General features: G+C 33.3%; 2 protein-coding genes and 1 non-coding gene across 4 annotated transcripts; 2 read left to right on the forward strand and 1 right to left on the reverse strand.

Moving 5' to 3' along the window:
- Positions 1–6,867: 6,867 nt before the first annotated feature.
- On the reverse strand, positions 6,868–199,534 carry LOC114339210 (glutamate receptor ionotropic, kainate 2-like). Its single transcript, XM_050645520.1, has 14 exons — positions 199,374–199,534; positions 136,706–136,962; positions 127,100–127,338; positions 124,311–124,509; positions 115,132–115,377; positions 110,220–110,441; positions 104,150–104,356; positions 98,097–98,181; positions 87,935–88,211; positions 68,776–68,983; positions 62,940–63,177; positions 37,363–37,478; positions 24,425–24,621; positions 6,868–12,347 (listed from the first exon to the last, which is right to left on the reverse strand). Exons 1-14 carry the CDS (start codon positions 199,462–199,464, stop codon positions 12,107–12,109), a joined length of 2,823 nt encoding a protein of 940 aa, XP_050501477.1. The 5' UTR covers positions 199,465–199,534; the 3' UTR covers positions 6,868–12,106.
- An 84,732-nt stretch (positions 199,535–284,266) lies between these two features.
- LOC114337315 (serine proteinase stubble) lies at positions 284,267–862,634 on the forward strand. Of its 2 annotated transcripts, none has more exons than XM_050645522.1 (13): positions 284,267–284,562; positions 357,455–357,621; positions 784,026–784,133; positions 800,994–801,089; positions 823,105–823,330; positions 830,056–830,172; positions 834,970–835,272; positions 837,564–837,694; positions 840,645–840,730; positions 842,213–842,319; positions 848,089–848,386; positions 853,204–853,353; positions 862,418–862,634. In XM_050645522.1, the coding sequence occupies exons 2-13, from the start codon at positions 357,567–357,569 to the stop codon at positions 862,550–862,552; spliced, it is 1,812 nt and encodes a 603-aa protein (XP_050501479.1). In that variant the 5' UTR covers positions 284,267–284,562; positions 357,455–357,566; the 3' UTR covers positions 862,553–862,634. The 2 variants fall into 2 exon arrangements, with proteins under 2 accessions (XP_050501479.1, XP_050501478.1); XM_050645521.1 differs by having other exon boundaries at positions 284,268–284,562; positions 830,044–830,172.
- Positions 783,541–783,614, forward strand: Trnan-guu (transfer RNA asparagine (anticodon GUU)). The gene has a single exon. It is a non-coding gene; the product is annotated as a tRNA-Asn (tRNA).
- Positions 862,635–896,683: the final 34,049 nt, after the last annotated feature.

Raw genomic sequence — 896,683 nt, forward strand, 5'->3', positions numbered from 1 at the left:
AAATTAATTATTTGGCGACTACATATCGTTTAATAATTTATGAGCTCGCAAAACATACGCATCTCAATTATTGAATTGCCATTTTCTTTCTATAGTGCAGCCACTGAAGGTAAAAATCAACTATGACCTTCGATTTCGGTAAATCTGCATTCATTTTCATGAATTGACAATAACAACTTGCGGTTTTAGCCTGGGGTATATGTCACCCCTTCTCGGGGGTGAAAATTACTTTATTAAAAATAACCCCAAAAATCGAGAGAGGGACAAATTCTAAGCAAAATTTGTTATATAATGTTATTAAAATAAATCAATACTTTTTGAGTTATTAAAGATCAAATATTTTAATTTTTGTGAAAGAAAGTGCATGCTTTAAAGCGATTTTTCATGAATATCTCAAAAACTGTAAGTTTTTACAAAAAAGTCTTAATCACTAAAATGGAAGCTAATAAAAATATAATAAATTGCTTACCTGAAAAACCCTTTAATGTTAATTTAAAGTAAGTTATTGGTAATTAAATGTATATTTTTTTCTGCGACTGCCCAAATCTAAGGATTCAAGCTTAAATAACGGGAAAGATATGCATTTTATAACAATTAGGTACTAAATACTTGTCAAAGTACTTAGAAATACCTATCAAAAATGAGCTCCAGAAAAAGTTGATAGCATCAATATTTATACTTATAAAGTGTACAGTATAATAAAACTGTATTACATTTAATCTTTCAAATACTTTATTTTTTAGATCATATTTAAAATAATAACTCCAACAATACTCGATTGACGTAAAAAATGATAGATAACGAAATTTGAGTTTTTTTATTATCAAAGATTTTACTTGTCTTTTGATTTATCTATGAATCAAAATAACGAAGATAGAAACGTTTAAGCTTAAATTTTACTACGAGAACAATGTAACTGGAGCCCTTTAACCTATTATCCTAAAAAATAAAGTATTTGAAAGATTAAGCCGGTGCTTTATGTCTCGGTTGACAGCTGGTTAGTTAACCGGAGTTTAATCGGGACCTCTTTAGGGTCTCTTGCGTTGTAATAAATGCAATTACAAGTATTATTATGATTATAAATAAGAATAATAATAATACTTATAATTGCATTTATTACAACGCAAGAGACCCTAAAGAGGTCGCGATTAATTCCCGGTGAACTAACCGGCTGTTAATCGAGACATAAAGTATCGGGCCTAAATGTACTACATTTTTATAGCTCTTGAAATTACCTTTCAAATAATTGGATGTAACTTATATCATAAAAATTAACAGAGTGATTCAAAAAAAATTCATTTTTTTTTGTAAAAATTTTTGGAGTATAAATTTTGATGCTATCAACTTTTTCTGGAGCTCATTTGATAGGTATTTCTAAGTACTTTGACAAGTATTTGGTAAGTGTTATAAAATGCATCTCTTTCCCGTTGTTTAAGCTTGAATCCTTAGATTTGAATAGTCGCCGAAAAAACTATACATTTAATTACCTATAACTTACTTTAAATTTACATTAAAAATGTTTTTCAAGTCGGCAATTTATTATAATTTTTATTAGCTTCAATTTTAGTTATAAAAACTTTTTTGTAAAAACTTACAGTTTTTAAGTAATTTATGAAAAATCGCGTTAAAGCATGCATTTTCTTTCACAAAAATTAAAATATTTGATCTTTAATAACTCAAAAAGTATTGATTTATTTTAATAACATTATATAACAAATTTTGCTTAAAATTTGTCGCTCTCTTGATTTGTGGGGTTATTTTTAATAAAGTAATTTTCACCCCCGAGAAGGGGTGGCTAAGTTGTTATTGTTAATTTTGTTTCTTGAGGTATCCTCTATCCGCTCACCAATTTTCGTGAAAATGAATGGAGATTTACCGAAATCGAAGGTCATAGTTGATTTTTACCTTTAGTGACATCACTATAGAAAGAAAAGGGCAATTCAATAATTATTGAGATGAGTATATTTTGCAAGCTCATAAATTATTAAACGATATGTAGTCGCCAAATAATTAATTTAAATTATTTTAAGTACAACTCTCTCTTAAGCCGGGAATATGGGATGGTTTTCTTGCGAAGGGGTTGTAGCTCAATAATCGAAAGGCGCGTGATTTAAGAGTTTATTCTTAGAATATAAGTTATACGAATTAAACTACTATTAACTTTTTTGTAAAAAGTTACAATTTTTCAGTGATTTACGAAAAGCCGCTTCAAAACGTGCATTTTTTTCACGAATAATTAAAATCCTTGATCATTAATAACTTAAAAAGTATTGACTTATTTTAATAGCTTTATATAATAAATTTTGCTTATAATTTGTTCTTTTATAAATTTGTGCAGTTATTTTTTATAAAATAATTTTCACCCCCGAGAAGGGGCTGTATCCACCCTCAGGGTAAAGCCGAAAGGTGGTACCATATCACCTTTGTTTCTTGAGGTATCCTCTAACCACTGACCCATTTTAGTGAAAATTGATGAAGGTTCACCGAAATTGAAGGTAATCGTTGATTTTTACCTTCAGTGACTGCACTATATAAAATAAATTGCAATTTACTGATCTAAATGCGCGTAATTTGGGAGCTTATAAATTATTAAATGATATGTAGTCGCCAAATAATTAATTAAATTGCATTTTTAGTACAACTTTCTCTTAAGCCGGGAAGATAGGGTGGTTTTCTTGCGAAAGGGTTGTAGCTCAATAACCGAAATGCACGTGATTTAATAATTTATTCTTAGAGAATATAAGCTATAGGAATTATATCCGCAATACGATATATTTTAAGTTTTCTCCGCATTTTCTCTTAAGTTAAATAATTTAAAGGTTTGTTTGGGGGTGAAGGGAATGAGCTCAAAAATCAAAACTATATAATTTCAAGAGCTCATAAATAGCTCGTAATTCTGCCGCAAAAACCGATTCAATATTCCTATTTTTAAGTAGTGGGGGGGCTGACTCAGCCCCCCCCACTAAAGTATTAAATTCCTGCTCAGTGGAACGAGCTCAAAATTTTTAGTTTACGGAATATGAAAGCTCATAAATAGCTCATAAATTAGGGCTATTTGTTTTTTAATTTTTGCAAGTGGGGGGGCCAGCTCAACACGGGTATTTACTTTGCTACTAAATCGACGAGTTAATTAAATTCTGTATTATAAAGCAAAACTACCAAGTAGATAACTAACTGTTGAATAAAATATTTATTAAAAACTGTTTGTAGTTTCTTAGTATAATTACAGATGGCGGTCTACAAAATATGTATAAGAAATAAGAAAAAGATTATTTACGAATTAGGTTAATTTTATTTTTGTGCATTCCTGAAGTGTCAACATATGTTTTTAAGGCTAAAAAGAAACGAGAGCGAGGAAAAAGTATACAGAGCAGGAGAAAGCAAACCTTTTAGAAATCGTAAAACAATTCTTTAATGTAATTGACAATAAACAAACGGATGGCACAAGTTTAAAATTGAAGAACGAAGTATGGAGGGTTATCACTGAGGATTTTAATGCAACGGCACAAAGTGGAATAAGAAATGCAGGCCAGTTAAGTTAAGACTTCTTTATGATAGCATTAAAAAAAGCCGAAACAGATAAGTCCAATCAAAAAGTGGAAATTTACAAAACCGGTGTTGGTTCAAATAAATTTCAAGAGACAGATTCCATTGGGAAGAAATATTTATCTATGGCGAGTACTAGTGGAACGCAGCCAATAGTAAATATTTATGACAGCACCGCTCCATTTGATGAACTTCTTCGTAATGAAGGTGAGGTTGCACAAGTTGCTGAAGAAGTACAGGACCAAGGTAGTCTTGAACAATGCACTGGAAATGAACCTGTTAAACTACCGGAAAAGTGTAAAATTATGTATCGAGGGAGTCCCACATGGGAGAAGATTTTAAAAATTCTTGAAGAAAGAAGATTTTAAAAATTCTTAAAGTTCGAAAAGAAAAGGAAGAGTTAAGTAGAGACATTTTAAAATTAGAAAAACAGAAACTAGAGTTGGCAGTTAAAGAAAAGATTCTACAGCTAAAACATCAATATGGGGATGAGTTCAAGAATTTGAAAATTTAATGCCCGTTCGCCTAATTTTATTTTATTGTACCTACCTAAATTAGTTATTAAAATAAAAAAATTTAATAGTTTTTAGTTTAATAATGAAGAAGTACATTTCTAAATATTCAACTACGTATTTGCAAACAGAAAATGTTTATAATCTAAAACTTAATTACCTTAGGTATTACTTACATTTTCACTGCAGCCGAAAACACAATGAAACTGTCATTAGTGTCATATTTACTTGTTAAATAAAATTTACTTGATAGAAAACTAAAGAATAGTTTATTTCGCAGATTTAATACCAGAGTTAATTTACTTTGCGTTTATAATACGCAAATCTGTAAAATAAATTGTTTTACTTTCAAACTAAATTTTACTTGGTAAGTTAAATGTTTTACAATACTGGGCATTAATAATACAAAGCCATATAGACGAAAATTGAGGACCAGGTAAAAGAACAACGTCATGTCTTACCTAAGGGACTGGTTTAAGTTTAATAGATCCTTCGCATCCCTTTTCCACATCACGGTCAACAAAATTAGTATGGTCAGTTTGATACCCAACGCAAGATAATCGAGCATAGCATCGAAGAAGATAATCGTCACCTTAATTATTGTGTTTGTCTATCGTAAGCCTTAAGGTGCGTACTGCATAGAGCATTTTTTCCGAACTACCAACTGCACCGAACGAGCCAAGCGCGTAGTAACAAACAAATGCTCAGGTTATTAGAAATGTTCGTTATATTCGCCGCGTTCTCATATTATTTTCATTTTATTTCAGTGTTCGTCCGACCATTTAAACAGAGAATCTGGTTATAGCTGCCGAAGCTTTTTATTATTAAATTTGTGACAAATAGAGATAAATTAAAAAAAAAACATAAAAAAGTCGCAACAAACAACTCTGTTGGGAGATATGAGTAGTTTTCATTTTAAAGATTTTACTCGAATGTCTGCAGAAGACTTTGAAAAATTAATAATATGTCTTGTAGGCCGTATAATTACAAAAAAGAGATAAAACCTTTTGCGATACAAAAGCTATTCCACTCCATTTTTTAAGCGCTTAAGGCGCAATTTATTACAGCGCACTCTGCTAGTTCGGAGAAAAATGCTCGTCAGTACTCACCTATAGTATTTAAATTTATCCAGTAGTGCCTATATAATTGTCTGGTTCTTTCAACACTGTATGGAGTTGTTCTAAATTGAATTAAAATAAAAAAAATTGAAAAATCCAACACATTCGTCAAAGAAAAGCGTGGCGCGTCTTCATCGAATAAACGGTTTTCGACCCAAGCTTTTCTTTAACGAATGTGTTGGATTTTTCAATTTTTTTAATTTTTGCTTTTTAGTTGATTTTTTAATATTTTTAATTTTAGTCACTCGGAACTAAAGAAAAGCGTTTCCTAAATTTTTTTTTTATATTTTTTATTTTTTACTTTTTAGTCTTACACTTTTTAAACATTAAAATATATCGTCATGTTTATTAAAATATGTATATAAAACATATGATGTACAAACATAAAAAGTAGTCGGAATCGGCAAAAAATTTGAAACTTCATTGTTTATTTGTGAAGCATAACGTAAACAATTAACGTAAAAAGTGAAATTATGTATAGTTCTTATCATTAGCTACAATCCGTAAAAATTTCAAATTTCTACATTGTAAAAAACAAGAGAATTTAAGCATTGTCCATTAAAATCGGTTTTTTTATTTAAACAATTATTAAGCATAAACAATTTTTTTATTGATTATTCGTGTATTGTTCCCGCGAATGCATATGTCTGCAAATTTTCATTCATTTGCATTGAAGAAAAGGCAGGCAAATTAACCTTTAAAGATTTGACGCAAATTATTGAACTAAAGAAAAGCGTTTAAAAAAAGAAGAATGTGTGTAACTTATTAAATTTAAATTAAAGTACATTTTACTGCTGTCAGAAACCAGACAAAAATGTTTATATCACAAATAATCATTGCTTTTCGCTTAATTTGAATGTTAAAACTTCCAAGAGGCAGGTGGCTGGCGGGAGCTGGCTCGAATATTTAATTTAATCGAAAAGCAATGTTTATTTCTGAAATACACTTTTTTTCTGTTTACGTGCAACTGTAAAATGTATTCTGAGTTAAATAAATTACATACATTCTTTTTTTTTGTCAAATAATTTAATTAAAAAATTATTTTTGGACACCCTGTACAAATAATTATATAAATTTTTATATTACTAAATGAAGAATTGAATGACCTTTCAAATGAGCTATCGCATGTCCACTATTCTCATTTAAAAAAATCATCGATTACGTCATCGCGCCCAGGTGGATGACGTCACTAGTATGACATATATGCCAAAATATCGTAATTTAAAAATAAAAATCGACTTCTTTCGGGATTTTTCCTTAAAGTCGCCTTTTTACGAAATAACGAATTTATTCCTTTCATTTGCATCGTACTTTATAAACAAATATATGAGTGTTCAAAATTTAAAACTTTATTGTTTATTTATGACTCATAACGTAAACAATTAACGTAAAAAGTGAAATTACGTATAGGTTATATCATTAGCTACAATCCGTAAAAGTTTCAAGTTTCTACATTGTAAAAAACAAGAGAATTTAGGCCTTTTTCCATTAAAATCGTTTTTTTTTTCTTATTTAAACAATTAATAAACATAAACAAAAAGTTTTTGTTGTCTATTCGTGTATTGTTCCCGCGAATGCATATGTCTGCAAATTTTCATTCATTTGCCTGGAAGAAAAGGTAGTCAAATTAACATCCAAAAATTTGACGCAATCTATTGAACTAAATAAAAGCGTTTAAAAAAATAAAAAAGATCTTTTAATTCAACTTTATTTTGTATATTGGTAAGCTAATATCTACGTTAATTAAAAAATTAAAGCTGACAATCTAAATTCACTATTACATATATTTACAATAACACATTCACTTTAATTAATAGTATTTGTAAATACACTGACTTTCGGAAACGTTTACTAAAACTGTGAATTAAACATAAATAGGATTGTTAAATTTTCCATAAAAAGGAAAGAAATAAAAAACAACTTATTATCTCAAAATCCACAAAAAAATAATTTTCCTGTAGCTGGCTGTATACCAATAATCACAAAAAAATTTATTTAAAATCCTTTATAAAAGGTATATAATTTTATTAAAATCCCTTCAAGGGGTACATCAAACCACAGGACGATTTTGGTATAAAAATATCATCATCAGTGCTAGTAGAGGTTTGTCACATCCCTAGTCACCAAAAATACCGGGGTATAAACCCTTTAAATGTATTATGAAAATGTGTTAACTTTACGTTGTTATTTAAAATTCCAAACGATGGATAAAATTGTCAAAGATACGGCCATTAGGCACTTTATGACTCTCCCACATGCCACTCGAGTTGCCATCCAACATTCCTAATGTAAGGACAGATCAGTTTGATCAGCAACCCTCGTGGTGTGGGGGAGTCATGCGGTGCCCAAGGACCACAACACATTTTCACACCATTTAAAAGGTTTATACCCAGACATTTTTGGTGGATTAGCATGTGATTAACCTGTACCTACTAGCACTGATGATGATATTTTATGTCGAAAACGTTCTGTGAGTTCATGTCACCCTTGAAGGGATTTTAATAAAATTATATACCTTAAGGTTGTTCTGAAGCTGTTTCTTTGCGGCATGTTAAGCAATTTACTATTTGACTGGGAAATTAAATTTAATTTTTAAGTGAAATTATAGTTTATTTTCCAATAAAATAAAATAAATTTCAAATAAATAATTATATACCTTTTATAAGGGATTTTTATCACTCTATCCATCACTCTAATGGACGAAATTGCAAAAGAATGCAGGGGTAAGGTAAAAAAACTAGGGTAGGGGTGTATAAACTTCAACAAGTTCACGTGTCAGAGTTGATATATGCCGATGACCTGGTAATTGTGGCAAAATCAGAAAAAGACTTGCAAGTGAATGTAAATGTTTGGAATGAAGCCTTTAAGAAATTTGGGATGAAAATAAATATTGAAAAAACAGAAGCTTTAGTAATATCGAAAACAAGAAAATATAAATGTAAAGCTGAATAATGAGACCATTACACAAGTAGAGGACTTCAAGTATTTAGGATCAACAATGAATGGACAAGGAAATATAGAACCAGAAATAAACAGCAGGGTAATGAGTGCAACAAAATTGTACTATGCGCTAAATAAAAGTTTTATTAGGAACAAAAAAGTAAGCCTGAAAACAAAAATGAAAGTGTTCCAAACTGTATATTGTCCTTTTCATTAGCATTTTTCAGTGCGTAACAAATGATAGGAAAAAGGGTAAGTCCGTGATAATACACATTTATGACATTTATTCTAACATGACAATTTAGTTAAATCTGACAGTTGTCACATTTTATTTTCAATTTGGAATAAAAACAAATCAAATGTGTTGCATTTATAAAATGGTATTTTCTTTGATTTGTATAGTCTTATAAATTATACAGATTATATTTGTAATATTAGTATCTAATTTAAAAAAAAAATATTTTTTTTATTATGGCGCCATCTATCGACAACTAGAATAACTAACTTACTGTCTGTAATCTCGGACGTGCCTTTTTTTCTGTCACATACAATTTAATGCGTTAGAAAGAAATCGAAAAACTGTGACGCACTGAAAGATGATCATGAGAACAAGAATACGAGCCGGTGCTACTCTACGGTAGTGAAACGTGGACAATGAATGACAACATCCGTAGTAAAATTCAAGCATGCGAAATGCGATATTTACGTGCGGTATTCGGGGTGACCAGACGTGATCATATAAGAAATGAAGACATACGTGAAAGGTGCGGTATTGGTAGGACCTTAGACAGACTTGAAACGAAACAGTTATCATGGTTCGGACATATGACGAGAATGGGTGAAGGTAGAACTGTAAAGAGGGTATGGAAAGCGGCATCCGACAACAAACGAAGAAGAGGCAGGCCAGCAAGAACGTGGAACGCAGATATTGGAAAGGCTTGCGTAAAAAGGAATATTGGGTGGAGAGAAGCAGAAAGACTAGCTACTGACCGAAAGGCATGGAGACGTCTGATTTCTCCACTTACCTCGACACCGTAAGGTACAAGAGGACGGCTTAAGTAAGTAAGTAAGTAAGTAAGTAAGTATAAGGGATTTTTAATAAAAAAATTTTATTATATCACTTAAAAAAGTATTACTGGTATATTAGACCAGGAAGGATCTGTTTTTAGATGAATGTGAGAGGTGGCATTCGGATTTTTGCCGATAAAGTTAGGTGATAACTTTGTTAATAATAATTGACTTATGCTCCTTCACAAATATGCCCGGAACAATAATAAAACAAATAAAATATTTAAAAATTTCAAAAAATTTCGTTTTTTTTTTCTACTTTCTTTGCTTAAAATTTTAATACGATTCATTTTGGAACAAAGTCGTATGGGAATAAAACAAAGATTTTTTTGATAAAAATTAAATTTTCCATCATATACGATTAGTTAAAAATGTTTTAATTTAACATCCTTTCTGCAAAATAGCAATAAATATAAAATAAGGGGGCACAACAAGCCTGTCTTTATTCAATGTTTTTCCATCACTTAGGTTACACTTGGAACCTTCCTAATTCGCTTAGAAAATTTTTGTAATGTGCTAAAACCGTCCACCAAAATTCATTAAAATTGACTTACTAGATTTTGCATAATAATTTTGCAATCTAAACTTTTTTTTTTAATTTAAATTTTTTAAAATCTTGCACAACAAAAACTAGAACATACAAAGATATGCCAATTTTTTACATATAAAGAAGCACTCCACCTATCTAATGCACTTTACAGAATTGAAATCGGATTATTTAAGCAGCCTCAGCAATGTTTTAAAGTTATAAACAATTTTTTGACTTATAAACAAATTAGTGCTGTGTCCAGGAGGGGGTGCTACGGGCTCCTTTATTTAGATGGACTTACATAGGTTTTTTTATGTATTTTGACACGTAGAATACGAATTTTTTGGGTAACAGTTGATCCGGATGTCGATAAGAGTGTTATAAACAAAGAGCTTGAGGAATTACATAACATCGATTTTTCGCATTTCTTGGGTAATTCTAAGCAAAAAATGTTCTTACAAGTTTTTTCGTAGGATGCATAGTTTTCGAAATAAACGCGGTGGAACATTCAAAAAATCGAAAAATTGCAATTTTTGAACGAGAATAACTTTTGATTAAAAAATAAAATAGCAATTCTGCTGAGAGCATTTAAAAGTTTATGTCAAATTATACCGGTTTTAGTTATTTGCATTGCTAAAAATTATTTTTTTTGATTATTAAACAAAGCTATTTTTTTATAAGCCAAAAAATGTTTTATACTTTTAAAACATTGCTGAGGCCCCTTTAATAATCCGATTTTAATTCTGTAAAGTGTATTAGATAGGTAGAGCGCCTCTTTATATGTAAAAAAAATAGCCAACTTCTAAATGGTCTACTTTTTGTTCAGAAAGATTTTAAAAAATTTGAACTTTTTTAAAAACATTTATATTGCAAATTTATTATGCAAAATCTATTCAATGAAATTTGGTAGACCATTTACGTAAGTTATAAGAATTTTCTAAGTGAATTACTAAGGTTCTAAGTGCCACCAAAGTGGTTAAGAAACATTGAATAATAACAGGCGTATTTTGTCCCCTTATTTTGTATTTATTGCTATTGGGACCGTGCAAGTTCGGCAAAGCGACCCCTATTTCTACGCTCTGTACTTTTATTCGCACTTTTAATTATATTGGCCAATTATATTAGTCCTGGTTACTGGACAATTGTCAAGGCCATACTCCAAAAAAATAATGAGAAGAAAAAATAAGATTCAGGTTATGTTATGCAAACGTAAGTAATTTTATGTAGTAAATAAAATTAGTTATTAAAATGCAGTACTGCAAGCAAAATACAATTAATTAAATTTACCTTTATATAATAATTGCATATCATATCAATATTGTGGAGCAATATATAATTTTTCTGCCTCAATGACGGAAGGCATGAAATATACGTCAATTTGACAATTTCAATTGACAATATGAATTATTTAAGATAGTTGCAATATTTCTCCGCGACTCGCGCACGGTCGTTTCTCGTTTCCCTTCCAAGTACTTGCACACCGCGAATATTGCAGAAATAGTACATTGTTTACCGGGTAGGAAAAGCTTAACATTCCTGGACGACTGTGAAGATTGCTAAGTCGAGGCGCAAGCCGAGACTTAGCAACACAGAGTCCAGGAATGTGGCTTTTCCTACGAGGTAAACATACTATTTTTCCGCAAATCGTTTAAAATTCGACAGATATTGATTGATTTAAAAAAAACGCGATAATTTTATTCCCAAATAAATGGTGCTTTGAAATTCCTAATAAAATTACTTGGGTTACTATGGAAACGTATTGAGGTTGAATTGTCAAACTTGACGCTTATAAATTTAACACTAACAACTGTACGGAAATATCATTTCCTTACAGTAAGGAAATGACATTTCCTTACAGTAAGGAAGTCCTGACTTTTTCTTCAAGAAATTTTGACAGGAATGTCAAAATTTCCTGGCGATTTGCGGAAAAGGTAATACCTTAAAACATTTTTGACCAGTCGTATATCATACAAAAATTCAATTATCTTTATTTTATTTCTCTACAACTTTGTTCCAAAACGAACCGTTTTAAAGTTATAAGTAAAGAAAGCAGAAAAAATCGAAGTATTTCGAAATTTTTAAATATTTTAATTTTTTGATTAATGTTCCGTGCATATTTAAGAAGGAGCATAAGTCAATTATTATTACTGAAAGTGTCACCTAACGTTATCTGCAAAAATCCGAATGCCACCTCCCACATCCAAAAGTACACGTTTTTTTACAGATTAGTCCTGGTCTATATTTTTGATCAGTTTAAAAGATTTTTTTTAGAAATATTTTATACATTTATTTTGTATATAGACACAATTGGATCCAAATTTAATATAATCAAGTCAGTGTGTTTATTTCAACAAAAAAATTAAATCTTGTACTTGTAGGTCCTAAACCTAAATCTAAACTCCATTCTGAGGATCCCTCCATCCAACTGGGGCACTACTTAGACTTGGTGGCCTTAATTTATTTTTATTTCTACTTTTGCTTCGTCTGCTTCTTTTACTTTTACTACTGTGGTTGCTTTGCAAAGTTTCCGCGCTGTGAGCATTTTTCACTAGTTCGTAATTAATATCTTTATCTTCAGATTGTTCCTCTCCGACATCTTCTGCACCACCCATAGGTTTTTCCATTTCAGAAAATCTATAATAAAATATAGGAACTTATTAAAGACTTTTATATTCACACGAAATAGTTATTTTCCTAACAAGTGCAGAAAGTCATTCTTTTCCGCACGCGACTGCAGTTTGCCGAACGACGCGAAGCGGGAGTTCGGCAAGCAGTCGAGTGCGGAAAAGAGACTTTCTGCAAGAGTTAGGAACAATATTTTTTCTAAGAGTCTTCAAAAAATTACCAAATCTTAATCAATTAATTCAATTAATATGAAAATACATACACAAATTAATTCTTTGTTAAGGTTGTCAAAACCAAACTTTCAATATAATTAGTTAGCATGACGACGATCTTGGTTTCCATGACGATGATTCAAAACGACTGTTATTGTCTACCGATTTGACTTTCGAATATTATGTTAAAATAATTTTTTTCTACGAGCGTGCAAAAATGTCTACTTTCGCGCACGCATTTTAGTATAGAAAGTTTCACTTTTCCGTACGCGTGTTATTTTCCGCACGCGTGTTACTTTTCCGCACGCGGTTTTTTACTTTTCCGCACGCGTGTTAATTTAGATATGTTAATATGGAACTAAAGTAATTATAATACATGGAATAAACTAATATTTAGATATTATTTACTAATTTATTTCAAATATATCTTATTGTGTTCCTGTTTTAATGAAATTAACGCGACAATTCGATGAAATAAAATTATTTTGACATAATATTTGAAAGTCAAATCGGTAGACAATAACAGTCGTTTTGAATCATGCTAAATAATTATTTTGAAAGTTTAGTTTTGACAACCTTGTCAAAGAATAAATTTGTGTATGTATTTTCATATTAACTAAATTAATTGATTAAGATTTGGTAATTTTTTAAAGACTCTTAGAAAAAATATTATTCCTAACTCTTGCAGAAAGTCTCTTTTCCGCACTTGACTGCTTGCCGAACTCCCGCTTCGCGTCGCTCGATAAACTGCAATCGCGTGCGGAAAAGAATGACTTTCTGCACTTGTTAGGAAAATAACTATATTTCATCGAATTGTCGCGTTAATTCCATTAAAACAGGAACACAATAAGATATATTTGAAATAAATTAGTAAATAATATCTAAATATTAGTTTATTGCATGTATTCTAATTACTTTAAGGCCATATTAACATATCTAAATTAATACGTGTGCGGAAAAGTAAAAACCGCGTGCGGAAAAGTAACACGCGTGCGGAAAAGTGAAACTTTCTAAACTAAAATGCGTGCGCGAAAGTAGACATTTTTGCACGCTCGTAGAAAAAATATTTTTTCTACAACCTTGTTAAAATACTTATTTATGAAACAGTTCGTGAAGTATGCTTTTTGCGAACGCACGCGATTTTTTGAGCACGAGCAACAACGGAGCGCTATAAATACATCGCGTAAGTTCGCAAAAAGTACTTCACGCACAGTTTCATACAATATTTTATCTACGATAAACAAATAAAAAAACTGTAACTCTTCGTCACTGGAATTCATTTCTATTCTACAATTTTTATAACTTTGACATTTAAAAATCCTAACTACTTTCAAACAACAAAACTGTTAAAAATTTTGTTGTAAGTCATTGCTCATATTGTCATCACCATGACAACGCGAAAGTTAAGGATATTTGATTATATGAAAGTGTGCCAAAATCCCATTGAAAGTGTGCGAAAAAGTAAATCCCATTTAAAATACATTGTTACTTCACGCACTGCTATATATATATTGACAGTTTTCACAAACTAAAAACTTATACATATGACATAGAGTAGATAAATGTAATTTTTAGCACTCCATAGGAGCGTTAAAAATGCTACTTTAAGGCACCAGTGCTTTCAAATTTTTAAGGCACTGCAGTAAAAAGTGAATTGTCAAATTGTGAAACGTCAAAATATTTATATTTCATTTATTACCATTAATATTAATAGTACAACTTGCGCAATTTGAAAAAGGTGGTTTAAAAGGTTTTTTAAAATTTAATTTAAAATATATTTTTGCATTTTAACACGTTTTTAGAAAAAAACTATTAAAATGTGTTAGAATATACGTACAACAATAAAAGTAGATGTTATTTTATGGTTGTTATGATTTAAGTATTGACAGTATAGGCAGTTTTGATATAATGTCAAGAAAATATAAAAATGGAATGTCAGTCAAGGTTAAGTAAAAGTTTTTGTAGTTATTGTCCTGTAATTGAGAATGAATAAATTATAATTGTTGATACAGTCGAACCCACTTATTAGAATAGCCTTCGTGCCAAGCAAAATTATTCCTATAACCGGGATATTCTAATAACCGATCAGTGGTGGCTAGCAGAAATTAATGTACCGAATATACGTCACAATAGTACAACACACTTTGTACATGTACATACTGTATGTACAATGTACATGTACATAGCATGTATGTACATATACATGCATACGTTATGTCCACATATTATGTATATGGTTTTATTTCTTTGTATGTCAATAATACATTACCTAGTACGTATTTTATTAAAATACCAAACTACATTATCTGTGCATGCATACCGACAAAAATTAGTATGAAATGTATGCAATATGTAATATATTCTTATTAACATACATACAACTGACTTACTTTTTTCCTGGAAAAATAATCGGTAATCTGAAACTATTTGTTTTGTTACATAAGATATTAAACTCACACCGAAAGGTAGACGAGTTCTGGATTAAGTAAAGTAAGTACATAAGATATTAGTCACTTGTTGCTCTAATATATAATAAATACAAAAATTTACATTGGTTTTACCTTCCAGAAAATTACTTACATATTATAAAGCGGTTATTATATTACAAGCGGTTATTTATGACTTCCAACTGTTTCTAAAAATCTAAACAGACAACGACCGACGTGGGTGGTGGGTGAGCAATAAGAATATTTACACAATTGAAAAACTAGGTACATACCTACTTTATGATCGGTAAATGTTTGGCGGAAGGTAGAATTGGTACCCATAATAAAGTAAGTAATAAAATATATTATCGACAGGTCCTATAAACCAGAAAACATATAAATTTGTGGGAAATTGTACGTAAAAACTTTTTGGTAACAGAATCATTAGATAAAGCGGTATTCTTTTACTACAACGCATTCCTATAAACGGTTAAATTTATTGAGGAGTAAATGGAAATGTTCCGGGATCTCAAAATTCTATTCCTTAAACCGGGATATTCCTATAAGCGGTACTCTAATAAGCGGGTTCGACTGTATATAAGACGTTTGTAGAAAAAATATTGTATTATATACGTGTTAAAAAGTACATTTTTAAGGTACTCATGTGAATTGCAGAATTCGCTTCGCTCATTCTGCAAACTTTCACATGCATGCCCTAAAATTGTACTTTTAATACTTATATCGTAAATAACTATTAATAGCTATTTATGACTGGTGTTGTTTAAGAAAAGCTTATGATTTACAAAATGTCAACTATATCTAAATAAAAACTTAAAAAATCGATTCTTGTTTCAGTCGATTATTAAGTGTAGTTAAAACTCTTAAACAGATTTTTTTTATTAGAAAAATAAGTCGCATCCACCAAGAGGTTATTAGCGACGGAACAAAATATAAATAACAAAAGTAAATAACTGCAGATTATACAAAATGTTTATGGATCCTAGATAATTAGGGGAGTGCAATTAGAACGAAAACATGAATTGTTTCGGAGAAATTCAAACAAGCTTATATTTTTCTAAAACTGTTTTTGTTAGTTTATATACATGTTAAAGTAAAAAGTTCTACTCGCAGATTTGGCCGCTAATTGTTTATTAATTGTTTAAACAATAACAATTATTTTGTATAAATAATTTTAAAAATATCGTTAAATTCATCATTTTACTTTTTGATGAAATATGTTTTTATTTTGTTTTTGATTATTCTGAATCCGAATATGGCATTGCAATTTGAAAATTCGTATACAGAAGCTCTTATACAGTATGGCTGCGTAGCTAGGAGCCACATGGAAAACTGTTTTATTATCAATTTTACGAAAAAAAGTTATTCTTCATAAAATGCTCTGGATAGTCAAAAATCAAATATCAAATTTTATCAATTTTATACGAGTTATGTCAAAAATATAAATTTCGTTAAAGAGTAATGTACATTTATATTCCAGAATATCAAAAAATGCTATTATGAAAAGTTGTTTGGAATTAAAAACTATGTTTAAATATACAATTGCATCATTCTAATCGAAAATTTTTTTTAAATATTTTCTCAAATTACGGATCCTCATCATCATTTTATTACAATTATGATAACTATTTTATTATCACTTTTACGAAAAAAAGTTATTCTTTATAAAATGCTCTCCCTGGTATAAAATATAAGATACAACCATCAGATATCAAACTTTTTTAATTTTATACGAGGTATGTAAAAAATATGAATTATTCTTCAGAGTTAAGTGTCTTTATTATTCACAATATTTTAATTAGAAAGATGTAATTGAACACTAAAACAATTTATTTAATTCCAAACAACTTTTCTTAATAACAATTTTCGATATTGTGAAATGTAACGGTACTTTACTCTTAAGTGAAATTCATATTTTTGACATACCTCGTATAAAATTAATTAAATGTGATATTTGATGAGTGCATCTTAGATTATATATAATGCAGAGTATTTTATAAAGAATAACTTTTTTTTCGTAAAACTGATAATAAAAAAGTTATCAATAGGTTCCAATTTACGCAGACATACTGTATAAGAGCTAAAAAAATTTTTTTTTGCTGAACATTTATTATTGTTGAAGCTTATTATTAAATGTATTTTAGGTAAGTTTTACAGAAAAAAGTTTTGTTCACTTTGTAGAAACATTTTTTTAGCTGGTAATTTTCGGTTTTTGTATTACATTTTTGTTATCTTTCTTAATTTTCTCAAAAAGAAATATTCTATTTCATTTATAAAGTAAAATAATTCAGTGCATTTTAAAGATTACATCCTAAGCTTTTGGAAGGGTACTTGTAAAAGTGTAATATATCTGTTCAAACTTGAGTAATACCGTCTTAAATTGGTGGTAATTCTATAAAACTACGAGGATTTCAAAAATTACATTTTTTGAGACGTCACATCATTTGAATTAAATTTTTGAGGTTTTTTTGAATGAAACATCATTTAGTAAGATGCTTGAAAGGTAAGTTGTGCAAAATTGAGGGTTTTATAAGAAAATTGTACTAGTTACACATTTTAAATCATTTTTAAACAAAATTCATGTACGGCTCAATTTCCGCCCCCACCCTACTTATGCCCATATATTTTATTGCTTTTTATTATAACCATAAGATAGCTTAATTACTCTTCTTTCATGTTCAATTTATAAAATTTCATTTGATCCAGTAGTTAAAGAATTACATTAAAATAACTCAACCGTGCACTTCGCCGTACGCTAGTTTACAGTACGCCAATGTTTGTGAGAAGGGTAACTTTAGCGTTATAAATAAAAAATTATAGAAGATACAGATTTAATTTTATAAAATTATTTATATAAAGTGTTTTTTTGTAAAATTGTCTGAATTTTTCAATGGTCAAGTCAGTTTTTTTCTAAAATTTATATTTTCAATTATTTAGAAAAACAACTAATTTCGTAGTTCATTTGTTTAATAAAAAATGAAGCACCCACTTCTCGAGTAGAACTTTTTGATATATTGTTTATTAAACATTCCTTAATGAAAGTACAAAAAGTTCTATCTTTTTTGATTTTTTCCGAAGTTTTTTTTTTTTTGTAAGCATTTATTAACAATCAGAATTACATATTCTATAAGCTAATTTGATAACAAGTACAATAACATCAATGTATTATTGTACACTAAAATGGCGTTATGAGGTACATCACCCAGCGGTTTCACCTCAGTTTCAGCGAAGATCTATGGGCCATAATCTTCGCAATCTTCTGTTGTTTAGTGGCTGTAGTAATGGTAATATTAATTGGTTGGGGTGGTCTTCCAATTTCTCGTGATGTCTGTTGGCTCTTTCTTGAATTACTGTGCTGACTAACGGGATGTTTAGGTCTGTATGAAGGGTTTGGTTGGAAATGTACCACGGGGCATTTGCGATGGTGCGTAGAATTTTTGATTGAGTTCTTTGGATAATTTTTGTGTTTGATTTGCTGGCACAACTCCATAGTTCTATACCGTACGTCCATATAGGTTTGATGACTGTTTTATAAATCAGCAGTTTGTTCTCAATTGAGAGTCGAGATTTTCTACCTATAAGTCAATTAATTTTTTTCACTCTCAACTCAATTTGTTTCTTCTTCTTTAAAATGTGTTGTTTCCAGTTTAATTTAGAATCAAGATGAAGCCCCAGGTATTTGACGATGTTCTGTTGTGGTATGTTGACTTGATTAAGGCTAATATTTGGGCATTGGTCTTTCCTTAGTGTGAAAGTTATATGTGTTGACTTAGTTTCGTTAGCTTTTATCTTCCATTTCTTTAACCACTGTCCAATTTGGTCTAGGTGTTCTTGAAGTTTTAATACTGCAGCTCTTGGATCCTCTTCAATTGCAAATATTGCTGTGTCATCAGCGAAAGTTCCAATGGTGGTTTGTGGAGAGGTTGGTAAATCGGATGTGTACAGTACATAAAGAAGCGGACCCAATATGCTACCTTGTGGGACTCCTGATTGAATTTTGTTACGGTTTGATAGTTCATCCTCCACTTTAGTTTCAAATTCTCTGTGATTTAGATATGATTTTAATAAGTCAAAGTATTTGTTGGGTAGGGATTTTTTGCTTTTATAAAGTAATCCTGGGTGCCATACCTTATCAAATGCTTGGCTGATGTCCAGAAAGGCTGCTGTGCAATACTGTTTATTGTCCAAAGCTCTATTAATTACATTTGATATGCGATGGCATTGTTGCACTGTAGAATGACCTTGCCGGAATCCAAATTGGTGTTCTGGGATCCAGTTTTGGAATTCTAGGTCGCTCATAATTCTTTTAAGTAACAGCTTTTCAAGAAGTTTTGACATTATTGGCAGTAGACTTATTGGCCGGTATGATGAAACATCCGTTAAAGCTTTACCAGGTTTCGGTATCATAATTACTTGGGCACTCCCCTAAATTAACTATATTGTCATAGGAACAGTTTTGACCAAGAGCTTCTGGTAGAGCGTTTGGGATATAGTAGCGCTATCTTCTATCCCCTACTCTATATACTTTTTGAATAAAAATTTTTGTTCTCTCAATATTTTTACTTAAAAAAGGTATACTACATTCATCTCACTAAACTCAACTGTTTTCGAGATAAATGCATTTTAAATCTGCGATACAACATAATTTTTTGCATAATATCATTGTAGTTACACCCGAAAAATAAACTTGAAACCATAATAATTGTGCCAGTTCTCATATTTATGTCATTGCATCGCAAATTCCATTTGAAGAAATTTGCGATACATTTTTGTCAATTTTTATGATTTTAAGTTATTTTTCGGGTGTAACTACAATGATATTTAAGCAAAAAGCTATGTTGTCTCGCATATTTAAAATGCGTTTATCTCGATAACGGTTGAGTTTAGCGAGATGAATGTAGTATAACAACTTGTATTGAAAACAACATATTTTGTAATTTGCAAAAAAAAAACAACATATTTGCAACATAGGTAACAAAACAACATGCTTTGTTACATATTTTAAAAAACTCTCAATCATGCTCCATGAGAAAAGAAAATAAAACTAATTTCATCCTTTGCGTGTCTCCGCGGTGTCTCAGATGGCGTAGCTACTTTTGCTATAACTACTCAACGCTTAGCTACGCTACCTACCTACATACAATTTATATTATTTTATCAAAAAAACAAGCATTTACTCTGCAAATTGTATATTTTGCTTTGCATTTTCATATGAAAAAACCGCGGTATTTATCTTGTACTTTTTTTGAACTAGGTGCAATACTTAGGAGGTAATATTGTTATTAAAAAAAATTATATTAAAATAAAATGTTAAAAACTTTAATAATATTAGCAACATTAAAAACTTTAATATATTATATTATAGTATATTATGAATCAGTAGAAACGATTATAATATTTAAATTTGGTAAATTATAACACCACTCGACCACACAACTCGAAACACAAGTACGCAAATACGGTTGCGTGAAGCGTGGCTCGAAGCCGTGAAATTTACGAGACTAGCTCGGTCTGTAGATCCTTGTCGGTATATGCCGTAGAGTTCAGCTGAATTTGTGCTACATGCTGGGGGTAAACGTAAAAGAAGATTGTTTTTTGAGGAAACGATTGATGCCCCCACTCCGTCTAAGGATTTAGATGCATCTGTGTAGATTTTGTGGTGGTCGGGGTACTATTTTAAGAGGACCTCGAACTTAAACCGAATCAGAGAATGGTGTGTATTGGATTTATCGAAATACTCCAGCCAAGGCTTGGGGTATTTAATATCCGAGGAGAAAACCTCCGGAAAATTAATTATTCCTTGGAATATGTTTACATATTTGTTTGTAAAAGTGTTTTGATCATCATCATCATTCTCTTTGCCTTATCCCTACGCGGGGTCGGCTTCCCTAATTGCATTTCTCCACACAATTCTATCTTGGGTCATATCAATGTTAATCCCCTTTACCAATATGTCCTGCTTTATCGCCTCCCCCCAGGTCTTCTTTGGTCTTCCTCTCCTACTCCTTCCAGCAATCTGCACTTCAGCTATTCTTCGTATTGGGTGATTAACCTCTCGACGTTGAACATGACCAAACCATCTTAACCTATGCTCTCTCATTTTGGCATCAATTGGTGCCACACCTAGACTTCCCCTAATATACTCATTTCTAATTTTATCCTTCTTTGTCACTTCACTCACCCATCTAAGCATTCTCATTTCCGCCACATGCATTCGTTGTTCCTCTTTCTTTTTCACTGCCCAACATTCAGTTCCGTACATCATAGCCGGTCTTATGGCTGTTTTATAGAATTTGCCCTTCAGCTTCATTGGAATTTTTGTGTCACACAACACACCACTCGCTTCTTTCCACTTCATCCATCCAGCCCTAATTCTACTGCATGCATCTCCATCTATTTCTCCATTACTCTGTAATACCGATCCTAGGTACTTAAAACTATTGCTTTTCACAATCATTTCACCATCCAAAGATACCATTTTATTTGTAGTAGCTCCATCTTTAAATGAACATTCCAAATACTCTGTTTTTGTCCTACTAAGTGTTAAACCTTTTTCCTCCAGAGCTTGTCTCCACTGTTCCAGATTTTGTTCTAAGTCTCTTTCACTATTTCCTACTAACACGACATCATCAGCATACATTAAGCACCATGGAATGTTACCCTGTAGTTTCGCTGTTATCTGGTCCAAAACTAATGAGAATAAATACGAACTAAGCACAGAGACTTGGTGCAATCCTACTTTCACATGAAATTTATCAGTCTCTCCCACACCTGTCCTAACACTAGTCGTTACTCCCTCATACATATCCCTCACAATCTTTACATATTCACCAGGGACTCCTTTCTTATTGAGTGCCCACCACAGAATCTCTCGAGGAACTATATCATATGCTTTCTCAAGATCAATGAATACCATATGAGCGTTTGTTTTTTTACTCCTGTATTTTTCCATCAACTGCCTTATAATGAAAATTGCATCTGTTGTTGATCTACCCTGCATAAAGCCAAATTGATTCTCGGATATTTCGGTCTCTTCACGTATCCGTCTGTCAATTACTCTTTCCCATATTTTCATGGTGTGGCTAAGCAGTTTTATAGCCCTGTAGTTTGTACATTGTTGTATATCTCCCTTGTTTTTGTAAACAGGTACCAGTATACTGCTTCTCCGTTCGTCTGGCGAAGTAAAAATAAAACACTTTTTAAAAATAAAACATTTTTACTTTTACGATTCGTCGTAAAAGTGTTTTGATATATTGGCTTTAAAGTATTGCAAGCGACTGAGGCTGCATATGATAGAGCGAGGTACATGCGGCCGTGATGTAGCGATGGTTCTCCTTAAAGAGCATAAATACTGGGTAAAGGTGTAGTTGGAAAAGCCCCTGTGATTAATCTAAGACTTTTATTATGAATAATATCTAATAATTTGAGTAGAGATTGACTAGCAATGGAATAGAAACTGCTCCATAATCTAGCTTAGAACGTATTAAAGATTTATACAGGAGGAGTAGAGAGGATTGGTCTGAGCCCTAGTTTTTATTACAGGGAGATCTTAATACATTTAATCGTTTATTACAGGAAAGGATTAGATTTGAGGTGTGATTTACCCATGTTAACTTTGAATCGAAGATTAAACCCAAGAATTTGAGATGATCTCTAAACTATAGCTGTTTCTCATACATTCTTAGGGTAGGGGGTTGTGGCAAGGAGCTTGAAGAGAATATGACTCCTATTGATTTTTCTATTGAAAATTGAAAACCTGTAAAGTTGGACCAATTTTCGGGAGTATTTAAAAAGTTTTGAGGAATAATTGAAATCATAGAGGAAATAATTTTACCTTTAATAGATACCACTAGGTCATCAGCGTATAAACGAGCCTGTAAGGGTGCTTGAATATTTTTGATTATATCATTTATTGCTACCAGAAATAGTGTTGGACTGAGTATGGATCCTTGGGGTGCACCATTTTCCAAACTATAAATATTTGAAAAGGTATTATTTATTTTCACTTAAAAAGATCTGTTACTTAAAAAATTTTTAATGAGAGCAAGGCAGTGACCATGATTATTCCATTTATGAAGTTGCTTCAAAATGTTGTAGGTACTTCCAAGCTTTATTAAATGCACGTTCTAAATCAAAAAATATAGCAATGTACTTTTGGTTTGTAGCAGGAGCTTCATGTATTTCACTTTCCAAGTCTAAAATGTTGTCTGTGGTTGACCGATCTTTTCTAAAGCCGTTTTTCTCGGAGATTAAAAAATTAGAATTCTTTAAAACCCATGAGAGCCTGGAGTTTACAATATTTTCTAGTAATTTGCAGGTTGTCGATGTCAGAGAGATGGGTCGGTATGATTCTGGGTCATATTTATCTTTATTAGTTTTTAGGAGAGGAATGACCAAGTAGCTGGCCATTGGTGGTAAAGCCAAATTTTGTTAAATATAAGAGATACGTTTTGGCTGAAGCAGGAAGATGTTTCAGAAATGCTGAAGGAATACCGTCAGGCCCAGGACCAGGGCCAGTGATAACAGGCCTGCAAGGGATGCACTGCAGGCGGGCGCCCCTGTTTGGGGGGGCGCCAAAATGAGCATTTTTCTGCTGGTACTATACAAAATACTAATTTAAAAAAACCGAAGGGCGCGTATGCTAGTTATGCAGGCAGGCACCTTATACCCTAGCGCCGGTACTGCCCAGGACGATAGATAAGTTAAGGATAGATGAGTTTATAATAAGTTAAGGATATATGCGTTTATCTCTTGCAAACAGATGGGATGGTTTAATGAATAATTTTGTGCTTCAAACGGATGAACGGGATTGTGTTCGGAGAATTCTTTGGCTTTGAGAAAATTGGCGGTATACTGTTGATTCGATGAGTGGCTTGATAGATTCTTCCAAAAATGTTTGCAATATCGCTGCTCGATGTTATGAACTTATTATTTTCTTTTAGCCCTGTGAAATTATGTGAAGTGTGTAAACCAGATATTTTTCTAACTTTGTTCCAGATATCAGAGAGGGGGTATCGCTATTAATTTCTGATACGTACTTATTTTCTCTTAGTTTTTCACCCCTGTAACTTATTAAAATAAACATTATAGACGTTTTCAGGGACTTTCAGCCCTCGGTAATAACGTAATCTTTCATTCTGCGTTTAAATTTTTAAAAATACATATTAGTTTTCTCAGGATTCGAAAAAAGTGAATCCTATTTAAATAGCATTGAAGCCGAAAGTTCGTACCCATCCCCTTAACATGTAACATAACATAATTGTATTTCGTTCTTATTTTTATGTAACAAGCACTATCATATCCATTTACTTCAAAATGCAATAACGTTAAATTAATCCAGAGGTAAAGAAAAATATATAAAGAAAGGAATAATGAAATTAAGTATAATACATTAGAAACAAGTAATTTAATACAAAATATGTGAACATACCTAAGATAAAATCGGACTTCCTCTTTTAATGCTTCCAGGTACGGTATGTTATTTCGTTTGGCCTTCTTCCGGCAAAACAGTAGTGATTCAAGAATTGCCACAAAAATAGCAAAAATTGTACCTCCTATTGTGACCCAGAACACACCTTCAACGCCCTTTAAATTTAACGGTGTAGCATCTGAACTGCCACCGTCATCCTAAAAATCATTAAATTTAAAATATGTATAAAGCAAAATATGAAATTGAAAACTTAAAGGAAAAAAATAATGTGTAGTTAGAGAACACTTTAATCATTAAGAACCAGAGCTAAAAAGTCAATGTTTCAGCTAATACCATTTTAAACTTACATAATGTAGTATGATACAATTGATCCCAAAGATGGCATAACCCAGACATCCAAAGTGAAGGTTATCTTCAAACACTAAATTGTTCTATATGGTCCACATAATGTTCAGAAAAAAGTCACACCATTTTGAGCGTCGGGTTTGGTGGGAGAGGGGGAAGAAGTCGGTAAATTCGTAGTTTTTTACGTTTTTCGTCAATATTTCTAAAACTATGCGGTTTAGCATGAACAACCTCCTATACTTCTACATTAAATTTGAAATAAAAAAGGCCCTATTCATAGTCCTCCTAAAATGAACGGTTCCAAAGTTACGGAGGTAGTATAGTATAATTGGTCAAAAAAAAGGCTTAACCCAGCCATCCAAAGTAAAAGGTTTCCTCCAACACCAAATTGTTCTATATGGTCCACATTTGTTCATTAAAAAGTTACACCATTTTGAGCGTCCGGTTTGGGGGGAAGATGGGGGAGAAGTCGGTAAATTAGTAGTTTTTTAAAGTTTTTCGTCAATATTTCTAAAAAAATGCTTTAGCGTAAACAATGTTCTATACAAAAATGTTCTACATAAAATTTAAAACCAAAAAGGTCCTATACATAACTGTTATAAAATCAACGGTTCCAGAGTTACGGAGGGTAAAAGTGTAGGATTTCGATACTTTTTATATTTTTTGGGCAATTGATGATGATTTTGGGTGGTGAGGTTGATGTTTCTTCAAGGGCTTATCTCTAACATACCATCGGCCACTAAAATAGCAAATTTTATTTACAAAACACAATCGTGTTAAAGAAAATTTCTTTCATCAGTCATCATCATCATTCTCTTTTCCTTATCCCTATGCGGGGTCGGCTTCCCTAATTGCATTTCTCCACACAATTCTATTTTGGGTCATATCAATGTTAATCCCCTTTACCAATATGTCCTGACTTATCGTATCCCCCCAGGTCTTCTCTTTCATCAGTAATAATATTATAAATTGCCGAAAAAATATAGAAAGTATCGAAAACCTCCACTTTTCACCCTCCGTAACTCTGGAAACGTTGATTTTATAACAATTATGTATAGGACATTTTGTTTTAAATGTTATGTAGAACATTTTTGTATAGAACATTGTTTACACTAAAGCATAGTTTTAGAAATATTGACGAAAAACTTAAAAAAACTACTAATTTACAGACTTCTCCTCCATCTCCCCCCCCCCCCAAACCGTACTGAACAGAAACTTTTTACTGAACAGTATGTGGACCATATAGAACAATTTGGTGTTGGAGGAAAACTTTTACTTTGGATGTTTGGGTTAGGCCTTTTTTTGGACCAATTATACTACAAATACTACCTCCGTAACTTTGGAACCGTTCATTTTAAAAGGATTATTCATAAAGCCTTTTTTATTTCAAATGTAATGTAGAACATTTTTGTATAAAAGGTTGTTCATGCTAAACAGCATAGTTTGAGAAATATTGACGAAACCCCTAAAAAACTACGAATTTAACGATTTCTCCCCCTCTCCCCCAAACCCGACGCTCAAAAAGGTGTGACTTTTTTCTGGACATTATATGGACCATATAGAACAATTTGGTGTTGGAGGATAACTTTCACTTTGGATGTCTGGGTTTGGGTCTAGTTATACCATACTAATGCCTTTCTACTTCTTTCTTCTTCTTCTTCTTCTTCTTCTTCTTCTTTCTAGCATGATATATCATGCTAGTAGGCTGCTGCCTGTTCATTGCCATCAAGTCTTCCCCGGACGATGAGGTCCGGCATTCTCGCCATCGTTTTAGTGGTCTACCCTGTGGTCTTTTACCTACTGAGTTATTCGTTCTTATGCTTTTAACGAGTCTGCTGTCATCCATTCTCTTTATATGTTTGTTCCAATAGATTCGTCTCTGTCTGTCGCACCTTCCTATGTCCTGTATTCCACAGTTTTGTCTGACGGCTTTACTTCTTATTCTGTCACGTAGAGTTTTGCCTTGTATACTTCTTAGTGTTCTCATTTCAACTGTTCTCATCATTTGTAACGTTCTATTTGTGTCTGGTCTTGTTTCTGCCGCATATGTTATAATAGATCTTGTAGTTGTATACAGTGCGTCCATAAATTAGCGCATAATTTCCTTAATAGCCACATAAACAACACTATTAGAAATTCCCGAAACAGGTCCCTTTTTAATTTTAAATATCGATTTTTTGGCATATACAGTGATGAGCGCACTAATAACCGGCAAAATAACGCAAAAGATGGAAAACATAATACATTGCAAAAAAAAAGAGATGAAACTAGTGGAGTTAGAAATTATCGTTATTAAGGTACCTAATAATTAACATTAGATACATTACAAAGTTTCCCACTCTGTGACAGGAGTATTTTATAAAATTCTACTGTCACAGTGACAGTTGTCATACTCCTCTGATAAGTCTAAAGGTGGGAAACTATGTAATGTTAATTTATACGTTTATAACGATAATTTCCACCTTCAATAGTTTCACCTCTTTTTGTTTCGAAATCTATTATGTTTTCCATGTTTTGCGTTATTTTGCCGGTTATAAGCGCGCTCATCACTGTATATCGTACGAGCGACGTCATCCCCCTGGGCGTGATGACGTAATCGATGATTTTTTTAAATTAGAATAGGGATCATGTGGTAACTCATTTGAAATGGTATTCAATTATTTATTCACTAATATAAATAATAACATAATTATTTATACAGATAGTTCAAAATAATTTTTTTAATTAAATTAATTTACACAATTGGCAGAATGTATGTAATTAATTTAATTCTAAATACATTTTACTACTGTCAGAAAACAAAAAAAGTTATTTGAAAAATAAACATTGATTTTTGCCTTAATGAAATGTTTAAACTGCCAAGAGGCAGGTTGGTGGCAGCATTAACATGGAATTTAAGCTAAAAACAATATTTATTTGTGAAATATACATATTTTTCCTGTTTTTTTACATTAAAATGTATTGTGAATTAAATAAATTACATTCGTTCTTTTTGTCTCAATTAATTTAATTAATTTTTTTTTTATTTTGGACACCCTGTAAAAATAATTATGTTAACGATTATATTACTGAATAGAGAATTGAATACCATTTGAAATGAGCTACACATGACCATTACTCTCATTTTAAAAATCATCGATTGGTTGACGTCACTAGTATGATATAGGTACACATGTACGTATCAGTTAAAAAATCGTAATTTAAAAAAAAAACCGACCTGTTTCGTAAATTTCTAATAATGTTGTTAATTTGGCTAATAATGAATTTATGCGTTACTTTATGGACCCACTGTATATTTTGACTTTGCTTTCATTATTTAGATATTTGTTCTTCCATGAGATGTCGTTCAAGCATCCCGAGATTGTAGCTGCTTTCATTGTTTGTTCTCTGACCTCTTTTGAAAGATTTCCATAGCTTGTTATTTTCGCTTCAAAATATTTGGAGTGATTCACCTGTTCCACAGCTTGAAGTCAATTTCTAATTTGCATTTTATCGGTTCTTTGCAAATTACTAGGTACTTAGTCTTCTCGGTGTTGATGAGCATATTATTTAATTCTTTAGATTTAGTGTTAAATGCATGCAGTAGCTTTTGGCAATTCACTTCAGAATCGGCGATAAGGACAGAATCGTCAGCGTAGCAAACGACTCTAAAGTATGTGTTACCCACCTTAAATCCAGCTGTTCTGAGAAGGTTTTCTATTATTTTGTCCATTATTAAATTAAATATGAAAGGGATCTTGTATTTTCATCATAACTTGCTTAATTTTGATGCTATTAACTTCTTCTGGAGCTCACTTGATAGGTATTCCGAATTACTTTGACAAGTGCTTAGCAGGTATATTTTATTAAACGCATCGTTTTCCCGTTATTTAAGCTTAAATACTTAGATTTGAGTACTCGTCGAAAAAAAATATACATTCAATTACTCATAACTCACTTTGAATTAACATTAGTTTAGTTGCTTAAATGAGAACTCTACTCAATTTTTTATTACCTTTAATTTTTGTAATAATACTGTTTTTGCAAAAGCTTAGTTTTTGAGTTATACGTGAAAAACAGCTTTAAAACATGCATTTTTTTACGAAAAAATAAAATCTTTGATCTTTAATAACTCAAAAAGTATTGATTTATATTAATAACTTTGTATAACAAATTTTGCTTAGAATTTGTCCCTCTATCGATTTATGGTATTACTTTTAATATAATAATTTTCATCCCGAGAAGGGATGGCATCCACCCCAGAGTAAAATCGCAAGTTGGCATCATGTCACCTTTGTTCCTTGAGGTATTCTCTCACAACACACCAATTTTGATGAAAATCGATGAAGGTTTAACGAAATCGGGGGTGAAAACCTTCAGTGACTGCACTACTTCATTTTTTTTTATTTTCCATGTTCTAAGCTATTTTTGAATTCTCTTAAGATCCATTTGCAAGTTTTTTGATACTTTTTGTGGATCTATATGACTTTAACATAAGTTTGTTATGATGATTCGGTATCCACTCAAAATACAAAACAATAATAACTTTGCACACAAAGATGAAGAATTTGCTCCTGTTTCTCCTCAGACAGTCCAGTCCGTACTTCCCATAGGCTATCATAATAATATTGTCGATATTTTGCGATATTTGCCGGTTTCGGCGGTTATTTTTAGTTCCAGTTTAAGCTTGGATACTGTACGCAGTGATGGGCGCGATAATAACCGGCAAAATAACGCAAAAGATCGAAGACATAATACGTTGTGAAATAAAAAGATATGAAACTAATAGAGGTAGGAAAAATCTGACAAACCTATAATTTAATTTACATTACATTATCGCTAACGAGAGTTTCCACCTCTAGACGTTATATTAAGAGCTAGTTGACTTTAGTCATAATTCTACGTATGACGTTTTTCCTAACCTATTTTTTAGGTTATGTATAAAGACCGGATTATATGTTCCTGTTTTGACTGAAATATGTGCATATATATATGTCTGAAATATAAGTAAAATATGTTGAAATTATTCCCTAAAAGTTTAAAATATGTTCCAAATATGTGAAATATGTGAAAAACATTTTAAAGTAACAAGAAAATATGCATTCAAAAAAGGTATAAAAGTTTTATTAAATAACGGTAAGTATATATAGTGACAAAATTAACCTAAATATACCAATGTATACCTATCTAGTACCTACTACTATTACTTACGTTTCTACATTTTATTCCTTCTTATAAAAACAATTCACAATCAAATGTTTTTCAATATTTTCAATAGTAAAATTATGTCGCCTATCCGTTAGTAGTAATTTGTATGTTGACAATCTTTGTTCAACATCAACTGATGTGATTAGTGCAAATTTTATAACATTAACAATCTCCGCATTTAAATTGGTATTAACATCAAAATCGCCACCAATAATTTTGGTTTGCTTCCTGTAATAATAATTTTAAATCACTATTTTTTTTGTAAAGTTTCAATAAATTTTTTATTTATTGATTGTCCAATTTTGCCAGAAACTTCTTCAGCGTTTTCCTTAAATTTCTAAATTAAATTAAGAGACTCTTGTAGTGGAAACGATTCAGTTTCAAGATTGAGGATGGTTTTATAAACAAATTCATAATTCGATTTAATAAAACAAAGCTCATTGTGCAGTGATCTGTTTTCTAAAATTGATTTGCATTTTGAAATCGCACCAATATTTTTGTTTATTCAAAACATAAAATTAGTTCTTTTATAGGGAGAAAATGTTCCGCATAAAAACAGGCAGCTTTTAAATATTTTCCCCAACTTCTGATTATAGGCTCCGGTTGCAAAAGAGTATTTGGTAATTTTTCTTTATATATCTGAATCCTTAAAGGCGATTTTAAAAATATTTTCTTCACGTTGCTAATTAAATTATTAAATGTAGGAAATGAATTTCGAATTTCTTTCGCCACTCTGTTTAAACCCTGCGCCAAACACGTCACATGAATTAAATTGGGATATAAAACTTTTAGTTGTTGGCCAGCTTTGACCGACCATGTATGACGCAGAATCGGAAACCATAAGCAAGATTTTGTTAGTTGTAACAATATCGGGAAGGAAAAAGTTCATGAAAGCATCATTTATAAACCTAACCATTGTTACACGGTTAACTGTGTCAAGCTGTTTACAGCCAAAAATATGTCAAAATACGTTAAAAATATGCCAAAATATGTTAAAAATATGCCAAAATATGTCAAACGGTCGAAAATATGTTCAAACCATCAAAATATGTTAAAAAACCGAAAATATTCTAAATATGTAAAATTAAATTAATGTCAAACATCTTTAATTATCATAATTCGTCCACATCCTGAAGCGTTTGATTGTATCTTTGATGGATATCGATATGAAAAAAACATATAATCCGGTCCTTAGTTATGTATGTCTTCATCTTCTTTGATTTATTGGCCTTCACCTACTTGGGTATTTAGCCAGCTTATCGTCTCGAAATTAAGGAAAACTCCCTTACGCCTGGTTGCACCAACAAATCTTAAGGTAAGACGTACCGTAAGCTCAGTTTACGAAGTATATGCGCTGCACCATTGAGTCTTGGATCAATTTTCAGTTTAGCAGAACGGATTGCCATGTGGACTGCATAGATAAGAATCGAAAATGGTGCAACGTAAGTGTGACTTCAATCGGCCCTATCTTAGTACATTCTTTTACGGTTTTTGCTGTACATTTTAAAGAACCGCTTAAATTGACATGAAATTTGGCAAACGCATACCTAACAGGTCAAAGAAAGAAAGTGATATTGTGCCGATGTGTGCTTTTGCCCTGGAGGTGAATTTCACCCCCTGTGGGGGTGAAAAAATATATGTCCAAAATAAGTCCGGAATTAGATAAACTGACTAATTATATGTAAAGCTCGGATTTATAGGCAACAAAAACTGAAGAAAAAGGCGCCTATATAGGCAAAGATTTTTATTAAAAAAGGCAGGAATATTAACATTTAGGCAAAATATAGGCAATAAAGGAATATAACTTATTATTTATATCCACTTAAAATTTTATCATTAATAGAAACAACTAAATGTTTTTCAATATTTTCGGTCTTAAAACTATGTCTTCGATCACTTAAAATTAATTTGTACATTGAAAACGAACGTTCGACATCGACAGATGTAATTGGAGCATATTTCAGAGCGGATAATAAATCTGGCATAATTTGTAATTCCTCGGAAGATTCCCATTCAAAACTTTAGCAACATTAGATAAAAACGAAAAACCTTCATTCTTGTCGAAAATATATTTCATTTTTTTTTTAATTAATTGACCGTTACTTCCAGGTGCCGATTTAAATTTCGTCTTTAAATTATCTATTAATTTATAATTGTCATTGATATAAGCGAGTTCCTGTTTAAATTTGGGATTTTTTAATATTTTTTTTTGCTTCTCGAATGGCTTCGGAAATATCATCATCAAATTCTGACATAACGAATTCTATTTCATTGCAGTGTTCAGAGTAAAAAAAACTGCTTCGAGCCAGGTTCCCCACCTTGTAATTACTGGTTTAGGTGGCAAAGGGACACCGGGAAGTCTTTCTTTATATATTTGCACCCTCAACGGAGCCTTTACAAAAACTTTTTTCATAAAATTTATAAAATTATTTACCAACGGAAACAGATTTCTTATTTCTTCAGCAATTATATTTACCCCGTGGACTACACAAGTGCAATGAATTAAATTAGGATAAAAAATATTTAAATTAACAGCAGCTTTTAACATATATGCCGCAGCATCTGAAAGCATTAAAACTATTTTATTCACTGGTATAGGGTTGGGTAAAAAGAGGTTTGTTAAACTATCTTGTATAAATCGACTTATTGTTAAATTGTTTGTTTTTTCCAATTCTTTAACGGCAACTAAATAAGGTTTTCTCGCAAAGTTTTCGTTCAAAATTCCAATCATTAAATTAGCTATATACCTGCCGCATACATCTGTCGTTTCATCCACGATAATATACAAAAAATTGCCCTTTAACTCCCGCTTAATTTTTGAAATACATTCCACATAACATTTTTCCACAGTATGTTTTCTCAATGTACTCTCGTCCGGTAAGGATTTATTAAGACATTTTTAGAAAAAGCATTTAAAACTAGGGTTATTAACTTTATATAGAGGAATGTTGGATGCAATCATCATCTGGCATAAATCAAATTTAAATGCGTCTTCCTCCTTTTTTTTGAACTGCTTAAACTATCCCGCAGAGATATTTGGGCTAACTTAGAGGAATTTAATTTTTCCAAATTAAGTTTATGAAGTGGGGTTCCACAATGCTGGTCAATAAAGTACTTTTTTCTACTTGAAATCTGAGAATTTAAAAAAATAATTAGAATTCTAAAACCGCTTTAGAATTTAGTTATGTTGTGGGACGAGAAAAAAAGAGAAAAAATAAAACTTACCGATTTGCCGCATGGTTTACAAAATGCTCCATCTCCTTTTAGAAAAAGTTCCGAATAAGGTGCGATTCATAGCCTTAAAGATGTCATCTTTTCACACAAATGTCTAAAACGTTTTAAAACGTGTTCTTTGCTTTTCGGTATACGCAACAAAACTAAACTAGGATATAGCAATTTGTGACTAAACTCTGATACAGTAACCGACTGTACAACTGATAATAAACTAATAAATCCTAGGGATTTCCAAATAGTTAACCCTCAAGTCTCGACCAGGTACATTTTCCTAGAAATCTGTTATACAAGGTGTCCCAAAAGTAGTGGAACCGTCGAACATTTCGCGAACTAAACATCGGATCGAAAAACTGAAAAATACTTGTTCAATCATTTTCAAAAATCTATCCAATGACACCAAACACCAACCCCCACTACACCCCCTGGGGGTAGGCTGGGGGGAACTTTAAAATCTTAAATAGAAACCCCAGTTTTTCTTGCAGATTTTAATTTGTTACGTAAAAGTAAGCAACTTTTATTCAAAACATTTTTTCGAACTGTGCATAGATGGCGCTATAATTGGGAAAAACGATTTATCCTGATACCATGGGTAAATTATAGAAACACTCTAGTATTTTACGAAATGCACTTCCAAATGAGAAACTAAAAAATAGATTTTTAATCTTTTCCAAAAAAATTTCGAATAACACCAAACGTGACCCTCCAACCCAACCCCTGGAGGTGGGGTGGGGGGTAACTTTAAAATCTTAAATAGCAACCTCCACTTTTTATTGCAGATTCGGATTCTTCATAAAAAATTAAGCAACATTTATTCGAAACATTTTTTTAAATTTTAGATAGATGGCGCTAATAATCGTATTTTTTCAATTAAAGCGCCATCTATTAACAATTCTATAAAATGTTTCGAATAAACGTTGATTAATTTTTTATGACGGATATGAATTTGTAATAAAAAGTGGGGATTGCTATTTAAGATTTTAAAGTTACCCCCCACCCCAACTCCAAGGGGTGGGTTGGAGGATCACGTTTGGTGTTATTCGAAAGGCTTTTGAAAAAGATTAAAAATATATTTTTTGGTTTCTCATTTGGAAGTGTATTTCGTGAGTTATTAGACCGTTTCTATAATTTACCTATGGTATCAGGATAAATGGTTTTTCCCAATTATAGCGCCATATATCCACAGTTCGAAAAAATGTCTTGAATAAAAGTTGCCTATTTTTACGTACCTAATCCAAATTTGCAAGAAAAACTGGGGGTTTCCATTTGAGATTTTAAAGTTACCCCCCACCCCACCTCCAGAGGGTGTAGTGGGGATTGGTGTTTGGTGTCATTGGATAGATTTTTGAAAATGATTGAACACGTATTTTTCAGTTTTTCGATCCGATGTTTAGTTCGCGAAATATTCGACCGTTCCGCTACTTTTGGGACACCCTATATAAACAAACCATTGATATTTTATTATTGACCCAAAATTTTATTATAGAATGGTTTAGTAATAGAATAATATCATGGGTAGTACCATGAAATTTTAAAAAAGGCACAAATAGGCGGAATTTACGAAAAAAGGCAAAAAGTGCAAAAAACAATTATAATAGGCAAAATAGGCAAAAAAAGGCATTTTGCCTATAATCCGAGCTTTTCTAAGGAACTTTTCTATAAACTTTTTTCACAAAGTCAATACTTTTAGAGTTATTTGCGAGTGAAAATGTTCATTTTTCAACAAAATAACAACGTTTTTAGACGGTTTTTCGCAAATAATTCAAAAAGTAAGTATTTTATCGAAAAAAATGTTCTGAGTAAAAATCTGAGAGAGTATAGCCCGTAAAAAAGTAAAAAAAATGGTGTATGAAGGAGGTCTGTACACCTAGCATAACCAGAGTTATAGCTAATGAAAAATAGGTTCTTGTTCACCAAATTCCGCATAGAGTATTTCAACGTGAAATATACAAAAAATTGAGCAATTTTTGGGGAAAATTCATTACAACTTTTTAAAATGTTTAATAAAAGCTTTATTTCTGATTTTCTAAAAAAAGTTTCTAGCATCAAATGTAAGCAAGCTACGTTCAAAATGAAGTTGGTCCCTTTTGTTTTGGCAAAAAAAAATCGTAAATATGCCCCTAATTAGCAACTTAAATGATCCCTTTTCCACGAACATACGCCTGTTTTGGATTATTCGACAACGAATATTTTACTGTGCATAAGAAGAACAAAGGTAAATTGCAAATTACATTGTTGTTTATTGAAATAATTATTAGCACCTATTTACTTTCGTACTTTTTATGTTGCACAGTAAAATATTCGTTGTCGAAGTAATCCAAAACAGGCGTATGTTCGTGGAATGGCCCATAATCGTTACCGCTTCACAAGTTCCTTTAGTTATGTTGTGTTTATATGATCTTTAAGGTTTATTAATTTAAAGTGCTTATTTAAAAAAAATGGTTTTAAAGTAAACTTTTTAAAAATTTTTATTTTGAAAAAATTGCTTTTTTTTCAAAATAAAAAATTGCTTTTTTTTCAAAATAACTTAAAAATTGTTGGAGATAACAAAAATCTCAAACAATAAAAAGAGTCCTCTTAGCTTTTTTAAATCTTTTGTATTTTTTGATTTTCTGTAAAACAAAGATTGGTTAAGATTTGGTGTTTCTAAATTTGCATACTATCGTGATTGGTGAATAGTTCTTTTAAATACAAGCCCTTTCAAAAATAAGGACTTTGAACCGATGAAACTTACAGATCATATAAACAATACATACACGAGTAAAGAAACTTGTGAAATGGTAACGATTAAGTTCATTTGAGATGCTAATTAGGGGGTGATTTTCCTGATTTTTTTACCAAAGAAAAGGGGCCAAATTTATTATGAGCGTAACTTGTCTACTTTTGAGGCTATAATGTTTTTTGTAAAACACAAATAAAGCTTTTTTCAACACTTTAAAAAAGTTGTAATGAGTTTTCCCAAAAAGTGCTTCATTTTTTGGTTATATCACGTTAAAATTTTCGATTTGGAATTTGACGAATATGAGCATATTTTCATTAGCTAGTAACTCTGCTTCTGCTACGTATAGAGACCTAATATATACACCATCTTTTTCACTTTGTTACAGGCTATAGTTTTGCTAAGAATGTTTTTTTCGACAAAATACTTACTTTTTGAGTTATTTGCGAAAAACCGTCTAAAACCGTAGTTATTTTGTTGAAAAAATCAACATGTTCACTCGCAAATAACTCGAAAAGTATTGACTTGGTGAAAAAACTCTGTAAAACAAAAGTTGCTTAGAATTAGTCAGTTTATCCATTTCCGGAATTATTTGGACATATATGAAACTCACCCCTAGGACAAAAGCACACATCGGCACAATATCACTTTTTTTCTTTAACTTACCAGCTATGTGTATGCCAAATTTCATGTCAATCCAATCGGTTCTTTAAAATTTAGAGGTTTTGCAATATTTTACCGTTACAGAACGTACTATCTATAAGCTGAGCTGGGCTAAGCTGGAGCTTAAGATTTGTTGATGAAACCAGGCAATATTCACCTATAAATCGGAGTTGATATGGGATACATACAGGGAAAAACTGCTGACCATTAGACAATCTGTTTTAATAAGCCACAACTTTAGTTAAGAATTGTTTATTTGTGTCACCCGAAACGAATGACATGCGACATTAAAATAAAATTATTTCGGTGTCATATAATTTATGAGAAGTCAACTAGCCAGTTGACACACGGGCGGACCCCTGAGCGGGGGACGAGGTTTGTTATATTATAAGGGGTCGAAGTCGCGGTTTTATTTTTTTTTGCGATCGTGATCGAAATTTCCAAATTTTGGTGCACGAACGTCACAAAAATCCCTTAGAATTTTTAAATTTATCCCTGCCCGCCTCCGCTTTGTCTCCACGCAGCGTTCCGCCCCTGAAGATTTTGCTTAGTTACGTCATGACCTACTTATTCCCAAATTTTGGTGCAATATTTCTATCATGAGCGTCACAAAAAATAATAATAAAAACCGCGACTATGACCCCATATAACTACCCCGTCTCCCGCTCGATTGTCCGCCCATTCAACATATACCTGTGTAGATTGTCCATATTACTCATCACGAGCTAAATCCGCTTCTATCTATCTGACTATACATAAAGAATATAAATATCCGATTTAATTTATTACTTACAGAACATTGACCACCTCCTCTTCTTTCTTCCCACCATTTCCTCTTGAATTTGTCAAGCTGCCCTGAATTTTGCATTAACAAAATAGCAGTGCTTAAACTGCTTCTATACGTTGAATCTAAAATACACAAAAATAAATTGAATTAAGATGGGCCAAAAAGGTTTAAATCGCCAGATTTTAATATTTAATTTAAATAATAGGAGGTAGGTGCAAAATCTTGGTCACAGGCTATTTAAATGCATTAATTTTTTTAAGTCTTGAAAAAGCTAATAAATATTTTGAAAAAATTTTTAAACACATAACGAAATATTACATTATTACCGAGCGCCGAAAGTCCCTTAAAACAAACAAAAATTTTTTGAATGAAATACTATTTGAAATTTAAAATCACACTAAATTTTCCCTTTTTTTCTCCCCTGTAACTTGTTAAATTAAACATTATAGAAGTTTACTCGGACTTTCAGCCCTTAGTAGATATCTAATAATGTAGTTTTTGTATTTTGTGTTTAAATTTTCAAAAATACTTTCTCTCAGGTTTCGAAAAAAATAAATGCATTTAAATAGCATTTGACCAAGATTTTTTGCCTATCCTCTTTATAACAACTTTTTTCAGAAAATATAATATTTATAGATAATATATACGCTGTGAGCTCGTACGTAGAGGGGATATTTATAAATTCGCGAGCGCCAGTAGTGGCAAGTCTGTAAACGTTTACCGGAAATTTGACATAAATGTAAAAGTGATTAATTTAAATTTAAAATTAAAAACATTAATTATAAAAAATATTAATTGGTCAAAGCTGTGGTATATATATTTACCTTAAATATACTGACGTTTTAAATACTGAATTTACGTTTTTTTAATGTTCCGTAATATGTAATCATAAATAAATCAATTAATCTTGGCGCCATCTACACGATAATTGTGAAAGTATCCGAAGTAAGAAATTAAATATTTCATCAATAGAACGTCAAAATGATTAGCAAGATCTTTAAAAAATCTGTTACAATTTAATTACTTTTTAGCGTTGTAAATATGTTGTAAATATTAAGCGATAACAATTAAATAATAAATTTAAAAATTACCGCTGAAAGTTGAATTAGTAATCCGCCAGGAGCGACACCAGCGAAGCTCAGAGCGTATAACTGATGTTCATAAAACAACAGGCTCCTGTGTAGATTTAAATATTTTTCGTAGTAAGTTAGTTCGCTTTAACCACGTTTACTATGATATTTGAGTGACGGATATTTAGTCCAGTCGGGTTAGACGAATAACAGGCCTAACCTTGCATTACGAGCTGCCCCAAATTTTATTTTTCTTGTGTTTAGAGAAGGTCAATATTAGTGTAACTTTAAAATCTGGACTAAATTTCGCCGTTGCGTTAGCCTCCATCTTGATTTCAAACGAGAACCGTTTTTGCTCAATATCTCCACAATTTTCAACTTTTCGACAAAAAGTATAAGAATTAAAATTATTGAAAATGATTTTTTATTTCGAGTAATATTTTCGGTCGATATTTTCCGAGCTATGGCGGAAAATAGTGACAGTTATAGAATAATTATTGAATTATCTCATTTATTACAAGTTTGACGACAAAAATGTACCTACACAAAAATTGGGAGACTGAAATTTTACATAATTTTGATCTGTTTCAATGTTTTGCTAAAATCAATATTTAATGTAGTACGTAGATATGCGGTAAAAGCGCGAGCGTAAGACCCGTATGGTTTTACAGCAATCGGCCATTTTCAACTTTTTGACAAAAGTGTGACCTAAACTGTTGCAATTGCGATTTCTTACAATTTTTCGAGAGAACCAGTGGCGGATCTACGAGGGGGGATTGGGAAATTCCCACCAACGAGGTCCAAATTCGTGCCACTGGGTAAGAAACAGAAGCATAGAATGGAATGACCACATAAGCAGAATGACAACAAATAGGGTAGTCAGGACAGCGAGAGACGGTTCCCCAATAGGAAGACGATCAGTGGGAAGACCACGAAAAGGATGGAACGACAACTTACTAAAGGCACATTAAAAAAACAGACAGAGTCATGTCTATACAAAAAGAAGAAGAAGAGAAGAAGAAGAGGTCCAAATTCCAAATTCAACCAATAACTCCTCTAGTTAATAAAATTAAGTGAACTTAATGCATATAAGTTATTATTTATGTCTTTTATGTAGTTTGATTTGTGGTTCATTTGGTTTCAAAAATTGTATAAAATATAATTCTCTATATTTTTATTTATGTACAATTATCTTGTAAAGTTAATAATAAATAAGACAATTCAATAATTCTGCTTCTCCTCCACTTCTTCTATTTCCCCCTTAACTAGGAAAATATTGATCGCATAAAACAAATTGTTGAAAAGAAATTGTATGAAATTGCATTTCCAACAATTTTAGTTCCTACCAATTTTGTCGAAAAGTTTAAAATGGCGGAGATATTAAGCAACAACGGATCTCCACTAAAATCAATATGGCGGCTAACTCAACGGCAGAATTCAGTCGCGATTTTAAATTTTCACGACTATTCTCCTCCGCTAAAGGATAGAATTATAAAATTTGGGTTAGCTCAGAAACAAGAATCAATTCAAAAACTATTCTCCCCCACCCCTTTTTACTATTTTTCCGCTTAACTCAGAAAATATCAACCGCACGAAAAAAATTGTTAAAAAGAAGTTGCCGGAAACCATATTTGGAACAATTTTAGTTCTTGCTATTTTTGTCTAAAAGTTGAAAATGGCGTAGATATTTAACAAAGGCAATTACTATAAACTCAATCAGTTTTTACGTTCGCGCCTTTGCCGCATACGTACTACCTTAAATATTGATTTTAACAAAAAAAAACGAAGTAAATAAAAATTGTATAACAATTATTTGTTTTCATTTTTATGTAGGTACATTTTTGTTGTAAAACTAATATTAAACGAGATATTCCACTTTTTTGACATTAATAAACGTCAAATACGGTTGCATCTAAAATAGCTCCAGAAAAAATTAATTTTTTAGTAGCTTAACTTAAATTAATTTTATAGTGGTTTTAATTATCATTGATAAGAAGTTTCAGTCCTATGGGTTAAACAGCCTAGGCTTCTTTTCACGGTGTTTAACTTTTGTGTGAACAGTTTAAAATTTGGCCATGGTTAACCGTACCTAAATATTGACATTCAGCTCGCAGTTTTTGTGACAATTAAAACATTTAAATTTCATCGTCGGTAAAAACATTTACATATTGTAGAATAGTGATACAAAAGTGAAAATATTCTCCCCAGATGGGGGAGAATATAAAAAAGACGCCAGTGTGCGAACTAAATACTGCTGAAGTTATTAGTGATAGTAATCAAGACATGGATACATGAACTATCACCACAAATTCTTCTGCTACAAGGGAGGTAAAACTTTTTAATATTAATTGTAATAGTTACGACTTTCAAAATTGTTGTGTTTATGTTGAGAAGACCAATGATCAGAATATTTCCCGTTTGCATCCAATGGTTGTTGCAGATATTTTACATCAAAAATTAAAGATTAATAATATTAAGCAAATTAAAAGTATAGGAAGAAACCGTGTTAAAGTAATCCTCAAATCTATTTTGGATGCAAACAATTTAGTCAATAATAGTCACTTAAAGGACGATAATTTAAAAGCGTACATTCCAAATCACCTCTTGGAAATCAAAGGACTGATACGCGATGTTGATACCAAATATAATATTGACTATTTGAAAAAATATATGAGCTCTAGTTCACCAATTATTGATATTAAAAGAATGCACAGGAAAGTAGAAAAGGATGGAAATACAGAATACGTCCCTAGACGTAATGTTATAATTACTTTTGAAGGCAATTGTTTGCCAAACTATGTTGTGATAAATTATGTATTTTTCCAAGTGGAAAAATTGTTGGGTAAAGTGACGCAATGTTATAAATGCCTCAAATATGGACATATTTCTAGACAGTGTAAAGGTACACAGGAATACTGTATACAATGTGGACAAATTAAAAATGACATACATACATGTGATGAAACAAAAAAGTATTGCATACACTGTAAAACTGATAAGCATATATCGATCTCTAAAAACTGTCCTTTTTTCGAACATCAAAAAAAAAATAAAAAATATCGTGATTGAACATAAAATCTCATATTTGGAGGCAAAAAATTTGAGTGACTCATCATTTTCTGGTCTTATTTCTAATAACAGATTTGAAATATTGTCAAATTCAGACAAAGAATTTCCAAAATTAACTAACTCCTCTGAAGTTAGTACAGCTCCTTATCTCAAGCCATTGAAAAGCCACCTACAGAAACCCAAAAGTTTTAGCCAACCAAGCTGTAGTACATCAAGCACTGAGTATAGTGCAAATAAAAAAAAAAGTATCATCTCCAACTTCCGAAGATCCTACACCATATCTCATCCCTTTCAGATTTGGACCGTCTCAACCTTTACCTCCCTTAAATAAGGAAAGTTTTCCTAATACAGACAATGATAAAAATAAGTTAGTAGATTCCTTAGTACTTCTTTTCTCAAGTTTTATTCAAAATATTAATTGTTTAGAAGAGGCAAAATCACTTGACATGAATTTGTTAGCCAAAGGTATTAATAATGTTCTAGATAATATTTTAAAAAATAACTCATCTAATGACGAACAAATCTAAACTCAAAATAATACAATGGAATGCTCGATCAGCTGTTGCTAACAAAAACAGCCTTATTAGCTTTTTAATAACCGAAGATATTGACATAGCTTTAATAAGTGAAACTTGGTTTAAACGGGATGTTGTATATATTTATAGAGGTTATAATGTGATACGCGAAGATCGCGATGACGGCTATTCTGGAGTTGCTATTTTAATTAAAACTGGTATTCCTTTTGAGCGCATAACAATTAAAAAAAATTATATTCAAGACTTGCTTGCTTGTGGTATTAAAATCAACTATAAACAAAGTTATTTAAGTTTACTCTCTGTATGTAGGTGCCCAAAAACTAAAACCAAAACCGAAGATTGGGATAACTTATTTTCTCAACTAAAACACCCTTGTATCATTGGAGGAGATATGAATGCACATAATTCTCTGTGGGGCTCATATAAAAATGATAATATAGGCCATCAAATTGTGGAGACAATTCAGAATTTAGATTATGTAGTAATGAATAATGGACAACCAACTTGCCAAACGAGTCCAGGAAACTCAGATTCCATGATTGATGTCACGTTTTGCTCACCATCCCTTTTTGATAAAACTTCGTGGTCTGTAGATCTTGATACCTTGGGATCAAATCATTTCGTTATAAAGGTTGTGATCGATGTCTTGGGAACTAATGCTAATACCATTTATCCCAGTACTAAGTGGAACATTAAAAAAGCAAATTGGTCATTATACTCTCAGCTTGTTGATACCTTATTAAACGAAAAACCTCACACATCCTTAAATACCCAAGAAAAATATAATTTCCTTATTGACTGTATTAATGAAGCTTCTAAACAATCTATTACTGAATATAAACCATTTTAATGCAAACGGACTCCCCCTCCGTGGTGGGATTCGGAATGTGATCAATCCGTTGCAGAAAGAAAGAAGGCATTAATAAACTATAAAAACAATTCTTCTCCTGAAAATTTTTGTAAATGCAAAGAAGTAAATGCTCGTGTCAAAAAATTCCTGAAATTAAAGGCCAAACAAAGTTGGGTTGCATGGTGTTCAAAATTAAATAAAAAAACTCCATCTAGTCTTATTTGGAATCAAGCAAGAAAAATGAATAGGAAAAAAGTTAATTTTTCATTACCTCTAAGTAATTCATGGGTAGACGATTTTTTCGATAAAATAGCTCCACCTTACGTAAATAACCAGTTAGATGTTATTAATTCTAAAACGCTTCCATCTGATCAGAATCATTTTCTCCTTACACCTTTTTCGAGAACTGAATTAGAATTTGCCCTTGATAATCGCGTTAGTACCTCACCAGGATACGATGCAATCAAATATCCTATGATACAACATTTACCAGATAACGCAAAACAATTACTTTTAAATATATTTGACCAGATAATTATTGAAGGCAACAGCATAATAGATTTTAAGCGTATTATATTCGTTCCTATTCCCAAACCGGGGAAAGACCCTAAATTAGCTGAAGCTTACCGACCGATATCATTATTGTCATGTATATTGAAGACTCTCGAACGGATGGTTAAGATTAGGTTGGATTGGTGGCTAAGGGATCAAAATACTTTACCCGCTAACCAACATGGTTTTAAAAAAGGTTATGGAACTTTAGATTCCTTAACAACTCTTGTTGTAGACATTCAGAACAGTTTTTCCAGGAACAGTTATGTGCCCGCTTTATTTTTAGACATCGAAGGTGCTTATGACTCTGTCTCTCTTTCAATTCTCTAAGAAAAAATGATTACATTTTTTAATATTCCATCACAGTTTGCTTCTAACATTGTAAACCTGTATAAAAATAGAATAATTTATTTAAAAAATAATCATACTCTTATAGGCCCTAGACTTAATAATAAAGGATTACCTCAGGGCTCCGTTTTGAGCCCTATTTTATTTAACATTTACACAGCAGATCTACACAACATCACTATTAACAATATTGCATTTAATGTTGTACAATATGCTGACGATTTCTGTTTGTACACAGAACACAAGAAATATCAGCAATCCATTGAAAACTTGAATAGTGTCTATGGTCTCCATAAAAAATGGTTTATTGAAAATGGCTTTGAATTATCATGCAGTAAATCACAAGTTTGTTTATTTACCAGACATAACTTTCCTAATATTAGCACAATCACCTTAGGTGGGCATAAATTTTCTTTTAAAAATAAAATTAAATATCTTGGAATGATACTCGACCAAAAATTGACCTGGAAGTTACATATTGACGACATGTTGAACAGGTGTAATAAGGGAATAAACTTTCTTAAATCAATTCATAGAACTTGGTGGGGATCGGATGTTGAAGTAAGTTTATTATTTTATAAAGCTTACATACGATCTATTTTCGATTACGGCAGTGTTTTGTATGGATCAGCAAGTAATGCACTACTAAACAAAATCAACGTTTTACAGAATTCAGCCTTACGAATATGTCTAGGAGCTATGAGATCCACTCCAGTACAAGCTTTATATTTGGAAGCCTTGGAACCTCCTTTAAATCTAAGACGAAGTTTTTTGTCCAAAAAATATTTAATGAAAGTATACTTAATTAACCCTCTTCTATACCAAAAAATAGTGACTTTAAGTTGCCATGATCTAACCAATAAATATTGGCAAAAAAAGAAATCTCCCTTACTGTGTGAAGCTTATAATCAAAATATAGTACTCTTAAAAAATATAGATAAAACGAACGACTTATTCAAAAAGTACGCGTACTCTTCTTTCTTTTCTCCTACAGATATTATTGTACCAAATTATAGTGAAAACATAGTAAAGGGGCAACAAGAGTTCTGGCCATTTCTCCATGTAAAATACCATAAGAAATCGCTAAGGTTCATTCTGCTCGTTTTTGTCTCGTTTTGTGGTGGAGGCGCGATGGCTCGTCAGATCGTGACGTGTGAGGTGTCGTTGTAAAGGGGAGGGGGTAATGAATATGTTAACACAAAAAACAATCGCAAAGATATTACCAAAACGGCATTACAGCATATCTCCGTTGTTAGTGGTCCGAGTACTACGTGTAAGACATTAAACAGCACCTATCTGTCATCGTAAAAGAGTCTTCAGCATATCGCTAATCGGACCTTGCTCATCATATTTATCTTGAACATGAAGAAGATTCACATGTTTATCCTTCTTGTTCTTTGTTAGGAAGGTTGGGAGGATCGTACTGTTTTTCTCCTTTTTCAAAATGTATACGTTGATTGAAATATTATTCTGCTTTTCAAAATTCGGAATCTGTTTGATGGTCATAGGCCACTGAATACCTTTAAGTTTTAATATGCTCGAGTAGTGCGGATAAGATGAGATTAAATCGATATGTTTAGTTGTAGGGTATAATGCTGATATGACAGCCCATGCAAAGCATGCCTCGTCATCGTTCTTAACATTGATACATGCCTTCTTTCGCTTTATGTGAGGGGGAAGTTTAATGTAGGAGGATCCAAGTTGCGGCGTAAATTTGTTAATGTTGACCCCCAGGTTAACAACTGCCTTTAGAGCCCATCCAGAATCGCGTTCTTGGAATTCTTCCAAGTCTCTGGAGATGGGCTCCACTACTCTCTTTTCAAACCACTCATCCAAGTTTGTGTCTTTGTATATGGGAGAGTTTGAAGTAGTGAAATACTTGGTTTCATTTAGGATCATATCTCCGCTGGCTACTTCAAATTCCCCACCAAATGCCATATTCACCTTTACTGCCTTATCAGTCTTAAGAGCGTTCTGAATTCGTCGCTTAAACAAAGCTTTGCAATCTACCAGGAAACTACTCGGGTCCTTGTGTTTAAGGTTTGAGATGACACCAGTCTGAATTCTTGAATTGAATGCAGATATAGAGTCATCCCATTGTACCCTCTTGTACGCAGTCTCCGGTCGAGAGTTAAGTCCCGCGCCCTTCTTCTGTTCGGCTTTTAGTTGGTTTCTTAATGTTTTCACCTGCCGCATCTGGGCTTCGAGATGCTGCTTTTCACCAATCGTCTTTGCAAACCTCATCCCATTATGTATCGTTTTTATAGCTTTCCTACACTCTACTAGCCCGTTTTTAACATTATCTTCCTGATAATCAGTTTTAATTAAACCTAAGATGGATGCAATTAACTGAATAAGTTTATTCAACATGTTTAAACAAAAAAAGCCAATATTCAAATATATGTTAAGAAAAAAATGTTCAAAAATTATAAATTTTTAAAAATCTGAATCAGAAATACAAAAATTTTCAAAAAAATTAAAAATCTTTGAAAAATTGCAAATATATCACTCACCAGAGCACGTCTAAATGATTTAAAACTCACCAGAGCACACGTCTGAACGCTAGGAATATCTGAAACAGAATGAAGAAAATATCTTAATGCCGAGTATTAAGATATTCTTCTAGTCGGACGGAAAACTGAATGGTATTAGGTTATGCTTAAAAGGCCCCTGAATTGTGTAGATTTGTGCCTGTTGTTCCATAAGAATCAATGTAAAAGTGCTGCATTTAAGACATTTACTAAACTTGGTTACATTTTTCCCTACTCAGGCTACGAGAGATACATGAAGGTATCAGTACTACCAACATAATCCGATATAGCAAACACTATAAACACTGCACAAGTGTATAAGTAGCAAATTTTAGATTTAAACACCTAAAAATCTTGATTATTCCCCACCACTTTCATTACTAACTGCAGTACCTCAGAAGTACAGAGGGGGTACCTCTGACGTACAGACGTCATCAGAGACATGCTAACAGAAGGCATAAACAACCACAGAGGGGTATCGGAGACATACAGACGTCATCACAGACACGCTTACAGAAGGCGCAGACGACCACAGAGGGGTACATACGTCATCAGAGACACGCTAACAGAAGACACAGACGACCACAGAGTGGTACAGACGTCATCAGAGACACGCTAACAGAAGACACAAACGACGACAGAGGGGTACAGACGCCATCAGAGACACACTAACAGAAGACACAGAGGGGTACAGACGTCATCAGAGACACGCTAACAGAAGATACAGGCGATAACAGAGGGTTACCTGAGACGTACAGACGTCTACACAGACACGCTAACAGAAGGTCACAGAGGTATAAATACAAGCAGTTACAAGTCGAAAAGTCATTTGTTAACATGTCTTCAAATAGAGCGGTTCAAGTAAACAAACTTGCGGCAATAGTGAGAGAAAAGTACAAAGCTCTTAGAAGAATGCAAGCTGATGTGAAAGAGGTTCTACAGACAACGTTTAAGCCAATAACTTCGCCTCTTAAAGAAATAAGCAATTATGTGAATGAAAATGTTCCTAAACCAGATCTCAACGAAGATGACTCACAAATTAATCAACATCCACAGACCTGTGACGACGAACCTCTACATATGCAAACATCATACAACCCTTATTTAGAAACATATACACAAGATTTAGGGAATACTGACCAGATCTTTGGCCCCAAGTATAACTGGGAGACGGGTGAATGGGAGTTTGGAAATCACACCATTCAGTTCAGTAAAGATAGCATTAAAATGGATTCACACATTTTTAAAGCTACACCCGGCCTGTACGACCTGATTTTCTCGAAGGAACCTACACAATATACTCTAGCCGACCAAAAAATTTACAAAACTCTTCTAGACGAATCCGGAGTGCATAAAGATGACCGTGGACGTCTACGTCACCAATCTCACACAGCAAAATACGAAAAAATTATTAAGCCAATGTATCAAGGAAAAAGAAGAAGAACACAAGCTTTACATGGTACCGCAATAAATGTCGAACCACAAGTAGAAGATATGTCAGACATACAACAACAGTGTAAAAGAAGACATATATCACAGAAGGGTCAAAATACAAAAGACATGCAGATGCAAGGTTCAAAGAAAAACCGTGTTGATGTTCCCACAAGAACTGCTGAAAGAAGGGTTTGTGATATAGCAAAGAAGCAGATACTTGACGAACTGGAAGAGATATGGTGTCTGTATAGCGAACATGGCGACCCGAACATGCTTGTGAAAGGCCTTGAAATTCTTTCAAAAGCCGACGCTTTAACCGGAAAAAAAGCAGCTGAAATTATAGAAGAACTGAGGTACCTAGATATTATTGACTAATAACAGACACATACTTCAAGAAAACAAGAAATTTTAGAACAACCAAGAAAAACTTTAGAATTTAAGTTCATCTTAATAACAGATAACATATCCGACCTTCAAGAATGAATATACTAAAGTTCTGTGTTTTATACGTATTAATTTTTAACAAATAAAATATTATAGAATTTATTTAGCGTACTTTTTATTATATACATATCAGTTTATCGGTTGCACACGTCACTACCTTTAAAAGGAGCTATGACATCACCTATCCAAACTGGCTTTAACAGCCTCAATTATGAAAAATATTAAAAGTCCCAGGTATTCATAGAGATTCTCGAGGATATTTGAGACATCAAGCATTCCAGGATAAATTTAATAAAATTATCAAACCTTTCTTTAAAAATGAACAACCACATCATCGAAGCCGATTTGAAAATGCGCATAAAAAATGGTAAAAACGTCGTAATAGTAATGAACAATCAACCAACAATTTAAACAGCGCTCAGACGTAGAATATAAGGCACTATCGTTTAACCGATATGCCGTTACATCTATGGATGAAAATGTTAAAATAAATCGACTAGGAGAAGAATTGACGGCAACATGACAAACGTAAAGAAGAATTGACAAACGAAAAGAAGAAGAAAAAGTAACATTAGCTCAACACAATGAAGAAAACTTGATAAATTGAAAAGAAGAAGAGGAATTGACAACATAACAAACGAAAAGAAGAAGAATTGACATCAGCATGACAAACGAAAAGAATAAGACGTGACAATAGCTCAACACAATGAAGAATAATTGACAAATCGAAAAGAAGAAGAAGAGGACGTAACAAACGAAAAGAAGAAGAACAATTTACAGCAGCATGACAAACGAAAAGAAAAAGAAGAATTGACAACATGACAAACGAAAAGAGGAAGAAGAATTGATAAATCGAAAAGAAGAAGTTGACGTGACAAACGAAAAGAAGAAGAAGAATTGACATCAACATGACAAACGAAAAGAGGAAGAAGAATTGATAAATTGAAAAGAAGAAGAACAATTAACAACAACATGACAAACGTAAAAAGAAGAAGAATTGACACACCGAAAAGAAGAAGAATTGACAGATGGCTTGACACAAAGAAGAAGAAGAAATTAAATACGATTTCATTATTCTAGCTACATTCCACATCTAATACTAGTATTAAATAGAATTTCATTAGTCACACAAAACAAATGTGTCAGCGGAAGCAATATCATATTACACCTGTAACATAATAATGCAGAATTAGTAAGAATGTAGGGCAATGACCGCAAAAAAGCAACGATTATATTTTTGCAACATCGCCAGAAACACCTTGCAAATTTCAATAACGGAAATTAAAACTGCAACTTCTAGAAATAATATTCTCATGTCGTCTAATATTGCATTTTAACCTGACGGTGCAAAATTAGTAACAATGTAGGGTAACGACCGCAAAAAAAGCATCGATTTTATTTTTTAGTATACGATTTCATTATTATGACACAGCACATTCCACAATACTTGTTAAAAACGGAAATTAAAACCACAAATTCTAGAAATAATATGCAAATGCCGTTTCAAGGAATCCTGCAAGTACATGTAAATTATAATGCATCATCAAAATAACCTACTATATAAATAGAAATCGGAGGATAGTCAGTTCATTGAGTTTCTGAGAAGTATAAAGTGTAATAATTGTGTATAACCAATTGTGTCGGAGCTATAGTTAGCATTTCAACCTTTCGCTAGTAAGTTCGCAGTGCAGTGATAAATATTGAATCAAGGTAAGCGATTTTTGTTGTTCATTCGTTAAACATTTTTATGTGTATTTATTATGTACTTGTGTTTCATGTTTTAAATATTTTTTTAAATAAGTTCTTGTGTTAGTATTATATACTTGTGGTTGTTTTATGTATTTTTAACATAATTACGTGCAAAAAAAGTTCACTTCTACTCTGCTTTAATAATTTTGACTTCTCTTTCTCTCTCCTCATTTTTGTGTACAGGCCTTCTATGTACTTGTGTTTCTTTTATCTATGTAGTTTTAAAATAATTACGTCCAAAGAATTTCCCGTCTGCTCTGCTTTAATAATTGTGGATTACTGTTTTCTATTTCTCTCTGTTTATGTATGAATAGTTTTCTACCAATTGGCAATCTTAGTGCTGCATTGGGTTAGTATATAAAAACACTATGCGTTTTTTTTATTTTTCATACTGGTACATTGTAATAATTAAAGCTATTAATACAAGTTAATAATTAAAAACTAGACGTCCTAGTCGATTTATTTTAACATTTTCATCCATAGATGTAACGGCATATCGGTTAAACGATAGTGCCTTATATTCTACGTCTGTGCGCTGTTTACATTGTTGGTTGATTGTTCATTACTATTACGACGTTTTTACCATTTTTTCTGCGCATTTTCAAATCGGCTTCGATGATGTGGTTGTTCATTTTTAAAGAAAGGTTTGATAATTTTATTAAATTTATCCTGGAATGCTTGATGTCTCAAATATCCTCGAGAATCTCTATGAATACCTGGGACTTTTAATATTTTTCATAATTGAGGCTGTTAAAGCCAGTTTGGATAGGTGATGTCATAGCTCCTTTTAAAGGTAGTGACGTGTGCAACCGATAAACTGATATGTATATAATAAAAAGTACGCTAAATAAATTCTATAATATTTTATTTGTTAAAAATTAATACGTATAAAACACAGAACTTTAGTATATTCATTCTTGAAGGTCGGATATGTTATCTGTTATTAAGATGAACTTAAATTCTAAAGTTTTTCTTGGTTGTTCTAAAATTTCTTGTTTTCTTGAAGTATGTGTCTGTTATTAGTCAATAATATCTAGGTACCTCAGTTCTTCTATAATTTCAGCTGCTTTTTTTCCGGTTAAAGCGTCGGCTTTTGAAAGAATTTCAAGGCCTTTCACAAGCATGTTCGGGTCGCCATGTTCGCTATACAGACACCATATCTCTTCCAGTTCGTCAAGTATCTGCTTCTTTGCTATATCACAAACCCTTCTTTCAGCAGTTCTTGTGGGAACATCAACACGGTTTTTCTTTGAACCTTGCATCTGCATGTCTTTTGTATTTTGACCCTTCTGTGATATATGTCTTCTTTTACACTGTTGTTGTATGTCTGACATATCTTCTACTTGTGGTTCGACATTTATTGCGGTACCATGTAAAGCCTGTGTTCTTCTTCTTTTTCCTTGATACATTGGCTTAATAATTTTTTCGTATTTTGCTGTGTGAGATTGGTGACGTAGACGTCCACGGTCATCTTTATGCACTCCGGATTCGTCTAGAAGAGTTTTGTAAATTTTTTGGTCGGCTAGAGTATATTGTGTAGGTTCCTTCGAGAAAATCAGGTCGTACAGGCCGGGTGTAGCTTTAAAAATGTGTGAATCCATTTTAATGCTATCTTTACTGAACTGAATGGTGTGATTTCCAAACTCCCAATCACCCGTCTCCCAGTTATACTTGGGGCCAAAGATCTGGTCAGTATTCCCTAAATCTTGTGTATATGTTTCTAAATAAGGGTTGTATGATGTTTGCATATGTAGAGGTTCGTCGTCACAGGTCTGTGGATGTTGATTAATTTGTGAGTCATCTTCGTTGAGATCTGGTTTAGGAACATTTTCATTCACATAATTGCTTATTTCTTTAAGAGGCGAAGTTATTGGCTTAAACGTTGTCTGTAGAACCTCTTTCACATCAGCTTGCATTCTTCTAAGAGCTTTGTACTTTTCTCTCACTATTGCCGCAAGTTTGTTTACTTGAACCGCTCTATTTGAAGACATGTTAACAAATGACTTTTCGACTTGTAACTGCTTGTATTTATACCTCTGTGACCTTCTGTTAGCGTGTCTGTGTAGACGTCTGTACGTCTCAGGTAACCCTCTGTTATCGCCTGTATCTTCTGTTAGCGTGTCTCTGATGACGTCTGTACCCCTCTGTGTCTTCTGTTAGTGTGTCTCTGATGGCGTCTGTACCCCTCTGTCGTCGTTTGTGTCTTCTGTTAGCGTGTCTCTGATGACGTCTGTACCACTCTGTGGTCGTCTGTGTCTTCTGTTAGCGTGTCTCTGATGACGTATGTACCCCACTGTGGTCGTCTGCGCCTTCTGTAAGCGTGTCTGTGATGACGTCTGTATGTCTCCGATACCCCTCTGTGGTTGTTTATGCCTTCTGTTAGCATGTCTCTGATGACGTCTGTACGTCAGAGGTACCCCCTCTGTACTTCTGAGGTACTGCAGTTAGTAATGAAAGTGGTGGGGAATAATCAAGATTTTTAGGTGTTTAAATCTAAAATTTGCTACTTATACACTTGTGCAGTGTTTATAGTGTTTGCTATATCGGATTATGTTGGTAGTACTGATACCTTCATGTATCTCTCGTAGCCTGAGTAGGGAAAAATGTAACCAAGTTTAGTAAATGTCTTAAATGCAGCACTTTTACATTGATTCTTATGGAACAACAGGCACAAATCTACACAATTCAGGGGCCTTTTAAGCATAACCTAATACCATTCAGTTTTCCGTCCGACTAGAAGAATATCTTAATACTCGGCATTAAGATATTTTCTTCATTCTGTTTCAGATATTCCTAGCGTTCAGATGTGTGCTCTGGTGAGTTTTAAATCATTTAGACGTGCTTTGGTGAGTGATATATTTGCAATTTTTCAAAGATTTTTAATTTTTTTGAAAATTTTTGTATTTCTGATTCAGATTTTTAAAAATTTATAATTTTTGAACATTTTTTTCTTAACATATATTTGAATATTGGCTTTTTTTGTTTAAACATGTTGAATAAACTTATTCAGTTAATTGCATCCATCTTAGGTTTAATTAAAACTGATTATCAGGAAGATAATGTTAAAAACGGGCTAGTAGAGTGTAGGAAAGCTATAAAAACGATACATAATGGGATGAGGTTTGCAAAGACGATTGGTGAAAAGCAGCACCTCGAAGCCCAGATGCGGCAGGTGAAAACATTAAGAAACCAACTAAAAGCCGAACAGAAGAAGGGCGCGGGACTTAACTCTCGACCGGAGACTGCGTACAAGAGGGTACAATGGGATGACTCTATATCTGCATTCAATTCAAGAATTCGGACTGGTGTCATCTCAAACCTTAAACACAAGGACCCGAGTAGTTTCCTGGTAGATTGCAAAGCTTTGTTTAAGCGACGAATTCAGAACGCTCTTAAGACTGATGAGGCAGTAAAGGTGAATATGGCATTTGGTGGGGAATTTGAAGTAGCCAGCGGAGATATGATCCTAAATGAAACCAAGTATTTCACTACTTCAAACTCTCCCATATACAAAGACACAAACTTGGATGAGTGGTTTGAAAAGAGAGTAGTGGAGCCCATCTCCAGAGACTTGGAAGAATTCCAAGAACGTGATTCTGGATGGGCTCTAAAGGCAGTTGTTAACCTGGGGGTCAACATTAACAAATTTACGCCGCAACTTGGATCCTCCTACATTAAACTTCCCCCTCACATAAAGCGAAAGAAGGCATGTATCAATGTTAAGAACGATGACGAGGCATGCTTTGCATGGGCTGTCATATCAGCATTATACCCTACAACTAAACATATCGATTTAATCTCATCTTATCCGCACTACTCGAGCATATTAAAACTTAAAGGTATTCAGTGGCCTATGACCATCAAACAGATTCCGAATTTTGAAAAGCAGAATAATATTTCAATCAACGTATACATTTTGAAAAAGGAGAAAAACAGTACGATCCTCCCAACCTTCCTAACAAAGAACAAGAAGGATAAACATGTGAATCTTCTTCATGTTCAAGATAAATATGATGAGCAAGGTCCGATTAGCGATATGCTGAAGACTCTTTTACGATGACAGATAGGTGCTGTTTAATGTCTTACACGTAGTACTCGGACCACTAACAACGGAGATATGCTGTAATGCCGTTTTGGTAATATCTTTGCGATTGTTTTTTGTGTTAACATATTCATTACCCCCTCCCCTTTACAACGACACCTCACACGTCACGATCTGACGAGCCATCGAGCCAAAAACGAGCAGAATGAACCTTAGCGATTTCTTATGGGATTTTACATGGAGAAATGGCCAGAACTCTTGTTGCCCCTTTACTAAACATATATTTAAATAAAAATATTCTTTTATCTATAAAGAATAGTTACAATGAGTCAATAGCTCTATATACAGATGCGTCTAAATCTGCAGATGGAACTGGATGCGCCTTTTTTATACCATCGGGACATATAGAAAAGAAATTCAAACTGAAACCGGAGACTTCGATTTATACAGCAGAGGCTATTGCAATATATGAAGTTTTACTATATGTAGCTGAATTTGATTTCGCCCATATTATAATTTTGTCTGACTCCTTAGCAGTATTGAAATCTCTTGGTAAATATGGACCCCCAAACATCCAAGACTGCCCATACATTTATAAAATTAAACATATTAAACAAAATCTTTTAACCAAAGGAATCAATGTACATTTTATCTGGATTAAAGCACACGCAGGATTTGAACATAATGAGTATGTCGACTTATTAGCCAAAGAAAGCGTTTCATCCGATACCAGTATTCTACATAAAATAACACTGACTGATAGTATAATCTCTTTCAAGTCAACACTGCATCGGGAGTGGAGCTACCAGTGGAAGGAATACTCTTTTGTGAATCAAAATAGATACTCGTTAATTCAGCCCGATATTCCCAAATTTCCTTGGTACAAGTCTTGTAGAGCTTCTAGAAAGTACATAACTTCTATTATTAGAGTACGATTCGGGCACGCATGTTATCCAAAGCATTTATTTAAAATACAGGTTTTGGATAATGATAAATGTGAGCATTGTGAAGAGGAAAGTGATTTAGATCATATATTTTTTGGTTGTTCTAAAAATACAATTTACTCATCTAAATTAATAAATGATTTATTAAAATGTAAAGTAGCAACTCCTTGGAATATACTATATTTATTATCACTTGGTTCTGTAGATGTATACAACTCTTTAATTAACTTTTTAAAAGACAGCAAATTATCATTATAATTCCCTTAAACATTTTTAATTAATAGCTTTGGTAGGTAGTAGTTTTAGCTGTTAAGCTTAGTGTTACTTAATACCTTTTAGTTGTTTTCTTTGTTTTAAACCTGTTTTGTATAACTTGATAACTTGTACTCCTTATGTGTCTGGCAGTATGACGGTAAGTCTAAGCCAAAATAAAAAAAAAAAAATAACGAGATATTCAATAAATTGTACTTTAACTATCACTATTTTCCGCCATAACTCTGAAAATATCGACAGCACGAAATAGATTGTAATAAAAGAAATGATAGAAAATCACATTTTACTTCTTATAATTTTGGTCGAAACGATGACATTTTTTTACTATTTATTAAACACTAATAAGATGCTTAAGAACATTAGAATCTGATCAAATAATGTGATCAATGAGCAACTTATTTCTAACCAAGATTACTACTAAAAACTTAAAACTAAGAACAAACTCAATAGTATCCCTTAGGTTCTGTTAATTTATTGCACAAATGTTAACTTGTACCATCACTTGCACCGTGCACTATTTTTCACTTATCTAAGGGGTTTCACTTAACCATAACTCGAAGGGTTTCTTCCTATTGAGTCTTCTAGCTAGATCTGTGTTGTCGAGGAACTGGATGGCCTCAACATTGACGTATTGAAGAAGTTGTTGTTCATGACTCTTGGTAAATTTTTCTATGGTCTTGTTAACAGTATCCATGTCTAGGTCCCTATGGAGGTCACTGTTCCTATATTACCATGAAGCGTTGACAATGCTCCTTAGCACTTTGTTTTAGAATCGTTGAATGGTGTTTAAATTTGTATTACTAGCGCAGTCCCATAGCTTGTTGCCATATGTCCATATAGGTTTTATAATCTGCTTATACAAAAGTATTTTTTTGTAGATCAACAGAGTGGATTGTCTTCCCAATAGCCAATACATTTTTTGATACTTGATATTAAGTTGTTCTCGTTTCTTTTTAACATGGGCCCTCCAGCGTAGCCTAGCGTCTAATATAATACCCAAATATTTTGCGGTAACGGCATATTATGGTATCTGAGTATTATTTACGTTGACAAGAAAGTATTGTTTTTTCTGTTGAGCGAATCGCTAAAAACCTCCTAGTTCCATTCTGTGTCATACAGGCTATTTTTGGTTAATGTCAATTGTCAATAGTCATGTCAATATTAGACAGCAGATTTTTATTGTATCAAAAAGATGTAAATGTAAAAGTTTGATTTAAATAAATGTAGTAAATAGGAAGAAAATATTATTTGCTCCAGCTAATCCCAAGGGAAAATACTATAGATATCAAAATTTTCTTGTTTGTAAAATTTCTATGCACTGACTTCATTTCATTTAATTTAAGTCGCCAGAATTTAGTCCCTTGTTAAGTCCGTTAACAGAGAATTGTAGTTTTCTTGCTGCTTCTTCATGGTGTTCACCTACGGCTAAGACGGCAGTGTCATCAGCAAAGGTAGCTATTGTATTATTATCTACGTTAGGGATGTCACTACTGTATAATAGTAATAGAACCGGTCCTATTACACTACCTTGTGGTACACCTGCATTGATTTCTTTTAGTTCCGAGTAGACTTCTTCTTGCTTAACCCTAAAAACTCTCTCTGATATATACTATGGTATAACTAGACCCAAACCCAGACATCCAAAGTGAAAGTTATCCTCCAACACCAAATTGTTCTATATGGTCCACATAGTGTTCAGAAAAAAGTAACACCATTTTGAGCGTCGGGTTTGGGGGGGAGAGGGGGAAAATCGGTAAATTCGTAATTTTTTAGGTTTTTCGTAAATATTTCTAAAACTATACGATTTAGCATAAACAACCTTCTATACAAAAATGTTCTACATTAAATTTGAAATAAAAAAGTCCTATGCATAATCCTTCTAAAATGAACGGTTTCAAAGTTACGGAGGTAGTATAATAATTGGTTCAAAAAAAGGCCTATCCTAAACATCCAAAGTAAAAGTTTTCCTCCAACACCAAATTATTCTATATGGTCTACATATTGTTCAGTAAAAAGTTTGGGGGGGAGATAGGGGGAAAAGTCGGTAAATTAGTAGTTTTTTTTAAGTTTTTCGTCAATATTTCTAAAACTATGCTTTAGCGTAAACAATTTTCTATACAAAAAGGTTCTACATAAAATTTAAAACAAAAAATGTTTGATACATAGTTGTCATAAAATCAACGGTCCCAGAGTTACGAAGGGTGAAAAGTGGAGGTTTTCGATACTTTTTATATTTTTTGGGCAATTTCCTACTGATTTTCTTTAACAGGATTAGGTTTTATAAATCAAATTTTCTATTTCAGTGGCCGATGGTATGTTAGTGATAAGCCCTTGAAGAAACGTCAACCTCACTACCCAAAATCATCATTAATTGCCCAAGAAATATAAAAAGTATCGAAAACCTCCACTTTTCACCCTCCGTAACTCTGGAACCGTTGATTTTATAACAATTATGTATAGGAACCTTTTTGTTTTAAATTTTATGAAGAACATTTTTGTAGAGAATATTGTTTACGCTAAAGCATAGTTTTAGAAATATTGACGAAAAACGTAAAAAAACTACTAATTTACCGACTTCTCCCCCATCTCCCCCCCAAACCGGCCGCTCAAAATGGTGTAACTTTTTACTGAACCATATGTGGACATGTGGACCATATAGAACAATTTGGTGTTGGAGGAAAACTTTTATTTTTGATGTCTGGGTTAGGCCTTTTTTTGGACCAATTGTACTATACTACCTCTGTAACTTTGGAACCGTTCATTTTAGAAGGATTATGCATTAAACCGTTTTTATTTCAAATTTAATGTAGAACGTATCCGCTGTCCTGCGCGTAGCACCACAAATTAATGTTTATTTAAAAAATTCTTAAAAAATTTTAATTGGCTACTGTGATTTACATCTCGGTCTATGTCTAAAACAAAACAGTAAAAACATTAAAGCCTTTGAGATATGGTGCTACCATCGCATTTTAAAAATAAGGTGGACGGATACAATAAGAAATAATGTAGCACTAACATTAGCGAAGGAAAGATTTTTGTTTTTTTTTCAAACAAGTCGATAATGATGCTGAGGTGCTGATAGTTGAAACAGAAATAGAGTACACTAACTTGTCAAATAACTTCTTCTTCTTTTTCTGGTATGGACATGACTGTTTCTTTTTTCAATGTGGCTTCAGTAACTTATCGTTTCACCGTATTTGTGGTCTTCCCACTGATCGTCTTCCTATTGGGGAATCGCCTCTTGCCGTCCTTACTACTCTATTTGTTGTCATTAGGCTTATGTGGTCATTCCATTCTACTCTTCTGTTTCTTACTCAGTTATTAATGTTCTCTACCTTGTATCTCCGTCTTATATATGTACTTCTATCTCTGTCCAATAGTGTCTTACCATCGATTTTTCGAAGGGTTTTCATCTCCGCTGTTTCGAGCATTCTTTTTGTCCTCTCTGTGTCAGGTCGTGTTCCTGCCGCGTATGTGATTATTGGTCTGCTGACTATTTTGTAAATCTTTTCTACATTAGTTTCATTGCAAGGTGTGTGTTGCAAACTTATTACAGCTTACTTAATTTCAAAAGTAATGATTAGTAAGTATAACAATAAGGGGGAAAACTCTTTACAAAATTAAATTATCAAATAGAAAAATGACATTTTTTTATCTACAACCTGTCTGAAGTTTGGAGTGCGTTTAGTGCAACTGAGTCTCATTGGGGAGTTGAGATATTCATCTGTTAAGTGAGATCTCTACCGATTTTTAATAAGTTCATTATTGATAAAGCGGCTTCGCACACATAAGTTGAGCCAAACATAGTACACAATTTCATGGCCAAACATTTTCAAAATTGCCAAACACTAGGTATATTCTCAATTTATTGAAGGTCCGCACAAAACTAGCTCACGGTCCGGAAGCAGACCGCGGTCCGCTAATTGGTGACCCGTGACCTAGACATTTAACCTCCATGACTTGTCCTATTTTTTGACCCTCTACCTCTAATTTACACCTTGTTAGATCTGCTGTTACAACCATGCAGTTATATTAAATTCGTGCAGCATATGTTGTAAATAATGTTCACTTTGAGAGATTAGCATTGCGTCGTCTGCATAGCAGATTATTTTAAGTTGTTTTTCTTCCATTTGGTATCCTGTTTTTGTTTTTACTTTTTTTATTATTTCGTCCACGATTAGGTTAAACAATATAGGACTTAGGGAATCTCCCTGTCTTATATCATTGCCAGCTTCAATTGGGTCAGTTAGTTCTTCATATACCTTTACTTTTATTTTGTTGTTCTGGTAGATATTTTCGATCGTTTTAATTATTCCGAGAGGTACCTCTCTTGCGTACAATAAATGGAGAACGTCCTTTAATTTGACCCTGCCAAATGCCTTCTTAAGGTCCACGAAACATAAGTATGCCGGTTTGTTGTATTCTAATGGTTTTTCTTGAACCTGCCTCATTATAAATATAGCGTCCGTGCATGATCTTCCCGACCTAAAACCTTGACAATTGAGATTGAGCTACTAAAATATAAGTCCCCATTCCCCATAAATCCACTATAGTTGCTTTCACACGCAGATGAAAATTAGAGGCATGCGATTTTCTAAAGCTGCACGATCAAGAAATTCAGCTACATGGAGAGGTAAATTATCTTGGTGTTATACTAAACTCGAAACTTACGTAGAACCTGCAGTTAGAAAATTTACGTAGTGCAGTGACAACGTTTATGAGAATAATATGCATGTATGGGAAGAAATGAGAGTTAAAACCGGATATTCCGCACAATCACTAAAACTTCGCTCTCAAGGAACAGTGTGTATGTATAACAGGGACTGTGACGAAGGACATCCTTATTGCGAAATTGGATCAAATGGCAAGCAAAAAGATACATTTTTAAGAATTCACACAAGGTACCTATCCAGGTAGGAATGTACGGAGATGCAAAGAGCATCACAACCAACAGGGTAAGATTTGGTATATAGAAAGATCCATGACTAGATAGGGTGTGGAGGGTAAGAATCTCGAAATCTAATAATTAGCAAATGCTTTCTTTCTGGAAAGGAACTGCACCGTTTTTGAAGCAACCATTTATAGACCACTCATCAGCGGTAAAAAACTGTAAAACCGTGAAATTTTGAGAATCAACACCGATTTTAATGAAAATTTGGGTTAAATCTCTAATGACACTCTTCTTCAAGATCTACCATATGCGGCGCTGCGCTTTTGCCCTGGGGGTGAAAACAACCCCATCTAGGGGATAAAAATTTTCTAAGCAAAATAACTCTGGAAATCAGTAGAGTGACCAATTCTGAGTAAATTTTGGTCTATAATTTTTTTTGCCAAATTGACACTTTTCAAGTTATTTGCGATTGAAACTATGCATTTTTCATTGAAAAAACGGTTTTATAACCGTTTCTCCTGAATAACTTAAAAAAAAATAATTTTATAGAAAAATATCATTAAGAATAAAATTGCGGCTAATAAAAAACCAAAAAAATTCGCGTCGGAAATACTTAAGTAAACCCAATGAAGACTGAATTATTGCTCTTTAAAAGATGGTTATTTTCGAAGAACCCCGAAATGGAGATCCTTCAATCTCAAATAACTCGAATGTGGTGCAGTTTTTTTGGAAAACTTAAGAGACATATTTTGAAGTTCATTAGAAATTTTTCAAATAAAGAAAAGTTTTTTGCATAAGAACTGACTGACTTATGACGAAAATAAATTCGCTCTCTGCTTTTTTCTTTTTGAAATGTAAAAATTGAACCCTCGTCGTTACAATACTAATTGAAACTAATATCTTCCCACTTGAAATTAACTTTATTTAGGTATAGTTGATACGATCCATGTGATTCGACGGGTTGGAATGCTTAGTTTAGAAAAAATAGTTGATCAAATCAAAAATGATATTATTATAATTAAAAAAAAAAAAAATGCATTTTTCTTAAATAAACCTAAAAGTATTCATGATAAAAAACAAAAAAATCAAAATTTTTAGTAAAAGATATTCTACAATTAATATTTGAAGAAATTTTCCATTCTATGAATACTTTTATATTTATTTAAGGAAAACGCACTTTTTTTAAATTCGAAAAATGTCATTTTTTGGTTAAGCATTCCAAACCGGTTAACTCACATGGATCGTATCAATTATAACTAAATAAAATTATTTTCAAGTGGAAAGCTATGCATTGCTATTAGGAGTGTAACGGCGAGGGTTTGATTTTTACATTTCAAAAGGATAAAAGCAGAGGGCGACTTTATTTTCGTCACAAGTCAGTCAGTTCTTACGCAAAATACTTTTTTAAGGGTTTATTTGAAAGCAGTTTTATTGTGCTTTAAAATATGTCTTTTAATTTTTCCCAAAAAATTGCACCACATTCGAGTTATTTGAGATTAAAGTTTCTCCATTTCGATGTTCTTCGAAAATATCCATCAATTAAAGAGCAATACAGTCGGAAAAATTAAAGAATACCCATGAACGATCACATCAATCACTAATTTTGTATTTGCTGTCTTTTTCTATAGATAACACACATTTTTCTATAGAACGTTTGTTATAGATAAAAAAAGAGCAAATACAAAATAAGTGATTGGTGTGATCGTTCATGGGTATTCTTTCATTTTTTCGACTGTAACTCAGTCGTTATTGGGTTTACATAGGTCTTTCAGACGCGAATCTCTTTGTTTTTTATTAGCTATAATTTTGTTTTTAATGGTTTTTTCTATAAAATTAATTTTTTTTAAGTTATTTATGAAAAACAGTTATAAAACCTGAGTGTTTTCAATGAAAAATGCATAGTTTCAATCGCAAATAACTTGGAAAGTGTCAATTTTGCAAAAAAAACTTATGGAACAAAATTTACTTAGAATTGATCACTCTATCGATTTCCATAGTTATTTTGTTTATAAAATTTTCATCCCATAGATGGGGTTGTTTTCATCCCCAGAGCAAAAGCGCAGTTCGGCATAAGGTAGATTTTGACAAAGGTTATAATTAGGTACTACCTAAATCCAAATTTTCAAGGAAATCGACCTTGGTTCTCAAAATTCCACGAGAAAATGACTGTTGATTGGACTATTAGGTAATACTACAATCTGAAAAGGGAAATAATGAGATAGCAGTTGAACAGCACAGAGGAACTGCTTCATATGAGCAGGAACAAATGGAGAACATTAAGAGGAACATTAAATAGGCAAGCACCAGTAAGAGAATTCCTGAATAAGATAGGCACTTACAATGGAGACGTTATGTAGACTGCGATAAGAAACCATAAACTGCGATTGCGAGGCGCTGGGCAGCAAAAGATAATAACTATAATGAACAACAGAGAGGAGATGCAGGAATATTTAGAACACACCAAGAAAAATACCTGTACAAATGTTTACAGGTTACAAAAATTCTACACTGGATGTAGGAAACTACAATGGACAGCAAACACGGTAAGCTTCAGCTTCAGTGACATGGGAGATCTGTTTGGATCAGACGGGCTCAAAGAAAAGAATGTCGAGACCTATTAACACAAACTGAAAATCAAAAATAAGGGTATTCAGCCAGGGCATGCCTATGTATAGTAGAATTTCCAAGGTAAGTAATTAAAAATATTAAATTTAAATACAGATTTACATAATATATATTAACATTTTGACAAACATTTGTTACACGCAAACTTGTGAATCTATCTGCATTTGAAAATAAAACTTTTATTTTTTACCATCTTCAAAACTTATTTTAATATTTCACACTTACTTTTCCTCATAGCTAATCCGTATCCTTTTTCATCAAGTTTTCCGTTTACTTGATAAAGATCGCACTTTCTTTGAGTTTCATATTGGATAGACTGATCTTCCATGAAAAATGCATAATGTCCTTTCTGTGCCATAGCCACTCCATCACTATTTTCGATAATTTTAATCTTGTCTTTGTCTTTTAATAATAACTGGTAAGCTTTCCCAAAATCACTATTTTCGTCTGCTAACCACTTGTCCTACAAATTATCGGTAAATAAAAACGGTTCAAGAATAGAGTAAATACTATTAGTAAATTATCACTTGTATATAAGTAGAGGTCACGTAAGAAATATTAAAAAATTATATTCATAATTGATATTGTCATACACATATAAATTTATATACATAAGTTTATAAAATAAAGCGCTCAGGGGGATTCATTGAGTCCTTTATTGTTCAACCTAATTATGGAGAAAATAATAAAAAGAGCAAGAACTAAAAAATGGGAGAAAAACAACTTAAAATAGTCTGGCCATGCAGACGATGCAACACTAATCTCTCAAAGTGAAGAAGATGATTTACAACGTATGCTGCACCAGTATATTATATCCGCCAAAAAATTTAACATATTAATTTCCCCAAAATGGAAAAATGCATGGCTATAATATCAAATCCAATAAGATATAAATTAGAGCTGGAGGGTCAGATAATAGAGCAAGTGATGGAGTTTAAATATCTAGGCATCACACTAGGTAGCTACGGAACGCTCGAAACAGAAGTGTAAGACCAAGTGAATAGAGCAAACAGAGCAGCAGGTTGCCGAAATAACACAATATCGAGAAATAAAAATCCGGAAAAAAAATATGAAAGGCAGAATTTACAAAATAGTCAGCAGACCAATAATCACATACGCGGCAGAAACACGACCTGACACAGAGAGGATAAAAAGAATGCTCGAAACAGCGGAGATGAAAACCCTTCGAAAAATCGATGGTAAGACACTATTGGACAGAGATAGAAGTACATATATAACACTGAGATACAAGGTAGAGAACATTAATAACTGACTAAGAAACAGAAGAGTAGAATGGAATGACCACATAAGCCTAATGACAACAAATAGAGTAGAAGGACGGCAAGAGGCGATTCCCCAATAGGAAGACGTTTCTGTTTCAACTATCAGCACCTCAGCATCATTATCGACTTGTTTGAAAAAAATACAAAAATCTTTCCTTCGCTACTGTTAGTGCTACATTATTTCTTATTGTATCCGTCCACCTTATTTTTAAAATGCGATGGTAGCACCATATCTCAAAGGCTTTAATGTTTTTTACTGTTTTGTTTTAGACATAGACCGAGATGTAAATCACAGTAGCCACTTAAAATTTTTTAAAAAATTTGTTAAATAAACATTAATTTGTGGTGCTACGCGCAGGACAGCGGATACGTTTGCTCTGATTGGGCATTCCAATGACCTTTGATAATGATTGATATTTAAACAATATTTCACAAACAATAATCAAATTAGTTTGATTTTTGTGGAATTAAAATATTAAAATACAACAGAATATAGAGTAAGAAAATAATCTATTAGATAAAGATTGGAAGACATTTTGGTGGAAATCAACTTGTGTGAATTGAACACCGCTGTCCTGCGCGTAGCACCAAAAATTAATGTTTATTTAAATAAATTCCTGACGACGTCGTAGTTAACCGATTTTAATTTTGAAAATCAAAAATGAAAGGTAGAGTATTTTTCTATACTCAAAAAAATTTCTAATTGGCTATCTGCTTTATTTTCAGTCCTGCGACATTTTGAAAAAATGAATTTTTTTGCCAAAGCTGGATTGCAAAATTTATTTTGCAAAATCTGTTAAACCGATCTTAACGAAATTTACAGTATTGTTTTATTGTATCATAAAGTTTTTCTGGGTAAAACAAGAAGGAACTAAAAAAAATTCATAAAGAAAAACATCGAATTTTTCCTTAATTTTTTGACATTTGATTATTTAAACAATGTTCCGGGCCTTTTTGAGTGGTAGGATAACTCAATTATCATTGTATGAGTTAATTCCAAGCAATTTCTGCAAAAAAATATGAGTCACCTCTCAACGTCCATCCCAAAACAGATGCGCCCTGGACTAAAATATCTGCTAGACAATTCAACTGGATGTGTGGTTTGAATTTAAACATAAGAGAAGACGATATTCAGCCCTAAATATACCTATTTTCGATTATTTGTGTTATAATACATTGTTCGCTGCAGTTCCTCGTATTATCTTTTTTGATAATCGCTCGACAATATCACCGTCATATCTACTGAAACCAAAAGGTCTAAGAATGCGGCAGTCGATAAACGTACAAATATATCCACTAGATGCAAGTGATAAAAAATAGACTGTTCTATTCTATATTTTAGGCTCCGCCTCATCTGACCTATTTATGGTTCCATCTTTCATTATTCCACTGATTCTTTATTCCTTCTCTCCATTCTAAAGCTCCTCTTCCTCTCCTTCTTATTCTATTCCATGGAACATAGTTTAAGGTCTGCTTTGATCGTCGTTCATCTTTCATTCGCATTACATACTCGTACTCATACAAGCTGTTTGTATCTATTCTATCTACGGTATTATAAATCCTTCCTGTTCTTTTTCTTATTTCTTAATTTGGGACGTGATCAAGTCTGGATATCCGACACGCTCTTTTTAGATAGTACATTTCTACTATTTCCAGTTTTTTCTCCTCTTTCATCATAGTACGGGATCCGAATAGGAGATCGAAATGTACCCATCTGCTTGCCTGATGAAACATTATTTTTATAAAATTTCATACATAGACAAACACGAACAGCATGGGTTGCCTATCAAAATCGTGTCATAACTATCCTTAAGGAGGGGGGGCGTTGGGGTTGAAATCAATATTCCAAGCACATTTTTTTTTAAAGTATGGTAGAATTATTTTATATTTAAATTAAATAGTTATATTCAGTACAATTCATAGATTACTCAAGAAAAAATTCAAGAAAAAATACTGAAAAATAAGCCAACGGTGGCAAATTTTTAAAGGACATCTCAAAATATAATGAATTTTGCGGTGGACATCAGAACGCATCAATGGATCATGGTAAACAAAAAATTCAAAAAGATTTTATTAGCTGATGAGTTTCTCGAGGTAATGCTGTCGAGTTTTTTTAATTTGATCTAATTTTGACTTTTTGATATCACTCAGAAATCAAAACAACGATTTTTTTTTTGCAAAAAAGGGTTAAAATTAACATATTTATTATTGATAAACAAAAAATAAGCATACAACAAAAAATATCTCGACAGCATTACCTCAAGGAATGTGTAAAGAAAATATATACAAAATTCTAGGTGGGTCGGTAAAGTAGTTTTTGAGTTACAATGTCTACAGCCATTGAAAAAAGCAGTTTTAAGGAAAACGCGTTTAAGGTATTGTCAAGAATTATTTTCAGTTTCTTTTTTGTCTTTCGGATCGTAAAATGATGCACACCGGAATATCTTTTTGAATCGCGGAGTAATTTACTAAAGAAAATGAGAACAACTGTTGACCGTTGTTCACTACGTTCAAGCGCGCTGGCACGAACTTGCTGCAAAGCAGGGGAGGTAGGGAGATAGTGTTGAATAGCCCTTCCTTCGACTTGATTTGCAGCAGGTTTGCGCCAGCACGCTTAAACGTAGTGAATAACGGTCAACAGCTGTTCTCATTTTCTTTAGTAAATCACTCCGCGATTCAAAAAGATATTCTGGTGTCAAAATAAAAGTTGACAATACTTTAAGCGCGTTTTTCTCAAAACTGCTTTTTTCAGGCTGTAGACATTGTAACTCAAAAACTACTTGACCAGCTCACCTGGAATTTTGTATATATTTTTTTTAGACATTCCTTGAGGTAATGCTGTTGAGATATTTTTTGTTTTATGCATATTATTTGTTTAATTATAATAAATATGTTGATTTTCACCATTTTTTGCAAAAAAATTATTTGTTTAGATTTCTGAGCAATATCAAAAAGTCAAAATTAGATAAAACTAAAAAAAAACTTGACAGCGTTACCTCGAGAAACTCATAAGCTAATAAAACCTTTTTGAATTTTTTGTTTACCATGATCCAATGATGCGTTCTGATGTCCACCACAAAATTCATTATATTTTGAGGTGTCTTTTAAAAATTTGCCACCGTTTCCTTATTCAGTATTTTTCCTTGAATTTTTTCTTGAGTAATCTATGAATTGTACTGAATATGCCTATTTAATTTAAAAATCAAATAATTTTACCACACTTTAAAAAAATAATATGCTTGAAATGCTGATTTCAACCCCTACGGCCCCCTTAAGCATAGCTCTGACACGCTTTTGATAGGCAACCCATGCTGGTCGTGTTTGTCTATGTATGAAATTTATTTTAAAAAAATGTTTCATCCGGCAAGCAGATGGGCACCTTTCGAACTCCTATTTAGATCTTAGACTATCATCATTTGCCAAGATTCAGATCCGTACTTCGAAATGGGTGTGACAACCGACTTGTAGACCGTAGAGTGTCACTTTTATTGGTGTTTGCTATTTGTACCACATTTCAGCATTGTAGTGTTTTTTGATAGATGTGTCATTTCGATGTTCCTTCCTTCGTTATTACTGTCCCTAGTATTTAAATTATTCACATTTTTTTTATATCTCTAACCTTGAGTTGTGCGTCTCTTTGTCTTTTATTCTATAATATTTTAAGAGTGGATATATAAAATGGGACAAGTGACAAAAAATCAATATTTTTGTTATTTTCATTATAATGGTCTATGCAACAATACCGCTAACCTGTATTATGGGCCAAGTGATAGTTGCATTGGAAACAGCTCTAAATAAATTCAAGAGTTAGCATCTGTCGTTAAGTATAATGTTCCGTTTCCTGATAAAAACTCATTTTTCTCGATTGTGTATTTTTGTCACTTGGCTCGTTATATATCTCCACTCTTCATTTAGTTGTGTTTACTTGCTTCCAACTTTTATTACCATTTCTGTGCATTTTTTGTTCCAGTTTAATGCTTCCCGAATGTAGTTTTGCATAGAGTTGAGAACATCCTTGTCTTAACACGTTGACGGACAGAACGTATATAGACGCCTAATTTCCATTGATGTAATATGACACAACGTCTATAGACAGCATTTTTAATATAACGAGTTGAGACCAAAAATCGGTGTCACAAAATGTCACATTACATCTACAGATCCATGTGAAATGTGACACGATGTCCATGGTCATCGTCCACATGTTTAAAAATTTTTTAAAAACTCATTGTTTCCAAAAACTATAAGCGCTAAAAGAAATTCAGCAATTTCTGTATTCTACTTTGCAAAATATATATAGTGTCACACCATTTGCTTATACATTTGACGCAATGTCCGTCAACGTGTTAAGCATTTTGTGACAGTAAATGCATCTGAAATTTCATTCTTCATTTTAACGGTACTTTTTGCATTTATGTACATGTTCCCTATTATAGCGTTGATGTATATATTAGTTATGTCTACCTTAGTCAATATTTCAGATAATATTTTAAAGTGAACTGTATCATAGGCCTTCTCTAAGTCAACGAACACTAAATGAATCGGCAAGTTTATGGCCGTTCTCTTCGCTATAATTTGTTAAAGTACAAATAACTATATTATCAGCGCAAGATCTACCAGCATGAAATCTACTCATATCTTCTATTTCCTCGTATTAGTTTTCGATTCGTTATTTTATCAATCAGCAATACAACCTTCCCAATGAGCTAATAAGGCTTATAGCTATGTAAATTTTACAGTTCTTTTTTAAATAATTTATCAAAAACTGGCAACCTTACCCTAAAGAATGTTTCTGTTGCTCCACCAGCTTTCGCACCGATAGTTATTTTCTTTAACCCTGCGTTTTCTACAAGTTCGTGCAAGTTATTAAAGTGCGGGTCCGGTTTTTCAGTTGTTAAAAACGCAGCCAAATTTGCAGTGTAGGATGATACCATCAACAATGTGAAGAACCACCACATGCCAGCAATCATTCTTGTGGAAATAGATCTAAAACGTAAAAGCATTTTTATTATGTTTCTGATTACTTCTAGTAGCATCCAACAAATGGGTCAACAAAAACTCTCTGGTTAGAAATCGTTTCAAAACTAAAAGCTAGGTACCTATTATTTTCGTGACTACTTATAGACGGAGACGCAGCGCTGAAAAATCTATTTGAATTTACTAAAGCTAGATTTTTCACAGTTGATTACTGTGAGTGTGTAGAGAAACATACTGCGGTCGGTCAAGCGAAACGTAGAACAGGGGTTACTGAGAGGGTATCAAAGTTGCTTTATTTCCATTTACTAAGGCTGAAAATCAGTACACACATTCTAAATTAAATATAAATAAAAGTTATTATAGTCGGTCAGCTGTATGACGGGACAGAGCCGGTCGGTCGGCCCCAATAGTCGATTGAGGAAATGAAGCATTTTGGCTCGAAATTTTTTCGTCCAGCATGGATTTACTTGAAATTTTCACAGAAGGCAGGAAATAGTCCAAGGATCATTTTCTCCAAAATTAGCCATTTTAAATAAGTCAAACTCCTTAAGTGTATTGATAATATAAATATAAAAGGAACTACAGAAAGGTGAAGACCAATTTTGAATTAGGAAGGTAGTTAGGGGGTTGTTTTCACTGATTTTTTCGTAGAGAAAAGCAGGTACCGACATTTTTTTTATTATAAGTTGCTCAATTTTCATGCTAGAAACTTTTTATTATTTTTTTTGAAAGGACTAATTTTTTTTTTTTTTTACTTAAGCCGTCCTCTTGTACCTTACGGTGTCGAGGTAAGTGGAGAAATGAGACGTCTCCATGCCTTTCGGTCGGTAGCTAGTCTTTCTGCTTCTCTCCACCCAATATTTCTTTTTCCGCAAGCCTTTCCAATATTTGCATTCCACGTTCTTGCTGGCCTGCCTCTTCTTCGTTTGTTGTCAGATGCCGCTTTCCATACCCTCTTTACAGTTCTACCTTCACTCATTCTCGCCATATGTCCGAACCACGATAACTGTTTCGTTTCAAGTCTGTCTAAGGTCCTTCCAACACCGCACCTTTCACGTATGTCTTCATTTCTTATACGATCACGTCTGGTCACCCCGGATACCGCACGTAAATATCGCATTTCGCATGCTTGGATTTTACTACGGATGTTGTCGTTCACTGTCCACGTTTCACTACCGTAGAGTAGCACCGGCTCGTATACGGTTTGAAATACTTTCATTTTTGTTTTCAGGCTTACTTCTTTCTTCCTAATAAAACTTTTATTTAGTGCATAGTATAATTTTGTTGCACTCATTACCCTGCTGTTTATTTCTGGTTCTATATTTCCTTGCCCATTCATTGTTGATCCTAGATACTTGAAGTCCTCAACTTGTGTAATGGTCTCATTATTCAACTTAACTTTTATATTTTCTTGTGTTTTCGATATTACTAAAGCTTCTGTTTTTTCAATATTTATTCTCATCCCAAATTTCTTAAAGGCTTCATTCCAAACATTCACATTTACTTGCAAGTCTTTTTCTGATTTTGCCACAATAACCAGGTCATCGGCATATATCAACTCTGACACGCAAACTTGTCGAAGTTTATACACCCCAACCCTAGTTCTTTTTACCTTACCCCTGCATTCTTTTGCAATTTCGTCCATTAGAGTGATAAATAACACAGGACTCAGAACACCACCTTGTCTTACACCTGTCCATGTGTAGAATTCAAGAGATGAGCAATTGTTCGTTCTTACATTATTACGTGTACATTTATATATACTCTTTATTGCTTGGATTAACTTCGGTTTCACATTTCTACGGTTTAATATTTCCCAGATCTTGTTACGTGGCGCCCGATCAAATGCTTTTTCCAAGTCCACAAAACAGAGATACAACTTACTGTTATGCTCTAGGGCTTTTTCTGATAACTGTCTCACCGTGAATATGAGATCGGTTGTACCTCGCCCTGGCCTTAAGCCGCATTGGCTGTCATCCAGTGTGGCCTCGATCTTTTCTCGCAGCTTTTTCTCTAGTATTATTTCGTAGATTTTACTAGCAACTACCAACAATGATATTCCTCTATAGTTAGAACACTTATGTTTATCGCCTTTTTTGTGTAATGGTAGAATAGTTGCAAGCGTCCAATCTCTAGGTATGCATCCAGTACGCCAACAGCTCCTTATGATCTTCCATAGTAATTGTAGTCCTTCTCCTTCCATATATTTAATTAGCTCAGCCTTAATATTATCGTGTCCTGCAGCCTTGCCATTTTTTAATTTTAAAATTGCTTCCCTGTATTCTTCGTATGTTATGTCATCATCATCTTGTTGTTCATTTAAATTGTACTCCTCCCTGTCATTCTCTATTTCGTTGTTGTCTCCCATTAATAACTCCATAAAATGTTCTCGCCATCTTTCGGTAATCTCTTCATTTTTTAATAATATGTTACCATCTTTGTCCTCTAAACCTGTTAATCCGTTTGATTTTTTTTGTCTTAGATTTTTTAAAGTCCTATAAAGCAGCTTCGCATTCCCCTTACTATCACTTTCCATTTTATTTCCAAATTCTTCCCATTGTCGATTCTTAGCTTCTTTAATTTTATTTTTAACCAGTATTCTCTGTTCCTTATATTCTTGATAATTACTTTCACTTTTATTGCTTATATACTTTTTTCACAATTTTTTCTTCTTCGAAACTTCCAATTTTATGTCATTATTCCACCAAGCTGTACCTTTCAGATATCTTCCTTTCGTTACCCCACATACTTTACTCCCAGTTGCGTACACCAGCTCCTTAAAAATGTTCCATAATATTTCTATATCCTCCTCATTTTTCCAATTTGTTTTTCGTATTTCTTCATTTAATTTACGACAGTATTCTTTCCTAATATTTTCAGACTGAAGTTTGTATACTTTAATACTTGGTTGTTCGTAGCGATTTTCTTCATTTTTAATATTAAATGCCTGTTCTCTCCTTGTCTTTACTTTAGTTTCAACGAGAAAATGATCCGAGCTGATCTCATAGCCTCTTTTAACACGCACGTCCGCTATTTCATTTTTGTATCTGTTCTGTACTAATACTAGGTCAATAACGGATTTTTCGTTCCGCGAATCCATCACTCGTGTGTATTTATGAATCTCCTTGTGTTGAAAAAATGTGTTACTAACTTGCATATCATTCATGATGCAAAACTCGATGACTCTTTGTCCATTATTATTCCTGACCATTTCTCCATATGGTCCTATAGGGTAGTCATATTCATTGCTTGACCCCACTCGCCCATTAAAATCACCTACTATTATGACCTTATGATTTATTTGGTCCATTTCGTCCTGCAATTGTTCCCAGAAGCTATCTTTGAGTTCCTTGGCTTCATTTTCCGATGGTCCATACCCAACAATAATTGTTGTCTTCTCGTTTTTACTCATATCTATTCTAAGGAGTCTTTCCGAAATATTTTTCCATCTAGTGATATTTTTATGCTCATTTCTGTGAACCATTAGGGCAACTCCTGCCCTCGCACGTTCTGACTCATTAACACCTCCAAAAATCATGTAGTGCTCATTTCTCATTTTAATACATCCACTACCTTTTCTCTTTGTTTCAGTTAATGCTAAAAAATCCATTTTTGTGTTTTCAAACTCATCAATAAGTTCCTCTTCTTTACCATTTAGACTTTGTATATTCCACTACCCAATTTTCAAATACTTATTTTGTTTTTCATTTTTTGCATTCATAGTTCTTTCATTGTCTGTATTTTTACGGTTTAGTTTTTGCATATTTTTGTCAAGACTCGCATCGATTTTGTTATATTCTCTCATGTCCATAATCTGTGCCATGTTCGTATCCATATCCATCCTCGAATTTGCATTAACTAGTAGTTTTTTAAACCAGTTGCTGCTACATTATCTCTGACTATTTCTATATTATTCGTACTATGGTTCCATCTCCATTTGGTGTCTTCAATAACGATAAAACCATAACCCATTTTTATTCTTTTGCCATTTGCCTTTTCTTTTGCTGCTATATGTCTAAGATTTTTCTGCATATCAATCTCTTTAAGTGTTAAATCGCATTCAATGTATACGCGGTGTTGTCTATAACTTCTAAGATTACTTTTTGCTTTTAGTACTCTTAGTTTGTCTTCAAACTTACTAAACTCAATAATGCACATATTGTCGTTGATCTTTTGTACCTTATTTAACTCTGCCATTATTCGTAGCTCTTTATTTAAAAAGTTTCCTATTTCATTCTTAAGCTGTTCCATATCAGACGTACTTATTGGCAAACCCTTCATTATTAAATTATTTTTCTTTCTTTCTTTTTGGCAGATTTCTAAAGTTAGCTCTAATTTATTATTATTTACCATTATTTACCATCCATTTTTTGTTTCATACTCATTGTTTAATATATATAGCTGTGTAACAGCGTAGCAAGAGGCTGCGTGCTAGACATGACATGGCTAACTTCAAGCCAGTCAACATGGTTGTCACTTGTATGATTTATTGTATGTAAGATGTTTAGTAAGTTTTATAAAAATATATAAGTTTACTCAGTACTATGATTGTTTGACTTATAACCCATTAAATAAAGTAGTTTAAACATGGCGCAGTCAAACAGCTAGTTGGGTTACAGTTTACAGTCGAAAAGCTAAATTTATAGCAACTTGTACACGAGGTACCATACATAACCTACAATGGCAGTGATGGGAATAAATGTAAAATTACCACCAGATTTTGACCTGCAGGATCAAAATGCTGCAAGCGAATGGAAGTTCTGGAAGACTAGTTTCGAAGATTATTTACTAGCAACGGGACAAGACCAGTCAGCAGATAAAATGAAAATGTCAATTTTAAGAAATATAATTGGGGCTGAGTCTGCCAAAATTATGTCCACATTCGAGATTCCCGAAGCCGAAAATAACAAGTATGACTTGATGATATCACTAATCGATAAGTATGTTAATCCAAGGATGAATGAATCATTTGAAAGATACAATTTTATCATGAGGGTCCAGAAAGAAGGAGAGTCGTTTGAGCAGTTTCTTACTAGTTGTAGACATTTGATTCGAACATGTAATTATAATGAAATTGATCCAGAACAAACAGCCGAAGATAAAGCTCTGAGAGACAAAATATTAATGGGCATCAGAGATCCAGTTACTAGAGAAGCTCTATTGAGAGTGGACAAACTTACCCTACAAAAAGCCATCGAATTTTGTAGAACTAGTGAACAAAGTAAGAACCAAAATTTGAAATTTCATACCGAAAGAAAAGATGTAGACATAGGAGAAGTTCGTAAAGATAGGTACCAGGGCCATAGAAATTATAATAACTCTAGAAGTAAAGCGAATACCAATGAAAAATTCAAGTGTAAAAGATGTCAATCAACTCATGGGGCCAGAGAATGTCCAGCGTATGGAAAGAAATGTAAGAAATATGGGCTTTTAAACCATTTTGCAAAGTCGTGTAGAGTGAAGAATATTGATGTCATAGATGAAGATAGCAGTGATGGATCAGCTGATAGTTTTGTAGGAAATGTCAATAAAGTATACCAAAATGTAAGTAGTCAAAATATTTGGGATGAAATTATAGAAATTGAAAACAAGAGAATTAAAGTAAAACTTGACACAGGTGCAGATGTAAGTATAATTCCATTAAAAATTTTTAAGAAAATTGATAAACAACTTAAAATTAGGGATAATCATTATGTACTGAAAGGGTTTGAGGGTACTCAGGCTAAAACAATGGGTGTCGTAAATTTATTTTGTAAACATAAAAATAAGTATGTTTACGAGGATTTTACAATTATTAATGGGGCAACTCGAGTTCTTTTAAGTGGTAAATTATGTATTGATTTGGGGTTAGTTAAACGAATCAACAATATTGAGAGTTGTGGTACTTTAGAATTAGCAGAAAGGGATAAATTTATAAACCTTAACCCTGAAGTTTTTAGAGGTCATGGTAAATTTTGTGGTAAACATAGGATCACTACAGTAGACAATTTTGAGCCAGTAAGTTACCCACCTGTAAATGTACCTGTCGCAATTAGAGATAATTTAAAAAATGAATTAGATAGGTTGACAAAAAGAGGGGCAATTGTCAAAGTTAACGAAATTGACCCCAGGGCAAGCATAAACCGCATTGTTATTGTGGAAAAGCAAAATGGTAAGTTACGTTTATGCTTAGACCCATTAGATCTAAACAAACAAATAGTCCGCAAACCAAGAGTAGTACATAAATTGGAAGATGTTTGTGCACAAATGATAGGTAAAAAGATATTTTCTGTATTTGATCTCTCTGAAGGGTATCATCATTTAGAACTTGACGAGACATCATCATGGAAATGCTGTTTTGCAACTTCTTATGGAATTTTCAGATATAAAGTATTGCCATATGGATTATCAAATTCCCAAGATCTGTTTCAAGAAGTAGTAGAAGATAAATTTAAAGGTATAGAGAATTTATTGATTTGTCATGATGATATGATTGTTATGGGAACAACAAAAGAAGAACATGATACAACTGTTAAAAAAGTGTTAGAAAGGGCTAAAGAAGTAGGAGCAAAGTTTAATGGGGACAAATTTCAATATTGTCAAGAAGAGGTCAGATTTATGGGTCAAGTTTTTTCACATAAAGGGATGCAAATAGATCCTGACAGAGTGGAATCACTTTGTAAACTTGAAAAACCAAATAGTAAAGTAGAATTACAAAGAATTTTGGGCGCATTTAATTACGTTAGACGGTACATTCCGAACATGGCTGAACATATTCAACCTCTTTGTCAATTACTTAAAAATAATGTAGAATGGGTGTGGCTCCCGTCACATCAAAAATGTTTTGATAATTTAAAGAACATAATTTGTAAATCACCAGCGTTAGTCCCTTATGATCCTAATCAAAAAATTATTTTACAATGTGATGCATCTAAAAATGGTTTAGGTGTTTGTATGTTCCAGAAATATGATTCTATTTTAAAATTAGTAGCTTGTGCATCACGAAATATGAATGATAGTGAAATAAATTATAGTCAGACTGAGAAGGAACTATTGGCAATTTATTATGCTACTCAAAAATTTCACAATTTTATTTATAATTTTGATGTTGACGTTCAATCAGATCACAAACCTATAATCTCCATTATGAAGAAGCCAATTTCCAAAATTGGATCAGTTAGACTCCAACGTTTAAGGCTTAAACTTCTCAAGTACAGATTAAATGTATATTTTGTTCCTGGGAAAGACATACATTTTGCTGATATGCTATCTAGGTCCAGTTTAAATATAGAGACACATGACCCAGAAATGTTTGAAATGGTCCACTCAGTGAGTAAACATTTACCTATGAGCCAGGAAAAGCAATCTGAGTTAAGACTAGCTACTAGCCAGGATGAGGCATTAGCAGTAATTTTTGATTTTTATTATAATGGGTGGCCAAAAGAAAAAAATGTTCCTCAAGTGTGTAAAAAGTACTATGGTATAAGAGATTCACTGTATTTTGAAGCTGGCATCGCATTTATTGATGACAAAATAATTATTCCGAAAAAACTTAGGCTTGACATGATAAAATTGCTTCACAAAGGCCATATAGGAGTCAGTAAAACTATAAACAAAGCCAGGAGTATATATTATTGGCCAGGACTTAATGATGATGTGACAAACTATATAAAAAAATGCAGGATATGTGAGAAATACAGACCAAATAATTTTAAAGAACCAATGATGCCTCATGACATTCCCAGACTAAGATTCAATAAAGTTGGTACAGACATTTTAGAGTATGGTTCAAAAGCATATTTAGTAATTGTAGACTATTTTTCGCATTGGTTGGACATTTCAATATTAAAAGATAAAACCTCCAGTTCAGTAATCAACTCATTTCAAGATACTTTTAGTAGATTTGGATATCCAGAAATTTTAATTGCAGATAATCTACCATTTACTTCGGTAAAATGTAAAAATTATTATAGAGAAAAAGACATTACAATTATGACATGCACTCCACATTACCACCAGAGTAATGGACTTGCAGAAAAAGCAGTCAATATAAGCAAACAAATTTTAAGAAAGAGTAATGAGGAAAATGTTGATTTTAGAGATTTGGTGATGGAATATAATAATACCTGCATAATAAATCTTGATGCATCTCCAGCTCAAATTTTACAGAGCAGGATCCTGAGAGGACAATTACCAACTACAGCTAATAAATTAGAACCTACAATCCAGAAACAAGTATATAAGAATTTATGCAAAGAAAAAGAGAAATTACAAGTACGTTATGATAAGACAGCACGAAGAAAACCAGTAGAGTTTAGAAAGGGAGATAGGGTAGTAATAAGAAGTTCAAAAGATAATTATTGGCGTAAAGCAATTGTGTTAGAAAAGGCCAATGAACCTAGATCATATTGGGTGAAAAAAGAAGATAACAATAAAATTATTAGACGGAATTCACACCAAATGAAACATTCATACACCACAACACTTGAAAAAGAACTCATTTTAGAACCCGAGTTGTACCCTGATATTCAGTCACAAAGTGTTCATAAAGATACCACTCACATTAACGTAAATGATAGTGTTAATAAAACCATTAGTTGCCCAAGCCCAAATGTAAAATCAGTACCTACATTGAGTCATAAAGTCAACCCAAATATTGAGACTTCTAACAGTTATAAGACGAGAGTTGGTCGTAATATAAAGACCCCTTATAGATATCGATCTTAGGGGGAAGGTGTTTAATATATATAGCTGTGTAACAGCGTAGCAAGGGGCTGCGTGCTAGACATGACATGGCTAACTTCAAGCCAGTCAACATGGTTGTCACTTGTATGATTTATTGTATGTAAGATGTTTAGTAAGTTTTATAAAAATATATAAGTTTACTCAGTACTATGATTGTTTGACTTATAACCCATTAAATAAAGTAGTTTAAACACTCATCATTTCCTTTTTTAAATTTTCATTTTCTTGAATTATTTGTTTAATCTTTTCTTTGTACTCGCTATTCTCGTTTCTGAGTTCTTTCATTTCTCCTACCAACTCACCTACCATGTTTTTTATATCCTCTAGTTCCTTGTATCGGGAGATCGATATACTTTTCTGCTCTTACTAAAGATTCCGTCAAATTCATTTCCTTTCCTTTTACCATCCTCTGATAAATAAGTGTCGCTGCCGCTGTCAGTCATCTTAATTTCAATTACTATTATAATTAATTGTTTGACTGTATTTTACTGGTATTCCTATTTCTATCTGAATGTTGTTTGTTTTTATTTATAAAATAAATATATGTTTTGCAATCAATTTGCTATTTACAGTAAAGGTTTAATTCAAATTGTTTATGCACGAGGAATTTGACACCGATTTCAACTAGGTCAAATTTATAAAACCATTACTAATTAAAAAATCACTTACCGCTCGCAAAATGTTAAATCAAAATCCTTCTGTGTCCTTTGTACACAAACAACATTCACAACACTAAATAATCCTAACAATTTACATCACATATCTAAATGGTTTTCGTGGTAAAGCCCGAATCCGAGTTGTTTACCGCCGAGTCACATAAAATACGTGCGACCTCCTCGCTTGCTTCAACTCAACCTTTTCTATCAGGACTAATTGTATACTTGAAAAAAAAAAAGATTTTAAGTTTTCCTCGAAAAATGCAAATTTTTCCCATTATTTGGCTTTGAATATTTCAAATTGTGCATTTGACGAAAAAAGCTAACCTTTAACATGGCGTATCTCGGTTTGTATTGGTCTTAAAGATATTATAAGAAGAGTATTTGGTTTGTGTTACTAAAAGATACAATTTCGATATCTACAGTTTTTTGATTAAATGCATATTTTTCGAGGTATTCTCAAAAAACCCTCTAAAAAAGTCGATGTTTTCGTCGAAAAACTGTTATTTTCAAGCGCGAATAACTCGAAAAATATAAGTTTTACGAAGAAAATGTAAAAAATATTTTTTTTTTAGAATCACTTTTTACATCAAATTACATGGTTAAAATGTAATAAAAAATTCCCACCCCCGAGATGGGGTGGCAACCACCCCCAAGGTTTTAGCGAATGATAGCGACATGATATAGAAAATGATCCTTGGAGTATACCCTACCTTCTGTGAAAATTTCAAGTAAATCCATGCTGGACGAAAAAATTGCGAGCCAAAATGTTTCATTTCCTCAATCGAGTATTGGGGCCGACCGACCGGCTCTGTCCCGTCATACAGCTGACCGACTATAATAACTTCTATTTATATTTAATTTAGAATGTGTGTACTGATTTTCAGCCTTAGTAAATGGAAATAATTACCTTCGTAGGAAAGCAACTTTGATACCCTCTCAGTAACCCCTGTTCTACGTTTCACTTGACCGACCGCAGTATGTTTTTCTACACGCTCACAGTAATCAACTGTGAAAAATCTAGCTTTAGTAAATTCAAATAGATTTTTCAGCGCTGCCTCTTGGTCTATTATGTGCATTCATAAAGTGTGGAAACAATCTATTATCTCATGACTTAATTATTTTTAGAGTTAAAGCTCTGACAGGTCGATTTTTATTTGTAAATTATGATTTTTTTAGGTATATCCCATCATGGTGACGTCATCGATTTGAGCGTGATGACGTCATCGATGATTTTTTTAATGGGAATATGTGCCGTGTGGTAGCTCGTTTGGAAGGTGATTCAATTCTCTATTCAAAAAATAATTTTTGAATTAAATTAACTGCCGCAAAAAAAATATATAATTTATTTAACTAAAAATACGTTTTACTGTCAGAAAAGGGGAAAAATGTTTATTTGACAAATAGACATTGCTTTTCGCTTAAATTAAATGTGCAAACTGCCAAGAGGCAGGTGTGTGGCTGTTTGATATTTAGTTTAAGCGAAAAGCAATGTTTATTATGAAATAAACATTTGTTTTATATTATGTGGCATCAGTAAGATGTATTTTGAGTTAAATAAATTACCTTCAGTCCGTCTAACATACTTACCGTTGCACGTCATTATCTACGTTAAAGATCTAAGTTGACATAGTTGCCAAAGTATAAAAAAATCCTGAATCTATTTTAAATCAAATAGATCACATAAGTATTGCGAACGTGGAATATATAACAAAACAAATTAACATTCAATGTAAATACAGTCGAACCCGCTTATTGGAATAGCCTTCGTGCCAAGCATAAGTATTCCTATAACCAGGATATTCTAATAACCGATCATTAGTGGCGGCTAAAATCGTTTCGGGACCTCCAATTTCTATGCCTTAAACTGGGATATTCTTTTAAGCGGTATTCTAATAAGCGGGTTCGACTGTAAATAAAAACATTAGAAATAGAAAACAAGAATTAAGTTATATTCTTACCTTAAAGTAAATAGTAAAAGCAGTAAATATATTAAAACAAATACTTAGAGTAAAGAATAAAAACAAATCTAAAGTGTCAATACCGCAACTGTCAAATAAATGTTACCAATTTATGCCAAAATGTCACTTTCGTTCGATTACAGTTACAGTGTGTTCCGAACAAATGTACTTCATAAATACGCTTTATAATTCATTTATACGAATTAAAAGAAACATATTATTGTGTATTTCTTTAAGTTAACATTAATATAAATGATCAAATATTATTTCTACGCGTATATCATAAAATATGTCTAGTGGCTGTAATTCCAGTGTACTCGGCAAAATGATTCTAAAAAAGAACACACCTATCGCCTAAATATTTCGTGTTGGTATCATGTGACGTCACGGGCAATGACGCGGATGACGTGCAACGGTAAGTATATTAGGCGCAGTATACATTCTTCTTTTTGCGTCAATTATTTTAATTCAAACATTATTGATGACGTCATCACGCCCAAATCGATGACGTCACTATTATGGGATATACGTCAAAAAATTATAATTTAAAAATAAAAATTTTCCTGTGCGAGCTTTTTCTCTGAAAATAATTAAGTCATGAGATAATAGATCGTTTCCACACTTTATGAATGCTCTGTATTATAATGGCGTTAAAAAATATGAAGATTCTGAAGTAGAAGAACAAGCAGAATTTCGTACGGGTCTATCCACTGTTGAACACATTTCCTCCTTAACCCCGTTAATAGAAAAAAAGACGGCACGAAATAAAGAAATTCATGTGTTGCTCGTCGACCTACGGAAAGCCTACGATAGCGTTCCATTGAAGAAGCTGTGACAATTAATGGAAAGCACGAATATTAACATAAAATAAATAGAAGTCGTCAAAGTGCTATGGAATCAACCCAAAACAAAAATAAAAAGAGGGACACATATAACAACAGGATTCGTAACACCAAAGTAATTGAATCAAGGATGTTACCTGTCTTCCACTTAATTTAAAATATACCTCGAAAGTGCTTTAAAAAGATGGACACAACACAACACTATGGTATATATGCTCAGCTTTGCAGTTCATCAAGTAATAATGGCTCTAAAATAATGGTCCTAAAATTAACCGAAGAATGCGTATCAAGATGTGAATATAAAAAACTGAATATTTGTGCATTGGAGACAATCAAAAAGATCTCATATTAGACAACGTAGCCACGATAAAGTACTGCTACTACTACAAAAAATATCTAGGTATCAATATTTTGTACGACAGAACATTAGACAAAGCCATAAGAGAAAGAAATATGGCAGGTAGAAAATCCATCACAACAATATTTCATGGGACCAATCCATCAGAAAAGATAATAAAATAGGGTGACGAAACGTCCCGTAAAAACGAGATTGTCCCGTTTTTTAACGATTTGTCCCAGGGTCCCAAAAAGTCTCTCGGGACGCCTAAATGTCCCGTATTTGCGTTGGGTTGATTTTATGTATCTGACTATATTTCCTCTCTTTAATTTTTCTTCAATTTCTGAATTTGTTTTCATTCTTATTTCTCTCTCTCTTGTTACATTGTGGCCCAGTATTGTTCTCATTATTTTTCTTTCAAATTTCAGAAAGCTATCTTTCCCTTTCTTGTTCATCATCATTATCTCCATCCTATATCAATAGGTCTTATTAATATCTTATATAGACTTCATATTATACTAAGAGTCTTGCTTCTCAGCAGATTTCTATTAATTCCATATGTTTTTCTGCCTTTCAGAATTATTTCCTCTGTTCTTTCTTTTCCGGTTTTTAGAAGTGGATACAGTTTCAAATTTATGGTTCTGTGTTATTAGATATTTCTGAGTTGTTGTGTTATCGTTCCCTGTCGTCATGTACTTTGTTTTGTGCTGGTTTATCTCTAAGTCCTATTCTATTCGCTTCCTTATCTAATTTTCCAACTGCTTTTATAAGTATCATTTTTTAGTTGAAGTTGATCCGCAATAATGTTTTTGTTTTTTTTTGCAAAGATTGTCTTCATTATAATTACTATCAGATTAAATAGTGTCGGGGAGATATAATCACCTTGTTTCACGCCTTTGTTTACATTGATCTCCTTAGAAGTTGTTCCGTTGAAACTGATCCTTACTCTGGTGTTCTTTAGGCTCACTGTTAGCATATGTCTTAATTTCTCTGGGATTCCAACATTCTCTAGCTCATCCATCATTTTCGTCCGATTGATTGTATCAAAAGCTCTTTTAAAATCTACGAATACATATTAGATAAGTGCATTTCTCTGTTGTACTCTCTCGATTTTTGAATTATTTGCTCCACTGTATGTATGCAATTAATCGTCAACCTCCCTGGTCTGAACCCGTTCTGTTATTCTCGTAATATGCATTCACTTCTCCCGATCTCCTTTTTTACATATAGGTACTATAATACCTGAGTTCCAATTGTCTGGTAGTATGTTTTGTCCATATTTGTTGTAAAAGCTGGTTTATTTCTTTATGTAATTCTCTTCGTTCGTATTTTATTAATTCTACTGCTATTTCATCTTCTCCTGCTGCTTTTCCGTTTCATAGGTTTTTAATATTTGTTTTTGTACTTCTTCTTCTGTGAAAATTTATACTTCTTCGTTATCTTGTACGGCGTTACTTCTTCATCGCAGTGTGTTTTCTTCATAGTGAATAGCATTTTTTCGTAAAATTCTTTCCATATTAATATTCTGCTGATCTGTTTGTCTTCCTATACGGTTTCTCCCTTGTGATTTTTTAGTCCTCTTGTTTTAATGCTGGGGGTATTTTTTGTTGCTCTGACTTTTTTGTAAAATTGTTTTATTTTATGTTTTCTGTTTTTCCAATATCCTTCAACGAAACCAATCATTTTTTCTTCTTTTTATTCGTTGAGATGGCTTTGTTTCTCGCTATTTTGTATTCTTCCCTGTTTTGTTCTGACGGGTTGTTGATCCATGTCATTCTGGCGGAGTTTATTGTGATCTGTCTGTTTCGCAATCTTGATCGTACGTAAATTACATTTTCAAAGCTAAATGAAAAGGATTTATAGGTCCCAAATTAGCTAAAAGACCATGTTTCAATCGCCCCTCTCAGTTTGGGTACCGCCTCGAACCTTCCTTGGCAGAGGCGCACTTAGGAAGGGTTTGCGGTTTAAACCCCCTTTCCCCCAGGGCATTTGAAACAGTAGGAAAATGTAACTTTTCTTTCACAAACAATACAAAAAAATGTAGATGACCAAGGCAACCACCCCCCCCCCCCAGAGAAAAATTCTATGTGCGCTACTGTTCCTTGGATGTGTCCCGTTTTTTCAGGTTTATGATTTGGTCACCCTGTAATAAAAGGAGGATATAAATATATGATCTTTGATGTGACTCATATATGATCTTTAGAGAGCAGAATATATGCAAAGTGCATATAGATGCATATATTGCATATTTTCAGACAACAAACACAACATTGCATATTTAAGCTAAACACGATTGATTTTGCATATTTTAAAAATAAATTATATAAAAGTTTAAAATTTTCCTCTCTTAGTTGGAATTTTATAACTTCGATATGAACGAGCTCGTTATTTATCTATCTATCGCTCATCTGGACTTTCCCATTACTACCTGAATTTAACAATTATGGGTGTTCCCAGAAAAATATTATTTTATTAGCGTAGCAAGTCGTAGGTACCTACCTGCTTTTAAGGGTCTAATAATTATTTTGTCAGTTTCCGGCCAACATTTGTTTAAAGTAAACGTTATATCGTATTTAGTGTTTTTGAAGTGATTGGTATATATTAAATTTAAATATGTCTATTATTCAAAAAAGTGCTTGGATAAAGTATTTTCCCGAGTTAAAGCTAAGTGGAGACAAAGTATTTTGCAAGGCCTGTTCCAAAATCGTAAGTTACATTCATTTTCACATTTTATTTTTTAAATGAGGAACTGACAAACAAAAGCATCATGTCCCACAAAAGAAATTTTTCTGGAAAGAGTGTTTTTATTCGACAAATTCGCTTTTACTTCTATAAAGACGGACATAGAGAGAAGCATCAAAATACAAAAATCCATCAAATTGTAGACAATTCCGCTTTGGTTCTTCAGCTTAAGTAACGTACTTTGTTCTTTAAGAAACGTACAAATTGTTAAATATCTTATGTTCATAAAAGTTAATTTTAGTTTTTTACCAGATCTAATAAAGTCATTAGAACAAAGGAATTTACAATTAAGTGATTCGGTTAATGTTGTTAACACTTTTTCTGCTCTTTGTCAAAAAATTCCCGGAAATACAGGGATTACAATTAGAAATAAATTAAAAAATGTTTTAGAAAAAAATGAGGGCTTCGATTGTTTGAGGAAAGTTGTACGTAATTTGAAGGCAACTTTTCTGAAGATCTTACGACTTAATATATTGTTTTCTTTTTGAGTATTTTTAATATGCATTTGCATATTTAGACAAATTTAGAAAAAATACCTGCATATTTGTAGTAAAAGTAATGCATATATATGCGCATATTTTGGTAATGTTGTGTTGCATATATTCCGCTCTCTAATGATCTTATATATTTATGAGTCTTTTCCAATTTTCCAATTAATTAAGATAAATATGAGACTCAAGCCCGGACTGGCCCGCCGGCCCACCGGCCCTAAAAAATGTTGGAGCGAAGGAATAGACAAAGCGCTGAGAGATAGAAACTTACAAAAGGACTTGTGGAACAACCGGACGAAGTGGCGATTTGAAGTCGGAAATCGGCGGAGAATATTACAAACCTACATGTAGTAGTATGTAGTAACAAAAAATAAATAAAAAAAATTTAGGGCACGCGTGGGAGTGCCAACAGAAGTGAAATTTTCTTATAGTATATCAATTACGAGCTCAATGCTTTTTCCCCATCCAAAAAGAAATGATATAACTGTATAAATATTATATCTCTTTCAGCACGGCAACCAAAAATGTTCAACAAATATTTCGAAACTTTGTACTCTATGTTCTTATGTCTACGTTATTAGAAAGAAAATAATAAAATAATTCTTTATACAGGATGTCTCGAAATACAATACCCACACAATTGTGTAGGTTGTTTTTTATTTTACGCAAACTGTGGAAAATACTAATACATTAGAACACATACAGTTGAGTCCTCGAGTCTTTACCCGTGCGTCATCATTTAAAGCATACGAAATAAGTCGGAAATCTATTTCACGCAACAACAACTGACAGAAAGTGGCTACTGTTCCGATTACGGGTTTTATTATAAAATTTGACGTTATCAAATATATAGAATGTCAAATGTAAGTTTTGCTTCAAAATTTTTGTGCAGAATTACAGCTACATTTGAAGTAGCTTAATAAATTGTTTTATTATTATTGATTAATAAATAAATCAACAATTTATAAAAAAATTCAATAACATATTTTATTTTTGTTATTTTATTCACTTTGACGGAAATCTAAACACAGTCATTTCTTTACCGTGTGAATAACGTTAGCTTTGTATGTTTTAAATATTAATTGCCAAAATATAATTATTTACCTTAAAATTTCAAAGCCCAATATAAAATTAGTTGTGAAAACAACTGTTTGTGTAATATAAAGAAACTTCAAAACGCAAAAATTCGACAAAAACCGCAAAAAATTAAACTGACTGACAGCCACAAAATTAAACAAAGCAGAAACGTCAAACAAATTGTGCTTAAAATATGAAAACATACCGAATCGTCTTTTTTTGTACCTATCTCTTTTCAATGCACTGACTCTAGATGGTTCATAAAAATAACATGTGTTTTTACTTAATAACAAACGTCAGCACGTCATATCATGAGTTTCATGCGTGGAAGAGAATGATGCTAGATAAAAAGTATGTGTTTACATAAAAAGTATGTAAACATCACATTTAAGGTATCTAACATGGGTTCTGCCTTTACAACCTGACCTGCAAAATCTTGCTGTAGTAAATTGGTCAATATTTGGCCAATTTTCGCACCCACATAACCTTTTATTTTCAGCTGGTTGTGCAGCTCGATCATTTTGTGGCCTGATTTATGTTTCGTCTTGTTTCTTCTTCTTTTTCGACCTATTCTTCCTCTTCTTGATCTGATCTTTTTCTTTTAGGTGATGCTAGTAAACTCTCGCAAAAGATGCTAAAAAATCAAGAATGACTTTTAATGTCAACTTTTTGTTTTTTATCCAGATTCTATAATATTCCTATAAGTTTCTGGTCGCAGATATCCACTCCACCCATATTATTATTCTAAGTTTTTATGGGAGCTGCAGTGACACCAGAAGTATCAAGAACCTCAATGTCATTTGGAGATGTGTTTTTGTTGTGAATTAGGAAATTATCACGATAATCTTCTCCTTCTTGGTCAAAATCCGAGAAATGGCTGTCTCAGAGGCTTTTGCAAGACTATTTGGCTCCTTATTCCACGTCGTATCAGAATCAGAGTCATCATTAAAGCCTTCTAGTTCTAAATCTTCATTAATAGTGTTCAGTACCTCCTCGATATCTTCTGGTTTGTTAAAGTCAAAATCTGCAAACGGAGAGAATGACAATAACGATCCCCCAACCCACACAATTGTGTTGGTAGTGATGTAATTGGATATTTGAAAATTAACGTTAGAAAAACGTGTTAGTAATAAACAGGCATTTGCATTTTATTATTGACATTTCTTAATAACAAAAATTTATTTAAATTTCTTACCGAATTGACGACTCCCCTAGTTGCAAGACAAATTGTGACTGTCGAAACAAAAGAAATTCAACAATCGCGTAAGGTAGCGCAAAGCACAACACTGAACCTACACAAACATCGTCGTTCGTAGTGATAGCTAGATTTTACTATTTAGCAGTTTTACATCAGTTCAAAACAAACCCACACAATTGTGTGGGTACGTTCTGAAAGGGATATACGCGTTACGTACGTCCTATGGTATTTAATACACATAATATAAAATAAATATATAGGTATAAAATATATTTCGGCGAGGTGATGACGGTCGCAAATTCAATACTTTTTCCCCATATAAAAAATGCACAACGTCCCTAAAGAAGTTTTCACTTCAAAAATTTATTTCGTCGAAGCGATGACGGTCCCTAATTCAATACTTTTCCCCCATCCAAAAAGTGCACAACGTCTCTAAAGAAGTTTTCACTTCAAAAATTTATTCCTCCGAAGCGATGACGGTCGCTAATTTAATACTTTTCCTTATCCAAAAAGTATACAACGTCCCTAAAGAAGTCTTCACTTCAAAAATTTATTTCGTCGAAGCGATGACGGTCCCTAATTCAATACTTTTCCCCCATCCAAAAAGTGCACAACGTCCCTAAAGAAGTTTTCACTTCAAAAATTTATTCCTCCGAAGCGATGACGGTCGCTAATTTAATACTTTTCCTTATCCAAAAAGTGCACAACGTCCCTAAAGAAGTTTTCACTTCAAAAATATATTATTCAAAAGGAAGTCTCATACCATATAATCAAATCAAATTTCATATCATCTCTCATATTTTTATGATAAAAAGAACGAGACCCCTAACAGAAATAATATTTCAATGAGTCAGAAATTCAAATAAGCAATATATGAACCCTTTTCAATATATCGAATTTGTGAGATTTAAATAGAGTACATATTTACTTACTTTAACTCAATTTCTGAACCTTGCTGCATAATAGAACCAGTAACGAACCATATACAATTCCTTAAGTCTAGCTGGTTTACTAAATATTCAGGTTCTTCAATGCAGGGATACGGATTTTCCCATTCGTTGGGAGAAATTCTTCCAAGAACGAAGAGGAGTAAAGCCACACCGATCCATGAAACAATCAGTAACTTCCAAACTTCGAAGGCAAAGGGATCAGCAAATGAGAAAAAGCTAGGTGGTGCTTTCGTGGGTTTTGAATATAATATTGCTACACCTTTAAACAAAAAAATGCGTTACATAGGTACACTAATGCGGATGATAAAGAAATGACTCTTAATGTGCTGTTTTATTTGTTAACTTTCTGTAACCTTTAAGGAAAACATTTTTGAATTTTTTCACCAAATGGGAAGCATCTATAGTAGCAACGTTTTTTTCATTTTGACAAAAGCTCTAAAGATAGCGTTGTAAGCCGGAAAGACTCAGCTAGGAATTAAATATTTTACACACTTTTTTAAAACACTTTTCTTTCATTTCATTCATTTTGACCAGTGTATTTAGGAAAAAATAAATGTACTTTAAAATACCGTATCTGGGGGGTTGCAACTTTCTGCATTGCGTTCAGGATAACCTCAGGAAAATAGTATACAAAAGAAAAATGGGTGGAAATGCGTAATTGCATTTTAAGTGCATAACGTGCATCCAAAGGTCATAAACATGTCAAAATCAGTATATTACGCTATTAAGGGCCATATTTTGTTATTCAGGTGGATTTTGGGGTCACCGCTGAACTTAAATACGCAATTAGAAACCCCCCACCCGCCTGAAGCACCACGGGTTTCCTAACCAGGAATATGATATCAGAGCCGACCTTCGGAGTAACTAGTGCAGTCATAGGCGTAATTCGGGGGTGGTAACAGGTGGCAGCTGCCACCTTAAAGTTTTGTACCCTCTTATTTTGCCACCCCAAAGATTGACCCATAAAACTAAATTTTATAAATAAATTTATATATAAATCAAATCAAAGTTTTAGGCTTTTGGCTGTGGTGGTAGAGTTAAGGTGTTATTTTAAATGTTAAAATTAACTGAAGTAAAGAAACACAGACTTACTCACAATCATTTAATAATACTACTTTGACGACCGGTTTCGATCTCTACACTATTCAGATCATCTTCAGGTCGGCGTTACAAGTAATTAAATGATGCCCTTACAAGGGATGCTTTGTAAGTTCATCGATAACATGTTTAAACGTCCAACTTATATAATATAAACTTGAATATTCACTCCTATTTGTCATTTTCCTTACTTTGACCTCTGCCCATAGCTCAAAACATCTAAGAGCAAAGACCATCACAATAGTACAAGTGTTTACAATAAGTGTATATAGAGCTCAGCTGCATTAATTACATTCCCACTCGAACGTTGTCTTTCTCATTACTAATATATCTTTCTCTGTTTCACAACACACATCTGCCTTCAGGATCCATTCCAATTTACTGTGTTTTGACCTACGAAGCATGTCCGCTTACCCAGTCCCTTACCTAGCTATCCTATTAGCATAAGTTGGACGTTTAAACATGTTATCGATGAACTTACAAAGCATCCCTTGTAACGGCATCATATAACTACTTGTAACGCCGACCTGAAGATGATCTGAATAGTGTAGAGATCGAAACCGGTCGTCAAAGTAGTACATATTATTAAATGATTGTGAGTAAGTCTGTGTTTCTTTACTTCATTTAGTATGGACTCACATATGCAACCCATTCAATATTTGTTAAAATTAACATTTTCTAAGTTAATTTTTTATTAAAAAAATTAACTTAGAAAATGTGTTATTAAAAGAATAAACATTTAGTCCATTCTTTCACAGTTTTTGCTCTAAATTTTAAAGAACCGCTTGGATTGACATGAAACTTGGCATACGTATAGCTTACATGTCAAATAAAAAAAGTGATATTGTGCCGATGTGTGCTTTTGCCCTGGGGGTGACTTTCACCCCCTCTTGGGGGTGAAAAAATATATGTCCAAAATAAGTCCGGAAATGGGTAAACTGACTAATTTTAAGTAACTTTTGTTCTATAGAGCTTTTTCGCTAAGTCAACACTTTTCGAGTTATTTGCGAGTGAATATGTTCATTTTTCAACAAAATAACCACATTTTTAGACGGTTTTTCGCAAATAACTTAAAAAGTGAGTATTTTGTCGAAAGAAACGTTCTTAAGAAAAATATAGCCTATAAAAAAGTAAAAATAATGGTGTACTAGTTAGATCTCTGGAATTCGTAGAACCAGAGTTATAGCCAATGAAAAATAGATTCATATTCACCAAATTTCAAATAGAATATTTCAACGTGAAATATCCAAAAAATTAAGCACTTTTTGGGGAAAACCTATTATAACTTTTTAAAGTGTTTAAAAAAGCTTTATTTTTGTTTTTACAAGCAGTTTCTAGCATTAAATTTAAGCAAGTTACGCTTAAAATAAGGTTGGTCCCTTTTGTTTTTGCAAAAAAAAATCGGGAAGACCACCCCCTAATTAGCAACTTAAATAAAATTAATCGTTTCCGCTCCATAAATTATTTTACTTATGTTGTGTTTATATGATCTGTAAGTTTCATCGATTCAAAGTGCTTATTTTTAAAAAAATTTGGTTTCAAAGTAAAATTTTTAAAAATTTAAATTTTGAAAAATATGCTTTTTTTCAAAATAACTTAAAAATTGTTAGAGATACCAAAAATCTCGAAAAACAAAAAAAGTCAGATTTGCTTTTCTGAATATCATGTATTTTTTTGTTTTTCTGTTAGACAAAAATTGATTAAGATTTGGTGTTTCTAAATTTGCATACATTCGTGAACAGTGATTCGTTCAACCCCTTTTAACTACAGCCCTTTCAATAATAAGGACTTTGAACCGATGAAACTTACAGATCATATCAACAATATATACACGAGTCCAGAAACTTGTAAAGTCGTAACGATTTTCTCGATTTTTTGACCAAAACCAAAAGGGATTAACTTTATTTTGAGCGTAACTTGTTTAATTTTGATGCTAGAAATTTTTTTTATAAAACAAAAATGAAGCTTTTTTAAAACACTTTAAATAATTTTTAATGAGTTTTCCCCGAAATGTGCTTCATTTTTGGTTATTTTACGTTAAAGTATTCCATTTGGAATTTGACGAATATGAACCTATTTAGCATTAGCTATAACTCTGCTTATACTAAGTGTAGAGACGTGATAAATACATCATTTTTTAAAATTTTTTACAGGCTATATTTTTGCTAAGAATGTTTTTCGACAAAATACTTACTATTTGAGTTATTTGCCAAAAACCGTCTAAAAGCGTGGTTATTTTGTTGAAAAAATGAACATATTCACTGCCAAATAACTCGAAAAGTATTGACTTAGTGAAAAAACTCTATAAAACAATTGAGATACTACAAAGTTTTAGGACAGGCCAATACTTCGACAAGCTGTTTGATTACTGCTCTAAAATTACTCAAAAATGTAGATTTCGTCCAGCGGAGCTCCCAAGGAGAGCAAAAATCCCAGCTAAAGTCGGCGGAGGATCTAAAGCTGCATTTGAAGCGGTTAAAGAGCACTTAAACTCTACAGTTTTTTCCCACTCCTTGACACTTGGAACAGGAAATTGAAAATAGGCTACAGCAAAGCAAGTTGGATATACTTAACCACCTAAACCAATTGTTGGGAAGACATGAAGTAGTTGAGGAAAGCATCAAGTTTGTTTCAAAATACTACTCTTTGGATGAGGAGTTACTTTTCTGCGAAATGAAAATTTTTCATAACATGAAAGAAATAAGAGACAAAACAGTTGATGAAAAATCGTCAGTTTTTGTGAAAAAGGCTCTAAAGAATGCCTTGCTTACGACGTTAGAAATATTCAGGCTATTTTTCACGATACCACTAAACTCAGCTGGGTGTGAAAGGACCTTTTCATGGCTGATAAGATTAAAAACCTACACCAGAAACGCTAGCGGCCAAGAAAGAATGTCTGAATTGGGGCTTTTAGTCATTGAAAGGAAAATCCCAGTCGATATTGAAAGTATCATTGATGTATTTAATATCTAGAAAAGGAGAATTAATTTAAGTTAAATTTGAATCCATCACATCTAAAACACATATTGTTTCTCTTATCTTACCAAAATACTATTTTAAATAAAAGCCTATTCAAGATTTGAATTATTGTATTGAATTTATAAAATTTAGACCTGTATCCAGTAGAATCCTATGTTGATATACAAGGTTGGGGCAGATATTGTAAAATATCGAAAATCAGGGTGTGTACAGCCAGTGTCTATAGTTATAAAAAAATAGTGTATAAATTGCGTTAAACTCTTCTATTTTGCATCAAAATTTACAAAGTTTTCCCACAAACCACCTGGTAGGTTTTGCCACCCCAATGAAATTCGTGAAATGACGCCTATGGTGCATAGTTAGGTTGACTGAGTAGTTCGTTATCTTCTGTAATTTCGAGGAATCACTAAATTGATGCGAATAGATTATTCGGAAGGTTTTTGGGGTTGCTGAACACAACACGAATATGCCATCACAACCGACCTCCGAAAACCCTCACTCCGGGCAGTAGATACTCTCTGGGTCGGTTCTGGTATCATATTCGTGTTCAGCAACCCAAAAAACCCCATCAAGTAATCTGCTTGTATCAATTTAGTGCCGAAAACGGGGGTGGGTTCTGATGGCGTTTTGGTGTTCTGCAATTTACAAATTTTGTTAGATCAAAAATACAGAGATTAAATACAATGTATTGATCATACTGCAAAAAAGTAAGATCTTTTCTTAGTAAATGTTGCGCGGTAACTCTTTTAGAGGTTTACATTAATTTTTTGTTTGGTCATTTCTTGATTTTATCACACGAGTGGGTAAATAATTAATGACAAACTTAATAAACCAATTAGTGCGGCAGATTCGTGCAAATATTATAAGAATTGTGCATTGAATGATAGAAGCATATAATTTAGACCACATATACTACACATATAAAGGTTCAAAATTAGATTGGAGGCTATTGGTCTAGGCGCCAAATAGAGGTCACCGTGTCATTTTCAATTCTGATGGACAAACTCAACGGTTTCTTATGGATTTTGGGCTGCTGATTACGAATTTCGAGGGGAGATTTCGATCCGAGTGGTCAAAAAATTGTTATAAACAATTTAATTGTTTATAAATTGTTTGTAAGGCTCTGGCTCATAAACTAAAAGAGATAAAAAAAATGTTTCAAATAAAATTTGTCCCCTAATAAAAGACGAGGAAACAACCGTTTACTAAACTTAAATTCGACAATTAGAACTCAAGATATTGTAAAATTAGTGCACAATGCAAATTGCAAATTGCAAAATAAATATTTTTCGAAGCTTTATCGATCGTAACTCGGCTTCTGCGCATGCAAATGAATCTTTTAAGGTGTCCTTTTAAAGCTTAATTAAGAGGCTTCGAAACAAAGTTTGTTAAATTATTTGATCTTCATTTGTTTTAAAATTATACTCGTTTGAAGTTATAATTTTCTTAAAAAAATTGTACATTAATTTGTTTATAAAGGTTTCAAGCAAACTTGAGCTATAAACATTTATACTTTAATTAACAATAATGATAAAACAACTCAAAAGGAACAATTTGAGCTTACGAAAATCTTCGTAAGTTTATTTTTGGCTAAGATGTCGATATTTTAATGGCGCGCTATGAGGCGCAATATTGGCTCACAGTCAAGTAAGTATGTATTCTTCGACGCTTTATCGATCGTACCTCGGCTTCTACGTATGAAAATGAGCCAATATGTGATATCCATATAAAAATGGATCGAGTTATTTTCCAGCATCATCATTGCATATAAAACGAGCATTTATGATGTGACGGCATACACACAATTGACGGGCCTTGATGATGCTGCAAAAAAACTAGATCCACTTTATATGGATATCATATAGATAATTAGACTCTGAAGCCTCAAAAAGTTTAAGTTTTACTGCCTACAAGAACAGACTTGTACCACCATGTAACTGTTAAAATTTAGCTAAGAACTTATGCAGATGTAAAAAAGCTGATATTCCCTGTATATCTCTATGCAGATTTGCAGATGCATGAAAAAAATGTTTGTAAAAATAGTATTAATAAATAATATTAACTTACTTTTTAGTTATACTTCTGAAATATTAGTTTTTAATGTTTTTTTCTCATTTAGTGCAAAAAATAGAAGACAATGTAAATAGAATGAAAGGTGATACGAGATACAGTATGATGATTTAATTATAAGAATTATATGATAAAATTTTATTAGGATCTTCAAAAATGAAAAATGAAGATAACGTATGTATACATAGAAATTATAATTTGCATCGAGAAGTTAGCGCGTGAACCTTTACGAGGTGAGCCGATCTTGCGCGCGCCATTAGAATATCGACATCTTAGCCAAAAATAAACTTACGAACTTTTTTGGTAAGCTCAAATTGTTCCTTTTGAGTTGTTTTATCATTATTGTTAATTAAAGTATAAATGTTTATAGCTCAAGTTTGCTTTAAACCTTTATAAACAAATTAATCCACAATTTTTTTACGAAAATTATAACTTCAAACGGGTATAACTTTAAAACAAATGAAGATCAAATAATTTAACAAACTTTGTTTGGAAGCCTCTTAATTAAGCTTTAAAAGGACACATCATAAGGCTCATTTGCATGCGCAGAAGCGTTACGATCGGTAAAGCTTCGAAAAATACTTATTTTGCAATTTGCAATTTGCATTGTGCACTAATTTTACAATATCTTAAGTTCTAATTGTTAGATTTAAGTTTAGTAAACGGTTTTTCTTCGTTTTTTATTAAGGAACAAATTTTATTTGAAACATTTTTTTTATATCTTTTAGTTTATGAGCCAGAGCCTTATAAACAATTTATAAACAAATTGTTTATAACAATTTTTGCGACCACTCGGATCGAAATCCCCACTCGAAATTCGTAATCAGTAGCCAAAAATCCATAAGAAACCGTTGAGTTTGTCCATCAGAATTGAATATGACACGGTGACCCCTCTGGCGCCTAGACTATATCTCAGATTTTGCCTTTTACAAAAATTCAAAATGGCGACTATACATATGTGACTAACAGCACGATAACTTTTGAACGAAACTTCAGATTTTAACCAAATTTGGTATATAGGTTCTTTTTTTGATGTATAAGATCGAGGTCTTGAACCGGAAGAGCCGGTTTACCAGAAATTGTGTTTTTCCTGGTTTTTGTGTAAAAATATGCTGTTTTTTTTTGTCAATTCTTTCACCCTATATGCATTAATTTTTCAAATAGTTAATACGGCCATTAAAAAGAGCGTAAAAATATTTTTTACGAAATATTTTTAACATTTTAGTTATGTTAATTACCCTTTATTAACTGCAAAACGTATCTTCACATGTAGGTACCTATGTGCGGCAGATTCGTGCAAATATTATAAGAATTATTGTATATTTAATGGTAGAAGCATGTAATTTGGACCACATATACTACACATATAGAGGTTCAAATTTAGATACGAGGCCATCTCAGTTTTTGTTCCTTTTACAAAAATGGCGGGCATTCAAAATGGCGACTATACATATGTGACTAATAGCACGATAACTTTTGAACGAGATGCCAGATTTCAACCAAATTTGGTATATAGGTTCTTATTTTGATGAATAATATCGAGATCTTGAACCGGAAGAATCGGTTTACCAGAATTTGTGTTTTTACAGTTTTTTTTATGTAAAAATATGTTGTTCCTTTTTCAATTCTTTCACCCTGTATATATTAATTTTTCAAAAAGGTGATACCGGCGTTGAAAAGAGCGTAAACACATTTCTTTAAAAATAGTTTGAACTCTTTAGTTATATTAATTACCATTTAATAAATGCATAACGTATCTTCACATGTAGGTACCTATGAGCAGCAGATTCGTGCAAAAAATAATATAAGAATTATTGTGCATTTAATGGTGGAAGCATATGATTTGGACCACACATACTACACATACAAAGATTCAAATTTAGATATGAGGCCATCTCAGATTTAGTCTTTTACAAAAATGGCGGGCATTCAAAATGAATCTGCCGCCCATAGCTAGATGTGAACATAGGTTATGCATTTATTAAATGGTAATTAACACAACTGAAAAGTTCAAAATATCTCTTAAAAATATATTTACACTCATTTCAATGGCGTTATTACCTTTTTGAAACATTTATATATACAGGGTGAAAGAATTGAAAAAATAAACAACATATTATTACATAAAAAACTGTAAAAACACAAATTCTGGTAAACCGATTCTTCTGGTTCAAGACCTCGATATTATTCATAAAAAAAGAGCCTATATACTAAATTTGGTTGAAATCTGACGTTTCGTTCAAAAGTTATCGTGCTATTAGTCACATATATATAGTCGCTATTTTAAATGCCCGCCATTTTTGTAAAAGGCACAAAATCTGAGATGGCCTCGTATCTAAGTTTGAACCTTTATATGTGTAGTATATGTGTTCCAAATTATATGCTTCTACCATTAAATGCATAATAATTATTATAATATTTGCACGGATCTGCCGCATATAGGTACATGTGAAGATACGTTTTGCATTTATTAAATATTAATTAACCTAACTAAAAAGTTAAAAATATTTTCTTAAAAATATTTTTACGCTCTTTTCAATGGTGGTATTACCTTTTTGAAAAATTAATACATACAGGGTGAAAGAATTGAAATAGAACAGCATATGTTTACATAAAAACCAGGAAAAACACAACTTCTGGTAAACCGGTTCTTCCGGTTCAAGACCTCGATCTTATACATCAAAAAAGAACCTATATACTAAGTTTGGTTGAAATCTGAAATCTCGTTCAAAAGTTATCGTGCTATTAGTCACAATGTACAGTCGCCATTTTGAATCCCCGCTATTTTTGTAAAAGGAAAAATCCGGGGCAAATGTGATCTGGGGCCCCCTACCGGTAGGTCTGGGGAATATACCCCCAGTGCAACGGGGGGTCCGGAAAAATGTTTAATATTAAACCCCTTGAAAGCGCATTTTCCCTCCTGTGTGAACACCAACTCTCTTCTTTCTTTTTTTTTCAGCATGTCCTGCAATAACTATAAAATTTGCAGCGCTAATGATTACATCTTCATCTGTATCTGACATTGCGGACGGACTATCAACGAATGCGTTCGTTCGCTACAATGTAAATGGTCTTGCTTTGTATCGAACGAATAACCAAGCGAACACCTACGAATTCGTTCCTTTGTACATGTTCGCTTTAATTTAAATGTACCTTAAGCTGCCTTAAGCTACCGCAGTGTGAGCCAAACACACTCTGTGAAGCTGGTCAGTGTACTGATAGGACTGATCCTAATGTGCTCATTCTATCTTATCTATACTTTTCTCTTCAATATGTGGTTGCTTTTACGTACCAAGATGTGGTCTGGGGTAAATTTATTAAGACAAAATTGCTGGGACCTGGTGCCCCTAATCCGGTTGAATTTTAGTTTTTATTTCGCCAAAATAACTAATTTCCTCAGTCACAATTTATATGTTTACAAAAGGTCTCGGGGCCCCCTCTTCCAATGGTATTTTAGGTTTTATACGCCGAAATAACTAATTTCCCAAGTATATAATAATTTAAATTTTTGTTGGGGTCTCGGGGACCTCGGCTTAGCTCAGGCTTCAACGGCCCTGTTCTATATATTACAATTGCATCTTAGTCGAAAAGACTAATTTCCCCAAAGAAAAATTAAATCTATATTGCGGTCTTTTTAAAATTGTGTAATTTGAAAATATTTCGTTGGGATCGGCTTTTAAAATACATATTTTTATTTTCCTCGTTAAAATCTATGCACGGCCAACCAAATGGGGACCCCCTTAGTCGGGGGCCCCGGGGCATTGCCCCGGTTGCCCCAATGGTAGTTACGGCCCTGCTCGTATCTAAATTTGAACCTTTATATGTGCTGTATATGTGGTCCAAATTCTATACTTCTATCATTAAATGCACAATTGTTTCACATATCGGCTGCACTAAATGAAATACATGATAATGATACATGATAATAATAAATATGAATAATACATAGGTACTAATAATTTTCTAAAAGTGGTTGATATTTTTATTACCTACATACCTAACATCATAAATGGTCCTGTAAAATCAACTGCTTCTGCTCTGTCTTTAGTAATAGTCAAATCACATATTGCTAAATCTGCTACCTATAATATTAAAATATTAAAACATTATTCTCTTCTCAACAAATTTTTTTGTTTTAGTCGCAAGTAACAAAATTGAACAAATTTCAGTTGCCTGTTTAATTTAACCGATTTACTGGTTGCCTAACTAAAAGGCAAAGCTACGAAGTACAAAATTAATAAATACTCTGGGCGTGGATTCCGTGCACTGTAGATATCTACAGTGCACGGAATCTAGGCCCTGGGCTAATTAACCATGGGGCTAATTAGCAAAATACAAGGAAAAGTTATTTACCAGCAATTTTATTGCTGGAATCGAATCTTATTATTGTATGTATTAATAATATAGATATGCAAAGTCCGCAGATAGTGTGCTACTTTTTTATAAACAAAATGGCGCCCGAAAATCGTGTTTTTTTTCAATTTTTGCTCTATAAATCCAAAGATTTTAACTTCAGACCAAAAATACTCAAATAAAAATTCACCGCAATTAAATTCTGCATAGAGACGTGTTTTTTCCGATTTACTTCGACGAAAACTTTCCCCGAAAAAAGCGGGTTTTTCCAACAAAATCTTTAATTTTCAACTAAACTTTTAGATAAGTAGTTGTCAATCAATAATTAAATAACTTGGTAACGTAAAAGCCCTTTCCGTATATATTATAATTCCAGAAGTCTATGGAAATTGAATGAACAGTTTAGCAACAATTAAATTGTTAATTAAAAATTTACGGTCACTATAATAACGACAATAATTATGATGCATAAGAATAACTATGATTTTTTCATAAAAAGATACTATACCTATCTAATGTACTTTACAGAATTGAAATTGGACTATTTAAGCGGCCTCAGGAATATTTTAAAATTATAAACAATTTAAAATATTCCTGAGGCCGCTTAAATAGTCCAATTTCAATTCTGTAAAGTATATTAGATAGGTATAGTGTCTTTTTATAAAAAATCATAGTTATTCTTATGCATCATAATTATTGTCGTTACTATAGCGACCGTAAATTTTTAATTAATATTTCAATTGTTGCTAAACTGTTTATTCAATTTCCATCGGCTTCTGGAATTATAATACATATGGAAAGGGCTTTTACGTTACCAAGTTATTTAATTATTGATTAACAACTACTTATCTAAAAGTTTAGTTGAAAATTAAAGATTTTGTTGGAAAAACCCGCTTTTTCCGGGGAAAGTTTTCGTCGAAGTAAATCGGAAGAAACACGCCTCTATGCAGAATTTAATTGCGGTGAATTTTTATTTGGGTGTTTTTGGTCTAAAGTTAAAACCTTTGGAGTTATAGAGCAAAAATTGAAAAAAAACACGATTTTCGGGCGCCATTTTGTTTATAAAAAAAGTAGCACACTATCTACGGACTTTGCATATCTATATTATTAATATATACAATCATAAGATTCGATTCCAGCAATAAAATTGCTGGTAAATAACTTTTCCCAAAAATGGCCTATTCTCCGATAATCAGCCCAGACTAAAATGGGTTAACGGTTCTTAACAAGTTATCAAAGTACGTAACATTATTTTTCTAGTAGGCACATTAATATGGTAGGTATATACAGGGTGTTAGTAAATAAGTATGAAAAATTTTATTGACTAATTCTACATGAAAAATTAATGCCAGTTTGCTCTATAAACATATGTACGCAAATGCTTAGTTTCGGAGATACGGGGTGTTGAAATTTTTATTTCAAACTGCCAATTTATTTATTGCTCTAAGACCAGTTGAGTTATGAAAATGAAATTTGGTGAGTTTTAGTTAGTTATTACGAATTTTATGACATACAATTAAGAATTTTGTATTCATCATTGGCGCGCCTACGGGCAATGGTCTGAATTATTTTAAAGAAAAAAATAGTACGCCACTGAGATATTTCGAATTAGAAATTATTTTTAAATTCCACGTCTAATTTATGATAAAAAACCTTTCTTGCCTTTTTTTCATATGATGCACCGTTTTTATGCAGAAAAATAAAACATCTTGGCGCATATTTTTCATTTCTTAATACATCATCAAGAACTATCCAATATAATAATACTAAACTATTAGAACAATAACAGAAAATATTACTAATACCATTTCAACTAGGTGCAAAGCTGCAAGAAATGTTTGAAATGATCTCCTTTACAGGTAACAGAAAAATTTTATATTCATCATTGGCGCGCGTACGGGTAATGGTCTGAATTTTTTGAAGAAAAAAATAGTATGCCACTGAGATATGTCAAACTAAAAATCATTTTTGAATTCCTCGTTCAATTGATGACAAAAAATCTTTCTTGCCCTGTTTTCATATGCGGCGCCGTTTTTATGCAAAAAAATTAAACATCTTAACGTTTACAAAGTATTTTTGAACTTAGTTTCTATGCATATGGAAACTACCTCAAATACTTGGTAAGCGTTAAGATGTTTTATTTTTTTGTATAAAAACGGCGCCTCGTATGAAAAAAGGAAACAAATATTTTTTATCGTAAATTGAACGAGGAATTCAAAAATGATTTTTAGTTTGACATATCTCAGTGGCGTACTATTTTTTTCTTCAAAAAATTCAGACCATTACCCGTATGCGCGCCGATGATGAATATAAAATGTTTCTGTTATCTGTAAAGGAGATCATTTTAAACATTTCTTGCAGCTTTGCATCTAGTTAAAATCTTATTAGTAATATTTTCTGTTATTGTTCTAGTTTAGTATTATTATATTGGATAGTTCTTGATGATGTATTAAGAAATGAAAAATACGCGCCAGATGTTTTATTTTTGTGCATAAAAACGGTGCATCATATGAAAAAAAGGCAGGAGAGATTTTTTATCATAAATTAGACGTGGAATTTAAAAATAATTTCTAATTCGAAATATCTCAGTGGCGTACTATTTTTTTCTTTAAAATAATTCAGACCATTTCCCGTAGGCGCGCCAATGATGAATACAAAATTCTAAATTGTATGTCAAAAAATTCGTAATAACTACCTCCTAAAACTCACCAAATTTCATTTTCATAGCTCAACTAGCCTTAGAGCAATAAATAAATTGGCAGTTTGAAATAAAAATTTCAACACCCCGTATCTCCGAAACTAAGCATTTGCGTACATATGTTTATGGAGCAAACTGGTATTAATTTTTCATGTAGAATTAGCACTTAAAATTTTTCATACTTATTTACTAACACCCTGTATAATAAATATTATATTATTATATTATAGTAATGTAATATATATTATTATCTATAATTATAATAATGCATCTTTCATTTCGGCATCATCACTTTAGTTCGCAAAATTTCCTGACGGTCTCACGATTCGAATGCAACAAGATTCACTGAGATTCTTCCAACTAGGGTATTTAGGAAAAAATAAATCGATTTTTAAATAAAACACCTATTGGCTTGCATCTTTTGCATTGTGTTCGGGATGACGTCAGGAAAAAAGTAGACAATATAAAAATGGGTGGAAATGGACAATTACATTTACAGTGCATAAAATGCATTCAAAATTGCATAAACATGTCAAAATCAGTATATTAACGGCCATCTTTTGTTACTTGGGGGATTTTTTGGGTCGATGAACAAGAATACGTCATCAGAACTTGCCCCCGGTGCACCTACTGTCCAAAAACACTCAAAACGCCCGAAGATGACGTGTCTTAGCAGCGACCCAGGGTACCTGGTGGTCCGGGTATCAGTTCTGATGGCGTATTGCTGTACAGGGGCCCCAAAAACCCCTAGTAATCTATTTTCATGCATTTATTACCGAGAACCCTCGAAACCCAGGTACTCCCAGGTGCTCCGGGGGTTGGTTGTAATGGCGTATTGGTGTTTAGAAACGTCAAAACCCCACGAGTAATCTGTTTGCATCAATTAACTGTCGAAAATCCTAACAACTCCAGCAGTGGCGGCTCGTGATTTTTACAATAGGGGAGGCTATACCTAACTGTAAAATATCTAGACAAATTTGCACTAGCAAAAAAATGCGCCAAAAAATGTAATTTGAGGCCCCATCTTTTGACCATTTTTTATTTACATTTCATAATATCATCCTAATTCATAATTTCATGATATCATATCATTTTAAAAATAGTAAGTCTAACAGTAAAAGTTTAATACCAAAGTTTGTGTAGTTTATTTGTTAACAATTCCATCTATTTGTAAATAGATACCTATGCATATCAAAATAAATACATATTTGAAGTTTTGCAGTCCATACATAATGAAGCTTCAAATGTTTTAAGATACTCAACTGATTTTTTTTAATTCTAAACGCGGCCTACTGCGAATTCAAAAACACGATAAATTACCGATATTTTGCTTTGAGTTAGAGATATCGGAAAAAGTTATTTGAGCAAGTTGTTCCAAATATTATTATAACCCCACATACCAAATTTCATAACAAAATTCGCACTTTTAGATTTTTCATTATTTTTAGTCAGGACCCTAAAATTCGTTGTCCCGAGACGCACCCAACCACCCAACGGAGCTGAGAAAGTACTCTGCCTCCCTTGGTATATCTCCAAGCAGCGTGTGATGCCGCCGTAGATGCCACTGTTAGGAGACCGGGTCTCCTTAAACGCCTGCTGCGCTGCACGGAGCATTAGCAACGGAGAATGCTGGGCTTCTCGGCTCCGTTCATGCATCTCGGGATAACCCAGGGTCCTGCCTACAATAATATGTAATAAAACTGAGACGCGATCATGCGTTCTAATGCTAATACTCCGTACGTATGGATAATTAGTGATAATATGGAATTTACACGTTGTATAATAGTGAGAGTAATTGTTGTTTGCGCGATTCATGATAAACAAAACAGTATAGAGTGTGTAAAAAATTTATGGGGAGGCTGAGCCTCCCTTGCCTCCTCTGACGAGCCGCCACTGAACTCCAGAAGATGACGTGACTTAGCAGTGGCTGTAACCACTAGGTGCTCCGAGTGTCGGTTCTGATAACTTAGTCGTGTTCAGTAACCCCAAAAACCCCGTAATTAATTTGTTTTCATTAATTTAGTGCTGAAAATCCTCGAAACTCCAGATGAAGTGCATTAACAGTGACCCTAGGCACAAGGTGCTCCGTGTGTCGGTTCTGATTGCTTAATAGTGTTCAGTAACCCCAAAAACCCCTTAAGTAATTTGTTTGTATCAATTTATTCCCGAAATTCCTCGAAACTCCAGATGACTTGCTTAACCGTGGACACCAGGTGCTACGGGAGTCAGTTTTTATGGCGTTTTCATGTTCAGCAACCCCAAAAAACCCAATTAACAAAATCTGGCCCTCAATATACTGATTTTGACATGTTTATGCACGTTTGGATGCATATTATGCACTTTAACATACAATTATGAATTTTTACCAATTTGTCTATTGTAGACTTTTTTCTGATGTTGTACAGAACACACAGTGTTAGATATACTGTAACTACTTAAAAATCTATTTATTCCGGTGTTTTTTTATGTTATTCTTACAATATTGAAACTCAAAAGACGGCAACAAATAACATGATACAATAACTACAAAATCATCAATATTTAGTTATTAGTCCTAAAAACGCAAATCAGTAATTAAAGTAGATCATTCATAATTATTTATAATTTAAACTAACAAAAATTAATATGGATGGATCTCGAGCTAAAGTAACAACAGAAAAAAGTGGAATAAAATCAATTATAGAAACAGGGGTACAATAAGGCGATTTCCTGTCAAAAAAGAGTCATCAAAATCCTGAAAGTGAGAAATTTGATGGAACTATGCACACATTGAAACGAGTGAAAGACAATTGTAACGAAAGCAAAGTCATATAACAAACTTTGACAACACACAAGAAGAATGGAGTGATTCACCGCAATAGGCGTATGAGAGAGTACGAGCGGGAAACATTCCATCCGGAATATAAATCCTTTATAATAATGATTTAATTCTATTTATGTTTTTTTTTTTATTTTAAATTTAAATTTATTTAACATTTTGAAAATTAAGATTTACTTACTTCATCTATTAAGTCGCCTATAATCCCAGTCCATTTTCCTGTTACGTTATTAATGTTTCCGTTTGCTTTATCTTCTCGAATTATAAATGTGTAGTTGAATCCTCTCATAGCTGCTAATTCTTTGATAATATCGACAGCAAACCCTTCATACTGGTCGTTTCCATATAAAGGATCCATTGATTCAACCCTCATGCCGTATGGCTCAGTCTAAATTTCAAATATTTGTTAATCCATTGAAATAAATAAAAAAAAACATTTTACTACGGGTATAGCATGGCACATTTATTTTGTTTAAAAAATTAGAGGTCTTATAGTACCTAAACACTTCTTTATACCGCTATACTTTTTGAGCAAAAGTTTTGAGTAAAAAATAAATAAAATAGTATATCGCTGTCGCTACTATACAGCTATTCTCCTATAGTTATGTTTTTCTCCTAGTAGATCGATAACCAATGTTAGAAATAATGTAACATGAATTTTGTTTTCTTGCAAAAAAATGGTTATTAGTAAAAATTTTATGTTAATACGGTGTATCAATGATAGCAGATAAACGACAATGGCAACTGTTTATATCACAGTTGTTTGAGGATGACAGAAATAACACTACAGAATTCTATCAAAATTGTAATGATGAGTGATGGTCCAGAAAATTATTAAATCAGAGGTTGAACAAGCTATAAAAAATGTTAAAATTAGGAAAGCTTGTAATCCAGATGATACACCAACTGAGTTGCTGAAGTTAATAGATGAAAATAACAGACGTAATAATAAAAACTTTTTATTGATAACACTAGAGTGATTCACACAGACTGACTTAATTTGATATTTGTCGCAATATCTAAAAAAACAATGTATGCTTATTAACAATCATGATTATTAACAATCATGCTTATGGTAGGGGAGCAAAGTATGCTAATGTGCAGTCACTCGAGCGTTATGGTGACCTATTGGGTTGTGAAGATTAGGTCCTAAAACCAAAAAAAGTTAAGTAGAGTTTTCCATTTTAGTGGGGACTTTCCATTTTTTAATTTAGTTTTCCATTTCCAACAATCGTTTTTTCCGATTAGAGTGCCATCTATCCATAATTCAAAAAAATATCTCGAATAAAAGTTACTTATTTTTACGTAAGGAATCTAAATCTGCAATAAAAAAGGGGGTCCCATTTAAGATTTTAAAGTAACCCCCCGCTCCACCTCTATGGGGGTGGTGTTTGATGCCATTGGATAGATTTTTCAAAAATATTGAATAAGTGTATTTTTCAGTTTTTCGATCTGTCATTCATTTCGCGAAATATTCGCTCTTTTCTTGTGAAACTTTGGGACTCACCCATTCCTTTACTAGTCCGTTCTTTAACGGCAAAATATTGCAAAACCTCTAAATTTTAAAGAACCGCTTGGATTGACTTGAAATTTGGCATACACATAGCTAACAAGTCAAAGAAAAAAAGTGATATTGTGGCGATATGTGCTTTTGCCCTGGGGGTGGTTTTCACCCCCTCTTGAGGGTGAAAAAATATTCGTCCAAAGAAAGTCAGGAAATGGATAAACTGGCTAATTTTAAGTAACTTTTGTTCTATAGAGTTTTTTCACTAAGTCAATACTTTTCGAGTTATTTGGCAGTGAATATGTTCATTTTTTCAACAAAATAACCACGCTTTTAGACGGTTTTCCGCAAATAACTCAAATTGTAAGTATTTTGTCGAAAAAACATTCTTATTAAAAATATAGCCTGTAAAAAATTTTAAAAAATGGTGTATATTATAGATGGTATTAGAAGCAGAGTTATAGCTAATGGAAAATAGGTTCATATTCGCCAAATTCCAAATGGAATACTTTAACGTGAAATAACCAAAAATTAAGCACATTTCGGAAAAAACTCATTACAACTTATTTAAAGTGTCTAAAAAAGCTTCATTTTTGTTTAATAAAAAAAATTTCTAGCATCAAAATTAAACAAGTTACGCTCAAAATAAAGTTAGTCCCTTTTGGTTTTGGTAAAAAAATCGAGAAAATCATCTAATTAGTATCTTAGTGAACTTAATCGTTACGACTTCACAAGTTTCTTGACTCGTGTATATTATGTTTATATGATCTGTAAGTTTGATCGGTTCAAAGTCCTTATTACTGAAAGGGCTGTAGTTAAAAGGGGTTGAACGAGTCTTTGATCACGAATGTATGCAAATTTAGAAACACCAAATCTTAATCAATTTTTGTCTAACAGAAAAACAAAAAAATACATGATATTCAGAAAAGCAAATCTGACTTTTTTTGTTTTTCGAGATTTTTGGTATCTCTAACAATTTTTAAGTTATTTTGAAAAAAAGCATATTTTTCAAAATTTAAATTTTTAAAAATTTTATTTTGAAACCAAATTTTTTCAAAAATAATCACTTTGAAACGATGAAACTTACAGATCATATAAACACAACATAAGTAAAATAATTTGTGGAGCGGTAACGATTAATTTCATTTAAGTTGCTAATTAGGGGGTGGTCTTCCCGATTTTTTTTTGCAAAAACAAAAGGGACCAACTTTATTTTGAGCGTAACTTGCTTAAATTTAAAGCTAGAAACTTTTTGTAAAAACAGAAATAAAGCTTTTTTTAAACACTTTAAAAAAGTTTCAATGGGTTTTCCCCAAAAAGTGCTTAATTTTTTGAATATTTCACGTCGAAATATTCTATTTGAAATTTGGTGAATATGAATCTATTTTTCATTGGCTATAACTCTGGTTCTACGAGATCCAGAGACCTAACGCGTACATCATTTTTTTATTTTTTATATGCTATATTTTTGCTAGGAACGTTTTTTTCGACAAAATACTTACTTTTTGAGTTATTAGCGAAAACCCGTCTAAAAATGTGGTTATCTTGTTGAAAAATTAACATATTCACTCGCAAATAACTCGAAAAGTGTTGACTTGGCGAAGAAGCTCTATAGAACAAAAGTTACTTAAAATTAGTCAGTTTACCCATTTCCGGACTTATTTTGGACATATATTTTTTCACCCCCAAGAGGGGGTGAAAGTCACCCCCAGGGCAAAAGCACACATCGGCACAATATCACTTTTTTTCTTTGACATGTAAGCTATACGTATGCCAAATTTCATGTCAATCCAAGCGGTTCTTTAAAATTTAGAGCAAAAACCGTGAAAGAATGGACTATACGCCCCGCTCCAATCGTCAGATTTTTAAAATATACTCTGTTTTGCATGTACTTAACTTACCTTATCTTAATCTGACGATTTCGAGTTTTTCTAAGGATAAATTTTTTTTTCGGCCCCCTCTTAACGAACACCCCTGCAATAAAAGCTAATATATGGTAGAGGTACATTTTCAGGGTACAAGGTTTCTCCCCATGTAACAGTCTGACGCGCTCGAGTAACTGCAAAAATCCCTGCTTTCGTTTCCCTACCATTAGAAATGTCAGAAATAATTAGCCTAATATGTCAAGTCACACTCTTAAGATTTTCCTAAAATTTTTCACAACAGAATTATAAGCAAATGTGAAGAAGATCTAGGACCTAGGAGCCTAGGAGATACCCAGTTTGGTTTTAGAAATCCTATGGGAATCAAACAGGCACTTTTTGCGCTAAATATCCTATTAAAAAAAGCCGTGATAAAAAACATGTCGTTTCATGTTTTGTAGCCTTCGAAAAGGCATTCGATAAACTAGAGCATGTAAAATGAATTCAGATGATATAGAAAGAGATTACAAAGATACTCGTGTCATTAAAAATCTACTGGAATCAAACTGATATCGTAAAAATTGGAGATAACTACACTGATGCAATCTCCATATAACGAGGAGTCAGACAAGGTTGAATTTTGTCCCCAAGATTGTTAAATGTTTACTCTGACCAGTTCTTTAAGAAGGACTTGAGAGACAGCCATATGGAATAAAAACCATCGAGGAACTACTTAATGTAATTAGAAACGTAAGAGATACATTAATTCTGTCAGAAAGTATTAACGGTCTCCAAATTCTGCTTGATCGTATTCATGAAGTAGGAGAAGAAATGGGCATTTAAAATAAACAAAGCCAAACAAAGCCAAATTTTTAGTCTTTAGTCGTCGATACCCGTCGTATACGAAATAAAATATTTCATTCAACTCGCTATTGCATTTGAAACCAAGCTTTACATTGTTTAAATTAAACCCCATTAACATTTTTAACTACATACTACATATTCGCGAAATATTAATTTGAAAAATCTTATCACATAAACAACAGCATCTGGTTGGTGTTAAGTATAGACGACGATCATATTCGGGCGATAAAAGATAAGCGATATATCGTAAACGACATGCGATACGCGATACTCAAAAACAGATACTTAAACTAAGAGACAGCGATAATTTACGACGCCTTAAGAGCAGTAAAGTGAACCGCAAAAATGGGTCCCACGGTGAGTGTAGTGAATGGCCAGACTAAGCTGTAAAATATCGCAGAGCAACATCGAACGGGTTCATCTTCGGCGTCGTGTCGCAAACGACGTTGTCGTAAAATTACGCGGCAGTAAGCGCTGTAAAAAGCATGGCCACACGTGGATGTAAATTACGGCGTGTCGCCAATAAAATGAATTCGTCCCTCAGCGTGGGACCCATTTTCGCGCTTATTTTTACGGCTCTTACGGCGCCAAAGATGAGCCGGTTCGATGTTGCTGCGCGATATTTTACAGCTCACTCTGGCCATCTACTATTCTCACCGTGGGACCCATTTTCGCGCTTATTTTTACGGCTCTTACGGCGCCGTAAAAAATCGCCCGTGTGGCCAAAGCCTTACATCATCTCGAGACACGCCGTAATTTACATTCCCGTCTGGCCATGCTTTTTACTGTAGCTAATGCCGCTTCATTTTACAGCGCTTACTGCTCTTACGGAGCCGTAAATTATCGCCTGTCCGGCCTTAGCCTAAAAATCTAAATAGAGACGATAAAAAAGGTTCACTTCCGCGCGATTGCACAACATATTGCAAGTGATATATCGTTTGAAGTGCTACATGTCGGTCACCCTGACGATTTATTTCATACGATATTTTAAGCTGTTAACATGTCGGGAATAAAAGAATACAATTCTGTGATTCTTTTAATTAACTTGGTGAAAGCTCGTCAGTGCATCTGGAACTATTCCCTTAAGTACCTACTGCTTACAGTAGGACAGATGTGACGAGCACTACATTAGAAATAAAAGATACAGGTCTTTGAACTTTAATAATTCCTCTTGAGACAGCTCTCTGGAAACAACAGCCGAGCTATGGTGCGAGTTGATGAGATTATGAGGATTTACCCAGTATTATCGTTTTCTTTTCATTTTTCGTCTAAACCAATAAGCCACTACGTCTTCCTCACTTGAGCTCATAATTTTATTGTAACTAAGGAGAATTGTACTTCCACCATCATCGCACGGCTGCCACGATTTATCGTCCGTTCTCTTTGAATCTTCCTACACTAAATTCCAATAGGATATGCAGTGCATGTAAACAAAGATTATAGTTGTTAACGGTGTTCAAAAGGTATTTACTCGTTTCATAGTAACAGTATATTATTAACATCACATTATCAGTTTGTCTCTTTTCTCGATTATTAGATTTTATTGTACAGTATATAAATTATTTTAATCACTGAATACACAGATAGTGAAATATAAATCCTATTAATTAAATAATTTAATAATTTACGCGATCATACAAGTAACTGTTATCCAACAATATTCAAAACCTGAACGGAAATAGCCATCTCTTATATTGCCGATGACGACATCGTTGTCAACTAATGTTTATATCCAGTGCATGTCTGATGCGAATAAACTGTAGCAATATGTCGTGGCAATCAAATGTTGCTTATCGGATATCGCCCTAGTAAGAACGCCGCCTAAATTAATATGAAAAAAATTTCTAAATGCCCTTACGACAATGATAATTGTAGTTTTTATGTTAGAGATTTTAGTAATTTTGTGTAACTTTTTATTTCTATTTTCATATTTGTATACATAAGTATTACATAATATCCAGATTATGAAATAGTCGAAAATATTTATTTCAAAATTAATTTCGATTATTATTTAGACTTACCAATGTAATCATGACTTTAAATGTTTTATTCCTAATATCAAATTCATCCGAGTCATTTGGCGGATATAATCTAGAGATGTTCAAAGCCGGTAACTTGGAATTATTCCAGTGTCCTACAACGGTCTGTCCTCCCTCCATAAGTTCAAATACGTCCAAAGCAAAATTGGTTCGAAAACCTTTAATATCAAATTTGATAGGTCCTGTCAAACCAATATACTCTAGCTAAAGCATAAAGAAGAAAGCAACTTTAATGGTTATACACTTTTAATATTAAGTTTTGTCGAATCTATCTTACTATGCTGGAGGTTAGCCTGCAAGACTCTGGAACCATCGGGTCATCCGATCGTCTTGAAGGATACCTCCAAGTTTGTAATAATAATAGTCTCTCTTTTATACCGCGAACGCAGCTTTGGGATTATAGGAGACTAGTCTACTATCTCTAGGGTTTACGGTATACAAGATAGGTAACAGGGCCAGTGCTAAACTTCAATTGTCTATTATTACCCCCAGTTTTACCCAAGGTACTCACATTATTCAGGCTGAGTCGACCTGGGGTCCGTAGATAATTTTAAAAATGTATAGTTCTCGCCGGAGCTACAATTTGAACCCCGGCATTATGCGTGGAAGTCAGACACCCTATTAATTAATAGCAAGCTGAAAATTTGTTATAAGCGGTGTATAGGCGGTGTATAGGCGGACAAACTTTGATGCATGACTGGAAGAGTGGAAGCTTTAATTGTGGAACCTGATTTTAATTGTGTAATATGTCGTTATGACAAGTTTATGATTGTGAAAACTAGCAGGTTGTTTTTAAGTTTACTTAATAGCAAACTTTATATAATATAAGAAGAAATGCTTGTTTGACAAATATTTTGGACATTTTAATATGTCCGACACGTAGAACATGTTAAATGACAGGAATTATATTGGTGGAAAATAGTAAACGGATTTTTGCATGAGAGTTTAATGAAAGGGTAACAAATTAATTGGAAGTTCTTTGCGACAAAATACATGGGACGTTTTCGTGTTGTTCTGAAGCTATTTACTTGTGGAATTTTTGCAATTAACTATTTTTAATGGGAAATAAGCCACAATTTTATTAAAAAATGATTTTATTAACGTTTCGGCGTCCAAATCGGATGCCATTGTCAAAATACAAAAAATATTATTATTACACAAAAATGTTGCTTAGTAAAAATTCTTCTAATAATTTATTTAATCTGACTCATTTATATCGGCAATTCGGACATATATTATACATTTTTAAGTAGAAGAATTTAAAATAATATTGCCAATATTTGTGGGTTGCGTTCCTGGGACGACTTTACTGAAAAATAGTTCATTCGATTACATGAAATCAACCCCAATTCAAAAATATCCGTAACAAAAAAATCATAGCATGTGATCTGTATTTTTAAGACAACCACATGCAACGGTGACAAAATTCTAGCTTTAGTGATTCCATTGTAAATCACGAGGTAAAACCAGGAAAAAACCTCGTGATACTATCTCGACATCGTAAGTATTATAGTCTAGGCGCCAGAGGGGTCACCGTGTCATATTCAATTCTGATGGACAAACTCAACGGTTTCTTATGGATTTTTGGCTGCTGATTACGAATTTCGAGGGGGGATTTCGATCCGAGTGGTCAAAAAATTGTTATAAACAATTTAATTGTTTATAAATTGTTTATAAGGCTCTGGCTCATAAACTAAAAGAGATGCAAAAAAATGTTTTAAATAAAATTTGTTCCTTAATAAAAAACCAAGAAAAACCGTTTACTAAACTTAAATCTAACAATTATAACTCAAGATATTGTAAAATTAGTGCACAATGCAAATTGCAAATTGCAAAATATGTATTTTTCGAAGCTTTATCGATCGTAACTCGGCTTCTGCGCATGCAAATGAGTCTTATAAGGTGTCGCTTTAAAGCTTAATTAACAGGCTTCCAAACAAAGTTTATTAAATTATTTGATCTTCATTTGTTTTAAAGTTATACCCGTTTGAAATTACAATTTTCTTAAAAAATTGTACATTCATTTGTTTATAAGGGTTTCAAGCAAATTTGAGCTATAAACATTTATACTTTAATGAACAATAATGATAGAAAAACTCAAAAGGAACAATTTGAGGTTACGAAAATGTTCATAAGTTTATTTTTGGCCAAGATGTCGATATTTTAATGACGCGCGCTATGAGGCGCAAGATCGGCTCACCGCGTTAAGGTTCACGCGCTAACTTCTCGATGCAAATTATAATTTCTATGTATACATACGTTATCTTCATTTTTCATTTTTGAAAATCCTAATAAAATTTGATCATATAATTCTTATAATTAAATCATCATACTGTACCTCACACCTTTCATTCTATTAACTTTGTCTTCTATTTTTTGCACTAAATGAGAAAAAAACATTAAAAACTAATATTTCAGAAGTATAACTAAAAAGTAAGTTAATATTATTTATTAGTACTATTTTTACAAACATTTTTTTCATGCATCTGCAAATCTGCATAGAGATATACAGGGAATATCAGCTTTTTTACATCTGCATAAGTTCTTAGCCAAATTTTAACAGTTACATGGTGGTACAAGTCTGTTCTTGTAGGCAGTGAAACTAAAACTTTTTGAGGCTTCAGAGTCTAATTATCTATATGATATCCATATAAAGTGGATCTAGTTCTTTTGCAGCATCATCAAGGCCCGTCAATTGTGTGTATGCCGCCACATCATAAATTCTCGTTTTATATGCAATGATGATGCTGCAAAAGAACTCGATCCATTTTTATATGGATATCACATATTGGCTCATTTTCTTGCGTAGAAGCCGAGTTTCGATGGATAAAGCGTCGAAGAATACATACTTACTTGGCTGTGAACCAATCTTGCGCCTCATAGCGCGCCATTAAAATACCGACATCTTAGCCAAAAATAAACTTACGAACATTTTTAAGCTCAAATTGTTCCATTTGAGTTGTTTTATCATTATTGTTAATTAAACTATAAATTTTTATAGCTCAAGTTTGATTGAAACCTTTATAAACAAATTAATGTACAATTTTTTTGAGAAAATTATAACTTCAACCGTGTATAACTTTGAAACAAATGAAGATCAGATAATTTAACAAACTTTGTTTGGAAGTTTCTTAATTAAGCTTTAAAAAGACACCTTATAGGGCTCATTTCCATGCGCAGAAGCCGAGTTACGATCGATAAAGCTTCGAAAAATACTTATTTTGCAATTTGAAATTTGCATTGTGCACTAATTTTACAATATCTTGAGTTCTGATTGTCGGATTTAAGTTTAGTAAACGGTTCTTTCTTGGTTTTTTGTTATGGAACAAATTTTATTTAAAACATTTTTTTCTATTTCTTTTAGTTTATGAGCCAGAGCATTATAAACAATTAAATTGTTTATAACAATTTTTTTACCACTCAGATGGAAATCCCCCCTAGAAATTCGTAATCAGCAGCCAAAAATCCATAAGAAACCGTTGAGTTTGTCCATCAGAATTGAAAATGACACGGTGACCTCTATTTGGCGCCTAGACTATTAGGTCTTACTTTAATTTATTCTCAAAACTAATAGAAAATTCTGACCTTAATATGTACATAATATGTTATTTTAAATTATAAATAATATTAATAATACTAAACTATGAAAATGTACTAACTCGATGTTATTGACTTACTAATCGTGGTATTTTCTTTCTATTGACTTCTTCTTTTAGTATTGGGTAACCACATCCTACTGCAGTCTACCGAGGAATTTACGAACCAATTGGTTTCATTTAGCATAATTAGACCGCTTCTTTGATTTTTCTCTTTTTACTATCTGTTTCTTTCAGGACTATACTTGAATCTCTCCACTGAGCTCTATGTTCATTATCCCATGCGTGTTGACATATTTGAGATCTATCAAATTCTCTAGTGAAACATCAAGACCATTAAACGTTAGAGTAATATTGGAAGTCAGTCTTATATTAAAAATAGAGAATGCTATGTATTTTTTTCTAACGAATATTCTTGAGTTGGGGCTGATTTCATGTAATCAACTGAACTATTTTTCAGTAAAGTCGTCCCAGGAACGCAACTCACAAATATTGGCAATATTATTAATTTTGAAGTCTTCTACTTTAAAATGTATAATATATGTCTGAATTGCCGATATTAATGAGTCAGATTAAATAAATTATTAGAAGAATATTTTACTAAGCAACAACATTTTTGTTTAATAATAATATTTTTTGTATTTTGACAACGGCATCCGATTTGGACGCTGAAACGTTAATACAGGACGTTTTTGCAGTTTGACCTTTGAAACTGGTAACCAGTTCCACAATTAAAACTTCCCCTCTTAACAGGAATTCCAGTGTTCCCGTTCATCAAATTTTGTCCGACTAGACACCGTTAAGCTATTAACCAATTTTCAGCTTGCTAATAATAAACTTGTTTTTGGTACGCGGAATCCAGGCCTATAATAGCCCTAAAATGCTCTAATGTTCTATGCCTCTAATGCTTTCTATTAAATATTTTCATTCGATAGGACAATAATTTTTTCATCCTGACTGATCTTCCAATTTTTCAATGCCCAGTTTACGTCTTAAGATCTTAATTTTATTTCGTTAGGCGGTGATAAGTAGTAAATTGTAATAAATATTCACGTTGTCAGACAGAAACAACATAAAACATCAAGTTCATCTAAAGAATTTTGATCTGTCTATCATGATACAGGATAACAAATATGAGTATTTGTAGATGAAAAGTCCTTAACATTATAAACCACTATCTAAAGTGGAATTAAAAGTTAATAAGGCCCACTGCGGGGATATAAAGTTGACATTAGCCCATCTTGTTAAACAGTATAACCGACTCAGGTTCTAATTATAAAAACAATATCGTTACTTACATTCTTCATCATATTGACAATAGTCGTGCCAGATCTAAGCTTTTCTTTGTCGTTGTAACAACTAATGCTATAAGGTTCTATCAAAGGTTCTGCCGCCTTCAAAGCTTCTGCGAACATCATGACAGCATCAAAAATTAAAGCTTCTTCCAATCTTAATTTGTATCCAGTAAATACTTCGAGATTTTGTTTATAGATCTTTTTCGCTTTTTCGGCAAGACCTTCGTCATCCGGGTCTACAAATCGCATCTGAAATTTAATAAAAGTTTATACATCATAATACAAACGCAGAATAAGAGGAAAAAACATACACATGCGCGTGTGTAGGGATGGACTCGAGCCGAGCCAAGCCGAGCTTTTGAAAAGCTTGTGCTCGGCTCGAAATTTCGAGCCGAGCTCGAGATAGAAGCTCGGCTTGAACTTCGAGCTTGCAGGTTGAGCTCGTGGCTCGTGCCGGCTCGGCTCGAATAGTTCGAGCCGAGCCGAGCCGAGCTCAAAAACATAATAATGAATGTAAAATATAACATTCGTAGTAATTTTTTTTACTTATAATAGTCAAATATAAGAAATAATAAGAAATTCACTAAATGCTTTTCACATAATAGCTACATACTCTGTCATAGTAACGTTAGGAGACAAGAAGAGCGAGATATTTTTTTTCTTAGATTAATGAACAAATAGGAGAAATTAAAAATGTTTATTTCACAGTTTGTCTTAATTTCTGTTTAAAAAACTATGATAATGTATGATTTTAGTGTTCGTCCTGAAATAATGTCAGTCTTTTTAAAATAACCGGATTTAAAGGAAGCCAAGAAAATAGTTTTATCGCTGAGAAACTATATAGGTAGATATATTACGATAGTTTAATATAAATTTCAAATAAGATGGCATATTTGTATTAAGTATTATGACAAGATAGTGGATGAATTGTTTGATAACACCCGGATTTCGTACAGTGTAGTGATAATAAATAATACAAATAACAATAAAAAGTAAAGTCTAATACGACCAGACTAATCCATAAATAATCGGAGTAGGAAAAAGCAGCATATTTTATGAAAACATTTTTTTAAATATCAATATTCATATGTACATACAGTGTGGCCAAGCCAAATGGAATAAATTTATTATTTCGTGAATAAGCGCTTTTGGAAAAAAAATCCGAAACAGGTCGGTTTTTATTTTTAAATTACAATTTTTTGGCATATACTCGTATATGATAGTAGCTCATTTGAACGGTTATGAAATTCTCTATTCAGTAATATAAATATTAACATAATATACAGGGTGTCCAATTTTTTTTTAATTAAATTAATTGACACAAAAATGAGAATGTATATGTAATTTATTTAATTCAAAATACATTTTGCTACTGTCAGTAAACAGAAAGAATGTTCATTTGACAAATAAACATAGCTTTTCACTTAAATTCAATGTTCAAGATGCCACTCACCTGCCTCTTGGTAGTTTGAACATTTAATTTAAGCGAAAAGCTGTGTTTATTTGTCAAATAAACATTTTTTATGTTTTCTGACAGCAGTAAAATGTATTGTGAATTAAATAAATTACATACATTCTTCTTTTTGTGTTAATTAATTTAATTCGAATTTTTTTTTGGACACACTGTATACATAATTATGTTAATATTGATATTACTGAATAGAGAATTTAATAACCTTTCAAATGAGCTAGCACATGACCCCTATTCCCATTTAAAAAAATAATCGATTACGTCATGACGCCCAGATGGATGACGTCATTAGTATGATATATGTAGGTATTATATATGCCAAAAAATCGTAATTTAAAAATAAAAATCGACCTGTTTTGAGATCTTTTTCCAAAATCGCTCATTCACGAAATAATGAATTTATTCCATTTGGCTTTGCCACACTGTATAATACTATTGGTAATATTGTAATGTAGTACCTACCACCTAAAAGGCCTGCATAAATAAATAAAAAATATAAATAAAAAGTATCAAGTATTTTATTGTCTTATATTACTAGATTCGCATAAAATAAATCTTTCACTAAACTTAATACAGATGAGTTGTAACTCTTTTTTTTTTAATTTAAGTAACTAAAAAACCTGTGTCACCTGAAAAATATTTTTGTACACTTACAGTCAATTATAAATAGGTACATAGTATCTCCATTAACATTTTATATCGGAGATACTATTTAAAAAAAAATTACATTGTTAATAAAAATCATTTACAAGAGGAAAGGAGGAAAGTGTAGGTATATATTTAAAAATAACATTATAACTCTATTCTTACCAAATTATACATATACGACTCTACTTCAACAATAAATAAAATTAAACCTAGAACTAATTTAAACGATTAAAATTAAAAAAAAAATTGTTTTACACATTTTTCAAAATTGGGTTTTCTACCCAAGAGTTTAGACATAAGAGGCACTTAGCCGATTCATTAGTCAATCTATTGCGTTGTTTTCGAATAATTAAGCCAGCTTTCGAAAACAATCGCTCAGATGGTACGGACGTAGCAGGAATACTTAGTAAGTCTCTGGCCATTTCAGCAAGAACAGGAAATCTTCCTTTATTTACCTGCCACCACTTTAAAATATCTTCGTTGCCAGTACTTTGCGGGAGTGCTATGTAGTCATAGAATTCAGTACTTAAGTCTTTTGGTTTTGTTATGACCTTTGATTGATAATAGCTTTCGAAATTGATTTCAAGCTCATCTTGTACTTCCATGACCACCGACGATTCAGATGTACTTTGCGTTATATTTTCTACAGCTTGCTGATTTCCTTCATACTTTTTTAACAGTTTTTTAAACACTGAATACGATTCGTTCTTTAAGTCCCTTCCCCAAAGTGAGTTATCAAATGCTTCAAGTTTATGTCTTGGGTCTAAAATAAGTACTGCACAGTAAATCCAATTTGTTTGTCTGTAATGTTTTAAAATTTTATCTCTGGCCTTTTGAAATGCAGTTAAAAGTTGTTCATCTACACAGGAACGATTCGGTTTATCGTCAAGCAACTTTGATTGTAATTCGATTTTGTCTAACAGTATATTTAAACTGACTATCACTGATGGAAGCGTTGCGTATTTGTCTCCTCCAAGGTTTTCGCTTACTATTTTAAACATCTTTAAAAATTTACAGACGGAAGCTAACATCTGCCATTCGTTTTGGTGTAGTCGAAAATTGTTTAATTTATTGACACTGTCGCTTGCACATAGACAGTCGATCCCCTTTTTTAACTTTAATGCGACATCCAACATATCATGAGTGGAGTTCCATCTTGTTGGAACATCCAGAATAGGTGAAATCTGTGTAGATGCCCCAGCAGTTTGGCACGCACTTTTAAAACGGATCCGTAATTTTTCAGATTTTTTTATTTTCTTAAATATATAACGAATTTTATCCAAACAGTTAGTTGGTGTTTGAATATCTTCATCTAGAACATCGTTGTGTTCGAACTCAACCTCTTCATCTACGTTACTGCTTTCTTCATCTTCAGCCTCCCCTCCTACGTCTTCTTCTATTTTCAGAGATTTTAAGCAATCTTGAACAGCCAAGTTCAGAATATGTGCTACACATTTAAAATGTTGATTAACGTCATCAAAAGAAGGAATAAGCTTTTTTAACTCCTGCATGAACGTTGTATTTGCTGCAGTGTTGTCAACAGTTATGCCTTGAATTTTCGATGTGATGCCATAGCTCTGCAAAGATTCATAAAACAACTTGGCAATATCTCTCCCAGTATGAAGCCCATGTGAAGGTGAGAAATCGATAACTACAGACTGGAGTTGCCAATGGTCATCAATAAAGTGGGCGGTGATCCCATAATAAGATTTTCCATTAATTGCCGTCCAGCCATCAATGGTAAAAGATATTCTTGATGTGTTTTGTTGTAGTATATGCATAACTTTTTTTTGATCCTGTTCAAAACGGGACACAACCATTCTCTTTAAAGCTTTTCGTCCAGGCAGGTTTATTCCAGGTTTGATTTGATCGAAGAAGTTCCTTGTTGCTTCGTCGTCAAAAAACGAAAAAGGTAGGTATTTAGTGACCACCCAATCAACGATAAAGTTTTCATCTTTAGGTTCATTCACGGATTTCTGCAATAAACATAAACGAGTGTAAATTACTTGATATTTGAATGTAAATTTGAATTATTTTTAAAATAAAGCTATTATTTTATTGTATTTATTTTGCTATTTATTATTTCCCAGCCAACATGAATTCACACTAAATTACCAGAGCCCGCTAATAGTTAAAATAGGATTGGAGGTCGTTGGGTAGGTACAATGAACTGCACACTAAAGGGATTACCGAATTGGGCGCTGAATTTTTTGAACTTTTTTTTTGGTTTTTCCATAAATAAACAAATTAAATTGACCTAGTCTTTTAGAAAATTATGAAATATAAAATATTTTAATTATAACTTTTATTTGTTCTTTAAGTCAATATCATTTACATTGTTAAAAAACTAAATCATTGAGAAAAGTAGTAATAGATAATGAGAAATTATCTAATTGTTTAGAATTATTATAGCAGCCCAGCGGGTAAACAAAATTATTTTTACCAACTTTACGGCAATTGAACCAACAAGAATATTAGCAAGAATAAGGAGACAATGGTTGTTAAGTGTTAAATGTTCTTTACGTATTTTATATTTTAATTTTTGGTTCCTTTCAGACTTTTGTAAGCTTTGGTTTCAAACAACACAAAAATAGAAGTAATTAAAAACTAAATTATGGACGAAAACGGCAAGAATTACTTGTCGCAGACGGAAAAGTTTTATAAAAGTAAAATGAAAGTGATAAAACATGGTAAAAAACATAAAAGGGAGTTTGGGTGTGGTACCAATTATTAAAGATAAAATGAGATAAGTTTAAGGTGGTTATGGCGCGTACAATGCGCAAAGGTACCATTTCATCCAAAAAGCGAAAATGTGTGTCGCACCTGGAGCTAGTAAGAGAGGAAGAAGAAGCCGTTATGGTAAAGTTAGGAATGACATGGCGGTAAAGAATATTTATTCTGATGTGGCTCAAGACAAAAAAGGCAAATATGTATAATGATGATGATGTAATAGAAGAGAATATATTAGGCTATTGATTATGTTCAAAATAAGATGGCTAAAAGGAACTACAACGTTCACGGGGTTTTATTGTTTCTTGTTTCATATGGTCAATGGACCTCTAAATATGAAAACACCGCGGAGTGCTTCCATTTACAGGGGTGCGTTTTTGAGAAAGGGGTGAATTAACCCCTATGAACTAAGGTGCATAGTATGAGTTCTATGCCCTTTTAGTACATACATTTCTACAGCAAAATTGTTCGAAATTAAATTTACTATTGAATTATCACCTTTTAAAGTTTAAAAGTGTTTTTTAAAAAATATAATAAAAAAATGCAAATTCATCCTTCCTCTTTAAAATGACGTTTGGCAGAGGTCATCGCTTATAACTCGACAACAACTAATTTTAGACAAATATCACAAGAGACCTTTTTTGCTCAGAATTATCCAAAGAATCTAAAAAGACCTTAATACTATCAATTTCTTTACAGGGCTTCTCATAAAGCCCTTATTTTACCATAATTTGTTAATAACAATTAAACGGACCATATTTGGGCTTCCAGACCACTTCCATTGGATTCAGCGACCCAAAAAACTTATAATACCACCATTAAATCACGGGGAGCTCGAACTTTCCCACGGGACCCCCTCTGTTGCGACTAGACAATGGATCTCGGATTTGCATTTTAGGTTAAGTAGGTATATCAATTTTCATTATAATTAATGCAATTGTTAGTACTGAAAACTAACAGCTTAAAATTTTATAATTTTACTCAGTTTGACAACATTGTTTAACGTTAAGCAATTATTTAATGCCAAATATTTATCAGATTATTACATCGACCAAAATTTTATTAAGAAAATTCCCAAAAAAACTGGTTATGAACAAAAAATTTTATTACACTTTTTTTTCCAACAATAATAAATAAAAACTGAAACATCATGCAAAAAAATAATAAAATATTATTTTTGAATATTTGCATTGTTTTGGCACATCGAAAACTTTGGCGTTAATACTTTGAATATTGACATTACAATAGTAAAATGTGTTCTTACCTTAATTGTTAAGAAATTATGAAGTGGTCCAGCTTTGCTAGTTCCAGGTTGAGAGAGCTTTGGAAAAATAGTACCATATTCCTTTGGATGTTTACTTAATAAGTGCCTTTTTAAAGTAGTTGTAACGGAAAGTTTTACTTTAAACTCACTTTTAATTTTTCGTTTGTTACATAATTTGCATGTCGCTAATTTGTTTATTTTGTCAATAATTTTAAACTCAAAAAAGCATGTAAACTTGCTCCGAAATGTCGAAGTTTCGTCAAGAGTATAATCGCCGCTAACGCTTTCAGTCGACTTAGTTGACACTTCACTATTTTCACTTGGACTTGGAGAAGGAAGATTTGTGTCCATAAAACTATCATCACTATCGTAATTAAACATTTTAAAAACGCGAAAAATTTGGAATTAGGTTCCTAAACAGAAATGGACGAACAGCAACTTCAACTTCTTTCTCAAGACTGAAAAGTTGAAAAGATTGTAATAACTATTAGATTTCTTTCCTACTACGCGTAAAATACAAACGTGCTAGTTTTCTTAAAATCGGAATTATTTTCTTAATACCTACAGATTTAGCAAAGTTTATACTGAGAAATAAGTTACAATAAAACATTCAACTGTACAGATTAACAGTAAATTTCTATTGTTAAATTCATATCATTATGTCCAAAACCATTCAAGTATGGAGGTACGAGGTAGAATCCCAATTTTATAATCCTCCATAAACTTAAACTGCCTCTTGTAACCTTCTTAAGAATTTGTTTATCAAAAAGACTAACTTCTAGGAATGCGAATATTTACATTTTACCATAACAAAAAAATATGTTCATTAAAATTTTTACCTCTTCCGAGTAACTATAGTAAAAATGAGAAGTACATAACTGCATTTTATAAATCCTATTCAAATATTTAGTGACGATATTAGCGATAATCGAAATGCAAGAATATTATTTAAAAAGGAATTTATACAGAGTGTCCGTAAAATATGTAATAAATTAGATACTTCCTTAATCCTTTTTAAAAATATCTGGAATTCGTGGAGTTTTAATTTTAATGTTCTACCTTCTACCATAAAATTTGATTATACAGGGTGATATACATTAAGCTGATATGTATGAGGTAAATGTACACTCTGTACCTACGTTGTGACATTTTTAGATCGAAAAAATGAGCTGATGTTAAAAAGGTATGATACTTGGGGTCTAACGGACAGAATTTCAAAGATATGCGCTATGAAAATAAATTTTATTGATTTCAAATTATTAATCTAAGAATTTGAAAGTAATCCAGTAATTGATACATGACTTTATCTTAAATTTTCACACTCCCACGTCTTCCAATCCACCTGTTCGGAAAAATTTCGTCTACGTACCTTGGAACATCTACAGCATAATGCGGAGGCGCAATATCCTATTGAAATGTAGGGACTTCCTCTACATGCGGAAGTTCTTGAGGATTTTACAATACAATAATAACAAAATGCTATTAATAGCTAATTATTAATGAAGAAATGTGTACATCTATATATTGTATAATGTAAACTAGCTGATTCTTCCTCCTTCCTGGTTTTCTGGTAAGTTCCTAAACTGAGGTGGGCGTTGTCACCATTTACTTTATTCTCATGTGTAACGTTGGATATTTTTACATTGTAGGTCAGTCCGTTGTTTTTTGTCCTGTATTTAAGCTGATGATGGCTTGTGTAAAGCCGAAACGCGTCCTTTTATATGTTTTTTAACAATAATAAATAACCTTGTGGTACATCTTCGAGTTTTTTGTAATTGGTTTACATTAAATCTTGTTTATTATTAACTTTACAACAAAATTGTACATAAACAAAAGTGGAGGGAATTATACTTTATACCATTTTGAATTCTGTTATTTTTTTGCTAAAATCAATATTTTAAGGTCTTAGACTCGTTTTGAATTATAGCTTGCTACTGATGTCATCAGCGTCTTGGGTTCGTGAATCGCTTGTGTCTCGTGAGGCTTGTCATAAACGTAGGTTCTTAGATATTGATTGTAGCACAAAAAATCAATCAAATAAAATTGCATAAAACATCATTTTCTCTATTTTGTGTATGTACAAATGTACATGTAACAAATAAGTAGATATTATAAGATGTTCCTGAAGTTCCGTTTTTAAAAAGATTTATTTAACACTAAGGTCGTTACCAATATGTTTCTACAATGCAAAGGTAGAATCTAGACTGAATATAATTATAATTTTAACTAAGAAAGAAATATGTTATGATAACAGTAGGAAACGTAAGATGTCTGAATCAGCGTTCTTCAGTTCATGGACTTGGGTGGTTACCTTATTAGAGCTGAGCTTGTAGAATACGTGTGGATAACTTCTATCCATTTATGTTTGGTAAGTTAATATTAAATAAGATATTAAAAAAATTATACCTACTCACTACTACTAGCTATTAACCAGAAAAATGTCGGCCGCACGAAAAAAACTGTAAAGAAGAAATTGTGGGAAATCGTAATTTCAACAATTTAAGTCCTCGCCATTTTGTCGAAGACTTCAAAAAGACTGAGATATCGAATAAAAATAATTCCAATTTCCTGCAAGATCTTACGTGGACTCAGTTATCAAAATGCAGGACAATTATTCCATATTGCAGAAGATCGACAAGCCTTCGCAATGGTGATCGCCAACGTCGGATAATTCTGATATGGCAAGTGAAGAAGAAGATGAGTAAAATTGGCCATTGACCTCTCCGTGGTCAGTATCTCTAGAAATAAGCGTTTTCGGGGGGTGTGCCGCTCGTCTATAATATTTTGTGACTATAATTATATTTTGTGACTATATAGTTGTAAATAATCAAGGCACCGCCTCGGTGATTACAATTTAAAAAACTACATATTAATCCCCTCTAAAGGTTAGAATAATAAAATTTGGTAAAGTTCGCCATGCAAGGTTAGGCCTTTTTTTGTCTCACCCGACTGGATTAATATTATTTTATGAAATCTTAGTTTTAGTAAAAATTTATTAATTTTGGCCCATACTATAAACTCTTGTGTATCTTATGAATTAAAAGTAAGTAGTTAACATTTTTTGCTTACCCCAGTGATGTTTGTTTCACTGTACTGATACGGCATTAATTCAATTGTATGCAGGTCGAGGTTAGTAATGATAAAGTTGTGCTTGTTGGTCATTAAGCCCACTTGTTGAGCTTGTTTCAAAACTTCCTCCAATATTTCGATACTGCAATCCAACACAAAATGTGTTGCTCCTGATCGCCATATTTCTTTAAGCACCGACCTATATGAAAATAATACGGTTACAAATATATTTAATAAAAGATAAAACATCTAAATTTCTAGTCGTGCATATAATAATATCTGTTATATCCTAAAATAATAAAAAAAGCTCTGAGTTGGGTGGCATCAGCGGTCCAATACTTTATACTTTTGTACTTTTAATATCTACTTTTTAAATTTTTATACTTTTTATTTTATACTTTATGTTTTTAAAAAATTCGTAGTTTTTAAAATGTAAACAACACTTTAAAAAATCCAAATACTGTTTGGTTCTGCGGCTGTTAGAAAGTACCCGAAAGTTGGGGCTGAAACCACTGAAAATGGGCTGAAGTTTGTTCATTTGTTTGTTCCAAACAATTTTTTTTATTTAGCTTAAATGCCTCGATAACTAAGGCCATTGGCAAAATAACTATTATTATTAAGAGATTACAAAATAGCTATTAAATTTTACTAAAGAGATACTTTCAGGAACTGTACCACCTTGGTGTATTTATTTGGATCGTTCGGGATATCTTCAAGCGATGTCTTCATGGTTTATTTGCGGGTATAGCTGATGTACTGTTGGTAGTCTGTTAATAATATGTGGTTTACAGTAAAGGTTATATTGCACTTACATGTTCGACGTTCATTATTGGTGGGCATTAAGTTTCCATGTGGAGATGTGAAGATGGAGAAGGAATGCGAAGTGATAAAAACCATACAAACGAGAAAACTGGAATATCTAGGCCACATAATGAGAGGAAAAAAAGACTCCCTGCTAAGGCTTATAATCCAAGGAAAAATCTCGGAAAAGAGAAATTTAGGAGGAGGATTTCTTGGTTGCCAAATCTAAGGGAGTGGTATTATCGGTGCAGTTTAATACAATTGTTCAGAGCTGCAGCCAACAAAGTGAGGATTGCTGTGATGGTAGCCAACCTCCGAGAGGAGACGGTACTGCAAGAAGAAGATCCAGGTATCAATTTTCTATGTTCGATTCGTAGTCTTCTTATTATTCGGGATTCGTTGCAGGTAAAGTTATTAAGACTTGGTCAAGTCAGGTTGAATTCTATCTAAGGCTGTTTCACAGTTATTTCAACGAGTTTCTCAAGATTCTAGGATTGACTTTTTAAACTTAGCTTTAAGGTCTTTGCCTAGTTGGATCGTTGTTTGAGTTGTTTGTCTAATTGATGAAGTAACCGCTTTTTACTTGGTGATCAGCAGTTTCATTACCATCAAGACCAATGTGCGATGGGGCCCAGATAAGATAGGTGAGACTTTTGTCATAAAGAGATTGATATATATCGTGTATACTCTGAAGTAGCGGATGATCAGTAAATATCGATTTTAATGAGAATATGGAGAAAAGCGAATCGGTATGCTTCATTCTTGAATGAGGTAGAAATGAATTTAAAGGCTTGGAGGATGATTTACTGCTCTCTCGTGTGAACACTGCATAATGAGGACAACCGAGTGGAACTTATAAGATCTTTTAAGTAGTGTGCATCTTACACGGCAATAATTTTTGGAATCATCAGTGTAAAGTATTAAATCAAAAGATGTTTTTTCTAGTATTTCTAGGAATGCTTTCTTTATAAGAGTAGGGGACTTGACTTTTTGCATTAAAAACTTTCCTGTGGGCTGGAGCTAAAAGCTTCTGGGCATGGACGAAGAGCGGTATTATGGACAAAATCTAATAGTTTTAGGTCAGATTTGGAGGCGAACATGTTAATAAAGCAGCCGTAATATATTTTGGATCGTGTTAGAGATGTGTAGACTGTAAGAATTATATTCTCATCAGCACCCCAACGGTAGGGTGAAAGAGTTTTTATTAGGTTCAGTTGCAATAGAACAGGGGCGTCATTTGATAGGGTCAGGGGGGCATTTGCCCCCCTGACCCTGAAAATGACTGAACTTTACAAAAAATAGATCAATTTTGTATTATGTTTGCATATATAATGTATTGTATATAATATAATGTTTGCCCCCCTAGCAAAATTTCAAAGGACGCTCCTGCAATAGAGTTAAGTAGAATTTATTTGATATTTCCAGTTTGGTGGGGAATCAAAAATGATTTCCAGAATTTTACAATACTTGTCCATTACAAGTACGGGATTGTTGTTGATTGAGATTAGTGGGTCGGAGGAGGTGGCTTTTCTACTGAATTTAATAACATTATATTTGTTTGGCGATAAGGATAAACCTAGGTCTTGAATTTTGTTTTGAAGGAGATCTACTGAATACTGTGACAGTTTGCAGGAAGTATTAATGTTTTTCCCATGGCAATAAAAAATTAGGTCATCGGCATATTAAACGGATTGAATAGGATTGGGGTGCATATATCATTTAGAGCAAGAAGAAAAAGGGTGGGGCTAATAACAGAACCTTGAGGTACTCCGTGACTCCGAAAACTGTTTCTGAACAATCAATGTAATCCGTGTAGATTTTTAATTTTTAATTAAATTACTTATACCAATAATTACTACTGAAGTTTTTAACTTCGATATTAAAGTTTTTTAAAATAAATATATTTTCATTATAAATAAACATTTTCATTAATAATATTGTATTATTATTTCTGATATACACCATTTTTAAAACCACAAAGAAGTTACCTGAAGTTTCCTCCGGATTTCGGAACATTTAACTGCCTTACGACGATTCTGTGGGATGAAGGATCAAATAATTTCAAAAGTTCGCCAACTCTCTGCAAACTTTCGTTATTTTCATACAAAATTACAAAATCTTTCCAGTTCCATGACACGATAAGATCATAATATGTTCTAGTTAGTGTATCAGGATAGGGATATAAATTGATAAGCGTCCCGTTTGTAGGGTAATCATCCCAGCGTACCTAAAACAAAAATTTATTAATAATTAATTTTAATTAATTAACAGGTTAATAATTTTAAGTAAATATTTGTTTAATAGATTATAATTTTTTAGTTGGTATGGTAAAATATAAGGGAGAGAGGGTGAATGGGAGCCACCTAAGGGAATATTTTTATTTAAACAATACTATTAACCTTTGATAAAATTTAAAAATGTATCGTAGAGATGGTGGTCCAACGCTGAATCAAATAAAAACAAAAACTGCCTTAATCTTTATCTTTAAAAATTTATATTATATAGGAAGATTTATATGCATAATTTTTTATATTTGACATTTTTTACACAAGACTAATTATAATAGAATTTATTTAAACAAATTTAAAAAATGATTTGGCACCCATTACCCCATCATGTAAGTAATTGGAGCCACCATTTATTTTAATAGTAAAAGTAAAGATAATTTCTAACAAAGACCATAATAATTGTAGGTAGCCCAAGCCGCAAGCGGATATTTTTGCAGTTACTCGAGTGAGTTAAATCACACGGGGAGAAACCTGGTATCCTGTAAATGTACCCCTACCATATTATATGGAATCTTAATACAGAGGAGTTTGTTAAGGGGGTCCGAGAAGAAATCTATCCTTAGATAAACTCAAAATCGTCAGACTAAGATAACGTAAGTTAACTACCTATTTGACCAGGGCGTAAAGAAATGGGCGAGTCACATTCACAGCGAATACTTCGCGAAATTAACGTCAGATCGAAAAACTGAAAAATACTTGTTCAATGTTTTTCAAAAATCTATCGAATGATATCAAACACGACATCCCATGGAAAGGAGTTGGGGGTAACTTTAAAATTTTAAGTAGGAACCCCGCGATATTTCGCGAAATGAACATAAGATTAAAAAATTTAAAAATACGTGTTCAATTTTCTTAAAAATCTATCGAATGACATCAAACACTACCCACAGAGGTGGGGTGGGGGATCAGATTATTTAAAATCTTAAATAGGAGCCCCATTGTAGGTATATTGCAGATTTTGATTCCTTACGTAAAAATAAGTAACAACTATTCCAGATATTTTTCGAATTATGGATAGATAGCGCTATAGTCGGAAAAGACGATTGTTAAAAATAGAAAATGAAATTAAAAAATAAAAAGTCCCCACTAAAATGGAAAACACATTTTTTGGTAGCTAGACCTACTCTTCCCAACCCAATCTAGGTCCCCATAACGCTCAAGTAACTGCAAATTTAGAATAATTGCCCTCACTATAATAAACTAAATTAAAAAAAGATTATACAAAACAACAACAAAAATGATAAAAAAAAAACTCTAATATTTTGCTTGTTCTAACAAAAGTCACAAACACATCCTTAAGGGCTCTCTGAATGGATTTTCCTTTATGGATTTCATAATTTTTTTGTTTGCTCTTTTTACTAATTCTTTAGTATTACCACATTGTACCCACTGCCACCATGTTTTATTATTTATTTAGGACCACCTGACCACCATACAATGTTTTATACCAAAACATGTAACTGCAAATTTGGAATACTTGCCTGCCTTCCCTTACTATAATAATAATAACTAAATCTAAGAAAAATGATAAAAACAAGAACAAAAATGATAAAAAAACTCTAATTTTGCTTGTTCTAACAAAAGTTACAAACACATCCTTTATGGCTCTCTGAATGGATTTTCCTCTATGGGATTTATCATCTTTTTATTTACTCTTTGTACTAATTCTTTGTTATTACCACATTGTACCTATAGGTCTGGATCCCGCGTATGAAAAAAAAGTTGATTAATAGCAAGCTGAAAATTTGTTAATAGCTTAAGGGTGTCTAGTCGAATAAACTTTGATATATGGGAACACTGAAACAGGGGTAGTTTTAATTGTGGAACAGGTTAAAAATTTGGAACGGTCATAGCACGAAAACGGCACATTTATTTTGTCCGACAGAACAGACTTAAACTCTCCGAACAGAGATTAAACTCTCATGAAAAAATCAGACTGCTATTTATTACCTGTCATAATTCCTGTCATTTGACATATTCTACATGTTCCACTCATTAAAACGCCCATTTGGTGATAAATAGCAATCTAATTTTTGCATGAGAGTTTAATCTCTGTTCGAAGAGTTTAAGTCTGTTCTGTCGGACAAAATAAATGTGCCGTTTTCGTGCTGTGACCGTTCCAAATTTTTAACCTGTTCCACAATTAAAACTACCCCTGTTCCAGTGTTCACACATATCAAAGTTTATTCGACTAGACACCCTTAAGCTATTAACAAATTTTCAGCTTGCTATTAATCAACTTTTTTTTCATACGCGGGATCCAGACCTACTACTACCACCATGTTATATTATTTATTTACTACCACCGTACAATGTTTTATTCCAAAACATGTTTTGGAAAATGCTTTATAGTGTAGATTGGGTTGCATAATCTGAAGGTGAGAAAGTTGATGGTTGAATATCAAAATTAATTTTTATTCATTTTATTAAACTTCGTCATTTAAATTAAATTACGTCTTATAATTCTATGATATCTATTTTTCTTAAATGAATGGTATGTGCCCGAATCAATATAATTAATGGAAACTGTATTGGAAATTGTATTACGCTATACTAAGGTAATAAATTTCTAGACTAATAGATGGCACTTACATACATGAAAACGATCCATTAAAGAAAAATGCAAAATATAATTAATGGAAACTTTAATGGAAATTGTATTATGCTACACGTGCTATACTAAGTTAATAAATTTCTAGACTAATAGATGGCGCTTACATAGGTACATCAAAACGATCCATTAAAGAAAAATGCAAAAAAATAAGTGAATGATGGATTTCAGGGATTCGAGGGTTACTTGATTTAAGTGCATTTTTTTCTAAAAATAAAACAGTGAAAACTTTTGTTTTCAATTCTTCGACCTTTATTACAATTTAATGTCACTAGCTACAGCTGTTGTTTCGGCAGAGTGCCTTTTTCAAGTGATGTGTTTTTACTGTGTGAGTCTACACCAGTGGTGGGCAAATTTTTTTAGTGGAGGGCCGCAAAGTTCAAGAAATTCTATAGGAGAGCCAGAATTGTGAGTTTTGTGTTAAAGCTATATGTATATACTGTCCATGTCGATGGACCATCGGCGGGTCGGATTAAATACCTTCGCGGGCCCGCGGGCAGTACTTTGCCCATCACTATTCTACACTTTACGGTCTTTGATTGAATAAGTTGAGGAGAGGGACGCTGTTTGTCTCAAGCAAGCTGCCCATTCAGTATTATATATGTATTTACTATTTTTTAATTGCTTATTTTCCAGAGATTCTAATAAGAATTGGTTAGGGCTTTTATTTTGAATATATAGAATTTGAAATTGACCATTAAGCTTTTGTGTTCTGGAGAATATGAAATTGGTCCTGGAAAATATTGGTTCTGGAAAATATGGAGAATTTGAAATTGGCCCTTTTGTGTTCTGCTACGTTTGTTAAAGGTTCTACCAATGTGACCGATATAAGTTTTTTGGTAGTAAAGCGATTACTATGGGACTATACAAAATAGTATACCTTAAATATTTAAAATATTCAAAATTTAAAACTTACTAAACATTTTAAATTAAGTCTTCTCGATTCTGTTTTACGGAATGAAAGCTTGGACCTTGAATGCGGAATCAATGAAAAAACTGGAAATCATTCGAGTTCTGGGTGTACAGAAGAATTCTGAAAATATCGTGGACAGAACACGTCACAAACAAAGAGGTTCTAAGAAAGATGAATAAAGAAATGGAAGTCTTAAATACAATCAAAATCAGAAAATTGAAATATCTCGGGCATGTTACACGTGAAGAGAGATACAAGTTGCTCCAACTCATTATGCAGGGAAAGATTTAAGAAAAAATGAGCATAGAGAGACGCAGAATATCGTGGCTGCGCAACCTGAGAGAATGGTACAAATGTACATCAAATGAACTTTTCAGAGCAGCCGTCTCCAAAGTCCGAATAGCTATGATGATTGCCGACCTCCGTCGGACACTTAAAGAAGAAGAAGATAAAAAATAATTTTTCAACAAAAACTATAAGAAATCGCTAAAAAATGCTCTACTGACTGATATCTTGTAGTTTTTGTTAAACAGAAACTTTTGTATTGGGGCCTGATTCTGTTGATTTACTATGCTGAACCTAAGAACTCCTACGCTGTCATCTGATTACGATTCTACTCTTATATTATACAGTAGAACCCCGCAAATCCGAACCCCGTTAATCCAAACGTTTGGCAAATCCAAACCAACGGAAAGTGAACAAAATTAGAAAATTCAAGACAAAAACTGAAAAACATGTTTATTATACAGAGTAAAACCAGAAAATTAAACAATGTAGGATTAATAGGACTTTGACACTTAAAATTTCTTAAAAATAAATACGTACTTTAATATGTAGTGCTTATAATAAAGGTTACATAAAAACATACATAAGTATACCTGGGTCCAACCAACGAGAAATACCAAGTCAATTATAGATTATGGTATCATCAAACAAGAAACACATATACAAGTTGAAGACGTAAGAGTATTAAGGGGACCGGAGTGTGGAACTGACCACTATATGGTAAGATCAAAATGTTTTCTACAGTATCGACCGCGACTACTACATCAAAATGACAACCAACCAGCTCAATCAAAATCACTCGAGACGGATTTACGTAAATACAATATTGATGCACTGCAAAACGACTCAACATCATTTTTATATAAGCTGTGGCTTAGCCAAAAATTGTCGAACCTGACCTACTCCTCAGCCCAGAATACCTATAACGAGATATTAAATAAAATCAATGAAGCAGCTTATGAAGCGCTCGGCACAGTGGAAAGGAACAAAAAGAATACTCCATTGTGGTGGACAGATGACATTGCTAATGCAGTAAATAACAAGAAACAAGCGTATCAAAAATGGCTGCAATCAAATGACCCAGATGATAGACGAACGTATGCAAGATCAAACAGAGAAGTAAGAAATCTAGTAACGAAAGCAAAAAATAATTCCTGGGAAAGTAAATGCGAAGAGCTCAACAAATATATAGGGTCAACAAGATCAAGAGAAGCATGGAAAACGATAAATAATCTGAGAACAAACAGAAAAGAGACTAGTAGAATAGATTTAATAGAAAAAAGATCTTGGATCGAACATTACTCGCAACTTTTGACTGAAACAAGACCGCAATTCACGAACATCAGTACAACAACATATGAAGTAGAATACGATGAAGACGATGAAATAACAGTACAGGAAGTCGAGAATGCAATACGAACTCTAAAAAATCGAAAGTCATGCGGACCACAAGGAATACCGAACGAATTACTAAAACACAGCCCACAAGTATTACGAGAATTACTTGCGTATGTTTTCACCTTATTCTATAAAGGTCATGATTTACCACATGAGTGGACAAAAGCACATATTAACAATATATACAAAAAAGGAGATAGAAAAAATTGTTCAAACTACAGGGGGCTTAGTGTCATAAACTCACTCTCAAGACTCTATGGAAAAATAATAAAAAATAAAATTGAAAAAGAGATGACAGATGTAGAAGAACAAAATGGCTTTCGTGCAGGCAGATCCTGTATGGACAGCATATTTTCTCTAAAGCAAGTTATTGAGAAAAGATTAGCCCACAACCTTTCCACCCATATAGTTTTTATTGATCTGACAAAGGCATACGATAGTGTACCACTTTCAATGCTCTGGATAGTAATGGAAAAACAAGGAATAAGCAAAAAAAATATACAAGCAGTACAACAGCTTTACAAAAATATGACGGTAAACATTAAAACTGGAAACAAATTAACGAGAGAAATTCCTATTAGTAAGGGCCTAAAGCAAGGCTGCTGCATAGCACCTACACTCTTTAAAATATATTTAAATGAGGCACTCTCACTGTGGAGAAGAAAGTGCTGCAATATGGGCATCCCAATCGATGACGATAGATTGTACACAATACACTTCGCTGACGACCAAGCCATTCTAGCTGAAGACGAGAGTGATATAGACTATATGCTCAGAAAACTGGAAGAGGAGTACACTAAGTGGGGCCTTACAATTAATATACAAAAAACCGAGTACTTAGTTGTAGGAGAAACACCAGAACGCCTACAAATTGAAATGGGAACTTTTTTTTTTTTTTTTTTTTTTTTTTTTTTTTATTTATTTATTATTTATACATATGACCTGGCCTCTAGTGACTAATCCAGGTCGTTTTTTCCTGATGGGATTACAGATATTTTTTTTTATATTTTTACATTTTTTACTCAACTATTAAATCTATTTTTACAATAACAATTTGCCATAATCTCTTAATTACGTATAACAAACAAATTTAAATAAACAATTTAAAATATTTTTGGTACTATCAACTCCCTTCTAAGTTATAAAGACAGTCCCTCTATTTTCAGAAGAGAGTTGGTAGTTTTTTTTTTTTTTTTTTTTTTATTTTTTTTTTATTTTTATTAATTATGTATTGAATTATTATTTTTATTTATTTATTTTATATTGAATTATTATTATTATAATTGTAAATATCTATTTTTGAATTTATATTTTATTTTATTTATTTTAACTTTATCTTACTCAACTTCATCAGGGTTGGATTATTGGTTGTCTTCTTCTATTATTATAGATTTCTTGTTGTTTTTTTGATATTATTTGTGCGAGATTGTTTAATATTTCAAAATATTCTTCATTTTGTAATATATCTCTTATTTCAATTCTTTCTAATCTTCTTCTCATTTCTCTGTGTTCTTCATTTTCTATAGAATTTTCACAATGTAACACTATATGTTCTGGTGTACCTAGTTCTCCACATTCACAATATGCATCATCTTTTAAGTTAAATCTTTCCAAATATGTTGGGTACGGTCCATGTCCTGTTAAAAAGTGTATTAAACCTTGTTTTGGATTAAAATAATTTGGAATGTTTTCTAATATTGGTATAAAATTGTATAAACGTCTAGATTTTGTTGAATTTTCCCATTCATTTTGTCTTTTTCTATTTATTATTTCTTTTAATTCTCTTTTATTTCTTATATCTAATCCTATTATTTGTATTATTTTTTCATGTTTTTCGTTTTTTAGCCAATAATTACATGCTCTTTTTTGTGTTTCTAAATGCATTGGCATTACTCCAGTTAAAACTGTGAGTGCCTGTGTTGCAGTTGTTCCAAATGCTCCCGTCATTCTTACAAGAAATCCTCTCTGAGCTCTATTTAATTTTTCTGCGTTTTTTTTATTTATTAATCTATGTGCCCATACACTTGAACCGTACCCTACAATTGATGCAAGTATTGTACTTAGGTATATTCTCATCTGTCGGAACGAAATTCTATATTCCTTCTGTGCTAGACTAGCAATGCTATGCATGATCTTTGTTGCCTTTTCACAGACACAATTCATGTGTTTTGTAAATAATTTTTGTTCGTCTATTATAATACCTAAATATCTTGTTTCCATTTTTCTTTTTATTGTTTTCCCTCTAATTTTTATAATTGGATCTCTTTCTAAATTTCCTTTTATTAAACTATATGTTGTTTTTGAATCTGATATTGTTAATTTTACTTTATTCATCCAATCATTTACTCTTATTAATACTTCATTTGATTTATTTTCTAATTCTCTTCTTGAGTTTGCATCTATGATCAACAACAAATCATCTGCATATGCTATGCTTCCAAGCACTTCAGGATCTATAGTCAATTGTTCCAGCAGTTCCTCTAGCATTACATCCCAGAACATAGGTCCACAAACTGATCCTTGTGGACATCCTTTTGTGATATGTTTTGTCTTTTTTCCTGTTGGACAGCTTAGGCTTGCATATCGGTCTTGACAGTAGTTTCTGAGACTTCCGTACAGATTCTTTGGACATCTCATTCTTCGAAGTCTTTCAAAGAATGACGGCCACCAAAGATTGTCAAAAGCCCCAGACACGTCTATAAAGATCATTAAAACATACTTTTTTATGCTTTCGTTTACTATTTCAAATACTTTATTTATTGCATCTTCTGTTGATCTACCTTTCCTAAAACCATACTGACCAGGATGTAATCCAATTTCTGTTCTTATTTGATTTAATTTTTTACATAGTAATTTTTCTTGTAATTTTCCCATTGTATTCAATAAACATACCGGTCTATATGATTTCGGTAAGGCAGGATCTTTATCTTCCCCTTTATGTATTATTATAACTTCTGCTTGTTTAAAATTATTGGGAAACCTTCTTTGTCTAAGACATTCATTATATAATGATGTTAGTACTGGAATTATTTGTTCCGACAATGCTTGAAGTATTTCAACATGAATATTATCAGGTCCAGGTGCCTTCTTTCTTTTCATTTCTCTCATACTTTCATATACTTCTTCTTCTGTGAATTCCTCTATTTCTCTTTCTTCTTCTATTTGGTATTCTTGTATCATTTCTTCTCTTATATTTCTTTGTTCTACTGTTTCTCCTTCTAATTTATCTGGAGGTAATAATACATTAATTGAAATGGGAACTATAAATCCAACAGAAGTCTTCAAATACTTAGGAGTCCCAATATCTTCAAAAGCAGGGAGTAACGACGAAATACATTCCAGGATTGGCCAAGCAAGATCAGCCACCAGACAGCTACACGGACTATTGTGGAGTAATAAAATAACAAAAGAAAATAAAAGAAGAATGTATAAAACAATAATAGAAAGTATTGGGTTGTACGGCGCTGAACTCTGGGAAATCAACCAAAGAAACAAGTCAAAAATCAAGGCGATGGAAATGAACTATTGGAGACGATGTTGCCGACTCACTAGACTTGATAGGGTGAGAAACGAAGATATTAGGAGACAAATGGAAATCGATCTAGATATAATAGACACAATCGAAGCCAAAAGACTTAACTGGTATGGACACCTTCAGAGAATGCCTGAAAATAGATGGCCGAAAAAAATAAAAAAATGGACTCCACCCACAAGAAGAAAACGAGGTAGACCAAGACGATCCTGGAGAGAAGATGTCGAAGATGCAATGACCGCCAGAGACTTAAAAACTGAAGATTGCTTCGACAGAAATCGCTGGAGATTAGGATGCGAGAAGCGGCGACAGCTGTAGAAGACTCGCTTATTATATATATACATAAACCTACTTCGGTTCTTTGTTCTTTCGTAGTCAACTTGAGTCCAAAAATATTGTCCACACTCTTGTGAAAACGTTTTGCGACTCAAAATCAACGACAATTAAAGCTGTGAATTACTAGTTAGGCTACCTTTCGGATAATCCTTTCGGAATCCGAACAGACTGTCCCCCCAATTAGTTCGGATATTCGGGGTTTTACTGTACTTACTAATTTTTAGTACTTACCTCAATATGAGGTATTTCCTTCATATCACAGATAGATTGCACAGTGTTTGAATTATCTTCAGACATGGGCCCAAAAATTCCAACCACCCCTTCCTGTAAAAGAGAACATGTGGCTCTGGCTGCAAGGTAAGGGTTATCCTTAGGAATGTGTTTGACTATTAGATCCAAATCTATATTCTCATCTTCTCTGTTAATTTCTTTGACGGCTTCCTTAAGAGCGGCTTCTTGGTTGGTGTTGACTTCATCAAATATTGCACCTAAGATTAAAAATAAATAATTATTAGTATAATGTAGATTGTGGATTTTAAAAGGGTCGTTAAACTCTACAAATAAGATTTAATCCAAAATATCTACAAGATTAAACATAATGCCAATTTTTTTTTACTTGGACACTTTCTTCATTTAGCCATGTTAAGAAAAATCGTAACAAAAAACTTATAGAAGAAAGAAAAAACTGGGTTAATTGCTTAACTACGCGGTACCTAATCCACAAAGGAAATGGAAGAAAACCGTCATTCAAAACAAGAAGTCGCAAAGTTGACAAAAACGCAAAACACTAAAAATATTAAATAGTAAAATGATGTACATGCTAATACAGACATAAAAAATATATTGTTAAAAGATGTTAAAAACATTAATGATTTACATCAATGTTTTAGTGCTAAAGATCAATACATACTTCCAAAAGAGCCCGTAATCCACTTAAAGATGAACTTGTCCCAGATCATCTTCTAAAAATATCTAATAGCCCAGTAAATGAATGGGAAATACGGCGATACCGTGTAATTTTCAGGGGTAACTCCGAATTGCATGAAAATGTGGATTTACGTCCTGCTTACCCTTTACTTCAAAGTTGAATTTACGTTCAAGAAAAAAAAAATAAGTTCAAGATAATCCCCGGAAATGGATAAACTGACTGATTATAAGCAACTTTTTTTAGGCACCATAATTTTTTGAATAATATCATTGTAGTTACACCCGAAAATCAACTTGAAACCATAATAATTGTGCCAGTTCTCATATTTATGGCATTGCATAGCAAATTCCATTTGAAAAAATTTGCTATATATGTTTGGATTTTTTTTTGGGTTTTAAGATATTTTTCGGGTGTAACTACTATGATAGTGGTACTATTTTTTCACCTGCTTATATAGATCACCTGACTCCCCTGTGGAACTATTTTTTCAGAACCTGCTAAATTTGTTAGATGACTTGCCTCATAGAAGCAGAAAAATTCTATGCGGGGACTTCAACATTAATTATGATGCTGCTTGTGCTACCCAAATGTCCTTGGTCAACATATTTGAATCATATGGTCTCTCAATGCACGTTAATTCTCCTACAAGGATTACAAAAACTTCATCTACTATAATTGACTATATTGTCTCAGATTTCTCACCCCTTGATGTCTGCTCTACAATTGTTAATGCGGGATTATCAGATCATGAAGCAGTATTTACGAAGTTTAACATCTTCAGCAAACCCTCCTCGAAAACCCGACGTTTAGGCAGGATTTTTTCCGCTGGGAATTTTCATAAATTTCAAAATTTATGCTTAACTTCTGAGTGGCATTTTCCTTCTGCGGACGTGGACTATAATTTCAACGATTTTATAGAAAAGCTTGTCTCTGTCTTCAATAAGGCATTTCCTTTAATTTCAATTAAGCCAAAACATCACAAACCCTGGGCTACAAAAGGTATTCGCATATCAGCCAAAAATATGCGCTCACTATTGTATATCAAGAAATTTGCTACCAACGTCTCTGTCACTCAATATATCACCAAGTACAGGGTAACCTATGTAAAACTCATCAAATCAGCTAAAAAAGCCTACTATCAAAATCGTATGGAAAGCTCTAAAAGTGTTGCAAAAGAAACTTGGTCCATAATAAACGATCTTCGAAATAGAACTCACGCAGTACAAACATTTGCCCTTCCAGACCCGGAAAATCTAAACGAATATTTCGTTAATGTGAGTAAAAATATAACTTCTACTATTTTGCCACAAAAAGATCCCATTTCCTATCTCCCCAATTCAGGAGTGTTCTCGAATTCATTCTTTTTAAGACCAATCGATATAACTGAACTGATCCAAACTATCAATAGTATCAAAAGCAAATCATCCTGTAGTACTGATGGACTATCCATAAAAATCTTCTCAAATCTCACAGAAAATGTGTTGGAAAACCTCGTCTCACTAATTAATGATTCCTTTGAAAGAGGCAAATTCCCAGAGTGCCTAAAGATAGCCATTATTATTCCCCTTCATAAGGGTGGTGAAAAATCTAATGCTTGCAACTATAGACCTATTGCCTTACTACCGGTACTTTCAAAAATTATTGAGAGACTCATAAAAACCCGTCTCATGTCCTTTCTCATTGATAACAACATCTTATCCCAAAATCAGTTCGGCTTTTTAACTAATAAATGTACCACTGATGCCTTGTTTTCTGTGTTTCATGAGGTTTACCAAGCACTAAACAATAATCTTTATACTGCCACTGTTTTCTGTGACTATGCCAAAGCTTTTGATTGTGTAAATCACGACATTTTGATTAAAATTCTTTGAATTGGTTCCAATCTTACTTGAATAATAGGAAACAAATAGTTAGAGCAAATGATACTGACTCTAGTCTCAAAAACATTGTATGTGGAGTACCACAAGGTTCAGTATTGGGTCCTCTACTGTTCCTTATCTTTATAAATAACATCACTAACTTAAAAATCGATGGAAAAATTTTTCTTTTTGCTGATGATACCAGTATCACTTGGAGCAACTCAACTATTGAATCTCTTCATGCAACTATAACTTCTGATTTGCTTACGATAAAAACCTGGTCTGACTCTAATTTACTCTCTTTTAACGTGGATAAGACAGTAGCATTATCCTATAAAAGTGCTCTTCAACCCCTGCTTGTTAATAACAGCCAGATCTCTACCGTTGATTCTGTAAAATTTCTTGGTATTTTTTTAGACAGCAACCTCAAATGGTCCCTTCATATCGATGTGTTAAGTAAGAAACTCGCCTCAGCCTGCTATGCTATAAGATCTGTTTCGAAAGAACTCAATTTAGCATCTTCTAAACTAACATATTTTTCTTTGTTCGAGTCTGATCTGCGATATGGTCTTCCTTTTTGGGGTTCTAGTACAGCTGCCCAGTTAGATGTTATTTTTAAATTACAAAAAAGAGCAATAAGGTATCTGTTTGGCCTCAGAAGAACAACACATTGCAGAAGTTACTTCAAAGATCACGGCATTTTAACCCTTACATCTTTATATATTTTAGAAACTGTTTGCTTAATTCGTAAACACATACATGTCTTTCCAGCAAGGCCTCGTCATGACTACTCCACCAGAAATTCAAATTTTGATGTCTATTTACCGATCCCGTCCTCTGAGTTAGTAAAGAAATCTATATTATATTACGCAAAAAAACTATACAACCATCTTCCTTTACAACTCAAATCTGCAACATCTTTCCCAAAGTTCCGTAAAATGACAAAAGCTCATCTATCTAAAAGACCATATTATTCAGTAGAAGAGTTTCTTAATGACTAACTAAGAAATTACAGTAATGTACAAGTAACCAAACTTATCTATATTTGGGTGTCACATGCAGCAGCTTAAACTTATTAGTTCCTATGTCTATAAATAGTTTACTTTGTTGTATATTCACTTTGCAATTTCTATAAATTGTTGCAAATATATCGATTTTGTTTTTTTTCTTTACTTTATTTACTTATATTTTGTATTTATGTATATTTTTTATATTGACGATTTATCAAATTTCAGAAAATTGTATTTGTTATTGTTATTGTTAGATATTATTTATTTATTTTTTCTGACTTTAATTAAGCTTTGTCCATAAAATTTGTATTTTCAGTGACAATAAAGCATATTTCTATTCTATTCTATTCTATTGATATTATGCAAAGAATTATGGTGCCTTGCAGATTTAAAATGCCTTTATCTAGAAGTTGGTTGAGTTTATCGAGATCAATGTAGTATACCTTTTTTAACCCTCCATTACTCGCACACGGTGTATGAGAACGGCCCTCTAAATAACTTCCGATAATTCTGATTGTAATCGAGATTTTGAATTGCATATTTATATCTCTTCAGTCATCAGTAAACTGTGGACTGTGGGTGAAGTCCACGTGCAGTGTAAAAAAAGATATTACGCTTTTATTATTAGGCAACACGGTGCGGTACACCGGGTGTGAGTATTTGTGCACAAATTTTTGTGTTTAAATTAGACATCGATAGTTTTAATTAGTAAGGTAATTTAAGATCTTTTTCTTATTTTCAATGTTTATATATTTGTTTATTTATATTTAGATATGGATTACAAGAAGGAGAAGCAAAAATTATTAAAATTGAGGAAGTATCGACTGATAAGGAAACGTATGAAGATGATAATGAACAAAGTTACTTTTTATTAAAGTAATATAATGTTGACACGAACGCATATCTACAGAATTATATGATCATATATTCATTAAATAATATAATTGTACACAATTTTGTATTTTTTTTTAAATATTGCTGATCCATATTTTTGGACCCGGTCTTCTGCACTGTGTGCGAGTATTAGATCACAAAAAATTGGCGCGAGTAACGGAAGGTTGAGTAAAAATAATAAGAGAATAAAAGTTTTGATTCAAAAAGTATGTAGAGTGGATAATAAAAAAAATTGAACCTATCAAATGAGGCCTGAAAGGCGTATGTGGCGCCCTCTGGGTAATACATCATTTTTGGTGGTTAATTTAGATTTCTTGTCCCGAAAGAAAACCCCCGCTTACCAAATTCCGTGTTATTATCCCATGCCTGTTAGAAAATATTCAAGAATGAATAAAATAAAAGTTTAACTTTGACACCCTGTATTTCGGTTACTATCAACTTTCGCACTAAGGTAAGTTAGCCTTATTCGACCTATTTTAACGTCAGGAACCCAAGGTTAAGCTATGGCCATTCTTTACCAAACACGTTGTATAGCGTTAACAGATAGTATCTACAAATATTTTTGATATTATGATTGGCTATTAATTACCTAGTATTTTTATGTTACTTTATCCAGTATATATGATTCGAGAAGGACTGGATTGATTTGGCTACTTTTGATTTTAAAATATTTTTGTAGAAGTCCAAGGAAAAAGATCTTTAAAATATCCCATCAGGTACCAAATTTTATTAGTTGTATAGGACGTGTGTAAAAATAGTAAAAAATGTGCTCCTTGCCCAAGAATATCTCTATTTTTGACAATACCGAAAATTAAAATACAGAAAATAATATGTTAATAATTGAAAATAATTTTAAAACATTGTTTACTTGCAATAATAAAAATAGTTATTTTCCTAACTAGTGCGGAAAGTGACACTTTCACGCACGAGACTGCCGTTGACCCGAACGACGCAATAGCGGAGTTCGGGCAAGCAGTCGAGTGCGGGGAAGACACTTTCCGCATGCGTTAGGAACAATATTTTTTCTAGGGTCGTGCGTTTGGAAAAAAGCCACAAAAAATAAAGTCATATCAATTTTTATTTAGGAGTCAAAAATTCACAAATTAATTCTTTGACAAGGTTGTCAAAACCAATCTTTCAATATAATGGGTTACCCCGACGACGATATTGGTTTCCATGACGACGATTTAAAACCACTATAATTTTCTACTGATTTGAGTTTTAAATATTATGTCAAAATAATTATATTTCATCGAAGTATTGCGTTAATTTCATTAAAACATGAACACAATAAGATACATTTGAAATAAATTGGTAAATAATACCTAAATATTAGTTTATTGCATGTATTATAGTATATTATAATGCCATATTAGAAGGCATTCTACTTTCCCGCACGCCGTGCGGGAAAATTTACTTTCACGCACGTCGTGCCGGAAAGGGCAACTTTCGGAAACGAAATGCGTGCTAGAAAGTGGCTGTTTAAGCACGGCCGTAGAAAATAGTATATTATGCAACAAGTGCAGAAAGGTACTAATTTCTCACGAGTTTGAAAAGTTGCGGTACGAGCGCAAGCGAGTGCCGCAATTCAAACGAGTGAGAAATTACCTTTCTGCACGTGTTTCACACTATACTTTTTCTACAAGCACAGTTTTTCCTAAAAATAAAAATCACAATTTCCAAACGACGATTAATTATAATAGGTACCTATGTGATAAATTTTAAACTGTATTTAATTAATACCTACTAATCAATTTAAATTCCTTATACCTAAATAAATTGCACAGAAATCAGTTAAAAAATTAATGCACTGCCTTAATTTGTTTAAATTTAAACAATTATTACACATTATTGCCATTATATTTATGCAGTCACGGATTTACACAAAACCTACTTCATTCGACGTCTCTTGCACAGGTTGCTAAATCCTTATTGGTTATTTGATAATTATAAAATGTTTAATAAGAATAAAATTGTAAAATAAAACAGTTGTAACATCCATAATTTAGTTTCTATGCTATAGTTAAATATAATAATTGTCTTATAGGTTATATATTTGTCTAAAGTTTAACCACGGATGTAAACAGAATATAACGTTACTCAGAATGCGGTAGTCCACGGATGTAAACAGAATATAACGTTACTCAGAATGAGGTAGTCAACTGTGCAGAAAAGAACTTTGCGGCACAGAAACGTCACTTTGCGGCACAGAAACGTCACTTTGCGGCACAGAAACGTCACTTTTCTGCACACTAATGTCAAATATCTTATACTGTGAGAAAATATCAAATTTGCTAACATAAAACCGTGCAGAAAAGTGCACTTTGAATAGTGGTTGTAGAAAATAGGTATTTTCCTAACAAGTGCAGAAAGTCATTCTTTTCCGCACGCGACTGCAGTTTGCCGAACGACGCGAAGCGGGAGTTCAGCAAGCAGCCGAGTGGGGAAAAGAGACTTTCTGCAAGAGTTAGGAACAATATTTTTTCCAAGAGTCTTTAAAAAATTACCAAATCTTAATCAATTAATTAATTAATATGAAAATACATACACAAATTAATTCTTTGACAAGGTTGTCAAAACCAAACTTTCAATATAATTAGTTAGCATGACAACGATCTTGATTTCCATGACGATGATTGAAAACGACTGTTATTGTCTACCGATTTGACTTTCGAATATTATGTCAAAATAATTTTATTTCATCGAATTGTCGCGTTAATTTCATTAAAACAGGAACACAATATGATATATTTAAAATAAATTAGTAAATAAAATCTAAATATTAGTTTATTGCATGTATTATCATTACTTTAAGGCCATATTAACATATCTAAATTAACACGCGTGCGGAAAAGTAAAAACCGCGTGCGGAAAAGTAACATGCGTGCGGAAAAGTATCACGAGTGCAAAAAAGTGAAACTTTCTAAACAAAAATGCGTGCGCGAAAGTAGACATTTTTGCACGCTCGTAGAAAAATAATTTTATAACATTATCTCTACGATAAAGTTGAAAAGTTAAGTTTGTGCACAATGCAGTATTATAAATTTAATAGAGGAACAATAGGGTAAACCGGAAAAGAGAGAACAGAGGAAAGAATTCTAAAAGGCAGAAAAACATAATAATATGAAATGAATAGAAATCTGCTAAGAAGCAAGACCGTAAGTAAGAAAACAAAGATGAACCTATATAAGACCTTAATAAGACCTCTTCTTACATATGGGATGGGAACAACAACGATTAACAAGAAAAAGGTAGATACCCTTCTGAAATTTGAAAGAAAAATAATGAGAACAAGGCTGGGCCACAATGTAACAAGAGAGGGAGAAATATGAATGAAAACAAATACCGAAATTAAAGAAGAATTAAACAGAGAAAATAATCGTCAGATACATAAAATCGCTTCGCTTAGAATGGATAGGACATATACAGAGACGCCCACAATCAGATATGTTGAAAAGGATAACTAACTGGACACCACTACGGGCCAGGTGTAGAGGAATACCCAGAAGAAGATGGCTGGATCGCTGGATGATGCAGAAGAAGACATAAGGGCAAAGAATGTGAAAGACTGGAAAGTTCAGTGCAGGGACAGGAAGAAATGGAAAAGAGTCACGAGAACAGCAAAGACACACAGCAAGCTATAAATGACAGAAGAGTAATCCACCTCAGCCAAGAATAGGATTTTAAACGCCATGGAGTTAGCTATAATCCCTAGGGATTTTAATGCGAAATGAATGAATAAATTTAATGAAACAATTCTGAATACTTTATTTAGATCAAATAAAATGCCAAAAGTATGGATTCCTACTTAAATCTAGTTAGTACCTACATTATAACTAGAGTCCGGATTTATAAGCATAATGCTTATGGTAAATAATACAAGCAGGACTATTTTCTTTTTAAATATGAACGAAATATGCAAAAATAAGTCATTTTGACACCACTTTTCTATGCCTTTTTTGCTTTTTTTAATTTTTATGCCTTTTTTGAATTTTTTTGCTTATTTGGTGCTTTTTTTATATAATATTATTATTTTTGCATTTGTGAACAGCAGAAATTTAATTTTGATCTATGCAGTGCAATTGTGGACTGTGATCTCCCATTAAATAAATTGAAAAATGAAAGTTTTAAATAATTTTTGGAAAAGTACTATCAAAGACATATGCCGGATAAAAGTGCTCTGTGAAAAAATATGTTAAATGCGTTTATAAGGAAACCTGAAAAAAATTAAAAACACTAGTTGGGAACAATTATTATACCTGGTTTGCTGTGGACGAGACTACGGATATTTGTGAAAGGTACGTCGCTAATATAATCATAGGCGTACTTCACGAAGAAATCTTGACGAAGTGTTATTTAGTGTGCTCAAAAGAACTAGAAGAAGAAAATAACAATGCAGTTCCAAGATTCGTAAATGAAGCTTTAACAAATTTTTATCTTCTCGAGGCTGTGCCCACCAACAAAACAGCATCAAATCTTAAAGTGTTTTATCCAAATCAAATTCACTGTACGTGTCTAGCACATGGCCTGAATCGCGTTGCTGAGACTAAACGGCTGCAATTTCCACTTGTTAATGAGTTGATTAAAAATGGAAAAAAAATTTCATTAAAGATCCTTTAAGGGTGCAACTTTTTAGATACAGATTCCCTAACACTCCATTACTACCGGAACTAGTGTTAACTCTGTGGGGTACATGGTTAGATGCAGCTTTATACTACACCGAATATTTCGAAGATTTTAAAAGCTTCGTATTGGAACTTAAAGATACTGCTAGCAAATCGATAAAAGATTGTCAGGATGTTTTAGGTGAAACAGAATTACAAAACAATCTTGCTCAAAATGTCATTAGTTGAGTCGATCCAAAAAATAAACAGTTTTGGAAAATAGATGGAAGGTATCCCTGGAAAAATTGCTCAAATAGTATTAACAAGTCAAAAGTTAACATATTGATCCGGCAGTAGTGGCAAAGTATAAAGTATGCATTGATAACCAGTGTGGACTTTGAAATAAGGTTTTCGATATAAAAAAGTTGTGAGTGACAGGCGCCGAAACTTTACGATGATATATTTGAAATGATATATACGAAAAATGATATATTTTCCTTCCTCTAAAGCACGTGGATAAAAATTTGGTTAAAACATTTTTGCCTCAGTTATCTATTTTTTTTTTGTTTATTTTATTTTATTTTATTTTATTTTTAAATTTATAATAGTTATTTACTAGTTCTTAAGCTGAGCCTAGAGATAATTATATATATTTAAAAAAAATATTTTGTCAAAATTTATATGCTTATTTTCATGCTTTTTCTGTATAATAAAATGCTTTTTTTCATAAAATCGTTATGCTTTTTAAGCGCTTTTTTTGCATTTCTTTATGCTTTTAAATCCGAACTCTAATTATAACTGTGTGTATTGGTGTGTATATGACAAAAACATTTTTTTTATTATTTCCTTTACAATTTCATCACATTTTCTCACATTTTAAACATTCTGGAGCTGTTATACAAAAGATATAACAAAATAAAATTACGTTTATTAAACGTCATTCAATGTTTACATATCGAAATCGTACCGGACAGGCTGCGCGACTTTTCGCCTTAGGATTTTATAGGATGAGATATTGACATTTAACAGCCCCCGCAGACTGCAGACTTTTTATCGGCCGATAGTTATAGTTTGGTCGGGTTGGGCTGTTAGTGCGCATAACGAGCCAACTAAACAGTCGGGTTGGTGAAGGGGGCGCAGACTAGCAACTGTCGACCAACTATTCTCGAACGATTTAGTACTAAAGTTCCTATTTGACTGTTCAAGTGAGTAGTCGCACAATGCAAAAATTATCCAGAAATTCTATTATCGCTCTCATACAATGGATTAGGAAAACCAAGAAGAGATTCCAAGAGTATTGAGTGCATCCCATTCACAATGGAAAAAATAAGAAGACGATAAAAACTAATAGAAGTGATCCAGAAGATTGCCATGTTAAAATAGAACATGGTTGGACACATTGGAAGAATGGAAGACAAACGTTGGATGAAGCGAATTCTTGAATGGCGAGCAAGGATAAGCAAGAGAAGTAGACGCAGACCTCAAACAAGATATTCTGATGACATCAAGTGAATGGCTGGCCACAAATGTATGCAAAAAACAACAAACAGAAATGAGTGGATACAACTAAGGGAGGCTTACTTCCGACGATGGATGGAACAGCTGTTTATGATGATGAATTCTGAGTGATAGATTATTTAGTGAAAAATTCTACACAATGTAGTATTCTAAATTACTTGATTACCCAAAAAATTATTTGGATGATCATAGCCAGCTTCAATGAACTTCGTCTTCTTCTTGTAGTTATTTCTCCAATCGGAGGTTAGCTATCATCACAGCTATCCAAACTTATTGGTGGCTACTCTGAACGGATCTACTGAGCTGCAACTATATCACTCTCTTAAGTTTCTCAGCCAGGAAATTCTTCTTCTACTTATAGATCTTTTCCCCTTACTTTTGCCCTGCAATATGAGCCTTAATATCTCATATTTTGCACCTCCAGTAATGTGGCCCAAATATTTCAGCTTTCTTGTTTTGATGTTCTTTATCACCTCGCAATCCTTTTGTAGCCTTTTTAAGACTTCTGCATTCGTAACTCGTTGGATCCATGGTATTTTCAAAATCCTTCTATAGCACCACATCTCAAATGCTTCTAACTTCTTTATGTTGTCTACCTTTAGTATCCAGCTTTTCATTCCATACAACAAAGTCGAGAACATAATAGCATCTTAGTGCTCTTATTTTCCTCTCCAGAGAAAGGTCTCGATTAACAAACATTATTTTCAATTTATAAATGGTTTTCTTACAATTTCAATGCTTGTCCTGATTTCTCTACTTTGGCGGTTGTTTTTTGTTACCTAGGTTCCCAGATATTTGTAGTTATTCACTTTTTCTACTTGTTTTTCCTCGATATCGAGCCTTCCTACTGTGTGTTGCTTAGAAAATCCATATTTTATACTGACTTGATGTTATTTACTAATCGTTGTAGTGCTTCTGAATGAACTAGTTATGTTAATTGGACCACCCAGGTCTCTACAATTAACGATTGTGAATTAGTCGATGCCATTTTTTTGCAAAGATATTCAAAGAATATTCGCTTGGCACGAGTATTGGACACCAAAACTAGGAGAGCATTGAACTCTCGACCGATAAAATAGTCGTCGTATGTGCGCAAGTCCTAGTTAGCCAATACTGATTAATCCGTCGGCCGATAGTTGGCCGACTGTTGAATCAGTATTGGCTAACTACGACTTGCGCACCCACGACGATTGTTTTATCGGCGCATAGTTCAGTTTGGAGAATTCTCGAACAATTTTCGGATTCTGAATGTAAATGAAGGTTTGAATTTTTGAATACAGCCTTGTTGAAGACAAAGAAGGAAGGTAGCCTTTTGTTATCTATTTAGAGAAATAGAGAACTACAGTAATTCAAACAAAAATTCAAATATCATAATATCCATTCCATTGTTATAAATCACGTATGTTAACAATGTAAATAGAAATAATAAAGAAAATAGCAGGCAATGGATAAGAGAATAGCATTTCTTTAGAAAATGTATTAGCGTCTTTTGCTTTGACAGTATAATTTGGTATTTCCACGATTCCACGCCAAAATTCCCATTAAATTTTCATAGAGAAAAGAATAGAAAGATGATTTAGGGCAGTGTTGCCAGGGCTACCGAAATTTCGGTAGGTCTACCGAAGTTGCCTCATTCTTCTTCTTTAAGTGCCGTCTCCTAATCGGACATTGGATAGCATCATCAATATCTTTACTCTATCTACCGCTGCTCTAAAGAGTTCTATAGAACTGCATTTAAATCAGTCACTTAAATTCTTCAACCATGACACTCTCCTTCTTCCTACACTCCTTCAGTCTCTTATCTTTTCCTGTATTATCAGTCAGCATTTCATATCGCTGTCCCCTCATTACATGTCCCAGATATGGTAACTTTTTTATTTTTATTGGGTTTATTATTTCGCATTATTTGCCCATTTCTCGCAATATTTCCGTGTTCCTTTTTTTCTGTGTCCATGCTATTCTAAGCATCCTTCTGTAACACCACATTTCAAATGACTGTAGCTTATTGGTGTCTTTCCCTGGGACTGTAATTCTACCTCGACGACGGTGGGAGGGCCGAGTAACCGGTCGTGGTCCCTAAAATTGTGAGGGGAGCACGACCGATGAAACCAAGAACAGTCCCAGCGTCCAGCGACTGTGCACCGGGTGGTCGCCGGACAACGCCGCTAGATGCTAAAAGGCGTCGCAACTGAGGCTAGCAGTTGCGACGCCTTCGCCTTCAGCAGTTGTATTTCAACCTCCAACTTTCCTGCGACTACTCTAATCCCTAAAGTTAATCTCGCCCACTCCAGCGTTGTGGCCTGGGGTCGATGGGGGAGCCCCACACACCATGCGTGGGCTCTGCCGTCGAACTTCGATCACAAATCTCTATTCGAAATCTTTCTCGACATACCCATAACGAGTAGCCGCCATGTCTTACCCCACCAAAGTACCTTTCCCATCACACATCCACTCTAAATCCCGCGTAACAGGGGAGGCAGCAGTTACGCGGAAATTCCAGGTAGCCTGTGAATACAGTCTGCTACTGCGTCCGGAGGCAACCGTGATAAAAAGCCTAGAGGAGTAAACCTCAATAAAATAGTCCCCACTATCACGGTGGAAGGCATCGTGCCAAAGATATGAGAGATGCGAGGGTTAGAGCATCACAAACGATCCCTTCGGGATACATGGTGACCTCTCGAAGCAACCTAGCCCTAATGTGGTAAGGGCGCACTGCCACGTCGGACGCGTAGCACGTCCCGACTCGTGGGAATTCATATGAATAAAACCAACTCAAAAAAAGGGAAAAATAACGACGACCAAAGGCAAAAGGACAATGACGACGCATTAATTAGTAAAATTGAGAATAGGGAAGAACAGTCGCAAAACGACACAATAGATGAAGATGAGCAGAGAAAGTTTGAAAGGGAAATGCTACAATGGCACGACCAACAGCCTTAAATAGATCGGGTGCCATAAAGCACTCGACACTTGTAGGGGAAGAAATTAATACAAGAGAAGAAGAAGAGGAAGGCCCCTCGGTGAAAATCCTGGAAGCGAAAGCTTTCACAGAAAGTCACGAAGAAAAACGGAGGACGAAAGGGGAGAAACTTGGGAAGATATAGAGGAGAGTGTCTGAACAGCCTTCTTGTTCGACGAAGAGGACAGAAGAGAAAAGCAAAAAATATCCAGAAGAAACCGACAGGGAAAAGGTCCAACGGAAAATGAAACAAATACTTGATATACTTAATACAGAAGGCCCAAAAGAGGACGAAAGAATAAGAATGAAAAAACTCGTAGGGGAAATCAACTTTATACAAAACAGAAAAATTAGCTCAAATCAGCCAACACAAGGGGACGAGAAAAATATAAGATGCGAACAATGTAAACTTAAGATCGAGCAAGAGAGACAAAGAAAAGAAAGAGAAAAAATAATAGGAATTGTAAACAAGGGGGGAGACATAGACACCTTTAGTCAAGTCCACGAGAAGGAATGGGAGGACAAGGTGTTTGAAAAAACGAAGTGGGAACATGGGGGACTGCAAGAGACAATTGAAAAAAAGAATGCATAATAATAACTAAAAACGAAATAAAAGACGGGGGTAGAGGGCGTCATAAGAACGCTCAGGGAAGAAGTAGCAGAAATCATTGAGGAATGCAAAGTGGGCGACATATAGTACATAGAAAATGTAAAGAAAAGCACTATGGCCAACCAAAGGAGACAGTGGTACACATATGTAACCAAAGTGGGTGAACAGGGAATGTATGAAATGGCCGTTAAGGCCATAAATATAATAAAAAAAGGGAGAAGCCCCCGGAAACCATCTGAGTCATCGTTAACAACGAGATAAATAAGGAAGATGTGCGAAAAACTCTCGAATTTGTGGGGAGAAAAGAAAATATAGTATGGGAAATAGTTATTAGAGGGAAGGATATGGATAAAGGGGAGAGGCATGAGCAGGAAGAAGCCCTCCTAATCAAAACGGGGGGAAATCATACACTGATGTATTAAAAGAGATGAATCAGAAAATTGATATAGGGAAGATTGGCTTAAAAGTAAATAGGCTAAAAAAGACAGAAGGGGAGACATCCTCGTAAAACTAAAGGGGAAGGGATCAGCCGAGAAACTGAAGAAGGAGATGGACAGTAAAATAACGGGAATGAGCATGGCTGTTCGAAAGAAAGAAAATTATTTTTCCATCACGGCAATAGACCCAGGGTTTACAGAAGAACAAGTAATAAGTGCGATAACAACATATACCGGTATCCTCGAGGACGAAATAGATGTCAAAACGCTACGTATAATAGGCATGGGGAACAGGTGGCGACCATGGCCGTACGCCCCTCAAAAGCAGAAGAGCTACGGAGGTATAGAACAATAGTAATAGTATGCCCCATAATGGAACGCCATACGCCGATAAGGTGTTATAAGTGCCTCCATTATGGTCACAACACCTATGAGTGTAAAGGGGAGAGCAGGGTAGCATGTTTCTACAACTGCTTTAAAAACGGGCATACAGCGGTGCAGTGTAGCAGCACTGCGTGCTGCTTAACTTGTAAGGAAGAGGTTCATAGAATGGACCGCATGACATGCCCAGCCTATAGGGCGTGGGTGTACGTAAGGGGAGGGGAAAGGGAACCCATAAAGAATTAAAAGAAACAAAAGCGAAATGGTGAGAGGTGGTTTCCTGAAGAACGTCCTGAAGAACGGAGGTGGGCCCCTATACAGCCCAGTAGTGAAACATGAAACCACCTTTCATAGGGTAAATTTATCGATTTTAATTATACATATTTATATTTATTTATTTTATTTATTTGAAAATTTTATCTATACATATTTTATTTATATAAATTTTATTTATATAAAATTTAATTTCACATATTTATAATTTTAAAAATCTTAGTGTGTTGTGTATTGTCCAGTATACCATTTTAATCTTTTATTTATATATTTACCTATTTATTCATTTTATATTTACACCTTTATTTTATTTATATTTATTGTGTTCAATATATACAAACGGATATGGGTCAACTCTCTAGGGAACTGAACCAAAAATGAACCTCAAGGATCAACCTGGTATAAGGATAATGCAGGTGAACGTGGGTCGAGCAAAACGCGCACACGATCTGGTCCACGCGAAAGCCTGCACGCTAAAAATAGACTTACTCATCGTCCCGGAACCTAACAAAAAAATAACGTCGGACGGTGGCTGGGTGCAGGATACAAACAAAAACGTGGCGGTGCTCTTAAGAAATAAAGATCTTGGCGTGCGTGGCATAGTCAGGGGCGGAAATTATATCCTCATTAAGATGAAGGATTTTTGTCTCCTGGCATGCTACATATCTCCAAACATACCCATCAGAGACTACAACAAAAAAGTAGATGAAATAATGAGCATCGCTACAAGAGAGAAGCAAATAATGATTGTCGGGGACATCAACGCAAAATCTAGGTCATGGGGCTCTCCCATGAATGATGAGAAGGGAGAGTTCTGGAATGAATGGATAGCCCAGGCTGGCCTCCACGTACTCAATAACAACAAACCCACATTCATAAGAGGGGCCAGTAAATCGCATATTGATATAACCATTGCAACCGAAAGGCTATCCAGACGCATAAAAAATTGGGATGTCCTCGACGAACAGTTATTCATCTACCACTGTTACATAACGTACGAGGTGTTGGTTAAAGGGAGGGTTCTAATAAAACCGATAGGTCGAAGAGAGAAAATATTAAACAAAAACAGGTACCTATCGGAGATTAAAAAAATCGACGAAGACGCAATAACAGATCTCGGCCAACTCAGGAAGACACTCATTAGCGCCGTCGAGTTGGCCACAGAGAAAACAAAAAAGAACGAAAGAACCCCCTATTGGTGGACGGATGAGATAAGAGAACTACGTGAAGTGTGCCTCCGAGCTCGGAGGAATTACACAAGAAGCCAGGACAACCCCGAGCTCAATGAGATATATAAAACAGCGAAGAGGAAACTAAATAAAATAAAGAAAGAGAAAAAGGAAAGGTGGCAGAATCTGATAGACGCGCTAGAAAATGATATATGGGGAGACGCATACAAAATAACGATAAAGTCTCTCAAAACGATCGCCCCATACAGACTAGACGAAGACCAGCGGCGTGAATCTGCGGAACTGCTCTTTCCTGGCAAGGAGGAGCAAGCTTTCCTAAGGATTTTCCCCACGGTAGTGGAGGAATTTACGGAGGAAGAAATAAAAGCCGCTGGTCAGGAAATTAAATCGGGAAAAGCTCCCGGCCCCGATGGTCTGCCACCTGAGGCACTGAAGATAATAGCAACAGAGAAACCAGGTTTGATAAGAAGAGTATTTAACAATCTACTGAGGAACCAAGAGTTTCCCAGGGAATTAAAGGAAGCAAACCTGGTATTGCTACTCAAGCCTGGGAAACCCCCCGACTCGGCATCCTCTTACAGGCCGATATGCCTTCTAGACTGTCTTGGCAAGTTTTACGAAATTCTTGTGAAGAAGAGGCTGGAAGAGGTATTGGCAAGTGAGAGAGCTCTATCCAGTCAAGAATTCGGATTTCGAAAAGGTCGATCAGCAGTAGATGCAGCGATCTGGATTAGGGACGCGGCACAAACAAGTAGAAAGAGGTGGGTGGTACTTGTTCTATTGAACATTAAAAATGCCTTCAACTCGGCGAACTGGGGCCTCACCATCGACAGGATCGTCGAGCTGGGGGCCCAGGATTACATGTCCAATATAATAAAGGACTACCTATCGGAAAGAAGCGTATGCATAACGAAGAAAAATAAGATGAATATGACTGCTGGAGTACCCCAAGGGTCAGTCCTGGGACCCACACTATGGAACATATTATACAATGGGGTACTAGTGGTAAATAGAACACAAGGAGTAAAGACAATAGCATACGCAGATGACCTAGCCCTACTAATCGAGGACGACACGAATCGGGGCATCATACATAAAGTAAACACAGCAATAGAAAAAACCGCGAAATGGATAGAGAACAACGATTTAAAATTGGCAGTAGAAAAGACTGAGATAATTATCTTGAGGGAACGGCGGGATCGAAAAGACATTAACTTTCGGTTCAGAGGCTCCGAACTAAAACCCCAGAAAACAGTTAAGTATTTGGGAATAATCTTCGACGACAGAAGGTCATTCGACCCACATATACAGGAAACATGTCGGAAAGCGGAGGCAAGGACCTCAGTCCTACAAAAATTAATGCCGAATATAGGAGGCCCTGGATCACACAAAGGGCAGTAATGCTACAATCCATTATGTCAATAATATTATACGGGGCCCCAGTTTGGCCTGAGGTCGTAAATAAAGCCAAATAAAGAGACATGCTTCTCAGAGCGCAAAGAAAACCCCTGATCAGAGTTTGTAGCAAGTACAGAACCGTATCAACCGTTGCCCTACATGTAGTGGCCGGAGCTGTGCCGGTGCACATTCTGACGGAGGAGAGGGTACGAATGCATCGAAGGGGTAACGGAGCTATAAGTTCAGGACCAGAAGAAAGAAGAAGAAGCCTGGAAAGTTGGCAGGATCAGTGGTCAAGAGAAACTGGCAAAGCCGCCTGGACGAGGACCCTCATCCCTGATGTAGTGAGGTGGTATGAATGCAGACACAGGCGCGTTAACTATTATTTCACACAATTTTTGACGGGGCATGGATCCTTTCGGTCATATACATATCGTATAAGAAAGACTGAGGACGATCTGTGTACCGAGTGTGGAGTAGTGGATGACACGCACCACGTGATATTCGTATGCCCTGTATATCATGCAGGGCGAACCTTGCTGCAGCTGAGGATGGGGTCCCCTCTGGGTGAGCCCCAAGAATTAATGCATAAAGCCATTATGAATGAAAAAATATTTGACTTGATCATTGGATTTGTCACTGAAACGATGAAGCATAAGGAAGAAAGAGAGAGGAGACTCCAACAAAGATAATCTGTTTGTATTTCTTTTGAACATGTGTCGTTTCGCGCCGACCGGGGTAGGTAGCCAATATACAACTTCCACTTCTGCTGGGGCAGTCATTTAAAATAAAAGAATTTTAATCCTAGTGTTAGTTAATGTTAGATGTTTTGTTTTTCATGTGCTTATATCTTGTTGTGTTGTGAGTGTATAGATGAGTGGGCCACTCCTGCAAGGGGTGGGGAATGAAAGCTTAGTTGTTCTCACTAACTGTTTAGTAATTTTTGCAAGTTTACGGTGGATGGGATGATAGCGTGGTCGCGCCCCCTCACCCATTATCATGCAGATAGGTCGGTTGCCTTACGGACCCTGGCCGGCTGCATGCGTGGATGGGGTGGCGAAACCGGGTTGTCATGGCAGTCACAGAGCGCACGAAGAGAGTGCTAAACGGGGGTGACGAGCAAAGCTGGCGGGTCAGAGCTATGCCCGCTAGGGTCGGTTCCTGGCCCGCCGGTTGGAGAAAGAGGAGGTGAGTTTAGTTGGTAGGCGGCTCGCTACGGTTCGGCGTAGAGAGAGAATCCAACACACCTGGGACACCTTCACAGAAGTCTTTAAAAGGTTCTCACCTCCCAAAAAAAGCTTATTGGTGTGTTCTTGCTTCAATGTCCAGCATTCAAGTCCATATTGCAGTATCGAGAAAACGTACCACCTCAAAGCTCTTACTCTCAGTTCGAATCTAAGGTCCTTGTTGCAGAGAATTGTTTTCATTTTTAAAAACGCATTTCTTGGTATTCCTATCCTGGTCCTTATTTCTGTCGTTTCATCATTTTTCTCTGAAGTCCAGGTTCCTAGGTATTTGTATTTATCAACCCTTTCTTAACGCTTCATCTCTCCTCCACAGGTATAGAAAGTCTTAAATTGGTATCCTCCTTGGCTACAGCTGATAACTGGTCCAATTAGCATGACCAGTTCATTGAAGCTGGCTATGCTCATCCGATAAAAGGCGAAAAACTTATTTGGTTAATCTAGTAATTTAGTATGCATCGTGTAAAATTTTCCACTCAATAATCTATCAATGGGGATTGTATGCACCCAATACTCTCGGAATATTTTCTCAGTTTTCCTCCTCCGTTGTAAGAGAACAATAATCACATTTCTGGACATTTTTTTCATTATGCAACCACTCACTTCATCAGTCAAATACAAACTTCAGTAAATCGTTCGAGAATAGTTGGTCGACAGTTGTTGCTAGTCTGCGCCCCCTTCACCAACCCGACTGTTTAGTTGGCTCGGTATGCGCGCTAACAGCCCAACCCGACTAATCTATCGGCCGATAAAAAGTCTGCAGTTTGCGGGGGCTCTAAAAGTGCGTGAGTAAGTTATTGTCAACCCTACAACTTAATATTGGCCTAATAATAATAAACATGTATATTTTACGGACAATGATGTAAATTGGACATTGACGTTAAAGAACGGGCATTGTCGTGAATGTCCATTTTCCCTGGTCATTAGCGACAATACCCGATCTTTAACGACAATAACATTGTCTGTTGGCCAATGTTTTAAAAAAATAACTTGAAATTAGAGTTTTCATCAATAACCGGTCAATAAAGACAGTGGCCAGAAGCAAGTTACCAATGTGGATAAATAAATAAACTTATGCATGATGTAGGTATTATTTTTTATTTAAAATAGCTTTTGAAGGCTAATCATTTTTATTTTGACAAGATAGTGAACCATGGCATTTTGTAACACTTTTTTTACACAAATTTACTACTTGTAATTTCAGCGCGAGAACAGAAATGAAGCAAACAATAGACATAACCTAGCTTTTAGTCAAAATTTCAACATAGACCGATTAACAACGGGCATTGTTGACATTGACCGGACGATGATAGAAATGTCATAAAGAATTTAAGAATTATCACTGTCCAGTTTCTATGGACAATAACTTTATTCAGCCATTGTCGACAATGACTAATTCAACAGGCCATTGTCGATATTGGCCGGTTAGTAACGTTAGTGTCCGACTGATATATTATTTGACGAATAATGACATGATTTCGAAGTCAGTTAAGTATGATAAATATAATGCCCTAGGGCATTATTTTGAAAAATAACGCACTAGGGTATTAAATTTAAATAACCAGTTAAATACTGTCAAGTTGACAAATTAACAACCTAAGTTGGCATGGTTACCACAATTACGTTACAACTATTGCTGGTAAATATAATTATTTGAAAACTGATTAATTCAAAATTCATTCAAATTTATTGCATATAAAGAATAATTTAGTCCGACAGTAAACGTTGAAGGCACCACGGGTAATATAGATAATAACGCTTTCGGTCAACGTATATCTGTTAGGCCAAAGGCCTCGATATACACCATTGACCTCAAGCGTTATTATCCTTATAATACCCTTGGTACCTTAATAACTATATTGACCGGATTTACGTTATTGTCCGTAACATATCTATCTATCTAATCAGCCCTAAACATCCATCCTTGGATATAGGCCTCCTCTTCCTTCTTCCATGCCTCTCTATCTTGGGCAATTTGCATCCATTTTGACCCAGTGTGTTTCTTCAGGTCATCTGACCATCGCATCTGTGGCCTTCCCCTTTTTCGTTTGTGGTTCCATGGTCTCCAATGTATTACCATCTTAGTCCATCTTTCATCCTTCTGCCGTAGGGTGTGTCCGGCGAACTTCCATTTAAGCTTTGCTACTTGGGTAGAGACGTCTTTCACTTTTGTTTTGTTACGGATCCATTCGTTTATTTTCCTGTCTGATAATTTAATGTTCAGCATTTGTCTTTCCATGGCTCTTTCTGTCTTTGTTATTTTTTCCATATTTTCAGTCTTTGGCCGCGGAGTCAGTCGGTTGTGTTTGGATTTGATCGGCCAGCTGCTCATTGTTTAAATGTTTTGTTTTGTTATTGTTTTATTGTTTTGTTTTGGAGTGTTGTGAAACTAGTGTAAGTGTTCAATTTTATTTGTTTATTTTCATTCGACCCAGTTTATTGCATATCTAACCTTTAAACCATGTTTTACAACTGTGACAACTGCCTTGAAAAGTTTGCGGATTCAGATAAATATAATCGATTGCGGTGCGATGGAGACTGCCGCAGAAATTTCTGTATGCGATGCACAAAATTAAACAAGTCCACCACTAAAGCCCTATTGGAACAAAAATTTCCACATCTAAGATTCTTTTGTACAGTATGTGACTCGCCTAGCTTAAGATATTTAAACGAAAAGATAACCAACTTATCAAAAAATCAAATACCACTAGAGAACTTTGAAGCTTTAACTCAAGTTACTAAGAAACTTACTGATAATTTGCCTATTTTCATTGAGACTTACGATTTGTTGACAAAAAATGAAGACAAACTGGACAATCTTACGAAAAAAATTGATGAGATCCATAAACTAAATAACCTGCTGAATCCTGAAAAGGTTTTAAAATCTGTTAGGCAGATGGAGCATGATATTTTTAATATATCGTCAGTTTTTTTCGGGGGTTCAGATGAGACTATTAAGGTTCAAATCCAAGAATCAAATTCAACTGATATTAAGTTGGGATTAGATAGGCTCTCTTCAAACATCAATGAAATATCGAATCAAATGAGCAATCTTACCAAAAGTCTATCTACCATACCAACGAAAAAAGAGGTATTGAAGAAAAATACATGTTATGCCACCTCAAGTACCCAGACTGAAGAGCCTCAACATTTCGAAGCAAATGCAGAGCAAAAGTCAAAAATTACAGAAGATAAGTGTCACTTTGTAGTTATTAGTAACTTGAGCCCAATATACACCCCTATACAAGTGGTTCACTATATTAAAGAGAAGCTAGGTATCAAGGAATATATAAGATGTTATGCCCTCCTTAAAGATGCCGACACAACAACTGGTTCTTCATTCAAAATAGGTATAAAATCTATAACATCTATTAACCTATTATTTAATAAGGGCATTTGGCCACCTGGTGTAAACATTAAATGGTCTATCGAATCTTCATATTCCGAACCAACGCTTTCATCTGAGTCACATAAGAATCCGAAGAATATCAGAAGTCCTATTAGCCTGGAAAATTCAAATAGCAGTTTATGCAACAACAAAGATGAAGTTCAGAGCACAAACATAAAAACAGACAAACAGGCCATCGAAATTTGCAAAACTAAGAATCCGTTCCATAACCATATTAATTTCATTAAGAAAGATACTTTAGAACCATCGACTAATCTGGATCCATTGACCCCACCAAGAGTTAGATGAACCAATAAGTCTAATAGTCGATATCTTTTAGCCAGATTAAGGGAACCGGATATCTTAAAGGCCATTAAACTTCATCTTGCTTATTTACACGATCAACCTGTATCAGTATTTTATGATGGGTATACCAACACAAGTATTAAATTGTTTCTGGCTTCCGAAGGACTTCCTACAAAGAGTGAAGATCTACGAAAAATTCTTCTAGATTTTAATGATGCTTACGGAATTGGTGCAGATGAGGTAGACGCTGATCTTGCTGCTTTTAGGTCTTTTCTAACTTCGGAAAGAATTATTCACCTACAAAAATCAAGGGAATGCCACCGAAACTACTATTCCGCTGCCTCTCCAAGACGAAATTTTTAAACATCACGACGTGTTCTGAGGGACTAGAATCCTCAAATTATTTTAGTGATAACAACTTTAGCATGGTTCTGATTAATATTCGTTGTATAAGATATAAAACTGATGAATTATTTCTGTTTCTAGAGGAATTAGGGTTTCCACCGATAGTTGCGGTTACTGAGCACTGGCTTGAAGTCAACGAGCCTTTTTTTGTAGAAAAATATTCCACTATTGCTAGGTATGACCGTCCAAGTTCAGCTCATGGAGGCACCCTAATTCTTTCTACAAATAATGATTTTTCTCTAGTAACAAAATATGATTTTCTATTAAGTGAAGCATTCTTTGAGTTTTCCTTAGTTCACAGTAAGAACCTTAATCTTTATATTATTTGCATTTATAGATCACCTGACTCTTCCGTGGAACTATTTTTTCAGAACCTGCTTAATTTGTTAGATGACCTGCCACATAAAAGCAGAAAAATTTTATGCGGGGACTTCAACATTAATTATGCTGCTGCTTGTGCTACACAAATATCCCTGGTCAACATATTTGAATCATATGGTCTATCAATGCACATTGATTCTCCTACAAGGATTTCAAAGACTTCATCTACCATAATTGATTATATTGTCTCAGATTTCTCACCCCTTGATATCTGCGCTACAACTGTTAATGCGGGACTATCTGATCATGAAGCGGTTTATACGAAGTTTAACATCTTTAACAAGTCCTCCTCGAAAACTCGACGTTTAGGCAGGATTTTTTCCGGTCGGAACTTTCGTAAATTCCAAAATTTATGCTTAACCTCTGAGTGGCACTTTCCTTCCTTGGACGTCGATCATAATTTCAGTGATTTTTTGAATAAGCTGGTCTGTATCTTCAATAAAGCATTTCCTTTAATCACAATTAAGCAAAAACATCGCAAACCCTGGACTACCAAAGGTGTCCGCATATCAGCCAAAAACATGCGTTCACTACTGTATATCAAGAAATTTACTACCAACGTCTCTGTTATTGAATATATCACCAAGTACAGGGCAATCTATTTAAAACTTATAAAATCGGCTAAAAAATTGTATTATCAAAATCGTCTCAGAAGCTCCAAAAGTGTTGCAAAAGAAACTTGGTCCATAATAAACGATCTTCGAAGTAAAACTCACACAGCTCAAACATTTTCCCTTCCAGACCCAGAAAATCTAAATGAATACTTTGTTAATGTGAGTAAAAATATAACATCAACTATTGTGTCACAAGATCCCATTTCCTATCTCCCTAATTCAAGAAAGGTTTCGAATTCATTCTTTATAAGACCGATTGGTAAATCTGAACTGATACAAACAATCAAGAGTATCAAAAGCAAATCTTCCTGTAGTACCGATGGACTATCCATAAAAATTTTCTCAAATCTCCCAGACAATGTGTTGGGAGTCCTCATCTCTCTAATAAATGATTCTTTTGAGAAAGGTAAATTTCCAGAGTGCCTAAAGACGGCCATCATTATTCCTCTTCATAAGGGTGGTGAAAAATCTATTGCCTGCAATTATAGACCTATTGGATTACTACCGGTACTCTCCAAAATTATTGAAAGACTCATAAAAGCCCGACTTATGTCCTTTCTCGTTGATAACAAGATTTTATCACAAAATCAGTTCGGCTTTTTAAATAATAAATGTACCACCGATGCCATGTTTTCTGTACTACATGAGGTTTATCAAGCATTAAACAATAATCTTCACACTTCCACTGTTTTTTTGTGATTATGCCAAAGCTTTTGATTGTGTAAATCACGACATTTTGATAAAAAAACTAGATTTCTATGGAATTCGAGGTATTTCTTTGAACTGGTTTCAATGTTACTTGGAAAATAGGAAACAACTGGTTAGAGCAAATGATACAGACTCTAGTCTCAGAAATGTTGTATGTGGGGTACCACAAGGTTCAGTATTGGGTCCTTTACTTTTCCTTATCTTTATTAATGACATCACTAGTTTAAAAATCGATGGAAAAGTTTTTCTTTTTGCTGACGATACCAGTATCACTTGGAGCAACTCAAATATCGCAACATGCTACTATAACTTCTGATCTACTCACAATAAAATCCTGGTCAGATTCTAATTTACTCTCTTTTAACGTAGATAAAACAGTCGCATTACCCTATAAAGGAACTCTTCAACCCTTACCTCTTCATAACAGCCAGATCAGTATCGTTGATTCTGTAAAGTTTCTTGGTATTTTTTTAGATAGCAACCTTAAATGGTCCCTTCATATCGATGTGTTAAGCAAGAAACTATCCTCAGCTTGCTTTGCAATAAGATCTGTCTCGAAGGAAATGGATTTAGCCTCTTCCAAAATAACATACTTTTCATTGTTCGAGTCCCATCTTCGATATGATCTGCCTTTTTGGGGTTTTGGTACAGCTGCCCAATCCGATGTTATTTTTAAATTGCAAAAAAGAGCAATCAGATATCTGTTTGGCCTCAGAAGAACAACACATTGCAGAAGCTACTTTAAAGATCACAGAATTCTAACATTACCTTCTTTATATATTTTAGAAACTGTTTGCTTAATTCGTAAACATTTACATGTCTTTCCAGAAAGACCTAGACATGACTATTCCACCAGAAATTCTACTTTTGACATCTACTTACCGATCCCGTCCAGTGAGTTAGTAAAGAAATCTATATTATATTCTGCAAAAAAACTATACAACCATCTCCCTCTACAACTTAAATCTGCAACATCTTTCCCCAAGTTCCGTAAAATGACAAAAGCCTATTTATCTGAAAGACCATATTATTCAATAGCAGAGTTTCTTAACCAATAACTAAGAAATTACAGTATTGTTATGTATAAGTAGAATCTTAATCTATATTTGAGTGTCATATGCAGCAGCATAACTTATTAAATCACTTATTAAATTTCTTAAGGTAGATTACGCAATTTGCAATTTTTTTTTTAAATTTTGCAATAGATTGTTACTGATTTTTATTTGACTTTATTATGTTTTATTTATATTGACGATTTGTATAATTTTAGTAAATTGTATTTGTTATTGTTTTTATTTATGATTCTTGTAAGCTTTGTCTATAAAATTGTTAAATTTTTCATGACAATAAAGCATATTTCTATTCTATTCTATTCTATTCTCTTTTGTAAACGTCCATGTCTGAGAGCCATATATTAAAACAGGGAGTATACATTGATTAAAGACTTTTGTTTTTAGGTATTGCGGGTATTTTCTGTTCTTTAGAATATAAGACAGTTTTCCGAATGATGCCCAGGCCAATCTTATTCTTCTCTTTATTTCTTCGGTCTGATTTTCTTTATTTAATCTAGTGATTTGTCCTAGATATATATATATTCTTTTACTTGTTCTATTCTTGTTTGTGCCACTGTAATTACTAGTTCTTCTTGTTGATTGGTCATGGTTTTTGTTTTACTGTAATTCATCTTCAGTCCTATCTTTGTCGATTCTCTATCTAGTTCTTCCATCATTCTTTGTAATTCTTCATTTCTTTCTGCTATTAATACAATATTATCAGCATATCCTAAGTGATTCAGATATTGCCCGTTTATGTTTATACCCAAACCATCCCAGTGCAGTTGTTTGAACACATCTTCTAGCGCTTGGTTGAATAGCTTGGGCGAGATGGTATCTCCTTGTCTTACTCCTCGGTTTATTTTAATAGGCTCCGTTTGTTTCATTAGCTTGATAGTTGTTGTTGCCTTATCATATATATTTGTAATTAAGTCGGTATATCTGTAGTCTATTCTGCTGTTTTGTAGGGAATTCTTTACTGCCCAGTGTTCCACACTATCAAATGCTTTTTCGAAGTCAATAAATGCCATATATAGCGGGATATGATATTCGTTAGCTTTTTCGATTAATATCTTCATCGTTAAAAGGTGGTCACTTGTACTGAAGCTTTTTCTAAATCCGGCTTGTTCTCTTGCCTGGTATCCATCTAATTTAGTTGTTAATCTGTTTGTTAATATCTTGGTTAATAGTATGTACATCACATTTAGTAAAGTTATGGGTCTGTAATTCTTTAGATCCTTTTTATCTCCTTTCTTAAATAGTAACAATGTTACTGCTTCGTTCCAAGTGTTAGGTATTTGTTTTGTCATTAATATTTTATTCATAAGTGTGTACAAAACTTCTCTAGTTGTTTTCCCACCATTTTTTAGCATTTCTACAGTTATCCCGTCTTTTCCTGGCGATTTATTATTCTTCATCTCCTTGAGTGCTCTTTTTATCTCATTCTTACTGATTTCTGGTTGTAAGTCGGAATTGGCATTTTTTATTTTTATTTGTAATTGCTTAAGGATTTCTTGTGTTGGTTTCTGTTTTGTATTGTAGAGGTTTTTATAATATTCTTGTGTTATTTGTATAATTTCTTCTATATTATTGGTCTCTATGCCTTCTTTGTTCTTTATGCTATTAATCTGTATGCGTCCAAGCTGTGGTTTTAAGCACTTCATATTTTTATTTTGTTCAATGGTTTTTTTCTATTTTTTCCTCCTGTACTATCCTTTGACTTTCCTTGATGTTCCTTCTGATAGCTTTGTTTACCTCTTTGTAATCTACTGTGTTTCTCTTATCTTGTTCTATTAATGTTTTTCTTTTGCTCATGAGGTTTTTTGTTTCCTGGGATATATAGTTTTCCTTTTTTATTCTTGTTTGTGCTACCTCTTCTCCCGTTTTGCTAATGTATCGGTTAATAGCTGATTTATTTCATCGATATTTTTGTTTTGCAAATCTCTAGTGGCCGGTATACTTTCCCTTATTTTTTGTTTATATTCCTCTTTTGCTTTCTTAAGTTTTCCCATATCTAGTTTCGATCTATTTTCTTTTTTGTTTCGAATTGGCTATTAATGCTGAATTTGGCTCTGACAAGTCTATGATCACTACCGGTTGAGAAACGATTCAGCACTGTAACATCTTTGATGATGGCTTTTTCTGTTGTGAGGATGTAATCTATTTCGTTTTTAGTATTGCCGTTGGGACTTATCCATGTCCATTTTCTTTGCGGTTTTTTGTTAAAAAACGAGTTCATAGGAAAAAGTTGTCTTTCCTCCAAGTAGTTCATTAATGTATGTCCTCTATTATTTCTTTCGCCGTATCCATATTGTCCTATTCTGTATTCGTCTTCGTCTATTCTTACCCCTAATTTGGCATTGAAGTCTCCAATTATTAGCGTCAATTTAGTTTTCTTTTCTTCCACCGCGAGTGTTATTTCTTCGTAGAAGTTTTCAATATCTTCATCTTTATATGTGCTTGTTGGTGCGTATACCTGTATAATTTTCAACGACGTTCTTTTTTAATTTAAGCATAATGTAGGCTACTCTGTCTGATATACCCTTGGTGGATTGTATGTATCTAACGATTCTCTTGTTTATTATAAAACCAACTCCGTTGTTGGTGTTATCTTCATTACCTTTGTAGTACAGCATGTTTCCCGAGTTTAATAGTATTTTTTGTTCTCCTTTTCTTCTTATCTCTGACAAACCGATGACATCCCATTGTATATGAGTTAGTTCTTCTTCTAACATATACATATACTTCTAACATATTCTCCGTAACATATACATATTAAAAATTGTAGAATATTTTGAAAAGTAATGATTTTGACAGCGAATTTAAAATGAAAATTGCCTGAGATGTGGTGGAGGAGTAGTTTGCAAATATCTATGTTTTGTTTATTTTTTCAAACCATGAGAATACGAGCATATTCTAATAGATAGACCAACTGTTTTCATAGCATTTATTACTGGTATAACATAAATCTTGTCACTATTCCAAAATATCGTTGAAAAGGCCATTGTACGAAGGCTCACATTAAGATAAAAGGAAAAATGAAATATTATGTGTGTATTTATAACCCAAATTTAAGTACGTACTCGAGAATGAACAGCTGTTGACCGTATACAACATGCAGGCAGGTAGTTTAAGTTTACGCTGGTTTGTAGTGTTTGTATCTCATTTGCATCTGCTAAAATTATTCTAATAAAGGTTAAACATAATATTGCCAACATTTAATATGTTTATTAATTAAGCGATATATTGAACTTGAAAATACTTTTAAATAGATATCTAAAAATACCAAAAGTCTTCTTCTTCTACTTCTTCTTCCTTTTTTGTATAGCCATGGCACTATCTGTTTTTTTCAATAAGTAGTACGTACGTAGTCGTTCCATCGATTTCGTGGTCTTCACACTGATCGTTTTCGTATTGGGGAACCGTCTCTCGCCGTCTTTAGGTACTACTCTATTTATTGTCATAAGGCTTATGTGATCATTCCGTTCTACTCTTCTGTTTCTTACCCAGTAATTAATGTTCTCCACCTTGCATCTCCAACGTATATCCTTGTTCTCATGATCATTTTTCAGTGCGTCATTAATTATGACGTCATATACTGTATTGGGTGTGTCGAGACTTATTTCATGTAATTATTGACGAATCTGACAGATGCCAGAAGCCAGAATCGTACTTAGCCATAGGTGAAAAGCTTGTGGAATTAAACTAATAAGTAATTTAGTAGATTTGATTTTTACACAATATGTCAACATGTAGGTATTTTTTATAAAGGGGAATAAAATTAAAAAGTAAACAATATTGTTAATTAAATTTATAAATATGGAAACATTAAAAAATGACACAAAACTATCCATAAACTATGTTTTTATCTTCTTCTCTAGGTGCTGTCTCCGCTTCAAAAGTTGGCAATCATCAGAGAGATCTTTATTTCTGAAACCGCGGCTCTAAATAATTCATTGTTATTACATCCAAACCAGTTCCTAAGGTTCTTCAGCCATGAGTTACGTCTCCTTACTATGGATCTTTTTCTTGCATAATGATCTGGAGTATTAGATATACATCTCTCATCACATGTCCCATATATCTCAGTTTTCTTCTTATTTGTTAGTTTTTCTCGTTCCTTATGCGTAAGTCTCATTACCTCCACGTAGGCTATTCTATCTACTCATGAGATATTTAGCACTCTTCGGTACATCTTGAATGTCTCTAGGCTCCTCACGCCAATGACTAACTTTTAACGAACTAAATTCTAAACCAAAACACAAAATAATGCACAAAAACGTTGTGAAACACAAGGGAAGTCGAATTCGAAATTTCAAAATGACAGGTACACAAAATAATGACCTGAATAATAACCGTCACTTGACTCTTTGACACTTCTAAAAAATGGCCAAAATGGACGAAGTTTTCGTCAAATGTTCGTAATACGTGTATTTGATTGGCTAGAAAAAACGCGCATTCTAAATATCAACGAATCAAACGTAGGTTAGGAATATACATCTTATGTATATGTATAACCATTATAATGCTGCATTATTTTTGTGTTTAATCACGGAGCTACCGCTTTTTCCGTCTCATCTAACTTAATGCATTAGAGAGAAATCGAAAAACTGTGACGCACTGAAAAATGATCATGATAACAAGAATATCTGTACTTCTAGCTCTGTTTCATAGCGTCTTACTACCATCGTTTTCGTGGTCTTTCGACTTATCGTATTCCTATTGGGTAACGCGGTCCATACTACTCTATTGTTATTTGGCTTATGTGGTCGTTCCATTCTACTTCTCTGTTTCTTACCTAGTTATTATTGTTTTTTTACTTTGCACCTCTGTCTACTTCTAGCTCTGTCCCATATTGCCTTACCATCGACTTTTCAAAGGGTTTTCATTTGTTCTGTTTCTAGCATTCTTTTTGTCCTCGCTGTAAGCTCGTGTTTCATTATTGGTCTAATGACTGTTTTGCAAATTCTGTCTTTTATTTCTTCTCTGATATTTTTGTTTCTCCATATTGTGTCATTGAGGCAACCTGCGGCTCTGTTTGCTCTATTCACTTGATCTTCCAATTCTGTTTCGAGCTTTCCTTAGCTAGATAGTTTGATGCCTAGATATTTAAACTCCATCACTTGTTCTATTACAGTATGCGGCAAAATATAAACAGTACTGAGTTGGATATTTAAATGTTTATGATTATTTATATATCTAGTAGGTTTACATGGTATAGCCTTGCAAACATGATTTACGACGACGCACGTTCCCGATAAAACAGATGTTAAAGATGCCCTCTGGCCAGTGGCGGATCTACGGGGAGGGAAAATGAGGAAATTTACCCCCGAACAAGGTCCCAAATAAAAAAAAAATTGTTCAAACATAAAAATATATTAGCTGACATGAAACCGAAACCACAGAAAGTCAAATTCAATTTAATAAACACGCTAGTTAGGAAAATTAAGGGAACTTATTACCTATAAGTTATTATTTATGTCTTTTATGTAATCTGAGTTTCTCTTTTTTATGTCTTTTGGTTGGTTTTTCATTGGAAGTTGCCCCTAAGGCAAATTTCCCTTCCCAAGCCAAATTTTCAGATCCGCCACTGTCCCTGGAACGAAAAAATCTATAAAAAATAGTCCGCATTTCCAAAATGGCAAACGGTGGATCTGTCTGACTCCTTTAGCATTCCCCGTATGTATGCATCGGGTGGCGTTAGTTTTGGTGAGTGTCAACTCCCAAATTGATCACGCAGTATTCGAAGAGACTCCCTGGCACTATGACAGGTTGTCCAGTCCTGCTGAAACCATTGTTGATTTTAAGCTTGAATCGTTTTCGTGACCTTTTTCGTATGACCGAAAATAGTACTCTGCCATAAAAAATTTTTCTGCAAAACTGTGAAGCATATAACATTATCACGACATTGACGCATACAAATTTGATGCATACGAATTTCAGTACTGTTTATTTTGCCGCACACCGTTTGCATCTAAACATTCCGTATATGTATTTGGAACCTTGGAGTTTTCTATTGGTTCGTTGCAGCACGCGGTCATATTTTAACCAATAGGCGGCGAGGTTCCAAACGCATATACGGAATGTTATTCGGTGCCAAATTCATATAGGGAATGTTAAATATTCGTACACCGAAAAAGATAAGTTTTTATTAGAGTCTCTTAAAAGGAGATTGATTTTAAAATACTTGTTACTATTTAATGAAACAAAATTAAAACAACTATAGTATTTGGAATGTTATTTGGTGCGAAATTCATATACGGTATGTTAAATAAGTATTCGTAGAACAAAAACACGATTATTATTAAAGCCAATTAAAATGAGACTGGTTTTTAATAGTATATTATGCAACGAGCATTTAATGATGGTCATTATGAAGCGAGTATAAGGGATACGAAACGAGCCGCCTAGCGGCGAGTTTCGTATAGAGTACGAGCTTCATAATGATAATTAAATGCAAGTTGTATACACGATTTTTTTATGATCATTCACAAAAAAATATATTCAAATTTATTAATTTTGTAACGCAAACAAATTAAGTAGTTTGTCAGTCTGACAGTTTATTAACATATTGATAACTGTCAAAGAGTATGTATTTGATTCGCCATTGGTTACTGCTCGTGTGCCACCTTTATCGCGAATGTCATATCGCGATTCTATTGGTTAAAAATCTGTATCCTAATGAAAACCTGTATCATAATGAAGTTCATTATGATACAGGTAGTGACATCATAATTGATATATTATAGTACGAGAATAGAAAAATTATTGTTAATGTATTATTAATAATCCACAAGGAAAAAGGTTTTTCTATAGTTGGCTGTATACCATATAATACAAAAAAACGAATAATTAAAGTCCTTTATAAAAAGTCTATATTTAAAATCCCTAAAAAGGGCTACATCACAGAACTAGTTTTCGATTGGTTGACCAATCATCATTAGTGCTTTCGTAAAATGAATATAACCTGATAAAATGATGCAGGTTTTGACCCAAAAGGTTTTAAAATTTTGACTACGTTTAAAAAAAGTTGTAGGTTATACTCACGTAACCTTACCATGCTAACCATCAAAATATAATATTACAAATTTTATTTACATATATTACATAATTACAAATATTTTGGTGGTTAGCATGTAAGATCACGTGAGTATAACGTACAACTTTTTTATCCGTAGTCAAAATTTTAAAACCTTTGCACCATTTAATAAGGTTATATTCATTTTAGGAAAGCATTGATGATGATTGGTCAACCAATCGAAAACTAGTTCTGTGATGTAGCCCTTTTTAGGGATTTTAAATATAGACCTTTTATAAAGGACTTTATTAGCTTTTTTGTATTATATGGTATACAGCCAACTACCGGAAAACCTTTTCCTTATGGATCTTTAATAATACATTAACAATAATTTTTTTTATTCTCATACTATAATATATCAATTATGATGTCACTACCTCCTACCTGTATCATAATGATACCTGTATCATAATGAACTTCATTATGATACAGATTTTCAATAAGATACAGATTTTTAACCAATAGAATCGCGATATGACATTTGCGATAAAGGTGGCACACGCGCAGTAACCAATGGCGAGTCAAATATATACGCTTTGACAGTTCTCAATATGTAAACAAACTGTCAGACTGACAAACTACTTAATTTGTTTGCGTTACAAAATTAATAAATTTGAATATATTTTTTTATGAACGATTATAGAAAAAAATCGTGTATACAACTTGCATTTAATTATCATTATGAAGCTCGTACTCTATACGAAACTCGCCGCTAGGCGGCTCGTTTCGTATCCCTTATACTCGCTTCATCATGACCGTCATTAAATGCTCGTTGTATAATATACTATTAAAAACCAGTCTCATTTTAACTTTCTTTAATAAAAATCGTCTTTTTGTTCTACGAATATTTAACGTACCGTATATGAATTTCGTACAAATAACATTTCCAAATACTATAGTTGTTTTAATTTTGTTTCATTAAACAGTAACAAGTATTTTAAAATCAATCTCCTTTTAAGAGACTCTAATAAAAACTTATCTTTTTCGGTGTACGAATATTTAACATTCCCTATATGAATTTGGCACCGAATAACATTCCGTATATGCGTTTGGAACCTCGCCGCCTATTGGTTAAAATATGACCGCGTGTTGCAACGAACCAATAGAAAACTCCTAGGTTCCAAATACATATACGGAATGTTTAGATGCATACCGTTTCTAACCCTCTAGCTCCAATTTACATCGTATTGGCTTTGCTGTTACAACCATACATTTTGTCTTCTTTGAGGTAATTAACATGGTAAATTGTCTGGCGGTGATACTAAATTGGCGAAAGTAAAAAGTAATTACTAAAGTAAAGAAAAAACATTTTTGTCAGTCAGTAAAAAATACGCTAGAACAGGCCGTTAAAACTTTAAAAGTTAAACTACCAATCTACTGCTTTATACGCCATCTTGTACTGAAGATTAGCAACCGTCAATTGATATGTTTCTCGTTTTTGTGCAGCATGTATTATGTGAGTAGCTTCTAGTATTTGGAACAATTTTTTTAGGTTCTTAGTCAAAATTTGTTCTTTCTTTATAAACCATTTCTACCTTCAGTCTTGCATTCTGCTAATAATAGCTGTAGCAGAGTGTACTGATTATTATGGAACACGGAGCCCAGGAATGATGCCTTCTTAATTTAAACAGTTGTTAGCAATTCCATCTCTTTACTTATTCCTCCCAATACCTCTATATTGGTCACTATGTCTGTCCAAGGTATTCTCAGCATGCGTTTTTTTTTTTTTTTTTTTTTGGAGGTCTTCTGACATATGTCTCCGATGGCACTGCAGCCTCATGGGCTTATTGTGCCAACCATCCTACCTTTTATGTCACCCAATCCACAAGCTTGGTTCCACGTACCAAATTGTACATCCCTAGCATGGGTTGGGTGGCATATTCTGCTGGACTTAATTTTGGTTGTCCATAAATAGCCTGCCTTTTGTGATCCAAAGCCTCACACTCGTACAGTACATGATGTGCTGTTTCAGTTCCCCTATTGCACAGTCTGCAGTTAAGGTTCCCTTCGTACAGTCCAATTCTATTCAGGTGTCCTTTTAGGGCACAGTGACCCATGAGAAGACCTGTAATTATGCGGAGCTGACTCCTATGTAATTTTATTAGTTCCTCAGCTCTCCCTTTTGAGGGTTCCCTTATTAAGGGCCTCCCGTGTCGCTGGCCAGGTACGTTCCCCCAGTATTCTTTTTGTTTGTTTTTGACTCATTCCCTGACTTGTCCCCTAATTATTGTTTTAGGTACTCCTAGAGCAGGTTCTGGGCCAAAATATAAAGTTGATGAACCGTTCCTTGCCAGCTCATCTGCTTTCTCATTACCGTCTATCCCGATGTGTCCTAGCACCCAGAATAGAGTTACACTATTTCTTTCGGCCAGTTCTTCCAGTTCTTGCCGGCATTCCCATACCAGCCTTGACGTCACTTTCGGGCTCATTAGTGCCTTCAGTGATGCTTGGCTGTCTGTGAGTATATTGATCCGTCTATTTTCATAGGCCCTCAAGTTGTTCATTGCGACACACTGCAGAATTGCGTACATTTCCGCTTGAAACACAGTTGTGTATGTTCCTAGTGAGAAACTGAGTCCTACATTCTCTGTTTCACTAAAAATACCGGCTCCAGTGCCTTCATCGGTTTTTGATCCGTCTGTATACCAGATCGATCCTCTGATTTTGCTACTGATGCTGTTCCATTCCCTTCGGTCATTGATTTCTATTCCGAAGTTCCTATTAAATGTGTTCCAAATCTGATTATGCCCAAGGTTCTCGTATTTATCCCTTGGTTTTCCTTGCAGCCTGTATGCTCCCATCCTCGCTTCCCCTTTGATAAATATATCAAGAGGGGGTAGGTATACAGGGTTTCCAGTGCCGCTATCGGTGTTGTTTTTATTGCTCCCGTTATTCCCAAGCATGCAAGTTTTTGTATCCTGCTTATCTTGTTTATAGCGGTTCTTTGCTGCATCTTTGTTCACCATACCAAGGATGCATATGTTATCATGGGTCTCACTATCGTTGTATATGTCCAGTACGCCGTTTTCGGACAGAGTCCCCATGTTTTTCCATGTGTGCGTCTGGTCAGCATTAATGTCGCCTCCGCTCTTTTAATTACTCTTTCAAGCTGTCGGTTCCAGGTAAGTTCTGGGTCCAGTATAACCCCTAGATACTTTACCTCTTTAGACAGCTCCAATTGTTCACCATTAAGGATCAGAGGCCCTAAGTCCTCCAGCTTCCTTCTTCTGGTGAACGCAATTGTGACTGTTTTGGAAGGACTGACTCTCAGCCCTTCTTCCTCAGTCCATTTGGTGACAATATTAAGGGCCTGTTGCATGCGTTCCCTTACTATGTTTTGGAATTTTCCCTGAACAAGGACTACCAAGTCGTCTGCATAGCCCAGGGTTTCATGGCCGTTCAATTCCAGGGACTCAAGCAAATCGTCCATGACGAGGTTCCATATTAGCGGGGACAGAACACCTCCCTGCGGACACCCTCGTCGGACCTGGGCGATAATGCTATCCCCTAGAATGGACGTATATACGAGTTTCTGTTGTAGCATGTGGTCTATCCACTTGCAACAAATTTCATCGATCCCTTTTCTCCTCGATGCTCTTGAGATTGTTTCTAAGGATATGTTATTGAACGCTCCTTCTATGTCCAAAAAGGTCGCTAATAGTACCTCTTTGTGCTTGAGAGCATATTCAGCTTTTTCTACAAGCTGATGTAATGCTGTCTCTGTTGACATTCCTGCTCTATATGCATACTGGTTCTTATGTATCGGTCTGTTTTCCAATACGCCATCCCGTATATGCCTATCTAGCAGTTTTTCTAGCGTCTTAAGCAGAAAAGACATAAGACTTATTGGTCTCAGAGACTTTGCCCCATCCTGTCCAGTTTTTCCAGGTTTTGGTATAAAAGTTACTCTGATCATTCTTCATGCCTTTGGAATATATCCTAGAGCCAAACTGCTCCGAAGCACTGTACATATTCTATTTGCCAGAAGGTCGGATCCCTTCTGCAACAGTACTGGATAAATCCCATCTAATCCTGGCGATTTATAAGGTTCGAATGAGTGTAATGCCCATTTTACTTTTTCCCCAGTTACTACTTTCTTTGCTGCCTGCCATTTCTCCTTGGATGCCCACAGAGGGGTATCTAGTTCTGATTTCTGGCAGTTCTCCAAAGTTAAGTCTGTAACTTGGGAACCGGGGAAGTGGACTTTCAGCAGTTCTCTAATAGTTCCTTCCCCTGTTTCTGTGTACTCTCCGTTTTCTGTTTGGAGAGTATATATCGGGCTCTGAGGTCCTTTTGAGAGAATCTTATGGAGTCTGGCGTATTCTAGAGTTCTTTCTATATCCTCACAGTACCTTCTCCATGATTCTCTTTTCTGCTTCCTCAGAGTTTTATTGTACTCAGTTAGGGCCTTTCTGTATTCATCCCAACTGATATTCTTGTTCATTGCGCTGTTGAATTTTTTACGAACTTTCCTTCTTAATTCTTTAAGTCCCTCATTCCACCAGGGCACTTTCCTGTTGGATTCCTTATTGATTGAAGGACAGTTGTCATTATACGCCGAGATGATTATGTCTTGCAGCTGCTCCACAACCATTTCGAGGTCTGTTGTATTTCTTATCGTATCCTTAGTCTGTTTTAAACTATATTCCAGGTCTGCTTTATAAGCCTCCCAGTTAGTTTTCCTAGGGTTACGATAGGTTTCTAGGGTACATGTTTTTTCCCCTACTTCAAATTGTATGTGTCTGTGATCCGAGCAACTCGCATCATCAGACACACGCCAATTTGTAATTTTATTGCTAACGTAGTTGGTGGCTATCGTTATGTCTATGACCTCCTTTCGAGTCCTAGTCACAAAAGTCGGTTTATTACCTGAATTTATTATGTTCAGCTCGTTTTCCATGACAAATTCGAGTATAGATTCACCTCTTACATTCGTGTTCGTACTTCCCCACGTTGTATGATGTGCATTAGCATCACAGCCGATGATCAGCTGGGTTCTGGATCCCCTGCAGTCTCTTACCAGCTGCTCCACTTCCTTAGTTGGAGGAGAACCAGGTGCATCATATGGAAGGTACGCCGATGCGAGCGTAATCGCTCTTGACACCCTTCCCTTCCCCGGCCTTATCTTGACTGCCGTCAAGTCTCTAAAACAAAAATTTGTTAACGGCAGTATGTTAAATTTCTTTTTGATAATAATGCAGGTTCGAGGGACCTCGGAGGTTCTGTCATATATGAGTTCCCCTCCAACTCCCCCTAATCCCATAATATTTCCCCTGTTCACCCAGGGTTCCCGAATAAGGGCCACATCGAATTCCCTTTTTGCAGCCGTAAGTGCAGCCGAAGCAGCCTTACTGTGCTGCAAGTTAATTTGAAGGATTCTGATTCTCCCCTCCATCTTTTGCTCCAAGGACTCTAAAGATGACCATTCCGAGTCTGTAATAAGCTCGGAAACGGTTCCTCTCGAGGGCCCTGAAGGACACTTCGTCTATAGAGAAGGCCAGGAGTACTCCTTCCTTCTCTACTTTTTTGTTTAGAAGGAGCCACCCTCCCACTCTTAATTCTGGGTTCTGTTGCCCCAGTCGTGTTCGGATAACTCCCTCTTCTTGTGTCTGGCCTGGTATAAACACAAGAACTTTGGGTCTTTTGGGAAGATCTTTGGATTCGACAGCCGTCAAATCCGCGTTCTCCCACAAACGGCCCAGCCGTTCCACTGCACCTACCAGCCAGTTTTTGGTGTGTTCATTAGCGGGGGTAATCCATAAGACGCCTCCGCTAAAGGTAGTTCTGGCGAACTGCAGTGGATTACTGCTCCCCGAAGGAGCTTCATCCATTGCATCCGCAATCCTACTCTGGATCAGGTCAGCTTGAGCCTGATCCAGTGTTACCTCAGGATGTCGTCGATCTATGATCGCCATCCTGAGTCTTTGTGCGGCCTCTGTATAAGAGTCAGCAGGTCTGGGAGCCTGCTTCGTCTTTTTGGAGACCTGGGGTGGTGTAGCAGAGTACTCTCGGGGTCTCTTCTTACTTTCTTTATCGGGTCCTTTGTCTGTCCCGATAGCAGGTCTAGAAGAGCCCTCTTTCCTCCGCATCCTTTTCCGTGGTCGTTGTTCCCACGTCCCTTCTGCCATTTTTCTTTCCTTTGTCTGTTTCCTCTTCTGAGCCCCAGACAAACGTTTTTTGTCTGACAGGTCCATTCTTTCAGCTCCTGTCGTGATTGTATCAGCGGTTCCTTGAGTTCCCGCTGATGCTTCACTGTCGTGTTCTATTGTGTCCACGACAGTGCTTGAGCTGGAGGACTCGTCCGAGTCCGAGATCACTCCAGCCTCTTTTTTTTTTTTATTTTGTTTTTGTTGGTCCATGTTTTATCCCACGAGTAGCTAGGGAAGTTTTGGTCACCTGTGCCAGAGCCCCGCATTAACACAGGAAGGCTAATAAAACCAGGGATTCGCCCATTTCCCGGAGTTCGCATAATAGCGGCTTAGCAACCCCTAAGTCCCGTAGGAGCATCCTCTACTACGCCAAACCTTCGGCTTATGCTGTTCCACCTTAGCTTGAGGGGATTTTTATTGTGGTTACCTTCCACTTGGCCGGCCGGTTAAGGCAAGCCCCCACACCTGGCAAACATTTCCTCAACAACCTCAGCATGCGTTAGTACAGCAACATTACCAAAGCCTCAGTCTAAAGCCTAAACTTTTTTACAGTTGCTGTTGTTAACGTCCACCGTTCTACTTCGTAAAGCAGCGTAGAGATTACGTAATATTTCGTGTTGCGCAATCGGATACTAATGCTTAGGCTTGAATCAATATTTCAAAGACAAAGTGGATGGCAGTTGGAAAGATAAATGTAGATCAAGGCGTGCTTTCTCTTGATGGAGAGGAGATACAACGAGTAAACCATTTTAAATACCTTGGCAGTTGGTTAAATGTAAATTGCGATTGTGATGAAGAGATAATAACCAGGATTGAAATATCACGTAAGACTTTTATGACATGGAAAACAGTTTTATGTAACCGAAGCCTGTCAATGAAGATTCGCAAGAAGCGCCTAAAATGTTACGTGTGCTCTATATTATTGTATGGTTGTGAGACATGGACGTTAAAAACCACAATGCTAAATAAATTAGAAGCATTTGAATTGTGGTGCTATCAACGAATCCTAAAGATATCGTGAGTTTCGCATACTTCCAATGAAAATGTTCTCCAAATGATGAATTCAGAACGTCTGCTCATAAACATCATAAAGAGTAGAAAAACAGAATACTTTGGTCATATAATTAGAGGGCCTAAATACCATCTACTTCGCCTTATAATACAAGGATAGTGGAGGGAAAGAGATGGATTGGTCGAAAGAAACTTGGTCATGGTTACGTAATATTGGACAACGGTGTGGCTCCACGGTAGAAGAATTATTTCGCGCAGCAGCCAATAGAGACAGGTTTCAGGAACTTGTAAACATGATGACAGCCAACTTCTGAATACGGACACGGCACCTGGAGAAGAAGAAACGATTTCTATGAGTCTAGGTTTTGCCATTTTAATTTGGATATTAATCTTTACATTAGGATCCACTTATCAATTGCTGGGTATCCCAGATAGTTCAATCGGTGTACTCTTTTAATATGTTCGGTTTAAGTATACAGGTCGATATTTTGAGTGTTCTTTTTACTAATCACCGTAAGTTCAGTTTTCTTTCTATTGATGGTTAGTTCAAATTGGTTGCCTGTAATATTTACTCTATTTGACATCTGTAAGCTTCAATTTTGTCGACCGATATAATAGTATCACCTGCATATCGAAGATTACTTTTTAGTACTCCATTAACCTCAATGCCTCCATTGTACTATTCCAGTGCTTCTAGAAATATGTGTACATTGTATAGATTATAAAGAAGTGGCGAAATAATGCAGCCCTGTTTAACCACTTTAGAAATGCTTGTTGTGTAACCCACCATAATTATGTCGATAATTTATGTGGAGTGTTTAATTCCAATACAGATTTTTAATAACCTGGATTGCCAAGTCCTGAAAGATGAAATAGGTATATAAGTTTGTCATGTTTTGTAGTGTTGAACGCTTTTTCGTAGTCAATAAAGCGCCGTAAACATATTTCTATTGATCCAAGCAGTTTTAATTAAAAACTTGCATTGATAAGAGAGGCTCTTGCTTTTCAAAATCGCATCTACAGCCGAACTGTATTTTACCTGTTGCTATCCCATATTTCGTTTGATCTATAGCCTCTTTCACTTAACTTTTCAATATATTTGTTCCACCAAGGGCAATAGTGTTCATTACAATAATCCGTAAACAAAGTGGCAATAATGCAAAAAGAAATGAATATTAATTCCATAGTTATTTGTTTTTTCCAAAGCTTGTCTTGGAAGGAATATTCCATGGATAGTTGATTTTTCTGTACGAAACCCATACAATGGTATTAGCCCAATAAATGACCGTTTTGGAGTGTAATTTTCAGGGGCAACTCCGAATTGCATGAAAATTTGGATTTAGGTTCTACTTACACTCCACTTCAAAGTTGAATTTGTGCCGTTGGTTGCTTTTACTTGGGGGGTGACAGTCACCCCTTCTCGGGGGCTGAAAAACGCGTGTTTAAAATAAGCCCGGAAATTGATAAATTGACAGATTATAAGCAACTTTCGTTCTATAAAGTTTTTTACGTAAGTTAATACTTTTTGAGTTATTCGCGATTGAAAATATTGATTTTTCGACAAAAAAACTACGTTTTCAGACAGTTTTTCGCCAATAACTCAAAAAGTAAATATTTTATCGAAAAATATGTTCTTAGGAAAATTGTAGCTTATAAAAAAACGAAAAATGTGGTGTAACAGTAAAGTCTATAAATTAAGTGAAAGCAAAGTTGTAGCTCATGAAAAATACGTTCTTATTCGTCTAATTGCAAATCGAATAACACAGGTTTACAAAAAAAAATAAATTGTGGACTATTTTACGAAACCATATGACTAGGAGGTTTTTGGGGTCGCTGATCACGAATCCGGGGTCCGCTGATCTCTATCACATCAGGTAAAGGTCATTTCAAGGTCAAATCAAGATAAATAGACAATCCCTTTGAGAAAGTATATTGGGGGTCGCTGATCACGAATCCGGGGTCCGCTGACCTCTCTCACGTCTAGCTCAAGATCATTTCAAGGTCAAATCAAGTTAAATCGACACAATCGCTCTGAAAAAGTAAACTAGTAGGTTTCTGGGGTCGCTGATCACGAAACTGGGGTCCGTTGAGCTATACCACGTCAGATAAAGGTCATTTCAAGGTCAAATCAGTTTCGTGATCAGCGATCCCAGAAAACCACTAATATACATTTTCAGAGCGATTGTGTCCATTTATCTTGATTTGACCTTTAAGTAACCTTGAGCTAGACATGAGAGAGGTCAGCGGACCGCGGATTCATGATCAGCGACCCCAAAAAACCCCTAATATACCTTTTCAGAGCGATTGTCTATTTATCTTGATTTGACCTTGAAATGACCTATACCTGATGTGATAGAGATCAGCGGACCCTGGATTCGTGATCAGCGACCCCAAAAACGCCCTAGTCATATGGTTTCGTCAAATAGTCCACAATTTCTTTTTTTTTGTAAACCTGTGTAATTCAACGCGAAATGACCGAAAAATTAAACATTTTTTGGGAAAAGCTTATTTATATTTTGAAGGTATCTAAAAAAACTTTATATTTGTTTTTTACAAAAATTTTTTTATCGTCAAAAATAAACGAGTTACACTGAAAAAAAAGTTAGCGCCTTTTTTTTCGTAAAAAAAAATCGTGAAAACCTCCTTCTATTTAGCACCCTAAATAAAATTAATCGTTACCGATTTAACCTTTATTTTAACTGTATGTGTATTGTTTACATGATCTGTAAGTTTAATTGGTTTAAAGTCTTTGAAAAAAATTGGTTTTATAGTAAAAAAAAATTTCTAAAAATTTTTGAAAAATTTTACTTTTTCCAAAATAGCTTAAAAAATATTAGCCATAAAAAAAATCTTATAGAATAAAAAAATGTTGGTTTTGCTATTATAAATATGATAGTTTCATTTTGTTTTTCCGTGAGAAAAAAATTGGTTAAGATATGGCTGTTGAAAATTTGCATACACTTGTGGATAGTGACCCGTTCAAGCTTTTTCAACTATAACCCTTTCAAAAATAAGCACTTTAAACCGGCGAGACTGACAGATCATATAAAAGATAGATAAGTAAGTAAATTGTTTGTAAAGAGGTAGAGATTAACTTCATTTGGGAAGCTAAACACGGGGAGATTTTCATGATTTTTTTACCAAAAAAAAAGAGGGCCAACTTTATTTTGAGCGTTACTCGCTTATTTTTAAAGCTAGAGACTTCTGTGAGCAACTAAAATAAAGCTTTTTATAAACACTTTAAAAAAGTTTAAATGGGTTTTTCCCGAAAAGTGCTTAATTTTTTGGTGATTTCACCTTAAAATATTCGATTTGGAGTTAGACGAATAAGAACGTATTTTTTATGAGCTACAACTTTGTTTTTACTCGGTTGATCGACTTTACTGATACACTGTCTTTTTCGGTTTTTTATAAGCTACACTTTTCCTAAGGATATTTTTTTCGATCAGATATTTACTTTTTGAGTTATTTGAGAAAAGCCGTCTGAAAACGTAGTTTCTTTTGTCGAAAAATAAACATTTTCAATCGCAAATAACTCGAAAAGTATTGACTAACATAACAAACTCTATAGAACAAAAATGCTTAAAATCCGTCAATTTATCCATTTCCCGTCTTATCTTGAATCTATGGTTTTTTATCCCCCATAAAGGGTTACTGTCACCTTTCCAAGTAAAAGCAACAAACGGCAGAATTTCAACTTTGAAGTGGAGGGTAAGTAGAACCTAAATCCAAATTTTCATGCAATTCGGAGTTGCCCCTGAAAATTACACGGTCTCGCCGTATTTCCCGTTCATTTACTCGGCTATATTCGCCTATTATATTTTTAAAATATCCCGCTAGTCGATCGTAAATAATGTAGGCCAATATTTTGTAAGTCGCGTCAAGGTAATGTCTCTGTAATTATCACAAAGTATCTGGTCTACTTTCTTGTGAAGAGTTCTACTAGCTGACTTATGCGGCAGCTCAGATTTTTTGTGCCATGTTTTAAAAGCTCAGAAGGAATTATATGTGCTCCAAGAGCTTTGTTTTCTTTCAATTGTCGTATTTCTTTAATAACTTTTTCCTCTGTTGAGATGTTATCTTTCTCTCTTTCGTCTTCCATGCCTTCGAACTGGATTTTGGCTTCATGCAACCTCATCCTACTCTGGGTAGCTGGATTGACTGCAGAGTCGAAAGTGATGAGAAAATTTCGACCAGAATATAACTTGCATGAAAAAGCTTTATTAGCTGGCGTTCTGTATTGTCCAGTAGAAGTTTGTTATTGACCACACGTCTTAGAGTATTGAATTCTGGTCCGTTTTGTTCTATAGATGTGAAACCTAGACAACAAAAATGACGAATCTTAGAAGAAGAAACAAATTGGAGGTGTGGTGTTACGTCGCATGCTCATAATCCCGTGGACAGTACACGTATCCAACGAACGTATGCTGGAGACCATGCACAAAGAGCGAGAATTGATCAACATGATAAAAATGGGAAAGGTTCAATATTTAGGTCATATAATGAGAGGATCTAATAATCTCTTACTTCGGTTAATCATTCGGGGCAAAATCAAAGGGAAACGCTGGAAAACAACTCTCCTTACTGCTTACCGTTAGACTATGAACAGGTCGAACGGTCGAAAAATTGTTTCATATAGCTTCCGACCGAGAAACATTTCATCAGCTTGTTAATACGATGATTGCCAACGCTTGAAAACAAGCACGGCACACAAAGAAGAAGATAACTTTATTTTAATCGATGAGCAGCAAGTATTACTATGTATTCCTTCAGAAGACAGCCTAATATTTTCCGGATTCCTTTGATTAAGAATCCTGTTTTAAGACTTTATTTTTATTGTTAAAAAAGCACATAGGCGCTGTCGATTGCAGAAACAGTATGCCAAGAAAACGTGAACTATTTTTATCTATTTATTTGCGTTATCATACTCCTTCTTCAATTCTAAACATTTGATCGCTCGAGATATCCAAAATTTCGACAAAAACTAAAGATAATATTAGAGCAAGAATACATTGTAGATTCTAGTAAAAAAATTTTGGCGACTAGTTGCGGAAAAGACCTATTTTATATTGGTTCAGACAGTGCTGTCTGCCGTCGACATAGACTACACAATGTTTCACACATGTATAATTTAAGATTTGTTGTCATCTAAATGTTGAAAATATATTTTGTGCATCGGTTAATAACCAGTCATTTTTTAAATGGAACAGAAAAGTTGGATTTTGCTGTTTTTTATATAATACACTAAGCATCAAAATTAACGCACCACCTTAAAATGGGATATTTTTGATGTCTCGTATTTCCTAAACCTGTTGTCCGATTTGAGTGATTTTTTTAGTATATTATAGCTTTATTCTTCGGGAATATCGGTTTAATAATAATATTGTTAAGGAGATAAGTGTCATTGTATACCGGGTGTAACAATGATAGTGTGTTTTTTCCTCAAAGTTTGGAACACCCTGCAGAATATTCTAGTGTATATAAAATATTGAAATTAAAACTCAGCTGTAGGCTTAGGCTTTCTTAACATTTAGTTTTTTGATTCATTCGCTTATGTGAGATAATAAAAAAGTTAGGTACTTTAACTTTCCGATGACCAACCTTTTTTTGTTACACGGATGACCAAGGGGGGGAAAATGACCCCAAGTTAAAAATGTCAAAAATAACAACAAAAAAATAAAGGTTTTTTTTAATTTTTAATTTTTGTTTTGGCATGGACTTTATGTCATTCAGCCAGTCACAACATGAGTATTAGTGTCATGTGTAGTGTGTATGTTGAGTAAGTGTCTTGTTACTTTGCAAAGTCGAAGTCATTAGCGTAAAACTACTTGTAATTACACATAATAGACGCTATTTTACTAAACATCAACTTCAGAATATATTTTTTATTCGTAAAATATAGGGAATTTTTTTTATTTTGAAAATATGAGGATATCTAGAATGATATTAAAGTCAAATAAAAAAATAATGAGTTAAAAATTAAAAATACTTTTGAATTTATTAAAGAAAAACATACACTGGGGTCACAATTTCCCCCGCTTGGTCATCCGAAGGTTAACAACTAGCAATCTTATTCATCAATAAAGGGTGTTTGCTTTATAAACATATGTCTACAAATGCTTCGTTTCCGAGGTACGGGATGTTGAAGTTTTGCTTACAAACTGACGATTTATTTATTAAAAGGTAAAGTTTTCATTCCTAATAGCAACATTAATAATATTGAAAAATATTAAAAATATTACTAAAAGATTTTTAAATTGAAAACTTATTGGCATATTGTAGACGCCTTGGAGGTGTCACCACGGAAATGGACCAATAAGTTTTCAATTTAAAAATCTTTTATTAATATTTTTAATATTTTTCAATGTTATTAATGTTGCTATTAGGATTGAAAACTTTACCTTTCAATTGCCAGATGACTCTAGTCACCTAATCCATACTTTCCAAGCTTTCATGGTTGGTCACTTCGAATATGAAGCAGCAAGCCTACGCCTCTCCGACGATAACTCCAATAAGAGTCGAAAATCGCCGATTCAGAGTGCTGGACTGCGCTCCGTATTCTAAGTGAAAAATAGGATTGTTTTGCCTTCGCATTGAAACTGAATAAAAATGGTATACATTTTTATTTATTTCATATTAGTATTACTCCTATAGAGCAACTAGGTCCATTTTCCGTTGGAACTTTACCAAGCTGAAGACGGGGCTTGTGAATTGCATAGTGTAGAATTCCTTCCCTTTTGTCTTCATTGCAGCATCCATCTGGCTTGTATATTGTAGAAGCCTTGGAGGTATCACCAGAGAAATGGACCAATAAGTTTTCAATTAAAAAAAAATCTTTTAGTAATATTTTTAATATTTTTCAATGTTATTAATGTTGCTATTAGGATCGAATACTTTACCTTTCAATTGCCAGATGACGCTAGTCACCTAATCCATACACTTCAGTTGCAATGTGGGGATAAACTTTCATGGTTGGTCACTTCGAGTATGGAGCAGCAGGCCTCCGCCTCTCCGACGATGACTTCAATAAGAGTAAAAAATCTCCGATTTAGAGTGCTGGACTGCGCTGCGTATTCTAAGTGAAAACTAGGATTATTTTGCCTTCGCATTGCAACTGAATAAAAATGGTATACATTTTTATTTTATTTATTTATTACTCTAAACCGGTTGAGATATGCAAATGAAATTTGGTAGGTTTTAAGAGGTAGCTGTTGCGCATTTTTGACATACAATTAAGAATTTTATATTCATAATTGGCAGGCATACGGGATTAGTATATCACCGTCAAGCTTATTTTTCGAGAGATTCCTCATTATTGTTTCCTTTTTTTGTTATTTTTTGCAGTGATGGTCTTATGATATTTTTACATTTTCTCTCTATTTTTTTGTTCACTTTTTTCTTTTCCCACTATAAGCTCTCAACTTTCCGTTAGTTCCGATTCGTTTAACCTTTTCTTATTTGTGTTCTTTTACTTCTTTTATTCATCATTAAGTCTCCTAAAATTATTTTTTTACTCTTTGATTTCTTCTTTATTTACATGATTTTTAAAATCTCCATGCTGATTCATTTCATCTTGAACTGGAGACTTGAGTCAAAAAACTGTTTTCAATTAAACAAGAAAACAGCAGAACCTTAGATAAAGGCGTATTGTATCTTGCTCAAACCTGCATGGCAAGTCGAATGGAGATACTAGAGTCAGGAGGTATATTATCAGCTCTGTAAGTACAAAGCCTTAGTCCATCTATAATCGTAGGGCTAGAATGGACCAAATCAACAAAGGTAAAAACTCGGTATTCAAAAAGGTTCCAAAAAACACAAGCTTATTAATGTCCAAAACTAATGTCGCCTAAACTAAGGAAGAGCAATTCGCAAAACCACAAGAGAGAAACTAATATCAGATAAATATTTGCGTACTTTTACAGAAAACATTGAAACACTTGAGGTATGTAAGTAACGACTATTCGGAACTCAAAGGAGGAAGCTCAGAAACAAGATAGAGGAGAGTATTAACATTAGAAAGGCCATTTTACCACGGAAACTTTAAACTAATCGTGACCGAGTACTAATGTGTCACATTATGATAAGGGAATCAATCTTACTTAAAAAATCCTGGACGTAAAAACTATAAAATGCAGTACAGTTGTAATGAAAATTGCAAAACTGCTCTTATGAACTTCAAGATTACCGTGATCCTCAAAAACTACCTGGATGAAATGGTATACGAAAATGAAATAGAGCCTATATGGTTCATCCCACCAACATACGACTGTATTGGATTATCGCGACAACGAATATTTCAGTGTGCAACATAAGAAATACGAAAGTGAATGGCTCTAATAAATTATTCCAATAAACAGCAATGTAATTTGCAATTTATTTTCGTTCTTCATATTTTGCACAATATAATATTCGTTGTCGAAATAATCCAACACAGTCGTATATTCGTGGAATAGAGTATAATTTTATTGTTGAAATAAAGGAACTAAACTCGTAGACCTACACTTTTGATTAATTTATACTAACTTTTTATCAAGACTTTTTACGTATGCTAGCGTATGTACCTTCCAGAGACAAATAGTGGAAATCTGAAATGTTGAGATTTTATAAATGTGGTGATATAATAATGCTCATAATCTTATTGAAGGTTTTATTTACAACAGTTTGTGGGCGACCGGTTTCGGCGTTTACAATTTGTACGATATCATCAGGCCCTTCAGAAACTGAACAAAGATATCTGAAGGGCCTGATGATGGCGTACAAATTTTGTAAACGCTGAAACCGGTCGCCCACAAACTGTTGTAAATAAAACCTTCAATGATATTATGAACATTAGACTCTTTATATCCCAACATTTACACAATATGCTCATTTTGCTCTTACCAGCAACTAGTTCATCAGTTGAGATTTTAATTTATACCATCTCTTCATCCTCTGTATCACTAACAGATTGATGATGGTTTGGCTGCATCGTCCCATATTAATATTGAATTTGGTAGACTCTCATAACAACAGTCAAGAGCAGGAGGTACAATATTTTTTTACAAAGCTTCACCAAGTCTCTTTTTTGCTTCAGAAATTGGCAACTGCTTAGTGTACAATTTAGAAATGGTTAGAAGTTGTGCAACGCCCTCTTTAACGTTTCTCTTGCTAAGGGTTCGTTTAAAATTAACATGGATACTTTTATACTCATCTGCAAAATTATATTTATATTGAATAACGTTGGACACATATTTTTGATACCTAAAACATTTCACGTTTAACCAATAACCCATATTTCCTTGTCTTTGTTTTTATTTATTATCATCATCTGAGTCAGTTTCTTCAAATCCAGAAATTCCTTATGTTCAATTTCTCTTCTTTTATAAGCAGATTTATCACCTGTAGGAGTACGTAGGAATGACCACTATCCATAAACTTCTGTTCAATGACATCAAGGGTTGGATGGCATTGAACAGTATGAAGCAATATAGCGGCAATTTGAATGTTTCGATTTTTGCCACCACACGTATAAGAGAAGATAGTTAAATGCTTTACATTTTTCTATTCTCTGTTAATGATTGTATATAAAGTAACAAACAGGTGCCAATTTCACAGCTACCTCTTTTTCCATTTACTTCTGTTCAAAAATAACAAGGTGTAGCAGCTTCAGAAATTGTAAAATTGCGTAAGTTTAGTTTCCGTATACAGGAAGAGCCACCATACTAGACATATAGGAATATTGAGCTATTACAGTCCTAGACCCTTCACTTGTTGCAATGTGTATTTTTATGTCAAGTGACGTTTAGAACGTCAGAATATGTATTGGGACCGTGCAAGTTCAGCAAAGCGACACCTATTTCTACGCTCTGCAACTTTATTCGCACTTTTAATTATTTTATTGGCCAATTATATTAGTTCTGGTTACTGGATAATTGTCAAGGCCATAGTCCAAAAAAATAATAAGAAGAAAAAATAAGATTCAGGTTATGTTATTAAAATGTAAACAATTGTATATAGTAAATAAAAATTAGTTATTAAAATGCAGTACTGCAAGCAAAATACAATTAATTAAATTTACCTTTATATAATAAGTGCATATCATATCAATATTGTGGAGCAACATATAATTTTTCGTCTTCAATGAGAAGTAGATATGAAATGTACGTCAATTTGACAATTTCAATTGACAATATGAATTATTTAAGAAAGTTGCAATATTTCTCTGCTATTCTTGCACGATCGTTTCTCAATTCCTTTCCAAGTACTTTCACACCGCGAATAGAAACCGAATATTAACATAGCAAGTTGACAAATAACAGATCAGCTGTATTAAATCCAGCTGATCTAATTTTGACGTTTTTAGTTGTCATTTTGTTAAGTTGTAAAAGTTTTAAAGTATTGTACTATTCTTGGTGTTTCAATAAAGTTATTTTAAAACAGAGTAATAATACTACTAACTAATGTATGTTTTGTATCGAAAAACAATTATTTTGAATAGTTTCTTGACAGTAGCATGACAGGGATGAAAGTCACATCTGAAAACGGACCGGATTAGCCCATAAGCTAGCCCGTGTGTCTAGTACGGTGGTTCTTACTGTATAATAAAGCAAGCTAATTTCGAATAAAAGTGTATACCATTTTAATTCAGTTGCAATACGAAGCCAAAACCTACTTAATTTTTATTTAGATTAGAGAGTGCAGCCAGCACTCTTATCGACGATTTCACCTCTTGTTAGAGGCTCTTCAGAGAATGTATAGGCTGCTTTCTCTACTCCTGGTAAAAATTTTTCGACATATTAGTCCCACATTGCAACTGACGTGAAGGTAGTAGGTGCGTATTGGCCCATTTTCCTGGTGACGACTGGTGGAGGCTTCTACAATATGCAAGCCAGATGGATGCTGCAGTGAAGACAAAAGGGAAGGAATTCTACACTATGCAATTCCCAACCGGCCTGCAGCTTGGTAAAATTCCAACGGAAAATGGACCTAGTTACTCTATTAGTATTACTCCTATAGAGTAACTCAGTTGCAATCAGTCACGTCAGTTGCAATGGGGGACTAATATGTCGAAAAATTTTTACCAGAAGTAGAGAAAGCAGCCTATGCATTCTCTGAAGAGCCTCTAACAAGAAGTGAAATCGTCGATAAGATTGCTGGCTGCACTCTCTAATCTAAGTAAAAATTAAGTAGGTTTTGGCTTCGCATTGCAACTGAATAAAAATGGTATACATTTTTATTTTATATTAGTATTACTCCTATAGAGTACCTAGGTCCTTTTTCCGTTGGAACTTTACCAAGCTGCAGACGGGGGTTGTGAATTGCATAGTGTAGAATTCCTTCCCTTTTGTCTTCACTGCAGCATCCATCTGGCTTGCATATTGTTGAAACCTTGGAGGTGTCACCAGGAAAATGGGCCAATAAGTTTTTCAATTAAAAATATTTCAAAAATATTTTATTTTACAAATACTTTTATTAGGTTGAAAAACTTAGTCTTTCTAATTTCGAATGTTGACAATGGTTATGAAACTATTGTTATCAGTTGCTCTCTGTTTGTCGGCATCTTTTTCTTTCATTGCTGCATCTTTTCTTTCTAAATACATCTGATACTTTTGTTCCAGCTTTGTTCTTTCCTCTGGAGCGGCCTTTTTCATAATCATTCATCTTTCTTTGGTTTCAAAAAAGGAAAAATTGTGTTCCTTACAGAAAATTCGTCTGTATTAGTCCACAGTACACCGTCCTTTTTGGAAGATGATAACAAAAGTCTTAAAAATGATCTTAACTGCTTCGTTTGAGCGGGTCTACCACTTTCTGAAAAATTTCAGAATGCAGGTTTGGACACGTTTCCGCGTCCCGCGTCATTAACATATTTCCGTTGTCGGACTAACGAAACACAGCTGTAAATTTGTCGGACAAGGGACTGACAATCTTTATTAATTAGATATAAGTACTTTAAATTGAAAATTAGGAGTTTTTAATAACAAAATCGTAGAGTCCGACACCCGCAAGATGTCACTCTCGCGCGGTAGTTTTCTTATTACAAAACTCTTAAGGTCGCCTCATATTATAATGCACGTCGCGTTTTCGTCACGTAGCGTTTCGTTTGCGAAAAATATAATTTAATGGTTTTTAAATTGAACCATTCATATTGTGCGTATAAGACACGTAACGTAGCGTATAAGACACGTTACGTCTGCGTTCGGTTCATTCGAAAACAATATTTTTCGGATGTTGACAGATACGGGTCGTTTTACCCTTGTTGTTTATGTAGGTATTTCTTTGAATTTGATACCGAGTATTTAGACCGGTCAGTATCGTCGCCCTCGCTAGCGAAATTATTCCGATTCGATTTTTTGCACAAATTTACTCAAAGAGAGGTTCTTATAACATATCCACAGGGTGCCAGGCGGTGCCGTGGTCGAAAAATTGTTTAAACAATCTTTTTTAAACAAATTCACAAAAATATTGTTTCATTCGAGCAATATTTTTTTTAGATAATTTGGGTAATTCTTGTCATTTTTCTCTAAAATTGCGAAAAATCAAGGCTTAATAACTCGATTAAAAATTATTATTATGAATTTCAATAAGTGACCAAATCAAGTTTCAAACAACTTCTTCAAGGTCCTGAAGAGATTTTTGTCATTATTTTATTACAAAGCTGTTATTTTTAACTATTAACAATTACCGCTATAGTCCAACTGTATCGTCGCCCCCGTTAGCGAAATTAGATTTTTTTGCACAAACTTACTCAAAAAGAGGTCCTTATAACACATCAACAGGGTTCCGGGCGGTGCCGTGGTCTAAAAATTGTTTAAACAATTTTTGTTAAACAAATTCACAAAAATAATTTTTTATTAATAATTTAATTAAACCCAAATTAATAATAATTTGAGTTATTCTGGGCAAAAAAGGTCTCTTGTGATTTTTCTCTAAAATTGATTGTTGTCGAGTTATATGGCCATTTCCGCATTTGCAAGATATGTTTTTTGCTAAGAATAACCCAAATTATCTAAAAAAATATCGTTCGTAATGAAAAAATTATTTTTGTGAATTTGTTTAATAAGAATTGTTAAAACAATTTTTTGACAACGGCACCGCCCGGCACCCTGTGGATGTGTTTGTTATAAGGACTCTTTTTGAGTAAGTTTGTGCAAAAACATCTAATCGAAATAGTTTCGCTAACGGGGGCGACGATACAGTTGGACTATAGCGCTAATTGTTAATAACTAAAAATAACAGCTTTGTAGTAAAATAATGACAAAAATCTCTTTGGGACCTTGAAGAAGGGGTTTGAAACTTGATTTGGTCACTTATTGAAATTCATAATAATACTTTTAATCGAGTTATTAAGCCTTGAAAATGGCCTTTTCGCATTTTTCAAATTTTTAATCGCATGTAACTCGACAACAATCAATTTTAGAGAAAAATGACAAGAGACCTTTTTTGCCCAGAATGACCCAGTTTATCTAAAAAAATATTGCTCGAAATAAAAAAAAATATTTTTGTGAATTTGTTTAAAAAAAAAGTTTAAACAATTTTTCGACCACGGTACCGCTCGGCACCCTGTGGATATGTTATAAGGACTTCTTTTTGAGTAAGTTTGTTTAAAAATATCGAATCGGAATAATTTCGCTAGCAGGGGCGACGATACTGCCCGGTCTAATTTAAAAAGTAGTTTTCGAGGCAATTTGTCATGTAAACATGTGTTGTGACAATAAACACATCTGCACCACACCAAACTGAAACCAACGTAAACGTTCTATGTATGATAATGTGAATGGGCAGTCCGATTGACGGTCTGCAAACGCTACGTGCCGAAAACGCGACGTGCATTATAATATGACGCGACCTTTAATTTTCAATTTCAAATAATTATATTTAATAAATAAAGATTGTCGATCTCTTGTCCGACAAATTTACAATTTCGTTCTCAAACTTTTTAACGTTGACAAATATTTTGTCAATAAATTTCATAATGAAGTTTTTGTTTCAACGACTGGGACTGCGACACGACTGACTAATCAATCACCATACATAAAGCGTAAAGTTAACCAATAAAATCCACTTCAAAATCCACTAAGTCACTTAATGGATTTGTCCTAAACAAAAATTTGTTGTAAACACTTAGTGAATGTCAAGTTTTATTGTTTAGTGTTGCCAAAGATGAGAAAATACTTAGTGGACTTTGCTAGTACATAAACTAAACAAATTGCCATATCAATATGTAATTAAGTTAAAAATGACAAAAACTGAGTTAGTGTATTTTGCTTGTAACCCGACGAAATAACAATATAGTTGTCAGCACCAAAAAAAAAAAAAAAATAAAAAAATAAATCGGGTTAAAAAAATTATGAAATTATGCCCGTAACGATGCAGTTTTTGTCGTCAGGCAAGTCATGGAAAATCACTAGAATACAACGTCCCGGCTTACTCTTGCTTTATAGACCTACAAAAGGCATTCTACTGTGTGGAGCTGAATAAGGTAATTCACCTGCTATATAAACGAAACAGACCATAAGATATTATCAAGTATTATAAGTAGATAAAAAACTAACACAGCCGATACCAGTGAAAAGAGGCATACATCAAGGAGACTCATTGAGCCCGCTGCTGTTTAACCTCATCATGGATGAAATTATTCATTAAGTCAAAAGCCTGAGTAAAGGGTACATAATGTGTGAAGAAAAATGATCTCTATAGTCTGAAAATGATGCCATACTTATTACAAAGGGTGAAGATGACCTTCAAATACTTTTGTATCAATTTAATATAACAGTTAGAAAGTTCAACATGATAATATCACCAAATAAAACAAAAATAGTAGGGGAGGAAAGTACGCTAAATTTGGAGTCACTCGAGCGCTATGGGGGCCTATTGGGTTGTGATTATTAGGTCCTAAAACCAAAAAAAGTTAAGTAAAATTTCCAACAATCGTTGTTTCCGATTATAGCGCCATTTATCCATAATTTGAAAAAAGTTTCAAATAAAAGTTGCTTATTTTTATGTAAAGAATCCAAATCTGCAATAAAAATTTGGACCTCCTATTTAATATTTTAAAGTAGCCCCCCACCCCACCTCCGTGGGGAGTCGCGTTTGGTACCATTCGATAGATTTTTCAAAAATACTGAATACGTGTATTTTGTAGTTTTTCAATTTGATGTTTATTTTGCGAATTGTCGCGGGATTTATATTTAAAACTTTAAATTTACACCTCACCCCTCTCCGTGAGGGGTCATGTTTGGTATCATTCGATAGATTTTTAAAAAATATTGAAAACGTATTTTTTATTTTTTCGATCTGACGTTAATTTCGCAAAATATTCGCTTTTTTGTGAAACTTTTTGACTCACCAATTTCCTTACGCTCTCAAAGCCTTCCTGACGCTCAAATCATCAGATTTTTGAAATATACACTCTTTTGCATGTACTTAATTTACCTTATCTTAATCTGACAATTTCGAGTCTTTTTAAGGATAGATTTATTTTTTCGGTCCCCCCGTAACGAACTCCCCTGTGTTAAGCCAATATATGATCGAGGTGCATCTGCAGGGTAGCAGGTTTCTCCACATATGATAATCTGCGGCGCTCAAGTAACTGCAAAAATATGGCAATCTCTGAAGGCCCAGTAAGGTGCAATCTGGAAGTGGACAGCAAAATAATCCAGCAAGATAAAAGTATCAGCTACCTAGGAGTACTAGTACACAGATATGGAGATACAGAAGCGGAAGTTGTCCAACAAAAAGCCAGCAGAATAGCAGGACGTCTTTAACACACTATCTGGTGCAAGCCACATATGCGGACAGAAACAAAGGCCAAAATTTATAGGACAGTTGTTGTGAAAACAACAGTTAAAGTAATTCGCATTTTTGTAAATCTCTCTTGTAAATCTGTTGGGACAATCTGTATTGTCTAACAATAAAACACGAAAACGTTTGTTTTCTATACTTCCACAAAATTTATTATATCTAAGTGACTACAGCTGTTTCGGCGGAGTGCCTTTCTCAAGTAATATAGTTTACAATGTGTATTTGCCTTTTTAATCTTCAACTGAAGAGGTTGAGGAGTGGGGAGCTGTTTGTCTCGAGTTGGTCATTCAGAATTATATCTGTATTTTTCAGTTTATTAATTTCCATAGATTCTAAAAAAGATAGCTTAAGGCCTTTATTTTGAATATGTAGAATTTGAAACTCTTCATTGAAAGAATGATTATGATCTAGAAGGTGAAGTGCGTATGTAGAAGTGTCTGTTTTTCTATTGTTGAATGCCCTTTTGTGTTCTGCTATCCGTTTGTCAAAAGTTCTGCCAGTTTGACCGATGTACGTTTTCGGACAGTCACCACAAGTTAGTTTGTACACACCACTCTGTAGTTGCTTTCTCTTTCGGCTTTTATTGTTCTTAATATATTTGCTTAAGTTGTTGTTAGTTCTGAAAGCTGGTGTTATTCCTTTCTTTTTTATGTATCTGGCTATTGTTGTTGTTATCTTGCCAGTATATGTGAGAGAGCAGAAGGTACTGGGTTCTTTCTGTGGTGGTGGATACACTAATTTCAGGGCTTTCTTATGGAGTTTTTGGTTTAAAATTTTGTTAACTGTTTGTTCGTTATAGCCGTTGTTTACTGCTATTTGTTTAATGATGTTTAGTTCTATTTCGAAGTTATTTTTTGTCATGGGAATTTCTGTCAGTCTATGTATCATGCTATGGTAGGCTGCTAATTTGTGTTGTGTAGGATGGGATGATGAATTGTGTATAGTTGTGTCAGTATGGGTAGGTTTATGATATATGGAGAACTCATGTTTGTTGTGTAGTCTGGAAATCGTTACATCTAGAAAGTTTATAGAGTTATTCTGTTCTGTTTCTACTGTAAACTCAATATTATTATGAAGTGAATTAATATATGATAGAAATTGGTCAAGTTGTCTGTTAGTTCCTGTAAAGCATTCAACGTTCAAAGCGTACATCGGTCAAACTGGCAGAACTTTTGACAAACGGATAGCAGAACACAAAAGGGCATTCAACAATAGAAAAACAGACACTTCTACATACGCACTTCACCTTCTAGATCATAATCATTCTTTCAATGAAGAGTTTCAAATTCTACATATTCAAAATAAAGGCCTTAAGCTATCTTTTTTAGAATCTATGGAAATTAATAAACTGAAAAATACAGATATAATTCTGAATGACCAACTCGAGACAAACAGCTCCCCACTCCTCAACCTCTTCAGTTGAAGATTAAAAAGGCAAATACACATTGTAAACTATATTACTTGAGAAAGGCACTCCGCCGAAACAGCTGTAGTCACTTAGATATAATAAATTTTGTGGAAGTATAGAAAACAAACGTTTTCGTGTTTTATTGTTAGATAAAATGAACTTCCATCAAGTAACGGTCGAATCCATCAATCTGTATTGTGTTTAGAAGATTTAATTCTCTGAAAACTTGAGTGTTACCGTTGTGTGTTTTATAAAATAGACATATGGTTGCATTTTTATCGTCTTCGGGGTAGGCAGGTCGCTTTGCCAAAGAAGAGTAACATGTGTGTGGCCCTTTTCAGGCAGAATAGTGTAAACTAAGATAATAATGCAGTGATTTGAATAGAATTTCAGCAGTCCCTTCTCAGCGTTCAAGGCGACTAGTTCGTGTTTTGCTCTCTTGTTCTCCCGCTCACAATAATTACTCCTCTCGCTAATTGTCTCGGGGAAATTTGTATAATAGACTCTTTTCTCTTTCTTTCGCTACTAAGACAATTTATCGTTAAGACGCTTATTTGTTAAACTCTTGTTAATAAATGTTTTTGTCGCTTATCATTTTTTTTTCGTGGGCACAACCCCTTCATATCCTGTTAATTAGTAACTATAAAACCAGACCAAATTAAATTCTTAGAACCAGTTCTCCTAAAAGTTCACTAGTTTGTTTATATCGAAGGACGGGACATACGGGTGTGGTCCTAAAATATTCACCTCTGTCCAATTAGGCAAAAGGAAATAATTAAACCCTTTTTGCCACGGTGGGGTGAGATTCAATAAAAACTCACACCAACAGTAGTTAGGCCAATTATGACTAACACTGCGGAAACAAGACCTGCCACCACAAGGATAAAAAGACTGATGACTGATTATGGAACAGACAAGGTAGCACAGACCTCAGGAAAACTCTAATGTAGAGAACATAAATGACTGAACACTGAAAAGAAAAAAGATGGTATAGCCATACAAGCAGAATGGGAGAAGGAAGACTGGTAAAGATAGCACGAGACAGATCACCAAACGGCCGAATGAGTATAGGAAGGCCAATAAAGAGATGGAGTGAAAACCTGAATATCTAGTGAGGAGGCATCCAAAGATTGAACAGGCGCGAGCCTATTAAGGAAGCAGGAAGAAGAAGAAAAAAAAATATTTAGCAAAATAAATTATTAATGACCGATATAACAAGACAATCACTGCAATAGCCACCACACGCTCAAAAATCTGTCAAGAGGGTAAACTGGTACAGGGCAGACCACTTAAAGATAAAAGCTATTAAGTACCTAAACGTTGACAGTGCCTAATAATGCTTTTAAACAAAGATAAAGAAAAATAATAATAATATTTAATTTTAAGAACTAGTACCGGAATAAGAATAGAAATGAGAATACTCTCTTTGTCACATTTATAGTCAAATTTTTTAACAAATCTCTAACGAATTTTATGTACACTAGGCACGTGTTTTTTAGTTAAATTACTATAACTGAAATACTAAGTGTATATGCCCACTAAACGTAAAATTCGTAAGATAAATTTGTTGCAGAATTTGACTATAAAAGAGGCAGAGAAATTATGTTTACGTCTATTTCTATTCCGATCGCTAAGGGCTAATAAAAGCATGAAAACAAATACATATAGTACATATAGTCCTGTCGCCAGGGGGGGTACAACGGCCTCGTTAATTCAGATGGACTTACTCAAGTTTTTTTTATGTATTTTGACCCGTAGAACACGAATTTTTTGGGTAACAGTTGATCCGGATGTCGATAAGATTGTTATAGACCAAGAACTTGAGGAATCAAATAACAGCGATTTTTGGCAAAACAAAACAATATTTTGTATTTTTTGGGCCATTTTAAGTAAAAAATATTTCTACAAGTTTTTTCGTAGGATGCACAGTTTTCGAGATAAACGCGGTTGAACTTTAAAAAAATCGAAAAATTGCAATTTTTGAACCCGAATAACTTTTGATTAAAAAATAAAATAGCAAGTCTGCTTACCGCATTTGAAAGTTTAAGTCAAATTATATCGATTTTGATTATTTGCATTGGTAAAAATTTATTTTTTTATTGTTTAACAAAGCTATAAACACGTACGGTTTCCCGTGCTTTTACATGCGTTTTAACGCATGTAACGTAGAAATAGTCTTGATTGCACTAGTACCTATTCTACCTATTCGTTCGATTTTAAATGAGAAATCATAGAAACATCACTCACGCACTAGTTGTTTGTAGCTTTGTTTAACAATAACACAATAAATTTTTAGCAATGCAAATAATCAAAACCGACATAATATGACTTGAACTTTCAAAGGCGCTAAGCAGAATTGCTATTTTATTTTTTAATCAAAAGTTATTCGGGTTTAAAAATTGCAGTTTTTCGATTTTTTGAAAGTTCAACCGCGTTTATCTCGAAAACTGTGCATCCTACTAAAAAACTTGTAGAAATATTTTTTGCTTAAAATGACCCAAAAAATACAAAATATTGTATTGTTTTGCCAAAAATCGCTGTTATTTGATTCCTCAAGTTCTTGGTCTATAACAATCTTATCGACATCCGGATCAACTGTTACCCAAAAAATTCGTGTTCTACGGGTCAAAATACATAAAAAAAACTTGGTTAAGTCCATCTGAATTAACGAGGCCGTTGTACCCCCCCTGGCGACAGGACTAATACAATCTTTCACGGTTTTTACTATAAATTTTGAAAAACCGCTTGGATTGACATGAAATTTGGCGCACGCATAGCTAACATGTCAAAGAAAAAAAGTGATATGGTGCCGATGTGTGCTTTTGCCCTGGAAGTGAGTTTCACCCCATCTCGGGGGTGAAAAAATATATGTCCAAGGTAAGTCCCGAAATGGATAAACTGACTAATTATAAGCAACTTTTTTTCTATCAAGTTTTTTCACAAAATCAATACTTTTCGAGTTATTTGCAAGTGAATATATTCATTTTTCAACAAAATAACCACGTTTTTAGTCGGTTTTTCTCAAATAACTCACAACGTAAACATGTTGTCAAAAAAAATATTCTTAGCAAAACTATAGCCTATAAAAAAGTGAAAAAAAAAAACAGTGCATATATTAGGTCTCTCTACTTAGCAAAAACAGAGTTATGGCTAATGGAAAATAGGTTCGTATTCGAAAAATTTCAAATAGAATAATTCAATGTGAAATATCCAAATAATGAAGCATTCTTGGAGAAAACACATTACAACTTTTTTAAAGTGTTTAAAAAAGCTTTATTTCTGTTTTTATAAAAAAAATTTCTAGCATCAAGTGTAAGCAAGTTACGCTCAAAATAAAGTTGGTCCCTTTTGTTTTGGCAAAAAAAAATCAGGAAGATCACCCCCCAATTAGTAACTTACCGCTTCACAAGTTACTTTACTTATGTTGTGTTTATATGATCTGTAAGTTTCATCGATTCAAAGTGCTTATTTTTGAAAAATTTGGTTTTAAAATAAAATTTTTAAAAATTTTAATTTTGAAAAAATGCTTTTTTTCAATATAACTTAAAAATTGTTAGTTTCCAAAAACCTTAAACAATAAAAAAAGTCGGCTTTACTTTTCTGAATATTTTGTATTTTTTGTTTTTCTGTAAGACAAAAATTGGTTAAGATTCGATGTTTCCAAATTTGCATACACTCGTGATAAGTGACTCGTTCAAGCCCTTTTAACTACAGCTCTTTCAAAAATAAGGACTTTGAACCGATGAAATTTACAGATCATATGATCAATACATAGGAGAGTAAAAAACTTGTGAAGTGGCAACAATTAAGTTCATTTGAAATGCTAATTAGGGGGTGATTTTCCAGATTTCTTACCAAAAAAAGGAACCAACTTTATTTTGAGCGTAACTTGTTTACTTTTGATGCTAAAAAATTAAAAAAAACAAAAATACGCATTTTTTAAACACTTTAAAAAAGTTAAAATGAGTTTTCCCCAAAAAAATGCTTCGTTTTTTGGTTATGGCACGTTAAGATATTCGATCTGTAATTTGACGAATATGAACCTATTTTTCATTAGCTATAACTCTGCTTCTATTTGGTATAGTGACCTAATATATACACCATTATTTTCACTTTTTTACGTGCTATATTTTTGATAAGAATTTTATTTCGACCAAATACTTACTTTTTAAGTTATTTGCCAAAAACCGTCTGAAAACGTGGTTATTTTGTAGAAAAATTAACATATTTACTCGCAAATAACTCTAAAAGTATTAACCTTGTGAAAAAACTTTATAGCACAAAAGTTGCTTAGAATTAGTTGTTTTATCCATTTCCAGACTTATTTCGAACAGATATTTTTCCCCCCCAAAATGGCGTGAAACTCGCCCCTATGGCAAAAGCACACATCGGCACAATATCACTTTTTTTCTTTGACTTGTTAGCTATGTGTATGTTAAATTTCATGTCAATTAAAGCGGGTGATTAAAATTTAGAGGTTTTGCAATATTTTACCTTTAAAAGACGTACTAATAGGTATTTTGTCTCTTGGTATAGGTTAAATTAATATATTTTATCATGATTAAAACATTTTGTTCTTTTTGACAAATTTAAATCATTTTCAATTACATGAAATTTGAATTTCTTAAACTGTTTACATTTTAACTGCAGATTGTTTATGTAAAATTCATACAATTATATTTTTAGCATTTTCTAAAATGACAAATGATTAATTGGAAATCTGACGAGTTGAACCAAAAATATTTTGCTTCATAGAACAAAATTTCTGGAACTAGCTCTAGACTGCAATAATTGTTTTTAAATGTATTTCACTAACTCAAAAACAGAAAAGTTTTCTGCTTTATTATTTAATATACGAAAACTGGTATTGCATTGGTTTAAATATGACTTAATTACACTATATTATCATCTGGATGTGTTGTATCTGCTCCACGTCTCGCTTCAAAAATATTGCCAAATTTATATAAACAATTACTTATATAAAATTGAAATTTCTTAAACTGTTTACATTTTAACTGGAAATTGTGTATTTAAATTTCATAAAATTATGTATATTTTTAGCAACCTCTAAAATGACAAAAAATGATTAAATAGAAATCTGACCAGTTGAACCAAAAATATTTTGTTTCAGAAACACAATTTCTGGAACTTGTTCTGAACTGCAATTGTTTTTAAATGTATTTCACTAATTCAAAAGCATAATTTCGATTTATTTGTAATAAATATGCCAAAATTGACATTGATAAGTATGACTTTGACCTGAACTGGTAATTTTAAGCTACGGTGTTTTCTTTTGTAAACTCATAATACGTACCTATCTTATATTCATCTGCACGATTAAAACCAAAACTAGCATAAACGATTAGTATCCTCACAAGAAAAACACTTTTATTTGCGAAATACATCACGGAAATACCAAAAAACTTCCATGCATCTTATGCGCTCAATAAAACCGATACTTTTGTCGCTAGATCCGTATCAACAGTGCAGCCAGATTTCTCTTAGAAGTTTCTCGAAATTCTATATATCAAGATGGTTAGGACAATCAACCGTGACTCTTCCATTTTGTAAGTATGTACCGAAAAAAAAAACAAATTTAATACCTGCAAATAAAAATAAACAAAAACAAAAAAAAAATAAGTAAAAAAACAACAACAAAAACAACAGAAAAAAAGAGTCATAAAAAAACATAAACTAAATTATACATTATAAAAAGGTAAGTGAAAATTAAATACTAAGAAAAAAAAATGAAAAATTGCACACACATTAACTTTTACCCCAATTTTAGTATTGTTATACACACTATTGCGCCAGTCAATGGGAGGAAGAATAGGATATTACCTCTGAATTCTATCCTACTGCATGGATTTTAATGAAATTTTGGGCCTAGCCTCTACTTATCTTCTAATTCAAAGTCTACCCTATGCCAATGTGTGCTTTTATCTTGGTGGTGGTTCCCACCCCTTCTTAGGGGTGGAAACATTTTTGGTTAAAATTACCACGGGGTTCGCTAGAGAACCTAATTCTAAGCAAAAACTGTATAACAGTTGCTCAAAATGTCCGCCATTTTGTTCGATGCATTTCTTTGCTCGTTTTAAAATATTTCGAATCGATTTTCTAAGTACCGGGTGTCCCAATAAGAATGGCTCTCGGCCATATCTCAGGAACCGTTTATAGTAGAGCTTTGAAATAAAAAAATTTATAACAAAAGTTGCTTCAGGAAAAGCCTGGAAATTATTTTCATAATTGTGGGTCCACCGCTAGAGGGCGTAATTGAATATCAAAAATAAAAAAATCTAAATTTTACAAAATTTTCCTAAGGAAGGGACACTGGAAATCCGATTATTGTATTCTTCATCAAATTCTGCGCATATTTGATTTAACAAGTTTATCTCTACCTTTGCAAATAAGAGTTGGGGGTGAGTGGGAACCTTGTTATGAAAAAATAGCTATAAGTCCGGTTCTGCTAAATCAAATTTTGAAAACTGGGTCTTGTTGAAGACAGATCTTTTTCTTCAATGTAAGCGTGATAATTTTGAACCATCCTAATAAGTAATAAGCCAGCTGGGAGGCGTTATTTAATTTTTTTCAGAAATCTAGTCTTCTTTGGAAAATATTAAATACAAGTATGCATTTTTAATCATACTTTATAAAATTAGATTAAATTCGCAATAGAATAGCGAAAACCGCATGTCGATACCTTTTTTCTATCTCAAGATATCTCGAGAAACGTGTAAATTTTATACATAACTGTTACTATCACCGGTAAACTAAGTTAATGAAAAGTAGTGTGCTGTGGAAAAAAACAAAATAACATTTTCCAGATGTCAACGTATAAAAATATAATTAATTAAAACAACAATATAAAGAGAAACAATACTATTAAAATTAAATATAACACAGAACAAAACTTACTTACTTAGTGACGACCTAAATATTCAAATTGTTGCCCATCATACACTACTCTAGAATACATTATCCAGAGAATACTAAACGCCATTCAAAGCATATCGAGAGCAGAAATTGAGACTGCTGTTCAATCGACTCTTGAAAGAGTAAATGTTTGCAACGAAAATGATGGGCAAAAATTTGAACGTTTATGTCATCACTAAATAGCTGTTTTTATTTCTTTGTAATAGGGCTTTTCAACACTTCTCATTTGTTTCGAGCCTCTGTCATATGCCGTATAATCCGTGTATAATATTAATATACGAGATATGAACGAGGCTCGAAACAAATGAGAAGCGTTGAAAAGACCTAATATACGTTGACAGCTGGAAAATGTTTCTTTGTTGTTTCCATAGCACACTACTTTTAATGAATTTCATTTACCGGTGACAGTAACAGTTATGTTTTTAAATTTACACGTTTTGTAAGATATCTCGAGATATAAAAAAGGTATTAACATGCGGTTTTCGCTATTCTGTTGCTAATTTTATCTAATTTTGTAATATGGTATTAAAAATGCATGTTTGTATTTAATATTTTCCAAGGAACACTAGATTTCTGAAAAAAATTAAATAACGCCTTCTAGCTGGCATATTACTCAGTAAGCTGGTTTGAAATCATAACTTTTACATTGACGAAAAAGATCTGTCTTCAACAAGACCAACTTTGCAAAATTTTATTAAGCAGAACCGGACTCACAGCCAGTTTTTCATAACAAGGTTCCCACTCACCCCCACCTCTTATTTCCAAAGTTAGACCTAAACTTGTCAAATCAAATATGCGTAGAATTTTATGAAGAATACGACGATCGGATTTCCAGTGCCCCTTCATTAGGAAAATTTTGTAAAATTTAGATTTTTTAATTTTTGATATTCAATTACGCCCTCTAGCGGTGGTCGCACAATTATGAAAATAATTTCCAGGCTTTTCCTGAGGCAACTTTTGTTATAAAATTTTTTATTTCAAAGCTCTACTATAAACGGTTCCTGAGATATGGCCGAGAGCCATTCTTATTGGGACACCCGGTACATTGGGATTGTTTTTCATTTTTCTGGTAGCTTCTTGTGACCTTGACAGAATTAATCAATATGATTTCAAAATTGCCGTAATTAAATTATCTGCCCAAAAATTTGACATGCACCTTTTAACGCAGTTCTTTATGCTCTTTTAAAATACACAAACAAATTTTCAAAATTTCGATATACAGGGTATTGTTTCAAGGTCACAATTACTTTATATTTTTTTCTTAATCCGGACCTGGATTTTTCTTGTCATTAGTAATTGGGTCGTTCCAATGTGGTAAATAAGTATTGATTATTTTTAAAATTAGTATTTATTCATTAACTTTAATAATTTATAACTAAAAGTTCTTAAAAAATTCAATATAATTTCAAAATGAAAGTCATAAAATTGTCTGGCCGAAAAATTGAAGCGGACCATTAAACTTACTTTTTTGTGCTCTTTTCAAATATGCAAACAGATTTTCAAAATTTCAATATACAGGGTGTTGTTTTAATGTCACAATTACTTTATATTTTTTTGTTAATCCGGACCTAGATTGTTCTTATGGTTAGTATGTCGGTCGTTTGGGTTTTGAATAAGCATATGTGTACCAAATATCAAAAAAATATACAGGGTGGTTCTAAAGTTATGGCTTAGGAAAGAAATGGGCAAAATCGATAAAACACCCTGTAACTCGGTTATAAAATTCGGTAGGGCAAAAAATGTACTATATCTAGAACCGGCTCGGTGACCTCTATTCACCATTAAATTATTTCCGTTTCCCAATGAAACACCCTGTATAAACAATATTATTATATACTCACCGGTACAATTAACAGCCCACCTTGTATTTCTTTCAATTTGCAGACAACTCTATTTGAGAAAAAGAAAACAACATTATTGAAAAAAGTCGTTTATCAAGGGATTCTTATCAAAAAATCCAATGTTAAAAAATCTTCGACGAAAATTTAAACAACCATAATTTTGAAAACCATGGTCTAATTACCAAAAAATTATGAGTATTTTTAAAAGGTGTTTTCGCCTCTGGCACTAAGGACTTTTTGGAGCCGGTTAGTCAATCCATGCATGATATCCTGGATATCCGATGGGGGGATATTGTGCTACTCCTCTACCGTAGCCGTCTTGAGATCTATGAAAGGTGTAGGGGCTGGTACTCTTACTCTTACCCGTTTTTTGAGGTTGTCCCAAATGTGTTCAATTGGGTTAAGATCGGGACTGCATTCCGGTTTGCATTGCAATTTGAGATGACCGCTTCATTGTCAGCAACGTTTTAAAATGTCGCTTTTGCATCGTTCCTGAAGCTCGTACGCGTCTTTTTAAGATAAGAAATCATAGTCTGAGTGAACGTAAAATTAGAAGAAGCTTGGCAGAAAGAAATTTAAGGGCTTTCCGTCCAGCTCGCTACCCATAACTGCTTATACAACACCTTAGAGCTAGACTTAGTTTTGCGCGAGAGTATGCTGACTGGATTGTGGCGGAATGAAGAACATACTGTTCTCAAATAAGAGCAGAATAGCCCTAATATATTCAGATGGGCGTCAGCGTATCTACAGGAGTCAAAAGAAATGTTTTCTCCATGCACTATAACCAAAACAGTGGCTTACCGAGGATGGTCAATAATGATTTGGGGAGGTATCCCTTATAAGGCTCGGACTGATTTTGTTGTGTTCGATAGAGGCAGTGTGAATGTTCAAAGATACGCGAAATAAATTTTCCAGGCTCTGCCATGCATTTTGCACTATTCATTGGTGAAATCTTTAGATTAATGCATGACAATACACTGTTGGTGTCATGCCGCATGATTCACCCATGAGTATCTTCATGAGGTCGGGATTCAAGTTTTAGCATGGCCGGCATGCTGTCCCGAACTTAACCCAATTGAACACATTTGGAACAACCTCAATAAAACGGTAAGAGCACGAGTACGGCAGCTACGGTAGAGTAGTGGCAAAATATCCTCTTATCGGATATCCAGGATATCATGAATGGATTGACGAACCATTTCCAAGAAGTCCTAAGAGCTAGCGACGACAACACCCATTATTAATACTCATACTTTTTTTTTAATTAGACTATGATTTTCAAAATTAAGATATTGCTAATAAGCCAGATGACATTGGGATTTTCAACAAGGTGGAAGCAGCAACAAGCGAAGTAGGACTAAGGATTAATGAAGTGAAGACGAAATATATTATGCGTATAAATAGAACGACACGAAGAGATAGGATAGGACAAAATGTGACGGTCAACACCTTCAATTTCGAAAGAGCAAAACGTTTTAAGTATCTAGGGGCCGTAATCACAGCTGACAACGATGTTACTGAAGAAATAAAAGACAGAATCCAGTCAGCAAATCGCTGTCTATTAGCACTGGACAAGCTTATAAAATCAAAAAATCTTACAAGAAGTTCCAAGATAAAAATCTATAAATCCATCGTCAGACCTGTACTAACATATGGTTGCGAAACGTGGACCATGACCAAATCAAACGAAGTAAAGCTCAGACGTTTTGAGCGAAAAATACTTAAAAAAAATTTTCTGACCTCACCACGACATTAACGCAAACCAGTATAGGATCAGAACCAACTTCGGATTAAAAGAACTCTATAATGACACCGATATTGCCCAAGAAATTAAATCACAGCGACTAAGATGGGCACGGGCAGGCCACGTGCACAGACTTCATAACGAGAGACTTGTAAGACTGGTATGGGAGGAGATTCCTACAGGCAAAAGACCACTCGGACGTCCCAGAATGAGATGGAGAGATAACATCCGAGCAGATCTCCGAAACATGAACATCCCATTTGACCCTAGGTTGATGGAAGACCGGACAAATTGGAAGAAAGTTGTACAGTCAGCCAGGACCCATCCAGGGTTGTAGCGCTACGTGATGATTATGAATAATCCCTTAATGAACGACTTCTTTTACATAATTTTATTGTTTTCTGTTTCTCAAAGGTAGTTTTCACCGTCTCTTTCATAAAATGTGGTCCAAGATTGACAATTTCTGCAAATTGAAAGAAATACAAAGTGGACGGTTAATCGTACCGGTGAGTGTAGTTAAATAAAATTGCTTGGCTAATTGGTTTTTCCAAAGCCAGCTAATTAATCAAACAAATGAAAATAAATGCTATATTTGACGTTTGTGCTTCGAAACTGAAAACTGGTTTTTACAAGTATTTGATAACATATAAGGATACCAAAAAGAGTTTTAGAACAAAATCTGTAAATTAAAAATAAGTATAAAAATAATTAGATAACATTAATTAATATTAATACTAAGGGTGATTTCAAATTACAAAAATTTAAGAAAATAAAACTGTTATGTTTATCTAGGAATAAGCTGCATTTATTGATTGTAATGAAAATTACCAGTTTGTGATACAAGACTTTGTGGTGTGTGTGCTTGAGGCTGCATTATGCTAAAAAAGGTTTTGACGAAAAAATAACCATACAGGGTGATTGATTAGTAGGGTAAAGCTCAATAGTTCTGCTATAGTAATAGATAGCAATAAAAGTTAAAAACAAAAATTTTAGCCACCTTTGAGCTCCACATTACAAAATTAGTTAGAATGTTACAGGGTGTTCGATAACACAGTGGCAGACCAAATTTATGTTTTTTTAATGGAACACCCTATATATTAATACCCGGATTAATAACCGGTAATCTTCAATTGTCAATTCAGTCATTAACACTTAAAATTTGGATAAATTTATACACCTAACATAATTTGCTCTGAAAAATGAAAATATCTCAAAAACTAATAAATTTGGGCATAGGGAATGTTATATAAAAATTAAAGTACGTTAATGTTACTTTTCAATAATGATATAAAATATAGGGTGTTCTATTTAACATTACTGAGAAAATAATGTAATTGCGTTTTGGCTCACCCTGTATTTGATATAAAGAAAATTAGCAATATCAATAATTCTTAAAAATTTTGACAATAAACAAAAATATATGGCATTAATATATCATTGCTGTTGTGCTTATTTTTATTTATACAGGGAGTTGAACTTGTTACGATTTCCATACACAATTGGTTATAACTTTGTAAATACCCTGTATAACATTGCAAATCTTTATATTTTTGTGATGGAGAAGTTAACAGGATTTCGAATATAAAATAAAATATAGGGTGTTCTATTTAAAAAACATAAGTTAGGTCTGCCACTGTGTTATCGAACACCCTGTAACATTCTAACTAATTTTGTAATGTGATGCTCAAAGGTGACTAAAATTTTTGTTACTAACTTTTATTTGTATCTATTACTATAGCGGAGCTATTGAGCTTTACCCTACTAATCAATCACCCTGTATATTGTCATTTATAAACAACACAATTACACAAGATTGAAAAAAGGACACAACAAAACCCCACAAGCACTCCAAAAACACTCACAAGAAAGGACCCAAAGACGACAATTTTAACATATACAAAGGGCTTATCAGAAAAAATCTAAAAGTATAGTAAACAATAGTGATGTTGAAAAAGTAACTGTTCGTTACAAAGTACTCGTTACTTACGAATACCGAAAGTAACGATTACTATATAGAGAGGTAAATCGTTACTTTGATTACTCTGATTACTTCGTTACTTCGTACCAATCGTATCAGAGCGAGTAAAGACTATTGTATCTACTTTGATTACTTTGATTACTCTGATTATTTCGTTACATCATAACAATCGTATTAGAGCGAGTAACGACTATTCTATCTACTTTAATTACTTTGTTTACTCTGATTACTTCGTTACTTCTTACCAATCGTATCAGAGTGAGTAACGACTATTGTATCTACTTTGATTACTTTGATTACTCTGATTACTTCGTACTTCGTGAAGGTCGTTATTATATCGGAATACCTACCTATACAAAATACCTACCTAGTGAGAAATATGATTCTCGATATGAATACCGATACTCAAATACAAAAGTAATCATAGTAATCAAATTATTTGTATCTCTTAAACATATTGGTGAAGGTTGTTGTTATATCGGAATACCTATACAAACCTACCTACTGAGAAATACGATTCTCGATATGATTACCGGTACTGAAATACAAAAGTAATCGTAGTAATCTCAAAGTAAAGAATACTGTAAATGATTACTTTATACAAAAGTAACGATTTGTAACGAATACTCGAAAGTAACTATAATCAACATCACTAGTAAACAAGTACATCACAATAACATTCAAAATAACCAGTGACCATAAAAATGTGAATGCAAAAATCTCTACGTGGGAGAAACCGCAAGACCACTTAGTGGCAGGATAAACGAACATAAAATATAAAAACAGAGACTTCGAGAAATCCCAGATATGCAAACATACCTAAGACAACGAGCACATAGTACAATGGAAAAATGCGTCAATTGTCATGAAATAAACTAAACTGAAAAATAGGGAAAATTAAAAAAAGCTCCTTTCATCCTACTAAACGACAAAAAATGTGCAGCAAACCCATCAGTAGAATACAGCAGGCTTCGGTTGTCCATCCTAAAAGAAAAAGTCAATAACAAGAATATATCAATATAACATTTAAATTAGACATACCATAAGAAAGCAGTTTCAGAACCTGGATAACAAAGATTATCAGAACTAAAAAGTAAATTTAAACACAATGACGATTGCAAGAGCACATAATCTACATATATCCACCATAATTTCGGTTGTTTGTCTTCTTTGTGTATAGTATTTTGTTCAAAATCCTCCACGAATATATTATCTCCTAATAATGGAGACAAGGATGAGCCCATGGTTAATCCGAAATTTTGCTTTAAGGATTCATTATCTACTTGAAAATAAGTATTATCTGTGCAAAGTGTTAGTAGCTCCATGCTAGCTGATACATTTAGATTGTTTTTTCTTTGGTAATATATCATCTCTGGTTTGCTTCTTATTATTTTCAAAGTTTTCTCTAATTGGACGTTGATGCACCGAGAGAACAATTTCTTTTCTCCTAAAACACCAATTTCTTTGAGCAATATTGCTTAAAAGTTAACATATCCTATTAACTTAAACATACCGATTCACATATAAAGAAACGAGTTTTTTAAACACAACTCAATAATTTCTTACAGATAATTTCTTCAATACTAAGAAATGCATTAATGGTTACATTTAATTTTCTTATCCTAAAGTTTTTATTTCTTAAATTGAAAACTACAAATATTTTGCAGTATAAGAAATATAATGTTAAGTTAATCCATATTTATATTTGTGAACAAGAAATTTTCTTGCAATCAAATAAATATTTTAAACCACAAGAAATAATTCTTCAGAAACACCCTCTGTAGTAACTGTGGTTATAAAATAAAAACTTTGTCATTAATGCCGAAATGTAACTTGCAAAGAGATTTTCTTCCACAAAAGAATTGCGCAGATTAACTATTTATGATTTAGTCGTCAGTGTTTGTCAAGATGGCGTGATATGTTCATGTTCATATAGATGGATTTTGGATTTATCGGTGTTCTTTAAAAATTAACGGATATTTTGAAGGTACGTACATATATAGGTATTAAATAAAAGTAAATTGAGTAATTTAAGATGTAATAATAATATTGTTGCGTATCCGAATGGTTAAAAGAGAAACATAATAGTATCTTTATATGCTTTTTAGGTATAATGATGGACGACTCTGAAATAAAGGAGCTTATTATTCTAACTGGGAAATATGCCACAATTTAAAGCTGGGACAGAATGATATAATATATAGCTTCAGAACAATATTAAGAAAAGAGTTATTAACCAACTGCGGGGCCTTCCAGAAATGGTAGAACTTCATACATGTAAGTACCTTTTTAAAAATGTGTATATTTATGTATCAATTATAATAGGTTTCTTGAATGTATCGTCTTCTATAAAAATATACAATACAACGATATATCAAACATGGCGGGTGCAACGCTGAGGATGTGTTCTGTTAATTTATTTGAGATAAAGAAATCAGTTAGTCTAAAAGGAATATATGTTTATGGTTAAGAAATGTTATTGCCGAAAACCATGAATTAGTTAATATGTATTAAATGACTTAGATGTAAACTAATAATACTTTCCCGAAATAAAATTTCTTAATGATTAGGTATGCTGTCTTTTTTAGATTATAAAAATTAAGAAAATTACATATTATTATGTCTGCTTCAATGTTTTACATTGGTTGTATTTTCCCTCTTGTTTTAGCTAAACAATGTTTATTGTGTGACTTAATATTATACAGATAAATAATTAATATTTCATTAACAAAAAGAAAAAATAAACAAAGATGTCTAGGTTAAATAATGCCATGTTTGAACTAAATATAATTGATTATTATTAGTATTAATAGTTCTTATGTGGGGCCGTGTATTTGTTTTTTTTGTGTTTCCTAACTGTGTTTCCTTTTTATTACAGTAAGTTTACTCTTTCTCCATAACGATTTTGTTTGAGTGAATTGCTGATATACAAAGTGCTATTAACAAAAGAAGGAAATTTTGAGGAAGTTGGATTTGCCTCTCCGTCCTTTTATTGTTGTGCAGAAGCAAGTGGTTTAAGAGCGGAGAAAATATTTGTATGTAATAATAACGTTTTATATCTTGTTTTATTAATAAATAGTAACTTTACCTTAACACAATGATTTATTTCGCCGTATGTAATATCACTTTATTTCAAGAAATATTAACTTAACTCTAAATATACGTTTATCTCTGCGAAATATATTTCTTAACATTAAATACATTAATTATTAATAGTAAAATAATAATATTCCTTACTAAAAAATATTATTGCCCAGAAAGAATAGGTTTGTAATGTGTAGAAAACATATTTTTATTACTAAAAAAATTAATTAACATCAAGTGTAATTTCTTTCTGATAAATGGGTTTGAAGTTTACCAGAAAGTGGTAGTTCGATCATGTTTAAGATATATTTCTTTGGCTATAGTAGAATTTATTTGAAATATTTTAGAAAATTATATCTTACATACAAAGATATATTTCTTAGGCAATATGCCAAGTCGATTTTTCTTAAATATTAATAAAGTTTCTTTATGTCAAGAATTTTTTTCTCTCGGTGTGAAAAGTCTGGTTGTATCAAAACTGCCTAGCATATTGTTGGAATTGTAGTCTATTTCTGCTAGTTTTTGCAAGAATTGCTGAGAGTTTTTAATGAAAGAAGTTGTGTTGTGTGCTAGAGGCTATAATATGCGAACACAAGTTTTGACTAAAAATTACTTTACATTGTCACTTATAAACAAGAAATTTCACAAAATTGAAGAAAGGAAATAACAAAACACCACAAGCAATCCAAAAACATTCACAAGAAGACATTCAAAGATGATAATACCATATTAGAAAAATGAAAAATTATAGGAAAAAACTGCAACATTACAAGAACAATATTCTGTCCAAAACCAAGTTCAATAACACACAACAAAGATTAAAAAACTGCATATAAAAAATACCCTGTGAATCCAACAATTTCTAAGTTGGAGAAACTGCAAGACCCATAGGGGTCAGGTCAAACGTGCATCAAATGTCTACAAAGAAGAATACAAATCCGAAACACTTCTATAGAATCTAGAATAGAGAATCTACAAAAGCATAGACAAACAGGTATAAAACAATCACCAAACGTCCAAGATTTGTTAACAATAAAAAAGTAATGAATGATTACCTCTAGGCCAGTGATACTCAAACTGCGGCCCGCGGGCCGCATGCGGCCCTCTAGCGTTTTTTATGCGGCCCGAAGGCTAACTAATGGGCCCTGTAAACGATCTATTTATTTGTTAAATTTCACGTGTTTTTCAAATTATTTGATAGTATGCCGATGTGCTTGAGGCATGTTTGTGCGTAAGGCATTAAATGACTTTAATTATGAAATTATATTGAAATTTTTAAGAACTCTGATTAAAAAACAGGCATTATTAACTTTTAATAATAAATTATTAGAGTTAGTGAACAAATACTTATTTTAAAAATAATCAATACTTATTTATTACGGGGCAACGACTCATTTAGTAATCAAAAGAACAATTCAGGTCCGGATTAACAAAAAAAAATTAAAATAATTGTGACTTTAAAACAACAACCTGTAGGTATATTAAAATTTTCAAAATGCGTTAACACATTTGAAAAGAGCACTAAGTTTAATTGCTCGCTTAAATTTTTTGCGCAGACAATTTAGTGACATTAATTTTGAAATTTATCAAAATTTTTGTTTTGAAAGTTCGAGTTCTTAAAAACTCGTGACATAATTTCAAAATTAAAGTCATTAAATTTTTTGCACAAATAATAGAAGCGAACCATTAAAATTAACTTTTTGTGCTCTTTTCAAATATGCAAACGGGTTTTGAAAATTTCAATACACAGGATGTTGTTTCAAGGTCACAATGAATTTATGTTCAATCCGGGCCTGGATTTTTCTTTTGATTAGTAGTTGGGTGGTTTGGATTAGTAGTTGGGTTCCAAATGTGGCATATGTGTAATTAGTAGTTGGGTTCTAAATGTGACATATGTGTACCAAATCTCAAAAAAAATATACAAGGCTGTTCTAAAGTTGAAAAATGAGCGAGATCGGTAAAACGCCCTTTAACTCGGTGAGACAATAAATTCAGTATGGCTAGAACCGCCTCATTTACCTCTATTCACCATTTAAGTATTTCCGTTTCCCAATGAAACACACTGTATACTACTTCACCTTGATTGCGGCCCGCAAGCTGTTGCAATGGCTACTATGTGGCCCAGAAAAGAAAAAGGTTGAGTATCGCTGCTCTAGGCTTTAGTCAGAGTATCTGATTGAAGCTACTGACAGACTGCCACCTACTTTCCAATATTGGTTAAGTGTCAAATATCAACCAAAAATTTGCAGCTTTAGAGAAAATTAAAGTCATACGCCACGTTTAGGTACAAAGCATAAATTACAATGAATTAAAAATATATGTGTAATTTAACAACGATAAGCGGAGGAAAGGAGGTAGTATAATATTGTAGATAAAGGCACAATGAGAAAAATGTATAAAACATTAATATGTTAAAAATAAAAATGTATACCATTTTTATTCATTCAGTTGCGGTGCGAAACCAAAACTGTCTTAATTTTTACTCAGATCAGAGAGTGCAGCCAGCACTCTTATCGACGATTTCACCTCTTTTTAGAGGTTCATCAGAGACTGCGTAGGCTGCTTTTCTCTGGCCCAGGTAAAAATCTTCGACATATCCATCTCCCACCGCAACTGACGAGATGGTAGTAGGTGCCTAGCGGCATCTGCTAAATAAAAGACTAAGTTTTTCAACCTAATAAAAATATTTGTAAATTAAATATTTTTAAAAGATTTTTAATTGAAAAACTTTATTGGCCCATTTCCTGGTGACAACCTCGAAGGCTTCTACAATATGCAAGCACATGGATGCTGCAGTGAAGACTAAGGGGAAGGAATTCTACACTATGCAATTCACAACCCCCGTCTGCAGCGTGGTAAAGTTCCAGCGGAAAAATGGACCTAGTTACTCTATAGGAGTAATACTAATAAAAATAAAAATGTATACCATTTTTATTCATTCAGTTGCGGTGCGAAACCAAAACTGTCTTAATTTTTACTCAGATCAGAGAGTGCAGCCAGCACACTTATCGACGATTTCACCTCTTTTTAGAGGTTTATCAGAGACTGCATAGGCTGCTTTTCTCTGGCCCAGGTAAAAATCTTCGACATATCCATCTCCCACCGCAACTGACGAGATGGTAGTAGGTGCCTAGCGGCATCTGCTAAATAAAAGACTAAGTTTTTCAACCTAATAAAAATATTTGTAAATTAAATATTTTTAAAAGATTTTTAATTGAAAAACTTTATTGACCCATTTCCTGGTGACAACCTCCAAGGCTTCTACAATATGCAAGCACATGGATGCTGCAGTGAAGACTAAGGGGAAGGAATTCTACACTATGCAATTCACAACCCCCGTCTGCAGCGTGGTAAAGTTCCAGCGGAAAAATGGACCTAGTTACTCTATAGGAGTAATACTAATAAAAATTAAAATGTATACCATTTTTATTCATTCATTTGCGGTGCGAAACCAAAACTGTCTTAATTTTTACTCAGATCAGAGAGTGCAGCCAGCACTCCTATCGACGATTTCACCTCTTTTTAGAGGTTCATCAGAGACTGCATAGGCTGCTTTTCTCTGGCCCAGGTAAAAATCTTCGACATATCCATCTCCCACCGCAACTGACGAGATGGTAGTAGGTGCCTAGCGGCATCTGCTAAATAAAAGACTAAGTTTTTCAACCTAATAAAAATATTTGTAAATTAAATATTTTTAAAAGATTTTTAATTGAAAAACTTTATTGGCCCATTTCCTGGGTCCCCTTAGTCTTCACTGCATCATCCATGTGCTTGCATATTGTAGAAGCCTTGGAGGTTGTCACCAGGAAATGGGCCAATAAAGTTTTTCAATTAAAAATCTTTTAAAAATATTTAATTTACAAATATTTTTATTAGGTTGAAAAACTTAGTCTTTTTTTTTGTCTTCTCTTAATATGTTACTTCATCAACTAGGCTTTAGGCATAATAGTTATTTATGTATCAAGGGCGTAAAATAGGCGTTTATGGACCGCGACGTGTAAGTAAGAGCCAGAGCCGATAGGCGAGGGCTATTAACACGTAAGGTCCATAAACTCTGTTTACGCCTGAAATACATACAAATTTTTATGTACGACTGTTTTACTGATCATTTATTAATAAAAATACAAAATTAAAATAAAAAGTATACGTTTGGTCAAATTCCTTGTAAAATAACGACTTATTTAAAATTACCTACTCCAAAAGATTACACGGGCCATTGCATTAGACGATCCTCAGCAACTTTGCTGGCTAACGCAGGTGAGGATATCCTTAACATAAAACGACATGCTGGTTGGAAGTCTACATCAGTAGCGGAAGGATATATTGAAGATTCCGTGTCAAATAAAATGAAAATCGCCCAAAAAATTGTCAATGCTGATATGCCATCTACAAGTTGCTCAGATTGTGGTCCAAATTTATATGGTGATTCTTTTTGGCATGCACCTTCCACAAATCATAAGGAGTTATTGGAAGTTCATAGCAACTTACAACAGAGCAAAGTAGCAAATCCTAACATTTCTATAAATAATTGTTCAAATTGTGTTATAAATATAAAATTATAGATATAGGAAACTTATGTCTATTGCCAAAGTCATAATTCCTTTATTAAAATAAAATGCAATAAATAAAAACTTTGTGTTTTACTAACCACACCCGCCATCTAACATTACCGTCCGGCGGGCGATAAAGAAGCCCACGGGCGCTAAAGTGGCACTTTACGCCCGCTAAATGTATACATAATATGGACTTTACAGCCCGGTCGTGCATAATAGTTATATATGTATCAAGGGCGTAAAATAGGCGTTTATGGATCGCGACGCAAGATAGCTTGGATGCGCTTGATGTCGACCGATATCAGCATTGTATCTAAAACCTATATGGTTCTTTAAATAGTTATTTTAATTTAAAAATTCATCTTATGAAAGTAAGGAGGTATAAATTTACTGAACACCGCATTTAAGCTAACCACAAAAGTCCTAACCAACAAAATCAATAAACTAACAACTTTATCAAATGAACAACAAGGATTCAGATCTGGAAAATCCTGCGTAGGCGCCGTATTTGTATTCTTGTTCTCATGATCATTTTTCAGTGCGTCACAGTATTTCGATTTCTCTCTAATGCATTAAGTTAGATGAGACGGAAAAAGCGGTAGCTCCGTGATTAAACACAAAAATAATGCAGCATTACAATGGTTATATACATAAGATGTGTATTCGTAACCTACCTTTGATTCGTTGATATTTAGAATGCGCGTTTTTTCTAGCCAATCAAATACACGTATTACGAACATTTGACAAAAACTTCGTCCATTTTGGCCATTTTTTAGAAGTGTCAAAGAGTCAAGTGACGGTTATTATTCAGGTCAGTATTTTGTGTACCTGTCATTTTGAAATTTCGAATTCGACTTCACTTGAGTTTCACAACGTCTTTGTGCATTATTTTTTGTTTTGGTTTAGAATTTAGTTCGTTAAAAGTTAGTCATTGGAGTGAGGAGACTAGAGACATTCGATTTGTACCGAAGAGTGTTAAATATCTCATGAGTAGATAGAATAGCCAACGTGGAGGTAATGAGACTTACGCATAAGGAACGAGAACTAACAAATAAGAAGAAAACTGAGATATATGGGACATGTGATGAGAGATGTATATCTAATACTCCAGGTCATTATGCAAGAAAAAGATCCATAGTAAGGAGACGTAACTCATGGCTGAAGAACCTTAGGAACTGGTTTGGATGTAATAACAATGAATTATTTAGAGCCGATCTTTCAGAAATAAAGATCTCTCTGATGATTGCTAACTTTTGAAGCGGAGACAGCACCTAGAGAAGAAGATAAAAACACAGTTTATGGACAGTTTTGTGTCATTTTTTAATGTTTCCATATTTATAAATTTAATTAACAATATTGTTTACTTTTTAATTTTATTCCCCTTTATAAAAAATACCTACATGTTAACATATTGTGTAAAAATCAAATATACTAAATTACTAATTAGTTCAATTCCACAAGCTTTTCACCTATGGCTAAGTACGATTGTGGCATCTGTCAGATTCGTCAATAATTACATGAAATAAGTTTCGACACACCCAATACAGTATATGACGTCATAATTAATGACGCACTGAAAAATGATCATGAGAACAAGAATACCAATCAATATTACATAAACCATCGAAAACATTTATTTTCATAATCGAATACAGGCAAAGATAAATGGAAAACTAACGCAGTTTATACCAGTACAAAGCGGAGTCAGACAAGGTGACTTATTAAGCCCACTGCTCTTTAATATAATAATGGACGATATAATAGAAGCATTACGTAAAGGTCATGATTACAGAATGGGGAACAAAGATATCCAAATATTATGTTATGCAGACGACGCCGCAATAATCGCCGAGACAGAAGACGATCTCCAAAGATTAACACACATCTTCAATAAAACAGCCAAGAAATACAATATGATAATATCAGCAGAAAAAACCAAATGTATGACCAAATGTGTGTATCTAAATACCCACTACGATGTAAAATCGAAATTGATGGGAAAATAATAAAGCAGGAAGCAAGGTTTAGATATCTGGGAATAGATATAACTAGTTACGGAGATGTTGAAGGGGAAGTACGACAACAAAGCTTAAAAGCAAGTAAAGCGGCGGGATCCCTTAATGACACAATCTGGAAAAACAAACACCTAAGACAAGACACAAAAGCAAGAATCTATTAAGCAGCAATTAGACCTATATTGACATACACGGCGGAGACATGACCTGACACATCTAAAACGAGACGACTACTAGAAACAACAGAGATGAAAATACTCCGACGAATATCAGGGAAAAGTCTGTTGGATAGGATGAGAAGTCTGTCAATGTTGAAGACATAAATGGATGGGTGACAAAACGGAAACAGGAGTGGAACGAACACATTAGTAGAATGGTAGAGGATAGGATATTACGAATAGCACGAGATAAGTCACCAAATGTACGAAGAAGTATTGGCAGACCAAGAAAAAGATGGTGCGATAACTTAAATAAATTAGGAGGCTAATATTGAAGAAGAAACAGGCTTTAAAGCCTACATACAAGAATGAAGAAGAAGAAGAAGAATCTTATAAAAGTGTTGCGATAATTTCTTATATTATTTAACCAAATTACACGAAGTGGCAACACCGCTATACGCTGATATGACCGTGTTGGAGAGGTTCTATTTCTGGGACAAAAACCGTCGACTCCCTTTATACTTCCAGAAATATTTTAAGCATCAACTGAACTAAAATCGCAGGATTCCAGATTTTCTATCTCTATATCTTTTTCTCACTCAACACTGGCATATGGAGTCATATATTACTGTACGCGGTTTATTTTTCAATTATAATGATTTGTTTTTTTAACACTACTTTTGAGTACATTGATTGTAAGTCATAATTATGAGATAATTAATAAATGAATGTAAATAATGCTACCTGTAGAAATTTACACTGTCTATACTGTTTACAGTTTTTGAAATAATTTATGTAACGGTTAAATTATTTACCAGTATAATACGAAGGTATTGAATAGAATATTGAATTTCAAAACAATTTTTTTTTATTTATGGCCATAGTGTAGTGTGAAGTGTGTGTTGAGTAAATGTCTTGTTACTCTGAAAAGTCGACTTCGTTGTCTTTACAAAGAGACGCTAATTGTTTCCGAACGTCTGCGGTCCCTCCGGTAAGTATCAATCACACAAGGATATAAACTATTTTCATTTATTAATTTTTAATAAATGAAAAATTTCCCACCCAGCTGAGATTCTAACTCACGATCTATGAATCAAAAGGTAGGCTCTCTTATCACTGAGTCACAGAGTGGGGCCAAGCAAAATTAAAGGTGACTATTGCCTATTAAAAATTAAATTAAATGTACATACCCTAGGAAAGTACAGAATTTTTTTGCTAATTTTTATAGCTCTCTAGGCCTAGAAGACCCATGGCTTGGTTTACTATTTCTTTCCAATCTCTCCTGTTTGCTGCTTTATTTTTCCAATTTGTGATTTTAAGTTCTTCTATGTCTCTTTCAGCATCTTTCTTCCGTCTGGTTTTCTGTCTACCTTTCTTCTTCTTTTCTCCTATTTCTTCCTTTAGTATTCTTTTGGGAAGCTCGTATTTGGCATTCTTTGGATATATCCTAACCATCTCAGTCTTTGCGACTTTATCATCCCTACTATATTCGGTTCTCCATACATCCTCTCCAGTTCTACATTTGGACTTCTTATCCATATTTCATTCCACATCTCTCCGCCAAATATTTTTCTGAGGATTTTTCTTTTCCACACTTTAAGTATGACCTGCTCGGATTTTTTCATGGTCCATATTATTATTTCACTGGCATATTATAATACTATAGGTCTTATCACTGTTTTATATATTCTTATCTTAGCCTTTCTAGATATGTTCTTATTTCTTAATAAGTTGTTTAGAGAAAAGTAGTTGTCACGGGGTCATGACCCCCTCCTCCAACGAAAATAAATACCAATTCAATAATCCTAAAAAAAGAAAAACCAAGAGCTGTCAAACAAAAAAAAATTAGGTCCATCCGAAAAATAATTAAAAACCCACTTATCCTATGGATTGTAAGACTTATGCCCGGTTGCACCAACAGATCCTAAGCTTAAGACGAGAATAACATAAGTATTAATATAATATAATTATAATATAGTATAATAAAAATATCATAATATAGTAATAGATATGATTGATAATAAGGTAAGAATCGAAAATTATGGTGCAACGTAAGTGATACTCAAGGAGGCCTTATCTATAAGTAGAGCTTAGCTAAACTGGAGCTTAAGATCTGTTGGTGCAACCAGGCATAAGTGACCTTGCATCAGAGAAAAGTAATTAAATCACCCTCAAGATACATGACCCCAAAAAAAAATTCTGGATCCGCTACTGATTACCAGCCATAATTCTGGCTTCTATTTCTTCTTTTATATAAGTTTGGTCTCCCAGTAAATATCGCTCCTAGATATTGGAATCTTTCTACTTCTTCGAACTTATATATTTTTCCTTCTGTGCTTATTGTCAGGTATTGCCCTTGCATGTATTCTCGTTCTATCCATTCTATTTAGTCTTTTCTTCATTTATGTATATCCCTTTCTTTCTTCCTATCGCCTCTAGTCTTTTTAGTATTTCTTTTAATTCTTGTTTACTTCTGGCTATCAGTACTATGTCATCAGCGAATGCCAAGCATTGGTTTTTTCGTTGGTATACAAGTTCTGTCCTGTTAATTTCGGCTTCTCTGATGACAATTTAAGGATACTTAACAACAATGATGACAGAAGCTCTCCCTGTCGTACAACTTCACCGACCTTAAACTTATCTGTTTCCTTTCCATTTATTTTAACCCTATTCTCTGTTTCTCTGAGTGTAACTTTTATCATCTTTATTAATTTTTCACTTATTCCAATTTCATATAGTGCCTTGTATATGTCATTTCGTTTCACTCCGTCAAAAGCCTGTTTAAAGTCGATGAATAGGGCTGGTGTAGATTTCCCGTATTCGTAGATTTCCGCTTGCATTTCACGCAGAAGGAAAATTTGATCCACCGTGCTGCGCCCTCTTCTGAATCCACATTGATATTCTCTTATGTCTTTATCTATCTTTTGCGTTAACTTAGTCCACTGAAATATTCTCAACTGCTCAAAATTGGCAAAGAAGACGAAAACCTTTTGCAAACATGTTTTCGACCCTCAGGAATCCGAATCTGAAATTAGTTTTGCGAGAAAATGCCGGGAAATCCGGAAAAATCGTAAAATAGAGCTTTTCTGCAGTTTTCTTGAAAACTACAATAGCTAGCGGAAAAATAATCAAACCATCGTGTTTATTGGACGATTTTACATAAAAATAGATGTGCTTTTTTGCGAGAAAATGCCGGGAAATCCGGAAAAATCGTAAAATAGAGATTTTTCGCAATTTTCTCGGCAACTACAGTAGATAGCGGAAAAATAATTAAACCATCGTGTTTATTGGACGGTTTTACATAAAAATAGATGTGCTTTTTTGCGAGAAAATGCCAGGAAATCCAAAAAAATCGTAAAATAGAGATTTTTCGCAATTTTCTCGAAAACTACAGTGGCTAGCGGAAAAATAATCAAACCATGGTGTTTATTGGACAATTTTACATAAAAATAGATGTGCTTTTTTGCGAGAAAATTCAAGGAAATCCGGAAAATTGTTAAATAGGAGATTTTACGCAATTTTCTCGAAAACTACAGTAGCTAGCGGAAAAATAATTAAACCATCGTGTTTATTGGATGATTTTACATAAGAATAGATGTTTACTAAAAAATAAAAGTAATCCCAACGATAAGGAATTAAATTCTTGTGTAAAGTGATAAAAACTTGTGTGATATCGAATGTAAACAAAGCAGGTTTTACAGTAGGTGGAAACAAAACAATTATAATATTATTGTGAATGGTGTATTTCTACAGGAAAATAAAGCATATATTAATAAACAGAATCAGCTGAAAGTAGAAAACTTTATTATAATATAATTAATGTTATTATAAACAGATAACCAGGGCCGGATTTTGATTTTTACCTAGGAATAAAAGTGCTGGAAAATTAGTAACGGCCAGCGCGGGCGCGGGTGGGAATTTGGGTGAGTAGAGTTCTCCACGAAACTTCACCCGTGACGCATTGACTAATAACTCTAGCACGAAAAATAGCTAGGAATTAAGAACAATGAGTTCAGATAGCGAATTAGCTGATGAAATGAAAAGGAGAAGGGAAGAGGAGGAACATGATGAAAATGATGAGAGAATTAGCAATGGATATAAAAGACATAAAAAAGAACAATATAGATCTGGAGACGAAATCGCACAACTAAAGAAAGAAATTAAAGGACTGAAAGATCAACAAAGCGGCTACAAAGATGAAATAAAAAAGCTGCGAGAAACAAACGAAAAAGCTATAAAAAAATAGGTCGATAAGAAAAAGAAATTAGTAAAGCAAATGAAAAAATAGAGAAATTGGAAAATGAAAGAAAGAGGAAAAATGTAATAATCATCGTCATCAATGGTGCTACAGCCCTATGAAAGAGCCTCGACCTTCCCAAGTCTATTACGCCAGTCAGTCCTATCCATTGCCAACCGTTGCCAGTTTGCTGCGCCTATTTTTCTCCCATCCTCATCTACGCCATCTTTCCATCTAAGTTTTGGCCTACCCCTATTTCTACTTCCCACCGGTTGTGACATAAGGATTCTTCTAGGAAGGTTGTTATGCTGTGATCTTGCTAGATGTCCTGCACATCTTAGTCTTCCTATTCTTATAAGAGGTACTACGTCTTAAAAAAAGTAATAATACAAGGAATAAAAATTGATACAAATGATCAGAAAGTTTTACGAGGGGCTATGGAGAATTTTATAGAAAAAGAGCTACAAGTTTCAGTAGATGTAAATGGAGCAAGGAAAATAGGAGAAAATACTGTCATAGTGGATCTTAACAGCGTGAAAAACAAAATTGAAATAATGAAAAATAAAGGAAAATTAAAAACCAAAAAGGACGAAAGAATCTATATTAATGATGATATGTCAAAAGAAGAAAGAATTATCCAGAAAGAATTATCCAGAAAGAATTATCCAGAAAGAAATTAGAAGCAAGGCTATGGTAGCGAGGCATAATGGAAGAAATGTAAAAATAGGATACCAGAATCTAATCATTAATGGTGAAATATGGACATGGAATAGCAGTAAACAACAACTCATAAAAGAGAAAAATATACAACCAAAAAACTAGCAATACAACTAAAGCAGACTGAAATAACAGAGACGACATGGCAAAGTAAAGGTACACGGAATAGACAAAGTGTACAGATTATTAATGAAAAGAAGCCCGTAAACGAACATATATTAGTAGGAACATGGAATGTAAGAGGAACATACGAAGAAGGAAAACTGAAACACCTAGTAGATGAATGCCAAAAATATAAATTCGAAATAGTAGCACTACAAGAAACGAAACAACTAGGCCAAAACTCAATGGAAATAAATGACTATATATTTTTTAATAGCGGAGGGGAAAATAGAATGTTAGGCACAGGATTTGTAGTAAACAAAAAGTTGAAAGATCTAATCGTTGATTTTAAACCAATTTCAGAGAGAATATGCATACTAAGAATAAGAGGAAAATACCAAAAAATAACATTTTTAAACATACATGCACCGATGTGGGGTGTAAGAATGTGTTATAGAGGTAGCACCTTTTATTGGAACGACCACATGAAACGTCATTGACGGGAGATTGTTTTTGATAACTGGTCCTCATAAGGCACTCAACTCTCACCACTTATGGCTCCACGTGCCACATCCCGGGCAACTGCATTGGTCTGCAGGCTAAACTAAGTGAGGGTAGCCAGACATGGTGATAGGTTGGACAGTGGCAGCTGGTTTTTACAAAACTGACCATGCGGCGAGAATCATAGCCACAGAAACGGCACATATACAGCGTTGCAGAATTCAAAGGGAAACCACTGCACTATTTTCCCAAGAGAATTTCTTCCCATAACGATGACAATTTCAGTAAGTGAAGATGGAATGTGTAGCGATCCGACTCACGCCATCTCGGTTCCGGGTCGGATGGTGTGAAATTTGCTACCGGCTGCCAAGGTGTGAGGGACCAGGCACCTGGCAGAAATTGTGAGACTGAATCCAAATTTTCATTTAATTTAAGAAAATGTCAGCGAATTGGTACATGGAACGTCCAAGGACTGATCCAAAACCCAGGAAATTTACACATAATTGAAAAAGAAATGGCAGACCACAATCTTTCGGTACTGGGACTCTCTGAAACTCACTGGAGAGGTAAAGAACATTTTAAAACAACTGCTGGCAACGTCGTCTATTTTTCAGGCCCAGATAACAAAAGTACAAATGGAGTCGCAATAATTGTACCCTCTAAACTTAACGACTGCGGAATTGGATATAATACTATTGATGGCAGGATAATATCCCTTAAAATGAGAATATCCACCAATACCCTACACCTTGTCTAGGTATACGCTCCTACAACAGCTGCACAAGAAGAAGACATCAACAGGTTCTATGGTCGTCTAGAAGAAACTGTTCGCGCTATTCCGAAACATGAACTCATCATAATTTTAGGAGATTTTAACGCCAAAATGGGGTCATCTAATGAAAATATTGAAGGAATGCTGGGCAAAAATGGACTGGGACAGAGAAATGAGAATGGCGACCGTCTAGTGGAGTTCTGTGTAGAACAACATCTTGTAGATCAACATCATAGACCTAGAATGTAGAAACAACAAGGAATCAAATAGACTACATCCTAATAAGAACAAGATGGAAGTTGTCGGCCATCAACTGTAAAACACATCCTGGCGCAGACTGTGAAAGCGATCATCAACTCCTGGTACTGAACGTTCGACTTCGTTTTTAAAGTTCCCAAAAGAAGACCCCAGAGAAAAGTCATGTCTCTAAATCCATCAAAAATCAATGACTTCCAACACAACCTAGAAGAAGCTCTCTCTTTAGACCAAGTAGATAGTGACTCTGAAAGCACTTGGATTTATTTCAAAGATAAGGTAATCGAGGCTGCAAAAGACTGTGAGACAGCGGTTTCCACTGGCCGTAAGCCATGGATATCCGATAATACGTGGACTGTTATTCAACGCAGAAAATAACACAAAGCTAGACACGGAACAAACGATGAATACAGAGAGTTATCGAAAAAAATCAAAAAACAGTTCCGCAAAGACAAAGCTGATTACATATCTCAAATATGCTGAGAGATAGAGGAACATGGCTGTCGAAATAAACTGAGGGATTTATTCCAGAAGATCACACTCCTTACCAGAGAATTTAAACGTCAAACGTGGTCTGTAATAGATAAGGAAGGTAATCTAAAGACCGATACTGACGAAATATTGGAAAAATGGCGAAACTACTGTGACGAGCTATTTAAAAATAACGAGGTATCAGCAGAAAATCAGTGCCCTCTAACTACCCTAGAGAACCTACTGTCTTACTCGCTGAAGTCAAAGATACAATTAAATCACTAAAGAGAAATAAATCCCCAGGCATTGATTCAATACAATGTGAAATACTACAGTTACTAGGTGACAAAGGACTACATATCATCCATTCTATCTGTGTCGCTGTTTGGAATTCAGGAAAATGGCCATCTGATTGGTGCACCTCAATTTATATCCCGCTACACAAAAAGGAACTACTACCAGATGTGAAAACTACCGCACACTGTCACTAATAACACATGCTAGTAAAATCTTGTTGCATATCATCAAAAACAGATTTAAAAGCTATCTACATTACCAAATACCTCAGGAACAAGCGGGATTTCTAAAGGGTAAAGGTAAAAGGGAACAAATCCTGAACCTGAGACAACTTATTGAAAAGTCTAGAGAATTTCAAGTACCTATGATTATATGCTTTGTTGACTACCAAAAGGCATTTGATTGTGTAAGCTGGATAAATATGTGGTCAATTTTAATAAATATGGGCGCACCAATGCACCTGGTGACACTTATTAAAAATCTGTACCTGTCTAATATAGCGACATTACGACTAGATCAGAAGTTCTCAAACCAATTCAAGACCGAGAGAGGTGTTAGACAAGGATGCGTGTTGTCACCTTACTTATTTAACATTTATGGTGAACATGTCATGAGGATGGTTTTAGAAGGATGGGCCTTTAGAAGGATAGGAAAATCTCCAACTTGAGATTTGCTGATAACACTACACTTATAGCAGCAAATGAGCAAGAAATGTTTGATCTTCTACGAAGAGTTGAGCACGAAAGCAATAAAGTTGGTCTGAAAATCAATAAAGCTAAGACAAAAATAATGGTGGTCGACAGATTAGACACTATTCAACTGACTAACATGTTACAGGAATACCAGATAGGAAACACCTTTGTCTATCTCGGGTCTAGTATAACTAACGATGGCAACTGTGAAGCAGAAGTTCGGAGACGTATTGGTATGGCAAAAAATGCGATGAGTCGCCTAACTAAAGTTTGGAAAGACAGATCTATCTCTCAAAATATCAAGATGAGACTGGTGAATGCCCTTGTATTCTCAATATTTCTATACGGAGCAGAGACTTGGACTCTTTGCGCATGCGAGCACCAAAAAATTGATGCCTTTGAGATGTGGTGCTGGAGAAGAATGCTACGCATACCATAGACAGCTCATAGAACAAACGTTTCCATTCTAAACCAACTCAATATTAAAAAAAGGCTGTCCACAATATGTCTGCAACGAATTCTGCAATTCCTTGGTCACGTGGTTCGCAGAGGTGACGAGAGTTTGGAGAGATTAATAGTCTCTGGAAACGTTCCGGGGAGACGATCAAGAGGACGCTCACCAACTAGATGGTCCGATCAAATAAAGAATTCAGCTGGAAACTCATTCTGCGAAGCTCTTAGAGTAGCTGAACATAGAGACCAATGGAGAAAGATTGTTAGGAATATTGGAAGAAATCACGATCCTCAGTAATGGGGAAACGACAAGAGGGAGAGAGAGAGAGATGCACCGACTGAAGAGAAAAACATAGAGATAAAGGAAGACTTCTACAGTCAGATAGATACAGTATTCGAAAATATTCCCAAATACGATATAAAAATAGTACTAGGTGATGCTAATGCCAAAATAGGAAAAGAAGAAATATATACACCCACCATAGGAAAATAAAGTCTGAATGAAACAACGAATGAAAATGGTCACCTCTTAATAGATTTTGCAAAAGAAAGAAACATGATCGTTATGAGCACGTACTTTCAACACAAAAGAATATACCAAGTAACATGGAGATCACCACATGGGAAAACCATAAACCAAATAGATCATGTGCTCGTCGAAAAAGACACGGAAAAATGTATAAAGAACATAAGAACATATAGAGGACCAGATGCAGACACAGATCACTTTATAGTCGGAATACAACTGAAACAGGTTATACCAGTTCTTAGAAACCAACAGAAAAAAGCGGAATGGGACGTTTCGATGCCGCCGGTTCATCGCCGGCCGTTTCGATGCCGCCGGTTCATCGCCAGTCCATTTCATCGCCGTCATATCTCGCATTTCCTAGAATTCCTAATTAATACTAAAAATAACTAATAATTGTAACTGTCGAAAATTCGGAAATATATCAGATAGCGATTAATTGACTGGCAATGAATCGGCCGGCATCGGCATCGAACTGGCGGCATCGAAACGGCGGCGATGAAACGTCCTAGACCCGAAAAAAGGTACAAAGTAACTAAACCTATTAGACTACTGTCAGACGAAGAACAAAGTAAATATGAAAGACTAGTCACTAGAGAACTGGAAAATATTGCAGAAAATGGAAACATCGAACAAAAATGGACGCAAATACAAGTATGTATGACCAAAGTAGCGCAAGTCAGTAATAGAAATATAAAAGATGGATTCAAGGAATGGTTTGATAAGGAATGTAAAATAGAACTGGATGAAAGAAATAAGTTAAGACTCAAAATGATGGAAGTGAAATCACCAGAGATGGAGATAAAATACAAAGAACAAAGAAAACGAACTAAAAGAATCATAAGAGCAAAGAAAAGAAAGTACAAGGAAGATACATTGAAATGCATAGAGGAAAACTATAAAAATGAAGAAGTCAGAAACTTATATCAAGGAGTAAAAAAATGAGAAAAGGGGGTTCCAAAGAAAACCTGTACACTAAAAAAGCAAAAATGTAAGGAATTTAGTAAGCGACGAAGAAATACTGAACAGATGGAGAGAATACTTCGAAGAGCTTCTAAATGAAGTTCCCATAACAGAATATGCAGAAGAAGAAGAAGAAGAAGAAGAAGAAGAAGAACCGAATGAAAGTATTGATCAGGAAGAAATACAGGAAAGACCGCAATCGCTATTGAAAAATAAATAGTCATTTATTTCCATTGAGTTTTTGCCTAGTTGTTTCGTTTCTTGTAGTGATACTATTTCGAATTGATATTTTTTGCATTCATCTACTAGGTGTTTAGTTTTCCTTCTTCGTATGTTCCTCTTACATTCCATGTTCCTACTAATATATGTTCGTTTACGGGCTTCTTTTCATTGATAATCTGTACACTTTGTCTATTCCGTGTACCTTTACTTTGCCATGTCGTCTCTGTTATTTCAGTCTGTTTTAGTTGTATTACTAGTTTTTTGGTTGTATATTTTTCTCTTTTATGAGTTGTTGTTGACTGCTCTTCCATGTCCATATTTCACCATTAATGATTAGCTTCTGGTATCCTATTTTTCCATTTTTTCCATTATGCCTCTTTACCATAGCCTTGCTTCTAATTTCTTTCTGGATAATTCTTTCTTCTTTTGACATATTTCATTACTTCTATTTTGTCTTTCACGCTGTTAAGTTCCACTATGACAGTATTTTCTCCTATTTCCTTGCTCCATTTACATCTACTGAAACTTGTAGCTCTTTTTCTATAAAATTCTCCATAGCCCCTCGTAAAACTTTCTGATCATTTGTATCAATTTTTATTCCTTGTATTAGTACACTTTTTAAGACGTTATCTCTTATAAGAATAGGAAGACTAAGATGGGCAGGACATCTAGCAAGATCACAGCATAACAACCCTCCTAGAAGAATCCTTATGTCACAACCGGTGGGAAGTAGAAATAGGGGTAGGCCAAAACTTAGATGAAAAGATGGCGTAGATGAGGATATGAGAAAAATAGGCGCGGCAAACTGGCAACGGTTGGCAATGGATAGGACTGACTGGCGTAATAGACTTGGGAAGGTCGAGGCTCTTTCATAGGGCTGTAGCACCATTGATGATGATGATTATTACATTTTTCCTCTTTCTTTCATTTTCCAATTTCTCTATTTTTTCATTTGCTTTACTGATTTCTTTTTCTAATTGACCTATTAGTTTTATAGCTTTTTCGTTTGTTTCTCGCAGCTTTTTTATTTCATCTTTGTAGCCGCTTTGTTGATCTTTCAGTTCTTTAATTTCATTCTTTAGTTGTGTGATTTCGTCTCCAGACCTATATTGTTCTTTTTTATGTCTTTTATATCCATTGCTAATTCTCTCATCATTTTCGTCATTTGTTCATTTCGCTTATGTTTTCTTCACCTGTTTTTTGTAATGATATAGCTGTTCTTTTTGATTTTTTGCTGGGATGTTCCTCCTCTTCCCTTCTCCTTTTGATTTCATCAGTTAATTCGCTATCTGAACTCATTGTTCTTAATTCCTAGTTATTTTTGGTGCTAGAGTTATTAGTCAATGCGTCACGGGTGAAGTTTCGTGGAGAACTCTACTCACAGTTCAAATTCCCACCCGCGCCCGCGCTGGCCGTTACTAATTTTCCAGCACTTTTATTCCTAGGTAAAAATCAAAATCCGGCCCTGGTTATCTGTTTATAATAACATTAATTATATTATAATAAAGTTTTCTACTTTCAGCTGATTCTGTTTATTAATATGCTTTATTTTCCTGTAGAAATACACCATTCACAATAATATTATATTGTTTTGTTTCCACCTACTGTAAAACCTGCTTTGTTTATTTCCGATATCGCACAAGTTTTTATCACTTTACACAAGAATTTAATTACTTATCGTTGGGATTACTTTTATTTTTCAGTAAACGTCTATTCTTATGTAAAATCGTCCAATAAACACGATGGTTTAACTATTTTTCCGCTAGCTACTGTAGTTTTCGAGAAAATTGCGTAAAATCTCCTATTTTAAAATTTTCCGGATTTCCTTGCATTTTCTCGCAAAAAAGCACATCTATTTTTATGTAAAATCGTCCAAGAAACACCATGGTTTGATTATTTTTCCGCTAGCCACTGTAGTTTTCGAGAAAATTGCGGAAAATCTCTATTTTACGATTTTTTCGGATTTCCCGGAATTTTCTCGCAAAAAAGCACATCTATTTTTATGTAAAACCATCCAATAAACACGATGGTTTAATTATTTTTCCGCTGGCTACTGTAGTTGTCGAGAAAATTGCGAAAAATCTCCTATTTTACAATTTTCCGGATTTCCTTGCATTTTCTCGCAAAAAAGCACATCTATTTTTATGTAAAATCGTCCAATAAACACGATGGTTTGATTATTTTCCCGCTAGCTATTGTAGTTTTCAAGAAAACTGCAGAAAAGCTCTATTTTACGATTTTTCCGGATTTCCCGGCATTTTCTCGCAAAACTAATTTCAGATTCGGATTCCTGAGGGTCGAAAACATATTTGCAAAAGGTTTTCGTCTTCTTTGTCAATTTTGAGCAGTTGAGAATATTTCAGTGGACTAAACTTGTCTATTATAATATTATGTACTGCAAGTATTTTATATGCAATGTTTAGTAGCGCTATTCCCCTGTAATTATGGCATAAACTTTTGTCGCCTTTTTTGTGAATTGGACACAGTGTTGCTTCAGTCCATTCTTTTGGTATGCGTTCTTGTTCCAAATTTCTTGTCCAAATTTCTTTTATCAACTTTTCCAAATGCTTAATTAGTACTGGTCCTCTATATTTAAACATTTCAGCTATTAATTCATCTTTTCCTGGTTTCTCTATTATTTCTTTTATTGCTATTTCATTATGCGGTCTTTCCTCTGTTTCTTCTTGATCAATATTTTCATTCGGTTCTTCTTTTTCTTTTTCTTCTTCTTTTTCTTGTTCTTCTTCTTCTTCTTCATATTCTGTTGATGGTATTTCATTTAGCAGCTCTTCGAAGTATTCTATACATCTGTTCAGTATTTCCTCGTCGCTTACTAAATTCCTTCCATTTTTGCTTTTGTAGTGTACATTTTGTATACATTTGTACATTTTGTTTTGCACATGTAGTTGCTAATTTTTATTAAGTATAATTTATTTAAAATACTTTAGCACTGCTTTGCGTAAAGAATTTTTTTGTTTCTAACGCCATCTGTTTATTTCAAACAATAAACACTAAGCATTTTTGTTGAATAGAATTTTATATTAAGAGTGATTGGCCAGTGACTATAACTTTATTACTTGATTATTTTTTTAACTAGGTATACATACAGTCGGAAAAATGAAAGAATACCCATGAACGATCACATTAATCACTTATTTTGTATTTGGACCAAAGGACATATACAGTGGAGACCTAGAGAAGATAAAAGACACCGTGGTAGACCACTAAAAAAAAAGAATGGATTACTTGAGAAAAACAGTGGGAAATTGGATACAGAAAGCACAAGATACAGAACAATGGAAGAATATGGAGGAGAGCATATCCAACAGTGGATGCAAGAGGTTGGGGAATGTTGATGATGATGATGAAGCGGCTGATAAAGCATCAACAGTAACTCTCCATATCCTGGCACTCCTCATAAGGCAATATTTTGAAAAACATAAGCATTTTCAGACCAAAAAAACATTATTAAAAACATATTTTAACAAAACTTGACAAAATAAATGGTGCCAAACAGAAGCAAAGCTAAAAATTATCAAATCAGATGCTGCTTCTGCTTTATTACTACTCGCTGCTCAAATAGATGATCTATTAGTCCTCTACAGACTGCGGCTAAGTCATATATAAAACATTTACACATGTATACGCCAAAGACACTCAGCCGATGTGCCACAACTGCCAAATACTAACTTCAGTGCAACATAATGATAGAACGTCCAGTGTACTGAACAGCAAGATCGACAGCGAAAATGCAACCGATAAATTTTATTGGAAAAATCCTGTGTAATAGTTATTAAGGTACCAAGCATAATAACGCATGAGGTCAATGGTGTATAAGCCGAGGGCCTTTGGCCGAGGGATATACGTATACGTTGATTGAAAGCGTTATTATCTATATCAGTGGTTCCTAAACTTTTATGTCTAGCGACCTACCTTGTGATGTTTTTTCATGTTGGCGACCCATCTCTCACCCATGATGATACGCAATTCTGTACTCTGTACGCTACTCAGCTACTGTAGGAGCCACGCCGCGACCCACCTGAAATCTGCCCGCCACCCACTAGTGGGTCGCGACCCACCGGTTGGGAAACGTTGATCTATATTACCCGTGGTGCCTTCAACGTTTAATGTCCGACTAAATTATTCTTTATATGCAAAAAATTTGAATGTATTTTGAATTAATTAGTTTTCAAATAAGTACATTTACCAGCAATAGTCGTAACGTAATTGTGGTAACCATAGTTTTACTTAGGTTGTTATTTTTTCAATTTCACAGTATTTAACTAGTTATTTAAATTTAATACCCTAGGGCGTTATTTTTTAAAATAATGCCCTAGGGCATTATATCATACTTAACTCTAACTTCAAAATCATGTCATTATTTGTCAAATAATATACCAGTCGGACATTAAATGTATAAAAACTTTTATTTAAATCCCTTTAAGGGCTACATCACAACAGAACGTTTTCGATTTTCTTAGAAAATCATCATCAGTGTTAAATCATCATAATAATAAATAATTATGCACTTAGGTAAGGTATGGACCTTCCCATCACAGGAGATGTAAATTGAGTTGATTATATAACGATAATTTGATGGCAACTAAGTTGCCAACAGTTGTCATCAAATTGTCGTAATGTAATCAACTCAATTTACATCCCACGTGCTGGGAAGGTAAATACCTTATCTAAGGGCATAATTGTTTATTATTTATATCCATCCTATGTAGTTTTAAACAAAAATATGCACTTTTAATGTAACTACATACCACTTAAAGGGGTTTCACCCTGGTATTTCTTTGGTGGTTCAGCTAGCATTCAACCTGTTTAATATAACACTGATGATAATTTTGTAAGGAAATCGAAAAGGTTGTGTTGTGATGTAGCCCTTAAGGGGATTTTAATAAAAGTTTTTATACATTTCACAAACGATTTTTTCCAATAAAATTTTTGTGATTGATGGTATACAGCCAAATACGGGAAACTTCTTTCTTTTCCTTGTGGATTTTTTAAAATACAACCCAATCTGAAAGAAACTCTAATAAAAGACATTTAATAAAACAATAAAATTCCTCAACAATTGTAAACTGTATACCAAACTGTAAGATTTCTCAACAAAATGTACTTTAAAACTGCTACGTAAATGATTTTATTTCACACAACAAATAAAATGTGTAATAGAGAAGGCTAGGAGTGCATTCAATAACATGGCCAAACTCTTAAAAAATCATAACCTTAATCTGGAGATAAAAGTATAAGTATAAGTGTGGCTCCTACGACGTTATACCTTCTCAATATTATATTACGGAGTTGAATCTTGGACACTCACAGAAGCGATGGAGAACAAACTTGAAGCCTTCGAGATGTGGCTATACAGGCCAATCCTAAGGATATCATGGACGGACAAGATAACCAACGAGACCGTATTATGAAGAATGGGGAAAGACTGAGAGGTGATGTATACCATTAAAAGAAGAAAGTTAGAATATCTCGGACACATAATAAGAAACGGCTCTAAATACAAATTACTGAAGGAAATCCTTCAAGGAAAAGTATTCAGAAAGCGAGGAATTGGGCGAAGAATAATATCATGGTTAAAGAACCTGAGGAAATGGTTCTCCACAACAACAATTAATCTAGTTCAAGCATTAGTTATTAAAATAATTATAGTCAGAATGACCGCCAATATTCCAAACGAATAGGCACCAAAAGAAGAAGAAGGTAAATGTAAATATATGCTAGATGTAAAAAACTGTTTCTTTAAACCACCCCGCTAATAAGCCTAGGGGTTGAAGCGGCTAAAAAAAGTAGAACACATTGAAACCTTATTATATAAACAAAACACTTACTTCCTAGAACTATGTACTCGTTCGTTTAAAAATATAAATACCAATAATAATAATTTCGTTAATTTATGATCTTGATGATCAGGCATCCGGATCGCCCGCCGCGAATGTGGCCATGTGGCCTCTCGAGTGGTCATATGGTTAGAAATTTTTTCTCATAAATCCATAATTTAACGATCCATTAACATTAAAGTAACCTAAATATTCTGCAACAATACGATTCTCCCTCTCGCCACATTGGTGCAAAATAAAAAACTTTTTAATGATACCATTCAGTGCATTTGTTATACAGGTCTGTACTTAATTACTACTTTATAAGAACTATAATAAGGTAACATGAATTTTATAAGTTTTTAATTTAATACTAAAATTTATAATTCTTTAAAATATACCATCAATTGATACGCGGACGATACTGCAATTCTTTTAGATAATATTAGTCCAGGGTAATAAGGATTTTCTCGGGATACTCAAAGATCGAGGTAGCTGACTACTTTTTTAGTTATTGTAGACCTACAGGAAGAAAACCTATCTGTCTCCTGTTCACGTCCGTTTTTTAATTATTAACAATTTAATGCAAAAATCGCGATTTTTTCGATTTTTTGCACTCCATTCAAAAACTAAACAGTTGACATAAAATTACAAAATTAAATTTCTGAGAACACTGAAAAACCTTCAAAATGCCGATTTTTTAAAGTTAAAAGTTAATTTGTTGCTACGCAAACTGAAAAATAAGTGAAAATCGTTATTTTTTAATAACTTTTACTACAACTACCTTAGAACTTTAGTGTTTCACCCAAAGTTGGATATTGGGGTACTTTGCAAACCCTCGAAATTTGAGACTGGTCCATTAATTAGTTAAAGAGTTATTCTATTTGTTTATCCCAGAGACCTTTATTCTCCAATAAGATAAGGCAGAAAATAATGAAGATAGAGCAATTCTGAGTATGCCAAATGAAAGTAGAAGAGTGATAGTATCAAAATGTATTAACAAAAGATAAAAAATGATTAACATAGTCAAAAATCCTAATGTCAAATTTTTAAAATTTTGTAGTTTATAAACATACAGTAAAACTTTAAAAATGTTGCCCGTAAAAACAATCTTTTCTAGTTTTAAGTTGCTTTTTTAGTTTTTGAACTCGTGCATTTGTCGGCTCCCAACTTACCACGACTAGTCACCAGTTAAACTACATTTTTAAAAATTCGTGTAAAATACCAGCTTTTGTAATATGTAAAATGACTTTTTTTACAGAGAATATTTTTATTATTCTAAATGCTTTTAAACTACAAAATTTCACAAATTTGGCATTAGGATTTTTGACTATATTAGATAATCTTTTTATCGTTCTTTATTACATTTTGATAGTATCAGTTTTCTACTTTCATTTGGAATACTCAGAATTGCCCTATCTTCATTATTTTCTGTCTTATGTTATTGCAAAATAAAGGTCTCTGGGATAAACAATTAGAATAACTCTTAAACTAATTAATGGATCGATCTCAAATTTTGAGGGTTTGTTAAGTACCCCAATACCCAACTTTGGGTGAAACAGTAAAGTTCTAAGATAGTTTTAGTAAAAGTTATTAACAAATAACGATTTTAAATTATTTTGCAGTTTGCGGAGCAACAAATTAACTTTTTAACTTTCAAAAATCGGCATTTTGAAGGTTTTTTAATGTTATAAAAAATTGAATTGTGTAATTTTATGTCAACTATTTAGCTTTTGGAAGGGGTGCAAAAAATCGAAAAAATCTCGATTTTTGCACTAAATTGTTAATAATAAAAAAACGGACGCGAACTCTAGGCAGGAAACAGGTAGGTTTTCATCCTATAGGTATACAATAACTAAAAAAGTAGTCACCTACCTGGATTTTTGAGTGTCCCCCCAGCATGGTCTATTTCTAGCTTATTAGCCTGGTCTATATTGAAGATCTCCAAATTCTGCTTCATCGTACCTATTCACGAAGTAGGACAGGAAATGGGCGTTAAAATAAAGTCAAACACAAGCAAGTTTTTAGTTTTTAGTCGTAACCAACATCCAGACTCAGATCTTCAATTAAATCGAGTCGAAGTTGAAAAATTTCACAAAATAGGATATTTGAGAATATCATAACAGACCAACTAGATCCAGACATAGAAATAAAACTCAGAATAAAATTGAGTAAAACCACTTTGATGAAGTAATTTCTTTGCAATAATCATCTCAGTTTAGAACTGAGACAAAGAATGGTTAACTGGTATGTTTGGTCTGTACTTTTGTATGGTGCAGAACAGAATTGAAGCATTGGAAATGTGGATTTATAGACGGATGCTGAAGATACCTTGAACAGCAAGAAAAACTAATCAGAAAGTAAGATGGAAGGTCAATAAAGATAGAGAACTGCTAAAGACTATTAAACATAAGAAAATGTTCTTTTCTGGAACATATAGGAAGGGGATATCGATATAGAATATTCAAGATATAGATATAGAATATATTCAAGACTTAATCTATCCATCTGTGGACACAGCCCTCCCCTTCTCTTTTCCACTGGTTTCCATCCAGCGCTGTGGTCATCCATCTGGATCCGGCGTGTTTTTTGAGGTCGTTGCTCCATCTCATCTGATAGAATACTACAACTAATCCTTAAAGGCAAATATTATAGGGCGTAGAAGTGTATGAAGAAAACAAGTTTCTTGGTTAAAAAAAAAAGAATGTGTGTATACTTTGTACGCACGAAAGAAGTGATTCGTTTATTATATGATTTCAATGAAATCAATATAGTTTAAACTGTTTATTTTTATTTTATTTAAATATTAAACTAATTTTAATACTTAATACTTTCCAAAATTTTCTATTACAATAATACCAAGAACTAAAAAAATAAAAGAATAAAACATACACAAACACATTAAAAATGAAACAAAAAATGATTTCTAAACAATAATTGTTGGCAAAAATTTTAACTAAATGCGTAATTTCTGAAAAAAAAATGTAATCAGTAAACTTACAATCATAAAATTGTATAAAAAAATAAAAATTTGCATTGGGGATCGAACGTGCTTATACACTTGAGAGCAAAATAATCGACTCACTTGCTGAATTGTACACATTAGAAGTCTCGAATTTACTAAACCTGTTGTCCGATTCGAGTGATTGTTTTAGTATGTTACAGCCTTATTATTTAAGGAAATTGATGTAATATTATTATTGCTAGGGTGTTTTTTTCTTAAACGTACCTAACTTTTTTATTATCCAACATAAGCAAATGAGTCAAAAAAGAAAATGTTAATAAAGCCTAAGCCTACAATTGAATTTTAATTTAAATATTTTTAAATTTATTATATTTATATATTTTTTATATTAATTTCCACAGGGTGCTCCGAACTTTAAGAAAAAACACATATTGATTGTTACACCCGGTATAAAAGGACCTTTACCTGTATAGCAACAATAATCATCACATCGATTTTCTTAAATAATAAGGCTATAATATACTAAAAAAATCACTCAAATCGGACAACAGGTTTAGGAAATTCCACGTGTACAATTATTATTCAGCAAGTGAGTCGATTATTTTGCTCTCAAGTGTATAAGGGTTGTTTATTTTTGAAATCACACTTTACAGTTTAGCCACTTAGACAAACGAGTGACATGGGAAGATACACGAACTGAACGTTTTAAACTGTTTGATTTTAAAATTAGTTTGATTTTTGTGGAATTAAAATATTAAAATACAACGAAACATAGAGTAAGAAAACAACATAGATGAAGATTGGTAGACATTTTGTTGGTAATCGAATTATGTACATCAAAGCATTACTTACCTACTATTTATAGATAGGTACATTTTACATTTACCAATTAGGTATGTATTTTTTTATTACAATACTGAAACATTTACAATTACGTAACTGTTGCTTTTAAAAACTATTTAAAAAGTCACTACAATTATAAACTTGCTTTTGTCTCTGTCCACAACAATAAAAACTAATACACACCATTTGTTTACCCTTGACCTCAATATTGAACAATTATTGACAGGTAATTTTAATGTCCAATCAGGGCATGTATACCGTTTCAGCTGCGCCCAGTACCAAGACTTTTGATGAATTCGCGCATATATACATTTACTTCCAAACGCACCTAAAGAAGTATTACTTCAAAAATTCGTGTATGGACTCAGATATCAAATGCAGGACAATTATTTCCTTTTGAAGAAGATCAAGAAGATAATTTATATAATAATAATAGTTTAATTATTTTAATTGTCATTGTTCTGAAAATATGCTACCTTCAACAAACTATAGCTCTTAAATTTTTATGTTAACCTCTTCATGCTCATCCTAAATGGTTATTTTTATTACTCTTGATAAATTTTTTATATGAAAAGACGTGGGCCAACTGTAGACAAAATTACCAATTTTAACTTGTCTTGTATGTACAGAGTGTCCCAAATGCGTATGGTTTACAGAGTATACAGAAAACTAGAGAAGATAGAAAAAAAGTAGTTAAGTAATCATGACTTATTTTTTTCGGTAAAGTAAGTATTACCCCATCAAGTCATCTATATAGATCCCCACATTAGCTGCATACAGGGTGATTATTGAAGAATGTCGAAAACGACAGGGTTATAGATCTTCTTTATTAAGAAACATTTTACAAAGCTTTGTTAGAACTTTTGACAAATATATTATGGAACGATACAAACAATTTTTTTAGTGGTCTCTCTAAGGAAATATAATATCAACTTCTGTTTTTTTTTTGTATGGGACATCCTATAAATTTGGATATTTTTCATCCAAATTTTGAAGTCTCTTTCACCTGACATGACATATATCTATATTCAGACGTTCGAACTACTCTTCAAATAAAATGATTATTTGACATCACATTAAAGACACATAGAAACAAAACACTCAGTACTGAATTTTAAAATTTTATTGCTCAGATACTAATTATTCACACTTTTATTTAACAGAAATAAGATCACTCATAAGATAATGAAGGAAAAGAACTTATCCAGAAATACAAAACTGAAAATATACAGTACAGAGTACAGAGTTGCAATCAGACCAGTAGTTACGTATGCAGCTGAGACAATGTATCTCACAGTAAAAGATGAATGAAAATTGAGAATACATACTCGAAAGAAAAATCCTCAGATGGTTTAAGAGCCGATAAGAATGGACAACGGAGAAATGAGAAGAAGAGTGAACCACATATTAAGAGAAATAATAAAGGGAGAAGATATAGTTAGATTTATTAAAGAGCAGAGACTGAGAAGGCTGGGACACATAGAGAGAACGAAAAACGACATAATGAATAAGAAGATCACCAGATGGAAACCAGAAACTGAAAGACCAAGGGAAAGACCCAGAGAGAGATGGGAGGATCAGTTCATCAGATATACCTATTAAAATACTGAAAGTGAGAAACTGGAGGGACATATGCACATATCGAGATGAGTGAAAGGAAATTGTAATGAAAGCCAAGACATACAACAAACTTTGACAACATACAAGTAGAATGCGGAGTGATTCACTGCAATAAGCGAATCAGAGAGCTCTAAGTAAGAGCGGCAAACATTCCATCCGGAACAAAAAGCCTGGATGATGAAGATCAATTAGCTTACAAAATAGGGTTAACAAGTGTATCTATTAACAAAAAAAAAACAATTTGGCTACCAGAAATCATTTTACAAAAATATTAATGTAATAGGAAACCTACAAATAACAATAATAAACAACGTAACAACTAGACTTCCACTTCCCCTTTATTATTTTCTTCATATTCACTCCTTGATTTTACGAAAAATCCCTACTATAATAAATTTAAATCAAGTTTTTTAAAGATTGTTTCTTTCCGGTTGTGTTCTGTCATTTAGAAGAGTACCATGAAGTAAAAAGCTCAAAATTGTATATTAAGTTCCTATGGTCGTATTTTCCGTAGAAATACTTTTATCCTTTTTTTGTGATCGGTGAGACCGGCAGCGGCGAGATAAGCACAGCCGGGATATAATTATCCGCAGCGCTCATACAAAACACCATTTTTTTTGTACTTCTGCCTCTTGAATCAGAAATGGCAACATCCACTTTTTTCGTTCCTTTTATCAACACCAATCCCCTTTACTAACATGTCCCGACTAAGCTTCTCCCCCAGGTCTTCTTTGGTCTTCCTCACCTGCTTCCTACAGGAACTCGAAGTTTAGCAGTTCTTCGCATTGGGTAATTAAATTCTCGACGTTGAACATGACTAAACCATCTTAACCTGTGCTCCCTCATGTTAGCATCAGTTGGTGCCACGTCTAGACTTCCTTTAATATACTCATTCCTAATTGTTGTGCTTTTGTATTGCTCCACTCATCCATCTGCACATTCTCATTTTCGCCACATGATTTCATTGTTCCTCTTTCTTTTTAACTAGCCAACATTCAGATCCGTACATTATAGCCGGTTTTATGGCTGTTTTATAGAATTTTCCCTTCAGCTTCATTGGAATTTTTCTGTCACACAACACACCACTCGCTTCCTTCCATTTCATCCATCTAACCCTAATTCTATTGCATACATCTCCATCTTTTTCCGCCTTACTCTATAATACAGATCCTAGGTATTAAACTATTACTTTTCACAATCATTTCACCATCCAACGTTATCATGTTATTAATTTGTAGTAACCCCATTTTTAAAAGAACATTACAAATACTCTATATTTGTTCTACTACGTTTTAAACCTTTTTCCTCAAGAGCTTGTTTCAACTGTTCCAATTTTTGTTCTAAGTCGCCTTCACTATTTCCCACCAACACCACATCATCAGCATTCATTAAGTACCAGGAAATTTTACCCTTTAGTTTCGTTGTTATCTGATCTAAAACTAATGAGAATTACATACTTTCACATGAAATTTATCAGTCTTTTCCACATCTCCTAACACTAGTTGTTATTCCCTCATACAAATCTCTTACAATCTTTACCTATTCACCGGGGACTGCTTTCTTATTTTTAGTGCCCACCAGAAAATCTTTTGATCGAATCAGCTCTATCATATTATGTGTTCTCAAGATCAGTGAGTACCACCGTAATATGAGCGTTTGTTTCTGTGTTCCTATATTTTTCCATCAACTGCTTTATAATGATAATATTGCATCTGTGGTTGATCTGCTGTGCATGAGGCTTGATTATCGGATATTTTGGTTTTTTCGCGTATCCGTCTATTAATTACACTTTCCCATATTTCCATGGTGTAACAAGTAGTGCATTGGTTTAACTGACTAACCCTTCATTTTGTAAACAGGTACTAATACAGGGTGTTTGGTAAAGAATCGACCATAGCTTAACCTTAGATTCTTAAGGTTAAAATAGGTCGATTTAAGCTAACTTACCTTAGTACAAAAGTTGATAATAACCGAAATACAGGGTGTCAAAATTAAACTTTTATTTTATTTATTTTTGAATATTTCCTGACAGGCATGGGACAACAACATGAAATTTGGTAAGTAGTGCTGGTATTGCACACCCTACTAAATTATGTTAAACAAACGTTTCTGGCTACTACCAGAGGAGTACGACAGGGGAACGTGAATGGTTGACCCCAAATTCTACGCCACTAGCGGAATTTCTATTTTAGTAAAATTTTTTGATTCTTCAATACTTTCTATGTAAATAACATACCCTTCATTCGTAACGATAAAGCCATTAGTTTTCGAGATATTTGAAGCTAAAAACGAAGGAGCATAATACATTAATCAAAATAAGTGTGCCTTTTCATTTTTAACTTCAAATATCTCGAAAACTAATGACTTTATAGTTACGAATGAAGAGTATATTATTTGCATAGAAAATTTTCGAGAATCTAAAAATTATACTAAAATAGCAGTTTCATCTTTGGCGTAGAATTTGAGAAGGGTCAACAATTCACTTTCCCCTGTCGTACGCCTCTGGTATTAACCAGAAACGACTATTTAAAATAATTTAGTAGAGTGTACAGTACCTACACTTTCTGCCAATTATCATAAGTATATGTCAAATAGTTTTATCAAAGTTTTAAATAAAGGATAATTTATTAAAAAAAAAATAATACTTTAAAATAATTTGACATATACGTGTCATACTTGGCAGAAAGTGTAGGCACTGTACACCCTAATAAATTATGTTAAATAATCTTTTCTAGCTACTACCAGAGGCGTACGACAGGGGAAAGTGAATGGTTTACCCTTCCCAAATTGTACGCCACTGATGAAACTGCTATTTTAGCATAAGTTTTAGATTCTCCAATACTTTCTATGCAAATAATATTCTTTTCATTTGTAACGATAAAGCCATTAGTTTTCGAGATTTTTGAAGCTAAAAATGAAAAGGCACACTTATTTTGATTAGGTAATGTATTATACTCCTTCATTTTAGTTTCAAATATCTCGAAAACTAATGGCTTTATCGTTACGAATGAAGAGTATAATATTTACATAGAAAGTATTGTAAAATCAAAAAATTGCAATAAAATAGCAATTCCGCCAGTGGCGTAGAATTTGGGAAGGGGTAACCATTCACGTTCCGCCGTGGTACTTCTCCGGTAGTAGCCAGAAACGTTTGTTTAACATAATTTTGTAGGGTGTACAGTACCAGCATCACTCACCAAATTTCGTGTTGTTGTCCCATGCCTGTCAATTAATATTCAAAAATAAATAAAATAAAAGTTTAACTTTGACACCCTGTATTTCGGTTATTATCAACTTTTGTACTAAGGTAAATTAGCTTAAATCAACCTATTTTAACCTCAGCAATCTGAGGTTAAGCTATGGCCCATTCTTTACCAAACACCCTGTATACTTCTTCTCGTCTGGGATTTGTCCAACTTTCATAATTCTACTGAATAAATCTGTTAGCCAACTTGCTCCGCCTCTCCTAATGCTCTCCGCACTTCCCCAGGAATATTATCTGGTCCAGCTACACTTCCTTTCTTTATAATTTGTTGAAGTGCTTGAACCATTTCCTCGTTTGTAATTTTGGTGACCATTGCTGTAACTGCCTCTAACTGCCTGTAACTAAGAGTTCTATAGAACTGCGTTTAAACTAGTCCCTTAAATTCTTCAACCAGCACACTCTACTTCTTCCTATACTCCTTCCTCCTTTTATCTTTCCCTGTATTATCAGTCTTAGCAGTTCATATCGCTGTCCCCTCATCACGTGTCCCAGATATTTTAATTTTCTTAATTTTATTTTGTTTATTATTTCGTATTCTTTGCCCATTTCCCGCAATACTTCCGTGTTAGTTTTCTCCTTTGTCCATGCTATTCTAAGCATCCTCCTGTAACACCACATTTCGAAAGACTGTAGCTTATTTATGTGTTCTTGCTTCAATGTCCAGCAGCTTTCAAGTCCATATTGCAGTATCGAAAACACGTATCATCTCAAAGCTCTTACTCTCAGTTCTTATCTATAGTATTTGTTGCAGAGAATTGTTTTCATTTTTACAAATGCATTTTTTGTATTTCTATTCTGGCCCTTATTTCTGTTGTTTGATCATTATTTTCTGAAATCCAGGTTCCTAGGTATTGTATATTTGTTTTCTTTGTTATTATCATGTACTTGGTCTTTTTTATATTCATTTTCAGTCCATATTTTCACAGAAACTGTTTGTTTTGTTTAGCAGTAATTTTGTCGTTGTTCAGCAGAGATTGCCATAATCACGGTGTCATCTGCATATCCAATGTTGTTAATAGATCTTCCGTTAATTATTTTTGCTTCACTTTGAGATAGCAATGTTTCTTCAAAAATGGCTTCACTATAAACATTAAATAGTAATGGAGACATAATACCATCCCTACCTAACTTCTCTCCTGATTTCAATTTCTGAACTGGGTTCGTTATCTACAACAATTTGTGCTCTTTTTGATTGTTGATTTACATCTCGGATACATCTAATTTGAGTAAAATCTTTTGCCTTCTTTGCTCTCTGTTTAGCTATTTTCAAATTCTAAAATTATGAGCGAAAATCAGGCAGGCCGAGGGCAGCGTTGAACAAAAGTAGGTGATCGCTGGCTAAGTGGAACATATAAAAATTAATCGTAAAAATCCTCAACTGTCTTGATAATTAGTTTTACGCTTGCGAATGTATACATACATATCCACTGGTGAATGTCCAATGTGAAATACGAAGACTTTTATTAGCAAAACATGCACGTTGGCTGTTAATTCTTCGAATTATACAACATGCACTTTTTTCTCTTAATGATATATTGGTACAGGGTAGGACTGCAAATTTTTTTTATATATTTTTAGTTAAGATGTCTCAGTTTACGGATTTTGATTGTTAATCGCTATTTCTATCCTTTCTGCTTTGGTTATTTCTCGATTTGATATTTGATTCGTGCAGAATACTCATACCAGCTCCTTTTCATATCAGTTTGCCCACTTTAGGGGAGTCATCTAGATTTTCACTTGGGAAAAAATCAAACAAGATAGAACTATTTGTAACTTCATTAAGAAATGTTTAATTAACGACATATCAAAAAGTGACAAGTTCTACTTGACAAGTGGGTGCTTCATTTTTTATTAAACAAATGAACTACGAAATTAGATGTTTTTTTAATAACTCCGAAAATATAAATTTTAGAAAAAAACTGACTTGACCATTGAACAATTCAGAAAATTTTACAAAAAAAAACCTGACATAAAGAATTTTCTAAAATTAAATCTGTATCTTCTATAATTTTTTATTTATAACGCTAAAGTCATTTTTCTCGCAAACATTGGCGCACTGTAAACTAACGTACGGCGAAGTGCACGGTTGAGTTATTTTAATGTAATTCCTTAACTAATGGATCAAATAAAATTTTACGAATTGAACATGAAAGAAGAATAATTAAGCTATGTTATGGTTATAATAGAAAGAAATAAAATGTATGGGCATAAGTACGGTGTGGGCGGAAATTGAGCCTTACATGAATTTTGTTTAAAAATTATTTAAAAATGTGTAACTAATACAATTTTTCTTATAAAACTCTCAATTTTGCACAACTTACCTTTCAAGCGTCTTACTAAATGATGTTTCATTCAAGAGAAATCTCAAAAATTTAATTCAAATGATATGACGTCTCAAAAAATGTAATTTTTGAAATCTTCGTAGTTTTATAGAATTATCACCACTTTAAGACGGTATTACTCAAGTTTGACAAGATCTATTACAGTTTTATAAGTGCTCCTTTAAAGCTAAGGATGTAGTCTTTAAAATGCACTGAATTAGTTTACTTTGGAAATGAAATAAACTATTTCTTTTTAAGAAAATTGAGAAAGAACAAAAATGTAATACAAAAACCGAAAATTACCAGCTAAAAAATGTTTATACAAAGTGATCAAAACTTTTTTCTGTAAAACTTACCTAAAATACATTTAATAATAAGCTTCAACAATAATAAATGTTCAGCAAAAAAATTTTTTTTAGCTCTTATACAGTATGTCTGCGTAAATTGAAACCTATTGATAACTTTTTTATTATCAGTTTTACGAAAAAAAGTTATTCTTTATAAAATACTCTGCATCATATATAATCTAAGAAGCAATCATCAAATATCACATTTAATTAATGTTATACGAGGTATGTCAAAAATATAAATTTCACTCAAGAGCAAAGTACCTTTACATTCCACAATATCGAAAATTGTTATTAAGAAAAGTTGTTTGGAATTAAAAAATTTGTTTTAGTGTTCAATTACATCCTTCTAATTAAAATATTGTGAATAATAAAGGCACTTAACTCTTAAGAAAAATTCATATTTTTGATGGTTGTATGGCAGATTTTTCATATCTGATGGTTGTATCTTAGATTTTAGACCAGTGAGAGCATTTTATAAAGAACAACTTTTTTGCGTAAAAGTGATAATAAAATAGTTATCATAATTGTAATAAAATGATGATAAATATCCGTAATTTGAGAAAAAATTGATTTTTTTTTTCGATTAGAATGATGTAATTTTATATTTAGCCTTAGTTTCTAATTTCAAACAACTTTTCATAATATTTTTTATTTCATAATTTTTATATTCTGGCATATAAAGGTACTTTACTCTTTAACGAAATTCATGTTTTTGACATAACTCGTATAAAATTGATAAAATTTGTTATCTGATGGTTGAGTTTTAGATTTTTGACTATCGAGAGCATTTTATTAAGATTAACTTTTTTTCGTAATATTGATAATAAAAAAGTTTTCCATGTGGTTCCTAGCTACGCAGATACACTGTATAAGAGCTTCCGTATAAGAATTTTCAAATTGCAATGCCATATTCGGATTCAGCATAATCAAAAACAAAATAAAAACATATTTGATCAAAGTAAAATGATGAATTTAACGATATTTTTAAAATTATTTATACAAAACAATTGTTATTGTTTAAACAATTAATAAACAATTAGCGGCCAAATCTGCAAGTAGAACTTTTAACTTTAACATGTATATAAACTAACAAAACAAGTTTTAGAAAAATATAAATTTGTTTGAATTTTTACGAAACAATGCATATTTTCGTTCTAATTGCACTTCCCTACTTACAGAATTTGCAGTTTATGCCGATTAGCATAAACGAATCATACTCTACAGGAGTTTATGTTTATTAAATTAATATGGCATTTTTATTAATATTTATTATCCAGATTTAGCCATTTGCCTCTCACTCCTTCCAAGGAAAAAATTCACTAATCCCAGATACATACGGTGTCAAAGGGATTGAGCTCTAGTGGGACTCTTTCTGTGTTATCGATCCCTAGGAGACTTGGTAAGCTGGAATAGAATCCAAATACTGAAAACGTTGCTATGAGGTAAAAAAAGTCTCTATTTAGGGATTTTCATGTTTACAGTAGGTAGTTGTTTTCTCATATTATCGTAGAGTCTTAACACGCAGGTATAAGGATCAGACCTGATCTATTCTTATTCATAACTCCGGGACAAGTGAGTCATGTATGACCTTATTTTAGGCGGCAGTGAAAGTCAAAGAGAACGTTCATCAATGTTATTGCTGTAAAGCAGATTCTTCTTTTTCAAGTATGTATTAACGTAAGATAAAAGTTGAGTAAAGGGTTAATAAAAATAAACGCATAAAATTTGTTAATGAATATACAATAAAAATATACTTGAAATAATCAAAATTTTATAAAAATGCATTCAAAAAGTACATAATTCTGTATAAATTCTGCGATTAATGTTTACTAATCTCAAAATGTACTGACAGAAGTTACAGAATCACATTGGTTTAGCTGCCTGTAACTGCCTATGCATTGCTGGCAGTTGTTTGAATACAAAAGTGTGAAATGAAGCGTATTATATGATTCTTTCGATTTTTGCGTATTTATGAGCGCTTGTACCTAAGTAGTTAATAGAGTAGAAGAGTAGTTAATAGGCTAGCAGAAACTTTCAGGGACCTCAAATTTCTATTCTTAAAGCGGGATATTCTTATAACCGGTATTCTAATAAGCGGGTCCTACTTGATTTTAGCAATTTCAAAAGTCCTTTAATATACAAACTTTAAAAAAAATAATGCGTTTAAGGGCATAGGCGCAAAAGTCGCTGAAAACTTCTATAATGTTTATTTTAATAAGTTACAGGGTAAAAAAAAGAGAAAATTTAGTTTGACTTTTAATTTAAAATATCTCATTCTAAAGAAACCTTTTGGTTATTCTAAGGGCCCTCAGTAATAATGCAATCTTTCATTCTGCGTTTAAATTTTTCAAAAATACTTATTATGGTAGGGGAGCAAAGTACCTATGCTAAATGTGCAATCACTCGAGCGCTTTGGGGACCTATTGGGTTGTGATTATTAGGTCCTAAAACCAAAAAATAGTTAAGTAAAATTTTCTATTTTAGTGGTGACTTCCCATTTTTTAATTTAATTTTCCATTTCCAACAATAGTTTTTTCCGATTATAGCGCCATATATGCATAATTCGAAAAAATGTTTTGAAAAAGTTGCTTATTTTTATGCAAAGAATCCAAATCTGCAATAAAAAATGGGGTCTGACAATTAATCTGACAATTTCGAGTTTTTTAAGGATAGATTTTCTTTTTCGGGCCCCCCTGAACGAACTTCCCTGCGTTAAGAGCCAATATATGGTAGAGGTACATCTGCAGGGTACCATGTTACTCCCCATATAATAATCTGACGCGCTGGAGTAACTGCAAAAATCCCCGCTTGGGCTCCCGTATCATTAGTTTTCTCCAGATTCGAAAAAAATGGATACATTTAAAACACACTAAATATTTTGATAGGCGACATTTTGCGCCTATCCACCTAAAATAAAAATTTTGAATTTCTTTTGGCCATATTGGATCCGAAATTTCGTTTTTCAAAAAAATGTTAGATTTGTAATCAGCGGCTTTAGACTACCAAATTTGACAAAAAATGTTGTGTTTTGATAGATATTTTCAATTTCGTTCCGCCATGTTGGATCCGCCATTTTGTTTTTCAAAAAACATGTCAGATTCGTAATCAGCGATGCCAAAAATGCTTATGTACGAAAGTAATTCTTCTTATTCTTCTTCTTCTTCTGCTGGCACTTTTTCTCTATTTAGTCCTATCGTTTTAGGCTGGAAAATAGACCCTTAAGCCAATGTTTCTGGTTACTTTCTTTCAGACATCTCGGGATATCCCCATGCATCGCTCCCTAAGGAGCACGTCCAGGGATATTCCAGGTCGGAAGAGGGGTGGTTTTAGTTGGTAGGCGGCTGGCCATGGGGGCACGCGGGACGCATGGGCCATACTGTGGTTGGTGCGTCCTAGCGTGTTCTCCTCTCCTGTCCGAGTCCAACAGTACTAGGGACTCCTTCCCTAGTCTGCTAAGAGCGTTCCACGGTTCCACCTCAGTTCAAATAAAAAGTGTGAGCGGTAGAAATTTTTTTAAATAGGATAATTCATACAGTAATGAAAATCTTAACACAACGTAGTTAGACCATTACATTACAAAAAGAGCCACGGTCTTCATGACAATACAAAAAGGGTAGGAACAGAGGCAATAAATTACTGTTTGGTATTAGCTTCATCCAGCCTTCTGCATCCAAAGGTGTACATAGGCCTCCCCTAATTTCTTCCAGTTTTGTCGATCTTGGGCTTCCTGCAACCAATTCCTAGCAATCCTTTTGACACTGTCTGTTCATCGTGTAGGTACTCTACCTCTACTTCTTTTGTCTGCTCTTGGTCTCCAGGTATTAGCTTAAGGATAATAAATAACAAATTTTGAGAGAAATTTCGCTATTTCACGTTGCGTTGGACCCCGTCTTCAGTTTTAATTTTTTTTCTTACATTTTTCTATTTCATTCTGCCTGCCAAAGGTCCGCCCGATTTCTTTTTTATAGGTTATAGGAACATTATTTTTGTATAATTCATTTGTTTGTAAAGCGGTATTTTAAACAGCTAATAATTAATTGGTTACAGGTTACTACCTAGCTACTTAATTAATCCCCGCTGTAAAGTATCAATGAAAAATAAATTGGATTAAAACTTTGCACAGAACACAACTCATATTATTTAGATAGGCATCGAATGTTGAAGTGAAAATGGTAATAAAGTTTAATTACAAACATACTTAGTTTTAATCCGAGTAGATCGTAATAAAATGTATTTTATAAATAGATAAATACGTTCTAATTGTTCGCAGCAAAACAAAAAGAAAACAGAACAATCCAGCATATCGCCGGCTGAATAATAACTGTTTATACAAATCACAAATCGTTAATTAGGAACTTGTGGCATTTTAGTAAAGGAATTAGCAACATAATATAGCTCATGAATACATGGGCGTACTAATGCAGTTAATTTGGGCGTGATTTTCTGTGCGTAACGCAAACTTACAGCAGTTTTAAAATATTGGATTCCTTTTCAACTTAATTGCCAATCAAAATTTGGTTTTTGTTAATTGTAAATACGTATTTTAGGTACACGTTTCATCTTCTTCTTCTTGTAGTGCCTATCCGTTTCGGATGTTGGCTACCATCATGGCAATCTGTACTTTGCACACTGCTGCTCTGAAAAGATGTGTAGTGGATGTGTTGAACCACGTACGTAGATCTTTCACTGTTCCTCATGATGTGACCGAGGTATTCGATTTTGGCTGTTTTTATTTTGATTAACAGCTCTTTTTCTTTTTGCATTCTCAGCAAAGCACCCTCATTAGTAATGTGGTCGGTATAGTATATCTTCAGGATTCGACGATAAAGCCACATCTCAAAAGCCTCAATTTTATTGCAAATGGCGTCTGTGAGAGTCCACGACTCAACTCCGTACAACAATATAGGAAAGATATAACATCGTAGTAATCTGACTTTTATGGGTATAGACAAATCAATATTTGAACAACTTTGCCATTTTTTGAAATGCAGATCTTGCTTAATCTATCCTACATTTGATTTCTATAGAATGGTCCCAATTTTCATTGACGTTCGTACCAAGGTATGTATATGTTTTTACTCTTTCTATTTGTTGACCATTCACACTGATTCGTCCAAATTTCTGTTTGTTCTTAGAGATGATCATACATTTTGTTTTCTTAGTGTTTAGTGAAAGTCCGTATCTCTGACTGACTCCTGCGATTCTGTTCATTAACTCCTGTAGGGCTTCAGAACTGTCAGCGAATACCACAGTGTCGTCTGCGTATCTTATGTTATTGATACGTTCTCCGTTAATTTGAATTCCGGCTTCAACATCATCCACTGCTTCTTGAAAGGTTTTCTCAGAGTAGATGTTAAACAGCAGTGGGGATAGTATACATCCCTGACGGACCCCAGGTTTGATTTTGATATCATCGGATTCTCCTCCCTCTGTCTAGATAGAGGATATTTGATTCCTATATTCAATATTGGTTAATATTCAATATTGGTTAATATCTCCATCAATTTGTCATGCTTTACTCTATCGAACGCTTTATGGTAATCAATAAAGCATGCATAAATATTGCAATTTACGTCTCTACATCGTTGAAATAGCACTTGTATACTAAATAGAGCCTCTCTTGTACCCACTGCATTTCGAAAACCAAACTGTGTTCGGCTGATTTTTTCTTCGCACAGTCTATATATCCTTTGATGTATAATTTTTAGAAATAGTTTTAAAATATGGCTCATTAAGCTGGTGGTTCGGAAAACACTGCAGGATAAGGACTTTGTTTTCTTTGGTAAAGCAACAAACGTCGACTTCAACCATATTTTTGGTATTACTCCGCTTAAATATATGTCGTTAAATATTTTGGTTAGGCGTTGAGTACAGTCGGTGTTAAATAGTTTTATGAGTTCAGCATATACATTGTCAGGTCCAGGAGCTTTGCCATCTTTTAGTTGTGATACTGCTCTTTCTTATAAGTTGTAGTATATTGTAGTTCATCCAACTTTTCTCATCTCTTTCTTTTCTACTAGATGTTCTTCTCTGATGCTGTTAAAGCTTTCACATATATTTTGGTGTGATTCTTCGGCATTATATGTTTGCTCCATATTAATTAGCTTCTCTGAAATAATCTGTGCGACTGCCTCTTTTAGTATTCTCATATCGCACTTTTTGTTGCTATTCTTTTTTGCAACCTTCTTGAATCTAAACCTAAATTTACCAACAACAGGAACATGATCTGATGATACGTCAGCACCGGGGTAACCCTTAACCGATAGGCATCCATTACGGAATCTCTTGTTCACCATTATGTAGTCAATTTGATTCCGTATTACGTTTCCTGGTTGATCTTGCGGGGAGACCTAGGTGTACAAGCGTCTTGGTGGTAGTTTGAAGAATCTGTTTAGTGTTGCAAATTCTTCTTCTTCTACAAACAGTTTTAACTGTCTCCCCTTTCATTTCTTCAAAATTGGAAGCAAATCTTAAAATCTCGTGGACGGACCAGGTAACAAATGAGGAGGTCCTCAGAAAAATGAAGAAGAACCGAGGGATATTAACCACCATCAAATCTCGAAAGTTTCAACACTGCAGACACATTATGCGAATTAATCCAGATATTAACTCCTACAAGCCATCCTGAAAGGATATATATTTGGAAAGCGAGGTCCAGGAAGAAGAAGAACATCCTGGTTAAAGAATCTCCGAGACTGGTTCCACACAACAACTGTGCAGCTTTTCCGCACTGCTGCAGATAAGATACAGATTGCCATGATGATCGCCAACATTCGTCACGGATAGGCACATCAAGGAGAAGATTATAGGTAATATATTTTATAGTGAACGTAAAACACATTCACAGGAGAGAATTTATCCAGAAATAAGTTTACTTTAAATTCATGATTTATTATTATTTACCTCACATATTTCTATCTATATTTCGCTTTTTGAAGCATACACGCTCGCCTGGTAACTGTTGAATGAGTAACAACAAGCCTGAAAGTCCTGAGAAGACGGCTAAATAATGGTAAATGTGAAATACAAAAAAACTAAAGAGCAAAGAAGGGATCCCCCATCAAATAGAGAAGAACTACTACACCTAGTTGAAGATTTCTATCAAGAACTATACACAAGTCAAAGAGAAGACCAAACGAACTTGGAAGACGCCGCATCACGCAAAATTATCAACCAGGGTTCAGAGCTTATACCAGAGATAACATTAAGCGAAATCCAGGACGCAATGAAGAAGATGAAAAACAATAAAACACCAGATGAAAATGGAGTCGTAATAGAAGCTATAAAGATGGAGGGACCTGGCCTTCTCAAATAAATAGTAATTTTGTTTAGCCTGTGTCTAACAGATTGTTGCATACCGAAAAAATGGAACAATGCAGTAACAATTTTACTACACAAGAAAGGAGACAAGGTGCACCTAGAAAACTATAGACCAATCAGTTTATTGAACCACATCTATAAAATTTTTACCCGAATAATTACGACAAGACTATGATCAAGAATGGCGCAACTGTAGATATGGTTAATATGGGGGATTAAATAAATTTAGATAATAAAATTCCCTTGGACAAAGATCTATGATAGATTGTGGTAACCAACAGAGATATACATCCATCAAAAATAATCGACGTAAGATGCCTCAACTCAGCAGATGTTAATAAGGAATCATTATGAAATGTTTTGTAATTTTTCACAATGGAGTGTTACATCATTTCTAATTTTAACTACCTGTACACCATGTCTAAGTTTTTCAACCCAATAAAAATATTTTTAAAATAAAAATATTTTTAAAAGATTTTTAATTAAAAAACTTATTGGACCATTTTCCTGGTGACACCTCCAACCCAAGTAGCAATTTGTCGACGCGACAACGTTGTCTACCGCGTGGCAACGTTTTCTTATAACGTTGTTATTGCCTAAAAGACGACCCTATTCTGCACTGATTTGGTGGACGATTTTTGAGTTGTCTTTACGTTGCCTAGGCAACCTCCTCTTTAAGCAACATCGTTTCGTAACCGTTGCATAAGACAACTGAAGCGACTATAAAAAGCACCTGCGCGTGCAATGGTTGCTCAAGGAGTCAGACTAGTTATGTTTTTTTACCTATATTTTTAACACCTGTATGGTGAATGCGAAAACCAAAAAGTAAACTGTTTTGACATCGTATTGGGTATTTAAATTTATATAATATAAATACATAAAGGACTTATTACCTGATGTGAAATTTATAAACGCATCTCAGATTACCGTCAAATATGGATATTTCACCTTTAAAAAACACACGCGCTGCTTTTTTTATGACATTTTTGACAAAAAATATGCAAATTTAAAAAATCAAATTTTATTATAAATGTCAAAATTTATGTTAAAGATGTTCTGTATAAATTTAATATATTGATGGTGCTTTTAAAGTTATCAGAAAATGCCTCCATTTTTTATATTCTGTGTTTTCATTTTCTTTACATCCCAAAAATCTCAAGTAAAACCAAAATGGCGCATTAAACAATATTACCAATATTACTAAAAAAATACCTAATTACCAACCTTAGACGGATAAGACAACTTAGAAGTCCAATCGCCAACCAAACCCGGCCGCGCCGGCTATCAAAACCATTTTAGAACTCACCCTCTTATTGGGCGACAGAGGTCATGTGACCAGTGTCAAAAGTGTATCATTCTCATTAACAGCGTTGCCACGTTTTGTAGATTTCTACTTTTTTGGTAGATTTTTGATATTTTTTTGAAAATTCTAGTAGGCAATATTTTTAGTAGATTTTTGGTATATTTCAATAGAATTTGATCCATTTTTTTCGAATCATGAGGAAACTATAATAAGTATTTTTGAAAAATTTAAACGCAGAATGAAAGACTGCATTATTTAGAAAAACCAAAACGTTTCTTTTGAACGAGATATTTGGAATTAAAAGTCACTAAATTTTTTCTTTTTTTTACCCCTGTAACGTATTAAAATAAACATTATAGAAGTTTTCCGGGACTTTCGGTCCTCGGTAATAACGTAATCTTTCTTTGTGCGTTTAAATTTTTCAAAAATACTTATTAGTTTTCTAAGGATTCGCAAAAAACGAAAACATTTAAAATACATTGAACATTTTAACAGACGACATTTTGCGCCTATCCCCTTAAGTTAGCTGTTGTTTTTATTATAAAAAATCCCAAATATATCCCAAAAATACTTAAGTATATTTTAGTTTTTGATTTAATAGATTTTAGCTAAAAAATGATAATTACCAGTTGGTTTCCAATTTTGCGGAATTGCTCTTGGGACATTTAGGACGGATGTGCATATCACTGTATTACTGTATATTTACATGGCCTAAAAAGAATCTACTGATTTTGTGAAAACAAAACTACTGAAAGAGTTAAAACTGACCTGGCAACCCTGTCTAGCACAGCAGATACAAAGATGGTTATCAAATCTCAAATCTACTGATAAAACAATGGAATGGAAACCAGCTATTAAAAAAACAAATAAACAGGTTGTTAAATAAATCGAAAATTTCCATCAAAATAAAATATATAATAATTAGTTTAGCATTATAACATTTTTAAGTCGTTGCGATTGTTGAAAAAACTGAAGTGTGATAATATGTAGTTGTCAAAATGGTAATAAATTAGTTGCCCGTATAACTACAGGTTGTAACATCGTAATGTCAGTCGGGGTAGGGGACGTTGCCCGAAACAACTGAAAATGCTCTCGGGCAACGTTGTAGACAGTGCATTTGTTTGTACTGACAACCAATGCGTCGAAAAATTGCTACTTGGGAAGGCTTCTACAATATGCAAGCCAAATGGATGTTGCAATGAAAAACTACTGCTATTAGGTTGAAATACTTGGACTTTCATTTAGCAGATGCCGCTACGCACCTACTACCTTCACGTCAGTTGCAATGGGGGACTAATAAATGTCAAAAATTTTTACCTGAAGTAGAGATAGCAGCCTATGCATTCTCTGAAGAGCCTCTAACAAGAGGTGAAATCGTCGATAAAAGTGCTGGCCGCGCTCTCTAACCTAACTAAAAATTAAGACAGTTTTGGTTTCGCATTACAACTGAATAAAAATGGTATACATTTTTATTTTATATTAGTATTACTCCTACAGAGTAACTAGGTCCATTTTCCGTTGGAACTTTACCAGCAATGCTGCAGACGGGGGTTGTGATTTGCATAGTGTAGAATTCTTTCCCTTTTGTCTTCACTGCAGCATCCATTTGGCTTGCATATTGTAGAAGCCTTGGAGGTGTCACCAGGAAAATGGTCCAATAAGTTTTTCAATTAAAAATCTTTTAAAAATATTTTATTTTAAAAATATTTTTATTAGGTTGAAAAACTTAGACTTTCATTTAGCAGATGCCGCTACGCACCTACTACCTTCACGTCAGTTGCAATGGGGGACTAATAAATTTCTAAAATTTTTACCTGGAGTAGAGATAGCAGCCTATGTATTCTCTGAAGAGCCTCTAACAAGAGGTGAAATCGTCGATAAGAGTGCTGGCCGCGCTCTCTAACCTAAGTAAAAATTAAGACAGTTTTGGTTTCGCATTGCAACTGAATAAAAATGGTATACATTTTTATTTTATATTATTTCATAGTCTTTAAATACGACAGGTTAATTTTTCAACTTCCTGTGGAACTGTCATATCTGTTATTTCATCGTTCGGAAGTCTCTTTCCATTTCATTGTCACTTGCTGCCATATTTTCACCATGTGAACAAGTCAAACCACAGTTCAGATGTTACCTGGGGCATATTAGTAAAATACTTTAAACATCGATGCTTAAGTTAGCATTTTCAACCTGTTTCCTTGACGGATTACTTGTACAGGGCTTTGACCCACATATTTTTATAAAATTATATCTTGGTGGTTACCATGTAAATATCACGTGAATATAACCTACAACTTTTCTTAACCGTAGTCAAAATTTCAAAATCTTTGCATTATTTTACCGGGTTGTATTCATTTTAGGTAAGCACTGATGATGATTTGCAAACCAATCGAAAACTAGTTATGTGATCGTGATGTAGCCCTTTTTAAGGATTTTAAATATATACGTTTTTAAAGGATTTTACTGTTTTTTGTATTACAGGGTGTACAGCCAACTACAGGAAAACTTTTTCCTTGTGGATCATTATGAAATACTTCGTACCCAAGACGGCAGCACCAACACTCATAAAAATCAGAGTCGAAGGACTAAATACGGAATCCAAGGAATATTTATACAGGAAACGAATATCAGAGAAGATTGCTGAGAACGGAATATTAGGAAACGATAACATCGATAAAAGGCAAAAACACAAAGATAACATAATCAACACTGCAACAGAATCACTTGGAGTGAGAAAGTAACGAATACTAACATATTAAAAAAGAAAACCCCGTGGTTTAGAGAGAAAGTGAAGATAAAATGTGAAGAAAAGAAGAAAGCCTTTTTACAATACAGAACAAAACAAACACAACAGGCATACAAACCCTACAAACGAATCAGAAAAGAAACGAATACTTTAGTGAGACAAATAAAAAGGGAGCACTGGCAGAGTTTCTCAAAACAGATGGAACACGACTTCTACGGAACACAAAAAGAAGTATGGAGAAATATCAGAGGACAAAGAAAAGATATGGACGAATTAATAGACGTGAAACACATTCAGAAAGAAACATGGGCAGACTACCTCCGATCTCTATTTGCTAAAGGCGACGATAATGACCCATCAATACCTGAAGTTACGACAAACGAAGAAATAAACATCGAGGAGGAAGCGGTTAAGGAAGCATTAAGAAAATTAAAAAAATTGAAAATTTCCAGGAGAGGACAGAATATTGAACGAACTCCCAAAGTACGGAGGACAAGATCTAACTAAACAACTATTAAAACTAATACAAAAAATAATAAAACAAAACAGAATACCACAAGAATGGAGATCATGCAACCTAATACCTCTCTTCAAAAAAGGAGAGAAATCGGACTCGGAGAATTACAGAGAAATTAACTTATTAAACACAACATTAAAATTAACAACCAAAGTGATAACAAACAAATTGAAAGCCATTATAACATTAGCAGACGAACAACAAGGTTTTAGGTCGGGAATGTCATCCACTGACGCTATATTCATAATGAGGCAAGTCCAAGAGGAATCGTTAGAATACAACAAACCGGCATATTTATGCTTCGTGGACCTTAAGAAACCATTTGACCGGGTCAAATTTAATGACGTTATTCATTTGTTATATTCAAGGGAAGTACCTCTAAGACTAATTAAAACGATCGAAAACATCTACCAGAACAACACAATAAAAGTAAAAGTGGAAGATGAACTAAGTGACCCAATTGAAGCCGGCAATGGGATAAGACAGGGGGATTCCTTGAGTCTTTTATTGTTCAACCTGATCATGGACGAAATAAGAAAAAAATAAAAACTAAAAAAGGATACCAAATGGAAGAAAAACTACTTAAAATATTCTGCTATGCAGACGATGCAATACTAATCTCTCAAAGTGAAAATGATTAACAACGTATGCTGCACCAATTTAAGAAAACCGCCAGAAAATGTACATGTTAATTTCGCCAAAATAGACAAAATGTATGGTTATAACAACAAATCCCATTAGATGTAAATTGGAGCTGAAAGGTCAGATAATACACTCACCGACACAAAATTCCGCCACCCAAAATTTTTGATTAAGTTTGACAATTTATAACTTTATTATTTGTGCTCCGATTTTCAAGATTATTGCAACAGTTTTGTTGAGTATTGCAACATGTATTGTTACCATTTGGTATTATTCCGGTAAAAATAATTTGCTTGCATGGCATTATAGAGGGGTGAATGAAAGCGTAGTATTTCTCCTAAATTTAAAAAATTTTGTGGAAAAATGAAATAGCTAATTTGGTTTCATAGCCCTGTCATATTATCCCGGAGGCATCACTAAAATTTTGTTTTTTGAATTATCGGAATATTTCTTTTTTTTGTAAGAGTTGTACAATTATTTGTAAATAAAAACACTGATTGACTCATAAAATAGAGGTTGGATTGATAAGATTAGAATTGCCCGCATGCACCCCAGATCTCAATCCTATTGAGAATTTGTCGGATGAATTAAAAAAAGATATTTGCCGTTATCCTAGGCCTCCAGAAAATTTGGTACCGTTATGACCCTGGGCCCTGGTAGAGGAATATCGGGCTATTCCCCAGGCAAGAATAACACATCTGTTTTCGATGCTAGACAGATTGCGAGCAGTCGTTGCTGCAAGAGGTGGACGTACCCGCTATTGAATTGTTTTGTTTTGTTGTTAATTTTGTTTTGCTTTGTTAATTTTAGTGCGTTTGATATTTTTAATTAAATAAACCTTCAAAGCAGTGTTTTTATTACAGCTCTTACAAGCAAAGAGATATTTGGATAATTCAAAAAACAAAACCTTAGTAATACCTTCAGAATAATAAAAAAAGAAGTATGAAACAAAATCAGCCCTCCAATTTTTCTACAGAATTTTTTAAAATTAGAAGAAAAAACCACGCTTCCATTCACACCCGTATAATGTCAGGTAAGCAAAAAAATTTAACCGAAATAATAACAAACCACATCAATACATGTACCTACAAAGTGATATAAGAATCTTGAAAATCGGAGTACAAATAATAAATTTATAGATTGTCAAATTTAATCAAAAATTTTGGGTGGCGGAATTTTGTGCCAGTGAGTGTAGAACACGTGATGGAGTTTAAATATCTAGGTATCACAGTATCTAGCTACGGAGGGCTCGAAACAGAAGTGGAAGATCAACTGAATAGAACAAACATAGCCACAGGTTGCCTGAATGACACAACATGGAGAAATAAGAATATCGGAAAAGAAATGAAAGGCAGAATTTACAAAAAAGTCATCAGACCAATAATGACATACGCGGCAGAAACGCGACCCGGCACAGAGAGGACAAAAAATTTCTTCAAACAGCAGAGATAAAAAATCTTCTAAAAATCGATGGTAAGACTCTATGGAATAAAGCTAGAGGTAGGTATAGATATGCGACCGAGATGCAAGGTGGATAACATTAATAACTGGGTAAGAAACATAAGAATATAATGGAATGACCACATACCCCGCATTACATCAAATAGAGTAGTAAAGATGATTCTCCAATAGGAATACGATCAGTGGGAAGACCAAGAAAATGATGAAACGACAACTTACTAGAGGCATATTGAAAAAACAGACTGAGTCATGTCTATACAAAAAGAAGAAGAAGAAGAAGAAGAAGAATAAGAAGAAGAAGACATTTGAACCAACAGGGATGAAACTAAAAGCCATCATTGTAAGAATAAACGCCATACCGATGCATCTGGATGGTTACTCTTTATTTAATCATTATTTTAAATATTTAAAATTTTTTAGATGAACAATGATGCAACTGTAGATAGGGTTGAAAATAGGGGGATTAAATTAAGATAATAAAATTCGTACAAATAGGGAGAAAAATAAAATTCATCATTGTAAGAATAAATGCCACACCAATGCTCTTGAACGATTACTCCTCATTTAATCCTTATTTTAAATATTTAAAAGTTGTTTGTTTGCTCTCCTGAGAAATTTGGCTTTTTGCAAGTACGTCATTCTTCTTCCGGACCGGCGTAATGATTTAGCAACTACTGTTGCTCATAAAATACTTAAGATCTTCTGAAGATCGACATTATAGCAATACATGAAAACATGTTATCGGGGATTATCAGAAAACAATATACATAGTATGGTATAACTAGACCCAAACCCAGACATCCAAAGTGAAAGTTATTCTCTAATACCAAATTGTTCTATATGGTCCACATTTGAGAAAAAAGTCACATCATTTTGACCGTCGGGTTTGGGAGGGGGGGAGGGAGAGAGTTCTTTACGTTATTCGTCAATATTTCTAAAAGCATGAACAACCATCTATAAAATAATATTCTACGTTAAATTAGTAAAATTGGTCCAAAAAAAGGCCTAACCCAAACATCTAAAGTAAAAGTTTTTTCCAACACCAAATTGTTTTATATTGTTCAGTAAAAAGTTACACCATTTTGAGCGTCCGGTTTGGGGAGGGAAATGGGGGAGAAGTCGGTAAATTAGTAGTTTTTTTACTTTTTTCGTCAATATTTCTAAAACTATGCTTTAGCGTAAACAATGTTCTGTAAAAAATGTTCAAAATAAAATTTAAAACAAAAAAGTTTATATACATAATTGTTATAAAATCAACGGTTCCAGAGTTACAAAGGGTGAAAAGTGGAGGTTTTTGATAGTTTTTATATTTTTTGGGCAATTTATAATATTATTACTGATGAAAGAAATTTTCTTGACAGGATTGTGTTTTATAAATAAAATTTGCTATTTCAGTGGCCGATGGTATTTTAGTGATACGCCCTTGAAGAAACGTCAACCTCACCACCCAAGATCATCATCAATTGCCCAAAAAATATAAAAAGTATCGAAAACCTCAAATTTTCACCCTCCGTAACTCTGGAAGCGTTGATTTTATAACAATTATGTATAGGGTCTTTTTTGTTTTAAATTTTAAGTAGAACAGTTTTGTATAGAAAATTGTTTACGCTTAAGCATAGTTTTATAAATATTGACAAAAAAAAAAACTACTAATTTGCCGACTTTCCCCCATCTCGCCCCCAAACCGAACGCTCAAAATGGTGTAACTTTTTACTGAACAATATGTGCACCATATAGAACAATTTGGTGTTGAAGGAAACCTTTTACTGTGGATGTCTGGGTTAGGCCTTTTTCGGACCGATTATACTATACTGCCTCCGTAACTTTGGAACCGTTCATTTTAAAAGGATTATGCATAGGGCCTTTTTTATTTCAAATTTAATGTAGAACATTTTTGTATAGAAGGTTGTTCATGCTAAACCGCATAGTTTTAGAAATATTAACAAAAAAATCTAAAAACTACGAATTTACCGATTTCTCCCCCCTTTCCCCCTCAAACCCGACGCTCAAAATGGTGTGACTTTTTTCTGAACATTATGTGGACCATATCATCATCATCATCATGGCTTATTCACTCCTGGCGGAGTGTTTGCCGCCGTTTTGGGTTCTCTGATTCATTTGTTGCGGAGAATCAGTCCGCTGTTGTCTTTTATTATTATAGCAGCGTGTGTGACTTGGCGTGGTCTACAACTTTTCTCCATTCTTTCCAGTCCTTACAACGCTCCTTCCAATTGTAGATTCTCAGCTTCTTTATGTCTCCTAAGACTTGATCTCTCCATCTTGTTTTGGGTCTTCCCTTTGGTCTCCCTGTTGTTGGTCTCCAGCCAGTTATTCGCTTTAGCGTAGAGTCTGGGTTAGCTCTTTCTGTGTGTCCCAGCCACCTGAGCCTCTGCGCCTTCACGAACTTGATTATGTCTTCACCCTGGATGACTTCTTTAATTTCTTCATTTGTTAATCTTCTAAATTCGCCTACACTTATCCTCACCCGTCTGATTATACGTCGAATTATCTTTCTCTCTAAGATTTCTAATCTCATTTCATCTTTTTGTGTTAGGCACATCGTCTCTGCACCATAGGTGATCACTGGCCTGATTGCAGTCTTGTAAATTTTTAATTTGGTTGTCTTACTAATGCGTTTTTCTTTCAAGAATTTTTGGTAGTTCCAATAGGTTTTATTACCCAGTAGGATGCGTTCATTTATTTCATCCGTTCTATCATTTCTGCCATTCACCATCACTCCCAAATATTTGAAACGATGCACTCTTTCAAATGTATATGCTCCAAGCTTAATTTCTTTCTCGATGTTCGTATTCTCTCTTGAGCACTTGAGGTATTTCGTTTTGCTTTGGTTTATTACTAGCCCTCTCTTCTTTGCTTCTTTATCTAGTATTAATATTATATTCTGCATGGTTTTTAAATCTCTAGTAACCGGTGCAATATAAGACATTTATAAGAAAGGCAGTTGAATTGTCAGATTATATTTCTTATGCACACAATTGTATGGATTATTTCAACCCGTTTTATATGGTGATCTATTTCTTCTTGTAAGAAGTAAAATACGTTGGCGTGTACATTATACATCTAGTTCGTCTCCTCGTAGTACACCATGGGTAACGCTAATTGATCTAGCGACTACTGTTGTTCATAAAATACTTAAGACCACCATCGACATCTTTAGTACAAAACATGAATGCATGTTATCAGGGATTATCAGAAAAAATTAAGGTAAAAACATGATATTAATAGGCAGCTTAGTTGATAGAACCTTCAGTACATGACAATTATAAGAAATGCAGTTAAATGCAGTTGATTTGTCGGATTATGTTTCTCATACACATAATTGTATGGATTATTCCAACCAGTTTTATATGATACGCCCATGTCCTGTTAATAACCCGCTCGTCGGCTAGTCTCGTGTATATTTTACGTAGTCTATTTACCTAATGGTATATCATTTAGTTAGTGGATAGGCACAGGCACTTTTTCTATCTTGTCGACTAGAATTATTCATTGGCGACTTTCGCTGATTTAGGAATACCTACTAAATTTTTATTAAATTGTATATTATTTATTAATTTCTCTGCATTTTATGTTACTAGCATTACTAGTTACGATCCTCTTCTTCTCAGCTGCTTTTGTGAAAGTTCTAATTGCATTATTTCTGTTTCAATTGAAGCACTAAATGAGTACCTCTGTTTATTTATTGGATAGGTAGGTAACTGCTTGGCTAATAAATCATTTTTGTGATATGAATCGATATTTGTTGGATGGATGACGATGCTTAAGATTTTAATTTATTAGCTGTAGTAACTTTTTGTGTTCTATATATCCACGGTGTCATTATCAATCATCAATTTAGATCAATTGTTATTTTTGAATTGTTCTCCTTCCTATAATGCTAAACAATTTGCTAAATTTAATAAACTTAAGTGCTTTTACTTGAATTTAGAATAGCTTCATAGTTGTTGACCAGATTAATCCATTGACCATTTTATCTATAAGTTCCAAGCTTCTTTGTAAAACCACTATATTGTGTAGAGAAGCAACGAGAAGAAATGCGAAAAAAGTGTGTAGGAGGAAGAAATGGGAGTAAACAGAAAAAAAGCTTTAAGACATTGAAGAGCATTATATTAATAAAAATGTATAAAACTTCTACCAGGAGGCGAAAAGGAGCAGGGTCAATTTTACCACTAGGCCCGTGAGTAGAGATGCATCAAGTCAAACTAGTTTGATTTTACTCAACAAACTTGACTTGACTTGAAAATCAAAATTTTTGTATAAAAAAGTTTGACTTGACTTGATTTCGATATCTTTAGGTTTGACTTGAATTCAAACATCTTCAAACAGTTTGAAAAGTTTGAATATTACGCAACGTGTTTATTTTCAATTTCAAATGAGACCGCATATGCCTTTATTTGTTCACTGGCGGATCAACGAAGGGGGGGGATGGTGGGGTGGGGGTAGGGGAAATCCCCCCTCCCAACAACGTCCAAAACATTTTTTTTGACAAATTTCCATAAACATAGAAATGTATTGGGTGATACGATATTTAAACCGCAGACAGACAAATAAAACCCAATAAACGCGCCAGTTAGGATAATTATTAAGAAAGTTTAATGCATATTTATACATTAATTTTTTTTTAACTTAAACCCAAAATTTGTAGCCTGTATCCGAAAAAACTTTAAATGTACATATAAAACCATATAGATCTGGATCCCGCGTACCAAAAAAAGTTGATTAATAGCAAGCTGAAAATTCGTTAATGGCTTAACACATTCACGGTCATGACTGTATATGAAGTCATTTACTCCATAAGAATACGTGTCTACAATGACAGCGTGTCCGTGAATGTGTTAACGGTGTCTAGTCAGACAAGCTTTGATGTATGGGAATATGGGAACACTGGAACAGAAGTTTTAATTGTGGAAAAGGTGGAACGTCAGACTACGTAAACGTTCCATGTATTTTGTCGGACAGAACTCCAATTGATTTGTTACCATTTCATTAAACTCTCATGCAAAAATCAGACTGGTGTTTATCACCAACTGGGCATTTTAATGAGTGGAACACAAAGAACATGTCAAATGACAGGAATCATGTTGGTTAGTAATAGCAGTCTGATTTTTGCATGAGAGTTTAATGAAAGGGTAACAAATCAATTGGATGTTATAACCGACAAAATACATGGGACGTTTTCGTAATCTGACGTTCCAAATTTTTAAACTGTTCCACAATTAAAACTTCCCCTGTTCCAGTGTTCCCGTACATCAAAGTTTGTCCGACTAGACACCGTTAAACTATTAACTAATTTTCATCTTGCTATTATCAACTTTTTTTGGTACGCTGGATCCAGGTCTAATAACCCTATGGTTAGTTTTTAATTTTAAAGAAATACCAACGAATATACAGCAATACCAGAGAACAACGACCACTGTTCTCTGGCAATATTAACTTTTGTATTGTGGTACATATTTTCGAGTGAACTAGCAGCTTGGTACCACATGTTTTTTTCGAACTGGCCCTAAGATAAATAAATGCTTTTTTAATAAAAGAAAGTCATAAAAATTCCAAATAAGTTTATTTTGAGCTGTCCATTGAAAAACTAAATAGTCTTATTTTATTGTAACCCTTAAGGGCATATGCGTAACATGTCGCTTATCAAAATGATCAATGTGTTTTAAATGTATTAACTTTTTTCAAATCCTGAGAAAACTAATAAGAATTAAAAAAAATAAACGCAGCATGAAAGATTACATTGTTTCTGAGGGACGAACATCCCTGAAAACTTCTATAATGTTTATTTTAATAAGTTACAGGGGTGAACATAAAAAGGAAAATTTAGTGTTGTTATTAATTGCAAATATTTCATTCAAAACAAACTTTTTATTTAGTCTAAGAGACTTACGTCCCTCGGTAATAACGCAATCTTTCATTCTGCGTTTAAATTTTTCAAAAATATTTGGATTCGAAAAAAATAAATATCTACATTTAAAAGTTTTAAATTAAAACACATTGAACATTTTGACTTTTATATGGCACTCATTGTATTATTAATTTTCTTATCTTAAGTGGCAACTAACATGTCTATCTCGACAAAAAAGTATATCTACTAAATAAATTATTATTCAAACTCTTTCAAACTAGTTTGACAAACAGTTTGAATTTTCAAACCTGTACGATTGACCAGTTTGACTTGACTTGAAATATTTGTCAGAAGGATTGACTTGAGTTTGACTTGAAATTAAGTCAAACTCAAGTCAAGTTCAAACATTCAAGTCAAACTTGTGCAACTCTACCCGTGAGGCACCTGCCTCGAGTCCGCATTTTAATGGGGCCCCGAAAGGTAACAAAAAATTTTTTTTATTGCAATAACAAAATAAAATTTTCAAATTCTTTCATTTTACGAACAGGAAATGATAAATGATGAACCCACTGTTGATTTTTAAGCCACTTCACCTGTCACAAGTACAAATCCGTCATCTCATATAGAAAACGACAATGTCAATAACCCTTTTCCGAGCGATATAGGGGATTGGCCAAAACATTTAAATCTGTAATTTCAACAATATTTTATAAATAATCGACCGAATCAATATATTGATAAAATTAGTAAATGTATTACACAACTGGATAATAATAAAACCAGACATTTGCAAAGTGCGATTTTTATAAAATGAAAGCTAATGCACCTTGAGAAAAAAATTCTTGACATAACGAAACTTTATTAATATTTAAGAAAGATCGACTTGGCATATTGCCTAAGAAATATATCTTTGTATGTAAGATATAATTTTCTAAAATATTTCAAATAAATTCTACTATAGCCAAAGAAATATATCTTAAACATGATTGAACTATCATTTTCTGGCAAACTTCAAACCCATTTATCAGAAAGAAATTACACTTGATGTAAATAATTTTATTAGTCATAAAAATATATTTTCTACACATTACAAAACAATTCTTTCTGAGCAATAATATTTCTTAGTAAGGAATATTATTATCTTACTAATAATAATTAATGTATTTAATGTTAAGAAATATATTTCGCAGAGATAAACGTGTATTTAGAGTTAAGTTAATATTTCTTGAAAATAAAGTTATATTACATACGGCGAAATAAATCATTGTGTTAAGGTAAAATCATTATTTACTAATAAAAACAAGATATAAAATGTTATTATTACATACAAATATTTTCTCCACTCTTAAACCACTGGCTTCTACACAAAAATAAAAGGATGGAGAGGCAAATCCAACTTCCTCAAAGTTTCCTTCTTTTGTTACTAGCACTTTGTATATCAGCAATTCGCTAAAACAAAATGGTTATGTAGAAAGAGTAAACTTACTTTAATAAAATTTTCTTATAAAGATATAGATATTTATTTTGACAAATTTAGGAAATACAAAAAAAAACAAATACACGGCCCTACATAAGAACTATTAATACTAATATATAATAATCAACCATACTTAGTTCAAACATGGCATTATTTAACCTATACACATCTTTGTTTTTTTTTTATTTTTGTTAATGAAATATTAATTATTTATCTGTATAATATTAAGTCACACAATAAACATTGTTTAGCTAAAACAAGGGGGAAAATACAACCAATGTAAAACATTGAAGCAGACATAATAATATGTAATTTTCTTTATTTTTATAATCTAAAAGAGACAGCATACCTAATCATTAAAAAATTTTATTACGGGAAAATATTATTAGTTTACATCTTAAGTCATTTAATATATATTAACTAATTCACGGTTTTTGGCAATAACATTTCTTAACCATAAACATATATTTCTTTTAGACTAACTGATTTCTTTATCTCAAATAAATTAACAGAAAACATCCTCAGCGTTGCACCCGCCATGTTTGATATAGCGTTGTATTGTATATTTTTATAGACATTTTATAGATACATTTAAAAAACCTATTATAGTTGATACAAAAGTATACACATTTTTAAAAAGGTACTTACATGTATGAAGTTCTACCATTTCTGGAAGGCCCCGCAGTTGGTTAATAACTCCTTTCTTAATATTGTTCTGAAGCTATATATTATATCATTCTGTCCCAGCTTTAAATTGTGGCTTATTTCCCAGTTAGAATAATAAGCTCCTTTATTTCAGAGTTGTCCATCATTATACCTAAAAAGCATAATATAAAGATACTATTATGTTTCTTTTCGTACTTCCGGGCCTAAAGTGACAACTTCACTCCCTTGTGACAAGTACTAAAGTGTCACATTTAATCCCTCCGGGATTAAATATTGACGAAACTCCCGGAACGATTAAATCACAAACAAACGAATTTAAGGGATATTTTATTGAAAAATATAATTAATTAGAATGGTAATTAACGTTAATATTCAAATTAATATTGTGACAGTTCGTCATATTGACCAGTCTTTCCTGGGTTAATGCAGCAGGTAACTGACGAGTAACAGATAGGTCCTTTTCATATTGAACTGGTGTTTGTTTCGAAGATCCTGCGGAAACAGGAAGCGAGAATGAGGACTGTGGCATAACTATAGTGGACGAATCGGCGACTTGACCAAATATTTTATCTGAAATTTTTTGTTTATTTTTAATAGACGATTCAATATATCCCTCGGCCACGTTGGAGGATTTCCATCCTCCATGTCTCTTCAGCACGTCTATTGTTGCTCCCGAATCAGCTAACAAAGACGCAGATGTGCGTCTAAAACAATGTCCCGTATAAGACGTCGCATTTTCTAATTTCAAGAAAGCTGCTATTTGCCGTGGAATTGTACCAAACATGTTTTTTCCTACTACTCGCGTAGTACATTCTTTGTTGATGTATTGAACAAAAAATTTTTAATGAGTTGTCCCTGTCTTTCGCAATGCCACATATTTCCGAAATATCGCCACAAAACTGATGGCACTGTTTTCTGAATTTTTGATCACAAAATTTCGGTCAATTTTATTTTTGGTGTTTCTAATCGCAATTAGGAAGGAATCGCCCAAATCTCTCACATCGTCGATTTCTAAATCAACCAACTCTTTTCCACGACAAGCTCCCGCAACGCCCAAAATAAGTGCAACCTACAAAAAAATTGATTTCTTAAAATTTCTGAATATAAACAAATTTCCAAATTTACCTTAAGCATTAAATATTTATCATCCGGAGCCTCCCGTAAGAACTGATCTACCTGCTCAGACGTGAGAATTCTTGACTTCTTTGGCTTAAATCCCTCATTTCTTCTCTTCAAAAAAGCTAATAATTTTGGAAATTTACTTATATCAATATCTTCTCTAATGTTAATAACCGATTTCAGCATTGAGTAATGTGCCCAGAGAGTTGAGGCACAAACCGCTTTTGATTTATCATCGAAGTAGACTAACAGCGCATTTTCAGTAGGTTGTCTCACATTTTTAAGCGGCACCACTTTTTAAAAGCATCGTACTGCTGCTCGTATAGTTTTCTAGATTTCGGTGGTAACAATTCTTCACCTACTTCGGCTGCTCTTTTATCAATATCAGATACACCTTCTTCACTCATGATACCAATAATTATCAATAACAATGTTTCTTTACAATGACACTAGTAATGACAATGTTTCTAAATTATAACTGTCACAACGCAATGTTACTATGGTAACTTATTTTAAAGACAGTTTATTAAATGAGTTGAAGAGAGAAAAAACTGATTGAAATTATTGAAATAATTAATAAAATCATACCGGAAGTACGAAAAGTATCGTATATACCTTGCGACTGAAGTACATTTAATCCTTCAGGTAAATTATGGCCCTCCCTGCGGTCGGGCCATAAACTTTACCTTCAGGATTAAATGTACTACTTCAGTCCCGCGGTATATAATGTACTATTTTTAACCATTCGGATACGCAACAATATTATTATTGGGGAAAAATTATTCGCGAGTGGTTAGTGTACAGTCCTATATGTAGCCGTGTTTATTGTTACTTAAGTTTGTAAACTGATTTCCACGAAAAATATTGTTCTTCTAACTTTTTCGATGGGTATAATGACTGGAAAAATATTAATAGGACAGTTATTCAACATGAGCGATCTCCTGAACGTATTTCATTAATTTTGGTACGTTAGTCAAGAGAAGTAAGTAGTACAGCAGGACAAATTGTAACATAATAGAAAAAAGTTATTTACAAGAAAAGGAACATTGGAGAAACGTTCTTCAACGAATAATAGCAACGATTAAATTTTTACAGGAACGGGCTATCCTTTTATGGTTCAACAACCAAACATACAGTGGAAAAGGAAATGACATATATACAGTGTGTCGCAGTTAAAATGAAGATAGCCCTATATTTTGGCTATCAAAATAAATACAGATTTGAAGTTTCTCACAGTCATACAAGTTGAATGTTCACATTTTTTAAGATACTCAGCTGACATTTAAATTTTAAACGTATCCTACTGTGACTTTACAAACAGGGTATTTTGCTTCGCGTTAGAGATATCGAAAAAAAGTTATTTGAAAAAGTTGTTCCAAATATTAATATAACTCTAAAAACCAAATTTCATGACAAAATTTGCACTTTTAGTTTTTTCATTGTTTATTGTAGTCAGGACCCTAAAATTTAAAATTGGCTCACCTTAACATTCAGCTGAGATGAAATTTCGGGTCCTGACTACAAATACTGAAAAAACTAGAAGTGTGAATTTTGTCATGCAATTTGGTTTTTAGAGTTATAATAATATTTGGAACAACTTTTTCAAATAAATTTTTTTCGATATCTCTAACGCGAAGCAAAATACCCTGTTTGTAAAGTCACAGTAGGCTACGTTTAAAATTTAAATGTCAGCTGAGTATCTTAAAAAATGTGAACATTCAACTTGTATGACTGTGAGAAACTTCAAATCTGTATTTATTTTGATAGCCAAAATATAGAGCTGTCTTCATCTTAAATGCGACACACTGTACCTATTTAAACAATGTTTAATTGTTTAGCTATAAATTTTATTTATGGTTAATAAAAATTTAAATTTCTGGTGCTATAGTTTAGCCACTGAAGGTGGATATGAACTATTACCTCCGATTTCGTTGAAGCTCCATCGATTTGCATGAAAATTGGTGAGTGGTTAGAGGATATCTCAAGGAACAAAGTTGATATAGTGCCAACTTGGACTTTTGCCCTGGGGGTGGATGCTACCCCTTCTCGTGGGTGAAAATTATTTTATTAAAAATAACCCCATAATTCGATAATGGGACAAATTCTAAGCAAAACTTGTTATATAAAGTTACTAAAATAAATCAAAACCTATTGAGTTATTAAAAATGAAAAATTTTAATTTTTCGTGAGAAAAATGCATGTTTTTAACCGATTTTTCATCAAAAATTATAAGTTTTTACAAAAAAGTTGTTACTAGCAAAATTGATGCCAATAAAAAATGAAATAAACTTCTTACTAGAAAAACCTTTTAATGTTAACTAAAAGCGAGTTATAGGTAATTGAATGTATATTTTTTTCGGCGATTATTCAAACTTAAATCACGGGAAAATGATGCATTTTATAACGTAAACTTTTTAAACATTTGTCAAAGTACTTCGAAATATATATCAAATGAGCCCCCAAACAAGTTAATAGCATTAATATTTATGCTACAATTTTTTTTAAATTTATCTTTTAAGAATTTTTCCAAAAAATGGTATGGTTTTTTGTAAATAACTCCGTTAGTTTTTACGATATCAGGTTCACATAAAACCCATTTGAAAACTTGTTCCAAGGGCTATTAAATCACGTTGAACTTAATCTTTTGAACCCCTTACTTTTTTAAAAATAAAAGGTTAAATGACCCCGGTTACATGGTTCTCACAGCAAAATTTAAGCTTTAAACGTTTCTATCTCGGTTATTTCTTACCCTACAGAAATAGCAGAAAAGGTAGGATATTTGATATAGAAAAAAAACTAAAATTTGGTTATATACCATTTTTTACGTATATTGAGTATTTGTGGAGTTATTATCAAAAGAATATGAAAATTACGATCATTTTAAAAATTCTGAATTTTATAAATTATCTTTTTTTTTCCAAAATATACATTCTAAACCGCTCAAAATTGTTAAAATCATTACTTATGCTAATATAAAGAAATTCTTATAAGGATTATTGGCGATAAATGGCGTATGTTTTATTTTACACTTTTTCCTAAAAAATTCAAAAGAGTTCTCTAATTTTCATCATAACTTACTTAATTTTGATGCTATTAACTTCTAGAGTTCATTTGATAGGTATTCCAAAGTACTTTGACAAGTGTTTAGCAGGTATATTTTATAAAATGCATAGTTTTCCCTTTATTTAAGCTTGAAAACTTAGATTTGACTATTCGTCGAAAAAGTATACATTCAATTGCCCATAACTGACTTTGAATTAACATTAGTTTAGTTCTTTAACTGAGGAGTGTATTTAGTTTTTATCATCTTTAATTTCGACAATATTGACTTTTTTGAGAAAGCTTAAAGTTTTTGAGTTATACGTGAAAAACCGCTTTAAAACATGAATTTTTTTACGAAAAAATAAAACCTTTCATCTTTCATAACTGAAAAAGTATTGACTTATATTAATAACTTTATATAAAAAATTTTGCTTAGAATTTGTATCTCTATCGATTTACGGTATCATTTTTAATAAAATAATTTTCACCCTCGAAAAGGGTATCCACCCCCAGGGTAAAAGCGCAACTTAGCATCATGTCACCTTTGTTCCTTGAGGTATCCTCTAATTACTCACCAATTTTCATGGAAATCGATGGAAGTTCAACGAAATCGGGGGTGAAACCCTTCAGTGACTGCACTACTAGAAACTATACTTATTCCTATTAAATAATTAATCCATTTAAAAAAGTTATTATTATTATTATTAAATCATATTTAGGGCCCAAAAATTGCGTAGTGCCTCGGACCTGATTTGAAGTAAAATAGGCTCTGAAAAGGAGCAGTGACCAATGTGCAAGAAAACAGAATTACCACTTACAAGGGTAAGGAAGGCACCTAATTGGAGATAAGCAGGAGAATTAGTTAGGTAGATGGTAGGAGCATTTCAGAGAGCTGCTTAATGAAGAACCGGACAGAAGTGATGAAGGGCAAGTCGAAATGGTAGAGGAAGTTAACGACATGGCGGAAATAATGGAGACTCCAACCGTGGACGGAATAAGAGAAATCATACATAGCATAAAAAAACGAAAGTGAAGGCAACAGTGGTATTACTGCAGAATTAATCAAGCTTGGGGGACAAGCAATTACACGAGTATGTGGCCTGCTGACGAAAATCTGAGAGCGGAAGGAAATGCCGGAAGTATGGAGAGGGGCAATAGTATGTGCCATTCATAAGAAGGAAGATAGTACAATGTGCGAAAATTACAGGTGTATCATTCTCCAATATGTAACATATAAGATACTCGCCAGAGTCAAAAGGAGCAGACTGAAAGGCTCTTAAACGAGCAGGATGGTGAATATCAGGAAGGATTCAAAAATGGCAGGTCTACAATAGATCAAATATTCGTGTTGAAAATGATTCAGAGTAGTTGTAATACCTACGAGCAACTGTTGAAGCTGAACCTCCTCTTTATAGATTTCAAAGCAAGCTTACGATTCTGTGATAAGAGGGCGACTGTACCAGGCCATAAGAGTAATTAGATTTCCGGAAAGGATGACTAGACTAGTAAAAATGACCTTAATAAAGACTAATAATAGAGTAAGTATAGAAGGAAGCCTAACAGGAAAATTTAAAGTTAAAAGGGGATTAAAGCAGGGAGATCCGCTGTCCACAGTACTTTTTAATTTCTTGTTGGAGGTAATATTAAGAGAGAGTGGATACAAATGAAAGGTATGATCTATGACAACCGAAGCCAGTGTATGTAGTGTTAATGACATGAACTGTGAACTGTAAAGAAACTTCTGATAATTTTAAAACTCTTTGAAGCGAAGGCTAAGCAGTATAAATTGAGTATTAATGAGAAAAAAACAAGTATATGGAAAGGGGACAGACAACCTACGAAGACACACAACTGAAGACTACCTCAAACAACGAAGAGTAAAGAGTCCTCATCATTGGCTCTACAACCAATGGTGTGTCTTGGCCTGTTCCAGAATCAGCTTCGATTCCTTCCTATCCTTCGCCTTGATTTTCTAATCTGTCACTCCTAACACTCGCAAGTCGTCTTCCATCTGGTCCTTAAGAGTAAAGAGTATTGCTTCAAAAATGTGACGGTATTTAAGTATTTACATAGGAATAATTTTAACAAGTAAGTAGAAAGAAAGCAAGACATTGAGAAGATAATTTCATTTTGACAGGAAAAATGAATGTTGGAGCCTTAAAAACTACTAAGAGCAAAAAAACATCTCCAGAAAGACTATACGGAACAGTAATCCAGCCCACATTCCTTTACGGAACGAAACATGGGTTATGAACAAAAACTAATGTGAAAATGTAAGGAAGATATTCTGGGCAGCAAAAAACGATAAAAACCTTTAGAAGAGACTAAGAAATTCAGAAATCAGATAGCTGTACCCGAAACCAGAAATTAGCTAGATCGTCAGAACAAATAGACCTACAGTTGGATAGTTAGGTAACTGCTTGACTAATAAATCATATTTATGATATGAATCGATATTTGTTGGATGGATGACGATGCTGAAGATTTTAATTTATTACTTAGCTGTAGTAACCTTTTGTGTTCTATATATCAATGACGTCATTATCAATCATTACTTTAGATCAATTGTTATTTTTTTAATTATTCTTGTATAATGCTAACTAACTTGCTAAATTTATTAAAAACTTAATTATTTTATTTGAATAGCTTCATAGTTGATGACCAGACCGATTTAAGTATCTGTTACTAAAGTTTCAAGATGAGTAGCGACGCCAGTTTCAGACGCCTGATTCGTGGGTTTTTCGTCTCGTCTCAGCTTGTCATTGGTTAGGAATTAATTTATAATATTAGAATAAATTAATTTATAACACACGACAAGCTGCGACGACACGAAAAACCCACGAATCAGGCTCTGAAACTGGCGTCGCTACTCATCTTGACAGCGAATGAACTTTCTCTCTCTCCTATGCCGCTACAGCCCAAGTCGGGCCCTGGCCTCCCCTAGCATCCGCCTGCAAGTATCTCAGTCTCTGCTTGCTCTCCTCCAGTTGTCCACCCTCAATATCTCTGTAGCAGATATCCACCCTCTGTTCTCATTTCGTCTATCCACCTCTTCCTTGATCCTCCTACTGGCCGACGTCCCACCATAGTTCCACTAAGCGTTCTACTAGGTGTTCTGTCGATATACATTCTTATAAGGTGACCTGCCCAAAGCAATCTTTGTATTATTGCATAATTTGCTATAGAGGGTTTTCTGTAATATTGGTATAGCTCGTGGTTGAACCTTATTCTCCATATATCATTGTCACAAGTGGGTCCCAGTATCCTCCTTAATATCTTTCTTCGAAAGCATTAATAAGGTTCGAATGAACTGAAGTACTTTATTTTTCAATAATACAGAATTATAAGTTTCAAGATTCTTTATAGAAACCACTATAATTAGGTATACTTATACAGAACTGCATGATGTTTTATTTTCTTCTTTATTTTCTATATGTTCCTGTTCCGTTAGTTTGTTTTCCAGTCCTGGGCGTTTAACTGTTTTCTTGTAAAGGATAGTTATTTTATTGTTTAGTTAGAGTTACACCGAGAAAAAAAAATTCTTGACATAAAAATATTTTATTAATGTTTAAGAAAGATCGACTTGGCATATTGCCTAAGAAATATATCTTTGTATGTAAGATATAATTTTCAAAAATATTTCAAATACATTTTAATATACCCAAAAAAATATATCTTAAACATGATTGAACTATCACTTTTTTGCAAAATGCAAACCCATTTGTCAGAAAGAAATTATATTTGTCATAAAAATATATTTTCTTGCCATGACAAAACTCTTATTTCTAAGCAATAATATTTCTTAGTAAGGAATATTGTTATCTTATCATTATTAATTAATGTATTTAATGTTAAGAAATATATTTCGCAGATATAATTGTATATTTAGAGTTAAGTTACATTTCTTAAAAATAAAGTGATATTATTAGTGAATAAATCATTCTGTTAAGGTAAAATTATTATTTATTGGATAATAAAAGCAGGATATAAAACGTTAGATATTAATACATACAAATAATTTCTCCACTCTTAAACCACTGGCTTCTATACAATAATAAAAGGATGGAGAGGCAAATCCAACTTCCTTAATTTGTCTTTCTTTTTGTTAATAGCACTTTGTATATCAGCAATTACCTAAAACCAAACAGTTATGTAGAAAGAGTAAACTTATTTAAAAAAAAATTTATAAGGATATAAGTACGTACTTATTTTGACAAAAGGAAATAAAAAAAAAAACAAATACACGGGCCCACATAAAAATTATTAATTTTTTGGTGTAAGAACGGTATAGGTATCAGTAAAACAGTCTACAATCCAAAAACATTTCTTGGCATTTCAACAAATAATAATCAATCATATTTAGTTCAAACATGGCTTTATTTATCCTTCCATATCTTTGTTAATTTTGTTTTTTTGTATATGAAATATTAAATATTTACCTGTATAATACTAAGTTACACAATAGACATTGTTTAGCTAAAACAAGAAGAAAAGTAAGTTAATGTAAAACATTGAAGCAGACATAATATTGTAATTTTATTTATTTATATAATCTAAAAGAGACAGCAAACCTAATCATTAAGAAATTTTATTACAGTAAAGTATTATTAGTTTACATCTTAAGTTATTTTATACCTAATAATTAAATTTCTTAACCGTTAAGATGTTTCTTTTAGACTAACTAATATTTCTTTATGACAAATAAAGCACACGCCATGTTTGATATAACGTTGAACTGTAGGATTGTATATAGAAGACGATACATTCAAGAAACATATTATAGTATATATGTTATAGTCAAAGCCCGAATTTCAGGCACTCCTAGGTTTGACTAGGCAATCCTCAGGTTTGACTGACGGTCTTAGTCAAAGCCCGAAATAAATTACAGTTTCGGCCTTTGACTAGTCAAACCTAGGAGAGACTAAGTTGGTCAGGCAAAGGTCGAAATTTAATTTTATGAAATCGGGGTTTGACTAGTCAAACCCCGATCAGCTATTAAAATGTCGTAATTTATTAGATTAGGTTTAATAAAACGTCATATTTTAATTTTAATGTTTATTATTTTTATACTGTTTTAATTAAAATAAAAAAATTAGTGTTTATTCTCACATGTTGAGGCATTATGGCATTTAGAGTTGCACATTACGTTAGACCTTTTACACTTACATAATTTTGAAAAGGATTTCTCATTGCAGTAGCATTTTATAAAGCCTTGTCCTCAAAATTTAGAATCTTTTGTACTAATTTCTTTTAGAGCTTCATGTCTTGAACATCTTCAAAATTAAGGAAATTCTGATTGCATTCTCTTATTTTATTTCTTGAAAAAGTGTGTTTGTTGTTCCGTATTTCGTACCAACTCTATATGCTATGTTTCGAGCATCTACTTTGACTCTATCAAAGCTGGGGATAGGAATTCATACAGTTTTTCCGATCAAAATTAGAGGAAATTTTTACGCCAATAAATAATTATAGTTTATTTACACCATAACAAATTAGAAAATTATTTAACATTAAATATTTAAAAATATTATGAAATTTTTTACACAGAATAAAAATATTTTGAGGTAATACACATATTTTGTGCGCTGACAGCACACTGGTGCATACTATGAAGGTTTAGAAACAAAAGTTACATGCATGCCTTGTGCACAGACAGAAAACATTAAAATAAATAAAGGAAAGGCGATTATAGGTCTTTATGCCCAGGGTAATACTATGAAACAATTAAGAGAAAAAAAAATGTCCTCCAATTTCGATCTAAAAAACTGTAACAATACCTATCTTCAGCTTTGATAGAGCCAAAGGAGATGCTCGAAATATTTTGGATAATATAAGATAAAACAATTGACGTTTATATAGAGTTGGTACGAAATATAGAACAATAAACACACATTTTTCAAGAAATCAAAGAGAATCTTCTTAATTTCGAAGATGCTCCAGATGTTAAGCTGTCTGTAAGAGAAATTAGTACAAAAGATTCTAAATTTTGAGGACAAGGCTTTATAACATGCTACTCCAATAAAAAATTATCTTCAAAATTATGTAAAAGGTCTAACGTATTGTGAGACTTTAAATGCCATAATGCCTCAACATGTGAGAATAAACACTAATTTTTTTATTTTAATTACGACAATATAAAAACAGTAAACATTAACATTAAAAAATTACGATTTATTAAACCTAATCTAACAAAACATTTTAATAGCTGATCGGGGTTTGACTAGGCAAACCCCGATTTCATAAAATTAAATTTCGACCTTTGCCTGACCAACGTAGTCTCTCCTAGGTTTGACTAGTCAAAGGCCGAAACTGTAATTTATTTCGGGCTTTGACTAAGACCGTCAGTCAAAACTGAGGATTGCCTAGTCAAACCTAGGAGTGCCTGAAATTCGGGCTTTGACTATAACATATACATAAGTATACACATTTTTATAAAGGAACTTACCTGTATACAGTTCTACCATTTATGGAAGCCCCTAGTTGGTTAATAGCTCCTTTCAATATTGTTCTGAAGCTTTATATTATATTATTCTCTCTGAGGAGGAAGTCGAAACGTCAATAAAATCATTTTTTAAGTTAAATTGTGGCTTCTTTCCCAGTTAGAAAAAGATCCTTTCTTTCAGAGTTGTCCATCGTTATAGATATCTAAAATGCATATAAAGATACTATTATGTTTCTTTTAGAACTACATATTCGGATATGCAACAATATTATTATTAAGTACGTCTTACCTAAATTAATCAATTTACTTTTATTTAATACCTATATGTACCTACCTTCAAACTACCCTTAGATTTTAAAGAAAACCATTAACAAATCCAAAATCCATCTATGAAAATGAACTAACTCCACACCATCTGGCCAAACACGGAGATTAAATCACAAATAGTGAATAATGGTTACTGCGCAATTCTTTTGTGGAAGAAAATATCTTTGCAAGTAACATTTCAGCATTAATGAAAAAGTTTTTATTTAATAACCACAGTTACTACAGAAGGTATTTCTAAAGAATTATTTCTTGTGGTTTAAAATATTTATTTGATTGCAAGAAAATTTCTTGTTCACAAATATTAATATATGGATTAACTTAACATATATTTCTTATACTGCAAAATATTTGTAGTTTTGAATTTAAGAAACAAAAATTTTAGGATAAGAAAATTAAAATATAACTATTAATGCATTTCTTAGTATTGAAGAAATTATCTGGAAGAAATTATTGAGTTTTGTTTAACGACGTTCTACACCTTCGGCAAAGAATATTAAGGATTTGCATGAAATTTTAGTATGTTATAATTTACGTCAAAAAACTAAGACTTGATTTTTTTTAAATTGTTTTACCGTGCCGTTTAATTACTATTAAGGGTCAAATTTAAGTTTTAACATGGGCTCTTACGGGAATTCTTAAAAAGGTAATAACTTTTGACCCAATTTTACGATTTTTAATCATTTGTGCTTAAATTAAAGGTTTTTTTTGTAAGGAATAACATATTAAAAATGAGGTTTGTTTACCGTACCATTTATTTTTAATTTATTTATTATAATTAATTCCGTAATTTCCGTAATTTATTATAATTTATTTTTATAAAGTATTCAATACTGAAACATATGATTTGAGTATTCTGCTATAAATGCATTGTTACCAACTTTCGCTTGCATATAAGTTTCCCCCCCCCCTTTCCTCTGAGAGGCATACCCCGCAACGAAGGTGTAGAACGTCGTTAACAAGTTGCATACCAGACAGTCAAATCTACTATAAATGCTATAAATTCCCTTGTTGGAAACGTTAAAAAGACAATAGTGGCAAAAGAAATAGCTCTTTGCGCTTTCATGGACATAGAGGGAGCATTCGATAACACCTCATATGAATCCATAAAAAGAGCACTAGTAAAGGGAAGCATTGAAGCCTTACTAATACAATGGATTCAGTTCATGCTAATAACCAGAATCACCACAGCTAGTATTGGGGGAGAGTCTGTAACTGTGACAGCAGTAAAGGAGTGCCCTCAAGGGGGAGTACTATTCCCTCTGCTGTGGTCTCTAGTCGTGGATGACCTCCTTACTCAGTTGCATAATTCTGGTTTTACAACTCAAGGTTACGCAGATGACCTAGTTGTTACAATTAGGTGCAAGCATGACCAGACTATATCTAGTCTCATGCAAACTGCTCTAAACGAAATCAAAAACTGGTGTTCGAAGGAGGGCTTAATGTCAATCCTAGCAAAACGACTCTGATACCGTTCACAAGGAGACGTAAATACAATTTACAGGCTCCAATTATGAATGGAATCACATTAGACTATTCCAGAGAAGTAAAATATCTGGGGGTAAACCTAGATCAAAAACTCACCTGGAATAGTCATATTGAAAAAATCTTATCCAGAGCCTTGATGGCAAGTTGGACCTGCCGCAAGACATTTGGAAAGACTTGGGGCCTAAAACCGAAAATGACTCTCTGGACATATAAAACGATTATTAGGCCGATGGTCACAAACGCATCACTCGTATGGTGGCCAAAAACACAACAAACAACAGCTAACGCCAAGCTGCAAAAAGTGCAGCGGCTAGCTTGTCTGGGAATCAAAGAAGCAATGACAAAATGCCCCACGGCAGCCTTAGAGGCGGTGCTGAACCTTTCTCCCCTGCAGTTCTGCATAAGGATGGAGGCCGTAACCACCGCCTTAAAGCTGCGACAGACACAAATAATGAAAAATAATAAATGATGGTTTTGCTTGTTTTAGATTCAGAGGGATGCACACCCGCTGGACAGGCTGTTTCTACCATTGCAGGCGTCATCAGCAGCGTTCGTTAGCGTGCACTCCTCTGGATCAATCAACTCAAAGGGAATCTGAAAGATAATTCAAAATCCCCATTAGGACGCGATACAGCGACATCTCTTAACAAATTGAAGAGTCTCAGATGCAGAAGCCACCAACAACAGTAGAAGGTAGAAACAGCCTGTCCAGCGGGTGTGCATCCCTCTGAATCGAAACAAGCAAAACCATCATTTATTATTTTTCTATCTTTACTCGGATTTGAGTACTGAAAGTTCCTCTTCTGTCCTTTTTTCCTAGACGAATGAAAGCGGAATGTGATCGTTTCCTTTTCGTTTTCTATATTCGTCGTCTGCGGTCTTATTAATTGAAAAATTCGTAGATTAAGGATGTACCAGAGAGAACTTTCAACACGAATAGTCTCAGATTTAAATAACTATTTACCATTTTTGGTGGATTCTGCATCTGAGACTCTTCAATTTGTTACAAGTAATGAAACCTGGCGATCCAGTGGGCCATCTTAAAATCTTGGAAACAATTTTTTGAATTCTAAGGATAAGCTTACAGACGCCATGCCAGTCAAATTCGACTTCGAAACACCATTTGAAGTGGTCATAAAAAAACACCAAATGGATGAAACAGTTGAACCGAAACTGGAGGAAGGTTCACTCATATGGTATACGGATAGATCTAAGATGGACGAAAGGGCAGGAGTGGGAGTTACTGGGCCGAAATTCAGGCTATCCAAATCTTTTGGAAACGCCCCAACTATTTTTCAGGCAGAATTGCATGCCATACAGATTAGTGCCCAAGAATGTCTCAACCGAGACACTCGTAGGGCAAAAGTCTTCATTTTATCAGACAGCCAAGCTGCCTTATTAAAGGCTCTCTAAAGTCATTTACTTGTTAGTCAAAGTTGGTTTGGGAATGTAAACAATCCCTTAAGAAGCTGGCGGAATGCAACAAAGTAACTTTTATGTGGGTGCCAGGTCATAAGGGAATTGCAGGAAATGAGGAAGCTGATAGCCTCGCAAAAGAAGGGGGCCAATAGCCCATTCCAAGGTCCAGAAATCTTCTGTGGACTACCAAAAAGCCACATCAGAGAGAAACTTCGGACCTGGGAACTCAATCAACTACAACTATACTGGCCCAACACACCAGGACAAAGGCAAGCAAAAAGGCTCATAAAAGTGTCGCCTAGTGTAACAAACCGCCTTTTCGAAATGAGTAAAAAAGATATAAAAATAGTCACTGGCCTTCTCACTGGTCACTGCCCTCTGAGATATCATCTCAAAAAAATGGGCAAATCAGATAGTGAGAACTGTCGTTTCTGTGACAACGAAAAAGAAACGGCAGAACACATTCTATGCAATTGCGTAGCTCTGTTCTGCAAACGACTAAAATTCCTAGAAGAGGTCACACTAACGCCCTCTGACATAGAAAACAAGTCGCCTAGGATGCTAATCAATTTCATCAGAAGTATTGGCATCCTAAAGTTTAACTAGATTAAGGTATGCACAAAAGATATTTATAGGTCGTAGTGCTGAGAGGCTCCATAGCCTTAACGACCTCACATAATCTAATCTAATCTATTGCGGAGTAGGCAAGAACATCCAGAGCACAAGCAGGTGTTGGCATATTACTACTAAACAGAAAATTTGAAAATAACATCGAAGAGTTAATTACACCAACAATAGATATCTCAATAATGTCTCAATAATAAATATATCAATAATGAAGTTAGCTAATAAAAAAATAATATTGTTAGTAGCAACAGACGTAAACAAACCAAAGAACGAGAGAGAAAAAATTTTCGAAACACTTCAAGAAACCCTAGATAGATTGTCACAAACAGTTCTTGTTCGAAGATTTCAACTTAAGAATAGGTAATACACCTATCCAAGGAATAATGCACAAGTTCAACGAGCACCAACAAATGAAAACGGAGCCTCACTAATAGAGATATGTGCTCTCAACGAGTTGCATTTCAACAATACATAATTTGGCCACAAAGAAGAACATAAATATACATTCACTAACACAAGGGGCCACAGATTGATGATTGACTATGTGATTCATCATCATCATCAACAACCCGTACTCGTTTACTGCTGGACATAGGTCTCCCTCAGCTCTTTCCATCTTTCTCTGTTTGCGGCTTGCATCCAATTGCTGACAATCCGCTCCAGATCGTCAGCCCATCTAATTGGTGGTCGTCCTATGCTCCATAGTGCTTCTTCTCGTGGCCTCCACTCGACAATACCACAGTATATAGAGGTTTCATAGTAAAATCACTCTTCTGTCGGCGCTTTGATCTCAGGAAGTAATACCGGCAGTACGCAATTGGTAATTCACCAATGGTGGATGCGGGTTTTCCCTGTTAAAAGCCGCATGTATCTATACGAATAGCAATGCGAGAGTGCGGCAAAAACGACTGCCAACATTGCGCGGTCGCCATGCGCGACTACTGATTTCACTTCCAATTTTTCGGAGAGTGGTTCTACTGTCCCTCTTTATACTGTGACAATACGTGTTGTCCATCGGTTGTCTGACAATCTGGCGACGTGTCCTGCCCAATTCCACTTGAGCGACGCGATTCTTTCGACAGCGTCCGTTGTTTTTGTTCTACCACGTATTTCTTCGTTTGAGATTCGGTCCCTCAGGGAGACACCCAACATCCGGCGCTCCATAGCCCTCTGAGTCACGCGAATCTTGTTCACTACCTTTTTTGTGAGTGTTAATGTTTCCGCTCCATAAGTGAGTACAGGCAATGCACACTGGTCAAAGATTTTCCTTTTCAGGCATATGGGTAAGTCCGATTTAAATACATAGCTCAGTTTACCAAACGCCGCGCGCCGCCCAGGCCAATCCTATGCGACGTGGGAGCTCGCACGTCTGGTTATCTCTTCCCAAGCGAATTTCATGTCCCAAGTACTTATAAGATGCAGTCTGCTCAGTATCCATTCCATCACAAACAATATTATGATTTAGCACCAGATTAGTCATTATTTGCGTCTTGTTGATATTAATCCCTAGTCCGACCTCTAGGGAAGCGTGATATAACTTGTTCAACATTATTATTGCATCATCCATACAATCGGCTATAAGGACGATGTCATCTGCGAACCTCAAATGACTGAGCTTCTCTCCACTTATATTGACACCATATTCGTTCAGATCTGCCTTCTTAAAAGTGTGTTCTAAAAGGGTTGTGAACAGCTTTGGTGAGATGGTGTCTCCCTGCCGTACTCCTCGCTGTATACAGAATTTATTAGTTTGTTGATCAGAGAGTCTTAGGCTAGCCGTTGCATTGTGGTAGATATATTTTATCATGTTAGTGTAGCGATGGTCTATTCGGCATTCTGTCAATGCTCCCAACATTTTCTGCTAGTTTATGGTATTGAACGCTTTCTCGTATTCCACAAATATCAGTGCCAATAGTCTGTTGTATTCCGCCGACTCCTCTATCAAGTTTTTTATTACCAGTAAGTGGTCGTTAGTGTTATATCCGGATCTAAACCTAGCTGGTTCTCTAGGCTGAGGGAAGTATAACTTAGCTTCCAGTCTTTTTTTGATAATTTTTTTGAAAAGTTTATATATGTGTGATAGCAGACTGATAGGACGGTAGTTTTTTAGATCTGTTATGTCACCTTTCTTGTGTAATAAAACAATGACTGCATTATTCCATTGAGAAGGGGTTTTTCCTTGGTAAATGCATTCGGTGAAAAGTTTGGCCAAAAGCTGGATAATTCTATTTCCATCTTGTTTGATTGCCTCGATCACTACTCGATTGCCTCGATCACTACTCCGTCATCGCCAGGGTATTTATTATTTTTCATTTCTGAAAGTGTCTTTTTAACTTCGAATTGTGTTACTTCTGGCATTAATTCTGATCCCGGGTTTGTGATTTTGGACAGGGGCTGACCTTGTCTTGCGTTAGTGCTCTCATACATTTCGCGATAAAACGATTCAAAAACCTTAAGGATTTCGGCTCTATCCGTAGCAATGTTGTTGTCTTTGCTTCTTTTCTGTACATATCTTTGTTGCCAATATTGATCGGTGGATATCTTTATTTAATTTCTTCAGTGTTGTGTAGTTAAAGTCGTATTTTTCCGTCAGTTGTCTTCTTTTACTTATTAAGTCTTTGGTATTTTGGCTTAATTTTTCTTTATGGGTCACTACCGTTGGGCAGCACTCCCTTTCGGTTTCTTTTAGTGCCTTCGTTATTAGATTATTTGCTAGTTCGATGTCTTCTGTTTCGTTTTCTAAGTCTTGTATACGTCTGGTTAGTTTAGTATATCTTCATAGAGATCTTTGTTTTCTGGGGGAATCCATTTCTTCTTTCGTGTTTTCAAGATAATCTTTGTTCTTTTCAAGTTGACATTTAATTGTCTCCTTGCTCGGATTAATCTGTGGTCGCTTCCTATCGAAAAATTGCTAAGTACTTCAACATCTTTAATTATTTCATTCTCTATTCGTTATGATAAAATCTATCTCATTTTTGACACTGCTATCTGGGCTTATCCATGTCCATTTTTGCTGAGGCTTTTTATCGAAAAACGAGTTCATCATGGATAAATTTTCCTAGTTTAAGAAGTTAAGCAGTCTTTGCCCTCGTTCATTTCTTTTGCCGTACCCATACTTGCCCAATGCTACTTCTGCATCATCTTGTTTAAAGCCCTATGGCTTAAAGGACTATGTGATTACCAACAGAAAAATTCACCCACGGGAAGTACTTGACGTCAATGACGTCTGCGAATGTGGAAACGCAATATGGAATGGTCATCTGTAAGTACGGCCACTCATACATAATAGAGAAAAAAACTAGATTACCAAGTTCAACAGAAAATCCCTACAACACGAAATTACTAAGTAACTCTACCGAAAAAAACTTGAAGAAAAGATCAATCTTAACACTACCGAAATCATAGACAATTATATACGAAGCATGGGTAAACATAAAAAACCATGTAGACCAAGAAACAATTCTGATATAGTGGGAGGGTACGCTGTGAACTTTACACTTCTTGACCAAACTACCAGATAACTTTTGTGGTGTCTAACGGTAAAAATAGCAATATTTCCTTTTAAGCGTAGTGTTCTTTAAACATTTTTTTTACTTTGTAAATTCACGAACATAATTATTGTATTTTGTTAATTGTTTTTTAGATTGTTCTATTTATTATTTAATTTTAGTTCAATTTTTCAAACTTGTTGGGATTAAAACCATTATTGCTTGTTTTTTCCAAGCAGTGTATATTTTTTAAGTACACATTGTATCAATCCCAATGTGTTGTATTTTCCTTTGCACATTTTTTTATAAATAAATATTTACATGTGTTAAACTGCAACTTTCATTTAAAGAATACCGCTTTTTACCGTTACCTTATGAGGAATCACGGCCTTGAAAATGATAAGAAGAAAAAAGAAAAGGACTCATACGGCACACACAGGGTGTCTGGAATCAACCAGAGAGAGTTTTTCCATTGACCCAGTTGTCTAGCGATGGTGATGCTCTTCGACTCGATTCAAGCAAGACCAGTCTGCTGCGAGCGATCTGTGCCATTCTCTCATCCTCACAAGCGGCATTACCTCAAGTACACCAGTTAGTCGGTAGCGGATTGTCGATTGTAAAAGACTAGCAAGAACAACAGCGTACTGTTGGAAGTTGGTGGCGGACACCGCTGGTTGTAATTTGCGAGTGATTTTTGGACGATCTTCTGCTTCTTCTTCTGGTTTCGTGGTCGGTGGACTTCTCGCCGTTATATTTTTTGTGTTATTTCCGCATCAAGTGCAATCTTAGTGACGATTTAAGTATAGGATTTTAGTGGTTTTTACTGTGGTTACAATACAAAGTAAGCAAATATAATATTGAAAAATTTCAAATAAGTACAAAAAAAGTTTAATGTAAAAAATTGTTTAAAAAATAATAAATGAAGAAAAAATGTTAAACCACATGCATATATTGCCAGTACCTTAAAACACATATTTTTGCACTTTTTTCGACTTGTCTATACCTTTAATTTGAATTATAGTAGAACTGGGAAATAATAGAATATAATAAATCTTTATATTTTAATGAAATTCAAAATACATCATTTGTACTTGCAATTAGTAGCTACTAACTAAGGTAAAGAGTAATTGCACAGATCTCCAAAAAAAATATCAAAGTGTCACTGGAGAGTTCAGTTTACACCCTTATGTTTCATTTTGATTTATTTTTTTATTTACCTTTTATTTTGATTTTTTTAAATTCTAGTCTAATTCTAGTCAACCTATTCGGTGTCCCCCACTGGTAATTATCGTCACTTTTACGTAAAAATTGCGTTTAAACGAGGAAAATATTCAAATAATCGGCTACTAATTAGGTTAAGGGTGTAAACTATTCAATGGGCGCAGCTGTACAATCTGAATTTGGAAGTAAAGGCATATTTCTTTATAAAACATAATTTATGTGATCATCTTTATAAACATTCATCGAGAATTTATCAACATGTCTCGATATTACATTTTATAATGGTGAACCTGGGGTTTGGTAGGTCTTCTGCCCACATTAAAAAAAATCGTAATTACCTTCTTCATAAGACTTCGTTTATTCAGTTATTCATGTCGAATCTGATAACTTTTCGAATACAGAAAAATTTTCGGAAGGGAGCGTAGAGAAAATGCAAAAAAATCCTCAATTTTGGAGCGTCCGGCAAATGGAGTACCCTTAAAAATTTGTTGGGAAATATTGCCAGTAAATTGTAAGTATTTTTATCAAACCTACAAAAAAATGTATGGGCCAAAAATATTGATTTTTGCAATTTGATTAAAAAAAAATTGTTAAAAAAAATTTGGCCCACTTTTCACATGGGCAACTTCTTGAACCTTATTCTGCTATGTCTCACGAATGTAATTATGCAAAAAAATCTCATGGGAATATTTTTCCCAACGAACCCGCCGTTTTCGCCTTGTCTAAAACGAAGTCTTATGAGGAAGGTAATATTGTTTTTTTTTTTAATGTCGGCCCAAGCTCTATGCTATGTGGTTTGTCCCTACAATTTGCTACAGCCAATCATTATTTTTAAAAATATTTATTGATAATAAATCCAAATAAATCTACCAATGGATATTAAATGAATAAAATTAATACCAAAAATAATATTTGTACCTTTAACCACCATTCCAGTAATATGCCCGTACGGTGTGTAAGTTTCAGTTAGCTAGTAATACATTTTTCCGTTTTTTCCAGATTTTTATTTCTTGCGATTTTTATTCCTCTCATTTTTTTGCTCGTTTGTTAAATAAATGCATCACTGTTTTTTTATGTCTAGCCTACCAAAATTTCTTCACTATCTAACACTTGTGTCTTATTACTGTCCTTCTAAGTGCGTTTTGAACAGATTCAGCTCATTTCTGATTGCTCCATTGCTAATATGGTCCCTTAGGGTTAAACTTCGATAATTCTCATGTATCTTAGTTCCATTGAATACTTTTCTTTCTAGTAGTTTTGAAAAAATTCAGCTTTCATCTCTCTAAATTACCTAATATTACTTTAAGGGAAAAAGAACAAAATGCAAAATTTTGACGCATGTCAAAATTTTCAATGTACTTTGAATGAATGTTTTTGGAATCCTTAGAAAACTAATAAGTATTTTTGAAAAATGTAAACGGAGAATGAAAGATTACTTTATTGCCGAGGGCCGAAAGTCCCTTAGAATGAATAAAAAGTTTCTTTTGAATCAGATATTTGAAATTAAAAATCACACTAAATTTTCTCCTATATAGAAGTTTTCAGGGACTTTCGGCCCTCGGTAAGAACGTAATCTTTTGATCTGCGTTTAAATTTTTCAAAAATACTTATTAGTTTTCTCAGGGTCCGAAGAAAAATGAATCCCATGTAAATAGCATTGAAGCCGAAAGTTCGTACCCATCCCCATTGTTTACTGTAACTTGTGCTCTCTATCTTTTATTTCATTTCGATAAGCGTAGGTTCATTTTCTATTCTCTAAGTCATTCTTCTTGTATTGTGTCAGTCTACTTTTATCTCTGCCTATCTCCAGTATTTAGTATGTTCTTTAACGGTAAAATATTACAAAACCTCTAAATTTTAAAGAACCGCTTGGATTGACATGAGATTTGGCATACACATAGCCAACAAGTCAAAGAAAAAAAGTGATATTGTGCTTTTGCTCTGGGGGTGACTTTCAGCCCCTCTCGGGGGTGACTTTCAGCCCCTCTCGGGGGTGAAAAAATGTATGTCCAAAGTAAGTCCGGAAATCGATAAACTGGCTAATTCTAAGCAACTTTTGTTCTATAGAGTTTTTTCACCAAGTCAATACTTGTCGAGTTATTTGCACGTGTACGTGTTCATTTTTCAACATATTAACCACGTTTTAGACAGTTTTTCGGAAATAACTCAAAAAGTAAGTCTTTTGTCGAAAAAACATTCTGAAGAAAAATATAGCCTGTGAAAAAGTGAAAAAAACGGTATACATATTAGCTCTCTACACCTAGCAGAACCTGAGTTATAGCTAATGAAATATAGGTTCATATTCGTCAAATTCCAAATCAAATATTTTAACATGACATAACCAAAAAATGAAGCACTTTTTGGGTAAAACTCATTACAACTTTCTTAAAATGTTTAAAAATCTTTATTTTGTTTTATAAAAAAGATTTCTAGCATCAAAACTAAATAAGTTACGCTCAAAATAAAGTTGGTCCCTTTTTGTTGGTAAAAAAATCGTGAAAATCACCCCCTAATTTGCACCTCAAATTAACTTAATCGTTACCACTTGACAAGTTTCCTTACTGTGCATGTATTGTTTATATGATCTGTAAGTTTCATCGGTTCAAAGCCCTTATTTTTAAAAGGGTTGTAGTTAAAAGGGTTTGAACGATTCTCTAATCACGAGTGGATGCAAATTTAGAAACACCAAATCTTAACCAATTTTTGTCTCATAGAAAAACAAAAAAAAATACAAAATATTCAGAAAAGCAAAGCCGACTTTCTTTATGGTTTGGAGATTTTTGGTATCTCTAACAATTTTTAAGTTATTTTGAAAAAAAGCATTTTGAAAATTTTATTTTAAAACGAATTTTTTTCAAAAATAAGCACATTGAGTCGATGAAACTTACAGATCATATAAACAAGACTTAACTAAAGAAACATGTGAAGCGGTAGTGATTAATTTCATTTAAGTTGATAATTAGGGGTTGATTTTCCCGTATTTTTTTTGCCAAAACAAAATTGACCAACTTTATTTTGAGCGTAACTTGCTTACATTTGATGCTAGAAACTTTTTTTATAAAACAAAAATAAAGCTTTTTTAAAACACTTTAAAAAAAGTTCTAATGAGTTTTCCCCAAAAAGTACTTAGTTTTTTGGATATTTTACGTTGAAATATTCCATTTGCAATTTGGCGGACATGAATTTATTTTTTATTTGCTATAACTCTGGTTCTACTAGGTATCTACCTCATACGTACACCATTTGTTTTATTATTTTACAGGCTATAGTTTTGCTAAGAATGTTCTTTTTGGTGAAATACTTACTTTTTGAATTACTTGCGAAAAACTGTCTAAAGACGTGGATTTTTTTTGAAAAATGAATATATTCACTCGCAAATAACTCAAAAAGTGTTGACTTAGTGAAAAACTCTCTAGAAAAAAAGTGGCTTAGAATATAGTCAGTTTATCTATTTCCGGACTTATTTTCGACATATACTTTTTCACCTCCAAGAAGGAGTTAAACTCACCCCCAGGGCAAAAGCACACGTCGGCACAATATCTCTTTTTTCTTTTATGTACATGCCAAAATTCATTTGAATCCAAGCGGTTCTTTAAAATTTGCAGCAAAAACCGTGAAAGAATGTACTAATTGGACAAATCCGATTTCGTGGGAATTGTCCAATAAACATGTGAGTCTTTTGTAGGAGTTTTATTTCTTTCTTAATAAGTTATTTGCTTCCTTTCCAATTTGACATAACGTTATTGCGTTAATAAATTTTATTGAAGATTTTCTGTTATTTCGTTTCTCATATAGAAACGAGACAAATTAATATGCTTAGAATAACCAAAAGTTTCGTAATTAAGTTCAAACGACAAAAATTTAATTTATTGCTTACCAATGATTCTTATACATTTGAAAAAACATATGATTTACATTTCAATGTATAACATTTCATGTATAATAATTTCACAGCTCGTAAAGTGCAAATTGCTAGGATTTGAGAAATTGTTACCAGTTAATTATGCATAGATTTAATCCGTTTGCATAATCTACTGTCAGGTTTACAAAGCTGAATAATAAATCTTTAATCAATAATTCAAATATAATCGAATAACTAATATAGACATTCTGAGAAGAGAGTAAAATTTTGTTTTGCCATTTATTTTTTCTTTTCCATCGTCATTCATGAGTTTGGTCACATTATTTGTTGTATCGTGTCCTTCGTCTTAGTTATTCTTACACATTTAGCTTCTTTTGGGTATAATCTGAACTCCCATGTCCTACTGTTAATTCGTCTTGAGAAATTTGCACACCACTTTTCGTTCAATTTATTAATTTCGTAGTTTCTTCTGACTCTCCATGTGCCGTCTTCCTCTTGCATCTGGCCGTATACTTTTCTCAGTATCTTTATTTTGAATGTCTTGAGTTGCGCTTTTTTTTTGTGGTTACCCAGCTTTCATAACTATTCAGGTCTAATAATGAATGTTCTCTAGATAGTCAATTTTGTTCTTTTGTCTAATAATTTCGATGTCATCAATATTTTATTACGATTATTTTTTTCACCTGTCAAATTCTGACGTTTTTGCTTTTTCAGCCAATCACCACGCGTCGTTCTAGCCAATCATTGAGTGTAATACTGATAAAACAGCCTCTTCCTTGATAAAACAGTCTCTTCCCTGATAAAACTTAAGGTACCCTAAATTTCACATAATACGTACATACCTGTGTTTACTAACTTAATTTATGAACAGCCCTGGTACATAGATATTTTAAAAACACTAACCACGATATACTCAGATTTTCTACAGTTTTTATTTTCAAAATAAATATTTCTAAAAATATTTTCACAGATGCCCGTATTTACTAATAATACATATAGGTTCACAAAATAATCTTTTCAAATACCACTCGTCCTCTAAATTTTGCTTGATAAATTTTTTCGTTTTCATACTTAAACTTCTTTATTTAGGGTAAAATCACTCAAACAAACCGAAATGGATAAAATCTCGTGATTTTATCATTCGGTTTGTTTTCGTAATTTTACCAAATAAAGAAGTTTTCGTGAAAACAAAAAAATTTATCGATAAAATTTAGAGGACTCGTGGTATTACCTTTGATTATTACATTATGTACGATTCCTACTGGAAACATGTGCATTAATTTCGCTATTTACGGAATTGCTTTGACTGATTTCTGTGCTCAGGTATAGAAAGGCATCAATACGTTCGACGTTATAGTTGTCTATTCCGATCCAGACCAGCTCCGAGATCAGTTTGCTTAAACGCTTCCATTAGTATTTTCCTGCTCCTACCTATGATAGCTACATCCGTTGATATATTCATAAATATTTAGAATGAATTCTTATACATAATGTATAATATGTATAAACAAAGTTGTTGCTTTATTTGCCCTATCTACTTTCTTCATTCCATATAACCTCCAAAGTATTGGCTCACTTTTAATTTATTATTCAAAAAGGCGTTCTTTCATATTATTTTTGATAAATCCTTATATACTTATTATGCAGTATTTAAGACAGCAAATCGTATGAAAAGGTTAGTTCTTAATACCTATCATACTTGTATCAGAGTAGCTGATACAATTCAGTCAGACATCCTGTATACAAATATCTCTGTATCTGACAGATGTCCAAGATTTGTTTCAATATAAAAAAGAAGGTATTCTCCCTAATAACTACATAATCCTAACTTAGATGAGCCATTATATTACAAATATCTTCATAACTTTATCAAATTACTTAACGAATACCTCTACCATTGTCCAATAATTGGATTATTATTAACCTAGTGTTTGCTGCGGTCTAAAATTCTTACCATCAATAATTGAGTTATGATCGTCATTAGCCTTTGCAGCTAGTATATTATTTCCTAGTCAGCAGGTGGCCACTAACACTAAAGCCGTTTCTAATTCCAATTTGCTCCTTTGATTTTATGCTTAGCAAAGTTCAATACATACTTAAGCGTATAAAGTGCCAGGCATTTTGCTATTTGTTGTCTACTTATTGCAAAATTTTAAATTCAATAATCGATTCCTAATTGTGTGCAATATTAATAAAATATACTATACATATATACTATAAAATATACTATATACAATACTATATACAATACATTAGGTATATACAATATACTATAAAATAAACTAATTTTATTTAAATTTGTATCCTTTATGATGTATCAAATCAATACTTAACGAAAACTTTGAAAATGAAACTAATCATATTTTTTTTCTGCAGCCGTCACGAAAACTTACATAAGTTTCGGTATGATTTATTAAATCAAAAGTTCCACTTTACACAAATCATACCAAAAGCAACTATTTTCGGGATGACCTTTTTCACTTTTGGAACGATGTCTTTAGTATCTACGTAGATACTCACACTTTCTTAACAATAAGCTAACTTACATATATTTTTATTATGGTAGCGCTTGTCATAAAATTCAAAGGTGTTTTCGCTTTTCCATTTTAAAAAAATAGTGAAAGTAACGCCGAATTGATTCCACATGGGATTACTGAAGCTGAGAAAACGGCTATTTATTAATTATTGTTTTTGTACTTTGGTGGCTTATTAAAATATAAATATAATATAAATATAATATAAATATAATATAAATATAATATAAATATAAATATATATATATATATATATATATATATATATATATATATATATATATAAAGAAGTTTGGTATTATTGACTGACAATATGTAGACTTTAGTTTTTTATTGAGGTTGCAGTCATTTATTTCTAAGGGGCAGGGTAAGAGAAACTCTGTGTTATAATCAAGCTTTCGCAAAATTTATTGAAACATTGGAACTTGAAAACCATTAGGATAAAGATTTTTTTAGATATTTTATGTTTTTGTAGAAATGTCAAATTAAGGAACAAGCCTCACGTTGTAAGTTTTTGTACTAATTTTTATGCAATGTTCTTTCATTTCGTTGTATTTATTTATAACTATATAATAATTTTAGCTAATCCTGACGAAGCAAATAAATTTTGCGAAAGCTTGATTATAACACAGAGTTTCTCTTACCCTGCCCCTTAGAAATAAATGACTGCAACCTCAATAAAAAACTAAAGTCTATATATATATATATATATATATATATATATATATATATATATATATATATATATATATATATATTGCATTTGCGTCCCTCGTGGCTTCTGTATAGTTTTGACTCTTCGTGACTTCCGATCAATATACAGCGTGTATATTAACAAGAATGATTCCATACAGTTAGCGCTCGCTTTGGCATCCGTTATACTGGCAACAATGTACTTATAATATCAAGTAAAATATTTAACCTTGGTCGTGTTTACGTGAGAATTTAGTTGAAGAACCCAGACAAATTCTATTTATAACCTCTAGGTGGTTTGCTCGGATATACGATAAAGATTTGCTGTAAATTCTTTGTTTTCGTTTTTATACTCTTAAATCAGGTTAGAAAAACTTATTTCTTGGGTGTAGTTATGAATAATGTATTTTCTAGACTTTAAAATTTTCTATTTTATTTCGATGGAAGATTATGGATTTCGGAAGATTTCGATGGAATAAGTTATAATGTAACATACCTAATACCACTATATACCCTTGACAAATGTTTTTTTTTTAGTTAATAATTGTTTGATGAGCCTTTCGATAGGTTAGGTTAAGTTTACCTTAAATTTTATTTTGATAAATAATCAGTATTGTTTCTCTCTCTCTCTCTCTCTCTCTCTCTCTCTTTCTCTCTCCCTCTCTCTCTCTCTCTCTCCCTCTCCCTGTAATACCTTCCCTTATTATGAAGTATTGGGCGCTCTTGCGTTTCTTAGCCAAAAATCAAAGATGGCTGATTCGCAGGATTAGCGCATTCTTTTCTGTTTTATTCTTTCGAAATTTGCTATACAAGTATTTTCCATTGCTCTCTGTTTCTCGCTCTTTGTTTGACTTCTCTTCATCTCAACGCCAATTCTTTCATGATCTCTTGTAACAGTTCTTCTCCAGCTATGAATATTTAGATTTTGGTTAACTGTGATATATCGCCTGTGTTCCAGATTTTCCTTAAGAGGAAACAGTAGCGATCAACAGGTAGCGAAAATGCGTTCCAAGATTGCGGCTGTAATTTTGAATATTTTTTCGAAATATTTGGCACACGTATTCGTAATATAATAAAGAATGGCGGTACAGAGCCCAATTTGAAAAATATATTAATATGTAGAAATTACTCTGTAATTAAATACAATATTAAAAAAACGAGCCTGTACTGCCATTAAGAAGAACAAAAACATACACTTCCTTCAAATAAACTTCTTTATCCGATGCCTAGATTTTGTGTAATTTTGGAACTACTAAAATTTTTTATTTCATTAGTAGTTATAAAATGACACAAAATCTAGGCATCGGAAAAAAAGTTTATTTGAAGAAAGTGTATTTTTTTGTTCTTCTTAATGTCGGTACAGGCTCGTTTTTTTAATATTGTATTTAATTACAGAGTAATTTCCACATATTAATATATTTTTCAAATTGGGCTCTGTACCGCCATTCTTTATTATATTACGAATACGTGTGCCAAATATCTCGAAAAAATATTCAAAATTAGAGCCGCAATCTTGGAACGCGTTTTGGCTACTTGTTGATCGCTACTGTATCACCTTAATGTATTATATGATTATACAGGGTGTCCCGAAAAGAATGGTCATAAATTATACCACACATTCTGGGGTCAAAAATAGTTCGGTTGAACCTAACTTACCTTAGTACAAATATGTTCATAAAAAAAGTTACAGCTCTTTGAAGTTACAAAATGAAAATCGATTTTTTTCAATATATCGAAAACTCTTAAAGATTTTTTATTGAAAACGGGCATGTATCATTCTTATGACAGGCCCACCTTAAAACCAAATTATAGTGAAATTTGTCCACTCCATAAAAAATTTATGGGGATTTTGTTCCCTTGACCCCCCCAAACTTTTGTGTACGTTACAATTAATTCATTATTGTGGTACCATTAGTTGAACACAACGTTTTTAAAACTTTTTTGCCTCTTAGTATTTTTTCGATGAGCCAGTTTTTATCGAGATGCGGCTACTTTTTTACTATATTTACATAAAAAATTTATGGGGGTTTTGTTCCTTTAAACCCCCCAAATGTTTGTGTACGTTCCAATTAAACTATTATTGTGGTACCATTAGTTAAACACAGTGTTTTTAAAACTTTTTTGTCTCTTAGTCTTTTTTTGATAAGTCAACTTTTATCGAGATGTGGCTTCTTTTTCAAAATATACCAAAAAATTTAAGTTATAAATAAATTTTCAGATTATTAACAGGTGTCTATAATCATACTTAACCATATACAAATAGGTGGTGGATTCGACAAATATTCAAAATATCTCGATAAACACTGGCTTATCAAGAAAGTACTAAGAGGCAAAAAAGTTTTAAAAATATTGTGTTTAACTAATAGTGCCACAATAATAATTTAATTGGAACGTACATAAAAGTTTGGGGGGTTTAAGGGAACAAAACCCCCATAAAATTTTTATGGGGTACACAAATTTCACTATATTTTTTTTTTAAGATGTTGCTACGATAAAGATTCCTCATGTCCATTTTCAATAAAAAAACCTCTAGGAGTTTTCGATATATTAAAAAAAATCGATTTTCATTTTGTAACTTCAAAGGGCTGTAACTTTTTTTGGGTGCACTATTGTATATAGGTAAGTGAGGCTTAATCAACCTATTTTTGTTCCCAGAATCTGTGGTATAATTTATGACCAATCTTTTCGGGACACCCTGTATAAAGAGTGCATATTGTGCCTTTACTATCCTTTTTTCTACAACTGCTCTACTAGCGCCTTTTTTCCATGATCGATCCCAGATATGTAAAGCTATCTACATACCTCCTGTATTTGTCTTCCTTGTATTTTAATTTTAGTTTCTTGGTTGCTGTTTTTTTTTAAGTTTGGTTTTTTTTGTCTTTATCTTCAGGCCCATTATCTTGGGAGTATTTTGCAAGCTTGTCGATCTTCTTTTGCTTATGGCTGCTATGTTCGATTAGGGGACAAATGTCATCTGCGAACTACAAATCGTCCAACTAGTTATGCAATTTCCATCTAATACCTGTTTTATTATCGCTTATTTTCTGCATGATTCAGTCCGTTTTTATTATAAATATTGTCGGGGATAGCACACATTTTTGTTTAACTCCGCTTTGTATAGCTATATCTACTACCATTTTTCCCGCATGTTCTAGTCTGGCTCTATATTTCCTGTAAAATAGTCTGATTAAGTTGATTTATTTTATAGGTAGTCCATATAGTTTTAGAATCTTCCACATTTGTTCTCTGTTTATACCATCGAAGGCCTTTTCAAAGTCAAAGTGAAAGTAAACATGTTTATATTTTTTTGCCATTCACCAGCTTGTTCCAAGATAATTATAGAGTACAAGAGATACAGAGGTACAGGGACAAGATACAGAGGTAGGTACAGATATAATACAAATGTGGTCGATAGTGGAGCGTTTTGCGCGAAAACCTTCTTGGTTGTTTCTTAGTCTTAGTTTCTTGTCTATTTCTGGCTTCAGTCTATTCAATATAATATTTGACATTAGTTTGAATGTGGCACTTAGCAGTGTTATTTCTCGCCAATTCTCGCATTTATTTAAATCGCCCTTTTTTGGTATCTTAATGGTTAAACCCACGTTCCATTTCTGTGGGAGCTCCTGGTCGGCCCATATCTTGTTAAAGAATTTGTGTAACATTTGTACTGATTCGTTTGCGTCCGCCTTTATTAAATCTATCGGTAGTTTGTCGCTTTCAGCGGCTTTGCCATTTTTTTAGTTGATTCAGTGTGTTTTGTATTTCTTCTTTGGTAATTTCAACTGTTCTAATGTTTATTTCCTGTATTACATTATCTCCGTCTATATGTGGTGTTTGGAATATATTTCCTCGCAGGGTTCTTTTCATCTTTGTATTATTTTATGTTCTGATTTAATTATATTATTTCCTTGTTTATCTTTGATTTGTTTATTACTGTTTAGTGTTTTCCCTGTCAAATTTCGGATGATATTGTACTGTATTTGATGGTCGTTTTCTTGCGCAACTTTTTCTGACATTTTTACCATATGATTTACGTAGTATCTTTTGTCTTTTCTGGCTTGCTTTTTAACCGCTATATTTTTCTTTGTATTTCCTTTCTACTACTTTTCCTTAAAATAAGGTTTTTGTCAGGACACTTGACCAGCCAGGTAGCAAATGGTTCTTTTAGAGTTATGCCTATTACATTATAAATACAACAATGCCCGTCACAGTTCGGACGAGAGTTTTAATTATTAACAAATAAGGGTCAAATATGACAATTTTTTCGCTTAAATGGCTACAGGTAAAAATAACGTAATTAAATATGTTATTTAGATTATTCATCTTTTAGTAGATAAGCAAAGGTTTAAAATGGAAGTTTTTGAGTTTTGTTCTGATTATTTGTTACTTCGGAAATTGCAAAATAAAACTAAATTTCGAACATAAAGAAATTGCTACAACTTTTGCAAAAATGAACTTAAGACTTTGATATTGCATGAAATGTTGAGTCAAACAGTCCACATAATGCATAAAAAAATGCAAGACGATTTGTCAATTAGTTTAAATTGCATTCGATTTGTTTATCACAAAGAACTTTTTTGCAATGTTGTTGTTCAGAAAATAATAATGATACAGCAATTCTGTGGAAACCACAGAAAAGAAGAATACTTACATTTTCAACTTATTTAAAAAATCAATAAGAAGTCATTTTTACTATTCTGAAAACATTTTACGAAAGTAGAATCATTTTTGGCTTATAAACAATTTGAATAACCATATTAACATATTGACTAAATCTGCGTTGGGATTTGAAAAGCTGATATTTTGACACGAATTTAAAAAAATAAACTTTTCGCCTAGGTTAATTACGAGCAAATTAAGCCACTTTTATTACTTATTTAATTTACAGTTACTTCTATATACATAAAAGTCTCCTGTAACAGTGTTAGTTATCATATTCCTCCGAAACGGCTTGGCAGATTTTTATGAAATTTTACACATATATTCTGTAGGATTGAAAATAGATTGTAATCTATTATTTATACCCATAAGTTATAAGGGGGTTACCCTCTGCCACTTTTTTATTGTTTTAGAAAAAATTGTCTACCTTAATTTTATAGTATGTACCATTAAAAATATATATACAACCCTTAATTTTCACCCTTCTATCACCAAGACCCTATTTTTTAATAGCCATCTATTTATTTACATCTATAAAATTCTCCTGTCGTAATGTTAGTTGCCATAATCCTCCGATACCGCTTGAACGATTTTTATGAAATTATATATGTATACTCGAAAGTCTTAGAATCATAATTATCGGCCCCATAACATTTTGTATTGTTAGGTAGGTATATGTGTACATAACATACTCTACAAGACTACAAGAAATATATATAAATTTTTAAAAAATAATGATCAAAATCCATCAGCTATCTCTGGAGATATAAAGAGCAACATATCTTTGAAAAATAAATTTCATTTTTTGAGTGCACGGATTTTAATAATTCCCCTCCACCGACCACGAGTCGATTTCGTTAGGGCGTTATTTTTAAAGATATATTAACCACTCTGTTCAAGTTTACTCAAACTTTTACATATAAACTATATACATACCTTGAACTTCAAACTAGCGCTAGTTAGCTTTCTTAATAAAAAAAAGTGGCTAACTTTGACCGTAATTAACCAAGGTGAATGTTTTTTTAACATTTATGTAAAAGTACACATCGAAAACAATGTGATAACTACATGGGTATTTCCTGTACACCAACAATCAGCAAAATATACGGAAGGATCTTAAAAAACCGAATAGAGACGAATACAAGAAAATGGAAGCAGAAGAACAAGCAGGATTTAGAGCCGGAAGATCTACAATTGATCACCTTTTTGCAATCGCACAAGTCATGGAAAAGAAAACAGCGATTAACCAAGAGATTCATTTCGTATATTATATTGATCTGAAAAAGGCATACGACAGTGTACCTTCGGTAAAGTTATGGGAGGCAATGGAGAATACAAATATAAACATAGAAATGTGAAAAGTGAAAATTACCCCTAACTGTAAAAAATTATAAAACAACATTTTTAACTTTAATATTGTCAACATTTGGTTTTTATTAGGTACATAATGATTGTTTTATGCTTTAAGATATACTATCATAATATTTCAACCCTTAAAACCACCCTTGTTGAAGCTATATATAAAAAAATTACTTATCCTAAAAGAATCATTTCGGCTTGCATCGATTTACATAAAAATTTGGGATTAGGATCATATCACCCTGTACTTCATATTCTAGATCATGCTTAAGGGCGTTGATTATTTTAGGGGTGTAACCTACCCCTTATTGACAAAAATATATAAAAACATTGTAAATTTTAATATGGGTAAAATTTGGTTTTGATTGGTTAAATAATGATTGTTTTATACTTTAGAATAAAATATTATATTTCAAGCCTTAAAAACCACCCTTAATAACATCACAAATTTTATAAGTAGATAGTTTAATAGATCTATACAGAAAAAAAGTAGAATTAAAGAATTACAAAAACATTTATTTACAAAAAATACGAATTTACAAATATGTACAAATACAAATAGTTTTTTAGTCATCTTCCAGTATATCAACCGGTTCTGTGGTATTATACATACATTGAAAATTATCCATAAGCAGCCTATTCGATATTTAAAAAAAATCGTTTTCTAAACATGGCTCCTTCATTTTTGACGATAAAAAGTTTTTTCAAAAATAATTCTGTAGGATTTTTGAAGACTTCTAAGATCGTGAAAACTAAATTCTGTAAGATCCCTTAGTTTTTAATTGGGGTGAGTTTAAAAGACTCGAATAAAGGGGTGTCTGCTCGTAAATAGAGGTTTCAAATAGCCATAGTATCTCGCTATCTGTTCACTGTAATGAAAATCCATGCACAAGAGAATTTTACTTATTAAATAATAAGCTACAATTTAATAGTCCATAATTTTTTCGTATCTCCAGTATTTTCGGAGATATTTTGAAGTAAAAGGTGACATAGGAAATTGCAAAAAATCAATTTTTCGTTAAAGTCCAATTTTTCTAAAATTAGGCCTTTTAAATAGGTCAAACTTCTAGGGTGTATTGATAATACGAATATAAAGGGAATTACAGAAAGGTAAAGACCAATTTTTAATCAGTAGGGTAGTTAGGGGGTTGTTTTCACTGATTTTTTCATAGAGAATAGCAGGTACCGACATTTTTTGATCATAAGTCGCTTAATTTTCATGCTAGGAGCTTCATATTATTATGTTTTGAAAGGTCTATCATTATACTTAAAAAGATTATTTAAGTTTAATTTAATTTGTGTTACTAAAAGATGCATTTTTGATATCTACAGTTTTTTTGATTAAATCCATATTTTTCAAGGTATTCTCAAAAAACCATCTAAAAAAGTCGATTTTTTCGTCGAAAAACTGTTACTTTCAAGCGCGAATATCTCGAAAAATACTAGTTTTACGAAGAAAATGTAAAAAACATTTTCTTAGAATTCATTTTTACATCGATTTACGTGGTTAAAATATAATAAAAAATTCCCGTCCCCGAGATGGGGTGGCAACCACCCCAAGCTTTTAGCGTACAGCGGCATGATATAGAAAATGATCCTTGGACTATTCCCTACCCTCTGTGAAAATTTCAAGTAAATCCATGCTGGACGAAAAAATTGCGAGCCAAAATGCTTCATTTTCTCGACTATAGAAGAAGGAGAAACAATCAGTAAATGTAACGAATATAAATACCTGGGTATGAAAATCACGAATGATGGAACACTGGACGGAGCCATTAAAGAACGAAATACTCAGGGCAGGAAAGCAATTAGGCTCCTAAACTCAGTACTCTGGGGCAAGCAGATAAACAACCAAAACAAGAAAAAATCTATAACGCCGTAGTGAAAAGCATTATAACATACAGCTGCGAAGTATGGCATATCAAGGAAAAATCAAAACAAATGTTAGATGTCACTGAAATGGATTTTTGGTGAAGAGCTGCAGGAAGATCAAGAAGAGAACATGTCACCAATGAACGGATACGAGAAATAATGAAGGTCACACATACAATAAATGACGAAATCAACGAAATAAACTACGATGGTTGGGTCACGTACAAAGAATGCATGAAGATAGAATCACAAAACAAGTGCAAAACTAGAAACCGCAAGGTAGAAGAAGAAGAGGTAGACCGAGAAAAAGTTGGCAGGCAGGAATAAACAAAGCCATGGATGAAAGAGGTCTGTAAGTAGATCAATGTGCGGACAGAGAGGAATGGCGAACGGCGAACGGGTATCGGAAGACGGAGAAGGTTATAAACCGATAATACAATAATAATGTAAAAGTACCAGCTTTTTAAATTCTAAAGTCTAGGGATGGTGCATGGCGGTTGTTGAACAAAAAACCGGGTTTCGGTTATACCGTTTTTTTTTACTTACGGTTTAACCTGGCGGTTATAACCGGTCAAATAACCGGTTGTTCCAAAAACCGGTTAAATATTGCACTTTAGTTTGCTCAATTTTCCTCCCGAAAAATTTCCCAACCAATTCAACCTATAAAAATTTTCCTAGGCGCTCTCAAATTACCCTAAAAATGGGCGAAAGTACCCCAATCTCTGATTCGTCGCTCGTTGTAGACGGTTTCGGCGTATAGTGCGTTGTCAATAATTGGGATATTCTCAAAAATGATGATCCTACCCGATCTACCGAATGTCCCTTAGATCTATCAAGTTTAGAAAAATATCCAAATGACTTATATTTTACTTAAAAATAAATTCGATAAACCAATTCATTATTTACTTCTCTATTGCCATCAAAAAATTTCAGTAGGTTATATTTTTTAATACGTTTGTAATACCTACCTTTTATGTATTTCCTAATATTTAAAAATTACATATTGGAGATTCCTAATCGTATTTCGGTATTCACATTTCATACAAGACTGTCAAGTCTCAAGTACTCAAGTATAAACAATTTTTAGATGATGGTTGGAATATCGATTTCAAGCAGATCACTTACTTTTTTACGTAACTATATTATCATCTAAAACTAAATAACTATTCCCAAAATTGTTTCATAAAAGCTGATGTGACAATTTCGTCCAGTTCTCTATTAGTAAATAAAAGTTGAATTATGGTTGTTTGGGTTAATTACTTATTACTTCGCATATTATTTATAATACATATGATTGAGATCGAAGATAGATAGCAATTTCTTCATTTTTCTCTAAATAAATTTTTTTTCCACAGGTAAATTATTCGGTTTTTCACCGGTTATTACTTTAAAAAGAAAAAACCGGTTATAAACGGGACAAAAAAAAAACGGTAAAACCGATTATTTCGAATTAAAAAACCGGTTTTAGGTTATAACCGGTAGGTTTTTCCCATCCCTAAATCGATTAATTTAGTTTGCAGTCAATACTAACAAAGTTATTCAAATTGTTTATAAGCCAAAAATGACTCTACTTTACTAAAATATTTTCGGAATGATAAAAATGACTTTTTATTATTTTTTTAAAAACTTTGAAAACATAAGTATTCTTTTTTCATGCGGTTTTCACATAGCAAATTTTTTATTTTTGAAATTTAAGTTTTATTTTGCAACTTCCGAAGCAACAAATAATCGTACCAAAATTCAAAAACTGACATTTTTGACCCTTATTTGCTAATAACTAAAATTATCGTCCGAACTGTAACGGACATTTTTATATTTATAATGTAATAGGTATATAGTATCCAAAAAATCCATTTGCAACCTGGCCGGTCAAGTGTTCCGAACGTATATTTTTGCCTTATTTCCCTGGAGTACAATGTGTCTCCGGTTATCCATTTCTTTTCTCTTTTTTTTTCATCCCTATAATTTCGTTTGCAGTTTTTGCATAATATCCTTGAAGTTCTTCCATATTTCTTCCACTGTTTCCTCATGTTGGGACACTGCTGTTCGGTTTAATTTCAATCTTTTTGTGAATTCGATTCTTTTGTTTACTTTCCGGTTTTTGTCTTTGGCTAATTTCATCTTTATTTTGACCCTTACTTCAAAGACGCATGTCTTTGATATGTTTAATTGCAGACCAAATATTTGATTTTCGTTTTCAACCAGTCGTGTAAGATCAATCAGCTCTGATTGACTATTTGCAAGAAGGGCTGTGTCATCTGCGAAACGTAGGCTGTCTATTTTATGATTATTTATTGAGATGACTTTTTCCCATCCTTCAAGTGCTCTTCTCATAATATGCTCTTCATATATGTTGAATAATCGTGGAGATAGTATACATCCCTGTCTGACACCCTGTTCTGGATGAAATTCCTTTGAAAGTGTGTCAAGCACTTTAACTGATCCAATAGTGTGTTCGTATAGTTCAGTTATAAGCGAAATAAGGTGTTGGGGTACGCCTACTTCTTTTAGTATTTGCCATAAGTGTCTCCACTTGACCCTGTCGAACGCCTTACGATAATCTATAAAGCATATGTACAGTGGAATATTAAATTCCCTATATTTTTCGATTATCTGTCTTATATTCAACAGGTGTTCTCGAGTACCTCTACCTTTTGTCTCTCATTGATTATATTTAGTATTATTTTACTGGCATGTGATATATGAGAAATAGTTCTATAATTGTCGCATTTATGGAAGCTGCCTTTTTTATGAATTGTTGTTATTGTAGATTTTGTCCAGTCTTCAGGCCATTGTTTAGAATGCCATATTTGGTTACAGAGTAGATGAAGTAATTTTACGCCAGTTTCTTCTGTGGCTTTGAGTATTTCTGCTGTTATCATATCTGGACCTGGTGCTTTATTATATTTAAGCTTAATGATCACTAGTCTTACTTTATTTTCAAGTATATCAGGTTCTCCTTCTACTTCATCAAAGATTTGGTTAACAGGTTCTTGGGGTTAATCATCTTTATATAGGTACCTGCAATACGATCTCCATGTCTCTGCTATATCTTCTCTGATTGTTCTCAGAGTTCCAGTGTTGTCTTCAATGGCCCAAGTTCTGGCTTTGAAGTATCTTGTTAAGTAGCGTATTTTTCTAAATAGATCTCTCGGCTGATTATTCTGATCATGTCTCTCAATTTCTTTGCATATACTTTGATAGTACAGTTTTTTATCTGCCTTGCATCTTCGCTTTACTTTTTTATTGAGGTTTCTCAAACTAGCTTTTTTCCTTTCACTATGCATACCACTTTGACAAAGATTTCTTCTATTCTCAATGATTTGAAAGGTTCCATCTGTTATCCAGTGTTTCCGTTTCACAGGATTAGGTGTTGTTACACAATGTTTAAAAGTCTCCCATATTTCTTGTGATGTTCCGTTACGAATAGAGGGCATTATTTTATGTAATTACTTCTTGGAGAAGTTCGTCCTGCGTTTTTAGTTCTATCTAATGATCTATCTGATTATATCTATTATATAGGTGGTGACATTATAATTCATATATTATAGTATAAGAATAGAAAAATTATATTATTAAAAATATTGTAATAAATAATTATATCTATGCATCTATAAGCGAGGTTCCTATAGCCTCTGCTACTTCTCGCATTTCGACCGCTATCTTTTTCTGTCCATCCATTCGTCTTCTTTGATGGCTTTATCTCTCATGATGTACTGTACATCTTCTTGCCAGGTAACTGAAGGCCTTCCCCTTCTTCTTTTTTGTTGTGGTATGTAATTTAAAGCTTTCTTTGGCCACCTATCTTCATTCATTCGTTTGACGTGACCATACCACACTAGTTGTCTCGTTTCAATTCTATCTACACTGGAATATAGTTTTTGTCCTCCTTTCTGATGCGATCTTTTATATACCACACGCTCTCCTTAGATAATCTATTTCTACTACCTACTTCTATTCTCTTTCTATCTTTTTTTGTGATCTGCCAAACTTCTGCTCCATAAGTCATAATAGGCTCTACCAAGGTACGATAGATTGTCGTTTTTTGTCTTATCTCTTTAGACCATAGTAGAGAGCTTAGAATGTTTACCGCTATTTTGCCCTGCTATGTTCTGTTTTCGATGTCTCTTTTGCCTTCTTTATATAATATAGATTCGAGATATTTATATTCTTTAAATGTATTTGTTGTTCTAATTTCTAAATCTGGATCTCCTAATAAAGAATTAAGAATTAAATTCTAACACTTCTATAATATGTTACAATTGAGCAATTAGACTACCAGTTTCGGCAACTGGTTATGATAAATTCATCAATTTTAATGAACATACTTCTTAATTGTTTTTATTCTTGCAGTAAAAAAATACACTGTTAATTATACAAAGAGAATATCATTAATCTGTCACAACAATAATTGTTTTAACATACTACAATAATCATTTATAAAAATATCCGAAGTCTAAATACCAACATTTGAGGTGGCAACAGCGTAGTAGAAGCCATGAGGACATTAACTGAAATATACGGATTCCGCGACAACCTTAAAATGAATAAATATATATTTGGACGTCATCAAAACCGTTAAAGTGATTTTAGATATACAGCAAGCGAACGTGGCGCGCCTGACGGCAACTGCCTCAAGTAATGTGTATATTATTATACAGATAACGTGTCTGAGGACATCCGGCCAATATTTTGTTCAAGCATTGTAGGAAGTGGTACCTTTCACCTGCGATAAATTTTAGAGAAAATCCTCGTGGCAACCGTATATCGGAGTCCACGAAGACCTGGACGCCACGAGAGACTACAGTTTAACATGGGTTATTATATATATATATATATATATATATATATATATATATATATATATATATATATATATATATATATATATATATATATATATAAATTTATAACACTATGCCCACTTTCATAACTTTAGAGGAGAGCTATTTTTGGAAGAGCTTTCAACAAAATGTGTTATTGCCACATCTATTTATTGAGATGTGTGAAACAATATTATAATAGAACATTCTATTATACCTGGATCCCGCGTACCAAAAAAATTTATTAATAACAAGCTGAAAATTTGTTAATTAGCTTAACGGTGTTTAGTCGGACAAACTTTGATGCATGGGAACACTGGAACAGGAGAAGTTTTAATTGTGGACCAGGTTAAAAATTTGGAACGTCAGAATACGAAAACGTTCCATGTATTTTGTCGGACAGAACTTCCAATTGATTTTCTACCATTTCATTAAACTCTCATGCAAAAATCAGACTGGCATTTATCACCAACTGGGCATTTTAATGAGTGGAACACGAAGAACATGTCAAATGACAGGAATCGTGTTGGTTAGTAATAGCAGTCCAATTTTTTGGATGAGAGTTTAATGAAAGGGCAACAAATCAATAATGGGATGTTCTGTCCGACAAAATACCTGGGACGTTTTCGTAATCTGACGTTACAAATTTTTAAACTGTACTGTTAAGCTATTTAGCTTGCTATTAATCAACTTTTTTGGTACGCGGGATCCAGGCCTTATTGTTATTTACATCATGCAATCGTTATAATTATTGTTTATTAAGTATTTATTTAATAGTGTGTAAAAATATCATAATTAGAATAAGGAATAGAGTGTTGTATCCCTCAAAGGTGCAGGTTTAAAAACGTATCTGTGCATAATATGACACAGCCACAGTCAAAACTACAACACCATGACCTGTGACCACCTGTATATGGCCACGTGGGTTGGAAAAGTTTTCACTGTGGCTAGATTTGGTACACTTGGTCATTAAGTGTTAAGTATTCCTCTTATTGTGCGCTTAGTTTTTCTTTGCGATTAAAACGCAAATAAGCAGGACGAATCTAAAGACAAATTTATTCCAACAAACCCGAAAAAATTAATAACCAATAAAGTTAGTACTTCTTATCACCAGATAAGAGTTTAATATGTAAAATATGACACAAACGAACATGTAAATTGATGTGTTGCCTTTTAAAAAGAGTAACAATAGAGAAATAACTAAATGGCCCAATTGAAGCTGCCAAAAAAGTAATTACTAATAAGGATACCAAATAGAAGAAAACCAACTGAAAATAACCTGCTACGCAGACGAAGACATAGTAATCTCTCAAAGTACAGATGATTTACAACGTGTACCGCACCAATTTAATAGAACCGCCAGAAATTCTAACGTGTGAACCTCCCCACAAAAGCAAATACATGGTTATAATGTACAATTAGATAATAGAAAGTAGGAAGGTCTCAGATACAGAATACATTATTAAAAATAATAATGTACACTAATTTAACCTTCCGATGACCAACCTTTTTTTTGTTACAGGGATGACCAACGGGGGGAAAATGACCCCAGGTCAAAAATGTCAAAAATGACAATTAACAAAAAAATGATGTTTTTTTATGGCATGGACTTTATGTCATTCAGCCAGTCACAACATGAGTATTAGTGTCATGTGTAGTGTGTACGTTGAGTAAGTGTCTTGTTGCTTTGCAAAGTCGACGTCATTAGCGTAAAACTACTTGGAATTACACATAATAGACGGTATTTTACTAAACATCAACTTCAGAATATATTTTTTATTCGTAAAATATAGGAAATTTTTTTTATTTCAAAATATGAGGATATCTAGAATGATATTAAAGTCAAATGAAAAAATAATGAGTTAAAAATTGAAAATACTTTTGAATTTATTAAAGAAAAACCTACTCTGGGGTCACAATTTCCCCCGCTTGGTCATCCGCAGGTTGAATCTAGAAACCTTCCTTATCAGAACCATTCTTTTTTGTTGTTATTACTCACAATCTGAGTAAAGATAGAACTGAAAGAAAGGCAATTTATGATTTATTTCGATTCAGAGGCAAGGCATAATCTGCAGACAAGGCTGTTTCTGGTATCACCGTCGTCAGTACAGATGCCTGCCCGCCTCTAAACAAACACAAAACCCAGTTGCTTTTTTAAGGAAAATTTCAAAGATTTTTTTTAAATGTTTTATTTTCAATCTGTTCTTAACTGAGAACAATAGGTAAATTATTTGACAAAAATTAAAAATTTGACCTGTAGAGGGAGATCCAGTGATCACCCTCTTTACATAAATTAAATTAAAACAAATTGAAATAAGTTTAGTTATCACAGATTATTCGAATCTTCTTGCTAGATCCACTACTTTGAATCTCTTCAGGCGTCGTACATCATTGTGGTCATCAGTAAGGTTGCTGGCTAACTCATTTGGATGAGATTCTAGTCTCTTGGAATATTTTTTGTAATATTCTGTTATTACTGTTTTTATGGATGGTACATTGAGGTCTTGCTCTATCACATAGTTTGGCACGTACCAAGGGGCGTTCAATATTGTTCTAAGTCCTTTGTTCTGGAATCTCTGCAGTATTTCTATGTGTGTTTGACTGGCTGTCCCCCAAAATTGGATACCATAGGTCCACACTGGTTTTAATATAGCTTTATATATCAGCAGTTTGCTTTCAAGTGATGGTTGAGATTTACGACCGATGATCCAGTACATTTCTCGGAATTTTATTCCTAGTTGTTTTTTTTTCTGTGAAAATGTGCTTTTGCCAAGTTAATCTCCTATCAAGGTGGATTCCTAGGTACTTGACAGTATCGGTTTGTGGGAGTTGTGTTTCATTCAGAGTTACAGATGGACATGTTTGTTTTTTCTTGGTGAATGTTACATGGGTGGATTTACTCTCATTCGCCTATATCTTAGATTTTTTAAGCCATCCTTGGATGTTATTAAGGTCTTTTTGAAGGGCTCTGGATGCTGTAATTGGATCATGGTGAGAGGCTACTACAGCAGTGTCATCAGCAAAAGTTGCACACGTTGTTCTGTTACTTGTTGGTAGGTCAGCAGCATAGAGCAAGTACAATATTGGTCCCAAAACACTTCCTTGTAGTACACCGGCTTTTATTGGTCTTAGGCTTGTGTATTCATTATCCTGCTTGATTAGGAAATGTCGGTTGGAAATATAGCTTTTTAGGATTTGATAAAAAGGATGTGGAAGGTTTAACTTTAGTTTAAAGAGCATACCAGCATGCCATACCTTGTTTATTATTATTATTCTATAATGGCTTTGGCTTAGCCAATTAGCCAGACTATTTGTTTTTTTATGTGGTATTACAATACCACTTAATTTAATCATCTAAGCCTACTTACAATCTAAATTTACAGTGTGTTATAATATTCATGGATACATTTTTCAATTTTGTGTGATATGTTTACAATTATTTTTAATTTTATTATCTAAGCCTATTTAAAATTTAAATTTACAGGACGTTACATATTTGTAAAGACATTTTAACGTCTGCTTATTATTTGAAAAAATAATTTCATTTAAATTAATAGGTAAAGGGCAATTTAAATCAACTAACTCTTCATACATTATTTTAATATTTTGTCTGTACTGTCCACACTCCAATATGAGGTGCTGTAGATCTCCAATTCCACCAAAGGCGCAATATGGGTTATCACTGATACCTATGCTGTGTTTGTATACCTTGTTGAAGGCCTAAACAATGTCCAGGAATGCAGCAGAACAATATCTTTTATTTTCTAGATCGTTTCTGATGTGTCTAACCAGTCTATGTACCTGTTCTGTCGTTCCGTGTTGTGTTCTGAACACAAATTGGTGATGGGCAATTAGTTTCCTTTCTTCTATAATTGGGGATAATTGTTCAAGGAAAAGTTTTTCTAAGATTTTTGATAGAACAGGTAGCAGGCTTATTGGTCTGTGTGAAGTCACCTGAGTTTTATTTTTCCCTGGCTTAGGTATGAGAATAATTTGAGCAACTTTCCATTGTTCTGGGTAGTACCCTAGCCTAAATATTGCATTTAATATTTGCATCATTTTCAGGCCTATTTCAAAGATAAATTGAAATTCCCTTTGGAGACGCTGCATCGATATCTATTAGAGATAATAGAAAGGTCTCAGATACAGAATACATTATTAAAAATAATAACGTACAGTAATTTAGTTCCAGAAACCTTCCTTATTAGAACCATCCTTGTTTTAAAATCCTGCGTCTCTGCTTTCTGCCATTTACAAGGCAAAGAAACGACGAAATAGAAAACCGAAAGGAGTCTACAATATTCAATCACAATATTCATTCAATCTGCTGCCTTTCAATTGCTTCTTTCACTTCTATCTTTACTCAGATTGTGAGTACTAAAAACCATTTCTTGTACCTTTTCCTATATGAAGGAAAACGGGATGTGATTGAACATTGTAGAATCCTTTCCGTTTTCTATTTCATCGTCTCTTTGCGTTGTAAATGGTAAAAGGCAGAGATGCAGGATTTTAACAAAGAATGGTTCTAATAAGGAAGGTTTCTAGATTTAAATTAGTGTACATTATTATTTTTAATAATGTATCCTGGATCTATCTGAGACCTTCCTACTTTCTATTACCTTTAATAGATGTCGCTGCAGCGTGTCCAAACGGGATTTTAATTTATCTTTGAAATTTTCCTTAAAAAGGCATTTGGGTTCTGTGTTGATCCTGAACTCCAACAGAATTATCGTCTTACAATTAAATCAGAATAAACCCAAATTAAACATAATAAAAGTTTATGCTCCGATTGCGGACAAACCAGAGAGCGATATTGAAACTTTCTACGAAGACCTAGACAATATTTTAAAATCCATTAAAACGCAGGATATTACAATTATAATGGGAGATTTTAACGCAAAGGTTGGAGACGAAAAAGTAGAAGCATGTACAGGAGGATATCGTCTGGGCAACAGAAACGAAAGAGGTGACAGGCTTATCAAATTTTTCCAAAATAATAATTTTGTCATAACTAATACATTGTTTAAAATGCCAAAGAGAAGACTGTATACCTGGAAGTCACCAGCAGATCAAGAAGGGAGAATTGTAAGAAACCAAATAGATTATGTATTGATTAGACAAAGATACAAGAACGCAATTATATCTTCAAAAACCTATCCAGGTGCCGACATGGGATCAGATCACAACTCAGTAGTGACCAAAATTAGGCTCAAAATGAAAATATTAAAACGCAGAAAAACAGATGTAAAAATCGATACAAGTAAACTAAGAAACCCACTCATAAAACAACGCCTGACAGATGAAATTAATAACCGTTTAATGAATGTTAAAGAACAAATCCAGCAAAATACTGAAACAGAGACAAAATGGTTATTAATAAAGACAGAAATAGATAAATGTCAAAAAGAAATTCTTGCACCAACCAGATACAAAAAGAAACAGTTAATGACGGAGGAAATCTTAGATTTAATGGAAGAAAGACGTCAGCATAAAAACAAAGATAATCAGATGTACAAAAATGTGGATAAACAAATAAAATCCAAAATTAAGCAGGCTAAAGAACAATGGTTAAAAGAACAATGCGCAGAAATAGAAGAACACCAGAAAAGACATGATAATTTTAACACACATAAAAAATTAGGGAATTAAATCAGAACAACAGAAAAAGAAAACCGGGAATATTAAAAGATACAGATGGGAAACTTGTGTTGAGTACTAACCAAAAATTTAAGAGATGGACAGAATACATAAATTAATTGTTCAAAGACAATAGAACAGAGCAGATGGAAGTCGAAGTAGAAGATGATACGGCTTTGAAGATATTAAAAGAAGAAATTAAATCGGCATTAAAAAACAGCAAAAATGGTAAAGTAGTAGGTCCAGATCAAATCCCAGTAGAAAGCTTAAAATGCATAAATGATGAAACCTTAGACATTATCGTAGACTTGTTTAACACAGTGTACAAAACAGGAAACATACCAAAACAATGGTTACTCTCAACCTTTTGTGCTATCCATAAAAATACAAACGCTAAAGATTGCAGTGAATACAGAACAATATCATTAATAAGTAACATTCTCAAATTATTCTTCAAAATAATACATGGTCGTATAAATAAAAAACTAGAAGAAGGAATAGATGATAGTCAGTTTGGGTTCAGAAACGGACTAGGAACCAGAGAGGCATTATTTGCTCTTAATGTGTTAACTCAAAGATGCATGGACATGAATGTGGATGTGCATGTTTGTTACGTTGATTTTGAGAAAGCTTTTGACAAAATAAGACATGAAAAATTAGTCCAAATTCTAAAGACAAAAAACATAGACAAAAGGGACTTACGAATAATAACAAACCTTTACTGGAATCAAAGAGCACAAATTGTAATAGATAACGAACCCAGTCCAGAAATTGAAATCAGGAGAGGAGTTCGGCAGGGATGTATTATGTCTCCATTACTCTTTAATGCATATTATAGTGAAGCCATTTTTGAAGAAGCATTGCTATCTCAAAATGAAGGAATAATAATTAACGGAAGATCTATTAACAACATAAGATATGCAAATGACACCGTGATTATGGCAAGCTCTGCTGAACAACTCCAACTACTACTAAACAAAGCATACGGTTTCTGTGAAGAATATGGACTAAAAATGAATATAAAAAAACCAAATACATGATAATAACTAAGAAAACAAACCTACAAACAAGCATACATTTGGGAAATGTACCGATAGAAAGGGTTTTAACTATTTATAATGGGAAATAAGCCACAATATTATTAAAGAATGATTTTTATTAACGTTTCGATGCCCAAATCGTGTGCCGTTGTCAAAATACAAAATACTACTGTATTTAGTAGTATTTTGTATTTTGACAACGGCACCCGATTTGGGCGTCGAAACGTTAATAAAAATCATTTTTTAATAATATTGTGGCTTATTTCCCATTATAAATAGTTAAAATTATAAAAATGCCACAAGAAAATAGCTTCAGAACAACATTAATAAAGATAGAAAGGGTTGATAAATACAAATACCTAGGAACCTGGATTTCAGAGAAAAATGATCAAACAACAGAAATAAGGACCAGGATAGATATAGCAAGAAATGCGTTTGTAAAAATGAAAACAGTTCTCTGCAACAAAGACCTTAGCTTAGAACTGAGAGTAAGAGCTTTGAGATGCTACGTGTTCTCGATACTACAATATGGACTGGAAAGCTGGACATTAAAGCAAGAACACATAAATAAGCTACAGTCATTTGAAATGTGGTGCTACAGAAGGATGCTTAGAATAGCAAGGACACAGAGGAAAACGAACACGGAAGTATTGCGAGAAATGGGTAGAGAATGCGAAATAATAAACACAATAAAAATAAGAAAGTTACAATATCTGGGACACATAATGAGGGGACCGCGATATGAAATGCTAAGATTGATAATACAGGGAAAGATAAGAGGCGGAAGGAGTATACGAAGAAGGAGAGTGTCATGGTTAAAGAATTTAAGGGACTGGTTTAGATGCCGTTCTATAAAACTTTTTAGGGCAGCGGTGGATAGAGTAAAGATAGTGATGATGATATCCAACCTCCGATTAGGAGACGGCACTTAAAGAAGAAGAAGTTGATCCTGAGGCGGGCAGGTATCTGTACTGACGACGGTGATACCGGAAACAGCGCTCTCTGCAGATTATGCCTTGCCTGTGAATCGAAGTAAAACATAAATTGCCTTTCTATCACATATAAATAATTAGAGTTAAAGGGTCAAATAATATAATAACTCACGGAGTTTAAATATCTAGGTATCACACTATCTATGTAGATACGCAAGCTCGAAACCGAAGTGGAAGTAGTGCAAACAGATCCGCAGGTTGCCTGAATAAAACAATATAGCCACAGTACATCGTTCTTTTTGGTCTACCACCTTCTGAAAAATTTCATAGTGCAGGTTGGACGCGTTTCCGCGTACCGTGTGATTAACATATTTACGTTGTCGGACTAACGAAACGCGGCTGTTTTGTCAGACAATCGACAATCTTTATTAATTAACTGTAATTACTTTAAATTAAAAATTCAGAGTTTTGTAATAACCAAGTCGTAGAGTCCGACACCCGCAAGATGTCACTCTAGCGCGGTAGTTTTGTTATTACAAAGCTCTTAATTTTCAATTTAAAGTACTTATATTTAAAAGACTATGTTTTCAATCAAATGGCATGTAAAACAAACATAATATTACTCTACATCCCGCCAGACTGAAAACAACGGACACCTTCTCTGGTTACACATCCGAGGCTTCTACAATTTGCAAGCCATGCTGAGACTAAGGAAGATGAGGGAATTTTACAATTTATAATTCACATCCCATCTCTGATTGGACTAGAATACGATGCGGGTGTATTTTCTTTTTGAAACGAAATTGAAATTGGTTATTCATTTTTGATACTTATATTTAATTAACAAATATTGTCGATCTCTTGGCCGACAAATTTACTGCCGCCTTTCGTTAGTCCGACAACGTAACTATGTTAATGAAGCGGGGCGCGGAAATGCGTCCAACCTGGACTCTAAAATTTTCCAGAAAGTGGTAGACTCGCTCTAACGAAGCAGTTAAGACCATTTTTAAGACTTTTGTAGTGGAGTATTATTTTTATTGTGGAGTACTATTTCCGGTCATACGAAAAGGGTCGCGAAAACGGTCCAAGCTTAATCAACAATGCTTTCAGCAAGACAGGGCAACCTGTCACACGGCCAAAGAGTCTCTTCGATATTGCGCAATCATTTTGGGGATCGCCTTATTTCGCGTGGCAGCGATTTTCAATACCCATCGCACTCACCAGACCTAACGCCACCTGATGCGTACGTAATGGGGAATGGTGAAGGAGGCAGACCAATCCGTTATCAGACATGGAATTGCGGACTCGAATTAAAGATTTTTTGTGTCAGTGCATCAGAGGGCATCTTTAACATCTGTTTTATTGTAAATGTCGTGAATAATGCTTGCAAGGCTATAATATGGTGTATGTGTACTATACATATCGTAAACATTTCAATAATCATTTCAGTACTGTTTTATTTTGCCGCATACTGTAGTAAGTGGTTCTCAGATTTGACAAAAAATATGAATGTAGCTAATTTTGACGTAGGACATTTAATAAACCGAAAAATAAGTAATAAAATTAGTTACATAAAATATTTACATTTCCAAACACTAAATATAGATGAAAATCCTTATAAAAATCGATAGTAAGACACTATGGTACAGAGATAGTATAAAAATATAGTCTTCATCCAGCCTCAAAAGTCCACTGCTGAACATAGGCCTCCTCCCCTTGTTTCCAACCCCATCTCTCCTTCGCCGCTCTCATCCACTTTTTATTTAGCTTTCTTAAGTCGTCAGTCCATCTTGTAGGCAGTCGACCGACGCTTCTCTTGTCTTCTCTTGGCTTCCATTCTAATAACCTCTTTGTCCATCGCCCATCTGTCATTCTGGCTATGTGTCCTGCCCATCTCCACTTCAACTTGGCTATCCTTTCGATGACGTCAGTCACCTTTGTTCTTCTCCTGATTTCTTCGTTTCTGATTTTTTTCTTGCAGAGTTATTCCTAACATTGACCGCTCCATTCTTCTCTGCGTGACTCTTAGTTTGGTAGCCGAGACTGGGAGGACGCACTGATCAAATACCTTTTTCTTTAGTCATGTGGGCAACTCACTTTTAAAAGTTTCTCTCAGTTTTCCAAATGCTGCCCACCCAAGGCCGATTCTTCTCTTCAGTTCATGAGTCTGGTTATCCCTGCCAATCGTAATTTCATGTACCAGGTATTTATATCTATCTACGAGTTCTATTTCTTTCCCACCAATACTGATGTTCTGGTTTTGTCATTATTTTTGTGTTCGAGATGTTTATGTTTAAGCCTTTTCTGTAGTCATAACGAGTTCCCGTACCATCTCTCTTGCCATACCTAGATCCTCAGCTACTATGACTATATCATCGGCGAAACGTAAGTTGTTTAGGTATTCTCCATCTACTTTTATTCCCTTTGTCATCCAATCCAAATTCTTGAAAGCATGTTCTAAGACCGTATTAAAAAGTTTAGGTGACATTGTGTCTCCTTGTCTAACTCCCCGTTCTATTTTTATGCGATTAATGTTAGTATGTAATTTGACGGTGGTTGTTGCCTGTAAGTATATTTTGTATAATAATTTTGTATACCTATAATCAAGCCTGAATTCTTTAAGCGCCTGTAATGTGTTGCTAAGCTTAACTGTGTCAAAGGCTCTGTGAAAATCGATAAAAACCAGAACTAGAGGTTTATTGCATTCCACTACTTTCTCTATTAGGGTTTTTATACTTTGTAGATGGTCATTTGTTCCGTAACTTTTTCGGAATCCTGCCTGTTCTCGTGGTTGATAAGTGTCTAACTTTATTTCCATTCTCTTAACTATTATTCGCGTAAATAACTTATATAAATGGCTGAGGAGGCTAATCGGTATGTAATTCTCTAAATTGGCTTTGTCTCTGTTTTGTGAAACAGAATCATAGTAGCGTTGTTCCAGTCTGTTGGAATATTGGCGTTGTGAAGGCAGATATTGAAAAGTAGTTTAATTTTTTCAAGTAGTATATTTCCTCCAATTTTTAGTGCTTCTGATACTATTCCATCTTCGCCTAGGGTTCGATTATTTTTCATTTTCTTCAGAGCCTCTTTGATTTCTGATTTTGTTATATCGAACATTAAATCTGATCCTTGGTTTAATACCCAAGTTTTTACTGTAATAAAATTGGAAGTTGCGTATTGTCATCTTTTTTTCTTGATTTGTATAACTCTGTGTAGAACTCTTCGACTATTAAAATAAAAATGTATACCATTTTTATTCAGTTGCAATGCGAAGGCAAAACAATCCTATTTTTCACTTTACTTAGAATAGGGAGCGCAGTCCAGCACTCTGAATGACGATTTTCGACTCTTATTGGAGTCATCATCGGAGAGGCGTAGGCCTCCTGCTGTCTACTCGAAGTGATCAGCCATGAAAGTTTATCCCCACACTGCAACTGACGTGTTTGGATTAGGTGACTAGAGTCATCTGGCAATTGAAAGGTAAAGTTTTCAATCCTAATAGCACTTTACCTTTCTTCGACTATTGTTATTATTTTATCTCTGTTTGTAGTTTCTTCTCCAGTTCTGTTTCTTAGTTTGTTGATTTTTATATTTCCTTTTTGTATACTTCTCTTCAAATCTTTCATGTTCTTATTTTGCTCTATTGCTTGTTTCGTTTTTTCTATATTGTAGTTTCTTATGCCTTTTCTTATTGCATTTGTGATCGTCTTATTTATTTGATCTAGCGCTTCCTTGCTTTATCTGTTATCTCCCTTCATCTGTCGTCTTAGTTTTATAAGGGTTTTAGTAGGTTGACGTAATAGGGTTCATCTTTTTGGTTTGTTGGACAATATTTAGTTTGAGCCTGTTGTATTGTGGTGATTATTTGTTTGTTCAATATATTAATGTCTGTTGTTGTTGTATCTTTCAATGTATTATTAATATATTTTTCGAACTGCTGACTATTGGTTGGTTTTGGCCATTTCTTTGGGTGTTTCTTATTTATCACTTTGAGTCTTTCCTTTTCGATCGAAAATAAGTCTATAAGGTAGTAACGTAACATAAAGAAATAATTGACACTTGTTCTTCTAAATTTCCTGGTACGTTTACTAAAACCAAAATATTCGATTGATATATTCATAACTAAATTATTCATGATTATTTTACAACATGCTGTTAACTAATCACCGATAAATCGAAAGAAATAAATCTACGTGTAAAATTTGTCACTTATAACATATTTAGCACTTTGAAAACAGTTATCAGTTCACACCTGTACATTTATCGGCTTAATTTCCAACTTTGCAATTTTTAACAAATTATATACTTATTTAAATTCACTGGCTTTCTTCACAATTTCTGTCTCGCATTATTAGCAAAAATTATTTTCGTTGCCCGAGGCTGTAGATCAAATATTTGTGGTATTCTTGGATTAGTTCTATGGATCATGTCCATAATAATATAATAATGAAATAAAAAACATAACGTAAGATAATGCAAGTTAAAATTACTAGTAGAAATAGTAATAGTTAAAATTTAGCACTGTTATTGTACTGTTCTGGTCTATTTGACCATAATATACCTAACTCTACTGCGCTGTATAAGCGAACAAATCGTCTCGAAAAAAAGATTATATATTAATAATGACATAATTGAAAGTAAAATAGACATTATATACATTTAGGTAGAAAGATAGACGTCAGACGGGAGCATTCATTGGAGATCAGCTGGAGAACAGAGAAACACAATAAGATCGTCATTTTACATAAAATGATCTAAAAACTACTTTACAGTCATTACCTTCAAACAAGTTGAAAGTTCAGCTACTTCTTCTTCGCCATTTTCCATTATGAGGCCGGCGTTTTAACCCTCCACAGTCACCTTCACCATCTCATAGCTGGTCGTTGTCTCCGTCACCTTCCTGCAGGTTCCCATTCCATTACTCTTTTTGACCACTCGTAGCTTGGCATTCTGGTATGGCATTAAAAATTAACGTACTTCTACTTCCATCAAGTTCCATATTTCCTCAGTGCTTATTTGTCACTTTGGGTAAGTTATATAATGTATCTTCTTATACAAGTCCAATTAGACTATTTATTTCGTGTTGAATATAAGCGATGCAAAATGCATGTGCAAGCTTTCGAGAGTGATAAATCGTTTTCTGCTTAAATTAAATAAATAGTGTGTCCAGGAATAGAATATGAACAATATTACCAAGACCAAAAACTCTTCAAATACTTATGATGCAATGCCGTCCAGGAATTACAAAATATGCACGTGCTGGAATTAAAAATTTCACTTAAACGCTCGAAACTTTTACATAGTACCACTTTGCAAGCTTACTGAATATTAAAACTTAATTTTTATTAGGTACTATTTATATCCATGTTATCAGTTTTTAAGATACTTTAATTATTTCATGGAAAATATTTTCATTCTTCTAGTTCTCACTTTCTGTGTAATGTAGTGATCCATACACTAATCACAAAAAGTATCACATAATTTTTGAAACAGAAAAAAGTTTAAAAATAATTTTTAATTTTTAGCGGAATATTATAATATTCGTATATCGTCTTCTTTATAATTTTGGATATTTGTTTTCGAGAATTTGATCTGTGCCCTATGTCTGCTTGAGTTTTCAATGAAGAGGTGCGTTCTTACAAAAAATGAGTAATATAACGTCATAACAAGCAGCCAAAGATCATTTCGCAGTTTCTAGCTGTAATATGATGTGTACGCAAAGTCTGCAGATGTAAATGACGTTCATCTGCGGGGTTCGTCCACCTGGGACGTCCTAGAACTGGTCTACAAGTCTACTTGTGTGATAACATCCCTTAAGTGCTTGCATTTTCCTTTCTAGAAAATTTTGAAGGTTACCCGTTTATTACTTTTTAAGTTGGGTTGTTTTTTAGTAGTATTGAATTCGAAAATTTGCGGCAGGTTGTTATTCGAAAGATATTTAGGCTCAAAGTGTGATTTCCGTCTAATAGTGGGGTATTAGCGTTTGTGTCCAGTTCGTCATTACACATAATGTGACCCAGTTCCTCAAAAAACATCAAATAAAGGAATACAGACCCTGAGGAAACTCCTTTGAAATGGTTTGATGAGGTAGAAGACGACATAAGCGAAGTGGAAATCAATTTGTGATGAAAACGTTGCGACTGACTACCATTGCTGCACTGTACTAAATATAGTACCTGTCAGTTTTTTTTTGTTTTAACATTTTTTAAAAACCTTTATATTTTCATTTTTATTACTCTTTGTTTAACTCGATTATAAATTTTTATTAAGATTCTTTAATTGGTTTAATGTTTATCGCACTTTTTTCAGGAGTAAAAAGATACACAAAGAATCCTTCCCTTATTGTTACAATGTTTTCTATTTTAATAAATACAGAAAAACTAGATTAATTACTATGTTTTTAGATAATCAATCCTTTCAGTACGTCATTGAGATATTTTTTGCATTAAAATATTTAACAAAAACAAAAATTACCACTAAAATGTTAAAGTCGTCTGTCAGGCGGTTAGTTAGTGTTTACGTCATTGATTTAAGATGTTAGTACTTAAGGGTTAACAAAGTTTAGTTTTCAGGTAAATAGGGAGAAGCGTACTTTTGAAGTGTGTAAATTAACTAATAATTCCTAGCTGAGCGCTTTCGGCTTATAAAGCCATCTTCAGAGCTATGCTAGAATAAAAAGGTCTCTAATGAATAATTGATTTTAGAATTCAAAAGTTAAACTTACGTCAAAAGGTTCAAAATACCACTATGAAGAGAGATAGATCCCATGTACGATATAAAAATACTTCTATTTTCTTATGCAGTTTTTTTAATTGATGGAAAAAAACCTTGTCTGAGTGTCGATTGTTGTTAATTTACACACTTCAAAAGTACACTTCTCCCTATTTACCTGTATTCATAAGTGTGTACAAAACTATTTCAGTCTTTACAAAAGTTTTGTTTACTGTTTGTTTTTTCGGCAAAACCACGCTTCATTTTGAAATGTTATGGGTTTGTAGACACCTAAAGGAGGCGATAAACGAGTATTATAACATTCTGCTAAAAATTAAAAATTATTTTTAAATTTATTTTCTGTTTCAAAATTTATGCGATACCTTTTGTGACTAGTGTATATTCCAATGCATGAAATATTCGAATAATATATCAACCTTCGAAGAAGAGATGCAAATATCTACTGAAATGTGAATAGGAATGATCTTCGAATTATTGTAGATCTCCTAACAGGATATAGTCACGGCGAAACACGTTGTGCGAAACTGGCCAGAATTGGACAGAACAAGGATCAATACATTTGAGCCTTTAATTTATTTAATCAGTTAAGCCATTTTGTACCTTTCGGTGTTGGGCTGTTCAGCCTTATTAACTTAAAGCCTACGACTTCGTAGAGCTGCCACGAAAGTCCTAATATTTTTAAAATGGTTAGGCTGAATGGACAACTCTAACCTAAATATGAGCCACAATACACTTCTCAGGTTGAGTAGAATGATGATTAAGCGTGATTAAGGATTGAACATAGCCTAAAGCGTAATAAGACGGTATTGAGCACCCCCATACCAAGCGTAAAATCTTAGGAACCTGTCCTACTACATACAGTTGAGTCCGCGAGTCTTTACCCGTGCGTCATTAATACCTGGTGTGATAAAACACATACTTTTTATCTAGCATCATTCTCTTCCACGCATGAAACTCATGACAAACCAGCTGACGTTTGTTATTAAGTAAAAACACATGTTATTTTTATGAACCATCTAGACTCAGTGCATTGAAAAGAGATAGGTACAAAAAAAGACGATTCGGTATGTTTTCATATTTTAAGCACAATTTGTTTGACGTTTCTGCTTTGTTTAATTTTGTGGCTGTCAGTCAGATGAATTTTTTGAGGTTTTTGTCGAATTTTTGCGTTTTGAAGTTTCTTTATATTACACAAACAGTTGTTTTCACAACTAATTTTATATTGGGCTTTGAAATTTTAAGTTAAATAATTATATTTTGGCAATTAATATTTAAAACATACAAAGTTAACGTCATTCACACAGTAAAGAAATGACTGTGTTTAGATTTCCGTCAAAGTGAATAAAATAACAAAAATAAAATATGTTATTGAATTTTTTTATAAATTGTTTATTTATTTATTAATCAATAATAATAAAATAATTTATTAAGCTACTTCAAATGTAGCTGTAATTCTACACAAAAATTTTGAAGCAAAACTTACATTTGACATTCTATATATTTGATAACGTCAAATTTTTTAATAAAACCCGTAATCGGAACAGTAGCCACTTTCTGTCAGTTGTTGTTGCGTGAAATAGATTTCCGACTTATTTCGTATGCTTTAAATGATGACGCACGGGTAAAGACTTACGGACTCAACTTGTATATTAAAAGTTGGCCTGTAGGACTATGATTTGGGATGAGGGGTTTTGAGATTAATTTGGGGTAGAAACAGGGTCAAGAGGACCCTGTTTCTACCTCTTGTTGTCTCTTTTACATTTTTTTCTCAACAGACAGAGCGTCAGAGCTTCAACATATTGCTTTTTCTTCTTCTTTCTTCTTGTATGTAGGATTTAAAGCCTGTTGCTTCTTCAATATTAGCCTCCTAAATTGTTTAAATTACCGCACCATCTATTTCTTTGTGTGCAAATACCTCTTCGTCCATTTGGTGACTTATCTCGTGCTATTCGTACTATCATATCCTTTGCCATTCTACTAATGTGTTCATTCCACTCCTCTTTCCGTTTTGTCACCCATCCATTTAGGTCTTCTACATTGCATGATTTTCTTACGTTTTCACTTCTCTTCCCATTCAACAGACTTTTCCCTGATATTGCTCGAAGTATTTTCATCTCTGTTATTTCTCGTAGTTGTCTCGTTTTAGATGTGTCAGGTCTTGTCTCCACCGTGTATGTCAATATTGGTCGAGTTGCTGCTTTATAGATTCTTGCTTTGGTGTCGTGTTTTAGGTGTTTGTTCTTCCAGATTGTGTTATTAAGAGATCCCCCCGCTTTATTTGCTTTTAAGCTTTATTGTCGTACTTTCTCTTCAACATATCCGCAACTGGTTATACCTATTCCCAGATATCTAAACCTTGCTTCCTGCTTTATTATTTTCCCATCAATTTCGATTTTACATAGTAGCGGGTATTTAGATGTTGTCATACATTTGGTTTTTTCTGCTGATATTATCATATTGTGTTTCTTAGCTGTTGTATTGAACATGTGTGTTAATATTTGGAGATCGTCTTCTGTCTCGGCGATGACACTCTCTACAGATTGTTTTATTACAAATATTCTAAAATGATTTTAGCCTATTGTTCAAGCACCTTTTAATATTTTTTGTTCAAACTTGACACACAGTTTACACATGTTGGGGTACTTTAACTAGTCCTAAAATATAGTTTTCCACTTTTATCAGAGGCGTGCTGTAGGGATATATAGTTAATTTTGGCCCCTTTTTCCCCCTCACACGCCACTGCCGCAATAATCATTTCAGCATGTTTTTTGGCTCCTTGTCACTTTTTACATAAATATTATCCTTTTGTCTCATTGCGATAAAATAAGTAGTTTTCAAGTTATTTGCGTTTAAAGATAATGGATTCCATAAGACTACTTATTATGTACTTTAAACTACATTCAATTAATAAGATTATTTAAAATATATAATCTTATTGAATCCATTACATTAAAACGCAAATAACTTGAAAACTACTTATTCTATCGCATTGAGATAAAGGATGATATTTACATAAAAAGTAACGAAGAATAAAAAAACCTGCTGAAATGATTATTACGACAGTGGCGTAGATTGTAAGGCGGGAAAGGGCGAAAAGGAAGTATATATCCCTACAGCACGCCACTGGTAACAGCGGAAAACTATCTTTTTTAAGACTAGTTAAAGTATCCTAGCATGTGTAAACTGTGTGTCAAGTTTGAACAAATATATTAAAAGGTGAATTAACCATGGGCTAAAACCATTTTAGAATATTTGTAATAAAACACTCTGTATCTCGGCAAGCAAGAATATTTTATTTTAAGTATTTTGGGTTAAATCTTCGTATTTTGTGCTAAGGTTTCTCCAGTTACGATATGGACAATTGTTAATTAAACACCCAGTATAATATGAATTCTTTCTACTTATGACTTTATAAAATTTTATGGGGCTCTTGTTATTGATGTGTCTGATAACGGAGTTATTTCCAATAGTTTCTGAATAGCCAAAGCTTTTAAGGATAAATTTTAAAAAATTCGAAAATAAACGTACCTACACCTAAAAATGAAAAAAATCTTGATATTTTTATTTAGTTTCCGTCAAGGCTAAGAATGACGTTCGAAATTTTGCCCATCTACGCAGAGAGCAGCGAGAGAAAATATTCGAGGAGAAAGAAATGGATCAACGCTGAGACTCGTCTACCTGATCTTTAAACTTACTTTACAGCTTGAGTTTACTTCTATTACTTACTAAGATAATTTCCGGTAAATTTACTGCACATCAAGTGGGCGTGCCGATTGTAGGATTTTTAAAGTTGTTCTCAGTTTTGAAAAACTGTAACTAAAAAAATTGTTGTACTAATTGTACCATTAATATTGCTAGAGTGAAGTTCGTACCGAGTACGAACAACACAAAGTGTTGAAGTAAAACACGATACTCTTTTCGATTTCCTGCGAGCAGCAGGACTTGTTAACTTGACCACGATATAAGGCTGCTAAAATTCTTATATTACAATCAAGACACTTGACGGAAGTGTTAAAGGGAAAGGAAAATAATAATCAATACAATAACGTACCTAAATTAAGACACGAAATAGAAATCAGTTTTCAGGAAGTAGAAATAGCCATAAACTCACTCAAACATAAAAAGTCACCAGGACCTGACGGAATAACCAACGAGCTGCTAAAATAGGGAGGAGAAAATATAACCCTGGAGATGACAAAACTTTTACAAAAATTAATATCGCACTGCAAGATACCAGACGCATGGAGAGACAGCATTATGATATCAATGTTCAAGAAAGGAGACAAAGAAGACCCCAACAATTATAGAGGTATAAATCTACTGAACACCGCATTAAGCTAACCACAAAAGTCCTAACCAACAAAATCAACGGACTGGGACGTTTCGCCGTCGCCGTTTCGCCGTCGCCATTTCGCCATCGCCGTTTCGCCGTCGAGCCACTTCGCCGTCGGCCGTTTCGCCGTCGAGCCAGTTCGCCTTCGGCCATTTCGCCGTCGCCATCCCGGCATTGGTTAAGTTTACAAGAACGTGATAACATACTAACTTTTTTATACTAAATGTCGCAAGAACGTGATAACATACTAACTTTTTTTTATACTAAAAATGTCAGTGTAAATAAAATGCTGATGTTGCTAGTAAAACCAAAAACAAATCATTAAATAGATTAATATGACTATTATCAGATTCCCGGAAATAAACAATATTTAGAAAAGGGATTTCAATTTCAATTGTTTTTACTGTATCAAAAATAAAAAACTTCATTATGCAAAAGTGATAGTATATAATCGTTAGAAAACCATTCAAAACTTATATACAAGTAATGATCATCCCGAAATTATAAGTACGAATGCTAACAACGAAATGGCGACTGCGAAATGGCTCGACGGCGAAATGGCTCGACGGCGAAACGGCGACGGCGAAATGGCTCGACGGCGAAACGGCGACGGCGAAATGGCGACGGCGAAACGGCGACGGCGAAATGTCCTAGACCCCAAAATCAATACACTAACAACTTTATCAGATGAACAACAAGGATTCAGATCCGCAAGATCCTGTGTAGACGCCGTATTTGTACTGAGACAAATTACAGAAAAGGCCATCGAGTGCAATAAACCAGCATATTTATGTTTTATAAACCTGACAAAGGCTTTCAATCGCAACCAAGTTGAAGACGTTTTACACTAAAAGAAACATACCAATCAATATTATACAAACCATCGAAAACATCTACTTCCATAATCGAATACAGGCAAAGGTAAATGGAAAACTAACACAGTTTATACCAGTACAAAGCGGAGTTAAAAAGGGTGACTCGTTAAGCCCACTTTTCTTTAATATAATAATGGACGAAATAATATAAGCCGTACGTAAAGGTCATAGTTACAGAATGGAGAAATCCAAACAGAAACAAAGAAATCCAAATATTATGTTATGCAGACCCCGCTGCAATAATCGCCGATACAGAAGACGATCTCCAAATATTAATACACATACTCAATACAACAGCTAAGAAATACAATATGATAATGTCATCAGAAAAAACAAAATGTATGACAACATCTAAATATACCCTATTCCACGAACATACGACTGTTTTGGAGTTCCTCGACAATGAATATTTTACTGGGAAAATTATGAAGAACGAAAGTAAATTGCAAAATACATTGTTGTTTATTGGAACAATTATTAGAGCCATTTACTTTCGCACTTCTTATGTTACACACTAAAATATTCGTTGTCGCGATAATCCAAGACAGTCGTATATTCGTGGAATAGCCCATACCCACTACGATGTAAAATCGAAATTGATGGGAAAATAATAAAGCAGGAAGCAAAGTTTAGATATCTGGGAATAAATATAACCAGTTACGGAGATGTTGAAGAGGAAGTACGACAACAAAACTTAAAAGCAAGTAAAGCGGCGCGATCTCTTAATGACACAATCTGGAAGAACAAACACCTAAGACAAGACACAAAAGCGAGAATCTATAAAGCAGCAATTAGACCTATATTGCCATACACGGTGGAGACAAGACCTGACACATCTAAAACGAGACGACTACTAGAAACAACAGAGATAAAAATACTTCGACGAATATCAGGGAAAAGTCTGTTGGATAAGGAAAGAAGCAAAAACATAATAAGATCATGCAATATAGAAGACCTAAATGGATGGGTGACAAAACGGAAACAGGAGTGAAACGGACACATTAGTAGAATGGCAGACGATAGGATAGTACGAATAGTACGAGATAAGTCACCAAATGGACGAAGAAGTATTGGCAGACAAAGAAAAAGATGGTGTGATAATTTAAACAATTTAGGAGGCTAATATTGAAAAAGAAACATACATACAAGAAGGAAAAAGAAGAAGGAAACAATCATGTTGCCTGTATCCAAGTTGGAGATAGTCATACTGAAAAACTGCCTATCAAACGTGTAGTACGAGAGGGTTGTATTTTGTCATTCAGTCTTTTTAATCTGTACTCTGAAGAAATTTTTAGGGAGGCTTTGGATGACAGACAAGAGGGAGTAAGACTAGGCGGAGAAGTAATCAACAATATCATATACAGTCATTTTTGCAGAAAATTTAGAAGATCTCCAGACATTAGTAAATCTGGTCAGTGCAGTGCAGCAAGTTATCGTAGATGTCTAAAATCAATATTTCAAAAGCAAAGTGGATGGTAGTTGGAAAGATTAATAGAGATCAAGGTCTGCTTCCAATACCTTGGCATTTGGTTAAATGTAAATTGTGACTCTTTGATAAAGACGTAATAGCTAGGATCGAAATATCACGTAAGGCTTTTATGACCTGAAAACCAGTTTTATGTACCAAAAACTTATCGATGAATATTCGCAAAAAGATCCTGAAATGCTATGTGTGGTCTATCTTATTGTATGGTTATAACAGAGTGACGTTAAAAATCACAATACTTGATAAATAAGAAGCATTCCAACTGTGGTGCTATCCACGAATCCTAAAGATATCATGGGTTTCGCACACTTTCAATGAAGATTTTTTCAAATGATGAATTTAGAACGTCTACTCGTAAACATCATAAAGAGGAGAAAACTGAATACGGTCATATAATTAGAGGACCTAAATACCATGTACTTCGCCTTATAATACAAGGAAAAGTGGAGGGAAAGAGATGGGTTGGTCAAAAGAAACTTTCATGGTGGCGTATTATTAGACAATGGTGTGGTTCCAAAGTAGAAGAATTATTCGCCCAGCAGCCGATAGGAAAGGTTTCAGGAAATTATAAACATGGTGACGGCCAACGTTTGAATACGGACACGGCACCTAAAGAAAAAGAATGAGTTCGTAAATGAAATCTTGAGAAATTTTTAAGAATCAAATCATGAAACATATTTGAAACACCCTGTATCTTTAAATTATATTGAGGTTTCAGTCATTATATCATTTCTTGGGAAATTTCCATATGATGGACGGAAGCAGAATCTGCACACAATCTAAATTTATGGATTTAATAACATTGAAATAGCAAAATAAAATCACTAACACTGGCGATACACGCTTGAAAGTTTTTTATGTTTTTGACTGACAATATTTCCAGGTTGGTAATAACTAGCACTTTCAGAAATTTCCTGGTAGACTAGGCAGCGTAATAGTATATAAATCGTTAGTTTTAACGGCCTTTATTATAGATAATTTCTCCTTTCAATCAGTTATTGGTAGCAGAAAATCGATGAAATTTATTACGTACTCTTATAAAACTATTTAACGGGTAATCTTGACTGTACTAGTGATAAACGGTTCAGAAATCGAAGCTATTGATTTTCTGCAGAAAACTATTAGACATTCATTATCGAATTACAGCATGCAGCAACAGTAGTAGCAATAGCTGTTATCCTCTGCGTTTTGTGTTGAAATAGGAGCAATTCGCAATAAGTTAGAAGATTTATGGCGAATCAAGGATAATTATATAAAAAACTATGTACGTAAAGAACTACAACGAAAAACATCTGCTATACTGTGAGAATAAAGCGTAAATAATTAAATAGCTCAATAACAGAAATAAAAAAGAAACGGAAACTTATGAGATAGATTTAGAGAGAAAGAAAATAGAAAATAATATGTTCCAAAATAAACAGTACCGAAAGTAAAAATGTATTATATATGTACTTTTATTATTATGTACTTTTTAGTTTACACAGTTTACCTACATGTTACCAGAGAACGGCAGTTCTCGTCAGTGGCGCACAATAGCCCTACATGCGACACTACACGAAATTTTCGATTTTTTATATCTGACTGAATTGAAAATCGGATCAAATCCCATCTTAAAGTTTAGGAAAAGACTCGCCCATCCATATGTCAAATCTTCATTTTGGTCCAAGGGTGTGGATTTTACGGCCCTTCCCATTTAGGGTCTGTTTTTCGTTCTCGTCCCCAAAACTTCCAAAAATTTTAATAAATTAAGTCCGGTCTTTGCGGTTTCTGATTGTACTGATCATTACCTTTCCAACGCATGCCTAATTTGAAAATCGGTTAGACCATTCAAAAGTTACCGAGCTCAGAAATATGACTCAATTTTTATTTAAAAAGGGGAAAATGTTTGTGGATATGTATGTCGTATGTATGTATGTATGTATGTATGTATGTATGTATGTATGTATGTATGTATGTATGTATGGATGTATGTATGTATGTATGTATGTATGTATGTATGTATGTTTGTGGAAAAGTTACACCGATCTGTTGTTTTTAGCCAGCTATAGGGCTTGGTAGATACAAAATTGCATATTTTTGGGCGTATATCTCTTAGGTTCAAGGAGAGACAGGAAAACCGAAAATACACCAAATCAATAGCGTTGAGTTAGGCTTTTAAATGGTGCCTAAGCGGTTAGGATCAGACATATACACGGCTCAGTATAGTCGAAAAACTAAAAAACTAAACTTTGAAGATTTTGGTTTTTTGACAATTACTCAAAATTTCAACCTACGAATTACGCCAATAACTGAAATTTTGTAGGAGGACTCTAGACTCGTATAACGGTGTATACCTCATATCTGGGAAAATTCGAATTTTTAAGTTATAGGCTTCATAAGTATGATCAAATCTATTTCTTATGGGAAGAACGGTTTTTCACGTTCAATAATTCCTGTAATACCTTCCGTTATCATAATTGACCTTGGATGCATCAAATAGGTACTACTTGTTAGTACGTTTCAAACTCCTGTTTAATGATCAAAATCGGTTAAGCCGTTCAGAAGTAATCGAGCTCCAAAAGTATAATCCATTTAACCATTATCACTGAAATGGTTTATGTAGTTGTAGTGGTTACCACGCTAATATTGATCGTGTAATCCGAGTTCATTTACCGGCCATATTTATTAGGATGGCTGGGATATGAACTCGGATTGTCTTATCACAAGTCTGGTGTCGCAACTACTAGATAAGTTGGGAGGGAATGCGACAAAGGCGACCATTTATAACGCTTAACGTGTAATCGAGAAACATTACATTCAACTTCATACATTTAATTTGTAAAAAAACTTTGAAAAGCTTCTGACACAAGAATAAAAAACCGCTACACGATATAAAAATGAGTGGCGCATACAATATTCCAGCTACAAAAGAGCTGATATGAGTATTGCGTGGCACAAAAATGTATTTTCATTTTGATAGAAAATAAAATTTTAGTTTTATTCTGAAAGATTTTTTCCATGATATTTGCTAAATTTGAAGTAAAACAAAAGAGCCTCAAAATGCAAACTGTATCAAAGTTACTCTTTTGTGGCGCGTTTTACTTCAAATTTAGCAAATATTATGGAAAAAATCTTTCAAAATAAAACTAGAATTTTATTTTCCATCAAAATGAAAATACATTTTCGCGCCACGTAATATCCATATCAGTTCTTTTGTAGCTGGAATATTGTATGCGCCACTTATTTTTACGGCGTTTAGCGGTTTTTTATTATTGTTCAATATTTCCCAAATGTCTATATCCAGTGTTGTCAGATCAGGTGAGATAAGGCCAGGTTTAACCAACAATATAACTAAACTTCTGGCCAGTCCATAGCTTAATGCAACGCGTTCAAAATGAAAACTTACTGTTTGTATTTGCAGACGATATCGATCTAATAGGAGACACCAGATTAAGCATGAAGGAGACTTTCGTCAGGTTCTACAAGGAATCAGATAAGATGGGGCTTCTAATCAACGCGAATAAAACGAAATATTTATATATATATATATGAGCCGAAATAACCAAAGCAGAGACAGAATCGGTCAGAACATCACCGTCGATGATTTTAACTTTAAGCGTATTAGATAATTTAAATATCTTGGATCAAAAATAACTGAAGATAATAACTTCTTCTTAGGGTGCTGTCCGTTCCGAACGTTGGCGATCATTCTGGCTATGATGACTTTGTTAGTAGCTATACAGAATAGTTGTGTTGAGGTCTTTCTATACCATGCTCTCAGGTTAGCAAGCCAGGATATTCTTCTTCTTACTGGGGCTCTTTTTCCTTCAATTGTACCTTGTAAAATGCACTGGAGTAGCTCGTATCTGCCTTGATTTCTCATTATATGCACCAAGTACAGCAGCTTACGGCCCTTCACGATGTTGATTACATCTGCGCTTGTGTTCATCCTCCGTAGTACTTCTTCATTGGTGACTTTGTCTGTCCATGGTATCTTCAGGATCCTTCTGTACAACCATAGCTCAAAAGCTTGAAGTTTCAATAAAGTTTTCGGCTTCAATGTCCACGTTTCTACTCCGTATACAAGCACTGAGTACACGTAACATTTAAGGAACCTTATTTTTGTTTTTAGAGTGATGTCATGGCTCATGAACACTGAGCTCATAGTCAATAATGCACTCTTTGCCTTTCCGATGCGATATTTAATCTCTTGAGTATTGTCCCACGAGTCATTGATTATAGTGCCCAAATAGTTGTATTGTGAGACACGTTCAATTCTCATTTGGTTCACATACAGATTTGCTCCAGTTATGTTTTGTTTGCTAATGATCATTAGCTTGGTTTTTCTGGTGTTAATATCTTCTACTGTTCTATCCATATGTTCTACTGGTTTCAGTTATTTTATTCATTAAATTTTGCAGCCCTTCTATGGTATTGGAAAACACTGTTGTATCATCTGCATATCGCAGGTTACTGAGCTTGACTCCATTTATTGAGATGCCTTCATCAATATCTTTTAGAGCCTCTTCAAAAATGTGCTCTGAGTACAGATTGAATATCAGCGGTGAAATTATGCATCCCTGTCTCACTCCCCTTTAAGATTTTGACCTGATCTGTATATTCTCCATCTATTCGGAGCACTGCTGATTGATTCCAATACAGGTTAGTTATTATTTTCAGGTCTCTTCCGTCAATCCCTGTCCTCTTCAGCACTTCCATCATTTGTTCATGTCGGACTCTATCGAAAGCCTTTTTGTAGTCAATCAGGCATGCAAAAACATCACAGCTGGCATCGCTACATTTCTGAAACAACACCTACACGCTAAATAAAGCCTCCCTCGTACCAACGGCGTTCACAAATCCAAACTGATTGGGTGCAATTTGTTCTTCGCATTTTCGGTAAATTCTGTTATGGATGACTTTTAAAAACAGCTTGAGAAGATGGCTCATTAGACGTATGGTCCTATAGTCTTCACAAACCTTTGCTCCTGGTTTTTTGGGCAACGGTACAAACTCAGATTTGAGCCACTCTGCTGGTATTTTTCCTGCCTTGTATATGTCATTAAATATTTCAGCTATTATTTTTATTTGTGCTCCATCTAATAGCTTTAGCAGTTCTGCAGATATTTCATCAAGTCCCGGTGCCGTTCCATCCTTCATTTGTCTGATGGCTGTGGTTACTTCTTCTGGTAGGATTTCGGGACCTGAATTATCTTCAGTGGTGGGTTCTTTTCCTGTTATAAGGTCGTGGAAAAGTTTCCCCAAGTATTCTTCCCATACTTTCTTTTTATCTTCTTTGGTTATGGCAAGATTGCCTTCGTCATCTGTTATTTTTCCGCTGCTGCGTTTTCGGAACTTTCCAGCTATTTCCTTCACCTTTCGATGGATATTTAAAGACAATAACGGATAAAAAAAATAAACAATAAAGGATACAAGCCGGTAATAGATGTCTTTATGCCCTTCAAAACCTCATAAAATCGAAACAACTAACAAGACGTACAAAGATATAAGTATATTAAAGAATCATACGACTCGTAGTGACGTATGGAAGTGAAACGTGAATGATAACAAAGGCAAACAGAGAGAGTACGTATTTGGGAAAGAAAAATCCTAAGGAAGATCTTTGAGCCGGTGCTTGATGAAGCAACAGTACAGTGTAGGATAAGAACTAACAAAGAGCTCGAAGAACTATACCCAGACGCAAACATAATAAAAGAAATCAAGTCCAGAAAACTCCAATGAGCAGGACACTTCAAATGACATTGTGACCAAAGAACAATAAGGCTGGTATGGGAAGAAGTCTCATCTGGAAGAAGACCACGCGGACGTCCTTTGACTCCGCTGGCGACATAATACAGCAGGTGACCTGAAAGTTATAGTTGTGGAGAATTGGATAGAGATTGCTCAAGGTAGAAAAGAGTGGAGTCATGCTGTCGAGTCTGCTAAAACAACCGAAGGTTTGTAATGCCATGGAGTAGCAATAGTAGTAATAGTAGTTTATGGATTCTAACTGGCAACATTTATAAAGCATCGACATTTTTCTAAAAACTTTTTCAGTGTTGTATATGTTACCGGCCAAACCCGATGTCAGGACAAACTAGTTTGGCCTCAAACTAGTTTATCCTGATATAAATACACACACTTCAGGCCAAACTAGTTTATCCTGATATAATAAAGACTCATACTTCAGAATAAACTAGTATGGCCTAGTCTAAACCAATTTAGCCGAGTCGAAATAATTTATCGAACATGTAAGGACTTTTTTCTGCAGCCGTCCAGAAAATAAAACTTTCGGTATGATTTATTATACCAAAAGTACCATTTTACACACCTCGTACCGAAAGTAGCTACTTTCGGGACTAACTTTGTCACTTTCGGGGCGCTTTTTTACTTTCGGGGCGATTTTGGGTAGCTAGGTAACGGCTTTGACAATAACATCAACTTTGTATTTTATTATGAGCATGCTTATCATTTAAGATTCGTGTTAATTTCAATACTGCCACTTCTGTTAATATTCCTAACAATATCAATGTAAATAATTGTTATAATTGTGTTATTAATATTCATAAGTAGATTTTTCTTATGTTGAATTCACGAGAGTAACTTTAAAGTGTTAATAAAAATTCATAAGTAAAGTATATCCATATATTCTTTTTAACAAACAAAACGGCTGCAGAAAAAATAATGTACGTAACACGATCCAAAAGTGATTTTTCGAGACTCGCAGGATTCCAGAAACTTCCTACTCGTCTCGTAAAATATCACTTTCGGAATTTGTTACGTAAATTACTATTTCCACCTACCTTCACCGAAAGTATACTTTTCCGGACCTGATTGTAGGGAGCAAAGTTGTACTTTTCCTCCCTAGGGAGGAAAATATTTTTCCTCCCTAGGGAGGAAAATATTTTTCCTCCCTAGGGAGGAAAAGTAAAAGTGACGTCATGGTATTTCATTCATGAAATATAACTTATTGACGCCCTGTAGAATATCTATTTTCTATTACGTAAGTATTTATACATTTTAACGTTTATTCAAAAACACTGTATTTTGCAGAATGGTAAAAAACAGTAAATTGTTATTCTGATTTAACAATGTTTACATTAATAATTTGACTTATATTTGACAGTCGACAGTTATATTGTACCTACTTGTTAGTTTTAGTTCTAATAAATTTTGTTGGTTAGTTACATAAATAAATTAAGTAAAAATCAAAAAATTACTTGTTATTTGAGTAAGGTGGAAAACCATATGTATAACATGGGAGTAAAGTGCCTTTTCCTCCCTTGAATGATTACTGCCCTCCGCTATACGTCGGGCAGTAAACTTCATTCTTGGGAGGAAAAGTAGCACTCCCTTGTTATACAAATAGCTATTACATGCGACGAATTCCCAAATCACATCCCAACAGGGATGGCAAAAAAAATTATACATCGACATATTTTATCATATGATACATCGAATGATACATGCTATAAATCAATATATTCTTGTATAATTAAATAATATTAAAAATAATAAATAAAAGGATGAACTTTTCTCCAAAAATTAAAAGAAAGAATACACTTACGAATAAAATCGAATACGAATAAATATTGTTTTCACCAATTTTGAAAAAAAAATGTGAAAACGTTGAATTATCCGCGTCCGTCTGTTCGTCCGTCCGTCTGTCTGTCTGTCCGTGAACTCAACTCCTCCGTCATTATACCAGGTAGAATGACAAATGAGGTGTCAAATAAAATAGAATGGTACTAAACGCGAGAAATTTGACCTAGGCTGTCTGTCCGTCCGACCTAATATTATTGTTTGTGTGTTACGAATTATTATAATTTTAATAAAAATGATTATTTTTCCAAAAACAAAGTATTTTATTCAAGTTATTATTTATGTTACGCCGTACTAGTTAGCTGAATTACTTTCTTCGTCTTGGCTTTTTCCCATTATGAGTTTGCTGTTTTCGTCTTCCATAGTACTCTATTCTCCCAGTCGCCATCTCTGAGGTCTCTATCTATCATAGCATTTTCTATGTGAGTTTTCCATCTCACAGCAGGTCTTCCTCCCCGCGGATCCCAGTCCAGTAATATGTTCAGTAACCTGTGCTTTGGCATTCTTTGTACATGCCCGTACCATTTCAAGGCTCTACTTTTACTACTACAACTTTTTTGTAATTGAGCATTCTACTTCTATTCTGTTTCATATTTCCTCTGTTCTCATTCTATCCTACCTGGTTATTTGTAGACACTTTCTCATAAACTCCAATTCAACTGTTCGTATTTTATTTCGTATTATTGTTGTCACTGGCCATTCTTCCGCTCTTGTAGGGTAATATTCAGCACTATGCACTGAAAAATCCTTTTTTGTTTTCTTAATGCCCGGTTGCACCAACAGATCTTAAACTTAAGACGAGAATAATATAAGTACAGTGGAACCTCGATAACTCGGATTAATCGGGACCGCGGCCGATCCGGGTTACCGAAAATCCGAGATAGCCGGAGAATATGGTAAAAATTAATAAAATACTTACAGATAAACTCCGTTAGAATTGAAATATAATGAAATATATTTATAAATATGCACAGTACCAACTCATTAAAATTACTAAAAAAAACACCAAACACAAACGTAAGCAAACGGAAGCAAACAATACAAGACACACAATACAGTCATAACGTCTTTCCTAAACAATGCTAAGACAGTTTGAAATAAAAAGGAATAGGTACTACAGACAGACAGGTGGCTGTTGTTTCTGCGGCGTGTGCTATGAGTCATTTTTAATATCGTATAGTTCAAATTACACACATACACATTATCTCTCAAATATTATATTACATACATTTTTATTGTTGAAAGGTTTGTCTGATAATTAACTATTTTGATGGGAAATAAGCCACAATTAAATTGAAAAATACAAAATATTGAAAATCAAAATGTTTATCTGATGAAAATCGGTCCGGGTTAGCCGGACTTCCGGGTTATCGGGGGCCGACTTATCGGGGTTCCACTGTATTAATATAATATAATTATAATATATTATAATAAAAATATCATAATTTAGTAATATATATGATTGATAATAAGGTAAGAATCGAAAATTATGGTGCAATGGAAGTGATACTCAATGAGGCCCTATCTATAAGTAGAGCTTAGCTAAACTGGAGCTTAAGATCTGTTGGTGCAACCAGGCATTAGTTACTTACAGTGTTCTTCCATATCACTCCATGGATACTTAAAAGTCTTACAACTCTTAATAGTGTCTTCTAAACTTACGTTTAAATTAGCAACCAATCTGTAATTAATTACTTCGACTAGATTAAATTGGTTTAGACTAGGCTAAACTAGTTTATCCTGATATAAAAATATATACCTTAGGATAAACTAGTTTGGCCTGAAGTGTGTGTCTTTATATCAGGATAAACTATTTTGGTCTAGGACAAACTAGTTTGGCCTACGCGGGATAGGACAAACTAGTTTGGCCTAGGCCATACTAGTTTATTCTAACGGGCTTAGGAGAAGCTAGTTTGGCTGGTAACATATGCATCCTTTGATAATATACGTATAAACCTCTTCATGTCTTCGTATTTTTTGTTACCTAATTAATTGATGTTACGGTATAAATTTAAATTTTTTAGAATAATTAATTATAATAATTGTTTATACATTTTAATAGAGTTCAAACGATTTCATTGTTTTACTTATCTATTTCCCATCGAGATCAAATTTCACTAGAAAAGAGAGTGATACAAATAGTTTTTAATTTCGTTTTTAATAATTAATATTATTAACGATACTTATAAAACTCGCCTTTATTAATACATTAGTCTCAATATAATTCATTTATAATGAAGTTAAACGATCATTTTTCACAAATGACTGATGAAATCAGGGTTTTTGTCGAGCAAAAAGAGAAGATAAGACTGGTAAAAGGATAATAAAAATTTGTTACAGATACAGATTACAAGATAATTGGTAAAAATACCGGTTCGGTGTCGCTCTCGGAGAAAGCTTTTTAATGAACAGAACACTCGCATATATTTATGTGAATACGTATATCGAAAAATGTCGGTAATTATCTATGGGTGTATCTTTGAATACTTCTTAAAATCCTCCACTTATTTTGTGTCTGAACCTTATTCGTTATTAAGTTATGTTGGTTATACAAATTCAGATCAAATGGAGGATATTCTCACAGTGACACTAAGACAAATTGAAGTATTCAGTACATACTCCGGTCAACTTACACATCCGAGGTTACAAAAATTACCATCAAGCTGAAAATTGGCAGGATTGTTCAAAATGAAATCTAAAGAGTCCTCATAAATCCAACCCGAACTAAAAAATTTACGCAGGGTCAAAGGTCATAAAATATAGTTTTTAGCGATTCTCAGCGAAACGGTATAGTCCTGTCGCCAGGGGGGGTACAACGGCCTCGTTAATTCAGATGGACTTACTCAAGTTTTTTTTATGTATTTTGACCCGTAGAACACGAATTTTTTGGGTAACAGTTGATCCGGATGTCGATAAGATTGTTATAGACCAAGAACTTGAGGAATCAAATAACAGCGATTTTTGGCAAAACAAAACACTATTTTGTATTTTTTGGGCCATTTTAAGTAAAAAATATTTCTACAAGTTTTTTCGTAGGATGCACAGTTTTCGAGATAAACGCGGTTGAACTTTAAAAAAATCGAAAAATTGCAATTTTTGAACCCGAATAACTTTTGATTAAAAAATAAAATAGCAAGTCTGCTTACCGCATTTAAAAGTTTAAGTCAAATTATATCGGTTTTGATTATTTCCATTGGTAAAAATTTATTTTTTTATTGTTTAACAAAGCTATAAACACGTAGGGTTTCCCGTGCTTTTACATGTGTTTTAACGCATGTAACGTAGAAATAGTCTTGATTGCACTAGTACCTATTCTACCTACTCGTTCGATTTTAAATGAGAAATCATAGAAACATCACTCACGCACTAGTTGTTTGTAGCTTTGTTTAACAATAACACAATAAATTTTTAGCAATGCAAATAATCAAAACCGACATAATTTGACTTGAACTTTCAAAGGCGCTAAGCAGAATTGCTATTTTATTTTTTAATCAAAAGTTATTCGGGTTTAAAAATTGCAGTTTTTCGATTTTTTGAAAGTTCAACCGCGTTTATCTCGAAAACTGTGCATCCTACTAAAAAACTTGTAGAAATATTTTTTGCTTAAAATGACCCAAAAAATACAAAATATTGTTTTGTTTTGCCAAAAATCGCTGTTATTTGATTCCTCAAGTTCTTGGTCTATAACAATCTTATCGACATCCGGATCAACTGTTACCCAAAAAATTCGTGTTCTACGGGTCAAAATACATAAAAAAAACTTGGGTAAGTCCATCTGAATTAACGAGGCCGTTGTACCCCCCCTGGCGACAGGACTAGTAAGTTTTATCATAAAAATAGTTCTAACAAAAAATATAAATTAGATGATTATCTATAATAAATGTCTTATTACTTTTTTCCTAAGAGCCACCGTTTTTGAGATACAACGATTCAAAAAGTTGTAATTGTCATAATATGCACACACGTTTCCTCACCACCTTTGAGGTAGTGTACTTAGCGCATTTTTTTAACGTCGTGTCCCTAGTAGGCCTATTCCACGGATTTCTTATGATTCTGTTTAATTTGAAGCTATTGAATAATTGATATTGGAAAGGGTTAAAAATGATAATAATAATAGTCTCCCGTTTTATACCGCACGCGGCTTTGGGAGTATATCAGGGTAGTCTGCTATATCTAGGGCCTACGGTATACAAGAAAGGTAACAGGGCCAGTGCTACGCTTCAATCGCCTATTATTACCCCTGGTTTTTACCCAAAGTACTCATTTTATTCAGGCTGAGTCGACCTGGGGCCTATAGACATTTTAAAAATGTCTAGTTGTTCTTGCCGGCGGTAGGATTTGAACTCCGGACCACCGGCATGCGAGGCCAGCACCCTACCACCTGCGCTACGCCGCGGCCGGCTTGCAGCAAAAATGATAAAAGTTATAAAAAGCGGTATAAATTAAAAAAAAAAGGAAATTTATCCAACTGGTTCATAATTTTCTAATACTTCTGCTTCCTCTTCTCCTTGTTCTTCTTCTTCTTCACCTTCTAGGCCTTCTTCTTCTTCTTTTGTTCTTCTTCTTCTTGTTCACCCTGGATGCAAATAAATTGCGCCAATAATGACACATCGCGTGGCTCCTCGATAGAATTAAATGAATCCTCAATTGTTGGTGATTCAACATTAGAGCACGACCGGTTTTGACAATTAGTGCATGCTACCGAACAAAACAGTCCAACATTTTTGCAACCACATTTAGCGCTACATCCCTTTTTACAGTTTCAAAAAATTGTGTTCGGGAGTTTTTCCGGCGCAGCAGGTGGGAGTAAAGATTGAATTGGTTCTAATGAACTGTCGACTAATTTCCATCCCCAGTCTTTTGGATCTAGCTGCTAACCAAGCCACACTTGAACTTGGTAATATACCCGAAAAAGATGTTGATGAGCAGCCCCTGAGGTTGGAGAAAGACAAGATAACTGCACTTGTTTTTTATTTCGAGTATTTTTAAAGAAACAGGCATATCGAAACTTATCTAAACACGTAGTTTTTTTAGGCGCTCCATTGCTCCTAATTATCATATTTATAATATCTTATATTATTGTGTAATATAAGTTAAGTTGACCGATAGAATATTATGTTTACTTGTATTACAACTTCAGTGATGTATTGTATGTGGTGTACTAATACATTTATGACGATTAGAACTCTTTCAACTCTTTGAATGGTTGTATCTCAAAAACGGTGGCTCTTACGAAAAAAGTATTTAGATATTTTTTATAGATAATTATCTAATATTTATCTATATGGTTTAATCTAAAAATCATATTTGGTGACCTTTGTCCCCGCGTAAATTTTTTAGCTCGGGTCGGATTTAGGAGGATTTTTAGATTTAATTTATGATGGTATTTTGAACAATCCGGCCAATTTTCAGCTTGATGGTAATTATTGTAACCTCACTTTTATTTTTAAATCTAACTAGACCGGTCTAACAGTACTAGATATAATTATGTAGCACACTAAACAATATTGTTTTGTTAAAGTTGGTAAAATTTATTTATTAAATTAATTTATTTATTATTTATTAAATTGACATAAAGTGCCTAGACATTAGACAACTACTATGGCCATTGGCACAGGAACACTATTAATTCATTCATTAAGCATTATATTCCCTAGAGATAAGAACTGACACCATGTCTTTCAAAATCCTATTCTTGGGTCAGGTGGATTATTTCTCTATGTCATTTATAGTTTGCTTACTGTCTTTGCTGCTGTTCTGACTCGTTACTTTTTTCCTGTCCTTTCACTGAACTTTCAGGTCTTTAACCCTAGAATACGGGACCGTTTTTGCCAAACGTAAATACGGGACTATCGTAAATTTTACTACTCGATAGAAACAAGCCTATATTTTTACTTTGAATTTTTTATCCAGTGTACAGAAAACAATTAAGATTCTTAGAATAAAAATAAAAGCATCAAATTATGAAACAAACATAATTTGGGTATTTTTAGGAACATACGGTCCAAATATCTCCTCGGTGTTCTCCGCAAATTGGCTTCTTTCACTACTTGCAATAGTTGGTGGTCATGCGCCTTTTTTTTTTTGTCTGGACAGTAGAAACAAATCTTCCTCATCTTTTTCTGGGTCATATTCGCATCATCTCCTTTAGTTATGTTGATGATTTCAGCTATGTTTTGGCGAATATTTCGACGTAAACTTGCGGGGTTGTATCTGTTTATCGCCATGACTATGACTGCTATCGGAGCCATAAGATTCAGTTTCCAAATTGTCCTCACTTCCCAGTCACTATCACTATCTTCAAACAGATCTGGATCACTCTCTTTCCCGTTCATAATACGTGCCGCTTTCTCCTCCAGTTGTTTTGCGGACAAAAACTTTGTATATGACATTCTAATAAGAAAAGCTCAAATATTAAATAGTATATTATGTAATGAGAATGAAAAAACAACTTACCTTAATTTTTTTTACTAAAACACTCAAAATCAAAATATGGTTTTTTCATGAGCATTTTTCAGTGCGTTCACATTAAATTGCACATTCGGTGCGTTCACATTCGGTGCGTTAAATGATAGAAAAAAAAAGGTAAGTCCGTGATAATACACATTTATAACATTTATTCTAACATGACATTTTAGTTAAATCTGACAGTTGTCACATTTTATTTGCAATTTGGCACAAAAAAAATCAATTGTGTTTATTGCATTTATAAAATGGTATTTTCTTTGATTTGTATAGTCTTATAAATTGCACAGATTATATTCGTAGATAATTATGTAATTCGTAAATAACTTTTTTTCGATTATAGCGCAATCTATCGACAACTAGAATAAATGTTATAAATGTCTGTAATCACCGACGTGTCTTTTTTTCTGTCACATAAAATTTAATGCGTTAGAAAGAAATCTAAAAACTGTGATGCACTGAAAGATGCTGATGAGAAAAAGAATACAAACAATAATAGCCATTTGGGAAATCGTTAAAATAAAAGAGAGTGGACAAAAATGCTCCAATGTATTATGAGCGTCGTAAAATTTACGAATGACCCGTATTCTAGGGTTAACATTCATTGCTCTTCTAATATCTTCTATATCATCCAGACATCTTATTTTAGGCCTTCCCTCACACCTGTGCGAAAGTGGTGTCCAGTTAGTTATCCTTTTTAGCATAACTGAGTGTGGGTCTCTCTGTATGTATCATATCCGTTAAAATCGAAGAGATTTTATGTATCTGACTAACTGAGGGTTACATGTACAGGTTTTATGAGAGGGTTACAGACACTGTTACATCTAGAGCTAAGAGATTTTTGGTAGATGTAATAAATTTTGAACTAATGGGTGGTCAGTAAAAATTGTATTTATTAAACAGATAGATGAAAAGGAATCTTTCATACCAATGGCATTTACGGATGTTGACGCAGTATTTGAAAATAAAAGAAATTGTCATCTTAATATGAAGGGGGTTCATTGGACTCACGATTTATGCTCTCGATAGGACTGGAACGAAATGTACAAAGAAATGGAGTGCTTTATGAACAGAGTGTAATTGATACATATATCAGATCTAGGGGCAGATAAATAATTAAAGCTACCGTAGTCGAGCCTCGATCGGATGAGAGCTCTGTAGATTTTTAATAGAATAGTTACATCAGCACCCCAATAAAGATGACTAAGGTTTTAAGAACGGGTTTTAGAAAAAATTGTTTAAGTTCATAGATTTTTCCAATTTTACCTCGAGTAAAATACACTCGCGATCATAAAATCCGGGTCACCCTGAAAATTCCAAGTTTCTTGAACATTTTTGACTCTGGTACATTAATAACATTTTTTTAGGCTAAGCTAATGTATTTTTTATTTGCCATCAATGTTTGTATAAAAAAAAAAACGGTTTTTTATTGTTTTTATTGAAACAGCAGATAACAAAATAAAATTGTTGATAATTCAGACAAACGAAAAAAAATGTAAAGTACAGAACGTGGTAGAATATTAGTGAAATTTCAATGTCTTATATCGTGTATTGCCTTTCCTTGCTCTAATAACCTCTTGCAGACGATGGGGCATACTCTCAATTTTACTCCGGATTAGATGTTGTGGTATGTTATTCCACCCTTTAACTAACAGATCCTTAAGCTCCTGTGCGTTGTTAGGAGAAGGTATATGGGTTTGAATACGTTTTTTCAAATCGTCCCAGATATGTTCGATAGGATTTATGTCCGGAGACCTAGCTGGCCAGGGTAACCTCGTAATTTCAACCTCGTCCAAGTATTGCATACTGATCCTGGCAACGTGCGGTCGCGCGTTGTCCTGCATAAAAACGGCATCTTCTCCAAGCCCCACCATGGCGGGCATAATATGCTCCTCCAGAATCTCCGTAATGTACGTTCGTGCAGTTAAGGACCCATTTTCGACAAAAGGTAACTCTGTGCAGAAGTCGGAAGCCACACCTCCCCAAGCCATAACCGAGCCACCACCAAATGGCATTCTTGGAGCAATGCAAGCTTGTGAAAATCGTTCGCCGGTTCTCCTCCAAACTCTTACACGTCCATCGGATCCAGTTAGGCAGAAACGTGATTCATCTGAGAACAACACTGCTCCAATCGTTAATTCCCCAATGCGCGTATTGTCGAGCAAAAGCTAGTCGTGCAACTCGATCCTCCCGGCGAAGTGGCGGTCCTGTAGCCATTACCCGAGAAGATAGTCCAGAAGAGCGAAGTCTTCTCCTGACTGCTGCAACGCTAACGTTGCAATTTCGCACTTCCTGTAGACGATTTCGATGCATAACTGCAGTTGAGGTCCGGTTTCGTAAAGCTTGAAACACAAGGAAACGGTCATCTCGTGCCGTGGTCTTTCTTCTTGGTCCAGAGCCAAAACTTGGTTAGCAAACCCATCTCCTGAAATCGTTGAAGTACTCATTGAACCGTAGAAAGGCTTACACCAACAGTTCTTGCGACTTGCCGTTGAGCGTGACCGTCTTCCATAAGCGCAACAATTCGTGACGTTTCAACAACAGCCAAAGGCATTTTTGTCAAATAATAAACAATAATAAACACTAATAATGACACTAATGAACAATTCAGACGGCAATAATAAACGGTGTTCGCTGCGTTTGACAGTTATAGATACCGTTCATTTTGACACGTTTTCACTTTTCCGCGAAATCGGCAATTTTGGAATTCTTTTTTACAAAGCAAATCGCTAAGCCGACAACAATTGTCAGAAACATGTATTAGTTTGTGTATTTTGTGATTGCGAGTGTATTTCATCATACCGAGCATTTTACATTCATTGAAGACAGATAGTGGGGAATTGTTAAATAAAATTTGGGGCAAGGAAAATAATAAAACACATAAAATATAACCCATGTACAGCTGGTTCCTAAAAAAACTAATACGACTCTTAGTAAGATTTGATTATTTTGAGCAGTGTATTTGATTAATCTGACATTATATTCTATTTATTATGACAGTCTATCAAAGTCAGCTAAAATAAACAAACAACTGATTCCATAATATGTTAATTCATAAATTGTAATAATTATTAAGGTCTAAATTTTTATATTATTTTCAATCTCTGCATTTTATAAAGAGTATATAAATGATAGTTTTTACATAAAATAGGGTTGTTGTTATCATTTTTATTATTTTTAAGGAATAAAACAAACGACTTAACTCAACAATATGTATATGAAAGTAAGAATTGTCACCAAAATAAATGATAACTGGGCATCATCAGAGGCAGCAAAACATTTTAACATAAGCAGAACCACAGTTTTTCTATTAATAAAAAAAGGAGGGAACAAGAAACTCTCGAAAGAAAGCAAGGGTCTGAAAGACCAAAACTATACTAAATTTAGGTATGTAAAAATAAAATTAATATTTTGTAATATGTCCATCAGCAGTGATAACAGCTTGTAGTCTTCGGTCCATCTGCATGAAAAGAACTATGAAATTGTCTTCTTCAGAGAGCTCTTCCCAAACCTTGCTTTCTTTTCAGAGTTTCTTGTTCTCTTCATCTTTTATTAATATTAAAAACGGTTGTTCTGCTTACGTTAAAATGGTTCGCGACAGTATGTAAATAATAAGTATTTATCCTCAATTTTCTACAAAATACGCTTTAAGAGTCGTATGTATCAGTTTTTTTGGAACCAGCTGTACATCATTATCATTATCCCATTATCTCTTTTATACGATTGGTTCATTGCCCAGCCACCATGCATAATTATATGCATCAATCTTAGTGTTATTATTCTGATAGAAACGATGCCAAGTAGAGCATTATTCTGAAAAAATTAGCAAACGAACTCATTAAATTAGCATAAGAAGTGCTAATTTTAAGTTGGCCTCATAAGAGAATTAAAATAAAACCCCAGTATATAAACTTATGTAATTGAAAAAGTTTTGCACCAAAACAAAATTATGCTCATTTTCAAAGTTAATTGAAAATTAGGGAAATGAGGCTTTGTTTTACCATGCATTAAGATGAAATTTTTATTATGTAAAGTTTTTCTATTCTTGCATTTGTGATTATGTGTTCCAGAGCTAAGTTGAAGAGTTGTGGTAAAAGTGCATCTCCCTGTTTTAGTCCATTATTTATTTAGAATGTATCCTAGTATTTTTGTTCAACTCTTACCTTATAGAGTCGAACCCGCTTATTACAATACTGGTTAAAGGAATATCCCGCTTTAAGGAATAGAAATTTGAGGTCCCGAAACGTTTCTATGTACTTGATACCAATGATGGGTTAGTAGAATATCCCGATTATAGAAATACTTTTGCTTGACAGGAAAGCTATTCCATTAACCGGCACCTGCCACGTGGCTTTGCAAGGCATCAACTGCCACGTGGGGTGCTCACAGCACCCCTTAAAAATTTTCTGTGATCTACTTGTTTATAAACAAAATAATGTGTTGAGTTACACAAGAATATAAAAAAAAACATGTTTTATTAACTTATTAGCTACTAATATATTATAAAAGTTAAAAAATAAAATTAAAAAGGTGTTATAAGCAAATTAGCAAGTACCAACCCATAATAAATGAAGTGATGTAAAATATCTAAGAAAATTAAAATTTATTGAGTATAGAGAATATATTAATAATTTAGATCAGTTATTACAATAAAAAAATGTAAATCTTACCTGTTTATCAAAAACATAAAAAAATTTTACTGCCAGATGATGACACCCCAATTCGAATTTAGAGCTACAATTTCAGAATGACACTAAATAACCACTTCAAACACAAACAGATCTATGCTATATTTATAATATTATTGAAAGCTACTATGACGCACAGGACGGTTAACAAATTTGAAATACCAAATATTTGATGAAAATATGTTATGGGGTGCTGGTAGCACCCCACGTGGCAGGTGCCGGGTCAGTAGCGTCATTTGAAATTTTGATAGGGGGGGCAAGCAATATATATACAATACATTTATATGCAAACATAATACAAAATTGATCTATTTTTTGTAAATTTCAGTAATTTTCACGGTCAAGGGGGGCAAATGCCCCCCCCCCTGCCCCCTATCAAATGACGCCCCTGTGCCGGGTTAAATTGAAAACTAAGAGTTTTGTAATAACAAAACTACCGCGCTAGAGTGACATCTTGCGGGTGTCGGACACTACGATTTTGTTGTTACAAAACTCTTAATTTTAATAACTCGTCCAATCTGCACTCTGAAATTTTCAGAAAGTGGTATACTCGCTCAAACGAAGCAGCGAAGACAATTTTTAAGACTTTTGTAAACATCTTCCAAAAAGGACGACGTACTGTGGACTTTACAGGGTGTTTGGTAAAGAATGGGCCATAGTTTAACCTTAGATTCCTGAGCTTAAAATAGATCGATTTAAGCAGACTTACCTTAGTACTATAGTTGATAAAAACCGAAATACAGGGTGGCAAAATTAAACTTTTATTTTATTTATTCTTGAATATTTATTGACAGGCAAGGGATGATAACACAAAATTTGGTAAGCGGAGGTTTTTTGGGATGAGAAATCTCAACTCGCCACCAAAAATGATGTATTACCCCGAGGGTGCCACATACATCTTTCAGCGCTAGAATAGAATAGAAATATGCTTTATTGTCATGAAAAATTTAACAATTTTATAGACAAAGCTTACAAGAATCATAAATAAGAACAATAACAAATAACAAATACAATTTACTAAAATGATATGAATCGTCTATATAAATAAAAATAATGAAGAGAAACAAAAAAAAACAAAAACAGAACAATCTATTGCAAAATTTAAAAAAAAAATTTGCAAATTGCATATTCTACCTTAACAAATTTAATAAGTTAAGTTAAGCTGCTGCATATGACACTCAAATATAGATTAAGATTATACTTATAAATAAGAATACTGTACTTTCTTAGTTATTGGTTAAGAAACTCTGCTGTTGAATAATATGGTCTTTCAGATAAATAGGCTTTAGTCATTTTACGGAACTTGGGGAAAGATGTTGCAGATTTAAGTTGTAGAGGGAGATGGTTGTAAAGCTTTTTTGCAGAATATAATATAGATTTCTTTACTAACTCACTGGACGGGATCGGTAAATAGATGTCAAAGGTAGTAGCTTCTGCAATGTGTTGTTCTTCTGAGGCCAAACAGATATCTTATTGCTCTTTTTTGTAATTTAAAAATAACATCAGTTTGGGCAGCCGTACCAGAACCCCAAAAAGGGAGACCATATCGAAGATGTGACCCGAACAAAGAAAAATATGTTATTTTGGAAGAGGCTAAATTCATTTCCTTCGAAACAGATCTTATTGCAAAGCAAGCTGAGGATAGTTTCTTGCTTAACACATCAATATGAAGGGACCATTTCAGATTGCTATCTAAAAAAATACCAAGAAACTTTACAGAATCAACGATACTGATCTGGCTGTTATGAAGAGGTAAGGGTTGAAGAGCTCCTTTATAGGACAATGCTACTGTTTTATCTACGTTAAAAGAGAGTAAATTTGAATCGGACCAAGATTTTATTGTAAGTAGATAAGAAGTTATAGTAGCATGAAGAGTTGCGATATTTGAGTTGCTCCAAGTGATACTGGTATCATCAGCAAAAAGAAAAACTTTTCCATCGATTTTTAAGCTAGTGATGTCACTAATAAAGATAAGGAAAAGTAGAGGACCCAATACTGAACCTTGTGGTACCCCACATACAACATTTTTGACACTAGAGTCTGTATCATTTGCTCTAACCAGTTGTTTCCTATTATCCAAGTAAGATTGAAACCAGTTCGAAGAAATACCTCGAATTCCGTAGAAATCTAGTTTTTTTATCAAAATGTCGTGATTCACACAATCAAAAGCTTTGGCATAATCACAAAAAACAGTGGCAGTGTGCAGATTATTGTTTAATGCTTGATAAACCTCATGTAGTACAGAAAACATGGCATCTGTGGTACATTTATTATTTAAAAAGCCGAACTGATTTTGTGATAAAATATTGTTATCAACGAGAAAGGACATAAGTCGGGCTTTTATGAGTCTCTCAATAATTTTGGAGAGTACCGGTAGTAATGCAATAGGTCTATAATTGCAGGCATTTGATTTTTCACCACCCTTATGAAGAGGAATAATGATGGCCGTCTTTAGGCACTCTGGAAATTTACCTTTCTCAAAAGAATCATTAATTAGAGAGATAAGGACTCCCAACACACTGTCTGGGAGATTTGAGAAAATTTTTATGGATAGTCCATCGGTACTACAGGAAGATTTGCTTTTGATATTATTGATTGTCTGAGTCAGTTCAGATTTATCAACCGGTCTTATAAAGAATGAATTCGAGACCTTTCCTGAATTAGGGAGATAGGAAATGGGATCTTGTTGTGACACAATAGTTGATGTTATATTTTTACTCACATTAACAAAGTATTCATTTAGATTTTCTGTGTCTGGAAGGGAAAATGTTTGAGCTGTGTGAGTTTTATTACGAAGATCGTTTATTATGGACCAAGTTTCTTTTGCAACACTTTTAGAGCTTCTCAGACGATTTTGATAGTACAATTTTTTAGCTGATTTTATAAGTTTTAAGTAGATTGCCCTGTACTTGGTGATATATTCAGTAACAGAGACGTTGGTAGTAAATTTCTTGATGTACAGTAGTGAACGCATATTTTTGGCTGATATGCGGACACCTTTGGTAGTCCAGGGTTTGTGATGTTTTGGCTTAATTGTGATTAAAGGAAATGCTTTATTAAAGATACAGACAAGCTTATTCAAAAAGTCACTGAAATTATTATCGACGTTCATAGAAGGAAAGGGCCACTCAGAGGTTAAGCATAAATTTTGGAATTTACGAAAATTCCGAGCGGATTTACGCTCATTTAATACGTTCAATTTTTTTTATACCCCACTCTACATACTTTTTAAATCAAAACTTTCATTCTATCAATATTTTTACATACAAAAGGTATACTATATCCATCTCGCTAAACTGAACTGTTTTCGAGATAAACGCATTTTAAATCTGCGATACAACATAATTTTTTGCATAATATCATTGTAGTTACACCCGAAAAATCAACTTATAACCATAATTATTGTGCCAGTTCTCATATTTATGTTATCGCATCGCAAATTCTATTTGAAGACATTTGCGATATGTTTTTGGAAATTTTTATGGTTTTAAGTTATTTTTCGGGTGTAACTACAATGATATTATACAAAAAATTATGTTGCCTCGCAGATTTAAAGTGCGTTTATCTCGAAAACCGTTAAGTTTAGCGAGATAAATGTAGTATACCTTTTTTAAGTAAAAATATTAAGAAAATAAAACTTTTGATTCAAGAAGTATGTAGAGTGGGTAAAAAAATTGAACCTATTAAATGAGCGCTGAAAGGCATATTGGCGCCCTCTTGGTAATACATCATTTTTGGTGAAGAATTTAGATTTCTAATCCCAAAAAACCCCCACTTACCAAATTTCATGTTATTATCCCATGCCTGTCAGGAAATATTCAAGAATAAATAAAATAAAAGTTTAACACCCTGTATTTCGGTTATTATCAACTTTCGTACTAATGTAAGTTAGCTTAAATCGACCTATTTTAATTTTAAGCTCAGGAGTCTATGGTTAAGCTATGGCCCATTATTTACCAAACACCATGTATATAAGGAAACTCAAAAACAGCGTGGCTTGATACAGCTGTATCACAAATTTTAAATTTTAGCAAAATCAACGCTACAAACTCGCCACCGATTTCATTATGAAGAAATAAGTAAAAGATGTGTGTAGAGGACATTATTAAACACAGATAAAATGAAATGGAAGTCAAACATTTCTCACCATAAAAGGACGTGTGCGAGCTTCAGGAGCGGTGCAAAAGCGATTACTCAACACGTTGCTGACAATGAAGCGGTCACCTCGAATGGTAGTGCATCGATATCGGCCTTGACCTGGCTTACATGTGTGAAATCGTTTTATAGCATCCTGTATCGTAGTTCTGCCCCTACATCCTTCGGAGAGCTAAAGACGGCTGCAGTAGAGGATTGGCACAATATCCCGCAATCGAATATCCAGGATACCATGTCAGCACCATATTTCAAGGGCGTCAATCCGTTTTCTGTCATCCGATTTCATTGTCCATGTTTTGGATCCGTAATTAAATATGGGAAAAATTAAGGCACGTACTAATCTTATTTTGGTGTTCTTCGACAAGGAGCGATCTTTCCAGATTTTCGATAATCGACTCATAGCGTTTTTGGCCATGGCTATTCTCCTACGTATTTTTGTTTCACAAGATCCTGTATTACTGATATAGGATCCTAGATAATTGAACTCGTTAACCACTTCAAACTGGTCTAAGGCTCCTGTTGTCTGAAGTGAATTTGAATAATCTACTATCATAATTTTTGTTTTTTGTTTATTGATCTTAAGACCACATCTATTGCTTTCGACTTCCACCAGCTGCAGCAGGCTGGACATTTTTTCTTCGGATGCAGTTATTAATGTTGTATCATCTGCATATCAGAGATTTGAGATTTTCTTTCCTGCGATAGAAATACCGCCATTCCATTTGTCGAGTGCTTTTCTCATTATATATTCCCCATAGAAATTAAAAAGACTTGGAGATAGAATACATCCTTGTCGGACTCCTCTACCTATTTTAAAAGGATCGGACTTATGGTTTTCAATTATTATTCTGGTTTCACTGTTCTCATATAGGCTTTTCACCAGAGCTGACAGATGATCAGGAACCCCCATCTCATGTAGAACTTTTCACAAAACTGTCCAGTTTACACAGTCAAATGCCTTCTGATAATCCAAAAAGCAGATGATCATCGGAATTTTGAATTCTCGTGCTTTCTCAATGAGTTGTCGCATATTATGAATTTGCTCCCTTATGCGTTTACCCTTCACGAAGCCTGCCTGTTCTTGTGGTATTTGTCTATCCGATCCAGGTATGTCTGCATGCGACACTTGATGATTCTCAACATAATTTTACTTGGGTGTGAAATTAGTGAAATGGTTCGGTAGTTACTACATTTTGTGGTTACTCCTTTCTTAAGAATGGGAGTAAATAGTGCGGTACATGAATCACTGGGCCATTTGCCGATTCTCCATACATGATTGCACAGTCTCCACATTAATTGGAGACCATGTTCACCCATGTTCTGTAAAAGTTCTGCCGTAATGTCATCGCAACTAGTTGATTTATTTCTTTTAAGGTGTTTTATGGCTTCATCCACTTCAGACCTTAGAATATGAAACTGGCAGTGCTGATATATGATTAATGTTAGAGGTTTCAGCTTTATAGAGTTGTGTGGAGTATTTCTTCCAAGTCTCCAGAACCGCATCCATATCGCTTACCATATTACCTGTCTCATTCTCTATAGCGTAATTTCTGGGTTTGAATTCCCGAGCCAGTAACTTTACTTTCTGAAAGAGATCCCTTGTTTCATTTCGATGTAAGTGGATTTATACTTCCTGGCAAATGTTAGACACATAATTTGTCTTTATCTTTCCGGCAATTTCTTTGGATTTCTCTAGATAAGCTTCGATAGTCGTTTAAATCAAAACTGCCAACTTTAAGTTGTCTTCTTTGTTCTATAGTTTTCCATGTTTGTTCACTGATCCATGGTTTAAGACTGTTGTTTGTTATGGGTTGGCGACTTTTCTTAGCTGTAACTAATATATCTCTTTTAAAACCTCCCCAGAAAGTCTCGATATCATCTATGGGGGTAGTACTTGTCTCTGTTAACACTGGGTTTATTCTTTCTTTGAAAGTTAAAAGTTCAGTCTCTGTAAACCTGGGAGTAAACACCCATTATTAATACTCATATTTTTTAGACTATGATTTTCAAATGTATGTTTGAGTTTTTTTCGAAAATTTTTAAACATTGGATTTTTGCTCTTCTTCTTCTTCTACGGCACTACAGCCCAAATTGAGCCTTGGCCTCCTTTATATTTTGCCTCCACCCTTGCCTGTCTGCGGCTGCTCTTCTCGATACACGGTCTCCTAAAAGGGCTTGTGCGTCCCTGTTTACTGTGTCTTCCCAGCGCTTTCGTGGCTTCCCAACCGGTCTCTTTCCTTGCATTCTAGCATTCAGTGCTCGTTTTGGTAGCCTATCCTCTCCCATTCTTATCACATGTCCGGCCCATTGCAATCTTTGTAATCTAATGAAGTCTGACAGGGGCGTTTCCTTATAAAGTTGATAAAGCTCGTTGTTGTATCGACTTCTGAAGATTCCGTTTTCCCTCACAGGTCCTAGTATTCTCCTAAGTACTTTCCTTTCGAATGTGTCGAGTTTGTTTTTGGATGTTTCTTTCAGCACCCAGACTTCACTGCCATAGCATGTTATTGGTCGAATTAAGGTTTTATAGATTCTCATCTTTGTATTTCGGTGGACACTTTTTGACCGAAATATATGGGAGAGGGCAAAATAAGCTCTGTTTGCCTGCGTTATTCCCTTATTTCTCCATCTTCTGATCCGTCGGCATATATTTCTACTCCCAGGTATGTAAACTTTTCAACCGTTTCAATGGCATCTTCATGTATAATGTTTTCTGGGACTATATTTCTTCTCGTCTGAGTCATTATTTTTGTTTTTTCTGTGTTAGTTTCCAGACCTAGCATTTTTGTTTGTGTTTTTAACTCTGCATATGTTTCCTGTGCTCCTGTTGATGTTCTACTCATAATATTAATATCATCAGCATAAGCGGCCAGTTGAACCGTTCGGTTGGTCAGTAGATTTCCTCGTCCAATTTGCATTTGCCTAACCGCATAATCCAGTGCCAGGTTAAACAATGTTGGGGCCAGCCCATCTCCCTGTTTTAGTCCCTGCGAAATGTTAAAAAAGTCTGTCCGGTGGTTTTGTATTCGTACACATGCCTGAGTTTCATCCATTGTGGCTTTAATGAGTCTTATTAACTTGTGTGGTATTGCCAATTCAGCCAATATATAGTATAGTTTGTTCCTTTTGACTGAGTCGTATGCCTGTTTGAAGTCTACAAACACGTTGTGAACATCAATATCGTGTTCCCATGCTTTGCTCAAGATCTGTTTTACTGTGAATATTTGATCCAGTGTCGATCTTCTCCGTCGGAAGCCCGTCTGATACTCTCCAATAATATTTTCTGCTAGTGGTTGGAGCCGCTGGTTTATAATATACGTGAGGACTTTATATGCTGTACATAGTAGAGAGATTCCACGGTAGTTTTTGCACTGGAGTTTGTCTCCTTTTTTATAGATCGGGCATACTATACTTTTCTTCCAGTCGTCGGGTATTTTCTCTTCTTGCCATACGTCTCTGATGAGCGCGTGGATGTGACTTGCTAGGTGGTCGCCACCTACCTTATATAGTTCTGCTGGTATTTCATCAACTCCCGGAGCTTTATTGTTTTTCTGGGCCTTAATGGCTTCGAAAACTTCCTCTATGGTTGGAGCTTCTACTCCATTCTCTTCTACGTAGATCATACCCATTTCATCTTCCATGTCTACTTGAGTTCCAAGTAGTGTCTGAAAATAATGCTTCTAGGTTTCTGTGACTTTCTGTTGGTCACTGATTATTTGCCCACTTTCATCTTTACATAGACTTGTTTGAGGTTTATACCCACTTCTTATCTTTTTTAGGTATTCGTAAGCCCCTCTAATTTCGTTGTTTTTGAAATGTTCTTCCATTTTTTCTATTTGTCCATTTTCATAGGCTCTCTTTTTATTTCTACATGTCTTGTCTGCTTTCCGTCTTGCGACTTCAAATAATGTTCGTCTTTCCCGTGTTCTTCTTGATATGTACATTTTGTGTGCTTCATTTCTTTCCTCGATTGCTTGTCTGCACTCGTCATCAAACCATGCTGCTCTTCTCTCCTTTTTCTTGTTTCCCATGGTGGACGCTGCTGCTGTCAGTACTGCTGTTTTGATATTAGTCCATTTGCCCTCTATGGAGTGCAGTTCTAGCGTCCTTAACTCATTTGCGACTTCTTGTTCGAACTTATCTTTACATTCCTGAATCTTCAGTTTTTCCAGGTCCAGTTTGTTTGTTCTTTGTTGTCTTTCGTATCTTTTGCTGTTAACTCTGCATCTAAATTTGGTTTGTACTAAAAGATGGTCTGATCCACAGCATGCTCCTCGTCGTGTTCTCACATCGGAAATACTACTGGCTGCCCTTTTGTCTATCAGCACATGGTCAATTTGATTGGTTGTGGTTCCATCTGGTGATTTTCTGGATTTTTGCTCAGCAGCCCTTAATAAACGACTTTATTTTTCGATAATTTTTTTGTTTTCTTTTCCTCAAAGGTAGTTTTCACCGTATTTTTCATAAAATGTCATCTGAGATTGACAATTTTTGCAAACTGAAAGAAATACAAGGCGGGCGGTTAATTGTGGCGGTGAGTGTATTGTGTTATACTCTCTACGAGAACAAAATGAAGTAATGAAACATTTTTTCTTATATTTCTTTGGGCAAGAACATTCTTACATAGTTTACCCGGAGAACTGATTTCTCTTCTAAAACAAAATACATACCTATGTAACAACAAAACTAAAGTACCAATTAGGCTATCACCATAAAATTTTAACTAGGTACTTAAATAATGAAAAGTTGCGAATTAGCATTAGCAAATAAGTAACTGTGAACTTTTTAAATGATCCATAATAATAGAGTCCAAAATATCGAATGGTAGGTCTAAGAAGCGATTCCACTAAATTACCAATCATTTGTTTACATTAACAACTGTGCAAAGCGAGTAGTGGCGTTAAAATTAAATACCGGTTTAAGACATTCTTTCTGAAAGGTGAATATTATTTCAAGATCATTTCTTTTGGTCTTGATAATAATGTTTATAAAATTGTAGGACAGTTCGGAAAAAATACCATCAACAAAAATGTAAGAAGCATGATTATTATTTTATGTGCATACGATATGCGAATAATGAATGGATTCTTTCCGAACAAGATGTTTATAAATATTCATGTAACCAATAAAGCTAAGAACACTATCAACAAGTAATTGGACTTCGTAAGACCTAGGTTTTCAGCCTAAGTAATTGAAAGTAGAACTGGAAGCCGATATTTGAAATGTTAGTGTAACTTTGCGTCGATTGATATATGATTTTACTAATTTTTACCCATTTTTACTAAACATTGGGTCATCATTGTTTAAACAGAAATTACTTCAAAACCGGAACTAAAGTTTCAAACTCAACTTTTCAATACGCTTGGATTGATGTGTTACATGTACTATTTCTACGAATATAATGGCACTTCCGGTTAGAATTAATTAACCGAAAATGATATAGAAACCACAATTTTACATTTTATTCTCATCTCGCTAAGGCACGTCGAATGATATATCGCTTATACTATTTCGATGACTTTGAAACAGCACTTACGGTTGCAACTCTAAAATAGGAAGTCTGTAATAACATTATATCTGTAATAATAACGGAGGAGTTATATTCACGGACGGACAGAGAGACGGACAGACAATCATGAAACCGAAAGTATATATATGTTCTCGTCTTGCGAAGGCGCGTCGAATTATATATCACTTGTACTATTCCGGTGATTTTAAAACAGCACTTCTGGTCGCATTTCTATAACCGGAAGTCCTAGGTCAAATTTCTCACATTAGGTACCATCCTTGGATAATAAGCTTTCGTTTGACACCTCATTTGTCATTCTACCTGGTTTATTGACGGAGGAGTTATATTCGCGGTCGGATGGACAGGCAGACAGACAGCCTAGGTCAAATTTATCACCTTTAGTACCATCCTTGGATTATAAACTTTCATTTAACACCTAATTTGTCATTCTACCTTGTATAATAACGGATGAGTTATATTCGCGGACGGACGGACAGACAGCCTAGGTCAAATTTATCACCTTTAGTACCATCCTTGGATTATAAGCTTTTATTTGACACTTTATTTGTCATTCTACCTGATATAGTGACGGAGGAGTTATATTCAGGGTCGGACGGACAGACGGACAGACAGCTTATGTCCAATTTCTCACCTTGGATTATAAGCTTTCATTTGACACCTCCTTTGTCATTCTACCTGCTATAATGACGGAGGAGTTGTATTTACAGACAGACAGACAGACAAACAGACAGACAGACGGACAGACGGATGTGGATAATTTAAAGTTTTCACATTTTTTCAAAATTGGGTGAAAACAAAAATTCTACCACAAAATCGAAAGCTACTAAACTACTAAATAATTATAAAAACGTAATTAAAATTATTTAATTGTCAATAATCGAGTACCTACTCTTTTACGCCACGTTTTTTTATATAGTGTGTCAATTTGACAAGGTCTCCCTGTAATTTGGTCCCTATAGAAAATCTAAAAATATGCAAAAACAAGTCAAATTGGTTTGTGAGGGGGACACTTTGTAGACCTACCAGATTTCAACTATTAATTGTTTAACTGTTTAATCTCCACCAAGAAGACGACTTTAGAGCTACAAATTAGTAAAAATATGACATCAAAGTTAATGGCAGCACGTTAAACGACCTTAAATTCGATGACAACATCATGATTATTAGCGAGTACATTCGAGTAAGTACAAACTATGGTGTAGTAACTCGCAGTCAGCTCCCAATAAGTCGGACTAGTGAATATGACGAAAACAAAAACAATGCCAAAAACAGACAACCCCGGCCATATAACTAAATGGCAATCAGATAGGTCAATAATATATCTACATAGACCAAATTGTGATATTTAACAAAGGAAAGGAACGAATGTGTGGAAAATTCTAGAAGAGCAAGGCTGGCATAGACGGGATTCGAAAAACTGAGTTGGAGATGAAATGGTCAAAATGATGAAATATTGGAAGACGAATAGTTATGAATAAAAATGTCCAATACCCTTCCTAAACGAGCAGCTTATTACTGCGATTCATACAAGAAATTGGACTTCGTAAGTCCTAGGTTTTCATTCAACATAACCGGAAGTAGCACTGGAAGTTGACATTTATTGAGCTCTTCGTGTAACTTTGCGGTCAATTTATATACGATTTCATTAATTTTGAGTCAATTTGGAGAAACTTCCGGTCATAACGTTTTAACCGGAAACGTGATGATGAAAATGTGGTGATTTTTTTTTTATTTAAAGTAAGCCGCATCAACCATATTGGTTATTAGCGGATGGATTTAGTGTATACAATAATGACTAAAAATTACATAATTATATGTGGTACAATATGTTACAGTCTCTTAAAAATTTCACAATATTTTCACTGGTACAGACACTAAAGATCTCCGTTATAACTGATGGTATGTTACAAGTTAGTCTTTCAGCACTATCTTTGGGACAATCTGTTAATACAGGTTTCACTGTTAACGGCACATCACAACTCATACATTTTGGTTGAGGTTCCTTCTTCATTAGATATTCATGTGTAAGTTTGCTGTGTCCTAATCGAAGCCTGGTTAATACTACCTGAAAGAAACGGCTAGGAGTGTTGTTAATCCACAAAAAAAAAATGTGGTGATTGATAATGGAATATTTGAAATTTGAGCCAAAGCTTTTGTTATTTATTTATGCATTGGCTTTGGTGTAATTGTTTATAGAGTTTAATTTATAGGATATTAACAATAAATTGTTTAAGTAAGTTTTGACTAGTCGATTCCACAATATTTTCTAATTTTGAAATTTTTAACAGTTTTGCATTATTTTAAAAATAACTTCGTTGGTACCCATTACGTCAATTAACAAAATATTTACAGAACATAATAATGATCTCAAAATGGTTCACAATGTTCTTACAAAAAATGATCACTGTGAAAGGCGGGCGCTTGTGGCAAATTACAGGTTCCTTTTATTTTCGTGAATGGTTAAGTTGTCTGTATAACAAGCCACTTTGTAATTATTATAATTTCGAATAATTGGATGTAAACAGTATAGTGACGACGTTGCAGCTGTTTCGAAAAGAATATTTAAATTAGAAAATGACTTGAAAATTAAACATCTATAATCTATACTGTTAAAGCTCCTAAAAAACAAGATTAAAATATTAGGTAGATTTTAATTTTGATTTTATTCGTTGTAATTTTTATTTCTGTAGCCTTTTTATTGGTCAGAATCTCCTATGAATGAAATAATCACAGAAACCTTTCTACTCAGTGTTGACATTTCTATTCAGAGTTGAATTTCTATATTGAGCCCAGAGCACGCAAAATAGTATTCTATTTTGCTGACGTCACAAAATAGAATTTCATAATGGGAGAATCGACGTTTTCTAGGCAACGTGACGTCACTAAAATAGAATTCTATTTTGCGTGCTCCCACTATACCCTATTCCACAAACATACGCCTGTTTTGGATTACTTCGACAACGAATATTTCACTGTGCAAAATAAGAAGAACGCATAATTATTAGCGCCATTTACTTTCGCACTTCTTATGTTGCACAGTAAAATATTCGTTGTCGAAGTAATCCAAAACAGGCGTATGTTCGTGGAATGGCCCATACATTCGTTTATTTTAATCTGTCCATTTTAAGTAAATTGACATCAAAATTATTGTCAAGTACTTTTAGATTTTAGTGTTTTTTAGAATGTTTTCGCAAATAGTAACATTTTGCTTTACATTAACTTATCTTGAGATAATATCTTCATTCTTTGCTTCTAGGAATATAACAATGAACACCATTTTGTGCTTGGAGTGTAACACCTGACAAAGGTCGTCAACTATGGGGCGAGAACATATTTTATAAACGGGAGACAACTTCTACTGGCTGAATATGGGCTCTTCTACAAGGCTACCGGTCAATAGGATATTTAAAGACGTTTTAAAAGGTAAGTCAATCTCTTATTGATTAGGCCGTCCGCACATGTGGCGACGCTCGAACTACTCGACTCAATTCCAGTCGCGTAGTTCTCTCCCCGGCAGTCAAGTTCCTTCGTTGTGGCATTGAGCTTCGTATACGGAGCGTTTAGGATTGCAAATCTCCTCGTCTTCTACGACTCTCGTCGCTTGCGATTTGTAGCGAACGAGAAAGTTCGAGTGAGACTCACGTTTCCAGCCATATAGGTAGTTTATTTTATTTGTTTTCTTCGTTTTTTGTTGTTTTTTGCCCTTATAAGGAAACAGTAGCGATCAAAAGGTAGCGAAAACGCGTTCCAAAATTGCGGCTGTAATTTTGAATATTTTTTCGAGATATTTGGCACACGTATTCGTAATATAATAAAGAATGGCGGTACAGAGCCCAATTTGAAAAATATATTAATATGTGGAAATTACTTTGTAATTAAATACAATATTAAAAAAACGAGCCTGTACCGCCATTAAGAAGAACAAAAAAATACACTTTCTTCAAATAAACCTTTTTATCCGATGCCTAGATTTTGTGTCATTTTGGAACTACTAAATTTTTTTATTTCATTAGTAGTTCCAAAATGACACAAAATCTAGGCATCGGATAAAAAAGTTTATTTAAAGAAAGTGTATATTTTTGTTCTTCTTAATGGCGGTACAGGCTCGTTTTTTTAATATTATATTTAATTACAGAGTAATTTCCACATATTAATATATTTTTCAAATTAAGCTCTGTTCCGCCATTCTTTATTATATTACGAATACGTGTGCCAAATATCTCGAAAAAATATTCAAAATTATAGCCGCAATCTTGGAACGCGTTTTGGCTACCTGTTGATCGCTACTGTTTCCTCTTAATTAAATTTTAGTTTTATTTAAAGATCGGTGCATGTTATGTTCATTGATTGTAGTACAATCTACTAGCTTTGTGGAAATATATTGTTTGTAATATAAAATTTTGATAACATTGAACTTCTGTTTCTAGGTGTTTAATATAAAATTCGTTTTAGAAGTAGAAAAATGTCCTCTTTATAATGCTCATTGTATTCAAATTACAGTGCGTCCATAAAGTAACGCATAAATTCATTATTTCGTAAGCCGGCGATTTTAAGGAAAATCCCGAAACACGTCGACTTTTAGTTTTTTTTTTATTTTTTTTTTTGCATATATATCATACTAGTGACCTCATCCATCTGGGCTTGATGACGTAGTCGATGATTTTTTAAATGAGAATAGGATTCATGTGACAGATCATTAGAAACTGAATTCAATTATCTATTTACTAATATAAAAATTAATATAATTATTTATACAGGGAGTTTAAACATTTTTTTAAATTAAATTGAGACAACGAGAAGAATGTATGTAATTTAATTAATTCAAAATACGTTTTACTGTTGTCAGAAAAAAGAAAAAAATGTTTATTTGACAAATAAACGTTGACTTTAGCTTAAACGAAATGTTCAAATTGTCAAGAGGCAGGTGGATGGCAGCTTTAACATTGAATTAAAGAGAAAAGCAATATTTATTTTTCAAATAAACATTTTTTTCCTGTTTTCTGACAACAGTAAAACGTAGTTTGAATTAAATAAATTACATACATTCTTCTTTTTGTCTCAATTAATTTTATTAAAATTTTTGTTTTTGAAAACCATGTAGAAATAATTATGTTAATGTTTATATTAGTGAAGAGAGAATTGAATATCCTTTCAAATGAGCTGCCACATGACCCCTATCCCATTTAAAAAATCATCGATTACGTCATTAAGCCCAGATGGATGACGTCACTAATATGATACATATGTCAAAAAATCGTAAATTAAAAATAAAAATCGACCTGCTTCGGGATTTTTCGTTAAAAGTCGCCGGTTTACGAAATAATTAATTTATGCGTTACTTTATGGACGCACTGTATACTAAAGATGTAACAATACCGTACTTTTCATAAATCGAAATAGTCGTGTTGGTTGCTATAAAAATAATGCGTTCTTACTGACTGCAAGATGTGAGCAAATTGAATCGACTAGTGTGCGGAGAACAATGGCTTGTGCCGCAGGGTTCGTCCAAGACGAACAAGACGCGCGAATTTCGAGACGTGTCTTCAATCGACCCATGTGCGGACGGCGTTACTATAAATGTTAATATTGCCTTAACAAAGAAGTTACAAAGAAGTAAAGATATAACAGTAATTCATGTCAATTTTCCGCAAAGTTGAATATTGATTTATTTATAAGTGGTGAAACCCTTTAATTTAGAGTCAAACATTAATATCGCACACCTAGTTCAATAGTGCCACAAGTGCAAAACACAATATTCTCGAGAAATGGGCAAAACGTTCTGTAGTAAATGCGTTATGCCCTGTAAATAATTTATTTTGAGAGTGACTGGCTTCAAAATTACAATTTAGGTAGTAAATTATACACTTATTGGCTGGATCTTATTAAAATTTATTAAAAATAAAACGTTATTATTGTTTTGATAGTTATGGCGATATTGCATTGTGAAGAAAGTCATTTATAAAACAATACTTAGGAGATACGGCGGCAATATAATGAAAAAATCAATTGATTTTTGCAGTTGTGGCCGTATTGAGTTATACCGGTTGTATTGTGGCAGTGTATATTATCGCCACATCTCTCAGTTATGGACGTATTGCCTTTTCAAAACCTCCAAAAACCCTACAGTGAAATACCGAAGTAACTTACTTTATACTTATCCAAAACAATATTTTAGTTCAGGCTGTATTGCATTAGATGGGCCATTATATAGGCAATATTTTATAGCCTTAACCCAAAATTCGAGTTTTTTGCAGTTGTGGCACAATTGAACTAGGTGTGCGATATGTCTTTTACTCTGTATTACTCTTTTTCATGTATTATCATCTTTGATTATACACAAAAACTCAACTGTGATGTACGTCAAGTAAATAAACATATTTATAGTATCGTCAAAAATTGAATGTTTTTGTAATCATTTAAATCATTTTATGGATTTAGTTTTAGATTAAAAATCTATCTATATATAAGCGAGGTTCCTACATCCACTGCCGCTTCTCGTATTTAGACCGCCATCGTTTTCTGTCCATCCATTCGTCTCCTTTGATGGCTCTATCTCTCATGATGTGCTATACATTTGCCTCCCAGGCAACTGAAGGTCTTCCCCTTCTTCTTCTTTGTTGTGGTATGTAATTTAAAGCTTTCTTTGGCCATCTATCTTCATTAATTCGTTTTACGTGACTATACCACACTAGTTGTCTCGTTTCAATTTTATCTACACTGGAATATACCGTATTGGTCTTCCTTCTAAATATCTTCATTTCTGATGCGATCTTTTTTGGATATACCACACGCACTCCTCAGATAATCCATTTCTACTACTCCTATCCTTTTTTTATCTTTTTTCGTGATCTACCAAAGGTACTACTAATAGGCTCTACCAAGGTACGATAGATTGTCAATTTCGTTTTTTGTCTTATATCTTTAGACCATAGTACAGAGCTTAGATTATTTACCGCTTTTTGCCATGTTGTGTTCTTTTTTTGGATGTCTCTTTTTGTATTGCCTTCTTTAGATAATGTAGATCCGAGATATTTATATACTTTATATGTTTTTGAGGTCCCATTTTTCATATTCTTTCTTTAGTTTTGCAAACATGTAGTCCATGTCTTCGTTATCATTCGCTACAACTACCTAATCATCTGCGAGAAACAAAGTTATTAGACATTTACCACCACCTATGTATATTCCCATTCCGGATATTTGTTTTCTCCACTGCTCTAGCGATGATTGAATATACAGGGTGTTTGGTAAAGAATGGGCCATAGCTTAACCTCAGGTTCCTGAGATTAAAATAGGCCGATTTAAGCTAACTTACCTTAGTACAAAGTTTATAATAACCGAGATACAGGGTGTCAAAGTTAAACTTTTTTTTAATTGATATTGAATATTTCCTGACGGGTATGAGGTAACAACATGCAATTTGGTATGTGGGGGTTTTTTGGGTCGAGAAAACTAAATTCCCTACCAAAAATTATGTATTTCCCAGAGGGCGCCACATACGCCTTTCAGCACTCATTTATTACGTTCAATTTTTTTATCCCCCACTCTGTATAATTTTGACACTAAAATTTTTATTCTCCTATTAGTTTTACTTAAAAAAGGTATACTTCTTTCATTTCCCTAAACTCAACTTTTTTCGAGATAAACGCATTTTAAATCTGCGATACACCATCATTTTTAGCATAATTATCAGTAGTAATTGCACAAAAGCTCTGAAATTATTGAATTTTTCCCGAGTGACACTTTGACAGTTTTAATTTCACGAGCCGAAGGCGAGTGAAATTATGTCGAAGTGTCACGAGAGCAAAAATTCTATATTAATTTCAGAGATCGAGTTCAATTTGTTGTGATTATTTCATGAATAAAACTGTTCAAAACCGAAATTTTATTGTAATTTATTTATGTAAGTACAAATTAGTACCAATAAACACACAGTTTTTATAAATATTTGACGATTGAAAGTCATCACTTTTATAATTTTTAAAACATTAATTGTTATTAATGTCACTGAATGTATTTTTTCGTAGCAACGAAGGGCATCTGACGTAATATACTTAACGACGGGAGATTATCAAAAATTATCACCTTAATTTGCATGTCTGTAGCTTTCTATTGGTAAGAATCTCCTATGAATGAAATAAGCATTGTAGTTACACCCGAAAAATATCTTAAAACCATAAAATTATCCAAAAATGTATCGCAAATTTCTTCAAATGGAATTTGCGACGCAATGACATAAATTTGAGAACTGGCACAATTATTATGGTTTAAAGTTATTTTTCGGGTGGAACTACAATGATATGCTAAAAATTATGGTGTATCGCAGATTTAAAATGCGTTTATCTCAAAAACGGTTGAGTTTAGGGAGATTAAAGAAGTATACCTTTTTTAAGTAAAACTAATAGTAGAATAAACATTTTAATGTCATAGTTATACAGAGTGAGGGATAAAAAAAATTGAACGTAATAAATGAGTGCTGAAAGGCGTATGTGGCGCCCTCTGGGCAATACATAATTTTTGGTAAGGAATTTAGTTTTCTCTACCCAAAAAACCCCCATATACCAAATTTCATGTTGTTATCTCATACCTGTCAGGAAATATTCAATAATAAATAAAAAAAAGTTTAACTTTGACACCCTGTATCTCGGTTATTGTAAACTTTGTTCTAAGGTAAGTTGCTTAAATCGGCCTATTTTAACCTCAGGAACCTGAGGTTAAGCTATGGCCCATTATTTACCAAACACCCTGTATATTTTAAATAAAATCGGAGACAGACAACACTATTGTTTAAGTCCCTTTGTTGTTGGACATGATTCAGATATAAAGTTTCCTTCTTTAACGACGCTTCTTACATTTTTTATATACTGTGGGTGATCATATTATTACAGCCACCTCAGAAAATTTTACTTTTGTTTAATAATGGTATGTAAGTTTTTTCTTTATACGGTTCACGTTGCCTTTGAAACTTTAGAAATGGATGCTATGTTTCTGTTGGAGTGATTAGTATTGAATATTAATGTTTGTATTTCTGCTATTTTCCTTGGTGAAATGTGTTTGGATTTCCCATGATGTTCTGGTACCACTAGTGTAACAAACGCGCAATTTTTACTAAATTCACAAAAAATAATATAGGCCTGTCAGAATATCACTAGAGAGCAATGGAAACTCGCAAAGTTCATTATAACTCTAAACACCAAGAATACAAAATAATAGGCACACGAGTTGCAAGCTAGGCTGGGCAGCACTGAAAAACAATGGCATTTGATTCACGCATTGCCACACATGCGTGTTGCCACTATTGTCAGACTATTTATTGCACTTTCATAAAGTGTAACAAGACAGCCAAATGGAAACTAATCCATTAATATATGATACAGCTCAATTATATACCCCTCCTCTAAAACATTGAATTTCACTAGGTGGCTCTAATAATATGATCACCCACTGTATTTTCGATAGCATCCACATACTCTCTACTAAAACCTTAGTCCGTTCTTTAACGGTAAAATATTGCAAAACCTCTAAATTTTAAAGAACCGCTTGGATTGACATGAAATTTGGCACACACATAGCTAACAAGTCAAAGAAAAAAAGTGATATTGTGCCGATATGTGCTTTTGCCCTGGGGGTGGTTTTCACCCCTTCTTGGGGGTGAAAAAATATTCGTCCAAAGAAAGTCAGGAAATGGATAAACTGGCTAATTTTAAGTAACTTTTCTTTTATAGAGTTTTTTCACTAAGTCAATAATTTTCGAGTTATTTGGCTGTGAATATGTTCATTTTTTCAACAAAATAACCACGATTTTAGACGGTTTTTCGTAAATAACTCAAATAGTAAGTACTTTATCAAAAAAACAGTTTTAGCAAAAATATAGCCTGTAAACATTTTTAAAAAATGGTGTATATATCACCTCTCTACACCTAGTAGAAGGAGAGTTATAGCTAATGAAAAATAGGTTCATATTCGTCAAATTTCAAATGGAATATTTTAACGTGAAATATCCAAAAATTGAGCACATTTTGGGGAAAATTCATTACAACTTATTTAAAGTATTTAAAAAGAGCTTCATTTTTGTTTTTTAAAAAAAATTTCTAACACCAAAATTAAACAAGTTACGCTCAAAATAAAGTTAGTCCCTTTTGGTTTTGGTAAAAAAATCGAGAAAATCACCCCCTAATTAGTATCTTAAATGAACTTAATCGTTACGACTTCACAAGTTTCTTGACTCGTGTATATATTGTTTATATGATCTGTAAGTTTCATCGGTTCAAAGTCCTTATTATTGAAAGGGCTGTAGTTAAAAGGGGTTGAACGAGTCACTGATCACGAATGTACGCAAATTTAGAAACACCAAATCTTAATCAATTTTTGTCTAACAAAAAAACAAAAAAATACATGATATTCAGAAAAGAAAATCTGACTTTTTTGTTTTTCGAGATTTTTGGTATCTCTAACAATTTTTAAGTTATTTTGAAAAAAGCATATTTTTCAAAATTGAAATTTTTAATAATTCTAGTTTGAAACCAAATTTTTTCAAAAATAAGCACTTTGAATCGATGAAACTTAGAGATCATATAAACACAACATAAGTAAAATAATTTGTAGAGCGGAAACGATTAATTTCATTTAAGTTGCTAATTAGGGGGTGGTCTTCCTGATTTTTTTTTGCAAAAACAAAAGGGACCATCTTTATTTTGAGCGTAACTTGCTTAAATTTAATGCTAGAAACTTTTTGTAAAAACAGAAATAAAGATTTTTTTAAACACTTTAAAAAAGTTATAATGGGTTTTCCCCAAAAACTGCTTAATTTTTTGGATATTTCACGTCGAAATATTCTATTTGAAATTTGGTGAATATGAATCTATTTTTCATTGGCTATGACTCTGGTTCTACGAGATGCAGAGACATAACGCGTACACCATTTTTTAAAATTTTTTATATGCTACATTTTTGCTAAGAACGTTTTTTTCGACAAAATACTTACTTTTTGAGTTATTTGCGAAAAACCGTCTAAAAATGTGGTTATTTTGTTGAAAAATGAACATATTCACTCGCAAATAACTCAAAAAGTGTTGACTTGGCGAAAAAGCTCTATAGAACAAAAGTTACTTAAAATTAGTCAGTTTACCATTTCTGGACTTATTTTGGACATATATTTTTTTACCCCCAAGAGGGGGTGAAAGTCACCCCCAGGGCAAAAGCACACATCGGCACAATATCACTTTTTTTCTTTGACATAATATGTCAATATATATGTCAATATATATTATAAGCTATACGTATGCCAGATTTCATGTCAATCCAAGCGGTTCTTTAAAATTTAGAGCAAAAACCGTGAAAGAATGGACTACCTACTTTCTTCAATGTTTGAAAGAGTTTGTTTACATTAAAAATATAATTAATAACTACATATTTTTTTATGGGAGAAAAGCAACTTAAAATAATCTGCTATGCAGACGAAGCAATACTAATATCTCAAGGTGAAGCTGATTTACAACGTATGCTGCACCAATTTAAAATATCCGCTAGAAAATTTATTATGTTAATTTCCCCAAAAAAGACCAAACCCATTATTGTAACAACAAAAAATCTAATAAGATGTATGTTGTATGTTAGAGGATCAGATAATAAAACAAGTATATATATATATATATATATATATATATATATATATATATATCGGTTTTAAAACGTTCTCCTACGTCTTCCGATGCCTAGTCGCCATTCACTTCGGTCCATCCAAAGGTCTTCATCCAATTCTCTTTCTCTCATTTCTCGATTTATGCCTTCTCTCCAACTCAGGCGGGGTCTTCCTCTTTTTCGTCTACCATGAGGGGTCCACGTTAGGATTTGTTTCGGGAGTCGTTCTTCGGACATTCTTTGTACGTGTCCATACCATCTAAGCTGTTTGGTACTAATGTCATCTACTATTGTGTGTTTCACATTCATTATTTCCCTAATTCTGTTGTTGGTTACCCTTTCTAATCTTGATTTTCCTGCTGAGCGCCTCCAGAAATCCATTTCTGTTGCTTCAAGTTTTCTCTTGTATCTTTCTTTTATTTGCCATACTTCACTGCTGTAAGTGATTATACTCTTAACAATTGTATTGTATATTCTATGTTTGTTGTTGTTTGATATTGACTGGTCCCAGAGGATGCTATTGAGAAGGGTAATTGCTTTTCTTCCCTGGTTGTTTCTTTCTTCTATCGTCCGGTCTACGCTTCCTTCTTGTGTGATGGTCATACCAAGGTATTTATATGCGTCGCAATGTTTAATAATTTCGCCATTCCCCAGTGTAAGGTCCTGCTGTGTCCCACCGATACACATATATTCGGTCTTCTTTATGTTTATTTCCAAACCACCTTTTTTGTACTCCTCTATTAATTTCCTTGTCATATATTATATATCATCGTAGTCTTGCGCTAGTACAAGTTGGTCGTCTGCAAATGACAAAGTGTATATTGTATTGTTGCTGATCGGTAATCCCATGTTTTTGCATTTGCGTTTCCAAAGTTTTAGAGTTTGTTCGAGGTAGATCTTAAATAATGTCGGTGAAAGGCAGCACCCTTGTTTTAGGCCTTTGCTAATTTGGAATCCTCTCGATAGCCTGCTTCCAACTTTCACCCTTGATGCAGTTTTGGTATACAATTGTTTCGTCGCTGTTATTAAATTTGCGCTTATATTGGTTTTCTCTAATGCTTCCCATAATTTGTTTTGTGGGATGCTATCATACGCTTTTCATAAAACAAGTATATCTATATTAAATATTTACATATCGCACTATCTATCTACAGAAAGCTCGAAACAGAAGTGGGAGATTAACTAAATAAAGCAAACAGAGCCGCAGGTTGCCTGAGTGAAACAATATGGAAAGATAAAAATATCGGATAGGCCTGATACAGCAAGGACAAAAGTAATGCTAGAAACAGCAGAGATGAAAACCCTTTGAAAAATCGATGGTAAGACGCTATGGGATAGAGGTAGAAGTGCAGATATACGAAGGAGAGCTACAAGATAGACAACTTTAATAACTGGGTAAAAAATAGAAGAGTAGAATGGAATGACCACAAATGAGGCGCTCAGAGCAACAGTGGCCTAAGCCGTAAATTGAGCATTTTACATTAATATGTCAATAAAAGTAGCAACATTAAATCTTCGGATTAACAAAGGTCTACACAACCTACTTCATTTGGCTAAATGGCGCTACATAATTTTTAGCGCCATCCCATAAGCATAATGGAAATAAGAGTGCAAATATTGCATTTATCTCAAAACTTAGTTTTTGTGGTTATGCCACTGTTGCTCTGAGCGCCTCAAATGCCGAATGCCGTTCCCCAATAGGAAGACGATCAGTCGGAAGACGACGAATACGATGAAATGACTTACTGGAGGAACACTGAAAAACAGACAGTCATGCCTACACAAAAAGAAGAAGAAGAAGAAGATAATTTTTTATAAATATAAAAATCTGTCCTCGAATTATGTTTTGCATTTATTACTTATTTCATTATAAAACCAGTTTCTAAAAAAAAATTCGTTACGTAATATTTCCTGTATTTTCAATCTGTTGCTACATATTTTAATTTTAGTCCTGTCGCCAGGGGGGTACAACGGCCTCCTTAATTCAGATGGACTTACCCAAGTTTTTTTATATATTTTGACCCGTAGAATACGAATTTTTTGGGTAACAGTTGATCCGGATGTCGATAAGATTGTTATAAACAAAGAAGATGAGGAATTACATAACAGCGATTTCTCGCAAAACAAAACATCTTTTTGTATATTTTGGGTCATTTTAAGCAAAAAATATTCCTACAAGTTTTTTCGTAGAATGCATAGTTTTCGAGATAACCGCGATTGAACTTTCAAAAAATCGAAAAGTTGCAATTTTTGAACCCGAATAACTTTTGATTAAAAAATAAAGTACGAATTCTGCTTACCGCATTTAAAGTTTAAGTCAAATTATATCGGTTTTGATTATTTTCATTGCTAAAAATTAATTTTTTTATTGTTAAACAAAGCTATAAACACATAGTGTTTCCCGTGCCTAATACATGCGTTTTAACGCATGCTACGTAGAAATTGCCTCGCTTGCACTTGTAGCTACTCTACCTACTCGTTCCATTTTAAATGAGAAATCATTAAAAACATCACTCACGCCCTAAGTGTTTGTAGCTTTGTTTAACAATAAAATAATAAATTTTTAGCAATGCAAATAATCAAAACCAATATAATTTGACTTAAACTTTCAAATGCGGTAAGCAGAATTGCTACTTTATTCTTTAATCAAAAGTTATTCGGGTTCAAAAATTGCAATTTTTCGATTTTTTGAAAATTCAACCGCGGTTATCTCGAAAACTATGCATCCTACGAAATAACTTGTCAGAGCATTTTTTGCCTAGAATGACCCAAAAAATACAAAAAGATGTTTTGTTTTGCGAGAAATCACTGTTATGCAATTCCTCAAGTTCTTTGTCTATAACAATCATATCGACATCCGTATCAACTGTTACCCAAAAAATTCGTATTCTGCGGGTCAAAATATATAAAAAAAACTTGGGTAAGTCCATCTGAGTTAAGGAGGCCGTTGTACCCCCCTGGCGACAGGACTATTTCCGAGAGTATTCCAAACCATAATATGGTGTCACTGACGGAGTAAAAGTAGCAGTGAACTCAAACCAATTGTATTACAAACATTGACAGCAAAAATAAAGCAAAACATCCCATTATCTTCTTCTTCAGGTGCCGTCCTCGTTCCGAAGTTTGGCTATCATCAAGGCTATGCGTATTTTTGATACCGTAGATCTAAATAATTGGCAGCTGCTGCACTTGTACCAATCTCTTAAATTCTTCAACCATGAATGTTTTCTTCTGCCAATGGATCTTTTACCTATTATTTTTCCCTGAATAATTAATTGTAGTAGCTGGTACTTTTGTCCCCTCATTATATGTCCCAAGTATTGCAGTTTGCGCTTTTTAATAGTAAGCGCAAGTTCTTTTTCTTTCTGCATCCTTCGCAACACTTCCATGTTTGTCACTCTCTCTGTCCACGATATTCTCAGTATCCTGCGGTACATCCACATCTCGAATGCTTCTATTTTCCTTGTATCGATCTTTTTCAGTGTCCAAGCTTCCATTCCATAGAAAAGAACTGACAGCACGTAACATCTCATGAGGCGAATTTTAAGATTTAAACTTAGCTCTCTTCCGCATAAAACTGTTTTCATTTTGGTAAAAGTAGCTCTAGCTTTTTCTATTCTGATCTTGATTTCTTCAGAGTTGTCGTTGTTTTCATTAATAACAGTTCCCAGGTAATAATCCCATTATAAACGCACGTAATTAGTACACAACCTTTTCCAGGATTTTGTTATCTAATTTTAGTACTGAGTCTTCAATATTAGTTTTTTCGACCACCATCCATTTTGTTTTCTTTGCATTGATTGTTAAGCCCTTTGCAATACATTCGTTGTTTACAGCGTTCAACAGGGTTTGAAGGTTTTCTAGATTCTCTACCATTATAGCAGCGTCGTCTGCGTATCTGATGGTATTAATGATTTCACCACCGATTTTAATATCTTCGCTACGATTATTTAACGTTTCCCAAAAATTGGTTTGGTGTAGGCGTTGAACAATGTCGGTGACATAACACGTAACTGTCTGACACCACTCTTAACCTTTAACTACCCGCGCATCAAGTTATAACACAAGTACACGCGTGGCGTACTTTATACGCTACTTAAAAACAGCATGTTTTCATTTTTTTTTGAAAAAATACACTTAGTTGTTTGTTATAAACCTTATTCAGCATCAGCGTATGCTTGGAGTTCCTTCTCGGTAAGTTAATTGGGATTTCTAAGTGGAATATCATCCGTTGAAAAATAAGATACTACTAAAAAATTTTTGAATTATGAGTTTTTACATGAGAAAAGTATGGTTTATAAAGAACAATATATTTTGAGCCATAATGACTAAAGAACAATTTGAAGATGTACTTACATTACTACAATCGTGGCATATTTAGTACACCACCGGAAACAACAAATAGTAAACTGTGAATTACGACTTTTTTAGAACGCCGATTCTAACGAAACTAAAACCAATTGTAAGACACATTCCAGTGATAGGTTAGATAGATAAACAAGGTCAAAAAATTTTTAAATGCATTTACAATAGAATTTTTATATCTGGCGTACAAAATACGCCAGCGCATGTAGTTAAAGGTTAATAGAAAGTTAGCTAAAACGTCTTGATCAAACTTAATACATGCATAATACAATATATAGATTTACATTAAAAATATTATTTTATAATTAGATAATTTTTGATAGGTAAATATTATTATGCCTTCTCGTTCTCGAACTATGTCTTGGCAATTTCTTTTCCATTTATGGCTTATTTTTATATGTATTATAAAACCAGTTTCAGAAAAAAATTTATTACTTAATATTTCCTATATTTTCAATCTGTTGATACATATTTTAATTTCCGAGATTCAAAACCATATGGTGTCACTAACGGAGTAAAAGTAGCAGTGAACTCAAACCGATTGTAGTACAAACATCTTTACAGCAAAAATAAAGCAAAACATCCCATTATAAACGCACGTAATTAGTACACATGTCAGATAATGAAAAATTACACGCCGCATTCGTCTTAATGGTCCAAAAATGGAGTGCAAATTAATACTAAACCATTTTTCATTACTTTTTGTTTATTTCTCACTTATGCATCACGCTAGCGTGGATTTGTAGAGCACCGCAGAATACCATTTGATAACTCTTTACAAAAAAAAAACTCATTTAGTCCATTCCAAGTTGGTTTATAGACACAAATATGGATGGCGATTGCTTAGAGACCGGAAAATTATAATGTAACAGCCGTGACGTCATTTTCGGAACACTTTAAAAATTGTTGTACCTATTGGAAAAGGTTATCAAGATTAAATGTGAATAGGTTTATCGTTAATTAAATAGTTTAAATTAAAAAAAATCTAATATTGCTTGCCTTTGACAAGTTGAAATGTTTTGATAACAATAAAGTCAAATTAATATACACTGCGCGTCAGAGAAAACATCATCATTCTCTTTGCCTTATCCCTATGCGGGGTCGGCTTCCCTAATTGCATTTCTCCACACAATTCTATCTTGGGTCATATCAATGTTAATCCCCTTTACCAACATGTCCTGCCTTATCGTCTCCCCCCAGGACTTCTTTGGTCTTCCTCTCCTACTCCTTCCAGGAATCTGCACTTCAGCTATTCTTCGTATTGGGTGGTTAACGTCTCGACGTTGAACATGACCAAACCATCTTAACCTATGCTCTCTCATTTTGGCATCAATTGGTGCCACACCTAGACTTCCCCTAATATACTCATTTCTAATTTTATCCTTCTTTGTCACTCCACTCATCCATCTAAGCATTCTCATTTCCGCCACATGCATTCGCTGTTCCTCTTTCTTTTTCACTGCCCAACATTCAGTTCCGTACATCATAGCTGGTCTTATGGCTGTTTTATAGAATTTTCCCTTCAGCTTCATTGGAATTTTTCTGTCACACAACACACCACTCGCTTCTTTCCACTTCATCCATCCAGCCCTAATTCTACTGCATGCATCTCCATCTATTTCTCCATTACTCTGTAATACCGATCCTAGGTACTTAAAACTATTGCTTTTTACAATCATTTCACCATCCAAAGATACCATTTTATTTGTAGTAGCTCCATCTTTAAATGAACATTCCAAATACTCTGTTTTTGTCCTACTAAGTTTTAAACCTTTTTCCTCCAGAGCTTGTCTCCACTGTTCCAGTTTTTGTTCTAAGTCTCTTTCACTATTTCCTACTAACACGACATCACCAGCATACATTAAGCACCATGGAATGTTACCCTGTATTTTCGCTGTTATCTGGTCCAAAACTAATGAGAATAAATACGGACTAAGCACAGAACCTTGATGCAATCCTACTTTCACATGAAATTTATCAGTCTCTCCCACACCTGTCCTAACACTAGTCGTTACTCCCTCATACATATCCCTCACAATCTTTACATATTCACCAGGGACTCCTTTCTTATTGAGTGCCCACCACAGAATCTCTCGAGGAACTCTATCATATGCTTTCTCAAGATCAATGAATACCATATGAGCGTTTGTTTCTTTACTCCTGTATTTTTCCATCAACTGCCTTATAATGAAAATTGCATCTGTTGTTGATCTACCCTGCATAAAGCCAAATTGATTCTCGGATATTTCGGTTTCTTCACGTATCCGTCTATCAATTACTCTTTCCCATATTTTCATGGTGTGGCTAAGCAGTTTTATAGCCCTGTAGTTTGTACATTGTTGTATATCTCCCTTGTGTTTGTAAACAGGTACCAGTATGCTGCTTCTCCATTCGTCTGGCATTTGTCCAACTTCCATAATTCTATTAAATAGACCTGCTAGCCACCTTGTTCCTGTCTCTCCCAATGCTCTCCATACTTCCCCAGGAATATCATCTGGTCCTACCGCTTTTCCTTTCTTTATTTTTTGAAGCGCTTGAGCCACTTCCTCGTTGGTTATTTTGGTGACCATTGCTGCTACTGTCTCCGTTGACTCTACAGGCTGTCTGTCAAATTCTTCATTTAATAAGCTGTCAAAGTACTTTCTCCATCTCTTTTTGACATCCCTTTCGTGAACTAGTATTTTATTATTTTCATCTCGGATACATCTAATCTGATTAAAATCTTTTGCTTTCTTTGCTCTCTGTTTGGCTATTTTATATATCTTCGTTTCGCCTTCCCTGGTATCAAGTTGATCGTATAGGTTTGAATACGCTTCTGCTTTAGCTTTTGCTACTGCTACTTTCGCTTTCTTTTTGGCGACCATATAGTTTTGAAGATCTATGTCCGATCTGGTTTCTTGCCACTTTTTATATAATTTTCTCTTCTCTTTTATGTTTCCTTGTACTTCATTTGACCACCACCAAGTCTCTTTATCTTCAAACTTCTTTCCTGACGTTTTCCCAAGTATTTCAATAGCCGTCTCTCTAATAATATTGGCCATTTTTCTCCAAATTGTGTTAGGGCTTCCTTTCATGTTCCAACATATTTTTTCTACTATTCTTTCCCTGAATAGACCTTCCTTCTCATCTTTTAGCATCCACCACTTGATTTTTTGTGGTCCTCTCCGATATTTTTGTTTAGTTTCGCTTTTTACTTCGATGTCCAGAACAAGCAGCTTATGTTGTTGGCTTACTGTCTCACTAACTATTACCTTGCAGTCCTTGCATTCACGTATGTCTTCTTTCCTTATCGGAATACACATCGGAATACACATCGGAATACATATCGTTATACACCCCAGAAAATGGGTCATTTTTGATGTCTCGAATTTTCTAAACCTGTTGTCCGTTTTAAGTGATTTTTTTAATAATATGTTATTGACTTATTCTTTAGCAATAGCGCTGTAATAATGTTGTTGTGAGACAAGTAAATTGTCACTGCATACCGGGTGTACCAATCAAACTGTTTTTTTCTCAAAGTTCACCACAGCCTGTGGAATATTCTAGCATTTATAAAATACTGAAGTTGAAACCCGAGTCCCGAGTGTATTTAAAATGTGAGACGCTAAAAATCACAAAAATTATAAAAATTGCTGATATGAATGTTGTTTATGATTAGAGACCGGAATATATGTAATAGAAAATATAGCATATATGCACATATTACCACAGAACGGTAGTTCTCGCCAGTGGCGCACAACCCCCCTACATGCGACACTATATAATATAGGTACACGAAATTTTTGATTTTCTAAATCTTACTGAATTGAAAATTGGTCAACCATCCATTTTCGCCCAAGGGTGTGAATTTTACGGCCCTTCCCATTTGGGGTCTGTTTTTCGTTCTCGTCCCCAAAACTCCCAAAAATTTTGAAAATTTAAGTCTGACCTTTGCGGCTTCTGATAGTAGTGATCAGTACCTTTCCAACGCATGTCTAATTTTGAAAATCGGTTATACCGTTTAAAAGTTACCTAGCTGAGAAATGACTCAATTTCAATTTCTATTTAAAAAAGGGAAAATGTTTGTGGAAAATGTATGCATGTATGTATGTGTGTGGAAAAGTTAAACCGATCTGAATTTTTTTCTGTGTTCTAAGAGGGTATCAGGGTAGATTCAGAACCCGTTTAGTTTATGACTTTTGTCCACCCATAAGCCAGCTATAGGTTAGGTACAAAACGCAATATTTTTTGGGGGTATCTATCTTAAGTTCAAGAAGAGACAGGAGAACTTCAAATACACCAAATCAATAGCGTTGAGTTAAGCTTTCAAATGGTGCCTAAGCGGTTAGGATCAGTCATACACACTGCTCAGTATAGCCGAAAAACTGAAAAACTACACTTTGAAAATTTTGGTTTTTCGACAATTACTCAAAATTTCAACCTACGAATTGCGCCAGTAACTGAGCGTTTGTAGGACGATTCTAGTCGCGTGGAATAGTGTATACCTCATGTCTGGAAAAATTCAAATTTTTTAAGTTATGGGCTTTATACGTAAGATCAAATCTATTTCGTATGGGAATAATGGTTTTTCAAGCTCAATAATTCCTGTAATATCTTCAGTATTATCATACTTGACCTTGGATGCATCAGATACTACGTGTCAATACGTTTCAAACTCATGTTTAGTGGTCAAAATCGGTTAAGCCCTTTAGAAATTATCGAGCTCCAGAACTATAATCCCTTTAACCATTATCGCCGAAATGGTTTATGTAGTTGTAGTTGTTAAGCCGCTAAATTTGATTAAGCAATCCGACTTCATTTGCCGGCCATCCCAATATTTTTTCAATCTATTTCGAATAGAAAAAAAATCTAGTGTACATTCGATGGACACAAAGAATTATATTAAAACAAAAGTATTAGGATGGCTGGGATATGAACTCGGATTGTCCTATTAAAAGTTTAGTGTCATAACCACTTCATTAGGGAGATAATGCGACAAAGGGGACGATTTATAACGCTTAACGTTTAATCAAGAAAGATTACATTCAAGGTCATACATAATTATATATATAATAAGCGAGTCTTCTACAGCTGTCACCGCTTCTCGCATCCTAATCTCCAGCGATTTCTGTCGAAGCAATCTTCAGTTTTTAAGTCTCTGGCGGTCATTGCATCTTCGACATCTTCTCTCCAGGATCGTCTTGGTCTACCTCGTTTTCTTCTTGTGGGTGGAGTCCATTTTTCTATTTTTTTCGGCCATCTATTTTCAGGCATTCTCTGAAGGTGTCCATACCAGTTAAGTCTTTTGGCTTTGATTGTATCTATTATATCTAGATCGATTTCCATTTGTCTCCTAATATCTTCGTTTCTCACCCTATCAAGTCTAGTGAGTCGGCAACATCGTCTCCAATAGTTCATTTCCATCGCCTTGATTTTTGACTTGTTTCTTTGGTTGATTTCCCAGAGTTCAGCACCGTACAACCCAATACTTTCTACTATTGTTTTATACATTCTTCTTTTATTTTCTTTTGTTATTTTATTACTCCACAATAGTCCGTGTAGCTGTCTGGTGGCTGCTCTTGCTTGGCCAATTCTGGAATGTATTTCGTCGTTACTCCCTGCTTTTGAAGATATTTAGACTCCTAAATATTTGAAGACTTCTGTTGGATTTATAGTTCCCATTTCAATTTGTAGGCGTTCTGGTGTTTCTCCTACAACTATGTACTCGGTTTTTTGTATATTAATTGTAAGGCCCCACTTAGTGTACTCCTCTTCCAGTTTTCTGAGCATATAGTCTATATCACTCTCGTCTTCAGCTAGAATGGCTTGGTCGTCAGCGAAGTGTATTGTGTACAATCTATCGTCATCGATTGGTATGCCCATATTGCAGCACTTTCTTCTCCACAGTGAGAGTGCCTCATTTAAATATATTTTAAAGAGTGTAGGTGCTATGCAGCAGCCTTGCTTTAGGCCCTTACTAATAGGAATTTCTCTCGTTAATTTGTTTCCAGTTTTAATGTTTACCGTCATATTTTTGTAAAGCTGTTGTACTGTTTGTATATATTTTTTGCTTATTCCTTGTTTTTCCATTGCTATCCAGAGCATTGAAAGTGGTACACTATCGTATGCCTTTGTCAGATCAATAAAAACTATATGGGTGTAAAGGTTGTGGGCTAATCTTTTCTCAATAACTTGCTTTAGAGAAAATATGCTGTCTATACAAGATCTGCCTGCACGAAAGCCATTTTGTTCTTCTACATCTGTCATCTCTTTTTCAATTTTATTTTTTATTATTTTTCCATAGAGTCTTGAGAGTGAGTTTATGACACTAAGCCCCCTGTAGTTTGAACAATTTTTTCTATCTCCTTTTTTGTATATATTGTTAATATGTGCTTTTGTCCACTCATGTGGTAAATCATGACCTTTATAGAATAAGGTGAAAACATACGCAAGTAATTCTCGTAATACTTGTGGGCTGTGTTTTAGTAATTCGTTCGGTATTCCTTGTGGTCCGCATGACTTTCGATTTTTTAGAGTTCGTATTGCATTCTCGACTTCCTGTACTGTTATTTCATCGTCTTCATCGTATTCTACTTCATATGTTGTTGTACTGATGTTCGTGAATTGCGGTCTTGTTTCAGTCAAAAGTTGCGAGTAATATTCCATCCAAGATCTTTCTTCTATTAAATCTATTCTACTAGTCTCTTTTCTGTTTGTTCTCAGATTTTTTATCGTTTTCCATGCTTCTCTTGATCTTGTTGACCCTATATATTTGTTGAGCTCTTCGCATTTACTTTCCCAGGAATTATTTTTTTGCTTTCGTTCATACATTTAATTTATAAAAAAAACTTTGAAAAACTGACACAAAAATAAAAAAACCGCTAAACGCCGTAAAAATGAGTTGCGCATACAATATTGCAGCTACAAAAGAGCTGATATGAATATTACGTGGCGCGAAAATATATTTTCATTTTGATCGAAAATAAAATTTTAGTTTTTCCATAATATTTGCTAAATTTGAAGTAGAACGCGCCACAAAAGAGCTTCAAAATGCAAAAGTTACTCTTTTGTGGCGTGTTCTACTTCAAATTTAGCAACTATTATGGAAACATCTTTCAAAATAAAACTATAATTTTATTTTCCATCAAAATGAAAATATACCTTTGGGCCACGTAATATACATAACAGCTCTTTTGTAGCTGGAATATTGTATGCTGTATGCGCCACTCATTTTTACGGCGTTTAGCGATTTTTTATTCCTGTACAACATATTATACACAAAGATGGCGCAAATATGCAATTTTTTTTTTAAATATGCGTAATACAAAAATGCAGACGTTAATAATTAATATAATTATTATTATTAGTCCGTTCTTTAACGGTAAAATATTGCAAAACCTCTAAATTTTAAAAAACCGCTTGGATTGACATGAAATTTGGCATACACATAGCTAAAAAGTCAAAGAAAAAAGTGATATTGTGCCGATATGTGCTTTTGCCCTGGGGGTGGTTTTCACCCCCTTTTGAGGGTGAAAAAATATTCGTCCAAAAAAGTCAGGAAATGGATAAACTGGCTTATTTTAAGTAACTTTTGTTTTATAGAGTTTTTTCACTAAGTCAATACTTTTCGAGTTATTTGGCAGTGAATATGTTCATTTTTTCAACAAAATAACCACGCTTTTAGACGTTTTTTCTCAAATAACTCAAATAGTAAGTATTTTGTCGAAAAAACATTCTTAGCAAAAATATAGCCTGTAAAAAATTTAAAAAAATGGTGTAAACATCACGTCTCTACACCTAGTAGAAGCAGAGATATAGCTAATGAAAAATAGGTTCATATTCGTCAAATTCCAAATGGAACACTTTAACGTGAAATAACCAAAAATGAAGCACATTTCGGGGAAAACTCATTACAACTTATTTAAAGTGTTTAAAAAAAGCCTCATTTTTGGTTTGTAAAAAAAATTTCTAGCATCAAAATTAAACAAGTTACGCTCAAAATAAAGTTAGTCCCTTTTAGTTTTGGTAAAAAAATCGAGAAAATCACCCCCTAATTAGTATCTTAAATGAACTTAATCGTTACGACTTCACAAGTTTTTTGACTCGTGTATATATTGTTTATATGATCTGTAAGTTTCATCGGTTCAAAGTCCTTATTATTGAAAGGGCTGTAGTTAAAAGAGGTTGAACGAGTCACTGATCACGAATGTATGCAAATTTAGAAACACCAAATCTTAATCAATTTTTGTCTAACAGAAAAACAAAAAAATACATGTTATTCAGAAAAGCAAATCTGACTTTTTTTGTTTTTCCAGATTTTTTGGTATCTTTAACAGTTTTTAAGTTATTTTGAAAAAAAGCATATTTTTCAAAATTTTAATTTTTAAAAATTTTACTTTGAAACCAAATTTTTTCAAAAATAAGCACTTTGAATCGATGAAACTTACAGATCATATAAACATAACATAAGTAAAATAATTTGTGGAGCGGTAACGATTAATTTCATTTAAGTTGCTAATTAGGGGTTGGTCTTCCCGATTTTTTTTTGCAAAAACAAAAGGACCAACTTTATTTTGAGTGTAACTTGCTTAAATTAAATGCTAGAGACTTTTTGTAAAAACAGAAATAAAGCTTTTTTTTAAACACTTTAAGGAAGTTAAAATGGGGTTTCCCCAAAAAGTGCTTAATTTTTTAGATATTTCACGTCGAAATATTTTATTTGAAATTTGGTGAATATGAATCTATTTTATATTGGCTATAACTCTGGTTCTACGACATCCAGAAACCAAATGCGTACACCATTTTTTTAATTTTTTTATAAGCTATATTTTGGTAACAACGTTTTTTCGAAAAAATACTTACTTTTTGAGTTATTTGAGAAAAATCGTCTAAAAATGTGGTTATTTTGTTGAAAAATGAACATTTTCACTCGCAAATAACTCGAAAAGTGTTGACTTGGCGAAAAAGCTCTATAGAACAAAAGTTACTTAAATTTAGTCAATTTACCCATTTCCGGACTTATTTTGGACATATATTTTTTCACCCCCGAGAGGGGATGAAAGTCACCCCCAGGGCAAAAGCGCATATCGGCACAATATCACTTTTTTTCTTTGACATGTAAGCTATACGCATGCCAAATTTCATGTCAATCCAAACGGTTCTTTAAAATTTAGAGCAAAAACCGTGAAAGAATGGACTATATAGTGTTGTTCATAAATTTTGCATTTAAAACCCAATATAGTTTAAAATTTCAGTAAAATTGAAATATAATTTTGGAATTTATTTATTTTAATATATGTATAAAAAATAAGAATACTTTAATAAAACAGTAACCATATTCTAGAAATACTTTGTACATATAAAATGCTTTGACTTTCCATTTTTATTCATTACAGAGAGGTGGGATGCCTATATCTGTCACTTGTAAAAAGCGACTGACGACTTTATTAAAGCGGCTGGTAGACACTGCTGAAGGTCAAAAGTAAATCACTTCATTCCTGTGATCTTTTGAGCTAACGGTTTGTCTTGCTTTTTATTCTGATATTCCAGTTCTGCAGAGATTATGATTCATGTGATTTTGAATATGAGATCATGTGATTTTCTGTTCTCATTGTTGCATATTCTTTCTCTGCTCTATCACTGCATTTCAGTAGCATAATCAACTTGTCGCATATATTATAAAAAGTATGAATTTAAGGTTTTTAAATGACAGATTTAATTTATGACATTCAGATCTATAATGTGGATACGACACTGTAGTCTAGTAAAATAAAATTACACTACATGTAAATCAAAATGTAAATTCGTACAGGTTAAAACAAATTTTATATCAAAGTTTAGGTGGGTACAAAAGATATCTTCAAGAAAGTATCCAAATCATAGAAGGGGATCATTGTTTAAATAATTAAAAAGGGGTCATGTTTGCAAAAAAATTACTTTTTAACTGCTGAGGTCATTCAATTACTAATGAAGGTCTATAGGTTTTTTTTCTGCAAAGCTGAAGGGTAAATCTTTCACATAAGACTTACTAAATTAAATTTGACCTATTTATTTAAATAATTACACATAAAACTTTAAAAACAAATTTACAAAAAATTATTTTTAACGTTTTAAATAAGCACTATAAAATATCTTCTTTTACACAAAAAGTTGCGCTATATTATCAGTATTAATCACAAAAAAATTGGTCCAAAAATATGTAACATTTTCTGAGATATTGAATTTGTTTATTAAATGTTACTCTATTTTCAATCGCAAAAACGCGGTTGTTGCCAAAGAAGTATTCACCTGTATTAAATCTTATTATTTTTATTTTTATGTATATTTTCAATAAATGTATTGATAAATTCAAATTTCAATTAAACTTCTCCCTAAAATGGCATTTGAAAATTATTCAAATTTGTTTATAATTTGTTCTTTTTTAATAACATCGCGGGTATTAAATATTTTGAAATGCCGTTTCAATAATTGGGTTCCTGGGAATTTTTCACTAATTAACAAATTTTTTGGTCTTTTTTTCCTCTTCTTTTTTTCTTGGAGTTATATTACTACGGGCCCTTTTAGGGCCCTTTCATTAAGAATGTCGAATTTTTAAGTTGTAGATTCTAGACCTTAAAATATTAAGATTCGTCTAAAATCACTTAAATAAAATGTGGCTACTTACTGAGTTACAGGGTGTTTTATTTAAAAATTTAAAAATTATTAGTACCAAGTACTTACTTTCAAACTATTTGACGTATCCTTATCATACTTGGCAGTAAATGTGGGTACTATACAGTCTACTAAATTATGATAAATAAAAGTTTCTAGCTACTACCAGAGGCGTACGACAGGGGATAGTTAATGGTTGATCCTTCCCAAATTCTACGCCACTGAGTGAATTACTATTTTAGCGAAATTTTTGGCTTTTCCAATACTTTCTATGTAAAAAGTTATTTACAATAAAGTTATTTACATAGGTACAAAGTATTGGAGAATCGAAAAATTTCGCTAAAGTAGTAATTCACTCAGTGGCGTAGAATTTGGGAAGGGTCAGTCATTCACTATCCCCTGTCGTACGCCTCTGGCACTAGCTAGAAACGTTTATTAATCACAATTTAGTAGGGTGTATAATAGCCACACTTTCTGTCAGGTATGATAAGGATACGTCAAATAGTTTTAAACTACTTTGTAACAATAATTTTTAAATTTTTGAATAAAACAGCCTGTAACTCAGTAAATAGCCACATTTTATTTAAGACATTTTAGTTAAATCTTAATATTTTTAGGTCTAGAATCTACAACTCAGAGATTCGACATTCTTAATAAAATTTAACCCTAAAAGGGTCCGTAGTAATATGTACAGTATGTCCCTGTAAGTTGTATCCATATGGAAAACTTTTTATTATTAATTTTACGAAAAAAAGTTATTCTTTATAAAAAGCTCTGCATGGTCCAAAACCTAAGATTTAACCATCAAATATCAAATTTTTTGAACATTATATGAGGTATGTCAAAAAGTTTGAATTTCACTCAAGAGTAAAGTAGCTTTATTTTTCGTAATATTGGAAATTTCTATTATGAAAAGTTGTTTGGAATTAAAAACTATATTCTAATATGCAATTACATCCCTCTAATTGAAAAAAAAATTTTTGGAGAAATTATGGATAACTATCATTATTTTTTCAGTTATTTCAATTCTGATAACTCTTTTATTATTAATTTTACCAAAAAAAGTGATTCTTAATAAAAAGTTCTGTATGGTCTAAAACTTAAAATACAACCATCTTATATCAAATTTTATCAATTTTATACGAGGTATGTCAAAAAACATAAATTTAGATCAAAAGTAAAGTACCTTTATAGTTCAGAATATTTTAATTAGAAGGATGTAATTACATACTGAAACATAGTTTTTAATTCTAAATAACTTTTTATAATAACAATTTCCGATATTGTGAAAAATAAACGTATTTTACTCTTGAGCGAAATTCATATTTTTTGACATACCTCGTATAAAATTGATAAAATTTGACAAAAGATGGTTGTATTTTAGATTTTAGACCATGCAGAACTTTTTATTAAGAATCACTTTTTTTCGTAGAATTAATAATAAAAGAGTTATATGAATTAAAATAACTGAAAATAATGTCAGTTATCCATAATTTTTCAAAAAAAAAAATTCAATTAGAAGGATGTAATTGCATACTAGAATACAGTTTTTAATTCTAAACAACTTTTCATAATAGCAATTTTCAATATTGTGAAAAATAAAGCTACTTTACTCTTGAGTGAAATTCAAACTTTTTGACATACCTCGTATAATATTCAAAAAAAATGATATTTTATGGTTAAATGTTAGGTTTTGGACCATGCACAGCTTTTTATAAAGAATAACTTTTTTTCGTAAAATTAATAATAAAAAAGTTTTCCATATGGATAAAACTTACAGGGACATACTGTATAACTCCAAGAAAAAAAAAGAAGAAAAAGACAAAAAAATTTTGTTAATTAGTAAAAAATTCCGAGGAACCCAATTATCGAAACGGCATTTGAAAATACCTAATCCCCGCGACGTTATTAAAAAAACAAGTTATAAACAAATTTGAATAATTTTCAAATCCAATTTTAGGGGGAGTTCAATTGAAATTTGAATGTACCAATAAATTTATCGAAAACATACATAAAAATAAAAATAATGAGATCTTAGCAGGTGAACATTTTTTTGGCAACAACCGCGTTTTTGCAGTTGAAAATATAGTAACATTTAAAAATCAAATTCAACATCTCAAAAAATATTAAATATTTTTCGACCAATTTTTTTTTGCTTAATACTGGTAATATAGTGCAACTTAGTCTGTAAAGTAAGATATTTTATAGTGCTTATTTAAAACGCTAAAAATAATTTTTTGCAAATTTGTTTTGAAAGTTTTATATACAATTATTTAAATAAATAGGGGGTCAAATTTAATTTAGTAAGTCTTGTGTGAAAGACTTACCCTTGAAATTTGAAAAAAAATCCCGTAGACCTTTATTAATAAGTGAATTACCTCAGCAGTTAAAAAAGTATTTTTTTTTTCGCAAAAATGACCCCTTTTTAATTATTTAAACAATGATCCCCTTGTATGATTTGGATAATTTCTTGAAAATATATTTTGTAGCCACCTAAACTTTGATAAAAAATTTGTTTTAACATGTACGAATTTACATTTTGACTTTTTTTTATTTTATTAGGCTACAGGGTTTTGGTATGATTCCGTGTGAAGGAATACATTGCTTGTAGGATCAGATGTGACCTTAGAAACTTTTTATTTATTTGGGCACGTGAGCAGTGGCTTTCGTAACTAGGGAGACTCAAAATATGCTTACCAGCTTCTAATTTTTCCTCAGACCACTTGTTTGGTGGAATATTTTTTCCTTGGGCAGAATCAGTCTTTGCTTCCCCAGTTGATGCTCTTTTTTTTAAACGATAACTAAATTTTCTGTTTCATTGAAAGTCACCAGAAAGCACTTACGGGGCAAACAGAAATATGGCAACCGTTTATTCGTAAAAAATATTTGTAGGTTTTGAGGCGAAATTTTTCTTTGTCTGGATCGTCTGTACGTGTCCTCGGCGATTTTTTATCATATATGGTAAAAAGATTTTTGTTTTGCATTTAGCTCGTCATAGTGGCAGAGGTTTAAATGGTCTAATCTTTTGAAATGGTTAAGTTGTTTTCTGCAAGTACCCTTTCCAACGCGCCTAGTAACATAAGTCAGCGACGGGACGACAAGAGACAACGAACCTCCAGATGGCTTTTTTCACATAAGTCGACTTAAGTGTTTATTCACAAACTCAAGTCGGCATTTTCTCGATATAGTTATTATACAGGGTGTCCCGAAAAGATTGGTCATAAATTATACCACAGATTCTGGGGTCAAAAATAGGTTGATTGAACCTCACTTACCTATATACAATAGTGCACACAAAAAAAGTTACAGCCCTTTGAAGTTACAAAATGAAAATCGATTTTTTTTTCATATATCGAAAACTCTCAGAGATTTTTTATTGAAAATTGACATGTGGCATTTTTACGACAGCAATATCTTAAAAAAAAATTAAGTAAAATTTGTGCACCCCATACAAATTTTATGGGGGTTTTGTTCCCTTAAACCCCCCCAAACTTTTGTGTACGTTCCAATTAAATTATTATTGTGGCACTATTAGTTAAACACATTACTTTTAAAATTTTTGTGCCTCTTAGTACTTTTTCGATAAGCCAGTGTTTATTGAGATATTTTGAATATTTGTCGAATCCACCACATATTTGTATATGGTTAAGTACGGTTATAGAGACCTGTTAATAATCTGAAAATTTATTTATAATTTACATTTTTAGGTATATTTTGAAAAAGAAGCTACATCTCGATAAAAGGTGACTTATGAACAAAAGACTAAGAGACAAAAGTTTTAAAAACACTGTGTTTAACTAATGGTACCACAATAATAGTTTAATTGGAACGTACACAAACATTAGGGGGGTTTAAAGGAACAAAACCCCCATAAAATTTTTACGTAAATATATTGAAAAAGAAGCCGCATCTCAATAAAAACTGGCTTATCGAAAAAATACTAAGAGGCAAAAAAGTTTTAAAAACGTTGTGTTTAACTAATGGTACCACAATAATAAATTAATTGGAACGTACACAAAAGTTTGGGGGGGTTTAAGGGAACAAAATTCCCATAAATTTTTTATGGGGTGGACAAATTTCACTATAATTTTGTTTTAAGATTTTCTTGACATAAGAATTATACATGTCCATTTTCAATAAAAAATCTCTAATAGTTTTCGATATATTGAAAAAAATCGATTTTCATTTTGTAACTTCAAAGGGCTGTAACTTTTTTGTGAGCACATTTGTACTAAGGTAAGTTAGGTTCAATCAAACTATTTTTGACCCCAGAATGTGTGGTATAATTTATGACCATTCTTTTCGGGACACCCTGTATTATGCACACTTCTCAATAACATATGTAGAAATGCATAGGAGACTTAAGTGCTTCGAGCCGATGGTAGTGTTACAAAACACCTATAATTTTGACAAAAAAAATTTCCGAATTTTTGACACATGTGCTTACTTAACTCAGTCACAGAATTATCCGTGCCACGTCCGGTCCCAAGGAGTACGGATAATCGGGGTTCTACTATGTTCCTTTTTTTTATAAAAATATGCAGATTATATATTTAGGGTGGAACGAAAGGATAGGAAAAAAAAATTTTTTTGAAGAACTTTCTAATAGCACTCGAAAGTGGCCTTTTTATGTCTACAATAAAACTACAAAATATTTTTGTTCTAGGTTTACATCTTGAGGTGCCGCAACAGCATTGAAAAGATAGGTTTTTAACAAAAAAATACAGAAATTTTTAAATATTTTATATATTTAACCTCGTGCTATAGCTAACATTTCTTAGTCAAATATTGTTTATAATGACAGTTATCATTGCTATCATTGCTATATGTACACATTGCTATAAAATTTCTTTAGTTACAATATTTCTCGTGATACTCAAGACATTGTTTTTTTTCTCAAACTTGGGCATAATCTTTTGGGAAGCAATCTTTGCTCTAGCAAAGCCATTTGTTGCTTCTAGAACACAGACATTAACTTTAAATCCTCGTCAGTTATACGTTTTGTCATAGGAGGTTCAGTAATTCCTTCTTCCATCCAGTTAATTATATCAATGTAGTCATTGGCATTAAAGTTAAGCTTCGGGACAATAAAGTTCCTTATACCATTTATGAGTTCCGATATTTCCTTCAAAAGTCGCCGTAGACCTAGCTCTCTTATGTGTTTTCTCTTGTCACATAACATGCAGAGAAGCATGTTTTCTGGGTGAGAGAAGTAATCATTCCTTTGAATTACTGGATCAGTTATTTGGAGATGTTCTTCACAAAGATAAAGTGAAAGTTTGATGAGTCCCCATAGATGTTTTGATCCATTTGCACAAGATGGTTTTAGTTTGATATAAGACAAGACTGCGGCATACACCTTCATCACATACATAGTTAAAGTTTTCAGATTATCTGAAGGATTCTCTGTTGCAACATATAACCGAAAAATGTGATTGGCCAACGTAAGCCATCGTGAATGAATTAATTTCCCAGGGCTTTTTAAAGAAAGAGCAGAAGGACATATACCACTGAAGATTGCTTTGCACATTTCAAGTAAATATTTTAAATCTGTGCTTAGATCATCCTTAATCTTTAGAATAGGGAGGTTGTTCTGTATGGGAGTAAAATTGATCACAGGAAGCTGGTTACAGATTTCAAGTTCTTTGCTTAAAACCTCTTTAAATTCATTAGGGTTTTTAGTTTTTCCATCCAATCTACAAAACAAATGACGCAATGACGCAAAGGCAATTCATTGGTATGGAACAAACCACAAAATTAGCCACTGCAGCGTCTTATTTAGGTTTTTTCTATTAAAGCAATTACACCAGTTCCATCACATCCGACAGCTGTTATATTGGAAATGTTCAAAAGATTGTCACTTTGAAAATGCTCCACTATGCTATCTTTTATAGCTTTACCTGTTCTTGAAGCAGGAGTTATATGCCCTAGGAAGGTTGGTCCAGGTCCCTTTACTATTGAAATGTGCTCTTCTTGTATAGTCTTTTTGTAAAATGTGTGCCCTCCTTTTTCTTGATTAATTGTTTTGTATTTTCTTCCATCAAAGAATAACTCCGCGTTTTTCCAATTTAAGTGATGCTAATTTCTGTGGCTTTTGTAGGATTTTTCAACCGTGCTCGACGTATTTTCATCCTGTCAATTACCTTACTTTTATTATCTTCCATAATAATGCTAACATCTTGTACAGCACTGGTGATTGCTGCTGCTATTCTGTCTGAGACACCAGTCCTATCACAGATAGAACCTACTGTTGGCAGTTCTACTCGCATTTGTTTAGTTATACTTAAGGAACTTGAGGGCTTTTTGGAATTATTAAATAAATTATTGATCGTAACTGTGATCATGATCATCAGCATGTAACACATGTAATATAACTGTGTTAACATCAGCTACTGATTATTTTCTTTAATTCAAATGCTGCTGTACTAGTTTTTGCCTCCTTTCCTCCCTCGTTGTCAGAACCTATCTTGTCAGAAACTAACTTGTCAACTCTACTAATACACATTTTCCTCACGTCTTGGCTTTCATCTGTCACTAAGAATGTTAAATTATATTAAGGAATGAAATAAATATTTACTGCTAAATATTTCTTCGAACTTTGTCAGCTTTAGTAAAAATAAATATTCGATTGTTGTAAGTTAAAACTAAAACTATCTTTAAAGGGTAGTTTAAGAGTGTGAATTTATCATTTAAAATAGGAATCTAAGAGATTACAATAGCTATTTTTGACCCAAATAAAATCATCAAAAGTCGCAAAACTTAACTAAAAATTTTAATTTTCACCCCTTTTGCGGCACCTCTAAAAATATTTTGTTTTGAAAAATGTTTTATTTGTGGCTTAACAATGGCTATAGGCAACTTTATATCACTATTACACTTTGAAATTATAAAAACATTTTTTTCGTTCCACCCTAATATATTTATATAATTTAGCGTACTTCATAGGGCACGTAAAGTCGTTGGTCCACCTGGGCTAGTGCGCATCGACACTAGTTACCTGAAACTACTAAGATGTAATTGACGTCGGAACCTATCCGAAAGTATCTCCCTTGAAAATATGCCATCCACTTCTTTAGTCTTTTTTATATGGATGTGGTGACAGCATAAAATTTTTGTACTTTGTTTTAATTCACTTTTATTCTTCTATGTAGTTCTTCCATTCTGTACGATAATATTATTAGTATTTAACTTTTCCGCCCTATTTAAATTGTAAAAATTATTCTATCTCCTCATATTTAGAGACTATTAGCATATTATTTAGGAAGTAGTTTGTATAATAATATACTTAAAACACATTATTTGTATAAATTTTTTGTATGGCAGCTGTTTGTATCTTTTCAGAACCTATTACCATAAAACAATAGGACATTCTTTGCAAAATTTAATCAATTAATTAATTATTAAAGACAAATGTGTGTACAAAGTTGGCAAGAATTTTATTAACATCAAAACCCCGAAAATGAAAAATGTTAGAAATTGCTTAGAGGTGTTAAAATTCCCACGCTTTAACAAAGGTCAACATCTGATTTTTAGAGGATATATTATATTAGCAATTTTTATTATGGAAAGCGAAATTCGCACGTTGTAGTTGATATCTGCAGCAATTAAAGAATGATTTAGCGTATTTTGATATCTATCATTAAGGATGTAGGTGATTAAGTATAAATTTAATTTAGTTTCTCCACTTTTGCTTTTACTGACTTTAATGATCAAAACCAAAAATAAATAATAATACTAAAAGTAGTATGTATTAATAATTTTTAGAGTTTGGTAAAACATTTCCTTTTCTAGAGAATAAAATGATTAGCATTAGAGATACGAAAAAATGTTTAATTATGAAATTGTAGCCTATTTAATTCCTAAGAACTTGTTTTGCAAAAATTGTTTTTTTGAAAATAACATGCAAAAACCACCTTTATCCACCCTTTCAAAGTCACCACTTTTTACGACTGGGGATTTTAAAAGGATTTAATATTAATAGCCTTATAGACCTTGTAAAAACCTACAAAATTATTTTTCTCCAAACTTTCTAACATAAAAATTAAAAAGGTTACGGGTAAAAAATCAATATATTTTTTTGAAAAGAAAAGGGAAATCCAATTGGAGGCATAATAATGTAAGTTAGCGGTATTTTTAGTCATTGGCCTTATTCATTCTTCTTTATTTATATATTATTAATATATTCTAGAAGTTTGACTGCCTTAGAATGATTAGCTTTTAAAAAAATTGGAGTTAAAAGCGAATAACGACTTTTTGTAGTTTGGTAAAAAATACCATTTTCTTCAGAATAGAAAGATTAGCATCAGATATACGAAAAAATGTTTTAATATTAGTTTCATATTATTTAATTCCTACGAACTTGGTTTAAAAAATTTTTTCTACGACAAAAATTGAGTGAATGGTCTTCTTCTTCTTCTTCGTCTAGCCATTCACGTCCACATCTGAACATAAGCCTCTTCAAGTCTTCCTTTCCATTGTTTTTTGTTGTAGGCTACCTGTAGCCAATTTTTCCCGGCAGTTCGTTTCATATCATCTGTCCATCTCATAGGAGGTCTGCTCCTGGGTCTTTTGTGTTCGTATGGTCTCCAGGTTAGAACTGTTCTGTGCCATTTGTTAAGATCGCTCCTAGCTACATGTCCAGCGTATTCCAATTTCAATTTTAGTGATTTTTGTACCACATCGGTGACTTTGGTTTTCTGTCTTATCCATGTGTTTGTTTTCCTGTCCTTAAGTTATATGCCAAGCATTGCTCTTTCCATCGCGTATTGAGTGACTCTGAGTATGTTCATATTCTTTTTTGTGATTGTCCACGTTTGTGTCCCATATGTTTATATCGGAATAATGCATGCATCAAAAACTTTAGATTTAAGGTGTAGTTGGATTTGCTGATTTCTGAGTATATAGTCCAGTTTGCCGAATGCTGCCCATGCTAACTTTCCTCTTATTATTTTTATGTCTTCCGTTTGAATTTTCCTATTTAGTATTATTTTTTGTCCTAAGTATATATATTCTTCAACTTTTTCTATAACTTTGTTGTTTGTTATTGTCATCGTTTCTTCGGAGTGGATGACTTTTGTTTTGCTTAAATTAATTTTCAGTCCTATTTTAGAAGATTCTGTGTGTAGTTCTGAAAGCATGGTTTGCAGTTGCTGTAGGTCAGTGGAGGAGTGAATAGTAAATAAGTATAATATATCGAAAAACATTGATTTTTTCTATATAAATCTAACACTTTCGATAGCGAATAAATCGAAAACTGTTAATTTTATCAAAAAAATGTATAGAATATTTGTTGCTTAGAATGAACGTTTTTATCAATTTTTGCTATCAAAATATAATAAAAAATGTCCACCCCCGAGATGGGGTGGCAACCACCCCCATGGTAAAAGCGTCCTTCGGCATTATATAGATTTTGATCCTTGGCCTATCCACTACTTTTTCTAAAATTTTCAAGCAAATCGATCCATTCGGTGAAAATTGCGAGGTGAAAAGCTTCGGTTCCTGGACTATTACTTTTTGAGTTATTTGCAAATAACCGTCTAAAAACGTGGATATTTTGTTTATAAATGAACAAATTCACTCGCAAATAACTCAAAAAGTATTGACTTGGTGAAAAACTCTATAGAACAAAAGTTGCTTAGAATTAGTCAGTTTACCCAATTCCGAACTTATTTTGGACATATATTTTTTCACCTCCAATAAGGCGTGAGACTCACCCAGGGCAAAAGCACACATCGGCACAATATCACTTTTTTTCTTTGACTTATTAGCTATGCGTATGTCAAATTTCATGTCAATACAAGCGGTTCTTTAAAATTTAGAGGTTTTGCAATATTTTAGCGTTAAAGAACGTACTATTATACTTATTTTATTTAATGTGTTTTGGACAATTTTTGATGCGGTATATCTACCAACATTATAACCCTTGATGCTTTTATTTGAGAAAATGTGTCTGTAATTTGCAGTTACGTTTTTACATTGTACTCAAATCTATTTAATCTATTTAATTTTATTATCAGTAAAAGTAGGTTTATGTATCCCCTAATTTTATTGTCAAGGTACGATTCTGACATCGACTGCAGGCGGCAGGCGGCAACTGCAGACGGCAGTTAGAGTTGTCACCATAACGACATCATTATTTTGCACTACTAATTAATTTGTATATTTATTAGCAACTGACGTTCTGCAGGTACGATTCCGACAACGACTGCAGACGGCACACGGCAACTGCATGCGGCAGTTAGCGAACGGCTCCAAGGGCGAGAAATTGACGCTGGCAGTAGCAGTGAAGTTAACTTGAGGTTCCGCGGAACGGAATGGGAATGGCCGAACTGTACCGAACAAACAGCTCATATACAATAGTATACTTAAAAGTATAATCACATATGGCAGTGGAGTTTGGCCACTGAAACAAAGAGCGCAGAAAATGTTACTAGTAACAGAAATGGACTTCTGGAGAAGAGCAGCAGGCAAATCAAGAAGAGATCGGATACCGAACGAGAGAATACGAGAAATGATGGGAGTAACACATACAATAATTGATGACATAAAAACAAAACAACTGGTATGATACGGCCATGTACAGAGAATGCCAGATGACAGTATCCCTAAACAAATTTTGACATGGACACCACAGGGGAGAACAAGAAGAGGAAGGCCGAGAAGAAGCTGGAGGGAGGGAATTGAAAAAGAACTAGAGGAAAGAGAAATCCCTCCAGGTCTATGGTTAAACAGAGAAGAATGGCGGTTAGGAGCCGGAAGGCGTCGGAGAACGCTGTAAACCGATAGTAGTAATATAGTGCAAAGTAATGACGTCGTCCTGGTGACAACTGCAACTGCCGCCTGCAGTTGCCGTCTGCCGCCTGCCCTCGATGTCGGAATCGTACCGTTGTTACAAAAAATTAGTTCTGTATGTGTCTTTAGAAACAATCAGTTTCAAATAATCATAAAAGGTACTTCCGATATTCGCAGAATGCAGGTTTTATAGATATTGTCGAGACGAAAATAAATTAGACAATAAAAGTTCAATTAAAACCAACAGTTAAATTACAAATACAATTAACGGCAAACAATGTGAATGGCATCAGTTGGAACTTACGTAGTTCTTGTTGTACAGAAGCAGGGATGGTTAAAAGCTTGAGGTTAGCTAGGCTTGGCTCGTTTGACGTTTGACCAGAGAATAATAACCACATGTGGTTATTGTTCTCTGGTTTGACCTTCATATAGCTTTAAAAGCTTGAGCTTTAAAAAAACACTTATAAAATTTTAATGTATCCCTTTTAGCCAAATAAATGACCGTTTTAAAGTGTAATTTTCAGGGTCAACTCCGAATTGCATGAAAATTTGGATTTAAGTTCTAATTACCCTTCAATTGAAAGTTAAATTTGTACCCTTGGTTGCTTTTACTTGGGGATGAAAATCACTCTTTCTCGTGGGTGAAAAAACATACGTTTAAAATAATTCCGGAACTCGATAACCTGACTAATTTTAAGCTACTGAACTTTTGTTCTATAGAGTTTTTTAACTAGCTCTATACTTTTCGTGTTATTTGCGAATGAAAATGTTTATTTTTCAACAAAAAAAAAAACACGTTTTCAGGCGGTTTTTCGCAAATAACTCAAAGAGTATTTTGTCGAAAAAAATATTCCTAACTAAAATGTAGCATATAAGAATACGAAAAAATAGTATAATCGCAAAGTCTATAGAATCAGTGAAAACAAAATTGTAGCTTTTTGAAAATACGTTCGTATTCGTCAAATTTCAAATCAAATATTTCAACGTAAAATAATCAAAAAATTAACCACTTTTCGGGGAAAACCCAAAAATAATTTTTTAAAACCTTTAAAAAAAGCTTTATTTTTGTGTTTAATAAAAGTTTCTGGCATCAAAACTAAGCGAGTTACGATCAAAATAATCAAAATAAAGTTGGCCCCTTTTTTGGTTAAAAACAAATCCTGAAAATCTCCCCTTATTTACCACCCCAAATGAAATTAATCTTTACTGCTTTATCATTTAGTTTATAGGTGTATGTATGTACTGTTTACATGATCTCTAAGTTTGACCGGTTTGAAGTGCTTATTTTTGAAAAGAAATGTTTTTATATTAAAAAATGTTTGTGAAATTTTGGAAAAATGCCCTTTTTTCAAAATAACTTAAAAAGTCTTAGGTTTAAGAAAAATCGCAAACAGTAAAAATATTTAGTTTTCGCCTTTGTAATTGTTTTAGTTTTATTTTGTTTTTCTGTAAAAGAAAAATTGGTTAAAATATGGCTGTTCAAACTTTGCATACACTCCTGATTAGTGACTTGTTCAAGCCCTTTTCACTACAATCCTTTCGAAAATAAGCACTCTAAAACGGTGAAACTTATAGATCATATAAAAAATACATAAGTAAAGTAGTAATGATTAATTTAATTTGGGGTGCTAAATGGGGGAGATTTTCACGATTGTTTACCAAAAAAAGGGGCAAACTTTATTTTGAGCGTAACTGGCTTAGTTTTGATGCTAGAAACTTTTATGACACACAAAAATAATGCTTTTTTAAATGATTTAAAAATTTTATGGGTTTTCTCCAAACAGTGGTTAGTTTTTTGGTTATTGCACGTTTAAATATTTGATTTGGAATTTGACGAATAAGAACGTATTTTTCATAAGCTACAATTTTGTTTTTACTGATTTTTTGTTTTTTCTATGCTACATTTTTGTTAAGAGTATTTTTTTTTTTCGATAAAATACTTACTTTTTGAGGTATTTGCGAAAAACCGTCTGAATACGTGTTTTTTTTTGTTGAAAATTAAACATTTTCACTCAAAAATAACTCAAAAAGTATTGAGTTAGTTAAAAAGCTTTATAGAACTAAAATGGCTTAGAATTAGTTAGTTTATCTATTTGAGGACTCATTTTAAACGTATGTTTTTTCACCCCCGACAAGGGGGTGACTCTCACTCCCCAAGTAACAGCAACCAATGGTACAAGTTCAACTTTGAAGTGGAGGGTAGGTTGGACCTAAATCCAAATTTTCATGCAATTCTCAATTTACCCTGAAAATTACACTGTATCACCATATTTCACGTTCATTTACTGGGCTATTTAAATTTGAGTAATATCCTCTTAAAGTGGTATAGTGGTACTTCTGTAAAACTACGAAGTTTTCAAAAATTACATATTTCGAGACGTCCGCGTCCGTATCAATTGAATTAAATTTTTAAGATTTTTTTAAATAAAACATCGCTTAGTACGATATTTAAAAAGAAAGTTGTGCATTTTTGAGAGCTTTATAGGTAAAACTGTATTAAGTTCCACTTTCTGCCCACACTGCACTTATACACACATATTTTTTTCTTTGCATTGTAAGATAAGCTATACTATAATATAGCTTTAATGTTCTTCAATTTCTAATCTGTAAAATTTAATTTGATCAATTAGTTAAAAAATTATGTTAAATTAACTCAAACACTCGCACCACCAAACGACGCCACACATTGCACCAATGTTAGTGAGAGGGATGACTTGAAGGTTATAAATAAAAAATTGTAGAAGCTGTAGACTTAATTTTAGATAAATCTTATATAAGGCTTTTTGTGTAAAATTTTCTGAACTTTTCAATGATGAAGTCAGTTTTTTTCTAAAATTTATATTTTCGTAGGTATTTTAAAAAACAACAACTTTTGCTGGTTATCTGTTTAACCTTGATGACCAACCTTTTTTGTTACACGGATGACCAAGGGGGGGAAAATGACCCCAGGTCAAAAATGTCAAAAATAACAATTAACAAAAAAATGATTTTTTTTTATTTTTAATTTTTTTTGGCATTGACTTTATGTCATTCAACCAGTCACAACATGAGTATTAGTGTCATGTGTAGTGTGTATGTTGAGTAAGTGTCTTGTTACTTTGCAAAGTCGACGTCATTAGCGTAAAACTACTTGGAATTACACATTATAGACGGTATTTTACTAAACATCAACTTCAGAATATATTTTTTATTCGTAAAATATAGGGAATTTTTTTTATTTCAAAATATGATTTCATCTAGTATGATATTTAATTCAAATAAAAAAAAATGAGTTAAAAATTGAAAATACTTTTGAATTTATTAAAGAAAAACATACGCTGGGTCACAATTTCCCCCGCTTGGTCATCCGAAGGTTAATAAAAAAAGTAAGCACACACTTTTGGGGTAGAATTCTTTGATATGTTGTTTATTATTAGTATACATTTCTTAATGAAATTGTAAAAATTTCTATCTTGTTTGATTTTTTCGTAAGTAAAAACTCCTTTGACTCCACTAACACGTGTATAATTAGTTTCAATAATTGGAAATACAAATTAGTAGGTGAAAATATTTCTCAAGAAACAAGCCATTTATTCGTCCAAAATAATAGCACTTACCAAAAAATTGACGTCAGATCGAGAGTAGATGCATCCGGTAATTTTGGTAAGTTCCCGCGACTTTCTTTTGTTTGTAAATTAAAGAAACCGATCTAGAAATCACACCCATCATCATCATCGGGTCTACGGCAGTTTAGAAGAGAGTGTCGTATTAGTAGAAGGTACAGCTTCACTTTTAATGAACCATGTAATTTCGCTTTCACCTATATATTCGTTATCTTCGTTGCCAGGACCGGTTTGAAATATTATTTGATATGTGGGAGTTGAGGACATGGAAATTAAGATAAAAGAGCAATCACGGTTATGTTCTATGCTTTTATCGTGTTTTAATCTTTTATATTAGCTTTTAGAAGATGCATATACAAAAACATGAACAGCTTGATTTATCAGAAACATTAAGGAGAGTTTTCATCAACGAAAATAATAGTACAAAATACACAAGTACAATTATCAGCTTTTGGACATATCGCTTGTGTAATATCTATCATATGAAAGACAAAAAATAGTAGCCTAAAGGAACTAAATCTTACGGTGACATATGGGGAATAAGATATTGGCCGTGACCCGTCACAATGGCCCGGTCAAAACAGCCCCGTCAAAAAAGACCCGATCAAGACAGCCCCGGCGACAACACCCCCAATAAAAAGTTTTACCTTTTAACGGAGTACCATTTATTTATAATCACAATTCTAATTGGAAAATAAGCCTCAATTTACCTTAAAAAAAATTATTTTATTAACGTTTCGACTTTCACTTCGGACGTCGTTGTCAAAATACAAAATATTAATAAATTAAACAAAAATGTTGTTGCTTAGTAAAAAAATTCTTCTAATAATTTACTTATCTGACTCATTCATATCGGCAATACAGACATACAGTATGGTTCAAATGAAAGGAATAAATTCGTTATTTCGTAAACCCGGGATGTTAAGGAAAAATCCTGAAACAGGTCGATTTTTATTTTTAAATTACGATATTTTGGTATATATGTCATACTAGTGATGTCATCCATCTGGGCGTGATGTTGTAATCGATGATTGTTTTAAATGAGAACAGGGATCGTGTGCTAGCTCATTTGAAATTTTATTTAGTTCTCTATTCAGTAATATAAACAGTCACATAAGTATTTATACAACGTGTCCAAAAACTTGTTTTTATTTAAATTAGGTATTGTACAAAAAAATGAGAATGTATGTAATTCATTTATTCATTCTGTCAGAAATCAGACTGTTGGAGAACTGTATTCTCCACCCAAAATAAATTCTATTTCACCAACAACAAATTTCCGCGCCGCCTCTGTAACAACCATAAATAATTTCATTACGCAGTGCCCGAAGAAAACTTCCAAGAATGTTAATCTCCGCCTCCAAAAACCCAAACACCCCAACGGGAAAATTTGTTAACGGTATGCAAGAGCGGGGTGCAACAGTCAGTCAGTCAACTATCAACACTCATTAAGAACGTACGCAAAAACCTCTTTTCATTTACGCTTTTTCGAAGAGAATTCTTCACGCCGCAATTAGCAAAAAGCCGGTACAAAGTGTAAATATATGTGTAGTGGCGTCTTTCACGGATAAGTTGTTAACTCAATTGTTCACATGTAAAATTCTATTTCTTGCCCTTTTCAACTTCATTACAGTCATAGCAAAATAGAAATTGTTTTATTTACATTAACAATTCAACAGGCCAGAATTACTGCATCTTACGGTTCACTAAAAGTTCTCCTCTTAGCTATCGAAGGCTTAGCGACACATTGAACTTACTGCAAGTGCAAAACGCTGGAAAGAGACATTGGAACTACTCCAAACTCTCCATGGAGGAATGTTGAACACCGGCGTCCCTCCATTTTGTTCCTCCGAGACCGGATTTTATTTCTAAGAGCCGAATTTGGCCCTTAAAGTCACATTTGATCCATCGACCGAACTTTTCTGGCCAAAAAACACTCAATTCAAGTTTCTATCTAATTCTATTATTTTGTTAAAAAACATTTCTGGCTAATGCCAACTCTTTCTAAAAGACATTATAAGTGTCGCGTTTTTCGGATATTCTCGTCGAATAGACAATAATTCCAAGAGACAAAGTGATTGCGTTATTTATTCTACGGACAAATAAACATTCTGTGAACAAAAACAGTGATAATAGTTTACTTCAAGAAGTGGTGTTCAAGGACTAGCTGATTCCAGGAAAAGCAGCCCACATTCAAGTACCAAGAGCCCAGGGGTGACGTACAAAATAAACTTTTCTATATATGTAAATTCAAAAAGTTAATTTTCAAAGATCTCTTGCGAAATGTTACTCTAATAAAGTTAAACACTATTTAAAGAACTATTCAGGGTTGAATTTTTGGTTTATTATTGCATGCTTGTTAAAATTCAAAAATAAATAATAATTTTATTCAAAAATAAACAAATTAAAGTTATTACAATGAGCAAAAAAGGTTTAAGTAAATTATTAAACAAAAAGCATTCCATTCTAGATTCTGTTAATAGAATTCAAACGTGGCTAGAAGCAAACCATGACTCGGAAAAAGATGTTTTCTCATTCAAAACAAGAGAAGGTCGATTACAAGACCTGTTCTCTGATTACAATAACGTACAGGATGAAATTGAATTCCTGGACGATTCTCAAAAATGTGATCGTGCCATATTTGAAGAAAATTATTTTGCGGTTCTGTCAAAAATACAAAATTCGATTAGAGCATTGGATATTACCAATACAGGGAGCGTCGCTGCCGCTAAGCAAGTGGCCGTAAAGCTCCCGGCAATAAGCATATGCAAATATTCCGGGCAAATAGGGGACTTCGAAAGTTTTTTTGAGCTCTTCGACACACTGATAATACAAAATCAGTCCCTTTCTGACATCCAAAGGTTTCTTTATTTGAAAAGTTACCTACAGGGTGATTCTCTTAAGTTGGTGGATTCTTTGAAAGTCACAAATGAAAATTTTTCGATTGCTTTAGATATTCTAAAGAACCGCTATCAGAATAAGGTCACAATCATAAATTCTTACTTAACAGAAATTATAGACATTCCTACACTGAGAAACAGCTCACCGCAAGCCCTCAGAAATTTTCTAACTACAGTAACAAAAAATATGCAATTGCTAAAAAATTTGCAATTTTCAAGTACAGAGCTCATTGATATAATTTTAGTTTTCCTGCTAGAAAGCAAATTAGATTTTTCAACAAGGAGACTTTTTGAAACTGAGCGAAATCATTCAGATGTACCAAAATTAGATGGTTTTCTTAAATTTCTTGAAAAAAGGTGCATTGTTCTGGAAAGCCTGGAAAATACAAATCCTAGGCAAGCCAAAAACGTAAAAGTTTCACATCATGCATCCAGTAATAACACATCAGAGGATTCAGATAAAAATAATACGTCAAATAATTTAGTTTCTGACTTTTATTGCATTTTCTGCAAAAAGCAAGGTCATAAAATTTACAAATGTCACTTTTTCAAAAACATTCAGCATGATGACAAAATAAAATTCGTGAATTCAAAAGGTCTCTGCGTAAACTGCCTAGGTAGGCATAATTCTAAAGATTGTTCATCAAAACATGCATGTACCGTTTGTAAAAGGCGCCACAATACAATTTTGCACATTCTGGCACCAAATAATAATTCGGGTAAACATAATACTTTTTCTACGACCCATAAAAATGAAAGTCCGTCCACTTCTACAAATTCAAACAATTACGAACGCGAACATTCGTCAAATTCAAACTTTCAAGGTCCTTCGTTTCAAGGGCAAGAACCGTTTATAAATTCCTTTTCTGCTTTGTCCGTAAAAAATTTAAATATACTTCTAGCTACGGCCAAAGTAACCATTTTCGACAAAAACGGGAAACCTTTAACGGCCCGATTGTTACTCGATACGGGAAGTCAAAATAGCTTTTGTACCCAGTGTCTCGCTGATAGGCTGGGCTACAAGCCATATGACATATCTCTAAACATTTCTGGCATAGGCCAAAGTAATTCGGTTTCAAAAAAGATGGTCAACATAAAAATGCATTCTAACTATAATAAAAAGTCTTTCAAAATTTCATGTGCCATCTTAGAAAATATTACTTGCAATCTTCCACAGTTCCGCATTCTTACAAAAAAATTACCAATTCCAAGGGACGTTTTTCTCGCCGACGATTCCTATCACAAACCTAGTCAGGTAGACATCTTGGTTGGGGCTGATTTGTACTACGACTTAATTCTTCCTGACATAATTCCTCTGGGCCCTAGGCTTCCAATTTTGCAGGCTTCTCATCTGGGGTACCTAATAGCCGGCGTGATTGCTCCTCACTTGACGGCACCTACAGTAGCAAACAATGCTTCTGGAGATGTTGCTCTACTTTCTACGTGTAGCACGGACGAGCTGCTCACGAAATTCTGGAACATGGAAGAACTTTCTCAAAAACCTATTCTGTCGGAAGCTGACGAGCTGGCCGAACAAATATTTCAAACTACAACAAAGATCCTTGAAAATGGACGCTTTGAAGTAGATATTCCATTAAAAAGTGCACAAGAACACCAATTACTGGGTGATTCATTTTCTATAGCCAAACGGCGTTTTCTTTCACTCGAAAATAAATTCCAAAAAGATAAAAAATTATTTTTCGAGTACAAAAATTTCATTGACACATATATTTCTTTAGGGCATGCTGAATATGTACCTCTTTCGTTCGTAAATGAAAATTCGGACAAAAAATATTTTATTCCACATTTATGTGTCATCAACGAACAAAATAAAAGTACAACTTTGCGTGTCGTCATGGACGCTAGTTGTAAAAGCTCTACAGGAAAAAGTCTGAACGACATTTCATTAAAAGGGTATCAGGTTCAACCCGATTTATTCGACATTCTGGTTCGTTTCAGGCAATACAAATTCATATTTTCCTGTGACATTCAAAAAATGTTTCGACAGACGTGGATCAACAAAGATCAACGCTTTCTACAAAATATTCTATGGAGGGACGATACCCACGATTCTATAAAATGTATTCAATTAAATACTATCACATACGGGACGAATAGCGCCCCGTTTCTTGCGACGAGAGTCTTGCAAGAAATTTCAAATAAAAATAAAGTTCAATTCCCATTGGCCTCGCATTTTCTCGAAAACCAATTCTACGTAGATGATGGTTTATGTGGGTCAAATAATATTCAAGAATTGCTCTAAATACTTCAGCAATTAAATTCTGTTCTAAACCGCCATGGGTTTACTTTACATAAATTCCATTCAAATTCATCCATATTCCTACAACAAATCAACCCAGAACATTCAAAAAATACTACTCAGGAATATGACCTAAATTTCGATTCCACTTCCAGTAAGGTTCTAGGCCTAAAATGGGACCCTGCGGAAGACCAAATAACAATTTCCGTCCCCGAAAATAATTTCTGCCCACCAATAACAAAAAGAAAAATCCTATCTGCGTTAGCGCAATGTTTCGACCCTCTGGGACTCATCAATCCGTTTATTGTTAAAGGCAAAATGCTTATGCAGAAACTCTATCTGCAAAAAATTCACTGGGACACAGAAATTTCGGACAAAACTATTCTAAACGATTGGAACAACTTTCTACAGGACTTGTCACAATTAAAACAATTAAAAATTCCTCGTTTCTATTTTTCTGAAAAAATAATTCTGAAGGTTGAGCTTCATGGATTTGCAGACAGCAGCATGGCAGCTTATGGCGCATGCGTATACCTAAGAACTTTCTATTCGGATGAGACCATCTCTTGTGCATTAGTTTCTTCCAAATCAAAGGATAACTCCGTTAAAGACGGTAACACTTCCTAGGCTTGAGCTGTGCGCAATGGTTCTTCTTTCAAAACTTGTTGCAAAAATAATTTCTATCTTTGAAAATCAATCTATAAAATTTCATTCAGTCAGACTCCCAAGTAGCTCTGTCGTGGTGTAAAAGTCATCCAAGTCGGTGGTCGGTTTTCGTGGCTCACCGGGTAGCTCTTGTCCAAGAGTTGACTCAAAACTTTACATGGCTTCACATAAAGTCTGCGCAAAATGCCGCAGACCTTCTTTCTCGAGGAATGTCTGGTTCTGAAATTCTCAGTAGCGACTTCTGGTGGCAAGGTCCCAAATGCTTGCGAGATAAAAATTTCAATGTTTCCAATCTAGTAAATGACAAAGTTCTCGAAAACCTACCCGAGGAAAGAAAAATAAGCCTCGTGGTAAATTCTAATGTGGAAAATTTCTGGATAAAAATTTTCTCACGTTTCTCAAATATTTCACGCTTAAAACGTACAGTAGCTTATTTCTAATTGTAAAAAACAAAAAATTTCTGAACCTCTTTCTGTTGCGGAGTTAAATTATGCAATGGATTTCATCATCAAGAAAATACAGGGTGATGCATTTTCAAAAGAAATTTCGGCGCTTAAAAATAAATTTATTTCGAATAAAAACTTCATGTCACTAAAACCATTTTTAGATTCTTCTAATTTTCTCAGAGTTGGAGGCAGACTTACGAACTGTCCCGACATAGACTATTTGCAAAAACATCCGATACTGCTCCCATCCAATAATCCTATCGTCAATCTTATCATCAAAAATGAACATCTCAGATTGGGACATGCTGGTGCGCAAACAGTTCTCTCAAATCTTCGTTTGAAATTCTGGGCTCTCAATGGTCTAAAGGAAGCAAAACGAATCATTCGCAACTGCACCATATGTTTCCGATTTTCGTGTGCTCCTGCACAACAGCTTATGGGTAATTTACCTGAAGATAGGTTGTCCATTACAACAAGACCCTTTCAAAAAGTGGGTGTAGATTATGGTGGACCCTTTCTGTTAAAATCTTCTTCACTCCGAAAAGCGCCAAAAATCAAGGCATACATAGCCATTTTCGTGTGCATGGTGACCAAAGCTGTGCACATTGAGGTTGTTTCTGATCTAACAACTTCTTCCTTTCTATTAACACTTAAGAGATTCATTTCTCGACGTGGTAACCCAACCGTCATTTACAGTGACAATGCCACATGTTTTTCTGATGCAAAAAACCAACTCTATGACTTATACAAATTTTTTCAAAATAAGTCTAATTCTCAAACCATTATGGAATACCTTTCTGAAAATCAAACCTCATGGAAGTTTATCCCCCCTAGATCTCCTCATTGGGCTGGGCTCTGGGAAGCTTCAGTAAAAAGCGCAAAATATCATATGCGTAGGCTAATAGGCTGTTCTTCTTTCACTTTCGAACAGTTTTACACTGTCACGGTTCAAATTGAAGCTGTGATGAATTCAAGGCCTATCTGTTCCATGTCCAGCGACCCTTCAGATTACACCTTTCTCAGTCCTGGGCATTTTATAATTGGCTCCAGCCTGTCAGCGCATCCTGAGCAAAACTTACAAAAAATTCCGGAAAATAAACTATCCATGTTTCAGCAAATTGCAAAAATACAACAAAGTTTCTGGAAAAAGTGGTCTGTTGATTACTTGAACCGGTTACAAAGTTCTCCAAAATGGTCCCGACCAAGGGAAAACGTAAAAGTCAATGACTTAGTTCTTCTGAGAGAGGATAATGTACCTCCTCTAAAATGGCCTTTAGCACGGGTAGTTGATACAATGCCCGGGCAAGATGGCAAAGTCAGAGTGGTCAAGTTGAAGACCATCGATGGTCAATTCACAAGGGCAATCTCTAAAATTTCGGTTCTCCCTAATCAAGGTAAAGAAGAGTAGGTTAGACCACAAGGCTCTAACGCCGGGGGGAATGTTGGAGAACTGTATTCTCCACCCAAAATAAATTCTATTTCACCAACAACAAATTTCCGCGCCGCCTCTGTAACAACCATAAATAATTTCATTACGCAGTGCCCGAAGAAAACTTCCAAGAATGTTAATCTCCGCCTCCAAAAACCCAAACACCCCAACGGGAAAATTTGTTAACGGTATGCAAGAGCGGGGTGCAACAGTCAGTCAGTCAACTATCAACACTCATTAAGAACGTACGCAAAAACCTCTTTTCATTTACGCTTTTTCGAAGAGAATTCTTCACGCCGCAATTAGCAAAAAGCCGGTACAAAGTGTAAATATATGTGTAGTGGCGTCTTTCACGGATAAGTTGTTAACTCAATTGTTCACATGTAAAATTCTATTTCTTGCCCTTTTCAACTTCATTACAGTCATAGCAAAATAGAAATTGTTTTATTTACATTAACAATTCAACAGGCCAGAATTACTGCATCTTACGGTTCACTAAAAGTTCTCCTCTTAGCTATCGAAGGCTTAGCGACACATTGAACTTACTGCAAGTGCAAAACGCTGGAAAGAGACATTGGAACTACTCCAAACTCTCCATGGAGGAATGTTGAACACCGGCGTCCCTCCACAGACAAAAATGTTTATATTACAAATAAACATTCATTTTCGTTTAAATTAAATGTTCAAACTTCCAAGAAGCAGATGGCTTACGGGGGCTGGCTTGAACATTGAATTTAATCGAAAAGCAGAACACATTCAATCGAAACAGAAGACAGGGTTCGAGTATCTGAAACGACCATTTTTATTTAATGTGGTTAAGATAAACATCTGAATAGAGGATAATTACCATTTCCGAAAAAATGTATTTTTAAGGGATTATTTCATGATGAATTCTGAAGGGAGCTTTTTTGTCGGGACTATTTTGTCGGGGCTAATTTGTGAGCGAGCTATTATTCTGCGGCTATTTTGTCTGCAGGCTATTTTGGCGGAGCTATTTTGTGTGCGGGATATTATGTCGGGGCTATTTTGTCGGAGCTTTTTCGACGGGGCTATTTTGACATGGTACCCATATTGGCTGAGGATCCTTAAAAGTCGAAATTGTAGACTGTACATAGAATGTAATATGTACTCTTTAACGCTGCAAAACAAATGTAATACCGTTGATTGAGGTATATTTCAATCAACGGTAATACCGTAACACAAAGAAGTTATTACTAAATGTAAAAACTACAGTAACATCAACCTCATCATCATCAGTAGGCCTAAATTTGTCTACTGCTGGACGTAGGTCTCCCATACAATTTTCCACCTATCTCTATCTTGAGCTTCTTACAGCCAATTGGTGATGATGCGCTTTATATGATCCGTCTATCTAGTTGGTGGTCATCCCCTACTTCGTTATGTCACTTGTCTTGGTCGCCTTTCCAGAATATATCTGGTCCAACTATAATCCGTCAGTCTGGCAGCATGTGCGGCTCAAGCCCATTTAGCCGTGGCTATTCTTTCAACTGCATCCGTGACTCTCGCTCTTGTTATTTCTATGTTTGGCACTTTAGATCTGATGGTAACACCTAACATTGATATTTCCATAAGGTGTTGTATTACTCTTATTTTATTTATTTTTCCTTTTGTCAGAGTTAGTGTTTCTGCACATATGTAAGAATCTTCTTCTTCTTCTTCTTCTTCTTCTTCTTCTTCTTCTTCTTCTTCTTCTTCTTCTTCTTCTTCTTCTTCTTCTTCTTCTTCTCCTTCTTCTTCTCCTTCTTCTTCTTCTTCTTCTTTCTTCTTCTTCTTCTTCGTGTTCTTCTTATATTAGGCCTCTTGGCCTGTTCCTAACCGATTTTGAGCTTGTATTCGTAGCTGTGATGTTGACTGCCAGCTATCTCGCCACCTTTTAAAGGACCTTCCTATTGGTCTCTTCCTTGTTGGCTTCGAATCTCTGGCTATACGGGCTATTCTCTCGCTGTCCATTCTCGTCACATGCCGATTCCACTCTCGTATTCTCTGTCTTCCCCACCGTACTATATCTTGTATGTTACAGAGATCTCTTATTCTGTCGTTCGGTATTCTGTCTCTCAGTGTTTTCTCATTATTGAGCTCAACCTTAAATGTTTATGGTAGGGGAACCCAAGCGGGAATTTTTGTAGTTACTCGAGCGCATCAGAAAATCACATTGGCAAAAACCTTGTACTTACCCTGTAAATCTACCCCTTCCATATATAGACTCTTAGTACATGGGAGTTCGTTAAGCGGGACCCAAAAACAAAAAACCTATCCTTAGAGAAACTCGAAATCGTCAGATTAAGATTTGTAAGTTAAGTGCACCTGCAGAACAGTGTATATTTTAAAAATCTGACGATTTGAACGGGGCAGCAGAAAATAGGTGAGTCACAAAGTTGCACAAAAAAGCGAATATTTCGAGAAATGATCAGATCAAAAAAGTAAAAAACACATGTTCAATATTTTTCAAAAATCAATCGAATGATACCAAACATGACCCTCCACGGAGGGGGGTGGGGGGTTAGTTTAAAATTTGAAATATTAACCCCGCGATATTTTGCAAAATGAACATCAGATTGAAAAACTGAAAATACACGTATTCAATATTTTTGAAAGATCTATCGAAATGACACCAAACACGACCTTCCACGGAGGTAGGGTGGGGGGTTACTTTAAAATATTAAATGGGAGCCCCCATTTTTTATTGCAGATTTGGATTCATTATCCGCTATAATCAGAAAAACTATTGGTGGAAATGGAAAATTAAATTAAAAATGGAAAGTCCCCACTAAGGTGGAAAACTTTACTTAACTTTTTTTGGTTTTAGGACCTAATCTTCACAACCCAATAGGTCCCCATAACGCTCGAGTAACTGCAAATTTAGCATCCTTGCCTCCCCTACTATTAATCTAAATAAAAATATTTATTGAAACCTCTTTAACATAATCTCCGTATTGGCAAAAGCTAACAGTACGAATAAGAATAAAACCAATCAAAATTATAAATTATATAAAGCTAAAAGATACCCGTGATCGTGATCTTCAATCGTTTAATATTAAGCCTATTCAAACACAAGTTGAATAAAAAAGGTATAATAGGTACTACAAATGCTTAAGGAATAATAAGATTATCAAACTTTCAACTTAATAAATAAGGTAGCCAATAATCCGATTTGCATAAAGCAAAGTGCAGAGATTTAAATGTATTATAAATATTTACATGAATACCAGATATTATATTGGTGGTCTGTGGGCTTAACAAGCCACTAATTTTAATCTTCTGGTTTCGAATTGACCTCATTTATATTAAGTACATGCATTAAGTTGTGTACAATAATGTTGTTTAGACGTAAAATAAATAATTTGAAAGGACACCGCACACATCTTATGGAAAATATAATGTCACTCAAGTAAAATAAAATTAACATGAATAGATTCGTCACGAAATTTCAATCATTTGATACCATTGCGTAAAACTCTGAATTTTGCTTAATTAGGCCGTTAATTGTAATTAAAGTTTATCGAAATCGCATTTTGAAATCCATAAAACTGGCGTTCCTAAATAATACTAGTCTAGAGGCTATTGAAAACAGCCTATTCATCACTAGCTTAAGCCGATTAGAGGCAGTACAATTGACCAAAATTATTTCTGCCTTAGGGCCGGTTTTTCAGTGCTGGGTTAACCTATTTATTTTTCGGTCACCGAAATATTCATTGTTAATCAGTTTTTCAGTACTAGGTTAGAGCTTAAACCCGTTTAAGTTAACCAAGATTTTAACTGATCCTCGTTAGATGGTTTAACTCCTAATTTTGTGGTTAACGCTTGCGCATGGGTGCAGTGAATGCATCAGGGTCAAAATATGTTTATTTTGAGTATTGCCTAAAAGAAGAGATTAGTTGGGTTATGGTAGTTTTTATTTTGTTTTTATCGCGGGAAGTATTCTAAAATTTCTCCTTATTATTATAAAGAAATTATTATGTATTATTATCGAAAGTATAAATTATTATCGTTATTAGGTGTATAGGAAGGAATTATAAGGAAATATATTTAAATATATTATAACTGTAATAGGTACCTATGTTTACACATACAGTAACAGGATTTAATGCATGATTCCTATCATAGTAATATTTTAAACAGACAATAATTATATATTTGTCTATACAGCAAAATCATTATTTAACAGTTTGACTTCTTATTTCCTGGCCAATCTGTTCCAATAGTGATAACACCGTGGTCTTTTACAAACGAAATCGGCAAAAAAGTCTAAATAGTCCCAGTAATTGTAATGGTATCTTCTGTTATGAAATCGAAGTAGATATTATGAATTACATAAAGATTCCGAACTTAATATTGAAATAATCATTTTTAAAAATTTGGTGATGAAATTATTTATTTCTTTTTATTTTTCTGTCAAATTTATCATTATTTCTCGAAGTGCACATGTATAGTTACTGCTGCAAACAGAAGAGAAAAAGTGGTTAGCTAACCGAGATTAACTGATTAATCGAAATTAACTTGGTTTAAACCACTGAAAAACGCTAGGAGGGTTAAAATATTTGTTAAAATTTAAACTAGGTTAGCTAATCAAAATTTTAGCCTGTCACTGAAAAACTGGGCCTTAATCCCACAGAAATATTTATGGAGTAAGCGAATTACAAAATCTTTCTTCTCTCTTTGACACACGTACATTACATTCCCATTTGATTTTAGATTAATTTTTATCAGTTTGCGCCCTTATTATTCAAATTCCAGAGTTGGCGCAATGATAAGAAATGATCGTAAATTCGGGACGAATCTATTCATGTAAATTTTATTTAATTTGAGTGATATTATATTTTCCATAAGATGTGTGTGTTGTCCTTTCTTTCTCTTGCAATAATAATTATCCTGCATTTGATATCTGAGTACATCCAGGAATGTTTTTAATAAACAAACTTGTTTTCTTGCTACACTTCTACGGCCTTCTATTTTGCCTTTAAGGGCATTGGCGCAAATATTTTACGGCTATCCCTACTTTTTCTGTCTTTACACGGCAAATTACGTGTAGTCAAATTCTTACTGGTATGGATATGTAAACATTACTTGACCAATGTTATCATTAACTTTAAAGAGATGGCTTTTGAATGTTCTTGGATAACTGTTACTTGTATAATTGCATCATTAATTCAGTTAATTAATATGATTATTTCATTCATAGGAGATTCTGACCAATAGAAAGCTACAGAAATCTAAATTAGACTGATAATTTTTGATAATTTCCCATCGTCAAGTATATTACGTCAGATACCCTTCGTTGCTATGAAAAAATACATTCAGTGAAATTAATGACAATTAATGTTTTAAAAATTATAAAAGTGATGACTTTCAACCTTAAAATATTTATAACAACTGTGTGTTTAATTGTACTAATTTGTACTTACATAAATAAATTACAATAAAATTTTGGTTTTGAAGAGTTTTATTCATGAAATGTTCGCAACAAATTGCACTCGATCTCTAAAATCAATATAGAATTTTAGAGCTCTTGTGCAATTACTACTGAAAATCTTTTCACTAACTATGTATTCAGTGGTTGTAATAATTTCTATACTGTACAACAAAAACTAACACTCAATCGAGAAAAAAGGAAAAGTGATTTTTTAATAAAAGGTATATTGCTACTATGGAACGCTTACAGTTTTGAACATCTTTACCAACAAAATACTTGGATCACAGAATATATCCTGCTGTATTCTCTGCTTGGATCTTTCATAAATAATAAACAATAAATAACTTTTTATTAAATTTACGTCTTAAATCAATTATTTATCAAATACACTATCAATATTATTTAATCAACAACTGAAAATATTCCCGAAGCCATCTCAAATATATAAAACTGTCACTGTCTTGTCACCATATTCCATTCGACTCAGTGCGTTGTATGACAAAGATAGCGAATGTTCGATTTGGAAAATACCACGGACATGGTGTCCATTTTTTTCGAATCCTGAAAAAGCTAATAAATATTTTAAAAAAATTTAAACGCAGAATGAAAGACTAAATTATTGTCGAGGAGCGAAAGTTCCTTAGAATATATAAAAAGTTTCTTTTGAATAACATATTTGAAATTAAAAATCACACTACATTTTCTCTTAGTTTTTCACCCGTGTAACTTATTAAAATAAACATTAAAGAAGTTTTCAGGGACTTTCGGCCCTCGGTAAGAACTTAATCTTTTATTCTGCGTTTAAATTTTTTTATCTACGACTGATACATAATATATGTATTATACTTGTGGTGTTTGCAATATAATGCCATATAATAATCCCTTAGGGATTAATAATGCGGGATTAATAGCTATTAATCCCTCTGGCACAACAATCACAAAATTCATCACGGAAACAAAATAATCAACCTCAAAAAGTGTCACTGTCAAACGAATAGTATATTTGACAGTTTGTGTTGAGATGGACGAACATGAAGAATCTTTTAATTGTACACCACCAGAAATTGTAGAACTAGCTACAGCAACAGCATCTACCTTAATACCTGAAACATCGAAATCCATTTATAATAAAACGTATAATATAATATAATTAAAAACTCTACTAAAGTTAATGATGATTCTCAACCAATTCAGTTTATTAATTGTACTATTACTAATTTTAATGTTTTTAACAAATAAAGTTGTTCATTAAAAATCTTAAATTAATTAATTTGTCGTAGATAAAGTAGAGTATACTACTCGCAATAATGGCTCTCATTCCCTCGGAATGTTACTCCCTCGCCGCTAACGCGGCTCGGTTCGTAAATATTCCTCGGGAATAATAGCCATCATTATTGACTCGTGGTATAATCTACTATAAAAATACTTATCAGTTTTCTCAGGATCCGAAAAAAATTAATCCCATTTAAACAGCATTGAAGCCGAAACTACGTACCCATCCCCTTAAGGATCAGTTGTAATAATTTATATCGATTTGCCCACACTATATACGCCCCAGATAAGACATTTTGCGGTGTTTAACAGTCTTTAGACATTTTCTTTGTTGAGCCTTCTTAGTAGACCGTCATTAGTTTTTCTTGCTGTCCAAGGTATCTTCAACATCCTTCTATGAATGCACATTTCCACTGTTTCAATTCTAATTGATAATTTTAGTATCCGCACTTCTGCATCAACAAAAGTAGAGACCGATTATAGCACTTAAACATTCTTTGCGTTAGTTCTTAACTGAGATAATCATTGCAAAGAAATGTCTTCATTTTCATAAAAGTGGTTTTAGTCATTGCTATTCTGTGTTTTATTAATTGTATGTCTGGATCTATGTAGTTGGTCCGTTATGACAATTCCCAAATATGTAATCTTGTGAACTTCTTTAACTTGGACTACATTGAGTTGACGTTCTGCATTTGGATGAGAGTTACGACTAAAGACTAAAATTTGGTTTTGTGTGTGGATACGATCAAGCCGAATTTGGAGACCTTCAAAATTTTCCGACAGAACTACTGTATCGTCATAGGTAATTTCCGTTAATTTTTATTCCATATGATTGTCTCTTAAGTGCGTTGTTAATAAAAGGCACTTGAGAGTCAGCTTAAATAGCTGATTCGAGTAAACATTGAAGGGGGGACAAAATGCAAATCTTGTCTGATCCTCGTTGTATGGCTTTCGTTCGTCGTTGTATTTCCAATTCTGACGATAGAAGTTTAATTCTAATACAGATTATCTTTGTCATCTAATCCTGTTTTCTTTATCATCTGCAGAGTGTTACATGGTTTGTTTATCGAATGCCTTTTAAGGAATTTAAGGTACAGAAGTCCAAGAAGAATGTAAATACATCTTTTCTTTGATTACGACATTTTTCTAATAGGATATTTAGCGCAAAAACGCCTACCTACTTCCCTAGCATTTCTAAAACCAAATTAGGTATCTTTGAGATTTTCTTCGCTTTTGAGTCCAATTCTGCTTTGAAGTATTCTTAGGAAAATGTTAAGGGTGTGGCTCATTAGGATAATTAATCGATATTCTAGCATTGTGTTTTTTTAGATATTGCGGCAAAGATGGACTTGCCCAGACTGAGGGAATCACTCCAGTGTTATTTGTTGCATTAAAAAAGCATGTGTGTGTACTTTGTACGCACGTAAGAAGTTATACTTCTATTATATGATTTCAGGGAAATCAATGTACTTTAAACAAATTATTTATATTTTATTTAAATACTAAACTAATTTGACTACTGACTACTTTCCAAAAATTTTTATTAAAACGATACCAATAAATTTTTATTAAAAAAATAAAAGAATACAACAAATTGAAAAATGTCGCAAAGAAATTATTTCTGAGCAATTGTTGGCAAAAATTTTAAATAAATACGTATTTTCTGAAAAAAAAAATTATATAATAAATATACTTACAATCAAAAAATGTATAAAAAATAAAGATTTACATTGGGGATCAAACCCGTGTAATAAAACGTGTAATAAAATAGAAGCTTGAAAATTCAGTGGGTTCAAAGAATTACCAATGTCGATGTGCTACGACGTTTAAATAAGGAGTTAGAAATTATGAACAGTATAAAAACAAGAAAACTGGAATATTTGGGTCACATTAACATAGGAGAAAAATATGAGTTGCTGGGAAATATTATGCAAAGAAGGATCCAAGGAAGAAGATGCATCTCCTGGCTGAGAAACCTAAGAGAATGGTTTCACTGTAGTTCATTACAACTGTTCAGAGCAGCAGCCAACAAAGTGACCATAGCCATTATGATATCCAACCTCCGATAGGAGATGAAACTTTAAGAAGAAGGGTAGTGTATATCAGGTTTTTTGCAATTATTGTTTCGTTTTTTATACAAAATTTATACAATCTCTGTCCTCGATTGTTAGGTTGTCGAAGACTATAAGGACCTATTTTGACTTCGTCGACCTTCCTCAATTTTTGCATTGAATCCTTCTATTATAATAGGTATAACATTTCGTGTTTTTTCCTTTTGCAATGTGTTTTCGACATCATCGTTATAATGTCCTATGTGTAGTCGGGACATAGAAAGATTTTTCTATAATATAAAAATTTGTACAGATTTTTTTTCGGCTGACCTTTATTTTTGTCTCTATTTCTCTTCATTTGTGTATGTAAGGTATATAAGATGTCAAGTCACGTTTAGTATATCGAACTATGACTCGTTTTGGTACTTGAAATAGATATATTTTCTGCTCTAGTTCTGTTATCGATCTTGCATAATCTATAATCGTATACAATAGCTTTATCAGGTGAACTACTGCAAGGAACTACACGATATACTCTAACTTCACATTCACACAATTTATAATGGTAGATAAGAAGAAAGTGTTATTCACTATTCACTATCAACCAATGTATTAAATTTTATTATTCAACTAGTTTTAATAAACAAGCAAAGTAGATGATAAGAACAAGATATAATATTGAACTTTATCTGTGATTGTTAACAGTTATGCAGGTTATGCTACACTAAACACAAAAAGTCTCGCATAATTTTTGAAACAGAAAAGGAGATTAAAAATAATTTTTAATTTTTAGCAGAATATAATAATACTCCTCTATCGTCTCCTTTAGGCGTCTACAAATCCATAACGTTTCAAGTTGAAGGGGGTTTTTGTCGAAAAATAAACAGTACGACGCTTGAAAGGTAAAACTGCTAATACGCTAATTACAAATTTTACAGAAGATCCGTTTAAAGTTTGAAATTTTATAAAAAAATTTATAATTTTTGTTGTAAGCTTACTATCTTGACAAATCTTAGGAATATAAATGTTTTATAGTTAAATGCTTTCATGGTATAAATTTCTAAAAGAAATATTATCTAGTTTTAAAATTAATGGCGCATTATACAAAATGATCCTTGAATGCAATCAGGAGAAATATATAATTAGGCATATTGCGTTATATAACCAGTTAACTGAAAACGGCTAATTTACCAAATATGAGTAATTTTATAAAAAGGTGAAATGTTTTATAATATATTTATCTTTTGAGTGCAAGCTATTAGAAGTGTCTTTTGGGAAAATTACAAAAATGTAAGTTATTCTCGGTTTAAATTCTAATATTATTTTATTATATTTATTACATAATTATTAGATATTCTAGAGATTTTACATTAAAAAACAAAAAGAAATAGTTCAAGTTACTAGAAAATACTTTATTTCTACGAAAAAAGCAAGTGAGGTTCATGACAAAAACAATAAAAAACACATCAGCAATATTAAAGTTAAACTCAATCTTCTTCGTCAGTCTCTGGAAGGACATCATTTACACTATTACCTCTAGGTAGATTTGAATATTCATTATGATATTGCAAGGGTACATTCAAACAAAGCTTTTAGTAAAATAAAAAATTTCAGCGAAAACCGCATATTTCTATCTTGAGCCGTTTAAAAGTTATAGGCAGTAAAAGTGGGGGAAAATATAAGTGGACACCTGGTATATCCATTACTATTTCACTACCTGTATCATAATGAACTTCATTATGATACAGATTTTCATTACGATACAGATTTGTAACCAATAGAATCGCGATATGGCATTCGCGATGAAGGTGGCACTCGCGCAGTGACCAATGGCGAGTCAAATACATACTTTGATGGATTTGACAGTTCTTAATATGTTAACAAACTGACATATTACTTAATTTCTTTGCGTTACAAAATTAATAAATTCGAATATATTTTTTCTTGTGAATGATCATAGAGAAAATCATGTATACATTTTGCATTAAATTATTATTATGAAGCTCGTACTCTATACAAAACTCGCTGCTAGGAGGCTCGTTTCGTATCCCTCATACTCACTCTATAATGACCATCATTAAATGCTCGTTGCATAATATACTATTATGACACTCTCTAATTTTTGTGTTGTAAATCTTTCAATATTTTAACTTTGAGTTTATTATGAGAATACTATGTGTATAAAAATTAAATGTTTTATTACCAAAACTGAAATTCTCTTAAGCACCAACTTTTCTCAGGAAGAAATATTTATAAGAGATTTATAATAAAACATTTCTCATTTGCCGAGAACTGGCAAATTATAGTAGAATAGCAAAATAGTAGCAAATAATATTAGAATTTGGCTCACACTGTGCATGTACATATACCTACCATAAAATCTAGTTTCTGTAGGTGAAGTAATAATTAAAAAAAATTGTTATTTACTTATCAGACATAACCAATTTATATTTTTATGAGTGTTTTTCGCAAAATAGTAATAAACCATGTCTTTACTTGTGTGTTGATATTATGTTTGAAATTTTGTTTGTAAATAGTTGCTATCTTTGGAAAGACCGTCTTCGAAGTGAATAATGTAGCACACTTGATATTATTTTAAACAGATAAAATGTATAATACGCCACCTGTACCCGTAACTGATGTAAACAAAACTGCTTTAAGCACCACTATGCAAAAATATTCTGCCATATGAAATGACTAACACGGCTTTAAGGCTCTAATACCTGAAAGTAAAATTGACTTATTTGCTAAAATCAAACGTGGTGGGTGTATTATAATACGACTGATAACATATTTTTGTATTAAAATTTGGCGCATAAGATATAGCTGCTTTCAAAACCATCCCAAAAATAAAATGTTTAATACGCCAACAAAGTAGTTCAAACAGCCTAAATCCCCTTTAAACATACGTAGAAAAATTCACTAAATCTAATGGTATACAGTGTGTCCACGGATGGGGTGCCCAAGAGGAAAAATTTTCTTATTTTCAGTTTTAGCGAAAAATGCCATTCTTGATAAAAATTTTTGCTTGTCCTAAAACCCAATAAATATATATATATATATATATATATATATATATATATATATATATATATATATATATATATATATATATATATATATATATATATATATATATATATATATATATATAATCGATAACCCTTCTACCCTAAGGTGTTGGGCATAAAGTCTAAAATAAAGTCTGTTTTTATGCTTCGTACACAAACTTCCTCCAATCCTTCTTATTTCTTGCCATTTTCTTCGCTTGTTCTTTAGTGACTCCTCTTTTGTCTAAGATGGCAGCGATTTCATCGTCCCAGGTCTTCATGGGCCTGCCCCTCGGTCTTTTCAGGTTTCTTCTCGCTTCCCAAACTTGTTTTACTGGCCTTCCTTTATCCATCCTAACCATGTGGCCGTACCATCTTAACTGGGCTGCTTCGATTTTCTTCTCTATTGGTTGGACTTTAAGGCGTTCTCTTATTTCCTCATTCCGTATCCTGTCCATCCTGGTCACACCTAGTACTCTTCTTAAATACTTCATTTCCATGCTTTGCAGTTTCTTCTTTAGTCTGGTGGTGAGCGTCCAGCTTTCACATCCAAATGTTAGGATAGGTACGAAAACTGTGTTGTAGATTGTTATCTTGGCTTTTTGGGATACTTCTTTTTTCGATAGAAATGTGCTCTTAATTGCATGGTATATGCGGGCTGCGCTTGCTATTCTGTTGTTTATCTCAGTATCGTGTGCACCCCTACTCTCTATTTGAACTCCCAGGTATTTGAAAGTTTCAACTTGTTCTAGGGTGTCGTTATTGATTTTAATTTTTGTACGTTTATCTGTTTTCCCACATATCATGACCTTAGTTTTACTTTCGTTAATCCTCAGATTACGTTTTTCAAGTTTATCCCTCCATATTTGGAGGTTTTTCTGTAGTGCGGCCTCATCTCTTCCAAACACAACGAGATCATCTGCAAATGCACATTCTGCTATCTGTATCATTTCGAGATTTCTATGTCCAACATATATTTTCGATGTTTCTTCTCTGGTTTCCTGCATTACATCATCTAGAACAATATTGAACAAGATGGGGCCTAGTACACCTCCTTGTCTTAAGCCATCATTAACTATAAACTCGTCCGATTCCATATTATCTGTTCTTACTCTATTTCTTGTGTTTTTGTATAGGCTCATAATAGCTTTTCTGAGTTTAGTGTCTACTTCCCTGTTCATTAGGCTTTTGTCGATTTCTATCCTTGGTGTTCTGTCAAATGCTTTTTCTAGATCTATAAAAGCTTGGTGTAGTTCTGTGCTTGTATTTCGCGTATTTTGTATTAGCTGCTTGAGTGTGAAAATATGGTCATGAATGCTTCTTCCCTTCCTGAATCCGCTTTGTGACTGTTCCAGTTTGTGGTCCACTTCTTGTAATAATTTTTTCTCTAGTACTCGTTCGTAGACTTTGGAAGGAATACTCAGGAGGGTTATACCTCTATAATTACTGCAGTCTCGTCTGTCTCCTTTTTTGAGAATGGGTAAAATAATCCCCACTTCCCAGTCTTTTGGGACCTTACTCTCATTCCATGCTTTATTGCAAACTTTTCTGAGCATTTCATTTCCATTTTCTCCCATATTTTTTAGCATTTCCGCGGATATCTTATCATAGCCAGCTGCCTTTCCTCTTTTAAGCTTACATATTATTTCTTTTATTTCATCTGTTGTTATTTCGGTTTGATTTTGGTTTTCAAGTGCATTTTCTTCGGTGTTATCTGATTTATTATTGGAGTCTTCTTCAAAAACCCAATAAAACGAAATAAAATTCAAGTTTTTCAAAACTATTTTACCTTTCAAGCGTCGAGTAAACAAAACATTGTTAAAGGAGAATATTTATTTTGGACATTTCTGTTCGATAATTTGATCTGTGCACTATGCCTGCTTGAGTTTTTAGTGAGGAGGTGCGTTCTTACAAAAAATAAGTATATAACGTCAGAACAAGCAGCCCAAATTGTAGCTTTAATTGGAGATGGACGATCGCAGCAATATCTTGCTGATGTTATGAGAATCCACCAATCCAGCGTTTCAAGAGTTTTAAGAAGGTATAGAGAAAGTGGAGGATACACAAAAAGACCAGTTCCAGGACGTCCCAGGTGCACTAACCCCGCAGATGAACGTTATTTACATCTGCAGACTTTGCGTACACGTCATGTTACAGCTAGACAATTGCGAAATGATCTTTCCACAGCCCGTACTGTTCGAATAAGTGTAAATTCGGTTAGAAACGGATTTAAAGGGAATTTGTAATCAGAGCGAGTATACCTGCTACTACTCCACTGTTGACGAGGGTACCACATATGGCCCCTTTTAAGTTTTGCCCCAGGATATGTCGATTGGGATATTAACGAGTGGGCTAATATTCTTTTTATTGATGAGTCAAGATTTGCACTTTATGAATCCGACAAAGTGCAAATCTTGACTCATCATTACAAAGAATATTAGGCTAGTCGTTAATAACCCAATCGACATGTTCTTGTGCAAAAGTAAAACGTGCCATACGATGTGACCTCGTTAACAGTGGAGCAGTAGCAGGCATTCTGGCTCTGATTCCAAATTCACTTAATCTGTTTCTAACCGAATTGGCACTTATTCGAACATTACGGGCTGTGGAAAGATCCTTTCGCAGTTGTCTAGCTGTAACATTACGTGTACGCAAAGTCTGCAGATGTAATTAAAGTTCATCTGCGGGGTTCGTGCACCTGGGACGTCCTGGAACTGGTCTTCTTGTGTATCCTCCACTTTCTCTATACCTTCTAAAGCTCTTGAACCGCTGGAGTAGTAGATTACATCTCCAATTAAAGCTACAATTTGGACTGCTTGTTCTGACGTTATATTTACTATTTTTTTGTAATAATGCACCTCCTAATTAAAAACACAAGCAGACATAGTGCACAGAACAAATTATCGAACACAAATGTCCTAAATAAATATTCTCGTTTAACAACGTTTTGTTTACTGAAATTGCTTGAAATTGATCATGCTTCAACTTGAAATTATTTGGATTTGTAGACACCTAAAGTAGACGATAGGTGAGTATTATAACATTCTATTAAGAATTAAAAATTATTTAAAAATTATGCGATACTTTTTGTGATTAGTGTATTTGGATCGAAAAAAAGTTGTACTACTTTTGTGCCAACAAATAGTCAACATAAATCAATACTTAAAAATTTAAATTAAGATAATGATAATGAGTAAATTAAAAAATAAATCAATAGACCATTCATTCCTTGTCAATTAAGTTGGTAAAATTTAGGTTTTATTGCAAGCCTGAGGTACTGAATTAGCTAATTACAATAAACGTAGAGTTAATAGCTAAAGGAATGAAAATTAATTTATATCCTCTATAGCGCCATTAAGTACTATGTTTTATACAATAGTAATTAAATATGAAAGATGATAAATGAAATTTACGAGATTATTTTTGTTGCTAGGGCATAAATAAAGCAAAAATTTCAAAACCAATAATTTTGTGGAAAGGTCAAAATATCTGACTCATAAACACGTGATTAGACGCGCCATGTTTGTTACTCAAGTACACGCCCTCTGACAACTTGCCTCCTTAATATACCCGCTTAATAAAGGTCCATTTATACATACCCGGGCCGTGTCCGTTCCGGGTCAGTGCCGAGTCCGGGTATTTTTAATGCGATATTTACATACAACCGGGATGTGGCAGTGTGCGTACCGGGCCGAATAAGAGAGGAAAACGTTATTACATATCTCTGTGTAAAAGATAGTTGAAAATATTTCGCCGTCCGGGCCCGGTCTGAAATTAATCACATCCGATATTTTTGCTGTCGGCACTGGCGATGCACGAAAATGACACGGATCGCATTGACTTGTATAAACACGATTTTATTCTTTTGTGAACGCGACTGCTGGAAAACAGACAAGCAATAGATATTGTGAGGTGAGATCTTCTATCCAAGGCGAAATATTTTCAACTATCTTTTACACAGAGATATGTAATAACGTTTTCCTCTCTTATTCGGCCCGGTACGCACACTGCCACATCCCGGTTGTATGTAAATATTGCATTAAAAATACCCGGACTCGGCACTGACCCGGAACGGACACGGCCCGGGTATGTATAAATGGACCTTTATATTAAGCAGGTATATTAAGGAGGCAAGTTGTCACAGGGCGTGTACTTGAGTAACAAACATGGCGCGTCTAATCACGTGTTTATGAGTCAGATATTTTGACCTTTCCACAAAATTATTGGTTTTGAAATTTTTGCTTTATTTATGCCCTAGCAACAAAAATAATCTCGTAAATTTCATTTATCACCTTTATAAACGGCCAAACGGCTAAAAATTATAGCCCAGTAAATAAACGGGAACTACGGCGAAACCGTGTGTTTTTCAGGGGCAACTCCGAATTGCATGAAAATTTGGATTCAGGTTCTACTTCCCTCCACTTCAAAGATGAATTTGTGCCGTTGGTTGCTTTTACTTGGGGGTGACAGTCACCCCTTATCGGGGGTGAAAAAATATACGTTCAAGATAAGCCCAGAAATGGATAAACTTACTGATTATAAGCAACTTTCATTCTACAGAGTTTTTTACGTAACTCAATAATTTTCGAGTTATTTGCGATTGAAAATGTTTATATTTCGACAAAAAAAAAACTACGTTTTCAGGCGGTTTTTCGCAAATAACTCAAAAAGTAAATATTTAATGGAAAAAAATATTTTTAGCAAATATGTTCCTTAGAAGAAAAACGAAAAAGGTTGTGTATTAGTGAAGTCTATAGATCCACCAAAAGCAAATTTGTAGCTCATGAAAAATACGTTTTTATTCGTTAAATTCCAAATCGAATATTTCATCGTGAAATAACCAAAAAATAAAGCACTTTTCGGGAAAAACCCGTTTAAACTTTTTTAAAGTGTTTAAAAAATGTTTTACTTTAATTGTATATAAAAGTATTTAGCATTAAAAATAAGCGAGTTATGCTCAAAATAAAGTTGGCCCCCTTTTTTTTTGGTAAAAAAATCATGAAAATCTCCCCGTGTGTAGCTCCCCAAATGAAATTAATCGTTACCGCTTTACAAACAGTTTACTCTACTTATTTATTTTTATATATGATCTGTCATTTTCACCCGTTTAAAGTGATTATTTTTGAAAGGGTTATACAGTGGAACCCCGATAAGTCGGCCTTCGATAACCCGGACGTCCGGGTAACCCGGATCGGTTTTCATCAGACCAATCAAACATTTTTTCAGTTCGGCGGAGTTTTTTACCAAGAAATAAGTATTACTGTATACAACTATAAGTAATTTAGATGTATTAGGCATAATATGTATTTCATGTTTTTGCAATTATAATGGAGTTTATCTGTAAGTATACCGTATTTGATTAATTTTCACTATATTCTCCGGCTAACCCGGATTTTGGATAACCCGATCGGCCGAGGTCTCAACTAATCCGACTTATCAATCTACAGAAAAATCATTGCATGTGATCTGTCTTTAAAAAGACAACCACATGCACCGGTGACAGTAAAATTCTCGCGTTAGAGATTCCATAGTAAATCACGAGGGAAAACCAGGAAAAAACCTCCTGATACTATCTCGACATCGTAAGTAGTCTTACATTTAGTTTAGTCTCAAAACTAATACCGAATTCTGACTTTAATATAATATGTATGTTATTTTAAATTATAAATAATATAAATAATAAATATAGGTCTGGATCTCGCGTATGAAAAAAAAGTTGATTAATAGCAAGCTGAAAATTTGTTAATAGCTTAAGGGTGTCTAGTCGGATACACTTTGATATATGGGAGCACTGTAACAGGCGTAGTTTTAATTGAGGAACAGGTGAAAAATTTGGAACGGTCAGATCACGAAAACGGCACATTTATTTTGTCCGACAGAACAGACTTAAACTCTCCGAACAGAGCTTAAACTCTCATGCAAAAATCAGACTGCTATTTATCATCTGTCATAATTCCTGTCATTTGACATATTCTACATGTTCCTCTCATTAAAATGCCCATTTGGTAATAAATAGCAGTCTGATTTTTGCATGAGAGTTTAATCTCTGTTCGGAGAGTTTAAGTTGTTCTGTCGGACAAAATACATGTGCCGTTTTCGTGGTCTGACCGTTCCAAATTTTTCACCTGTTCCACAATTAAAACTTTTCCTGTTCCAGTGTTCCCATATATCAAAGTTTGTCCGGCTAGACACCCTTAAGCTATTAACAAATTTTCAGCTTGCTATTAATCAACTTTTTTTCATACGCGGCATCCAGACCTAATAGATATACCGGGTGGTGAATTGGATAACGGGCCATAGGAAACTCAATGTAAAATTATAAACTGTTGAATTCCTGCTTTCCTAATTATTTTACATCAAAAGTCATAAAAAACTTTTTTTATGGGATTGAAATCTGCATTGAAAACAATTGTTAAAATTGTTCTACAAACAATAATTACCTATTCAAAATTTTGTAATAAATATAATACATTTTAAACAGTATCACGCCAAAGTTAGGCCACACACAGTGCAATAATGTGTATAAGGTTGCATTTGGTGACAATAAAATTATTAAATTAACAATTTGAACTGTCACTTTTTTATTTTTTATCATTTATTGTTTAAAACACAATACATTTGATGAGGTACCCTCAGTTAAGGAGAAATTATTAATAATAAAGATGTTTTCTTTAGTTAATAGTGTGCGCACTGTCAGTTAAATAGTAACGTGTGGCCAAACTTGCACACACATACCTAATGTACAAATACATTATATTTTTCAAAATTTTGGAATGTATTTAAATCGTAGAGCAATTGTAACTTTTGTTTTTAATATAGATTTCAATTCTCTAAAAATAGCTTCTAATGACTTTTGATGTAAAATAATTAGGGAAGCAGGAATTCAACAGTTTAGAATTTTACATTGAGTTTTCTATGGCCCGTTTTACGATTCACCACCCTGTATAAATAAAACTAAAATATAAACATATATCTATGAAGAAAAAGAAGAAGATATATTTTCATGTAAGTACATAAACTATTTTTTACATATTTTAAGGAAGATTGCAGTTGGTGGTTAATCTTTGGTGGAATGTTCTGCACAAACTCTTACCTTTTAATGGGAGGAGTAATTAGAAGAGCAGTTCAGGACAAATATAGCTTGTTGCTTATTAAAATCCTAACTGTTGATACCTACTTACATAACAATTCATTTACTAAAGCACAAGCCGCTCGTCACAGTCGAAAAAACAATGAAGCATTATTTTGACACTTTTGATTTATGTTAAACGGGATTTTTATTTATAAATGGATATTTACGGTAATAATATGAAATACAAAGAAATCAAAGTAAAACGGAATTGTGTGAATCAATTTTCCTGCATAAATAGGATTTTACATCTAGAGATGCATCAAGTCAAACTAGTTTGATTTTACTCAACAAACTTGACTTGAACACCAAACTTTTTTTGTAAAAAAGTTTTACTTGACTTGATTTTGATATCTTAGGGTTTGACTTGAAATCAAACTTGTTCAAACAATTTGAAGTTTGAATAGCATATTGCGCAACGAGTTTATTTCCAATTCTAATTGAGAGCCTTTTGTTTTGACTTATTTGGATAATAGACCAGGGCGCGTCTGTAAAAATATTAGTACATTTGGACGTTGAGAGGTGACTCAAATTTTTTTTCAGAAATTGCTTGAAAATAAATCAAATAATAATATTTAAGTCATCCTCCCTCTTAAAAAGGTCCGGAACATTGTTTAAATAATCAAAAGGTCAAAAAATGAAGGGGAGAAATTCGAATTTTTTTCTTCGTTTTTTGATTATAACTTTAAAAGTATTCATTTCCGAAAAAAGTTGTACCGACATAAAAGTTGCGTAATTAAATTTCCTACAATACAGAATTGGTTAAGAATTTAAAAAATAGTCACCCTTGTTGCAAAATAGCAATAATTGCGAAAAATACATAAAAAACAAGCATTGGCATTTTACGTTTTTCAACCATTTATGCTACACTTAGGGCCTTCATATTTCATTCAGAAAAACTTTATGTTACAGGAAAACAATACTGTAAATTTCATTAAGATCAGTTGAATAGATTTTGCAAAATAAATTTTGAAATCCAGCTTTCGCAAAAAAAATTCATTTCTTCAAAATCTTACAGGACTGAAAATAAAGCAGGTAGCACGTTGAAATTTTTTTTGCATATAGAAGTTTACTGTACCTTTCATGTGCAATTTTGCAAAATTAAAATCAGTTAACTACCACGGCGTCAGAAATTTTTTTAAATAAACATTAATTATTGGTGCTACGCGCAGGACAGCGGATAGTTTGCTCTTATTGGGCATTCCAATGACCTTTGATAATGATTGATACATTTTAATTTTTATTACATTTCGATATAAATAAATAAATTTGTTTATTGCAAAATAAAAACACATACTCTATCCTTTGAAATAACACTTTTATTAGCAAAAACTTTATTGTTCATATATTTTAACTTAGAGAATAAAAGTTTATTATTTTTATACATATGCAATTGTTTAAACAATATTTCACAAACAATAATAAAATTAGTTTGATTTTTGTGGAATTAAAATATTAAAATACAACAAAATATAGAGTAAGAAAATAATATATTAGATAAAGATTGGAAGAAATTTTGCTGGAAATCAACTTGTGTGAATCGAACACCGCTGTCCTGCGCGTAGCACAAAAATTAATGTTTATTTAAAAAATTTCCTGACGCCGGGGTAATTAATCGATTTAAATTTTGCAAATTGCAAATGAAAGGCACAGTACACTTCTATAGGCAAAAAAAAAATTCAACTTGCTATCTGCTTTATTTTCAGTCCTGTAACATTTTGAAAAAATGAAATTTTTTTGCAAAAGCTGGATTGCAAAATTTATTTTGCAAAATCTATTAAACCGATCTTAATGAAGTTTACAGTATTGTTTTACTGTATCATAAAGTTTTTCTGAGTGAAATATGAAGGTCCTGAAGTAAGTATAGCATAAATGGTTGAAAAACGTAAAATGCGAATACTTGTTTTTTATGTTTTTTTTTTCGCAATTATTGCTATTTTGCAACAAGGGTGACTATTTTTTAAATCCCAATTTTCACCAATTCTATGTTGTAGGAAATTTAATTACGCAACTTTTATGTCAGTAAAACTTATCTCGAAAATGAAAACTTTTAAAGTTATAATAAAAAAACGAAGAAAAATATCGAATTTTTCCTTCATTTTTTGACATTTTGATTATTTAAACAATGTTCCGGACCTTTTTGAGAGGGAGGATAACTCAAATATTATTATTTGATTTATTTTCAAGCAACTTCTGCAAAAAAATTTAAGTCACCTCTCAACGTCCATCTCAAAACAGATGCGGCCTGGACTATAAGTATACACCCTACACTGCTACTCCGCAAATTAGTTATAGTTCATAGAAGTATATGCTTGGCTTGCTTGTTCCGTTGTCGTTTTCGATTTAATCAACTTTTTTTTTTTTCTAAATTAAGCATTCAAAATCGGTCAAATCACATGGATCGTATCAACTGTATCTAAATAAAGTTAATGTCAAGTGGGGAACTATTCATTTCTATTAGAATGTAATGACGCGTGTTTAGTTCTTGTAACATTTAAAAAAAAAGCAGGGAAAGACTTTCTTTTCGTCATAATTCAGTCAATTTTAATGGAAAGAACTTTTATCGGAGTTCATTTAAAAGGCACTAATGAGCTTTTAAAGATATCTTATTTATCTTATTCACCAATTCTATCATAGCTTATTTAGACTCTCCGTTTCTTATTGATAATAACCCTCAAATCTTGATCTGGTTTACTTGTCTCTTTTTAGAATGTAGCTTACTACACAATCACTTTGTCTTGTTGCCTGTTATGTCATCATCACTTCATTCATCCCATTTAATAACAACATTTGTTAATTACTTTGGTCTGCCACAAATTTCACTCTCTGTTTCTTATTAATTTGCATGTTACCTTCTCCTCTTTCAGATTCTTTTAGACTATACTTAACAATAGGGTATTGCATACCTAAATTCATTAGCTTACAATCATCTACAGTTCTTTCATATCTTACATTTAAACAATTTTAATTACATTTTCAAACAGTTATTAACAACCATTACATTTTAATTAAAATCCGAACTAAAAACTACACTTTTTGAAGTTCTTAACCAAAAATTAACTTTATCTTATCTTGTCATGTCATTCTCTGTCATGTCATATTGAAAGTACATTTCCTATTTTATCAGTTGTTCTGTGCCCATTGAACTGGCAAGTACCTAGTTTTTCGAGCAGGGAAGCATGTTGCCCTTTAATTGTCCTAAATTGTCCCCAATAAATAAACCAAATGGAACTACTGCTTCTGCCAAAACATACTCTATATACCGGTGAACATTCAGGAGGCCATTGATGAAAATAAGTTCAGTTCGAGCTTCAAATGAGATTCCAGCCCAAACTATGACACCACCACCGCCAAACTTTCTTGTTTGAGACATACAAGCTTGGGCATATCTTTTATTTCTCCGTCTCCAAACTCTCTCTCAGCCATCGTCAGACTTCAAACAGAATAGCGATTCATCAGTAAAGAGAATTCGGCTCCAATCCTGTATATCCCAGTTTTGATGTTGTCGAGCAAAAATTATTTAATTCCTACAGTGTCTGATTTGTAATTCGGGAACAATAGCCGAGCTTCTTGCCAGTAGTCCTCTTTCGTTGGGGTCCTCTTCTAACCGTTCTTTCACTTTTTACAGTCACATTTCGAACCTCCTGCATACGTTTTCTTGCAGCAATTCTTAAAAGTTTGATTACAATAAAACGATCATCTCTTTGCGAGGTAACCCTTCTACGACCGGAACGAGGTCGACGTGAGTATGTAGGTACCATTCTCCATTAAGCGATGGAAAGCTCTTCGGATACATAAAGTTGACTTCTTCCGTCTTGTAGCAATGCAATAATTCGAGCAACATCTACTGTAGATAACACCATATCTTAATTATTCACTTAGTCCAAATCCACATTTGAAAAGCTAACTTACTGTTTAGTTAAATGTTTTCAACTTAGTAGATAAAGAGCGACTACAGAAAACAACAACATAAACGTCAAAACTAAGTCACAAACTGTCAAAATCAAGCATACATCATCGCAATAAGAATATTTAAATTGGACGCAATATGAAACAGTGCATAAAACTTCCAATGACTTTTTATTTTCTGAAATTTATATTGTGGCCACTTGTTTTGCCGGACGGGGTCGAGTTCGCTCCCAATGGTAAGAATTTTACCTGAACTAAAAAAGGTAGAGTCCGAATTGGCTCCCATAGACAAAATTTATTTTACCGAAACATGTCGAAAATATCACCCAGCGTTGTCACTTCTTTCAAATTTTCTCTTTTTGTTAGAAACAGATACCTTCCTAGAAATATCTATGGGAAAGGAGGAAGACCTAACCCTTAGGTCCTAACTTAACTTTCGGGTATTAGAGTGTAGAGCGCAAACCAGCCGATTTCAGGTAAGAGCGCAAAACGGTCGAGCGCATACCGGCCGACACCGATAATTTGTGTTAAAATTGTCACATATGCCAATGTTGAACTAAAACAAACTCTAAAAGTATTTGTCTAAAAGTATAATTTTCCTATAAAAAGTCTATATCACTATGTAAATTTCCTAAGCAGTATAAATATTACACGATTTGGCAACAATGTCTAATGTTTCCGCGATTATATGAGAGCCTACCCGCATTCATGCGGGAGCCAATTCGTACCCTTCTAAAATATACTGAACGAAGCGGAGCGAACTCGACTTCACCCGTTTTGCCGGTCAGTGTAGTATAATACAAATAGTACCCTGAATATAATATACAAATATGTAAAATGTACAAACATCTTTTTTACGCTCACTTTTTTTCAACTAATTAAAAATGCACAATGTGTAAAGGCTAAGAAACATGAGAAAATACAAAATTACCTTATTCCGTATTTTCGCACGACTAAAAAACGCTAAATGACTATTTAAATATCCAACATTATCATTTCATATGCAGATTTAAACCAAAGTGATACACAAAGCAAGTCTTCGGAATCACTTATATCTTCAGGTTTTATTCTGTTCATCTCTTATAATCACTTTCTCCTGATGCTTTTTAGAATTGTTAAAGTGACGAGTAGGGAAATTATGCAAGACTTCTTATTTATTCAAAACTGCACTTACTCGATGAATTCCAAGTACACTTTATTAGCAATTAAAAGCAGGTTGGATAAAGACGTGAGGATTCTATGAATTTTATACAGAGTGAGTCACAAGTTAGTGGAATTATGAGTGTCGAGAAAGTTAGTGTTGCATAACTCAAAATTATTCTGTGATCGTAAAGAGAAAAATCATAACAGTAGTCGAGGAAATGAAGCATTTTAGCTCGCAATTTTTTCGTCCAGCATGGATTTACCTGAAATTTTCACAGTAGGTAGGGAATAGTCCAAGACTCATTTTCTATATCATGCCGCTGTACGCTAAAACCTTGGGGGTGGTTGCCACCCCATCTCGGGGGGTGGGAATTTTGTATTATATTTTAACCACGTAAATTTATGTAAAAAGTAATTCTAAGAAAAAAATGTTTTTATACATTTTCTTCGTAAAACTAATATTTTTCGAGTTATTCACGCTTGAAGGTAACAGTTTTTCGACGAAAAAATCGACTTTTTTAGAGGGTTTTTTGAGAATACCTCGAAAAATATGCATTTAATCAAAAGAACTGTAGATATCAAAATTGTATCTTTTAGTAACACAAATCAAATTCTTCTTCAGTAATATCTTTAAGACCAATGCAAACCGACATACAGCATGTTAAAAGTTAGCTTTTTTCGTCAAATGCATAATTTGAAATATTCAATGCCAAATAACGGAAAAACTTTGCATTTTTAAGGAAAACTTAAATAAACTTTTTTCAAGTATTCAGTTAGACCTTTAAAAAAGTAGTAATAAAAAGTTTCTAGCCTAAAAATTAAGCGACTTATGATCAAAAAAATTCGGTACCTGCTTTTCTCTATGAAAAAATCAGTGAAAACAACCCCCTAACTACCCTCCCAATTTAAAATTTGTCTTCACCTTCCTGTAATTCCTTTTATATTTTAATTATCAATACATCCAAGAAGTTTTACCTATTTAAAAGGCCTAATTTTAGAAAAATTAGAGTTTAAAGAAAAATAAATTTTTTACAATTTTCCATTTTTCACCATTTATTACAAAATATCTTCGAAAATACTGGAGGTACGAAAAAAAAATGATAGACCACTTGTGTATTGATTTTCATTTCAGTGAACAGTTAGCGAGATATATATATAGCTGTTTAAAACCTATATTTACGAGCAAACACCCCCTTATTCGAGCCTTTTAAACCCACCCCAATTAAAAACTAAATGATCTAACGGAATTTATTTTACACAGTCTTACAAATCTTCAAAAATCCTACAAAATCATTTTTGGAAAAATTTTTATCGCCATAAATAAAGGAGCTACGTTTATAAAACCAATTTTTTTTCGACAAATTCGAATAGTCCGCTTATGGATAATTTTCAATGTATGTATAATACCACAGAACCGGTTCGTATACTGGAAGATGACTAAAACACTATTTGTATTTGTATATATTTGTAAATTCGTATTTTTGTGTAATTAAATGTTATTGTAATTCTTTAATTCTACTTTTTTTCTGTATAGATCCATTAAATTATCTACTTATACTGTAATGTGATTAAGGGTGGTTTTTAAGGGTTGAAATATTATATTATATCCTAAAGTATAAAACAATCATTATTTAACCAATCAAAACCAAATTTTACCCATATTAAAGTTTACAATGTTTTTATATAATTTTGGAAAATAAGAGGTAGTTTACACCCCTAAAAATAATCAACGCCCATAAGCATGACACAGAATATGAAGTACAAGGTGAGATGATCCTAATCCCAGATTTTTATGTAAATCGATACAAGACGAAATTATTCTTTTAGGATAAGTAAATTTTTTATATATAGCTTCAACACGGGTGGCTTTAAGGGTTAAAATATTATGATAGTATATCTTAAAGCATAAAACAATCATTATGCAACTAATAAGAACCAAATGTTGACAATAATAAAGTCTAAAATGTTATTTTATAAATTTTTACAATTAGGGGTACTTTTCACCCTTAAAAAACCAAAAGCGTACAACGGCTCAATATAGAAAATTAACTAGAGGGTGTAATGATCCTAATACCAAATTTTTGTACAAATCGATGCTGGACGAAAAAATTGCGAGGTTTTGCCATTTTTTCAGTTTTATTTTCTCGACTACAGGAATAAAAGCGAACTTGGAACAAATAAAACGAGATGCAAAGTATCTTTATGTTAAACTAAAATTATTAAAAAACAAAATATAAAATATATGAAGCAATGTAATAGTAGGTAGTATTTATAGTTAACAAAAACACAACACACAACTAAGCATACAATAGAAAGATCAGAATTTGATATCAACCGAGGATATAAAATCTTAAGATTTTAAGCTTAGGGGCCGCTTTTTTAGTGCTGGGTTAAACTATTTATTTTTCCGTCACCGAAATATTTATGATTAATAAGTTTTTTAGTGGTAGGTTAGAGCTTCAACCCGTTAACCAAGATTTTAACTGATACTCGTTAGATGATTTGACTCCGAATTCTATGGTTACGCTTGCGCATGGATGCAGTGAATGCATCAGAGATCAGAGTGGAATTAAGCGGCGGTTACATTGGATGCAAGTTCGTACGAAAAACCGATCGTACAAATTCGTAAGAATACGTACGAAATCATCAGAACGAAACAAATGCGTACAATGTTATATGCATGGTTACATTACTTACAAATATTTCTTACGAATTCCTACTAACTCATACGATTTTCTGATGCGACCAACATAATTTGTTTTTTCTGCGACTATTTGTACGAAAAGCCGATTGTATTTAATAGTTTTGTAGTGTTCGGCTGATTATAGTTACAAAATGAATGATGAAAAATTAATAATACTAGTCCAAGAGAGGCAATCTTTATGGGACCAAAAAAGTAAACAATGCAACAACCGAGATTTAAATAAAAAATCATCAACCCAAACTCTTCAGTTTACTAATAAAAGCAACTTTAATAATAACGGTGTTTCAAAAAAGTAATACTTCGCAGCGTCATTCATTGAAGACACAAGTGCATGAAGGATCTATGTGGCATTTTCAAGTTATTGAGAAAAATGAAGTTAGTTTTTATACTAAAACTTTTTTACTATATGATCTAAATAGACTAAATTTATAGGATAGATAGTCCTAAAACTAATATAGTTATTATCACTATTAAAATAAACTTCAAAAAATATTTATTATATATTTTGTATATATAAAAAGTGTACATAGATCCTTTATGCACTTATATTTTAAAATTTAGTGTATACATACATCCTTTACACTCTAGTAACTTAGAAAATATTAATTCTAAAACGTGTTTGGCTGGTTTGAAAGATTTTTAGGTTCGAACAACTTGCTTTTAACATAAAAACATGTTTTGAAAAATTTGTCACATAGACCCTTCATGCACTTGTGTCTTCCATTATTAAGAATCACATCCCACAATGTCAAAATTCTGATATATCTACTGCGTTTTTTCGTCTGAAGTCACATCTAATATTTTAACTAATATATATTATGACTTAAATTAGTATGAAACCGTACAATAGTTATTTTCCTAACAAGTGCAGAAAGTCATTCTTTTCCGCACGCGACTGCAGTTTGCCGAACGACGCGAAGCGGGAGTTCGGCAAGCAGTCGAGTGCGGAAAAGAGACTTTCTGCAAGAGTTAGGAACAATATTTTTTCTAAGAGTCTTTAAAAAATTACCAAATCTTAATCAATTAATTTAATTAATATGAAAATATATACACAAATTAATTCTTTGACAAGGTTGTCAAAACCAAACTTTCAATATAATTAGTTAGCATGACGACGATCTTAGTTTCCATGACGATGATTCAAAACGACTGTTATTGTCTACCGATTTGACTTTCGAATATTATGTCAAAATAATTTTATTTCATCGGATTGTCGCGTTAATTTCATTAAAACAGGAACACAATCAGGCGCGGATACAGAGTGGGGTCAACGGGTCTATGGACCCCCCATTGTATTTAGTCTATAAGCATTTTTTTATTATTTATTATTTTTTTCTGCCAACTCTTATTTTCAAACTATCAGTAAGTAAGTCTGGACCCCCCTATTATGAATTTCTAGATCCGTGCCTGAACACAATAAGATATATTTGAAATAAATTAGTAAATAATATCTAAATATTAGTTTATTGCATGAATTATAATTACTTTAAGGCCATATTAACATATCTAAATTAACACGCGTGCGGAAAAGTAAAAACCGCGTGCGGAAAAGTAACACGAGTGCGGAAAAGTGAAACTTTCTAAACTAAAATACGTGCGCGAAAGTAGACATTTTTGCACGCTCGTAGAAAATAGTATATTGTGCAACAAGTGCAGAAAGATACTAATTTCTCACGAGTTTGAAAAGTTGCGGTACGAGCGCAAGCGAGTGCCGCAATTCAAACGAGTGAGAAATTATCTTTCTGCACGTGTTTCACACTATACTTTTTCTACAAGCACAGTTTTTCCTAAAAATAAAAATCACAATTTCCAAACGAAGATTAATTATAATAGGTACCTATGTGATAAATTTTAAACTGTATTTAATTAATACCTACTAATCAATTTAAATTCCTTATACCTAAATAAATTACACAGAAATCAGTTAAAAAATTAATGCACTGCCTTAATTTGTTTAAATTTAAACAATTATTACACATTATTGACATTATATTTATGCAGTCACGGATTTACACAAAACCTACTTCATTCGACGTCTCTTGCACAGGTTGCTAAATCCTTATTGGTTATTTGATAATTATAAAATGTTTAATAAGAATAAAATTGTAAAATAAAACAGTTGTAACATCCATAATTTAGTTTCGATGCTATAGTTAAATATAATAATTGTTTTATAGGTTATATATTTGTCTAAAGTTTAACCACGGATGTAAATAGAATATAACGTTACTCAGAATGAGGTAGTCAACTGTGCAGAAAAGAACTTTGCGGCACAGAGACGTCACTTTGCGGCACAGAAACGTCAAATATCTTATACTGTGAGAAAATATCAAGTTTGCTAACATAAAACCGTGCAGAAAAGTGCACTTTGAATAGTGGTTGTAGAAAAATAAAGTTTCGTACGAGCTCGCATCCAATGTAACCGCCGCGCGCCGCCTTATGTCTAAGTTTACTTTGAGTTTTGAGTACTGCCTGACAGAAGAGATTAGTTAGGTTATGTTATTTTGTTTTTATCTCGGGAAGTATTCTACCTCGTTACTACTATAATACTATTATCTAAATTTATAAGGAAATATATTTAAATATAATATTATAATACTACCTATGTTTTCATATACTGTAACAGGATTTAATGCATGATTCCTAGTAATATTTTAAAAAGATAATTATATATTTGTCTATACAGCAAAATAATTATTTACGAAACAGTTGGACTTCTTATTTCCTGGTCAATCTGTTCCAAAAGCGATACCACCGTGGTCTTTGACAAACGAAATCGGCAAAAAAAGTCTAAATCGTCCCAGTAATTGTAATGGTCTCTTTTGTTATGAAACCCAGGTAGGTGTTATGAACCAAATAAAGATTCCGAACTTGATATTGCATTAAGGGGGTAGGCGCAAAATCTTGGTCCAATACTATTTATATGGATTAATTTTTTTCGAATCCTGAGAAAACTAATAAATATTTTTGAAAAATTTAAACGCAAAATAAAAAATAATTTTAATTTGATCTTTAATTTCAAACATTTCTTTCAAAGTAAACTTTTTATTTATTCTAAGGGACTTTCGGCCCTCGATAATAATGTAATCTTTCATTCAGCATTTACATATTTCAAAAGTACTAATTAGTTTCCTCAGGATTCTATAAAAATGATTGCATTTGACCAAGATTGTGCGCCTATCCCATTAATTATTTTTCTTAAATTTGGTTGTGAAATTGTTTCTATTTATTTTTCTGTCATATTGATCAGTATTTCTCGAATTGTACATGCACTGCACATGCGCAAATACAATTACTACAGACAACAGAAGAAAAAAGTGTTTAACTAAAAGAGATTTTTTAACTTGGTTTAAAGCACTAAAAAACGCTAGGAGGAATAACATATTGGTTAAAATTTAAACTAGGTTAGGTAACCAAAATTTGTAACTGAAAAACTGTGCCTTAGAAATACAAACATGGTTTTTCTTAGATCAAGACCCATTAAGTTTTAATGTCAAATTTTTTTGTCAGCTAAAATGATGTTTATTTGTCTTAGTATCTTATAATAGGTTATATCTCCATTATTAATCCTTTCACTGCGGAAAGCGCACCGGTGCGCTTTGTTAAGCAATAATCATATTATCATGCCCGCACTGTTCCGGCTAGCGTAGTCTCCGAAAAACCTGATTTTACAAAGAGTAGTCTGATACTATACGCTCCGGACAGTATGAATTGTTCATATTATTTAAAACCATTAAAATCAATACTTTTCGGAAACGAAACGCTACGTGCCGGAACGGGTGCGGGCATGATAATATGATTCTTGCTTTAATTGTTGATACAATGTGAAAGGCTATACAATCTTAGTTTTCATTTGCTTATGGTGGCTATGGTTTCATCCATAGCCACGATCTTCTGGCCATTTGTATATCGAATCCTTTGGACTGAACCTTTCATCTGACTATATTCAAAACGCGACACTTGTCTAGATGGAACTGCGTACTAATATCACTAGAGAAAGTTTCTACAGTTTTAGCATCTGATTCTAGGCGGTATTGAGTAGACGCCATTGATTTTAAATCATCCACATACAGATAATTACGCCTCGCCACTATAGACCAGGGTAGAAAAATAAATATGAGCGATTTCAGGGTAAAAATCAATACAGGTATTTGAAGGTGCTAAATGGTAGGATGGATATAGTTAATTAAAAATACATACAGAGGTACTCGTAAATCGACCTCATTTTTTTATAAAAAAAAGGCCAAAGTCAGAAAATATGGTTTTTTGCCTAGAGCATTTTTAGTATCATATTTACAGCAAAAGTTGTTTTGTGAAAGTTGTGTATTATGAAAAAGCGATTAATTTGAATATTTATAAGTTAAAATCCATAAAGAATTAATCGAGATAATTGCAAAAAACCACGTTTTTTGCACTATTTTGTAAATGCTAATAACTGTTACCAAAAAGGCCGTAAGGAACTTATTGTACCTTGATCACGAGGAAATTAATGATTCAGTCAATTTGTACCCTACGAGCTCCCTAGTGGGAAAGTTTTGGGGTAGTTCTGATTTCTTTTATTATATAGGGTGTCCCAAAAGTAGTGGAACGGTCGAATATTTCGCGAACTAAACATCGGATCGAAAAACTGAAAAATACGTGTTAAATCATTTTCAAAAATCTATCCAATGACACCAAAACCAACCCCCACTACACCCCCTGGAGTTGGGGTGGGGGTTAACTTTAAAATCTCAAATGGAAACCCCTAGTTTTTCTTGCAGATTTGGATTCGTTACGTAAAAGTAAGTAACTTTTATTTAAGACATATTTTCGAACTGTGGATAGATGGCGCTATAATTGTGAAAAACGATTTATCCTGATACCATAGGTAAATTATAGAAACGGTCTAATATCTCGAGAAATACACTTCCAAATGAGAAACCAAAAAACAGGTTTTTAATATTTTTCGAAATCCTATCGATAAACACCAAAAATGACCCTCCAACCCACCCCCTGGAGACGGGGTGGGGGGTAAATTTAAAATGTTAAATAGCAACCCCCAGTTTTTATTGCAGATTCGAATTCGTCATGAAAAATTAAGCAACATTTATTCGAAACATTTTTCAAAATTGCTGATAGATGGCGCTAATAAATCGTATTATTCCAATTAAAGCGCCATCTATAAACAATTCTAAAAACTGTTTCGAATAAATGTTGCTTAATTTTTCATGACAAATCCGAATCTGTAATAAAAAGTGGGGGTTGCTATTTAAGATTTTAAAGTTACCCCACACCCCACCTCCAGGGGGTGGGTAGGAGGGTCATGTTTAATGTTATTCGATAAGTTTTCGAAAAGTATTAAAAACTTTTTTTCTGGTTTCTTATTTGGAAGTGTATTTCTCGAGATATTAGACCGTTTCTATAATTTACCTATGGTATCAGGATAAATTGTTTTTCTCCATTATAGAGCCATCTATCCACAGTTCAAAAAAATGTCTTAAATAAAAGTTGCTTACTTTTACGTAACGAATCCAAATCTGCAAGAAAAACTAGGGGTTTCCATTTGAGATTTTAAAATTACCCTCCACCCCACCTCCAGGGGGCGTAGTGGGGGTTGGTGTTTGGTGTCATTGGATAGATTTCTGAAAATGATTGAACACGTATTTTTCAGTTTTTCGATCCGATGTTTAGTTCGCGAAGTATTCGACCGTTCCACTACTTTTGGGACACCCTGTATATGAATTTGGGGCTGCTGAATCCGAATATGAGGTTTGCGCACAAAATTTCTTGCCGGAACATTGAAAAAATCGCGAGAAAATCGAAAAATTTCAGCTTTTTTCCGCTTATTTGCTCAAATCTCGAAAACTATTAACTTTTAGGAAATGGTCTGTTAAAACATAAATTAAAGTACTTAAAATTGTCTACAAATATCACTATTTGCTTTTACTTTCAGACGAACCGTTCGGTCTAAAGTGCAAGTTGAAAATTGCCAATTTTTAACGGCCTCGGCAAAACCCACTTTTTACATTCCAAAACTATAGTTTTTATTAGAATGCTGTCATTTGATAAATTTCTCCTAGTTTTCTGTACAAATAATAAATGTTAGTTCAGAATATGAATATGGAATGTCTCTTCTCACAGCTTCCATGAATCCATTCCATCCTAAAATACCGAGAATGTCTCTGCTTTTCCCTTAGAACCACAGAAGATCAGGCACAGATGGAGTCACAGTTTCAGTTGGTGTGAACATTCCTTTCGGATCTTGATTTCTGATAAACCTTAAGGTTTTGTCCTTTCAAAATATATTAGTTGAACAGCTCTCTGACTTCCATAAACCTCAGGTGCGGGTTTAGTTTTTAGCCGAGGAATGGATTGGTTAGGAGCTATTGCATGTTTTGGTGCAATACAAGAAATGCCACCCATGACGTAAAAGGTGTGGTATCCGTCGATTGTATTTACGTTAACCCTTTCTGTCCCAACGCTGCATATATATGTTTTTGAAAAAGTGGGTCTGTATTCCCAGCCGCCGCATATACAGGGTGTAACAAAAATACAGGTCATAAATTGAATCACATATTCTGGGACCAAAAATAGTTCGAATGAACCTAACTTACCTTAGTACAAATATGCACATAAAAAAAGTTACAGCCCTTTGAAGTTACAAAATGAAAATCGATTTTTTCGAATATATCGAAAACTATTAGAGATTTTTTATTGAAAATGGACATGTGGCATTGTGAAATGTTGAAAGAAGGGAAAGAAGAAATCTTACAAACATTAAAAAATCTGTTTAATCAGTGTCTACATAAAGGAGAAATACCCGACGAATGGAACGAAAGTCTTACAATCCTGCTAGTTAAGAAAGGCGACAGAAAGGACATAACAAATTACAGACCCATCTCACTGCTGTCGCAAACGTATAAACTATTCATGAGGATTATCAACAACAGACTAACACACAAATTGGACTCGTATCAACCCGTAGAGCAGGCAGGATTCCGAAAGGGATATAGCAGCACTGACCATCTTCTAACAATTAGGACACTAATAGAAAAAGCTAACGAATACCATATAGATCTGCACTTAGCGTTCGTTGACTACGAAAAAGCATTTGACAGCGTGGAAATGTGGGCAATAGAAAAAGCTATAAACAACTGTCGAATAGATTCCAGATACAGAATGCTAATACATAATATATATAAGAAAGCAACAATGACAGTACAATTGGAAGAAACCACAAAACCCATACCAATTAACAGAGGAGTGCGACAGGGAGATGTTATTTCTCCTAAACTATTTACATTAGCACTGGAAGATGTTTTCAAAACAATGGAATGGACAAACATGGGAATAAACATAAATGGAAATAAACTAAACCACCTAAGATATGCAGACGATGTAGTAGTCATAGCATCAAGTTTTGAAGAACTACAAACCATGCTAACCGAACTAGCAAATGAATCCGAACAAATAGGTCTGAAAATGAATTTTGCCAAAACAAAAACAATGACAAACACACAAGACAATAGAAACGTAATGCTAAACGACACCACAATAGAAGCGGTTAATGATTATATATATTTGGGACAGATTATAAAAATAAATAAGGAAAACCAAACAGCGGAGGTAAAAAGAAGGGTCAGATTAGCCTGGGCAGGATTTGGAAAATTAAAATGGGTCCTAAAGAATAAAAAAAATACAACAATGCTTAAAAACAAGAGTGTTTGACCAGTGCATACTCCCAATTCTCACATACGCATTAGGGTGGGCCGATTTTTCGAAATTACTAAAATGGTAAAATGCAATTGAAAAAAAGTTGAAGTGTATAAAAACAAAATTTTTGATATTAAATATTAATAAAAAAAAATTATTTTGAACTGCCACATAAATGTCAAAAATCTAAATTTTTATATTAAAAATATTAAATTTTGCATTTTACCACATTGTTAAATAATTAAAACTAAAAGTTTTTTTACAATAAAGTTTTTGTATATTTTTAATATTTGAACTGCCACAAGGACATTATGTTAAAACTAAATTAGGCGATCATTACGTGAAGCGACGCCACTGACTTGGCTGTCCGATGTTTTCGGACCGATCGTAATGTTTTATCGATTTGAGACAAAGAGGTATTCTTTCATTTGGGAATGAATCAGTTTTCGACTAACAACCACGGAATACAGTCGTATTAGTCGTCGTATCTCTTGATCTTTTACGTCGTAATATAAGTTTGTTTATATGTTTATGTTTACCGATAAAATGGCGCGTAACACCAGAAGTGAGAAGTGAGTTAAAGTGTCCTATATTTGGAGCGTCCAATAATATAAACGAAACAGTTTTACCAACATATGAAGATATGAACACTTACTTCAACTATGTTGAACATGAATTAAAACCGATTACAACAAATCCACAACAAACCGCAACTGAGACAAGTCAAATTGTAGCAAAGAAAATTCAGGAAATTTGGAGTCGTGCTTCAGTTCGCGCTTTAGTAGTATAAAGCGAATAACAAGTTATCGTCTTAAAATTAGAAATTTACTAAAACCTTATAATCAACGCAGTGGTGTTGCAAGTTATAAGAAACAGTTAAATGATTTCAGAACATAATCCAAAGTAGGTACTATTTGATGTGGCTGCTTGTAAATGTCTAGATTTAAATAATTGTTCTTGCGATAAAGTATTTAAAGTGCCAGCAGCCGAACGACCATTTTTAGAAGACCAAAGAACTCAAAGACGAATGGTAATTGGTGCCATAGATATAACAATGTCCAAAAAGTTACAGAACCGAGAGGAGAGAAATTTATTGCAAATTCAAAAACAATTAAATAAGAATGTTGTTCACTTACCGAAAAAGCGATCTCAGCAGAAAAGAATAGCGACGGAAACACTTACACATGAATCGATCAGTTCTGCAGAAACTGCTACTGTGCAGCAAAAATCATTAGCTTCCTATAATGTGTTACAATTACCTGTGCTTGCAAGAACACTCGATCGTTTTGGTATTTCTGATCGAGCTGGTGCTGCAGTCGCTTCAGCAGTACTACAAGACGTCGGTATTATAAATATGGAAGGTAATAGCAACATTATAGATAAGAACAAAATTCGTCGTGCTAGAACAAAAAAACGTGCCCTTCTTGAAATGGACGATTCTTCACAGTTACGTGGCTTTTTTTTTCGATGGTCGCAAGGATAATACGTTAAAAATGGAAGATAATCGTCGAAAGTTAATTCGAGAAGAACATATTACAATCTTAAAAATGCCTGAGTCGACTTATCTGGCGCATGTTACTCCTGATTCTGGTACCGCTGTGAACATTTTAAAAAGCATTTTAAAATATTTTGATGACTGACGTATCCACAGATGTTTTAAGAGTAATAGGGTGTGATGGGACGAATGTTAATGTTGGAAAGTTTAATAGTGTTATTGTGCAATTAGAAAAACATTTAAATCGCCCGTTGCAGTGGCTTATTTGCCAGCTGCACTGTAATGAATTACCTTTGCGACACCTTATTAATTTCCTTGATGGTAGTACAACTGGACCTCGTCACTTCAACGGACCTATAAGACAAGCACTCATTGGATGTGAAAATCTACCTGTTGTTAAGTTCAGTGTAATTGAATCATATGTACAGGAGAATGTGGATAGGTCTGATTTAAGTACAGATCAACAATATATTCTTGACATGTGTGTTGCAATCTCAGAGGGAAGCATTGACAACAAACTTTCTAAACGGTGCCCAGGTAAAATAGTGCATTCCCGCTGGTTAACATTGGCTAACCGTATACTACGTTTATATGTTTCCACTGTGGTTCCATCAGATAATTTAATTACCTTAGCAACCTTTATTTTAAAAGTGTATGCTCCAGTATGGTTCCTTATAAAAACCAGACCGTCCTGCCTACATGGAGCCTTTAATTTTTGGAAAATGATTCAGCTATCTAGATATTTACCACATCCCCTAAAGGATGTAATGGATCCAGTTCTATTGCTAAATAGTTTTTTTGCACATTCAGAAAATATGCTACTTGGAATGTTAGGAGATCCAAGAAAACATATTAGAGAGCTTGCTGTGCGCCGTATTTTTAAAGCTCGAACAAGTAACATAAACCAGCGACTACCAACATTTGAGGTACCACCTGTGCTTAATATGAACGCTATGGATTATATCGATATCATAAATTGGAGTACAGTACCCTTAACTGAACCACCATTAACAATTGGAAGTTCGAATGAAACTTTACAGGAAATTGTGGTTAATCCGGAGACATCAGCACTGTTATCGGAGCTTAAGTTATATCCGTCTCACACGCAAGCCGTTGAACGCATGATTAAACTTGTGACAGAAGCTTCAGCAAAAGTTTGTGGTGCTGATAGCAGAGATGGTTTGATCAGAACCAAACTGGAATCACACCGAATTATGCCTTCTTTTAGGTCAAAAAAAGATTATAAGTTGTAAGAACAGTTGTTTGTTTGTTTAATTTAAGCATAAAATTTATTTTTAATGATTTAATGATTTTTTTTAAATATTAATGTAAATTACGTTGTGGCAGTTAAAATATTAAAAATAAAAACATGAATAATTAACAACATTTGTTTCATTCTATGTATTATAGGTCTGGATCCCGCGTATGAAAAAAAAGTTGATTAATAGCAAGCTGAAAATTTGTTAATAGCTTAAGGGTGTCTAGTCGAATAAACTTTGATATATGGGAACACTGAAACAGGGGTAGTTTTAATTGTGGAACAGGTTAAAAATTTGGAACGGTCACAGCACGAAAACGGCACATTTATTTTGTCCGACAGAACAGACTTAAACTCTCCGAACAGAGATTAAACTCTCATGAAAAAATCAGACTGCTATTTATTACCTGTCATAATTCCTGTCATTTGACATATTCTACATGTTCCACTCATTAAAACGCCCATTTGGTGATAAATAGCAGTCTGATTTTTGCATGAGAGTTTAATCTCTGTTCGATGAGTTTAAGTCTGTTCTGTCGGACAAAATAAATGTGCCGTTTTCGTGCTGTGACCGTTCCAAATTTTTAACCTGTTCCACAATTAAAACTACCCCTGTTCCAGTGTTCACACATATCAAAGTTTATTCGACTAGACACCCTTCAGCTATTAACAAATTTTCAGCTTGCTATTAATCAACTTTTTTTTCATACGCGGGATCCAGACCTATTATAACATTTTCGGATATGCAAGTTGTAAAACTAGTAAAATTTTAAATTCAAAATTCTAGTGACCTTGTAGCAGTTCAAAACAGCAAAATATCAAAAAATTTATTTTTACAAAAAAAATTGTTTTCCTACTCCACATGTTTTTTTGGATTGCAAAATCTGAAATTAAAATATTTTTGAATTCAAAATGTTAGTGACCTTGTGGCAGTTCAAAACACCAAAATATGAAAAAATTTATTTTTACAAAAAAAAATTGTTTTCCTACTCCACATGTTTATTTGGATTGCAAAATCTGAAATTAAAATATTTTTTAATTTCTTATACAAATCGGCCTACCCTAATACGCATGCCAAACATGGACCTTGACCAAGGCAAACATGGATAAAATAATAAAGACACAAAGAGCCATGGAGAGAGCAATGTTAGGAGTAAAATTGACAGACAAAAAGCAAAACAACTGGGTCAGAAATAGAACAAAAGTCAAAGACGCAGGTCAACATATAACCAGGCTAAAATGGAGCTTCGCAGGTCATAACGCTAGACAAACGGACAATAGGTGGAATAGCACGATACAACAATGGAGACCATGGACAGGAAATGGAGCAAGAGGACGACCCCAGATGAGATGGGGAGACGACATTAAAAAGATAGGAGGAACGCACTGGAAACAGAGAGCACTAAACAGAAGCGAATGGAGGAAACTGGGGGAAGCCTATGTTCAGAATTGGACGAATTAAAGGGCAAAAGAAGAAGAAGATAAGAGCCAAAAAAGTTTTAAAACCATTGTGTTTAACTAATGGTACTACAATAATAATTCAATTGGAACGTACACAAAAGTTTGGGTGGGTTTAAAGGAACAATACCCCCATAAAATTTTTATGGGGTATCCAAATTTCACTATAATTTTTTCTTAAGATGCTACTGCAATAATAATGCCACATGTCCATTTTCAATAAAAAATCTCTAATAGTTTTCGATATATTGGAAAAAATTGATTTTCATTTTGTAACTCCAAGGGACTATAACTTTTTTTATGTGCACATTTGTACTAAGGTAAGTTAGGTTCAATCGAACTATTTTTGGTCCCAAATTATGTGATTTTTATGACCTGTATTTTTGTTACACCCTGAATTATACGTTTAAGGTGTTATGGTCTCAATTTACCAAAGCCGAAAATATGCGTTGCTTATAAAATTTTAGACCCATTGGTATTCCAATGCTGTAGAAATATGTTCGAAAATGTTAGTTTATTGTTCCCAAAGCCGCAAAATAGTGGCACTTAAGACAGGTCATGCGGACCCATTGCCGTATATATTTGTTCACATATTTTAGATATATGCTATATTGTAGCACTGGTAGCAACGCTTATAGGTAGCTGCTAGAAGGTGAAGCGTTTGTAGCCACAGAAAAGACCAGAAAAAAAAAGAAGCGAATCGAGATACATGTGTGCAAGATGCGGAGTCGGCCTTTGCGTAGTGTCATGTTTTGAGGAGTGCCACACAAAAGAAAACTTTTATTGTTAATTTACATTACATTATTTTTTTTAAGTTAGTTACATTTTTTCAAGTTGGTTTTGCTCTCTGATGAGCACTTTGAAAAGAAAACGTTTAACTTGGTTAAAAAAACTCATTAAAAACATTTTTTGCTCATTTATTTGTTTATTTATATGCGACATATATGTAAGGCCATGGGACTCTAAGCATGAAAGAACCTTTGGGATTGAGGGACCAACATGCAAATTAAGGCCTGGCATAGAAAGGGTTAAAATCAGCGTTTTCGTACACCTGTTGTATAAAGCACGGCTGGTCAATTTTCTGCGGATCGCCTGCGATTGCTCACACTTCCAGATTAGCAACACGCTTGCTCAAAGTCTTGTAGCGGCAGTAAGGCCCAGATAGTTGATCTCACCATTCCTTGCAGGGTTGGCCGTTTTCTCTACAAAAAGCACGGCTCAAGAAAATATCTTGATGTAGTTTCCTCTTTGGGGTTTTGTTCATCCTATACAGAAGCTGTTCGCCTGGAAGTGTCAGCATTCGCAGGCGATCCGCAGAAAATTGACCTGCCGTGCTTTACACAGCAGGTGTACGATAACGCTGATTTTAACGTACATACAATCGACGAATACCACACTTTTCACGTCATATGTGGCATTTATTGTATTGCACCAAAACATGCAGTAGCTCCTAAGCAATCCATTCATCGGATAAAAAAGAAACCTGCGCCTGAGGTTTATGGAAGTCAGGGAGCTGTTCAACTAATTCATTTTAAAAGGACAAAACCTCAAGGTTTGTCAGAAATCAAGATAACAGATCCGAAGGAAATGTTCACACCAACTGAAACTGTGACTCAATCTGTCCCTTATCTTCTGTGGCTCTAAAATGCCCGATTTCACCAACGACACCTAAATATTTAAGAATTACCTAAGTGGGTTTAGGTACTTCCTAACTCTAAAACGGATTTCACCATACGATAAGAATTGCCTAAACCGCTTAAGCATTACCTTACGTTAGGATACGGATTTCGATCTCCCTAAACTTTAGGTATTACTTATCGTTGACAGTCAGGTTATATTTTTAAAATTTTGACTAATGTACTTGTGACGTTTGTCAATAATTTGCTTCTTACCTTAATTTTTCTATTATTCTGTAATATTAGGTATATTAGTTGTAATTTTGCATTTCCTTTTATATGTATTATTAATATAATATGTGTTGGAAAATATAGAAAATCCTTTGGAGTTTTTTACAGGTCTGTTGACAAAATTATGGAGTCTACCTACTACCTAACAAACTAGTGTTGTGTTTCAAAAATCCATTCATGATATAACTAAAAGTTTGTCATTAAAAAATTAATAATAAAAAGCAATTTTCAACATATTATTTATTTTAAAATTATTTTATTAATGACAATTCAACTAACTTCAATTTTTCGTCATATGTGAAATTTACAACTCTTTCCTTTTCCTCCATTTCACTGTACATTGTACATATACAGATAACATACAAGTCTATATTTATTATACATACTTAATGCATAAATAACTAACTACATACTAAATAAAATAACTATAACAGTACAAAACTGAATAAAACCAAATTGGCAAACAAACAATAATGACAAATAATCGAAAAAGTAAGGAAATGTCATCTTGTTCTTCTTTTTATTTATCAAAAATAGTTCAAACGTACCCTAGGTAATACCTAGGAAAGCATTTCCTAGATAAGCAGTTATTTTAGTTGTGAAATGCGATTGTTCGTAAGTATTGACTTAAGAAGTTCCTATCGATAAGAAATACTTAATAAGGCAACTGTTTAAGTATCGTTGGTGAAATCGGGCATAAGGGAAAAGCAGAGACATTCCCGGTCTCTTAGGACGGAATGGACTCATGGAAGCTGTTACAAGAGTCATACCATACCTATGAACTAACATTTATTATTTTTACAAAAAAATAGAAGAAATTTATCAAATGAGAGCATTCTAATAAAAAATAAAGTTTTGGAATGTAAAAAGTGGCTTTTGCTGAGACCGTTAAAAAGAGCAATTTTCAACTTTAGACCGAACGGTTCGTCCGAAAAAAAAAGTAAAGAGTGATATTTGTAGATAATTTTAAGTACTTTAATTTCTGTTAACAGACCATTTACTAAAAGTTAACAGTTTTCGCGAGATTTGAGCAAAAAAGCGGAAAAAAGCTGAAATTTTTCGCTTTTTTCGCAAATTTTTCAATGTTCCGGCAAGAAATTTTGTCCGCAAACCTCATATTCAGATTCATCCGCCCAAAATCCATATATAATGAAAGAAATCAGAACTACCCCAAAACTTTCCTAGTCAAAACACAATTTTATTGAATCATAAGTGCCTTTATTAGTGTACAAAATTTCAAGAAGATCTATTTGTTACTTTACGAGTTATGTTAAATGTTTATCCCAGACATCGAATGTATAAACAATCATTGTTGCCCTAGGAGTCTTTTCATAGCTTTTTGGCAAAGCACAATGTGTTCTTAAATACTCAAATTACTAAGAAATTAAAAAAAGGATATATTTGTTTTTTAAATGTTCTTAAACAAGTCGCTAAAAAATGGTGATTTTTTCCCTATAAACAATTAGACTGTCTTTGTTATTTTTTCTGATAAATAATTATAATTGATTGGATCAAAAATCTGGTAAAAAAAACACACATTAAAAAAGAAAAGCCAACTTCCTACGACCAATAATAGTCAAGTTATACTTTTTTTTTGAAAAATCATATCTCTATTGTTTATAAATATTAAGAGTGGAAATTTTTACAGAATGATAATAAGTATCTATGTTTTATATTTAAATTGATAAGTACGGAATATCTTCTATTTAAAACGAGTAATAACCCTTTAAAGTGAAGTTACACACGCTGACTGAGCTGGGACCGTGTGATGGGGGATTGTCGGAGTCCAGTTTCGCGCGTCGAGATTTTGCTATAGAAAGTTCAATTTGGAGCGCTTGAAAATTTTTACAATATCTCAACTTCGAGTAACTCGACGAAAGAATAGCAACTAGCTAACTTTCATTTACCGGAAAAATCGGAAAATTCTAGAAAATGCACTTTTTTATTTAACATGCATTTACAACGTTAACACATATAATTTCATAAATATCGTCATAAAATATAAATTGGTAAATAAATATTAAAATAAAATTATAGTATATATCTACTTATATACAGGGTGGTTCATTTTATTCGCCTCGGTGTCTGTACGGAAAACGACTTGATTTAAAAAAAATTCTTCATAGAAATATTCCAGCCCATTAACACTGCAATCTAAAAATAATGTGTATTATACAGGGTGCTTCAAAAACGAGTGGTCTATCAAAAATATATTTTTGTGTGGAACACCCTACACCTGATGGAATTTTTAAATTGCCCTTGAAAAAGAAGCTAGACTATACCTTAAGTACAGGGTGTTTTGATTTATTTCAGTTTTTAGAAAAATGTAAAGATTTAGAAAAAAATTAATATTTACAAATCTAAGAACCGGTGACAATTTTTTTCTTGGATCTTCATAATAGACTATTCAGCATATTTAAACAGATGTTTATTGTAACAGACATACGTGAATGCAAGGACTGCAAGGTAATAGTGAGTGAGACAGTAAGCCAACAACATAAGCTGCTTGTTCTGGACATCGAAGTAAAAAGCGAAACTAAACAAAAATATCGGAGAGGACCACAAAAAATCAAATGGTGGCTGCTGAAAGATGAGAAAGAAGGTCTATTCAGGAGAAGAATAGTAGAAAAAATATGTTGGAACATGAAAGGAAGCCCTAATACAATTTGGAGAAAAATGGCCAGTAGTATTAGAGAGACTGCTATTGAAATACTTGGGAAAACGTCAGGAAAAAAGTTTGAGGATAAAGAGACTTGGTGGTGGTCAAACGAAGTACAAGGAAAAATAAAAGAGAAGAGAAAATTATATAAAAAGTGGCAAGAAACCAGATCCGACACAGATCTTCAAAACTATATGGTGGCGAAAAAGGAAGCGAAAGTAGCAGTAGCAAAAGCCAAAGCAGAAGCGTATTCAAACCTATATGATCAACTTGATACCAGGGAAGGCGAAACGAAGATATATAAAATAGCCAAACAGAGAGCAAGGAAAGCAAAAGATTTTAATCAGATTAGATGTATCCGAGATGAAAATAATAAAATACTAGTTCACGAAAGGGAAGTCAAAAAGAGATGGAGAAAGTACTTTGACAGCTTATTAAATGAAGAATTTGACAGACAGCCTGTAGAGTCAACGGAGACAGTAGCAGCAATGGTCACCAAAATAACCAACGAGGAAGTGGCTCAAGCGCTTCAAAAAATAAAGAAAGGAAAAGCGGTAGGACCAGATGATATTCCTGGGGAAGTATGGAGAGCATTGGGAGAGACAGGAACAAGGTGGCTGGCAGGTCTATTTAATAGAATTATGGAAGTCGGACAAATGCCAGACGAATGGAGAAGCAGTATACTGGTACCTGTTTACAAAAACAAGGGAGATATACAACAATGTACAAACTACAGGGCTATAAAACTGCTTAGCCACACCATGAAAATATGGGAAAGAGTAATTGACAGACGGATACGTGAAGAGACCGAAATATCCGAGAATCAATTTGGCTTTATGCAAGGTAGATCAACAACAGATGCAATTTTCATTATAAGGCAGTTGATGGAAAAATACAGGAGTAAAGGAACAAACGCTCATATGGTATTCATTGATCTTGAGAAAGCATATGATAGAGTTCCTCGAGAGATTCTGTGGTGGGCACTCAATAAGAAAGGAGTCCCTGGTGAATATGTAAAGATTGTGAGGGATATGTATGAGGGAGTAACGACTAGTGTTAGGACAGGTGTGGGAGAGACTGATAAATTTCATGTGAAAGTAGGATTGCACCAAGGCTCTGTGCTTAGTCCGTATTTATTCTCATTAGTTTTGGACCAGATAACAGCGAAACTACAGGGTAACATTCCATGGTGCTTAATGTATTCTGATGATGTCGTGTTAGTAGGAAATAGTGAAAGAGACTTAGAACAAAAACTGGAACAGTGGAGACAAGCTCTGGAGGAAAAAGGTTTAAAACTTAGTAGGACAAAAACAGAGTATTTGGAATGTTCATTTAAAGATGGAGCTACTACAAATAAAATGGTATCTTTGGATGGTGAAATGATTGTGAAAAGCAATAGTTTTAAGTACCTAGGATCGGTATTACAGAGTAATGGAGAAATAGATGGAGATGCATGCAGTAGAATTAGGGCTGGATGGATGAAGTGGAAAGAAGCGAGTGGTGTGTTGTGTGACAGAAAAATTCCAATGAAGCTGAAGGGAAAATTCTATAAAACAGCCATAAGACCGGCTATGATGTACGGAACTGAATGTTGGGCAGTGAAAAAGAAAGAGGAACAACGAATGCATGTGGCGGAAATGAGAATGCTTAGATGGATGAGTGGAGTGACAAAGAAGGATAAAATTAGAAATGAGTATATTAGGGGAAGTCTAGGTGTGGCACCAATTGATGCCAAAATGAGAGAGCATAGGTTAAGATGGTTCGGTCATGTTCAACGTCGAGACGTTAATCACCCAATACGAAGAATAGCTGAAGTGCAGATTCCTGGAAGGAGTAGGAGAGGAAGACCAAAGAAGACCTGGGGGGAGACGATAAGGCAGGACATGTTGGTAAAGGGGATTAACATTGATATGACCCAAGACAGAATTGTGTGGAGAAATGCAATTAGGGAAGCCGACCCCGCATAGGGATAAGGCAAAGAGAATGATGATGAATGATTTATTGTAACAAAATTTATAATTACTTAATCGTACATTTTTACATTTAAAAATTAATTGAAAACAAAAACTTTCTCAAATTAAAAAAAATGTGTATAGATTATAATTATTCATCTTCGTTAATTCTACACAGTTTTTGTACAGGTTCATTAATTTCTTCCACATTATCCATAATTTCTTGAAATAAATCAATTGTACCGAGCTGTGCACAAATTGCAAAGTTGACACTGGCGAAAAAAATGCTAAAACTTTTGACAGTTATTATAGATGACGAAAGTGGAAGTTGAAGAAAATTTGTTTAAAAAAATTGGGGACAATGTTGAAGAAATAAGAAATTAATGAACATGTACATAAATAGTGTAGAATTAACGAAGATCAATAATTATAATCTATACACACATTTTTTTTTCAATTTGAGAAGATTTTTGTTTTCAATTACTTTTTAAATCTAAAAATGCACTATTAAGTAATTATAAATTTTGTTACAATAAACATCTGTTTTAAAATGCTGAATAGTCTATTATGAAGATCTAAGAAAAAATTTGTCACCGACTCTTAGATTTGTAAATATTAATTTTTTTCTAAAATTTTATATTTTTGTAAAAATTTAAATGAATCAAAATACCCTGTAGGTATAGTCTAGCTTATTTTTTAAGGGCAATCTAAAAATTTCATCAGTTGTAGGATATTCCATAAAAAATATATCTTTGATATACCACTCTTTTTTGTAGCACCCTGTATAATTTATATTATTTTTAGATTGTAGTATTAATTGCCCTGTATATGTCTATAATTTTTTTTTTTTAAATCAAGTCGTTTTCCGTACAGACACCGAGGCGAATAAAATGAACCACCCTGTATATAAATAGATATATACTATAATTATATTTTAATATTTATTTACAAATTTATAATATTTTATGAAAATATTTATCAAAATATATTAGTGTTAACATTGTAAATGAATGTTGAATAAAAAATCCCTTTTCCAGAATTTTCCGATTTTTCCGGTAAATGAAATTTTGCTAGTTGTTATTCTTTCGTCGAGTTACCCAAATTTAAAAAAAAAATGAAGGCTCTACGTTCTCTGGAAGCTGAGATATAAAAATTTTCAAGCGCTCCAAATTGAACATTCTATAGCAAAATCTCGACGCGCGAAACTGGACTCCGACAATCTTCCCCATCACATGGTCCCAGCTCAGTCAGCGTGAGTAACTTCACTTTATAGGGTTATTACTCGTTTTAAATAGAAGCTATTCCGTACTTATCAATTGCAATATAAAATATAGATATTTATTATCATTCTGTAAAAATTTCAACTCTTAATATTTATAAACAATCGAGATGTGATTTTTCAAAAAAAAAGTATAACTTGGCTATTATTTTTCCTATAAAGTTGTTTTTTCTTTTTTAATGAGTGTTTTTTTACTATAGTGTAGGAAACAGAGGTTGAACTTTGCAAAATGGACACAAGTCCGGTTTTATTTTTTTTCTGGCATATCAAGGGGTGCTAATTATAAGACTAACTTTTTCTGAAAAAATTTCGCCCCGGAACCCCCCTTTTCACCCCTTTAAAGGGGGTAATTTATGGTTTTTGCAGAACGTAGCCCTTCCTGTACCTTTTACAAAAAATTTCTTTTATAGAAATATGAAGAGGACTATATTTTCTACGATTTATTTCCGACAGCATCTCTCTATCATCCACCGTTTAGCAAGGGTGGCGCCCCAAAGTTGACAAGTTTTTAAAAAAGATGTTTTTAAAAAAAATATATTTTTCCCTAACTGTAACGGAAATTAAAAAGAAATGCAGCGGAGATTATTCACAAATAGATGATTGATTTTTTGGTATAGGCTTCACTTAAGGGTAATTGCCCTTTTTTTAATTAAAGGGTGTTACATTTTAAAAAACCCCTTTTTATACCATCTGAACCGTTTATGCTAGAGTAAAAAGCTTTCAGCGATTACCCATGTACTGGTGTTATTTACAAATTTGTATAATGCACCCCCATTTTTTCTCCGGAACCACAAAAAAAAAAAAAGAACAATTAATAAATAAAGTGATTTTCTTGGAATCCTTCACACACAATGCACTTCATTAATATGCTTCATATATCATTTTGTGCAAGTTATTATTACCCATGCATGGACACTAAAAGCGATTTCCTAGTGCAACCCCTGTATCCAGAAACAATAAATAAAATGGGGGGTTGAAAATTTTTTTTTGTTTTTTGCTTTTTGATCCATATGGGCATATGCTTCATCAATAGTGCTTTTCAAAAATATATATGGTTATTGCAACATCCCTGCGCAAACCACCCCTATCCTTGAAAATATACTGCAGAAACTACCCTTATACCTTATCCAGCATATTTTTACGATTTTCTCATTACCTATTCATTTTTTTAAACAAAACTTATATAAGGTTGAAGACCACTATTTACTCTAAAAATTAGGTCCTATTCATTTTTTTCGTTTAAGCAACCGTTACGGCACAGTGGCGCCGTAAACCTCATATATACTTTGACGGGCTCCAGTTTTTGTTTATTTTTTGGTCATCTGTTTGTTTTATTGATAAAGTACTTATGTAAAATAAAACAACACAGTGTAACCTACAAATCATGACCTATGCACATTTTACATTCTTTGCTCCCCAAAGCTACAGTGGTGGCCCAAAATAAATTTTTTTATATTTTCGCCACCTACACGCATTTTATTGCGTTAATGCTACCTTAATAGCACAATATTCACCCCTAAGTGGTCGCTAAGCAGTGGCGGATCCAGGGAGGGGTGATGGGGGCGATCACCCCCACCCCTCTCAAACCAAGTGATATTATATTTGAAGATTATAAAAATATTCATTTATTTTTATAGAAATACTTATATTGTATTAATATTATTTTTATAAGAATGACTTTTTATGCTTTAGCGACAGTGGCGGATCCAGCATCGTTAAGAGGGGGGTGCCAATTGGTTAAATTTCTATAAAAATAAATGAATATTTTTATAATCTTTGAATATAATATCACTTGGTTTGAGAGGGGGGAGGTGATCACCCCCATCACCCCTCCCTGGATCCGCCACTGCGTAGCGACCACCTAAGGGTAAATATTGTGCTGTTTAGGTAGCATTAATGCAATAAAATGCATGTAGGTGGCGAAAATATGCAAAAATTTATTTCGAGCCACCACTGGCTTTGGGGAGCAAAGAATGTAAAATGTGCATAAGTCATAATTTGTAGGTTACACTGTGTTGTTTTATTTTGAATAAGTACTTTATCAATAAAACGAACAGATGACGAAAAAAAAACACAAAAACTGGAGCCCGCCAAAGCATATATGAGGTTTACGGCGCCACTGTGCCGTAACGGTTGCTTATACGAAAAAATGAATAGGACATAATTTTTAGAGTAAATAGTGGTCTTTAACCTTGTATAAGTTTTGTTTAAAAAGAATACATAGGTAATGAGAAAATCGTAAAAACATGCTAGCCAAAGGATAGGGGTAGTTTCTGCAGTATATTTTCAAGGATAGGGGTGGTTTTCGCATAGATGTTTCAATAACCATATATATTTTTGAAAAGCACTATTGATGAAGCCTATGCCCATAGGGATCAAAAAGCAAAAAACAAAAAAAAATTTTCAACCCCCCATTTTATTTATTTTTTTTTGCTTCAGGGATTGCACTAGGAAATTGCTTTTGGTGTCCATGCATGGGTAATAATAACGTCCACAAAATGATGTATGAAGCATATTAATAAAGGGCATTGTGTGTGAAGGATTCCAAGAAAATCAATTTATTTATTAATTCTTCTTTTTTTTTGGGTAGTTCCGGGGAAAAAATGGGGGTGCATTATACAAATTTGTAAATAGAACCAGTGCATGGGTAATCGCTGAAAGTCTTTTTACTCTAGCATAAACGGTTCAGGTGGTATAAAAAGAGGTTTTTTAAAATGTAACACCCTGTAATTAAAAAAAGGGCAATTACCCTTAAGTAAAACCTATACCAAAAAATCAGTCAATTATTTGTGAATAATTGTCGCAGGATTTCTTCTTAATTTCCGTTACAGTTAGGGAAAAATATATTTTTTTTAAAACATCTTTTTTAAAAACTTGTCAACTTTAGGGCGCCACCCCCGCTAAACGGTGGATGATAGAGAGATGGTGTTGGAAATAAATCGTAGAAAATATAGTCCTCTTCATATTTCTATAAAAGAAATTTTTTGTAAAAGTTACAGGAAGGGCTACGTTCCGCAAAAACCACAAATTACCCCCTTTAAAGGGGTGAAAATGGAGGTTCCGGGGCGAAATTTTTTCAGAAAAAGTTAGTCTTATAATAAGCACCCCTTGATATACCAGAAAAAAAATAAAACCGGACTTGTGTCCATTTTGCAAGGTTCAACCTTTGTTTCCTACACTACTAGCATTTTGATACAACCAATTATAATTATTTGTAAGAAAAAATAACAAAGATATTCTAATTGTTTATAAGGAAAAAATACCATTTTTTTATCGACCTGTTCAACAACAATTAAGAAACAAATATATTCCTTTTTTTAACTTTCTTAGTACATTAAGTCTTTAAGAACTCATTGCACTTTGCCAAAAAGCTCTGAAAATACTCCTAGAGCAAGAATGATTGTTTAAACATTCGATGTCTGGGAAAAACTTTTAACATAACTCGTAAACTGACAAATTGATGTTCTTAAAATTTTGTACACTAATAAAGACACGTAATTGCCTCATGATCAAGGTATAATAAGTTTCTTGCGACCTATTTGATAAAAGTTATTAACATTTACAAAATAGTGCAAAAACGTGGTTTTTTGCAATTATCTCGGTTAATTCTTTATGGATTTTAACTTGTAAAAATTCAAAATAATCTATTTTTATGATACACAACTTTCATAAAAAACAACTTTTGCTGTAAATATGATACTAAAAATGCTATAGACAAAAAACAATATTTGCTGACTTTGGCCTTTGTTTATAAAAAAATGAGGTCGATTTACGAGTACCTCTGTATGTATTTTTTTAATTAACTATATCCCCCTACGATTTAGCACCTTCAAATACCTGTAATGATTTTTTTCCCGTTTTTATTTTTCGGCCCTGGACTACTACAGTATTGTTGTTTTGAATCCTAAAAGATGAGTCAGTGGAGCTTAGTAGCTAGGATAGGGGCTCCATCGCTAAACAGAACCACAGTGTTCGCACAGTCTTCTTGGAACAGACAGGCACCGGTTGATTGCTACATTCTCCGTTTCGATATTGTTTTCACCAGCTATTTAACCCGGGAGCAGTCGCGCCGTGTGAAAAAATCTCACATTTTATCCTTTTCCGTGACTACTTGATGAAAAATATTTCAACATTGATTTCCACTCGTAAGTGCCTCTGGGAAAATCGTAGTAATGCGTAGACATTTAAAAAAATTAATTTTTTTTTTACTTTTTTGTTGGATTTATGGCTTTGGTAACAACTAATTAGCTTTAAAATTGTCAGAAATAGATATTTTTAACATAATAAGTAAATAAAAATATTAATATTATAAAATAGGAATTTGATTTAAATTCGTGTTTAAATCTATATTGTAAGATTTTTTCTCTACGCGCGACTACTTACGTTACAGAAGTGAGCGCGAATGCTCCCGGGTTAAAGGTTAATTTTAGCTACTATATGCCTCAAAAAGGTCACTATGTTATCATCAAACTAATATATTATTAATATGTGTATGTGTCTATAAGCTACTGTGGCTTTTTTGTAGTCAATAAAGGCAGTAAAGAGGTTCTTTTTGGTATATACCTGGTTAGGAATGACTGAGTCGATGATACATTTTCCTTTACAACCCATTGAACCCTTAGCGCATCATTTCTGTTGTTATGTTATAACTATTATTCCTATTGTCTAAGATTATTGGAAAGGTATTATTTCGTTTTTGAATTCGATCCCGGTAGGAATCTATGGAATGTGTAACCGAAAACCCCCAATCTCTGGCAGTAACACCCATCCACAAGTCAATAAGATTCCCCACCATATTCTGGTCGCTAGCTCTTTTGCCGATGACATAGCAGAAAACATCGAAGATCTTCAATGCCTTTTAAATGATCTAAATCTTCCAAGTGAAGCTGATGGTTTGAAAATAAATATATCAAGAACACCAAAACAATGATTATAAGTAGAAATAATTACCCCACAAAGGTACAAATGTCTCTGGACAAGAAATAGAACAATTTAGACAATTTAAATACTTGGGTTGTCTGCTGAACGAGAGATGGGACCCTGAGAATAAAATAAAATGCAGAGTAGAACAAGCCAGAAATGCTTTTTCAAGGCTTCGTAAATTTCTGACTGATGGCAAGTTGGATTTCAACCTCCGATGCAAGATGCTAAAGTGCTACGTTTGGCCTGTGCTCTTGTACGGAAAGGAAGCATGGACGTTAAAGGCCAGTTCCATTAACAAACTTAAAGTATTTGAAATGTGGTGCCTGCGTCGAACGCGTATAGAATATTATGGACGGACAGAGTCAGAAATGAGGAAGTAGAAAAAAGGGCGGGCTTACAGTATATTTTATTTATTTATTGTTCATACATATAACCTGGCCTCTAGTGACTAATCCAGGTCGTTTTTTTCCTGATGGGATTACAGATATTTTTTTTATATTTTTACATTTTTTACTAAACTACTAAATCTATTTTTACAATTAATAATTTGCCATAATCTATTAATTACATTTAACAAATTTAAAGAAACAATATATATTTGATAAAATATTTTTGGTACTATCAACTCCCTTCTAAGTTATAAAGACAGTCCCTCTATTTTCAGAAGAGAGTTGGTAGTTTTTTTTATTTAATGAATTATTTATTGAATTATTATTTTTATTTATTTATTTTATATTGAATTATTATTGTTGTAATTGTGAATATCTATTTTTGAATTCATATTTTATTTTATTTATTTTAACTTTATCTTACTCAACTTCATCAGGGTTGGATTATTTTTTGTCTTCTTCTATTATTATAAATTTCTTGTTGTTTTTTAGATATTATTTCTGTTAGATTGTTTAATATTCCAAAATATCCTTCATTTTGTAATATATCTCTTATTTTAATTATTTCTAATCTTCTTCTCATTTCTCTATGTTCTTCATTTTCTATAGTATTTTCACAATGTAACACTATATGTTCTGGTGTACCTAGTTCTCCACATTCACAATATGCATCATCTTTTAAGTTAAATCTTTCCAAATATGTTGGGTACGATCCATGTCCTGTTAAAAAGTGTACTAAACCTTTTTTTGGATTAAAATAATTTGGAGTGTTTTCTAATATTGGTACAAAATTGTATAAACGTCTATATTTTGTTGAATTTTCCCATTCATTTTGTCTTTTCCTATTTATTATTTCTTTTAATTATCTTTTATTTCTTATATCTAATCCTATTATTTGTATTATTTTTTCATATTTTTCTTTTTTAAGCCAATAATTACATGCTCTTTTTTGTGTTTCTAAATGCATTGGCATTACTCCAGTTAAAACTGTGAGTGCCTGTGTTGCAGTTGTTCCAAATGCTCCCGTCATTCTTACAAGAAATCCTCTCTGAGCTCTATTTATTTTTCTGCATTTTTTTTTATTTATTAATCTATGTGCCCATACACTTGAACCGTACCCTACAATTGATGCAAGTATTGTACTTAGGTATATTCTCATCTGTCGGAACGAAATTCTATATTCCTTCTGTGCTAGACTAGCAATGCTATGCATGATCTTTGTTGACTTTTCACAGACACAACTCATGTGTTTTGTAAATAATTTTTGTTCGTCTATTATAATACCTAAATATCTTGTTTCCTTTTTTCTTTTTATTGTTTTCCCTCTAATTTTTATAATTGGATCTCTTTCTAAATTTCCTTTTATTAAACTATATGTTGTTTTTGAATCTGATATTGTTAATTTTACTTTATTCATCCAATCATTTACCCTTATTAATACTTCATTTGATTTATTTTCTAATTCTCCTATGCTATGCTTCCAAGCACTTCAGGATCTATAGTCAATTGTTCCAACAGTTCCTCTAGTATTACATCCCAGAACATAGGTCCACATACTGATCCTTGTGGACATCCTTTTGTGATATGTTTTGTCTTTTTTCCTGTTGGACAGCTTAGGCTTGCATATCGGTCTTGGCAGTAGTTTCTGAGATTTCCGTACAGATTCTTTGGACATCTCATTCTTCGAAGTCTTTCAAAGAATGACGGCCACCAAAGATTGTCAAAAGCCCCAGACACGTCTATAAAGATCATTAAAACATACTTTTTTATGCTTTCATTTACTATTTCAAATACTTTATTTATTGCATCTTCTGTTGATCTACCTTTCCTAAAACCATACTGACCAGGATGTAATCCAATTTCTGTTCTTATTTGATTTAATTTTTTACATAGTAATTTTTCTTGTAATTTTCAGTTTTAAATTTTTTCTTGGGCTTACAGTATAGGGGACTTTTTAATTGTTTTAAAGGTAAGAACACTGCATTCATGGGGCACATATTACGAGGAGAAAGATATACTTTGCAGCCACTGCTACTCGACGCCTACGCAGAAATGCACGGCGCCTTAAGAAGAAGAAAAACCTTTTGTGTTTTCTAACCAGGGTTTAAACCATTCATCCCCTAGCTAGACCATTCACAGTAAACGGAATATAATTCGCCCATATGGTCCGCTTGGCTATCTGACAAAGCTGTTTTAATTATTCAATCCATTATTTTTTTAGAATGCGTTACTTTCATTCATAAGATCACATTTACCATTTATTTTCTTTATGTAGGTAGATTATTGGTAGATTGGGGAGATTAGGTAACCATTGCATTAGCAGATGATATTATTAACAACATTCAAGATCCAAATTTACGACGTTTTTTCTGTTATGAGTTTATAATGTTTTTTTTTCAAAAGATTATTACAAACCAGACTTAATTACAATATAATGATTCGGAAATTGTAAACAAAAGGTGCTTACAGAAGTAAAATTATTAAATTTCTAGCATGCAAATGTATTGAATATATAGTATTTGTTTTCTATCTAAATTATGTAAATGGAAAACAATTGCAAACAAATTGGATTACTTGTTTTACAATATCTGTTGACGCAGTTAAGTTGAGTTAATTTCTGAAACTAGAGAAAGTAAGTTCAAACATAACCCATTGCATAATCCCAAAACAAACACACATATTAATAATGACTTTACGCCACTTAGTTCTTTATTGTTTTTGGTTAAAAAAGTGTAACCGAAGTGTCGAAGAATTCCTGGTTGTGGGTACTACACGCAACAGACAAATACCAATTTCATTGTTTTAAAAGTAATATGCAAGTGTTGTAACCGATATAAATGTGTAATATGTCGACAGTGTGACAAGAAGGAATCAACTAAATTGTTTCTATTTACACAATAATTGAATTTGTGATTAGGAAATAATTATTATCTACTCGTTATAGAAACATTTTTACGATGTTTAACTATTATAGAAGACAATTTACGCACGTTTATAAGTGCGTAAAACACATAATATATTTCTTCATAGATATTGTGGTGAAATAAACCATACCTTTCTGTTACATAAATAACGTAACTACAATATGCCCCAAAATAAAGTATACCAAACTGAAAGCTAGTGATCGCAGTTGCCATGTAGATATTGAAGTATTTTCTATAAGTCAAAACAATATTTGACGTTTGCTCAAAAAAGTGGTGTAACAATTATATTGATGATGGTTTTAAGTGCTCAAGAAAAATCATTTATTGTTGAGACCTATTTTTGCTCATACGGAGTAGGGCGAAATAATGGGCCTAGTTTAAAATTTGTTTCCACGAGGTCTGAAGAACGTTTCAACAAACGATCTCCTACAAAGCGCACCATATTGTTGCTTGTGATGAAATTTAGACGTACTGGTTCCATATTTAACCAAAGAAAAGGAAGATCTGGAAGGAGGAGAACCTCTAGGGACAACAACAATATGGGAAGGATTCTTGATAAAATCTTGACTTCTCCTGAAAAAAGTCAACGGCGAATTTCAAAAGAGCTTGCTTTAAGTAAGTCTACTATCCACCGAGCTGCAAAGGAGTTGGGAGCTTTTTCTTATCGCATTCAAGTGGTTAATAAACTAAGGGTGGCTGATAAACGCGAAAGAGTTGAATACTACGGGAGAACATTGAGTATGGTTTACGATAACGAAAGCTTTCTCATGAATATTTGGTTCTCAGATGAAAGCCATATAACATTGAGTGGATACATTAATAAACAAACAACACGCTTTTTGGGATTTGAAAAGCCACAAGATTTTATTGAGAGACCTCATTATAGTGAAACGGTGACAGTGTAGTGCGCCATATTAAGTCATGGGATAATTGGTCCTTACTTTTTAGAGAAAAATGGCAGACGTGTAACTGTTAATCAGCAGCGATACAGAGAACTCATTAAGTATTTTCTATGGGAAATGAGCCACAATTTTACTAAAAAATGAATTTATTAACGTTTCGAAGCCCAAATCGGGTTTCGTTGTCAAAATACAAAATACTATTAAAATAAACAAAAATGTTGTTGCTAAGTAAAAAAATTCTTCTAATAATTTATTTAATCTGACTCATTTATATTGGCAATTCAGACGTATATTATACATTTTAAAGTAGAAGACTTTAAAATGATATCGCCAATAGTGGCGGCTCGTGGCCTTGGAGACAGGGTCGGCAAGGTTTTTGTGTCTCCTCATATAGGTATACCATCAAACTAAAAGGCTTAAATCATCATAGGAGATTTTGTTGTTTTTTGTTTTTTTTTATTTGATGTATTTGACATTCTCTCTTGTTTCATGGTGTTTCGACCATACGTTTTGATTCTTTTGAGACAAGATAAATCCCGTTTATTTGAGGCAGAAATTGGTGGTAGTGGTGATAAGATAATTGATGAACAGTTTGTTATAATGAATTGCAGTACTTACTACATAGAATTATACAAACATATTTTGTAACTTATCCCACTGTCTGAAAATATTTGGATCGGCATAATTTTTAAGTACCTAACTTGTTATAATAAATATCTTGGAAATTCTTTGGCGAAGGTAACTTTTAAATTTTGAATCGTCAAAGAGGTCAAACATTTGCAAATCTTCAAAATTCGAAAAATGAGTATCTATTTGCATATATTAGTAGGTATCCAAAATTTCAAGATATACCTATTCGTTTTTCGAGATATGTATCATGTTGTTGTCTTTTTTGGAATGGTTCGGAAATATCAAGCGAGTCCAAAATGTCACTGCGTATATATTGGAAACTACTATCATTACGAAAATCTCTAAATTTTGCACCAGCTTTCGTATTCTATTTTTTGAATAAATAATGTCAGTTGACTGATTTTGAACAATAATGAATATCTTGGGCAAACTCTGTCTTAAAAATATTTAAAAGAATTTAAATTTAAAAGAAAGTTCTCAAACCGATTGCTTCACGGATCGAGGTATCGCCAATTTCAAAATCGTCGCCTTCGATAATAAAATCAAAAACTTTCAAAAGCTGTTCACGAAAATCTGCTACAGATACTAAAACTACCAGAGATAATCTGCTTAGATAAAACTAACCGAGATTTAAAATTTCATTGCGTCTGACCAACTGTTCGCTTTTTTTTTCGAAACAAATTTGTTCTAAAGCAGTAATCCGTTTAGGTGAGCTAAACTGGCAAGAAAAGACGATATTCTTTATTTTTTTACACGTAGCATGCAAAACTAAATTCATTATATGCGCATAATAGTGAGTAAATAAAGCTTGTGAGGCAATATGTAGTTTTAACTTTTGCCTGGAGACCATGCAATTCACCACATATCACAGCAACGCCGTCATAAGATTGCCCCAGTTTGCCCTACCAATTTATTTTTGATATCAAAAAATTTTAAAAAATTTCTTTAAAACATCAAAAATACATTCGGCCTTATTGCTTTTACTCACGTTTCTAAAACCTAAAAACCTCTCATAAATATTACCACGTAACGACGTAACGCGTATCGGACAACAATAATTGATAATTGTGAATGACATGATAATCAGAAGTTTCATCTACTTCCAGCGAAAAGCAAATGGTTTTCTAAATCTCAGATTCAATAACGTTATTCAAAATGTAACTATTTGATTATATGTATTAGTTCATTCTGTATTACGAATACACTTCGAATCAGAAAGTAAATATTTCTAAAACAATTTTATTATTTTCTCTATAATTACTTTGATTTTTAACAAATGCTTCGATCCATCATGTCCACTAAATAATAATTCCTGACAAATTAAAAAAATTACAATATCAATTAAACGACGTAAAACGGCGTGATTATTTTTGACAATTTCTGCCGATGCGATCTGGCGATGCACTACCGACCGGCAGATTTAAATATGCCGTACCTTCCTACGGAGAGAATGTATGTTAGCTTGCTCATCGACTTGTTATTTCGTTGAGTTTTACGTGTAAATCGTCAGCTACGGATGCGTTGGGTACGGCTAGCCGAAAAGTCAGATGAATGGCTCGGATCACTCATTTTTTGAGAAGTCTGTTATGCGCAGAGATCACTTAACGCTCGAATTGATCAAATCCTTTTAAAAACCATGAATAAAATTTAGTCTGTATTATCTGACAGTTTTTTTTACTTCACTGATACAAATATTAAAAAAATCTATCTATATAAATGTGTGGGTCGGCACTGCCGACCCTGCCGACCCTGACCGGCCGCCACTGATCGCCAATATTTATGAGTTGCGTAGAATGCAGTAGGATGTGGTTACCCATACTGAAAGAGGAAGTCAATAGAAAGAAAATACCACGATTAATAAGTCAATAACATATCGGTACAAATTTTATATTTTAGTATTACTTATTGTACATCTATGTATTAGTAATATTATTTATAATTTAAACATATTAAAGTCAGAATTTGGTATTAGTTTTTTGAAGGTAAATTAAATGTTAGACCAAATACTTACGATGTCGGGATAGTATCACGAGGTTTTTTTTCTGGTTTACCCTCGTGATTTACTACGGAATCTCTAACGCGAGAATTTTACTGTCATCGTTGCATTTGGTTGTCTTTTTAAAGACAGATCACATGCTATGATTTTTTTGCGGCGGATATTCTTGAGTTGAGATTGATTTCATGTAATCGAATGAACTATGTTTTAGTAAAGTCGTCCCAGGAACGCAACTCATAAATATTGGCGATATCATTTTAAAGTCTTCTACTTTAAAATGTATAATATACGTCTGAATTGCCAATATAAATGAGTCAGATTAAATAAATTATTAGAAGAATTTTTTTACTTAGCAACAACATTTTTGTTTATTTTAATAGTATTTTGTATTTTGACAACGAAACCCGATTTGGGCTTCGAAACGTTAATAAATTCATTTTTTTAGTAAAATTGTGGCTTATTTCCCATAGAAAATACTTAATTATAAAAATGCCACAAGGAAATAGCTTCAGAACAACATTAAGAGAACTCATTGTAACACCATTTTACCAAGATCTTCGCTGGTTTTTCCGTGCTAGAAATTTACCATTCCGCTCACAGTGGTTTCAACAAGACGGGGCCACATCGCATACTGCGGCAGAAACTTTAGCTTTGCTGCGACGCTACTTCCCAGGGCGTCTTATATCAAGAGGAAGTGATTACCCCTATCCATCTAATTCATCCGATCTTACACCACCTGATGCGTATTTGTGGGGGATTCTTAAAGAAAAGATTTACAGGGATCCAATTCCGCATGATCTTAACACATTGAAAGATAACATTCGTCGAGTTATAAATGAAATTTCAAGTGATGTTTGTAAGGCAATGATTAACAATCTTCAAGAGCGATATGAAAAATGTATTGTAATCCAAGGAGGAGGACATACTTAACACATAATCTCTACTTATAAGTAATATTAGCACTCTAGAGACATAAATTATAAATTATTTAATTGTTCAATTATATATTTCATTTTCGGTATACTTTATTTTGGGGCATAATGTAGTTACATTTAGAATAAAAAAATTATTGAAATCATTTATAAAAGGTATATATTTATTAAAGCCCCTTAAAGGGCTACATCCAAATTACAGAACGTTTTCGATCTGAGAAGATCATCATAAGTATGACCATTTTAGTGAATACAAAAGTTAATTGAAATGTTAACCAAGATTAAATACAAAGTTTGTTATACTTACAGGTTTATCACATGCTGAGCCAGCAAAAATACGTCGGTAAAAAGCCTTTAAATGTTTTAAAATTATGATAGATTTGCATTATTATCTATAATTTAAAGCGATGGATGAAATTGTTCTAGATATAGCCCTAGGCTTCGCATGACTCCCCACACGACACATGGGATGCTGATCTGAAGGATATTATGTCCTCGATATCCATTACGGACGATGGTTATCTACTGATTTGAATGTGAATTTTAGTGAATGTGATTTGTGAAGATATAGCCCTAGGCTTCGCATGACTCCCCACACGACACGTGGGATGCTGATCTGAAGGATATTATGTCCTCGATATCCATTACGGACGATGGTTATCTACTGATTTGAATGTGAATTTTTTTTTTTAGCCTTTTTTTCTATTCGAAATGTCGAATAAAGGCCTCTCCCATTTCTCGCCATTCATCTCTGTTGTGTGTGAGGCGTTTCCACATTGGTCCTGCGACTCTTCTGATGTCATCGCTCCAGCGCATTTGAGGTCTTCCTCTTGGTCTCTTCGCTTCGTACGGTCGCAGTTTCCAACTTCCTTGCTCCATCTACCATTTTCGAGACGTTCGTTGTGTCCAGCCCATTTCCATTTTAATTTAGCCGCTTGTTCCACGGCATCCCTTACTTTTGTTTTGTTTCGGGTTGCTTCGTTTGTTTGCCGATCTCTTAGTGAGATACCAAGCGTCTGTCGTTCCATGGCTCTTTGAGTTTTTCTAATCTTGTCCATGTTCATTTTTGTGAATGTCCAGGTTTGAGCTCCGTAAGTGAGAACGGGAAGGATACAAGAATCGAACACTTTGGTTCGAAGGTATTGTGGTATCTTTTTGTCTTTTAGTATATATGAGAGTTTTCCGAATGCAGCCCATCCCATTCTTACTCGTCTGCTTATTTCGGTAGTTTGATTTTCTTTGTTTACCTTGATATTCTGACCTAGATATATATATTCTTTTACATGTTCCACTTTTGTTCCTTGGATGGTTATCGTTGGTTGATCATCTTTGTTAGACATTAGCTTAGTTTTGCTCAAGTTCATTTTTAGTCCTTTTTTTAAGGATTCCCTATGAAGCTCATCGATCATCACCTTCAGTTCTTTCCAGCTGTCGGCTATTAGTACCACGTCATCTGCATATCTTAGGTGGTTTAAATACTTTCCATTTATCGAGAGTCCCTTTGTTTCCCAATTTAATGATTTAAAGATGTCTTCAAGTGCGGCAGTAAATAGTTTTGGAGATATGGTGTCTCCCTGTCTTACTCCTCGGTTGATTTTGATTGGCCTAGTTTTCATGTCGTTATCCATCGTGACTACCATTTCAGCATGTTTGTATATATTATGTATTAATATCCTATATCTAGAATCGATTCTGCTATTGACCAGTGCTTCCTCAATAGCCCATAATTCTATGCTGGCAAAAGCTTTTTCGTAATCTATAAATGCTAAGCAGATTGGTAAGTTGTACTCGTTAACTTTTTCCATTAGGATCTTTAGTGTGTGAAGATGGTCGCATGTACTGAAGCCTTTTCTAAAACCGGCTTGTTCTGCTGGTTGATATACATCGAACTTTGTTGTCAATCTATTTGTAATTATTTTTGTGAATATTTTATAAAGTTGTGATAGTAGTGATATTGGACGATAATTTTTCAGATCTGTATTGTCACCTTTTTTGTGTATTAAGATTGTGTTAGCAGTATTCCATTCCTTTGGTATGTTTCCTTCAAATAGGCATTTATTGAAAAGAATTTTTAGGTATCTGATAACTTCTTCCCCGCCGTCTTTCAGCATTTCTGCCAGAATTCCATCGTTACCCGGTGCTTTATTTCTTTTCATTTCTTTAAGTGCATTTTCTATTTCTGCTTCGCTTATTTCGGGCATTAATTCAGAGTTTACGTTTGTTATTTGCCTTTTCAGATTTTGCTTTGAATAGTCGGGGGGATCGTTTTTTGAATGGTATAATTCAGTATAGAAGTTTTCAATTATCTTCGATATCTGAGCTTTGCTTGTTTCTAGTTGGCCTTGTTGATTTTTTATAGCTATAATATTTTTCTTGCCTAATTTCAGTTTGGTATATTTCAGACTTCGATTTTTCTCTATCACTTCTTCTATATGGTCTTCTTGCTGTTTTCTAATGTCGTCTTTTATCTGTTTTCGTATGGCTCGGTTAAGTTCCTTGTATTCTGTGGTATTTCTTTTGTTTCGTGACAAGAGCTCTCTTCGTTGTTTCAGCATATTCTGCGATTCTGCACTTATTTTGGATTTTTTATTTTTATGACGGGTCGCTATTTCAGAGCTGGTATTCAATAGTTCTTTTGTTATAACTGAGTTAATTTTATTTATGCTGAGTTGTTCTAGATTCAGTGCTTGGGCGGTTTTTAATTTACTAGCATATTTTTCTTTATCGGCTTTTAGCTTTTCTGTATCTATTTGTGTCGTGTTCTTAAAGTTAGTTCTACGTTTACTATACCCAATTCTTAGTTTAGCTCTAACCATTCTATGAATGTGAATACTATTTCCGAATGATGTCAAAACGAGACTATTAATGCAACATGAAGTTTTGTGAATGTGTCTAATGTTACTCTAGCCAACAATTTTAAAAATTAGTGATGTTTAAAGGTCGTAAGGGGTTGAAAGTAAATCTACCCAAAAATATGTAAAGTGGAAAATAATAAATGATTGTGAAAACATTATGGTACACATTAATGTTTATAAGTTATGGGCAGGCAATCTTCAATACTTGTTTCGAAGTAAAAGTCTATGGGGTGAAGTATTTTTTAACATAACAAGCTTAAAAAATAATATCTCGATTTATGTTAAGAAACATCTAGGACTGGAGTAATTAAGTATAATTATTATCTGAGCTATTAAATTTTATAGGAAAAGGATATTGAGTGAAATTGATATTTTGAAAAATAAAAAGTTGACCCAACAGTATTGATGAATGATAAAGTGAGATAAGCTAAGGAACTAGTTATTGTTTGGTGTCAAAGTGTTTGACACTAGTAGTAAATTGGAGAGACTGAGAGTTCCAGAGGTCTAACACCAAAACATATGAAAATATGTGAATGATAAAATATGTAAGGCAAAAACATTAAATGATTGTGAGTTCGTTTAGGTAAAAATTAGTATTTATAAGATATGGGTACGTATTCTTTAATACCTGCTTCGAAGTAAATAGCGACTAGGTGAAGTATTTTTATTACAATAGACTTAGAAAATAATATGCCCATTTATGTTAAGAAACATCTAGGACTGTAAAAATTAAGTGTATATTTGAGGCGCTTAGAGAAACAGTGGCCTAAGCCATATCCCACAATTTTACAAAAACGCTTTTATTACATTAAAGGTATCCCTTATTTAAGTATTTGCAAATGCAGAGTGGCTCCAGTAATGCTTGCTTGAACCACTCTGAGAGTCTCATTTTTAAGCCATTACATTTTATTGGAACAACAGGATATTGAGTGAAATTGATATTTTGAAAAATAAAAAGTATAACCAACAGTATTGATGAATGAATGATAAAATGAGTTAAGCTAAATAAGTAAAAGCTAAAAGGTATTATTTGATATCACAATGGCTGAGACTAGTAAAAAATTTAAGAGGCTGAGAGCTCCAGAGTTCTGACACCCAAACGTCTGACATCGAAATGATAGAAACATAAGCACATGATATATTTAAGGCCAAGTAACTGAGGTGTTTATGATAACGCAGGGAGGTGCTTTCCATGTCCGGAACACCAAAAACTTAAATACTATATCTGCAATGGTCGAGTACTTAAATGGTCATGTTATTTCCTAAAATTAGATCTCCATTTGTACAGTATCTCTCTCATGTTTGTGCATGCTAGTAGATGGTGACTACTCTGAACAGCGTCCCAGATATCGGACTTCTGTTATCCCCGTCTTTTTAGGTGCATAATTAGCACAACGTGAGACGCTAGTTCTTAGTAGGCAGAAAAGATCTTCCAGCTACCCCTAAAGTCAGGTGGCTTAACCACAATTAAAGATAAACAGAGGATATCTAGAGGACAATAGGTGAAATACCACGATACAACAATGGAGACCATGGACAGTAAAGAGAGCAAGAGGACGACCCCAGATGAGATGGGGAGACGATATTAAAATGATAGGAGGAACGCACTGGAAATAGAAAGCACTAAACAGAAGCGAATGGAGGCAACTGGGGGAAGCCTATGTTCAAAATTGGACGAATTAATGAGCAAAAGAAGAGGATGTCTCTTTTTCCAATACATCCAACGTAACTTTCAGTACATAGCCTCCCCATTCGTTATTAATGCGCCGGAGAGGGGTGGTGGCATATATTGGGGTCAGATACGGGCAGACCGGTTTGATCTTCGGACATGTAGGTCCCATAGAAATATGGAACACACATGTCACTAAGAACTGAGATGTACGCGTGTGTTTGTGTGCTAGTCTTTGATCGGTTTAGCGCTCTCTATGTCAGGTAAGGTAATTTCTGTCCAGCCACAATGTCCTCTGAAGGGAGAAAAAGTCTTAGTAGCTGACGCTGACCATGCATTTATTTATCATCATCATCAGCGGCGTTACAGCTTTTTATGAACCGAAGCCTTCTTCACAACAATCCTCCATTTCACTCCTGTCTCTGGCAACTCTTCCCCTTGCTCCAGTTCCAATAGGTTTTAAATAATTTTCTAAGTTGTCTTGGTACCTAAGTCCCGGTCTTCCTCTTGCTCGTTGTCCTATCAGCCCTCTTCGGTCAACCATGGCTTTCTGACCATGGGATCTTCCTGTCGCCTGATTACATGACCTACCCATCTAAGGCGTGCTACCTTAATGAATTTTACACCGTCAGGTTCTCCAAAATTTCTATACAAGTCTGCGCCACAAACCTTGTTCTTTTTGCCTTCATATATTTGGTCATTCTGTGTAAGTGACCAAGTTTCTGAACCATATGTTAGCATTGGTCTCATTAGTGTTTTGTAGACAGTCAATTTATTGACATAACCATGCATTTATTATTACATTAAAATCGCGAGATATGCACGGAAAAACAAAACTCCAAGTATATAATACAATAATTAGGCCCATAGTATGTTCTCATTTGAGGAATAGGGCCTGACAGTTCCATTTTAGTGCTGCTATTCTCTTTATACCATCAGCGCCTTCTGATTTTCTGATCTTCGTGATTGCTGGTAGTTTTAGGTTCTTTCATCGTACAGAAACATAGCACGGTTCATCACCTTTTGAGACACGCGGATCTTTGGCACTGTTATCCTTCTCATAGTCAACGTTTTTGCTCCGTAAAAAAACACCGACAACACACACTTATTAAAGGTTTAAAGATATTGGGAAGTCTAACCTTATTTTTAGTTTTCTTGTACAGGAACCTTAGTTCACTCTTATTATGATCTTGATTTTCTCTAAGTGTTCTATTTTCCCGCAGAAAATGTTTTCTGCTACAGCTTAATTTTTTGTTTTGTGTTTTCAGCGTGATGACATCATTTTTTTTTTCAGTTCGTTTGAATAATATTATTGTAGTTTCATTATCTAATGGCGTTTCCACATTGGTAAATTTTTTAGGCGTATTGAACTAATGGTTCGTCGCAAGAATTTGCGTAGCAAATTTTTATCAGTAAGGACGCGGTGCTCCAGTCATTAGATCTTCGCTCGAAAACGATAACCGATGGAGCGTGTGCGTTGTGTGCGTCGAAAATTCTTGCGTCTGATTTATGCGACGAACACTAGCACAGTTTATTTCGAGCACGCAAATATTTGCGACGAACAGCTTGTTCGACCCAAATTTTTACGAATGCGGACGCGCCATTAGACTTAGACACCTACACATCATTTAAGTAATATGTAGCCAAACCAGTATTAATGTTTTATTCATAGTGGTATATTTTAAAACGTTTTTATATACTTCACTTGGTCTATGTCACTATGTCCGGGAAATCTTGTAATCCACTATAAACATAGCGAATATAGCTCAGTGGTAGATTCGACTGCAGGGCGAGAGGTCCTCGGTTTAAACCCGGGAGTTCCTTAATTTTTTTATTTGTTTTTAGTTTAATTTAGTTAGCATTTTCATATTTTGTTAAGTTAATACACTAAAAATTTATATTTTATTATAGTTATTAAGGTAACAAGGGTATAAGGATAATAACGCTTGATGAGAATGGTGTATATACCGAGGGCCTTTGGCCCGAGAGATATACGTTGACCGAAGGCGTTATTATCTATAATACCCGTGGTGCCTTCAACGTTTAATGTTCGACTAAATTATTCTTTATATGCAAAAAATTTGAATGAATTTTAAATTAATTAATTTTTAAATAAGTACATTTACCAGCAATAGTCGTAACGTAATTGTGCAATTGTGGTAACCATAGTTTTATTAAGGTTGTTATTTGTCAACTTGACAATATTTAACTAGTTATTTAAATTTATTGCCCTAGGGCGTTATTTTTCAAAATAACACCCTAGGGCATTATATCATACTTAACTGACTTTGAAATCATGTCATTATTTTTCAAATAATATACCAGTCGGACATTAAGTTGTTATTTTATGATATTAGCTATATTAAGGTATATCCTAATTATTATTCTTTCAAAAAATGTTTCATTTGATTTATATTAGTTTAAAATCAATTACAAAATTCTTTCATATGACAATATAGGTCTGGATCCCTCGTATGAAAAATAAGTTGATTAATAGCAAGCTGAAAATTTGTTAATAGCTTAAGGGTGTCTAATCGGACAAACTTTGATATATGGGAACACTGGGACAGGGGAAGTTTTAATTGTGGAAGAGGTTAAAAATTTGAAACGGTCAGACCACGAAAACATGACATGTGTTTTGTCTGACAGAACTGCTATTTATCACCTGCCATAATTCCTGTCATTTGACATATTCTACGTGCTCCACTCATTATAATTCCCATTTGGTGATAAATAGCAGCCTGATTTCTGCATGAGAGTTTAATGAACTGGTAACAAATCAATTGGAAGTTCTGTCGGACAAAATACATGTGACGTTTTCGTGGTCTGACCGTTTCAAATTTTTAACCTGTTCCAAAATTAAAACTCCCCCTGTTCCAGTCTTCCTATATATCAAAGTTTGTTCGACTAGACACTCTTAAGCTATTAACAAATTTTCAGCTTGCTATTAATCACCTTTTTTTCATACGCGGGATCCAGACCTAATATGGATTGAAACAAGAATATAGTGTTAATAATTTTATATTTTGTCCTATATATGTATAACAAAACCGTATTGTTATAAAATGTACTTTTTGTATAATACCGGGTGTCCACTTATATTTTCCCCCATTTTAACTGCCTATAACTACTAAACGGTTCAAAGAAAAATGCGGGTTTCGCTGAAATGTTTTATTTTAGTAAAAGTTTTGTCTGAATTAGTTGAATTTTTTATATCGCTTTCAAATACGAAAAAAAATGGCGGATTTTTGAAAAAAACATTTTTGATTTTTTTTAATGGAACATCCAGTATATTTTTTTGTAAATTAAAAGAAAGGTCATTCGCCTATCGAGCGATATAAAGTTTTTCAAAATCGGTTGTCAAATCACTGAGTAATTAATTTTTAAAATGAGAGGTGCAACGTGGACATCACATACCTAAATAACATTATAAGCAAATTGATATTATGTTTGAGATTTCCACATTGCATCTCTCAATTTAAAAATTAATTGCGCAGCCATTTGATAACCGATTTTGAAAAATTTTATATCGCTGGATAGGTAAATGACCATTTTTTCAAGTTACGGAAAAATATACTGGGTGTTTTAATAAAAAAAAGTCAACAACGTTTTTTTCAAAATTCCGCCATTTTGTATTTAAAAGCAATATAAAAAATGGTCATTTACCTAAAAACTTGAAAAAACATTCATTTACTTATCCAGCGATGTAAACATATTTTAAATCGGTTGTCAAATGACTGAGCAATTCATTTTTAAAATGAGAGATGCAATGTGGAAATCACATAACATAATAATATCAATCAATAATATAATATCAATTTGATTAGTATGTTATTTAGGTATTGTGAAGATTACTTAGGGTAATGATCTCAGGTTGTAGGGTTGATTATAAGAAAATCACGATAATCGAACAAAAGGTGTATTTTCGTCTATACGTTACAAGATCTCAATGCTAACTAACTAAAATAAAAACAGCAAACTGAGAAAGGTCTTTTGTATCTTTCTCAGGTAAATACATCCGTTTCCATCGATGCATTGTGCTACCTAAAAACCGTTGGTTCCCGGAAAGTCTTATCCTATGGTACGCGTCTTACCGACGCGTTCCCTACATAGACGGCGTAGAAGGGATCGTTTTGTTACAGTCTCCCCCCCTGGCATCGATATCGTTAGAGGAGAGGCCAGCAGAAGATGTAGTTTTCTTCCTGGGACGTCCTCGTCTTCGTTTTGGCACTACAGGGGTTGGAACTTCAGAGTCATTGAGCTTCGCAGGTGTAAGCGCCGATACGTGGAACACACCGAGGGCAGTAGGGGTGTCCACTCCACAAAGCTCATAACTTACAGGCGATACCACTCGCTTGATCCTATAGGGTCCATCTCTCTTCGGGTAGAATTTAGCCGTCTGTCCTTTCGACCTATTACTAGGAGCAGTTGTATTGGCCCACACTAAATCTCCCTCTTTGAATGGACTGGGTTCCTTCAGGCGTCGATCAGCATATTTCTTTTGCCTATCTTGGGCGTTGTCATGCTTAATCTTCGATTCATGCCATGTTTCAGTCATGCGTTTTAAGTATGGAGATATTTGAGGTATAAAATTCTCAGTTTCTACAACTTGGCGAATATCTCGATTAACTTGGTCTAGAGTTCGCAGCTCACGTCCAAAAGTTAAGTAAGCAGCGGTTTGTCCTGTAGACTCGCTCCATACTGAGTTCATGGCAAATCTAACCATTGGCAACTTCTCAGGCCAAATGTTATGCTCCGTTCCTACAAGCATAGCAAGTCTCGGCTTCAAATCTCTATTCTTGCGCTCTACCATATTAGCAGAAGGGTGATAGAGTGGAGTAAAGGTCTCTTTGATTTGCAACACATAGCAAACTTGTTGCATCACGTCAGACACGAATTGCACACCATTATCACTGATAATCCTTCTCGGTAGGCCAAATCGTAAGAATACCTCGTCAATAAGCTTCATAGCGCATTCTTGTGCAGTTGCTTGAGTTAAGGCAAATAACTCCACCCACTTAGTACAGGAGTCTTCAACTATGAGAATCCAACGTTCACCTTTCGATCCTTCAGGTAACGGTCCAAATAAGTCGATGGCAAGTGTCTCGAAGCGTTGCGCATACACAGGGGTTTGTAATAGTCCACCTGGTTTCTGATTAGAGGCCTTATATCTTTGACAATCTTGGCATTTATCAATGTATTCAGCAATAAAACGACGCATGCCTGGAAAAAAGAATTTTTGAGCAATTCTTCTCAACGTACGTTCGATACCATAATGACCAGCCGTCGGTGCATCATGATATTCTCTCATAATGGCTTCACGCTCGTGTGTGGGTACTACTAACTGAGCCTCTTCTTCGTCTTCTTCCGATGAATAACGGTAGAGTACTCCTTGTGTAAGCAAGTATCCACGATCTGTCCATTTTACATATTCATTCGAATTTGGGTCTTCGAATGATTGAATTATTTTGGCGACATCTGGGTCTTTCAATTGTTCCACCCTGGTCTCATATGCCGATCGATGAGGCAAGTCAATTTGCACTTCACATATCTCGCAAGACAGTACATCATTGTGTTCACATGGCGGTCTGGAAAGTGTATCGGCTACCATGTTACGTTTACCTGGCAGATAATCGATGGTTAAGTTATAACCTTGGACCAATAGTGACCATCTTGCCAACCTTCCTGTGGGAGCTTTCAGGCTTAGCAGCCACCTTAAGGGTTGGTGATCAGTCTGCAGCGTTATCTTCGTACCTTCAATATAACCTCTGAACTTTTCTAAGGCCCATACAACAGCTAAAGCTTCTCTTTCCGAAGTAGAATAGTTGCGCTCGGCAGCGGTAAGAAGTCTGCTAGCGTATTCCACGGGATGCTCGTCATCGATATCTCCTTGTAGCAACACTGCTCCTAACGCGTAACCACTGGCATCAGTACGAATGATATACGGTTGGTTTTCATCTGCTTGCCGTAAAATTGGAGCGGTAATCAGTAACTTCTTAAGTGTTTCGAATGAGTTCTGTTCCAGTTCCGTCCACTTCCATGGCTTATTTTTCCTGGTTAAGTCACTCAAGGGTCTGGATATGTCCGCAAAATTATTTATAAACCGGCGGAACCAACTAGCCGTCTGAAGGAAAGATTGCACTTCCTTAACGTTTCTCGGCGGTAACCGTTCCGATATAGCAGCGGTTTTATCCGGATCGACCGAAATTCCTTGCTGAGTGATCAAATGTCCCAAGTATTTTACTTTTTCGCGAGCAAACACGCACTTTTTCCGATTTGCCCGAAGGTTAAATTGGTCTAGTCTATCGAACACTAACTTTAGATCGTTTAAATGTTCATCAAAAGAGCTGGATAGTACGATGATATCGTCTAAATAACCTAAAACCACTACGTTACTAAGACCACGACGAAAACGGTCCATGAGTCTTTGAAAAGTCATTGGGGCTCCCTTGAGACCAAAAGGCATCCGTAAGTATCGGAAAGTCCCGAACGGTGACACAAACGCAGTCTTATCACGGTCCGCTTCCGCGACGTTGACTTGATGATACCCCGATCGTAAGTCTATCGTAGACATGTAAAATGTTCGTTTCGCGGCGTGTAGTAAATCGTCCATACGCGGTAACGGATACGAGTCACTAGTAGTTACGGCGTTTAAACGTTGATAGTCAACGCAAAGTCTCGTACCGCCATCCTTTTTCGGTACTAATACTACCGGCGCGGCCCACGCACTTTCGCATTCTTCGATGATGCCCTCCTCCAGGAGTTTATCTAGCTCGGTTTTCAATACCTCTCTCTTTGCAGGTGACATCCGATATGGTGGCAGTGCGATGGGTGCATTATTTCCTGTGTTAATGCGATGCTCAGCGTAGGCTGTAGGCTCTCCCCCCATTCTGAAAGTATCCTTCCTACCTTCTAAAAATTCATCCAGTCGATTGCGTTCATAATCCGCTAGCATCGTTCCTTCATCTGGTCTCAAGTTTTCACAAAAATGAATTTCAATACATTCTGTACCTGTATCTTCAAAAAGCAACTGCTGTCGTGTGCTGTCATTTGCAAAATACCATTCTTTATTGTGAAAATCTAGAGCGATTTGTGCATTTATCAAAAAATCGATACCTAGCAGAGTTTTATTAGGTGCATCAGGAAAAATTATAAACTTTGTAGGCACCGTTTTACCTCTTATGTGTACATCGACTAAAGTTGTCAACACTAGTTCTGTTCTCCCAACACCATCAGCGAATTTTACAGAAATTTGCTCGGGCTTAAAACTTTGTCCTTTGTTTTCTAAAAGGTTGTACAACGTTGTACCAGCTATACTTTGTTTAGCACCTGTATCTATTAACCCTTGGCCCTCATGACCTAATATATTAATACGTAGAACAGGTCTGGGTTGAGGTGAAATAAACGTGTCTAAGGAAGAGAAATCTAGCGAAGATGTTACTGTATGACTACAAACTGGGCAGTTGGCTCTGATAAAACCCGGTTTCCCGCATCCGTAACATGATAACGGGTTGTTTACACTATTTCGCGACGAGTTCGAAGTGGATGCTCCGACGGTAGCACTAATCGTACGCGAAGAACTCGCGGTTTCTTTCGGAATTGTCGGTGTGTCTTTAGATTGTTTATCACGTAACTTTCGACACTCGTCCTTAGAATGACCCGGAACGCGACAAAATCCACATCGCGGACGTCTTTCGTAAGTTTGTCGATTGTTTGGAGTTTTGTTATCGTCAGAACAAGGTTTCTCAAACACATCTTCGACCTTTCGTGCCGCCGTAAGCAGCGCGGTAAAAGTGGAAACGGAATCCCTCGAAATCTTCTCTCGAATCCCCTTGTTTAATAGTCCGTACACCATATCCAACTGGATCTCTTCTGTAAGGCTGCCTGGGTCTAGTTGTGCCAGAACCGCCCTACAACGACAAACAAAGACATCTACTGTTGTTTTTTCGTTTTGCTCCTCGGCAAATAACTCGCGGTACACGCGATAAGCAGGTTTTTTAGGACCGAACGTAACTCTAAGCAGACTAAGAAGTTCCTCCCATGTCTTAATAGTGTCTTTGACGCCTTGATACCATTTTGCCGCGAAATTATCGAAAAGCATACCGATTCCCCGAAAAGCATTCTCGTCCGACACTAATGCGCAATCTTTATAAATTTCGACAGCGCTGATGAAAGCATTAACGTCGGTGTCTTTGTGTCCATCAAAACGCGAATGGCATTTCGATAGGTTGCCACTTTGAACCGACGCCGGCGAAACGGGAGCACTCTGTACCGCTAATTTCGATAACAGCTCTTTAAATTGTTCGTTTGTCAATACTACGTTTTGAGCCATGTCGTTAATGTTTGTTGCCACCGATCTATTTGAAATAGAGTCCGACTTAGAAATAATTTTTATGGTACTCGAATGTTCAATGTTTTGCGTGGAACGCAAATTGTAAAAATGATTGGTCATGCAAAATTGGAATGTACTTGCCAGTAAATAGCTCTCCTGTGTCCACGCTTGGATAAGGGATACCTCCAACAGCTTTCTGCATACCACCTGTACAATTCTTGGAACAGCTCTAGCACTAATTCACTTCCGAGTTTCACAAAACACAAGGTTTTTACACGTAACCGAAAGCAATCAATCGTTTAATACATAATAAAAATACACAGAAGTGTCTGAATAACTAAAACGAATCACTTTGTTATTTATTAACAAACAAAAGTCCACTTGATTATTTATTTAACCAGCGAAGCACTTAATATTATTTTAACTGGAGTTAGCGAGGTTATAACAGTGAAAATAGTCCGATTAAGTTATCGAAACTCACTTTTCACGCGAAAGAGTGTCCAAAAAATGCTGAAGCACGCTTTTTCATTCAAACTACCGAAATATACGATTTATCGCGAAATCCCCAAGCCACGAGTTGGGCGACAATGTGAAGATTACTTAGGGTAATGATCTCAGGTTGTAGGGTTGATTATAAGAAAATCACGATAATCGAACAAAAGGTGTATTTTCGTCTATACGTTACAAGATCTCAATGCTAACTAACTAAAATAAAAACAGCAAACTGAGAAAGGTCTTTTGTATCTTTCTCAGGTAAATACATCCGTTTCCATCGATGCATTGTGCTACCTAAAAACCGTTGGTTCCCGGAAAGTCTTATCCTATGGTACGCGTCTTACCGACGCGTTCCCTACATAGACGGCGTAGAAGGGATCGTTTTGTTACAGTATGTGATATCCATGTTGCACCTCTCATTTTAAAAATTAATTACTCAGTGATTTGACATCCTATTTTGAAAAACTCTATATCGCTGGATAGGTGAATGACCTTTCTTTAAATTTACAAAAAAATATACTGGGTGTTCTATTAAAAAAAAAGTCAACAACGTTTTATTCAAAAATCCGCCATTTTTTTTCGTATTTGAAAGCGATATAAAAAATTCAATTAATTCAGACAAAACTTTTACTAAAATAAAACATTTCAGCGAAAACCGCATATTTCTATCTTGAGCCGTTTAGGCGTTATAGGCAGTTAAAATGGGGGAAATATAAGTGGACACCCGGTATTGTCATTTTTTTAATATTGTTGCACTAAACTTATATGTCAAATATTTATCTCCATATCTCACATCCAATATGGTTATGGTCTAGTGGCTAGAATACCACTGGCTTTCGCACAGGAGGCTCGGGTTCAATTCCCGGCGTCGGAAATCATTTTTGTTTTTAAAGTTGACATTTTGATTTGAAAAATAATTGTTTTTATAATATTATTTGTGTAATAATCGTTTAATCATTTTATATTATTAGTGTTTCTGACTTTTGGGTTCACAGATTTTATTTTTATATTTAAATAGCCTCTACTTTTTGCCTGCGTCGAAACCTAACTGTTCTTAATTTTCCTTAATTTGCTAAACTGTTAATACAAGAGGATTGTATTTAAAAATGATCACATTCTTTCCGTAAACGTCACAGATTGTTTCCATTGGTACTAGTAGGTAAAATTTCTTGGAGACAATTATGTTAATGAATTTAACAGCTTTAATAGGTTCTGTAGCAATTTTTGCGATGTCCTAATTACATGTTCCTTAAAAAACGGACGTTCTTTCCATCGAGCCTAGCTATTAACCTGCAGTACTTTCTACACAATTAAAAAAGTGATAAAATGCAAAGTGGTATTCATATATGGAGGGTAATAAATCTCTTGAATTCCTCGCTAATTTTGCAAATGTCGTCGTTAGTGACAAAGATTTAAATACTAGATATGGAAGAAAGTATCATTTTCTTCCTAACTGTAGTAGTTATAGACGACTTGTTATCCTTGTTATTTTTTGGATTTACATAATAAAATTTATCTCGGTGATCGCAAAATTAAAACTTTAAAAAAAGTACGTAGTTGGTTAATTGTTATTACAAATGAAATTCGCTTTATGTTCTTCTACTTCTACATCTAGTTAAAATGTTTGAAAATTCCGTGTATACGTAGCCATCCATATCTGATAACTACGTATCTAGATCATATATTTTTCTGTTCAATATATTTTTCTGATATATTTTGTCACTTCTTTTGTGGAACCCACTTCTTTTTGTGGAATCAAACAAAAACCACAAATTCTCAGGCAGCAATTGCCTCACAACAGAGTTATTTATTTAAACAGTGTGGATGGCAGACCACAAAGGTGATGCAAAAAATGGTTTGTCAAATTTGATCTGAGAGGCCAATGCCTGAGAAACGAAGCTTAGGCTCAATATGCCTGTTACACAAAAAGTGGAACCAACTTCTTCTTCTTTACGTGCCGTCTCCGCGACGGACTTTGGCAATCATCATGGCTATTCTGATCTTAGATAATGCTGCTCTGAATAGTACGATTGATGTGCATCTGTACCATTCCCTCAAGTTATGCAACCATGAGAATCCTGTCCTTCCTACACTTCCCTTGCCCTGAATTTTGCGTTGTATAATTAAATAAAGTATGTTGTAACTCTCATTAAGCATAACACGACTCAGGTATTGCAGCTTTATTGCGTTGATGATTTTCAATATTCCCATTTTTTTGTTGACTCTTTTCATGACTTCGATGTTTGTTACATGCTCGGTCTATGATATCTTCAGGATTCTTCTATACACCCACAGCTCAAATGCTTCCAACTTTTTAGCAGTCGACGCGTTAAGTGTCCATGCTTCTATCCCGTAAAGCAGAGTTGAGAAAATATAACACCTTGCCAGCCTAACTCTCAAGTCTAATTTCAGTTCTCTTGCACAAAGTACCTTCCTCATTTTATTGAAGTTTGTTCGTGCTTTCTGTATTTGAACTTTGATTTCTTTGGAGTAATCGTTTGGGTGATTAATTATCGTACCAAGATACTTGTAGTTTTCAACTTATTCTAAAATTTTGTCGTTAACTGCCAGGCTTTCAGCATTATTTTGGGTTTTTGATATCCTCATTTTAGTTTTCTTGATGTTTATAGATAATCCATATTCTTTTCCATACTCAACTATCTTGTTCATTAGCTTTTAATGGTGTTAGAGGTTGTCCGCTATTATGATAGTATCGTCCGCATATCCAATGTTGTTAATTGGTGTTCCATTCACCTTTATTCCTGCTGTTTCTCCCTCAAGAGCTCTTTTCATAATTTCTTCAGAGTATGCATTTAAATTTAGGACAAACATTTCCATTCGAATCCAACTCAATATTAAAAAACGCCTGTCCACAATATGTCTGCAACGAATTCTGCAATTCTTTGGTCACGTGGTTCGCAGAGGTGACGACAGTTTAGAGAGATTAATTGTTTCTGGAAACGTTCCGGGGAGAAGATCAAGAGGACGATCACCAACTAGATGGTCTGACCAAATAAAGCATTCAGCTGGAAACTCATTCTGCGAAGCTCTTAGAGCAGCTGAATATAGAGACCAATGGAGAAACATTGTTAGGAATATTGGAATAAATCACGATCCTCAGTAATGGGGAAACGACAAGAGAGAGAGAGATGCATTTAAATAGTAGTGGCGACAGAGGCGTGCGGTCCATGGAAGCGGGGGAAGCACCGCTTCCCTATTATATACTTCGATATAACAAAATATATTATTAACTAATATTTTATTGTCAAAAATTTTCCACAATCCCAGTAATCTACATATTATTACCTAGGCAATAGGCATTGAAAAATATTAAAAATTAATCGCATAGGAAGGAACTCAATATGCACTATGCACACAATTCAACTATTCGGTTCACATCTGACAGAAGCGCATCTCAAAATCGCCGCTTGTCATGCAGTTGTCCCGTATAAAAATTGGTCAGGGTTCAATGACGGCACACAATAGTCGCGCGAATTTTGGTACCCTACAGAAGCGATCGTTCGATCGCCTTCCAAGAGTGGGATGCTCTGACTGTTACTGCTTCTAAGGGGTGCTTAGGTACATACATTCGCTTAAAGAATATTTCGATTAAAATTTTTTGCAGAGATTTTTCCTTTTACTGATCTTGTATTTGACATTTTACAGATGAAGTCAATTGACATTGCATTTTGTTTAAGACAAATTGATGACTTTATTAATACGATAATTAAAAAACGAGAGCAGTTTAAAAATATTTGGGATAAAACTGAAAATATGGGGTTTGAACATGAAAGAAAAAGAATGAAGTTTGATAATGTCGACAACAGAGAGACCTTTTGATAACATTCTACAAAAAATAAATTTTCGCTTTCAAAATTTTAACGAATTAAAATTTGTAGAATTATATAATATATTCTTATTTAATATTTCTAATTATAATTCATTAAAATTTCCCACGGAGGAATTTATTTCACTACGATTAAATAATGAAAATATTTTGATATGCCAGCTTTGCATTATAAGTTAAGTATTGTTTATGAAAAAACTCACATTAGTGATAAAGATATACTCAAAAATCTGGGTATTTTTTATAACTACTGGTTTAAAAAAGTCCCTGTGTGAAATGTCCAAGTTGTGTGAATTACTACAAACTATCCCAGTCACAAGTGCATCAGTTGAACGAAGTTTTTCAGTATCAAAATGATGCATTAAAAGTTTTACAAGAAATTCAACAAGCGAAGACAGACTTTAGAAGTCCATTGAAAACGACCGAATTCAACAATTATCAGAAGTTGATAGGAGAATAGAGCTCAAGTATAAATAAGTGTCATATTGTTGAAAGTTTTGTGTTGTGGAAAATGCCTCGGAAAAAAAAACATTTAAATAGATCTCTCCTTTAGGAAACGAAGCCCGGAGCGAGGACTTAAGGCCCGAGCAATCAATACAGATCAATGATAGGTCACTACAGTCACTAGAAATAGCGGCAATAGAGTGCCTCACGCATTGATCGGGGTAGGATTTAGTGTGTGACTCCTTGTACCCAGGACGTCTCACATAAGCACTTTGCTGATAGAGAGCCCCTATAGCGCATCAGAGTGTTATCAGGTGGGAAGTGGCTCGACCCTCGACCCTTAAGAAAATATTTTTTTATCCTTATTGAATCGCTTCTCCTTTAGAAAAGTCACCGCACGCCACTGAGTGGTGACAATACACACCGCTGTCACTCTCCTCTTTTAATTTTGAACTCTTATGATGTACGTTCGTTAATGCGTATGTGTGCCTACTGTTTATAATATAGATTTGTTATAATTCGAATGTCGTTCTATTGTACCTAATTGTTTTGCTTTGAGGACGTCAATTAGCTCTTTCTGGCGGACTTTATAGAAAGCATTGTTTTAATCTATGAAACAGACGTACATATTTTGGTTCACATCCAAGCATCTCTGGATTAGTACGTTGAATGCAAAGAGAGTTTCACGGATACCTACGCCTCTACGGAATCCAAATTGGTTTTTTTCAATATCCATATCAAGTGTTTGGTAGGTAAATGCGTTTATGAATGATCTTTAAAAACATTTTAAGTGTGTGAGACATCAGGCTTATGGTGCGGTGGTCGGTGTATTCTCTAGCATTTTTCTTTTTTTTGAGACAAATAAATGTTGAGGTCAACCATTCATTGGGTATGTCACCCGACTGATAAATTTCATTAAAGTGCTTTAAGAGGACATTCATGTATTAATTTGCTATTATTTTAAGGATATAAATAGGCAGTTGATCTGTCTCCGGGCTTTTTCCGTAACTGGTGTTCTTTAGTGCATACAATTTCTTCCTTTGTAATTTCTAGACTTGTTTGTCTTTCCTCGAAAGATATGTCTTATAGGCTTCATCTGTGGGGTGTAGCGATGGATCGCCCCCTCGTGGTTCACCCTGGGTAACGCCAACTGATCCATCACTCCCAATCCTAAGGTGTAACACCATCGTGCCGACGGGATGCATGGTACAGGGAGTAAAGTGTATCTGAAGTGATGCTTTAGAGAGATGGCGAAATCTAGGAAAATATAGCCTTGGTATAATAATAATATCGTATGGCATTTTTGCTGGGGATATTCTTTCGGACAGTTCCGGCGCCATTTACATCTTTAACACTGTTTCAAGTAACTAGTGCCGATGAACACTAGCCCAGGGGGACTGACGGCTTTACTTGCTCTCCGAGGGACGGTGAGACGCCTCGTGTCATTATTGGAAATTAAAATCGTTTGTCTTTGGCAGGGCTCGAACCCACGTGCACTGGCGTGTGAGGCCAGCGAATATGCCGTTACTCCACGGCCGCTCATATTATAGCCATGGTGCGATAAGGGCGCACTGCCGTACTTGACGTTTATTTCGACCCTACTCGTGGGAACAATCGTGGAACCAAAGAGAAACATTAAACAAGCGGAGAGGGACTCAGAAATAGGCAACCTCTCCGAAGAAACAAGAATGGAAGCTGCAGGAGCAGCAGGCCATAAGGGACCTGTGTAAACAGCAGACCATGCCAAGGAGAAAGATATGGAAGCTGACAAGCTAGAGACAAGCCTCGAGAAATTAAGCCTCGGGACAAAAAAGTTATCTGGGGCTCAAAAACGAAGGCTTAAGAAAACCGAAAAAATAGCTGCTGGGACGTGGGTTAAAGAAAACCCACGTAAGACCAAAGGCCAAAAGGGGAAAAGTGACCAAACCACGAGAGTGAAAAGAACCCGGTCTAACGGCTCGACCCGAACAAAAAACCCCGAGGCCAAAAGGCCGAAGGGCATTACGAAACAAGCAGCTAACAACGCGACCAGGAGCGGTAATACGCAGACTGGCACAGTTGCTACCGCTGAAGAGGCAAGGGGCGGTAAAACGCAGACTGGCACTTACGGCGAAGTGACAGACAAACTGAGGATGCTGGTGGTAGACAGACGCCATCCTGAGGTAAGACTGAACCAGGAACAAGCAGACCTGGTTCGAACAAAATTGGAAGAGGTAGTGGATAAGGCACCCGGTGGGAGTCAGAATCTACTGCCGTTCCTAAGAACTGCATTTAGCGCGGGGATTCTGTGGATCCATTGCGCGAATGAGCCTACCAAATCTTGGCTGGAGGGGACGGTACGAGAGCTTTGGGATCTCTGGGAGTCAGCGAATTTGAAGTTGATTGAATCCAAAGACTTGAGAAGACCGATTGTTCTTGTGCACGTGTCTGAGATCGGCATATGCGAAAAAGTGTACAGGAGTCGCTTATGCGACGAAAAAAGCTTTTTAATATATTAGATTGTGTTAGGAGAGGCTTATCTCCAAAAAATGGACTATAAAAGTCGAAGAAGAAGGTATTAGATTAAGTGAAGTAAATTAAATTCGTCTCATTTTGCAGTTCTCCAGCTATTATATTATAACCTGTATGCAAAATCTGCGAATGTAAATAACGTTCACCTGCGAGGCTCGTGCGTCCTGGGAAGTCCTGGAACTGGTCTTCTTGTATATCCTCCATTTTCTATATACCTTCTTAAAGCACTTGAAACGCTGGATTGGTGGATGCCTATAACGTCAGCAAGATGTTTCTGCGATCGTCCATCTCCAATTATTAAAGCTGCAAATAATTGGAGATGGACGATCGCAGAAACATCTTGCTGATGTTATAGGCATCCACCAATCTAGCGTTTCAATTGCTTTAAGAAGGTATATAGAAAATGTAGGATATACAAGAAGACCAGTTCCAGGACTTCCCAGGTGCACGAGCCTCGCTTGTTCTGATGTTAAATTACTCATTTTTTGTAAGAACGCACCTTCTAATTGAAAAATATTTTATTTTAACACCGTTTTGTTTATTTCTTTTTTTCGGCAAAAACATGCTTCAGCTTGAAATGTAATGGGTTTGTAGACACCTAATAGTCTAAGAGCTAGTGAACCCTCCGACTAACGGTCGTCCTGTAAGGCTAGAAATTTGTCTAGTGATAACTCATATCACACCAAGGCTAAAAACCATGACCTGGCAGGCATCAGCCGTGCTGCACGTGTATCTACCAGGTGAATCGAAAAGTGCATAGTTTAGGGGTAAAATAAACTTTCTCCTGTAAGGTTTAAATTTAAGTATGTGTTTGAGTAAGTCATTTAGAAGAAATGTGTACAATGACAGGCGATTCTGAAGAGCATAAGACCTTGCCAGGCCTGGGGAAAGATTAGGGGTTTTTCTTAAAATGATTTTTTTTGCATCGAACAATTTTTTTTTAGGTTTTTTAAATCATTCCAAACAGAAAAGGTCTTTAGTGATTTTTCTCTTAAGTTAATAGTTTTTGTTACATAAGCGATTGAAAATTTTGAAAATTGCGAAATCGGCCATTTTTAATCCTAAATCCGACGTTTATCTAAAATTTTCAAAGTTGCCAAGGTAAGTAGATATTCTTTAAACATTGATTGATGAAATCCCAAAGAGTTTTTTGCAATACAATACCGGAAACCCCTTTGTTTTTTAATTGCTAATCAAGCGGGCGAGACACTGTAGTATAAGTGAGGACGTTTGAGTTGGCATAAATTCATTATCTCGAGAGTGGGAAAATTTCAAGAGAAATCCTCAGACAGGTCGATTTTTATTTTTAAATTAGTACTTTTTGGCATATATATAATACTAGTGACGTCATCCATCTGGGCGTGATGACGTAATCGATGATTTTTTTAAATGAGAGTAGGGGTTGTGTGATAGCTCATTTGAAAGGTTATTTAATTTTCTATTCAGTAATATAAACATTAACATAACTGTTTATAAAGGGTGTACAAAAAATTTTTTTTATTAAATTAACTTTGATTAAATTTGACAAATAGAAGAAAACATTTTTTTGTACAACCTGTATAAATAATTATGTTAATATTTATTTTACTGAATAGAGAATTAAATATCCTTTCAAATGAGCTATCAGACAACCCCTACTCTTATTTAAAAAAATCATCGACTACGTCATCACGGCCAAATGGATGACGTCACTAGTATTATATATGCCAAAAAGTCCTAATTCAAAAATAAAAATCGACCTGTCTGAGGATTGAAATGAAGGATGACTCTTGAAATTTGCCTATTCTCGAGATAATGAATTTATTCAAACTCAAACGTCCTCACTTATACTACAGTGTCGCGCCCGCTTGATTAGAAATTAAAAAAACAAAGGGGTTTTCGATATTTTATTGCAAAAAAGTCTTCGGGATCTCATCAATCAATGTTTAAAGAATATCTATGTACCTTGGCAACATTGAAATTTTTAGATAAATGTCCGATTTAGCGTAAAAAATGGCCGATTTCGCAATTTTCAAAATTTTCAATCGCTTATATAACAAAAACTATTAACTTAAGAGAAAAATCACTAAAGACCTTTTCTGTTTAGAATGATTCAAAAAACCTAAAAAACATTTGTTCGATGCAAAAAAAAATAATTTTAGGAAATACCCCTAATCTTTTCTTTCGCTTGGCAAGGCCTTATGCTCTTCAGAATCGCCTGTCATTGTACACATTTCTTCTAAATGACTTACTCAAACACATACTTAAATTTAAACGTTACAGGAGAAAGTTTATTTTACCCCTAAACTATGCACTTTTCGATTCACCTGGTAGATACAAGTGCACGGCTGATGCCTGCCAGGTCATGGTTTTTAGCCTTGGTGTGCTATGAATTTGATAATTATTATCACTAGACAAATTTTTAGCCTTAGAGGACGACCGTTAGTCGGAGGGTTCACTAGCTCTTAGACTATAAAGGAGACGATAGATGAGGATTAAGGTGATACAGTAGCGATCAACAGGTAGCAAAAACGCGTTCCAAGATTGCGGCTGTAATTTTGAATATTTTTTCGAGATATTTGGCACACATATTCGTAATATAATAGAGAAGGGCGGTACAGAGCCCAATTTGAAAAATATATTAATATGTGGAAATTACTCTGTAATTAAATACAATATTAAAAAAACGAGCCTGTACCGCCATTAAGAAGAACAAAAAAATACACTTTGTTCAAATAAACTTTTTTATCCGATGCCTAGATTTTGTGTCATTTTGGAATTACTAAAATTTTTTATTTCATTAGTAGTTCCAAAATGACACAAAATCTAGGAGTCGGATAAAAAAGTTTATTTGAAGAAAGTGTATTTTTTTTGTTCTTCTTAATGGCGGTACAGGCTCGTTTTTTTAATATTATATTTAATTACATAGTAATTTCCACATATTAATATATTTTTCAATTTGGGCTCTGTACCGCCATTCTTTATTATAGTACGAATACGTGTGCCAAATATCTTGAAAAAATATTCAAAATTACAGCCGCAAACTTGGAACGCGTTTTCGCTACCTGTTGATCGCTACTGTTTCCCCTTAAGTATAACATTCTGCTAAAAACTAAAAAAAAAAATTTTAAATTTTTTTTTGTTTCAAAAATTATGCGATACTTTTTGTGATTAGTGTACTTTTCATGACTTCAGATGTAAAATAATTAATTAGATAAGCAGAAATTCAACAGTTGAAAATTTCCCATTGAGTTTTCTTTGGTTCGTTTGACGATTATAATATAATCGGTATAACCCTGTATAATATTGTTTATATTTTTTTATTACTTTTTATTTAACTGTTTATAAGCAGGTAGACAAAATATATCAGAAATATTTCTTTATTAAGCAATGGATGTTTTCAAAGGTATTACTGCCAATGTATACAGTTAAATTTAATTTGTTTGATTATAGTGTTTGACCACAACTATTATGTAGTAATTGAAATAATAGACAAAAAACATCTTATTTAAATCAGCTGCTTTAAAAAAATAGTAACCTATTTTAGAATTTTATGAGCTATTGTATTCGCTCCGTTCATGACGGACGCAACACCTAGCGTCGTCGCTTGACATTTTTTGCGATCACAATTTGAAGTCAAGCATAATAAATACATATTGTGAAGTTGCAAATTTATTAATAATTAGTTTTTTAACGACATTTTTCCAATTTCTGTATAAAATGGATGTAGTTTTAAGAATTGTGTTTCTAAAAATTTATCACAATATATCTTTTCAACCCAAAATGCGTCATAAAGGGAAAAATATATCCTCGTTTTAGACTAGGAGGAGTAATTCTAATTTACTGCGCTGTAATGCTTGTTTGTAATTGGTCCAACCACAGGCAAGTTTACTACATGAACTTATGAAATTTTGACAATATTGACATTTATGAAATTTTGACACTATTGACATTTAATATTCATAGGTTAATTTTAAGTTTTATCGGCGATTTTATGTGCTTTCTGAGTTATTTCTTTAATTTTTATTATTTAAGGCTGCATCTATATTAGAAAACTGTTGTTTTTAGATTAGTCTAAGATACGATATAAGGTCGATTTGCACCGTTCTGTTTAATGGGCAAAAATTATTGGATATATAATTTAGCATGTTAACAATTACAAAAAACAAGGGTTGCCCGATCTAATCTTGTTTTAACTATAATTAATTAATAATTAAAAAATGAAATTATTTTTAAAAATTAAAAAAAAAACTTTGACCCAGGCAGATATTATTTCAGATTTTTTAGGTCATTGTAAACAAAAAAGGTCTTTTGTAATTTTGCTCTAAAGTTGATCGTTTTCTAGTTATAAACAATTTAAAACTGAAAAAAGAACGAAAGATGACGATTTTCAAGGCTCAAAAACATAAGTATAAGATATTATTTTTGAAATTACGAAGGATTTAAATTCAAGTTCAAACCTTATTCTATCAGTTCTTGATAAGTCTGTTGGACTAATTTCATTCTGAAATATTGTTTTTTAGTTGTTAATGCCCGTCTCCCCATAAGAAACCTTCCTCATTAACAATTAAAAAAAAATGTTTTAGAATAAAACATGGCTAAAATTCTTATCGAGACCTGATAGAAAAAGGTTTGAACTTGAAATTATGTACTTGATGATTCAAAAAATGATATTTTTCACTTGTGTTTTTGAGCCTTGAAAATTGTCATCTTTCATTCTTTTTTCAGTTTTAAATTGTTTATAACTCGAAAACGATCAACTCTAGAAAAAAATTACAAAATACCTTTTTTGTTTAGAATGATTAGAGTTGCACAAGTTTGACTTGAATGTTTGAACTTGACTTGAGCTTGACTTAATTTCAAGTCAAACTCAAGTCAATCCTTCTGACAAATATTTCAAGTCAAGTTAAACTGGTCAATCGTACAGGTTTGAAAATTAAAACTGTTTGTCAAACTAGTTTGAAAGAGTTTGAAAAATAATTTATTTAGTAGATATACTTTTTGTCGAGATCGACATGTGAGTTGCCAATTAAGATAAGAAAATTAATAATACAATTAGTGCCACGTAAAAGTCAAAATTTTCAATGTGTTTTAATTTAAAACTTTTAAATGTAGATATTTATTGTTTTCGAAATCTGAGAAAACTAATAAGTATTTTTGAAAAATTTAAACGCAGAATGAAAGATTGCGTTATTACCGAGGGCCGAAAGTCTCTTAGAATAAATAAAAAGTTTCTTTTGAATGAAATATTTGCAATTAATAATAAGGTCAAACCAAATTAATAATAACACTAAATTTTCCTTTTTATGTTCACCCCTGTAACTTATTAAAATAAACATAGAAGTTTTCAGGGATATTCGTCCCTCAGAAATAATGTAATCTTTCATGCTGCGTTTAAATTTTTTTTTAAATTCTTATTAGTTTTCTCACGATTTAAAAAAAATTATTACATTTAAAACACATTGAACATTTTGATAAGCGACATGTTACGCATATGCCCTTAAGGGTTACAATAAAATAAGACTATTTGGTTTTTCAATGGACAGCTCAAAATAAAATGATGTGGAATTTTTATGACTTTTTTATTAGAAAAGGCATTTATTTATCTTAGGGCCAGTTCGAAAAAACATGTGGTACCAAGCTGCTAGTTCACTCAAAAATATGTACCACAATACAAAAGTTTGTGTCGCTGTATATACGTTGGTATTTCTTTAAAATTCAAAACTAACCATAGGGTTATTAGACATGGATCCCGCGTACCAAACAAAAGTTGATTAATAGCAAGCTGAAAATTTCTTAATATCTTAACGGTGTCTAGTCGGACAAACTTTGTTGTACGGGAACACTGGAACAGGGGAAGTTTTAATTGTGGAACAGTTTAAAAATTTGGAACGTCAGATTACGAACACGTCCCACGTATTTTGTCGGTCAGAACATCCAATTGATTTGTTACCCTTTCATTAAACTCTCATGCAAAAATCAGACTGCTATTACTAACCAACATGATTCCTGTCATTTGACATGTTATTCGTGTTCCACTCATTAAAATGCCCAGTTGGTGATAAACACCAGTCTGATTTTTGCATGAGAGTTTAAGAGGAAATAGTAGTGATCAACAGGTAGCAAAAACGCGTTCCAAGATTGCGGCTGTAATTTTGAGTATTTTTTTCGAAATATTTGGCACGCGTATTCGTAATATAGTAAAGAATGGCGGTACAGAGACCAATTTGAAAAATATATTAATATGTGGAAATTACTCTGTAATTAACTACAATATTAAATACACTTTCTTCAAATAAACTTTTTTATCCGATGCCTAGATTTTGTGTCATTTTGGAACAACTAAATTTTTTTATTTCATTAGTAATTCCAAAATGACACAAAATATAGGCTTCGGATAAAAAAGCTTATTTGAAGAAAGTGTATTTTTTTGTTCTTCTTAATGGCGGTACAGGCTCGTTTTTTTGATATTGTATTTAATTACAGAGTAATTTCCACATATTAATATATTTTTCAAATTGGGCTCTGTACCGCCATTCTTTATTATATTACGAATACCTGTGCTAAATATCACGAAAAAATATTTAAAATTACAGCCGCAATCTTGGAACGCTTTTTTGCTACCTGTTGATCGCTACTGTTTCCTCTTAATGAAATGGTAACAAATCAATTGGAAGTTCTGTCCGACAAAATACATGGAACGTTTACGTAGTCTGACGTTCCAAATTTTTAAACTTTTTCACAATTAAAACTTTTTCTGTTCCAGTGTTTCCATGCATCAAAGTTTGTCTGACTAGACACCGTTAAGCTATTAAAAAATTTTCAGCTTGCTATTAATCAACTTTTTTTTTGGAACGCGGGTTCCAGGTCTATATGATTTTATATCTACAATTTAAATTTTTTTCGGATACAGGCTACAAATGTTGGGTTTAAATTTTAAAAAAATTAATGTATAAATATGCATTAAGGTTTCTCAATAATTATCCTAACTGGCGCGTTTATTGGGTTTTATTTGTCTGTCTGCGGTTTAAATACCGTATCAGCCAATACATTTCTATGTTTATTGAAATTTGTCAAAAAACTTTTTTGGACCTTGTTGGGAGGGGGGGATTTCCCCCTGCCACTCCCCTCACACCCCGTTGATCCGCCACTGAACAAATAAAGGCGTAGGCGGTCTCATTTAAAATTGAAAATAAACACGTTGCGTAATATTCAAACTTTTCAAACTGTTTGAATTTAAGTCAAACCTAAAGATATCGAAATCAAGTCAAGTCAAACTTTTTCATACAAAAAGTTTGATTTTCAAGTCAAGTCAAGTTTGTTGAGTAAAATCAAACTAGTTTGACTTGATGCATCTCTAAGAATGATCCAAAAAATCTAATGTCTAGTTTCGTCAGAACAAGCAGCCCAAATTGCAGCGTCAATAATTGGAGATGGACGATCGCAGAAACATCTTGCTGACGTTATGGGCATCCACCAATTCAGCGTTTCAAGTGCTTTAAGAAGATATATAGAAAATGGAGGATACACAAGAAGACCAGTTCCAGGACTTCCCAGGTGCACGAGCCTCGCAGGTGAACGTTATTTACATCCGCAGACTTTGCAAACACGTTATAATATAATAGCTAGAGAACTGCAAAATGAGACGATTTTAATTTTCTTCACTTAATCTAATACCTCCTTCTTCTTCGACTTTTATCGTCCATTTTTTTGGACATAAGCCTCTCCCAGCACAATCCAATAACTTAAAAAGCTTTTCATTTCACAAACTATTTTTCTTGTAACTATTTCTTGTATAGAAATTATAAAAAATATACCAATGAGAACGTGTTGACAAATTATTTGAAATAAAAGTTTGCAGTGTGTGTTCACACTGACGACGTGAGTGATAAAATCAAATAGATTTATATTAGCATAAACATAAGCAGGACGCAGCGTGTCATCAAAGTAATATCCAGTAATAATTGTAATGATATTACCATATTAAATGTTAAAACTTACACTATTTTCTTAAGGAAGTTGCCGCTTACAAAGAAATGTGGAATAAGGAAAAAAGAGATGCAAGATAATGTAATTTTGTTTTCTAGTTATACGCTTGTAAATTAGGTGTTTTGTAGTCAATGGTGTATGAAATTGTAGTAATTAATTCAACACTGTACACTGATGCGTCTACAGGGTGTTGCTATCAAACTATATATTAAAAATATAAACGAAATTATTTGCTTGACAAAATAATTTTTATGAATGCTAAATATGGACTCTAGATTTCAAAAGGGCCATTTGGCCTCAACGAAAGGATTCAAGATATAACAAAAATAAAACAAAAATTATGTATATGAAATATCTTTAAATGCCTCAAACATGAAAAATACCACGAAAGAAAGACTTCTTCTTTTAAGGTGCCGTGCATTTCTCCGTAGGCGTCCACCGTACATTGTCTTGTCAGGTGAAATGTTCGATAAGTCAGGATTAAATAATTCTGTTTTTAGCATCATTTCGAAGCATTTCATAGCTGTGGATTATTGGCGAATATTACGCAGCTATGACATCTTTTTACCTCCCAGACCCCTCTTACCCTTTATCTTTCCTTAGAGTATCAGTTGCTGAAATGTGTATCGTTCTCCTCGTAATATCGCCTAGTGAGAACAATAGTGGCGAATCTTCAAAATTAACAGTTAGAGATAATCGACTTTGAAGTTCTGATGAAACTGATGAGTAGGATAACTGACTAATAGGTAATAATTTTGCAGAATTTTTTTAATAATTTGCTTCTAGCTATTTATAGTCCAAATAATGAAGCTTATTAGCAATAGAAGAAAACCTCGCAATTTTTACAGAATGGATCGATTTGCTTGAAAATTTGAGGATAAGTAGTGGATAGTCCAAGGATCAAAATCTATATGATGTCGAAAGGCGCTTTTACCATGGGGGTGGTTGCCACCCCATCTCGGGGGTGGAAATGTTTTATTATATTAAGACCGCAAAAGTTGGTAAAAACATTTATTCTAAGCAAAAAAGGTTCTATACATTTTTTTGATAAAATCAATACTTTTCCATTTATTCGCTATCGAAAGCGTTAGTTTTATATCGAAAAAATCAATGTTTTTAATAAGATTTCTGCTAATAACTCAAAAAGTTTTCGTTTTATCAAAACAATATTGCTTAATAAAAATGTACCTGTTGAAATAATAAACAAATCTATTTTTTTTTATTTTTTTTAAACCAATAGTAATCGAGCTATACTTTTTTATATTTAGGTTAGCTCTTCTTCGTCAAATGCTAAATATTGTGGATTCAAAGACAAACGACGGGAAAACTATGCATTTTTCGAGAATAACTCGTTAAAACTAATTTAAGGTATTTAAAAATATCTATCTTTAGAAATAAAAAAAAAGTCTCTAGCTTAAAAATTAAATAACTTATAATAAAAAGAATACCAGTTCCTATTTTTTTCAGCAAAAATTTTATAGGAAACAACCCCTTTATCACCAGCCTAATTAACATTAGTCATTGACCCTATTTGGCCTTCTTTATTTATGTATTGTTAATAGGTTCTAGATGTTTGACTGGCTTAGAATTATTAGTTTTTAATAAAATGGAGTTAAAAGCAAATAATTAATTTTTGTAGTTTGGTAAAAAATGCCTTTTTCTTCGGAATAGAAAGATTAGCATCGGCGTTACGAAAAATTGTTTAATATGAAATTATAGCTTGTTTAATTCTTAAGATTATGGTTTGCAAAAATTTTTCCTACGGCAAAAATTGAATGAGCTATTGACAATTAAAACTTGTAATAACATGCAAAAACCACCTTTACCCACCCTTTCAAAGTCACCTCTTTTTGAAACTGAGGATTTTAAAAAGATTTAATATTAATAGCCTTATAGATCTCATAAAAAGCTATGAAATTCTTTATCGCCAAATTTTCGAAGATAAAAATTAAAAGTTACGGTTAAAAAATCAATATATTTTTTTTGAAAAAAAAAGAGAAATCCACTTGGAAGCATAATATTGTAAGTTAGCGATGTTATTAGTCATTGGCCTTATTCATTCTTCTTTATTTATGTATTATTAACAGATTCTAGACGTTTGACTGGCTTATAATGATTAGCAGAGTCAGGAAAATATGCAATAGTGCATATGCATATGCATTTGCATATTTTTGTAGTTTCTTTTGAATTTTGCATATACTGGTATATTTAAAAATAAAGTGCATATAATAGGTTTTCAAAGCGAATTTATTTGTTTATTAATGGTTCAAATTCCTTCGTACCTGATATTTCTGTGTGGATCAAGGCATCCAGATTTGGTCATTGATATGGGAAAATTATTATGCTCAGCATGCATTAAGTAAATACAAAGTAAACCTAAATATTTTAAATTGCATGGAAATAAAAATCAAAAAACCAAAAAATATACATTTTTAATTTAAAAGGCTTTAAAAACCCCCGACCTAAAATTTATTTAGTTTACTGCAGGAATTTTTTGGCAGATTCCATACGAAAAAGATTCCAAATTGTCCAGCATTGCAAAACTGCTTTACACGCCGGTAAAAAAAATAAATTAAAATCGGAAGACAAAAAGCAAGATTCGATATCTAGTTGCCTAAAATCAACTAATCGGAAATCAAGGTATCTTTGTCCAAATTATCAAACAAAAATTTGCGAGTATTTCTTGGAAAATACTGCAAATGGAATATTCCAAGTGAAAGAAGCTTAAGAAGAAACGAGGTCGATTCTGAAGGTATATTCTGCGGTACTGAATAACAAAATTAGAGACAATAGGAGACAATTATTTTTATTTATGTGTGGATGAAACAATTGATTCTTCTGGACGTTACATCGCACATTTATTAATCGGATCTCTTAAAAATGGGCAAGCTTGTAAATCGCAATTTAATTGCTTCCACGAAGTTGAATAAGACCAACGCCCTAGGTAACAGTTTTAAGGTTTTTGCAAGACAGTTTAGCAATTTTTTTCTTCTTTTAGCTGTTCCCACCGCAAAATTTTTATTTTTCCTTCAGATGATGCACCTTACATGGTTAAAGTAGGAAGCAATTTGACAATTTTTTATCCTCGTTTAGTACATACAACTTGCCTAGCATATGGTTTAAATAGGGTCGCAGAAGAAATTAGAAATAAATTTCCTCTTGTTAATAATTTTATTTCAAATATGAACAAAATATTTCTTAAGGCCTAAGGCACCTATATGGTATCAGTTCTATAAAGAACATTTGCCGAATCTTCCTCTTCCACCAAAACCTATTGTTACTGGATGAGAACTTGATTAGAGGCTGCAATGTTTTATGCAGAAATTTTTGCTGAATTGAAGCCAGTAGATTCCTCCGAACCCCTTATACTTTTCAAAGAATTGGTGAAAAATAAAATAGTACCACAGCAACTTTCATACTTAAAATATTATGTACATACATGCATATTTGACACAAATAATACATGCATATACATGCATATTTGACATAAATACATGCATATAATTGCATATTTGATACAAATAATATGCATATATAATGCGCATATATCTTCATTTTCAGCCTGCATATTTGCCTGACTTTGGTGATTAGTTTTTAAAAAATTGGAGTTAAAAGCGAATAACGAATTTTTGTAGTTTGGCAAAAAATGCCATTTTCTTCAGAATAAAAAGATTACCATCAGAGATACAAAAAAATTATTCAATATGAAATTGCAGATTATTTAATTTCCAAGAACCTGGTTTGAAAAATTTTTTTCTGCGGCACAAATTGAGTGAATTGTAAATAAGTACCTATACCGAAAAACTTTGATTTCTTAGATATAAATCTAACACTTTTGATAGCGAATAAATCGAAAACTATTAATTTTATCAAAAAAATGTATAGAACATTTTTTGCTTAGAATGAATATTTTTATCAACTTTTGTGGTCAAAAAATTATAAAAAATTTCCTCCCCCGAGATGGGGTGGCAACCACCCCATGGTAAAAGCGCCTTTCGGCATCATATTATAGATTTTGATCCCTGGATTATCCCCTACTTATTCTCAAATTTTCAAGTAAATCGATCCATTCTGTAAAAATTACGAGGTGAAAAGCTTCAGTTCCTGGACTATTAAACCATTTAGTAGGAGTAATTTTATTTAAAGAAAGATGGACATTGTATTTTTTTTATTATTTTTTCTGCGTTACGCCATTATTGCATTATTGAGGATGTTTAATTGGATGTTTCTCCCCTATACTGTACCTTTACTACGCTACAACAGTTAAGTTTTTGTTTTACATAACTTAAACAATTACTTTTAACAATAAATGAAACGCATCAAATAAAACATGTTATTGTATAAACCAAACAGTTATTCACAAAATGAAACTAAAATACAGTAGAAGGACATAGAAAACTAACAAAATAAGATCTTAAGTAATAATTATTAAATCATCCCTGTTAACAAGAAAACGACAAACATTATAAAAAAATGAATGGTAAGTAATAGAACTAGTAATATTCATTATTTCACTTATGTTTCATATTTCAAACTACTAAAGAACCGATTGTGGGCAAAATAGCAATAAAGGCTAAAATCAAAATAAACCACCTACACAGAAATAAAAGTTTGACTTACCTTCAACGTCAACGTACATAGGAGAAATTGCAGATTCTTCGTTCTTTTATTAAAATTTAAATCATATTTTACCATTCAGAATTCAGAACATGAATGACAAAAATGCACATTCACCACTATTTCACTACTATTTTGAAAGATAATTGTTCAAATACGTGCAATCATGGCGTAATTACAGATTTGCCAGTATTGACAATGTAAGAACTGACGTTCGTCGTTAATGCATCACAATATTTGACAAATTCACAATACCTTAAAAACATGTAGACGCCCTCTAGTCATAAGGAAATGAAATAATTGTTTGCCGATCTTGCACATAAGAGGGCACATTTAGATGTCGGTTGATGGACTTAACTCAAAAACGTTGTTTTTGGTTTTTCGCCACTATTGTTCTCACTAGGCGATATGTGCCCCAAATATGCAGTCTTCTTATGGAAATTATGTTAAAATCTATAAAAACTATTAGTCTAGGCACCAGCTAGGTCACCGTGGGCTTTTCTATTGAGGAACCTAAAAGTAAAGGTGTATAAGTGACATTTTTGTAAATTTTAAGATAACTGCACCACTGAACTGTAAATATTTCATTCTGTTTGGTGGTAAAGAGATCTAAGCGATAAGTCTAACAGATGCTGCATTCTAGCGCTAAGTTACTTAACCTCCAAGCCAGCTAAGAGTAGGGCTTGGAAGAAAAGAGGTACAAGTGCGCATGTACCCATGTTCTACTGTTTTTGACTGTTAGTTGAGTTTGTTATCATTTTGGATGGGTAGTGCCGGTAGTGGTATAGCTCCTCTAAAGCGATATGGTCTCTGCAAGGGCCATATATCATTAAAAGGATTTGACGTTCCCACACCAGCAATTTATTTACTTCTTTTTTTTGTTAGCGTCCATGTTTCGCTTCCACACGCGACTACTGGTCGTATTATGGTCTTATAATATATCTGGATTTTTGCACCTCGTGAAAGAAGTTTTGACTTCATTACATGATGCATTGCAAAGAAAAATCTGTTATCTGTTTCTTGCCATTATTCTCCTTTCAACTTCTTGCTCTAATTTGTTTTCATTTGTGATTGTTGCTACTAGATATTTAAATTCTTTAACCACTTCGATGTTATGATCGTTTATAGTATTGTTTTGCCTTATTCGCCGTCGTTCTTGTTTTGAGACGACCATGTATTTTGTTTTGTCTTCATTTATTTTTAGACCGATGTTTAATGCAGCTTCTTCAAAGTTCGAGAAAATATCCTTTATTTCTAATGTTGATTATGCTACTGCGTCTACATCATCGGCAAAGGCGAGTATGATTTTTGCTCCTCGAGCAGTTATGTCTGGTTTGATTTTGTGATATATTTTCCGCATGACATATTCTAAGGCCAAGTTAAACAACAATGGGGACAACGGATCTCCCTGTCTCAGTCCAGAATTTACGCAGAAAGCATTTGATATTTCCCCCCCTATTATAACTTGTGCAAAGGAGTTACTTACACACATTTGTGTTACCGAAGCTAGTTTCTTAGTACGCCGAGCTCGATCATTGCCTTCCATAATGTTGCACGATTAATTGAATTATAAGCCTGTTTGAAGTCTATAAAGATCTGATGCACGTCCTGATTATATTCCCAATACTTTTCAACCATTTGTCTTATTGTAAATATTTGATCAATAGTCGATCTGCCAGGCCTGAAACCACACTGGTAGTCACCAACTACCAGTTTATAGATGTACGTTCTTTGATGTTCATATCAAAGAGATGTTTACATTGTTTGTAACACGTTTAGACTTTATTGTTGGATTTCCGGAATCATAAAAGTCGTTTGGATAATCCACAAAAACATTACCTGACTGCCAGATTAACTTCTGTAACAAAGATTTAGACTTTAGGTATAAATACAAATAGGACCCGACGGGCCCGTGTTGCCCCTTTACGTGACAAAATAATTCTTTCGACGCAATACATAATTTCAAAAATGATAATGAATATTTTGAATAGCTCATGACTATGTTGAAGGAAACATACTTCTAAACAAATTAAGTGATGCGTAAAATTCAATAAAACTTTTTTTATCAGTTTATGATAAAAGAATTGGCGTCTCGGGCCCGTTGGACCCACCTTGCCCGGATAAGGGTTAATCAAAAATTTTGGGTGGCGGAATTTTGTGCCGGTGAGTGTATTATATCGCCACAGTATGAAAGGGTTAATTGATTGCATAAAAACGTAAACAAACAGTAATGAACTGTCATTAAAAATTTAAGTTATAAAATAACTCTAACAATTATCGTACTCTGAATCACGCAAATAGTTCCTATAATAATATGTAACAGATTCTCCCTGTATAAAGCGCAGTAGAGCATCTTGGCTACGTTTAATATCGCCGTTATTGAATGTTAAAATAAAAGTGATTAATTTTCATCAGAATCCAAAGAATTCCTTATTTATAGTTCACTGATTTTTACTGTTCATCGCTTGTTTAATGTGTAAACGATCAGTAAAAATATAATTTAGCGTTACACTGTATTAACAAGGATAGATTACGATTGAAATAAATTATCACAGCAGCGTTACGGATAAACGTGTTGTACGATAAGTGGAAAACATGTTTACAGGTGAAACGAAAAATAAAGTTAAAAGAATAAATTATTAGAATCAATTATGACACTTAGGGAAAATGGGTATTATTTTTAAACACTTTAAACAGAGTCTTACATATAAGATATTTTGTTACTTTATTCAGCCTGTAGACTACAATGATGAGCGGTGGAATATCCAGTATTCAATCCTCAATTGATAACGCTAATCAGTGGAATTTTATATTACAATCAACTAACAATTCAATGTTTTTCACAGTTAAATTTTTCTTAGTTTAACTGTAATAGGCTATTGAATGTGTTTAAAAAAAAAATGAGGGCTAAAAGGAACTAAAATGTTAAAGGGGCTTTATCCTTTCATATTGTCCATGGATCCCCAAATATGAAAAAACCGTGGAGTGTTAACATTTAGAGAAGTGAGCTTTTTGATAAAGGGGCGAAAAAGTCTATATTCAGATTTTTAACTCGAGTCTATACATTTTTCGCACATATACATCTACACTTATACCATGTTTAGGCCATTTTTCCTATTTTTCCACAAACAATGTTCTATACCTTTTTTCTGCGCAGTTTTAGGTATATGCAATGGTACATTTAATAAAACAAGAAATCAATAGATAGAAAAAAAAAAGAAAAATTATGTCTTCAGACCTCATATCTCCTATATTTCCAATTATTTGTTTTCAGTATGAGAATTTTCAAACACTTGGTTTTAGAAACTTTGATATAGTTTTTAGATATATACAAAAGATCGACTTTGTAGAAATCAGATAGACAAACATGAAATATTTTTCTGTTCCATTCTACAATTATTTTACCGACTACCTCATTCCTGTCGTTGTAAATATGTTTAGTATGTTTTTATAATTATAATTTTGTGAATTTTAAGACTGGGTGGTCGAATGGTTTTTTGTAGTGATGCTACGAATATTCTGCTATTCGGTGTTAGATCTCTTCGGTTAGTTTTTCAAATATTAGTTATATATTATACAGGGTGTAACAAAAATACAGGTCATAAATTTAATCACATATTCTGGGACCAAAAATAATTCGAACATAATTTACCTTAGTACAAATGTGCAAATAAAAAAAGTTACAGCCCTTTGAAATTACAAAATGAAAATCGATTTTTTCCAATATATCGAAAACTATTAGAGATCTTTTATTGAAAATAGGCATATGGTATTCTTATGGTAGTAGTATATATCTTAAGAAAAAAATATAGTGAAATTTGGACACCCCATAAAAATGTTATGGGGGTTTTGTTCCTTTAGACCCCCCAAACTTTTGTGTACGTTCCAATTTAATTATTATTGTAGTATTACCATTAGTTAAGCACAATATTTCAAAAACGTTTTTGCCTCTTAGTACTTTTTCGAAAAATCAGCTTTTATCGAGATATTTTGAATATTTGTCAAATCCACCACATATTTGTATATGGCTAAGTACGATTATGGAGACTTGGTAATATGAACATTTGTTTATGATTAACATTTTTAGGTATATTTTGAACGGTATTAAAAAAGAAACCACATCTCGATAAAAGGCGCCTACTCGAAAAAATACAAAGAGGCAAAGAAGTTTTAAAAACAATGTATTTAATTAATGGTACCGCAGTAATAGTTTAATTTGAACGTACACAAACATTTGGGGGGTTTAAAGGAACAAAACCCCCATAAATTTTTATGTTAACATAATAAAAAGAAGCCGCAACTCGATAAAAACTGCCTTATCGAAAAAATAATAAGTTGAAAGTTGAATAATAAATTGAATTTAACTAATGGTACCACAATAAAAATTTAATTGGAACGTACACAAAAGTTTGGGGGGGTTTAAGGGAACAAAACCCCTATACAATTTTTATAAGGTGCACAAATTTTACTATAATTCTTTTTTAAGATAATCCTGCCATAAGAATACCACATGTCCAATTTCAATAAAAAAATAGTTTTCGATATATTCAAAAAATCGATTTTCATTTTATCACTTCAAAGAGCTGTAACTTTTTTTATGTGCATATTTGTACTAAGGTAAGTTAGGTTCAATCGAACTATTTTTGGTCCCATAATATGTGATTTAATTTATGACCTGTATTTTTGTTACACCCTGTATATAGCTCCCCTCTCAAATACTGAAAGCTATTATTTTGCATACTATGGCTGCATGCTGAACTTTCCAGGATCATACTACGCATCTCGTACACGTTTTATCATATTGGTCCCACTGTCATGAACCAGTATATGGATCTTGAGAAATATTCCATCTTGCTACAATGGAATTGAGCTCTTTTGGGAATTATAATTGTAGGAAGATGGAATATTTCTCAAGATCCATTTACTGGTTCATGACAGTGACCCATTTTGGGTACCAAAATTATGTGAGTCGGCAAATGGCTTCATCGCTAAAATGTCCTGCTAAAGAATAAATTCTGGAGATGTCCATTGTCCATGTCCAGTGTCCAGTGCTCAGTGAAACTGAAAAAGCACTCGCCAGATATTAGTTTCTATTTTACAGCAAAATCAAGTCGGCACCTCTCACGCGCGAACTGTAGACATCTTATCGGCCAATATTTGGCGCTACTGCCAATAGTGTAGCTAAATATTCGGGATTCGGTTTTCGCCAAATCATTTTTGGAGACATCCCTAGTGGTTTTCCCTTCATTTATGTCAACATAACAAGATGTTTTTCCGAAAGATCCACAAAATAGGAACCTGGAACATACAAGGTTTAGTACAGCATCGTGAAAAGCTACATATAGTCGAGAAAGAAATGAAAGATCATGGCGTTTCGATTCTTGGTATAAGTGAAACCCACTGGAAGGGGACAGGACACTTTCGTAGCATTTCCGGAAACATCGTATATTTCTCGGGTAGGTAATTAAAATGAAAGCAAAAATTGTGTCGCAATAATAGTTTTCTCAAAACTCCTAAACTCTGTTTGAGGATACGATACAATTAATGATAGACTCATTCACCTTAGGATTCTAGGCTCAACTTGTGTCTTACACATTATACAAGTATATGCGCCTACATCAACAGCAGACGACATAACTGTGGAAAATTTTTACACAACTTTGGAGACAACACTCGACAAAATATCAAACAAAGACATTGTAATGATAATAGGCGACTTCAATGCCAAAATTGGTAGAACTCAACTTGATCATCATATGAGATTCACCTTGGGTCCTTTTGGTCTTGGGGAAAGAAATGAACGAGGCGATAGATTAATAGAGTTCTGTGGCCAAAGGAAATTGTCTGTAATGAATAGCTACTTCCAATACCACCCACGAAGACTCTACACTTGGAAATCCCCGGGCGACAGAACAAGAAATCAGATAGATTTCATAATGATCAATTCAAGGTGGAAGTCCTCAGTTACTAACGCAAAAACCTATCCAGGTGCAGATTGTGGAAGCGACCACCAACTCCTTGTAGCTGTATTCCGAATACGTTTTAGAAACAAACACAAGCCCACTCCTAGAACTCCCGGGTTTACAGAGACTGAACTTTTAACTTTCAAAGAAAGAATGTATTTAAGTGTTAACTGGGACAAGTACTACCCCCATAGATGATATCGAGACTTTCTGGGGAGGTTTTAAAAGTGGTATATTAGATACAGCTAAACAAGGTCGCCAACCCATAAAATACAACCGTCGTAAACCATGGATCAGTGACCAAACATGGAAAATTATAGAACAAAGAAGGCAACTTAAAGTTGGCAGTTTTGATTTAAACGATTATCGAAGCTTATCATGAGAAATCCAAAGAAATTGCCGGAAAGATAAAGACAAATATGTGTCTAACATTTGCCAGGAAGTAGAAATCCACTTACATCGAAATGAAACAAGAGATCTCTTTCAGAAAGTAAAGTTACTGGCTCGGGAATTCAAACCCAGAAATTACGCTATAGAGGATGAGACAGGTAATAATGGTAAGCGATATGGATGCGGTTCTGGAGACTAGGAAGAAATAATGTACAGAACTCGATAAAGCTGAAACCTCTAACATTAATCATATAACAGCACTGCAAGTCTCAACAACAAACCTAGAACCAGATATTCTAAGGTCTGAAGTCGATGAAGCCATAAAACACCTTAAAAAAATAAATCACCTGTTTGCGATGACATCACGGCAGAAATTTTACAGAACATGGTGAACATGGTCTCCAATTAATGTGGAGACTGTGCAATCATGTATGGAGAATCGGCAAATGGCCCAGTGATTGGTGTACCGCACTATTTACTCCCATTCATAAGAAAGGCGTAACCACAAAATGTAGTAACTTCCGAACCATCTCACTAATTTCACACCCAAGTAAAATTCTGTTGAGAATCATCAAGTGTCGCATGCAGCCATACCTGGATAGACAAATACCACAAGAGCAGGCAGGCTTCGTGAAGGGTAAAGGCACAAGGGAGCAAATTCTTAATATGCGACAACTCATTGAGAAAGCACGAGAATTCAAAATTCCGATGATCATCTGCTTTCTGGATTATCAGAAGGCATTTGACTGTGTAGACTGGACAGTTTTGTGGAAAGTTCTACATGAGATGGGGGTTCCTGATCATCTGTCAGCTCTGGTGAAAAGCCTATATGAGAACAGTGAAACCAGAATAAGAATTGAAAACCATAAGTCCGATCCTTTTAAAATAGGTAGCTGGGTCTGACAAGGATGTATTCTATCTCCAAGTCTTTTTAATTTCTATGCGGAATATATAATGAGAAAAGCACTCGAAAAATGGAATGGGGGTTTTTTCTATCGCAGGAAAGAAGATCTCAAATCTCATATATGCAGATGATACAAGATTAATAACTGCATCCGAAGAAGAAATGTCCAGCCTGCTGCAGCTAGTGGAAGCCGAAAGCAATAGAGGTGGTCTCAAGATCAATAAACAAAAAACAAAAATTATGATAGTAGATTATTCAAATTCACTTCAGACAACAGGAGCCTTAGACCAGTTTGAAGTGGTTAACGAGTTCAATTATATAGGATCCTACATCAATAATACAGGATCTTGTGAAACAGAAATACATAGGAGAATAGGCATGGCCAAAAATGTTATGAGTCGATTATCGAAAATCTGGAAAGATCGCTCATTGTCGAAGAAAACCAAAATAAGATTAATACGTGCCTTAATTTTTCCCATATTTAATTACGGATCCGAACCATGAACAATGAAATCGGACGACAGAAAAAGGATTGACGCCTTTGAAATGTCGTCCTGAAGAAGAATGCTTCGGATCTCATGGACGGAACACAGAACAAATCACTCAATCCTCCAAGAGCTTAATATTCAGACTCGCCTTTTCTCTATTTGCCTCTCCACCGTCTTAAAATTTTTCGGCCATATTTCAAGAAGAAGTGATGATAATCTTGAGAGACTTGTAATTTAGGGAAACGTTGAAGGGCGCAGAAGTAGAGGTCGCTCACCTACTTGATGGACGAATCAAGTACAGAAAGCCAATGGAAAAACATTCTCTGAATCCATGAGGGAAGCTCAGGACAGAAGCCGATGAAAAGAGATAGTTGCTCGTATTATAGGGAATCACGACACTCAGCAATGAGAAAACGACTGAGGAGGAGGATTTCCGGTAGTTTTTGGCTAAAATTACCGTACCTGATTGGCAAGTAGGAAGCAATGTGTTTAACGAAACATATTTTCTGATATATATGTCGTTCATACATTGGTTTCTCCATCCAGGTACCCAATTCGTTCATGTTGCATAAAGTGAGTATTACGTTTTTATACTTTTTTATACCGCGATAATTTCGCGATGTTAAATACAGGTCTCAGATTGTTTATGAAGTTTGTTCTTAAACTAACATTACTTATCTCCTTTTATTAACCTACCTATAATCATTAATCCTCTTCCTCTCTTGATATCGTGATAATGTGGTTTAAAGTTGGAGAAGGGAATTAGGAAAAGTATAAAACGCGAAAAATTCACAAAAAGCTGTTCTTTGTTTCTGAATATAGTAAAAGGTAGTCATTTGATATTAAAAGCTAACTTGTAAACAAAAAATTTTGATCCTAAGAAACGCAATATTATTTTAAATACCTGCCTTATACATGTATATAGTAGGGGCGTGAAACGGTCAGCTACTTTCGATGATTAATTTTAAAAAATTATTTATATATATTTGCTACTTACAGTCAGTATTGTGAGGATCTGCCCTCTGTAAAAGTAACCCACGCGTTGTGGGAGTCCTGTGCTGCGTGATGTAAAGGCGGAGATACATATCCGCTCCGCGAACTCCGCGAAGTGTGAGCGCCGCGCGTTTGTGGCGCGGTTAATGTTCGTTAAAAATTTTCATTTTGACGAATCTTTCGCGATCCAGGGGAAACTTACGAACATTTAGTAATTGTAGATAATTAGTATTAAATGTGGGTGCCTACATTGGATCGGAGCCGTTTTTCTCCGATCAGATCAGATCCGATATCGGCCGACGTCGGGAGTAGCTTCTTCTATTCTCATCGAGAAGTGTTTGGTTTCATTCCGATTGGTTACAAGTTGAGTTGCAAGTTGGTTGCAAGTTTGTTGCAAGTTGGTTGCAAATTGGTTGCAAGTTGGTTGCAAGTTGGTTGTAAGTTGGTTGCAAGATGGTTGCAAGTTGGTTGCAAGTTGGGGGTTGCAAGCTGACATGTTTAAATATATTCAATGTCATCATCTCATTTTCATTTTCCACGGTAAACATCAATAAGTTTGATATTTCCTTCCGACCACTCCATTACTAACAAATATTCAACTCAGGCGCCCCAAAACCAACAAACCACTCGCAAACCCGTCCAAATACGTATTGCGAACCGTCAAAGCATTTGTTGAAAAGCCGACAGAAGTTAGATCGTGGTGCGCCGTGTGCGAGCCGTTTGTGTGCCACTTGAAAACACGTACTAATCTAACAAACATGCTGCGCGCGAGCGGCTCGCACACCGAGCAGAGCGCATATGTATACCCGCCTTTTAGACTTTTATATAAAACATTCAGATTATTATAAACATGTAAATTTTTACAACTGTACAATATTTACCGCAGTAAATCGCTGCAAAACAGTATCTACCGCTGCTCTGAAGAGTAAAGATAGTGACGATGATATCCAACCTCCGATTAGGGGACAGCATCTAAAGAAGAAGAAGTACAATATTTAAAAGGCTTTCACCTCTATATTTTAGTGGCGCTCAAGCATGTAAAAACCTGTTAACAGCACTGATTATGAACTTTTTAATTAAAACATTCTGGTACACTCAACGAAAAAGGTACGTAATATCAATAAAAATGTTAATTCAGACAACAAACGCAATTCTTAAAATTTGTCCAATTCTTGGTTTTATTGGAACAATAAAGCGATGTTCATCAATTCATTATTTTCGTTAGTTGAGCCAATGCATTACGTTTATTGAATGGACGAACATTCATTATGTATACCATAATATCATTTTATTGATATTACGAACTCAGTTCATTGAGTCAACGAACACTATTTATTGAAACAACAACGTCGTTAATTGACCGACGAAGACCATTCGTTGTGCCAATAACAGTGTTATTTCTCCTAATGTATTTCGTTTATTTCTACAATTATTTCCGTTTATTGTTACAATTAATTCCGTTCATTGGCACAATAAATACGGTTATTCTTACAAGCAATTCTATTAATTCTTACAATCAGTTTCGTTCATTTCTACTATAAACGTATTTTATATTAATAATTACTGAATGCATTAGCCCAATGTATCATATTAATTGATTAATAATAATTTTTTAAATCCCCTTTTTTGTCTTTAACCTTTAGGACTTTACACTGTGTGATTTCTCATAATTATTTATTTTATTTATTTATAATTTATTTATTTATTTAACTTATTTATTTTTAGTACATAAGCAAAACGCTCAGACAAGTCGATTTTTAAAATTATCAAAGTATATTATAACATCAATGTTTCGAACTTTACACGATCCCTCTTCAGGTGACAGGCGTAACTTTGATTTTTTTTAATGGGAAAGTACATCATGTGACAGCTCATTTAAAAGTGTTTGAAATGGTGATTTCAAAAATGTATAACACTTATCATTTTTGAGAGCGCAGGGGCAAAATTTCGATCGAATTATTTTTAAACGCATTAATTTTTTTGGAATCCTGAGAAAACTATTAAGTATTTTTGAAAAATTTAACCGCAGAATAAAAGACTACATTATTACTGAGGGCTGAAAGTCCCTTAGAATAAACAAAAAGTTTCTTTTGAATAGTATATTTGAAATAAAAAAATCATACTAAATTTTCTATTTTTCACCCCTGTGACTTATTAAAATAATCATTATAGAAGTTCTCAGGGACGTCAGACCCTCGATAATACTGTAATATTTTATTCTGCGTTTAAATTTTCAAAAATACTAATTATTTTTTTTTCATTCAGGATTCGAAAATTCATTTTCAGTTCATCTTATAAATACCTAACATCACAAGACAATATTAAAAGTAAACACTTACAAACATAAGACACTGACAAGTTTATTTTTAATTAGAATGTTCTCCCGTATTTACCTTATCAGAAAAAACTTACTTTTATTCAAATATAAAAAATAAGTAATATCTTATCCTTATCTTCCTTCTACTACGGACTACACTTGGAAACAAAATGCAATTATTATTCGGCACTTTCAAGGAAAAGCCGTTACATTTCAAATGGTCAAGCAAAACATTTATTGTCTCAACAACCACGATTATTGTCACAATTAACGCATTGATTGTGGGAATTAAAGGCAGTAGTAGATTAATTAATGCATTCGTTGGCACAACAATCAGTGTACATCTATTCAATAATCATATATTACTCTATATTAACAACATTTGTACATTGTTTTAATGAAATCTGTACGTTGTCACGATAAACCAAGGTAATTGCTTGTCATCTACGAAATCAAGAACGTGAGTTGCTGCCAGAATTAACAGTATTTATTAAATATACGAAACTAAGTTATTGGCTCAATAAATTGAGTGTTATTGATTAATGTACTCTAGTTATTCTCACAATTATTATTCAATCATTGTGACAATAACCAAGTACATTCGTCAATGTCTAAAAGTTCGTTGAAACAACAAATTAAATTGTTGTGAGAACGAAATACTGTTCAATAATCACTGTTAATCAATATTACGAACTAAATTTTTTTGAGTGTATGTACCCCTTCAAGACATTTTTAAATAAAATATAGCTGTTATAAATGATTTTAACTAATTTTTCGTTATAGTTCTTATTAGAAAACATTAAGTTTAAACCTAATTATATATATGTATCTGCGGACAACCTGGAAGTCCTACAAGTTCTTATAAACAAAATCACGTATTACAGTTAACAGTATCAACTAAATATAAACGTAACAAAAAAATATGAAAAATTTTTAAGAAACGCTTTTCTTTAGTTACGAGTGACTAAAATTAAAAATATTATAAGAAAAACAACTAAAAAGCAAAAAATAAAAAAAAGTTGAAAAAATCTAACACACCCATATTTATATTATGAACAATACATAATTTCATTTTTTACGTTAATTCTTTACGTTATGCTTCATTAAAAAACAATAAAGTTTCAAATTTTTTGCCGATTCCGACTACTTTTCGTGTTAGTACATCATTATGTTTTATACATATTTTAATAAACATAACGATATATTTTAATGTTTGAAAAGTGTAAGACTAAAAAGTAAAAAATAAAAAAATATGAAAAAAAAATTTTTAAGAAACGCTTTTCTTTAGTTACAAGTGACTAAAATTAAAAATATTATAAAAAAATCAACTAAAATTCAAAAAATAAAAAAAACATTGAAAAAATCTAACATTTGTTAAAGAAAAGCGTGGGGCTAGAACCGTTTATTCGATGAACACGCGCCACTCTTTTTTTTGACGGGTGTGTTAGATTTTTTCAATTTTATTTTAATTTTTTGCTTTTTAGTTGATTTTTTTATAATATTTTTAATTTTAGTCACTCGTAACTCAAGAACAGCGTTTCTTAAAAAATTTTTCATATTTTTTTGTTACGTTTATATTTAGTTGATACTGTTAACTGTAATACGTGATTTTGTTTACAATCCGTAAAAGTTTCAAGTTTTTACATTGTAAAAAACCAGCGAATTTCGCGTTTTCCATTAAGTCGTTTTTTTTATTTAAACAATTAATAAACATGAAAAAAAATTTTTTATTGACTACTCGTGTATTGTTCCCGCGAATGCATATGTCTGCAAATTTTCATTCATTTGCATTGAAGAAAAGGCAGTCAAATTAACGTCTAAAGATGTGACACAAACTATTGAACTAAATAAAAGCGTTTAAAAAAGACAAAGCTTACGGCCATAAGCAAGAAAAAGATAACATAATGTCAACTCCGCGTCCCTTGTAGAAAGAGTTAGGTACTACAACTACCTCGGAGCCATAATAAATAAAAAATGGACCAACAATCAACAGTTAAGAATGCGCATCGGAAAAGCTAGATCCACTTTCAACCAGATGGGGGACCTTCTTCAAGAGTCACCAGCTCTCTCTCTTTTGATATAAATGTAATAATGCTGTGATGATATGTTTGTCCTTTCTTATGTTGTTGATTCGTGGGCTTTGAACGAAGGTATGTGCAGAAAATTGGAAGCATTTGAGATGTGGATTTATCGAAGAATATTAAAATCTCCTGGACTAACTAGGTCACAAATGAAGAGATCATCAAAAGAATTAAGAAGAACCGAGAGGTACTGACTATCATCAAATCTCAAAGTTACAATACTTCGGATTCATTTATACCTACTCCAGTTCCGCGGGATGTTATTGTTCGAGTGGTGAACTTATATAAACAAGGGATTATTTTATAAAGCACGTAGATTCCTTGTTTATGGAATTTCACACCTCGAACAAAAGTATCGCTCTCAGCTGAATATTGAGTATTTTAGAAAGTTGGTAATACTGTAGACTATAGACCGTAGTAGTAGAGGCTCATTACTTTTGTTAAATGTACTGTTAAACCACTTATTCTTCTGAGTCGGGCTTGTATTTATCATACTTAACAATGTCATGATCACAAAATATTTTTGATTTCTTACATTAACTTCAGAAAAGTATGACACAACAGCGCTTTATGGATTGCCGGAGGTTTTCACCCAATTTTGAAAAAATGTGAAAACTTTAAATTATCCATGTCCGTCTATTCATCCGTCCGTCTGTCTGTCTGTCTGTCTGTGTGTCCGTAAACACAACTTCACCGTCATAATGCCAGGTACAATGACAAATGCAAATGAAAACTTATAATCCAAGGATGGTACTAAAGGTGAGAAATTTTACCTACGAGTGAGAAATTTTACCTACGACTTCCGGTTTTAGAAATAAAACCGGTATTTTAAAGTTACCGGAATGGTACAAGTGATATATTATTCGACGCGCCTTAGCCCGACGAGGACAAATAAATACTTCCTGTTTCATGGCTATCTGCCCATCTGTCCGTCCGTCCGAGAATATAACTTCTTCGTTATTAATAGAGATGTATTGACAAATGAGGTGTATTAAAGGGTGTGGAGGTGTGACCAAGGATGGTATTAAAGATGAGAAATTTGGCCGCTGCCGTCCAGTTTTAGAGTTGAAACCGGAAATACCGTTTTAAAGTAACTGAAATAATCTAATAGTATTGTTAAAACAGCAATTGTTAGAAATAGCAATTAGAACGAAAAATGCGTTGTTTCGGAAAAATTCAAACAAGCCTTTATTTTTCTTAAACTTTTTTTGTTAGTTTATATACTTGTTAAAGTAACAAGTTCTACTCGCAGAGTTGGCCGCTAATTGTTTATTAATTGTTTAAACAATAACAATTGTTTTGTATAAATTTTAAAAATATCGGTAAATTCATCATTTTACTTTGATCAAATATGTTTCTATTTTGTTTTTGATTATGCTGAATCCGAATATGGCATTGCAATTTGAAAATTCTGTACAGAAGCTCTTATACAGTATGTCTGCTTAGCTAGGAACTACATGAAAAACTTTTCAACGAAAACTTTTCGTTTATAAATTTGCAAAACTCTCTGTGTTATTGCGTTGCCGCTCCTGCACTACTTAGAGCAGGTGTATCGATGGATTCTTATGTAGTTTTGCCTTCTGAATCCAAATCTGAAAACGGCATTTCGATATATCTAACCGTCTTCGAGATAATCGACCTCAAAGTCTAAAATGTGACGTCACAATCCGGTTATCTCCTACAGACGCACTAAACGTCAGCTCAAATGGTTGATTAGGAAGTAGGCTACTTTTTTTTTTAAATCTCGATTTGCCAAGCATAGGTTATTTACATTTGAGTTTGACACTTCGTGAATGTCAAACTAAATTTTAAATTAAGTATTAATAAAACATCAATGACATTTGATAGTGAATTTAATTATTATATAAAATAAATAAGATGTTCAAAAATACAATTTGAGTATAAATATTTTAAAAGCCATAATTTATTAACAGTTTTAAAAAGGTTTATACCAGTATAAATCCGGCCTCCCCTTTATGATAAATGGACTGTTCCATTTGCTATAAAATTAAAATATTATGTATAGGGCTTTTCATCGACTGTCATTTGTTTCGAGCTTCTGTCATGTGTCACATAATATTAATATATCTACGCCATACGTCTTTGGTTTGTATCATTGGTATATATCAATAACGTATGACGCAGATATATTAATATTATGTGACACATGGCAGAAGCTCGAAACAAATGACTGTGAATGAAAAGCCCTATACCTAGTCATTCCCTAAACTCGACACAACTGGCTAGTGATTGTAGAAGGTAATTTTTTTGTTTTTTGAGAATTTTGCCGAAATTGGCAAAATTACTAATTATTTAGTAATAATTATTAACTATTTAGAAATTATTTTTTTGTCGAATTGGCAAAATTATTGACTAAAATCACTAGCCAGTATTGTGTCTGTGTACATCCTTCTAATGAAAAAAAAAATATTTGAAGATTTTTCTCAAATTATGGATACCAAGAACATTTTCATTTATAACTCTTTTATTTTTAATTTGACAAATAAAAGTAATTCTTCATAAAAAGCTCTTCTTGTTCTAAGATTTATGATGCAACCGTGTCCCAAAAGTAGGGGAACGGTCGAATATTTCGCGAACTAAACATCGGATGGAAAAACTGAAAAATACGTGTTCAATCATTTTCAAAAATCTATCCAATGACACCAAACACCAACTCCCACTACACCTCCTGGAGGTGGGGTGGGGGGTAACTTTAAAATCTTAAATGTAAACCCCTAGTTTTTCTTCCAGATTTGCATTCGTTACGTAAAAGTAAGCAACTTTTATGCAAGACATTTTTTCGAACTGTGGATAGATGGCACTATGATTGGGAAAAACCATTTATCCTGATACCATAGGTAAATTATAGAAACGGTCTAATATCTCGAGAAATGCACTTCCAAATAAGAAACCAAAAAACAGATTTTTAATATTTTTCGAAAACCTATCGATAAACACTAAACATGACCCTCCAACCCACCCCCTGGAGGTGGGGTGGGGGATAACTTTAAAATCTTAAATAGCAACCACCACTTTTTATTGCAGATTCGAATTCGTCATGAAAAATTAAGCAACATTTATTCGAAACGTTTTTTAAAAATGCTGACAGATGGCGCTAATAAATCGTATTTTTCCAATTAAAGCGTTATCTTTCAACAATTCTAAAAAATGTTTCGAAAAAATGTTGCTTAGTTTTTCATGACAAATCTGAATCTGTAATAAAAAGTGGGGGTTGCTTTTTAATATTTTAAAGTCACCCCCATCCCACCTCCAGGGGGGTGGGTTGGAGGGTCATGTTTAGTGGTATTCGATAGGTTTTCGAAAAGTATTAAAAATATTTGTTTAGTTTCTCATTTGGAAGTGTATTTCTCGAGATATTAGACCGTTTCTATAATTTACCCATGGTATCAGGATAAATCGTTTTTCCCAATTATAGCGCCATCTATCCACAGTTCGAAAAAATGTCTTAAATAAAAGTTGCTTACTTTTACGTAACAAATCCAAATCTGCAAGAAAATCTAGGGGTTTCCATTTGAGATTTTAAAGTTACCCCCCACCCCACCTCCATGGGGTGTAGTGGAGGTTGGTGTTTGGTGTCATTGGATAGATTTTTGAAAATGATTGAACACGTATTTTTCAGTTTTTCGATCCGATGTTCAGTTCGCGAAATATTCGACCGTTCCACTACTTTTGGGACACCTTGTATAAAATTTTATTAATTTTATACGAGGTATATAAAAAATATGAATTTCGATCAAGAGTAAACTACCTTTATAGTACATAACATTTAAATTAGAATGATATAATTGCACATTAAAACATAATTATTAATTCTAAACTACTTTTCATAATAGAAATTTTCCATATTATGAATTAAAATACGTAAATATACAAAGTTTTCGTTATGACAATGCTCGCATTTTCAGCTTGTTTATTATCAATTTTCCAACAAAAAGTTATACTTCATAAAATGCTCTGGATAGTCAAAAATCTAAAACTCAGCCACCAGATATCAAATTTTATCAATTTTATACGAGTTATGTCAAAAATATGAATTACGTTAAAGAGTAAAGTACCTTTATATTCCAGAATATCAAAAAATGATATTATGAAAAGTTGTTTGAAATTAAAAACTTTGAAGACTACATCATTCTAATCAAAAAAATTTTTTTCAATTTTTCTCAAAATACGGATACTCATCATCATTTTATTACAATTATGATAACTATTTTATTATCACTTTTACGAATAAAAGTTATTCTTCATAAAATGCTCTACCTGGTCTAAAATCTAAGATGCAATTATCATATATCAAAACTTTTTTAATTTTATACGAGGTATGTAAAAAATATGAATTTTTCTTAATAAGAGTTAAGTGCCTTATTATTCACAATATTTTAAGGATGTAATTGAACACTAAAACAAATTTTTTTAATTTCAAACAACTTTTCTTAATAACAATTTTCGATATTGTGAAATGTAAAGGTACTTTATTCTTGAGTGAAATTCATATTTTTTGACATACCTCGTATAAAATTAATTAAATTTGGTATTTGATGATGGCGCTAATCTTAGATTATATACCATGCAGAGTATTTTATAAGGAATACCTGTTTTTCGTAAAACTGATAATAAAAAAGTTATCAATAGGTTCCAAGTTACGCAGACATACTGTATAAGAGCTAAAAAAATGATTTTGCTGAACATTTATTATTGTTGAAGCTTATGATTAAATGTATTTTAGGTAAGATTTACAGAAAAAAATTTTGATCACTTTGTATAAACATTTTTTTAGCTGGTAATTTTTCGTTTTTGTATTACATTTTAGGTGTCTTTCTTAATTTTCTCAAAAAGAAATAGTTTATTTCATTTCTAAAGTAAAATAATTCGGTGCATTTTAAAGATTATATCCCAAGCTTTAAAAAAGCACTTATAAAACTGTAATAGATCTGTTCCAACTTGAGTAATACCATCTTAAATTGGTGGCAATTCTATAAAACTTACGAAGATTTCAAAAATTACATTTTTTGAGACGTTATATCATTTGAATTAAATTTTTGACATTTTTTTTAATAAAATATCATTTAGTAAGATGCTTGAAAGGTAAGTTGTGCAAAATTGAGAGTTTTATAATAAAAATTCTATTAGTTACACATTTTTATATCATTTTTAAACAAAATTCATGTAAGGCTCACTTTCCGCCCACACCGTACTAATGCCCATACATTTTATTTCTTTCTATTATAACCATAAGAGAGCTTAATTATTTTTCTTTCATGTTCAATTTGTAAAATTTCATTTAATCCATTAGTTTTAAAGAACTACATTAAAATAACTCAACCGTGCACTTCACCGTACGCTAGTTTACAGTGCGTCAATGTTTTTGAGAAGGGTGACTTTAGCGTTATAAATAAAAAATTATAGAAGACACAGATTTAATTTTAGAAAATTATTTATATAAGGTTTTTTTTGGAAAATTTTCTGAATTTTTCAATGGTCAAGTCAGTTTTTTTCTAAAATTTATATTTTCGGAGGTATTTAAAAAAACATCTAATTTCGTAGTTCATTTGTTTAATAAAAAATGAAGCACCCACTTCTCGAGTAAAACTTATTGATAAGTTGTTTATTAAACATCTCTTAATAAAATTACAAAAAGTTCTATCTTATTTGGTTTTTTCCGAAGTGAAAATCTATATGCACTCCCCTATAAGGGATATATTACTCAACGTTTCTTAGCAAGACGAGAACAAGTGTATAATTTTGGTTTTAATATCATTTCCGGTTAAGAAGTTCTAACCGGAAGTGCCCGGAAGGCGCAGAAATAGTTCATGTCACATATCAACCTAAGCGTATTGAAAAATCGAGATTGAATCTTTAGTTACGGATTTGAAGTCATTTCCATTTAGACAATTATGACCGAAAGTTTAGTAAAAATGACTAAGAATTAGTAAAATAGTATATTCATCGACGCGACGCAAAGTTACACGAAAATTTCAAATATCGATTTCCGGTTATACTTTCGATCTCTTTGGGTGAAATCCTATGACTTACGAAGTCCAATTACTTGTTTACCATTTACTAATAAATCATTTTATGTTGTCGTTTACGAAACAAATGCATTGTTTTGTACCTCCTTCTGTGTTGTATGTGTTAAAGATGTGACATAATTTTACTTTAATATTTATAATTATGAAAACTAACTTAAAACACTTTAACCATAATATTTGACGAGATGTGTCGCGTATCTATTATTAATTTATATCATCGAAGAAAATCGGTACCGCGTTAGATGTTATTAATACGAATAAAACCTGTGACAAAGATTAGTTCTTCGAGGAAAAAGAAACTACAAAGCATCTTTAATGGAATAATTCTGATCGTAAAAGTGATCGTAAACGTTGCAGAGAAATTGAAATTGGAAGAGACATGAAATTGTTTGTGAAACTTTAATGATATATAGAAAATGAGATAAATGTGCATGCTCATCTAAAAAGTGCAGAGAAAACGGAACTTTTAATAGAAACGCGCCGAGGTTGCTATGTTATCATATGAATTAATTTTTTTGTTGATATACCATACGGAGCTTCAAGAGAAAAACTGGTAATACTACTAGTAAACGGATTTATAAGTTATTACTGTCTTAGGATTTTAAACATATCTATTTAACTTTCTTTAAATATAATAAAATAATAAACATTTAAATTATATATAAATTCACAAAATGTAATATTTGTTCCCGACAATATTCCTAATAATAACGGACTGGATCATGCAGAAAGTAAGCGATAATAAAACAGGTGTTAGGTAAAACTTGCATGACCAGTTGGAGGATCTGCAGTTCGTAGACGGCATTTGCCTCTTAACCGAACATAGCAGCCATATGCAAAAGAAGATCGACAAGCTTGCAAAATACTCCAAGGTAATGGGCCTGAAGATAAATATGCACAAGAAAAAACAAAATTCTTAAAAAACAGCAACCAAGAAACTAAAATTGAAATAAATGGAAGAGAAATAGAGGAGGTAGATAACTTTACATTATATGCATAGGTAATCATGGAAAAAAGGCGGTAGTAGATCAGATGTAGAAAAAAGAAAAGTAGAGACACATGCATATACCTCATTAAAGAAAATCTGGAACACACGCGATATATCAGAATTAACCGAAATCAAAATATTTAACAGCTGTAATAAGAGTATATTGTTGCATGGCGCAGAATCTTAGAGACAGGAAGAGACAACTACCAAAAAATTACCCTTTATAAATAAATCGTTAAGAAAAATCCTAAAAATATACTGGCCGGATACTAGTGTTGCCCAAATGCAAGACCAAGACGAGACTTAGACAGTCTTGGTCTTGGTCTTGCGCCAGTAAACCTGGTCTTGGTCTTGGTCTTGGTATTGCGCTCCCGGTCTTGGTCTTGGCCTTGGTCTTGCAGCAAGAGTCTTGCAAGTCTCGCAGTTGCCCATGAGCTTATTACATATCTTAGAACAACGTAACAGAGAGGTACATTTTAAGCTTGAATATCATAGCCATAGTAAAGACTAGCCAAAATATCATAGCCATAGTAAAGACTAGCCAAATTAATAAATATCTAAACAACTGACACCGGGTGGGGTTTGAACCCACGATCGCTGTCTATGTTCTAACTAACTAAAGTTAAAACTACCTCTTAAAACCCACAACATTTCATTTGCATAAATCAACCGATTTTAGAGCAATAAATAAATTGTCAGTTTGTAAGAAAAATTTCAACCCCCCCTATTTGGTAAACAAAGCATTTATAAAGTAAGAAAAAACACAGTTTGATTGGTACACCCCGTATACACTGACAATAATTGACCTGTCTACCAAGAATATATTATATTATTACTGCGATATTTATAAAGAATAGAATAAGACCAAATATTAAAAAAATCACTTAAATTTAAATAACAACAGGTTTAGGAAATTTGAGACATTAAAAATGCTCCGTTTTTAAGGTGGTATGGTGCCATGGACGTATAAATAAAGATGGGTGGTACGTTAATTTCTTGGAGAAATATAAGTGCTAAGGTGATATATTTTTAAAAAGTTTGGATACGATATTCGATATTACTGTAGGCGTCGCAACGCAGGAATGTTGTGTTATATGAATATGATTAGAAGACGACTATTCTCAAAACCAGGACAATTAATAATTTCAGAGCAAAGAAGTCGGCTGCTGACTTCCAATTAAAAAATTGAGCAAAATATTCTACAATTTCCCTAATAAAACGCTTTGAAACAGTGTATTGTTTGGATGTCGACCTTTTCGTGTAATGGATTCTTTATCTATAATATTTGCCGCCGTATTCCATAACAACAAAGTAGCTTTGTTTTTGGTTTCAAGTTACTTTTCATTGTTCATTCACTGTTGTCGGTGACACACTGTAAAATGGCCAAATTGCAATTTTTGTTATCGCTTAATCTTTGACGATTTGGAAAAGTGTGTATATTGTTTTGGGTATATTTTCGTGTACTTAATCTATTTATTGTTTAGCCCATTTTTTCATTGTCCAGTCACCCTTGGCTTATATAATATAACAAGAACAAGTGTTCTTGAAAAAACTGAATCTGTTTTCAAATCTATTTTTTGAGTTTGGTTTATTAGAGTTTATTAGGTTTATTAATTTCAATTTGTGCACTCGATTTAGAAAGTTTAAATTTTAAATTCTGAAAATATTGGGAAGTGAAAAAAATGAGTGAAATAAAAAGAGAGTAGCTGAGTGGAGAGGTGAAAAGAAAAATGAAACAAAAAAAGGAAGAAGTTCTGAAGAAGATACCCAAAATTTCTTCATTTTTCCGTCAACCAGATTCTCAAAGTGATTTAGATTGCAATGGTAAGTAGGTACTAGATCTCTATCTACTAATGAAACAATAATTCTTATCTAATTGTCGTCTGTAACAGGGGTGGCCAAGGTCCTTGATATTTTTTGATAGAAATTTGAATTTTTTTAGAAGCCGTCATTAAATGCGTATTAAAAAGTTATGCAAAAAAGAGGTGTTGAAAAATTTTTTACAGAGCTTTTTTACTTCTTTTGATAATTCTTTAAATCACAATGAATAAATGGTGACAGCACTTCTTAGTAATTCTTTCAGATGCTGGTTAGTTCGTACTGATGAGTATTTGAATTTCAGGAATTTTAAAGTGGAATAAAATTATTCACACATGTCTTCTTCTTCATGTGCCGTGCTCGATTATCGAGTGTTGGCTATCAAAATTGGCTATAGTAATTTTGTTGGCGGCAGCTCGGAGAATGGAAGCTGGAGTTTCTCAAACCACTCTCTCTTAGGTTTCTAAGCCATGACGTTTTTCTTCGACCTGGCCCTTTTGTTCCGTCTCCTTTGCCTTTTATTATTAAATGGAGTATATTATAACTCTCTGGGTGGCGCATTCTTCTCTAGGTGCCGTCTCCGCTTCGAAGATTGGCAATCATCAAAGCGATTTTCACTTTTGAGAGTGCGGCTCTAAATAATTCGTTGTTACTACATCCAAACCATGCCCTAAGATTCTTCAGTCATGAGTTAAATCAGCTATCAGCTTCCTTTAAATCTTTTTCCTGGATTTTCCTTACATAATGAACTGGAGTATTAGATATTTATCTCCTCCCATCACATGTCCCATATATCTCAGTTTCCTTCTCTTAATTGGTAGAATTACTTCTCTTTCCTTATGCATACGTCTGTCTGATTACCTCTACGTTGGTTATTCTATTTACCCATGAGATCTTCAGCACTCTTCGGTACATCCATATCTCGAATGTCTCCGGTTTTCTCACGTCAATTTTCTTCAGTGTCCACGCTTCCATCCCGTAGTATAATACGGATAGCACATAGCACCTCATAACATGGCCAAAAAAATATTCAAGTTTGCTAGTTTTTACTGCTCTGATGACTTCCCGTAATTTTTCCCCTCCGATGTATAACAACTTCGTACGAACTCTATCCACGCAACTTATTCGTAGGATCCTCCGATACACCAAGGTTTCAAAGGCTTCCAGCTTTTTGAGAAGGGTATCCGTTAAAGTCTAACCTTCGACACCATACAAAAGAGAACACATTCACATAAGTACGGTGTTCCATTGAACATTTTCTAGCACTACCTTATATCAGTTCTTGAAAAGGGCTTCGCGAAAATCTTTGATACGGGGCCCTTGTGGGGCTAGCTACGCCACTGCTGCTGAGAAAGAATGTATAACTAAAAAATTTTATTTTTACATTATAATAATGACCTCTCAGTACATGTCAAATGTGTCGAGTGTTCTTTTAATGGATATTTTGATTCGCTATGTATGTTTATGGTATTGCTCGTAATGCGCATAAGTCCAATTTTCAAAATTTTTGTTACAATTTTTTTTGTTTCTCATAGAGTATCTAAGAATATAGCCGAACTTATATACTCCCTAAAACGACCCTCAGTTCTAACTGCAAGACGCAAGAGTCTCGCAGGCTTAATCTTGTTCTTGCTCAAGTCTTGCACGGTAAGTTTTGGTCTTAGCCTTGCTAAAATTAGGCGGACTTGGTCTTGGTCTTAGTCCAAGACTGCAAGACCAAGACCGATTTTGGGCAACACTACCGGATAGTGGCCGGACAAACATAGATCTATGGAGAAGAAAAAAACAAGAGAAAATAACAGGCACGATTAAAAGAAGGAAATGGAAATGGATTGGACATACTCTAAGGAAGGACCGAAATAATATAACCAAACAAGCACTAGAATACTAACCAGATGGAAGAAGAAGAAGAGGAAGACATGATAATAGCTGGAGAAGAACTGTAACAAGAGAGCATGAAAGAATTGGCTTGAAATGTAGAGAAGTCAAACAGAAAGCGAGAAACAAAGAAGAACGGAAATACTTGTAGAGGAAATTTCGAAAGAATGAAACAGAAGAGGATGCGCTAGCCATCTTTCACTTTTGGCTAAGAAACGCAAGAGCACCTAATACTCCATAAGGAGGGAAGGCATTAGAGAGAGAATATATTTGACAATTTATTTTTTCTTACTCTCTGCTCTTTCTTATGTAGGTGCAATTTTCTGCGCTCTTTACCAACATATAGAATTGTTGCGCCCCAGAATCCTAATAAAGCGCCTCAGGATTCTAGCGTACTTAGCTCGACAATGGCACCCAAGGTTTAGTGTTAATAGCTTAGATGCGAAGTGGGGCGCCCTCGAAGACCATTTTTATACGATTTAGGCTCCTTTAGTAGGTATCAGTATCCGCTGTTTCTGTTATAACATTAGAGTGTTACATTCCACAATTGGTCTAAAATATACAGATGCAATTTTGTGCGCTCCTTAACTACATTATACATATAGAATTCTTGCGCCGCAGAAACCCAGATATTGAAACCAGGGGGTACAACGGAATACACTACGTATCAGGTATCATATAATCAAAAGCCAGTGCAGATAGCTCAAAAATGGCACCCAGGATTTTGTGTTAATAGATTAGATGCGACATGCGGCGCCCTCAAAGACTATTTTTACGATTCGGCGCTTCGGGATTTAGTAGGTATCAATATCCGCTGTTTCTGTTACAGGGTGTTACATTCTACAATTGGCCTAAAATATAGAGGTGCAATTTTCTGCGCTCCTTATCTACATTATACATAGATAATTTTTACGCCCCAGAATCCTGTATAATGAAGCCAGTGCGTAGAACAAGAACTTATATAAGATATCAGATGTACATTCGTTTAGACAAGGCGAAAACGGCGGGTTCGCTGGGTAAGTTCGAAAAGGTATTACACGTTTGTAATACACCCCAGAATAAGGTTCAATAAGTCGCCCACGAAAAAAGTGGTCCAAATTTGTTTTAACAATTTTTTTAAATCAAATTGCAAACAATATTATTTTTGGTCTGGACAATTTTTTTAGGCTTTTTAGACCATTCTGGATAAAAAAGGTCTCTTGTAATTTTTCTCTAAAGTTGACGGTGTTCGAGTTATAAGCAATTTAAAATTTGAAAAACGCAAAAATAGCCATTTTTAAGACTTAATAACTGGGTTAAAAATTATTATTATGAAAGTCAGAAAGTAACTACATCAAATTTTAAAGCCCCCCCCCCTACATGATCCTGAAGAAATTTGTGTCATTAATTTATTACTAAGCTGTTATTTTTAATTATTAACAATAAGCCGTAAGAGCGTATTGACACGGCTGTCAATGCGAGTGCGAGTAAGATGCACCATTGACTGCCGGAATGGCATCTCTCTCGCACTAACCATAGACGGCCGCCTAATACGTGCTGGCGCTAATTTTTGTTACTTAAAAATAACAGCTTAGTAATAAAATTATGACAAAAATTTCTTCAGGATCTTGTAGGGGGGGCTTTAAACTTTGACTTAGTCACTTTCTGACTTTTATAATAATAACTTTTAACCAATTTATTAAGAGGAAACAGTAGCAATCAACAGGTAGCAACAAACGCGTTCCAAGATTGCGGCTCTAATTTTGAATATTTTGTCGAGATATTTGGCACACATATTCGTAATATAATAAAGAATGGCGGTACAGAGCCCAATTTCAGAAATATGTTAGTATGTGAATATTACTCTAAAACTAAATAAAATATTGCAAAAAGGAGACTTGTACCGCCATTAATAAAGACAAAAAAATACACTTTCTTCAATTAAAGTTTTTTATCCCATGCCTAGATTTTGTGTAATCTTGGAACTACTAAAAATCGATTTTTTTATAACAAGAAATCGAACGTCACGGACTTGGCAACATTTCGCGCCTATGTGTATAAAAATTATTGTTTTTGGTAGTATAAACGTCACTGTCAGTGTCGAATTACCGACGCACTGTTGCCCCACTTTTGAAAGTTCGCAGAACTTTCGCAATATTGGACCGCGTTTGTTGCCACCTGTTGATCGCTACTGTATCACCTTAAGCCTTGAAAATCGCCATTTTTCGTTTTTTTCAATTTTAAATTGTTTATAACTCGAAAACGATCAACTTAAGGAAAAATTACTAGAGATCTTTTTTGTCCAGAATAGTCCAAAAAACCTAACAAAAATCTGCACGGGCCAAAAATAGTAATTTTTGCAATTTGTTTAAAAAAAATTTTTAAAAAAGATTTGACCACTTTTCACGTGGGCGACTTCTTGAACCTTATTCTGGGATGTCTCACGAATGTGATCATGCAAAAAAATCTCATGGGAATATTTTTTCTAACGAACCCGCCGTCTTCGCCTTGTCTAGTTAGGATTTCAGAAAAGTTTAATATAAAAGGCTTCGGAGGGGGGTCTGGCGCCTTTGTTTCAAGTAGTTTTAGTTGGCGCCATTTTTGAATACATCTTCTGAAACCATTTTTAGGATATTAAGTACTGATAATTATGTATAAATAAGTTAAATTTTTAAATAAAATTTTCAAGAAATTTTAATTTTAATTTTAAATTTGAAAAAAATAAAAATTTGAGCCTTAATGGGTTAACTTTATTTTTGGGAATTAACCGCAATTTAAACATTTGTGATACTTTTATGCTGACGTTTAGTTTTCAAATACAGATGTTTTAAGTAAAAAAGCTAAATTGTTGAAAATTAATATGTTAATTCACACATAAAAGAATATGTTTTTTTAAAAATATCAATAATATTAAAATTATTGTATATTAGATTTACTTTTAAAACAATCTAACTTTGTTTTTATTTTTCAGGTAAGATGAATTGAGAACAAGCAATTAGCTGTAGTAAGTAAAGAATATTTAGCTTTATATTATTAATTTAAAATAAAGATTACTGCATTAATCATGAAGGCTAGAAAAGATTTTCGAAATTTTGCCTATCTGTGCAGAAAGCAGACATGAAATTATATAGGCATTCGGGGAGAAAGAAATATACAGGGTGTCCAGAAACTCTACCGACAAATGAAGACAGGAGATTGCTCAGATAATTTTAAGCCATTTTAACATAATTCATCTAGTTCGAAAATGCTTCCTAAGGGTGCGTTCACTACGGTCTCTAGCCTAGAGCATGGTATCGTACTCTTCATATTCGTGAATTCTCGCATTTAAAATAATGTATTTATTTTACCTGGCGATCGAAACTATATTATCGATCGCTATGTAAAATAAATGCAATATTTTAAATGCGAGAATTCACGAATCTGAAGAGTACGATACCATGCTCTAGGCTAGGATACCATCCTTTGGTCTCCGTAGTGAACGCACCCTAAGGGAGCTAGAGCTCTTTGAAGATGGCGTCTTGTAATTAGTTTTTCTTAAATATCTCCAGAACGCTTATATCTAGAAAAACGAAAATTGGTACACATATTTATCTTCCAAAGACAAATCGATTCTATTTATTGCGAATTTATAGTATCGGTCATAGGCATCCGTTTTGGGTAGGGCAACGGATATTTTATCCGGTAGCAGATTAACGGATGCAGTTAATTTTTTTTATTATTTTAGATCTTTCTTTGGTATTTACACAGGTGGGCAAAGGTTTACTTAAACTTCTCTTTTAAATTTATACCGGGTGGAAGAAAATATATGTTTTTCTGATGTTAAGTTTGAGACACCCTGTAGGGAGGACAAGGTATAATTGTGGATATATATCGAAATCCTATTATAGCCTTATATTTTATGATCATTTTGGTTTGTGAATGTCCCTGATATCTTTAGAAACAAAGAAAATAGACGATTTTATTCTTTAACATGGCGTGTTTTAACTGAAACAAAACTAAACTAACAATAAAAAATAACAGTTAATAAACCTTTAAAACAGAAAGGCCCATAACGTTAACAATTCTAGTTGACACCTTAAGAGTTTAATTATAGACCAAGTGACCGGTATGCACAACGCAACATAAGAGAGGTGAGATTGTTTAAGGGAGGCTCTGTGACGTTTTGGGGTGGAATTTCCTTGAGAGTAAGTACGAATTTGGTGTCTACGTGGAGGCTCTTTAAAGAGCGAGAGGTACATTGCACAGGGAACCCTCTATGAACACTTTGTTCCTTTCGCAGTATATATAGGAAATAATTTCATCTTAATGTCTGATAAGACATGGCCTCGTCACGTATCACATGTCATCAGTTAAAACACATATTAATGATTGAAACCGTGTAGTTTTTTTGTTATTAAGGGTATCAGAGAAATAAAAAAAAACAAAATGTTTACAAAATATGAGAATATAACATAATTTCGATGTTAAGGTACCGTTGTACTTTTCCTCCCTACACAGTGTCTCAAACTTTTGTTTAATTTAAAACACATGTACAAGAATAAAACCGTTTTTTTTTGTTTCTGAAGATATCAGGGACATTTAAAAAACAAAATATTCACAAAACATAAAACTACAATTCCATTTTGGTGTATATCCACATATCTACCTTGTCCTCGCTACAGGGTGTCTCAAACTTGACATAAGAAAAACATATCTTTTCTTTCACTCGGTATAATTAAAAAAATAGTTTAAGTAAACCTTTGTCCCACTATGTAAATACCAAAGAAAAATCTAAAATAACAAAAAAAAATCAAGTATATTCAAATGGGAAATAAGCCACAATTTTACCTAAAAATGATTTTATTAACGTTTCGACGCCCAAGTCGGGTGTCGTTGTCAAAATACAAAATAATACTAAATAAACAAAAATGTTGTTGTTTAGTAAAAAATTCTTCTAATAATTTATTTAATCTGACTCATTTATATCGGCAATTCAGACACGTATTATACATTTTAAAGTAACACTTTAAAATGATATTGCCAATATTGATGAGTTGCGTTCCTGGACGACTTTACTAAAAGATAGTTCATTCGATTACATGAAATCAATCCCAACTCAAGAATATCCGCCACAAAAAATCATAGCATGTGATCTGTCTTTAAAAAACAACCAAATGCAACGGTGGCACTGAAATTCTCGCGTTAGAGATTCCATAGTAAATCACGAGGGAAAACCAGGAAAAACCTCGTGATACTATCCCGACATCGTAAGTATTTGGGTTTACATTTAGTTTACTCTCAAAACTAATACCAAATTCTGACTTGATATTTTAAATTTTAAATAATACTAAAATACTAAATATGTACTAACTCGATATGTTACTGATTTACTAATTGTGGTATTTTCTTTCTATTGACTTCCTCCTATAATATGGGTATCCACATCCTACTGCATTCTACCGAGGAATTTGCGACACAATTGGTTTCATTTAGCATAATTAGAGCCGCTTCTTTGATTTTTCTCTTTTTACTATCTGCTTCTTTTAGGACTATACTTGAATCTCTCCACTGAACTCTATGTTCATTATGCCATGCGTGTTGACATATTTGAGATCTATCAAATTCTCTATTTTTTATATAAGACTGATGTTCATTTACTCTAACGTCTAATGGTCTTGACGTTTCACCTATATAAAATTGTTCGAATTCACAAGGTATTTTATAAATACAATTCTTTGTTCTTTCTTGTTCACTGTTAGGTTTAGTTTTAGATAGAATAGATCTCAATGTGTTTGTTGTTTTGAATGTTGTTGATATGTTGAATTTATTTCCTATTGTTTTAAGTTTCTCGGATAGTCCTTTTACATATGGTATTGATATTTTCCTCGTATTATTTCTTGTGAATGTTGTAGGATCCCGTTCTAAGTTGTTCTGTTCCATTCGATCCAATCTTGACAATTCCTTATTTATAAACGATATGGGATAATCATTTTTTAATAAAACAGATGTTAATAATTGTTTTTCTTCTAAAAATGAATTTTCGTTAGAACAAGTAATTTTGGCTCTATCATATAAGGATTTAATGATTCCCTTTTTAACGTTGATGTTATGATTTGATTGGTAATTGAGATATCTGTTGGTGTGTGTTGGTTTTCTATACACTTGAGTCTCATATATCCAGTATCCTTCTTTGAGACCAAAACATCGAGGAAAGGTAGGGTGTTATTGTATTTCTTTTCCATTGTAAAATTTATTGTCTCTTCTTGATCGTTTATAATATTCAGGAAAGTATCCAACAATTCCGATCTATGAGGCCATATGGAAAACACATCATCTACATATCTCCACCATACTGTGGGTAGTATTAGTATTAGTTAAAGTAGTATTATTTAAAATTTGAAATACCAAGTCAGAATTTGGTATTAGTTTTGAGAGTAAACTAAATGTAAACCCAAATACTTACGATGTCGGGATAGTATCACGAGGTTTTTCCTGGTTTTCCCTCGTGATTTACTATGGAATCTCTAACGCGAGAATTTCAGTGCCACCGTTGCATTTGGTTGTTTTTTAAAGACAGATCACATGCTATGATTTTTTGTGGCGGATATTCTTGAGTTGGGATTGATTTCATGTAATCGAATGAACTATCTTTTAGTAAAGTCGTCCCAGGAACGCAACTCATCAATATTGGCAATATCATTTTAAAGTCGTCTACTTTAAAATGTATAATACGTGTCTGAATTGCCGATATAAATGAGTCAGATTAAATAAATTATTAGAAGAATTTTTTACTAAGCAACAACATTTTTGTTTATTTAGTATTATTTTGTATTTTGACAACGACACCCGACTTGGGCGTCGAAACGTTAATAAAATCATTTTTAGGTAAAATTGTGACTTATTTCCCATTTGAATATACTTGATTATAAAAATGCCACACGAAAATAGCTTCAGGACAACAACAAAAAAAACAGTGGAATCCGTTAACCTCTTCAAGAAAAAATCAACTATGAAAATGAGCATAATTTTAGGTGATGCATAACTTTTGAAACTATGTTTATAATTAACTCCTGATACAAAAATAAACAACCACTAAACGCGTTAAAAATGTATGGCGCATACAATATTCCAGCTACAAAAGAGCTGATAAGAATATTACGTGGAGCAAAAATGTATTTTCATTTTGATGGAGAATAAAATTCTAGTTTTATTTGGAAAGATTTTTCGATAATATTTGTTAAATTCGAAGTAAAACGCTCCACAAAAGAGTACTTTTGATAAAGTTTGAGGCTATTTTATAAAGCGTTTTACTTCAAATTTAGAAAATATTATGAAAAAAAGTTTCAAAATAAAATTATAATTTTATTTTCCATCAAAATGAAGACACGTTTTTGTACTATTTTGTACCTACTGTGAGTAGAAACCCATTACATCAATATTTTTGTTCATATGAAATGGAGTATAAACTTATACTTTATGCTCATGAGAACATAGTCGGAGTTTATACTTCGTTTTTATTTATACCACCCAGTGTGTTAGCCACATCGTGACTCTTTTTAACCGCGTTTAGCGGTTTTTTTATCCTTTTTTAGATCCCTATACAGAAAAACCTCAATTAAATGATCAAAATGCCTAACAAACACAACATAGGAAAGTAAATCGACGTATAATATACCTAACGATTAAATCATATTTCCCGAAAGTAGTCTTAAACGAAATCAAATAATTGATGAAATAACACATATTATTTAATTATTTTTGATTATTTTCGTTATATAATTTAATTTTCAATTAAAAGTGACAGCTTATAAAACTGTTATGAGTCTTTTTAGTACTATTGCTACTATTAATATTATTACGACTGCTCAGAGTGCTCAGTTCCAGTAATTTCTTAAAAGAGTGTCCAACAATTGCAATATAAACTGAATATTAAATGTTAACAAACCTACAACATTCCTTAAAGCCAATAACGGCGAACGTTCCTCTTACAATATAATTACTTACTTTTTAATTACCATTTTCTTTATTTAACCTCAATAAGTTTAAATTTACAGCTTCTACATAAGTTCCAGCATACCAAGCGAGTAACTCTACTTGTCATTGTAATCCAGATATGCCTTCCTCATTTCTGAAATTCATCTGAAAAAACATGGTTCGGACATTCCGTAACTGTCCATTCATGATTTTTCCCATTTTAGTAACAATCAGAGTCTAAACGTGAAAAAATGAGAAGCTCTACAGGCATTTATTGCTACAGAGTTGGCTTATAAGAATTGACATACAAGATTTAACATTTAACGCAATAGTCCAGAGAAATAAGCATTTTCTCAGGGCACTGAAATATCCAGGCAGCTGACTACTTTTTTAGTTATTGTAGACCTATAGGAAGAAACCTACCTGTTTCCTGCCTAGAGTTGGCGTCCGTTTTTAATTATTAACAATTTAGTGCAAAACACGCGATTTTTTTGATTTTTTACACCCCATTAAAAAGCTAAATAAATGACATACAATTACAAAGTTTGATTTTTTAGAGTATTGAAAAGCTTCAAAATTTCGAATATTGAATGTTAAAAAGTAAATTTTTTGCTTCGCAAATTTCAAAATAATTGAAAATCGATATTTGGTAATAACTTTTACTAAATATAACTTAAAACTTTAGGGTTCTACCCAAAGTTGGTTATTGAGGTACTTAACAAACCCTCAAAATTTGAGACGGATCCATTAATTAGTTTAAAAGTTATTCTATTTGTTTATCCCAGAGACATTTGTTTTGCAATAACATAAGACAGAAAATAATGAAGATATGACAATTCCGCGTATGCCAAATGAAAGTAGAAAGAGAAATACTGCCAAAATATATTTAAAAAAAATAAAAAAAATTTAATATAGTCAAAACTCCTAATGCCAAATTTTTAAAATTTTGTAGTTCATAAACATTTAGAATAAGTGTAAAAATATTGTCCGTGGAAAAAGTCTTTTTATACATTAGAAAAGCTAGTATTTTAACACATTTTAAATGCCTAAAAATTTATCAAATAAAATAATTTAGCCTAGGTTCATTTGGGCTAAAGTTAGCCATGTGTTTATTAATTCACAGCTAATTTGTTTATAACAATACGGAATATCATTGATGTCATTTTAAAGAATCTGATTTGAATTTTTTGTTTAAAAATTTGCACAAACATTGTGCCTTCACAGTACCCTCTACGAATTTTCAAAAATATAGTTCAAATGGTTGCTAGGGGGAACCTACAAATCCACCGAGTTCAAATACCGAAAAAGCAATTTCAAAATAATAAATTTTCTGCACCTCCAGATCTACTCAATGGATTTTGATCTTTCTTTTTTTAATTTGTATGTAATTTCTACGTGCATTAGGTAAAAATATGCAATTTGTTAATAAATTTATTAATTAATAAACAGTCTAATTTGTTTAAACAATTTTTGAAAAAAGCAATTTTTTTTCCAAAAATCAATTTTTTTAATCATAGTAGATATCATTATTAATGATCATAGAAGAAGTTAAAGTACACTTTAATAAATAAGTTGTTTTTATTAGATAATTATTGATTGAAGATAAATTATTTATTTCAGTATAGCTTAATTTTCTATGATTATTAATGATAGTATGATTAAAAAATTGATTTTTGGGAAACATTTTTTTAAATTGTTTAAACAAATTAGACTGTTTATTAATAAATGTCTAGACAAATTGCATATTTGTAATGTACACAAAAAGTGCATATCAATTAAAAAAAGAAAGATTAAAATCCATTGAGTAGATCCTGAGATATACAGGGTGTCCCGAAAAGATTGGTCGTAAGTTATACCACACATTCTGGAGTCAAAAATAGTTCGATTAAACCTAACTTACCTTAGTACAAATTTGCTCATACAAAAAGATACAGCCCTTTGAAGTTACAAAATGAAAATCGATTTTTTTTAATATATCGAAAACTGTTAAAGATTTTTTTTGAAAATGGACATGTATCATTCTTATGGCAGGATCATCTTAAAACAAAATTATAGTGAGATTTGTTCACTTCATAAAAAAATTATGGGGGTTTTGATCCCTTAAACCCCCCCAAACTTTTGTGTACGTTCCAATTAATTCATTATTGTGGTACCATTAGTTAAACCCAACGTTTTTAAACTTTTTTGCTTCCCAGTATTTTTTCGATAAGCGAGTTTTTATCGAGATGCGGCTTCTTTTTTAATATATTTTCATAAAAATTGAATAGGAGTTTTGTTCCTTTAAACCCCCCAAATGTTTGTGTACGTTCCAATTAAACTATTATTGTGGTACCATTAGTTAAACACAGTGTCTTTAAAACTTTTTTGCCTCTTAGTCCATTTTTGATAAGTCACCTTTTATCGAGATGTGGCTTGTTTTTCAAAATGTACCTAAAAATGTAAATTATAAATACATTTTCAGATTATTAACAGGCCTCTATAATCGTGCTTAACCATATACAAATATGTGGTGGATTCGATAAATATTCAAAATATCTCGATAAACATTGGCTTATCGAAAAAGTCCTAAGAGGCAAAATTTTTTTAAAACAGTGTGTTTAACTAATGGTGTCACACTAATAATAAAATTGGAACGTACACAAAAGTTTGGGGGGGTTTAAGGGAACAAAACCTCCATCAAATTTTTATGGGGTACACAAATTTCATTTTAATTTTTATTTAAGATGTTGCTGCCAGAAGAATGCCACATATCCATTTGCAATGAAAACTCTCAAAGAGTTTTCGATATACGAAAAAAAAATTATTTCCATTTTGTAACTTCAAAGGGCTGAACTTTTTTGTGCGCACTATTGTATATAGGTAAGTGAGGTTCAATAAACCTATTTTTTACCCCAGAATCTGTGGTATAATTTATTACCAACCTTTTTGGGACACCCTGTATAAAAAATGATAGTAGTATTAACGTTATTGCTTTTCTAGTTTTTGAACACGTGCATACAATTTTGCATTAGGATTTTTAACTATATTAGATAACGTTTTATCTTTATTTAATACATTTTGCTAGTATCACTTTTCTACTTTCATTTGGCATACGCAGAATTGCCCTATCTTCATTATTTTCTGTCTTACGTTATTGCAAAACATAGGTCTTTGGAATAAACAAATATAATAACTTTAAAACTAATTATTGGATCGGTCTCAAATTTTGAGGGTTTGTTAAGTACCCGAATACCCAACTTTGGGTGAACCACTAAAGTTCTAAGTTTGAAGTTTTTCAATGTTCTAAAAAATTAAATATTGTAATTTTATGTCAATTATTTAGCTTTTTAATGGAGTGCAAGAAATCGAAAAATCTATACGAAACCGGTAGATTTTTATCCTATAGGTCTACACTAACTAAAAAAATAACTGAAAAGATCAACACAAAAACCACAAATAATTTCAGGGCATCAGTGTGCAAAGTACAGACTACCACGATGGTCGCCAATATCCACAACGGATAGGCACTACAACAAGCAAAAGGATCAAAAGTTAGAGGTAACCAGGGTAACGGTTGATTATTTCCAATATCAGTCCCACATATCCAAACTCGTTGGATGAAGAACATATTCAAAAATTTTAGTCTAGTCACCGTTTCGAAAACTACGTTTCTAAAAGTTGGTATGTCTGAATATAAATCCAGCCGCTCTAAACAGCTATGTTTTTATTTCAGAAGAAATGTATCGATCATATAGACAATTGTTGTCTCCTAGACTCCGTCACCATCAGTTAAGAAAACACTCCTTACCTTTTTGTTGGGGGGGGGGGGGCTAAGCTGCTTAAAATACAAAACACTAGAATACAAAGAATCAGATTTCACATACAATATCCCATCATTAACATGAAATAAAAATGGATTACAATTTGAATTTTCTTCTCTTAATGAAACTGAAACCCTAACACAAAATGACAAAATTTATAACATTTTGCACTCTTCTACTACATACAATTCTACTACCTATATGCCTCAAAAGGAAAAAAGGAAAGTCTTTGACCAGTGTGTGTTACCTCTACTCACTTATGGAGCGGAAACATTAACACTCACAAAAAAGGTAGTGAACAAGATTCGCATAACTCAGAGGGCTACGAAGAGCCACATCTTGGATGTATCTCTCAGAGACCGAATCCTAAATGAAGAAATACGTAGTGATGAGCAAAACAAGAACAAGACCAAGACCAGGCTAGTCTTAGTCTTGGTCTTGTTCTTGCAAGCTTGGTCTTGGTCTTGGTCTTGCAGCTAAAAGGCAGTCTTGGTCTTGGTCTTGGTCTTTCACTAGCCGGTCTTGTTCTTTGTCTTGGTCTTGCTGCAAGAGTCTTGCTGGTCTTGCTTTTTTGGTAGTAATAATTTGAGCCAAACAATTTCGAATAAAATGTACATTAAAATAAATAAAGATGTGAAGAATGAAACTATATTTTTGCTTTAAAAATTTAACAGAATGTAGAATGTAGTTTCAAACGGATACCAATTTTAACATTATACATTCACCTAATGACCTAATTATTTCTCTCTATATACAGAGATAAAAATATATTTTTATAATGGTAATGTTTATCAGTAGGAAAAAACCAGCATTTACAACCCTTTTTGCAATTGCCGGCCTTCGGTTGTGTCACGTTGTGTTTTGCATGCTATCGATACCTGCCGCCTGCCTTCAGACCACGTCTTGAGTCTGGATTATTGTTTATTGCCCCTGTATTTTAATAAAATGTTAAAGAAAAATAGCTTCTTAAAGGTGCCACAAATGGTGGGGGACCTTCAATTCACGGATTTTACGAAAAGGGACAAACGGTTTATAGGTTGTTAACAGATAATGATCTGCTCCTTTCACTCGAACACCGTAGTATTTATCCTACGAGGGTCAAATTTAAGAACATAAATTAAATTTTTTTAAGAGAACACAAAAATCAAATATTTTTTACTCTATTTAATCATTATTTAATATACTTAACTTTTTTTATAAACTAACTAAAACATACTTTTTAGTAAATACGTACATATTTACCATACCTATTTATAGACCTAATACTATAACATAATAACTAAACCTAATGTAATTCTGTAATTTGTTATCTTGCAGTTCTTTAATTTTATTTAAACTACATTGCTCTCGTAACACGAGTTATTCGCACTTTTTATTTTCACATATTTTTGGATTGAATACCCATTATGGCATTTAAAAAGTTGAAAATATTCGGATGTGGGTAGTAAAAACTAGAATTTAAAATACACTGAAATGATGCGCATGCATTTCAAGTGCGGCACATACTATTTGTAGTACTGGCCCTTTCTGGGGAAAACCTAGATTCTTCCAAATAGTTTTTAACTATGAAATAAGTAAAATTCTTTACGCGTTTGTCATCCGGGATTTTCACAAATAATTCAACTTCCAACTTTCGTTGATTGTAAAAAATTAATCCAAAAAATAATTTTAAAAATTTCCCAGTATCGGAATTTTTGTCATTATATTCAGAAACTGAACCTAAGCTTTGAATTTTGCGATACCAAGCTTGACACATTACAATCGACAACCCGTTATTTTTTATTCAGGCCACAATGCTTTTACAGCATTGTGAATCCCTTTTCAAAATCTATTATGATATTTTTTGTATTAATTTTAAATTTAACGACTTACATTTTTCCTCGATTATGCGAAAAGAATTTAAATAAGTGTCAGTATTTTTATTAGACAAAAAAGCGAAAACTACTGGTACATAAAAACCGTTTTAATTGAATTTTTTTTAAATGGATTACCCTATCTATAATTACATTTTTTTGTCTTACAAATAATTTCAATTGTACTTGAACTGTCGCCGTTTGAAAACGTACCTTCTGAACACTTTGAAGGTTGAGAAAATGCAAACCGTTTGACTTAATCAAAACGACTTAAAAATGTAACCAAAATATTATGTATTTTAAAAATTCGATATTGTTTAAGGTTTCTTACAATGTCAGTATATATTATTGAACTAAAAAAATAAAGTTAAATAATAAAAACCAATTTTTCTCAAAAAAATGCAAGAGTCTTGCAGGTTGGTCTTGGTCTTGCGTGGTCTTGCAAGGTTCGGTCTTGGTCTTGGTCTTGTTCTTGCAAGCTTGGTCTTGGTCTTGGTCTTGCAACCAAAATGCGGTCTTGGTCTTGGTCTTGGTCTTGGTCTTGCTGAAAGACCAAGACCAAGACCGCATGACCAAGACCAGTCTTGCTCATCACTAGAAATACGTCGTAGAACAAAAACAACAGACGAAAAAATCGTTAGATTATCAGACAACCAATTAACAAAACTTATTGTTCAGTGGAGGCCAAGACAAGTAGTTCTACGAAAGAGAGGACGTTCATCAACCAGATGGACTAAAAACTTCAGGCTTTTAGTAATAACTGAATGCAAGCAGCACACGACAGGATAGACAGAAAGAGCTAAGGAAGAGCTATCCCGTAGTGGACGCGTACAGGTTGATGATCTTCTTCTTTACATGCCATCTCCGCGACGAAGGTTGACAATCATCATTGCTATTCTAACTTTTGACACTAAAGCCCGAAAGAGTTCAGTTGAGCTACATCCAAACCATTCTCTGAGATTTCCAGCCAGGACATGTTTCTCCTACCTATGCTGCGCCTTCCTTGAATCTTTCCCTGCATAATTAATTTTAGGAGTTCATATCTGTCACCACGTGTTATATGATATATCACCCAAGTATTGAAGTTTTCTTATTTGGATGGAATCCAGTATCTCCCTGCTGTTCTGTATTCTCCTTAGTACTTCCTTATTGGTTATTCTGTCTGTCCAGGAGATTTTCAGCACTCTTAGATACGTCCACATCTCAAATGCTTCCAATCTATTAAGGCATTGTTTATTGAGAGTCCATTTCTCCACACCATACAAAAGAACAGAAAATACATAACATTTTAGTACTCGCTTTCTAAGATTTAGGCTAAGGTCTCTACTACATAATATTTTTTTCATATTAGTGAATGCACTTCTAGCCTTTTCTATTCTAATTCGGATTTATTGGGTATAATGGTTTGTTTCACTAATGCTTGTCCCTAAATACTTATAATTCTGAACTCGTTCTACCGTCTTATTATTTACGTGTAGATTGATGTTTCTAATATTTTTCTTTGATATAACGATGAATTTCGTTTTCTTTATGTTTAGTGACATACCAAATTATTCACTCGTTGCAACAACCTTATCTAAAATGCTTTGTAGATCTGTAATAGTTTCTGCTATTAGTATTGTGTCATCGGCGTATCTAATTTCACATATGGGTAGGTCATTTATTTTTATGCCTGCTATTTTATCTTCTAATGCTTTTTTGAATATTTCTTCTGAGTATGCATTAAACAGTGATGGCGACCAAACACAGCCCTGTCTAACGATTTTTTTATTTTTATTTTATTGGTGTTTAAATTATTTATTCTTATGACAGCTTCTTGTTCATAATACAGATTATTTATAATACTTATGCGGATTATGTTTCACCGTATCAAATGCCTTGTTATAATCTAGGAAGCGGACATAGATGTCCTGGTTTACATCTAAATATCTCTGTATTAGCACATGTACTGCAAATAATGCTTCTCTGGTTCCTTGAGCATTTCTAAATCCGAACTGAGTTTGCCCAATGTCTTTTAATAACTTTTTGTATATTCTACGATGAATAATCTTTAGAAATACTTTGAGTATGTGGCACATTAGACTGATGGTACGGTGTTCGCAACATTGTCTGGCGTTTCTCTTTTTCGGTATAGTCACGAATGTTGATAGAAGCCATGCTTTAGGTAATATACCTGTTCTGTACATAATATTAAATAATTCGACAATTACATGTATATTGGAGTCGGTTATAAGTTGCAATATTTCTGTCGGTATTTCGTCCGGTCCTACAGCTTTCCCAGTTTTCAGTTCTTTAATGGTGTGTTTTACTTCACTTTCTGTTATTTCTGGTCCAGTCTCTTCAACGAAATGTTCGTTATCTATTGTGTCTTGGTTGTCGTTAAACAGCTGTTCTATATAGTTTGTCCATATAGTTTGTCTATAGTTTGTTTTCTGTATCCATTACTATATCTCCCTTTTCATCAACTAGTATATTTTGTTTGTATTCTGGTTTTCTAGTTAATTCTTTTATTTTCCTGTGTAAAATAAAGCTGTCATGTTTATGTTGTAGCGTTTCTATTTCATCACATTTTTCTTTTAGCCAATTTTCTTTTGCTACGAGAATTTTTCGCCGTATTTCGTTTTGTGTTTGCTGGTATAACGATTTAGTTTTATCCTTATATACTCTTCTTTTGTTCATTAAGTTTAGTATTTCGTCTTTCATCCGGCTGATGATGATGAAATCTTAATTCAAAAATGTTCTCCTCTAAGACCGAGTACTCCTCTACAACAATAACTAGCAGTTGTTTTTGACCGAAATTAAATAAAAATATATCGTTGATTGGGAAGAATAGTATGATAAGTCAAAAATGGTTCATTTTTAGTTTATATCAACAAACTACTCAGAATGAATGGATCTATTATGGAGAATAGTATTGTAAGTGCAGTTTAAACGACAAGCACTAGAGAGCTCTGTGACCAACTATGGCATCTCCCACTTCTACACAACCGGTGTGGAGAAGACTCGGGGTAACTCAGTTTAGACTCGACTGTCTACAGTTCGTGCTAAGTTTAGGTCATTTTTATTTAATTAATACTATTATAAGTCAAAATATTAACACTGCTTGCATCTTATTAGTGAATATTTTTGGAGCAAGAGAATTATATTTCAAAATATCTCACTCTTCTTTAAAAGGTCAGCATTTATTTTTATTATAATTTTGGTCAGTATGATGATCACAAATAATATGATACTCTTGAATAAAATAAGTACATCTGTGGGCATTTTATCTTTATTTCATTTTGAGTTAACATAGTTTTGAATATAATTTTGCCCTAAGTATAACGCGATATTTTTAGTTAACACTGTCTTCAACATAATTTAACTCAAATCCAAGAAATTATTTCGTTTTATCAGTCTATTCCTTAAAATATTTTTTTTCTTACTAGATACTTAATAACGCATTTTTTTTTCACATACGCGTGACAAAAAATTCGTGTTTGCAAATCATTCTTTATGGCAACTCTTTGCATTAACTCTCAAGTAATTGAGACCATTTTACGCAAACAAAATAATGAAGTAAATGGAATAATACAGGCAGATAATCGAGGTAGACATGAAAAACATAGCAGTATTCCTGAGGAGTTGAAAGAAGAAGTGCGCAGTCATATTCGATCTGTTCCTCGAATGGAGAGCCACTACTGCCGATCTCAATCAAAGAAAGAATACATTGAAGGAGGAAAAACTATTGCCGACCTGCACAGAGATTATGAGCAGCGTTGTAAAGAACTCGGGAAACCTAATGTAAACTACTTGATGTACTCCAATATATTCAAAGGAGAGTTTAATTTATCTTTTTTTATTCCAAAAAAGATAAGTGTGATTTTTGCCAGGGTTTTACTAATGCCTCCGAGGTAGAAAAACAATAACTTCAGGAACAGTACAATAACCATATTGAAGACAAAGAACTGGCAAGAAAAGAAAAGGACATGGATAAAAATTCTCCGGATGAAATTGACGCTGTTTATGATATGCAGGCAGCAATACCATGTCCACAAGGGGACTCGTCTCCTTTTTATTATGTATCAAAACTAAGTGTGTATAATTTAACATTGTACGAGCTTAAAAGTACGGAAGCAATGTGCTTTATGTGGCACGAAGGTCTTGCTCACAGAGGTGCAAATGAAGTGGGTTCGTGCGTTTGGAATTATTTGCAGTCTGTGAATGCCAAAAATGCTGAAACGGTAGATGTTGTATTTTATACTGACAACTGTTTCGGACAAAATAAGAACCGCTTCGTATTTGCTTTATACATCCGTACAGTTTCTATTCTGGAAAATATTAGGTCCATCACCCACACATTTTTAATTAGTGGTCATACTCAGAACGAGGGAGACCACGTTCATTCTGTTATATAACGATCAATTTATAGAACATAGTGTTATAGGACGTTTACGCACCAGATCAATATGTAACATTGGTTAGACAAGCAAAGAAGAATGGAAATCCATTCAACGTACATGAAATGAGTCATGAGAATTTTTTTTATCTAAAACAACTCTCAAGTGATATGGGCATGAAGGATTCTTTTAAGACGACAGAAGGTGGGTCAGTCCCTCTCTCAGGAATATGCGTTTTGAAAGTTACCAAAGAAAATCCTAGTCACCTGCTATATAAAATGTCCTACAAAGAACAGGAATTTAAAACCATAAATGTTCTTCAAAGCAAACAACGACTTCCATCAGCACGTGACGTTACTCTAAAACAAGCTTAGAAGAAGAAAGTGGGAATAAGTGAAAAAAAGAAAGCTGGCCTGCTCTCTCTTTTTGAAAAAAAAATGTAACGGTTATGCCACAATACTATAGGAATTTTTACGCTAACTTGTAGAAACTTTCATTTTTTTTTAATGGGAGCCCAAATTTTTTGTTTTGTATATTGGTATTGTACTATAACTGCGATTTTTTTCATTCATTGTTGTTTAAACTCTAATAAAACATTTGAACTGTTTCGTTTTATTGTCCCTAATAACCTTATAATGTGAAATAGTACAAAATTTTTATAAAGAAAAGTATCATAACTCAAAATGGGGATGACAAATATGAGTTGGGGGTGGTATATGGATTAGATGTAAAACCCATATTGTCAGTTAATACTGTAAGTTTTAATTATTCTGATGAAAAGGGTATTTATTATTGTATTGCTTAAGTAATCCGATCTCGTAACCCATCTCAATCTTTAATTGTCTTTTCTGTAAACTTAATGTTTTTGAAATATTAAGTTTACTTCCCAATCAACGATATTAAGTCTACATTACAATTAGGTACTAATTTGTTCCACGCCGATCCTGTACACTAACTTCTACTGATTCATCTTTATCAATAGAATTGATCTTGACAGATTTCAGGTGCAACTGCGGACAGGAGGCATGGCAAACTTTGGATGTGTTAGTTTCTCTAGCATGACAAAGCGTTTTCATAACTCAATCTGCTGTATTAAAATATTTAATTTTATTTTAATTTTATTAATTATTTCTAAATTTTCACCTTTATCATCATAATAACGCATATAATTTAGATGACCGCCTTCGTAAAAGTGAAAATTGGGTCATGCCTCTGAAACATAATGCGCAGACAAAAGAATAAAAAATGAAAAAGGGGAAAGTGAATCTAAAATAAATAATATGAAAGATAAATATATATTATTTTTTTGATTATACACGTATTTATATCGTTAATATGTATACAGAAGTTCTGTAACGTAAAATTCTGTGAGGAAGTAAATCTGTACATTACAAATATTTTTTTAATGCCAAGAAAGAGACTTTACACTTGGAAAGCCCCATCTTCTTCAGGTGCCACCTTGGCTACGGAGGGTGGTAATTATCATAGGTATTTTCATTTTTGAGGCAGTAGCTCTAAATAGTTGTTTTGAGTTGCATTCAAACCATTCTGTCAGATTCTTCAACCACGAAATGCGTCTTCTTCCGATGCCTCTTCTACCATCTATCTTTCCTTGCATTATGAGTCGCAGGATGCCATACTTCTTGCCCCGCATTTTACCGCTCTTTGCCTATTTTTCTCAGTACTTCATTGTTTTTGCCTCTATCTACTCAGGAAACCCTCATAATTCTTCTGTAGGTCCACATTTAAAAGGCGTTAAGTCGTCTCATTGTCTCTACATTTAACGTCCATGATTCCACTCCATAGTATAGTACACTGTATACGTAACATTTTGTTAGGCGTACTTTAAACGCTAATGTTAAATCTTTGCTACAAATCTTTGCTACGTAGGACCTTTTTTATTTTCATAAAATTAGAACGTGCTTTTTCGATTTTGACTTTGATTTCTGCAGTGTAGTCATTATTTTCTGTTATAAGTGTTGCTAGGTAAGTGTACTCTTTTACTCTTTCGACCTCCTGGCCCTCTACTATCAAGATTTCGTTAGTATTATGGTTGTTTTTACTAATTTTCGTAAAGTTCGTCTTTTTGGTATTAAGAGAGAGTCCGTACTCCTTACTACACTTTACTATTTTACTCATGAGTCTTTCCAGGTCTTGTAAACTATCGGCTATTATTACTGTATCAGCTGCATATCTGATGGTGTTAACTAAGACTCCATTGACTTTTCCGACTGTTTCATCTTCCAGAATTTCTCGTATTACCTCTTCAGAATAAGAGTCAAATAATAGAGGTGGTAGTATGCAGCCTTGCCTGAGTCGTCTCTTTATTTCCATTTCTTCAGATGTTTCTTTTTCAATTTTTACTATTGCTCGCTGATTGTGGATCCAGCTATTATGGAAAGCTCCAGCAGATGATTTTGAAAAATTCAAGAGAACTTAGATGGACCCTATCTATATCAGTGAGCGTTATAGAAACTCGGTAAAAGTAGTCAGAACATTTCCTGGAGCTGATTTTTCTTCGAACCATAATATCCTCTTAGTCGATAATTTCAACCTAACGCTCAAAAAACTTATAAAGCATCACCCCAATCGTAGGTTCAATGTCGAATTCCTAAGTTACTTTCATCAACAACTCGCAGCTAATTTGGAGAATAAATTTTAAAAAGACCAAGAGTTTCACAATACTTTTACACAATACGTTAGACAAGGGCATTTAGCACTAAAAACACCACGAATAAATAAATTTTTAAATACAGCACCTAGAGACTTGCAGTTTTTTGCATTATGTTCAGGATGACGTCAGGAAAAAAGTCTACTATTCAAAAATGAGTGGAAATGCATAATTGCACTGTAAAGTGCATAAAATGCATCCAAAATAGTATAAATATAAAAATAAAGTCAAAATCAATATACTAAGAAACAAAATTCATTATTTGGAGGGTTTTTGGGGTCACTGAATACAATTACGCCATCAGAACTGATCCCCGGATCACCTGGTGCCCAAGGACCGTGCCTTAGTAGCGACCCTGGGCACCAGGTACTCCGTAGGTCAATTATGATGGCATATTAGTACTTAGTCACCCCTAAAACCCGTGAGTAATCCGTTTGCATTGATTTAATGCCGAAAATCATCGAAACTCCAAATATGACGTCTCTTGCACTGACCTTATACTTATGCAATTTTGGATGCATTTAAAAACTGATGTTTTTAAACTTCTTGGGAAACTGTTACATCGACGATTACTAAAGCACATAATTCGTGTGATAGTCCATTGAAATGTTACATTTAAGGTTGCATTTCTTTAGAGGAGTCAATTTTTTAGTGTGTAGGGGGGTTCAGTAGAAGCTTAAGTTTAAGTTTTTGGGGTCGCCACCCTTTTCCCCAGACCGCCATCTGGGAAAAAGGGTACAAAGGGCTTTCGCGCCGCTTCTCCTAAACTAGCAACCATACTTCTTCTTCTTCTTTAAGTGCCATCTTCGTTCCGAAGGTTGGCGATCATCAGGGCTATACGTATTTTCGAAACTGCTGTCCGAAACAATTCGTTGTTGCTACATCTATACCATTTCCGTAGATTCTTTAGCCAGGAGTTTCGTCTTCTTCCTACTGACCTTTTTCCTGCTATCTTCTCCTGCATAATTATTCGAAGCAGTTCGTATCTTTCGCCTCTTGTAATGTGTCCCAAGTATTGCAGTTTTCGTTTTTTGATCGTAAATATGACTTCCTTTTCTTTATTCATTCTTTTCAAGACCTCGACGATTGTGACTCTCTCCGTCCATGATATTCTCAAGATTCTGCGATACATCCACAGTTCAGATGCCTCTAATTTTTTGGTATCAATCTTTTTCAGAGTCCATGACTCCATTCCGTAGAACAGCACAGAAAGTACGTAACATCTCATCAGGCGAAATTTCATTTCAAGGCTCAAATCTCTTCCACAGAACACTCTCTTCATTTTAGTGAATATGGATCTGGCTTTTTCTATTCTTATTTTGATTTCTGCTGAGCTATCGTTGTCTTCATTTATTAAAGTGCCTAAATATTTGTATTTGCTAACTCGATCGATAGTTTCATTGTGTAAATATAAATTTTGGACATTTTATGTTGATTTCGATGTTACCATAAACTTAGTTTTCTTTATGTTCAAAGATAGTCCATATTCTTCGTTGCAGTCTGCTATCTTATTCACCAATGTCTGTAGCTCTTCAAGTGTTTCTGCGATCAGAACGGTGTCGTCAGCAGATCTCAGCAACCATAGAGAAAATTTTAATACACATAAAATGTAGCAAATTAAATTTTCTAAAATTTTATTTTTATTACTTTTTATCGTCAAGTGATCAACAAAAAAGTTATAAACAAAAATAAGAGAAAATTTTGTAAGAAGTTTCCTTTTGGAGGTTATAAATTTTTTTCCGTTCATTTTATAATAAAATTATGTCATAGCGATTTTATAGAGGATTTTTCAATAAACAGTTTTCACTATAAAGTTGTTTGCATTTATTTATTTATCTAGGTTTTACAGCTCTCAAAACTTGACCAGATTCTCAAATTCTCATAGGAATACAATAAAAACAAAATCTTGGGCTTATTTTTCTATCCATATATTTATTTATTATGATTTTAACATTCCTATGCTATTATTAAGCCATTTTTGACCCTTTTTTCGGCCACCTATAAGGAAGAGTCTGGAGGAGCGTTTTTTGTGTGGTATCCCCAATAAATAGGACTAGTCCACGGACAATTTATAGCCAAATAATATTATTTATTATTATATGTTGAAAAAGATCTATCATAGTTATAAGTTTTTTTTTTCGATGGTCCAGGCTGCATGTCAAGATCTGAATCAGTATCCGAGGTGAATTTTTGTGGTATAATGAGAGTTAGAGTTGGCGTCATTGTTGGTAATTTATCTACCAATTCATTTTCTTCAATAATTAATGTTGATATTTCCACGATGTTGCCTCAACTTTCACCACCACAATAGAGGCACACTGCTGAACATTTGAGGTCTGCTTTTCGACAACCACATGCACTTCCAGTTTCCATTGCATCTGCTAAAGATGAATTTCATAAGCTCGGGGTACCTACTGGAGGCTTGAAAGTTTGGATTGGTATCCAAAATTTTCCATGTTTTTTCCAGCCCCAAATTTTCTAAATCACAATGTTTACCGAGCCATGACTGAATCTGGTGATACACTCGGGTCTGTGGGAGGCTGTGGAAACGGGCTGCATCTTGTGTTGGAGGAAGTGAGGAGAGATTAAATGCAGTTTTTGTCACTGTTTTAGCGAATCGTTTGTATCTCAGGGTTTCCAGAGGATCGTCTTTATTTCCGCCATATAAAGAGACGAAAAACGTTCGCCGACAACAGTGAGTAAAGATGGCTCGACTTTCCCGCTGACAAATAAATTTCCCTAGAGGTTTCTTACAAATAAAATAACCATCACTCATGATGCGCTCTTACAAAAACACAAAAGGCTTATCTAATCACAAAAACATAAATTTTACCCACAAGACTCTCAATAGTATTATCAATAAAACTCAAAATACTTTTCACAATTTTTAATACGACTGCACGTGGCCAAATTGGTAGCACAACTGTAAGAATAAGTTAAGTAGAAGGGGACTGACAGCTGTGCCACCTAGGAAAATTTATATTAATAAAAGTAACAGCAGGCAGATATTCAGTCCGGTACGGAAGAAAAATGACGTAACTGCAAATTTTGTCAATGCCTGTTTATTGCGCAATTAACTTCTAAAATACTATGTAAAGATGATACAAAAAGACCGAACTGTAAAAATGTGCTAAGCCACTATAGGATAGTTGCGTCATTACTGAAATACGCGCTATGTTAGACCTTGTTTCAGATGCATAATGTTGCAACTGTAGATAGGGTTGAAAATGGGGCCATTAAATTAAGATAATTAAATTCGAACGAATATCGATGAAAATTAAAACCATCGTTGTCAAAAAAACATACCGATGCTCCTGGACGATTACTCTTCATTTAATCCCTATTTTAAATATTTAAAAATCGTTTTTTTGCTCTTCTGAAGAATTTTGCGGTTGCGTCATTCTTCTTCTGGACCGGCGAATTTGTTCTCTTGGGCCTTTTCTATATATGCAGGGTTCTATGTTTTATAGTGGGGAGAAAGGTCAAAAATAGATTAATAATAGCATAGGAATGTTAAAATCATAATAAATTGTATGAATAAAAAATATTAAGATAAAAAAGTAAGCCTAACGTTTTGTTTTTATTGTATCCGTATGAGCATTCGAGAATCTAGTCAAATTTGGAGAGATGTAAAACCTAGATACATAAATAGAATTAAACACCTTTATAGTGGAAATTGTTCACTGAAAAACCCTCTACAAAATTGCTAAAATGTTATTTTATTGTAAAATGGACTGAAAAGGTTATAACCATCAAAAGAAAACTTGTTAAAAAATTTTACTTATTTTTGTTTATATCTTTTTTGTTGGTCATTTGAAGATAAAAGGTAATAGAAACAAAATTGTAGAAAATTTAATTTGCTACATTTTATGTTTTATTTGATTTTCCGTAGGGTTTGTAGTTTACGAGATGGACAAGTGTAGCGACCCAAAAAACTTGAACTTAAGCTTATACTGATCCTCCTTACATATTAAAAAAATAAAATTGACTCCTCTAACAAATGCAAGGTATGGTCTAAAAAATGTAACATTTCAATGGACTATGAGTATAATGTATGAAATAGTATAGGCAAAAATCAGAAAAAATAAAAACAAAGATAGTCGATATCAAATAAATATTTCTTGACTTCCTAGTGAATAAATATATGTAATAGCTGAAACAGCTTTATTAATGGACTCAATAGTTTTGTACATTAATTATAAAGTGCGACCAACGAAAAGTAAAGAAGTGTGTCAGTAAAACATCTCGGTAATTACAATCATGTGCTTATTATTAAACAATATTTTAAAACAAGAAAGTACCTACCAATGCTAATGTGTTTTGTCAACGCAAAAATTCTTCTAATTGATGAAGAAAAATTTTTACCAACATATTCAAGGACGTGTTCTTGACCACATATTACCACATATCAGTGAAATTCACTTGTCGCGATAACTGTTCAAATATTGTTACTGGTCACTTCCGAAAGCAAATTGAATAACAACTCAAAGTTGCAGCCGAAGGTATGAGGTCAACAGGTAACTAAAATGAACGTTTTGGGCCTAGTATAGGAAGATAACCATTTTTTATGTATAGTTTTAAATGAAAATGATGTTCAATTAAAGGTTGTATCCACTACAATATTCTTCTTCCTTTTTTTTATTCTAAGCAAAACGCCTGTTTAAAATTCATCCAGCTCCATCAATATTCATATTGTTACTCCAACTTTTTCGTAATTGACTTATTATACTTCTTCGCCCGTTGGCGATTTGTCTTGACAGATTATTACCACTCCTCTTTCTTCTATTCCGCTGACATGCTTCTACCACTCTTTTTTCCTATTTAGCACCCAATTCTTAAGCGTCGCGTCGTCTACCCCAAATATATTCCTTATGTTTTCCCTTGTTTCTCTGTCTGGAAGTGGAAGAGTCTTTGCAGCTATGCCGCGAAGTACTTTTATTTCTGTTATTTGTTATTAACCAATGGACAATAATTCTATGTAATATAAGTTTCGAATTGTTTCTATTGCCCTGTGTCCGTTTCTACTCGATCGACGATGATAAATAAATGTTGAAGTCGTGGAGTAAAAAAATGGTTTTATTGACAGATACTGAATTATTACACTACATTTGTTGGTTAGGTAAAATTTTATAATAGACCGCGCTCAAAAGAGCCCTAATTTATAAGTTCACCAATAAGTATACCTCAGCAGAGAGGTTAATGCATCTAGCATAGTAACAAGTATAATTTAACGGAGGAAAAATTGCAAAACTATTTGGCTATTCATTCAAATTGTCGGAAGTTGAATAAACTGGTGATTAAACTATTAATCGATATATTTCACAATAATTATACACTGTAAAACTATAAAAAATTAGGAAGTTGGAATTAATGTGAGATTACAAATTAAGGGATTAATTTGTGATTGAACATATTGGCCATTATATATTATAAACAGACGACCGATAGAAACTGTCTAAACAAATAAGATATAAAATAAAATAATAATAGTATAACAATAATCGCAACACTACTTCACTCGGTTTTGAATTATTATCTCACCCGAGCAGTGCTACCTACAACTTCAAGATTTAGAATTTATGATTCAGCTAAACTATATAATTCAAATCTAAGCACAGTAAGTGAAACTGATTTAAGTGGAGCTGTCTCGAAAGTTTTACTTAAAGGTTGTGATACCGTATATCTTCGAGGCGCTGGATGAGATTGGATGCAGGAACCTTGATGCCTTTGTTTTTATGCTCTCTTGGAATTCCGAATAGATCTGTCTACCTTCCACATAATGAAAATCAACATACCAATGAATATGTTGACTAGTCCCGTGGTTAAATTTGTATTGTTGTTTGTGGCCTAGTCTTCGCCGTGTATACCTTTAAAGGCCTTATAGCAGCTTTGTATAATTATCCTCAATGGCAATGTTCTTGCTACGCCACACTGTTTAGACAGCCAGCGTTTTATGTTGCTCTCGTTGTTTGTTCTCTTGGTTACAGATTTAACAACTAATATGCAAAGCTACAGTACAGAAGATCTAGCGCTATCCATAGAAATGATGGTGCAATCATTATTAAGAAGAAAAATTACAAATGTCCTGGAAATGATTGTACATATAACAGAGGAAATGTTAAAATATGGAAGAGCGCAGCTGACAGACAAAATACACCAACTACTAAAAAACGTATGAGAAAAACGAAGAACGACCAATGGAATGAAAGCAAGCAGTACTATATCGTCCTTATAAAAAGTAGATAGAGCGGAATATCAGAATTATAGGAGTGTGGTGGTTGGTGGCACTATTAAATGTATGTAGTATTCCAGATATTAACAATCCACATCAAAAACAAATTATTTAATAAGAAATGTTCACAATGGCATGAGAGAATATCAGTGTGGTTTTAAAACAGGAAGAAGTACTATAGACAATATCTTTATTTTAAAAGGAAAACACAAGCTGGGATTTATGTATAGGTATAATAAAAGGACAATGATACTCTTCATAGATATTAAGCAAGCCTTCGATCGAATAAAAAGAAAAGATCGAATAAAAATCTAGAAGTTTTACCAAAGATAATACCAATGACAAAGCTAAAACTTACGAAAACATAAAATAAAGTGGAGGTAAATAATGAACTACTTAATAGAAACATTTGAAGTGAGAGAAGGAGTACGACAAGGAGATCCGTTGTCAACATTGTTATTATGTAGTATTGGACAAGGTAATAAAAAAGGCTAACATTAATAGATCAGTAAACAGGTCACAAATATAACAAAATACATCAAAATTTGTCATTAGCCGATGATGGGGAAAAAAGGTAGTGGAACAACTAGAAAAGGTAGCTCGAGAAAAAGGACTATACAATGAACGAAACAAAAACTAAGTACATACATGGAATGGACGGACAAGGAATTTGAACAAAAATAGCCAAAAATGATTAAGAGAAAGTGTAATTTGAATAGGCAGAGAGATATTTAGGAACTACATTATCGAGTAAACCAAGTATCCGGGAAGAAATACACAAAGGACTATCATGCGCTACAAAAATATAATACTCTGACGCAAAAAAATATATCCAAAGCAGTAATAAGTTCAATAGTAAATTATTAATGTTACAAATATGCGAAATAACGATACTTCAAAGGGTATTTAAGGCAAAAAAGATAAATAATCAGTTGATATGAAGAAAAAGCAGAGTTAAAAAAATTATATAAGGAGCCTAATAGAATTGCCTAAGATTTTTCAATGTAATCAATTGGAAAGAAAAAGAGAAGAACAAACAGGAATGGAGGGAGATTGTAAACCATGTCATGAGCAGAGCCTATTTAACTTCAAATCGGACCCGAGGCACTACACAATTTTCAGGCCCCTAAATATAGTTTAATAATAATAATAACTAAATTGTAAAACAAGCAATAAAATTCAATTACCTAGGAATCACTAGTGACAGGAATATAAGAACAGAGACCACAACGCAAGCAACAAAATCAGAAAGAGTAAATGGTTGCCTACGAGAAACTATTATGGAGAAACAAATATCTGACCACGGAACGCAAAATAAAAGTATACAAGACAACAGAAAGACCAATCCTAACATATGCAGCGGAGACAAGGACCGATACAAGAAAGAAGAAACAACAAATCAACAATATCGAAATAAAAGTATTAAGATCAATAGCGGGTATATATCATTAAGAGACAGATAAAGCAACAGAAGTGTACACGAACAGTGCCAAATTCAAAATGTTAACAAGTGGACAAAACAAGAAAGAAAACTAGAACGAACATGTAAACCGAATGGGACCAGACAGATTAGCGAACATCTGTAAAAACAACAAGCCGTATCTGAGAAGATACGTTGGAAGGGCGCCGAAAAGGTGGAAAGACAATGTACAGTCAACAACAACGAAACAGAATAAGAGGCAGACAAACACGAGTAATCATAGTCGTACGAAGAAGAAGAAGAGTAACGTTTTTAAATATAATAATTAGTGCACCAGTAAATTAATTTTTTAACAATAAATAAAATTTATATTTAAACATTGTAAAAAGTGAGTAAAAATTGAATAGGGATAGATTACATTATTGGTACACTATAGAGGTAACAATAAAACTTGACTAACGTGCATCTGAACACTCTCGACATATTAATGGAATACATATATTGTATCTGTTTGTGTCGGCCGGTCCTTTAAAGAAATTTAATATAATAAAACGACTAATGATTAATGAATAGATTAGTTGTACTTAAGAAGCACAGGACTGAAAACTAATACAAGCAAGCAAGTCCTAATCTTTAGATATTGCATACAGATGCAATACTTTTAAAAGGTAATAGTGGAGATACCTATTGTTAATTCTACCTCTTGTAAATCCTTTGGAGTGGTGTCTAATAATTTTGTTTATTGTTATTGATACCGACAAGGCAATATATTCTTATTGTTATCATTTATCATTTCTCGTTCTCAAAATGGAAGAATTTTGAAAATTAATGCTATTACTATTTCAATAAAAATTTTTTTGGTGATCTTTCCGGGTTCCATTAAAATGCGGGCCCTAGGTAGGTGATTCACGGGCCTAGTGGTAAAATAGGCCCTCGCCATTAGCCTGCTTGGCTCGAAGTGCTAATATATTATTATTAAAGACGTTCAGAGTATTGTTAATTTAAAAGAAAAACAATATTATTATCTGTTAAAATATATGCAAACAATGGACAAGATCAGAAAATCAACAATTCCCAATCAAGAATTCGAAGATATTGTACTAGGAAATTACAAAAAAAACCGAAGACCAAAACAAAGTCCCGAGAAGGAATTATAGCTAATTAAAAAAAGTTTAAACACCTAGTTCAACGAATTCAGTTAATTATCCAATTGGGTACCACTACTGTACCGATGTCGAGGCCGATGTGAGAAGTAAGAACCCAGAACGGACGGAACAAATATCTTTAACGGAACCATCCGCTTCAACAAGAGTAACAGGTCAGTACGACCTCGACAAATATGTTAGTTCGTCTATGATACGCCGCACCACTATCAAAGATCTTCTCTTGTCGATAGGTAGTACTAATATATCCAGAGGAGGATTAGGAATAGATTAAGTTTTATGACTTATAAAGGCTGAAACTTCTCATATAACTTGAAAATATGTGATCTTACGTTAAGATTAAAATTTTGTAACTTTACAATTATACCTACACTGCCCCGGAACATTAACCGGGCAGAAAGTTTATGTTAAGCCAAATAAAAATTATTGGAAAAACTTCAAAATTGTAATAAATTATTTTTATTGTATGTTTAATAATAACAAACCATAAAATAATAAACAAATTCCAAAATAATGACAAACGTAACTACCAAAAAAATTAACAATTTTTTTTATTCCGGAGTGATCAAATCAAAATCATAAAATATTTCTAAAATATACATATTAGATAGGTCTGGATCCCGCGTACCAAAAAAAATTGATTAATAGCAAGCTGAAAATTTTTTAATAGCTTAAGGGTTTCTAGTCGGACAAACTTTGATATTATATGGGAATACTGGAACAGTAGAAGTTTTAATTGTGGAACAGGTTAAAAATTTGGAAGGTCATAATACGAAAACGTCAGATGTATTTTATCGGACAGAACTTCCAATTGATTTGTTACCCTTTCATTAAACTCTCATGCAAAAATCAGACTGATATTACTAACCAACATGATTCCTGTCATTTGACATGTTCTTCGTGTTCCACTCATTAAAATACCCAGTTGGTGATAAACACCAGTCTGATTTTTACATGAGAGTTTAATGAAAGGGCAACAAATCAATTGGAAGCTCTGTCCGACAAAATACATCTGACGTTTTCGTAGTCTGACGTTTCACATTTTAACCTGTTCCACCATAAAAACTTCCCCTGTTCCAGTGTTCCCATATATCAAAGTTTGTCCGACTAGACACCGTTAAGCTATTAACAAATTTTCAGCTTGCTGTTAATCAACTTTTTTTCTTATGCGGGATCCAGGCCTAAGAGTCAGGTATGTTCTTCTAGAATTCAAATAACAGCTGCTTTCATTATTTCTGGCATTATGGATCAAAGCAGCAATCTCGTTTTGCTGTATTTGTTGCCACTCGTTTATCAGTGCCAGTTTTAGCGTTACCACCATTCCAAACTCTCCATAATTTTGCAAAACTACACTTCCCAGCAAATGATCTATCAGGCTAAAGACCAGGTATTTGGACTGTTATTATGAGGAAAAGGTAGTAACTGACTACCAACAAAACGTAAAATATAGCATTCCTGGCAATGTGTGGCCGATCATTATCTTGTATTAGGAGAAAATTTCACCAAAAAATGCTTATAAGGTAACACGTTCCTCCAGACATCTTATACATTGTACTTGTCAGCATTAGGGCCATCTGACCCTAGAATAACCAGATCTCTATGTGCTTCCTAGGAAATGTCGCTCCATAACATTATACCAAACCACCACCAAAAGGTACTCAGGAGTTAAGCAACATTGAACATGGCGTTGTCATTATGAAGAGATAATTATTCTTTGTATTAAAAACATTAAGAATAGGGAAGACATTTGTGGAATCGGTACTCATGTATGGAAGCGAAGTCTGGACATTAACAGCAGAGTCTAGAAGAAGGATCAATGCTGTGGAAATGGACTACATACGTAGAAGTGCTGGAATCTCCCGATTGGACAGAATACGTAACGAAGAAATAAGAAGAAGGATGCAGGCACACGATACAGCGGTAGACAGGCTCGAGAGAAGAAGCCTAAAATGGTTCGGTCACTTACTTAGAATGGACGACCAACGATGGCCAAAGAAACTCCTGAAATGGAAACCCCCAGGTAGGAAGAAAAGGTGAAGACCAAGACTATCCTGGAATGACACGATAAGGAAGGCCATGGAACACCGAGATTTGGAAGAGGAAGATGCCCAGGATAGAAATAGATGGCGGTTAGGTGTGGGGATGCGGCGTCAGCCGATATGACACCCCGTATATGTATGTATTAAAAACAAAGCTTTTTTTTATTAGAAGGCCGTAGAAGAATTTCATGGTTGCGGATTTAAGAGAATGGTTTGGCTGCACCACTAATGAACTATTTAGGTCCGCTGTAAACAAGGTCAGGATAGCCTTGATGATTTCCAATCTCCGATAGGAGTGGCCAAGAAGAGAAGAGGACATCGAAGTCCAATCCACACTCTTTGGCGGCCATCAAGTAAATGACCCGTAAAACGATATTCGTCTGTAAAGAGAAAGTTTCTCCAATCTTCCGTATCCGAATCAGCATAATAACGAGAGAATTCCTCGCGTTGTCTTCTATGAACTGCGTTTATAAAGGGTATGCAGCAGGTAGTAAGATGATAAATTTGGTTGTCTTAATACTTATCGTACAGTTTCAGGTGAATCTATGATACCATCAACATATCTGTTCCGAAAAAGCCGACATACACCAACACGGAATACAATCAATTTAACAAGAATTATTTGAAGTAAAGATTATATTTATCGGGACAGTAAGCCATCCATCAACATAGGCTTTTTGTGATACACGTCGAAGTAAAAAAAAAGCGAAACTAAACCAAAATATCGAAGAGGACCACCAAAAATAAAGTGGTGGACGTTAAAAAGTGAGAAAGTATGTAGAGCAATAATGGTATAACACCTGCGTATCAAACTGTTTTGTGTTCAATATACCAGACTAGCACAAAATAGCAGATTGACAAAAAACCAACTTGAAGCTGGTCAATCTGCTCCATTAGACGACTTAAAATGACAGGTAATAGTGTAATATACATTGTGTTGTAAGTCATATTTAAGCGATTCCTGTAAATATACTCAGTGACATAAGAAGTATTACACCCAGAAGAAATTATTCCTTGAACTTAATTTTTTGGCAGCAGAATGACTATATTTAAATCATGATATTATGATAACAATATCAATGTTTTATCTTTTATAGTTTTTGTAAAAATAAAGTTTTATCTTTAAAGTTTTTTGTGAACAGACCAATTATTTATTAATACCGATTGATACAGAAATTTTCAGTTATTATTCCTCAGTCTAATTGTATTTAGTGCAAGAATGTCCCTCGAGTTCGAAGACACCAAAATTACCACCATTTTATCGATTTTGACAGGGGGAGAATTATTATTGCCTATAGATATGAGTTTCGCGTATCGCGAAATTGGCCGTCGTGTTAATTGTAAGGCAATGACAGTTATGCGAGTGTGTCGTGTGTCGACAAACGAAGGTAGAGGAATACAAAGAAAACCAACTGGTCAACCGAGGCGTACCACAGGGTGTCAAGATAGGCGCTTTAGACTCCTGGCTCTGCGAGACCGTTTTGCTACTACGCGTCAAATCGCTGATTAATGGTTTGGAGTAGAAGGTAGACTTGTTACTATACGTACTCTATAACGTAGCATTCGAGCCATTGGACTGGTTTCATTCCGCCCACGACGAGTGCTTTCTTTGACTGCTTACCCCTGTCATCAACGTTGCAGGGCCCCCGTAAGGGTAACTGGCGCCTGTGTGCAAAAAAGGATTTTGGCGCCCCTTAAGGCATTTTGGAACATGTTTTTCTATTTATTTTTTGAAGGTAGGTAGGTAGGTGCTTGAAATAAAGCAAAAAACTGAACTTTAGAAGTCATATTTATAGTACAGTCACTCACCGTAAAATATTGCAAAACCTCCGAATTTTAAAGAATTGCTTGCACTGACATGGAATTTGGCATACACATACCTAACATGTCAAATGAAAAAAGTGATATTGTGCGGAAGTGTGCTTTTGCCCTGGATGTGAGTTTCATCCCTTCTCGGGGGTAAAAAAAACATAGAAACGTTCAAAAAAGGAACTGGACAAAATGACTAATTTTAAGCAACATTTGTTCTATAGAGTTTTTTCAGTAAGTTCAGTAAGTATTTTATCGAACATAATGTTCTTACCAAAAATAAAGCTTATAAAAAAGTGAAAGTGAAACATTATTTTTTTTGTTTTTTATGTTTCTAACTTCAAAAGTAAGTAAGTTACGCTAAAAATAATGATGGTCCCTTTTTTGATAAAAGAATTCGTGAAAATCATCCCCTAATTAGTGTCCCAAATGAAATTAATCGTTACCGCTTCACTACAAGTTACTTATGTATTGTTTATATATGATCTGAAGTTTCATCGGTTCAAAGTGCTTTTTTTGAAAAGGCTGTTCTAGTTAGAAGGGCTTGAACGAGTCGTTAATTACGGGTGTATGCAAATTTTGAACAGCCATATCTTAACAAATTTTTGTTTTACAGGAAAACAAAAAATCAAAATATTCAGAATAGAAAAACCTACATTTTTTACTGCTTGAGATTTTTGGTATCACCAATAATTTTTAAGCTATTTAAAAAAAAGCAATTTTTTTCAAGATAAAAAAATTGTCAAAAAGATTTCTTTTACCAAAACAAGGGACCAACTTTATTTTGAGCATAACTTATTTACTTTTGATGCTAGAAGCTTTTTAAAGAACAAAAATATAAAACTTGTTTGAAACACTTTACAGAAGTTTTGATGAGTTTTCTCTGAAAAGTGCTTCATTTTTTGGTTATTTCACGTTGAAATATTCGATTTGGAATTTGAAGAATAACAACCTACTTTTCATTATCTGCAACTGTGCTTCTACTGGGTTTACAGACTTCATATATGCCAGCCATTTTTTAAACTTTTTGTAAGCTATTTTTTTGATCTTCTTCTTAAAGTTCCATCTCCTAGCGGAGGTTGGATATCATAATGGCTATGGTCACTTTGTTGGCTGCTGCTCTGAACAGTTGTAATGAACTACAGTTAAACCATTCTCTAAGGTTCCTTAGCCAGGAGATGCGTCTTCTTCCTATGCTTCTTTTTCCTTGGATCCTTCCTTGCATAATAACTCTCAGCAGCTCATATTTCTCTCCTCTGGTAATGTGACCCAAATATTCTAGTTTTCTTGTTTTTATACTGTTCATAATTTCTAACTCCTTATTTAAATGTCGTAGCACTTCAACATTGGTAATCCTTTGAATCCATTTTTTTGATAAGAGCATTTTTTTGATAAAATACTTACTTTTTGAGTTATTTGAGAAAAACTCGAAAATTATTATCTTAGTGAAAAAATTCTATAGAAACAAAGTAAAAATTAGAATTACTCAATTTATCCAATTCCAGGCTTATTTTGAACGTATGTTTTTCACCCCCGAGAAGAGGTGGAACCCACCCCCAGTGCAAAAGTAGATATCGGCACAATATCACTTTTTTTCTTTGACTTGTTAGCAATGTGTATTATGTGTATGCCAATGTGTATTTCATGTCAATGCAAGCGGTCCTTTAAAATTCACAGCAGAAACCGTGAGTAAATGGACTATTATTTGTAGACTAAAATATCAAAATGAAACAAACATAATAAATTCATAACAAAATAAATTAAAATGCCTGACTTCCGACATGGTCTTGCATATAGGAATCGGCAGTAACTGGATGATATACCTACTAATAAAATTTTGTGTGTATTTATGATACCTTCGTCTTCTTTATCTAATATTTTTTCACAACCATGAAAGTTAATTTCGACTAATCCATTTCTTTCCCTCCACTTGTTCTTGTATTATAAGGCGAAGTAGATGGAATTTAGGTCCTCTAATTATTATATGGCCGAAGTATTCTGTTTTTCTCATGTTTTTCTTCTATTTATACGTAATGATATTTAATGTCTCAACATTTGTTTTAAAATAAATTTTTGTTTTTTTTTGTTTGTTTTTTTTTCAAATTTTTTGTAATTTTTATCCTTGGTTTTGGCGCCCCTAAAGGATGGCGCCCGTGTGCATTGCACACTTTGCACATATGGTAGCGGGGGCCCTGAACGTTTGAATTGGTGCAGAGAACGGCCGCATTGGGTGGCAGAATGACACAATGCAGCATTCACCGATGAATCGCGATTTTGTTTAGGTATGCATGATGGTCGTAAAATGATAAGACGCCGCCGTGGAGAGCGACGAAATATCGGGTTTGCTGTTGAGAGGCATTTACACAGGACAGTTTGGTTTGGGGGGTTATTGCCTACGGTAGCCGATCACCACCTTTGTTTATTGAAGGCAGTATAACAGATGGGCGTTATGTTGATGAAATCTTACAAACCACTTTACTGCCTTATCTAGACGGCCGTCGAAACGTCCTTTTTCAGGAAGACAACGCGCATTTTCATATTGCACGTCGAACTATGGACTTTCTGCAAGAAGGTGGCGTTAATTTTTTGCCGTGGCTACCCCGTTTATTGGGTTTAAATCCTATCGAACATGTGTGGGATATGATGAGGAAGAGACTGTCCACTTTGCACCATCCTCCACAGACTCTGGCACAGTTAACCCATGCATGAAATTCAAGTTGCTTGGAACGAGGTGCCACAAGCAGACACCGATCATCTCATTTTGTCAATGCCTAGATGTGTACAGGAGTGTATTCAGCTAGGGTGTCGCCAAACACATTATTATTATTTTTTTGATTACATGTCAATAAAAAGTCTTGCCAATATTATCGTTTCATTCTTGATTAAAATGAACCACGTGGCCAAAAAATAAAGTTCCAGAAATGATTCCTTCTGGATGTAACACTTCTAATGTCACTGAGTACATATTGCCTATTGTAATAGTAAAAATGAAAAACAAACTATTTGTCGCCTTTAGATAGGTAGATTAATTGAGGTGGCTTTTGGCGTGCGATCTTTTTAGATCTATTTTAGTCCTTTAGCCCTAAATTACATTATCTAGCCGAACCCTTTTAAAAAGGTTAAATAACTTCGAGACTGAACCTTCTATATAGCTCTTTGCCGGCGGCTTTTCTTCACCTATTGCAAAGATCTGCGCATTTGCCAGGTTATCACACTGACATAAAATGTGCTCTGCTGCTTCTTCTTCTAGGTGAAAAAATCTGCATAGTTATCTGCCAATCATATCAGCTTTAACTTCCTATTCAGTTTACAGTGCCCTATTAGTAGACCTACTATAGCTTTGACTATTTTCCTCGGGAATTTTCCCCTGTTTCACTGGAACGTGTCGCTACTAGCTTTTCCACTAGTGTTTTTGCCTTGCAGGTCTTGGATCGGAAAGTTAACTTTCTCACTCCGAAAAACGGTGACAATTGGAGTTTTTGGAGCTTTTCTCGAGATTCAGAATTCATTGAGAAGGTACATAAAAATGGTTTGCTACACCAAATTGTCCATATATTATATGTATTGTGCCCATATTCATCTTTAGTCTATTAAGGATCCTTGGCCCTCTGAGCTTGTTTTTGTTTTGTCATATCCTCTTATCACTTTGACATTTCTTTTGTTCTTTTAGCCTTGATGAAATTGGCCTTGATTGCAGCCCCATTGCAGTGCGCTGGAATAAGTGTTACCCCCCCCATATTAACTCATTTATGTTTAGAACATAAGCAGAATGCTCGGACGGATCGATTTTAAAAATAATCATAGTATATTATAGCATCAATGTTTCAAACTTTGCGCGATCCCTCTTCAGGTGACAGTCATAACTTTGATTTGTTTAAATGGGAAAGTACATCATGTGACACCTCATTTAAAAGGTTTGGAAATACTGATTACAAAAGTGTATAATACTTGGGCAAAATTTCGGTGAAGTGCTTTTTAAATGCATTCATTTTTTTTTTTCGAATCCTAAGAAAACTAATCAGTATTTTTGAAAAATTTATACGCAGAATAAAAGATTACATTATTACCGAGGGAAAAAACTGCCTTAAAATAAACAAAATGTTTTCTTTGAATGATATATTTGAAACTAAAAATCATACTTAATTTTCGTTTCATTTTCACTCCTGTTACCTATTAAAATGAACATTATAGAAATTTTTAGGAACTTTAGACCCTCGGTAATAATGTAATCTTTCAATCTGCATTGAAATTTTTTAAAAATTCTTATTAGTTTTCTCAGGATTAAAAAAAATTTTATTTAAAAATATTGGACCGAAATTTTGCAAAAGTATTATACATTTTTGTAATCAGTACTTCAAAAGATTTTAAATGAGGTGTCACGTGATGTACTTTCCCATTCAAAAAAACCAAAGTTATGACTGTCACCTGAAGAACGATCGCGTAAAGTTCGAAACGTTGATGCTATAATATTCTATGATTATTTTAAAACTCGACCTTTCCGAGCGTTTTGCTTATGTGCTAAAAATAAATAAGTTATTATGGGGTGTGACACTTATTCCAGCGCACTGTATGTAAGCTTGGCCTTGTTATACCAGCTTACCGACTATGGCTTTAGAGACGTCAGATAGCTTTGAAGCCTTAATCTCTTTATCTGTCGTGACATCAACGTTGACTCTGACAGAGTTTGTAGTTCCGTTCCTATCAGTTTGCGTCAGTTTGGGATAGTTCTTTAGTAATTCCTGGCCTGTCGTCGTCCCGGATTTTTTATATGTCGTAGGACTCATATGGGTCCCACGAGTAGCTAGGATAAGACAGTTCACCTCTAGCAGAGTTCCATTAAAGAGGGTAAGGTCCAAATTCGATGGGGTACGACCTGTTGTCCCAAAGGAACCGCTTGCGATACTGTCCCCTACCGGACTACAACGTTCACCACGGTGTCTCAGGGCTTGTTACAAACACTCAATCATTGTTGAGAGTACCCAAACACTCAATCATTGTTGGGAGTACCCAAAGGTCTTGAGACGGTTTAGGGAAGGGCAAAGTCCTAAAACTCTTTGTGAAAAACTCGTCCCCTGGGATTAATTTTGCCCAGCTCAGCTTGAATCCGCTCAGTGTTAACGTTGATTAGAAAAGAAATACATCACAACACAAGGATGGAAATTGATATTAACAAAGAAAATACAAGAAAAAAGCTGCAAAAAGTAGAGAAGAATCCAATAGTATAGAGCTATAGAGTATTAAATATATAATAGTCCAGGAACCTAAGCTTTTAACCTCGCAATTTTTACAGAATACATTTTAAGCAAAAAATGTTTTATACATTTTTTTGATAAAATTAATAGTTTTCGATTTATTTGTTATCGAAAAAATCAATGTTTTTCGATATTACACTCATTTACGATTCACTCAATTTTTGCCGTAGAAAAAATTTTTTCAAACCAAATTCTTGGGAATTAAATAACCTACAATTTCATATTTAAACATTTTTTCGTATCGCTGATGCTAATCTTTCTATTCTGAAGAAAATGGCATATTTTAACAAACTACAAAAATTCGTTATTCGCTTTTAACACCAGTTTTTAAAAACTAATCATTATAAGCCAGTTAAACTTCTGGAATCTATTAATAATACATAAATAAAGAAGAATTAATATGGCTAGTGACTAAAAACACCGCTAACTTACATTATTATGCTTCCAATTATAAGCCAGTCAAACTTCTGGAATCTATTAATAATACATAAATAAAGAAGAATGAATATGGCTAGTGACTAAAAACACCGCTAACTTACATTATTATGCTTCCAATTGGATTTCATCTTTTTCTTTTTTCAAAAAAATATATTGATTTTGTAACCGCAAGTTTTTATTTTTTATCCTAGAAAGTTTCGTAAAATAGAATTTTGTAGGTCTTTACCAGATCCATGAGGCTGTTAATATTAAATCCTTATAAAATCCTTAGTCGCAAAAAGAGGTGACTTTGAAAGGGTTGGTAAAGGTGGTTTTGGCATGTTATCACAAGTTTTAATTGTCAATAGCTCACGCAATTTTTGCCGTAGAAAAAATTTTTGCAAACCGAGTTCTTGTGAATTAAATGAGCTACAATTTTATATTTAAATATTTTTTCGTATATCTGACGCTAATCTTTCTATTCTGAAGAAAATTATCAAATTACAAAAATTTGTTATTCGCTTTTAGCTCCATTTTTTTTTAAACTAATCATTCTTTGCCGGTCAAACCTCTGGAACCTATTAATAATACATAAATAAAGAATGTCAAATAAGGTCAATGACTAATTTTAAGTAAGGTGATAAGTAGGGGAAGTTTCCGATCACTTTTTCGCTGAAAAAATAGGGACTTACATTCTTTGTATTATAAGTCACTTGCTTTTTAAGCTAGAGACTATTTTTTTATTTCTGGAGATATATATTTTTAAATAGTTTAAATTAGTTTGAACAAGATATCCTCGAAAAAAAAATGCATTGTTTTCCCGTCTTTTGACTTTTAAATAAACTACAATATTTAGCTTTTGACGAAGAAGAGCTAACACAATATATAAAGTATATCGATTACTACGGGTCTTAAATAAAATTAACAAAACGGGTTTGTTTATTTTTTCAAAAGGTATATTTTTGTTAAGCAAAGTTGTCTTGATAAAACGAAACTTTGATAAAACGAAAACTTAACTTGACTTTTTGAGTTATTCGCAGAAAATTGATTAAAAATATTGATTTTTTCGATATAAATATAAAACACGATATAAAACACTTTCGATAGCGAATAAATCTAAAACTATTAATTTTATCAAAAAAACGTATGGAACGTTTGTTGCTAAGAATGGATGTTTTTACCAAATTTTGCGGTCAAAATAAAATAAAAAATGTCTACCCCCTAGATGGGGTGGCAACCACCGCCACGGTAAAAGCGCCTTTCGGCCTCATATAGATTTTGATCCTTGGACTATCCACTACTTATTCTCAAATTTTCAAGCAAATCGATCCATTTTGTAAAAATTGCGAGGTTTTGTCTTATCTTAAGCTTCATTACTTGGACTATAACTATTATATACTATTTTCCTAAATAATATGATATGAGTTTTTAATACTTGCTGACCATTTTGGTAATTAATTATCTAAGTTTCTAATGATTTGTAGCATGTTTTAATCAACATTACGGTCCTGCATCTTGAGTACTAACTACCTATCGTAGAGATTTCATCGGAGATCGATGCTCTATTGTTTCATGTTGAGTTGTCATGTATCGTTAAAAGTAAAATTGGGACAGCACATACGTCCGTTGACACGATCGTCCTTGGTTTGGGTGTGCGTTGTAAGGAAGTGAACGGCCGAAAGGTTAACACGGTACTCTTTGATTGTACCAAGATATATTGCGCTGATTAGGTGGTGCTTATTAACTTTCCCTGCGTCCTACAACATCGTGTCACATAGGTCCTTGGATCTGAAGATAAAGACTATTTAGAAATCTTTTAAAAATAAAACACATTTAAAGGCACTTAAAACTGGGATTTATTGATGCTGCTTTGATTTTAATTGAATATTAAACAGTGGGTTATTTTTTTATTGAAATCATTCAGGGCTTTTTAGTTGATAAGATGCGGATTAGATAATATTTATATACAAAAGAAAATAAAAAATTTAAATAGGAATTTTAAAGGTTCTTTTGTATGACATGTTTACCCTCCACCAACATTTGCAAGTATATCAATGTGTATTTTAGCCCTGTTTCCTAGAATTCACCATCGACACTCTCTCTCCAACTTATTCGCTGTCTCTCTAAGTCTTTTCTGTGGTGTCCAGTCTAGTATCTACTGTCATTATCGATCTTTCCCCATTCTCTGAACGCGACCATACCACTTACGTTGTTTGTATATCATTCCATTTTTAACGTATATAAATCTCAAGACTTTCTCGACGTGATCTTCCATATGACCTCCTCCAAAAATCTAGTTCCGTGGCTAGAAATGTTTTTTCTGTTTTGATTTTTAATTGCCAAACTTCGGAACCATAAGCTGACAATACCTTGAATAATGATCTGTTATATCCTTTTTTGTTTTCCTTAGAGATACACACAGAACCCTAGTCATCATTTTTATTGCTTTTATTCCTCTCATATTTCTATCCTTTTTGTTGCAACCAAGCTTCCATCTTATGTCAATTTCAAGCCTAAATATTTGCACGTTTGCAAATATTTAGGTCTTCCTTTCTTCCTCCCATACACGCATATTTACTTCCAGGCCTCATTTTTTATATTCGTTGACGGTTTGTGGAACATATATTCTAGGTCCTGTTTTTTGAGTTAATACCACTTAATCATCCGCAAAATATAATGGATATTATGGTATGTTGTTGTCTATTATAACAGTACGAAAATCATTTTTGAAACATGTTTGTGTTTCAAAGGAGAGTTGTTGAATTCTCACAAATCTATCTCTTTAGAGACGGTACGCTGTATTGCGTGGAGTTATTCAGTTTTTCGTTTCTGTCAATATTAGATCGATTATCTACAAAAGTGTTTATATTATTTCGAACCGAGAAAACAATCAGGGCCGTAAATTTGTCAATAATGTGTTAGTGGCGACAGTAGAACTGTGGAATGTTTATACAAGTGGCGATAAGCGTCCCGAGTTGATCAACAAGTCCAGATGCATTTTTGCTGACTTGTCTGAGAAGAAAACCTTGAGGTTATCCTAAGAACAGGCCTCGGTTATAGAAAAGCTGAATTAACACTTTTGGCGGGAAAAAGTTTTACAAATTACTAGAGTCCGTTTTGTTTATTACTTTGATGATTGGATGGAATGTTTTTGGTGTGCAAAAAGGGTTCAACCCAAAGCGTATTTTGCATTTCCTGTTGGTCGATATTTTAATTAAGAAGTGCGTTAAGTCTGTAATTGGTCGATGGAAAAGTATTAGTAGGAAGTAGGATAGATTTGGAAGAGGCGTTTAATTTTTGAGAGATTTAGGGAGATCGATAGATTAATTCTAGTTTTAGCATCCAAGCAGAGAAGTCAGTTCAACTTCTTAGAGCCTTAGAGGTTTGTTGGTTGCGGTACCTGAGGGGTTTAGTTCCCATTGAGTTTAAGTAGTGGAGTTATAGTGTTCCATTATGGACTAATCAAGTCGTGGACCACCGCGTTCAGCCGCTTTTAGGCGAACGCGACTTTTTATACCAATGCTGGTAAATAATCTCTTCGCACGCAGTAAGAAGTCATTTGAAGTTTTTTTTGTTGACAGTTTTAAGCATTGCCGTTAGATCATGAAGCAGTTTTTGCCTTTTTTAATTCAGTTCAACATACTGGAGAAATTATAAGTTTTATTCAATATTTGGTTATGAACAGTACCAATTTGTTTTAAGAAATAAATGCTGAACCTTTCTATAAACTATGGATAGCATAATATCCATTATGGATAGCATAATAACTAATGGATAGCTTACTGCCAAAACCAACTAACTCCACTTTTTGTCGATTCTGAGTTAAGTACGCCTTTGTACTTAATAATTATCAAAGAATGTACTGATGAAACCAGACACTTCAAAGCAGATTTTAACTGTGGGAAACAGAAGGGTCTCAAAACAACTAATTCCAATGATGACACTTTTATTCAGCCAAAAACAGATATGTGCAGTTGTCTGCACCTCTCTGTTTAAATAAAATAGTATTTTATCATTTACAATATTTTAGTTCTGCCAAAACAAGACAAGTGCCTGATTTGGAGGACAGTGATGTTCAAAGTTACCTAGAAGTTGACTAACTTTGTACAGCCAAAACCCGACAAGTGCCGAAAAAAAAATGTTTTTTGTACTTTCTTTTTTAACTTTCACTTCATTTTAATAATTTTTTAACAAACTGTTTCGTTTATAATGATATTTACTTTAATATTTTTCAGTCATTAAATAATTTTTAAATTCAAACGATTTTTCATTTCAAATTAAAGTTTAAAACGTCGATTCCTCAAAACTTTAAAAACTGGAGTTAGTTGGTTTTGGCAGTAAGCCGACAATATGTACTTTCCATATATCTATTCTTTTTGTAATATGACTATAGTGAATTGTAACTGTGCCTTGGAATTTTGAAAATGAACTATGAGAAAGTACAGGACTATGTACAAGGTATTATTTTTTTTTTGTAAACTTTTAATTTTTTTGGTAAACATGATCTCGATATCTTATTTTTGTAAATCCGCAAGAGATCACAGTTCTTTTCAATTTTATTTTGTTTCAATAAATACTGTCGGATTCATTGCAAAATACTATTTTATTATTGTCTTGTTTCCTGTCTCTTGTTTGGCTGAGTAACGACGTATAAGGTAAAGTTTTACTGATTTGCTTTTATTTAAAAGTAAGTATATGATTTAGTATTGACTATGTTTTTGTTAATTTTTGGTTTGAGCTATCTTTTGTAATGTTTCTATTTTTGTATAATATGCTTGGTTCAAAATTTTGGAGACCAGTGGCACCCAATATTGTATTTCTTTTTATTTGATTATCTATCTGATTTTTTTACTTTGTTTTCTATTTGTAAGCTAATAAGAGAATATCAGTAACACCCCGTTAAGACCCACCATATCTCTTTCGTACTGAGCAACCGAGACATGTTCTTTAAATGTTGTAACACGTTAATATACCCGTGTATGACATATCAACATCAAATTCTATTTTCCATTATTCCTACAGGGTGAACTTCGTCGTTACACTATTTTCTGTCCATATTTTGTGTATAATATTATAAATAATGCCAGAGACAGTTATTATAGTTCTTTATTAATAGTTGAACAACAACAATCCCGCACAAGAAATGAGTAAACAAACGAGTGACATAAGGCAGTGACTAATCATCCGCCGGACGGTATACGGTATCGGATATGTTTCGACTACCAACATTATAATACATCTCCCCTTTTAAATGACAAAGGTCTTTAACATTAGGAGTAAAATAAAACTGGTTTTAATTCACAAATTAAACCTACTAGGTTTCTTAACCTGTCTACCAGACCTAGTTATGACCACAGCTGAAGGCTGAGGCGCTTAATTTAGTGCTACTTCCTTGTTTACATTATCCTTTAAAGGTTGAGCAAACGGTGTGGGAGACAGGATGTTTTGCTCTGCGGATCTATTTATTATAGGTAACGTCTTGGGTGGATTGTTATCAGAAGAATCTCTTTCAAATTCTTCATTCAAAATGGGGTTCTCCACCCTGAATGTATTGGGTGATGGTCGAAGATCCACACGATTTCTTCTAACAACATTCCCCTCTTTATTTTCTACCAAGAATGACCTAGGTGAATCATGCTTTGCTACAACCATGCCTGGTTCCCAACATTTCTTTACATGGTTATAAACCGTAATATTATTATCAATATCTAACTCTTTTAAGTCTCTCACATGTTGATTATAATAATCTAAATTCTTTCTTTGCTTAGCGATCAATTTCTCTTTAATATTTTCACATAAGCTTGGACGTAGCAACACATTGGAAACCGGCAATTTTGTTTTGCAAACACGGCTCATAAGGAGCTGCGATGGAGAGTAGTCCATATACTTAAGTGGTGTGTTTCTATACTGAAGTAACGCAATATGCATGTCAGTGCCATCATTAAGGCACTTTTTTATCATATTCTTTGCAATGGATACCGCTTTTTCCGCTAATCCATTGGCACGTGGATAATTTGGATTTCCTGTCACAATGATAAAATTCCATTCCTGACCAAAGCTTCGAAAACAAGAGCTATTAAATGGGATGTTATCAGCGACAAGAGTATCAGGAACTCCAAATTTGGAAAACAATGATTTTAGTTTTGATATTATGGTTGGACCAGACTTATCTTTAATATGAATTATCTCTAACCAGTTTGAATATGCGTCCATTACTACTAGATACGATTTATCTGAAGAAGAAAAAATATCAACTCCTAGCCTTTGCCACGGACGTTCTGGAATATCAAAAGGATGTAAACTTTCTTTACAATTTTTTCTACTAATGTTTTCACATGTTTTGCATTTTTTTATAAACAATTCTACATCATTACTTAAATTTGGCCAGTAAAAAATTTTCCTTGCACGAGCTTTACATTTTTCAATTCCCAAGTGCCCTTCGTGAATTAATTTAAGCATCGCTAAATGTAAAGAACTAGGTACTATTAACTTATAATCCAAAAACAATAAGCCTGACGACATGTTAATTTGTTCTTTAAGTTTAAAATAATGACGCAGGTTTTCAGGGATATCAGTTTTAAACAAGGGCCACCCATTTTTAACATAATATAAAAGCTTGTTTAATTGTGAATCATTTTCTGTCTCAATTTTAAACTTATCCTTTTTTTGATCAGACATTGGTAATTCTGTTACTAAAGAGTGAATAGCAAAATCAAATTCCTGATCTGATTTTAGCCCGCTACAATTTAAAAAGGCCCTAGATAAAGTATCTGCAATGTATAAATATTTACCAGCTTTAAATGTCACATTCAAATCATAGTTAAGTAATCTGATTAGCATTCTTTGCAAGCGTGGTGTAACAGAATGTAGATTTTTGCGAAAAACTGACTCTAAGGGCTTATGATCACTAGAAACTTTAATATTTTTCATGCCATAGAGCCAAAAATGAAATTGTTGTATGGCAAACACGATAGCCAGAGTTTCTTTTTTGTATCTGCGCATAATTTTGCTCAGTTTTATTTAGACTTCTAGACACGAAGGACACTGGGTGTCCATTTTGTAACAGGCAAGCGCCCAACCCATCCCTACTAGCATCAGTCTCTATCTCAACAGGTAGATTGGGATTAAAAAAAATAACACCGGAGCGCTTGTTAGTAGGTGTTTAAGTCTATTTAAAGAATGCTCGTGTTCTATTGACCAATGCCACGGGACCTTTAAACTTGTTAATTCTCTCAACGGCGCAGTGATTTTGGACATGTTGGGTACAAACTTACTCAAATATTTAGCCATACCTAGTATTCTGAGAAGATCAGCCTTTGATTTTGGCACAGGCATATCTAGAATTGCTTTTACATTATTATCATTAGGCTCAATTCCCTTACCTGAAAAAATTTGACCCATGTACCTAACACTCTGCTGCTTAAATTGCACTTTTGAAATGTTAAATTTAACATTAAACTTATTAGCTCTTTCAAGTACTATCTTAAGGTTTTGGTCATGCTCAGCCTCAGATGAACCTGCAATAATGAGGTCATCAAAATATACTCCCACTCCGTCCAAATCACCAAATAGTTCATAGTTGTACTTCTGAAAAACTTCCGGGGCGCTACATATTCCAAAAGGCAACCTATCAAATTTAAACCTACCAAAAGGTGTTCCGAAAGTGCAATATTCTGAACTTTGTTCATCCAATTGCACAGGAAAATACCCATCTTTCATATCAATAACTGTACAAATATTTTACCACCTAGCTTATTTGCAATTTCATCGACTGTGGGGATCAAAAATGCCACGCTCTATAGCTTTATTCAAATAAGTCGGGTCCAAGCATAACCTTAAATCTCTATTTACATTATTCTTTCCAACTATGACAAGGGGGTTTAACCATTTAGTGGGCTTATCAACTTTCGAAATGACACCTTGATCTTCTAATTCTATTAATTTTGATCCAACTCTAGCATATAAAACTCTAGGAATCCTCCTTACACGTTGAACTACTGGTACTACATTTTCTTTTAAAGTTATATGATGTTGACCTGGAAACTTGCCTAACTTTCCATCAAAAACAGTTGGATAAGCCTTAATAACATCATTAAACGTTTTAAAATTAGCACCCTTATTTTCATAAACCTGTGTACTATTAATTCTTTTAATTAAATTCAAGGTTACACAAGCTTCCAGGCCTAACAGAGGTATCTGATAATTGGCTTTTACAACTTCAAATGTCAAAACATGACCTACATTATTTTTATTATAACAGTTTAATGCAACTTTACCAAGAGATCTAGTTTTAAAATCAATACTACCATATGAAACTAGAGTCACTTTTGACTTAAGCAAACAAGCATCTGGGCACACCAGATTCATTACATTTAATGGCATTACGCTTACCTCAGCACCAATGTCTAGTTTGAACTTGATTTTCCGCTCATTTACCTGGAGCTCCTCTGTCCACATGCGGTTGCTGCCGTCATGAACGGCCCCAACATGCCTGCCTAATGAACTTACATAAAACTCTTCACCTTCGCTGTCAGTCTGTTCATGTTCTTCGACATGATGTACCCTTCGTTTAGACCCACTTGCCTACTCCGATCCAAGTTTTCCCTTACTTTTGCAAACATTAGCAAAATGATGTCTCCCTTGTCACTTGGCACACGTTTTGTTATACGCCGGACACTTTCTTGGAGGGTGAGAGTACCCACAAAACCTGCATGATTCTCTGTTACCTGAGCTGTTACTGTTACCACTACCACTATCTGCTTGCTTAGATGGTTTGCGGTCAATTTTCTTAACCACATTCAACTGTACTACCTCCTACATCTCTTTTGATAAATTTTTGCTGGTTTCTGAAGCACGACAAACGTTTATTGTTTTTTGTAGAGTTAGAGACGTTTCTCTAAGCAATCGTTCTTGGGTGCCGTTTTCAAAAATGCCCATGACTATCCTGTTTCCTAACATGTTAACTTGATCCGGGTACTCTGTGGTTTTTATGGCTTTACGAAGTTCCGTCACGAATGAGTCAAAAGACTGACCCTCTTTCTGCACAACACTATTGAACAAGAATCTTTCAAATATTACATTTTTCTTGGGTGCACAATATGTCTCAAACTTGTCCTTTCATTTTTCAAGAGTCAAATCATCTTCAATGGTAAATGTATTGTACAACTCCAATCCATCATCTCCTATAAGACTTAAATAACAAGCAACTTTCTTTTTCTCAGTTTTCTCGGCTAATCCAGAGGCCTCCGAATAAATTTCAAATTTCTGCCAGAACTTTCTCCAGTTGGCCGCAACATTGCCATCCAAACTTAGAGGCTCAGGTGGTCTAAAAACGAGATTTTCTATTTTCTTCTTAATTGGTCAGTTTACCTTTAATCACATGAACACCTGACACCATGTATAATATTATAAATAATGCCAGAGACAGTTATTATAGTTCTATATTAATAGTTGAACAACAACAATCCCGCACAAGAAATGAGTAAACAAACGAGTGACATAAGGCAGTGACTAATCATCCGGCGGACGGTATACGGTATCGGATATGTTCCGACTACCAACATTATAATACATTTTGTACTTCCTCTTTCAGAGTTTTAAGGCAAGTTCCAAGTATATTAATAGAATCGGTGATAGATCACACTTGATTCTACTTGACTTTATATGACCCACAGTTTTGTTTCAGGAGCCCTGTGATATGCTTTCTTTAGACATGATAAATAAAATAACTATTACAAATGATTTATTGTTGGCTCAATTCCAAATTAACATAATACGTAAATTATTAGGTATGCCAAAAGAAAACAGTTAATAAATAAATGTTAATTTATAAAAAAATCTGAATTTTCAAATTGAGTACAATTTACTATATGTATAACAATATACTAATTTTGACATTGGTGTTAACTGTCTTGATGGGAATATAAAATTTTTTCTATAGATATTTGTGATACATATGAACACAAATCTATCGGCACGCAACCCATTCGAGCTTTTTATGTTACATTGATCTTTGATTAGACTTACAACGTTAATACCACCATAATTCATATAAATATTACCTTCTTTTTTCTTTTTGTCTTACGCAAATTTATAATACCAATGAAATATCTTGTTGTTATTCTATACATTTACTAAAAATATCCGACTCAAATTCCAGCAGTAGGTACTACCTGTTCTATAAATTCATCTGAGTTGGGCCCAGGTTCTAAGCTTTTCCTATTCTTTATTTTCTGTAATATTATTCCTATCTACTAAACCTGAATTAGTTAATTTAATTTGCTAGGTCGGAATTTATCTTTTTCTTTTTTGAATACAATTAACTTCTGTCTCCCTAATGCTGAGGTGTACTACAAAATGTGCATCATATTAGTCGTACTCCATCAGCATATTTACCCATGTCTTAAACCGCAGTTCATTTTTTCTTTTTGTGACAATGTGGTTAAATCATCTACTCTTAGTCGAGGCATTGAAGCACAAAAAAAGGCCTTGCTGTCGATTTTTGGCGCAGTAAGACGGATTTTAATGCAGTTTGGTGGGTTGGATTCGTGAGAATGTCAGAAAATTTTGTGACCTAATGTAATAAATAAGAAATCTCAAATTGCATTTGTGCATAAGACAAATGCATTTCAAAAATGCATTTCGCTAAATAGTGGGAAAAATTGACTCAATTTTCTTACTCGGGGGTTTTTGGGGTCGCTGAAAACGGATATGACAGAGTATGCAAACTACCTGGTGCCTGCAGCGGGTGTAATAAACGTCTTCCTCTGGAGCATTGTGGTAATTTATCATATAATTGGCTTAAACTCATTACTCGGGGGGTTTTGGGGTCGCTGTAAATGAATATGAGGTCGGCGAGAATGTGCAAACTACCTGGTGCCTGCAGCAGGTGTAATAAACGTCTTCCTCTGGATTATTATGGTAATTTGCTAAATAATTGGCCCAAACTGATTATTCGGAGGTCTTTGGGGTCACTGAAAATAAATATCTCAACGACTAAATTCTAATTTCATATCATTTAAAGCAGTTTGAATTAAGGCGCAAGTGGATAATGTGGTCTTGCCTTGAGAGAAAATTACTAGATACAGAATGTACTTAATGGCTATTTTCAAAAATAAAAAGATGGTCATTGGAAAAATTCTTTCGTCTGTTGATGCATTTACCCAGCATTTAAAAAGGGTATATTTACAAACACAAATTTGGCTGCATGGAGAGGACAGTAACATGAACCCAACCGATTGGGGATGGGAATTACAAAATAATGTATTAATTTTTAATTGTATTAATTGATAAGACTCAGCCACCTGGTCTTTCAAACACTTTAAATTTAATATTCTGTAGTTGTAAGTCAGACTGCTGCAACTCATGCGGGTGCAGAAATCATAGGTTAGTTTGTAATTTAGCCTGCAAAAATTGTGCAGGCTCTGATTGCACAAATATTGCATTGGACTCGAGAGAGGAAGGCAATAATGAAGAAGAAGATGATAATGATGAAGAAAATGAATTTTAAAGATAAATTACGATAAATTTTGTATAATGAACTTTTTTAACCATTAATATATTATAATAATAAAAATTTATGTTTATTTATAATAAAAATACCACCCTTTTCGATCACTATAGTTACATCGAAGAAAATAGATTACCCCAAAAACCCCCGAGTAACGAGTTTAAACTAATTATATATTAAATTACTATAATACTCCAGAGGAAGACGTTTATTACACCCGCTGCAGGCACTAGGTACTTCGCACACTCTCGCCGACCTCATATTCATTTTCAGCGACCCCAAAAACCCCCCGAGTTACAAGTTTGAGTCAATTATTTAACAAATTACCATAATATTCCAGAGGAAGACGTTTATTACACCCGCTGCAGGCACTAGGTACTTCGCACATTCTCGCCGACCTCATATTCATTTTCAGCGACCCCAAAAACCCCCCGAGTTACAAGTTTGAGTCAATTATTTAACAAATTACCATAATATTCCAGAGGAAGACGTTTATTACACCCGCTGCAGGCACCAGGTAGTTTGTACACTCTCGCCTACCTCATATTCGTTATCAGCGACCCCAAAAACCCCCGAATAAGAAAATTGAGTCAATTCTTCCCACCATTTACCGAAATGCATTTTTTAAATGCATTTTTCTTATGCACAAATGCAATTTGAGATTTCTTATTCATTACATTAGTTCACAAAATTTCCTGACATTCTCACGAATCCAACGCACCAATCCGCATTAAAATCCGTCTTACTGCAAAAAAATCGACACTTCACTCCTTCAATGCCTCGACTATCTAAGAGCCACACCTTCAATCTTCTTCATTTACATAATTAATAATCTCTAATCTAATTAAGATAAAATTTAAAACATAAGCAGAATTTGCTAACAAAGGTTTAACAGATATAACATAACTACACGCGTGGCGTACTTTATACGCCACAACAAAATACACTTAAAAACAGCGGATTTATTTATTTTTTATAATCCACTTAGTTTTTTGTTATAAACCTTATTCGGCATCAGTGAATACTTAGAGATCCTTCTCAGTAAGCCAATTGGGATTTAGAACTGGAATCTGATTCCATGATAAATAATAATAATATTTTTTTTTTGAAATGTGATTTTTTACATGAAAAAAAGTATTGTTTATAAAAAAATATATTTTGTGCCTTAATGACTAAAAAACAATTGAAATATGTACTTATATTACTACTTATATTACTATAATCGTGGCGTATATTGTCCACCACCGGAAACAACAAATAATAAACTGTAAATTACGATCTTCCCAGAACGCCGAATATAACTTAACTAAAACCAATTGTAAAGCACATTCCAGAGATAGGTTAGAGAGATAAACAAGGCCAAAAATTAAATTTTGAAATATATTTACAGTAGAATTCTTACATCTGGCGTACAAAATACGCAAGCGCGTGTAGTTAAAGATTAATTTAATTCTGAGGCCTGGTTGTAGTCCGCTACTGTTGGTTTTTATTAGAAAAGTTATCGAGGCGTAACAACTAACAATAATTATAATGTGGATGATTAAACACAAGAGCAATTACCAGTAGTGACAAATTTTATGGTATTAAATATATTTTAAATGCTTTTTATTCTTTATTTTTATTGTAAGGTTTATGTTCACTTTTCTTAATGATCTTGATGTTTCGCCAAAATACAACTGTTCATATTCGCAATTTCTTTGTAACTTCACACAATTCTTTGTTCTTTCTTGTTCATTATTAGGTTTAGTTTTAGATAAAATTTATCTCAATGTGTTTGATGTTTTGAGTGTTGTTGACGTATTGAATTTATCTTCTATTGTTTTAAGTTTTTCCAATAATCTTTTTGTGTATGGTATTGTTATTTAACTCCCAAGAACTTGGTTTGAAAAAAATTTTTCTGCGGCAAAAGTTAAGTCAATCCTAAATGAGTATTATCGATAAACATTGATTTTTTCGATATAAAACTAACACTTTCGATAGAGAATAAATCGAAAACTATTAATTTTTATTAAAAAAAATGTATAGAACATTTTTTGCTTAGAATGAATATTTTTATCAACTTTTGCGGTCAAACTATAATAAAAAATTTCCACCCTCGAGATGGGGTGGTAACCCCCCATGGTAAAAACGCCTTTCTGCATCATATAGATTTTGATGCTTGGAGTATCCACTACTTATTCTCAAATTTTCAAGCAGATCGATCCGTTTTGTAAAAATTGCGAGGTGAAAAGCTTCGGTTCCTGGACTAATTACAGTATTACCCAGGGGCGTAAGTCCCTTAGAATACACAAAAGTTTTATTTTCAATAGAATATTTGAAATTAAAAATCACATTAAATTTTCTCTTTTTTTCCCCTTTAACCTATTAATATAAACATAGAAGTGTTCTGCGTTTAAATTTTAAAAAATTCGTATTAGTTTTAGTTTTCTCAGGATTCAAAAAAAATTAATGCATTTAAATAGCATTGGACCAAGATTTGCTTGCAATGCTTTTTAAATGCATTTATTTTTTTTTTCGAAGCCTGAGAAAACTAATTAGTATTTTTGAAAAATTTAAACGCAGAATAAAGTATAGTATATGGCTTAACACCCCATGTGGGGTTTCGCCGCTTTCGCTTTCTAGATCCATTTTACGGGGTGGATCAGTACCCATGATCATTGTATTTGTTCACTAATATGTCTCCATTTCTTCCGGTCTATTGCCCTCTCTTTCCATTTTGTAATTCCTGCTCCTCTTAGGTCCTCCTCTACTTCAGTTAACCATTTCGATCTGGGTCGACCACGTCTCCTTTTTCCTTCTGGTTGCCACAATATCATAGCTTTTGATACTGATTCTGGTCCTTGTCTCCATATGTGACCTAGCCATTTGGTTCTTTGTACTTTTATTTTCTTTACTATATCTTCACCATTTAATTCTTCTAAAATTTCTTTATTCGTTCTCCTTCTGTAGTCTTGTTCTTCGATTCTCACTGGACCCAGTATTGTCCTTATTATCTTTCGTTCATTTATCCTTAATTTCTCTTCTTCTTTTTTTGTCATAGTCATGGTTTCTGCTGCATACATCGTTATTGGTCTTATTATTGTTTTATATATATTCATTTTTGTTTGTTTGGTCAATATTTTACTCTTTAGTAGTTTTCTATTTGCTTGGAATACCCGGTTTGTCGCAGTTATTCTTTCTTCGATCTCCGTTTTTCTTTCCCCTTTGTTATTTATCATAACGCCCAGGTATTTAAATTTCTGTACTTCCTCGAATTTTTTATTTCCTATCCTTATCTCTCTGTTTTGTTCTGCTTTTCCGAGTCTCATTAATTTTGTTTTCTTTTCATTAATTCTTAGTCCCATCTTCTTTCCCTCTTCTTCTATCTCCATTAATAATTTTTTCATGATTTTTCGTGTTTTTGTTACTATCGCTATATCATCTGCATAGGCGATTAGTTGGTAACCTGATGCTCTTAGGTTTCCCTTATGGATCTTTCTTAACACAAAATCTACTGTCAGGTTAAATAGTGTTGCTGACAGTGAGTCACCTTGTCTCACTCCTTTATTTATTTCGAATTCTTCTGTTTCCCCTTTTTGTGTTAAGATACTTATTTTTGATTTATTCATAGACATTTTTATTAGGTTTCTTAGTTTTTTACTTACTCCTTGATATTTTAGGGCTTTCATTATTTCCTTTCTCTTTATTGAGTCAAAGGCTTGTTCAAAGTCTATAAATAATATTTCTATTTCATGTTGATGTTCGTGTGCTTTTTCCATGATTTGTTTAATGGTATGTATTGCATCTGTTGTTGATCTGCCTTTTACGAAACCGCATTGGTATTGTCCTATGATATTTTTTGTTTCATCTGTTAACCTTTTTTGTATTATTGACGATAATATTTTATAGGCAACGTTTAATAGTGTAATACCTCTGTAGTTCTTACACTCATGCTGGTCGCCTTTTTTATGGATCGTTATAATCTGTCCAATTTCCCACTCGTTCGGCATTGTCTCCTCTTTCCATATTTTCTTAATCAATTCATGTATTTTTTCATGCAATATGTCTCCTCCGTATTTTATTAGTTCTAGATTTATTCCGTCCTTCCCAGGTGCCGTTCCATTATTTCCTTTCGTTATAATGTTTTTTACTTCTTCTAATGTTGGTTCCTGTGTGTTCGTTTCTTCTTCGTCCACGTCTTCTATTTCATCATTTATAACTGGTTCAATTAGTAATTCTTTAAAGTGACTTGTCCATATTTCTTTATACTCTTTCTCTTCCTCGACAATTTTACCTTGTTTGTTTTTTATTCCTTTTAATTTACCTTTGAATGTTCTATTGTTTTCTTTTATTTTATTATAGAATTTTTTTGAATTTCTGTTGTATTTTTCGTTCTCTATTTCCTGAATCTTTAGATCTATCCATTGTCGTTTTTGTTTTCTGTTAATTTTTTTGCCCTCATTTCTCAGTAATTCGTAGTTTTCTCTGTCTTCTACCGTGTTCGTTCTTATCCATTTTAATCTCGCTTCCACTTTTTTTTTCATAATTTTTTGACATTCGATGTTGTACCATTCTTTTTTCTTCTCCTTCCTCTTTTTGCCAATTGTTTTTTCTGCTGCTTCCTGTATGGCGTCTTTTATGCAGCTCCACTCCCGTTTCACGTCGACACATTCTTGATTGTCATCCATTCTTAGATATTTTTCCAGTTCTTCCTGATATCTCCTTCTTACTTGCTCCTCTTTTAACGCAGAATAAAAGACTATATTATTATTACCTTGGGCCGAAATTCCCTGAAAAGGTCTATTATGTTTATTTGAATAAGTTACAGCTGTGGAAAAAAAAGAGAAATTTAAGAGTAATTTTTAATTTCCAATATCTTAGTCAAAATAAACTTTTTGTTTATTCTACGGGACTTTCGGCCCTCGGTGATAATGTAATCTTTCAATCTGCGTTTAAATTTCTCAAAAATATTTATTAGTTTTTTCAGGATTCGAAAAAAAAATGAATGCATTTAAAAATCATTGCAAGCAAATTTTGCGCCTACGCTCTTAAGTGGTGTATGAAATTCTCCTAGCAAACTACGAAGCATCAAACGATTTAATAGCCTAACATTTATAACTTTCGATGAACTTGAAATATAAAACATTAACAAAAATCAAGTCATTAGTCGTAAATAGCGAGAATGGTAATCGGTGCTCGTCTAGTATTCCTCAAATTATATAAATCTCAACATCCTAAGAAGAACATAAAGTATTAATAAACATAAAGATAAACACAGGGAGGCTTCGCCACTTACGATACAAAGTTAATGTCTACAATACGTTTCCATGCATGATTTTACCATAAAATAATAACAAGTATAATCTTCGATATAATCTGTTGATAAGACCGTTTAAGCTAAAGATAGATTGCAGAAATTGCCTCAGGTCACGACTCGGTCGTTACAAGTCCCTCATTTGAGAAACCAGTAGCCGCCTCTGCCTCTACACGGAATCGCGAATTCTACGGTCCATTATGAAATTGATTATGGTTGACATTGTACGTGAAGAATTAATTTACGAAAAGCTCAAACACAACATAATTTATGAAAATGAGACGCAACATACATATGCAGTAAGACATAAGAAATGGGTACCTACACTGGTAATGGTTTGTTTTTCGCTGTTATGAACAATAAATATATTTTTACGAGGAAAACAACGAAAAGCCCCAGATACAAAGTTTACTACTTTTTAAACAATTAGAATAATTGAAATAAAAATATAATAAACAATATTTTAAATCTAAGACTTTTCGTTAATAAACTGCTTTCTGGCTGCATCCCGTATCTCCGGATTTTACAATATATAATCACGTAGAGACGACGAAAATAGGAGAAAGCAAATAGAGGACACTTAGGCCACGCATTTACCTTCTCTTCGTCTAGGAAAAGGACCGAAAGACAGTTTCTAAATACTCAAAAACTGAGTAAAATGAAAAAGATTAAAAAGGGTTCAAGGCAGGTTTTGTTTATATTCGATTCAGAGTTGGACTACCATCTCCATATAGCAACTATTTCAGCATCCTTATGCATCATCAGTGAAGATTATGCAGTCACAACTCTGAAGGGAATATAAACATTTTGCCTCTTTTAAGGCAAAACATCGCGATGCAATGAACCCACCTTTTGAGACGCAAATCAGCGACATCTCTCGTATTACAAGGAAAACAACGAAAAGCCCCAGATACAAAGTTTACTACTTTTTAAACAATTAGAATAATTGAAATAAAAATATAATAAACAATATTTTAAATCTAAGACTTTTCGTTAATAAACTGCTTTCTGGCTGCATCCCATATCTCCGGATTTTACAATATATAATCACGCAGAGACGACGAAAATAGGAGAAAGCAAATAGAGGACACTTAGGCCACGCACTTACCTTCTCTTCGTCTAGGAAAAGGACCGAAAGACAGTTTCTAAATACTCAAAAACTGAGTAAAATGAAAAAGATTAAAAAGGGTTCAAGGCAGGTTTTGTTTATATTCGATTCAGAGTTGGACTACCATCTCCATATAGCAACTATTTCAGCATCCTTATGCATCATCAGTGAAGATTATTCAGTCACAACTCTGAAGGGAATATAAACATTCTGCCTCTTTTAAGGCAAAACATCGCGATGCAATGAACCCACCTTTTGAGACGCAAATCAGCGACATCTCTCGTATTACGAGGAAAACAACGAAAAGCCCCAGATACAAAGTTTACTACTTTTTAAACAATTAGAATAATTGAAATAAAAATATAATAAACAATATTTTAAATCTAAGACTTTTCGTTAATAAACTGCTTTCTGGCTGCATCCCATATTCTCACGAAAAGTCTTAGATTTAAAATATTGTTTATTATATTTTTATTTCAATTATTCTAATTGTTTAAAAAGTAGTAAACTTTGTATCTGGGGCTTTTCGTTGTTTTCCTCGTAATACGAGAGATGTCGCTGATTTGGGTCTCAAAAGGTGGGTTCATTGCATCGCGATGTTTTGCCTTAAAAGAGGCAGAATGTTTATATTCCCTTCAGAGTTGTGACTGCATAATCTTCACTGATGATGCATAAGGATGCTGAAATAGTTGCTATATGGAGATGGTAGTCCAACTCTGAATCGAATATAAACAAAACCTGCCTTGAACCCTTTTTAATCTTAAATATATTTGTCTTCTTAAATTGATAAATAATCATAAATAACTTAATTACAAATACGCCAGTCAATGAGAGTAAAAACAGGATATTACCTCCGAATTTCATCCTACTACATCGATTTACTTGATATTTTCACAGTAAGTAGGGAATAGCTCAAGAAACAAAGTCTACCCTATGCTGATGCGCGCTTTTATCTTGGCGGTGGTTCCCACCCCTTCTCGACGGTGGAAAATTTTTTGGTCAAAATAACCACAGGAGTGACTAGGAAACCTAATTCTAAACAAAAACTATTCTATAAGTTTTCTTTGAAAACTCAATACTTTTTTAGGTTATTCGTGGTTAAATATTTCCATTTTCATTGAAAACTTTAAAAATTATGCATCTAACGAAAAAAACTATATAAAACATTTTTGTACCTTATCAAAAATCAAAGAGGTTCGTTTCTTCCTAAATCTTCTAGTTATAATACAAAATGAGATATAATATGGTAGGTAAAAAAAAAATTTTAGGTGCATCCTCAAACCGGTGTATTTAACTGAAAATAACACAAATGGTCGATTTTTGGGATATACTGCTATGGATACCTTTTATATTGGTTCAAAAGACCTTTAAAATGAGCACTCTGATGTGTATCATATTCAAACTAAGCGAGATATGGTGCCAAAAAAATTGATGACTAATGTATTTTTTCTACAACCGTGTTAAAAATGCAATTTTTAGCACTCCATACGAGCGTTAAAAATGCTACTTTAAGGCACTAGTGCTTTAAAATATTTTTAAGGCACTGCAGTTCGTATTGACCGTATAGGCAATTTTTATGTAATGTCAAAAAAAATATAAAAATGGAATGTCAGTCAAGTTCAAGTAAAAGATTTGTAGATATTGTCCTGTAATTACGTGTAGAAAAAATATTGTATGATAAGCGTGTTAAAAAGTACATTTTTAAGGTACTCATGCGTGCGAACTTTCACATGCGTGCCTTAAACGTGTACTTTTAACACTTATATCATAAATACCTATTAAGTTAAAAATGAGAGGTATATTTTTAACCCCTCATCCACTAGAAGTTAAATGCATTGTTTTCCTTATACAATGCCTTTTATTACAGTGTTATTTCTATTTTTTAAAAAGTTGGAAGGGTTTAAAATGAATGGTTATTGAAAAAAATAAGACCAAATTATACAACGCATTTATAAATTTTCTTAAAGATCGTCCCTTTTCTCCATATGACTCGAAAATTATAAGATATACGAAAAAAATATAGTACAAAAATGTAGGGTTTTTTTCAGATAACAATTTTCTTTTGCCTTCAATTATCGTTAGTATCTCTTTATCATTTTCGAGTTACATGGAGAAAAAGAAAGATTTTTAGAACATTTAAAAATGCCCACTATAATTTGATTTTATTTTTTTTCAAAAACCATTAATTTTAAACCCATACAACATTTTGAACATAGAAACAACACTATAATAAAAGGTATTGTGAAAGGAAAACGACTCATTTTAATTATGGTGGATGAGGGGTTAAATGTACTTCTTATTTTTTCTTAAAATACTTTAGTCATCATTTTGTTGCACCATATCTCACTTAGTTTGAATGTTACCGACATTTAACAGTGCTCATTTTAAAGGTCTTATTATCGACTACAAAAGATATATGTAGCATTATACCCTAAAATCGACCATTTTTTCTGTTATAAGTTGAACACACCGATTTGAACATGCACAAAAAAAATCTCTATTCACCTACCATATCACTTTTTGTGTTATAACTAAAAAATTTATAAAGAAACGAATCTCTTTGATTTGTCATATGCTGTAAAAATGTTTATATAGTTTTTTTCGTTAGATGCATAATTTTTTTGCTTGGATTGATACTCAGTATTTATTAATATCTTTAGGTAAATTTATGACTAAAGAAAACAGCGACAAAAAGATATCTTGCAAGCAAGAACTGTAAGTAGAAGAATAAGAGTAACAAATAAATCAGTTAAAAAGATGCAAGAAGAGACAAAAGAAGGTGAGCTGAACAACTGGCAAAACTAACAGGAACAGCTGCACGACACAACGTGACTAGAAAGCTATACCAAATTGCTAGACGACTAACAAAAAATGGGTCCAACAGTTCGAACATTACAGGTGTTCATAGAGTATTTTCGGGAGATGCTAGGTACTCCCAGGAATGAAGCAGATGAAATTGTCGAAAACTCGTAGAATATAGATTTACATAAATATTATACAGGGTGTCCAGAAACTCTACCGACAAACGAAGACAGGGGATTCCTCAGGTAATTTTAAGATATTTTAACCCAATTCACCTAGTCCGAAAATGCTTCCTAAGGGGTCTAGAGCTCTTTGAAAATGGCGTATTGTAATTAGTTTTTCGTAAGTAACTCCAGAACGCTTCTATTGATATAAACAAAAATTGGTACACATATTTATCTTCCAGAGATAAATCGATTTCATGCATTGCGAATTTCTAGTACCGGTCATAGGCGTCCGTTATGGATAGGGCAACAGTTATTTTATCGCATAACTTTTTTGTCTTTAATTTTTAAGCATTTTTGACACTGCATTGTTGAATTGTGAGGTATTTTACAACTAAAAGGTACTCTTGTTTTAAGTCGATAGGATACACCGTTTTCTAAAAAAATCGATTTGAAAACTTTTGTTTTTTTGCGAATTTCCAAAAAAAAATTAAAAAAAAATTATTTAGAAATCCGAAAACTGGTACGTTTATTTATATTTCAGAGATGAATCGATTTCATTAATTGCGAATTTGTAGTATGGGTCATATGCGTCCGTTTTGGGTAGGTCAACGGTTATTTTATCACATAACAGTTTTGTCTTTAATTTTTAAGCATTTTTGACGCTAGATTATTAAGTTATGAGGTATTCTAGTACTAAAAGTTTCTCTTGCTTTAAGTTGGTAAAATAAACCGTTCTTTTTGAAAAATTTTAAAATTTTTTTTCAAATTCAATAAAACGAAAAATTTTCAAACCGTTTTTTCTAGAAAACCGTGTGTCCTACCGACTTAAAAAAAAAACTTTAGTACTAGAATACCTCACAATTTAATAATCCAGTGTCAAAAATGCTAAAAAGTTAAAGGCAAAAAAGTTATGTGATAAAATAACTGTTGCCCTACCCAAAACGGACGCCTATGATGGATACTAGAAATTCGCAATGGATGGAATCGACTTATCTCTGGAAGGTAAATATACGCACTTATTTTCGTTTTTCTAAATTGAAGCGTTCTGGAGGTATTTAAGTAAGACTAATTACAAGACGCCATCTTCAAAGAGATCTAGCTCCTTTAGGAAGCATTTTCGGACTAGGTGAATTTAGCTAAATTGCCTTTAAATTATCTGAAGAACCTCCTGTCTTCGTTTGTCGGTAGAGTTTCTGGACACCCTGTATATTGCGAAGCTCCTTCCAAACCGAAAATAATAATAGCTATCAAATGTCTAAGAAACAACAAGTCAGCGAGAATCTATAACATTGCTGCTGAGATACTAAAAACTGATCAACATCTGAGTGTCGAACTTTTGCTTTCAATAATCTGAGACGAGTGGGAAACAAAACGCAATCCAGCAGGTTGGGAAAAGGTAACGATATTAAGCTTACAAAAAAGGGTAACCCGAATTTAACGTACTTATCTGAGTTAGACAGGGATGCGTGCTTTGTCCGTTTCTTTTTAACATAGCTGTATATGTAGTATGTTCCCTTCAAACTAGACTCCAACACAAGAGGTATATAATGGACATTAACCACACGCCTAAGCGATCTAGAGTAGACACTACACTACACCTTCACTGACGATATCTGCCTATTTGGACAAAGGTTCCAAGATGTGGCTGACCAATTGGAAACACTTTCCAAAAAAGCCAATAAAATAGGTTTGAAACAATATTAATAAAACCAAATCCATTAGAATAAATGCAAGAAAAAACATACCATTTACCGAGAACATTCAAAAAACTTCAGGCCTTTGTTAATAAATGCCTACGAAGAATTGTTCTTATTCTCTGGCCTAACATCATGAAAAATGAAGATGTACTATCCCTGGCTGCAGAAAAGAGAGTAGAAAGAAATTAAATCACTCAGGAGAGTGCCGACAGAAGTGAAAACTTCTTATAGTATATAAATTACGAGCTTAATATTTTTCCCCGTCCAAAAAGAAGTGCTATACCTATATTATATTATATACGCGTTGCGTACGTTCTATTCTATTTATGTATACATACACATAATATACATATACACACGTACGAAATTTAGTTCGGCAAAGTGGTGACGGTCGCAAACTCAATACTTTTTCCCCATCTAATAAGTGCACAACGTCCCGAAAGAAGTTTTCACTTAAAAAATTCATTTCGTCAAAGCAATTACGGTCGCTAATTCAATCATTCTTCCCCATCCAAAAAGTGCACAACGTCCCTAAAGAAGATTTCACTTCAAAAATTTATTTCGTCGAAGCAATGAAGGTCGCTAATTCAATACTTTTTCTCCATCTAAAGAGGGCACAACGTCCCTAAAGAAGTTTTCACTTCAAAAATTTATTTCGTCGAAGCAATGATGGTCGCTAATTTAATACTTTTTCCCCAACTAAAAAGGGCACAAAGTCCCTAAAGAAGTTTTCACTTCAAAAAGTATTTCGTCGAAGCAATGACGGTCGCTAATTTAATACTTTTTTCCCATCTAAAAAGTGCACAACGTCCCTAAAGATGTTTTAACTTCAAAAATTTATTTCGTCGAAGCGCTGACGGTCGCTAATTTGACACTTTTTCCATATCTTAAAAGTGTATAAAGTCTCTAAAAAAGTTTTCGCTTCAAAAATATATTTCGTCGAAGCAATGGCGGTCGCTCATTCAATACATTTTCTCCATCTAAAAAGGGCACAACGTCCCTAATGAAGGTTTCACTTCAAAAATGTATTTCGTCGAAGCAATGACGGTCGCTAATTTAATACTTTTTCCCCATCTAAAAAGGGCACAAAGTCCGTAAAGAAGTTTTCACTTCAAAAATTATTTCGCCTTAAGCAATGACGGTCGCTAATTCAATACTTTTTCCCATCTAAAAAGGGCACAACGTCCCTAAAGGAAAATCCACAAGGAAAAAGTTTTCCTGTAGTGGGCTGTATACCATGTAATACAAAAAACAGTAAAATCCTTTATAAAAGGTATATTTAAAATCCCTCAAAAGGGCTACATAAAAATCACAACATAACTCGTTTTCGACTGGTTTAGTCCCTAAAGAAGTTTTCACTTTAAAAATTTATTTCGTCGAAGCAATGACGGTCGCTAATTCTATACTTTTTCCCCATCTTAAAAGTGCACAACGTCGCTAAAGAAATTTTCACTTCAAAAATTTATTTCGTCGAAGCAATGACGGTCGCGATGACGGTCGCTAATTCAATACTTTTTGCCCATCTAAAAAGTGCACAACGTCCCTAAAGAAGTTTTCACTTCAAAAATGTATTTCACTGAAGCGATGACGGTCGCTAATTTAATACTTTTTCCCCATCTAAAAAGTGCACAGCGTCTTTAAAGAAGTGTTCATTTCAATAATGTATTTCGTCGGAGCAATGACGGTCTCTAATTCAATACTTTTTCCCCATCTAAAAAGTGCACAACGTCCCTAAAGAAGTTTTCACTTCTATAATATTGTTATTGTTATACGTACATTATTATATTATACGTACAAAATTTATTTCATCAAAGCGATGACGGTCGCGATGACGGTCGAGAAATCAATCCTTTTACCCATCCTAAAATAGGTTTTACATTTATTTTAAATTTAAATACCTCTACACAATTTATATATACATACACATAATATATAGCATAAGCGATGACGGTCGCGATGAGGGTTGCGATGACGGTCGCGAATTCAATGCTTTTTCCCCTATCCAAAAATCGCACAACGTCCCTAAAGAAGTTTTCACTTCAATAAAATAAAGTTGAGACAATTGGGTTGGATCGGTCACACTATAACGTTATCCTTCCGCCCGGCATTCACCAGCTTGTCAGAAGAAAACCGTACGCGAATTTGTACCAACGTAGTCTCACTAAATGCCACCTCTCCGATGGAACCAAGGAGTGATGGCTACCGAGAATGTATTTAAGAAGCGAATCGAGGATCATGAAATCGGTGCCAATTAGTGTACTGAACTGAAACGGAACTCAATCCAGTTCCCAGCGAGTTGAGCTGGGAGCAAGTGGCAGTTATGCGACGGAGTTAGTTGGAACTCTGCCGGGGTAAAGGTACTCTGGGTTGAAGAGTTGCTTTGGCGGAACTGTTACCGACGTGGGCGGTAGCTGTCATCTCCAATCCGGAGTTGGTGTAAGGATAGCGATGTGTCGATGTGTCTATTGTGAGAATAAGTACGTGTGATTACACTGGATTGAAGTGTAAGGGGACTGTCTGTGTGTGATTCAGGCGCGGATCCAAGGGGGGGTCAATGGGGTCAATTGCCCCCTCCTTGAGACTTCGCCTGGTGTCGCCTTTTTTTAAGAAAGAGATAATTACGATTGAAAATAAATAGTGAGTTTTGTGTCCTGTTGACAACTGAATAACCTAATGTAACATAAAACAGAATTCTTTCTCCAAAGTACATGTTCTCGGTCTTACTGTATGGTGTAGAGTCTTGGACTGTGAATAAAATCGATCTACTTACCTAAATCGCCTTGAGGCTTTCGAAATGTGGTTCTATAGAAGAAAAAGTATCTTGGGTGAAGAATATTCAAAACTCCACAATACTAGAACGTCTCAGCAAGACTACTGAGTACTGAGATTATAGAAGGCATCAAGAAGAGAAAAGTGGAGTATATTTTGGACATGTAATGAGAAGTTTCAAATATAGGTTGCTGCAAAATATTATGCAATTGAAAATAGAAGGCAAACGCAGTCCAGGACGGAAAAGCACTTCGTGGTTGATTTAGGGTGGCAGTGAATAAAATTAAGATAGCTATGATAGTAACCAACGTTCTGAAAGGACATGGTAGGTACATGAAGAAAAATAAAGTAACAACCCATACCGAAAGAGAATCCTGCGTACGCGAGTGACGAGAAAATTTTTATTTCATTGCCCCCTCCTTGCAAGGTTGCTGGATCCGCCGTTGGTGTGATTATGTATTAATACATCTATTTTACTTTAACCTGTGTTTTACTGAGTCTGTTGTACTGAAGGAACTACCCGTTACAACACACCCTCAAAAATAGCTCTAGTATTGTAAAGACTGCCCTAGAGTAAAATCTTCAAGGAAAAGGAAAAAAGTGGTCGCCCAACACAAACTTCAAGAAGATCTATCATGGATCTGAGATAAGAGGTCAAGGAAAGTCTTAGAATGAGGTGAAGGCCTTAGCGTAAAATATAACTCGATGGCGCGTTTTCACTGAAGCTCTATGCTCCACTTAGGAATTTCAGAACCTTATATACATTGCAGAAATTGCCTCAGGTACGACTCTACACGGAATAGCAAATTCTACGGTCCATTATGAAATTAATTATGGTTGGCATTGTACGTGAAGAAATAATTTACAAAAAGCCCAAACATAACATAATTTATGGTTGTATTAAAGAATGAGAAGCAACATAATGCAGTAAGGCGTGAGACGTGGGTATACTGGTAATTATTGGTTGTTTTACGCTGTTATGAACAATAAATGCATTTTTATTTTTAAATTTGTAAATAACTTAATTATCATAAAATGATGTTGTTATTTGGATTGCTTCTCATTATGTTAGGTAACTTTTCACAGAGTCTTGTTACATCGGCAACAAGATACAATATATTTGATTTACTTATTTGATTTTAGATTCACTGATGATGGACCGATAGGTTTGAAAACGTTCTGATGAACTCATTTTATTGAATCCATTGGGATTCTAAAAATTTTTATAAATATACCTTTTACATAGAAGTGGTTTTTACTTCATGTTCCAGTTTGTTTAACTATAAGGTATACAGCTAACCCAGGGAACTACCCCTTTTTAGTATACAATATATAGTTTAGCTCTCCAGGCCTAGAAGGCCCATGGCTTGGTTTACTATTCCTTTCCAATCTCTCCTATTTGATGCTTTATTTTTCCAATTTGTGATTTTCAGTTCTTCTAAGTCTTTTTTTTCAAAAGATCCATGTTGGGAATAAAACTACAAGACAGAAAATAAAACAAATGGATAAGAGAGAAAACAAAAGTAAAAAATGTAACTGAACTTATAACAGGGTTAAAATGGAGATTTGCGGGCCACAATTCGAGACAGGAAGATAAAAGATGGAATGCTGAAATAAAAAACTGGAGACCGTGGACAGGAAGAAGAGGAAGAGGAAGACCTCAGATGCGATGGAAGGACGATATTGTAAAAGCTGCAGGAGCTAACTGGAAAAACGCAGCCAAGGACAGACGGAAATGGAAAGATTTGGGGAAGGCCTACGTCCAAAGTTGGATAGAAATGGGCTAAAAAAAAATAAGATGAATTTTTTTTCAACATCTTTCTTCCATCTGGTTTTCGGTCTACCTTTCTTCTTCTTTCCTCCCATTCCTCCCGTTAGTATTTTTTGGGAAGTCTCGTGTTTGGCATTCTTTGGATATGTCCCAACCATCTCAGCCTTTGCGATTTTATGATCCCTACTATGTTTGGTTCACCATACATCCTCTCCAGTTCTACATTTGGTCTTCTTATCCACATTCTATTCCATATATTTCCGCCAAATATTTTTCTTAGGACTTTCTTTCTCACACTTTAAGCATGACCTGCTCGGATTTGTTCATCGTCCATGTTTTACTGGCATACGATACTATAATAGGTCTTATCACTGTCTTGTATATTCTTATCTTAGCCCCTCTAGATATGTTCTTATTTCTTAATAAGTTGTTTAGAGCAAAGATACAATGATTGCCAGCCATAATTCTCGCTTGGATTTCTTCTTTTATATTTGGTATCCTAGTGAATGTCGCTCCTAGATATTGTAATCTCTCTACGTCTTCGATCTTTGCCTCTGTGTTCATTGTCAGATATTGTCCTTGTGTGTATTCTCGTTCTGTCCATTCCATATAATATATAGTCTTTTCTTCGTTTATGTATATCCCCTTCTTTCTTCGTATCGCCTCTAGTCTTTTTAGTATTTCTTTTAATTCTTGTTTACTTCTGGCTATCAGTACTATGTCATCAGCGAATGCCAAGCATTGGTGTTTTCGTTGGTATACAAGTCCTGTCCTGTTAATTTTGGCTTCTCTGATTTTGGCGTCCTGATTTATTTTAACCCTGTTCTACTTTTACCATCTTTATTTATTTTTCACTAATTTCTTTCCGTTTAACTCTGTCAAAAGCTTGTTTAAAGTCAATGAATAGGGCCATTGTAGATTTCCCGTATTCGTAACTTTCCGCTTGTATCTCACGCAGCAGGAAAATTTGATCCACCGTGCTGCTTCCTCTTCTGAATCCACATTGATATTCTTCTATGTCATTATCTATCTTTTGTGTTATCTTGTCTTTTATATGTACTGCAAGTATTTTATTATGCAACGTTTAGTAGGGATATTCCCTGTAATTATGGCATAAACTTTTGTCGCTTTTCTTGTGAATTGGACACAGTGTGGCTTCAGTCCATTCTTTTGGGATGTGTTCTTGTTCCCAAATTTCTTTTATCAGCTTTTCCAAATGCTTAATTAGTACTGGTTCTCCATATTTAAACATTTCAGCTGTTGCTTCATCCTTACCTGGGCTCTTGTTTTTCTTTAGTTTCTCTATTATTTCTTATTTCTTTTTCATTATGCGGTCTTTCCTGTATTTCCTCTTGATCAATATTTTCATTCGGTTCTTCTTCTTCTTCTTCCTCTGTATACATATTCTGTTGTGGAAATTTCATTTCAAGAAACAAGATACAATAATTACTGTAAATTACTTTTTATACATTTCGAAGTAGGCAAGGACATGAAGCACTAAACGTACCAAATTTTTGCAATTAGTTGAATCTCAATGAAACTTATTTAATAAATCTGGATTATTGGACAAATCCAAAATGCATTTCGAAATGATGAAAAATGATATATTTATAATTCGGAAATAATTGACGAAAATAAGGGCAATAATACTACTTATGGGTTTTTCTGCTAGCTGAACACAAATCACGACGGCGATGGTCTACGACACACTTGGTGCCCAGAATGGGCCTCGTTTCCTGGAGTTTTATGGAAATTGGACACAAAATTAATGTAAAACCGTTATTTGGGGCTCTTGGGGTCGCAGAAGACTAAAATTACGTCGGAGATGGTCTCCGGGGCACATGACGCCCAGGATGGACCTCCTCTCCAGGAGTTTTATGGTAAGTTGATACAAAATAAGTGAAAACCTATTATTCGTGAGTTTTTTGAATAAGCTTATTACAAATATAATGACGATGGCCTCCGTGGAACGTGGGGCTGAGACCAAGCTTCGTCTTCTGGAGTTTTGTGAAAATTTGATACAAAATTAGTGAAAAGTCATTACTTAGAGCTTTATGGGGACGCTGATCACGAATACAACGCAAATGGTCTCCGACGAACTTGGTAACAAGGGCAAGCTTCGTTTCCTGGAGTTTTGTAGAAATTCGATAAAACATCAGTATACAAGCTTGATATTCGGAGGTTTTTGGAATCGCTGAATACGAATAGTATATCGTCAATGGTCTCCGAGACACTTGGTGCCCAGGAGGGGACTTGTTTACAGCAGTTTTATGTAAATTTGATACAAAATCAGTTGGCCATGCCCATCAGGTGCTTCGAAGACCACAGACATTATATTAGTGTTCAGCGACCCCAAAAACTATCAAGTAACGAGTTTGCACTGATCTTGTATTAAATTTTTACAAAACTCCAGGAGAGAACTCCGTTATGATCAGCAGGTGCATAGGAGAGCATCACCGTTATGATGTTTGTGATCAGAAACCTCAAAAACCCCGAGTAGGTAATAGGTTTGCAATGATTTTGTGTTAAATTTACATAAAACTCCAGATAAGTTGAAGTCTACTTTGTTCATTCTCGCGCCTGAAAATACAACGATACAACGAAAAACATTATATGATAGAAGAATAAACCGCTAAAAGCGGTAAAAATGAGTGGCGCACACAATATTCCAGCTACAAAAGATCGTATATGAATATTACGTGGCGCAAAAATATATTTTCATTTTGATCGAAAATAAAATGAAAATTTTAGTTTGAAAGATTTTTCCATAGTATTTGCTAAATTTGAAGTAACGCGCCACAAAAGAGCGTCAAACTGCAAACTTTATCAAAGGTACTCTTCTGTGACACGTTTTACTTTAAATTTAGCAAATACTATGGAAAAATCTTTTAAATAAAACTAGAATTTTATTTTCTATCAAAACGAAAATATATTTTTGCGTCACATAATATTCATATCAGATCTTTTACCGCGTTTAGCCGTTTCTTATTCTTGTATCACGAGTTTTTTCAAAGTTTTTTATAAATTTGTTTCACCTCTGTCTCATTATCGCCCACATGGTCTAGTGGTTACGACACTAAACTTGTGATAGGCCAATTCGAGTTCATATCCCAGCCTTAACAATATAGTTTTCTCAATATAATTATTTGTTAAAAAAGGGTTCAAGGCAGGTTTTGTTTATATTCGATTAAGAGATCCTTATGCATCATCAGTGAAGTTTATGCAGTCACAAGTCTGAAGGGAATATAAACATTCTGCCTCTTTTAAGGCAAACCATCGCGATGCAACGAACCCACCTTTTGAGACGCAATCTAGCGACATCTCTCGTATTACGAGGAAAACAACGAAAAGCCCCAGATACAAAGTTTACTACTTTTTAAACAATTAGAATAATTGAAATAAAAATATAATAAACAATATTTTAAATCTAAGACTTTTCGTTAATAAACTGCTTTCTGGCTGCATCCCATATCTCCGGATTTTACAATATATAATCACGTAGAGACGACGAAAATAGGAGAAAGTAAATAGAGGACACTTAGGCCACGCATTTACCTTCTCTTCGTCTAGGAAAAGGACCGAAAGACAGTTTCTAAATACTCAAAAACGGAGTAAAATGAAAAAGATAAAAATTATTTGTGTCCATCGAATTTACACTACATTTTTTTTCTATTCGGAACACATTGAAAAAATATATTGGGATGGCTGGCAAATGAACTCGGATTGCCCACTCAAATCTAGCGTCGTAACCACTAGCACTAGACCATTTCGGCGATAATGGTTAATGGATTATACTTTTGGAGGTCGATAACTTCTAAACGAGTTAACCGATTTTGATAAACATGAGTTTGAAAGGTACTAGCAAGTAGTATCTGATGCATTTAAAGTCACATATGACATCTGAAAGTATTATATGATCTAGTGAGCTTGAAAATCCATTTTTGCCGTGAGAAATGGATCTGAGCATAATTATGAGACATATAACTTAAAAATTCGAATTTTTCCAGATATGAGGTATACACGATTGTACGCGTCTAGAGTCCTCATACAAACGCTTATTTATTGGCGTCATTCGTAGGTATAAATTTTGAGTAACCGTCGGAAAACCAACATTTTCAAAGTTTAATTTTTCAGTTTTTAGGCCATACTGAGCCGTGTGTATGTCCGATCCTGATCACGTTGGTACTATTCGACAGCTGAACTCAAGCGCTATTAATTTGGTGTGTTTGGTTTTTTTGTCTCTCTTTGAATCTGAGATATATTTACCCAATAAATATGCCCTGCTGTACCTACCCAGTCCTATAGCTTTCTAATGGGTGGTCAAAAATCACAGAGTACACCGGTTCTGAATCGACCCCGACCCTTTCTTCAAACGTAGATAAAACATTCAGATCTGTGTAACTTTTCCACAAACATACATACCCACAAACATTCCCCTTTTTAAATAAAAATTGAGTAACATTTTTCAGCTCGATTACTTTTGAATGGTATATAGTCCAGGGTAATAAGGTTTTTCCCATGACACTCGAGCATCCAGGGTACTGAAAAGTTTTTTCGGCAGGTAATATTTATAAGAGCAAATTGTAACTATTTCCTGCGCAGAATCTGGCGGCCATTTTTATTTATAAACAATTAAGTGTCAAAAAAGGCATTTTTCCCTCTTTTTTTCAAATCAGTGGAAAACAGTGAAACTTATGGTTTTTTTAGTACAAATATCTTTGAGATTATGGAAACAGCTTTAAAATGACGTATTACAAGGTTTGATATATTCATTTATTGTTAATATAATTGCGAAAAAAGGTCGGAATTGCAAAAAAAAATTAATTTCGCAATATCTATTGTAAAAATTAGTATACAGCTTTGAAATTTTTGTCATATAAGGGTTCTTCTATTGTAAAAATTAGTATACAGCTTTGAAATTTTTGTCATATAAGGGTTCGTTGGTGCTTAATATGTGATAAAAATTTCAAAGCGATACATTTAACTGTTTAAATTTTATCCAAATTGTTTATCCCAGAGAGCAGTTTTTTTGCAATAACATAAGTCAGAAAAACATGACGTAAGAACCATTCCACAGATGTCAAATGAAAGAGCATGAGCTATATTTTCAACTTGGTTTAAAAAAAGCGAATAAAAAATGCATTTATAAGTAATAAATAATTATGCAAAAGTATCGTAAATCTTTCCTTATAAACTTTTTTTTTGTTATATAAGAAATTATATATATTTATTACAATTTTTTATCAATTATGATATAAATAACATTACTTGGTAGTTGTGCACTTAAAACAGGGTAAAAAAGTTAATTTTTTTGGAAAAAGTTATCCAAAAAGTTTATAAGGAAAGATTTACGATACTTTTGCATATTTATTTATTACTAATAAATGCATTTTTATTCGCTTTTTTTAAACCAAGTTGAAAATATAGCTCATGCTCTTTCATTTCGCACCTATGAAATGGTTCTAACGTCATGTTTTTCTGACTTATGGTATTGCAAAAAAAAATGCTCTCTGGGATAAACAATTTGAATAAAATTTAAACAATTGCATGAATCGCTTTGAAATTTTTATCGCATATTAAGCACCAAAGAACCCTCATTTGACAAAAATTTCAAACCTGTACACTAATTTTTACAACAGTTATTGCGAAAATATTTTTTTTGCAATTCCGACTTTTTTCGCAATTATATTAACAATAAATTAGTATATCAAACTTTGTAATATGTCCTTTTAAAGCTTTTTCCATAATCTCAAAGATATTTGTACTAAAAAAATCATAAGTTTCACTGTTTTCCATTGATATGAAAAAAAATGCCATTTGTTGACAGTTAATTGTTTATAAATAAAAATGGCCGCCAGATCCTACGCAGGAAATAGTTACAATTTGTTCCTATAGGTATTACTTGTCGAAAAACCGCTTCAGTACCCTGGCTGCTGAAGTGTCACGAACAGGGTATATTTTTGTCTTATTACCCTGGCCTAATAACGGATTTTAAAAATTAGACATGCGTTAAAAGGTAGTGATCAGTACTATCAGAAGCCGTAACGGTCAGACTTAAATTAAAAAAAAAATTGGGAGTGCACCCCATTTAGCAAATGGTTACTTTGTTGCCACGTTAATTAGCTTCTTTTTGAATCTTTATTGAACTTATTAATTTGATCTTAACAGACGAAAGTTAATATAACTCTAATAATTCAACAGAATATTTATAATTCTAGGGCGGTACGAAGTTCAGCGGGTCAGCTAGTAATTATTATGATTGTGGTTTATTGTCATAAAAATAGACTTCATTAGTAACACCACATGAAAATAGTTTCGGAACCATAAAGTGTGTCAATTGGAAAATGTACCAATCTCTACCATTCGGTCCCTCTAGAAAATCTAAAAATATGGAAAATCATGTTTAATTTATTTGTGAGGAGGACTTTTTGTAGACCAGTTTTCAACTAAAGTACATCAACCTCTAGCGGGGGCGGACACAACCCACAAAATAATTTATGGAAAGGGGGTTGAGTGATACCTCGTTTTAAATGTCGTTCAACTACCTTTTCAAAAATACAACACATATTGTATTTATTTTGAGTATTTTTGAAAAAATCAAGTAAAACCGTAAAGGTTTTAAGTAAGTATCGAGTATCGAGTTCATGACTCCAAATTAATTTTTTTTTATATTTTGGGTATTTTTTAGCAAAATTTAGTAAAACCGTAAAATATATGAAGTATCGAGTTCATAACTCCAAAATTATTTGTAGTATTGAGTCCAATATTTTTATAAACTACTGAAAATAAACATAATTCATGTGGTATTTTTGAAAAGGTAGTTGAAAGTCCTATAAAATGAGGTGTCATTTAACCCCCATTTTCATTAAAGATTTTGGGGGTGCCTTTGTTGCTGATTTAAAGTCCGTCCCCGCTTGAGGGTTGCTGTAGTTTTGTTGAAAACTGGCCTGCAAAAGGTCCCCCTCACAAATAAAGACGTGCTTTTGCATATTTTTTGATTTTATATATGGACGACAAAATTATAATATACTCCTCTTGGAAAATTATTGAACCAAATAATTTTTTAGGCCTGAACCCGATACTTAATATACTTACGGTTTTACTTGATTTGTCCAAAAAATACTTTAAAGAATACATAAAACACTCCAATACTCCAAAATAAAAATCAATTTGGAGTTCAATAATCAACAGAATTTTGGACTTCTCAACGCGATACTTAATATCTTTACGGTTTTACTTTTACGGTTTTTCCAAAAGTGCGGAATTGAAAAATACTGTATATGGTATTTTTGAAAAAAGATAGTTGAACGACCTTTAAAGTGAAGTATCACTCAACCCCCCTTTACATTAATTATTTTGGGTGTTTGGTCCGCCCCCACTAGAGGGTTGATGTAATTTAGTTGAAAACTGGTCTACAAAATGTCCCCCTCACAAATAAATTTGACGTGTTTTTGCATATTTTTAGATTTTCTATAAGGACCAAATTATAGAGGGCGGTACCTTCCCAAATGGACACACTGTATAATTTAGACATTTAAATATTTATCGGATCGATAAGTAAAGATGGATTCTCTTGTGCATATTAGACAGAGGTGTTAAACAGACAATTTTCTGTTTTATAATTTATGCACAAGATACCTAGTTCTGAATTTTCATAATAGGCTTAGTATATATTTATCTAATGCTTAAATTTATAGTCACGGTTTTAAAATAATTTTAACCAAAAAATGACAAACGATACTTCGGCATATTACAAAGACCCAAATTCCTTTTGGATGTTGAAGGTTTACGCAACAATTTAAAATGAGATTCCTAAAAAATACGAACAATAAATTACATACTTTAAAAAAATATTTCTACTGAACGGTGTCCAGTAAAATTTCTGTTGCAAACTTTTAAAACCACATATAGTCTAGTCGCAACATAGGGGGCCCCGTGGGCACTTTTAGGTCGACGCGATTTGATGGTGTTTTTTTGTTTGGGTTTATATGACTGCGGACACTAAATCCATTCGCCAAAATTTGATGGTGGTATTATAGGTTTTTTGGGTCGCTTAATCCAATGGAAGTGGTCTGGAAGCCCAAATGTGGTGCGTTTAGTTGTTATTAACAAATTATGGTAAAATTAGGTGTTTTTCAGGAATTATTAGAAGCCCTGTAAATAAATTGATAGTGTTAAGGTCTTCTCTGGTGTATTTTTGGTCGCTGAATCGAATGCGACTAGTCGCGATTACTCAAAATGTGTTCTTATTTTGTTAATAACAAAATAATTGTTTATTCGCCGAAAAGCTCGAAATGCGTTATCTACAGCAAGTTTGTAGTCTTTTTCATAGTATTTTATACCCTAAATCGATTGTCGCTAGTCGTGATAGCTTAAACCACTTTCCGACTTTGTTATTAATAAATTATTGCAAAAATAATGGTTTATAGTAAGTTTACTCACGGATTTTGCTCTGAATTTTAAAAAACCACCTGGAATGATATGAAATTTGGCATACACGTAGCTAATATGTCAAACAAAACAAGTGATATTGTGTTGATGTGTGCTTTTGCTCTGGGGGTGAGTTTCACCCCGTTCCGGGGGTGAAAAAAGAAACCTTTAAAATAAGTCCGGAATTGGATAAACTGATTAATTCTAAGCAACTTTTGTTCTGTACAGTTTTTTTACCAGGTCAATACTTTTCGAGTTATTTGCGAGTGAATGGGTCTATTGAATAAAAAGAAGTATTTGCTTTTACTTCCTCGTATTTAAGTGTTCACTTAATAGTACTTAAATAAGGCATTAAAGAAATGACTTTATTTAGTTATTATTAAGTAAATATTTAAATAATTGTAAGTAAAAGCAAATACTTCTTTTTATTCAATAGACCCAATATGTTGATTTTTAAAGAAAAAAACAAAAATAACTCGAAAAGTATTGACTTGTGAAAAATCTGTATAGAACAAAAGTTGCTTAGAATTAATCAGGTTATCCACTTCCGGACTTATTTTAAAAGTTTCATTTTTACCCCCGAAAAGGTATGAAACTCACCCCCAGGGTAAAAGCAGACATCAGCAGAATATCACTTGTTTTGTTTGACATGCTAGCTACGCGTGTGCCAAATTTCATGTCAATCCAAGCAGTTTTTTAAAATATAAAGCAAAAATCGTGAGTGAACGTACTATAAATCCTTATTTTTGCAATAATTTATTAAGAGGAAACAGTAGCGATCAACAGGTAGCGAAAACGCGTTCCAAGATTGCGGCTGTAATTTTGATATATTTTCGAGATATTTGGCACACGTACCTATTCGTAATATAATAGAGAATGGCGGTACAGAGCCCAATTTGAAAAATATATTAATATGTGGAAGTTACTCTGTAATTAAATACAATATTAAAAAACGAGCCTGTACCGCCATTAAGAAGAACAAAAAAAAATACACTTTCTTCAAATAAACTTTTTTATCCGATGCCTAGATTTTGTGTCATTTTGGAACTACTAATGAAATAAAAAATTTTAGTAGTTCCAAAATGACACAAAATCTAGGCATCGGATAAAAAAGTTTATTTGAAGAAAGTGTATTTTTTGTTCTTCTTAATGGCGGTACAGGCTCGTTTTTTAATATTGTATTTAATTACAGAGTAACTTCCACATATTAATATATTTTTAAAATTAGGCTCTGAACCGCCATTCTTTATTATATTACGAATACGTATGCCAAATATCTCGAAAAAATATTCAAAATTACAGCCGCAATCTTGGAACGCGTTTTTGCTACCTGTTGATCGCTACTGTTTCCTCTTTTTAGCTATCACGACTAGTGGCAATCGATTTAGCGTATAAAAATATTACGAAAAAGCAATTATTTTGTTATTAACAAAATAAGAACATATTTTGAGTAATCGCGACTAGTCGCATGTCGCATTCGATTCAGCGATCACAAATACACCAGAGGAGACCTTAACACTATCAATATATTTACAGGCCATCTAATAATTCCTGAAAAACACCTAATGTTACCATAATTTGTTAATAACAATTAAACGCACCACAGTTGGGCTTCCAAACCACTTCCATTATTGGTTATCAGTGGCCGATGTATACAAATCTCTCTACTACTTTGAAATTCGCCACTTCTTGGTATATGTGCGGTAGACTATTATTTTTATCCTATCTACAATTAGTCTGGGCTGATTATCGGAGAATAGGCCATTTTTGGGAAAAGTTATTTACCAGCAATTTTATTGCTGGAATCGAATTATAAGATCCTATATATTAATAATATAGATATGCAAAGTCCTCAGATAGTGTGCTACTTTTTTTATAAACAAAATGGCGCACGAAAATCGTGTTTTTTTCAATTATTGCTCTATAACTCCGAAGATTTTAACTTTACATCAAAAACACTAAAATAAAAATTCACCGTGATTAAATGCTGCATAGAGTCGCGTTTCTCCCGATCTGCTCCGACAAAAATTTTCCTCGGAAAATGCGGGTTTTCCACCAAAATCTTTAATTTTCAAATAAAGTTTTAGATAAGTAATTATCTACCAATAATTAAATAATTTGGTGACTTAAAAGCCTTTTTGGTTTAGATTATAGTTACAGAAGCTGATGAAAATTAAACGAATATTTTAGCAACAATTCAATTGTTAATTAATAATTTACGGTCGCAATAATAACCAAAATAATTATGATACACTGATCAAGCTTTGAAATATTATAAAGATGAGATGCCTATTTAATACTTTGTCGACAAATTATTAATTTTTTATTTTTTTGCATATTCTTTAAATGTTTAAAAAAATAGTTATAAACAAATTAACGTTTCTCAGAAAGTTTTTATTATAATATAATTTTAAAAAATAGCTAAAATGCGCATTTTAAATATCTTTAAAATAAATGCTTTAAAACTTTTTTGCAACCATTTGTAAAAAAGTTATGAAACAGCAAAATCAACATACGATTACTACTGTGTTTATAATATTTTTTAATTCTTTCAAAGCGTAGAAGTGAGTTTAAAGTACAAGCTAATTATTTACAAAAAATATCGATTATCAGTTTAATAGTTATATTTTAATTAAAGATTATAAATATATTTTTTTGTAATCTACACGCGCGAAAGTAGAGTAACACAGTACTGTAGCTAAAATTTTCACTCGGAGCGACGACAGGCCGCGTGATGTACACTTTTAATAAATAATGCATGCTGCGTGTCAGTCGCTTCGAGTGAACATTTTAGCTCCGACTCTGTATCAGGCCTACGTTTGCGCTAAAAATTACAAAAAAAAGTATTTTTAATCTTTGATTAAAATATAACCATTGCACTAATTTTCGACATTCTTTGTGAGTAATTAGGTTGTACCATAGACTAACTCTTAAGCTTTGAAACAATTAAAACAAATTATAAACAACGGAGATTTGGTATATTAACTTTGCTGTTTCATAACTTTTTTGCAAATGGTTGGAAATTTTTTTTAAAGCATTTATTTTCAAGACCTATGAAAAACGCATTTTAAGTATTTTTTTAAATTAGAATATAATAAACAATTTCTGAGAAATCTTAATTTGTTTATAACAATTTTTTTTAAACATTTAAAGATTATGGAAAAAAAATGAAAAATTTATATTTTGTCGACAAAATATTAAATAGGCATCACACCTTTATAATCTTTCTAAGTTTGATCAATGTCTCATGATTATTTTGGTTGTTATTGCGACTATAAATTGTTAATTAACAATTGAATTGTTGCTAAAATATTCGTTTTATTTTCACCGGCTTCTGAATTTATAATCTATAATAAGAAAGTTTTTATTTCACCAAGCTATATAATTATAGATAAATAATTACTGGCCCAAAAAATTTATTTGAAAATTCGAGATTTTGTTAGGAAAACCCGCATTTTCCGAGGAAAATTTTCGTCGGAGCAAATCGTGAAAAACATATCTCTATGCAGAATTTAATTGCGGTGAATTTTTATTCAGGTGTTTTGGTTGTAAAGTTATATTCTTCGGAGTTATAGAGCTATAATTGAAAAAAATACGATTTGTCGGCGCCATTTTGTTTATAAAAAAAGTAGCACACTATCTGCGGACTTTGCATACCTATATTATTAATATATAGGATCTTATAATTCGATTCCAGCAATAAAATTGCTGGTAAATAACTTTTCCATGAATTTTGCTAATTAGCCCAGAGTAAATCAATATTTTTGTATTTCCGGTATTGATATGAAGTCATGATTATTTTCTTATCCGGTTTAGCCGTTAGGTTATGGTAATAATTTCGAATTCATTCTCTGCTAGTAAAAGAGTGTCGCAGAATACTAATTTTTCTGTCTCCTGTAGTGATTCTTCCATCTCATTCGTCTAGTACTTTCCTGATTATATTTATGTATATTCAGTGATTAACTTAATTTCATGAAATTGGTGTTTGAATACCAAATTCCAATCTGTCATTAAAATGTTATTATTTTCTTAGGTTAGATTTAATAAAACATCATTTTTTAATTTTAATATTTATTGTTTTTATATTGTCGTAATTAAAATAAAAAAGTTGTCTTCATTCTTACATGGTACAATATTATGGCATCTGGCGTTGCACAATACGTTAGATGTTTTACATTTAATAGTTAATTTCCTAACAAATGCAGAAAGTCATACTTTTCCGCACGCGACTGCAGTTTGCCAAACGACGCGAAGCGGGATTTCGCAAGCAGTCGGGTGCGGGAAAGAGACTTTCTGCAACAGTTAGGAACAATATTTTTTCTACGAATCTTTGAAAAATGATCACATCTTAATCAATTAATATAATTAATATAAAAACACATACACAAATTAATTCTTTGACAAGGTTGTCAAAATCAAACTTTCAATATAATTAGTTAGCACGACGACGATCTTGGTTTCCATGACGATGATTCAAAACGACTGTTATTGTCTACCGATTTGACTTTCGAGTATTATGTCAAAATAATTTTATTTCATCGAATTGTCGCGTTAATTTCATTAAAACAGGAACACAATAAGATACATTTGAAATAAAATAGTAAATAATATCTAAATATTAGTTTATTGCATGTATTATAATTATTTTAAGGCCATATTAAAATATCTACACGCGTGCGGAAAAGTAAAACGCGTGCGGAGAAGTAAAACGCGTGCGGAAAAGTAAAACGGGTGCGGAAAAGTAAAACTTTCTAAACTAAAACGCGTGCGCGAAAGTAGACATTTTTGCACGCTTGTAGAAAAATAATTTTTGAACAGTATTTTTTATTGCAATAGCCTTTTATAATGCGGTTTGTCCAAAATTTAAAATATTTTCCAGTGTTTTCTCTCAGCTGGACGTTGGGCACATCTTAGAAATGAAGGGAATTCCCTTTAAAATATTTTATTTGGTTCCTGGAAAAAAGTAAAAATGTTTATTGTTCCATATTTTGTCCCTACTCTGTATAAACCGTCAACTATTATTTTATAAAAAATGAATAACCATTTTTAATTTCGTTGCAACACGAAACTACAGCCGTATCATTATTTCAGTTCAATCAGAGAGTGCAGCAAGCACCTCTACCGGTTTCGAAACTTATTAGTCTCTCATCAGGAGGCACATATGCTGCTCTCTCTGACCCAACTAGGACAAACCCCGGCGTGCAGTCACGGATTGCAACGAACGAAATGGCAGGGATGGCCTAGCGGCAACTGCTATCAAAAAACTAAGTTTGAACTGGAATATGATGCGGCTGTAGTTTCGTGTTGCAACGAAATTAAAAATGGTTATTCATTTTTGATTTATGTTTACTCCCATTGGAGTACGAAGGGAACCATTCTCGTTGGAACTTTACCGCGCTGAGCAGATGGGACGTGAATTATAAATTGTAAAATTCCCCCATCTTCCTTAGTCTCAGCATCCGTTATGGCTTGCAAATTGTAGAAGCCTCGGAGGTGTTACCAGAGAAGGTTCCCATTGTTTTCAGTCTGGTAGGATGTAGAATGACATTTTTGGATGTTTTTTTATGTGCTATTAGATTTAAAACTTAGTTTTTTGATAGCAGTTGCCGCTAGGGCATCCCTGCCATTTCGTTCGTTGCAATCCGTGACTGCACGCCGGGGTTTGTCCTAGTTGGGTCAGAGAGAGCATCATATGTGCCTCCTGATGAGAGACTAATAAGTTTCGAAACCGGTAGAGGTGCTTGCTGCACTCTCTGATTGAACTGGAATAATGATGCGGCTGTAGTTTCGTGTTGCAACGAAATTAAAAATGGTTATTCATTTTTTATTTATGTTTACTCCCATTGGAGTACGAAGGGAACCATTCTCGTTGGAACTTTACCGCGCTGAGCAGATGGGACGTGAATTATAAATTGTAAAATTCCCTCATCTTTCTTAGTCTCAGCATCCGTTATGGCTTGCAAATTGTAGAAGCCTCGGAGGTGTTACCAGAGAAGGTTCCCATTGTTTTCAGTCTGGTAGGATGTAGAATGACATTTTTGGATGTTGTTTTATGTGCTATTAGATTGAAAACTTAGTTTTTTTTTATTATTTTATACTATATGATACACAAAACATTTTGAGAATCTTCTTTAACTCAAGCAAAGCTGGGCAACAATCGCAATTGGAAGCATTTTTGTTCAATTAATTGGCTGATAAGTAGAGAGCGGAATATATGCAAAGTGCGTATAGATGCATATATTGCATATTTTCAGACAACAAACACAACATTGCATATTTAAGCTAAACACGATTTATTTTGCATATTTTAAAAATAAATTATATAAAAGTTTAAAATTTTGCTCTCTAAGTTGGAATTTTATAACTTCGATATGAACGAGCTCGTTATTTATCTATCTATCGCTCATCTGGACTTTCCCATTACTACCTGAATTTAACAATTATGGGTGTTCCCAGAAAAATATTATTTTATTAGCGTAGCAAGTCGTAGGTACCTACCTGCTTTTAAGGGCCTAATAATTATTTTGTCAGTTTCCGGCCAACATTTGTTTAAAGTAAACGTTGTATCGTATTTAGTGTTTTTGAAGTGATTGGTATATATTAAATTTAAATATGTCTACCATTCAAAAAAATGCTTGGATAAAGTGTTTTCCCGAGTTAAAGCTAAGTGGAGACAAAGTATTTTGCAAGGCCTGTTCCAAAATCGTAAGTTACATTCATTTTCACATTTCATTTTTTAAATGAGGAACTGACAAACAAAAGCATCATATCCCACAAAAGAAATTTTTCTGGAAAGAGTGTTTTTATTCGACAAATTCGCTTTTACTTCTATAAAGACGGACATAGAGAGAAGCATCAAAATACAAAAATCCATCAAATTGTAGACAATTCCGCTTTGTTCTTCAGCTTAAATAACGTACTTTGTTCTTTAAGTAACGTACAAATTGCTAAAGAACTTATGTTCATAAAAGTTAATTTTAGTTTTTTAACAGATCTAATAAAGTCATTAGAATAAAGGAATTTACAATTAAGTGACTCGGTTAATCTTGTTAACACTTTTTCTACTCATTGTCAAAAAATTCCCGGAAATACAGGGATTACAATTAGAAATAAATTAAAAAATGTTTTAGAAACAAATGAGGGCTTCGATTGATTGAGGAAAGTTGTACGTATTTTTGAAGGCAACTTTTCTGAAGATCTTACGACTTAATATATTGTTTTATTTTTGAGTATTTTTAATATGCATTTGCATATTTAGACAAATTTAGAAAAAATACCTGCATATTTGTAGTAAAAGTAATGCATATATATGCGCATATTTTGGTAATGTTGTGTTGCATATATTCCGCTCTCTACTCATAAGATTAGCCTGAGTATGAAGACATTCAATAGCTTTATCTTTATTTTCGTTTGAGACGGCGCCGGCGCGGCGATATTAAAATAAACACTTATCTTTATTTACATTAGTAGTCTTCTCATTATACTACAATTTGAAAGTTTTTTATCCGCGTTTCCAGTCATAACACTGTTTGGAACACTAACTTTTAACATCATCTTTATCTCATGTTATATACCCACATGCAAGGATAAACATAAAATGACTGAAAAAATAATTTATTGGACCGAAACACCGCAAGGGAATACATATTAACCTATTATATTAACATACTATTAATGTTGCTATTAGGATTGAAAACTACTTCATCTCACATATTAACCTGTTTAAACATGTCACAAGTGTTGAGATAATAATACTTTCACAACATGACAATAGGACGTTCATAAAGAACGTCCTAAAAAAAGAGAGAGATATGTAAGAACTATAGGTGCTGGTTATAAAGGAGGGGAGGCTATTACCTTTAATAAAGGGGGTTTCTACAACTATGGTTCAAAAAGAGGTTTTACAAAGGATACCAAACAATTTATTGAAACAATAAATACAGGGTGTCCCGGAAAATAGTGCGTTCCTTTAAGGTATGGAGAGAATACACAATTTGGAACAAAAAAGTCCTATACCATTTTTTTCTAAAGTTAGCCGTTTCCAAAAAAAAGTTAACATTGTTTTCCAAATACCTGTATTTTAATGTTTGGAAATTTTAATAAACTGGCAACATCGAACGCACTACGGAATAATAACATAATAAAAACTCGTTTGTGATTGTGATTAACAGTATTTAAAATAATCCAACCTAATAGTAGGTAATACTTATGTATTTACGATTTGTTTACTAAAATTATTTTCTTTTGAAATGTATTGAAATACCTATTGCATAATTTTAAACGAATTACACATCTTTTAACATAAAAACACGTCTTTTAACTAAACTAGTATTATGTATTTAGTAAGGTTTAAATGGGTTGAATGCTGAGTACTGCTGAGGGCTTTAACTGAATTACATAGTTTTAATAGTTTACAGTGGAACTTAAATACACCAGATAATGTCTCAGTAATTTGTTTACTTGTGAACTGAAATAACTAAGTTGTACGTACTTGAAAATAATTATTATACCGAATAGATGTTTCAAGTAACCTTTCACAAACACCATTCATAGGTAATAACATAATAGGTAATACACTCACTATTCGAAAACATTTTCGCATTGACACTAAACACTAAACAGGATTCTTTAAAACTATCTGTTTACTATGTATCTTAGTATCTTCTCTCTATTTACATGGGACTGTCTATGCTTAAATTTGCGTACCGCACATAGTTGTCAGATTTAAATTTACATACCAAAATACATTTTAATTTTTTGGTCAAACGGTTGCATTTAGAAAAAAATGTTATAAGAGTTTTTTGTTCTACATTGTGCCTTCTACCTATACCTTCAAGGAACGCACTATTTTCCGGGACACCCTGTATACAACATATAGCAACAAAAACAAACTAGGATATAAAGAGGGATCAAACAATAACATATGACTAACCTATCTACCAAAACCTAGATCGTAAAGAGAGACAAATTCTACAATTACAATGTTACTTTCAGTCTTTCAAAATGACTATACGTGTGCACACAATTGTTTATGATCAAATTCACTGGTATCATGATCCCAACTGTGGAGGCGATGTAGCAACTGTGGGCTTTTATAAATACCAGCCAAAAACGAAGAGAGGTTCTAACACCTTGGTACACAAAGGCACTATACTCGTAATTGATTGCATTTTTAATTGGAGTAGGGTCCGGCACCGATGTTACTGAAGCACAACAAAGTTGAGACTTCTTTTTCTTCACTCACACTGCTTTGCTCATACTTTTGAGCGCTACGAGCAACGAGAGTGTTGCTGGGTTGTAGAACTCAAAACTCACTGCCCCTAAAAGGGCCAGTTGCCCTGGTACATGGTGCCTGGAGGGTAGCGGAGTGGCACTTGAGGTCTCTAAGAGAAAGTATTTTCCGAAACATATGTCTTTTGAGGCACACACATTAAACACTAAACACTTTGGTCCTTACAGATTTACATTGTTGACAGTGTTGCAATTCAAAAATCATCATCATCATCATCATCATCACGTAGCGCTACAACCCTGGGTGGGACCTGGCTGACTGTACAACTTTCTTCCAATTTGTTCGGTCTTCCATCAACCTAGGGTCAAATGGAATGTTCATTTTTCGGAGATCTGTTTGGATGTTATCTTTCCATCGCATTCTGGGATGCCCGAGTGGTCTTTTGCCTGTAGGAATCTCCTGCCATACCAGTTTTACAAGTCTCTCGTTATAAAGTCTGTGCACGTGGCCTGCCCATCTTAGTTGCTTTGGTTTAATTTCTTGGACAATATCGGTGTCATTGTAGAGTGCTTTTAATTCGATGTTGGTTCTGATCCTATACTGGTTTGTGTTAATGTCGTGGTGAGGTCCGAAAATTTTTCTAAGTGTTTTTCGATCAAAACGTCTGAGCTTTTTTTCGTTTGATTTGATCATTGTCCAAGTTTCGCATCCATATGTTAGTACAGGTCTGACGATGGATTTATAGATTTTGATCTTGGAACTTCTTGTAAGATTTTTTGATTTTATAAGCTTATCCAGTGCGAATAGACAGCGATTTGCCGATTGGATTCTGTCTCTTTTATTTCTTCAGTAACATCGTTATCAGGTGTGATTATGGCCCCCAGATACTTAAAACGTTGTACTCTTTCGAAATTGAAGGTGTTGACCGTCACTTTTTGTCCTATCCTGTCTCTTCGTGTCGTTCTATTTATACACATAGATTTCGTCTTCTCTTCATTAATCCTCAGCCCTACTTCGCTTGTTGCTCCTCCCACCTTGTTGAAAATAGCTTTTGTGGATAGGAGGGAGTCTCCAACGAGATCAGTGTCAATTGCAATTCAAAAAAGAAGTTAAAAACTTGTGCGAAATTAAAAATATTTTAATAGTTTTACCATGTTCGAATAATTATTCGAACAGCAAGTACAACTTAACAGATGGACGTTTGACCAAGTAGATCCGTTGCTTCTGGGATCGCCTTGACAAATCTCGAAACAGATTATTTTTTTCGTCATTCTTGTTACTTATGTTTCTTATTTCCGTATACAATTTAGTCGGTTTGTATACTTCAAACGATAACTACACATTTTGTTTTTTTTTATTAGGGAAGCCATGTTGCTACATAAGTAAAATTCATTCACATCGACCTAGTGTTATTTCACAAGATTATTATTTAAAAAATACGTAATATCAAAGTATTATACACACCTAGTGGGCTAGTTTCCACAATAAATATTATAAAATGTTAGTAATTACCACATGTTTTTCTTCACAGTCAAAATTTTACCCTTCTGTATTCATTTTAACGTGGAAATACTTACTTCTAGGTTTCACTGATGATGATCTGATAACGATAACATCGAAAACGTTCTGAAAATTTTATAATCCATTTTAATGATTTTTTAAAGTTTTTAATAAAAGAGTATACCATTGTACAAACGACGTTTTTACGTATCTGTAAGTTTTTTAGATTATTTTTTGTTCGACGTTTGCCTCAAACGGAACTAGGTTTAACTAAAAACACTTCAGTCGAGGACCGAAAATGAAATTTATTTCTAAGCTTGTCCAAAGGCTTTGGTCAAATCTAGGATAAACTAGTCATATCGGGAAGAGGCTGTATATTGAGCTTTGAGCATAATACATACATTAAACTTGTTGGAGCGCATACAGTGGAACCTCGGTAAGTCGGATTAATCAAGACCGCGGCCGATCCGGGTTATCGAAAATCCGGGTTAGCCGGAGTATATAATGAAAATTAATAAAATATGGTATACTTACAGATATTTATTTATTTATTTTATTACTTACAGATAAAGTCCATTATAATTGTAAAAACATGAAACACATATTTGTACATTATGTACTTCCAAATTACGTACAGTTGTACACAGTATTGTTTATTTCTTGTTAAAAAACTCAGTGAGAGTAAAAAAATGTTTGTTTTGTCTGATGAAAATCGGTCCGGTTAGCCGGACCTCCGGGTTATCGGGGGCCGACTTAACGGGGATCCACTGTATTATTATCTAAAAAGAGACCCTTACAGGGTGTCCTTTTTCTTGAGTTGTTGTATTTGAAACTACACTGTAGTTTTTTGTTGAATATTGCCATAATATCATTTGAAATAAAGCTGGAAATATCCGCTAAATAAGAAGTAATGAGGTACCAAAAAAATACAATTGCTTGTCATGCGTTATTCCCTGTGTTCCTTTTAGGCAAAGACTATACCTACATGAAATTATTTATCATTTGAAAACATCTTGTATTTATACAAATTAATTAATTTAGTCATATTCTCCCAGACTCGTTATCATGCAATATGCTATCGGCCAACTAAGTTCAACGTCATCGTTATGTTATGTTATACGTTTTAACAAGAAATTGATCAAGTTTTTGCAGATTGGATTTACGAGTGCATGAAAACTATATAATTGGATAATTATTATGTAAATTATTCTTGTGGCATAATTATAACAGGTGATCATTTAGATTTAATTTAGTAGATTAGCTAAATTTGCATGTTCGTATGATCTTCACGTAACAGAAACGTGATTGCTAATTTGTTACTGTAATGACGGGTGCTTCTTTGGTTTGAATACCAAAATATCGTTAGGGACTAAGTACCTTTTCAGACTAAGATACTGGTGTCTGACACCAGTGTATAGCAGGCTGAGGCGAGTTTCTTACTTAACAAATCAATATTAAGGGACCATTTGAGGTTGCTGTTGCTGAAATTTTACAGAATCAACAGTAGAGATCTGGCTGATATTAACAAGCAGGGGTTGAAGAGCACCATTGTAGAATAATGGTACTGTCTTATACACGTCAAAGGAGAGTAAATTAGAGTGAGACCAGGTTTTTACCGTAAGAAGATCAGAGTTGCAATAGTTGAGTTGCTCCAAGTGATACCGGCATCATCAGCAAAAAGAAACATTTTTCCATTGATTTTTAAATTAGTGATGTCACTTATAAAGGTAAGGACCCAATAATGAACCTTGTGGACTACACATACAATGTTTTTGAGACTAGAATCTGTATCATTTGCTCTAACCAGCTGTTTCCTATTATCCAAGTATGATTGGAACAAATTCAAAGAAATACCTCGAATTTCATAGAAATTTAGTTTTTCATATTTTGTTTTTCAATCAAAATGTCTTGATTTATACAATCAAAAGCTTTGGCATAGTCACAGAAAACAGTGGCAGTGCAAAGTTTATTGTTCAGTGCTTGGTAAACCTCATGAAGTACAAAAAACATGGCATCAGTAGTACATTTATTAGTTACAAAGCCGAACTGATTTTGTGATAAAATGTTGTTCTTCTTCTTCTAAAAGTGCCTATCTTCTGGAGATGTTGGCGACCACATTGGCCCATCTTATTCTATTTACGGCAGCTCGAAATAGATCAGTTGAAGTTAGACCAGTCCAATTTTTAAGATTGGCCAGCCAGGATATACGTCTACGTCCAGGGCCTCTCCTGCCCTCAATCTTGCCTTGTAGAATCAACTGTAGCAGTCGGTATTTTTGATTACCCATTATTTGGCCGAAGTAAGCCAATTTTCTGTTCTTTACGGTGTTAATTATTTCTTCGTCTTTTCTTAGCCTCTGGAGAATAGTTATATTAGTTGTGTGGTGTATATATGAGACCCTCAACATACGTCGGTAGCACCACATTTCAAACGCCTCTAACCGTTTTATGGCATCTTCTGTTAGGCTCCAGCTTTCAACTCCATAGAGGAGGACACTAATGGCGTAACATCTAAGAATTCTTATGAGTATATTGATACTTAAAGACAAGTTGCACAGAATTTTCCTAAGGCTGTTAAAAGAGCTTCTGGATTTTTCAATACAAGTTCTTATTTCGTAGCTATGATCCCAAGTATCTTTCATGTTGCAGCCGAGATAGCATATTTTCTGTACTCTCTCTAGGGGTGTATTGTTTACGGTAATTTTGACGTTTATGTTGGTGTTTTTACTAATGATCATTATTTTTGTCTTCTACAGTTTAGTTTTCGGCCGTATTTGTTACATGCTTCTACAACATTATACATGATCCTTTGGAGCCTCTGCGCACTATCTGCCAGCAATACTGTATCGTCTGCATATCTAGTATTATAAATTGTCCATTTACTGCAATACCATCTTCTGATTCGTCCAAGGCCACTCTAAAGATGTTTTCATAATGCTGGTGACAGTATGCAACCCTGTCTAATTCCTTTTTGACTGTGAAGATTTCGGACAGTTCATTTTCGAATCGAACTGTTGCTTTTTGTTTGAGATATAAGTTTGAGACGAGTCTTATATCCTTACCATCGAGTCATCGAGTCCTGATGTTTTTAGGATATCGGTTAGTTTTCCATGTGGGACTTTATCAAATGCCTTCTCGAAATCTATGAAACATGCATACACATCGCAGTTGACATCCCTGGCTCTCTGTATTAGAACTTGCAAGCTGAAAAGTGCTTCCCTCCTTCCGAGTCCTGCTCTGAATCCAAATTGAACTTCACTCAGCTGTTCTTCTAATTTGGTGTATATGCGCGAGTGAATGATAGTAAGGAGTACTTTGAGTACATGGCTCATCAAACTAATTAATCTATGTTCTTCACATTTTATAGCGTTGGCTTTTTTGGGAAGTGGAATGAATATTGATAATAGCCAGTTTTTGGTAAGTAACCAGTCTCGTATATGTTGTTGAATAACTTCGTAAGAGCTGTAATTTGGTGTGCCTCTAATAGCTTTAAAATTTCACAATGGACCTCATCAGGTCCTGGTGATTTCCCATCTTTAATCCGCTTAATGGCCATAGTTACTTCTTTGTTTGCCATTTCTGGGCCGTAGGGATTGTCTATTTCATACGGACTTCGTGCAGCATATTCGAATAATTCTTGTATATATTCTTTCCATCTTCTTAATTTATCTTCAATTGTAGTCAAGTGTAGTCAAAATCTGACCTTCGACGTCTACGACTATGCCTGTATTGCGTTGTTTTCTGATGTTCTGTACTTCTTTAATCTTTTTGTGCATATGGAAATCGTCATGTTTCCGTTGTAGTGTTTCAATTTCCTTACATTTCTCCATCAGCCATGCTTCTTTTGCCCCTTTTATTTCCCTTAGTATACTCTTATGCAACCTTTTGTATTCATTGTCATTTCTACCTTTTAATTTCCTTCGCTCTTCCATCATCTGCAATATTCTATCTGTCATCCATTCTTGCTTTTTTTCTCTTTTTAATTTAAGATATTCATGCGAAAGTGTGTTAATAGATGTCTTCATTTCGTTCCATTGTTCTTCTATGCCACTAGGAGTGTCTTCAACTATTTTCGCAAAATTCTAATTAATCTCTGTTTTTACTTTTTCCTGGATGTTATTTTCTTTCAGTAGTTTTATAACTATTTTGGGTCTCATTTTACATTGAATTATTTTGAGTCGTATATTGATATTTGCAACTAATAGACTATGATCTGAGAAGACATCGGCGCCTGGATATGTTTTTGTTGAGGTGACAGAATTTCTAAACCTTTTGTTTATGTTGATAAAATCAATTTGGTTTCTTATGATTTTCCCTAGGGTATCACCGGGTGCTTTCCACGTATAAAGCCTTCTTGGATGTAATTTAAAAAATGTGTTCATTACAACTATATCCGTCTCTTGGTAGAATTGTATCAGCCTTTCTCCTCTTTCGTTCCTTGTGCCAAGACCATATTATGACCCCACAACATTCTCGACTGTTCCTTGTCCTATTTTGGTGTTGAAATCTCCCATTATGATAGTTAGTAGTTAGCTCATGTTTTTTTCAGCTTTAGAGAGTTTTCTAGAGTCTGGTAGAAATGTTCTATTTCTTCTACAGTGATTTGGATGTCGGTGCGTAGACCTGAATGATATTTATATTAGAGGGACTTGAATTAATCTTTAATACCATAACTGTCTGATATGGGCGTAAATCCTATTACTGCTTTGGCTATTTCCCTTTTTACTATCACCGCTACGCCATTTCTGTTTCTTGTTGTGTCATCTTCCGAATAATAGATATGGTGTTCACTTATAATTGTTATGCCAGAATTTGTCCATAGAACTGGTGTCAGACACCAGTGTCTTAGTCTGAAAGGATACTTAAGTATAGTGCAACATTATATTTCGTCGACTTACTGCCAAAACAAGCTGACTCCACATTTTAAACTTTTGAAAATCTCCGACACCGAACTTTTAATTGAAATGAAAAATCGTCTAAATTTAAATAATTATTTAATAACTGAAAATATTTAAATTAAAAATTTCTTCTTCTTCTTCTTTTACGGTAGAACAGGTCAAACTGACCCTTGGCCTCCTTTATTGTTTGCCTCCACCCTTGCTTGTCTGTTGCTGCTCTTCTCCATACACGGGTTCCTAAAACGGCTTGTGCGTCGCTGCTTACTGTGTCTTCCCAGCGCTTTCTTGGCTTTTCAACTGGTCTCTTTCCCTGCATTCTAGCATTCAGTGCTCTTTTTGGTAGCCTATCGTCTCCCATTCTTATTATAATCCAAACAGATCCAAAATTAAAAACAATCAAAACGAAAACAGTAAAAAATAATTGAAGGAATGAGAAAAAAGTATTTTTGAAATGTGTAAAGTTTTTTAATTCCTAGCTGAGCGCGTTAGGCTTACAAAGCTCTCTTCAGAGCTAAGCTACAATAAAATTACTAATATTTAATAATCTCAATAAAATTACTAATTTTATAATTCACAAAGTTCAACTTACGTCAAAGGTTTTAAAGTACCACTAAAAAGAGAGAGGATCCCTCTAATTCTAATTAATTACTAAAAAGTCTAATTAATTATTAAAATGTGATTTATCGGTGTCTTGAGACTAAGTAAATCGACGAACACATTTCTATTGTACATTACGAATAACTTCCGGAGTAATTCTTTCAACTTCGTTCTCTAGTTCTATAGTTCGGTCATAACTCTTTTATTTTAAATATCCCTATAGAATAAAATCTAGAGGTATAAGATCTGGTGGTCCTGGGGGCCATTCTATTGGCCCCATATGGCATATCTTTATCTACCAATCCACCTCTCAGAGAAGCACTGGTTTAAAAACTCGTGAACATTACGCCATAAGGAGGGAGTGTACCATCTTGTTGTAACCAGATCCTATTTTCGGTTACGCCAGAAATGTTGACGTTTGGAAACATACTTTCAAAAACTGGTATAATTTCTGTTCTCAGAAATTGCAGATAACGTTGCACTGCAAGATTTTGTTTAAAACAAAATAAGGACCAATAATTATTGTTTCTCGAAATATTCACGTCCAGATACTGATTTTCTAATGGTTTTGAGTACACTTCGGTCATCCAGTGAGGATTATCTTTACTCCAGTATCTGCAATTTTGTCGATCGACTGAATAATTTAGGCAAAATTTAGTCCCACCAGAAGACGTAATTTTTTAAACAAAACGTTTAAAACGTGGATTACGTGGTTACATAAATCATGCAAAACGTCACAAAACTGCATAAGTCCATCGGGATCATCTTCGTTGAGTTCTTGATATAACTGAATTTTGTACGGATGTTACTTTTCGTCTTTCAAAACACGTAATACCAACCGTTGAGATGTGCCTGTGTCCTCTGCAATTTAATGTGAAGTATTATGTGGATTAAATTCAATAGGTATTTAATACAACATGAAGTTTCATGTTCTATAATTTCTTATAAATATTTTTAACCTGACCCAGTGCTCTAATTTTTATATCAATTTTATTAACTGCTGATCAGCTGATAGGTCGGTCTGGATATTTGCACGAATCGCACACCTATTGCGGAGTTTATCTCTTTTTATTTCCACATCTTATAAAAATTAAAATTTCTATGCGTTATTTTTTGTCCTTGGAGTTAGATATCTACGGGCCAATGAGTTAGTTAAAAGTAGCCATAATTCATGTATTTCTAAAACTTTTTTACTTGAAATTTGTTGAATCTGACAAATCGTCAGTTATTGACATTTTAATTTATATGATGCAGGCAATTTTTATCGATTAATAGCAACTTGACTTTTATGGATTAATAGCAACTTCATTTTTGACGATTATTTGCGGTTGTGTTTTTGGGTATTTCTTTAGCTTTGTCCTTTTTTACTGCTAGAAGATAACGCATATTGTATATACCAGGTGTGTCGCCTAAAATATTAAACCAAAACAGCTTATTGTTAATAATTTTTAACGGTATTAGCAAATTTTGAAACTAAAAAATAAAATAAATTTTTGTATACAAAATGAATTTGTTGCATACTTTAGTCGATCTCTGTATATATTATATGGCTGTAAAAATCCTATGAAGGTTTGGATCAATCCCTTTTCCATATGTTTTTAACGATCTTTATCCCTTTTGTCCTGTCTCTAGTTTCTTTCCTACCATTACACGTCAGTGGGCTGGTGAGGCATTGTGATGAATGAGCATAATATATAGCTTACATTACCCGAGAATGACATTCGATTGATTGCCAAAATTAAAATGTGTAAAGGTGTAATGAACACCATTAAGTCTTGACCTAAACCCCAATGAGCTCTTTTCAGATGCTTTGTTCTATATCATAAAGGATTTTATGATATCGTAGTGGCAATAAATTCTTTATAAATTTGATTAATTGTTCACATTCTATGAAAATTCAAGAATTTTCCAAGAATCGTATTTTTAAACGCTTTTATTTAGTTCAATAGTTTGCGTCAAATTTTTAGACGTTAATTTGACTGCCTTTAAAGGAAAATGCTTAAATTCTCTTGTTTTTTACAATGTAAAAACTTGAAACTTTTACGGATTGTAGCTAATGATATGAACTATCCATAATTTCACTTTTTACGTTAATTGTTTACGTTATGCTTCATAAATATATAATAAAGTTTCAAATTTTTTGATGATTCCGACTACTTTTCATGTTAATACATCATTATGTTTTATACATATTTTAATAAACAGGACGATATATTTTAATGTTTGAAAAGTGTAAGACTAAAATGTAAAAAATAAAAAATTATGAAAAAAATTTTTTTTAAGAAACGTTTTTTTTTAGTTTTGAGTGACTAAAATTAAAAATATTATAAAAAAATCAACTAAAAAGCAAAAAATAAAAGAACTAACACATTCGTTAAAGAAAAGCGTGGGGCGAAAACCGTTTATTCGATGAAGACGCGCTACGCTGTTCTTTGACGAATGTGTTAGATTTTTAAAATTTTTTTTATTTTTTTGCTTTTTAGTTGATTTTTTTTATAAATTTTTAAATTTAGTCACTCATAACTAAAGAAAAGCGTTTATTAAAATTTTTTTTTTTCATTTTTTTTATTTATATTTTAATTGACAGTAGGCATGCAACTTGATTTTTATGGATTAATGGCAACTTGACATTTGACGATTATTTGCTTTGGTTTCGTATTTTTTTGTTATGACGAATATTTGGTTTTGTGTATTTCTTTAGCATTGTCCTTTTTACTAGAATACTAGAAGATAACGTTTATTATATTATACCAACTGTGGCACCTAAAATAATAAACTGAAACAGCTTATTGCTACTAATTGTGACCTTTAGTAACAGATTGAAAAATAAAATAATTTTTTTTCACAAAATGAGTTTATTTATTCCATACTTTAGTCACGCTTTGTATTATATATGACTGCATAATCCGATATGGGGTTAATAATCAGTCCCCTTTTCTTATGTTATCTTCTTAACCATCTCTCTCCATTTTTCCTCTCCTATTTTTTCCTGCCATCCATAACGTCAGTTGGCCTGGTTTTATCTTGATGAATGAGCATAATATAGAGCTCGCCTTACTCCCGAATCTCTAATGTCAAAATTGGAATATAGGCCAATCAAGTTAGGTTTTTACTAGACATAACGGAAAAGACGAGGTTTGACAGTTGAAATGTGTAGTATGAGATATTACAAAAAGACTACATTCTTTGGATTCATCAATTTTTTAGTGGAACATTTTTTAAATAAACAATCAAAACGTCAAACTTAGTTTTTTACTCATAACTTAAAAACTTGTTTATTTAGAAATTTGACGTCCACAGGTAACTTTCTCAGAAAAAAAAGATACATCGAATGAGATACGCTAAATAAAAATCGGTTAATAAACAAAAAAGTTATTGCAAAACGGATGACAAAATCACTGTTTTTGAATATAGTTAATAACAATTTTATTGTTTGTTAAAATACGTTTTAATATACCCAAAATTGAGGGCACTATGGTGTTTGAATGGTGTGCAAAAAATGGTCCAGATCTGTTAAATAGTTTTCGTAAAATTGAATTTGTTTATAAAATTTTTTGAAACACGAGCTAATTTCTGAGGCTGGTCCAGTTAATATGGCTGAATGTATCTCAATAATCCGGGGCTCATTTTCTTCGTTAAGATGTATACTAACAGCTTATGAAAAAAAAGTAAAAAAAATACATATACGTACACAAAATTGTTTGTTAATAAATAGCAGTTTTTAAGCTTATAAACAATTAAAATAATTTCGTAGAAATTAGATCAAATTAAATGGCAATAAAAATACGGAAAGCTGGTTAAAATACACAACTTTCAAAAAAAATTTTTAGGTCCTACGACTCTTGGGGTCTGAGATAGCCCCTTTTTTTTGAAAAAATCACTGTTACGTTAATTAACAACACTAAGAGCTGAAATTAACCAATCTTTTATAAGAAAAGTCAGGTTTTTAACAAAGTTTTCAGTAAGAAAAAATGTTAAAAATTGTTTAAATAGGAGTGTTATAAACACAGAGTATTTTGCGTTCCGACTAAAGTAAAAAATAGCGGGCGTAGTCGACTGACTGAATAGTGGGCGCGTTTGGCGACCGGCATGCGGCAGCAACTACAGTCGGAAAAATGAAAGAATACCCATGAACGAACATATAAAACACGCTGTATTTTCCTGTCACCGTGTTACAAAGAAAATTGTCCAGTACAAGTACATGTAACAATAATTATTACATGTACTTGCACTGGACAATTTTCTTTGTAACACGGTGACAGGAAAATACAGCGTGTTTTATATGTTCGTTCATGGGTATTCTTTCATTTTTCCTACTGTAGTAATATTTAATATCGGGATAACAATTACGTTATCCCGACCACAAAAATCCACTTTAAGGTGAATGACAAATTTTCGTCATTCCTTATGTTTTCGAGGTCTCTGAATCCGAATATGGAGTTAATTTTTTTCTAGAATTAGTGGAACATGTTTAAAAATCAAATTTTATGCAAAAATGCGAAAAATCAATTCTGATGATTTTTCAATTTTAACTCACTGTATTTTTGGTCGCTGTAAATATTTCCTTTTGAAAATTTTACTGTATTATCTTTGAAGCATTTAGATAACAATGAGATTTGTCCAAACTGACTCAACACGTTAAAAGAGAAGTTGTTAATTTTTAAACATTTTGTCGTCAGATTTCGTTAGTTTCATGTTTACTTAAAAAAGTTGAGTGACAAACTTTTTAGTTTATAATTTTAATTAACACAGAAATAAAATATAATTTATGAAGAAGTTTTCCAAAAAAATTTAATTTAAAATATGCAATAGGAAAAATGTTATGTGACTTTATAGACGAGCGGTACACCCCAAAAAAGCTTATTTCTCGAGATACTGATACTAATTTTGGTCATACTTTATATTTTTGATGGTGCTCAAAACTAAAATTAGGGTTGTTTTGAATTTTACGTGGGGGAACATTATCAAAATCGCAACTTTACCCTAAAAATAAAAAAAATCACGTTTTTTTGAGTTTAATTTGCTAAAACTCTGTTCCATTGTGATATTTTTTTCTGATATTTTTATAGTATATATTTCTCACCTTTCTGAAGACAATGGGACCTGCTTCAAAATTTCTGTCTTGCCATAAAGAAAGTTATAAATTGTTTGAAGTAAAAGGTGCAGATTCTTGAATTGCAAAGTTTAATCGCAAAAGTTGAGTAACAAAATTTGAAATTTAGCTGTTTAATTAATTTTAAGTTAAAATCTAGAGTACAGAGAACAAAATGTTTTATAGAAAAAAAGTGGTGTAACTTTTAATTAAAACCTGATTTCATTTTTTTTTATTTTTAGGGTGAAATTGCGATTTTGACAATGTTTCCCCATCTAAAATTCAAAATAAAACTCATTTTCGTTTTCAGCACCATAAAAAGTATAAAGTAAGACCAAAATTAGCCATTCACCACACCGTGGTTGATATCTCGAGAAATGAGCGTTTTTTGGGGGGGGGGGAGTACCACGTACCACTCGTCTATAAGGTCGCGTAACTTTTTTTCTGTTGCATATTTTGATTTTTTGGCCTTTTTATTGTTATTTTTTAAATTTATTTATTTAAAATATAATTTTACTAAATAAATGTGCAACATAGTAATATTCATAAAATTCAAGTTTCTACCAAATTATATAAATATAAAATTAAGCTTCAAATCCGGTATACTGTCAATGTTAAAAATGGGCTGCAACGGTCTAGCGCTAGCGAATGCTAGTCCGCGAATGCTAGTCCGCGAATTTATTCTCATTCGGCTGCGCCCATCATTTTTTTTACTTTAGTCGGAACGCAAAATACTCTCTTTTTATAACAATACTGTTTAAACAATTTTTAACATTTTTTCTTGCAAAAAACTTTGACTTTTCTTATAAAAGATTGGTTAATTTCAGATCTTAGTGTTGTTAATTAACGTAACAGTGATTATTTCAAAAAAAGGGTCTATCTCAGACCCCAAGGGTCGTAGGACCTAAAAATTTTTAGAAGTTGTGTATTTTAACCAGCTTTCAGTATTTTTTATTGCCATTTAATTTGATCTAATTTCTACGAAATTATTGTAATTGTTTATAAGCTTAAAAACTGCTATTTATTAATAAATAATTTTGTGTACGTATATGTAATTTTTTTTACTTTTTTTTCATAGGGTATTAGTATACATCTTAACGAAGGAAATGAGTCCCTGATTATTGAGATACATTTAGCCATATTAACTGGACCAGCCTCAGAACTTAGCTCGTTTTTCAAAAAATTTTATAAACAAATTAAATTTTGCAAAAATTATTTAACAGATCTGGACCATTTTTTGCACACCATTCAAACACCATAATGCCCTCAAGTTTAGGTATATTTAAACATATTTTAATAAACAGTAAAATTGTTATTAACAATATTCAAAAACAGTGATTTTGTCGTCCGTTTTGCAATAACTTTTTTGTTTATTAACCGATTTTAATTTGGTGTATCTCATTCGATGTATCTTTTTTTCTCAAAAGTTACCTGTGGACGTCAAGTTTCTAAATAAACAAGTTTTTAAGTTATGAGCAAAAAACTAAGTTTGGCGTTTTGATTGTTTATTTAAAAAATGTTCCACTAAAAAATTGATGAATCCCAAGATGGTAGCCTTTTTGTAATATCTCATACTACACATTTCAACTCTCAAACCTCGTCTTTTCAATTATGTCGAAAAACGGCTTATTTTTTACTAACTTGATTGGTCTAATAATGTAGGGAACACCGGTGAATCTTGACCTAAATCCCAATGAGCGTTTTGAGATATGCTTTGCCCTGTATCATAGTCGATTCAGCATTTTAATTAATACGATTTTTTGAAAATATCGAAAAATGAAAAAATAAGAGAGTGCCAGGAAAAATTAGAGGGAGTAAGGAAAAAATTGAAGGAAGTCAGAAAATATTGGATATAGTCAGAAAAAATTGGAGGGAACCAGACAAAATTTGAGGACGTCAGAAAAAATTGGTGGGTGTCAGAAAAAATTGAAGGGGATTATAAAAAAGTGTAGACAACCAGAAAAGAATGATATATGGCAGAAAAATGGAGGGAGATACGATAATATTGACAGAAGTCAGAAAAAGTTGACTGCAGTGACTGTAGAGGGCAATTCATTGGGACAGCTTGGATATTAGTGCACCCTATATGTCTGTGTAGATTGGATGTGGCTCCAAGCATGATATGTAACATCGTTGCCGTATCCTCTATTTTTTCATACTATCACATTACAATTTTTTGTGATATTATATTTGTGTGTGAAATGTATCATTTGTGTATTTTAGGTATGTTCTAATATGTTATGTATAGATAGGTTTTTACTTGATTATTTTAAATCATTGTAAAGTTTAACTTGCTAGAAACCTTGTAATATTGTGTAATGTGTAAAAAATAAGTAGTTTTGAAACACCAATTAAGTAAAGTTTATTACGTTGTTGTTTTCACCAATTTTGAAAAAATGTGAAAACGTTGAATTATCCACGTCCGTCTGTTCGTATGTCCGTCCGTCCGCCTTGTCTGTCTGTTTTTAAACTCAACTCCTCCGTCATTATACCAGGTAGAATGACAAATTCGGTGTCAAATGAAAGCTTATAATCCAAGGATGGTACTAAAGGTGAGAAATTTAACCTAGGCCGTCTGTCCGTCCGACCGCGAATATAATTCCTTCGTCATTATACCAGGTAGAACAACAAATGAGGTGACAAATGAAAGCTTATAATCCAAGGATGGTATTAAAGGTGAGAAGTTTGACATAGGCTGTCTGTCCGTCTGTCCGTCCGACCGCGAACATAATTCCTTAGTCACTATACCAGGTAGAATAACAAATAAGGTGTCAAATTAAAGCTTCTAATCCAAGGATGGTACTAAAGGTGAGAAGTTTGACATAGACTGTCTGTTTGCCTATCCGTCCGACCGCGAGCATAACTCCTCTGTCACTATAGCAGGTAGAATGACAAATGAGGTGTCAAATGAAAGCTCACAATCCAAGGATGGTACTAAAGGTGAGAAGATTGACATAGGCTGTCTGTCCGCCTGTCCGTCCACAACCGCGAATATAACTCATCTGTCACTATACCAGGTAGAATGACAAATGAGGTGTCAAATGAAAGCTTATAATGCAAGGATGGTACTAAAGGTGAGAAATATGACCTAGGCTGTCTGTCCGTCTGTCCGTCCGACCGCGAATATAACTCCTCCGACACTATACAAGGTAGAATGCCAAAAGATGAGAAATTTGACATCGGACTTCCGGTTTTAGATTTGCAACTGTAAGTACCGTTTTAAAATCACCGAAATGGTATAAGCGATATGTCATTCGACGTGCCTTACCAAGATGAGAACAAATGTAGAATTTCGGTTTTTATATCATTTCTGGTTAAAAGGTTCTAACCGGAAGTGCCATATTATAGTCGCAGAAATACATGTAACATATCAATCGAAGCGTATTGAAAAGTCGAGTTTGAATCTTTAATTTCGATTTTGACGTCATTTCTGTTTAAACAATTATAACTCACAGTTTAGTAAATATGACTCAAAATTAGTAAAATAGTAGGTATATCAACCGACGCAAAGTTACAGGAAGGGTTCAAATATCGACTTCCAGTTCTACTTTCGATTACTTTGGGTGAAAACCTTGGACTTAGTTGTCCCATTACGACTTCGTCTAATAGGACGAAGTCCAATTACTTGTTTTTTACAAACAGCTCAAAAGAGGGATGTTAATTAAAAAAAGTAGATAAATATTTTAATAGAGTAGATAAATTTTAGAATAGATTTTAGTAGATAAATAAAGTAAAGTTTTTTTATTACAAAAAGCTCAAAAGAGGCATTTTAAGTCAAAGTTAAATACCTTAAAATTGTTATAATAAAAAAGAAGATCAACTGATAAATAAAAGAGGTCAATGAAGATAAACTGTAAAAATGTTTTTAAATCGTTATACAAAAGTAAATAAATAGATAAATCAAACAGATAAATGTTTATAATAAATTAAAAAAGAGTTTTGAAACACCAATAAAGTAAAGTTTTTTTTTCATTTGACACCTCATTTGTCATTCTACCTGGTATAATAACGGAGAAGTTAACGTTCTTATAAAATTATTCTATTGTTCTTGTAGGTACATAAATTTAACATTGATTGAAATTCTGAAACAAATTAAGATAACAGTATGGCAACAATGTGACGCACAAGCATAAGATTAGGCTGTGGGTTACATAGGGTGTACTAATACTAATACCCAAGCTGTCCAATTCATTGTGTCCCCCGTCGCATGGCAGCGGGCAAAATCATGAGCCTGGAATATATGCTATTAAAACTCCTTTACTTTTAAAAAGCATTTAATTTTTTCTTGACTAATATTTCCTGCTTTCTTGCATGGTAATCCTCTTTGTTTTTTTTTTTTGTAATGGCTTATTTTCTTAAAAGAATGGTTTGCTTATAATTAACGTTTTTAGAAATGTTTCGTCAATACAAAAGAAACTAAATCACAACAGCCACCTAAAGCAAAATCGCTAATCGTTCAAGATCTTTTGTCGATCGTAAAACACTCCTCTTCTTATGGAAAGATTGTAGAAAAGTGTTGCCAAACTAGTCCACTTTCACAAGAGAGGCGCGTCTTAACTCGCTAATCGACTTCACATACACAAATACAGACTCGGGACATTATTTATATTTGTGAGTATGAATTTTCAATAGCTCATAAATCACAGAATCGCATCGTCTCAGATAAAAGATGAAGATATATTTATGGGAGATGTCGTATCAGTATGGGTGGATCGTTGTTATATCAGTGCAGTACTTATAACGAAGAAAGAGTCTTTTCATTTTAAAGAGAAAATGGATATATAACATAGTATATGAAACTTCATGTTTTAGCAATTTTAGTTTTTTTTCGAGCAATTTGAAAGCAATTTTAATTTTTCTGCATAAATAAGTATATATACTTATATTATTACTTATAAATAAGTATATATATTTATTATTTATGTGTCATAATAATATATTATGTTTTGAAATACGTTCGGTAGGTTTCAGCAAATTTGGTAACAGAGATCAACTCGGCCCATCCTTTCATTGTAAATTTCAATTACATTTGGAAAGGATACTCCTGCATGTTTTTTATCGGCTTTGTTCCTCCTCGAAAGCGGCATCGACAAACTGCGACCGTAGCACTGCGATGAATGACGTCAGATTACGGTGAAAAATTCAAGGTTCTTCACTGCGGCAATGAAATGTGCAAACTCAGCAAGCGGTGGCTTCCAACGCATCCTTGGAAACCACCGCTATTATTTTGCATGGTACAGTTTTTTATGACGTCATTCATCGCAGTGTTACGGTCGCAGTTTGTTGGCACCGTTTTCGAGGAAACCAGCGCTTTAGGGGCATTCAAGTATTACGTAACGCAATTTTTGAAAATTTTTGACCCCTCCCCCATGTAACGCACCGTAACGTTTTTCTGTACCCCCTCTCCTACCTAAACGTTACGTAACACCCAAGTAACCATTTTTACCTAAAAGGAACATTTATGTTGCCGTGTTGCGCAAGTACCGGAAAGTCGCTAAAATAGCTTTGTTATTGTTTTAGTCGCTTTTGCGTGAAAATAAATACTTAACAATAATAAAAACTTACTATATAGTCTAGGAGCCAGAGAGGTCACCGTGTCCTTTTCAATTCTGATGGACAAACTCAACGGTTTCTTATGGACTTTTGGCTGCTGATTACGAATTTCGAGGGTGGATTTCGATCCGAGTGGTCAAAAAATTGTTATAAACAATTTAATTGTTTATAAATTGTTTATAAAGCTCTGGATCATAAACTAAAACAGATAAAAAAGAATGTTTCAAATAAAATTTGTTCGTTAATAAAAAACGAAGAAAAAAGCGTTTACTAAACTTAAATACAACAATTAAAACTTAAGACATTGTAAAATTATTGCACAATGCAAATTGCAAATTTCAAAATAAGTATTTTTCGAAGCTTTATCGATCGTAACTCAGCTTCTACACATGCAAATGAGACTTAGAATATCTCATTTTAAATCCTAATTTATAGGCTTCCAAACAAAGTGTGTTAAATTACTCTGTCTTCATCTGCTTTAAAGTTATATCCGTTTGAAATTATAGTGTTCTTAAAAAAAATGCGATATTAATTTGTTTATAACGGTTTGAAGCAAATTTGAGCCATAAACATTTACACTTTAATTAACAATAATGATAGAAAAACTCAAAAGGAACAATCTGAGCTTAGGAAAATGTTTGTAAGTTTATTTTTGGCCAAGATATCGATATTTAAATGGCGGGCTATGATGAGCAAGGTCGGCTCATGCTCACAGTTTAAAGGTTCGCGTGCTAACTTCTCCATGCAAATTATAATTTCTATGTATACAGCCTTAAAAGGTCTCATTTTAAAGCTTCATTAATAGGCTTCCAAACAAATTTTGTTAAATTAATTTATCTTCATTTGTTTTAAAGTTATACCGGTTTGAAGTTATAATTTTCTTAAAATAATTGTACATTAATTTGTTTATAAGGGTTTCAAGTAAATTTGAGCTGTAAACAGTTATACTTTAAGTATTCATAATGATAGAAGAACTCAAAAGGAATAATTTTAACTTAAGAAAATGTTCGTAAGTTTATTTTTGGTCAAGTTATCGAAATTTTAATAGCGCTATGAGGCGCAACATCGGCTCACAGTAAAGTATTTTTCAACGCTTTATCGATCGTAACTCGGCTTCTACCCATGCAAATGAGCCAATATGTGATATTCATATAAAAATGGATCGAGTTATTTTGCAGCATCATCATTGCATATAAAACGAGCATTTATGTTGTGACGGCATACACACAATAATTGACGTGCCTTTATGATGCTGCAAAAGAACTAGATCCACTTTATATGGATACTATCTACTATCCACTGGATATCTATATGATATATATCTATATCATATAGATAATTAGACTCGGAAGCCCCAGAAAGTTTCAGTTTTTACTGCCTACAAGAGCAGACTTAGTACCACCATGTAACTGTAAAAATTGTTCTAAGAACTTATGCAGATGCCAAAAAGCTGAGATTCCCTGTATATCTCGATTCAGATGCATGAAACAAAAAGTTTGTAAAAATAGTATTAATAAATAATAATATCAACTTACCTTTGGTTCTTTCTGAAATATTAGTTTTTAATGTTTTTTTTTCTCATTTAGTACAAAAAATAGAAGACAAAGTAAATAGAATGAAAGGTGATACGAGGTAGAGTATGATGATTTAATTATAAGAATTATATGATAAAATTTTATTGGGCTCTTCAAAAATGAAAAATGAAGATAACGTACATATACATAGAAATTATAATTTGCATCGAGAAGTTAGCGCGTGAACCTTTACGCGGTGAGCCGATCTTGCGCCTCAGAGCGCACTATTAAAATATCAATATCTTGGCCAAAAATAAACAAGCAAACATTTTCGTAAGCTCAAAATGTTCCTTTTGAATTCTTCTATCATTATTGTTAATTAAGGTATAAATGTTTATAGCTTAAATTTGTTTGAAACCCTTATAAACAAATTAATGTACATTTTTTTTAAGAAAAGTATTACTTCAAATGGGTATAACTTAAAAAAAATGAAGATCAAGTAATTTGTCAAACTCTGGTTGGAAGCCTATTAATGAAGCTTTAAAATGAGATCTTCTAAGGCTCATTTTCCTGCGTAAAAGCCGAGTTACGATCGATAAAGCTTTGAAAAATATTTATTTTGCAATTTGCATTGTGCACTAATTTTACAATATATTGAGTTCTAATTGGTGGATTTAAGTTTAGTAAACGTTTTTTTTTCTTCGTTTTTTATCAACGAACAAATTTTATTTAAAATATTTTTTTATGTCTTTTAGTTTATGAGCCAAAGCCTTATAAACAATTTATAAATAATTAAATTGTTTATAACAACTTTTTGACCACTCGGATCGAAATCCACCCTCGAAGTTCGTAATCTGCAGCCAAAAATCCATAAGAAACCGTCGAGTTTGTCCATCAGAATTGAAAAGGACGCGGTGACCTCTATTTGGCGCCTAGACTAATAGTAACCTTTTACTACCAATTTTATAATTTTGTATGTTTTTCCTACTTAATCCTATTCTTGCATACATTTTTGGCTTCATCCTTTATTGTGCTTCTATTTCATACCTCCATTTTATCTTTTTTTTAAATCTTCAAATAAATAATATATTTATGTCAACATTTGGCAATAGAAGTTGAAATCTAAAAAAAATAATTTATTATAAAATCGTATTCGGAACAAAAATTAAAATTAAAATAAAAGGTAAGTATGTAAAAAACAATTCAATTATAGTTTCTGCTCCTCTGTCCATGGGTTTGTCAGCCACTCAGTCTCTTTCATTATAGACATGCACAGGCATCCAGAGAGCAGACAAAGAGGGTTCCGGAAATATTAACCTACTTGGTGCCAGGGGTTTTGAGATCCACCGATAACCTCAAAAGAAGTGGTGAAAACTTGCATAATTCTTTGTCGTCTAACTGGATAGGTACCACGAACTTGTTGGAGGTTTGAAGGATTGGTCAGGGTGGTGGCAGGAAACCCGGAAAACATATTTTAATGCACTCCTCTAACAAGAACAGCAGGATTTGTCCGCAAATTTAATTTTTTTCAAGAAATATTGTGATATACCATTTGTACCAACTGGATTGCAGCAGCGCAAGATAGATCTGAATGGAAGTTTTTCGAGGAGGCCTGTGTTCAGCAGTGGACGACTATGGGCTAATATTAACGATTGTGATACACATACGTAGGTGTTATACCATGCCAGATTAGGTTCTGCTGGATTCTCCAAGAGTTCTTCAGTTATCCCCCGAGCACCTGGTGTCCATCGTCGCTGCTAAGGCACGTGATCTTATTTAGGTTTGAGGGTTTTCGGCATAAAATTGATGCAAATATATTACTAGGAGGTTTTTTGGAGTCGATAAACAAGAATACGCCATCAGAACGGACCTCCGGTGCTACTGAAGACCAAATGATTTTGGATACCATGTGGTCCGAGGGTAGGTTTTGATGTCGTATTTGTATTCAGCAACCCCAAAAACCCCTTAGTAATCTATTTGCATCAATTTAGTGCCGAACACACTCGAAACTCCAGAAGATGACGTGCCTTAGCAGCAACAGTAAGCACCAGGTGCTCCGGGTATCTATTTTAATGGCGTGTTCGTATTTAGCAACCCCAAAAACCTCCCTAGCAATCTGTTTGCAACAATTTAGTGCCAAAATCCTCGAAACTATAAAGGATGACCTGCCTAAGCAGTGACCCTATGCAGCAGGTGCTCCGGGTGTGGGTTGTCGCGTCGGTTCTGATGTAGTGTTCGGGTTTGACAACCCCAAGTCTCCTGACCATGTTGTTGCTTCATACAGAGGTCTCTAATAGCGTGCTAAGGTATATTATGTTACTATAAGGGCCACATACATGAAGAGCATTATTTTTTCAGATCAAGCTGCCACAAGAAGTGTTCCAAATGAGAGGTGAAACTTCGAAACTTTAGAACAATAATCAAAGCTCGAATTGAAGAGAAATGCAATCTTCTGCTCTCATGATAGCTGTTTCTGTATTTTTTCTTAATGTTTTTTTTATTTCTCCATTTAATTTAACAATCTGTTCATTTAGGAACAATCAGTTAAAGTTATGACATGTAGGTAAGTACTCCAATGACAACTTTCCTTTCTAAATTATCAACTAATGTATTGTAACCTTACGAATGTCACATCTTTGCTATTTTATTTTTAAATAATTATTCCATTTTATTTTCTTTAATATTTCATTAGTAATAATCTTCTTCTATTTGTTTTACGTGTTTTCTCCATTAAAAACTCGTTGGCGCCCACTTTTGTTATCCTCTATTTACTATATCTCTTTTTATCTAACATCTGAAGCATCATACTGAACGTACTTCATATATTCTTACTCAGTAAGTATGAAAATATGAAAAAATAATACAAATAATAGGATTAGATATAAGAAATAAAAGAGAATTAAAAGAAATAATAAAAATAATAAATAGAAAAAGACAAAATCAATGGGAAAATTCAACAAAATCTAGACGTTTATACAATTTTATACCAATATTAGAAAACATTCCAAATTATTTTAATCCAAAACAAGGATTAGTACACTTTTTAACAGGACATGGACCGTACCCAACATATTTGGAAAGATTTAACTTAAAAGATGATGCATATTGTGAATGTGGAGAACTAGGTACACCAGAACATATATAGTGTTACATTGTGAAAATACTATAGAAAATGAAGAGCATAGAGAAATGAGAAGAAGATTAGAAAGAATTGAAATAAAAGATATATTACAAAATGAAGAATATTTTGGAATATTAAACAATCTAACAGAAATAATATCTAAAAAACAACAAGAAATCTATAATAATAGAAGAAGACAACAAATAATCCAACCCTGATGAAGTTGAGTAAGATAAAGTTAAAATAAATAAAATAAAATATCAATTCAAAAATAGATATTTACAATTATAATAATAATAATTCAATATAAAATATATAAAAAAAAATAAAAAAAGACTACCAACTCCCTTCTGAAAATAGATGTCTTTATAACTTAGAAGGGAGTTGATAGTACCAAAAATATTTTAACAAATGTATATTGTTTAAATTTGTTAAATGTATTCGTTAAATATAATTAATAGATTATGGCAAATTAATTAGTATATTGTAAAAATAGATTAAGTAGTTTAGTAAAAAATGTAAAAATATAAAAAAATATCTGTAATCCCATCAGGAAAAAACGACCTGGATTAGTCACTAGAGGCCAGGTCATATGTATAAACAATAAATAAATAAAAAAAACTCCGTAAGTATCTATCTTTTAATACGGAACATGGTTGTCCATCTCCTTATACTTTGCCCTGTCCTATTTCAGTGACAGTGACAATAATGGAGAGACGGCATTAATTTATTTAAAAACATGACCTTATAATAAGGCGGTTTTATTTCAACAAATCTTCTCTTGGGTTTTTGGGAATAAATCAACTTTTCTCCATTCGGGAGCCTCAAGCCGTCTACATCACCGGTGATGTCACTTTAAGGCAAAGAACGACAACAAGATGCATCCAGTAGCTATCCACCATCTGTAGTTGCCACAGCTGCACAACCATCAAACTAGAACTGCAGTGACCTAGGGCCACAACATCTGCCCAGGTCTACACCAAGTCGACAGCAGTACCATTCGACATCAAGAAGTTCCCATCAAACCAATACCAAACGCCATAAGTATAATCTACACATTGTTAGTTTTTGGCAAGAATTTGAATATAATTTGTTAATGCATTTAACAAGTCACAGTTTTATTATATCTTTATTAAACAATAAACGTGATTATTTAAAATATTGTTTTGTTTGCTTCCGTTCTTTTCATAGTTCATGTTTAAGATTAGGACAAGACGAACACACACCTTGTAGTCTGGGCTGATTATCGGAGAATAGGCCATTTTTGGGAAAAGTTATTTACCAGCAATTTTATTGCTGGGATCGAATCTTATTATTGTATGTATTAATAATATAGGTATGCAAAGTCCGCAGATAGTGTGCTACTTTTTTTATAAACAAAAAGGCGCCTGAAAATCGTGTTTTTTTCAATTTTTGCTGTATAACTCGCAAGATTTTAACTTTACGCCAAAAACACTCAAATAAAAATTCACCGCAATTAAATTCTGAATAGAGACGTGTTTTTTCCGATTTAAGTCGATAAAAAGTTTCCCCGGAAAATGCGGTTTTTTCCAACAAAATCTTTAATTTTCTACTAAAATTTTAGATAAGTAATTGTCAATCAATAATTAAATAACTTGGTAACGTAAAAGCTCCTTTCGTATAGATTATAATTCCAGAAGCCGATTGAAATTGAATAGACAATTTAGCAACAATTGAATTGTTAATTAAAAATTTACGGTCCCTATAATAACCACAATAATTATGATAAATAAGAATAACTATGATTTTTGTATAAAAAGACACTGTACCTATATAATATACTTTACATAATTGAAATTGGACTATTTATGCGGTCCCAGGAATATTTTAAAATTATAAACAATTTTTTGGCGTATAAACAAATAGAATATCTCGGGAAATATTACACTAAATTAAATTGTGAAAAAGGTACTGGAAATTAGCGGTAGGATGCTTCCTCTAAAAGAACAACCGTTTAATTGTGATGAGTGGTTCTTGAGATACAACCGGTCAAAATTTACCGGCATTTACGGCAAAGATATAAACAATACGATCATAATTTTCAAACCGTCACCTTTTCGTTTTTGTCCTCTTTCTCCACACCAATTTTCATATCTTTAAAATATTCATAACATATATTATTATAATTAAAACTATCGATATTACGAGTAAAAATTGCCAAAAATAGCAAAATTCCAATCAAAAATTAGATTGCAGAAAATGTAACCCTCAAAGTTCAAAATCGATATACGTTACAAAAATGCATTTTCTCGGCTTCCCATGGAGCAATTTCCTTCATTCTTTTTTTGTTCCCAAGTAACTCTAGTAGAGCCATCGAACTAACGCATTATTAACTGTCAAACTTGCTTTTGTTTTATTATAATAAATTAATTTATTTGTTATAACAAAATTTTTTAATTTGTTTAAATAAAGATTGTTTAGATAATTATACAGCTTTCAAATGAAAATATTTGTATTTTTAACATTAAAAGGTACACTTGAAGTAAGTTTATCTAAAAATAGTCTACAACTGAAAAAAAATATGTAGTTTTCTTTCCTTATAAATAAATTAATCTATTATAACAAAACAAAAGTAAGTTTGACATTTAATAATGCGATAGGTAGATGACTCTACTCGAGTTACTTGGAAACAAAAAAAGAATGAAGAAAATCGCTCCATGGGAAGCCGAGAAAATGCATTTTTTTAACGTATACCGATTTTGAATTTTGAGATTACATTTTCTCCAACCTAATTTTTGATTGGAATTTTGGTATTTTTGGCAATTTTGACACGTATTATCGATAATTTTTATTATAATAATATATGTTATGAATATGTTAAAGATATAAAAATTGGTGTGGTGAAAGAGGACAAAAATAAAAATGTGACGGTTTGAAAATTATGATCCTATTGTGTATATCTTTGCCGTAAATTTCGGTTAATTTTGACCGGCTTGTATTTTAGGAACCACTCATCATAATTAAACGTTTTTTCTTTTAAAAGAAGCGTCATGTCGCTGTTTTTCCAATACCGTTTTCACGATTTAATTTAGTTTAATATTTCCCGAGATATTTTATTTGTTTATAAGCCAAAAAATTGTTTATAATTTTAAAATATTCTTGAGGCCGCTTAAATAGTCGAATTTTAATTCTGTAAAGTACATTAGATAGGTATTAGATAGGTATAGATAGTGTTTTTTTTATAAAAAATCCTAGTTATTCTTATGTATCGTAATTATTGTGGTTTTTATAGCGACCGTAAATTTTTAATACACAATTCAATTGTTGCTAAACTGTCCATTTAATTTCCATCAGCTTCTGGAATTATAATCTATATGAAAAGAGCTTTTACGTTACCAAGTTATTTAATTATTGATTACCAATTACTTACCTAAAATTTTAGTTGAAAATTAAAGATTTTGTTGGAAAAACCCGCATTTTTCGGGGGAAGCTTTCGTCGAAGTAAATCGGGAAAAACGCGTCTCTATGCAGAATTTAATTTCGGTGAATTTTTATTTTAGTGTTTTTGGTGTTAAGTTAAAATCTTTGGAGTTATAGAGCAAAAATTGAAAAAACACGATTTTCGGGCGCCATTTTGTTTATAAAAAAAGTAGCACACTATCTGCCGACTTTGCATACCTATATTATTAATACATAGAATAATAAGATAAAATTGCTGGTAAATAACTTTTCCTTTTATTTTGCTAATTAGCCCAGAGTATTGGGAAACTGAGCTAGGCCAGGGGGAACGATAGCTATCAGTGATGATTGGATGATTGAAGTATAATTTTCGGATGGTATTTCAATTAGCTGGGGTAGTTTATCGCGTTTTTGCTTCTCGCGTATTACTAGTAAAATAAAGTAACACTTAAAATAGTTCTAATTTTTCTAAAATCTATTTGGTAAGTCAGTTGGTTTATAACGCTTCAGTCTGCGAACTTCACCCTCCGTGTTTAATAATTCACTCGCGAAATCATTTGGATGCGTACTAAGTAATTCTTCATACTTTTCACTGTATTTTCTGCTTTCTTCTTTGATGCTGGGAACTTTCAGGTCTCTCTATTATTGTGTTGGGGACGTACCATGCAGCTTTTACTATGGTCCTTAATGCCTTATTTTGAAAACGTTGTATGATTTCCAAGTTAGAGTTGCTAGCTGAGCCCCATAGCTGTATGTCATGGGTCCATATGGGTTTAAGTATGGCTTTGTCTTCTTCTTCTTCTTCTTTTTGTATAGACATGACACTGTCTATTTTTTCAATATGCCTCTAGTAAGTTGTCGTTCCATCGTTTTCGTGGTCTTCCCACTGATCGTCTTCCTATTGGGGAACCGTCTCTCGCTGTCCTGACTACTCTATTTGTTGTCATTCGACTTATATGGTCATTCCATTCTTTGGCTTTGTATACCACTAATTTATTTTCAATTAACAGTCTTGAATGTCTGCCCAGCATCAAGTACATTTGTTGAAATTTGAGTCGAAGTTGCTTTCTTTTGGTGAAGATGTGTTTTCTCCAGGTTAGTCTTTTATCTACATGTATGCCTTGTTGTTGTTTATATATACTTGTGGACAGTTCTCTCTTCGCATGGTAAATGTAATGTGGGTCGATTTTGTTTCATTAGCTTTTATTTCCATTTTTTAACTATTTTTCTATTTTATTTAAGTGGGCTTGTAAGTTATGCGAAGCTCTTTGGGGTCTGTGTGAGGTGCGATAATAGCTGTGTCATCTGCTAATGTTGCGACTGTTGTCAATCTAGTTGTAGGTAGGTCAGCAGTAAATAACAAGTATAATAAGGGACCAAGTACACTATCTTGTGGGACACCGGATTTTATTTTAAATAATTCTGAGCGAGCATCTTGTTGTTTTACTAATGAAAAGCACTAAAATCGTCAGATACGATTTTATACTTAAATTAATATTGATATGGAAGATTTTTCGTCAGCTTATGGAGGTTCTTAAAATTTTAAAAACAAATTAATAATTATTTTAAATATTTTCAAATCTTCCTTCGTGTTTACCAGTTTCTATAAATAAAAGACGCGTTAATTGTTACACGCACTATTAAAGGTGATTTTCTATTTAAAAGTTTGAATTCGATATTGTTCCATTTTTAGTTTCCACCCCAGTACGCCACTGTAGAGTGTGGTAGATGTACTTTACTCCTTATTAGACACGAACAGTACATACACTGTATGTTTTAGAAAAGTAGAACGACCGATTTTTTTCTTCTGGTCGGTGGAAAGTGTGAATTAGTTGAGAGTATGTACATGGTGATTTAAATTTCCGTTACTTTCCTTTATAAAAAATTGCAGTTTTGTTTCAGTGATTTGACTTTATTGTCTAATTGTTTCTAACCAAATCGGCGCCTCTATAGACTTGTTCCTTTTACATTTTATATTGCAATCTTTCACATTTGAGAGGATGAGAAATTCGTCAACGGTCAATTCGAAATGAAGAAGTCAAAGTACCACCTTAACAATTTAGTATTAATTATTGCTAGTAATTATAATTTTCGATGTGAGTCGACTTTTTCGAAACAATCAATAAATTACAATCCTTCCCATGAACTTGAAGCTATGCTCCAGTTATACAGGATGTTTCAAAAAGGTATGTCATAAATTAAATCACGCATTCCGGGGAAAAAATAAATTGATTGAATCCAACTTACCTTAGTACAAAAATGTACACAAAAAAACTTACAGCCCTTTGAAGTTACAAAATGAAAATCGAATTTTTTTCATATATCGAAATCTCTTAGAGATTTTTCATCGAAAATGGACATGTGGCATTCTTATGGCAGCAACATCTAAAAAAAATTAAATTTGTGCACCCCATAAACATTTTTTGGAGGTTTTGCTCCCTTAAATCCCCCCAAACTTTTGTGTCCGTTCCAATTAAATTATTATTGTGGCACCATTAGTTAAACACAATGTTTTTAAAACTTTTTTGTCTCTTAGTACTTTTTTGATAAGCCAGTGTTTATCGAGATATTTTGAATATTTTTCGAATCCACCACATTATTTGTATACGGTTTTTTTATGTAATTATGTTTTTCTACAACCGTGTTAAAAATGCAATTTTTAGCACTCCATACCAGCGTTAAAAATGCTACTTTAAGGCATTATTGCTTTAAAATATTTTTAAGGCACTGCAGTTCGTATTGATCGTATAGAAAATTTTTATGTAATACCAAAAAATATAAAAATGGAATGTCAGTCAAGTTCAAGTAAAAGTTTTTGTAGATATTGTCCTGTAGGACAAGTTTTTGTAGATATACGTTTGTAGAAAAAATATTGTATTATATGCGTGTTAAAAAGTACATTTTTAAGGCACTCGTGTGAATTGCAGAACTCGCTATCGCTCATTCTGCAAACTTTCACATGCGTGCCTTAAACGTGTACTTTTATCACTTATATAATAAATAACTATTATTTACAATTTACACCATTAAAAGAGTATTAAGTAAATTTATTCCATGTTTTTGGGCATGAAGAAGAGACTTCCAATGATGTCTCATCTTATTCTATTTATGTTTAAGTTTTAAAATATGTAGGTCCTGAGGCCAGGTTTTATCTAGTCTCCTTGTGGCAGGGCCATTATGGAATAATTCCCTTACTAACTCATTGCCATGGTGAATGGTACGCTAATTTTGTGACTCCGTGGCTCGATGGATTTCTTCTCTGATGAAAGGTATATTAATAATCTGAAAATTTATTTATAATTTACATTTTTAGGTATATTTTGAAGAAGAAGCCACATCTCGATAAAAGGTGACTTATCAAAAAAAGACTAAGAGGCAAAAAAGTTTTAAAACCGCTGTGGTACCTAATGGTACCACAATAATAGTTTAATTGGAACGTACACGAACATTTGGGGGTTTAAAGGAACAAAACCCCCATAGAATGTTTATGTAAAAATATTAAAAGAGAAGCCGCATATCGATAAAAAATTGGCTTATCGAAAAAATACTAAGAGGCAAAAAAGTTTTTAAAACGTTTTGTTTAACTAATGGTACCACAATAATGAATTATTTGGAACGTACACAAAAGTTCGGGGGGGGGGGGGGTAAAGGAGGAAAACCCCCATACAATTTTTATGGGGTGCACAAATTTCACTTTAATTTTTTTTTAAGATGTTGCTGCCATAAGAATGCCACATGTCCGTTTTCAATGAAAAATGTCTTAGAGATTTCGATATATGAAAAAAAAACGATTTTCATTTTGTAACTTCAAAGGGCGGTAACTTTTTTTGTGTACACTTTTGTACTAAGGTAAGTTTATTATATTATAAGGTAATTTATGACATACCTTTTTGAAACACCCTGTATATACAGATACAAAATATCTAATCAAAAAGGGTATGTTTATTAGATTTTTCATTCTAAAGAAATATAGTCAGGTAGGGATGTTGACAAAACATCGATTTTTGGTTATACCGGTTTTTTACTTACGATTTAAAATGACAAAAGATAATCAATCGATACATAAACGGTTCAGGAAAGCTTCCAGCAGGGAATATCTAGATTCATTTTTCATAATAGACCAGGGCGCATCGGTAAAAATATTAGTACAATTGGACGTTGAGAGGTGACTCAAATTTTTTTGAAGAAATTGCCTGAAAATAACTCAAATAATATTATTTGAGTTATCCTCCCTCTCAAAAAGGTCCGGAACATTGTTTAAATAATCAAAATGTCAAAAAATGAAGGAGAAATTCGATTTTTTTCTTCGTTTTTTGATTATAACTTTAAAAGTATTCATTTTCGGGAAAAGTTAAACTAACATAAAAGTTGCGTAATTAAATTTCCTACAATACAGAATTGGTTAAAAATTTAAAAAATAGTCACCCTTGTTGCAAAATAGCAATAATTACGAAAAAAACATACAAAAACAAGTATTCGCATTTTACGGTTTTCAACCATTTATGTTACACTTAGGACCTTCAAATTTCACCCCGAAAAACTTTATGATACAGTAAAACAACACTGTAAATTTCATTAAGATCGGTTAATTTCATTAATATATTTTGCAAAATAAATTTTGCAATCCAGCTTTCGCAAAAAAAAATAATTTCTTCAAAATGTTACAGGACTGAAAATAAAGCAAATAGCAAGTTGAAATATTTTTTTTCGTATAGAAGTGTAACGTACCTTTCATTTGCAATTTGCAAAATAAAATCGATTAACTACCACGGTGTCAGGAATTTTTTAAATAAACATTAATTATTATTGGTGCTACGCACAGGACAACGGATAGTTTGCTCTGATTGGGCATTCCAATGACCTTTGATAATGATTGATACAGTTTAATTTTTATTACATTTCGATATAAATAAATAAATTTGTTTATTGCAAAATAAAAACACATACTCTATCCTTTGAAATAACACTTTTTTTAGCAAACACTTTCTTTGTTCATATATTTTAACTTAGAGAATAAAAGTTTATTATTTTTAAACATATGCAGTTGTTTAAACAATATTTCACAAACAATAGTAAAATTAGTTTGATTTTTGTGGAATTAAAATATTAAAATACTACAAAATATAGAGTAAGAAAATAATATATTAGATAAATTTGGAAGAAATTTTGGCGGAAATCAACTTGTGTGAATCGAACACCGCTGTCCTGCGCGTAGCACCAAAAATTAATGTTTATTTAAAAAGTTTCCTGACGCCGTGGTAATTAATCGATTTTAATTTTTCAAATTGCAAATGAAAGGTACAGTACAGTTCTATAAGCAAAAAAAATTCAACTTGCTATCTGCTTTATTTTCAGTCCTGCAACGTTTAAAAAAAAATGAATGTTTTTTGCGAAAGCTGGATTGCAAAATTTATTTTGCAAAATTTATTAAACCGATCTTAATGAAACTTACAGTGTTGTTTTACTATATCATAAAGTTTTTCTGGGTAAAATATGAAGGTCCTAAGTGTAGCATAAATGGTTAAAAAACGTAAAATGCGAATACTTGTTTTTTTAGGGTTTTTTCGCAATTATTGCTATTTTGCAACAAGGGTGACTATTTTTTAAATTTTTAACCAATTCTATATTGTAGTAAATTTAATTACGCAACTTTTATGTTTGTACAACTTTTCTCAGAAATGAATAGTTTTAAGGTTATAATCAAAAAACCAATAAAAAAATCGAATTTTTCCTTCATATTTTGACATTTTGATTATTTAAACAATGTTCCGGACCATTTTGAGTGGGAGGATAACCCAAATATTATTATTTAAGTTATTTTCAAGCAATTTCTGCAAGAAAATTTGAGTCACCTCTCAACGTCCATCTCAAAACAGATGCGCCCTGGACTATAATGTGTCCGAAATATTGCAGATTTTGAGATTTGATGGTGGTTTCTCTTATTATTCGATCTTTTGAGGACCTTCACATTTACGACTCGTCAGTCCACGAGATCTTCTTTCCGATATAGCAACAGCTCATATGCTTTCAATGCTCTGCACATAATATATTCGTTTTAACACCGTAAAAAAGGACAGAAAAGACGTAGCATCGCCACATTCTGGCAAAGAGAGGTTGTAGCTCTTGAATAAGGCTTGAATTCCGGCTGAACGGGAATCTAGCTTTTCCGATGAGCTATTTTATATACTGGTTGTTGGTACATTCTTCATTCGTTATGGTGCCGAGGTGGCTGTAGTTCATCACACTTTCTACTGGGGTTTGGTTGACGTAGACTTGACCTTTTGTTATTTATTTATTGTGTTCTCTATCTTGGGTTACCAAATCATAACCTTTATCGGGCGCTATGAAATCTTAAAACAAATGTAATTATTACAAAATTTAGTTGTGTTAGGTAACTCTATTTTAAGGGAATTCAACAAAAAACTGAATAGAGTTTTAATTGAAAAATGTGTATATTATGAAATATGAAGATATGGAATACAATTAATTTTTGGTAAATAATTTTTCTAGGGTGGCGTTGCGTAACCCTCCCTCGCCCAGCGACACTGGTAGAAAAAATAATTTCTAAGTAAAGAAAAAACAGATTATTCATGAATATTAGCAGTTCTCAATCATCATGTGTTAAATATCTTAATGTAGGTTCATTAAGGTGATACAGTAGCGATCAACAGGTAGCCAAAACGCGTTCCAAGATTGCGGCTGTAATTTTGAATATTTTTTCGAGATATTTGGCACACGTTTTCGTAATATAATAAAGAATGGCGGTACAGAGCCCAATTTGAAAAATATATTAATATGTGGAAATTACTCTGTAATTAAGTACAGTATTAAAAAAACGAGCCTGTACCGCCATTAAGAAGAACAAAAAATACACTTTCTTTAAATAAACTTTTTTATATGATGCCTAGATTTTGTGTCATTTTGGAACTACTAATGAAATAAATAATTTTAGTAGTTCCAAAATGACACAAAATCTAGACATCGGATAAAAAAGTTTATTTGAAGAAAGTGTATTTTTTTGTTCTTCTTAATGGCGGTACAGGCTCGTTTTTTTAATATTGTATTTAATTATAGAGCAATTTCCACATATTAATATATTTTTCAAATTGGGCTCTGTACCGCCATTCTTTATTATATTACGAAAACGTGTGCCAAATATCTCGAAAAAATATTCAAAATTACAGCCGCAATCTTGGAACGCGTTTTCGCTACCTGTTTATTGCTACTGTTTCCTCTTAAATCAATAATCTACAGTAGTTCGGCAGATTCATGCAAATATTATAAGAATTGTGCATTTAATGATAGAAGCATATAATTTGGACCACATTTAGTATACATATATAAAGGTTCGAAATTAGATAGGAGGCAATCTCAGATTTTACGGTTTACAAAAATGGCGGGCATTCAAAATGGCTACGATACATATGTGACTAATAGCACGATAACTTTTAAACGAAAAGTCCGACTTCAACCAAATTTGGTATATGGGTTCTTTTTTGATGTATAAGATCAAGCTCCTGAACCGGAAGAATCGGTTTACCAGAAGTTGTGGTTTTCCTGATGTTTTATGTAAAAATATGTTGTTTTTTTTTCAATTCTCTCACCCTGTATATATTAATTTTTCAAAAAGGTAATACCGGCATTGAAAAGAGCGTAAAAATATTTTTTAGGAAATACTTTGAACTTTTTATTTACCTATGTTAATTACCATGTAATTAATGCATAACTTATCGTCACATGTACCTATGTGCAAATATTATAAGAATTATTGTGCATTTAAGGGTAGAAGCATATAATTTGGACCACATATACTACACATATAAAGGTTCAAATTTAGATATAAGGCCATCTCAGATTTTGCCTTTTGCAAAAAAGCCGGCATTCAAAATGGCGACTATACATATGTGACTAATAGCACGATAACTTTTGAACAAAAAGTCTGATTTCAACCAAATTTGGTATAAAGGTTCTTTTATTTATGTATAAGATCGAACTCTTGAACCGGAAGAATCGGTTTACCAGAAGTTGTGTTCTTCCTGATTTCTTTTTGTAAAAATATGTTGTTTATTTTTTCAATTCTTTCACCCTGTATGTATTAATTTTTCAAAAAGGTAATACAGGCTTTGAAAAGAGCGTAAAATATTTTTTAGGAAATATTTTGAAATCTTTAGTTATATTAATTACCATTTAATAAATGCATAACGTATCTTCACATGTAGGTACCTATGTGCGGCAGATTCGTGCAAATAATAATATAAGAATTATTGTACATTAAATGGTAGAAGCATATAATTTGGACAACACATACTACACACTCAAAGATTCAAATTTAGATATGAGGCCATCTCAGATTTTGTCTTTTACAAAAATGGCGTGCATTCAAAATGAATCTGCCCTCATAGGTACATGTGAACATACGTTATGCATTTATTAAATGGTAATTGACATAATTAAATAGTTCAAAATATTTTCTAAAAAATATTTTTACACTCTTTTCAATGGCGGTATTACCTTTTTGAAAAATTTATATATACAGGGTGAAAAAATTGAAAAAAAAAACAACATATTTTTACATAAAAAAACAGTAAAAACACAACTTCGGGTAAACCGATCCTTCCGGTTCAAGACGTCGATCTTATTCATCAAAAAAGAACTTATGTATCAAATTTCGTTGAAATCTGACGACTCGTTCAAAAGTTATCGTGCTATTAGTCAAATATGTATAGTCGCCATTTTGAATGCCCACCATTTTTGTAAACGGAACAAAAACTGAGATGGCCGCATATCTGAATTTGAACCTTTTTATGTGTAGTACCACATTTTGAACCAAATTATATGCTTCTACCATTAAATGCACAATAATTCTTATAATATTTGCACGAATCTGCCGCAAAGAAGTACATGTGAAGATACGTTATGCATTTATTAAATGGTAATTAACATAACTAAAATTTCAAAATATTTCCTAAAAAATATTGGTACGCTCTTTTTAATGACGGTATTAACTTTTTGAAAAATTAATACATACAGGGTGAAAGAATTGAAAAAAAACAACATATTTTTACATAAAATCCAGGAAAAACACAACTTCTGGTAAATCGATTCTTGCGGTTCAAGACCTTAATCTTATACATAAAAAAAGAATCTATATACCGAATTTGGTTGAAATCCGACGTCTCTTTCAAAAGTTATAATGCTATTAGTCACATGTTTTGTCGCCATTTTGAATGCCCGCCATTTTTGTAAAGGGCAAAATCTTCAAAGGGCAATCTCAAGATGGCCTCATATCTAAATTTGAACTTTTATATGTGTAGTATATGTGGTCCAAATTATATATACTTCCATCATTAAATGCACAATTGTTTCACATATAGGCTGCACTAGAGAGAATTTTTGTCATGTTATTATTTGAATGAGATAGTTCCTTACTTTAATCCTTGGTTTTTCCTTTTTTTTTGTAGGTCAATTATATGGCATACCACGAATTATTATCGTACATACATACTTTCTATCCTGGTGTTAATACACTCTCTAGATGAGCAAAAAAAACATTTCTTTGTATGGTTTTATCTGTCACTTATTTGAGATTATTTTAAAGATATTGATTAAGTTGTATTGAATACCATGAATATTTTGGAACGCTTTTTGTTATTGTATTACATTTAGGATAAACCCACATAGGAGCATACATTACCATACTAAATGCGGCTCCTTTTGTGAATTTAAAGCTACTGACCATATATTATTTAAGCCTTTAAGTATAGTCTTATCATCATCACTGTACTTGCTGTAGCTGTATGTAGTTTTTTGGCTGATTTTATCTCCTTTTTTGTATAGTAGAATTAGTTCGCCCGTTCTCCATTCTTCCAGTATTTTATTGTGTTTTATGATTTTATTAATCAATGATGTTATAGTCGGTTCGCTAAACTCAGACACAGTTGGCTAATAGTTTTAGTAAGTAATTTTGCCAATTTGGTAAAATTGGCCAAAAAATAATTAATAGTTAATAATTATTACTAAATAGTAATTTTGCAAATTTTGTCAAAATTGACCAAAAACAAAAAAATTGCCTACTAAAATCACTAGCCAGTTGTGTCTGAGTTTAGCGAACAGACTATAATTGTTTTATCATTGCTGCTCCACAATTATTTATTAATTCGTTTCGTATTCTATGTTTACCTGCAGCTTTTCTCTTTTTTAGCTTTTCAAGTGTTTTTCAAACTTGCTGTGCACTTATATTAACACATTCATTTGTGGTAATTTCTGGTGTTTCCAGTTTTGTTGTTGTTTATTTGGGTTAATATAACTGCGGACACTAAATCCATTCGCCAATTTTACTATTTTTTATTTTATTAGTCATTTTTTCGTGTTGTGTCCTAAAACTAAAATTCGAAAGCTTTTTACTATGGACTGTCCAAGTTCGTCATTCGTTTTTTTCCTCCTTTTTTCTTATTTTTTTTTTCTTTTTTTTCAACATATAACACTTTATAAGAAATACTTACTCTATATTTTATAATTACAATTTAAGCTTAATATCTAAAGTATGTTTATACAATAGTCGGTATACCAATTCATCGTTTTCTAATGTTAATAAATAGTTTACATTAATATGATGGTGGACATCAGTCAAAGAATACAGTGACTTTAAAAACATAGTAACGTTATTAGAAATAAGAGAACAGGTCAAAATTTTGTGTTGTAGGTTACCCAACTGACCACAAATACATTGTGGACTATGAGCTAGATTAGGTTTAAATATAATATGATGGTGTAAGACAGTGGTTAAATCTCATTCTGCATATGGTTCTTGTCATATCCTTTGTCGACTCCATTTTAGAAAACCAAGGTTTATCTGTTATGTAGTTTCTGATCGATCTGTAATAGTTTCCTGTATTTATGTTCTCATCAATATACCTTTCTTTCCATTCTTTCTTAAGCTCTTTAGATAAATCTGATTCAATATCTCTAGACGTACAAAGATAATGTGTTAATACTCCTTGTGTTACCGTGTTTTTAGCCAATTCATCTACTATTTCAGTTTCAGTTATTTCACAGTGGCTTTTAATCCATGCTAACTTAACAGACTTTCCTTGTTGCTGAAGTTCTTTAATTCTATTTATTATATATGTTACAGTTCAAGTTGATTATCCAGTTGGAGTTGACTCCAACTAGTTGGAGTCAACTCTAACGGCTGGTTTCAGCAAAAGTTGATTATAAATATAAAATGCAGATTTATATTCAAGATTTACTAGTAAAAGTAGACTCCAACTAGGAAAAGTATACTCTTCCCAATGCCATTCTGATTCACACAAACAGCCGATTTAGGCTATTGATTATGTTCAAAATAAGAGAGCTAAAAGGAACTACAACGTTAATGGGATTTTATTGTCTCATATGGTCAATGGGCCTCTAAGTTTGAAAAAACCGCGGAGTGCTACCATTTAAATGGGTGCGTTTTTGAGAAAGGGGTGAATTAGTCCCTAGGCACAGGGCGAATTAGGGTGAGTTCTATTCACTTTTGGTACAAACATTTCTACAGGAATATTGTTCCAGGTTAAATTTACTATCGAAATATCATATCTTAAAGTCCAAAGTATTTTTTTTTACAAAAATATATTCAAAAGAAAAGCAAGAAAAAAATACGAAAGAAAGCAATTTTGTTTTTTGTCCCATAACTTTTTTCCACAGTGATATAGGTATAGGCATTGCTTCAGCGAAAAATAACTCCCATCCTTCCTCTTTAAAATGACGTTTGGAAGAAGTCTCTAGGATTTATAGTTTCCGAAATAAAATTTTTCAAAATTTGCCGCTCACAGAATTTTTAAGCCATTTTCCCCATTATTTCGCAAACATTGTTCTGTAACTTTTTTCTACGCACCTCTAGCTATATGCAATGGTACATTTAGTAGAAAGAGAAGTCAATTACCTTTAAAATGGTCTATTGTATAAGGCTTTAAGCCTATTTCTAAACAAGTTATGCTTTTTCAAAATTTTATACTTTTAATGATTTTTGATATTTTTTATGATTATTTTTTTAATTTCTCATGATGACTTTTTTTTGTTGTACATTTAGTTATATACATTGTGGAATAAAAAAAGCTTATTTTCTTTACTTTAAAATGGTGTATTGCAAACACCTCTAGCATTATTTTTAAACAAGATATCCGTAGGATATTCAAGGGTATCCGTAATTTGAGAAAAAATTTAAAAATTTTTATTTTTTTAATTAGAAGAATATAATTGCATATTGTAATATAATTTTGAATTCCAAATAACTTTTCTTAATAACACTTTTCGATATTGTGAAATATAAAGGTACTTTACTCTTGAGCGAAATTCTTTTTTTTTACCTACCTCGTATACTATTGATAAAATTTTATATCTGATGATTACATCTTAGGTTTTAGACTATGCAGAGCATTTTATAAATAATAATTTTTTTCATAAAGTTAATAATAAAATGTTTTCCATATGGTTCCAACTTAGTGGGACCTACTGCATGTATATATACCAAACCTTGAAAAAGCATATCTTGTTCAAAAATAGACCTAGAATTTTTTACATTACACCATTTTAAAGTAAAGAAAATAGGCTTTATTTTTTATTGGACAAGGTACATACCTAAATATACAATAAAAAAAGTTATAATGGGAAATTTAAAAATAATCGTAAAATATATCAAAAATCATTAAAAGTATAAAATTTTGAAAAACCATATCTTGCTTAAAAATAGTCACACAGTCTTCTACGATAGATCATTTTAAAGGTAATTGACTTTCCTTCCTACTAAGTGTAACATTGCATATACCTAAAGCTGCGTAAAAAATAGTTACAGAACAATGTTTGCGAAGTAAAAAGGAAAATGGCCCAAAATCGCTGTGAGGGGCGAAATTTTAAAAATCATATTTTGGAAACAATAAATCATAGCGACTTATACCAAACGCCATTTTAAAGAGAAAGGACGGAAGTTTTTTTTCTATGAAGCAATGCCTATACCTATATTGCCGTGGAAAAAAGTTATGGGGCAAGAAACAAAAATACTACCTTAGGTGTTTTTTTCTTGCTTTTCTTTTGAATATATTTTTTGTAAAAAAAAAATATTTTTGACTTTAAAATGTGCTATTTCGATAGTAAATTTAACCTGGAAAATTTTTCCTGTAGACGTGTTTTTACCAAAGGTGCATAGAACTCAACCTAATTCGTCCTATGCCTAGGGACTAATTCATCCATTTCTCAAAAACGCACCCCACTAAATGGTAGCACTTCGCGGTTTTTTCATATCTAGAGGTCCATTGACTATATGAAACAATAAAACCCCGTTAACGTTGTAGTTCCTTTCTAAAATACGTAATCAATAGCCTAATTCTAGAAATTAAATGTTACTGAATATGTTCAAATTAGTCTAGGCTGTATCGTCGCCCCCGTTAGGTAAATTACTCCAATTCGAATTTTTTGCACAAACTTACTCAAAAAGAGGTCCTTATAACAAATCTACTGGGTGCCGGGCAGTACCTTGATCGATAAATTGTTTAAACAATTTTTTTTAGACAAATTCACAAAAATAATTTTTTCACTTCGAACAATTTTTTTTAGATCATTTGGTTTATTCTGAGCAAAAAAAGGTATTTTGTAATTTTTCTCTAAAATTGATTGTTGTCGAGTTATACGCGATTTAAAATTTGAAAAATGCTAAAATAGCCATTTTCAAGGCTGTATAACTCGGTTAAAATCCATTATTATGAAAGTCAGAAAGTGACCAAATCAAAGTTTATAGCCCCCTCTACAAGATCCAGCAGAAATTTTTGTCATTATTTTATTACTAAGCTTTATCTTTAATTATTAACAATGAGCGCTAAGTGCGTATTAGGCGACCGTCAATGGTGAGTGCTAAACAGATGCACCATTCCGGCCGTCCAATGGTGAATCTCACTCGCACTCACATTGACGGCCGCCTCAATACACGCTTAGCGCTCATTGTTGATAATTAAAAATAATATCTTATTAATGAAATAATGACAAACATTTCTTCAGGATCTTATAGAGGTAGCTTTAATCTTTGATTTTTTTAGTTTCTGACTTTGATAATATATAATATCGTATAGCATTTTTGCCTTTCGGACAGTTCCGGCGCCAATTACATCTTTAACCCTGTTTCAAGTAACTAGTGTCGATATACACTAGCCCAGGGGGACCGACGGCTTAACGTGCTCTCCGAGGCACGTTGAGACGGCTCGTGTCATTATTGGAAATGAAAATGGTTTGTCTTTGGCAGGGCTCGAACCCACGTGCACTGGCGTATGAGGCCAGCGATTATGCCGTTACTCCACGGCCGCTCGCTCGACTTTCACAATAATTATCTTTAACTGAGTTATTAAACCTTAAAAATTGTTATTTTGGCGTTTTTCAAAATTTAAGTCGCTAATAACTCGACAACAGTCAATTTTAGAGAAAAAACGCCCAAAGGATCTAAAAAAAAATTTGTACGAAGTGAAAAAATTATTTTTGCGAATTTGTTTAAAATCATTGTTTATCGACAAACGACACTAAAATCATCCATTATTGTACTTATTTCCCCTTATTTTCGGCAGTAAAGTAACACTTTGTTTTATTGGAAGAAGAATGTTAATTTACCTGCCGCGATTATTAATCAAATTAACCGAGATTGAATGTAAGTGGTCAATGGCAGCAATCGATTATTTATTTGAGTGAAATTAAAATTTATTTACTTTAATTATTAAAAATATTGTACAAAATTTATCTTATTATTAATAAAATTTATGTCAAAAAGTAAAATTCTGTAGTGTTTCCAATTATATTCATACAAAATAAATCAAAACTTTACAGATTTAGTAATTAGGTAGGTATACAATATGCAAAAGTCATCTGTCATTACTGTCATTACTGTCATACGAATTTTAACGACCCCCTACAAGATACTGAAGAAATTTTTGTTCTTATTTTATTACTAAGCGGTTATTTTTAATTATTAACAATGAGCGCTAGGAGCGTATTGACGCAGCTATCAATGTGAGTGCGAGTGAGATGCACCATTGCACCATTTTGACATTTAAAAATTCAAACTTCTGTCAAACCACAAAACAGTCAAAACTTTTTTTGTAATTTATTGCTCACATGTCATCACCATGACAAGGCGAAAGTTCTTTTTCTTGTGGTGCTTTCTCCTTTAGTGGAGGTTAACGACTACACTGGCAAATCTGTCTCTGTCCAATGCGGCTCTAAACAAAGATGTTGAATCAAGGCCGGTCCAGTCTCTGATATTTCTAAGCCATGAAATCTGGCGCCTACCGGGACCCCGTTTTCCTTCAATCTTACCCTGGATGATCAGTTGCGTGAGGCGGTACTTTTTTTTCTTATTATGTGTCCCAGGTAGCTAACTTTTCTGACTTAAATGATTTTTAGCAGTTCCCTATCTGTACCTATTCTCCTCAGAAGATATTCGTTGGTGGTGTGGGTTGTCCAAGGTATTTTCAAGTCTCTTCTATAAAGCCAGAGTTCAAAGGCGTCCAACTTGTTCATCAGTGTTGTGTTGTGTCCAGGCCTCCGTTCCATACAAAAGTATTGACCACACATAGCAATGCAGAAAACGACATCTAAGGCTGATATTAATGCTACTGTTACAAAATAAGCTTTTCATTTTGATAAACCCCTGTCGGGCTACCTCTATTCTCGCTCTTGACTTCTTGTTTATAATCAAGTTGATTGTTGAACCAGCAACCAAGATATTTGTACTGGCTTACGTATTCAAGCTGTTGGTGTTTCACATATTTATTGGAAGAGATAAATTTTTGTTCCTTGATATTCTTATAACTTTGGTTTTCGCAGTATTGATCTTCATCCCCATTTTTTCACAACTCTCAGTAACCCTATTCAACAGTATCTGCAGACTATGGTCCGAATCAGTCATTAATACTGCATACCGGATGTTATTTACTCTCTGCCCGTTTATCCTGATTCCTTATGAAGAGTGCGATAAAGAGTTCGCAAATATTACCTCAGAGTAGACGTTAAAAGTATGGGTGATAGCACACAACCCTCTCTAACACCTCGTTGTATTTCAATTGGCCTTGACGTACTACTTTATGATTGGACCCGGTCTTTATGATTGCTGTCTGATTCCAATAAATAGCCTCTATAATTTTAGAATCTCTTTTGTCGACTCCGATGTCGTTCAATCTTTCTATCCAGGTCTTGTGCTTCACCCTATCGAACGCTTTCTCAAAATCTATGAAACAGATAAAAAAGTCTGCTTGCTGATCTTTGTATATTTGTGCCAGAGTTTGAAGACAGAATATTGCTTCTCGTGTCCCCATACCTTTCCTGAAGCCAAATTCTTCTTGACCGGTGACCTCATCACATTTTTTATAATATATTCTGTTCTGTATGATATGCAAGAAAAGCTTCAGAATGTTATTTAATAGACTTATAAGGCGGAAGTCCTGGCATAATTTGGCGTTCTTTTTTTTAGGCAGTGGTATGAAGAGTGATTCAAGCCATATTTTAGGGATAGTCCCTGTATTGTAAACATTATTAAATAGTCCAAGAAGAAGGTCTAAGTTTTCCCCGTTGATTAACTTCAATAGCTCAGCTGGCATTTCATCTTTTCCTACAGATTTGTTGTTTTTTAGTTGACGTCCATTAAATCCAATATTTGCTCTGTCATCCATATTTGCTTCCGTGGTCGCTGTTTTGTGAGCATTTCAGTTGCCGTTGCAAGGGCGTGTCTGATTTCCTCCCGAAGGCGAAAGTTAAGGATGTTTAATTATATGAAAGTGTGCTAAAAAACAATGCGAAAAAGTAAAACCGATTTAAAATACATTTTTACTTCAGACACACTTTAAACCCTTCATGTACTGCTATCTATATTTACAATTTTCACACAATAAAACCTTTACATCAGCGTTTTTTTAATCTTTTTGAGTCATGTACCATCTAAAGTTTCTTTTATTATATTTCTATATTTTTAGATTGTATAATCAAGACTTACTATGTACTACTATTTTAAGTTTTTGTGTGTTTTGTGTACCACCGCAAATAATGATATGTACCACCAGTGGTACATGTACCACAGATTGAGAACCGCTGCTTTACATAATATGGGATAGAGTAGATAAAAATTATTTTTGTGAATTTGGTTAACAAAAATTGGTTAAACAATTTTTCGACCGCGGTACCGCGTGACACCATGTGTATTTTTTATAAGGATTGTTATACGGATATATTTCTTTGAGTAAGTTTGTGCAAAAAATCGAATCAGAATAATTTACCTAACGGGGGCGACGTTACAGACTATACTAATAAGTAGTTGAAACGGTCAAAACAAAGAAACGCACACTCATCAAAATGCACTTGAGATTCTCGTATAATCAACATTTACTGAATCGATCCAGGAAGAGTCAACTCCAACTAGTAAAAGTTGATTTAAATTTTTAAAATCAACTTTTTCTGCTCGTTTCAGTTGGAGTTGACTCCAACTAGTTGGAGTCAACTCTAACTGAAAATCAACTTGAACTGTAACATATGTTATATAATTCAATGTAGTTCACTTTTGATTTAGTATTTATATCGCTAATTTTACTTAGAGAACTTTTACTGTCACTATAAATTATAAACTTGGAATGATTTATATTAGATAAATATTTTAGTGCTTCCATTATCGCTATTAATTCAGCTGTGTATATACTCACTCATGATAGAATTTGGTTTAATCATTTTACTAATTTTATTACTGCTATCCCAATAGGCACACCCCACACCTTCAATAATTTTGGATGCATCTGTATATAGCATACAACAATCTTTGAACATTTGTGAACTGTCGGAGATAAACATTAATTTTCTTAAAGATAGAGGCAAATTGCTACAGTCCCTTAAAAAGTATACCTGACTTTGTTCCATAGTAATAAAGTCAATATTATAATTTGGCTTTAAGTCATATTTATAAAGTCGTTTATCATATATTGTCATTTATGAATATAAATCTACTATATTTAGAGTTTTCTTTTTTATCCAATATTTTTCTGTCAAGTCTGAAAACAGTTGATGTATTTTGGAAATTAAACTTACCTTTTTTTCATACAATCTAACTAACAGGCTGATGCCAAGTTTTTTTCGTCTTATATCTATTGGAATATCACAGCATTCAACTTGTATGTAGATTATAATTTATCGGTGTACTTCTTAGTGCTCCTATACACAATCTAAGGCATTTATTATTGATTTTGACTATTTTATTTAAATGACCCTGTGATACGTCATTGTATAATATTGATCCGTAGTCGAATATAGCTCTTATATTATTATTTTTAAATAACAATAAAGAAATATTTGGATCTGCTCCCAACGTAAGTGTGATACTAATCGAAGAAGGTTTATTCCTCTTTCTGTTTTTCTAACTATATGGTCTATATGTTCTTTCCAGAGAAGCTGTCTATCCAGAGTAATACCCAAATATTTAACATAACTTTTTACTGGATAGGAGATATTGTTAATTAAGATGTGATTGGGTATTTCTTTTCGTTTTCTTGTAAAAATACATAATTTGGTTTTGGAATCAGATTTCTTTAGTCTTCTTCTTCTTCTTGACTGGCTTTACAACTCGGGGTGAGTGTTCGCCGCATCCACTATGGCCCTCCATCGTCTGCGATCTTGCGCTTCGATTTGCCATTGTTGTACCCCAATCCTAGATAGATCGGTTGAAACCGGGATATATTTAATCCATGTAACTAATATGGACCACTCCATATTTTATTATTATGTTTGTCTCCTTCTTCAATGGATTTTACTGTATTTTCTATTTTAATGTTTTCTTGGTAAATAACTATATCATCTGCAAATTGTAAAATTTTTGTTGAATTTAAATTTTGTTCTATGTCAGAAGTGCAAATTAAATATAACAAAGGGCTTAATATTCCTTGAGGTAAACCACCCATCGCTAATCTTGGACCAAAGTGTTACTATTTAGCGATATTTAAATTTTTCTACAGTCATACAATTTTATTATTTTTTGACAGAAACATTCTGGCCGACCTATTTGAATCATTTTGTTATATAGTATATTTAAATTAACGGTTTCTTATGTGTTTACAGTTGTACCGTCAGTTGTTCTTCTTCTGCATAGAGGTTTTTTAGATAGTCAATCCGTGTATCCTTTTATATGTGTTTTGGTTCTATTAGTCACTGTACGTCCATTCATTGATCTCTTATATAAGGCACCATATTTCCTTTTGTAGACCATAAAAATCATAATTCCATTTCTTTACAAAAACGTTCCCAGTGATCATTGTTTATTCTTCTTACAAAAGAATGTGTTTCGTTTCTTATTGTCTTATCATTATCGTATACATCTTGTGTATTGATTGAAATGTATTTCAGGTATGTAGGTAAGTTGTTTCTTTTTTTTCCATTGTTCCTTGAGTTCTGTACAAAACCATGGAGTTCTTCGCCTTGGATAAGTTTAAAGTACTAAATAGAATTTTTAAAAGGTACTTTAAAAAAAAATTTATCAATATTATAATAATCAGGAATAAAATGTGTTTTCGGTAATTCCGCCTCTATTCTTTGATCCACGAGTAAGCAATCATTACTTTCAGGAAATGGTAACGTTTCGTGCACAGATACACAGAAAACAGTCGTGATGTCTAATTGCTTTAAAATAATTATTTATATTGTATATTTATGAATTTACACTGACACACACGACTTGGTTAAAGTTAATATCCGGGTTTCACTTCTAGTGTGGTTATTAAAAACAAGTCAGTTTTTTAGGAGAAATTATTTACAGCGGAAGAGTGTATATAATTGTCGCTTTATCAGTGTACCTATAGTTGGTAATATTTAATAAATTAATAATTGAAAAAGAGGGCAGTGAAGAAAATATAAGCAATGATTGGTGTTTTGACATCGAATAAAAGCTAAATCACATACTAATCATAACACCTACTGAGTCAATCAGACAAACCAAATTATATATGTAGCAAGGGCGGATCCAGGGAGGGGGCCATGGGGGCCATGGCCCCCTCCGAGAATTTAAAAAAATATAAATTTAAATATTTGCAGTCCAAATGTTTTTAGTTTCAAACACATATATATGTACAAAACAGGGATAAATATGTTTTCTGGACTAGAATTGAACAAAGACAGTAACAAAAGCTTTAAGAATGACATAGGATGTTTTATAAATCAAAATGTTGATAATTTTACAAAGTGCCAATTGTTAGAACGAGCTTGACAGCCATCAAAATCGTATCAATTTCCATATTCTATACACACAAAGAATAAAAAAGAAATGAAGCGTTACTTGAGTCACTAGCACTTAGAACAAAGGAGTTGGTTAGTATTTTCGCGCAGTCAAAAGGAATTGTTTTACAAGTATTGCGTTTTATTTTTCTAATGAAAAATATGGTCACAATAAAGGGATAACAGCCCCAAGCCTTGTCACGAAATCTTTAACATCTTTCACCAAACTCATGAGCAAAGACAGAGCCATACATACACACCCATGAAAAAACATCATACCACAAGGAGTGCGTTCAGGTTGAGCTGGATTTTCTACAAAGTTATCGCAACCCTCAAAAGTCGGTCATTAACAAATAGACTCTCAGAGGTCTAAACAGATACAAAAAAAAATAAAGAAAGACTACGACCAATCGTAGGGTCTATAGTGTTCTTATCTTAGGTCGAAAAAATATTCCTCTAAGAGACCATCGTGATGATGGTCTTCTGCTTCTGGACTAAGATGCTGAACCTAGCAATGAGGGAAATTGTTAAGGTTTAAAATCGCATCAGGAGATAAGACTCTTAAATAACACCTATCCACAGCATCTTCCTGAGCAACATAATTAGTAGCAGCAGTCAAAATCAATTAATAACATGTTGTGGCGAAGAAATAATTGAACAAATAATGAATCAGGTTCAAAGTGCAAATTATTACTCTATCTGTCATATTTGACGAAACGACCGACCCCGACGTATTCCACGTGGAACAGCTTCCTCTAAATTTGAGTTACCTACATACAATAACAACATTAGTGAAGACTTTGTCAAGTTTATTGACGCTTATGAGAACCTAAAAATAATTAGTGAAAATCAAGAAAGAGGGAAAGAACAATGCCTGACAGGAGAAGCATTGGGAAAATAGTATTAAACTTGTTGAAAGAACTGCACTTGGATCAGAAGAAATGTGTAGGAATCGGTACTACCAATGGTGAATTTTAAGGCACTTCTCACACACGGTAAAAGTGTGAAAAGTATGCCTTAAAACTCAACATTGTAACCCTAATTTTTAAAAGTTACCCCCGTACCTCCGGTACCTCTCCCCAAAAAATTTCATGGCCCCTCCCGAAAATTAGTCCTGGATCCGCCCTTGATATGTAGTAATTATAGAAGTTGAATATGGTATAATTTTTAGTCAAAAAATGCGAAGAATACCGTACGATAAGCCTGATGAGTCATCTCCCAAAATTGTTGCAAAAGGTAATCCATACGGGAATTTACAAGCTATGTGAAAGTCAAATTTCGCCCAATCAGTTCGGGTTCATAAATGCTGTTGGTACGAAAGAGGCTTTGTTTTCTATACAAGTCTTATTTCAGAGATTCAGAGACGTCAATTGCGACGTATAAGCATGTCTGGTTGATTAAGAAAAGCGTTTGATCGAGTACAGCATGCCAATATGATGCAAATACATACTAAAAGAAGCAGGAATTAACAACCAAGATCTGAAAATAAGTGGAAACCTTTACTGTAGTCCGACTGAAAACCTCAGAGTTGACGGTGAACACACCGAATATGTGAAAATCATTCGTGGAGTGTAGCAAGGATGCATTTTGTCCCCCTAATTTTCAATCTCAACTCTGGTAAACTCAAAGGTAATCTACTAAACGGGAAAGGCTAAATAACATCAGGTATGCAGATGACACCATAGCATTTTCGGACAACCTAGAAGATCTACAAGTCCTGAAGAACAAAATCACGTATTACAGTCAACAATATGGACTAAATATAAACGTAAAGAAGATAAAGCCTATGATCATTAGCAAGAAAAAGATAACAGAAGGTCAACTCTACATCAACCAAACCCTTGTAGAAAGAGTGAGGCACTATAACAAATGAAGTATCGACCAGCAACCAAGAGATAAGAGCGCGCATGGGAAAGGCTAGATCAACCTTCAACAGTATGGGGGCATTTTTCAAGAGCCACAACCTTTCTCTTGGTATAAAAGAAAGAATGCTGAGATGCTACCTCTTCTTTGTACTGTTTTATTGTGTTGAATCATGGACCTTGAACGAATATGTGTGATAAAAAACTAAAGGCATTTGAGATGTGGCTATATCAGAGAATTCTTAACATCCCATGGACTGATCGGGTCACAAATGAGGAGGTCTTTAGACGAATTGGAAAGAACCGAGAAGTACTAACCACCATCAAATCTCGAAAGTTGGAATACTTTCGACACATGCGAAATGAATCCAGATATGCCCTCCTACAAGCCATACTGCACGGAAAAATATTTCTAGAGCGACTTCCAGGAAGAAGAAGAACATCCTGGTTAAAGAATCTCAGAACCTGGTTCAACACAACATCTTTGCAGCTTTTCTGCGTTGCTGCAGATAAATTGAAGAATGCCACGATGATCGCCAACATTCGTCACGGATAGGCTAAGCACATCAAGAAGAATAATTTTTAGAAAACACGTTTTCTTTTATTATTAGTCAACAAGTCGAATTTGATTACATTCACAGTTTTCTTATGCATTAGTGAACCATATTCGATTTTTAGTAGAATAGAAGATTACACTTGTTCCCTACGTCGTATATTCGTGTCAATATTTTAATAAAGATAAGTTGTAGTATCATCATATATTATATTATTATATCAATCTGAGTTCACCTGAAAGATAAGTTCCTTAATTATAATGCCAGTGTGCCAGTAATGTCTGTGTTAACCACTTTATGATGCCTCCTTATATTTTTTTTTGTCATATGGAATCCAACTAGCTTATTTCATATTGATTATATTGTTCTATTTGATTTACATTTACCAGAATTTAGAAGTATCTAATTATTTATTCTATATTTAACACACTACATATTCTATGCTTAACTAAAATATGTATATTTAATTTCAGGTACGTGTAAGTGTAAATTAAAACCTGCTTAGTATAAAGTAAGTATATTTATAGGTTATACTTCATTATCTCGTTAAATCTTGAATTATAGTTGGGTTAATGATACTTATAGCGCAGCATGAACTGTTCACAAATCTGTAGCAGTTGAAATAATTCATTGAGTGCAAATTTAGTTGTATGAAAACTTGTGGTTATTTAATAATTTAAGTATATTTTAAATCCAAAAATTCTAAATACACTAACGTCTTTATAATGTTCATTACTAACTTAACCATTTATAGGTAAAATATCTACATCCGACCTACAGGGGACCCGACACTTTTCTTCATGCAAAAGTGTTTTCACTTAAATTGGCTGGAACTTTGCAGAGTTAGTTCTAAGCAAAAATTGTTCTATAATTTTTTTTAAACTCAATACTTTTTGAGATATTCGTGGTTGAAAATTGGCCATTTTCATTGAAACATAATGCATAATACCTTTTCGAACGGTTTTTTGCGAATACCTTAAAAACTATGCATCTAACTAAAAATACTATATGAAACATTTTTGTAGGTTATAAAAAATACAAAGAGACACTTGCGTTCATAAATTTTCTAGTTATAATACAAAACGAGATATGGTAGGTGAAAATAGTTTGTTTTTTGGTACATTCTCAAACTGGTGTATTCAACTTGAAATAACAGAGAAACGGTCGATCTTAGATGTATAATGTTACTAAGACCTTTTGTAGCGCTTGAAAAGACCTTTAAAATGAGCTATACTAAAGGTCCATTACATTAAAACTAAGCGAGATATGCTGCAAACAAAATTGATAACTAATGTATTTTAAGAAAAAATGAGAAGTAATTTTAACCCCCATCCACCAAAATGTAAATGCATGGTTTTCCTTCTACAATGCCTTTTATTAAAGTGTTATTTTTATGTTTAAAAATTTGGACGGGTTTAAAATAAATGGTTTTTGGAAAAAAAGATTAAATTAGAGAGCGCATTTTTAAATTTTCTTAAAAATCTTTTTCTCCATGTAACGTGACACTGATAAGAGATACAGTAATGGAAAATAAAAAGGACATTTTTATCTAAAAAAGCAATACATTTTTGTGTGGTCTCTTTTTTTCGTACCCTTATCTTTTTCGACTTACATGGAGGAAAATGAAAATTTTTAAGAAAATTTAAAAATGTGCTCTACAGGGTGATTGATTAGTAGGGTAAAGCTCAATGGCTCCGCTATAGTAATAGATAGCAATAAAAGTTAATAACAAAAATTTTAGCCACCTTTGAGCTTCACATTACAAAATTAGTTAGAATGTTACAGGGTGTTCGATAACACACTGGCAGACCAAATTTATGTCTTTTTTAAACGGAACACCCTATATTTTATTTTAAATTCGAAATTCTGTTAACTTCTCCATCACAAAAATATAAAGGTTTGTTATGTTATACAGGGTATTTACAAAGTTATAACCAATTTTATATGAAAATCGTAACAAGTTCAACTCCCTGTATAAATAAAAATAAGCAAAACAACAATGGTTTATTACTGCCATATTTTTAACGTATTGTAAAAATTTTTAAGAATGGTCGATATTGCTAATTTTCTTTATATCAAATACAGGGTGAGTCAAAACGCAAATATATTATTTTCTCAGTAATTTTAAATGGAACACCCTAAAATATCACTATAGTACCATTAACGTACTTTAATTTTTAGATAACATTCCCTATGTCTAAATTTATTAGTTTTCGAGATATTTTAATTTTTTAATGGACCAGTAGCGTGGCCACCCAAATCACCAGAATTTAATAAACTGGACTGATTTTTTTGGGGTTACGTTAATAATGAAGTTTATAAAATACCTCCAACAACAAGGTATGAGATGAAAAATAGAATACAAAGTGTATTTCGATGTGTTAATTTACAAATGCTCCGTAGAGTAAGTAGCTCATTCAATGATCGTTTTTAGGCGTACATAAATGTGTTAATGAACTATTTTAAATGGGAAATAAGCCACAATTTTACCAAAAAAAAATGAATTTATTTGAATAAATAAATAAATAAATTCATTTTTTTTTTGGTAAAATTGTGGCTTATTTCCCATTTAAAATAGTTCATTATAAAAATGCCACAAGGAAATAGCTTCAGAATAAAATAAATTTGTTAGGAGATAATTTTGAACACCTTATGTAATTAAATATTAAAAATATTTTATTAAAAGTAGGTTCTAATTTTTTCAAACATGTTTTTTTGCAAAGTGTATTACTGATAAATTATGTTTTGTTCTTTATTTGTTACATTGTTACATTTACATACAAAAGTAGTGTTTAATTGTCATCACAAAATATTGTATTTTATGTTTGTGTGTTTTTTTGTAAAATTTATTACTAATTTTCTTTGTTTATTTGTTGCATTTACATAAAAAAAAGTTTTTAATTGTTTCAAAAATATTGCATGTAGTGGTTGTGTTTTTGTTTGTAAAATGTATTACTAATAAATTATTTTTATTTCTTTATTTGCTACAGTGTTATATTGATTACCGATTGATAATCGGTAATCTTCAATTGTCAATTCAGTCATGGCTTACTTAAAATTTCGATAAATTTAAACACCTAAAATAATTTGCTCTGAAAAATTAAAATATCTCGAAAACTAATAAATTTGGGCATAGTAAATGTTATATAAAAATTAAAGTACGTTAATGTTACTTTTCAATAATGATATAAAATACAGGGTGTTCCATTTAACATTACTGAGAAAATAATGTACCTGCGTTTTGACTCACCCTGTATTTGATATAAAGAAAATTAGCAATATCAATTATTATTAAAAATTTTGACAATAAATTAAAAAATATGGCATTAATAAACCATTGCTGTTGTGCTTATTTTTATTTATACAGGGAGTTGAACTTGTTACGCTTTTCATACAAAATTGGTTAAAACTTTGTATATACCCTGTATAACATTACGAATCTTTATATTTTTGTGATGGAGAAGTTAACAGGATCTCGAATATAAAATAAAATATAGGGTGTTCCATTTAAAAAAACATAAATTAGGTCTGCCAGTGTGTTATCGAACAACCTGTAACATTCTAACTAATTTTGTAATGTGAAGCTCAAAGGTGGCTAAAATTTTTGTTATTAACTTTTATTGCTATCTATTACTATAGCGGAGCTATTGAGCTTTACCCTACTAATCAATCACCCTGTATAATTTGATCTTATTTTTTTCAAAAACCATTCATTTTAATCCAGCCCATCTTTTTAAACATAGAAATAACACTATAGTAAAAAGTATTGTAGAAGGAAAACGATGTATTTAAATTCTGATGGATGAGGGGTTAACTTACTTCTCATTTCTTCTTAAAATACATCAGTCATTAAATTTTTTGCAGAATATCTCGCTTAGTTTGCATGTAATCAACAATTAGTATTGCTCATTTTAAAGGTCTTTTCAAACACTACAAAAGTTATCAGTATCATTATACACCTAAAATCGACAGTTTCTCTGTTATTTCAAGTTGAATACACCGATTTGAGCATGCAGCAAAAAAACAAACTCTTCTTACCTACCAAATCCCTCTTTGTAATTTAACTAGAAGATTTATGAAGGAATGAATCTCTTTGTTTTTTTTTTATAACCTAAAGAAATATTTTTTATAGTTTTTTTGTTAGAGGCCTAGTTTTTAAAGTATTCGCAAAAATCCGTCCGAAAAGATGTCATTTTTCAATGAAAATGGCCAATTTTCAACCACGAATAACTCAAAATGTATTGAGTTTTCAAAAAATAATCATAGAACAGTTTTTGCTTAAAATTAGGTTCTCTAGCCTTTTCCGTGACTATTTTAACCAAAATATTTTTCACCCCCGAGAAGGGGTGGGAACCACCCCTAAGATAAAATCGCACATCGGTATAGGGTAGACTTTGTTTCTTGAGCTATTCCCTACTTACTGTCAAAGTATCAAAATCGATGTAGTAGGATGGAATTCGGAGCCAAATACCCTCATTGACTGCCCTATCGGTTTTTAATTCATTTTTTTAAATCATGAATTTGGAAACGTACCGTCCCATACATTCATTAAACGGCATCTGAATTAGGCCTGGACCCCACGTATCAAAAATAGTTTATTAATAGCAAGCTGACAATTTGTTAATAGCTTAACGGTTTCTAGTCGGACAAACTTTGATGTAAGGGAACACTGGAAGAGGGGAACAGGTTACATCTTTCGAACGTCAGACTACGAAAACGCCTCATGTATTTTGTCGGACAGAACTTCCAGTTGATTTGTTACCCTTTCATTAAACTCTGATGCAAAAATCAGACAGCTATTTACCACCAATATAATTTCTGTCATGTGACATGTTCGACGTGTCGGACTTATTAAAATTACCAACATATTTTTCAGAAAAACATTTTTTCATATATTATATAAAGTTTGCTATTGAATAAACTTAAAAACAACCTGCTAGTTGTTACAATCATAAACTTGTTTAGTTTTGATGGAAAATAAGCCAAATATTTTTTGTATTTTGATAACGACACCCAATTTGGTCGTCGAAATGTTAATAAAATCTAAAACTAGTATCATTAAAACTAGTTAATTGCAAAAATACCACAAGAAAATAGATGTAGAACAACATAAACTTGTCAGGACGACACGTTCCACAATTAAAACTTCCCCTGTTCCAATGTTCCCATATATCAAAGTTTGTCTGACTAGACAACATTAAGCTATTAACAAATTTTCAGCTTGCTATTAATCAACTTTTTTTTGATACGCGCGATCCAGGCCTAAATCTCAATAAACACGAATATGGAATCAAATTTTTTGAAAAGGAAACATTTCGATATCATATTCGTGTTTATTAAGATTCAGATGCCGTATATTGAATGTGTGGTACGGCATGTTTACAAATTCATGATTTTTAAAAATGGACTAAAAGCAGATATTTTGAAGCTCTATAACTCAGATACAATTGATTTCTGAGTCTTGAGACAATAATAACTTTTGATCAGCATGCAAAAAAACTATAACATTAAAAAGTTTCAGCCAATTTAACTGAAAACACTTTTACATAAGCAAATAAGAAATACCTACATCAGGAATATTTGCGCGAATATGGCAGCCAATACTTTCTGTTATTCTTCTACTTGAATGTTATTGTGTGAGATAGTTATTCACAATTTGACACAAGAAACGGCGAATCATATGCAAAAAAGGAACAAAAATTATTTGCCATAAATCAAACGAATTATTGAAAATGAAAATTATCTCTAATTTGAACTTTCTCAGTGGCTTACCATTTATTTATAAATTGAGATCATTGAGCGTATACGGGCAAATTATGAATAGAGAATGCTTAATTGTATGGCAGAAAACGACGAATAACTTTGTAACCTCTTGAAACCAACCAAATTTCTTTGGCATATCTGAACCAGTTTTGAGAACAATAAATAAATCGCCAGTCTGTAACAAATATTTCAACACCCCATATCTCAGAAAACGAAGAATTTGCGGACAAAGGTTTTTGTAGTAAACTGTCAAAATCATTATCTGAAGTTTGTTGCACTTATTTATTAAAAATTTCTATCCCAGAGAACGGTAGTTCTCGCCACTGGCGCACTATAATGGGCGTTACCTATATGCCACACTATACTATAATGTATACACGAAATTTTCGATTTTCTAACTCTGACTGAATTGAAAATTGGGCCAAATCGCATCTTACAGCTTTGGAAAAGACTCGCTTATCCATATGTCAACCATCCATTTTGGTCCAAGGGGGTCGATTTTACGGTCCTTCCCATTTAGGGTCTGTTTTTCGTTCTCGTCCCCAAAACTCCCAAAAATTTCAAAAATTTAAGTCCAATTTTTAAGACTACAAAGAGTACTCATCATTACCTTTCCAACGCATGTGTAATTTTGAAAATCGGTTATAACATTCAAAAGTTACCGAGCTCAGAAATATGTCTCAATTTCTATTTAAAGGGGAAAATGTTTGTATGTGTGTATGTGTGTGGAAAAGTTACGTCGACCTGAACTTTTTTTTCTGTGTTTCAAAAGGGGGTCAGGGGCGATTTAGAACACGTGTAGTTTGTGACTTTTGACCACCCATAAGCCAGATATAGGAATGGGTAGGTACAAAACGGCATATTTTTGGGAGTATATAGCTTAGGTTCACGGAGAGACAGGAAAACCGCAGATACACCAAATTAATAGCGTTGAGTTAAGCTTTTAAATGGTGCCTAAACGGTCAGGATCAGATACACACGGCTCAGTACAGCCGAAAAACTTGAAAACTAAACTTTACCGATACTTTCACATCATCATCACGTAGCGCTACAACCCTGGGTGGGTCCTGGCTGACCGTACAGCTTTCTTCCAATTTGTTCGGTCTCCCATCAACCAAGGGTCAAATGGAATGTTCATTTTTCGGAGATCTGCTTGGATATTATCTCTCCATCGCATTCTGGGACGTCCGAGTGGTCTTTTGCCTGGGTCTACCCCAAAATCCCGACAGCCAAAATCCCGAAAGCCACAATCCCGACGGCCAAAATCCCGACACGCCAGAATCCCGACAGGCCAAAATCCCGACAGGCCAAAATCCCGACAGGCCAGAATCCCGACAGGTTTGATAAGTTTCTTTTTAACATATAATTACATTTTTTATTTCTTGTTTTTTGTTTATGGCCATCTCTTTTTTATTTTTTGTTACTAAACAAAAGTATTTTGTATTAAAAGTATTAAACAAAAGTCGGAATTTTTACTTACGCGAGGATTGTTGCATGTCGGGATTTCGGCCTGTAGGGATTCTGGCGTGTCGGGATTCTGGCGTGTCGGTGTTTTGGCCGTCAAGATTATGGCTGTCGGGATTTTGGCTGTCGGGATCTTGGGCGGCATCGCTTTTGCCTGTAGGAATCTCCTCCCATACCAGTCTTACAAGTCTCTCGTTATGAAGTCTGTTCACGTGGCCTGCCCATCTTAGTCGCTGTGATTTAATTTCTTGGACAATATCGGTGTCATTGTAGAGTTCTTTTAATTCGAAGTTGGTTCTGATCCTATACTGGTTTGTGTTAATGTCATGGTGAGGTCCGAAAATTTTTTCTAAGTATTTTTCGTTCAAAACGTCTGAGCTTTTCTTCGTTTAATTTGGTCATGGTCCACGTTTCGTAACCATATGTTAGTATAGGTCTGACGATGGATTTATAGATTTTGATCTAGGAACTTCTTGTAAGATTTTTTGATTTTATAAGCTTATCCAGTGCGAATAGACAGCGATTTGCTAATTGGATTCTGTCTTTTTTACCGATACTTTACCGATACTTTGTACATTTGTAACTCACAAACAATTGCACTAAAAACTGATACTTTGAACTACTGTAACTCAGAAACAACTGATTTCTGAGTCTTCAGAAAGCTACCTCTCTGCAAAGTTTCAGCCAATTATTTCCCTAGTTACATTGACACTAAAATTAAGATTGTGATGGGTTTATATTATATCTTAGATGATAAAAACTGACGTTTTTGTTTTTATTGCATCAATTTCCAACCCCATTTTGCAGCTCTTTTCCTTGGCTATTCTTATTGGGATCTGGAACTGTACTTTATTTTCTGCTATAATCAGCACATCATCTCCGTACCTGTTGTTTATCACAATGCCATTGATTCTTGCTCCCTTCAGACGGTCTTCTAGTAAAGATATACATTATAATCTCATATACATTAAAAAAACTTTGGTACAGAACATATCCTTGATGTACCTTAGTGTTACCATTGTTTGTTTTAAGGCAGCTTCAATGATTCAAATACGTCTTACACATAATGATTTCACATCCGTTCAACTCCAACTGTTCTGTTAATTTCTAATAATTTTTTTTATATTTGATTTGACTTAAAGCTTTTTTTAAATTAACAAAGTAGGTATACAGATTCTTTTGATGTTTACTCTTTATAAACTTTCTTCGAATTTAATACAGCTATTCTAACCGCTATCCAGTTAACAGCTATCCTAATAGCCAATATCACCAAATATATTATATAAAGAAGCCACAACAACAATTAAAGTATACGAAGGAACACAATCAATTCAAATAAATAGAGGCGTAAGACAGGATGACACAATATCACCGAAACTATTCAATCAGGCTCTGGAAGATGTCTTTAAAAGATTAAAAAATTTGTGGACAACGCTTGAACCACCTGAGGTACGCCGATGACATCTTATTGATAACCGATAAAAAAGAAGAATTGTTTGAAATGATGAAAGAACTGATAAACAAATGATGAACAAATGATGAACAAATACAGATGAGGACATCACAATGAGGATCGGACAAGATGAAATAGAACAAGTTCACGATTATATATAGGGTGAGGCAGATAACTGGCCTATTAGAAATATCTCGAGAACTAAAGGCAACATAATCATGAAAAATGGAATAAAGGGGTTTTGAAGGATGATCTATTAAATGAAAATATTTTCATCTCTCTCTTTCATCTCAACTTCCGGTTATACCGGAAGTTGCTTATAACTTCGTTTTTTTTTAATGGGACACCCTGTATGTTTTTACATTTTTGGATTCTCTTCGATGTCTTCTTTCTTAAAATATGAGGTTTTGTAATATTATACAGGGTATTTTAAAAGATAATTACGTTTTTTTATTAATTTCAAATGATTTTTAATATACTCTACTATGGTTAAGAATCATTAGTATAGCTAAATTTTTAATTTTAGTATACAGGGTTGGTCGAAACTCGGAATAAGTATTTTCTGAGTTTTCTTAAATGGAACAACCTGTATTTTTGTATTGTAGTGAAATGATAATTTATAGTACTTTTTTATTTCTTCAGCATTCCCTATACCTAACTGCTTTAATTTGTGAGTTATTGGTGATTCAAGCTAAACATTAATTGCAACAAAAAATACGTAAAATTTTATTAGGTTGGCCGTGAAAATACCCAATCGCAAATAATTTTTCAGAAATAAATACAAGTTAATCCAGACTGGTCCTTAATATTACCAATAATATTTTAGCTATCAAAATACCTACGTAGTTAAGATTGTTGGTGCGATTAACAATTAAGCACAAATTAAAGCAGTTAGGTATAGGGAATGCTTAAGAATTTAAAAAGTACCATAAAATATCATTTCATTACAATACTAAAATACAGGGTGTTCCATTTAAGAAAACTCAGAAAATACTCATTCCGAGTTTCGACCAACCCTGTATACTAAAATTAAAAATTTAGCTATACTAATGATTCTTAACAATAGTAGAGTATATTAAAAATCATTTTAACGTAAGTAGAGTTTTAGATGTCAAACTACTACAATTCTACAGGGTGTTAATTTTGCTACGAAATTATTAAAAAAACGTAATTACCTTTTAAAATACCCTGTATAATATTACAAAACCTCATATTTTAAGAAAGAAGACATCGAAGAGAATCCAAAAATGTATAAAATATAGGGTGTCCCATTAAAAAAAACGAAGTTATAAGCAACTTCCGGTATAACTGGATGAAAAATATGAAAATATTTTCAAAATATATAAAAGATGAAAATATTTTCATTTAATAGATCATCCTTCAAAACTCCTTTATTCCAATTTTCATGATTCTGTTGCCTTTAGTTCTGGAGATATTTCTAATAGGCCCTTTATTTGCCTCACCCTGTATAACTGGGTCAAATTAAAAAAAATTAACAAGGAAAACCAAACAGCAGAGATCAAAAGACGAGTTAGACTGACATGGGCGGCATTTGGAAAACTAAGCTACATCCTTAAAAACAAAAATAACAACATCTTAAGACCAAGGTATACAATCAATGCGTACTCCCTGTTCTTACTTACTGTTCCCAAACTTGGACGTTTACGAAAGCAAACATGGACAAGATCATAAAAACGCAAAGAGCAATGGAAAGGCAAATGTTGCACATAAGACTAATGGATAAAAAGAGAAACGAGTGGATAAGAGAGAAAACCAAAGTTAGGGATGTTAGACAAGAAGTTGCAAAGTTGAAATGGAGATTTGCCGGACACAAGACAAAAAGAAGACCGATGGAACAAAATTCCCATACATTGGAGACCGTGTGAATATAAACGAAGCAAAGGAAGGCCACGAATGAGACGGTCAGATGATGTCAAGAAGCACGTGGGCTCTAGGTGGATAACTGTAGCGACAGACAGAGAAGAATGAAAGAGGATTGGGGAGGCCTATGTCCAAAGATGGACCCAAGAAGTCTAATTAGACAGATAGATTCTAACCGCATATTTAATATTATTGTGTGTGATTCCTTTTTTTTCTTTTTTTTTACAGAAAAGAACAGTATGGATTTTGACTTAAAATATGTTATAGTCTATGTGATAATAAAGTTACAATATCTGGGACATGTAATGAGGGGACAGCGATATGAAATGCTAAGACTGATAATACAGCTAAAGATAAGAGAAGGAAGTAGTATAGGAAGAACGAGAGTGTCATGGTTGAAAAATTTAAGGGACTTTTTTGAATGCAATTCTATAGAACTCTTCAGAGAACTGTAGATAGAGTAAAGATAGTGATAATGATACGTAACCTCCGATTGGGAGAGGGCACTTAAAGAAGATACTCTGTTATAATATTAATATTAGAAGGATAGCTAGAAAAAATCACGACATAATTCCTTAAGAAGAGCAGAACGTGTATAAAGATTACGTCACACTTTTTATTAACAAAAATACTTTCATTGGAAACTCTTTCATTGGAAAAAGTGAGAAAATACAACTTTCCAACAACCTGTGTACTCTGTTTTATACAGACGATAATTTTGTGTGTCATTTTCATTTAATTTGTGCTTTTAAAGCAATCGCTCCAGTTACATTCGTATTGTTAAATCGTTAAATCGCAATCGCTGCGTGTTTATCGCAACCATCACTAACATTTGCATTAACAGTTAATTGCAGTTTACGCTTACACTCACTTGTTTTTGATAATGGATGTGGATATGCTAATTTTGCTCGTAGACGCTATTTGATTATCTACATTTGAGAGCAAAAAAATCGACTCACTCGATGAATTATACACGTTAGATGTCTCGAATTTCCTAAGCCTGTTGTCCTATTTTAGTGATTTTCATAGTATGTTATAGCCTTATTATTTAAGGATGTCGATGTAATAATATTGTTGCCATACAGGTAAATGTCATTCTATACTGGGTATAACAAATGTTCTGTGGAAAAGTGGAATATTCTAGCCCATATAAAATATTTAAATTAAAACTCAGTTGTAACATTCGGCTTTCCTAACATTTTTTTTTATTCATTCGCTTATGTTCGATAATAAAAGACATATTATTATGTACTTTTATATTACAAGTGAGGTATGCTATTTTTGATCTTGATCAATATCATTCCAAATCTCGAGAGCTACTGTTTCTACGTCTTGTAAGGTTCTAGGAGGTGGCAAATGTTGTCGTAGTTTTCTGAGAATTATGTCTCACAAATGTTTGATCGGGTTAAGATCTGGACTATGCGATGGCCAATTCAATGTCCGAAGATTTACATGTTGTAAATATTCGGTTACAATTCGTGAACGTGCGGTCTTGCATTATCGTGCATTAGCAAAAAATTGTTGACAATATAAAGAGCCGATAGCATGTACTTCGCTGTGTAAGATCACTGCTTGAACACACTCATCGACTCATCATGGGTAAAATTCCTTGTAACTCGTTCTATTTCCACCAAACAACAAAAAAAAATACGGATTTAATTGAAATTTAAATAATAAATCTACTAATGTTTACAACAAACCAGAAACTTTTGACTGTTATCAATTTGACATCCAGTAAATTGTTCATTTCTCATAGCCTACTTTAGGCTTATTTATTAAACTCAGCAAAAAATAAGGATTTATTGATGAAAAATATGGCTAGTTGTTAAAGTACGTAACTTTTTTATTATCCAACATAAGCAAATGAATCAAATAAGAAAATGTTAATAAAGCATAAAACTGTACGATAGAATATTCCACAGGGTGTTCCCAACTTTAAGGAAAAACAGAGTATGATTTTTACACCCGGTATAAAATGATATTAACCTGCCAAGCAACATTATTATTTCAGCGACAGTGTTAAATAATAAGGCTATAACATACTAAAAAAGTCACTCAAATCGGACAACAGGACTAGGAACTTCGAGACATCTAACGTGTATAATTCATCGAGTGAATCGATTTTTTTGCTCTCAAGTGTAGATTGTAATTAGTATAAACATAAATATATACAGGGTGTATATATTGTACATTAAGAATGTCCAATCTCTGAGTTGTAGATTCTAAACCTCAAAATATTTAGATATAAGCCAAATCACTTAAATAAAAAAATGTGGCTCGATACTGAGCTACGGGGTATTTTATTTAAAAACTTAAAAATTGTTTATACCCAGTACTTTAAAACTATTTGACATATCCTTTTCATACTTAGGAGAAAGTGTAGGTACTGTACACCCTACTAAATTGTGATAAATAAACGTTTCTGGCTGCTACCAGAGGCGTACGATAGGGGACAGTGAATGGTAACCTTTCCCAAAATCTACACCACTGGCGAAACTGCTATTTTAGCGCAATTTTTTGATTCTCCCATACTCTCGATGTAAATAACCTTTCAGAGTGTACGTGCGGACTATGATTCCGCTTGTCTAAATATTTGTCGATTTCTGATGACTAATTATGATCTCGGTCGTGGCGTGCTCGCTAGCTTCAGGTGAGGGGATACTCTATTCAGTACTGTTGTGGTCTGCTGCTATATTGACTTGCGCAACGTGAGTCCACTCGTTATACAAGTTGTCACAAACCTTCAGGTAAGATTCAATTTTAAAATATTTTGTTTTTAGGGTAAATTTAATAAAATTTTGTAATTTATAATTGGAGGTGATCTACTGATTACGTTTTCTATATATTTGATTGATATAAACTTATTTTTGTTACAGATTTTTTAAGATGAGTTTCGAAAAGCAACTAGCATATCTTGAAAAGCTGCATGCGGAATTTCTCTCTGATTCTGAGCCAGAAGCTGAACCTGACGATGATGATGCTAGTTTGGAATGAGATTATAAAGAAGTACAGGACCACTATACCGACATGGAAGAAGACATTGATGAGAGAATCTTAGAATCTCCCAAGACAGCAGCGAAGATTGACTTATGTATTTCCGTTCATTCATGTATCTACTTTGCGCAGCTCCAACATTTGTTTTTTATTTAGTCATTGTTTCGTTTCTTAGAAATAATTGTTTTGTATTTTTTTAATTTAGGTTTTTGTGATTTATAGGACTCAAAATGTGAAAAGGATATATCCGTTCACTTTTATTTTTGAAGCATGAGTTTAAGTGCAAGTCATAATAAATTTGTTTGTAAATGTTTTTTTTGTCTTTATATTTAAACAATTGACAAGTTCTCAGACCGTTTTTCCGAAAATATTCGTTTTTTGGACCTTTTCTGTATGTGCGGACTGTGAGTCTGCACGTTACACTTTATGTACCATCATGCCACGTTATCCCTGAAAGGATAATATACCTTTCACTCGTAACGATAAAGTCATTAATTTTCGAGATAGTTGAAGTTATACATGTAACAGCACAGTTATTTTGATTAATAAATTGTGCCGCTTAATTTTTATTAACTTAAAATATCTCGAAAACTAATGATTTTAGAATCAATAATATACTGATCATTCTTAAAGATAAAATCATTAGTTTTCGAGATATTTGAAGTTTAAAATTAACCAGCACAATTAATATATTAATCAAAATATCATATCTGTGCCGTGACATGTTTAACTTCAAATATCTCGAAAACTAATGACTTTATCGTTACGAGTGAAGAGTATATTATTTACATAGAGAGTATTTAGCAATCTAAAAATTGCGTTAAAATAGCAATTCCGTCAGCGGCGTAGAATTTGGGAAGGGTCAACCTTTCACTGTTTCCTGTCGTACGCCTCTGGTAGCAGACAGAAACGTTTATTTATCATAATTTAGTAGGGTTTAGTAGTGCTTAGTAATTTAGTATACTTTCTGCAAAGTATGAAAAGGATAGGTCAAATAGTTTTAAAGTAGTGGGTAAAAATATTTTTTAAATTTTTAAATAGAACACCCTGTAACTCAGTAACGACTCACATTTTATTTAAGTGATTTGGATTACATCTTAATATTTTGAGGTCTAGAATCTACAACTCAGAGATTGCACATTCTTATTGATACACCCTGTATAGGGTGGAAGGGCACATGAAATAAAATTATTTCTACCCTTGTTTTAAAAATTTTTAAAAAACGCTTAGACCCGTCGATTTTTATACATAAATGTGCGTTTTTTAAACATAAATCTAAATGTACAGGGTAATTCACACAAGCATAGTATAGTCCATAAATTTTATTTTTAATAGACACTCTGTATATTTTTATAATTTTAAAAGCTTCTTAACAACCTGATTTCAATGAACTATATCGTGTAAGTATGTTGTATTATGAATAATACAGGGTGAAAATTTGAAATTATAATGTATGGAAACCACCTATGGAATAAAATTGTTTGGTCCTTACTTTAGAAAATTATAAAAAAATGCTAGGACACGTCAACTTCTAAATTCAAATTTGCACTGTTCAAACATAAATTTGAATATTCAGGGTGATTCATGCAAGTCTAGCATAGTCCATTATTTTTAATTTTAATGAAACATCCTGTATATTTTTGTCTTTGAAAGCCACTTAACAATCTCATCTCAAAAGGTGTATTATATGGGGTTTGTTATAAATAATACAAGGTGAAATTTTGAAATTATGTTTAATTTCAGTGATGAGATTAAATAAGTATACATAAAATTTTGAGGTTAATAATTTTTCACACGGTAAATAAGGGTATTATATTAGTTTAATCTCTTTTTATTTCACAATTTATTATGTTTTCCAACTTTTGCGTTATTTCGCTGATTACTAGCGCGCTCATCACTGTATATCGCATGTTCCGAAGAATAGTGTAGTAAATCAAATTTTTTTTCTATCTATATGGCGCGTTTACATGTATCCAGTATAGAATAGAATAGAATAGAAATATGCTTTATTGTCACTGAAAATTATACAATTTTATGGACAAAGCTTAACATAGATTCACGAAAAAGATATACATAACAATAACAATAACAAATACAATTTTATAAAATTAGATAAATCGTCAATAAAAAAATATATAAGCAAGTTAAAAAAAGTGAAGTAAAAAAACAAAAACCAATATATTGCAAAATTACTATAAATTGCAAAATTGAACCTACAACATAATATAATAAAACACAAACAAAGGAACTAATAAGTTTAAGCTGCTGTATGTGACACCCAAATATAGATAAATACACTTTAGTTACTTGTACATTACTGTGATTTCTTAGTTAGTCATTAAGAAACTCTTCTACTGAATAATACGGTCTTTTAGATAAATGAGCTTTTGTCATTTTACGGAACTTGAGAAAGGATGTTGCAGATTTAAGTTGTAAAGGGAGATGGTTGTATAGTTTTTTTGCGGAATATAGTATAGATTTCTTTACTAACTCAGAAGACGGGATCGGTAAATAGACATCAAAAGTTGAATTTCTGGTGGAGTAGTCATGATGAGGCCTTGCTGGAAAGACATGCATGTGTTTACGAATTAAGCAAACAGTTTCTAAAATATACAAAGATGGAAGGGTTAAAATTTCGTGATCTTTAAAGTAACTTCTGCAATGGGTTGTTCTTCTGAGGCCAAACAGATATCTTATTGCTCTTTTTTGTAATTTGAAAATAACATCAAATTGGGCAGCTGTACTAGACCCCCAAAAAGGAAGACCATATCGAAGATGAGACTCGAATAAAGAAAAATATGTTATTTTAGAAGATGCTAAATTGAGTTCCTTCGAAACAGATCTTATGGCATAGCAGGCCGAGGCAAGTTTCTTACTTAACAAATCGATATGAAGAGACCATTTGAGGTTGCTGTCTAAAAGAATACCAAGAAATTTTACAGAATCAACGGTAGAGATCTGGCTGCTATTCACAAGCAGGGGTTGAAGAGCACCTTTATATGATAATGCTACCGTTTTATCCACGTTAAAGGAGAGTAAATTAGAGTCAGACCAGGTTTTTATCGTAAGAAGATCAGAAGTTATAGTTGCATGAAGAGTTGCAATAGTTGAGTTGCTCCAAGTGATACTGGTATCATCAGCAAAAAGAAAAATTTTTCCATCGATTTTTAAATTAGTGATGTCATTTATAAAGATCAGGAAAAGTAGAGGACCCAATACTGAACCTTGTGGTACTCCACATATAATGTTTTTGAGACTAGAGTCAGTATCATTTGCTCTAACCAATTGTTTCCTATTATCTAAGTAAGATTTAAACCAATTCAAAGAAATACCTCGAATTCCATAGTAATTCAGTTTTTTAATCAAAATGTTGTGATTTACACAATCAAAAGCTTTGGAATAGTCACAGAAAACAGTGGCAGTATAAAGATTATTGTTTAGTGCTTGGTAAACCTCGTGAAGTACAGAAAACATGGCATCAGTTGTACATTTATTAGTTAAGAAGCCGAACTGATTTTGTGATAAAATATTGTTATCAAAGAGAAAGGACATAAGTCGGGTTTTTATGAGCCTCTCAATAATTTTGGAGAGTACCGGTAGTAGGGCAATAGGTCTATAGTTGCAGGCATTAGATTTTTCGCCACCTTTATGAAGAGGAATAATAATGGCTGTCTTTAGGCACTCTGGAAATTTACCGTTTTCAAAGGAATCATTAATTAGTGACACGAGGAGTTCTAACACATTATCTGTGAGATTTGAGAAGATTTTTATGGATAGTCCATCAGTACTACAAGATGATTTGCTTTTGATACTATTGATCGTTTGGATCAATTCAGATTTATAGATTGGTCTTATAAAGAATGAATTCGAGACAATTTCTGAATTAGGGAGATAGGAAATGGGATCTTGTTGAGACTGAATAGTGGATGTTATATTTTTACTCACGCTAATGAAGTATTCGTTTAGATTTTCAGGGTTTGGAAGGGCAAATGTTTGAGCTGCGTGGGTTTTGTTTCGAAGATCGTTTATTATGGACCAAGTTTCTTTTGCAACACTTTTGGAGCTTCCCAGACGATTTTGATAGTAGGCTTTTTTAGCTGATTTGATGAGTTTTAAGTATGTGACTCTGTAATTGGTGATATATTGAGTGACAGAGACGTTGATAGTAAATTTCTTGATATAAAGTAGTGAACGCATATTTTTTGCTGATATGCGGATACCTTTGGTAGTCCAGGGTTTGCGACGTTTTGGCTTAATCGTAATTAAAGGAAATGCCTTATTGAAGATACAGACAAGCTTCTCCAAAAAATCACTGAAATTATAGTCCACGTCCGTAGAAGGAAAATGCCAGTCAGAAGTTAAACATAAATTTTGAAATTTATGAAAATTCCGAGCGGAAAAAATCCTACCTAAACGTCGGGTTTTCGAGGAGGGTTTGCTGAAGATGTTAAATTTCGTATATACTGCTTCATGATCCGATAGTTCCGCATTAGTAACTGTAGAGCAAACATCAAGGGGTGAGAAATCGGAGACAATATAATCAATTATGGTAGATGTAGTTTTTGTAATCCTTGTAGGAGAATTAACGTGCATGGAGAGACCATATGATTCAAATATGTTGACCAAGAACATTTGGGTAGCACAAGCAGCAACATAATTTATGTTGAAGTCTCCGCATATAATTTTTCTGCTTTTGTGAGGCAAGTCATCTAACAAATTTAGCAGGTTCTGAAAAAATAGTTCCACGGAAGAGTCAGGTGATCTATAGATGCAAATAATGTAAAGATTAAGATTTTTATTAAAAACTAAGGAAAATTCAAAGAAGGCTTCATTCAACAAAAAGTCATATTTTGTTATCAGAGAAAAATCATTGTTTGCAGAAAGAATTAGGGTGCCTCCATGAGCTGAGTTTGGACGATCATACCTAGCAATTGTGGTATAATTCTCTACAAAAAAAGGCTCGTTGACTGCAAGCCAGTGTTCTGTAACAGCAACTATCTGGGGAAATCCTAATTCCTCTAGAAACAAAAACAATTCGTCAGTTTTATTTCTTATAGAACGAATATTAATCAGAACCATACTAAAGTTGTCATCACTAAAATTATTCGAGGTTTCTAGTTCCTCAGAACACGTCGTATTATTTAAAAATTTCGTCTTGGAGAGCTAGTGGAATAATAATTTCGGTGACATTCCCTTGATTTTTGCAGGTGAATAATTCTTTCCGAAGTGAGAAAAGACCTAAAAGCAGCAAGATCAGCGTCTACTTCATCTGCACCGATTCCATAAGCATCGTTGAATTCTAGAAGAATTTTTCTTAGATCTTCATTCTTAGTCGGAAGTCCTTCGGAAGCCAGAAACAGTTTAACACTTGTGTTGGTATACCCATCATAAAATACTGATGCAGGTTGGTCGTGTAGAAAAGCAAGATGAATTTTAATGGCCTTCAAGATATCCGGTTCCCTTAATCTGGCTAAAAGATATCGACTATTCGAGTTATTGGTCAATCTAACTCTTGGTGGGGTCAAAGGATCCAGATTTATCGATGGTTCTAAAGTATCCTTCTTAATGAAATTAATATGAGAACGGAAAGGATCTTTAGATTTGCACATTGCAATGGCCTGCTTGTCTGTCGGTATATTTGTGGTATCAACTTCATTCTTGTTGTTACTTGGAATGGTAATTGGATTTTCCAAGTTAACCGTGCTTCTGATGTTCTTCTGATTCATATCTGTCTCAGATGAAGTCGTTGGTTCGGAGTATAAGGATTCTGTAGACCACTTAACGTTTACACCCGGTGGCCAAATTTCTTTATTAAATAATAAGTCAATAGATGTTTTAGACTTAATACCTATTTTGAATGAGGAGCCAGTATTTGAGTTGGCATCTTTAAGGAGGGCGTAACATCTTATAAATTCCTTGATACCTAGCTTCTCTTTAATGTAATGAACTACTTGTATAGGTGTGTATATTGGGGCTAAGTTGCTAATGACGACAAAGTGACATTTATCTTGTGCAATTTTTGTTTTTTTGACTGTACTGGTTTCGAAATGCTGGGTGTCTTCAGTTTGGGTACTTGAAGTGGCATATACTATGTTTTTCTTCGATACCTCATTCTTCGTTGGTATAGTAGGTAGTTTGTTGGAAAGATTACACATTTGATTAGATATTTCACTGATGTGTGAAGAGAGCCTCTCTAATCCCAACTTTATCTCAGATGAATGTGTATCTTGGACTTGTATTTTAATCGTGTCATTTGAACAGCCGAAAAAAACTGACGATATATTGAAAATATCTTGTTCCATCTGCCTTATGGATTTTAAAAGATACTCAGGATTTAACAAGTTATTTAATTTATGAATCTCGTCAATTTTTTTTGTAAGATAGTCTAATTTGTCGTCATTTTTTGCTAATAAATCATATGTCTCTATAAATACAGGCAAATTATCTGTGAGTTTTTTAGTAACTTGAAGTAAGGCGTCAAAGTTCTCTTGTGGTATTTGATTTTTTGTTAAATTTGTTACTTTTTCATTTAAACATCTGAGGCTAGGTGAATCACATAATGTACAGAAATATTTTAAATGGGCATTTTTTGGATCTAGTAGAGTTTTTGAGACGGTTTTATTGAGACCAGAACACTTAAGACAAAAATATCGTCTACAGTCCCCATGACAACGTATCTTATATTTGTCGTTTTCGGAAAATTCAATCAAGCAAATATCACAATTGTAGATCATGGTGGTCAAGGTTAAGCAATATTTAATTGGGTCGTTGAATGTTAAAAAAGTAAACAAAATGTAGAATAGTCAAACAAATCTGGTAACACTTACAACGAGTTTAGTTACACAACACTCCAAAACAATAACAAAAACACTTAAACAAATTTGAGTAAGTCGGTCGTGATGACAACCAAAACAAAACACAACTGGTCACATCGACGACTGAAAACGAACTGAAAAGTAACTGGCGCCAGTCGCACTGGAACGACAGTGCTGGCATGGTAGTGGCATCATGTAAACGCTTTTTTGTTCCAGTCCAGCGCTGTATGCCAGCGCTGTCTCGAATAGAAAGGTGCTCTATTTTTCATGCCACTGGCATTCCAGTGAGACTGGCGCCAGTTACTGGATACGTGTAAACGTTACTTTGCTTTTTTACAGGAATGGCTAATATATCTAAAGCACTATCCCTTCAGAAAACTGAAATAATTTAAATTCGTTCGTTATTGCCTAGATGGCACATAAATATCTATTCCTCTTATGCATAAATTGTAGTTATTACTTTTTAATTTAAAAGTGTTGTAAACTTTAATTTCGTGTTCTCCCGGTAAAAGTGTAACATTTCGAGTTGCTTCCCATATTGGTGAAATATTTACACTTAACATCCACCGAAAAGTGTAATAACTTTGTAGTTATTCCTGTTTAGTTGGTAAGAGTTTCGACTTTTGTTTCGTGTTTTCCGAGTAAAAGCGTAATTCGCGATTTTTCGAAGAAAACAAAATCTATCCTCTTGAGTAAGACCAAAACCAAAACCACTAACTTAGTTATTATCTCCAATTGATTTAAAACAACCAAAAATTACGAATCTATTGCTAAATGTTGCAGCCTATTCAAATCATAATGCCCAAAATTCAAAAATTACTTTTGTTAGTCAATTTTATTAACTCTGTAAGTTTAGTCTGTTTAGTCCTGTAACTCTGATTGTAGTGGGAATTTTGAGTTGCTATACCTCTTTTTCAGTCGTCAGTCAACTATGGGTGAAGTCCACGTGCAGTGTTAAAAAGAGTATTGTACTTTTATTATTAGGCCACACGGTGCGGTACACCGGGTGCGAGTATTTGTGCACACACTTTTGTGTTTGGATCAGACATCGATATTTTTAATTAGTAAGGTAATTCAATATCTTTTTCTTATTTTCAATGTTTATATATTTGTTTATTTATATTTAGATATGGATTACGAGTAGGAGAAGCAAGTATTATTAACATTATTTGAGGAAGTATCGACTGACGAGCAAACGTATGAAGATGATGATGAACAAAGTTACTTTTAATTGAAGCAATATAATGTTGACCAAAACGCATATCTACAAAATTATATAATATTCAATAAATAATATATTTGTACACAAGTTTGCAAAAAAAAATTTGCCCTTAAAAATTTGATAAAAAGTATACCTCTGCTGCAGCTGCTATGCAAAAAATACTTAAAAATATTAATTATATTACCATAACAACTAACATCTGGACTGCAGATATGAAGGCCAAAATTTTATGGGTGTAACTGTAAACCTCATAAAAGATGTACACCTCATAAAATATGTACACTTGGTATGCGGTACTATTGGCTTATTGGCATCGCAGAATTATTTGAGTCTCTCATTTCAAAATATATTCCAAGGACCCTGACTGATTTTTTAAGCAGGCCGAATATTCCTAGTGTTTTCTAGAAAAAAGTAGTTCGAGTTGTACCAGATAATATTTCTAACATTGTTAAAGTAATGCACGATACATTTAGTAGGACAAGACGTGTTCCATGTTTCGTACATATTCTGAACTTAGTATGTGATATTCCAATCAGAAATACACAGGTGTTTGGATATTGATTCGCAACTACACAAATATCGTTGTTTATTTCAAAAGAAATATGGAGACCATTGATTAAGTTCCAAAAATAAAAACCAATGTTGGCATTTGTGAAAGGACGATACAACCAAAATGCTACTGTATATAAACAGTAGGTGAAATTCGACTTTTTACATGCTGGAAAGGTTTTTCAAACTTTGCTTCACGATTAGATAAGCAATACTTTTTTCCATCATCGAAGCACCAAATATGTTGATCCTAATTGAAATTGAAGAAATAAAAGATATTATAAGAAAATTTTTACATCAACTCGAAGAAGTGACGAAACAGTGTAGCTTTTATCTAATTGTCATCATACGCAAATTAATTCCAATGACAGAAAATTTACACCAGCAGTATCAAACATCTACATTATATGATTTTATTTGCCGAGTTTATTTATTTTTTAAATACTGGTTTTCTTACTTTCATAATGATTTTAATATTTAAATGAATATTTAAACGTACTCTCCTATTAAACATAAATATACATACATTTTCGGAGAAAGTGCTAAACAAAGCAACATAAACTCATTGCGTGTTCTTAATTAAATCAGTACTACCCACAACGTCCACAAATATGGCACCGCTTAACTCAAACAGAAAAGAAAATAGCGCGATTACACTCTTAAATTCTTATAACAAACTAAATAACGAATAACTCAAACTGAATATAGAATAACGAATAACTCAATTGGCATAAAGAAGTAGAGGAAATAATTCGCATTGACAAGAATTAGTGCTTAACCTAGATAATTACAAAATGTATCCATGTAAAGGCGCTCAGTGGAGTGCTACTATCGGCCGCGGCTGCTGGTAGTACCTACTAGGTACTATTTCACTATCTTGTAATCTTGCGTGCGTTCTAATTACCTACGGACAGCTAACTTGTGGTTATAGAGAATTTTATAATTTACTTATTCATTAATAATCATGCATCGCTGGCTGAAGAATATTTAGCTTTATTTACGAGGAGGAGATGATGAAGCGGTTGCTGCAGAATTGGGCAATTTGCGTTTATAAATTTATCTGTAGATATAGAAATATTCACGTTTTTCATTTTAAAAAATGTTATCTTTTTTCTTCAATAAAATATTATAGGTAAAATTATTTTCATTTAATACGATTGGACGAATTGGACGAAATTTGGACGATTGGAAGAAGACTGTATGTATTAGCTTTCATGAGCACTTCAGTGAAAAGGCGGCATCAGTTCTGTTTTGCGCTAAGGCCTTCACCTCATTCCAAGACTTTCCTTGACCTGTTATCTCGTCCATGATGGATCTTTTCCAAGTTTGGATGTTCCAAGTTTCCAATCTTTGCAATGGTGGAGCTATTAATTTTTTCGGAGTGTTTGACTGATCCAACCCCACTTTCTGAACTTTATTTAATTTTCTACTCTCTTTTGTTCGGTCAGGTGTAGCAGATCTTTTTTTTTATGAAGAAAAATAGTTAGGCCAGAAAATACGAACAATTCTTCGTAGGAATTTACTTGCAAAGACCTGCAGTTGGTCCGTAAAGGTTTTTGTCCCTCTCTACTTGGTTGTCCGTAAAAGTTTGACTGGAATATTCAGATTTTTGTCTTTGTAGTCTACTGGCTAGGCCTGCAAACGTGGTTAAGCATGATGAATGCTCGTTGAGCTTTGCTTATCCTGATACGAGTATCATCTTTTTTACCTGCCCTTTCCGTTAACACTTTTAAGATACGCAAAATTTTCCACATTTAGATCTGCATATTGTTAATAGTAAATAGTATGTTGTTTCTTGTATTTTTTCTCATGGATTTGGTTTTATTAATATTGCTTTTCAAACCTGCTGTATTGACTTCAGTGGAAAGTGTTTCCAATTGATCAGCCACATCTAAGAACCTTTATCCTAATAGGCAGATATTATCGTCGGCGTATGCTCAGCTTTTCGTATCCTGATACGAATATGGTCTTCTTTATCTGCGCTTTCTGTTATAACACTTTCAATCTACGCAAAATTTTCCACTTATCGATCTGCATATTGTTAATAGTAAATAGTATGTTGTTTCTTGCATTTGTTCTTTTGAATTTGGTTTTACTAATAATGCTTTTCAAACCTACTATATTGGCTTGAGTGGAAAGTGTTTCCAATTGATCAGTCACATCTTGGAACCTTTGTCCTAATAGGCAAATGTCGGCGTATTGTAGATCGCGTAGGCGTATGTTTAACGTCCATTGTATGCCTCTTATTTCGAAACCTAGCTAGGAGAGAATATAGTCTACAGCTATATTAAACAGAAACGCAAAAATCACGTATCCCAGTCTGACTCCAGTAATCATTGTTGACACCACTGTATGTGACACTGCCTTTTGCCGCAGTGTACAGTGACTTTGTAATGAAAATTATTTTTTGCAGGATGTTTCTTAGCGCTCAGAGGAGTGCTACTATCGGCCTCAGCTGCTGCTAGTACATACTAGGTACTATTTCACTATCTTGTAATATTGCGTGCGTTCTAATTACCTACAGACAGCTAACTTGTGGTCATAGAGAATTTATCTTTATTTGCGAGGAGGAGATGATTAAGCGAGTGCTACAGAATTGGGAAGTTTGCAATTATATTTATCTGCAAATATATAAAAATATTCAGTTTTAATTTAAAAAAGTATTTTTCTTTTTTTAAATAATATACAGTGCTAGTCAAAAGTCCGTACCCCCCCTCGAATCTTTTGAACAGTTATACCTATAATAGTGAAATTTGGAGGGAGGAAATAAACGGACGTAAGCTTCTTAACTAGTCATGACAGGTGACGTAATAGTGACAGATGACGTTGCAGAGCCACTGTGACCGATAATTTTAAATGGGACCCTATGGCAAGTGATACCTCGTTTGAAAGGTATTCAAAATACCTATTCAGTTATACTAATTTTTTTGGGTTTTAGTTGATTTGAATTTTGGTGAATAAATTAAATGAATATAATATTTTAGTTTCGCATTTAATTAATAAAAATTCAACTATCCGCCTATGGTTTTTTTTGTCAAAAAGGTTGACGTTTTTCAATTCTCTAGTAGTTTTTACGTCAACATCAACCTTTTTGACAAGTAATTATATGCGGGATTTTGAATTTTTATTAATTAAATGCGAAACTCCAATTTTATATTTATTTCATTTATTCATCAAAATTAGTTTAAACTCAAATAAAATAAGTATGACTGAATAGGTATTTTGAATACCTTTCAAACGAGGTATCACTTGCCATAAGGTCCCATTTAAAATTATCGGTCACAGTGGCTCTGTAACGTCATCTGTCACTATTACGTCACCTGTCATGACTAGTTAAGAAGCTTACGTCCGTTTATGTCCTCCCCCAAATTTCACTATTATAGGTAGAACCGTTCAAAAGATACGAGGGGGGGTACGGAATTTTGACTAGCACTGTATGTATTACATTATTGAAAAAGAAGGTGAAAGGTTTTTGATCTCCTAAGTGTCGCATAAAGATTCAATAAAACATTCCTGTAACTTATTAAAATAAACATTATAGAAATTTTCAGGGACTTTCGGCCCTCGGTAATAATGCAATCTTTCAATCTGCGTTTAAATTTTTCAATAATACGTTTTAGTTTTCTCAGGATTCGAAAAAAAAATTAATGCATTTACACATTGGCGCGAAATTTTGCGCCTACGCCCTTAAAGAAAATCTAGACTCATACACGATGTATCAAAATTAACTGAAATCAAAATATTTAACAGCTTGATTAGTAGTATATAAAGGGCCCGCATAGCTCATGCGGTAGATGTCTGACTTCCACGCAGGTATGCTGGGGTTCGAAACCCAGCGCCGCGGCCGGCGAGAGCATCTAGACATTTTTAAAAATGTCTATAGGCCCCAGGCCGACTCAGCCTGAATAAAATGAGTACCTTCCTTGGGTAAAACCAGGGGTAAGAATAGGCGGTTGAAGCGTAGCTCTGGCACTGTTACCTTCGTTGTATACCGTAGGCCGTAGAGATAGCATACTACCCTGCTATAATCCTAAAGCCGCGTTAGCGGTATAAAATGGGAGACTATTTTTATTAGTAGTATGTTATTTAATGGAGCAGAAACTCGGAGACATCTACCAAGAAAGAACTACCAAAAAATTACGAATCTTTATAAATAAACCGTCAAATAAAAGGCCAGTAAAAGGCCAACGCCTTAGCAGAAAATTTAATAGAATCTACGACTTGGTCTGGAATAACTGGCGTCTGATCGACCTATGGAGAAGCGGTACGGCAAGGGATAAGGGCTTGCGGCTTGGTGATACTCTTCCATAGATCCCTACCGAAGGGCGTTGACGCCTAAGAACGGTGTAAATAAACCGTTGAGAAAAATTCTAAAAATTTACCAACCTTATAGATGGAGATATGCTCTTATATGCTTATAAAAGAAGAAGAAGACCGTTTAATATTTGGAGAAGAGCTGTAACCGTATATCATCAAACATTTGGCCTCCGATGAAATAGATCAAACAGATAACGAAAAATAGAGAGGAACGAAAAAGATTTGTGGAGGAAATTTCAAAGGGATAAAATAGAAGAGGATGCGCTGATCCAGCCAATGAACCATATTTCACTTTTGACAAAAAAATGTGTCAAATAACTACACCAAAGTCAAAAATGGTTAATAGGTGTGCCCCAGGGTGCCCCATAATTAATTGGACATTAGCTAATGGGTGATAGAAGACATCAAAATATTAAGATTTAACCAAAATCGCTTAAATAAAATATGGCTCCTTACTGAGTTACAGGGTGTTTTATTTAAACATTTAAAAATTATTTTTGCTCAGTATTTTAAATCTACTCGATGTATTCTCTTCATATTTTGCAGAAAGTGTAGGTATTATACACCCTATGAAATGATGATAAACAAACGTTTCTGGCTACTATCAGTGGCGTACGACATGGGACAGTAAATGGTTGATCCTTCCCAACTTCTACGCCACTGGCGGAATTGCCATTTTAGCGCAATTTTTCGAGTCTCCAATACTCTTTATCTAAATAACGTACCCTTTACTCGTAAAGATAAAGTCATTAGTTTTCAAGATATTTGAAGTTAAACGTGTAACGGCACAGATATTTTGATTAATATATTGTGCCGCTTAATTTTAAACTTCAAATATCTCGAAAACTAATGATTTTATCATTAAGACTAAAGAGTATATTATTCATTCTAAACGATAAATTCGTAGGTTTTCGAAAGATTTAAAATTAAAAATTAAGCGTCACAATACATTAAAATAACTGTGTCGTTACATGTTTAACTTCAAACATCTCGAAAACTATTGACTTTATCGTTACGAGTGAAGAATATGGTTTTTACATAGAGAGTATTGGAAAATTAAAAATTGCGGTAAAATGGCAATTCCACCAGAGGCGTAGAATTTGTGAATGGTCAACCATTCGCTGTCCTCTGTCGTACAGCACTGGTAGTAGTCAGAAACGGTTATTTATCATAATTTCATAGGGTGTATGTATAATACTTACACTTTTTGCCAAGTATGAAAAGGATATATGTCTAATAGTTTTAAAATAGTGAGCAAAAATGGTTTTTAAATTTTTAAATAAAACACCCTGTAACTCAGTAAGGAGCCTTATTTTATTTAAGCGATTTTGGTTAAGTCTTAATATTTTTATGTCTTCCATCACCCATTAGCTAATGTCCAATTAATTATGGGACACACTGTATATAAGTATTATTATAAAGTCACTAGTTTTTAATTTTAGTCAATATTCTTTTTAATTAAAAATTATGGCTACATCCTGGTATACATCTCATTACGTAATTTTCGCTAAAAAACCGTAAAACAAAACAAAAAAGTTGGTTTTTGTTTTAATAATACATAATCAAGTAAAAGTCCCGTTTGTTCGAAAAGGACTAATTTAGATGCATTCTCATTTCCTTCTTTCATTGTCAGAATCACGAAGAAGCAAACGAATAAGAGTGTAGTTACGAATTAAAATAAATAACTAGCGTGTTTTACAACTGTTTTAACTAATCTTATTACAGTGCCGTGCAAACGAAATGCTGTAGGTATTTAACCCTTAAGTACTAACATCTTAAATCAATGGCGCAAGCACTAACTAACCGCCTGACAGACGGGTTTCACATTTTACTGGTTATTTTTCTTTTGTTAAATATTATAATGCAAAAAAATATTTCGATGACTTACTGAAAGTATTACTTATCTAAAAAACACAGTAATTGATCTAGTTTTTCTGTATTTATTAAACTACAAAACATTATAACAAGAATGAAAGGATTGTTTGTGTGACTTTTTATTCCTGAAAAAAAGTGGGATAAAAATGAAACAAATTAAAAGAATTTTGATAAAAATTTACAATCGAATTAAACAAATAGTAATAAACATGAAAATAAAAAAAAAATTAAAAAATATTAAAACAAAAAAAAAACTGACAGGCACTAAAATTTGTACAGTGTAGCAATGGGAGTCAGTGGCAACATTTTCATCACAAATTGATCCCACTTCGCTTACGTCGTCTTCTACCTCATCAAGTCATTTCAAAAGAGTTTCCTCATAGTCTTTATCCCCTTATTTGAACTTTTTGACGAACTGGGGCACATTATGTTAAATGACGAACTGGGCACAAACACTAACACCCGTCTATTAGACGGAAATCACACTTTGAGTCTAAATATCTTTCGAATAACAACCTGCAGCAAATTGCTGAATTCAATACTAGTAAATAACAACCCAACTTGAAAAGTCATAAACGGAAGACCTTCAAATTTTTCTAGGAAGGGAAATATCCCACTTTCAACAAACGATGCCGTCTGAGAGACGGTGTATTAGTACTTAAGGGTTAATATATCGCACCTCCCGTTCTAAACCGATGCATCTCAAAATATTACAATTTTACAGAAGAGCGAAAACAAAATATTTGCTTTGATTATTTCTTAATATATTTTTTATTTTAAGTAGTACAACTACAGAAGAATCTGACGATTGGTCACAATCAACATTCCTCATTCTTAGAATAATTGAAAACCACCTTAATGACAGAATGTTTCTGGCATAACTAACAAGGGCAACAAGGATCTCTTCTTCTGCATTACACAAATAGAGGGTTTCTATTTTGTTTTTCATCATTACGTTCAACCTCCTAATCATAAGTCACCTCAAGGAAAACACTTATATCTTGAGGTAAATATCTGAGGGTTGATCTGAAGATAAGATGCTCTTCTATTAGGCTCAATGCCAAACATTTCAGGAAAACTCTTCGATATTTAGGAGCCTGGGCTGGACAGGACAATTTGTATAAAATTTGAGGATTTATGCCGCCAGTATTTATCAGATTGTAGAAAATTACACACTGTCATCTATTTATTATCCTACAGGCCGAGTAAGCAGCACACATCTTATCTACAATGTTAACTCCATCTTTGGTTTCATTGTAATATAGTATAACTCTTTTGTGTCAGGATCCATTTTCCAGGAAATTTTGTCGACACCCGATACTTTAGTAGTTTAGAAACATATTAAACCTCGCAAACCCAAAAACTCGACCCGCCAGACTGTGTGGTATGGGCGAGGATCTAAACACGTGTTTTTGTCGTAAAATTTACAACAGCGCGTCCGCTGGAAGGTTAATCATTTTTTCACCGGCAACTAGTGCATCTTCTTGTCACAAGTTCGAATGATATAGTTTATTTCGTACCGTGACCTTTAATTGTTTATTGTGACATATTCTTTTGCTCCATCTACTGAAATATTTGCCTAATTCATTTTGTTGGTGAGATAAACACAAAAATTAAATTGTTGTTAGTTAATATACTTTTGAACGGGCCCAGATTGGCTGCTATGCACGGCCTGGGCACCAGGTGATCCAGGGGTCGGTTATGATCGTGTATTCGTATTCAGCGACCCCAAAACCCCCGAGTAATCTGTTGGCATCAATGTTAATAGCGAAAACCCTCAAAACTCCAGAAGATGACATGTCTTAGCAGTGACCCTTGGCAACAGATATTCTGGGGTCCGCTTTAATGGCGTATTCATGTTCAGAGGCCCCAAAAATCCCCTAGTGATCTGTTAACATTAATTTATTGCCAAAAACCCTCGAAACTCCAGATGACGTGCCCTAGCAGTGACCCTGGGCACCGGGTGCTCCGAATATGGGTCATTAGGGCTTATTCATATTTAGCGACCCCAAAAACCCCAGGAATAACTCAATATGTCTCTTAATATACTGATTTCGACACGTTTATGCACTTTCAGATGCATTTTATGCACTATAAACGCAATATGCATTTTCGCCATTTTTCTATTGTAGACTTTTTTTCTGGCTGTTGTTCTGAAGCTATTTTCTTGTGGCATTTTTACAATTTTAACTATTTAGAATGGGAAATAAGCCACAATATTATTAAAAAATGATTTTTATTAACGTTTCGACGCCCAAATCGGGTGCCGTTGTCAAAATACAAAATACTATTTTTTTCTGGCGTCGCGTCATCTCGAACGCCATTCGAAAGAAGGTACATCCCGAATACACGAGCGGGACACCCTAAAAAAACGCTTAGTTTTCGAGATACTGACCACGGAGAGGTGAATGGCTAATTTTATTCATACTTTATAATTATCGAGGGTGCTGAAAACGAAAATGGAGTTTATTTTGAATTTTATGTGGGGGAACATTGTCAAAATCGCAATTTTAACCTATAAATAAAAAAATAAAATGACGATTTTTTGTGTTTACCTTGCTACAACTATGTTCCATTTTAATATTTTTTTTGAAATTTTTACAGTATATAGCTCTAACATTTCTGAAGACAACGGTACCTATTTCAAGCTTTTATTCTTATCCTGATAAAGGTTATGAATTTTTCAAAGGAAAAGGTGCGGATTTGTGTATTGCAAAGTTTAATCGCAAAAGTTGTGTGACGAAGTTTAAAACTTAGCTTCCTAATCACGTTTATGTTAAAGTAGAGAGTACAAGGAAGTTTTCTGGTAAGTTTTAGATCAAACTGTTTTATAGAAAAAAAAAAATAGTGCAACTTTAAATGTCGACATTAGAAATCCCCAATATAACGCTATTTTTTCGAGATACTGACTATGGGTGTTGAATGGCTAATTTTTGTCTTAGATAAAGTTTTTGACCGTGACAAAAACGGAAATGAAATTTATTTTAAATTTTAGGTGGGGGAATATTGTCAAAATTGCAATTGTACGTTTTCAAATCACGTTTTTTGCGTTTAGCTCGCTACAACTCTGGTCCGTTTTGATATTTTTTTTCTAAAATTTGTACACTATATATCGCTCACATTTTTGAAGACAATGGTTTCTGCTTTAAGCTTTGTGTCTTATTCTAGTAAAAGTTATGAAATATTTTAAAATACAAGGTGCAGATTCGTGAATTGCAAAGTTTAATCGCAAAATTTGACTGACAAAATTTCAAATATAGATTTAAATCAAATTCAAAAATAAAACATGACTACAAAGAAGTTTTCTGGAAAGTTTTGTGCCAAAATGTTTTATAGAAAACAAATGGTGCAACGTTTAACATCTACGTTATAAATCGCCAAAATAACGCTAATTTTTCGAGATAGATACTGATCATTGCTGGTGAATGGCTAATTTTGGTCTTACTTTATGTTTTTGATGGTGCTGAAAACGAAAATCAAGTTTATTTTGAATTTTAGGTGGGGAAACATTGTCAAAATCGCAATTTTGCCTAAAAATAAAAAAAAGTTAAACCACGTTTTTCTTAAAATTAAAGGTTGCTCCATATTTTTTCTATAACATATCTAGACTTAAAACTCCCCATAAAACTTCTTTGAACTCTATGGTTTAACATAAATGAAATCAAATAGATAAATTTTAAATTTTGTCACTTAATTTTTGCGATTTAACTCTGCAATTCACGAATATGCACCTTATATTTTTAAAAATTCATAGCTTCTATAAAAAAAGACTAAAAGACTACAGTTACTTTCATAGTCTTTACATAGGTGAGAAATATATGCTCTAGAAACTTTAGAAAAAAATATTAAAATGGAACAAAGTTGTAGTGAGTTAAACGTAAAAATTCGTGACTTCACTTTTTTTTTCATTTTTAGGTTAAAATTGCGATTTTGACAATGTGTCCTCACATAAATTTCAAAATAAACCACTTTCTCATTGTCAGCACCATCGAAAACATAAAATAAGACCAAAATTAGCCATTCACCTCCCATGGTCAGTATCTCGAAAAATAACTGTTATTTTGGAGATGTATAACGTCTGTATTAAAAGTTGCGCCATTTTTTTTCATTAAACATCTGTAACTAAAACTTTTCAGACACCTTCTTTATAGTGTACAGTGTACAAACCTTAGAAAAAAATATTAAAATCGACCAGAGTTGTAGCGAGTTAAACGCAAAAAAAGTGATTTCTTTTTTTTTATTTTTATGGTAAAATTGCGATTTTGACAATATTCCCCCACCTAAAATTTAAAATAAATTTCATTTTCGTTTTCATCACCGTCAGAAACATAATCTAAGACCAAAATTAGCCATTCATCACCCATGGTCAGTATCTCGAAAAATAACCGTTATATTGGGGATTTCTAATGTCGATAATAAAAGTTGCACTATTTTTTTTTTCTATAAAACATTTTGATCTAAAACTTTCCAAAAAACTTCTTTGTACTCTATACTTTAATATACATGTGATTAAAAAGCTAAATTTCAAACTTCGTCGCTCAACTTTTGCGATTGGACTTTGCAATTCAGAAATCTGCACCTTTCACTTTAAAAAATTCATAACTTTTATTAGAATAAGACTGAAAGCTTGAAGTAAGTACCATTCTCTTAAGAAAGGTGAGAAATATACACTGTAACAATTTTAGAAAAACATATTAAAAGGGAACAGAGTTGTAGCGACGTAAACGCAAAAAAACGTGATTTCTTTTTTTTATTGTTAGGTTAAAATTGCGATTTTGACAATGTTCCCCTCATAAAATTCCAAAATAAACCTCATTTTCGTTTTCAGCACCTTCAAAAATATAAAGCATGAATAAAATTAGCCATTCACCTCTCCGTGGTCAGTACCTGGTCATTTTAGAGGTATCTCCCGCTCGCCTAGAACACGAGACTAGAGTAAAAGTACAAAATTATTTATAATTTCGATTTATCAACGTTCGACTTATCGACAGTGACACAAAAAAGAAAACCCGTGTTGAGCTGCCCCCCCCCCCACTTGCAAAAAACAAATACCCTTGATTTATGAGCTTTCATATTCCGCACACTAAAAATTTTGAGCTCGTTCCACTGAGCAGGAATTTAATACTTTAGTGGGGGGGGGCTGAGTCAGCCCCCCCCACTACTTAAAAATAGGAATATTGAAACGGTTTTTGCGGCAGAATTACGAGCTATTTATGAGCTCTTGAAATTATATAGTTTCGATTTTTGAGCTCATCCCCTTCACCCCCAAACAACCCTTTAATTGATTTAACTTAAGAGAAAAATGCTGAGAAAACTTAAAATATATCGTATTGCGGATATAATTCCTATAGCTTATATACTCTAAGAATAAGCTATTAAATCACGTGCATTTTGATTATTGAGCTACAACCCCTTCGCAAGAAAACCACCCTATCTTCCCGGCTTAAGAGAAAGTTGTACTTAAAATGCATTAAAATATTTATTTGGCGACTACATATCATTTAATAATTTATAAGCTTCCAACTTACGCGCATTTAGATCAGTAAATTGCAATTTATTTTGTATAGTGCAGTCACTGAAGGTAAAAATCAACGATTACCATCAATTTCGGTGAACCTTCATCGATTTTCACGAAAATTGGTCAGTGGTTAGAGAATATGTCAAGAAATAAAGGTGACATGGTACCACCTTGCGCCTTTACCCTGAGGGTGGATACCGCCCCTTTTCGGGGGTGAAAATTATTTTGCTTAGAAAATTTTGCTTAGAATTTGTCCCTCTCTTGATTTGTGGGGTTATTTTTAATAAAGTAATTTTCACCCCCGAGAAGGGGTGACATATACCCCCGGCTAAGTTGTTATTTGTAATTTTCTTTCTTGGCGTATCCTCTATGCGCTCACCAATTTTCGTGAAAATTAATGGAGATTTACCGAAATCGAAGGTCATAGTTGATTTTTACCTTCAGTGACTGCACTATAGAAAGAAAATGGCAATTCAATAATTGAGATGCGTATATTTTGCCAGCTCATATAATATTAAACGATATCTAGTCGTCATATAATTAATTTAAATTATTTTAAATACAACTCTCTCTTAAGCCGGGAATATGGGATGGTTTTCTTGCGAAGGGGTTGTAGCTCAATAATCGAAAGGCGCGTGATTGAAGAGTTTATTCTTAATATAAGCTATATGAATTAAACTACTATTAACTTTTTTGTAAAAACTTACAGTTTTTCAGTGATTTACGAAAAACCGTTTCAAAACATGCATTTTTTTCACGAATAATTAAAATTTTTGATCTTTAATAACTTAAAATAGTATCGACTTATTTTAATCACTTTATATAATAATTTTTGCTTATAATTTGTTTATAGATTTGTGCAGTTATTTTTTATAAAATAATTTTCACCCCCGAGAAGGGGCGGTATCCACCCTCAGGGTAAGGACGCAAGGTGGTACCATGTCACCTTTGTTTCATGAGGTATTCTCTAACCACTGACCAATTTTCGTGAAAATCGATGAAGATTTCTCCGAAATTGAAGGTAATCGTTGAGTTTTACCTTTAGTGACTGCACTATACAAAATAAATTGCAATTTACTGATCTAAATGCGCGTAATTTGGAAGCTTATAAATTATTAAATAATATGTAGTCGCCAAATAATTAATTTAATGCATTTAAGTACAACTTTCTCTTAAGCCGGGAAGATAGGGTGGTTTTCTTGCGAAGAGGTTGTAGCTCAATAATCGAAATGCACGTGATTTAATAGTTTATTCTTAGAGTATATAAGCTATAGGAATTATATCCGCAATACGATATATTTTAAGTTTTCTCAGCATTTTTCTCTTAAGTTAAATGAAATAAAGGGTTGTTTGGGGGTGAAGGGGATGAGCTCAAAATCGAAACTATATAATTTCAAGAGCTCATAAATAGCTCGTAATTCTGCCGCAAAAACCGATTCAATATTCCTATTTTTAAGTAGTGGGGGGGGGGGGCTGACTCAGCCCCCCCCCAATAAAGTATTAAATTCCTGCTCAGTGGAACGAGCTCAAAATTTTTAGTTTTTAATTTTTGCAAGTGGGGGGAAGGCAGCTCAACACGGGTAAAAAGAAAAGGTTACTTAAATTAGATAAGACAAAATCTGATCAGGTGTATATTCAATGTTTATTCCGTTAGTTCGATTCCTATCGGTATGTGAAATATTACCTATATTAATATGTTATTATTTATTCCCTGATATACTCCGCTACTGAGTTGTTACCGTGCGGTGCTGTGTCAATTAATCCAAATGACCGGTGTTTCCACTTGTAATGCTATGTTATTACCAGATAAAATTCACTATATGCCAATTACAGCGCTACTGAAGATATAATGAAGATTTTCTTCGAAAAGTAGATGCGTTCGTTATCGAAAATTTCACTTTTTCTTACTATATCTTCATTGTAAAGTGCTTGATATACAGGAAGTGTAAGCACATAAAACTATAAATGCAACTCAACCTGAAAGGTGAACATTTTAATAAACCTATTTTAGACATACAAACTTCTAAACATCATGAAAGGGACATCATTTGAAAAAAATAAATAAATAAATTTTTTTTTCTACAACCGTGTTAAAATAGTATATTGTGCAACAAGTGCAGAAAGGTACTAATTTCTCACGAGTTTGAAAAGTTGCGGTACGAGCGCAAGCGAGTGCCGCAATTCAAACGAGTGAGAAATTACCTTTCTGCACGTGTTTCACACTATACTTTTTCTACAAGCACAGTTTTTCCTAAAAATAAAAATCACAATTTCCAAACGACGATTAATTATAATAGGTACCTATGTGATAAATTTTAAACTGTATTTAATTAATACCTACTAATCAATTTAAATTCCTTATACCTAATTAAATTGCACAGAAATCAGTTAAAAATTAATGCACTGCCTTAATTTGGTTAAATTTAAACAATTATTACACATTATTGACATTATATTTATCCAGTCACGGATTTACACAAAACCTACTTCATTCGACGTCTCTTGCACAGGTTGCTAAATCCTTATTGGTTATTTGATAATTATAAAATGTTTAATAAGAATAAAATTGTAAAATAAAACAGTTGTAACATCCATAATTTAGTTTCTATGCTATAGTTAAATATAATAATTGTCGTATAGGTTATATATTTGTCTAAAGTTTAACCACGGATGTAAACAGAATATAACGTTACTCAGAATGCGGTAGTCCACGGATGTAAACAGAATATAACGTTACTCAGAATGAGATAGTCAACTGTGCAGAAAAGAACTTTTTCTACAACCACTACTCAAAGTGCACTTTTCTGCACGGTTTTATGTTAGCAAACTTGATATTTTCTCACAGTATAAGATATTTGACATTAGTGTGCAGAAAAGTGACGTTTCTGTGCCGCAAAGTGACGTTTCTGTGCCGCAAAGTTCTTTTCTGCACAGTTGACTACCTCATTCTGAGTAACGTTATATTCTGTTTACATCCGTGGACTACCGCATTCTGAGTAACGTTATATTCTGTTTACATCCGTGGTTAAACTTTAGACAAATATATAACCTATAAGACAATTATTATATTTAACTATAGCATAGAAACTAAATTATGGATGTTACAACTGTTTTATTTTACAATTTTATTCTTATTAAACATTTTATAATTATCAAATAACCAATAAGGATTTAGCAACCTGTGCAAGAGACGTCGAATGAAGTAGGTTTTGTGTATATCCGTGACTGCATAAATATGATGTCAATAATGTGTAATAATTGTTTAAATTTAAACAAATTAAGGCAGTGCATTAATTTTTTAACTGATTTCTGTGCAATTTATTTAGGTATAAGGAATTTAAATTGATTAGTAGGTATTAATTAAATACAGTTTAAAATTTATCACATAGGTACTATTATAATTAATCGTCGTTTGGAAATTGTGATTTTTATTTTTAGGAAAAACTGTGCTTGTAGAAAAAGTATAGTGTGAAACACGTGCAGAAAGGTAATTTCTCACTCGTTTGAATTGCGGCACTCGCTTGCGCTCGTACCGCAACTTTTCAAACTCGTGAGAAATTAGTACCTTTCTGCACTTGTTGCACAATATACTATTGCGGCACAGAAACGTCACTTTGCGGCACAGAAACGTCACTTTTCTGCACACTAATGTCAAATATCTTATACTGTGAGAAAATATCAAGTTTGCTAACATAAAACCGTGCAGAAAAGTGCACTTTGAATAGTGGTTGTAGAAAAATGCAATTTTTAGCACTCCATACGAGCGTTAAAAATGCTACTTTAATGCACTAGTGCTTTAATAGTTATTTATGATATAAGTGTTAAAAGTACACGTTTAGGCACGCATGTGAAAGTTTGCAGAATGAGCGAAAGCGAGTTCTGCAATTCACATGAGTGCCTTAAAAATGTACTTTTTAACACGCATATCATACAATATTTTTTCTACAAACGTAATTACAGGACAATACAGATCTACAAAAACTTTTACTTGAACTTAACTGAAATTCCAATTTTATATTTTTTTGACATTACATCAAAATTGCATATACGGTCAATACGAACTGCAGTGCCTTAAAATTTTTTTAAAGCACTAGTGCCTTAAAGTAGCATTTTTAACGCTCGTATGGAGTGCTAAAAATTGCATTTTTAACACGGTTGTAGAAAATAGTTATTTTTCTACAACCACTATTCAAAGTGCACTTTTCTGCACGGTTTTATGTTAGCAAACTTGATATTTTCTCACAGTATAAGATATTTGACATTAGTGTGCAGAAAAGTGAGTTTCTGTGCCGCAAAGTTCTTTTCTGCACAGTTGACTACCTCATTCTGAGTAACGTTATATTCTGTTTACATCCATGGACTACCGCATTCTGAGTAACGTTATATTCTGTTTACATCCGTGGTTAAACTTTAGACAAATATATAACCTATAAGACAATTATTATATTTAACTATAGCATAGAAACTAAATTATGGATGTTACAACTGTTTTATTTTACAATTTTATTCTTATTAAACATTTTATAATTATCAAATAACCAATAAGGATTTATCAACCTGTGCAAGAAACGTCGAATGAAGTAGGTTTTGTGTAAATCCGTGACTGCATAAATACAATGTCAATAATGTGTAATAATAGGGCTTTTCATCGATTGTCATTTGTTTCGAGCTTCTGTCATGTGTCACATAATATTAATATATCTACGCCATACGTCTTTGGTTTGTATCATTGGTATATAGCAATAACGTATGACGTAGATATATTAATATTATGTGACACATGACAGAAGATCGAAACAAATGACTGTGAATGAAAAGCCCTATTGTTTAAATTTAAACAAATTAAGGCAGTGCATTAATTTTTTAACTGATTTCTGTGCAATTTATTTAGGTATAAGGAATTTAAATTGATTAGTAGGTATTAATTAAATACAGTTTAAAATTTATCACATAGGTACCTACTATAATTAATCGTCGTTTGGAAATTGTGATTTTTATTTTTAGGAAAAACTGTGCTTGTAGAAAAAGTATAATGTGAAACACGTGCAGAAAGGTAATTTCTCACTCGTTTGAATTGCGGCACTCGCTTGCGCTCGTACCGCAACTTTTCAAACTCGTGAGAAATTAGTACCTTTCTGCACTTGTTGCACAATATACTATTTTCTAACAAGTGCAGAAAGTCATTCTTTTCCGCACGCGACTGCAGTTTGCCGAACGACGCGAAGCGGGAGTTCGGCAAGCAGTCGAGTGCGGAAAAGAGACTTTCTGCAAGAGTTAGGAACAATATTTTTTCTAAGAGTCTTTAAAAAATTACCAAATCTTAATCAATTAATTTAATTTAATACATACCCAAATTAATTCTTTGACAAGGTTGTCAAAACCAAACTTTCAATATAATTAGTTAGCATGACGACGATCTTGGTTTCCATGACAATGATTCAAAACGACTGTTATTGTCTACCGATTTGACTTTCGAATAATATGTCAAAATAATTTTATTTCATCGAATTGTCGCGTTAATTTCATTAGAACAGGAACACAATAAGATATATTTGAAATAAATTAGTAAATAATATATAAATATTAGTTTATTGCATGTATTATAATTACTTTAAGGCCATATTAACATATCTAAATTAACACGCGTGCGGAAAAGTAAAAACCGCGTGCGGAAAAGTAACACGCGTGCGGAAAAGTAACACGCATGCGGAAAAGTAACACGCATGCGGAAAAGTGAAACTTTCTAGACTAAAATGCGTGCGCGAAAGTAGACATTTTTGCACGCTCGTAGAAAAAATATTTTTAAGGCACTGCAGTTTGTATTGACCGTATAGACAATTTTGATGTAATGTCAAAAAAATATAAAAATGGAATGTCAGTCACGTTCAAGTAAAAGTTTTTGTAGATATTGTCCTGTAATTACGTTTGTAGAAAAAATATTGTATGATATGCGTGTTAAAAAGTACATTTTTAAGGCACTCATGTGAATTGCAGAACTCGCTATCGCTCACTCTGCAAACTTTCACATGCGTGCCTTAAACGTGTACTTTTAACACTTATATCATAAATAACTATTAAGAGGAATAAGATAAACAGTCCGGTATTCCTAAAATATTGTATTGGACAATATCTTACGGAGATTACTGACTTAAGCTGACAATGGACAAAGTATTTCAAACAATTGTTAAATACTGACGAGCCGCCAACAACAACATACGAACAAAACAATACCACTCAGTAAAAGGTAGCGCTATTCTCTAAGAAATAATAAAGCCCCGGATCAAGATGACATCCATGTGGAACTGATGTGGAAACGGATGCGTTTTGAAACATCGCGCATCGTTACGCGCTTACAAACTGAACCAGACTAAAAGCATAGTGTGACAGGTCGGTGCGGTTGCGTTGGAAACGGATGCGTTTCCACCGCATCCGGTGAAAACGCATAATATGACATCGCACTAAGAAGGGGAGAACAACTTCACGCACAATTAAATACATCACGTTATAAATGAAATATGACAAAGAGAAGAAATGCCGAGAGAATGGCGTGAAAGCCATATAATACTCGTCAACAAAAAGGGAGATAAATGTGAATGTAAGAACTATAGAGGCATATTATTAATTTATACAACCTGAAAAGTTATCGACTAATCTGCTAAGAAGATGAATCCCGTACGAAGAAGTAATAAAAGGTGATAATATTACAAGTGTGGCTTCCGGGAAGGTCAACAAAAAACCAGATCCTTATCTGGCGCTAATTTATGTCGCTAGAGACTCGTACTCTCTAGCTTAGGGACGGAAAAAACCTACCGGTTATAACCTAAAGCCGGTTTTTTAATTCGAAACAACCTATTTCTAGATAAATTTCCACCTTGGAACTTACCAATATAACCCCACGACAAGTTCTTCCTAAACGTCTTATCCCAGTTCTTCTTTGATCTTTCTCTCCTACTACTTCCAGAAACTGACGAATTAGTAATTCTTCATATTAGGTGGAAGAAAAGCAGAAAAAGCTTTGGAAGAAAGAAAAAATATTGGCTGTGGAATATCAGAGATTGGACTAACCTCAGTGTTGAACAGATTTTTCATGTTGCAAAAGACAGGGAAACGTTTAAAAACAACGATCGCCAACCTTAGAAGACTGCACAATAAGAAGAAGAAGCATTAGTTGTTTCTCATTATTTTTAACTGCACATCACTCAGTATCGTATGTCATGTCATAGTTTGATTCTTAAAAATATGAACTCTTGTAGCTACCTGATCTTGCATGTCAAATATTGAAATATTTATGTAGAAAGAATAATTGTAATTCAAATGTTTAAATATTTTTTTTTAATTATTCAAGTTAAATGAGTCCCTACTTCTATACTACTTGGCCCCAAAGGGTTTTTTACAAATAGTTATACCATCCTTATAGCCGTAATTTCATGTTTGTAAGTTTTAATCTTTAATTATTACTCAATGGTAACTACAGAATCTATTGCCAAAATCCATCTAACTAAAACTAAATCAAAGTACGCCGAGGCAACAATGTCAAAGAAAATTTGAGTAAGTAATCTAAATTAAACATCAATAATTAATAGTATATTATTCAATGAGCATGTCATGATGGCAACGAGTGTCGTATTTCATTAGAGTGAGTAATAGCCATCACATTCGAGTAGAATACTGTACTTTTTCTGCGAACTTTTTTTTTATTAGTAGACAAATATAATTTTCAAATACAGACTAATATTATTTAAAATCGAAAGATTTTATTTTGCATAGGAAAACATATTTTATATAACTATGGCAACACTGTTAGAATTACCCTTATTGAGTTTTTGAAACAGTAGTTGACATTAGTGTCATGGTACATAATGGCGGTGGCTTTTAAAAATAAAACATATTTTAAGGCAATTACATAAAAAAAACGTTTGCTGCCAATAAAAATCTATTGTACAATCAACAGTAAGTGAAACAGAATTCATTGATATAAATTTCACCCGTATACCCTTTTACGGAATTAGTACCCAAATGTTTATGTTTACCTTTTAATAACGTCAATCTTAAAATGTCAAATGTTGTAATTTAAACGTAAAAAATATACTAACCCTTTGTTACAGTTAAAAATCCTTTAAACATTTTTCGAAGTTAATTGTTGATATAAATTACAATGATTATTAAATAAACAAGTTTAAGTACTTTTATTTGCTAATAATAAATATATGTAAAAAAAGTGCCATGCACCACTTGAATATAACTTCATTCCGTGAGTAATGACCCGTGAGTAATGAACTATTACTCACGGCTAAAGTAATGGGTGGTATTCTCTATTCAAAAATAGTGAATAATGAGAATATTACTAAACGGTCGTAGAAAAAATATATTATTAAAATATATTATATTATGTACGTGTTATTCTTGACAACAGATTATCTGTCTTCTTTGGATCAATCATAATAATCGATCAAATCAGGGACGGCGAACCTTTTTTGATGTCAGTGCCACAAAGCTATAAAAATTCCTTTTTATAGCAGGTGTATTCTTTTTTATAGCCAAAATTTCAGGTGCATCAGTCAAGTTGTTTTTGAGTTACAATGTCCACCGACTTTGAAAAAAGCAGTTTTGAGAAAAACGCGTTTAAAGTTTTGACAACTTTTAATTTCAATTGCTTTGTCTGTCATTTGTAATTTGTCTGTCAAATCGTAAAGTAACGCACACCGGAACATGTTTTTGAATCGCGGAGTAATTTACAAAAAAAAAGAGGAAAATCTGTTAAACATTTCTCACTCCGCTCAAGCGCACTGGCGCGAAGCTGCTGCACAGCGAGTCGAAGGTAGGCATATTCAACATGCTGTATTTCCTGTAATTTTGTTCTGATCAATCTGACATTATCAGTGAGTATTCATGAGGTTATCTACTTTCATTTAAAATAATAAAAGATAAAGTCGAAAATTTCAAAATTTTCAAACTATAGGTACCGCCTCCCTTAAATAAACAAATAAAAGCAATTCGTTTTTAAACAGTTTTTTATGAATCAATGTTTTACAAAAATCAATATGCTAGAAACAAAATTCATGTTAAAAATAATTGTCTCTAATGTGATTTTTCTTGCTGTAAACAAGATTATAAAGATTTAATATTTGGTTCATATTTAGTTAATTTCACCAGTACGCATGCAGAGCTAGACAAGACTCATCTGTAATTATTCTATTTCTATATTTTATTTTTTATAAAATTTTATTTAGTTCATTGAAATGTTACATTTAGGGTCGCATTTCTTAGAGGAGTAAATTTTATTTTTTTTAATGTGTAGGGGTTTAGTAGAAGCAAGTAGAAGCTTAAGTTCAAATTTTTGGGTTCGCCGCCCTTGTCCCCCGACCGCCATCTTGGAAAAAGGGGTGCAAAGGGCTTTCGCGCTGTATCTCCTAAACTAACAACCATACAGAAAATTGAATTACACATAAAATGTAGCAAATCAAGTTTTCTATAATTTTATATCTATTACTTTTTATCGTCAAGTGATCAACAAAAAAGTGATAAATAAAAATAAGAGAAAATTTTGTAAGAAGTTTCCTTTTGGATTACGTATTTTTTATGGGAAATAAGCCACAATTTTACTAAAAAATGAATTTATTAACGTTTCGAAGCCCAAATCGGGTTTCGAAATTTGGAAAATTTCGAAACCCGATTTGGGCTTCGAAACGTTAATAAATTCATTTTTTAGTAAAATTGTGGCTTATTTTCCAAATTTCGAAACCCGATTTGGGCTTCGAAACGTTAATAAATTCATTTTTTAGTAAAATTGTGGCTTATTTCCCATAGAAAATACTTAATTATAAAAATTCCACAAGGAAATAGCTTCAGAACAACATTTCCTATTGGAGTTTATAAATTTTTTCCGTTCATTTTACAATACAATAACATCATATAGCGGTTTTATAAAGTATTGTTCAGCGAACCATTTTCACTATAAAGTTATTTAATTTTATGTATTTATCTATACTAGGCTTTACAGCGCTCCAAACTTGACTAGATTCTAGAATTCTTGTAGGAATACAATAAAAACAAAACCTTGGGCTTACTTTTTAGCTATATATTTATTTATTATGATTTTAACATTTCTATGCTATTATTAAGCTATTTTTGACCCTTTTCCCGGCCACCTATGAAGTAGAGTCTGGAGGCGAGTTTTTTATAAAATATAACCATATTATGGTATCCCCAATAGGCCTAATCCACGGACAATTTCTAGACAAAATAATATTATTAATTATTATAATATGTTGAAAAAGATCTATCATAGTTATTATTTTTTTATTTTCTTCGATGGTCAAGGCTGCGAGTCAAGATCTGAATCAGTATCCGAGGTGAATTTTTGTGGTATAATGAGAGTTAGAGTTGGCGTCATTGTGGGTAATTCATCTTCCAATTCATTTTCTTCAATAATTAATGTTGATATGTCCACGATGTTGCTACAACTTTCACTGCCACATAGAGGCACACTGGTAAACATTTGAGGTCTGCTTTTCGGCCACCACATACACTTCCAGTTTTCATTGCATCTGCTAAAGATGAAGTTCATAAGCTTGGGGGTTCTGGAGGCTTGGGAGTTTGGATTGGTATCCAAAATTTTCCATGCTTTTTCCAGCCCAATTTTCTGGATCACAATGTTTACCAAGCCATGACTTAATCTGGTGATACACCCGGAGTCTGTGGAGACGGGCTACATCTTGTGTTGGAGGAAGTGAGAAGAGATTAAATGCATTTTTTGTCACTGTTTTAGCGAATCGTTCTTATCTCAGGGTTTTCAGAGAATCGTCTTTATTTCCGCCATATAAAGAGACGAAAAACGTTCGCCGATAACAGTGAGTAAAGATGGCTCGACTTTCCCACTGACAAATAATTTTCCCCAGAAGTTTTCTACAAATAAAATGACCACCACTCATGATGCGATCTTACAAAAAACACAAAATGCTTATCTCATCACAAAAATACAAATTTTACCCACAAGACCCTCAATAGTATTATCTATAAAACTCAAAATACTTTTCACAATTTTTAATACGACTGCAAGTGGCCAAATAGGTAGCACAAAACTGTAAGAATAAGTTAAGTAGAGGGGGACTGACTGCTGTGCCACCTAGAATAAATTATAATAATAAAAGCGATAGCAGGCAGATACTCAGTCCGGTAAGGAAGAAAAATGACGTAACTGCAAATTTTGTCAGTTCCTGTTTATTGCGTAATTAACTTCTAAAATACTATGCAAAGATGATACAAAAAGACCGAACTGTAAAAATGTGCTGAGCCACTATAGGGTAGTTGCGTCGTTATTGAAAAAAGCGCTATGCTAGACCTTGTTTCAGATGCATAATATCGCAACTGTAGATAGGGTTGAAAATGATGCGACTAAATTAAGATAATGAAATTCGCACCAATATCGATGAAAATAAAAGCTATCCGTCATACCGATGCTCCTGGACGATTACCCTTCATTTAATCCCTATTTTAAATATTTAAGAATTTAGAATTTCTTTTAAATATTTAAGAATTTAGAATAACTCTTCTGAAGAATTTTGCATTTTGCGGTTGTGTCATTCTTCTCCCGGACCGGCAATTTGTCCTTAAACAATTTCTTGGGCCTTTTCTATATACGCTTAGGGTTCTAAGTTTTATAGTGGGGAGAAAGGTCAAAAATAGATTAATAATAGCATAAAAATGTTAAAATCATAATAAATTGTATAAATAAAAAAATATTAAGATAGAGAAGTAAGCCTAACGTTTTGTTTTTATTGTATCCCTATGAGCATTCACGAATCTGGTGCGGGAATTCAGGAATTTGGAGCGCCGTAAAACCTAGATAAATAAATAGAATTAAAAAACTTGTGGAAATTGTTCGCTGGAAAACCCTCTACAGAATTGCTATAATGTTATTTTATTGTAAAATGGATTGAAAAAAAGTTATAACCTCCAAAGGGAAACTTGTTAAAAAATATTTACTTATTTTTGTTGATATCTTTTTTGTTGGTCACTTGACGATAAAAAGTAATAGAAAAAAAATTCTACAAAATTTAATTTTCTACATTTTTTTGTTTTCTTAGATTTTCCGTGGGGTTGGTAGTTTACGAGATACCCCTTTGCACTTCTTTTCCAAGAGGGCGGCCGGGGGACAAGGGTGGCGAACCCAAAAACTTGAACTTAAGCTTCTACTGATCCCAATACATATTAAAAAAATAAAATTGACTCCTCTAACAAATCCAAGGTATGGCCTAAAAAATGTAACATTTCAATGGACTAATTCAGAATATGAAGATTCCATTCTCACGTTGATGACAATATTGATAAAATTACCATTGCTTATATTTTTAAACAATTAAACGTGTCAGGAATTGGATTCAATGTAGTTTCATCTTCTGCAATTTTATTTATTTTATCCAATAATCGATTACTTTCGATAACTTCTAAATCATTTCTGAAATAAACAAAATTTTGTTTCCATATGGTACCTGCCTAAAATTCAACCAATTCCATTTCTTATTTATTGAAATTTAGCCATTCAAAGATTTTTTAATTCTACTAAAAAATATAACTTATAAAAAAGAATAATTTTGTTGTTGTGCATGCCATCAAAATTTTCAAACCCTGCCACTTGTGGCACGCTTGCCATTGGTTCGCCATCCCTGGATCAAATGGTTCATGTCAACATTTTTATATTATTTTTATATTCAAGAAATAATATTTTTTTGTGTAAAGTCCTTTACTCATAAGTTAAATTTAACTGAAGATTGTAACTATAAACGGATTTTATACCGAATTGATACATAATTAGTTCCACGTTCCAACATTTATAGTCCGTTCTTTAACGGTAAATATTGCAAAACCTCTAAATTTTAAAGAACCGCTTGGATTGACATAAAATTTGGCATACACATAGCCAACAAGTCAAAGAAAAAAAGTGATAGTGTGCCGATATGTGCTTTTGTCCTGGGGGTGTTTTTCACCCCCTCTTGGGGGTGAAAAAATATTCGTCCAAAGAAAGTCAGGAAATGGATAAACTGGCTAATTTTAAGTAACTTTTCTTCTATAGAGTTTTTTCACTAAGTCAATACTTTTCGAGTTATTTGTCAGTGAACATGTTCATTTTTTGAACAAAATAACCACGCCTTTAGACGGTTTTTCGTAAATAACTCAAATAGTAAGTATTTTGTCGAAAAAACATTCTTAGCAAAAATATAGCCTCTAAACAATTTAAAAAAATGGTGTATGTATATATCACGTCTCTACACCTAGTAAAAACAGAGTTATAGCTAATAAAAAATAGGTTCATATTCGTCAAATTCCAAATGGAATATTTTAACGTGAAATAACCAAAAACTAAGCACATTTCGGGGAAAATTCATTACAACTTATTTAAAGTGTTTAAAAAAAGCTTCATTTTTGTTTTATAAAAAAAATTTCTAGCATCAAAATTAAACAAGTTACGCTCAAAATAAAGTTAGTCCCTTTTGGTTTTGGTAAAAAAATCGAGAAAATCACCCCCTAATTAGTATCTTAAATGAACTTAATCGTTACTACTTCACAAGTTTCTTGACTCGTGTATATATTGTTTATATGATCTGTAAGTTTCATCGGTTCAAAATCCTTATTGTTGAAAAGGCTGTAGTTAAAAGGGGTTGAACGAGTCACTGATCACGAATGTATGCAAATTTAGAAACACCAAATCTTAATCAATTTTTGTCTAACAGAAAAACAGAAAAATACATGATATTCAGAAAAACAAATCTGACTTTTTTTGTTGTTAGAGATCTTTGGTATCTCTAACAATTTTTAAGTTATTTTGAAAAAAAAAGCATATTTTTCAAAATTGAAATTTTTAAAAATTTTACTTTGAAACCAAATTTTTTCAAAAATAAGCACTTTGACTCGATTAAACTTACAGATCATATAAACACAACATAAGTAAAATAATTTGTGAAGCGGTAACGATTAATTTCGTTTAAGTTGCTAATTAGGGGGGTGGTCTTCCCGATTTTTTTTTTGCAAAAACAAAAGGAACCAACTTTATTTTGAGCGTAACTTGCTTAAATTTAATGCTAGAAACTTTTTGTAAAAACAGAGATAAAGCTTTTTTAAACACTTTAAAAAAGTTATATTGGGTTTTCCCAAAAAGTGCTTAATTTTTTGAAAATTTCACGTCGAAATATTCTATTTGAAATTTGGTGAATATGAATCTATTTTTCATTGGCTATAGCTCTGGTTCTACGAGATCCAGAGACCTAACGCGTACACCATTTTTTTTACTTTTCTATGTGCTATATTTTTGCTAAGAACGTTTTTTTCGACAAAATACTAACTTTTTGAGTTATTTGCGAAAAACCGTCCAAAAATGTGGTTATTTTGTTGAAAAATGAACATATTCACTCGCAAATAACTCGAAAAATGTTGACTTGGCGAAAAAGCTCTATAGAACAAAAGTTACTTAAAATTAGTCAGTTTATCCATTTCCGGACTTATTTTGGACATATATTTTTTCACCCCCAAGAGGGGGTGAAAGTCACCCCCAGGGCAAAAGCACACATCGGCACAATATCACATTTTTTCTTTGATATGTAAGCTATACGTATGCCAAATTTCATGTCAAACCAAGCGGTTCTTTAAAACTTAAAGCAAAAACCGTGAAAGAATGGACTATTAACAGAATCTTTAAAATGAAGCTTTTATTGGTCATTGAAAGTATACAATGGAAGTAAAGTGGCAAATAATTAGATAACAAAATAATGGAATGGCAAATAAAAAAACAGTAGCTCTAAGTGTTTGCATTAGTGCTGTAGAGAATTTCTTTGTCAATAATTTTGCAGAAATAGTATGGGAGCTCCAAATCAGAAAAAATAAACAATAATAATAACAAGGTTTATTATTGTTCCCAGTTTATATACATAAGTTTCATACTTTATAACTTATACCTACCTATAACATAATATGAAACATAGATTTTTAGTATGTCTAATATGATGAATAAATAAAGATTTTATAATACAACCTAATACCTAAAAATCTTTTTCTTCTTCTTCTTCCTACTTTGTAAATAGGCTCAATGCCTGTTTTACTTCGGTTTTTAGCCTCAATTGGCATTGTCTGACCATCTTTTCCTCGGTCGTCCCAATGATCTTCTTCCATTTGGCGATTTGTTTCTTGCTATTCGTATTATTCTATTTTCTATAATTCTTTCTATGTGTTGATTCCATTCGATTTTTTTTCTTTTGGTCCACATGTTTATCTCTTCTACACCACATCTCGCTCGTATTTCCTCACCTCTTACTCTGTCGCTTAGAGTTTGGTTTGCTATTTTTAGTAAGACTTTCATTTCTGCTGCTTCCAGTAGTCTTTGTGTTTTAGCCGTATCTGCTCTTGTTTCCGCTGTATACGTCATTATCGGTCTTATTGTTGATTTATATATCCTGGTTTTCGTTTCTATTGTGAGGTATTTGTACCTAAAAATACCTAAAAATAATAGCAAAAGTAAATAGAAAAACTGAGTCAAAATCTTAACAAGTTACAAAGTTGACAGTACGATCAGTTTAGGGTACATACTAAGACTTATGATTTTATAAGGGTCATTGCTTATTCGCTTCGTGCATGACTGACGTGACACCTAGCGTCGTTACTTGACATTTTTGGCGATCACAATATGAAGTTAGACGTTATGATAATTACTTATTGTGAAGTTTCAAATGATTAATGATTATTTTTTTAACGATATTTTTCCAATTTATGTTTAAAATGGATGTAGTATTAAGAACTGGTTTTCTAAGAATTCATCACAATTTATCTTTTCAACCCTAAACGGATCAGAAAGGAAAAAATATATCCTCGTTTTTAAACTAGAAGGAGTAATTCAAATTTACCGCGCTGTAATGCTCCTTTGTAATTGGTCTAACCGCAGGCAAGTTTACTCCATGGAATTATGAAATTTTGACACTAATTACATTTATAAAATTTTGACACCATTGACATTTTATTATTTACTGAATAATTAATTTATATCGGAGACTTTTTGTGCTTTTTGAGTTAATTCCTTTTTAAATTTGTAAATTTTTAGTCTACATTTATATGATAAAACTGTTGTTTTTATAACTCTTTAGTGACGTATTATTGTTAATAAACTTATAAGTTGTCCAATACTGATTACTGGATTACCATCGAAGGCCTACATATAGCAAAATTGTTATATTTCGCCGCTACTCACGCTGGCATCGTTTAGTGTTTCCCCACCATGGTCACGCACGGAGCGAATGGTATAAAATCGCAATTTTCATCAGAGGCAATATGACAGCCCAACGCTATATTCAGAAAGTAGCGGAGCCTTAACTTGGGTCATACGCTCTTAAATTTGTAGCACCCTTCAGAGACCTTAGAAGCTCTTACTCACGAAGTCACAGGAACCCCCATGAGATACCCCAACACGATAACGAAATATCGTTCTAATACCACATCAGAACGACATTTCTTTCTCGGCCTATCTAAATATACAAGACAACAGTAAGACCAATCCTAAGATTATGCAGCGGAGACAAGGACCGATACAAAAAAGACGAAACAACAAATCAGTAATATCGAAATGAAAGTATTAAGACCAATAGTGGGCATATCATTAAGAAACAGACAAAGCAACAGAGGTATATACGAACAATGCAAAATTCAAAATATTAACTGGTGGATAAAAACAATAAAAAAAAACTGGAACAAACATGTAAACCGAATGGAACCATATATATTGGGAAACATCTCTAAAAACAACAAGCCCTATAGCAGAAGACCCGTTGGAAGGCCGCCGAAAAGGTGGAAATACAATGTACAGTCAACAACAACTGAAACAAAATAAGAGGCAGGCAAACAGGAGTAGTCGTAGTCGCACGAAGAAGAGGAAGAAGCCTATACAAGTGTAAAGTATGCTTATCATTGATATTTTTATTCTGTTATATGAGTAGACTTGCAATAAATCGATAAAAATTAAATATACTTTAAATTGTCGTAATTTAACACCAACAACTCTTGGTTTGAGGGACTTGATGATGAGCAGTAAACTGTACAGATTATTAGAAATCTTTCTTTTTCTTTTAATTATCCTTTTAAGAAGTGGACTTACATAGGCAATCGATTCATCATTCTAAATAATAATATTTTGCAACAATAATTAACTTAATAATAATTAAATTCAGCAACAAAATGCTACGATTCTGGACGGAAGTAAATAAACCAAAAAATAGAATATCTGGAATATATTAATAAGAAGACAACATTCACGTGAAAACTATAAGAGAATTCGCAATCAGATACATAGGCTTGTTAGAACAACCAAAAACAAAAACTTCGAATGCTTCTCAAATGATCTGGAACACTACTTCTTCGAATTACCAAAGGAAATGTAGAGATTTGTTAGACAAAGAAAAGAAATAAGAGAAATTGTAGCAGTTAAAGATAAAGAGACAAACACGTAAATAATAGATTACTTGAAAAATTATAAGCAGAAGGCCAAGTGACACCAACAAAACCAGAAAGAAAAAAAAACCACAGTAAAATCCTTTTTTGAAAGGTATATATTTAAAATCCCTAAAAAGGGCTACATCACAATCACATGACTAGTTTTAGATTGGTTTACCAATCATCATCAGTGCTTACCTAAAATGAATATAACCTGGTAAAATAATGCAATGATTTTGAAGTTTTGACTACGGTTGAGAAAAGTTGTAGGTTATACTCACGTGAAATTTACATGCTAACTACCAAGATATAATTTTACAAAAATATTTGGGTCAAAGCCCTGTAAAAGTAATCCGTCAAGGAAACATCGGTTGAAAATGCTAACTTAAGCACGGATGTTTAAAGTGTTTTACTAATATGCCCCAGGTAACATCTGAGCTGTGGTTTGACTTGTTCACATGGTGAAAGTATGGCAGCAAGTGACAATGAAATGGATAGAGACTTCCGAACGATGACATGGCAGAAATGACAGTTCCACAGGAAGTTGAAAAATTAACCTGTCATATTTAAATACTATGGTGTACAGCTAGTTAAAATTTGAAATGGTGTAACAACACTCGCTCCATTGTGAAAAATAATCATTTAAAATTCAGTAAACTAGATTGATGTTGTAGTTAAAAATGTATTCGCGTATATTATCAGTGGAGGTGGTGAGGCAAACCACATTACACAAATGTTTGTATTCGAGAACTAAAGTCAGTAATCAAATCTTGTTGTCAAGAGACCTAAGATTTAAAAAAGCAATTTTGTGCAGGTTTAAATTTATCGAATTTATTTAACTTATTGGTAGCTGTTGGAATTTGTGTAAGTGTAAAAAAGAGATCACAATGGAGGTGACTGAGGTGTAAAAATATCTTAAATAATCTAGGGGGATGTATCATTAAGAAAGCACAAGCTCTAACTTGGGCGACTAATTCCTAAAGACCTCGCGGGCTGCTCAGATCCCTAAGGGTCCATAATTCAAAACCGTCATAAGATGATGACAGTAGGGGCTGGGGGGTATGAAATGTCTGTGAGGAAATTAATGAGAAAGGAACATGAACGGGGCCCAGAAATAAAATTAGACTTTTGATTAGGTTTTACTATAGATGAGTGTTATATGTTGGTAATGACAGATTGAATAGGTAGGGTGAGAATAGTCATATGTAGAAATATGGTGGTGGGTTGTATGTAGATGAGAATTTATATAATGTGGATGTCTGTGGATAATGATATCAGTAAATTATATGTATGTTATGGATATATGAAAGTGGTTTGATGGCTGAAGATGAAAAGAAGATTATTGTGGCTTGTTCCAGATAAATTATAAGTGTGAATGTGAACGAAGCAGAAGAAGGGGTGAAAAGTAAGATTGTAAATGTGTTAAGAAAAAAGTTGTCGATGGAGTGGTTGGAAGTCCGGATTGAACTAAACATGGCGGTTGACACAATTCGGACTTTTTTGTTTCTCTTTGATTTTTTCTAGGTCCTCGTACAAGTCTAATTTTAAGAAGTCTTTCTGTGGGATGTTGTGAAGTAAAGAGACGTCATCTGGGATATTCAAAGTATAACTTTTATATTTGAGATATTGACAAAAGGTAGAGGTGTTCTCTCTTTTGGTGTGTTCAAGAGAGCGAGAAGCAAGTGATCTACAAGTTCTTCCTATGTAAGGAGCATCACAGTCAGATCATTGCAGTCTATAAACACCACTACGATTCATGTAATTGATACTATCTTTGGAATTCGATAGAGATTGTCCTAAGTTGTTGGATACTTTAAAAGAAATTTGGATGTTGTCTACTGATCTTTTGACAACACTCGAAATATCCTCAGATAGGCTATATTGGTGAAAGGGTATAGAAGCATAAGTAGGTTTGGTTGTGGAATCCCTAGGGAACGCAGCACGTCGTAAGACTTTAAGCTGTCTTTTATGAATGAGCTTGTCTATGATGTGTGGATCGTACCCGTTATTAAAGGCTATTTGACGAAGTATATTTAATTGTTTATTGTAATTGGATTGTGATAAGGAAATGGTTTCAAGGCGGTGTATGTAACTGTGAAAGGCGGCAAGTTTGTGTGCAATTGGGTGGTTAGAAGATAGTGGTATGACATGGTTAGTCTGTGTCAGTTTCCTAAAGATACTGAATTCGAAGTGGTCAAAACCAGAAACGTATCTGATATTTTCCCGTTGATTAATTTGTTTAACCTTTTTGTCGTTAGTTTTAGCGTGGTATTTAGCAGATTGGTTCCGGTTCTCTTTTTGTTACCTTTTTTAAACATCAGAATTATGAGCACAACAGAAATGCGAATAATAAGAAAAATTGCGTTTAAACACATTGACGGGTCGAAAAAAAAGTGACGACATCAGAACAGCATGCAAGATAGAAAAATAGGCGACTGAATACTAAATAAGAATGAAGAGGGAATAAAACATAGAACAATCATATAAGCATAATGACACACGATAGGGTAGTCAAGTTAGCAAGAGATAAATCCCTGTAGGTAGAAGAAGTACGTGCCAACAACGGAAAAGTTGGAGTGACATAATAACATGAAGATACAATCCAAAGAAACAGAAACGGGCAGAATTGTCTAAAGAAAAACAATAATAGCTATAAACCAAAAGCATAAAAAAGAACATGAGGACGTTTCTAATTACAACTAAACTTGAGACTTAATGTAAGTTAAATAATTTTCCATTCTTCTTTTTCTTTTGAGTCTTTGCCTATCTGGCTATATCCTTTCATTCAGATCTCTCTTATGCCGTTCTTATCCATTATCTTATGGTCATGGTTTTGAGGTTGCCTTCCACGTCATCCTTTTTCGCCTTCCAATCGGCTTCCATTGTAACATTTTCTCTATTATTTTTACATCGTCATGTCTCTGCGCATGTCCCAGTCATGACAGTCTTTGACTTTTTACAAATCTTGCAATGTCATAACCTTCATTTAATTCATAAACCTCCTTGTTTCTCCTTATTCTCCATGAGCCGTCTTCCTTTCGAACCGGCCCATATACTTTTCTCAGTATTTATCTCTCTAATGCGCTGAGTTGGGACTCATCTTTTTAGTCATTACCCAGGTTTCACAATCATAGGTTACTACGGGTCTGATCAATGTTCTGTACATAGTCATTTTAATTCTGTTATCTAATAATATCGATGTCATCAATCTTTTATTAGCATAGTAGGTATGTACGATTCCCGCTAGAAATACTTGCATTAATTTCGATACTTACGGATTTCTTCTGATTGATTTATGTGTCCAGATTCTAGATATTTATGTGAAAGCTTCTGCATGTTCAATAGTATAGTTGTCTATTGCGATATTACTTTCATTGTCAGGTGTTCTTTTGACGATCATGTAGTTCTTTTTTGTTCGTTTATTTTAAGCCTCTTTTTCCTGCTTCAAGATCAATTTCTTTGAACCCTTCCATTAGTTGTGACTTGTTCCTACTAATAATAGATCTGCCAATATCGTCTGCAGATGCAGTAATTTGTACTGTTTTAGTGTTTATATGGCCGTTGTTTCATTAGCCATTGTATTAGCAACAATTGAGTTGTACAAGGAAAATTTGTTAGCGCTTCGCTCAAACCCCTTTTCATCGGTTGGCCAAGGCAGTCTTCTTCGTCAGCCTTGACCTCACCTTCTACTGGAGTTGGTTATCCAGTCTCCAGTGGGGTTGCTTTAGTTACCGGTGTGTACCAACTTGGAGGTAAAGATAGGATTCAAGTAGGAGAGGCTAAGTTATGTCAACAAGATACGGCATCATGTATTCCGCTTCACTACCCCTTTACATACCAAACAATTTACCATACCCAAATATAATCAATATGCATGGAGTATAAATAAACTTTACCCCATGTGTCGATCTCTTTTAGATCGGGGCTTTTTTCATCGCTGGTAGAGTTTTTTCCCCAGCGTTTTTGCACATTCCACTAAACAGTTTTCTTTTTTTTTTTAATTAACTAGTTTTAATGGGAAATAAGCCACACAATTTTACTAAAATATTGATTTTATTAACGTTTCGACGCCCAAATCGGGTGTCGTGGTCAAAATACAAAAATATTAATGAATTAAACAAAAATGTTGTTCCTTAGTAAAAAAATTCTTCTAATAATTTATTTAATTTGACTCATTCAGACATATATTATACATTTTAAAGTGGAAGACTTTAAAATGATATTGCCAATATTTATGAGTTGCGTTCCTGGGACGACTATATTAAAAGATAGTTCATTCGATTACATGAAATCAACCCCAACTCAAGAATATCCATCACAAAAAAAAATCATAACATATGATCTGTCTTTAAAAAGACAACCACATGCAATGGTGACAGTAAAATCCTCGCGCTAGAGATTCCATGGTAAATCACGAGGGAAAACCAGGAAAAAAACCTCGTGATACTATCCCGACATCGTAAGTATTACGTCTTACTTTAGTTTACTCTCAAAACTAATACTAAATTCTGACCTTAATATGTACATATGTTATTTTAAATTATAAATAATATTAATAATACATAGATATATAAACAATAATAAAATATAAAATATGTATTAACTCGATATGTTATTGATCTACTGATATGTTACTAATCCTGGTATTCTCTTTCTACTGACTTCCTCTTTTAGTATGGGTAACCACATCCTACTGCATTCTACCGAGGAATTTGCGAAACCATTGGTTTCATAATTAAAGCCGCTTCTTTGATTTTTCTCCTTTTACTATCTGTTTCTTTCAGGACTATACTTGAATCTCTCCACTGAACTCTATGTTCATTATCCCATGCGTGTTGATATATTTGAGATCTATCAAATTCTCTATTTTTAATATAAGACTGATGTTCACTTATTCTAATATTTAATGGTCTTGATGTTTCACCTAAATAAAATTGTTCGCATTCACAAGGTAATTTATAAGTACAATTCTTTGTTCTTTCTTGTCCACTGTGAGGTTTAGTTTTAGAAAGAATAGATCTCAACGTGTTTTTTGTTTTGAATGTTGTTGAAATGTTGAATTTATTTCCTATTGTTTTAAGTTTCTCTGATAGTCCTTTTATATTTATATTCATTGATATTTTCCTTGTATTATTTCTTGTAAATATATGTGCTATAGGATCCTGTTCTAAGTTGTTCTGATCCATTCGATCCAATCAATATTCCTTATTTATAAACGATAAAGGATAATCATTTTTTAATAAAACAGATGTTACCAATTGTTTTTCTTCTAAGAATCAATTTTCGTTAGAACAAGTAATTTTGGCTCTATCATATAAGGATTTAATGATTCCATTTTTAACGTTGATGTTGTGATTTGATTTGTAATTGAGATATCTGTTGATATGTGTTGGTTTTCTATACACTTGAGTCTAATATCCACATCCAGTATCCTTCTTTGAGACTAAAACATCGAGGAAAGGTAGGGTGTTATTATATTCCTTTTCCATTGTAAATTTTATTGTCTCTTCTTGATCGTTTATAATATCTAGGAATGTATCCAACAATTCTGATCTATGAGGCCATATTGAAAACACATCATCTACATATCTCCACCATACTATGGGTTTTAAATTTTGTTTAGAAATGATATTAGTTTCGAAATCCTCCATAAATATATTAGCCAATAATGGAGATAAAGAAGAGCCCATTGCTAGATCAAAATTTTGTTTATAGAATTCATTATTTAGTTGAAAATAGGTATTATTAATTCATAATGTCCATAACTCCATTATATTTGATACATTTAGTCTTGTCCTAGTTGTCAATGTATTATCATTCTTTAATTTCCTTTTGATTATGTTTAAAGTTTTTTCTAATGGCACATTTGTAAATAAATTGTTTATGTCAAAACTAACTAAAATATTATTTGGATTAAATTCAATATTTGATAACTTGTTTAAAAAATGTTGTGTATTTTGTATAAATGTGTCATTATTATTAGCAAATGGTGTTATAATGTTTAGTAAACATTTTGATAGTTCACTACAAGGAGAATTGATGGTACTACAAATGGATCTAGTAAGTGGTATATTCGCTTTATGAATTTTCGGCACTCCATAGAAATGTGGTGTCTTACTATAATGAGGTGTCATTAATTTTCTTTGACAGTATGTTAAATCATTTTTAAATCTGAATAAAGTTCTATATATCTTGTTTTCCAGTGTCTTCGTTGGACCCTTCGTTAATTTGGTATAAGGTGAATTAAAATATAATCCATAAGCTTTTTTGTCCATTCAACTAGTCAAATTTTTGTTTTTTTTTATCAAAAAGACCAGATTTCTTTGATATCAAGTGCAGAATTAAAAAAAAACAAAAGAAGCACGGTTTAAAATAAGCATTATTGGTATTATGAAACTTTTGAAATTTATAATAATTGTCGTCCTTACTATTATTAATATTTTCTGGTTGTCCCAAAAACAGTTAAAAGAGTAGTTCATTGTATGGCCCGAGGCTTACATATGTTTGTTTTTGCGAATGGATCGATGTTCGATCGTTCGACAAATTCTTCTCGCCGAACAATTGCCACTTGTCAATTTTTGAGAACAGCTTGATTGATTGAATGTAGTCGGCTTGGTCCATCCCACTTTTTATTGACTTAATTATATTTGAATGTCTACTATGTTGGATACTGTCGGCTGTCTTTACAGCTACACAGCAAGCAAAGAAAAGCATTCTTTATGAATTGCAAATCAGTCAGATGTAACTTACTGTTCATTTTACTTTGTGAATCTGATGAATCCGAAATGCCGCCGATTTCAACAGGTTATTTGTGCTTAATATATAAATTACCTTTATTTTTTACCTTTATTTTGTCACAAGCTAAGGGTAAATAAAATATTCTCTATCCATTTAATAAATTTAAGGGAATCGCGTAATTTTTATTAAATAAATTGATTTATGTGTTTTCTTTACACTTAAATAGTGTGCAACTGATATCTTTGTGCAACTGATAGTCCTGTCGCCAGGGGGTACAACGGCCTCTTTAATTCAGATGGACTTACCCAAGTTTTTTTTATGTATTTTGACCCGTAGAACACGAATTTTTTGGGTAACAGTTCATCCGGATGTCGATAAGATTGTTATAAACGAAGAACTTCAGGAATTACATAACAGCGATTTTTCGCAAAACAAAACATTTTTTTTTGTATTTTTTGGTGATTTTCAGTAAAAAATGGTCGTACAAGTATTTTTGTAGGATGCATAATTTTCGAGATAAACGCGGTTGAACTTTAAAAAAATCGAAAAAGTGCAATTTTTGAACCCGAATAATTTTTGATTAAAAAATAAAATAGCAATTCTGCTTACTGCATTTGAAAGTTCAAGTCAAATTCTATCGGTTTTGATTATTTGCATTGCTAAAATTTAAGCTTTTATTTGTTAAACAAAGCCATAAACACATAGTATTTCCCGTGCCCAATGCATGCGTTTTAATGTACCTAATCTACGTAGAAATTGTCTGTATGCGCGCCTATTCGTTCGATTTCAAATGAGAAATGCATTGAAAACATCATTCAATCACTATGTGTTTATAGCTTTGTTTAACAATAAAAAAATTAATTTTTAGCAATGAATGTAATCAAAACCGATAGAATTTGACTTGATCTTTCAAATGCGGTAAGCAGAATTGTTATTGTATTTTTCAATCAAAAGTTCTTCTTCTTCTTAAAGTTCCGCTCCTATCGGAGATTGGAAATCATTCTGGCAATTATAATTTTGTTGGTTACGCGCCGGAACAGTTCAATTGAGCTGCATCCAAACCATTCACGGAGATTGCGTAGCCACGAGATTTTACGTCTTCCTACGCTTCTTCTGCCTTTGATTTTGCCCTGCATTATATTCCTTAATAGTTCGTATTTTTCACCTCTCATGATGTGCCCCAAGTACTCCAATTTCCTGATTTTTATGGAATTTAAAACTTCGCATTGTTTTCCTAGTTGTTCGAGCACTTGTGCGTTTGTTTTACGATCTGTCCATGATATTTTCAGAATACGTCTATAACACCACATTTCGAATGCTTCCAGGTTTTTAATGTGGGATTGTTTTAGTGTCCATGCCTCAACCCCATACAAAAGGGTGGAGAAAATATAACAACGAATCATTCTTATCCGGAGCGTTATATTGATATTGCGATTACAGAAAAGTTTCCTCATTCTGTTAAAAATGGATCGTGCAATTTCAATACGTCTCTTAAGCTGGCAGAGCAAGGTCAGCAGAATCGAAAAATTTTTTGTGCAAAATTTAAGGCTAATTAAAGGCTAATTAAATGCCCTAATTAAAAATTTAGGGCTCAATTAGTTTGCCGTAAAATGAATGTTCTGCTAGCTTAAGTTTAAGTCAGCAGAACAATGCGAAAAACAGTGCTAAAACTATTTAATTCGCAATTCTATTGAGCCCTGAATTAAAGGCTATTTAAAGGCTCTAAGAAAAACCAAAAATGAAATTGATTGAATAAACGATTTTCCGAAAAATTAACCATATCTATAATCAGAAGTTCGAACCAGCAGAGCAATGCAGAAAAAGTAATAAAAACTATTTTAATCGAATTTAGTCCAACGTCATATTTAAAGGCTATTTAAAGGCTCTAAGAAAAACCGAAAATGAAATTGATTGGAAAAACGATTTTCCGAAAAATTTCCCATTTCTATAATCAGAAGCTCGAACGAGCAGAGCAATACAGAAAAAGTTATAAAAACTATTTAAATCGAAATTTATCCAACGTCATATTTAAAGGCTTTTTAAAGGCTCTAAGAAAAACCGAAAATAAAATTGATTGGAAAAACGATTTTCCGAAAAATTTACCATATCTCTAATCAGAAGCTCGAACGAGCAGAGCAATGCAGAAAAGGAAATAAAAACTATTTTAAACGAAATTTATCCAACGTCATATTTAAACGCTCTTTAAAGGCTCTAAGATAAACCGAAAATGAAATTGATTGGAAAAACGATTTTCCGAAAACTTAACCATTTCTATAATCAGAAGCTCGAACGAGCAGAGCAATGCAGAAAAAGAAATAAAAACTATTTCAATCGAAATTTATCCAACGTCATATTTAAAGGCTCTTTAAAGGCTCTAAGAAAAACCAAAAATGAAATTGATTGGAAAAACGATTTTCCGAAAAATTTACCATATCTATGATCAGAAGTTCGAACCAGCAGAGCAATGCAGAAAAAGTAATAAAAACTATTTGAATCGAATTCAATCCAACGTCATATTTAAAGGCTATTTAAAGGCTCTAAGAAAAACCGAAAATGAAATTGATTGGAAAAACGATTTTCCGAAAAATTTCCCATTACTATAATCAGAAGCTCGAACGAGCAGAGCAATACAGAAAAAGTTATAAAAACTATTTAAATCGAAATTTATCCAACGTCATATTTAAAGGCTTTTTAAAGGCTCTAAGAAAAACCGAAAATAAAATTGATTGGAAAAACGATTTTCCGAAAAATTTACCATATCTATAATCAGAAGCTCGAACGAGCAGAGCAATGCAGAAAAGGAAATAAAAACTATTTTAAACGAAATTTATCCAACGTCATATTTAAACGCTCTTTAAAGGCTCTAAGATAAACCGAAAATGAAATTGATTGGAAAAACGATTTTCCGAAAACTTAACCATTTCTATAATCAGAAGCTCGAACGAGCAGAGCAATGCAGAAAAAGAAATAAAAACTATTTCAATCGAAATTTATCCAACGTCATATTTAAAGGCTCTTTAAAGGCTCTAAGAAAAACCAAAAATGAAATTGATTGGAAAAACGATTTTCCGAAAAATTTACCATATCTATGATCAGAAGTTCGAACCAGCAGAGCAATGCAGAAAAAGTAATAAAAACTATTTGAATCGAATTCAATCCAACGTCATATTTAAAGGCTATTTAAAGGCTCTAAGAAAAACCGAAAATGAAATTGATTGGAAAAACGATTTTCCGAAAAATTTCCCATTACTATAATCAGAAGCTCGAACGAGCAGAGCAATACAGAAAAAGTTATAAAAACTATTTAAATCGAAATTTATCCAACGTCATATTTAAAGGCTTTTTAAAGGCTCTAAGAAAAACCGAAAATAAAATTGATTGGAAAAACGATTTTCCGAAAAATTTACCATATCTATAATCAGAAGCTCGAACGAGCAGAGCAATGCAGAAAAGGAAATAAAAACTATTTTAAACGAAATTTATCCAACGTCATATTTAAACGCTCTTTAAAGGCTCTAAGATAAACCGAAAATGAAATTGATTGGAAAAACGATTTTCCGAAAACTTAACCATTTCTATAATCAGAAGCTCGAACGAGCAGAGCAATGCAGAAAAAGAAATAAAAACTATTTCAATCGAAATTTATCCAACGTCATATTTAAAGGCTCTTTAAAGGCTCTAAGAAAAACCAAAAATGAAATTGATTGGAAAAACGATTTTCCGAAAAATTTACCATATCTATGATCAGAAGTTCGAACCAGCAGAGCAATGCAGAAAAAGTAATAAAAACTATTTGAATCGAATTCAATCCAACGTCATATTTAAAGGCTATTTAAAGGCTCTAAGAATAACCGAAAATGAAATTGATTGGAAAAACGATTTTCCGAAAAATTTACCATTTCTATAATCAGAAGCTCGAACGAGCAGAGCAATACAGAAAAAGTTATAAAAACTATTTAAATCGAAATTTATTCAACGTCATATTTAAAGGCTATTTAAAGGCTCTAAGAAAAACCTATAATGAAATTAATTGGAAAAACGATTTTCCGAAAACTTAACCATTTCTCTAATCAGAAGCTCGAACGAGCAGAGCAATGCAAAAAAAGTAATAAAAACTATTTTAAACGAAATTTATCCAACGTCATATTTGAAGGCTCTTTAAAGGCTCTAAGGAAAACCGAAAATGAAATTGATTGGAAAAACGATTTTCCGAAAACTTAACCATTTCTATAAGCAGAAGCTTGAACGAGCAGAGCAATGCAGAAAAAGTTATAAAAACTATTTTAATCGAAATTTATCCAACGTCATATTTGAAGGCTATTTAAAGGCTTTAAGAAAAACCAAAAATGAAATTGATTGAAAAAACGATTTTCCGAAAAATTAACCATATCTATAATCAGAAGTTCGAACCAGCAGAGCAATGCAGAAAAAGTAATCAAAACTATTTTAATCGAATTTAATGTTATTAAAGTTACTACCTATTAAAGGAGGACTGTAAAACAATTCTTTTTGTACATTAATGAAACTCACGTCTGGCTAGAGGGTTGTAGTATTTTTATTTATTTTTTTAAATTATTGCAGATGGCTGATGGAAGAAAAAAACTTTCTGGTTTCCAATATCGGAAACGGAAACTGGAAAAAGAAGAAAAAGCGAAAAAATGCACGAGTTCTATAAGCAAGTTTCTTCAGAAAGTTCAACCAGGACCATCAACAAGTTCATATATGAATCCAGTTTTCGAAAAAACTGTTGAAGATACAATGATGGGTGTTACTGAAACTTCTACTGATACTCCGATGGAAGAAATTTCAGCAACGTCAGCATAGGAAGCAACATTAACACCGACCGCAGCAGCCTCGGTAACAACTACGGTTTTCCTTAGAGCCTTTAAAGAGCCTTTAAATATGACGTTGGATTAATTTCGTTTAAAATAGTTTTTATTACTTTTTCTGCATTGCTCTGCTCGTTCGAGCTTCGGATTATAGAAATGGTTAAGTTTTCGGACAATCGTTTTTCCAATCAATTTCATTTTCGGTTTTTCTTATAGCCTTTAAATAGTCGTTAAATATGACGTTGGATTAAATTCGATTAAAATAGTTTTTATTACTTTTTCTGCATTGCTTTGCTGGTTCAAACTTCTGAATTTAGATATGGTAAATTTTTCGGAAAATCGTTCTTCCAATCAATTTCATTTTTGGTTTTTCTTAGAGCCTTTAAAGAGCCTTTAAATATCACGTTGGATAAATTTCGTTTAAAATAGTTTTTATAACTTTTTCTGTATTGCTCTGCTCGTTCGAGCTTCTGATAATAGAAATGTTAAATTTTTCGGATAATCGTTTTTCCAATCAATTTCATTTTCGGTTTTCCTTAGAGCCTTTAAAGAGCCTTTAAATATCACGTTGGATAAATTTCGTTTAAAATAGTTTTTATAACTTTTTCTGTATTGCTCTGCTCGTTCGAGCTTCTGATAATAGAAATGTTAAATTTTTCGGATAATCGTTTTTCCAATCAATTTCATTTTCGGTTTTCCTTAGAGCCTTTAAAGAGCCTTCAAATATGACGTTGGATAAATTTCGTTTAAAATAGTTTTTATTACTTTTTTTGCATTGCTCTGCTCGTTCGAGCTTCTGATTAGAGGAATGGTTAAGTTTTCGGAAAATCGTTTTTCCAATCAATTTCATTATAGGTTTTTCTTAGAGCCTTTAAATAGCCTTTAAATGTGACGTTGAATAAATTTCGATTTAAATAGTTTTTATAACTTTTTCTGTATTGCTCTGCTCGTTCGAGCTTCTGATTATAGAAATGGTAAATTTTTCGGAAAATCGTTTTTCCAATCAATTTCATTTTCGGTTATTCTTAGAGCCTTTAAATAGCCTTTAAATATGACGTTGGATTGAATTCGATTCAAATAGTTTTTATTACTTTTTCTGCATTGCTCTGCTGGTTCGAACTTCTGATCATAGATATGGTAAATTTTTCGGAAAATCGTTTTTCCAATCAATTTCATTTTTGGTTTTTCTTAGAGCCTTTAAAGAGCCTTTAAATATGACGTTGGATAAATTTCGATTGAAATAGTTTTTATTTCTTTTTCTGCATTGCTCTGCTCGTTCGAGCTTCTGATTATAGAAATGGTTAAGTTTTCGGAAAATCGTTTTTCCAATCAATTTCATTTTCGGTTTATCTTAGAGCCTTTAAATATGACGTTGGATAAATTTCGTTTAAAATAGTTTTTATTTCCTTTTCTGCATTGCTCTGCTCGTTCGAGCTTCTGATTATAGATATGGTAAATTTTTCGGAAAATCGTTTTTCCAATCAATTTTATTTTCGGTTTTTCTTAGAGCCTTTAAAAAGCCTTTAAATATGACGTTGGATAAATTTCGATTTAAATAGTTTTTATAACTTTTTCTGTATTGCTCTGCTCGTTCGAGCTTCTGATTATAGAAATGGGAAATTTTTCGGAAAATCGTTTTTCCACTCAATTTCATTTTCGGTTTTTCTTAGAGCCTTTAAATAGCCTTTAAATATGACGTTGGATTAAATTCGATTAAAATAGTTTTTATTACTTTTTCTGCATTGCTCTGCTGGTTCGAACTTCTGATTATAGATATGGTTAATTTTTCGGAAAATCGTTTATTCAATCAATTTCATTTTTGGTTTTTCTTAGAGCCTTTAAATAGCCTTTAATTCAGGGCTCAATAGAATTGCGAATTAAATAGTTTTAGCACTGTTTTTCGCATTGTTCTGCTGACTTAAACTTAAGCTAGCAGAACATTCATTTTACGGCAAACTAATTGAGCCCTAAATTTTTAATTAGGGCATTTAATTAGCCTTTAATTAGCCTTAAATTTTGCACAAAAAATTTTTCGATTCTGCTGACCTTGCTCTGCCAGCTTAAGAGACGTAATTTCAATGCGGCATCTTATTTCTTTTGTCTGATCAGTATCTTCTGTGATCCATGCTCCAAGGTATTTGTACGAAGATATTTGCTCAATTTCTGTATTATCCAGTAGTAGTCTAACTCTGATGTTTTGTGCTTTTGTAAATACCATGAACTTGGTTTTCTTCAAATTTATTTTTAGTCCATAATCGTTGCAATGTATATTTAGTTGTTGAGCAAGGTGTTGCAATTCTTCTAGTGTTCCCGCTAAAAGTACGGTATCGTCAGCATATCTTATATTATTAAGTGGCTCACCGTTTATTATTAGGCCCTCATTGACTTCGGCCAACGCCGAAGTTATTCATCAAAATCTCAAAAGTTTCTCATCAAAAGTTATTCGGGTTCAAAAATTGCAATTTTTCGATTATTTGAAAGTTCAACCGCGTTTATGTCAAAAACTATACATCCTACGAAGAAACGTGTACATACATTTTTTGCTTAGAATGACCTAAAGAATACAAAAAAATGTTTTGTTTTGCAAAAAATCGCTGTTATGTGATTCCTCAAGTTCTTTGTTTATAACAATCTTATCGACATCCGGATCGACTGTTACCCAAAAAATTCGTGTTCAACGAGTCAAAATACATAAAAAACTTGGGTAAGTCCATCTGAATTAAGGAGGCCGTTGTACCCCCGCTGGCGAGAGGACTATGATAATATATATATATATATATATATATATATATATATATATATATATATATATATATATATATATATATATATCTCCGATAGATTTAGGTAAGGGAAAGTGGGGAATGGTGCGCACTTAAGCAGTAATCGCTTCTGCTGTAAATTCTTTAAATCTATCATAACGGCCGTACGTTAAAGTTAGCTTTAATTATTCTACTTGGAATACTTAAAGTAAGTTTTAGAGAAATACAAAGTGCAAAAGCATTTTGAAAAAAGAAAAAATGCCTTTGCGCACGATTCCCCATCCATAAGGGTAATCATGCGCATGGATTAGAAAATGGTGCGCACTAAATTAATATTAAAAAAACCTTCTTGCTGCTTTATGTTCCACCCTTCTTTTGAGATTCTCGTCCCTTAATCGTCTTTTTCCTGATCTTCCTCCAATTTTGTCTTTCCTTAAGAATGTTCCTTTTTCTTAAGAATTTCCGATTGTTGCTTGTTACGAGATTTTCTTTTAATTTCTGGTTCAACCGTTTTCGCTGTTATTGGAGCAAAAACGAAAAATGAATTTTCCTTAGATGTAGAAGGCTGAACATTTGTAACTCATCGGTACTCATTGTCTCATTGACTCATCAGTAAATGCATTTTGCTTAGAAGTTTTAGAAGCCCCTGGTAGAGAAGTGACTTCTACTATAATTTCCTTTGCTGGATTGGCAGGAGCAAAATCATCCTCATTCAATTTATCGGGATCTAACGGTCATATTCCAGATGCACTAAAACCTGACTGCCTTCTAAATAATGGCTACTTTCATAAATGTTTTAGTTAACAGCTTAGCGACGTCACTTTCGGTTATTTTTTGATGGCCGGATAGACAGATAAAGATCATTATTCTCTATAAAGTGCATTCTTTTAAAGACTAAAGAAAAAAGTAAGTCCAAAGTCGATGATCCTGAAGATAATCTGAGGTTTCTGGTGAAAATAACACCATATGAATGTTTTTTTTGCAAAAATTATATGCAACAATAGACATATGGCTGGAGTGGTTATCCAACACTAAAAGATGGGATCAGTTGCTTTGCATGTCTTGCAAAATGTCACAGACACTCATTAAAAAGTTCTGTATTCATCCATCCGTTCCTGGGACATTTGTATAAAGCATCAAGATGTCCATTTTTCACGTGTAAGTGTAAGAGACATCACAAAACGGCTAAACGGCTAAAAACGGTAAGGTTAATATTTACCATTACATTTTTTTTGGGGAAATCGTGCGCACTCCTGCGCACGATTACCCCTTTATACCTGAAACAGCAAACGTCATCACAAACAGAAAACTGCTGAATTATATAGACCAACAGATGTACCAAAATATACGGAAAACAACATGATTTTAATCAATTATAAGTTCAAACCAACTGAATAAAGCATACGAACTTAACGTCTTAATTTTTTAAGCAGAAAAATTGAAAAAATTTTCAATAATTAGATCTCACTTAGTCCGCGTGCAACGATCGACTGAATATAATGGCGTCAACTGTTCACGAGATCGGCCAAAAGGTGTAGGACTGGTTGGATTCGTAAAATCTTCCACGGAATTTGAAATATAATGCAGCGCACGATTACCCGCCGAGCACCATTCCCCCACTTTCCCTTAATCTTTTATCAGAAAAGTTTTTGTAGCGCACAGTTTATACCTAATATGGAAATTATAAATTCGACTTTTATAAATTATAACGATATGTTCAGTTCGGGAGAAAAAAAATTAAAAAAAGAATATTCATTTAATTACTTAATAAAACCGATAAAGATATACCTACTATCACTTTTAAAGCAACACTTTAAATAATCGATTACCCTTAATTGCGGTTTGATTGATGATTTCAGTTCATACTGAGTCATCGTGATGTGTATTAAGGAAAGTACGTACCGAAGTGTTACTGCTGCTTTAAGTACTATATTTGGGAAAAGTTTAATGTACCTCATGCAGTGTCTTAATTAAGGCAAGCAGGCAAATTTAATAGATTGCTCTCTCTTAAGTAAAATATTTCTACTTTATAAATAGTTATATAGATATAAATGTCGAAATAGTTCTTTAGTAACGCCAGTAACGGATTTAAAATAATGTGTTGGTATATTAATAAAATAATAACTATCCACAAGAAAGAATTTCCTGTGTACCATTAATTACAAATAAATTGAATGAAAAGTTTTTCTTTATAAAACGTATATTTATTTAAAATCCCTTAAAAGGGCAACAAATACCACAGAACGTTTTCGCTCTCTAAAAAGAGCATAATCAGTGTTAATTAAAATAAGTATAACCGTATTACTGATGACAATTGTTAAAATATAAATGTTGACCAAGGTAAAAAACAATGTTTGTTTATATGTACTTACAGGCTTGGCATACTGAGCCACCCAAAAATACAGAGGTTAAAACATTTTAAATGTTGACTAAATGTCTTACATTGTAAAATTAATTAGGAGTAATTAATTAATTAATGTAGGATTTCATAATTTATTTTACAATGTAAGATATTTAGTCAACATTTAAAAGAAACGAGTGAAAAATAATTTCGACCACGAATCAAGTAATCTGTTAACCGAGGTACACAGTACCAAGCGGCGCCGCTAGAAGAACACTCCAATAATGCATCGCAGATTACTTATACGAAACGTGGTCATTTTGTACTCTAATACTTATACTTGTCATACCATACTCTGTATTAGAGTACAAAATGACCACGTTTCATATAAGTAATCTGCGACGCATTATTGGAGTGTTCTCCTAGCGGCGCCGCTTGATACTGTCTGTTAATATTTCATCGTTCCCAGTTAAAGGACAGTCTATCCAAACTCCGGTGCAAATATTTTAATATATGCACCATCTTCTTCGTTTCGCTATGGTCCATTTCAGTCTTCTTGCAAAGACTCTTTGACAAGGAATATATTTTGAAACATCAGGTGTCAGAGGATGGCAAGAGACGCGAATTGAATCAACTCGAAACGATTATTTTCTTTCTTAACATTTAAAAGGTTTTAACCTCTGTATTTTTGGGCGGCTCAGCATGTCAAGCCTGTAAGTATAACCAAACTTTGTTTTTTAACATGGTCAACATTTCAATTTTAACTTTTGTCTTCACTAATACGGTTATACTTATTTTAAGTAACACTGATGATGCTCTTTTTACGTTTTGTGATATTTGTAGCCCATTTAAGGGTTTTTAACTAAATATGCCTTTTATAAAGAAACATTTTTTATTAAATATATTTTTTCATTAAATTTAAAAATAATAACTAATATTGTTCTGAAGTTATGTCCTTGTGACATCTTATATAATTTACTATTTTATTTGGGAAATAAGCCACACAAGTTATAGGAAACATAACCAGTAGTTTAGTTATTAGTGGTGATTTCATTGCCGTAAATACTTTTATCAATATATTTGCGGTTTCATCAAAATCTTATAGAATTACGAATTTCAATCCAGGCGTACAGTTTTGTAAATTCAAATAGACCGGGCAGTCTCGTCGCCCCCGCTAGCGAAATTATTCCGATTCGATTTTTTTGCACAAACTTACTCAAGAAGAGGTCCTTATAATATATCCACATGGTGCCGGGCGGTGCCGTGGTCGAAAAATTGTTTAAACAATTCTTTTTAAACAAATTCACAAAAATAATTTTTTCATTCGGAACAATTTTTTTTTCGACATTTTGGGTCATTTTGAGCAAAACAGGTCTCTTGTCATTTCTTTCTAAAATTGATTGTTGTCGAGTTATATGCGATTAAAAATTTGAAACAAAAAAATGCGAAAATAGCAATTTTTAAGGTTTAATAACTCGGTTAAAAATTATTATTATGAAATTCAAAAAATGACTAAATCAAGTTTCAAACCCCTTCTTCAAGGTCCTGAAGAGACTTTTGGCATTATTTTATTACAAAGCTGCTATTTTGAATTATTAACAATTAGCGCTATAGTCCAGGATTTATCGTCGCCCCCGTTAGTGAAATTATTCCGATTCGATTTTTTTGCACAAACTTACTTAAAAAGAGGTTCTTATAACATATCCACAGGATGCCGGGCGGTACCGTGGTTGAAAAATTGTTTAAACAAATTGTTTTAAACAAATTCACAAAAATTATTTTTTTCAATTCGAACAATTTTTTTTTAGAAAATCGGGACATTCTGAGCAAAAAAGGTCTCTTGTGATTTTTCTCTAAAATTGACTGTTGTCGAGTTATACGCGATTTAAAATTTGCAAAATGCGAAAATGGCCATATAACTCGACAACAATCAATTTTAGAGAAAAATCACAAGATACCTTTTTTGCTCAGAATAACCCAAATTATCTAAAAAAATCGTTCGCAGTGAAAAAATTATTTTTGTGAATTTGTTTAAAAAAATATTTAAACAATTTATTGATCATGGCACCGCCCGGCACCCTGTGGATGTGTCATAAGGACCTCTTTTTAAGTAAGTTTGTGCAAAAAAATCTAGTCGAAATAGTTTCGCTAACGGGGGCGACGATACAGTTGGACAATAGCGCTAATTGTTAATGATTAAAAATAGCAGCGTTGTAATAAAATAATGCCAAAAATCTATTCAGGACCTTAAAGAAGGGGTTTGAGACTTGATTTTGTCAGTTTTTGAATTTCATAATATTAATTTTTAATCGAGTTATTAAGCCTTAAAATTGGCCATTTTGGCATTTTTCAAATTTTTAATCGCATATAACTCCACAACAATCAATTGTAGAGAAAAATGACAAGAGGACTTTTTTGCTCAGAATGTCCCAAATTATCTAAAAAAAATTTGTTCGAAATGAAAAAATTATTATTGTGAATTTGTTTTAAAACAATTGTTTAAACAATTTTTCGACCACGGTACCGCACGGCACCCAGTAGATATATTATAAGAACCCCTTTTTGAGAAGTTTGTGCAAAAAAATCGGATCGGAATAATTTCGCAGGCGGGGGCGACGATACTGCCCAGTCTAAAAGGAGTCTAAAGGAGTAAAACAAAAAATTGTTTTTTTTTGGCTTATCTTCGATAAGTTAAATACTTTGTAATTAACACAGTCGTACTGACCCAATTACAATATAAGGAAACGAAACAAGAAAATTAAAATAAAAAGTATTTAACAATTTTACCGATGGCTGGTACTTCTGACTACAGGGGCCCTCCAATGTTACCCGATCAGGAAACACCATATTACTCTGCAATTACCCAATAGAAAGCAGCTACATTCTCTTCGAAAGAACAGGCCATTATTATCCCAGCAGTGGGTATACCCCAAAATCCCGACAGCCAAAATCCCGACAGCCACAATCCCGACGGCCAGAATCCCGACACGCCAGAATCCCGACAGGCCAAAATCCCGACAGGCCAGAATACCGACATGTTTGATAAGTTTCTTTTTAACATATAATTACATTTATTTCTTATTTTTGTTTATGGCCATCTGTTTTTTATTTTTTGTTACTAATCAAAAGTATTTTGTATTAAAAGTATTAAACAAAAGTCGGAATTTTTACTTATGCGAGGATTGTTGCATGTCGGGATTTTGGCCTGTCGGGATTCTGGCGTGTCGGGATTCTGGCGTGTCGGTGTTTTGGTCGTCGGGATTTTGGCTGTCGGGATTTTGGGCGGCACCGCCCAGCAGTAAAATTAAAATTAGAAGACTACGTTACAGCCATATGATCGATCACTAGTACAGCCCAAAAATGTACTCTTTTCGTTAGGAATTTCCAACGGCAGAATCTGCATCTACCTCTTCAGCAAAGAAGTTGTTGACACTTTTTTAACAGACCACGGAAGAATAAAAATAGAAGATAATGTTATTAGAGCGAGAAGACTAGTCACTCCTGCTAATAGGTTACTGTTGTCTAATGTCTGTCCGACTATTCCTCATCAAGTCGTCGAAAAATATCTTGCTGAGAAGGGCTTTCATTTTCTTTCGCCGATGTCTTTCTTAAGAGCGGGAATTCAAAATCCTCAATATAGTCACGTATTAAGATTCTGTAGACCGGTGTAGTATACACCTGTCGACAATCTTGTCATTCCTGAATCAATTCTCATTGACTTCGATAATAAATCTTACCGAATCTTCTGTCATCTTCAATCTTCTGTCATCAATCTGGTCCTACAATCTCCTGGCATACCTACATCCCAAACTGACCAAGACTCTGTTCCTTCGTCTAATGCAATAGCTGAAAACGAAAATAACTCTGTTTAGAATCAAACGGAAAACACTTGTGAAGTAATGGATTCCCAAGAACTCCATACAGAAATTACTAGACCGAAACGTTCTCATTCTGAAATATCGACTCCACTTAGTACACCACCGGAAGAAAAAACAGAAATAGATTTTACAAAACCAAAAGCAATATCAACAAAAAAGCCAAGAGCCACTAAATCTGATACAAGAACTAGAGAAACAGTCTCTACAGAATCACTTATTCAACCTGCCAAGGAATTTATTGATGAAGCTTCAACCCCGTTTGAATTAAACTATACAGAGGTAGTCAGCTTTCTGGATGATACACATGGTTCCCCCAATGCATTAAATATCGCACAAGAATACATGAAAAACAAACAGGACTATTAACAATACTAACAGAAATCTACCCCTAACTCGAAGACAGACGCATTAAATCTAGAGTATTACGCAAATAAACAAGAAAATACGTCGTCAACTAAATCTAGAACAAATTGAAAATGATGACAACTGCGAAGATATAGATGTTTCCCAAGAAAACCCAAACTCAAAAAAATCAATAAAATAAAAATATTAACAACAAATGGATATTATTCAGTGGAATATACAAGAAATATTTAGGTACACACATCGAAACACTTCAACTGCTAATAAAAGAAACAAACCCAAAATTATATGCCTACAAGAAACAAATTTTAAAAACAACAAAAAATATAACTTAAACCATTTTGATTCCTACCACAAAATCAGAAACTACGCCAACAAAGCAAACGGTGGAGTATCAATATTATATTAATTCTAATATAGAATCAGAGGAAATTCCCTTACACTCTGCTTTAGAAGCCGTAGCAATCAAAGTTCAATATCCACCACAGCTCTTTGTATGCAATGTATATACTGAAAAGAGCTGGAGCATTTAATAGAGCAAATTCCAAAACCTACACTTATGCTAGGTGACTTTAACTCTCACAGCATTGCCTGGGGATGTTATTATACAGATAAAAGAGGAGAACAAATAGAAAATTTTCTTATTGAAACAGATTTTGTACTATTAAATACAGGAGAAAAAATTCGGTTTAAATGTGTTACAGGCAACCATTCTGCTATTGATCTGATTATGTGTGGAAGTTCTATAGCTCCTAGTCTAAACTGGGAAGTATTAAACCATACTTACGATAGTGACCACTGGCCTATAATAATAAAAAACAATAATTCCACAAAACAATCATAAATTTTTCAGAAACATGGAAAACTAAAGATGCAAATTGGATAGCTTACCAACAACTTATTGAAGACTACCTATCTAATTTTGGAACAATAGGAGATAAAATTAATTCTCTTACAGACAAATTTACCTCAATGTTAACAGAAGTAGCCACAATAAATTATTATAGGCAAAACAGCAAAATCAAAACGTGAACATTTAGTACCTTGGTGGAAAAAAGAATGTGAAAAGGCACTTAAACAAAATAAGCATGCATTTAGTGTATTAAAAAAACATCATACACCGGAAAACCTAACTAATTTAAAAAAATACAAAGCCTACGCAAGGTACGTAATTAAGAAAAGTAAACGTGAATCATGGCAAAATTATGTTTCCACGATAACCGACGATACTCCTGAAATAAAATCCGTAGAGTTAAAGGCATCTTATACAGCAAAAAATTAACTCTCTTGACATTGAGAGAAACCTAATTACAAATCAGGTTTCCCTCAAGAACAACAGTAAATAGCCAATGCTTTAGCGAACTCATTCCAGACATATTCAAGTGATTACGTACATGAACCATTATTTGTCGAAAACAAAAAGAAAATAGAAAAAGACGTCAAGATTACAGATTCCATCAGCCCGTTAAATGTTGCAATAAGTATGCAAGAGCTAAACGAAGCCCTGCAAGGACTTAAAAACTGTAGCCCTGGACCAGATAAAATTCCAAATTGTCTTTTAATTAATCTTCCTTAAGCTGCAAAGCATCTACTCTTAGATATCTACAACTTTTTATTTTCCACTAAACAATTTCCTAAATCCTGGAGTACCGCTACAATAACAAATTCCTCTTTTGAAACCTAACAAAAACAAGTAAAATCCGGACTCTTATAGACCAATATCATTAACAGCTTCCTTATGCAAATTACTAGAAAAAATTATAAATATACGGTTGCAATACTTTTTAGAATCAAAGAATCAAAGATCTAATATTTATTCAGCAAAGCGGCTTTAAGAAAAACAGAAGCACATCTGACAATTTAGTGTCACTTGAGTCAGCAGTTAATGAGGCATTTGCAACTAATCGACCAGTTATAGCTGTCTTCTTTGATATAATTAAAGCTTATAACACTTTATGGAAATACGACGTTATTGTTAAACTTCAGCATTGGGGCATAGATGGAAATTTTCTAGCATTCGTCAAAAATTTTCTAGATGACAGAAATTTAAGAGGAAAAGCAAATCAAGAATGTTCAGAATACTATACTCAAGAAAATGGCATACCCCAAGGATCTACACTAGGCGCAATACTCTTTTGGTTGCAATTAACGATATCGTGAGCAGTATCCGAAACCCTGATAAAAAAATCATATATGCAGATGACCTTGTAATCTATATTTCTCAGTCTTAATATGGCATCAAAAATTATTCACCTTTCTATTAATTCCCTACAAGAATGGTCTAAAACAACAGGACTGAAATTTTCTACGGTTAAAACCAAAGTAATGTGCTTTTCTGGAAAACATCAAATTGTTGCAAATCTTCCAAAATTAACACTGTATGATCAAGTTGTAGAAAACGTTGAGGAACTTAGATTCATAGGTATGATTTTTAATTCAAAACTTACTTGGAACAAACACATCGAAGTACTTAAAAAATCATGTTTACAGAACATAAATATTTTTAAAGTATTAGCACAGGGGTGGTCAAGTTCCTTGATAGTCCGAGCCATTTTTCAAAATTTGAAATGTTTCGAGAGCCGACATTAAACAATTATCTAAAAAGTGTACCGAAGGTATTAAATTTTTCTCTCACTGTTTGGATTTCACGAATTTTAAAGTGAAATAAGTAGTTGTTTCAAATATTCAAATAATTCTACAAGCAGCTTTTGCTAATTCAGGATACTTCGATTCTTCATCATCCTTCCATCTTTTTCTGGGACTGCCTACTTATCTTCTATCGTCTTTCAAAAAACACCGTCTTTAACACTGTCTTCCTATGATTTACCACATGAACTGCCCATCTTATCTTAGCGAATAATTAGCTATACAGTCTTAATTCAGATTGTCTTTTTAGCTGCTTAGATCTTAATAATGATGGTAGGGAGTATAATGTTCTATTCCACGCAACTATCCTTGCTGAGACCTCTTTTTAGATGAGCGCATCATAATCAAAACCTGCTAAATCCTAAATTTTTCGTTCTGCTAAATCCAAACTAAAGTAAACAATTCTGAAGGTGTAAGGGGCGTGCAGAAAAATTACAAATTAGTGTGCCATTTTATGATATTAATTGATGCCCCTTTGGTTGAAAAATACAGGATACTTTTTGGAAAATTTATATTTTTAATGTTCTTTTAGCCTCCTGACAAAATTTCAACACATTGATCTAGCAGGCTTGGATTCTATAGGCCTCAGATGTAGTTGTCATGTGTGATTGTGATTACCGCCATATATTTAAACTTTTTTTTTTTACCAATTCCAAATTTTGGCCATTAATAGTTATGTTCTGCGTAACTCCTTGGTCTTGGATTTTTGGTTATTAACATGTATTTCGTCTTCTCTTCATTTATTTGAAGGCCCAGACTACCTCTTTTCTCCTCGAGTTGTGAACAAAAACTCTCTCACGTCGTGTAGATTGATTGACTGCACCTATTTCATCAGCAAATGACAACAATAGTTTTGATCCTCGATTCGCAAATCCCCCTGTCAGCTCAGATGATATTTTACTTATAACATATTTTAAGGCCAAATTGAATAGCAACAGTGATAAGGGATCTCCTTGTCCAAGTTCTGATGTTACATTTAGTCTTTTATAATTGTTGTCAGTAATTTAAGACATTTTGAAAAACAAAAATTAAAAGAAAATCAGGTCCATTTATTAAGAGCCACAAATAATCCTTCAAAGAGCCACATGTGGCTCGCGAGCCACAGTTTGGCCACCCCTGTACTAGCAAATCATAACTGGGGCGCAGACACGACACAGTTACTTAATATTTATAAATCCTTAATCCGCAGTAAATTAGATTATGGATCAATTATATATAATTCAGCTAAGGACTCAACATTAAAAAAATTAGATATTGTACAAAATACCGAACTACCACTAGCTCTAGGAGCCTACAGGACCAGTCCAGTTGAAAGTCTTTATGTCGAAGCAAATGAATCGCCACTTTTTATTAGAAGATTACGTCTAAGTTTACAATACGCATGAAAGCTATCAACTAATTCCAACAACCCAGCCTACCCTTATGCTTTTTCCACACATTACCATTCTAGTTACAGTCAAAATCCTAATCTACGACAATCATTTAGCAAAAGAATTAGCAACTTTACATTTCCGAGTATTATGTATACCTTTGGTTATGCCCCCTCTTGGACTATACAAATTCCATATTGTAATATAGATCTGTTTACTTATACTAAGGACAACACCCCTTTATCTCTTTTTCTCCAATGATTCTACAATATTAAAAATAAATATCTGTCAGAAAGTCAGAAGAGATCGGACTATCCCTTCATTTATACGCACCTTAGATGATAGTGGAAGATTCGCCTTAGCTAAGACCTGTCGACCTTTAATAACTCAAAAAGTATTGATTTATCTTAATAACTTGATATATCAGAATATATTAAATGTTTAATAAAATAATTTTTAACCCGAGAAGGGGTGGCATCCACCTGCAGGCTAAAAGCGCAAGTTGGCGCCATGTCACTTTTGTTTCTTAAGGTATCCTCTAACTACTCACTAATTTTCATGCAAATCAATGGAGGTTTTCAACGAAATTGGAGGTGAAAACCTTTAGTGATTACACTAATTTTCCACTTTCACTTCTTATTGTTACTTCCTGTATCCACTGAGATGGTAGCCTGCAAGGATCATAATATCAATATACAATGGACGCATTTCACAGGAAAAACACCATATTACTATGACGATGATTTTTCGGCTCCAGCTCTAAGTCAATTAGAAAAGTACTTTGCAAGCAATGATCTGAGTCTGCAACTCAAAATATGAAATACTGAGGTATTCTGTAATTTCTGTATTATTATATAGATTGTAGGCTTGGACGAAAAAAAAAACAATCTAAAAAAAAATAAATAAAGAAAAAAGAACACAAAGAAGGTGTCGAATCGGGTTTATGTCTTACTTCTTTTCTCATGTCTACAGAACTTTTTTATAATTAAAAATTTATATTATTTAATTACTAAAATATTTTACCGAAATACAATTTCCCATGTAAGAATGTATCACGACGATTTTATTAATATATTATGAGGTATGGTTTTAAAAAGTAGGGTATAGAAAATAATCGTGTGTGCGAAAAATGTAACTGATAAATATCTTGTTCGCCAAAAATTATATCTCTTAATAGGTGATCCAAGTCCGCCCGCCCATTTAATCATTATGATTAATTTGTCTTTAAAACTGGAAGGTGTTTAAAATATAAAAATAAAAGTAGCTCATGTCCTTCTTTGGGTAACTTTTTTTAGGCGCTAGTATAAAATTAAAACAAAATACAAAGATTTTGGCGCACGATTTTTGAGTAACAACTTTAAAAACAGGGTTCTAAAACTTTGACTTGTAGCATGATTAAGTTAAAAAATGTTATGTTTATATGGTGCACTAATTTTCTTTTGATAAAGATTTCTAGATTGGAAATCGAAACGACAAGTATTTTTAGGTAAAATATGTAATTGGCATATCACTTAAGGACAGGTAAACAAACACATGGATAAGATAGAAAACCAAAGTCACCGATGTGGTACAAAAATCACTTAAATTGAAATGGGAATACGCTAGACATGTAGCTAGGAGCGATCTTAACAAATGGCACAGAACAATTCTAACCTGGAGACCATACGAACACAAAAGACCCAGAGGCAGACCTCCTATGAGATGGACAGATGATCTGAAACGAACTGCCGGGAAAAATTGGCTACAAGTAGCGTACAACAAAAAACAATGGAAAGGAAGACTTGGAGAGGCTTATGTTCAGATGTGGACGTGAATGGCTAGACGAAGAAGAAGAAGAAGAAGAAGAAGAAAAAGAAGATGTAATTGTCATTACAATCAAACCGTCGCTAATCCCATCACTAAATAACATGTTTAACTTTGAAAACATTTAAATTAAATGTAAATAAAATTATGATCATTATAATTTGGGCTATGTGTAACTCATTCTTATCCCTCTTACTTTGGGCTAATTAGCAAAATACAAGGAAAAGTTATTTACCAGCAATTTTATTGCTGGAATCGAATCTTATGATTGTATATATTAATAATATAAGTATGCAAAATCCGCAGATAGTGTGCTACTTTTTTTATCAACAAAATAGCGCCCGAAAATCCGTGTTTTTTTTTTTTCAATTTTTGCTCTATAACTCCAAAGATTTTAATTTTACATCAGAAATACTTAAATAAAAATTTACCGTAATTAAATTCTGCATAGAGACGTGTTTTTCCCGATTTATTTCGACCAAAATTTTCTGCGGAAAATGCGGGTTTTTCCAACAAAATCTTTCATTTTCAACTAAAATTTTAGGTAAGTAATTGTTTATCAATAATTAAATAACTTGGTAGTATAAAGCCCTTTTCGTATAGATTATAATTCCAGAAGCCGATGGAAATTGAATGAACAGTTTAGCAACAATTGAATTGTTAACTAAATATTTACGGTTTATATAATAACAACAATAATTATGGATACATAAGAATAACTATGATTTTTGTATAAAAGATTCTGTACCTATCTAATGTACTTTACAGAATGAAACTGGACTATTTTAGCGGCCTCAGAAATATATTAAAATTATAAACAATTTTTTGGCTTATAAACAAATAGAATATCTCGGGAAATATTAAATTAAATTAAATCATGAAAACACTATTGGAAAAAAAGCGGCAGGACGCTTCTTTTAAAAGAAAAAAACGTTTAATTTTGATGAGTGGTTCGTGAGATACAACCGGTCAAGTTGATCGGCATTTATGGCAAAAATTTAAACCATATGATCATAATTTTCGAACCATCACCTTTTTATTTTTATCCTCTTTCTACACACCAATTTTCATATCTTTAAAATACTCATAACATATTATATTATTATAAACAAAATATCAACATTACGAGTGAAAATTGCCAAAAATAGCAAAATTCCAATCAAAAATTAGGTTGGAGAAAATGTAATCTCAAAGTTTAAAATCGGTATACTTTAAAAAAATGCATTTTCTCGGCTTCCCATGGAGCAATTTTCTTCATTCTTTTTTTGTTCCCAAGTATCTCGAGTAGAGCCAGCTAACTAACGCATTCTTAAATATCAAACTTGCTTTAGTTTTGTTATAATAGATTAATTTATTTATAAGAAAAGAAAACTACATATTTTTTCCAGTTGTAGACTTTTTTTAGATTAACTTACTACAAGGGTATCTTTTAACAATAAAAACACAAATATTCTCATTTGAAAGCTGTATAATTATTAAAAAAATCTGTATTTAAACAAATTAAAAATTTTTGTTATAATAAATAAATTAATTTATTATAACAAAACAAAAGCAATTTTGACATTTTATAATGCGTTAGTTAGATGGCTCTACTCGAGGACCAAAAAAAATGAAGAAAATTGCTCCATAGGGAGCCGAGAAAATGCTTTTTTTAACGTATACCGATTTTGAACTTTGAGATTACATTTTCTCCAAATTAAGTTTTGATTGGAATTTGGCTATTTTTGTCAATTTTCACTCGTAATATCGATAGTTTTTTTATGATAATATGTTATGAGTATTTTAAAGATATGAAAATTGGCGTGGAGAAAAAATTGGAAAAAAATTAAACGTTTTTTTCTTTTAAAAGAAGCGTCCTGTCACTTTTCTTCCAATACCGTTTTCATGATTAATTTAATTTAAAATTTCCCGAGATATTCTATTTTTTTATAAGCCAAAAAATTGTCTATATATTTAAAATATTCCTGAGGTCGCTTAAATAGTCCAATTTCAATCCTGTAGTGTAGATAGATTCTAACGCATTATAAAATGTCAAAGTTGCTTTTGCTTTGATATTCAATTAGATAGGTCATCATCATCATCAGTAGCTCGACAACCCTTTTTGGGTCCTGGCTTGTTCTAGGATTTTCCGCCATTATGTTCTGTTCCTTGCTTTGTTCTTCCAGTGGGTAATCTCAAGTGTTTTCAGATCTTGTTCCACTTGTTCCATGTATCTAAGTTTGGGTCTTCCCTTTGACCTTCTCCCTACTGGTGTTTGCTTCATTATGTATTTTGGTGTTTCGGTCTCCAACATTCGTTCAACATGGCCCATCCAGCGCAGACGTCTGATCTTTATGGATGTTATGAGGTCGGGTTCGTTGTATGCTGCGTATAGTTCAAAATTATATCTTCTGCGCCATACGTCATTTTCTTTCACCCCCTTATATATGTGTCTAAGGAGTTTTCGTTCAAACATACCTAATAAGTTCTCATCGCTTTTCGTCAGTGTCCATGTCTCTGATCCATATATAATGACCGGTTTTATCAGGGTTTTGTATATTTTGCATTTGGTTTTTCTCGTGATGTTGTTAGATCTTAGATGTTTAATGAGTCCATTATATGTTTTATTAGCAATATGTATTCTTCTCTTAACTTCTTCGCTGACACTGTTATCTGCGGTAACTAGTGAACCTAGATATGTAAAAATTTTTACGTTTTCGATGTTATAGTCTCCTATTGTCAGATTCTGTAGGTTTCTTTGGCCTGTCGATTTGCTGGCCTTCATGTATTTGGTTTTCATTTCATTAATATTTAGGCCACTGTTTTGTGCCGCTCTTTCTATAGCATTAAATGCTTCTATCATTTCTCTTTTGCTTCTAGCTATGATATCAACATCATCTGCAAATGCCAATATTTGTACACTTTTTGTTATTATTGTTCCTCTGGTGTTGACTTTTGACTCTAATTATTTTCTCTAATGTGATGTTGAATAGAATACAGCATAGGGCATCTCCCTCTCGTAGGCCCGTTCTAACATGGATTGTATCTGTTAGTGCGTTGTGAATTCGAACCCTGCTTTGTACTTTAAGTGTTTCTTTTACTATTTCAATGAGATGAGTTGGAATATTAAACTCTTTCAGGGCGTTGATCAGAAATTCTCGATGGATACTATCATAGACACTCTCAACTAGATAGGTACAGTGTCTCTTTATACAAAAATTATAGTTATTCTTATGTATCATAATTATTGTGGTTATTATAGCGACCGTAAATTTTTAATTAACAATTCAATTGTTGCTAAACTGTTCATTCGATTTCTATCGACTTCTGGGATTATAATATATATGAAAGGAGCTTTTATATTACCAAGTTATTTAATTATTGATGAACAATAACTTATATAAAAGTTTAGTTGAAAATTAAAGATTTTGTTGGAAAAACCCGCATTTTTCGGAGAAAATTTTCGTCGAATTTAATCGGGAAAAGCACGACTCTATGCAGAATTTAATTACGGTGAATTTTTATTTTAGTATTTTTGGTGTAGAGTTAAAATCTTTGGAGTTGTAGAGCAAAAATTGAAAAATAAACACGATTTTCGGGCGCCATTTTGTTGATAAAAAAAGTAGCACACTATCTGCGGACTTTGCATACTTATATTATTAATATATACAATCATAATATTCAATTCCAGCAATAAAATTGTTGGTAAATAATTTTTCCCAAAAATGGCCTATTCTCCGATAATCTGCACAGACTATCTGTAATTACTTATGAGATTCATCAAGTTGATCACTGATTTCTTGTGCAGTAGACATACCAAACCGATAAACTTATCACTTTCTTCTGCAATTCTTCTGGATTCTGAAGACCGCACTATTTATATTTTGAATAAAATAGACCCATAATACGAATAGACGTGAAAGTACTGTGCCTGTGCGCACCAGTATATTTTAAATTACGGAACAGAGTAGTCAGTTAATCGAGAACCGATGAGTTTTAGAGAGAACCGATTATTTGGACACATGCAATGTAGATGCGACTCTTAAACTTGAAAAGTATTGTGCACAAACTCAGTTTTATTAATTTTTAATAATAGTGATTTTAAATCATGTAAGTGTTAGTTTGTCCTAAAAATAGATCAAACCTTTATAAAGTGAAGCGAAAAAATTTTAATGCTCATGCTCGTGAAATAATACATGCTTCTGTTAAATTTCGCTCAACGAGAAGCAGATACAGATAAACCTATTATTAAAAGTGAATGACCTTGTCGTAGTCTAGGTAATCTGATAAAAATAATCTGATAAGAAGAGTAATAAGAATACTAAACATTTCGAGATGTTCTGGGTTGCGATTTCAGGAGTCTCCCTGTGTAGAGTCTTGCAGCATATTGCAAAAGAGGGCAGCAAAGTATCTTGTGTAGCCTATTGCAAAAGAGCAGCAAAATTAAAGCAAGAAATATATTATCAGGTGTTCTCATAGTTAATAAAAGGCAGAAATAATTTCCAAAAAATTATTATTATGTTAGGGTTTAGGAAGTCCAATACTCATAATCTTATTTGAAGGTGTGTTATTTTAACAGTTTGAGGGCGACCGGTTTCGGCATTCACAATTTATATGCCATCATCAGGCCCTTGTCGAAACTAACAAGATATCAGTACAAGAACAGTAAAGTGTTTACTATGATGTTATAGTGTAAGCCAATTCATCATTTGAAAAATTATTATTATATAAAATTATTATATTATTCTATACGGCAGACGATGGGAATTACCGTACTCAGGAAAGTGTATTAGTTTCAAAACATCACCTTATATTTATTTCATCAATAAAATAATAGTGTTAACACGTTGACAAACAGTGCATCAAATGTATAAGTAAGTGTTGTGACACTATTTTTTATTTTGCAAAGTAGATTAGGGAAATTGTTGAATTTTTTGAGTTGAGTATTGTAAACATGTGGACGACGACCATGGACACCGTGTTTTACTTAATATGCATCTGTAGATGTAATGTGACCTTTTTTATCACAACTCGTTATTTTAAAAATGACGTCTATAGACGTTGTGTCACATTACATCAATGGAAATTAGACGACTATAGACGGTCTGTCCGTCAACGTGTTAAATAACTATTTTCTTTATTTAGCTTAAATACCTCGACAACTAAGGCCATCGGCATGATGCAGTTGATTTCGACATTAGATTATAGTGTAATGTGTGTGTTGAGTAAATGTCTTGTTACTTAGTAAAGTCGATTTCATTGTCTTTACAGAAAGACGCTAATTGTATCCGAACGTCTGCGGTCCTTCAGATGAGTATCGAGCCCACAAAGATAGAAATTATTTTTTTTTAGAAAAATAAGCATTTAAAATTTACAAATTTTAAATAATTGGACGCAAGAAGTTGTATAGTCCGGTTTGTATTAAAAAAATCGTCAACACTGATGACGTACTGTCCAACACGGATCAATTGAGCCATTTTTAATTTAAATAGACGTGTTTTAATATTTTTTTAAAAGTCGTCTATTTTTGAAAAAAATAATTTATTCCATAGTTTTTGCATCATACTGTATAATATATTTTTGTGTGGGTGTGTTTAGGTTACAGCAAATCAACAGAATCCTAGACGATTTTTTTATGCGTTAAAATTTCCGTACATGTCAACACCATCCATTCATTCACCTGCAAATTACATATCATACACAAAACCCATCGAAAGTTTATGCAAACGACGAACCGGGTTATTATTTAAATCGAAAAGAAAGAAAAAATTGAATTAATACACGATTCATTAACCTCGGCACGCCCATCTACTCTTAATTTTATTCTCAATTTCGATGATACACTCACTTTTATTAATTATCACAGATAATCGAATTTATGCCAATAGCTCGGGGGGACGTCACACGCTCCAATCGATGTTTATCTTCACATGTTTAATATACCAGGTGTCATGTATGTTTAAGGTGAATAGAGGATGTAAAATGGTTTGGCGACAGTCGGTTTTCAATACGAGGAAAGTTGTTACCTTGATGTTGCAATTACCAGCATGAAATAAAAATTTTATCAGTTTGTGAATTGAATTGTACTATAGGGAAAAGCTTGGCGTTGAATGAGAAATTAATAACACACATATTATTAATGCTCACAGCATAATATACAGGTAGTTTATATAAGAACATATCTTATCTAATCGTTAATTTAACCAATTTTTTGTTCTTGTTGTATAACCATGACACTGTCGAATATTTTAATGACACTTCTGCTCATTGGTCAGTTATAAATGTTGTTCACCTTGCTTCTGCTTCGTATATACAGAGAGAGTCTGTAAAGTGGAATAAATTCAATATCTCAAATACTAATTGTTTTTTTTTTGAAAATGCTCAGACCCGTTGATTAGTATTTCAAATTGTCCTTTTTGACATTCAATAAAAATGTATACAGGGTGTCCCAATTTAGAGATATGACGTCATCGTCGATTTTCTTAAATGGCAACACTGTCATTTTGATAGCTAATTTGATAGGGTTTGTAAAGTTATACATAACTGCAAAATATCAAATTTTTATTCTCTACCATTTACAAGATAATAGAAAATAACAAAGTTATATCTGTAATTTGGAATATATTCAATAATTAAAATACTAACTGTTTTTTTGAAAAATGCTCAGACCCGTCGATTAGTATATCAAATTGTCATTTTTGACATATAATAATAATGTATACAGGGTGTCCCAATTTAGAGATATGACGTCATCGTTGATTTTCTTAAATGGCAACACTATCAGTTTGATAGCTATTTTGATAGCGTGTGTAAAGTTATACACATCTGAAAAATTTCAAAATTTTATTCCCTACCATTTACAAGATAATAAAAAATAACAAAGTTATGAAGAACAAGAAGTAATCAAATAATAATTGAATTTATTTATTTCAATTAAGCAAATGCTCATAACGTGGCCCATTGACAATTTGACAATAATTGAGGGCAACATTATGAGTTTTTGCTTAATTTATTGAAATAATTAAATTCAATTATTAGTTGATTAATTCTTTTTCATAACTTTGTTATTTTTTATAATCATCTAAATGGTAGAGAATACAAATTTGAAATTTTGCAGTTGTGTATAACTTTACACACCCTATCAAAATAGCTATCAAAATGACAGTGTTGCCATTTAAGAAAATCAACGATGACGTCATATCTCTAAATTGGGACACCCTGTATACATTATTATTATATGTCAAAAATGACAATTTGATATACTAATCGACGGGTCTGAGCATTTTTCAAAAAAACAGTTAGTATTTTAATTATTGAATATATTCCAAATTACAGATATAACTTTGTTATTTTCTATTATCTTGTAAATGGTAGAGAACAAAAATTTGATATTTTGCAGTTATGTATAACTTTACAAACTCTATCAAATTAGCTATCAAAATGACAGTGTTGCCATTTAAGAAAATCGACGATGACGTCATATCTCTAAATTGGGACACCCTGTGTACATTTTTATTGAATGTCAAAAAGGACAATTTGAAATACTAATCGACGGGTCTGAGCATTTTCCAAAAAAACAATTAGTATTTGAGATATTGAATTTATTCCACTTTACAGACTCTGTATGTACGTCTAGCTCTGCCCCATAGTATCTTACCATCGATTTTTCGAGGAATTTTTGGTCTCTGCTCTTTTCTTTTGTTCTCTTTGTATCAGGTCAGTTTTCTGCCGCGTATATCATTATTGGTCTGATGACTGTTTTGTAAATCCTTCCTTTCATTTCCTTTCAGATTCAGTTTTTTCTATTCATTGGATCTTTCACTTCTGTTACCTACAAGAATAACAATTACACCGATTATTTTTTAATCACTTTAACTTCCAATCATCCAGTAAGATTTTTCATCACGTGTTTAATTCTGTCCGATCAGATTATTATTACAGTGGGAATATTCTACTGTACGTCCTTAGAGTGGGAATAATTTTAAGTAGATTGTTTCTGTATAATTTCAACCAGTTTCCTAGCTTTGGCAAATGTCACATTTAAGAAAATATCTATAATAAACTTTTAGTTCTGCATCTAATGACAAATTGTCACGAGGAGAACACAAGTCGGCAATTTTAAGCGCTAGAGTTTATTTCGGTAAGATTATTTCATGAATGAAACAGTACTTATAAATAATTGTAACTAATATTTTAATTATATCTTCGTCTAAATATTTGCTAAACTGTGCTGTTCACTTCGACAAGTTGAAAAATATGTGTCACATTAATAGGGATCAATGTCACTGAATGTCTTTATGCAAAGACTTGAATTTTATATGTAAGAATTAAAAAATAATATGTCGAATATCACAGGATAGTAAGAATAAATAAGAAAATAAGGCTCCAGTTTTCTTTCTGAAACTTGTTTTCAACCGGCAATAGTCACTCTAGGCCTCCGGGCTCTATTGCCAGGAAACGAGTTTTCGAAAAATTGTTGCGTTATATTGTCAAGTTATTCTCACTCTCTTATTATATTAATGTTGATTATTTCATTCATACAGATTCTGACCAATAAAAAGCTACAAAAATAACAATTACAGCGGTAGTTTTTTTCGATAATTTCCCGTCGTCAACTATGACGTCAGATGTCCTTTGTTGCTACTCAAAAATAAACATTCAGTGATATTAATGAAAATTAATGTTTTACAACTTGTCAAAGAGAACACAATGTACAGGTTAGGAAACATTCAGGTGAAGATATCAATAAAATATTAGTTAAAATTATTTGAAAAACAGTTTTATTCATGAAATAATCTTATCTAATTACACTTGAGCTCTTAAAAATTAACGAATTTTTTTGCCCTCGTGCCACTTTGACGTAATTTCACTCCTCTTCGGGTCGTGAAATTAAAACTGTCAAAGTGTCACTAGGGATACAAATCGATAATTTTAGAGCTCTCATTAATTCCTACTGATAATTTTTTTCTATAATTTCCCGTCGTCAAGTATTACGGTTAATGCCATTCGTTGCTACATAAAAATACATTCGGTGACAATAATAACAGTTAATGTTTTACAACTGGTCACAGAGAACACCAAAAAACAGGTTAGCAAATATTTAGGCAAATATATCAATAAAATATTAAAAAAAAACGATAAAATCCTTGATAAAAGGTATATTTGTTAAAATCCCTAAAAAGGGCTACATCACAGAACAGAACTAGTTTTCGATCGGATGACCGATCATCTTCAGTGTTTACCTAAAATGTGTATAACCTGATAAGATAATTCAAAGTATTTAAAATTTTGACTAAGGTTTTAAAAAATTATAGGTTATACTCACGTGAATCTAACATGCTAACCACCAAAATAAAAAATATGTGGGTAAAAACCCTTTACAATTGATCCGTCATAGGAACATAGATAAAAGATGTGAAATTAAATATTAATATCCAATGTTTTATGCTCTAGGTACCATTGAGCTCGAGTTTGACTTGTTCACATCATGACTTTATGGTAGCAAGTGGCTAAAGTGGCAGTGATAGCGGAAATTCCGAACGATGACATGACAGAGATGACAGTTCCACAGGAAGTTAAAATTTCCCTGTTAGTTATTTGAAATCTATTGTAAAGCTTGTTAAATTGAGAACAGTGACAACTTCACTCCTACTGTGGTGAATAATCAATTAAAATGAAAATAAACTTGATGTTGTAGTTAGAATGTTTGTAATGAAGGATGAAGGTAGGCAAACCACATTACATATTAAATCGAAACTGTGATAAAACGAAAATCCCTTTTTAGGAATTTTAACAAAATATACCTTTTATAAAGGATTTTATAGTTTTTGTAATATATGGTATACAGCCAACTACAGGAAAACTCTTGCCTCGTGGATAATAAAATATTAGTTAAAATGATTTGAGAAAACAGTTTTATTCATGAAATAATCTTACCCAATTACCCTCGAGCTCTTAAAAATTATCTATTTATTTTGCCCTCGTGACACTTTTGACATAATTTTGACCTCGTGACATAATTTCACTTCCTTTCGGGTCGTGAAATTAACACTGTCAAAGTGTCAGTCAGGATACAAGTCGATTATTTTAGAGCTCTCGTGTAATTACTACTGATAATAGGTACCGAATTAGAAATATATATGATGCATGGATAGTTGGTGGAAATAAGGTGGAGATACACTTTTCCTTTGCACCTGTTACAACTGGTTTTTTTATGTGTTGAAGTAAATTTAAAATACACTTACTTTTATTATTTATCACTTTATCACAGATAATCGAATTTATGCCAATAGCTCGGGGGGACGTCACACGCTCCAATAGATGTTTATCTTCACATGTTTAATATACCAGGTGTCATGTATGTTTAAGGTGAATAGAGGATGTAAAATGGTTTGGCGACAGTCAGTTTTCAATACGAGGAAAGTTACCGTGATGTTGCAATTACCAGCATGAAAAGAAAAATTTTTATCTGTTTGTGAATTGAATTGTACTATAGGGAAAAGCTTGGCGTTGAATAAGAAATTAATAACACACATATTATTAACACTCACAGCATATACAGTTAGTTTATATTAGAACATATCTTATCTAATCGTTAATTTAACTAATTTCTTGTTCTTGTTGTATAAACATGACACTGTCGGATATTTTAATGCGAGGTTGTCGTTCCATCGTTTTCGTGATCTTCCTACTGATCGCCATCCTATTTAGCCCAGTAAATGAACGGGAAATTCGGCGATACCGTGTAATTTTCAGGGGCAACTCCGAATTGCATGAAAATTTGGATTTAGGTTCTACTTACCCTCCACTTTAAAGTTGAAATTGTGCCGTTGGTTGCTTTTACTTGGGGGGTGACAGTCACCCCTTCTCTGGGGTGAAAAAACATACGTTCAAGATAAGACCGGAAATTGATAAATTGACTGATTTTAAGCAACTTTTGTTCTATAGAGTTTTTTACGTAAGTCAATACTTTTCGAGTTATTTGCCATTAAAAATGATGATTTTTCGACAAAAAAACTACGTTTTCAGACGGTTTTTCGCAAAGAACTCAAAACGTAAATATTTTACCGAAAAAAATATTCTTAGCAAAAGTGTAGTATATAAGAAGCCCAAAAAAATGGTGCATAAGTAAAGTCTATCAATCAAATAAAATCAAAGTTGTAGCTCATGAAAAATACGTTCTTATTCGTCTAATTCCAAATCGAATATTTCAAGGTGAAATCACCGAAAAATTAAGCACTTTCCGGGAAAACCCCATTTAAACTTTTTTAAAGTGTTTATAAAAATATTTGTTTTAATCGTCAACAAAAGTTTTAGCATTAAAAATAAGCGAGTTGCGCTCAAAATAAAGTTGGCCTCTTTTTTTTTGTAAAAAATCATGAAAATCTCGCCGTGTTTAGCTCCCCAAATGAAACTAATCGCTACCGATTTACAAACAATTTACTTATCTATCCATTTTTTATATGATCTGTCAGTCTCACCGGTTTAAAGTGTTTATTTTTGAAAGGGTTATAATTGAGAAAGCTTAAATGGGTCACTATTCCCGAGTGTATGCAAATTTTGAACAGCCATATCTTAACCAATTTTTGTCTTACGGAGAAACAAAATGAAACTAGCATATTTGTAATAGCAAAACCTATATTTTTTTACTCTTTAAGATTTTTCTTATCACTAATACTTTTTAAGTTATTTTGAAAAAATGAAATTTTTGAAAAGTTTTTAGGAAAAATTTTTTTATTATAAAACCAAATGTTTTCAATAATAGGCACTTCAATCCAATCAAACTTACAGATCATATCAACAATACACATACAGTTAAAATAAATGGTAAATCCAAACGATTAATTTCATTTAGGCTGCTAAATAGAGGGAGGTTTTCACGATTTTTGTTACCAAAAAAAAGGGGCCAACTTTTTTTCAGTGTAACTCGTTTGTTTTTGATGCTGTAAACTTTTGTAAAAAACAAATAATAAGTTTTTTTTTCGATACTTTAAAAATGTTAATAAGGTTTTCCCGAAAAACGCTTCTTTCTTCGGTGATTTCGCGTTGAATTATTCTATTTGGAATTAGACGAATAAGAACGTATTTTTCATAAGCTACAACTTTGCTTCTACTCAATTTATAGACCAGGGGTGCCCAAGCTCCTTATAGTTCGAGCCATTTTTCAAAATTCGAAATTTCTCGCTAGCCGCAATTAAATTTACCTATATTAAAAAAGATGTTATACAGTCGAATAGCCTTCGTGTTAAGCAAAAATATTCCTAAAACCGGGATATTCTACTAACCGATCATTGATGGCTAATAAAAACCCTTTTGAGAACTCAAATTTCTATTCCTTAAACCGGGATATTCCTATAACCGGTATTCTAATAAGCGGGTTTTATTGAAAATTTGAAAACATAAATAAAATTACAAAAGCCGTGTAATAAATTTAAAGATTAATAATTAAAATATTTATTTAATTCTTTTGATAATTCTTTAAAATTTGTTGAATAAATTGGTGACAGCACTTCTCAGTAATTATTTCAAATGCTGGTTATTTATTACTGATCGGCGTTTAATTTTACGAATATTAAAGTGGAATAATGTGATACTCATATCATAAGTATCTTAGTCTGAATATGGAAATAATAGGCAGCCTTTTTTAATTCGTGATACTAAGATTCTGGTACAAAGGACATCGTACAAAAACAACTTATGGAAAATATAATGTCACTCAAATGAATTAAAATTTACATGAATAGTTCCGTCTCGAAATTACAATCATGTCATATCATTGTGCCATTATATCACTATTTAGAGTTGGCGCAATAATATGAAACAATTGTAATTAAATTTTATTTCATTTGACTGACATTATATTTTCCATAAGGTATGTGCGGTGTCCTTTCCAAAATTCAGTAATCGGCTTCGACTTATATTTTAATTATAGAGCTCGATCTTCTTGAATCTCTGTTAATTCTAATTCTCCAGATGATTTTTGGGCCATAATTATATTGGAAATATAAAATTCACCTTTAATTATGTTAATTTCAAATGGAACCAGAAAAAAATCAAGAAATCAGAAAAAATTAATCAACAATCAAAAACTATTCCTTTTAGCTTCGGTATATACCCGTTGTTTTTCTTGTTATTGGAACAATTTTTTTAATTCGAAGAGAATTACAAAAAATTGACAAGGATCTCGGGTGCATCTATCGAGAGCCACAAACAATCCTTTAAAGAGCCGCATGTGGCTCGCGCGCCACAGTTTGGCCACCCCTGTTATAGACTTTACTGGTACACCATTTTTTTCCTTTTTCTTTATAGGCTACACTTTTGCTAAAAATATTTTTTTTCGATAAAATATTTACTTTTTGAGTTATTTGGGAAAAACGGTCTGAAAACGTAGTTTTTTTGTCGAAAAATCAACATTTTAAATCGCGAATAACTCGAAAAGTATTGACTTACGTAAAAAACTTTATACAACAAAAGGTGCGTAACATAAGTCAATTTATCCATTTCTGGCCTTATTTTAAACACGCGTTTTTCACCCCCCGAGAAGGGGTAAATGTCACCTCCCAAGTAAAAGCAATCAACGGCACAAATTCAACTTTAAAGTGGAGGTGTGATGGTACACGACAACCCTCAGGGAATTTTCCTAATTTATTTGTTATAAAAATAAGGTCATAATATATTATAGTTGCAATTTGTATAATTTATTACGATAGTAGCAAAGTTCAAAGTATTGAACTCATTTGAAAAACTGCAAAGAAAGCACACGTCATTATTGAAATACGTATAGTACCTAACCATATATGGTCATACATATTGGCACTGTTTTTAACTATAACAGATATAAATAGGAAGGTCGAGTACCTGAGACACCTTTGTTGTCGTTGCACTCTGTCGCGCTAGTCAGGGAATCTAGTTACTGAGAAATGGGTTATCCGCGACCTATCTCAAGGTTAACGTAATGCAATTGTACATTTAATTATATAAGAATAAAGTTTCTGAAAAAGTGTACGTTCGTTTGTTCGGGGTAGGGTCTTCGTCTAGTAACCCCCAACTTCACAGAGGGTAAGTAGAACGTAATTCCAAATTTTCATGCAATTCGAAGTTGCCCCTGGAAATTACGCTCCAAAACGGTCATTTATTGGGCTAATTGGGGAATCTTCTCTCGCCATCTCTCCTTAGTACTCTATTTGTTGTGATTCGGCTTATGTGGTCGTTCCATTTTACTCTTCTGTTCAGTTATAAATCTTGTTCACCTTGCTGCTGCTACGTATATCTTTGTACTTCTAGCTCTGCCCAATAGTATCTTACCATCGATTTTTAGAGGAATTTTCGTCTCTGCTGTTTCTAGCTGTTTCTCTGCTATTTTCTTTTGTTCTCTTTGTAGAGGTCAGTTTTCTGCCGCGTATATTGGTCTGATGACTGTTTTGTAAATCCTTCCTTTCATTTCCTTCCAGATTCTGTGTTCTTCTATTCATTGGATCTTTCACTTAATGTTACCTACAAGAATAACAATTACAGCGATTACTTTTTAATCATTTTAACTTCCAACTATCCAGTAAGATTTTTCATCACGTGTTTAATTCTGTCCAATCAGATTATTATTACAGTGGGAATATTCTACTGTACGTTCTTACAGTTGGAATAATTTTAAGTAGATTGTTTCTGTTTAATTTCAACCAGTTTCCTAGTTTGGGCAAATGTCACATTTAAGAAAATATCTATAATAAACTTTTAGTTCTGCATCTATTGTCAAATTATCACGAGGAGAACACAAATCGGCAATTTTAAGCATAAGAGTTTATTTCGGTAAGATTATTTCATGAATAAAACAGTATAATAATTTTAACTAATATTTTAATTACATCTTCGTCTAAATATTTGCTACACTGTTCTGTTCACTTTGACAAGTTGAAAAATATTTGTCACATTAATAGGGATCAATGTCACTGAATGTCTTTATACAAATACTTGAATTTTATAATATGTAAGTATTAAAAAATAATCTGTCGAATATCACACGATAGTAAGAATAAATAAGAAAATAATGCTCCAGTTTCCTTTCTTAAACTTGTTTTCAAACGGCAATAGTCACTCTAGCCCTCGTAAAATTAAATTTACAACCTAACCTTAATTATTATTATTAGCAACAAGTTTACTTACCACGATTCTCGTTCTTTGGCATATTAAAAACAACCATTTCTGCCAACCTTTTCCCTCTGGAATTCATTATCTAATAATATGATGATCGACTAACAGTTAACACAAAAAAACAAACAATAAAACCCACTTCTATCAAAAAGCCACGTTGAGAATCTCGAACTTGAATATAGGCATGGCGGTTTTTGACAAAACACCGGTTTTCGGTTATACCGGTTTTTTCTGCTTACGGTTTAACCTAACGGTTATAACCGGCCGAAACCGGTTTTTGGAAAAACCGGTTTTCGGTTTTTTTAATCCAATAGGTTACAAAGTTACATTTACAATACACTTTAGTTTGCGATACTTCACTCGACTCGATATCATATCAATATGATCAAAATTAGTACTATCGAAAGAACATGTGTTACTTTTAACACGTGTGTATATTTGTAGAATAGGTACATTTTAACTCATTGAATACTTCCTGTATGAGTGTGTCGTTTTGAAAACGTAGCGAAATTCTTGGAGATTCGTTTTCTTAATCAGTAATTCGATATTCATAGTCAGAGCATTATTTTTGGTAATCAGAAAAGTCACTCACCCACTTTCAATGTCAAGAGTTAAGTGTGAAAAATAGATGATGTTTGCGTCTAATTCAACCAGATCACTTCTTATGTAAATATTATGATTACAAATACCTTTTCAAGGAAATATTATAATAAAACTTAATAACTGTTTCATGCTGATGTGAGATTGCACTTTCAGTTTGCTTCTGTATTTTATATAAAATAAAATTTGAATTATGGTTTTGTTTGGAATAATTACTTGAGAATAATAATTATGATTGGGATCCAAAATAATACCTAACCTAATTCTAATCACCGTAAAAACCTAATAACCGGTTTTTACTTTAAAAAGAAAAAACCGGTTATAACCGGGACAAAAAAACAACCGGTAAAACCGGTTATTGCGAAGTAAAAAAACCGGTTTTAGGTTTTTTAAACCGGTAGGTTTTTCCCATCCCTACTTGAATACCGGTATTAAATACCATGACAAACTTGCCACAGTTGCCACTTACATTGACCATATTTTTCTAAACACAACGAATCTCATGTTATATACCTAGAGGAAGACTACACTATGTTCAGATAGTGCAAAGAAAATGTGACAATCTTAATAGGAAAACAACACCAAGTACTGTTGGTGATATATACCTCTATAGAAATTAATAAATAGTGTAATATAGACTCCAGAATAATACTTTTATATTAGAGCTAGGACATATTGGATTATACCTTTAGAAAGAGAATTTAAAATTACGTAACACTATGTCAAGCTCTCAATATTACACTAAGTTGACATAGTGTAGTTTACCTCCGACACACAGATATGTAAGTATTAAAAAATAATCTGTCGAATATCACACGATAGTAAGAATAAATAAGAAAATAATGCCCCAGTTTTCTTTCTTAAACTTGTTTTCAACCGGCAATAGTCACTCTAGCCCTCCGGGCTCTATTGCCAGGAAACGAGTTTTCGAAAAATTGTCGCGTTACATTGTCAATTTATTCTCATTCTCTTGTGATTAATGGCAATTAATGTTTTACAACTGGTCACAGAGAACACCAAAAAACAGGTTTAGCAAATATTTAGGCAAATATATCATGCGTGGAGTGAGGCAAGGCTGCATTTTGTCCCCCCTAATTTTCAATCTTTACTCTGAAAGAATATTTATCAAAGCTTTGCACGAAACTGAAAAAGGTATTCTACTAAACGGGTACCGGCTAAATAATATCAGGTATGCAGATGACACCATAGTATTTGCGGACAACCTAGAAGACCTACAAGTCCTCATGGACAAAATCACGTATTACAGTCAACAATATGGACTCAATATAAACGTAAAGAAAACAAAACTTATGATCGTTAGCAAGAAAAAGATAACAGAAGGTCAACTCTATATCAACCAAACCCCTGCAGAAAGAGTGAGGCACTACAACTACCTCGGCACCATAATAAAAGAAGAATGGACCAATAACCAAGACATAAGAGCGCGCATCGGAAAAGCTAGATCAATTTTCAACCGTATGGAGGCGTTTTTCAAGAGCCACAACCTTTCTCTTGGTATAAAAGTAAGAATGTTGAGATGTTACGTCTTCTCTGTTCTTTTTTATGGTGTTGAATCATGGACCTTGAACGAGGATATGTGCCGAAAATTGGAAGCATTTGAGATGTGGCTATATCGGAGAATAATTCAATCCCATGGGCTGATCGGGTCACAAATGAGGAGGTTCTTAGAAGAATGGGGAAGAAACGAGAAGTACGAACCACCATCAAATCTCGAAAGTTGGAATACTTTGGACACATTATGCGAAATGAATCCAGATATGCCCTCCTACAAGCCATCCTGCAAGGAAAAATATTTGGAAAGCGAGGTCCAGGAAGAAGAAGAACATCCTGGTTAAATAACCTCAGAACCTGTTTCAACACAACATCTGTGCAGCATTTCCGCGTTGCTGCAGATAAAGTGAAGATTGCCATGATGATCGCCAACATTCGTCACGGATAGGCACATCAAGAAGAAGAAGATATAAATATAATATTAGTTAAAATGATTTAAAAAAACAGTTTTATTCATGAAATAATCTTACCCAATTACCCTCGAGCTCTTAAAAATTATCTATTTATTTTGCCCTCGTGACACTTTTGACATAATTTTGACCTCGTAACATAATTTCACTCCCTTTCGGGTCGTGAAATTAACACTGTCAAAGTGTCCCTGAGGATACAAATCGATAAATTTAGAGCTCTCGTGTAATTACTACTGATAATAAAATAAGTAAGTACCGAATTAGAAATATATGATGCATGGATAGTTGGTGGAAATAAGAGGGAGATACACTTTTCCTTTGCACCTGTTACAACTGGTTTTTTATGCGTTGAAGTAAATTTGAAATACACTCACTTTTATTATTTATCACTTTATCACAGATAATCGAATTTATGCCAATAGCTTGGGGGACATAACACGTTCAAATCGATGTTTATCTTAACATGTTTAATATGCCAGGTGTCATGTATGTGAATAGAGTATAGAGGATGTGAAATGGTTTGGCGACAGTCGGTTTTCAATACGAGGAAAGTTACCGTGATGTTGCAATTACCAGCATGAAAAGAACATTTTTTATTTATTTATGAATTTAATTTTACTATAGGAAAAATTTTGAAGTTAAATAAGAAATTTATAACAAATAGCTATTTGTATAACAAGGGAGGAAAGTGCTACTTTTCCTCCTGAGAATGAAGTTTACTGCCCGACGCGTAGCGGAGGGAAGTAATCATTCAAGGGAGGAAAAGGCACTTTACTCCCATGTTATACACATGGTTTTTCCACCTTCCTCAAATAACAAGTCATTTTTTCATTTTTACTTAATTTATTTATGTAACTAACCAACAAAATTTATTAGAAGTAAAACTAACAAGTAGGTACAATATAGCTGTCAACTGTCAAATATAAGTCAAATTATTAATGTAAACATTGTTAAATCAAAATAACAATTTATTGTTTTTGAACATTCCGCAAAATAAAGGGTGTTTTATAAATAAACGTTAAAATGTATAGATACTTACGTAATAGAAAATAGATATTGTACAGGGCGTCAATAAGTTATATTTCATGAATCAAATATCATGACGTCACTTTTACTTTTCCTCCCTAGGGAGGAAAAGTATAACTTTGGTCCCTAAAATCAGGTCCGGAAAAGTATACTTTCGGTAGAGGTAGGTGGAAAAATAATATTAATACTTACAGCAATATCGAGGTGGTTTATATTAGAACATAATATGTTATCTATTCTTTAACTTAAAATATAACAAGCTTTAAAATTTATAAAAAAAAAATAGATAGGTATCATAAATATCGACTAAATATTTATAAGTATACCAATACATTCATAATAATAATAATTGTCATTTGGTAAACCTTACAAAAATTATCTAAAAATAGTAATAAATAAGATTACCAGAGAACGGCAGTTTTCGCCAGTGGCGCACACCTACACCCCCTACACGCGACACTATATATACACGAAATTTTCGATTTTCTAAATCTGACTGAACTGAAAATTGGGCCAACTCCTATCTTAAAGTTCAGGAAAAGACTTACCCATTCATATGTCAACCATCCATTTTGGTCCCAGGGTGTAGATTTTAGGGCCCTTCCTATTTAGGGTCTGTTTTTCGTTCTCGTCCCCAAAACTCCCAAAAGCTTCAAAAATTTAACTCCGACCTTTGCGGCTTCTAATAGAAGCGATAATTACCTTTCCAACGCATGTATAACTTTGAAAATCGGTTATACCGTTCAAAAGTTACCGAGCTCAGAAATATGAGTCAATTTTTATTTAAAAAAGGGAAAATGTTTGTGGATATGTATGTATATATGTAATGTATGTATGTATGTATGTATGTATGTATGTGTGTGGAAAAGTTAAACCGATCTGAATTTTTTTCCGTGTTTGAAGAGGGGTGAGGGTCGATTCAGAACCGGTGTAGTTTGTGAGTTTTGACTACCCATAAGCCAGCTATAATAGGACTTGATAGGTACAAAACGGCATATTTATTGGCGGTATATATCTTCGGTTCAAGAAGAGACAGGAGAACAGTAAATACACCAAATCAATAGTGTTGAGTTAAGCTTTCAAATAGTGTCTAGGCTGTCAGGATCAAATATACGCACGGCTCAGTATAGCCGAAAAACTGAAAAACTAAACTTTAAAAATTTTTGTTTTTCGACAATTACTCAAAATTTCAACCTACGAATTACGCCAATAACTGAGCGTTTGTAGAAGGACTCTAGACGAATCTAACGGTGTATACCTTATATCCGGGAAAATTCTAATTTTTAAGTTATAGGCTTCATAAGTATGATCAAATCTATTTCTTATGGGAAAAACGGTTTTTCAAGCTCAATAATTCCTGTAATAGCTTCCAGAGGTGTAACCAGGATGATCCTAAGGAGAGGGTAACATCTACTTGAAGGTCTCTGGGGGGGGGGTATGGAATAATAATGGTGTTAAGCGTATAGAGCTCAAAGTACATCCAAAAGGGGGGTTATATCCCCAAAACCACCCCCTGGTTACGCCTATGATAGCTTCAGTTATCATACTTGACCTTAGATGCATAAGATACTACTTGTCAATACGTTTCAAACTCATGTTTAGTGAATAAAATCGGTTAAGCCGTTTAGAAGTTATTAAGCTACAAAAGCATAATCCAATTAACGATTATTCCCTAAATGTTTTATGTAGTTGTAGTGGCTACGACGCTAATTTGATCTGGCAACGGGCAATTCAAGTTCATTTACCGGCCATCCCAATATTTTTTTCAATCTATTTCGAATAGAAAAAAATCTAGTGTACATTCGATGGACACTAGATCATTTTGGAGATAATGCGACAAAGGCGACCATTTATAAAGCTTGACGCGTAATCGAGAAACATTGCATTCAACTTTATACATTTAGTTTATAAATAACTTTGAAAAACTCCTGATACAAGAATAAAAAACCGCTAAACGCCGTAAAAATGAGTGGCACATACAATATTCCAGCTACAAAAGATCTGATATGAATATTACTTTGCACGAAAATGTATTTTCATTTTGATGCAAAACAAAATTCTAGTTTTATTTTAAAAGATTTTTTTACAATATTTGCTAAATTTGAAGTAAACGCGCCACAAAAGAGTTTCAAAATTCAAACTGTATCAAAGTTACTCTTTTGTGGCGCGTTTTACTTCAAATTAGGCAAATATTACGAAAAAATCTTTTAAAATAAAACTAGCATTTTGTTTTGCATCAAAATGAAAATACAGTTTCGCGCCACGTAATATTCATATCAGATCTTTTGTAACTGGAATATTGTATGCGCCACTCATTTTTACGGCGTTTAGCGGTTTTTTATTCTTGTATATTATACATGGATAGTTGGTGAAAATATGTTTTTATAAATTGTTGTTGAAGTAAATTTGGGTCTCTTAATCTTATTCTTCTTTAATTCTTCTTCTTTTTTTCCTTCTTCTTAGTTTTCCATTGTCCATTTCTGGAATTTCCCAACTCCTTGGATCGATCTCGATCCTGAGCAACGTACTTCAAATTTCTTACGGCTATTCTTTTTATGTCACCTACCCATCTCACCTGTAGTCTTTCTCTTGGTGGTCTACCTTTGTAAGGTCTTCAATATTGTATTATGGCATTTCAACGTTGTTCTTTTTGTCTAGCCGTGTGGCCTACAAAGCTCTATTTGAGTTTGGCAATTTTTGTTGTGATTTCCTGGACTTTGTTTTGATCTTACCTAGCTGTTTCTCTTTTTATCTTTTTACCTTACAACTGCTTCCTTCCACGTTTCTTCTTCATACTTTTGCAAATTTTCCTTTTCCTCTAGTTCCTCTCGTTGGTCTGTATTTATCACATATTTGAAGTATTCCGCCGATCTGTTTAGTTTCTAGTTTCTCCTAGAAGTAAACCTTCTTTGTTTTTGCATTATAGTTTCTATTGTTCTTCTTAGTTTCTCTGGGTTTCTTAATTGCCTTGTAAAAATATTTGTTTATTTAGGCTTCTTCTTCGTTTTTCAATTGATTTCCTAGCTATGCTCTTTTCTTATTTCTGCAAATTGTTGTAACTTATCTTCTTGTTGCAACATAGTTTTCGATTGTATATTGGGTATTTTCTCCATCTCTTTGTACTTTTGCCAGCTTCTTCTAGTCAAAACATTCCAACCTTCTTTATCGAACTAGTCTTGACGTCTATTTATATGTTCTCTTCCTATACACTTTTTCGCTGCTTCCTAAATGTCTGTTTTTATGGTCAGCCACTCTTCTTCTCTTTCCTGCCTGAATAAATTCTCCAGACATTTACTTATTTATTTTTTTCTAGACTCTTTACTAGATGTTCCTTTTTGTTGAAAGTGCTCTAGTTGTTAATTTGATCTCTCTATAATAGGTTTTGCTACTACTACTGTATGGTCATTTTTGGTATATGCCTCTTGAAATAACCAAAATAAAACATCTGATAAACAAAGAGTGATCCTAAAACATCATGAATCTGATTTTTTGCTATATTAATGGGACATATTTTATGTCTGCTATTTCCTAAACCTGCTGTCCGATTTTAATGATTTTTTAACATGTTATAGCTTTGTTCTTCAAGAATATTCATGTAATAATATTGTTGCTAAACAGATGTGTCATTGTATATTGGGTGTAATAGTGATAGTGTGTTTTTTCCTCAAAGTTTGGAACAGCTTGTGGAATAATCTAGCGTATACAAAATATTGATATTAAAACTAAACTCTAGCCTTAGGCTTTCTTAACAGTCTGCTTTTTAATTCATTTGCTTATGTTGGATAATAAAAAGTTAGGTACTTTAAAAACTAGCAACGCTCTTCATCAATACAGGGTGTTTCTAAATAAGTGCGACAAACTTTATGGGGTAAAATTCTGCATGAAAAAATAATGACTGTTTGCTTTATAAACACATGTCCGCAAATGCTTCGTTTCCGAGATAAGGGATGTTGAATTTTTCCTTACAAACTGACGATTTATTTATTGCTTTAAACCCGGTTAAGTTATGCAAATGAAGTTTGGTAGGTTTTAAGAGGCAGTCATTGCGAATATTTTGGCATACAATTAAGAATTTTAATATTCACCATTGGCGTGCATACGGGTAATATGACCAGGTAATATGACCCGTATGCACGCCAATGGTGAACATAAAATTCTTAATTGTATGTCAAAAATGCGTAATAACTATCTCCTAAAACCTACCCAATTTCATTTGCATATCTCAGCCGGGTTTATAGCAATAAATAAATCGTCAGTTTTATAAGAAAAATTTGAACACCCCGTATCTCGGCAATGAGGCATTTGCGGACATACGTTTATAAAGCAAACTGCCATTATTTTTTCACACAGAATTACCCCTTAAAGTTTGTAATACTTATTTAAAAACACCCTGTATTCATGAAAAACATGGCTAGTTGTTAAAGTACCTAACTTTTTTATTATCCAAGACAAGCGAATGAATCAAAACGCAATATGTTAGGAAATCCTAAGGCTATAGTCGAGTTTTAATTTTAATATTTTATATACGCTAAAATATTCCACAGGGTGTTCCAAACTTTGAGACAAAAACACACTATAATTGTTACATCCGGTATACAATGACACTTATCGGTTTAGCAACAATAATATTACATCAACATTTTTGAAGAACAAAGCTGTAATATATTAAAAAAATCACTAAAATCAGACAACAACTTTAGGAAATACGAGACATCAAAAATGTTCCATTTTTGAGGTGGTGCGTTAATTTTGATGCTTAGAGTAACTTAGCACCATAATAAATGAAGAATGGACCAACAACTAAGAGGTAGAAGCGCGCATCGGAAAATTAGATCCACCTTCAACCGGATGGATCCGGCTTTTTCACGAGTCACAACCTCTCTCTTGAACTTTTGGAATAAAAGTAAGAATTTGCGATGCTACATATTTTCTATCCATTTTCATGGTGTTGAATTGTGGACCTTGAACAAAGATACGTGCAGATAATTGGAAGAATTTGAGACGTGTTTGTATTGGAGAAAATCCCGTGGACTGACTGGGTCACAAATGAGGAGGTCCTCAGAAGAATGAAGAAGAGCCTAAAAGTACTGACCACCATCAAATGTCAAAAGTTAGAATACGTTAGACAGTGTTTCGGACACATAATGCGAAATGGACCAAAATATGCTCTCCTACAGGCCAACCTTTATTAAAAAATATGTGGAAAACAAGGTCCAGGTAGAAGAAGAACATCCTGGTAAAGAACCTCAGAACCTAATTCAACACAATATCTATGCAGCTTTTCTACCTCGCTGAAGATAAGATAAAGATTGGCATGATGATCGCCAACATTCGTCACGGATAGGCACATCAAGAAGAAGAGTCGCTGGAGACTTTCATGTGTTAAAAGATGTTTTAGGTATATAGTTTGTAAACGAATATAGTGTAATATTCGTTGACACTACACCCACAAATACTCTAGGCTAATTAGCAAAATACAAGGAAAAGTTATTTACTAGCAATTTTATTGATGGAATCGAATCTTATTATTGTATGTATTAATAATATAGGTATGCAAAGTCCGCAGATAGTGTGCTACTTTTTTTATAAACAAAATGGCGCCCGAAAATCGTGTTTTTTTCAATTTTTGCTCTATAACTCCAAAGATTTTAACTTTACACCAAAAACACTCAAATAAAAATTCACCGCAATTAAATTCTACATAGAGACGTCTTTTTCCGGATTCACTTCGACGAAAACTTTTCCCGGAAAATGCGGGTTTTTCCAACAAAATCTTTAATTTTCAACTTAAATTTTAGATAAGTAATTGTTAATAAATAATTAAATATATTGATAATGTATAAGCCCTTTTCATATAGATTATAATTCCAGAAGCCGATGGAAATTGAATGAACAGTTTAGCAACAATTGAATTGTTAATTAAAAATTTACAGTCGCTATAATAACGACAATAATTATGATACATAAGAATAACTATGATTATTTTATAAAAAGACACTATACCTATCTAATGTACTTTACAGAATTGAAATTGGACAATTAAAGCGTACTCAGGAATATTTTAAAATTATAAGCAATTTTTTGGCTTATAAACAAATAGAATATCTCGGGAAATACTAAACTAAATTAAATCGTGAAAACGGTATTCGAAAAGCAGCGGTAGGACGTTTCTTTAAAAAAAAAAGTTTAATTATGATGAGTGGTTCCTCAGATACAATCGGTCAAATTTGACCGGAATTTACGGCAAAGATATAAACAATAGGATCATAATTTTCAAACCATCACCTTTTTATTTTTGTCCTCTTTCTCCACACCAATTTTCATATCTTTAAAATACTCATAACATATATTATTATAATAAAACTATCGATAATACGTGTGAACATTGCCAAAAATAGCAAAATTCCAATCAAAAATTAGGTTGAAGAAAATGTAACCCTCCAAGTTCAAAATCGGTATACGTTAAAAAAATGCATTTTCTCGGCTTCCCATAGAGCAATTTCCTTCATTCTTTTTTTGTTCCCTAATAACTCGAGTGGAGCCGTCGAACTAACGTATTATTAAATGTCAAACTTGCTTTTGTTTTGTTATAATAGATTAAGTTATTTATAAGAACAGAAAACTACATATTTTTTCCAGTTGTAGGCTTTTTTTAGATAAACTTACTAAAGTTAAAAAAGTTAAAAACAGAAATATTCTCATTTGAAAGCTGTATAATTATTTAAACAATTTTTATTTAAACAAATTAAAATTTTGTGTTATAATAAATAAATTAATTGATTATAACAAAACAAAAGCAAGTTTGACATTTAATAATGCGTTAGTTTGATGCCTCTACTCGAGTTACTTGGGAACAAAAAAAAAATTAAGGAAATTGCTCCATGGGAAGCCGAGAAAATTCATTTTTTTAACGTATACCGATTTTGAACTTTGAGGGTTACATTTTCTCTAACCTAATTTTTGATTGGAATTTTGCTATTTTTGGCAATTTTCACACGTATTATCGATAGTTTTTATTATAATAATATATGTTATGAGTACTTAAGGATATGAAAATTGGTGTGGAAAAAGAGGACAAAAACAAAAAGCTGATGGTTTGAAAATTATGAACATGTTGTTTATATCTTTGCCGTAAATTCCGGTCAACTTTGACCGGTTGTATCTCAGGAACTGCTCATCCTAATTAAACGTTTTTTCTTTTAGAAGAAGCACCCTGCCGCTGGTTTTCGAATACCGGTTTTACAATTTAATTTAGTTTAATATTTCCCGAGATATTCTATTTGTTTATAAGCCAAAAAATTCTTTATAATTTTAAAATATTCCTGAGGCCGCCTAAATAGTCCAATTTCAATTCTGTAAAGTACATTATATAGGTGTAGTGTCTTTTTATGAAAAAATCATAGTTATTCTTATGCATCGCAATTATTGTCATTATTATAGCGACCGTAAATTTTTAATTAACAATTTAATTGTTGCTAAACTGTTCATTCAATGTCTATCGGCTTCTGGAAATGTAGTCTATATGAAAAGGGCTTTTGCGTTACCAAGTTATTTAATTATTTATTAACAATTCCTTATCTAAAAGTTTAGTTGAAAATTCAAAATTTTGTTGGAAAAACCCGCTTTTTTTGGGGAAAGTTTTCGTCGAAGTAAATCGGAAAAAACACGTCTCTATACAGAATTTAATTGCGCTGAATTTTTATTTGAGTGTTTTTGGTATAAAGTTAAAATCTTTGGAGTTATAGAGCAAAAATTGAAAAAAACACGATTTTCGGACGCGATTTTGTTTATAAAAAAAGTAGCACACTATCTGCGGACTTTGCATACCTATATTATTAATATGTACAATCATAAGATTCGATTCCAGCAATAAAATTGCTGGTAAATAACTTTTCCCAAAAATGGCCTATTCTCCGATAATAATCAGCCCAGACTAAAATTGTTGAATAACAAAAACACTAGTATTAGAAATAGACAAGGCGAAATCGGCGGGTTCGTTGGGAAAAATATTCCCATGAGATTTTTTTGCATAATTATATTCGTGAGACACCCCAGAATAAGGTGCAAGAAGTCGCCCTCGCGAAAAGTGGACCATTTTTTTAACCATTTTTTTTTATCAAATTGCAAAAGTTAATATTTCTGGCCCAAAAATTTTTTTTTGGATTTTTTGGACCATTCTCGACAAAAAAGGTCTCTTGTAAATTTTCTCTTAAAATGGTCATTTTCGAGTTATAAGCAATTTAAAATTGAAAAGAACGAATAATAGCGATTTTCAAGGGCCAAAATCACCAGCGAAAAATAATATTTATGAGGTTACCAAGTACCTAAATTAAAGTTAAGACCTTCTTTTATCCGTTCCCTATGAGCATTTTGGGCTTGTTTTATTTTAAACTATTTTTTTTTTAAATTGTTAATGCAGCGCTTATGACAGGCCAGGCGCTCGGGTTGTCGCATGTCTGGACTATAATATTATAGTCCAGACATGCGACAGCCAAAAACTCATCGGGATCGGATACCAGAAGGTTTGGTCTTTAATTTAGGCCCTTGGTAACCTCAATAAGAATATTTTTTGCTGGTGCTTTTGGCCCTTGAAAATCGTCATTTTTCGTTTTTAGCTTGGGAGTTCTCGGCGCTTTTTTATACTTGTTAAATATGTATCTAACTTTTTGGTAACCAAGTTTTTTAGTTTGTATAAATCAATATATTTTTTTTATGTCTATTTTTATTTTTGAAGGTATAAATACCAATTAAATAATTAATAATGCGTCCGAAATTTTACAAATGTGTAACAAAATTAATTTTTTTAGTTTTTATCATTCAGAGCTAAAAATCTTTAAGATTAAAATTAAATTTAGTAATTTTTAAGATTAAAATTTTAAAGTATAATTTAAATGCAAAATCGCCGATATCAAAAATTAATTACTTAATTATTATTTAGTTATAGTTTAAAAATATATCGCTGACCTTCATTAAACCTGTATATTACGAAACTTCTTCACTCAGAAATTTCTTTACAATAAATACAGATGAGCGGTTAAGAGGCCATCCCAGAAAGCTAAGAAGAGAACTCTACAGAACCAACATCAGGTTAAACTTTTGATCAAATAGGGTTGTTTATGCTTGGAATTCATTACCGGCTTATGTCGCTATGGCTCCTAGTACAAACAGTTTTAAGAATAGACTCGATAATAATTGATTGTATTTTTAATTTAATTATATGTAAATCAGCATAAGTGTAAAACAGCTAAGTACCAAAATTTGTTTAGCTTTTAGAGTATAATAGGATTCTAATCCTCTATTCTTATTGAATGTTAATAATAATAATAATAATAATAATTATATACCTGTTAAATACTGTATATAAATCAATTCGATTTATTCTAGATAAAATATCTTCTAAGCTAGACTAAATATTTTATCCCGTTCATGAGGCATGGGTAAATAATATTAACTAAATAACTTGAGAAATATTCCATGTACATCTGATGCTTTTAAATTTCATGCATTGAGATCTTCATTGCAAACTTATATATAGAAAAATGCCATATTTACAAAATATCAGGTTTTGAATTTTCAAGGTTTTGGTTACGTGGCAGATGAAACAGAAGTATTATCACCCAAATTTATGTCAAAAAATCCTGTACCCAATGAACTGATTCAACGATGCAAATGTACAAAAACTTGCAAAACTAAAGCATGTAATTGTAAGAAAAATAATGTTACTTGTGTACCTTTATGTGGTTGTAATCTAGATGAATGCAAAAATATGAATTTCAAATAAATGTTGTAAACTTTCGAACGCTTTATTAATTTTTTAATTAATATTTATACCTTCAAAAATTAAAATAAACATCAAAAAATTGTATTGATTTATACAAATTAAAAAACGTGGTTACCAAAAAGGTACATACATACATATTTAACAAGTATAAAAAAGCGCCGAGAACTCCAAAGCTAAAAACGAAAAATGCCGATTTTCAATGGCCAAAAGCACCAGCAAAAAATATTATTATTGAGGTTACCAAGGGCCTAAATCAAAGATCAAACCTTGTATCCGATCCCGATCAGTATTTGGCTGTCGTGTGTCTGGACTATATTATAGTCCAGACGCGCGACAACCCGAGCGCCTGCCCTGTCATAAGCGCTGCATTAACAATTAAAAAAAAATAGTTTAAAATAAGCCCAAAATGCTCATTGGGAACGAATAAAAGAAGGTCTGAACTTTAATTTAGGCACTTGGAAACCTCAAAAATATTATTTTTCGCTGGTGCTTTTGGCCCTTGAAAATCGCCATTTTTCGTTTTTTTCAATTTTAAATTGCTTATAACTCGAAAATGACCATTTTAAGATAAAAATTACTAGAGACCTTTTTTGTCGAGAATGGTCCAAAAAATCCAAAAAAAATTGTTTGGGCTAGAAATATTGACTTTTGCAATTTGGTAAAAAAAATGGTCCACTTTTCGCGTGGGCGACTTCTTGCACCTTATTCTGGGGTGTCTCACGAATATGATTATGCAAAAAAATCTCATAGGGATATTTTTTCCAACGAACCCGCCGATTTCGCCTTGTCTATAAATTACTTGTAAATTACAATAAGAACAAATTATTCAAAGATAAAACTATGGAATATGATTAACTTATAATACCTAAAATATTAACCAAATTTAGAACTGATGTCTCTACATTAATTTTCTTCTACTTGCAAGAAATACGTAAAAATTAACCAAATGTATGTTAATGTCCAAAAAATAACGTTAGATATATAAAATATGTTTTGTCAAGGGCGTGGTTCACCTGGTACCCACAGTCTTGACATAAATCATAACAATAATCAGCCATAATTACCAAAAAAGCTGAATATTTCTAACGAGAGAGATCTTGTTTGTTTTTAAAAGGTAATTTACCTACTGACCTCTTTCGTAAGACATCTTCTTACTCTCATAATGTCATATTCATCAAAAAAGTGTTAAAAAAATGAACGTAACTTTTACTTCCAGTCATTTCTAGTTAGATACGCACAAGTTAAAATAAACTTCATATGTGATTATTAATTTGATAATATTATAATGAATTGGCTGTCTGACAACTTTTGATTTCTTAAAGAACAACCTATAAAAACTTGTTTCCTGTTGGTTTGTCGTCAGCACCATTAGTCTCTCTATTTCAACTTTTGTGTTGTTACTTATTTGTTATTTGTGTAATAAGAATCCGTGATGGTTTAGTATGTCATAAATTGTGAATCTCAGTGATATATTGAAATAAACTGTAAGTGTACAAACTCTTTACATAATATCCAGTTAAATTAGCATTAAAGTCAGCAAATTGCAATTATTTGCTATTGTTGTCAATAAACAAATCCAGTTTTACCAGCGAAATAACAACTTTTAGTAAAGACCGATATACCTGTTGTAGCATGTGTACAGGGTCTGCTTACTTTTCACTTAACGTTTATCGAAATGAATTCAAACATAGAATCACACAATAGTTCTACAATACAAGACCATCAAAGTCAAATAAACGCATCACAGTCATACTCTTTGGCAACGTCGAGAGTCCAATTTTCTTTAAAGTCCCAAGCAATTATCTTTAGTGCCTTAGAAAACACCAAACTTTAAGACTACCTTCTCCAACTTGGAAATATAATTCAACCGAAAAATATAATCTTCTCTTCTAGATTATCTAATAATCGCATATGTATGTATTTATCCAATGAACAAATAGTGGATGATTTTATGAATAATCATGGTCAAATAGAAATACAAGGTGAAATTATCAGAGCAAGAAGGTTAGTTACACCAACGGAACGACTTGTGCTCTCCGGCGTATGTCCTTCAATACCGCACGACTTGCTAATCAATGATTAAAAAAAAATCGGCATAGTTCCTGTCTCCCCTATGACGTTCCTTAAAATTAGTGCTTCTGTGCCTGAGTACAATCACATCCCTAGTTTTCGAAGACAAATCTATATCAGTCCTCACAGTCTAACACTACCAGAGTTACTACTCTTGTTTTTGACAACACGATATATAGAATATTCATTTCTCAAGACAGTTTAGTTTGTTTTAGATGCAAGAAGCCAGGTCACATTGCATCCAGTGCTCCGAACCACTAGCTCAACTAAACCTCAACTAAAACAATGAAGCATTGGTATCCAGCGTAACAAATATATATTTTCAAGCACCCAATAATACAAACCCTTCTCAGTGTGAACAAATGTCTATTTCTAATGTCCCGGAGATACCGAACAGAGTAGATGCATCAAATAAGGACAGTCACATAATTAGTCAACCAAAACCTAACTTTGATGAAATTATTTCACCAGAGGCAGATCCATCTTCAAAAGAATGTAATATTTTTCCACCACCTAAAGTCCAAGCGAAATCTAAAAAAGCTAAAATTAGTTCAGCAAGCACTTCTGAATGCTCATTTTCTTTCTTACTTGACCCTGCTAAAAATTTCATAGACAATCACCCTCTACCTTTCCCTCTAAAGTTTGATCAACTTAACATGCTCCTAATGAATATCACGGGATCAATAGATCCTATAACCACAATTCAAGAATATACCACAGACCTATCAGCTTTGTCCCACATGCCATATACTCAGTCAAGTTTACCCCCATTTAAAGGAAAGATTCATAAAACGAAAATTCACGTCCATAAAGAAAAAACATCAATAGTTATCTTGGCAGTGAGGCATCGGACTGGGAAAGTGACACATCTCAATTAAGCCAACATTAAGATTCAAGTTTCTACTTCAAAATAATATTGATGGATTTTTCATCGCCTTGCTATGCTCCTACATCTTTTTCTGAATTCCAGCATCTATACTGCAGAGCTCTTTGGTTTGTTTAAAGCCATCAAACACGTATGTATATATTAAAAACCTCCCTTGTTGTCCAGTCCTTTCCGACTCTCTTAGCACAGTCAAAGCTATGCAAAATATATACAGTCGAACCCGCTTATTAGAGTACCGGTTATAGGAATATCCCGGTTCATGGAATATAAATTCGAGGTCCGGAAACGTTTCCATTCACTGCTTAATAAATTTATCCGTTTATTGGAATACGTATTAATAAGACAATACCGCTTTTTAGAATATTTTTCAGGTCAACGAATAAATTTTTACCTACAATTTCGAATTTCCTAAAAATTTAAATTATGTCTTGTGTTATGGTTGCTCGCCAATAGCTTCGAAGGCCTGTAGTGCTGTTTTATTTATATTATTTGGGTTTGTCAGATGGTAATAAATATTTTATTGCGTTCTTATGAGTACCAGTTTAATCGTTTACCGAAAAATTCAGTCGTAAAATAATTTTCTTTGTCTACAAACAATATATATTGCCACCCACTTGCCTGTTATAAAATTTTTAAGAAACAGTTCGCTCATCCTAATCGCTTGTAAAATTTTTCTAATTTTTATAATTCAGAGCAACAAAAGTGACTACTATTTTATGTAAAATAAATCAAGCTACAATTACCGATTATTTTTCAAGACTAAATAAGTAATTTTCTTATTAAGTATATTATGTATTTAATACGAAAATATTTACATAATCAATAAATTTATTGCATACATTTCATATGAATCACTGTATTCATCCACATAATATAAGTAATTTGGTTTTTTAATAAATACATTACGCTATTGTATTACTGACACATAGTGCGGGCTATTATTACGTATATTCGGTACACTTATTACGGCTAGCAACCAATGATCGGTTATTAGAATATCCCGGTTATAATAATATTTTTGCTTGGCACGAAGACTATTCCAATAAGCGGGTTCGACTGTACAATAAACACCCCATTGAGGAAAGAACCAAGGCCGAACTAATGGAAGCTCAAGAAAGTTTCAGAAGAATCCACGTCCTGTGGATACCATCCCACATAGGCATAGAAGGAAATATGAACAAGCAGATACTAGTGCGCGTAACGCTATCACTAATGATGCATCAGAAAGAGAGTGTCGGAGTGTCGCTAGCGATCTAAAGGTTCATTTCAAAAATAAAGTGTTAGTGCGTGGAATTTAATTATTGCTCCAAAGGTTTAATCTTCTACTAATTGTAATTCATTTTTACCAATTTTTGATTTAATATTGTTACAAATGTTATAGAAATGTCGCTAATAACCTTCTGGTGGATGCGACTTTGTCTTTTTTAAATAAATAAAAGAAAGAATCCGTGATATACTCAGTGACATTACAAGTGTTCCACCCAAAAGGAATAATTTCTTGAACTTAATATTTGGACAACAGAATGACAATGTTTAAAGCAAGCTATGATAGCAATTAAATGGACTGGAAACAATATTCGATTTTTACCAACCTAGAGAACAGGCATCAGGTTTTAGGAAAATCACTGGAACTAACGACCCCCCACTGCATAAAAGGAATTATAGAAAAATCTATTGAATAAAACCGTCCATTGGAGGACAATTAATCCTGGCTTTCGTAGACTTTCACAAAGCATTTAACAGCATAATGAGAGCTTTGGAGGAAAGTCGTATAGATTATCGGTAATCCAAATAGTTAGCGAATATAAATTATCATAATACAACCATAACCGTCCCACTACACAAAGATACCAAATCGATAAAAATCAAAAAAGGAATTAGACAGGGAGAAACATTATCTCCCAAACTCTTTACGGCTGAACATGCTTTCAAACAATAGGAATGGGACGCCAAAGGAAAATGTCTACGGCGAATGGCTCTCCCTCCTACAATTAGCAGACGACATACTTCTTATAACAGACGACTTAAAAGAGGTTAGAATTATACTTACAGTGGTAGAGACCGCCTGTAAGAAAGTTGGATTAAAAATAAATTTTGAATCTGGTTCTCAAAACTTGGCCAAGTAAAATTACAAAAGTCGACTTCAACAAAATATCATTGGTCCATAAATATAAATACTTAGGTCATGAAATCCAAATTTCCAGGGACAATCAAACTGCCGAATTACAAAAAAGATCACCTTAGCATGGGCCGTATATGGAGCTCTATCAAACATCTTCAAGAGCAACATGCCAAATTATTTGAAAAAGAAGACGTTCAACCAATGTGTTCGACAATGTCATTACTTATGGCGCCGAAATATTATCGTTAACCCAGGCCACAGCAACCAAACTTAGAGTCCATACTTGGACTGGCGCTTAGAGACAGGGTCAGAACCAAAGAAATCAGAAGGGCAGGCGTCACAGGTATCGTAGAGCGAATAGAATAGCTGAAGTGGAATTGGTAGGGCTTTGAAGCCAGAATGAAAGACGGGAGGTGGACCAAAAAATTACAGTGTGGAGACCACCAGCAGACAAAAGAAGAAGAGGTAGATCAGCTACACGCTGGGCAGATGACGTCAAAAGGATTGCTGGGAATTGGTTGCAGGAACCCCGAGACCGACAAAACTGAAAGAAATTAGGGGAGGCCTATGTTCAAGTTTGGATGAAGAAGGCTGGATGATGATGATACTAATATTGATGTTTTATATTTTGTACTTTTTGTTAAAAAAAAAGTTTTATTTTTAATTTTTTTTGTGAGAGACCGATTTATGTAGGCCTGCTGGTACAGAAATTCATCATCATCATCATTATCTTTGCCTTATCCCTATGCTGGGTCGGCTTCCCTAATTGCACTTCTCCATAAAATTTTATCATTGGTCATATCAATATTAATCCCCTTTACCAACATTTTCTGCCTATCGTCTCCCCCCACGTCTTCTTTGGTCTCCCTCTCCTACTCCTTTTAGGAATCTGCACTTCAGCAGTTCTTTGTATTGGATGATTAGCGTCTCGACGTTGAACATGACCAAACAATCTCAACCTATGCTCTCTCATTTTGTCATCAATTGGTGCCACACCTAGACTTCCCCTAATATACTTATTTTTAATTTTATCCTTTTTTGTCACTCCACTCATCCATCTAAGCATTTTCATTTCCGCCGCATGCATTCGTTGTTCCTCTTTCTTTTTCACTGACCAACATTCAGTTCCGTACATCACAGCCGGTCTTATGGCTCTTTTATAGAATTTTCCCTTTAACTTCATTGAAATTTTCCTGTCACACAGCACACCACTTACTCCCTTCCGCTTCATCCATCCAGCCCTAATTCTACTGCATGCAGCTCCATCTACTTCTCCATTACTCTGTAATACCGATCCCAGGTACTTAAAACTATTGCTTTTTACAATCAGTTCACCATCCAAAGATACCATTTTATTTGTAGTAACTCCATCTTTAAATGAGCATTGCAAATACTCTGTCTTCGTCCTACTAAGTTTTAAATCTTTTTCCTCCAGAGCTTGTCTCTGCTGTTCCAGTTTTTGTTCTAAGTTCCTTTCACTATTTCCTACTAACACGACATCATCAGCATGCATTAAGCACCATGGAATGTTACCCTGTAGTTTCGCTGTTATCTGGTCCAAAACTAATGAGAATAAATACGGACTAAGCACCGAGCCTTGATGCAATCCTACTTTCACATGAAATTTATCAGTCTCTCCCACACCTGTCCTAACACTAGTCGTTACTCCCTCATACATATCTCTCACAATCCTTCCAGATTCACCAGGGACTCCTTTCTTATTGAGTGCCCACCACAGAATCTCTCGAGGAACTCTATCATATGCGTTGTCAAGATCAATGGATACCATATGAGTATTTGTTTCTTTACTCCTGTATTTTGCCATCAGCTGCCTTATAATGAAAATTGCATCTGTTGTTGATCTGCCCTGCATAAAGCCAAATTGATTCTCGGATATTTCGGTCTCTTCACGTATCCGTCTATCAATTACTCCTTCCCATATTTTCATGGTGTGGCTAAGCAGTTTTATAACCCAGTAGTTTGTACATTGTTGTGTATCTCCCTTGTTTTTGTAGACTGGTACTAATATACTGCTTCTCCATTCATCTGGCATTTGTCCAACTTTCATAATTCTATTAAATAAACCTGCTAGCCACCTTGTTCCTGTCTCTCCCAATGGTCTCCATACTTCCCCAGGAATATCATCTGTTCCTACCGCTTTTCCTTTCTTTATTTTTTGAAGCGCTTGAGCCATTTCCTCGTTTGTTATTTTGGTGACCATTGCTGCTACTGTCTCCGTTGACTCTACAGGCTGTCTGCCAAATTCTTCATTTAATAAGCTGTCAAAGTACTTTCTCCATCTCTTTTTGACATCCTTTTCGTGAACTAGTATTTTATTATTTTCATCTCAGATACATCTAATCTGATTAAAATATTTTGCTTTCTTTGCTTTCTGTTTGGCTATTTTATATATCTTTGTTTCGCCTTCCCTGGTATCAAGTTGATTGTATCGGTTTGAATACGCTTCTGCTTTGGCTTTTGCTACTGCTACTTTTACTGCTCCTTTTTCGCCACCATATAGTTTTGAAGATCTGTGTCGGATCTGGTTTATTGCCACTTTTTTATAATTTTCCCTTCTCTTTTATTTTTCCTTGTACTTCGTTTGATCACCACCAAGTCTCTTTATCCTAAAACTTTTTTCCTGATGTTTTCCCAAGTATTTCAATAGCAGTCTCTCTAATACTACTAGCCATTTTTCTCCAACTTGCATTAGGGCTTCCGTTCATATTCCAACATATTTTGTCTACTATTCTTTCCCTGAATAGGCCTTCCTTCTCATCTTTTAGCATCCATCACTTGATTTTTTGTGGCCCTCTCCGATATTTTGGCTTAGCTTCCCGTTTTACTTCAATGTCCAGAATAAGCAGCTAATGTTGTTGGCTTACTGTCTCACTAACTATTACCTTGCAGTCTTTGCATTCACGTATGTCTTCTTTCCTTATCATGAAGTAGTCTATTTCGGATTGATGTTGTCCACTTTCGTACGTAATAAGACGAGTATATCTCTTTTTAAAGAATGTGTTAACAATCGCCATATCTAGTGCTGTTGCTAATTCAAGCATATCATATCCAGCTTCATTTGTAGTTCCAAAGCCTAATCCCCCATGCATTGCTTCGTATCCTGCCTTGGCTTGGCCCGCATTGAAATCACCTCCTATTATAACTTTCTCCTCTGACGGAATATCACTCAGGACGTCTCCTAATTGGTCATAGAAAGCTCTTCTTTCATTCTCACCCAGACCTGTTTGAGTGAGGAGCATACAGACACACAACATTCAATACCTCTTTATCAATTAAAAATGTCACTGACATCATTCTATCACTCGTTCTTACAACTTCCACTACGTTATCTTTCATTTCTCTATCAGCAATTATAGCAACTCCATTTCTAGTGTTACTACTCCCTGCATACCACAATTTGTAACCTTCACCTACTTCTTTCGCCCTTTGTCCTTTCCACCTAGTTTATTGAATACAAGCAATTTGAACTCTCCTTCGTTTGAGCGCATCCACTAACTCCAGACTGTAAGACTACCAAGATTCCACGACTCTATCCTGATTTTTCTAACCTGCAATGGTGTCCCCCTGAGATATTCCTCACCCGGAAATCCGAACAGAGGCTCATTTTACTTCCGGCATATTTTACCTCAGGAGATGCCATCATTTCAGTATGTTTTTATGTTATTGGAGAAGGTCTTTTCATTATTATGGCCTGAAAAGATTTTGTTTGGATATTTGATGCCTGAATGCCTTTTCTATCAGCACCATACCCTGTCCTGTACGTTTAGCCAATACACCACTAATGCAACCAACGTGCAGTATTACCCCACACCCGCCTGCATTTTTCTGTATAGGCCAGGATCCATACTGTAATGACTGCCCTATAAGCCAATGTATTTTTGCCCGTATCCCGCCACTAGGAGGCACGTACATTATGCGGGGTACCTGCTGGTACAGAAATTATTATTCATTATTCTTCAGTCTAATAATTGTATTCAGTGGACGGCAATGGTCATGCGTGTGAGCCGTGAGTGGGCAAATGAAGGTAGAGGAAGACGAAGAAGACCAACTGGTTAACCAAGGCGTACCACAGAGCATCAAGATATAGGCGATTTGGACTACTGGCTCTGCGGGACCGTTTTGCTACTACGCGTCAAATTGCTGAACAATGGTTCAAGAAGGTAGTCCTGTTATTATGCGTACACTATACAGTATTGTCCTTTTCATGAGCATTTTTCAGTGCGTAACAAATGATAGGAAAAAGGGTAATTCCGTGATAATACACATTTATGACATTTATTCTAACATGACATTTTAGTTAAATCTGACAGTTGTCACATTTTATTTTCAATTTGGAATAAAAACAAATCAAATGTGTTTCTTGCATTTACAAAATGGCATTTTCTTTGATTTGTATAGTCTTATAAATTATACAGATTATATTTGTAATATTATTATCTAATTAAAAAAAATTATTTTTTTTATTATGGCGCCATCTATCGACAACTAGAATAACTAGAAATGTTGTAAATGTCTGTAATCACGGACGTGCCTTTTTTTTCTGTCACATACAATTTAATGCGTTAGAAAGAAATCGAAAAACTGTGACGCACTGAATAGTCCAGAAAGCCACTGCGCATCCGCTAGGAAAAATATTCTAATTCGGATTTTTTGCACAATCTTACTCAAAAAGCACTCCTTTTAACAAATTTGCATGTTGCCAGCACCAAAAGGTGGTCAAAAATTTTTTAAACGTTTTTTTTTTGTTTTTTTCCTAAAAGAATTTTTTTTGCATGGAAAAAAGTTTTTTTTAGGTTTTTTGGATCATTCCAAACAGAAAAGGTCTTTAGTGACTTTTCTCTAAAAATGATAGTTTTTGACATATAAGCGATTAAAAATTGAAAAATTGCGAAATCGGCCATTTTTAACCCTCAAGAACTATGTGAAAAACTGAAAATTTGAATGTTGCCAAGGTAGGTAGATATTCTTTAAACATCGATTGATGAAATCTCGAAGAGTTTTTTGCAATACAATTTTCAAAACTCCTTTGTTTTTTAATTGCTAATCAAGCGTGCGCGACACTATTTTCCACCGACAGTATGGTGCAAATGAAAGGAATAAATTCGTTATTTCGTAAACCGGCGACTTTAAGGAAAAATCCCGAAAGAGGTCGATTTTTATTTTTAAGTTATGATATTGTGGCATATATGGTATACTAGTGACGTCATCCGTCTGGGCGTAATGACGTAATCTATGATTTTTTTTTAATGAGAATAGGAGTCGTGTGGTAGCTCATTTGAAATGTTCTTTAATTCTCTATTCAGTAATGTAAACATTTACATAATTATTTATACAGGGTGTCCTTCTACTTCTTTTTTGTCAAACAATTTAATTTAATAAAAAAATTTTGGACACCCTGTATAAATAGTTATATAAATGTTTATATTACTGAATAGAGAATTGAAGAACCTTTCAAATGAGCTAGCACACGACCCCTATTCTCATTTGAAAAAATCATCGATTACGTCATCACGTCCAGATGGATGACGTCACTAGTATACCATATATGCCACAATATCATAACTTAAAAATAAAAATCGACCTGTTTCGGGATTTTTCCTTAAAGTCTCCGGTTTACGAAATAACGAATTTAATCCTTTCATTTGCACCATACTGTCGGTGGAAAATAGTGTCGCGCACGCTTGATTAGCAATTAAAAAACAAAGGAGTTTTGAATACTGTATTTCAAAAAACTCTTCGGAATTTCATCAATCGATGTTTAAAGAATATCTACCTGCCTTGGCAACATTCAAATTTTTAGTTTTTCATATAGTTTTTGAGGGTTAAAAATGACCGATTTCGCAATTTTTCAATTTTTAATCGCTTATATGTCAAAAACTATCATTTTTAGAGAAAAATCACCAAAGAGCTTTTCTGTTTGGAATGTTCCAAAAAACCTAAAAAACTTTTTGCCATGCAAAAAAAATAATTTTAGAAAAAAAAAACAAAAAAAAACGTTTAAAAAATGTTTGACCACCTTTTGGTCCTGGCAACATGCAAATTTGTTAAAAGGAGTGCGTTTTGAGTAAGATTGTGCAAAAAATCCGAATTAGAATATTTTTCCTAGCGGATGCGCAGTGGCTTTCTGGACTAGAAAGATGATCATGAGAAAAAGAATAGCAGTCAAGCCTTGGGACTGATTTCATTCTGCCTACGACTAGTGATTCCTTTGATTACAAACCACTACATGGCAGAATATATGGGATAGCAGAATGGCATAATATAGCATTCAGCGATGAATCGCGATTTTGTTTATGAATGCATGATGGTCGTAAACGCCGCCGTCAAGAGCGACGAGATATTGGGTTTGCTGTTGACAGGCTTGTACACAGGATAGTTGGAATAATGGTTTAGGCCGGTATTGCCTATGGTAGCCTATCACCATTTGTGTTTTTTCGAGACAGTATGGCAGCTGCGTGTTATGTTGGTGACATCTTAAAAACCACTTTACTGACTTATATACACTTGACTCCAGGGTTCTCTACCCGTGTGTCATTAATACCTGGCGAGATAAAACACATACTTTTTATATAGCATCATTCTCTTCCACGCATGAAAATAAAAACAAACCAGCTACGGCCTAAGTAAAACAGGTTATTTTTATGAACGCTCTAGTCTCAGTATACTGAAAAGAGATAGGTACAAAAAAAGATGCTTAGGAATATTTTCAGATTTTAAGTACATTGTGACGTTTCTGGTTTATTTACTTTTGTGGCTGTCAGTATATTGAATATGTTGCTGTTTTTTTTTTGTCAAAATTTTTTTTATATTACGGGTCATTCCATTTATATATATATATATATATATATATATATATATATATATATATTGATGCACGTTAAGTTGTGACTTCCGGTATACAGAAGAGGCTGTCCGACTTCCACCTTTTCTACTAGGAATTATTTTTTAAAAATTGTGTATTTGGTAAAAGGGGGGCTTATAAAATGGGTCTACCTATTGAGGGGAAAGGATTTACCAAAATAAATTTTGTATATATATACGTATATACCGAAGCGTACAGCATACGTTATGGCTTCCATATATAGGGTAGTTCAAGGTGCGTTGTCACTTCCAGCGGTGTTGTCATATTTTGGAAGTCACAACGACTCGTCTGCTGATTTACCTCTTACTTTAAGCGTAATGTGTGATCTTTTGAAACTTTTACTGTGAATACAGTTGTGAATGCAGTTCTATGTTTTAAAGTTGTCTATTTAAATTAAAAGATTGATATTCTTTTGATTAAACAGGTTTACAAAAAAAATACATTTCGGAATATTTGACGAAACCATATGACTAGGGGGTTTTTGGGGTCGCTGGTCACGAATCCGGGGTCCGCTGACCTCTATCACGTCAGGTAATGGTAATCTCAAGGTCAAATCAAGATAAACCGACAGTCGCTCTGAAAAAGTATATTAGGGGGTTTTTGTGGTCGCTGATGACGAATTTGTGTCCGCTGACCTCTATCACGTCTAGCTCAAGGTCATTTCGAGGTCAAATCAAGATAAATGGACACGATCGCTCTGAAAAAGTATATTAGGGGGTTTTTGGGGTCGCTGATCACAAAACTGGGGTCCGTTGAGCTCAACCGCGACAGGTAAAGGTCATTTCAAGGTCAAATCAGTTTTGTGGACTTGTCCTGATTTGGCCTTGAAATGACCATTACCTTACGTGGTAGAGCTCAACGGACCGCAGTTTTCATGATCAGTGACTCCAAAACCCCTATATTTTCAGAGCGATTGTGTCGATTTATGTTGATTTGACCTTGAACTAGACGTGATAGAGGTCAGCGGACTAATGATTCGTCATCAGCGACACCAAAAACGCCCTAATATACTTTCTCAGAGCGACTGTCGATTTATCTTGATTTGACCTTGAAATGACCTTTACCTGGCGTGAAAGAGGTGAGCGGACCCCGGATTCGTGATCAGCCACCCCAAAAACCTCCTTGTAACATGGTTTCGTCAAATAGTCCGAAATTTAGTTTTTTTTTGTAAACCTGTATTATTTATGATATGCTTGATATTTATTTTACAAATACTAATATTTTATTATTGCTGCAAAATGGATTTTTTGGAATTAATTAAAAAAGTGTTATTAGTAAGTAATTTATTTATGAAAATTATATCAAAAATTTTAATAAATAAATTTGAACTTATAGGAAATTTTAATATTTATTATTTTTCTTGATTAAATTTTGAATTTTAGATTTTATTACAGGCACCGTCCTTTTAATTTTTGATGTACCAATAATAATGTGTAATAAGAAAATTAAATGGCTAAATACACCAGGTGGGGTTGAGCTGCTAAAAAGCTATCTAGGTCCATCTTTTTAGAGCAGATTAGTCCCAGTCTGCTACTCGATACTATTGACTGTGCTTCTCCAGTTCTTTCTATCCTCTGTCTTTTTCTGCTAGTCTCTAATTCCTGCCCTATATAAATTTTCCTTTACTTCCTGTAACCATTTATTCTAGTTCCTCCGCGTCTCCTTCTAACTCCGGGTTTCCATTGTAAAATTGAGTTTATAGTTGTTACGCTACCTGCTCTCCATATATGCCCCAACCATCTAACACTGTGCTGAAATCTGAAAATCTGGAATAATATCTACCCGGGTCGAAACATTTTTTTTAATATATGAAAATAGTTATTTATGAAACAGTTCGTGAAGTATGCTTTTTACGAATGCACGTGATGTTTAGAGCACAAGCGACAACGGAGCGAGTGCTATACATCGCTTAAGTTCGCAAAAAGTACTTCCCGCACAGTTTCATACAATATTTTATCTACGATAAACAAATAAAAAAACTGTAACTCTTCATCACTGGAATTCATTCCTATTCTACAATTTTTAGAACTTATTTAAACATTCTAATTTCTTTCAAACCACAAAACTGTCAAATTTTTTTTTGTAATTTATTGCTCATTATGTCATCACCATGACAACGCGAAAGTTAAGGATATTTGATTATATGAAAGTGTGTCAAAAACAGTGCGAAAAAGTAAATCCCGTTTAAAATACATTGTTACTTCACGCACACGTTATCCATTAAATAGATCGATGCAGATCGGCCTTATATCGGATCCTCTACTATTAGTCCGTTCGCTGACGGTAAAATATTGCAAAACCCATAAATTTTAAAAAACCGCTTAGATCAGGGGTGGGCAATTACTTTTAAGCGCGGGCCAAAATGAAAGTTTCAAAATGTCTCTCGGGCCGGAGGACTATACCGGATATGTACGCTGTGCCCACGCGAATTTTTTTGGTGTAGTTTATTCCCTGCCCAAGAAATAAATACTATAAGTATTATTTTAAAGCATTTGGACAAAGAAATTTGACTGTTAATAATTAGAAAATGGTAATAATAAATTGTCCTACTTGGGAATACATGCGAAAAACTTGTGCCCAGTAAAATATGTCACGTAATTGAAAAAAAAATGGTCATTATATTAAATCATAAGAAGATCCAGAAAAAGAACCAGATAAAAAATGAAGATATTGAGCAAGTGGACAAAATGAAATACTTACTTAGGAGTCTGGATTACGGAAGATTTAAATTCGAAATCATAAATTCGATCAAGAATAGAGCAATTGAGGGTAGACTTTTTGAAGATGAGGACATTTCTGAGTCACCAAAGACTCAATCTGCAAATCTGATATTAGTTGATAAAATGTTGTATATCCACTCTATTCTTTTTTATGGTGCCGAAGCTTGGATTGTTAATGCTGACTTAATGAGAAAGCCGGAAGCTTTTGAGATGTGGCTTTTTGGGAGAATTTAGAAAATACCGTGGACCGATCATATACGAACAAAATGATGTTGCACGAAATGGAAAGAGACAGAGAACTTTTGACCTCCATTAAAAGGAGACAGACAGCATATTTACGGCACATGCTCAGAAATGATATGTACGAGTTGTTCGAAGGAAAAAGGGGTCCTGGTAGACGACAAATATTCTGACTGAAAACATTTGAGACTGGACCGGGTTAAACACACAGACGCTTTTAAGAAAAGCAGAAAATAGAGACGAATTTGCAATGGTGTTTTAGCCAACCATCATTAGTGGAGTCGGCGTTAGAAAAATAATAATAAATTAATGGTAATTAAATAAATCAGTTATTGAAAGATTTTATTTTCTTATTTATTTATATTTTAACGATACAAATTAATTTATATTGATACATATTTTGTAAATATACCTAATATTAAATAAAATTATAAAAAAAAGACAAACATTAAACGTTAAAATTAATAGAATACTCATTATAAGTATAACTTCTATAATAGTTAATGCGAAACGTGAAATCGCGAATGTTCATGTGATATTATTTCTTCAAAATTGGGATCCAAATCACCTGTAGCAATCCTTAATACCGAGTGTAGATTTTCGTCAGTAATTTGTGATCGATATTTATTTTTCGTGGAAACCATCAACGAAAAAGTTCTTTCACAAATATATGTCGAACCAAATAAAACTAGGTATTTTTGAACATAGTTTAAAAATGTTTAAAATGTTCTGTATTCAAAGCACCGTAGAAAGCACTCAATTCGTTTGATTGAACATTTTCTTTTAATAAATTATTTGCCTGTAAGTCAATTAATTCTAGCTGAATTTCAACAGGAGCTTCTTGCAGATCGAAATTGAAAGGTTGACTAATTAATGACAAAGGTTTTTCAATAGCTTTGAAATCTTGAAATCTTCTTTGGAATTCAGTATGCAGGTCTTGTGTTACTGAACTATATTTAAGAAAATCAGAATTTTTCAATAATTCTCGTCGTGTTTGTAATGATGGGAAGTGGTTTAATATTTTTTTATTAAAGTTCTCAGCAAATAAGTTTAGTTTTATCATAAATGCTTTGACATTTGAGTGCATATTGAAAGCGAACTGGTTTTTCCCTTGTAAATTTACATTAAGTTCATTTAAATATTTTACAATATCTACAGAAAACGACAAATCGTTTAGCCATGCCTCATTTTGCAATTCAGGAAAATCATGTAGTTTTTCTTTTATCGACAAGAAGGATACTATTTCATCAAGCAAATATTGAAATCTGTCCAAAACTTTACCGATGCTAAGCCATCTCACCTCAGTGTAGTAAGGAATTTCGTAAAAGTCACTTTCAATTTCTTTCAAAAACTCAACAAACTGTCGATGATTTAAGGCACGTTCCCGGATAAAATTTACAACTTTTGTCACAACAGTAACGACGTGATTCAATTTTAAAACTTTTCTACATAACACTTCTTGATGAATAATGCAGTGTAAAAATAATATGTCTTGTTCTGGCTGCAACTGTTTTACTTTGTCGCTGATTCGTTTTAGTAAGCCCACATTTTTCCCTGTTAAACTAGGACAGCCATCCGTAGTGATGCTTACTATTTTGTTCCAAGGTAAATTTACTTTAACTAAACACTCTTCAACAGCGTTAAAGAAGTCTTTACCGGTAGTTGTATCTTTCATTGGATGCACACTAAGAAGTTCCTCGCGAATTTCACATTTTTTGTTAATGCCCCGAATAAATATTAATAATTGACTTGTGTCAGTAATATCGCAGGACTCATCCAACGCCAGAGAACAATATGTAAAATCAGCAATTATTGTTTTTAGCTGGTCGAGTAAATTTCCTGAAATATTTTCGATCCGTCGTACTATTGTTCTCCTTGACAGGCTTAAATTTTCAAAAATATGTTTTTTTTCAGGACAACATATCTCCGACACTTCTACCATGCACTGTTTAACAAATTCTGCTTCAGAAAAAGGTTTACATAACTTAGCAATTTTGTGTGCAATAACATAACTTGCTTGTGTGGTAGATTTCTCGATGTTACTTTGTTTGCTAAAAATATTTTGTTGTTTATTTAAGTTTTTTGCTAAGTTGTCTGGAGCATTTTTAAGTTCTTCTAAAGAAAACGATGCATATTTTGGATGTTTTGATGTAAAATGCCTCTTTAAATTATATTCCTTGAAAACAGCAATGGTTTAATGGCAAACTAAACAAATTGCTTTCTTACCAATGTTCGTAAAAAGGTATTTTTCTGTCCATGCTTCATTAAAATTTCTGCATTCCAAATCAACTTTTCTTTTTTTAGATTGTATCATTTTGCAAATGCTTACAAATAAATATTTTAATACAATAAAATAAAAACAATGTTTTCAAATTTTACTTACAAAATGTCCTCCACTTTTTCAATTTATTATATATTTGCAAAATAACACACACTGTATCAAAAGAAATATGAGGAGTAATAGGAAATACGACCAGTGCTAAATCAAAATAAACTTATACGCGTCTTTCGAAGTAGTTGTAAAACTTCGGAAAAAATCGGTAACAATGAATTTTATACTGAAGTAGGTATTCCAAACAACCATACTTAATTCAGATTTAATAAATAAAGAATCATATTATTGGGACCAAAGTGCTGAGGTATTTAGATCATAAACTGTCAGTGATATGGTTGAAATAGATACCCAAACACCGAGTGCTTGTCTTGAGACCTTGAGAGTTAAATACGACTATTAATACCGAATAAACAATTATGAATCTCCGGGGATTTCCCTATATTTTAAAAGAAATTTAAAGTAAATAGATACAGTTAAACAGTTTTTAAAAATATAGTTAGCTAAGGCTGTTCGTAATTATAATACTCTCTATTATTTATATATTTAATAATTTATGTGAACACTATGCAAACTATTACTGTTGATTTCAACAAAATCACATAAAAGGGATTAAAAAGATTAGGTACTTGCGGGGTTTTTCAACGGGCCGGACAAAGTAAGCGAAAGGGCCGGACCCGGCCCGCGGGCCGGCTTTTGCCCACCCCTGTGCTATAGCCTTATTCTTTAACTATATCGCTGTAATAACATTGTTTCTAGACAGGTAAATTATCATTGTATACTGGGCGTACCAATCAAACTGTTTTTTTTTTCAATTTTCACAACACCCTGTGGAATATTCTAGCCTTTATACAATATTGAAATTAAAACCCAACTATAGCCCCAGGTTTTCTTAACGTTCTGTTTGTTATTCATTCGCTTATGTTGGATAATAAAAAAGTTAGGGACTTTAACAACTAAACATGTTCTTTATCAATACATGGTGTTTCTAAATAAGTGCGACAAACTTTAAGGGGTAATTCTGCATGAAAAAATAATGATCGTTTACTTGATAAAGCTATGTCCGCAAATGCTTGCAAATATAAAATTCTTTTGCCAAACGATCATTATTTTTTCATGCAGAAATTACCCCTTAAAGTTTGTCGCACTTATATTTAGAAACACCTGTATCGATAAAGAACATGGCTAGTTGTTAAAGTCCTTAACTTTTTATTATCCAACGTAAGCGAATGAATAAAAAAACAGAATGTTAATAAAACCTGGAGCTATAGTTAGGCTTTGATTTAAATATTTTATAAAGGCTAGAATATTCCACAGGGTGTTGTGAAAATTGAGAAAAAAAACCCAGTTTGATTGGTACACCCGGTATACAATGAAAATTTACCTGTCTATCAACAATATTATCATAGCTATTTCGTTAAAGAATAAGGCTATAACATATTAAAAAAAATTACTTAAATCGGACAACAGGTTTGGGAGATACGAGACATCAAAAATTACCCATTTTTTTGGGGTGCCCGTTTTTCGTGCCGGTGAGTGTAGATTAAATTAGAAGTTCATTGTAAAAAAGGAAGTAAACAAAAACACGAGAAAAATGAATTTATATAAGTAAATAGGTAAGTAAATATTATAGATTAAAATAAGTACAGAAAATATATAATTATAGAGATATATAATCACTTATTGTACCTTCATTTAAGGCTAACTTTAAAAGTAAAGCAGATCTGCTATTATTCATGTTTAAAAACAAAAGGCACACAAAACACTAAATACGATTAGGACCGCGAATCTACAACAGATAAATGTCTGGAAACCGTTACACAGGGTTGCCAAAAAACGGAAGTCACACCGAGCGGTGTGGTATACGGAAGACGCTACGCGTTGTGTACATAGCCTGTATAGTAGCACGGGAGCGACACTAGCGCTGGTGATATACCGTCGAACTAAAATCTGATCTTATGAGTATGTTAGATACGATATGACTTCCAGCGAAATTTTTAATATAAGCCTTCTGATACCATCTAGTAGCCAAATTCGTAAAAATATAGGCAAAACGTTGTGACTTCCGAAATCGGAAGTCATAACGGTATATATGAAGTAACAACGTATTACGAGAATCTACTTTGGAAGTCACATGGATACATGTATCAATATATATATATATATATATATATATATATATATATATATATATATATATATATATATATATATATATATATATATATATATAATCGGTTTAGAACGTCTTGCGGCGTTGTCCGATTCCCAAATTCCATTCTTTCCTATTTTGCCACAGGTCATCCCTGAGGTCTCGCGCGCTCATCGCTTTCCGGATGCCGGTGGTCCAATTAACTTTCGGTCTCCCTCGCTTCCGATGTTCAGGAGGTTGCCATTCCAGACATTGTTTTGGAAGTCTCTAGTCTTTCATTCTGTTTACGTGTCCATACCAGATCAGTTGTCTTCTCTCTATATCTTTCATTATTGTTCCTTCTATTCCCATTCGATTTTTAATGTCTTCATTTCTGATATGTTCTCTTCTGGATATACGTAATGACCTTCTGATTGCATCCATTTCCACTACTTCAATTTTGTTTTTGTTTTTTTCTGTAAGCCTCCAAGTTTCAGCATCATATAATAAACTACTCTTAATCATAGTCTCGTAGATATTAAATTTTCTCTTATTCGATATTTGAGTACTCCAAAGAATATTATTGAGACATCGGATTGCTCTTTTTGCTTGTATAATTCTGGAAGTAATTTCTTTGTCATCAGTTCCAGTTTTATCAAATGTTACTCCTAGATATTTATAATCTTGGCAGGCTTTAATTTTGTGATTATTTTCCATAGTAAGATGAATATCGTTCTCTTCTGAACCAACACATAAGTACTTTGTTTTATCTATATTGACGTCCAATCCCCATCTTGAATATTCCTCGACCAACTTACGCATCATGTATTCTATGTCTTCCCTGTCGTTTGCTATTACGACCTGGTCGTCCGCGAACTGGAGCGTGTAGAGGCATGTATTGTTTAGCTCTATGCCCATTCCATTTACTTTCCTCTTCCAACCTTTAAGTGCTGCTGCAACGTAGATTCTAAACAGGGTCGGAGATATGCAACATCCTTGTCTAAGCCCCTTAGTTACTGGAAAGCTGTTAGTAAGTGAGTTTCCTATCTTTACTCGTGAACGTGATCCTGCATATAGATTTTTTAATGCATTGGTGAGAGTGTCATTCCATTTCAAATCACTCAATTTTGGAGCAAAAAAAATTTTGGACCTCCGATTTGTCTGAAAATTGGTATATATCTTCTGCGGGACGTACAAATAAGATATTTAAGGTCAAAAAATCTTCTTCTTTTTTTCTCAAAATGTTATTTTATGCGATTTTACAGTGATTTGGTGTTTATTTATACAAATTTGCATTTTCTATCGTAAAGTATCAATAAAAAACATAATATTTTAATAGAAAGGACTCAAAAATGTCATTACATGGCATTATAACAAGTTACTTTGATTCAAAACAAGCTTTTGATCAAATTTTATAGTGTAGAAAACGTTAAAATACCGTTTTTTACATTTTTCTCCATTCCCAAAACACGTCATAATCAATTTGACTGAAAATTTGCGCACAGATAGACAAAACATAGGACTTTAAGTGGTGAGAAGGATTTGAATTATATTACAATACCAAAAAAGTTACATGCAAAATTATAGTCAAAAATATAGGCGTCTACTGTAAGTAAAATTAACTCGAAAATATCGACCTCACGACAAAAATTGTTAAAAATAAATTGTAATAATTGTAAATACGATTTATTTGGAACAATATCAGTTCCTACCATTTTTGTCGAAAAGTTAAAAATGGCGGAGATATTGAGCCAAACAGGTTCTCCTTTAAAATCAAGATGGCGGCTAACGTAACGGAGGAATTCATTCGTGATTTTAAATTTAGGCTACTATTGACTCCCTTAAATATCAGAAAAATAAAATTTTGGGCAGCTCGGCATTCAAGGTCAAATGCTATCCCGACTGGACTAATATATACTTTTGAGTCTGATATTACTGCATGTAACTTTTTTGGTATTGTAATATAATTCAAATCCTTCTAACCACTTAAAGTTCTATCTTTTGGATATCTGTGGGCAAATTTTTAGCCAAATCGATGATGATGTATTTTGGAATTGGAGGAAAATGTAAAAAACGGTATTTTAAAGTTTTTTACACCATAAAATTTGATCAAAAACTTGTTTTGATTCAAATTAACTTGTTATAATGCCATATAATAACATTTTTGAGTCCTTTCTATTAAAATATTATGTTTTTCATTGATACTTTACGACAGAAAATGCAAATTTGTTTAAATAAACACCAAATCACTGTAAAATCGCATAAAATCACATTTTGAGAAAAAAAGAAGAAGAAGATTTTTTGACCTTAAATATCTTATTTTTACGTCCCGCAGAAGCTATATACCAATTTTCAGACAAATCGGAGATCCAAAATTTTTTGGCTGAGTGATTTGACATGGAATGTACCTTACACAGTTTATTCATAACTAATTTTATATGGCCCAATAAATGACCGTTTTGGAGTGTAATTTTCAGAGGCAACTTCGAATTGCATGAAAATTTGGATTAAGATTCTATTTACTCTCCAATTCAAAGTTGAATTTGTGCCGTTGGTTGCTTTTACTTAGGGGGTGACAGTCACCCCGTCTCTGATAATGACATAAAATATTCTGATTCGGATTTTTTGAACAAACTTACTCAAACAGGATGCCTTTTAACAAATTTGCATGTGGCCAGGTCCAAAAGAGGGTCAAAAATTGTTTAAACGTTTTTTTTTTGTTTTTTTCCTAAAATTATTATTTTTATATCGAACAAAGTTTTTTAAGGTTTTTTGGATGATTACAAACAGAAAAGGTCTTTAGTGACTTTTCTCTAAAATTGATAGTTTTTGACATATAACATATAAGCGATTAAAAATTTAAAGATTGCGAAATCGGCCATTTTTAACCCTTATAAACTATGTGAAAAACTGAAAATATCAATGTTGCCAAGGTAGGTAGATATTCTTTAAACATCGACTGATGAAATCCTGAAGGGTTTTTTGCAATACAATATCGAAAACCCCATTGTTTTTTAATGGCTAACCAAGCTGGCGCGACACTATTTTCAACCGTTGCATATGTAAAATATGCGTAACTATGTGGGCTGAAAAATATTCTGATTCAATTTTTTTTCACCATCTTGCTTGAAAAGGTTCCCTAATAACAAATTTGCATGTTGCCAAAGTCAAAAATGGGTCAAAAAATTTTTTAAACAATTTTTTTTAACTTTAAATGTTTTCCGATTACATCTATATGCAACGCGAACGGTTGAAAAGAGTGTCGCGCCCGCTTGGTTAGCAATTAAAGAACAAAGGGGTTTTCGATATTGTGTTGCAAAAAACTCTTCGGGATTTCATCAATCGATGTTTAAAGAATATCTACCTACCTTGGTAACATTGAAATTTTCAGTTTTTCACATAGTTTTTGAAGGTTAAAAATTGCCCATTTCGCAAATTTTAAATTTTTAATCTGTTATATTTCAAAAACTATCAACTTTAAAGAAAAGTCAGTAAAGACCTTTTCTATTTGGAATGATAAAAGAAACCTAAAAAAACTTTGTTAGATGCAAAAAAAAAATAATTTTAGGAAAAAAACAAAAAAAAAAACGTTTAAAAAATTTTTGAGTCACTTTTGGACCTGACAACATGCAAATGTGTTAAAAGAGGTCCTTTTTGAGTAAGACTGTAAAAAATCCGAATCAGAATATTTTTCCTAGCGGATGCGCAGTGGCTTTCTGGCCTATAATGTAAATCTGACATGTTGCCAAAAAATTAATTAAGTAACTAAAATAGTATAAAAAAGTAACACTAATATCATTGAGTATAGTAAACATTGTGTTATTGTGAAACCGTGCTGTAACACACAATATGAGGGTTAAAAGGTAAAAAACCGGCAAGTAACAAAACAATGATTTTCTTACAAAGCAAAACTCATAAAGTATAGTTAATGACTTTTTACAAAACATACTATGTATGTTGTGAACAGTTATTAGTTTTATTTAGTGACTTAAAATTGCAAGGTAAAATGTTATTACCTACTTATTTTGTTGATGCAGCATGTATGTTATTATGTACGACAGCAGGGAAACGTCTTATACGAAAACGATTGGAATATGTACAAAATAGACATGAGGAAACATTAGTCAACTTTATTTTAGAAGAAAAGTGGAGAAGTTTAAGCAAAGAAACAATCGTAACGTGGAACATCCTGCCATCAAATAAACCGGAGCACAGACATCGTAACTTAACGAGCTCAGAAAATTCAAAGGTCGTATTACCCGTATGCGTGCCAATAACTACTTCTTAAAACTCACCAAATTTCATTTGTATATATCAACTGGCTGTAGAGCAATAAATAAAACGTCAGTTTGTAAGAACAATTTCAACACCCCTTCTCTCAGAAAAGAAGCATTTGTGGACACACGTTTATAAAGCAAACTGTCATTATTTTTCATACAGAATTACCCCTTGAAGTTTGTCATACCTACTTACAAAAAAAAAACCTATATTGATAAAAAAACATGGCTAATAGGTAGTTGTTAAAGTAGCATAATATCTATCTTTTGTATTATCCAACGTAAGCGAATGAATAAAAAAAAACAGAATGTTAAGAAAACGTGAGGGTAGAGTTGGGTTCTAATTTCAGTATTTTATAAATGCTAGAATATTCCACAGCCTGTGGCGAACTTTGAGAAAAAAACACAGTTTGCTTGGTAGACCCGGTATACAATGACCATTTACCTGTCTAGCCACAATATTATTACAGCAATATAGGGCTTTTCATTCACAGTCATTTGTTTCGAACTTCTGTCATGTGTCGTATATATTAAGATACCTAAGTCATACCTACGTCTTTGGTTTGTATCATTGGTAGGTATATATAATACAGTCTGTTCCAACGAAAATGGGGATTGACCCCCCAGAATCTCAGAAATTAACAGCTTCTTCATAATTTAAAAAAATACGTCAATTTTGAATAAGAGGGGGCCGAATTTTCATGCAAAATTTATTCCCTCAAATGTAACCCCCTACTGCTCCGCATTGACCACCTTTTTTTTAATAGCAAGTATGGTCGAGTGGCACATCATTTGAAAGGTTATTTTTTTCTCTAAACGAGGCTCTATTTTTTTTTATTTGCGTAATAAGTTTGAAGATAATTTTGGACCTAACACAAATCTATTATAAATTAGTTAAATCCAAAATTACCTTTAAAGTTATTCCGCAAGTTAACAAAAAATAGAGAGTTCTGTAGAGAAAAAAAATGCCTTTCAAATGATGTGCTACTCGACCACACTTGCTATTAAAAAAAACTGTTGGTTGATGCGGGGCAGGGAAAGGGGGACGAATTTTGCATGAAAATTCGTCCCCCTTTCAATACAAATTGACATGTTTTTTTTTTAAATTCTGAAGAAACTCTTAGTTTCTGAGTTACTGGGGGTGTGGAGTCAAATTTTCGTTGGAACACTCTGTATACCAATAACGTATCACGTAGATAGGTATAAGGTATGTTCCAACTAGATACGAAACCGTTCTTGAATCGTTATGCGCATGCGCAATAACGAATTACTATGCGCAGTAACACATTTTTAGTTACTGCGCATACTCGTAACCGTTCAAGAACGGTTTTGTATCGAGTTGGAACAAACCTATTTTAATATTAGATGACACTTGACAGAAGCTCGAAACAAATGACAATCGATGAAAAGCGCTATTGTTAAAGAATAAGATAACAGCTTTAGGAAATTCGAGACATCAAAAATGACCTATTTTTGAGGTGGGCGGTTAATTTTGCTGGTGAGTGTACTTATTTAAAATAAAAAATATTATTTAATAAATAAATGAATTATCAAAAACAATGCTAATATCTAATAAATTACAAAATTTTAATAAATGTCAAGTATATTTAGGGATTATTTTCTGTAATCTGTAGGTATGTAAGTAGGTATCTACCTACATATTGTAATATTATGTATGTATGTATGTACATAAATATGTAAGGGCCAAAAATCGAGTACCTACACGCGAATTCTCGATTGCTCTTCAGATTCCTAAAAGAGAATCCCTAAGCTTCAATTTAGGCACTTGGCGAACCTCAAAAATAATAATTTACATACCTATGAGTTTTCAAGCCTATGCATTTTTTAAATTTTAAATCGCTTATAACTCAAAAACAATCAAATTTCGAGAAAAATTTACAACAGACATCTTTTATTTAGTAGATATCACCCAAGAGCCCTAAACAATTGTTGGACCAAAAATAGTGTCCTTGGCATTTGTTTAAAATCAGTGTTTAACAATTTCTGCCCAAAAATGTCGCCGGCACTTTTCAGATTTGTTTAAAGGAACAATTTTGGACAGAAATCCACAAAAAACTGAATCTGAAAATTTTTCATAGGTACGTGAAATTGTTAAATAACTTTTTAGGATCAAATTATTTATTATATATTAACATATTTTTTATACCTAACCTTTTATGTTAGGCAACCCATTTTACGGAAGGAGATCGTAATTTTTAATAAATAAATAAAATAATTTAAATTTACTTAATACTCAAGCATAATATTCCTAAATAGAAATTCTTAATTAAGAGTGCAATAATTATTCTTGAGTAGGGTATTCCTACTTTTATTTAATATTGAAAAGAGTCGAGATTGACCAATAAATTAGGTACAATCACTATTCTTAAAAAAACTTTTTTGTAATATTTAGATGTAAAGATTTTACACCAATTATATTTTTCTATAAGAATGTTCATCTGTTTACTGTTTGTGCAAATATATTTTTAATTACTTTAATTTTAACAAAATAATATGTAGTTGATAAAATTTATTTTAAAATCGTTTTTTCTCACGTGACAATGCATACGTAGTCAACGATCAAAAAATCCAAGCCTCCGTGGCGCAATTGGCTAGCGCGTTCGGCTGTTAACCGAAAGGTTGGTGGTTCGAGCCCACCCGGGGGCGCAACTTTTTGTTTTTTTTTTATTTTAATAATTATTATTATAATATTTATTATATCATATTGCAGACAATTGGATATATTTTATATTAACACATTCCCTGCCAGCCGTATTTTCATAGATGTGCCTCATCGGGCCAGTTTTTTATATAGAGACTTGATACTTGATTAATACGACAAAATTAATGTTTATTTAAGAAATTGTTCTTCATTCATATATATCTTCTAGGCCACGTTGTTATCTTAGTGTTCCGTTAAAAGTGCCGTTAATGAATAAATAAAAAAAGGGACCATTAATACTACTTGCTCAATTAAGACCCAAGGTCCCATGGATCCAACAACGTGGCAGGGAACGTGTTAATATTGCACATTTTTGTACCATTTCTCTATGTTTAAAATAGTTTTTTTTGTTTTAGGAGCAACATGGGTCATAATTCGGATGGTAATTCTTGTTTGGTTGGTATTATCGGAATGGTCTCCAATTCTGACAAACGCCGCTAGTTCACCAAAAAGGAAAGACCAAGGTATGTTTTAGACAAATACTTATTTAATTTAAATCAAATCAACATTTTTCATTCATTGAAATTTACATTTCTTCTCCTTTTTAACATAATAGATATGAGTGTAGTTTTCAACCTAGGAAAAACAGTTGATCATGGTCCAAATAGGTGAAATAATAAAGATCAAAAGAAAGACTAAATACAAATCTACAGTCTACTCTGCAATTCAAGACATATCAACGGTTCTTAATAGATAAGGCGAAAACGGCGGGTTCGTTGGGAAAAATATTCCCATGAGATTTTTTTGCATAATTACATTCGTGACAATCCCAGAATAAGGTTCAAGAAGTCGCCCACGTGAAAAGTGGGCCAAATTTTTTTAACAATTTTTTTAATCAAATTTTTAAATGCAAACGTCAATATTTTTGGCCCGGACAATTTTTTTGTAGGTTTTTTGGACCATTCTGGATAAAAAAGGTCTATTATAATTTATTTTTCTCTAAAGTTGATTGTTTTCGAGTTATAAGTAATTTAAAATTGAAAAAAAAAAACGAAAAACGGCGATTTTCAACTCGGTTAAAATTTATTATTATGAAAGTCAGAAAGTGACTAAATCAAAGTTTAATGCCCCCCCCTACAAGATCCCGAAGAAATTTTTGTCAATACTTTATTACTAAGTTGTTATTTTTAAGTAATAATATTGAGCGCCATGCACGTGGTAGGCGGCCGTAAATGTGAGTGCAAATAAGATTCACAATTGGACTGCCGGAGTGGCATCTCTCTCGCACTCAGCATTTACGGCCGGCTACCACGTGCATGGCGCTCAATATTATTACTTAAAAATAACAGCTTAGTAATAAAATAATGACAAAAATTTCTTCGGGATCTTGTAGGATGGCATTAAACTTTGATTTATTCACTTTCTGACTTTCATAATAATAACTTTTAACCGAGTTATTAAGCCTTGAAAATCGCCATTTTTCGTTTTTTCAATTTTAAATTGCTTATTACTCGAAAAAGATCAACTTTAGAGAAAAATTACAAGAGACCTTTTTTATCCAGAATAGTCCAAAAAAACCTACAAAAAAATTGTCAGGGCCAAAAATCACTTTTCACGTGGGCGACTTCTTGAACCTTATTATGGGATGTCTCACGAATATAATTATGCAAAAAAATCTCATGGGAATATTTTTCCCAACGAACCTGCCGTTTTCACCTTGTCTATAAGCTTTAAATTTGTCACCAAATATACGACACGGTTTTTACCTAAGCTATGCTAAGGACAGGGCACTGCAGAAAGTTGCATTTGTCGCAATGTGTTTTAAATGAATTCATTTTTTTCGAATCCTGAGAAAACTAATAAGTATTTTTGAAAAATTTAAACGCTGAATGAAGAATAACATTATAACCGAGGGCCCAAAGTCCATTAGAATAACCAAAATGTTTCTTTTGAATGAGATATTTGAAATTAAAAGTCACACTAAATTTTCTCTTTTTTTTATCCCTTTAACTTACTAAAATAAACATTATAAATTTTCAGAGGCTCTCAGCACTAGTTAATAACGTAATATTTCATTCTCCGTTTAAATTGTTCAAAAATACTTAATAATAGTTTTCTCAAGATTCGAAAATCATTTAAAACACATTGGCGCGAAATTTTGCGCCTACACTCTTAATATTTTTGGTGTATTTGGTGAATATCGACGGCAAGAACTGGTGAAAAAACTAATTATTACTCACGTAGAAGATAGAAAATCAGTTTTTGTGGTAAACGTAAAGGCGGGTATACATATGCGCTTTGCTCGGTGTGCGAGCCGCTGGCGCGCAGCATATTTGTTAGATTCGTACGTGTTTTCAAGTGGCACACACACGGCTCGCACACGGCGCACCACGATCTAACTTCTGTCGGCTTTTCAACAAATGCTTTGATGGTTCGCAATACGTATTTGGACGGGTTTGCGAGTGGTTTGTTGGTTTTGGGGCGCCTGAGTTGAATATTTGTTAGTAATGGTGTGGTCGGAAGGAAATATCAAACTTATTGATGTTTACCGTGGAAAATGAAAATGAGATGATGACACTGAATATATTTAAACATGTTAGCTTGCAACCCCCAACTTGCAACCAACTTGCAACCATCTTGCAACCAACTTATAACCAACTTGCAACCAACTTACAACCAACTTGCAACCAACTTGCAACCAACTTGCAACACAACTTGCAACCAATCGGAATGAAACCAAACACTTCTCACTTCTCGATGACAATAGGAGAAGCTACTCCCGACGTCGGCCGATATCGGATCTGATCTGATCGGAGAAAAACGGATACAATGTAGGCACCCACATTTATTACTAATTATCTACAATTACTAAATGTTCGTAAGTTTCCTCTGGATCGCGGAAGGTTCGTCAAAATGAAAACTTTTAAAGAACATTAACCGCGTCAAGAACGCGCGGCGCTCACACGGCGCGGATTTCGCGGCGCGGATATGTATCTCCGCCTTAACAGAGATCAAAACCGACAAAGCGCGTTTATAGCATTATGAAACTGACCAGTAACGTGTAGTAACTGGTAGAGATGGGTAGATGATACATACTTTATTAGTACCTAGTAGTGAAATCATTTCATATAATATATGAATATATCTGTTTCATTCATAAATGATATATTATATCTGTTTCATTCACGTCTTCAATATAATATTCTTCTTAAAAGTTGTCCTATTCTTAAGTTTGTACAGAAAGCAAAATATCAACAGACCAACGTCTTCTATCAATATTTCGCATTGCTGTCCTTCCTTCCTGGGTGGGAATTTCATTTATCGAAAAAAGTAGGTATATATATGGTATATTGAATCATGAATCATGATTTACAATATATAAACTTTGTAAATCACGATTTGTGATTTACAATGTATATACATGATTTGGAAGTACATACTTACTCTTTGTAACATTCAACATGTCTCGGTTTGTTTATTTCTAGTGCATCTTTATTGTGATTTTAATATAGTCCCGTATATTAGTCATGGTAAAATCGATGAAAACTCTATTGAAAATACATAATAATATAATATTACTTATAATATGTGTTAATTTGCAACTAAATTAGGTATAATCAATTAAAAAACAGAACAGCTATTTTACTAAAACTATATTTTTTATGAGGTAGGTACATATTAGTAGGTCATCTACAAAAGCATCTACAAAAATGGATGCGTTCATATAACATGGGCTATTGGGACAAATGGATATGTAGGTACTAGCAAATCGGTGGGTTACATTGTTATATGTTGGAATTTACTTAATACTCAACTATAAATTATTATTTTTGTTAAGTGTTAGAATAAACACATGGAGTCTTTCTTCATGGGCGGGCCGCGTATTTACGTTTCCGTGTTCATTTCAAGACTGGGTAGTTTTGAAATCGGCACGTAAACGGCGGAGCATATCTGCTTTCAAATACGTGTCCATTTCAAGACGTTTAATTTTGAAATGGGCACTGGTTTGTAAAAGAACTTCGCGCGTAAAATTATCACAAATACGTGTTAAGTTGTAACATTATTTTATTTTATTTGAACTGTTTATCACAAGTAGCGCCTATCTGCAGAATAATAAATTATTATTCATTGGATCTGTGGAAATAAAACAATTTTGTTTTTTGTTACCAAAGTTACCTTCTTTTTTTCTTAATAATTGTTAAAAAACTCAAAGTAGTGCCAAAATATCCTGTCAAAATAAATTATTACGATACGTATACATTTTGTAGTAATGCACAACAATATATGTAGGTACTAAAAGTGTTATATTAAAAATATATTTTAATTTCAGCTAAACAATTATTGTTCAGCAAACATATATTTAGCTATTTTTAAAGCTATTTTTAATGAAGCAATATCAGAGAAAGAACAGGGTATATCAATAAACGGAAAAATCTTGAAAAACATAAGATTCGCAGACGACACCGCTATTTTTGCAGACAGTTTAAAAGCACTGCAACGATTAGTACCTAAATATATTACATCAAGTCAGTATCAAATATGAACTACGAATGACGTTAAGAACACCAAGTTCATGATTAATTCTAAGCAACATACAGTAGGAAGGCTAGATATCGAGGGAAAAATCATAATTTTTTATGTAAATATATTAATTTGCATAAAATTGGTATATAGGAGGTATTGGTAGTAAGGAGTCGGTTTGTTATACCTAATGGTGTACAAATGTTTGAAGTATGTAGTATGAAACACAAATAGGTACATTTATTTGAAAGTAATTTTTTTTACAAACGTACATTATAACAATAGTATTAATGTTTTTTGCAACAGATTCATTGTTTTTAATTTATTTGAAAGTAATTTTTTTTACAAACGTACATTATAACAATAGTATTAATGTTTTTTGCAACAGATTCATTGTTTTTAATGTTTAATGAAATATTAGGTATGTTTTCTTTTTCGGGATTCTGCTTTTGTAGGTCTGCCTGATTGAATTCTTCCACTACAAGGTAAGCCTCTATCTTTGCGTCGAGCGATCGATGTAGGCTGTACATACACGGATTTTTCGAGATCTTCTTATAATATTATTTTCACAAATAAATGATATAATATTCGATGGAGTTTTTAGTTGCGACAAATTAGACGGCAAATGATAATAGACCTATTAGTTCTATGCACCTATTTGTAGAATTCCAACGCCACATGTTTCGGTACAAACCCGTGTACATTTCGGGGGTTGGCGCTTTCAAATCAACACCTTTTTGGAACTAGATATGTATCACCGTTTCGGTGTCCGTTTCAAAACCGCAATGTCTTGAAATGGACACGTAAACGGAAATACGCGGGCGGGCCACTTCTCCGAACCGTTAGGTCGTATACACTCTTACCTAAGATTGCATAAAATTATCATGTTACATATTATGAATTTGAGAACTGTGCTAGTTCTTTCTGTATTTTTCTTATTCAGTCTGTTAGAATATGTTGTAAAGGAAACATCTTAATTTCTTTGTTTGTATATTATTTTAAAAATACATCATCATCACTTCCAATTTGTTCGGTCTTTCATCAACCTAGGGTCAAATGGGATGTTCATTTTTCGGAGATCTGCTTGGATGTTATCTCTCCATCGCATTCTGGGACGTCCGAGTGGTCTTTTGCCTGTAGGAATCTCCTCCAATACCAGTCTTACAAGTCTCTCGTTATGAAGTCTGTGTACGTGGCCTGCCCATCTTAGTCGCTGTGATTTAATTTCTTGGATAATATCGGTGTCATTGTAGAGTTTTTTTAATTCGAGGTTGGTTCTGATCCTATACTGGTTTGTGCTAATGTCGTGGTGAGGTCCGAAAATTTTTCTAAGTATTTTTCGTTCAAAACGTCTGAGCTATTCTTCGTTTGATTTGGTCATGGTCCACGTTTCGCAACCATACGTTAGTACAGGTCTGACGATGGATTTATAGATTTTGATCTTGGAACTTCTTGTAAGATTTTTTGATTTTATAAGCTTATCCAGTGCAAATAGACAGCGATTTGCTTATTGGATTCTGTCTTTTATTTCTTCAGTAACATCGTTGTCAGCTGTGATTACGGCCCCCAGATACTTAAAACGTTGTACTTTTTCGAAATTAAAGGTGTTGACCGTCACATTTTGTCCTATCCTGTCTCTTCGTGTCATTCTATTTATACACATATATTTCGTCTTCTCTTCATTAATCCTCAGCCCTACTTCGCTTGTTGCTCCTTCCACCTTGTTGAAAATGGCTTTTGTGGATGGGATGGAGTCTCCAACGAGATCAATGTCATCTGAGTATGCTAGTAATAACTTTGGACCTTGAACCGATAGCAGTTCTGTTTTTATTTCGGCCGACCTCATCGCTTTCTCTAATACAAGGTTAAAAAGTAGTGGAGATAACGCATCACCCTGTTTGAGTCCACTGTTGATTTTGAAGTGGTCAGACAGTTTATTATTTACACGTACTTTTGATATTCCACCCTCCATACAGACTTAAGTCATCCGAATGAGTTTCTGTGGTATTGAGAACTCCGCCATGGCATTCCATACTTGGCTTCTTTCTACGCTGTTATATGCCTGTCGAAAGTCTATGAAGAGATTGTGTATGGGTCTGTTATACTCCCATGCCTTTTCTAGAAGCTGTCTCAGCGTGAATAGTTGATCTATTGTGGATCTTTTTGCCCTAAAACCGGCTTGATATTCTCCTAGGACATTTTCAGCATAAGGAGTTAGTCTACTAAGAATGATGTTTGAGAGGATTTTATATGCCGTGTTTAAGAGTGAAATTCCTCTGTAATTCGCGCATTTGGTTTTGTCCTCTTTTTTGTGGATGGGCACTATGATCTTTTCCTTCCATCTTGCTGGTATGCTTTCTTCTAACCATATATATGTTATCAATTGGTGAATTTGACGATGTAGTGTTTCTCCACCATACTTCAGAAATTCTGCTGGTATCTCGTCCGTACCCGGCGCTTTGTGATTTTTCAGCTTATTTAAGGCCTTTCGGGTTTCTTCAAAAGAGGGATTTTCTACGGGCATGTCTGCTGGTATATAGATCTCTTCTTTGTTGTGTTCTTCCTGTATGATGTTTAGAAGGTCCCTGAAATACCCTTTCCATTCTTCTGTTAGTTCTGTATCGTCGATTATCATATGGCCTTGATTGTCTCTCAGTGTATTGATAGAATTGGTTCTATGTCCTCTTTTCTCAGTGGATATTGCTTTATAGAATTCTCTGGAGCCTGGTTTGGGTCGGTCTCTCTCCATAGCTTCATATTTTTGTTGTTCGTAGTTTCTTTTCTTTATGCGTATCATTTTTCTTGTTTCTTTTCGGCAGTCGTCGTATTCCTTTTTATTTTTGTCTGTTTGTAGTTGTATCCATGTCTTCCTTACTATTTGTCTTTTTTCCAGCTGTTTCCGACATTCATCGTCATACCATGTTTTTGCCCTCTTCTGCCTACTTCTTCCAAAGATCTTGTCAGCTGTCTTGGTTATTATTTCGGCAGTCGTTTCCCACAGCTTTTCTATATCATTGTAAACTGTTTCAGAGTTCAAGGTTTGTTCAAGTTGTTCTATATATTTTTGATGTTTCTCTGTGTTCTGCATTTCGTCCATGTTTCATTGTGAGTTCATTGTTGTTTTCTTGTTTTTGTGGCTAGATCTTCTGGATTTGACTTTTGCTCTGACTAAGTAATGATCTGTGTCTCCGTCTATTCCTCTGAGGCGACTTCTTACGTCTATGATATTGTTCTCATGTCGGGCATCTACAATGATGTGGTCAATTTGGTTTCGCGTAATATGGTCGTTTGAGATCCAGGTTTGCTTATGAATGAATGTCTTTATGCCGAAACATAGTTGACTTTATTAACATATTATTAGCTGCTGCAGTTTCTGTGAGTCTTAAACCATTGTCGTTGGATATATTGTGAAGGCTGTGTTTACCGATTGTGGGGTGTAGGCTAGGCTCTTTGCCTATTTTAGCATTAAAATCTCCGCAGAGTATGCGCATATCTTGTTTAGGCATCGTATATATCACTCTTTCTAGGGCGTCATAGAAGTCATCCTTGATATCTTCATCCTTCTCTTTCATTGACGCAAGAGCTGAGATGATCGAAATGTTGTATCGTTCTCCCTTCATTCTGATATAGCATATCCTTTCCTTTATAGGTTTGAAATTTAGTATATTGTAATAATACGATTCGGTTAAAATAAAAATAGTTTTTACTTTTATTTGTACCTTTTATTATCTTATATTTCTAATAGGTTACGGACCCAATCACATATTAGCTCACCTGTATTAAGATAATAATTAAAAGTGTACAGTCGCGAAATGGCGAAAAGTGCGAAATATAACGTCGAAAAGTTGAACGGTCAGAACTATCAGTAGTGGAGTTATTTAGTGAAAATGTTGCTCATCAATGCTGATCTATGGGAAATAGTTTCGAAGGAGTTACCATTAGAAGCAGACCGAGGCAGTTCCTGGAAAAAACAAAATGATAAGGCTTTGTCAACTATAGCCTTACTTGTTGACGTTAACCAGTTAGTGCATATCCGGAACAAGGAATTCGCGCGCGACGCGTGGGTAGCGCTAAGGGAGTATCATCAGAAATCAAGTTTGTCTAGTATGGTGTTTTTGTTAAAGAAAATCTATAGGATATCGCTAGAGGAGAATGGTGATATGGAAGCACACATTAGTTTATTCTTGGAATCGTTGAATAAATTGCCCGCCTTAGGGGAGGAAATTAAGGACAGGTTCGCAGCAGGAATTTTGCTGGGAAGTCTTCCAGACTCATACAGTTTTTTAATTACAGCGCTGGAAAGTAATTAATCGATGAGTACAGGAGACGTCAGGGAGCTTTGGGAAGAAATCAGGAGGAGTCGGTGATGAAATCAGTATACAAGGGCAACAAAAATAATGGTACTGCAAGCGCAGAAGCAAAGCAGTGTTATTTTTGTAACAAAAAGGTGCATTTTAAACGAGATTGTTTTAAGTACAAAGCGTTTAAAAAGGAAAATGCCAATAAAGCCACTGAAGGTAATGTTTTATGGTCAATTATAACTCAAGGACGGAAAAAGGGATTCAGCTTCGATGTATGTGGACTCAGAAGCTTCAAATCACATGGTTAATTATAAAGGATTATATATTAAATTTGACGGTAGCAGAAAGGGCGTTGTAAGTTTGCCGGAGAAAGGGCAATACTCCGAGGTTCAGGGTATAGGGACAGGTCTTATTGAGTGTGTGACTGGATCGGGAGAGCAAAATTTAAAAATCGACCATGTGTTGTATGTGCCGGGATTTGACTCAAATCTGCTTTCGGTGAAAAAGCTAACAAGTGCGGAACATAATGAACAGATCGATAAAAATGAGTGTAAAATCGTTTTTCGCGCAAAAGTGATCGCGAGTGCGACATTGCGATGCCTTCACCCGAACTATGGACCATGGACTGAGTATTTTGGAGCACTCCAGCAACTGTCAACATACATGGCATAGGGCATAGACGGTTTGGACACAGGGACATGGATGCAGTGAAACACTTAATGGAAAAGAAAATGGCAGTCGGGATTGATATGACAGACTGTAGAATTAGGGAAACTTGTGAATGCTGTATGAAAGGTAAAATTTTACGTAAGAGTTTTCCGAAATTTTCTCATAGCAATACATTTAATATTCTTGACTTATTACATACGGATATTTGCGGTCCCATGAAGACTGTTACTCCAGGGGGTAAACGTTACATTTTGACTTTAATTGATGATTTTTCTAGATATACAACTATTATTTATTAAATCATAAAAATTAAACGGTAAAATATATAAAAGAGTTTATAAAATTTATGAGTAATCAGTTAGGTAGGGTTCCAAAATAATTAGGTCAGATAGGGGTGGCGAGTACGTAAATAATAATTTAAGGGAATTTTTAAAGGGTAAAGGTATAAAAATTCAATATACAGCAGGGTACTCTTCAGAAGAGAACGGGGTTGCAGAGAGAAAAAATAGGTTTCTAGTTGAAATGGCTCGGTGCATGAAAATCGATGTGGGTCTAGCAAAGAAATTTTGGGGGGAAGCGATTTTTCTTCTTCAGGTTCCTTCCCCTATCGGAGGTTGGAAATCATGATCGCTATTTTAATTTTATTGGCCGCACTTCTGAATAATTCTAATGAGCTGCAACTGAACCACTCTCTTAAATTTCTTAGCCAGGATATTTTGCGTCGTCCTGGGTTTCTCTTCCCTTGTATCTTCCCTTGCATAATTAACCTAAGTAATACGTACTTCTCGTCCCTAATTTATGACCCAGATGAATCTTTCTAATTTTAATAGTTTTTATGACTTCAGAATCTATCTTCATTCTTTGTAACACCTCTATATTAGTTACTTTTTCAGTCCACGATATTCTGTGGATTCTCCTGTAGCACCACATCTCAAAGGAGTTTAATTTTTTGATTTCAGACTGTTTTATTGTCCACGGAAGCGATAGTGACAGCCAATTATTTGCAAAATCGATTACCTACTAAGTCGAAAGAAAAAAGACCCTATGAATTGTGGCATAAAGTAACACCGAATGTGTTGAATTTGCAAATATTTCGGTCTAAGGTTTATAGTCACATTTCCAAAGAAAAATTAAGGATAAATTCGATCCAAAAGGTGAGTTACTGGTATTTGTAGGTTATTCTGATGAATCTAAAGCATATAGATTGTTTGTTAAATGTAGATACAGGACGTATTACAATTAGCCGTAGTGTGGTGTTTTCTAAGAGAAATATATGCGTCGAGAAAAAGAAGGCAAAAAGTGAGGAAATATCCATTGGGTCCATGATGGAACAGGAGAAAATAGGGCCAAACGACGTAGAAGACAGAGAGGTTGCAAATTTTTAGAACACGGAGGAAATAGAAAATTCTACGAACACATCTAACACTTATGAGAGCTTAAGTTGGGAACAATCCCATGATGATGACGGTGATTCTAACTATCAATTAGATACAGATCTCGATATAGAGAATTCAGGTGATCGTAGATCTAGCAGAGTAAATAAAGGTGTTCCACCTGAGCGCTACATAGCAAAGTTGACAGAACTCCAAGAAGTAGAACCTAGAAACTTTAAAGAAGCGCTTAAAAGAAGTGATAGTGAAAATGGAAGCAAGCTATGGAAGATGAAATCACGTCATTAAGGAAAAATAAAACTTGGGATTTAATACAAGCAACAAAGGGAAAGAATATAGTCTCATGTAAATAGGTATTCAAGTTAAAAACCGGCGAAGATCAAAACTCGAAGAAGTGCAAAGCACGGCTGGTAGCAAGGGGTTTTAGCCAAAAATTCGGCGTAGACTACGATGAAGTGTTCGCTCCGGTTGCGCGGCAAGCTACTCTTCGAATTTTATTAACAGAGGCATGGAGTAAAAAACTCATAGTAAGGCATATAGATGCAAAAACAGCCTTTCTAAATGGAGAACTGTCAGAAGAAATTTTTATGAAACAGCCTGAGGGATTTGAAGGAAAGGATACACGTTTTGTTTTTAAGTTAAATAAAGCTTTATATGATTTAAAACAATCTGCCAGAACTTGGAACCAAAAACTTATCTAAGGAAAATTTTTGTAAAAGCAATATTGGTATATGTTTATAAATCAAGGTAATAAATAATAAAAGGGATTGCGTACTTATATACGTGGATGAAATTTTATCAGCAGCAAAGGATACACAGGTAATTGATACATTTGAAGAGAATCTAAAATGTAATTTTGAAATAACGAGTTTGGGATTATTACAAAATTATCTAGGTATGAAGATTGAAAGGTGCGATCAAGAGATATATAGTTTAAATCAAGCCAGTTACATTGACAAATCGCTGAACAAGTTTATGATGAAAGATGCAAAAGAGTCCAATATACCGCTGGATGTTGGATACTATAAGCTTAGCAGAGAAAAGCCGATGAAAAACAGTGAATAGTGAAATATATCAACAACTGATTGGTGGTTTATACCGGCGGTAAAATGGCGGTAAATACTAGACCGGATATATTGGCAAGCGTCACCATACTAAGTCAACAGAATAAAAATCCAAAAGAAGTAGATTGGAACGAAGCAAAGAGAGTGTTTAACCTAAACGTATATAAAACCTATAGATATTTAAACTAAATATAAAAAGCTTATTTTAGGACCACAAGGAACATATAGTGCAATATACGGCTATGCAGACGCTGACTGGGCGAAGACAAAGGGAACAGAAAATCAAATAGCGGGTATATATTTTTATTACGGGGTTCGCATATACATTGGGGATGTAGAAAACAGAATTGCGTGCCTCTATCATCAACTGAAGCATAGTACATAGCATTGGCTGAAGAATGTCAGGAAGCAATTTGGTTAAAACAGGTTATAAAGGAATTTGTGGGTTTAGTGCCGGAATTAGTTATATACGAAGACAATCAAAGCTGTCTAAAACTTTTAGCAAACCACAAATTTAGTGATCGGACAAAACAGATCGATACAAAGTACCATTTCGTAAAGGAATTGCATGAAAAAGGCAGGTAACTTAAAGTAACTTAACTTTAAGTATCGTCCTACCAAAGATATGATAGCTATATTTTGATTAAGCCGCTGAATAGGGTTAAATTAGAGTACTTAAGTAGTAAAGGGGGTCTGTTTGACTAATTCAAAAATAATTTTAGTTGCGAGGGGATGTTGTAATTTACTTAATACTCAACTATAAATTATTGTTTTTGTTAAGTGTTAGAATAAACACATGGAGTCTTTCTTCATGGGCGGACCACTTCTCCGAACCGTTGGGTCTTATACACTCTTATCTAAGATTGCATAAAAGTATCATGTTACATATTATGAATGTGAAAATAGTGTTAGTTCTGTTTTTGGTATTCAATCTGTTAGAATATTTTGTAAAGGAAACATCTTAATTTCTTTGTTTGTATATTTTTGTAATAATAGGATAAAAATAGTTTTTACTTTTATTTGTACCTTTTATTATCTTATATTTCTAAGATTACATTATTACTCCACAGTAATGAATGGATTATTAAGTTCCGCAAAATACCTCCTGGTTCCAGTGACTTCCTATTTCGTGATTGCTTTAGGTACTGATTTTTCTGTTATTGAAATTGAATCTGTCGAGATATTCTTTGTTATGCTTGTCTGTTGCTCTTTTTGCCTCTTTAAGATACACATCTATTTTTAACGTCTTAAACCTTATTTTCTAGATCTAGATCTTCGATATTATGGTAACCGGTCAATTTCTCGAATGCAATTTCTCTAAATCAATTGCTCGAAATCAATTGCTCGAAAACGAATTGCTCGACATGAAAATTGCTCGAAATACAAATTGCTCGAAAAAAAAACTATGTGTAATGTATATCTAAATATTTATTCATAATAATACAAAATATGTATAGAGATAAGAAAGATGTTTTAAATAGAAGAAATTATGTGATATTCTATGTATATGATCGTATTATAATTTATGCTGAAAAAAAAATTATTACAAATCTAAAATATCTTTGAACTTTGGAAATAAAAAGAAAAATAACGATTTTGATTTAGTCTCATTATGATATAGGGATTATGAAAATTTCCAGGTATTAAGGAATTAGGGAAGAATAAAAATCATTACCTTAGGTGTAAAAATTTCACTGTTATTATTTTTTGAGATGATCCTATCATAAGAATACCACATGTCCATTTTGAATAAAAAATCTCTATTAGTTTTCGATATATGCATTGGAAAAAATCGATTTTTATTTTGTAATTTCAAATGGCTGTAACTTTTTTATGAGCACATTGGTACTAAGGTAAGTTAGGTTTAATCGAACTATTTTTTGTCCCAGAATATATGATTTAATTTATGACTTGCATTTTTGTTACACCCTGTATAATTTTCTACTTTTCGAGCAATTTGTATTTCGACCAATTTCGTTTTCGAGCAATTGTTTTCGAGCAATTGATTTCGAGCAATTGATCTAGAATCGATATTATATCGATCTACTTGTATATTTAAAGTATATTTTATAAAGGATATTTTAAATTCAACATATTAAAAGTGGTGACTGACGAAGTAATCAAAGTTTTAAATAAAAAATATATAGTAGTTGAAAATAAAGATTTGTGCCAAATTAACAACAGTGTCATTCTATGGTTACGCAACAGTCTTTGGTTTGCAGAATTCCTGGTCATTAATTACCATCCAAAATCTTCTTCTTCTTACGGTGCCTTAGCCTTAAGGATGTTAGCCATTATATTTGTCGATTAATTATTATTCGCCATATTCGTCCATTGTCGTAGGTTTTAAGCCAAGAGTTGCGTCTTCTTCGTGGCCCCCTTTTGCTATTGATTTTGCCTCGATTATAAGTTGGAGCAGTTCACACTTTTGGCTTCTTACGATGTGACCAAAATATTGCAGCTCCCTTCCCAGATTCATCCTCCGCAAGACTTCCGCATTTGTCGTATGACTCATGTAGGATATGAGCTCTTTATGGTAAAACCATAGTTCGAATGCTTGGACTCTTTTTTGTGTTGCATCTGTAATTGTCCATGCTTCAACACCATAGAACAAGGTGGACAAAACATAGCACTTAAATATTCTAGTCCTCAATGAGATACCCGTTGGCGATTGCAACCGAGCTAACGGTTGCATAGACCGTTTTGCATTTTGCAAAATACTGTACGTGCCTTTTGCAAATGTGTTCTTATGTCTAGTGAGTGGTCCCATGTTTCATTAAGATTACTTCCAAGGTACATTATTCTCGTTACTCTTTCCAGATCTGTTTCGTTGACATTCACCCTTCTGTTTTGGGGCTTTCTGATCACCATCTTTTTTGTCTTCTTTGTGTTCAATGTCATTTAAAAATTCTCTACAGGCTATCGTTACTCGATCAATTAGGCGTTGCAGTGCTTCAGTATTATCTACCAGAGTGACCGTGTCATCAGCGTATCGCTGGTTATTTATATATACATTGCTCGCTTATAATTATACCATCCAAGGTGTCTTCCAAAGTTTTCTTAAATATCTTCTAAGAGTAAACGTTGAACAGTAAAGGTAACATCTCTGTCTTACTCCCTTCACGATATTGATTTTTCCACATGTTCCGCTTTTTATTCCGATTCCTTTTATTCTTGGTAGAAGTTTGAAATGAACCTTAAGTTTTTATCGTCGATATTACATGACCTTAAATTATCTATTAGTTTATCATGTTTTACCAGGTCAAAAGCTTTCTGAAAGACCATAAAACACAAGTACACATCAGAATCGACGTCTCTACGTCTTTCAAGTAGCACTCGTATTGAAAAAAGTGCGTCTTTTGTTCCGAAGCCATTCTTAAAACTAAATTGAGTTTGACCAGTGTGTTCGTCTAGTTTGTTGTATACTCTATTGTGTAGGTATTATTCGTAGGAAAAGCTTCAGCATATTATTCATCAGGCTAATAATCCTATGACTTCACATTTCTTGGAGTTTCTCTTCTTTGGTAATGGTATAAACACCGGTGTCAGCCATTCATTTGGTATTATGCCTGTTAATTATATTATGCCCATATATTTTGTTAAATATTATCTTCCATCATTTCGATATGTTCGTCTAATAAAATTTTTGTTATTTCAATTGGGATAATATATTCCTTTTATATTTTTCGTTATTTGTTTGCTTTGCTGCTTTGATAATTTCTGTGATATAAGGTCCAGTCGACGCCTCCTGCATACAAATGTTCATCCTCTCTTGGTCTTGAAATATCTCTTCCATGTATTCTCTCCATCTATCTATATGATCTTCTATATTCAGTAGCGGGTTCTCATGCTTATCTTCAGTGAAAGACGTAGGTGTTTGTTTCCATATTCCAGCGGCTTTTCTTATTTTTTTTGTAGGTTGAAAGTATCAGCCCTTTGTTCCAACTCTTCAATTTCTTGACATCTTTCACTTAGCCATGTTTCTTTGGCTTTTTGGATCTTTATGCTGATATTCTTGTGTATTTGCTTGTATGTTGTTTCGAACATCTTGGATATTAGTGCACCCTATGTAACGCACAGCTGAATATTATGTTTGTGCGTCACAGTGTTGCCATGCTGTTTTCTATATTTTTTTCATAATTTCATTCAATGTTAAATGTACCTACAAGAATAATAGAATAAGAACGTTTATTTCTCCGTCATTATACTAGGTAGAAGGACAAGTGAGGTGTAAAATGAAAGCTTATAATCCAAGGATATTACTAAAGGTGAGCAATTATACCTAGGTTGTCTGTCCGTCTGTCTGTCTGACCGCGAATATAACTTATCCGTCACTATACCAGGTAGAATGACAAATGAGGTGTTAAATGAAAGCTTATAATCCAAGGATAGTACTAAAGGTGAGAAATTAGACCTAGGTTGTCTGTCCGTTTGTCTGCCTGACCGCGAATATAACTCCTTCGTCACTATAGCAGGTATAATGACAAATGAGGTGTCAAATGAAAGCTTATAGTCCAAGGATGGTACTAAAGGTGAGAAATTGTACATAGGTTGTCTGTCCGCCTGTCCGTCCGACCGCGAATATAACTCCTCAATATACCAGGTAGAATGACAAATGAGGTGTCAAATGGAAGCTTATAATTCAAGGATAGTACTAAAGGTGAGGAATTTTATAAGCTTTTATTTGACACCTCATTTGTTGTTCTACCTGGTATAGTGACGAACGAATTATATACGCAGTCGGACAGACTGAAGGACAGACAGCCTACGTTAAATTTCTCACCTTTAGTGCCATCCTTGGATTATAAGCTTTTATTTGACACCTCATTTGTCATTCTACCTGCTATAGTGATGGAGGAGTTATATTCGCGGTCGGACGGACAAGACGGATGCACGGACAGACGGACGTGGATAATTCAATGTTATCACATTTTTTCAAAATTGGTGAAAACAACAACATAATAAACTTTACTTAATTGGTGTTTCAAAACTACTTACTTTTAACACATTACACAATATTACAAGGTTCCTAGCAAGTTAAACTTCACAATGATTTACAATAATTAAGTAAGAACCTATCTATACATAATATATAAGCTTATCTGGGTTAATAACTATTATTTTCTTATTTCTTTTTGTTCTTTTAAATTCTATTCTTATTTTTGCTAGAAGAAGATTGTGGTCCGTGGAGATGTCAGCTCCGGGATATGTCTCGCATGCTTTTACTCTGTTTTATTATCTTTTTTTAACAATTATGTAATCGATTTGATTTCTTGTGATAGTTGTGAGGCGTCTTTCTATTCCATCTGCTGGAGATTGCCGTGTATAGAGGCGTCTGGGTGGTAACTTGAAAAAATTGTTCATTATTATACTGTACTCTATCTAAAACCAATAAATTAAATACCTCCGAAGTTTTATTTATTTTTTATTTATTTTAGCGTACCAAATTAACCCGAAGCCTTGTTGGGTGGACGGACAGGAGGGCACTTGTATGTTTGTTTACGAATGTATAAAGACTGAAGGTTACCATATAGGTAAGTGTTGTAATCGTACTATATTTTTATTCTAAAGAAATGGTGAAATTTTTAGTGCCTACCTACATTTTATAATTTTTATAGCTACCATTTCTAGTACAACCCATTAAAATATCACACAATACAAAAGTAACCTTTATCGCACCAGTTTTTTTTACTTTTCTCTTTTTTTTATTTTAACACTGGGATGCATCTAATCTACAAAATTATTCATAATTTTTTTAACCTGAAATTCCTCAATTACTTATAAAGGAAGAAGTATTTAAATATTCTCCAAAACAACACGAAAACACGACTCAAATATGCAGCAAAATGCAATAAAGTCACAGCTAACCTAATAGGTCTGGATCCCGCGTATGAAAAAAAAGTTGATTAATAGCAAGCTGAAAATTTGTTAATAGCTTAAGGATGTCTAGTCGGATAAACTTTGATATATGGGAACACTGGAACAGGGGCAGTTTTAACTGTGGAACAGGTTAAAAATTTGGAACGGTCACACCACGAAAACGGCACATTTATTTTGTCCGACAGAACAGACTTAAACTCTCCGAACAGAGATTAAACTCTCATGCAAAAATCAGACTGCTATTTATCACCTGTCATAATTCCTGTCATTTGATATATTCTACATGTTCCACTCATTAAAACGCCCATTTGGTGATAGATAGCAGTCTGATTTTTGCATGAGAGTTTAATCTCTGTTCGAAGAGTTTAAGTCTTTTCTCTCGGACAAAATACATGTGCCGTTTTCGTGGTCTGACCGTTCCAAATTTTTAACCTGTTCCACAATTAAAACTTCCCCTGTTCCAGTGTTCCCTTATATCAAAGTTTGTCCGACTAGACACCCTTAAGCTATTAACAAATTTTCAGCTTGCTATTAATCAACTTTTTTTTCATACGCGGGATCCAGACCTATAAGAAAAGCACATCAAAAATCGTGGCATCAACTAATGACAACAAACTATTGAATATGATATACCTATATGGAAGACAAAATGTATAAACAAATGGAACAACTGAACCAACAAAGAAAATTTAACGCATATCTACAAAATTTTAAATGCATTGTTACGCATTCTGCATCCTCTTCCTTTATTGACGTTCTTTATACCTTAATATAATATGATTAGATCGTATATCATATAATATACTCGAAGGTTTAACACCGATTTCAAGAGTGAGTAATTTACCAAAAAGGTTTTTATTGGTATTACCATAGTATTTCTTCTATTAGTTATGTTTTATTAATAACTGAAATATGATGACTGACCGTTAAGAAATATAGCAGCTTTTGAAAAGTGACCGAAATGTGTTCTACTATAGTTCAACCACCATTTTAAGCACACGGTGCTAATTTTTTAAACCTAAATATTATCTTATTTAATTTAAGAATTCTCAAAAAATACTCATTCCAAGTTTCTACAAACCCTGTATACCAAAATTAAATATTTCGCTTTATGAATAATTTTTAAATTCTTCTTCTTAAAGTCCGTCTCCTAACGGAGGTTGGAAATCATCACAGCTATTCTTATTTTACTGGCGGCCGCCCTAAATAGGTCGATGGAACTGCAGCCGAACCATTCACTCAGATTTCTTAATCAAGATATTCTGCGCCTACCGATACTTCTCTTACCCCTGATTTTACCCTGGATGATCAGTCTCAGCAGCGAGTATATGGCACCTCTCATAACATGGCCAAAGTAGTCAAACTTTCTTCTTTTTACAGTAAGTACAACCTCACATCCTTTTCCGATCCAACGTAAAATTTCGGCATTTGTCACGTGGTCCACCCAAGATACACGGAGCATTCTACGCTACGGTAACACCACATCTCAAAAGCTTCAATGTTTTTAATGCTGCCCATCTTCATGGTCCATGACTCAACTCCATATAATAAAGTGGAGAAGATATAACACCGCAGCATACGCACTCTCAGATCAAGATTTATGTCACGACTACAGAGAAATATTTTCATCTTGTTAAATGCTGATCTAGCTATTTCTATTCTTGCTCTTATTTCTTTTGTTTGATCGCCTGTATGATCCAGGCAAGCTCCAAGATATTTATAGGAGGATACCCTTTCTATAACGATGTTATTGACAACCAAATCATTCCTGGCGTGTGGATCTTTTGTTATTACCATCCATTAATTTTTTCTGAGGTTAAATGTAAGTCCGTAGCTGTTGTAGTAGTGGTTAATGCGTTCCATCAGTCGTTGCAGATCTGCAAGATTGTCTGCTAATATCACTGTGTCGTCAGCGTATCTCACATTATTGATTGTATTTCCGTTGATCATTACACCACAACTAACCTCCGACAGAGCTCCTTTAAATATGACTTCGCTATAAAAATTAAACAAAAGAGGAGACAGAATACACCCCTGTCTTATTTACACCTCTACATATTTTGATCTCCTCAGTCATTTCATCATCGACCTTGACTTGTGCTGTTTGATTCCAATACAAATTAGTTATTATTCTAATATCTTTTTCATCAATGTTCTTTTCGATTAGAAGTTGTCTCAGTCGGTCGTGTCGGACTCTACCGAAGGCCTTCTCAAAGTCTATAAAGCAGGCGTATACATCCTGATTGATATCCAAACACCGCTGAAATAGTACGCCCACACCAAAGAGCGCTTCCCTCGTACCAAGGCCGTTCCTGAAGCCCATTTGTGTTTCACTTATATCTTCTTTAAGTTTGCGGAAAATTCTATTATGAATGATTTTTAGAAAAACTTTAAGCATATGACTCATCAAGGCAATCGTTTTGTATTCCGAGCACTCTTTTATATTTGATTTTTTAGGTATTAAAATGAATGTGGACCTTAACCAGTCTTGTGGTATTATTCCAGTATCATATATGTTGTTAAATAACTCGAGTATCATGTTCATCACTCCTTCATCAATAAGTTTTAATACTTCAACCGGTATTTCATCAGGCCCTGGTGTCTTACCATCCTTGGTGTTTTTTAAAGCATATTCCAGTTCTTGTTTAAGTATCCTTAAACCCTTCATTTCTTCTCGTTTCACTGTTATTAATTCTCTTTCGTCGTCAAAAAGTTCTTTTACGTATTCTTTCCATCTTGTGAGTTTTTGTTTGAAATCTATTATAATATTGCCTTCTGAATCATTCACCATTCCACTATGAGGCTTCTTCTTTGTACCAGTCATTTCTCTGAGTTTCTTATGCATGCCGAAACTATCGTACCTTCTCTCACATTCCTCAATATCCTTGCATTGTTCTGACAGCCATTTTTCTTTTTCCTCTATAATCATTCTCTTTATGGTTCGATTTATTGCATCATATTGTTGTTTGTTTTTGTTCTTATAGGCACGTCTTTCATCCATTAAATTAAGAATTTCTTCTGTCATCCATGCCTTTCTTTTAGTTCTCTCAGTTCGTTTAGGAGTCAACGTCTCTTTAACAGCTGTTGTTAGTGCTGCCTTTCTTCTTCTTAAAGTCCGTCTCCTATCGGAGGATGGAAATCAACACAGCTATTCTTGTTTAACTGGCGGCCGCCCTAAATAGGTCGATCGAACTGCAGCCGAACCATTCTCTCAGATTTCTTAACCAAGGTATTCTGCGCCTAACGATACTTCTCTTACCCCTGATTTTACCCTGGATGATCAGTCTCAGCAGCGAGTATTTGTCACCTCTCATAATATGGCCAAAGTATTCAAGCTTTCTTCTTTTAACAGTAAGTACAACTTCACATCCTTTTCCGATCCGACGTAAAATTTCGGTATTAGTCACGTGGTCCACCCAAGATACACGGAGCATTCTACGGTAACAATCTGCATTTATCTGTTTCCAATTATTTTCAACTTCTTCGGAGTTCACGCTATTATGTAATTTCTTTCAAGTTTTTATTAATTTTTTCTTTTATGTCTTCTCTTGTTCTTGTACCTTTTAGTCTATTGAAATTTATCCGAGTCTTTTTTTTCTTTTTTAGTTATCAGCAGGGGATTTCCATGTGTAAAGTCTACGCTTCGGGAGTTTAAACATTGTGTTTGTAATTACAAATTTTTCATTTTGACAAAATTGAACCATTCTGTCACCACATTCATTACGGTCTCCTAACCCATAGTCTCCAACACAATCTTCCACTCTAACCTGACCCACCTTGGCGTTGAAATCGCCCATTATTATTATGGTTCCTTTTTCTGTATACTTTTGAGGACCGCTTGTAATTGTGTATAAAAGTCCTCAATTACATTGTCATCCTTATCTGCTGTAGGGGCATATACCTAAATAATATTAATGTTCTTCTGTTTTGCTATTAATTGTATCAGCATTACTCTGTCTGAATAAGGAACAAAATTTATCATCGAATCGTTTATGCGACTGTCCAGAACAGTACCGACTCCATAAAGATGAGCTGGATTGTTGTTTCCTACATAGTACATCGTGCCATTTGTTGTTGTACATTTACCTTCTCCTGGCCACCTAACATCGCTTATGCCGAGAATATCTATTTTCAGTCGTTTCATTTCGGATACAACATTATCGATTTTACCTGGAGAATATAGATTTCTCGCATTCCATGTAGCAATTTTTATGCAGGGATTTCGCAGGCTGACGACCGGAGGGACCCTGCAGTATGTTGTCATGCCGCTCCTGCCGGATCTTGGTTTCCGTGTTCCATGATCAGTAATCTTTAATCTTTCATTACTTGTAGTCATGATGATTTTACTAGGGATTTTAATGAGGTGGTTTCCCGTTGCCTTCCTCATCGCAGTGTAGGAGCCATTAAAACTGTTTCAGTCATGCCTCCTAGTATCCAATGATGAGCCGGTCCAGGATCTATTCCTGTACGCCACAACTTGGTACTGAAAACGCTGCTTCCGTCTCCAGGAATTTGATTTTATATTAACCCTAAAATCGAGTGTTGTCACTTCCGCCGTCCGCCCCGTACCGAAGCTCTGCTTCTCCGCCTTGTCTGCCGTTGTGGACTTCATCCGTAACCCTGGATAAGGGACCCTAAACAGGTGCTAGTTTCCCGGGTCAGGAAACTCCGGAATCTGCGGTGGGCAGGGATTGATTCATTTTCCCTGATAGGACTGTCTTCAAGAATTTAAAGAGTTCCTACCCGCTACCCGCAGTAGAGCGCTGCAATAGTAGACTATTATTATCATTTGAACCTAAATAGATTTTTCGATGTCAAATCACTACAATTTGGCTTCTTCTTCACGTGTCATATCAGAATTATTTGACGTTGGCGATCACCATTGCGAAGGCTTCTCGATCTTCCGCAATATGGAAATTGTCCTGCATTTGATATCTGAGTTGATTCACGAATATTTTCAACCAAGGAACTTGTTTTCTTCCTACAATTCTACTGCCCTCTATTTTGCTTTTAAGGATCAGTTGTAGTATTCTATATCCATTTCCTCTCACTGTATGTCCCAGATAAAACATTTTCCGGTGTTTAACACATTTAACAGTCTATAGCAGTTCTTTATCTTTGTTGACCCTCCTTACTTACTTTTTCATTAGTTTTTTTGCTGTCCAAGGTATCTTCAGCACCCGTCTGTAAATCCACATTTCCAATGCTTTAATTCTGTTCGTAATCAATACTTTTAGTGTCCACACTTCTGCATCATACAAAAGTACAGACCAAACATAGCACTTAACCATTCTTTGTCTTAGTTCTAAATTGGGATCATTATTGCAAAGAAGACGTCATTTACATAAAAGTTGTTTTAATCATTGCTCTTCTACGTTTTATTTCTGTCTGGATCTAGCTGGTCCGTTATCACATTTCCTAAATATGGCATTTTGTGAACTTTCTCAACTTGGACTCCATTTTTTTGAAGCTCTGCATCTGTATGTGAGTCACGACTAAAAACTAAAAATTTGGTTTTGTTTGAGTTTATTTTAATTTTAATTTACTTTCCTTCCTCGTGAATACGATCAAGCAAAATTTGGAGACCTTCAATATTATCTGACAGAATTACTGGATCGTCTGCGTATCTAATCACATTAAGTAGTTCCCCGTTATTTTTTATTCCATAGGGCTGTCTCTCGAGTGCCTTTTTAAATAACTGGTCTGAGTAAACATTGAGGATTGGCAACGTAGCGCTAAGTGTGTGAATATTAATTGTATTTTGCTTCTGCAATAAACCCGTTTTTCGCGAAATGCAGAGTAAATCAATTATATCTAACGCATGAAGTGTGAAGTTAAGTGAGTAATCTTTGCGCAGAACAAAAAATAATAAAACAAAATATTAAAAGTGTGCTCCAAATTGGCAAAAATAAAAGGTAAGAGTAACACATAAGCAAATAAAACGTCATCGATATTACGCTATTTTGAAGTGGAACCTTGTTCGATTAGAAAGCGGTGTTGCCAAGTCGACAGAAAAGTTCTGTAGCTAGGAACGAGCGAAATAGTATGTACTGCTCAATAGAATTTTAACAAAAAAAAAAGTATGACGTTACACTGAGAAGGGTCAATTTTCTGAGGAGTCGATCCAAACGAGGTCTTTATCGCGTTGAAACCGACTATTTGAAATGAGCAGGGAAGTTAAAAAATATGAAGATCTATTTCGAATAGAAAGTGACGGTACTACGACAGACGAAAACGACAAGAAGAGAAAGAATTGCAACGGGCTTTTAACAAAAGTCGAAAAATAAGCAGATCTCCCTCCTATAGAAAGGAAACAATGGAGGAAAATGTACAAAAATTATGGAAATAATGGCAGGAGTAAGTTTAAAGATTGAAGAACAATCAAGAGAACTCAGCGAGATTCGAAGAGAGCAGAAAGAATATGGAGAAGAAATAAGAGAGCTAAGACAGGAGAATATAACATTAAGAGAAGAAAACACAAAACTAAAACAGGCAGAGTATCAAATAGAAGAACGGCTTGAAAGTTTGGAAGATCAAAAAAAGCAAAAAAATATAATTATACAGGGTTTGAAAATAGATATAAATGTCCCAGATATTCTAAAGCATGCAATGAAAAATTTTATTCAGACAGAATTAAAAATAGATGAATAAATAGAGAAAGCTTTGAAGTTGGAGAAAAAGTTTGTTTGGTTGAGCTTGAGAAGGAAAAAGATAAAAAAAATCATGCGAAACAAAAGCAAATTGAGAAATCGAGAAGAAGGTCCAGTTTATATCATCATTGACCTATCAAAGAACGACAGAATTGTCCAGAAACATGTCAGATAAAAAGCGCAAGAACAAAGAATTGAAAGTAGGGTATAAGAAAATATATGCCGATCATGAAACATGGCGCTGGGATGGCATGAACCAAACGTTGGTGGTAGACACCAAATCAAAGAACTGAGCAACAGCAGTGAAAGGAAACAAATGACGACGAACAATGCAAAGAAGAGGATTACGAACTATGGAAATAAAACAAATTAAGACAGAAATAAAAAGAAGAGACGAAAAAGGGCAAGATACAGTTTGCAACAGAGATAAATGAAACGGAAACGACGCAGGCAATGGACAAGACAATAAGTAAAAATAACAACAAAAACAAAACTAAAGTCAACTTGGTTTCATGGAATGTAAGAGGCACATACGAAACAGGACAACTCAAAGATTTAATTAGATAAATTAAAATATATAATGTAGAAATAATAGCTTTACAAGAGAGAAAACAATTAGAGACAGAAATAGTAGAAATAGAAGACATGGTGTTTTTCAAAAGTGGAGGAGAAACCAGACGGTTAGAAACAGGTTTAATAATACAGCGAAAATGGAGGGAAAGAGTAATGGAATTTCAACCAATATTAGATAGATTATGCACAATAAGATTAAAAGGGAACAAACGAAACATAAGTATAATAAATATACACGCACCGATTGAAGACGCCACAGAAGAAGAAGAAGATGACTTCTACGAGGAATTGGAAAGGGAATATGATAAATTACCAGGGTTTGACATCAAAATGACAACCTGGGTTGATGACAAAAATGACCAAAGCAAAGAAATTAAAGTCCGAATTGAAACTGCAAGGCAAGCATTTATAAAAATGAAGACACTGCTTACAAACAAAGACCTTCAGTTGCCTCTCAGATTGAGGGCTCTAAGATGCTACATATTTTCTATATTGCTATACGGAATGTAAGCTTGGACATTGAAGAGACAACACATAAGAAGAATAGAAGCGTTCGAAATGTGGTGTTACAGAAGAATATTGAAAATTCAGTGGGTTCAAAGGATCACCAATGTTGAAGTGCTACGACGTTTAAATAAGGAGTTAGAAATTATGAAAAGTATAAAAACTAGAAAACTGGAATATTTGGGTCACATTACCAGAGGAGAAAAATGAGTTGCTGAGAATTATTATGCAAGGAAGGATCCAAGGAAGAAGAGGCATAGGAAGAAGACGCATCTCCTGGCTGAGGAACCTTAGAGAATGGTTTAACTGTAGTTCATTAAAACTATTCAGAGCAGCAGCCAACAAAGTGACCATAGCCATTATGATATCCAACTTTCGATAGGAGAGGGAACTTTAAGAAGAAGAAGACATCAAAATAATAATGGGAGACTGCAATGCCAAATTCGGAAGAGAGAATATATACAAGCACTTAATAGGGAAATATAGTAAGCATGAGGTGTCGAACGATAATGGCGAAAGAATAATAGGCTTAGCAACAGAAAGGCAAATGGTGATAAGAAGCACACAATTACGCCGAAAAGATATATATTATGTATAAATGAACGAGGATTTTCTCTGATAAAAAGACAGTAAATCAGATAGACCATATTTTAACAGAGAAGAAACATGCAAACAATGAAATAAATGTAAAAAGCATGAGAGGAGTGGACTGTAACTCGGACCACTACTTGGTGACAGCAAAATACAAAATCGAGCATAGTATAAAGAAAAACAATAAAACAAAACAAGAAATATTAAAACAATTTAACATAGAACTATTAAAAGATAATAATACAGAGAAGAAGTATGAACAAAAAATAACCAACAGACTAATCAGGAAACAAGAAATGTCAATCCCAGACAAACAATGGAAAAACATAAAAGAAGCAATCTTGAACACAAGTAAAGTAATCCTAGCGAAAACCAAGAGAAAACACAAAACAAAAGATTGGTATGATGAAGAATGTCAAGAAGTGGCAGAAGCAATAAGAAAGGTAAGACTCAAAAATATCACAAATGATAAAGATAGTAATAGAGAAGAATACAGAGAATTGAGAAAAATCATGAAAAGAAAATGTAGAAGCATAAAGAGAAAATACAACGAGATCAAACTGAAATAAATAGAAGAAGAAATTAAAAAAAATAAGATCATTCTACCAGGAAGCAAAAAACCAATACATGAGAGATGATAAAGGGATGCTGGCTAAATGAGCCGGAAAAAATAATGGGAAACGGGCAAAACTATTTCACAGAACTGCTAAATAAGAGCGAAGTACAAAAGAAAACCAACCATGAAATTGAAGATGATCAGATAGCAATACAAATACCCACTGAACAAGAAATAGAGAACGAAATAAATAACCTGAAAAATAAAAAATGCCCAAAATTAACAGAAATATCGGCCGAAATGATAAAATCAGGAGAAGAAAAAACTACAAAAAGAGATATGTATATGATCTGATAAAAAGAATATGGGAAGTAGAAAAAATGCCAAGAGAGTGGACCATAGCAAGAATATGCCCTATACATAAAAAAGGTGATAGAATGCTATGCAAAAACTACAGAGGCATCACACTACCAGAAATAGTTTACAAAATCTTGGCACAAAGTATAAGAAAAAGCTAAATCAGTATTCGGAAAAAATATTGGGAGAATACCAGGCAGGTTTTAGAAACAACAGATCACCGACGGACCAAATATTTGCCTTAAAAGAAATACAGACCACCTGTTAGAAACATAAAGGAGTACTATATGCTTTGTTCATCGACTTTTAGTAGGCCTACGACACAGTAACCAGACAGCAGATGTACGAACTGATAAAAGAATTGGGGATACCAAGTAAAATTTTCAGGATGGTAAAGATGACGTTGGAAAGCACAACAAACGAGATAGCATGGAAAGGGTATACATCCAAAAAGTTTGAAACCAAGGAAAGATTACGACAAGGAGACCCACTATCAACAACTGCATTCAATCTAACATTGGAAGGAATAATCAGGAAAAGCAGAATAAACATGCAATAAACGATATTTAAAAACGGCCACCAATGCATAGCATTTGCAGATGATCTGACTCTATTGACAACAAGCAAAAAAGAACTACAAAACTTAATGAAAAACATAATAACAGAAGCCAAAAAATTCGGACTTAAAATAAATGAAGAAAAGACAAAGTATATGATAATGGGAGAGATCCAAAAAGAAAAAGAGAATCACATCATAGTACAAAGAGATGACGAAAAAACATACTCGTTCAGAAGAGCCAAAGAAATTATTTTCCTGGGAGCCAAAATAGATGAAAATGGTCATGAAGAAGGGGAGCTAAAGGCAAGAATAGCTAAAGGAAATAAAAAATATGGAGCATTACGCACATTATTAAAATCCAAATACGTATCCAGAAAAATAAAAATAAGAATTTATAAGACTGTTATCAGACCTACAGTAACATACGAATGCGAAGCATAGTTGCTCAAAAAGTCAGAAACAGACCTTTTAGAAAGATGGAAGGGAAAATTGCAAAGAGCAATATATGAAGGTGTGAAAGTAGAAGGTCAGTGGAAAGGAAGAACCAATAAAGAATTGGAAGAACTATATCAAGAGCCAACGATCACGACGACGATCAAAGCACAGAGAATTTGTGCTTTGGGGCACATCGAGAGAATGGAAAGTACACGAATGCCAAAAATGGTACTCTCACGAAGACCAATACAAAAGAGATGGAAAGGCAGGCCAAGGAAAAGATGGATGGAAGGACAATGTGTACGAAGACTTGAAGAAAAGCAACATTGAGAGATGGAAAGAACTACATTGGACAGAAGGAGATGGAGGGAGGTGGTGAACGGCTGTATAAAAAGACTGAAGTGTAATTAAATAAAATTTATAAGTATTAAGTAATTTGTTATTTAAGTAAGTCATATTAAGTTATTTATTATTTATGTAATCAGAAATGTAAACATTTTAGCCCTAGGCCTACAAGGCCTACTGCGCTTAATAAATAAATGTAAACATTGAACAATTTTGGCGACAAAATGCAACCTTGTCTGACTCCTCGCTGTATAGAGATTTCATCGGTGCAGTTATCTCAAATTTTTACGATAACAGTTTGATTCCAATACAAATTTTTAATGAGATGAATATCTCTGTCATCTATTCCTATATTTTTTAGTCTCTGCATAAATTTTACATGCTGTACTTTATCGAATGCCTTTTCAAAGTCCAAGAAACATGCAAATATATATTTTGTTTGGTTACGGCCTTTTTAAAATAGGATTTAATAGTAATAGGGTTTAGCGCAAAAAGGGTCTCCCTGGTTCCCACAACATTTAGCATACAATGGTAGAATTCGGTGATATTATTTCTGTCATCTTCAAACAACTGTGATAATATATACAGCTGTCATTATTTTCTTATTTCGTTCTCATTTACAATATTTTTTTGTTATTCTCAACTATGGTTTGCTTTTTAACCAAGAGAAGTGATTCAAATTTACCGCGCTGTATTGCTTGTTTGTAATTGGTCCAACCGCAGGCAAGTTTACTCCACTGTTATAAAATTTTCACAATAATGCTAATGACATTTGTCAAATTTTGACACTAGTGACATTTCATAGGTTAATTAAGTTATATCGGCGCATATCGGCGATTTTTGTGTTTTCTGTGTTATTCCTTTAATTTTTATATTGTTAGTCTGCTTTTATATAAAAAGCAGTTGTTTTTGGAACTCTTTAACGACGTATTAATTTAATATAATATTTATGGATTACCGTTGAGGGCCGACTAGATCAACCAAAAAGAAGATATATTTGGTTATTAGTCTAGTGACTTTCTTGGTTGTGAATCTGTCTTTTTAGTTTACTCCTCCTGGTTAAAAAATAAACTATAGTACAGAGAGAACTTATTTTTTAAATATGTTGCTGTTTCTTTTAGATTTTTTTTGTGGAATAAATAACTCGTGCGTAGATATCACATCCTCCATTTCGTCGCATGTTTTTCAAATCCATTTTTCTTTGAATAATTTGATCTCCTTTTTATTTCTTCTCTGTAGATGTCTATATTCTGTTTTATTTAATTTGAGAAGTCGAAGTTGTTCCATTAATTTCAATGTGTCATCTCTCGTTCATTTATTTTTCTTGATTAAGTTATCTCTATAAACATTGCTTGTTGGAGATTTCGTTAACTTGGTTTTTATTACATTCATTTCATTCTTCTGGATCTTACATAAAAATAATGGAGTATATAAATACATAATTACAAATATTTATGACGTGTTTAAAAGCTGTTATTTATAATTTTATTGTTTAAAGTACTTTTTATTTTTAAACCAAACGTTTTATGATATCCTATAAAATGCAACGTTAACAGGAAAATTTGCTTTTTGTAATAATAGACCAGGTCATTTCTCAATAAGAACACCGGAATAAATATATTTTTAAATACAGCTCCTAGAAACTTACAACTTACAACTGACCCCTGGAGCACCTATGCCCAGGGTCACTGCTAAGGCACGTCATCTGAAGGTTCGAGGGTTATTGGCACTAAATTTATGCAGACAGATTACAGAGGGAGTTTTTTAGGTTGCTGTTCACGAATGCGCCATCAAAACCGACTCCCGGAGTACCTGGTGCCCACGATCACTGCTAATGACGTCATCTTCTGGAGTTTCGAAGGTTTTTGGCACTGAATGCATGCAAACAGATTACTAGAAGATTTTTGCGGTCGCTGAAAACAAATATGCCATCATAACTGACCACCGAATCAGCTGCTGCCAAGGCCACAGCTAACGCATGTTATCTTTTGGAGTTTGGGGGGCTTTTGGGCACCAGGTACATTGGAGGTCAGTACTCATGACGTTTTCTTGTTCTGAAACCCCAAAATCCGCCGAGTAATCTGTTTGCATCAATTTAGTGCCAAAACTCTCAAAACTCCAGATGACGTGTCTAGGTGCCTTAGAAACTGGTGATCAAGTGATCCGGTGGTCAGTTCTGATGGTGTGTTCTTCTTAAGCGACCCCAAAAACCTCCGAGACACAAAATTTGGCACTTAATACACCTCTTTTAACAGATGTATGCACTTTTAATCCATTATATGCATTTTAAAATGGAAGTATGCATTTCCACCCATTTTTCTATGGTAGACTTTTTTTCTTGACACCATCCTGAACATAATGCAAAAAGCTGTAAGTTTTTAGGTGCTGTGTTTAAAAATCGATTTATTTTGTGCTAAATGCCCTGGTCTATAAAACACAATTCGCAATATTTTTTTAAACAAGCTGTTTACACTTCAATGGTGTTTACAAAACACCATAAAATCTCTGTTTTATTTACTATCGTGTAAGCACCAATAATTATTACTTTAGGTAGTAAAATAATTTCTGCCAAGTTTTTCATGTACATACCTAATATAAGAAATGCCGATAATGTTTTTCTGTAGAAAAAATTTGGAAAATATATTTAATTAAATAAATTTTTTTAGGTTTTTTACCTATCAAGGTTAGAAATATAATATATTCGGCTATATCAGAATCGTAGTTTTGTTTTGATAGTCTAAGAGCTAGTGAACCTTCCGACTAACGGTCTTCCTGTAAGGATAGAAATTTGTATAGTGATAATTCATAGCACACCAAGGCTAAAAACCATGACCTGACAGGCATCAGCCCTGCACGTGTATCTACCAGGTGAATCGAAAAGTGCATAGTTTAGGGGGTAAAATAAACTTTCTCCTGTAAGGTCTAAATAATTTAAGTATGTGTTGGAGTAAATCATTTAGAAGAAATATGTACAATGACAGGCGATTCTAAACAGCATAAGACCTTGACAGGCTAGGGGAAAGATTAGGGGTTTTCCTAAAATTCCTTTTTTTGCATCGAACAAAGTTTTATTTAGGTTTTTTGAATCATTCCAAACAGACAAGGTTTTTAGTGACTTTTCTCTTAGGTTAATAGTTTTTCACATATACGCGATTAAAAATTTTAAAAATTGCGAAATGGGCCATTTTTAACCCTGAATCGGACATCTGACTGAAACATTGAATATTGCCAAGGTAGGTAGATATTCTTTAAACATCGATTGATGCAATCCCGATTTTTTTTTTGCATTACAATATCGAAAACCATTTTGTTTTTTAATTGCTAATTAAGCGGGCGCGACACGGTAGTATTATAAGAGAGGACGTTTGAGTTTGCATAAATTCATTATCTCGAGAATGGGCAAATTTGAAGAGAAATCCTTAGACACGTCGAATTTTATTTTTAAATTAGGACTTTTTGGCATATATATAATACTAGTGACGTTATCCATCTGGGCGTGATGACGTAATCGATGATTTTCTTAAATGAGAGTAGAGGTCGTGTGGTAGCTAATTTGAAAGGATATTTAACTCTCTATTCAGTAATATAAACGTTAACATAATTATTTATACAGGGTGTGCAAAAAAATTCTTCTTTTTGTGTAAATTAATTTATTACAAACATTTTTTTTGTACACCCTGTATAAATAATTATGTCAATGTTTATATTACTGAATAGAGAATTAAATAACCTTTCAAATGGGCTATCACACAACCCCTACTCTCATTTAAAAATATCATCTATTACGTCATCATGCCCAGATGGATGACGTCACTAGTATTATATATGCCAAAAAGTCCTAATTTAATAATAAAACCGACCTGTCTGAGGATTTCTCTTCAAATTTGCCCATTCTCGAGATAATGAATTTATGAAAATTCAAACGTTCTTACTTATACTACAGTGTTGCGCCCGCTTGATTAGCAATTAAAAAACAAAGGGGTTTTCGATATTGTATTGCAAAAAACTGTTTGGGATTTCATCAATCGATGTTTAAAGAATATATACCTACCTTGGCAACATTGAAATTTTCAGTTAAATGTCCGATTCAGGGTTAAAAATGGCCGATTGCGCAATTTTTAAAATTTTTAATCGCGTATATGTCAAAAACTATTAACCTAAGAGGAAAGTCACTAAAGATATTTTCTGTTTGGAATGATTCAAAAAACCTAAAAAAACTTTGTTAAATGCAAAAAAATATTTTAGGAAACACCCCTAATCTTTCCCCTCGCCTGGCAAGGTCTTATGCTGTTCAGAATCGCCTGACATTGTACACAATTCCTCTAAATGACTTACTCAAACACATACTTAAATTTAAACCTTACAGGAGAAAGTTTATTTTTCCCCTAAACTATGCACTTTTCGATTCACCTGGTAGATACACGTGCAGGGCTGATGCCTGCCAGGTCATGGTTTTTAGCCTTGGTGTGCTATGAATTATCACTATACAAATTTCTAGCCTTACAGGATGACCGTTAGTCGGAGAGTTCACTAGCTCTTAGACTATGACCTCGTGTGGAAGCGACCGTGTCTGGGAATTTTAGAAAAATGAAAAAAGAGCAATATCGGCCGGTGATTTGATTCTTGTTTTTGGAAGGGAAATCGCTTAGTGAAATCAATTAGCGCTTGAATTCTGTGTACGGTAACTCTTCTTCTTCGATTGCGACCGACAAAAATTGGGTATCATGGAGGATAACGTGAAAAATAATTACATGATCTCCTATTGTCAGACCATCGACTGAAGGTTCATGAGATAGCTGAGACAGTCTAAATAGATCGCGTAGCTCATATCCTGCATGAAATTTTTGGAATAAGAAAGCTGTCGGCGCAATAGGTGCTGAGTTTTCGCACTCATGCCAATAAGCGCCACCATGAGATCATTTCAGAGCAATTTCTGAGACTGTTTAAGCGTAATCTAAACGAGTTTCTAGAATTTAAACGATTTTCTAGATTGCTTCATAATTGTCGACGAAACTTGGATCCACCGTTACTCACAGAAACCAAAGAACAGTCGATACAGTGGATGTCACCCAGCGAATGTGCTCTGAAGAAAGCGAAGACTGTTCTATTGGCTGGAAAGATGATAGATGAAAGATTTTTTTTGTAAGCATTTATTAATAATCAGAATTACATATTCTATGAGTTAATTTGATAACAAGTACAATAACTTATATCAATGTAGATGAAAGATGAGGTTCACAAATTGTGATCTATATCAGCTTCCTGAAAAAGGACAAAACGGTCAAAGGTCTTTACTGTGTCGCATATTTGGTCAATTCGACGCCAAATTGTAGAAAAATATCAGACCCAATGTGGGAAGAAAAAAGTGCTATCATACCACCATGACAATGCACCGACTCACACCTCCGCCGCCACATGGACAAACTGGTCGATTTGGGCTATCAACTACTATCGCATCCACCAGATTTGGCCCTGTACGACTTTTTTGGTTCCAAACTTGTAAAAGTCACTCGCCGGGTAGAAATTTAAGTCGTATGAGTTCACCGCCGCCATGAAAGTCCAATCCAAAGGACCAATCTAAGTGAAATGGGGGTTGCTCCCCTCCCCAGACATTCTTTTCTATTTTTTTTTGGACAAACAGTTTTTACTTAATTTTTTATGATGCAGAACCAAAAGATATATACAACCCTAAATTTTCACTTTTCTGTCACCAACCCCCATTTTTTAATAGCAATCTAAATTATTTCTCTGTTCTCTTTAATGTATAAAAATAAATGTTTGTCTGTATGTCCTTTATATAGAATCGCAAACTATGCATTTGATCATATGATTACCTCCAGGGACCTCCAGCCAAGTTGTTGTACATGAACCCGGGAAAGTTTCTGAGTAAATACGACCAATCTAAGTAATCACTATTTACGCAGACACCACAAAAAATATTGTTTATTAGAAAAAATCAAACGCAATATTTTGAGTATTTTTTGGCTTTCTGGTAATTTTTAGGTATTTAACTTTTCAACATTATTTAATTCTAAGGCGGTACGAAGTTTGCCGTATGGTATTATAATATCACCCTGTACAAAATATGTTTAAAACTCATTCAAAGTCATTAATCCATGTAGTATCTGTTCTTGGATTCAATAACCGCAAGTAACATTGAATTGTCATGTTTTGTTATTATTTAAATTTGTATATAAACATTAACTCGGTCGAGAAAGAAGATTATAAGTATTGATGTAGTTGGAAGGTATTCACGTATAGGATAGGTCAAGTTAATATTGTAAACAACTTATGTAGTGAATCATCGACTTCGAATTAAATATAATGTTATCGGAAAACCTGAGTTTTAATTAATTGGGACCAGAAGGCATAACATCACACTATTTAATACATGGCTGATCCTGCAGATTAGAGGAGGTCTTCTGAAAGGAGCAGAGATGGCGGCAACAAATTGGAAACGGAGACGGCGAAGATGGACAGGAAACCCAGTGAGCGACAGTGTAAAGACAAAGTGGAAATAAAATGTAAGTAAGAATGTCTATCTTTATTAAAAATGCTTCCCTCGTTTTATATTATTATTGAACATTGAATATTTATCTTTGCTGATTTTTGAATAATTTATGAAGTATCGATTTTTTTTTATCTATGAATTTTGAAACATGAAGTGATTTTTTGAATTGAATATTTTTATCAAAGTTTATTATATATGTTATTATTGAATTTTTATTGAATTTTGAATTTTTATTGAATTTATTTGAAAAATCTCTATCCGATTTCGATTTTTAGTCCGGTTATTTTTGAATATTTTATGGAATATCGAATTTTTTCCAAAAATTTCTATCGAAGTTTGAGATATAAACTTATTTTGAATATTTTTATCTAACTTTTGCATATGCTATTTTTTTTTATTGATGAATATGTATACTATTATTGAATTTTTATTAGCCAGTTGTTTTTATTATTGATATTTATTGATTCTATAGATACATTTTAATCGATTTTGTGTTAAATTTTCTATGATATGAACCTGAATTAATATTTTTTGAGTGATAAATGATATTTTTTTAATAAATAATGATTAGTGATGACATACGATAAACATTGCTATAAGCAAGATATATATTTTTAACGAACCGACCTGATGCGTCGAGATAAGGAATTTGGAGAAGAACTATATAGATAAGAAGAAGAACTATCAATATTATAAGCTAAATATTATGAGGCAACTAGGGACAATAAGAAACCCACTGCTCTTGTCAAATTAGGAAGGTACTAAGTGATTTATAGAAGCTTGAAAGCTTATTAGAGACCCACTCTGTGTTTTGAAGGGTACCTATTTTATTCATGATTATTCGTGAATAAACAACGGCCTCAAAGCAAGGGATTGAGGTTGTGATATTTTTAGAAGAATTTGAACCGCATAAAATACCTATTTCGTGTTTTGAGTTAACTATACCACCTAAATGGTGCGTACAGATCAGGGCGAAAATTCGGGTTAATATTGGCGGAGAACTAAGGCATCCGAGTGAAACCTCTTTTATTAAGGTAAAACGAAGGTATCGGAGCTAGTATATGAAGTGATGATTATGATGTTATATGAAATGATACATGAGATAAATGATATATGATTGTTATATGAAATATGTATATGAAGATGAATTATGTACACTGTAGAAGTGTTATTATGTGGAGAAAAATGAAGAAATATAGTACCAGACAAGAAGAAGAGAGAGAGAAAAAAATAATTTTATTAAAATATGTGGGAAAAATGGAAGAAGGAACATAAAATTTGTCAGAAATGTCAAAATAAAGCAGAATTAAGAATAATATCAAATAAGTAGCTAATCATTGAATTATGTCTAAGAATTAAAGTTGTAAATTTTTTTTCTCTAAAGTAATGTAAATTATAAATAACTTATTTTTAAATGTATATAATGGATTCAGGTTAAATTTTCGCGGAAAATGGAAGTGTTTGAATTAAGGATAGAAAATATCTTACAATAGTGTTAGTAGATAGTAAGCAAAGGGACACAAAAAGTGAAGTTCTTAGAGAGATTAAATCTTTATTATAGCTACAAAAGAGTTATTAGAAGTTTAGAGAAATATTAGCAATTTTTAGAGAGATTACATTTTTATTATAGGTGGTACATTATTTTAAAGTTAGTAAGTAAAGTTAGTAAATAAATCAAAAGAAAACTGAAATACGAATAATTAATAGAGTAAAGGATACATTTTTTTACTTATTCGAGTAATATTAGCTTAGCTTAGGACTTTTAGTTAGATACGAGATTTTTAGTTAGGTAGATTAGATTATTCCCCTGCTTATAGGAGATGCATATAGGCACTAAAAGACTATATTAAAAATCCCGATAGGTTTAGTCACTGTTTTTATGTGGACACTGTTTTGTGAATGGAGAAAAGACTAAAAATCAAGATGGAACAGAAAGTGAATTAGTGATAATAATAAACAATTTTTAGGATTAAAAAAAAACTCTGAAACGTACCATGTTACAGTTAGTTAGGGTAGTTAGGAAATTTAATTTTTGAAAATAGTATTAGGTAACCATAAACATTTTCGTAAAAGGGAAAGAGGAGCATCACATTTTAAAAATATATAATTTTAACAAAACGGGGAGGTATGGTATTATAATATCACCCTGTACAAAAGATGTTTAAAACTCATTCAAAGTCATTAATCCATGTAGTATCTGTTCTTGGATTCAATAACCGCAAGTAACATTGAATTGTCATGTTTTGTTATTATTTAAATTTGTATATAAACATTAACTCGGTCGAGAAAGAAGATTATAAGTATTGATGTAGTTGGAAGGTATTCACGTATAGGATAGGTCAAGTTAATATTGTAAACAACTTATGTAGTGAATCATCGACTTCGAATTAAATATAATGTTATCGGAAAACCTGAGTTTTAATTAATTGGGACCAGAAGGCATAACATCACACTATTTAATACAGCCGGGTCAGCTAGTAAATAATAAAAAAATATTCTTGGACTAGTTTGGCAAAGATTAAAAAGTATAAATCATTGATTTATTAATTTTAGAATATAAGAAAAAAGTTGCAGTTGTATCATGTACGTGGCAAAAAATGTTAGCTGGCCAAGTGAACATGACAGAAAAATAAGGAAAACCCGTATCATTTTGGCATAGCTGAAAATTGTATATATCAAAGTTTACAATTCAATAATTATTTTAATTTATGTCAGCTATTTATTTCAATTATTGTAAAAACAAAAAAAATCCGACGCCGAGAAGCGAACCCGACTCACCTGGGTGAAAGCCAGGAGCCAGGTATTCTATGCCGTTATGAATGTAAATCACGGAGATAAATATTTGACCTAGAAGTTTTAGGGTTTTTCCATCTACTTCCATAATAATATTTTATCTTTTCTTGAATAAAATCCCCGGGTTTAGGCCCGGCGCAAATTGAACATAAGCGAGACACAACCTGCACACCGGCTAACTGCGGCTTGTAGACAGTTTTGCGCATCTTACTATCAGTGCATTCGTTCGCAGGTCTCGCTTGGGAACGTTTGTCATCGGCGTAAAGTTTTCTTGGGCTGTGGGACGCGGGACTCACCGCCAGATGTTTATTTTTATTTGTTTTTGTTTGCGAGATGGACTTATTTGAAATGAATACGGATGGTACCTAAGTACAATTTATTATGATAAATAAAAATATTAGCATAGTCAACACCCCGAGTGAAAACTGCGTTGTCTTTGTCATAAAATTCTGATAACTTTTGGTAGACTAAATAAGCGGCGATACGAAATTAATAATCAAAGTTATGCCTTTACAAAAACACATTATTAGTGATTTACTTAAACTTAAACACATTATAAGTGAAAAATTATTCATGTTACTTAAAACCGTGATCGATAAAAAGATCGTATTACTTTAAATTCAACTTGTCGGCAGACTAAATTTTTGTTTATTACGTATTACATTTTTTATGCTTAAAAATTAAAAAAATATATGCAGATAGTGTTGTTTTTTATGACCGATCAGTAGCGGAGGGATTATAACCTGCAGTAATTGGAAATGATTGTGATCCGAGCAGTAAATTGAGGAATATGAGTTATGGTTATGACCGAGCAGTAGGGGAGAGATTATTTTAAATATGTAGGTATTATGTGCAGAAATAAATTACTCAGTGTAAGATATCTTTTTATGCACCCGCTTATGATCAAATTAGATGTTTTCGAAAGTCATACTGGGACGTGTAAGATATTTTTAGAACGTTACTATCTACAAGTACGGAAATACTTAAGTTGCCTACTCAATTCAGTACACGGATCAGATACATCAGTATTTTGTAATCAGTATTTGTACTCAGTACCACTGCGAACCGGTATCAAAAGTAACCGATACATGTGCGCACTGATTTTGCCCGTCTCTATTCGCCACGTCGATAGCCAACGGTTGAGTTGGGTTGTGTTCAATATGCGGCACGCTAGAAAAATAAATGCATGAGTCACCCGTCCCGCCGGCGCAGGTTGTGTCTGGTTTAGGTTCAATTTGCGCCGGGCCTTAGACCAGCTGACACATCATCTGTTAACCCTTTCGATACGGCACCGATACTAGAATGTGCGGACGGGTGTTAACCGGCTGGACGGGTGCGGACAGCGCTTCTGCATAAACTAATCAACACTCAAATATATTGTAATACAAAAGTGATGAAATCACATGTAACGCGATATCGTTGACAAAGAGATAAGACTGTAATATTACCACCGATTTGCTTTATCAAGTAATTTTAATCGTCAGTGAATAATTTACTAAATTAATCAAGTCCCTAGTCGTTTGCTGAATGAATCACCGATATTTGACTTGAGTCGTTTCCTGTCTACCGGACACCGAAAGTTTTATCCACTGCCGGCCACCAAATGGTTAATAATCTTTGGAATAACTAACTAAATAAAAAAACAGCCATGCTAAAATGCTTCCGTCAAATTTGACTCCACCTCCCAGCTATTATTTTTAGTCCTCGAGATATATCTAATTTGCCCTTTATCTACCTCACCCTGTATATATTATACACAATTTCTAATATAGACTACAAATATTTATTCTTTTAGGTATGTGTGTAGACACGTTCATGTTTGGATCGTGTTGTGCGCACAACTCAACACAGAATACATTGCTTCCGCCTCAGCAACAGCATCACTCCAACAAACCACAAATTCTTTATACTCATTCAAGTTCTAGTCCTAGTCAAAGTCAAAATAGTCATAGCAATAACTATAATAAGCCAACCAAACCACTTAGTCATTATATTAGTACTAGTAGACCTAAACCAAACAGGTAAGAAATTAAGATTATTTTTTAATTAAGTAGTCGGTACAATTGTAGAGTACTTAGTATAGAGTAATGCTTGAGCATAATGTTAAAGCTGGTAGGGGTTTATGTTATTTTAAACGGCAACTGTTATGATAAATACATTAAACGTAAGCTAGCGTAATAATAAAATAAAAAACCAAAATTTGTACACCTAAACCCTTCTCTCACAGGTTTACTGCCACAAAATCCCTCCATCTTCTCGGTTTTCCTTTACTTCTTACCTCTTCTTTTACCTCTTCCATAAACTCCTAATATCTAGTTTTTATTCCTACTCTTCTACGAAGGTATTCCTCCTATTCCTCTCCACCACATATATTCAGTTTTCGATCTGCTTACCTTAAATCTTCCCCTCCAATAACCCTTCTCTTCTCTCCAACTTCTCTTTCACCATTTCTTTGCTTCTTCTACTAACACTTCTCTGCCAGTACACCCATAGTACTTAGCCAGTACTTATAATGAATTCTTGCTCGAGTTTGTTTCTTTTTATTATTTCTGATTCTGTTCTTCCTGGTGTTGTGTGTCACTTTCTTCAATACTTTGATTTCAATAGTATTTATTGTACTTCCATGTTTCTTTTGTACTCACCAGCTGTCCCTAGCTTATGTCACTATTGGTACCTTAATCATACTATATACTAGTAATTTAATGTTGTCTATTTCCTTCTTTCCGGATATTGCTTTATTTAGCGTATAGTAGAATTTGTTGGATTCTTTTTGTTTATTAGCTAACTCTGATGATTTCGTCATCTGTAATGACTTCCTCTAGTTTTTGTTTTTAGTATGTTATTGTCTTTGCCGTGTTATTGTTAAAATACTTATCTTGACTTTCTTAAATTTCCTATCATCTTCAACTTCAACTCTATATCTTGTATGCATTCGTTTACTAATATTTGCATCTGGTATTGTCTGCTGTTTGTTTTGTAAATTGGTAAAATTATTTTCATCAAGATGATTTTTTCAATCTGTTGGTATTTTATCTTGCTTCAATAACTCACTCATTATACAGGGTGTCCCGAAAAGATTGGTCATAAATTATATCATAGATTGTGGGGTCAAAAATAGGTTGACTGAACCTCACTTACCTATATACAATAGTGCACACAAAAAAAGTTACAGCCCTTTGAAGTTACAAAATGAAAATTGATTTTTTTTTCATATATCGAAAACTCTTAGAGATTTTTTATTGAAAATGGACATGTGGTATTCTTATTGCAGCAACATCTTTAAAAAATAAAGTGAAATTTGTGCACCTCATAAAAATTTGATGGGGGTTTTGTCCCCCTAAACCCGCCCAAACTTTTGTGTACATTCCAATTAAATTAATATTGTAATACCGTTAGTTAAACACATTATTTTTAAAACTTTTTTGCCTCTTAGTACTTTTTCGATAAGCCAGAGTAAAACAGGTTTTTTTCCTCGGCAATAATCGGTTTTTCCGGTTGTTTTTTTGTCCCAGTTATAACCGGTTTTTTCTTTTTAAAGTAATAACCGGTGAAAAACCGGATAAGTGGAAAAAATAATGAATTCAAAGAAAAATGGGAAAATTTTGGGCTCCCCGCGCGTAGGTAAGAAATTTTCAGCTGACTGAAACCGATTTCACAACACTGATGACTGATTTCTATACTAATATAGAGTGATATCGATTCGAATGGAGTATCGCAAACTAAAGCTCAATGTAAATATATCCTATTGGGTATAGGCTATGAATAAAAAAAAACGAACACCGGTTTATGGAATAACCGGTTTTTTGACCGATGATAACCGCCAGGTTAAAACGTAGGTAGAAAAAACCGGTATAACCGAAAACCGGCGTTTCGTCAAAAACCACCATCCCTAATAGAGACCTGTTAATAATCTGAAAATTTATTTATAATTTACATTTTTAGACATATTTTGAAAAAGAAGCCACGTTTCGATAAAAGGTGACATCAAAAAAAGACTAAGAGACAAAAAAGTTTTAAAGACACTGTGTTTAACTAATGGTACCACAATAATAGTTTAATTGGAACGTACACAAACATTTTGGGGGGTTTAAAGGAGCAAGACCCACAGAAAAATTTTATGTAAATATATTAAAAAAGAGGCCGCATATCGATAAAAACTGGCTTATAGAAAAAGTACTCGGAGATAAAAAAGTTTTAAAAACGTTCTGTTTAACTAACAGTACCACAATAATGAGTTAATTGGAACGTACACAAAAGTTTGTGGGGTTTAATGGAACAAAACCCCCATAAAATTTTTATGGGGTGGACAAATTTCACTATAATTTTGTTTTTAAGATTTTTCTGACATAAGAATGATACATGTTCGTTTTCAATAAAAAATCTCTAATAGTTTTCAAAATATTGAAAAAAATCGATTTTCATTTTGTAAATTCAAAGGGCTGTGACTTTTTTATGAGCACATTTTTGACTACAGTAAGTTAGGTTCAATCGAACTATTTTTGATCCCAGAATGTGCGGTATAATTTATGACCAATCTTTTCGAGACACCCTGTATATTATCCTGAATCAGTCTATAGCATCGTCGCTCATCGTGTTGATCATTTCTGGTTTTATTCTATCTTTCTCTTCAGGTTTTCCGCTGTTTGTTGCTTAGTTTTTTTTCTCAATTCTTTGTGTCATATTTTTTTTTCTTAAGATTGATGTGTCATTTGATCTCAGGCTTACGTCTTGTACGAATTAAAATTCGCAGCTGTAATACTACTACATACGCTTTTGTGTTGGAAAATACCAGGAACCAATAAAGCCAATTAAATTAACCACATCCTCATCTCAAAAAGATGGGCAACAGACATAACTAATGTCAGAACGTATCGCGGGGCGAACTCTGACTCAGATTACTATCTTGTGGGGGCAAAATTGCGGCAGAAAATCGCGACAATGGCAAAAGGGAAAAGTAGCCAAATTAAAAAATGGAATGTTGAAGGATTCAAAAGTCCAACAAAGACACAAGAATATCAAAATACTCTCCAAATAAAACTCAACGGAATCAGAGAGAAAGAATCTGCAGAGGAAGAATGGAGACAATTAAAATCAATAATAACGAAATCTGCAGAGGAAACTGTCGGAAAAGCAAAAAGGCAAAGAAATGCGGAATGGTATGATGAGTGTAGAACTGCAGTAGAGGAATAAAGGCAAGCTAGTCTTAGTCAACTTCAAAGAAACACAAGAAATAGCAGAGAAATTTATAACGAAAAGATAATACAAGCAACTAGAATATGCAGAAGAAAAAAAAGATAGGCTTTGAAAAAACAAGTACAAGAAATCCTAGAACATAACAACACATACGAGAGGAGAAAATTCTATAAAAGGATAAAAAAAGCACACAGTCTTTAGACCAAAATTGACAATATGCAAAGACAAGGACGGAGAACTACTAACAGAGAAACAAAAAATTATAATGAGATGGAAAGAATACTTTGAGGAAAACCTAAATGCAGACAATGAAAATGATCAAAACGAGAGAATATATTTTACGGCGGAGCAGCACATTGAAAATCCGAGTTGTGACGAAGTTGTTCAAATAACAAAGAAACTAAAAACAGTAAAGAGCCAGGAACATGCGGAGTTTCGGCAGAATTGTTGAAATATGGAGGACCCGAACTCTGGGAAAGAATCCGTTACCTGTTAAAGTTGGTATGGAGCAAGGAGCAAATGCAGGAGGAATGGGCAGTTGGTCTTATACAGCCAATATATAAAAAGGAGCTGAGAGGCAATGCCAGAATTACAGACCAATTTAATTGCTAAATGTAATATACAAAATCCTTTCTGGCATTATCTGCACTAGATTGTCAGAATACTCCGAAAATATAATTGGTGATTATCAAAATGGATTCACACCAAATAGAGCCACTACAAACAACATATTCATACTTAGAACAATAGAAGAGAAAGTTTATGAATGCGACATAGTGTATATAGACTTTAAACAAGCTTTTGATGGTGCGAAAAGAGATAAAATGCTGGAAGACCTCCGAAATCTAGGTATACCAAAAAAATATATCAGCCTTATAAAAATGACGTTGCGGGGTTCAAAAGCCGCAGTTAGAGTAGATGGAGAACTGTCTCCCCTGTTTGAAATCAACATGGGAATGAGACGGAGACGCACTTTCAACCATACTGTTCAACCTAGTTCTTAAAACCGATGTAACCGGCCATATAAACATCAAAACAGTACAAATTACTGCATATGCAGACGATGTCTCCATTATTATGAGAAGCAAGACACGACTAATGGAAACGTTCAAGGAAATTGATCCTGAAGCACAAAAAAGGAGGGCTTAAAATAAACGAAAAAAATATAAGTACATAACCATCAAAAGAACACCTGAGAAAGAAAATAATATAGCAATAGAAAGCTATACTTTTGAACGTGTGGATGCCTTCACATATCTGGGTACAGAAATCAATCAAAAGAATTCCGCAAGTAGTGAAATTAATGCACGAATTTCCAGTGGAAATCGTACATACTATGCTAATACAAGATTGATGACATTGAAATTATTAGACAAAAGAACCAGAATGACTATCTACAGAACTTTGATTGCACCCGTAGTAACCTATGGTTGTGAAACTTGGGTAATGACGAAAAAAGATGAAGCCCAACTTAGGACATTCAAGATAAAGATACTGAGAAAAATATATGGCCCGGTGCAAGAGGAAGATGGCACATGGAGAATCAGGAGAAACGGAGGTTAATGAACTGAATGAAGGGTATGACATTGTAAGATTTGTGAGAAGTCAAAGACTGTCATGGTTGGCACGTGTTCAGCGACAAGAAGATATGACAAACGACAAAGAAAATTTTACAGTGGGAGCCGGTAGGAAGGCGGAAAAAAGGAAGATATGGGACGAAAAAGAGGACGAGATGGTTGAATGACGTGGAAGACGACCTGAAAACCATGAATATAAGACAATCGAGGAGAAGGGCTCAAGAGAGATCTGAATGGAAGGACACAGCCAGACAGGCAAAGACCCATCCAGAGTTATGATGCCAAAAGAAGAAGAAGAAGAACGCTTTTGTATTATTTATGTTATCTCTTAATCTGTTATGCTCTATATTTGTATTTTCTTTTGCCCTATTAATGCTTTGATTTTATTCCAGAAGAATCCACTGTCAACAAAAATTAATATTTTTTGTGTTTCTGTCATTTTCCATGTCTCACTACCAGAATAAACTATTTATCTCTTAACAGGCTTACTTTTGTCCTTCGTAAATCTGTTTTGAATATCTGTATACGGTTACTCTTAAGTACTGTACTTAATAGAGTATAGTATTTGATGATAACCTTGATTAATCTCATCATTTACTTATACAGGGTCTCCAGAAACCCTACCGCCAAACGAAGACAGAAGTTTCTTCAGATAATTTTAAGACAATTTACCTCAATTCACTTAGCCCGAAAATGCTTCCTAAGGGAGTTGAGCTCTTTGAAGGTGGCGTCTTATAATGAGTTTTTCTTAAATACCTCCAGAACGTTTCTATTTAGAAAAAAAATTGGTACGCGCATTTATGTTCCAGAGATAAATCTATTCCATCCATTGCGAATTTCTAGTACCTATCATAGGCGTTCGTTTTGGGAAGGGCAACGGTTATTTTATCGCATAACTTTTTGTCTTTAATTTTTAAGCATTTTTGAATTTGAATTATTAAATTGTGAGGTATTCTAGTACCAAAAGATACTTTTGTTTTAAGTCGATAGGATACACCGTTTTCTAGAAAAATCGATTTGAAAATTTTTCATCTTTTGAATTCCAAAAAAAAAATTCAAAAGAAAACTATTTAGAAAGACGAAAACTGGTACATTTATTTATATTCCAGAGATGAATCGATTTCATTAATTGCTAATTTCTAGTACCGGTCATATGCGCCCGTTTTGGGCAGGTGTCCTATCGACTTAAAGTAAGAGAGTCTTTTAGTTCTAGAATACCTCACAATTTAATATTCCGGTGTCAAAAATGCTTAAAAGTTAAAGAAAAAAATTATGCGATAAAATAACCGTTACTCTACCCAAAACGGACGCCTCTGACCGGTACTAGAAATTCGCAATGGATGGAATCCATGAATTTTCGGAAAGTAAATATGCACACCAATTTTCGATTTTCTAAATAGAAGCTTTCTGGAGGTATTTAAAAAAAACTAATTACATGACGCCATCTTCAAAGAGCTCTAGCTCCCTTGGGAAGCATTTTGGGACTAGGTAAATTGGGTTAAATTGTCTTAAAATTATGTGATAAATCTCCTGTCTTCGTTTGTCGGTAGAGTTTCTGGACATAGTGTCATGCAAAACGAAAAAAAGAAATTAACGACAAGAAAAATAAAAAAAATTAGTCAAGAAATCTCCAGTGTTATGGGCGCATATAAAATAAACATATATATTTTTAAAAAGAGCTCCTATGTATATTTAATTACATTTATTTATTATATTATGTAGTGCAGGTTAACTCAAAATCTCTTAATTGTTGCCGTATATTTCTTTACATACTTAACAATTGTTTAAATCTGTTTGATGTCTAGATGCTTGTTAATCATTATTTTGTTTAATTAACGCTCATTATAGATGTAGTTACTAATTATGCAATAAACATACACGCTATTTGTTACCGACTACTTTCCTGTAGATTTTGTCGACACGTTAATTAATTTTGCTGCCTTCGATGGCACACTTTATTTAAGGATATTTTACAGCCACCAGCAGGCCAGTAATTCCACTAGATCGTCTTTAGCGACACCTTCTCCAACTTTAGCAACGTCCACCAATCAGAAACCAGACCATTCCTGGAGGATATCGACACCACCTCCTAGGTAAGATCATAAATTATATCGACTAATTTTGTGGCTCTTGATCGCGAGTACCTAATTCTACCGATTTTTGGTAAATACATAATTTATATTTTCTACATGTTAGGTAATTTTGAAATATGTGCAATATGATATTATTATGATATGGATCACAAGTGAATCGTCTGCTGTGTGGTGCGAATCAACCTTTATCCCTATCCATAAAAAAAGATCACTGGCCATATGTAACAAAAACAGAATCAGTGCCCTTATTCCTCATGTAAGCAAAATCCTGCTACATATATTCAATTAACAACTGAAGAACTTTCTACTTTCAGAAATAGCCGAACAATACGGATTCGTACCAAGAAAAGGATCGATTGAGCAGATTTTGAACACCAGACAAATAACATAAAAACAAGGGAACACAATATACCAATGCTACTCTCTTTCGCCTCTGTTTTTCATAAAAAGGCTTTCGATTCTGTAAAATAGGATCATATCTGAAGTATAATGCAAAATATAGAATATATTATTACCACATAGGGAACCTAATAAGAAATCTGTGCGTTATAAAAATATAACCCCAGCGAAAGTTAAAGTAAATGCAATATACTCAAATGCGTTCAAAACAAAGAAAAGGAACAAAACCGGGCTGGATACTACCACGATTACTTTACAACTTATGTTCTGAAATAGTGAGAAAAGTACTAGACGAGTAGAATGGAGGAATCACTATAGAAGGCAGAACAATCAGTGACTTGCATTCATCAGATGATACAATTATACTAGCAGCGAATGAGGTATGGTATGGTATCGTATGGTATTGTGTGGTACATCGGGGCAGGTCCCACTTGTGAGCCTTTCAGACACTTAGACCTCATACTGTGGCTCCATTGTATCACCCCTATCATACGGACTAAGTGCATAGGAACCTGGTCTTAGGGGTTCCTTCTGCTCAGTATGCACCAAGCTCTCATGTCTGCGTGCCAGAATCAGCAGGTGAGTAAATGAGGTTGAAATGATTATTACTACCCAATGACTAAGCCGGATAAGAAAGTAATTTGGATTTTATGTTGGAAAACAGAAAGGTTAATTTAAAGAGAAGGGTAGGTATTTAACAGTTATTTCCGGATACCTATAACACGTAGTATACGTCCATCAAGTTAGCAGAACAAAGTCATCAGAACACAGTTATTCTTATATCATAATTAAGTGTTAATAAAATGCAAATTTAATGTTCCAAAAAAAATGTATTGCTTTTTTTTACGTTATCGCATGTTCTGCTAACTTGATAATCAAGCTAGCAGAACAGTAGTTCAAAAATTTGATAAATCATCTATAATTGAATGCCAAAGTATTTTCTGAATTAAATGCAAATTTAGTGTTCCAAGAAAATATGTATTGCTCTTTTTATTAAAAAGTTATCGCATGTTCTGCTAACATGATAATGAAGCTAGCAGAACAGTAGTTCAAGAAGTTGATAAATCCTTTATAATTAAATATCAAAATATTCCCTGAATTAAATGGAAATTTGATGCTCCAAGAAAAAATTGATTGCCCTTTTTTTAAGTTATCGCATGTTCTGCTAACTCGATAATCAAGCTAGCAGAACAGTAGTTCAAAACTTGATGAATCATTTATAATTGAATGCCAAAGTATTAGCTGAATTAAATGCAAATTTAATATTCCAAGAAAAAATTTATTGCTCTTTTTATTAAGTTATCGCATGTTCTACTACTAAAATCTACTATAATATGTTTTACCAGATTCTAAAATCTTCTAGATTTGAAATTTTCCCACTAAATCACAAGAAATTCTACTAGATCTAGTAGAAAATCTACTAAATTGGCAACCCTGAATATGGTACAAAAACATCTATTGTGCAGTGAAGGAGAATGGCTCTAGAGTTTCTAATCGCATCTGATTGTGGTAGTAATTATTATATCATTATTATAGCTTAATATCAACTTAGCAGAACAGGCGATAACTTAAAAAAAACAGCAATAAAGTTTTTCTTGGAACATTAAATTTACATTTAATTCAGAGAATACTCTGGTATTCAATTATAATAAATGATTTATCAATTTTTTAACGACTCTTCTGCTATCAAACTAGCAGAACATGGGATAACTTTTTAAAAATACAGAGCAATAAACTTTTTCTTGGAACACTAAATTTGCATTTAATTCAGAGAATACTTTGGCATTCAATTAACTATAAATGATTTATCAATTTTCGAACTATTGTTCTGCTAGTTTGATTATGAAGTTAGCAGAACATGCGATAAATTAAAAAAAAAGAGCAATAATTTTTTTCTAGGAATATTAAATTTTATTAAGAAGTTAATAAAGCGTGGGAATTTTACCAATAACTAATACCAAAAGCAGATGCGATTAGAAACTGTAGAGCCATTTTCCTTCACTGCACAATAGAAGTTTTTATACCATATTCAGGGTTGCCAATTTAGTAGATCTTCTACTAAATCTAGTAGAATTTCTTGTGATTTAGTGGGAAAATTTTAAATCTAGTAGATTTTAGAATCTGGTAGAAAATATAGCAGATTTTAGTAGTCGAACATGCGATAACTTAAAAAAAAAGAGCAATACATTTTTTCTTGAAACATTAAATTTGCATTTAATTCAGAGAATACTTTGGCAACTACTGTTCTGCTAGCTTGGTTATCAAGTTAGCAGAACATGTGATAACTGTAAAAAAAGAGCAATAAATTTTATCTTGGTACATTAAATTGGCATTTTATTTACACTTAATTATGTTATAAGAATAACTGTGTTCTGCTGACTTTATTCTGCTAACTTGATGGACGTATATAGTATGCAGACCTGATCACGTTATCAGCCAATATATTAAGAACAATACAGAGGTCCATCAAACGAGCCATGTTATTAGTATCTCTGAGAGAACATAATATACGAAATAAAGACGCGCGAAGCAGTACGAATGTGAAAGAGGAAATTGGAAGAATTGCACAAATGAAATCGAATTTTTTATTATGACACGTGGTACGACAGGACAACGATAGATGGACGAGAATTATGGTACATTGTGTGATTTTTTAATTGTTTGACTATAAAACACCCCAAATTACTAACAAACTTTCTTTTCAACAGAAAAATGAAATTTTTTCCTCAGTGTAATCCACTGAAAAAACAGTGCAGCATTTATACATGACAGTTTGAGTTTTTCTGAGAATGAATAGAGATATACCACAAGACAAATTTGTTTGCTGCCCAAGTATTAACCTATTATTGAACTGAACATTGTCATCTTTATGTTTTGTTTAGACCGCCAGCCACTTCCAGTTTTTATATCGACACTATCAACTAATTACACTTTTTCTCTAAAACCTATTTGTTTCCAATTTCCTCTTTACGTAAAAAGGAGTTCTAAGTAAAATTATTAATGAATTTTATGACTTTGCCAATAGGCGAAAGAATAAAGCATTTAACCTCTAACTTTGTTAAAGTAAGAACACGGCGAATAGATTTTTCTTATTTCATGGATTCAATAATTCATTGTCAAAAGTAGTGTTAATATCGTTGATTAAAACCAATCAACGCTTATATTCTGTTATAAATATTCACACCTTAATACCTTAGGTCATATTCGGTAATTTTTTGTCTGTATTGAATTTTAGGTTTAATTGACTTTTAGGATTATTCCTTATAGTACGGGAGTAAAGTATGCCAAATTGGCAGTTACTCGAGCGTTATGGGGACCTATTGGGTTGTGAAGATTAGGCCCCAAAACTAAAAAAAGTTAAATAAAGATTTCCATATTTCCTCTTTTTAAATTAATTTTCCATTTCCAACAATCGTTTTTTCCGATTATAGCGTCATCTATCCATAATTAAAAATATCTCGAATAAAAGTTACTTATTTTTACGTAAAGAATCTAAATCTGCAATAAAAAATGGAGGCTCCTATTTAATATTTTAAAGTAGCCCCCCACTCCACTTCCGTGGGGTCGTGTTTGGTGCCATTCGATATATTTTTCAAAAATATTGAATAACTACTTGTATTTTTCAGTTTTTAAATCTGATGTTCATTTCGCGAAATTGTGGGGTTCGTATGTAAAATTTTAATTTACCCCCACCCCTCTCCGTGGGGGTCGTGTTTGGTACCATTCGATAGATTTTTGAAAAATATTGAACACGTATTTTTTAGTTTTTCGATCTGACGTTTATTTCGCGAAATATTCGCTTGTTCTTGGTGAAACTTTGTGGCTAGCCCATTTTCTCACGCCCCACCCAAATCGTCAGATTTTTGAAATATACACTGTTTTGCATGTACTTAACGTACCTTGTCTGAAGATTTCGAATTTTTCTAAGGATAGAACTCCCCTGTATTAACAACGGCCAATATATGGTAGAGGTACTTTTAAATAGTACAATATTTCTCCCCATGTGATAATCTGAGGCGCTCGAGTAATTGCAATCCCCGCTTGGGCTCCCCTAGCATTAAAATATCTTTTTGAATAAATTACTCGTAACAGAAAAATATCATTCTTATGCCATTGGCAAATTTTATTTTTAATTTAGTCCTTTAATTCTCATAACCTATTTCAAGAAGGGTTTTTGCGATGGTTCTATTATTATGTCTATATCTATGTTGCTACGGAATAAGTTGTGAAATCTTATTACTTCTTCTATTTGGTATCAGTTAATTACGTATTTAATTATTGATTTAAAGCCCAACACCGAAAGGTACGAATGGGCTTAACTGATTAAATAAAATAAATAAAATTATTGATTTATTTAACTCTTTAGAATGCATTTATCTTCTTAGATTTTTTTCTTAGGCACAGTATACGACCGATGAACACTGAAGATGAATTCACCCTTCAAGCCAATCTGATTTACACCAAACCTGGCTGGCAAATGACGACCGAGCCTGCGTTCATAACATCCAATCACAGTACGCAGCAAGGAGAAGTATCTGGTTTGCTAAACTGGCAGTTGACTACTGAATCCAGCATAATAACTAAACAAAAGAAGCCTACTAAAACTAAAAATAAGCCTACGAAGAAACCTGTCCAAAGCGTGCCTGATAAATATTTTACAAAATACTCTTTTAAGCCTACGAAGCCTACAACTACTAAAAGGTAAGACTATGAATCTATTAATGTTTATATTATTTAAATATCGCTTTTCATTAATGTTCCGCTTTTGTGTTTTTGTTGTATATATTTGAGATTTCATAAGTGTAGAAAAGTTTAATGTAAAATCAAAAGTTGGTGTGGTATATAGATTTGTTTACTTGTTGAAACCGTGAATTAAAATAATTTTTGGTAATAGAATAATGTAATAATTGAAGGGCTTAGTGTGAAATAATACCAAGCATAAAAGTAAAAAGTAGAGGAAATGTGTTTTAAAGTTCGGAAATTTTTTATAAAATCCGGTAATACAATAATTATAAACCGATTTGTAACCAGGTAACCGCAAAAGCGTCATTTTTTTATTTTTACGGTAAAATTGCGATTTTGACAATGTTCACCCACATAAAATTGAAAATAAACCTCATTTTCGTTTTCAGCACCATCAAAAACATACAGTATGACTAAAATTGGCCATTCACCTCTCCGTGGTCAGTATCTCGAGAAATAGTTTTTTTTTGGGTGTGCCGCTCATCTATTATTAGTATTTTATATTTTTACTGTGGTACTATTAATAGTACCACAGTACTATATAGCCTTCCTATATAATTTATACTATAAATCTGAACAAATGTTAAATTTTTTTGCCAGTTTTATTCAACATAAACGAGTAGTTTCATGTGTTTGACCAATTAGTTCAACATTCTCGCCACTTTTCTTCGTCTACATTATACTTGTTTACTTTGATTTGTTTCCTACTTTTTAGCGTTTTTCCTTTTCTAATGTTGTGTTTTCCTTAAGTCGTTTTCTTTCTCAGCTATTTCTGACATTTTCAGCATAGAATTAAAGCAATTCCTTTTTTATTTTCTGGAATGCTTCTTGACTACTATATATTATTCGCTGTATTTTCTTTTTAGCGCCTTTGCTTCTTCGGTTGCTTCTTTTTGTAACATTTCTTTTATTATTGTCTTTCTTTCTTCTATTAGTTGTGTTGTAATGTGTCTCGGGTTATCCATTTTTTGGGTTTTTGACATTATATCATTACAGCTCCTTCTTTTCTTATTTTGAAGTGTTGCTGTTTGGTTTATTTTGAGTCTTTGTGTAAACTTGATTCTTGTTTTTACATGCTGAAAAGTTATATATCTTCTTCTTCTATTTATCTTCTGATTTTTGTCTTTGGATATTTTCATCTTTATTTCGGCACTGACTATCATGTAATATAGTCTTGCATCTGATCCTCATCGGCTCCTAACATCTTGTATTAAATTTTCTATTTTGACTGGATCAGTTCATTTGATTTCTGTATCATGTTTCTTGGTGTTTTTTGTGCTTAAGGATTCTTCCACCTATTATAGTCTGGTTTGTGCATAAAACTGTATTAGCCGACTTACATTATCAATTATTTCTTCTGATCCTTCTTTTCCCATGAATGAATTATGTCCTTACGTCCTAGGGCCGGCGTAGCTCAGGCGGTAGGATGTCTAACTCGCATGCTGGTAGGCCGGGGTTTGAAACCCAGCGCCGCCGGCGAGAACAGCTAAACATTTTTAAAAATGTCCATTGGCCCCAGGTCTGAATAAAATTAGTACCTTTGGTAAAATCAGATTTGGTAAAATCTCGGTAATATAATTCCTTAAGATATTGCCTCCTATTGTAAGAGAGCATTTTTCCTTTTTCTGACATCATCATTGCAATGCCTTTGTTATGTTAATCGTTTATTAGCAAACATATACCACCACATTTTTTTACTCATTACCACATTCCTCAGGGCTTCGTCAATATATTATGAAATTGGGGAAAGGCAGTTATCTTAAGTCTTTTGTTGTCATGAAGTCGCGTGATATTCTATTGCTGGTTTTATTCTGGCTCTTGCACCTATACATAATTATTTCATAGCGCTTATTACAATCGCGTTTATGAAATTTTCTTCAAAGTCTCTCCATAGTAGTTCTATATCGGTACAATATCACATGCTTTTTTTCAGATTTACTCGTAACTCTTTTACTGTATCTACTTTACTGCACTTTTGTGATCTTACGGTCTTTTAGCTTTGTATCATATTTAATTTGATTACAATTTTAAAGTTAAACATGGATCACAAATAATACATAATATAGACTATTATTGGCATATTTTGTTCTTTTTCTATTTGACGTAACTTAATTATCTGCACATATTTATGGTTCCTAAAAAAGTAACATTTTTATTCAAAAATCATGCGATTATTATAATTGTATGACATATTTCATGTCAATTTTATTTTACATAATGATCATAAAATCTATATTTTGAAATTTTAGGCCAGAAGCACTGAGGCCCCAATTGATTACATCACTATCGGAAAAAGTTACACCGATGCCAACTCAAGTGCCTTCATCAACTTCTGGTGGTGTAACTATGTCAACAACCTCAGCAGCTAGTGTTGATATACGTATGTATACATAAAGTGATATTTACGTATGTAGTCCTTTAGTTACTTGTGTATTGTAAATTGCATATTAAAATTATTTATGTAAGGGTGAAATTTGTTATTGCCGTGAAGGTTAACATACCAAATACGTAAAAATCATGCGTGGAGAGAGACAAGGTTGTATTTTGTCTCCTCCGATATTCAATTTCTACTCTGAAAGAATATTTAGCGAAACTGTGTACACAACTGAAAACGGCATTATACTAAACGGGCAACGCAAAAACAACATGAGGTATGCAGATGACATCCTAGAATCTGCAAACAACCTAGAAGACCTACAAGTCATTATGAACAAAATCACGTTTTACAGTCAACCGTATGAACTAAACATAAACATAACGAAGACAAAGCTTATGATTAGAGCTCGGGAAATATGCACTTAAAAACCCTAAAATATGCATGCATATATGCACAAAAAACAGTTGAAAAAATATTTCAATTGTTTTTTGTGCATATTTGCATGCATATTTTAGGGTTTTTATGTGCATAGGGTTTTAGGGTTTTTAGGGTTTTTAGTGCATATTATGCACTAAAATATGCTTTTATGCATATAAATAAAAGACACTTTGTTGGTTTCCCCAAGGTGTTTAATTTTTTCAGTTAATGAATTGATAATTTCAATACTTTCGTCTAATGAAATATTTCGCTTTTTTAATTTAGTAACTGATTCAGCAATATTTACAAAATTGGTTTGTATATGTGCCAAATTACTTTCTACTAACGGTTCATTAAGACATCCAAACACTGTTTATAGCACCTGAGCTATCTACATCGAAACTACAAATGACGTCTCTAATTCACTCAAAATTATTAGTTATGAAATTTACAGAATTTAGCCATGTTCCCCATTACATCTAGTCATCACAGGTTCAGGCGGTAAAGGCACATTAGGTAAACAATCTTTATACACCTCTACTCGCAGAGGGGCTTTTAATTTTTTTATATTTAATACAAGGGTATTGGCCATTGGGAATTCTGTCCTTACAGTTTTTGCTACTTTATTTAAAGCATGTGCTAAACAAGTAACGTGTATTAAATTTGGAAAAAATAGTTTTAAATGTTGTCCAGCTTTGATCGTATATTATGGCGCAGCATCACTTAACAATAACACACATTTTTCCGTTAGTATCGGTTGAGTAAAAAAAAGTTACTCAGACATTAATTTCCAAATCTACAAATACTTAGTTACATTGTTCGTTTTTTGCACCTCCTTAACGGAAACTAATATGCTAATACCAATAAGGGGTATTTAAGAGGGATATTTTTACCTACCTCGTTAAATTGCATTACTTATATCCTCAGATATTTGTCCATATTATAATATATCTGAAAATATACACTTTAAATAAATGCATATGCATTTATGTATACAATTTATACAAAATATGCAAATATGCACTTAAAATGCATATTGCATATTTCCCGAGTTCTACTTATGATCATTAGCAAGAAAAAATAATGGAAGACGTCAATCAAACCCCTGTAGAAAGAGTGAGGCACTACAACTACCTCGGCTACATTATAAGACCACAAATCAAGGAATAGGAGAGCGCACGGACAACCTCTCTCTTGGCATAAAACTAAGAATATGCCGCAAAATGAATACAGATATAATACCTTCCTACAAGGGAGATCCAGAGAGCAGAAGACATTCTGGTTAAAGAACCTCAGAACCTGGTTTAACAAAATATCTGTGCAAATTTTCCGCACTGCTGTAGATAAGATAAAGATTGCTAATCGACTATACTCGTCACTGACATAGGTACACATTAATTAGATAAAGAAAAAGTATGCTACGAAAATATCGAATGTTTTGCAGTCATTAATTATTTTAATGTAGGAGCGAAAGTGATAGACAAAGATTAATAAAGAGGAGTAGAGCGATAGTCACTAAATTCAATATTTTTAAAGCAAAACATGATGTGTCAAGAACCGCTAAACTACGAGACTACGAGACAGTTATTAGAACCACACTGACGCATTCCAACGAAACGTGAATCATAAACTATCAAGAAGAAAAAAAATAGAAATCTGGGAATGGAATATTTCCACAAAAATCTTCGAAGGAATCCAGACGGCAGAGAATATTTGGAGAAGACGAATAAATAAAGAAATAATGAGGATATATGGAAAATCAATAATGAATGCGAAAATACGAGCCCAAAGAGCTAGATGGCTTGGTCACATTATACGAATGCCAGAGAACCGAAATATTAATACTTAAGAAGGGAGAAATTGGTAAAAAATAAGAGGACATCCAGAGAAGAAGTGGTTGGATGCAGTAAAGTAGTAAAACAATTTATTGGCCCACAGATACACCTAAGTTCGCTGACCTAACACATGTCTATATTAAGAATACGCTGGTAAATTAGACGGGTCGATGGATAAGCAGTACAGTAAGAGATGGCAACTTACATTTGGGTAATATTCATTTTATTAATCCCTTCCAGAATGCATTGATAATAACACCGGAAAATTTCGATAACAAAATAAAAATGTTTAATACTAGATACGAAACAGTGTTTAATACTAGATACGAAATATATTAAACAAGCCGCTATAACAATCTAGGAAAAAGTCCCAACTGGAATACGACCACGTAGACCCCCACGACTCAGGTGGCGAGATATAGCAGGAGACCTGAAAGGTGTAGGCGTGGAGAACTGGATGGATATTGCTCAAGACCGAGAAGCGTAAATGTATGTTGCCGAGTCGGCTAAAACACACAAAGGGTTGTAACGCCACGGAGTATAACAATCTAATAATTCCGATTTTAAAGCAGTATCAAGCTCTTTACGAAATATTTTAGAATTCTTTCTCCTTTTTCTAAATACCTCTTATGTATATCTACCTATTTATTAAATATCCAGTTATCAATTTTGTTAAATTATTATTATGTGTTTATTTTAAGCTTGTGGAGTACCTCAAATGTTCACCAAACCCCAAACGAGAATAGTGGGAGGAAAAAACGCACCTTTCGGGCGGTGGCCCTGGCAGGTCTGTATATGGTTTGGCAGTTTAATAATACTATATTCAATGTGAATTAACCACAACGTTAGTTAAAAATACGTTTATTTTTCATTGCCATTTCTTACTTGGAAATACAAAAATATGGAAGATTTTTTTAAAACTACCACGTAACAAAACAAAACAATTTGTGTAATTTATATTTTAAGAACTATTTCCAAAATGAAAATCGAAACATCAAAATAAACGTATTTTTAACTGAAATTGTGGTAAACTCAATCAAAAATAGTAGACATTATTTTTTGACTTTTCATTTTTAAAATTAAATGCTATAAATGACACTTTAAAATGATTTTATTATTAAGAGGACTAGAAATTTTATGGAAACTACTAATACAGTGGAACCTCGATTATCCGTCTCTCTATTAACCGTCACATCTGTTAACCGTCAGGGTCCATACATAAGTTATATTGTATACATAAGTAAAAATTTAGTCATCAATTCATTTTGTTTGAGCATTGCGATAAGTCAAGCGAAATTCGTTGAAATGTGCACGTGCAGTTATGCCACCACCGCATTTTTTATGCGTAATTTTTGTTTTTATTCAGGGCTCTGGATTAAATTTCAATTTAAATAGGTAATGATAAATGATACCCTGCTTTTAGAGTTCTATTTTTAGAATCGCAAGCCGAAAATAAAAACGCACAGCACAATAATAATTATTATTAGTCAATATCTGTGTGTCACCATAATTCAGTGTGTCACCATAATACTATGAATTTTTATTTTTTTTAATGTTCTGTTAACCGTCTTTTCGATTATCCGTCATACCCTTGGTCTGGTGCCCTGGCGGATAATCGAGGTTCCACTGTATACGGTATCCCTGAAAGTAATATTCTTGGCTAACCTTCTATTTACCATACATATCCGACATACCTATCACAAACGAAACTAATTGGCACGTCTTCATCTATCCTGCTTCGTAAGTTGAATATAGAACTCCCCATATTCCTTCCAGCTCTGTCATTCTTGAGTCTCTTGCAGTCAATTCCCAGCGATTGTTTTGTCTGTCCATTGTATCCATGTACTGTCCTTTTTATTACCTCATTTCTAACCCTGTCTTAGAGAGTCATACCAAATAACATCCAGTCCATTTTTTTTACTACTCTGAGCTGGTTGCTGTGGGTTGGGTTAAGAAATTGATTCGTCGCCGTAAGTCATGATTTGTACAAACTGATCAAACGTCATCTTTTTAAAATAATTCTGCATGTTACTCTTGAAGATGCCTGATAAAGCTTCAAATTGAATGCATAAACCTTATAGAAGATCGGAATGTCGGAAGATCTTAGAACAGGCCAAGACCTGCAAAGGGTTTTCATGGATTGATGATGGTGAATATTTGACAAAACAGCATAATAAAACTTGTCTTGATTTAAGTTTGATGTGCATAAACATTATGGCTTACAGGTAATCCTTAACCAACATAACCCCCTTTACATTTCACGTTTTAGGTATCAGTCAGGAGAACTTCTTTTTTTGGATTTTCAAGTACACATAGATGTGGAGGTGCAGTTTTGAATGAAAACTGGATGGCGACAGCCGGACATTGTGTTGATGAGTAAGTATATTATATGTGTTAGGTAAATTTAAAATCTAAATATTTTGTATTTCTTGTTTTTCACCTTGAAACAATTCCACAAAAAGAAATTTGAAAAGTTACCACTTAGGTTTCAAAGTGTTATCATCTAAGAATCTTTTAAATATCTTAATTTGCGTAGACCATTTAAATAGGTACTAAAAATGGAACAATTTAGTCAATTCAAATTAGGTAAAATTAACTTAGGAAAGCATCATTAGATGAGAATAATGTGATCACGGCGGTCCACCTTGTGCAAAAATATATAGAATATTTTTTATTATTAATATATAAAAAATAGGAATAGCATGGTTCATCTAAAAAAAAATTTTTACACTAGGCCCGTACCCAACAGATGAAGAAAAAATGAACATGGAAAAGCGTATTTCTGACTATGGTCCATTGTTTAAATAGGAGGAGTGATTTGAACGAACGCGCGAAAAGTAATGCCTGCTGATTAGTCAAAATAAAGCCGAATTCACACATAAGCAATATCTGTCAAATTTTAAAGTTTGTTTGAAGTGTCATTATTGAGAACTATTGAGTTATCTATTTTTATCCATAGAGGTATATATTAACATAGAATGAGCCTAACCTCCGCGCTTCCTGACGACAAGATCTCTTGGACTGGGTTTGTGGTATCTCTTGGACTGGTAAGTATGATTATAGGCACGGAAGGGGAGGACAACTGTCGCAGCTTTTCTATGCCGTAAGAGTGAAACAGCATTAATAAAAAAAAAGATGGTGTCGTCACTTCGCTCTGAATGACGTCTATGATAATATATAAGTCTATGTTTTTGTCGTGTTAATATTTTGATCTTTTCGTGATTATTCTTGACATTTTTATTGGAAATTATTCTTCTTATAACTTTACTTGGATATTTTTATTTAAATATTAAACTAATTTTAAGTCTTTAAATAATACAAAAATTAAAAATAACCTAATACATCATTGTAGCATCCCCGCATTTGCTTTTCCCTTCATGAATTGTAGATTGTCTATGAAACGTTAGATTTTTACACAAATTTTTAATTTTCTTTTTATCATATTTTAATACTAATTATCCTATTTCCAAAGAAGACAAATCCAAAGACATAAAAATTATAAGAAATATATGTATTTACTAAAAACTCCAATATATTTTTTTCACACTTCATTTCACTTTACTTCTTACTGTCGTTTTTATAAAAATTCACTCTCAGCATGTTTTCCAATCGCGCCTAAAGAAGTATACCTTCAAAAACATTCAAAATAATTTCTTGTCAAAAATTAGGATGTTTTGAAAATTGCCGCCCAAATATGTTTACCCGGTGTAAATCAGTCTTCTTATGTTACTCCTCCTATTTAAAAAACGAACCATAGTCCATAGTAGATAATATTTAAGAAAATCACAGCCAAGTGAGAATAAAGCATAACTTAAAAGCCTGAGAAAACTAATAAGTATTTTTAAAAACTTTAAACGCAAAATTAAATAATAAGTTATTACCGAGGGCCGAAAGTCCCCTAGAATAAACAAAAAGTTTTTTTTGAATGAAATATTCTTATCCCTGTAACTTATTAAAATAAACATTATAGAAGTTTTCAGGGACTTTCGGCCCTCAATAAAAATGCAATCTTTCATTCTGCGTTTATATTTTTCAAAAATACTTAATAGTTTTCTCAAGATTCGAAAAAAATAAATACATTTAACACACATTGAACATTTTGACAGGCGACATTTTGCGCGTATGCCCTTAAGCATTTGTTATAGGCGAGCGGTTTACCCCTAAAATATACTTAGAAATGGAATTTACCGATTTTTTTTTAATTTCTACAGCACCAAATATTCTTTATTTGGTTCTATGTATTTTTTTAACGTTCACTTTTTTTAGATTATTCCAAATGGGACGGAATTTGCTAACAACCAAACATTTATAGTTCGAATATGCCTTTCGAGCAGTTTACTGCTAAGCGGACAGCTGTTGCCGCGATAAAGGCGCGAGACGCGTGGAAATGTTTTGCTTTGCCTTTGTTAAAATAATTTAACTATGTTTTTGGCAAGATAAAAACCACTTATCCTTGTGAATATATTCTTATTTGTACTTGAAGATTTAGTGATTATAAATCTTTGTGTATAGAATCGCAATTCATTCAGCAGTTTAAAAAAAAGATCGAAAAATCACCAATTTATGCATTTTTTCAACAAAAACATTTCAAACAACTCAAAGAAGACATTTTTCAAAAATAGAATATGTACAAAATACACTAAAAAAGGCGAAAAGTGTTTGTTTGAATAAGATTCATTTTCAAATTTGATTCCGCAGTGATTCGTGGTGAAATTGTTTTTTTTTTAGTTATTTGTAAATAACAATTTCCGGCTCATTTAAAAAAATTTTAAAAAATACATTAACTTTGAAAAATATGTTACAAAATCGAATAAAAACAGTTAGGTGCAGTAGAAATGCAAGAAAAATTTAGCCGGTTTATGTTCTGCTTATGGGGGTAAATCGTTTGCCTGCAAAATGTATTATGATTGAACACTTCGTCTCCGTGAAAATAAACCGACATAAGTGCAAAACATCGATTTTTGAGATATTGGTATCAAAATATTTCTCTTCTATCTTTGTCTATGTTTGCGCCAAACCGTTATAAAATTAAGGTCAAAAGAAAGTCCCACAAATGGCGTAAGGTCAGTTGGCATAATGTTTTAATCACCACTTTGCTTAACAGAAGACACACTTACTGCCCAATGCGTCGGTCGCTTCCTAAACTTTAAGATGAAAGGTTACGCATCATGCAAGTAAAACTGAATTATCTCATATTTTAGATCTAAGTTGTTGGCATATTTTGTCACTGCGGCTCAAGTGCAAATCGTGATCACATTTTTAAGTCATAGTGACATATCTGCATATTTCTCAGAATTTAGTCAGTTACCAGTTACCTGGTTATTTGCTATGAATACTTCAACAATAAATACTTTTATCCAAGCAAATGGTACCCCTAGTGTCCATTAAACTGTAATAAGCGATAAAAAATTAATTGCAAAATATTTGGAACGCTCTGGTGAAAAATGTCTCTTTTGGATTAATGCCAGTTTGATTTCGCAGCGGCGACCTGTTTGATTCAAAAAAATTCAGACTCCATACGTATACTGCATGGAAAATATAACCTCTTAACCCGCGAGTAGTCGCGCGGTGAGATAGAATCTCAATTTTTATCCTTTTTCGCGATAACTTGATGAAAAATTTTGCAATTTAGAAAAAATTTCGTAAGTGCCTCAAGGAAGGGTGTAGTAATGCGTAGGAATTTTTTTCTTCTTCTTCTTTTTGTGGAATTTATGGCTTTGGGGAGAGCCAATTAGCTTTAACCCGCGAGTAGTCGCGCCGTTAGATAGAATCTCACATTTCATCTTTTTTCGTAATACAGTAAAACCTGTCAGTAACGGCCACTAAAAATGAAAGAACTGTTGGCCTATATAGAAAGGTGGCCACTATTCCCAGTTTTTGTAGTCTACATATAATTGGATTGGGAAATTTTTAAACTGGCCGTTAGGACAGGTGGCCGATGTTGGCAGGTGGCCGTTAACACAGGTTTTACCGTACAGTAAAATTTGTCAGTAACGGCCACTAAAAATGAAAGCACTCTTGGCCGATATAGAAAGGTGAACGGTATTGCCAGTTTTTGTAGTCTACATATTATAATTGGTTTGAGAAATTTTTAAACTGGCCGTTAGGACAGGTGGCCGATGTTGGAATGTGGCCTGTAACACAGGTTTTTGTAACAAAATTGTTAGAAATATATATTTTCAATATAAAAAGTAGATAGAAATAGTAGTCCGTTCTTTAACGGTAAAATATTGCAAAACCTCTAAATTTTAAAGAACCGCTTGGATTGACATGAAATTTGGCATACACATAGCTAACAAGTCAAAGAAAAAAAGTGATATTGTGCCGATATGTGCTTTTGCCCCGGCGGTGGTTTTCACCCCCCCCCCCCTTGGGGGTGAAAAAATATTCGTCCAAAGTAAGTCAGGAAATGGATAAACTGACTAATTTTAAGTAACTTTTGTTCTATAGAGTTTTTTCACTAAGTCAATACTTTTCGAGTTATTTACCAGTGAATATATTCATTTTTTCAACAAAATAACCACGCTTTTAGACGGTTTTTCGCAAATAACTCAAATATTAAGTATTTTTCCGAAAAAACATTCTGAGCAAAAATATAGCCTGTAAATTTAAAAAAAAAATGGTGTACATATCACGTCTCTACACCTAGTACAAGCAGAGTTATAGCTAATTAAAAATAGGTTCATATTCGTCAAATTCCAAATGGAATACTTTAACGTGAAATAACCAAAAATGAAGCACATTTCGGGGAAAACTCATTAGAACTTCTTCAAAAATTAGTGTTCAAAAAAAACTTCATTTTTGTTTCATAAAAAAAATTTCTAGCATCAAAAATAAACACGTTACGCTCAAAATAAAGTTAGTCCTTTTTTTTTGGTAAAAAAATCGGGAAAATCACCCCTTAATTAGTACCTCAAATGAACTTAATCGTTACGACTTCACAAGTTTCTTGACTCGTGGATGTATTGTTTATATGATCTGTAAGTTTCATCGGTTCAAAGTCCTTATTTTTGAAAGGGCTGTAGTTAAAAGGGGTTGAACGAGTCACTGATCACGAATGTATGCAAATTTAGAAACACCAAATCTTAATCAATTTTGTCTAACAGAAAAACAAAAAAATACATGATATTCAGAAAAGCAATGCTGACTTTTTTTGTTTTTCGAGATTTTTGGTATCTCTAACAATTTTTAAGTTAGGTATTTAGAAAAAAAGCATATTTTTCAAAATTAAAATTTTTAAAAATTTTATTTTGAAACCAAATTTTTTCAAAAATAAGCACTTTGAATCGATGAAACTTACAGATGACATAAACACAACATAAGTAAAATAATTTGTGGAGCGGTAACGATTAATTTAATTGAAGTTGCTAATTAGGGCGTGGTCTTCCCGATTTTTTTTGCCAAAATAAAAGGGACCAACTTTATTTTGACCTTAACTTGCTTAAATTTAATGCTAGAAACTTTATATAAAAGCAGAAATAAAGCTTTTTTTAAACACTTTAAAAAAGTTAAAATGGTTTTCCCCAAAAAGTGCTTAATTTTTTGGATATTTTACTTCGAAATAATTCTGGTTCTACGAGGTCCAGAAACCTAACGCGTACACCATTTTCTTACTTTTTTACATGCTATATTTTTGCTAAAACGTTTTTTTCGACAAAATACTGACTTTTTAAGTTATTTTCGAAAAACCGTCTAAAAATGTAGTTATTTTGTTGAAAAATGAACATATTCACTCGCAAATAACTCAAAAAGTGTTAACTTGGCGAAAAACCTCTATTGAACAAAAGTTACTTAAAATTAGTCAGTTTATCCATTTCCGGACTCATTTTGGACATATATTTTTTCACTCCCAAGAGGGGGTGAAAGTCACCCCAGGGCAAAAGCCCACATCGGCACAATATCACTTTTTTCTTTGACATGTAAGCTATGCGTGTGCCAAATTTCATGTCAATCCAAGCAGTTCTTTAAAATTTAGAGCAGAAACCGTGAAGTATAGTACAAAATAAAAATTTGTTAATATACGTATTTTGAGATAGAATCTCACACGCGACTATCGACGTTACAGAAGTGAGCGCGACTACTCCCGGGTTAATAATATTTTCGTCTTAACATTGTAATAAGATTTATCTGTATTTATATTTTTAGCCTACTTACATCACAAATCCGTATAAGAGTAGGAGAATACGACTTTTCTAATATTCAAGAGCAGCTTCCTTACGTCGAACGGGGAGTTTCACAGAAGATAGTCCATCCGAAATACAACTACTTCACTTACGAATACGATCTTGCCTTAGTTCAAGTAGATAAACCACTGGAGTTCCTGCCACACATTTCGCCTATTTGCTTACCTGCCTCTAATGATTTACTTATAGGAGAAAACGCCACTGTAACTGGATGGGGTAGGCTTAGTGAAGGTGGTACTTTGCCTTCAGTTTTACAAGAGGTATCTATTATTTAATTTATTTTTTCTACGACCGTTTAATAACATGCTCATTATTCGCTATTTTTTCCTAGATAATAGCACCCATTACTGTACCCGTGAGTAATAATTCATTACTCACGGGCTGAAGTTACTCACGGGTCATTACTCACGGGCTGAAGTTAGATTCAAGTGACGCATGCCACTTTTAATATTAATCGTATATAAACTGCAAATAAAATTACTTAAAGTTGTTTATTTAATACAATAATTATTGTAATTTATGTCAATAAGTAACTTCGAAAAATTTTTAAAGGAATTTTAACTGTAACAATGTCAGTATATTTTTTACGTTTATATCTTGTTTACTAAAAATTTTGACGTTTATGTTAATTGGAATTTATACCTAATATTGTGTTTATTTTTCAAGTTATATTGTATTAAATATGTTATAACATTATGTATAGTTATATTATTATATTACATATAGTTAAATGTAAATATACAGTATTTCTCATGATCATCTTTCAGTGCGTCACAGTTTTTCGATTTCTTTCTAACGCATTAAATTGTATGTGACAGAAAAAAAGGCACGTCGGTGATTACACTTCGTCGGTGACATTTTTATAACATTTATTCTAGTTATTCTAGTTCTCGATAGATGGCGCCATAATAAAAAAATATTTTTTTTAATTAGATAATAATATTACAAATATAATCTGTATAATTGCAAGGAAATGAAAGGAACACATTTGATTTGTTTTTATTCCAAATTGAAGATAAAATGTGACAACTGTCAGATTTAACTAGAATGTCATGTTAGAATAAATGTCATAAATGTGTATTATCACGGACTTACCCTTTTTTGTCGCAAACTTCATCATCGTGAGTAATAGCCATCATTACATGCTCGTTGAATAATATACTATTATGTTTCATATTAATAATATAATAAGTAGTTTAAAAAAATGCAGGATCCTTTGTAAAAGGTATATTTAAAAGACCCCAATAAGAGTTACATCACATGGGGGAGGGGTCTTTTAAATATACCTTTTACAAAGGATCCTGTATTTTTTGTGATTTATGGTATACAGCCAGCTACAGGAATTTTATTTTCGTCGTGGATTTTTAGTTTAAAATTATGAACTGCATTAGATCTATATTGCATTTAATAAGACTAAGCTTAGTCTAAGCATCAAAGAGTTAAGGATTTTTAAAAAGATTCTTAGCTATATATATTTTTTCTATGGATGATATACAATGTGCAACTTCTCTCATTACTTACATACATTCAAAACGAACAATTTCTCAGGGTGTGAGAAAAGTCGGCCATTGAAGTGAGAAATATTTTTTCTCACGGGTTCCATACGTAGAATCGCGGTTTCCATGGTAATATGCACAATACAAACACAAATATTTTTGTCAAATAAAATGTGTCAAATCAAAACTTACGAGGAATTAACTTTCAAAACTGTTAAAATATAACTGGTAACTATAATTTTAAATAAATAAAAGTATATAAATATTAAGAATATTAAATACCTATATATGTGTATAATATGTATTTTATTTCAATTTTGGCATATAATCTACAAAATAGCACCTAATTTATTTAATTTTGAAGATTGAACTCTTGACAAAAACGCATCCATAGAAAAAGTACAGTGTACAACACGTGAGAAAACGACATATTTCTCCCTCGCTTGATTTGCGGCACTCGCCTCGTACCTCGGCTCGTGCTAACAAACTTCTGCGCTCGTGAGAAATATGTCTTTTTTCTCTCTTGTTGTACAATATATTATTATATTTTTGATAATACTCACGACCCATACTTTGGGTCGTGAGTAATGCCCAAAATTTTTACAAGAGCCGTCTTCTCCATTGTATTATTTGAATAACTAAACCAAAAACAACTCAAATTTGTTTAGGTAGGTACTGTATCAACCAGTATAATTCCTGTATTTTTATTCAATTTTTAATTCAAGCCTTTTTATCACTTTGTTAATGCAGAATAATGCATACGACATATCGTTTCTTTTGTTTATTACATAGGTATAGTTGGAATGTTCACTTTTCATTCAAGTTTATGCTAAATAATTATTTTGTAATAATTTAAAAGTTAAAATAACGAAATTTGGTGAAGATCAATTATTTATATACAGGGTGTTTCATTAATAATTGTCCATATAGTAACTGGAGAAGCCTTAGCACAAAATACGAAGATTTAACCTAAAACACTTAAATAAAATGTGGTTCCTTACTGAGTTACAGGGTGTTTTATCTAAAAATTTAAAAATTATTTTTGCTCAGCATTTTTAAACTATTCGACCTATCCTTTTCATACTTGGCAGGAAGTATAGGTACTGTATAAACTACTAAATTTTGTTAAACAAACGTTTCTGGCTATTGCCAGAGGCGTACGACGGGGGAAAGTGAATGGTTGACCCTTTCCAAATTCTACGCCACTGGCGGAATTGCTATTTTAGTTCAATGTTTGGATTCTCCGATACTTTCTATGAAAATAATATACTCTTCATTCGTAACTATAAAGTCATTAGTTTTCGAGATCTTTGAAGTTAAAAATGAAACGACAAGGTTATTTTGATTAATGTATTGTGTCGCTTCATTTTTAATTTCAAATATCTCGAAAACTAATCATTTTATCGTTACGAATGAAGAGTACATTATTTACATAAAAAGTATTGCAAAATCAAAAAATTACACCAAAATGGCAGTTTCATCAGTGGCGTAGAATTTGGGAAAGGTCAACCAGCCTCTATCCCCTGTCGTACGCCTCTGGTAGTAGCTGGAAACGTTTGTTTATCTTAATTTAGTAGGGCGTACAGTACCTACAATTTCTGCCAAGTATGATAAGGATAGGTCAAATAGTTTTAAAGTACTGGGTACAAATAATTTTTAAATTTTAATCATATGAATCATATCATAAATTAATCAAAATAACTGTGCCGTTTCATATTTAACTTCAAATATCTCGAAAACTAATGATTGTATCGTTACCAATGAAGAGTATATTATTTATGTAGAAAGTATTGGAAAATCTAAAAATGGCACTAAAATAGTAATTCCTCCAGTGGCGTAGAATTTGAGCAGGGTCGACCATTCACTATCCCCTGTCGTACGCCTCTGGTAGTAGCTAGAAACGCTTGTTTATCATAATTTGGTAGGGTGTATAGTAGTCGCACTTTCTGCCAAGTATGAAAAGGATACGTGAAATAGTTTTAAAATGCTGAGCAAAAATAATTTTTAAATTTTTAGATAAAACACCCTGTAACTCAGTAAGGAACCATATTTTATTTAAGTGTTTTAGGTTAAATCTTCGTATTTTGTGCTAAGGTTTCTCCAGTTACTATATGGACAATTATTAATGAAACACCCTGTATATCCAAAGATGTAACAGTTTGCTCTGACTGCTTCCACTCACCCTTTTTCATCTGTCCCAATATTCTACATAATATATGTTGCTGTTGTTACATGGCTTTGTCGACTTATATTAAAATCTTGCAATATCTGTCGATCTTGCAGTTTAACTCCTCTTTCATGTGCCTATCGAGCTGCATTCAGTTATTTATTTACCCATCTGCTTTAACTGGCTTTTCTTATATTCCGTACTGCTTTTTTAGTATATGCTAATATTACTTTGTTTAGCATCTTTCTTCGTCTTACGTTCTCATTTATGTTTTCCTTTATTTGTATTCCTACAACTACTTCCTCGTTTATTGTTGTGAAGTATTATGTTTTCACAAGGTTAATCTTGACAGCTTACAGCAGATAACTCAGCTGTTCAGCATCATATGCAATTACTACTTAATCATCCACAACGATTCACTGGAGCCCGATATTGGATGTCAAATATTTCTTCAAAATCCTTGTAATTTTGACGTTTTCTATACTTCTTCCTTCCATTTTAATAAACACTTCGTTTTCATCATACAGCCCTTTTCTGGATTCTATTGTATCAAAAAATTGTCATTCTCTGAAAATCAATTCTTCAACTAATCCAAGTTTGTACGTTTGTTATTTCCTTCCAAACCTTCTGATACCGATACTGAGCATGATACAGTAATACTTCGTTATTTTATTTTATTCTTTATTTTTTCACCTTTTTACCTACTTCTAGTTTATATCTAGTATTTAAAGTCTTTGGCCACTTATTTCTTATGTTTTTGATTAACATATTAAAACATCTGTCAGATATTTCATGTGACACATATTTTACTACATATTTCATTTGAACATTCAATATTGTTTACTTTACTTGAAAGCATCTAGCGAAGTATATTTATAATAACTAACGTGGCTTTTCATTGGAAGTCAATTTAAAGAAAGACAGTATACTTAAGTAAAAAATAAAGTTAGAAGTTTAAAAACTACTAAAAAATTGTTAGTTTTATGTTGTAGTTCTGAATAGAGTCGCAATATTAGCTGCAGTTCTCTAATGTCTGGTTGCACCAACAAATCTTAAGCTCCAGCTTAGCCCTACTCAGCTTATAGATAGCGCCGCTTTAATTCTCACTTACGTTGCACCATAATTTTCGATTCTTATTTAGGCAATCCACGTGGCAATCCATTGTGGCAAGCTGAAAATTTATCTAAGACGTAATGATGCCACGCGTATGTTTCGTAAGCTGAGCTTAATCTTAAGCTTAAGTTTAAGCTTCAGCTTAAGTCTTAAGCTTAAGATCTGTTGGTGCAACCAGGCATAATAAGTAGCATAAGCTACTTTTCCAACATAGTACTAACTACTTTAGTTCATGTCTGTCAATACCTTCATCTACTTATTCTTTCAATAGGTATATACTTATATTGGCCTATGTTTTTAGGTTCAAGTTCCTATAGTAAGCAACGATAGATGCAAAAGTATGTTTTTGAGAGCCGGTAGACATGAATTCATTCCTGATATTTTTCTCTGTGCGGGATATGAAGGGGGAGGGCAAGATTCATGTCAAGGAGATTCAGGAGGACCTCTGCAGGTAAGAAGAAATAAAAATACATTTTAATAATAATAACAACAAAGAAAACCAATATACATTTTCATCACTAAAAATTACCGACTAGATGAAGAAAAGGGGGTTTGAAGATTTTAAAAGATGATTTCGGTTCATCTATTAAAATTTCCCCGGAATGTTAATATGCCCCTACGGTAACCTATGTAATCTGAGTAAAACCAAATCTTTAATAAGAAACCAAATAATAATTCTGAAGTTATCATTGACTGTCAAAACATCGGACGTATATACACAGATAAAACAATTTTGATTTTAATATACGAGAATAATAACTTTGCAAAGAAACTAATAACCATAGCTTTGACTGTCAACATAAAAATGCGCATGTTTGTATGTTACATGTTACATTTTAGTATCCTCCTATACTGTACATTTGTAGCAATTTTGACTAAGATGATGATGAAAGAGTTGAAGTTTTTGAGCTGTGGCTTTAGTCAACAATCCTGAAAATATCTTACATAGACAGAGTCACTAATGAAGTCTTCCTAAAACTTTTAAAAGAAACAGAACTGAAAAATTAAATAAAAATAGAAAAATTATAATACCTTGGCCAGGTGATGAGAGGAAAAAATACCAGCTTTTGCGGAATATCATACAGGTAAATATTTTAAGAAAGCATAGCGTCGAAAGGAGACAAACGTAATGACTGCGGAATCTCAGACAGTGATTTAATTGTCTGTCTATCCAACATTTTAGACCAGCAGCGAACAGAGTTCAAATAATCATAATGGCAAGTACATAAAGTTAGCGAGTCACTTCTCGCAAATAATATAGCAAGCACAATAGGAATTTGCCGCTTTTTTGCCACTAATTAGTTGTCCAAAAATTAATTTTGCCGCTTTTTATGAACTTAGCGAATCACGACAGCAAAAAAATTTTCAAATTCAAATCGAGTTGGTGCTGAATTTGCTGCTTTTTGCTGCTAACTAGTTGTGGAAAAATTAATTTTGCCGGTTTTTTATTTTTTTTAATATGTATTCAATCAAGTATATTCAAATGGGAAATAAGCCACAATTTTACCTAAAAACGATTTTATTTATATAATTTTAAAATTTATAAAATTTTATAAAATAAAATCATTTTTAGGTAAAATTGTGGCTTATTTCCCATTTGAATATACTTGATTATAAAAATGCCACAAGAAAATAGCTTCAGAACAACATGTATTCAATGTTTCGCTAACTTCATATTATGAACTTAGCGAATCGCAACAGCAAAAAATGTTGCAAATTTGAATCGAGTTGGTGCTGAATTTGCCATTTTTTCCGCTAACTAGTTGTGGAAAAATTCATTTTGCCGCTTTTTTAATTTTTTTATTCAATGTTTCGCTAACTTCATGTGAATTCAGCGAATCACAACAGCGAATAATACCTGAAATTTAAATTGAGTTGGTGCTGAATTTGCCGCTTTTTGCCGTTAATTAATTTTGTCGCTTTATTATTATTTTTTAATATTAGGTATTTAGGGTGGGGGTTTAACTTCATATAGAGTGGAGAATTAGTGCGAAGAAGTTTAATTACTCCTTTATCGTAAGAGATACGAAAAAAAGTTATTTAGATAAAAGTTGCTGCACGGATAGGACCGTAATTTAAAAATATTTTCAAATATACAGGGCTACCCGAATTGACAGGGTGACACAAAATTATGTTTTTATAGGGTACACTGTGTATTTTTAAATTTTGGGATTATCCTGTTTGTTTTCTTTCCTAAAGGTTTTGTAATAATATACGAAGTAGTTTACAAGATAATTACTTTTTTATGTTAATTTGGTAGCAGCATTCACACCCTGCATACTTTTAGTAATTTGACAGAAAAATTTCTATTTATGTTCAAACGATTTTTAATATAGTCTAGTATTGTTAAAAACTCGGAATGAGTTTTATGTTAAAAACTCGGAACGGTTGGTCGAAACTCGGAATGAGTAGGTATTCACTCAACGAAAAAGGTACGTAATATCAATCAAAATGTTAATTCAGACAACAAACGCAATACTTAAAATTTGTCCAATTCTTGGTTTTATTCGGACAACAAAACGATGTTCATCAATTCATTATTTTCGTTCGTTGAGCCAATGTATTACGTTTATTGAATGGATGAACATTCATTATGTATACCATAATATCACTTTATTGGTATTACGAACTCTGTTCACTGAGTCAACGAACACTATTTATTGAAACAACAACGTCGCTTATTGACCGACGAAGACTATTCGTTGTGTCAATAGCAGTGTTATTTCTCCTAACGTATTTCGTTTATTTCTACAATTATTTCCGTTTATTGTTACAATTAATTCCGTTCATTCCCACAATAAATACGGTTTTTCTTACAAGCAATTCTATTCATTCTTACAATCAGTTTCGTTCATTCCTACTATGAACGTATTTTATATTAATAATTACTGAATGCAATAGCCCAATGTATGATATTAATTGATTAATAATAATTTTTAAATCCCCCTTTTTTGTCCTTAACCTAAAGGACTTTACACAGTGTGATTTTTCATATGATTTCACTTATACAGTGTACTGGAATAAGTGTTACACTCCCCCCACCCCCTTATTAATTTATTTATTTTTAGCACATAAACAAAACGCTCGGACAGGCCGATTTTTAAAATAATCAAATTATATTATAACATCAATGTTTCGAACTTTACACGATCCCTCTTCAGGTGACAGGCGCGGCGTAACTTTGATTTTTTTAATGGGAAAGTACGTCATGTGACAGCTTATTTAAAAGCGTTTGAAATAGTGATTCCAAAAATGTATAACACTTTAATCCTTTTTAAGAGCGAAAGTGCAAAATTTCGAACGAATTCTTTTTAAATACATTCATTTTTTTTTGGAATTCTGAGAAAACTAATAAGTATTTTTGAAAAATTTAAACGCAGAATAAAATATTACATTATTACCGAAGGCAGAAAGTCCCTTAGAATAAACAAAAAGTTTCTGTTGAATGGTATGCCTATTTGAAATTAAAAATCATACTAAATTTTCTCTTTTTCACCCCTGTGACTTATTAAAATAATCATTATAGAGGTTCTCAGGAACTTCAGACCCTCGATAATACTGTAATATTTTATTTTAAATTTAAATTTTCAAAAATAATTAGTTTTCTCAGGATTCGAAAAAAATTAATACATTTAAAAAGAATTCGACCGAAATTTCACGATAATAGACACACAAAAACTTCCTTCTACTACGAACTACACTTGAAAACGAAATGCAATTATTATTCGGCACTTCGGTAACACAGAGAAGCTAGGGGTATCACGATAAGGAAAAGCCGTTAACTTTCAAATGGTCAAGCAAAACATTTATTGTCTCAACAACTACGATTATTGTCACAATGACGCATTGATTAAGGGTATTAAATGCAGTAGTAGATTGATTAATGCATTCGTTGTCACAACAATCAAATAACATATATTCAATAATCATATATTACTCTATATTAACAACATTTGTACATTGTTTTAATGAAATCTGTACGTTGTCACGATAAACCAAGGTAATTGCTTGTCATCTACGAAATCAAGAACGTGAGTTGCTGCCAGAATTAACATTATTTATTAAATATACGAAACTAAGTTATTGGCTGAATAAATTGAGTGTTATTGATTAATGTACTCTAGTTATTCTCACAATTATTATTCAATCATTGTGACAATAACCAAATACATTCGTCAATGTCTAAAAGTTCGTTGAAACAACAAATTAAATTGTTGTGACAACGAAATACTATTCAGTAATCACTGTTAGTCAATATTACGAACTAAATTTTTTTGAGTGTTTTCTGAGTTTTTTTAAAAGGAACACCCTGTATTTTAGTATTGTAATGAAATAATATCTAATGGTATTTTTTTATTTTTTAAGCATCCCCTATACCTAACTGCTTTAATTTTTGCTTAATTGTTAATCGCACCAACAATCTTAACTACGTACGTATTTTGACATTTGGCTGAAATGGAGCAAGAAAAGTAAATTTAATAATTTATGAAAGAGCTTATGGTGGAGGTTAAAGAAATAAAGATGGGGCAAAGAGAGTACTTAAAACAAATAGAAGAAATTATGAAAGAAAAGCGAGATATGAGGAATGAAATAAAACGACTTACGAACAAAATAGAAGAGCTAGAGAGGGACAATAGTAAGCAGAATATCACAATCTCAGGGTTGGTCAAGAAAGAGGAAATAACGAAAATTTGAAAGAAAAAGCGAGAAAAGCTGCTTTTCTAGAAAAGCAGCTACAAGTAACAAAATTAAGATAAGAAATGTAAAAAAGGTTAAGGATATTTGTATAGTGGAAATGGAAAACTGTGAAGACAAAATGAAAATTCTTATGCTACAAGTTACGGAACCTAAAATCAAGAATCTTATATATTAGTCCAGACCTGATAAAAAGGAAAAGAAAGTAAAAAAGAAATTGGAAACTTTTACAGAGAAACTAAGAAAGGGAAAACAGATATAATAACAATGTGTATATACAGAACAAGGAAGGAAACTTATTACGGGACGAAGAAAAAAAGAAAGAGAGATGGAGAGAAACGAAAACCCAGGCTAAGAGGAATGGCAGACAATAGGAGAAAACAATATTGAAGTACAGGAACCAATAGAAGAAGAGGTAGAAAAAATCTTAAGCAACATGAAAAATCTTAGTTTCTCTGTAAAAGTTTCTAATTTCTTTTTTACTTATATTTTTTTACTCTTTGTTCATTACTTGCGCTCTTTTATGTTGTCTGATTTTTTTTTACTTTTGCTCGCTGCTCCTTATATGCTACTTTTCCATCAGGTTGCTGTGTTTGTAATTCGTTGCAATTCTTTCTCATAACTGTTTTTTGCACTTTTGGTTCCATCAGCTTTCCTACATCAAATTTTTTAATTCTAGTTTTTTTCTTTTTATTTTTTCCCTTTTCTCTTTCTTTTATCTTGACACCTATCTTGACTAGAAAGTGATTCGAGTCCATGTCTGCTCCTCTACATAATTTTAAATTCTTTATTGCTGTATGATGTGCCTTATCTATAACTACATGATCGTTTTGATTTGTGTATTCCCCATTTGGTGCCATCCAGGTTCCTTTATATATATCCTTGCGCTTGAAACATGTGCTCGTCACTTTCACGTTCCGTTCTTCCGCGAACTCAATTACTCTCCTTCCATTATTATTTGTTATTTCATATTTGCTTTTCCCTCCTACTATTTTTCCGTACCTTATTTCTCTTCCTATTTTGGCATTCATATCCCCCATGAATCCCATGATCATCCTCGTGTTTTGCTTGTTCAGTTTATTGTACTATCTTTCTAATATTTCATAAAATTCATCATTTGAATCTTCCGTCTTCTCCTCTGTTGGTGCATGTACGTTAATTAGTGGGATGTTACTTTTATACTTTATTTCTAGGCAACACATTTTATCGGAAATAGGAACAAACTTCACGATATTTCTCTTCAGTTGGTTCTTTATGAGAAAGCCAACTCCATATATTCTTGTTTCTCCTCCACTTTTAAACAAAATATAATCTACCAGCTCCGAATTTCTTGTTTCCTTTATATGGGTCTCTTTAACTGCTAACACGTCAAGTATGTATTTCTTTGCCTCTATTTCCACTGTTTTTATTGCACCTTCATCATTCATCCCTCGTACGTTCCACGTTCCAAACTTCAAATGATTTTCTTTTATTGCCCTTATTTTTTTCTTATGTAAATACTCTTTGTCTTTGTTCTTTTCGTTATCCTGTTTTTTCTCCATGTAATCCATTGGTGCATCCGTCCTTTGTCAATTGTCTGTTGTTTAATTTGCTGCCTCTACCAATTCGTTCTTTTACTCGTCACAAAACCATTTTGGCCGGTTTACTATTAGTTTCAGATACCCTATCTTAGTTTGATTTCCTCTTTTTTCTCTTCTTTGGCTTTCTGAGCAATGTAGTTCTGAAATTTCTTTTCTTTTTTGTCAGGTCTGGATTCATATATACGATTATTGATCTTAGATTCCGTAACTTGTATTTATTCTTAAGAATTTTCATTTTGTCTTCACAGTTTTCCATTTCCACTATACAAATATCCTTAGTCTTTTTTACATTTGTTATCTTAGTTGTTACTTGTAGCTACTTTTCTAAAAATGTCTCTATTTTTTCTTTTAAGATTTCCTTTTTTTTTTCTCTCTTCCTTAACCAACCCTGAAATTGTGATATTCTGCTTCCTTTTTTCCCTCTCTTGCACTTATATTTTGTTCGTAAGTCCTTTTATTTCCTTACTCATATCTCGGTTTTCTTTCATGATTTCTTCCATTTTTTCTAAGTACTCTTTTTGCCTCTATAAGCTCCTTCATAAATTTTAAAATTTCCTTCTCTTGTTCCATTTCAGCCAAATGTCAAAATACGTACCTAGTAAAGATTATTGGTGCGAATAACATCATCATCATTTTCTTTGCCTTATCCTTATGCGGGGTCGGCTTCCTTAATTGCATTTCTCCACACAATTCTATCCTGCGTCATATCCATATTAATCCCCTTTACCAACATGCCCTGCCTAATCGTCTCCCCTCACGTCTTCTTTGGTCTTCCTCTCCTACTCCTTCCAGGAATCCGCAGTTCAGCTACTCTTCGTATTGGATGATTAACGTCTCGACGTTGAACATGACCAAACCATCTCAACCTATGCTCTCCCATTTTGGCATCCATTGGTGCCACACCTAGACTTCCCCTAATATACTCATTTTTAATTTTATCCTTTCTTGTCACTCCACTCATCCATCTAAGCATTCCCATCTCCGCCACATGCATTCGTTCTTCCTCTTTCTTTTTCACTGTCCAACATTCAGTTCCGTATATCATAGCTGGTCTTATGGTTGTTTTATAGAATTTTCCTTTCAGCTTCATTGGAACTTTTCTGTCACACAACACACCAATCGCTACCTACCACTTCATCCATCCAGCCCAAATTCTTCTGCAGGCATCTCCATCTATTTCTCCATTACTATGTACTACCGATCCCAGGTACTTAAAACTATTGCTTTTTACAATCAGTTCACCATCCAAAGATACCATTTTATTTGTAGTAACTCCATCTTTAAATGACCATTCCAAATACTCTGTCTTTGTCCTACTAAGTTTTAAACCTTTTTCCTCCAGAGCTCGTGTTCACTGTTCCAGTTTTTGTTCTAAGTCTCTTTCTCTATTTCCTACTAACACGACATCATCAGCATACATTAAGCACCATGGAATGTTACCCTGTAGTTTCGCTGTTATCTGGTCCAAAACTAATGAGAATAAATACGGACTAAGCACCGAGCCTTAGTGCTCCTACTTTCACATGAAATTTATCGGTCTCTCTCACACCTGTCCTAACACTAGTCGTTACTTCCTCATACATATCCCTCACAATCTTTACATATGCACCAGGGACTCCTTTCTTGTTGAGTGCCCACCACAGAATCGCTCGAGGAACTCTATTATATGCTTTCTCAAGATCAATGAATACTATATGAGCGTTTGTTTCTTTACTCCTGTATTTTTCTATCAACTGCCTTATAATGAAAATTGCGTCTGTTGTTGATCTGCCCTGCTGGTGCGAATAACAATTAAGCACAAATTAAAGCAGTTAGGTATAGGGAATGCTTAAGAAATAAAAAAGTACCATAAAATATTATTTCATTACAATATTAAAATACAGGGTGTTCCATTTAAGAAAACTCAGTAAATACTCATTCCGTGTTTTAACCAACTCTGTATGCTAAAATTAAACATTTAGCTGTACTAATAATTTTTAACAATATTAGACTATATTAAAAATCGTTTGAACATAAATAGAAATTTTTATGTCAAATTACTACAATTCTACAGGGTGTGAACATTGCTACTACATTAACAAAAAAAAAAAACGTAATTATCTTTTAAACTACTTCGTATAGTATTACAAGACCCTCTAGTTTAGGTAAAAGGCGTAGAAGAGAATTCAAAAATGTAAAAATATAAAGTGTGTTCCAATTAAAAGAACATAAATTTGTGTCACTCTCTCAATACCGGTAGCCCTGTATATTTAAAAATATTTTTAGATTATGACCCTATCCGTGCAGCTTTTACTTAAATAACTTTTTTTCGTATCTCTTACAATAAACGAGTAATTGGACTTCTTCGCACTAATTCCCCACTCTGTATGAAGTTAGCTAAATACCTAATATTAAAAAAGTAATGAAGCGACAAAATTAATTTTTCCACAACTAATTAACGGCAAAAAAGTGGCAAATCTAGCAGCAACTCAATTTAAATTTCAGACATTATTCGCTGTTGTGATTCCCTAAGTTCATGTGAAGTTAGCGAAACATCGAATGTTGAAAAAATAAAAAAGCGCCAAATTTATTTTTCCACAACTATTTAGCGGCAAAAAAGCGGCAAATTCAGCACCAACTCGATTTGAATTTAAAACATTATTTGTTGTTGTGATTTGTAAGTTCATATAAAGTTAGCGAAACATCGAATATTAAAAAAAATAAAAAAGCGGCAAAATTAATTTTTCCACAACTAATTCGCGGCAAAAAAGTGACGTATTCCTATTGTGCTTGCAATATTATTTGCGAGAAGTAATTCGACAACTTTATGTACATCATAATGGCAGCCAACATTCGAAAGAAGATGCCATCTTAAGAAGACGAACAAGAAGAACTTCTTTAATGTCAACAGTAATTTCTACTGGCAGTAGTCAAAATATGAATGTGATTCAGTGGAAGTAGAAGTAGATATCCTTGCAACCGAAGAAAATATATAATAAATTCGATTGGTCCGGAAATCAATAAAAGATAGGCGGGTATATAAAAAATAAAGAATAAAATAATTAATATATAAAAATAAAAATCGCATACGCAATTATTCAAAACATTAAAATGAAGGAGGGAGATTCGAAAATTAATTTTCGATATGAATATTTTACTATTAGATGTAAAATTAAAAAAGTATTGTACAGTATAAAAAAAACCTAGGTAGAAACTCCTTGAGAACAAACATAACAATTTTAACTTTTTTATATTTTTTAGGTAAAAGGAAAAGACGGAAAGTACTTTTTGGCGGGGATCATATCTTGGGGCATAGGATGTGCGGAAGCCAATCTACCAGGAGTATGCACTAGGATATCAAAATTTGTACCATGGATACTTAAAATTGTGACTTAACATAAGTCGGTATTTAGTATTAAAAAAAAAGTTCCTTAAAAATTATTCTCAAATAAAAGAAATAAATGTTTAAAATTTGAAACTATAATTTGGTTAATATTTCAAAATTCTTCTACATAATATAGGGTATAAAATAAATGTAAAATAATTCACTAATGAAAATTCACAAAATTCTCTAATTAATTACTACTGATAAAATAATTGTTATTGTAACACCATAAATGGTTCCATTTTTTTGTGAAGTTTGTTTTTCAGTGATTTCAATCTTACATAAAATTCTTATTTTTTCGCAGACCTGTCCAATGTAAATAGTTTTTATACGTGTTCGACGTGTTTTGTTACATCTTAAATTTTACGTTCTCTGATTGGATGTTATTTGGTTATTATTCGTTTTGGTTTACTTAGAATATTTTTCCCATGTTTGATTCTAAATTTGGAAAAGAAACATGCGAAAACACAAATAGATTCAAAACAAAAAATAGACACCGATAATATTAAAAATTGTCTACTGTCCTCCCAGCTGCCCACTTGAAAATTATTTTAAAAATATGACAAAGCAGAAATGGATATTAAAAGTTATCACAGGTGTTGCCCTGAAATCTTCAGATATAAGCACATAATAAAAAATAGTGAAGTATGACAAAATCATCTGAATTCTTACAAGAATCGGAAATATCATACAGAGACGTAGCGAAAATATCTAACATAATATATTTATAAAGAAGCTATTGCATGAGTCAAGAATGAAAGAGATGTTTAGTAAAAAAGATGAGTATGTCAGGATTTTGTACTATCTCTCGTGTTTATTATACTGGGTTGGGGTAAAATATGGAACCAAGCAAATATCTTTGAAACGAAAAGAGCAATATTTATGAAACTTTGCATGCAAGTACAGTAACGCAAAAGGCATCTGTTGCCATCTGTTGCATTTCATCGGAAATACCCTTAACTTATTTAATTTAAATGGGTCACCCTGTATATCTTTGCGGATTTTAAAAAAACTTGTTATTTTTAATTCATACATACCAAATTTGGTAGAAAAAAATTGTTAAAAAGTGTCTAGATAATTTTTTGTATGAATACAACGTAGTAGGAAATAAACGAGTACCATCTATAGCTGTACTGTAGACTAAAATTGTTGTGTACATACACTGCATGACTTATTTGAATTTAATATAGTAGGTAAAACTGTTACTGAACTAATTGACAGAAATAAGTTGTACCTATTAAAAATAGTTCATTTAAATGAAAAAGATCGTATTGAAATATTAATGATAATCGGTTATGGTGAATTTTAATTTTTTGGAAGTGAATTTTCCAAATCGATGGATTGGACGTAGAGGATTCATAGAGTGGCCCGCTCGTCCTCCGGACCTCAACCCGTTAAGATTTTTTTTTCTTTGGGGTTATCTAAAATCACGTGTTTACGATAGGCGACCAACATGCTTGCAGGATTTGAGGCAAAGAATAATTGATGAATGTGAACTAATACTTGGAGGCTTGCACGTTGTGAGGAGGTGAACAGCAAACATTTTCAACGTTTGAAATTATTTTTTTTATTTTTAATATCATTTGTCTAACGTAAATAAATTAACCTATTTTTTAGATGGAAAGAGATGTATTTCTTGTTTTAATAATTTTTTCTTCCATCTTGGTATGTATGAATTAAAAATAACAAGTTATTTTAAAATCTGCAAAAACATACAGGCTGTCCCATTTAAAGTAAATAAGTTAAGGGTATTTCCGGTGAAACCGGAAGTGGAGTAGTAACAAAAAATACGGCAACAGATTCCTTTTGCGTCACTGTACTTGCATGGAAAGTTTCATAAATATTGTTCTTTTCGTTTCAAAGATAATTGCTTGGTTCCATACTTTATCCCAACTGTGTATACATGTAATGGAAAGCTATTCAGGGACTTTAAAGAATTATAAATCGTAGAATGCTGCATACTGGGAATATGATATGAAATTAAAATGCAAAAAAATAAAAACACAACCGATCAGTAAGAAAAATATCGACAACATACAATATACAATTTAGTGTTAATAATGTAGCTTTCCCCATAGATGACAAAATAACACATTTAGGATGTGTATCTTAAAATATAGACTAGGAACACTTAAGAGAAATAAGATCAAGAGCCATGTTAAAAATAAGATACATAAAGTACTCTGTAATCACTCCCTTAACAGCTCTACCCAAATAAGGATTCTGAGATATTATGTACTTTCGACTTTGCTTAGGAAGCAGAGGCATTGACTCTCACAGACGCATCAGATTGAGATGTGGTCCTATCGACGCATGCTTAGAGCCCAGTAAAAATATCATCTATCTAATGCCATCTTAACAACGCATCGGTGATGAACAAAAATACCTCATAACAATCAAATGTAGAAAATTGGAATACTTTGGACTCATCTTGGGATATGAGAAGTACCACCTGCTGCAGCTTATTTTGCAGAAGAAAGTAGAAGGTCTAAGGTCGGCAGGAGACAGAAGAATATTATAGATGCGAAACCTACGATATCAACAGGTTTATTCAGAGCGGCAACAGATTGAACAATGTAGTCCAATATGGCACTGTACATAAAGGATATGTACATAAAGTATAAGTGCTATAACAACAACAAGAAAAGACATTTTGAATAAAGTACAATATGAAATTTAAATGATATGTGTTATTAAAACTGCTTTGGATAATTTTTGAACTGAGTATATTAAACGGAGTTTTATAACCACGCGTTATACCATTTTGTAGATTCTTAAAAGATAAATACATATAGGTACCTATAAGCATAAGTAATTTTCCATTAGATAAAAGAACCTCTAATGAAGTAACGAGGCATATTCTTAACAATGCACTGTTTATAAATTCATTTGCAGTTATTGTTTATCATATAGCTTAAAAGGATTGTCTTTGATATGATTGACAATACTCTTGTTATACAGTTTTTTGTTATTATCATTCAACATAATTTTGCCTTTATTTTTTACTTATAGTTTTCTCTATAAATTTCATCTTGGGTCATACCAATATCAATCCCCGTTACTGATATATCCTGCCTAAGCGTCTTCACCCCAGTCTTTTTGGTTTTTGGTCTTATTCTTCTACTCCTACCAGGAACCCACAGAGAAGCAATTGGTCATATTTGGTAAATATGGTTTCGACGTTGAACATCACCAAACCATCTTAACCTATACTCATTCTTAATTTTATTCCTTTTTGTCACTCCACTTATTAAGCATTTTTATCACCACATGATTTCGTTGTTGCTACTTCTTTTAACTGCCAAAAATTTTCAAAAAATTTTGCCTTTAGATGCATTGGAATTTTTCTGTCACACAACAGACCATTTGCTTTCTTCCGGTTCATTCATCCAACCTTAATTATTCTGCATGCATCTCCCGCTATTTCCCCATTACTCTGTAATACCGATCCTATGTAGGTACTTTTTTATACATTATTTTAGGGGACATCCATAACCTACGTCGTTGAGAAGAGGGAGGGAAGGGGGCTTGCCTATTTCGACGAAATACGACAGCGGGTGGGGGGGGGTATGAGTGCACATTCGACGTCGTTTAATATATTGGTATATTTAAATTTGTCGCTATTGTCTCTATAAATATAATTTTTTACTAGCTTTTACCAACATTAAAGTATCAGATATTCATAAATTCATATAAAAACATATAGTTTTTGAAATGAAATTGAAAATAAAACAAAACGTTTACGAATAAATTCACCTTTGTTAAAATTAAAAAGAATTCTCTTATAGATACTTTTATCGCATACGTTTCGTTTTTATCAGTCACAGCCTTAAAATAATATTAGGTTGCACTTTTGTACAGGACAACAAACAATAAGACATTTTTCTTTGGGTTTAAACAAGCGCTTCTATATATACAGAACAACGTCTGGAAGCAAACAATATTAAATTGTTAATTCATTTATGTGCTGCATACTGTGTGTGAAAAAATAGTTCTGAAAGAATGGTAGGGGAGCCCAAGCGGGGATTTTTGCAGTTACTCGAGCGCGTCAGATTATGATATGGGGAGAAACCTGGTACCCTGCAGATGTACCTCTACCACATATTGGCTCTTAACACAGGGGATTTCGTTAAGGGGGACCCGAAAAAAAATCTATCCTTAAAAATACTAGAAATTGTCAGATTAAGATAAGGTATGTAAGTTAAGTACATGCAAAAGAGTGTATATTTCAAAAATTTGACGATTTGACGTAAGGAAATGATTTGATAATTTGACGTAAGGAAATAGGCGAGTCAAAAATTTTCACAAAATAAAAGCGAATATTTCGCGAAATGAACGTCAGATCGAAAAACTAAAAATTACGTTTTCAATATTTTTCAAAAATCTATCGAATGATATCAAACTTGACACTCCCGGAGAGGGGTGGGGGGTAAATTTAAAATTTTAAATACAAATCTCGCGATCTTTCGCAAAATAAACATCAGATCGAAAATCTGCAAAATACACTTATTCAATATTTTTGAAAAATCTATCGAATGGTACCAAGCACGACCCCCGAAGGAGGTGGGGTGGGGGTCACTTTAAAATCTTAAATAGTAGCCCCAAATTTTTATTGCAGCTTTGGATTCTTTACGTAAAAATAGGCAACTTTTATTCGAAACATTGTTTCGAATTATGGATAGATGGCGCTATAATCGGAAAAACTATTGTTGGAAATGGAAAATTAAATTAAAAAATGGCAAGTCTCCGCTAAAATGGAAAATTTTACTTAACTTTTTTTGGTTTTAGGACCTAATAATCACAACCCAATAGGTCCCCACAGCACTCGAGTGACTGCGCATTTAGCATACTTTGCTTCCCTACCAGAATGAATGGGAAATAAAATATTGTGTTCTTTTTAGTTAGTAAGTCGTATTTATTCTTAGAGAAGATTTATACGCAAAATCTTTGTCCAATGCTATTTAAATGCATTCATTTTTTTCGAATACTCAGAAAACTAATAAAAATTTTTGAAAAATTTAAATGCAGATTGAGAGATTACTTAATGAGAGCCAACAGTTTCTGAAACCATCTACAATGTTTAGTTTAATAAGTTACAGGGATAAAAAAAGACAATATTTAGTATGATTTTTAAGTTCAAAAATTTCATTCAAAAGAAACATTTTGTTTATTCTAAGGGACTTTCAGCCCTCGGTAATAATGTAATCTTTCAGTCTGCGTATATATTTTTCAAGTATAGGTATTTATTAGTTTTCTCAGGATTCGAAAAAAGAATGCATTTAAATAGCATTGGACCAAGATTTTGCGCCTACCCCCTTAATTGTTCTTGTTATGATACATTCGCAAATAAAGTTTCAAGATTGATTAAAAAAACAAAAATAACATTGAATTTTTTTAAATCGCTGAAAGGGGGGGTCGTGAACTGCAATGACGACGTCGACATGGGGGGGTTCGTCTGTAAACGACGAATTACGACGAATGGGGGGGGGGTTAAAAAGTTCAAATTTTTTACGACGTAGTTTATGGATGCCCCCTTATACTATTTGTTACCTACTTTTGTATTATTTACCTACTGTCTAACTTTTCAAATTCATTTCACCATCAAATATATTTTGTTATTACCAATATAACAAAGACATGAATAAACATATCTGAGTTCCAGTCATTTACTCCTACTCTTAGGATATTTATTTTTCATCATAGTGTTTCTTACTTGTTACTAATGGGTACCTAGACATGAGAACACCTGTTAAAAAAAATTTTAAATAGCAAATTAGGAAATTTTGCAAAACATGATATTTAACTTTTATGCTATTATCTTAAATCTTTAAAGTAAAAGACATGCCTATTTTCCATTATTGGTTTTCCATTTTATGGCCGACATTGATTTTGCCACCTTTTGTTGACGTTATTAAGTGACAATACCTTCAAAAGAAATTCAGAATTAATACCTATTTAGTGATATGTTTTAAGTCAATATATTGAGTCACATAGGTCAAGTGGCCGTCCTATTTCATTTTATTTAGAATAAAAATATATTATTTACCTGGTTTTATATAAATATGCTACAGGCTTATAAATGTTTCACTCCAAAATATTGGAATTATTTTTAATGCCACTTTCTGAAAACTTTGTTTTACGTAATGTGACTTATTCCACTAATATGAAAACATGTAAAATCTGTACACATATCTTTAAAAAGGCTTATTTTAGTTTAGTTAGTTAATTATCAATAAGTATTTAATGGTTGTTGTATAGTTGTAAAGTATGTATATGTTGTATAAAAAAACAAAATAATTTGTACATTTTTAATTATTCTATATTGTTTATGTTACAAACCAAATTTTTAATGATTATAACAAGTTATGTATAAGAGAAGATAATTTAGATAAAAAATTGTTTTCCAGAATTTAAAATGCTAAAACTGTATAAAAAACCAAACAATATTTACCTAAAATAATTTTTACAATTGAAGTGGAAACTATTGGTACCTAATAAAGATGAAGAAATAGAGAAAATCTAGTTCTATAGTTCTTGCAGCAAGAAAATATTAAATATTTTAAAATTTTAAGCCAAAAAAATTAACAAATACAAAAATCAGCTTAAGAAGGCACCGATAAAGTTACGACCGAACGTTTGTCAAAAATTATTCAAAATTAGTGAAATCGTAATATATCAATCGACGCAAAGTTACACGAAGAGTTCAAATCAAATATCGACTTTCAGTTCTACTTCCGATCATGTTGAGTGAAAACCTAGAACTTATTAAGTCTAATTGCTTGTTTTTTTTAGTAAAACACAAAAACACATTAACCGCGCAGGCTTATTAGTGGATATGTTAAGGAAAATAACGTAAATCCGGCCAATAACGTTAATAACCGGCCAATATCGAAAATGGCCTGTTGAATTAGTCATTGTCGACAGTGGCCGGATATTAACGTTACTGTCCATAAAAACTGGACATTAACTGTAACTGGACTATAACATTTCCATAATTGTCCGGTCAATGTCAACAATGCCCGTTGTCAGGGCCCCCGTAAGAACTACTGGCGCCTGTGTGCAAAAAATGATTTTGGCGCCCCTTAAGGCATTTTGATAATTTTTTTTTATTTTTTTTTTTTTAAGGTAGGTAGGTAGGCGCAAATAAAGCAAAATAGGAACAAATAACACCATAGCAAATCTTAATTAAATAAAGTTTAAAGGGCTTTATTGAATCAATTCTGCTGGACCATCTTCTCACACATAGAGGGTTTAGACTTAACCCGAGAACATTTTTGCTCACCTCATATCCCACCTTTTTGTGGATGGCGAACCCAGAGTAACGCGATTTTCAAATTTTGTCCATTAAGGTACGTTTTTACTGCAGCGGCTGGCTCGTTAATCGCTGAATCTGAGCATTGATTGCGGTATACTGCTTGTGTGATTTGTTGGCGGTGCGTGTTTCGGAGTTTTGTATTTGAGAAATTTTTGTGAAGTGAAGCTTGTTTTTATAAGTATGTATCATTTCATAATTTCCTAATAAATGGTTGTTTATCACAATTTTGAAGTATCCTTCTTCATGTCTTCTTTTAAATATTGCATGTTTTTCTAATCTTGTAGCATTGGACAATTCTTTCTTCATCCTCTATTTCCTCTGCTCGCATGTATTTTAACAATAATTGTTTTCTTTGAATAATAATATTAATATTGTCCGTCTGTCGTCTGTCCGTCCGTCCGTAAACATAACTCCTCATTATACCAGGTAGAATGAAAATTAGGTGTCCAATGAAAGCTTATGATCCAGGATACTACTACAGGTGAGAAAATTTGACCTAAGACTTCCGCTTTTAGAAATGCAACCGCAAGTACTATTTTAAAGTCAATAGTAGGTACAAGCGATGTAATATTCGACGCGCTATAACAAGATGAGAACAAATATATACGTACTTCTGGTTTCATGAATGTCTGCCCGTCTGTTCGTCGTCCGTGAAAATAACTCCTCCGTCATTCCACTAGGTAGAATGACAGATGAGATGTCGAACGAAAGCTTATGATTCAAGGATGGTACTAAAGGTGAGAAACTTGACCTAGGACTTCCGGTTTTAGAAAGGCGACCGGGAGTACTGTTTTAAAGTCGTCGGAATAATATAAGCAATATATTATTCGACTCGCCCATACAAAGGTTATAGACGCTTCAGTCAAAACGGCTCCTACAATCCACACAACCACACGCACAATCAGATACACCGCATTCACTGTTCAGCTACAGAGTTGCCAGATGTGATTTTATAAATCTCCCACTTAGAAACTGAAATTCCCTCAAATTGAAGCTCAAATCTCCCAAATTTAAATTTTTGGCACATTTTAATGAAGTAGTAGTCATATGTAAAGAAGAGTAAACCAAAATTATACTACTTATTAACAGAGGCCCTGGAAATAATTCATAGGCCCTATCGTCTTCGATTATATGAGGGTATAATATACAGTTCTATGTACATTCGCAAATTTAATTCCCCTAGACGGTTTCAAATTACCAAAAAATTGTGGGAAAATACCCCAATCTGGCAACCCTGTTCAGCGACGATCTTTCAGCGATTAAACGAGCGAGCCGCGCCAGTAAAAACGTACCTTTAGACGGGACTTACCATAATACTTATAACAAATCCACAGGGTACCAGGCGGTGCCGTGGTCGAAAAATTGTTTAAACAATTTTTTTAAACAAATTCACAAAAGAAAATTTTTAATTTTGAACAAATTTTTTTAGATAACTATGGTTATTCTGAGTAAAAAATGGTTCCTTGTCATTTTTCTCTAAGGTTGATTGTTGTCGAGTTATACGCGATTTAAGATTTGAAAAATGCGAAAAAATGGCCATATACCTAACTCGACAACAATCAATTTTAGAGAAAAATCACTAGAGAACTTTTTTGCTCAGAATAACCAAATTATCTAAAAAAAAATTGTTCGAAGTGAAAAAATTATTTTTGTGAATTTGTTTAAAAAAGTTGTTTAAACAATTTTTCGACCAAGGTACCGCCTGGAACCCTGTGGATTTGTTATAAAGACCTCTTTTTGAGTAAGCTTTTGCAAAAAAAACCATCGAAATAATTTCGTCAACGGGGGCAACGATACAGCTTGGGCTATAGCGCTAATTGTTAATAATTAAAAACAACAGCTTTGTAATAAAATAATGACAAAAATTTCTTCAGGATCTTGAAGGAGGGGTTTTAAACTTTGACTTCGTCACTTTTTGACTCTCATATTAATAATTTTTAATCGAGTTATTTAAGCCTTAAAAATGGCCATTTTCGCATTTTTAAAGTTTAAATCGCGTATAACTCGACAACAATCAATTTTATTGAAAAATGACAAGAGGCATTTTTTACTCAGAATGGCCCAAGCGATCTAAAAAAATTGGTTCGAATGAAAAAAATTATTTTTGTGAATTTGTTTTAATAATTTTTCGACCAAGGCACCGCCTGGCTCTCTGGATTTGTTATAAAGACCTCATTTTGAGTAATTTGCAAAAAAATCGAATCGAAATAATTTCGCTAACGGGGACGACGATACATGCCGGTCTAATTAGTTATTTGATGGGTACGCGAACGCGATTATCAAATATTGTCGATTCATCATTTGAGTGTCACACAATCGTTGGCTTATAGATGAGATAGAACTACCGCCCACACACTACTACTTACATGTTTAGAATTTTTCCACGAAATCAGTGCTTAGTTAGGTATTTCTTATCTACAGTTTTGTCTACGGAATTGGTGTTTGTTATTTTTATAGCAGGATTTTTTATTTTATATCTATAGAAAGACTAATAATGTCATCCAAACAAAGTAAAACTGATCTATTTAATTTCTCAACTTTTATTTTAAAATTAATTTTTGCTTTTTGATTTTTTTGGTAAATATTTTGCAGGATAAAAATTTTTTATCCTCAATTTTTGCGCCCCTAAAGGATGGCGCCCGTGTGCATTACACACTTTGCACTTATGGTAGCGGGGGCCCTGCCCGTTGTTGTTAATGTTGAAATTTAGGCTAATTAAAGATAGGTTATGTTTATTACTTGCTTCATTTCTGTGCTCGTGCTGAAATTACTTGTAGTAAATTTATGTAAAAGTATTACAAAATGCCATGGTTCACTATATTGTCAAAATAAAAATGATTAGCCTTCAAAAGATATCTCATATAAAAAAGTAATAAGTACGACAACATCTAATTTTATTTATTTTATCAACAATGGCCATTTGCTTTTGGCCACTGCCGTTAATGCGACCGGTTATTGATGAAAACTCTAATTTTAGTTTATTTTTTTTTACAACATTGGCCAATGGCAAAGGTTATTGTCGTTAATGGCCGGACATTTGTCTTTAATACCCAGGGGAAATGCCCGGTCTTTAACGTCAATGGCCAATTTACATCATTGTCCGTAAAAGATAGGTATAACAAGCGCAAAAAATATTACATTAAATAGAGTTATATAGACTTTTTCATGAGCATTTTTCAGTGCGTCACAAATGATAGAAAAAAAGGTAAGTCCGTGATAATACACATTTATAACATTTATTCTAACATGACGTTTTAGTTAAATCTGACAGTTGTCACATTTTATTTGCAATTTGGCATAAAAAAAATCAAACGTGTTTATTGCATTTATAAAATGGTATTTTCTTTGATTTGTCTAGTCTTATAAATTGTACAGATTATATTCGTAGATACATTCGTAAATAACTTTTTTTTCGATTATAGCGCAATCTATCGACAACTAGAATAAATGTTATAAATGTCTGTAATCACCGACGTGCCTTTTTTTCTGCCACATATAATTGATTCAGTGAATTTGTACTCTACGAGCTCCCTAGTGGGAACGTTTTGGGGTAGTTCTGACTTCTTTCATTATATATGGATTTTGGGCTGCTGAATCCGAATATGAGGTTTGCGGACAAAATTTCTTGCCGAAACATTGAAAAAATCGCGAAAAAATCTAAAAATTTCAGCTTTTTTCCGCTTTTTTGCTCAAATCTCGAAAACTATTAACTTTTAGTAAATGGCCTGTTAACAGAAATTAAAGTACTTAAAATTATCTACATCTATTACTATTTACTTTTTTTTTCACACGAACCGTTCTGTCTAAAGTGCAAGTTGAACATTGCCAATTTTTAACGGTCTCGGCAAAACCCACTTTTTACATTCCAAAACTTTATTTTTTATTAGAATGCTATCATTTGATAAATTTCTCCTAGTTTTCTGTACAAATAATAAATGTTAGTTTATAATATGAATATGGTATGTCTCTTCTCACAGCTTCCATGAATCCATTCCATCCTAAAATACCGAGAATGACTCTGCTTTTCCCTTATAGCCACAGAAGATCAGGCACAAATGGAGTCAAGTTTCAGTTGGTGTAAACATTCCCTTCGAATGTTGATTTCTGATAAACCTTAAGGTTTTGTCCTTTCAAAATGTATTAGTTGAACAGCTCCCTGACTTTCATAAACCTCAGGTGCGGGTTTAGTTTTTAGCCGAGGAATGGATTGGTTAGGAGCTATTACATGTTTTGGTGCAATACAAGAAATGCCACCCATGACGTAAAAAGTGTGGTATCCGTCGATTGTATGTACGTTAACCCTTTCTGTCCCAACGCTGCATATATATGTTTTTGAAAAATTGGGTCTGTATTCCCAGCCGCTGTATATAATATACGTTCAACGTGTTATGGTCTCAATTTACCAAAGCCGAAAATATGCGTTGCTTATAAAATTCTAGACTCATTGGTGTCCCACTGCCATAGAAATATGTCCGAAAATGTTAGATTACTGTTCCCAAAGCCTCAAAATGTTGGCATCTAAGATAGGTCATGCGGACCCATTGCCATATTTGTTCACATATTTTAGATATATGCTATATTGTAGTACTGGTGGCAACGCTTATAGGTAACTGCTAGAAGGTGAAGCGTTTGTAGCCACAGAAAAGACCAGAAAAAAAAGCGAATCGAGATAGATGTGTGCAAGATGCGGAGTCGGCCTTTGCGTAGTGTCATGTTTTGAGGAGTACCACACAAAAGAAAATTTTTAATGTTAATTTACATTATATTATTTTTTTTTAAGTTAGTTAAATTTTTTCAAGTTGGTTTTGCTCTCTGATGAGTATACTTTTGAAAAGAAAACGTTTAAGTTGGTTAAAAAAAAACTCATTAAAAAACATGTTTTGGTCATTTATTTGTTTATTTATATTTGACCTATATATAAGGCAATGCGACTCTAAGCATGAAAAAACCTTTGAGATTGAGAGCCCAACATGCAAATTAAGGCCTGGCATAGAAACGGTTAAAATCAGCGTTTTCGTACACCTGTTGTGTAAAGCACGGCTGGTCAATTTTCTGCGGATCGCCTGCGATTGCTGACACTTCCAGATAAGCAACACGCTTGCTCAAAGTCTTGTAGCGGCAGTAAGGCCCAGATAGTTGGTCTCACCATTCCTTGCAGGATTGGCCGTTTCCTCTACAAAAAGTACGGCTCAAGAAAATAGGTTGATGTAGTTTTCTCTTTGGGGTTTTGTTCATCCTATACATAAGCTGTTCGCCTCGAAGTGTCAGCATTCGCAGGCGATCCGCAGTAAGATGACCTGCCGTACTTTACACAGCAGGTGTACGTTAACGCTGATTTTAACGTACATGCCAAAATATGCAGTAGCTCCTAAGCAATCCATTCCTCGGATAAAAAAGAAACCCGCGCCTGAGGTTTATGGAAGTCAGGGAGCTGTTCAAATAATTCATTTTAAAATGACAAAACCTCAAGGTTTATCAGAAATCAAGATAACAGATCCGAAGGAAATGTTCACACCAACTGAAACTGTGACTCCATCTGTGCCTGATCCTTTGTGGCTCTAAGGGAAAAGCAGACATTCCCGGTCTCTTAGGACGGAATGGACTCATGAAAGCTGTCACAAGAGACATACCATACCTATGAACTAACATTTATTATTTGTACAGAAAACTAGGAGAAATTTATCAAATGACAGCATTCTAATAAAAAATAAAGTTTTGGAATGTAAAAAGTGGGTTTTGCCGAGACCGTTAAAAATTGGTAATTTTCAACTTGTACTTTAGCCCGAACGGTTCGTCTGAGAAAAAAAGTAAATAGTGATATTTGTAGATATATTTAAGTACTTTAATTTCTGTTAAAAGACCATTTACTAAAAGTTAATAGTTTTCGAGATTTGATCAAAAAAGCGGAAAAAAGCTGAAATTTTTTGATTTTTTCGCGATTTTTTCAATGTTCCGTCACGAAATTTTGTCCGCAAACCTCATATTCGGATTCAGCAGCCCAAAATCCATATCTAATGAAAGAAATCAGAACTACCCCAAAACTTTCCTAGTCTAAACACAATTTTATTGAATCAAATTTAATGTGTTAGAAATAAATCGAAAAACTGTGACGCACTGAAAGATGCTGATGAGAAAAAGAATATAATTATAACTAGAATTATATAGCTTGATGTCTTTTAAACAGGTTAACGTGTGATTTTTATGAGAACTGCTTTGAAATCATCATCTGTGATTTTATGTTAAGATCGAAGGCCAAAATTTTGCGCCAATTCTTTTTAAATGCGTTTAATTTTTTCGAATCCTGAGAAAACTAAGTATTTTTGAAAAATTTAAACGCAGAATGAAAGATTACATTATTACCAGGGCCGAAAATCCCTGAAAACTTCTACAGTGTCTATTTTAATAAGTTACAGGGGTGAAAAAAGATAATTTTTAGTATGATTTTTAATTTCCAATATCTCATTCAAAAGAAACTTTTTGTTTATTCTAAGAGACTTTCGGCCCTCGGCAATAATGTAATCTTCCATTCTGCGTTTAAATTTTAGAAAAATATTTATTAGTTTTCTCAGGATTTGAAAAAAAAATAAATGTATCTAAAAAGCATTGGCCCGTAATTCTGCGCCTACGCTCTTAGGATATAAATATTTTTTTGATATTAATATGGATATTAATATATTCTATAACACTATAAAACAGTGTTGAAATTATCGGGAACTGCGGTCTGTGGCTTAGATTGAAACTACATTTAATTCTGTTGAATTCGATATTTCGATGAGTATTTATTAATTTTTCATCTTCATCAGGAACAAACTACAAAATTAACTAACAGTTAGGTGCAAACATAATATTACAATGATATAACTTAGGAATTGTTGTAGGTATGTTATATAAAGCAATTTAACTTAAAGCTATGCATGTCGTTTCACGAGAACGTCGAGGGCGGCACTGAGTCAGGTATCTTTTCTCACATGTGTTAAGGGTCAAAAGTTCCAATATCGAGCCATCTGTTTAATATTCTGCTATTTTTAGAATTTTAAAACATTGCAGTAAATTTCGCTTAATCTACTTGTGTCTGATTTCTAATTAATTGAACGTTTATTACTGTTTATGTGGTACATCTCGAGAAACAATATTTTCTTATAATTGTTTTCTGAATCTAAGATCTTGATATCTGACAAATTAAATTGGTGTCCTGTTGTTATGGAATGGTGTGCTGCTGCACAAGTATTTTTGTGTGTTTTACAATCACTTTTGTGCTGCGTTATTCTTTGTTTCAACCATTGCGATGTTTGTCCCATATAGTGCCCATCACATTCGAGACAAAAAAGTTGATAGATGATATGACTCTGATTTAGAAGCGGTGTCTGGTCTTTAAGCTTCGAGAATAAGCTAGAGTTGGATATGCTATTGTTGCTATAGCTATATGCTATATGCTATAGCTAGAGTTGGTTACGCTATTAATATAGATATTAATATGGATATTAATTTGGATATTACTGTTGGTCTGTAACATAACGTATATTTAAAAGCAATAAAATTATAAATTAATATTTATTTATGTGATATTTAATTTATTTACTATTATTTATAAAAATTAGTTGATTTTGTATATTAATAGCTTTTGAATTTTGTATATATTATTTAACAGAAATGTTGAATATTACCATTTTTTCTTTGTTGTATTGTAAATTTAAGTTGGAAAAATAACGGTGTGCTCAAAATCTACATTGATATTCTTATTTGTTGTTTAGTGAAAAATTACCATTTACCTAATTTGTTGAAATGGTAAAATATAATGTTTGGTGTAAAAGAATAAATTATTTTTTCACTAACTCCATTTTATCATTTCTGTGAACCTCCATACTTGAAAGTTTATCTGTCAAAAAAAGCTAAATACCTAACTCAAAAAATCAAGAACAGTAAGAAAAAATTGAAAACAGCATTAAAAGAATAGTACTTACATAATATATGCATGAGAATATAAGAAATTAAATTACTACAAAATCACGGTTAAATGAAATAGTAGACAAAGAATATGACAAGTATATGCATAATGGGAGTCACCCACTCTCATCATAATCACTTTTACAGTCATCGTATACAAATCTATTTAGGTGATAGTTATCAACGAATTAGGGATCATGGGATCAGAATTAATGTCGAAAATAACACCATACGAAATCAAAACGACACTCTCAGAAATGAAAAATAATAAATCCCCTGGCGATGACGGAGTAGTGATCGAGGCGATCAAAAAGGTAGAAATAAAATTATCCAGGCTTTGGCCAAACTTTTCACCGAATACATCTACCACGTCAAAACCCCTTCCTAATGGATCAATGCAGTTATTGTTTTATTAAACAAGAAAGGAGACATAACAGATCTAAAAAACTACCGTCCTATTAGTTTGCTATCACACACATATAATCCTTTTACAGAAATTACCAAAAAAAAAAGACTGGAGGCTTAGTAAGACTCCTATCAGCCTAGAGAACAAGCTGCATTTAAATCGGGATTTATGTAGCACTAACGACCAATTACTAGTAATATACAATGCTAGTAATAAAGAACCTGATAGAGTAGTCGGCTAAATACAACAAACCATTGAACTTATATTCTTGGACCACGAGAAAGCATTCGATACCATAAGCCAATAGAAAATGTTAAAAGCATTGGGAGACATAAAAAAAGGAGGCAAACTCCAGTGCAAAAACTACCGTGGAGTCTCTCTACTATGTACAGCATATAAAGTCCTCACGTATATTATAAACCAGCGGCTCCAACCACTAGCAGAAAATATTGGAGAGTATCAGACCGGCTTCCGACGGGGAAGATCGACACTGGATCAAATATTCACAGTGAAACAGATCTTGAGCAAAGCATGAGAACACGATGTTGATGTTCACAACGTGTTTGTAGACTTCAAACAGGCATACGACTCAGTCAAAAGGAACAGGATATACTATATATTGGCTGAATTGGCAATACCACACAAGTTAATAAGACTCATGAAAGCCACAATTGATGAAACTCAGGCATGTGTACGAATACAAAACCACCGGACAGACTTTTTTAACATTTCGCAGGGACTAAAACAGGGAGATGGGCTGGCCCCAACATTGCTTAACCTGGCACTGTGGTAACCATTATTCGGTTAGGCAAATGCAAACTGGACGAGGAAATCTACTGACCAACCGAACGGTTCAACTGGCCGCTTATGCTGATGATATTAATATTATGAGTAGAACATCAACAGGAGCACAGGAAACATATGCAGAGTTAAAAACACAAACAAAAATGCTAGGTCTGGAAGTTAACACAGAAAAACAAAAAATAATGACTCAGACGAGAAGAAATATAGTCCCAGAAAACATTATACATAAAGATGACATTGAAACGGTTGAAAAGTTTACATACCTGGGAGTAGAAATATATGCCGACGGATCAGAAGATGGAGAAATACGGAAGAGAATAACGCAGGCAAATAGAGCTTATTTTGCCCTCTCCCATATATTTCGGTCTAAAAGTTTCCACCGAAATACAAAGATGAGAATCTATAAAACCTTAATTCGACCAATAACATGCTATGGCAGTGAAGCCTGGGTGCTGAAAGAAACATCCAAAAACAAACTCGACACATTCGAAAGGAAAGTACTTAGGAGAATACTAGGACTTATGAGGAAAACGGAATCTTCAGAAGTCGATACAACAACGAGCTTTATCAACTTTATAAGGAAACGCCCCTGTCAGACTTCATTAGATTACAAAGATTGCAATGGGCCGGACATGTGATAAGAATTGGAGAGGATAGGCTACCAAAACGAGCACTGAATGCTAGAATGCAAGGAAAGAGACCGGTTGGGAAGCCACGAAAGCGCTGGGAAGACACAGTAAACAGCGACGCACAAGCCCTTTTAGGAGTCCGTGTATGGAGAAGAGCAGCCACAGACAGGCAAGGGTGGAGGCAAAAAATAAAGGAGGCCAAGGCTCAATTTGGGCTGTAGTGTCGTAGAAGAGAGAGAGAAAAGCATTGGGAGAATGCCGAATAGACCATCTCTACACTAACATGATCAAAGATATCTACCGAAATGCAACGGCTAGCTTAAGACTATCTGAACACGAAACAAATAAACTCTATATACAGCGAGGAGTACTACAAGGAGACACCATATCACCAAAGCTATTCACGACCCTTTTAGAACACACTTGTAAAAAGGCAGATCTGAAGGAATATAGTATCAACATAAACGGAGAGAAGATTAGTCATTGGAGATTCACACATGACATCGTCCTTTTAGCCGATCGTTGGAACAAATTATATCACGCTTCCTTAGAGGTCGGACTAAAGATTAACATGAACAAGATGCAAATAATGACTAAACTAGTGCTAAGTAATGTTGTTGTTGATGGAAGGGATATTGAGCAGACTGCATTTTATAAGTACTTAGGATATAAAAATCGGTTGGGTAGAGATAACTAGACACGTGAGCTCCCACGTCGCATAGGATTGGCCTGGGCAGCTTTTTATAAATTGAACTACGTATTTAAATTGGACACCCATATGCCTGAAAAGGAAAATCTTTGACCAGTGTGTATTACCTTTACTCACTTATGGAGCGGAAACATTAACCCAGATAGCACATGACATTCCGAGGACGTCCGTTTCAGGTCCCAATTAAGTCCGAATGTACGGGGACCTCAATCGGACGTTCCCAGGAATTACAAATCCAGACGTCCCCAGGAAGTACGAATACAGGCGTCCCCAGGACGTCTGTTTCAGGTCCCGCTAAGTCAGAATGTAATGGGACCTTAATCGGACGTCCGGGTCCCCAGGAAGTACGATTACGGACGTCCCTAGGAATTACGAATCCAGACCAGTTCAGGAATGGATCTAATAACCTTCAGTTATTTGGCATTTGCAGTGTTGCCATACTTTATTTGAGCGATTCTTGTATAATTCCAATCAATGGTATAATATACAAGAATAGTAAGATTGTATAAGAACGTTTAATATATAGAGATGGATTTATAGTCTCAACAAAATTTATACAGTTTATCTTCATTTATCAGTTGATCTTCCTTTTTATAAGTGTTAGTTAACTTTGAATTTTTTTTTTTTTTTTTATTAGAAAAATATGTCGCATCCACCAAAAGGTTATTAGCGACGGAACAAAATATAAATAACAAAATTAAACAATTACAGATTGTACAAAATGTTTCTGGATCTGAGATAATTAACTATATTATTGTCACAGGAACAGTTTTGACCTAGAGCCTGTGGTAGAGCGTTTGGGATCTTGTAGCGCTGTCTTTCTTGGTCATATTTACTACATATTGTTAAAAAGTGTTCGACTGTTAATCGGACGTTACACTGATCACATATAGGTGGTTTTTTCTTTGTGAATAGGTAAGAGTGCGTTAATCTTATATGACCTAGACGTAAACAAACGCGTAACCACAATTTGTTCCCGTCTATTGCGTGACGACGGGAGCCACTGAGACACATTATTTTTAATTTTATTTAGCTTGGAATTAGTTTGAAACCACTCATTTCGCCACAAAAACAACACTTTATTTTTAAAATAAGATTTTAAGTCACTGGAAAAACACTTGTCTATCGGCTCTGAAAAATCACTTAAAATTGCCTCTCGTGCGGTCCTGTCACCTTCTTCATTTCCTATTATTCCGACGTGTGAGGGAACCCATAAAAATTGGACGCTTCTTCCATGTTCATGAGCTTGGGAAAGCTGGTATTGTAGCAACTTTTCAAAAGGATGTTTCGGAAAAATATGTATTAATGAGTTTAGAGAGCTAAGGGAATCTGTTATGATCAGGGCTTTTGTGAGTGTAAACTCGTTAAGAAGTTTCACAGCGCGGTATATGGCGTAGAGTTCAGCTGAATATGTGTTACATGCTGGGGGTAAACAAGTGAAATGTTTTGAATTGTACAACTGATTGGTCTTTAAGTTTGTCTCCTGTAGACAAATAATATCTGGAGAATATTCAGATAAAAGAAACTTTGAATTTAATCTACTAAATAATTGAAATTTCAATTAATGTTTTAATAGTAATAATTAATAAAAAGAATTTAAATTACCTTTTGATTTAAAAACATTTATACAGCTGATCTTTATTTCTCTTTTTTGTAACAATTTTAATTCACTTTGATTTAAAATGCCTCTTTTGAGTTTTTTCTATCCAGTATTTACACTGATATTGTACTATTTACTTTTCCAAACTATATTTTTTTGTGCTTCAAAACTATTTCCTGCGTAGGATCTGTACTCTATCTATATTTATAAACAATTAACTGTCAAAAAATGTCATTTTCCCCCTTTTTTTTCAAATCAACGGAAAACAGTGAAACTTATGATTTTTTATTACAAATATCTTTTAAATGTAACTTTATGTGATGTGGTTATGTTTGTTGAAAAAATTGAGGATACGGCAACGGTGTCATATTATGTCAAGCGTAGAACCCCGCCTGGCCAATCATAGGATAGGGTAAAGAAGGAAATGTTAGCACAAAAGATTAAATCTTTCTATGCAAACAGAGGAAGATACAGCTAGATACAATACTTCAGCAAGAACCGGAGAAGCCATGGCGTAAGTTTTTTTATATAAGATAGGAACTTAGGTTTATTCTTTTATCTACGATTGTAGGTAAAGGAATTATCAAAATTTGGAGGAGCAAGCAAATAAGAAAACAAAAAGTCTTATTGTTTGTTAAAAATTTGTTTGATATTATATAGGTAATATGTGTTTTTTCATTTTAAATGTAGATTTCATCTTTAAAAATTATGAGTAAATTTATATAAAATAATTTTAGACTTTTTCAACATTGTTTAATAGTAATTAAACGCCATGTTTAAAATTTCTGAAAACATTTTACATCCCATCCATCCATCCAATGGCACTACAGCCCAAATCGAGCCTTGGCCTCCTTCAATAAGCTTCTCCAATCATTTCGATTTACCGCTGTTCTTTTCCATGAACGCGTTCCCATACATTTCCCATACATTCCGAAACATTTTACATAATGCCCTAAAAAGGTTTGGTCGGAGGTTCCAAGGAGGTTTTGGACGACCGTACCAAGGAGGTTTTAGTCGGACGTCCCCAGGAGAGTTTGGTCGGACGGCCTGGGCACGGATGATTTTGTAACATCGGACGTCCTCGGTACGTCCCGAGGATATTCCAGGACCTGAAACTTACGTCCTCAGGACGTACGAATGTCCTAGTGGTGCATCCCGGGTACGTCCCAGGGATGTACTTATGCTGTTTGGGAAAACTCACAAAAAAGGCAGTGAACAAGATTTGCGTAACGCAGAGGGCTATGGAGCGCCAGATGTTGGGTGTCTTCCTGAGAGACCGAATCCCAAACGAATAGAAATTAGAACAAAAACTAGAGACGCTGTCGAAAGAATCGCATCCCTAAAGTAGAATTGGGCAGGACACGTCGCCAGATTATTTGACAACTGATGGACAAAACGTATTGTCGAGTGGAGGCCACGAAAAGAAGCACCACGAAGTAGGGATGGGTTGCTAAATAGCAGACTGCTTTTTTTTAACTGCTCTCTGGTTTTTAGTAACTGCTACTGCTACCGGCTTCGACAATAACTGCTATTTTTGTAGCAGTTGATTCGGCGCGTTTTGATAATGTCGACTATGTCAAGCTCTGCGAACTGCTCGAGTCAACAGCACGATGAAGTTGCATCGTGCTGTCGACAGCTCGCGAGCGGTGGAAAGGCATACACTGATTGCTCGGGCTGTTTACTGCGCTGGGGCTGTCGACAGATCTTCTGCGGGTGCTTTCCCGTCCGAGTCCATGATTTGAGTGCGCAGAACGTCAACTGCTCGAGCAGTAGCAATCGAGAGCTCTAGCAGTCAACTATAGACCGCTACAGCTGTCCGTGTTTCTCGCTCGAATAAAGAACAATTTGATTTTGTACTAAATCTCATTTATGTAGATTTGAAGAGACTATCTACAAATAATGTAATATAGAAACTGGCCGCTTTGCGGAAGTCCACACGGGCGATAATTTATGGCGCCGTAAGAGCAGTAAACCTGACGAGTCATTGGTTGACTAACTATTTCATCTACAATATTGGTTAGTTAACCAATGCCTCGTCAGGTTTATTGCTCTTACGGCGCCGTAAATTATCGCCCGTGTGGCCTTAGCCTAAACCTGACGAGGCATTGGTTGACAAACTATTTCATCTACAATATTGGTTAGTCAACCAATGCCTCGTCAGGTTTAGGCTAAGGCCACACGGGCGATAATTTACGGCGCCGTAAGAGCAGTAAACCTCACTAGGCATTAGTTCATTGGTTGACTAACTCCTATTTCATCTACAATTGGTTCGTACAAAGCCTCGTCAGGTTTACTGCTCTTACGGCGCCGTAAATTATCGCCCGTGTGGCCTTTCGCTTAGCGTTCGGGTCCCGAGTTGTATCTGAGCAGTAGAGACGTCTTGACGGCTGACCGCTGCGTCTTCCAGACGAGCCGAGTCAATGAAATGATTTACATTAGGAAATCGTGCTAAAAGCACGACGCGACGCGAGGATTGGACGTGACGGTAGGCCGTTGCAACGAAATCACAACTTACGGTCGCCCTAGATTATTTTCAAGAGTTACTTGAAAATATTTTGTAAAATTAGCTGAGTAAAACTAAAGGAAGTATCTTTTGATTTTTATTAAAGGTTTACATAAAAGTTGCCCTTATAATATTACATATTTATCTATACACTTGACAAATACAAAATATTTATGCGTACATATACTTTGGAACACTATTAACTATATTATATAATAAATCTAGTGAGACATTTGGCTCGGAACAAATCTTAACAGATTTTTAAATTCAATTTTGATTTCTTAGTCCATTCTTAGGTAATAATACTCTTTGTCATTAACAGACTTTAAAATATTAGCTTATTGTCAATTTTAGGTAACAAAGTAAACTCAGTTAAGTGTTGATATAACAAGTGCCTTTCCTACAAGCAATTGCAAGTCTGATATAGATATATGTTTCTCCACGAATTAAATAAAATACATACCTTATTACAACTTTCATTGTATGCCATTTATACTATCATAATTTTAAAACATCTTCTGATTCGGGACATAGCAGAAAATTTAAAGATCTTTTATTAACAACAAAAAATATATACGAGGGGATATACCCCAAAAACGTAAAAATATAATATATCGAATTAAACAGCATAGCAGAAAAATTTAAGGATCTTTTATTAACAACAAAAAACATATACGAGGGGATATACCCCAAAAACGTAAAAAATATATATTATATCGAATTAAACTCACGTATGAACTGTAATAATCGATATATTCTAATGTTACTCGGAAATATAACCAAGGATTAGAAATTAGAGAAAAGAGGAAAGGCCCAGATACAGAATCCATTGTTAAAAATAATAATAGATATAGTCGGTTCGCTAAAATCAGACACACCTGGCTAGTGATTTTAGTAGGTATTATTTTTGTTTTTTGTCAATTTTGCTAAAATTGGCAAAACTACTAACTATTTAGTTATTATTAACTATTTAGTAATTATTTTGTTTTGCCAAATTGGCATAATTACTTACTAAAATCAATAACCAGTTGTGTGTGAGTTCAGCGAACCGAATATAGTTATTTAAATCTGATACTTTCCTTATTAGAACCCCTTTCTGTTAACATCTTAAATCTATGCCTTTTACAATATAAGACATAGAGACGAAGAACATAGAAAGCGAAAAGGATTCTACGATATGCAATCACATTCCGCTTTCATTAGTCTAGGAAAAGGTACGAAAAAAGGTTCTTCCTACTAACAATCTAAGTAAAGATAGAAGTGTAGTGAAAGAAAATTTATGTTTCATTTCGATTCAGATGCGATGCACAATCTACAGACAGCTGTTTCTGTTTACAACGTGTTCAGTGTAGCTGCGTACCCGCCTCTGAATCAGAACGAAACGAAATTGTCTTTTTAAAGGGAATTTCAAAAATAGATTAAAATCCACCATTAGGATGCTGCTGCGACATCTCTTAAAGAAAAGAGGAAAGTCCCAGGTACAGAATTCATTATCACAAATAATAATATATAATTATTTAAATGTGAAACTGTCCTTATTAGAATCCCTTTCTGTTAACATCCTAAATCTTTGCCTTTTACAATTTATAAGACATAGAGACGACGAATATAGAAAGCAAAAAGGATTCTACGATATGCAGTCACATCCCGCTTTCATTCGTCCAGGAATAGGTACAAAAAAAGGTAATTAAACATTAGGTTCAGTACTCAACAACAGCCATATTCAAATTCAGTGTAACTTATGATTTAATAAAATTTTTCTTTTATTAAATACATATTAAAACAAGCCCTCATCCACAACGGTTACCGCGAAAATCACATCGATAAGAGCATACACAAATTTCAATCTCCCGCACAATCTCAACATAAAGACTCAGACCATGATCACACGAAAGCTTTTCTTCCTTACATCAAAGGTGGTACTGACAAACTCGACAAATCCTCAAACCACGAGGAATAGAGACAATATTTACCAAAAATGAATAACCATTTTAAATTTAGTTGCAAAACGAAAACACAGCCGAACCATATTCTAGTCCAATCAGAGAGTGCAGCAAGCACCTCTACCGGTTTCGAAACTTATCAGTCTCTCATCAGGAGGCACATATGCTGCTCTCCCTAATCCAACCAAAACAAACCCCAACGTGCAGTCCCGGATCGCAACGAACGAAATGGCATAGATGCCCTAGCGGCAACTGCTACAACAAGACTAAGTTTTCTCTAATGTCATATAAAGTTTCACTCTAATGGCATATAAAACAACATAATGCTATTCTACACCCCGCCAGAATGAAAACAATGGGAACCTTCTCTGGTTACACCTCTGAGGCTTCTACAATATGCAAGCCATACGGATGCTGAGACTAAGGAAGATGAGGGAATTCTACAATTTACAATTCACGTCCCATCTGCTCAGCGCGGTAAAGTTCAAACGAGAATGGTTGCGATCCGGGACTGCATGCTGTGGTTTGTTTTGGTTGGATTAGGGAGAGCAGCATATGTGCCTCCTGATAAGAGACTAATAAGTTTCGAAACCGGTAGAGGTGCTTGCTGCACTCTCTGATTGGACTAGAATATGGTTCGGCTGTGTTTTCGTTTTGCAACGAAATTAAAAATGGTTATTCATTTTTATTTACATTTACTCTGATTGAAGTACGAAGGGAACCATTCTCGTTGGAACTTTACCGCGCTGAGCAGATGGGAGGTGAATTGTAAATTGTAGAATTCCCTCATCTTCCTTAGTCTCAGCATCCGTATGGCTTGTATTTGTATATATTGTAGAAGCCTCGGAGGTGTAACCAGAGAAGGTTCCCATTCTTTTCATTCTGGTGGGGTGTAGAATAGCATTATGTTGTTTTATATGCCTTCATCAAACCTTTCATCTCTTGTCCGATCAGTCAAAGACAACATTCCCAACAATACGGAGTTTATGAAATTCCTTTTTCAGACTGCCGCCGGACTTACATACATTGGCAAAACCAATCGATCGTAGAATCAAAAACAGAATTTATGAACATTATGTACATATCTGTTCGCAATTCCTATTCCATTTCAGCTCTAGGTCAACACCATCTGCATACAGGTCATAAAATTCATTTTAAATACGTTAAAACCATGACTCCCATCCGCTTCTATAAACAAGAAATTATCCGACAAGCCAAGGAGATCGAAAATGGCCCAAGATCGAAAACGGCCCTTGTCTAAATAAAAAGATGACGGCACCGGTTGCCGTCGACATGGAGACATCTGCTAAAGATAACATTGTCAGCTCCACCCACCAATCCAAATATCGCCGTCAAAAATCTTCGTGCCTTTCCCACCCAAGCGCCCCTCCAGCCCCATGGTATAAATGAATGGTCCCCCATTGGAAACAACAGTAAATAACCTACAACAAATAGAAGAAAAAGTCCTAGAGCTAGAAAACATCATCCAAGAAGCAATTAGAAACAGCACAATAGAGGAAGAAGTCGAGATCCACACGGGAAGGTTCAAAGACATAATACAAGAAGTACAAGACCTGATAAGGGAAAAAAACAGAGCGAAACAAATAGCCAGAAAAATAAGAAACCGAGTAGACAAAACCTGGGCAAACACATTAAACGGAGAGGTCAAAACGGCTCTTCGACAACACCGCAGCGAAAAATGGGACAACTTTGTACAAGAGATGGAAGAACTAGACTTAAACATGAAAAATGTTTGGAAGCTCCAGAAAATGATACGAAGCGACAGAAAATCCATCCCCCCATTAAATGGAGAAAACGGCATGGTATATACCATAGAAGAAAAAGCAGAGGTGATGAGGTCCACACTCGAAAGAGAATTCAGGTTAAACTACAACCCAGACGAGGACGTAGACTTCATGGAAGAAGTCGAAGAGCAAGAAGAAAGACCAGAGGATCCAGAGGACATCATCCCCCAACATCACCGGAAGAAATAAACGAACATATAAAAAACAGTTTACCGAGAAAAGCGCGTGGTCTAGACGAAATAATAAATAGAGCCCTAAAGTACTTGCCTATAAGAGCTATAGTGTATTTTACAAACATAGTGCAGACGATACTAAGATATAAAATATTCCCGAAAAATGGAAAAAGGCCCGTGTCATTATGATTCCAAAATCTGGCAAGAACCACACATTCCCGCAGAACTAGAGGCCAACCAGCTTACTCCCAGCGATCAGCAAGATAGTGGAAATAATTATTCTCAGCAGATTGCAAGCGGAAACAAACAGATTAGAGATAATCCCAGAAGCTCAATTCGGATTCAGAGCAGAGCACTCCAGCGAGCTACAAGTACTCAGATTAACTGAGCACATAGCAGCTGGATTCAACGATAAGCAGTACACTGAAGCAGCATTCCTGGACGTAAGCAAAGCTTTCGATAGAGTATGGCATAAGGGGCTCATATATAAAATGCGAGGTTATGGGTACAGCGGGGCGATGACGAGGCTGATCTCCTCGTACTTAGGCGGCCGGAGTTTCATAGTTCGAATAACCCAAGTCCTGTCCGAGCTCGGAAGCCCGGAGGCTGGAGTACCACATGGAGCGGTCCTGTCGCCTCTGCTGTACACAATATACACCGCTGACGTACCTAGAACACCGGGTATCCTTATGAGCCTTTACGCCGACGACACAGCGATAGCGGCCAAACATAGAAATGTAGATATAGCAGTGACCAACCTGCAAACAGCGTTAGAAGACATCGAAGAATGCCTCAATGTCATCGAAAGCCATCAACTCCGAAAAGACGCAAGCGGTACTATATAAGAAAGGAAGACAACAGCCAGAAGAACAACTGACGGTGCAGAACAACCCCATCGAGAGGAAAAATGAAGATAAATACCTGGGAGTCATCATGGACAAAGGATTAACCTTCTAAAAACACGTAGAAGCCACAGTCTAGAAGGCCAACATGGCAAGAGCAACATTAAGAGGACTCACAGGCATAAAAAGTAAACTAAGACTTAAAAACGAGGTTAAGATTAATAGACAGCATAATATTACCGGTATTAACATACGCATCTCTCGCATGGGGACAAGTATGTAAAACTCACAAAAAGAAGATACAAGCGGTGCACAACAGCAACCTAAGAGAAGCAGCCAGAGTCCCGAAATATGTCACTGAAAGATTCCTGTTCAGGGAACTACAACAGGTTAGAGTCACCGAAATGATGACAGACAAGGCGAGGGTCAAATTCGCGGAACTAGAGCACCACCCAAGTCCCATACTGCGAGAGATGTTAGGGTATGACGCTTTCCACCGATGGAAGCACAAACGTCCTAAACAACAAATAGTGGAATAAAGTGAAGTAAATAAAGTAAATAAAAAAAGACATAAAGAGAAAGAGAAAATAAAGTGATAAAGAATATAAATAAGTAATAGTAGATACTTCGTAGCTCGAAAACACCAAGTGCTGAAGAAACACGTAGCCAAAGCGTACGTCCAACATCATGATCAGGTATAGTCAGCCCTTAGAAAATAGAAGGCGCAAGCCTCAAAAAAATATAAAAAACAAAAAAAGGCGCAAGCCACCAAAAAAAACCTAAAAAACATAAAAACAAAAAATATTTGAGCACCAAGCCATTGGACTGAGCTCAGTGGGGCTTGGTACAATGACTTGGGGCCCAAGCAAGCAATTTTAGTTCCGCGGATAAGTAATCAGAAGATAAAGGCATAGAGTGCTTCACGCTGGCCTAGTTTTGAATTCGATTAGGGTACCACATTGGTTTCTTATTACCCAGGATTCCATTGTGAAGATTGTGAAGAGCATTTGGCTACGATAGTTGTGCCCCCATCGCGCATCAGCGTGCTATGGGGAGGAAAGGGATGGACTGGGGCATTGGAGTGAGGTGGGGTGTTCCCCGTTTTCACTCGGGTCAAAACACCTCGCCCCAATGAATTGTTACACCCGAATGTACTTTTTTTCGATAGGGTGAACATCTCCCACAGGTCCGGTTGAATCAAATTGCTTGCTGGCTTGAAACAACAATATTGCGGTATCCAGTGAACAGTGTAGTAGTGTCTGGGCGCTAGTGTCAGGAGACTGAGGCCCCGGAAGCCCTGAAGATGATGTCAGAAAGGACGTAGAAAGCTCGTCCAAGAGGATATCGACAAGGTCCAACACGGAAGCCTTGTGAGTTTAGTTTTAATATTAATTCGTGTAATAATATTGATTATAGCTTTAAATTCCGTGTACATAATATATAAATGCGCTAAAATTTCATGGGCTAAATAAATAATTCGCCCTGTAAAACAAACATAATTGTTGATATTTTAAACCGAAAATATTCTTATATAAAATTGTGATCTTATCATTTGTGCATCTTATGAAAGACAACTCCAAAAGAATTTAATATTACCTTGTATGGAATGTAAATAAAATAGAAGGTTTTCAGATATTATGACATCAAAGAAAGTTGAAATTACATTTATATTCTTATATGTGAGGGTAAAAAAATTTCTGGCTAACTCGTTTAATCTTCCCAAATCTTATTACAAGCATTTATAGATAAATGAGGTTTTTAGGTTTTTATTCGATATCGTTGTTTATCAAATATATGAATAATACGTCATAGAAATGTTAAAAATAGTACCTACAAAAAACAAATTTTATAAAGTCGACCTAGTAGTAAATATTATAAATATATTTTTGTATCTAATTACAAAAACTTTAATCCTAAATTCGAAATATTTATTAAAATAACGTAAGTCCTAAAAGTTTTGGCACAATTTATTTAAACAAACTAGTCAACATAAATTACAACTCAATACTCTAAACTATACCATCAGATTATGTGGATTGGTCCATTCTGCCCTACTAGATGCAAGTTTTTCGGAAATTCGCCGTCTTATCTGCTCTTCATCTAGGACTTTCCAGCATTCATGGTAAACCTTCATGGATAGTAAAGTCCCAAAATCCTCTATTGGGCAACCTGCGGCAAGTTTGGACGTTTATCGTTTTTGGGAACAAAGAGTATATTTATATGGTGTTGTCGAAGCCAGTTTTGGGTATCTCTTGAGTAATGCTATGATGATGTCTGGCCAAAACATGATTAACAAAATAATAATATTAATAATAGCATACCAAGGCTAGTGATTCTCAAGAATCACTTCAACCAGGCCAGAGGTGCCTTTAACTTCAATCAATATGTAGTATAATTACAGTCTTCAACTGAAACGCAAATAAGTCATAACTCAGTACTCAATGTTCTTCCGAGGTGTAGGTATCATTAATAAATTCTCGCATTACTATTTGGTGTTTCCATTCTCTCTAAAGAACAGCCTCCACTGAGCCCCACGAAATTTTACATGGTATAATATAAATATAAACATATAATATAATATAATCTAAATATACATAATATACACATCTAAATATACATATAATCTAAATGAGCATTTTTATTAGACCAGGGCATTTAGCACTAAAAACACCCGAATAAATAAATTTTTAAATACCGCACCTAGAGACTTGCAGTTTTTTGCATTATGTTCAAGATGACGTCAGGAAAAAAGTCTACTATTCAAAAATAGGTGGAAATGCATAATTGCACTGTAAAGTGGATAAAATGCATCAAAAGTCAAAATCAGTATACTAAAGAACAAAATTTATTATTTGGGGGATTTTTGGGGTCACTCAATACGATTACGCCATCAGAACTGATCCCCGGATCACCAGGTGCACAAGGTCAGATGTCATCTTCTGGAGTTTCGATGGTTTTCGGCATTAAATCGATGCAAATGGATTACTCACTAGTTTTAGGGATCGCTAAATACGAATATGATATCAGAATTGACCACCGGAGTACCTTTTGCCCAGGGTCGCTACTAATGCACGTCATCTTCTGAAGTTTCGAGGGATTTCGGCACTAAATTGATGTAACTGGACTACTCATGGGGTTTTTGAGGTTGTTAAACACGAAGATGCCATCAGGACAGATCTTAGGATTACCTGGTGCCCAAGGCCACTGTAAGGGACGTCATCTTCTGGAGTTTCGAGGGCTTTCGGTATCAAATTGATGCAACCGGATTACTTACGGGTTTTTGTGGTCGCTAAACACGAATATGCCATCAACACCGACTCCCTGTGCACCTGGAGCCCAAGCAAGGGACGTCATCTTCTGGAGTTTCCAGGGTTTTCTGGATGCAAATGGATTACTCGGAGAGTTTTTGAGTTCACTAAACACGAATATGCAATTAGAACAGACCCACGGAGCACCTGGTGCCCAGGGTCACTGCAAGTCACTGCATTTGAATTTAGAATAATGTTTGTTTGTTACGGTCTAATGTTTAGCTTATCTACTTTTCATATTGAGGGAGAGTGTTAGAATATACAATGTTAAAAGTAGATATTATTCTATAGTTGTACATACTCTATGTATTGACAGTATCGACAGTTTAGAAATTGTAATGTAATGTCAAGAAAATAAGAAAATATAATATCAGTTATGTTCAAGTAAAATGTTTTCCTATTGTCCTGTAATTGAGTGAATTATAATCGTTGTTGGTCATTTAGTCAGCTCACCTAAGTCAATTTATAACAGCTAGCTTTATGTTCGTGGACATGCTGGAGCAATTTGGAAAGGCAGTTATTAATAGATATAGCTCTGACCTTCCCACAAAAGGCCGGGATACACCACTCTTAGAAATTTGCCGCACCAGAAAAGGATTTTATCTGCAAATTTCGCTTTATATTTATATCTAACATTTTCAGGACACTCTTCTGCGTTGTCCATACAAAATCCATCGTTTGAGAATAACCCAAAATGAAATATTTTGCTTCGTCTTGAATAATGACTTTTTCATTGGAAAAGTGTACTCAAATCAGTTGATAAAGGTATACGAAGGAGTTACGCTTGAGAGTATTTGGGGCACTTACGTCCCTTTCGATTTATGATCATTCCTTTTCAATTCCAATAGCTTACTCTTAGAAGATCTATATTGACAGGCTAGTGTCCCAGTTGACATTCTAATCTGATTTTTTGCTCCCCACAACAATATCTCTAACCTCTGTACCCCAAGGTAATAAGCTAGGCATAGACAATGTTCGGGACACTCAAAGATCCAGGCAGCTGACTACCTTTTTAGTTATTGTATACCCATAGGATGAAAACCTACCTGTTTCCTGCCTAAAGTTCGCGTCCGTTTTTTAATTATTAACAATCAAGTGCAAAAATCGCGATTTTTTTGATTTTTTTCACCCATTCAAAAGCTAAATAGTTGACATAAAATTACAAAATTTAATTTTTTGGAACATTAAAAAACCTTAAAAATGCCGATTTTTAAAAGTTAAAAAGTTAGTTTGTTGCTACGCAAACTGCAAAATAAGTGAAAATCGTTATTTGTTAATAACTTTTACTAAAACTACCTTAGAACTTTAGTGTTTCACCCAAAGTTGGGTACTGGGGTACTTAACAAACTCTCAAAATTTGAGACCAATCCAATAATTAGTTTAAGAGTTAAGCTAATTGTTGAAGTTATTCTTCTTTAGGCGCGATGCGATTGAGAGTAAAATTTCATAAATCTGCGCGCATGCGCACACAGACAGTAATAGTTCGTTGCTAATCTTTCAAGATAGGTATGTATGTATCTGTATCAGCGCAAATAAGTCATTAAAAGAATATATTAGTGTTTTTAGTAAATGAAGAGTACAGGGGAAAAACAAGGAATGTCACATTTTATACATATCGAGATAAACACCAATAAAGGTTTAATTCCTGTGATATCTAAAAACTACTTAGGGAGATTCTTAGCAGAATTTAGCAAATATTAGTCTATAATCTTAATATAATATTAATCTATATTAACTGATTAATTTAATAATGCACCAAAAAACTGCTAACATTCCTTATTTTTGTCCAGTGGCGTGCGGACAATCCTTGTTTTCCTGTGGCATTCCTTGTTTTTCCCCTGTACTCTTCAAATGTATTATTTATTATAATTTTTGGATTTGTCTTTCTCTGTAGTAAGATAGTAAAATATTATGCAGGTATAACATTTTTATATGTCTATTTGTCACCGTGTTGTGCAATTATATCCGAAACTTACGTGTCAGTTAAAGAAGCTCGGTGGCGTAGTTGGTAGAGCGTTGGGTCAGTGATTGGAAGGTTGCGCTGGTCGCGGGTTCCAATCCTGGAACCCACCTATTCATATTTTTTTTATTTTTGGTTGTTTTAATAAAATTTTTTTGAAAGTGGTAGATAAGAAAGTTAGTTTAATATTTAAATAAAATACAAATAACCGGTTAAGTATATTTACTTCGTTGAAATTATATAATAGAAGGATAACTTCTTACGTGCGTACAAAGTACACACACATTCTTTTTTATCCCAGAGACCTTTATTTTGCAATAACATCAGACAGAAATAATAAAGATAGGGCAATTCTGCGTATGCCAAATAAAAGTAGAAAACTGATAATATCAAAAAGTACTAAAAAACGATAAAGAAATTATCTAATATAGTCAAAAATACTAATACCAAATTTGTGAAATTTTGTAGTTTAAACATTTAGAATAACTTTAAAATTATTGTCCGTAAAAAAGTCATTTCACATATTAAAGAAGCTGGTATTTTACACGAAATTGTAAAAATTTAGTTCAATTGGTGACTAGTTGTGGTAAGTGAAGGGGGAGCTGAGAGCCGACAAATGCACGAGTTCAAAAACTAAAAAAAGCAACCTAGAACTACTATCATTTTCTATATCTCGGGATCTACTGAATTCATATATTTTGAGCGTTCTTTTTTTAATTAGTATGTATTTTTCTGTACATTACAAGTATGCAATTTGTCTAGACATTTATTAATCAATAAACAGTCTAATTTGCTTAAACAATTTTTGAAAACATAATTTTTTCCCAAAAATCCATGATTTTAATTATACTATCCCTATTAATCATAGAAAAAGTTAAGGTATACTTTAATAAATCAATTATCTTCAATAAATAATTATCTAATAAGAATCATTATTTATTTATTAAAGTGTACTTTAACTTTTTCTGTGATCATTAATGATACTATGATTAAAACAATAAATTTTTGTAAAAAAAATATTTTTTCAAGAATTGTTTAAACAAATTAGACCAGGGGTTCTCAATCTGTGGTACATGTACCACTGGTGGTACATTTCATTAGGTGCGGTGGTACACAAAACGCAAAACCACTGCCAAAATTCAGCATATTTGTAGTTAATTAGATTATCTATCTCCATAGATCTTCAGTTAGGTGGTACCCAAAATAATTATAAGAATTTTGGTGGTACATGGCTCAAAAACATTGAAAACCACTGAATTAGACTGTTTATTAATTAATAAATTTATAAACAAATTGAATATTTGTAATGTACGTAAAAATTACATACCTGTTAAAAAAAGAAAGATCAAAATCCATTGAGTTGATCCGGAGATACAGCAAAAATTATATTCGTTTGAAATCGATTTTTCTGTATTTTAACTCGCTGGAATTTTAGGTTCCCCCTAGTAATCGTTTGCACTACATTTTTGAAAAATCGTAGAGGGTGCTGTGAAGGTATAATGTTTGTGCAAATTTTTTAAGAAAAAATACAAATACCATTCTTTAAAATGGTATTAATGAGATTCCTTAATTATTGTAAACAAATTAGCGGTGAATTAAAAAAACACATGGCTAACTTTGTCCCAAATAAGCCAAGGCAACTTTTTTTATTTGAAAATTTGTGTTAAAATACTATCTTTTCGAATGTATAAAAATGTTGTTTCTACGGACAACATTTTTAAAGTTATTCTAAATGTTTATAAACTACAAAATTTTAAAAATTTGGGATTAGGATTTTTGACTATGTTAATTATTTTTTTACATTTTTTAATAGATTTTGATACTATCACTCTTCTACTTTCATTTGGCATACTCAGAATTGCTCTATCTTCATTATTTTCTGTCTTATCTTATTGCAAAATAGAAGTCTATGGAAAAAATAAATACAATAACTCTTAAACTAATTAATGGATCGTTCTCAAAGTTTGAGGGTTTGTTAAATACCCCAATGTCCAACTTTGGGTGAAACACTAAAGTTCTAAGGTAGCTTTAGTAAAGGTTATTAACAAATAACAATTTTCACTTATTTTACAGTTTGCGTAGCAACAAATTAACTTTTTTAACTTTCAAAAATCGGCATTTTGAAGTTTTTTTGGATGTTTAAAAAAATTGAATTTTGTCATTTTATGTCAACTATTTGGTTTTTGAATGGAGTGCAACAA

The sequence above is a fragment of the Diabrotica virgifera genome, chromosome 3 (assembly GCF_917563875.1).
Source record: "Diabrotica virgifera virgifera chromosome 3, PGI_DIABVI_V3a".
NCBI classification, from domain to species: domain Eukaryota; kingdom Metazoa; phylum Arthropoda; class Insecta; order Coleoptera; family Chrysomelidae; genus Diabrotica; species Diabrotica virgifera.

Excerpts from the sequence above, each read along its gene's own strand:
- LOC114339210 (XM_050645520.1), bottom strand. The coding sequence starts at position 199,464 with ATGTATTTCGCAAATAAAAGTGTTTTTCTTGTGAGGATACTAATCGTT. Across the intron at positions 110,442-115,131 it reads TTGTCAATATGATGAAGAAT|CTAGAGTATATTGGTTTGAC; the intron begins GTAAGTAACGAT and ends TTTATGCTTTAG. Across the intron at positions 24,622-37,362 it reads GAGGAGGTGGTCAATGTTCT|GATGACGGTGGCAGTTCAGA; the intron begins GTAAGTAATAAA and ends AATGATTTTTAG.
- LOC114337315 (XM_050645521.1), top strand. The coding sequence starts at position 357,567 with ATGGGCTCTTCTACAAGGCTACCGGTCAATAGGATATTTAAAGACGTT. Across the intron at positions 357,622-784,025 it reads ATTTAAAGACGTTTTAAAAG|GAGCAACATGGGTCATAATT; the intron begins GTAAGTCAATCT and ends TTTTTGTTTTAG. Across the intron at positions 823,331-830,043 it reads AGTAGACCTAAACCAAACAG|GATATTTTACAGCCACCAGC; the intron begins GTAAGAAATTAA and ends ACTTTATTTAAG.